Source organism: Alligator mississippiensis, chromosome 10, assembly GCF_030867095.1.
Source record: "Alligator mississippiensis isolate rAllMis1 chromosome 10, rAllMis1, whole genome shotgun sequence".
In the NCBI taxonomy this organism is placed as follows: Eukaryota; Metazoa; Chordata; order Crocodylia; family Alligatoridae; genus Alligator; species Alligator mississippiensis.
The window spans coordinates 39,528,785-40,651,775 of NC_081833.1; the positions used below are offsets into that span (position 1 = coordinate 39,528,785).

The window sequence follows — 1,122,991 nt, forward strand, 5'->3', positions numbered from 1 at the left end:
TCACAAGTTTTGCTTGTTAGCAGCTTGAGGTGCAGATGGCCAGAAACCCCTGCACTTATCTCCTTGAAACTTGGCAGGCTTAGTGGCCTCAGCAGGGGCTACTGTTACCTCTCAGCTCCATGTTCTTGGGGAACCCTGGCACAGGACACAGCCTGTCTGACTCACAAATAATTCCCTCTCCCCTCCCCCCACCTCTACCTGAACAAGAATTGATTACGAAAGACAATGAAGATGCAGTGGGAGACACACCTAAAGCCCTCCAGATAAGGGTGACAAGAGTGAAACAACTGCCCTAGGTCTCATTTGCATCCGAGATGGAACCAGATTACAATTCATTTACATGGGAGCTGGAGAACAGAAAGCCCAAAGCAAAGACCGCAGTGAATTCTGGGATCAGAGAAGCAGGGGAGCACTGCATGATGGGGAATCTGTGCTCCAAATGCTAATCAACCCACATTTACACACACCCAGCTCAGCATTTATCAGATCAATTCTAATCTGGATTTACAAAGGACTTCCCCCTGCCCCCCCCCATCTAACCAGAACTAAGCAGAAGTAAAGTTTAATAGGCATCTCGGGCCGTACATTCGCCGGTCCCACTATGGAAGGCCTATTTAAACTTGATTGAATAAAACTTGGTTGCCAGGTTAGGGAATGCTGAGGCAAAGAGACTGAGTCAGAGGGGGTATGGGCAACATTTGAACAATGGTAAAGGGTTCATCACAGCATCCAGCCCGTTGAAGCCCTGACCACAAATGTCATACTTTTCCCAGGATGACTGGTGGAAGTCCTCCCCACAAAGTTTATGAACACTTCAAGTAATCAATCCCTTTTAGCAAGATCTGGAAAAGTCATGCTAAGCTGAGGCTTATTCACAGCAGGTAAAAATCCAAAACCCTGACACTGCAAGCTATTTATTGTTTATTTATTGTTTCTGAAGAAACAATGAAGTATCCCATCCAGTATATCTGCTATCCATAAGAATTTCAAGCTGACTCCTAAGTGTCTGGTTACTCCTTAAAAACTTATGTTTTTCCTGGTTGTTAATCAGTTTCTTGAGATGTTCCAAACCAGATAACCCCTTGTCAATAGAAAAGACAGTTATTTACACTACTAAAAGAATGCTTTGAAGAAGCGGAACTGAGGGTATAAAAATCTGTAAAAAAAGCAGCAAAGTTGTGCTTCAAGAGGAGAAATCTCTCTGATACCATCTGCTGTTGTTCTCGAGAACCTGGAAGAAACAGATCATCTCCCTTCAAGGATTGTGTTAAGAACTTACCTGTCAGCATTGGAACCTGAGTGCCTTGGACTGGTGAGATCCCAGCTCTCGCTCTCTCTCGCTTTTCTCTTTTCTCTCTAGGCATAGATTTCTGAACCTGAACTGTATTAGTTAAGCTTGAGCTAAGTTTCCCCAAATACTTAGTGAAACCAGGGTAGTATTGTAATTGTTTGTGTTTGTTTTTCCTTGCATGTCTATTACTAGTACCATTATATATTTCATATACTTGTCAATAAATAACTTTTATAGTCAAAGTGATGGTAACCGGGTGTATTTTTCCTTCTTTACTTTTCCTTCCCCACTTGCTCTGCAGCAACACTTCTTTTACCTAAGCTAAACATCCCTGTGAAACCCAGAAATACTGTGGGGTCTGCTCATCAAGAGGGACATGCTGAGTTTGAAACACATAAAGGGATCAGCTTGTACAGGCTGATTGACCCAGTTTGGCTCAGACATACCCTAATGAACTGAATGCTGGCCCATGAAGGTGTCAGCTGGACACCCAGCTGGATTCAGAGGTATTCTGTTTACCTGTGTGCTTGTGTCTGACTGTGGTTTATTGTTGCTCTAATGAACTGATTTTTGGCATATGAGGGTGTTAGCTTGCCCATGCTTAGTAACCCGGCAGGGTCAGGCATGTCACATTAATGTGTGTGTGTTTGTGTGTGTATGACTGATTTGGAGACTGGAGGAACCCAGCCCCATTGAAACTGAGTCCTGCAAAACAGCTCCATTGGGGGTGAGGACTTGCAGAGGGGAGATATACAGCTCCGGATAGAAACACAAGTAACACAAGCAGCACATTTATAGAATTACAAAGACCCTAGAAATGCATCCCTAATAAATGAGCACACCCCAAAGTGATGGGCAAATCTGGTAACAGCTACTATGCTTGTAGTTTTTACCCTGCTACACCTTAACACGTATATGTGACGTGAGTTTTGCTTTCAAGACTTTGATGTGCAGTTTCCCAGAAACCCCTGCACCTATCTTCTTGAATCTTGTCAGGATCTCTGGCCTTAAGAAATGCTACCATCTCTGCAAGTTTCATCTGAATCAGGCAAGAAATGACAAAGTTATAGGCAGTTTTGTGCTTCCCCATTATAGCCTATGGGCAAAACGTTGAAACAGCATCAAAACAGCGAAACAGTTTTGACAAAACGAAATGGAACAGTGCTTTTGAAATGAAACAAAACTTGAAACAAAGCACTATCCTGTCGAAACAGTGAAACAGAAGTCGAAATGAAATGATGGTCTTTCGCACAGCCCTACTGCCCATTTGATCTGCTGCATCCCACCAGGGGAAACCCACAAACCTACAGAGCATAAAATTGTATCCTGTTAACAATTGTAGCCCTCCCTGGAACGGCCAGCAAAAGGATGCTGCTGCCTCTGCACCTAGTAAATAGGTATTATCTCATAACTTGGCTTCCTTACTCTTACTACAACTGGGTTAATACCATAAATGTGTTTCATAAGGGGGTCTCCAGGGACCTGTTCCACCCTGTCACTTCATTGCAAGGCTGCAGAGTAGCTGTCTGTTAATCCTTGACATGAGTTTTGCATGATCAATTGGATGGAAAGGGGAACCAGTGGCAGGTTACATTGTCAGTCTTGCTTAGAAGAAATAGCCCAGGATCTGTTTCTTTTGTTCTCTGGCCATGGAAAAGGCTACAGCAGGGGCAACATTATCAGGACAGGCTTTCACTACCTTGTGCCACAACAGCAAAGTACGTCAGTTTTGGCCTGGAGTGTTCAGTGTCTAGGTCCTAATTAAATGGGGAAGACAGCTGCCACAGAAGTTAATTCAAGATGACTGCCTTGAGTAAAGATGATGGCCCCTTTGAAAATCCCAGCATGTTGATTTGGGATTTGCTTGTGGGTGTGAGTTAATAGTTTGCTGCATACCCTGAAGCTAGAGAGATTAAACAGTTTGACACCAAGTGCTACTTAATTTCAATGGCAATAAATCTAACATGCTGTTCATGTCTTTGCTAGAGAATCTGATGATGGGAGGGCAAAGTTCCCAGGGTTCATCCTATCTCAGCTCCCCTCCATCTCAGTCTTGCTTCCTTCTTGATTGCTGGTGAACATTTTTATAAGAAGAGGATATTTTATTTACCGAGACTTCATCTGCTTCTGCTGTTTATTGCCCACCTGAAATCCTCCTCTTCTGTTTCTGGCCTCATCAGCCTTTCCAGAATGGCCAATCATGCTCTCACCCCAGTGGGGAGAGGGCCAAAGTCAGAATGGGGTCATTGGTTGACAGCTGAGAACTCCTTTCATGTTTTAATCTGTTCCCTCTTTTCCTTCTAATGAGATCAGGTGCCTGAGCACACTGGAAATATTTTCAATATGAGAGGAAGTGGCAAATGGGGCACTCAGGCCTTTGCTTTTAACTTTGGTGGAGAGGATTCTCAAATCAGGCCTGCATCCTCTTGATCTGCTGACATAACAACCCTAATAAAGAGAAACCAAAGCTGTGTGCCAAAGAAGAAGCAGCTTTTAGCTGTCCCAGAAACGGAGCAATGCTGACAGCAAGGACCAGGCAATTCTATTCCATACAACTTAGCAGTGTTGTGGTGACTGTCGCATTTAATGATCATTTTCTATTATTACTAGGGATTGAACTAAGCCTCACCATTCCTGGGACCACCTTCAGAGCCTGTTTTTAACATGGCTCCATGGTCTGTTTTTAACCCCATTTATTCCCTGTCTAGTCTCCTGACACCATAGTATAGCTGTTTTTACTGATGTTATCAACAGTTCGGCAGCTAAATTTTTCATGACTTCAGTGTCTTCCAATGTACAGACCACCCAGCCCTGGTGATTTATTGCTCTTTAATTTCACAGGTTGCTCTATTCTGTCTTTGTGTTTCAGAGAATTCTCTCTGCTAATGAGACCTGACCTTCATTACCAAATGAGCTTTTCAGTTGCTTTCAGGAACTGGTGAAGATTTCTCCCGATGAGAGGCTGCAGCAGATGTTTGGGGGAGCTGATTGTACCACTGGCTCTTTGATTTCATGATTGTTCTTGGTGCTTGTGTGGGACGGAGAGGGATGTTGAGACCAGATTTAAAGGAAACGTCCAGGGATTCATTTTTTCAACCTCCTGACTGGACACTGAAGATGCAGGAAGTCAGACCCGCAACCCTTGAAGTGGAGTGCCCTGTTTCCCACTAATGGTGGTAGGGCTACACCATTAGCTACACACGAGCAGCTAATAAGCTCGTTACAGCACTGGAGGGTGTAGCAGGGCACTAAGATGTGCCTGCTCCTTTAAGGCTGAAGCAGCCTGGCCAGGGAGCTCTACAGGCTAAGCAGAGCTCCACACCTGTGGCTTGCTAGGGTAACAGCTTAAAGGGGTAATTGGGTAGCACCTGTAGGTATCACATGAATGGAAGGAGGCAGGGTTTGAGGCATATAAACCCAGGGCCGAAGCTTGCAGAGACATTCTCTCTCCAGTAAGTACCAGGGAAGGAGCTTGTGCATGAGGGAGTTTCCTGAGACTTAGTGCTGCCTGCTTTATTGCCCAAGTGCTGCAAGACTCCAGAAGCCTCCCAGGTACTTAATAGGGCAGTACGAAACAGCACCGTTCCGTTTTGACTTCTGTTTTGATGCTTTGACAGGACAGTGTTTTGTTTTGAGTTTCGTTTTATTTTGAAACTAGTGTTCTGCTTTGTTTTGTTGAAACTTTCGCTGTTTCATCACTATTTTGATGTTTCACCTATAGGCTATAATAGGGAAGCACAAAACTGCCTATAACTTTGTCATTTCTTGCCTGATTCAGATGACACCTGCAGGGATGGTAGTCTGTCCTAAGGCCATGAAGCCTGACCAGATTCAAGGAGATAGATGCAGGGGTTTCTGGGAAAGTGCATATCAAAGTCTTGAAAGCAAAACTCCTGTCATGTGTGTATTAAGATGTAGCAGGGTGAAAACTGCAGGCATGGTAGCCCCTGCTGAGGCCACTTAGTCTGCCAAGATTCAAGGAGATAAGTTCACAGGTTTCTGGGAAACTGCACCTCAGGCTGCTGACAACCAAACTTGTGAGGTGTGTGTGTGTGGCTCTGGGGCCACAATCCTGCATTTGGAAATGAGCTTGCTGGTGGTGCTGGTACCATCACTGGTAGCCCTGTCCCCCTCCAAGTTCTTCCTGACAATGAGGTGGAACTTGTGTGCCCCACAGTGGATGCCAACAAAGTTGACATCATGGACTGCCTTGACCATATTGGCCCCATTGTTGGTGACCATAAATCCATGGGTGAGGTCACCCTGCCCAATGAGCCACTCCTGCACCAAGCGCTTCATGGTCCCCATGTTCTCTGTTGCTGTGTGGGACTCATCCATCACCTTGACTTAAAGGAAAGTCCACCGATGGCCTGACTGGTTGCACCAGTGCCCTGTGAGGGAGAGGTAGGTCTGATCTCCACCCCAGCTGCTCCAGATGTCTGAGGTGAAGTGTAAGACCACCTGCAGACCTGCCTTGCACAGCTTCTCCCTCAAGTACTCCCTGCATGCCTAATGCACCACTGTCCTGCTGAAGGTGTTGCATATGGGCACTTGGTAGGATGGGGTCACAAGTGCCATGAGCTGCCTGAACCCTGGCTGCTCACCTAAGGAGAAGGGCTGGCCATCGACAGCAAGCATCTCTCCAATGCTATGGGTGATCTCTCTCGCCCTTCAACACCCCCCATTCTGTTCATGTTTCCCCCACTGTTCCAGGGTGGCCTGCCTCTGCTTTGGAGGGACAGGGACTTTGGAGTGAGAGGGGGACTTCCCTCTGGGCATGATCCTACTGGTGCCAGGCTGAGGAGAAGCAAAGGCCAGGGGGTGGTGCCTGCGGAGATGCATCAGCATCCCCGTGGTGCTCGTGCTCATGTGTCTGGCTGGTTTTGGTTTGGCATTGCTGGCTTATAGTGTACATGGGATCATCTGCCAGCTCAGAATGATCCTAGACCACACTACTGACTTGCTTCTGCAGTGCAGGTGCATGTGTGGGTGCTGCAGTCTCTCCCTCCCAAGCAGGCAGAGGCATAGCAACAGGAAGAGCAGACTCAACTGAACCACTTGCCGAGGTAGAAGTTGCGGAGGCCTCCTCTGAAGTGTCTTTTTGGGGAAGGAGGTCTGGCTCTAGGGGAAACTTGAGGGGTGTGGAGCACAAACTCAGCTGGTGTCTCCCTCCTTTCCCTAGAATTTCCCTTGCAGCTGAAAGGTCGGGATGACCTGGTAGAGGAATTGTATGATGAGGTTCAGGATTGGCACCAGAAGTATGCCCAGTTGGAGGAAGAGGCGCAGCCCCTATAACAGATGATGGCTGTAGCCAGGTCTGTGTACAAAAAAACAGACTGGGTGGCAGTGGTAGTAATGGAGAAGACTAGTGAACAACAGATAGAGGTCAAGAAATGCCTGACTCGGTTGCCTTCCCCGAAGATGGAGCTGAAGCCCCGGACAGAGGACTGTCACACATTGAGAGCTCAGCTGCAAGAGGCTGAGACTGAGATTAGGTGATATGTGGAAAAGATGCAGTCCCTAGAGATGTGCCTGGAGGTAGGTGAAGCAAGAGAAGCAGCACAAGGGGCTGAGATAAACCAATTAGTCACACCTACAGGACGAAGCAGAGCAGATCTTGTCCCTTGAGGGAAAATCAACAAGTCAAAGAGCGTTCAGATCAAATCACCACAGAAGTCAGAGACTTCTAGGTGAGTGAGGCGTTACAGACTAAATATGAACAATACCAAGTCCAGCTCACAGAAATGGAAGATGCAAAACTTACAGAAAAGGATCAAAGAAGGGGAGCAACAATGGGGAACCAGGCTAGCGGTAGCCCAGGGGGAACTTCAGGAAGCTCAAAACGGGGTGCAGTCCCTGGAAGAAGCAATAGAGACCCAGAAAACAGAAGTCCAGGAAATGGACCAGTGGAAAGAGAAGGTAATTCGAATGAAAATCCAGCTAGCAGAACACAAGGCAGCAGCTGGAGCCGAGCACCAAAACCATCTCCAAGAGGTAGAGGTTTTGAGAAGTTCTATGACCAAGGCCCAGAAATAACTAGAGGCCATAAAGCTGGGAGCAAAAGAACCCTGTGGGAAGGGAGTTCAATCTGTAGCCCTGTGGGGTCAGGCCAACTCTCAGGATCTCAACAGTGCACTGTTAGACAGGAGGGTATGACACAATTGGACATATACAAACACACAAATCAACTAGGTGTGTGCACACACACGCGCACACACACATCCAAACCAGCCTAGGCACATGCATACCCATCGCCAATTCAAGCACATACACTATACACCCCAAAAATTGGACACGGATTACTAATTCATATATCATGCATAAAATGCCATATGCACACATACACCCCACCTACACATACACACAGATAAGTTCCTAACTTGGATGGTACAGTGTATATGTGTGTGCTTGGGATACCTGGGATACTTGGGGGAAGGTTCAGGTGAGAGAGAGAGAGAGTTAAAGTGTAGGGAGTGAAAGCTGCCAGAACCAGGATTGGAACTGGTGGACTACAGAGAAGCTGGCTGAGGAGCTGAGGCTTGGGTTTACTTAAGGTAGACTGGGGCTGGAAACTGAGACAGACAAGTGAGATATTGGAGGGGGGGGTAAAGAGGAGACGGCCAGGAAAGAAACTGAAGCAGAAACCTGGTTGTTCAGGGGAAAAGGAAAAGGCTGTGAGGGTAAGACAGTGGCAAAGAAACAGGGTTTGGAGGCAGGGAGGAGCTCAGGACAGGTGTTGGAGGTGACGATGAGCCAGAAGCAGGAGAGGGAGAAATGAGACGGAAGTTAGAGGGGTAAGGAGCAGAGATTGGGGAAGGGCCAAACCATAGTAAAGCAAAACCCAACTTAGGGGTCCAAATAACAGTTTTATTACATGGACAACACACTACACAGCCCTATGAAGTTATTGGTTCACATAGACACAAGCATTCACAATGGCAGCAGGAGAAAGAGACTCAGTAGAAGGGCTGGAATCCAGGTAGGGAAGAGAAGCAGAGTCCAAATCCTTGGTTGAAGAGGGGGTGGGGGGTGATAGCTACCTATCCAGGCTGGAAAGGGGTCCTTGTCCAGTAGGTATTGTCCACAGGGGGGTCACTGGCAGGGCCTCTGGGTGGATAGGTGGTGTGGCATGCTGCTGGTCCAGATAGAGAGGGTGTCCCACTGGGTCTGTCTTTACTGCCCCTTTTTATAGGGGCAGACCTTGTGTGACTCTAGTGTCAGCCCCTAGCATACTGAGCATGTGTGCTCCATGCAGGGATGTGCAGTTTTGGGTGTCTGTAATGGTGGGGTACAATGGTAGAGTTGCTGGTTCTGCAGGGTCTTTTGTCTTTCAAATGCTGGGTTCTTGTCTCTGTTCCCGGGTAAGGTCCGTGGTTCCTGGACGAATCCACGCGAGGTGATGGCCCAGTCATTACAGGCCATTCAGTAGAGACCTGCTACCATTGTATTTCAATCATTTCCAATCACTCTCATTTATCCGGGAACCAATTTACCTGGAAGGGGTACGTGACTTGTACAGCTGCAACACAGGGGATGCCCAGGCAGAGGACACAAGATGGAGACTTGACATACAAAATGGAAACTTGACATTACTTTGGTTCACTTACAAACACAGGCCTAAACCATACAATATCCATATGAAACAATAAAAATCAATACGAAAATGATGATAATACAATATACAACAGTAAGAATCAGTACAAACCTAATAATAATACAATATAAAATGGTGGATATCCAAAACCAAAAACTTGCTACCAAAATAAAAATGTCAAAGGTTATCCTAAGTCTGAGCTCGCTTATGCTTGTCTATAGGGAATAGAGAGGGAGAGAAAAAAAAGCCAGAAGTATTTGGGGAAGGGAATGCATATCTATCATGTATATGTATTAAAGAAGAAAAACTGGGGGTTTTGCTACAAATCCATAGCCATGAGCTCAGGAACCCCAAGAGATTACCCTGGACCAGCCAGTTGGAGATGACCCTTCTGCTTCTAGGGCTATCTGGTCTAGACTTCACACCCCTATGGGAAAAAGTCCTGTTGGTGATACTAAAATGCCTAGACAAGAAATTGGAGGAACTGGATACTAGGCATTGGAAGGAAGGGGTAGAAAAAGTCGGCAACCAATATGAAGTCAAGATATTGGCTGTAATAGGCCGCATCCAGTAACTAGAAACAGAGTTGGGGGAGAAATGAGAGAGAGAAAAATGACAAATAAGGATAGAAAACTGAACAAGGCAACCAACAGAAAGAGTAACCTGTACTAAACCAGCAGTACCCATGATGGGAGAAACCTATTGCCAAGAGGACGGAAAAGGGGAACAGGTCAAATCCAGATGCAGCATTAAGTAGACGGATACTATACCAAGGAGATGGTACCCGAATGCATAACAGGAAACCAAGCACAGGGTGAGGGTCCAAGAATGAGGACTGCAGAACAAACTCGGTGAAACTTCAGGGAAAACCAAGCAACACCAGGAGAGTACCCCAGGGGAAAGGAGGATTCAGCCCTGACCGGAATTGCCAAGGTGAGGCAAGGAGTTGGGGATACTTGCAAGGAGAGAAGAAAGTGGCAGTAAGCCTGTCACACCTTGAGGGGGTGCTGCCAAGACAGGATTAGGGGGAGAGGCTCCAGAAGGCAAACAGAAGACGCAAAGAGGGAGAATGAGGATGTCTGAGAGAGAAGAATGAGAACCTCTGCTGCCACATGTCAAGGGGTGAGAGAGGGAGCAAAGACCCAAAAAGAGGCCTCAGATTCACATAAGCAACCTCCCTAGTTCTGTTAAATGGTGGGTGGTTAGAAGACTGTTCAAAGAGAAGGTGGGGGGAGTGACTTATGTGAAAATATATACAGGGGTTGGAGGAAGGCCTATGGTTCATGGTAAAATTGAACTTCTGAATAAAGACTGTGCCCAAGAAGCCCCAAGAGCTCAATGGGAATTAGGGGGGAGGTGACTGGATGTAAACAAAAGCATATGGAGGCAAGAAGCTCCAGGAATCCCCCTTGGAGGGTGAGAGCAGGAGTGTATAGCTACCTGGAACAACCAGGCCAGGGGGAGACAAAGTTATAACCCCAGAAGAAGAGGGTTGGTGTCCTGGGGTAGAAGAGAACAGTCCAGCTATCAGATCAAAGGTCTCAGCTGAAGAAAAGGGAGAGCCAGGAAAGAAAAGAGAGAGCCAGCATATGGGATGGGAAACTCTAAGAATCAGGCCAAGGAAATGGGATGGATCAGGAAACCAGTCCCTTGGAGGAGTCTCAACTACCCCCAGCCAAGGCAGAAGACCAAGAGAAGGCCTGTGGTGGACAGGGATTAGTAGGCTGTGAAACAGTCACTGGAAAACGTGGCATAAGGAACTCCTGCTGATTTTAGGGAAGAAACCTTGATGTGTCCTGGGCAAAGCTTAAATTTGCACTCTCCGAAGGCTGGCAAATATGGGGGGACTACCTGTGGTGGGGTAGCTCCCAGTAAATCCCATGTGATGCTTCCTCGGGGAAAAGGCGAGCTGGAGGTACCTCAAAACCTCTGCCCCTGTAATTTGTGAGTTATCATGAAGCTGAAAGAAGGCCGAGAGAAGCCCGGGAACAAGGAATCGGGGATGTAAAGAATGAAGACCCACGTGGGTGAGTTAGGGTGTTAAGGGTGGAGTTGTGGAGCAGGAAACTAAGATGTGCCTGCTCCTTTAAGGCTGAAGCAGCCTGGCCAGGGAGCTCTGCAGGCTAAGCAGAGTTCCACAGCTGTGGCTTGCTAGGGTAACAGCTTAAAGGGGTAATTGGGTAGCACCTGTAGGTATCACATGAATGGAAAGAGGCAGGGTTTGGGGCATATAAGCCCAGGGCTGAAGCTTGCAGGGACACTCTCTCTCCAGCAAGTACCAGGGAAGGAGCTTGTGCATGAGGGAGTTCCCTGAGACTTGGTGCTGCCTGTTTTACTGCCCAAGTGCTGCAAGACTCCAGAAGCCTCCCAGATACTTAGGGCTAGGGGCATGCTGCCCTAAGTTGGAAGTTTGTTCCCTTTAAAGGGGCATAGCGCTGTTGTCATTAATAATGTTTGAGTTATAGCCTAGGGCACGGGTTCCCAACGTTTGTTTCCAAGGGCACATTCGAATGTAAAAGAAAAAGCAGCGGGCACCAATATGAATATTAAAGTCTTTAGATCAATAGATATATTAAAGTAGTTAGATCAATCCTGCGCAGGCACCTGAATAAACCTTGGGGGGGGTGCCATGGCGCCTGCAGGCACCATGTTGAGAACTACTGGCCTAGGGACTTATGCTTATGTTTCTATTTACACCAGAGGACCGGGATGAGACTATAAGGGGAGGTTTGGAGGCCTCATTCATACCTGGAGAAGGGGGCACATGGTTTGAGTAGAGCCCAGTGTAAGGCACAGAGAGAGAGGTGCCAGAGGTGCACAGCTACAGGGGCACTGAGAGCCCTAGTACCAGAGGGATGCAGAAGTGACAGATAGTAATAATACCTGTGAGGCTTGGGACATGATAAAGGGGAGGCTGGAGTCATGTGTAACCCCTAGGTATCGGGGTATTGAAGGGGCAACCCCCTGCCCAATTACCATCTTAATTATTATAATCAAGGCATGGCAGATGAGAAAGGCAGGTGGTTAGCCCAGACGCAGGTGGGCAGTCCAACGTCTGACTGGCTCTGAGAAGGCCTGCCTGTTACAGAGGGGTCTTAGCTTGGGTATTCCTTGGTGCATCCTTTTGAGATCCACAGGCCACTGGTTTGATCCCTACTGTGCACACCTTTACTCGTGCAAAAGTTTGTACTGCTTTAGTGCGGGCGTTAGTCCGATACTTAATAAATAAGGGTCAGACTTATGTGAACTTGCCATTGACTTAGGATTTTGCTGGAGTAGAAGTAGGGGCTGTTGAATTTACCAGCATAGACTTGTGCTTCCCTTCCCATTTATTTCAGTGAAGTTACAGGTATTTGTAGGAATTGGCAGTCATGAATTCAATTGCAGTGACTTTAGGGTCCCATTCTGTAGGCACTCTTCATGTAATCAACCCCTCTTGTTTTCACTGTACCTACTCACACAAGAAGGAACTTAAAACTTCAGATTCATAATAAAAACTTCAAGATTTGGCTCATGTTGCGTCTGTTTAGAAGAATAAGGAGAATCGCACAAATAATGCCATTTCATGTTAAAAAAACAGCGTTAGCAACATAATCTAAATCCAGCGAAATCAGTGGGAGCCTTTCTGCTGACTTTAAGCGCGCTTTGGATCATGCCCTAAAATAACTATGTATTCAAAGTGAATCACTCAGTAGTTAGGGAATAGTAGTTGGAGATCATGTGTGAAAAGACTTTATTGCATTGTATACTCAAGGGGCAGAATTAAAGGCTAAGGGCTATCCTTAGCTATAGCTTTTCTGAGTTTGGAATGCTTCAGTTTGCAACCTTGATATTCTTTTACTTTTTATTTTTCAAATGTAGTAAGTCTTGCAAATAAAGTAAATTCAGCCACGGTCAAATATCTGCTAGACAGCAGCAAAGTGCTCTCGGCTATGCAATACATGTACTCTGTGAAATAGAGGCCAGAACCTCATCTCTTCTCTCACACTCTTCTTTATCATTGTGTGAGGGAGGTAAGACATTGTGGAGCTGCCTCTTTCCCTGCATGCTTTCATGAACTCGCCAAATAGGGAGAGGTGCCTGCAGTGGCATTGCAGAACCATTAAAACCATGATACCTTAGAATGTATCTAGTAGGGGTGTGTGAAGTGGGCTCTATTCAAATCAGATTTGGATTCGGCCTGAATCGGGGACAGAGATTCAATTTGTTGATTTGGATCAGTGTCCCTGATTTGACTCAGCCGAATCTGAATCTAAAGATTTGATGCTGATTTAGAGAATCAGCGATTCAGACACAGCTTTAAATGTTTTTTCTACATACTTTGAGGTAGCAGGTGCAGCTCGTGATTGCTGTGATGCTGGGGTGCATGGACCATCCCACAGGAGTGTGGGGGGGCCCTTCACGTGCTCGGCTGTGAAACCAGAAGTGCACTGGAAGTACTTCTAGCCAGCACCAACCCAGACATAGTGGGGCTCACCGAAACATGGTGGGACCCAACGCATGACTGGGCAGTGAATATCAAGAGCTACAGGCTCTACAGGAAAGATAGGACAGGCAGGAAGGGTGGGGGTGTGGTGCTCTATGTCAAGGAGCAACACACATCCACAGTGAGTAACACTGGGTCAGAGGAGGAACAAATGGAAGTGCTCTGGGTTAGAATAAAAGGGGGGTGGGGAGAAAGGGACTTAATGGTGGGGGGTCTACTACAGACCACCCAATCAAGGAGAAGATCGAGACCAGGAATTCTTAAGTCAGCTCACGGAGATAGTTAGTTAGGTCCAAGGATGTGGTCGTCATGGGTGACCTAAACTTTCCAGATATCTGCTGGGAGGAGCAGACAGCCAGGTCTGACCGCTCACGCAGGTTCTTAACTGACATACAGGACTGTCACGGCAGGGTCCTCGCGGAGGGCTGTGATCTCCTTGAGGCCCTCTCACCGCGCTACTTCGGCCCGAGGGCACCCTCCATTCTCGCCCGCCACATCTTGCTGGAATATGTAATAGGGAGGCTGCCTTGTGTTTCCTCGGGCACGTAAGCTCCTGGACCCCTCGTGGGTTGCCCCATACGATGGGTGCTACTCAAGCACCCCAGCCTTATGGGCTATGCGTGGCTCCTACCAGCCCCTGATACCACGCCCCAAGCCTCACAGATGTAATAGACGTTGTTAGGTCTGTACGCCCGCTTCCTGGGCCTCCTCTAAAGTGTAGCCCACTCTGGGCTCTCTCTCTCGCACCCAGCCTCTCGCTGGGACTCTCCTGATGGTGCGGTCCCGCTCCGGGACTCCCTAGCGGGCCCCGGCCCTTCCCTGGCCAACCGTACGGATACCCTCTCGGACCCTGGCGCACCGCGCTGCTACTCCCTGTCTTCTCGGGGCAACCGCAGCGCCCTACCTCAGTCTGAGGGGTGTTGCTGCACTAGCCTGCGGCCGGGCTCGCTATGCCCGTCTCCGGCTCCTCGATAATTGCCCCTCTCTCTAGGGCTCCTCAGTAATTGCCCCTCTCTCTAGGGCTCCTCAGTAATTGCCCTGCTCCCCCTCTTTGGGGCTCGCCGTGCCCACACAGGGCTTTTCAGTCATGTACCAGGGCGCTCCCCCTCTTTGGGGCTCGCCGTGCCCCCACGGGGCTTCTCAATCAGATCACCCCTCTCCCTGGGGCTGGGGTCTATGTACCCCTACATGCAATCCAGGGTCTAGGTCCCTGTCTGCAACCTACCGGTTGTGCCCGCGACCCACTGGCCGCGCTCCTCGCCACCAGTTGCTCGCGCACTGGCGTGCGAGCTGTGCCTTCCCTGGCGCTATGACAATAATGCACCCTCGTGGCGCTAGGGCACCCCACACTCTTTGGGGTCCCTGTGATTGAGGCCTCCTCCAACCCCTACAGCCTCACCCAAGCCTCCGGGTGTAATATCACAACGTCAAAGCAAACCCACAAGCCCCTAGGCTGTAACACAAATGCAAGCTCAAGCCGTCTGGCTATAACTCAAACCCGAAGCCCTATGGCCATAACAACATTGCTCCATATGACCATGGTACTTGCTGCTAGGCTCCTTTCCACATCCTCACTCCCAGAGCTCCTGCCTCCCAGGCTGCTGGCAGAGAACTGCTAGCCTGGCTTCAGCCCTGGGCTTCATAAGGGCGAGGCCCTGCCCCCTACAGGCAGCTGGCTCCGCTTAATTGCTCCGGCAACCCGCAGCTGTGCTCAATTGGCCCTGCCAGGGCTCTCTCCCTGGCAGTTTCTCCTCTCTAGGAGCAGGCACTGGGGTGCCCTGTGACAAGGACCTCCATCTAACCCAGGAGGTACACAGCCCCACCAGGGGAGACGCCTTGTTGGATTTGGTCCTGGCCACAGGCGATGACCTGATACGGGGTCTGCAGGTGCTCGACCACCTGGGAGATGGCAATCATCGTCTGCTGGAATTCACCATCCAGCACAAGGTGGCGAAAGCCTCCAACAAGGCAGCAGCCCTCGACTTCAAGAGGGCGGACTTTAACGAGGTGAGAAAACTAGTGGGGGAAGCACTGAGGTCCCAGAGCAGGAGGGAGTTGTGTCCAGGAGGAGTGGTCGTTCCTTAAGGAGACAATCCTCCAAACTCAAAGGGAAGTAATCCCTACACGAGTCAAAGGGGGCAAGAAGGCACAAAGGCCCCCAAGGCTCACCAAAAGCATCCGGGAACGTCTCCAAACAAAAAAGGAGGCGTACACCCGTTGGAAGGGAGGGGCCATCACAAGAGAAGGCTATACCTAAGTAGCTCGTGAATGTAGGGGGGTGGTCAGGAAGGCCAAGGCGGAAATGGAGCTGGGACTAGCGACCCAGATCAAGGACAACAAGAAGTTCTTTTTCAAATACATAGGGGGGGAAAAAGAAGGGCCCAGGTAGCGTGTCCTGCAGAGGCCCCACGTTAGGAAATCTGGTCGTCTCACCTGACGGTAAAGCTGACATATTCAACAATTTCTTTGCCTCCGTATTTCTGAGGAGGGACCCAGATATCTCCCCCACTGGCACCCCTGAGGGTGGCACATCCAGGCCTAGGGTTAATGAGGACCTTGTCAGGGAACTTCTGGAGGGACTAGATGTATTTAAATCTGCAGGTCCTGATGATCTCTACCCCAGAATGCTGAAGGAACTAGCAGGGGTCATTGCAGGACCTCTGGCACAGCTCTACAAACACATATGGTGCTCGGGCAATGTGCCGGAGGACTGGAAAAGGGCCAATGTGGTCCCCATCTTCAAAAAAGGGAGGAAGGAGGACCCAGAAAACTATAGGCCCGTGAGTCTTGCCTCAGTCCTGGGGAAGCTTTTCAAAAGAATTATCCTGGCAGATGCCCAGGAAGGGCCATAGTTTCATAGTTTGTAGGGTCGGAAGGGACCTGAGCAGATCATCAAGTCCGACCCCCTGCCATGGCAGGAAAGAGCACTGGGGTCAAACGACCCCAGCAAGGTGTTCATCTAGCCTCCTCTTAAAGACCCCCAGGGTAGGAGCCAGCACCACTTCTCTTGGAAGTTGGTTCCAGATCCTAGCCACCCTGACAGTGAAGTAGGGCAGTGGATATATTCTTTCTGGACTTCAGGAAGGCCTTCGACACGGTCTCTCACACCATCCTTAGTAAGAAACTAGGAGACAGTGGTGTTGATGCCTACACGGTCAGATGGGTCACTAACTGGCTGGTGGGCCGCACCCAGAGGGCGGTGGTGGATGGGTCTTATTCGACCTGGAGGGATGTGGGCAGTGGGGTTCCCCAGGGCTCGGTCCTCAGGCCCGCACTATTCAACATCTTCATCAGTGACTTGGGCGAGGGGGTAGAAAGCACCCTGTTCAGATTCGCAGATGACACTAAGATGTGGGGGGAAGTGGGCACGCTAGTAGGAAGGAACAGGCTGCAAGTGGATCTAGACGGGTTTCATTGGCCCACCCCTGTGAACAGGATGGGGTTCAACACTGACAAGTGCAGGGTAATGTACCTGGGGAGGAAGAACCAGCAGCATACCTACAGGCTGGGGAACTCCCTTCTCACCAGTGTCGAGACAGAAAAGGATCTTGGAGTCATCATTGATGCCACAATGAACATGGGCCAACAAAGTGGGGACGCAGTCAGGAAGGCCAACCATACCTTGTCGTGTATCCACAGATGCAGCTCAAGCAGGTCCAAGGAGGTGATCCTCCCCTCTCTATGCAACACTGGTCAGGCCGCAGCTGGAGTACTATGTCCAGTTCTGGGCGCCGTGCTTCAGGAGGGATGTGGCCAATATGGAGAGGGTCCAAAGGAGGGCCACCCACATGATGCAAGGCAGGCCCTATGAGGAGAGGCCGAGGGACCTGAACCTGTTCAGCCTCCAAAAGAGAAGGCTGAGGGGGGGATCTAGTGGCAGTCTACAAACTAGGCAAAGGGGACCAGCAGGCATTGGGAGAGTCCCTGTTCCACCGAGCACTCCTGGGAGTTGCAAGAAACAACGGACACAAGCTAGCGGAGGGTAGTGTCAGGCTAGACATTAGGAGGGGCTATTTCACTGTCAGGGCAGCTAGGACCTGGAACCAACTTCCAAGAAAAGTGGTGCTGGCCCCTACCCTGGGGATCTTTAAAAAAAGGTTGGACAAACATCTGGCAGGGGTCGTTTGACCCCAGTACTCTTTCCTGCCACGGCATGGGGTCAGACTAGATGATCTCCTCGGGTCCCTTCCGACCCTACCAACTATGAAACTTCTGGGTCTGCCGGGGAGTGTGCTGTACCCCCCCACCCCCTGCACTTGCCCAACTCGGCAATTGGTCACAGGGGGACCCCAGGTGCCCCCCCAACCCAGGAGGCACCAGTCACTGAGCCAGGGCAGGACATGGGGGAGCCCCCTGCACTGCTGTGGGACACTCCATGTGCCCCAACATTGCAACATTCACAATCCACTTGGTACCATGAGGTATGCAGAAAAAACATTTAAAGCTGTGTCTGTGTCTGAATCTCTGAATCTTTCCAAATTGATTCAAAGGGTTCCAATTCAATTCAGAGAGATTAAAGGGTCCTCAGATTTGATTCAAAGATTTGGCCAGTGAATCTGGCCAAATCTCCACCGAACTGAATCAGGAACTGAAGCTTTGCACAGCCCTAGTATCTAGGTGGTTTAGTACCATCTTGCAGATACTGCTTGTGTCTAATCTGCAGAGGTAAGAGGAAGTAAATTAGAGAAAAACATGGTGACCGTTTAAGGACTCCCTGAGCAAGGGAACAAGTTAATTTTTTTTTCCTTTTCTACCTTGGAGATATTACTTGGATAAAAGCAATTATCTGAAACTGGGAACTGCGCTCCCTTGAGAATTTTAAATGTGTATATATGCAGTTTTACTTTGCAGCAATTTTGAAACTCTAATTTCTGACTGTAGCAATGTGTATTATATTGTGGTGAAGTAACATGAACTCATTGTATAGCAGCTGGAAAACTGACTTCCAATTAGAAAGCAGGTGTATGGATTCTGGATACACCTGAGCATCACACCAGGTTGTATTGCAATGACTGGGGAAAAAAGCCATTTATTAAGTGCTCCACAATTGATAAGTAAAACAGACTGCTGCTTTCATAAGACCAGTTGTAAAATACTCTAAGGTGCTCTACAGCCTCTGTTGTCACTTAGTCTTGTCAGGCTGTCATGCAAACTCAGACTGAAATGTATGCTGCATGGGTGGTTTTTTTTCCTCTTTTTCCTAGTTCTTGTTTTTTTTCTCTCCCATTTATTTTCATCTTTCTTTCCTAAAATTCCTCTGCTCCAGAACCACAGTACAATCTGATAGTGCAACAGTGTAATGAGGTAGGGCTAGACTAATAGAGGCACCTGCACTATTGCTGAGGGGAGCACACAGGAGCTTTTGCATCATGGTCCCATTGTGGCCTTTCTACTGACTTAAGTAGGAACTTGATCATGCTGTAGGACAGCCTGCTACCTACTCATAGCTCCAATCATTAGTTTTTTAGCTCAAGGAGCATTTCTTGTGTTTTGTAGGCCTGAGGGTGGTGGTTGACAGAAGTCAATCGTTGTGGTGCCCTGTGACCAGTGGGGTCCCCCAAGGCTCTGTCCTTGGGCCTATACTATTTACCATCTTCACTAATGATGTGGATGTTGGTATCAGAAGTGGACTGGCCAAGTTTGCCGATGACGCCAAACTCTGGGGTAAAGCGTCCACACCTGAGGACAAGGAGGGTGATCCAGGCTGACTTTGACAGGCTCAGGAAATGGGTGGACAAGAACCTGATGGTGTTTAACACCAAAAAGTGCAAGGTTCTCCACCTTGGGAAGAAAAACCTGCAGCATGCTTATAAGCTAGGAAGTGCTACGCTGGCTAGCACTACAGATGAAAGGAACTTGGGGGTCATGATTGACCACAAGATGCACATGAGCCTGCAATGTGATATTGCTGCTAGTAAAGCAAACAAAATATTTGCTTGCATCCACAGATGCCGTTCAAGTAAAACTCAAGACGTCATTCTCCCGTTGTACTCAGCCTTGGTGAGGCCACAGCTGGAGTACTGTGTCCAGTTTTGGGCTCCACAATTCAAAAAGGTTATGGAGAAGCTTGAGAGAGTGCAGAGGAGAGCCACACGCATGATCAGAGGTCAGGAAAACAGACCTTATGAAGAGAGGCTGAGAGCCATGGGACTCTTCAGCCTGGAAAAGTGCAGGCTCGGGGTGATCTGGTGGCCACCTATAAGTTTATCAGGGGTGCTTACCAGGATCTGGGGGAACGTCTGTTCACCAGAGTACCCCAAGGAATGACAAGGTTGAATGGTCAGAAACTCCTCTATGACTGTTTCAGGCTGAACATAAGGAAGAACTTCTTTACTGTCTGAGCCCCCAAGGTTTGGAATAGATTGCCACCAAAGGTGGTTCAAGCACCTACTCTGAAGGCCTTCAAAAGACATTTGGATACTTATCTTGCTGGGATCCTATGATCCCTGCTGACTTCCTGCCCCTGGGGCAGGGGGCTGGACTCGATCTTCCGAGGTCCATTCCAGCCCTAATGTCTATGAAATCTATGATCCCAGACTGAGTGAAAGTCAATGAGGAGTTGACTTGAGCAATGTTACACTGGGCGTAGAGTCTGTGGTTTAGTCACTAAGGCTAAGTGCAGACAAGTCGGAGTTTAGGGGGAGGTTAGACCAGGTTAAAATGGCCACCCAATCTAAGAGTTCACCCAGGTACAGACCTTATGCTTAGACCCAATATCAGCAATTGGAAATCAGTCTAAACCCATAACAGTACCAAAGTTCTGCACACACAGATGGTATAAAATGGCAGAACCCAATCTACAATAGATCTGGATCTACGTGCACTCGAACTTCATTGATCTAGGTTAGATGGGTGGATGGAACTTGTATACAGTTACCTGCACATCCTCAAGGCTGGAAAAACCCAGCTGCTTGCCCCAATCCCTGGACTGCACTTCTTACTATCCACCCCCCTGGCACCAGGCTATTTTTAGCCTCCCAGACCCTTGTGCCACTCCCCTCTTCCCCAACCCCCCCATTCCACAAGTCGCTCCAGTGTGCTTGTTTTATCAGCGTTCACCATTGCCAGGAGTCCAGGAAGAAAGTATCTGTGGGGGAAGGGGCAGGAAGAAAGGGGGAGGGTAGGATTGCAGTTGGGGATTGAGGAGCTAAAAATAGCACCTGGTTCCTCCTTCTCTCCCATGCAGACCCTGCAAGCCCTCCTGATCTGGCCAAACCCTTCTGGGCCCCAGCAAGCCCCCAGGGATGCTGCCTGCCCCCCTGGATCACTCCTGTCTGGATCATGAATGCTGCCTGTCTCCCTTGATTGCTCCCACAGATGCTGCCTTTACCCCCCACAGTTCGTCTGTGGATTCTGCTATTTTCCCCCCCCCCCCCCAAATCCCAACTTACCTTAGACCAGGTAGCCATTTTTGGCACAATCTAACCTCTCCCTAACCCCACAAATGTCTGCACTTAGCCTAAAAGGAATCTTATATGTGCTTGATGGCATCTTTTCAGCAAGAAACTTAAGAACACGAAGTCAACATGCCTTGTTTCATGGTCTTGTGAACCACTCTTTTCAAGTCCATAGAGCTACTGGCTAGTTTAAAGTTAAATACCTGCTTTAGTCCCAGAATGAACTGTGGCCTCTGGCTAAGCCTATTGCTCAAACCATCATTTGTATTCATCCCTTCTCCATGCTGTTCTGCATGCCCATGTGGTATTTTCTTCAGATAATTGCTGACTTTCTCGTTTTGCCCAACAACATAAAGGATTCTCCTTGAACTATTTTTCATGACTGGAGGTTTGTACATTTTTCTTTTAATGAATCAAAGTTCTTTAGAATTTTTTATAAAATTCCACTATATCAATAAAGGAATAAAAACATAGGAAGAAAACATCGGGTGTCATGGAGAAAATACAGCAGTGCCTGAACTGGAATATGGCAGCTGTAAATAATGGTTGTCTATAGACAAGCCTCTTTGTGTTCTAATTAGAAAGTATTGAGCGTCCTAATTAGAATCTTCCAGCATTGCCTCACTGTCAGGTCCCCCCACATTTCAAAATGGCCAATGGGATGCTTTTAATTAAATATCATTGAATGAGCTTTAGTTAAAGCACATTAAGGCTGTGCGAAACAGCACTATTCCATTTCAACTCTCGTTTTGACTTCCCAACAGGACAGTGTTTCATTTTGAGTTTCGTTTCATTTCAAAACTGCTGTTCTGTTTCGTTTCATTGAAATTGTTTCGACGTTTCACTCATAGACTATAACGGGGAAGCATGAAGCTGCCTATAACTTTGTCATTTCTTGCCTGATTCGGATGAAACTTGCAGGCATGCTAGCCCCCTGCTGAGGCCACAAAGCCTGTCCAGCTTCAAAGAGAGAGGTGCAGGGGTTTCTGGGACTGCACCTCAGGCTGCTGACAAGCAAAACTCATGATATGGCTGACAGTGTGCATTAAGGCACACCCTCACTGGCCCTGGGCCCTCTACATGACATGGCAGTGTGCCCCAATGAGGTCTCCTCCTCCCCTACAGCCTCAGTCCAGTCCACCACTTTAAATGACAACAGGTAATAACTTAGTAAGCAGCACAGTAGCATCAGCAGCATCTCAAGGAGACAAACTGGCACAGACTAGGGCCTTTCTTTCCTTTCCTGCAGAAGCTTCTTCTCCAGCAGCTGCCAGAGAACTTTTGCTGCCAGCCCCAGCCCTGGGGCTTAGATGTGCCCAGGGTCCTACGTCTTTCTAGTCAGGTGCTAGGAGTATTGGTCTAAGGACATGGCACTGGCAGACAAGGTCCTTTCCTTTGGGTTAATCTAATCTAGTATGTTTTAGCAGACCAACTGAATAGTTAGTTACAAAAATATATCTTAGCAAGGTTTCAAGTTGAAAAACCCTGTTTCAGGCTGAGGAAGCACCTGTAGTTGGTGTGTGCGTGTGTGTGTGTGTGTGTGTGTGTGTGTGTGTGTGTTGTTCCTGGATGGAAGGAATAATAAAGAAGCCAGAGGAGTCAGATGTGCAACAGTGACTCAAACTCAGGGAGTGAAACTCATGGACTCAATATTGACGTTGGATTTATGACACACAACCTGCCAGACATCTGACTCCCCAGGTACCTCTCCACTTTTACCTGCACTGCTACATCCCCTTACCCCTGTCCCTCACCCCCTGACTCCTCCATTTCCATTTTCACTGACTGGCTTTCTTGCCTGCATTGCATGCCAGCCTCTGGCTTATGCTTTACTATTCCTTCCATCCAGGAACCACCCCCACCCCCCCTAACTGCAGGTGTTTCCTCAGCCTGACAGAGGGTTTTTCAACCCAAAAGCTGGCATCCCAGGCAGCTAAACTGAGCTCACCTGGAGCCCCACAACTCCACTGCAATCAACAAGCTTCAGGCCTGTCAAAGATGTGACAAGTATGAGCTTTCCCCAGCCAGGGCTGTGAGAGTATGTATGGTAGCTGAAGGTTATGGCATCTTCTACCCATCTTTCATCAGGGGGATGCTTGGTCCTAACATTTTCCTGGGGCTGCTGCACCACCAACAGACCCACCAGGCCTCCTTGATTCTGGCAGAGTGTAGTTATAGTGGTCATGCCTGGGACCTGGGGCTCCTCCTTCCGCACAGTCCTTGGCCATACCTCCAAGTTTGTCCTGATACGGAAGCTCAGCAGGGACATGTTCTTCCCCTGCTGACTGGTGATGCAGTGAGTGCCCCCTCCAGCTCTGAGAGTGGGGCATTAAATGGCTTTTAAAAAATGAAAAAAGGAAATTGGTGCGGATGGAGTGAGGAGGGTGGCATTCACTCCATCTGCACCTGGAGCTTGAGGAACCCCAACAGCAGGAGATTCGTCTTGAGGAACACCACCTGCTCCACCAAACCAGGATCCAAGCAGGTGTGGTGGGGTGTCACAACATTCACAGCAATGCTGAACACCCCGTCGCTCAGAACACTGGTCGTTGGACAGGACAGGTGTTCACGAACAACTATGGCCAGATCCTGCCACATCTGGCTGCAGCTTGCCCAGTAGGTCAATGGGTTGCACAGCAGTGGTTCAACATCCTTGGCAAGATAGGCAGTCACCAAGACCTGAGTGCTACCTGCCTGATGGTGGGGTCTGGTGCCTCTGGACCCCACCATGGAAGCCATGCCCTTGGCTCACATTGGCCGTGCCTATGGTGAAGGAGGAGACTGGATGGTGTGCTAGCATGGGACAGTGGATCCCCCTCTTGCATGTCCCCCCACCTTTCCTGTTTTCTGCCTCCCTGACTCCCTTCACGAGCACCTCCATCCACTGATTCAGACTTTGTGTGCTGCATATGCTGCCCTTCACCCTCGGGTCACACAGGGTGGCCAGCATGCAACGCGTACTGGACCACAAGGGATCAAGCTGTTTCCTGATGCCCTCCTTCAGCTGCCTCACCAATGCCTGCACATCTGATGATAGTGGATTGCCTCAGCCAGGAACACTGATCCCCTGGAAGCTCTCCATTTGGCTCTGAAGTTCCCTCATGTGACAGGGGGCAAGCTCGGGGCTGAGTCTCATGCTGGCCCGCCCACCTGTCTATGGGGCAGTCCGCCCAATCTTACCTGCTACAATTTTGCTGCTCTCAAAATGGGTGTTAAAATGCAGGAGAGTGCCCATTACATGCCCTGATGTCAGGGGCTGTTATCTGCAGCTCCAAACTTCCCTACACTGCAGCCCATGCCTCGCAGATGGCATCCATGTTATCATTATGCTCCCAGCCTAGAGCCGGAACAAGCTTAGCCCTCATAGGATGTGCCAACAGGTGTGCTTGTCTGCCTGGTGTGCAAGTTAGTGCGGGAGTTTGTGCAGAAGGGTGATCAGGAGGGCAAAAGGCCCCAGGCACTGTGTCATAGCCAAGGGTCTGCACAGTAGTAGCCTGACTACTACAAGGACCATGGTGGGTGGGACACGTTGCATCCCGAGGCTCCCCCCTGCCCTGACTCCACTGGGGTCTCCACCCACACGGAGCCCATGGTTCTGGCTTATACCCAAATAGAGCCTGCGGTCCCTGCCCCCACCCAGGCAGGACCTCGGCCCCAGCCTCCACTCGGACGAAGCCCCTGGCTCCATACAGAGGCTGCCTAGCAAGACTGGAGGCAGCTGAGTTTGGGGGCACTGATACCTCCCCTTCTATAGGATAGACTGTGTGGGGAAGAGGGGTGGGGGTGTTGCTCTCTATATCAAGGATCAGCTCACCTCCCTGCAGATTGAGTTTCCAAAGCAGGAAGGGTGTCTTGAGACCCTCCGGGTCAAGATATGGGGAGGACATGGGGAGGGTGACTTACTTATAGGAGTCCACTATTGACCTCCCCACCAAAAGGAAGACCTAGATCGGGAATTCAATAGGGAACTGGTCAAAGCCACGCACTCCTGATGCATGATCGTCATGTTGGACTTCAACTTTCCTCGCATCTCTTGGGTTGAGTGCATGGCCAAATCTGACAGGTTGCGTAGCTCTCTCACATGCATCAATGACCTCTGCCTAACCCAGGAGGTCTATGGGCTGACTAGGGGAGAGGCATTGCTTGATCTGGTCCTGGCCAAAGGGGAGGACCTGGTGTGTGATCTGTGGATTGGGCGGAAGCTTGGTCATAGTGACCATGAATTGGTCACCTTCTTAGTTAATCAAAGAGCAGGCAAGCCCCTCAGTACAACAGAAGTCCTTAACTTTGGGAAGGCTGACTTTTTTGCAAAAAACTGAGAGAATTGGTCAGTCAGGCAGTTAGAGGCCATACCTCCCGAAAAGGAAGCACATGAGGAATGGTCAGGTCTCAAAAACATAATTCTTGAGTACAGGTCAAAACCATACCATCTTGCAAGAAATGCAGTCAACAGGCAAGGAAGCCCCCATGGCTAAATAAGGAACTGCTGGACCTCATTTAGCTCAAAAGAGTAGCCTACACTAGCTGGAAAACAGGAAGGATTACTCTGCACTCACCCGCACCTGTAGAGAGCGGTTGAGAAAAGCCAAGGCACAAACTGGACTTAGGCTAGCTATGGGAATCGAGGACAACAAGAAGTCCTTCTTCACATACAAGGGAAGAAGAACAAAGATAGCATAGGGCCCCTGAGAGATCCAATGGGGCAACTGACATCTGATGTGCAAGAAAGGGCCAATCTCCTAAATTACGTTTTTGCATCAGTTTTTTCACCCTCCCAGGAGGATCATGCTGTCAGGAATGGCACAAACTCCAAGAGTGAGCAATAGGCCCAAAATCGATGTGGATCAGGTGATGGAACACCTTGAGAACTTGGACATTCACAAGTCCGCAGGCCCAAATGGAATGCGCCTGAGAGTCTTGAAGGAGCTGGCAGACAACATTGCATCCCCCTTGGCAGAAATATTTGAAAAATTGTGGCGCTTGGGCGAGGTCCCAGATGACTAGAAAAGAGCCAACATGGTCCGTATCTACAAGGAAGGGAGGAGGGATGACCCGGAGAATTGTAGTCCAATCAGTCTGATGTCTGTCCCTGGAAAAATCCTGGAGAAAATTGTCAAGGGATCCATCAATGCCTGACTAACAGAAGGCAAGCTTCTGAATACCAGCCAAAATGGCTTTGTGACTGGCAGGTCTTGCTTGACCAACCTGCAGAAAGCAGGGCAGTTTCAACAATGCTGCCTTTTTATGCTGTTTTTCCATCCCTCCCCCGGAGCGCTGGGATTGGAAGGGACCTCAGGGAAGGATCAGTCACTGGCCAGCTATAGTCAATATGAGAGCACTCCTTTCCCCCTCCCTCTCCTTATTTTTTGTTTCCCTGCTGGCAATCCCAGCTTGAGCTTTGAAACACGAAACATTTTGAAACTTTCAAAGTGTTTCAACTGCCCTCATTTCATTTTGAGGCTGTTTTGAAGCCCTTCATTTCATTTTGATGTTTTGAGCTCGAAACAAGTCAAAACAGCCGGCAAAACTTTGCACAGCCCTAAAGTGCATCCACAGCCATTTTGAAAAGCAGGGGGGCTTAATACATATGATGGTGAGCTATGTTAATTAGAGCGGCTGTCCAAGAACCTCTCTAATTAAAACGCCCATGTCCCTCACCTCCAAGCATGTGTATAGGCAGCCAAGGAACCTTTCTCCAGCTAAAGGGAAAGTACATACGATATAGAAAGAAAGTTGGCACTTCTTTGCAATGCCTTGGTTATGCATGCCATGTCAGAGTCTTCAAAGGAACAAGTCATAAAAATGGCCACTATCATGTATTAAACTGAGCCAGACAGAGCACTTACCTTGATGAAAGGTAAATAGGGGATGAAAAAACTAAATTGATTCCCGGCATAGCATTTAAGAAGAGAGACCAAACACAGTAAGGAACTGTACTAGCAAAAAATCAATGTTCTCTCATGCAGAGTGAGATTGCATTGCTCACAAGAGGGCAACTTGTTGGTGAATGTTTTTCAAAAAGTAGCTGTGAGATTTTTTTTTTTTCATAAATAAAAAAAAAAAGGACAGAAATGTTGAGAATTATTGATCATTATTTTTCTGTTCTTTTATTACATTTTAGTAGGGGGAGGGATAATTCTCAGTTTCCCACTTCAGCGGTAAATATTTGGGTGGCATTTAAAATTATTTCAGGTTAGGTTCAACAGTATCTTCCATTTACTGATGCATTGGACCCTTTCCTGTGTAGTACTATTGCAGTGGTGGGAGTAGATGGTATTTATACCTGTACCCACCTGAGCAGTATAACCATCTCTCGTGGAATCACAAAATACATTTATACTAAACTCTGTACTGGTATAACAGAAGATGCTCCTTTTGCCTCCTCGTGGTGTGACACAGTGGGCAAGATGCTTAACTTCACATTAGCATAGTTTACAGCGAAATAAGCATGTGTGTCTACACATGCATATGCTTACTTCACAGTAAACCTCCCTATTCCCGAGTAAATTTGCTACCTGCAAATGCAAGTAGCAAATTTACTCAGGATTAGTAACAGCATCATAGAGCTTGTATAGATGCCTGACCAGGAACAAAATCTGTTCCTAGTCAGCTGTCCACCAGGGGGTAGGGAGATAGCTCCCTGCTGCTGGGGTGGGCTTCACCACAGGAGCCTGGGCAGGGACCTCCAAGCCCACTGCTCCAAAATCGTGATTGAGGAGCAGGGGCTGTGGGAGATCCTTATCTCCCAGCCTGAGCTCTGCTGTTGTGCGGCTTGGGCTGGGAAATAAGGGTCTCCTAGCCCAAGTCCCATGATCATGGAGCTCATGCTGGGAGATGAGCATCTCCCAGCCTGAGCCCTGCAACTGCAGAGCTCAGGCTTGGAGATAAACATCTCTCAGCAGCAGTCCCGTGGTCATGGAGCTGGCACCGGGAGCTCCCTGCTGGTGGGAGCTTGTTCCCCAGCCTGGTCCCCCCCCACCCCCCTTAGCTCTGTACTGATGGACAAGCTTCCCAGCCCCAGCCCTGCATGCCCAGGTGAGGACCATGTCTCCTTGCTCTGCCTCCAGCAGCGGGGAACAATTCCTGGCCCAGCCTGAGACCTATTCCTGACTGAGACAGTTCCCAGGCTCCAAGAGGAAATGCATGCAGCCAGGAGGTGGTTGGGAATTGTCCTGTTTGGGGCAAACCCCAGCCAGTTCTGGGCTGCATATGTAGACTTCTCTACACTAACCCCCTGCCCCAATCTGCTAGCTGCTCCACTGGCAGATTGGGGCAGAGGGCTGGGACCTGCCCCTCCCCTGCAGCTTTTTCTAAGCCCTGTGCTGCTGATCAGGGCTCCCTGCTGCCAGGGCAGGGGGAAATTTTTCCCCGCCCCAGCAGCAGGCAGCCACCCAGGGCCAGGAGAGAGCTCTCTCCTGGCCCAGTGCTCCCTGCCAGCCTCTGGGCTAGCACCCAGGGGGAGCCTGGAGCCCCGCTATTGGTGCCACATTGTAGAGCTATAGGGAACTAGTTGCAAATTTTCTCCCTAATCCCACATGTAGACATCTGCCCAAAATCCCTTTTTCTAGTTTACACCAGAGTAAATTTTGGCCAGAGTAAACACATGTGTAGATGCACCCAGTGGTGCACAATTGTTTCGCTCCGTGGGCTGATGAATGCCATGGGGCCAGTCCATGAGCTGTATTGGGCCCTGTGCTGCCTCTGCCTGGCTCTGTGTATCTGGATCAGGCCCATGTGGCCTTGGCTGGATGGGGCCTAGATTGGGCCTATGCTGCCACTGCCTGGCCTTGGGCACCTGGAATAGGCCCCATGTGCCCTGATCGGGGCTGTGCTGCCCTCACCTGGCCTTATGTACCCTGATCAGGCCCCTTACCACCTTGGCCCAGTCTTGTACACTGGGATCAGGCCCCATGCCACCCTGCACACCCAGATCAGCCATGTACCACTCTATATGCCAAGTCTAGTATGTAGGGTCATGCAGAGGCTCCCCACCAGACAGAAATTTGGCAGCTGGGGAGCAGCAATTAACATTGTTGCTGCTTCTTCCCTGTCTTCCTCCCCCTGCCAAAATTTTGGACCTGGGGGAAACACTGTGCACCAAATTACATGCCTCTGTTGACCAGATCTGATCTGTAGACTGGTGGTTGAGCAACCCTGGTAATAGGCCAGCCACACCCATGCAAATTGATCCAGCCCATTCCTACCAGTTCATCCTGTTCTCCTAGTCAAGTTTGTATCCTTGGAGATAGCTAGCATAATCTACTCTAAAGTATGATGTGCAGGTATGCATACTGATGGATAGAACAGTGAATTGGGATGTGGAAGAGCCAGGTTCAACTCCCTGTTGAAGATGGCCAAGCACTGGAACTGATTACCCAGGGACCTTGTGGAGTGTCTCTTGTTGAAAGTTTTTAAGTATATGTTAAATGGATATGTATCTGGGATGGGTTAAACAGAAGTATTTCTGCCTTGATAAGGTGATTGTAGTAGATGGCCTCCTGAGTTCCCTTCCAGCCCTATTTTATCTATCATTTGAAGCTGTGATGCTGGCTGTAGGGCATCTTCTGTGTATGTGCCTATCCCTGTGCATTTCTTACCCTGATAAGAAAGCAGTAAAACAAAACATCCTTTTTACCAAAATACTAGGCCTGTGGCAAGTATTTGATTCATATTTGGCCGATTCAGAGGGCAGCAATTTGATTCGGTGACTCAAATCAGTGTCCCGATTCAATTCAGCTGATTCAACTCCAAAGATTTGGCGCTGATTTGGAGATTCGGCCATAGACTAAACAGGCAGCAGTCCTCGAGGATGCTAGACACAGCTGCCTTCAGCTGGTAAGTCTGTTGTGGTGGGTGGAGTGGGGAGGGAAGGGACGTGATGGGGGGGCAGATCAACACCCCCACAGCAAGGGAGGGATTGGGGGTGGGGAGGTGCAGGACTTGGGGAAGGGGGCTCCCGCCACTGCAAGCTGCCACACGCTGCTGGTCCAGGAGGGCATGGGAGCAGGCGTGTGTCCCTGGATCTGCGCAGGGTGGGCTGGACTGGGCTGCACTCCGGACAGGTGGTGGAAGGCACTGGGAGCAGGGACTTTGCCCTCCTGCCGCTCTCCCAGCCTCCCCATGCCTCCCGGACAAGCCACAGCTTCACCCTGTCACGTCCTGGCTGGGCAAGCAGCAGCAGGGCAAGGGGGTGGGCATGTGCTCCTGGATCGGGGAGGGGCCAACAGCAGGGGCTATAGGGAGCTTTAAGGTGGGTGCAGACATAGGCCCCGCTCTATTGCGCTCTGCGGGGCGGGTGGAGCCAGGGCTGTACTCTGGGCTGCGGCTGGGGCTAGCTGCCCAGAGTGCAGTGCTGGTTCCACCCTGCCCGTGGAGTACAGCCTGGTGGTAGGTGGCTGGGGCTAGCCTCCCAGAGTGCAGCCTGGCCCAGCCCACCCTGCACAGATCCAGGGGCATGTGCCCACTCCCATGCCCTCCCAGACCGGTGGCAGGAGCCCCCCTCCCCGAATCCCATGCCCTCAGCACCCCAGCTAGGCAGCTTGTCCAAGCCCCAGCCCCAATACCTCCCTCCCTGTGAGGGTGTTGATCTGCCCGCACCCCACACAGCCCTTCACTACCCCCTCGGCCCACCACAACAGACTTACCAGCTGGAGGCAGCTGTATCCAGCATTCTCTAGGATTGCTGCCTGCTTAGGCTATGGCCGAATCTCCAAATTGGTGCCAAATCTCTCTAAATAGATTTGGACGCTTCTGATTTGGTTTGGAGATTTTAATGGGTCTCCCAATTCGATTTGGATTCGGAGATCTGGCTGCTGAATTGGGCCAAATCTTCTCCGAATCAAATTGGCTACCGAAGCTTCTCACAGCCCTACAAAATACCTGCTGTGGTTTGCTCCTGTTGGTAAATACTCCTCTGTTGATAATGAGATACCAATATCCATTTTCAATGGAGCCTCACAACAGCCAGGAAGAAGCTGCAGCAAATTTCCTTGCCCCCATACCTCTGCTGCAGTCCTGACCTGAAACCTTTCCTACCTTTGCATTCCCACACTGAACATGAGAAACAGGACAAATTACATCGTGATTTTGCCACATGGTATTGAGATATTAAATAGGTTGCAGTATATTCACAATGCCTGCTCCTTGGGGTGCTGGCAACTTCTTGGGCATGAGTTTCTGTGTATAGAACTTACTTGCCTTGGGAAACCATCCCAGACCAAGTTTGCCAGTGCTCTTAGCATGGTGTAAAGCTTATCTTGAAAAAAATTCTTGCTATGTAGGTGAGCTAAGCTGCCTTTCTCATTTCTTTCTAGCAATGGAAAGGTTAATCTGGGAATAGAATACAATGTTGCCCCTTGTCAACCCCATGTCTTCATGTTTCTGGGTGCACCTACAAGCGATGCTAACCGTGCAGTAGCCTAAAAACATGTAGTAGCATGGTGGGCAAAAGCCATGCTAATATGCTACTGTGCAGTAGTAAGTATTAGGCTACTGCTCAGTAAGCATCACTAAAAATCCGTGTGCCAAGTGTACTGCACAGTAGCACAAGTTACTGCGCATTGTTTAAGTACTTGCCTAACCAAGTTATTAGCCCAACTCTGAAGGGGTCAGGTAGTGCCTGTGAAAGGCTTGAGGAACCTCTGTTTAAAGGACAGCCACAGGAGAGGGTATGGTTCCTGCCTGTGGGTCCCTGCAGCCTGCAAGAGTCAGGGGCAAAGTTTTGGTTTGTGTTACTTTACTAGGTTTTTGTTTGAATGAATAATCTGTGCCCTGAGGAGAGGGACCAAGACACTGATGTAAGTCACCTTCCTGGGGCAGGAAAATAGGCCAGCAGCCCTACAAAGGAGCTGCAGAAATGACTGCTGGGCTTCATCTAAATAAGGAGGGAGGGCTTGGCCAGTGCATCAGCACAGTTAGGTCCCTGTGGCTTTGTACTGACTCTCTGCACTTCTTCAAAGGGTGCCAAGAGCAATTCCCAGTACAGATCTACCTCCATCTGTAAACTATAAATCTGTGATTTAAGCCCTTACACTGTGGGACATGAGGTGTGATAGTGGAGCAAGTAAAGTATCTTGCTGTAGCTTAAGAGGTATTCAAGTCCCACTCTGCACTTGTGCCATAGGCTGCCCCCATGTGACCAAATGAGTATTTGGCCTTTTAGTCTGGGGGGGAGCGGGAAGGGTCAGAGGTAGCCAGATGTGATGCTAGATGCATCAGTCTGTTGTGTACTGTTGGCTGCAGTAACAGGCTTGCCTTAACCACACTAGCCTGTAGGGCCAGTTAAACCCAGGAAGAGCTTTGACTGTGGGAGTGTAGTGCATACTGGATGCGTGTACGTGTGAAGTCACGTCACTGTAGCAATGCACTACAGCAACATAGCATCCACAGGTAAAACTCGTGATGCTGTAGCTACATTGCCCCTTACAGTGCCCATCGCTGCAGCTATCTCCCCCATTTTATAGTACATTGCTACAGTGACAAGTGCCTAAAACTAACCATGTGTTGGTGCTCATGGTGCAGCATCAGCTGTTACTGCACCATCTTTTAGTACTTCCAAAAGGAAGTACTAAATGATGGCACAGTAACAATGGCACCATAGTGGCAAGTATAGACATGCCCACTGAGTTGAGATCTGGGTTCCAGGTACTGTGGAGTGAAGGCTCGTCTGTGACATTTGGACCTGGATCCAAATGCAGATGCACCAGCCTGTAAGTCTGGAGAGGTGAGTTCCACTCCCTGCTTTTTTCCAGTGCTGACCTTGGACAAGACACTTCTGCTGCCTGTGCCTCTGCTTCTCCTCTCAGCCTTTGTCAATTGTTCCCAGTTGCATATGATACCTTTGTGGAAGACACAGTATCTTACCATGTGTTTACCCATTCCCTAGTTCAACAGAATTTGATTTTGGTTGGACCTTCTTGGCTGTAAGATAACAACAAGGTTCACATTTCCAAAACTGCAGGGAATTCAAAGGCTTTTTTTGTTGCTGTTGTTAACTTCATGTCTATAGTCACTTAAAAATAGGTTGTGCAGAATTTGCAAACTTTACGTCCCTGCACAGAGAACTGCAGACCAGCAGTAAAATGGGTACAGTACATTCTGGATGCAGCTCTTTCCACTCATCAAATAACTGCTAGGGCAGAGGGGGAACAGTACTGACAGCTGTACACCTGCAGTGCTATGTCCCCACTGACATCCACACTCTCCTGAAAGTATGATATATTTAGGGTGGCCACCATAGAGGACAGTCCAGTTGTCCTCTGTCCTCTATTGATATGAAACTGGACACCTTTATGTCCTCTATTTTTCTCTTGAAGAGAAAACTGGAAAATTTTTCTATGATGGCCACCCTAGAGAGATTCCTTCCACCAAAGTGCATGTCATCTGCAAAAATAATGGAGTCTGAAATGATGTACGCAAAAAAAAAAAAAGAGAGAGAGAGAGAGAAACAATGCAACCCAAGGACTTTATGTACAAACATGGAGAGAATCTGAAAAATTATCATTTTTCAGGGAAATTCATCTTAATGGAAAGATTAAGTAGCCACTTTCTCTTAGGATTAAAACAAAAGATTTCCTGCATGGCAATCCTTATTCATAGCCAAGCTTTGAACCTTATTCAAACTCGGCTCCTCCTCATCTTCTGATTTTTGTGATCTTTTAAACTGGAGAATGGACATTTTTTTGCAATTGGCATAAATAAAAGTATCAGGATGCATTTGAAAGTACCAAAATGTGTGGTGCCCTCTAGTGTCAAGATAAAATATACAGAGAATTTACTGTTGCAGGAATGAATGGTTTAGCCCAGTTATGTCAAACATACGGCCTGTAGGGCTGTGGAGCTGATGTTGCCTGGATGTGTTGTTCTGGCTTCCAGAAGGGCTGAGAATTCAGGGGTGAGGTGGGAGGGGTCCTCTGCCAAAATCTAGGATACAGAGCTATTTTGGGCATGCATGTCAGTGGTGGGTGCAAGTGGTGGCTACATTAGCAAACCTCCCATACCACTACCACCTCCATGTCCAAATCTGGCCCATGAGGAGTCCTGCAGTCTGGACCTGACCTTGGGGCTGGGTGTATTTGACACCCCTGGTTTAGCCCAAGCAGTCTAGGCTTGTGTTTTTTTTTGATCCGGATGTCCAGGGATCAACCTCCTCAGACTGGTTAGTGACAAGATTCCAGAAAGCTTTAATTTAGGACTATCACAGATTTCAAAGATTAACATAGCAATAAACTATCTGGTGTTTATTAGCATAACCAGTCTCTAATAGGTAGAAATGGACCAGCTGTATCTCAGCAACATGGTCACAGGCCTTAACACCAAAGGGAATTTCTCCTGATCCAAATAGGGGGATCTTGTGTTTCTGAATCAATGACATGCTGTCCCTTCCTCAGAATGGTAAGATACTTCTATATACTTTATTGATCCAGCACTAAAGAGGAATCTGTACAGTACCAACAAAGCTCCCAACTTCTTTCCACCTTTGCTAATGTTTGATTTTTTGGAAGGTAATATCTTTGGTTTGCTCAGGGGGAATCTGGAGCTAATGCATCCAGCACTTTAGCTGTGATCATCAGTGGGATAAAGATTTCACAAAGAAAGTGGCAGTCCCAAGACTAACTCAACTTTTGTTCAGTCACAGATACACTTTCTATTTCTGAGACCATGAATCTAAACTGCTCAGTGTGTTATTTCCTGTAGGAACATTGCAAGTTTCAGGTTTCCTCTTAGCCTTACTTTAAATGACTAGATACTGACTGTACTTTGCTTTTTAAATCTGTAGCTCATCTCAGAAAACCAAACCATTCTTCATGTAGTACCTACAAACAACAGCCTGCCAAGTCTCAAAGAATGCATCCGATAATAATGAAATACTGCATTATTTGTTTAATGCCAATGCCCATAGGAGAATGTTTTAAAAACACCAGGCCCTGTATCTTTGATTCCCAATCTATAAAACAGGGATACTATTTACTTCCTTTGTAAAATGCTTTGAGTTCTATTGATGAAAAGTCCAGTTTGTCAGAGCTGGATGATATTATCTAAAGATCACCTCCTGCTTCAACTGCCCAAGTTCAGAGGTCTGAGTTTTCCCCTGTAGGAACTAATGACTTCTTTAACTCTTAAGCAGCTCAGTGAGCATAGGGAACAAGCCAAGTGTTAACCTGAAGGAAAACAGGCCATTCTTCCCTTGGGGCATGGCTAGTAGAAATAAATGAAAGCAGAGATGTCTGGCAAGAAACCCCATGCTGAATGGAAAACTGGGAGGGGTTCATTCTCTGCAGTGGAGCACAACCTCTCAGTACTAAGCCCTCCCTGGCAAAGGTGATTTTTCTCCACAGTGCTCATAAAGTTCCTGGATTGTAGTAGGTGCAGGTATTTAATAATATTTGCCATTGGAAAATACTTCTGGGAAATCTTTCAAGACATCTATGTAGAGCTGTACATGCATGTGTGCTCACACACACCCTTCCAAGTTTTGTAGGCAAGGGTGGGGTTTAATAACTGGGACCTCCTGCTCAAAACAGCCTTTCTCCTCCAAATCCTTGGTAGCTCCCATGCAACACCAGAGGGGAAGCTAAAGAACTAGAAACAAATCACCATCTGTTACAATGAGACGAGAATAAGATTTTCTTAGCTCTGGCACGGGGCTGGCACTCAGGAGAGCTGGGTTCAATTCCCAACTCTGGCACAGACTCCTTGGATGCTTTGGGCAAGTCTCTGAATCTTCTTCTGCCTCAATTTCCCTCCTGCACACATAAGGGCATAGCACTCCTTTCATCTGTTTCGATTTCCAGTTCCTTGGAGCAGGACTGGATCTTATCAATGGGATGTGCACTGTTTGGGGCCTCTGCTGTCACAAATAACAATCACTGTTTGTGACCATAAATAATATGGGCATCAGGCCCTTTAAAAAACTGTCCCTCCCTACCTGGCATTGTAGCCCCAGCCTCCTCCTCTTCCTCCCTCGGGTTGCAGCCCTTGTTGGCGTCCCAGTGGTTGTCATGGAGCTACAGGGCCTGTAGCCAAGGCTCCGCGCTGACGCTGGGAGGCCCTGGTTGCTAAGGGAACACGGTAACAGTCAGAGGCTGGCAGTGGGAAAGGCAAGAAGCAACCTCTTGTCTATGGAGCCAGGGGAGCTGTTGTAAAGGCAGCAGCAGCAGCAGGGACTGAGCATGTAAGTGCCCAACTACATCCCCCCAGGTGGGAGAAAGGGGGATGGAGAGTGCTGGGCTCAGTTAGTTGGGGCTTGGTACAGAGGCACAGGGTGCAGAGCTCCCAAGATCCCAGGCTTGGCGGCAAAGGCCTTCTTTCCCAGGCATACAAGCCTCGCCACCTCTCCTGCCTTCTCCCCAGCTCAGTCCAGCGAAGGGAAGTTCCTGGCATGGGGCATTAAAGATGCAGTGTGGTGGCCTGGCTGAGAGAGGAGTGACTGGGGCTGTGGTGGGGCACCAAGAGTCTGCTCCTGGTTTTCCATGGACTTCTTTGCAGTTAGGCCCAGCCTCACTAAGTATTGGCAACTTAGTGATTTTTTTTTTTTTTTGCTAGATCTAGCAACTTTTGGTGAGTTCCATGCCGCAGGGGTTTGTGGCACATCACTTTACTGTGGGTGGCACTTGGTAAACTCCCCAGTGTTATTTGTGATGGCTTTAGAAGGGCGCTTTAGCAGCATTTGGCAACTTCTGCATGTTGAACAGCATTTGGTGAATTTCTGCTTCTAGAGTTTGGCAACATGGTGTACAGAGCTGCATAAGCTGTAATGGAAGGTAGTGGTCCTTTTCTTTCTCTGTTGCCAAACTGCTTCCCCTTCTCCCTTACACTGCCTCCCCCCAGTTAACAGTATTGTTCACAAAATTATTTCATAGATTTCATAGACATTAGGGCTGGAAGGGACCTCAGAAGATCATCGAGTCCAGCCCCCCGCCCAAAGGGCAGGACGTCAGCTGGGGTCATAGGATCCCAGCAAGATAAGCATCCAGTTTCATCTTGAAGGTGTTCAATGAAGGCGCTTGAACAACCTCCGGCGGCAGGCTGTTCCAGACCTTGGGGGCTCGGACAGTAAAGAAATTCTTCCTTATGTCCAGCCTGAAACGATCTTGTAGTAGTTTGTGACCATTCGTCCTCGTCATCCCTTGGGGCGCTCTGATGAACAAACGTTCCCCTAGATACTGGTGATCACCCCTGATAAACTTGTAGGTGGTCATCAGATCACCCCCGAGCCTGCGCTTTTCCAGGCTAAAGAGCCCCAGGGCTCTCAGCCTGTCATCGTAGGGTCTGCTTCCCTGACCCCTGATCATGCGCGTGGCTCTTCTCTGGACTCTCTCAAGCTTCTCCACATCCTTTTTGAATTGTGGAGCCCAAAACTGGACGCAGTACTCCAGCTGCGGCCGCACTAAGGCCGAGTACAGGGGGAGAATGACGTCCCGGGATTTGCTTGAGAAGCATCTATGGATGCAAGCCAGCGTTTTGGTCGCTTTACTAGCCGCAGCATCGCATTGCAGGCTCATGTTCATCTTGTGGTCAATGATGACCCCCAAGTCTCTTTCTTCCATAGTGCTAACCAACATAGCACTGCCAAGCCTATAAGGATGCTGCGGGTTTTTCTTCCCAAGGTGGAGAACCTTGCATTTATCAGCGTTGAACACCATCAGATTCTCATCCGTCCACTTGCTGAGCCTGTCCAGGTCAGCCTGGATCACCCGCCTGTCTTCTGGCGTGGATGCTTTGCCCCAAAGTTTGGTGTCATCGGCGAACTTGGCCAGTCCGCTTCTGACTCCAGTGTCCACATCGTTAATGAAGATGTTGAACAGTATGGGTCCAAGGACAGAGCCCTGGGGGACCCCACTGGTCACAGGACACCACGATGAGTGACTTCCATCAATTACTACCCTCTGGGTCCGACCCCGGAGCCAATTTTCCAGCCAGTGGATCGTGGGGGACCCAAGGCGACAATTGGCCAGTTTCTCCAAGAGACGATCATGGGACACCAGATGGAAGGCTTTTTTGAAGTCAAGATATATGACATCAATCTCATCTCCCTTGTCCAGGTGATAGGTCACCTGGTCGTAGAAGGAAATGAGATTGGTCAAGCAAGACCTACCCGCAACAAACCCGTGCTGGCTATCCCTTAAGATGTTGGCGTCGGCCAGTCCATTAAGGATGGCCTCCTTAATAAACTTTTCTAAGATCTTCCCCGGGATAGAAGTCAGGCTGATGGGCCTATAGTTAGCCGGATCCACTTTCCTCCCTTTCTTGAAGATAGGCACCACATTGGCCTTCTTCCAGTCTTCGGGCACTACACCAGAGCGCCAAGAGTTTTCAAAGATCCGCGCTAGAGGCTGGGCTATGATGCTCGCCAGCTCCTTGAGTACCCTGGGGTGAAGATTGTCAGGGCCGGCTGACTTGAAGGTATCCAGCTTCTCAAGATGTTCCTTCACAAAGTCAGCATTAATGGAGGGCAGGGGATCACCCTCACCCGGACTTCCCGGCCCTGTAGCAGGCACGGGCGTCCCATGGGGCTGATGAAAGACCGACGCAAAGTACCTATTTAATAGGTTGGCTTTTTCCTGGGCGTCAGTTGTCAGTTGCCCCATCTGGTTCAGCAGGGGTCCAACGTTGCCCCTGCTTTTCCTCCGGCTCCCCACATATCTGAAAAAGGACTTTTTATTGTCCTTGATGCTCAAAGCTAGCTGGAGTTCAGTTGCAGCCTTGGCTTTCCTGGTCTGCTCCCTACAGGACCGGACCAGTGCAGAATAATCCTCCTTGGAGGTGACTCCCATCCTCCATCCTTTGTAGGCCTTTCTTTTTAGCCTCAGGAGGTCTGCTAGGTCCCTGGAGAGCCAGGGGGGCTGCTGTGCCCACTTGCTGCCTTTCCTCCGAGATGGAATAGACTTAGTTTGTGCATTGAGGATCGCTCCCTTGAGGAGCAACCACTCTTCTTGAACTCCCCTCTCCCTGCGGTCATGGTCCCTTAGGGCCTCACTGACAAGCCTCCTGAGCTTGTCAAAGTCGGCTTTCCTGAAGTCAAGGACTTGCGTGTTGCTGACCGACTTGCCAGCTTTTCGGCGGATGGTGAAGGTGATCAGCTCGTGGTTGCTGTCACCCAGCTTCCCATCGATCACTAGGTCGCCGACTAGGTCCTCCCCAGTAGCCAGCACCAGGTCGAGCAGCGCTTTGCCTCTCGTTGGCCCATAGACTTCTTGAGTCAGGTAGAGGTCATCCACGCACGAGAGGAAGCTCTGCGACTGCTCAGATTTTGCTGAGCGATCCTCCCACGAGATGTCTGGGTAATTGAAGTCACCCATGACAACCATGGTCCTGGAGCAAGCTGCCTTAGCCAGTTCCTGGGCAAACTCCTGGTCTAGCTCAGGACTTTGGGTGGGAGGTCTGTAATAGACTCCCACCATTGTGTCCCCTGTGCCGTGTTCCCCACGGATTTTAACCCAGAGGGTCTCCAGCCGTCCACCCTGGTCGCCAATATCGGCTTGCAGGGACGCGTAGCTTTCCTTAACATAGAGAGCTACACCCCTGCCCCTTTTCTCTACACGATCCCTCCTGTACAGGGTATAGCCATCTATCCCCGTGGTCCAGTCATGGGTGGAGTCCCACCAGGTCTCCGTGATCCCTATGACATCGTAATTGTTTGCACTGAGCAGGAGGATGAGCTCCTCCTGCTTATTCCCCAAGCTCCTGGCATTTGTGTACAGGCAGGCAAGCGCCCCCTGGGGGGCTCCTTCCTTGCCCACAGATTTTACCAGGGCTGGGGCTGGGGCGGGCTCCCTTGAGTGCCATGATCCGCTGGCTTTGCAAGGATTGCTCAGCGGGCCAGCAGTGGCGGTTGTGCCCCCGTCCCCCAGCGGGCTTAGTTTAAAGCCCGGTGGAGCAGGTCAGCCAGTCTGGCTGAGAAGAGCCTCCTCCCTAGGGGAGAGAGGTGGAGACCATCTCTTCCCAGCAGCTCGCTGCCTCTCTCGCCAAAGAGCGGGCTGTGGTCATGAAAGCCAAAGCCTTCCTGACGACACCAGCACCGCAGTCTTTGGTTGACCACATAGATCCTCCTGTCCCTTCTCAGCCCATAGCCTGAGACTGGGAGGATCGACGAGAACACCACCTGTGCCCCCAGACCCTTAAGCCCCGCTCCCAAATCCCTGTAGCGCCTCATGACCTGGCTGGGAGTGCTCCGAGCCGTGTCATTGGTGCCCACATGAATAAGGAGCATGGGATAGCGGTCTGTGGGTTTGAGGAGCTTGGGGATCCTCTCCGCAATGTCCCAGATGCGGGCCCCTGGGAAGCAGCAGACTTGCCGGGCTAAGGGGTCAGGGTGGCAGATTGGCCCCTCCGTCCCCCTCAGGAGGGAGTCTCCCACAACAAACGCCTTACGTTTTGTCTTGGGGAGAGCAGGGGCGGGAGCTGCAGTTAGGCCCATGTTGCCTGTGGGGGCCGGCAACTCAGCAGGCTCTGCTGGGGCAGCAAGAGGTGCATACCTGTTGCTCAGTTCTGGCGAGGGAGGGGCCTTGGTGCGGCGGGCCTTAGGGCCCTTGACCACCTTGGTCCATGCCCCTGGCTGGACACAGCAGGAGGTCCCAGAGTCCTGCTGAAATTAGTTCCAGTTTATACCTTTTTGGTTGTAACTTAAGCCACTGGAGGGGCAGTTTATTTCTAGCTGAAGCTCAGTCTTTGTACCGGGGATGAAAGAGCCTAGAATACCTCTGTTGGCACAGATGCATACAGACTGCATTTATTTAATCATTAGCATTTCCCTCATTCCTATACCTGTTCCAATTTATGCAATCTTTCTTCAGTGGATTAAAAACTTGATAATGTCCAAGTCAAACTTTCTCAATGATCATGGCCAGGGGCTCCAGATTATGTATAAAGATTGTCTCTCCTCTGATTTGGAAAACAGGAAACCAGATAGAGAGGAAAGCAAAAGTCAGGCATTGTGAAATGTCTTGGATACAGTTCAAGAGAGAGCTCTGTAGGTAAGTCAGCCAGTTATGTATTTAATATTCTAAACCAGGATGTTAAATCAAGTCAGGAGACCTGAGTTCTTTACCAGCTTGGCCACTGGCTTCCTAGTTGACCTCAGGCAAGTCACTGCATTTTCCCATGCCTGCATTTCCCCTCTGTAAGAATTAATTATTGTTATCCTTTCTTATAAAGTGCTTTGAGATCTATGGATAAGTGGTATATAAGAACTAGGTTGTAGGAATACTTATTGTTAATATCATTAGAGTTTTTTCTTAGAAAAATTATATACTTTAGAAAGAAGGTTTTTGAGCTCATTGTATAATCACATATTGTTCCAAGTGCAAGAACAAGCAAGCACCCACTAAAAAGTAGAAAAACTGATAAAAAGAAATACCCTCACCTGTGTAAAATCCATCCAGGGTTCAATACAGGCTGGATATGTGTGAATTCCCCCTTGGTTCTCTCTGGGGTTGCTACTGCACAGTGAAAAGGGGACACAGACAATAGCAGTAGTGACCATTTTCTTACTATATATCTACCACACTGCCAACTCCATTTCCTTTCTTAATGGAATGTTTTCCTTTTGTTGTGTAGGAAGCTTTGAGTCCGTTAAAGTCAGTGGGATTCTTGTCTTTGATTGGAATGGGCTTTGGATCAGGCCCTGCCAAAGCTCACTTATAGGAATTTTGCTACTTTCCTGCTTCCCTTCTTCCTCCAAGTATCTCCAGGGCAGGGCTATATCTGATTGTATGTATCAATATTTGGAAACAATCCAGGATGCATTTTTATTTATTTGGTTTTTTATCTCCCCTTTCTCAAGTAATTGACTTTGTGAGAGTTTTGAAACCTTCAAAACCTAATGGAAACATAGTACAAGGTTCAGCTGACTTTATTTATGCCAGAAAAATAAATAAAAGCAGAGACTTCACTGGTAGTAAGAAGGGCAAGAGAGGAGTCAGAATTATTGCAGCTTCTTTGTTAGTATTTCTGGTTGGTCTCACAGTGCTGTGTATATGGCAATTACAAAGAGCATGTACCAGAACCAGAACAGAGATCAGAGTCTGTGAGAGGTGAAAGACAATATAAAGCTGTACTGTAAATACATTAGAAAGGGGCTTGGTAATTAATTATAGGTGATCCATGACACAGAATGCCATGAAATCTCAGCTCTCCAACAGAACTGGCAAGGGGAAGGGGCTGTAGCTGCTGTTTTGTGTTAGCTGTTATGCTCTCTGATCCCTATCGCTGTCAGATGAGAATTGAAGTTTAATAGAAAGGAATAACAGGGGGATTTAATCTAACAACCCTAATTAGCAATCTCAGCTATGGCAGAGTTTGTTTCTATAATAAATTTCAGGTTGACAGAAAGTAAATTTATAAAATATAAGGGAGACTGGAGTGTGAAGGCAACAGGCCATGCTTCCTCGATTGCAAGGTTTGATTTAAACAGCAATCAGCCATTTAACTGGTATTGAAGGGGGCTGAGGGGAGGAGATTAGTCTTGTAATTTTTGCAGCTGCTTTATTAATATCTTGGGCTGTTTTCACAGTGCTGTTTGTATGGTAATTACAACTAGGCAGGTGATTTTTAGGCAAGAAGTGTGATCTTAGGTCATAAACCTGAATAGGGGCAAGGTTGTTTAGCTGTACAGGACTGTTCAATAACATCTTGATTCAGAATTTTAACAAATCTCCTGTCTTGCTCCTCAGCACAGTGTAACAGAAAGGCAAATTAACCAATTCCTCCACAGGGATAGCTTATTCTAGGGAAAAGAGGAGGAAAGAGGGAGAATCTATTGTGTGCTTATGAGCAAGATCATACGCACAGCCTACAAAGTACCTGGAAAAGACCCAGTTCTCTGATTATTTTATACCCACGTAACCCCATTTAATTTCAGTGGGATTATCTATAAATTATAATTTGTCCCTTACTAAGTGTCCCTAAGTGAATGGAGGGATTTAGGTGCCTGTCAAATCTGATAACTAAACACAACAGTTGAGCTTCACAGAGCCTAAGCACAGCTGCTCCTTAGCCCTGGAGGTACCACTAGGCCCCTAGGTGCCCAAAATATGCACAAAACCATAGATTTATAGATTCATAGATGTTAGGGTCGGAAGAGACCTCAGTAGGTCATTGAGCCTGGCCCTGTGCCCTGGGCAGCAAAGAGTGACCCCAGCTAGGTGCTTGTTCAGTCTCCTCTCAAAGACCCCCAGGGTAGGGGAGAGCACCACCTCCCTTGGAAGCCCATTCCAGATTCTGGTACCCCTTACTGTGACGAAGTTCTTTCTAATGTCCAACCTAAATCTCCTCTCCATCAATTTGTGGCCATTGTTCCTAGCTACCCCAGGGGGTGCCCTAGTAAATAGAGCATCTCCTATTCCCTACTGCCCTCCCCTGATGAATTTATAAGCAGCCACAAGCAGCCTTCTCTTGTGAAGGCTGAAGAGATTTAGGTCACTCAGCCCCTCTTTGTAGGGCCTTGCCTGCAGGCTTCTGACCATACGAGTGGCCTCCTCTGAACCCTCTCAAGATTCCCCGCATCCCTCTTCAAGTGCAGTGCCCAAAACTGGATGCAGTACTCCAACTGCGGCCTGACCAGTGCTGCACAGAGGGGAAGCATCACCTCCCTGGACCTGTTCATCATGTGTCTGCTAATGCATGATAAAGTGTGCTTAGCCTTGTTGATCACTTTGTCACATTGACTCATGTTCATCTTGGAGTCACCTATGACTCCAAGATTCCTTTCTGCTGCTATGCCACCCACCTGACCGTGTAATCATCTACATCACAGCCTGTCAGTTTATTTACAAGAACAGAATGCAATACTGTATCGAAGGCCTTCTTAAAGTCTAGGTAGATGACATCTACCTCAACTCTTGCGTATAAGCACTTTGTAACATGGTCATAAAAAGAAACAAGGTTAGTCAGGCAGGTGCTACCTGCAGTGAACCCGTGCTGATTTCCTTTCAGCATTATTTCCCCTGCTGGGCTCCCACAAATGTGATCCTAAATTATTTTTTCCAGAGTTTTCCAAAGGATAGAGGTGAGACTAACTGGCCTATAGTTTCCCAGTTCCTCCCTCCTCCCCTTCTTGAAAATAGGGATCACATTGGCCCTTTTCCAGTCCTCTGGGACCTGACCAGAGCACTATGAGTGCTAGAACAGCTGTGCCAGTGGCTCTGCTATGACACTGGCCAGTTCCTTCAGCACCCTTGCATAAAGTTCATCTGGGCCCGCTGAGTTGAACACATTCAGCCCCTCCAAGTGCCCATTCACTGAGTCTGCGCTAACAGTTGGTGGGCTGGTGTCCCTCCTGTGTCTACCTGTGATCCATTTGGGGGATTTTTCTTGGTCTGTGTCTAGGAATACAGATGCAAAGAACTCACTGAAAAGTTTGGCTTTGTCCCCCCTCTCTGTCACCAATTTCCCTAGTTTGTCCTGTAAGGGTCCTCTGCTACCCTGCACCTTCCTTTTGCTCCCTATATATTTGAAAAAGGACTTTTTGTTGTCCTTAATTTTTGTCACCAGCCTAAATTCTAATCCTGCTTTGGCCTTCTTAACTGATTCCCTGCAAGCGTGAGCCAGGCAGGTATACTCCTCCTTGGTAGCTACCCCCTGTTTTCACAGCCTGTATACCTCCTTTCTTTGCCCTTTAGGCTTTCCTGGACTGCCCTGTTCAGCCAAGAGGGCTGCTTGGCCCCTTTGCCCCCTTTTATGTACAATGGCATTGTCTCCTCCTGTGCTGGTAGGATCGCTCCCTTGAGGAAAAACCACCCTTCCTGGACTCTCATTTGGCCAATGCTCTTGAGCTTTAACACCTCACTAACTAATCTCTTGAGCACACTGAAGTTAGCCTTTCTGAAGTCTAGCACTTCAGGCCTTCTGGTTAGTTTAACCACCCTATGCCGGATAGTGAATTCAATCAATTGATGGTCACTATCCCTTAGGTTACCTTGTACTTGCAGATTCCTCACCAGGTCATCCCCTGTGTAGCTAACACCAGATCCAGCCAAGCGTTTCCCCTAGTGGGACTGTATACCTCCTGTGTAAGGTGGAGGTCCTGTATTCAGGTTAAGAACCTACGTGAGCGATTAGATTTAGCTGACTGCTCCTCCCGGCAGATGTTAGGGTAGTTTAAGTCACCCATGACAATGATGTCTCTCGACTGTCCGGCCTCTGAGAGCTGTCTGGAGAATTTCAGGTCTAGCTCATTTTCCTGGTGTGGTAGACCCCCACTACCAAGTCCCTTTCCCCCTAACCCCCTTGTATCCTGACCCACAATACCTCGGTTTGGTCCTCCTCTAATCCCATTTTGATTATAGAGGATGTATATTGTTCCTTAACATAGACAGCAACAGCCCCCTCCCCCTTTTCCCCCCACTCTATCCCATCTGTACAACCTGTAACCCTCAATGCCTACTGACCAAACGCAAGTAGGGTCCCACCAGGTTTCAGTTAGTCCAACCAGGCCAAAGTTGTTGCTTGTAAGCAGGAGTGCAAGTTCCTCCTGCTTGTTCCCTATGCTCCTAGTATTAGTGTAGAGACATTTAACCCCCACGATGGGTGCCCTTGGTACCCCCCTGTCCTGATGTCTGTTGGGCCCCTTAGTGCTTACCTGGACTAATCCAGTGCATTGCTCGTGGCTTGCTCATCCTAGGTTCTCCTTATCCTCTGCTTCCCTGAGCTCTGATGAAGCTAGTTTAAAGCCTTTTGGAGGAGATCAGCCAACCTGTAAGAGAACAGACTCTTACCTTTAGAAGAGAGATGAAAACCATCTGAGTCCTAGCACTGTTGAGGTGAGTCTATGCCTCTCCCTGCCTAATTTGCCTCTGGCTTACTGAATTGAGCCTCACACAATTGTGGGAAATAGCACCTCACCTTTATACTTAAGAGATCAGTCATTCATGCGCTCACCTCATCCCCACCTTTCTCTCCGTAATGTGTAACAGGACCATGAGTGCTGCATCCTGTTTTTTCAGTCTCCTTAGCTGAACCCATTCTGTTTTGTATAAAAAACTTGAATATTCAGTAGGGCAAAGAGAGCAAAAACACTTTAGAATCTGGTGGTTAGAGCATTACCCTAGGGAACCCGCATTCTAATTCTTGCTGCAATAGATAGTTAAGTTTTAAGCATACTGGACCAGCAAAGATGAGAGGGGCCTCACTGCCCTATAGACTAGTAGCTAGGTCACTCACCTAAGAGATAGGAGCCCTGGCTTCAAATACCAGCTGCCAATCAGGTAGAGGGGCATGGATCCAACCAGGTGAATGCTAGGGCTGTGTGAAATTTCGACGGGTGTTTTGTTTTGAAGCTGTTTCGCCATGTTTCAAGCTTGAAACAGTGAAATTGAAATGAAAGGTCTTGAAACAGCTTTGAAATGAAATGAGGGCACTCAAAACGTTTTGAAAGTCTTGAAACATTTTGCACTTCAAAGCTGGGCTTGCTTGCAGCTAAACAGAAACTAAGGAGAGGGAGGGGGAAGAGGGGGGAAGACTGCTCTGATATTGACATCTAGCTCCTGGTTCGATTCTCCAGCTCTCTGATTGCTTCCCTCAGCTCTCTGATGATTGCTCTTCCCAGGAGGTGTGGGCCCCCAATCTGCCCATGGGGTTTCAGCAAGCTGCTGCTGCAGGCTGGGGCCAGTGGCAGCTGCTCAGTGCAGCCAGCTCTGAGCGCTAGGAAGACTGCGGTGTTGCTGTTGGCCCCAGCCTGCAGTGGCAGCCTGCTGAAACCCGGTGCACAGATCCAGGGGCCCGTACCCCACAGGAAGAACTGGGGGAATTGAACAGGGAACTGGGGAATTGAGCCGGGGCTGGGGAATCGAATTGGGGGCTGGGGAATTGAGTCGAAAGCTGGGGGAATGTTCAGGTTCCTGAACATTCCTCCAGTTCCCAGTTTGATTCTGCAGCTCCCCAATCTTTCCCCAGCTCTCTGACCATTTCCCTCAGCTCTTGCTGCGGGGTGCAGGCCCCCAGATGATGCGGGATGACAGCAGGTTGCCGCTGGCAGCTAAGGATGGCGGCAGCTCTGGGCTATTTCCCCAGCTGGCAGCAGCAGCCTTCTGAAACCCTGCATGCAGATCTGGGGGCCACGCCCCCTGGGAGGAGCTGAAGGAATGGTCAGAGAGCTGGGGATCAAACCGGGAGTTCTGGCTGACATGCAGAGCCGCCTCAGCTCTGGGACAGTGTTTGGCACCCTCCTGAGCTGCGCTGCACATGCGTGATGGTGCAGCTGCCACACGGATGATCCTATGCAGGGTGGGGGGCTCTGCCACAAGCCCTCAGAGGCCCCAATTGCCGCTGCCAGAACTGGTGAGTGCAGAGCTTTTTTTTAAGCTCCGCACTCACTGGCTGCAGAGCACTGGGAAAAACCCAGTGCTGGCGCTGGCCCCAGCCAGCAGCAGCAGCCTGTTGTCATCCTGTGCACAGATCTGGGGGCCCGCGCCCCCAGGAGGGCTGCAGGGCTGTGCCAGACTCCTCCTGGGGGGAGCGGCTCTTAGCTCCGAGTGCAGGATGACAGCAAATGATACTAGGTTTGTTTTGAACAGTTTGAGGTGCAGTTTCACGAAACCCCCTACACCTATCTCCTTGAAACTTTTTAAGCATCATGCCCTCAGAAGGGTCTACCATCCCTGCAATTTTCATATGAATCAGGCAGGAAATGGCAAAATTATAGGCATTTTTGTGATTCCCCATAGCCTATGAGTGAAACATCAAAATGCATCAAAACAGCACCGAAACAGAAACAGTTTTGGAACAGTGCTTCTAAACGGCAAAATGGAAGTCAAAACAAAATGGTGCTGTTTCTCATAGCCCTAGTGAATGCACTAAACACTGTGGTATTAGGTATGAGACAAGAAAAGTCTCCTCTTTTGTTGTCATTTAAAAAAAAACACAAAAAAACTGTTTAGGTTTCTAACTGGAGGTGGGGGTTCCCAGCTGTGAAACTCCAGTAGGGAGAAATGCCTGAATTCCCAAGAACATAGGGGCTTGTGATTCAATCCTCACTCTGGTATGTCCTAGTAAGTAATTTGTCCTGGCTTTTCTAAATCTCATTCTCAGGTATGTAACTTTCCCTATCTACTGGGGCACCTAATGCCAGGTTGTGGATTCTGCTAGGTGGAACAGCATCTAAAAGTCTACCACTGCAATACCTAACTTTGTAGTTTTGGCTCAATGAGTAAGTTATTAAGCCAAAGTCAGAAAGAGTGTGACAACAAGAAGTTAAATCCATAGCTCAGAAGATTTATTTTCTAACATAGACTGAGCACTCCTTTAACTGGCTAACTGTCCCTGATTTAAATTAGATCTTTGCTTTCTCCCTCAATCACAAATTGGCAGTTTCAAGAATGCTGCATGGTTCTTTACAGGGTTACAGCCTTATTGGAGGAACTAGAACCTAGCCTGAAGGGGCAGAGGAATTTCTGGTGACCCATGCTAATGGGTTGATTCAACCAAGATATAAAAAAGTTAGGTTCTCCCCACCTTTCCATTTCTGAGATAGAGGGAACTGATGCCACTTTAATGTTTTCTTTGCACCACTATTTCTGTTCAAAGCAAATCTAATATCATTTGCTGTCATCCTGCACTGAAGAAGCTTGGGGAGGAAGTCAAGGCTAAAGTGTATGTTATCAGTAGATTAAATAGCAACAGTGAAGCACAGCATATGACTGGAGTACATTTAGCCTTTATCTTGAGCAAGCATGCTCTTAAGGGCAGGGGGGAATGACATTTGCCACAGTCCTGCATGGATTAGATTTGATCTCGGGTCTATTATTTGAAGTTAGTCAGAGTGCATATGTTGAATCCTTAAACAGAGGTGATTTGTTTAGTCCAATTAACTAATGTTACTTTAATGTTTACTTTGTACCACTATTTCTTTGCATGTCTTGGTTTGTGTCTGTGCCCCTATGTGCAGGGCTGTCAAGTACATTCAAGATTTACAGGAAGATTTTCCTCCCTGCCTTTGCTGAGGGTATGGTTGGTTCTGTATTGAAATATTCTTCTCCCACAGTTGCTGGTCAGATGTATGTGTCCTCAAACTCAGTAGTTAGGTTGTGTAGAGGTAAGTTTGTTTACTGTATGCGCAGCTTGGTGCCACTAAGTACAGATGAAAGGGAGCTACACTTCAGTCAGTAGGGCTGTGCGAAGCTTCAGGTGCTGATTCAATTCGGAGGAGATTCAGCCCCATTCGGTGGTTGAATCTCCAAATCCAAATTGAATCAAGGGACCAATAAAAAGGTCCGAATTGATTCGAAACTCTCCAAATCTTCGGAAAAGATTTGGAGAACTTTGGTGATTTGGGCAGTCCTTGCCTGCTGCAGCAGGGAGCTGGACCTGGACTTTGTGCCAGTAAGTAGGCTTTGGGTGAGGAGAAGTTGCGGGAGGGGGGATCCCTCCCAGGCCCCATCATCTGCCTGCTCCCCCAGATCCCCCCCCCCATTGCTGCCCTGCCTGCCCCAGCTCCCAGCCCTTTAAAAAAAAAAAAAAAGCCTCTACTCACCGGGTGCTGCCCCCCACCATGCTGCATGGGGGACTCTGCAGGAGCCCCCCAACCTCTGCCTCCTCTCCCAGCACCCCCACCATCACTGCCCCGCCCACCCCAGATCTGGCCCTTTAAGCAAAAAAACCCAAAAACCCCCCGAACTCACCAGCTCCTGCAGTGGCCTCGGGGCTTCAGGGGGCTCATGGAAGAGTCCCCCACATGGCACTAGGCAGTGGGGATTACCCCCCGCTGGGCAGGAACCATGAGTTGAGGGTTTGTTTGTTTTTTTCCCTTAAAGGGCCGGAGCTGGGGTGGGCAGGGCAGCCATTGGGGTGGGGGGCACTGAGATAATGGGGAGGGTCAGGAGGCTCATGCAGAGCCCTCCATGCAGCATGGGGCAGTGGGGATCACGCCCCCATTTGGCAGCACCTGGTGAGTGCAAGCTTTTTTTTTTTTTTTTTTTTTTTTCCAAAGTGCTGGGAGCTGGGGGGGCAGGGCAGCCATTGCCAGGCTGGGAGAGTGAGCAGGGGATGGGCCTGGATGATTCGGCTGAATTGATTTGGGACAGTGATTCAAGTCACCGAATCGAATCACTGTCCCCCGCATTGGCCAAATTCGAAGTGAATACTAGCTGCTTTGCACAGGCCTATCAGTCAGTCACTGTCAAAGGTAGAGCTTATATCTCTGCAGTGCATCCAGAAGAACAGAAGCTCTGGTGCAGTAGGGGCAGGTGAGATACTCTAAATATAGGCTGCAGACTCCAGTTGCCCACTCACCTAACTTATCTCACAGATGCTCAGGTACTTGGCATCCTGCCTCCCAGCAGCTCTGCTAGGATCTTAGGTATCCACAAGCTTCTTCTCCTGGTCACCAGAGGCTACTGTAACAATAAAACTGTAACAGCCAAGGTGCTTCTTGATGCTCTTCTTGAAATTGCAAGGCAGCAGAGTAACTGTATTTGGTTGCCCCAGTGTCTTGCCAGCACAGCAGAGGTGTGGGGAAGGTGAAGGAGTTGAAGTGGATCGGAGACAGGATGGGAGTTTCTGGAGCAGCCTGGCTCAGTCGATGCAGGTTCACTGCCCCAACCAACCCATACCTGAGGTTGCCCCAGGCTTCCTTCAGTTTCCCTGATCCCTGAACTCTCAACCCATGCCACTAGCACTGAGTTCCTCTGGCTCCCCCAACTGCTACTGAGGAGTTGACACCTGCCTCTACTCACTCCTGCTCCCAGAGTCCCTCAGGATGAGACCAGTTCTCATAGCCAAAGCGCATCATATGCATCTGCAAAATATATGGTAGCTCTGTGTTTGTGAAGGGGAAGGTACTTTATCTGGCTCCTTAACTCCAGAGGCTAACCAAGGCTCAGAGCCTCCCAGATGTTAGACACCAACAAGTTTGTCTGATTCAATGGGTTCTGTGGGTGCTCAGTATCTCAGAATCAGCTTATTGAAGCATTCAGGGGTGCCATGCACAGGGTGGCACAGGCCATTTATTTGCCTGAGGTTTCCTTTCCCACTCAGCTGTGTGGCTAGCTGCCATGCAAGAAACACATTTTAAAATGGCTTCCTGCAATCTGGCTGGTTTCTTGCTGAATCAGCTGGCTGGGTATATAAGCAGACTTTTTTTTTTTTCTTTCAAAGACTTGAACCCTTCCTGATTAGATTGTGAACCCTCAAATAATGAGCCTCAGTTTTTTAACCAACTGGTCCAGGTTCCCTCGCTAACAGATGCAATAATTTGGTTCCCAGTTGCTGAGAGTCTCATTAGGAGCATTTGTTTATAACATATGCCAGATTGAGAATGCTGTAAACTCTTTGGCATCCAAGACAAGCCTGTGAAGTTGGGTGTCCTTGGCTGATTTTGTGTGTGTTGTTAATTGGAGCAAATTCACCAAGTGGGCATTCACCATATGAAACAACAAAAGAAGCAATCCCCAAAGGCATTTCCAGAACTGTAGTGCTGCAGTTGAGAGTATAAGCCTGCTCTGCTTTCTGCATTGAGATAATCAGTGTTCTCACTGCTTGTGTGAAAGAGAAGTTGGATCCTAGTTTGTGGAATGTGGACACTTTCTTGTAAGCAAAGAAATAATTAGCTTGGCTGCAGTTACTGACTTAATTTATCTGATATTCCTGGAACATTTAACAAATGCCACTGTAAGATGTTCTCTGGAATACTGCTGCAATCACTCATTTCACAGTGAAATGTTTAAAAAAATAGATGAGCTTCCGTGATTTACAGGGGAACAGTCAAGGGATCTTGGCGGCATCATAAACCACAGCAGCAGATCACCCAAGCAAATATTAATTGCTTAAACCTCAGAGCATCCTGTTTGTTGATAATGATATATGGAGCAAGCTCTGACACATCTTAACATTTTAAAAATAAATAACTAAAGCTTTAATTAGTGCAACTGCTCATTTAACTTTCCTAGCAACTATTATAATTGTATTTAAAAGTCCAGCATTTATTGTAGTTTAAAATTAAAGAAACCAACAAGCATGTAAATACTTGAAAACAATTCTGATTCCTACAGGAAGATGGTAAACATGATGAAATCCCTCTTTCTTCACTGAGTGACCCATCATCATCAATTCAAGGTAGTTGCTTGTCATCAGTTGTGATTGCCTGCTTTTATCCCTAGCTCTGCTTGCCTGCTCCTTGGGTTTGATCAGGGTGCTGAAATGTCTAAGCATTGTGTACTGCTTAGGAGGCCAGGAGAGGTGGTCATAAGGGAGGGATGGTAAACTGGGAATACCCCTGTATATTTTGCAAACCAGAGGAAAGTAGGATAGACTTGTACGCTTTGCAGTTTAGTTTAATTGATCTGGCCTAGCTATTTATGGGGACAGATTGAGACAGGGTACCACACAATGGAGTTACACACAAGGAGAGGCTGTCTAGCAGTGACTGCTGCTGCCAGTGCCTTTTTCAAAATCCCGTCTGTGTTCCATGTTCTAACCCGGGCACCCAGAGTCGGTTGGAAGGCAACAGCTTTCTGTTGCTACTAACCAGCAGTTGAGCAGAACCAAGAAAACGAGGGGAGGGCTGCTTGCCCCCATTGCCATCTAGTAAATGAAAACTGCTAGCAGGAATTCAGAAATCACAGAGGTAGACCTAAAAAGTTCCCTCAGGGAGCAGAGCCTCCAGAAAAGTCAATCCAGGATTTGAGAAGTGGCAGAGAGGTCCAGAAGGAGGCTGGATTGCCCATCCTAAGGTAGTGTCTGTCAAAGGAAAAGGGGAGTCAGGCCTTGTCTGAACTACAGTAACTACATGACTGAAAATTGTAGTCTGGGCAGGATCATACTGTGTCAGTACTCGGACTAGAGTCTGGTACAGCCTAGGGTTTCAACCACACTGCAATTTTTAATTGTAGCTGGGTCCTGTGGCTCAGTTGTAGTGATCGGTGTAGAGAGTGCATGTTTAAGAACAGGTTCTCTGGTGACGTGATGTTTAATACTCTTCCTCACGTCCCAAGAGAGATGAGGGCTGGATTTCCAAATCCTGCTTTGTTCTTCCCCAGGCTGAGAAGGAATCTTGTATAATAAACCTGTGGTGGGTAACCTGCAGCATGTGCGCCACAAGAGCATGGATAGCCTCTATGTGGCACGTGGCAGAACAGGGAGGAGACATGCAGCACAGCAGCATATAAAGCAGGGAGCAGACAACAGAGCAACAGATCAAGCAGGGAAAGGAGGAGATTGGAGTGGCACTCGGGGTGGGGGGGGGGGTGTAGGACTAAATTGTGGCACACCTGCCCCTACTGTAACAAACAACGAGAAGAAGGAGCCTCCTGGCTATGAAAGAAAGCAGGAGTCCAGAGCAGGACTGGGGGATGGGGAGGCCCTCCTTGTATGGAGAGAATAAATAAATATCACGGAGATGATGAATGGGGATTATAGAAAAAGCGAAGCAAGTTACGGTTAGAAAATTGGAACAAATAATCCATTTATTCTTGAGGCCCCATTATAAACCTTCTAAATCCAGATTAATATAAACCATTGCCATAGAGACTTCAGGGTTTATTCACTTAAAAATGCTTGTTTTTTCAGCTTGGAGCATTAGATCTCCCACCAGGCTGACCCTCTGCCTGTAAGACATGGCTTTAAGGTATATAAATCCTGAAGCTGCAGTTCCCAAATGCATTCATGTAATGAATATGAAGGGATGCGCTAAAAACATCATAATCCATTTCTGGAGTATCAGTGTAGCCTATTTATCTATCAGAGTTTATACGGTGCACTCATTCATCATCGCGGGTGCTGAGCTGAGACACAGAATAGGACAGTCTTCATTATTGATTAAAATGTGCATGCAGCCCTTTAAGGTGCTGTGTGTCCTGTATTCCCAGCCCCAGTGCAGTCAGCGTATGCTCAGCTCCTTACTGGATTGAACGCTGTGTTCCTATTTAGGACTAAGTTGTGCCTTTGCATCAGCTAAGGATCATCAGTGCACAGCCACTGGACCAGACAAGAAGGCAGAATCCTGGAATCTGCTGTTCTCCAAGGTGATGTTGCCTGTGCCAGATCTATACCCAGGGCAGCATAAACGCATTCACAAACATTAAGCCAACTACCCTGTCCATGTGGATAATTTGCAGATCTTCCTCTGCACTCCAGACTTGGCTCCATCTGTCCAAACTAAAATCTTAGCTTATCTCTTTGACATCTCCTTGTGGATTTGTAGTCATCAGCTCCAGCCCAGCAAAGCTAAAAGAGAGCTCTTAATCTTCCCTGACACACCCTCCCTGCTATCCCTTTGCTTGCTCTGGGGATGAAAACAGGGTCCTGTCTGTCAGTCAGGTTCCTAATCTTGGCTTCATCTTTGACTTGGCCATCAGTCTGGGCCTCATACCCAGGCTATGTCTAAGTCTTACAGATCCTTTCGGCATAACAGCTCTAAGATACAGCATCTCCTCTTCATCTATGCAGCTAAAACTTTTTTTCCCAAGTTATCATCATCTGATGTCTTAATTAGTTTAACATCCTGTTTGCTGGTCTTGACAGATGTGACCTTGCCTGGATGTTAACTTTCCAAAATATTGCTGCAAAGAACACTTTCCTAGTCTGTTTGTTTGGCTGTGTTGCCCCTCTGTGCCTCTTGCCAAGGGTTTCCCCTGTTCTACTTGTCTTTGCTTTTAAATTCCTTCACAGCATATCCTTTTCCTACCTATCATCTCTCATTCAGTGTCAGTCCATGATTTCAGCCTTCTGTTTGTTTTCATCTAGGCACCTTCCTGCTCTGTTCCATGCTCCTCTCCCCCGCCACCCCTAGTTGCTTTGGGAGGAACTCCCTATAGACACTCACAGTTATTCATTGCTCTCCTCCCAGGCCAGCCTTAGAACTGTCCTTTGCCATGTGGCCCGCAAAAGCCTTGAGAACAAATAGCTGCTGGTGTACTGCGATCATTGCCTATCACACAGACCAGGATTTTCTTATTATCCCCTTGTGCTTCCCTGTCCATTTGTATCCACGTGTCATCTCTTATAATTAGATTGTGAGCTATTTGTGGAACAGGTTATCTTTGTATGGCACCTAGCATGGTATGGTCCTGGTCCATCACTAGGAGCCCCGCTACTATTATAATACAAATAATGCAGCATGTAGCCAATCGGGGTAGGGTGGACAGATGTGTGGTATGTTTGGATGGGTGAGGTGAGTGGTAGCTAAGAGCCTTATCTGATGAGAAACTGGGGTTTGAGAGCATTTGGCAACTTGCTTTAAAGCAAAAAATACAGGAAGGGAAGCATTATCCTGACATCCATCCTAAGCTATATAACCTTGAGGTTTCTTTCCCCACTTAGAAAGGTGAATGAGCATGGCTGTGTGTAAGTAAAATTATTTTCTTGACAAATGTGTATGCACTGTACTACTAAATGAAGTGAAGGTGAACAATACTTGGAGTCATAATAGCCTCTTTTTCCCACACTAGTTCCTACAACCATTTGCCTATGTCTTGCTTAGAGGTGGAATTAACACTAATGCTTTAAAGTAGACAAATCCTTTAATATTGTTTTACCCAGTGTTCAGAAATTTAATCACATTGCCCATCTGAATGCCCTGTGCCACTCGGCAGATCTTCAGGTATTCAAGAAGTTCCTAATATATTTGTATCCTTATTCCGCTGACAGCAGCATCAAGACATTTACACAGATCAAGGAAGTTTTGATAGGTTAAACGTGGAGGGATCAGCAGATTTGGTGTGATAGCCGTGTAGGGCTGTAGAAATGTGGCCCTCATAGGTCAGGATTTGAATAGGACTTGTAGAGAGATGCTGGCTAGAATGAACTTTACCAGTCACTCTTGATGTGCATGTGGAAAAGCTTATTTCCTTGCTTGCATGAGTATGGCATCTTCTCACTACTTTTCCCTTCCTGATTTCTGTAAGTGGTATTTTGTCCTTGGGAATGGTGCAAGCGCATGTTTTTCATTTCCACAGATAAAATAGCCTTGAATGACCTTATCACACTCTGCTCTTTCACTTTCTGTAAACCTCTCAGATTTTCCCTGCTGAATACAGCCAACAGTTATGGTGGCAGAGAACCTTTTTAGAACCAACTGCATGTAGGCTAGATCAGGTTAAGTGCTGAGTATGCTGAAATCCAGCTGTGTCTAATATGAATTGAAGACTCAACACTACATAGGATTCAGACCTGAGGCTGCTTAAACCCACCTTGTTCTTTTTCAGATTGTCATTGCTAGTTTTCTTTACTAGTGTGTCTTGTTTCATTTTTTTTGCCTTTTACACTAATGATTCTCTGTATGACCCCATTGACTTCAGTGGAATAGCTCTTGGTTATCAAGACATGAGATCAAAATTGGGCCCACTAACTTTTAACTAGAACTGGGTGATTTTGTCAAAAACTTGCTGGGTGGCTAGGGGAGAGGTAGTTTTGGAGTAACCAGAACTATATGCAAAATTCAGTTGAATTCACTGAATACTTTTGGCCAAAAATGGGGGATTTTTTTTTTTAATGTGGAAATATATTAATGAAATTTTCAAAATAAAACATTTTGACTTTTTGTTTCAAAATTTTATTTTGGATTGAAAAATTGACCTACAACTTAAGGGGAAAAGGTAAAACATATTTGGGTGAAACAAAATGTTTAGGTCATCTCCAAATGATTTTTTTTTTTTTTCATTTTGGGTTTTTTCTTTCATTAAGCTATGAAAATGGAAAGACTTTCATTCAGGTTCTCTGAGAGCCATTCTTTCCTTCCCTTTGGCAGCTCACTGGAAAAAACCACGATTTGCTCAAGTCAGGGGCTGGACACTGGGATTTGTGCAGATTCCTGTGCATTCCTACAGGATGCTTCAAAAAATCACATCTGGGTGTGTGAGATTTCCCTGTTTCTTTGGAATCTACTATGATGTCTGTATGCTGTTGAAACCACCTTGCTGTGCTTGGTGGTTTCATCCCTACATCCCAGTTTCTTCTGACACATTGTGAATTCATTCCCCTTTTGAAATGCAACATTGGATTGGTAGCAAGTGACTGTGTTTTGAATTCCAAGGAGAAGCAGCTTTCTGAATTCCTCCATCAGATTTATTCTTGTACAAATCAGTCTTCCCTGGATCTCTTGAGCATATTTTAACCATCTTTGCAGCAGCAAGATGTTGGCCACCATGGTCCCCCTGCTTTACTTATGGCGGGTTATGGTGTTAAGTCTTGTGGTTGTGACGGGGATGACTGCATAGTTTTGCTACTAGGTTAGATAATGGATTCATATAGGGTGGTTTAGATAGGTTTGATCCTGCCTGCCTCAACCAGGGGATTGGACTAGATGACCTCTGGAAGTCCCTTTGTGCCCTACTTTTCTATGATTGTTCTGTAGAATTCTCAAAAGATTACAACTACTTTACAGGTTCTGAGAGTCTCTCTAACAAGAAATCTGGGAAGAACTTGCTTTCAGTCATCATTAGCTGAAAAGGGGCAGGGGAATATGGTTTTGATTACTAACAGACACAAGGATATGAGAATTTTGGTGGTGAGGGGAGAAATTATTGAGGAGTCTTGAGCTCTCTAAACTCATCTGTCATCACCTGTATTTCAGATCTTCCACCTATGACAACTTGATCTAATAAAAAAAACTAACTGGTATTGTAATCAGTCTGTTGCAGTCACTACTGAAATGGCCAATGCTCCATGAAGGGAAATGGACCAATTTATAAATGCATCTCTTAAAAGTATAACATTTGGGAAGAGCCATTAGGAAAAATCCTTGAAAGTGTCACAGTCTCCATATATGGTGCATTTTTGCCTCATCTCTCATGTTCCTCTTTAACCTTCTCATGTTTTTAGTTCAATTATGGTTGCCTCTGAAACATTGTTTGTAAGGAGCTTTTTGACTGAGAGGCTTAATAAATTAAGATTATGACCCTAATTCTCCATGGAGGAATGCTCTTAGGGACTATTGTAATTTCATGCCTGGAGGGAGTCACATTTGCTGGAGAATGTTTGTTATTTACAATTCCTGAATTAGCTCTGAGAAACCATAATTCCTGATAAGAATACTGAACGCACAACCCCTGTGCCTCATTAGCCAACAGAACCACAGTGGTTCTTGCAGAAGGGGTGTAGTCTTGAAAGATTCAGTCAAGGGCCTGATCTGGTTAGTGCAGACAGTCTCTGCAATTTTTATGCACAGCACCATTCTTAATAGCAAGCACCACCTGGTAAGACCATATCCAAAGTCAGATCTGCTGTACTAAGAGTACACTCAAGTCAGCTATTTATTTCTTGCAAAGCAAGGCAGGCAAGTGGCATTTTGCCCCTCCGTGCCTGCTTCACTTCTCCCCACCCCCAGTCAAAAAAAGCTTAAAAGAAGAAAGGGCACTTTAGGTTTCAGTATCAACTAGGCCAAATAGATGTGTCCTTGGGAAACCTTATTCTGTGGGATGTTAAAGCCTCTCCTAAATCTTTCACATCTTTATGGCTGAAATTGTATGTACCTAATAAGCATTACCCCCCCCCCCCCCCGCCCCTGCTTCAGTAAGCAATGAGAGTAGTATGGGAAGTGAGCACATATACCAAAGTATATGAGTATTTAAGTGAGCACATATACCAAAGTACAGGGAGGGAGAAGTGGGGAGGTACAGGAGGAAAAAAAAAAAAGTTTCCTAGAGTAGGACTGAGAGCAGAGAAGTTATATAACTGGACATAGGGCTATAATAGATTCAACCCTGTTGTAACACCTGTACTTAGTGGAGGGAGATGAGACCAATCCTTCAAACTTTTGTCTGCACATAGTATATCAGAAGCTTTGCTGCTCAGCATGAGCCACTTGATATCAGGGGTTATATCAATGTGAATCTGGATTAATTCCACTGAAGCCAACAGGATTTGTTTGGATCTGTAACTGGTGATACAGAAAGCAGTGTCTGGTCCTATAGGCAAAATCCTGGACTGTTGAGAGCAACAGGGATTTTGCCATTGCCTTCTGTGGACTTCTCTTGATTTCTCCCATTGAGTCGTAAAATCAGTGAAAAGTCAACTGGCAAGTGCTTTGCCCAGCAGGCACCCAAGCAGCTAGGCAGAACATTGAGAACTCCATAGTGGAGAACAAGGGATGGTAAAGAGGGGCCAGAGCTGCTTCCAGGGCATGAAAGGATCTAGGACCAGAGGATACAGAGGGTTGAAGGCATTGAAAACAAGTGGTAGAATGAGTATTGTTTTTTACTTCTATTGTTATTCCACTAGAAAGCCCCAGTCAGGGCTTGCCAAAATCACCTCTATGGAGAGCCCTGAACTGTTGCTGAGAATCAAGCCTGCCCTTTCACTTCTGTTTCATGTGTCCTCAAACTCAGTAAGTTAGGTTGTGTAGAGGCCCTAGATGGGTCTTAAGCATGCTCCTCTGCTGTCTTCCTTCAGAGAACCCAAGATTGCTGTCTAATTGCTGATCTTGGTCATGTATTGGTCCATAGCTCAGAAATCTTTGAATTACTGGGCTGTGTTTGGTTGTCTCCCTTGCCTCCATCTTCTGCATGCTGTTTATCTTCTAAAGTATGTTTGCAGTGCAGTAGGGGTTGTACCCTTAGGCTGAAAGCTCTTTGGGGAAGGTGCCTGTTCTGTTCTGCTTATACAGAGCCTAGCATAGTAGGGCCCTGATCCTGTCTGGAACTTTTGATGTTATTGCAGAGAAGATGCTGAACAGAGATGTTTTCCCAAGGCTCAGAAGACTTGAGCCCAGCTACTTGGGGCTGATGGGGAGCATTGTACATTTTTAAAGGTAATGGGGTTCTAAGTCAGTTAGCTGGGTGTTTACTGAAGCATGTCAGGTAGATGGACTGGTTCTGTAAGAAGTTAACTCTGGTGTCAAAGTCATCACACAGGCTTTGCTCCCACTAGCAGCTTAGACCTCTTCCCTTTTCTACTTTCACAGACTAAAAACATTAACTTCTGTCTGGAAAAAAAAATTACTCATGTGTTCTCTCCCTCCTCCTCTCTCTCCTTGTTCTTCTTCAGCAACCCTTTGTAGTCGAGGATGATTGCCTCTCATGATTGTCTTATTTTTGTGTCCCAATGAGACCTATCCAGGTTCAACAGACTACCACAGTCTGGACATATGTTTCTGTGTGGGGTGGGTGGCCCTGGATTTTTTATTTGGTCCATGACATGCTGTGTCTGCTGCTCCCACTCTTCCATTTCCTGTTGTTGTGAGGTTTTAAAGTACTGAGTTCCCTGCAGCAGACTCTTCTTCCATTTGGGGCAGTCCTGGGCAATAGGCTTCCATGAATTGACATCGATGCATTTTTTTTTAAGTTGCCCTTGAGGAGGTCCCTGAAGCACTCTGTCTTCCTCTTGAGTATATGACTTGACTGAGCTGAGAGAATAGAACTTGCTTTGGGAGTCTGGAGTCAGACATCCAGATGACATGGCTGGCCCAATGAAGTTGATGCTGAATGATCATTGCCTCAATACTCATGGTGTTTCCTTGGAGGAGGATGCTAATATTGGTACATCTCTCTTCCCACTGGATTTGGAGGATCTTCTCCAGGCTGTGTTGATGGTACTCCTACAACTTCAGATGTCTACTACAACTTTAGATGTCTCCTGTATGTTATCCATGACTCGGTTCTGTACAGCAAGGGGGGATCATGACTGCTTGTTAAACCATGAGCTTGGTTTCAGATCTGATGTCGCAATCTTCAAACACCCATTTCTTCAGGTGTCCAAAGGCTGCACTTGCACATTTGAGGTGATATTGGATTTCTTCATTGATGTCAGCCTTCTGCGAGAGATGGCTTCTGAGGTATGGCAAATACTCAACATTTTTCAGAGTCTCGCCATGGATTTGGATTACTAGAGCTGGGGAACTGGTTGGTGGAGGACCTTAGTCTTCTGAATGTTAAGCATCAGTCCCATTTTCTTGTATGCCTCAGTAAAGAAGTTGACAATTGCCTGAAGGTCTGCTTCCGAGTGAGTGCGTGGTACAGCATCATCAGCATACTGGAGCTCAATGATTGTGGTCAGGGTGGTCTTGGTTTTGACTTGGAGTCAGCTGAAGTTAAACAACTTATCATCTATTCAGTAGTTTAGCTCCGCTCCGGCTGGAAGCTTGTTGTTGGTCAGATGTAACTTCACAACAAGGAATCTTGAGAAAAGTGTTGGAGCAATGATGTAGCCTTGCTTAACTCTTGTTTTAACCTCAAAGGGATCTGTGATAGATCTATTACTGAGAACCACTGCTCGCATACTGTCATGGAGCAGGCAGAGAATGGTGAAAAATTTCAATGGGCACTCATACTTCCCCCACAACACTTCGCAGCTGACAGAGTTGAAAGCTTTTGAGAGTCAAAAAAGGCCATGTAGAGAGGCTTTTGTTATTCCTGGCATTTCTTCTGCAGCTGGCAATCTGTGAAGATCATGCCAGTTGTGCCTGTTGGTGTCCTAAACCCACATTGAGATTCTGGGAGGAGCTCTTGAGTAAGTGGAAGGAGACGGTTCAGAAGGGTTCTCACAATGATCTTTCCTGTGGTGGACAGCAAGGTGATCCCTCTGTAGTTTCCACAGTCATTCTTGTCTCCTTTCTTGAAGATTTGGCATCCCTGAGGTCATTTGGGATTTCCTCATAATTCTAGATCCTTAAGATGAGGGCATGAAGCTGTGATGTAAGTTCCTCTCCTCCCTATTTTAAGATTTTAGCAGGGATTCCATCCACCCCAGATGCCTTGTTGTTCTTCACTTGCTTGATGGCTTTCCTAACTCTCATCAAGGGTTGGAGGCATTCTGAGATCATCTCTGATTTTGGAGGTCGTGGGATGGAGTTGAGAATACTCTCATAAACAGCAGAGCCTCAACTGAGGAGGTCTTCAAAATGCTCCTTTCTATGGGCATTGATGGCTTCCCTTTCCTTGGTCAGGTTTCCTCCATCCTTAGGTGTCAAGGGGGTTGGTCCCTGAATGCTCAGACCATAGATGACTTTGGTGGTACTGAAGAAGCCACATATATCATGGATGTCAGCCAGATGTTGAATCTCTTTAGCCTTATCTTCCCACCATTTGTTCTTCATATCACATGTCCACCTTTGGACCTCTGCTGTGGCTTGTTGGAGATTCAATTTCTTTTGCTTGGAGTTGGCATTGTTTTGCCCAGCACAAAAGGCCTTGCACTTGTGATCGATCAACTTGTGGATTTCCCAGTTGTTCTCATTAAACCAGTCTTCATGTTTCTTGGTAGAGAATCCAAGTGTCTCTTCACAGGTGTTGATGATAGTGGCCTTGAGGGCACCCCACATGCTGCTGCCATTCTAACATTGTTGTTATTTGGAATTCACCAGTTTTCCGTTGAGGCACAGGTGGAAGAGGTCTCCCTTGCTTGGGTCCTTCAGTGCTTCAATGTTGATCTTCTGTTGGCGCTGCTTTTGATGCAGCTGTTATTTGGGAGCCAGTATGAATGACATAGCTGAGCAGATGAATCAGTGATAAGTCCAGAAATCATCAGCTTCTAGCATACCTTGGGAGATGCAGACATTTTTGCGATCCCGGTCATGGACAATGACATAGTCAAGTGCCAATGCTTAGATCGTGGGTGTTGTCATGATGTCTTGTGCCTGTTGTTCTGGAGGAACAGGGTGCTGGTGATGGTGAGTCCATGTTCTGTGCATTTGGTCAAGACAAAGATGCCACTGGCGTTGACCTTTCCTTCTCCTTTTTTGCCAGTGGTTCTATTTTAGAGGTTAGAGTCCCTTTTGACTCTGGCATTGAATCACTGAGAAGAATAAGTCTGTCGCCCTCCAGAACATCAGAAAGGACTTGGTCAAGGTTGGCATAGAATTCCTCCTAGATTTCATTTGTATCAAGAGTTGAGGCAAACGTGCTGATGATAGTTGCATATTGGCTGCCTGCCAGTTTAAGATGGAGTCATGATGTGCTTATTAATTCTGGTAGGGAATTCATTGAGTTAGTGTATGAGTTAATTCTTTGTGGCAAAACCAACTCCATGAAGTTTTCATTGTCCTTTCTGTTTATCCTTCCAGAATAAGGTACAGCCACATCCATGTTCTTTGAGCTGCCCACCTCCCACTTGTCAGGTCTCGCTCAGTGCAGCTACATCAGTGTTGTGTTGCCTGAGTTCTCAGGCCATGACTGCAGTGTGGTGCGCTGAGCATTCGCTATTAGTGTTGTCTATGAGGGTCCTGATGTTCTAGGTCCCAAAAATAATGGTGTGTCTCTGCTCATATTTTTGACCACAGTAAAGGTGATCCTACTGGACACAGTTGTCCAGTTAGGAAGAAATGCAGAATACTGTATTAGACGGGCTATGTTTAGGGCACCTTTTCTAGCCCCCTCCCCATGTGGAGCAGGCATATACACACAGAGATTCACAGAAGTTTAGGGCTGGAAGGGACCTTGTGAGATCATTGGGTCCAGCACCTCTGCTCTGTGCAGGAAAGACTGCTGGGGTCAAATAACCCTCAGCAAAGTGTGTGTGCAGTCTCCTTTTGAAGATCTCCAGCGTAGGTTCCTGCACCACCCCCACTGGGAGTCTATTCGAGAGTCTGGTCACATGAACCATGAAGAAGTTTTTCCTTATATCCAGTCTGAAACCTTCTTCTAGGAGTGTATGACCGTTGCTCCCGGTTTTCCCCTGTGATGCCTTGGTGAATAGTTGTTCGCCTAGACCCTCATGCTCACCCCTGATATATTTGTAAGCTGCCACCAAATCTCCCTGAAGTCTTCTCTTTTCTAGGCTGAACAGTCCCATATCTATCAGCCTTTCCTTGTATAGCTTGCTCTTCAGGCCTGTATTCCACCAGTCAAGTGACTCTCTTTTCTGGACTCTCTCAAGCTTCTTCACATCCTTCTTGAAGTGTGGTGCCCAGAACTGGATTCAGTACTTCATCTGTGGCCTCACCAATGCCGAGTAGAGTGGGAGAATAACTTCCTTAGTTTTGCTTGAGATGTATCGGTTGATGCATGCCAGCATATTGTTTGCTCTGCTGACTGTAGCATCACACTGGTGGCTCACTTTCATTTTATGGTCAATTATGACCCCCAGGTCCCTTTTGGACTTGGTGCTAGCTCGGGTAGCACCACTGAGCCTATGAGTTTGTTGCAAATTTTTCCTCCCCTGCTGGAGCACTTTACACTTTACAGTGTTGAACCAGCATCTGGTTTTGGGCCACACATCTAACTAATCTGTCTAGGTCCACCTGGATCATCAGCCTACTCTGAGGCATGGCTGCACTTTCCCACAGCTTAGTGTCATCAGTGAACTTTGCCAGTGTGCTTTTCACCCCTGTATCAGGATCATTGATGAAGATGTTGAAAAGCACTGGTCCAAGTACTGAACCCTGGGGTACCCCACTGGCTACCTTTCGTCAGGTCAACACAGATCCATCTGTTAGTACTCTTTGGGTCTGATCCCGCAGCCAGTTTCCCACCCATCTGATTGTTGAATTGTTGAGTCCATAATCCCCTAGTTTTACCTTAAAAGCCTCATGGAACACCAAGTCAAAGGCCTTCTTAAAGTCTAAGTAAATGATGTTGACCTTATCTCCCTTATCCAGGTGGTGAGTAACCTGGTTGTAGAAGGAGATGAGGTTAGTCAGACATGACCTACCCATAACAAACCCATGCTAGCTGTCATTCAGAATTTTGCCTTCTACTAGTTTATTGTATATGGACTGCTTGAGAAATTTTTCAAGGATTTTTCCTGGGATTGAGGTCAAGTTGATTGGCCTGTAGTTCCCTGGGTCCTCTCTCTCCTCCTTGAAGATGGGCACAACATTAGCTCTCTTCCAGTCTCCTGGAACCTCTCCTGAGAGTGATGAATTCTCCAAGAGGTTGGCCAGCAGTCTTGCAATGACTTTGGCTAGTTTGTTCAGCACTCTCAGATGGAGTTCATCCAGTCCTGTTGACTGATAGATATCCAGCTTCTCTAGCTGTTCTTTCACAAGCCCTACATTGACTTTTGGTAGGTGATCATCCTTTCTGTGACTATTCTGTGTCATATTTGCATTTGGCAGGCTATCACTCTTAGACTGCTGGAATACAAATGCAAAGTACTCATTCAGGAATTCAGTTTTCACCTTAGTGTTGATGATCAGATATCCAGATGCACTGAGCAGTTGTCCCATGGTTCCACTGGTTTTCCTACATTACCTGTTACCTACATACCTGTAGAAGGACTTATTGTCTTTGATTTCAGTTGCTAACTTGAATTCGGTCACTGCCTTTGCTTTTCTAATCTGCCCCCTGTAGGTGTGCCCCAATCTTATGTAGTTCTCCTTGGGGCCAATTCCTAGCTTCCAACTTTGGTAAGACTCCCTTTTCTTTTTCAGAAGATCTGCAACTTCCCTATTGAGCCAAGATGGCCTCCCAGCCCCCTGTGCCACCTTTTTTGTCTACAGGTGTGGACAACTTCTGTGCGCCAAGGATTGTGCCCTCGAGGAACAACCACTCTTTATACACACTCTTTCCCTGTGGTCCATGATCTTGAAGGGCATTACTCACTAAACCCCTTAGCTTACTGAAGTCAGCTTTTTTTAAAGTCAAGAATTTGTACCTTACTGATAGATTTCCCAGCCCTGTGACAGACAGTAAAAGTGATAGTGTCATGGTCACTGTCACCTAGGTTACCCTCTATTTTCAGATAGCTCACCAGGTCATTCCCCTTGGCCAAAACTAAATCTAGGAGCCATTTTCTCTGGGCAGCCCATATATTTTGAGACAGGTAGAGTTCATTGATACAAGTCAGGAATCTATGTGACCGGTCAAATCTGGCCAAATGTTCTTCCTAGGAGATGTCTGGGTAGTTAAAATCACCCATGACGACCATCTCCTGTGCTCTCGCAGCCTCTTCCAGTTCCCTGGAGAATTCCAGATCTAGCGCCTCATCTTGATTTGGAGGTCTGTAATATATTCCTACAGTTAGGTCCCTTTTGCTGTGTCCCCCTCTGTATCTTGACCCATCTCAAGTTGCCCTTCCTTAGTACCAATTTCCCTATAATATCATAGTCCCTGCTGGAAAGCAGGATGACCAGTTCCTCCTGTTTGTTCCCCGTGCTTCTGGCATTTATCTACAGGCAGTAGGGCTGTGTGAAGCTTCGGTAGCTAATTCAATTCAGAGGAGATTCGGCAGCCGAATCCTTGAATCCGAATTGAATTGGGAGACCCATTAAAAGGTCTGAATTGAATCAGAAGCATCCAAATCAATTCTGGAAAGATTCAGAAGGCAGGCTTGCAGGAAACAGAAACTGAGAAGGGGGAGGGAGAAGGGGGAGGGTGGGGAAGACTGCTCTGATATTGACATCTGTAGCTGCCCAGTGACTGTGATCTTTCCCTGAGTTCTCTTCCAATTACAGTGCTCTGAGAGAGGGACGTAGAAACAACATATAAGGCTGTGTGTGAAGTGATCAGTTTCTGTGCCTGTTGTGAGCTGTCTGTCTTGTAGCAGCATCTGAAAGGTTCTGGCGTGGTAGCATTAGCTAGTCTCTTGCTATCAAGTTGTATCCAATCCTTTCCTACTTACCCTTGCCTACCATCCCTATTGTTATCCATCTCAACTTATCCTTCCCCCAAAATCCTCTTATTTGTTCTTATTTGCCTGGGTTTTTTTTCCCCCTACACAAAAAGAAATCTGTTTTCCCTGACAGTATGTTATCACTGTGCAGGAAAGCACACACACACACACACACACACACACACACACACACACACACACACACACACACACACACACTTTGCAGCACACCAAACATGAAGTGTGCTGGAAAGGCAGGTGCCAGGTCTTCTGGGAGGGGAGGGAGAGGGGACAGAGGGAGAGCTGCAAGTTTCCCGCCTCCCCCTGCACCAACATAGACGCTTCCTCTTTCCTGGCAGCAATGAGTCTTCTGCTGCTATAGTTAGCAAGGAGGTGGGAGCAGTGTCTGTACCTGTACCACCTCCACTAACACTAGTAATAACCACCAGCATGACAGTCTCCGCCCCAATTTTAGTTCCCAGCATGAGCCTTCCAGTGCCAGAGGAGGCGCTGGATCCAGAAGCAGAGGAGCTGAGTGCCATAGCTAAGGAAATTCTGGGGAAGGAGGGGGAATCTGAGTTTGTGCTCCACACCCCTCAAAGTTTCCTTAGAGGCAAGTCTCTTCTGGAAGGCACTTCAGAGGAAGTTGGCTCAGCTCCTCCTGTTGTTGTGCCTCTGCCTGGTAAGGAGGGGGATAAAGCAGGATTCGCACCCTCAACCCAGAAGCGGGTGGATGGTATAGGGTGGGATCATTTTGAGATGGGAGATGATCCCAGGTCTGCTACCTGCCAACACTGCCAGAAGCAGATCAGCCAGGGCAAGGAGGTGAAACACTTCACCACCACAGCAATGCTGCTGCATCTCAGGAGGCAGCACCCACTTACCCTTATTCCTTCTCAGCCTGGCACCAGTGGGAGCATGCCCAAAAAGAAGTCCCCCTCTCGCTCCAAAGCCCTCATCCCAAAGAAGCAGGGGCAGGCCACCCTGGGCCAGTGAGGGAAAGTCAGAGACAAAGCGGGGCGCATTCCCAAGGTGAGCAAGGTCACCCAGAGCATTGGAGAGATGGAGGCCTGGCCATCCAGAGCAAGCTTCTTTGTAAGGGTTTAGGCAGCTCATGGCGCATGTGGCCCCATCCTACCTACCAAGTGCCTGCACGCACCACCTTTAGCAGGAGGGTGGTACACTCCCTGTATGAGGCATGCAGGAAGTATTTGAGGGAGGAGCTGTAGAAGGCAGGGCCACAGGTAGCTTTGCACTTAATCTCAAATATCTGGATCAGCTGGAGTGGAGATCATACCTACCTCTTCACAGGGCACTGGTGCGATCAGTCAGGGCATTGGTGGGCTCTCCTTCAAGCAGAGGTGATGGATGCATCCCACATGGCAAGGGCAATCATGGTAGCCATGAACTGCATGGTGCAGGGGTGGCTTGTTGGGCAGGGCAAGCTCACCTGCGGGTTCATGGTCACTGGTAATGGGGCCAATAAGGGTGGGCTAACAAAAACAGGATGTGTTTCAATACGGACAAGTGCAGGGTGCTGCACTTGGGCAGTAGTAACCAGCAGCACACTTATAAGATGGGAAAGTCCCTTCTTGAGAGCACAGAGGCAGAAAGGGATCTTGGAGTCATCATTGACTCCAAGATGAACATGGGCCGACAATGCGAGGTCATGGTTGGCAGGGCTAACCGGACCTTATCGTGCATCCACAGGTGCATCTCAAGTAGGGCCAAGGAAGTGATCCTCCCCCTCTACGCAACACTGGTCAGGCCACAGCTGGAGTACTGTGTCCAGTTCTGGGCACCCCACTTCAAGAGGGATGTGGACAACATTGAGAGGGTCCAGAGGAGGGCCACCCGCATGATCCGGGGACAGCAGGGCAGACCCTACAATGAGAGGCTATGGGACCTGAACCTGTTCAGCCTTCACAAGAGAAGGATGAGGGGGGAACTTGTGACTCTCTGTCTATAAACTCACTAGGGGGGACCAGAAGGGTTTGGGGGAGACCTTGTTTCTCCTAGCGCCCCCCGGAATAACAAGGAATAACGGCCACAAGTTGTTGGAGAGTAGGTTTAGATTAGACATCCATAGGAACTACTTCTTAGGGCAGCTAGGATCTGGAACCAACTTCCAAGGGAAGTGGTGCTGGCTCCTACCCTGAGGGTCTTTAAGAAGCGGCTCGATGCCTACCTGGCTGGGGTCACTTGAGCCCATTTTTTTCCTCCTGCCCAGGCAGGGGGTCGGACTTGAAGATCTACAAGGTCCCTTCCGACCCTACTTCTATGATTCAGTATGGTGCAGGTGGTGCATGATGCCAACTTTGGCATCTACTGTGTGGCACACAAGTTCTACCTCATAGTCAGGGACACCTTGGAGGGGGGACAGGGCTCCTGGTGACAGCATTGTCACTACCACTGCCAGCCAGCTCTTTTCAAAATGCAGGAAGGTGGGAGACTACTTTCACCGGAGCATCAAGGGGGGCAAGATGCTCTGGGACAAACGGGCAGAGCTGAGCATCTTGCAGCACAAAATCATGCAGGATGTGGAGACTCGGTGGAACTCCACATACCTGATGTTGGAAAGGCTGGTTGAGTAACAGAAGGCCATCCATGAGATGGCCTTGCTCAGGGAGATTGGGATCAGTGGCTCCCTTAAAATGGAGTGGGATACTATCTCCCAGATCTTGGTAGTCCTCAAGCCATTCCTTGAGGCAACTGAGAGCCTCAGTGCTGGCGATACTCTCCTTAGCCAGATGATCCCCATAGTGAAGGAGCTTTAGAATCAAATGGAGAAGTTCCAAGCGATCAGTGTTCCTGGCTGGGGCAAGCCGCTTTCACCAGAGGTGCAGGTACTGGTGAAGTGGCTGAAGAAGGGCATCAAAATTAGCTGGATCCGTTGCAGTCCAGTGCGGTCCACGTGCTGGCAGACATGTGCAACCTTAGGATGAAGGGGAGCATCTGCAGCAGCAAAACCCTCAATCACTGGATGGAGGTGCTGGTGAACAGAGTCAGGGAGTCAGAAGGGCAGAGGCAAGGGGACGTGGAAGAAGGGGATCCACTTTTGTGTGCCAGCACTCCAACCTCCACCACAGCTGCTGCCAATGTGGGCCAAGAGCATGGCTTCAATGTTGGGGTCCAGAGGCACCAGACCCCACCATAAGGCAGTTGGCACAGAGGCCTTGGTGGCTACTATCTCGCCAAAGATGCAGAGCCACTGCACTGTAACGCCTTGGCCTATTGGGCAACCCACAGCTAGGTGTGGCAGAATCTGGCCATGGTTGCCCAGGAACAACTGTTCTGTCCACTGACCAGTGTTCCAAGTGAGAGGGTGTTCAGCATCACTGGTGATGTTGTGACATTCCACCACACCTCTTTGGATCCTGGTTTGGTGGAGCAGCTGGTGTTCTTGAAGGTGAACATCCCACTGCTGGGGTTCCCCAAACTACACATGCAGATTGAGTGAGTGCCACCCTCTTCATGCTGTACCTGTTTGCTTTTTTAATTTGCTTTCAGAACCATTTAATGCCCTGCTGTCAGAGCTGGAGGCAGCAGTTTAGCTTATCACCAGCCAGCAGAGGAAAAACATATCTCTCTGCAGAGCTCCCATGCCAGGAAGAACTTGGAGGTATGGACTGGGGCTATGGGGAAGGAAGAGGCCTCAGGTCCTGGGCATGACCTAAAACTGCACCCTGCCAGGGTAGGGAGGCCTGGTGGGACTGCTGGTGATGTGACAGCCCCAGGAAATGCCAGGACCACGAAGCTCCCTAGCGAAAAGTGGGTAGGGAGTGCCTGATAACCTCCAACCACTGCATGCATGCACAGTCCTGGCTGGGGAAAGCCCAGACCTGTAAGATCTTTGAGAGGCTTGTGGCTTACTGGTTGCAGTGGAGTTGTGAGGGTGAGAACAGGCAGGCAGCTCAGATCTGACCTGAGGTACCCTTGACTGGTCTGTGCTGGGGCCAGGACCAAAAGCAGGGGGCCAGGGGCCCACTGCAAGGTATGCCTAGAGCAAGAGGCTCGGGATTCTGACATGGCCTGAAGGCAGGTCCTGGGCCTAAGAGGAAGCCAAAGGTCCCAGAGAGGGTACCACAGCTGGAGGGGGTGAAGGATGCAATCTGTCAGGTATGGGCTGCAATGTAGGGAAGGTATGGAGCTGCAGAATGGATGTCACCCCTAGACATCAGGGGCCTAAATAGGCAGCCTCCTACCTGGGTAACATCTGGATCAGTTTTCCATCAAGGCATGGCGGAAGAAAGAGGGGCGGGCGGTTGGCCCAGAAACAGGTGGGTGGGCTGAGCTCTAACTGGCACTGGGAAGGCCACCAGAAATCCATTAAGGACAAGAACACCCAGTTGCCAGTGGGGGGCACACTTCTCACAAGAAAACCACTCTCTCTCCAATCTCTCAGTTCTGATCCTCAAAGGGAATTTACAGAACAGTTTTCCCAGACAAGCCTATGAACTTCACTTCATCAACCCCCTAGATACAAAAACTCATGGACTCAATATAGAACATTGGATTTATGACACACTATAACCTGTTTGACATTTGACTCCCCAGGTACCGCTCCACTTTTACCTGCTACATGCCCCACCCCCTCACCTCTCTCTTTACCCCCTAACACCTCAATTTACATTTTCACTGACTGGCTTTCCTGCAGGCATACCAGCCTCTGGCTTCTTTACTATTCATTCCATCCAGGAAGAGCACACACACCAACTGCAGATGCTTTCTCAGCCTAACAAAGGATTTTTAAACCCAAAAGCTTTCTAAGATATATTTTTCCAACTATTCAGTTGGTCTAATAAAAGATATCAGATTGACCCAAAGAATGTTGTCTGCCTATGTCCTTAGACCAACATGTTGCCATGTCTGCCTATGTCCTTATACCCCTTAACACGCACAAGTGATATGAGTTTTGCTTTCAACAGTTTGAGGTGCACTTTCCCAGAAACTCCTGCATCTGTCTCCTTGAAACTTGGCAGGTTTAATGTCCTTAGAAGGGGCTACCATTTCTGGGTTTTTTTCATCCACATCTGCAAAAAAATGACAAAGTTATATGTATTTTAGTGATTTCCCCATTATAGTCTATGGCCGAATCTCTGAATCAGCGCCAAATCTGTGAATCCAAATCAGCTAAATTTGAATCGGGGGCAGTGACTCGAATCACTGAATCGAATCACTGTCCCTCTGAAGTGGCCGAATCCAAATCTGAATCAAATGCTTGCTGCTTTGCACAGGCCTAACAGACATTTGAGCCCTCTGCTGGAGGTCCTCAGTTTCCTGTCGCATTGAGGGAGCTCCATTTCCTCATCCCATGCTGTAGTGTTGGTCCTGTCATCTCCTGTTGTAATAATTGTTTATTTGTTGACCCCTGGGCTTGCGCCACTCATTGTACCCCCCCCATCCCCTGGCGATCTCAGTTTAAAGCCCTGTCCAGAAGGACTGCTATCCTGGCCAAGAAAAGAGCATTCTCCTTCAGCGTGAGGTGGGTATTGTCCCTTCCCAGAAGACCTCTGTCTTTGAAGTGCATGCTGTGGTCAAGGAAACTGAAACCCTCTCAGTAGCACCATCACTGGAGTCTTCAGTTCACCTCTTCGATAAATCCGTGCCCCTGGGAGGCAGCAGACCTCATGGACATGTACACTTTATAATTTTATGTATATGTATATAATGTTAAAGAGATACTATTATAAAACCCACCTCCTCAACACAGAAAAGACTGATTCCTGCACAAGCTGACCTGTGCACAAGCTGACTGTAAGAATTTTAAAGTAGAAGTAAGGAGACTCTTCTTTCAAAGTGCTCACAAATGCTAGGTTAGGGAGCTGTAATAGGTAATACAGGGCCTGCTTTTCCTTCTATGGTGGTGCAAGTCAGAATAGTACACCTGAGTCAATGGAGTTATATCAGCATGAAATGTACAGTAGAGGTAATCCATGCACATAGCCCTCATAGAAGTGAGTCTACTGAGGAGGGCTATGTGCATGGATTACCTCTACTGTACATTTCATGCTGATGTAACTCCATTGACTCAGGTGTACTATTCTGACTTGCACCACCATAGAAGGAAAAGCAGGCCCTGTATTACCTATTACAGCTCCCTAACCTAGCACTTTCCTATAGATCTCACAAGGCATCTTGGGTTCAAGTCAGTGCTGCTTTGCATCTTTTGTTGTCATTTATTCCTGTACAAAGTGGGTATAAAAAGCTCTTCTGTTCTCATTCAGTAGATTCTTCTTTTCTGCATACGTGCAACGACTAAATAAAATGCAAGAAGGCAAGAGTTATCACTGGAAACTTTGCCTTTTAATTACAGGTTCATTTCTGGGTTTTAGAAATCAAACTGCTGCTGCTTCCAAATATGCTGAGAAAGATGCCAGCTGACAAGATTAATCAATCTCTGGGATCCTCCAAGATGCCCAAAGGATTCCAGAGCAAAGTTGTAGCACCTCGCAATCCTAAGCTGGTCAGAGAGGAAGAAAAGGCTATGACTGTAAGTATTTAACCATGGCCAGAACATTTGGACATCATTAGAGTTGGTCCATATCCCTTATCTTCTCTGTATGCAAGGAGGGGGGAAGTCCCACCTCCTTTTATATTGCAACTTCATGAAGCCTCTCTGGGGTCAGCAATCAATGGATTGTACGGAATTGGAAGGAAAGGAGAACATACTATCCTTCACAAATTCTGAAGTAAAGATGATGCTGGGTAGAAGCATAGCTAGGCAGCAGTTTCCTTGGAGTGGGAATTAAAAAGACATCTTTAATTAATGCAGTGATACTAATGGATGCCAGAGCAGGAGTTTGCTCTTCAAGCTATTTGTCCTGAGAGTACTCCTGTTCGGCACTGTTGGAAGATCCATCCTTGGGGAATTCTCCTAATGCAGGGACTTCCGTAGCTGGTGTAGATACACTGACATGGCTTGATACCATTGCCTGTGGGATGCCTTGAGGGAGAGCATGTGCTAGGAGTGATCTTCAAGAGAAAATAGCATGCCTTGATTAGTGCTGCACTTTGACTATACCTAGCTGATAAAGTGCCCCTGTGAGCTTTGGATTTAGGTAAAGTGCGATCTTGGAGGCACCCATGTTTAAGCACCCCTATGCTCAAAATCTAGATGCTTCACTCTAGGAGAGCAGTTCAACTAGATCAGGTAGGCACCTAGAATCCCTATCAGTTAATAGGGAGACATAGGATCTTCTGAAAAGTGTCCCAGTTTGACCCCATATAGATGTGTTGAGGTCCTATATAGAAAATAATGAGGGAGTTGCCTCTAAAGGGAGCTCTTGAAAGTAGTCAACACAGGTGTACCTGAACTTCTGTGCCTCTCTGGAGCTTAGGTGCCAGAATTGGGCTGAACATAAGGCATCTCTGTTCACCTGTGATCCACTACATGGAGTCCCACTTCTGTGGGGAAGGTGGTGATACTGCCGCTGCCTAGCTTTTGCCAAGTACTCCAGTAGTTAGAGCATTCACCCAGGGAATAACAAGCCTGATTTATAGGCTTGCATCATACTGAGGGGATTTGAACCACTTTCTGGGTGAGTACCCTAAACACTGGTCCATGGTATGGGGTAGGTAAGGGCACCCTCCACCCCTCAAGTTGAATCTGGGTCACTCAGTGGTTAAGAGAGTCAAAGAGAGTAAGCACCAGGGAGCATGACTGTAGACTCATGGTTACAGCACTCCCCTATGAGGGGAGAATTTCAGATTCTGGTCCCTACAGCCAGTGTTATTTTTGTTTTTTAACTAATGCTTGTTTAATGCCAAAAAGAGAGACTGGCAGAAAGCAAGAGGGTGACTGACCTTGTAGTCTAGTGTTTACGGCATTCTCCACTGTAGGGGGAGAATCCTGGGTTCCAGTTTTTACTGTCAGGACTCTTCAGGTTGATCTAACCTGTACCTTCAGCTGGTCCAAGATGCAGGAGGCACAAAACTACCATAATGTCATCTTTGTTACCTCTTGAGCACTGCACCAAACTGTTTTCTACTTCGAAGAAGCACTGAGCCACTGACTTCTTATCAAGCAAATTGTGGATAAGATAAATGGCTGGTAGAATCATTTTGCCTAGCACCCACATTCCATTAAGCTAAGTGGGGCTTGTCTGAAATAAGGTAGGTATGATTTGACCCAAGACTAAGATTGTTTCAAGGTAACATCTCTTTAGACCAATAGGTTGATAAGGACAAAAAAGAGAGAAGAAAACTGCTTATTAAAATTAGATGTTTTCAACTTGAACTCTTGAGGGTTCTCACCCCATTTCTTTTATACTTTGATCTGACAGTTCCCCTGGAGACGTCATCCCTACACAGGACTCTTAGTGAGCTTTGTGTACAATGGTGTCATGGGATTTTTCTTGCTTTTCTGCTTCAGAGTGGCTTGCTTGATCCAGCAAAGTTAAAGAAAAAGTCAACTAACCAAACAAAAATAAATCCCCACACACATGTCATTTCAAATCACAACTGAAGAAGAGGCTCATGGGATGGAACCAGTTAGTCAGTGCATGTGTATTCCACTCTATATAATTAATTTACTGATTTTAAATATTTCAGTAGGCAGCTTAGAGTATTCAGGAGTATTCTAACGGCTGTGGACACAAATTATTCATCAATGGCACTTTAACAAGAAAAACCTTTCTTAATGTAAGAATTTATGTAGCTTTGGCTGCTGTTGTTTTAACTTGCAGCTGACTCCCTCTGCCTTCCTGAAGGAGATGTCTCTTACTACAGAACAGAAGCTGGCTAGCACTCATGAAATGCGACTACCCCAGATTATCAAGCTTTTAGACATGAGCGAAACCTCCCATCAAAAGGTAGCGCTTCCCTTTCTCTTTCTGTCAGTCTGTTTGAAGTGATATTTGAAGAGAGAGAGTGAATGTGACACACTTGCCCTAAACTTATTTAAATATTGCATGTAGTGGGATTTACTGTCCTCTCAAGCCACTGACTTCATTGGAGATGCTTCTGGTTTGTACTGGTGTAAGAGGCAAATTTGTTCAGTCTTCTTTGGAGTTGAAAGAGCTGGTTCTTACCTCCTTAATGCCAGTATAAATGTAAAACTTCTCATACGCAACTAATGGACTTTATGTGGATCATCTCTACTGTTCATAAATAAATCTTTTCTCTTTTAATTTTCATACTCTTGCCACTCAGAAGATCACAGCTCACTACTTTTGAGTGTTTGTTCCCAAATATTTAGGATCACACTCTGCCCTAAGGTATGTACTGAAAACTCAGAGGTGTTGTGGACATGCAACTAAAAGTAGAATTTGGCCTAACAAATGTCCTGATTGCTTGAATTTTGTAACAGCAGCTGAGTTTGTAAATACTTTAGCCTAAAAGAGCATGAAAAAATGCTAGAGGTGCTCTGAAAATTCAGTTCCCCAAATCTTTCTCCGGTTTATTAGATAATGGATAGCAGGATTGTGAAGGTTGCATGGGGAAGTTCCCCTCAGACAGCATGGATGCATGTAATTTATCAGAATGTTTAAACCTGATTTTTTAAAAGGATGACTGTATATAATACACAATCCAAATGGGGAGATTACTGAAGTAAGCTACAGAGCAGAAAATGACCATCAAGAGACTTGTAACAAATTGTAATAATTGTAATAGCACAGGAAACTTGGAACATATCAGAACAATGGGGATCCTAAAATAGCTGGCAGGACAATTTGCAGTACTCCTAACCATGGAAAAAATGATGACCTCAGTGAAATAAAAAACTTTCACTGACTTCTGTAGACTAGGCTTTCACTGCATGGGTCTAGACATAAGGGGGTCTAAAGATATGCTATGCTTGGGGAGAGCTGCCATGGAGCACCCTGCTTAATTGCTTTTGTTCTGTGCATGTCAGCTCTTGAAAATGTGGCATTGTAGCTGCCCTGAGGGCATGTCTGGCACTGCTCTTAGGCTCTGTGCCCCAGGCAGAGCCATGTTTAAGGAAAATGGCACCCTGGGCAAACTTTTATTTTGCCGCCCCTCCTCCCCCCGCTTCAGAAATAAAGCTATAATATAATTTTTTTTTATAATTTACAAAAAACCCAAAAAACAAAAGTGAAAATGACACAAAATTCAATTAAATTCAATTTTATTCAAATAATGAATGATATATGTCATAAAAATAACATTATAGCTGTGGCAAATAAACTAGGCATTAAATTAAATGCTAATAATAAATAACAATAACAAGTAAAAAACTTTGTTCACCAACTTTCTAAGACTCAGAAGATGATTCTGCATGCCTTTGCTGATATTGCTCGTGACAAGTCTACATTTTGAGCTACAAGCATTCTCGATAGACAGGATGGCCAGAAAAGATAGCCTGCCATCTTCTGTGGTCAATTGTAAATAAATTTTTATGAGCTTCAGCTTCAAGAAGCTCCGTTTGCTGCTCACCACTGATATGGGCATGGTTAACAGGGTCCTGAGTGCTATGCATATGTTTGGGAAGTTGTCATGAAGTTCATTGTTGTAAATAAATTGTATAACTCCTTGAGGAGCGTTACACTCCCTTGGAAGTAGACTTTGGAGATAGCCAAGTTCTTTGCAGAGGTCAACGCCATTAATGTCAGTGCTCTCTCCATATGTCAGCCCACAATGAAGGACTTTACAGTGCTTCTGAAAAATTCAAGTTTCAGTTTGACTTCTGGATTGCTAACTGTTTCCTTTTTACTTTCATAACTGAACTGATGCTTTTTATGATGAATATGTGGGGCTGATTTAGTGGGGCACTATATCAACACCATGACTATGCAGTTATCCTGTTTTATCCTTTGCTCTGCTTCAACCCATGTTCAGCAGGAATTGAAATGACTAGATGACTTTTCATGATGCATGATAATCTGAGATGTGCTTCCAGCCATTTGACCCCTCAAATGCTAGGGATGATTTTAGATTCAAGTTGAAGTGGTTGCAACAGAAACAAAAAACTTGTCAGTGGACTCTGAGTAAAGCAGCCAGTGCTGCTTCAGAACGTCCCTGTTTTCAAGATTTCTGTACAAAAATGTCATAGACAAATGGCAGTTTTGCTCATGCAGAAGAAAATTCATGCCCTTTACTTTTGGTGTACTGTTGCTCACTAGCAAATCTCAAATTTTCAACATTAGATTGGACCATAAAGCAGGATCAGAAATGGCATCACTAATGCCTATAATATGAATCATTTCATCACTGTTGCCAGTGGTATCATTATTATTCTGGTCCAGATGAAGAATTTCTCTTTTGTTTGGCTCTCCTTATTTCTCTCTTGATGATTCTTGGAAGGTGAATTGCGGATCACCTATGCATTTTTCATCCGATGTCTCTGACAAGACCATCTCACTACTAATGCGCGGGTTATCATTAGCAAATTTCAAGTTTTTTTCATCATGTCTGCATCATTGCAGTTATTAATTGTGCTTTTTGTTTCCTGTTCTGCCCCCCTAACATTCTCTTTTTAGGTACTTGTGACATTTTGTTTCCTTTCAAGCATCACGGCTGGTGAAAATTAAAATGTATCCTGGCACTCACTGGCATGCGCTTGCAAGAGTCACGGCCAGTGCAATGAGCATCCTGGCTCAGGCTCTGGTCCTGCCAGCACTGCCATCACTGAGCTGGTGCCCCCCTCCCCCAGGTTGTACAACTCTGGTATGTGTCGCAGGGCACCCCGGTGCCTGCTCCTAGAGAGGAGAAACTGCCAGGGAGAGAGCCCTGGCAGAGCTAATTGAGCACAGCTGCGGGTTGCCGGAGCAACTAAGGGGAGCCAGCTGGCCAGAAGGGGGCAGGGCCTGGCCCTTATAAAGCCCAGGGCCGAAGCCAGGCTAGCAGTTCTCTGCCAGCAGCCTGGGAGGCAGGAGCTCTGGGAGTGAGGATGTGGAAAGGAGCCTAGTAGCAAGTACCATTGTCATATGGAGCAATGTTGTTATGGCCATAGGGCTTTGGGTTTGAGTTACAGCCAGACGGCTTGAGCTTGCATTTGTGTTACAGCCTAGGGGCTTGTGGTTTTGCTTTGACGTTGTGTTAGTACACCGGGAGGCTTGGGTGAGGCTGTAGGGGTTGGAGGAGGCCTCAATCATGGGGACCCCAGAGAGTGTGGGGTGCCCTAGTGCCAAGAGGGCGCGTTGACCTCAATCGTAGGTGCCTCATAGGGACCCCATAGGGGTGGGGTGCCCTAGCGCCGGTGAGGGCGCGGTCTAGCGCCAGGAGGGCGCATCATTCTTACAGCGCCAGTGAAGGCGCAGCTGGCACGCCAGTGCAGGAGCAACCGGCGGCGAGGAGCGCGGCCAGTGGGTCGCGGGCGCAACCAGTAGGTTGCAGATGGGGGACATAGACCCCGGATTGCGTGCGGGGTACATAGACCCCAGCCCCAGAGCGAGGGGTGATTTCATTGAGAAGCCCAGGGGGGCATGGCGAGCCCCACAGAGGGGGAGCGCCACATTGTATTATTGAGAAGCCCTAGAGAGGGGCAACACGGAGCAGCCCTAAGGAGGGGCCATACTGAGGAGCCCTAGAGCGGGGCCATATTGAGGAACCCGAGACGGGCATAGCGAGCCCGGCCGCAGGCTAGTGCGGCAACACCCCTCAGACCGAGGCAGGGTGCTGCGGTTGCCCCCGAGAAGACAGGGAATAGCAGCGCGGTGAGCCGGGGTCAGAGAGGGTATCCGTGCGGTTGGCCAGGGAAGGGCTGGGGCCCGCTAGAGAGTTCCTGAGCGGGACCACACCGTCAGGGAAGGCCCGAATGGGCTAGATCATAGAGGAGGCCCGGGAAGCGGGTGTGCAGACCTAATAACGTCCATTACATCTGCGAGGCTTGTGGCGTGGTATTAGGGGCTGGTAGGAGCCACGCATAGCCCATAAGGCTAGGGTGTCCGAGGAACACCCACCGTATCGGGAGACCCCCAGGGGTCCCGGAACACACGAGGACAGAGGTCCCGAGTAGCCGTGCCCAGGGAAGACACAAGGCAGCCTCCCAATCATATGTTCCAACAAGACGTGGCGGGCGAGAACTAGAGGGTGACTTGGGCCGGCCTGACACGGAGCGAGGGACCTCAAGGAGATCACGGCCCTCCTGAAGGACCCCGCCGTGACAGTATGCATTACTATTCAGCTGGAATCCTGGTTTTCTCTGTTTAGAAATCCCAAATTCTCTGATTAAAAGCCCTCCAAATTATCTGATACCCCCCCAAAATCTGTGTTTTTCTGTGATTAAAATGAAACACCACTATATATATATATATATATATATATATAATATAGGTATCAGTTGACCACAATGTTTTATTGATATATTTACAATTTTAAAGCAATTTCAAAGCCTAACAGTGCCTCAATCACTATAATACATTCTAAGTACCTATATATTTTGATGTTTGATTTTGTTCTTTTCAGCTGTAGAAAATCAGAGCTTTCCCTGCCCCCTTTGCTCAATAGAACACAGGTCCAGCTGTAGCTGTTCCCCACACTGCTTTGTGGCACTGAGCAGTCTTGATATGCCAGTGCCCTGCCCATGCTGGTGCCCCTCACTCCTAACCCACTGCCTCCCTAACCCTGCTGGTGCCCCTCCTTCCCAGCCCACAGCCCTCTGATTCTGATGGTGTCTCTCACTCCCAACACAGCTCCCTGGCTCTGTCAATGACTCTCATTCCCAACACAGCCCCCTGGCCCTGCAAGTGCCCATCACTCTTGATTCACAGCCCCTTGGCCCTGCCAGTGCCCTTAACTCCTGAACCACAGCCCTCCCTGTCTCCCTCACTCCTGACCTACAGGCTCTCCATGCCCCCAGCCCCCCAGTGTGTGAGAAAGGGAGTGTGTGTGTGTGTGCGCGCACAGGTGACACATGGTGGGGGCAGGGGGGTAGAGGCAATGTGGTAGGGGAAAAGTGGGGGCATGTGCCCCCTGACATTTCTGTTCCCACACCTGGGCGTGATGCTGCAGCTGGGCTGCACCAGCTCCAGGCAGAATCAGCCTCCATGGCCCCACAGATGAGATCTGGTATGGGAGGGAGTGCTGCACTGCCATGGTTCTGCTGCCATGCCTCTCTTTGGAGGCCAAGTTCCTCCATTGGTGCCCGGCAAGCAGGGGGTACCTCACCTTGGCCATGGTGGCATGGCACTCCCTCCTGTGCCAGGACCCACCCCCTGGGCCACGGAGTTGGCTCCTTCCTGGAGCTGGTCTGGCCTGGCTGCAGCCCCGCACCCCACTGTGGACGCAGAACTCTTGGGGGCATGTGTGCCCCCCCACTACACTGCCTTTGTGCCCCTGCTACATGTCACCTGCTCTCCCCTACCCCCAACATGTCATCTTTGCCCCCCTCCTCCACCCGCATAGACTTACCTGGAGGGAGCTGCAGGAGCTGCTGTCCACCACCCTACCTGGCTGCCATATGCATTGCAAGCACATGGTACTCCCACATTCTCCCCTCAGCCCCAAGCAGTCCCTTGCAGACTGGAATGCTGCCAGGCTACAAGGGGAAACCACAGGTTCCCTGTGCTGTTCTCCTTTAAAGGAGAAATTTCACATTTTTCTTAATTAAAGGAGAAAATTGGCATTTTTCCATAGCAAACAGAAAACCCAGATTCCTGCTATTCAGGCAGCTAAGGGAGTTAATGGGCTGTTAATGACCCTTCGTTCTTAACTTCATGAGTAACAATCATCAGGCAATAATCATCAGGTGTTAACAATCATCAGGTGTTAACAATCATCTCCCTTAGCTGTCTGAATAGTAATACCAGAGCTGCATCATGCTGCTCTACTCCTGCCTCTACCTGCAGAGCTGCACCATGCCACTGGCACCCACCTGGCCAGGTTGGCTCTGGCCGCAGGCATGGTTGTGGCATGTACTCATGGCCACTCTGAGATGTCTATATTCCTTCTTTCCTGGGAGCTGGTGTGTGTGCAGTAGAGACAAGAGAACCAGATATATTCCTGGATATAGTGTGGAGGTAGTATACGGAACCCCTAAGTATCTCAAGTTTATGAGTTTAGGATGTTTCTGATCAGATTACAGAGATTTGGGATTTGCTTCAAGGGCAGGTATGAACACAAGCAGATTGGAAAACAAGGCTAAGCTGAGAAGAATCTCTTTGCAATAATTTGTGCCCCTTGGCCCCTGAAACCTGAGCTCTCTATGTTATTACACATTTCTGGGATGTTCAGTAGGGCTGCATGAAGCTTCAGTTCCTGATTCGATTCGGCGGAGATTTGGCCTGATTTGGTGGCTGAATCTCCAAATCCAATTTGAACCAGACGATCCTTTCATCTTTCCAAATTGAATTGGAACCCTTTGAATTGATTCAGAAAGATTCAGAGATTCGGACATAGAGACAGCTTTAAATGTTTTTTCTACATACCTCTAGGTAGCGGGGGCTCACAAGTGCTGTGATGCTGGAGCACATGGAGTGTCCCACAGGAGCATGGGGGGCTCCCCAGTGTGCTCTGCAGCAGACCCGGAAGTGGACCAGAAGCACTTCCAGTCCACTTCTGGGTTCACAGGGAGCATGCTGGGGGGCCCCATGTGCCCCCTTGGCTCAGCAACCTGGGCCTCTTGGGTCTGGGGTCCCCCTGTGGGTGATCACCAAGGTGGGAGGCGCAGGGGGGGCCCAGCATGCTTCCCGGCAGACCCAGAAGTGGACCAGAAGTAGTTCTGGTCCACTTCCGGGTTCGCTGCCAAGTATGTGGAGGGCCCCTCAGCAGTCCCGTGGAATGCTCCATGCGCCCCAGCATCGCAGCATTCACGAGCCATGCCTGCTACCTGAAGGTACGTAGAAAAAACATGTAAAGCTGTGTCTCTGTCCAAATCGCTGATTCTCCAATTCAGCATCGAATCTTCAGATTCGGATTCAGCTGAGTTGAATCAGGGACAGTGATCTGAATCAACGAATTGAATCACTGTCCCTGATTCAGGCCGAATCCTAATCAAATAGGGCCCGCTTCGCACACCCCTAATGTTCATGGAATAAATTAAAACAAACTTTGAAAGAATAAAATAGAGTACTTGTTTCTTCAATTTAAAACTCTTCAAAAAAATGTATAAAGTTTTATCCTTGTTCAAGGTCTTCAAAGATACCAAGGTCATGTTAATCATGTAGTTTTCTCCTTTATCATCTTTGGCATAAATCTGATGATCTATGACATGTTTCTCTTTTTTTTTTTTTTTGGCCTTTTTTACAGACGATGAAATTCTCAAGTCACTAGTATAGTAAACTCCCTGTTATCTGCGATTTTACTAACCAAAATGCTCCATTAACTGGAATTTCAGCAGCAGGACACACATGGCGCTGCACTGTGCCCTGCCACTTCCCTGCCTGCTGCGCCGCTTTCTTCCCTGGCTGCATGCGCACCCCTCACCCTTGTTGCAATAGCCTGCAGCTGGGCTGCCCTGGCATTTGAGGGCAGGGGGGAGTGGTGGCTGGCCAGACATGGAGGTGGGGACACCCAGCCCTGGCACTGGCACCTCCTGCCCTGTCTGGGGTCAGAGCCAGGAGCCCCTCATGGCTGAGCAGCAGCTCCAGCCCCATGGGCCCATGCAGAGTGGCTGGGTACAGCACCGACCGCAGGGAGTGGGGCTGGGCTCTCTTGTTTGCCCCTCCGGCATGGCTTGCAGCACCCAGGACAAGACTGCTGCCAGGGTGCAACTGGGACCCGCCTGCCCTAGGAGCGATTCCTGTGGCCCCTCCTGCCCTGCCTAAGGTTAGAGCCAGGAGCCCCACACCCTGGGCAGTGGCTCCAGTAACCCCCCCTGGCCCTGTGCAGCTGCCACCAGCCCCCACTCTCCCTCCTTTCCCCTGCTCCAAGTCTGGCTGGAAACCCTGTGCCTCAGGTAACTGACACTTTTTTAGCTTACCGGCACCTCACATTCCCCACTCATGATGGATAACAGGGATTTTACTCTATCCTAGTGCCTTTATATCAGGGAGAGAGCAGGAAATAAAGCTTATGGGTAAAATGCATTCCAGGAATATCTCCACTAAAGTCCTGTTTTAAGTTAATTGACCTTAGTTGCTCCTTGGCAAGTGTTTTCCTCTGCTTTTATACCATTGCTCATATAGATGTTCTAAACTTAACCCTGCTAAAGAACAATGTAGAGTTGTCATTCATGACCCATCAGTTCCAATATACGTTTGATTAAACAGTGTTTGTTTCTGCATCTTCAGTTCTCAACAGTTGATGTGGACCAAAGCTTGTTTCAGCCATTTCCATCAGAAGTGGTATTTCAGAACTATACCCCTTGTGAGATCTACGAAGTACCTCTGATTCTGAGGAACAATGACAAGGTAATGTGACTGTTTGGGAGAAATCCATGGGGTGGTCTAATTCACGTAGGTTTTTATATTGCACTGATCACTGTACCATTAGCTCAGTGTTGGAGCACAACTCACAATCAGATGCTTCCAGGAAAGCTGCTAGCATCTGTTTTTCCAAGGTGACTATAACCTAACAATCTAATTTGAGCATCTGGGTGCTTAATGCTTCAATGGAGAGCTTCCATGTTTTAAAACTTTGATTAGCTTGTGGAAAGGGCTTTTGTAGCACTGTATTACATACTCAGATGTCTAACTGATGCATTTACATGCATATATGACAAATGACTTTTAAAGGCCTTGTGTGTGGTTTGACCCTGAAAGTCAAGGTTTTTGTAATGACCAGAAGTAACCTTTCTAACTCATCTGACTTCCTTTTGAGGATAGACTTGGGGAGGCGCAGCTCTTTATAAAGTTCTAAATTAGGTTTACTAGGCTTTGTGTTGGATAAGGCTGAAATCTCTTGTGCATACTCTTTGTCTCCACTGAGAACTGTTTCTCCCTGCACCAGCACTGGAATAGGCCCCAGGGCTAAGAAATTAATCCTAGGTTTGGGATCTAATCTAGGATCCAGGAAGAGGTGACTTGTTTCTCAAGGTTAGCGGTAGCTACACAGAAATAAAGGCATTTATAGAGTGATGGTGCCTCCCTGTTTCTTTGAAGTGCCTGGTCCTGTGATGTGCTAGAGAACTATTTACATGTCTTTTTAGGTTTATCTCTTCCCAGTAGAGTAATGAAGGGGTGAGGGAGTTGGACACAACTGGGGCACTAGTCTTGGTTGCTGACCCAGGGCTCGGGTGGTGGGGGAGAGGCACAGAAGTACCTGGCTGTGCTGCCAGCCCAGTGGCCGCTGCACCACTGGGGAGATAATCACTAATGCTTTCCCATGCACAGGTGCAGCTCAGGGTTCTCAAGCACCCAGTTATACCTCTGTCTTTCTTCAAGGTTCATACTGGTCTTCACAAAAAAACCAAGGCATCTCAGGCTTGCCATGTTATGAATTGAAAGAGCAGTCTCATACTTACTGATGATACTGACCCTATTATCACGCTTATGCTTGGATCACATTAGCATTTGGCTACAGCAGAAGGGTTCTTCTCTCTGAGGTGAAATTTTTGATGGTGGAGATGGGTTCTTGTTAGAGGGAGCCTCCCTCTTTCCTTAAGTACCATTCATTGAATGGGACTATTCCCAGGGAATTAGCCTCAGTTAGGACAATGTGTGGGGTGCACATTCAATGGACAGCCAAGTGCCTAAGATAGGGTCAGATTGTTCTGGGTTGTACACTATGTAGGCTTCCTTATCCTTGAGATGTCCTCAGAAAAACAGAAAGGGATTTGTGACTGGAAGGTTCAAATACGGTCAGCCAGGGCCCCTTTGTTGCCTTCAGCTTGTACATAGTATGTCTGCTCAGATCACACCCAGTGTGTGTCCACTGCACTTCTTGCCTACTATGTGGTGGATTATTTTGAACACAGGAATGTGCCTCCATTAAAAACTTTTCCTTAGGTTTATCCTTTGGACACCAACCTCCTTGTGGGGTCCCACCAGTGTGTGTGGAGTCACTAGTTCACTATGCTGTTGTGGTTCCTATTGGGAAGCCCTCTGGGCCACTCATCTCAGCTCTGCTAGGAACAAGTTTGCTTGAATGAGGTGTGTGCTGGCATGGATCCTTGGGGAAAAGACAACAGGGAGGAGGAGGAAAAGGGAGCTGACTTAGAAAGCGTTCCAGGAGAGAATATTGTATGCCCAAGGGTTTTGCTTGACATCTAGCAATAAATATGCTAGGAATAGAGAAGGGTCATTGTGAAAGGACACAGAAGTGTGAAAAGTAATCAGAGATTCAGTACTGTAAGAAAAAAACATATTAGCAATTAAAATTTAAGGTACAGGGGAGGATAGGAAAGTATATAAGACAAAGGGGAAAAAGCATAAAGGAGTATATGCCTTCAACAATGTAATTGTAAGAGAAAATAAACTAGGGAGCCTGCCACAAAATAATGATTCACAAGAAGCTCTGCATCTGAAGAAGGAGCAAGAGTTCATGGAAGGACTCATAGCACCTCCTGAAAGTGTTGAAGTAATTTGAAAGATGCCACACAGAATGGGAAATGGTTTGCTGACAAGGATGGGTGGAGGAACTGAGTACTAGGCAGTATCCCAGGAGAAGAAAAAGATACTGTAAGCAGTTCAGTCACCTTGTTTAACTGCATTTTCGTGGTGATGGAATAATGGAAATATAGCAGTGTTACAGCACAGGTTCTCAGACCGTGAGGGCCCAGTTTGGTGGGAATTCACCATGAAATGCCTTATCATATTTAGCACAATCTTGGATATTTTTTCCTGTACTGAGAGTCTCAGTGTAGTGCACATATTTGCTACAATCTCTGCTTAAGTTTTTTTTTTAATCCCCTCTCTGCTGCATTTCCCACCACTAGTGGTCCTTCAAATCACAGGCATTCCCTTGTATTGGAATGATGACGGAGATGGGGCAGTAAGTTACGTTGATCCTTTCCATCCACCAAGGATCACAAAAAGTTAACTTACTGTATTCCTGCCTCTTCGGGTAGAAAAAAATCTGCATACATCTTTTTTAAGCTTCCACTAACTTACTGAACTTCTCCAGTTGAACCTTGGAATGCATATACTTTGTGAGTGAGAGACTGTGAATGAGACAGTGGAACTGTTGATATTCCAAAATGAACTTGTTCTTGGAGCTTGTCAGCACCAGTGCAAAAGAACACAACGTGATCCTGATATCAAGTGTAACATTCCTAGAGAAGACTCTATTTTCATCCCTTCAAAATTTTAATATCACTAAGATGTGCATGTTCAACACCTAAAAAAGATGCTCCTTCATTTTCTTTTTGCTCTGTTCAGTGAACACTATTCATTGTAGAACAGCAGTACTTCATTTCAGCACCTAGTGTATATGGACTTCTCTCTCCAGTTCTCCTATAACTGAATTTACATCAGTGGTTCTCAACCATTTTGGACTCTGTAACAGAGCACCCTGTGCTCTGTTGCTGTCAGGGGCCTGAGCAGCAGCCAGGCAGCCCACAACTGCCTGTGGTCCTAATCGGGTAGGGTTGCCTGATTGGAGAACAAGCAGGATGAATTAGCGCTCCTGCTTGCACTAAACACCTATGACTTAGTGGGGCTAACAGAGACCTGGTGGGATTCATCCCATGACTGGGCGGTACATATTGAGGGCTATAGATTGTATAGAAAGGACAGGTCGGGGAAGAATTGGGGGGGGGGGGGGGGTTGCACTTTGTCAGTGAGCAATATACATCAACCCTCATCAAGACAGAATCTGAGGTTGAGGAAGTAGAAGGATTGTGGGTTAGGCTACATGGGGGGCAAGGAGAAAGGGATTTGGTGGTAGGGGTCTGCTACAGACCCCCACACCAAAGGGAAGAAATAGATGCGGGGCTCCTGAGGCAACTCTCGGAGACCATAAAAGCTAAAGAGGCGGTAGTCATGGGGGACCTAAACTACCCAGACATCTTCTGGGAGACACAGACAGCAAGGTCCCATCGCTCACGCAGATTTCTAACCTGTATACAGGACCTCCACCTGACACAGGAGGTGCATGGTCCCACTAGGGGGAATGCCATACTGGATCTGGTATTGGCAACAGGAGATGACATGATAGGGGACCTCCAGATCAGTAGCCATTTGGGAGACAGTGATCACCTTATAATAGAATTCAACATAAAACGGCGAGTGGGTAAGGTAACTAGTAGGGTGAAAGTGCTAGACTTTAGGAAAGCTGATCTCAATGCACTCAGGCAATTAGTCAAGGAAGCACTGCAGAGTAGGAGTTTTGAAGGGATGGGAGCCCAAGAAGGGTGGCTGTGCCTAAAGGAAACAATCCTTCGGGCACAAAGCAAGACGATCCCCGAGCGAGGCAAAAAAAGGGAAAGGGGCCAGAAGGCTTCCATGGCTGACCAGAGAAATCCAGGGCAGCCTAAGGGCCAAAAGGGGAGCACATAAAAAGTGGAAACAGGGTGAGATCACTAAAGATGAATATACCTCCTCTGCTCGTGCTTGTAGGGAGGCAGTTAGGCGGGCCAAAGCTACCATGGAGCTGAGGATGGCAACCCAAGTAAAAGACAACAAGAAATTGTTTTTTAGATATATTGGGAGTAAAAGGAAGGCCCATGGAGGAATAGGACCACTGCTAAATGGGCAGAAACAATTGGTGACAGATAGGGGGGACAAGGCTGAACTCCTCAACGAGTTCTTTGCCTCAGTGTTCCTAAGTGAGGGGCACGACAAGACTCTCACTGGGGTTGTAGAGAGGCAGCAGCAAGGCGCCAGACTTCCATGCGTAGATCCTGAGGTGGTACAGAGTCATTTGGAAGAACTGGATGCCTTTAAATCGGCAGGCCCGGATGGGCTCCATCCGAGGGTGCTGAAGGCACTGGCCGACATCATTGCAGAGCCACTGGCGGGAATATTCTAACGCTCGTGGCGCACGGGCCAAGTCCCGGAGGACTGGAAGAGGGCTAACATGGTCCCCATTTTCAAAAAGGGGAGGAAGGAGGACCCGGGCAACTATAGGCCAGTCAGTCTCACCTCCATCCTTGGTAAAGTCTTTGAAAAAATTATCAAGGCTCACATTTGTGAGAGCCCAGCAGGGCAGATTATGCTGAGGGGAAACCAGCACGGGTTTGTGGCGGGCAGATCGTGCCTGACCAACCTAGTCTCTTTCTATGACCAGGTTACGAAATGCCTGGACACAGGAGGAGGGGTGGATGTCGTATACTTAGACTTCAGGAAGGCCTTCGATACGGTATCCCACCCCATACTGGTGAACAAGTTAAGAGGCTGTGACGTGGATGACTGCACAGTCCGGTGGGTGGCGAATTGGCTAGAGGGTCGCACCCAAAGAGTCGTGGTAGATGGGTCGGTCTCAACCTGGAAGGGTGTGTGCAGTGGGGTCCTGCAGGGCTCGGTCCTTGGACCGATACTCTTTAATGTCTTCATCAGCGACTTGGAGGAGGGAGTCAAATGTACTCTGTCCAAGTTTGCAGATGACACAAAGCTATGGGGAGAAGTAGACACGCCGGAGGGCAGGGAACAGCTGGAGGCAGACCTGGATAGGTTGGACAAGTGGGCAGAAAACAACAGGATGCAGTTCAACAAGGAGAAATGCAAAGTGCTGCACCTAGGGAGGAAAAATGTCCAGCATACCTACAGCCTAGGGAATGACCTGCTGGGTGGCACGGAAGTGGAAAGGGATCTTGGAGTCCTAGTGGACTCCAAGATGAACATGAGTCAGCAGTGTGACGAAGCCATCAAAAAAGCCAATGGCACTTTATCGTGCATCAGCAGATGCATGACGAATAGGTCCAAGGAGGTGATACTTCCCCTCTATTGGGCGCTGGTCAGACCGCAGTTGGAGTACTGCGTGCAACTCTGGGCGCCACACTTCAAGAAGGATGCAGAAAACCTGGAGAGGGTCCAGAGAAGGGCCACTCGTATGGTTAAGGGCCTGCAGACCAAGCCCTACAAGGAGAGACTAGAGAAACTGGACCTTTTCAGCCTCCGCAAGAGAAGGTTGAGAGGCGACTTTGTGGCTGCCTATAAGTTCATCACGGGGGCACAGAAGGGAATTGGTGAGTATTTATTCACCAAGGCGCCCCCGGGGGTTACAAGAAACAATGGCCACAAGCTAGCAGAGAGCAGATTTAGATTGGACATTAGGAAGAACTTCTTCACAGTTCGAGTGGCCAAGGTCTGGAACGGGCTCCCAAGGGAGGTGGTGCTCTCCCCTACCCTGGGGGTCTTCAAGAGGAGGTTAGATGAGCATCTAGCTGGGGTCCTCTAGACCCAGCACTCTTTCCTGCTTATGCAGGGGGTTGGACTCGATGATCTATTGAGTTCCCTTCCGACCTTAACATCTATGAATCTATGAGAACAGGGCCCAGCTGATGGATATAAAGGCTGGATCCCTGAAGTGCAGGGCAGCAGTCTGCTGCCAAGAGATGGAGAGTCAACACCGGCTGAGCTGCTGCTCAGCACAACTTGGAGGTAAGGGCTGGGGCTATGGGGAAGGAGGAGGCCCCATGGTCCTGGGCATGACCTGAGACTGCACCCTGCCAGGAAAGGTGGCCTGGTGAAACTACCTGTGGTGGGGTAGCTCCCCAGAAATGCCAGGCCAGTTACTTTCCCAGTGACAGGTGGGTAGGGGTGCCAGAAGACGTCAGCCTCCACATCCCTGGTTGGTGAGACCTGAAACAGGGGGAGCCCAGGGTCACTGCGAGCACTGAGGCAGGGCCCAGGTTGGTGGAGAAACCTGCAGCAGTGCCCAGTCTCGCAGGAGAGCCTGAGCACATTAGGGAGCCAGGAGTTAGGCTTCAGAGGGGATGGGGCTTGGAGCCCTAGTCCTATTGTGAGGAGCTTAGGCCCAGTGAGGGGGCTTGGGGCCCAGAGATACAGAGTGGGTGATGCCAGGGGACAGGGCTTGAAGCCTGGGGATGGGACTTGGAGCCTGAGGACAGGGCTTAGAGCCAGGTGAGGTTTGTGGCCTGGGGACAGGGCCTGGAGCCAGATTATGGGGCTAGTAGGCCCAGGGATGAGGCCGGGTATTAGGCCGTAATGATGATGAGGCTGGGTGTTAGGCCAAGAAACATTTGCGAGGCATGGGACACATCAAGGGGAGGTCAGAGTGAGTACAGAGGCCCTTCTCATCAGGACATGTATAAGGCAGCCTCCCACCTGATTAACATCTGATAATCAGGAACATCAAGGCATGGCAGTAGAGCCAAGCCGGTGGCTAGCCTGGAAGCAAGTGGGTAGGCCTACTTTGATATCAGCCCTGGGATGCCCACTTGTTACAGACTCTAAGCAGCACTTGTTAGATTCAAGGAATCCCTCTATAACTTTTGTGAATTGAATGGCACTGTTTCAAAAACTAAATTTATATATTAAGTGCTTCCCTCCTGCAGAGGGTCTCAGCAGTGGGGATGGGGGACCAGCCAGGCAGGGACAAGCCTGAGTCTGTTCTTACCTGTTTAGTTTATTTGTTTATCTCCTCACACCTTGTAGCACCCCTCAAAGAATCTGGCAGCACATCAGGGTACCTCAGCACCCTGGTTGAGAATCTCTGACTTATAGCTAATTATAATACAGCGAAGCCTGTGATTATAACTTTGATGTGCTTAGTATAGTTCAAGTATAGCCTCTGTAAGCTTTAAATGTAGAAGTAGAATGCTATATTCTGTCTCTATTGCTGCTATTTATACATTATCAAACTGTTTTTCTGCCTATTCCTTGCTCTTGCTTTCTCTAGCTATTTTTCTGAGAGGTGCTTTCAGATACTTTAATGGTGGATCCAGCAGAAAAATGAACATATGCTGTCATTTCTGTATATGATGACAAAAGACTTCTGTGCATAACAAAAAATTAACTTCTGGAACTTACTGTCATAAGTATTACTGAGGCTAAGAGCTTTGAAGAATTCAGAGCAATATAGATTGACAATGAAAGTGACTGTGAGTGACTGGTTACTGGATGCCTGTAGTTGGACTGTCAGGCTAAGCTGGTTTGGAAATCTGTATGTTCCTAAGTCTTAATTGGTTTATGTACACCTGCAAAGCACCCTCAGCTTGTTAATTAAAAATGTCCAGTTAAGCTTCTCAGCTATAGATTTGGTATTTTAGACATGATGCCTATGTACCAGTAAATACCTGTTTGTTTTCAGTTTGCTTCCAGTATTCTGAAGGGCAACACTTACTGCAATATGCCCTGCAGGGATTCCAATGTGTTGACAGGATACCCAGAAATCTGGCTTCACTGAGCTGTAACAGCTGTCTGGTTATTAGCTCACTAAGCAGTAAAACCCTCTGAAGAGTTCAGGTTTAGTTGTAATAATAAAACTACTGTACAAGTCACTGATGATAGCATATCTTCAGGCAGAAAAAATACAGAAGTTGCATTCCCCCTAAAGCATAGAATTAACAGATAGGCATGGCTTAGGAGTATGAGGAAAGAACAGACTTGCTTTTTATCACATGGGGTAGTTAGTAGCTCTCTTACAGATTTCCTCTTTTTGAGGGTTTGGGACTGTCCTTTCTGGATTCTCTTCAGTGACTCCTTCAGCAACTCTTCGCTGTCTCATTCTCCTGCTCTTCTGCTGTCCCTCTGTGGCTCCCCAGGATTCTCTTACTTCCTTCATTTTTCCAGTGCTTCTTATTTTTAGATGAACTCACTTGCTCTCACAGCTGCCGTGCTTATACTGATAAATCCTAGGTCTTCTCCTTTCCCTAGCTTGCTGAGCAGTCTCTGTGGTGACATCTCACTAACAGCTCACACAACAGGTCAGATGTTTAATTTCTCCCTTTCCATGTACTTCCATCTCTGAGTCTCAAAGCTCTTTGTAAAGGCAGAGTAAGTAACTTCAGCACCATTTGATGGTCAGGGAAATATCATTCTCTTGGCCATTCCATGTGAATTGCATGATCACATCATTTTGTATATCTCCTGTAGGTTCCACGGCTGGTGAAAGTTGTTCTGGAGAGCTCACCTTATTTTAAAGTGATCAGCCCCAATGACATTGGTCACAAAGTGGCACCAGGGATGCCGTCAACATTTCGCATCCTCTTCACACCTGAGGACAACAAGGTAATGCTGCCAACTTCAAGAGGTCAGTGCCAAAGCATTGACTTTGAGAAAGGAGGTTTTTAATAGTATTATCAATTATATATAACTTTTCTGACTTCTGCCAGGTTACTCTGGTCCCAATTCTTGGTAAGTAGGTCCTAAGTATGCTTCAGCCACTACTCCTTGGTAAAAATTATACTTGAATAGACTGAATGTTCTTCTTACACTTTGGTCTGTGGTCTACTGACTTATTTCATCCTCTAACACCCACGCATTTAAGATGGAACTTCTGCCATCATCTGTGGAAGACAGGATCTCTCAAAATCCCTTGGGTCTCTATTAAATGATAGCCCTTGTGTTGGTTGGTTGGTTTCTAAGCTTTCTGGTTGACTGTGCATTTCTGAATTTACTGAGGCAGATATAAAGATTAATGTCTAAGTTTTCTAAAGTATCCTGTCATTTTTCAGGGATTCAACTTGAGATTTCTGAAAAGAATCCAGTTTCCAATAGATGGAAGGTCAACGTTTTCTGAAAGCATTTCCTTGAAGGTGTTTCATGTAGCACATCCAAAAATTGGGGCATGCAAATCCTTGATACCTAAGGTCTTTTTAGAACCAACCCTTGCACCATTGGAATGTAGTCTACATGCCATGGTTTCAGAATAACTAAACTAAATGATCAGAGTAGGAGGACCATTGCTATAGACAACCCAGTACTCTGGAACTAGATTGCTATTTGATAGACCACTTATAGGAACTGCATTGTGGTCACATTTCTTATCTATACATATGGGAAGGAAAACACACATATAGATATCCGGTTATTATAAGAATACCATAGGAATGTAAAAGACTAGGGAAACAATAGTCTTCATTTGTCTTCCAACAACCAATATCTCATCCTCACTTTGACTTGGGGAAAAGAAACTGATTACTTTTTAAGGAAACTCTGTTTTTAGGCCTTACAGCTCTGCTTTCCCTGTAGATATTAGCCTGCCTAAATTCCAACTGCCAGTCTGTGAAAGGAAGCACTATATCTGTGGCAGAGAGCCAGCTTGGCACAGACAAATTGAGCAGTAGATGCTTTTAACTCTGTGGAGCTTGGTGTGCTGCAGAAGGCTTAGTGGGACTTGCATCTGAATGATTCTATACAGAAATAAATGGAAATATACAATCTGCACTGCCATTTTATTTCTCTCATACACGTGTTGTGCAAATTCCAGTGTTTCTCACATAGCAGGGGGCAACTGAATAGAGACATTTCTTAATGCTGGTGTGGCTGTATCCATTAGCATTGTATCCATTAGCATTGTCAGGGCATGCCTACTAGGGTGGTGCAAACTTTGGTCCCTGATTTGGTTCGGCAGAGATTCGGCCCGATTCGGTGGCCAAATCTCTGAATCCAAATCGAATCAGGAGACCCATTAATCTCTCTGAATCAAATTGGAACTCTCTAGATAGCAGGTGGCTTGTGAATGCTGCGATGCTGGGGTGGATGGAATGTCCATCCCAGAAGCACAGGGGGTTCCCCAGCACTCTCGGCAGCAGATCTGGAAGTGGACCAGAAGCACTTCCAGTCCACTTCCGGGTCTGCCTGGGAGCATGCAGGGGGAACCCCTGTGCCCCCCTGGCTCAGCGACTGGTGCCTTCTGGGTCGGGGGGGCACCCAGGGTCCACCCATGGCCAATCACTGAGCCAAGGGGGCGGGGGGAGGGGGGGAGGCGCTCCAGTGTGCTCCCTGGCAGACCTGGAAGTGGACCAGAATTACTTCCAGTCCATTTCCAGATTCACTGCTGAGCATTTGGGGGGTCCCCCTGAACTCTTGGTGGACACTCCATCTGCCCAGCATTGCAGCGTGCATGAGCAACACCTGGTACCTTGAGGTATGTAGAAAAAACATTTAAAGCTGTGTCTATGTCCGAATTGCTGATTCTCCAAATCAGCACCGAATCTTCAGTTTCAGATTTGGCCGAATCGACTCAGGGACAGTGATCTGAATCAACTAATCAAATCACTGTCCCCAATTTGGGCTGAATCCGAATCCGAATCGAACAGGGCCCCTTTTGCACACCCCTAATAACTACACATTCATTAATGCGCTTTTCCTAGTGCCCATTAAATTTAATACCTTCCATGTGAGGTATTAAATAAATATGTGTTAGGCTGCCTTAATGTACAGTAGTGAAAGAACATACTTTTTTTAGTAATGCGTAATGCAGAGTAGCCTATTTTTACTGTGCATTAGTATATTAGCATGATTTTTATGCAATGTTTTAATGCACAGTAAAATAAACTACTGTGTATTAAAGCACATGTGTAGATATACCCTGATAATATCTAATATAACCTCTATCTATCTATAGCAGTGGTTCCCAACCGGTGTGCCGCAGCACACTAGTGTGCCGTGAATCAAGTCCAGGTGTGCTGTAGAATTTGGGGCTGAAGCCACGCCCCCTGCTGGATGGAGCCATGGGCCTCGCCTGCTGCTGCCACAGGTAGACAGAGAGACTCGGGGGCATGGCTCCAGCCAGTGATTTGCATCCCTGCGATGTGTTCAGCTGCTCCATCCCCACCCCTGCTCTGCACCTGGCTGCTTGGTTTCCCCCCCCAACATTTGGCTGGCGTGCTGTGGGATAGGAGAGGCCCAGTAAGCGTGCCGCTGGAACCAAAAGGTTGGGAAACACTGATCTATAGCATCTTGACTTGGCTAGATTAGAATGCAATGGCTGTGAGTATGCAAATAGCATTGCTATACTAAAAGTGTGTGATTCTATGTGACCGGGGGGTTTAATCCCCAGCAAGGTTGCATTCTATGCCCCATAAATTGAAGTGGTGGGTTTTTAATTGAAACCCACTGTTTCAATTTTTCTGCCAGATTACAGTGAGGGGCCCAATCCTTTTTTTTTTTGTCGGAGTCTGCCCCCAGTCAGGGGGTAAGCTGTGGCAGGCCAAGCGGCCACTGAGCTGCAAGGGGCCCTGGTCCTTCCCTCTGCAGTGGCAGCACTCCTAGGGCTATCCAGGTGGGTTTCTAGCAAGCCGGGTACTGCCCCAGCCAGTTTGGAATCAGGGAAGAGTTGGATCAGGCCAGGTGCTGTCTCTGAGCTGGGGCAGCACTCAGCCTGCCCGGCCAGCCCTGGGGGGTGCTGTCACCGCAGAGGGAAGGGTTGGGGCCCCCTGCAGCTCAGGGGCCACTCAGCTTGCCAGCAGCTTGCTCCCTAGGTGTGGGAGAGGCAGGCAGGCTCTGCCAAAAAACACTACCACCAACAAAAAGGATCGGGCCTCTCGCCACTTCTGCCTTCAGTGGGTGCCTGCTGAAGGCAGAAGCAGTGAGGGGCCAAATCCTTTTTGTCTCTGGAGCCTGCCCAGCTTTCCCACAGCTGGGGATGAGCTGACAGCTGCAGTGCATTGTTGTAAACTAATCTACATCCAGGTGTAATTTAGTTTGCAACGATGCAAAGTCATTTAAAACCCCCCAGACACTTGAATGTGTACAGCATGACGCCATTGAGCCACACAAAGTAACATTTTTGTCACATGTACATGTTAATGGCATCACATGTACCAAGCACTCCAATGCCAACTTTTGATACTGTAGTCCTGAGATTTGTTCAGGCAAAGGAAGGATTAGCAGCTGGCAAGGAGAGGGAAAGGCAAGGCAGGAAGATGCTTAGAGAATCACAAAGCAATATTTTTCACCATCATACTGTTAGCTTTTAGCACCGTCTTTCAAATGATTTGCATTGCCCAAGAATAGCTTTGCATCAGCCTGTGTTGATATACTAAGACAGAGAATGGAGGGGTCTGTTTGGTCCTCTCTTTGGATAAGGTTATTTTTTCTTTTCTCTTTCATTTGTCAGTGTTTTGGTTTCATTTTGTTCCTTTTATCCCTATGTTTATAAGGTTTGGAAATGTGATGATGTAATAAATGAAAGGCCCCGGAGTTTTGTGTCAGTAGTCAGCAGTATGTTTTTTGGCAGTGGTTCAGAATGATCAAGTTTAGTTCTGAGATGAACTGGTGCTAAGACCTGGCTGCTGCCACTGCTTTTCCCTGTTGTTCAGGCACAGCGCACCATGGGTGTGTAATGCAACATCCTATAGTGCTACATGGTGGATCCAATGATGCCATGGGCTGTATCTCACCTATGGGCCACATGTTGTTAACCCATAGTTTATATCCTCAGCAGCATGAGCATATAGAACAGGGATGGGCAAAATACAGCATGCGGGCCAGATCCGGCCCACAGCAGGTCATTGTCTGGCCTGTGGGTGGGTCCCTTGGTCCCCTGGCCCAGGCACAATCCAGCCGTGGTGTGTCCTATCACCCCCTGGGCATGCAGCAGGGCTGGGGTAGCTCCACAGCTAGGCTGCCTTCCTAGGCAGCCCAGGGGCAGGTGGCTCCTTCCAGATGCCACCGGCCCCAGCCCTGCGGTACCAGAGGGAACCTGCACTGCACAGCCCTGACCCTGTGCATCTGCTTTTGTCTTGCACCACTGCTGCCGAGCCTGGGTGGGCACATGGGGTCAGGGCTGTGCAGTGCAGGTCCCCGCTGGTACCACGGGGCTGGGACTGGGGCAGTGGTGGCAACTGGAGGGAGCCACCTGCCACCTGGGCTGCCTAGAAAGGCAGTCTAGTTGCGGTGCCTCCCCAGCCCTGCTGTGTGCCCAGAGGCTGGCAGGATGCACCATGGGCAGGCAGTGTGGAGCAGGCACAGGATGGGGTGGGGCAGGCTGGATCAGGGCTGTGCGTGGGTTCCAGCTGATCATCTGCGATGGGAATGAGTCCAGAGCATGCGCGAGGCAGGCTGCAGTTGCACGCTGTTGGCAATGGCCTGGCTGTTGCGGGGTGGGGGCGGTTGCTGTCTAGCTTAGGGGGTTGCATACAGGGGTCCCATGCACACCCCACCATACCTACAAACCCTTCTATGCAAACCCAACAACCACACACACAGTCATACACTCCAGAAACACTGCACCCACCCACACCCTCCCCTGCATCTCCCCCATAAACATCCACACACCTCTGGGGGGAGCCCCACTCACCTCACACATACCCCACAAACCCCATACCCCCTCCCCACACACACACACACACACACACACACACACACACTACCTGCACAAAAATCCCATACCCACCCACATCCACACCATCCCCCACAAACCCCATACTCACCCCTCCACACTCCCCTACAATATACAAGAGTAAGACTTCATTTTGAGCTATTATTCAATTACTTCAATATGTACCATACAAGCACACACAAATCAGGACAAAAATATTTTTAAAAATAACATTAAAATATGTTATTGTCAATGTTTGATTTTTAGTGTATAATTAGGTTTTTTCCTGTTCCAAGATGGCACCCCGCCTCCCAAAAGGAGTACTTCTGGGGACAAGGGGAGGGACTTCTGGTGGTAAGATCAGGCATTAGGGGGTAGGACTTCCAGTCCCAAGATGACAACCTGGGGGCGGGGCACCTGTCAAGGGGCAGGGCTACCCTTGCAGCCCTTAACAGCTCACCAAAACTCATTAAGTGGCCCTCCACCCAAAATAATTTCCCGCCCCGATGTAGAATAACCATTTCCTCTGGCAAGACTGAAAAGTCAGTGAAAATCATTAATATTTGCAATAAAAAATTTGCTGGTATGGGTTATTTTTTTTTAAGTGCCCAAGTGACTAAGGAACCTAAATCTTACTTCCTTAGGTTCCTAAAAATACCCAGGTGACTTGTAAATGTTACCTATTGGGATTAGTTAATTAACATCCAAAAACTGAAGGAAAAAGCAAGATAAGATGATGGAATGACTCTTATCCTAGGTGTCTGCTGATGGAAAGCTGAGTCCTTGATAGCAGAAAGCCTACCTGACTGAAGTCATAGAAGTACAAGTCTCACACCACCAGGCTGTCTGAAGCCAGTGGAGAATTGGCAGTCAACCCTTGAATCCTCTCAGCAGTCTTTGCAGAGGGGGATTCTGGGAATTTCCAACTTCAAGCTAAGACTGTTTTCATGAGGCAGAACTCCCTGGATGGGCAATAGTAGAAGAAACTCCCTGGATGGGCAATAGTAGAAACACTATCACTGCCACAAAGATGAGTGCTGTCACTGAGACATCAGTCTGACAGTTAGTTTGCAGCTTCTGTGCCAGCAGGAATCGAGTAGGACTGATCTCTCTACTTCTCTATTTAGATTGCATCAATACCTGACACTATGTCCCTCATCTATCTTTTTAAATGGACATGGTACAAAGGGACAGTTTCACCTCTGTGCTACTAACTAGTGTGAGTTTTAGTTTTATACACATGCCTATAAGCATCCCTACAGTACATTGCTTGAACAAAATTAGGTTGTACCTGCAGACACTCCACTCTTCCACCACATGCATCTGATCCCCCTCGAAGGCTGATTTCTTGTGCAGACTCTGTAAACAAGTGTAAACAAGTTAGTTTGAGCCCCCAAGGTCTGGAATAGCCTGCCATTGGAGGTGGTTCAAGCACCTACTTTGAACGCCTTCAAGAGAAATTTGGATGTTTATCTTGCTGGGATCCTATGACCCCAGCTGACTTCCTGCCCCTGGGGCAGGGGGCTGGACTCGATTATCTTCTGAGGTCCCTTCCAGCCCTAATGTCTATGAAATCCTGTAGCATATTCTAAAGGTCAGTAGTGCTAGGTTGTTGTGTAAGGTGACAAGGTCAAGTTTTTGAGCTGAGGTCATTGGATAAGAATCCATTGGGAAAAAATCCTTCCACTGCACCCCTTCTCTTTAATATCACTCTCTTGGGTGCTTCCACTAATCACCATGAATGCAGAGTAATGTCAACCAGCAAAAGTTAGGTTTTGTGCACTTAAAATACAGTGGTTCAAGTTATAACCCACTTCTGCTCCCCCTGAAGTGCACCAAGAGCCATAAGGACTCTGGAATATATTGTATGTACATATCTACATTTTATATATATATATATATATAAAAATAAGATATAAAGTTGAGAGAGAGAGAGAGAGAACACGCACGTGTGTGTGTATTATATATAGTCTCAAACAAATGAGTAATCCTTACTCATTGACATGCATGAGAAAGTATTACAAGAACAGTCATTGAATTATTATACTTTACATTTAAAAAGTTCAGTTTCCCAAAACTAAACTCAGATATCTGCTTGTCTCCCTCTGCTTCTCTCCCCTGGTAAGAACATTACTTTTGAAAGCTCTAACCTTTCCCTATCATGGTTTGAGATCTTTGCTGATATTGTATTGGCTGCATATAACTCTCTTGCCCTAAATTTGATCTTGTACTGATATAACTCCACTCTGACTTCAGTGGAGTCATCCTCGATTTATAGAGGTGTAGCAGAGAGAAGAATCATAGCCTGCATATGCTAAAGAAAAAGGATTTGATAGCTGTCAGTGGCTGAAAGGCCACACAGAATGTGGCTCCTTCCTGAAGAATGTGTATTTTCATATTATTTCTTAGTCATTTGGGACATGTCATGAAATTAGGCATTCACTAAATAAATAAATAGCTGACATGTATCTTCGTTCATTGGCGCTTGGTTTGTAAATGTGAAATGATAATTTTTCTGCTGGGCAACATTTCCAATTAGTTACTCTAGCCAGTCCTGATTTACACTTCTCTGTTTTATGGCTCCACTTGTATAATGTGGGTGTTCTCATTCCATGATGCATTCCCGGGTGCTTGACAGTCTCTGCCTAATTGGAAACCATTGCTGAACCGATTTGCAAATAAACAATAGACAGGAGTTTTCATGTTTCTTATGTGTGTGTCCTTCAGGATTGTTAATAGATTACGTTAAATAAAAGAGAAGGCAAAGCAACAGGCCTAAAAAACATTTTATAGAAGAGCTCATTTAAATTCTCTCTTGTTACTCCTTGTACTTTAAAAACCCAACCTTTTTCAGGCAATGCAAGCTTAGGCTGTAGGGTTTGCAAAATTCATTACTGCTGCCTGGTGGAGATTGTCCTGTCATATTCCATATTAATCAATGGGCATTAATTCAATGAGTTATTGCATTAGTGGAATTAACTTCTTTTAAATTCAGTCCAGGCTTTTAAAGATGTATGGTAGCATATTGAAGCTATTCCAGGTATTTCTTGGGGGCACAGTTCCTTTGGGGAAATGAGTATGCTCGCCTTAAGGCATGCATTACGTAAAATGAAACTGGGGTAAAGCATCTCTTTGATAAGGGTGGAAAATTCTAAGTCCCTAATTGGATAGTGTCCTGTGATATGGTACATTCTGAGGGGATAGGTCCTCACATAAAGGAGAACCAGACTGGACACTCCTGAGATACCCAGAGTCTCTAGTCACTTACAGTCTCTTGTCCCTTCTTCCCCACTTCCCAGCCACTCTAACTCCTCTTGCCCCATAGTTCCAGCCTTGGCCCTCTACTGTCCAGTGTGACTCGTAGTCTTATTATGGAGGGTTTAGGGGCATTCATCTCTGTGTCTGTTTGTATTTGGTTATACAATTAAGTTTGCATCTGAGGGGCTGTTGACATATTGGGCAGGTAGGGTACATATCTTGGTGAAGTTAAGGAGTACAGATCATCCACCTGATGCAGAATTGTTTGAGGATAACTATGCCCCCCCTTTTGAGAGAAGGAGGTACAGCTTGAGAGGGGCAATAAGAAGGACCAGGACTCCCCTGCACATGAAGCAGGGGAGTGGGAGTTGGTAGGGTTGGGAGGGAATAAGGGTAGGGGATATTTTTGTTTTCTTGTAGGGAAACGTGGATTCTAGGTTAGAAAGCAAGGTCAGGTTGGACAGAGGGATGCTCTGCTTAGTCAGAGGCAGGGGGGTAAAAGGTGAGGACTGCCTTTGAATTTGGAGGATTATGCTGGGGAGTGTTTTTGTGCTACTTTCTTATTGTGATATTATATTCTGTTTCTATACCTCTTTGTTTTTTATTTTAAGCAGTCCAGAGCCTTTTTTGGAAAGGGCAGCATATTCACTTAATAAATAAATCAAATAAATAAAAGGTAGTTTATAGCTGTGGCTTACAACTATAATGCCTTCTGCCAATGTATTTTAACCATCTGTAATGAATATTGCTCTTGTCTGCAATGTACTTATAATGTCTCCAGTCATTTATAAACTCCTTATAAGCCATTTATCAGTGGGACTTTTGACTTAAGAATTACTAGACTGAATCAGCCCTGAGGTCCTGAGGAGCCTGTTGTCCTGTCTGTGACAATGTCCAGAACCATTTGCTTCTGAAAAAGTGGCAAGAACCCTGCAACAGGGAGGTATGGGTTCATCTGCTTCCATCATTAGATCTCCTAGCCTCTACTAGAGGTTGACTTACCTTGAAACACAAAGTTCAATATCCATTCCAGTGTTTTATATAAATATAAAGGGTAATAGTTTTCATTTTATTTATCTTCAAAGGCTCTTTATTTTCTCTCTATAGCAAGTTAAATAATGCCATTATCTGGAAAATGTTGGTTAGGAAAAGCTCACTGACCATTTAAGGTGTTGACAGACATGTAGCTCCCCACTGTAACTCATGGTACTTCATAAAAATTAAGAGGTGAAATTGATGTTCATCAGCACTTACCAATAAAAATCAAATCCTGCCAAGCCTAAGTATGTAGCACATTGCTGGCAGTTTTTATCATTATAACAGTTTGCCCATAGCCTTTTAAAAATCTGCGTGTAGCAAATAATGCATCACCTCTCCCAGAATTTTGCATCATGCATTTGAGACTGTGTTGACTGCATACTCCCCTCAGGGCAGCATTTTTGTGGTAGAACCTCAGTTAGTGTTATTTGTCACAGCTCCATGAACTATGGTGGAACCATGATGGTTTTTACCACCTGAGCATCTGCTGCTCAGTTAGCATACATGCTTTGAATTTCCTGGTTTTGATCTTTTAAAATCCCTCTTGCTGACACTAATTTGATGCCAGCTTATTTAAACACAAACCTTATGTTCAGCACCCATTGAAGTACCTGGCCATGAAGTACCTGACTTGAATTGGGAGTAACTTCTTTGGAGCCCATGGAATTACCTTTGTAGAAGTGAGATGGGAGTCATGCAGTATATTTTGATTTTCAGGCTTAGATTTCATCCCAAGGAATGAGGCAGCTTTTCATTTTTGAAACCTCTTTTTGTTTTCAAGAGGTCAAGTACTGCTTGTCTTAATCATAATGCCTGATTCCAATACTTTATTGACATTGGGCGTATCTACACAACACACTTTACTGCACAGTAGACTAATCTACTGCACAGTAAAGCATCACTATGTACACATGCGCAGTATTTACTGCACAGTAAATTAGTCTAGTGTGCAGTTGACTGCTACCTGTAGATACAGGTAGTAGATTAACTGTGAAGTAGTTAGTGTGCAATAGCGCACATGTAGACAGCTGACCAGGAGCACTGCTCCCAGTCAGCCTGGGCAGCAGAGGGCCAGGAAACTGTCCCCTCCCCTGAGCAGCTGCTTCTCAGTGCCAGACCCCAATCGACCAATCTGGGCACAGGGATGGGGGACAGCTGCCTCGAAGGTGGGATAGCTCCCTCCACCCCCCAGAGCCCAGGCCTGACCCTGGTGTTTCCTGCCCACCCAGGGCTGGCACCTGGGGGAGCATGGAGCTTCCCCTGGATTCTGTAGGACAGTAAAGCAGAATAGGAGTAGCCCTGCACCGAACTACTCCCTTCAGGAGCAAATTTGTTCCCGATGGACACATGTGTAGATGCATTTCCAAGGAAAGCTTACTGCACCTTATTTTACTGTGCAGTAAGCTTACAGCATATTAATGGCATATGTAGCCACGCTTCTTGAAGAGTCCCTTAATCCACAAGGGATCTAATTTATTTCAATGCAAATATTCTTGATCCTATGCACCATAAATAAAGGATGTCAAATGTGGTCCATCATTATTTCTTTTGATTCAATGGGCTTGAGACATTACAGACTTGCATAGCATGGGTAGTATTTGGCCCTTTAGTTCTTATTTACAATGATGTTGTTTTGTTCAGTCTCTTGCCCTCCACTAACTTTGAAAATTAATTTTTCATTACATGTCACTATCCTTCAGATGCCCTAACCTATAGAAATGACTTTTTTTTTTTACTGTTGATCTGTATTTACCCCCATCCTCTTCTGCCCACCTTGTTTCTGGAGAGAGAAGATATATAAATTACAGCATGCCAAAACTTAATAAGGTATTTGCCTTTCAAATGGAGTCACAAGACCCATATTATATTTGTGTCCAAAATGATAATGCATTTTACATTTTTCTGTCATTTACTAATTTGGCTTCTTGAGGATTTAAATAGTCAGAAGTGCTAAGTACTAAGAAAATGCGTAGAGAAATTTCACACTAGCTACCTTTTAGCTTTTCTTTTCATTTTGATGGTTAGACTGCAGAATGAGCACAAAATTACTAATTCAGGAAATTTGGGGCAGATTCATAGATGCTAGGGTCGGAAGGGACCTCAATAGATCATCGAGTCCGACCGCCTGCATAAGCAGGAAAGAGTGCTGGGTCTAGAGGACCCTAGCTAGATGCTCATCTAACCTCCTCTTGAAGACCCCCAGGGTAGGGGAGAGCACCACCTCCCTTGGGAGCCCGTTCCAGACCCTGGCCACTCGAACTGTGAAGAAGTTCTTCCTAATGCCCAATCTAAATCTGCTCTCTGCTAGCTTGTGGCCATTATTTCTTGTAACCCCCGGGTGCCCCTTGGTGAATAAATACTCACCAATTCCCTTCTGTGCCCCCGTGATGAACTTATAGGCAGCCACAAGGTCGCCTCTCAACCTTCTCTTGCGGAGGCTGAAAAGATCCAGTTTCTCTAGTCTCTCCTCGTAGGGCTTGGTCTGCAGGCCCTTAACCATACGCGTGGCCCTTCTCTGGACTCTCTCCAGGTTATCCACATCCCTCTTGAATTGCGGCACCCAGAATTGCACGCAGTACTCCAACTGCAGTCTGACCAGCGCCTGATAGAGGGGAAGTATCACCTCCTTGGACCTATTCGTCATGCATCTGCTGATGCACGATAAAGTGCCATTGGCTTTTTTGATGGCTTCGTCACACTGCTGACTCATGTTCATCTTGGAGTCCACTAGGACTCCAAGATCCCTTTCCACTTCCGTGCTACCCAGCAGGTCATTCCCTAGGCTGTAGGTGTGCTGGACATTCTTCCTCCCTAGGTGCAGCACTTTACATTTCTCCTTGTTGAACTGCATTCTGTGGTTTTCTGCCCACTTGTCCAACTTGTCCAGGTCTGCTTGCAACTGTTCCCTGCCCTCCGGCGTGTCCACATCTCCTCATAGCTTTGTGTCATCTGCAAACTTGGACAGAGTACATTTCACTCCCTCGTCCAAGTCACTGATGAAGACATTAAAGAGTACCGGTCCAAGGACCGAGCCCTGCGGGACCCCACTGCCCACACCCTTCCAGGTCGAAACCGACCCATCCACCACGACACTCTGGGTGCGACCCTCCAGCCAACTGGCCACCCACCGGACTGTGTAGTCATCCAAGTCACAGCCTCTTAACTTGTTCACCAGTATGGGGTGGGATACCGTATCGAAGGCCTTCCTGAAGTCTAAGTATACGACATCCACCCCTCCTCCTATGTCGAGGTGTTTCGTAACCTGGTCATAAAAAGAAACTAGATCGGTCAGGCACGATCTGCCTGCCACGAACCTGTGCTGATTTCCCCTCAGCATAATTTGTCCTGCCGGCCTCTCACAAATGTGAGCCTTGATAATTTTTTCAAAGACTTTGCCAAGGATGGAGGTGAGACTGACAGGTCTATAGTTGCCCAGGTCCTCCTTCCTCCCCTTTTTGAAAATAGGGACCACGTTGGCCCTTTTCCAGTCCTCTGGGACTTGGCCCGTGCGCCACGAGCTTTCAAATATTCCTGCCAGTGGCTCTGCAGTGATGTCGGCCAGTGCCTTCAGCACCCTTGGATGGAGCTTATCTGGGCCTGCCGACTTAAAGGCATCCAGTTCTTCCAAATGACTCTGCACCATTTCAGGGTCTACGCATGGAAGTCTGGCGCCTTGCTGCTGCCTCTCTACAACCCCAGTGAGAGTCTTGTCGTGCCCCTCACTTAGGAACACTGAGGCAAAGAACTCGTTGAGGAGTTCAGCCTTGTCCCCCCTGTCCATTACCAATTGTTTCTGCCCATTTAGCAGGGGTCCTATTCCTCCCTGTGCCTTCCTTTTACTCCCTATATATCTAAAAAACAATTTCTTGTTGTCTTTTACTTGGGTTGCCATCCTCAGCTCCATGGTAGCTTTGGCCCGTCTAACTGCCTCCCTACAAGCACGAGCAGAGGAGGTATATTCATCTTTGGTGATCTCTCCCTGTTTCCACTTTTTATGTGCTCCCCTTTTGTCCCTTAGGCTGTCCTGGATTTCTCTGGTCAGCCAGGGAAGCCTCCTGGCCCCTTTCCCTCTTTTGCCTCGCTCGGGGATCGTCTTGCTTTGTGCCCGAAGGATCGTTTCCTTAAGGCACAGCCACCCTTCTTGGGCTTCCATCTCTTCAAATCTCCTACTCTGCAGTGCGTCCTTGACTAATTGCCTGAGTTCACTGAAATCAGCTTTCCTAAAGTCTAGCACTTTCACCCTACTAGTTACCTTACCCACTCGCCGTCTTATGGCGAATTCTATTATTAGGTGAAACACACTGCTGAAATATGATATTCAGATTTGGCTGCAGAACTCCCTCATAGCTACCATTATGGTGCTTTATGCTTCTTTATGTGGGAATCTCAAATTCCTTTGAAATTTGCAGCTTGCCTGTTTGAGGTTTGTCTCCAAAATTCATTTTTTCTCTAATCCTGGATGTAACAGTGTCTGTTGTTTTAATGCAAAAACCCCCTTGGGGCCTGGTGGGCAGTACGGCACAAGAGCAGTGAAATGCACAAAATGTTAGCTGCCACAGCTCTGCTAATAAATATGTCTAAACCTGTAGCCATATCTGCATGCCTGGAATATCTTCCAATAGACAGTACCTTGAAGAACACAGTACAGGTGAAAGAAATAAATGTGTGTCATTCAGGTGATGGTAACAAGCAGAAAATACTATGCACTGGGGTAATATAGATGTTGCAATTGTTAAACAAGTTTGCTGCTACGATAGAAATGTGTCGGAATCAAAACCTTGGGAACATTGATTTGTTTAACAGTATTCGTAGCAAAGAGACAGTCTTCAAGATTTATAGAGCCTACATGGAAGACCACTACTATGGTAAATGACTGGTCAGAGATCAGTTGGTCTAATGAAAGATATCAGATTTACCCCAAAGATCCTTGTCTGCCTATTAGGGCTGTGCGAAATGGAAGCATTTCGTTTTGACTAGCATTTCGACTTTTTGACAGTACAGTGTTTTGTTTCGACTTTTGTTTTGAGTTGAAATGGCTGTTCCATTCCATCAAAACCTTTTGCCGTTTCGACATTCCGCCCATAGAATATAATGCGGAAGGGCAAAACAGGCTATAACTTTTAAATTTTTGGCCAGATTTGGATGAAACTTGCACAATGGTAGCCCCTTCTGAGGGCATGATATGTGCCAAGTTTCAAGAAGGTAGATACAGGGAGTTTGGAGAAATTGCACCCCAAAAACTTGAGAGAGAAACTCATGTCACATGTATGTATTAAGCCACAGTGGGGTCAAAACTGCAGGGATAGTAACTCCTGCTGAGGCAACAAAGCCTGCCAAGTTTCAAGGAGATAGGTGTAGGGGGTGGGGAAACTGCACCTCAAGCTGCGGACAAGCAAAACTTGTGACATGAGTGACATTTACTGTTTGTGTTAAGGCGCAGCAGGGTGAAAGCTGCAGGCCTGCTAGCCCCTGTTGTGGCCACAAAGCCTGCCAGCTGTCGAGGAGATAGGTGCAGTGGGGTTCTGGGGCCCTGCACCCCTAGCTGCTCACAGGCAAAACTCATGACATGGGTGCTTGTGCAACTGCTGCCTCTCATCAGGCAGCAGGACTGAAAATCCCCCATCACTTGTCACTGTTGTGGTAAACACACGCAGCAAACATGTCTGACCAATCTGACTGCCTTCTATGACTAGGTGACTGGCTCTGTGGACACAGGGAAACCAGTGGATGTGGTGTACCTCAATTTTAGCAAGGCTTTGATACAGTCTCCCACCACTTTCTCGCAGGCAAGCTAAGGAAATATGGGCTGGATAAATGGACTGTAAGGTGGATAGAGATCTGGCTGAAGCATTAGGCTCTGAGGGTAATAATCAATGGCTCGATGTCTAGTTAGCAGCCGGTATCAAGTGGAGTGCCCTAGGGGTTGGTCCTGAGGCCGATTCTGTTCAATGTCTTCATCTGACTGCAGCAGCCTTTCCTACCCAAATGCCAGGGGCCTGTACCTGATGATCTTATGAGGTCCCTTCCAGCCCCTAACATCTGTGAATCTATGACCTGAAAGATGGCACAGAGCACACCCTCAGCAAGTTTGCAGAGGACACCAAGCTGGGGGGGAGTAATAAATACACTGGAAGGTAGAGCTATGATTCAGAGACCTAGACAAATTGGAGGATTGAGCCAAAACAAATCTCATGAGGTTCAACAAGGACAATTGCAAAGTCCTGCACTTAGGAGAGAACAATCCCATGCACCAGGACAGGCTGGGCAGCAGGACTTTAGAAAAGGACCTGGGGGTTACAGTGGACAATAAGCTGAATATGAGCCAACAGTGCACCCTTGTTGCCAACATGGCTAACAGCATATTGGGCTGCATTGGTAGGTGTGTTGCCAGCAGGTCAAGAGGAGTGATGATTATTCCCCTTTATTTAATACTAGTGAGGCCACTCCTGGAGTATTGTGTTTAGTTTTGGGCCCCCCACTACAGGAAGTATGTGGACAAATTGGAAAGAGTCAAGCAGGGGGCGGCAAAAATGGTGAGGGGGCTGGGGGACATGAGTTACAAGGAGAGGCTGAGGAAACTGAGCTTATTCATAGATGTTAGGGTCAGAAGGGACCTCAATAGATCATTGAGTCCGACCCCCTGCATAGGCAGGAAAGAGTGCTGGGTCTAGATGACCCCAGCTAGATGCGTATCCAACCTCCTCTTGAAGACCCCCAGGGTAGGGGAGAGCACCACCTCCCTTGGGAGCCCGTTCCAGACCTTGGCCACTCGAACTGTGAAGAAGTTCCTCCTAATGTCATCTAAATCTGCTCTCTGCTAGCTTGTGGCCATTATTTCTTGTAATCCCCAGGGCGCCTTGGTGAAAAAAACATCACCAATTCCCTTCTGTGCCCTCGTGATGAACTTATAGGCAGCCACAAGGTCGCCTCTCAACCTTCTCTTGCGGAGGCTGAAAAGGTCCAGGTTCTCCAGTCTCTCCTTGTAGGGCTTGGTCTGCAAGCCCTTAACCATGCGAGTGGCCCTTCTCTGGACTCTCTCCAGGTTATCCGCATCCCTCTTGAAGTGCGGGGCCCAGAACTGCACGCAGTACTCCAACTGCAGTCTGACCAGCGCCCGATAGAGGGGAAGTATCACCTCTTTGAATCTATAGTTGTATAGATATATATATATATACTTAAGCCTAAAACTAAAATCAGGCACAAGACAGACATTATTTTTCTGAGCAAGCCTTTGAATACTCCCCAAGGGTCTAGCCAGCTGAACTAGTCGGCTGAGGTATCTTTTGGAACAAAGGTTACTTCAGCAGCTTTAGCTGTATGTACCAGGGCATTATTAACATAACCTTTGACTAGGTCGAAGGAGCTATTAGTATATGTGCAACATTCTTTACCAATTACAGCACAAGCACCCCCTTGCGAGGCTAGCACATAGTCTAGAGCTAGTCTGTTTTGTATAACCGTTTGTCGGAGTTTTTCTTGATCTTCGGCTAAAGTTTTTATTGCTGTTCCTAGGCTATTTATAGCCTTCTTAGTTTCTATGGCTTCAATTTCAACTACTGCTTGAAGTTGTATAATATATCTCCCTACACAAGCCGTAGACAGTGGAAGAAAAGAACACCCAATCAGTGTTCTTACAGCCAAGGGATTTTTATAAGCTTCCAGGGTAGCATGAGCATTCTGAAGTTGATCCTGAGGATCAGGACTTTTTATTTTATTTTTGAGATGACCATGGGGTAGGGACTTTGTTGCTCTTACCGTTGGAGTTAACTAGGCCAAATAGCAAGAGCCAAACCAATTCTTTGGCAACAAATGGTAGGCCTTTGTGCCGCATACCCAATAAGTTCTGTTTAAAGCTCTTCAGGGAGTGTTAGTTGTACGTTTATCAACCCTCCAGCTCACATATTTTCCAAACCGATCACTGAAGGGGCTAGGACAGCCCAATATACTGGTCTCACAGGAGGTGCCATTTTGAAAGCAGTGTCCTCCTGATAGGGAGCAATTCCACAGGGTGACATTGGGTAAGTGGATTTTGGTACAGTGAATTGAATTTCCAGGGCGTGATTCACTGTACAAGGAATACCAATTTATGAAACTCTCACACCATGTTTTGTTACGTGTGTGATTGTTCATCCAAATACCTTTGGAAGTGTAATAATGTTTACAACTACTAACTTCTACTGAATAATTTTGAACCTGGGATTGGTTTCAGACCTAACAAAAATAACCTTGTTTTGGAATTACTTTAAGGTACTTTGCATCATTTTAGGTTTTATTGTTGAGACTTTTAGGATGTGCAGTTAGGTTTATGAAAGTTAAGGGCCGCGGTATCATTAAAAATCCTTCATCATGGGCTTTGGGTGCGAGTCCACAAATTCAGCAGTCAGAAGCATTTAAGGCCATAGCTACTCTTTTTGTAGGCAGTGCAAATAAACATTAGAATAAACTGGCAGTGGCAAGGCTAATAGTAATATGAACAGTCTTATTATTCAAAACATGTTAGCAGGTATTGTTTGGCTTGCTTCTGCAGGCAATTTTTCAGGTTTTTGTTGTCTATTTGTTCACCTTGATGCTAATAGTATTGATTTAGTCTTAAAGACAGAAAGGACAAAATATTTCAACAACAAATAATACCCACACCAGTAGGACAAATCCTACTACTAACCACACCCAAGAGGGCAACTAAAGTTTCTTCTTGTTTTCTGAGCTTAGGTTGCCTAGAGGGCTGATATCTTTGGCTTTGGGTTCAGGTGGGGATCTTTCAAATGGAAACATTTACGTCTTCCAAGGATGCAGAAGATACCTTGGCTCTCCAGCTGATGGAGTCAGTTGGATCAGGGTGTTAGGTTCATCAATGAGATCACTATTACTTGCGCCTTGATACTCCTCACTTGGTTGAGTGAGGTCCTGAGGGTCTTTGTTCTTGGCCTCAGGGAAAGGTTCCAATCTTGGTTGGAATACAGCTGCCTCGGGGTCTAATGGTGGTAATACCTTCTTGCAGTGTGAGGCGTGAGTCCACGTCTGATAGGTCTGGAACGGGCTCCCAAGGGAGGTGGTGCTCTCCCCTACCCTGGGGGTCTTCAAGAGGAGGTTAGATGAGCATCTAGCTGGGGTCATCTAGACCCAGCACTCTTTCCTGCCTATGCAGGGGGTCGGACTTGATGACCTGTTGAGGTCCCTTCTGACCCTAGCATCTATGAATCTATGATGACCTTGGCAATGAACAGCAGTGTTAGTGGTCAGAAGCACTTGAAAGGTTTCTTTCCATTTGGGTTGCAGTGCGTTTTTCTGTTGATGAACCTTTACATAGACTCAATCTCCTGACTCAAGGTTGTGACAAGAAACATCCGGTGGTTGAGGTAAAGCTTCTTGGACCTGTGAATGAACAGACTTAGCATACTTCATTAATGCTTTGCAATAATTTAGCACAGTTTCATTAGTTAATTGTAGGTTTGCTTGGTGTGGGGCTACAGGTGGTATAGCCTGCATTCTCATGGGTCCTGCCATGAGTATTTCATAACGGGTTAATCCATGTTTTCTGTTGACGGTGTTTTTAATGTGCATAAGAGCAATGGGCAGTGCATCAGGCCATTTGAGACCTGTTTCAGCACACATCTTTGAAATGCATGTTTTCAAATCTGAGTTTTTACGTTCTACAGCACCACTTGACTGTGGATGATAACTACAGTGTAGGTGTTGCTGTATGTTGAGTGCTTGGCAGATGTTTTTTACTATCTGTTCTGTGAAATGAGTGCCTTTGTCGCTATCTATTGCAAGGGGCGATCCAAACCTAGGGATGAATTCTTTGAGCAATTTTTTGCTACAGTAATGGAATCAGCATGTACACATGGACAGGCTTCTACCCATCCAGAGAACATATCAATAATAACAAGAATGTATTCATAAGAACAACACTTAGGTAGTTGCATGAAATCAATTTGCAAGTTTACACACGGTCCTCATGGAGGAGGATGGGCTGCGGGTGTCGTTTTTACCCGTTGCCCAATGTTGTGAGCTGAACAGATGGGACAGGAGCTGCAGTACTGTTGTGCCATGGAAGGAAAATTTGGGGCAAACTAATTCTTTTGTACTGCAGCAATCATGCCTTCCTTGCTGGTATGGGCTTTTGAATGAGTTAGACGAGCAAGGTATGGCAAAAGCTCTCTAGGTGCTACCAGGCGGCAGTCCAGGGAGCGCCACAGAGAGTCAGGGTGCAGTGAACACCCTGCACTTAACCAGTTATCTTTTTCCTTTTTTGTGGCCTGATTTTGAAGAAAGGCTAGGTTTGAGAGGCTAGCCAGAGGAGACTGGTTTGCTGAAAAATAAACAAAAACAGAGTTAGGAGCCTGCGGGCCAGAAAGGGCCGCATTTCTGGCAGAACAATCTGCCAGATCATTTCCTTGTGTGACATCATTAAAAGATTTTTCATGAGCTTTACATTTAACAGTGGCAATAGCAGAGGGCAATTGAACAGCTTCCAAAAGTTCTTTAACATAACAACCATGACTGATTTGGGCTCCTGATGAAGTGAGGAATCCTCTTTGCTTCCAAATTTGTCCAAAATCATGAACAACACCAAAAGCATACTTGGAGTCAGTATAAATGGTTGTGATTTGATTTTTTGCAAGGATGCAGGCATGTGTTAAAGCAATGATTTCAGCAACTTGAGCAGAGCGAGCTTGAGGTAAGGAATAGGCTTCTAAAATGGCAAGCTGAGTGCATACTGCATATCCTGCAACCAATTTGCCTGCATCATTTCTAAGGCAGGAACTATCTACAAACAGAACAAGGTCAAAGTTTGGGATAGGAATGTCCTTAAGGTCAGTTCGAGGGGTTAACAATTGAGTTGTGACAGATAGACAATCATGAGGTTCACCATCAGAGGCAATTGGCAGAAGTGACACTGGATTCAGAATTGAACAGTGATTTAAGGTTACATTTGCAGCTGACAGCAAAAGTTTCTCATATTTAGTAAGATGGGAATTGGAAATATGCTGAGTCTTGCCCTTCAGAGGAAGAGCCATTACAGCATGGGGAACTGCAACAGTTAAAGGGTGTCCTAGAACTAGAGTATCGGCCTTTTCAACTAGTAAAGTGGCAGCGGCTACTGAACATAGACAAGGGGGAAATCCCGTAGCCATGGTATTAAGGGCAGAACTATAATACGCAATTGGGCGATGCTTTTCACCACGCAGCTGAGTAAGTACTCCTAAAGCGACTCCTTCCCGTTCATGACAAAACAAAGTAAAAGGTTTCCTGTAATTAGGGAGTCCAAGAGTGGGAGCAATAGTGAGGGCTTGTTTAAGGGCTGCAAATGCTTGCTCAGTTTCAGGAGTCCAAGGTAAAGGTTCTGGAGTGATATCACGGGTAAATGATTGCAAGGGTTTTGTGAGAGCAGCATAACCCGGGATCCACTGTCTACAATAACCCGTTGCACCTAGGAATCCCCTCATTTGTTTTCTAGTCATAGGTTTGGGAATGCCAAGGATAGCTTCAATTCTACTAGAGGAAAGGTGGCTTTTTTCTGCTGAAGTATCATGCCCCAAATAGTGTACCTTAGGCTTACAAAGCTGTAGTTTAGATTTTGAGGCCTAGTGGCCCTTCTGAGCTAAGGCCGTAAGGAGTATCAAAGTATTTTGCTTGCAGGCTTCTAAAGTGGGTGAGGCTAACAGCAGATCATCAACATACTGAACAAGGGTGGACCCCCCTTTGAATGTGATAGGATCTAAATCCTTCTTTAGGATCTGGGAAAACAGAGTGAGAGATTCTGTATATCCCTGAGGGAGTCTTGTCCAGGTATATTGGAGTCCTTGATAAGTAAATGCAAACAGATACTGGCTATCCTTATGAACGGGGATAGAGAAAAAAGCAGAACAAAGGTCTACTACTGTAAAATAAGCAGCATCAGAAGGGATACAGGAAAGAATAGTAGCGGGGTTAGGGACCATGGGGAAAGCGGGTAAAACAGCAGCATTTACGGCTCGAAGGTCTTGTACAAAACGATACGTATGTTTACCAGGTTTCTTAACAGGTAGGATAGGTGTGTTGCAAAGGGAGCATGTTGGGACAATAATCCCTTGCTCAAGGAGTGAGGAAATGACAGGCTTAATTCCCTCCTTAGCCTCCTTTGAGAGAGTACTGTGGGACACGAGGAAGTGGCTTGGCAGGATTTAAAGTAATATGCACTGGTTCAGCACTCAGCATGTGCCCCACTTCATTCGCATGGATGGACCACAGCTGTGGAGGTTCCTGTGCCAACAGTTCCTTTTGCAAGAAGGAAGTGTTGGGATCAGAGTACTCCTGAGTTAGCAAAGTCACAAGCTCGGTTTCCCTATGTTTCGGTACTTCAAGGTAAACACCATCTGGGTTACAATAAATCACGCATCCCAGTTTACACAGCAAATCCTTCCCTAGAAGGTTGACAGGAGCACAGGGACTAAGAAGAAAGGCATGATTCTTAGACAAAGGGCCAATAGAGATAGGGGCAGGTTCAGAGACGGGATGTGGGATAGGTTGTCCGCCTATATCAACAGCATTTATAGTTTTAGGAGAATGAGGTAGGAAAGGAAATTTAGTGGCCTTTAGCATGGAGCAGGAGGCTCTGGTGTTGACAAGACAGGAGACAGGTTTACCAGAAATAAGACATTCAACAAACGGACCAGATTGGTCAGTAGCAAGCAAAGGAGCGATAATGTCACTGTCCCTCAGGCTGTCCTATTCAACACTGGGAAAATTGACAGGCAGAGGAGGTGGGGGCTGGGATCTGGGTCCTTGGCCGGGGCAGCTGGGACATTCTGATTTCCAATGTCCTTCTTGCTTACAATAGTGACATTGGTTTCCATAGCCTCTCCCATATCCACCCGGGCCTCCCCTTCTTTGGCCATGTCTCCGTCCTCTTCCTCTGCCTGGACCTTGCAACTGAGGAATCTGTAAGGCCATTAACTTGAACTTGGCATTGTCTTTGGACCGTTCCAATTTGTTATAAAAATGGTTAGCTGCAGCAAGGACTTCAGTTAAATCTTTAGTTTCCCAGCCAATAATTACTGTTTGAATTTTTTCAGCAATCTTAGGGTTAAGTCCTTGAACAAATGCAGCCATGATGGCCTGCTTAGCATTGTTGACTGGATTATCCATTCCTGAATATCGTTTAAATGCCTGTTTGAGGCGTTCTAAATAGTCACTAGGGTGTTCATTTTTATTTTGCTTGCAAGTATTTATCTTGGTCCATTCTGCTCTCTTCGGGCATATTGTAAGAATTGCCTGAACTGAAGCTTTTCTTTTGTCAATGAAGTCCTGACCAGTTCCTGGGTCTTCAGTTGGCCATGAACAGGAAGTATAAAGGCGTATCCTGGTTTCTTTGGGTAATTTAGGTATTAGGGCTTGTAAAAGTTGATTTATGTCAGCCTAAGTGGGGTTATAACAAGTTATTACAGTCTGTAACTCTTCCTGAAATTTTTCCGGGTCTTCCCTTAGTTTAGGAAATTTTTGAGTTAAATTATATAAATCTCCTGGCGTCCAGGGCGCATGCACGGTAACAATACCACCTCGTCCTTGTTGATCAACACCTGGCATTTGCCATAGTGGATATATTTGAGAACTACTGGACCGGAGATTCATGGCACATGGCTGCCTTGTGACTGGTGGGGTGGTGGAGTCCGGGCTAGGAGGCTCGTAAAGTGGATTTATCAATAAATCATTAGGTTGTGTCGCAGCTTGGTGTTGAGCTGGCTGTTGTGGTGGGGTTCTCATGAGAGCGGGATTGGAGCAGAGATCAAGAATGCCTTCTGCTGGCTCCGGTGGAGGGGGCGCCCCAGGCAAAGCTGGATACAACGGAGCGGTGGCCAGCATATAATTTGGGGGAGCAGCCAATTTCTTCCTAACAGCTTTTAATTGTTGTTTTAATTTTTCCTGAGAATCTTTTAAACTTCGATTTTGAGATTCAGAGCGTCTTTTAGACATCTCTTCATACCAATTTAAAAAAGTATTCCACTGACTTTGAGAAATCTTTCCTCCCTCAGATTCTAGGGCGCCACGCAAATGAACAATTTTATCTTGGTCAAATGTTCCTTCCTGTGGAAATTGCTTCACGGGATCATCTTTAGTATACTGGTTCCACTTATCCAGATACTTGCAAATCTCGGGAGAATAGTGTGTATACATAAAGTATGCCAGAGTCCCCTTAGGGGGGACTGGAACTGGTTTCGACTGACCTATCCCCATTTTCAATCACACAGGAAGACACAGGAAAGGCTTATTTAGGACGTCCGGGCCGCTCAGTGCCTTGACCCACGGTTTTTTACCGCCCAGACAAAAGGCTCCTGACCCGACACTGGCACATACAATGGAAGCAGGGAGGGAAACACAAAAGGGATCCTTTCACTCCTGCTCTTGGCAGAAGCTACTGAGACAAGGGGTTTGCAAAAGACAAAATCACTCAGATGCCCTGTCCACTGGGTCATGAGGTTTCAGCTGGGCCCCCTTGCTTTCAACACTACCTTATCAGGCAGAATTGGGGCGGCTAGACCTAGCCTTAGTCCCAGACCTGGTCAGTGGCTCATTTTTCTGAATACACATACACATTCAGTCAGTCAGCCAGACCTCCTCCCCCACACCGCCTTAGTTAATTAACTACAAGCCCGATGTGCTGTTGGATGAAGGTGCTTTGAACAGTTTCTCCCCAAATAGAACATACGTTACCAGACACAAAAATAGGATCCTTTACCAGACAAAAAAATTCTAGCCGGCAGTAAGGTTCTAAACTGACCTGTATTCAATAAGGTTTGGATCCAGTCACCACGGTCAAGTCAGGAGCCTACAGGCAGCCCTCCTTCGAAACCCCATTAGAGGTTTTAAATTAGGTCTCTTACCGCTTAAGTTTGGTGCCACGGGGTTTGGGGGAAGCAGTCTGCGGTCCTCCTTCCTCAATCCATGTCATGGATCTGAGTCACAGCACCAGGAAATTGTCGTGGTAAACACACGCAGCAAACTTCAGGTCAGGTCAGCAGAAGCTTAGTTTATTAGAGAATGCATTCTGGACAGACTCATACACAACTGGAGAATTGTGAAGAGGTCTGACTCTGTACAACAGGTGAGGCGAGTTCATATAGAAAATATGACATCATAAGCATAGCAGCAACATATACCAATCAGCATTTGCCATGACTTTGTTAGTAATGTGCATGTCTTCTATTTTATCTTTATGTTAGCAGATTTTTAAGGGTTTCTCGTCTAACTTGTAACCTTAGGGGTCACTTCCCGTTTTGGGTTGACTCAGCAGGCTGGTTTGTGGTTACTTTTGTGCTAAGTTTTTGTTTTTACTAGACTAGGACAGGATGGACTCAGTCTTGTGTTAGTCTGGCAGTTTTGGGTCGTGTCCTTTTGACATCCCCATAGCTAAGCTGAATACATGATTTGCACCCTTACACATAATGGAGATTCAACTCCATGTTTCCCTTCTTCCACATCACCAAGACCTGAGGGTAATAATTGACCACAGTATGAACATAAGCCGGCAGTGTGATGCTGTAGCCAGCAGGGCCAACAATAAGCTGGCATGCATCAATTGATGCATCTCCAGCAAAACCATTGCAAAGAAGCGATTCTTCTGCTCTACTTGACTCTACTCGGCATTGGCGAGACTGCAGCTGAAGTACTGCATCCAGTTCTGAGCTCTGCATCTTAACAAGGACATGGTAAAGCTTGAGAAAGTCCAGAGAAGGGCCACTTGTATGACCAGAGACTTGCACAGCAAGCCATATGAGGAAAGGCTGAGGGACCTGGGACTCTTCAGCCTGAAAAAGAGAAGGCTGAGAGGGGACTTGGTAGCAGCTTACCGCTACCTCAGAAGCGTACATCTAGGGCTCAGTGAACAACTGTTCACCAGGGCATCCTTGAGGAAAACTAGGAGTAGTAGTCACAAACGCCTGGAAGATTGTTTCAGGCTCAACATTAGGAAAAAGTACTTCACAACTAGGATGTCCAGACTGTGACCATTGCTCCTAGACAGGCTGGGGAAGTGGACAGAGAGCAACAGGATGCAATTCAATAAGGACAAGTGCAAGGTGCTGCATCTAGGAAGGAAGAACTGCCATCATACCTACAAGCTGGGGGGCGACCTTCTCAGCTCCACTGAAGCAGAAAAAGATCTTGGAGTTACTGTTGACTCCAGGATGAACATGAGTCACCAATGTGATGAAGCAGTTGGCAGAGCCAATTGCACCTTGTCGTGCATCTGTAGGTGCTTCACAAACAGATCCAGGGAAGTGATTCTCCCCCTCTGTGTGGCACTGGTCAGACCACAGCTGGAGTACTGTGTCCAGTTCTGGATGCTGCAGTTCAAGCAGGATGCGGACAACCTGGAGAAGGTCCAAAGAAGGGCCACTCTCCTAATTAAAGGCCTGCAGGGAAGGCCCTACGAGGAAAGGCTAAGGGACCTTAACCTCTTCAGCCTCTCCAAGAGATGGCTGAGAGGGGACCTTGTGGCAGCATACAAATTCATAAGGGGAGAGCAACATGAAGTAGGGCACCCCTTGGAATGACAAGGAACAATGGTCATAGGCTGCTAGAGAGAACATTTAAGTTGGACATTAGGAGACAGTTCTTAACAGTCAGGGTTGCCAGAATCTGGAATGGGCTCCCAAGGGAGGTGGTGCTCGCCCCATCCTTGGGGGTCTTCAGGAGGAGACTGGACAGGCACCTGGCTGGGATCACATGACACCAGGGTTGGTGACTCTTTTCTTGCCTTCCAGGGGCAGGGGGTCAGGCTAGATGACCCACTGAGGTCCCTTCTGACTCTATTAATCTACGAATCTATGTGGTCAATTATTACCCTCAGGTCTTGGTGACAAGTGATGGAGGATCTTCAGTCCTGCTGCCTGATGAGAGGCAGCAGTTGCACAAGCACTCATGTCGTGAGTTTTGCCTGTGAGCAGCTAGGGGTGCAGGGCCCCAGAATCCCCCTGGACCTATCTTCTCGACAGCTGGCAGGCTTAGTGGCCGCAGCAGGGCCTAGCAGCCAGGCCTGCAGTAGCTTCCCCTCCCCTGTGCCCCAAGACAGACACAGTTGCACAAGCACCCATGTCACAAGTTTTGCCTGTCAGCAGCCAGAGGTGCAGGGCCCCAGAACCCCTGCACCAATCTCCTTGACAGCTGGCAGGCTTCATGGCCTCAGCAGGCATTATCAGTCGTGCAGCTTTCACCTTGCTGTGTCTTAACATGCACAGTGTCACCCATGTCATGAGTGTTGCTTGTCTGCAGCTTGAGGCGCAGTTTCCTCAAACCCCTGCACCTATCTCCTTGAAACTTGGCAGGCTCCGTGGCCTCAGCAGGGGCCACCACCCCTGCAGTTTTGACCCTGCTGTGGCTTAACATATACACGTGACATGAGCTTTGCTTTCAGGATTTTGGGGTGTAGTTTCTCTGAACCCCCTGCATCTGTCTTCTGAAACTTGGCACGCTTTATGCCCTCAGAAGGGGGCTACCATTTCTGCAAGTTTTATCTACATCTGACCAGAAATGACAAAGTTATAGGCTGTTTCAACCTTCCCCATTATAGCCTATGGGCGAAACGGTGAAACAACGTAGAAACAGCGAAATGTTTCAACTTGCCTCATTTTGTTACGAGGCTGTTTCGACCATATCTGGTTCATTTCGATTTTGCTGTTTTGACCTCAAAACAGGTCGAAACAGCATAGAAACAAAACTGGTGGCGAAATTTCGCACAGCCCTACTGCCTATGTCCTTAGACTAACATCTACAACCTATACCCCTGGACAGAGATCACTCGTTCCTCAATTTACAATGCTGTTTCTTACTGGTATGTTATTTTTCATTCTTCATATCATGAACTTTTAGTTACAAACAGAAAATGGTTGGGAGGACCAGTCCATTGTTCTTTTTGATTGACTTTTGTGGGAACCAGGTTTTACCTGCAGTATATCAAGAGTATATCCATTACTTTAGAACAAGGGTCAACAACATGTGGTCTAGGGACTGCATTTGGCCCACCAAGCTCCAGGGCCCTGCTGACTGCAAGGAGCATCCTGAAGTACAGCGTGCTTTTGGATGTTTGGAGGAGCTATGGTAGAGGCATGGTCTGTTCTGCACCACATGCCAGGCAGCAGCTACAGCATTAAGACAGAGGTGACAGCATGACCCTCACCAGCCCAGCCTATGGTACAAAATGGCTTCAGCAGACATGGAGTAACTACAGCTGCAACTGAGAAGTCCATTCTGCACCATGCACCAGGCTAGTCAGGGATGTGCTGATGCCTCTGTCCTATTCCCTGCTGCTGCAGGGTGATGGAGATGATCTGTGGGGCTGGGCTGGCTAGATTGCAGTAGGTGGTGATACTGTGCAGGTAGGAGCCTTTTGCTGCAGTTTGGGGTGCAGGTAGCAGATCTGCCTTCAACCAGTGTGTGAGCAAGGGCTATTTGCCCTCAACTCCCTTTTGGTGTGTATGGTTGAGAACTGTCTCCCACTAAGGAAGTGATTTTCAACCAGGGTGTCACAACATGATTTGTCATGATTCACAAAATAAAGAGATTTCAAATAGGAATCCATAGTGTTAAAAACATTCTGAACTGTTCCCCCCTCCCCCAACTTCTTTGCAACAAAAGAATTGCTCTGTTATTTTTCCATAGTCAAAAAATGAATGAAAACTGAGAGCTAACATTTTCTGCTGGGTGCCTTGGCGTCTAACAAGGGGTGCCTAGAGTCTGACAAGGTTAAGAACCACTACCACACCTTGCCCAGCCTGGGTGTGTCCACACATGCAAGCACATGTGCTTGCAGCAGCTCAAGTAGAAGTGGTGCAAATTTGAGCCAGGGCTTTTTGCCAAAGCACATGTGCCTGGACATGCACTTTGGTGTGGGGCAAATTGTGCCACTTGGGGCAACATAACTCAGCCTACCTCCTTCCGGATCTGCAGCCAGGGGGAGCTAGAGCCTGGGGTTAGCACCTGTTCTGGCTCCAGCAGTATAAAAAGCTGCCCTGGCGAGTAGCTGAGGGCTACTTGCCCTCAGGAGCTTCTGGGGGAGGAGCCTCTGGGAGGAAGATGGCCATACCCCTTCATGTCCCAGGCTGCTGCTGCTGCAAGCTTGGTCTCAGTCTCAGGAGCTTCTGGGGAGAAGATGGCCAGACCCCTACCTGCCTCTGGCTACTGGTAGCTGCTGGCTTGCTCTCAGAGCTTTTGGGGGTAAGTTGGCCACATCTCTTCCTGCCTTGGGCTGCTGCTGCAGCTGTTGCTGCCCCCTACCCCATGGAGGGGGTCCTCTGCTGCATGCCGTTGACCCCTCGTGCCCACAGCACTGCACTGCACCCCAACACTGCACCCCAGCTTCTATACCCCTGTTCTGGCCTGCTGCCCAACCCACTGCCAAGTCACGGTCAGGGGACAACCTGGGGATGGAGCCTGTGCTGCCTGTGTGGCCCTCTCCTAACATCACTGTGGGAGCCTAAAGGTGCCTTGCCTGCCCCAGCTGCCTTGGCAGGCCACTCCCCACCTTCACTTCAACTTTCACCTGAAGCACACCGTGAGTGGCTGAACTAGATAGCTACTACCACTACTGCTGCAGCTGCTGCTGCCATTGTTTTGCTGCTGCCCCCTCTCAGAAGAGCAAGAGATTGCCTGCTGCACTACCTGACACCACACCTGCACTGGATGACTTCCTAGATGACAGACTGCTCCTTCCCTCCCCCACAGCTGCCTCACTGCATCTGATCCTACTCTGTTTTTCCTGCCTATTGCTCTGCTGCTGAGTGCGTGGCTGGAGGCCTTCATCTGCTACCTTGTAGCCCATGCGGTGGAGGGACACCGGATGCCAGTTCCTCAGGTCGTGGGGATCCCCCTTCTCCAGCAGGAGGGTCAGCATGGCCCTCTGGCATGACAGGGGGAGTTCTTCACTTCCCTTGGATTCGACCCAGACTGCGACCAAGTCTGGGCTGACGATGTCCCAGAAGGCCCGGCAGAACTCTGCGGTCAGCCCATCAATGCCCAGTGCCTTGTTGCCAGGCGTCAGGTAGAGGATAGCCGAAAACTCAGCCAGAGTGAGAGGAGCTTCCAGCCGGTCCCGATCACCCACACTGACCTGCGCGAGTCCCTCCCACAGGCTTTGGCATCAGTCAGATCCAGGGAGAAGAGCTCTTCACAGAAGGCCTGTGTGAGATGGCACATCTCACCTGGATCTGTGAGGGGGTGCTGTCACCCATCAGAAGGCAGGTGATGTACTGCTTGGCCCCCCATCTCCTCTCCAGGGCATAGAAGAAGCAGGAGCCACAGTCCATCTCCTGAAGGAGCTGGACATGCGAGCAGACAAATGCACCACGGGCAGGGTGGTCGTCCAGAGCATGAAGATCTTCCCACTTCTCCCAACACTCTCTGTAGAGGGATGGGTTGGTGGCCAGGCGCCTCTCCAGCTCTAACACTTCCTGTTTAAGCTGCTACCGGACTGCCTCCCTCTTCTGGGTGTGCCCTCGAGTATAGCTGCAGCAAAAAAGCCAGATGCTCACCTTCCCCGCATCCCACCATCTCTGAGCCAACAGGAAAGTTGCCCGTTGTTCCCACCAGGCCAGCCAGAACTCCTGGAAGGCCTCCCTGAAGCCCATATCCTTCAGCAGACTGGCTTTGAAATGCCAGTAGGCTGACTCTGGATGCCCAGGCCCTAGTGTGGCCTGGGCACAGACAAGGTGGTGATCACTGAAAAGGGTTGGCTGGATGCCAGAGAATTGGGCCCAGGCAAAGTGCGGCAAAGAGATATAAACTCCATTCAACTGTGAGTGGGATGCCTGCTCCACCCCCACCCTCACATAGGTGAAGACAGGGGAGTCAGTAGCATGACTGGCATGCCAGATGTCCACAAGAGAGTAGTCCATCAGGTTCTCCCAGAGGACTCTCACAGTGGCCTGGTTCTGCTTGCTGCCCAACTGGTCTCATGCATCTAAGGTGATGTTAAAGTCCCCATCAAGGACTAGGGGACCAGGCACTCATGAGGGTTGAGGGTGCTGATGTAAGTGGCCACCTGGCAGAAAAATCTACCAGCTCAGGCTCGTACACATTCAGAAGGTTCAGGTTTGGCCTTAGCCTCAGCACCCATGATCTTGGCTCTGGCCAGTAGAGTGAGGGGTCTCCTCCACGGGCTCCTGCTCAGGGCTGTCCAGTAGCCCTGAAAACCTCCTTCAACAGGATCACTCATTTGATCTTTCCCAGGGGTGGGTTGTCAAGCACAGCCAGGGAGACTCCCAGAAGCTGGGCTGCACCTTCCCTCCCCCCCCCCCCCCCATGTGGTGGTCTTGGGAGTGGGGCAGGAATTCATAGATTCATAGATGTTAGGGTCGGAAGGGGCCTCAATAGATCATCGAGTCTGACCCCCTGCATAAGCAGGAAAGAGTGCTAGGTCTAGATGACCCCAGCTAGATACTCATCTAACCTCCTCTTGAAGACCCCCAGGGTAGGGGAGAGCACCACCTCCCTTGGGAGCCCGTTCCAGACCCTGGCCACTCGAACTGTGAAGAAGTTCCTCCTAATGTCCAGTCTAAATCTGCTCTCTGTTAGCTTGTGGCCATTGTTTCTTGTAACCCCTGGGGGCGCCTTGGTGAATAAATACTCACCAATTCCCTTCTGTGCCCCCGTGATGAACTTATAGGCAGCCACAAGGTCGCCTCTCAACCTTCTCTTGCGGAGGCTGAAAAGGTCCAGTTTCTCTAGTCTCTCCTTGTAGGGCTTGGTCTGCAGGCCCTTAACCATACGCGTGGCCCTTCTCTGGACCCTCTCCAGGTTTTCCGCATCCTTCTTGAAGTGTGGCGCCCAGAATTGCACACAGTACTCCAACTGCGGTCTGACCAGCGCGCAATAGAGGGGAAGTATCACCTCCTTGGACCTATTTGTCATGCATCTGCTGATGCACGATAAAGTGCCATTGGCTTTTTTGATGGCTTCGTCACACTGCCGACTCATGTTCATCTTGGAGTCCACTAGGACTCCAAGATCCCTTTCCACCTCTGTGCCACCCAGCAGGTCATTTCCTAGGCTGTAGGTATGCTGGATATTTTTCCTCCCTAGGTGCAGCACTTTTGCATTTCTCCTTGTTGAACTGCATTCTGTTGTTTTCTGCCCACTTGTCCAACCTGTCCAGATCTGCCTGCAGCTGTTCCCTGCCCTCCGGCGTGTCCACATCTCCCCATAGCTTTGTGTCATCTGCAAACTTGGACAGAGTACATTTCACTCCCTCGTCCAAGTCACTGATGAAGACATTAAAGAGTATCGGTCCAAGGACCGAGCCCTGCGGGACCCCACTGCCCACACCCTTCCAGGTCGAAACCGACCCATCTACCACGACTCTCTGGGTGCGACCCTCCAGCCAATTGGCCACCCACCGGACTGTGTAGTCATCCAAGTCACAGCCTCTTAATTTGTTCACCAGTATGGGGTGGGATACCGTATCGAAGTCTAAGTATACCTTCCTGAAGTCTAAGTATACGACATCCACCCCTCCTCCTGTGTCCAGGCGTTTCGTGACCCGGTCATAAAAAGAGACTAGATTGGTCAGGCACAATCTGCCTGCCACGAACCCGTGCTGGTTTCCCCTCAGCATAATTTGTCCTGCCGGGCTCTCACAAATGTGAGAATGAATGAATCCTCCACATCAGAGGGCTCTAGCTGCACCTGAGCCTTCCTTTTGGCTTTGCACACAGCGGGGATCTACACCCACTTAGCTATGAGGTGGTCCTCAGGTGGACAGGCTCCAGTAGGAGAAGGTGAGGGTTGGGGCAGTTACAGTGGGGGGCATGGCTGGGGGTGGGGAGGTCCCGCTCCCTCCTCTCCCCTGGCTGCTGCCCCCCTCCCCGGGACTCAACGTGGTTGGGGGGTGGGGTCCCCATAGCTCACTGGGGAGCTGGTAGTTGTGGCTGGGGTGCTAGAGAGGCCTGAGCGGGGAGGGGTATTGGTGGCAGCGGCACCCCTCTCACTAGCGGGACCTGCAGATGCCCTCTCCTCCTGGCCCATGGGGCACTTGTGACGCAAGCGCCCCGGGGCATGGCATCGGAAGCACCGCAGGTCCCTCATTGTATAGAAAATCCTCACCAGGGCCCCCTGAAAAGGAATCGCCAGGCATTCCTCAGCTTCTAGCTGTATTCCTGCTGCCAGCTGGATCATAACCTGGTAATGGAAAGAGCACGTGTGGCAGAGGCCGGGGTCTCGGCACCCCAGCCAGAGGGCCACCACCAGGCAGATAACTCTTCCCCAGGGTTTGGAGCTGGGGGAGCAGGGCCCAATTAGGGATATAGGGAGGGATGGACTAGACCATCAGACCCCTCTCCACTGGAGAACTGGCACCAGCTGGAGACAAGGGTGGTGGAGCAGCTCCGGGCATGGGTAGTGTTTCTGAGATGTCTCTCCCTGTGTGGGAGAGTGCTGGTGCTGAACCAGCTGGTCCTGTCCATGTTCTGACATTTGCCCCCTGAGATTCTGGCAGGGCTCCAGAGATGGGCATTGGAATCTTTCTGGTCAGGATGGTACTGGGTCGCTGTGGAGGTCCTGAGCCTCCCCTTGCAGGAGGGAAGCCAGGGTCTGGTTTGCCTGTGTAGCCAGGTCCTAGCTTTCCACCTTCAGGCCCTACAGCGACTGCTATATGGTGATGGTAGCCACCTGGCATGGGGCCACCTGGGGCACACCTTCCTTTGTCATTTGCAGGGGCTCTGATCCAACTGACAGCTCCTTGACCTGCAAGGCTTTTCCCTGCAGGACCTGGGAAGGCTGCCAGATTTCTACCGGGACCTCCTCTGGCCCTAGAGGCTAGCCTCCACCTCCAGGTCCCCCACAACACTCACCCAGGGTGCCGACCTGCTCATCAAGCCCCTCCTCTGGAAACCCCAGCTGGAGGTGCTGATGGCAGAGGCACCCTGGTTGTGACAGAGGTTGATCCTGGCTGGTGTCACCCATATCAGAGATGTCCTGAACTACAATAAGCAGGAGTGGGTGGATCCCACTGTGCTGGCCTGGCGCATGGGTCTATCCATGACATGTGCGACCTGCTGTCTGGTCCAGGAGGTGAAATCTGCCCTATATCCCAACACCTGTGCCCTTGTTGACCAGGTCCTGTGTGGTGGCGGTTGCTCCCCACCCTTGTCCTTCAGCCCACCGGAGTTTGTCTTGGGGCTGGTGCCTCGCCCGACCAGACCAGTCCACTTTTCCACCGTCCATCGCTGCCACCTCTACATGCTCACGTGCCTCACAGTCCATCATGCCGCCTTTGCGTCCCACCCAGACACCAAGTGTTGGGACCTGCTCGGCAAGGGTGTGGCTGGGGCATCCCAGTGGCTGAGTCTGTACTCCACCCTCACCCCACAAGGCACTGGGGACCTCAGATGGCAGCTCCTCCATGAAGCCATTCCCACAGGCGTGTATGTGGCAAGCTTCACAGACACCCTGGTCTCCTGCCCCTTCTATGGGCAGAGGGAGACCCTGGTGCACCTGACCCTCAAGTGTGCCAAGCTGCAGCCCTTCCAATCTCCACCTCCAGACCCTCCGTCTGAGGTTCTGGTTGAATTTTACCCACCACCTTTTTGTTTTTGGTCACCCCATTCATGGCCCCACCAAGTCCCAGGACCTCCTGGTCAACCTCCTTCTGGCCCTGGCCAAGTGGGCCCTGTACTTGACCAGAAAAGAGGCTCTGGCCAGGAAGGTGCCCAGAGACTGCGGGGCTGCTTTCCTCTCCCTTGTCCATGCACATTTCCAGGCAGAGCACCAGTGGGTGCCATCTACCGGCTCCTTGGATGCCTTTGAGGACCGGTGGGTGTGGCCCAGGGGGCTCTGCTTGGGGTCTCCCTCCGGAGAACTTCTTTTCAGAATTTGAACCTTTGACCTCCATGTCACCCCTACTCTTTTCTTCCTTAGTTGTCTCACCAAAAAAAATAAAAATAAAAATCAGCTGTATCTTTCAAACGTTGTCCCCACACAGTAGGGACTATTAGTTAACTAATCTGGGCCTTAAGGCTCATGATCTCTGGAAGATGCAAATGGACAGGAGCTTCTGGGCACCAGCCAATTGGTATCTGGGGACACTAGCCCTTGTGCCAGCTGGACTGCTGAAGCAGCCCTGAATGTTCCCTGCACCCTCTACCCACTGCAGCAGTCTGGCACTGGGGGCTGCTGCCCGGATGTGACCTGCTGCCACCTTTGACAGCATGTGGCCTCAAGGCTGTCTGCTTGCAAGACCCTGATAGAGACTGTACAGTCAGTAGAGGCTGGCCCCTCTGGGCCAGCTGCCAGTGGGCTGTGACTGCACAGTTGCCTTTGTGTGGCACTGCTGCCATGTGTGCCCCTGCCTGACCATCTGGGCAGCTATCACCTGGAAGGTGTTCCCATGTAGTGGCCTGCTTTGAACAGTCGAAGCATGTTATCCTGGCCCCAAGTGGCCAGGAGGTCAGCCACCTCCAGCTGGGTCCCAGGTGCCAGCCCTGAACAGGCTCTTCTGCCTGGGTCCTGCCACTTGCCTCCCTAGCAGGAATTCTGGTGTTCCCTATTTTAAACCTGCAAAATCTCTGAAAAAAAATCCCAAAGTCACTCTTTAAAATACTCCAAAAATCCATCTTCCTCCAAAATTAAAGCAAAAGACCACTAGATATATATTAGAGAGAGAGAGAGAGAGGGAGATCAGTTGGGCAACATTTTATTATTATATTTACAATTGTAAAGCAACTTGGAATCCTACCAGTGCCTCCATCATCATAAAAAAATAAATTCTAATTATCTATACAGTTTGGCATTGACTTTGGGCTTCTCTGTCATAGAAGGCTTTGGGCTTCTCTGTCAGAGCTGTCCCTACCCCCTTCACTCACCAGGATTTGCAGCATTGAGCAGCACTGATATGCCTTTGCCCTGCCCCTGCCCTTGCCCCTCACTCAACCCACAATTTACCCCCTGTCCCATTCCCCTCACTCCTGCCCCACAGGACCAGGAATGTGCGTGAGGGGTTTTTGAGAGTGGCTTGGGGGTGTGGGGTTTCTGGGGGGAGTGTGGGTATGGAGGAGGCTATGGGGGGGGCTGTTCAGGAGGGGTGGGTCCCCTGTCCCCCGCAGGGTGCAGCCCCCCTGCACACTTCATGGACTCCCCCCCTGACACACACAGGCCACATGCTCTCCACAGGGATCAGAGTGACTGGGACCTGGGCTCTGTACCAGGTAAGTAGGGAGTGGGGGGAGCTGGAGGAGCAGGGTGGGACTACTGAGGGTGCAGGGAACCATGGGGGGTGCAGCTCAGGAGAGGTGGCCCTGCCAGCCGCCCCCCTGCATGGCTCTAGCCCTCCCATTCAGCCCGCAACTGGCTGTGGCCTGCTTGCTTGCTCTGTGGTCAGTTGCGGCCTGCTCCCCCACTCCCTGCCTGGGTGCAGCCCCCCTGCTCGCTCCCCGCCTGGCTCCAACCCCCCCGCAGCTTACCAGGAACAGCAGCCATGCTCTTGGCCTCATAGCACAGCCCCCCTGCACAGTGAGGAGGGTGGGGAGGGGCAGTGCGGCTTGGCCCCAGACACCTGGTATCCATGCGGTCTCTACCACAGCAGGCTGCTGCGGCCCGGCTCAGGGCAGTGTGGGGCCGTGTGCTTTTGGGCAGCTGTGGGCTGTCACCTGGGGCTGTGTGCCACTCATGGGGACCACTGGCCACACTGGCCCGGATCCTGTGTGCATAGAAGCGGCCTGGCTGGATGGCACAGGGCTCATGCACGCAGGACCTGGGGCTGCATGGGGGGGCAACAGCCAGGCAGGGAGGCAAGCAGGGGGCTGGAGCCAGGCGTGGCCTGAGCAAGGGGGGGCTGGAGCCATGGGCCAAGCAAGGGAGGCGGGGCAGCCAGTGGACCCACTCCTCCTGACCTGTCCCACATGGCTCCCCGCACCCTCAGTAGTCCCCTGTTTCTCCAGCTCCTCCTACCCCCTACCTACCTGGCATGATTTCCCCGGAGCATCTCTGTGGAAAACTGAGCCTCCAGTTGCCTGCCCTGCTTTTTTCAACCTTGGTTGTTGTTTTTTTTTGTTTGTTTTTTTTACCCCTAGATATCCAGGGGTCTAACTTTGCGGGAGCATTTTCTCATTCCTGGACATGCCTCTTGCAGTGTCTCGAAGGGCTTTGAGACATTGAAAGATGCACATGTGCACTTGTGTGGATGCGCCCCCCCATGTTGCACTAAGGAGCAGATGGATTGGAGTCCCCCATGAAGTGGGAGGGCTCCAATCCACCCACCCCACCCTCCAGCACAGGCTGGGCAAACCCCAGACTGAGTTCTCCCATTCTGAAGACAGCACCAGGACTGGGGGTGGGGCGGGGGGTGGAGGGAGGGGAGGTGCTGATGAGTGGGGGAGTAGGGCTAGGGGAGCAGTTACAGACACACAGAGGCTCCAAGCTGGAGCTTGATCTCCCACCCCCCAGACACAACAGTGAAAGTCCGTTGGGTTGGGGGGGGAATCTTGCGAAGCGCCATGAGTTACAGCAGGGAACTGCATGTCTGTCAGCTCCCTATCAGTCGTTAATCCCTCCTAACCTGGACTCTTATTATCTGCTTCTCCTTAAAACCCAGTTCTCCTACAGGCCTTCAACAAAAAAACCTAACAAAGCTGAAAACTCTGGATTCTGAATCTCAGCAGGCCCAACCACTAGCTCTAGGCTTAAGTGCTAGACATGACAAAACTTCTGGGGTCAGTGCATTGTGTTCTGAGGGCCTGTCTCGCATAGGGAGGTTACAATAATGAAGCTGGCTTGACAGATGACTAGATCCAACTGTAATCAGGTACCCCATCCATAGTATTGGAAGCCTTTCTTGTCTCCAGTTCAAGACTATCCTATAAAAAAATCTTTTTAAAAAAATGAAGCAACATTTGAAAGTCAGGGCCTGCAATCTAATGTTCACTTTTTGTAACTGAGTTTGTTGTCTGTGAAAACAGTCAGATCCCTTAAGACTCTTCTGTTGTGGGAATGATATATGAGTTTAACTGACGCTGAGTTGATTTTCCCATAGGATTACTTCCACCAACTAACCTGCATCACTGAAAGAGAAAAGTTTATCATACCAATTCGAGCTATAGGTGCCCGAGGAATACTAGACTTTCCTGACCAGTTGAACTTCTCTACTTGCCCTGTCAAGTACAGCACTCAGAAAACTCTGCTGGTTCGCAACATTGGCAACAGAGAGGCTCACTACCAGATCACCACCCAGAGGTAAAAGTTTGTGTTGACTTCTTGCATTACACCTTCTCACTTGCTAAAGGTGTGGTTCATGCTAGATAACAAAAGAAGTAGAGCAATCTTGGGGTGCGTTCGGTTTTTAAAGGGGTGCAGGTTTAAACCCAAAAGCTTGCTTACATTTTTTTTTCCCCCAACAATTTAGTTGGTCTACTAAAAGATATCAGATTCACCCAAAGAACCTTGTCTGCCTTCGGTTTTTAAAGTAATGTACTAGTTTTACTTTCAAGGGAACCTTTTACCCATTGTCCATTGTATGTCATAGAGTTTTATAGCATGGGATTGTGTGTACCTCACAGAAACACCAGCCAAAAAGCCTGTGGCTTGAAAGGAACAAATCTTACTGTACTCTGATAGGCAGAAAGGATGTCTCCTGCTCATGAGATAGATAGATAGAATCCACGATGGGAACTTTCTTTGGCACATGGTTCATAAGTTTAGATGCACCATTAAGAAATGATGCAGTGAGCTGGGGGAACACCCACTTAACCATTTAACAGAATACTTTCCATAATAGAATTAATTAAAAGGAACAAGTTAGCAAAATCTCAGTGCAGCTGGTGATACTGGGGACCCACTTCCCAAAAGCTTAAACACAAAGGCACAGCCCCTTCAGTCTTCAGAAGAGTGCTAGAGCTATCTGCTAGTGGGCTGCCATGCATACCACTAGTTGCAGGGTATGCACACTCCCCAGATGACAGGCATCTCTTGAGGTTGCCAAACACTTGCTGAACCCCAGGAAGCCATAAATGTCATGTAGCAGTGCAGTTCTACTGTGTCCTCTTGCTCCAAGTGGTTGTTGTGTCAGGTAACCAGCACTAACTGCTATCACCTCACATTACTCCAATTCAGAGAAACACTTAAGCATATGCTTAAATTGGTACTGAGATATGTGCTTTGCTGAATAGGAATAGACTTTAGTATGTGAAGCACATTTTAGTGCTTTCCTGAATTGGAGTTGCAAATAACTGCACAGTAGTGCCTTGGATTATGTATATGGGTGAAACAAACTAAAACAGCTTATAAGCAGTTGACAAAAATGTCATCTGGAAGTTTACACATGAGAGTAGGAGTCTAGAATTTAGCTGGAATTCTTTATTTGAACTTGGTCAAGTCTCTAACCTTTCTGCTTCCATTTCCTCAACTCACAACCACAAGAGCTTAAAAGAAACCTTTGCTTTTTTTGTACTACTTTTATGCCCTATTTAAATCATCTATATCCTCCCCAGTGCCAAATGAAGGGCTTCCTTTCTAGCTCAGATTTCTCAGGTTCTTTGTCTTGTTTGAATATCTGGCCTTCCTCAAGATGAGACTGACTGGCTGGAAATGCCAGTGAAACTGGGTAATTTGGAAGACCTTGTCAGATTTCTCTCAAAGGAATGACTCCAGAGTCGGATTTCATTTGTATGGAGCTCTTGTCTTTACTGATCCAAAGTCAAGCTTTGGAGTAATAGTTTTGAAGTTAGATAGCTCTAAAGTAAAACAGCTGGACACCACAGTATAGAACAGAAGAGTGAACAAACCAGGGCATTCTATGAATTGGCCATGAAGAACCAAGGGTGCCTGGGGAGGATACAGAAGAAAGGGACCTAAGTCCTCTTCCCATTACGAATTTTTTGTGGAATGGGCTTGAGTCAGAGACCTTTTCTCCCTGTGGTCCTCCAGACTTAAGTTTCATAGGTTAAAAAAATGCTAACTATGGGCATTTTTACAGTGTGCTCCGGGAGGTGTGGTGGGGCGCTTTAATTAGTGAGCTGCACTAATTTAAAGCATCCAAATGTTACATGTATCAGCATCTGCCACACTGAAAAATGGTGGCGGGGCACTTTGCACTAAAGCTCATTGAACAAGCTTTAGTTCAAAGCACTCCGCCACCATTTTTCAATACAGGGATGCTGATACACGCGATCCAGGAGGCTGCTGGAGCACATAAATTGAGTGCTCTGACATGCTGAATTTCCAGTGCCTTGGAGCCAGCTCCCTGCATACCTATAGGAGCCCTCAATACCTAATATCTTTAAATGTGCTTAATAACTCCTGACAGACAAGGTTCCTTGGGTGAATCTGATCTCTTTTATTAGACCAACCCAAATAGTTGGAAAATAGTTATTAAGCAAGCTTTCGGGTTCAAAAACCCTTCATCAGGCTAAGGAAGTTTCAGCAGTTGGTGTGAGCTCTTCCTGGATGGAATGAAAAGTAAAGAAGCCAGTGGCTGAGCTGGTATGCATACAAGACAAGTAGTCAGTGAAAATGTAGATTGAGGAGTCAATGGGTGAGAGACCAGGGGGGTGGGGGTGGAGGAGAGAAGGGGGATGAAAGTGGAGAGATACCTGGGGAGTCAGATGTCAGGCAGGTTATAATGTGTTATAAATCCAGTGTCTATATTTAGTCCATGATTTTTAGTATCCAGGAGGTTGATGAAGTGGAGTTCATAGGCTCGTCTCTGGGAAGTATTTTGTAAGCTTCCTTTGAGGATCAGGACTGAGAGATTGGAGAGAGAGTGGTTGTACCAAATGCCCTGATGGAAAATACGTAGGAGACACCAAACAACAACTGCGCACCAGAATGAATGCACACCAGAAATCTATCAAAGACAGAAATACCCAATTACCGGTGGGGGCACATTTCTCACAAGAAAACCACTCTCTCTCAATCTCTCAGTCCTGATCCTCAAGGGAAACTTACACAACACTTCCCAGAGACGAGCCTATGAACTCCACTTCATCAACCTCCTGGATACTAAAAATCATGGACTAAATATAGACATTCGATTTCTGACATATTATAACCTGCCTGACATCTGACTTCCCAGGTATCTCTCCACTTTCATCCCCCTTCTCCCCCGCCGCCTGTCTTTCACCCATTGACTCCTCAATCTACATTTTCACTGTCTACCTGTCTTTTATGCATAGCAGCCCAGCTGCTGGCTTCTTTACTTTTCATTCCATCCAGGAAGAGCTCACACCAACTGCTGAAACTTCCTTAGCCTGACAAAGGGTTTTTGAACCCGAAAGCTTGCTTAATAACTATTTTCCAACTATTTGGGTTGGTCTAATAAAAGAGATCAGATTCACCCAAGGAACCTTGTCTGCCTATGTCCTTAGACCAACACGGCTACAACCTACACCCCTTAATAACTCCTCTAACAGGTTCACTGTGTGTTTATCACATACATGTTAAACATGAATAAATATGTATTTAATGATCATTATTATTTCAGCAATCAGTTATTTCTATCCTGATGTTGAAGTACAGAATTTGTATTTATTAGAAAATAAGTTATAACCTCAAACCACAAGAAAAACCCAGAAGAATGCTATGAATAAGCATATTGATCAGGTGCAAAGATGAACACCTGATATATTTCCCTTGTAGTCATGGAGTTGAAGGGAGTCTATCATCTCTTGCATGTCATTATGACTTTTCCAAAACCAGATTGGAATTTCAAACAGATGATTTACATCTTTGAGTACAAGCAAAATTTTATTCTAATTAATAAGAAGAGGGGCTCCACTTCCTTTCAGACTTCTTTTAATTATTTAGATGTTCTTCCATCCCTGCTTCTGCAGCAGGGGACATTTTTTTGAGAGACAAAAAGGATTATGTAAAATGTCAAAAAGAACTCTGCAGTGAGAACTTAGAGAGATTTAGTTACATTAATGTGTACCCATATATACATGCATATATATTTAAGGAGGAGTAAATGGGTGTGGAATAGAGTTAGATGTTTTATAAGTGTCACAATATGGAGCAGATATTGACTATGGTGTTCAGTACAGCAGTGGAAAGTGTTCAGATACTGTGGTCATGAGCACAGAATGAATAAAAATCAAGGCAGAACAGAACTGGCCTTCACACCAAACTGATAACTGGGCTGGACAGTCAGGCCAATATGCCACTCCATCAATTAATAGATCCTTATCTGGCAATTTTCTGTGAATAAATGTGTGCACAGATCTTCACAAAAGACAGGCCATTTTTCTGTTAACATTAGGGGAATTAATTTCCCCTGAAGTACAGGGTACAGCAGAGACTTCAGTATTATTAGCATTGCAGGTGATGGGGATTTGGTTTAATGTGTCACTACTTCTTCTATGGGACCAGTATTAGTTTGATAGTGATAGTGATTAATTATGATCATAGAGCACTCAGAATAGTGTCAGGAGCTTCATAGATAAATGAGAGTCATGTTCCTGTCCTGAAAGGCTTAAAATGTAAATATAAGATGCACAACAAGGGGAAGGGATCGCAAAGCATTCTAGTACAGATCTGACGTTAGGCATGCATTTGACAACATCAGTTCATCCCTGTTCAACAAGGCCTTGAAATACCTGCTTAAATTTAGATTCAAGCTTAAATGCTTTGCAAAATAAGAATGGGCTTTTGACTCAAAGCCATAAAGTTCATGTCTTGCATGTCCTCAGATGTTTTCTTAAGTTGTTGTATTCATAAGTACACTTATATATTATTAATTGGGGAATTAGCGAGGTGGAATAGAATTCAAGTTATTTGTAAAGATCTAGAAATATCATCCAAGCTATGTCTTTAAATGTGCTTAATCCTTCTGCTTAACATCTCCAAGTTATTGTCTTTCCTGTTTATCCACACAGCCAAAATGCTTTTCATCTCATGTCTTGATTAACACAATATCACTTACTCTGACTGACAAATGCAATATTGCCCTGCATGTACCTATCAAGAAAACTGCTGCAAATATAACTTGCTAGCCTGCTGCTTTGACTGCATCCTTCCACTGGCCTCGTCTCTTTGTGGTATCAACCATTAGTTACTTGTCTTCACTTTCAAGGTCCTTCACAAACTATCCCTTCCCCACCTTTCCCCTCTCATTTAGTATACAGAGGTGTAGCAGGTTGTCTGTTCATATAACACAGTGAACTTGCCCCCACAGTAGACAATATAAACCATCAAATCACCAAACACACAGTACATAAACAAAAAATGGTTAACTCATACCCTTCAGTCTTTTCCCATACCTAACCCTGAGAAAGTTCCTTGGCTCAGTAATAATAATGCTGCTGATGCCACCGCTGCCACTGCTAGCCTTATAGCCTTCTTCTCTCAGCTCCCTTCCCTGGGAGCTGTTAACTTCCTCTGGGCCAACTCATTATCCCTATCAGCTGTCCCAGTTCTCCCAGGCAGGCCTGCAACCATCTTTTCCCTGCCTGTAGCTGGATTGCAGCCCCTGAGACATACAGCCTGCTACAAGAGGTCAGCTCATTTGAGACTGACCTCAGTGCCAGCCTCTGTTGCTCACTAGTCTTATTTTCATACAGACACCTTCCTGCTTTGTTCCATAATACCCGCCATGCTTGGGAAGATCTTCCTTTAAACATCTATGAAGATTTCTCATTGCTTCCCCTGCTTCTTCCCCTTCCCCGCCCCACCCCCGCGCAAATGCTCCTTTGCCATGATACCTGCAAAAACCTTGGAAACAATTAGGCTGCTATTAAACTAAAAATACTGCCCATCACATTGTCCAGCATTGTCTCATTGTGCCTCTTCTTGTCTGTGCCTGCCAGTCTGTCCATCTTTTATCTTCATATTGTAATAATAAATAACAGTAATACAAAGATAGAAAGCTGTTATGGCTTCATCTGTTGCTCTTTTTCTCATTGTTCAAGGCAGGCTAATGAGTTTCTTCTGTGTGACATTCAGCAAGATAAATGTTAAATACCAGGAATTTTGAGTTGAAAATGTTGGACAGGAGGAAATCTCAATGCAGAGCTGCCATTCTTAACCTAACCTCTGCCTTTGACATTATAAACATTGTGCTGTACCACATTTCAGGGGAAAGGAGTTCGGTCTAAAAGAACAGTTAATTGATAGAACTTCACAATGGAACTTGTAGAAGTTAAACAAACTATAGTGCAGACAGGTTTGTCAGTGCTATGCTGTACTCTTGACTTATTGCAAGTGCAATCCCAGAAACTCCCTCTTGCCCCTTCATATACCATGTAGTGCTCCCTCCTTCTCTTTCCAGCTGCTCTAGTCCCTGCCTTCAGTCTCCAGGTCCATGAAACAGTTGGAGGATATAGATGGCTAAGGATGTAGAACTGTCCTCGGATAACTGATTCCTCTCACCTTTGTAGTGTATGGCCTGCACTGCACGCAGAGTTTGGCTGGGGAAAAAGTGATGAAGTGTTGTTGCCTTGAGTGTAAGTTCCTCTTTTTCCTCAAACATGAGGCAGCATGAAGATCTGGGTGAGATCTGCCAATCACTGACATAATTCTGAAAGGGAGACATTCAAGGTGACTGATTCTCATCCCAAACAATAGAAAGACACTGAGGGTCAGATTCCTTCTGACTGTGAGTCCAGTGAAGTCACTGATATTACATAAGAGTTGAAATGACTTGGCCAACAGACAAGATGTCTACCAGAATCAGGCTGATACCAGGGGTAACAAGGAAATGGAGAAAGTGAAAGCTTGATCTTCTCCAACAATGGTAATTTCAAAGCATGAATAAGGATTATTTTCTTGGTAAGAATGATCAGCTCAGAACTTCTTTTAGTTTAATCTCAGAAGTCTCTCTGCAGTGCTTGTGTCCCTAACATAATATGGAGCACAGAGGGCTTGAGAGAGTGTAGATACCATTAGAGATGTCATGTTGTGCACGGACCTTTCAGGGTTATTGCTCAATTTCTTTGAGGTTCACGATGCAGAAGAACACTTAGAAGCTGAGGCCAGATACAGAGATTGGAAAGGCAGAAGCTGAACATGTTAGAGATTCCCACCCTGCACCGGATTCTTTTTCAGAGTTATGGAGTCCTGGGTGTTCTGTTGTTTCAAACAAAGAGATATAATTAACAGGGATAGTCTCTTGTCTCTAACATTATCAATATTAAAATGAATGTGTCTGCTTGGATTAAATTACGTTTTAGGATCTTAATGGAAGTCTGGAAGACATTTGGTTACTAGTAGGTTTTTGTAAGGCTGAACCTTTCCCAAGAGTCTTTTTTATTAAATCTAGACTGGCTGAAAACTGTTTTTGTCAAACTAAAATGTTATATTGGACAGGCTAGAAGAAGGAAAAGGAGAAAGACGTGTTTGGAAGAGGAAAAGGCAAGGAATAGAGGCAGTTTTCCCTGTTTTAGGGTCCTGATGTTTACTTAAAAGAACAGATCTGGAAACAGCACAATTAATGAACTAAAGGTCAAAGTTTAGTCTGACACTTTCACCTCATGCTGATGGATTTTTCATTTTCATTTAGCCATTGAAATACATTCCCTGCTGCAATTGTCTATCCATAGTCTGTGTCATTATTTAGTTTATTTTCCTCATGAGCTGACAAGTCTAGTGATATTGGCCTAACAGTGGTATTTCCATTTCCCAGCCCTAGGGAGTCCAGTCAGAGGTAAAGTCCTCAAGCTCCCAGAAAAAAAGGGGAAGTAGAAAGAAGAGTCTAGTAGGTAGGGCATAAGGGATATAAAACAAATGGCTTCTACTCCTGCCTCTGCTACTGATCTGCTTTGTGAACTTGGGAAAGTCACTTTTCCTCTCTGTACTTCCAGTTCCTTTTGTTTGCCTTGTTTTCTTAGATTGTATTCCCTTTAGGTTGCAGATTATCTCTCATTTGCATGTCTATGCAAAATCTAGTGCTGTGATCTTGGTTGGAACCTCTACCATACTACAAAGAAAAATTTGATAATGAAGATTGCTCCCCTCATAAATATCTCCTAATAGCTAACCTAACACTGCAAGGAGTATCACCAAACCAAATGGAAGAGCAGTAAATATGTTGTAGTCTCTAGCATAAAAAGGTGGGAGTTGTTAGTGGATTGAAATCAGGATCTCCTTTCTGAAAACTTTTTTCTCTTTTTTGTAAAAAGGGGAGGAAACACTCCTTTCCTTTGATCAAGTAACATACCGTCCCCTGTCACACATGTCAGACTACCTCCAAGGCATGCAGTTATTGAGATGTGGGAGAAACTATCAGGAATACTATAATAAGCTCAGCCTTTCCATATCAGTTCCACACCATTAATGGGGACAGAGTAAGCGATCTGAATGCTTTTGGCAGTTGAGGTAAACTGCATACCCTTGAGAGAGGATTTTTTTTTCCTTTCAGCTGTGTGGGTCCAATTAATTCATGCCATTTGATACTTTCTGGGTTTCACAGCTCAGCTTCAATGAAATTACTTGTCTGCCTTTGGCTTAGGGAAGAGCAAACCTGTATTTTAACTGAAGCCTAATCACTGGTATTCAACTACTTCCATCACATTAAAGGCTGATTATTGGGGAACTGCAGACAGACTTAACTGGCAGTAGTTATTTACAGAGCTCCAAGCTTGGCAAGCAGAATGCAGGTGAATTACACCACATAGCAATCAAAATCTACAGATATTGAGGGCCATAATGCCCAGTGCTGCTTTCTCAAAACAAACAGATCTAAGAACCTGCATGTAATCACTTTGGGCCCAATCTTTTTCCCATTAAAGTCAGCAGCAAAGCTATCACTGATGGTAATGGGAACAGGGTCAGGCTCCTAATTGCAGTAACATATCCTTAATGAGCAAAAACTTGAGCAATTTCATTGTCTGTCATAGTGCTTATACAAATAAAGCTCAGGTTGTGCATGACCCAGTTGTTCTCATTATTTTTATATGTGGACTGCATTTCAGAAACACAATACCATAGGACAGACTGTGTTCTTTAGGGTGATTATTTAACAACAAGCTAAGCTTTGTAAAGAAACAAATGAAAACTTTGGCTTTCTAGTAGGGATGTGCAAAACGGGCCCTATTCAATTTGGATTAAGATTCGGCCTGAATCGGGGACTGCGATTTGATTCTTTGATTCAGATCACTGTCCCAAATTCGATTTGGCCGAACCTGAATCTGAAGATTTGATGCTGATTCGGACACAGACACAGCTTTAAATGTTTTTTCAGCACAGCTCATGAATGCTGTGATGCTGGGGCGCATGGAGCGTCCCAAAGGAGCACCCGCCTCCCCGCCCCCCCCTCCCCCCCCCAGTGTTTGGCAGCAAACCCAGAAGTGGACCGGAAGTACTTCTGATCCACTTTCGGGTCCACCAGGGAGTGTGCTGGGGGCCCCACCCCCTTGGCTCAGCAATCAGCTGCAGGGGGTACCCCAGGTGCCCCCCCCCGACCCAGAAGGCACTAGTCACGAAGCCAGGGGAGCACGGGGAGGGGGCCTGCACGCTCCCTGGCGGACCCAGAAGTGGACTGGAAGTGCTTCTGGTCCACTTCTGGGTCTGCTGCTGAGCATGCTGGGGAGCACCCGCGCTTCTATGGGACACTCCATCCACCCCAGCATCGCAGCATTCACAAGCCACTTGCTACCTAGAGGTATGTAGGCACAGCTTTAAATGTTTTTTCTATGTCTGAATTGCCGAATCTTTCCAAATTGATTCGGAGGGTTCCAATTCGATTCGGAGAGATTAAAGGATCCTCTAATTCAATTTGGATTTGGAGATTCGGCCACCAAATCGGACCAAATCTCTGCTGAATCTAATCAGTGACCGAAGCTTTGCACAGCCCTACTTACACAGCACCCACTGGAAACATCTCGTAAGCCAAACTGCTATTGCCCAGATATGTATGTCATGTGATCTGTTTAGGAATCTACTGCAAGACAAAAATATTGATCTTTCCATTCAGTCAGCCAGGAATCCCTTGCTGTATCCTGCTCCAATCAACATTTTCTATGAAATTCCAAGGGCACCAATACATTCTCACAATGACTTCTAACAAATTGCAAAGAACTTAACCAGTGTGGGTACTTTTCTTAAAAATGGCAAGCATTTTTTATGAACTCTATTACTAAGTGTTCCAGAGTCGTGGTATCCAGAATTATAACCTGTATAATTTGAGCTTAAATAGAAATTCTCTATTAAATTCACTTGTAGTGAAATGCTCCTATTAATTGCACTTCAGTTACTTAGCATCTTAATTGTTCAGGGTATAAATGAGGTACTCCTTTTCCTTGTGTAGCTTATTTACATATCAGGGTATCACACTAACCTTAATTTTCATTTGCATTGATTCATAGTCTTTCTGATTGCTCCACTGCTTCCTAGAAACAACTGTCACTGATATACCAATAAAATACAACCCTTTTTACATATAAAAGGACATTTTTTATCATGAAAAAAATGGAAATATGGAGTATCTTGATATTTCTGTCTTTTGCATGCCACATAACTTGTTATCACGTAGCAAATAATTCATGATAATTTATTTTTGCAGACATATTTATAGACTTAAACATCAGGTGAAAAATAGTCAACAGCTTCTCATTCAGAGTGTAGTTTCTAATGCTAAGTGCTGTTATGATCATTGTGTTCTTCAAAAGCAATTCTGCAATTATGTTTACTAACTTCCTGCTTACAGTAGCTAACAGAACTGGGTTTGTGAACTTGGTTCCAGAACCACTCTAGAAACTGAATGGTCACAGAATCATTCCCTATAAATAGAAATGTATAAAGGAATAGTAGAGAAGTAATAAATCTGATGCATAGGCCAATTTCAAGACTCATTTGATATCCGTGTTTTTATCAGAAAGCTGGGGTCATTGGATCTGATTTGGATCATATATGCCCCGATTTAACTACTCTGATTACCGCAGAGTTAGTCTTAATGTACATAGGTGTAAGTGAGCAGAACCAGGCCTAGAATTTAGAACATGTGTTTGTTACCTACAAAAGGGTGTTTCTAATTTAGTCTTGATGTGTCTGTTTTGTTGCTGCAGCCCTTTCTCTGTGGAACCCTCCATTGGGACTCTAGGGATGGGGGAAACCATGCAGCTAATGGTGGAGTTTCAGCCTCAGAAGATAGGTGACCACTCCAAGGACCTGATTGTGAACTATGACACAGGTAAGTGCTGTGCTGTGACCTGTACAAGTGCTCCATGTAGTAGAAAAACAAAATATTGTTAGAAAAAAGAGAGGTCAGGCTAGAAGCATGTTTCCTAGCAGTTCAGTAAATATCCAAAATAACATGAAACTTGCTTTTAAAAAATACTGTCTTTTAAAACTCCAAACATTTGATGGTCTGAAAATGGACATCTGAAAGATCCAGACAAATATGTATTTTTTTGGTGTCTGCCACGCTGGGGTCCTTGTCCATCACAGAGCTTCCTTGGTGGTACTTTAGTCCTCCTCCTCCTCAAGTTCCCCCTCAGTGGCCATACCAAGATCTAAATGTAACTTTATCTTGTCAGAGTTATTTAAACAGAAGCAAACTTGAATCTAACCAGTGACTAAAGCAGGACTGTCAAACTGGTGGCCCCTAGGCTCCCACCCAGCCCCCACTCTGCCCACTCCCCCCTTTCCCCCTCCATCATTCCAGTGATAGCAATAGCTAAAGTCTCCAGGCTCCAGTTCCCTTCTCTAGCTTTTTCCTGCCCTGGCCCCTGGGCATGGCAAGCCAAGGCAATGCATTCCACAGCCTAGGGAGCTGAAGAAGGGGCCTTAGAACATACACACATGGCACTGTGCAAGGGGGATTATGGCATGCAGTGCAGCAACAGGGAGAGCCTCTGTATATGGTGCAATATGCTACTGTGGTAGGAGGAGGAGAAAGAACCATCTGGATGTGTGGTCGAGCATAGTGGTGTGGGGTATGTCTCAGGGGTCCATCGTGCAGTGTAGAGGTGCACCCAGGTCATTTGTGGCCCAGAGTGGGCCTGGCCCACACTGGTATAGCCCCTGCTGAAAAGTTGGGCAGCCTCAGACTACAGGCTTACTGGAATGGATTTCTTGAATATGAAACCCTACCCCTTCTCTTAATCTTTTCCATTGCATATCCTTTGCATTTACCTGCATTTACCTTCCTCATGTCATCTGCCAGATGCCTCTCGCACCAAAAGTAGTAGGTTGAAGTAGGCCAGAGTTGAGGGCTCAATACTCTGCATTATCACCTTACAGGATGATGCTCATCATCTCACAGGATCAGGTTCAAAATGTGGTGTCAACGTGAATAAGAAGCCAAGGTTAGAAGTAAATGTGATGTCAGTTGCAAGAATCAGCCTCAAAACCTACTTTCTAGTCTGAATACCTTTACTTAATATTACACAGTTGCTAGTATACTTGCTGAGAAGTGTGCAGCCTCATTCTGGGAAACTGTCTTCTTCTGGTGATGTCCTTCAAAAGAAAAGCAATCACAATTCCACATGGAAAGTGATGCAAGTGCCTCATATATGTGTTTGCCATTTTTGTTGCTTGCTTAATGAGAGGATAAGATGCAGAGGGCCATACCTTTCACTGGTGTGAACCAGAGCCAGCTGAGTTTGGGAGTGGGTTTCTAGGCAAATGTAGGGAGGGGGTTATATCCTGGTGTACTCAAAATGCTGATGCTAAAAATGCCTGTATATTTTACGAGAGATTGCAGGGCCATGAAGCCTTACTTCATTCCACTTTTGCGTGTAATGTATGTGATTTCAAGAGCAGTAATGCGTGATTTCTACCAAGATATCACAAGTGAGATCAGAATCAGAGCTCGAATACCTAGATGGCTTGAACGGAGTGTCAGTCTGATTTTTAAAGGACCCCATTCACCTAAACAGCCAGCTTGGGTGGTCTCATTATTATCAGTTCCTACCAAAGCATATGGACCTCTGGGATTGACCTAGCACCTTATAGCCCCAAGAGGTGCTTAATCTTTACTGGGGCTCAAGTTCATTCAAGGACTTATGTGGAAGGCTGGCAGTGTACCCATCCTGTAGATAATTACTGGACACTGCCCACCCCAATCACAGTGTTGACCAGTGAAGTGTGTGGACTCTACAATACTTTCTTCCCAATGAAATTTGGCTTCCTGCCTAATCTCTTTCCTGCCAAGACTTTGATGTACAAAAAGAAAGGAGAATTGATTCCAACAGGAGGCAGTAAGTTTGTCCTGCTAGATTCTGCTAGCCACCAAAAGAAAGGCCTGTTGGCTTTACCCTTATGAGGTCCTATTGAATACTCCTCCACCCCTACACTCCCACCCCAGGCCTCTGTGTGACTGTCCATGTTCAAACTCCGACTCTGGCTGTGATGTCAGCTGGGCTCCAGGTTACTAAGCTTTGCCTGCACAAAATTCCTAGGGGTGGGGGGAGGGAGGGTCATGTCAGGAATCCCTGGCAGTCCATCTTCTATGAAAAAATCAAAAAATATGGGCAGCTTGGCTGCCTCATCTGTTTCTGGTTTGAGTTCTGTTGTTTGCCGTCTGGCGATCTCACTCTTCAGTTCTGACATCTTATATCCTCCTGATGGGGCCTCCAGTCTATCAGGGATTGTGCTTTGTGTCTAGCTGCTGCTTGGCATCCCTGATGAAAAACCCTTATGCTGCCTATTGTGGCTGTGGGGCTTACCAGCTCCCAGGGCCAAGGATTCCCACAACCCTGGTTTCCAGCCAAGAGAACTTCCCTCCCTAACCAGGACTTCCCCTGCCATGTGCTATTCAATTTGGCCCAGTGGATCCCTCCTGGTTAGCCAGGAGCACAAATCTAGTGCTGCAGCACTTGTTGCTCCTACCATCTTTGCAGCTGCTGTAGAGAGTGTCTGCCACCATGCTGGTAAGGGGAAGGGTGCAACTGGGGAGTTATTTTCTCCTGCCTCACTTGCTCTGCCATACCCCACCATAGCTGTCAGTGTGACAACTTTCAGTAACACTAAATTCATTTAGAGAGACACTGATTGAGAAAGAGAACAAGGAAATAATTAAAGGATTATCTCTTTTGCTTTGTAGCCAACAAATAAGTAAATGGCTCCTGAGATTAAATGCTTCAATTTCACTTTAGCTATTAATCAGACTCAAAAGTCACTTATTGCAGGTATAGTATGGAGCACTGGAGATTACATTATGTAGCCTTACGCAGTAAACCTTGGCTAATTTGCACTATGCTAAACCACCATCCCATCACTCACTCTCAAATTAGGTGTATCTCTCTTATATAACTGCACAAGAGTCTGTTTGCTCATGAAATACCCAGTCTAAAAAACAAAATAGCACTTATTATACTACTATGCATTTTCCATGCTTTATTAGAGGGGTGTCAAAGATGCAGCCCATAGACTGGATTCCAGCCTGTGGAGCCTTGTCATCTGGCCTTTGGTGCTGCTCCCAGGTCTTAGACTGGACCCACACAAAGCATGTGCCAATGTGGACCCTAAGCACACTGTATCAAGTAAGTCAAGCACATGCTGTATGTGATATGCACATTGATCCAGTCCCATATGCTGGGTCTGGCATGTGGGGTTGTTTTGTTAGCCTGTCAAGCTCACAGCTGGGTCACATGCTACTCATCTGATTGGTGGGGCAGGATGAGTTTGACATGCCTGCTTTATTGTCTTTTCATTTACTCACTGTGACAAAAAGAAGCAAACTCCCAAAGGCCCAGTCTCAGTACTGGCCCATTCCTTTTGTCTATGGGTAAACCACCCACCTCATTCATCTGCCATGCCTTGTTGTAAGTCAGTCCAGATGCTAATTAGGCAGGAGGCTGCCCTTCGAGTGCTCTGATGTCGAGTGATATGTACATGCTCCAACCCCCCCTTAACATGTCCCATGTGTCACAGATAACACACTTAGTTTGGTAAATCTCTGGCTTGAGGCTGGGCCAAACTCAGTGCACAGTTAGGCCTCTATCACACCACCTTGTTCTGGGCCACACTCACACCACCCCTCTCTCACTGGGGCCTCTTTCACTCTGCCTGTTCTCACCTCTTTCACACTGCCTGGCCTGGGCCCCATTCACCCTGCCCTGCTCCCTTGAGCGACCCCGGAGGGCCATCAGGCTTGACTGCACTCCTTGACCAGCCCTGGCACAGCCTTTTGTGTCTCTCCCATGACCCTCATCTGAGCAGTGGCTGGGCGATTAGCCAAACTCTGGGCCAACTTCACCCCTAGCCCTTCACCAGGCCACTCCACCCTTCTCTTGGGCTAATTTTATCAACACCCTCTCCTCAGGACCTCTCCACTATGCTCCCTCACCAGGGCGTCTCCACTATGCCCTCTCACTAGGGCATAGGGTCAAACACCCACATAGGCTCAGGTGCCCCTACTCAGCGTGCCTGGTGCACCACTCTCATTAATAACCCACTGGATGATGGATGCTGGGGTTAAGGTGCCCCTACCCACCTTTCACCAGGGAGGTAACTGGCCTGGCATTTCTTGGGGATTCCCTCGCCACAAGGAGTCCTACCAGGCCACCCTTCCCTGGTGGGGTGGAGTTTCTAGTCATGCCCAGGACCATGGGCAACTGGTGCCCATGGGCGACTGGTGCTACCTGAGTCGGGGAGGGGGCACTTGCTCCCCCAGCAGTCAGTTAGCAACCTGAGGGGAGGTCCCCCCATAGCCAATCGCACCAACGAGGGGGGGGTGTCCCCCATGGCAGATCACATCAACCCAGAAGTGGCAACTTCCGGGTGGGTGCAATGGGCCATGGGGATTGCTTCTCTTGGCACCATGGGGCTTCCTCCTTCCCCATAGCCCCAGCCTTTACCTCCAAGATGTTCCTGGAGCAGTAGCACCTCCGGGTGATGTTACTCCCAGGACAGCTGACAACAAACTGCCTCCTCAGCCCTGAGAGCTGGGCTCTAAAATGGCCATCCTAATCAAACACCTGCCAGCTACCTGCTCCAGCCATTCAAGTGATGGAGCACTGAAGCTGCTTTGTCATACTCACTAACTCTCAAGTATCCATAATTCTCAATGGATCACCCAATTGTTGGCATGATTTAAACAGGGGTTACTAGATGTTATCATAGAATCATAGAAAATTGGGGTTGGAAGGGACCTCAGGAGGTCATCTAGTCCAATCCCCTGCTCAAAGGAGGATCATCCCCAACCAGATCATTCCAGCCCGGGCTTTGTCAAGCTGGGCCTTAAAAACCTCCAAGGATGGAGATTCCACCACCTCTCTAGGTAACTTGTTTCAGTGCTTCACCACCCTCCTAGTGTAAAAACTTTTTCTAATATCCAACCTAAACCTCCCTTGCCACAACTTGAGACCATTGCTCCTTGTTCTGTCATCTGTCACCACTGAGAACAGTTGAGCTCCATGCTCTTTGGAACCTTCCCTCAGCTTCTCCTCAGAAGTCACGTGCCCCAGCCCCCGAATCATTTTCATTACTCTCTGCTGTATTCCCTCCAACTTGTACTCATCCTTTCTATAGTAGGGGGCCCAAAACTTGACACAGTACTCCAGATGTGGAACATAACATAACTCCAGATGAGTTATGTTATTATTTACTAATTGTTAACATAGAGCCAAATCTCTCCTTAGAGTCACTTAGAGCATGAAGCTTCTCAATGAGGGAGCAAGTCGTGATTTTGACTTGTAATAATTAATATGTACTTAATAATTAATAGGTGCTTTTGAAAATCCAACCCCATACTGAAATGAAAGAGGTTTAACCCCTGTGAGAGACGCAGAAAATCCCAGTTCATCACTCTGTATTTTAGGCCTGACTTTCTGTGGCAGAGAGTGGTTTGGAAGGGATTTTGCAATCTAAACACTAAAAGGTCTCCTTCAAGACTTGGACTTTTATAGACAAGTTTCTGCCTGCAGCATATTGCTCTGGGAAATTATGCCTACAGGGTTAAAGCTGTCTCAATATAAAGGTCTAGCATGATGCTTGTATACTAGTTACTCAAAATAAGCTTAAATATGTCATAAATGTTTCATATGACTTGGGTGGGGGATTAATTGCACTCTCAAGCCACGTCCAGACATACAGGCACGTGCAGTTTGTGGCACCACAAATCTTACGCGGTAACGTTAAAATATGCTCACACTGCAAGTTTGCTGTTTAAGGCCAAAATTTGCTACCAGGAAGTCCTGCACAAACAATGCATGTGATAGGAGTATGCACCAGAAGACTTGGAGGCTTGATCCTCCAGGGAGACACTCTGGCTGCCAGCCAGAGCATCTCCACTTCTGCAGTTGTGCCCAAGCTCCTCCAGCATGCTGGGAGACAGGAGGAGCTGGATGAGGGCAGTTTGCCCTGAAGCAGGACCAAAGCACATGTGCAGGGGCATGCACTGCAGCAAAAAGTAGTGGAACAAATTTGTGCTGCTACTCTTTTGGCTGCTGCAAGTTCGCACCCCTGCACATCTGGACGTGGCCTCAGAGTTTAACCAAGAACGTGCTTTTACTTGAAAGAGGATTGATGCTTAGTCCTCTTAGTACTTGGTACTGAGAGATCTAGAGGGGTTCACTAGCAGTCCCAGGGTCTGTGGGGCTTCTCTTACTAATACATAAATGTCTGAGAGTAATTAGCAAAGCCCTACCAAGTTTGCTCCCAGCCTGACAGATACTATATATTTATCAGTGAAAAAGAGTAATCACTTAGCTTATTTTCCTTTGACAGCCTTGGAATGCTGTGAAATTTTAGCAAAGGCTGAGGGTAAGCTCTAACTCACTTCAGTGGGAGCAAAATTGGAAATAACGTGTATTGTTTTGACAGTTATAAAGTTGCTTCTTGTAGAAAGGGTCTCTCCTTGGATGGTACCTTGTGGTGGAGAGGTTTGTGTATTTCAGTGACCCTCAGCGCTATGTCATCTGGAGTCTTATACTCCTAGTAGGGTCTCCCATGGTGAACAGGTTTGAGGTGCAGTCCCAGACTAAGCATAGTCCAAAGCTCTGAAGACCCCAGTGGTGGAATAGGCGTACTTGAAGACCTGCTGTTTCTCTGCGGCTTTGAAGGCGGATGAGGGCTACAGTGGGATGGAGGTCTCTAGTTGGCTTGGATATCCTTGCCACTGGGTTCAGGGCTCCTTCCTATCAATTTCATGTGGCTGCTGTTTATGCACCAGCTTCCCCACATTAAAAAGATGTCACACGCAGGTCTCTGCCAGGGATTGTTAACTTTTCCCACAAGCCAAGTCCTATGGCAATGGATGAGTGGTGCTGGGGACAAGAATAGTGATGTCTGGGAGTCCCTAGTTACAAATTTGGATGTGGGCAGTGGTCATATGATGGTTGTTAGGGCCGTGTGAAATTTTGGCAGCCATTTCGTTTTGGAGGTGTTTTGGCCTGTGTTTGGCCAGAAACACCAAATCCAAAGCAAAATGGAAGGCTCCAAAACATCTCCAAAATGAAGAGAAACCATCCAAAACATTTTGGGAAATTTCAGAAACTTTCAGAGTTTTGGAGCCGGGTTCACAGGGAAACAGAAACTAAGAAGAGGGAGGGAGCAAGGGGGGGGGGAAGAAAAAAAAAAGGACTGCTCGCATATTGACTGTATAGCTGGCCAGTGTCTGCAACCTGTCCCTGAGGTCTCTTCCAATCCCAGTGCTTTGGGGGAGGGATGGCAGCCTGCTGTCATCCTGTGCACAGATCTGGTTGGCCGTGCTCCCCAGGAGGAGCCTGGCACAGCCTCGCAGCCCTCCGGGGGGGGGGGGGGGGCGCAGGCCCCCAGATCTGCACACAGGATGACAGCAGGCTGCCACTGCCAGCTAGGGTCAGTGCCAGCACCAGTCTTCCCAGCACCCAGCACAGGCTGCGCTGAAAGCTGGTCCCAGCTGGAAGCAGCATCCTGCTGTGATCCTGTGCACAGATCTGGGGGCCTGCACCTCCCAGCCAGAGTGTTGCACAACCCTGAAGCCCTCCCAGGGGGCGCAGGACCCCAGATCTGTGCGGGATGACAACATAGTGCCACTGCCAGCAAGTGATATGAGTTTTGCTTTGAACAGTTTGAGGTGCAGTATCACAGAAACCCCTGCACTTATCTCCTTGAAACTTGGCAGGCTTCATGCTCTTAGAAGAGGCTACCATCTCTGCAATTTTCATCTGAATCAGGAAAGAAATTACAAAGTTATAGGCATTTTTGTAATTCCCCATTATAGTTTATGGCCAAAATCACCAAAACAGCGTTGAAACTCCAAAACGGATTTGGCTGAATCAAAATAGAACAGTGATCCAAAACACCAAAATGAATCACTGTCCCTCCAAAACAGCTGAATCCAAAACCTAAGTGAAATATAGCTGTTTTGCACAGCCCTAATGGATGTTTTGAACTTACTGAGAGAGAAGTACAATTCAGCATCTGCGGCCATGACTGAGCAGTCATCTTTAGCGTCCCTGCTCACCGTGAATGGGAAAGGGGTTAGAAAGAGTGCCCTAAACATAAGCTGTCTCAAACTCCTCTGGCTGGATTGCCACATCCAGTGGGATCACTCTACCTGCGGCGGAAACTAACAAAATAAAGTACTGAAATTTACCACATGGAATGTCTGCACTCTCATGGACTCCCCAAACAGTGATCCTGATATAAGAACCACCATATTAGTTAGAAAACTTGCAAGATATGACATTGATATTGCTGCCCTAAGCAAGACTTGCTGGGCAGATGAAGGCCAGCTGAAAAGAGGAGATGGCTACAACTTTTTTTGGAAAGGAAAGTCACCTGAAGAGAGGTGCATTCACTGGGCTGACTTTTACCATCAAGAATAAGATTGTCAGTCAGCTTTCAGAACTCCCAGTGGCCATTAACAAATGCCTTACGACTCTCCTCCTAAAGCTCAGTAACAACCAGTATGCTATGGTCATCAGTACACACTTGATGAAGAAGTCAACAAGGAACAGTTCTACTGCGCTCTTGACACTGTCCTGACCACCACTGCCAAGAAAGACAAGCTCATCCTCGTAACCGAGTGTGGAGCCTGCACCCCGCTCCGCCTGGTCTATCGGGGTGTTGCCCCTCCCCTCAACTCGTCTGCCACAACTTGGATGTAAACATATACCTTAAGAGGGGTCTACAGTGGAGATCTTTACCCTGGGTGGGGCCTCCCAATAGACGGTGGTACTCACGGTCATCTGACGTGGTGTTCCACGGGGCTCTGCCTCCCCTACACCCCGTCCATGCGCCAGCCACTGGGTGATGTGTACAAGATGTTTCCAGGCCTCGTATAACGGCCTCAGACTGGTTCTCCGGTTCCCGGTCGTTCTCCCTCCTTCTGGGAGCGATTTTTCTTTTTCTCCTTTTTCCTCTTTTACAGGAAATACTCCTCTGAGCTAGGAGGAGCTGCAGGGTGATTCCCCTGATTTCAGCTCCCTCTTCGAGCCTCCGCTGTCTCCCCTCTCCTACCAACAGCAGAGCGCTTCCTTGCCTCCTGAGCATCAGCCACTTCAGGAGACAGAGAGTGCCTCGGCTTGCACTCTGTCTGCCTTCTGCTCTGCCCCCCGTAGAAGGCTTACAGCTCTCTTCTAAGCTGCCTGCTTGAGACCCGCAGGCTGGGTCCTCTCCTCTCCGTGCCCGAGTTCGCAGCACGAGCAGCCCGCCCGTACTCTCTCTCTCTGGCTCCCCCTCTCTCCCTGTTCTGCCAGCATTTTTAAACTTTCCCACAGCTGCCGATACGGCCGCTGGGATTGGCTCAGCTGTTCCCCGCGCCGGGAACAGCTGTTGCCACAGCCGGCGTAATGGCGGTTCACGCAGCTGCAGCCACAAATGTGGCTCCTGCTCCCGCTGCTCTTCAGCAGGTACGTACGCCCCTCTGGGGGCTTGCTCTCGGGGTCTGGGGTCTGCGGGTCCTCCTTTCTCTCCCTCAAGAGCCTGTGGGGGCACTTTGCCGCCACACCGAGTCGTCTTCAACTTCCTTCTCTTTAAGGCTGAAGATGTCTCAGTGGTTATATGTATTGTGCAAACGTGACTACAGTTACAATCTGCTATCACTCTGCAGAAAGTGAGTGAGCAACAGGTTGACCTCTCACACCTGCCATGACTTTGGTATAATAAAAATTAGGGAGGGGATGATTCGTTTTGGGATTATTTTGTAGAACTGTGGGCTGCTTCAGATATTGGGCCTGAGGGGCAAAACTGGGATCTCCTCCAATCTCTGTACTCCCACCTCAACCTCCATGTGGATAATTGTGCAGACCCTCAGTCCTTATCAAACAATCACAATCATTTTATTTTGCATAGATTCTCACACACTGACACTGTGGTTGAAAGTGCCCGATTTTGCCCCAGGAATACCTAGCAGTCCATTATGGATTAGTACAAGGAATGGTGAGCAGCTCTTCTGCTCCTCACCAGTGTCTCTCTCTGCATATGCTGCTGTCTGTGTTCCCTCATGGCTCAGCTGCTGAGGTTTCTTAAGGAGTCTGTCTGATCTCCGCTGCTAATCTGGTTCCAGCTCTGCCACGCAGCTGCAACTTATGTTCCATGCAGGGGTTAACAACTATGCCTGCAGCAGCTGGCTTGCTGCTTGCCATCAGATGAGATATACCTGACCAGCTCTGCCCCCACTCAAGAGTCCGTCTTGTCCCAGAAGAAATCCCTTCCCCTAGTTCCCTGCCAGGCTGCTCTTCCTGGTGCAGCCGGAAGTGAGACCCAGCTCTGGACTGTGTAGCCCTGCTCTCAGGACCCTGTACTGTCCCAGACCTCTTCTGGGTGAGGGGGAGGGTATGTGCAGGGTTCTTTTCTTTTCACTCCCACCCACTATTGCAATCCACATGGGCAACTTCAACGCAAGAGCTGGGTGACACTGAATTCTGGAGTGGCACCACTGGGAAAGAGGGGGTGGGAAAAGTCAATTCTAATAGTATCTCCCTTTTCAGCAATGTGCAGAGCATGATTTTCTTATCATGAATACTATCTTCAGACAGAGTGACAAATATAAGACCACTTGGAAACACCTATGCTCCAATCATCATCACCATCTTGACTATATTATTATCAGAGCCTGTGATTGTACTGATGTCCATATCACCATTGAGTCGCATCAAACATGGACGTGCAGCTTGCACCACAACACCATAAACAACCAAAAGGAATGTGGAAGAGATTTAACATGAAGGCACTACAAGACCAAGCTAGATGTAAGGCTCTTCAGCAATGTCTTATTGGGAGGCTCTCTGACCTACCCAATGACATCAAGGATATCCAGGCACACTGGGAGGAACTTAAGAACATTATTCAGAAGGCATGCACTGAATCAATAGGATATTCCATTTACCATCACCAAGATCGGTTTGATGAGAATAATGAAGAAATCCTAGCACTTATCCATCAGAAGAGAAATGCATTCTTCAGCTGGCAAAATGAGTCCTCCAACCAGCAAGAATGAGAGGCTTGCCACTGGCTTAAAACTGTAATTCAGAGGAGGCTACCAGACATCAAGAACCAGTGCTGGCAAGTGAAGGGCATGGAGATCCAGAGTTTCACTGATCAACATGACATGAGAAGCTTCTTTCAAAACAATAACAGGCATCCACAGTCCAATGGCCCAACCCCCTTGCAATCCCAGGACAGCTTCACTCTTTTAATGGATAATGTATCCGTCAAACAGTTCTAGAAGGAGGGCTTCATGATTCTACTCAACCATGAATCTGAGGTCTCAGCTGCCACCATTGAGTCCATCCCTCAACACCCAGTAATAGAATCTCTTGCTGATATCCCATCCTTTAAGGAGGTCTGGCATACCATCACTCAGACCAAGAACAATAAGGTGCCAGGACCAGATGGCATTCCTGCAGAGGTCTTCAAAGCTGGTGGAACAGCACTAGCACAAAACCACCAAATTCTTATCAAAATAACAGTTAACAAGGAAACCCCACCTGACTTAAAGAATGCCAACATCATGACCATCTTCACGAAAGGGGACAAGTCAGTGTGTGGGAACTACCAAGGCATTGACCTCCTTGCCATTGGTGGGAAGATTCTTACTCTCATCCTTCTGAATTGCTTCCTCCCCCTTGCTGAAGATGTCCTCCCAGAATCCCAGTGTGGCTTTAGACCATCATGGTGTATCACCAACAGGATTTTTGTTGCATGACAGATTCAGGAGCTCTTTATGGCATTCATTGACCTAACCAAGGCCTTTGAATCCAGTTGAGAAGCCTTATGGAAGGTACTGGCTAAGCTTGGTTTTCCACTGAAGTTAAATCAGCATCCTCAGCCTACTCCATGATGAGATGATCGTCACAGTCTTTTGCAGTGGGTAAGAGACAGACCCATTTACCATCTGTACTGGTGTCAAGCAGGGCCGCATCATCACTTCAACCCTTTTCTCCATCTATCTGCTGTGATTTTGATTCTCATCTGTGACTGCCTTCCTCCCAGAATTGGGGTTGGTTATCGAATGGACGGCCAGCTTTTCAACTTGTGGTGCCTCCACAGCAAAACAAAAGTTACCAAGACTGGCATCACCAACTTTCAGTATGCTGACAACTGTGTTTTCCTTCTGAGACCAATCTGCAGTCCACACTTGACCTTTTCTCAGGTGCCTATCATAGCTTGGGACTCTTCCCTTAATATTGGGAATACCAAGGTGCTCCATCAGCCTGCTCCTGCACAAGCTGCTTCCCTCCCCCCACACAAATTACCATTGGTGGAGAATCCCTGGAAAACTTTGAGCATTTCCCACACCTTGGCACCCACGTCTCCCAATCAGTCAGTCTTGATATACAAATTGAACATAGGATTTGCTGTGCCAGCATATCCTTTGAAAATCTGCCCTGCCATGTCTTTGCCAAAAGAGGCCTACAGATGGATACTATGATCCTGGTCTACAAGGCAGTATTTATCCCCATGCTTCTCTGTGGGTGTGAGATGTGGGTACATATCAAAGCCATCTTAAGTGCCTGAAATGGTTCCATCAGGTCTTGCCTCAGGAAGATCCTTTGCATTAGATGAGAAAACTACTGCACCAATGCCAGCATCCTCTCTGCAGCTAACATAACCAGCATTGAGGCAAAGATTATGAAACATTGACTCCAATGGGCACTGTGTGCGGATAACTGACACTCCTCCTGAAAAAAAAAGGCCTCTTCTCTCAACTCAGTCATGGTAAGAGGTCCCACAGAGGAAGCACTACAAGTGTTGACACTGGATTTTAGGAACCCAGCCCTTATACCTTTGTTCTGGGTAGGCACAACCTTCAGACTGACCACAACACCTGTCAGTTGATAACAGGCGAATTTATCGATACAAAGTGATAACAGAAAAGCAACAAAACCAATTCTAGGGCTGGCATCAGAGTCAAATTACATCTGATCAGGATGCAGGCTCCACTGTGAGGCTCTCTCTTAGGTGTCAGCAGTCTGGGGCTGGGATTCTAAGGCCCACAGCCCCTCCAATGGGGTGCATGAGACAGGCTGCTGGTGTATGCCCTAAGGACATGGAGGCCTCAGGGACCCTTCCCAGGGGACAGGGGGGACCTCTTTGTTAATCTCAAGTCCCTACTTGTGTATTCTAGTTCCCCCTTAATGTCTCCTGATGACTCTTCATGTGCCCCACCATTGCAGCATTGACGAGCTGCCTGCTACCTACAGGTACGTAGAAAAAAAACATTTAAAGCTGTCTCTATGTCCAAATCGAATCAGAACCCTCCAAATCGATTTGGAGAGATTAAAGGGTCCTCTGATTCAATTTGGATATGGCGATTCGGCCACCAAATCAGGCCGCATCTCTACCAAATCAAATCAGGCACCACACCTTCACACAGCCCTAGCACACAACATTCTGGCCAACTGCCATCTTAAAACTCACTGATAATCCCCCCCACCCCCATTGCCGGCAGACATCATCCTTGTATGGAGGGATAGCCAAAGCTGTAGAAAGGAAATGCAATAATGTCTCTCTGTGAGGCCTTGCAATCAAAGCTGGGCCATCGGCCACATTCAGGTTTATTCCTACTTGCCATTTGGGCACAGAATATAAGAACTGTAGAATACTGCCTTAATGTGCAGTACCAGATGCTTGGTTGGCCTTTGAAGAGCCACGCTGAGTGGTGCAGTGGGTGCTGGGGTCATGGATCTGCTCCCCACCCGGACTCTGGCAAGGTGGCTATTGCACCCTCTCTACATAATCCTTTCACTTAGGGTACTTTGCAGATTGTTTTTCCTGCAGTGGGCTGAAGGGGTGCAGAAAGGTTCTTTGCATATGCTTCACCACTTATACTTAAATCCAGGACTGAAGCTCAGTCTGGCCTTAAGTCCCGTTGATGCAAGAGACTAGCTGCCTCTGGTTTGCAGGAAAGCTTTTATTACCCTGATGCTTCTAGTTAGGTGTCTGAAAGAAAGAGTCCAGCTGGTTCTCTAAGTGCAGAAAGGTTTAACATTCCCACTGCTTGGGAGGCAGGCAGGGGATGGGGGAGCAGGTGGGGCCAGCAGGGATCCTCCCCCATGGTCCCCTCCCCTCTCCTCCAGCCCCCTCCCCCCCCCCAACCCCTTACTTACCTGCTCTGGAGCCCTGATGCTGGCAGGCTGCCTGCCCTGCATGGGCAGGTAGTGTGCTTCAGCCACCACAGAGGCCTGCCCTGCTTTTTTTCCACTTCAGGTTTTTTTTTAACCCCTGGATATCCCATGCTGCAAACTTGCAGCTGGGGGCGGGAACCTTTTTCCGTTCCCACATGTGCTTCTTGCAGCATCTCAAAGGGGTTTGAGGTGCGGGCTCAAAGAGGCATGTGTGGGCTCATCTGGATGCACCCCTCTTTTACAGGGAGTGGGAGCCATCTTGGGTGTCCCAAGCAATTTAGAGAGAGACAGTCCCTCAGGTTGGCTGGTCCCAGGTTCTTACTGCATCATCTCAGAAAATTCTAATACCAGGCAATAAATAAATCAAATTGAACATGATTTGCACTGACCGCTGCCTCTTTGAGCATGAATCTCTATTATGTTATTAGTACTGCCATCTGGAATGAATTTGAGAGAACTATCACAGCCAGGCCAGGGTGCTTTCTTCCTTTGAGCCAGCATGAATGTTTGTTGAATAGACATTGATTTGCTTGGGGGCAGCCATAATAGAAAAAATAATTCACAGAGCACTTTTCAACAGCAGATCTCAAAGAACTTCATAGAGAATCATTCTACCCACTGCTACAGTGTCACAGAACAAGTCAGCATCAGAACAGGAACCAGAAACCAGGTCTTCAGCTATATATGCCTGGTTTAATCCACTAGGTCAAGATGTCTCAATTCTTACCTGTGGTTACATTCAGAATTCTTTTTTCTTTTTATTGTGGTCTTCTGTGACATTGAATTGTAGCAAACAAACAAGTGGAGCCATAAGTGATAACTACCAACTTGAAAAATCTTTCCTGACATTTAATCATGAACGGTGAAAGCAGGAATTAAATTGTGAGATTACAGGAAATACTAAGATTTATTTAAAATGCACCAATTAGAAAGGTGACATGAACATCTTTATTTAGTCCATCATAGAATGACAGCAAGTTTGATGTGATATTAGAGCCATTCAAAGTTGATAGAGATGACAGGTAACTACAGTATTTAGTATACTTGTTGACAGTGGTGAATGCAGAGCAAATGTAGCCTTCAATGGCATTACGCTGTTGCAAAGCCTATTGTACTTGAAAAATGGATGAAGGGGAATTTTGCCAACAATATTAGGATGATTAGTGCAGTTTCAGATGTGAGATTGGTATGGGGTTCCTTGGCGATTTAATGTCCAAGTTCTGGGGCACACAGTTGCTTTTCTTAATACTTGTTTGTTCTATACCCTAAACAACTGGTTGCATAGGAATTATACTTTCCATTTGATCCCTAAAGCTTCACAAAGCAATGAGTTAGGTTTTAGTGGTGGACTGTCTGTGCAGGCAAATCTACTGTTCTCAGTACTAAGGCAAGTTTCTCCTTGGCAGATATTCAGTTGACTCCATTGTACCACCACAGCTGTGAGCCCTGATCAAATGACTGCTGCTCTCAGCCTTTTGCTGTAATGTGACCCATGGCTGGTTGTGGCAGGCAAATGATTGGTGCTCCCAGCCTCAGGAGCTTATTGGAGTCAAAGGCTATGATGCGTTTCCAAGGCTAGCAGCCTCATCAAGTGATTGGTCTGGCCACATGTTTGATTTAAAGTGCAATGAAAATCAGTCACATTTGTGTAATAACTTTGTGGCTTATTCCATACTTTATCATGGCAGCAATTGCACAGGCATGTGGCTAGGTTACTAAAGACACAATTAACTGGTTTATCCTGTCTTAAGTGTAACATGTGCCAGGGGCCTATGATGCAAAAAGGCATGAACTTTCATAGATAACAGCCTATGTCATCATTAGGCTGTCACCTGTGAAAGCTTATGCCTCTCAATCACGGCACCAATAGCAGTGAAGATGTAATAACATGGGTGTTACCATGTGTTAACCATAGTAGGTACTCAAGGCCCCTGGAGATTTGTACTCCTTTTCCATGGTAAGGGCCATGCTACTGCCTCTTCACTATTATTACCATTGCTAGCTAGAGTAAACTAACACTAGTATGCTAGCACAAGCTCCCTATATTTCACCTTCACTTTGGTGTATAGATCTATCCATAGATATAAAATATCCTAAACAGATATTAGCTTCTAGGGATATGGACTCCCTAAAACTCAAACATCTTCACATGCGTCTTTTGAGAATCTCTTCTCTATTAAGGTCCTGTCACCTGTATTTTGGACATGGTGTTACAGTCAATGGCTTGTAAGGATGTGTAACGGGTCTAGGTCTCTAGACACAGTGGTAATTCTCCCTGGCAGTCATGTAGCTCCTGCTTCACACTGGCTCCCTATTCTCCCCTCCACTATCTTGTCTGCCGTGTCTTGCTGTAATTGTTTAATTTGGGATAAGGGACATTTCCTAGGACCTCAGAGCAACTTCTTGTCTTTTTTTGAGGAGTACACCATCCTGTGGCCACCTACAAATTCATTAGGGGGGTGCAGCAAGGAATTGGAGATGCTCTGTTTGCCAGGGCAGCCCTATGAAAGTGACTACTAAGGCCCATGGGCCTTAGTGGTCACTTTCATTGATGGTAGGGTCAGAAGGGACCTTATCAAATCAAGTCTTGACCCCCTGTCTGGACAGGAAAGAGTGCTGGGGTCAAATGACCCCAGCCAGATGCCTATTCAGTCTTTTCTTAAAGACCCCCAAGGTAGGGGAGAGCACCACCTCCCCTGGAAGCTCATTCCAAATTTTGGCCACCCTTACTGTGAAAAAGGCTTTCCTGATATGTAGCCTAAATATGCTCTCTGTTGGTTTGTGACCATTGTTCCTTGTTATCCCAAGAGGTGCCCTGGCAAACAGAGCATCTCCAATTCCTTGCTGCACCCCCCTAATGAATTTGTAGGTGGCCACAAGATCACCTCTCAGCCTTCTCTTGCAGTGGCTGAAGAGGTCCAGGTCCCTCAGTCTCTCCTCATAGGGCGTGGCCTGCAAACCCTTAACCCATATGAGTGGCCCTCCTCTGGACCCTCTCCAGGTTATCCACATCCTTCTTAAAGTATGGTGCCCAGAACTGGACGCAGTACTCCAACTGCAGTCTGACCAATGCCGCATAGAGGGGAAGCATCACCTCCTTGGTTCTCTTCGTCATGCATCTGCTAGTGCATGATAAAGTGCAGTTAGCTTTGCTGATGATTTCATCACACTGATGCCGAAAGGGATCTTGGAGTCCTAGTGAACTCCAAGATGAACATGAGTCTTCTGTGCTGCTGAGAGGGTCATTCCCCAGCCAGTAGGTGTGCTGGATATGTTTATGCCCTAGGTGCAGCACTCTGCATTTGTCCTTGTTGAACTGCATCCTATTGTGTTCTGCCCACTTTTCCAACCTGTCTAGGTCTGCCTGCAATTGTTCCCTAGCCTCCAGAATGTTCACTTCACCCCACAATTTAGTGTCATCCGTAAACTTAGAGTACACTTTACACCTACATTCAAGTCACTGATGAAGACATTGAAGAATACAGGTTCAAGGACCGAGCCCTGTGGGACCCCACTGCCCACATCCTTCCAGGTCAATACCGCCCCGTCCACCACCACTCTCTGGGTGTGACCCCCAAGCCAATTTGCCACTCACTGGGCTGTGTAATTATCTAAGTCACAGCCTCTCAATTTATGAGACTGGGATGACATACTGTATCAAAGGCCTTCCTAAAAATCCAAGAAAACAACATCCACCTCTACTCCTGTGTCTAAGCGTTTTGTGACCTGGTCATAAAACAAAACCAGATTAGTTAGGCATGATCTACCTGTTACAAATCCATGCCAGTTGCCCTGCTGCATTATTTTTCCCACTGGACCCCCATAAATATGATCCTTAATAATCTTTACAGAGATTTTTCCAAAGATGGAGGAGACTGGCCTATAATTACTTGGATCCTCCTTTCTCCCCTTCTTGAAAACAGGGACCACACTGGCCCTTTTCCAGTCCTCTGGGACCTGACCCGAGTGCCATGAGTACTCAAACAGGCATGCCAGTGGTTCTGCTATGACAGTGACTTTAGTGGCCTCAAACCTTCCTACAACCATGTCCATGCTTCACAGGTGTTACCAGTTAATTTTCTGGAAGGGCCCCCAGCCCTTGTCTAAGATACGGCCCTTTCATGTCTCCTTATCTTTAAGAATCCCAGCAGGCCCTCAGCCCCAGTCCAAGGTAGGGCCCTTTCCATGGGCTCAGGGTTTGCCCCTCTTGGGCACCAGCTACCCTTGTGGGTTCAGTTTCCTCCCTCCAAGGCTTGGGAGTCACCCCTGCAAGTCTCCAAATATTCTCATGCTGTTAAGCATTCAAATGGGACCTCCATCCTCCCCTGCAGATCCTGGTCCAAACCACCGATATAAACTATAAACAAAAAAATAAGCCTGCTGGGTCTGAACATACAGTTCAGCTCCTTGACAGTGCAACCCAAACCTCACCCTACCTTGGTCATTTTCTCTTGCAAGCCATCTATGCCTTACTTACAGTATCCTATGCCAACCCAGGAATCCTCTGCAGTGTCTCTGCTTAGGAACTCTCTCTCTCCTGCAGGGCCAGACTGCCTCTCTAGACTCAGCCCCAGGCTTATATATCCACTAGGCTATGCCCCTTGGAGTCATGTGCCTTCCTTTGGCCAGCTGCAGGTGTCCTCCATTAGGTTCCTAGACTGGCCTAACAGCTGCAGCAGTATCTCTCTTCTCCAGGCTGAGCTTTCTACTACTGTGCTACCAACACTGCAGTTGGCACTCTGCCACCCAGGTCACTCGGTTGTGTCGCCTTATTGTTGAGCCACTTATTCTGCACTGGGTGCATACAGCCTATTAGATCCTTACTGCCTGGCCTTTCCTGGCTCTTGGTAAGCAACTTCATGTACCTTGGGCTCCCTGCAGCAGTTTGCCACCCTTAAAGTAACAGGGAGTCCCTAGCTCCCTATTACAGGATGCATTTGAAAAAGAAATAAAAAAATCCATTAATCTTAAAATATTTTGCTCTTTCACAGTTGTTCTTCCCTGTCATAGGATAGATAGCACATTGCTCCTTTTTGAATCGCTAACGGATGTGAACAGGAATGGAGGTCAGGGCTCATTGAAGCACAGCCCTTGGTTTACTGCATTTGGTGATCCTGAATTTGCTAAAGCACAATCAAATGTGATGCAGAGTACTCTCAACTGGTCTTGACCTCAGAGATTGCTAAGAATGTTCAGCGTTTTATAGACCAGTTCTCCACTAGAGTCTTAAAATCAAGGCTGGATGTTTATCAAAGTAATATCCCCAAATCCACTGTTCTTGTCCTAGATGTAGCCATTGCCAGGTGAAATCCATGGCCTCTGCTACACAGGGTATCATATTAGGTGATCCTAACGATCCCTTTTGGCTTTACCCTCTATGAATCTGACTGGGTCCCAAATGAGCTGACCTAGACCAGGAGGGAGTGAAGAAAAAAATTACTTGAAGGATTTGGATTACCAGAATTAGAGACTATTGAGACAGGAGATTTTACCAAGGAAGGTGATATTCTGAGGCTTTCTTTGAGCATCATGTGCTCTTCCTCACTTTTCTCCTTAACTTTTCTACTTCTCTTCTCTTTACTCCTCAAAGCGTCTTTCAAGACGATGATCTTTCCAGCTGAAGGCTGGTAGGTTACCTGTTCTGGTTCTGCTGTGATTCAGTCAAATAGGTGGTTATGGAATGTTAATCGTCTCCTTCAACCCATTGTGCAGTGTCTCTAACTCCAGCTGGATCAAAAGCAGAAAGGCTGAGAGCAATTTAAGTGCATTGCACTACCAATAGGCAGTCATTCTGGTCCTTGGAATGGGTTTTTAGAAGTTCTCAGACTTTTAGGTTATCTAAGTTCACATAATTTATATCCTGTCTGATGATCACCGCTGTAGAAAAACAAGTTGACACAGGGTACAGACAAGCTGTGAAATTAAAGGGTGCCTATAAACATGGTCATTCATGTTCTAATTAGAACGGTACAGCATCACCTCACCATCATGTGTATTGAACCCCTGCACATTTCAAAATGGCTGCAGGGGCACTATATCTAAAGCTAAATCAATGAGGTTTTGATAAAGTGTCCTGCAGCCTTTTTGAAACGTGCAGATGCTTAATACACATGATGATGAGCCAATTTATATAGAGCAGCCATCCAGGAACTGCTCTAATTAAAACACCCCAGCCCCCACTCCCTCAGAACACATATAGACTGCCAAAATGAGTTACCAGTGGGTGGGGGTCTTACTGTGGAATAGCTGTCTGAAAAATGTTCACATATCTGTTCTTACCCTGTCGTAAGTCCCACTTCAATGAAAACTAAACCAGGAAATCTTAGTTCTGTTCCATTCAGAGATAAACTTACCTCATTCAGTGTTCACATCTCAGAGGACTTGTGGGCACATAACCAGTTTCCTTACCCTTGCTCTTCCACAGAAGTCTCCAGCCCTTGTATACTGGATTTGTAGAGCCCATGTAGACTGGAATTCTTTAGACTGGTTGTACACATTCAGTAGGAGAGCAGTGTGTTGCCTATAATTCCTATACTAACAAGCCAGCCTTTTCATCTCAGAAAGAGGTACTCTGAAGAAATGGTGAGAACTAATGGTTTCTCCATAGCATGAAGCATTGTAGGGTATCACAGAAGGTAGGGTTACAGCAATAAGAATCAGGATATTATTGGGGCCTTTTGCTTTAGATTTCTTTATCATGTGGCTCTTGTTTCAGGTAACTTTCTGCTACTGCATTGAGCATCATTAGTAGTATTTATTATTCCACATACTGGAATTAGACCATTTTCCTGTACATAGAGTAGATGTTACTGCAGTGTTCCAATAGCTTCCTATAGCCACAGCTGTTTATGATGATTAATATTGAAGCCTATATATTTATTTTAGTGCAAGTCTTGATTCCTTAGCTACTTAAGCTAGTGCTAGGGAGCTGGAATCTTCTGATCCCTAGACAGACCCCTCTTGCAGATCCCAGGCTAGCTGGTTTCACGTTTTCTGTCCTTACACTCTCAATTTCAAGAACCAGTTCCAATAATCAGTTTTTCATTTTTCAGATAAGGCTACTGTACTTGTTACGGAATCTGTTCAGACCTCTGTCCCTGTGCAGGGCTCTTTGTATCGAGACAGATAATCTATCATTTTGAGAGCAGATGCAGAAGAATTAGGTTTGCATCTAATTTGAGATATCTACGAGGATCACATCTCATAGTAACGTAACTAGTAACATAACTAGCTCAGAGAATACACAAAGTTGTTAATCTAACACATTGTGGCTTTACATTCTCTACAGCCAGCTGGTGCAGAGGTAGGTTTCTACAGGAATGCATCCATGTTGCACATCTCTGCATAGTACTAATTATTGCATTAGCTAGAGATGTTACTGATATGAAAAGAAGATTTCCCATTAATGTCAGTGGAAAGGTGTCTATATAGCTATCAATGACACTGACCCTGTGTGTGCAAAACCTGAGTTTCATTTACCAGGCAATATCTTTGCACTCAAAATATCAACTTGAATATTTCACTTAATTAGGTTTTTACTAGAGGTAACCACAGAAGCAGAGTGTCACAGGGAGAGAAAGACCGGGGAGACTCCCGAGTCCATGGGGGGAGCCCCAGGGCTAGGAGCCAGGGGCAGAATGGAGAAAAGGAAAATAAAAAAAGGGTAACTTGCTCACCGCAGGATGGGAGGAGGAGCAGGGACGGCAAGAGAAGCCCGCGTGGGGCGTAGATCATGCCTTAAGTTACCCGCGGCTGGCAGATGACGTCACTCCCAATCGCCAGCCAGCAGAAATAAAAGGGCCAGCGGCGAAAAGGAGCGGGGCACGCACGTGGCTGCTGGGAGGGAGCCTGGACGGTGGAGTCAGCTGGAGGCGTGGAATGCCAGAGGTGACTGCCCGCGCTCACCCGGGGAACTAAAGGAACCCGGAGGCGAGCCAGCGCCCGAGGCCAACATGACAGCTGCAGGCGAGCCGGGAGAGGAAACGGTAAGAGCCCCAGCAGCACGGAGAGGTCAACGGGCCGGAGAAGACCCGGAGAGAGGGCTGCTGTTCGGGGAAGACCCGGAGAGAGGGCTGCTCTTCGGGGAAGACCTGGAGAGAGGGGCACTACTCCCAGGGGACCCAAACAGAGGGTCACGCCGGTAGGATATCGGAGAAGGAGTGGCGTGAGGCTGGGATAGGCGGAGAGGGGCCACAGAACCGAGCCATGGGCAGGTGACCCTGTCAACAAGCGGAGGGATAGAGAGGCCGTCGGCTCCATAAGGAAGCCCAATAGGGGCAGGGTTATGCCTTTCTTGAGGCTCACTGGGCTTTTAGTTTGAGTTCTGGAGGGAGTTTTGTGTTTCCCCGCATTAGAAGGGGCTGAGGTGGTGGAGGCAGGGAGTTGGAGCGAGAGGTGAGCTCGTTATTTAAGTATCTAGGGGATATTCGGTCAACCACGGAAACAGCCAAGATCCGCCGGGCTGGGTAAAGGGCGAGGTGCAGGGGAGGAGGAGACTCGCAGAAGACATCTAAGAAGCAGGTGACCGACGAGGGCAACCGCGCTGCACGAAGCCCCACCCACTGAAAGATTCAAGTCGTGGCAGGCGAGAAGGGGCAGGTTGCGGTGCATGGGAAGACCTCCCGGAAGGCCACGTGCGATGGCAAGGCAAGTACCGGCAAGCAGTTGGATCAAGGAAGCCCGAGGTAAGATGTATGAGGCCCAGTGGGTACACAGAGATTTCCATGAGACTCAAGATTTCCTGACTTTTGCTTCCAGTGAAAGTGACCCTTCAGGAAGAGTGCACTTTCATCTTCCATTGCAGGTCATCATGATAACCTTTTATTTGTGGAAGTTGCTAATGGATTCTTAAGTGTTACTAACTCTGGACACAGTTCAAGGCAACAGTGACCATTTAGTAATCACATTTTCCTTCTGATCAATTAGTACCTGATTGAAAACATGAGAGCTTCTTGAAGGATGATTGATTTATTAAGTGATATATTGTGCATTTCTTTGTCAGGCTATTAAAGTTCTTACACTGTTTTTGGTGCCAGTCAAAGCAAGCATTTCAGCCAGGCAAGATACCCTCTCTCATCATTACCATAGCATCAATAATAGTTAAAAATAGGTCTCATCATCATATATATATTGCAGCCACATCTTTCCTTATCTTCTAGAGTATTGTCCTATATGTCAAAGATATTCAGAGAGATTCCTCCACTGATTAGTAGCAGAGCCTCTTCAGTGACTCCCAATAATTCCTATGCCACAATATTGTATATAGTTCTTCTTATCAAGAGACAATTACAACTTTTATGAATCCCAGGCATAGCACAGAGGAGATGATAGCCTACTTTGTATACCCCATTAAAGAAAGATGCAAGATGAATGTTGCAATTTACTTGTCCCAAAAATACCATATTTTTTGCATACAATACACCTTGGAATATAACAAGTGCTTTGTTTTTAAAAAGCAAAATGAAAGAAAAAAGATCTTCCTTTGTAGTAAGGAAATACAGTGGCAGCATCTAGGGAACTGACTGCTCATTGTTCTGCTCCCTGTGGGTTGCTGCAGATTTTACTTTCAGCTGGTAAGTGGTAGCACCTGCTTTTATCATATTCCCAGTATATAATGCATGTTCCGGTTTCCAACTGTTTTTTTCTGGGGATAAGGTGCAGTTCTATGTGAGAAAGTATGGTTGATGGAACACTAGCATTTAGAACAGAGAGCTGTCTTAGAACGCAGTGGTCTGTACCAGGCTAACCAGTACTGATTCCTTGTACTTGTTTGTCTGTTTCCACCTGTTTAATTTTGTCCTATACTTAGGTTGGAAGCTCTTCGGGTGGCATCTGTCTTTCTGGTTCAAGTTTGTGCAGAGTTTGACCTAACCTGGTGCTAGTCCTTGACTAATTCTCCTGGCTACTATAGGAGTATAAATAATTATTGTAACAATAATATTTAGAATGTCCTGAGTTTTTATTCTATTCTGAAAATGATTCTCTAAAACTACACATTTTATCAACAGCAATTATTTAGTGATGACATTTATAAATGAGCAGTTGCTGAGGGCTGGAGTAAATAATGCAGTTATTTAACACTGCCAAGAATTGGATCCTGGACACAGTCTGGTAGGAGCACAGTTGAAAATGACCTGCCTGTAGAATTGTTATTGGTTTGCAGTATGTTACTATGCAGGGAATCCAAGCAAGAAAGCTTATTTGTGGCTTCCTCTAGCCTCATAAAGAGCAAATGTATCTTGGAAATGAAGCCATTAACTTCATTAACAAGTAAAAAGGCCTTACAACAAAATTATTTTGCAAGAACAATTGGTAGCTCATTGTAGTGATTCCCAGATACTCAGAACTTGACAGACATCTGCTCATGTTGCCTTCTTAAGAGTCTAATTACAAATCCCAGCGAAGGAGAAAGGAGCAATACATATTAATGAAGACATTAAAAAAAACAACGCTCTCCCCTCCCCCCAAAAAAACCAAAAAACAACCCACCTCCATGGTATTATTTCTGTCTGGCTGTCTAATCAATATCTTTGTCCATTCCTAGTGTCTAGAATAGTTAAAGATGAAGGTAAATATTGACTACAAATTTCATAAACATCCCAAATTAATTTAGGAAGTTTGCCCATTGCTCTACTTATTTATTCACGCAAATATCCATTTGGGGTACTCAAAACATTCCTGTCTCTCTGTCTGAGATCTTTTTGAAGAGGGAGATGTGGAAAGTCTTCACCTCTAGTATTGTTAAGATAGCGTTTCCTGAATTATTAGTGGACTACTGCAGTACTCTGTGGCCACGTCTACACCAAACGCTGACTGCACAGTAGCTTGTTACGGTGGCAGAAAGATTGATGTGATGCCACTGTGCAGTAGTAATGAGCTATTGCACAGTCAGCATCACCAAGAAGCCGTGTGGTTACTGTGCAGTAATGCCAGTTACTGTAGTCATTTTGTACTTGTGTATGCAAGTACTAAATGACTGTGCAGTAACAACTGCACAGTCAGCGTCTTGTGTAGATCAGGCCTGTATCACTTCATTTATTTTATTCTTTCAGTGGTTTTGTTTAGCTTGGGCCTTCAGGAAGAATAATTAGATGGTTTCATCTTTTCTTTGGGAAGGGCAAAATCACCATGGTATGGTAAGCTACCTATGTCCGTTGACTTGCAGATAAAAGCAGTACTAATATAGCTTGCTACCTGCTCTGTCAAAGAGTTTCAGAAGCACTACACTCCAGATGCTCTGCTATTCTAATATATGAAAAGTCCATCTTGATTTAGTTTTCCAGCACAGTTGCATCTCAGGCTGTCAAGTGAGTTTCTTTGTGTCCTGCCTTTATGTAGGTAATTTATTTAAAAATATCTAAGGATGATGGAATTGACAGCCTCTGTAATAAGGATGCACGATATAAATAATGACAGGACAAACATGCCCAGCTTCAGTAAATGTGTGGTTTCATGGCAGTAAAATATCCCAAAAGACTAAACTGTAGACAACTACCCTGTCAGATGAAATTCTCAATCACTATATCACTATTACAGCAGCAAGATTTTTTCCTTACATATTAAGTGACCAAGAGCCCTAAATGACATGTCACATCTGATTTGCCACCTCAGACATGAAGTATGCAAGTGCCTTTGGCTTACACTGACAGCTCTACTCCTTGTGTCAATTCATCTGTCTACCAATGAGAGAGAATCATAGCAACTTAGAGCTGGGAGGGACCTCAAGAGGTCATCTAGTCCAACCCCCTGCTCAAAGCAGGACCATCCCCAACTAGATCATCCCAGCCAAGGCTTTGTCTAGCTGGGTCTTAAAAACCTCCAAGGATGGAGAGTCCACAACCTTTCTGGGTAACCTGTTCCAGTGTTTTACTACCCTCCGAGTGAGAAAATTCTTCCTAATATCTAACCTAAACTTCCTTCGTTACAACTCGAGACCATTACCCTTATTCTGTCATCTGCCACCACTGAGAACAGACTAGATCCATCCTTTTTCGACCCCCCACTCCTTTCAGGTAGTTGAAGGCTACTATTAAATCCCCTCTCAGTCTTCTCTTCTCTAGATTAAATAAACCCAGCTCCCTCAGCCTTTCCTCAGAAGTCATGTTCCCCAGCCCCATCACCATTTTTGTTGCCCCCTGTTGGACTGTCTCCAATTTGTCCACATCCTTTCTGTAGTGGGGGTCCCAAAACTGAACACAGTACTCCAGGGTTGGCCTCACCAGTGCTGAATAGAGGGAAATAATCACTTCCCTTGACCTGCTGGCCACTCCTACCAATGCAGCCCAGTATGTCTTTAGCCTTCTTGGCAACAGGGACATACTGCTGACTCAAATCCCTCTTATTGTCCACTGTAACCCCCAGCCCTTTTCTGCAGGGCTGTTGCCTAGCCAGTCAGCCCCCAGCTTGTACCGGTGTATGGAATTCTTCCATCCTAAGTGCAGGACTTTGTACTTGTTGAACTACATAAGATTTCTTTTGGTCCAATCCTCCAATTTGTCTAGGTCACTCTGAATCCTAGCCCTACCCCCTAGCATATCTACTGTTCTCCCCAGCTTGGTGTCAACTGCAAACTTGCTGAGGGTGCACTCTGTGCCATCTTCCAGGTTGTTGATGAAGACATTGAACAAAACTGGCCCCAGGACCGACCCCTGGGTTACTCCACTTGATACTGGATGGCAACTAGACATTGAGCCATTGACCACTACCCTCTGAGCCTGCTGCTCCAGCCAGTTTTCTATCCACATTATAGTCCATTAATCCAGCCCATACTTACTTAGCTTGCCTGTGAGAATATTGTGGGAGACTGTATCAAAAGCCTTGCTAAAATCAAGGTATACCACATCCACTGATCCCTCTGCATCCACAGAGCCAGTCATCTCATCATAAAAGGCAATCAGGTTGGTCAGGCATGACTTGCCCTTGGTGAATCCATGCTGACTATTCCTAATCACCTCTTTCTCCTCCAAATGCTTAGAAATGGATTCTTTGAGGATCTGCTTCATGATTTTTCCAGGGACTGAGGTGAAACTGACCTGTCTGTAGTTCCCTGGATCCTCCTTTATCCCTTTGTTAAATATGGGCAGTATGTTTCCCCTTTCCCAATCATCCAGCACCTCTTCCAATCACCCTGAGTTTTCAAAGATGATGGCCAGTGGCTCTGCAGTCACATCAGTCAACTCCCTCAGCACTCTCTAGTGCAGGCTTGTCTAACATACGGCCAAGCCAAGCCATTTTCTGAGACCTGAGGTGCTGTGATGGGAAACGAAAGTAAATGCTGTTTACTTTCGTTTCCACCCCTTGTCCCTGCCCCAGCCCCTCAGCAGTGCGGGGGTGGTCCTTTGGCTGAGGTCTGGCCCACTGGGTGATAGGGTGATAAAAAGTTCATGATCCGGCCCCACATTCAAAAAGGTTGGACACCCCTGCTCTAGTGCATCCTGTTTGACCACATGGAGTTGTATTTGTCCAGCTTTTCTAAATAGTCTCTAAACTGTTCTTTAGCTGCTGTTGGCTGCTCACCTCCTCCCCAAACTGTGCTGCCTGGTGCAGTAGTCTAGGAGCTGACCTTTCTTGTGAAGACAGAGATAAAAAAGGTACTGAGTACTTCAGCCTTTTCTGTATCCTCTGTCACTAGTTTGCCTCCCCCATTCAGTAAGGGACGCACACTTTCCCTGATCCTCCTGTTATTACTGACATACTTGTAGAAACCCTTCTTGTTACCCTTCATATCCCTTGTTAGCTGCAACTCCAATTGCACTTTGACCTTCCTGACTTCATCCGAGCATGAAGATGGGATAAGAAGCAATACTCTTTAGGCCTGTGCAAAGCAGCTAGTATCGCTTCGGATTCAGATGATTCGGGGGACAGTGATTTGATTCAGTGATTTGAATCACTGTCCTGAATCAATTTGGCTGAATCACCCAGTTCCATCCCTCGCCTGCTCTCCCAGCCCCAGCGATGGCTGCCCCACCCACCCCAGCTCCCGGCACTTTGAAAAAAATAGGCCCGACTCACCAGGTGCTGCTGGGTGGGGGGGGCAATCCCCGTTGCTCCCCACTGCCCCAAGCTGCATGGGGGGCTCTGCACAAGCTCCCTCCCCCTTCCCCCGCCATGGCTGCCCTGCCTGCCCCAGGTCCAGCCCTTTAATCAGGTTGATTTGTTTCTGCACTCTCAGTAAGGCTTCTTTAGAGTACAGACAGCTCTCCTGGACTCTCCTGGAGATCCACAGCCTGCTGCCGACTCACTGGCATCTGGGTATTGTATTGTGTATGAAGCTATCTGTGGATTTATATATTCAAGTTGATTTCAATTTCCTTTTTTTGCAGCAGCAGCAGCAGGAGTTGCTTCTATAAGTTCTGAAGCCTTCAGAGAAACCCCTAGCACTTTACACCTAGGCCTTTGTTTTAAAGTGTATGGGCACAGTCTCAGCTGATGAAATTGGGGGCAGGTCTTCGACTTCTGTAGAGCTCTGTTGCTTTGGTCTAGCTGATCTTACATATGCTTTTGAATATATTCAGAGCTGTGCATATTTTGCATTTACCTTTGTGCACTGTGCTTTATCTACCAGCCAAGGAGCATACAACAGGCTTGTGATGCATGCAAGACTTGATCACTTGAAAAAAAGCGCCTCCTTAGACTCTGATAAACTGCCTATTCTGGAAATTAGATTCTCCATTCATTGGAGAAATCATCCTCTTCCTGTCAAAATGAACTCAAGTGCAACCCCCCCCTCCCCCCAACTGCAGCACCATTTCCCTTGCACACGTAAGGGAATGAATGAAAGCGGGGCACGTTTCTTGCAATGGTGCGCAGATGTTGTTTGGTCTCTCCTACATATCTTCCATCAGGGCATTTGGTGCATTGGATGAGGTATATTACATTTCTGGAGGTGCAGCTGTAAGATCTTGGGATGCTGATGGCTCGGTTGTGGGGTGTAGTAATTGTGGGGGTGGTGGAGATGTGTTGGCAGGTTTTGCATTTCTTGTCCTGGCATGGTCTGGATCCTTTTAGTGTGTTCTGGGCTTGAGGAAGTTTGCTTCTGGTGATGAGGTTGGCAAGGTTCGGTGCTCGTTTGAAGGCTAGGATGGGTGGCTCTGGGAAGATCTTTTTAAGAATAGGGTCTCTTTCTAATATGGGTTGCAATTTTTTGAGGATTTTCCGTACAGGTTCAAGGGAGGGGTGATAGGTCATAACCAGCGGTGTGTGATTTGTGGGTGTTTTTCTTCTGTACTGCAGCAGTTCTTCACGTGGTATCTGGGTGGCTCTTTCAAACATGCGATCTACCTCTCTGGAGGAGTGTCCTTGTTGGGTGAAAGCCTTTTTAAGATTGGTGAGGTGGCGATCCCGGATGTTCTCTTCAGTACAAATGCTGTGGTATCTGAGGGTTTGGCTGTATATCACAGCTTTTTTGGTGTGTTTAGGGTGATTGCTGGTTCTGTGCAGATACGTATGTTGGTCTGTGGGTTTCTTGTATACTGTGGTCTGTATTTTACCCTTCTGGATACTGATTGCAGTCATCACATTCTTTTGTATTGTGAGAAAACATATTTTTGGATGCATGCATAGGTACCCATAAATGAATGCTAATACCCCAGGGCTCCTGTCTGGAGTTTATGTATACCACTGAAGTTACCTTCTGAAAAAAATTGTTGTGTGTGCAACCTTTAAAAGACTAGTGTCCATTGAGTTTTAGGCAGGTGCCCTATTCATTTAGTTAGCAGGCTGGTAAGTAGTCCTTTATTAGTTTGTTGTGGTTTATCTCTACTTCATAGGCAGGAAGATGACGGTTAGAAGGATTAAAGACAAGATTCCTCACTATGTTTATGTAAATAGTTGTGAACGTTCTCATCATGAAATCATGCAGTCATGAGTTAAGTGACAGTATCAGGACAAAAGTCGCAGGCTAACCGGGCAGCGTGCTATATATACATTGCCTCTCTCTCCCAGGCCAGATTCCAAAGGCCTCAGTTCAGTGCATGCGAGTCAATTAATCCTTTTCCTCTTTACCAAACTGTTTCAAAACAAAGAAAAGCTTTCTTGCGGTAAAACAGCCAGCTTCTCCTATCTCCCTCTAAGCATCTATAGTTGCCAGGAAAGTTGATTGTTAGGGCTGTGCAAAGCTTCGGGTGCTGATTCAATTCGGAGGAGATTAGGCCTGATTCAGTGACCAAATCTCTGAATCTGAATCAAATCAGGAGACCAGTTAAAAGGTCCGAATCAATTCAAAGCTCTCTGAATCAATTCAGAAACAATTTGGAGAACTTCAGCGATTCGAGCAGTCCCTGCTTACTGCAGCAGGGAACTGGACACGGACTGCATGCTGGTAAGTAGGGGGTGGGGGAGGGGGGCAGGGGACCAGGGGGGGACCCCCACCAGGCCCCATCCCCTGCCTGCTCCCCCAGCCCCCTGAGTGCCCCCCAACCCCTGCCCACTTTCCCAGCTTACCCCCCCCCCCCCGGCTGCCCTGCCTGCCCCAGCTCTTTAAATAAAAGCCCCGACTCACCGGCTGCTGCCAAGTGCAGGGATAATCCCCACTCCCCCCCCACTGCCCCACGCTGCATGGGGAGCTCTGTCATGTGCCTCCCAACCTCTGCCCGCCCCAGCTCCTGGCCCTTTAAAAAAAAAAAAAAAAGCCCCACCTCACTGCTGCAGCAGCCTAGGGGCTTCTGGGGGCTTGTGGTAGCAGCACGGGGCAGTGGGGGGCAGCAGGGATGGCCCCCCACCGGGCAGGAGCTTGTGAGTTGGGGATTTTTTTCTTTTATTCACAGCCACCCCCATGCAGCACGGGGCAGCCATGGGGGTGGCTGAGAAAGCGGATGGGGGTTTGGGGGCTTGTGGCAGAGCCCCCCATGCAGCATGGGGCAGCCGGGGGAAGCAGAGATTGCCCCCCTCCCTGGCAGCAGCCGGTGAGTGGGGACTTTTATTTTAAAGAACCAGGAGGTGGGAGAGCGGGCGGGGCAGCCTTTGAGAATGGGCAGGGGATGAGGCCAATTCGGAGATTCAGCCGGTTTGGCTGCGGCCAAATCTCCAAAACAAATTCAGCCGAATCAATTCGGGACAGTGATTCGAATCACCAAATAGAATCACTGTCCCCTGAATCGACTGAATTCAAAGCGAATACTAGCCGCTTCGCACAGACCTATTGATTAGGAAGGAGAAACATGGCAGCTGTCTACTCTTGTCATTCAGGAGGCCCTGACCAAGTGGTGACTAAGGTGGCAACCTTCAAAAGCACATGAATGATATAGAAACAGAAGTCTTTTTCACTTCCAGTGGCAGTGCTGCTCCTTAGTCAAGAAGCCACTTTTAAATGACACTGTAAATTATTACCAGCCTTGGGAGTGTGTATCTCAAAAGAAATACAGAAAAAAGGTTCACTCTTTGCAGTCCAATATACCATCTCTGTGTACTTTTCTCTTTATCAAGAGGATCATGAGTACATCACAGGAGGACACAAACTTTGTTGGTCTTGACCATGTTTACTATCAGGATGAGTGAATACATTAATTGATTTATTTACAAACTGAAACAAAAGCTAGAAATTGTTATTCGTGTATTGTCCCAGTCCATAAAATAATTCACTTGGAAGAGGCAGCTGAATCTTTTGCTCTGTTCTAGGTGAAGATATCCACATAAGTATGTATGGAGCTGCCACAGATGTCAACATCAGGCTGAACAAGAACTCCTTGACAATTGAGAAGGCATATATTACCCTGGCAAACCAGAGATCGGTGGTCCTACATAATCGAAGTGATATCATAGCACACTTCCAGTGGAAGGTTTTTGCAACTCAGGAAGAGGAGGATCAACAAAAACAAAGGTTAATTTGAAAGATAGATAGATTCCAACATGGTATTTTCTTATAGGTCAACTCCATGTATGATTAAAGCTTTATAGCCTTTGCACAGATACGATCAAATTGTATTTTACTCTCACCGTCCTGGAGATGCATCACTGGGATCTAAGGCAGTGGGTCACAACATTTTTCATACCAGCTCTACCCCCAGTACAACTTTAAAAGTATGGTTCGAAGAGAAGCATAGTTGTGATGCCCTGACACCTGTGGGTCATGACCCCAAGCAAGGACATCCATGCTCTTAAGTGTTTAATTAACCTACACTGTTTTTTCAGTATGTGAATAGTGTGAAAATATTGTAATCATGATAATAGCACATTTTACAGTTTTCTGGAGGAAAAAATCAGTTACATCAAGAAACTATTGCTTTAATAAGAAAACTAGTGTAACCATTGGTATTACAAGACAATAGAGTGACTTAATCCTGTGCTCAGTGGCCACATGCCCAACTGCTACAGTGGCTTCTGTGAAATGATAAAGTAGTAAAGCCCAAATGAGAGTGATTCTGAGTCTGCTCGAACTTGTACAGAGGTTCACCTCTGACACTGGCCAGCCACAGAATTAACAAAGAGCACTTTTTTTTATTCATTACGATGCTGAATAGAATGTCTTATAACCTATGGAGGAGTGAGTGGTTAAGGTGAAAACACTTTAAAAAAAGACAATTTCTAGGTGTTGTTTAATAGTGAAGAGGAGCTGAGATTGACTGAGGAGAGGTCAATTCCACCTCAGGGTTTGCCAGAGCAGCATAGGATCCCCTACCAATGTAATGCTTTGTTTACACTTATGGATCAGTCACAGGACTATCTTCAAACCCATAATCACTAGCCATCTACAGAAATAACCCATAGGCTTCACCCCTTGTGGCTGTCCAGTCTGACCTTTGACCTTTTGCTGAGTATCCAAGGTTTGAGGTTTTAACTTGCTGCCACCCATCCCTCCCTTAAGGGGGTTTGGAACTCACTCAGACACTGCAGGGTGCAAATATAGCAGGTTGTCCAGCAGCAAATCTCTGCTTCTGAGTTCTGATCCTTCTGCACCCCAACTTTGTCTCTTCTGCACATTGTTAAAGCCAGTCACAGGAAGACAAATAAGTAGTGTGCAGACTGATTCCTAGAAGGGCTCTGCTTGAAGAACAAGAAGCAGAATGCAGTTGACTGCAAGGTAAGATTTTAATGGGGTAGGAAACTCATGTGACTTGGACTAGTTAAGGGCAATCCTCAGGCTCGGTCCTAAATGACAGTGAGAATGCACTGTATGATGCAACAGGGGTATTCATAAAAGCAGAGATGGAGAAGTTATATGGGCCCTGGCTGCAACCTCCACAAATAGCATCTATCTGTTTGTTTTTGAAATAGTGCATAGTTTTTGGCTATTACTAGTTTCAGCTTTGTCCTTGATATCCATCATGACTTATGATAGGAAGAATTCCTTTCTGTCCCTATTGGCTTTTTCAAAGACTATACCCATTCCCTGTGGATGTGATCTATCTGTTGGAATAAATAGGTTTGTCTCATCATGACTGGATGGCAGTAATTCCCTCTGTACACAGCAAGAAAATCTGCTCAAGATCAGTCCAGACCATCAGCCTGTATAAAATGTGAGACACCAAGGACCCATCACTCGAGTGTAGCATGCTCACCAGAGGTTCCCCATTACTTCCTGGGGCACTTTCAAATTATTAAAGCCCTTGGTGATCTCCACCTAAACTATCTTGAAACAGCCTCTTAACGCATGACTAAGCAAGGCATCTGTGGACATTTGAGATGCAGGAATTAGTTGCAACTGGGGTGAAAAAGTCAGGAGCCAGAAGTTAGGCATTCTTGCCTGTGGAGATTGGAACATGCCTTCCTTTGTGTGTGCCTTTTCAAGAATGTGGAAGTAGTTAGACCACTGACAGTTCAGGTTGTTAGGGTCAATCTTTCTGCTGCCCTACCTCCTGACAGCCTGGAACCTGAATCTCCTGCTTCCTGGGCAAATGACCTAACCACTAGACTACTGGGCTACAGCATAGGCTCTACTCCATTGCTGCTGGCAGGTATGCATGCAGGGTGATTCTGTTTCACTGAAAAGTGAAATAGGATCCCAAACTGCGTGTAAGGTCATTTAGGTGTATACAGTGAAATAGGACTCTGCCCTAAATTTACTGCATGGAAGTGGTGTATAAACACCATCAGTTGGTGGTTTAATATGTTGAGATGTCTGTCCATTTCCACCAAAAACGTTAGGAAGTACAAAGCAAAAATTGATATATTATCTCTACCAGTGGAGTATCTTTTTTCCCTGCTCTAGCCATTCCTCCTCTCCCAGCCATTCTTGCTTTGCAGTCTGCTCACACTCCACATGAAGATTAATGTGAGGGTTTGGTATGAAATGCCACCTTCTTGAATATTCTTCTTTTATAACTGAAAATTTATATTGGCCAAAGAGCCACGAGGCCTAGCAAGTGGAAGAATGTAGTTCAGCCTTCAAAAATGACCTGGGATGTTTATGCTGCTGTCATCCCCTGCTGAAGGCATTGGGGATTCATTCTTCATTCTGGTGTCACTGTAAACAAAGGGACTTTTCAGAGTCATTGTGGTGTGGCTTGTACATTGGCCTTCTCGTAACTGGGCACTTTCAGGAACTGTAGTATCCATCTATGCCAATAGCATTCCTTAGCCCATATCAAATAATTTAGGAGTAGAGACTTCCCAACCAATGGGAGTGAAGGGAAACAACTTTGGCTGAAATTAGCAGGGCGAGGGTCAGGGAAAGATACTGGGATTTGCTGAGTTTTGTCCTTGTGAACTCCAACAGTGGCCCCCTCTCATCCTTCCTGAGAGAACACCCACATAGAATATACAGGCACCTTTGTGAGTAGTTTTAATGATCTGGGGCATCTTGATCACTTAAAATGAAATGTTTTAAAGAAGTGCAGAGAGACAGTTGAGGTAGAGAGTGTGTGGTCCTCTCAGAGCTACACACACAGTGATGTAGCTGGGTGGAGCAACTAGGGCAGCAGCCTTGGGCACCATCTTTATGGAGGAGTGGTGGGAAAGGTGTGCAGAAATAACTGCCACCTTGGTGGCAGCTGGCCATGCTGGTGCCACGGGCACCATGGCAGCTATCACTGCCCTGTGCATTACGTCTGCCTCAAGCACAGCGGTGCCTTGCTATACCTCTGCATACATTTCTACTGTGTGAGATTTTTCTTCCCTTGTTTAGGGCCAAGAGGGTTTGCATATAAGTGTTTAGGAGGATGACTCTAATTATATATGAAGAGGGGGCTGGGACAGTATCCAGTCCTGCTGCTCTCGTGTGCTTGCTTCATGTATTTACTTGGCTTCTTTGGCTAACTGGAACAAAAGTGCAGATAGAGACAGAGAGAGACTGCAGAGACAAATGACCAGGAATAATTTATCTGGACCAAGGTGAATGTGAGGGGACAGTACCGCATAGGGGAATACAGACCAAAGCCCTCATTTTGGATAAAATGAAAAGCCAGAAAACAGTTCCTTCAGTCTACTGGTGCCTGTACACAAATGCAAAGGCTGCTCAAATGTGCTGTAATTACAGCACATCAAAGCAGACTTGATTAATTGAGTCAGTCTTTCTGCTGCCCTGTCTCCTGACAGCTCTATTTCCTGCTTCCTGGGCAAATGACCTAACCACTAGGCTATCAAGTCTGCTGGAGTGTGGTAATTACCATGCTCCAGCAGCCCCCTGCGTCCCATGTATCAGCATCCACATACTTAAAAATGGTGGGGGGGTGTTTATACTAAAGCTCATCGAATCAGCTTTAGTTCAAGTGCCCCTGCCACCATTTTTAAGTGTGGGGACACTGATGCATGAGATGCTGCGGCACTTTAATTAGACTGGCTCTTGAAGCCGCTCTTATTAAAGCACCCCCCCATCCCCCCCAACCTCCGAAGCACATGTAAAAGTGCCCAGGATAGCTGTCATTCCACATCCATTTTCAGGTCACACATGAACACTTGCTCTTAGCAACTTGGGAGGGGAATTGGGAATCTACGTTTACAAATTAGAGGATTTGGGGATTGGTTCTCTAGTTTTTCATGCTCAGAAGGAAGCAAGTGTCCAAAGGCCACACTTTTAACCCACACATGATCAGGAAAAACTGCCTTAGACTGGAGCTAGTTTTAAGGGTTTCTGAGCAAATAAAGTTCAACATAATTGGGTCACCAATGCCTTGAAGGGCATAAATAGTTTTCTATTGCTCTCTGTTTTTAATTACAGCGTATATGACTACTGTACAAACCCAGTGTTCAAAAGAAAAATCTAGTGACCTTCCACTGGAATTCTCTCCCTGCTTTCTTCTGCTCTTCTTCATATTTCTGCATCTCCAGCCTCTAAAAGCCCCTAAAAAGTCTCTGATACTAATAGTGGGCTTGCCCTTTAGCCAAATCCAGGCAGATTTATGTATTTGATCTTATGCCAACTTCCATTTTAAGATTTCAGTCTAATTTTTTTTATTTCTTCCATCCCTAATGGATGATCACAAGTGTGGGGCAAACATCTGTGGCATCATCCACTAATGCCCACACTAATGCACACCCTATTTTTGCTGTGATCTAACATACTGAAAATTGAATGTGGTATCCCACAAAGATTAAACTCTTTATCCACACCCTATTAGTGGATGGCCTGAATTGCTATCTATAAACTGCCCTCGTTCATTCACAAAACACATGATCTGTGGGATACTGCACTGTGGTTTCTACGATGCAGTGGTGGCCAAGCATGTACCAAGATCAGCCAGCTGAAAACTCAGAATCAGGAATTCAATAGGTATGGGTCCAGGACTAGTTCAAGGAAATTTGGGTCTCCTTGTGAAACCATTTCACTAGGCTCATCTGTCTGCAGGTACAAAGAGCCAGTCCATTCCACTAATGACCATATGGCCTTGACTCTGTCAAGTCAGCTCAGTCCCACGTGGAAGAAGCAGTGTTTGTGAAGGAGTCTGAAGATTAGCAAATAGAATAACAGAATCAAAAGGTGGGAAGGGACATACAAAATCATATAATCCAGCCCCCTTCAAAAATGCAGGGTGCACTTTCCCTAAACTATCCCAGACACATGCCTAACCAATGCCCTGTTAGAAATGTCCCGTGAAATTTTCCTAGGTAGTTTCTTCCATTCTCTTGCTGCTTTTACAGTTAGGCAGGTTTTTTCCTTGAGATTAAATCTCTTTAGCTATAGTTTAAACTCAATGCCTTGTTTTCTGCCCTCTGAGAAGGGAAAACAGTTGTTCTTCCTCTTCTTTATGGCCGCCTTTCAGATATCTGGAAACTTCTATAATTTGTCCCCCTCTCTTAATCTCTTTCTCTGGACCAAACATACCTCTCAACCTTTCTTCACCTGGCTTTAATTTCCCCCTTCTCCTCCACTCCCAAATTTTGCCACTCATTTGTGGCTCTTGTCTAGATTCTCTGCATCCTTCTAAATGCAAATTTCAGAAAAGGACACTCTGGCAGAAATGCCACCGTCTGTGTCCCTCTCCAGAGATCTGTCTCTGCTAGCCTGAGAGGTTGGTGTTGAATCCCTCAGGGCGGGGATCTCCCTCCCTTGTCTACATGACAGAAGCCTGGTGCCTTGGAGGCGGATGCTCTGGTCACCTTGTGGGGGGGGAAGCCCTGTTCACCAGCCCTGCTCACCAGCCCAGGTAGCCAGTGATGCTTTTTTAGATTGGTTGGCTAATGGCCAGCACTGGCAGCTTTGATTGGACCGAGCATCTGAGGTCAGAGAGGTTATTTAAAGGCCTGGTCCAGGAAGAAGGCAGCCATTAGCCATGCGGTCACCCAGGTGAATCTGAAACAGGCTTCCTCGTCATAACCGCATGTTCAAAGAGTGATCTGCCTCCAGAGGAAAACTCCATCCACCTCTGGATGCTGCGTGTGAGTAAGCTACTCGAGATCCGACTAGGTGTTTAGCTTACAGTAACTCAGATGCGTGTTTAAACGGCTACCTCAGCCATTCTAGTTTGCTCTTTGGGATTCCTCTGATATTCCTCTGATATTTCCATGATATTGCTCTACCTTTTACCCTGTTTCCGCCCTACCCCCTGTAATCAATAACATTCTCCTTTGTGACCGGTGTGGGAGACTTATTGAGGGGTGGGTCTAAATTATGCCTAGGAGGCCCCTTAGGTCTGTGGACTAAGGGAGGCTTCCCTAATAGGCCCCTGACTTGGGGAAGTGCCCCAAGTGCTGGTATTGGGTCTAGTACCCATTGGACGATCAGGCCTGCGTTCTCCAAGGTGCGCAGGGCCAGAATTGAGTCCAGAGCCTTGGAGGGTGGCAGCGGGAACCCCAGGTTAGCAGGTGTGCTCCAGGGAAGGGGTGGGCCAGATGTAAGGCACCCCAGGGAGGGCACTGGGAGCCTGGAAGGTGGTCGGGCGCAGTGAGGTGGGCGGCTCAATGCAGGAGTGCCCCCTACTGGCCCGCCACAGACACGATACTCCAGTTGAGGCCTAACCAAATACTGAGTAGAGAGGTACTATCACTTCTTGTGTTTGGCGTACTATCCTTCTTTGAATATAGCCCCAAAATGCATTTTTTTTGCGTGACGGCATCATATTGCTGACTCACACTGAGATCCTGATCCACCACAATCTCCCAATCCTTCTCAGCAATACTACTGCCTAGACAGCTATTCCTCATTCTATAGTTGTGCATTTGGTGTTTCTTTTCTAGGTACAGCACCTTACATTTGTCGCTATTGAATTTCATTTTGTTGTCTGTAGCTCAGTGCTCCAATTTGTCAAGATCTTCTTAAATTCTAATTCTGTCCTCCAAAGAGTCTGCATCCTCTCCCAGTGTTGTTTATCACACCAACCATGATCAGTGAGCTGTCTGTTCCTTCATCCAAACCATTAATAAAAATGTTAAACAGTGCTGGACCCAGAACAGACCCTTGTGAAACCTCACTTGAGACCTCTTGCCTTTTCCAAATTGATCAATGTATAGTTACTCTTTGCTTGCAGTTATTCAACCAATTATGTATTCATCTAGCAGTAATTCTGTCTGGGCCACATTTCCCCAGTTTACTTGTGAGAATGTCCCATGGAATTGTGTCAAAAGCTTTACTAGAGTCCAGCAGGTATATTACGTCCACTGCATTTCTCTCTTCCACCAAACTAGTTACCTTGTCAAAGATGGAAATCAAGTTGGTTGGTATGATTTGTTCTTAACAAATTCATTTTGGCTGTTATGATCCCCTTTCCTCGTCCCAGTCTTTACAAATAGACTCTTCTATAATTTGCTCCAGGAGCTTATGAAGTTTTGAAGTCAGGCTGACTGATAATTTCCTGGGTCCTCCTTTTTCTCTTTTTTAAAAATAGGTACTATTTTAGCCCTTCTTCAGTCATTTGGGATCTTGCCAGTCATCCATGACTTTGCACATATTATTGACAATGGCTCTGAGATTTCTTCATCTAGCTTCTTCAGGATCCAGGGAAGAATTTTATCAGACGTGGCTGACTTAGTCACTCAAATTTGTCAAAAGCTCTCTACTTCACTTTCTACTTATCTTGATCTACAGCCCTTCCCTTCTTTGTTTATATTAATTTTGGAAGTTGTCTGGGCACAGTTTATTTTTTTGTGAAAATTGCAGCAAAGTAGTCATTGAGTAGCTGTACCTTTTTTACAGTTCTATGAATAGCTTCACCATATCATTGAGCAGTTGACCCACAATTAACCTCATCTTTCTTTTCTGCCTGTAGAATCCTTTCCAGTTGTCTTTAACAGTCCTTGTCAATTGTACCCCCTTTTACCTTTACTTTCCTAATTTTTATCCTTAGATATTCTTGCTGTTCCTTGTTATATGGCCTTAATGACTCAACCTTTCTTCCATTGTCCGTTTTCTTTATCTCTTGATTTTGGAGGTTAGGAGCCCAAAGGAGGTATGGGGAAATCACCGTGACTGGTGCTCCTGAGATGTTTTTGAAAATCCACCCACAGTCTTATTCAAATAGCACCCTCTCTGATGATCATAACAGATACTGACCCTCTCAGGGCACATGTCCCAACAAGCGTGCATGTGCAGTTTGCGGCACCGCAACCTGCATCCAGCACACATGCACCCATTCACCGTGCTGCTAATTAGCAGCACAGCAGTTTTTCTTGACACTGGAAGATCCTGATGTAAAAAAACCCTGCTAATAAAAGCCGCATGCCACAGCAGCATGCACTGCCAGAAATGAAGCCTGGCTGGCCAGAGCCATGCTCGGACTGCTGGCCAGGCACGTGCTGGACCACATGTGCAGGAGCATGCTTGGGGACAAATATGTGCCACTGCTATTTGTCCCATGAAAAATGTGTACCCCTGCACGTGCGCGATCATTGGGACACGCCCTCAGTGACCATTGTCATAGTCTGAGCACAGTACAATGAAGAAGGACAATCTTGTTTGGATGCCACATGCAGCACTTCCTATCACTCTGTGAGAAGCAACAGCTGATTGAGGGGTAGGTGGATTTTGAACAGTGCCATCAGATATGACAAAGGCTGCAGAACATAGCATGGCATTTTTTTACTGTAATTCCTATGGCATGGGCCCATCAACTTTCCCTTTCCTATTCATGGCTCTTGACTTTCAAAAATGCTTTATCCTTCAGTATGCTGAAATACAGAGGAAGAGTGAAGAGGGAGAAGTACCTCTTCCACCAAGCATGCACAGAGCAAAATAACCTGCCTTACAAAATGAAACAGCAATTTCATTCCTAATTCATTAGAAAACCCATTGATTCAGTTATGCCCTCAGCCATGTGGTAGGTTGCTTCCTGCAACACTGAACTGTGAGTGTCACTGCCCCAGCACATTGGTGATGTTCTTTGGAAGAAAATATTGCTTATTAAATTATCTGCTTCCTTTGTCTCTCCCTTTGGCTTTAGGCTCTGTTACAGACAGCAGACCCAGGAAGACAATGAGACTGATCTATTTCTAAAGGAATGTAGCGCAGATCCTACGCTCCGAGAACGCCTTTCCATTCTCTCCGACAGTTTTCAGAACCACGGAAGGATGGTGCAAGGAGATTCTATGCTCTTCTCTGATAACATCTTTACTATTGAGCCAGTGGTGAGTGCAGACTAAGTATCTTACCCTGTACACTCTGCATCATAAGGTCACACAATAGACAAATGCATATTGTTCAGTCACTAAGAGAGTCAGCTTTGCAATGTCTCCAGCTAGAAATGAAGAGCAAAATGCAACGTTATTGCTGAGTGGAGATTCCTAACAAGCAATAAAAATGTGCTTTCATCAAAACCACTCCGTTACACCCACAATCTGATTTTTACCAGTTTGTGTTCTCCAGCAGACAGTGGAGTGGTCCAGCCTAGGAGACAGTAGAATCAGATTCTGTTCTTGCTCTGCTGTTAAATAGTCATATAACCTTGGGCAAGTCACTTACATTCCCTGGCTCCATTACTTCATCTATAAAATAGGGAAAATGATACTTATTCTTTTTTTGTTTTGTTTTCTTGGTTAAGTCCTTTGAAGTCTATGACTGAAAAAGCTATATATAGGAGCTAAGTAGTAGTACTTGACCATTCAGTGCTAATATATTGAACTGTCCTTTCATAAGCAGGTGTTAGTATATGGTAGCTATTTATTACATGCGCCTGTATGAGAAACACTAGCAGCTTGCATTGTTCAGAGAGGGCACGTCTTGAGTATGTGGTATTTCAAGATTAATAACTTGTTATTGTGGCCACTGCTGATCACACAGTCAGTCCAAGGCCAAGAGGTCTTTTGGGGATAGAGGGCCAAATTCAGGCCAGGGGTAATCATAGAGGTATGTCCCCATACAGTTCCATCTGTATAGCTTTGACTTACGCCAGGTCTGAATTTGCCCTCCAGGATCATTCCTAAGTCCTTCCATAAGCATGACACATTGGAATACATTTGGTATTTTTAATATATGTACCTTTAAAAGCAAGTTTTGCATGTCTTTGTAAACCTAATCTAGCTATGTGAACAAAAAACCAGGCATGCAGATTAACTGAAGCTGTAATTCTCTATATTTACACTGTCTGATATAATGTCTTCTCACTTTGCTGGGTAATGAAAAACCCTTTTCATTCTCTTTTGAGTAAATCCTGGAATAAATCCAATATCTTTTTTTTATTAAAATATATGGAACTCATTTTTTCTTACAGAAGGCGTCAGGTTTTTAGTTCCTTTGTATGTCTGGAGTAAAGCCCGTCCTGAAAACAGATTTTCACTGCTATAAGTAAGAGCTGACTGTTAAATCAGAGGTTGTAGTAAAGTATATTACACATAGTGGAGTGGTCCCACAGCCAAATGGGCAGAATCTAGAATGGGGGTGGCCCAACCCCCGGCTCTAGTAACAAGGGAACTATGAAAAAGTATCTACTGTACAATCTCAAAGGCAACTTAAAGGCTTTAAGTCAGACCCTCAGTGGGAGTTAAGCCCCTCAACTGGGGTTATGTACCTGAATAGCTTTAAGGATTTGGGCCTTGAAGTCTCTCAGAGTCAATGAAGCTTATTTTTCCAAGTGATTAAACCACTTCTAGAAATGTAGCTTGAGCTCCTAAGTCACATAGGTTCTTTTAAAAGTACTATCTGGCATTGTGATACAGTACATATAGACAGTTAATAAATGTAAACTAACTGGCCAGCAGCAGTGACCTCAGCTAGGCTGCGCTGCTCTTAACTGGCTGCCTAAGACATTAGTTAACTCAGAATTAATGTATCTGTGTCCACTTGGTTCTAGGGTTGGCCAATTACTCATCAGTGCTAATTAGTAGGGCTGTGCGAAGCTTCGGGTGGTGATTCGATTTAGAGGCGATTCAGCCCAATTCAGTGGCCAAATCTCCGAATCCGAATCGAATCAGGGGACCAATTGATAGGTCCAAATTGATTGAAAGCTCAAAGATTCAGAGAGCTTTGATTCGGGCAGTCCCCGGCTCCCAGATGGGAAGTACTAGGGGTGGGGGAGGGGACTATGGGGGGCCTCTGCCAGGCTCCATGACCACCCTGCTCCCCCAGCCCCCCCCAACCCCTGCCTGCTCTCCCAGCCCCCCCATGGCTGCCCCTGCCCGCCCCAGCTCCCAGTACTTTAAAAAAAAAAGCCACAGTGCTCACCGGGTGCTGTTGGGTGGGGGACGATCCCTGCTGTCCCCCACTGCCCCACGCTGCACGGAGAGCTCTCCATGAGCCCCCCAACCCTCTCCCACTCCCCCAGCCCCCCACAGGTGCCCCGCCCAGGCCAGCTCCGGCCCTTTAAGAAAAAAAAACAAGAAAAGCCCTGGGACTCGCCTGTCAGGGCTTCGGGGGCTCATGCAGAGCCCCCCAGGGATCTCCCTGTGCGGACAGGAGCGGAGAGTCCTGGGGTTTTTTCAGGTTTTTTTTCTTAAAGGGCCGGAGCTAGCCCGGGTGGGACACCCGTGGGGGGGCTGGGAGAATGAGGGAGGGATCAGGGGGCTCATGCAGAGCCTCCCATGCAGTGTGGGGCAGTGGGGGGGGGGGGGGGGGTAGCAGGGATCGTCCCCACCCCAGCAGCACCCGCTGAGTTGGGGCTTTTTTTTAAGCAAGTGCCAGGAGCTGGGGCAGCCATTGCCGGGCTGGGAGATGGGCCTGGCCTGGCTGATTCTGAGATTTGGCAGCAGCCGAATCTTCAAATCAGATTCAGCTGAATCGAATCGGGATAGTGATTCAAACCACCAAATCGAATCACTGCCCCCCCAAATTGATCGAATCCAAAGCAAATACTAGCTGCTTCGCACAGGCCTCCTAATTAGCTCACCTAAAGGGCCATGTAAATACAGCTACATTGCTTAAGGCCTTTTTGAGGGTACTGCTGCCAAGCATGTTAAGTTTACTGGGTAGACATTACTTAGATCTCCTGTTCATAGTTCATGGAATATGTAATAATTTATTTCTCCTCATACAAATTAGTACTTCTATTTTTAATTCCATTCTTATTCTGACTTAATTTTTCCATTCCAATATCACTGTATTTCCCATCTAGTATTAAATCTTTGGCAATCTCACCCATTCGCTCTATTTTTCTGAATCTTTGTCATCTATATTCCCATCTCTGCATCTCTCTCCCCTTCTGTTCTGGTAACTATTGATTTAGGCTAGGCATTGGGACCCTGACTGAACACAGCAGTTTTTTGAAGGGTGATATGGCTTTGTATCTAAAAGCCTCTGATCAAGCTAAGTGTATGGAGCACTGGTTGAGGTGAGTAACACTTCTGCTCTTGTCTGCAGGTACCACTGCTATCACAGACTATTGTAGATGTCAGCCAATGTAGAGTTAATTTATCTGACAGAAAATAAAATAGGAAAATGGCAAATAATTTCTGAATCAACATGTGACTATAAACCCCTGAAACATGTGACTATAAACATTTTCAGCAGCTTTCCATGCCCATGGGAAACAAACTGTTATGCAACTCTGACTTTCTGAGTGCATCTCGAATTTGGTTTAATTTATTTTTGCAAATAGACATGATATGTCAGCAGAAACAGCTGTGGTGGAAGCCCAGGTGGCTACCAAAGGACAAAGATCTCGCTTTGTACTGCAATTTTTTTTTTGAAGCATAGTGTGCCATTTGCTGTGAGACGCATTGCGACCATGTGGGAGCTGACTCCTTGGAAATGGAAACCAGAAAAGAGAAGGAGCTTGGGGATTTGCTACCATTGCACTGTCCTTGACAAGTCATCACTGTCCTCTTATTGCCTTCTACTGATTCCTCAGCCCCCTAAGTTCATGCTGAATAATGCCTCCATTATTGTAGTATGGTATGGCAGGGGAAAGGCAAGTGTTACACATTTACTTCTCCCTGCTATTGTATATTACACTTATTAGTGTTACAGAGGCTCTCCAAACTGTGATTTGTTTAGCTGTGCTCATTAAAAATGAGGCCACTTTTGACCAAATCTGTCTTTGCCAGGAGGAGTTCTCTCTTTTGGGAAGGGTTGCATCCATATAGCAACCCTTTTGTGTTGTCATGAGACCACTTCCCTCAGCATTGTACTCCATGCAGCAGGTGGGCAGCTTGCATCCATTCCTGCTCCATGCACAAATGTCTCAGTGACATTGAGCCATGAACACTGTAGAATCATGCTTGTGGCTTTGCATCTTTTATTTCTTTCAAGGTCACGATTGTCTTTTCAGTGAAGCATCAGTTGTTTGGGACAAGGCTCAGATATTGGCTTTTGTACTCTTCATTTTTATGATGAGGGGTACCCTGGTCTAGTGGAATGTGCTTGGGAGTCACCAGCCCCTTAGTTCCATTACAAGCTCTTCTTGTTTCTTTATTGCTTTGAGCAAGTGAATTGACCTCTTTGCATCTACCTAGCTCTGCCCTATCTATCTGATGGGATTAAGAGCATGATACTCAGGGTTTGTGAAAACATCAGTTAGGCTCGTGTTTTCAAAAATGGCCTTTCTCATTTTAGATGATATAGAGCCTGGTCTGGAAAGCTGTAGGGATTGTTGTAGGAATTGACATCTCTGAAAATCTGGCTATGGGCATCTGAAGCTAGGCACTTGCACTTAAAGGTCTTTTTTGGACGTATAGCATGCTCTGATTCTTGGAAGGCTGTTTTCCCCTGTAGCAGGGCCATGTCCTGGGGTGGCTGTGATTCACTTTAGCAAGCTGGTACCCTCATACCCAGCTGACCCTAGTCTTGCCCCTTGGTCTGGGTTGTGGCCCTCCTGGTCCTAGTAGTGCCTCAGGGCACCGGTTGCCTTATGAACAGAGTTCCTGGTTTTCTCTGTTTAAAAATTGCAAATTCTCTCATTAAACCCTCAAAATCTACATTCTTCTGGAATTAAAATGAAATGCCACTGCATATATATAGGTATCAGTTGAATGTGGTGTTTTATTGATATATTTACAATATTAAAGCAATATTAAAGCAATTTGGAAGCCTACCAGTGCCTCAATCACTATAATAAAATAAATTCTAAATACCTATAAATTTTGGTGTTTGATTTTGGGGTTTTTACCATGGAAAATCAGAGGCCCTCTGACCCCTTCACTCACCAAGATGTGGGTCCAGCAGCAGCTGTCCCCCCCACCACTGTTTTGTGGTGCTGAGCAGCCCTGATATTCTGCTGCCCTGCCCATGACATTGCCCCTCGCTCCCAAGCCACAGCCCACAGCCCCCTGGCCCTGCCAGTGCTTCTCACTCCCTACCCACAAATCCCTGCCCCACCCAGCCGTGCCAGAGGGGGGCCCCAACTGTGTCAGGGACCCAGGTCTGCAGCCCCCTGCCTGGCTGCCACGTGTATGTGTGTGCATGCACATGCACATGGCACCCCCTCCCTGATTGCCCTCCTCCTGCTCCACCCAGATCCTTGCAGGCTGGAACTCTGCCTGTCTGCAAGGGGAAACCTGCCGTTGCTTGTGTTTTTCTCTTTTAAAGGAGAAAAGATGTGTTTTTCTCCTTAAAAGGGTAAATCCACATTTTTCTCCTTAAAATAAGAAAATCCACATTTCACTGCAGTGAACAGAAAACTTGGATCCCTGCTTATTAGGGGTGCGCGAAGCAAGCCATCTTTGATTCAGATTTGGCCCAAATCAGGGACAGTGATTCAATTCGTTGATTTGGATCACTGTGCCCGATTAGATTCGATCGAATCTGAATCTGAAGATTCAGTGCTGATTCAGAGAATCAGCGATTTGGACATAAACACAGCTTTAAAAAATGTTTCTATACACCTTGAGATACCAGTGCGGCTTATGAACACTGCGATGCTGTGGTGGATGGAGCATCCCACAGAAGTGCAGGGGGGCCTTCCACGTGCTCAGCAGTGAACCCAGAAGTGGACCGGAAGTACTTCTGGTCCACTTCTGGGTCCACCAGGGAGCATGCGGGGGGCCCGCCACAGCCCCCGGGCTCAGCAATTGGCTGCAGGGGAACCCTGGGTGCCCCCCCAGACCCAGGAAGCATCAGTCGCTGAGCCAGGGAGTACATGGGGGGCCCCCTGCACGCTCCCCGGCAGACCCAGAAGTGGACCGGAAGTTCTTCTGGTCCCCTGCTGGGTCTGCTGCTGAGCGCACTGGGGACTGCTCCCGCCCCTGCCCTGGTGCTTCTGTGGGACACTCCATGTGCCCCAGCATTGCAGCATTCACAAGCCACCTGCTACCTAGTGGTATGTAGAAAAAACATTTAAAGTTGTGTCTATGTCTGAATCTCTGAATTGATTCGGAGGGTTCTGATTCGATTCGGAGAGATTAAAGGGTCTTCTGATTCGATTAATATTCGGAGATTTGGCCACTGAATCAGGCCGAATCTAATCGGGGACTGACGCTTTGCACAGCCCTACTGCTTATGAGCTATATTCATGGCCTCCATTCTCCCCTCTGGCCATGTCTATACCTCACAAATGTTACTCCATGTTAATTTAGAGGGGGGGTCTCCATGGCCCCATTGCAGCTTTTGGCTCTCAGGTTTTGAACCTTTGTCCAGGCCTCAGCTTTCCCAGCCTTACTCCTTTTATTCTGGCTATGACTATCAGCCCAGGTCCACTGTCCTGGACCTTGGCTACTGGGTCCCAGCCCCATCTCACACTCACGTGCTCTGGGCCTCTGTCACTTTGAGAGGTGAGAGCTGCTGGGATTTCATTGTATTGAATAATTAATTTGCTACAATGCCCAATGCCAATGGCTCGGATAAGTGTCTTTTTTTTTTAACCCAACGAAATCAGTAAAATGAAGGTGCACACCGTAGTCCATGAGGCACAGTTACTCGATGCACTTCCTAAAGCAATCTTGTGATAGACCACCATCCTACCACCAAAATCCTAACAGGTACCTGTGTAACATCAGAAGTAGAATCCCAAGATACAATTAGGAAAGATTTTTCTAAGAGAATGGAATAAACATACTGAAAGACTTGCTACCTTTCAGGGCCTCGGGCCCTGTCTTGTGCTATGGGCCTCTGGCCTTATTCTGCACTTTTGTGCTTCAGACCAGTCCTCAGCCCTCTGGATCCTTGATCACAGGCTAAGCTGCCTGTCGCAGAGTATTCCGCCAGGCACCCCTCCATGGTCTCCACACCTCCCATGTACCACAGTCCAGTCCTATGGTATCCAGCTTAACTACAGCATAAACAATGAAGCTGCTTTGAAAACTAAAAAGTCTCACCCCCTCTGGGTCAATGTCATCTACAAGCCCTACTTTCCATTGCTGTCTCTCATGCCAGCTCTTGCTGTTTTCTATCTTTTACTTCTTTTAAGATAAATGTCCCTTGTAGTTTTCCACCTCTGACTTAAATGTCTTTCTAAGAAGAACATGACTACCCAGGCTGACTACCCACTTCCAAAAACATCCGGAGGCTCATATACATGTAGCAGCTAGCCTGAAAGGGTAAGTAATGAACCTTAGCCATTTAACCAGCGGTTCCTATTTTCTGTGGTGCAGCAAAAATGTACAGAACCTCTTCAACAGCCTATTTTAATTTCCCAAGAGAAATAACTCAGTATTTCACTACTTTTATATCCTCATGTACAGTACCACTGATGGAAAAGGGGGTGGAAATTACTGAGAAGTTGCTTCTTTTTGGGGAAATATTTTTTCTTTCTTTCTTTCTTTCTTTCTTTCTTTCTTTCTTTCTTTCTTTCTTTCGCACGCCCCCGTGGTGGCGACGACGCATTCGAATGTCTGCCCTATCAACTTTCGATGGTACTTTCTGTGCCTACCATGGTGACCACGGGTAACGGGGAATCAGGGTTCGATTCTGGAGAGGGAGCCTGAGAAACGGCTACCACATCCAAGGAAGGCAGCAGGCGCGCAAATTACCCACTCCCGACCCGGGGAGGTAGCGACGAAAAATAACAATACAGGACTCTTTCGAGGCCCTGTAATTGGAATGAGTACACTTTAAATCCTTTAACGAGGATCTATTGGAGGGCAAGTCTGGTGCCAGCAGCCGCGGTAATTCCAGCTCCAATAGCATATATTAAAGTTGCTGCAGTTAAAAAGCTCGTAGTTGGATCTTGGGATCGAGCTGGCGGTCCGCCGCGAGGCGAGCTACCGCCTGTCCCAGCCCCTGCCTCTCGGCGCTCCCTTGATGCTCTAGCCAGCACTGGTGGCTGTGTGGTGGAGTTTCTGCCTACTGTATCAAAAAGCTGAGTTCAAGTCCCAACTGGGGTGAGTGAAGTCTTTCTTTCCCAACATACTTGATCTTTCCATCTGTCACTTATCTTCTGGAATTAAACTGACTGATAACAAGTACAGGGCAGATTTTTTGATAAGTTCTGCTGAAATTTTCTTTGCAAGCATCCAGAATTCTACAGAGCACTAATTTGATATCAGAAGCTTGAGAAACTGGGCTTTTTAACTAGTTTGGCAGATGGGTTTTGAGTGGGAATGTGAGTGGAGCATTCCAGCAATAACACCACATTTACTTACCCCTGGGTATTATGTTGGTGTGTGAAGGGATGGCTTTATTGCAAGTCTTTCAGTATGTTTATTCCATTCTCTTAGAAAAATCTTTCCTAATTGTAACTTAGGATTCTACTTCTGATGTTACACAGGTACCTGTTAGACCACCATCCTACCACCAAAATCCTATCACAAGATTGCTTTAGGAAGTGCATCGAGTAACTGTGCCTCACGGACTATGGTGTGCACCTTCATTTTATTGATTTCCTTGGGTTAAAAAAAAGACACATATCCAAGGCATTGGGCATTGTAGCAAATTAATTATTCAATACAATGAAATCCCAGCAGCTAAAAAGTAGTCACTTTGGGTGCATGTACACATGACAGAGGTTTAGTCCTCGGGGTTTTATTCCCCTAAATTGAAATGGTGGACTTCCAATTGAAACCCATCATTTCAAATTTTCTGTCACACTACTATGAGGGGCCCAATCTTTTTCTTTTCTTTTCTTTTCTTTTCTTTTCTTTTCTTTTCTTTTCTTTTCTTTTCTTTTCTTTTCTTGTCAGAGCCAGAGCCTGCCCACGGCCAGGGGAAAAGCTGCTGGTGGGCTAAGTGACCCCTGAGCTACAAGGGGCTCCGGTCCTTCCCTTTGCAGTGGTGGCACTGCCCAGGGCTGCCCAAGCAGGCTGCTAGCGAATCAGGCGCAGCCACAGCTTGGAGGCAGCACCCAGCCCAATCTAACTCTTCCTCAATCCCAAGCTAGAGCAGCACTCAGCCCATTAGAAGCCCACCTGTGTGGCCCTGGGGGTGCCACCACTGCACAGGGATGGACCAGGGCCCTCCGCAGCTCAGGGGCTGCTCAGCCCACCAGCAGCTTGCCCCCCGGCCAAGGGAGAGGCAGGCAGGCTCTGCCAGAAAAAAAAAAAAAAAGATTGGGCCCCTTGCCACTTCTGTCTTCAGCAGGTGCCTGTGACCAGCAGGATGCCTGGGGCCACCCAGGAACAGTGCAGAAGGCAGCAGGAAGGCGTTTGGGTTTGCTGGTGGCTGGAAAAGGCAGTGGGGACGGTGCATAGGGCATGAGGCTGCCCAGGTAGGCTTCTAGCTGGCTGGGTGCTGCCCCAGCTTGGAGGCACCCGATCCAATGATTCCATGACCTTGCTTGGGCTTCCAGCTCCCTGTGCACTGGCCCTACCACCTTCTCCAGCTTCCAGCATACTCATCTTGTCCCTGGGGCAGCACAGAGAGGTGGTAGGAGGGTGGCTAGGTATGCTGGCAGCCGGAGAAGGTGGCAGGATTGGGGAACAGTGCATGGTGCGCTGGAAGCCCAGGCGGGCTAGGGGAAGTGTTGGATTGTGTGCCTCCAACCTGCTTGGCCAGCTAGCAGCCTACCCGAACTTCCAGCATGCCATGCACCATCACTACCACCTTCTCCAGCTGCCAGCAAACCCAGCCACTTTTCCACACTGCCCCAGGCAAGCCAGCCCATTCCTGGGCAGCCCCAGGCATCCTGCCAGCCACTGGACCCTGCTGAAGACAGAAGCAGCGAGGGGTCTGATCCTTTTTTTCTGCAGAGCTTGCCCACCTCTACTGTGGCTGGGGGGGGGAGCTGACAGCTTCATTGTTGCAATTTGCAAACTAAGCTACATGGGGAGTTTGCACCAATGCAAACTCATTTTAACCCCCCCAGACTCTTGCACATGTACACTGAGACATAATTAAGCCACATAGTGACATTTTTGTCACATGTACATGTTAATGGTATCACGTGTACAAGCACCTTTTACTCTTAGTGACATTAAAATAGTCCTTCCAAAAGGAACTGTGCTAGTTAGACGCATCCAGAGACTCATTTTCACATCTATATCTTTCTGAGAAGGAAATTATCAGCTCTCTCCCAGACCATCACAAACAGATGTTTTGCAATATATCTGGAAGGTCAATCAATCTGTGCCATTCTGGACCAAGATGAACAGCAACTTCCAGAGTCCCAGAGACCTCAGAGAAAATGCCCTGTCAGCCTTCCCCTCCTCTTTTATAAGCAAATAGGGTCCAGCTCAGATGCATCTGAGGACATCTTGTATCCGAGGGTATAATAAGAGCTAAGAGAAGGCAACAGTCAGGATCAAATTAACTAATATTGAAGTTACTTCAGAACAAAGGTAAGAGAACTAAGAGAACAGAGGACTGGTGATATCAGGCCTGCTTTAGAAAGAAGATAGTAGGGTTGAAGTGTTGTGACGGTGATGACGGAATGTTCAAAAAGCAAGGTTATTTTAGTAACATCTCTTATTGGACCAAGTGTAGCAATAAAAGAAAACCAGGTTAAATATATTACTAAACAAACTTTGCTTCTCTTAAAAAGAAAAAGCAGGCAAGAGGCAGATTACTTGGCTTGACCTCTGTTCCAAGTTAGATGCTGAAATCAATCATTAGGGATGACATGGTAGGATGTTTAGATGGAAATGAGTTACTAGACAAATAGGGGGTAGATTTTATACATCTTGTCAGTGAAATCTGATTGAGTTCTGTAAAAAGATGATGAAGGAAATAGCTAATGGAAAAAAAGTAGACATAATCTGTCTGGATTTTTTAAAAACATTTGATAAAGTGTCACTGAGGAAACTTGTCGATAAAACTAAGATGACAGACTCTGATAATCTGGATTATAATTTGGGCACTGCGAAGGTTGTAGAAAGCAGGTGTTAATAGAGCAAAATCCTCCTGAATGAAGGGGTGCTGGGGATCAGGACCTAGTACAGTCAGTTGGTAGATAAGGCATTTGGGAGCGTAGGAAGTTATAGAATACAGTAATAGTAAGTATGTAAAGAACTGCCAAAAGGAGAGAGAGCAGGAAAATAGCATAAAACTACGTTTAACAAAGAGCAGCAGCCTAAAGCTGTGTGTGGCTAAGAATGAATGGCAAAAGGTTATATGGCAGTTAGGAAGTGGCTAGATCCTTTTACTGATCATTTCCAGGCATCTGGAGGTCTTTGTTTTTTGAAACGTCTAGAATTTCCATCGAGGAAGTATAATAGTGAGTGTGCATGTCAGATGGTCTCTGATGACGCATGCTTTCAGCCTTGCCTGTTCCATAATCAAAAGGTTTGTTTGAGAATAGAATTCTGTGCAGGTGATAAACCACTTTCTCCTATACCTGCTCCTTCTTTTTTCTGAAAATTCCTCCCCTGCTCTGTCATGGAAACACACGCAGCATACTTTTGGGTCAGGTCAGCAGAAGCTTTTATTCAAAAGAAACTACAGCTGTAGGGGGGATTCCAAAGTGACATGGATTTCCCAAGCACTTGGAAGGGGTCCCCCACCAAGAGCAAAATCAGGAGGCTTATATACTTTTTAACAGTTGCTTACAACTCACGTGATCATATAGTGAAATTAGCATGAAAAGCGGCTATAATATTACCTCATTACTTCTTTGCTGTAATCAGGATGGGAACTTATGGGGGAGGCGAGGTTAGTTCACAAACCTCCTTCTTGCACCTGGAAATCAGAGTTGTACATACATTTTGCTATCTTCAAGGCCACGGTGAGCAAAGCAGTTGCAGAGGAGTTACAAAGAACAAACACTTTCCCTTATCTGTTCTACTATACAGAGCCAGCAATTCTCCACAAAACAGTTATGTCATCTTATAACTATAATAATCAAAGTTTAAGGCATATATTTTTTCTGATTCCACATCTGCTTTTCCATCAGAGAAGGCAAAAATTGTTGTTTCGGTGCAATTGACTAGGATATGTGAAAAAGACTGTAAACCCAGGAGATGTCTGGCAGACTTTCCATTCCTCCCAGCCAGCTGACCTATATTCAGAAATCCCAGCAGTCTATGTCTACATTTCTCTTCTGGGACCCATCCTGCCTCTGCACTCCAGAAGAGCTGATGCACAGTCTTCTGTTAGAACAACCAGGGAATCTGGTTTGTTAGCGCTACAAGCCAGGACCCTGGGTTCCATTGCACAGACTCTACCACAAGCTATGTGCATGGCCCAAGGAGTGGCTGTTAGGGTCAGATATTAAAATATATTAACTTTTCTTCAAACTGACACCCAGGAAAAAGCCAAATCTCCTTAATGACTACTTTGCGTTGGTCTTCTATCAGCTCACTGAGATCACCCTGTCTGACAAGATGCAGGATCACCAGGGGAAGGGTGAACATATGCCCATCATTGGCGCTGATCTTGTGAGGAAACACCATGAGAGGCTAGAAAGCTACAAATCACTCAGCCCAGACAGAATGCACCCAGGAATGCTAAAGGAACTGGCTGACATCATAGCGTGGCCAATGGTGAGGATATTTGAGAACTTTTGGTGCTCGGACAAGGTGCCTGAAGATTGAAGTGGGCCAGTGTGGTGCCCATCTTCAAGAAAGGGAGGAAGGAAGACCCAAGGAACTACAAGCCAATCAGTTTGATCTCAATCCCTGGAAAGATCTTGCAAAAAATCATCAAAGAAACCATTAACAACAGGCTAATAGAAGGTAACATTCTGAGAGAGCGCCAACACTGTCTTGTTGCAGGTAGATCTTGTCTGACCAATCTCATTTCCTTCTATGACCAGGTGACACATCACCTAGACAAAGGAGAAGAGGTGAATATTATATTTTTGAAGTTCAAGACAGCCTTTGACCTGGTGTCCCATGATGTCCTTATGGAAAAATTGGGGAATTGCAGCCTCGACAATTTCACAGTCCAATAGCTGGGGAACTGGCTCCATGGATGGACTCAGAGAGTGATAGTTGATGGAACCAAATCAACGTGGCACTTGGTGAACAGTGGTGTCCCCAGGGTTCCGTCCTCAGACCTGTACTCAATGTGCTTATAAACGATCTGGATTCTGGTGTCAGAAACAGACTGGCTAAGTTCGCTGACAACACCAAACTATGGGGAAATGCAGTTACCCTAGAGGATAGGCTGGCGATTCATGCCAATCTTGACAGGCTTACAGGGTGGGCAGATCAAAATCCGATGGCATTCAATACTGAGAAGTGCAAGGTGCTCCACCTCTTGAGAAAAAGTCCACAACACACTTATAGGTTCAGCAGTCCTATGCTCTCTAGAGCCACAGCCAAAAGAGACTTGGGGGTCATGATTGACCACAAGATGAACATGAGCCACCAGTGCGACGCCGCAGCCAGCAAAGCAAACAAAACTCTAGCTTGCATTTAGTGATGCATCTCAAGCAAGACCCGGGAAATCATCCTTCAACTTTACTCAGCCTTGGTGAGACCACAGCTGGAATACTGTGTCTAGGATTTGGAGAAGCTTAAGAGAGTCCAGAGGAGAGCCACATGAACTGTTAGAGGACAAGAGAGCAGGCCTTATGAAGAGAGGCTGAGACATGAGACTCTTCAGCCTGGAAAAGCGTAGGCTCAGGGGTGACTTGGTGGCAGCCTATAAGTCCATAAGGAATATTTATCAGGAACTGGGAGAACAACTGTTCACCAGAGCACCCCATGGGAAGACAAGTTCCAGTGGTCACAAACTCCTGGCAGACCATTTTAGGCTGGACATAGGGAAAAAATTCTTTACTGTCTGAGTCCCCAGGGCCTAGAATAGACTCCCCCCAGAGGTGGTACAAGCACCTACTTTGAATACTTTCAAAAAACACTTGGATGCCTATCTTGCTGGCATCATTTGACCCCTGATGGATTCCTGCCCCTTGGGCAGGGGGCTGGACCCAGTGATCTTGCAATGTCCCTTCCAGCCCTAGGGTCTATGAAATCTATGAAATTTACGAACAGGTAGCTGAAGTTTCCTGATCACAGGCCTTCATTCTCATGGGGGATTTCAATCACTGTGACATCTGCTGAGAGAGCAATACAGCAGTGTACAGGCAATCCAAGAAGTTTTTGGCATGTGTTGGGGACTGTGGTGGGCCAGTAGGGGTGCTCCTGCATTGAGCCACCCACCTCACTGCGCCCAACTACCTTCCAGGCTCCAAGTGCCTTCCTGGGGGTGCCTCATGTCCAACTGACCCCCTTCCTGGAGCACACCCACAAGCCTGGGGGTAATGCTGCCACCACCCAAAGTCTGGACTGATCTGGGACTGGAGCCCTCTACGAAATAGGCCTAGTAGTACTTGAGGGTACTTTACAAGAACTTGGGGTGCTTCCCTCAGTCTGAAGCACAAATAGTGGTCTCCCCTAGTCACCCAAACCAAGGGAACCCCAAGGCATAATCTAAACCCTCTCCCATAAGTCTCCCACACTAGGTACAAAGGAAAACTTTATTAGTTACAAGGAGTAGGTTTGGAATAGGGTACAAGGTAGAGCAATATCAGAGAAATACCTTAGAGCAAACAGTGGCATGGTAGTCTTTGATCACACACCTGAGTTACTGCAAGCTATATATCTAGTTAGATCTCAGGTAGCTTACTCACAAGTATCATCCAGAGGCAGGTAGAGATTCCCTTTGGAGGTAAACAGTTCATTGATCATGAGTTTCAAGAGGGAGAGAGAGTTTCAGATGGTCCAGCTTCTCTCTGAGTTTTCATCATAGCTACTGCCCCTCCTCCTGGGCAGTCATTCACTTATATAGCACTTATGACCTAATTTACTTGGTCCAATGAAGGTCAGCAACTGTTGGCTGCCAGCCAACCAATTTGAAATTCATCACTGGTTGCCAGGTAGACTGGCAGAGTCTTTAGCTCCCTCCCAGTCATGCTGGCATTGCTTAGAACAATAGGGAGCTTAAGCCCCTCACCCAGGTATGTGATGCCAATCATGAAGGCAGAGGGAGCAGGTTTCCCCACTCCCTCAGGAATGTATCCAGCTCAGGTTACAACTCAGGGTTACCTGAAGTAGATGGGACCAGAAAAGTCTGCCATCTACAGTGACCATGGTAACCTAATTGTCAGATAGCAGAGTCTGGGGAGAGACAGAGATGGTATTCTGCCACAGGGACAACTTCCTGGTGCAAGTGCTGGAGAGGCCAACTAGAGGCTGTGCTCTTTGTGACCTGCTGCTCACAGGAAGACTTGGTAGTAGTAGTGGATGAAAATTTGGACAGCAGTGACCGTGATATGATTGAGTTCAGGATCCTGAGAAAGGAAGGAAGGAGAGCAGCAGAGTACAGACTTTGGACTTCAAAAAAGCAGACTTCGACTAGCTCAGGGAACTGATGGGCAAGATCCCCTTGGGAGGCCAGTCTGAGGGGGAAAGGAATCCAAGAGATTTGGCTGTTCTTTAAAGAAACCTTACTGAGGAGACGAGACCAAACCATGCCAAAGTGCAGGAAGACTAGCAAGTATGTCAGAAGACCAGCTTGGCTTAGCAGGGAACTCTTCAGTAAGCTAAAACACAAAAAGGAAGCTTATAAGAAGTGGCACCTTGGACAAATAAATAGGGAGGAGTATAAGAGTATTATGAGTATAAGAGTATTATGCTCAGGCATTCAGGGATGAAGTCAGGAAGGCCAAAGAACAATTGGAGTTACAGCTAGCAAGGGATGTGAAGGGGAACAAGAAGGGTTTCTACAATTACGTCAGTAACAAGAAGATCAGGGAAAGTGTAGGTCCCTAGCGACAGATGATGCAGAAAAGGCTGAAGTACTCAATACCTTTTTCACCTCAGTCTCCACAGGCAGGGTCATCTCCCAGAGCACTTGGCAGCACAGTTTGGGGAGACGGTGAGCAGCCAACAGTGGTGAAAGAACAGGTCAGGGTCTATACAGAATAGCTGGACACGTACAAGTCTATGGGGCCAGGTGCAATGCATCTGAGGGTACTGTAGGAGCTGGCTAATGTAACTGCAGAGCCACTGACCATTATCCTTGAAAACTGGATGACTTCCTTAGGTTGCTTGTGAGAACGTTGTGGGAGGCCATGTCAAAAGCCTTACTAGAATCAAGGTATACCACATACACTGGTCTCCCTGCATCCACAGAGCCAGTCATCTCATCATAGAAGGCAATCAGGTTGGTCAGGCATGACTTGTCTTTGGTGAATCCATGCTGATTGTTCTCCTCCAAGTGCTTAGAAATGGATTCCTTGAAGAAATGCTTCATAATTTTTCCAGGGACAGAGCTGAGGCTGACCAATCTGTAGTTCCCTGGATCCTCCGTCGTCCTTTTCTTAAAAATGGGCATTATATTTGCCCTTTTCCAGTCATCCAGAGCCTCTCCCAATTGCCATGTGTTATCAAAGATGATAGCCAGCAGCTCTGCAATCACATCGGCCAAGTCCCTCAGCACTGTTGGGTACATCCCATCTGGCCCCATGGACTTGTACACATCCAACTTTTCTAAATAGTCCCTAACCTGTTCTTTTGCCACTGTTGGCTACTCACCTTTTCCTGGGGCAGGGGCATGCAGGCAGCGGATCATGGCTCTGCCCCAGCTCCAGACTATACTGTCACCACTGCAAGATCCCAGCCCCAATTCCGGAGCAGCTCCCTACCCAGCCGTGCACCCTGCCAGCGCTGCTGGGGCCGGTTTTTATGGAAACCCTGGTCCTGTGCTGTCATGGCACCACCACTACTGGGGCCTCCATGGAAACTAGCCGCAGCAATGTGGGCAGGGGCTGCTGGGAAATGGAGTCCACTGTGGCCCCAATCCAGCCCATGGGCTGGACTTTGCCCACCTCTGAGCTAGACTGTTTTCAGTGGTGGCAGATAACAGAACAAGGAGCAGTGGTCTGCAGTTACAGCAAGGAAAGTTTAGGTGAGATATTAGGAAAAACTTTCTCACAAGGAGGGTAGTAATACACTGGAACAGGTTACCCAGAAAGGTTGTGGACTCTCCATCCGTGGAGGTTTTTAAAACCCAGGTAGACAAAGCCTTAGCTGGGATGATTTAGTTGGGGATGGTTCTGCTCCGAGAAGGGGGTTGAACTAGATGACCTCCTGATGTTCCTTCCAACCCTAATTTTCTATGATTTTATGATTTAACTCCTATTGGCTGCAATGGAGTTAAGTGTCTAAGCACCTTAAAATACCTGGCCATTAATTTTTCTGGGTGCGTCTACATGGGATGCTAAACGTACAGTAGAGTAATTCTACTGTGCATTAGCACGTCATGGCAAAAGCTGCGCTATTCTGCTAGTGCACAGTAGAATTAGTCTACTACGCATTAGCGTCACGAAAAAGGTGTGTGCCTGGGCTGTTTGTGCAGTAGCTCTGGTTAGTGCACATTTAGTACCTGTTATTACAGGTACTGAACTTAATGCACACTTACTTGGGCACGTTAATGCACATGTAGATGCACCCTGTGCGTCTCATCGTTGTGCTCTGCAGTAAGGGAGTAACATTGCCCTGCCTCATGGGGTGTGGTGAGGATGAATGTGTTAAAACTTGTGAGGTGTTCAGGTACCACAGTGATGGGGACTGGGATAGATTCCCAACTCGGCCACTAATTTGCCAGGTGATGTTAGTCAAGAATGCTGCTGGGCCTCAGTTTCTGCATATTGTAAAATAGGGAAGAATTTTTATTTTCCTCATATTTGGATTGTAAAACAGAACTCGCTAGTGTTCATGATGTTCTTTGAAATCTTTAGGTGAAAGGTGCTATTTTTATAAGCCTTTAATGTTCGTTTCTACATTCCATTGATGCATTATGTTTTTATTGGTATTCATGGGCAGAACTGTTACTACACATGTTGGGTTAAGAATTCAGGCACCCAAAATGTGAGTCTAAGATAGCCACCATAACTTGCGTGTATCTATCTTGACTGCATTATTTTAGGAGACATAATATAGTTCACAATTTCCCATACCAGTCACTATATATACCCAAATCTTTAACAGTGGGGAAACAAACTGCAGTCATTTGGGGGGTAACTAATAACAAGACAGAACAGTTGCAGAGACCAATGTTGACTCTAGAGGACTATTTAATATGTCTGTCTCTGGCTCTTGGCACCGTGTCCATACATAGATCCACACATCCTATCAAGTCTATCTGCCTATCCTCGCCTGTGTGATGTATTGCCATTACTGCACTCCTGATGGTAAGATCCCGATGTCAGTCATGATTCTGTCACAAATCTGCTAGCCTTGGAATTCATCAAAACCCAAAGTCAGCTAAACCCACTCGACTAGAAAATCATACTGTCGTTAGCAGATACGTATTCATCAGGGCAACAATTTTTTAATTTTCTTTCTTTTCTATATACATTTGTTTTTGCTTATGTGTTACTGTAACAGGAAACCCTAGCCCTGTTACTAGAAGGTAGGTTGAGGGTTCAGAAAGACCTCAGACAAAGGAGAAGAGGTGGGGGTATGTAACAGGGAACCTTAGCCCTGTTACTAGAAGGCAGGTCGAGGGTTCAGAAAGATCCCAGACGACGGAGAAGAGAGGGGGGTGTGTAACAGGGAACCCTAGCCCTGTCACTAGAAGACGGGTCCGTCCCTTTAAGGCCAGAACTTTCTGGGCATGGAATTCTGGTAAGGAGGGGGTTAAATACTGAACCTGGCCAGCTAGTCAGCTGACCAGAAGGGGCAGGCCAGGACTATAAAAAACCCTAGGGAGAGCAGCAGTGAGGGCTGGCAGCCAAAGGGGAAGGAGTGCATCCCAGAGCTCCATGAGAGGCTTGGTGAGCAGTCCAAAGGCTGGAAGAGAGGATTATGGTTTGGGTGAGGCTATTGGGGGAAGGAGGAGGCCTCATTTGGGGGCCCACCACAGAGTGGAGACCCCAGCACCAGTGAGGGTGCAGCTTTTTGGGGTACATAGGCCCTGGTGCCAGAGGGGCACAGGGTTTTGGGGTGCACTGACCCCAGCACCAGAAGGCACGACCTTAAAAGGCCAGGGTAGCCTTGAACACTTGATGTGCCATTCTAATCTTTTTTTTGCCCGACTAAGCAAGTCTGTCCGCTGGCCTTGAACTTGTGCTAGCCCAGCTGTGGGGCTGGTGGCTAGACCTCTAGGCCAGGCTCCAGACTGGAGCAGGAATGAGGGCTAGAGCCTCGGAGTCAAACCCTGTTTGGTGGGTTGAGATGGGGAGGCCTAACTGGAGAAAGACCGGGGTCAAGGCCTATGGAGGCGAAAGACCCCGACATACGAAATACAATAGGCAATCTCCTGCTTTCAAGAACATCAACATAATAATTTCCATCAAGACGTGGCAGGTGAGTAAAGAGCGGGACACAAGAAACCTTAAAGGGGACTCCAAGGGTGCCCCACATAGGGCATGGATAACAGGGAAGATGGCACTGGGGAAAGCAACCTGTTACAGTTACATTGCACTTTCTTTCATTAAGTTGAGATGTATTATACCTGTCAGCCTTTGAGTAATGTGCAAACTACCCTGAGGGTAGGTTTTAAGGCCCGTGTGCTTGTGAGTGGAGCAGATAAACAGACCAGTAAGTACAATTGGCTCATGATCCAGACTAAATAGACAGCAATAAGGCACTTTATTGTGCAGTCAGTCAAAGACTCTGACCCTGTACCATTAAAATTCTGGGGAGTTCTGCCACTGTCCTGAATGAAAGAAAGACTGATCCCTAACTGTTCCAGCCTGATTTGGATTTCACAGGAGTATGAATTAGAACTAACCCTACTGAAATCAGTGGAATCATTGGGATCATATAGTGTGAGGTTGGGATGGGCCTGATGGTTTTGGTTTTATGCTAATGGGTTGTTCAAAATGTGTTTAATTTCCATTATGAAGGTGTGTGTTCCGTGGTAGTGTATGCCTCCACTACTGCTCAGCATACCATATGGAACTGAAAAGGATATTGCCAGATTTGGAAAGGTTGGTCTAAAAAACTAAGTGTCACTGACAGAACTCCTTTTTTAGCATTTATAAAGCCTGCTGCATTGGGATGAACTTGTCCCTGAAAGAAAAGGGAGTCACCGTACTCCCCTCCAGAGGAGGGAAAATGCCTGCCCTGAAGTAAATTGTTAGTCCTGAAATATAAACATGAGCTGGGCTTCCAGAAGAAAAGCAGGCCATTCACCGGAGGTTGGGGGTGTGGGACAGCTCCTGGTTCCAGGAAGGAAAACAGATTGCCTGATTGGAAGGACTTTGGTCTGACAGGGATAAGAAGCTCAGAGTTTAACAGACTCAGCATTTAGTTTGTTTTGGACTCCCAGGGACAATGTTGTGATGCTGTTTCCTGCTGAGCCAGGGACATTTGCTCTGAATTAACTTATCTAGTGTCTGGAGGCTACCTTGTTGGATGTCCACAGCTGTGTCATGCCTGCCTTTGTGAAGCCCCAAAACAGCATGGGTTTCCACAGGTCCAGACATTACTGCCTGTGATCCCTGGAATATATAATCCTAGGTTATTGCTGTGCCAGTTTATCATTCTGTATATGAGGATCCACAAATGAATTGCATACCATGGCAGACAAGGTTCCTTGGGTGAATTTGATATCTTTTATTAGACCAACCCAAATGGTTGGAGAAGAGTTATTAAGCAAGCTTTCGGGTTCAAAAACCCTTCGTCAGGCTAAGAAAGCTTCAGCAGTTGCTGCGTGCTCTTCCTGGATGGTCTTTTCATTCCATCCAGGAAGAGCACGCAGCAACTGCTGAAGCTTCCTTAGCCTGACGAAGGGTTTTTGAACCCGAAAGCTTGCTTAATAACTCTTCTCCAACCATTTGGGTTGGTCTAATAAAAGATATCAAATTCACCCAAGGAACCGTGTCTGCCTATGTCCTTAGACCAACACGGCTACAACCTAAACCCTTGTATGCCATGGGTTCCTTATGATTTCAGTGTTAAAATAAGGCCACTTTCATCTTCCAACCATACTTGGCTTTATTCCTTCTGAAGGAACACCCGCCCCCCCCACCCCCACACACACACCCTCTCCCCAGTCTTATTGCATAACTACGGTGCCTCAGGCCAAGCAAGGTTCTGGTGATGCTCTCTGAAAGCGGCAGTGTCTGAGTTCTTATTCCACTGATGTGCTGATAGCAAGCAATGCAGAGTACTCCTTGTGCTCCTCGGGGAATGAATAGTCTCTGTAGCTTTCTTCTCTGAGGATCACAGCAACCAGACCAGGATAGAGCATCAAATGTTACTAGTGGTCCACTTAGCCTATACAGTGCCATTTTAAAGAGAGATTATAAAGCCAGATAGTTAAGATGCACATCTGTACAGTAGACAGTGTGGGGAAATAAAATTAATTGTATATACTCGCACCTTCTCTGGAAATAGATTGCTGAGATATGAAATGATAGAATTAATAATATTAAACTGGATGAGGAGTAGAATGAAGAACACTCATGAATTATTAGACTTTCATTAACTAAACCAGGGACATCTATCATTTGTCTCTGCTTTGAACTCCTGAGCTACAATAAACTCTCAAAGACCTTGGCCTGAGTTTTGTTTTGTTTAGTGACAGTGGAAAAGCTTTTAGTTAAACGTATAGAAACCTAAGGTAATTCCATGGAAGCTATTGAAGTAGTGTGATATCAAAATTGAGCCCAGTAGCTTTATAATGGGCTGAAATGATGGCTGGTTTCCAAAGCTGGTCTCTTAAATATCTCTAACGTGGCATCGGGCAGCAGGGTGGAGATGTAATAGTGTTTCATGCTATTCATTTTGCTGGGTAGAAACCTGCATTGGGAAGTACACTTGATTAAGCTGATATTTGCAGTAGGTTTATAAATGAATCCAAGTGGCTTTGTGTTGTTCCATTTTTCATAATTTTGTTTCTGTATTTGAAATGACTTTATCCATATTCTGTTCTTTGCTCTTTCCAATCTGTTCACTTCTAGCCAGGCTAAAAGCATAGTATGCTTCAGGGAATTACTTGAAACTGCAGCCTAATAACTCACCATGTCATATTTCTTTAATTTCTACAGGGGCAATTCTATGAGATGCTGCATGCTCTCCCATTTAAGTTCATGGGAATTATTCTGATTATTTAAAATTTATACTGCAGGAGTTCTTGAGGCTTCAACAGTGTTTGAGGCCTTCCTGTTCTACTTAAAGACTTGAACTACCCAGTATCAGGCCAAAGTTTGCTAATAAAAATATTTCAATTCTCCCTCTCCCTCTCCCTCTCTCTCTCATATATAACTGAGAACTTTCAGTTTTCAGAGATTTTTGTTGTGGTGCTCAACCCTGAACAACAATTTGTAAGGTTGTGGGTTAGGTTAAACTTCTTTAGACCTGGAGCTAATGCAAGTACTAAATGGCTGCACAGTAACAACTGCGCAGTTAGGGACACGTGTAGACTAGACACACCCAGAGAGGAATATCAGAGACAGTTACAGAAGGCCTGGTAGCTTGGCCTTGAGTAAAAGCTCCTACACTGTCTTCCTTGGCTGAGTGATGCTGAAAGAAGCTTGGAACTGTGAGCGAAGAAACCATCTCCTATGTTTAAGGAAAATAACTCAGTAAATTCTTTATAACAGCTTTGTATCAAAGATATGTGACTCCATCATCAGGTTTTCCTCTTAACTAAAACATCTCATGACCCCGATTGTTAGCTAGCCATTCGGGCCAAAAAAGACAACTGTAATAGTAACAGCAGCCATTAGTAGAAAGAGATTTTTGTTGATATGTTTATCCTCAGGTATAAATGATGTTCCTACAATGTGTTAAGTGCCCTAAATTAGGACCATAGTAGTGGGAGATGGAAAACATATACTAGATTGCTGATCAGACTCTCTGATAAAATGCATGCTCACAGCCAACTTACCTAATGTAAGGTAAGGCACAGAGATCTTAGCCTAGCCTCAAATAGGCTTCAGGATTTGTACATGCAGATTTTGCATCTGCCTCTGGTTTTGCATTCAGTTTTGTGAACACCAAAATAAGACCTTACTGTTCTAAGGTAATTTAAATGCTACAATAACTGTTTGTGTCTTTCATTTGTTTTAGGAAGGAGATGTTTGGCCTAATTCTACAGCTGAAATTAATGTGATTTTTAAACCACGAGAAGCCAGAGTCTATCAGCAAACAGTCTACTGTGATATCTCAGGTACAGCATTCCTACTTGCACAATAAGGAAAAGGAATACTGCCTAGTACAAGGCACCCAGTTATTAGGCCTGTGTGAAGCAGCAGGTATTCACTTTGGATTTGGATTCAGCTGATTCAGAGGGACAGTGATTCGATTCAGTGATTTGAATCACTGTCCAGATTCGATCTGGCGTATTTGGATTCAGAGATCCGGCACCAATTTGAAGATTCGGCCATAGACTATAATGGGGAACCACTAAAATACCCTATAACTGTCATTTTTTTGCAGATGTGGATGAAAAAAAGCAGGGATGGTAGCCCCTTCTGAGGGCATGAACCCTGCCAAGCTTCAAGGAGATAGGTACAGGGGTGTCTGAAAGTATGCCTCAAACTGTTGAAAGCAAAACTCGTATCACTTGTGTGTGTTAAGGCAGAGCAGGATGAAAACAGCCAGGATGGTAGCCCCTCATACGGGCATGAGGTCTGCCAGGTCTTGGGCAGAGTGGTGCAGGGGTTTCTGTGAAAGTGTACCTCAAGGTTCTGAAAGCAAGTTAAAAAAGCAGATAGGTACAGAGTGAGGAGGGTGGCACTCTGTCTGCACGTGGAGCTTGGGGAACCCCAGCAGTGGGACGATAACCTTCAGGAGCACCAGCTGCTCCACCAAACCAGGATCCAAAGAGGTATGGTGGGGTGTCACAACATCACCAGCAATGCTGAACACCCTCTCACTTGGAATAGTGGTCAGTGAATAGGACAGGTGTTCCTAGGCAACCATGACCAGATCCTGCCACATCTGACTGCGGGTTGCCCAATAGGCCAAGAGGTCACAGTGCAGTGGCTCCACATCCTCAGTGAGATATGTAGCCACCGAGGCCTTCATGCTACCTGCCTGATGGTGGGGTCTTGTGCCTCAGGACCCCAACACTGAAGCCATGCCCTTGACCCACATTAGCAGCAGCTGTGGTGGAGGAGATTGGCTTGTGGTTGGAGTACTGGCACAGAAAAATGGATCCCCCTCTTCCACTTCCCCTTGCCTCTGCCCTTCTGCCTCCCTGACTCGGTTCACCAGCACCTCTGTCCAGTGATTGAGGGTTTTGCTACTACAGACGCTCCCCTTCACCCTCGGGTCAAACATGCCCGCCAGCCCGTGGACCATACTGGACTGTAATGGATCCAGCCGTTTTTTGATGCCCTCCTTCAACTGCTTCACCAGTGTCTGCTCCTCTGGTGAAAGCAGCTTGCCCCAGCCAGAAACATTGATCCCCTGGAACTTCTCCATGTCATTTCTCAAGCTCCTTCACTACAGGGATCACCTGGCTCAGGAGGATATCGCCAGCACTGAGCCTCTCTGTGGCCTCAAGGAATGGCTTGAGGACCACCAAAATCTGCAAGATGGTATCCCACCCTGTTTTATTAAGGGGACCACTGAACCCAATCTCCCCAAGCAAGGCCATCTCATGGATGGCCTTCTGTTGCTTGACCAGCCTTTCCAGCATCAGGTATGTGAAGTTCCACCAAGTCTCCGCATCCTGCATGATTTTGTGCTGTGGGATGCTCAGCTCTGCCTGTTTGTCCTGCAGCATCTTGCCCCGCTTTATAATGACAAATCTACATCAGGATAAATAGTTTGTAGTTAACAAAAGGAGAAGTCGTGTGGGTAAGGTTCCAGGGTTGAATCCAGCAGATCTTTGTAGACCCCCTGTGTGACCTCAAGCAAGTAACTTAATCGTTCTGTGGCAAAGCTGTTTGCCTGAAAAAATCCATGATAACAATACTTTCTTTTTCCTGCTCTTTGTATTATATATATATATATATATATCTCCACAAATTTCTTCAGTGCATGGCTCACAGTCGCTTGCAATTGGCTTGCTATGAGTAATTGCATCTCTTGCTACACCTGGCCCTGATTCCTGCACCCACATGAATGAGTGTAGGAGGCCAATAGTTGCAGGTGCCTTAGTTAATTACTAATTAATGTCCCTGGATCTGTTGACTTACTGAACTAATGAACAAAGTATTTAACCTGTAAATTTGACAGATTAGTAGGTAGATGACTTGAAGTTTGCTTCCAGCAAATATTTGAACTCAGAATAAGCGTTTCTAGATATTCATACAAGTAAAGCTTGACTCATCAGTGTTTGTAGTAAGCAAACATGAAAAGGCTGGGAACACTATAATACACATTCATTTTTAGATTTTTCTGGATAAACATGGAAACTTTTACTTTCCCAGCAGCTCCACACAGCACATTTCAGAATTCTGTACCTAGGGAGGGAGGTATTAACAAAATGCAGTAACCGCTCTACATCTAGGGTTATGACCAATTTCTGTTGTAAAGTACTACCATAGGAGCCCTTACAGGTTTGGACTCTAAATTAAATCCTTAGTTCTAGAGATGAAAAAGCTTTTTTAGATTCCAAAGTTTAATAATACTCACTTTTCTAACTTCATGATCTCATGACTTGTCTAGCCTGTTTTCTTAAATTGTAAAGTGGACATTTATTTGAGGTCACGGTAGTTAAAAAAGGAGGGGGGGACCACAAACCACAGCAGATTCTATAAAGCTTTGTTTTAAAAAATAGTGAAAGTTATTAAGTGATGATGAGATCTTTGTGTATCACATTATTTATTATGAAGTTTAAGCATGTAAAAGCAAGGAAGTGACAATGGCTTTTAACCTTTTTAGCGTCAAGGAACCCCATGATAGACTCAAGACATGTGTCAGAAAATACCATCTCTTAGTTATCACTTGCTTTTGACTATAGAAAAATTATAGAACAATTCTTCTGGTGCAGAGAACTCGGAAAGACCACAGCAGGGCAGAATGTTCTTGACACTATGGATTCCTATTTGAAATCTCTAAGTTTATCTTGTGACTTGTGTTTGCTAACATTGTGCTTAATAGTGCTAACATGGTGGGGCACCCCACGGCATCCTTGACAGGATCTCAAGGCACCCCAGGGTGATGCAGTACTCTGGTTCAGAATTTTTTATGTAAGGCCACCATAAATATTACATTTATCACATTGGATGTCTACACAACATACCTAACTAGTCCCAATAGCCATAGTACAGTTCACTACTAAGGACAGTATCCAGGTTCAGGTCTCTGATTTGGTCATCAGAGGCTAGAACATTGGAGCTGCTGAAAACTCTCAGCTCCCTGGAAAGAGGAAGAATGGGTCTGTCTTTGTTTGCTTCCCATGTCCCACTGTAGGTAGACATGATGAGAGGCAGTGCCTAGAGATTCTGAACATAACTATCTTTTGTATCTGAGGGGAAGGCCAGCTTTGTGTGAGTTTCAAAATAGAAGGAATAAGATAAATAATTTCCTGGGGCTTCAGGAAACTTCTGAGAGTGTAGCAGGGCACTAAGGTGCCTGCTACTGAGAGAGCAGGGAAGACTCCTCAGGTGCTGGGTGCTGAGGCAACTAGTGGGATAATGACCCGCACCTGCCTAGCCAGCTGAAGGGGGCAGGCCCTGGTTCCTATATAAAGCACAGAGAGGAGGCCAGAGGCAGGTCCCTACTAGCAGCTAAGGAAGAAGGAGCTCTCCACCAGAAAAGAGAAGCCAAGCCTGAATGCCGGAGAAGCATTGGTCACCGCGGTAGGATAGAGAACCCGGTAGGCCTGGGCATAGTTATAGCTAGTGGCTTATATTTATGTTGTAGCCAAGAGGCTGGTGTTTATGTTACTGTTTGTGTTTGCTATTGGTTACACTGGTGGTTTGGGCGAGGCTATTAGGGGATGGAGGAGGCCTCATAGGGGACTCACAATAGTGTGGGGACCCCAGCATCAGTGAGGGCGCTGCATACAGGGTACATAGACCCCAGCCCCAGAGAGGGGCAGTTGAGAAGCCCCAGAGAAGGGGGCGTTGTTGAGAAGCCCCAGTGCGGGCGTGGTGAGCCTCGGAAAAGGGGGCAGCATTGTGGTGAACCCCAGAAAAGGGCAGCACTGTTGAGAAGGCCCCCAGAGAGAAGGGCACAGAAAGAGAGAGAGAGAGAGAAAGATGGGACTGGAGAGCCCGAGCGCTAGAGAGGGCGCGAACAGAGAGGCCTAACAACGTCTAATACATCTGCGAGGCTTGGGGCATGGTATTGGGGTGGTAGGAGCCATGCATAGCCCATAAGGCTGAGGAGTATGGAAAACACACTACCGGAGAAGAACTCGAAGTAACAGGACAACCGTGGCCAAGAAGAAGGAAGGCAGCCTCCCTATAAAAATATATACAATCGAAATCGTGGCGGGCGAGAATAGGAGGGTGCGAGCCGACAGCTTGGCACGGTAAAGGAGGCGGCAGGGGAGAGCATGGTGACCCTGACATCCCTCCTGTTACAGAGAGAATAAAAGGAGGGTCTTCTTGGGACTTCAGGAGAGAACTGGAAAGTGCATCTGAAGGGGAAGAATGCTATGAATGTACTTTACTGCAGTGCCCTTCAAGGCATTCATCTCCCATCTGTACCCTTGATACAGCTAACCTTCCACAACCTGCTAAAACTTGAATGCTGGACATACTGAAATCTGTGACAGAGCTCCCATGGGCTTCAGTGGAGCCTCAGCTTTCTTTTATGATGTTTATACTGTTACTGATGCAATATGGAGATATATTCTGACAACGTCCAACATTGAGTTCCTGATATAGCCAGTTCTGCAGTATCTATGAAATATAGATACTCAGCCCTCTAATTAATATCAGGCCTGTGAAATATAAGTCTCTTCTCTGCCAGTGGGCAATTGGACTTTTGCTATATCTATTTCAACATTATATCTTTATATTTAATGTATAAAACAAAGGCTTCACAACTCATATTTCCTAGCTGGGAGGTAATCAGATAGCCTTAGATCTTTCACATGAGAACTTGTTTTTTTTATGGTCTCAAAGCCTTGAGAGGTGACTATCACAGGGCAGATTTTATAGTCATATATACAATCAACCTCTACTATCACAATCCTTTCTTTCAATAATAAGTAATCCAGGTTGGTCTTAAATCATCACACAGGAGGGTTAAAGAAGAATCTAAAATGTTATTTCCTTTAATCCCAGATTTGTAATAAATTGTGAGCTTGAAACAAAAGTAACTTGTTAAAAAAATAGGAAGATGATTTTTCTCTGGAGCTTTACAATGTCACTTGTACTGCAAGGACTGATCTTAGGCTGTGATTCACATGCTTTGTGCTATTCCAGTGGTTCAAAATAGCCTAAAAACACAAAGGCTCTGTTTTGAGATCTTTAACAGGCCAATATGGGAAAATTAGCAACTTATAAACTATAGGCACAAATACAGGATAGATGGCTTATATTTATGGGGTGAGGGGACACTAATGGTATATGTCCAATCTGGTCTCTTCAGGGATGGATCCACAGGGGTTGTGCCAATATGGATACACTCCCTTCTGCCCCTACCACTACTGTCCCTGGCTGATTCAAATCCAGGAGGAGCCCCAGAGCCACACCTGCAGCTGTGCAGGGTGCTAGGTTTAGCAGGGAACATCAGCAGCATCATGCAGGTTCCTCCTTCCAGAGCCTGCTCATAGCCAGTATGGAACACAGAGGCGGGGAGGGAGGGAGGAGGGCAGGAAGGGAGTAGGGGCTAGAAGAAGAAAGTTGTGTGCTAGTGCCACTGTACCTAGCTGAGTCTGGCTCCCCATATAGCTATTCCCTGGAGCCCCCAGCTGGAGGAGGGCAGGAGTGGCTCCAGCCATGCCTTGCTCCCCCCCTCCATTGCTGAAGGGGCAGCATGCCATGCCCCCTTGTAGTGAATCCTGGACTTGTGCGTGGGTCTTTTGTACTTAAAAGCATACCACCTGTAACCGAGGAAAGACTTTGCCAAGGCTCAGTGCACTGAACGCTAAGTTCTAATCACTGACATTCACAATGGCCGTAACTGAGTGCTGCACATCTCTGAAGATTAGGTTCTTATTTAGGAGTCTAAATAGGAGCTCAACACTTGAGATTCTGCCCCTCAGTTCCTTGGAAGATCTGACTTACATAGCCAAAATTATTGTGGTACATATCACACCCTAAAGAAATGGCCAATGCTTCATGGTTCTTAAGTAATTTCTAGGTTGTAACTTTCAGGGCTTTAACCAACCTCTAAACATAAAAGACTAGCATGAGACCAACATGAGGACAAATTATCCCACCTGCATCTTCTGGAGGTTCCCGTACTTTCCCAAAGCAGCTGGTTCTGGCCCTTGTCAGAGACAAGATCCTGGACTGGATGGGCCATTTCCATCTGACAGTTCTTGCCCTTGAGTCTTGTTACTGAAAATCTGATCTTCTTCATAGGCCGTGAGACCCGGCTCCCCCTGCGTATCAGAGGGGAAGGAATGGGTCCCAAGCTCATCTTCAGTTTTGACCAGCTAGATATTGGGAAGATCTTCGTTGGGTCAACACACAGTTATGAGGTGAGCACTTGGCCCATGGCGTATGTACACCAGATATCCTAACTCCTTACTGAACAGCCTTGCAGTCAAGGGAAGTAACTCTGCAGATCAGGGAGCTTCTTGCACTCCACAGCTTCAGGTAACTCAAGCTAGTGCAGCTGGTGTCTTCAGTATAACCTCCAAATGAGACATTCAGGGCTTTCTGAATGGCTCTGAAAATCGTGCCTTTGGAAGGTGTGTATTCCTTTGTGAAGTGGTGATTGCAGCTTGCTTCTAGGAAGGCACTTTTTCTTGCCACATCCTTCTTATAGGATTTCTAGATCAGGTATGTTTAGTGGAATAAGAAGCACTTTTAACATTAAAACAGTATGCATACACAGTAGAGCTGTGCAAAATGGCACCATTCCGTTTCGCCTTGAGTTTCAATGTTTCGACGGAACAGCATTCCATATCGAATTTCATTTCAATTCGAAACAGCTGTTCTATTTTTTCAAAACAGAAAGGCTGTTTCGACATTCTGCTGAGGATGGGAAGTGAGCCCAGCTGGGTTGACTCCCCCATCCCCAGTGCTAGAGCGTGCTGGGGCGGCGTGTCAGCCCAAGCGGGCTGACTCCCCATCCCCCGTGCTAGATTGCACTGGGGGAGGGAGTCAGCCCAGCCCCAGTGTGATCTAGTGTGGGGGATGGAGAGTCAACCCAGCTGGGCTGACTTCCCACCCCCAGCGTGATCTAGTGCCGGGGGATGGGAAGTCAGCCCAGGTGGGCTGAGTTCATTTCCCCAGCACTATGGTCAAAACGTTTCAACTAGCCTTGTTTTGTTTCAAGGCTGTTTTGCAGCCCTTTTTTTGTTTCAATTTTGCTGTTTTGACCTCAAAATGAGTCGAAACACTGTCAAAACGAAACAGCCAGCAAAATTTCACACAGCCCTAATATGCAGCCACTACTCTGCATATAAAAGACAGCTCTTGACTTGGTTCATGTCCCACTGTGCTGTGATTATTAAGACGACACCATAGCTGCAACAAGGTTGCTGCATTTGAACTCCGCTTCCCAGAAGCTTGCTGCAAACAACCCTCTTGTTCACTATATCCTGTAATTCCTAAGATTAAGGGAATACCATTTCCTCTGTTGTTTCAAAATTGTTCTTTGCAAATGATTCCTAATACATCTCACTGCCCATGAATCCCTCCCCAGCCTTCACACTGTTTGCAGCAAGGACTTTAAGAATCGTTAAGAAACAGAGTTTCTGCAAAGGAACGTCCTAATCATTTACCCCCTACAAAGGCATCAAATATTAGCACAAATGGAAAACACAGCAACCTAAAGAGGTATTAAATGAGGCAATGCATCATACTGGACGTTTTTGAAAGCATGGGTATGGCAGGAAAGGACATGTCAAGGTGTTTCCTTACAAAAATATTTTGCTCTCTGAATTTTTAATGCCGATGCCTTATTGCTTCTTTCTCTATCCATTTATTATTTTCCGTACTTGAGAAAATTTGAATAACTGGATGTTGCCCTTAGTCAAATGTTTTTCTTGGCAGCTATGCAGTGAGTAAAATTTATCATGGTGCAGCCTCTGTTAGTATCTAGTGTGACTGAGAAGCAAGGTGTGTGAGAGGCCCATGTAGTTTTATGCTTATTTTTATTTCCTTCATTGAGGAATAGGGCAGTGTGAACTACACGCAGCAGCCACATTTTCTTGCTTCTGATGCAATTCCTTTGCCAGATTCTGCAAGGACAAAAAGTAGTAAAGAAAAAAAAAAAAAAAAAAAGCCCAGACCCTAAAATAGATTAAATGTGTCTATGGAAGTGGCAGGATTTTGCCCTGTAGCAGTCAGGAAATTTACAACTTTGCCTTAAGCAAAATTTGTCAGAGACACACTGCCAACATTTGCTGAAAGAAGTGGTGACATTTTGACCAACATAAAGGGTCTGATCTTGAGAGAAGTTGAGCCTCCTCTGGCTCTTGTTCTGGTCAGCGGGCTTTGTGGGTGCTTAGGAACTTTCTGAATCTAGTCCCAAATCACATTTGTGTGTGAGTAATTATAAAATTCATAGATTATGCTTCTGAATCTTTGTGAGATGACAGTTGTTTGAATGGGAGGTTGAGGGGTAGCATGCACCCTGTTTCTCAGCTGGCCTATAGAGTTTAGTCAAGATAACCAGCAAATTAAAGAAAAATGAAAAGGCGCTGTATTGAACTGGTATTGTGGATGCCTCTGGAAATAGCAAGAATATTTTAAAGTGCAATGAACAGCAGGTGAGCTTGTTACATACAAAGAATAGTGGTCAATAAAACGAGAAGTGGATTAATAAAAATTGCACTTCAGTATCATTACACCTATCATCTGATGATCCCAAAGCACTTTTCAAGGATAGGATAAGCAACTGAGTAATAAATATAAGGATACTCCTGGGGAAGGGTGTGACTGGGTATCTGTATAATATGTTTTATCACATCATTTGCACATGAAACTGGGAGGTTTTGCTATTATATTGCCTGCATTTAAATTTATATCTGTTTTTGTTTAATCTACCTATCTATAAAACACAAAGCTATAACATTTCTGTTTGCAGTGGTTTATGTTCCCAGCTCTAAACAAGAAATGTGTACTGTCAGTGTGATAATACCACAGAGCCAGTGCCCTCGGCTTAGTGCTGGAATAGGAATCAAATTCTTTCAGCACCCTGCAAGATGAGGGCCCATCACGAGCAACATGGTCATAGAATGATTCATCAGTAGTGGTGGGATTGTTCTTGGCTGCTCTTTGGCAATGGAGCTAACCCAGAAGGGTCTTCCTGAGTGTCTGTCTTGCATTGCATGTTCAGCATAGAGGACTGTTTTCTCTTTTCAATGTCACTGGTGTAAATCCAGAGTAACGCTTTTTATTTATTTGGAATTACTGCAGCTGTACATGAGTGTAAGGGAGTGCAGCATTTGACCCATTGTATCTTCCTTGGCTTCCAGCTGGCAGTGCCAAGTGACTCATCCCCCTTCTCCGCCTTTCCACTTTACAGATGTCAATCATTTAATTAGAAAACAAATCAATTCAATATGTGAGCGAGGAAGGTTTCTTGTATGTTTTCTTTCTATCCTTTTTCCTGTTGCAGGCAATTCTGTCTAACAAAGGAGCCATTGATGCCCTGTTTAACTTGATCCCTGCATCTACTGCTCTTGGCTCTTGTTTCACCTTTGATCCTAAGGAAGGCATCATTCTGCCAGGTGGGCTTCAAACCATCCAAATCTCGTTCAGTTCCACCATCTTAGGAGAGTTCACGGAGGAGTTTAGGTTCAACATAAATGGATCACCCAAGTCTGTGAACCTGACTATTAGGTAAGATGGATTATAGTACTTATTCTTAGATCATTTGCATTTTCACAACACCTCTGGTTTTAGATAGTTTTTACTCTCCCAGGGCTCCTATGTACTGAGTATTCCCATCTCATTTTACAAATGGACATATGGAGGCACAGAGAAGGTAAGAAATTTTGTCCAGAGTCGCACCAGAGCCAAGACTAGAAGCCAGGATCATGGTTCCTTGTCCTCAACAATAACCATAATCTATCCACTGTCTCTTAGGTGTTACCACATTTATATGGTGAAGTGTAAGGTTCTTTGAAGGGAGGAAGTTTCTGCAAACTAATTTACCTTGGAGATCTCCTGTCCCTCAATGAGTGGCAATAACTGGGCAACCATTCAAATCAGGCCAGTTGAACACTTCGGGATAATCCATTTGCATCAACTTCTGCATGCAGTGGCAATCTTCTGAGGCCCATTTGTATCCACATGCAAAAAATTGTCATGGGTACTAATGTAGTGTTTTCTGTGTCATTGCTCATTCTAAAAGAAAGAGTCTCTTCTGGAGAAATATTTGAATGAGGATTGTACAGAAAGGCAGCTACATAGGAAGGACTGCCCTAGCTAGTGAGCTCTGATACTTCTGGTTGTTTTAAGGGCACTTTGGAAGTGCTCAGTGTCTGGAGGATTTAGAAGGTGGAAGAACTCATTCTTAAATGTTTTAAGTTCATGGTAACAGTTGGCCATTTGTACCTTAGCAGTCATCGTGTCATCTGAAACCTGCTTGAGCATTAGATGGGTAACTTTCTGGTGCTGGAGCATCCTAAGTTTTGCTATACATAGTACACTAGGGAAATTAATAAATAGCCTCATTCTGTGATGTACTGAGTGTTTTAGCTCCCATTGAAAATTAGTTGGGATCATCTTGAGAAACTGGCCCCAAAGCAGGGAACACCAGATCATTGTTGACAGTGAGATTCTGGAACCTATCAATGTTGTAAAGTGGGTTCAGCTTGGTTGTCTAACTGGAACCTCACATTTTCATCCAAAGATAGAGCAGGCAGCACAGCAGCAGCTAGTAGCATATTGTACTTGACTAGGCATTTCCTATTCTTAGCAACAGCAAGTGTTGTGGTAGTTCATACATCTCATGAGATAAATGTTGATTCACAAGATCATTAATTTTACAGATACAACTAAAGGAAAAAGAATAGTGAAGATTAAACTGCATCTGGTTTAAAGGATGATCTTCACAATTTGAATTAATGTGGGGGCAGAGTACAGAATTGAAGGGCCAATCCTGCTGCCTTCTCCAACCTTTGTTGGGCACCCTAATGATGTAGAGAGGCTGCCACTGAGCTCCAAGTGATGAGAGAAGACTCTTTCAGTGCTGGAGAAACATAGAGCTACCTTATGCTATCACAGTTGCTCCCTCTTATAAGCCTGAAGGATGGGATGTATTGAGGCTGGTGGAGCAGTTGCTCATCACTTTGGAGATACTGGGCTGGGGTGCAGTTTACAGGCAGCCCTTGGAAGGTCCTTCTTATATTTGTCCAAGGGCATTCTGAAATAAAATTACTCCAACCACAAGTGTAGGAGAGTGCTACCATGCTGGTAAGCATCAATTATATTGTGAACATAAAGTAAGGCTATGCATGTATTACTGTTAATAGAGTCAACAAAAAGTATCTTCAGATTCTCATATGCATATTCAGGACATTCCTGTATGTCACAGTCTGCATTTGCCCTGGGTTGCAGGAGTCAAGACATGCCACATATCAGTTCTCTAGTCCTAAAAGCTAAGTAATGCCCATGCTAGGCATTGGACTGGTTAACGTGGAAGAGGAAAAGGCTGTCTGGTAGGTATTTTATTGTTATACATTTGTCTTCTTGGTCCAGTCAGAAACAGCAATAAAGGAGGCTTGTATCCGAGCAGTATATTGCCTATATCCCAAGTTATTGTGCTGCTACTGTATAAATACTGGTCCAGGCACATTTAGAATCCTGCTTAAAGCGTCTTATTTGAAAAGAGACATAGTATGACGTGTGTACAACATATAGGAACACAGACTATAAATGGAACGGAAGAGACCATACATGAAGAGAGGATGACAAAACTGGGGATATTTAGCCTGTAGAGATGAGTAAAAGATGGTATGATTGCATCAGTTACATTAACAGAGATGTTACTAAGCTCCATGATCTACTTTAAGCTGTTGAATAGACCAGAGCTGGGGGTAGTACAGGTTTGAACTTCGGAATCAGAGTTAAGAATCAAATGAAGTTATTATTTTAGAGTGATGAGCAAGTAAAATGACATCCAGTTGAGGTGATGGAGTTAAATAACAAATTAAGCCAAAATTGATTACTGTACCATCTAGAAATTAACAAGTCAAACATGGTGTTGGTTTGGTGGTTGAAAGTACCCAGCTTTTCTATTTGGCAACCAACAGGGAATGTTTTGTCATAATGCTTTTCCTTCCCCAAATTGGTTTTGGTATGTTTTTGCATGGAGTGGTTTTTGCCTTCTACCAAGACATGATTTTTAATATATCCCTCACATTGATTGTACAGAGCAGTCACCAGATGCCTCCTGAATTGAGATACCTGTAATTACATCCACTCTAACAGTGTGTGGCTATGTAATTACAGGACATGTTGAACAGGCAGGTTGAAGTGGACAGTCATCTTTTCATTTGACTCTACACTTTATCTCACTTTCCCCTCCAACTGCCAGCTCAACTTCCTTTGTCTCAAGAATAATGGAACCTGCTTGTTGTTTCCTGTTTTCTAGACTCCTTCTCCTTCATTGTAGCTTCTGCCTTTTCTGAGAGAACCAGGTCACTAATGATCTTCTTCTCCATTCCCTTTCTTTCATGAGTTTGCACTCCTGTGTTCACCTCCTATTGGGAATGCTGTTCCATAGGATCCTTTAAAGGCTCTTCACTCTCCTCTCATTGCCCCTCAGGGTTCTGTTTTTAGTCCCTTTCTCCTCTTAGTCTCTCTGTGATCTCATCTGCTCCCTTGGTTTCTACTTCTTGGGAAGGAAGCATATATCTCTGGGAGGGTCTCCTCTTTTGACTGACACTGGCATGAGGGGCTGTTCCTGGATGATTAAGAAGGAAAAAGACTGTCAGAAATCTCTCACCCTTATGTAAGGAGGCACAGGCTGGGTATGATTTCAGGGCATCAGCTACTGGGCTACTCCAAGTTAAAGAAGACAAACTGCTGCACTGAATGTATACATCAGCCCATCTAGGAGTCCCAGCTGAAGCTTGGAGGAGATTGGTGGAAGGATGTGTTGTCTCTGCATGAGGTGACATCTCTAACGGCATAGAGCTGTCCAGCTGTAGGAACTCTCTTAAATTTCAAGGCAAAAATTTAATTGCGGTTTCTGCAACCTCACCTGTTAGCTCATAAGAGAGTTTCCGATCCCACTAACCCCTGGATGGCCTCTGCAAAGATGCTCTGGAGCACCACTATCCCCTCAGAGTGGGACTGTTCCAGTTGACCCCATTCTAGCCAGAGCTGTAGACTCTTTTGCTTGTGTTTTGTCAGCCACGTTATTTCTTGGCATTATCCTGTGATGTATCATGCCTCCTTGTTAGTGTTTTCTTCACCACTCCCTTCTCATACCATTTATCCCATCCAGAACTGCCATTCATATCTCCTCATAGGCACCCCTTCATCAGCAGAGATATCATTCTGATATCACCTTTTCCATTGACTGTGCTGATTAGCATTGTGACCTCCTCCTGATTAAAGTGGGCATGTCTTCTGGATTTGGTTGGATGCCCAGTCACCACAAATCTGTAATTGGAAGTAAATGTAGAGGTCCTTTCAGCTGAGCATTGGCTGGCAGAATCTGAGAATGCTAGCTTAGGTGCAGAACTGTTATCTTGTATATATTAATTTGGCGTTATAACACTTAAATTAGGAAGGGAGATAGGTCATGCTCCTTTTGAAAACAGATCTGGTAATTGGCCACATAAGCATTCATGCCTTCTCTACACATCTCTCATGTGCTCTATTGACCAAACAAATGTCTTCAAATTGCTAACATCCACCATAACAGCTGATTATAACCCAGGCTCCTAGTTGCCTACTCTATACCTGTCATTTCTGCACATACTAAAATTTTGGCCTGTCTGGCATTTCCTTATGGAGAGAAGCTTGAGCTTTTGAGTAAGCTCAAAATGGCTAAAAGAGACCTTTTTATCTTCCCCTTAAAGTGATCCCACTACCTCCTTTTTTCTTACCTGAGAAACTTGTGACTCTCCTACCAATCAGCCATAATCATTCCCTTTGACCTGAACATCCATTTAGTCCTCACACCTAGGCTGTCTAAATCTTGCAGATTTTTCTGCACTCTTCTAAGCTACTTCCTTTCCTATCCTTCTATAACTGAAATTCTTATCCAGGCTCTTAGCATCTCACATCTCAGTTACTGCACTAGGTTTTTTTTCTAACCTTGTCAAATTCAGTCTTTCCTTGTGCATATCTGTTCAGAGTGTTGCTGCAAAGATCTTTTCTCTATGCCATTGCTTTGAGGATGTCACTTTTCTCTTTGCATCCCTCCACTGCCCCTCCCCCCAACTTCTTTATCATATCAGACAAAAGCTACTTGTCTTGCCTTTCCCCCTTTGTAGCCCCACTTCTACCTCCCTATTATATCTCATTCAGTATTTAGAGGCAAGTGTCAGCCTCATGACTATCATGATGACAACCTCCATTGCCTATTTAGTAAATACTCAAAGGACCACCTTTGTGCTTGTGCCATGTTGTCACTCATGCGTCGGAGAAGCTCCCTGTAAACATCCACAAAGCTTTTTTTTAATAATTCTCCTTGCAGTCCAAACTGAAAACTCTCCTTTGCTGTGAAGCCTGCAGAACACTTGATAATATTTGAACCCAGCGCTCTTTCCTGCCTATGCAGGGGGTCGGACTCTGATCTATTGAGGTCCCTTCCGACCCTAACATTTATGAATATTTAGGCCACTGATGCGCTGAGATCGCTGCCCACCATGCTGACCAATATACTCTCGCTATCTTCTGGCCATCTGTCTGCATCCTTCTGTCTCTTCTCTTATACTTCAGCTGCAGGCTTTTGAGGGACTGTGGGGTTCTTTTCTGTTTTCATATAACTGGCATAATAGACTCCTGACTGAGACTCCAACGTTTGTGGTATAAAAATACATAAATAATAATAAGCCATCTGATAAGCAGTAGTTCTACTACAAAGTAATTTTTGTGCCTTCCCCTCCCCAAAGTGTTTGAGAGACCTTGAGTTCACCAAATTAAATCAGACCGCTTTAGACTGCTCCAGCCCTCTGTGGGTCCCTTGCCCACTCCTCCCCTCTGACCAAGCATTAAGTGTTTTTGCTGTAACATGCTCAAAAGGTTCAGCTGTTTCAGAATTTGCTGTCTGGAAACTGCACTGTTATCAGCTGTTGTGCACAGAGTCCTGAGATAGCACTGTATGCAGAGTTCCAAAGCAGACACTGAAGAGTTTAACTCATTCAAGCACTGACACAAACCAGTGAGCAAAAACAGCAGTATTTTTCATTAGGACAGTCTATAATCAGGGCAGTCTTAGAGGGAACTTTCTTTTGTGATATGGCAAGTGTCACTAAGTGGTACTGTTATACATACAGGGGTGTAGGTTGTAGCTGTGTTGGTCTAAGGATGTAGGCAGACAAGGTTCTTCGGGTGAATCTGATATCTTTTATTAGGCCAACTTAATAATTTTTTTCCAACTATTTAAGCAAGCTTTAGGGTTTAAAAACCTTTCGTCAGGCTGAGGACATTTCTGCAGTTGGTGTGTGCTCTTCCTGGATGGGATGAAAAGTAAAGAAGCCAGAGGCTGGGCTGGTATGCATACAAGATAGGCAATCAGTGAAGATGTAAATTGAGGAGTCAGTGGGTGAGAGACAGGCTAGGTTTGGGGGGAGAAGGGGGATGAATGTAGCAGTTAAATAGTGGAGAGGTACCTGGGGACTCGGATGTTGGGCAGGTTGTAATGTGTCATAAATCCAATGTCTATATTTAGTCCATGATTTTTAGTCCATGATTTTTAGTATCCAGGGGGTTGATGAGGTGAAGTTCCTAGGTGCGTCTCTGAGAAGTGTTTTGTAAGTTTCCTTTGAGGATTAAAACTGAGAGATTGGAGAGAGAGTGGTTTTCGATGAGAAATGTGCCCCCACAGGTCATTGGGTATTCTTGTCTTAGAAATTTCCAGTGTGCATTCATTCTGGTGTGCATTTGTTGTTTGGTCTCTCCTACGTATTTTCCATCCAGGAATTTGGTGCATTGGATGAGATATTACAGCTGCAGCTCCAGAAACGTAATATATTTGAGAATGTTGATGGCTCGGTTGTGGGGTGTAGTAATTGTGGGGGTGGTGGAGATGTGTTGACAGGTTTTGCATTTCTTGTCATGGCATGGTCTGGATCCATTTGGTGTGTTTTGGGCTGTAGGAAATTTGCTTCTGGTGATGAGGTTAACAAGGTTCAGTCCTTGTTTGATGGCTAGGATGGATGGTTCTGGGAAGATCTCTTTAAGAATAGGGTCTCTTTCTAGTATGGGTTGCAGTTGTTTGAGGATTTTCCATATGGGTTTGAGGGAGGGGTGATACATCATAACCGGTGGTGTGCGATTCGTGGGGATTTTTCTTCTGTACTGCAGCAATTCTTCACATGGTATCCGGGTGGCTCTTTCAAACGTCTGATCTATCTCTCTGGAGGAGTGTCCTTGTTATGTGAAAGCCTTTTTAAGATTGGTGAGGTGGTGATTGCAACTGAATCGATTTTGGAGAGATTCAGAGATTCAGACATAGACACAGCTTTAAATGTTTTTTCTGTGTACCTCCAGGCACCAGGTAGCTGGTGATTGCTGCGATGCTGGGGCACATGGAGCATTCCACAAGAGCATTGGTGGGGGGGCTCCAACACACTCCCTGGCAGACCTGAAGTGGACCAGAAGTACTTCTGGTCCACTTCTGGGTTCACCGCCAAGCTCGTGGAGTGCCCCCTGCATTCCTGTGGGATGCTTCATGCACCCCAGCATCGCAGCAATGACGACCTGTGCCTGGTACCTCAAGGTAGGTAGAAAAAACTTTTAAAGCTGTATCTGTGTCCGAATCACTGATTCTCCAAATCTGCATCAAATCTTCAGATTCGGATTCAGGCTGAATCCAAATCCGAATTGAATAGGGTCCACTTTGCACCCCACTACAAAGAAGCTTGTTTGCCACTGTTATACACAGGGATCTTTCATTTAACATGCCCAATTTCCCAGCCATGTAACTGCCATTTTGGGCTCTTACACATAGTTACTAATAAGGCTGTCAGTTAATCAACGCAAAAATAAATGAACACATTAATTTTTTATAATCGTGTTAATCACACACATTGTTTTGACCAGCGGAACAGACCAGCTGCAGACCAGCTGGAACCTGCGAGAACAACCCCAACCCTGGCCTGCCCCATGCTGAGCAGTGGCTGGGCAGAAGCTGCTACTCAGCATGGGGAGAAAAGTGGCCCCTTTCCCTCACTGCTGCCAGGCCCATCCTGCTGCAGCTGCCCAGAGCCCACACCCAGGCTGCCCTGTGGCTCTTGTCTGCTGCCATCACCGGTGACTCCAGGCCGCTCAGTGGGACATTGGTGGCAGTGTAGAGAAGTCACAGGGGCTCTGGGTGGCTGCAGCAAGAAGGGCCCAGCAGCAGTGAGGGGAAGAGCCTGCTTTTCCTCCACACTGAGTAGTAGCTTCTTCCTGGCTGCTACACTGCTTATCATGGGCAGATGAGTTTGGAGCAAGCTCAGGGTGGGTCAGGGTTGGGGCTGTTTGTATGGGTTCCAGCTGGTCTGCCCTGGCTGGGGTGAGTCCAGAGCGGGCTGGGGTCGGGTGTGGGGCTAGGGCTGTGGACTGGTGGTGTTGGCAGTGCGAAGCCACAGCGCATATGGGCTCTGGGCTGTTAGGTGGTGGTGGGGAGGGTGCTGACTATTGTTTAACTGTGCAATTCAAATTGCAATTAATTGTGACTTTTTTTTTTTAATCTCGCAATTAATTGTGACTAATTTTTTTAATCATTTGTCAGCTCTAGTTAGTAATCATATTCCATGTGCAGTACCTTCCTCCACTGTGCATGCTCAGTAGTTTGCACTCTGACTAGGAAGGTTTATGCACATGGTGCCATGTACGTGGGTGAACAACAGTCCCCAAATGGTGGCTAGGTAAAAATCCATGGGCAGTGGGTATTAGATGCTGAAGGAAGAGGTCTAGGAACTCACTCAGGAAGTAGGAGACCCGGAGACCCAGATTTACAGCCTCTTATCTAGAGCAGGTTTGAACTTGTATTTCTCCTATTTCCCAGCATAGTGTTTCCCAGCCACAGATAAGGGCCAGGACTAGAACCAGAGGGGCTGCCCATCCACCGCAGCAACCATCTTACTTAGTTACACAACTTCTAGCTTTGCTTTCCCTCCTCACCACACATCTGTGTCTGTCTCCATCTCCATCTCTGTCTCTGAGGGATGGAGCAGGGCCTGTAGCCTGGTGATTAGTGCACTGTGCTAGGAAGCAGGAGATACATGTTCAAAACTCCTTTGGGTTAGCAGGAAGGGCGTAGAACAGGGGTTGGCAAAATTATGGCCCACAAGCTGATCTGGCCTGCCAATTGATCTGATCCAGCCTACAGCACTCCACATGGGGCTGAGCCCTGCCCAGAGAAGCCCGTGCCGTGCTCCCACCTGTGCTTGCCCAAGGCCCTTGCCAGTGCATACAGCTTCCTGGCAGGGCTGCTTCCTGTGTGGCTGTAGCCACCTGGGTACTGCTTGGCTCTCCCTGCTTCCAGCAGCTTCTCCTCCTCCTGCCCCTGCTCTGCTGCTCTGGACAGCAGGTTGTGTGGGGAAGCAACAGCAGCCATGGGGATGCATACTGGGCACCACATTCCCAACCAGACGGGGGAAGCTGCAGCCGGGCAGATCTTGCTCCAGTATACGGGGCTCCAACTCCAACTCCTGGCCACCTTCCACCCACTTGGCCACCTGCAGGTGGTTGCTCATCACGCCAGGCAGCTAAGTGAGTGGAAGGCAGCTGGGAGCTGGAGCTCTGTGCAGTGGGGCAGGAGCCACCCAACTGCAGTTTGCCCTCCACCTGGCTGGATGTGTCATGTCTAGCACATGTCCTCATACCTGCTGTTACTTTCCCATGCTACCTGATGCCCAGAGCAGTGCAGCAATGGCAAGAGTAGAAGGAATAGGAGGAGCTGCTGGAAGTGGCGGGAGTCGAGCATTACCCAGGCAGCTGCAGCCCCACTGGGAAGCTGTGTACCAGGAGGAGCCCCACTGGGAAGCTGTGCATGCAGAGCCAGAACCATTGGTGGGCACAGACAGGAGCATGATGTAGGCTGCCCCAGACAGGAGTGGGAAGGGCTCAATACCATGCTGAGCACTGCAGGGGCAGCCACAAGCTGGATGGGGGGAGGGGAGTATGGACTATACCTGCACCCCACTGCCCAGGTGAGTTCTGCTGCATGTGCCCCTTGCTCCCCCTCCCTCTCCCCATCCCTGGCCAGCTCCTGGGGCCTAGCACATGAGCAGCCCTCCACACGTGTGCGCACCTACTCCCCCACACCGCCGCCCCACACACATGCGGCCCCCCCCCACCTCCCCCAGAATATACAAGAGTAGGACTTTATTTTGAACTATTATGCAATCACCTCTATATACACTACTCAAAAACACATAAATCAAGACAAAATAATTTTAAAAATTAAAATGTTATAATAGATATTTGATTTTTAGTATGATTTGTTTTTATCTATAATTTATTAAAATATCATCTCCTGAAAGTTTTTATGTATGTGGCCCTCAACAGCTCACCAAAACTCATTAAGTGGCCTGCCAGCCAAGATAATTCCCTATCGCTGGCCTAGAACCTGGGTCTCCTCCTTTCTGAGTTCATTAACCTTTAGGCTAAAACATGGAAGGATTCTTGTGACATACACTTATGCAGTGTGGATGCACAAGATTCTGCACGTGGAATAGGGTCTCAAACTGTGCACTGCTGGCAGAAAATGGCGGTAATGCTGCTGAGTATGTGCCACTTGAGCAGGTAAAAGGAAATAAGAACTAGCCCATAGTCTGCTGGCTCACTGGCTGCCTTGGGAAGATATGCAATGGTTGTTAGATTTTTGTCCTGAAATATTCTGTATAGAGTCCATGGTCTGCAAGGAGGCAGCTGTATGACCAGCAGAAGACCTTTTGATCTCTGCCTTCATATTTGAATAGAGAAAGCTCTTGGGGCAGAATTGACTGAATATTAGTGTAGGGTTGAAATTTCTTAAAGGTAAGAGCGCTCCATGTGCTCTTTGACAATTTCTGTTCCAGGACTTGTGATGCATTTATAAAATGTAAACAAAATTAAAATCAGAATATACCCAATTCCTTGTCGCTGATTTCTTTTTCAATGAGAAATCAACCAGAAGAAATCAAGATATATTTTTACTCACACCATTGCCAGAAAAGAGGCAATAGTGTTGGAAAAAGTAGAAACAGTGCTCACTGCATGCAAACTCAAGGTGAAGTTCCCCCAACAAACTATTGGAAAATACCTTATCATCCATTTAAAATGGAAGTGTGGCTGCCATCACAGTGCTAAGAAAAAAACTTGGAGGTACAATTCATTATAGTCTCTCAATTCCATTAAGAGAAAAGGATCTTAGCGTACTGAACCTGTCAGGTTGTACCTATAAATGGTTGGTTAGCATTTTCTAACCCCACACATGGGCTTCAATGGAGTTCGCAAATGTCCTAGTTCTATCAGTGAAAAAGTGGAGGAATGAAAGAGAAAATGAGAACTTAAAAGTGAGCTAGCCTGAGAGCAGTGCAGTTTTCTAGTGCTGATGCAGGTATACATTAGGCCTTTACGAAGCGGCTAGTATTCACTTCAGATTCGGATTTGGCCAATTTGGGGGACAGTGATTCGATTTGGTGATTTGAATCACTGTCCCAAATCGATTTGACCAAATCTGATTCAGAGATTCGTCTGCTGCCAAATCACACAAGCCCATCCCCTGCCCACTCTCCTGGCCCTGGCAATGGCTGTCCCATACGACCCAGCTCCTGGCACTTTGGAGAAAAAAAGCCGCCAGGCAGGGGGGTGATCCTCACTGCCCCCCAGTGCCCCATGCCACATGGGGGGGGGGGGCTCTGCCATGAGTCCCGCAACCCCCTCCTGCTGTTTCAGCCCCCCTGTGGCTGCCCCGCCTACACCAGCTCTGGCCCTTTAAGAAAAAACAAAAAATCCTGCACTCACCAGTTCCTGCCTGGCGGGGGGCGATCTCCGCTGCCCCCTACTGCCCCGCACTGCATGGAGGGCTCTTCCACGAGCCCCCCAAAACCCCAAGACTGATGCAGGAACTGGTGAGTTTGGGGGTCGGATTTGGGGGGGTTCTTAAAGGGCTGGAGCTGGGGTGGGCGGGGCAGCCATGGGGGGGTGGGGGTAGGGGGAGCTTGTACCAGAGCCCCCCATGCTGCGTGGGGCAGTGGGGGGCAGCAGAGATCGCCCCCCCACCTGGCAGCACCCAGTAAGTCCAGGCTTTTTTTTAAAGCATGGGGAACTGGGGCTGGGCAGGGCAGCCATGGTGGGTGCTGGGGGAGAACGCAGGGGATGGGGCCTGGTAGGGGTCTCCCCATGGTCCCCTCCCCCCTCTTCCAGCCCCACCTTCCCCGCCCCCTACTTACCAACTCCAAGTCTGGGTTCAGCTCCCTGCTGCAGTGGGTGGGGACTGTCTGAACCATCAAAACTCTCCAAATCTTTTCTGAATTTGATTTAGAGAGCTTTGAATTGATTTGGACCTTTTTATTGATCCCCGATTCGATTTGGATTTAGAGATTTGGCCACCAAATCCAGCCGAATCTCCTCAAATCAGATCAGCACCCGAAGCTTCACACAGCCCTAGTATACATTGGGCTTTGGTTTAATTATCACCCAGTGTACAAGTGACTTATTGACAACTCTTGTACAGCAATCACATTAATGCTATTGCACTTGCAGGGGGATGTTGATAGGTGTCTTGAGCTTCCCTGAATTCCTGTCTCAAGATCTTGCAACTTAATTGCTTTGGGCCTATATTTATCAAGGGAAAGACTTACTTTGTTCACCAGATAAACACCATTTATCTGAGAAATATTGCTAACAATTAGAACCTATGATCTGGAAGCCTTGTTACATTAATGGCACCTAGCTCTTTTCATCAGTAGATCCTATATATAGAACTATAAGTATAGCAGTTCTCATCATTAGATCTAAAATTATACAAAGGAGGTTACTATCATGATCTCTGTTTTACAGATGGGGAGACACAGAGCAATGAAGTTTCTGGCCCAAAGTCACCCTAGGCAAGTGGCTGAGCCAGGAATAGAACCTTGAGTCCTAGTCCAGTACTCTAGGCTTCATTGGCTTTCCACTGGCTCCATTATTGGATCAGGTTTTAGGGGCCATGTATGCTAAGTGAATCTGTTGTATCCACAGATCCTTGACAAGGGAGGAACAGAATCTTTATTTCCAGATTTACTTGACCTCACAGAAGAAATTTAACTCAATCAGTCAGATTGAATACCAGCACAAATTAGGGCCCCTTCAGGATGAACTAGGGAAACTGGTAACAGTTAGGATGGTCAAAGTGGAGCTTCTAAATGATTTCTTTGCATCCGTGTTCCTGGACACAAATACAAATATGCATTCCATTGGGACCTTAGGTAAGCCCAGTATAGATACCAACCCATCAACTGTTTGTGCTGACCTAGTAAAGGGGCACCTGGAGGGGTTGAATGTATTTAAGTCAAACAGGTCCTGATGATCTTAATCCTAGGGTAATTAGGGAATTAGCTGGAGTCATAGCGGAGCCACTGGCACAACTGTTTGAGCACTCGTGGTGCTCAGGACAGGTCCTGGAGGATTGGAAAAGGGCCAATGTGGTCCCTATTTTCAAGAAGGGGAGGAAGGAGGAACCGGGTAACTATAGGCCGGTTAGTCTCACCTCTGTCCTTGGTTAGACCTTTGAGAAAATTGTTAAGGATCACATTTGTGGGGGACCAGTGGGTAAAATGATGCTAAGGGCAATCGGCATGGGTTCATAGCAGGCAGATCCTGCCTGACTAACCTGGTTTCATTTTACAACCAGGTCACAAAATGTATGGATGAAGGAATAGAGGTAGATGTTTTTACTTAGATTTTAAAAAGGCCTTTGACACAGTGTCACACCCAATTCTTATAAATAAATTAAACAGTTGCAATGTAGATTATTAAGAAAATTGGCTTATGTGGTGGACGGGTCAGTTTCTACCTGGAGGAACGTGGGCAGCGGAGTCCCCCAAGGCTCTGTCCTGGGACCGGTACTATTCAATATCTTCATTAGTAACTTGGACAAGGGAGTAGAAAGCATCCTGTCCAAATTTGCTGACAACATCAAACTATGAGGGGAGGTACACAAACTAGACGGCAGGGAGCGAATCCAGGCTGATTTGGTCAGGCTGGGGAAATGAGCCAAACATAATAGGATGCAGTTTAACAAGGATAAATATCATGTGTTGCACCTGGGGAGGAAGAATCATCAACACTCCTATAGTCTGGGAGGTACCACTCTAAGCACAACTGTGGAAAGGGATGTCAGTCATAGTCAACTCCAAAATGAACATGAGTCACCAGTGTGATCAGGTAATAAGTAAAGCTAACCGTGTTGCCCTGTGGGGTCAGGCCAACTCTCAGGATCTCAATATTGCGCTGTTAGGAGGGTGTGACACAATTGCACATATACAAACACACAAATCAATTAGGTGCATACACACACATACACATGCACACTACCAGCTCTGGCACATACACATCCAAACCAGCCCAGGCACGTGCATACCTATCACCAATTCAAGCACATACACACTACACACTAAAAATTAGACAAAAAACAATTGTCAGTACCCGCACACTCAGTACACATACACAGATCACTAATTTGTATATCATGCACACGATATACACACACACACACACTCACCAGTTCACACACATACAACCCACCTACACATAGGTAAGTTCCTAACTTGGATGGTACGGTATGTATGTGTGTGCTTGGGGCACCTGGGGGAAGGTTAAGGTGAAAGAGAGAGAGAGAGAGTTAAAGTGTAGGGAGTGAAAGTTGCCAGAACTGGGATTAGAACCGGTGGACTAGAGAGAAGCTGACTGAGGAGCTGAGGCTTGGGTTTATTTAAGATCAAGTGGCCCCAGGGTTACTCGAGGTCACTGGTGCATGGGAGGGAAAAGAGAAGAAAAAAAAAAAAAAGAAGAAGCCCGGAGGCAAGGAGGAGGCAGCCAGGAAAGAGAGAGAGGCAGGAACCTGGGAGCTTGGGGCTGGAAACTGAGGCAGACAGCTGAGATATCGGAGTAGGGGGCAGATAAGTGGTGGCAAGGAGGAGACAGCCAGGAAAGAAACTGAGGCAGAAACCTGGTTGCTCAGGGGAAAAGGCATAAGGATAAGACAGTGGCAAAGAAATGGGGGGTTTGGAGGCAGAGAGGAGCTCAGGACAGGTGTTGGAGGTGGCAGTGAGCCAGATGCAGGAGAGGGAGAAATGAGACAGAAGTTAGAGGGACGAGGAGCAGAGATTGGAGCAGGTCTGCACTATAATAAAGCAAAACCCAACTCAGGGGTCCAAATAACAGGTTTATTAAACAGACAACATGCTACACAGCCCCATGAAGTTAGTGGTGTACACACACACACACACAAAATGGCAGCAGGAAAAAAGACTCAGTGGAAGGGTTGGAGTCCAGGTAGGGAAGAGAAGCAGAGTCCAACTCCTTGGTTGAAGAGAGGGTGGGGGGTGATAGCTACGTATCCAGGCTGGAAAGGGGTCCTTGTCCAGCAGGTGTTGTCCAGAGGGGGTTGCCGGCAGGGCCTTTGGGAAATAGGTGGTGTGGCATGGTGCTGGTCCAGATGGAGAGGGCGTCCCAAGGAGTCAGTCTTCACTACCCCTTTTATGGGGCAGACTACCTCTGATCTCCTATAGGGAGGGCCTGTCCAGGCAATGTTAGTCCTGTTCCAGAGGGCTCCAGGTGTTCTTACTGAGCATGTGCAGCTTGGCACAATGGTGGGTTGCCTCATCTTTTGTTTCTTGAATGTTGAGGGTGGTTCCAAGGGCTGGGTCGTTGGTCCAGGTATTGGTATTGATGGTTTGGTCATTCGGAGGGAGCTATTTTTAGACCTACTGCCATTGTCTCTCAAGCACCCTCATTCATCCCCAGTCATTCAGGAACCAAGTTACATAGGAAGGGTAGGTGTGAGTCATGGGTTACACAACCAGGCCTGGGGACAGGATGGAGACTTGACAAACAAAATGGAAACTTGACATGACTTATGCTAACTTAGATACGTAGGCCTAAATCATGTAGTACCAGTAAAACAGTAATATAGAACAGTAAAAATCAATATAAACATCGTAATTATACATTATAAAGAAGGGGAAAAAAACAAAACAAATACAGCTTGCTACCAAAATAAAATGCTGAAGCTTATCCTATGTCTTAGCTCACTTATACTTATCTATAGGGAATAGAGATGGAAATTCAGAAATGGTTGGGGGAGGGGGAATGCATTTAAAAAAATAAAAATAAAAAATGGGGGGTTTTGCTACAACCGCATCCTTTCTTGTATAAGTAGGTGCATCACAAACAGTTCTAGGGAGGTGATAATTGTCCTCTATGCGGCATTGGTCAGGCCACAGATGGAGTACTGTGTCCAATTTTGGGCACTGTACTTCAGGAGGGATGTGGATGGCCTGGAGAGGGTTCAGAGGAGGGCCACTAATCTTGTTAAAGGCCTACAGAAAAAAACCTATGTGGACCTATTGGGAGACCTAAACTTCTTATGTTTCTGCAAGAGGAGGCTGAGAGGTGATCTCGTGGCTGCCTACAAACTCATCGGGGGGGGCCAGCAAGAAATAGGGGATACAATGTTTACCAGGGCGCCTGTTGGGGTAACTAGAAATAATGGCCACAAACTGGAAGAGAGCGAATTCAGATTGGACATCAGCAGCACTCATTCCTGCCCAGGGCAGGGGGTCGGACTCGATGATCTAATAGGTCCCTTCCAACCCTAACATCTATGAAACTATGAGGTGGCTTTTCTCATTTTGCATCACTCTGCATTAGTCTTCATATAGACTCTCTACCACTCACACTGAAGCCCTGCTAAGCATGGGTGGTAATGTACTGTTTTGAAACTACCTGGTGATTCCAACCTTTTCCAGGTTGAAGTTAATTGTAGCAGCAACTGAAAGCTTTGAACTCTATCTTTCTAAACAGCTTTTTCTTTTTCCTTCCAGTGGCTGTGTTATTGGACCCACATTTCATTTCAGTGTACCATACCTAAATTTTGGTGATGTCTCTTTTGGTGAGTGTACACCATCCCCAGTTGCTAAGTTAAGTAAGACCTACAATGGTATTAAAATATTTTAGTGGAAGAGCATCTATTACATTTGTTACTTTGCAACAGACTTTGGGGTATAAAAATTAGGTCTGTGCAAAGCTTTGGGTGCTGATTTGATTCAGAGGAGATTCAGCCCCATTCGGTGGCCGAATCTCCAAATCCAAATCGAATCAGGAAACCAGTAAAAAGGTCTGAATCGATTTGAAGCTCTCCATATCTTCGGAAAAGATTCGGAGAGCTTCAGTGATCCGGGCAGTCCCCAACTGCTGCAGCAGGGAGCTGGACCCAGACTCGGAGCTGGTATGTAGGGGCCAGGGGAGGGGAGACTGGGGGAGGGGGGAGGGGACCATGGGAGGACCTCCGTCAGCCCCTTTCCCCTGCCTCCTCCCCCAGCCCCCTGACCCCCTCCCGCTTCCCCAGCCCCCCGGCTGCCTTCCCTGCCCCAGCTCTTGCCCTTTAGGGAAAAAATAACTGAAAAAAACCCCAGGCTCACTGACTCCTGCAGCAGCCTTGGGGATTCGGAGGGCTCATGGAAGAACCCCACACAGTGAGGGGCAGTGGGGATCCCGGTAAGTCCAGGGTTCCTAGGCAGGAACCCGGTAAGTCCAGGGGTTTTGGGGGGTTTTTTCCCTTAAAGGGCCAGAGCTGGGGTGGGCAAGGCAACCATGGGGGGAGGATTGATGCATCATGGGACAGTGGGGAGAGGGGCAGGGGATGGACCTGGGTGATTCAGAGATTTGGCAGCAGCCAAATGTGGACAGTGTGTGTGCTCGGCTGTCTTCAGGAACTTCTGGAGACCAGAGGGCAAGAGGCACGCAGGGATTCCTGCTTCCACCCCTCCTGACTGGAGTTACATGGCCTTGAAAATCACTGAATTTGAAGAACTCCAAACTAAAGTGAACTTTGGAGTGTTCAAATGCATGTTTGCTCATGCTTAATATATAATAAAACATTCTTTCCAGAAGACTGATACATATGTTGAAATCCTACAATATAGATGCAGGTAGTTCTTTGCTTATGGATCATGGTGCCAGAACGGCAATCCTGATCACTGCAGTTGGAAGAGCCCAGATTTCCCTCACAGAGCATGGCCAATCCTTAGTCATAAATGCACATGTATTAATGGAACACTGTGTTGAACAGAAGCCTGAATTTATTGAGTTTTCATTTACCCCCCAAAAAAAACCAAAAAAAAACAAAAAAAAAACAAAACCATTTAGCAGCAGCTAAAAGGGATGAGGCATTTGAAGCCTTTGAAAAGTTTTAAATGAAGATGGGGAAAAAAAGAGTTCTCGGGATATTAGTAAACGTGTCCCCTAGGTAGTTAAAGCTGCATCATAATATGCACTATAGACCCTTACAAGTGAGCCATATACAGTAAGGAATAATGAGAGCTTTTTGTATTTCATTTCATACAAGGAGGAAGTAAACAATTTAGCTGGTGCTAAGGTTATCTAGTATCTGTAAGTAGTTTGTTTAACTCAAGACTTGTAATCTCTTTGGCACCAGCATGACTGTCCATGGTTGCCCCCGAAGGACAGAGGGAAGGGAGTGTTAAGTTAACTTCTCCCTGGGGGTCTGTGCATTGCACAGAGAGGAAGAGTTAGCTGTGTCACTAGTCGATAAAAGTCCTGCTATTAGAATTGCAAGGCAATAAAATTACCTATCCTCCTGTCCTTTTTGTGTGAAAAGTTAATTCCTTCTGTGAGGACATCTCATTATTTTTTACTAGTTAATATAGCCATGAAACAGCTCTGCAGTAGGAATTGATATCCTCCTCATCACTGGCATCTTCTCTTCCTCCATTGAAAGCACAGCATTGCTGACACATTCCCATGTCTGTGCATTCAGAACATCTCTATTTAAATGCAGATTCTGATTCTCCCATCTTGAACAAAAGGCTTTTTACAGAGACGGTTGAAAGTTTAAATGTGAAATCAATTGTGGATTGATTGAAGGCACATTATCATTCTGTGCCTGGGATATCTCTGTGTTTTCATGCTGTCCACAGACTTTTTAAGAAGACTCATTTACCTTTCCTAAATAGTATCCTCCTTTCTGTATGCCACTGTTGTGGCTTTTAATTTCTCTGTTTCCTTTTGAATAAAAACAAAAAACAAAACCAAAAAAACCCAAAAAACAGACATCTTCCATGGAAAAAACAAAACCAGTTATGTAACACTAGCTTCATTTTCTTTAAGGAGGTTTTCATTAATGAGGCCCATTCAGCAGCAAACAAAGGTTTTTTCATCCTTGCTGCTTTTAATATATACCATTAATTATTGTCATTGTCTGGTGACTTTGTTCATTTTTTAGTTTCTATGCAGTGTACATGTGTCCTTCACAGTGACATCCCACCTTCCTGCTAAATGCCTTCTAATACTAAATTCCTGTAGCAATTGTCTGAGAAAGTGTTCCAGTTGAAGAACATATGTACACAACATCCTATATCTCCAGCTGGTTTTTCTTTACTTTGATATCATCTAATGCTTTGTAGTTGGAGAGTGAAGGATGTGCCATCTTCATTCCTATAGGATTAGCTAGTGAAGTAAGCAGCTGACTTCTGTAATAGCTTAGGTTCTGATCTTGCAAGCTAATGCATCTTCCTCTGCATTATGCCTGCACAATAAACTATAGAGGGACAGAACATTTCTGCCAAGAACAGTTATATTACTGAGGCCTAAAGGATATTCAGGATCTGAGGTAACAGGTATTTAGAGTGTTTTAGATAGTAAAAAGAGCCTAGAATTTCACCTGGAAGTGGATTCACAATGTATATATCAATATAACATACATTCACCATCATGTTTTATCTATCAAGCAAGCGGTACTCTGTATTCAATTCTAAGTGGAATTCAAGGTCACTCTCTATAAAGAATGCTACAAGAAATTATTGTACGGCAAAGTGGAGATCTGCTTGAGAGATGAATGTGAGAAAATTATTGGTTAATAGAAGGCAAAAAATGTGTTTTGGGAGGCTGTTACTATCTAAAAATTCATGTGAAGAGGTGAGAATCAGGATAGGTCAACTCCTATTGTTTACTGGCTAGAGAACAGAAGGCACAGTCTTCAGATTTAATGATTTAAATGAGTTTGCTATATTGCAAACTAAACCACATCCACATGTAGTTTAGTTTGCAACATAGCTATTTGTAACATTGCAGCCTTCGACACCTTGCCCACCTTTGACCCCTGCCCCCACTGCAGGGGAGGCAGGCTAAAGGCAGAAGCAGTGAGCAGCCTGATCCTTTTTCTTTTTCACCAAGGAGCCTACCCACATCTCCCACAGCCAGGGCCAAGCTGCCCGTGGTCTGAGCAGCCCCCAGCTGTGGAGGGCCCCAGTCCTGCCTTTCATAGTGGCGGCACCCCTTGGGGCTTCCTGGACAGACTGCTAGTGGGCATGTGCTGCCCAAGCTCGAGCTCTGGGAACAGTTGGACATGGTTGGATGCTGCCTGTGACCTAGAGCAGCACTTGCCCACTAGTTGCCCAATGGGTGGCCCTGGGGGGCACCACGACCATGGAGGAAAGTTCCAGGGCCCCCTGCAGCTCAGGGCCTACCAGCAGCTCACCCCGCAGCCACAGGAGGGGCGGGCAGGCCTTGTGGGGAAAAAAAAAGATTGGGCCCCTTGCTAGATCCAACTCTTCCCTGAGCCCATATGCTAGAAGCCTATCAGGCACTGCTTCTCGAGCGGCCTCAGGGAAGAGTTGGATTCAGCAGGTGCTGGCTATGAGTTGGGGCAGCACCCGCATGGATAGTAGGGCTGCGCAAAATTTTGATGAGCATTTCGTTTCAAAGCTGGTTTGACGCATTTCGATCTCAAAACAGCAAAATTGAAACAAAACAAAAGGCTTTGAAACAGCTTTGAAATTAAATGAGGGCAGTTGAAATTTTTCAAAAGTTTCTAAATATTTCAAGTTTCAAAGTAGCCCAGTGGCAGGAGGCGGGGGAGAGCCAGGGCTGCGTTCCAAGTAGCTCTGCCAGCCTGATGGAGCTCAGCCCAGCAGTGAGAGGCAGTGAGAGAGCCAGTGGCAGAGCTACTTGGAGTGCAGCCCTGGTGAGTGGTTCTCCCCTGCCTCCCGCCACTAGGCTCAGCTCCATGGGATGGCGGAGCTGCTTGGAGCACAGCCCTGATTCTGAGCGCAGCCCTGGTGAGCACTGCCCAGTGTCTGGAGGCTCCACAGCCCCATGGAGCTGAGCCTGGCAGTGGGAAGCAGGGGAGAGCCACTGGCCAGGGCTGCGCTCAGAGCCAGGGCTGCACTCCAAGCGGCTCCACCACTGGCTCTACTGCCACCTCCTCCCTCTGGGCTGAGCTCCATGGGGCTGGTGGAGCCACTCAGAGAGTAGCCCTGGCTCTCCACTGCCTCCTGCCACTGGCCTGCAGTCTGAGTGGCTCTGCCAGCCCCACAGAGCTGAGCCTGGCGGCGGGAGGTCGGGGAGAGCCACTGGCCAGGGCTGCACTTGGAGCCAGGGCTGCACTCTGGAAGTGACCCTGAAACTGGCTGTCCGCCACCTCCCACCACCAGGCTCGGAGTGCAACCCAGTGGTAGAAGGTGGGGAGAAGCAGGACTGTACTGCGAGCAGCTCTGCCAGCCCCACAGAGCTCAACCTGCCTTCCCAGGGCTGCTGGATTCCTCCCAGAGATGCAGGCCCCCAGATCTGCACTTGGGGTCACAGGAGGCTGTCACTGCTGCCTGGGGCCAGCTGCAGCACCAGTCTTCCTGTTGCTGGGGACAGGCTGTGCAGAGGAGTCTGGCACAGCGCCACAGCCTTCCTGGGGGTGTGGGCCCCCAGATCTCCACACAGGATGACAGGAGGCAGGCTGCCACTGCCAGCAGGTGACACCAATTTTGCTTTCAGCAGTTTCAGGTGCAGTTCTCCAGAAACCCCTACACCTTTTTCTTTGAAACATAGCAGGCTTCATGCCCTTAGAAGGGGCTACCATCCCTGCAATTTTCATCTGAATCAGGCAAGAAATAACGAAGTTACAGGCATTTTCATGATTCCCCATTATAGCCTATGGGTGAAACGCGTTGAAACAGCGAAACAGTTTAGACAGAATGAAATGGAACAGTGTTTTGAAATGAAACAAAATGGCAAAATGAAACACTGTCCCTTTGAAATGAAGAAACAGAAGTCAAAATGAAATGGTGCTATTTCGCCCAGCCCTAATAGATAGCACCCTGCCCAGGCAGCCTCGGGAAGTGCTGCTGGCGTGTAGGGAAAGACCAGGGCCCCCCACAGCTCAGGGTCTGTGGCCTGGCGGCAGATCTCCCCCCAACTTCAGGAGAGGCAGGTAGGCTCCACAAGGGAAGAAAAAAAAAAAAGAATTGGGCCACTCACTGTCACAGTGATGGTAGCCCCTAAATTGAAATGGTGGGTTTTTAATCATCACAATTAAAAAATCACCATTTCAGTTTAGAGGACTGAACCCCCGTCATGTGTACAAGTGGCCTTGGTGATCAGCAACAGGGAAAGTAGTATTTCTAGAGAAGCAACCTCTGTGAGCAATGTAAAAAGAAGCTGATTGAAGATTAATTATTGATTGAAGATTGCTTTGCTTCTCAGTTAGCTGTAATTAAAATAAAAAAGAGCTAAATTCCAAGTACAGTTTTTATCATAAATATAGACTCTAGGATGCAAGGGATAGTTCATGCATAAACTTATATTTGGTGCCATTACTTTATAGGATTTCCTCGTACATTATCATGTTGCCTCTGTAATACATCCTTGGTTCCAATGACTTTTAACCTTCGTATCCCCGGAGATGGCCCCAGCGATCCAAGTGTTACCAGTTTTGTTCAGATTTCAGACATCACAAGACCATCCTGGAGGAAGGGACCCCAAGGAAATGTCAAGTCAAAGGAATTTACCATATTGCCTAGCAGTGGGACTATCCGTCCTCAAGGATTCCTGGACATCCAGGTACAATGTACATCAAACCGCTGTTCAGCAGGTGGAGGTAAAGCTTTATAAAATTCAAAACAGGGCTTTTTCACTGTTAGGTTTTAGTATAATATGAGTAAAACAACAGTTTTCATTGACCACGGTTATAAAAAGAAGCTTGACTGTTTCCAGTTTGGTTTCCAAAGCTGCGAGGTATCCATGAATTTTAACCACAAAAACTCTTAATGAGTGTTCAGATATAGGTCTACAGAACTTCTGAGAGCAGCTGGTCGTTGATTTAAAGTAGGAGGAAGAAGAATTAGGACAAAAAGTAGTAACTGGAAAAAAGGAATACTTGTGTTTAAAAAAAAATGTATTGCTTTTTTTCTCAGTTTAATTTTCACCACAGAATAGTGTCTTAATCAAAGCAGTGATTTCTAACAGGGACAATGAAAGCTAATGAAAGCTAGTGATTTCTAACAGGGACAATGAAAGCTAAGGCACTCAGCTTTCCTGACAGCTCTTAAGCCAAATTTTTCTGTCAATAACTCATTATAAATCTGGAGTAATTATATTAATGTGAATTTTCTTTGTTTTAATGTGGCATAGTTAAATCCCATGGAAGCCTGAAAAAAGCTTAGTCCTCTTGTTTTATTCATTTTTGCAACTGATCAGTTATTACATAACATGGAAAACAAAGACTTTATCTCCGTCTCATGGCAGTGAGTAGTGTTAGGGTATAACTGCCAAATGCCAAAATGTGGTACAAGTCTCATTCATGTCCTTCTTGACTTGTGAAATTACTTCATTGGATAGTGAAATGAAACTCATGAGCCAGATTTATCCATGGTGTCAGCACACAGACTAATTGTAGAATGACAGCAGGAATGGATTTCTACCCTAACTGTAACATTAACTGGAAAGTCAGGATCTTTTTTCAGAAGGATGTTTCAGCAAAAATCTGATACCAGTGTGGTTAGGGAGAGTCTTGGGTCTATTTATGGGTTAGCTCAAACTTTGGGGGAGATAAACGTGCAGGTTCACTTTGTCCCCAAGCTTGTCTTTGCAAACAGCGATAGCATTTTCTCAGAGAGCACTTGGGACTGATGAGACTATGAACCAGATGACCATGCCCTATCAAGACAGAACATATACTAGTGTGGTGAGCCATTGTTGCAGCCTGGTAAGAAGTAGAACTCTAGCCTGGAATCACTGCTGTATAAAAACAGAGGAGCCTGCCTATAAACATCTTCACCACCTGCCAAATACCAGCCAGGGTCTTGTGTACAGCATTTCAGCTACATCATTCTACTGCCTAAAGCAAAAAAAAAAAAGTAACAAATGGGTGCATTTGCTTAGGAACTTTCTTTTCTTCACTGAATATTTCACACTGAATCTGCTCTTCAGGGAATTTTAACTCATTCCCAAAGAAGTGAAGCAGACACATGCACTACTTTTTTCACTGAACAGCAAATTAAAAAAAATGAATTAAACCCCGTAGCAATACAGATCACCTTTGATGTGCTTGCAGTGTGGAAGGTACTTAGAAGCAGTATGCTTGACCAACCAACAATGACCAGGGTTGATTCCTTGATCTGCTTCATGCTTAAATAACAGCAAACTTAGATCAGCCCTGCAATACTTGGTATCAAACTGCAGAACTTGCAGAAAAAACAGTAATATACTTGCAGTAATATAACTTTCTTTTTATACTTGTAGTAATATACTTGCAGTAGTATAACTTTTCAAGTTGGTGTAAATGACTATTGTCATTTGAAATGAACATCCTGAGGGAGAGAAAAATACTGTAAATAATTTGGGTTGTTAAAGCCTTAATTTCTGGAGTTTTCTATTACATGGGTGTTTTTATTGAAAAAATCCCTTGACTCCCAATTCTGCTCTTACATTTCCCAAATTTTTACAACTTTTGTTGCAAAATGCTTCATCAATGGACTCCCAGGAAATGCTACCTAAGTAACTGATAGTCCAAAGAGTCACCATTGGGAATCACTGATAATGTAAACTAGTGCAGCCTTATTCAACAAATTGTTACCCAGTGGTTGATCTCCAGAAATCCCAAACAGGGGATGCTAGAGTTCACTGAATTATCACACTGACAGAAAGAGGGAGAGCACTTCAGAAAATAAAATATTTGCTCCTCTTTTCCTTTGGTAGGTGACCTTATGTTCCAACACTGTGAAGAAATATGAAACGGCGCTGGTGGTAGACATAGATGGCATTGGAGAGGAAGTGCTAGCCCTCCTAATTACAGCAAGGTATTGGTACTTTGCTTGCAGCTGTTCCCCCTTTGTCCCCATTTTACCTGCAATGTGCTGCCATATACACAATTTGCAGGATTTAGCCTTTCATCCCTAAGTAATAAGCATAAATTAATGAGATTATTCTGCATAGTTGAGCACTAAAGCTAAATCTGATAGGGGAATGACAAAATATTGAAAACAACACACACAAAAAAGCACTTGTCCTATAGATAAGGGAAGGACCGTGAACATTTTTCAGAACGAGAAGAGTAATCATATTCATTGTTGGCTTGACTTTTAGTACATGCAGCATTACAGATTTAAGGTGCAAGCAACCAACAGCCATCCCATTTCTTCACAAGTATTATACTTGAATGGGGTGGCAACAAAAGTGGTACATTTGTTCCCTGCAGTGGAAAAGCTGTTTGAGACATGAATGGCAACCAAATGAGAGATGAAGCTAACTTGTCGATTAGCATGCAAAGCATGAGAGAAGAGACTTAGGCCCAAATTGTGAATTTTTATTAAGAAAGAACAAATTAAAGATATTACAGAAGGAAATCATTGTTCATTTTAAAGAAAGAGCTCAAGTTCAACAGCATTCCTCTAGTCCTCTTGGTCTTCTGGCATCGCACATTTAAGTGAGAGTTCATTCTTTCCAAGGGAGATTCTGTAGGGCAAATTCAGCCTCATTGTAACTCAGTCAGCTTGCCTGAATTACAGCAGTGATGTATTTGGCCGTCTGGTTTAATCATTTATACACCCAAAAATATGCACAGACATACATCATACATCTATATATGTACATGTATGTGATTTACAGATTTAATGCTACCATAAGTGCTGTCAATGACAGTGGAGTTTAGCCAATACTGAGTGCTTTAGCAAGTCCCAGCTGGAGTTAGTTCTGTAAGATAATTTTTGAGATTGTCATATAGGAACAGTAATGGACATAATGTTCAATACCCTGGGGGTCTCTGAGCCCCAATTTATTAATTAATGCATTTTCTTGTCTGTCATTAAATCAGTCTTAAATCCTGATTCATGTTTTGGTGTAATGATCCAGAAGATAATGTGTAGGCGATGCAGGGCCACAGGCAGAATGAGAAGACAAGAAAAAGCTCAGAAAGAAACAAAGGCCACCCTTTCCAAGCAAGATCTTATGGTAGGAACTCCAGGTTATTTCAGATGGATGCCAGCAAAAAGCCTCAACCGTACGGCAAGCCAGGGTAGTTCCTGTGCTTTTGGTCCTGACTGCTGGGGTATCTCTGTAGTGTCTCCACAGCAATCATGAGACACCTCTGAGAAACAAGCCTCCTCTGCATGCACTGGATGCTGAAAAAATGTCACGTGGTCCCTATTAGAGCAGGGCTAGGCATGCCTAGAACCACTCTCTGGGGCATGCCTGAGACTGAGATCCTGGCAGAGCATCTTTGGGCACATGCCATAAGTGGTTACACAACTTCTTCTGGCAAACAGCACATGCAAAATAAGAGTGAATAGGTAGGGCTGGTTTCTCAGTAGCAGTCTCAGGATCCCTGTAGGGCAGAATGGCTCAGCAGAACTTGTCTGTCTCTCCTCGCTGAGAGTGACCACTTTCTTTTAAGATCTTGATTCGATAGGCTTGGCTATACTTAATTAACTAATAATGCTTCATTAAACTGGAAGTTGAAATCTGGTTGGGCATTAACCAAGTTCCCAGGCCATTGCTTGGCTTAGAGGAAACCTTTCTTAAAAGCACTCCTGGCATAGTGTACAGAAGTTGATTGGGTTCCCTTCCATGAAGCACCAACTGTCTATCACAGTATGCTAGAAATGTGGAGCTCTGCTAAAGAGAAGAAAAGGCTAGTTCAGGTGAAAGAGGTAAAGTGCTAAAATGGAGCATAAAGACATGTACAAAAGACATGTAGGCCTTCCAGGTCCACAGGAGCTAATGGGACCTGATTGTAGAAATGACTTGGTGATTAGAGGTCTTAGCTTCACGAAACTCTAGGGAGCTGGTTGGGGAAAAAAGATTTGATGAGATCCCAGGAGATTTGTTGAAAGTGGACAGCAGAAGCTCAACAGGCTGAATTACTGCCTGGCTTCATTTGGCTCCCTTCCTTCATTTTTGAATTTTGGCATGCTAGCTTTTGTTAATCTGCTAGCACCTTAGAAGTAGTGAGGATAACAAATGGCTTCAGACAAGGAATTTGAAGAGGGCTGAGAGACAGACTAAGAGATGAGGGGGTTGGTAATGGCACTCACTGTCTCACTCAGCAAAGACTTCTTGTCACTGGCTGGTGCACTGTTGTAAAGTGAAATAAATAGATGAAAACATGAATGACCAATATTCAAACTTATTTAAGTGAAAGATCAAGATAGCTATAGAAACTGATAATGGGTGATCATTTACAGTGGTAAGATCATGTGGCAGTTCTTTTCAACTGTGACTATGACAGATTTATAGAAAAGGCCACTAGTCTGCAAGAGAACAGCAATTTGCTTTTATACAGATACTGTGTGGAATCTTGCACCCCCCAAGTCCTATCTAATGTCATTATGTCTGTTTCTTTTGGGAAGGATTTCACATGGTTGGAGCCCCAGCTGGTACTGTCAGGGCACTGTTATATAAGGGCTCAGAATACATCATGAAAGCATTGCTGTGGAGGAGCTGGCACTGCCAGATTCCTCAGAGGCCTTGTGTGAAGGGACCTTCTGTAAGGAAGCTCAGCATGCCAGCAAGGCCATGGGGAGAAATTATACCCTGCCTGAATGCTTGCTGGCACTGATGGAGCACTGTTGTGTAGAGACCCATAGCTGATTCCTCGTATGTCCTTTAGTAGAGGGTGTTGATTAAAAAGTGAATAAAAAGAATTTTAAGATGATCAATGGCCTTATGGATGTAAAGCTTCCATGTGACAATGACAAATGTGTTATGCTTCGTTCACCATATTCTGGGAATAAACAAACTCTCTATTCTCTGGGTATATATAATGCTTTTTTTTTTTGGCTAGATGTGTTGTTCCACCGCTCCATGTGGTTAACCCTGTTGTGAAATTTGGGCGGTGTTTTCTGAAGTACCCCTACCAGCAAATGGTGACACTCATAAATGACAACGACCTTTCAGCATGCTATGGAGTTCTCCCTCAGGTTTGTCATCTCATCCTTCCCTTATCTCTGGCCATTTTCATGGGACTGTTAGAGCATGGGAGGAGGATTTCCGGATTAGACAATGATAGGCAACTCTGAGTGCCATGTGTTTCCTGCCTCAAACATCCTTGGTCTTTGGGCTTACATGGTCACTTGAAAGGGCATCTCACAGCATGGAAATCAGGAGTCATTAATTTAAAGATGTAATGCTATATCTCCAGCAGGGGTGTCTTTCTGTGAGAGGTTAAAAGTCATAGGGAAATAGGGATGAAAGCTGATAATTGAGCCCATAGCTGGTGGTGTGTGCCTTGGCATGCTCTAATAATTCATACTATAATCTATTTAGTTTTGTTTACAACAGTTTTTTACTATCTGTACAATACCATACCATTGAATGTAGCCCATAACATTTGCTTCTTACTCTCTGATGCTCGTAATACCTCTTTAGATCCTGTCCAAGAGGAGGTTGCCTCCTTAACTGGAAGCAGCATAGATGCAACTGTGTGGTGTTTTGGGTGGGCTAATTAGCAATTCTTAACAAAAAACCCAGTAACTTTACCATGCAGACACAGTCTTAGAGGATCATAAACAAAAATGTACTTCCTTACTCTTTTTTCTGTTTCCACACATTGATGCTGTCCTGTATCTTCTGAGGCACCAGCAAATACAACTATCTGTCTTCTCTTCCTTTTGACTGAGCAAATCTTCTCTAACGAAACCTGCATATGCTTGAAATGGGTCTTAGGGCTCATCTACATGTTCATTAATGCACTGTAATTACACCACATATTAAGTTTAGTACCTGTAATGACAGGTACTAATTTTATGTGCCATAATCAGCCCTAGTGCACATTAGCACAGATTAACTTTTTTTTTGGTGATGCTCCTTATTACACATTAGACTAAATCTACTGAACATTAGCATGGACTTTGCTCACCAAAAGAGTATCCAGAAATTGAGAGTTTCTACAAAAGTAATTATGAAGACAAATTTTGGTTATGTCTTTGTGCAGGAATTTGAGGAGAATCCCACTGTTTTGTATTCCAGTCCTGTGCCTTGTGGTATTATTCAGCCTCACAGCTCTGTAGAAATCCCTTTAGCACTAGAATCCCAGGTGACTGGAGAGCAGGACACTACTGCATACATAGCTGTGTTTGGGAGCAAAGAATCCCCACTGGTAAGACCATAATGAAATATGTCTTTTGTTGGTTTGAATTAATGTTCCCTCAGGAGTGTGAAGGTCTCTGCTGGGAGCAGCCATTGTTGTTCTTATGGTGCATGAAATATATTTGTATTGAAACATTTAAGTTCTTTGCACTTCCAGGCATTTTCCAGCAACATCAAAAGCTAGGGTAACAGCAACTTGCATAATTAGTATGTAAATACCACTGCAATATCACTTTAAGTAATTTTAGGTTACTTGCACTGTCCCCATCAATAGTGAGGATAGACTGAAAAAACCAAGACTACTTGGATTGCAGAAAAGATGAATAAGGGACAAATCCTGGAAGTGCCAAGGACTCTTCACTTCTGTTGAAGTCAAAAGGAGTGGAGGAAGCTCGAGTCCTTGCAAGATCATTTCCTATAAAGGAGTGCATGGTGCAGAGATGATAAATTGGGTCTTTTGGTATTCCCTTTTCTATAGTCCAAAAGGGGATTCAGTGGTATTCATCCTTACTGCTACAGGTTCTAGTACTGCTTATTCATCAGGGAGTTCATCCTTACTGCTACAGGTTCTAGTCTGGGTGGGTGCTCCAAGGGGGGGCAGAAACTTCTCTCCTGCAATCCAATATTCATTGAATAAATGAACAAAGGCAAGATGCAATGGCTCCATTTCAAGAAGAGATGTGGATATTATAGGGCTGTGTGAAACAGCACTGTTCCATTTTGACTTGCATTTCAACGGAACCACATTTCTTTTCAAATTTCATTTAGATTTGAAACTGCCGTTCTGTTTCGTTTTGTCAAAACAGTTTTGCTGTTTCAAGGCTGTTTTGATGTTTTGCCCATAGGCTATAATGGAGAAGCTTGAAACAGCCTATAACTTTGTCACTTCTGTCCTGATTTGGATGAAACCTGCAGGAGTGGTAGCCCCTTCTCACAGCATGAAGCCTGCCAAGTTTCAAGAAGATAGGTGCAGGGGTTTGGGGAAAACTGCACCTCAAGCTGCGGACAAGCAAAACTCATGACATGGATGACACTGTGTGTGTTAAGGCACAGCAGGATGAAAGCTGCAGGCCTGCTAGCCCCTACTGAGGCCACAAAGCCTGCCAGCTGTCGAGGAAATCGGTGTAGGGGTTCTGGGTTCCGGGGCCCTGCACCTCTAGCTGCTGACAGGCAAAACTCATGACATGGGTGCTTGTGGGACTGTGTCCGTCTTGGAGCACAGGGGGGTGAAAATTGCTGGCCTGCTAGGCCCTGCTGAGGCCATGAAGCCTGCCATCTGTTAAGGAGATAGGTGCAGGGGGAGTCTGGGTTCTGGGGCCCTGCACCTCAGACTGCTAACAGGCAAAACTCGTGTGTGTGTTAAGGTGCACCCTCACTCAACTGACACCAAGACAAAACAGGGCAGTTCAAACAATGCTGCCTTTTATGCAGTTTTTCCATCCCTCTGCCAGAGCACTGGGATTGGAAGGGATCTCAGGGAAGGATCACAGTCACTGGCCAGCTACACAGTCAATAATGAGAGCAGTCCTTTCCCCTCCCCCCGCTTCCCCCTCCCTTACATTAGTTTCTGTTTCCTTGCAGGCAAGCCCAGCTTGAGCATTGAAACTCGAAACGTTTTGAAATTTTCTAAATGTTTCAACTTGCCTTGTTTTGTTTTGAGGCTGTTTCGAAGCTCTCTGTTTCATTTCAATTTGGCTGTTTCGAAATCAAAATGAGTCGAAACAGCGTTGAAATGAAACTGCTGGTGAAATTTCACACAGCCCTAGTGGATAATGTCTTACCTATGGCAGAGTGATTAGAACACTGTGCTGGGAAGTAGGAAACATGCAAGTTCTGGCTGCACTTAAACTAAGCCTCCCGGTTCCTGGATGAGTTCCCTAACTGCTCGGCTGTTGGGATGAAACATGGATGGTGCACTCTCCTTCTCTGGCATCTAACACTTAGCCATGCATTTGTACCTGCAAACAATTTCAGGGCTTGTACTCACTGAGGTATGTGTATGTATAGAGCCATGTACTTGTCATGCCAGAGTGCAGTCTACTGCTTGTGCTCAATAGCTACTTGAGCACTGACACTGCACATGGAATAGCATTGCAATCTGGGCAGGGGTGCCAAAGTTAATGCTATTTGGGTGCATAAAGTAAAACTGGATCCTGCCCCTTGTCTCTTAGCATTTAAGCAATATTGTTTGCTTTCTTATTTCCATGGCATCTTGTCAGCAGTTGGGCTTTTTAAATTTTTATTCTAATTTAGGAAGAGGATATTTTGAGCCCATGAACTCTGTAGCCTAGTGCAACAAGACTATTGATATAATTAGTTGCCTTTCATTCACTGGGAAGATGACTTGGAATATGTATCACCATTTCACTCAACCGCTCTGTTCTACTGGTCTGACCCAAGTGTAACAAAGAGCAGAAGGCTCCTGTTACACTGGGGTGAAAGAGCAGCATGAAGAGCCTCAGGCAGGGAAAGCTGCTCATTATGAGCTGTCAGGGATCAGGGATTTACCTGCTACAAATACTGCCTAACCAGCTGTGCTACAGTAGCATGCTGGGCTAGAGCCCTGCAGGGGAGACAAGGTATCATTACAGTAGAGGCCAGCAGCAGTAAGTCACCCTAGGGTTGAGCGCGCAAGTTAAATCAGGAAACACTTGCAACAGCTCAGGGAGTCCCCTGACCAAAAGGAGGCCAGGCCAGGGAGATGTATAAACACAGGCCCTGAGTCAGGAGAGGCAGTCTGGCCCTCCAGCCAAGAGCTCCAGAGCAGGAGCAATGCAGGAGAGCTCTTAGCTGTCACTGGGGCTATCTTGAAGGCAAGCAGAATGCTGTTGCCCTACAAAGGGATACTACCTAGGGTAAGGGGAGGCCTTGTTTTGCAGGCAGGTGGCCATTGTTTATGTTCAAACCAAGAAGGGATTTAGTTTGTGTTGTAGCCAGTTTCAACCAGCGGTTTGGGCATGGCTGAAAGGGGAGTGTGTGGGGGCCATAGCCAGGCATCTGAGGGGCACATGGTAATTTTATCTACAACAAAGTGCCAGGGTCATGTCAATGTTTAGGACCTTGCTAGGGGCCTTCATTCAGGGCATACCTTAGGTCTGAGGGGGCAGTTGGAGCCTAGAGACAGAAAGCAAGAAAGGCTGAAGCCGAACTTGGGCAGGAGCCAGACAATGGCCAGGGGGCCTAGTGCCCAGGAAGAGCAGAGCCAGTGCCAGGGGATCCTGTGCACAAAAGGACAGACAAGGGTCAGGGGACCAGGAACACAAGCAGGCTCAGCAAGTGTATTTCCCAGGACAGGGCAAAGACAAAGCCAAATGAGGCAATCAAGGGTTGGAATCCAGAAGCCAGGCTAAGCACAGTAGGCGTAAGTTAAGGAAACCAGCGAGAGAAAAGGGGCTGAGGCTGGGAAGGGTGAAGCTCCGATCAAGGTGTAAAGGTCTGAGGTGTCCAGGTATCAGACTGGGGTTCAGTACCCACCAAAATTATTAAGTGACATCACCTGTGAGGCATGGTCATGGTTGTTGGCGAGGTTGGAGGCCATGATTTGCTCTTCAGGCTAACAGGTGCCCTGGGGAAGGGCACTGACAGGCCATCAGGGTCCACCTAATGAGGGCAGGGTGGAGACCAACAGGAGCCAGGAAGAACCAGCTGGCATCTGGGGCCTGCTTTAGGACCCATTAGGCAGCCTCCCTTCCAATCAAACAATTACATCAAGGTATGGCAGGAAAGTAAGAAGGGAAGGCACTATAGAGCTGGAGCAGCTTAAGGTTCTCATGGCCACAAGGGGGCGTTGCAGCCACCCCTGGAGCACAAACCTGGTTACATCAAGGTTGAGATTTTCAGGACAGCAGATTTACAGAAGAGCAATCTACAAGTTAGGTGGTACCATTTAAATTTCTCATGCTTTTGCACACTTCAGAGACAAATAGGAGGCATGATTCTTACAGCAGAGAACTTAAAGTCCTTGCTTACACTAGTGTAACCATCAACTTTAACTGAGTTACTCCCAAGTTACACAAATGCTGTACAAGTGAAAAGCTAAGTTATAGGGAAGTATTGGGAGAACATGAAGGAGCAATAAGAATGGGTGGAGATGGGCTAGAGAAAGAGGAGAAAGAGGCGAATAGGTGGAGAAGAGAAGCTGGAGAACAAATGTGGATGGCATGGTGGAGTAAGGCAAACACAGGGCAATAGATTTCCTTGTCTTCAGCTGTTACTAATCTAACCTTCACATTAAGATCACTTAAAATTCTAGATCTGTTTCTGTCTTTCCCTGCCAATCTGTTGTGTTGAGGGACTGCAAACACAGCTACAGTCAAGAAATATAATGTGAATGAAATGTTCCTTTTCAACCTTTCATATTTTTGTTTTTCCCTGTTTCCTGGAGCAGAAGATCCATTTAGTGAGTACTGGAGAAGGCCCAGTTATCTATGTGTATCCCGCTCAGATAGATTTCGGCAACATCCAGGTTTTAAAGGATATTTCCAGGACACTCCACCTCTCTAATCAGACTGTTATTCCTGCATGGTTTCGGGCACAGATGGTAAGTGTGCTGTGGGGCTATTTTGAAATGAAACTGTGACTTGGAATGTTTTGATTGTGACAGCCTGTGACCTGATTTTTATATGCATACTTCTCAAAATTATCTCAAAGAGAAAGCAAAATGTGCATGACTGTACACCAAGAAAACAGCTCTTGTTCTGCTCTTGCTTGTACCTGGGCAACCCCCATTAATGTCACAGAGTATGTAAGAGCAGAATTGGGCCATTGCCCATCTTTATAATCATGCTCTTGCCTTTGATGTAGCTCAGGGAGTTTAGCTGTGCTACTTGTGTGTATGTACCTATATGATGAAGTCAGAGGACATCTTATCTCTTTGTTCCTAAAAAGGTTGTCCACATAGATTCTCTTGTTGGGGCCATACACATGACTTCTGGCTTGTGCTCCAACTTTGCGCACAGAGCTTTAGCTACATGGGACATGAAAGACCTGCCACATATTAATTATGGGGAGATGAGCTGGATGTATACTGATTCTACATGTACTGAGGGTCTTGGCATCTGGGTCACTGAATAGAAGCTACTTTGTGTTTAAACATTAAACTATACAAACAGTGAACAACCAAGAAGTTGATACAGGGTCTGTGTATTTTGTAGTGGCCCAAAGGAAGGCCACACAAATGATTAGAGGTTATACAAGGAGAGGCTGAAGGACATGGGACTGTTCAGCCTGGAAAAGAGAAGACTCTGGGGGGACTTAGTGGCAGCTAAGTATATAAGGAGCAAACATTAGGGGCTAGGAGAATATCTGTTCACCAAAGCACCCAAGGGGAAGACTAGGAATCTAGTATCCCAGAGTATCTCCATGTCTTTGGGGAATATCATCAGAAAAAGATAGTCACATTGATTAGCACCCCTCTGGCTTCAGGGCAAGTCAGCTGGGATCAAGTGAACCCAGCAAGAAATAAATCCAGGTGTTTTTTGAAGGAATCCAAAGTAGGTGCTTGCACCACCTGTGGGGGGAGTTTGTTCCATACCCTGGACACACACACACCATAAAGAACTTTTATCTAATATCCAGTCTAAATTGGCCTTCTTGGAGTTTATGGCCATTAGACCTTGTTATCCCTTGGGGAGCTCTGGTGAACAGATGCTCTCCCAAATCCCGATGTACCCCTCCTATGAAGTTGCAGGCTAGCACCAAGTCCCCCCTGAGCCCTCTCTTCTCCATACTAAAGAGTCCCAAATCCAGACTAGATATGGCCTGAGGAGTTTGATAGAGCCTAACTAGACCCACTATCTGTGAAGTTGTGTCCAACTGGGTTTGGGCAGACATTCATATACTCTAAGATAATTACACTAATATATCAATCTAATGTAAAAATATACCAGGATCAGGAATAGATTGTGCAGCTGCCCTGAAGTGGTATGTGCTACTACACTGTTTCAATTGTATGCAGTGAGCTAGGTTACCCTAGGATGGGATCAGACAGCTGAAACCTGACCTTGTATCAGTAAAGAATAACACCTGATTCTTTCAGGGCTAATTCTTCTCTGGACTGGGTAAAGTTACCTCAGTTTAGAGATGTATTCCGTCTGTCTGCTACTTGTTAAATGGGTAGTATGCTGATTACATTGATGTATTTTGTCTGTCCACACCATGTGCAAAACTTAAGCCTCATCAAGCATGTTTAAAAGTGTTGGCTACAAATGTCCAACTCGGAATCCTTAAAATTCTGGTTTATTAGGCGGATTGAAACACTGTAATGAAGTTAAATCATAAACCTTGGGGCTGCCCCCCTACACACACGCACAGTAGCAAGCTACAAGAGTCAGGTATACCTGTCCTACAAGCGCTGGAGTCTGCCGTCGATGGCCAGCCGAGGCTTCTTTCAGCGTGGTGTTATCCTCCAGAAGGGGGTCGCCGGCTGGTCCTTCTGGCTGGACAGGTCGGGTGCTGGTCGAGTTGAAGATCAAGAGGGTGCCACTGAGGGTCACTTTTAACTGCTTTTTATCTGTCCTTGGCAGACTTTGGTGACTCCCCAGTTTTCAGGTTTGCCCAATCCAGGGGTTGTTGACCCTCGTGGGACTTCCCCCCTCGGTGGCTACTGGATGGCATCTGTCAGTCCCAGGGGTCGTCTGCATGTAGGTGCAGGTTTGGGAGTCCGTTGATGAATTTTGAATAGCGCTCTGGGAGCAGTCGATCTGGAGATATTCAGCCCAAAAGTTGGTCCCCGGCATTGATTAACTCAGGCCAGGGCTTCTAGCCCTTGATCAGTGACGTTTAGCGATGTCCGGGTTGCTACATTGTCTTCTATTGAGTTCTTCTGTTGGTTGATCTGCAGTTTCCTTAGGTGTTAATTGCTGCCTGCTGCTACAGTGTTACACATTCAATCACTGATTTACTGGCTCTTTCAGGGGCTCTCCTGATACAGGGAAGTGGCAGTTTGACTCCTGCCCTTGTTAACATTGTTACTAAACACATTTATAGTTAAAAGTTGAAAGGTGAGTATAAAATATAAGCTACAAATGCCATGGCACACAAATAGATAAAAATACCAAAATACATGGGGAGATACAAAATGCACACCTACAAATTTTAAAACACAATTCCTTATCTTAAAGTGAAAGAGAGATTTGGGGCTCCAGAGGCAGCTCTCGGAGACCATAAAAACTAAGGAGGCGGTAGTCATGGGGGAGCTAAACTACCCAGACATCTGCTGGGAGACGCAAACAGCAAAGTCCCACCATTCATGCAAGTTCCTATCCTGTGTACAGGACCTCCACCTGACGCAGGAGGTACATGGTCCCACTAGAGGGAATGCCTTACTGGACCTGGTATTGGCAATGGGGGATGACATGGTAGGAGACCTACAGATCGGTGGTCACCTGCGGGACAGTGATCACCAAATAATAGAATTCACCATAAGACATCGAGTGGGTAATGTAACTAATAGGGTGAAAGTGCTAGACTTTAGGAAAGCTGGTTTCAATGAACTCAGGTGTTTAGTCAAGAACGCACTGCAGAGTAAGAGTTTTCAAGAGTTGGGAGCCCAGGAAGGGTGGCTGTGCCTTAAGGAAATGATCCTTCGGGCACAGAGGGAGATGATCCCGATGCAGGGAAAAAGGGGGAAAGGGGCCAAGAGGCTTCCTTGGCTGACCAGAGAAATCCAGAGCAGTCTACGGGCTAAAAGGGGGGCATATAAAAAGTGGAAACAGGGATAGATTACTAAAGAGGAGTATACCTCCGCTGCTCACGCTTGTAGGGAGGCAGTTAGACAGGCCAAAGCTACCATGAAGCTGAGGATGGCATCCCAAGCTAAGGAAAACAAAAAATTGTTCTTTAGATATATAGGGAGTAAAAGGAAGGCCCAGGGTGGAATAGGACCTCTACTAAATGGGCATAAGCAATTGGTGATGGACAGGGGGGACAAGGCTGAACTCCTCAATGAGTTCTTTGCCTCAGTGTTCCTAAGCAAGGGGCAACACAAGGCTCTCACTGGGATTGTAGAGAGGCAGCAGCAAGGCACCAGACTACCAAGCATAGACCCTGAGATGGTGCAGAGGCACTTGGAGGAACTGGATGCCTTTAAGTCAGCAGGCCCGGATGAGCTCCATCCGAGGGTACTGAAGGCACTGGCTGACATCATTGCGCAGCCACTGGCGGGAATATTTGAACGCTCGTGGCACACGGGCCAGGTCCCGGAGGACTGGAAAAGGGCCAATGTGGTCCCCATTTTCAAGAAGGGGAGGAAGGAGGACCCAGGCAACTATAGGTCAGTCAGTCTCACCTTCATCCTAGGCAAAGTCTTTGAAAAAATTATCAAGGCTCACATTTGCGAGACCCTGGCAGGAAAAATTATGCTGAGGGGAAACCAGAACGGGTTCGTAGCAGGTAGATCATGCCTAACTAATCTAGTCTCTTTTTATGATCAGGTTACAAAACACCTGGATGCAGGAGTACGGGTTGACATTGTTTACTTAGACTTCAGGAAGGCCTTTGATACGGTATCCCACCCCATACTGGTGAGCAAGTTAAGAGGCTGTGTCTTGGATGACTACACAGTCCGGTGGGTGGCGAATTGGCTAGAGGGTCATACCCAGAGAGTCGTAGTGGATGGGTCGGTATCGACCTGGAAGGGTGTGGGCAGTGGGGTCCCGCAGGGCTCGGTCCTTGGACCGATACTCTTCAATGTCTTCATCAGCGACTTGGACGAGGGAGTGAAGTGTACTCTGTCCAAGTTTGTGGATGACACAACTGTGGGGAGAGGTGGACACACCGGAGGGCAGGGAACAATTACAAGCAGACCTGGACAGGTTGGACATATGGGCAGAAAACAACAGAATGCAATTCAACAAGGAGAAATGCAAAGTGCTGCACCTAGGGAGGAGAAATGTCCAGCATACCTACTGCCTAGGAAATGACCTGCTTGGAGGCATGGAAGTGGAAAGGGATCTTGGAGTCCTAGTGGACTCCAAGATGAACATGAGTCATCAGTGTGACAAAGTCATCAGAAAAGCTAATGGCACTTTATCGTGCATCAGCAGATGCATGATGAACAGAACCAAGGTGGTGATAATTCCCCTCTTTCCGGCGTTGGTCAGACTGCAGTTGGAATACTGCGTGCAATTTTGGGCACTGCACTTCAAGAGGGATGTGGATAACCTGGAGAGGGTCCAGAGAAGGGTCACTCGTATGGTTAAGGGCTTGCAGGCCAAGCCCTATGAGGAGACACTAGGGCACCTGGACCTCTTCAGCCTCTGCAAGAGGAGGTTGAGAGGCGACCTTGTGGCTGCCTATAAGCTCATCATGGGGGCACAGAAGGGAATTGGTGAGGCTTTACTAACCAAGGCGCCCCTGGGGCTTACAAGAAATAATGGCCATAAGCTAGCAGAGAGCAGATTTAGACTAGACATTAAGAAGAACTTCTTCACAGTTCGAGTGGCCAAGGTCTGGAATAGGCTCCCAAGGGATGTGGTGCTCTCCCGTACCCTGGGGGTCTTCAAGAGGAGGTTAGATAGGCATCTAGCTGGGGTCATCTAAACCCAGCACTTTCCTGCCTATGCAGGGGGTCGGACTTGATGATCTATTGAGGTCCCTTCCTACCCTAACCTCTATGAATTTATGAAAGAGGAAGAAAGAAAAGGTAGAAGAGGAAAAACATATCCAAGGAGGGGAGAGCAACTGCAGGCAAGAGGAAAAGGGGGCTTTCTGCTACATTATTTCCCCCCCCCGACATCGGCGTTACACAAGTGCGATGTCACTATACTGTTTGAACACCATTGTTCAGCTATATAGACAGGAGGTGTGTCATCTTCAGCTGGTTTGAAGTTAAAACAAAACTTAGGCAGTTAAAAGAAATAGAAAGAGAAAAGCCTTGGGGGGTGGGAGAGAGAAAATAACATAACAAGGTTGATTTGAACAGTTACAGTGGTATAGTTGTCTCTTTGTTTATTAAAATATGACTTTGAACTCAGTTTTTTACACACATCTTGTTATATTGATATTCTAAATAGCATTTAAATCCTTAAGAGAAGTACAGAGAAAGAACAAAACAAAACCCAAAAAACAAAGTACACATGACCTTTAATAAATATCCTTTTGCTAACCAAGTGGAATATAAAACCTTTTGAGAATTGCTGCCCTTGTTTCAAATATCAGAACAACTTTCCAGTCCAACTGGATGGAAGTGTTCTGGTCTGGGATCCACAGACAGGTTTAATTTTTAGAGGGGGTATTACCAATTATTCTTATTATATTTTTATGATATCATATGTATTTAAACTGTGACAACTTAAACCAAACAAACAAACACAAAACATATAACAAGACAACACAAACAGACAAGACAATTTTTGCCATGGCTGTGATGAGGAAGATGCTGCTGATGGTAATGAAGCCTCGTGGTTTGTCGGTCACCTTTGACTACACCCTGGTTTCTGCAAAAGAAAACAAACACGCACAAACCTGCCAAGGAAAACTCCTTGCAGTGGCTGATTATTCATATTTACAAAGTGCAATGCTGACATGTGCAGTGGCAGTGCACACAGCATTTTCCATTCTTTGGGTGCTTTTCTTTTATACTGAAAAAGTGGAGCAGTTACCTACAGGAGGGTGGTCATCCTAAGTTGAGGATTTTTTTGGCCTTTTCCTGCTTCAACATCGGGGTGGGCACTGATCAGCCCATCCGATGTGTATTTTCCAACAACTCAGAGCCGTTCCTTCCTGCTAGCCAAGAAGGGTGGCCGGCAGGATTAAGAGATTGGTTACCCTGTTTCTCGAGGGTCAAGTGGTTGGTGGCTCACTTTTTTTTTTTTTTCCAAGCTGAGTCACTGGGATGCTCTCCTCATGACACAAGGAATCCTATTAACAAGGCTAGATTCAGGGTTAAATCTGTTCTGCCCCCTTAAGCAGTTTCAGTTGGGACACATGATTTAGGTCCCATTTTCCTCCCAAATACATTTAGCGCAGCTCCGGTGTCCAGGAGTGCACTGGTATGCTCTTGAGTTCCCACCGTAACAGGTATTCGGGGTCTCCCTCCTGGATCCCAACTGAGAGTCCCCAATTTCTCCCATGAGCCAGGGCTTTGCTCAGGGTTCCCATTACGGGGGCTCCGTCAGTGCTCCTCGGAGACCGGGGCTGAGGCTGCTACCCTGTTAGAAAGGGGAGGTGTTGCTCCCTCCCCAGTCAGCTCTGCCATTCTGATAAGCAGCTCGGCTACAGGCTTTCCATGCCATCTCCCTTTTGGTTCCCCATGCTGCATTAAAAACTTCCACGCTGCTGACCGAATCCCGTTTTCCCCCTCTCTTTCCTTTGATACCCTCGGGTTAACCCAGTGTGGGCTGGGGCAATAATTTGGACCCCCAACCCCCCTATCAGTTTTGGGGTAGGCACTTTCATTAGAATAGGTAACCATATAATTCGGTGTGTCATTAAGCTTTTCTCTGAACTGGGTGGCTGCAATCGCCCCACCTTGATGTCCAACTAACCTCTCTGCATCCTGAGCCCAGGCTAGGACTTCTCCCAGCACATATCTCCCGGTCTCTCGGAGCAGCCCCATCAGTCCAATTATGGACTGATGCATGCCTTCCTGTACCTCCTTCCAAAACCCAGGAGGGTAATCTATGCTTCTTATGTCCAATGTCCGTTTGTTCTCCTTGTCTAGGGGAAGAACCGTCCCTGACAGCAATCCCAACATAACACACCAGATCACATAGTCCCTAACAGGTTTCCCAGGTGTCTGGTGGCTAGCCCCAAACTGTCCCTTAAATGTCTTTCTCCCCAAACTGATCCCCAAACCCACTATGCTCCAGAGAATATTGTCTCCCCCAAAGCTGTCCTCCTGATCCATAGCTGCCTGAATCTCTGGGGTGGCGCAAGCCCTTAGTAGGCGGTGCCATTCCCGGACACTCAGGGTTTCACAGTCCACTACATTCAGGGATTTCTGCAACCACTGTCCCAAATTCCTAATGTTAGCAGATCCCAGGGTCTTGCCCAGGGCTGCTAGATCAGCTCCCCTGAGGGAGACTGTTACCTGTGTGGTTTCTGTGGGTTTTCTCTGAGCATCCCGAGTGAGTGAGGTCCACGTGATTGCGCTCACCTCAGGCACCAGGGTCCTTTCCTGATCAGACTTGGGGTCTTCAGGAGAGGGCTCCCCTGTATCCTCTGGATCTTTCCACATCTCCCCACCCCAAATCTCTCCTGGATTGAAGGGGATGTCTGGATCCCTGGCTTGGTCTTCCCGGATGATAGCTGCTACTTGCAAGCTGCGCTCCTGGAGTTCCTTTTTCAAACGGTTAGTGGTATTTAGACAGGGGCCATGGTTGACCTTGGCTCCCTTCTCGTCTTGATATTTAGCCATTGTCTTTACCAATTTTTACAAGGCTTCTTGGCTAGCCTTTTCTTGGTCCAATAATTCCAATTGTTGGGCATTGTCTTGATTTATTTTTCTCAATTGCTCATTTTCATTTTCCAAGTTCCGAGACAACCCCTTTAGAGTCTGATTACTGGTTTCCAATTGGACACATCTATCTTTTAGAATTTGGATTAGCTCCTCCTTTTCCTCAATTTCAGAGGCTCGCTGAGCTTTTTCCTCAACTGCTGTTTTTACAGCATGCCATAGCAGCCAGACCAAGGCACTGTGTTGCCTTTGAACCGAGGGTTTTTCACAAAGGCAAAATCTTTCAAATTGGGATTCATTGTCCCCTATGGAAAAGCCTGGGGTGCACACATCCTCCCTCCATGGGCTGGGTCCAGCCTTCAGAATCTCCCTATGGAGAGGGGAAATTTCCTCCCTCTGTACCCACTTATCTTCTTGGCCTCCTGCTCCAACCTTAGGGTTTTTTTTCCTAAACAAAGACATTTTCCTCAACATGCCTCAAGCCTGTCAGTTTCCTTGAGCCCTCGCGCTCCCAAACAACTCTGCCCTGCCCCTGCAGTTCTACAACCAAATCCCTTCCTTGGGTTATGTCCACCCCCTTGGGTGACTAATAAATCCAGACCCTCCTTGGGTCTGCCCACCCCCTTGGGTGACTCTAAATCCTAGTCCACCCCCTTGGGTGACTTCTAAATCCAGACCCTCCTTGAGTCTGTCCACCCCCTTGGGTGACTATTGCCCACCCACCTCCGTGGATGTGGGTTCTATCTGGAGACACAGTCTCCCCAATTGCCAATCTGCTAATAATCCTAGAATAATGCCTGCGTTCTCCACCAAATAATGTTGGCTACAAATGTCCAACTTGGGATCCTTAAAATTCTGGTTTATTAGGCGGATTGAAACACTGTAATGAAGTTAAATCATAAACCTTGGGGCTGCCCCCCCCACACACGCACAGTAGCAAGCTACAAGAGTCAGGCATACCTGTCCTACAAGCGCTGGAGTCTGCCGTCGATGGCCAGTCGAGGCTTCTTTCAGCGTGGTGTTATCCTCCAAAAGGGGGTCGCCGGCTGGTCCTTCTGGCTGGACAGGTCGGGTGCTGGTCGAGTTGAAGATCAAGAGGGTGCCACTGAGGGTCACTATTCACTGCTTTTTATCTGTCCTTGGCAGACTTTGGTGACTCCCCAGTTTTCAGGTTTGCCCAATCCAGGGGTTGTTGACCCTCGTGGGACTTCCCCCCTCGGTGGCTACTGGATGGCATCTGTCAGTCCCAGGTGTCGTCTGCATGTAGGTGCAGGTTTGGGAGTCCGTTGATGAATTTTGAATAGCGCTCTGGGAGCAGTCGATCTGGAGATATTCAGCCCAAAAGTTGGTCCCCGGCATTGATTAACTCAGGCCAGGGCTTCTAGCCCTTAATCAGTGAGGTTTAGAGATATCCTGGTTGCTACATTGTCTTCTATTGAGTTCTTCTGTTGGTTGATCTGCAGTTTCCTTAGGTGTTAATTGCTGCCTGCTGCTACAGTGTTACACATTCAATCACTGATTTACTGGCTCTTTCAGGGGCTCTCCTGATACAGGGAAGTGGCAGTTTGACTCCTGCCCTTGTTAACATTGTTACTAAACACATTTATAGTTGAAAGTTGAAAGGCGAGGGGTATAAAATATAAGCTACAAATGCCATGGCACACAAATAGATAAAAATACCAAAATACACGGGGAGATACAAAATGCACACATACAAATTTTAAAACACAATTCCTTATCTTAAAGTGAAAGAAAGAGGAAGGAAGAAAAGGTAGAAGAGGAAAAACATATCCAAGGAGGGGAGAGCAACTGCAGGCAAGAGGAAAGGGGGCTTTCTGCTACAAAAGGGTTAAAGGAGGGGAAATTCACTTCCAGAGTCTCCATCCTCTGCACTTTCTGGCTTTTACCTGTCTCTTCCAGGTTCCTATAACTAGTTAGGGATTGACAGCCCTCTAAGCAGTTCATTTGCTATGTTATTACCTATGTCGCCTTTTTGCTATCTGTAGAAATATGGGTGCCAGATTTTAAAGCTAGTGCCAGGTGGGCTAACAGTGCTCCTGCTTCAACCTCTCCAGTGACTTGCTGCCCTGATTTATAAGGTCCAATTCATAGCAATCCCTACAAATATTTTGAAGAATCAATAAGAGCAATAAAATTGGGTGATTAGCAATGGTCTTTTTGCCCTGCATGGATGGCATGCTTTGCTAATGCACAGCCCTCATGTTTGAGCTCTGTGATTCCTTGTATCAAAACTGTCCTAGAACCTCTAAGAACAATGCTACCTGCGATCAGAGGTCCAATGGACAGCAAAGGCAGCAGCTCAGTGTCTCAAAAAGCTTTAAGTGTCATTGAGGGAGTTGTGGAAACATTTTCAAAAGGTTTGTCCTCTACAGTGGGAGCTCTGTGTAAGGATTCTCTAATTTTGTGGTATTTCACTTATACCAGTGGGCAAGGGTAGATCCAGGTGGGATGAAGTGGTGCAGTTTCACCCTCCTTTGATTCCTGGTAATATCTCTTCTATTTCACAGCCCTGCAGATTGTTTCATGCTCAAACTAAAAAACTTAAGTCAGGTGCAGTAACATTAACTCAGGTGTAGAAATGATTGACGGCGAAGTATTGGAAGCACTGTCGACACTCTCAAGAAGAGTAGACTTTGCTTTACAAATTTGAATAAGAGATGTACATTTAACTATAATGACTACAGGACTAATGACTATTTTGACCATTTTTGCCTCTAGTTTCTTGTGTTTTTAAAGATAATATCGAATCTAGCAAATCGGTGAACATTCTCATAAAGTTATATTTGTTTTTGCTTAAACTGAATAATATAGCACCGAACCCCTAGCATGTTAGTAAATCTTCTAGTTTCTCTTTAAGTGGAGGAAAATGTCATATGTGGTGATGCACACTATCTGCACCCACATTTTCAAAGTCCTACATCTGCCCATGTCAGCAGGGGTCAACCTTTCTGGCAGACCTGAAGCAAGCCCCGCATCCTTCCTGAATGCCACTCTGATTCCTCTCCCCTGCCTGATCTGCTGCTCCCTACCCAATCTGCTATGTGCCATACGCAGAGGCTGCCCATGCTACCCCTGACAGATATAATTGCAGTGATAATTCTGTGACAAGACATGCTTGACGTGCTGTGCTCTAGCACTGTGTAGCAGTCATCTTCAGCATTGTTTTGGAGACTTATGGGTGTGTTTCAGCTTTCCTTGACAAGCATGTAGGCTTTGGCACACCCTGCTTTACAATTTGAAAGTTAATGACTGCTGCTGTTTGAATAACTGCATTTAACCAGTGTTGCTTGTTCCCTATTAATGAACTGAGCCATAGGAACTCTTCTCTCTGCCCATGTCAACATGGTAAATTTACAGTGCACAGCACTATGTGCTCAAGCACAGTGATTCCAGTTTAGAAGGCAGCCTTTGCAAAGCAGCATGGAATGGCTGAGGATGCCATTATGAGTGCAGTAAGTGTGTCACATGGACATAATCTGGGCTGTATGCATTTTGTTGATCAGAAAACATTGTAGTTGTTTGTTTTGATAGTAGCATTAGGAGGAAGATTCATGATGAGTGACTAAAAGTTGGACCTCATGGTGAGTTGACAGGTTGTTGTGCAGATCATGCAAAATATCTGTAATAGAATAGAAGGAGTTAAATGACTGAATGACTCTCTGTTAGCCAAAGAGCTAAAATCTGCTCTCTGATATATTTTGATGTCAGATGGAACTGTACACTTGTATCTGAGAGCAGAATGTGCACAGACTGTTAGTTAACTTAGCTGTTAGATGACCTTAGCATTGTTTGTTCACCTATCCTGCTGGACAAAGATCTTATGTGGTGGGATTCATAGTTACCTACATAGTGATTGAGACCAGTCTTTGGAGAAAAATAGGCAAAGAGCAGTTGGCAATGCCTTCCCCACTCCAATAACATTCAAAATTTGTGAAGTAACCCAGTGCTTCCTTTGGTGGCTGGAGGATGCTAAGTGATACCATTTGGTTTGGATTTTTCTGCAAAAAAGAGTTGTGACTTCCTCTCACCTATTTGGTAACTAATCATGAATCCCAGCATTTTTGCAGTAATACCTAAGGATTATAACATACACTTTAGGAGAAAAAGCTATTGATTGAAGTTTTTGGAACAGTGATGGGTCAGTGACCTTGCTGGGCTCAGACAGGCAGCTCCACTGATTGAATAAGATTAGATTTAGTGGCAACAAGAGGAGAAGTAAAAGACAGGTGATCACGTTCAAGATGTAAAAGGAAAATGTCTTATTGTGTTCATCCAGCTTCACCCTGCTAGTTTTGTTCTTATCTGGAATATGCACATTGTGATTCCTGTTACACCTGACTACTGAGGTTCCCGAAAGCATGCTTGCTTGCTTCATTGGGAGGGAAATCATTATGGGCACTTGTACATGTGATGAAAATTGGCCCTTTTTGCAATTTAATTGTCACGCTGTAATGTGTGGGGGTATTTTTTACAATTTAAATGATTTTGCTATATTGCAAACTAAACTATGTCCGCATGTAGTTTAGTTTGCAACTCAGGTATTTATTTGTTAGATTGCAGCCTTTGACAGCTCACCCCCCTGCTGCAAGAGAGACAGGTTGAAGGCAGAAGCAGTGAGGGGCCTGATCCTTTTTTTTTTTTTTTTTTTCTTGGAGCCTGCCCACCTCTCCCACAGCTGGGAGACAAGCTGCTGGTGCACAGAGAAGCCCTAGTGCTGCAGAGAGCCCCAGTTCTTCCTTCCTCAGTGGCGACACCCCCCGGGGCTGCCCAGGCGGGCTGCTAGGGGGTGGGTGCTGCCCTACCTCGGGCTCAGGGAACAGTTGGGTCTGACTAGGTGTTACCCACAAGCTCAGGCAGCACCTGCCCGCTAGCTACCCACCAGGTGGCCCCAGGAGTGCCGCCGCTGCGGAAGGAAGGTCCGGGGCTCCCTGCAGCTCAGGTCCTACCAGTGGCTTTCCTGCTGGCCATGAGAAAAGTAGGCAGGCTCCTCAGGAAGCAAAACAAAAAAAAAAGGATCAGGCCCCTTGCCACTTTTTTTTCTTCTCAGCAGAGCCTGCCTTTGTGAGCTGCCGCTGGGCTATGTAGCCCCTGAGCTGCAGGGTGGGGGGGGGGCAGCAGTCCTTCCCTCTGCCGTGGCCCCTGGGGCCACCCGGGCTGAGTGCTAGCTGCGTGGGTGCTGTCCCAGCTCGCAGACAATACCCACCAGATCCAACTCTTCTCTGAGCCCCCGCACTGGAAGCTGACCAGGTGCTGCCCCCCACACGGGCTTGGGGAAGAGTTGGATCTGGTTCAAATTCTATAACTGGCCTCAAGGTTGTATATTCAGAGCAGGTGACTGGTTATACACAGTCTGTGATACAGTTATGGTGTACATGTGCAAATTTAGGCTTGGGAGAATACATTTAGATTCCAAGTTTAGTTCCTTTTTAACACTGGAACCCTAAATTTTGGGTAGAAATGTTAGTGTTATACAAATATAATTTTGTGTGTAAGTTAAACAGTTGTCCAAACAATTCACATTTAGGTTTGAAGCAAGGCATAGGATGCGAAGTCATTTTTTTCTTAGCTGTGATCAGTAAAGAGATAAAGCCCCTGTGTGCCAAAAATGTCAGTTTAAAAGCACAAAACGCATAATGTGTTTAATTTAGTTTCTGAACATGTGTATTCTGCAACAGTATGTGAAATCACAAACAAGAAAACTTGTTTTAAAGCTCAAGATTTATTGCTCAGTTTTAACTATGGAGTTATTATCAGCACCTTCTTAAGGGACTACAGTTAATGGGTTACACTAAATATTAAATAAATGATGCTATGTCAGTGAAGCCTTATTCTGTCAGTGTGAACAACAGAATGCCATCCTAAAAAATAACTGGAATCAAGTGGCTGGGATGTTTGGATTACTACAAAAAATTCCTTGCGTGTTAGCATACTTGACTTGCAACTCTTTTTCATACCATGAGAAAATATAAAACCTCAGCCTTATAACTGAATGTCCTCAGTTTCCACATGTCCTCTGGGTAGGCTTTTTACAGATCCTTCCATCTTATGCAAGGGGTGGAATGTCAGGATTTCTGCAGGGGGGAGAGGCGGTATGTGAGTAACATCCTCCATTGTGTACGCTATTTAAATGGTCACCATTTCAGTCCATGCTCTCAGGGGAGCCATCAACATAAGGAATCATGCCAAACAGGCAAGCAGAAGAAGAACAGGCACCTCAGTGGAAGCAAACTCTGCAATGGAAGCTCAGGATTCTCTGCAGCGAGACAGCCCCTGACCTTCACTGACTGGTGCTCTACCTTGTGTCTGTATAGCAGTTCCAGCGATAAATATTAGGTACCTGCACACACAGGAAGTAGAGGGTGTCTTCCTTTGCACTGCTGTATTTACAAGCATGTTCCCTTCCTTGGTGATTGTAACGGGGGCCTTCTTGGGGCTGATCTGCCATTGGCCCACCCACCTGTTTCGGGGCCAACTGCCCACCTTCTTTCCTGCCATGCCTTGATGATACCTAATTAGGATGTTAATTAGGCAGGAGGTTGCCCATTTCTTGCACCGATGCCAGAGGGGTGCTATCTGTGGCTCCGTTCCTCCCCTACACCGCAGCCCAAGCCTTGTAGATGGCATCCACAGATGTTAACCTCATGGCCCCACACTGGGCCCCAGAATCCTCCAATCCAGATCCCAACTAGATCCCTCCAATCAGGCGGCCTCCTCCACCCTCATTCTGGGCTGCCTAGCTCCCTGAACTCCTTCCCTTCTCGGGTGTGGTCCCCCCGGGACCTCTGGCCACACAGGCCCTGGCCTTACCTCCCAGGCCAGTCAGAAACCCCAGGCCCTCAGCTCTGGGCACCCCTCGCAGTGGGCCCCTGGTCCTTTTGACCCTTCTGGTTCTGACCCCAGCATTGACCAGTTGAGGGTATTCTAAGTCAGGCTTCTGAGTCTATAGCCCACTCTCTTACCTGGGTCCGCCTTCTTGTCTCTGTTATGGGGTGACCCACCTGGTTGTGGGAGCTGGGGTTATTAAGGTGCCCCGACCCACCTTTCACCAGGGTGGTAACTGGCCTGGAATTTCCTGGAGACTTCCGCGTCACTGGAAGCCCCACCAGGCCACCCGCTCCCAGCAGGGTGCAGTTTTAGGTCATGCCCAGGACCAGGAGCCTCCGAACCATCCCCTACAGCTCCTGCCCTTACCTTCAGGATGTTGCATGCAGCCTTGCAGCCAGGCAGTGTTACTGCCTGCCTCCCAGAAGTGAACTGTTCTGTTCATGTAGGCACCCAGAGATTTAAAATGGCCCCCACAATCAAGCACCTGCCGGCTGCTTGGCTCAGCCCTTAAAGTGGCAGGCACAGTCCACTGATTCTTCAGATTCTTCTTCCTCCTTCAACACAGACCTGCATAGAAGGCATGGAACAGAGGCACCAGGTCTTGAGTCCCTCTGTGGGATCCTGTTCTCACTCTGTAGCTCAGGGTCCCTGATGGCAGATGTCCAAGCATCCAGTATGAGGCTCAATACATTTCTCTGGTAGTCTTTTAACTTGATCAGTAGCAATGACAGAGCAAGAGGAGACTTAATGCACTGTGTTACTTCTCCAACTGGTTTCTATTTAACATAGTCAGTAGCAGTGACTCAGAAGAAGGAGGGTCTGTATAAAGTGTTACTACTTCAGTAGGCCTTCATTTAACTCGATAAGTAGCAATGAGGGACTGAATGTCTGGACTCTGTCGGGTCTTTGGACTCTGTCTCGATCTAAAGTGGGGAAGGTGGGTCTAGGGCACCCTCCACTCCTCCATACTCTTGCCTAGGCATATGCATTGAAGGTCCTGGTGTGATGGTCACAGACCTCTTGCATGTACACCATGATCCAATGGATCAACAGTTGCCAAATATAGCAGTGACTCAAGAATACAGAAAGCCAGCCAGCAGACTCTTTTACTACACACAAGCAAATAGGTCAGTACAGGAAGAAAAAGAACTGAAAACTCTCCAGCCACAGATGTAATACAGACCCATCTTGGCCATTCCTTCCTCTCCTCTCTTCCTTTACCCTAGCAGCCATATTAATGGTTCTTCCCAGAAGCACCTCTGTGAAGGAATGGTGCAGCTGAGTTGAGCTCTACCCTTTATCTGTAGCCTGCCACACCTAGGTTTGAACTCCTGAGCCAACCATGGAACAAAAGCCCTTTCAGATTGTGTGCTAGAGGAGGCAGATGCTGACACGCTTGTTGTGTTTCAAACAAATTGCTTCTATATAAGCCAGGGCTATCCCTGCTGTGTGCTGAGAGAGAATTTTGTGATCCCTCAGGCACTTCTCCTGTCTCCATGCACCTCCTAAAAACATTGACACAGATAATAAATAAAACAAAGGAACCTGATAACAAAGGCATAAGATCAGTGAGAGTAGTATGAGTCAAGAAGAGGGAACCAACACCTTCTGTGTGAGCCAACAGTAAGCTTTGGTTTTGTTTTTTTTAATTCTAGTAGAGTTTCCAAAAGACATGTCACATTCACTGATCTGAATACAGGAGACACTGGGAAGCACAGACAGGCCATGGAGAAGGCAAAAAACCATTAACCCAGCATATCTTCCCCATAACAAAAAATCCAGAACAGCTGCCTAGTGTGAGACCAATATTGCCACCTCCAAATGACACTGAGATCTATGAGCTGCCACTTCCCAATCTACCACTACTCCAGCTTCGTTAGCTCCATAGGCAGTCAGCAAAAATAATTATTCTGATAAAAAATCCCGAGTTGTTAACTCAGGAAAATTTCCCATTGACTTCAAAACCATATTAATTTCAAGAAGTATTTTATCTGAGTCAGGACTCCATGATTTGTCCCAATAATAAAAAATAGCACCACAGGGAAGTGGTTGAAACCCCAGAGCTAAGATATTTAAGGCAATGACAAAACAAAGATCCTGGAAAATCTGAGGACAGTTCAGTATTAATAGAGGAAAGAGGATGGACTATATGAAAGAATAGATTTCCCCTCATCTCTAATTTCTTGATTCTTTTGATGGCAACATCCAGCTGATTTAGTTAGGAAAATGGAAAATGAAAACACAAAAGAAAACCAGGGCAATGAATATTGGGGCACAGAATGGTTGGCTTTGGGTTGATACAAGGACAGTTGGTAAATGCAGGTGCTTCCTTCCACTGGATAAAATAGATGTGATCTTGGGGCTTTCTATGACTAGGGCAATATGTGTATGAATTCAAATATAAGGACAGAATGTCCAGAAAATGTGGCACTCTATCCGTCAGTCTACCCATTGCAATATTCCCTGCCTTCATCAGTAAATTATCTGACCACTGTGTAACTGAGCTTGTAGGCCACTGCATAATCCAAGTCACCCAAGTTTGGTGGTGTATGATGTATGGTTCTGTGCATCCTCACTACTCTCATAAGCCAAAACGTATATTGTGCATTTTTTTTAGTCACAGCATCTTTTTCCACAGCTGCTGACAGTATGGCAATTTTAAAGATAAAGGCTGCAAAAGTCTTTGAATCCAGCATGGAGTTCCACTTTTTGGATAAAAAGGATAGAGAAATAGGTCAGAGTCAAAGAGTCAATATGACTTTGCCTGGAGGGAGATAAGGCCCACTGTGCAGGGTGACCATTTCTCTTCCTTTTTGTATCATCAACCCTTTTTTTCGCTTAAATGTTTGATGATGTTGCCATATTTACAATTGCAAAACACTGTATTGATTAATTAATGTGTATTCTCCTGCACTACAGAAAGGGGTAGTTTTATTAGCAAAGGAGTCTTTCTTTGATCATTTAATACTTGCTCTGTGTCTGTTGCTCTTTCTACCTTGGGGCTCTTGTATTTACTTACTAATGTTGGCATCTTCATAGATTTTCATAGATTTCATAGACATTAGGGCTGGAAGGGGCCTCGGAAGATCATTGAGTCCAGCCCCCTGTCTCAGGGGCAGGAAGTCAGCAGGGATCATAGAATCCCAGCAAGATAAACATCCAAATGTCTCTTGAAGGGGTTCAAAGTAGGTGCTTGAACCACCTTTGGTGGTGGTCTATTCCAAACCTTTGGGGCATGGACAGTAATGAAGTTTTTCCTTATGTCCAGCCTGAAACGGTCATGGAGGAGTTTGTGACTGTTTGACCTTGTCATCCCTTGGGGTGCTCTGGTGAACAGATGTTCCCCCAGATCCTGGTAAGCACCCCTGATAAACTTATAGGTGGTCACCAGATCACCCCTGAGCCTGCGTTTTTCCAGGCTGAAGAGTCCCATGGCTGTCAGCCTCTCATCATAAGGTCTGTTTTCCTGACCCGTGATCATGTGCGTGGCTCTCCTGTGCACTCTCTCAAGCTTCTCCACATCCTTTTTGAATTGTTGAGCCCAAAACTGGACGCAATACTCCAGGTACCGTCTCACCAAGGCCGAGTACAACAGGAGAATGACGTCCTGGGATTTGCTTGAGAAGCATCTATGGATGCAAGCCAACATTTTGCTCGCTTTACTAGCTGCAGCATCACATTGAAGGCTCATGTTCATCTTGTGGTCAATTATGGCACCCAAGTCCCTTTCACCCGTAGTGCTAGCCAGTGTAGCACTGCCAAGCCTATAAGGATGCTGCAGGTTTTTCTTCCCAAGGTGGAGAACCTTACATTTTTCGGTGTTAAACACCATCAGGTTCTCATCCGCCCATTTCCTGAGCCTGTCAAGATCAGTCTGGATCACCCTCATCTCCTCAGGTGTGGACGCTTTACCCCAGAGTTTGGTGTCATCAGCGAACTTGCCCAGTCTGCTTCTAATACCAATGTCCACATCATTAATGAAGATGTTGAATAGTGTAGGCCCAAGGACAGAGCCTTGAGGGATCCCAGTGGTCACAGGGCACCATGACGGTTTACTTCCATTAACCACCACCCTCTGGGTCCTACCAGAGAGCCAATTCCCCAGCCAGCAGATCGTGGTGAAGCCAAGGCTGCAGTTAGCCAATTTTGCTAAGAGATGATCATGGGATACCAGATCAAAGGCTTTTTTAAAGTCAAGATATATGACAGCAATCTCTTCCCCCTTGTCCAGGTAATAGGTCACCTGGTCGTAAAAGGAAATAAGATTGGTCAAGCAAGACCTACCCACAACCAACCCATGCTGGCTATCCCTCAGGATGTTGCCATTGGCCACTCTGTTAAGAATGGCCTCTGTGATAATCTTTTCTAAGACCTTTCCCGGGATAGAGGTCAGGATGATGGGCCTGTAGTTTGCTGGATCCACTTTCCTCCATTTCTTGAAGATAGGCACCACATTGGCCTTCTTCCAATCTTTGGGCACTTCACCAGAGTGCCAGGAGTTCTTGAAGATCTGTGTCAGGGGCTGAGCTATGATGCTAGCCAGCTCCTTGCGTACCCTGGGGTGTAAACTGTCAGGGCCGGCTGACTTGAAGGTATCCAGACTCTCAAGGTGTTCCTTCACAAGGTCAGCACTGATGGAGGGTAAGGAATCTTCCTCACCAGGGCCTCCTGTCCCGTAATGGGCAGGGGCATCCCATGGGACTGGTGAAAGACTGACGCAAAGTACCCATTTAGCAAGTTGGCTTTTTCCTGGGCATCGGTTGTCAGTTGTCCCATCTGGTTTAGCAGGGGTCCGGTGTTGCTCTTGCTTTTCCTCCGGCTCCTCACATATCTAAAAAGGGGACTTTTTATTGTCCTTGATACTTGTAGCTAATTGGAGTTCTGTCACAGCTTTGGCTTTCCTGGTTTGCTCCCTGCAGGTCCGGACCAGTGCAGAATATTCCTCCTTGGAGGTGGATCTAGTCCTTCATCCTTTGTAGGCCTGTCTTTTTAGATGCAGGAGGTCCGCTAGTTCCCCGGAGAGCCCAGGGGGCTGCTGTGCCCTTTTGCTGCCTTTCCTCTGAGATGGAATAGACTTTGCTTCTGCATCCAGGATCTCTCCTTGGAGGAGCAACCACTCATCCTGAACTCCCCTCCCCTTTGGGCTGTGGCCCTTTAGGGCCTCACTGACAAGCCTCCTGAGCTTGTCAAAGTCAGCTTTCATGAAGTTGAGTATTTCTGTATTGCTGACTGACTTGCCAGCTTTACAGTGGATGGTGAAGGTAATCAGTTCGTGGTCACTGTCACCCAGCTTCCCTTCGATCGTTAGGTCGCTCATTAGGTCGTCCCCCATTGCCAGTACCAGGTCAAGCAGCGCTTTGCCTCTCGTTGGCCCGTAGACTTCTTGCATCAGATAGAGCTCATCCACGCATGAGAGAAAGCTTTGCGATTGCTCGAATTTCGCCGAGTGCTCTTCCCACGAGATGTTGGGGTAGTTGAAGTCTTCCATGACAACCACACACCAGGAGCGTGCGGCCTCAGCCAATTCCCTGGCGAACTTCTGGTCAAGCTCTTGATCCTGGGTAGGAGGTCTGTAGTAGGCCCCCAACCATTGTGTCTCCTGTGCTGTTTTCCCTACGGATTTTAACCTAGAGGGTCTCCAGTCGTCCACCCTGGGTGCCACTGTCGGCTTGCAGGGATGCGTAGCTTTCCTTGACATAGACAGCTACACCCCTGCCCCTTTTGTTGACTAAATCCCTCCTGTGCAGGGTATAACCATTTATACCTGTAGCCCAGTCATGGGTAGAGTCCCACCAGGTCTCTGTTATCCCTATGACATCGTAATTATTTGTGCGAAGCAAGAGGACAAGCTCCTCCTGTTTATTCTCCAAGCTCCTGACATTTGTGTACAAGCATGGAACTGTCCCTTTGGGGGCCCTTGCCTTGCCTACAACTCACTCCAGGGCTGGGGCAGGGGTGGGCTCCCTTAAGTGCCTTGGTCTGCTCGGTTTGCAAGGGTTGTTCAGCAGGCCAGCAGTGACAGTAGTCCCCCCATCCTCCGGTGGTCTTAGTTTAAAGCCCAGTGGAGCAGGTCAGCCAGTCTGGCTAAGAAGAGCCTCCTCCCCAGCACAGAGAGGTGGAGGACATCCCCTCCCAGCAGCTCACTGCCTCTCTCACCAAAGAGCAGACTGTGGTCATGCAAGCCAAAACCTTTCTGATGACATCAGCACTGCAGTCTTTGATTCACTACCTCGATCCTCCTCTCCCTCCTTAGCCCATAGCCCGAAACTGGGAGGATTGATGAAAACACCACCTGCGCCCCCAACCCCTTAAGTCCCACTCCCAAATCCCTGTAGCGCTTCATGACCTGGCTGGGAGCTCTCCAAGCCATGTTATTTGTGCCCACATGGATAAGGAGCATAGGGTAGTGATCAGTGGGCTGGAGGAGCTCGGGGATCTTCTCCTCAATGTCTCAGATTCAGGCTCCCGGGAAGCAGCAGACTTCTCAGACTAAGGGGTTGGGGCGGCAGATTGCCCCCTCAGTCCCCTTCAGGATGGAGTCTCCCTTGACAAACACTTTGCGTTTTGTCTTAGGGAGGGCAGGGGTGGTAGCTACAGTTGAGCCTGTGTTGCCTGCAGGAGCTGGCAGCTTGGCAGGCTCTGCTGGGGCTGCAGGAGGTTTCGTACCTGTTGCAAAGCCCCAGCAAGGTGGGGACCTTGGTGCGGCGGGCCTTGGGGCCCTTGACCACCTTGGTCCAAACCCTTTGCTGGACAGAATGGGAGGTCCCCAAATCCTCCCTTGCCCTGGAAGGAGACCTTGGTCTACCTTCTGCCTGCAGGGGGAGAAGGGCCTGGTAGTAGGAATCTATCTCCTGCTCACCATCCCTGATGGCAGTCTCTGGACTGTGGCCTGGAGCTCCTTCAGCTGGTGCACCAGAGACCCCAAAGGGAGCAGACCTCACAAGGGGAGGTGGCCATGCTCCTGGACCCCAGAGCCTGAAAAAGGGACAGGCAGCCCCCGCAGCCGAGAGCCAGGGGCTCTGTGTGCGTGGAGCCCGGAACCATGGGCTCCGTCTGGGTGGAGGCCTCTGAGGAGCCGGGGGGGGGGGAGCCGCAGACCCCGAGGGGACCCGAGGGTTGCAGCGCATGCCTGTCTACATGATACTGATGGTAGGCCAGCTGTGGCTGGGACTGCCTACTCTAGAGGGCCTCGGGCCCTCCCGCTCACCCTCCTGCACAAGTTGCCATGCTAACTCGTGCACCGGGCCCAGAAGGGTGCCTATTTGTGCGTCCTGTTCACAAGGCTCCAGTTGCATGGCTGCTTGGGGGGCTGGGCGAAGTAGGAGCCGGGGCAGGGCAAGGCCCTCCTTGGCTCCACTCAACTGCCCCGCAGCTGGGCTGTCCCTCCTAGCACAGGCCCCGCTTACCTCTGGCAGTGCTGGTGGTCAGCGGGGTGCTCCGTGGTCACTGGGGGTTGCTGGGGGGACCTCGGGGTGCAGGGGCACGGCAGGCTTACACCCGTGCGTCTCACGCCACTCCCGGGGCCAAACTGAGGTTTTTTTCTGGTTGGCGGGCATGCGCAGTGGGCCTGCCACCGGCAATGTGCTGCTCCCTGTCAATGGGGACCCTACCCGGGACTTTGGGGGACCCTGATCATCCAGAGAGGGACTGGTAAGTACCCTCTCCCCACTCTGCTCTCTCCCCTCTCTCTCCCTGGGGGGTGGGCCAAGTAGGTGCCGGGGCGGGGCGGGGCCCTCCTTGGCTCCACTTAGCCGCCCCGCAGCTGGGCTATGTCCCTCCCACCACGGGCCCTGCTTACCTCCGGCAGTCTGGGGGTCGGTGGGGTGCTCCACGGTTGCTGGGGGTCGCTGGGGGGGCCTTGGGGTGCAGGGGTGTGACGGGCTTACATCCGTGCGTCTCTCACCACTCCCGGGGCCAAACTGAGCTACCTGGCATGATGCTGAGAGATGTCAGCATTAATAAGTAAATGGGAGGAGGGAATAGAAATGGGCCTTTCTTTATGTCTTCATCAGTGTCCTTTTCTTCAGGTAGTCGTCCTTTGCTCCCTGGACATGTTTCCTTTTAGGGGCATTGTCCAGTGACCCACTCCTACAACCCTACTTAAGGGAGCTAGTCTCATGATACCCGATTCCCTGTGATCTAAGATCCTGTCTTCAGGCTTCAAGAGGTGGTAAACATCCTTTGTTCTCCATACAGTTGCTGGCTTCTCCTGTGTTGCTCACTGTTTCCCACTCTTGCAGCAAGAGCTGCTTTTACTGGGTCTGTTGACCTGCCTGTTTTAAGCAGTAAGGACAGTTGGGGGTGTAGTCCTAACTTATATATTGATACATTTTAAAAGCATCTGATAGCAGTGAAGAGCACTTAGTTCTGCTGGTTCAGAAGGAAAAAGATTAAAGGAAGAAAGGGGATAGGGCTCTGTTTGCTCCCTCTGTTTGCCATGGGAGACAGATTATGAGCCAAGTCCCAAGTAGATGCTTGTTACTAGCATGCAAGAGTGAGCCACATAGTGGGCTACCTTCCTCGTCCTCAAAGAGGAACTACCCCTGAAGATGAGTTCTAGTCATGTAAGAGGTTTTCGTTTGTAAAAAAGAAGCATAGCTAAGCATTTGTTAGCTGATGGGTTTCATTGGGATAGATGTATGTTTACTAAATTTCAGAGCAACTTATAAAGATTGTAGCCAATATCTCAAAGCACATAGTTGCAGCTCCTTTTCTCCTCCTTACATCTCTCCTCATCAACGCAGAACATATTTCATTTACCATCTCACAGCCTATTATTTCCAGCTTTTCCCATGATCCCCTTTAATAAAGTGATGGGCATATGGATAGAAGCTAAAGTTAAAACACTGCAGATAAATGGATGCTGCCTCAGTGATTCTGATACTTTTTCTGGTTGATCGAAGATTTTGTTTTGACCTTAGAGAATAGTACAGCCTATGGGGAGGGAAGGCCCTCTGACTTTGAAGAGTGTGTTTGCATTGTTCTTAGTTTTGTCCAACTGTTCTGAATGAAGGCTGAGCAGACTTCAACCGACAAGCAAGCTGTTTTTTAATGTATTGTGAATTATGATCTTTTTCAGGCAGCTGAATAATTAGGCAGTCTATCAGTTTTTGTTCGCATGCTCCTTTCTATTAGTAAGATGCAAACAAACAATGGCTAGTTGTACCTCACATATGCTATTACATATATTTACAGTGTGACTTAGATATGTGTTTTAAGTTGCCTTTCTAGGGAGCTATCACTGTGTGCCTGGGAAGTGGGATGGTGTGGCCTTCTATACAGGGATCAAAAGGTTTGTAGGATGAGGTTTGTAGATTTACCTGTCATCACTGCATGTTTCCAATACTGTTGTATCTAGATCAAGCTGAGAGCCTCATTGTACCAGATGCTATGCTAACATGTATGAAGACAAAGGCCTTGGCCCCGCAAGAGTTTAAAGGCCAGATCTTCAGCTTGTACATATTGGCATACCTCCATTGAAGTCTTTGGAAGGATGGCAAGTTACACACAGCAAATGGCGTGCCTCTGAATGTGCAGCTGGGTACAATTCTGTATAGCTGGAACTGATTTACACTCTTGCATGGTGCAGCTATGCATAGATGCAAGGTAACTAGTAGGGTGAAAGTGCTAGACTTTAGGAAAGCTGATTTCAATGAACTCAGGCGTTTAGTCGAGGATGCACTACAGAGTAAGAGTTTTGAGGAGATGGGAGCCCAGGAAGCGTGGCTGTACCTTAAGGAAATGATCCTTCGGGCACAGAGGGAGACGATCCCGATGCGGGGAAAAAGGGGGAAAGGGGCCAAGAGACTTCCTTGGCTGACCAGAGAAATCCAGAGCAGTCTACGGGCTAAAAGGGGGGCATATAAAAAGTGGAAATGGGGAGAGATTACTAAAGATACCTCCTCTGCTCGCACTTGTAGGGAGGCAGTTAGACAGGCCAAAACTACCATGGGGCTGAGGATGGCATTCCAAGTTAAGGAAAACAAAAATTGTTCTTTAGATATAGGGAGTAAAAGGAAGGCCCAGGGTGGAATAGGACCTCTACTAGATGGGCATAAGCAGTTGGTGACAGACAGGGGGGACAAGGCTGTACTCCTCAATGAGTTCTTTGCCTCAGTGTTCCTAAGCGAGGGGCAAGACTGGGATTGTAGAGAGGCAGCAGCAGGACGCCAGACTACCAAGCATAGACCCTGAGATGGTGCAGAGGCACTTGGAGGAACTGGATGCGTTTAAGTTGGCAGGCCCGGATAAGCTCCATCCGAGGGTACTGAAGGCACTGGCTGACATCATTGCACAGCCACTGACGGGAATATTTGAACACTCGTGGCACACGGGCCAGGTCCCGGAGGACTGGAAAAGGGCCAGTGTGGCCGCCATTTTCAAGAAGGGGTGGAAGGAGGACCCAGGCAACTATAGGTCAGTCAGTCTCACCTTCATCCTAGGCAAAGTCTTTGAAAAAATTATCAAGGCTCACATTTGCGAGAGCCCGGCAGGAAAAATTATGCTGAGGGGAAACCAGAATGGGTTCGTAGCAGGTAGATCATGCCTGACTAGTCTCTTTTTATGACCAGGTTACAAAACACCTGGATGCAGGAGTAGGGGTTGACATCGTTTACTTAGACTTCAGGAAGGCCTTCGATACGGTATCCCACCCCATACTGGTGAACAAGTTAAGAGGCTGTGACTTGGATAACTACACAGTTCAGTGGGTGGTGAATTGGCTAGAGGGTCGCACCCAGAGAGTTGTAGTGGATGGGTCAGTATCGACCTGGAAGGGTGTGGGCAGTGGGGTCCTGCAGGGCTTGGTGCTTGGACCGATACTCTTCAAAGTCTTCATCAGCGACTTGGACGAGGGAGTGAAATGTACTCTGTCCAAGTTTGCGGATGACACAAAACTGTAGGGAGAGGTGGACACACCAGAGGGCAGGGAACAACTACAAGCAGACCTGGACAGGTTGCACATATGGGCGGAAAACAACAGAATGCAGTTCAACAAGGAGAAATGCAAAGTGCTGCACCTAGGGAGGAGAAATGTCCAGCATACCTACTGCCTAGGAAATGACCTGCTTGGAGGCACAGAAGCGGAAAGGGATCTTGGAGTCCTAGTGGACTCCAAGATGAACGTGAGTCATCAGTGTGACAAAGTCATCAGGAAAGCTAATGGCACTTTATCATGCATCAGCAGATGCATGATGAACAGAACCAAGGAGGTGATACTTCCCCTCTATTGGGGGCTGGTCAGACTGCAGTTGGAATACTGCGTGCAATTTTGGGCACTGCACTTCAAGAGGGATGTAGATAACCTGGAGAGGGTCCAGAGAAGGGCCACACGTATGGTTAAGGGCTTACAGGTCAAGCCCCATGAGGAGAGACTGGGGCACCTGGACCTCTTCAGCCTCCGAAAGAGAAGGTTGAGAGGCGACTTTGTGGCTGCCTATAAGTTCATCACGGGGGCACAGAAGGGAATTGGTGAGGCTTTACTCACCAAGGCGCCCCTGGGGGTTACAAGAAATAATGGCCATAAGCTAGCAGAGAGCAAATTTAGACTGGACATTAGGAAGAACTTCTTCATAGTTAGAGTGGCCAAGGTCTGGAATAGGCTCCCAAGGGAGGTGGTGCTCTCCCGTACCCTGGGGGTCTTCAAGATGAGGTTAGATAGGCATCTAGCTGGGGTCATCTAAACCCAGCACTCTTTCCTGCCTATGCAGGGGGTCGGACTCAATGATCTATTAAGGTCCCTTCCGACCCTAACATCTATGAATCTATGAGGATCTAGGATTTTGTAAACAGTGTTGCAGATGGTGCAGTACATCATCACATACAATGCAATACATATTTTTCTCCAGTTAAGGAGAAATTAGATGCTTTGCTCATTTGCTAAGGGGTAGCACCATATTATTTAATTTACAATCAAACCAAAAATAAATACAACTATTGGAATGTGCACTCATTTGCTAGATTATATATAAAGTTAGAAAAACACAAAAAGGCAAAAAGTAGTCAAAAGATAGTGTCATTAGTCCTATAGTCATCATAGTTAAATGTATGTGTCTTATTCAGACTCCTAACACAAAATCTAGCCTTCTTGAGCATTTTAACAATGACTTCAATACTTCTTTATCTGGCATTACCACACCCGAGTTAAGGATTTTAGCTAGAGCTAAAAACAGTCTGAAGGGCTGTGAAATTGATGAGACACATTACCAGGAATAGCTAACAGACAGGAAAATGGCAGAAAAAGAATAGTTTAAAGAGTGGAACATCAAGACTGTTAAAAAGGAAAGAGTGCTATTACCACCTGTGGGGTGGAGAGAGATTAGCAGGAATTGGTTGGATTATAATGAGTTATGAAGTCAATTGACTCCCTCACAGCTGCCTGAATGAAAATGCCATTGCCCCTCCCTGCATAGAGCAGGAATCACAGCTGCACCACTGCACCCTCCCTCCATTCCATGCCCCCCCACCCTGATCTTTCCCTGAATAGATGAGTTCATTCGCATGCACTGCTCACTTTTGTTTAATCAGCAATTTATAGTACCTGCAAAATTAGAGAGTGCCTCTGAAAATGTGAGCCTGAAGGCCACATTTGCCAAAGTCTGGATTTTCTGATAGCAATTGGGTGTGCAGTTTTAATTATACATAATAGGAGAGAGGAATGGTCTATGCAGTGGATTAGAAACCAGGGATTTATAAGACCTTATATCAGGGGTTGGCAATATTGTTGGTCGGAGTGCCAAAATCACCCCAACCTCCATCCACAACTCAACTTAAAATGCCAGAGGTGGGGGAGGCTCAAGGGGCCTGATTCTCATTGCTGGCAGTGGCTGCATTCATGTCTCCAGGCAGATAGTGGGGAAGGGGTTGGTGTTGTGCTGCCCCAGCCCCTTCACCATGTGCTGTGAGCTGCGTGCACCCACCACTGCCGAGGAGCTGGTGTCAGGTCTCAAGAGCCCAGCACAGGTGTTTGCAGCCTCCTAGGTGCTTGCCACAGCCAGCCTGGGCTCTGGGCCACTGTAGCTAGGTGGCTGGGGGCTGCAAACATCTGTGCCAGGCTCTACAGCCCTGGCACTGGCTCTGTGGCAGCTGTGCCTCTGGGTGGATGGTGGGGAAGGAGCCAGGGTTGCACTGGCCCAGCCCCTTTCCCACCATGTGCTGTGAACCACATGTGCACCTCCTGCCACAGAGAGAGTGCCAGGGCTCCAGAGCCCAGCACAGCTGTTTGCAGCTTCCTAAATGTCTTCCACAGCCAGCCCAGGCTCTGGGCAGCTGTAGCAGGTGGCTGGAAAGCTGCAAACAACTGTGCCAGGCTCCACAGCCCTGGCACCATCTCCATGGTAGTGGCAGCTGCACACGTGCCTCTGGGCAGATTGTGGGAGAGGAGTGCTGCCCCAGACCCTTTCCCAGCCATGCATCCAGAAGTGTACACACAGCTGCCACAGCCATGGAACTGGTGCCATGCAGCTGTTTTGCAGCCTCCCAGCTGCAGCCATCCTGGGCTCTGGGCAGCTCTGTGGCATGCCGAGGAAAATGGCCTTGCATGCCATGCTGTGGCGCACATGCTGGGGGTTGCTGATCACTGCCTTATATTGTCACTGACATTGTCTGAGGGCCAGGCACCACTCTTCCTCACTTCTCCAGCTATAAAATGACCATAATACTTAACTGCTTCATAGGGCTATTATGTGATTAATTGGGAAATATTTGCAAAGTACTTTGACAGTGGAAGACACTCTCAGTTGTAAGTATATGAGAATCTAATGGTCCGTACTGACCTTAAACACTATGAAGTGCTAATTATTATTGTATCTGTAAAGATGAAATGTAGATGAATACAAGGAAGCTTCAGGGCACAGGGACTCCTGATTGAATAGAGAACACTTGCTCTGCTCAGTTAATCTAATGGCAGGGTGACCCAGCTGGACCTTCACTTTGTGAACTGACTTCTCTCCCAGCAGTTAGGACAGTCTGTCAATAAAAAGGATCCGCAAAGCCTCATCTCATTAGAGAATTCTTTTTTTCTGTGCAAATTGCCTGGTAAGGAACCAGGATCATGAGGTTCCAGCCACCACTGATTGTGTTCCAATTTGCTGTACTAGGATCATCTCCTGTCCTTAGAATGCCCCAGGGCAAAGTCTATGAATGAGGGAGGAACTTGGGCCAGGGAATCTCAGACCTGTTTCTTAGTTAGCTACATTTCCACTGGAGTGCTGCAGGCAGTCTTCTTTATTTGGGGATAAAGCTTCTATCTTTGTGACATGTAAGAAAGTGATGTACTCCCAAGTTTTTCAGAGCATAAGACACTTCTAGTTGAGGATCTCGAACCTGGCTGACTTCATTGTTTGTGCCATGTGCTTGTCATAGCCAAGAACCTGACTTGATTCAACACCCTTTGAAACCAATAGGCCTGTGGCTGCCTACTGGAGTGCAAACTGAAATATTTCTTAGGATTTGTTGTCTTTGATAACTTGGATAAACATAAGACATAAACTAACTGCTCACCAAAGCTGCTACTTATTACTAAGAGCTCTATAGCAGCTGGACATCTTAACTGAGACTGAGGACCCATTGTGTTAGGTACTGTGCAGATGCACAGTAAGAGACAGTCCCAGTCATAAAGTGCTTGCAGTTTAAATTAGAAAAGAGAGAAAAAAGATTATTAACCAAATATTGTAGTTAGGGACCTGAGAGACAGCAATTGTTCACTCATGATCTTGGAGGGAGCTTGTAATGGGAGTAGAACCCTAATCACCTTGGGTCTAGCCTAGGCTTTTAATCACAAGAGCTTCTTTTACCTTTGTTTATATCTATAAATCCCCTGCGGGACTGCCTCTGTCACAGATTCTGATTTCTTTTATTTCAGAGACACTCCAATTTTTTTCTTCCGGGGTCAATTGAATATGATCTGCCAGCATAAGGCAGCAGTGTTCTTCATCTTAATTCATCACTCTAGAGCAGTGGTTCTCAACCTTTTAGATTCAAGGCACCTTTCATACATTCATAGATGTTAGGGTTAGAAGGGACCTCAGTAGATCATTGAGTCTGACCCCCTGCCCTGGGCAGGAAAGAGCACTGGGTTCAGATGACCCCAGCTAGGTGCTTGTCTAGTCCAAGGTAGGGGAGAGCACCACCTCCCTTGGAAGCCCATTCCAGATTCTGGCACCCCTTACTGTGAAGTTCTTTCTAATGTCCAACCTAAATCTGCTCTCCATCAATTTGTGGCCATTGTTCCTAGTTACTCCAAGGGGTGCCCTAGTAAATAGAGCATCTCCTATTCCCTGCTGCCCTCCCCTGATGAATTTATAGGCAGCCACAAGATCACCTCTCAGCCTTCTCTTGTGAAGGCTGAAGAGATCTAGATCCCTCAGTCTCTCCTTGTAGGGCCTTGCCTGCAGGCCCCTAACCATACAAGTACCCTCCTCTAAACCCTTTCAAGATTCACCACATCCCTCTTGAAGTGCAGTGCCCAAAACTGGACGCAGTACTACAACTGCAGCTTGACCAGTGCCGCATAGAGGGGAAGCATCACCTCCCTGGACCTGTTCATCATGCATCTACTAATGCATGATAAAATGCAGTTAGCCTTGTTGATCACTTCGTCACACTGATGACTCATGTTCATCTTGGAGTCAACTATGGCTCCAAGATCCTTTCCACTGCTGTGCTGCTGAGAAGGTCATCCCCCAGCCTGTAAGCATGTCGGTGGTTCTTTTTGCCCAGGTGCAGCACTCTGCACTTGTCTTTGTTGAACTGTATCCTATTTCATTCTGCCCATTTTTCCAATATGTCCAGATCTGCCTGGATCTTACCTACTGTCTGGTATCTTAATTTTGCCCTATCATAGATTCATAGATTCATAGATGTTAGGGTCGGAAGGGACCTCAATAGAACATCGAGTCCGACCCCCTGCATAGGCAGGAAAGAGTGCTGGGTCTAGATGACCCCAGCTAGATACTCATCTAACCTCCTCTTGAAGACCCCCAGGGTAGGGGAGAGCACCACCTCCCTTGGGAGCCCGTTCCAGACCTTGGCCACTCGAACTGTGAAGAAGTTCTTCCTAATGTCCAATCTAAATCTGCTCTCTGCTAGCTTGTGGCCATTGTTTCTTGTAACCCCTGGGGGCGCCTTGGTGAATAAATACTCACCAATTCCCTTCTGTGCCCCCGTGATGAACTTAAAGGCAGCCACAAGGTCGCCTCTCAACCTTCTCTTGCGGAGGCTGAAAAGGTCCAGTTTCTCTAGTCTCTCCTCATAGGGCTTGGTCTGCAGGCCCTTGACCATACGAGTTGCCCTTCTCTGGACCCTCTCCAGGTTTTCCGCATCCTTCTTGAAGTGTGGCGCCCAGAATTGCACGCAGTACTCCAACTGCGGTCTGACCAGCGCCCTATAGAGGGGAAGTATCACCTCCCTGGACCTATTCGTCATGCATCTGCTGATGCACGATAAAGTGCCATTGGCTTTTCTGATGGCTTTGTCACACTGCCGGCTCATGTTCATCTTGGAGTCCACTAGGACTCCAAGATCCCTTTCCACCTCTGTGCCACCCAGCAGGTCATTCCCTAGGCTGTAGGTGTGCTGGACATTTTTCCTCCCTAGGTGCAGCACTTTGCATTTCTCCTTGTTGAACTGCATCCTGTTGTTTTCTGCCCACTTGTCCAACCTATCCAGGTCTGCCTGCAGCTGTTCCCTGCCCTCCGGCGTGTCCACTTCTCTCCATAGCTTTGTGTCATCTGCAAACTTGGACAGAGTACATTTGACTCCCTCGTCCAAGTCACTGATGAAGACATTAAAGAGTATCGGTCCAAGAACCGAGCCCTGCGGGACCCCACTGCCCACACCCTTCCAGGTCGAGACCGACCCATCCACCACGACTCTTTGGGTGCGACCCTCTAGCCAATTCGCCACCCACCGGACTGTGTAGTCATCCACATCACAGCCTCTTAACTTGTTCACCAGTATGGGGTGGGATACCGTATCAAAGGCCTTCCTGAAGTCTAAGTATACGACATCCACCCCTCCTCCTGTGTCCAGGCGTTTCGTAACCTGGTCATAGAAGGAGACTAGATTGGTCAGGTATGATCTGCCTGCCACGAACCCGTGCTGGTTTCCCCTCAGCATAATTTGCCCTGCTGGGCTCTCACAAATGTGAGCCTTGATAATTTTTTCAAAGACTTTACCAAGGATGGAGGTGAGACTGACTGGCCTATAGTTGCCCGGGTCCTCCTTCCTCCCCTTCTTGAAAATGGGGACCACGTTAGCCCTTTTCCAGTCCTGGGACTTGGCCCGTGCGCCACGAGCATTCGAATATTCCTGCCAGTGGTTCTGCAATGATGTCGGCCAGTGCCTTCAGCACCCTCGGATGGAGCTCATCCGGGCCTGCCGGCTTAAAGGCATCCAGTTCTTCCAAGTGACTCTGCACCACCTCAGGATCTACGTATGGAAGTCTGGTGCCTTGCTGCTGCCTCTCTACAACCCCAGTGAGAGACTTGTTGTGCCCCTCACTTAGGAACACTGAGGCAAAGAACTCATTGAGGAGTTCAGCCTTGTCCCCCCTGTCTGTCACCAATTGTTTCTGCCCATTTAGCAGGGGTCGTATTCCTCCCTGGGCCTTCCTTTTACTCCCAATATATCTAAAAAACAATTTCTTGTTGTCTTTTACTTGGGTTGCCATCCTCAGCTCCATGGTAGCTTTGGCCCGCCTAACTGCCTCCCTACAAGCACGAGCAGAGGAGGTATATTCATCTTTAGTGATCTCACCCTGTTTCCACTTTTTATGTGCTCCCCTTTTGGCCCTTAGGCTGCCCTGGATTTCTCTGGTCAGCCATGGAAGCCTCCTGGCCCCTTTCCCTTTTTTGCCTCGCTCGGGGATCGTCTTGCTTTGTGCCCGAAGGATCGTTTCCTTAAGGCACAGCCACCCTTCTTGGGCTCCGATCTCTTCAAAACTCCTACTCTGCAGTGCGTCCTTGACTAATTGCCTGAGTGCATTGAGATCAGCTTTCCTAAAGTCTAGCACTTTCATCCTACTAGTTACCTTACCCACTCGACGTCTTATGTTGAATTCTGTCATTTGGTGTCATCTGCAAACTTGGACAAGGTGCTCTCCACGCCCTCGTCCAAGTCACTGATGAAGACATTGAATAGCACCAGTCCAAGGACTGAGCCTTGCAGGACTCCACTACCCACATCTTTCCAGGTTGATATCAACCCATCCACCACCACTCTCTGGGTGCGACCCCTAAGCCAATTTGCCACCCACCTGACTGTAAGTCACAGCCTGACCATCTATATCACAGCCTGTCGATTTATTTACAAGAACAGAATGAGATACTGTATTGAAGGCCTTCTTAAAGTCTAGGTCAGAGGTAGGCAACATTTTTTGGCCAGAGTGTCAAAAAACCCACAATGTCTACCTTGGAAGGTGCCAGAGTGCTGGCATACCAGAAAAACAATATGAGGGCAGGTACATGGCAGGACACATTGCATATTAGTATATTTAATCATCAGAAATGTTGCCTTTGTTGTTATGTATTCCTTTTTTGTTGAGTATGTTGCAATGAGAGGGAGAGAAAAAAAGAGACAAATAAGAGAAAGAGGAGAGAGAGAGAGAGAGAAAGAAAAAGAAAAAGGAGAGTAGAGAGAGAACCAGACACATACACATGCATGCAGAGAACCACGTGCACAAACACAGAGAACCAGAACACACCCAGAACAGACACATGCACACACATGTCCAGAACCAGACACACGTGTGCACACACAGATGCACAGAAACAGACAGGCAAACAAACACACAGAACAAGGTGCACAGGAGCCAGGCTCCTGGGCAAAGTCCGACCCAACAATGCCCTGGTCCCACCAGAGCCCCTGTGCTTCCCCAGGAGCCTGCCCATCAGCTCAAACAGCCATCCACACTGCACAGCTAAGCCCGCAAAAGGTGTAGTGCTCCTGGAAGGGGGCAGCACCAGCCTCATCCTGGTGTGGGGCTGGGCTGGGGCTGGGCTTCGAGTGGGTGGGAGTGAGGTGGGCTCAGCTGCAAGCCCTGCTGGAAGCAGCCTGGGCTCCGTGGCTGGCAGCAGCTACCAGAGCCTGGACCAGCTGCAGCTGGTAGGCTGCAAACAGCTGCTCTGGGCTCCAGCATCAGCTCCATACCAGCGGGTCCACACGCACCTTGGAGTGGATGGTGGGGATAGAGGCAGCACAGCCCTCCTGCTGTCTGCTCTGAGGTGCATATACAGTCGCCACCAGCATGGAGCTGATGCCGGGGCTGCGGAGCCCAGTGCAGCTGTTTGCAGCTTGCCTGCTGCAGCTGCCCAGAGCCCAGGCTGGCTACAAACGCTTCTGACTGCCTGGCCTTGAACAGCCGTTCGTGTACTGCCTTGGTCCAGACAGTTGGTAACAGATGTACTGTGGTTTTTTGTAAACCCTGAGGTAGATACTTATCACCTACGTGGCCACCCCCAGACTCGCCTGCCATGACTTTGAATGTAATTTCAGTGGAGGGGCAAACCAGCAGAGGCTCCTCAGCGGTGGGTAGTCTGCTAGATGGCCGTCCGTGGGTCTCCGCCTCCCCTACACCCCAGCCTCACGCCAACCTTCAGCGGGTCACTGGATTTTGAGTCAGCCGTTCCTCCAATGCAGCTATGCTCTTGACGCTGACATTCTCTTGAGTCTTGTGTCCCAAGCACTTTCTCTTATGGTGGTCCGACTGATCCACTATCTAGCCTAAGCTGGGCCTCTTCCTGCCCTAGGCTACCTCAAACTGGAAAAAGAACAACCAACAGCAAAACATAAAAAAAGGAAAAGAAGAAAAAAAAAGAGGATGGTGTCGTGGAGCACTGAGGTGCCCTGCTCCTAAAGAGGGGAGACTGCCAGGGAAAGAGCCCTAGCAGTGAGTAAGGAGCCCAGCTGTTGGTTGCCAGGGCAACTGGAGCTAACAAGCAATTGCACCTGCTGGCAGTCAGCTGATTGAAAGGGGCAGGGCCTGGCTCTCTTATAAACCCTAGGGGCTGAGGCCAGAGGCAGTTCCCTGCCAGCAGCTAAGGAGGAAGGAGTTCTCTGTCTTGGAAGCGAGGAGAGGCCTGATGAAGGAGCAGCATCTGACACGGCTGTGAAATGAAGAATTCCCAGGTAGGCTTGAATGTTATTATGGCCAAGCGGCTTCTGTTTAAGGTATAGCTGAAGGGCTTGCGTTTTGTTTGCTGTTTGTCACCGGTGGTTTGGGTGAGGCTATTAGGGGTTGCAGGAGGCCTCATAGGGGACCCGCAGCAGTGTGGGAACCCCAGTGCCAGCAAGGTCGCAGCATTTGGAGTGCACAGACCCCAGCCCCAGAGAGGGGCAGTTGAGAAGCCCCAGAGAAGGGGGTGTTGCTGAGAAGCCCCAGTGCAGGCGTGGTGAGCCCCAGAGAGGGTGCAGTTGCTGAGAAACCCTGGAGAAGGGGGCATTGTGGAGAAGCCCCAGTGTGGGCGTGGTGAGCCCTGGAGAAGGGAGCAGCATTGTGGTGAGCCCCAGAGAGAGGGCAGCATTACTGAGAAGGCCCCAGAGAGAGGGCGGCATTGCTGAGAAGGCCCAGAGAAGAGCGCAACATTGTAGAAGAGCCCAGAGAGAGGGCAGCGATATGGAGAAGGCCCCCAAGGGAGGACAGCGTTATGGAGAAGGGCCCCGAGAGAGGGCGGCATTGTGGAAGGGCCCTGAGAGAGGGCGGCATTGTGGAAGGGCCCTGAAAGAGGGGCGGCTTTACTGAGAAGGCCCTGAGAGAGGGGTAGCATCATTGAGAAGGCCCTAAGAGGAGAGGGCGGCATTATTGTGAGGAGGCCCTAGAGAAAAGGGGCAGTGAAGAGCCCCAGGAGAAGGGGGCTGTGCTTGAGAAGCCCCAGGAAAGGGGACAGCATTGTGGAGAAGCGCCAGAGAGAAGGTGCAGAGAGAGAGAGGGCCGCGGAGAGCCCGAGCACCAGAGAGAGGGTGTAGACCCAGACCGAACAACGTCTATTCCAGCTGCAAGACTTGGGGCATGGTGAAGGGGTGGTTGGAGCCACGCGTAGCCCATAAGGCTAGGGTGCCCCGAAACGCCCACGATAGAACGGGGCCCACAAAGGGGTCCAGGAGCCCATGGGGCTCGGAGTACAGCTAAACCGTGTCCAAGAAGACGTGAAGGCAGCCTCCCTAACATATTTGAACACCAAAGACGTGGCGGGTGAGAATTTGAGGGTGCCCTTGGGCCAGCTTGGCACGGGAAGGGGGCCTTGAGGAGATCACGGCCCTCCTGTAGGACTCCGCTGTTACAGATGGAAAGAAGCTGCCCTGCCGGCACCTCTATGCTGCACTCTCTTCCCCTTAACTGAGACTACTTACTTGCTAGGGGACTTAATCCCTTGGCGTTGTCTATCCCGCCACACAACCCGTCCAAAAGTGGGGAAAAAAGAACAAAACAAAATTACGAGTCGGGGAGTTTCTGCTCAGTTTCCTCCCTGGCCCTACTGTTAGGACATGGTGGTGACTCCTCGTCACTCTCTTTAAGATCTCTTCGCCCACGCCTCCACCAGTCAGTACTCTGCACCCAGTACCTGGGAACACTCTGGGCGATGACCCGTCGTCTGGCCAGGGGTGGCTAAGGCTCCTCTTCCTGGGCCATTATTCCCCTCATGCTGCCGAACGCGGCTTACAGAGTCGCTCTCCCCCGACATTGTCTGTGGCGTTCTGCTTCCAGCGCCTTGCGGTCCTTTCTGCTCTGGTCAGCCGCTGCCTGTGCTGTGAGCTGCTGCCAAGCCTGCTATTGCCTGGCTGGGCTTTCTCTTTTGCTGCCCACACCAGTCTCTGCCGGTGCAGAGGGCCTCCTGGCTATCCTGTCTCCTGGGCACACCAGCCTCCGCAGATGAAGAGAGCCTCCGTTGGCTCTCCCTCCTCCCAGGCACACCGGTTGTTGCTGGCGTAGAAAGCCTCTGCTAGCTCTCTCTCCTCCTGGATATGCCTGCTGTCGCTGGCGCAGAGAGCCTCCACTGACTCTCCTCCTGCCCTCCCCAACCTCCACAGGTGGTTCTTCTTATTCCCATCAGCCGGTGATTACCGATGACGTCACCAGCTGGCCTCAGTTGTGTAAAGGCGCAGCTTACAACCTGCACAGGTTCCCTTCTTTGCTCTGGCTGCGCCGTGGGCCCTGCTGCAGGTAAAGGTTCTTCTCATATTTTTTTTTTTCTTTCATACATGGTCCCTGCCCTAGGAGCCCCCAGGGTGTGGTTCAGGGCTCTTTCCTCTGATTGCCCCTGGGACACAGCTGCACCGGGCTCCAGAGCCCAGTCATCAGCTCTGTGCCAGGAGAGGGGAAGAGGCCGGGGTTGCACTGCCTCGGGCCCCTCCCACACCGTCCACTCCGAGGCACATGTGCACCCACCGGAGCCCGGAGCAGATGTTTGCAGCCTCCTGACTGCAGCCAGCCCGGGCTCTGGGTAGCTGCTGCCAACCATGGAGCCCAGTCTACTTACAGCAGGGCTTGCAGCCGCGTAGCTGCCTGCTGGGAGCAGCCAGGGCTTCATGGCTGGCACCAGCTGCCTAGAGCCCAGGCTGGCGGTGGCGTGCCGAGCAAAATGGCCTTCTGTGCCATGCTCAGCACACGTGCTGGGGGTTGCTGACCTCTGGTCTAGGTAGATGACATCTACCTCGACTCCTGCGTATAAGCACTTTGTAACATGGTCATAAAAAGAAACAAGGTTAGTCAGGCAGGTGCTACCTGCAATGAACCCATGCTGATTTCCTTTCAGCATTATTGCCCCTGCTGGGCTCCCACAAATGTGATCCTAAATAATTTTTTCCAGAGTTTTCCCAAGGATAGAGGTGAGACTAACTGGCCTGTAGTTTCCCAGTTCCTCCCTCCTCCCCTTCTTGAAAATAGAGACCACACTGGCCCTTTTCCAGTCCTCTGGGACCTGACTGGAGCACCGTGAGTGCTCGAACAGCCGTGCCAGCAGCTCTGCTATGACACTGGCCAATTCCTTCTGCACCCTTGCATGAAGTTCGTCCAAATGCGCTGATTTGAACACATCCAGTCCCTCCAAGTGCCCCTTCACTAAGTCTGCACTAACAGCTGGTGGGCTGGTGTCCCTCCTGTGTCTATCTATGATCCAACTGGGAGATTTATCGTGGTCTGTGTCTGGGAATACAGACGCAAAGAACTTGTTGAAGAGCTCAGCTTTGTCCCCTCTCTGTCACCAATTTCCCTAGTTTGTTCTGTAGGGGTCCTTTGCTACCCTGCACCTTCCTTTTGCTCCCTATATATCTGAAAAAGGACTTTTTGTTGTCCTTAATTTTTGTCACCAGCCTAAGTTCTAATCCTGCTTTGGCCTTCCTAACTGATTCCCTGCAAGTGTAGGCCAGGGAGGTATACTCCTTCTTGGTAGCTACCCCCTTTTTCCACATCCTGTATACCTCTTTCTTTGCCCTTAGGCTTTCCTGGACTTCCCTGTTCAGCCAAGAGGGCTTCTTGGCCCCTTTGCCCCCTTTTATGTGTGATGGCATTGTCTCTTTCTGTATCCTTAGGATCGTTCCCTTGAGGAACAACCACCCTTCCTGGACTCCCATTTCGCCAATGCTCTTGAGCTTTAATGCCTCACTAACTAATTTCCTGAGCACACTGAAGTTAGCCTTTCTGAAGTCTAGCACTTCAGCCCTGCTGGTTAGTTTACCCACCCTTCACCGGATAGTGAATTCAATCAACTGATGGTCACTATCCCCCAGGTTACCTTGTACCTGCAGATTCCCCACCAAGTCATCCCCTGTAGCTAACACCAACTCCAGCAAGGCGTTTTCCCTAGTGGGATCGTATACCTCCTGTGTTAGGTTCTTAACCTGCATACAGGACCTCCACCTATGTGAGCAATTAGATTTGGCTGACTGCTCCTCCCAGCAGAAATCAGGGTAGTTTAGGTCACCCGTGACAACCATACCTCTCACCCATATGGTTTCTGAGAGCTGTCTGGAGAATTCCAGGTCTAGCTCATCCTCCTGGTGTGGCGGTCTATAGTAGACCCCCACTACCCAAATCCCTTTCCCTCTGACCCCTTTGTATCCTGATCCACAGTACCTTGGTTTAGTCCTCCTCTGATCCCATCTTGATTATAGAGGATGTATATTGTTCCTTAACATAGAGAGCAATACTGCTGCCTTTTTCCCCCACTCTATCCTGTCTGTACAACCTGTAACCCTCAATGCCTACTGCCCAATCGTGAGTAGGGTCCCACCAGGTTTCAGTTAGTCCAACCAGGTCAAAGTTGTTGCTTGCAAGCAGGAGTGCAAGCTCCTCCTGTTTGTTCCTCATGCTCCTAGCATTAGCGTAGAGACATTTAAGCCCCCCGATGGGTGCCCTTGGTACCCCCCTGTCCTGATGTCTATTGGACCTTCCAGTGCATTGCTCATGGCTCGCTGATCCTAGGTTCTCCTTATCTTCTGCTTCCCCATCCCTCGATGAACCTAGTTTAAAGCCCTTTGGAGGAGATCAGCCAACCTGTAAGAGAACAGACTCTTACCTTTAGAAGAGAAATAAAGACCATCTTGTCCCAGGATGCCTCTCTTATGAAAGTGTGGATCGTGGTTGTAGAAGCCAAAACCCACATGATGGCACCAACTCCGGAGCCACAGGTTGACTTCCCTGACCGCTGATCGGAGGGATGGACAAGAAGACCACCTCTGCCCCCAACTTCCTAAGCCTGGCCCCCAGAGCCCTGTAGTCACTCATGACATGGTCTGGACTACTCCTGGCCACATCATTCATGCCCACATGGACAAGGACCATGGGATAGTAATCAGAGGGCTGGATGAGGTCAGGAATCCTCACCATGGCATCCCAGATCCTGGCTCTGCGTAGGCAGCATATCTCTCATCCCGTGAGATCCAGTTGACAGAGGCCCCTCCATGCCTCTCAGGAGGGAGTCGCCCACCACAATGACCCAGCATCTTTTCCTTGGCTGCTCAGTTGTTGCTCAGCCTGCCTGGCGTTTGTTGCAGACGTGTCTTCCCCTGTGGATTGCTCTGCTGCAGCATCTTCCAGTGCTGCCAGGGCTTTGTATCTGTTCCCCAGTTGCGTTGGGGAAGCAGTCACAGCCGCACGCTGTCTAGCTCTGGAGCTGACCGTCCTCCATTCAGCTGTCCTGGGACTCTCCTGTGATGTGTCTGTGCTAGGTGTCTAGTCCTGCAGAGAATGAAAGTATTCATCAATCTCATCCTCTGCAGCCCTGATCCCCCGCACCCTGCTCACCTCTGCCTGGAGTTCCCTTACCTGCCCCTCCAGGGCCTCAATCCGGGCACATGTGGGACAAACAAAGGAACCCCCAGCCCCCACACTACCCCCAGACCTCAGAGGTCCCGCCAGGCAATCCCCGCAGACAGGGGACCAGGGCACTACTGGCCCATCCAAGGGGCCTGTCTGGGTGGAGGCCTCACAGGAGCTCTAGGCCAGAGGCAGCAGCAGGGCAGGGTCCCTGGTTGCACCCTGTATCACCACCCCCATAGTAGCCCCTGTGGCGGGCCAGTAGGGGGAGCTGCTGTGTTGAGCCTCCCACCTTACCACGCCCGTCCACCTTCTGGACTCCACGTGTCTCTCCAGGGGTGCCTAAGCCCTGGCAGACCCCCTTTCGAGCCCCACCGCAGAGTCCGGGGGTTACGTGCTGCCACCACCCTGAGAGGGGTCTGTCTGGGTCCTGTGTCCTTGGGGAAACACAGGCCTAATAGTCCTACGGGTACTCGACCCAATACAAGCACTTGGGGCTCCTCCCTAAGTTGGGGGCCAAAAAGGATAGTCTCCCTTAGTCTGCAGACCTCAGGGGCCTCCTAGGCATAATTAAAGCCACCCCTCAATAAGTCTTCTACACCAGCCACAAAGGAGAACTTTACTGGTTACAGAGGAGAGGGTTAGAATAGGGTAGGAGGTAGAGCACTATCAAGGGATTACTGTTCAGCAAAACAGTCTGGCTGAGGTAGCCATTTGATATGCAAATGCATCACTGTGAGCTGACTAGCTCTCTAGAAACAATTACAAGTATCATCCAGAAGATGGTAGAGATCTGGCTCAGAGATTTCCAGGGAGAGCGCGTTTCAGTTGAATCAGACTCTCTCCCTGTGTCCTGATGCTTGTGCCATGCTGGTAAAATGGCTTCTCTCCCACTTCTCCTTGGACCAGGCCCTTATATAGCCTTTCTGACCTCAGCAGCTCAGTCCAATAGAAGCCAGCAGTGTTGGTAACTAGCCAACCAATTTAAAAAGCATCACTGGTTACCTGGGCCGAGGAGCAGGGGCTTTTCCCTCCCCCACTCAGGTGCCCAGAGGGACCACACCCTCGGCACCGGGCTTTTGTCACCTAGGCAGGGAGGAAAATCCCCCCTCCCTTAGGGATTGCACCCCAGTGTCCCAAGCTGGCCGGGACAGGTTTCTGGAGGGAGACACAGACGGTGGCATTCCTACCACAGCCCCGATCATCATCCACTTACCTGAAGTCTACGTCAGAAGCTCCCGTGTACTCTTGCCCATGAACTGCCTGGAAACTGCTCCCCTGTTGGCAGTCCCTGGTCACAGGCTCCCTGGTTGCCTGGGGAGTCTCCTTTCATACCCTTCTGGACCTGAGCTGAGTCAGGCCCAGGCAGCAATCACACGGCAGTCATCAACACTCACGCAGCGCTCAGCACTCTCTCCCAGCTTCTCAGAGCACAGCCCCCCCAAACAAACAAACAGTCAGCTAAACCAAAGGTACAGGCAGCTGGATCACTTACCTTTCCTGGGCAGGATCTAGTGCCTGGCCTGGCTTCTCTCCTTCCTCCCTCCTTTTGCCTCCAGCAACTGCCTGCAAACTGCTCCCCTGTTGGCAGTCCCTGTTCACTGGCTCCCTGGTTGCCTGGGGAGTCTCCTTTTGTACTCTTCATTAGACTCGAGGCACCCCTTCATAACATTGTGAATGGAGTAACCCCCATTTAAAAAAATGAACTCATTTATTACAGTGTTCACCTTCTTGAAGAAAGGTCAGGCAATGGGGGTGGGCAGAGTGCCAGGCAAAGAAGAGCCTGCGCCTGCACTTATCTTCTTATCTCCTCATACCTGGCTTATTTCTCTCATCTTTTGGCACCCTTCAAAGTATCTTGTGAAACCCCAGGTTGCCTCAGCACCCTGGTTGAGAATCAGTGCTTTAGAGCCTGATTTAGTGATAGCTTCATCCTATTCCAGCCCAGGCTCCCAGAAGATACCACTCTGTTACACTGGTGTTTCCTAGGACAACTATTCATGGAAACACATGATTTTTTATCTTTACAGTTAAAGGAGCTGCTTAATTTTTCTCTGCTAGTTCTGTCTGTCTTCAGAAATATAGACAAGATATGTTAGTCTTATTTGCTTCTTCCACTTTCTCCAGTCTGAGATAGAAGTTGTTGAGTGGCCTCTTTGAGGGTTTAGACCACTGCACACTCATTGCAGAACTTATCCCTGAAAGAGAATGTCTCACCCTTTTCTCTGTTGTTCTGTTGATCATTATTTAGAATGGCTGATAGCAGAGATGATCTGTCAGACACTGGCCTGAAGTTATCAATCAGCTTGTTGGGTTTATAATTTTCCAGCTCTTAATTATATTCATGTTTATTCTCCTTTCTGTATTTTCCTGTACTCATTATCATATTTAGTAATTTGGTATGACTGAAAAGGTTGGATCAGGTAAGATTGCTTTATGGGAGTTGGGCAGAACTATATGTCTATCTAGTTTAAGAGTCCCATAAGAAAAGATATCATTACTCTGTGTAATGTCAGTATTTTGTCACACTAAGCAGATGGATAGTAAGAAAGATTTAATGGCCAAATTCAGCTTCCTTTTTCACTGATGTGAGCTCCTGATTAACATAACCAAAATCAATCTAATTAGCTGGCTATATACAGTTCCAAGTGAACTAGCCCCCAGCTCATTTCTGGATGGGCTGTAGTCAATATCTGAAAATCACCCCAGTGTTCATTATAACTAGATATTGGAAGCTTCTGCTCACAAACAAAGTCTGCCCTGGGGAAAGTTAATGATCCCAGGGCTGATCCTGTTGGAAATGATGTGGCTATTCTCACCCCCTGGCTAATTCTCCTGCTCTTAAAATCAGTAGCGCCCAATGACATCCAAGATGGAAGTAGTCTATTACAGATATTAAAATAGCTTCTATCTTTATCAATCCAGGCAGCACACTATGTGTATGTATTTTAGTGCTTAGTAGACCCTTAAAATAAGCTGTAGTAAAAAGGCTACTATAAGAAATCAGATGCCACTCTATTCCGTAGGGAACATCTTTTGGTAATAATAGCGCATAACACTTTTCTGTCAAAGCACTTTACAAAGGTTGATATCAGTGTATATCATTATCCTATTTTACAGAAGGGGAAACAAAGGCACAGACTAGTTTTCTATTCCATAGTGAAAAGTAGCAGCAAGAGACAGAAATCTCAGATCTCCTAACTCCTGTTCTAGTGACCCCTCTGCTTCACTTTTCAGAACAGTCAAGGTCAGTTGGCATTGCTTTCTCCCCCATGGTAGGCCGTATTCCTCAGAGCCAGCCTAGTGAAGCATAAATAACTCTCCCTCTATAAGCTTGACCTCATTCCTTGTGCAAAAGTTACCCTAAGGGAGGGCAGGTGACATTGCCTTTGCCATCCTTGCTTGGGAGCACTTTAACTTCCATCTGGAATCCACAAGAGGCTGTGAATAAAATGCTCTGAATCAGTGTATCTCCAGTTGCCTAGGCCATGTCCTTTTCCTACCCAGTGATCTTCTTTCCTTGGAGACTTTCCAACTTTACATAGAGGTTATGACCTCTTCCCTTCAGCATATTTTCTTCTCCAAGGCCAACAGCCTGGATCATCATTATCAGAAGATGACCTAGAGCCTGGAGTGAATTTGGCCCCACATCCTTTTCCTGTCCTTGCATTCTCCTGCTTATTGACCCTACGCACTTCCCTTCAACCTGCACCAAATGCTAGGGTCAGCTTCCCCTCTCAGAAGTGGCTACCTATCAGGTTACTAAAACAGTCTGGGTCTGCACTGTCTCTCTCTGTGAAATGTATCATCTACTTTCATCATACTGTTCAATCACTATGGCTCAATGTTTCTTTGGTACAGTCTACTGCCGGGCTCTGTGCCAAGCACTGATAAATTAGCTGCGTCAGATAGCAGTCTTGCAGATTCACCTATAGAACAAAACAATCAGGTCTCCTTTTCAGCTCAGCTGCCCTTTGTCAGCATGTATCGGAAGAGAAATAGTATGTTAATGTCAATCTAAACCTAATGTCCTCTGGCATGAAAATAGGCTTCATAGATTTCGTAGGGGTGTAGACATTAGGGCTGGAAGGGACCTCGGAAGATCATCGAGTCCAGCCCCCTGCCCCAGGGGCTGGAAGTCACCTGGGACTTGTGCTTTTCTGATAGCTTCTCTGTTGTTGCAGTTTCGTAGCTTTCCATACTGCTATTGACCAGATAGTTAAGCACTTCAAGGAAAATGGCAAAGGGATGGCGATCCCATGAGTGTACTGAACAAACTAGGCTTCTCCTGTCTTCTGTGTGCATCATCTTCAAGTTTTTGGTTTTAGCTGATAAGAGCTTGAAAGATGCAAATGCATTGGACATGTGATGCTTAAAAGGAGTTTCAGGAGGCTGAGTGCAATATCCGCAGTCAGGCTAGGAGAGGGCTAGTGGTTACGGCAGTCTTTCTTAGATCCAATACAACTGGCCTCTTTTGCATGTAGACTGGTAGGTGGCAATTGGAGTGTTCTCATTCAAGTACAAGATCCAAGTGGCTTTAGCTGGAGGTTGATAATATTATGGTAGCTGCTGGCCAAACCATAAGGTTGATGGGGCCCAAGGTCCAGAAGCTGAAGAATTAAAAGGCCAAAGAATAGACTGGGAAAGAATACAGAAGGCACAGGAGCAGAGGATGCCAGGCAATTAAATCAGTATCTAGCCCTATCCATATAAAAAAGGCAGTCACTAGGGTTAAACCTAGACAGACAGCCCTCTGTAATGCTGTCCTTTGGCTTGCCATTCTATTTTAAGCCATTCTTTTCTGAGGCTCTGGAGAATTACGAATTAAATGGAGCTGACTGAGTGTGTTCATTTTGCCAGCATAGTGTAACTAATATAATGTTAAAGCCCTGGGGTATGTTTTAGCCCAGGTTTGCACTAGGGTCCTCTGACACACCTGACACAAAATCTCCGGGGGAAAAAAGTGCACCCTAGAGACAGTTTTAGGAATGTGAGGGTCCCATATCCCCTGCAGAGCCCCCCAGAATAGCCTTCAAGGGCTTGTTCCATGGGACTGGCTTCATGCAGTGGTTTATAATCTACTGCTGGCCAGTTACTTACTTCCCAATCATCCCCTTCCCAGTCAGCTAGGAATCACTTCTGGTGATTGGGGGAGGTCCCAGACCATTGGAAAAGGGCAAATATAGTGCCCATTTTTAAGAAAGGGAAGCAGAAGGATCCTGGGGACTACAGACCAATCAGCTTTACCTCAGTCCCCAGAAAAATCATGGAGCAGGTCCTCAAAGAATCCATTTCTAAGCACTTGGAGGAGAGGGAGGTGACTAGAAACAATCAGCATGGATTCACCGAGGGCAAATCATGCCTGACCAACCAGACTGCCTTCTATGATGGGGAAAACTGGCTCTGTGGATGCAGGGAAAGCAGTAGACATAATTGTTATGTGGACAAATAGTTGACTTTAGCAAGGCTTTTGATACCGTCTCCCACAGCATTCTTGAAAGCAAGCTGAGGAAGTATGGGTTGGATGAATGGACTGTAAGGTAGATAGAAAGCTGGCTGGATTGTTGGGCTCAACGGGTAGTAATCAATGACTCAATGTCTGGCTGGCAGTCAGTATCGAGTGGAGTGCCCCAGGAGTCAGTCCTGGGACCAGTTTTGTTTTGTATTTTCATTAAAGATCTAGAAGATGGGATAGAGTGTACCCTCAGCAAGTTTGCCAATGGCATCATGCTAGGGGGGTGTAGTAGATATGCTGGAGGGTAGGGTTAGGATTCAGAGTGACCTAGACAAATTGGAGGGTTGGGCCAAAAGAAATCTCATGAGGTTCAACAAGGACAAGCGCAAAGTCTTGCACTTATGACGGAACAGTCCTATGCACCAGTATAGCCTGGGGATTGACTGGCTAAGCAGCAGCTCTGCAGGAAAGGACCTGGGGGTTATAGTGGACAATAAGCTGAATATGAGTCAGCAGTGTAATGTATCCTTATTGCCAAGAAGGCTAATGGCATATTGGGCTGCATTAGTAGGAACTTTGCCATTAGATTGAGGGAAGTAATTATTCCGTTCTGTTCTACACTGGTGAGGCCAAGTCTGGAGTACTGTGTCTAGTTTTGGGCCTCCCACTTTTGGGCATTTGTATATGTGTGTGCCACAGCACCGAGTGCTTTTAAAAGTACCCGGCGCTACAGCACATATATTCATATAAATGGCAAATGTGCATAAGCACCAAGAAAATGGCAGTGGCCTGCTTTTGAACTAAAACACATCAAAGGTGTTTTAGTTCAAAAGTGCACCTCCACCATTTTCTGCATGCTGATGTGCACTTCACCATTTATACAAATACATGCAATGCAGCACCAGATGCATCAGCTCGTGTGCTCTGCAGACTTGATTAATCGAGTCTGCTCTGATGCGCTAGATTTCGGGTGCATTGGAGCAGACTAAGGTACATGTATAAATGCCCATAGAAAGGATGTGGACTAGTTGAGAGTCCAGTGGAGGGCAACAAAAATGGTTTGGGGACACATGATTTCTGAGGAGAGGCTGAGGGAACTGGGTTTATTTAGTTTGGAGAAGAGAACACTGAGAAGGGATTTGATAGCAGCCTTCAACTACCCAAAGCGGGGTCCCAAAGAGGATGGAGCTAGACTGTTCCCAGTGGTGACAAATGACAGAACAAGGAGCAATGGTCTCAAGTTGCAGCAAGGGAGTTTAGGAAAACCTTTCTCACTAGGAGGGTGGTAAAGCACTGGAACAAGTTACCTAGAGAGGTGGTGGAATCTCTGTCCTTGGAGGTTTTTAAGACCCTGCTTGACAAAGCCCTGGTTGGAATGATCTAGCTGGGGAGGGTCCTGCTTTGGATAGAGGGTTGAACTAGATGACCTCCTGAGGTCCCTTCTAACCCTAATTTTCTATGATTCTATGACTCTTTATTATTAGGTTAAATGAATTTCAAAATTAAATATATGCATATGTGTAATAAGAATGAATTTCAACCTGAGATGTTGTTCTGCTTGCCATACATTTGTTTCCCTTTCTTTGAATTTTACTTTGCAGTGCTCCGTGAGTGCAGTAAGATCAATTGTTCTCTCCTGATGTTAGCTTTTGATTGTGTTGCAGGCTTGCAATCACTCAACATGGAGGATTGAGCCCAGTGAAGGAGTAGTTCCTCCAGAGACAGAGATCCCAGTGACTCTGATAGCCAACTTGGATGACACCATGAAATTCCAGGACAAAGTGAACTTGATAATAGAAAACAGCAAGACCTATGTGATCCCAGTCCAGGCTACTGGCATTGGTACCACTATTGTCACCAACAAACCTTTTGCTCCAGAGTTCAACTTAGGACCCCACTTCAGGTAGGTAATTTGCCTGGTCCTCACCTTTTCCACATGCTATTTTTTCTGGGAAATCCAAATATGGAGCCTGAGCAAGGAAGATTTTCTTTAGAATCCACCAGGTCTCGTCTTTACTGTCACTTTCCCAAGCCCAGGAAAACTGCCTAGTATCAAGTCCAATCTACTAGCTCCCACTCAGTACCAGCCACCCAGTTCTACCCTGCCAGCACCCAATCCTAGCAGTTAGGTAGAATAGACAGCCTAAGCACATGTCCCAGAATTTACCTTAGGTTCTCTGTGTGGGGACAGCCCGAGAACATTGTTGATGTATGTCCTCATGACCCCTGTAAGTGGTCTAGTCTGCCTAATAGCCATATATGGTCACATGATGAGTAGGAGCAAATGTGAGAAGCTAATTCTTGATAGTTGCCCCAAGCTCAGCTGGGTTGCAGTATAGATTTGCCCTTAGGTGCTCAGTATCCTCTTAACATGAGAGCATGGCTCCTATTACTTAAATAAGAGCTACAGGTGTACATCTGAACACACATCGTGGTTATTTAACATGTCATTCTAGAAAGCTTCCAAATAGAAGCCAGTGCTGAAATGTCCCTTACAGTACTGGAAATTTGGTTTCGATTGTAATGAGCTTTTTTTCTCGACTGTTCTGGAGATCTTGTGTAAAACAAAAGTTCCAGGAAACTTACAACTGAGAGATGGTATATTAAAAAGAATTCTGTTTTTCCTGTTTCCTCTTTTTTTCCTTTGGTGGGATGTCCTCTTGGCTAAACAGGAAAATCACAGTCCTCTTAAGAATGAAGAAAGAGGCTTATAAACAATGGAAGCTCAGGGTGGGCCCCAAGGAGGACTATTCCACAACAGCCTGCATTTGCAGATAGGAAAGGCTAAGTTGACTGAACTTAGATTAGCAACAAGAAGTCCTTCTTTAGGTACACAGGGAGCAACAAGAAGTCCTTCTTTAGGTACACAGGGAGCAGAAGGAAAACAAATGGGAGTGTGGGGCCATTGCTCAACAACTCAGGAGAGCTGGTTACCGGCACCCAGGAGAAAGCTGAATTCCTGAATGACTGCTTTGCCTCAGTCTTTCACCAGACCAAGGGGAAAACCAGATAGAGTGGAGGATGAGCATGGTAGCAATAATCCCCTTCCTACTATTGCCGTAGAATTGGTGTATGACCAATTAATAAAATTAGACATATACAAATCAGTAGGATCAGATGATCTTCATCCGAGAGTGCTGAAGTAGCTAGCCGAAGTCATTGTGGAACCCCTGGCGAAATTCTTCCACAACTCGTGGTGCTCTGGAGAAGTCCCTGAGGACTGGAAGAGGGCCAATGTTGTGCCCATCCACAAGAAGAGCAAGAGGGAGGACCTGGGTAACTAAGTAATCAGCCTAACTTATATCCTAGGGAAAATCCTAGAAAAGTTCATCAAGGAATCGATCTGCGATAAGCTTGCAGAAGGTAAGATTCTGAATGACAGCCAGCATGGCTTCATCGCAGGCAGGTATTGCCTTACGAACCTCATCTCCTTCTATAACCAAGTAACTCGCCACCTGGACACAAGAGAGCAGGTTGACATTGTATACCTAGACTTTCAAAAGGCTTTTGATCCAGTATCCCACAATGTCCTCATGAGAAGATTGGAGGATTGTGGGCTTAACTCTGAGACAGTCAGGTGGGTAAGAAACTGGCTGCAGGATAGGACCCAGAGAGTCGTAGTGACCAGATCTGTGTCATCCTGGCGAGAAGTGGGCAGTGGTGTCCTGCAGGGGTCAGCGCTCGATCCAGTACTTTAGTACTTTTCAGCATCTTTACTAACAATTTGGATGTGAGGGTGAAGAGCTCACTGGCCAAGTTCATGGACGACACCAAGTTCCGGGGAAGCATGTTCATGCTTGAAGATAGGCCACAGTTACAGGTGGACCTAGACAGGCTAGCAAGTTGGGCAGATTGGAACCTGATGAAGTTCAACTTTGAGAAATGTAAAGTGCTCCACCTTTGAACGAGCAACCCCCAACACACCTACAGGCTTCGTGGCACCAAACTGACTAACATCATGAATGAAAGAGACCTGGGGATAATAATAGGCCACAGTATGAACATGAGCCAGCAATGCGATGTTGTAGCCAGTGTGGCAAATAATACTTTGGCATGCATCAATCGATGCATCTCCAGCAAAGGTGATTCTTCCATGCTACTCAGCACCTGGAGTACTGCACGCTGGAGTACTGCACGCAGTTCTGGGCACCACATTTTTAACATGGACATGTACAAGCTTGAGAGAGTCCAAAAAAAGAGCCACCCGTATGATCAGTCTTACATGGCAAGCAATATGAGGAAAGGCTGAGGGACCTGGGACTCTTCAGCCTGAAGAAAAGAAGCCTGAGAGAGGACCTGGTAGCAGCTTCCTGCTGCACTAGGGGAGTACATCAAGAGTTCAGTGAGCAACTGTTCACCAGGGAAAACCAGGAGTAATGGCCACAAACTCCTGGAAGATCAGTTCGCACAGCGCACTAGCACTTGCTAAATCCCTTCAATTGGGGAGGGGGTACCTTGCCTGAGTACCACCTGGGTTACAAATGATTTCAGTTTTGGTTCTGTTTGAGCATTCAGGACAAATTATGTACATTTAATTAATATAATCTAAGTAGGGGTCATTGTGTGATCCTTGTTTAATGTTAAATATCATTCTTGTTCACCATCTCCTTGCTTATCCTGGAGGCTGATATGAATACAGCCTGATGGGCAGGTTGAATGTACAATGGATAAGATAATGTTGGCACAACCAAATTAATGATTTTCTAGGAAGTCGTCTTCTTCCATCTTTCAGCATTTTTCTTTGGCTAAGTTACAATTCCCACTGGCTGCAGAACTGCAGCTGAGTAAAATGAAAGGAGACATTTTTACTGAACCAGAAATTAAAACATCTACCCAGAACCTCTTGCAGTTCAGCTCTATGATGGCATATTATCCAGGAGAAAAAACATTTCAAACAACCATTGTACAATTCAAACATACTTTTGAACATATTGTTTAAGAGTAATGTGTTTATATACTGTAAATTCTATGCTTGTATTTAGTTGTATGTGATAAACACACATTTTTGGTTACATGTTTCTTATGTCTAAAATAAACTGTTCCAAGAACAATTCCTCTGCTGGTTGTGCTTAGTTTTATATAGAGTAAAATAATTATTCTTTACTATCCTTCCATTAGCATTTCTTTGCATAATGGAATTGATTTCCCATTGAATATTCATTTCATGTTTAGTTGGTTATTTATACTCAGATATTGCTCTTCTTCAACAGCACATAGGGCCCATTCTTGCTCCCATTAGAGTTAATGGAAAACTCATATTGATTCTGTCTACATTCTTGTATTACACTTATTACCATCTTACCATAGTATCTTCAGTAGGAACAGGTTGAAGACTGAGCATCTCCTTGAAGGTATGCAAGTTAAAGTTGCTCAGCACCTCTTTGGTACAGGCAGTTAATCTGGGGCAGGTGAAAAGAAGGCTGATAGCCTCTGCAGATGGTTGGTAAAACAGAAAGGAATTTTTATGCATATTGTGTTTTCTCGTTGTAGGAAGGCTGTCTCTATAACTGCAAAAAAGCTTTAGATTTTCAAGGAGATGGGGTTGTGGGATATGATCCTTTCTTTTCTTTAGCCTGAAACCACTGGAAGTCATGGATGAGTCCAGTAACTTCATCCAGCTACCTTAGGATTGTGCAGGTGTTAGCAATAAAAATTTAGGATTCTGGACTAGCCCAGGGATTGACATGACACCTCGTTCGATGAGTGACAGAAAGGCTTTATTTACTACAAGTATTTAAAACAGTCAAGTGAACCCAAACTAAATCAAAGTCCAGATCTTTGAAAACTCTTGGCGCTCTGGTGTAGTGCCCAAAGACTGGAAGAAGGCCAATGTGGTGCCTATCTTCAAGAAAGGGAGGAAAGTGGATCCAGCTAACTATAGGCCCATTAGCCTGACTTCTATCCCGGGGAAGATCTTACAAAAGTTTATTAAAGAGGCCATCCTTAATGGACTGGCCGATGCCAACATCTTAAGGGATAGCCAGCACGGGTTTGTTGCGGGTAGGTCTTGCTTGACCAATTTCATTTCCTTCTACGACCAGGTGACCTATCACCTGGACAAGGGAGAAGAGATTGATGTCATATATCTTGACTTCAAAAAAGCCTTCGATCTGGTTTCCCATGATCACCTCTTGGAGAAACTGGCCAATTGTCGCCTTGGGTCCCCCACGATCCACTGGCTGGAAAATTGGCTCCGTGGTCAGACCCAGAGGGTAGTAATTGATGGAAGTCACTCATCATGGTGTCCTGTGACCAGTGGGGTCCCCCAAGGCTCTGTCCTTGGACCCATACTGTTCAACATCTTCATTAATGATGTGGACACTGGAGTCAAAAGCGGACTGGCCAAGTTCGCCGATGACACCAAACTTTGGGGCAAAGCATCCACACCAGAAGACAGGCAGGTGATCCAGGCTGACCTGGACAGGCTCAGCAAGTGGGCGGATGAGAATCTGATGGTGTTCAATGCCAATAAATGCAAGGTTCTCCACCTTGGGAAGAAAAACCTGCAGCATCCTTATAGGCTCGGCAGTGCTATGTTGGCTAGCACTATGGAAGAAAGAGACTTGGGGGTCATCATTGACCACAAGATGAACATGAGCCTGCAGTGCGATGCTGCGGCTAGTAAAGCGACCAAAATGCTGGCTTGCATCCATAGATGCTTCTCAAGCAAATCCCGGGACGTCATTCTCCCCTTGTACTCGGCCTCAGTGAGGCCGCAGCTGGAGTACTGCGTCCAGTTTTGGGCTCCACAATTCAAAAAGGATGTGGAGAAGCTTGAGAGAGTCCAGAGAAGAGCCACGCGCATGATCAGAGGTCAGGGAAGCAGACCCTATGATGACAGGCTAAGAGCCCTGGGGCTCTTTAGCCTGGAAAAGCGCAGGCTCAGGGGTGATCTGATGGCCACCTATAAGTTTATTATCAGGGGTGACCACCAGTATCTGGGGGAACGTTTGTTCACCAGAGCACCCCAAGGGATGACGACTAGGTGGAATGGTCATAAACTACTGCAAGACCATTTCAGGCTGGACATAAGGAAGAATTTCTTTACTGTCCGAGCCCCCAAGGTCTGGAACAGCCTGCCACCGGAGGTGGTTCAAGCGCGTACATTGAACACCTTCAAGAGCAAACTGGATGCTTATCTTGCTGGGATCCTATGACCCCAGCTGACTTCCTGCCCTTTGGGCAGGGGGCTGGACTCGATGATCTTCCAAGGTCCCTTCCAGCCCTAATGTCTATGAAATCTATTAAATTAACTATAAGGTGATGATTTCTCACCAAACAGGTGACAAAGAGGCGGTCTTTTTCTCTTCAACTTGTCAAGTAAGTTGGGCACATCAGCAACTGCCATCAGAGAGATTTCTCACTCTTGAAGCACATGCGCAGTTTACTGTTTTACTGCTTTTTTATACCCTTAGTTTAGCATCTTCAAAGCATTCTTTTAGTTGTGTAAATCAAGAGAGAGTCCCAAGCAGTAACTGACGGGAAAAACCTGCTCATTACTTATCAGAAATTTTTAATTTGAATGAGTTACCTTCTTCAGTAACAAGAGGTTATCCAATTTGAAACATATCAAGAAACTGATTAACAGCCAGGAAAAGCATACTAAATCAGGAGGAGACATCTATTACATATGGAGAACATCTTTTCCTGCACATGAACACAAGTTAGTCACAAACTGATTATTTACCATGCTGATTTACCAAGGATAGACATTTCATATGGTTACACACCAGACAACTAAGAGTCTGCTTGAAATCATTCTGAATATAGCAAGATAAGCTGGAAGAGATACTTCATTATTCCTTCTTAGATGGCCCAGCCACGAACTTGCATCCTTTTGTAATATGCAGTTAGCATTATTATTCAGTATTTTAACTTTTGTGAGTAGGCCCAAGTTTGGCATGAGTTTCAGGGTCATCAGTAGGTCGGGTCAGCAACCCCTGGCACGCGTGCCGAGCATGGCACGCAAGGCCATTTTGCTTGGCACACCACTGCCAACCCGGGCTCTAAGCAACTGCTGCCAGCCACGGAGCCCGGGCTGCTCCCAGCAGGAAGGTGGGAGGCTGCAAGCCTTCCTGCAAGCAGACCAGGCTCTGTGGGCTGGCTGCAACCGGGAGGCTGCACACAGCTGCTCCGGGCTTCGGCGTGTCGGCACTCCAGCACCTTCCAAGGTAGACATTGTGGTTTTTTTGGGACTTTGGCCAAAAAACGTTGCCTACCCCTGGTGTAGGTGTTTGCCAAGCCCCTTTTGTCTGTCAGTACAGAGACTTTGTTATGAATCAGAAGAATCATAGCTAGGATTTTGCCATTTTGGGGTCAATCTTTGAGGCTTTTTTATCTTTTTTAAAGTAGTTGCATATTAAGCGTATGCCTAAACTCCAAGCAGAAGGTATCTCTGTAGCCATTGCCTGTTCATCTCAGAGATTCACAGATGTTTAGGGCTGGAAGGGAACTTGTTTCTCTTTCCTTTTGACCAGTGGCTCCTGAAGAGAATGCAAAGGGTCTGGAAGCTCACTCTTCCTGATCGCTGTAGCCAATGCAAAACAGTTCAGTTTTGAGGCAGTGGATCATTGAGGACTTATGATACACAAATACTGAGAAAGCATTACACAATGGTAGATCTCCATTCTCTGGGGAAGCGTGCTTTCTCATATCCCCAGCTTTACTGCATCCTGAGGTTTGATCCTTTTGGTTTTTTAATCTTACAGTTTGTTAGATGACGAAGTACTTGAAGTTCTCTGTAATGTACGGACCATTTGACATTAGTAGATCTTTAAAAAGTATTTCGTGTTTGCTGTCATGTTTGCCACCAGAGTTTCTGTAGGTGTCATAACATAACACGCTATTAAGAGTTTGTGTTAGTGCTAGGTGTATTCAAGCTATGCAGTCTAACAAAATGCCTGTGCCTCCCACCTGGCTGACACATTACATCATCAATAATGCCTTATCTCTGCCACTCTTCTAGTTTGGATCCCTGCTCCTATCACTTTAAGATAACTAACTGTGGGAGAAGAACCCATCAGCTCTACTGGACAACGGAAGGCTTCCCTCCATTTCGCCAGCATAACCATGCTGTCAATAATACTAAAAGCAAAAACTCCCCCCAGAGTCCAGAGTCTCCTTCTCCTGTGTTTAAGCTTCAGCCATTAAGGATGGAACTAACACCAGGCAAGAGTATGGACATGATTTTGGAAGGCTTCTCCAATACCCCTAAGGTAAAGTACTGTGTGAATTCGGTACATTGTTTCAATTAGATCACTGATGCAGGTATATCTTAGGCTGCTCCCTTACCATTTATTTTGATAAAATAATCAGTTTCTTTCAAGAACTGCTTTAACACCACAAGTTACCATGGTAGCACCAGTTGCTCTTCTTGCTTGAGCTCTATTAGTTGCTAAGTCTTGTCTTGTTACTATAGCTACCAGAAAAATCCAAGTTTCAGATACCAGCTAGGGAAAGCTTTGACTTCTGAGGCAAGCAACAGATTGCAGGGAGTTGTTTGCTGAAGGAGACTGGAGACCTAATACATAGACTGCTTAGAGACCAAATGTTGGGTCAAAAGCAAATAGAAAAATGCCAACTAATATATCTGGAAAAGCAAGGAATAATCCAGACCATGCAGGCCATGGGAACAAGTAATCAGAAATCCAGTCATTTGTTATCACTATAAATAAAATACTCATCTAGAGTCTTACATGGACCCTGTCAAAAAAAAAATAAAAACAGACCAATAGAGCTAAAGATCACAACATGACATGCTGTACCCAAAAGGCACTGGTAGTTCATTTCTCACTTATTTCCCATCCCATATGCCCCAGCCCTTCAGTCAGCCTCTATATCCTGGGAACAGCCTGGGAATTCAGGTAGGTCTCGCAACATGTAGTGTGCCTTTGGACTAAGTCCTATTCCCTTTTGCCCCTTTACTTCCAGTGGAGGTACTTCTGCAGGGCTCCAATTCTGCAGGCACAGAGAGAGTAACGGGTAATTGCCACCCTTAGTTCCCTGTCTGCAACTGACAGACATGGATATTTAGATTTTGTATTAGAAATCTGCATTGGTTTGTATTATCCCTGATGTCAGAGGTTTGGAAACCCCTGAAATAGTTTTGAGGAACAACAGTTAGTTGAAGCTCTGGAAAGAAGTCTTCTGTTCTACACTGGGTGGACCATGTGAAAAGAATGGGTAGCAGCTACAAAGACAGAGGGATAACCACATGGTTGTTCCTTCCCACAGTTGATCCCCAAAGTCTTTGATCTTAGTGGGGTGGGAATCATGTCCTGCTTTGTAGTGATCAAATCCAGCCTTCCCACTGTAGAAGGTTCAGTGTCTGTGCTTTCTAGATGGGATATTTCCATGTGAAAGAAACTTTGGCCTCTGTATTTCTCCATTGGGACTGCTTCTAGTTAAGTTACTAGAAAGGCATTAACTGTTGGAGTGGGCCTAACACATGGAAACAAAAAGTGATCAAAAGGCTGGAGGGAACAGCTCACAAAGGGAAGCTGAAAGGGGCTCTGTCTGCACAGCTTGGTTGCAGGACACCTAAATGGGATAATTTACAAAACGAATATGTGGACTATGTAAAGACAGAACATTAATTTGTTGTTCTTGTAATACCACTGGGAGAAACTAGGAGCAATGGGATGAAAGGGAGGAGAACAACATTTATGGTGACAGAAAAATATCCTGACATAAGAACTGTGCAGTAGGCTCCCAGGCCAATAGATACAATTCCCTTTTCTTGGGGCATTAAAACTTTATCAGACAAAACATAATTAGGCAAGTAAGCAAGAAAAGTCTTATTCATTTATTTTATTTATGTTCCTATTCAATTTATATGCCATCTTTTTTTCTAATCTTTTCTGCCTGTTAATTTCTGTGATATTTTTGACAGAGTTTTTACTGCTATCAGGATTTTTTTAAAACCTATTTTCTTTACTACAGCATCTCTTAAAAATGGCTCCCTACAATTTGATTTAAATGTTAACGTTAGCAAGGGGGCATATCATAAAGATGTTCACGTGAGCAAGTAATTGTTGTCAACAACACATAACTGGCAAGTGCCATTTGTACTTGCAGAATATATGATATTATAGAAATGCTGCTTTTGAATAAACAGAACACAGTATAATGGTATAAAGAAACAAGGGGATTTTATAGATAAATGCTTTTTTTTTTTTTTTTTTCTACCTATAGTACATGTCACCCAGGGATTATCAAGACAGGTAACAGAGTTATGTTCATGAAATAAAATGAATTTGTATCAGTGGCCAGTGAAAGCAGTATAGATCTGTTTGCATGATACTGATGATGGGCTATGACACTTTCACATACAGGTAGTAAAGGAACGATTGATATGCCATGCCATTATAGGGAAGCAGTCTGGAAAGGAGCGGATAATGACAGTGGATGTCGCATGTGAATTCATTGCACCTGTTCTGCACCTCTCCTCCAAAGAAATCACTTTCCGAGTAGAGAAGGTAAGCCCTTTGCTAGCCATTCAATAGATAGCCAGCCAGCTGCATATTTAAATGGTTATGATACATGTGCCTATTTATTTGTGTGTGTGCGTACACATATGTATGTATGTGTAGACTCCAATGATGGTAGCTAGATAAACATAATTCACTCCATTACACACTTACTAAAACTGAGTCAGAGCACTTAAGTGATTGACTCAAGGCCACATGGGAAGTAATAGGGGATGTATAATCATATGATGCGTAATAAATATTTTGTCAGCTTTAGTGTGCAGCAGTCACTTTCCCTGCCAGGGATGGGGGCCATAAGCAGATCATCATGAATGAGTGCTAATAAAACCATTGTACAATCCCATTGTGAGACCTCTCTGTAACTATCTTAGGAAAGCTTTAGGGACTTTTTAAATGCTGCTGGGACTCTTTTGTTTTCGTTCAAGCTAGTTGCTGTAGTTACGTAAACCTGTCTGTACAAAGTCATGACTGCTAGGCCTGTGCGAAGCGGCTAATATTCGCTTCAGATTCGGCCGATTTGGGGGACAGTGATTTGATTTGGTGGTTCGAATCACTGTCCCGATTTGATTCAGTTGAATCTGATTTGGAGATTTAGCTGCTGCTGCATCACTGAATCATCCAGGCCAGGCCCATCCCCCGCCCCCTTCCAGCCCAGCAGTGGCTGCCCCAGCTCCCGGCACTTGTTTAAAAAAAAAAAGCCCCAACTCAGTGGGTGCTGCAGGGTGAGGGATGATCCCTGCTGCCCTCCACTGCCCCATGCTGCATGGGGGCTCTGCACAAGCCCCCTGACCCCCCTCCTCGCTCTCCCAGCCTCCCCATGGGTGCCCTGCCCTGACCAGCTCTGACCCTTTAAGAGAAAAAAACAAAATGAAAAAAACCCCTGGACTCACTGCTCTTGCCAGCAGGGGTGGTCCCCACTGCCCTGTGCCACATGGGGGGCTCTGCACGAGCCCCCAAAGCCCTGAGGCCACACCAGGAGCGCTGTCTCCCAGGGCTTTTCTTGGGGTTTTTTTCTTAAAGGACCGGAGCTGGCCCGGGCAGGGCACTTGTGGCTGGGCTGGAGGAATGGGGGAGCGGGGGGGGGGGGGGAAGCTGGGGTCCCCCCATTGGTCCCAGCCCCTCCTCCCCCACCCCTAGTATTTATCAGCTGGAAGTCAGGGGACTGCTCGAATCATCAAAGCTCTCCAAATCTTTTCCAAAGATTTGGAGAGCTTTGAATCAATTCAGACCTTTAAATTGGTCCCCTGATTCAATTTGGATTCAGAGATTTGACCACCGAATCAGGCCGAAAATCCTCCGAATCAAATCACCACCTGAAGCTTTGCACAGCCCTAGCTTTCCACAGTACCTCTAGAACATACCTCTCCTATGTCTAAAGTTGTCATGTCATTAAAGTTCCTTATACCAGCCCCTTGCAACACAAGGACAAAGTCCTTGTGAAGAACAAGGACTAGGGTCTTGTTCTTCAGTGGAGCTACAGCAAGCTAAGAATTTGCCCCTGGAGAATCATGTTGACAAAAGAAAATACTCCCTTTTGCTTTCCACATGTCAGCGTTTTTGCTGGAGAGTTAACAAATCTTTGTTCTTGCACTTGCAGTTTCTCCCTTGGTTCTGGGGAACTGAAAACATTCCCAAGCAGCAGTTGTGGCAGGAAATTGAACTCATACACAGAGCAGTTCACTCCTACTCATCCCTAGATCCAGGTTCTTACATCTTCTTTCCCTATCCTGCAAGGGTCTGGAGATGGGAAGCAATTTACTTGCCCCATGTCTACATGTTCAGTTTGATTCCCTAATTCCCTGGTGCCTGTATTGTTGCAGAACTGTAGCTCTGTTCTGTCATGTGTACAAGCAAGTTGTTAGGACTGTATACTCAGATGGAATTAGGAACCTCCTGGTTATCCCTGCTGTCTCCCTGCATTCTGTTTGATGCCACATTCTCTGATTTATTGAATGTAATGACACTGGAGTGGTTAGAGATAAATACATTTAGAAGCTGTTTCCCAAACACAGTCTACTTTTATATACACCCTTCAGAACTCTCATAGAAACTCCAAATTTGAGTGACAACTAATAGGTTAAAATGGGGACCAGCAGACAATTTATCATGATAGCAAAGGGGCCTGACCTGTGCAGGATCATAGCCAACTGTGTATGCACGGCACATTTTAAAGCTAATGCCAAGCAAAGAAAATCTCTCCATTACAGTCTAAGTCTTGTTCACCTTACTGATGCAAGTAGCTCCATTAATTTTAATGGGAACAGTCAGCTCAGAAGGGTTGGCAGGTTTTACTCTATGAATAAACCCCCACTCTGTCTCTTAAAAGAAAGATTTATTTCTGTTGGTTAAAACAGGGCTGCTTGCCAGCCACGTGCAGCCTGTGAGAGGTTAATCTGTGACCCCCTGGGCTCCTATCCAGCCATCTTTCCTCCTGTCATCAACAGCAGCAGTCAGGCTGTCTGGGCTTCTCTTTCAGCCTCTGCTTCCTGCACCTGGCGCAGGAGGTATGCAGTGTGGTGCAATGCAACCTACAGTGCTAGAAGAGCCTGTGGCACAGTGCAATAGGGAAGACCACAGCTGGTGAGCTCAGGGGTGGTGTCCCCCACTTAATGCAGCAGTGAGGGGCCTGCAAATGTGTGCAGTGAGGCAGTTGAGGATGCTGCCTGTCTATGCACACTGTGTGGGGTGGGGGATTGCACATGCAATGGCAACCTGGAGGCCTTTGGCTCTCACTGTTGTGACCTGTGCAGTATGTGGCCCCCAGCCACTTAAAAGTTAGACTGCCCTGCATTATAGGTCTGGATTGCCTTTCCTGTTCTGCTGTGCATTTCCCATGTGGTCTTGGTTAAATTACTTCAGATCCTTGTGCTTTTGTTTCTCATCTGTGAAATGGGGGATAATAATCCTTTCTGATGAATGAGATTGTTTTCTGGTTTGTAACATAAGTGTATTTGAGATCCTGAGGGGAGTGGTGTAAAGGGTACACTAACACTAGATAGGGCTTGGCTGAGAGTTTTCAAGTTTTGACATTTTTCTGTATAAAATTTTGAATGTATCCAAAAAAGGAAAGGAAATGACAAAATGGTCGTAAAAAAACTGCTCCCTTGATTTTTGCCCAATGATATGACTGGTCAGAATACTTTGAATGTTGCTGATATTTCAAATTACAACATTCTGAAAAGCAGGGGCAGAGGGAGGAAGGGGACGACTACCTTTCTTTCTTCCTTCTGCATTTTTGGAAATGCAAAGCTATGCTCTGCTTTGTTTGAAAAATGTGTTTTCCTTTCCTAACATAGCCACCATTGTCACGTCCATCAAAAGCGTTTGTGGAACATTTGATTTTGCTAATACCATGATGCTGCTATATTTCAGTGGAAAAGCAAAAGTACCCTTACACGATTTTGTCTCAGCTGCTATCCTGCAGCACAGTTGTCCTATTGGGCATTCACTTTTCATTTTTCTTTGGGTTTCTTTTTGTTTTCATTTCTTACTCAGCTTTGCATTTTTGCAGCACCCCAGTGATGTTCTGACTCCACAGTTTGAACCTCTGATCTTAAAGAACATTTCGTCTCTGCCACTCAGTGCCCTTTTGTCTGTACGAGAACCCTTTTATCTCTGTGATATGGACCATCAAATGCTGCCTGCAGAGGCACAGGTAAGTAGGCAGTAGGTTTTGTGCAAGGCCTCTTCACACTTTTCATTGTCTGAGTGGTCAACACCCCATATGCAGGTTTCTCAGATGGTGGCTCACCAATATATTGGGCTGTGTTAAATCTGCATGCATAGCAATCTATTGGATTAAATGAAAACGAAGAGCATTCCCTCTGGCACCTTTCTGATAGTTGTGCTTTCTGAAAGTGAAGAAGTGCCTGACTCTCACTCATTATTGAGATGCTGCAAGCAGTGGAACAAATTCTGCTCTTAGCTTCATCTCTGTAACAAGAAGAAACTCCACTAATGTGAGTGGAGTGACAGTGCAGTGGGAAATAAACAGTGTAGGTAAAATCGGAATCGGGTCCACTGACTCATCACCCTGACCTTGGTCTTGCGTAAAATCTCTACATCATGTCCCTGGAACAAAATGTTCATTCAGTTAGGAATGGACCTCAAGTGTTGGCATCTCTCAGACTTATATGAAGTTTTGCAGAACTAACCTGAATGCATGAACCTATTTCTTGCAATTAAATCCACATCTCACCCTACACTCAAAAGACAGCTAAGTTACAAAATCAGAAGTGTAGGGAAGTATATTAGTGATAGGGGAACTACCCCATAGGACCTTGGATTTTACAGTTACCACTTTGATGCAAAGAATAGCCATTTGTAACATAAGAGTGAGCACAGAAATGTAGTCACGCCTATCTTCCTGCTCCAGAAACACAGATCCTTATGTGTGAGGTACTGGGGATGCTCCATTAGTTAATAACTATGCAAGACTTAATGACACACAGTGGAGCCATTGTGATTATATACAGTGGAGAGGAATAATAACAAATATACTGTAGCCAGTTTACAATATGCTGTCTGGATTTTTTTGTCCCCTCTTCACCTCTTTATATCAATCTAAGGCTACGTAGACCACAAATCTAGTAACATTTTGGGTAATCATATTTTTGAGCCCATAACCTTCGGGGCATTCAAAACTACTTTCTCCATCCCTACTGTACTGATGCAGTGTAGGGAAAAGTGTATATGATTCAAAGGTGGTGTGAGACACAAGCAGTTTGGTGCTAATCAGAGAAGCACTTATAGATGGCTGAACTGAGATACTTGTGTTTCATGATTTCATCACACTAAGCACTAAACATTATTGCACCAATGATTAGTCTTTGTGTCCCAATGCAGCCCATGAAGCTGGTGACTGGTGAGGAACAGCATCTTTCCATCAGGTTTGATCCTGCCTACAAAGATGATTTGAACAGCCGGGTAGCGGAGGAGGTCTTGTTTATTAAATTCCTGGAGCATCCTCATGAGGAGCAGGTCACCCTTCGAGGAGAAGTACACTTCCCAAATCTCCATTTCCAGACCATGTACTTGGATTTTGGCTGTATCTTGAATGACACTGAAGACATGCGTTACATTGAAATGACCAATTACAGCCCACTTCTTGTCAAGTATCGCTGGTCCTTCCTGACGGATGACCATGGGAACCAGATAAGGTACTTTCACCATTGGCCTTGGAGCACATCTCCCTCTCATTTTGAAGTTTGTTCCTTTGTGCTGACGAAGGCTGTTTTCTTGGGGCTTGACAAATAGCTTTACACCCTCTCTGTTTGGAAATAGCTCCCCACTTACTCTACTCTGACAGTGTAGGTATTTGAATGCAGGGAGGGGGTTACCTTCACTGCCATGGAAGCCAGATGAGGTGCATTGGGAAGCCAATATCCATCCTATCAAAGTAGGGCCAGGACAGGAGTTTTCAGCCCAGCACATTGCAGCAGTTCCTTTAACCTGTGGCCTGGAATTGCAGCTGCAACCATTTCATACTAGCTGTCCTGTTACTAATGGTGCAGAGGTCCAATTTTACAGCTGCTCCTCACTCAGCTCCCAGGTACTGAGGATGTAAGCATTCCACACATCATATCTGAACAATTAGGCAAAATCTAATGAAATGGTGAATTCTTTTGCAGATTTTGCCTGAGGTGTTAATGGTCCTTATAGTGAGTAGTGTCAGTTCATTCATACTAAGGGGATCAGAGCTTGTTATGTGGGTCTTGAAACCCAAAGAACGTGAATGGGTACAATCTGGTAGCATAGTATTTGGAGCACATCTATAAAACATACACAGCAGTTCTTTGTAGCTTGGTTCTGTTGCACAATACAAAAGTAAAGTTTGGGCAGTTATTCTAATTACAGTAGCAAATGTTTTTTTCCATAATGCCCCAGGAAATCTAACAGACTTAACTACTGTGTATTGATGCACTGCCTTTCTAAATAACGCAGGCCATCAATAAAAAATTTCATTTAGGCAACTGGGATCTGGCCCAGAGGAGAGCCCTACTGGGTACTGGATGGGAGCAGACAAGGATACTTGGACAGGTTGGAAAGAAAACTCAAGCACTAGAGTAACTGATTAAGGACTGGTTCTGCAAAGCATCTTTTTGGAGGGGCTGAATGCCATTCACTTCTGTGAAAGTTCATAGGACTTAGAGGCACTTAGCACCTTGCCGAGTGAGGCCTTAAAGGATCTGAGAATGTGCAGAGACAGAAGGCCAGCTAGCAAGGTGGAGTGGGGAGAAGGACAGCTGGGCCATAATATCAGTGCTTGGAGACTCCAGTCAGCTCCTGGTAAATTAGATTATGGTTTAATTACAAACTAAAGAAAGGATCTAATTTTGATTATAGAACAATGGTTATATTTTATAATAATAGAGAAACAAGCATATTACAGTGAAGCCTGCATGGAATTAATTTTCTCTGGGACTACTCCTTGGCTGGATGCCAATTTATTATTCTTATGATTTTTTACATCTCTTAAAATTTTATGGACACTTAAACACTGGATCAGTTTTTATATTCCAATTATCTTACTTCCATTTAAATTGGCTATATTGGGTCTGAATCTACTAGTGCCTATAACCTAGTGCATTCAGATCTCGTTGATGCTCATGTTAATGGGGGATCCTAGGTACCTAACAGAATAAGACCCTTTGTTTCAAAGGGCTCTGGCATTTTCCCTTTTCTTGTTTGTTAGTGTTATGGACATTACGACAGTTCTCTCTTCTGTTGTGCATGTTAATTAAGCAGTAATGTACTCTCTATGGGTCCCTCAGCAGACACCACATGATTCTCTATGGCAGAGCTGGGAAATGAAGCCAGTCTCCAAGCTATTAACACCTCAAATTGTTCATTAAGTGGCCAGTATGAGAGCAGCATGTCAGATAATATGTTTGGTCTGCATTAAACACTGTTGGTATTGTACCTTCTAAATAATCAGGTGAAACTAACTCAACCTGACATTGTGGCAGTTTAACATTGGGTTCTTGGAAGTGAGATCGATTGTAGTTTAACCATCCATCAATCCATGTACATGCCTAGCACTCATCATCACAGAATCTCAATGTCATACAGATTAACATACTCATTATGGCTGGGAGAGAAGACCACACTCAGATATTTCTTCTATTCATTTGTTTCTTCCCATTTATTTTTCTTCTGTTTCCTTCTCGTGGCTTGCCTCTCTGTTGCTACTCTGGACAGAACCACAGATAAGCAGCACACTCCAGATCATTCCCACATGATTAGCTAGCTTATATCTCCTCTTTCATCTTTGCTAGTTCATCTGCCTCTCCATGTTACAAAGTCTAGCTCCTCTTGTTCTGTACCTGTATACGGGGGTGTGAGAAGTGGGCCCTATTTGATTCGGATTCAGCCCAAATCAGGGTCAGTGATTTGATTTGTGGATTCGGATTACTGTCCCTGATTCAATTCGGCCGAATCTGAAGATTCAATGTTGATTCAGAGAATTAGCGATTTGGATGTGGACACAGCTTTAAATGTTTTTTCTACAAACTTCGAGGTACCAGCGTGGCTTGTGATCACTGTGATACTGGAGTGTGTGGAGCGTCCGACAGGAGTACGGGGGGCCCTCCATGTGCTCAGCAGCAAACCTGGAAGTGGACTGGAAGTATTTCCGGGTCCACCAGGGAGTGTGCTGGGAGGCCGCCCCCACACTCTCCTGGCTCAGCGATCGACCGTGGGGGGACCCCCCACTGCCCCCCAGACCCAGGAGGCACCAGTTGCTGAGCTGGGGGTGTGCAGGGGGGCCCTCCAGTGTGCTCCCTGGTGGACCTGGAAGTGGACTGGAAGTGCTTCTGGTCCACTTCCGAGTCTGCTGCCAAGTGCACTGGGAAGCCCCCACTCTTCTGTAGGACATTCCATGTGCCGCAGCATTCACAAACTGCCTGCTACCTAGAGGTATGTAGAAAAAACATTTAAAGCTGTGTCTATGTCTAAATCACCAAATATTTCTGAATCTCTCCGAATCAATTCAGAGGGTTCTGATTAGATTCGGAGAGGTTAAAGGGTCCTCTGATTCAATTCGGATTCAGAGATTCAGCCACCAAATCGGGTCACATCTCCGCTGAATCAAATCAGGGACCGAAGCTTCGCACAGCCCTACCTGTATACTTGTAGATGGGCCTGAAGCAAAACCCATTAAACTTTGTGCTAGTTCAGCTTGAGGCCCAGGCATTACAGTAGCCCACCATCATATATTGAAATGAACCTCAGAAGCATGCACCATTGAACTTTATAGGACAGTGGATTTACATCTAAATGTAAACTTGTCATTTTTTCTTCTAAAGCATGTCATACTCTTTTCTTGGCTGTGTACAGATAATTGGTTTTCTGGTTTGCTTGTCCATACTTCCAGAGAAAGTTGACAAACACCCAACCTACCCATAAGTGTTTGGAATCTTATATGTATTTTAGAAATAAAGCTCAAATTGAAAATGATTTTCTTCTAAGCAGCTGGCAATGGGCACCTATACACATGCCAGACGTCTGCTCCAACACCTGGTAATTAGCACATGTTGGAGCATACCCAATTAATTGAGCCTGCTGGCATGTGCTAATTAACATGCTCCAGCAGCTTCCACATCAGGTCTGTTCAGTATCCCTGCGCTTCAAATGGCAGTGGGGGCGCTTGAACTAAAGTTCGTTGAATGAGCTTTAGTTCAAGTGTCCCTGCCACCGTTTTGAAGCACAAGATGCTGAATACATGAGACATTGTGGGCAGTTTAATTAAAGCTGCTCTCAGAGCCACTCTAATTAAACTGCCCCTCCTCTCCGACCCCTAGCACACGTATAGATAACTGAAAGGGCAAACCATGGCCTCAACCTTCTGATCACAGCTGTTCTGTTCCTCAGATTTATTCCTGCAAAATCCTTTTGTCCTTGTCTCCAATTCCTTCTTGCCTAAGTAAGAGAGAAATTCAATGTTTTCTACTCTGGGGTCAGAGCAAAGAGGCGCCACCTAGTCTATGTTGCAGCAGAATGGGTCTGTATCTCCATTCACAATGCTAACCCTGTCACAATACTGCAAATAAAACTTATCTACTTTGCTCACCTGATCTTCTCGAGAATATGAACCCATTAAATAGAGGTCATTCTTACTGGAAGTACCTGTGGGCCTGATCCAATATTCACTTCAGTTCTGGGTTGCTGTGTTAAACACACAGAGTTGAACAATGCCAGTCCTCCCTTTCTGCCTGGGATTTTTATTTTAACAGACTCTGACTTTTTCTCTTCCTGTTTTGAGGGTGGGTTGTTCTTGTGGCAGTAACCATTTCTAGTAACTCCCCTTTCTATTCCCATACACATCCTGGCATGTTACCTTATATGGACCCTGCAAGCCAGATTTCAACAGTGTTTCTGGTAGGGCTGTGCAAAGCTTCAGTCCCTGATTTGATTCGGCAGAGATTCAGCCCGATTCGGTGGCCAAATCTCCGAATCTGAATCGAATCAGAGGACCCTTTAATCTCTCCAAATCAAATTGGAACCCTCCAAATTGATTTGGAAAGATTCGGACATAGACACGGCTTTAAATATTTTTTCTACGTACCTCTAGGTAGCAGGTGGCTCATCAATACTGTGATGCTGGGGTGCATGGAGCGTCCCACAGGAGCATGGGGGGCTCCTCCAGCGTGGTGCCCAGCAGACCCGGAAGTGGACCAGAAGTACTTCTGGTCCACCAGGTTTACTGCCAAGCACATGGAGGGCCCCCTGCATTCCTGTGGGATGCTCCATGCACCTCAGCATCACAGCATTCACAAGCTGCACTTGGTACATCAAGGTATGTAGAAAAAACTTTTAAAGCTGTGTCTGAATCTCTGATTCTCTGAATCAGCATCAAATCTTCAGATTCAAATTTCGCCGAATCGAATCGGGGACAGTGATCGGAATCAATGAATCAAATCACTGTCCCTGGTTTGGGCCAAATCCAAATCAAATAGGGCCTGCTTCGCACATCCCTATTTTCTGGCATGAATTCTTTGTTTCTTTGTATTTTTATTTGTTATTCTGAAAAAATAATTTAAATGTAAGAAACTATATTCAATGAAAAACTATACAGAGAAAAAATCCAATGGTTGATATAATGTCGGCCACTGAATAAGAGAAATATTAGCCCAGGCAGAAGTAATATACATTGGAATGATATTTATATATAGTAACTCTGACGCTGGAGTGCCTCAAACCAAATGAAAGTAATACAAAATCCTTCTCCAACTCCTTCCTCCCCCACCACTGTCATTTGTTATTACCTGCTGTGTTATGTCTTACTTATCAAAGCTCCTTGGGGCAGGAATGTTCTGTGTCTGATTAGCCCCATGGATACTTCTTGTCCTGCATAAAGGAGGCTGGTAATAAGGGGGATACAAGCAAAAGAATGCAGATACATCTCCTGGCATAAATGTGACAAGATAATCCATTTTCTAGCTATGTTTGTTTCTCCTGTCAATGGAGCAACAGTCTGATGGATTGATGTGATAGGCAAATGGTCTCTTGTTTCATATAGCTGGAGCTTCTTCCTGTAAATAAGACCCTGAACTTCAGTCGGCCTTTATTTCTGACATGCCAGTCTGAATATCATGAATGTCAGGAGAAAAGAACAGATTCTGTCTTATGAGTATCTCAGTACTTGTGGACAGATATTAGTGAACTTGTGAAGGTGTCATAAAATAGAACTTGCGGACAGGGAGTGAGTCTCTTTGATACTGGTTTTCCTAGACAAGATTAAAAATAAATAAAATATAAGTGTCTAAAAGGGAATTGTAGCCAGGAGCTAGTAAACATATGTAGCTGCCAAGTTCACATTAAAAACATAAACCCAGATAGCTCAGTGTAAGGAGGATGGTACTGAAGCAGACAGAGGGGGAGGGTTTATGATCTTTCTTCACTGTGTATGCAAGCCTCCATCTTTGTATTTGGCTTCATCTACCTGATGAGATCAGAGCACGATAAAACCTTTCCTCCTTCCTCCCCACTACTTTGCTGCTCTCTCCTCAACTAGATGTTCTAGTTTGCCAGCCACAAACTGATCACTGCCCCCTCCTGTCTGAGTCTCCAGGAATATAGTTCATGAGTTTTCAGCAAGCTCACTTTCTATGTGCCGTGGGCTAAATTATTTTCTCAATCACATTGGTGCAAATCTGGAGTAATTGAATGGGATAAAAGATGTAATATAAAAGAGATCAAGGTCCTCAGAGTAGTTATGGTGGAGTCTGAAGTTTGGGAGTGCCTTTGAATGCCTTATTTGGGTTTTCTGGGGCTGAGAGTGTGCTAGTGATAATGTTCTTCTCATTCAGATGAGAGTCACTTATACAGGGGTTTTATACCCACTGTGGGCTGGGTGGAAAGCAGTCCCACTGAGTGAAGAGAGAAATGAAATTAGAACAAAAGGTGGAGGGTTGGAGGAAAAGCAAAGCTCTGATTAAATGACCTGCAACTCCCATATAGGCTATACAACTGATTGTGCCTCTTGCTCACTGTACTGTACCACCAGGTGCAATGGGAAATTCAGGGGTCAAACACTCATCACGAAGCACAAATACCACCTGTGGTCTACAGTTAGCTGATGGCACTGACCCGCTTCTCCCGCCATCCCTCCCTCTCCTCCCCCACCCCCTGCCCGATTTTTAGACGCTCAAAAGGCAATGGCTGTGATGCTGCCTTGTGATGGATGGTGTCTTTTCTCCATTCTTGTGCCAGTTTTACTGCAAACTCTACAAATGATATTCAGCTAGCTGAACCAGAGAGAATTAGACCTCTCTTTGCTTTCTGAATAATTGTCTTAATGAATACTCTATATCTGAAACTACAGTGCATTTCCATTGCAAACAGAAATTTCTCCTGTGTAAATGCCATTATCCCTGTATTATGGAGATGGCTATTACTTTAATTCTCTTTTTACATAATGCTGAAATTTGATTGTGCTCTGTATCATTCCAGCTGTGATAATGTTATTGACTGTTTATGAAACAATGTTCAGTTCAGCTTTTGGAAACAGCATGCTCTTTTATCCATCATGACTGAGCCCAGGCAGTGACATCGATTTAGGAATCAGTGCTGTCTCTTTCACTTCTTGTTTCTCTGTGAACTAAGCAGAGGAGCTGTCAGATGAAATCTCAGTGGCAGGAGGTGGCATTTGCTTCTGTTCGTTCATTGACTTTCTGCTGTCATGTGCAACAATGATAATTAAAGTGTCATAATTTTCCAGCCCTGCTGTATCTTAGTTTTCCAAATTGTTTCTCTCACACCTTATCTAACAGGAGTCTCCTGTGCCAGAATTGTACTGCAAATTGAGTGAGTATTTGGGAAGTTACCCAGATCCACCAGCATCATTTTGTCCAAGAATATTGTTCCATCCAATATTATTTTTCTTCCGTTTGTTCCATTGAGAATCAGCATAAAGTCTAAGTGTCCCTAAGAAATTGGAGCTGAATTTAAGCCAAAAGATTTGAATCTAGGTTACACTTGGGAGGGCAGGGGGTTGCACCTGAGATTCTGGTTGTTATGCCCTTGAATTAAAGCCTAGAGACATAAAGAAATGAATAGTTCTGTGAGTGCAAAGGCAGAGTGCCCCTGACAGCCCCTGACAGTACAAAGGCAGAGTGCCCCTACATTCAGGGGTCCTGAAATTACAGGACATCCAAACACTGCCTTAGCTCAACCCAGTTAGCTTCTAAGAACAGACAGCAGCCTAGCAAAGGTGTGACAGCCCCACATCTTTATATGTTAATAGTTATTGAATTCTGTTTGGAATGGGCTCAGGAATCTTATGCGTCAGGTGTTCTCCTTGGGTCATCACCAGGGATCTGGGTTTTTCTGTTCACCATGGAAAAACACAGATTTTCTCATTTTAAGGAGAAAAAATGTAGATTTTCTCCTTCAAAGAAGAAAAATGCAGGATACCACGGGTTTCCCCTTCCAGCCTGTTATAGGCTGGGGGGAGTGGGAGGAGGGTGATCACTCAGGCAGGGGGTGCCATGTGCATGTGCAAGCATGGGCGCGCACATGCACATGGGAGTCAGGTAGCCTGGAAAGCAGCTTCTGCAGCTTCCTGCAGATAAGCCTGTGGTAGGTGGGGGGATTGAGGCCCCCATAGTGGGGGAGGGAGGGAGGGAGTTGGGCAGAGCTGGGGCTGGGGCTGGGCTGGGGACATTGCCCAGCCGGAGTGGTGTATGGGACCTGGGGTGGGAATGCATGGCCACAGGGCCTAGGCAGGAAGCAGGATGGAGCCGTGGGCAGCTCGTCCAGGGGGCGGCAGAGGGGTGGGTGGCTCCCTGCCACTGTGTGCACTCCTGGGGAGGACCATGGGGGGCATATGCCCCCCTGATTTGTGCTCAGGGTGGGGACAAATATGCCCTGGAGGCTGCAGGCTCAGGGCTCCCCACCCTGCTGCCCTCCCCCCAGGGCCTCCATGGCCCAGCAGGCAAGACCCAGTATGGCAGGGCAGAGCAGGGCGGGGAGGCTTGGTGCCACCACCAGGAGCACCACACTGCTGGGGCGAGGCACCCCCTGCCCTCCTGGTAGCAGTGGGGGTGGCAGCGCAGAGTTGTGCTCCCCTCCCCCCACTGCTGCAGGGCAGGCACAGGGCACCCCACTGGGGCAGCGCAGGGCTCCTAGCAGCAGCACTAAGATGCCCCACTCTGCACTGCCATGCTGGGTCCCGCCTGCTGGGCCATGGAGGCCCCTGGGGGGAAGGTAGCAGGGTGGGGAGCCTCAAGCCCACAGCTACCAGTCCACATCTGTGCCCCCTCATGGGCTCCACTCCAGCCATGCTGCTTGTGGGGGAGGGGGAGCTGGGCTCTGCTCTTGGCTCAGGCTGCAGCTGCCATTGCCTCTCACAGGCAGCAGCTGGGCCTTGGGTGCTGCTAAGGGGACGGGGCTGCAGACCTGGGTCCCTGGCCACATAGTCTTGGCAGCTGGGGACTCCCTCCAGTAGGGCTGGGCGGGGGGGGAAGGGGGCTGTGGGTCATGAGTCAGGGGCACCCACAAGGGGGGAGACTGTGGGTTGGGGAGTGAGGCCCACTGGCAGGACCTTGGGGCTATGGGTTGGGAGTGAGGGGCACCTTGGGGCATGGAGGGCTGTGGTTTGGGATTGAGGGGCACCAGCAGGACCAGGGGGCTGTGGGTGGGGAATGAGAGGCACCAGCAGGACTGTGGGGGGTGAGGCTGTGGCTTGGGAGTGAGGGGCAATGGTATGGGCAGGGCACCAGAATATCAGGGTTGCTCAGAGCCACAAAGCAGTGGGACGGGGGAGTAGGGGGCAGCTGCAGCTGGACCTGTGTCCTGGTGATCAAAGGGGTCAGGGGGGACTCTGATTTTCCATGATAAAAATCCCAAAATCAAATGCCAAAATTGATAGGTATTTAGAATGTATTTTATTATAGTGATTGAGGCACTGGTTCCAAATTGCTTTAAAATTGTCAATATATCAATAAAACATTGTGTTCAGCTGATACCTATAGCAGTGATTCATTTTAATCATGGAAAATGCAGATTTTGGGGTTTCTAATCAGAGAATTTGTGATTTTTAAATGAAGAAAACCAGGATCCCAGCTCATCATGCAAAGTAAAGCTAGTACTTTTCTGACTTACTTCTTTGAACACTGCCATTGTTCATCCTTGGCATTTAGCTAATGGGAAAATATTTCCTGCATTACATGTGTTTGTTTGCAATGGGTCTGTATAGTGCTTTCAGATCCTTTGCATCCCAATAAGTGTTTTTAGGTAGCTGAGGACAACTCTGCACTCGAGACCATTTGTCCCAAAATGTATTAATGTGGTTCCCACTCAAAAGTGATCCACAAGGTGTGTGCTGGAGCTGAGCTACCCATGTGACTGAATAAAGAAGCAGGAGATGGTTAGCTTACAGCAGAAGTAGTGCTCAAATTTACTCCAAAAACCATGTAGCCTTAGGTAGAGAGTCCGAATAGAGATGAGTAATGAGGGAATTTGCAGCATAAGGAAACACAAAAGTCAAAATAATTCAGGGAGCAGGCAGGACCTAGTTGATTGATGTTTTGTGCGAGTCATGCAAGCTGACTAGCACTAGCTACCAATGGCATTGAACTGTCCCTGGAGAGGAGATAGTTGAACATAATACAGGCAATGTGAAAGAGCCCCATCCCAGCCTCCTCACTTTCTGGGTTGTCTGTTCCTCTCTCTCTCTCTCTCATATGTCTGTCAACCTGGTTGCCCCGGGTTACTGTGTATGTGACTGGCCTCAGGTAAGAGGGTGTGGATTTAACCTCTCTATTGTTTGCAGCTCTGACCTCACAACGTGGGGGAAGGGGCTTAAGCCCATGTCACTCCATTAGGTAACTGTGATGATTTTCAACTCAATTGGCTGGCATCAAATAACACCTGTTCCTGACGGGGTCCAGGTGGGGAGGCCAGGAGGGCTATTTAAGAGGGTCCCTGCAGGGAGAAAAGAGATGGACATTTTAAAACACACACACAGAGAAACATGGACCTCCACAACTCTTCTCATTCTCTGAATGTGGAAGTGAGTAACTTACCAGAATCTTAACTAGGAACTTAGTTTAACGTACCCTAGTTGCATATTAAAAGGCTACCAAGCCGCTTCTGTTTGCTCAGAGTTATTCTTTTGCTACTTCTCTGACTTGTACCCCACCCCAAGTCTACCCTCTCTACCCAATAAAGCTATCCGTTATAGCCAGCTTTGTTGTACCTGCTTGAGAGGAATTGGGCAGGTCTTCTTGCTCCCTTTACTCGGCTGACTAAGGGAGGCTACTTTCTATGCTTCAGGCTATAAGAAACACTCAGATATATCCTGCTGGGGTTAAGCAACCCCAAGGTCTATAGAATCTGTGTATCCTGGGTGGCACAGGGCCCAGACAAAGACCTGAGTCTGGGTGGTGGCAGTGGTACCCCAGGTTTGCAGGTATGCTCCCAGAAGGGGATTGATCATAAGTGGGCATCCCTGGGGAGGCATCCAAAGCATGGTTTTTGGCTGGGCGCAATGAAGCGGGAGGCTTAGCGCAAGAGCGCCTCCTACTGGCCCGCCACAGGCAACTTCTGTTCTTGGAAACTTTGCAGTTTTATTCCCATCATCACCATAAATTGGAGGGTCAGTATTTTTCCACCAACATTTTCTTTGCACACACTTTGGCAGATGCAGTCACTTGCATAGGCACCTGCCTACATAACTGCAGTTGTGCATGCTTCTTGTAGAACTTGCCCTTCCAAAAAGCATTTGGAGGCTGAAAATAGACGTTGTACTTTAAAATGTTGGTTTGTGATATCATGCTATTTAAAGAAGCAAACTATTTTGCAGGACAAGACCAGCCATTGAGCTGGCCCACAGTATGAAATAAAGATCCTATTAAGATGAATCTCTTGAATCTATCTATCCCATCTGTCTATCTCTGAAAATAGTAAGCCCTTAGTCTCAAGATCTGCCTGTATTATTTTCCTTCTAGCTGTACAGGAGGAGCATCAATCTCTTTGCTGCAGGTAGAAATACATATATTGTCCTTGTCAGCCCACAAAACAAGAAACGCCAATTGGATTAATACAATTTGGAATATTCAAACAGTCCAAATGAAGCTTTTGAGGATACATCACCATAAATCTACATCTTTCTGCTTTGGAGGGGACTGCTGCCAGAGGCAGAGAGAGTAGAAATGCTAGCTCTTTAAAACAGAGCAGCATGAAGACAGCTTCAGCTACTGAGAATATTTAGCCTAGCATCTGGGTAACAATTTGGCAGCTTGTATTCATAAATGGAGAAAGCTTTGGAGATTGTCTGTTTCCTGCAGTACCCTAAAACAAAGCAGTGTTAACTACATGGGCTCCCAGATTCATAGCACTGCTACTTCTGCTCTACTAGCACAGCAGAGCATTACAGAGGATCTCCCCTCACCTCCAAAGTAAAGGGAAACCTACATGGCATAGAGAAATGAAAGTACCTCCCTGACATACCTTCTTCCTGCCACAGAGAAATCCATAAGTTAGGTGAGACAGGAAGGAAAAGTCCCACTAGACAGCAGGCTACAGACATTTCTTTCTAGTGACTAGAAATTAACCCAGCCTTGGTTTTCTTGGGTGCAGCTCCATTGCCTATTCTAGGGCTAGGGATAGACATTACACATAAACCAGTTTAAGTGATCAGAAAATGGTTTAAACCTGTAACAAAACAGATGTTCAGTGCATGTAAACCACTTTGATAATGGCTGAAACCAGTTTGAGATAAACCTGGTTGAATGAAGTATCAGACTTAATTGATTTGGCTCAAATCAGTTTATGCAATGTCTGTCCCAGACCCCCTGCTGGTTTAAAGTAAACCAGACACTCCTAGCATCCTGGCATGCTCTCTGGGTTGGGTGGGGCTCTCTGCTCCACAGCAGGGCTGGCTCCTCCCCTCTGCTTCCTGGCTGGAGCTCCAGCAGAGACTTGCAGGCACAGCAGGGTCCTGGTTTCTCCCTGCCCTACCCCTCTTCACTGCTCAAGCAAGAAATCCCTCCCTCCCCCCCCCATCTCCCATAGTAGGGACCCCAGCCCCACAGACCCTAGGCATGTGGTATACTACCTAATGCAGACGTGTGTGTCTCCAATTTCACTGGGACAGGCAGACAGAACAGTGACCACTTAGGGCTATTTGGAGCTAATCAACAGGTCATCTGGTAAGCTGTTTAAGAAGAGTTTGAAGTAATGGGGTGAAGCTATTGTTTTGCTGAGCGGATGATAAACACTATGATCAGCCCCCTGCTGGCTTGCTTGCCTGTCAGTTTGCTGCAGACAGTATAAAGAAGCAGGGAGGGAGATTGAAAAACTCCGTATCATCAACAGATGCATGCACTGCACCCCCCTGCCCTTGCCTCAGAGTGCTGGCAGGGTGCTGGGATCTGGCAACACTCCTGCCCCTTGAGCAGCAAGTGGGGAAAAGCCTGGGATGGTGCAGGCAGACCTCCCTAATCAGAGGTCCTGCCCAGGCCTGGCCATGCCCCTTGCAGCTCAGCTTCCTGTGGAAGAAATGGGAGGGCTGCTCTAGCACTCCCTGGCTTCTGGCCTGAGCCACTGTAGCCATGTGCCTGAATTTCCTTGGTCCAGAGAGAATGCTGTACAGTTACAGACCAGTTCAGCCTAACCAGGTTAAACTAACCTACAAAGATTGAATCAATTCAGGCTCAGACTTTTTGAATGTCTGTCCCTAGGTGATTCAAGCTGTGATTGATCAGTATTATTCATTCTTTATTTCTATTGCAGTAGTGCCCCAAAGCCCAATTTGTCCCCAGTGCTATACATATGCTATATGTATGCTTGCTTAACTGAGCTCACTATTTGGCTTTGAGTATCTATGTTCTTATTGTCTCCATAGCCATTCATTCAGGATGAATGTGAAGGCATGGAAGGGATCAGAGGAATTCCCCACGTTACAGACATTATTGGAGAGCTGCTTTTCCTCACATAACTGCCACTGCTTTGTTGCTGACTGGTTGCCACCTCTGAAGCAAACAGCACAGGCACACAGAGCGAGAGGGACACACGCACGCACGCACACACGCACACCCGCCCAGGTACTGTTGCATCTAGGGGCTCCCACCTCTTCCTCGGGCCTCAGCTTCAGGGCCCATTTGGAAAGAGAGAACCCGGTCCACGGTAAGGGCAGCCTGGTCTGCCAGGTTCCTGGGGAGCCCTGGTCCAGCCTACATCCAGTGTTCTGAGACTTCCTCAGTCTCCTCCAGGGGGCACAGAATAAGCATGGTGATCCAGTCATTTGCCTCTGGGTGTGCTTGAATCAGGGTTTCAAGCTTTCCTCTGCAAGCATAACACCCAGAACTGTATTTTACAATGACAGATTAAATTTGTAGTTATTCAGATCAGTGTGGGAGCTGAGGTTTGAAGGGCGAAACCCCTTCCCACCAACATGGAATGGGATTCAGGATGAAGCGCACATGGAGACCTTAAACGTAACTATGGTATGAACCTCCCAGTCTGTTTAAGTGGGCTCCACCTACCATAACGGCCACAGCAGAAGTGCTCAGGTTGCAGCCCTATCAGATCCTAAAGAATCTGCAAATTCTGCTAAATACCCGTCATCAACAATCTCAGACAGGATACAAGAAGCAGCAACAGGGCAAACATAACCATCAGGCAGCTATACGCAATCTGGAGTTTGCAGAGGAGGACCAATATGCTCTGTTAGTTCCAGGCCCCTCTTCCTGTGACTTACTGGCATTTTTCTGTGAAATTATTGGGCTTTAGCTTTCCTTTTACCTCGAGCATCAGAGGGAAGCCTTGAGCCTTCTGAAGCACTCAGTACCTGCAGGTGCCTCTCTGCTCAACCTAGCGTAGTATTAATTATAAAAAGTGCCCAGTTAATCTGCCTTTTACAGCCATTATGAGTATCTGCATCTTTCTCCCTTATGAAATATCATCCTAATTATAAGCTTGTGGAAGGAACAGTTAAATAAATGGAACCCTTGCTGGGTCCAAACAGGTATTTTCTGGGAAGATGACTGAGATGCCTGTCAACGTCTGGATATTGAAATTCCTAGTTTGTAGCCTACCATTTATTCTTCTTTCATCTTTTGGTTTTCCTGGTTCTTTCTGGTTTATCACAATCTTACTTTGAAAGTTGAGGAGCACCCACCAGTTGCACTGAAATTGGTGGCAACATCTGTGTGCACTCAGCACCTCTATGAATTTGGCCACTGCTCTTTTGAATGGGGAGACTCTCTCTCTCTCTTCTCATGTTGCCCTCTGCCGGGACATGTCTGGCCTTTCAGTTTGAGCCCTTTGCCCTAAAGCAAAACATGGAGAATTTGCATCCTGCTGGGCCATTAAGAGGTCACTCTGTTCTGCAGAGGGGTGCCAGCTGGTCCTTAATCATGGGTGTCTGGGGGTGGGCTCTAAATTTTGTTCTTGAATTGTTTTTCTTTGGTTGTTGTTTATTTTCAGGACTATCCCCATATGGGGTTCTGTGCTTTTAGTTGGTTGGTTTTGACTAGTGGTTTTTAAAGCCATTTTTTACTTTTTTCTTTTTTACTATAGAGGTTAATAAAAGTCTAAAAAAATCATGTGCTCTCTCTCTCTCTTTCTCTCTCTCTCTCTCTCTCTCTGTCCCCCTAGGAGGAATGGGGATAACTGAATTAAGGAAAGTAGAGCGAGAAAGGAAAGAATATAAAAGGAATATTAGCATTTCCCAGATTCCCTCTACTGCTGTTCATTTCTTTCATGTTCCTAATATCCCTTCCAGTGTTCTCCATGGTCTCTTTGTTTTGGAGTTTCTTTTATTCCTTCCGCTTTGCCTGGCTTTGTGCCATTTTTCCTGTGACTCTTAGGTTTGGAATCATTTCCCTGGTCCTCGATCACCAAACTTTACTCTTTTTCCAAATCCTTCTCTAAGAATCAAGATTTCTTAGCAAATCTTCCTCCATTCTCTTTATTAATCAAACTCCTTTCCTCTCCCTACACCACCACCCCAAGTACCACCTCCCAAGTCCTTTCCTGGACTGTTATCTTGTATCTTGATTTAATTTAGTCTGCACCAGAGCCAGTCCTGCATACTCCCAGGAATCCCTTTGAACTCATATGGATTATGTATGTATATTAGTATCAGTCCCTTTGCACTGTAAAAGTATTCTTGCTGGAAATAGGTTCTGTTCTTAAAGAGGAAATTATTTGTGTTGTGCTCTGTAAATTAACTTCAATATTAAGTAAATGTAATTTTAAATTAACCATTTACAGGGTGCCCAAATCATAGCACAAACTGAATCTGGCCCTACTTCTGTCTATTATATTTGCTTCTGTAAAGATTTTTTCTTACTCTGATCAAGATGTAGATTCATGGTGTGAGCCTGGGGTTGTTTTTGAGTATCTGCTTGGTTCATTTCAGTATCTGGTCATGAAAAATGTATTTGATGTTCCTAGTTCTAATACTACATGCATATTTTTAAAATTTCTTGCTTTCTCTGTCAGTGATAAACATTAGGGGCCAGATTCTAATACACATGTAAAGCATGAAGTGGACTTAGGTGCCTAAGTGCAAATCTTTTGCACCCTACTCAAGTACCTGAAAAACTGTTAATACAAAAGGTCCTCTTCCCTCTCACTGCCTTTGTGCCTCAGTCTTAAGTGATTATATGAGTTCTTATACAAGTAGCTGCATTAATGGATTTTCATGGATTTGAGCAGAGCGTTATAGAATCACGCTTAGGCACCTAACTCCACTTAGATAACCAATAAGTGGAGAAAAATGTAGCTCTAAATATCCTGTTAAATGACTGCTCAGTTTTGACGATGTTGCTGACCAAGCCTGAGAAGTGATTACAGGAGGCAGATGTCATAAAGCAAATAGCTGGGCAGCAAGTACCAGACTATGCGGCTGTGGAGACACCTTCTGGGGCTTTAGCAGAACTGGCCAATATGAACGTGGAGTGTAAAATTCTAGACCAGGGGTGTCAAACTGTCTTGGGGCCCTGGGCTGAATCTGGACTTCAGGGCTTCTAGTGGGTTCAGCCTGGGCATGGGGGAGCCGCCATGACTGCTGTGGTAGCAGTGACCATGGGTCCAGAGACAGCAAGTGGTCCACCATGACAAGGGGCAGACAGTGGTGGGTCTGGATGCTGCAGCAGCAGGTCCAGAACTGGTGATGGGTCCAAGAATTGGGGTCCAAGAGCAGGAGGAGGAGTCTGGCAGTAGCAATGGTCTGGGAGTAGCAGTGGGTGTGGGTGCAGGCTTCTGAGGGCATTGTGGGGACCTGAGGGTGGCCATGAAGGTGAACCAAGCTCACCACTGATGGCCAGGGCCAGGGGAGCAAAAAAGCCCCACACTTCAGGTAGCCCAGCAGGCTGGATAGAGAAGTGCCACATCTGTTTATCACCCCAGTTCTAGAGGGAAGAAGCACTGTGTAGCACTCCCCAGCTTTGATGCATAGTTATCCAGTAATTGTCATCTCCACTCCCTCTTTTTCTTGCTCTACTCTTCCCAGGGAGCAGCACTGCAGCAGGGGAGAATCAGTTGTTCAGCTCTGACCAGGGTAGCCGTAGCCCAAATCCACAAAATAAACCACTGCAGTCATGATTTTATTTAAAAGGTTGTCTTGGAACCTCCAGATGGCTGATGTCTTTCCAGTTGCCACGAAACTCACTAGTTGGAGGCAAAAACACCATGAGCTAAGTGTCCTTAACCTACTGCTGACTTCAGGAGGAAATGAGGGTGCTCAGCCGTGACAGAATCAGACTCAGATGCAAGCAGAGATCCTTTAGGTCCTGAATCACTAAAGTTAATTCTTTATTCAGCAAAGCACTTCTGTACATGCTTCACTTCGGGCACAATTTTGTGTCCCATTAAAGACAAAGAAATCAAAGCACATGCCTCTTCTATGCTTTGCTAAAGTATGGTGATTTGTTGACTTGGTGCCTTAAAGAACTAGGCTCTAGTTCTGTTCCCACATCAAGCATGGGTCATGGGAACAGCCCTACACTGACTTTGTGGTGACCTATCATGATGCATGGATACAGTGAGGAGCTCAGTCCTGCAAGATGCAGCTGCTTTGACTCCTGTTAAAATCAGTAGGAACTGAGAAAGTGTGGTGCCAGAATTGTAGTTAGTGCACAGGAATGTAGGACTGGGAGAAACATCATTGTTACCTCCCACGACCAGGCCATATTATCCTTTTCATAAACTTCACAGATTTCATAGCTTTCATAGATTTTTTGAGTTGGAAGGGACCTCAGTAGATCATCATGATTCTGGGCAGGAAAGAGCACTTGTGTCAGATGACCCAGCTAGATGCTTGTCTATTCTCCTCTTAAAAACCTCCAAGGTAGGGGAGAGCACCACCTCCCTTCAAAGCCCATTCCAGATTTTGCCAACCCTCACCATAAATAATTTTTTCCTAATGTCTAATCTAAATCTGCTCTCCATCATTTTGTGGCCATTGTTCCTAGTAACCCCAAGGGGCGCTCTGGTAAACAGAGTATCCCCTATTCCCCTGATGAATTTGTAAATGGCCACAAGATCCCCTCGCAGCCTTCTTTTGCGGAGGCTGAAGAGATCTAGATCCCTCAATCTCTCCTCAAAGGATCTTACCTGCAGGCCCTTAACCATATGAGTAGCCCTCCACTGGACCCTCTCCAAATCATCCACATCCGTCTTGAAGTGTGTGCTGAGAACTGGATGCAGTACTCCAGCTGTGGTCTTACTAATGCCACATAGAGGGGAAGTATCACCTCTTTAAACCTGTTCGTGATGCACCTTCTAATGCATGAAAGTGTGTGGTTGGCTTTACTTATTTTGTTGCATTGACGACTCATGTTTATTTTGGAGTCAACTATGACTCCGAGATTCCTTTCTGCTGCTGTGCTGCTTAGAAAGTCACCTCCTAGTCTGTAAGTGTGTTTCATAGTTTCATAGTAGTTTGGGGTCAGAAGAGACCTAAACATATCATCTAGTCTGACACCACCCCCGCCCCCAACCCCCCGGCAGGACCACACGCTGGGATCACACGACCCCAGACAGGTGTTCGTCCAACTTCTTTTTTAATTTACCCAAGGTAGGAGCGAGGACCACTTCCCTAGGAAGTTGGTTCCAGATCCTAGCTACCCTAGCAGTGAAATAGTGCCTCCTAATCTCTAACCTGAATTTATTCTCCAGCAGCTTTTGGCCATTGTTCCTCATCACCCCAGGTGCTGCTGGGGGGAATAGGGCCCTTCCTATTTGGTGCTAATTTACCCTAACGAGTTTGTAGGCAGCCACCAAATCCCTCCTCAGTCTCTGCTTGCTGAGGCTGAACAGGTTCAGGTCCCTCAGCCTCTCCTCGTAGGGCCTGCCCTGTTGCCCTCAAACCAAGCGGGTGGCCCTCCTCTGAACCCTTTCAAGGCAGGCCACATCCTTCTTAAAGTGCGGTGCCCAGAACTGGACGCAGTACTCCAATTGTGGCCTGGCCAATGTCGCGTAGAGGGGGAGTATCACCTCTGGACCGGCTTGAGATGCATCTTTGGATGCACGACAAGGTGTTGGTGATTCTTTCTCCCTAGATGCAGCACTTTGCATTTATCTTTGTTAAACTGCATCCTATTCTGTTCTACCCACATTCCCAACCAGTCCAAATCCGCCTGAATCTGCTTCCTGCCCTTCAGTGTGTTTACTTTGCCCCGTAATTTGGTGTCATCCGCAAATTTGGATAGAGTGCTTTCCATGCCCTCATCTAAGTCACTGATGATATTGAACAGCACCTCTCCAAGGACTGAACCTTGGCGAACTCCAATGCCCACATTTTTGCAGGTTGAGAACAACCCGTCCACCACCACCCTCTGGGTACATCCCATAAGTCAATTCTCCACCCACCTGACCGTGTAATAATCTATGTCACAACCGTTCAATTTATTAGGCCTGGGCGAGTTGGCAGCAATCCGATCCAGCTTCAGATCCGGCTGCTTCGGATGACTGCGATCTGTTCCGGGGCTCCAGATCAGGTTTCCACCTTGATCCGGCCCAAGTGGCTCTGAAGCTTTGGAGCCGCTTCCGAGATCCCACCATAGGGTATAATGGGGAATCAATGAAATATCTATAACTTTGTTGTTTTTTGTTTATATGATTCTAATTATAAGAATGGGATGCGAGACTAACAAAGGCCTTTTTAAAATCCAAGTAGATGACATCTACCTCAACTCCTGCATCTACACATTTTGTGACCTTGTTGTAAAAAGAAACAAGGTTAGTCAGGCAGGATCTACCTGCTATGAAGCCCTGCTGATTGCCCTTCAGCATTATTTTCCCTACTGGACTCCCACACATGTGATCCTTAATAATTTTTTCAAAGGTTTTCCCAAGGATTGAGGTGAGGCTAACTGCCCTATAGTTACCCAGTTCATCCTTTCTTCCCTTCTTGAAAATAGGGACTACATTGGGCCTTTTCCAGTCCTCTGGGACCTGTCCTGAGTGCCATGAGTGCTCAAACAACCATGCTAGTGGTTCTTCTATGACACTGACCAATTCCTTCAGCACCCTTGGATGAAGATCATCCGGGCCCGCTGACTTAAACACATCCAGTCCCTTCAAATGCCCCTTCACTAGGTCAGTGCTAACTGTTGGTGGGTTGGAGTCCCTCTTGTGCCTGTCTATAGCTCCTTTGGGAGATATGTCTTTCTCTGTGTTCAGGAATACAGATGCAAAGAACTCATTTAGGAGCTCAGCTTTGTCCCTCCTTTCTGTTACCAATTGCCCTGGTCTGTCCTGTAGGGGTCCTATGTTACCATGCACCTTCTTTGTGCTCCCTGTGTACCTAAAGAAGGACTTTTTGTTGTCTTTAATTTTTGTTGCCACCCTGAGTTCCATTTCTGCTTTGGCCTTTCTGACTGATTCCCTGCAAGTGCGAACCAAGCAGGTATACTCCTCCTTCGTGGCTACCCCCTGCTTCCACAGTCTGTATGCCTCTCTTTTCCCCCCTAGGCTCGACTTATCAAACTCCATCTGAAAAGCAGTTCAGTTTCTCCCCCCAGCTGGAATGCTGTTCCAGAATCTGATTGCTCTAATGGGGAGGTGCCTTCCTCCAATTTCCATCTTAAATTTATTCACGACTGCTTTATACCCATTTGTTCTTTTGCCAGTGCTGACCTTTAGCTTAAACAGCTCTTCTACCTCCCTGATACTTAACCCCCTGATATATTTATAGAGAACAGTCTTACACTCTTTAACCTTCTATCTGCTAAGTTAAGCAAAGCAAGCTTTTCTAGTCCCATCTAGTAAAGATATGACATCAGAAGTATACTAAATGGGTAATGCTCAGATTGCAAGCATAGTTATAAGAAAGAATGACTGTTGCATCTGAATCAGTCATAGGAATCAACAACTTTTAAGGGTAATTTGAAGAAACCAGTAAGATTCTGACTGCTGTAGATTATTATACAGGTAACATCTTCCAAATTACAGCCATTATGGACAGCTTGATTTCTAATAAAGACATTATATTATATTTATCATTAGAGCTACAATCCTTTGTTCAGTCAAAACCTTTGGCCCAAGGCTGATTCAGAAACACTTCTCTCAGTAGATGGCCAGGAACTATTTCTGGTGATATCATCCATCAGTCTATAATTTAATTGGTAAATTAAATAATTTAATATCCATACCTGATACGTGCTACACAAGGAAGGAAAAGAACTGGACCAGATTGTGCTCTCCATAAAACAGTGTAAATCTAGAGTAATTTCAGAAGAGTTTGGAGAAATTTACCTGAGTGCCGCCAAGAATATAATCTTCCCTCAATAATATGTATGGCCTGTCCCAGTGACGGGTGATGAAAAGGCACATAACTGTGTGCACATAGTTGAAGGATGGAACCATCACGGAGGTTGAGAAATTGTTTTGCATGATTTAAAGGAGGTTTAAGTAAGAGAAATAGGATGTAGCTGAGTGACAGAAAGTTTCTTGGGATTTGTGGGTACTCCGTCCATAATGTATGTTCCTGCTGAAACAGAATTGGGAGCTTTGGTTGCAGATGATGAGTCTTGTTTTGGTGGCAAAGTTGTGAGGTCCTGCTCCTGTCCCACTTCTTGCAGATTTCCAAACAGAAAGAAATCAGAATACTCCACCAAAGGTGGAGACATTTAAGCAAAAATAGGTCTGTATTAAAAGTACATATTAAGCACTAGTTAATTGACACTCAGTCACAATAGAATACCCATAGGGCTACTCATTGCATTCACATTAATTCCCATTATTTCCAGCAAATACAAGCCCGATGCAGGGAATGCAGGCACTTACTGCAGTGCTGTTGCTGCTCTTTTCTTCCTCTCTGCAGTCTGCCTTGAATTTCAATGGATAGTTCAGTAAACACACAAATCTTATTTTAGCAAAGCAACTAAATATTCTTCTGGGTCTGAGACTTGGCACAGCCCTCTTTCTTTCTTGTGAATGGGTAAAAAAGTAAATGTTTCTTAATGTTTAGATTTGCAACCCAGCAGATTCTTATTGATTTTTAAATAAACAGGAGCTGAAAATATTATGAGGGAGTGGGGATTGTTGAGCCAAAAACATTGCCACTAATATAGCTGCTCAGTCTGTTTTAAAGCTGGCTCCCCCATGACAAATAAATGGCAGTTTTTCTTTTCTTGCTGTTCTAACCTTTTCAAGCTGTAGATGGAAATGTCCTTGAATCCCAAAATGTATGAATTTCTATTTTTTCTCTCTCATTTAGGCAAAACTGGTCAGGGTCAGATGAAGCAAAAAATATTGATGGGCACAGTGAGAAAAGGGAACTTGCCTTCAGATCTAACAATGTGAAGGGGAAAGTTTCCAAAAATATTTCTAGACAAGGCAGAGGGTAAAAGGGAAATCAACGTGGGCTACTGATTAAAACACAGGACTGGCATTAATATGTGACCTGGGGGGTTATTCCCAGCACCAGCCTGTTCAGTGACCATGGACAAATAACATCACCTCTCTGCGCCTCAGTTTCCCCATCTATATGTAGGAATAATTGTACTGATCCTCCATTGCGAAATCCTTTGAGATCTGTGGATGAAAAATGATATATAAGGGCTAGGTGTTGTTATTATTTTTTATTAAAATGTTGAATATATCACATTAGTAATATATCATCAGTTATCATGGTTATCACCTGTCATTCTGGCTGACCATGGCTCAGGCATCAGTGCTGACAGGGAGACATTGTTATTAGCATCATGTCATTTCCTTGTTGGATGGCTGGACTCAATACTCAGCATTTGTATATGACAGGCCAAGAAGGTTTTCTGTTTATTCTTCTGATATGTGAAATTATTTCTCTTATATTGATAAACACCCTTGAACAAAACACTAACTGACAATGGCTTTTTCCTGTTAAGTCATTCCCTATGCTTACAAGTTTGTGGCATTAACAAGGCAGACAGTGAGAAGATGTGTCAGCATTCTTTAAATAGGCAATATGAAAGGCTTTAGATAGCCTAGACAGGCTCTGACTATGAGGGTATCTAGCACAGCCATGTAACTCGGATTCATTAGCCAATTTTTTCCCGTCCAAAATGGCTATATCCGTGAAAGAGTGATTAAAATGTGAAAGAATTATTTAAATAGTGTGATATTTTTCTGAAGTTAAAACTATGGATTTGAAAAGCCTGTATTGTTCCTGAAGTTTGTAGGTCTGTTAAGAAAATGGTTGTGTCCGCCTTCTCCCTGCCTACAAAATTACACACCCTTCTGTAACATAGATCAGACAAACTACATAGAATGATATCTGAAGCTCTACCTTATGGTCTTGAAAGCCTAAAAAAATCACCCACATCTCCTCCAGGAACTGAGTCACTGGTTGACTTGGTGAATCGTTATGAGTGCCAGGAAATTACCCCTTGTTATTGTCAGCAACATTGGGCACAAGTGTACATTGAAAATAACTGAGGTAAACCTTTAGACAGTATACTTGAAGGTTTGCCACTTGGCAGAGATAATCATTTGTAACAGGGATGTAACTGTAAGCACAACATTGATCACAAAAATAATTTGGAAAGGAATAAAGTCTCTTGCACTGGGTTGATTTCTGCACTTCACGTACTTGTATAAACCCAGGCTAGGGGGCATTTGCTATGGTGTGTTCCATGCTTGCTTAAACCTGTGTGGTGGGCATGCCATTGTGTATGCTTCCATTTACCCAGCCTGCTGTGCGTGCCTTTGTGTGCTTCATGCTGACATAAACCTGCTTGATGCACAGGCCATGGTAAGCTTTGTGCTCTCATAAGCCCTGCTTGCTGTGCTAGCCCCTGCTCCCAGGGTTATTTCTGTTTGGAACTAATAAGAATGTAAGGTAAAATGCATAAACAGTTCAGGCAGTAGGACCTGGATCCAATACTGTCCCCTCCTGTCCCAGCCGCCAGCAGAAGGGTTTGGGATTGAGAGAGTGGTCAGGAGTAAAAGGTAAGAAAGGTTTATTGACTTAACAAACACACAACTACACATAGTATAACAAGACAACAATGACAGACAATAACAATTTGCATCGGCAACTTATTGGCAGTCCCCTGATGCTTGATGTATGACAAGTTCCTCTTCTATAAAGCTCAGCGAAGTCAGGCGTCCCCAATTTGCACCGTCTGAGGGGTACCGGGAAGGACCCTGGTATTTAGTCCTTGGGCTCCTCAAGATCTACTGGCCCACCGAATCCAGGTCAGCAGCTAATTTCTAAATTAGTAGCTTCTCTTACAATGTTGCATCTTCCTTCTGATAATTTCTGGATGTGCTAGCTAATTTATAACTTCTGAGCTATGCTGTTGATTCACAGCCACTCACAAACTTTCCTTATGACTGACCAATAGCAGTACAAGTTTTTGCATTTTTCTGATAAGGTTAATTTTAACTGTGCCACTACATACAAGGCCTCACTACTTTTAAGGCCTCACTAATCTTACAAGGCCTTATTACATACAAGGCCTCACTAATTTTTTATTTTAATTAAATTCTTAGCAGCAACATGCAGCTCCATCCATAAACAAACAACAAGAAGCACCTGGTCTAATCCTCACAGAGCATTCAGCAAGCATCTTAGACACTATTTTCAGCTGTCACGCTCTACCCCTTGCTTGCTGAAGCACTGTGATGCAGTTGAGATGCTAAAGCTACATGTGCTACATCAAGGAATGGGGAGGGATCTTTAAATTTAACTTGCATAGTGTGGACAGATTTACAACAACAATGGTTAAAACACTAGTTAGCTGTTGCCACTAGGGCAATAAAGAGCACTATGACGCTTACAATGGTTAGCCACATAGTTGAGGTGATACCTGGTGACATGCAAACAGTGTAAATCACATCATACTATTTACATGGCTTGGGCACGTTGGCAGCCAAACTGATGATCCGCCCACCCTCCTGAGCAAGGAGGGCTAACTGAGTTCCTTGCCAAGCTTTTGCCTCGAGGGTTCACAGTTTATCTTTTACCTCATTCCAGTCTTTTAACCGTGGCATGTCTACATCTGATACCCATGAGGTGGGTATTGTGAAGTTGAGAGTTATGGTCTTAGAAGAAATTACTGGCCATTTCAGGGCAATAGTACAGTTACTTAATTGCAGCAGAGCAATGTTCCACTCTTAGCTTCTAAGCAACACAAATTGCACAAAGCCCAGGTGGTACTATTTTCATAGAGTAAGCAACCTGGTCCTTCCCAACAAACACGTTGCCCTATTGTTACATGTAACACATTAGGTAGTTCTTGTACACAGGTTATATTGGATGGGCTGAGAGGCCATTCTCTCCATAGGGTCCCTAATCCAATTGAGGTGTTACTGATTTGAACTAAGGGGGATTGTGCCACATACTGAGAGCCATCTGGGATAACTGTCTCCCATATGGGGCGATGCAGATTCCAGTCCCAAAGGCATCCTCTTCCTAGCCCTGTGCCAAGCAAATAAGCGGTGGTCTAGCTTCCATTTTTTACCCCCTGCATTAGGAATGAACACTTTCCTTTATTACAGCCTTCCCAAGGGGTAATCTAGGTACTTTGATAGGGGTAGCTTTCTTTAAATGTTGCAGGCATTCTATGATGCTCTGAGCCAGGGGGGCATTCCCTATTTTTAATGTTGTTTATTACTTGGGAAAAATGCATGAACTTGTACACAAGCAGTACTCTAGGTTTGATTTTTGTCTGCTGTAAAAGCAGTGTCCATCATGGCCTGGGCAAAACAGGCTGTCTCTAATCCTACATCAGTTAGCAATTTGTCAGTGTGCTCTAAAGTTTTCTCTTCGAGCATGCCTCCCCTAGCATGCAGCCCTACTGCCTTTCAGAGATTGGCTACTCCTTTAGTATTTTTCTGGGACTTATCTAAGTTCCATACATTTATAGCCGAGTTAAGTCCATCCTAAAGATAACCTGGAGCATCTCTTCATTTGTGGGACCCAACTGTATTCGTGGAATGGAAAATGGTTGGCCATTCCCACTTAAGTAACCCCTCAGCTACCCAGGCTCCTGCTGAACAGTTTGGAAAGGTAGCTTGGACATACCATTGTTCCAGTCTGAACAATACCTGGGCAATGAACAATGAAGCATCTAGGAGGGTTGGGATTTTAACTTGTGACCTCCACCAGGGTGTGGAGTTATACACGGGTGGTGTCGGGGCCTCCCGGGGGGGAACGGCCAGAAACAATAGTTAACACCCCATTTTCTTACAGATTATGTTTATCCTTCCTCCTTGGGAGCCCATAACTATGCTTCACCTCCCAGAGAGCGAAAGAGTTCCCTCTGTCGCTCATGGGGACGATGTTGTACCGGGTTGGTGAAATGGCATTGCCCTGGCAGAATCATAGCACTAATTTGCTTTAGAAATCTTATTGGTATAAAAGGATGGGGATAAGTGATGGAGACGTGTGGCTACAACCTCCTTCTAGTTGTATTAAAGTGGGTACCATTCCACCACGCCACTGTGTAGGTATAATTTATAAACTATGTAATAACTTTGTTCTAACCTGTAGCGTGCCTTCCCACCTGGTGGGTGTCACACCATTACTGGAGAGTGTTGTCAGCCATAGGAATGGGAGGCGGTAGATTTTCCTATGAACGCAGTGGCTCAAGAGGCTGAACAGCTGCAGAATGCACTACTGGGGGCACAGACTCAGGGGCGTTGAGCTCAATGGGATTTTCTTCAGGAAGTATGTAACAACAAACTCATAAATGAGTAGAGCTACAACAATTACCTCCCCTCCCACAGTTAGTCATTCCAACCTTCAGGTAGGGGATGTACCCAAGATAATAACTGGTGCCACAGGTGCACTGACGGTTACCACTTTGCCAGTCAACTATTCTGTTTCTTTTACTCAGAGACCAGGATTTCACTTGCTCTGGGGTGGCGGGTTTCTTCTAATATGGATACTATGGCTGGACTATGTGAAGGTCATCTGAGCGCATTTCTGGGGTATGCTCTTCAGGGTCAGGCCACTTCTTTAGATCTTCAGGAGCAAGTTCATTAATATCTAGGTAATAAGGATAGTAGACACGCCCTAACCAAGAAACACAATAAGGCATTAGTAAGAAGAATACAGTTATAACAGTCTACCACTTTATGGTGCTAGCTGATTCAGACAGGTGATAGAACAGGACTCGTCTTCGTGGCAGGCTTAATTAGGAATGACTATGGCCACATAAGTGGACAGATCCAATCTGTAGGAATAAGACAACAAGGAGCTTGGCTCCCGTTAAATGAATCTGACTTAAATACCCACCATGTATAATGCATACCTTTTGCCAATAGTGTCCCCTCCTATTTATCTCCCTGAGGATGCTTTACTACTACTCGATCTCCTGCTTGGAGCTTTCCCGGGTCACCACCCCTAGGTCACTTTACTGCTGGCTCACAGGGACCACCCAGTCCAAAGGCCTGTTGCATGGGGCTAGCTCCCGAACAAGGTCAGTTATTAGCCCAATTGATAGCTCGATCCAGGTGCAAGTCCCAGTCCTTAAGAGCTGGGGCAGCAGCCAGCCGCAAACTGTATTTGAGGATGCCATTGGCTTGCTCTATCAATCCGTTAGATTGCGGATGGTATGGAATGTGATATGTCTATAACATGCCATGTTTCACGCTCTAGTCATACACAAGATGATTGTGGAAGTGAGGGCCGTTATCACTCTGTAGTTCTATGGGTGGTGGATACACAGTTGGCAGAGTTTCCAGTGCCGCACAAGTGTCCTGGGCAGTAGCTCTTGCTGAGGCGCGGGCTAGCGTTATTCCCGTGATAACTTCTACGGCTACAAACACATACTGTCGCTTCCAGGAAGTTCAAGGGAGGGGGTCTATGAAATCACATTGGCACGCTGTCCTCTTAGTACATTAAGTCCCAGTAAGCTTGGTCCCCCTTTAAGTATTACTGCTACTGCTGTTACCTTAGAGCCATTAGGTAGCACGAAGGTCGCTTGGACCAGATGTCCAGATCGTCTAGTGTCTCCGACCATGATTCCATGGAATCTAAAATGCAGATCTGGGCACCTGTGTCTAATAGCATATTGATTGACTTCTCACTTTTACTTAATTGAATCTGTACAGGTATCTGAATTAAGGGGCCAATATTAACTTTAGATACTGGTCCCCAGCCCGCTACTGCCCCCATGATATCCCCTTTCCTTGGGGGTTGGGCTGGCCGGACTTCCTAGGCCACACGATCAGGGGAGGTAAAGGCTGGTGGCCCCACATGTGCCTGGAAAAATGTTGACAGTTCCGCCCTCAGGCAGAGAATCCCTCTGGTGACACTGCTGGCGGCACAGAAGGCTCTGCTTTCGGGCTTGCCCCTTCACTGCTGTGTTTAGCCCACAGCCCTTGCAGGACATTGGTGGGCAGTCCATCGATTTGCACCTTATTGAAACTGGCAGCTAACAAGTCTTTCCACATTCTTGCTCGCAAAGTCTTGGGCTGGCCTTCCCCGGCTTTTTCCAACAATTCGGGGGGGTCAGGGGGTTTGTCTTTCTCTGAGGCCACCACCATGGCCTTGGTGGTTTTTGTCAGCTTGGCAAGCCCTGGCTTCTGCAAAATGGGTAGAAGCTGCACTAATTGCCGGATAGCATTTCTTACCGGGTGATTCACCGCCTCTGGCTCCAAGGCCAACAGGGCTGAGGTGCACTTTGTTGTTGCTTGTCAGCAAAACCTCCTCCACAACGGTGCTGTCATGACTTCTGCATCTGGCGTGCGAGTCCAAACTCTTGCACGAATGATTTCAGTTAGTGCTAACTGATACAAGCAGCGGACAGCCTCTTCTTCTTCCATATTACCATAACAGGCAGTGGTCATCTGTAGTGCAGCAGAAAGCAAAGTAACATTTTCATCACCTGCAAACTGATTTAACTGGAGCTCGGGGCACAGGACGAGTTGGGCCGCCTCAGCACGGCTCACTGATATTGCAGAGGCCCCTTCACTATACATTCGAACTAGCCAATCTATCACTGGCTCTCCTGGCTTGGACTTATGCTGCTTCTGTATATCTCGAGTCTCCACATGGGTAAAGGAGCGCAGTTCTGTTCAGGGATTCCCCCCTTGTAGCCCTGAGCGAGTCACCACTACGAGGAATGTCTGGCTGAGCTCCTCTCTCTGGGCAGGGACATATGGAGGCGGTTCGGCACCAGGCTCATCATCAATCTTCTTCCCTTCATCCATCCGTCCCCGTGATCTTCCCAGAGCTCAGCTTCCAGTTTCTCACCATAGAGGCACTGTCACACCTTCTCGAAGGGGGGCTCCACAGCCTGCATTAACTGCGCCCTCTTCTGGAGGGAAGCGGCCATGCAAGTGATCATAATTTTTCCTTCCCTCCATTCTAATGTCTCCAAGTGACTCTGGGCAGCTGGCGCAGCCTCACATGTCACACTGTTGGAATCCTTCACGTCCTCCAACTCCTTACTCAGCTGGGTGACCTTTTCCCGGAGCTGGGCATTCTTTTTGGCCCCTAACTGTAGGCAGGTGGCCAGCAGCCATAACAGGCACCCCTTCTTGGGCTTGCCCCAGGCAGCAGCGGCAAACCTAGCCCAGTGATTGGGTACGGTTCCTGGGTCACTCAAGGCAGGTCTCAACCTATCCTTATCCCACCCGGGATTCTCCGTCCTTGTCACTTCCTTAAGCAAAGCCACCAACAGGGCCCACCCAACTCCCTCCATTCTGACCTTTCTTTTCGGACCAGAGGCTCTCAATCCTGTTCGTGACACCAATTTATGTCCCAGTTGCCAGCAGAAGGGTTCAGGATTGAGACAGTGGTTGGGAGTAAAAGGTAAGAAAGGTTTATTGACTTAACAAACACACAACTATGCATAGTATAACAAGACAACAATGACAGACGATAACAATTCACGTCGGCAACTTATTGGCAGTCCCCTCTGATACCTGATGTACTACAAGTTCCTCTTCTATAAAGCTCAGCGAAGTCTGGCATCCTCGATCTGCACTGTCCGAGGGGTACCGGGAAGGACTCTGGTATTCAGTCCTTGGGCTCCTCGAGATCCACTGGCCCACCAAATCCAGGTCAGCAGCTAATTTCTAAATTAGTAGCTTCTCTTACAATGCTGCGTCTTTCTTCTGATAATGTCTGGATGTGCTAACCAATTTATAACTTCTGAGCTACGCTGTTGACTCTCAGCCACTCACAAACTTTCCTTATGACTGACCAATAGCAGTACAAGCCTTTGCATTTTTCTGATAAGGTTAATTTTAACTGTGCCACTACATACAAGGCTTCACTAATCTTTAACTAAACTCATAGCGGCAACATGCAGCTCCATACATAAACAAACAACAAGAAACACCTGGTCTAATCCTCACAGACCGTTCAGCAAGCACCTTAGACACAAATTTCCCCTGCAGCTCTTTCCAAGTCCCCTACCCCTGATTGGGGAGCCAGGGCCAGGAGCTCTCTGTTCCTGGGGCAGGGGGACATTGTCCCCACCCCTGCATCAGGCAGCCCTAGGGGGCAGGGTGTAATGTCCCAGCCACAGCCAGGAGACAGCTGTATTCTGGCCCAGTGCTCCCTGCCAGCCCCTGTAGCACTCAAGGGGAGCTTAGCGCTCCCCTTGGTGGCAGCAGGGGCCCATTGCAGGGCCCCTGGAAGCAGGAGCAGTTTGCTGCCATTATCTGCTCCCACTTTCCTGAATGTGTAGACGCTTGCCCTGGAGCGTTTACTCATGAATAGCTTACTCACAAGTAAACTGATCCCAGATCAATGCATGTGTAGACACGCCCACAGTGTATGATCTGGATTACTGCTAAGCATGTACAGTAGGCAAAAAGTAGGTGCCTCTGCATCTTTTTTGTAATAAAGTGATGGAGCTTAATGATCCAGGTACCTAAATACTAGGGCTGCGCGAAATTTTGCTGGCTGTTTCATTTCGACAGTTTCAGCTCGTTTCGAGCTTGAAACAGCTAAATTGAAACTAAACGAAAGGCTTCAAAACAGCCTTGAAACAAAACAAGGGCAGCCAAAATGTTTTGAAAGTTTCAAAATGTTTCAAGTTTCAAAGCTGGGCTTGCTTGCAGCTAAGGAGAAACTAAGGAGAGGGAGGGAGAAGAATGGGGGAAGGGCTGCTCTCATATTGACTGTGTAGCTGACCTTCCCTGAGGTCCCTTCCAATCCCAGTGCTCTGGGGGAGGGATGGAAAAACTGCATAAAAGGCATTGTTTGAACTGAGCTTTCTCTGTGCCTTCACACTTACAAGTGACATGAGTTTTGCTCTGAAAAGTTTGATGTGTAGTTTCCAAGAAACCCCTGCACCTATCTCCTTGAAACCTGGCAGGCTTTACAGCCTCAGAAGGGGCTACCATGCCTACAGTTTTCACCCCACTGCACCTTAACACACACAGTCATACGTCACAAGTTTACTTGTCAGTAGCCTGAGGTGCAGTTTCTCAGAAACCCCTGCACCTATCTCCTTGAAAGCTGGCAGGCTTCATGGCCTCAGCAGGGGCTAGCATTCCTGCTGTTTTCACCCTGCTGTGCCTTAACATATGTGACATGAGTTTTGCTTTCAAGACTTTGAGGTTCCATTTCCCAGAAACCCCTACATGTATCTCCTTGTAACATGGCAGGCTTCATGGCCTCAGAAGAGGCTACCGTCTCTGCAAGTTTCATCTGAATCAGGCAAGAAATGACAAAGGTATAGGCAGTTTTGTGTTTCCCCATTATAGCCTATGGGCAAAACATCATTGAAACAGCAAAACCTTTTCAAAGAAACAAAACAGAACAGTGCTTTTGAAACAAAACAAAACTTGAAACAAAGCACTGTCCTGTGGAAACAGAAGTCAAAATGAAATGGTGCTGTTTTGCAGAGCCCTAAATACCACCTGCATCCTGTCTCGTCACCTATGAGAATGATGGAGAGCTGGGCCTATGTGTTTACTCAAGTTCACACGAGAAGTCTATAGCAGAGGAGGGCGCTGCACCCAGTTTTTCCTCAGTCCTGTGCTAATGTCAATAACTAACAGAATCCCTTGTTTCTCTGGAGCAGCCTTTCTCTCATCCATCCTTTTCCATCTTTTCCTCAGAAAGGCTATAGAGCAGTATAATGTTTGGCATGTAAAGACAGAGCAAAAGAGGAGTGCTAGGAAAGAGCAGCAGAGAGGATCTTAGGGAACGCCAGCCTGAAAACCATAAATCTCTTACAGAGTTCAGAAGCGATGAACCCCTTTAAAAACTGATAAGCTTTTGTGTGCATGTCTACACTGTATGCCAGCTCTCCCAGAAAGGGCCTCAAATACATCCTGCCTCATGGTTACTGCTCACATGCACCAAATGCAGAAATATGGCAGTGAATTTGCTCTGGGACACCCTCTCTGGTCATTCTTATGCACACTGAAGACAGAAGTCTCCAAAGCTGCGGAAAGCCTTGCCTGAGCAGCTTTGGAATATGTGAGTGGGAATGGGTAGAAGGCAAATTCAAAAACAGCTCCCTGCCAGTGCAGTGGTGATGCACTATAGATATAGCCTTTCTTTCTTTCCACCACTGGATCTTCTCTTTTTTTGGACCAATTCCTGACACTCAGGCAAAACTCCAATTAATTTTAATGACCAAGTTGTCTAAGGACTGAATCGGGTTCTGGGAATTTGACCCCGATATTCTCTCTACCTTTTATATCTTTTTATCCCTTTTCCTTTTATAAAACAACAGTGTCCTGTGTTTCAGCACCATGAAGTTTATTGTCTTATTTGCCAATGATAAGGCAGATTTGCTTTGGCCCCTGTCCATGCCCTAAGGATGATCTCATTCCAATACATTTTGTGTTTCATGTCTTGTTATTAATTTTTTTTCCTCTAGTAAAAGTTACTTAGTGCTTTGTGCTTCTCCTTAGCAGAAATTACTAATCATATTATCTTCCAGCACTGTGTCCCAGAAGTCTTCTACTTTAGAATGAAAGATATTGTTATTATGTAGGCACTGTGGTCCCATGAAGTTGCCTTAAGCTGTTGTATAAACCTGGGGGTAATTTAATAAATGGTTATAGATTTTCCATCTCAAGGGTTTAACTCCCCTATGGGTTGTTATAACCTGCAGTATTTATTACAAGAAGATCTTAGACCAGCAGTGGTGTTCCGTCATTAAAATGCATTGCAGCCAGTGATGTGGTTGTAACAAAACAGCAAGAAACAAAATGTTCCAACATAGGGGCCTGGAATTCAGCACCCAAATCCTTAAGCAGACACCTAACTAAGCACCTATATAGTTAGGTCTGTAGAGAAATCAAGACTACTAGTCTCAACACCTGCATATGGATCTAGGTGCATAATTTTGAAGAAACCCGATTTGCCAATATTGGGCTGTATTTAGGTACAGCTCATTCCTGTTTGTACAGCCTTTGTACCTCAAATCCCACAGAAATCCTTTGACTTGGTAGCTCATGGGCTTTATGCTGGTCCCCTGCACAGGATCAAGTTTCACCCTCTGACAGTTTCACTCTAGGGCTAGGGACAGACATTATACATAAACTAGTTTAAGTGATCAGAAACTGGTTTAAACCTGTAACAGAAGAGATGTTCAGTGCACATAAACCAGTTTGAAAATGGATTAAACCAGTTTGAGATAAGCCTGGTTGAATGTAGTATCAGACTTAACTCATTGGGGTCAAACTGGTTGATGCAATGTCTGTCCTAGACCCCTTCCTAGTTTAACTTAAACCAGTATCTCCCGACATTCCAGATGCTTTGCAGCCCTGGACAGGGCTCTCTACTCCAGAACAGGGCTGGCCCTGCCCCTCTGCTTCCTGGCTGGAGTTCCGGCACAGACTGCAGGAACAGCAGCATCTGACTGGCTTCCCTTGTCCCACCCCACCCCCACCTCTCCCTGCTCAAGCATGGATTCCCTCACTCCTCTCTCCCACAGCATGGACCGTAGCCAGGATGTGCTATGGTAGCTAATGTTGAGAGGTGTCTGTGTAAGGCAGACAGGACAGTGTCTTTAGGGCTTTTTCAAGCTAATCAACAGGTCAGGTAAGCTGGTAACGTCCCTCCAGTCCTTCCTTGGAGAAAGCTATTTAAAAAGAGCTTGAACTAATGAGAGAGGCTTTTGTTTTCTTGATGCAGTGCTAAATGCTGTGTTATCAGCTGTCTGCTGGCTCCCTTTCTGGTCAGAAACAGCAAGGGGGGGAACCCCTCCCTAATCAGAGCATCCTGCTGGGGCCTGGCCACATCCCCCCCACCCTCAGCTCAGCACTGAGGAAGGGAAGGGAGGGCTTCTCTAGCACCCCCCCTCCCCAGCTTCTGGCATGAGCCACTGCAGGCATGTGCCTGCATTTCTTCAGTCCAGAGGGAATGTCTTTGTATTTACAAACTGGTTTGGCCTAGCCAGGTTAGACTAACTTGCAAAGATTGAATCAATTCAGGCTCAGGCTTTGTGAATGTCTGTTCCTAACCTGGGTGAACAGAAGATAAAGTCAACCAAAAGGACTGAGGCTGGGCAAAAAGTGAAAGGATGTTTTCACTGTCACATGCAGGATGTCTGAGCTGCATCTCAGTTCAGAAGGATTCATGCCTCCTTTTATTGCAGGCTGAATGACAGTAGAGATTAACCCACCTGTAGTGCTGTGCAGATGTAGCTACACTGTCCAGGGCACTTGAGGACACAGAGTTGGGAAGTTTATCACGTAAACATAAGTCATATTGCTTTTAAAAATGGAAATTGGGCTCCTAAATCACTTGGGTACTTTTGAGAATTTTAAAAGCTCTTAACCAGGTTCCAATAGGTATATCCGGTATATCAGTTACTGAACAATTCCAAATAACAACAATGTTCTTGAAAACTAATGATCTATCCCAAGTATTTTATAATCAGAGGGGGAAAACCTGAATAAATACTCCTGTGACGTTTCTAGTGGGTGCTGTGAGTATCATACCGCCCCCCCTTTACCGGAGTACCCCTCAACTCACCTGCCACAATTTGTTGTTACAGAGTGAAAAGAGAGGTTCAGTGGTGCTCCTCTTCTTGGGTGTCCTGGTGACAGTGGTACTTACATTAATGCCACAATGTTCCTCAGGGCTCTGCCTTCCCAACACCCCATCCGCTCGCCAACTGCTTGGGTGTTGCTCTCGTTCTGCCATTCCCTGTAAGCCCCTTTACTAAGGGGTCAGGCATCAGCTTTGGCACCGTCCAGTTGCCTGGATGTTAAGGCATCTGGAGCCTCTGACCCTGGTGCCAGAGGGCTGGGCTCCCATCATCTGATGTCCTCTGTCCAAGGGAGAGGGACGCTTCTATAAGCTTTGAAATTCAGGCAGCTGGGGATTGACCATCTCCAGTCTGGTGCAGGACACTGCTCCCCCTGCCTTAGGTGCGGGCGCAGCGCCTGCAGCGATGCTCCTGCCAGCCTCCAGACTCACCACCTGCCTGGCGTGTTCCCCGCTGGCTCTCTCCCTCTCTCGCCCCCTCTGCCGGCTTCCAGTGGGATTTTTAAACTTCTTGCAGCGGCGTCCTTAGCCACCGCCATTAGCTCCACACTGCCCCACCTCGGGAGCAGCTGTTTAAAGAGCTGGCTTAATGCCAGCTCGTGCAGCCACAGCTCCAGTTCTGGCTCCGGACGCACCCCTAAAGGCAAATTCCGTAGGGTGTGGGGGGGACTGTTTGTTTACTGTGGGGGCTCTCGGGGTTACCTCCAGCCCCCTTAGCACCTGTGGGGGCTTCTAGCCACCACAAGTTCCCAATGGCTGGCTGGACCAGCCTTAATCACTATGTAGCTTGTATATTTTGTAAGTTCATGTAGTTAAAAAGGGCTGTCTTACTACGATTCAATGTGAGGGACTGTTGTGTGAAGAGGTTGAGTTTAAGATGCACATGTCACATCTTTAACATCATGATGCCATCTGTACTGTGCTAAGGTTGCAGATACAGTCAGATTGGGGTCTGTGGATCTGATAAGACCAAATCTTAGTGTCCAAATCATTTCCAACGGTTGGTGTTACATCTGCCCCTGGCTAACACTGATCAGTAATTAGGTTGTAAAGCTTCAGCTGGGAGCTGTTGCCTTGATGTTTCTTGTTCTCAGAAGCCTGTTCTATGCTAGAATTATCTGTCTGTGGTTTCCCATTGTAGCTACTGCAATCATATCTTAATAGTGGTTTCTTTAATAGAAACAAGGCTCTGTGAACTGCCAGTCTTTTACTGCCAACCTGTCTATGCCTGCTCTTAGGAGACTTAGTCAACATGGTTGGAAGGCATTGGCAGTAGCCTGTGTATAGTAAAGTTCAGACCATTGCAATTGTAGAGGGAATGGTCTCTGCTAGCTATGGTATGAAATTTTAGGGATAAAAGAGTAGTCTAGATCCAGCCACAGATACCTACAGGAAATAATTTTCATGGTTTTAATGCCAGGGGCCTTCAGGTTGAGAAAAGTCACAGCAATAGTGTATTGCTAATTGGATCTAATTATAAACAGGCTGCTCTGCAATGCCACTAAAATCCTGAGAAGTGCTTATCCTTAACAGAGAGAGATGTAGCTGCAATGCAGATGCATGACTTGGGTAACTGAGTGTTCATATGGCACGTGGGATGTCAAGGTTATTGGATTGTGACCTTCAAGGAGTGGCTGTTGCTCCTATATTTGTGCATGCATACCCTGCTTGCATGATTGTTTTTATTCCACAGAAAATGCTTTGCTGCTTCGTTTTCCGAAGTAGCTGTTTGTAGTGAGGCAAGAGGATCACATTTTTAACATGCCTTTCCCCCACTTTTTCAATGTTTTTACTGTCCATCAGTAAGTCAGTGTCTTTCCCTTTTAATTCCTCACTGCAATCAAATGCAGTACAGTTAACATTTTTCACACCATATTTGCACTCTTGAGGTGCAGAATGAGTTGTCCTCCTCTTTGCAGCCTTAAGTACTTGGATGTGCTGCCTCCGTCACTCAGTTTCATCAGAATATGCACTGGGATGCACATGACCTACCTACAGACAAGCTCACCCCTCCAGGTGCCCCTTCTTGGAAAGGACTGTGCTGGAGAAAATGGATTGAAGGGGCATTTAGATCAGGGTGCTCTGCCTCCAGTGTAAACACTTTCAGGACCTGGTCATGCTTAAGTCCAGCTTTGCTTTTCAGGTTCAACCCTGCAGGACATAAGTCTCTCATTGAGCTTGAACCAACAACTGAGCAAGAAGCCCAGACAGAGCTGCAGCCAGCTCCTGAACATGCTGACAGCTTTGTGAGGTTTGTACAGTAAGCACCAGCCTCAAGAGTATAAAGGAGACTGAATGCTCAGGGAGGGCTCTGCTGTACCACAGCAGTGATTTCAGCTGTCTTTCTAGGAACGAGGTCAGGGCTGAGGATGTGGGTGAGGCAGTCAGCCTTTCTTAACATATGGATGGTGCAAGTGGTAGATGCCTATGGCAGCACAGTCACAGTCCCTCTTCCCTTTAGTGGGGCTGTGGGATGAGTGCAGTTTTGGGAGACTAGGCAAAAAAAACAAAGCTTCCCCTGCTACTTACGTTGTTTTCTCATGCTTAACTGGAAATTCCAGAGATGCAGGTATGAAGAAGCACCCTAACAGTGCAAATGAAGAAGAGATGTCTCCCAAAGAGCCAGCGAATAGGACAGCTTCCACAGAAATAAAGGTAGCCATTTCTCTACATGTTTTTCATGGATCCTTCATATTCTTCACTTGCTTGTTTCAAAAGTACTCAGTATTGTTATAGCTGTGTGACTCCTCAGAAGTCAGTGGTAAAACTTCCATTTGACTATTATACCAATGAAGTGCACTTTTGAAAATCCTACTTCTCTTGCCCACTAACCAAGTTTCTGTACATGAAGGTAGAGATATATCTATGTAATAACTTTCAAAGCAGTTACAGCCCCTTTCCCTGGTTTACATGTAGCTTCTACCTTCCCAGTCCTTTCCAAAGCAATCCATACCAAACATGAACCTACAAGTGTCACTCCACTGCAGAAACTTGGCTAGAATTGCCTGCTTATATACCTAGTATCTTTTCCACCCATCCCATTATCCATCTAGAGTAGTGATGTACAAACAGCCAGCATGTTCATTTATAGATAGACACTTTGCCAATAGTTACAAACACTGTCACTTACTACATTCTTACAGTTAGCTCTTCAAAATTTTTTCCCTAGTTCTCTGACCTTTGCTGTTCAAAGTGCTTCTTTAGACATTGATTTTATTGTTTGAGAAAATTGCTTCCTTGCTCTATATACCCTTAAAAAGTGAATGTCAGGACCTGAAGAAGAATGCACTACCTTGAAAGCTTGTCTAAGTTTATTCCAACCATGCAACTGGTCCCATAAAAGATATCACCCACAGACATCCTTGCCTCTTACATAAGAATGTTTTCCTTTTGGAAAAATGATGCTCTGTGGCTGCAGAGATATTACTCCCAAGTTTGCAAATACAGTCCTGCAGTGCATAAACTGCTGCCTGCTTCATTATGCTGGGTGCACACATAAACCAGGTAAATGCATATGTAAAAGTGTAAGTAGGAACCTAACTGACCCTCTTGATTAACCCGGACATTCCTAGGTGTGTTCATGCATATACTTCCCTGTATCTGTGCTTGAGGCTTTTGCCTGTTGATGTGGCAGCCTTGTGTGTGTGTAACATCAATATGGAGATTGTGTTCAAAGAAAACCCAACATGAAGTAGAATAGTTTTAGTCACTGTTGTCAAAAGAAAGGGGCAGGTTCATGATTAGGAGTGGTGGTTTGCTGTCTATAGCTTGTGCTTCTTCTTCCCCAGTTGTTAACTTGTGGTGCCAAAGAGTTAGACAGTATTTCTCTGACTCGGAGTCCAGTGGAGCTCGATGAATCACTGTGTTTGGAGGAACCAGAGGAACTGCTCACCACTGGAGTGGAAGAAGTAAGGAAAGATTTAAAACTGTTCTCTCACTTTTTTTTGTGTGTCACTTATGACTTTAAACCAGCAGTGGGAGTCATACCCAGGAGTCATACCCTGTCGTACACAGCAGCCATACAAACTGTGCTTGGTCACATGCTGTATGATGCTTATCTTTGCAATAACCCATGTTAACTGGTACTAAGCTCCTCAAAGTCTTTATAATACCTGCTGAATTGCACTTTTCCTAGTATTATGTAACTTAAAGCAACAAAGTAATCTCAGATATGGAGTTTTCTAAGGATTTATTATTTGAGATGCAATATAGTCACTGGGACAGGTCCTCAACTGGTATAAAAACTTATACGAATGTTGGCTTCAATGGAGCTCTGATGGTTCTGAAGGGTCATTGCAAACATAGGGTAAGACCTCTTTTATAGTACATAACTAGAATTTTTCTGAATTAATTTCTGAATCAAGCCTTTATCTTATGGCTGAACTTGAGCAGACACTGAGCCTTTAAAAGAATCTAAGTGGTGAAGAATCCATTGCATGCTTGTAAAAACCGCTAATAATTTTCATGTTGTTTCTAGCATCAATTTTTTAGCTTCCCCCTCCAACTGTTGAGCCCAACTTACTTACTTCATTTCATTGAGCTGAGTTATTTTCTTCCATTCAGTATATATTTTCAGTAAGAGTTTTGCCTGAGTAAAGTGTAAGGGTGCCAGTGTTTATCCCTTTTTTTTATTAATTGACTGGTAAATTATACCAATTGCTACAGTGACTATTATGTTGTCACTTCAATAGAGAATACCACACAGAACAAGAATAAAATAAAAAATATTAGGAATAATCAGAATTGAATCCATTCATCTTGTACTGGTCTCCCAGGACTTTCTCTCCTTCTCTTATGGCCTTTAATGGTAGTGAATTCCAAAGATGAAGACTTTCAGGATAGAAGTCCCACTCCGAGATCTCCCAGCTAACACTAATGCAATTGTTGTGTGCAGGGAGGCTATTCTTCCCATGATTCCCTTCAAAGAAAGATCAGGGAGGATGTAGGCTAGAGATCAGAAAGGTGTCTGATACACCTTCCATTGGAAATGTAGATGCCCCCAGTACTGCTTGACTCTTGCTCCAAACAAATGTCATGCAGGTTAGAATGATGTGTCATAGAAAGGCAAAAGTGAAAGATGAAGGCCTTTGAAAGCTGCTCTCTGGTGATTTTTGCATTTTGAAATGTTTAACTGCATCCTGTCTCCTTACATCTCTCCTGCCAGGTGTTTGACATCTTACCTCTCTATGGAATTCTCCAACCAAATGACATCCAGCAGGTATCATTCAGCTTTTATGGCCATGCTGATATTGCTGCCCATGCGACAGCACTGTGTGAGGTGGAAGGAGGCCCTACCTACGAGATCAAGCTGAGCGGAGAGGCTTCCCTTGTCCGTTACATGTTCAACATAAAGGAGATTAACTACGGGATGCAGGTACACATCACCTTCACCATGAGAAGGACTGGGCTTTGAAGCATCACCTTCCAGGCAGACAGCCTGGAGCTGTGCCACCTGTGGATCATGTACATGCATAACCCTATCCAATAGGCTTCCACTATGTCTGGGCACTACTGTGCCCACCCTTCCTTGCTGCTGCTTGTAGTTAAAACAGTTCCATTGATTAATTCCAGCAGAATGTGTGAAGGTCAAACAGTTTCATTCAGCAATCAGTATGGTGTTGCCATCCTGGTAAAGTATGAAGCAGGATGAGTGCCATCTGTGTTGAAGGCGACACGAATGGTTGTCAACACGGAATGAAAAATAAACTTTCCGTGAAGCTATGTGGCCTGTCCAACTCACCCTGCCATACCCTACTGCCAATGGAGAGAACAGTGCTATTAAAAACACAATAGCCTCAAAGACTGAGAAATCTGAAGTTTTCCGCTATTTATCAACCACTGTCTATGACTACATGGAAAGAACAACATCAGAGAAGGAGTTTAGAGGCACGTGATATTCCTCTTGTATCTTTGGCAGAGCACATATTGATTGTCCTATGTCTTATAGGGCACAGGCATACAAACAATTTACCCTGCTGTAAAAGGGAGCAGGGATATACTGTACATCATTTGCTTTGTGGTAATTCCCTCTGTGCATGCTCTTACTTTGGGGGAGAATAGCTGAGCCCCTGATAGTAGCTCATAGGAAATGAATCTGGAAAATAAGCTTTGGTCTTGATTCTCCCCCTCCTCTGTCCTCTCCTCAGCTATTTGACCAAGTCCTTGAAGCAGAAATCATACTGAAGAACAGTGGGAAAGTTGGTTTTGACTTCACTGTGCTAAACAGCAGCCAGGCCTCTGTGAACAACCCTCCCCCTGGAGTGCCTCTTGTCCTGCCTGCCGTGGTGAGTCTCTCTGACAAATGGGTGGAGTCCAGACAGGATTTCATAGATTTAATAGATTTTTAGGGTCAGAAGGGACCTGTAGATCATTGAGTCTGACCCCCTGCCCTGGGCAGGAAAGAGTGCTGGGGTCAGATGACCCCAACCAGGTGCTTGTCCAGTCTCCTCTTAAAGACCCCCAAGGTAGGGGAGAGCCCCACCTCCCTTGGAAGCCCATTCTAGATTCTGGTCACCCTTACCATGAAGAAGTTCTTCCCAATGTCTAATCTAAAACTGCCCTCTGTCAGTTTGTGGCCATTGTTTCTACTTACCTCAAGGGGTGCTCTGGTAAACAGAGTTTCCTGTTCCTTGCTGTCCTGCCCCCACAAATGAATTTATAGATGGCCACAATATCACCTCTCAGCCTTCTCTTTCAAGAGTTAAAACCTAGCCCAGAGGTCCGGCTCATTCTGGCAATAGAGCTTGTCAGTGGTTCCCTGAGGAAGCCTCCTCATGCACACACCAAGGGTGACTGCCAGTGGGCAGCTGTGCCAGGGACTGGGGCTGTAATTGCTGCAAGGAGAGAGGAATGAAGCTTATTGCTGCTGAGAGCAAATGGACACACTCCTGAATAGATTCCCTTAATGGCTTCTGCACAGCAGGAGGCTCTATCATCAAACGGCCAGGAGCTACAGGCAGCTCAAATGCATGGGTTGCTCATTGAATCCTGGCTACTGGAAGCTTTTTTCCATTTATGCTGAAACTGGGACTGGAGTGCACAGTTTCCTCTTCCTTCCCAGCACAGCCAGGGACATGCTCCTCAGCTTGTCCCAGCCAGTCTCAGGTCCTGCTCTGTAACGGAACAATAAGTACTCCTTCACCATCTGCTTATCCTTGAGTCCCCTCTTCACCACAGCTGAACAACCAGGCCACTGGAGGGCTCTTTCAGGATCTGACAGAAACACAAGCACAGCACATAGCTGCAGATCAGAACTGTACTCATCTTATAGCATTCATTTTAAGTATAAACCTTGTGTTTATTTCAGCTCAGAGGAAATGAAGGGACAAATAAGACTTAGCATGTCTCTGTTGCCTTGTTTCTTGCCTTCCTGCATTCTGATCACACTTCTCATTTAGCTTAGAGAGCCAAATCTGCATGCATCTGAGTATGCCTGTATTCCTGCTTCACCTGGCTTTGCCTGTAACTTTGATTGATTCCCCTTAGTCTGGGATCCTGATGAGTCATGCACAGAGTAGTCCCAGCAAGTGGGGCAGCTACTCTGTCAAGCAGTCCCTGTGCTAAGGGAAGCAATGTCACAGGGACCAGGAGGAAGTTAAGCCATGTGTAGCCTGGGTGTACATGGGTTTGTACTCCCCTCTCCAATTGAGGGAATTATTGTCAGGGCAGTGTGCTGTGGAGGGACACAACAGCCCAGTGGCCACCTCCATCCCCTAGAGAGTCAGGCCCAGTCAATCAATTAGTTAACTATATAAAAATTTATTCATAGATACTAGAGTCAGAAGGGACCTTAACAGATCACCAAGTCCAAACCCCTGCCTAGGCAGGATAGAGTGCTGGGGACAGATGACCCCAGCCAGATGCCTATCCCACCTTCTCTTAAAGACCCCCGAGGTAGGGGAGAGCACCACCTCCCTTGGAAGCCCATTCCAAATTTTGCCCACCCTTACCATGAAGAAGTCTTTCCTGATATCTAGCCTAAATCTGCAATCTGTCAGTTTGTGACCATTGTTCCTTGTTACCACAAGGCACCCTGGTGAACAGAGCAGCTCCGATCCCTTGCTGCATCCCCCTAATGAATTTGTAGGTGGCCACAAGATCACTTCTCAGCTTCCTCTTGCAGAGGCTGAAGAGGTGCAGGTCCCTCAGTCTCTTTTCATAGGGCTTGTCTTGTAAGCCCCTAACCATACGAGTGGCCCTCCTCTGGACCCTCTCGAGTCTATCAACATCCTTCTTGAAGTACGGCACCCAAAACTGGATGCAGTACTCCAACTGCGGTCTGACCAATGCCGCATAGAGGGGAAGTATCACCTCCTTGGTTCTATTTGTCATGCATCTGCTAATGCATGATAAAGTGCAGTTAGCTTTGCTGATGGTTTCTTCACGCTGATGATTCATGTTCATCTTGGAGTCCACTATAACTCCGAGATCCCTTTCCACTTCTGTTGTTTTTATTACAACAAAACCATTAAAGGGTAATTAAATCAGACAGACACAGACACACAAACTTACAAAACAATAAACCCTACACAATATATACATAGACACCCAATTATTATTCAGAAATACAAGTGAACACTAGAACAACCCAGAACAAAGGATATTGACAGGGCAACCTTTTAACTCATATTAATATACAAACTATTACTTCAACTTATTCACATAAAATATAAGGCAGTCTACAAATATAATAAGCAGTCCTTAGACTACCTGGGTGCCCTGTAGAGCAGAGGCCCCACTCCCAAGGTACCACTATAGGAAAGGAGGTGGAGGGGGAAGAAAAGAAGAGGGAGACCCCAAAGACTCCTATTCCCCCCTGTCACCCAGCAGCAGCCCACATGGTGCCCCTTCACAACCCTGGAGGTCCCTCTCCTGTGGGGACCCCCTCTCCAGGGTAACTTATTACTCCACAGTCCTGAAGGCTGCCTCCCATCCTCCAGGTCAAGCTCTGCTCCTTCCTGGGCTTTCCTGCCACCCAGCTCTGCTGCCGCCTGCTGCTCTGCTGCAGCTTAAGGCCACATGCACTGCTGCATGTCGCAGCATTTTGCCTTATGCTGGGGTTGGAGGCCTGGACACCCTTGCGCAGCACAGGACTCAGGCCGCTTCTGGACTTCCTGTGCTGCATTGCCTGTACTCATGACCTGGCCCTGAGCCAGGGGTTGCAGATGTGAGCCACCTTGAGTGACTCCCAGGGTCTGAGCCCCATGCCCCAATATGTGCACCGTGCCCTGGCCACTTGCTAGCGGTTGCAGACCCTCAAGCTGCACTGCGCACCGAATGGGGCTGAGGCACAGGTCCTGGTGAGTGAGTCTTTGCGGTTCTTCAGGGCAACTGGAAATGCCCACTGGGCAGCTATCCCAGCTTTTCTCTACCCCTTCTTCCTTCTTCTGCATTCCTCCGACATGTCTTCTCCCTCTTGTCCTGGGCATGCAGCTCCTTTTATCTGCATCAGAGGCTCTGCCCCCGAAGTCTTCTCAGACCTGCAGAGCCAGGCTATAATCAGGTCCGGGAGTCTCGTTGCCCCCCCTGCTACCCCCCACCCCCAGCCCTTACCCAATTGTTGGGCTCCACCAATCAAAATGAAGATTCTCCAAGCCTGTTTGAGCTGGGCTGAATTGGCAAGCCCACCACACATGCACCATCCTCTCTGCTGGATACTGGGTGAACCAGTCCAGTGAATGGAACAGTTTGCTCAGACCTAGGCATAATAGGAATGCCCCATTTCCTTGATGCTCCAACCTGCATGGCCTCTGTACAGGGCTGTGAAAGCCACTGCCTATTGGTCACATTATAATGAGGACCCCTGCTCTTGCCCCCTCAACAATGGCACTGATGGGGTGATCCTTTCAGGGCTTCTTTCTCCCAGTGGGAGGGCAGATTGCTTTAGTATTTCCTCCCAAGTTCCCTGAAGTCACTTCTCAGATATATGAGTCTCTGATGCCCTCTGCTGCAGCCTCTCTGAGGTAGCCATTGCCTGCCTGAGATCCAGCAGCTGGGATCATAAGGGATGATTTTGCCCCTGGCAGCCTGCATCCACTCGTGCAGCTGAGTACTTGGTTTAGCTGGGTTTCCTATGCATCTATGTTCTGCATTCATGTTTCTGAATGATTTTGCTTTCCCCTGTAATCTCCACAGCCCTTTGCCTGGTCAGGTGCAGGATGACTGTTTCATTTAACATTGATTATCTGAACAGCACCTGACAGAGCAAAGTAGAAGAAAGGGACTGAGACCTGGTACAGAAAGGAAAAGCAGTTGCTTAGTGGTGTCTTCCTGGCTGCACAGTGGCCAACCTCTTCTTCCTTCAAACTTTACCTAAAGGGAACTCTATGTGGGGGAAGGGTATGGAGCTAGAAAACAACCACTTTGTCAGGAAAGCCACCCTGCTGAACCTGCAGGGTGGTCAAGATAGTGCCCTTATCAGTGCTAGGGGGAAAAGCAAGAAGAGTGCAGAAGCAAAGGGGAACCTTGACATGAGGGTGATCTCCTTGTTTTCTCAAAGACCTTATTACACAATGAGTTCCAAGAAGCTCAGCACCTACCAGCCCTACCTCTGTTTAGGGAACTTGTGTCCATCCAGTTGGTCCTAGTTGTTGAATGCTGAGTCACGTTTAATAAGAGATCCATATTAACAGTATAAAAATCACTGAAAAATAGGACTGAAAGGGGGCTAGGGAGGTCATTAGTCTAACCCTAAGCTCAAGACAGGAACATCCAGGACAAATTTTGTCTAACTTGCAGTTAAAAACTTCCAGTGATGGAGATTCCACAGCTGCTCTAGATGGTATGTTTCGGTACCTAGCCACCTTCATAGTTTGTCTTAATATGCAGCCTACATTTCTTTTAGTGCAGTTTAAGCCCAAGGTAGGTAAAACAGTATAGGATTTGGCAAGGACAACATGTGCCAGGAGACTCCATCCACACTGTCTGTCTGATATGGCCTATCACCTCTGTCTATTCATCCTCAGAACATGACAGTGAGGCAGAGCAGTACCTTCCTCTCCAGGTTTTTTTTACAGAGGGCACAGAGAGTCTAAGCCCCAAATCCTCAGTGTTATTTAGGTGCCTAAGTTTAATTGGAGTCCAGTTAAATAGGAATTAGGCACCTTAGATGCTTTCAGGGTCTAAGTGATTTGCCTGAGGTCACACAGAAAATCTGTAGCAGAAGTGGGAACTGGACCTGAATCTCCCAGGTTAGCTCCCTTCCTCTGTGTAGGCCACTAAATCTCAAAACTTGGGATGCCACAAATTCCTTTTAAGGGCACCATGGAGTGCCACACAGTATAAGCACTGCTAAGTGTGCAAACACCTAATACATGATTCACAAGAGAAACCCAGCGATTTCAAAATAAGAATCCAGAGTGCCAAGAACATTCTGACCAGTTGTTTCTTTCTGAGTTCTTTGCAACAGAAGAATTGCTCTATTATTTTTATGGAGACAAAAAATGAGTGAAAACTAAGAGCTGACATTTCTTGAGGGGCACCTTGAGTTTAACAAGGGGGATCTTGAGTCTAAAAAGGTTGAGAATCACTGACATAGACTTTGCTTGTCCAGCAAATTGGTATTACATGTGCACCTGCACGGTTACAGCACAGCCACATCCAGGTTAGGTCTAGGTGTTGTGATATTTTCCACATTTAGGGTGCCTGTACACAAGTGCAGAGACAGCTCAAGTAATTGAGTCTGCTGGAGCGTGGTAATTACTGCACTCCAGCCAGGTTCCACATCTCGTGTATCAGCGTCCCTGCACTTCAAAATGGTGGTGGGGGTGCTTGAACTGAAGCTCATTGAACGACCTTTAGTTGAAACACCCCTGCCACCATTTTGAAGTGCAGGGACACTGATACATGAGACACTGCAGTGCTCTAATTAAAGCACCGCCCCCACCCCACCCCACCACCCCTGCAGCACATGTAAAAGTACCCCTAGAGTTCACCTTTTCCCAACAGGAATTAAGTGTTTTCTAGCAATTGTTTCACTCTAAAGCATTTCTCAAGGACTAGATGGGTAAGCAAGAATGAAAGTAATGAGCAGCCTCTTTTTCTCTTCACACCCCTATACAGTGTGGATAGGGAGCAAACCCTGTCTCTCAGTCACTTCTTGTTGTTATCCTATTTGGTGCAAGCTGCCTGAATATGAATTCTGTGAGGCTACAAAAGTATCTGGGCACGAACTTAGTCAGGTCATACCAGCATGTGCTGTCTGGGAGCCATAAGAAAGCTTGGGATTAACTGGTCCAGCATTTCACTAGGGCACAGCCTGCAGTGCAGCCCTCTTACATGTGAAGGCAACAAGAGCACAAGTCAGCCCTGCACTCATAGAGATTTTATAGTGCAGCCCTTATGACACGTATTGCTGTAGGAGATTTGAGGTGCAAGAGAACTCACAAGTCCGCCACCCAAGTCTACTCCAACTCAACTGCACTTATTCTATTTGCTTCAGCTCTATGCTTTCCCTCCTCCGCTCCTATCTTCATTGTCCAAGATCTCAACAGTATTCCTAGATATTCAGTAAACTCTTATCCATTTTAAGTACTCTCTACATCTCTCCTGCATGATCTAGGGTTACATTGAATCAGAAAAAGAGCAGGTGCTGAAGGTTTATTACCTGCCTGGAGTGCCTGAGGTCTTCCAGAGGACATTCCAGATACAAGTGGCCCATCTGGAGTCTGAAAGCATCACCCTCAAAGGAGAGGGGACCTTTCCTAGAATCTGCTTAGACCTGCCCAGAAACATCAGAGGTAGGACTTTCTGCACAATACATGTCTTCTGTCCAGTGCTAGACCCTCTTAGTGAAGACTCCCTCACCTCACTTTCATAGAGCAACATCACACATCTCTCCAAAACTTGCAAGTTCCTGGGCACAAATTATTCAGGGGGTTGGCAACCGAATATTCAACCTTTTGACAGCATTATTTAGCATATTTATTAAGTATTGGCACAGTAATAAACACAGAGAGCGTGATCTCTGCCTTAAGGATAATACCATCCAGATTGCCAGATGATATTATGGAAGCCCTAAAGGGCATGGGTAAGCAAGATGCTTTCTGGGAAGGAGGAGAAAAGGGCAGGGCAGCGCAGAGCATGACAAGTCAGTGAATATGAAGAGTAGATACTTACACTTGATTAGGAGGATGTAAGTAAGCAGAGGGCTTCAGGTAGAGAGTTTTTCATGTTCTGCCCAGAATGTGAGTGGGGGGAGTCATTTTCATGGCAGCATTTAGGATGTGCTAAAAGAGGATTGAGATGGGAAGAGGGGAGACCAGAGAGGCATTAGCTAGAAGACCTAGAACTAGACAACTGTCCTGGCACCTTTGATTTTTCTGGATATACTTTGAAAAAGGCCAAGATGTGGAGAAGAGTGTTATCCACAAAGATGGAGAAAGAAGGATAGACTTTAACCAAGCTGGAGAAGAAAATCCAAGAGGATTTGAAACTAGTTTGGACAAGTTGTGTAGTGAGAGGAAAGAGAAAAGAATGAAAATGGACAATGAGGTCATTTGCCTCAGTGATGGGGAGAACAGCGGAATTATCAAGAGCAACAGAGGAAGATGAGAGAAGAGTGGGCTTGTGAGGAAACATAAGGAGCTTGTGCTCATGCTTAATTTGAGTTGGTGGTAGGACACCAAGGCTGGGAGACATTTACAGAGATACAGAATTGCTTGGGTAGATCGAGGAGCAATCAGTACAAAAAAGGGGACAAAAAGAGTCTGTTTTGGAGGTGTGGGGAGGCAAAGAAAGGAAAAGACCCTTTGGCAGTTGTGTCCATAGTTTATAGCTCATAGTTTATAGATGCAAGGTCAGAAGAGACCTCAGCAGATCATCAGGTCTGACCCCCTGCCCTGGGCACAAATTAATACTGGGCTCATGTGACCCCTGGTAAATTTAAGCTCATATGACCCCAGCTAGGTAGTTATCAAGCCTCCTTTTAAAGACCCCTAAGGTAGGAGCCGGCACCACTTCCCTTGGAAGCTGGTTCCAGATCCTGGCTGCCCTGACTGTGAAGTAGTACCTCCTGATGTCTAGCCTAAACCTACTCTCAATCAACTTGTGGATGTTATTCCTTGTTACTCCGGGAGGTGCTCAGGGGAACAGTGTCTCACCCATTCCCCTCTGGTCCCCCCGGTAAGTTTATAGATGGCCACTAGATCCCCCCTCAGCCTTCTCTTGTGAAGGCTGAACAAGTTCAGGTCCCTTAGCCTCTCCTCGTAAGGCCTGCCCTGCTGCCCCTGATCATGTGAGTGGCACTCCTCTGGACTCACTCCGTGCTGGCCACATCCTTCCTGAAGTGCGGTGCCCAGAACTGGACACAGTACTCCAACTTCGACCTAACCAGTGTCTCATAGAGGGGGAGGATCACCTCCTTGGACCTGCTCGTGATGCATCTGTGGATGCATGACAAGGTGCAGTTAGCCTTACTGACCGCATCCTTACATTGGCAGCCCGTGTTCATTTTAGAATCGATAATGACTCCAATATCTCTTTCTGCCACTGTGCTTTCAAGAAGGGAGTTCCCCAGCCTATAGGTATGCTGCTGGTTCTTACTGCCCAAGTGCAGCACCCTGCAATTGTCAGTATTTAATTCCATCCTATTCACATCTGCCCGCCCCTGTAACCTGTCCAGGTCCAGTTGTATCCTATCCCTCCCTTCTAGTGTGCCCACCTCACCCCAAATCTTGCTGTCATCAGCAAATTTTAACAGGGTGCTTTTCACCCCCTCGTCCAAGTTGCTAATAAAGAAATTGAATAGTATGGGCCCGAGGACCGAGCCTTGGGGGACTCCACTGCCTACATCCCTCCAGGTCAAATATGACCCATCCACCACCATTCTCTGGGTGCTATCTCATAGCCAATTTGCAACCCATCTGACTGTGTAGGTATCAATGCCACAGTCGCCTAGCTTTTTAATGAGAATGAGGTGGGAGACAGTGTCAAAGGCCTTCCTGAAGTCCAGAAAGACTATGTCCACTGCAACACCTGCGTACAGAGATTTTGTGACCTGATTGTAGAAGGCAATCAGGTTGGTCTGACAGGACCTACCCCTAATGAATCCATGCTGGTTGCCCTTGAGCATCATCCCATCCCTTGCTGGTCCCTCACAGATGTGCTCCTGGATCATTTTCTCAAAGAGCTTCCCCAGGACCGAAGTAAGACTAACGGGCCTATAGTTGCCTTGGTCCTCCCTCCTCCCTGTTTTAAAAATGGGGACCACATTGGTCTTCTTCCAGTCTTCTGACACCTGGCCAGAGCACCACAAGTGCTTGTAAAGCCATGCCAGGGGCTCCGCTATGACCCCTGCCAATTCCCTCAGCACCCTAGGGTGGAGAGCGTCTGGACCTGCTGATTTGAACACGTCCAGCCCCCCCACAAGTTCCCTAACTCAGTCCTCCTTGACCCTAGGCCTGGCAGAGTCTCTCCTGAGTCTGTCCTGAATCCCGGTGGGGGAGATGTCCTAACCCCTGCTCAGAAAAATGGAGGCAAAGAATTTGTTCAAAAGGTCTGCTTTTTCATTTGGTGCAACCACCAGATTGCCAAGCGTATCCTGCAGGGGCCCCACATTGCCTGGTGCCTTCTTTTTACTCCCTAAAAAGTCTTCTCATTGTCTTTTCGCATTGGGAGAAAACTAGTAGATTCCTAGACAGAAAAGGTGGAGGATGAATGGAGGAGAAAAATTTTGAGAAAAAGGAAAGGAAACAAGGGAACATGCTGTATCCCTGGCTTTACCTCAGTTAGTCTTGAGTGGCAGATGACCGTGTTCAGGGGAAGTGAGGTAGAATACAGCTGAAGGTCAGTCCAGAATCCATGATAACTTCTTGGACATCTACTACTTCCTCCTCCAGGAAATGAAAAGTATGAGAATGTCCTCAAGGAAGCAAAACAAAACATGGAGCAAGAGCCTCAGAGAGATGAAGGCCTCAGCCACACAGACGCCACAGCTGCCGAGCCACCTGTGGACAATTCCAGCACCATGGTAAGAATGGATGCTGCTGCAGTAAGTGCATGCCAGGCTTCTGCTGCCTTAGTCATGCTCTTGGCAGTACCCCACCTATTTAGGCTTCTGTTTTTCCCACTCCTTACATGTGACTGATACTGCAGCCACTGTACATCACTGCAGCTGTATCCCTGGCAGTTTATTCCTCCAGGGGCCTCTGTCATGGAGAATGTGGACATCTGAAAGCTGTCTTCACAAAGTGCAAGTCTTTCTGATAGTGCAGTGCTTGATTCCCTCGCTTGCTTGGGTTATCATTTTCCCTTCGAGTAGGACAGATTGCGCAAGTAAACACTGCAAGATTAAGCCCAAAGGCATGCACAGCCCCAAGGAGATCAGAGGAAAGCATACAAACCCTGCCTGCCCTCTGCAGCTAATGGCTGCCATGCTCAGCATGCTGATGTTGTATAGCATTTGGATGTTTATGGATGTAAGCACAATGACAGGTGATCTATGCTTTTGTGGTGAATTTTCCTAAATTAGCTCAGATATTGGTTGTTCTGAGCCCTACTTCTGCTTTGCAAAGCACTGGATATGTTTATGGTACTAAATATGTGTTTTTTTTAATAATGATATGGCTAGTTGATGATACAGGGAGGGCTGGGTTTCTTTCTTAAACCCAAGTACTTCTGGGTTTATAAATTCTTAGAAAATCAAACTGTTATTTGACTCCAGTGTGCAGTCTTGTCTAGCCTACATACATTCTTAGCCTGCTCACCTCATTTTGCAGTTATGCACAAAGTAATGTAAATAACATCTGTCACCTGCTGCTGCTTCTGTCTCTCTCACCCCTCCTTAAAAGAAATTTCAGGTGTCTTTGGGCGGGATGTTTCTCCCTGCCAAATACCAATGATCAGTGGTCACCTTCCTGATGAACAAGTTAGCTTCCTGCCAGTGATGATGTTAGTCAGATCCTTGATTGTTAGTTAGTTCCTAGATCATTCCGTTTTCTGCCCATTCACTCCAGCCTGAGTCTATAGAGGATTTTAAATATATGGTTTCATGGAAGGGAGACCCTAAATAAGTCCACATTTTATTGAATTGTGTTTCATTTGTAATCCGACTGTTGCTGTAAGTAGACAGGGAAAAACTCATTAGTAGATTTACTGCTGTTCCTGTACCCATGCTCTGGGTATTTTTAAGGCCTGGCTCGACAAAGCCCTCACTGGAATGATCTAGTTGGGGATGGTCCTGCTTTGAGCAGAGGCTGGACTAAATGACCTTTTAAGGTCCCTGCCAGCTCTAATTTTCTGTGATTCTATTCATCCATTGTGTTCCCCTTTTAAAAAATCCATTTATTCCAAGGCTTCTTTTAAGCTGTGGTCATTAACTGGGGACAGGCAGGTGCTTGGGAGACTGAATATTTCCTCTCCAGTAATTGGCCTATATGTTTGCATGGCTAGTCACAAAGACTAATCAGGCAAAATTGCGGGGTGGGGAAGGAGGGCAGGTCCTATTTCACCTAAGTTCTGTCCTACATGACCCCCCTGGAAAACTGTTAATGGGTAGACAGGTCCTCCTCTGCTTTTTGTGACTTAGTCTTAATGCTAATATGGCAGCATATTGTCAAAATAATGTTTTTTCAGCATGTCTAGCAGGGAGGAATAGGGTCACACATAGACACCTAAGTACTCATTACACACCTAAGAGCGAGAATAGGATCAGGCCCGAGGTCTTTTATCAGGTCAATCTCAGGACAGGTTCATGGCTTGTAGGCCAAGAGGACAAAAAGGAACTACAAACAGATTCAGCAATGAAACACTAGTGTCTTCCTTCTGAAAGGGAGGACATTCTCAACCCTACTAGGGGAAAAGTAGTTTGGCTGCAGAGAAACTGTGCTTTCTGTAGGGTCTGGGCTGATGATCTACTGTCTTTGCTTTCCCTAGTTAGACACCTGGCTGCAGATGGAAGTGGAGCGGCTACTGATACAAGAGCATGCCCTGGAACAGGAGAAAGCTCTCACATGTGATGGCCTGAAAGACACTGCTGTCAGCCAACGCACTCGCCGAAAACTGGTCAAGTGAGTGGTGGCTTCCTCATAGGTTCCACTGTAACAGGGATTCACCATTGGCCCACCCACCTGTTTCTGGGCTAACTGCCAGCCTCGCTCACCTGCCATGCCTTGTTGTTTCATAATTGGCTCTCATTAGGCGGGAGGCTACCGATCCTTTCCGCAATGCCAGGAGGCGCTCTCTGCGGGTCCGATCCTCTCCTACACCATAGCCCAAGCTTCACAGATGGCATCCAGGTGACAAATGCTCCCGGCCTACAGCTGGACCAAGCTTAGCCCTCGTTGTCAAGCCTCATACACACACACATGCATTCATACCACCCTCCTCTCACTAGGGCCTCTCATGCTCCACCCCCTCTCACAGGGTCTCTTTCATGCATCGACAACTTATACCGCCTTGCTCCCTCTCAGAGCGGGCCCCTTCTGCCATAGGCTTTATTTAGCGCACACCTTGGGTGGCAGATGTGTACCGTCTTTTGGGCCTCTCCCATGACCCTCACTGAGGTAGTGGCCAGCCAGTTACCCAGCCGGGGTCAAGCTTGCCCTGGCCCTTCTGGGGCAACTCTCTACAAACTCAAACACACCAGGCTCCCAGCCCTCTGGTTCTCCCCTCACTGGGGCTCCACATCGCTACCCCCTCACTGGGACTACAGGGCTTCCCTCTCCAGTTGGGGCTCAGGTGATTGTAGCCATGCCTGGCCCCAACTGCTACCCACAGTGATGTGGGGGCTAGAGGTTCTTGAGGCACCCCAGTCTGCCTTCCACCAGGGTGGTAACTGGTCTGGTATTTTCCTGGAGGCTCCCAAGCCACTGGGAGCTCCACCAGGCCACCCACTCACAGCAGGGTGCAGTTTTAGGTCATGCCCAGGACCAAGAGCCTCCTGCTTTTATCTATAGATATTTTCATACAACAGTTCAGCCAAGCAATGTTTCCTGCCTGGCTGCCAGTGGCAAACTGCTCTGTTTATATAGGCTGCCATGGTTCTAAAGAGGCCACCAAAATCAAGCACCTGCTGGCTACTTGACTTGGCCCTTAAAGTGGCGGGCACCAACAGTGCCCTGCCACATCCACACAGAGAGATTGTCCCTGGGAACTGCTTGGGAATAGCTGTGAACTTCAAAAGGGGGTTTCATAGTTTCATAGTGCTTAGGGTTGGAAGGGACCTAAACAGATCATCAGATCCGACCCCCTGCCCTGGGCAAGAACGAGTGCTGGGGTCATAACACTCCAGCCAAATACCTGTCCAGCCTCCTCTTGAAGACCCCCAAGGTAGGAGAGAGCACCACCTCCCTTGGGAGTCCATTCCAGAGCCTGGCTGCCCTAACCGTAAAGTAGTGTCTCCTGATGCCCAGCCTGAACCTTCTCTCTAACAATTTGTGGCCATTATTCCTAGTAACCCCTAGTGGTGCCCAGGGGAACAGAGCCTCCCCCAACTCCTGCTGGTCCCCCCTGCTGAGTTTGTAAACGGCCAGCCTGAGGGGGAGAGGCATCCAGGAGAGCTGGCTGTACTTCAAAGAAGCCTTACTGGGAGTGCAGGAACAAACTATTCTGATGTGCAGGAAGACTAACAAGTATGGCAGAAGACCAGCTTGGCTTACCAGGGAACTCTATAGTAAACTAAGTAACAAAAAGGAAGCTTATAAGAAGTGGAAACTTGGACAAATAAATAGGGAGAAGTATAAGAGCATTGCTTGGGTATGCAGGGATGAAGTCAGGAAAGCCAAAGCACCATTGGAGTTGCAGCTAGCAAGGGACATGAAGGGTAACAAGAAGTTTCTATAAGTATGTCAGTAGCAAGAGGAGGATCAGGGAAAATGTGGGTCCCTTATTGAATGGGGGAGGCAACCTTGTGACAGAGGATGCAAAAAAGGCTGAAATGCTCATTGCCTTCTTCATCTCAGTCTTCACGGCCAAGATCATCTCCCAGACTACTGCACCTGGCAGCACAGTTTGGGGAGGAAGTGAGCAGCCAACAGCAGCAAAAGAACAGGTTAGAAACTATTTAGAACAGGTGGACATATACAAGTCCATGGGGCTGGACAGGATGCACTCAAGGGTGCTGAGGGAGTTGGCTGATGAGACTGCAGGGCCTTTGGCCATCATCTTTGAAAACTCATGGCGATCAGGAGTGGTCCTGGATGATTGGAAAAGGGCAAACATAGTGCCCATATTTAAGAAAGGGAAAATGGAGGATCCAGGGAACTACAGACCAGTCAGCCTCGCCTCAGCCTCTGGAAAAATCTTGGAGCAGATCCTCAAGGAACCCATTTGTAAGCACTTGGAGGAGAAAAGGGTGATTAGGAACAGTCGGCATGGATTCACCAAAGGCAAGTCATGCCTGACCAACTGGATTGCCTTCTGTGATGAGGTGACTGGCTCTGTGGATGCAGGGAAACTGATGGATGTGGTGTACCTTGATTTTAGCAAGACTTGATACAGTCTCCCACATCATTCTCACAGGTATACTAAGGAAATATGGGCTGAATTAATGGACTGTAAGGTGAATAGAAAACTGGCTGGAGCATCGGGCTCAGAGAGTAGCAATCAGTGGCTCAATGTCTAGTTAGCAACTGGTATCAAGTCCCCCAGGAGGTCGGTACTCCAGTTTTGTTCATCATCTTCATCAGCGACCTGGAAGATGGCATAGCGTGCACCCTCAGCAAGTTTGCTGATGACACCAAGCTGGAGTAGTATATATGCTGGAGGGTACGGTTAGGATTCAGAGGGACCTAGACAAATTGGAGGATTGGGCCAAAATGAATCTCATGAGGTTCAACAAGGACAAGTGCAAAGTTATGCACTTAGGAGGGAACAAAGCCATGCACCAGTACAGACTGGGAGCTGAATGGCTGGGCAGCAGCTCTGCAGAAAAGGACCTGGGGCTTACAATGGGCAATAAGCTGAATACGAGCCAGGAGCGATTCACATGAATATGAGCCAGGATAGGTTTATAGAATAGGAGGGAAGTGATTATCCCCTTCTATTCAACACTGGGCCCCCCACTACAGAAAGGATGTGGACAAATTGGGCAGGGCAACAAAAATGGTGAGGGGGTTGGGGGACATAACTTATGAGGAAAGACTGAGGGTCTAGAGAAGAGGAGACTGAGAGGGGATTTAATAGCAGCCTTCAAGTACCTGAAGCGGGTTCAAAAAAGGGTGGAGTCTAGACTGTTCTCAGTGGTGGCAGATGACAAAACAAGGAGCAATGGTCTCAAGTTACAGCAAGGGAAGCTTAGGTTAGATATTAGTAAGAATTTTCTCACTAGCAGGATAGTAAAACACTGGAACAGGTTACCCAGAGATTGTGGAATCTCCATCCTTAGAGGTTTTTAAGACCCAGCTAGACAAAGCCTTGGCTAGGATGATCTAATTGAGGATGGTCCTGCTTTGAGCAGGTCATTGAACTAGATGACTTCCTGAGGTCCCTTCCAACTCTATTTTCATCCTTTTTTGTCATGACGGACGCTGGTGTCCAACTTGTACTTGTTTGCATCTTTACTTTCTCCCCCGCTCGTAGAGGTGGCAAGAATGCAGCTGTGCGCTCATGGTGCTCCTTTTGGCGCCTTTGAAGTTTCCACAACTTGTGGGAGGCAGTCATCGGTAGTCTAGGAGTCAGCACCGCCATTGTAGCAGTGAGGGTACTGTGCAAAAGTCTCCCCATTAGAAGCTGCACTGGAGCATACTCAAGACAGGTAATGGGCATGTTCCTCAGATTGAGTAAAGCCAGATATAGATCAGAGCCATCCTGAAAAGTCGTCTTAAACATTGATTTGATGGTCTGAACTGTGCGTTCAGCCTGACTACTGGATTGTGGGTAACCTGGGCCAGAATGGATGATGTTTAGGCCCCAGTCAGTTGCAATTTGTTTCATTGTGTGACTCGCAAACAGCACATGATCACAAACAATCTCTAGGTATGCTATGGTGAGCAAATACAGACTTTATTTTGGCTACTACCGTGCCAGCTGTTCTGTTTGGCAGGTGCAAAACTTCAGGGTACTTGGAGTTGTAGTTGACTGTAATCAAATAAAACTATCCCCATAGGTCAAAAATGTCTGCTGCCAGTTTTAGCCAAGGCAGGTCTGGGATCTCATGTAAGATCATGGGCTTTTTCTGATTACTGGGTTGGAGCTCTTGACAAGGTGCACAATTCACAATCCATTGCTCAATGTGGGCATTCATTTTAGGCCAGTACATGATTTGTCGAGCTTGTGCTTTAGACCTTTGTATACCTTGATGGGGTGAGTAAAGCAATGTCAACACGTTGGTCCTCACACCACTGGAAATGATTATTTTCAGCCCAATCATAAGCAAATCATCCTGAATCTGGATTTGGTCTCTGAGAGGCCAGTATGGCTTTAGTTCATGTTTGACTTGTTTTTGCCTGCTTGGCTATACATTAAGATGCTGCATTCTAAGGGCTTGTAGTTTCTTGTCAGACTTCGTGTGCTCCTGTAACTGCTGGAGTAACTGGTCACTGAAGTGGCTCTTTTTCTGTCAGACCGTGAATCACCTTTTCTGAGTGGAAAAGATCAAGGAGTGAGCATTGTAGCTCTAGAAACGTGTGAGCCACTAACATGTATTTGCCTTTGGTATAGTGAATCTGAATGTCATATTTTTGGAGCTGCAACAGCATCCTCTGTAGCCATGGATTCATAGATTCATAGATGCTAGGGTTGGAAGGGACCTCAATAGATCATCGAGTCCGACCCCCTGCATAAGCAGGAAAGAGTGCTGGGTTCAGATGACCCCAGCTAGATGCCTATCTAACCTTCTCTTGAAGACCCCCAGGGTAGGGGAGAGCACCACCTCCCTTGGGAGCCCATTCCAGACTGGCCACTCTAACTGTGAAGAAGTTCTTCCTAGTGTCTAGTCTAATGCCAGAGCCATGCCAGAGCCTTTCCTATGGGCTTCACAAAAATAGTTTCCAGGGGTTTGTGGTCCAATTGGATCCGTACCTGGGTGGTGCCATACGCACTTTGGTGGAACTTTGTCATGGTGAAGACAATTGCCAGAAGTTCTTTTTCAATCTGCGCATAATTTCTCTCAGATTGTGTTAGAGCCTTTGAAGCATATGCAATTGGTTGATTCTGCTGAAACAGACATGCTCCTAAGCCGTCTTTAGCTGAGTTGGCTTGGATTTCCAGCTGCTCTGTTGGGTTGAAGTACCTGAGAACAGGTGCCGTTGTGATGGTTTTCTTGAGCTTATCCAGGGCTATCTGATGCTCGGGTCCCCATTGCCAGATAATGTCATTCCTGAGAAGCGCTCTCAGAGGGGCCGTCAGGCTTGACTCATGTGGAATGTACTGCGCCAAGTACTGAATGGTTCCAAGGAGTGTCCGAACGCTTTTGTCTGTTGGAGAGGGCATCTTGTTGATGGCTTCCACTTTGTCATTGTCTGGTTTGACACCATCTTTTGAGAAGATATGGCCCATACACCTAACACTTGCAACTAAAAACTGTATTTTGTCCTTACTAAGCTTTACTCCTTTCAGACGTGCTCTCTCCAGGACTTGTTTCAGGATAGTGTCATGCTCCTCTTTGGTAGCCACTGCTATGAACATGTCCTCTGCAATTGTGTGGATTCCTGAAATGTCACTAAAGCACTCATAATTCATCTATTGGAATACTTCGCTAGCTGAGTTAACACCAAAGGGAAGGCAATTGAAGTGATACCGCCCCCATTGGGTGTTAAAGGTACACAGCTCTACCGATTCCTCGTCCAATTTGACTTGACAATAGCCATCCTTTTCATCAAGAATGGTGAACAGCTTCTTACCTGACAAACTCTTCTGCACATCTTCTACAGTGGGAATTGAAAAGTGCTGCCTCAGCACTGCCTTGTTGAGGTCCCATGGGTCTAGACAAAGTTGTAGTGAATCATCCTTCTTTTGTGTGATCACAAGGCTATTGTCCCAGGGCGTGGGCTTAGTCACCTTTGTAATGACTCCCACAGTTTCCAGTGTTTCAAGGGCAAGCTTCAACGTGGCTGGGGTTGCATAGGGAATTTTTCTACACCCTTGCACAACTAGTGGTACTGCTGGGTCAACATAGATATGGTGGGTACCAGGGAATTGGCCCAAACCTTCAAAAACAATCAGGTATAATTTGAGAAGAGCTGCCTTGGTTGCAGGTGCTGTCAGAGCCATTCCATGAACTCGTCTGATAAGGTCTAAGGTGGTGCATGCCACCCTACCAAGTATTGGCGGGTCGCTATTATCTGCTATATAAAAAGTTAAATTAGATTCATTAGCACCAGACTTGCAGTGTGCAATGATTGCTCCTTGTGGTTTGATGCTGCACTGCCAAATGCAACAAATGTAACATGACCAGGAGTCCTGCATACTTTGCCTTGCAGGGCCTTTGCTACATCTGCTGGGATAATGTTTGCTTCTGCTCCAGTATCTAACTTAAAAGTAACTGGCAAGCGAGCAATCATGACTGCTATACCACGCCTTCTGGTTATCAAAGATCTGTGAGTGCTGCTTTGCAGACATTGCGCCCATATATAGGGTACTGACTCCTTTTGCAGACTTTGGAGCCTCTCCCTTTAATTTGCAATAAAGGATAATGCCGGTGGAGGTTGGAAATGCTCCATTTTTATTTTTTTTAATGAAAACTATAACCCTCTTAATCAGGTTGCTGGTGACTCCTCCGAGAGACAGGTCACTTCTGATACCATATAATGTTTACTCTATGCCATTGGGTTCCAGGGATAGGGTACTCACTCAGACCTCCATGCCATTGGGGTTCTGTCCTCGAGTCACCATTCAGCAGAGACTAGTGAGGTGGTAAACAAATTTATCTTTATTAGGAACAGGATTCATCAACTGACATGCTCACCGCTTGCGGGGAGATCCACAGCTACCCACTACCACAAACCACACCCACAGGGCATCAGGGGGAGAGACTGGGTCATCCCACTGCTGGCCCCTTAAAGGTACATTCCATATACCAATGTGATGTCCAGCAGAGCCAAAGGGCCTAACTTCTGGTGTCCTCCAGTAGCCCAGTAGGCTGGATAGAGAGGTTCCACAGGCTGTAGGTTTGACAGCCCTGGTTAAACTCAACTTCTCCCCGTCTCAGTGGCTCCTCACAGGGAATTTAGGCCCCTCAATAAACCACATGTGACCAAATCCTTCAAATGGTGAATAGCAGTAGAACCAGGGGGTTTGCTCCCATCCTTTGAAAATGTAGCTGAGCCCCCTGCTGTGTTTTAAAGTGAGCTCTCATTAACCATTTCAGAGCGCAGCTTCCTGAGTACATCTTGGACTTCGGTTACATCATTCTTGGTGACATCCGAACCCACATTGTCAAAATCACCAACACCAGCCAGTTCCCTGTGTCCTTTCAAGCAGACAGACGCACCCTGCATGATAGAGGTAATAGGGGGAAGGGGGAGGGGAAGAATTCACCTGGGCTTTAACTAAAACAGCCGTTTTTATTGATGGTTTAAAAGATGTAGGATTGTTCAGTTATTCAAGTGCTTGTCCCTACATAGTCCAACATTGAGGTGGATGCACCCAATTCACTGGGGCAAGATTCTTTCAGCTGTTAAGACAGTATCTAAACCATGATTACCCTCATGCCTGATTAGAGAACTTAAAGGGCTCAGCTGCCTCAGCTTCTCCTTGGTTCTTCCACTGCTTGCAGATGCAAGCTGTAACTTTTCATTCACTTTTCCTTTTCATAGGTAAACTGTGATAGAGAGTTAGATACCTAGAAGACAGTGATTAGCTTAAGCATCAATTCTTCATTAGCATTTCCTTACCGCCTTGTGTGAGGAAACTGTTTTGCCTTTGCTTGTGTCCAAACATAAATCTTCAGGCTTCAAAACTTGCCCTGAGGAGGTGAAGCTGTAATACATTTAAACAATTGTCCCATCAGATGCTTGCCGTTTCTGGGAGAGGTGTGCCATCTGTAGGTCATTTTCTAAGAGAACTGAGAAATTCTATCTGAAAATGTTTCTTCTGGGGTGATATGTGCATTCTTCCCCTGATCCTGGCATGCTTAGAGCAGAACTTCCCTGTTCTCACTGATTAAAAAGTACTCTGGATGTTTCCTCTATTCATGGAACTGATATTTCTGCTATAAAATATTGATCTGCTTTGACTGGAACACTATATCAGGCAACAAGATTCAGGATCCTTTTAAGAATTGCTAACACACTGGACACATCCACAGGAGACGCTTTACTCAAGATCAGAGCAAATTACTGTGCAGTAAGCATCACCACCTACATGTGCAGACATTTACTGCACTGTAACCTGCTCTAATCACAAGTAAATTTGCTACCTGTAAATACAAGTAGCAAATTTACTCAAGAGTAATTACTGCTCAGTATGGCATGAGTAGACAGCCAACTGGGAGAAAATATGGTCCCTGTCAGCTGGGCAGCATAGGGCGGGAGATTACTCCCTGCATCCAGGAGCTGCTTGCTTCCAGGGTGGGCTCTGCCACCTGAGTCTGGGTGGAGACAATGTCCCTCTGCCCTGGCAGCAGGGAGTTCCCAGCCCCTGCTTCAGGATCATGGAGCCAGGGCTGGGAGTTAAGAATCTCCCAACCCCCACTCCCTGATCACAGAGCAGGGGCTGGGAGATAAGGATTTCCCAGCCTCTGCTCCACAATCATGATCACAGAGTGGGGGTTGGGAGCTCCCTGCTGCCAGGCAGGGGGACATTGTCCATGCCCAGGCTCCAGTGGCAGAGCCTGCTTGGAAGCAGACAGCTCCTAGGGGCAGGGAGCAATGTCCCAGCTGTCTCCTGGCCTCCCTACCAACCCCTGGGCTAGGACCCAGGGAAAGCCTAGAGCTCCCCCTGGCTGCTGCAGGGGGCTGGTGCAGAGTCTGCAGGGGCAGGAGCAGATTTGCTCTAGAGTAAACCTACCCTGGGCAGGCATCTACATGTGTGGGGAAGCAGGAGCAGATTTACTCTAGAGTAAACCCACCCCAGGGTATTTGCATTTGTAGGCACAACCACTGAGGTGGTTCAAGAAAAATCACACCACCGATCTGAATCCCTGGACATCCTCCATATTACAGTACCTGGCTGTCTTGCCATGTCAATTAATAAGGGACTCAGATCCTGCCAAGATGCTTTAACAGCCATTCCTAATTCCATTCTTCAGGGACTATTAAGGTGACATAACAGAAGAGGATCTGCCATTTGATGGATGCAAGCTTTTCAGTACAAAAGCAGTTCCAGACTCACTTTCCCTATCCTTATTCCATGGCCCTTCTCATAAGAGCCTACTACATCAAGGGTGCAATCACTTTTATTCTCTTAGAGCAGTGGAATATGTTCCTCAAGAATTCAGGGGGAGAAGGGGGTTAGTCTCAAAATGAAAGGTGGGTAGCGACCAGTTTGGGCCTAAGGCAGTTAAATACTTTTATCATCAAGATCAGATTCAGAATGGTGACACTGGTCTTCTGTAATCCTATGTCTGGATTTGACTGGTAGGCAGTTCTCAATCTCAAGCGAGATTTTTTTCACATTGCCATTCACTCACCCACAAAAAACATTTGAGGTTCAAGTGAGTAATGGCTATTGCCAGTTCAGAGGGTTATCGTTCAGCCTGTCTACAGCCCCTGGGGTACTTACAAAATGCTCCTTAGCAGCAGGTTACCTCAGAGAGTTAGGAGTCCAAGTGGTCCCACACTTAACCAGATCATTTGTGGGGAATAGCAGCAGACTCCATTGCAAAAACTCTGCATCTTTTTGCCCTTTGGGGCTGGAAAGTAAGCAAAGAAAAATTGATGCTGAATCTACCACAAAAAATGGAGTTTTTAGGAACCACTCTGAACTCTGTAACAGCAGTGGCTCATCAGCCACTAGAGAGATTCCAAACCATGCTACCATACCTAACTGCCTAGCTGAGCTTACCCCAGGTTCAGTGAGAACTTGCCTCAATCTGCTGTAGCTGCATGTGGTTTCCTGCACCTGTGTGATTCAGCCTGCCCAGCTTCCCCTCTGTTGGACACAAGTTTGGTTGAAGTTTGTCTATCAGGGGGCAGATGTCAGCTGGACATGTTACTAAACCTGTCATCACAAGCCCTGTCAAAATTCAGAGTGGGGATAGACTTAATGGTAGTCTGTAAAGGAGTCCCATTCTTTCCTGCACTGCTGTCAGTGGCATTGGTGTTAAATTCCTCCACCAGTGTGGTGAGAAGTTGTGCTTAGGGGGTTTTATAAAACAAAGTACATGGACTCTCAAGAGACAAGGCTCCATATGAGCCCTTCATCAGGCAGGCTCAGCTTCTCTTCCTGTCCTCAAAAGTGTAAGACTGGAAGTCATCATGACAGGTAATACTACAAGCTGCATTTCTATAGACAAGCAAGGGAGATCTAGCCCACTATGTCACAAGACAGTATATCTTTGGAGCAGTCACACCCGTTATGCAGTCACCCTCAAAGCTGCTCAGCTGCCAGACAGTGCAGAAGGTGCTGGAACTCAACAGATTTTTTTTAACTCAACACAATAGCTGTATAAATGATAGCCACATGTGTCTGAATGGAGTCACTCCACCATAGATTTCATTGCCACAAGACAGAACAGAAAGTGACATTGTGTTTGCTCCAGGGAAAGTGAGAGTTTGGAATCCATTACTGATTCCACGGTTCTTAGGCCTTGTTTTTGAACACCTTTTAATCCCTTGTTTATGCACACCCATTCATCCCCAGTATTTTCAGAAAGCCCAAACAAGACTCAGCCCAGATGATCATGAAACTTCTGGCCTGGCCAATCATTTTGGTAGTAGGAATTGAGAAACATATTTGACCGCCTTGCACCTGCCAGACTTTGTATTGCAGAAGTTTGACCAAGTCCTTCATACAAAGTCATGCTCTCCATTTAAATATTAGCAGACTGACTTTGATGGAAAGAACCTTCTCATGAGAGGTACAAAAATCCCTATCCATAATACATAACAGACACATTATGTTACTATGAAGAAGAGAATCATAATCTGGGTATAAAAATGTTAGTTATCACAGCCTTGAACACAGATTTCAAACACGCTGTTTCCTGGATTTAAAGAGTTCAGAACAATTTCAGTGGTCAGTGAGGGTTGATCTCACAGCTGTTTCAGGTCTCCATCTTCTAGTAAGTGCATACTCTATGCTTTGTAATCCCTGAGTGGCCAAATTATTGTAGGGACTCTTAATAGTTGACTCCATAGTTAGAGAGCCCATCTCCCACTAGGATCTGAAAGTTGCCCTTGTAGGATTGATGGACCCATCTTTTTGGCTACATGTCCTCTGCTTTCCCTTCCACATTAAAACAGCCTGACGGTGGCAATAGCATCAGACAGGAGGGGAGGGATGATATAAGCTTTGATGGTAGAGTCCTGGATAGTTTTTTCTAAAGAATAGCATGACATTAAGACTTCTTCCAAATTTCTACCAAAATAGTCTCTGACTTTTATTTAAATCAAGTCCTCAGAGTTGTCAGAGTTTTGCCTTTGCTTCTGGTGGTGTCCACCTATGTCTCTCAAGCAGGAGGGTCTGGAATCCATCCCTGTCACCATCATCAAATTCTGGAAGTCTATACTGTACTAACTGTAAAGCCTTGGGGGTGAGATTCTGTTTCACCTATCAGGCATCTAAGTGGACTTCGGCATTTGAGCGCAATCCTATTTTACCTTGTTCAAATCCCTGAAAATCCAGTAGTACATCTACATTTGTAAGACACCATTAGCTTAACTTTAACACAGTCACAAAAAAGCAGCAAGGAGGAGAAGGACCTACCCACCTTTTGCATAAACTATTTTTCAGAGATTTAAGAAATATGGAATAGAATCCCAGAAGGTAGACTGGCCCTTCATGTTTCTTACAATGTGACTTGTGTGCCTCTTTTCTGCAAACCACAGGTTTTAAGTGGTGATATTACCATTTTTACCAGGTTTCAGCATAGAACTGGACCGTGTAAAGAACCTGCCCTACTGTGAGACAGAAACTTTTGAAGTGAGGTTTGATCCCCGCAGTGCAAACCTGCCCCTTGGAGAAGTGGAAGTACTTCTGCCCATAAAGGTACTGGGTGTATCCTTTGCGTGTCATGTGGAAAGGTTCAGTTTTAGGCCCATACCCAGCTATAACACTAGTAGTAATTTACTGTAACACAGAATTGTAATGCAACCAGCCCAGGGCCCTGTGCAGTTGGACGCTTTACACTTCCCAGCACCACCCTTGCAAAGTCCCATCATATTCCTGAGCCCTGTAGAAATTTCCCCACTTGGCCAGCTTGCCACATGCAGTTTGAATATGGAGTTAGTTTTCACACAGACTGCTTAGCAGAGCATTGTGCTGTTTGCCTTAGGTTGTGGGTGGACCAACGTTCCACATCTGCCTTCGTGCCAATGTGATCATGCCATCACTCTGCATCTCCAGTGACAAACTGGAGTTCTCCTCAGTCCAGTGTGGGGAGTGCCAAATAGAGACCATCCAGCTTCACAATCAGCTTCAAGTTACTTGTGAATGGTTCATCACCACTAATGAGCACATTAAAAAGGTAAAACAAAGATGGCAAACTGCTTCCTTTTTCTGTTTCTCTTCCCCTTCTTTCCCTAATATCCTCAACCTTGAATTCCACACCCCCCGTTGCACTGATTAGGACTTATAGCAGTAGTCCTAACGAGTGCAGTGGAATACTCATATGAATAAGGATAGCAGATCAATTCCCGAAAACAGAGTATTGACCTGATTTTAACTTTTGTCATAGATTCAGTCCATTAGACCTTGGAGGTATTTTAAGAATTAAAAAACCAGCAAATACAGTTTGCAGAGCCAATATACCTGAGAGGGGAATTCCATTTTTAAGAACATGAAACAACGGCCTAATGTTCAATCCAGCTCTATGCTGGAAACAGGGAAGTGTTTGTTTCGTAAGCCTGGCCTATCATTTCTCAAACCTGAACAGAGCGGGAGCTCAAAGGAACACTTCATCCAGCGCACTCAGCATCATCAGTAGTTGTTCAACATCTTCACTGATGCTTTGGATGGTGGGATTGAGTGGATGCTTAGCAAATTTGCAGATATCACCAAATTTGATGAAGTGGCAGACATTCTGGAGGGCAAGGCTAGGATCCAGGATTTTATTTCATAGACATTAGGGCTGGAAGGGACCTCCAAAGATCATCGAGTCCAGCCCCCTGCTCCAGGGGCAGAAAGTCAGCTGGGGTCACAGGATCCTAGCAAGATAAACGTTCAATTGACTCTTAAAGGAGTCCAGAGTAGGTGGTTACACCACCACTGCTGGCAGTCTGTTCCAGGCCTTGGGGGCTCAGACTATAAAGAAGTTCTTCCTTATGTCCAGCCTGAAATGGTCTTGGAGAAGTTTGTGACCATTTAACTTTGTCATCCCATGGGGCACTCTGATGAACAGGCATTCCCTTAGATCTTGATGTACATCCCTTATATACTTATAGGCAGCCACCAGGTCCCCCCTGAGCCTGCACTTTTTCAGGTTGAAGAGTCCCATAGCTCTCAGCATCTTATCATAAGGCCTGTTTTCCTGCCCTCTGATCATGTCCATGGCTCTCCTCTGGACTCTCTCAAGCTTCTCCACATCCTTTTTGAATTGTGGAGCCAAGAATTGGATACGGTACTCCAGCTGCAGCCTCACCAAGGCTGAGTACAGCGGGAGGATGATATCCTGGGATTTGCTAGAGAAGCATCTATGGATGCAAGCCAGAGTTTTGCTCATTTTGCTGGCTGCAACATCACATTGGTGGCTCATATTCATCTTGTGGCCAATCATGACCCCCAAGTCCCTTTTGGCTGTTGTGCTAGCAAGCATAGCACTGCTGAGCCTATAAGCATGCTGCGGGTTTTTCTTTCCAAGGTGGAGTACCTTGCATTTTTTGGCGTTGAAGGCCATCAGGTTTTCATCTGCCCATTTTCCAAGCCTGTTAAGGTCAGCCTGGATTACTATCCTGTCCTCAGGTGTGGACACTTTACCCCAAAGTTTGGTGTCATCAGCGAAGTTGGCCAGTACACTTCTGACACCAATGTCCACATCGTTAATGAAGATGTTGAAAAGAATAGGCCCAAGGACGGAGCCTTGGGGGACTGTCACAGGACGGGGTCTTTAATGATGGCTGTGATCTCCCCAGGCCCCTTGACCTTGCCAGTTTGGCCTGATGGGCACCCTCAGTTCTTGCCTGCCACGTCTTTGATGGAAAATATAAATAGGGAGGCTGCCTTTAAGTCCTCTTGGGCACGGTTTGATGGACTCTCCAACCCCGTGGGTTCCTGGACCCCTTGTGCCCTGTTTTACAATAGGCGTTTTGGGGCACCCTAGCCTTATGGGCTATATGCGTGGCTCCAACCGCCCCTTTACCACGCCCCAAGCCTCGCAGATGGTACTGACGTTGTCCGGTCTGGGCCTTGTTGTAATTTGGCCCCCTTGTCCTCACTAGGCTCTCTGCAGCTCTCTCTGCGCCCTCTCTAGTGCCGAGGTCAATGCACCCCAAATGTCATGCCCTCTCTGGCGCCAGGGTCCCCACACTGCTGTGGGCCCCCAGTGATGCCTCCTCCTTCCCCAAATAGCCTCACCCAAACCAGTGGTCTTATAAAACAGCAAACAAAACATAAGCCCCTGGGCTATAACATAACACAAGCTACATAAGGTGTGCTCGGCCCCTCTACATTACCCAGAGCAGACCTTAGTCAGGCCTCTTCCCTTCACATGCTTCAAGAGGGCTCCTTCTCCCTTGGCCACCAGCAGAGAACTACCTCCTAGTCCCCAGCCTGGGGTTTATATGGGCCCAGGGCCCTGCCCCTTCCAGCCAGCTGACCAGGTGGTTGGCAACCTGCACCTGGACTCCTGTCTGGCTCTTTGGGCTCTTCCCAGGCAGTTCCTGCTCTTTGAGGAGCAGGCACCCCACTGGTCACAGTGCACCACAATGATTGAGTTCCATCAACTACCACTCTCTGGGTCCAACCTCGAAGCCAATTCCCCAGTCAGTGGACTGTGATGTAGCCAAGGCCGCAGTTGGCCAATTTTTCTATAAGATGATCGTGGGATACCAGACTGAAAGCTTTTTTAAAGTCAAGATATATGACATCAATCACTTCTCCCTTGTCCAGGTTATATGTCACCTGGTCGTAGAAGGAGATGAGATAGGTCAGGCAAGACGTACCCAGAACAAACCCATGCTGGCTATCCCTGAAGAAGTTGCCTTCAGCCAGTTTGTCAAGAATGGTCTCTTTGATGATTTTTTCTAAGATCTTCCCCAGAATAGAGGTCAGGCTGATGGGCCTGTAGTTCCCCGGATCTACTTTCCTCCTTTTCTTGGAGATAGGCACCACATTGGCCTTCTTCCATCTTTGGGCACTTCGCCTGAGTGCCACAAGTCCTCGAAGATCTGTGCCAGTGGCAGAGCTATGATACTTGCCAGCTCCTTAAGTACCCTGGGATGTAAGCTGTCTGGGCCAGCTGACTTGAAGATGTCCAGCCTCCAGAATGACCTGGATAGCCTGGAAAAATGGTCTGCAGTCAATCAGTTGAGATTCAGCAAGGACAAGTACAAAGTCCTGCACTTGGGACAGAATACAGCAATTGCATGCACAAATACAGGCTGGGGAATGATTGGCTAGGTGGCAGTACTGCAGAGAAGGACCTGGGGATTATAGTAGAGACCATAAACTGAATTTGAACCAACAGTGGGCTCTTCTTGCAAAAAAGCCAACAGTCTACTAAGTTGTAATAATAGTAGTGTCACTTGCAAATCAAAGAAAGAGATTCTTCTGCTCTGTTCAGTACTGATGATACCTCACCTGTAGTATTGTGTCCAGTTTTGGCACCCACACTTCAAGAATGATGTGGACAAGATGGAAGTTTAATACAGAGCAACAGAAATAATTAGGGACTTGGGAAGTAAGACTTATGAGGAAAGGCTGATAAAACAAGAGTGAGTTAGTCTGGAAAGAGAAGACTGAGGGAAGATTCATTAACAGTCTTCAGATACCTGAAAAGCAGTTAGAGAGAGGATGGTGTTGGGCTTTTCTCTGTGACAGTAGAGGACAAGACCAGGAGCAGCATCCTCAAGCTGCAGCAGGGTAAATTTTAGGTTGGAGATTGAGAGGAACTTTCTGACTTATGAGGGTGGTTAAGCATTGGAACAGGCTGCCTAGAGAAATTGAAATCTCCATTTTTGGAAAATTTTAAGAGTAACTTGGACAGACATTTGACTGGGATGGTTTAGTCAAAAACGATCCTGCCTTGAGCAGGGGGATGGACTAGATGACCTTGTGAGGTCCCTTTCAGCCCTTCTTTCTTATGATCTTATGTCCCATCCAGCTCTGTGCTGGGAACAGGGAAGTATTTGGTTCTTAAACCTGGTGCATCACTTCTCAAACCTGAACAGGCTGGAAGCACAGTGTGACCACCATACCCAACACCAGGGCATTGGGAGGAAAGTGTCTTGTGATGCTGTGCAGCACCAGCTATGGCAAAGCAAGGACCAGCTTTATAGGGTGAAAATGGATGTCCCTAACAGCCCCCTTCTCCCAAGGCAGTTTCCTGCCATAAGGCCCTTTCAGAGAGAAGAGAGAATGAATTGCTCAGCTGAAGATAGGGAGAAGTGGGAAAATGCCATGTGTTGTGTCTATAGGAAACCCAACATGAACTCAGTTTCATTATTATTCTTTTTAAAGTTTTCTTTCAAACTGTTTCAGAATGTCCACAGAAGGAGCTAGTGCCCTTCACTACAAGATGCCTGTCCTCTCTGAGGTGTTAAGAGGCTGACTCAGCAAATCTTGTTGACATTATATAGTGAACTGAGATATTCAGAGGGATTTAGATGTTCACTTCCCACTGAAACCAATGTGGATTGAGTACCCAAGTGCTCTACTCTGTTTTGCAAATCACACCCATGCTGTTTGTTTCTATACCTGACATCCTGAATAAGGTGCTACAGCTAATGACTGTGCTAAAATAGAATATCTTACTGGTTGGTTATGGGTAAACAGGTAGACAAACATTTGCCATTGAGCCTACGTCAGAAGCTGCGCCAGGAGTTCAAGTCTAAGCCCCGGATATTTGAGGTTATCCCCTCATCTGGAATTCTTGCTCCAGGGGAGCGACTCAATCTACAGGTCAAGTTTGCCCCAGCAGAAGAGGTAAGATTGGTTCTAGTGTTGCTCAGAGATGAGGTGGGCAGTGTGGTGCTGTAATTAGAATGGCAGACTGGGAGTAAGGGGAGAGGGTCTAGTTCCATCTCTGCCACTGCTGCACTGCATGGCCTCATTTCCCCCTCCATACTTGCCTCTATAAAGCACTTTGAGACCACTTAGTTAATTTTGCAGGGGAGTGTAAAGTATTATTGTGTCATATGACTCTTCTTTTTATGGCTTTTATAACAGGGGGAGCATTCACACGTTAACCTAGTGCTGCCCTTCTGGTCCCTTAGTAACCTCTTCACCCTTAAGGTTGACCCAAAACTCACCTGATGATCCTTTCAACAGCCCTCAAGCTGTTCCCTTAAGCAGAGAAATCCCATGAAGAGAAGCCATTCCCCATACTTGGTTCTTTCCCTACCTATTAACACCCTCCTAGGCTTCTTGAGAGCAGCTTGCTGGACTGGCTGCATATACATAGGAACACAGGAATGGCTGGGTTCATTCAGGTGAGAGGCCCAACTAAACCAGTATCCCATCTCCATCAATAACCTGCCCTCATTGTCAGGGTGTGGAGTCAGTAGTGGGATAATCTGCCCTATGGTAGTTCTTATTTTGGTGTGATACACCTGTGTCAGGTATTAAGATCAGGTAGCATAACCTCATATGAGCTCTTTTGGGAAGCGGTAAATCTATCCCAAAGCTATCTGGCACCTGAGCCTTTCACTCCAAGGTATTTTTAGTTTATTTGCCATTTCACAATTATGCCTTCACCCAAAGCTAAATGGAAAACACACGGAATGTCATCTTGTGTTTGTCTTTGCCCTAAGCCTCAGTTGCTGTCTATGACCTAGATGTCATAATTGGTCCTGCAACTAAGATGAGCATAAATGCAAATACTGTGCACTTTGGGCCAGATTCACCATTGGTGCAAGTCAATGGATGCAGCTCATTTGATCTCAGTGGACTTGATTCTGTGTACACTAATGGCAGTTTTGAGCCTGGTGTGTCATCTTGTATTTTTTTTAAACAAGAAATGTGAAGGAATCTCATGGGTTTCTCTTTCTCTTCTCAGAGGTTCTACAGCAACCAGTTGACAGTTCACATTTCCCAGAGCAGCCAACGGCTGCCGTTGCTGGTCTCTGGGCATGGGCTGGAGCCACGTCTGGAGTTTAACCCCTCAGTGCTTGAGTTGGGGCCCATGCTGCCTTATAGCATTGGGGATGAGGCAGAAGTGGTGGTAAAAAACCCCTGCAAGTTTCCCATTGAGTTCTATTCCTTGGAGTTTGACCAGCAGTACCTGGCTGAGGAGAAGGTGAGAGGGGAGGGCATCTTATTGCTAGTTAACACCTGTCAGTTCTCCAGCATTTCTGAAGTTTCCCATTCCTTATTAAGCAAGACCAACTAGTACAATGTCAGACTTAGTGGGGGAGGAACTGTGGTGTGGGAGCTGTGACTGTGGCCTCCAGGGATATTTCTGTTTTACTGCTTGTCCTCAAACTCCCTTAGATTATCTCTCTGTGCAGTATTCTGAGTACATTCCCTGCTGCTCTGTGGCACTGAAACTTCCTGGAAAAGTAGTTTGGAACTGGTAGAAGTAGTTTGCATGCTGAACCTTGGTTTTGCCACTGTGATATGTCTCGTGCCTGGCAACATAGGATAAGGGGAGTGCTTGCAGAGGGCAAGTCCTTGGGCTCTTTCTGAGGCTTGTGAAATCCCTGGTACAGAAGAACAAAACAGATTCTTGAAAGCTGTCCTATGCCTATGTTGTTGTGGGTTTTTTTTGGCCTTAGATTCTGCGAATGCTGAAAGGCTATGATTCCCATAATATCTTGCTCCTGCCGCCTCGCACCCCAGGTGAAAAACTTCCTCCAGAAGTGCTGGAGTGTTACAATGAACAAAAGAAGATACAAGATGAGCAGGCTAAGACCAAAATGGTGGAGGCAGTAAAGCAAGAGAATGGTGAGGACTTTCAAACAAGGGGAAAGGGCAGATTCTTGTAGAAATTTAAGAAACAGAACTGTATGACATTGACCTCAACGGTGTCTAGGATTATCCTGAAGGTTGAGGGTTTAATGCAGTGCAAAAGGCTAGCTAGTGAATCCCAGCTGTTCATGCTAATATAGTACATTACTAGCTTTCTGTGGCTGTCCTTGTCTCTAGCACTGAGTCATTCACAAAGTGAGCCCTGGATATAGTGAGCCTGACTTTGCTCTGACTTACAGGTGAGTCTCCATAGACAGATTTCCCTGGATGTGACCAAAGACTCATGCTCCGTCTGCTTTATTATACCAGTGTAAATCTGGAGTAACTCCACTGAAGTTATTATTCCTTATGTCTTGTGGTTAAAGCAGTTGAGAGCAGGGTCTAGCCCATGAATGCCTGCCCTTGGAGAAATCTTTGGGTGTTGCTGGAGACAGGGTGAGGTATGTCATGTCTACTGAGATTGGTCTTTTGCATTGAGCATTACATTGAATCCTGTTGAGACAGAACCACAGTTGTCAATTGAATCCTACCTGAATTTCTGTGAGGCTTCAGATGAGCAGGCTTAAGCAGTCTCTCATATATTTCTCCATTATGTTCACACCCGAAAAAGTACTACAGTTTGGCTCAACTAGAGGCTGATTACTCTATGTGTAGCCATCTCTCCTGGTCTGAAACAGAAGCTAATTATTTTAAAAGTAAAAAAGTCTGATATATATGGGATGTCACTGATTTATAAGCGTAGTTACTGTATACAGTAGATAACAGTTATTTTACTTGCTGATCTGGTCCACATATTTGGTCAGTGAAGCTTCTGTGTAGCACAGGAAATAGAGGTGGTATTTTAAAAGCTTAGTGTGATTATGTTTGCAAATTAAAACCTGAGTTAGGGTTACTGTTATTCCTAGGATCATACCCTTTGCTGCTTATGAATGTTAGGACAACTTATGGGTCTGCATGAAAACATCTACAGATCTCAGATGGTTGCTTAATATTATCACTGACAAAAAACCTGCCCAAAAATTTCTTTTGCAAGGCTTGGTATTTGCCATTCATCATTTTGCATTCCTATTCAAGAGGAGTAAAAGTTTCAGTTATCCAGAACAGAAGCAGAAACCATGTCATGTGAGTTTGATGATTATTCACACAAGAACAGTAGCTAGTCAAAATGACCCATTTGGGGTGGGGGGGAAAAGCCATTGGCTGAAATTTGCTCTACAGACTACCTGTCAGTAAATAATAAATACATTTGTAAAAAAACACTCCAGTTGAGCCATGAGTTATTTGCCTTGATGTAAGAATAGTAAGGTGAAACTCTCTGGCCTGTACAGTGCCAAGTATCAGACTAGATGAATGTTCCCATTCTGGCTTTAAAATCCATGACTAAGTGAAGATTTGGAGTAGACTGTGGACAGTGAAAATCACTCCATTCAAAGCAGCCATTGTCACACCTGCTGCTGTAGTTCATCTTTGCCCAGCACCCAGCAATAAAGGCTCAAGGGTGAAATTCTGGTGTAAGACCTGAGCCCTCCCTCGAGCCTACTCTTACACATGCAGATAAGAAATGCAAAGTGACGAACAGCAAAGAACAGCTTTATCTGCCTGTGTTTATCCTCCCCTTACCTCCTTTTCTGCCTCTGCATCTTTCTTCCTGAGCAGATGATGAAGATAGCCTGTCTCTGTCAGAGCATGGAGCGAAGCACTACCTTTCCGAGAGCGTGCATACTGCCTCTTTCTGTGCCTCGGTCATTCGCTCTGCCTCCCTTGTTGAGGAGAGTCGAATCAACAAGGCAGACTCTAAACTTGAACCAGATGATGATGAAGAGGAAGATTTTGAAAAAGGTAAAATGTGTTAGGCAGTCCTTCCAATCTCTCCTCAGTCTTCCCACACCTGTTCATACCGGTCCCTTTCTGAACATCACTAGGCCTTAAATCCTCCCTTTTGTTTCAAGCCTGGAAATTTGGGCTGGAGAGCCCTAGATCCATTGGCCATAGCTCCTAGATAGCAGTGGTTTTGCTAGCTCCAACCTGGTCCTCTCCCTCCTGATCCTGCATACTCTTCTGTTCAAAAATACAGGAGCTCCTGAAATCCAGCCTTAACCCTCACACATTAAAATCATGTCTGTTCTGCTGTATCTGGGCTCCAAAGCTGGACAGATAGAGGTAGTTGTTCCTGAAGAATATTTCAGCTAAGTTTACTGTGCAGTTTTGCACATATGTGGGTTTGCTTGCTGCCATACCATGCATCTGGGAATCCTTGTGGCCTACTGTCACCCTCCTTCTCCTGGACTAGGTCCTCAGTGCCTCTGCTGCATCCTGCATGACCTTTCCATTTCCCTCCATTTAACCCCTCTTCTCTTCTAAGGGTACAGGCGGTTATTTGCTCACAAGGGCTGTATGACACTCCTCCTTAGCTCCATTATCTCAGCACTGTTCTGTTGACCCAAAGAATCACTGTTAAACAATATGAAGCACATTTTTCCTGCTCACCTATGCCCAAGCCTAGCTTTGACATCATACCTGGCCCCAGATACTGGGAGATTGACACAAAGGCCAGAAATCAAATAAAAGTCTCCCGCCTGGCAGGGAAGAACATTATAGCCAGGGAGATACCTGTCACTGTCATTTATAGTGCAATAGTTTACCATGTCACATTCATTAAAGGGAGAAACAGGGGCTTTATGGTGGAATTGCTTTCCTAATAAGGGAAGGAACAGGGACATAATGAGAAAGGAAGCAGTTCTTTGCAAGTGTTCCAGCTAACTGGGAGAAGGGCCATGAAGTATCTTTTACAGTCAGATCTCCTTGTGTGATACTTATGACTCAGCAAAAGAAAACGCTGAGGAAGAGGAGGAGAGCTGCATGCAGAGACTATTTGGCTATGCAGGATTCCTTCAGGCACTCCAGAGTTTGGCTCTCACAGCATAATAGCTTGATCATTAGAGCTGTGCGAAGCTTCAGTCCCTGATTCAATCTGGTGGAGATTCGGCCTGATTTGGTGGCTGAATCTCCAAATCCAAATCGAATCAGAGGACCCTTTAATCTCTCCAAATCAAATTGGAACCCTCCAAATCAATTTGGAAAGATTCAGAAATTCGGACATAGATATAGCTTTAAATGTTTTTTTCTACATGCCTCTAGGTAGCAAGCAGCTTGTGCTCACTGTGATGCTGGGGTGGATGGAGCATCCCACAGGAACACAGGGGGGCCCCCTAGCGTGCTCCCCAGCAGAACCAGAAGTGGACCAGAAGTACTTCTGGCCAAGCACATGGAGGGCCCCCTGCACTCCTGTGGGACACGCCATGTGCCCTAGCATCGCAGCGATCATGAGCTGTGCCTAGTACCTCAAGGTATGTAGAAAAAAATTTTAAAGCTGTGTCTGTGTTTGAATCACTGATTCTCCAAATCAGCATCGAATCTTCAGATTCAGGTTCAGCCGAATCAAATTGGGGACAATGATTGGAATCAACAAATCAAACCACTGTCCCTGATTTGGGCCAAATCCAAATCAGAATCAAATAGGGCCCGCTTCGCACACCCATATTGGTCATCACTTTCAGTTCCTGCCTCTAGGAGTGTAAAGAATGTCTGTTAAGTTGCATCTAGTCATTACATTGCAGACTGCCTAGGATCAAACCCATAGGGAGTGTGAAGTCATTTCCTCCTGCGCTCTAGGGGTTACTGAGCAGAGAACTGGGAAAGTGTGTGTTTGACAGTATTCACGACAGACAATGTAACTGTTCCTTCCCCCCTCTATCAGTCTGTTTGCTAAGCTTCCAGCACCCAAGATGCTCATGCTGGTGAACCTTTGTTCAAATAGGATAGCAAGGAGCACACAAATGCCTGAGTTCACAGAATTATACTTGCTTAGAGAAGACAAATAGAAGTCCTTAGTGCATGATAGGGGTTAGGGCATAATAGGCCCCTGAGGGAAGGCAGGGGTCAGGGGCTGGGTCAGAGTTCAGAAGCCAAGTTCCCAAGTCTGGAGGGAAATCCGGGGGCAAAGTCCAGTACACAGGTCAGGTCGGGATCCAGAAAACCGGCAACCAAGTTACCAGGGCAGGCGAGCAATCTACAGGGCAAAATTCAAGCACTGAATCAAGCCAAGTATCAGGAAACAGGTCTGAAAGGGAATTCTAGAGCCATAATCCAGGGAAAAGCTGAAGCCAGGGTCAGGAACTAGGAAAAAACAGAGAGAGCAGGAATCAAGAGTCTTGCCACAGCAGACTGGGTCAAAACTGTTGACTGGCCTGGAAACCTGTGCCCCAGCTAAGTCTAATGCTAGGCAGCCCTCTCAGAAATCAATCAGGATGCTTATTGGTCACTGCTCCTAAACTGGGGCAGAGTTTCTTAGCTGGTGACTCACTGCAGATGTACCTGCTTACGTATTTGTCCCAGACTGGCCTGCCTGATCAGCTACCATGTAGCTCTAGTCCCACTGGAATTTCCTAATTTGCTGGATCTCCTTTCCCCAAGGAATCTCCCAGATATTTGAGCGTGCTGTCAGGGACTGAGGAAAGATCCAAGCCACTGGGAAGCAGGAGGGTTATTTTTAACCTCTGTTTCTTTGCTACAGAGAATTGGCAAAGCATTGATGGCAGCTGCCAAACGGCTGTGGGAGAATTAGACAATAATCCGGTATCCAGAGCTATAGCTCGCCACCTTGGCATCGATATTTCTCCAGAAGGCCGTGCAGCCAGGAACCGCAGAGGCATTGTCATTATAGTCCATGGAGCTCCTCTTACAGGTACACAGACTGTTCCCTTCCAGAAGGACCATTTTCTAACCACAAGGAGACAGGATGAGGGAGTAGAAATGAAAGCAGTGATACATTTCTTATATTTTCTGATTGTCTTCTTCAGGCAGCTTGGAGCTGTGTGGAAATTTGGCCTTCCAGCTGGTGATAGCAGGGCAAAAGATGGAGTTATGACTAGTCCTAGTCTGAGATCAAATGTTAGGCCTCTCAGCCCAGTTCTCTTCTCGCACCTATATTACATCAGCATAACTCCACTAATGTTAATATAGTCCTGATCGACAACAGTATCTGTGATAGAAATCAGAGTGCACATCTCTAGGGAAAAGGAAGTTTCTAGCCAGGATTGACTACTTAGAATTTGATGTTAGTCAGCACCTAGAAAGACAGTGATACAAATTGTATAGGAAGCTGCTTTTGCTGAAGGTAAGACATACAGAACCTGTTGTATAACCTGTGAGGAGCTGCAGACATAGCTCATTAAAACAATGGAGCTGTAGGGCCATATCTCTTGAAAACAAGAGCAGAGAGAGTATGCCTATGTGCAGTGTTTTTTTTTCATTTAAAAAGGGGAATATTCAAATCCTTATACCTGTTTGTATTAGCATTAACTTGGTGCAAACACATTGTAACCTTTTTCATGATGATGTGATAGGTTCGGAAAATAAGTCACCTAGCGTTAATTCATCAGACGCAAGTTGTAAATGGTAATGTACTGATTTAGCAAACCTGCATGCTAAGAAAGGAATTAGTTGCATGTCTAGGAGATAAAACAAGGAATAGAAGGGCATAAAGATGAAACGGCAGTTGACCCCTTTCTTCAGAACACAGCCTCCCCATCTATCTTTCCCACAGTTTGTATTTTACAGTATGTTTGCATACCTGCTGAGTACCAGATTGATGAAAGTTGCATCACTTTTCAAGCAGCCTTGGTTTCTTATCCTCCTTGCTTCAGTATGTATCTTGAGCTGCTGTTTACATCACAGTTGAATTTGGGCCAGAAATATCAATGGCATTTTCATTTAATTAGGTCATAGTTTGCTGCCCTGGCCCCGTTCGTGGCATAACTCCATTGACGTTAGTTAGTCAAAGTCCTCCCTATCCACATAACCAGTGTGAGAGAGAATAGACTCAGGGCCATAGGACCCATCACACTAGAGGCACCTGCTAGTTCTTGTTCAAGTGACAGTCACTTGGGGACACTGTTTACACAGGTAGCAAATCCTGCAGAAGAGCATTTCAAAACACTTATTGATAATATGAAGTTCCTACCTGAAGATGCACTTGTGTGAGTGAGTGTCATCAAAGAAGCATTTCTTTCTTTAAAGGAAAGACTTCTGCAGCTGTCTCCCTGGCCAGACACTACAGCACTGCCTGCTTGTCCATTGACTCTGTGGTAATGGAAGCCATCTCAGACAGGAGCAGTTCAGCAGGGCTTCGCGCAAGGGAGCTGTGTATCAAGGCCACCATAGAGCAGGCACAGCGGGAGGCAGAGGAGGCTGGTAAGCAATCCAAACATCAGGAGCATAAAGACTGGACAGCTGTGCCGCACAGAAAAATGGCAGACACAACCACTGTCCCATTTCAGTAATACAGCCCTGTCATTCCTTCATTTTCTTCACATTGTATAAAAAATTCTTCAGTGACCCATGGAGGCCTATGAAATACTTAGAGATGCATGAAGAGAGCTTTGATATGCCTGTGTATGAGGTACCAAGAAGAACTCTATAGATGGTGGAAGCAGGAATATCAAATAATCTTTATTTTCAGCTACATTCCTACCTCTAGTTGAGAGGGTTGAACACAGTTATGGGATTGGAGCCTTGAAATCAAAAAGAAAATCGGGGATTAGAGACATAGAACCCCCTGTAATGCAGTTCCTGCTTATAGTTTAACATAGATTGTGGCAATTACAATCTCTGTCTCTCTTGTGTCTTCACACTTAGGCATTCCTTCTTTTTCTTCTTCAGCCTTATCCTAAGACAAGGGCAACTGGTATCTTAAAGCCACTTTCTCTGCACTGCTCTATTATTCAGCAGATTTGGCATGTTGGAGCTGGTCCATGGCATGGTCTGGGGTATGGGGTCAGGTGTGATCCTGCACCCAGGGCCAATTAGGTATGTGGGGTCAATCTGCGGGTCTGACCTGGTGTCCAGGGCTGGCCCCACATGCCAGATCAACCACAGACTCACCTCACAAGTTACATCTGGCTGTGGACCAGCCCTGCACCACTATTTTGGCTCACAGGGCTTGATAGATCAGGCAACAACGGTATAAACTACTTGTTCACATTGTAAGAGAACATGTCCTGAGGACATCTCACTCACTCACTCTCCTTACTTCAGAGTTTCCCTTGCTACTTATCTGCCATGTCTTGATGTTCAAACAATTAGAAAAGAAAAAAGGGAGGTGAGGTATTAGTCATGATCAGTGGTATGCTGTGAGGGCAACATTTTTCTTCACAGGGCTCCTCCTTCCCTAAAGCCTGCACCTTTCCACTCCCAGATGGGTCTTGGTTACAGGCTTAACAGTTCCACCCATGCTCCCCAGTCTGGGCTCATCTTCTTTGGCCCTCCAAAGGGAGTCTATTGTCAGGTATCCTGTCTCTGGCTCCAGCTCTGCCTTCTGGCTCTGGACCAGACTCTAGCTCTGTCTTCCAGCTCTGGCTCTGGCTCTGCCTGTCAGCTCCAGCTCTGGCCCTGCCTCCCAGCTCTGGTCCCAGCTCCGGCTCCAGCCTTCCCACTCCGGTCTCAGCTCTGACTCCAGCTCCTATTCTGCGTCTCCACACAGCCTGTACAATCCTAGTCAGTCTCATGCCTTCCCTCTCTGAGGGACCTGCTTGTATGCTGGTAGCTCCTTTGAGCTTCCAGTGGAACTTCCAGCACCCAATGGGAGTCCACTCCAGCTGCACATGACAGCGCGATGCCTGAGCCGCCCAGTTTAGAATCAGCCAGTTTCTGGGTGGCCAGCCACGGTCTCCCAGAGTCCATTCCACAACCCTGGGGCCCCGAGGTAAGTCCCAAGACAGCCTTTGGTCTGACTGGCAAGCCCAAACCATAACAGGGCCCAGGACTGGCACCCTGTTACACACATCTTTTTTTTATTTTTGTGCTTTATTGAGTACTCCTTTCTTGTCTTTGGCCATTTTCTGGACCTCACTATTCTACCAACATATTTGTTGTTTAATTCTCTTTATTTTTTTGGTTTTACCCAACACTTTTTTAGCAAGTGTAAAGTAACCTACTTGCCTTCATCCCAAAGCATATTGACCACAGGCTCTTCATAGTCATAAGACTGTAAATTGACTTCGTTATGTTGTGCTGGCTTATTGCCATGATCTAGCTGCCACCACTTAATCTTTCCCTTATGTTCTCTTTCTAACTTACTGTATCCCAGGGTAATAACCCAGATCAGCAGTTAGGGCACCATGTTTGGCCATTATACTCACACTGAGAATCACTTTACAATCTTCTACTTCCTTTATCTCTTTAGTCATTATGAAGCCAATTTAGCTTTTGTTAATGGTTAAGCATTCATCTTTTTTCTTGAAAAGCATGTTTACCAATGGCACACTAGAGGTCTTTGCATACTCAAAGTGGCTCCTTCCTCATTCTTTTGTCCATATTTGTAACCCCCATGATCTTTATCATTTTTCTGCAATATTTATCAAGGTGTGTTCATATCTGCTTCTCAGATAAGCCTTTCATTAAATGGAAGAGCTTCTATAGATGCATCTAATGTAGTTATAATGTCATATTTTTGCTTGTTTGCAGCCCACCTGTGAATAATATGCATTGATGATGTGAATTACTTTCCCTTCTATTTAAAGTTTCACTGCCATCAATCTGTCATTGATTCTTTTCATCTCCAGGATGAAGCCTTCACTGAGAATGAACCCAATTCCATTTCTCTGATTGGAATTACCCTATAACTTGTATCTGGCAAGTGTGTTTTGCATTACTCAGCTTCTGAGCCTTCAGAGCTGATTGGACGTGGAGCTGTCATTGCGGGGGGAAGGGTGCAGGATTCATAGATTGTAAGGCTGGAAGAGACCTCCAAAGATCATTGGGTCCAGCCCCCTGCACCAAGCTGGAAAGATAACTGAGATAACCTGACCCTCAGTTATCTTTCTTGCTTAGTGCGGGGGTTGGATGTACACTGAGTGAAAAGTGCTGCTTGAAAACTGTCCTTCAAAGTGAAAGAATTGGGGCTGGTGTAAGGTGCTGGGTTGACATCTCTGGAAAACAAAGCCATGAGTCTACCCACAGCACAAATGCATCATAAGCAGTATCAGCTTCATAGGCACTAATCTGTTATGGGCTCTCTGTGCTTTTGAAAGGGTCCACCTGTGTCCTCTACCTTAAGTGTTGGGCTCCATCCCTTGCTTTTTAATACAGAAGGATGACTTGTTTATTTTGGTGAAATAGGTAACTCCATTCATGGGTAGATCCAGGATTTTCATGAGGGGATGTCATGTCCCCTTCACCGGTAGAGCACATGTTCAATGAAGAGAGCTCATTAAAAATGTGCCACACAGTGAAAGGGGCTGTAGCTGCAGCCCCTCTCTGTGATCCTGGATGCGAGTGAGTTCCCACCAGCTCCCGATGGAGCTCCACATGTGCTGTGAGCTCTGAGCTCACTGGCATGGGGTCACTGGCTGCTGCTCCCTTCCTTTCCCCTGCATCTGAATTCAGTGGCAGGAAAGGAGGAGGGTAGAGAAGAGTGAAGAGCATCAGGCTCCACAGCAGCTTGAAAGCAGGAACTCTGAATGGAGCCCACACTGACCAGTGGGGAGCTCCTAGCAGGAGCTACACTGGAGTGCCAGTAAGCTGAAAGCTCATTGCACATGTGGGACACAGCTGAAGAAGGAGTGTAGCCATGCTGCTGTTCCACCTCTGGATCTGCCTCTAGCCCTGTTTTGCCCCTTGCTGGAACATATTCTGCTCCTTGTAGTGTGAGAGGGGCAGGAGGAAGGTGCATTGATTTGGAAGTGCCTTTCAGCTCTCCAGCCCTCTGGCCAGGTAATAAGCAGTGCTGGCTATTGATGCAAGGTTGGTCCTATGCAAGGTTGACAAAATGTACTCTCTTAATTTACTCTCCTAACTTACTTGGTACGGGCCTTTGTTACTTTGTGCCCCATTATAGTATCTGAGCACCAAACGTCTCTGGTTTTATAATGCAGCATCCTGTTTTATACTATGGCTTGATAGTAAAATAAATTCAGGCAAGGATGTTTCTTCTGCAGGGTCAAGTTGCCTTTCCTGATACTAATAACAGGCTTGTGCTTGATGGACCTAACCCTCGTGGAGTGCTTGAGGATATAGAGGATGGTACATCCTCTGCTTGGGGAGATATCACCCTTAGGAGGGTGCATCATGCTCCTCCATGTGTCTGCTCAGCTCTACTGGCTGGTGTGGGCAGACAGGCAAAGCCAACATATAACTAGACTCAGCTTGAGTTTCCTGGATAAAGTGCCTCTTCACAGTGGGTTTGCATATGGCTCCTGCACATTTGAAGAGTGGTAATCATTGTAGATGTTCTTGTGCAGGTTCGCTGTGAGTTGTTCCGCAAGGAGCTGAACTAGTCTTTCATCCTAGCAGGTCAGTCGGCTGAGCTCTCTGGAGTGCCACCACCTCTGAGCACGAGACTGAGCATTGAGGCTTTGGCCAAGCACACTTCAGAGGGTAGTCAGCAGAGCTCCGAGAGTAAAACTGGGCCACAGTCTGTCACCTCCCGGGGCTATAGAGGAAGTACAGCAACAGGGAGGGGGAGGTCCGAAGGCCATGCATCTCTGTCACAGAAGCAGCAACAGCAGCAGCAGCAGCAGCAGCACCAGTCAGACCAAACAGGGTCACAGGTAACAAGCTATCTGTATCAGTGAATAAAGGATTTTTCAATCATTTCCTAACAGTGTTGGAGAAACTGAGAAGCCTGCCTCAGAGCTGTGCTGGCTCAGTGGGTTACTGCACTGGGCTTTCTTCTCTGAAAACTGAGTCCTTTGCATTCACCAATGAAAATAAGCCTGTTGGTCTTGTTCAGCTCCCCTGTGAACAGAGAAGACCCAAGCAGGGTGCAGAGCCAAGGGCAAATTAGCCTGTGTGGGGCCCTGCCTCCAGATGCAAGGCAGCCAGCGGTGGATTCAGCAGCAGGGGAGTGGGTGCCAAGTGACCAGACGTGAAGCTGGTGGCAGCTCAGTCACCACAACTGCTCCGCTTGGCTCCCCAGGTCCCTCCAAAGCACAGGGCCTGGGGTGTTCGCCCCAATTTGCCCCCCATCCTGGGACAGCCCTGCCCATGAACATTGGCCCGCATGATAACACCACTGCTTAGTTTGTATGGTTTTTCTGAAGCTTCTTTTCCTTCTGTGGTGGTGAACATTGCAGGTTCCCTCCAGCCCAGTTCCCAGTGCTCCTGTCCAGCGACGGCTCAGCATCAGTGCCAGTGTAGCAGGAGAGGTTGGCCTGATGAGCTGTATACTTCCTGATGACTTACTGGTGGAGATCCTCTCGGAGAGGATGCAGGTGTGTCAGGCCTTCCTCTGGGCAAGGGGTAAATGTTGGTCAAGATTCTGTTGTATTTGGGGGAGAGAAAGAGGATGCGTTATTTCCAAGGTAAGCTTAAATCATAGAAAGTTAGGGTTGTAAGGGACCTCAGGAGGTCATCTAATCCAACAACCCTGCTCTAAGTAGGACCAGCCCCAACTAGATCATCCCAGCCAAAGCTTTGTCTAGCTGGGTTTTGAAAACTCCCAAGGATGAAGCTCCCACCACCTCTCTGCGTAACCTGTTCCAGCATTTTACTACCCTCCTAGTGAGAAAATTCTTCCTAATAACTAACCTAAACTTCCTTTGCTGCAGCTTAAGACCATTGCTCCTTGTTCTGTCATCTGCCACCACTGAGAATAGCCTAGCTCTATCCTCTTTCAGAACCCCCTTCAGGTAGTTGAAGACTGCTATTAAGTCTCCTCTCAGTCTCCTCTTGTCTAGACTAAATAAGCTCAGTCCCCCCCCCAGTCTTTCCTCATAAGTCATGTTCCCCAGCCCCCTCACCATTTTTGTTGCCCTCCGCTGAACTCTCTCCAATTTGTCCACATCCTTTCTGTAGTGGGGGGCCAAAAAACTGAACACAGTCCTCCAGATGTGACCTCACTAGTGCTGAATAGAGGGGAATAATTACTTCCCTTGACCTACTGGCACCTACCAGTGCAATCCAATATGCTTTTAGCTTTCTTGGCAACTAGGGCACACTGTTGGCTCATATTCAGCTTATTATCCACTCTAACCCCAAGGTCTTTTTCTGCAGAGCTGCTCTCCAGCCAGTCAGCCCCCAGTCTGTACTGGTACATGGCATTGTTCCTAAGTGCAGAATTTTGCCCATGTCCTTGTTGAACCTCATGAGATTCATTTTGGCCCAATCCTCCAATTAGTATAGGTCCCTCTGGATCCTAGCCCTACCCTCCAGTGTATCTACTACTCCTCCCAGCTTCATCTTATATACAGACTTGCTGAGGGTGCTCTCTATGCCATCTTCCAAGTTGTTGATGAAGACATTGAACAAAACCAGCCCCTGGACCAACTCCCTGGGGGATGCCACTTGATACCTGCTGCCAACTAGACATTGAGCCATTGATTACTACTCTCTGAGCCTGATGCTCCAGCCAGTTTTCTATCCACCTTACAGTCCACTCATCCAGCCCATAATTCCCTAGTTTGCCTGTGAGAATGATGTGGGAGATGGTACCAAAAGCCTTGCTAAAATCAAGGTACACCACATCTACCAGTCTCCCCTCATTGACAGAGCCAGTCACCTCATCATAGAAGGCACTCAGGTTGGTCAGTCATGATTTGCCCCTGCTGAATCCATGCTGACTGTTCCTAATCATCCTTTTCTCCTCCAAGTGCTTACAAATGGATTTCTTGAGGATCTGCTCCATGATTTTTCTAGAGACTGAGGTGATGTTGACTGGTCTGTAGTTCCCTGGATCCTCCTTCTTCCCTTTCTTACATATGGGCACTATATTTGCCCTTTTCCAATCACCTGTGACCTCTCCTGAGTTTTCAAAAATGATGGCCAATTGTTCTGCAATCACATCAGCCAATTCCCTTAGCACTCCCAGGTATATCCCATCTGGCCCCATGAACTTATACACATCCAGCTTTTCTAAGTAGTCCCTAACCTGTTCTTTCACCACTGTTGGCTGCTCACCTCCTCGCCAATCTGTGTTGCCCAGTGCAGTAGTCTGGGAGTTGCCCTTGCCTGTGGAGACGGAGGCAAAAAAGGCGTTGTGCACTTCAGCCTTTTTTGCATCCTCTGTCACAAGGTTGCCTCCCCCATTCAGTAAGGGATCCACCATTTCCCCAATCCTCCTCTTGCTACTGACACATGTAGAAACCCTTCGTTACCCTTCACATCCCTTGCTAGCTGCAACTCATTGTGCTTTGGCCTTCCTGACTTCATCCCTGCATGCCCAAGCACTACTCTTATATTCTTCCCTAGTTATATCTGCAAGTTTCCACTTCTTATAATCTGCTTTTTGTGATTTAGTTTACTGAAGAGTTCCCTGCTAAGCCAAGCTGGTGTTCTGCCATACTTGCTAGTTTTCCTGTGCATCGGGATGGTTTGTTCCCAATGATATGTTAAAGTAATGGAGAGACAGTGCAGTAAGGGCATAGAAAGTAAGACATATGCAAAGAAAACAAATGAGAGGTGCAGATGTGCTCTGGATTTGCTCTAGCTCAGTCAGAAGTTTTGATCCTGATTCAGTCATTCCTGGAAGAAGTCCTTAAGGCTGCAGAATTCTATCTGGATGGTCTGCTCCATACTTCACTTTAAATGGATGAATACATTTCCAGCATTTGGGAATACACCGGACATGTCTGTGCTGGGTGGTGCTGTACTGTAACAAGCCACATGCAATACCTCTTATACTGGAAATAGTGTAGCTACATTCATGGGGTACTGTAGGTGGACTAATTATTTTAACTTAGCTGAACAGAGTTGATTAGCTTGGGTAGCAATTATGCAGCATATTCCAGCTCAGTACTGCCAAGCACAGTAAGATTAATAGATTCATAGATGCTATGTTTGGAAGGGACCTCAAAGGATCATCGAATCTGACCCCCTGCCACTGGCAGGAAAAACTGCTGGAGTCATGTGACCTCAGCCAGGTGCTTGTCCAGTCTTCTCTTGAAGACCCCCAAGGTAGGGGAGACTACCACCTCCCTTGGAAACCAATTCCAGATCCTGGCAACCCTAACCGTGAAGAAGATTTTTCTGACGTCCAACCTAAATCAACTCTCTATCAGTTTGTGGCTATTGTTTCTGATTATTCCAAGGGGTGCCCTGGTAAATAGAGCATCTCCTATTCCCTGCTGCCCCCCACCTGGTGAATTTGTATGCTGCCACAAGACCCCCGGCCTCCCCTCCCCTCCCCCCCTCAGTCTTCTCTTGAGGTTAGCAGCATGGACATGTCCAATGTCCTCTTAAATGGAAATGGGCTCACATCTAGGGAGACAAGACATCTTGGCTTTGGGTTTTCCCTTCTTTGTATATTCTTTTCTCTTTGCCTCTAATTGCACTGGCCTGTCACTGACACTTCAGCATATCATCTCATCTGCCAAAACTGTGTCTAGTAAACAGATTCAGGTGCTGGGATATGTCTAGAATAAACCTCTTTGGAAACTGAACTGGAGTTTTGGGCATTCCCTTTACTCCATTTTAATGAGGTACAGTGACAGTCCAGCAGGAGTATGAAATAACTAATTTAGAAGATGCTCCAGTGATGATGCCTGCTAATGTGCTTTCACATCAAAGCAAGTCTTTTTACCAAATGAGAATACTGTGTCTCTATGTCTTATATTTGGTTTAATTACCCTTTTGATCTTTATTCACAGCTGAGTGACTGCTATCAGGGTGTGGTATTTGATGGCCTTGAGACTCTCTTCACACGTAGTATGTCTTCTGCTCTCCTCTGCTTACTCAAAGCTATCAACAACCGGCGGTACATCTTCTTTGTGAACCTGTTCCAGGATTATGTTGCCATGAAAGCCAGAGAGAAGGCCAAGTTAGAGCAAGAAGGTAAGAAGGATGTGCTCTCACACACACATCCATGTGTCAATTTTGGCATCTCTAGTAGATCTGGTCACAACACTTTTTATTTTCCCCTTTCTGGGAAAATTTTGTTGAGAATAGACACAAAAATGTTTTAAAACAGAAAATTCTGATTCTTCAATGAAAATACAGGAAGTCAGAGTGTTCCTGGTGGGGCTGCATCTCATTGGATATCTCATTTGCATCACAATGTCAGCAACCTGCTACCTTTCCCAGCATTGGTATCTGTAGCTCCCATGATGGCTCTGGGATTTAATTTCATAATGTATGCAGTGTAATAAGGTCAATGCTGTAGGATTCAAACTTTAGGGATACATGTTCTTGGGGACTCTAGCTGGAGTGCAAGCTACTACCAGAGAAGAAACTTAGATCCTCGAATCTATCCTGCACACTAAGCTATAGTTTCAGCTGGTTAACTGTTTCTCTCTTTGCTCTGTGTTGAAGAATGGGAAAAGAATGAAGCTATTGCGAGAGAAAAGGCTCGTCTCCAGGAGATGAATGAGGAAGAATATGATGCCCTCACTGAGGAACAGAAAATTCAGTTTGATAATGAATTGCTTCAGGCCCTACGGGAGCGGAAAAGGAGGTTTGTGAACTTTTTCTCAATGGCTTCAAAGTAGCTTAGCTTCCTAGAACAGGACTTCTTCACTGCCCCATCTCCAGGGAGGATCTTTTGGTCCATGCCCTCTGTTCCTTTTCTGTTAACATTGCCCTGTGCTGTGCCACTGGGAACAACCCATTTTACAGTTGGCTTGTGTGTCCAATGAAACAGGAGTCTTTGTTCTGATGTGTAAGCTGTGAGGAGCAAGTATCCATCATAAGTGGCAGTGGGAACTTCAGTTTCTCTTTTTGGGTCATAATGGAAGAGCTATAGCTCCCAAGAGTGAGGTACAGAGACTCTGCTCTCACACCAGAGGAAACCAGTTGAGCTCAAAGGGCCCTCTGCTTTCTCCAGTTGTAGCCAGGGTCTCAGGACACCTAGGTTTCTACCCAGCTGTTACTGGATTTCTAGGTAACCTTGGTTTTCACCTCGCTGTGCATCAGTACCATCTCCTCAGTGGTAGAACAGGTCTCATTATACGGTAAGGTGATTTTGAGATCCACTGAAGAAACAGATTGGGCAGAGCTAGGTGTCCTCATCATCACTACCATATTTTAATCATGCCGAACTAAAGACTACAATGAAAATTCAGTGGTAATTGTCCTTGAGGCACAGAGAGATCTTGTGTCTTTGTAAGCCTGCATATGAACTATATTGGTTTAACTGAGATGTTATCCTCAAACTAGGTTAAGTTCTTACAGTGCTGTTTTTGCAATTCCCATTTCATCAACTTCTCTTTAGTGGCATGAGCCAGAAGAGCTAACGATAGCTTAGCGTGTGCAAAATGGAGAATTAGATTTCATTTCAGGAAAGAATTCATGTTCAAGAGAAAGCTTAAGCATATGCTTAACTCTAGCCTGAACAGCTCTGTTACTCTGGCTTCAAATACATGCTTAGAATAAGTCAGCCTGGATCATCTAATAGTCCCTTCCAGCCTTGGAGTCAGTGGTTTGGGTCCACAAGACCAGACTCTTGCTGAAAAGCACACATTTCCCAGAGTGATAGATACTTTAGAGCCTATGGGTTCTAAAGGACTAAGGACTTCTTCCAGGAATGACTGAATCAGGACCAAAACTTCTGACTGAGCTAGAGCAGATCCAGAGCACATCTGCACCTCTCATTTCTTTTCTTTGCGTATGTCTCACTTTCTATGCCCTTACTGCACTGTCTCTCCATTACTTTAACGTATCATTGGGAACAAACCATCCCGATGCACAGGAAAACTAGCAAGTGTGGCAAAAGACCAGTTTGGCTTAGCAGGTCTTCTGCCAAACTCAAAAACCCACCATTTCAATTTAGGGAGAACTGAACTGAACTAAAGCCCCATCTCATGTACACAAGGGTTAAGGGACCCGATCCTTAGATCCTACCTGCCTCTCCTGCAGTGAGAAGCGGAGAAGGAGGAAGGCAAGCTGCCGGTGGGCTGAGTGGTCCCTGAGCTGTGTGGGACCCCACTGCTTCCCTCTGCAGTGGCAGTGCCCCCCAGGTAGCACCTGCCCACTGGCACCTGGCCCAGGCAGTCCCAGGGGGTGCCGCCACCACAGAGGGAAGCACCGGGCCCCATGCAGCTCAGGGGCTGTGGAACCCAGTGGCAGCTCATGCAGACAAACTCAACTGAATTAAAAAGAAAAGCAGCAAGGAGCTTGATCTTTTTTCTTTTTCTTTTTTTCTCCCAGAGCCTGCCTGAGCTGTGCAGGGCCCGGTGCTTCTCTCCATAATGGTGGCACCTTCCCACCCCCCCCCCCCCCCCAGGACCACCCAGGCCAGGTGCCAGCAGGCAGATGCCATCTGGGGGGCACCACCATCATGGTTGTGACAGGAAGATGGCTGGGTGTACTGGTGGTATGAGATGGTGGTGGGGACAGTACACAGGGTTCTGGAAGCCCACCAAGCCCAAGCTTCCACGAGCACCTTGGCTTTCAGTGCCCTGTGCACCATTGCACTTTGTTACGTAGCAACTAAAACACCTTGGATGGGTTTTACCTTGCTACGTAACAAAGTCATTTAAAGCAGAATACGCCACTGAGGGTGTAAATAGCAATGCCATTAAAGCAGAATATGCCACTGAGCGTGTAAATAACAACATCATTAAAGCAGCACAAAAGGGCAATTAAGCCGCTTTAAAGGCCAATTTTGTTGTGTGTACAAAGGCCCTCTTACTATACATTTTCTGTCTGCTCTGTTAAAGGGAGATGGAGAAGCTGGCTCGAGAACTGGAGGAAAAGAGGCAGCAACAAGAGCTTGAGCGCCTGCGAGAGGAGGAAGAGATGAAGAAGAAGAGCAAGCGATGGAAGAGGGAGATAAGCAAAGAAAAAGATGAGCCCTCAGGAAAGAAAAGCCAGCTTGGAAGCAAGCAGGTACACAGCTACATTAACAAAGATCCTTACCTCTACCTCAGGGACCTTATCTGCTGCATTGTTCCCATCACTGGAACAACTGAGCACCACAGCAACTGGAAGTTCAGTCACTCAGATATTGCTGTTCCCAGGGACTAGTAGCTGGGAATGAACAGTAAACAGGACTGTCTTTGAAGACTCCTGGTAAACTTCAGTCCTGCTGTTTACCCACTCAGTGGCATTTCCTAATCAGACCATGTAACAAGGGTTCTCCAGAGACTGTCCTGGCTTCCATTTCTTCTCTAGGTGCTATTCCATATGTCAGTTTTGACCTAGGAGTTTGAACAGGTTTTTAGGTCCTGGTATGTTAATTGGCATCTCTCTCCATTTTACCACTTGACATCTAGTATGCTCATATACAAATGTGTGGACTGTCACCATGTTTTAGGCTGGGAACAGGATATTCTCATTGGACAACTACCCAGTCTGGGATTTTTTTTCCCCAATGGTGTTGATGCAACTAACTCATTTTACATTCAGGGCTAGACTTACAGTAGTAATCAGAGATGCTGGGCACCTAGACCTCTTGTTGATTTCATAGCTGCTGTTCACCTCTGAAAATGAGCCTCTAAAGTTTTGTAACTATTCAGGCAGGCTGAGTTTCTCTTTCAGTTTGTGAGAGCTGTTTAGGATTTCAGCTAACATTTGTATCAGTGTTCTTATTGTTTCACTCATGGGTAGTAGCTGAGCTGATGCAATAGAATCATCTACATTAATAAAATTATTTAATTAACTTGTATTCTGAAAGAACCAGCTTCTAGGAAGAAAAGAAAACTACCACAGCTAGTGCTGCTGGAAGATTCAAACCTAATGCAGAGGTACTGTTCATAGATTCATAGATTGTTAGGGGCTGGAAGGGACCTGGTAGATCATCGGGTCCACCTCCTTCCCCCCCCCCTCCCCCCCTTGCACTCGGCAGGAAAAGACAACTGGGGTCAAGTGACCCCAGCGAAGTGACTCTCCAGTCTCCTTTTGAAGATTTCCAGGGTAGGTGACTGCACCACTACTGGATGGACTTTATTCCACAGTCTGGACACCCTGACTATGAAGGAGTTTTTTCTGGAATTGAGCCTGAAGTGACCTTCCAGGAGTTTGTATCCATTGCTCCTGGTCTTCCCCAGGAGCGCCCTGGTGACCAGCTGTTCACCAAGTTCTTGATGTACTCCCAAGATGTAGTGGTAAGCCATTACCAAGTCCCCTCTCAGCCTTTTCTTCTGTAGGCTGAAGAGGCCCAAGTCCCTCAGCCTCTCCTCGTATGGCTTGTCTTGCAAGTTCCTGATCAGCCAAATGGCTCTTCTCTGGACCCTCTCAAGTTTTTCCACGGCCTTCCTGAAGTGTGGCACCCAGAACTGGATGCAGTAATCCAGTTGTGGTCTCACCAGTGTCGAGTACAGTGGGAGTATCACTCCCTTAGTTTTGTATGAATTGCAGTGGCTAATGCATGCCAGTGTGTTGTTTGCCCTGATAGCCACAGCATTGCACTGCCAGCTCATGTTCATAGGATGGTCAGTCACTACTCCTAGGTCCCTTTCAGCTGTGGTGCAAGTCAAATTGTTGCCACCAAGCCTATAGGTAAGTTGGGGATTGTTTGCCACCAGATGGAGCACCTTACATTTCTGAGTGTTGAACTTCATCTGATTCCAGTCTGCCCAACTCTGCAGCCTGTCCAGGTCCGCCTGTATCTGCAACCTATCTTCTGGCATGGCCATGCTCCCCCGTAACTTGGTGTTGTCCACAAACTTGGCCACAATGAGCTTTTCACCCCCACATCCAAATCATTGATAAAAATGTTGAAAACCACCGGTCCAAGCATGGATCCCTGAGGGGAGGGACACCACTGGCCATTTCTTGCCAGGACAACAGAGATCCATTCATGAGAACTCTCTGGGTCCTACCATGCAGCCAGTTTTCCACCCACTGAACTGTTGAGCAGCTAAGCCGACAATCTTCCATTTTTTCCACAAGGATATTGTGGAATACTAGATCAAAGGCTTTTGGAAGTCTAGGTATATAATGTCAACCTTCTCTCCCATGTCTCCCATGTCCAGGTGACGAGGGACCTGTTTGTAGAAGGAGATAAGATTCATAGATTCATAGATGCTAGGGTCAGAAGGGACCTCAATAGATCATCGAGTCTGACCCCCTGCATAGGCAGGAAAGACTGCTCGGTTCAGATGACCCCAGCTAGATGCTTATCTAACCTCCTCTTGAAGACCCCCAGTGTAGGGGAGAGCACCACCTCCCTTGGGAGCCCATTCCAGACCTTGGCCACTCTAACTGTGAAGAAGTTCTTCCTAATGTCTAGTCTAAATCTGCTCTCTGCTAGCTTGTGGCCATTATTTCTTGTAACCCCCAGGGGCGCCTTGGTGAATAAAACCTCACCAATTCCCTTCTGTGCCCCCGTGATGAACTTATAGGCAGCCACAAGGTTGCCTATCAACCTTCTCTTGTGGAGGCTGAAGAGGTCCAGGTGCCCCAGTCTCTCCTCATAGGGCTTGGCCTGCAAGCCCTTAACCATACGAGTGGCCCTTCTCTGGACCCTCTCCAGGTTATCCACATCCTTCTTGAAGTGTGGTGCCCAAAACTGCACTCAGTACTCCAACTGCGGTCTGACCAGTGCCCAATAGAGGGGAAGTATCACCTCCTTGGATCTGTTCATCATGCATCTGCTGATGCACGATAAAGTGCCATTAGCTTTTCTTATGGCTTCATCACACTGCCAACTCATGTTCATCTTGGAGTCCACTAGGACTCCAAGATCCCTTTCCGCTTCCGTTCCACCAAGCAGGTCATTTCCTAGGCAGTAGGTATGCTGGACATTTTTCCTCCCTAGGTGCAGCACTTTGCATTTCTCCTTGTTGAATTGCATTCTGTTGTTTTCTGCCCATATGTCCAACCTGTCCAGGTCTGCTTGTAGTTGTTCCCTGCCCTCCGGTGTGTCCACTTCTCCCCACAGTTTTGTGTCATCCGCAAATTTGGACAGAGTACACTTCACTCCCTCGTCCAAGTCGCTGATGAAGATATTGAAGAGTATCGGTCCAAGGACCAAGCCCTGCAGGACCCCACTGCCCACACCCTTCCAGGTCGATACCGACTCATCCACTACAACTCTCTGGGTGCGATAAGATTGGTAATACAAGACCTACCCACAATGAAGTCATGCTGGCTGTCATTCAGAATCTTACCCTCAATGAACGTATCGCACATAGATTCTTTAATGAGTTTTTCCAGGATTTTCCCTTGGATGGAGGTTAAGCTGATTGGCCTGTAGTTGCCTGGGTCCTCCCTCTTCCCCTTCTTGAAGATGGGCACAATGTTGGCACTCTTCCAGTCCTCAGGGATCTACTCTCTGCACCACAAATTCTGAAAGAGCTTTGCCAGGGGTTCCACAATGACCTCAGCCAGCTCCTTCAGCATTCTTGGGTGAAGTTCATCTAGTCCTGCTGACTTATAAATGTTTAGCTTTTCTGGCTGGTTTTGCACCAGCTCAGCATCCACAGTGGGAAGGCTATCATTCTCACAGTGCCCCCTGTGATCCTTATCTTGCTTGTCTTTCCCCTTGGTCCGGTGAAATACTGAAGCAAAGTGGGCATTCAGGAGTTCAGTTTTTTTCCTGAGTGTCCATTACCAGCTATCCCAAGGTGTTAAGCAGGGGCCCCATGCTCTATTTGTTTTCCTTCTGCTCCCTACATACCTAAAGAAGGAATTCTTATTGTCCTTGACTCCCTTGGCTAACTTAAACTCAGTCACTGCCTTAGCTTTCCTAATTGTTTCCCTACAAGTATGGACCACTGTTGTATAGTCCTCCTTGAGGACTGTCCCTAGCTTCCACTGTGTGTACGCCTCTTTTTTTCTTTTTCAAGAGGACTGCGATGTCCCTGTTGAGCCAGGAGGGCTTGCCAGCCCTTCTGCTACCTTTCATCTTCATGGGAACGATTTTCTTTTGTGCTTCAAGGATCGTGTCCTTGATGAACAACTCTTTGTGCACCCCATTCACCTTCCGTCCCTGGTCCCATATCATCTTCTCTACTAATGCCCTGAGCCTGCTGAAGTCAGCATTTTTGAAGTGCTGCAGGAAGATTCAAACCTAATGCAGAGGTACTGTTCATTTCTAAAATAAGGGAAGATCTGGAGCCTGATCCAGGATTGGCTGGCTGAAGTAGCAGTGGAAAATAACTCAGGCCTGTGCTGTACATTTAGCACTCGGGACATTTAACGTTTAGCACTTTGGCATTTTTGTATCAAAGGATATTAATCCTGACCTAGACGAGAGCATGGTTTGTGATAGGGCTGATCTTGTCCAGACTGTCAGTCTCATTGCTTTCACATGACCATGAAAACTGGAGATAGAAGTCATTTTCCCATGTAAAGACTAATTTGGCAGTTGATGTCATGCAGGGCACTCTTGTACCCTTGTTGTTGGAAATTTCTATATTAAATGAACTAAACTGTAAGCCTTTGGGGATGGGGTTCTGTGGTTTTGTTTAGTGTTTGGCACACTGAGGCACATAGAAATCATAGAGGAGTAGGGCTAGAAGGGGCCTCCATAGGTCATTTAATCCAAGCCCCTGCCTGAGACAGGATCATCCCTACCCAAAATATCCTATATAAATCCATAATATAACCTCTTAGTAAAATTACCATCAACTCTGATGCAACACAAGACATAACATCTGAACCTGTCACAGGTAAATCAGGGGGACCACAGCAGCCAATATCCTGCTTCTGTAAAAAGTTGTTAATACACGTACAAGAGATGCCAGGTAGAGGGCCATACCCCCCACTACAGAGGAAGGCAAAAACCCCCACGATTCGTACCAGTCTGACAATGAGGTAAAATTTCTTCCTGACCCTATATATGGCAATCAATCTGGCCCTGAGCCAGGACGTTCTAGCCAGGAACTTCCAGCTTCAGGTCCCAGCAGGCGCATTGGCACACTCAAGTCAAAAACCTCAGATTTAGCTGCAGCCAACACCTAATGCTCTAAGGAAGGCCTAAAGAAAACCCTGATACATGTAGCAGAAAGGGGGAAAAGAGAGATTTCCTCCCAGGTTCAAGATGGGCTTCTGAGCACTAGAGCAATACAAAGCATAATCCTACAGAATTTAAGTTAGTAATGAACATCCTTGCCTCCTTTCCCATGATGCTGACCTTGCAGGTTGCTGCTCAGTCCACCACCAATAAATCAGACTTCAGGCTGAATGAAGGGGTAGAAAGGAAAGTGTCCACGAAAGATCGTCCTGATTCTGTTTCAAATGACAAGGAGGAGAAGAAAAAGAGGAGCAAACTCACTCTACAGGAGGTAGTCCTGCCAGGGACACTGCCTCCTCCCATCCCAGAACAGGAGGAAATGGAAAAAGAGGTGCTGAGTGACAGTGAGAAGAGTTTGGCCCAGAGGTTTAAGGTCTATGATGCTGCACAGAAGGACATTACCCAGATTTTGCTGCTCTGGGACCGGGCACAAGGCATTCTGCTGCCGCCCCCAAATCTTGATGAGACTCAGCATGAAGCAGAAGATCAGCGTCAGGCACCATCAGGTCGGAAGGGCCGCAAGGACAGGGAGAGGGAGCGTCAGGAACGATTGGAAAAGGAGAGAGCAGAGAAGGAGCGGCTGGAGAAGGAGAGAGCCGAGAAGGAGCGGCTGGAAAAGCTAAAAGCCCTAGAAGACTCCAGGGTGTTTGGGCTGGAGAAGGAAGTAGTGGAAGGAGCAGACAAAGACCAGGAAGGAAAGAAGGATGTGGGGGTGCCATGCCTGGAGTTCCAGGTGCTGAGCTCTGAGGAATCCAGTGGGAAGAGGATCCTAGAGAGTGGCAGGTTACCTGAAATAGAGCAGGTAAACTTGTTGTTTCATGTGAAGAGAGACAGCAGGTAGTACTGGGTTCTGGAACATGAGCTCACCCTTAGCCATGCACAGCTGTAACACCCAGACTTTGGCCACCAGGTTCTGCAGCTGCAGACCCAGACTTAAAAGATTCTAGTACCCCCAGGAGAATCTGAGTGGGAGGAGCAGGGTCTCAGCTCCTTGCTTAGTTGAGAACCTAGCAAATCATTTAACTTTACTCTGCCTCTGTTTCTCATTCTGTCCAATGGCAGTGACTGTTCCTTTTTCATTTTCATTCCCCACTATTCCTCCTTCTTTTACTTTCCTGTCATTATTTTCCTTATGTTCATCTCTGTACATTCTCTCCTACCCTGTTTTCTGTCCTAGTATCCTGTATTCTTCTTTCAGAAAGAATTAACCAATAGCAAAAAATAGTACACTTGGCACAAAAGCAGAGCAGATTACAGAAACATTGCTGTTGCCTGTGACGTTTCCCAGCTACCTTACTATGGGAAGGATTTTTTTCCTAGTCCTCCCAGAAGAGCTTTCTCAGGATTTTTTCCTGTATTTCTGCAATGAAAGAAGTCCTTTCTCGTTACAGTCCCCTTTACAGCAATTTAGCGCTCCCAAACTGTTTGTTTGGAAGAAAGAGTTTGAGACTGATGACAGGCATTAATAAAAGACTTTCTCATGGCTTAGATCCTAGATGGCTTGGGGCTGGGTCCCTCAGGGCCACCGATTCCTCCTACTGCCTTTTTCTCTGTGATTTCCTACCCGGAGAGGCGGGCAGCCCCTGTGGCAGGAGAAGCTCTCAAACACTTTGCCTTCATTGTGCCAGAAGATGTGAGTATTGAGGAAGAAAAAAAGGATGCTGAAGGCAATGCAGATGGGACCATCTCTGTCCCTACAATGAAGGTACAAGGACAGATAGCAACATTGCTTTGTTTTCTTTGCAGAAGGGCATGTTGGGAGGGAAGTGAAGGGGCAGGGGAGCTGCAAAACCTAAACATAAAGGGATTCAGCAATGGAGCAATGACATGGTCCTGCATCTAGGAGGGTCTGGACTGGCACCACTATCTCTAACCCTGCCAAACTTAAAAGCATATATTTTCTGGAAGGGTATGAGTGCTTGTGCAGCAGACTTGCTTATGCAGTTGCACAATAGCACACACAGCTGACCTCTGGCACTTGTGACCAGTCACTTACACAAGCAGTTGATTCAATGCTACATGCATAGAATTGTGCACACAGAGGAGGCATGTGGTTACCTGGGCCTGTTTCTAAAAATAGTTGGCTCAATTGTTTCCTATTTACCTGCCCTTACCATCAGTATCTTTAAAGAACCATAGCTCCCTGGTTTGCTTTGAGGCTTAGTACTGCCTTGTGAACCCGAATGTGAGCCTTAGCAGATAAAAAAGACCTCTTTTTCTCCAATTTCCCTTTACATAAATGACAAATTGAATTTCAGCTCTGTTCAGTCAATGCCATTCAATAAAAGAGGGGATGGGATTGGAAGAAGAAGAAGAGCCTTTTCAAAGGAAATTACAAAGAATGAAAAGTGACAAAAGCCAACCCATGAGCCTTGTTATGGTTAGGATTTTGCAGGCATTTGGTATAGAGAGGTTTCCATGGTAAAATTAAAAAAACAAACAAAAACCCACCAAGCAATAAAGGCTTTAACCTAAGTGGCACAGAGAAGCCATTATTCTGGTGTGGAATGGGCACTTGTTATCTGTTTCACTGGCTACTAAGGGCAAGGCCTTATCTCAGGGATGACCCTGTGCAGCAACTCCTACTGTTTAATTATGACTGGGGGCTAGTGAGGGTTCTGAAACTGCTCTAGGCTTTCCTTATCCATCAGTGCTGTTATGCTTGGCCATGTACTATGACGGGTCAGTAATGTCTTATGCTGCCTGTGTTTTGGAGTCCCCTGAGTCGCTTCTTACTGTCATTTCCTCCATTGAACTGGGCTACAGGAGGAACAGGCCACCCCAACCAAAGGCCGACAGAAGAAGGACAAAGCAGAGCCCAGTCGTGAGGCTCAAAAGGATAAGCGCAGCACAGGTCGCAGTAGGAAGGGCCTTCCAGGAACAGCCCCTGGACCACTGACACCTCTGACTGACCTAAACCAAAACACCATGAGTGGGGGACAGTCCCAGGAAAAGTTCCTCAGGTGAGCTACCAAGTGATACAGCCTAGTGTGCTCCAGCAGGGGGATATAGAGAGAGTCTCATACCCAAAGCAAACACATTGAGTTGCACTCAAAAGCAAACAGTGAGCAATTGTTTTAGAATTGGTGTGATATATTCCTTGTGGCTAATACCACTGAGGAAGGGAGCAGCCATGCTTTCCAATGGTCATTTCTTGGTCGGCTTCAAGGGAGTACATCACACAGCAGGAATCAGCTACACAGATATTGCATGGTCTGCAGGTGCTTGAGTGGGGATGTCCTTGTCATGTGTCAAGCCCTGACCTGTAAGCCTACCTGGGATACCTGTTGTGTTACGTTTCATGAGTTACCCTGTCCTTCTTGGTGTCTTAACTCTATGAAATGTCAGAAGCTTTCTCTGTAACCACCAGGTTGAGCAGCTTCCGCTGGGTAGTGCCTGCTCATGGAGAAGTGACCCTGAAGATACATTTTTCCTCCATTGTCCCAGGGCAATTTGATCAGACCTTGAACTTTGAGATCTTGGGCACATGCCGTCAGTATCAGATTTACCTCAGGGGTATATGCACTTATCCTACCATCAGCCAGGACCCCAGGTAAGTACCTGCATGCTCACAGTAAAATTTCTCTGATGCTTTCTTTAACAGATTCTCTGGAAGATTAAATGAAATCTGGACTGCTAAACTAGACAGCACATTACAGTTTCCCCCCCACACATATCACACTTGCTCTGAGCCCTTCTAGACACAGACCCATGTACCAACATGTAATGCATATACAACCTTTGGACAGCACTCTATGGGCATTCAGGGAGTCTAAATTACTGCAGTTCACATACCAATTAGCAGACAGAAAAAAGTAATGCACTAGGAATAGTTAAATGGAAGCTGGACACCTCTGCCTTTATCCTAAATCATGTCCCTGCTCCTGGGTGCTAACCTGCTAGCACATCAGTGGGTGTATTTACATGTGCACTTGCTGTGGCACCAGTTTACTCATGAGTAAATTATTCATGTGTAAATGGTGCCAGGCAGACATTTACACATGCAGGGAAGTGGGCGGAGATTTGCTGCCAATCTGTTTCTGCTTCCCAGGGCCCTGCAATGGGTCCATGATTCCACGAGGGGGAGCTCCAGGCCCCAGCTGCAGCTGCCAGCAGCCCTCTTCAAAAGGCAGCCCCACTTCCTGCTCTCTGGCCAGCCACTTCCCTGCTGCCCACCCACCATGCATTGTCCCAGGGCTGCCACCGTGTACCTGCCACATCGACCATGTCTTCCTAGCCAGACCCCAGCAGGGACGCCAATGACAGGCACCAGGGTGCCACTGCCAGGGCCACCCTCGCCCTCCTGGGCCTCCAGCTCCACCACCTCTGGGCCTGCCAGGCCAGCCAGAACTGATGACGGCACGTCGTCCACCACACCTGGGATAATGAGCAGTGGCTGGAGGCATTCAGGATGACCCAGGCCACTTGGAGCGGGAGGACACCCAAGCTTCCCCCCCCCGCAGACCCCAGCTGGCCCTTGCCCTGCTCAAACTGGCTACGCCCGCCAGCCTGTGGTATGTCAGCCACCTATTTGGTGTGGACAAGGCCGTCCTGGAGGTAGACCCCACCTACCGGCCTGACTATAGTCAGAGGGGCTTTCACTCTGTGGTGCTTCAGGCTATCGTGGACCACCATGGGGCGTTACGCACATGAGCACCGGCTGGGTGGGTAACACCCACGATGCCCACGTCTTCAGGAACTCTGGCCTGCCAGGCCTAGTGAAGAGTGGGCACTTCGCACTGGGGGTGCTGAACCTACAGCTGAGCTCTGTGGCGGTCCTGCCCCTCCTCATCAGGAACCCACCTACCCGCTCCTGCCCTAGCTCATGCATCCCTACACCAGCCACCTGGACCCCTACCAAGCCCACTTTAACTGGTGCCTGGGCTGGACCCATGCCCTGCCGGAGTGTGCATTCAGCTACTTCAGGGGCCACTGGCATACCACCTGCCTTGAAATCACCAAGAACAATGTCCCCCAGGTCGTCATCACAGCCTGTGTGCTGTATAACATCCATGAGGCCTGGGAGGAGGAAGTGTAGCTCATGGAGGACACCTGGCAGCGGGAGCACCAGCTGTGGTGGCAACAGCAGCCACCTCCCGCTAAGGCCCCGGGAGAGCCACGCACCCACCACTAGGGGCCAGGGCACCAGGTATGGGAGGAACTGGCCAATCATCTCCTCCAGTACTCCCAAATCTAGCATGTCTGCGGTGCTGCCCACCCCCAGCACCCTGCCCACTGCAGGCACATCTCACAAGAACAAGTTTTAATTACCCTCACATCAACCACAGCCCCTTCCCCACACCTTCCCCAACAAACAGAGCCCCCTCCCCCCTCAACAAAGAGGCCTTCCACTACCCATCCCACCCACCACCAATTAAACACCTTCCTGATGAAAACTATGTACAATGTTCTTTGTCAGCTGTCCCAAGGTGGTGGCTGTGGGCTGGGTGGTACCAGACTCAAGGCAGGGATTGAGCAAGGGGCTGCTGGAGGTGGCACAGGACCTCCTCCCAGGCCCAGGTGCAGCCTGCTGCTGGGAGGTGGGTGGCTGCCAGGGGGCAGGAAAAGCTAGGTTCTGAGGCCCAGCAGCAGGCAGCATAAAGGCAAACCAGGGCCAGAATGGTATCCAGTCGGGGTGTGCGAAGTGCGCTGTATTTGATTCGGATTCAGCCCGAATCAGGGGCAGTGATTTGATTCGTTGATTCCAATCACTGTCCCTGATTCGATTGGGCCAAATCTGAAGATTCAGTGCTGATTCAGAGAATCAGCAATTTGGACACAGACACAGCATTAAACATTTTTTCTGCATACCTTGAGGTACCAGGCACGGCTTGTGATCTCTGTGATACTGGGGTGCATGAAGGATCCCACAAGAGTGCAGGGGGCCCTCCATATACTCGGCGATGAACCTGGAAGTGGACGAAAAGTACTTCTGGTACACTTCTGGGTCTGCTGGGGAGTGCACTGGAGGGACCCCCTGTGCTCCTGTGGGATGCTCCATGCACCCCAGCATCGCAGCATTCATGAGCCACCTGCTACCTAGAAGTATGTAGAAAAAACATTTAAAGCTGTGTCTATGTCCAAATCTCTGAATCTGAATCGATTGAGGGTTCTGATTTGATTTGGAGAGATTAAAGGGTCCTCTGATTCCATTTGGATTTGGAGATTCGGCCACTGAATCGAGCCAAATCTCCACCAAATCGAATCAGGGACTGAAGCTTCCCATAGCCCTAGTATCCAGCACCCAGCAGTCATCTGTGACCTGCACTGCCTGGGCCAGGATGGCATTCTGCTCCTGCCATGCCTCCATCTGCTCGTGCTCCAGGGCCAGAAGCTGTGCCTGGAACTCCTTGTCTGCCTGGTCCTGCACCTTCTCACTCTGGTCCCGCAACTCTGCATCAGTCCCGCGCGTCCTCGCTGGTGTCCTCCTCCACCCGACACCTGTCTTGGTGGACCATATCCTTCACCCACCAGGCCCATGTGCCCACCAGCTGGTCCTCCAACACCATGACCAGGTGGTCCTGGGTCCTCCTCTGGTGGAGCCAGCGCATCTGCAGGGCTGCAGCTGGGGGCGGTGGTGACCATGAGGCCTCATCCCTGCTACCAAGTGTGGACTTTCCCCCAAGTGCAGCTGCAGACTCTTTTAGAGCCATGAGCAATAAGCTGTTTGTGTAAATTTGCTACATTTCAGAGATAAGATGCACTGTAGCAGGGGCCATTCATTGCCCAGCTTCAGACTGGGGGTCAGGCATTCACAGGTGCCCAGGGACCATGGTAAGTCAGGCGGGCGGGCCTGGGCCCAGGCGGCCACCAGCCGAGCCCCTCATCCCCTCTCACTCCCCGGGGGCCAGAGAGCTGCTGGGTGCTGGCCACAGGCAGCCTGCCTCCCCCACCCCATTCCCAGTGCAGTACAGGCCAGACTCCTGGCAGCACTTGCTGCCACAGCTCCTGACCCTGCTTCCTTTCTCTCCCCCTGCAGGCCAGCTTGTCTCCTGCGCTGCCTCCTAGCCCATGACGCTTGAGCTTAGGGGGCACAAGGCTCCCAGATGACTGCCCGCACCCCAACCCTCCCCACAGGGGTCTTCTCCAGGGAGGTGCCCTGGGGCCAGCCCTCCCATTGTGGCACTGCTGTAGTCCAAACTTGCCCCTGCTCTGCGTGTCCCAGGTGGTGTGCAAGGAGCTGTTTGCATAGACTGAGGGGTGCCTGACCCACTATGCCCTGCTGCTGCTGCTGGCCATGGTGCCCCAGGCACGCCTGTGCACCAGGCACAGGACCCTGAGCTATGATGGCACAAGGGGCAAGCCCGGGCTGCCCCACAACCTCCACCACCACCTGAAGGGCTACCTGTGGCTGTGTTACATGTCCCTGGCTCCCACTGCCAAGGAGAACATCACCGCCAGCATCAATGTGTTCCTCAATGTGTGAGAGGCCTGTGCCCACCTAGCAGCAGAGGCACAGGCTGCTCAATAAAGTTTTACACTGTCTCCTGCCTCCCTGCATTCTGGAGGCAGGGCAGGGCAGGGCGGAACCTGGGGCCAGGGGAGTGCAGGCGGGGAGGCCAGGTCAGGGGCTTGGGCACATTGCCTGTGCTGCTGTAGATAACACAGCTATGGCCTGGGTCCTGGGGCATGAAGATGTCCATCAGTTGCTGCATAAAGGGCATGGACTTGTGGACACTCCCCGACCAACAATCGTGGTCAGTGATGGCAACCCACTGTGCCTGCAAGGCCTTGACCTTTATGTGGCATGACTGCACCAACTGGTTGTGTGCGTGCTTCCACATCCAGCCTGACAGCCCCTCATAGACGTGGGCATTGGAGTGCCTGCCCATCCTTACCTCGTTGAAGTCTGCCCTCCTGAAGTCCAAGGCTACTGCCTTGCTGCAGGCCTTTGCCACCTTGCGCTGGATGGTGAATTCCAGCAGGCGATGATCGCTGTCACCCGGGTGGTCGAGCAACCTCACCAGGTCGTCACCCGTGGCCAGCACCAGGTCCAACAAGGTGTCTCCCCTGGTGGGGCTGTGTACCTCGTGGGTTAGATGGAGGTCCTGTATCTCGGCTAGGAACCTACGTGAGCAGTCAGACCTGACTGACTGCTCTTCCCAGCAGATGTCTGGAAAGTTCAGGTCACCCATGATGACCACATCCTTTGACCTAACTACCTCTGTGAGCTGACTTAAGAATTCCTGGTCTAGCTCTTCTCCTTGGTTGGGAGGTCTGTAGTAGACCCCCACCATTAAGTCCCTTTCCCCTTGACTCCCTTGTATTCTAACCCAGAGCATTGCTTTGATTGCACTTTTCACAGAGTGCTGACTCTTACAAGGAGCGCTGGGCAGACAAAGCAATTCCATCTTGTGGAGTGGTTTGATATGTAAAATTATCTATGAAAGGCCCTGGAGCCAGCCATCCTGGGTGCTCTGGCAGCCTGGGCTGCTGAGGAGCTGCTGGAGCTCCCAGGGCTTTCAGACCCTTGCCTCCCCAACAGCTGGATTGCTGAGGAGCCAAGTAAAAAAAGCTGGGCAGGTTCTTTTGGGCCTTGTCCTCCTTCTGGCAGAACTTCCTCACAGTTGATCCATCTCTATGCAACAGTTTAATTCTGAGAATTCAGCAAATTTCAATAAAAAGAAAATATTCTCTCGGAGTTGTTCAAAGGAGCTCTGGTTCCAGGCTTATTGGACTCCACAGCTCCTCACTCATCTACTTTTCTGTTCCAGAGTGGTATTTCCCCACCTGAAGAAGTGTGTGAAACCTGATGACATCATCTTCAAACAGTATGTCATGAGCACAGGGGTATTCCATTTTGGCCCACTGCTCTGCGGAAAGTCGAGAGACCGGTATGTGTTCCTCTCTGACAGGCAGACGGCAACCATGTTAGTCTCCCAGCATGGCTGCGTGTCCAATGTGTGATGACAATAACATATAAACTATCAGGGATACTGCCTGTGAGCACAGAGGCAAGCAGGCTTCAGAGAAACAAAGGGAATGGAGACAGCAAAAATAAGAATGACAGAAATGAGCTCACATAGATACGGTACTCATTTAGGCATACGGATTAGGGCTGTGTGAAGCTTCAGTAGCCGATTCGATTTGAAGGAGATTTGGCCCGATTTGGCGACCAAATCTCCAAATCCAACTCAAATCAGGAGATCCATTAAAAGCTCTGAATCGAATCAGATGCCCCCGAATCAATTTGGAGAGATTCAGCACCAATTTGGAGATTCGGCCATAGACTAAACAGGCAGCAGTCCTTGAGAACTCTGGACACAGCTGCCTCTAGCTGGTAAGCCTGTTGTGGGCGGGGGCAGATCAACACCCCCACAGGGAGGGAGGGATTGAGGCTGGGGCTGGGGCTGGGACAAGCTGCCCAGCCGGGGCGGTGGGGCCGCGGGACTCAGGGAGGGGATGCTCCTGCCACTGCGCGCCGCCAGTCTAGAAGGGCATGGGAGCGAGCATGTGCCCCTGGATCTGCATGGAGTGGGCTGGGCTGCACTCTGGGAGGCTAGCCCCAGCCACCGGCCACCAGGCTGTGCTCCGCGGCGAGGGTGGAGCCAGGGCTGTGCTCCAGGTGGCTAGCCCCAGACGTAACCCAGAGCGCAGCCCTGGCTCCGCCCACCCTGCAGAGCGCAGTGGAGTGGGGCCTATGGGAGGGCTGCACCCACCCTAAAATTCCTCATAGTCCCTGCCACCAGCCTCTCCCCGATCCAGGTGCACGCACCCGCCCCCATGCCCTGCTGCTGCTCACCCAACCAGGGTGTGATGGGGTGAAGCTGTGGCTTGTCCGGGGAGGTGTGAAGAGGCTGGGCGAGTGGTGGGAGAGTATAGCCCCCACTCCCAGCACCTTCCATCACCTGCCCAGAGTGCAGCCTGGCCCAGACCACCCCATGCAAATCTGGGGGCACACACCCGCTCCCGTGCCCTCCTGGACCGGCAGCGTGTGGCAGCATGCAGTGGCAGGAGCCCCCCTCCTGAGTCCTGCGCCTCTCCACCCTGGCTGGCCACTTGTCCCAGCCCTAATCCCTCCCTCACTGTGGGGGTGTTGATCTGCGCCCCCCACGCCCCTTCCCTCCCCCCTCCGCCCACCACAACGGGCTTACCAGCTGGAGGCAGCTGTGTCCAGCATCCTCAAGGACTGCTGCCTGTTTGGTCTGTGGCCAAATCTCAAAATCAGCGCCGAATCTTCAGATCTGAATCAGCTGAATCGAATTGGGACAGTGAACTGTCCCTCTGAATGGGCCGAATCTGAATCGGATACTTGCCACTTTGCACAGGCCTAATACGGATATTTTTCTGGGATTAAGGAGAAGTGGTATTCAGTATGCCAACCCTTATCAGTTCCTGCTTGGGCAAATCATCTATAGACTCCATTGAGACTCTGTGGGGAATAGTGGTGTCCAGAGGATAGAGCCCTGAGCTGAAACGCAGAAGATCTGGGTTCTACTTACGGTTTTGCCACTGGTCTGCTGGACAAGTTACTTCACTTCCCTAAGCCTCAGTTTTTTCTCTGTATAAAATGAATGAGGTCAAAGATACTGACCCATGTTTCAAAGCGCTTTGAGTTCCAATGAAAAGAACTAGAGACAATGGAGGCATTGTCACAATGGCTTATAATATATATGAAATTACTGATAAATATTAGTAAAGTCTTCAGGACTTGGCTACAGTATGTATGTAGGCTTTTTAAAAATGGTTGGCAAAAGAATAAACCTTGGGTTTTAAGTGGTGGGAGAGGGGTGGGGGCAGCTAGGGAGAGGTTCTGTTACTTTTTGATAGCTGAAAAAGGCCTAAAAGCTGTCTGTTCATTGCTGCTGCTGCAACATTTTTGGTTTTTAAAATGTTAGAAATGAAGTTATTTTCTTTTTGGAATTCTATGGATGATTGGAGAACTGTGGTATTTTAACATCATGAAACAATGGAATCTGAGTAGGAAAGAGGGTTTTTTTTAGCCAAACTGTATAACACTTTGTTTTTTCATTTGTTCCTTTAATCTTTTAAATGCAAAGTCTGTTTTTCATTTTGGAGAAAGTCTGTCTTAGTCAAAGATTCAGACTCCCCTCAACCATTTTAGTTTCCATGTGAAACTACACCTGAGATGTCCAGCAAAGACAGAGAACACAAGAGAATTTCTTGATGCTTCAAAGATGAAAACCAGACACAGAAGAAACCTCTTGGAAAAGCCCATCAGGCTGTGTTTCTCATAAAGAAAAAAAGAGGAAGAGAGTCCAAGCCCAACTTATTTTTTTTCATTTCAGGTCATCTTTAAAATGACACATCCTTTTCTTCTTTGAGGGGCCTCTATATATTCCCACTTCTGGGATCCAGTGTCTTCTCAGTGGCCCAGACATCTTAATCCAAGAACTGGGAATATGCAGAGGATACTCAGTCACATGTAAGAAACTGTCATTGTTATAATGCTTCTTATATTGATGGTGATCATGATGGGGCTGTTTAAGGCTGTCCTGCTGTTCACAAGCTTGAGAGAATGTAAGGTGAAGCATTTTCTTTGATTCCTTTACAGTCTGTTCCCCATTCTGTTTGCAGGTACAAGGCTGTCCGATATCCCAGTAACTTTGAGAAAATAACCATCCTCAACATATCCCCTTTGGAAGCAGAGGTTCACTTCTGCTTCCAGCATGATTTCAAGGCAAACACATACCTCTTGGACCCACCCACCATGACACTGAAACCCAATGAAAAGCAGGTAGGTAACAAGCAGGTACCACCCTCAGATTGATCCCTATTCAGGAGTCATTTTTCTCTCCAAATAAATGCTCTGCTTTGTGCTTCTCTTTGTGGTGCTGTGCCAGGAGCTGAGCATATGGGCATACCCTACTTCTGCTGGCATATTTGAAGACAGCATTGTCTGCTGCATTAAAGAGAATCCAGAGCCAGTGGTTTTCAGTATCTGCTGCCAAGGAGTGCGTCCAGAATTGGAGCTTGACCGCAAGCAGCTGCACTTTGAAAAGCTACTCCTGCACAGGTTGGGATCCCCAAGGGCTGCCCAGCCTCCAGCTAAACCAGACCTTGCCAGCTGGGCCAGTTCTTACTTTGCTGTTTCTCATTTGACTCAAGGGCTTGCAGTTTGTCTCCACTTTCTCTGGTCCTCTCTGGGGCTGCTCAGGATGACGGCTGAGGTGATCACTCCAGTAGCTCTTCATAACACCCCAACATCCATTACTCACTGCCCAGCAATGAGAGCCTAGGCATGAGCAATGTGAACCTCCAGAGCAGCTGGTGTTATTGCAACTTCCAGCCAGTCTGTGCTCCAGCGGTTCCAGTATGCTCTATGAAGAAGCTCCCAAGGCTTTGCTAATGGGTGCTGTTTGTTCCAGTGGTCAGTGTGCTCTAGCCTTTTGCTTTCCAATGAGATTTCAGATCTCCTGCCAAAATGTCATCCTTTAACATCCTCCCTCCCACAAGGCCCACATCCTAGGAGCAGTCTATCTCCAGTGAAGGGCTCCATCTATGCTTGTCCAGATTGCCATAGAACAGTAGTCAGTCACCCCACTCCCGACAGGCCACTCTGAGGTTGCCTCTAAGTTCACAGCATGTAAAAGAGAAGAGGGTGAGAATCTGGGCCTACTTTCCTTTCTCCTTTGCACCTATTTTGGGTGCCCACCAGGGGCAGCACTGCCTTCATGCTCACAAGTCACTATTGGAGCATCTAGCCTTATTGCACGCAGCTTTGCATGCAACGTCTCCTCAGGCCATTTCTGTTATTATATTTAAACAAGTCCTTTTAAGCATCAAACTCCAAATTGCACTTGCAAAGGTGGTTCAAAGTCACAGTGACATGATGTAGAATAACAGTAACACGTAGAAAAGGAACCAGTCACTCACACCTCATGTCCACATGCTCACACCAATCCACATCTCCCTAGTCAAACCTGGTCCTCCCCTACACTGATAACTGAAATCCTGAAGGAAACCTTTGATACACATGCTCTTAACCAGTGGTCTAAATCAGAAACCCCAAGCCCTGCTGCTTTTTAGAATATCTCTATACCTCCTTTCCTATATAGGACTGGAGAGCTGGCATGGAGCAGGGAAAGGTGATGGAACTAGAAATAACTTTAAACAATTTCTTCGGACAGTTCTGAGCATCCTTCTGTCTCCACAGGAAAGACAGCAAGGCACTTTTTCTGAAGAACAGCACCCCTCTACCTGTAGCCTGGCGAATCAGTGGCCTGGAGAACCTAGGGGATGATTTCTCTGTGCCGCAAGATCAGGGCATCATTGATCCCCACTTGGAGTTTGCCCTGCAGCTGAATTTTAGGGCCACAAAAGCTCTTAACATTAAGAAGACCATCCGACTAGAGGTGAGGCAAACCCATCCCCTCTCAGTAACATCAAAACTGCCTTTCAACTCTTGATGGACATCAATATATTGGTGCTGAGCTTGGTACTTGAGGGTTACTACACATGGCAAATGGAATGGGTGGGTAACATAGTAACAAAATATTTTGAATGACACAGCTTGCTGCCTGCAGCATCACTATGGAATCACAGTACTCCATCACTGGCTTGGGGTGTTGCCTTTCATGTAAGGCCACATTTTATTAATGTTCTGGCAACCAGTAAGGCATTCTTATTGTATCTGAGACACTTGTGGATTAGATAGAGAAGGAAAGCTGGACACAGCAGCAACTGGACATGTGGACTTTTTTACCCCTCCATCCAATGCATCTGTCTGAATAAAAAATAATCCAGCATACCTCTCAGCATCTGAGTCTCACAAAAACACTGCATGTCAGCCCTGCCAACCCAGAACCTGGACTCAGAGTTAATCTTGGTCCCTAGGACACCCAAGATCAAGATATCCCTGTCTCGACCAGTTGGCTAGGGCTATTGTCCAGGTCATGGAGGGCACGTCTACACAAGACACAACATAGCTTGTCACTACAGTGACACAGCATTAGTGGGCATGAACTGTGATGCCAGTGGTGCTACTGTGCAATACCAACAAGCTGCACAGTAGGATTGGAAGCTACCTGTGCGCTGCTGGGACTGCTCAGTAATGGTGGTTACTGCACAGTCATTTAGTACTTGCTAGAGCAAGTACTAAATGAGTGCACAGTAACAACTGCACAGTGGAAGGCACATGTAGACGCACCCAGAGTCATGTAAGAACAGACACAAATCTTCAAGGCAGGTTGGCCTGTTCATAGGGCTTATTTAGGTGCTGCCATCTCTGACAAGACATGCCCCATCTGGTTCCAGTCAATCCCACCTGAGATAACATGACATATATTAGAATTCCCCAGTGGCCCCTGGCCCATCCCAAGCTAAGACCAGCAACATAGCACTTAAACAGCAGCAAACTGCTGAAAAGCTGACATTCCAGGAGTTCCTTCGCAATCACCACATGCTGCAAGGCTACATTTCAGAAATGCTATTTGGCAAACTAGGCTGAGGTTTATTAATGCCATTCACCACTCAACAGCTCTTTACAATACTGGTGATATTGTTCTTACTTCAGTCAGCATAACTGACAATGAGTTTTTCCATGCAAGAAGGATGGAGAATTACCTAATAGCACTGCACATGTAGACACACGACATTTACTGCAGAGCTAATTAGGCGACTCCACAGTAAACATCCCATCTAGACGCACCCATAGAGAAGTAAAATCCTATTGTATCATCCCATGAGATGATACTCATGAGCTGGATAGAGAAATCCATGAAGCTGAATGGCTGAAGGCACTAGGGATGGAGTCAGGGAAGTATGGCTGGCAGGCAAAACCTTGTGTGATGTCAGAAGGGCGCTCTAAGTGCTGGCTGGTTTTCAGGTTTCAGACGCAGAAAACATCCTAGGAATTGTTCAGATTGAAAACATCCAAGTCCATGCTGAAGCCTATGATGTTGCCCTGGACATCAGTTTCCCCAAAGGTCAGTCTTTCCCCCACAAGCTGAGTCTAGTCTGGGGCGTGTTGTTAAGAATAACTGAAGTTTTCATCAATAAGCAGGTAGGCCAGGTGGGTGAGTGGTTGAGACAGAAATCAGTAGGAAAGTAGTATGCAATTATAGACCATTATAATGCATACTCAGGGCATGACCAGGGTTTCACAGGCAGCCTTCATTCTGGCATCTCCTAACTTCTAAGTGCTTGACTTCACTGAGTGCTTTGATTTGCAATCTAGCTTTAGGTAACTTAATTTATTTACCTACATGTGGTGCCTAAAAAAATGAGAGCATGCAAATAGTATTAAGCACCCTAACTTGCTAATGATCTAACAAGGTGACTAGAAAATTTTGAGAGATCAGCACTGTGCAGATAATGGAGAGAGAGACAGACTTTTAAACAAGGAAGTAAAAACTGAACTCCCTAGGAAGCAGCAAGGACATAAAGCCTCCAGAACAACTCTTGAGAATGGAGACTGTCTATGAAGGACCATTCTGGAGCTTCAGTTGCAGATCTTGTAGTTAGGATATGTTTGGTTTTAATTCAGACTCTGAATCTCCACTCCCTCTCTCCTGCCGCTTGTGGTTATTTCTATAGGGACAGATGGTGGTTTGGATTTTGGGGTCATGAGAGTCCTCGATGAAGGTAGGCAACAGCTGTCCCTGAAGAACAAAGGAAAATATGAGATTGGGTACAGGTAAGCTACTGATCATTTTGGTTGCGAGGGTGTAAGTGTTTCCTGCCCCTCCTCCCAAGCCCTTGTTTCTATCTGTATTCTCATGGATATAATCTCTTCCTGGAATAGCTAGAGAACACACAAGGTAAACAACACAGATCAGAGATCTTCACTCAAATATTTGATGCAAAATCCTGCTATACACCAACAACTCTGCACTGTACAGCAGGATAATAGTAGTAGAGACACAACAACGCATAAACTAATCCCCTGTAACTATGGTTTATTTTTGGATTACACAGGTTTTGTTTTTTTTTAAAGGACCTCCATTTTGCAAAACATTGTCAATTCCTGCTCCCAGCAACTCTGAAAATTTACAGATGTGGGTTAGGGTGTAGGTTGTAGCCGTGTTGGTCTAAGGATATAGGCAGACAAGGTTCCTCGGGTGAATCTGATATCTTTTATTAGACCAACCCAAATGGTTGGAGAATAGTTATTAAGCAAGCTTTCGGGTTCAAAAACCCTTCATCAGGCTAAGGAAGTTTCAGCAGTTGATGTGTGCTCTTCCTGGGTGGAATGAAAAGTAAAGAAGCCAGGGGCTGGGCTGGTATGCGTACTTTTCATTCCATCCAGGAAGAGCACACACCAACTGCTGAAACTTCCTTAGCCTGACAAAGGGTTGTTGAACCTGAAAGCTTGCTTAATAACTATTCTCCAACCATTTGGGTTGGTCTAATAAAAGATATCAGATTCACCCGAGGAACCTTGTCTGCCAAATGTGGGTTACACTTACAACCATCTGGCTAGAAAAAAATCAGGACCTGTTGAAAATTTGGCTCCAGAAACCAATCAACCTAATTGTTTTAAGTCTAGTCTAGAATCTCTTGAGCAAGGTTGAGTGGTACCTTAATGACCCTTTTCACAGTCCAAATGGGTCTGATGCTTAGATGTTAATTTTGGTTTCTGGCAACGTTGCTGCTTGTGGTTCTTTAACTGAACAGGTCAGCTCACAGCATCTTTGTTTTGTCTCTACCTTTCAGTTTCATACTACAATCCAGTGAAGCCAACCTAACAAATTTGAAGTCTCTCTTCACTATCCAGCCCCAAAAAGGGACGCTTGCTGCTGTTGACCGTCCCACTCAGGTCCAGCTCACCTTTCACTCCAGGAAGGAAGTAAAGATTGAGGACAAGCCAATCTTGCACTGCCAGGTAAGAGATGTAAAGAGAACTGACATGAGCTGAGCCCTGGTGGCTAAAAGATTGTGCCTTATGCTTCTAGGATGATACCTGTGATCTGTACATTGCTAGTTATACAAAGGTGTAGGCACAGCTTAGCTCAGGGATTCAGTGTTACCATCCATGTATTTTTCTAAGCCCCTCAGTTTTCCTGATGCTTCCTGAGTAGAGGCAAACAGACAGTTCTAGCTTTGGAGTAGATCAATTTAAAGAGCCAACACTACCTTCTCCTAAATTACATAGACTGGGTTAAGGAGCTTGACCTTGCAGTGGCTTAAAGCTGCTCCAGTTTTAGTCCTTCCTAGCCAAGTATTCTCTATAGTAAGAAAAATATAGGAGTGGACTGGCTGTAGAACAATAGTGTAAGTAGGGTGGGGCGAGACATGCACCTGCCCTGTGCGTTGTCTTAGAGAGGACACCAAAATCCCCCCCTCCCTCCCCAGAAACCTTCGCTATGGCAGGCACAGCCCCATGCTGCCCAGCCATAGAAGCCAGGCAGCCCAGCATTCTATAATGTATGGACTTTCAGGAAGGCTGCTGCAGCTGAGAGGCACCCTGTGGCCTGGACTCCCTGGGGACTGTCCCTGGTGCCCTGTTCACCCTCCCTTCCTCAGATACCCTACCGGCCACAGAGCTGTGCCTCCCATGGCAAAAATCTGGGGGAGGGGCACCATTCAGCTCAACCCCTCCCCCCATACACTACAGAGCACAGGGCTATCCAGCTTCTATGGCAGGGCAGGGCCTGCTGTAGCAAAGATTTCTGGGGCTGTGGGCATTCTGGTGTCTCCTGCTGAGCCTGTTTCTAAGCTGCAGCAGTATAAGTACATGCTGCAGCCACAGAAGCTCCTACCAGAGTGCAGAGAGAGGCAGGGAAGGAAAGACTCTTTGTCTCTTTGCAGTGGTTAGTACTGTGCCCATGGTGCTGCAGGAGCTTGCGCCATCTCTGCTGTAGAAGATTTCATTTTAAGTAGTTTCCAGCAGGGACACGAAGGAATAGCACTGGCCCAGTGAAATTCACAGAGATGTCTGGGTAGGAGAATGGCTTGGAACTGCTGGCTGTAAAAGTGTTCATTTAGTCACTCCACTACAGGAAATGATGTAGAGTAGGAGGAAGTTCCCCAAACGCTCCTACTGGGTCAGTCTAACCAATAAATTGTAAGGATGATGAGGTTCTCAAGTCAGTATGGAATTTATGGTGAATGCTTAGCAAAGCATTTCATGGCTGCAGCAAGTGTGTGGACTTACAGGACTGAGACAAGGAAGTTTCCTTCAGTCCACTTGCCAACTGTCCTCCTCTGCCTAGGTTATTGAGCCCAATGTCTGTGAAGGGGGAGAGACCATCGCCAGCATTCCCATCCGCGTGTCAGTCAGTTCTTTGTTCAGCAAGTACAGCATCTCCCCTGCCTCATTCATCAATTTTGGCTCCATGATGAATGGCACACGAAAGACCTGCACCTTCACGCTGGAGAACAAGGGCGCCCTTGACTTTAAATTTGTCATCTTAAAACTAATGAGAGATGTGCCCATCCTGCCAAGAAAAGGGTAAGGGTAAGCACTCTGAATTGGTGGGAGGTAGCATAATCCAGTGTGCTGGCTCTGGATTTAGGACCCAGATGCCTTGTTCGGGGAGGGGGCAGGACCCACCCTTGTTCCTGGTGGGAATGGACTGACCCACCTTTAGTCTGACTATGACCTTTCTATTCAATAATAGACAAATTTATTGAGACAGTGAAAGCAGAAAAGAAACAATACAAACAATCAAGCAATTCTATAGCTACCAATCCTAGGGCTGTCATCAGAGTCAAGAAACGTCAGGCCATGACGCAGGCTTCACTCTGAAGGCACTCTCTTAGGTGTCTGATGTCAGCAGCTTGAAGGTGGGATGCTGAAACTACCCTCCTCCCCCCACTGGGGTGGATGAGATGGGCTAGTGGTGTGTCCTCTGTCCATGGGGGTCTCAGGGACCCCTCGTGGGGTACAGGGATGGGGACCCCTCTCGGGGAGGAGGAGGAGGACCCAGGGCCTTTGTTACTCTCAAGGCTCTGCTTCTAAATTCTCCTTCTCTCCTGATGACTCTTCATCCATGGCTATGGTTGATTGGTCTCTCTGTGCAGCATATTCCAAGCCCATCACATGCACACCCTTCCCAAAACAGGAATTTCAGGCCCCACTCTTTGGCCTTGTGGGCTGGTGTCACCTTATTGCCACAGAGCCTGCAGCACAATGTATTTCTGCTTCCTCTTACAGAACATCTCATCTCAAGCACTCCCGTTCCCGTGAGAGTGACACAGCAGGCAAAATCTTTCTTGCTGGTAAACAGAGCAAGCGCACTGACTCTCTGCAGAAGGACATCAACCTTCTTGTGCAGGTTGGTACATGCACCCCCTTGTCACAATCACTCTGCTGAGGCCTTGGTTCATTATGAGTCCTTTTACTCCTTTGCAAATGACCCTGGTCTGGTGGCTGGAGTGGGGAAGCCACTGTTACCTGACTCTGCCATGAGCACTGTCTGTCTGTCACCCCAAGCATTCTCTTTGCGTAATTTCTCTCACACTCTCTCAAGCTTTTCCTTATCCTGCATTTTCCTTTTCCATTGTCTTCACTTTCTCCTTTCCACCAAGTTTTTTTTCTTTTTCTAGTCTGCCCTCCAGCTCCACATTGAAAGACAAAGGATCCCTTCTGTTTTCTTTTCCTTCTGTGCTCAAATCTCCCTTCCTCTGGCTGACAGAATTTAGTTACAGCTTTCTCTACAGCTCTTCTTGATTTACCAGCAGTCATGCTTTCAGCACCACCTCTGGTACAAGGGATCTTGAACCCAGTTCTTTACACAGCCATTAGGCAGACAGGCCAGCTCTTAATGCTTCCTCTTCAGAAAGCTGTTAAAGCTGCTGAGAGGTCATTCTGTGGCCAGAAACTCCAGGGAATGTGGTTAGGTAAACTTTTATGGATCAAGGAAGTGAACTTATCTCCTGGGACTGTTGAAAGACAGGCAATCTGAGGGTTACATTTCCCTGGACTCTCTCCACAGGCTCGTTTGACCTTAGGTATGTTCACAGTATACCCTGGATTTGGATCTATTGCTTCAGGAGGCCAGCAGGTCATCACAGTGGATTGCTTAGCAGAGCCAGTGGGAAAGTGTGAGGAATTCCTGGCCATTGACATCACTGACAAAGACCCTGAAGACAACCCCGGTGGTGTCCCTTACACCCTGATGGCTGAGTCATGCCTGCCAGGTAGGCACATTCCATACTGCCCCTTGTGAGCCACAGTGCCCATACCCTCCTCCCCATGCAGTACAGGGGGAGCAGCAATTCCTCATCCCTGAAGAAAGCCTGATTAAGAGGATTCCTTAGAGACTTTAGCCACACATTACTATACTTCAGCTAACTGACTCTTCAGAACAGTGGTACTTAACATTTTGGCTGCATGGGCTGGATAAGTGATATGGGGCTTGTCCACCAATTGAATCAGCCCCTATGCCCCAGGATCAGGCCCACTGCCTCCCCACTTGGTTCCCTGCCATCCTGCATTATCCTACTTGGGTCCCTGCTGACCCTTGCCTCTCCACTCAATCTCACAGCAATCCAGTCTGCCCTACACACAATCTAGAGCACAGGCCCATGCTGTCTAGGCCATGAGGCTCCTCACATCTGGAAATTTGCCAGCAGGGGAGTGATAGTTAGCTGCCACCACATCCCTGCCACCAAATTCTCTGACCTGTGGGGAGCCCCACAGGCCAGATAACATCCTCCCACAGGCCAGATCTGGCAGCCATCCCTGCTCGCTTTGTGCAGGTACCCAAGCTCCAGCCCTCATCCCCTTCCCCAGCCAGCCGTGCCCTGACTGAGCCCTGCCCCAGGCAGGAGCAGAAGTTCTCAGCCCAGCCCCCTCCACCCAGCCTCTAGCTGATGCTCAGGAGGAGCCAGGCTGGGCACATACGGGTGGGATGGCTCCACCAATCCAGGACTTTTGCTTCAATTTTCACCGTGGGCCAGGACATCAGGATGGCCTATGAAATCTGGGACTTCCCTAGCCAACCTAGGATGTATGGTCACCTTAGTTATATGGGTCTGGAAGGACACTTTCCATGCTTTCCAGAGCATTGGCTACTTGCAGCTGCTGGAGCCAAGATGTAGGCGCTGGAGATATGACAACAACCCCTGGCAGTGTGTATCACTGTGTAATTGTTCTGATCGGTACCAAGGGTTCCCTTGTGTGTAACCATATTTTATCATGCTTAACTCTAGTCCTGACTGAGTAGGTCAATTGTTTCCCATTGTCTTTCGTATCAATACACAGCTGTCTTGGTACCTTACATATTCCTTACTACCTTGTATATTCCACACTAAACGTACTTAGTTTTACAACTACATAGGTCTCGCTATGCAAGCATCTCCTCTGAACTACTTCCAGGTTGGCTCACTTCTTTAAAGCCAGAGCTGGTGCAAAGTCTTGAAGCCCTAAGCAGTTCTGGAGTGCCATGGTGCTGTGCCTCGAGTGCCATGGTGCTGTGTCTCTAGCAAATTTTGTCTGGTTGGTATAGTGCCCAGCTCTCCTGAGCAGACCAAGGTGGTGCAGTGCCTGATGCCCTGGGGATCTCTAGGGTGAGTCAGTACCATATTCCCCAAGGGAGTTCTGGGTATGCTCAGCACTATGCTGTCTGAAGGAGCTTTGGGAAGCTCTCTGCATCTTAAGGTACACTCCTTCCCAGAGCTCCCTGGCACACAATAGGGATGTGCATCTTGCACTCTCCCTTGAGATGCTGCACCCAGCCCCCTTTACCACCTCTGCCTTCAGTTTTCTTGTGTTGGAACCACAACGTTTTTTCTCCTATGGGGAAGTTTTGGTCCATGGAGATGCCTAGAGATGGCAGTCTCTGCACTCCCCCAAACACAGGGGTTGTGCTGGTGTTCACCCTCTATCCCACCCATACCTGTAAGAGAACACAGCACCCCATGCCCCATGTAATTTGTTGTGTACAGTGTGGTGGGCCAGTAAGGGGTGCTCCTGCAGTAAGCCACCCACCTCACTGCGCCTGACCATCTTCCAGGCTCCAAGTGCCTCCCTGGAGGTACCTCACGTTCAGCCAACCCCCTTCCCGGAGAACACCCACAAGCCTGGGGGTAATGCTGCCACCACCCAGAGTCTGGACTGATCTGGGACTTGTGCCCTCTGGGAAACACAGTCCTAGTAGTCCTTGAGGGTACTTGACCCAGTGCAAGAACTTGGGTTGCTTCCCTCAGTCTGAAGCAAAAATAGTGGTCTCCCTTAGTTAGCCAAAACAAGGGGACCCCAAGGCATAATCTAGACCCTCTCCCAATAAGTCTTCCATGCCAGGTACAAAGGAGAACTTTATTGGTTTCAAGGAGTAGTTTTGAAATAGGGTACAGGGTAGAGCAATATCAGAAAAATACCTTTAGAGCAACCAGTAGCATGGTAGCCTTTGATCATGAATCTGAGTTACTTCAACCTATATATCTAGTTAGATCTCAGGTAGCTTACTCACAAGTATCTTCCAGAGGCAGGTGGAGATTCCGTCTGGAGGCAAGCAATTCATTGATCATGAGTTTCAAGAGAGTTTCAGATGGTCCAGCTTCTCTGAGAGTTCTCGTCATGGCTGCTGCCCCACTTCCTGGGCAGTCCTTCACTTATATAGATAGCCCTTATGACCTCATTTACCTGATCCAATGAAGGCTAGCAACTGTTGGCTGCCACCAACCAATTTGAAATGCATCACTGGTTGCTGGGTAGACTGGCAGGGTCTTTAGCTCCCTCCCTCCCAGTCATGTTGGCATTGCTTAGAACAATAGGGAGCTTAAGCCCTCCCACCCAGGTATGTGATGCCAGTCATGTAGGCAGAGGGAGCAGGTGTCCCCACTCCCTCAGGAATATATCCAGCTCAGGTTACAACTCAGGGTTACCTGAAGCAGATGGGACCAGAGGAGTCTGCCCTCTGCAGTGACAATGGTAACCAAATTGTCAGATAAGCAGAGTTTAGGGAGAGACAGAGATGGTATTCTCCATTCTCATTATGTTGTTTGTGACAAATAGAAAGTCCTTGAGGTCAGGACAGTCTTTACTATGTTCTGTACAGTGCATAGTGTAGTGCAGCCTCAGGCCTTGGCTCACACTGCCATAATCCAAACAAAGCTAATAATCATGACTCTTGTTGTCTAATAAAAATCACGAGCCTAATTTGCCAATTTTGAGGTGATGTAACAGCACTGAAACCAGTGGAGTTACACTGATGTAGCAGCACAGTGAATCAAGGCCCATGTGTCTAGAAAAATCCATCAAATGAATTTTCTTTTTCAAAGACTTTGTATCCTGGCTGGAGTTTAATAGTTACTATGGAGACAGACTGTGTTATCATAAATGTGGTGTTTTAACTTCCCAATCAAATCAAGCACCAAAAGAAGATGAATTTGAACAGAGGATAGTTCTTTATTGAACAACACTGAGTTGGGGAGTCTTAATCAAATATCTTAAACATTAGCAAGGGGAATGTAGGGAAATATCTCTGGTGCTACTTACTCTTCTGGATATGGTGAATGTTCTCTGTTTCACATAGTTTTGGCCCATATAGAAGCCCTTCCTTACAGAAATACAGCCAGGAAAGCTGTTCTTTGTTAACCTTGATCTTGATATAGCACCATACTCTTGGGTGACTTACTGGCAGTGGAGATGAACTTGGGACCTCTGGTTTTAAAAGCAGGAGCCTCAACTATCTGTGCTGTGTAGAAGCCTCATCCACTGCTCACTGTTCCCAAGTCACAGTAGAAGGGAAACAAAGCAACATATCCAGGTTTGTGCTAGACACTGAGGGAGGGTAATGAATGAATCCACTACAATATTGACTAACTGATGGGGAGATTTAGCTCAGTCAGGTAGAAGCTGTACCCCTCAAAATCCAACCCACTGTGAGGTATGATATTACATTGACCCATGCAAAAAAGGATTCTTGAGCCAAGTTTATGCCTGCCACAGTGCCAGTGGAGTTACCCATAGGATGAATTTGGTCTACGTTTTTCAGCTGAGAAGGGAGGACTGATCCAACAATTTCTCCTTTCTATACTCAGCCTTTGTAGTTGATGACATTGGGTCCATCTTTGAGGAACATCGCATATGCAACAACATCAACCTTTACCAAATTCTGCAGACTGTGGAAGGTGAAGGGGTGTTTGTGTCAGATGAGAATAAATTTATCTTCACGAACGTCCTGGTTGGGCACCAGGCAACAGCTCGGTTCAAGATCTCCAATGTAGGCAAAATTCCCTGTGATGCATTTCTTGCAGTCAAACCCATCTCCAGCAAGGTAAGCATTAGTGGTTGAAATTACCATTACTCTCTGACCAGCCACTGGAGCCCCCACCCCCATATATCTCCCCGCCCCCTCAAGCAAGCTGAACAGAACGCACTGTGTTTCTGAGACCTGTTGTTTCCCCTTGCCTGGTCTGGACCAGTGCATGGTAATAGAATGTCCCTTTTACCCCTGCAATTTCCCAGCAACATTAGACTTCTGCTCAAGATGATCCCATGTTACCAGGTCCCCACTGATCAAGCTTTGTGCGCAACTCCATGCTGGCTTGAACTGGACTGAAGTACCATAAGCAGAGCATCAGTTATAGGGATGCTTTGCCATCAAATGGCTCTGATAAGCAATCATGTCCTGGGAGGAAGAGAAGAGAGAACCCCAATGGAGTTCCTCTCCTCCACTGTAGTCCAGAAGAGAAATGTCCCCTCTCTTCCCCATTCCCTGAAGCACTCAATAGAAAGAGCTCCACAAGTCCTTTTGGGACAACTGCTCTTAGTCATTCCCCTTTCCACTGCCAAACCTCCTTCCCTGTGGCAAGTTTCTCCTTTGCTTGTTGGTCTGCCTTAGCCTGAAGATCATTTCAGATATTTTCTGAAACCTTGACCTTTTTCAAGCTTAAGTTTATTTTCAGCTTTTTTCTTGATTAAGCATGTCATGGTACCCATAATATAAGCAGAAATGAATAAGAGGTCTGAGCAGTAAATAAGCAGGCACCAAAATATGGAATGGGCTGAGTGAATAATAGGACGATACAAATACTTATCATGTATTGACTTATGAGGAAAGACTGGGGGAACTGGGCTTATTTAGCCTAGACAAGAGGAGATGGAGAGAAGACTTAATAGCAGTCTTCAACTACCTAAAGTGGGATTCAAAGAAGGATGGAACTAGACTGTTTTCAGTGGTGGCAGATGACAGAACAAGGAGCAATGGTCTCAAGCTGCAGCAAGGGAGGTTTAGGTTAGATATTAGGAAGAATGTTCTTACTAGAAGGGTAGTAAAACACTGGAAGAGGTTACCCAGAGTGGTGGTAGAAGCTCTATCTTTGGGGGTTTTCAAAACCCAGATGAACAAAGCTTTTGGCTGGAATGATCTAGTTGTGGCTGGTCCTGTTTTGGGAAGGGGGTTGGACTAGATGACCTCCTGAGGTCCCTTCCAACCCTAACTTTCTATGACTTTATGATTCTGTGTATGCATTGGTGACCACTAAGGAGTCAGCTTTGCCTATAGTTATCACTCACTGTTGTCTTAGATACTACACTATTTTCCAAGACTTAGAAGGGGGCCTGTTTTTTTCTGGTCCTTACACTGCAGTCATTAGGACATATATCCCTTTGATATCATATCCTTTGATGGGAGGGAGAACGAGAGCTGGAGGAAGGAATTTGTCCAGTATCCCTTATATGTGTGCACATGTCTGAATACTTCTAACAATGTCTGTCTGAAGGACATTTCATGCTAACACTGTGGGTTTTCCCTAAGGCTGCTGCACGCATTAATGACATCTTTGAGGTGGATCCTGTTCGGATGTGTATCCCTAGCCGCTCCCATGCCTTTGCTACAGTAACCTTCACTCCTCAGACGATGCAGAGCTACCAGTGCATTTTTGAAGTTTCCATTGATGGACAGCCAAGGTAACTTACACTACTGCTTATAGGGAAGCTGGCTTTCCCTGGTACATTTGTCCTCTGTGTGCAAAGCAGGCATGTAGCAATAACACTAGTTTGCTTGTGCTCTCTACAGCTTGGTCAGTAAATCACGAAATTTGACATTTGATATCATTGGTGATGGGAACCTTCCCCGAGTGACCATCATGCGTCCTGTCCTCCGCAACAAACGAGGGAACCCACTGCTGCTCTTCAAGAGGCTCCTGCTAGGCCACTCAGAAAAACTTCCATTCATCCTTAAAAACAGTGGTGTTATACCTGTTCAGGTAATGGCTGTCCAGAGAGCATCTGAATAGCTGATTGTGAAGCAAGTCTTTCACTCGTTGTGGGAAAACCCTATAGAATGTAATAAGAATGAAACCAGCAGAGATGTATTAAAATCACTAGAAAACCCTTTGGAATTTGGTATGAAACAAGATTCTTTTTGAATACTCTTTGAACAGTCCTGTAGAATTCCATATCTGGGATATAATTCTCTATTAGATTCCATGTGATGAATCAAGAAACCAGTAGATAAGTTCTCACTTTCTATCAGTTTCTCTAAAGCATTTCCAGAGGTGCTGGCTTTTCACTGCCTATCTGTGTCTTCTTTCCAATAATTGCATAGCTGTCTTCTCTAGTCTTAAAGGCATGCTTTGATTTTTGTGCCCTTAAGAACCAGCTTTGTTTGCTGAACCTTAATAAATCACCAACAGAAATGGGTATCAGACAGACTAATTAATAAGTGACTGACTCATTTACTGGTAAAACCTTCCCCCTTGGAGGTGTCATTTTCTGACCAATTTGTCATTTTTACTTAATATCAGAAGCAAAAGCTCTTTTTTTCCCTACTTTCTATTTTGTTTTTAATTATGAGAAGGTTTGCATTTCATTTTAATTGCATTCTATTCTGTTTAGGTACATTTTACTCCTTTCTAATTATGCATAATTATAGTCTAATTAAATTCTGTTCAATTACTTTTTTAATCTTTCTACTCAGTTTGATTGCTTTCTAATTGCATCATGTTCAGTTGCATTTAAATACAGTCTTTTCTATTTGCTTACATTCTAATTTCCTTAGATTACTTTGCTTCCAACTAAAAGCATATTGCTTCTGAGTTCAGCTTCCTGTTGGGCATGGACAATGTTCTGTTGATTCACAGGCTGTCCCATAGCCAAGCCAATGCTGTTGTGCTTTGTATTTTCCTTTCTCCAGATGATGATTGACCTGCTGGATGAACAAGGAGTTTTCTCACTAAAAGCCAAGCCAACCACAAACTGCTTCTCTCTGGCTCAGAATGAGGAGGAGGAATCCACTAGGGAAGGTAAATTGCAATTGCCATGGTGGGAGGGAAGAACCAAGAGCTCCCTTGGGAAATATATTCACAGCTTCATTGACAGGAGTGATTGGCACCAAGGTCTAAGAATCACCAAGGTCATCACAGTCTGGGTCTGAGAAGCAACGCTGCAAAGGCTTACTCAGGTCACTGTGTTCTGACTAGTGCTGCCCTCACCCCCGTGCATTGCTAGGACTTAGAGGCACATCCCATAGTTCTTTGTGTTGCAAGTAATTCGAACTCTTTTAGGATCTTTCCTGGTGAATTGTGGGAGAACTTGTCTGTCTTTCCAGGCAACACAAAGAAAATTTCATGAGGGTATTGAAGGACTTGGAACACTTGAGAATGTTCTCATTGCAAAGTGGGCAGATTTAGCCACTTGCTCTAGCTGGGCCAGCTGACCTGGGTTGAAAGCACCACATGGATGCAAAGGAGCCTGAGTTAACTTTAGTGAAGACCCTTTAGGCATATTTACACTGTCAAAGGACCAAGTTAGGAAAGGCCACACTGAAGCTTGGCATGCTCGCTCCAGGCAAGCTACACCCTGAAATGGACATATGTATATGAAGTGCCTCCTTAGTTTGACACTGTGTGCACTGATAAATGCCTCATGAGACAGAGCTTGTGGGCATGTGTCCAGTGCTGCACTTGGATTGCTATATTGCAGCTGGTTTGCAGTGTAACATATGTAGAGTCTTGTGGGTACTCCTTGGTTGGAGAAAGGTTAAGGGACATCACCATAACAGAAATGCAACCTTGCTAAGGCATTAGGCAGTCAGCAGCAGTTCTCATCTGTTGATCTCTGGCAGAAGCTAGAACTATCGAAGCACCTAATGTCTGGAATTGGTCTGGCCTTTGGTTTTTGTCTCAGTGATCTAAAGTGGGGATGATAGGTCTTGGGCAGCCTCCACTCTTCCATACTGGGCACACCTACATATGCAATTAATGCACCTGAATTTTTGCCCAGAAAACTCAGGTGCATTAAACTGCATCCCTGCATGCATCTGAACGTGCACCTGTTTGGAGCAGTTCATTTCAGGGATGTTCCTTTCCTGCTCTGCCCCTCTGCAGCAGCCTGGGGGAGCTCCTGGCCAGCCCAGGTGCTGATCCTGGTCCCCACACAGCTAGGAGACCTGTCTCCACTGCTGAGCAACTCCCTTCCAGCCTTGTGGAGATCAGGACCCATGGAGCTGGAACACTTCTCCCCACCCCCTGTGGCCCCCTGCTGCCTAGGCTGATCTGGAGCAGTTTGCTCCTGGTTAGTGTCTACACGTGCGCTTTGGCACATTAGTTTGACATTAGTTGATTAGTATCTACAGGTACTAGGAAACAACCCAGTAGACTAACCTATTGCACAGTAATTGCTGTGCGTGTGTAGACAGTGATACTTTACTGAGAATTAGTCTAATGATCAGTAAAGCATCTCACGTAAATGCAGCCACTCTTGCCGAAGCATATACACTGAAGATTTTGGTGTGATGGTAGCAGGACTCTGTACAAGCAGATTCATCAGGAACCTGACTAGACCTCTTACGCATACGCTACGATCCAGAGAATTGATGATTGCATGCTATACGTAGAGCAGGCATTCTGTGCTTCACTGCAGCTCTCCCTAGCACAGGCCTTTGGTGTAGACATGCCTTTGGGCCCTCTGCACATCGAGTCTATTATACCTCCTCCCTGTGTTACTGAGCCATCCTCCAAGGAAACAACAATTTTCAGGCAGCCAACTGTTAGCTTGTTTTTCTGTTTATGCTCATAGAAACAACTTTTCACCCGTGCATCCATATCTTATATATAATTTCAGGCTTTCATATTCTATTGCTTTGTAGGAAGGAAACCACATACTGCATCCCTTATCCTGCATAATGGGGAATCAGTGGAGTTCGATGTTCTTTTCAAACCTACCATGGCCCAGCGGGTGGAAGGGAAGATTCATCTGTTAGTGGTGGACAACCAGTATGAGGAGACCAACATTCAGATGGTGGGCGAAGGCTACCAGGATGATATCACACTAGATAATATCCATGGGCTGGTAGACAGCATTGAGGAAAATGCTGAAGGGCAGCTGGAAGATGACATTGTAGAGGGTAAGAGAAAGAATGGAAGCTGGTGAAAACTGTGCAGCCCTTTGAAGTCTTGAAGATGTGAATACAGATTGGAATGACTTGAGGTCTGCACATATGTCTTCTAAAGTCAGTGGGAGTCTTGATGTCTAATGACTTGGGGATTATGTTGAAGGTAATCCACAGTCAACCTAGCTGTGAATGGCACCTGCTTATTCATGGTGGGGAGTCAAAGGTGGCTGGACATGCTGCTGGCCACATCACTGTCCTGTGTGCTGTTGGCTACAGAAACTGGCTAGCTTTAGCCAGGCTGGCCCAGTGGAATGGAATACTTGGGTGGGCCTTTGACCTTTATTTCTAAATTGGGAAGAAGATAAAGTAAAGGGAATAGCAGATGGAGCTGATATTTAAAACGTGAACACATCCAGCATGTGTACACACATGCTATAGATTTGTGAGGTTGGCAAAGGTAGCAGCTTCTCCTACTTTGCGGGGCCCAGAAGAACCATGTTATTGACAGCAGGCAGGAAGTACAGAAGAACACAAGAGTGATGAGGAAAGTTTGAACCTGGCTACACCTGAAGCAAATAGTGCTCTTAATATGAGAGGCTGAAAGTCAGCAATGGATAAGGATACTTACACAAGTATCCTTAAAAGGGACATGGTGGGACTACTTGTCATGCCGGGCTGTGGGTGGCCAGGTCTGGGGATCACCCAGGGTCAGGAGAAGCAGCCAAGATCTGAGTGGAGCATGCAGAGTTTGAGTGTAAGGAAAGCAGAAGCCAGGAGATCTTTCTGGGGAACTTAGTCAGAGATCCAGAGAGTTGGGCAAAGCATGGGGTCAGGAGGTTAAACAGGAGATCAAATCAGAGCTGGATCAGAGAGCCAAAGGGTCAGGCCAAACTCAGGGCCCAGGGGCAAGCCAGGTCATGTGTCCAGAGAATCTGTCAAAGGGCCAATAGCAGCACAAAGGTACTACAGCCTAGGTACAAGGTTTTAAGCCTTGTTGCCTGGACACTTCCTTATCTGGGTCAGGGGTTTATATTGGAAGTGGTGAAGGGTCAGCTGACCCTGGCTGACCACTCCAGTGGCAGCAGTTTGTGTGTAGCTAGGCCCAGGATGAGGGTTCTAGCCACCTAAGTTTGCTAGTGTGCTAATGAGGAGGTAACAGACTGGGATGAGCAGCTATGCCAGGCAGACTGAGGCCCAGGTTCTAGGCTATGGCCTGACACCACCAGTCCACATTCACATGGCATCTGGTGGAGATAGAGATGTAAAGAAACGGCCAGCCCATGCTGTTTGGTACTTGTTGTGTCCTCTCCTAAGCTTGGGTCAGGATGCCCAGACTGTGGAATAAACTCCCTCCAGAGGTGGTACAATCATCTACCCTGGAAATCTTCAAGAGGAGACTGGACAGTCACCTTGCTGGGATCTCCTGACCCCAGTTGTCTTTCCTACCTCATGTAGGGGGGCTGGACCCAATGATCTTGTGAGGTCCCTTCCAGCCCCTTACAATCCATGAATCTCTCTGTATGTTTCCTAGGATATCTGAATTTGTCTCCTCCAAATGGTAGTTGCATGCTGTAACCTGTGTCCATCTGTTTCACTATGGAAGCAACCAATCGATTGCAGCAAGTGAAGGAATGCCTCTGTGTCAGAGCATGTTGCTGTGGAATAGAGCTAGCTATACTGCTTCAGGAGGGACTGCTTAAAGCCATCTCTGTCTGAAGCAAGCTTGTGAATGCCTGTGGCTGAGCAGGAAGCACTGGTGTAAATATGTATGTATGTGTATGAGAGGAAGGGCACTTCATGAATCATAAGAATCACCATTCTTGTTCTTAGCTACCAAAGCAGATCATATTCAGTTTGGGGACTGTCACATTGGGAAGCCCTACCAAGTGACCTTCTCAATAACCAACCACAGCAAAGCAGACGTGATGAGGTTCGAATGGCCCAGTGGAGCTCCATTTAACTTCTCCCCCCAGGTATCTACTTTTGTCTTTTCTGGGTGCATAAGAAGCCACTTGGTTAGTGACTTGTAGACAGGAATGCTAACCCTGACTTGGATGATAATGCTTATCTCTGCCCTGCAGGAGATCCAGTTTATTTCTTCCTTCTTGAGCTTGCTGGGCCTGGGAACTGTGTTATGGTATATCTGGTCAAACTAAAGGCAAAAAAGGACGAGGGATATGGCTGTATGAAGCAACTGCTCTTCCTCTCTGAGGGCTGTTCATGGCAGAAGTCAACTTAGTTCAAAGTGGCTGCCTACCTTTATTAAACAAAGCCAGTGAGGGAGACCATGAGTTGCTCAGGGTTGCGGTGCCACCCAGTCTTCTCTTCTCAATCAGACCTGACAGAGCAGTTTTCTTTCTACCTCTCCTGCAGTTGGTTCCTATGTCAGTTCTTTCTTTGCTGGTCATTGACCTGCCATTTGTGAAATATTGGTCTTTCCCTTGTGATACCCTCTAGGTTGGCCATCTCCATGCTGGCTGTGCTAAGGACATAACTGTGACCTTGAAATCCAGTGTTCCTGTCACCTTCAAAATGCACACAGTGAAGTGTAAAGTGTGCAGAATCACCTTTCAGCTCCCAGCAGACCAGGTCTCTGATTGGGATGACCGCCTGCACACTGTCAAGTGGGTGGATGCCACAAGAAGCCTTCCAAATGCATGCCCCACAAAGAAGAAGGTAAGAAGCAGGGTAGTAAAAGCCAATGTACTAAGCACAAAAGCTTTCTGAGCCAATCCTGTGTTATATACAGACCTATTGACCTGCCAACTGAACAACTCCAGAACCTCAGCACAGCCTTTTAACTGTGAGTGTGACTGATCATTGGCATAAACTACCAAGGACACTGGTGGATTCTCAGTCAACACAAGCTGTTGGGCTCAATACAGGGTAGTTGGATGAAATTGTGGCTTCCAGTGATCATTTCTGGTCTTAAAATCTATTAGTCTGCTTTCAATATGGCCCTTGAATTAGCAGGGAATTACCATATCTACTTGAATCTAAGACACCCCTGAATTTAAGATGACCCCCCGCAATAATTAGATTCTATATATGGAACATTTCTAAATTGGTTATAATTTTCCAGGTACAGAATCTAATTATCAAAGGGTTGGCCTGAATTCATTCTCCCCAACTGCTACAGTGGCTGCTGAGGGAGGGGTCAGGAGGCTAAGGGGTCAGGCATCCCCCTTGCCCTCTGCTCCCTTGCCCCAGCAGCCTTCCTGCCCCCCTGCCACCTGCACTCCCTATTCCCACAGTCTCTGTCCCTCTCCCCCACTCCCCACAATCTCTGCCTCTCCCCCCCCACACCCTAGTCTCTGCCTCTTTCCTCCCCACACACCCCACAGTCCTTCTGCCCCTTTCTCCCCTTTCTCTTCCCCCCTTACTATCAGATGGTACTCAGGCTCTGTTCCCTTCCCAGAGCACAGCACATGGAAGTGCAGCCCTTGCTGGGCCATGTAGCGGCATCAGCACTGATGATTGGCCAGGCAGGGGACGGGGCCAAGGTCCATATGTTCCATGCCTTGGTGCACCTAATAGTAAGGGGGAAAAGTGGGCAAGGCCAGAGGGAGGTGCACAGAAGCTGCAGAGGGCAAGTGGGGAGAGGGGGAGAGCAGATGGCTGTTGTGGGTCAGGGCCAGAGTCAAGAGCCACAGCAGCCATCTGCCACCCACCCTGCTTTGTATGTGAATCTAAGACAAGGGTTCTTGTCCCCCGTGCTGACTGGGGGAAAAAACCTTGTCTTATAGTTGAGTAGATATAGAAGTCCCATCATGTTCAACTTCCAGGTTTCTTGAGGGAAAATGTAATTAATTCCTCTAGCGTATTTCAGATATCCACCTGTGTGGTGAAGTGAGTGCTCTTTGCATTGTGGCAACTGACATTTCAACTCATGTATCCATGCTGTGTGCAGTATCTCATTATACAATACAGTGCTAGCCAGTAATTTAGCTAGTTCTGCAGCAGATAGGTCCTCTCATTCTTTACATGCTTTTTTGAGTCCAACCAGAATGCATTGGTGATGAATGGTTGAAAGGCCTAGAAATAGTCATAGGAACTTGCTGTACCATGGACCTTTCTAGTGAATTTGTCTCCACCCTAACGGAGACACTTGTCCTCACCAAGGTGGAGAAGGCAATTCAGTCTCATTTTACTCACAGCTGTGACCTGAAGGAAAGGTCAGAAGAGAATTCACTGTCTGTGGTTATTCAGCCACGGGTTCCTCCAGTTCCAGATCTTCAGCAAAGATAATCTTTCCTGACTTGAAGGGACCAGTGTATTTTTAAGGGGTGAAAGAGATTTGATTTTATTGTTCATTACAACTCAGGCTACTCCAGACTACTCCAAATCAGTGTCCATAGAAGTCTTGCATTCCCTTCCTCTCCACCGCCATCTCCAGTGGTTTTTCAACATTATCATCAATGCTAAGCCCCTGTGTTTCTTTATCTCTACATAGTAATCTTTTCCCCTAGAACTCTACATAACACAATCTCATTATCTTCTCATCTCTACTTTTAATTTCCAAATAATTCTACATTTATTCCTAAGTGTCCCCCTATAGAGCTTGAGCTTCAGCATTCCAAAAAGTCTCTCAAATTTTCTGGCTTGGAGGAAGGAGAAGTTTCTTTTTTAGCACAATCCAATAAAACACCACCAGATTTCCAAATAAGCATCTTTTTGCCTTCCCCTCCTGCCAAACACTGACTTGACAGGACAACTTTTCCTTCACTAAAACTTCCCAAGCTTTTTGAAACCACTCAGTGATTTCAGGGGTGTTACATCTCTTGCAGGCTTTTGCAGTTATAATTCCTGCAGCCACTGGAAGATGAATGATCAGTTCTCTATGACACTTACATTGCAGGAAGGAACAGTAGAGGTCATCTGATAGTTGGCATCCTGTTATTTCCTTCACCCTATCTCCAGCCTTCATCCAGAACAGTTTAATTCTGGGACAAGTCCACTATATATAGTAGAGTCTCTCAAATGACCACATGCCCTCCAAGATTTGCCTATTCCAATACCATATATGCATTTAATTTTAAGCATGGTTAGAGGGCATCAATATAAGATTTTAAAACCATTCTCTTTTATTATCTTGCAGATAGCCGCATGAGAACCTTTGTTCTAGATGGCATCCTACTCTTCAGCACTAATTTCTGAACCGCTATCATTAGCCCGCTTTGTCATAAACAGTGTTTTCTCTTCTATAAGGCTATTTAAAATTGCTTTACAATAGCATAGACAATTGGCCTGTACATTTCATGGGAGTGACCACAAGTTTCTCAAATTCTGTCACATTTCTACTCAAGTTTACCTTTCTTTGGCAGTGTGTTGAAATGTGTCTCAATTGCAGGTATTGGAAAAATGGGATTTTTATGTCATTTTTATATACTGTTCTTCTGCTTAGCTCCTGTGAACCCCAGGCACAGGGTTCAAAAACAGCTGCCTTATAGTGCTTCCAAGGACACTGCTCAGTTTCAACTGAGGAGGGTTTGCTGATCCCAGAAATTTGATCGGAAGAAAAGGAATGGATCTTGGGGGATGGAGTTCAGGTTTCTTTTTTCCTGAAGGGCTGCCCCTAGGGTGTTTGCGCCAAAACTTCCTTCACTCTTCCAATGGTGTTGCTATTCTGATTCTGGAGACCTGAGAGGCTCAGATGATTGTGGTTTTCTCTTGATTCTGCTTGAAGGTGATAGAGACAGACCCTGAACCTGTGCACACTATTGTGGAGGACAGCAGCCTAGAGCTAGACCTTCGACTCAGTGCTGTCATTGATTATACCCAGTTCAAGCTGGAGACCAAGGAGGTGCAGTTCAAGGAGACCTTGTTGTTCCAGACCAGGATGTTCAAGTAAGTAACTGAAACCAGGCAGGGACCAGCCCAGAGGCACTGTTTTGCCCAGGTTTGCATTGAGTAGCCAGGGTCCACTTACCCCAGAATAGTACTAGGCTATGGCTGTTAGCACTGCATCCTGTCCTCTTGGGGCAGGAAAGAGTTCCTATCTGTGCTTTTCTACTAGCTGGTCATTCTGGGGAAGGAGCTGCTAGTGGTCTCTAATTCATTTGATTTTGGTTTCCAGCTACTGATAAACAGAGTCTACCTGCTGCTTTGCCAGGTCTGGTGATGCAACATAGAGGTATCATCTCCTTGCAGTTCCTGGGATACCCCTGGCACCATCTGCTGCAGTCAGGTGTCACCCCACATCCCCCATCCTAACCAGGTCCAGGCTTGTGGATTTAGGTTCTGCCTCTCCATCTCTCTCCAGTTTTTTCCATTAAAAAAATTGTTCTCCTTTTCCTTTCTACCCCTAAAAGCCCTGGTGCAGTGTTGGGGGCACCAAAATAAACTCATCAAGAAATAAAGCAAAACATTGTGCAATGCTGTTGGCACCAAAGGGTTGCTGCAGTCTCACCTAGAAGTAACCCTGGTTAGGGCCCAATCCTGCCACTTACCTCTACTCCACTCCCAGGGAAGTCTTTCTTACCTCATTACACATTGTCAGTGCTCAATACAGATTACTATGCATGCTCTAGAAACAGTCCTTAGATGACAGACATTCAACACCAAATGTAGAAACAGGGAACCAGATGGGACTCCAAGATCTCTAAGTCCAGTCTCTGTTACCTTTGACAACTTTGTTCTAAAATCCACTTTGTAATTTCCCTGACACATAAACGGTTTGTCACTTGTGAATCCAGAAGGAGAAGTCCTGTGAACACTGAAAGGTACCTGGGCCAGCCTAGTAGCGTCCTGGCAGTAGACTGAGAACTAGTTTTGGAGGGTAATGTTAGTGACATGCCCTTGGCCCGTGCCTCCCAAGCACACAGGTTTCTCAGCAGAATCACTTGGTGAAATCTACAGGCCAGATTCCATTCCCTTACACTGAATAGCACATTACCTTACAAGTGGATCCATTGAACTCAGTGCAACTGCTTGTAGACCAAAGTACTGCTTAACATGAGAAAATGGGTCAGAATTTCCCCCTACAAGATTTTTTGTTTTCTTCTTGTTTCTTTGGCCTTTTTTAATCCCTTCTGTTCAATAGGTTGTCTCTTCTCCCCTTTGTCCTACTGCATTTGCAGGTTCAAGTTAGCCAACAAGGGGAATGTAGCACTAGAGTACTCCTGGAAGATGGTCATGGAGGACAACAGGAGGACAGTCAACTTTCCAGAGGAACCTTCACCACCCAGTCCTGAAGGTAAGGGTATCGCCTTTCCTCTGGCTTCCACATGACAGCTTCTTCTAGAGATAAGTACTATAACCTGCAGACTGACAAAGAAAGGTTATTGAGAGCTTAGGGAGCAGACTGAGCCTCTGTCTGAGGCTCAGACAGCTCAATACTGAAGGTGACATTCTCCAGCATCACCCAGGCAAGTAAATTCTCTCTAGGTTAAGATGAAGATGGTTTCCATTTTGGCCTTCCTTATTGTTTTATTTTCCCTGTGCCCATCATCAAAGTACTCACAGCTTATATTACAGAGACCGTGGGCCCTGCAAAGAGTCAGCAGAAATAGGAAAGCTCAAAACATCAGCCAGTTTAGAGCCACAGATTGAGAGGATGGGTCAAGAGCTAGAAAGGTTGGGGGGTCCTGTTGTAGAGTGTAATGGAATCAAGGTCTCTGCAGGCTGCTAGGAGAGAGTTGGGAGCTAATTACTATGGAACACAATCAGGGTACATGATATCCCCATATCCAAGAGCAGTGCAGAAAGAGATGGCTGTAAGTTAAACAAGGAACATTCACAGCAGAGATTTAGGACTGGGTTCAGCAAGGCACCTGACTATACGCATAGTTTCGAACCACTCATGTGTTTAGCATTATGATGTCCTTTCCTAACAAAAGCTGCCCTGCTCTGCAGTCATGTAGGTACTTTGCTAAATGATTCTGTTTATCTTTGGTGGAGATGACAGATGTTGCAGATGGGGGCTCCTCTCCAACTGCTGTTCAGCATATTATGCAGACATCAGTTGAAATGGGAACAAAGGCAAGGTTTCAGGAAGGGTCAGAATCTCACATGAATAACACTAGAATCTGCTGTTCAATTAGCTAGAATAGAAATGATAAGGTATATCAATCTTCATGCTTCCAGGAAAAGACTGATCACTAGGTGGGTCAGGAAAAACTATTCCCATGAGATAATGTACAAATTGATACACTGAAGAAATTCTCTCTAGCATCCAGTGTTGACTGCTGGCTGATACTGGGTGCTCCATTAATGCAAATGGTCCACTGTTGTTTATGATTGGATGTCTTTGGTTGGTTCTAGATGACAGAGGACAGGGAAGAGCAAATGGATGCAGTATGCATGGGTGCTATTCCTTGATCACATGCCCAGTGTTACAGCTCAGAGGACTTGCACACAATGGGCCAAGTTGTGACTCCAGCTTCACTTTTATTAATGTCAGATGGGCAGGATTTGGCCCAGTCTCTAGATACTTACCACGCCTTCATCCTAGCACTTTGTTTAGAGTACTGTACTGTGGTCTCTATCAGCAGGTTGATTTAATCCCCTCTGTGGAATTCTAGCAGGTATTTGACAATATATCTATTCATTGTAGCTGCCCATTCACCCAGTCCTTTTTCCTTACTCCATATTGCCCTTTGAGTATTCCTAAAATCTAGGATTAGGATTCAGTAAGTGGCAGTGCAGCAGTAGAGACACAAATGACCAGATTCTATTCTAAGCATACAAGTACACTTATGCACAATTCTAGTCCACTCTATTCATATCTTGAAAATCCATTAGAGCATCCAGTTTTGTGTCATAAAGAAGCAGCAAAGAGGAGGAGGAGGATTCACTCGCCTTTTGCATTAACTGCTTTCAGGGATGTACTCAGGGTGGATTAGAATCACACTTAGGTGTCTAAATGCACTTTAATGTCTCATAGGTGTAAGCTAAGAATAGAATCTGGCCCAGACAAAGCTACACTGTAGTTATCACTAGCCTCATTTGGTATCCTCCTTTTCAGAGTGTTTGCAAAGAGGTATTTCCTTTCTGGAGTTCTTAAGCCAAACACTACTCGGCCATCCCTCTGTCAACATGAACCAAGGGGCAGGGGTGCTCAGAACAATACATTTCATCATTGAAAGAAACTGTTTCAGTAACCCATTCCTTAATACAGGGGAGCCCCCATCTGCAACATCTGCTATCTCCACCAAAATGCAGTCCAGCCGAGTAACCAGCCAGCTAGGCACTGTTCTGGAAAGTGTCGTCTCCTTCCCGTATGCTGCCACTGCTCACCCTCCATTCTCCATAGAACCCAGCAGTGGTGTCATCACAGCTGGGAAGAAGCAGCTGTTCCAGGTGAAATTCTCCCCTCTAGAAGTGGGAGAATTTGAGGGCCAAATCATTTGCAGGTAGGAAATGTTCAAAATGGGGAACAGCTTGACAAGGGGAATGTTGGTAAGAGGACTTTGGTGTAAGTGCAGTTATTCCTGCTGTAGCTATCTCCAAATTGGTGGGATTGGAGATAGTCAAAGAAGGGTCAGGCCTCAGGGGAACATCAGAAACCTGCTGATTTACTTAACTTCATATTGGATGCCACTAGCTAGAAATCAAGCCATTGTCATAATTTAGGTTCTTTAGTTCCGTGAAAGTTGCAGAAAAACAAGGAGAATCTGAATCACATTGAGAAAATTCTCTTTAAAAAATATTAACCTGCCAGAAGCTTGAGTACAAATAGGATTCAGTCTTTCAGAGATAGAGGGAAACTAATTTGCAGTTCACTTCCCTTGGGTGTGGAACATCATTTAATCCACAAGAGCTTCAGATTATTGGATTTTGGAGGAGTATTTTACTTTATCAGAGGCTTTCACACACTTAATCACCAAACCGTACAGCCTCCAACCTGCTGGGAAGAAGAAGTGCCACTTCTGTTATGCTGAGGTGTTACTCTGAATTAATCAATCTGGCACTTCACCTTGGCTGCCTCATTACCATGGAGTGAGTCTACATTAGATTCACCGATCACGTGCCAAAGGGAAGGAAATGAAGTTGCATGGAATAGAAGGGGTAGAGAGAAAAGTACTAGATACCTGGCTAGCTGGAATTATTAGCCTGTAGAGCTGTCTAACTACCTTTAATAACACTGCTCCATTTCTTCTCAGTATCCCTAATCTAAAGCCAAATTGTGAAAGCCCAGTAGTATCTGTGAAGGGGAGAAGCCTGCTGCCCTATTGCCACTTTGAGCTGGAAGACTCTGACTATATTACCGCCAACAGGCGCAACCCAGAGCTGCGAGGGCCCAAGGGGGGCACGCTGGATCCCAACACAAGGGTGATTGAGTTTGCCTCTGTTGGGGTGCATGCCCGGAACAGAAGGTGGGTGCAGAAAAGACTTGTATGGATGACTGCTGGCTATCCCTGAAAATCAGCCAGGAAACTTTTGATCAAACCCTGTAGTACATTAGTACCATCTCTAATCCTGCCATTCTCAACTTCCTGGAGACCCCTTGGGGCTGTGAGTAGGTACTGGCATCTTTGCTTCTCCCAGTCCAGTCATGAAACATGCATGGCTGTTCTAGAGCAGGAGATCAGGTCTCTGGTTTCTTCCAGTAAAACTGTCTTCTGCTCTTTGGATACTTCAGTCAAGTTGGGTCAGGATACTTCAGTCAAGTTCAATAACCTCCTTAAAGAACACCCTCAGTAAAGAGCCTTGCCTTGCTGGATTTACCATCCTTGCTCTCTTGTGGGTTGGCCACTCCTTTTTTGTTTTTATGTGTTTGCAAATAATAACTACCTCCATCTAGCCCAGAAATACTTGAGGCTCCCAGGACTGGGATGGAGCTGCCTTGTCCATAGCAGTGCTGACATATAGGGCTCCTTTTGAGCTGAGTCCCAGGGCCGGCCCATCCTATGCTGTGAAACCTGTGGCCGCAGGGGGCCCTGCAGCTAAGGGGCACCCTGAGCATAGGCAGAGGAAGTGTGGGGCTAACGTGGCTCAGCGCCCCCCCCAGACACAGGGCAGCAGCAGGCATTGCCTTAAGGCAGCCTGGCCACAGGGTCCTACAGCAGCGGGAGAGAGACAGGCATGCTGAGCTACCCTGTGCACTTGCAGCTGACCCAGCCACAGGCAGGTAAATTTCTTTTAATGTTTTTTTTTTATTTCCATGGGCTTGTGGGGAGGGCAGATGAAGACCCCCACAGTGCAGGAGAGAGTGGGGTAGAGAAAGGGTGAATCATTCACCCCGGCCCCTGGTCTGCTCCCTCCTGTACTGTGGGGATTGTCCCACGACTTGGGCCCCATTCACCGTGACTGGGGCCCCAGCCCGCTGGGTCATGGGACTGTTAGAGCCTGGAGGCTCCTCCAGAGGTGCAATGCCGGGCAGCCAAGGGGGGGAGGGCATGTGGTCCCCCGATCTTTGCACATGTGAGGGCGGGCCACAGCTGCGAGCTGGACTCAGCCTCTGCTCTGTGTCTCCATGCCTCGCCATTGCCACTTTGAAAGCGGCACCCGCCGCTATGTGCCTCGCTGCCCAGCCATGGGATGCACACGGCGGCACCCACCACTTTCAAAGCAGTGGCAGTGAGGTGCGGAGACACACCCAGCTCTCAGCTGTGGCCCACCCTTGCCTGTGCAAAGATCAGAGGGTCACGTACCGTCGCCCACCTTGGCTGCCCAGCACCACGCCTCTGGAGGAGCTGCCAGTCTCTTCCTGGGGACGATGCAGGGTGGGGCAGGGTGGGCATGGGTGTCCCAGGGGCTCCATCCCCTCCATCCCGGCAGTGCAGCCAAGGCTAGCCCTGCTCTGGGCCCCAGCTCTGGGACCCTCGACTGGTGTGGGGAGGCAGCCAGGGCTGGGGTGGGGAGACAGCTGGGGCCAGGGCTAGAAGGTGGCTGGTGCAGTGCAGTGCTGCACAATGCCGCTCCCCGCTTGGCCCTTCCCCTCCTCCCTTAGACTTTCCCATGGGGGGAGCATGTGTGTGTCCAGCTGTTTGCCAAAACCCCCCCGCTGCTGCCACTGCCACTGACTTCTTTGGGGCAGAAGGGCCCAAAATTATTTCTTGCAGGGGGCCCCAAAAATGGTGGACCGGCCTTGCTGAGTCCAGAGCTGTAATGCCTCATGTCTGCTGTGTAACAAAGCTCATAATTTCCAGAACAACCTACCTGTTCCCACTTTGATGTCAATTTCTGCTTGTTGTGCCCAGGGCCTTCACTCTCACGAACCCCACCAGTTCCACCTACTCCTTCCAGTGGACTTGTGAAGAGACAAGAGACCTGCGAGAGAAACCAGTTTTCTACTGTCTGACAGAAAAGGGCCAGATCCGGCCTGATAAGAAAGTGGAGGTAGGTGGGAGACCAAAGCACGTATCTCTACTAATGGTGTATGACAGGGGTAGGCAAAATACAGCCTACGGGCTGGATCTGGCCCACCAACTGATTGGATACATCCCACAAGCATGCACCCACTAGTTGATTGTAGCCAGCCTGCAACTGCCCTCACAACACTCAGCATGGGGCCAAGCCCTGCCCACTCCCACCCAGGACAGCCTGGGCCACATTTCCAGCCACTTTGGCCCCAGCCAGCATGCACAGCTTCCTGGCGTGTCTGCTCCCAGTGCAGCTGCAGCTGCCTAGGTACTACTCAGTTCCCCCTGCCTCCAGCAGCTCCTCCTGTTACACAAATTGCCAATTGCTTAAATTATAAGCGAGACTTTATAAAGGGGGATAAGGCAAGGTGTCGCGTTTATTGATCACATGAGTTAGACATAGAGGTTCGGACACACCATTCATACAAACACACACAAATCATCATACACATCATTACACACAGGCATACACATACACAAAACTACTATTTCATCCACACATACACCAGATATAGTTTCCAGCAATAGTTTGAAGATAGCAGATTTGAAGATAACAGCTGGAGCGGGGTGAATAGATGCATCTGTGCTCCAATGAAACGGCAGTAGAGAAAGAGACTCACCCAACTTGGCATTTTCAGAGTGTTCTTTTATAGGGATTGGCATCCTTTGTTTCAGTGCTTTGGGGTTTTTCCATACTAGCTTCTGTTTTTGTGGTTGTTCTTCTTTTGTTTTCAGCTTATCTTAGCCTTGGAGTGTTTTTGCTGCCCATCTGGCAGAATGGGTGCATTCCTTCTCCTCGTTATCTTCTTTGTGCCCCAGGCCTAAAAGAGATTCTTCAGCCATTTATTAGTTAGTTACTGGCTAGTAATTTACACATCTGGTGCCTTGCTGCTTACATGAACAGTTAAATCTTCTTTTCCCATCTCTATGCCATTCTCTCACCATTCACCCTTTTACACACACTCATACATAAAGGCTATGCAGAGTTCGTTCATTCACTTATGTCAAGTAGAAGGATACAAAATGAAATTTTCAAGTTGTTTACAGGACAAGACTAACATGGTTATATTTCACTATTATTACACTCTATGTTAACATCAGCTACATTAGTTCAGTTCATGCTACACTCCTGTCCCTGTTGTGCTACTCCGGGCCACAGGCAGTGCAGGGAAGCTGTGGGGAAGTACTAGGTAGCAGGTACCCATCCTGGGGTGGGGGGAGCTACATCCATGTGGCTCCTGCCCCAGCATGCAGAGCTCCAGCTCCCAGTTGCCTTCCACACAGTCTGCCCACCCGGTGCGATAAGCTGCCTCAGGCAGGAGTGGGTGGGGCTCAGCCCCATGCATAGCACCATGGGGGCAGCTGCTGGTCAGATTGGGGGGTGAAGGGGGTGGACCACATGTGCACCACACCACCTGGGCAAGCTCTGCTGCACGTGTCCCCTGAATTGGAAGCACTGGCTTGGCTACAGCATGTAAGACTACCCTATCAGAGTGATCCTGCTTGGAGTCATAGCACCATGCTTTTCTTTTAGTACATTTGTGCATGGACATTTTAGGAAGGTTAAAAGCAAGCTCTGTATGCCCCAGTTCTCTGAAGTGCCATTTTCTTATTAGAGATAAGTGTGTCTCTGAAGAGTGACAGTTTGGTGCCATTATCTGAGCATGCAGGCATGTCATGGGAAACTAGCAAGCCAATATTCTTCACTGAGGCATTGGATTTCTCAAGATCCTAAAGAAATGAGAAGCCATCTGTACTGTACCTACAGGCTAAGGAAATAGGGTTGCCAGGTTAATAAGTGTGTGTAACCCATTTTTCACCCAGTGTGGTCAGTCTACTTGTAGTCTGCCTAAGCCTTTGAGCTATATAACCATGGTTCTTACAGAACAAGCAGCAGAGGCCCATAAATTGCTGTATGTGGCTGGCTCCTCAGTGGAGGATAGGGAGCCAATCTGTAAGCATAAGTTAGTCATAGTGTAACATCTGTCCTGCTTTTCAGTCATCCAAATTGCTGTCACCATTTCAAGCCCAATAACCAGTGTTTGTTTGCTGCTTCTTCCTCAGGTCTCATTTGAATTCATCCCCCATCACCTGGGTATCACAGAATCATTCTGGACCTTCACAGTCCCAGAACAGAACATTTCAGTCCCATTCCTGTTGGTGGGCAACACCACTGACCCATCTGTATGTCTGGACAGATCCCACCTGAATTATCAATCTCTCTTAGTAGGTAAGGTGAGACTTCATCCTAGCACCTTCTGCTACTCTGAGCTTCTTCCTTTATTCAGAGATGTGGAGCCTTATGGTTATCATCATGGGTGACTGGTGCTTCCTGAGACTGGGGGGGGCACAGTTTGTGGGCGGCAGCATCAGCAGCATTAAGGAAAGCAGTGACCGCCTGCAGAAGCCGGTGGTGGGGGGAGAGGGGGGTGGCGAGTGGCTGTGGTGGCGGCATGACGAGCGGTGACCACCCACAGAAGCCAGTGGCAGCCAATGTCAGGGAGGGCACAGGCCCCCAGCCCCCGTGCCCTCCCTACCACTTGCCTATGGTTACTATTGATCTCATTCTGTTATTCTGATATTATAATAAGAAAATGGAAGCTGAGGGCTCTGTAGTTGAGGAGAACAGCCCTTTCCTTCTATCTATCTTTTTAGAGTTTATACTTCTACTCATCACTGTTTCTGGACATTGTCAATGTCAGAGCTGTCAGAGCAATAGCTGTAACTATATCCCTTGTACAGTTCATGGATTGTCTGGCACTTCATCTATTTTAGAGCCAAAACTCTTCTGAGGGAAGAGTGGTGGGGTTGGTTTTATTGTGGTTATGGGCAAAAAAGTGTCTGGTTTCAAGTTTCTAAAGCAAAGTCGCTTATTAGTGGTGAGTGAGAAACAATGACAAAGAGGGAGGGTGGAGTAAGGAAGGGGTTAAAATAGGAATTCAGATGTGTCCCATAGAGTTCCTATTATCAGCTTAGTTCCTGCCTACTCATTTACCTGTGAGTTTGTTACAAAAATGAATGTTGAGAGGTTCCACCATGTAAACATTTTGTTGACACTGGTTTGGCTGGTACCATTTCTTGTCAATGGTGCATTATTGAGTAACTTATGCTGGTAGCCCCAACCAGACCTGTGTTGGATCATATGCATGACTACACAGTCTGCTTAGCACATTTTGGAGAAAAACAGTGTTAGAAAAATGTTCCAAGTTTTGGAAGTTTTGGGTGAGGGGATTTTATGTATCTCTCCTTTTTGTAGCCAAACATAGATGTCAGACCCTCTAGGCCAGGGGTGGGGAATTATTTTGGGCGGAGGGCCACTTACTGAGTTTTGGCAAGCCATCAAGGGCCACATGACAGGCAGCCAGGGGCAGATGAATATTAATTTTCTAAATTTTTAGGGGCCCCGTGGGCCAGATAGAATGGCCTGGCGGGCCACATTTTGCCCACCCCTGCTCTAGGCCATGTGCTTGTGCAGTGCCTGGCCAGGTCTGTAGGTGGTATCCCAGTATTAATGAGGGGTGGAGTTCTGCATTCTCTGCTGTCTATAGGCAGGGTGTCCACAGAAGCAACATTTATTTTAGGTGCTGCTGTGTGCATTAGCAATGCTCTCTCACTGTGGGGACCTGTCTATGGTCCCATTTCTACCTGCAGAATGTCTAATGTGGTTCTGCACATGAGGGCTGATTCCATACCAACCTGTCGGATGAACTAAAGTCTTGCCACCTCCTTCCTGTTTTTCCCCAAAGGACATGAGGCCCACAAGACCATTCAACTGATTAACAATGAAAATGAGACCTTCAGCTTTGCTTTCAGAGACAGCTCTCGCTATTCTGAGGGATACATTAACTTCCTGACAGTGCAGCCCATGGAAGGCTCTGTCCTACCTCTTTCAAGGTAAAGGGGGAGAGATCGTGGACTTCAAAAACCAGGTTCTGAAAGACCTAAACACATAACTGCATTTCTTCTCTGGCTCTACTCTGGGCTCCCTTTTTGCCCAATCAGCAGACACTCCTAGTGTTATACCATCGTTCCCTCTGGGATTCTTCTGGGGTCTTGTTCAGTCTCCAGCAACAGAAAAATGACTCGGCTGTGGGTCTGCTCTGCAAAGCACCTGCAAATAGTGGCATCTTCTAATGCAGTTTGCTCAGTATCAGAGTTGCTGACTTTAGGCATATGAACAGGTTTCTGCTGGCTTGACAGGGCTAAGAGAAAGCAAGCTGGGCTCTCTTTTCCTTACATGCCCTCCAGGTTTGAGTCCCTTCAGGGTTGGGCTGTCTGTTCCTTTATATACCTTTATGCAACCCCACTAAAATCAGTGAAGCTAAACAGGTAGCACTGAAAGCACAGTTTGGTTTAAATGCAGTGAGACTACACAAGAGTCACTGAGGATATCATTTGGCCTTTGTCTTCAGTGATGCTGCAGGAGAGGGACTAATCCCAGTGTGAATCCTAGATGAGGTTTTCAGGGTTGGCAACCAGAAGACCCATTTTCCTCCTTGCTAGCAAACCATTCAGTCTGGAAATTACTGAGCAAGACAGATCAAGCCCATGCCCCACTGCCATTTCTGCAGAGAAGTATTGCTCTTTAACAACTTGGACTTCTCCATCCCTTTCTGGTGTGCTCATGCCTGTGGCTGTTGGGGCTTTAATCTCTCTTTCTGACAAATTGTCTTGTAACTTTCTGAGCATGTGACACATTGAAAAATGAAAGCATGCTTACTCTCAGTTTTCCCTTTTGTTTTCATTACTTTGCTGGCTCTCCATTGCCATGACAGTGCCTCTGGGAAATAATTTACTGAATTTACTGGTGAATTCAGGGCAGTTTAAATAAAATTGGTCTTGTTCTTAAGCACAGCTTGTGATCTGTATTCTCCTTGTTGCCTGTTATTGAACACAAGCAGTTGTCCTGGCTCTTGCTGTCCTGGTTTGTGCCTGATTCTTATAGATACTGAGTTTCTCCCCTGAGGTCTTCAGGTCACACTGAAGTCAATGGAAGTCAAGAACGTTCAGCACCTTGCCAGATCAGTATATACTGCATATTCATCTGATTTTTTTCTCCCAAGGTGGAGCACCTTGCATTTCTCTGTATTGAATGCCATCAGGTTTTGACCCACCCACCTTATGAGCATGTCCAGGTTGGCCTGAATCGCCAGTCTACCCTCTAGCACAGCGGTCACCAACTGATTGATTGTGATCGACTGATCAATTGGGAGCCTCTGACAGTCAATCTCAGTCTGAGTGGGGTCTCAGATTGACCTTCAGATGCTCTGCGGGCTTAGATTGACTGTCAGAGGCTCTGTGATCGGGAGCGGCAGGACTCACATGGGGAGTGGCTGGGACACGGTCCAGGAGCCACGGGACACATGTGGCTGGGTTGAGCTGCTGGGTCAGGTGTGTGGAACGATCCCTCTCCATGCCCCCTGCAACTGGGTGAGTGGGGCCTGGGCCAGGGTAGGGTTGGAGCCTGGGCAGCTCGTGCAGGTGCGCAGGGGGCTCCCGCCACTGCATGCACACTGGCGGTAGCCCAGGGGTATGTGCCCCCTGATCTGTGTACGGGGTGAGGTGGCTGCCACTGCATGCTGGGCTTTGCATCCTGAGCCCTGCTGCAACCGCTCGGGGTGCAAAGCCCAGTGTGTACCGGCAGCCGCCTCACCCTATGCACAGATTGGGGGCGGTATGACATGCCCCCTGGGCATAGGCGGTGAAAGGAGGGGCTAATGGGTCTTAGGCCCCCCCAAACACGGGGCAGCGGTAGGGCCGCAAGGCATCCCAGCTGTGGGCTTCTGGTGGCTGCAGCAGGGGTGGGGAGGGAGTGGGAGTGAGGCTGGGGCACAGGGTGGAGCCGCAAGCAGTTCGTCCTGGGGGTGCCCCGGGGTGGGGGGGGGAGCAGCTCCCACTTGGGGGAGAGCTTGGGGTGGGGGGTGCCCCCAGATCTGCATGGGGGGGGCGGGGAGGGCTGCAGCTGCAGGCTGGAGCCGGGGATAAGCTGCACTCTTCCTGGCAGGGGTTGCTGGACCAGGTTGCACTCAGGGCAGCAGCGCTGGGAGTGGGGCTATGTGGGGGGCTGCAGCCACCCCAAAATTCACCGTAGCCCCCCCAACCCCACCTCCCAGTGCCACCACCATCCACTCTGAGCGCAGCCTGGCCCATCATCTCCCCACCAGAAAGGGCCCAGCTTAGCCCCAGCCCACAGCTGCAGCCCACCTCCCCCCACGCAGATCCGTGGGCACACGCCCCCCACCATGCCATCCCAGGGTGCACACAACAGTGGGAGCCACCCCCTCCCTCCCTGTGCTGGACGCCCCCCCAAACAAGCCGCACCCCATGGGGGGGGGGATCAGCCCCCCCAAATAATTTTTTCTGCCTATGCCCCCAGGCCTCTGATGAGGTGTGTAAAGGAGTGGGAGCTCTTCCCACCACGTGCCTGGAGAAGCCACTCAGGCTCCAACCCTCCCCTGGCCCAGCCTGGCTGGGGCCCCACTCACCCCTGTCCCTGCCCCTGTCCCTGCCCCACTCTCTCCCTCACCATGGGGGCCCCAATCTGCCCTGCCCCTCCCCCCCACCCCCGACTGACCTGCTGGGCAGGGGGGGAGGGGGGTAGACTCTGGGTTGCCCTTTACTTCAAAAAGTGATCTTCACCTTAAAAAGGTTGGAGACAACTGCTCTACCATGACTGCTCTTCCCCATAATTTGGTATCATCTGCGAACTTAGCCAGTCCGCTTCTGACACCCGAATCAGTAATGAATATATTGAAGAGTACTGGTCTGAGTACTGAACCTGGGAGATGCCATTGGTCACCATGTGCCATGTTGACTTGGTTTCATTGACTGTCATTTTCTGGGTCCAGCCACGGAGGCAGTTCTCCAACCATCGAACTATAAGGTTGTCGAGGCCTCAGTTCCCCAATTTTGGACATCATGGGAGACCAGGTCAAAGGCTTTTTTGAAATAAAATATGACAAATATATGACATCAACCTCTTCTCCCTTGTCCAGGTGATGTGTTTCCTGGTCACAGAAGGAAATGAGGTTGGTCAGGCAAGATCTATCCACAAGGAAGCCATGTTGGCTAATCTCTCAGAAAGTTGCCTTCCATTTGCCTGTTGTTGATGGTTTCTTTGATGATTTTTTCCTAGATCTTTCCAGGGATTGAGGTGAAACTGATTGGCCTGTATTTCCCTGATTCTTCCTCCCTTCCTTTCTTGAAGATAGGTACCACATTGGCCCTCTTCCAATCTTCTGGAACCTCTCCCAAGTGCCACAAGTTCTCAAATATCCTTGCTATTGGTCGTGCTATGATGTCAGCCAACTCTTGGGTGCATTCCATCCTGGCCTGCTGACTTGTGGATGTTCAGCCTCTCAAGCTGTTCCCTCACAAGATCTTCACCAATAATAGGCATACGTTCACCCTTACCCTGGTAATCCTGCGTCCTGTCAGCCAGAGTGATTTCTTTGAGCTGGTGGAAAACCAACACAAATTAATCATTGAAATTAGCTTTTTCCTGGGTGTCGGTTGTCAGCTGCCCCATTTAGTTTAGCAAGGATCCAGTGTTGCCCTCTTTCTCTTTCTGACTTCCCACATATCTGAAGAAGAACTTTTTATTGTCTTTGATTCCCCTAGCCAGTTTGAGTTCAGTTTCAGCCTTGGCTTTTCTGGATCGCTCCCTACAGGTACAGGCCAATGCTGCATAATCCTCCTTAGTGGTATTTCTCAACTTCCATCCCTTATAAGCTTCTCTTTTCAGATTCAGGAGGTCGATAAGTTCCCTATTAAGCTCAGGGGTTCTCCCAGCCCTTTTGCTATCTTTCCTATGAGCTGGAATGGACATCTCTTGTGCTTTTAGGATCGCGGCCTTAAGGAGTAGCCACTCATCGTGGACTCCCTTCCCTGTCAGATCATGGTCTCTCAGGGCCTTGATGCCCTACCTCCTGAGCTTGTGAAAGTCAGCTTTCCTAAAGTCAAAAGTCTTGTATAGATGGGACTGAGGCAGGAAGGGAAGGAACTAAGGTTATATCCAAAAAAAGCATATAGGTCCCTAAGACCTATGTAGATGCCTAAACTGCCATTGAAATCTAAAGGAGTTTAAGTGTGTAAAGTCCTGTGTCCAGCTGGCCCCAAGTCACAAGCTTCACAAGCAGGGAATTGAATCCGGTCTTCCCAAGTTCTGGGATCTTGCTTTAACCACTGTACAGTCTCTCCTCTTTTGGTCAGACCCTTGGGAATGACAGAGCTAAAAGTGTTCTTCTCTATCCAGCCTTCCTGTCACTATCCTCTTCACACCAGCACTGGAGGGAGAGGTGAGCTTCAACCTTATCTGTGATGTCAAGAGGAAGACCCAGCCCCTCTCCTTAAATGTCAAAGCTGTTGGCTACAGCATGAATGTTTCAGTCAGGTGTGAAGAAAGCAACGGCCTGATCACTGAACTGAGTGTGCAGGAGACCAACATCATCAATCTCAAGGAGGTGAGAGGGCAGAGATGGGAGATGTAGAAGGGAAAACATACTTGGGAAGCTGTAGCCCTTGTCACCTGGAGGCACAGTGATCCTAGAACAATGTGTCCCAACCAGTGTGCCGTGGCACAAAAGTGTGCCATCAGAAATGAACAGGTGTGCTGTGGAATTTTGCTATGGCAATGAGCTACAATAAGCTACAATAGAGATGAGGATGGGGAATGCCTTAGGTATGCCACAGAAAAAATTGATTAATGTAAGTGTGCCTTAGGCTGGAAAAGGTTGGGAAACACTGTCTAGAAGTATCGCTGAGCCTCCACTGAGACAAGTGAGACTACCCTGGGAATATGTGACTCTTTAGGAGGTCCACTGAGGGTTTCTGAAAACTCTGCCGGCCAGAAAGCAGAGGCTTCCAGCCCAGACTTCCAGCTGAATTGCTTTGTCTGCTTTTGGTATCAGCCTTGTAAAATATTGCATGTTACCTCTAGCATCATGAAGCTGGCATCTCATATGTCCTTTACCAAGCACACCTGACCCCCCTGGGAGATGGAAGTCAAAGGGATCCTGTTGCACTAATATAAAGAACTTTATGATGGGAAAATCACAGAGTCGTGAGGTTTAGGGTCCCAGTGCTGACTGCTGTTATGCTGGAGGCCCCAGGAAAGTTTTTCAAACATGCTTAAGGGCATGGGCAACTGGTGCCTCCCGAATCTGGGGGTGCACCAGATCGCCAACAGGGGTAGGGGCGGGGGGGATGACGACAGTCCCCCAATGGCCAGTCGCCAAGCCAGCAGCAAAACCAGAACTGCACTTCTGGTTTTGTGACTGGCACTTCCAGGGGATACATGGCTGATCTCAGGGGGTGCACTGCACCCACATGCACCCCCTATGCATCGCCAATGCCTAAGGGATTTAGAAACATCACAGTGGATCAGATCATATTGAAAAGTCTGCCTTCAGAGTCTTCAGAGAAATGGCAGCCGTGCCATGATTCTGATTGCAAACTTGAAACCTTATCCTGCAAATCCTTCCCTATGTAAGTAGCGCTTACCCTAAGGGACCCTATATGACTGGGTCATTAGCAAAAAGATTCACAAATGTAATTTAACCAAGCCAAGCTGTGTCCCTTACCTTGGTTGCCACTGGGCACAGCCCATCCACAGGAGAGCTGATATAAATAATCCAGCATGCTAGATCCTGAAACCTGTGCTTGTGACTTAGGCCGTTCCAGAAGGACATGATGTAGCAAGAGGAGCAGGGCAGCTCCTAATGGAAATATGTGGGTGAACCATATTCTTCACCTATCCCTGTGATTCCATATTTTAGTCAGTGCCATTTATCCCATTCTTTGCGCATCAGAGTTCATTTTAAACAATGTATGTGTGCTCTGTGGTAGCAGCAGGTTGTTGGAGACCTTAGGATCATGATGAGAGGCAGCAAATCTTGGGCATTCAGGGCCAGAGTAAGTCTAGGGCTCTGTGGAGTCCACAGATGCATAACGTACATTAGAACTTGGTACAGCTGTGACACAAAGTACATGAGCCCCTGTGTGTTGCATACTGCCCCCACTGGATAAGCTCATCCTGAGAAGCTGCAGTTCACAGAGAGAAAAGCCTCCTTGAGGTGTTAGTCTGTAGAGAGCAGTGGCCACCCAGATGTGTACAAACCCTGGCTTTGAGACCTGAGCTTCAATTCGCACTGAGACACACACACACAGTGTGGTGCAGCATTCCACAGGCAAGTAGACCTCCAACCATCTCTTTAGTTAGTTCATGGAACTAGAGGACATAGGTGACTAGACTTCCTATGCCTTCTTGATGTGTTTGCTGGCCTTATTGTGTGTGCTGTCCCCTTCATGTCCCACAGGTGGAAATAAATGAACATGCTCAGTGCAGCTTCTATATCCTGAACACTGGGAAATTCAACTTTAGTTTCTTGTGGGAGTTTTCTGGTCCCAAGGTGTTACGGCGTTACCTCACAATCAACCCTGAGAGGGGCGTTGTGGATGCAGGGGGTCAAGCCCAGGCCCTGCTGACTTTTCACCCTCTGAAGACATGCACCTTAAAGGATATAGAGCTGAAGCTACAGGTGAGGGCGAGGGTTTGGTAAGTGCCCTCCTCACAGGTCATGAGGCTAAAAGTTTTGGCAAGGGAGAGGAATCAGAACTTGTGGCAGAGGTGATATCTTTTATTAGATCAACTAGATATTTGCACCAAAAACAATCTTTATTTGCAAACTTTCAGTCACACTCATCCTTCTTCAAGCATAAGAGAAAGCAAAGATTGTAAAATTTCTCCTAGATGGAAATGAAAATTCATATTTCACAGGATTGCTGAGCCTAATTTGCACAAAATGAACAATTTCAACCAGGAGATCTTACAACACCTTCAGCGCTCCTATGAAATACAAATGTTCATTTCCACCTAGGAGAAATTTTACAATCTTTGCTTTCTTCTATGACTGAAGAAGAGTGTACCTGAAAGCTTGCAAATAAAGAATTTTTTTGCAAATATTTACTTGGTTTAATAAAAGATATCACCCCTGCCATGAGTTCTGATTCCTTTTTCCTGTAGACCAATATGACTACAACCTATATACTTTGGGCAAGGGGAGCATGAACAATGATGAAGTTCTTTTCTAGACCAAAGCCTGCATGAGACTTTGCTTTAAAAAGTGGGGCTTCCTGTAGTAAACTGAAAGGGCTGACTTTTTTCCCACTACACAGGGATAGGTGCTGGCATCTGAGCTAAACATCATAATGGCTCTGGGACTATAAGAGATAGCACCCAACAAGAGTCCACTGTCTGAGTTCACCACCATATCAAAGTGCTACTTCCCCTAGTGCTGAAATAATTCAGTTGGATGATTAATAATGAGAAACATCTAATGCCTTCTGGTTTAATCTTAAACTCTGATAACCATCCTAACTTCCTTGAAGGAGGGAATAGCTCAGAGGGTACAGCATTTACCTTGTAAGGGACAGATTGAGCCAGATCCTATTCCATCTATTAAGCATGTAAGTGGAATCCCATTCTACCCTCCTTGAGTCCCTAAAATACCATTAACACATCTGCTTCTGTAACATGCTATCAGATTATCTTGGAGACTGAGTTACAGAAGCAGCAAGAAAGAGGAGGACCCTTGCAGCTTTGACATTAATGATTTTCCAAAGATTTGAACAAGGTGGAATAAGATCACACTTAGATGTCTAATGGATGGAACAAGATCTGGCCCAATATGTTCAAGACACATTCTCTCTATTGAGTTCCTAGGGAAGTTATAGAATCTTCTTTATTGGAGAGTCTCAAGAAGAGGCTAGACAGGCATCTGTTTGGAACATCTAGCAGCAGCAAATCCTGTATGTCATGCAGTTTCTTCCAACTCTGACCCTACAGAGGACATGTGTCTGACATACTCACAGGATGTCCTGTGACCATACTGTTCCGTCCTGTTAAAAGACCTACTTAGGAAGCAAGGTCCCATGGTCTGATTATAGTATGGCTGTGCCATTTTGGCAATGTTGACAATTTGTGCTGTAAACCAACAGCTGCAAAAACCTGAGCAAAGGTATTGATGGGTTTGTTCTCAGGTTACACCACTAAGCCACGCATTCCAGCTTTTCACTCTCCAAATGGTCCTGTTACCTAAGCTCTTCCATACTGAGATACCTGAAGCGTGCTGGTCATCAGCTGTTGAGCAGCAGCATCAAGTGCAATCATGCTTCATGCACAGGGTTGGTCTTTCTCATGAATACTCCAACAAAAGAGCTTGTGGCCTTCTCTTTTCACAGATCAGCAATGGCCCTACATTTAGCTGTGTGCTCCTGGCTTCGGTAGTGGTGCCCAGCATTCACTTCTCCTTCACTAAAATCACCTTTGGAACCTGCTTCATCTACTATGCAGGAATGCCTCTGGCCAGAAAGACCCTCACCATCACAAACAAGGAGGACAGAGAGATTAGGTAGAACACCAGTGGAAAGCTGCCTATGTTATGTACTCACCTGGCCCCCTCAGACCTCAGTGGCTCACAATCTTTAATGTATGTAACATGCCTTTGTGGTAGGGCAATGCTGTTATCCCCACTTTCTGCAGACAAGGGGTTATTCCCCCTTCCTCCCACATCTGGCGGAGAAGACAGAAGAGGGCTTATCCCACCACTTGCCCCATGCAGGGAGTGAGCGCAGCAGTGGTGGTCAGGGTGAGCAGACCCGGCTGCAGTCCCCCGGGAGCAGAGGGGAGAATAACCCTCCTCCCTGCGCCCTCTGCCTCAGGGGTCATGGTGGTCCATGGCTGCAGCAGCAAGGGGGGAGCACCTGGCAGACGCAGCTCAGGTCCCTGCCAGTGGGACAAGGAGCAGGAAATTTAATTCCTCTCTGGCCAGTTCAGTCCAGGCTGGCCACACCCTCTCCCCAGCACAGCTTCCCTAAAGCTGAAGGCATACTCTAGCATCCCCTGGCACCTGGCTTGAGCAACTGCAGGCATGTGCCTGCAGTTTCTTAGTCCAGAGGGAATGTCTGTACTATTACAAACTGGTTCAATCTAGGCAGGTTAGACTAAGCTGCAAAGATTTAATCCATTCAGGCTCTGGCTTTTTGAATGTCTGTCCCTAGCCTAGACCATGCCTTCCTGCTCGAATGAAGCAGACAGCTTAGGCCAAGGCTAGCCCACCCACTCTGCAAGGGGGAGAGGGATTGCAGGGGAGCTGCAAAGCATCCTGGGATGCTGGAAGACTGAAGTTCAATAAACTGGTTTAACCTCAATCAGTTAAGTCTGACACTACATCCATCCAGGTTTATCTTAAACTGGTTTGGGCTATTTTGAAAGCAATTTATGTGCACTGAATGTCTGTTATGTTACAGATTTGAGCTGGTTTTCAATCACTTTTACTGGTTTATGGGTAATTTCTGTCCCTAGCCATGGGGTCAGCAGATCCAACTCTCAGTGAAATGAGGCTGGATCTGTCCTATTATGCACAGCTACTTAATTTGCATGAACCACTAGCAATATCCCTGGATAATGGTCTCAATGAAAGGGGAGAGGGAGAATTCTAAGATACACTGAGTGCAGTAGATGATTGTGTAGACTTTTAATGCCTGGATGCTTCTCCTTTCCTCTGACCTTCCACAGCTTAGACTGCTTGTTCAGCAACACAGCCCACCTTGAGGTGGGCTTCCAGGCTGGTGTGCTGAATCCTGGAGAGAAGATAGAGGTTCCGATCACTTTCTATCCCAGAGAGGCTGTTTCCTACCATGAAATCATCCCCTTTGAAATCAATGGTCTTTCTCAACAGACAGTTGAGGTCCTTGGGAAGGGCTCGGAGATGAAGGTGAGGTGAAACGCCAGCCCTAAAACCCTAGGCATCACAGAGCACACTTGGTCTTGCCTCTCCCTTTCTCTTTCCCCAATTAACAAACTTTTACCTTTCTCCTTCCCCTTCCCCCTTTTCCTTCTCTCATTAATGATCCTTGCCCATGCTCTGTCCTCATCCTGTCCGCAGATTGACGTTGTGGAACCACAAAGCAAAGTGGTGAAATTTGGAGCCCTCACTGTGGGGCAGACTATGAAGAAGACTGTCAGAATAGCAAACAACAGTGTTGTCCCTCTTACTTTTAACTTAACTTTCATGTTCACTATGCTTGAGCTGCAGGAATCTAAGGTAAGCTGTGTGCTTAAACTGGAGTGCATATCATACTGTTGCTTGATCCCTTTGGGCTGGAATTGAAAGAACAGATACAGGCTCCAAGCTTGGGTTTTCACCTTCATTGATGTGGAAGTCAGTGATTATGAGATATATTAGTAACTAGCCATCCCCTCTGAGGAGAAATAAGGCTCCATGCTGCTCTTGAACTCTCCTTCATCTCACTCAGAATGAACTAGTTCACAGTAATGTAGCCACAGAGACTCATCTACCTGACAGCCAATAAAGTTAGTCTGCCCAGGCCAACAGTGTGATTCGCCATGTGTCAGTGTTTCATTCCATGATAAGCTGTCCCAGTTTATTTTCACTTACTCCAGGATAGGAGCAGACTCATGAAACAGTTACTTTAGAATAGCTAACACGTGGTAAATTTTCTCCCCCATTTTAACTCAGTATAATCTGTTCATCTGTCCATACCTTTAGGTATATTAGTGTATCCTGGTCCTCTTTCTCTTCCAAGAACATCAGGATCTGCACCTACCCAACCCATTTCCTGCCTGCAAATGTATCCCTTCCTTTCCTATTTCCTCCCCCAAGCAACTGTTAGAATCCTTCCTTTGCAACTCCAGCTGCTCCCCTCTACTCCTCTGCCAGAGTTACTTCCAGCCTCAGAATATCCTGTTTCCAGGTGCCATTTTCTTGTAAAACACGTATTCTAAGGCTGAATAAGAAAATGAATGCTAAACATGATGATGATGATGCTCTTGAAAGCTCTGGCTGCAACTCTAGAATGAGAAAAGTGGTGGGACTCAAATACTGGGGCATTTTTTTTCCACATGAATATTGAAGAAACACTAATAATCTCTAAAACTGAACACTCTAAAACAAAGCTTTCAGGTAAAGATGGGCCTGTGGAAAAGGCTCTGTGTACAAACTCCCACCATTGAACTTTGAGGCAGTACAGATCTAGATCTGTGTGGGCTGGCCTTGTGTATGGAGTTGGGTAATGAGGACATGTAAAGTGAACCCTGTAATGCCACTGAATAGAGGATGACATTTTGTTCAACGGATTGAGTGAAGCCTGTGGATCAGAACTTCTGAGTTCTGCCACTGACCTATTTTGTGACTCTGGATGAGAGACCACTCACAATGGGTTACTTCAGGCAGTTTAATTCTGCTTTCTTCTTCAATATTCTCTTCCATATAATGTGGTTTATGCTTGGGTACCTTGCAGGGGGTCTAAGCTGCTTAAGTCCTGTCCATAAAATGCTTCTTGAGATCCTCGGAGGGGAGATGCTATAGAAGTACAAATATTTTCCCTCTTTCCCAGCTGTCAGATAGGACCCTTCTCAGATTAGGTATGACAGTAACTCAGCAGAGGTTTCCTTTGTTTTTTTTTTATGTAAAATTGTTCATGTTCCAAGCCAAATCAATTCCAAATCTGTGAGTCATTCAAGAACCATAAGTGGTCCTACTACTGGCAAACATCCTCCACTCCCACCAGGGGCTTCAGATGCTTTCAAATCATTTGGCGGGCAACCCAGAGGCTTGGAGTTTAGATGCCCCCAAGTTTCACTTGCCCTCAGCCGTATGGCTGCAGGAGCAAGCTAGGGAGGAGTCTCCCATTTCCATGAAGTGGGTGTAAAGCTAAGATCTTTCCACTGGGAGAGAAAGCGGGAGGTTAACTATACATTACCTCAATGGCTACTACCCCATGCCAGAAAAGCAGTTATCCCCAGTGACTAGAAAATCCACCTTAGTAGTCATGGTATTTCCCCTGCCAGGTACTATAGGGATGTGCAACAGGGAGCAGCTGGGACTGTGCTTAGAGTTCTAAGGATCAGTAAGGAGTGGCCAAGGGGAGTGGTCCAGGGATAAAGCTAAGCAGCTGTGGGAAAACTGCTGTTTTTATGTGTAGACCTAAGGGCATCATGGTCCCAAGTTGCAAGATGATGTGCCTTTGGCCCTCTTTTTGGGCAGGTTCTCAGCTTGTCTCCTTCCAGTGAAATAACTCTGAAGCCCAAAGGAGATACCTGCACTGTAGAGGTGATCTTCTCCCCAAAGTGCCGCATTCCACAGTTCACAGAGGAGGTGATGCTCGAGTGCAATGGGCTGGCACGCTCCCTGTTCATGGTCCGGGGCTGCTGCCAGGGCATTGAAGTGAGTCTGGACCAGGAGCACATCCCTTTTGGAGCAGTGGTGCAGCAGAGCAAAGCTTCACGGCGCATCATCATGCAGAACACGGGAGACATGGGAGTCAAGTAATGTAGCATCTTCACTTTTTACAATACAAGGTCCTATGTTACTGAGAGCTTCTGCTGCAACTGCGAACCAGGAAACCTTTAAGCAGCATCCATCCCCAGAGAATATTTATCACTACGTAGACTGCCACAGCATGGTAGGGCAAAGCTTCCCTGAGGCCCAGGTTTGCAGTCCATTGTGTGACTGAGTTACACAAGTTGAATCATCCCACCAGGCCACTGTGTACATCACAAAAGGTGGTACACAACATGGAACTCTTCCTTTGAATAAAGGTGACAGAGTCCAGCCCTCTGGCATTTAGCAAAGAGCATGGTAATGTTCAGAGCCACACTCAGGCTCCTGCAAACTGTGTCCAGGGAACTGTCACTTGATAGGTAGTGACAGAGAAAGCCCTAAGATGTGTGGGGGACTCTACTCTTTGTTCTTCTCCTTCCCAGCTAGGCACCAGGAACCCTGTTTTACATCCTTCCTTTCCTTCTTTGTGTATTTTTGAAAGGTTTAAGTGGGACACCAAGAGCTTTGAGCCAGATTTCTCCATCAGCCCCGTGGAGGGCTATATCTCCCCAGGCATGGATGTCCCCCTTGAGGTGACTTTTCACCCCTGTGAGCTGAGCCAGGAGATCTACTATGACAACCTGCAGTGCTACATCCAGGGCAGCAAAGCACTCAAGCTGTCTTTGAGTGGATGTTGTGTGAACATCCCAATGACAAAAGAGGTAAGGAGGGCAGGTTACAGAGATTCTATGGGTCCATTCCAGACTCCTGGGTCAGCTCCCCTGCCAGCCATGAAGCCGTGCATACACACACAGAATGTTACATCAGCAGCTAAATGGGAGTGGCAATAGCACATCCTACGTGCTGGAAGGACGAAGCTGTCATGGGTGAACAGAGCTTTAATTCTAGCACCAGGAACAAGTGAGGACCTTACTATGCTCAAGGCTCCTGTAACAATGAAAACACTGACACCGGCTCCGCAGCAGGTCCAGGGGAGTCTGGATACTAGCCTGCTGGTTGGAGGGGCTTGGCTGAGCAAAAGCAGCCAGAGGCTCACACTTAGATTCCAGCCCTAAGGGCCTTTTCTTGAGCATCAGATGCTCTAATCCTACTGCATTCCCAAAGCACAGCTCAGACCAGATCAAAGAGCCTGTCCGCAAAGAGGCTGTCCTTGACATCTAGGCTTCTGCTGTGCAGCTTCTCCCTCATATTGAGTCCCATAGTGCTGCATGTGTGAATAACAGTTGAGGAGTGAGGTCCAAAAGGAGGAAGAGATTATTTTCCTGTGTTGATACATCTGTCCCTCTCCTTGTTCTGTCAGGCTGCTGGCCTGTTTGCCCAGCCCAGGAAAGGCAAAAACTGGGCCAAAGTCTCTTCCCAGCCCTTCCCTTAGGGCACAGTTTATTTCTTTCAACAGAAGCTTCCAGATTAACACAAAACAGGGCCTTTCCTTGAAAACAAAGACAGCAAGGGACCATAAGCCTTTAGTCTTCTCCAGAGCTAGTCACAGGGGCCTGCCTCCTTCCAGCTGAGCTATCTCAGTCCTTTGCAGTCCTCACCTAAACTCCTTTCCACCTAGATCTGATAACTGAACAAGGCTGCTGGTCTCAGCCTCTTTCTTGGGACACAGCACCATGTTCCAGTCCTCCACCCTTCTTTCTTCTACATCTTTGCTAATGGGCAAGGATATACTTGCATTTACACATGCACACTCAGACACATCAGTATGCTATGGGAGAATGGAAAGAAATCCCCAATGGCAATGAGAGATGTCTGTGCTCCTTCACTGCAGATCCTGAATTTCACATGCCAAGTGCGTGGAAAACACACCCAGACCATCATGCTGTCCAACCGGAGTAACCAGTCATGGAGCTTGCAGCCCATCATTGAGGGGGAACAATGGAAAGGGCCAGAATTCATCAGGGTAGAGGCTCATCAACACAACAAGCCCTATGAGATCACTTACAGACCCCTCAGCATGAATGTAGAGAACAAGAAGCATCAGGTAAGTGAGCATACTTTGTAGCGACTGGATAGAGGCCAGATAATAAAGGCATTGTAGGCAGGCTGTTTCAGCAGACTAATAGGCATATCAGACAAACAACTACAAGTCTGAAATGGTGCTTGATCTTGGCACATGGACAGAGGAACCAGTTTATATGGTTTTTAAAAAGGGTGGAATTAACCATGCTGCATCTGAATTCCAGTGTGACTGTTTTATGTGTCTGCTCCTACCCTGAAGTGAGTGGAAGTTAAACTGGAACAGCTTATTCCTGAATAAAACAGGGCTAAGTTTTCACTTACTGCAGGGTAGGAATGGAAAGCCAAAACAGTTGCACAAAACAGCCTCTCTAGTTTTTTTCACTCACATGGAGCTCACACCATCTATAATGAGAGATCTTTCCATGCTAGCCTAAGAGTTCTGGTCTCCAAACTAATAGCAGAGGTGACCAGAGGTAGTAAAGTGAAGAGGGAAGGCCCAATGTGTAGCAGAGAAACAAGAGTCACAATCTGAAACAAGACCTACATTAGAGAGTAGTTGGGTTCTTACCTTGGTGAGAGCTGGAGCATTATGGCATAGTTACCGAGAGCCACGAGAGAAATAAATCACCCCTTCCATCCCCATTCAGAGCTTTGTTACCAGTAGTGACTAGTAAGACCCCTTCTAAGCCATCTCCCATGGACATTTTTGTGGGCAGGCCTGGTATGCAGGTGATGTGCCTAGAGTCAGGTTAAGAAGAGATCTTGGCACACGTGTAGCTCATATTTACATTGGGCAAAGTCAGTCCCCATGCCAACGGCAAAACAGTAGCACAGGTGAGCAGGGCACCCTTGTGCTTGGATGATTCTTCCTGAGCCGGTCAAAATGGCTTTCAGACTGGGTTTGTTGACAGGAAAGTGCAAAGCAGTTTTCCTCATGTCCACACATCTGGCCACCTGTGTGTATACATCCTGCTGATCCAAACAAGGAGTTTGGGAGGCTCTGTTAACCTTTACTGTTGTCTCCAGGGCTCCATCTTCTTCCCCATCCCAGATGGGACAGGCTTAGTGTACCTCCTGCAGGGCACTGCAGAGCCCCCCAAGTCTTCAGGGTCCGTCATTCGAGAGGTGCCATGTAAAACTTCCTACACTGAACTGATCCCTGTGTCCAACTGGCTAAACAAACCACAAAGGTAAACAGAGAATTGTTACAAGTTCCTGCTTATTGTTCATCACAAAGGCAGCCTCAGCCAGTAATCCATGGAAAGGGCTGAGCAGATGGACCTGTCTGGAAGGGTTCTCAACAGATCATAGCCAGCTTCCATGGCCCTTGCTCATACCTGCTTTTGGGTTTAGGGGATCCACTCAGCTTTTAAACCAGAATGGACTCTACAGAACCCAGCCCCAGTATAGCTACCAGTAAGTCAGCACAGCAGAGCACCAGGTTGTATTTCTGATAGCTCAGTGAAATGGACTGATGGGAGGGATTCAGTTCCTTTTTCAGAGGGGGTCACATTGTTTGGAAACACAGAGCAAATGCTGGACCAGCTGTTGGCTCCCAGAGGGGCTCTAACAGCCAAGCAGCCTATGCAGATGTATGCTTGGCCCAGCTGGCTTACTGATTGCGATTCAGGCTACTTGCAATGACCTTCAACCATTCCCATGTTTGTCTTGTCCAGATTCCATGTGATAGTAGACATGATAAAGCCAGAAAAGCTAGACAATACCACTGCGCTGAAGGGGCTTGACTACCTTGATGTGCCAGCTTCCTCCAAGAAGGACCACAAGCTCACATTCTTCTCCTACAAAGAAGGGCTATACAGTGCAAAGGTAGACAGACACCAGGCACCTGGGCCTCAGAGTGGGGCAGTTGCTTGCTGGATACATGTGTGTGTACTTTTATGCCTTGCATGTTTCTAAACTAGAATATTGAAATTTGGATGCCTAAAATAAAGCATCTATCCCATAGGTACCTCCATAACAACTCCCATTTAACATAATTGGCAACAGCACTGCTTAACACCTCTGAAAACTAGGTCACATCATCTTTGTTGAGCATATGCATGGCAGATGGGAAGCTTGAGAGTCTTGAGGAGTGCTTTGCCTTGTGATCTGAACCAGACCTCAGTGTAGAAGGCACTTCTCGCTCCCTTGGGTCTTATGGTTCTTTCTCTCTAATTCCAGGTAACCTTTCGCAACGAGGTGACACAGGAATACTTGTTCTACTTTGTCACCTTCAAAGCCATTCCTTCTGGTCCAATTAGCACCATCGAGATGATGACCCCAGTCCGGCAGAGCATATCCTCTTCTATCAAGGTTGAAAACCCCCTTCTCATTCCTGTAACATTTACTACGGACTGCAAGGTGCCCGATATCAACCTCCCCCCACAATTCATCATTCCTGCCCAGTCTGAGGTATGAACTGGCCTTGGATAAGAAACTTCCTTGTACTGCTGACCCTATGATCATTTCTGGGAACAATTGCTATGAACTTCACAGACAGAAGCAGTTCTAGTATTCAAGTGCCCTGGCCCAGATTTTAGCCTGTTCTGCCTGCACTCTTTGGGGCTGGTTTCTCATGATAATAGATCCACCTACTAAGAGTCAGGTCCTAAAAGAGACTTATTAGCCACAGGATCAGATCTGAATGAGAAGATGGGGAGGAAAAGCAAATCAGACGGGTGAGGGTACTGTGAAATAGAGACTGCCCATCAAAAGAATATACTCCCCCTGTGGATACCTACCTAGCTAGCAACCACGGGGCCTTCTAATGTGCCTACCACATGCAAAATCACTACCAGCAACCTACATGTCATCGCAGCACTGTTGTGACTGCAGTGGTGATTTGTGAAACTAGTTACTGCACCATCCACCATCATGTCACTCTTCCCCAGTGGTGCAGATATATAGATACCAATCACTGGCTTGGCTGCTGCACGGGTTCAGTTGCGCCTTCAAGAGCAAATGCAAGCCATGTTTTGCCCACTCCTCTATGACAGTTTGGTTAGCTCATGGCACCATCTCCATTTCTTGACAAGCTGCCCACATATAAGTCACAACCGCGCTTGCCCCAACTCTTCCTCACCCTTGTGCTGGGCACGCTCAAGAGCTGAAGCGATGCTCTGCTATGACCACCCCTAATGGCCTTGAACCCTGGAATAGAAAGGGCACATGTTTTGGTTTGCTTTTGTTCCTTCTAATTTTCCCCCAAAAAAGATTCTCCCAGAAGCAAATTGCATGCAATCGGGGTTGATCCAGGGGGGTGCAATAGTGAAGTCACACCCACTTCACCATTGGCATCTCTGCTGTCAGCCAGCAGACACGCATACTCTGAACTTGCTGCCACTACCGCACTCCCCTTTGCAGCATCCTGGAACTGCTGCTGGACACAGTTAATGGTCAGTTAAGGGACATGTGGTGTGGACCGACACCACCACACTTCTTGTTTTAGCTTTGCCAGAGGTTGCCACAGCTGTCTAAACACTTCCTCAGGATACCTCACTACCTTCAGATCTGAATATGTTAACATTATACATTACAGTTGGGCAGAGGTCCCCAACACATAGCTCATGGCAACATGTTGCTTATAGAAGACTCTCTAACATGACTCACAGCCATAGGAAATGAGTTAAGAAGAGCAGAATCTTTTGTTGCCCACATTGCATCACTTCAGAGGTGGCCAACCTCTGGCATGGGTGCCACAAGTGGCATGGCAGTCTCTGTGTGTGTCGCATAGGAGATTAGGATGGCAGATAGGGCAGGGAGCAGAAAGCAAAGTAGGACACAGGGCAGAGAGCAGAGAAGCAGATCAGGCAAAGAAGAGAGACTGAAGTAGCACTCAGGAAGTAGTGGGGCTAATTTGTGGCACTCCTGTCTTAAAGGTTGGCTCCCACCAGCTTACTGCATGGTGTTACCCATGGGTCAACAAAAGCTGGGAACCACAGCTGTAAGGCTTGACCCTCACTCCTTCCAGTCTGCTCAGTACATATGAGAAATGACCCCTGCCCCAAACATTGACACTCTGAATTAATAAATCAGGTATGGGGTGGGAGGAGGAGGGAGATAAAACAGGAGCAGAGAGATTATTGGCTATTAAGACCAACTTGCGGGATCTCCAATATCAAGTTTATTGTATGGGGGTGTGTGACTTCATTCAAACTTATATAGTAGCTGCTGTAGTGATTGTGAGAGCACTGGTGTTAGTATATCTACCTATCCGAGGCACTGGAGTCTGCTATCGATGGCCAGTCAAAGCTTCCTTCAAGGCGATGTCTTCTCCAGAAGAGGGTTGCTGGCTTGTCCTTCTGGTCAGTAGGTTCTGGTGCTGGTTGAAGAAAGAGGGCGCCACTGAGGGTCCTGCTCCACTGTCTTTTAGCCCTCTCTGTCAGACTTCTGTGATTCCCCAGCATCATCTTGGCTGCCCAATCTGGAGGTCCCTGTCCCACATGAGTCTTGAGTAGTGCATGACAGCTGTCAGTCACAGTCACTGGGGGTTCTGCCCAATGGTGGGAGTCCACCCTTGACTTGATTGACTCAATGGCTGTGTCATTGCAGCTTCCAGGAATCAGTTCTATGGCTTGATTAGCTTAAAATGGCTTGTAGAATAGAGTTTTGTAACAGTAAGTTCCTCTGGCTAGGCTGTCAATTAACAGCCAAAGGCTCTTGCTTTGTATTCCCTGCTTCTCATTCAATTACCTACTGACTCATACATACTTGCATTCACTCAGGGGACCACCCAGTACATTGTAAAGGTGATACAATTCAATGAGTTCTTACAGCTACAGTTTCAATATTACAAGGCTTAGCTAACTTAAAGAGTATGAAATAAAATGTAAAGCATAAATAAAATGTAAGACTCAGGATGCCATACCAAAAATGTAGAGGGAATACATGAACAATAAAATACAGAAATGCATAATAAAATAGAATACAGAAATATTCTGAATATATGAATATAATTTATATATGAATATAATTTAAATATATATATGAATAAATATTATATGAATATAATTTAAAATATAATCTGAAAGGGGAAAAGAAAGGTGCTTCCTGACAAGAGAAGGGAGGGGAGTGGGGCTGTTGCTACAAGATGAGATCCTTTTTTGTGGCAAAAGGATAAGAGCCTGATCATTTCCAGGAAGATAAATAATGGTCATTGATGAATGAAGTCACACTCCCCCCTTGTGATCATACTTGCTTGACTTTGATATTATTATAGACTGTAAATGCACTGAATGAGTCAGCTTTGGTAGGGTAGAAAAGAAACTGGCTCTTGAGTGTGACTGGGTGTTCTTACAGCATCTTTTAACAATATCCAGTGTCTCAGGACATCAGGTGTTAGTTTCCCTCCTGTATTAGCTTCTAAAGTTCCCCTTCCCCCTCTAATGCAGCAGGTTGTTCTCTCTTTTTTCCCAGGGGGTGCTTGTTTTTGAATTCCAGCCCCTTAAAATTGGGGAAGTCAGTGGACGCCTGACACTACAGAGCAGTGATTTGGGCTCCTTCCAGTATGACCTGAACCTGAAAGCCATCACCGGCAGGCCAGAGAAGCCACTCTATTTCCGCACCATGCTGGGCAGCAGCCAGATCATCACCACCAAGTTCATTAACTATACCCGCCAGAGAGTGGAGTACACCACCAGGGTGAGCAGAGCTTCCTCCCTTCCCCCCTCTCCTCCAACTCCTTTGGTGCTTCTGAAGAGTAAGGAAGCCACAGAGACTTCTAGAGCACCATCAGCAGACAGCTGAGTCTGCAAACTCCATCAGCCCTTCTTAAATGACTGCCCCATTCAGCCTTTTCAGCTGGACCCCTGCCTGGCTTGGCTAGTGCAGGTTGGTGAGGCTAGGGAGAGTATAGGCAGCCTTCATACTGACTTCACAGCAAAGCTGGGTCTGAGCTAAGGACCACTTCCATAGCAGCCTCACTCAAATGGACTTCATCATGGCTATTGCTGCAGTATGACAGTGCCTCTGTTTTCTAGACTGCTTATCCTAGGAATGGTTGGCTTTACTGCTACAGACAAGGGAGGCACCCCAAGCTACTGTGTCCAAGTCATCCCAGGAAGCAAACACCCCTAGAGTTCCAGGGTGGGAATTGGAGCTAGTGGATCGGTTTGAGCAGGTCCTGTGAGCACAGAAAGCCCCGAGTAGAGCAGGACTGTGACATGCATCTCACTGACAAAGTGAAATAGTAAAGATGCCCTCCCCCACATCCATTTTGTATTACTATACATTGGAGAATCCCCTGATTCTAAATTATCCCAGTGTCCCATAACTGTTGATGTTTTTGGCCCCTGGGAGATGCCAGGCTCAGACCAAGTGCCTTGGGCTCTGGGGTTTAACATGCCTTCTGTAAATCCATGTGGTGACCTCCCTCCCCTTGCAGATTGACTGCCCGGACTTCCATGTAGACAAAGTCATCAGTGCAGCTCCAGGGTCCCAAGGAGGCACAGATGTCAGTGTGGAAATAATCTACGAACCCTGCCAGCTGGGTGAATCCAGAGCAACCCTCCACCTTTCCTCCCCCATTGGGGGAGAATACACCTTCCCGCTCTTCGGCACTTCAGTATCCCCCAAACCTCAGGGCCCCTTCCAGATCAAGGCTGGTTCCAGCATTTCAATCCCTTTCAAGAATGTGTTCTTGCAGCACACAACCTTCATCTACCATGTGGAGAGCCCAGCTTTTACCATCAAAGCCTCTGAAAACATCCGCTCCAAGAAAAGCATCTCCATCACTGTTTCTTTTGAAGGAAACCTCACTGGCAGCAAAGTGCCAGTCACCAGCAGGCTGGTCATCTCCTGCGCCCGGGCTGCACATGTCAGAGCAGGCATCTCCTGGGTTTATTACTTAAAGGGCATAATGCCTGAGAAGTGATCCAGTGGCACGTGGACAGAGAAGCACCATCCTAATTCCTAAGTATTCTTAGTATTCTTTAGCAACCAGGCATTCCTTCCCCTCCCTTCCCCCACAACTGACCTCAATCCACCACATGATTCACAGCCCTTAGTGCCCTCACTTATCTCTCAAGATCTCAGCCTTCCTATTCAACAGCCTCTTTGTGTAGAACAGAAGTCTTTTTACAACTCTGAAGTGCCTTGGTAGTAAAAACCAGCTCTCAAATAAATTTGCCACTCTTTTCTTCAGGACAAAAAGTATTTATATATCTCTGGAATCAGTTTTGCAGTCCTCACCTAAGCAAAAATCCCAGCAAAATTGATGCATGGAGGTCTGCCTGTGGAAGGACTGCAGGACGGGACATAAAATGTACCCTCTTCTACACAATATAGGTTGTCTTGTTTATTGCATATATAGTTTTTACCTCCCAGCAGAGCAAATTAAAAAGTCCCTTTATTACTGAAACAACTCAACAGTTGTATTCCTTATCCTTGCCATAATACAATTGCTAATCTATTTACTGCGTTGTATGACACTCACAATATACAAGGTCCACAAAAAGCCTAGGGAAGGTCCCAACCATGTGACTGTTACAGCTACACAGGTGAAGATTCACTGCTCAATCTTCCCTCTATTCAGAAGTGCAAAGGTAGTTGCCTTATTATTATCTGCTAAGTAAAAACACTTGCACCTGAAGGAAGACTCATGTCCTTTGTATTTATTTTAAAAGTTCCTTGAACACCAGCCAGGAATGAGCTAATAAAATCAGAGATGTCATGGTAGGTGGGCATGGCAGATTTCAAGATGAGCTCAACCCAAGAGCACCTCAGCTTTTCGTAAGGTGGTAGAGGAGAGAGTTCACAGATGTATTCCCCTTATTTTCCAGACATTGGCCAGATCCTCTGACACTTCCCAGCTGAACCCATAAGTAACTGGGCTTACTGTGGTAATGCACATTTTTTTTACCAAGTTTGCTTATTTGCTGTATGAGAATGTATTTTGGAATAAAGCTAGTCCAGCAAGCACTGAGTATTGGTGGGTTTGTTTCTAGATCAGGTTAGTGAGACAGGAACTCCATTGGGTAAGGACCTGGCAAACAAATGATTTATGCGTTAAGACCAGGGAGAAATGCAATGAAAAAGAACCCAGAGAAGCTCAGGGATTTCTGCATAACATGAAAGGAGAAAGAGATGTCATTTAACAGTCTAAGGACAAAGCTAGGTACAGGGGACTCTTGGGTTCCACTCACAGTTTGGATCCACTGCAAGTCCCTTAGGACCAAGGCACTTGAGAATTCCACTAGAGACCTATCTGCATATAAACACCTTTTAAAAATATGGTCCATAGAGCCTCACTCTGTTCCTAATGAAGCCAATGGCAAAATTCATTCAGTTCCATGCCTCAGTTTCCCCACTTGTGAAATGGGAATAAGAGCCCTCAAGAGACTGCCACCCACTAGGACTCTTACACTTTGGTCTCTGCTCCATCACCTGAGATTTTTTGTTTCTTAAGGGAACAGTAAAGTAATGGCTTGCAAACCAGTCCCCATGAAAGCAGTTCATGCCACCATTGGGAACCACCAGTCAGTTTGTTCCTGAAGCTGGGGAAGGAACCTTCTGGGACAGGTACATCTTCACATCCATCTGTCCAGCCCTTGCCCTGAGACTGCAGGCTCTCATTGTGAGGCATCTTCACCTGTGCTCTTGCCTTCTGCACAGGCCCAGGTCATGATGGTCTTTGGCACTTTGCCATTTTTAAGATGCTTGAGCTGGCTCTTTAGTGTCTCATACTAGTGCTTTGTGCTCTCTCTCCCAACTCCTCGGTGCTTGCGTTGGCTGTTCAATGCATGCTTTTTCAGTACTTTGATGCTTCAGAAGTTGTTTTTTCAGTGTTTGCCTGTTTGTCTTGGGGCAATGTTACCCAGCTGTAGCACATGTGAGAAAGTCTTCACTGCAGTTAGGGCAGGTGATCTGCGTCCAGATCCAATCACCCAGGTTAGCCTAGCCAGGTGTGAACAGACACAAAAAGCAATGGTGTCTCAGTGCTCTGATTACCTGTATGTGTTGCTAACAGATATGGAGGCACAGTCCATGGTTCCTGTGTTGCAGTAAGCTGACTTGCTCTGATTCTTTCTCAGTGATTTGTAAAAGAATTTGTCTTTTTCTCTGGACATGTGGAAGGGATTGTGGGAAGACACTGAAGTGTTATTGACATTCAAGTGTTACCCTGTGTCTTCACTGCAGAGTAGGTGGCTTAGCAACAGAGTACTTAGGGGCCTGAGTGCCCTGCTCCCCATTGGGAAGAGGGCTGTCACCTGAAATGCATAAAATGTTCCACATGTCCATCATCTTAGGCCCCCTCTCCCACCTGGCCAAAATAAAAGTTGGCACCTCTGCTTAGCAGCCCAACTGAAAGCAAGGGTAGGAGTCAACCTCTCACAAGTGCATAGGTCTAACGGAATGAGAGAAGGGTGAAAAGCTGAAAGAAAAGCAACATTGCAAACCTTGCCCAAAAAGGAAGAGATGTCTAAAGATGAAAGAAGAGGAGCAGAAAATAGGGGTGAAGTTATAATGAGTAGTGTTCAGAGAGAGAGCAAAGAGAAAGCAGATGTCTTGCCCTCTTGCTGTTTTGAGAGAGACCTGCCTGCCATGTGACCCTCATGACTTTGCATTGGGGATTAGCATCATCTGGAAGTTCCTGGTACACATCACTGGGTACCCAACACTGCCCTCTTTTTGTGTCCAGAATAACAGCCCTCTATACCCTGAAAAACAGTAAAACTTCATAGCACAGTGCTCTGAGTAGTGCTTCATCACAAACTAACAAGCTTTATTATACCAGCAAACTTTATTATATGCATGGAAGAAAAATATATTCATGCATTTAAGGGCAAAGATCTAACTCCATTACAACACTAAATCTTTGGGAGACTACTCCAAAGTAAGGGCTCTGGATCAGCCCTATTAGTTTTTATTTAATTGTTGCTATCACTGTATAGAGCTATAATTTGGAAGACATTTTACAAAGAAAGGCACATTCATTTTCCTCAAGAGTTTGCAGGCTAAGTGAAGCAAAGTAAAGGAGAGTAAGTCAAGGTAAAGAGGTTGTGGAGAATTAGTGAGAAGGTTGATTCCTGAGATGTACATGTTAAAGGGCAGTTTGGAGGTAAGGCAGAGGCAACTGTTGTCAGGATGCCAGGTTGAGATTTTGGACGCCTGTATTTAACTTGCTGCTTTGCCACAGACACCCCCAACGTGCCCCTGGTGAGGAGGGCACTGCCCCTGCTTCTGCATTTTATCCAATGACTGCTCAAAGCAGAAACAGCTGTGGGAACTGGGCATACTACTTCCTAGGCGAGTGCCCTCCTCACACAGCCATAGTCAGGCTCTTTTTCACATGTTCTTCCTTCTGATCCCATGTTATCTTCCCCCCTTGGTTGCCCAGTGGGGCAGATACAACAAGCAGTGTGGTGGGGGCATTCAGCCCTCTTGGCCCATAGTTTGATGTTTGGACACTATGCTTGGAAGAAGGAGCTCAAGTTCGGATCCCCTACAGCTGAGGGGAGACCTAAAACCTGGTTCTCCTACCTCCTGGGCATGTGCTTTAAATGCTTTAAAGGTGCAGTAGAGTGTACACATGTTAAATGCACTAAGGTATGCAGATGCTGTGGTAATGGGTAGGGTGACCATAGGGAAATCTAAGACACCTAGGACACTGCCCCCACCCACCACAGGGGCACTGCTGCAGTGTGTCACTCTGCCTCCTACTGGCTTACGTTCCTGCAATTCTGAGATTCTTATTTTAATTTCTGCCAACCAGCTGGGACTGACTTTTGAAATCTAGGACATATGGTCACCCTAGTAATGGGACTGTCACAGGATGGTGGGGTCTTTGCTGTGCCTTCCTACCCTGGACCTCATCTTGAGTAAAACCTGCCTCCATTCCAGAAAAGATGGTGATTTGAGAAGGGAGGTTGCTCACCACTCACAAGGGACTCGGCACTCTCACTCTATAGCCCCTCTTATGCCTCTAGTCCAAACCACAGTGTGACAGGCTAGCTGGTAGTGATTTGGCCCAGGGGTTTTGAAAGGGTAAAAGATGATTAGAAGGCTTGAGTCCCTTTCCTCACCAATCAGGCCCCAGAGACTCACCCTTCATGTCCCCTGATTGGCCTTTTGAGTCACCTGGAGGGAGGTAAAAGGGGCAGCACAGCTGACTGGGGGGAGACCAGTGAGAGACCACAAGGAAAGAGCTTCAAAGAGCTGGGCCAGTGGGGTGGAAGCAGTTGCCCCAGAAGAGCCTGAAGGATTGGGACCTGCAGGCAGCAGTTGGACCCTCAGCAGTGTGGCCTGCAGCTGACAGGAGAGGTTCCCCACCGGGCTCCAGGATTGCCTATGAGGCTGCGGCCAGCTGGAGAGGCTCCCGAGCTCCAACAAGGATCTGAGCAGCAACCTGAGAGGTTCCCAGCTCTGCTTCCAGCTCCTCCAATCAGAGCCAGGCAGTTCCATGTGAGGCAGGGGGTCTGAGAAGGTCAAGACCCCTAGCAACTTGGAACAACATCTACACTGGTGCCTGTGTGGTAAAAGTTCTGCCTACCACATGGGAGGTTTGAGGTCAAGTCCCAGTTGGGGTGAGTGAAGTGATAGGAAGAAATTCTTGTTGCAGTGGAAAGAGACCATTGTGTTTTCCCTCTTCTTCCCCCCCCCCCCCCCCCCCCGACTCCAGGTACCCAGGCCCTATATTTCTTGTTATTTGACATTTTGTATTTTGTGCCTTTTATATTTTGCCAACCGGTATTGTTTGTGCTACTGTTTGTGTTTTATATTTTGGTTAACCCTGTCCTTTTGTCAACTGGATGAATATGTCTATGATTGTAAGTGTCTAACCTTTGTTGAATCCTGCCCCCTCAGGGTGTTGTAGTATCCCCTATACCCCCTGGTTTATACTGGTTATGTTCCCAGCACTGTTCTCTCATCAAAAGGTATATGGTTAAGTCCCCATTAGTGATCTGGCTCTGCTCTATAGGGGGAGGAGGGTCCCTACACCTCCCACAGTGCTTGTGCACCTGCTCCGCTCCCTTCAGTTGGCGAGGGGGTACATCTTTGGAGTACCTCCTGGGTTACAACAGTCTATGAGCTCCATGGTACCCCCAGTCTTTGGCTTTCTTATCTCTGTCAGTGGGACCTTGCTGTGCCCTGCCTCTCTAGATGGGTCTTGTCCCAATTGCCTATTGGGCTTCTGCTCTCTTGTTCTATATTAACTATCCATTGCTTTCTTACTCTTTAGCTGAGCTGAGCCCACCTGAGCTCCTGTGGGGACCTCCTCCTTCACCCTTTAGTCCTGTCCCCCCTCCCCAGTGCTCCAGGCAGTTAATAAAAATCAGGTCCTTTTGGCGCTTTAACGAAAGAAAAGATGCTCCCCTTTTGCCTGGAACTGTTAAGGCACACTGTCCCTATGGCTGGGATTTTCCCAGACCTTTCCCTGATCTGTCCTGCTCCCGCACTCTTAAAACTCTCTTGGCTGTCTTAGCAACTCCCTCCCTGCAGAAGTGTCTCCCATAATCTGGCTGTTCTTCCCCTTCCCTTCCTTCCCCTATCTGTGTTATCAGCCCCCAAGGCGCTGGTAATCAGCAGGAATCCTGGTTTTCTTGGTTTAAGTTACAAATTCGCTGATTTAAAAACACCAAAATCTTCAATTAAAATGAAACCCTGCTATGTATATGTAGGTATCAACTGAACACAATGTTTTATTGATATATTTACAAATTGAAAGCAATGCCTGCTGTGGACTCGGGCTCCCCACCCTTCTGACCTCCCCCCAGGGCTTCTGGGGGCAAGCAGTTGGGATCCAGGGCCAAGCAGAACTGGGTGGGAAAGCTCCTTGCTGCTGCAAGCCCCATGCCACCCTGCAAGCTTGTACCTGCCGCATGCACAAATCTGAGGGGCACAAGTTCCCCTCTGCCCTCCCCAGGAGTGCGTGGAGAGGCAACCCTCCCCCAGCCCTCAAACGAGGTGCCCGTGGCTCTGTCCTGCTCCCCTCCGTGGCCCTACGGCTGTGCATTCCAGTCCTGGCCCCAAGCCCCACACATTGCCCCAGCTGGACAGCAGCCCCAGTCCTGCCCAACTCCCTCCCTATGGGGCCCTCAATCCCCCTCCCATGCCAGACTTACCTGCAGGGGCTGCTCTTCAGACTGCCTGGCAGCCAGCTACATGCACGTGTGAGCACGCACATACACGTGGCACCCCCTGCCTGACCGCCCTCCTCCCTCCCCCCCAGTTCTGTGCAGGCTGGAACACTCCAGCCTGCAGAGACCTCTTTGCAAAAGTGGAAAATCTGTGCACTTCTCTGATAGAATAATCCGTGTTTTTCTTCATCAAAAGGAAAAATACAGGTTTTTTTCCATTTTTCCGTGGGAAACAGAAAACCCAGATCTCTGCTAATCAGTCTGCCCAAGTGTCCCACCTTAACCAGTGGACCCCAGGGCTGTTGCCCACTCCTTGCTTGTTAATCCACAGGGTAACCTGTCCTGCAGGCTTGTTTACCCTGCTGCTTTTCAGGGCTCCCCTCCTCATACTCTGTTCCCTGCCAGAGACTTCATGAGTACTTAAAGTAGAAGAGACATGTGTCAGCTTAAAAGCAGGAACCTACTGTAGGTGTAGGCAGCATCCTGAGCAAAGGAAGAGATGGAAGCTACAGAGTTGTAGCCAAAGGACTTTCCACAGAGTGCGAGCGGGGAGACAGAGACAGAAAAGGCAGTTGTTGTAGCTGAGGCCTGGGAAGGCCCATGTGTAGGCAGACATGGAGTTCAGTGACACTTGTGACAGCTGAAAATTGTGTCTAAGGTGCTTGCTGAACGCTGTGAAGATTAGACCAAGTGTTTCTTATCATTTGTTCATGTATTATAAGCTGTTTGTTGCCACTAAGAGCCTAAGTAAAGTTAAAGAGTAATGAAGCCTTGTGTGTAGTGAGGTCTAGTAAATTTAGCAAAGCCTTATAAAAGCTATGAAGTAAGCTTTGTAGCGCAGTTAAAATTTAACCTTATCAGAAGAATGCAAAGGCTTGTACTGCTATTAGTCAGTTCTAAGGGAAGTTTGCAGTGGGGGAATCTGTATGGCTGTAAGTTATCAGCACAGCTCAAAAGTTATAAGTTAGCTAGCACATCCAAAAATCATTTAGAAGAGAGATGCGGCTCCGTGAAAGAAGCTGATCTAGAGTTAGCTGCTGACCTAGTTTCAGTGGGTCCGTAGATCTCAAGGAGCCCAAAGACTGAAAACCAGGGTGCTTCCCAGTACCCCGTAGACAGCACTGATTGGGGATGCCTGACTTCACTGAGCTTTGCAAAAAAGAAACTTGTCATACATCAGGCATCAGAAGAAACTGCCGATAAGTTGCCGACATGAATTATTATTGTCTGTCATTGTAGCCTTATTATTTACGCGTAGTTGTGTATTTGTTAAATCAATAAACCTTTCTTACCTTTCTACCCCTGACCATGCTCTCAATCCCAAACCCCTCTGCTGGTGGCTAAGACAACACTAAAGAATAAAAAGCAAGAGCTGGTAACTCAGGACTGGATGGAGGAAGAAGGCAAGACCAGAGATTTTTGAAGACCCCACCTAAACACTGCAAGGCCTAACATGAGAGACGCTTGAGCACTGGCTGCCTCTGAGGTGGGGACTGGGACTGGGCTGTGCCAGGGCTCCTGAGGAGACTTAAAGCTGGAGGTTCCCGGCTAGGGGGTCCTGCCCTTCCACCCAGGGTCAGACCTGTTGCCAGGTTTGAAGTCAGGAAGGCGTTTTACTCCATGGTCAAATTGGTGCAGACCTGGGGGCTTTTGCCTTCCTCTGAAGCAGTGAGCCCCTCTCTGCTTGGGATCTCCAGGGCATGTATTACAAACCTTAAACAGAAGCAGGACACGGGCTCCCCTGCAGCAGGTTAGTGTGCTGTGTTAGGGTTGCTCATCATTTTATGAAGAGTTTAGACTGTGGACTCTTGTACAGGGTGGTTCAGGGAGGGATGCTCCTGCCTCAGGCAGGGGGAGGCCACCCCAGGTGACCTTTGCAGGTCCCTTCCAGCCCCGCTTCTGCCGAGTGGCTAATCTAGTCTCTTTTTATGACCAGGTTACAAAACACCTGGACGCAGGAGTAGGGGTTGACGTCATTTACTTAGACTTCAGGAAGGCCTTCGATATGGTATCCCACACCTTACTGGTGAACAAGTTAAGAAGTTGTGACTTGGATGACTGCATGGTCCGGTGGGTGGCAAATTGGCTAGAGGGTCGTACCCAGAGTCGTGGTGGATGGGTCTGTAGCAACCTGGAAGGGTGTGAGCAGTGGGGTCCCGCAGGGCTCGGTCCTTGGACCGATACTCTTCCATATCTTCATCAGCGACTTAGACAAGGGAGTGAAGTGTACTCTGTCCAAGTTTGCGGATGACACAAAACTGTGGGGAGAAGTGGACACGCCGGAGGGCAGGGAACAACTACAAGCAGACCTGGACAGGTTGGACATATGGGTGGAAAACAGAATGCAATTCAACAAGGAGAAATGCAAAGTGCTGCACCTAGGGAGGAAAAATGTCCATCACACCTACAGCCTAGGGAATGACCTGCTTGGTGGCATGGAAGCGGAAAGGGATCTTGGAGTCCTAGTGGACTCCAAGATGAACATGAGTCGGCAGTGTGACGAAGTCATCAGGAAAGCTAATGGCACTTTATTGTGCATCAGCAGATGCGTGACGAACAGATCCAAGGAGGTGATGCTTCCCCTCTATCGGGCGCTGGTCAGACCGCAGTCGGAGTACTACGTGCAATTCTGGGTGCCGCACTTCAAGAAGGATGCGGATAACCTGGAGAGGATCCAGAGAAGGGCCACTCGTATGGTTAAGGGCTTGCAGACCAAGCCCTACGAGGAGAGACTTGGGCACCTGGACCTCTTCAGCCTCCGCAAGAGAAGGTTGAGAGGTGACCTTGTGGCTGCCTATAAGTTCATCATGGGGGCACAGAAGGGAATTGGTGAGGCTTTACTCACCAAGGCGCCCCTGGGGGTTACAAGAAATAATGGCCACAAGCTACCAGAGAGCAGATTTAGACTGGACACTAGGAAGAACTTCTTCACAGTTCGAGTGGCCAAAGTCTGGAACGGGCTCCCAAGGGAGGTGGTGCTCTCCCCTACCCTGGGGGTCTTCAAGAAGAGGTTAGATAAGCATCTAGCTGGGGTCATCTAAACCCAGCACTCTGTCCTGCCTAAGCAGGGGGTTGGACTCTATGATCTATTGAGGTCCCTTCCGACCCTAACATCTATGAATCTATGAGTGCTGTGGACCAGGCCGGGGCCAGCTCTGCAGCCCTCGGCTGGGAGCAGCTCTGCAGCAGCGTCCCAGACCCGCCATCCCTCGCCAAAGGAGCCCGGCGGGGGTTCAGGGCGCCTGCCGCCACGGCCCCGCCGAGGGGCGAGAAGCCAGATCCTGGCCTGGGGCCGTTGTCCTCATGCCCGCGCGGATCGCACCGGAGGCTGCCCGGGGCGCCCTTCCCTGCCTCAGCCCCGCAGCATGGAGGCAGCGGGACCCTGTGGGGAGCCGGGCGGGGGCCGGGGGCCGGGGAGGCGGCCGCCTGCCGGCCCTCGGAGTGAGCTTCGGTTGCAAGAGACGCCCACAGGCTGAGACCACGCGGCGCGTGCGCAGATGGGCCGGCGGGTAGGGGCGGGGCCTCGGGCGGAAGCCGGAAGCGGCGCCGGGTCATGTGCTGGGCGAATATGGCCACCGCCCGCTAGCACTGCCGGCACCGGAGGAGCAGGGCAGCCCACCCGCCCGGCCGGCCATGCGGGGCTTGTCCCGGCCCGGCCACTCTGCGTGACTCCCCCGCTTTGCCTAGCCCCGGCTCCGGCCGCCCCGAGTCTCGCCCGCAGCGCCCCGTGCCGCCGCCATGAACGCGGAGAAGGACTTCGCGCCGCTGACGCCCACCATCGTGCGCGCGCTGAACGACAAGCTCTACGAGAAGCGCAAGGTGGCGGCGCTCGAGATCGAGAAGTGAGCGCGGGCGGGCGGGCGGGGCCGGTCCCTCTAAGACCGCTGGGCTCCCTCCATCTCCCCCCAGGCCCGCGGCGGCCCCCTTTCGTCTGCACGCAGCGGCCGGGCAGGGGGAGTCCTCGCCCGCCTCTCCACGCAGCTGGAGCCCGAACCTGCCCATCCCTTGTTTCCGCTTGCCTCCCGACACGGGGGCCGGCCCAGGCAGCGTGGCTGAGGGAGGGAGGGAGGGACCGGTCGTAGCCCGCAGGATCTTCCTGTGACTCACCCACTCCTGTGCCCCTCGGACACAAGCTTGTTTGTTGCACTTGGTGGGCTCAGGCTCACGGGGTCCCAAGGGGAAAACCATAAGGCCTCTGAGAGAAGGCAGCCTGCAACTGATTGCTGAGGACAGGTCATAAGAAAACAGGGAAGGCAGTGGATGCTGCTCTGACTGGACCCTTGGTCTGACCCCCATCTGGCACCTCTAATTCTCTGAGGAAAATATTTTTTCCTCACCCCTGTGTTGTAATCTCTAATGTGACAAGCAACAGCAGCAGGGGTGACATTTCCAGGCAGGATGGATTTTCTCCAGCCCTCCCTTTAAGTTTAGATCTCCACACAGGGCTCACTGAAGGATGGAACGGCATAAAACCTGATATAGAGACAGCTTTGTCTCTAATAAAAGTGTGCTCAGCCTCTCTCCGCAGTATTGTGACTAACACAAGCTTTGTGTCAGTGCGGAGGAGCTTGAGACTGACTAGAAACCGCGAGACTCAAGTTTCACTGTCCTAACATGGGTGAAATGCAGAAGCTACAATGTCAGTTCTGACAAATCGGCTAGATCATTAAATAATTATTGGTCCAAACCCTCTCTAGTAAAGCAATAAGGAAGTTACTGCACCATGTGTCAGGTGTAGCCTGCTGCTGCAGGATTGAAAGTAGATGGCCTCTTGGCTTGTGCTGAGATGGAGGTTTGGCTTATTCCTTTAGTGTGGGGTGATGTGTTGTCTTTCATGTTTTGTTTGAAGAGGCATCAAGCTGTGTTAATGTGTAGTGAAGGGTTGCGTGCTATACCCACTAACAGATTTTTGGCAAGATATAGCTGGATAAGGTAGTCAAATGTACTTGGCATAACTTTGCTGTCCTCTCTCAGCATCAGGTTTTCCAGCCTTGGCATTGTTTATTCTGGTGTATTGAATGTCTGACTTGATTGTCTACCCCAGAGGCAGCACTGTCTTCTCTTTTGCTGTCCAAACCCTTCCAAGAAGGGGCAACTGCCTGGGTTTTAATATCCTAGATGAAGGTAATGGTATTCTAAGGTTTTCTCTGCAGTAGCAAACTGTTGCTCTCATTTACAGTTAATGATCAGTTGCATCTACAAAGCCTGTTCTCTTGTAGAGGCAGCCTTTGCTTACCATTGTTAGTATCACATTCAAGTAACCAAAATAATGAGGGCTCAAACTACTTAATGTAGATTATAATCCAGCATTTTAAGGACAGGAGGAGGCCCCAGAGCCCAGTCTAGGTCCAGCTTTTTTGTAGCTGAAGTACTTCACAGCATTTCTGTAACTCATGGAAACCCATCTGCCTCATCTTGTTGAGCTTGGTGAGAACTAGCTGTGACTAACACTCCACTCTGGGTATCTTTGTGAGCTTTGTTTAAAAAAAAAAAAAAAAAAAGTGGAAATCATATATTGAGAGATAATTCAGGTTTTAGGGTTGTTTTGTGCATTAGAGTAAAGCGCTAGGGGATGGCCCCGTTTTCCCCTTCCCATTCTCCTTTTGCAGCTCATTTTTAAACGTATAACTGTGCAGTGTCTCTGATTCTTAAGAATGAATAAAGAAGGTCCTATGAGATGTAATGCAAAAACAAGGGGAAAAAAGACTCTTGGAGGAAGAACATGCACAAGTTTCTGTCTTCTGTGCTGGAAAGCTGGTGGTTTTGAAATAGTGGAGTTGACAGTTTCATATTGAGAGTTAAAGCTGAACTAGAGAGAGTTTGTTTAGAAACTCCTGTTTGACATGCCTACGTGAGCACTTAACACAAAGGGGAAATCTATATCAAGCCTCTACTAAAGAATCATTAGCTCCTGCCCTTTTAGGCAAGTCTCGAGAACACTGTCCCTTCCTGCGTTGAAGGCATCTAGGGAGTTAACAGCTGTAAACCAGCTCCTGGCCAGTGGTCAGAAAGTTTGAGAAATAGTCAGGGTTGAGTATGGAGAGCCTCAGACAAAGAACAATTCTTGTTAGCATTATGACCACCCCTCCCCCCCCCCACCCCTTGCTTGATAAAGCAATAGCACTGACCGTTTTGTGCAGGTGACTTTGTTAAAGAGGGCAACTTCCTCTGAGTCTCTAAAGGGAAAAGAGCTAGATGCTGGTTGTAGAATGTAAGCGCAAAGCTTCTCTGTTGAAGCAGGCTTTTTCTCAAAGCCATGTCTGAACAGCTGAGAAATATGTGGTTCTCTCTTGAGGATGAGGGTACCTGAGGATTTCAGGGATTCAGTAGTTTGGTGAATGTGGCTTACATCCAGATGCACCCTCCTGCTGCAGAACTTTACATCCCTGCTGTACCTCCCCTGACAACAAAATGCTTGTTAAGATAACCTGTGGCAAATGTACTGTGTTTCATACAGCTCAGGGATTACTGAAGTCTTTCTCTTTTGTCTGCACTTGAAAGTAGTATTGCTTCCTCCTTTGTCAAAATATGTGAAAATGACGACTTTATTTTTTTTGCTTGTGATAAGTGTTCAAATAATGTTTGCTGCATCTGCATAATCTGGGTCTTGGGAAGGGAAGCTTTGGGGACAGATCTTAGTACTGGGTGTGCATTCATCTTACTGTGCTCGTATATTAAGATTTATGACCTACAAAACAAATCACTAAATAATAGGAGTGCACCAGTATATCAGTTGATTATTGGATTGGCACCAGTAAAAACAGAAATGACACTGTACCTGCCGGGCCTCATACGTCTTACCTCGGGTTTCCGTGCTCCGAGTGCCTACCGGTATTCGGCTTGCCGTCGCAGGTGGCCTTCTGGGAGGTTTTTCCACGTGCCGCAGTCCACCCTTTCTCGCCTGCCACGACTTGAATCTTTCAGTGGGTGGGGCTTCATGTAGCGCGGTTACCCTCGCCAGTCATCTGTGTCGTAGATGTCTTCTGCGAGGCTCCTCCTCCCCTGCACCTCGCCCTTACCCAGCCCGGTGGATCTTGGCTGTTTCTGTGGGTGCCTGAATAATTCCCCAGATACACAAATAACAAGCTCACCCCTTGCTCTAGCTCCCTGCTGTCATGACCTTAGCCCCTTCTAATCTGGGAGAACACAAAACGCCTTTCAAAACTTAAATAAAAACTCAATGGGCCTCACAAGGGACATAACCCTGCCCCTGTTACACTTCCTTGTGGAGCCAGTAGCCTCTTTACCCCTCCGCTAGGTGACCGGGTCACTTGCCCGTGGCTCAGTTCATTGGCCCTCTCCTTCTGTCTCATATTCCCATCGCTCCTTGCCCAGTATCCCACCAGCGTGACCCCCTCTCCGGGTCTTCCCCAGACAGCAGCCCTCTCTCTGGGTCTTCCTCGGTCCGTAGTCCTCTCCGTGCCGCTGGGGCTGTTACCTCCCTCTCTCTTGGCTCTCCTGCAGTTGTTATGCTGGCCTTGCTCACCCCCAGTTCCTTTAATCTGCCATAACGAGTGCCGGCAGTCAGCTCTGGCATTCCGTGCCTCCGGCCAGCTCCACCAGCCAGGCTCCCTTCCGGCAGCCACGTGCACCCCTCACTCCTTTTTGCCACTGGCCCTTTTATCTCTGCCGGCCGGTGATTAGAAGTGACGTCATCCTCCAGCTGTAAGTAATTTAAGGCATGATCTGCGCCACGCGTGAGCTTCTCCTGCCGTCTCTGCTCTTCCTCCCATCCTGCGGTGAGTAAATTGTCTTTTTTATTCTTTCTCCTCTCTGTTCTACCCTCTGGCCCTGGCCCTGGGGCTCCCCCCGTGGACCTGGGAGTCACCCCAGTCTTTCTCTGCCTGTGACAGACACTATTGGCTTTTTTTTTTTATTGTTGTAGCCAATAACTATGGCCACGTGCCTGGACCACCCTGGCGAGCGTAGTCCAGTGCCTGCTGCCATCCCAAGCCTGTAGCAGACTACAGGTCCCGGCACGCAGTGGGAGAGGGAAAGGGTGCTGGGGAGTGGTCATAGGGCTTCATGCTCAGCAGCAAAGGGACCTTTACCAGCTCCTCCTGTTGCTGCTGCTGCTGCCGCCATGGTAGTGCTATGCATGCAGCAGGGACCTGAGCACCAGGGCTGCTGCAGAGACATTGGGCTGTGCATGGATGGGTTGAGGCAATGCGCAAGGGACAGTTCACTCCGCTGGGCACCAGGTGCCTTTGCAAAAGCAGCTTCTCCCAGCAGCTGCGGTGTGTGGGGCCTCCTGGCACTGAGGCAGCAGCGTGTCTTAAGATTCCAAAAGTGCCTGGCACTACTATCTGCACAAGGGTACATCCTACCTGTCCGGGACAGCAGCCCAGGCTGTGCAGAGTGCGGGACTGCAGGTAGGAGCTATGGCATGCATGGGAATAAGGTAGTTACTGCCTTCCTCATTGAGGACTGGAGCAGGTAAGGGGGGAGGTGTAATGCAAAACAAACAAACAAAAAAGAAAGGTTTACTTATGTCAGTAGTTTAAAATGTCTTGCACTATTACTGAATATCGGTTATTGGATTGGCATTGGTCAATATGATTTGGTTAATTGTCAGCTATCAGTATCGGCCAAGAAAATCTTTATCGGTACACACCTACTAAATAAATTTAACTCCATCTGTGAAACATGATTCAAACCTGTGCCAGTCAGATTTGATACTTTTTAGGAGAGGTGTTTTGATGTGCATGGTATCTCGGATCCAGCACTTCACTTTAGGCAGGACCAGTTTTGTTGTAGACACTGTAGGAGAATAGGCCCACAGAGCTTTTATTCCTCATTTGGGTCTCTAAGCGCTCCTTTGATTGAAAGAAGTCACAAGGTTGAGGCTTGTCTTGGGGAAGCTTCCTATTTTCCTTGAGATGTGATGCGACCGACACCAAGGTTTGGGAAGCAGTTTGGCTTTTGAAGTGGTGACTTCCTGTATGAAGTGTCAGTTACACCTGAGTATTTGTAAATGCATGCCTCTAACTTCTTCTGAACCTGTTTGAGGGAAAGGCTGAGACAGACTTTGTTAGAATGACTGGAAAGGGTCAACTGTTAAAAACTCCCTGAACTTAACCAACTAAAATTGTTCAACTTGGCAGTTCCTGATAGCAAATGACCTCATATGTTTTGCTTGATGTAATTGGAGGGAACTGATACCAGATCCCCAAAGGGAGTGATTTAACAAGACTTGCTTCAACGGTGCAATAAACAAGGTGGTCAATTAACTGGGAGGATCTGGAGTTAGCCAGCAAAAAGGAGTAAGCAGAATCAAAGGGTTTGTGTTTGATATGGAACAAGATAGTATTGAGATGTGCTTATTTGGAATGTTGGTGCATGTATGCGCTGTATTTGATTCCTTAATAACAAGAATGTGCCTATTTGTGGCTCTGTGTTTGGATCAAGTTATGAATAATAATAAGTCAAGTTATGAAATACCTGATTTACATAAAGAACTTTGAAACTAATATATATAAAACTCTGTTAGAATAATAGAAAATTAGGGTTGGAAGGGACCTCAGCAGGTCATCTAGTCCAACCTCCTGCTCAAGGCAGGACCATCCCCAACTAGATCATCCCACCCAATGCCTTTTCTACCCAGGTCTTAAACCTCCAAGGATGGACCTCCCACCACCTCTCTGGGTAACCTGTTCCTATGCTTTACTAGCCTCCTAGTGAGGAAATTCTTCCTGATAACGAACCTAAACTTCCCTTGCTGCAACTTGAGACTGTTGCCTCTTGTTCTGTCATCTGCCACCACTGAGAACAGTCTGGCTCCATCTTCTTTTGAACCCCCCTTCAGGTAGTTGAAGGCTACTATTAATTCCCCTCTCAGTCTTCTCTTCTCCAGACTCAATACCTCAGGAAGTACACGGTCCCACTAGGGGGAATGCCATACTGGATCTGGTATTGGCAACGGGGGATGACGTGGTAGGGGACCTACAGATCGGTAGCCATCTGGGGGACAGTGATCACCTAATAATAGAATTCACCATAAGATGTCAAGTGGGTAAGGTAAGTAGTAGGGTGAAAGTGCTAGACTTTAGGAAAGCTGATTTCAATGAACTCAGGCAATTAGTCAAGGACGCACTGCAGAGTAGGAGTTTTGAAGTGATGGGAGCCCAAGAAGGGTGGCTGTGCCTTAAGGAAACAATCCTTCGGACACAAAGTGAGACAATCCCGATGCGAGGAAAAAGAGGGAAAGGGGCCAGGAGGCTTCCTTGGCTGACCAGAGAAATCCAGGGCAGCCTAAGGGCCAAAAGGGGAGCACATAAAAAGTGGAAACGGGGAGAGATCACCAAAGATGAATATACCTCCTCTGCTCGCGCTTGTAGGGAGACAGTTAGACGGGCCAAAGCTACCATGGAGCTGAGGATGGCATCCCAAGCAAAGGACAACAGGAAATTGTCTTTTAGATATATAGGGAGTAAAAGGAAGGCCCAGGGAGGAATAGGACCCCTGCTAAATGGGCAGAAACAATTGGTGATGGACAGGGGGGACAAGGCTGAACTCCTCAACGAGTTCTTTGCCTCAGTGTTCCTAAGCAAGGGGCATGACAAGTCTCTCACTGGGGTTGTAGAGAGGCAGCAGCAAGGCGCCAGACTTCCATGCGTAGACCCTGAGGTGGTGCAGAGTCACTTGGAAGAACTGGATGCCTTTAAGTCGACAGGCCCGGATGAGCTCCATCCAAGGGTGCTGAAGGCACTGGCCGACATCATTGCAGAGCCACTGGCGGGAATATTTGAACACTCGTGGCACACGTGCCAAGTCCCAGAGGACTGGAAAAGAGCCAACGTGGTCCCCATTTTCAAAAAGGGGAGGAAGGAGGACCCGGGCAACTATAGGCCAGTCAGTCTCACCTCCATCCTTGGCAAAATCTTTGAAAAAATTATCAAGCCTCACATTTGTGAAAGCCCGGCAGGACAAATTATGCTGAGGGGAAACCAGCACGGGTTCGTGGCAGGCAGATCGTGCCTGACCAATCTAGTCTCTTTTTATGTGACCAGGTTACGAAATGTCTGGACACAGGAGGAGGGGTGGATGTCGTATACTTAGACTTCAGGAAGGCCTTCGATACGGTATCCCACCCCATACTGGTGAACAAGTTAAGAGGCTGTGACTTGGATGCCTACACATTCCGGTGGGTGGCGAATTGGCTGGAGGGTCACACCCAGAGAGTCGTGGTAGATGGGTTGGTTTCGACCTGGAATGGTGTGGGCAGTGGGGTCCCGCAGGGCTCGGTCCTTGGACCGATACTCTTTAATGTCTTCATCAGTGACTTGGATGAGGGTGTGAAATGTACTCTGTCCAAGTTTGCAGATGACACAAAGATATGGGGAGAAGTGGACACGCCGGAGGGCAGGGAACAGCTGCAAGCAGACCTGGACAAGTTGGACAAATGGGCAGAAAACAACAGAATGCAGTTCAACAAGGAGAAATGCAAAGTGCTGCACCTAGGGAGGAAAAATGTCCAGCACACCTACAGCCTAGGAAATGACCTGCTGGGTGGCACGGAAGTGGAAAGGGATCTTGGAGGCCTAGTGGACTCCAAGATGAACATGAGCCGGCAGTGTGACGAAGCCATCAGAAAAGCCAACGGCACTTTATCGTGCATCAGCAGATGCATGACGAATAGATCCAAGGAGGTGATACTTCCCCTCTATCGGGCATTGATCAGACCGCAGTTAGAGTACTGCATGCAATTTTGGGCGCCGCACTTCAAGAGGGATGCGGATAACCTGGAGAGGGTCCAGAGAAGGGCCACTCGTATGGTTAAGGGCCTGCAGACCAAGCCCTACGAGGAGAGACTAGAGAAAATGGACCTTTTCAGCCTCCGCAAGAGAAGGTTGAGAGGCGACCTTGTGGCTGCCTATAAGTTCATCACAAGGGCACAGAAGGGAATTGGTGAGGCTTTACTCACCAAGGCGCCCCCGGGGGTTACAAGAAATAATGGCCACAAGCTAGCAGAGAGCAAATTTAGACTGGACACTAGGAAGAACTTCTTCACGGTTAGAGTGGCCAAAGTCTGGAACGGGCTCCCAAGGGAGGTGGTGCTCTCCCCTACTCTGGGGGTCTTCAGGAGGAGGTTAGATAAGCATCTAGCTGGGGTCATCTAGACCCAGCACTCTGTCCTGCCTAAGCAGGGGGTTGGACTCTATGATCTATTGAGGTCCCTTCCGACCCTAACGTCTATGAATCTGAGTGCTGTGGACCAGGCCGGGGCCAGCTCTGTAGTGGAGAGCCCAAAACTAAACACAGTATTCCAGGAGTGGCCTCACTAGTGTTAAATAAAGGGGAATAATCATCACTCCTCTTGACCTGCTGGCAACACACCTACCAATGCAGCCCAGTATGCTGTTAGCCATGTTGGCAACAAGGGTGCACTGTTGGCTCATATTCAGCTTATTGTCCACTGTAACCCCCAGGTCCTTTTCTAAAGTCCTGCTGCCCAGCCTGTCCTGGTGCATGGGATTGTTCTCTCTAAGTGCAGGACTTTGCAATTGTCCTTGTTGAACCTCATGAGATTTGTTTTGTTTCAATCCTCCAATTTGTCTAGGTCTCTGAATCATAGCTCTGCCTTCCAGTGTATTTACTACTCCCCCCCCCCAGCTTGGTGTCCTCTGCAAACTTGCTGATGGTGTGCTCTGTGCCATCTTTCAGGTCATAGATTCACAGATGTTAGGGACTGGAAGGGACCTCATGAGATCATCAGGTACAGGCCCCTGGCATTTGGGTAGGAAAGGCTGCTGCAGTCAGATAAAGACATTGAACAGAATCGGCCTCAGGACCAACCCCTAGGGCACTCCACTTGATACCGGCTGCTAACTAGACATCGAGCCATTGATTATTACCCTCAGAGCCTAATGCTCCAGTCAGATCTCCATCCACCTTACAGTCCATTTATCCGGCCCATATTTCCTTAGCTTGCCTGCGAGAAAGTGGTGGGAGACTGTATCAAAGCCTTGCTAAAATTGAGGTACACCACATCCACTGGTTTCCCTGTGTCCACAGAGCCAGTCACCTAGTCATAGAAGGCAGTCAGATTGGTCAGACATGACTTGCCATTGGTGAATCCATGCTGTCTGTTCCTAATCACCTGTTCCTCCAAGTGCTTGGAAATGGATTCCTTGAGCATCTGCTCTGTGATTTTTTCCAGGAACTGAGGTGAGGTTGACTGGTCTATAGTTCCCTGAATCCTCCTTTTTCCCTTTCTTAAATATGGGCGCTGTTTGCCCTTTTCCAGTCATCCAGGATTTTTCCTGATAGCCATGAGTTTTCAAAGATAATGGCCAGTGGCTCTGCTGTCACATCAGCCAACTTCCTCAGCATCCTCTTGTACATCCCCTCTGATCTCATGGACTTGTACATGTCCGGCTTTTCTAAGTAGTCCCTAATCTGTTCTTTCACCGCTGAGGGCTGCTCATCTCCTCCCCAAACTGTGCTGCCAGGTGCAGTAGTCTGGGAGCTGATCTTGCCTTTAAAGACTGAGGCAAAAAAGGCATTGAGCACTTCAGCCTCGTCTGCATCCTGTCACAAGGTTTCCTCCCTTATAGTAAGGGACCCACACTTTCCCTGATCCTCCTCTTACCACTGACATACTTGTAGAAACCCTTCACATCTCTTGCTAGCTGTGACTCCAATTATGCTTTGGCCTTCCTTATTTGATCCATACATGCCTGAGCAATACTTTTATACACCTCCCTAGTTATTTGTCCAAGTTTCTACTTATACGTTTCCTTTTTGTGATTTAGTTTACTTGAAGAGTTCCCTGATAAGCCAAACTGGCCTTCTGCCATACTTGCTAGTCTTCCTGCACATCAGGATGGTTTGTTCCTGCATTGTCAGTAAGGCTTCTTTAAAGTACAGCCAGCTCTCCTGGACTCGTCCCCTCAGTCTGGCTTCCCAGGGGATCCTGCCCAGGAGTTTCCTGAGTGAGTTGAAATCTGCTTTTCTGAAGTCCAGGGTCTCTACACTGCTAGTCTCCATCCTTCCTTTTCTCAGGATCCTGAACTCAATCATCTCGTTCAATCAAACTGCTGCCCAACTTGCCATCCACTGCTACATTCCCCACCAGTTCTTCTTTCTTTGTGAACAGCAGGTCAAGAAAAGCATGTTATGTGTTATGCTCCAGTACAAGAATTTGTTCTCTGACAGTAGCTGTAGGCCAGGGGCGGACAGTTACTTTGGGCAGCGGACCACTTATGGAGTTTTGGCAAGCCATTGAGGGCAACATGACAGGCAGCCCAGGGCAGATAAATATTAATTTTCAAAATTTTTTAGGGCCCCATGGGCCGGATAGAACCTGGCGGGCCACATCTGGCCCCTGGGCCACATTTTGCCCACCCTGCTGTAGGCTGTTGTGGTGACAATTGTGACTTGTGTTTTGTGTGTTCAAACAAAGGGCCAAGAGGAGGTTGTGTTGACTGCAACAGTTTCCACTGAGGTTAAGAGAAGAGTCTTTGTCAACCTACTGACATTGACCCTAGTCCTCCCTGCTGCTGCCTTTAGCTCTGCCAAATTGCAACAGAAACCTGTAGATAGCAACAGTGCTGTCTTCTTTCTGTTGCTGCTTGTAAAATCATTGAGCCAGCAGCAACAATTGAGTTGGGTAGTGGATTTACTCAGAGGAGGAGGGTCTACAGACTGATCTCTCTAGGGGCGGTAAAAAAGGTTTTTGTAACCCTGAGAGTAGGCAGGTGGCTCTGGAGGAGAGCAGAGAGTTTCTTTGCTTCTGGAGAAGCAAGGTGGGAAGAAGTTCACCATTCATGCAAACCACACAGACTAGAAACTCGGCTTCAACACAGAGCCTAGAGCAGGGTTCAGAGTTGACTGTCAGGATGGTCTTGTCAGTGGGAGAATGCCATGTTAATACTAAGTGCTACTTCTGGATCTCTCTTTTATTTATAGCTTGCTGTGACTGGCAGATGTTGAGCCCTGAGGAAAGGGAAATGCAGAAGTTGTAAAAGTTCTGTCTAGTTATGAAATCCATATGGGGAGACTTTATTTTTTTCTTAGTTCTGGTTGTCTCATGTTGCTTGTGTTACAAAACACCAGGCTCTCTCCTTAGAGCATGTTGCCAGCAGCGAGACTGGAAATTGAAGCTCTAGTTCTTAAAGTGGCAACTTCAAAGCATAATTGACACTTCATGCAGGGTGTCAAATCTGGGCTCTTCCTGTGAATTTCCAGGGTGTCCAAGCAAAAAGAACCATTTTCATTGGAATTGGTGCAAGAAGAGAACTAGGCTGGATCCACTTATTATGGAAGTAGTCTCACAGAGCTGCAACATGCTTGTTTAGTGAGTGAAGCACTCATAGGAAAGAGCAGCTTATGGCTTTCCACTGTCCTTTTTTTCAGCTGTGTCTGAGGTTGGTTGTTTGGATTTCAGTTCCCTGGTATGCTGGGATTATTAGCATGTGCGATTTTTCACTGAAGCTGGCACGGAGAGGTTCTAAGACTGTGATTTCTTAAAGACTTCTGCCATGTTAAACACTCAGTGTGCCAGAATTATTTGAACTGTTAAATATTTTTGCTTCAATTTTAGCTTTAACCAGCTGTGAGGAATTAAAGAACGACCCCAGCAAGGTGTTCGTCTAGCCTCCTCTTAAAGACCCCCAGGGTAGAAGCCAGCACCACTTCTCTTGGAAGTCGGTTCCAGATCCTAGCCGCCCTGACTGTGAAGTAGCGCCTCCTGATGTCTAGTTTGAATCTACCCTCTGCCAGCTTGTGACTGTTATTTCTAGTCACTCCCAGTAGTGCTCGGGGAAACAAGGACTCCCTCAATGCCTGCTGGTCCCCTCTGACTAGTTTGTAACAGGCCACTAGATCCCCCCTCAGCCTTCTCTTATGGAGGCTGAACAGGTTCAGGTCCCTTAGCCTCTCCCCACAGGGCCTGCCCTGCTGCCACCTGATCATGCGAGTGGCCCTCCTCTGAACCCTCTCAATGCTGTCCACATCCCTCCTGAAGTGCGACGCCCAGAACTGGACACAGTACTCCAACTGCAGCCTGACCAGTGCCGCATAGAGGGGGAAGATCACCTCCTTGGACCTGCTTGAGATGCATCTGTGGATGCATCACAAGGTACAGTTGGCCTTCCTGACCGCGTCCCCACACTGTCGGCCCATGTTCATTTTGGCATCAATAATAACTTCAGGATCCTTTTCTGCCTCTGCACTGATGAGAAGGGAGTTCCCCAGCCTGTAGGTCTGCTGCTGGTTCTTCCTCCCCGGGTGCAGTACCTTGCACTTGTCAGTGTTGAAATCCATCCTGTTCTCATCCACCCACCCCTGTAACCTGTCTAGGTCCACTTGCAGCCTATTCCTCCCTTCTAGCGTGCTCACATCCCACCACATCTTAGTATCATCAGCAAATTTGAATAGGGTGCTTTTTACCTCCTCGTCCAAGTCACTGGTGAAGATGTTGAACAGTGTGGGCCCAAGAACTGAGCCCTGGGGAACCTCACTGCCTACATCCCTCCAGGTCAAAAATGACCCGTCCACCACCACTCTCTGGGTGCGACCCTCCAGCCAGTTAGTGACCCATCTGACTGTGTAGGTGTCGTTGCCACAGTCCCCTAGTTTTTTAATGAGAATGGGGTGAGAGACGGTGTTGAAGGCCTTCCTGAAGTCCAGGAAGACTACATCCACTGCTACCCCTGCATCTAAGGATTTTGTGACCTGGTCATAGAAGGCCAGCAGGTTGGTCTGACAGGACCTGCCTCTAATGAACCCATGTTGGTTGCCCCTAAGCATGATCTCCCCTGCTGGCCCCTCACGGACATGCGCCAGGATAATTCTCTCAAAAAACTTACCCAGGATCGAGGTAAGACTAACTGGCCTATAGTTTCCTGGGTCCTCCTTCCTCCCTTTTTTGAAAATGGGAACCACATTGGCCCCTTTCCAGTCCTCTGGCACCACGCCAGAGCACCACGAGTGCTCATAAAACCGTGCCAGGGGTCCCGCGATGACCTCTGCTAATTCCCTCAGCACTCTGTGGTGGAGATCGTCAGGACCTGCTGATTTAAATACGTCCAGTCCCTCCAGAAGTTCCCTGACTAGATCCTCACTGACCCTAGGCCTGGGTGCGCCTCCCCCGGGGCCTGAGGAGGTCCTGGCAGATGGGCTGATCTGGTCCCTGCTCAGGAAAATGGAGGCAAAGAAATAGTTAAATAGGTTAGCCTTGTCATCTGGTGTGACAACCAGATTTCCAAGCGTGTCTTGCAGAGGTCCCACATTACCCGGTACCTTCTTTTTGCCCCCTACGTATTTAAAAAAGGACTTCTTGTTGTCCTTGATCCAGGTAACTAATCCCAGTTCCATCTCCACCTTGGCCTTCCTGACCACCCACCTGCAGCCCTGAGCAACCGAGGTATAGTCCTCCCTGGTGATGGCCCCTCCTTTAGATTGGGTGTACACCTCCTTTTTAGCTAGGAGACGTTCCCATATGCTTTTGGTGAGCCATGGGGGCTTTTGCGCCCTCTTGCCCCCTTTGATCCTTGTTGGGATTACCTCCCTTTGGGCATGGAGGATTGTCTCCTTAAGGAATGACCACTCTTCTTGGACACCTGACTCCCCTTCCCTCTGGGACCTCAGTACTTCCCCAACTATTCTTCTTACCACATTGAAATGTGCCCTCCTGAAGTCCAGGGCTGGTGCCTTGCTGCAGGCTTTTGCCACCTTGTGCTGGATGGTGAATTCCAGCAGGCGATGATCACTGTCACCCAGGTGGTCGAGCGTCCGCAGCCCCCTCACGAGGTCATCGACTGTGGCCAGCACCAGATCCAACGAGGCATCTCCCCTGGTGGGGCTGTGCACCTCCTGAGTTAGATGGAGGTCCTGTATCTCGGCTAGGAACCTATGTGAGCAGTCAGACCTGGCTGACTGCTCTTCCCAGCAGATGTCTGGAAAGTTCAGGTCACCCATGATGACCACGTCCTTTGACCTAACTACCTCTGTGAGCTGACTTAAGAATTCCCGGTCTAGCTCTTCTTGGTTGGGTGGCCTGTAGTAGACCCCGCACTGTTAAGTCCCTTTCCCCTTGACTCCCCTGTATTCTAACTGGGAACACTTCAGTGTCCCCCTCATCTGACCTTGTGCTACTAGATGAGGATATGTATTCCTCCTTGATCTAGAGCACTACACCCCCACCTTTCCTCCCTGTCCTGTCCCTCCTATAGGGACTATAGCCCTTGATATTCACTGCCAAGTTGTGTGTTGAGTCCCACCATGTTTCTGTGAGCCCCACTATGTCTGGCTTGGTGTCAGCTAGCAGGAGGGTAGATTCTTCCTGCTTGTTTCCCATACTACGAGCATTTCTGTAGAGGCATTTGAGGCCTCCTGAAGATGTGTGCACTGGCCCCCTAATCTCAATACTACCCGGGCCCCTGTTGCTTACCTGGGTATTTGTTCTGCTCGTCGTCAGTCTAGGCTGGGCTGTTCTTGTGGGTGACGCTTGGTTTAGAGGTCCAAGTCTTCCTCCACCCTCATCTTCCCCTTCCTCCGATGAGCCTAGTTTAAAGCCTGCCGGAGGAGATCAGCCAACCTAGAAGAGAACACATGCTTACCTTTGGGGGAAAAGTAAAGCCGATCCCACCCGAGCATGTCTCTCGTCGTGACGTGCGGGTCGTTGTCTAGGAAGCCGAAGCCTGCCTCGAGACACCATTCCTGAAGCCGCCAGTTGGTCTCTCTGATGCAGGTCTCATGTTGTCTTCCACGTCTGCTCACTGGTAGGACAGAGGAAAATACCACCTGTGCTCCTATTTCCCTCAGCATGCCCCCCAGAGCATGGTAGTCTGTCATCAGGTGATCAGGGCTTCTCCTGGCCACATCATTAGTACCCACATGTATTAGGACTGTGGGGTAGTAATCGGTAGGCTGGATCATGGCCTGGATCATCCCCATCATGTCCCAAATCTTTGCTCTGAGGAGGCAGTACACCTCGCGTGTTGAGGGGTCCTGGCGACAGATGGGGCCCTCTGTACCTCTCAGGATAGAGTCGCCTATGACGATCACTCGACACTTCCTCCTCCGGGTCTGCTTGGCTCCTTTGGCCTGTTCGGAGCGTGAAGAGAGTGGAATTGCCTCCTCACTGGAGGTTTCCTCCTCTCCTTCTTTCTCCTGCAGTGTTGCCAGGGCCTCGTACCTGTTATCCAGCTGGACTGAAGGAACTGGTACTGCTTTGCTGCGAGCAGCGCTCCATAAATCCATAAATCCTTGCCTGGAAGGCTTCTCCTTTGGCAACTGTTTTGAGTCTGTTTCTGCAGTGATGTTGACACCTCCAACAGCAGTGGGGAAGGGATTAGAACATGGGAAGGGAGGAGAAGCAGAAAGAGATGTCCCTTTAGGGTTAATCTGATATCTGTGAAATAATGCAGCTGTTCAGGCAATTGTAGAATTGAGGCTTTGGTTGATGGTTTGTCATTCATGGTCAGAATAACTTTGTTCCAAATGCACTCTCTGGTTACTGCAGAAAAAAGCTCAGGGTAGTGAGGTCTGAAAAGCGAGGGTAGTGAGGTCTTGAGGAGGAAGGGATACTGATATGTGAAATCTTTGTCTAATTCAGTGGTGGTCAGCCTTTTGACCCAGTGGGCCAGATGAGTGCTGTAAGGCCAGTCTACATGCTAGGATTGAAGCCCTACACTGCTGCTGCCTCTGCCTGGCCCTGTGCAATGGGATTGGGGCATGTCCTGCCCTGCACACTTGATTTAACATGCAGGCGACAGCCATGGGGCTTTCCACAAATCCACGGGGAGCCCAGTGGGCCAGATCTGTCCCCTGGGCCAGAGCTTGTGCACCCCTGCTCTGGTTCCAAGAACTTGTGGTACTAGCTGTCGCTGTCCAGAATAAATAAGAAGTTGTCAGGCACAGAACACAAAATCATTTTGAAAATATGGGTCAAGAAGTATCTCACAAAACTTTGTACTGGCCCAATGTGCTGTGCTTTCCTCTTTATTACTTTCATATTCTCTTCTGAGTCCTTTTCAGTATGGAAAAGTGTTTGTCTTCAAGCTTCAGTGCTGCACAGTTGCTGACCACCCGCACCTCCTCCTGCCCCTTGGTGCTTCAGGGCTTGGAGGAGTTGAGTAGAGTGGTCTAAACTCACATCTGTTTCTGTTATGGGGGAGGGGAGGTTCACCTTGCCCTCTAAAATGAAACTCACACCCTGAATCTTGCTCCAAATGGAGGTTTTTCTTGCATCAAGATGGCAGGGAGGAATAGCTCCTCATGGCAGTGCAGCTCATTGGCAAAGGACTCTAGAGCATGCAGCTGCTGTAGTGGTGAGGAATGCAACACTTCCATATCTTTGCTTTAAATTGCCATGACTCAGTTCTGTTGCATGTAGACCTGGTTTCTGCCCTGGAAGCGTGCAGAGACCTGCTCTCCAGACATAGCTGTCTCCTTCAGTAAGGCCTCCTGCAGGATGGAGGGCATAGGCAGGTGCCTCAAAGAGGGGCAAATAATCTTCCCTAGGTACGCTCACTAGGTGCTGCTGTGTGTATAGTAAAATGGAGTGTACTTTGGGGGGCAAGAGTCCCATCACATACTTGCTTGTTTTGCTATGGTCTGTACAGGGAGGTCTGCACATTAGACCCAGACCATCCTCATCCCTGCTTGCCTCAATCCACCTGTGTTTGAGCGTGAGCCCTGTGGACTCCAGTGTCTGTTTCTCTCCACTCTGCAGCTTTCAGATACAAGTGCCAGCCTTCAGGTACTTGTGCTTGATGGAAGCACCCACTTAAACTACTTCATCGTTATGTATCAACTCTTACATTAAAAGAGCAGATTTTAGCTTTTCACATCTATTTAACATCCAGTTAACCACCACCTGACACCAGCAAAATCTATCCCTAGCAAGTGGAATGTATGCTAATCTTGTCCTAATTAGGCAAATCATTCTCAATAGCCATAATTAGGCTAAGCAGTCTCATTCCCTTCTAGCAAGCAACCTGGTTCATCCAAAGTGGAACTGCAAGTCTATGGAATAGACTTCAGAACTTGTGTAGAGGGCCCTTCTTCCCAGGGCAGTCTGGAATTGATGCACAGACTGGGCTGAACTGAGCACAGGACTAGTCTGAGTGTTTGAAGAAACTTTTTGCAGTGACCATGGGACAGATACCCCTGAACTTGAAAAGCCACATAGACTCTTAAACCAATGCTCAAAAAGGCAGGACTCCTTTTGAAAAGCACTGCCTTAAAGCACTGGTGTGCCACAGCACACTGAAGAGCTCTCTGGTGTGCTGTGAGAATTTTGGAATAATGAGAAAAAAGTTCTCCAGCCATCTAGTGCTAACAAATAAACTGAGTTGATGAGATATTTGTAGAAGACTCACTCGTGTTGGTTGTGGGGGATGCGCAGTTCACGAGCCTCTGAACAGCTGTGCCATGGAATTTTGCTGTGGCAAAGAGCTCATAAATATGGAGATGAGGAATGCCTTAGCAGGTGTGCTGCAGAAAAAACTTATTAATGTAAGTGTGCCTTGGGCTGGAAAAGGTTGGGAAACATTGCTTTAAGGGGTTATCCAAGAGAGCTCTGAATGGAGGTGGATTTCATTACAAAGGCAAACACTTGGGCCTAGCTTGGGCTGATGGCTTGTGGGTGGGATGAACTACTTTTATCCTGGTGCTCAGGCTACGTAGACTCTGCTTTCATCTTTGGTACAGTGTTTGCAGTGGGTGTCTTTTCACATTGATAAATGCTGAACCCCTGTTTCTAAGACCCTCCTGCTCTGGCAGTAAAATGCTGAAGCAAAACTTCTACAGAGACTGTGCAGCTTCTAATAAAACTGGAGAGCTGCGGTCTTCCCTTCAGGTTTATAATGAAGGAACCTTCAGGCCAGGTCACAGGGGTGAGGGCCTGGCCCAGGGTGAAATCCTACTCATGATCTCAGTCCAGTTCTCAGTCTTCCTGAAGGCTATTGTAAAGCAGGCAGGGAGTGTGGGAGCTGAGTGCTCACAGGGAGCTGTGTGCACATGAATGTTCTTTTTGGGTCAGAGCTGCCAGTGTTTGGGGTTTGATTTTTCAGCTGAGCACTTTGCTGTTGATACTCAGCAGGCTAGATGCAATCATCTGTCCTTGGAGGGCTCAAGGATGACTGCAGAGTTGTTAACAGCGATTTGAAACTTGCAGGATGCATTGGAATTGCAGGATGCAGGGGTCTTTAGAACTGGTTCTCAAGCAGGTTTCCATGGTACCCTGGGGTGCCACAAGATCCTTTCAAGGGTGCTGCAGCGGTGACAGCATCTCAGCTGAGACCACTGAAGTGTAAGCCAAGGCAGAATGCCAGGGTGCCGTTAAGTTCAGGGAAATTGCCATGTGGTGCCTTTTATCTAAAAAGGTGGTGAATCATCGATCTAGAGAGTTGGGTGTAGAGGGAGATGCTCTGGATGTGAAGGCCTGGATGAGGAGATGAGGTTTGTCTCTAGGAACGTTCCTCCCCCATAGAGACGAGGCCTTGGGCTGGCTTTCCGTGCTGTTGGTTCAGGGTCACCCATGGCAAAACGCTTCCCTGCTTTATGACAGGATTGAAATGGCACAGGGTGGGTAAAATGAGAAGTGGGGCTGAGGAGCTGGCAGTTAATTGTTTAGCTCCTTGCTTTGTTGGTAACTATAGGCTTTCACTTCTGGGTTCAAGTGAAACTGTTTGTAATGAAAGTTCCTTGTCCTGCCCACACTTCTTGGGGTGGTTTGTGGCATCTGCTACTCAGTACATGAGTCTCTGGCTTTTACTGCTGAACTCTGAACTCCGTGCCATGTTCTGTGGGAGCAAGGATGCAAACCAAGCACTCTGGGTTGGGTTGGGTTGGGTTGGGTTGGGGGCACTTTTGTCAGAGAGAACCTGAAGCTTTTCACTCTCCTCAGGTTAGTACGGGAGTTCGTGGCTCAGAGCAACACGACCCAGATCAAGCATGTGATCCAGATCTTGTCACAGGAGTTTGCGCTTTCACAGCACCCTCACAGCAGGAAAGGGGGACTCATCGGCCTGGCAGCCTGTTCCATCGCCCTTGGCAAGGTAGGTGTCTGGATTCCTAGACTGTGCTTGTCACCATAGGATGCGAGTGCCTGCTTCCTATGAGCCAACTTGGTGGAGAGTGCTTGGATCAGCAATTTCACTTCAGACGAAGAGGCCACTGAAGCGCAGTGCTGCTCACCCTCATGAGAAGGAGCAGTGCCTCCTAGCCCTGTTCTGCTTAACTGAAACAGTCTAACTGCAGCTGCTAAATTTTAGCTGTAGGAAAAAGAATAAAAAATGAACAGTGGTGCTAAGCTGAGAATACAGATGAGCATGAGTATAATGAACTAGGCTAATGAGACTGAAGTCTGTCCACGTTCAAACTGTCAGCAGAAGTTAATCTTATGAGATCCTCTAGGTAAAAGTCTTTAAGTATGCCAAATGCTTGAGAGAGAGCACTGGATCTGGGTGCTTATTAGATAACCTGGCACTGTCTTGGCACTCAAGGATGCTGCAGGGGGAAGTCATTTTCATCTTTATATGCTTAGTGGAAAACATGGCCCTATGCTCTGCAGTGCCACGACATATGGTACCTTATTTTAGCACAGATGGGATTTTAACTAGACTGAAGTATGGTCGTAATATAGCTCCAACCTGGTGAGAGGCCTAAAGCATTCTGGGCCTCAGTTGTTTTTACAGAGACACCCTATTAAACTCAGTTTTAGACAGCCTTTTGCAACATCTATCGCACATGCCTGTCCATGTGGCTTTCCACTGGCTGAGACCCTCCTGTGACATTTGGCTACAAAGCAAAACTAGCTGACCTGAAATGAGGAGCTACTGTCATTACTCCTTTCCTCACTTTCCATTTGAAAGCACTGAGTAAAGCCTGCAGGACTGGGCCGGGAACTGTTTGGTGAAGCAGCAGTTTTGTGCATAAAGAGCCAGATCCACACTCTGAAGTCACAGCAGCCTTTCTATTGGGTTGTATGTTTAAATATTGAGGATGACTGGGTGGGAGAGCTGGGGGGTGGAGGGAGGAGAGGCAACCCTAGACGTTGTCTATAGCATTTTGTTTATTATCCACTTCTGCTGCTGTCAGAGACAGGATAATGGGCTAGATGGACCATTGGTCTGACCCAGAATGGCACTTCTTATGTTCTTAAGGCAGACAAGGTTCCTTGGGTGAATTTGATATCTTTTATTAGAGCAACCCAAATAGTTGGAGAATAGTTATTAGAATTATGTTTCTTAAAGCATTTCACTCCATACAGTAGCATACCACACTCTGTTAACAAGCACCCCTGTTTGAAATGGCATGCATAATTCCTTTAATTTTCCTCTACTGAGACAGTGAATCACTATAATCAGCTAAACCTATTGGATGCACTGGAAAGGAGTTCTTGCCTCAGAACTAACATAGCAAATTTTTTTAGAGGCCCCACGGGCCGGATAGAATAGCCTGGCGGGCCACATCTGGCCAGCGGGCTGCATTTTGCCCTCCCCTGGTGTATGGGGTGCCTCCTCCCCCTCATAACATACAGCCCCTGCTGCTGGTGGGAGCTGCAGGTAGGAGGCCCTTGGGGCACTCCTGGCCCATTGCAGGCAGAGCCCCCCTGGGGGTTGTGGCTCCAGCTGAATCCCGAGAGCTGCTTATGGTGGCACGGAGCTTGCCCAGCCCAGTGTGCCAGCACATGGGACAGTCCTGACACTGCAGGCAAGAGCTGTGTGCCATTGGGCTGGCTCTGTGCCTCCACATGGGCTTCCAACACTCCAGTGGGGAGCTGCATATGGAGGCACAGAGCCTGCCCAGCCCAATGGAGCACAACTCCCCTCAACTCCTGGGCTGTGCCATTGGGCTGGGTAGGCTCCATGCCTCCACATGGCTTCCTGTTAGAGTGCTGGAAACTCTATGTGGAGGTATGGAGCTGGCCTGGCCCAGTGGCACATGGCCCCCACCTGCTGTGCCAGGAGTCCCATGCGCTGGCACACAGCCAGCGTAGTCTGGTTTGAAGGCACATGCTAGTGGGCTGGGCCAAGCTGGCTCTGCCACCGTATGCAGCTCCTTGGATTCAGCTGGAGCTGCGGACACCCAGGGACCTCTGCTTGCAGTGGGCCAGGAGTGCCCCAAGAGCCGCCTGCTGCTGCTGCTCCCGCCACCAGCAGGAACTGTGCACTGGGGGTGCAGGGGTGTGGCTGCCCCTCCCTGCCCCCATAAAATATGAGAGTAAGACTTCATTTTGAGATATTATGTAATCAAACCTGCCTGAGAATCACTGCAAAAACGCTTCAAAAGACTTAACTTCAGTAGAAATGTTTACTCTGTTGAATGTTTACCCTATTGGCAAGACTGTATGTACTGGTATGAAGGGTCTTTGGATGGAAACTTGTTTCTGACTCGGCTGCATTGGCCTTTATGGCAGACACTAGTCATTCCCAGGTGTGTTCAGAAAGTGGCACAAGTCATTTTCACAGGGGTGGGCGGGAATCTCTTGGGGAGGATGAATGGAAGGAAATAATTTTCATTATGACAAGCACCCTTAGCTTTTTTGGAGGTGTTTAGAGAGAATTTGACTAAAATAAATGAAAATTACTTCAGAAATTACTTATGAATCTCATGACCCTGAGCCCCCAGTTCTTGCAGTGGATGCCTCCTCAAAATGAGCTCTCTGCTTGGTCAGACATGGCACCTATATGGGAACAATGGTCAGATATACCAGTAGGGTAACATCAGGGGACTGGTTACTCAGTACCCAGTGTGCCACAAAGGCCAACCTGTGGAACAACATTTCCCTCAACCTAGCTTTACATTTGGTTTGAATTACAAGTGGAGCAAGTTGTTTGATCTCCCCTGAACTCAAAATTGGATTTCAACTGCATGGTCTCCTCCTTTTCATTCCATCCAGGAAGAGCACACACCAACTGCTGAAGCTTCCTTAGCCTGACAAAGGGTTTTTGAACCCGAAAGCTTGCTTAATAACTATTCTCCAACCATTTGGGTTGGTCTAATAAAAGATATCAAATTCACCCAAGGAACCTTGTCTGGTCTCCTGTGATGCAGCCAGTATCTCTTGAAGTCTCTCTTTTCAGGAATGACCCTGTTTATTTTTTGAAGACATCTCAAGCCTTTGTCTGTTCATGGATTGTTTCCAAGTGTGCTGGTTAAAGGCAGTTGTAAGGATGGCAACATCCTTATTTGGAAGCCAAAGTGACATGCAATCAGTTCAAGAGGTGTAGCAAAGGTTTCCCGTGTTGGAGGCTCACAGCTTGTAGCCAATCAAAGGCTTTCACAGGACTAAATCTGATGGCACCCTCTGTGAACTGTAAATCATAGTAACATAAGTTTGGGCCAGCCTGTGTCATCTACATGCACCCGGAAGAGCTGCTAGCTGAAGCATGTTTACCTGTTATGTTTGTGCCATGGTGGACCACAAAAAGCCTACCTCTTCAAGCTGTCTGCGAGCGCTGGCTCTGAGCCCCTCTCTTGTTTTGCCCCCAGGACTCTGGGCTGTACTTGAAGGAGCTAATAGAGCCAGTGCTGACGTGCTTCAATGATGCTGACAGCCGTTTGCGGTACTATGCCTGCGAGGCCTTGTACAACATTGTCAAGGTGGCCCGGGGCTCTGTCCTGCCTCACTTCAATGTGCTGTTTGATGGCCTAAGCAAGGTAAGAAGCTTTGTCCATGTGCCTCCTCCCCACCCCAACTGAGAGTAGTTTCAGGTGAGTACAGTTAGCAGGAACATCTGCAGAACTATGGTTCTCATAAGATGACATCCTCCAACCTTCTTCTCATGCCTGGGGGGCTTTTCACTGTGTCCACTTGCAGGTGTCTCTCTTCAGCTGGTTCCTGCAAACTCATTCAACTTCTAGACCAAAATGAAGCTGCCAATGAGTGACTAAGCTGAGCAATCATTGCAGGCATCTGATATTTGTTCTTTCCCATTTGGCTTTTCCATAGCAATCTGGGACATGATGGCAGCACAGCCCAAGTGCACAATGTGTATGCATCTTCCCTAGAGCCCACATTGACTTGACTCTCTCATTTTTGTGAATTACAGCTTGCTGCTGATCCAGACCCAAATGTAAAGAGTGGCTCAGAACTACTGGACCGATTGCTCAAGGTACTGTCGGCTGATTGATTACCTTGGGGATGCCTTTTCGGAGGCCTTTTGTGGAGTGGGAGGGTGTGTTGTTTTTATTTATTTATTTATTTATTTATTTATTCATTTATTAATAAATATATAAATATATATATTTGGGTGGGTCTGCATTGCAAAATACACCTTTGTGTGTTTAGGCTTGCCCAGCCTGCCTGTGAGGACCTGCATTGCTGACTTGGCTCACCCCTTACCTGTGTAGGTGAATCTTGCTAAGGATACATCATTTCTGTGAGGCTGTGCCAGCCAGTGCTGCCATGTGACTGTTGCCAAACTTGCTGTAAGCCACCCTGAGCCTTTTGCGAAGGGTGGCATGTACGTTGCGTACATAAATCCTGGACCCTTTCTGTTTGGCTGGGGCTCTCTGGGAGAGCTTCCTGGTGCTAAGATTTCTAATGTCTGAGGAGCATATTGCTGGGTTTTTGGTTGTGGCCATGTTGGTCTAGGGCCATAGGCAGGCAAGTTTCTTTGAGTAGATGTGATATCTTTTCTATTAGACCAACTGAGTAGTTGGAAAAATGTTCTTAGCCAGCTTTAGGGCGCAGTCATGCTTCTTTAGGCATAGGGAGTCTCTGCTGTTCTGAGACTCCAAGGAATGAAAGAAGCTAAAAGTAAAGAGAAGCCCTGCTTTCGCTTCCTCCTCCTTCCCTGTTCTATCTTTTGTTTTTCCTAATTTCTACCTATTTAGATTCTCACTGACATCCTGTCACACTTTTTTAGCTTTTCTCATTCCTTGGAGTCTCAGAATAGCAGAGACTTCCTGTGCCTGAAGAAGGGGGACTGCACCCAAAAGTTTGCTGAGAACTTTTTTCCAACTGCTCAGTTGGTCTAATAAAAAAGATATCACATCTACTCAAAGAACCTTGCCTAAGGAACATGTGAATGGTTTGAAGTAGTGGCTGACTTGAATACAGTGATAGGCGAGTGCTCATTAAATGCTTCTTGGTGGGCTTGGCCCCACAGTATGGTGCCCAGGCCAGGCTTAGCAGGATCATGAAGCTGTGTTTCCCCTCCAAGATACAGAATGATCTCTCTCCCTTTTTTCACTTCCCTCCTGTTGGCTCCTTAGATAGGTAAGTGAACGTGCTGTCTCCAAAGAGCAGAGCAGTCTTCTCTTGTAAGAGCCTTTCATTCTAGTTCCTGCTCTATGTGCAATGTAATTGTCTTGGAAGCCTCCAGCCACTCCCAGTTCATCCTTCTTACTCCTCTGGGTAAATGGATCTTTGCCAGCTCCCTGCTCTGCTCCCAAATGCCAGCTCAGCACCTGTTCTCTGTCCCGTGAACAGCAAGATACAGAGGTTCCTTCAGCGCTACCTACTTTGTGAGGAGTCTGTCCATACTCTCACATTCTCCTTTGCAGTGTCAGGGGAAGGTGCCAAGGGATTCACTACTAAAGGAAGGCATAGTCAGGTACTTCAGAAGAACTTAAAAAGAACCTGGTAACGGTATGGCCATCAACACCTAGTTACATAGAAGGCTGGTTCTGTCACATGCTGTTGGCAAATTTGCTGATCACTGCCTGCACAGAGGAATCTCTTCTGTTTGGTATTGCATCATTGGACTGGTACATTATGAAAGAAGGTCTGTCTTTTTCTGAAATACCAGGTATCAGCCACTGTCAACTGAATGTCTAGCAGGTTGTGTCTTGATTCACAGCTGTCCAACTTTGGACTGTGAAGGGCTGCATGCCCTCTAGGCCACATGCTACACAAAGCCACGCACAGTGGGAGTGACCCTTCTAGTTTCTACCTGACCTCCAGCAGCCTAGGCAGCCTGGCTCTCAAAAGAGGGGTGAGAAGTAGCCTCCTGAATTAAGAAGTGAGAGCCCAGAGCTCCCTGACTGTCATCACACCTGGAGCATTAACTCCTGGTGGGCCACCAGTTGGACAGCTCTATCCTAATTGATCAGCCAGTGTTCCTTTGGCCTGAGGGCCAACTGCTGTGAGATCTTGCCTGTTCCTGGCACTGGGTAATCTGCTGGTGGCTTGTTGATTTCTCAAATATCCTCTTCATCTCCCTCTTCCTACACTGGAGGCTGGGGCTAGCTGTTGATAGTGCTGCTATAGGCTGAGTGCTGGCATGTGCTGTCTTAACATCTAGCGATTCTGTTGACTTTGTAGGACATTGTGACTGAGAGTAACAAGTTTGATCTGGTGAGCTTCATCCCCCTGCTGCGGGAGCGGATTTATTCAAACAACCAATATGCCCGGCAGTTCATCATATCCTGGGTAGGTACGTGTGGCATAATGCTTGTGCCAGCTTCTCCGCTGCCAGGGCTCAATCAAGTGCACAGGTTGCTATATCTTAGACCACCTCTCAGCTGCCCGCAGGTTATCATGGAAATTCTCACACAAACCCTGGCAGCTCTGTTTACATATAGCTGCAGTTTTATTTTGTAGCATGCCTATCATCCAAGTATCTATGCCAGTGGTCAAACCTTTTTGGATGCAGGGTACCCCACACTGGACTCAAGGCACCCCTCCATAACTTGAGTGACATCCAATTTCAAATGTATGTATTTCAGTGCTTACTTCCTTGCACAGAGTTTGGGCAGTAAGGGTGGAGGATTGTCCAGGCAGACAGAAGCCTTAGCCTGGCTTATCTGCTTATCTCCTCACACCTTGTAGCACCCTTCAAAGGATCTGGTGGCATCCAGAATCAAAGATGTTTGATCTAGGCACCTGTCAGGCACTGGAAGTAAGATGCACAGCCTTTGTGTGTTCAGATGAATAAATTAACTTGAACTACTTGCAAACCAGCAATTCCTCCAGCCCTGCCCTTCCTTTTATGTTGTCATTGGGTGTTTCCTGCAGTTGGTTGTGGAGACTGTGTAATGTTCCCCAGTCCCCTTACTAACTGCATACAGAATTGTGGAAGGAAGATAGTTAAAATTTTGCCCAAGAGCTCTGTACACTCAGAGTAACAGAACTTAACAAGCCTTTCAGTGCCTCCAAGTTAGGTAAGTGCCCCCCTGTTAATAGAAGGGGAAGGTGTTGTGGAGGGCCTAGGATTTGGTAGCACTGTTGGGCTTGGAGCCAAAGCATTTTCAACTGCTGATTTGGTTGCCTAGTGCACTAAGCAACCACTTGGTTGCTCTGAGGCGCATTTACTCTTCACACTACCACTCACTGTAGTCCAGGTTTACGTACCCCTCCCCGTCTCACTAGATAAGCATGTGTTGATTGGTTTATTTAGCTTCTAGTCTTCCCTGCAACTCTCAAGGACTTTTTCTTTGTCTGTCTTGATTCTTCTCTGAGTTAGATCCTAGTGCTAGAGTCTGTACCTGACATCAATCTCCTGGATTACCTGCCGGAGATCCTGGATGGCCTCTTCCAGATCCTGGGAGACAACAGCAAAGAAATACGGAAAATGTGAGTCTAGAGGAGCAGCATTTGGGTGAATGGGCATCTCCTACCAAGCCTGTGCTGAAATAAGCTGTGCTTTCCTGGGCTGGTGATTCTGTTCAAGTGAAATCTTATGGATGCTACTTGACAAGGAATCAGTTAGAGAAGTAGTTTGCTGAGATTCTCTAGTCCCCAGCTGGTACCTTTCTGGGTTTTGCATCTGGCAGTAGGAGCTTGTCTACAGCTGTCTCCCTGCATACATCACTTAGTTGAGTGCTGATGTGTTGAAAAAGTTGTTGGAAATAAGATGCCCCCTTATAGCAGGGAATGACAACTACCAGTCTTCATTCTGCAGGGGGAAGCTAGAAGTGACCATTCTTATACCTACAGCATATGGTTCATATCTTCCACCTGTTTTTCAGTGACATTTGAGTTAGACTTCATTAAATAATCATCCCTGGATGTAGTTTTTTAATTACAACTATGATTCATGGCTCCCTCACACCTGTACAGAATGCCTAGGCTCATTTGTAGGGCACAGTTAGCCTGCCTGATAAGCCCCTAGAATGGCCTAGCCGAGGTAGGAACGGCCCCATGGCAAAGCCCTATGCACATAATTTGTCCTCACTATTTCCTCACTTGCCTTGGCATGTGTCTAGGATCATCTCATTAGATGTGCTTTAGTGCTTATAGCTTTCGTTTTCCTGTCAGTTTGGCCTTCAGGAGAATTGTAGTAAGGGCATTAGAGTGCTCTTGGCACTGGAGTGACTTATTCTGCCTCCCCATAACAAAATGGGGTGGTTTCAGCCTGAATGAAAACGGAATCTGGGCCTTCACCCCTTGCCGGGCCAATGACCTTGCTGCTGAAGCCTGTGCAAAGCTAGATTGGAGATTTCTGTGTCGGGGGTAGCAAGAGGAATGGGCTAAAACCTGGTTAAGTTCCTGAGTTAGCTGTGCAGTGAAGATGGACCCAGAGCCAATTATTTGTCTACTGGGTCAGTGAGGTCAGGAGCTTGCAGTGAGCTGGTCTTCATTGTAGTGTAAGATTGTGGTTTAGCTATTGCCTGGGCTAAGTTATACCAGTATTGCTGTTCTGATGCACATGTAGCTTTATGGACGGGGCTTTCATCAATTTGACTGACACAGTTTAAGAAGCGAGAGGCACTATAGAGACAGGAAAAATTGCCAGCCTGAACTCTCTCCCCACTAGGAGGCTCTGCCAGCATAGATCTGTAACATATGTATATTGAGTGTTGTCCCTAATCCCACTTGTGTGTGTGTGTGTGTGTGTGTACGTACGTACACACACACACACACACACACACACACACACACACACACACACTCTCCCTCTCACCCCCTGAGCTCGATCCAGCTGGCACACTTTGGGTGTCAGTTGATGCTTGAGAGAGCTGCTGACGCTTCTTCTAGAGGGGATGCAGTTGCTTTGTGTAGTTAATGTGAGAGCAGCCACACCACAGTTCACATGAGGAGTTCCTTCAAGCACAGATATCTCAAGTCAACTCCAAAGAGAATCTGTAATGTAGCAAAATGAGCACAATGTTTGTTAGGATGGGTACTTACCACTGCTAGTGCAGGGGACTGCTGTAGCTTGTCTATCAATGAGGCTTTACATGTGTGATGAGCGAAGCTTTGGCTCATTGATTTCAGGAGTTTGGCCTATGTAGTCCTCTGTTTCTGTAGAGCAAGATAATTTTTTAATGTCCTTTCTTCTTGCAGGTGTGAAGTAGCACTTGGGGAATTCCTTAAGGAGATCAAGAAGAATCCCTCCAGTGTCAAGTTTGCAGAGATGGCCAATATTCTAGTGATTCACTGTCAGGCCTCTGGTGAGTGTGTGGAATGGAGCCTGGGCAATGGAATCAGTACTGCAACAAAACCTCTGATTCACAACTACAGTCTGTTAACACTTTAGAGGCCTCTGTTTTGTTCTCCTTTCCAGTTTTCCTTCTACCAAAGAGAAGACTAAAAACCCAAGTAATAGCAAAGCAGTGGGGCTGGGACATGACTTGCTCATGGTCAAGCACCAGGTCTTGCTTGGGAGGGAACATGTATTTTATAAAGGAAATGAGCTGTCTTATTAAAGACTTAGAAATGCCCTTGTCCTGGGAATTTGCTACCTTATGGAAATGACAGTGTCCTGTGGAAATTATTTGATTAAGACCAGAGGAGAATGGGTTTCATAGTGACACTGGAACCCATAGTTCAGTACTGTATGTGCCAGGTTCCATCTGTCTGCAAACTGAAATCCATGAGGGCTTGCCCATTTACTTCAGTAGGTGTAGGGTGCATCCCCAACGGAGTCCTTTTGGAGCTGCTCCTTCACTGATTCAATAATAGAACCTCAAAATTTGTTCCTCCATCTATTAGCTTGAGGAGTACTACTTGTCTCAGTGTGATGCTTGGTGAATCACATTATTTCCATAGCCCCTTCCACCCAAGCATCAAGTAGTAGAGTGACAGAAGCAGAAAAGCAGCCTGATATTGTGCTATGATAGCATCACAAACTTTTACTTCTCTGGGGGGTGGCTGTTAACTGTTCCTGCAACAGTGACCTTTGAACAATCAGAGACTTTTCAAATTCAGATGCTGATCTCTTCTCTGGTGAGAAGTTCTGCTGCTTGCCCTATCAGGAGGATCTCATGCTCAGCAAAATGCCTCTGCTCAGACAGGTTCTTCCTTGATTTATTAGACTGAAAGATTTTGGAGTCACATGCATGAAACCCTGCTGAGAGGTGTGAATGGGCAGATGTCAGAAGGCTTCAAGCAATGCATATCTGAGCAAGTTGTTCTGACTTCCTGAGTGGGCTGCAGTGCTCCAGAGCCTTCCATGCTGTTACTCCTACACATTATTGCTGCTTACACTGTTGCTGATCTATTACACTGGAAATGCAGTTCAACTCTGCTGTCAAACAGTTGGTTGTCTTTAGAACTTGGGGGTAGGAGAATGCAGCTGGAGCTCAGCACCTTTACCAGTAAAACCCCTTTATATGGATTTAGGCATTCTGATGTTTGAAAGTTTAGCACCCCCATTTGCCTCTGGTGTTTCTGTAGTGTCCAGAGATGTCACAGCCCACTTTGTGGCAAAGTGCCATCTTGTGGATTCTACAGATACCTACTGGGCAATCACCTTCACAGGGGAATGGACACATGTAATGTAGGGGACTGTCTGAGAAAGGTCTTGTCTACACATAAGTCATGCTGATTCCACTTAAATCACTTGAACATTGTAATTGATTGAATTGTGTATAGGCCCCTGCATGGGCAAACTTGTTTCAGTTTAACTGTGAATCTGTTTAAACTGCTTGTAAATTCACTAATGTTGGCTAAGCCTGTAAGCCGGGTCTAACTTAATGGGATGTTCCAGCATAGTTGTACATGTTCAGTCCAATTGATACTAATGTGAAATAATGCTTATAGCTAAACTGATATAACTGTGGAGACCAGGCCTTAGAAACCAGTCTGGTTTTGTCAATTTATTGCTGTAGCAATTTGGGGCTTTCCCTCCCTGCATTTTGAAGAGCGTTGCTATGTCTTTGGTCTGTCCTTTCTTGGGATTTACCCCAACTGCAGCCAGACACTGCTGTGGCTGCACTGATGTAGTGAAACACAGGAGGAAACAGGGTAAACTAAGGCCTGGCTTGCTGTGTTGCAGCTTACCTGGGTTGCTCCCCCTATGCCAATAGAGGCCTTTTCTGCCTATGCTAATGTTCACTTATGCTAGCAGAGGATGCTGCAGTCTAAAAGCCCCTGGCTGGCACATGCTAGTATATACTGTGCGGGCCGGGAGCGATCCGGGCCCTTTTTCGCACTGCGCGGGCTGTGGCCAACAGCCCGGGCACGCTGGGTTGGAGAAAACAGGCGGCATGCTAGAATTAGTCACAGACGCGTAATGGTTGATTTAAGATTGTTTACTTACACCGAAGATGGTCGCGGTGTAGGCTGGAAAACTTGCTTGAGTTGCGGTTACAGATAGAAAAGAAGAGAGGCGGACTAGAGTTCCTTCCCGTGAACATTCTTCTAGCCCGTCCGGTTGGAGGCTCTAAACCGCGAGCCCATTGCGACAACCGAAGAAAGTACTCGAAGTGAAGAGCTCTGAATAGACTCATATGAAGTTTGCTAGGCGCCGTGGATCTTTTTTTGCGCGCGGGGAAGAGGGATACGTCGAGGATTGCGCTCGGTGATGGGGAGAAGCTAGAGGCTGATCAGACCCCTGTTGCTTGCTTGAAATATGCTGGGTCCGATAGGCTCCGCAGCGCTTAGAGATCTTCACAAGGCATGAAGTCTCTTCCTTCTGGTGTTCGTGGAGTCCTCCAACTTGGGCAGAAACCACTCAAGCTTTTTATATGGCTAGCAAGCCAATCACTAGCCGCCACATGTGAATAATTTGGAACTAGCCAATGGTGGGGCACAAATTTGAATACGAATGGCGGGAACTCCTTGCAACGTGCATTTCTGTGCTGCAACAAAGAAATGCACCCTGCAAAGAAAGCTACTGGTGGCGGGAATTCTTTTGCACCGGGGTTCTCCTCTGCAGCAGAAAACTCCACCGTGCAAAGAAGCTGCAATTTAGCGGGAACAATTTAGCAGTGCTGAAGCACTCGCAAAACAAAATCACACCCTTGGGTTGTGACATATACAAGCACTTACTCTTCTCTTGGCTCTTGTGGACATGGAGAGCACCTGGATGTGACCCAATGCAGTGCTGTTTGCCTAAGTCTTCAGGAAGGCACCTGTGACACCTGGTTTATCAAGAGGAGTATAAACAATATAAGACCTGCGCTCCTTCCCCTGTTCTGGGTGGGGGCTGACTTAGGTTATGTGTGAACCTTTACTATGGAGGCCGCTTAGTTGTGTAAGGCCCCCCTCTACAAGTGCAGCTAAAGGCATGACGATTGTGGGATTGTGCATTAGATCCCATCATTTCTTATTGCTGGTGCAGTGGAAGCCTAGTCTTGGGTTCCCCCTGCAACAGCAAGAAGCAGGTTTCCCACATCTGGGAGTCCCATGCACCCCAGTACATGAAACCCCTGGGTCAGGGGGAATTGCTGTAGCACCAATCCTTTAGCCCCAGCGGTTTCCCACATCCCCGACCTGGGCCTGGGAGTTTCATGCATCCCTGACCCCAGGGGGTTGTGGCTGCCTCGATCCACAAGGCCTGAGAGTTTTACACTGGGTGTCTGGGATTTGGCATCTGTGCATTTTTCCCTGGCATCTGGGAGCCCTGTCAGCTGACAGGGCTCCAAGCTGCAGGGGAGACCCTGCTATATGTGCAAATCAAAGCTCAATAGCAGCTAGCTATTAAGTTAGTAGAGTACTAACTTTATACCTGGCTGGAGCTTTTTGTTGTATGATAGCTATTTTGCACGTGTAGCTGGTCTCCAGGTAATTGCACAATTAACCAGTTAATTGTGCAATACCTTTTAATGTCTGGGGCCTAAGTACCAGTTAGGAACTTTATCTAAATGCCTACTGATGTCAGACTGCCCTCAGTAATTTAGTTTGCCTGGAAACTCTGAAGCCTAATGATTACAATAAAGTGTTCATTTGATCTCACTACTGTCATCAAGCAACCTTCAGTTACTCTGGGATTCTGGGGGAAAGGAGCTTGAGGTGAGCACCCCACACTTCTCTCTCTCTCTCTCTCTCTCTCTCTCTCTCTCTTTATAGCAGGATGACACCTTGCTTCTGTTTTCTAGTTTCATGCATGTAAACATGTGGTGATTTGAACAGCAGGGAGCAGTCTGCCTCTTCCTCACCTCTTCCTTTGGTCCATGTCTCTTAGATGACCTGATACAGCTTACGGCCATGTGTTGGATGAGGGAGTTCATCCAGCTGGCTGGCCGGGTGATGCTGCCCTACTCCTCTGGGATCCTGACTGCAGTTCTGCCATGTCTATCCTATGATGACCGCAAGAAGAGTATCCTTGCTACCCAGATCAGGGCCAACAGAGGCTGCTGTCAAGTTCCAGTGTCGTTCGCTCCCCTCAGACGTCTGTTCTTCGCCAAGCACAGATTGCTGTGTACCAGTATTTGGGGTGACACTGGTAAAGCTCCTTGAAGAGCTGCTTGTGGCTTTTTAGGTTTGGGGAAGGGAGGAACAGTTTTGGGGTAGAAATGAGTCGTGGTGTCCAGGATGACTGATTTTCTTCCTTTGTGCCTAGGTATCACAGGCAGACTTGTGGAAGAATAAAGAACAAATGTTTGAGGCTAAAGCTGGGGAGGAAGCAAGTCACTTGCTGCATTTGTAATGGGGCCGCTGCTGGCTTTTGATACTAGTCAGTGGTGGTTAGCATAGAAACACTGCTGCTCTTGGGGCAGTAGGACACCAGTGTATGAATAGTCCCTTCTTCTACTGAAGCTGGCTTTCCTCAGAAGTGTGAGCTGCCCAGTGCACTTCATGGGACATTCATTACGTCTTTATGGGATGTTAACCCACTTTAATGTGAGCACTGGCTGTTCCTAGTACAGATTTAACAGGTAAACTTCCAGCTTATGCCCTTGTGGTATGTGGGGGCTGAGTTTGCAGAGGATCAGCTAGTTGAGACCAAAGGTTGCTGAGGTAGGACACCAAGGATTCACTGTTGTTCCTCCTCTCATCCCCATCCTGGATAATAAGTGCCCAAAAAGTTCTTAGTCCATCTGGCAGAACACCAGAGTGACTGACCCAGGAGAAGGGCAGTGGTTCTGTGTTGTGGGTATCTGCTATAGGTTCATCCAACATTCTGCACTGAGTACACACCCTTAGATCAAAATGCTCCTTACATCCTCTCTGCCCAGACATCAAAGAGGTGGCCAATGTGTGTAACCAGAGCCTGATGAAGCTTGTCATCCCAGAAGATGATGAAACAGATGAAGCCAAGCAATCCATGAGCCTGCAAACAGAAGCCAACTCAGAGGAGTCTCTCTCCAAGCCTGAGGTGCCCTCCAGTGGTGAGTTTCTTTTTATCTGGGCTTGGGCAAGGGCTAGATAATTATCCTTTTGGTACTTCCTTGACCTGGTTAGCCAGGGCTGCTTCTGAAGAGTGACACTGAGTGGGACCTTAGTGCGCTCTCAGGAGGAATGTTGGGCTTGTACAATGCAGCTGTAGCCTGTGGAAGCTGCTCCTGAATTTTCTTAATGGCTGTGGAACTGCTTCACATTTTGCTTGTCTGACTTTCTCATGCTGCTATATAATTAGCATATAGTCTAAAACATGATTCTTACTTTGCACTTTGGTCATAGTGGTCATTTTATTAGGTTGCATAGATTAATAGTCTATGCAACCCAAGTAGTAACCATGTCTATATGTAAATGTGTTCCCAGACTTTACCACCTGCCAGCCGCTGGGACATTTAACAGTAATATGACACCTGGAAAATCAGGAAGACCTTTTTTAGCCAGTTAATATTGTGCATCTAACAGTATGCTATGTGTGCATCTGTTTGGGCTGCAGCTAGGAGCCCAGCATGCAGTGATATACAAACCCAGAACAAAGCTGCTCCAAAGAGTTTCCAGTGTAGTTTTGTGGTTTGTCCCTGATCAATTGTATGATTATTCATGCAGCAACAGGGAAATTAATTTTTCTTAAGAGAAATGAAAATGTGTAGTACCTTAAACTGACAGGGTCTTCAAGGGCAAGACCAGATGCCTGAAAATTAGCTTTTCAAAAATTGGCTTAGATCTCAAATGGACAACATCCCTTTCCAGTTTGGTTCTTATTAGCCTGTTCAGGGCTGTGCTGGTTTTGCTTTCTGTAAATAGGTGCATGCTACAATCTTACCATCACTTCTCACACAACTGCCCCCTACCTGTAGAGCCTTCACTATGGACATGTCAGAGTACACTACTGCTAGCATTGAGGAAGCCGGATAGTGCCCTCCCAGTATGGGGGTATCTCTATTTTTAGAGTTGCGGGGGGGGGGAAGAAAGCAAAAAGGTTGTCCCAGACTCATAGTCAGGGGCAGGTTCTGGGACCAAACCCAAGAATCTGTCTCCTTGTGGTTGGGACAGGTAACATGCTGGCCCAGGCCTGTTTCACAGGTGGCAGAGTTGATTTTCAGAGTTGAAATGCTCAGGCCCAGTTACCCCAACATTTAGAAACTAAAACCCATCTCCTGGAGTGCACCACTAAGCTAAGGCCCTGGGCATCAAGCCTAATGCACCAAAGTGTGGGGAGCAAGCTTGAACTTCAGATGAATCTCTTCTGTACCCAGCATGGCTTCCTACCTCCAGAGGCATCTAGTATTGGTTCACAGTTTTTTTCATATTTGAGTCATGGCTATTGATAGTTTTATATTTGCTGTCCATTCTTCTGAGTATTTTATACTCTTGTTATGATTCCCCAGTGGACTGTGGAGAAACAGTTCCCTGTAGGAGTCTGAAAATGGCTGGTAGGAGGGGGGAAAAGCACCAAAATATAGCGCAAAACTAAAAAAAAAGGTCCTTAGACTACTTGTCTTGAAAATTTGAAACCCAGCAGTTATTAAACTAAGGCCAATACTAAAGATTCCTGTAGCAGAACTGTAACCTGATCCTTGTTGAGTTTTGCCACGTGTGCACCATGTGCAGTTGGGAAGAAAACAGCTGGAACAGTATTTCTTTCAGCTGGAGCATTGGTGGTTCAGTGGTAGAATTCTTGCCTGCTATGCAGGGGGCTTGGGTTTGATTCCTGGCCAATACAAGAATAAAATTCTTTTTATATTTCTTTTTTCTTTTCTCTTTTTAAATTTTCTTAAGGTAAAATTATTGCTTTGCCCTAACTAAAAAAATTCCTTCCCAATTAAGTTCTTTTCCTGAGGATTGGTTGTAAAATTTTAACACTTTATTAAATCAGATTTAAAGGTACAGGGGAACTTTAAATAAAAAATGCCCTTGTGGATCTTAATTGCTTTGATTCTTCTTTTTTGCTTTAGCTTCCCTAGCTCAGACCTTGCATGAAAGATAAATTGCTCATTGCCCTGCTCTCCCCAGCGCACTGTCGTTTAATGGTCTCCTACTTTTGTTACTTTGCTGCTGATGTGGCAACATCACTGTGTGTGAATAGAAGTGCTTGGCAAATGATGATCACAGAGACCGTGTCTAAATGACCCCCATCCTTTTCTGGAAGTTTGGTGTTCAGAATTCCTACTAGTTGGGCAAGAGTCCAGGAATTCATTCCCAGTCAAAGCAGGCATGATGTTGTAAAACGTAACCCAGTTTATACTGACGTGTGGGTTTTCTGTACAAAATGCACATCCCTAGATGTTCCTTCCCAAGTAGGGGCTGTAAAATAGCTTTGATTCTTCAGGCCTGTGCTGACAAGCTACTAGCCTATTGTAAACTGGTACCCTGTGTGCCTCACATCCTCCCTTAGGCTGCTGGCTGAGCTGCAAAGGCTGTCTCACATAGTTCTTCAGTGATTCTGAGCTAATCATGAGCTGAGCTTTGAAGAGCAGAAGTGTAGATCATCCCTGCTGTACACAGTGCAATGGTGACATTACATTTAGCTGAGGTTGGGGAAGCAGTAGACCAGCAAGTGGAATTTTTATGACTTAACCTAGAATCGCAATAGCTTGTAAAGCATTGTTTGAGTGGACTCCAGAAAGCTGCTGGGAGGGAGTAAGTGTAGTTATATTAACATTTTAAGTGACAGAGGTCTTGTCCTCCCCTGGAGTGACTATGGGCAGTGACTTTGAGCCCTCCCATTAGGGCCAGTCCTTGATCCAGAAGAAGCTGTTCTGGGGGTTTAGAGTGAGAGAACTTTTTGGATGTTTTGGCTTTTTCCCTTTTTTTTTTTGCCCATGAGTAGACTGGTCAGAGCCACACTTGGTACTGGGGCAGGTCATCCAACTACAAACGCCTTCATTTGGACTCGTATATCTGCATATGGTTGTAAGCCTGTCTTTCCTTAAGTGAGAAAGCAACCCTTGCCAGTCGGTTCCACAGACTATATTTGGGGCAAGATTGAATGTTTCCCCTCTTGGAAATTGGGAAAGCAGTTTCCTAGCCTTGATCCTGGCTGTGTTCATTTTCTGTAAAGAGTGACATCTGAAGGGTAGACATATAGCTGGTGGCAATATCTGGTGTCAAGAAATTGGAAAGCTGTAGATTTAGCTTTTGCTGATGACCAGTGTCCTTACTACTACCTTCTTCCAGTAGTTGGCACTAGGGAAAAGAGACTGTAACAGTATTCAGAACTAGGTCAGCAAACAGTGTCAGTGTGGAGTGGTGTCTAGATGGGGTGTCAAGATTTTGCCCAAAGACCAAAGGACAAACCAATGACAGTATTGTGCCAGATGCCAGCCAGGTTGAGGCATGCTCAGTGTCCCCTCCTCCTGCTCTGTCATGTGGGACATGCTGCTTTAACACTTACAGTGCCACTTCTTTTCCATTAGGTTCCCTTGATACCTCGAGTGACTCCAATTTCAGCAACACCAGTGTCTTCACTGTAACCAGGTAAAGAAGTTACATTGCTTGGCATAGGAAGTCTTGCTCGGGATGGGGTGGAGGGGGATATAGGTGAAGTTATCCACATTGTCAAGGTGATGTGGTAGGCTCGGAGTCAGAATAGCAGCAGGACCTGCATATCAAATAAAGCTGCTTGGGCAGAGCTGTCCAAGGGAGGACTTTGCTGGGTCCATCTTTGGCCTGTATTCTTTCTCCAGCCATTTTTCTGTATGCCAAACTGTGCATTTTGGGACAATGTAAGATCTTTCATTTTTCTGACTTACATGCCAAGAAATTAGAGCAGGTCTTGGTGACAGTGAAGGAGGAAACACCTCATGTTCTCTAAGGGCCTAACCCAGGTTCCTCAAGGTCTCATCTTTCACTCTCACTTCCTTCACCTTCAAGTTGCCAAACAAGACATTTTCTCCCAGAGGAGCATCTAAGCCAAATTTGGGGAAATGTCCGATAGGAGGAGGAAGGAGAGGGTGAGGTGTGAATGAAGTGTCCCCTGGATTGGGGGGGAGAGGAAAGGCAGTGAACACAGTTGACATATGGAGCTTAATTACCTCTTTGTGGAACTGATCTCAACATCCCCCTCTATCTCTCATGGGCACCATTTCAGAGTAGGAATAACTGATGTGCATCTCCATGCCTCCACCTCCTGGCTGAAGTTACATAACCTTTATCTCCATGGGTGCATCCACGCATGCAGGCATGTGCACTTCCAACAGCTCAGATAGCAGCAGCACAGATTTGTGCCAGAGATTTCTGCCTCAGCACACGTGCCTGAACATATACTTTGGTGTGGGGCAAATTGTGTCACTTGGGCCAAATTGACCCTGCCCAGCTCCTCCTGGATCTTCAGCCAGGGGGAGCTAGCAGCTGAGGCCAGCACCTGTGCTAGACCCAATAGTATAAAAACCTGCCCTGTGCTGGTCCCAGCAATATAAAAAACCTGCCCTGGTGAGCAGCTCAGGGCTACTTGCCATCAGGACCTTCTGAGGGACAGTTAGTAGGTATCTGGGGACACTCCCCCTTGTGCCAGCTGGACTGCTGAAGCGGCCCTAACCTAGAGTGGCCCCTGCACCCTCTACCCACTGCAGCAGTCTGGCAGTGGGGGCTGCTGCCTGGCTGTGACCTGCCACCTGCTACAACATCCGCCCTCTTGGGTACCTGTGGCCCCATATCTGCGTGTTAGCCACACGTGGACAGGGACTGCACAGCCACCTGGGCTGTGATATGGCCCACTACAGCAGAGCCTCCTGCACTTCTGGGCCAGCTACCAGTGGGCCATAGCTGCACAGTTGGCCTTCGGGCAGCAGTGCTGTCACATCTTCTAGTGGCCCTGCTTTGCCATCTAGGCAGCTATTGCCCAGAAGGTGTGCTCTTTGTGGTGGCCTGCTTTGAACTGTGAAAGCATGTCCTCTTGGCCCCAAATGGCAAAGAGGTCAGCCACCTCGTCTGCCCTCCAGCTGGGTCCCCAGTGCTGGCCCTGGGCAGGCTCCTCTGCCCGGCTCTTGCCACTTGCCTCACCAGCAGAGATCCTGCTGTTTCCTATTTAAAAACTGCAAATTCTCTTGATAAAAAACCCAAATTCTCATTAAAATACCCAAAATTTGTGTTCTTCCAGGTATCAAATTTAGAGCCCACACTGCAAATATGCAGTACAGGGAACATTTTTTTTTGTTCTTGGCGTGCCTATTGCGGCATCTCACACTGTTTTGAGACGCTGCAAGAGGCACATGCTCACTTGTCTAGATGTGCTCCATGGGGTGGTGGGTTGCACAGATGGGAGCATTAACTCCCTTACCTGCGTGAGGGACAACTGTGTGGAATAATAGCTGAGTAATAGACTGCAGAACCACCAGCCCACCACAAGCTGTCACTGTGCCACAAGCTTTAATACTTCAATACTCCATTGAATACCTTCAAAACAGCACTGTCCAGTTGAGGCCTGCTTATGAGCAAAAATTTGTTTGGGGCACTATATCTGTGTCTGAGTCCCCTTGCCACTATGGCTTTACAATTAAGCAGTTTGTTCTTTGGTCACTTTTAGGCATACGTTTAACTTAGTCTTGTTGAAACTGAAATTGGAGAATTGTAAAAATGGAGGCCTGGAAGGAACCTTGAGAGAGAGTCAGTGATAGGGTTCAAATGCACCTAACCTGTCCCTCAGGAAACATTTGTCTAATCTAGTCTGTTCTTAGTATCTGGTGCAGGCAGGGCTATCCCTGGCGGGGGTGAATCAGGGCAACTGCCCCAGGCCCTGTACTTCGGGGGTGCTGTGCGGGGCAGAGCATCGCAGTGGATTGGCATTCAGCTGCTTGCTATTCCTCCCCCTCCCCCCCCTTGCTATTGCCAATGGTGGCAGCAGCTTCTTCAGGTCTGGGATTGGAGCAGGGGTGGGGTCCTGCATGGGCTGATTTGCTCCGGGCCCCACACAATGTTATGGTCACCTCTGGATGCAGGAGACTCCATGACCTCCCTGGGTAGCCTGTTCTATTGCTTCCCCGCAATTGGGATGTAATGTTGTACAGACATAGTCCTGCCCCCCCGCCACCGCCGCCAATATCTAACTTAAAACTTCCTTGCAAATTAAGTTTTCTTTTTGTCCGTGTCCACTGAGGGAAGGACAATAGATGTCCTCTTTGATAACCATTTTTGTGTTGTAAGACTTGGTTTTCCCCATAATTTTACCTCCTCTGAAATAAACAAACCTGGTTCCTTCAACACTTCCACATCAATCATAGTTTCCTAACTGCTTTTTGTTACTGCTGCTCTCTTCTGTACTGTCTCCAATTAGTCTGTGTTTTAAAGTGCAGTTTCCAAACCTGGGTCCAGTACTCCAGCTGACTCTTCACAGGGGCAGAATAGAACAGAATAATTACTTCCCCTGTCTAAAATACAATATTTTTGTTAATGGTTTCTTTGTTTGCAACTGGACTGTATCAAGTCCTGTCGCTTCTGATCCTTTATCTTTCAGTGCTGACTACCTGTTTGTTTACCGTTGTGTCTGCACATTACCCACATGATCCGGGGGACAGCAGGGCAGACCCTACACTGAGAGGCTACGGGACCTGAACCTGTTCAGCCTTCACAAGAGAAGGCTGAGGGGGGACCTAGTGACCGTCTATAAACTCACTAGGGGGGACCAGAAGGGTTTGGGGGAGACCTTGTTTCCCCAAGTTTGCAGATGACACAAAGCTATGGGGAGAAGTGGACACGCCGGAGGGCAGGGAACAGCTGCAGGCAGACCTGGATAGGTTGGACAAGTGGGCAGAAAACAACAGGATGCAGTTCAACAAGGAGAAATGCAAAGTGCTGCACCTAGGGAGGAAAAATGTCCAGCACACCTACAGCCTAGGGAATGACCTGCTGGGTGGCACAGAGGTGGAAAGGGATCTTGGAGTCCTAGTGGACTCCAAGATGAACATGAGCCGGCAGCGTGACGAAGCCATCAGAAAAACCAATGGCACTTTATCGTGTATCAGCAGATGCATGACGAATAGGTCCAGGGAGGTGATACTTCCCCTCTATAGGGCGCTGGTCAGACCGCAGTTGGAGTACTGCGTGCAATTCTGGGCGCCGCACTTCAAGAAGGATGCGGATAACCTGGAGAGGGTCCAGAGAAGGGCAACTCGTATGGTCAAGGGCCTGCAGACCAAGCCCTACGAGGAGAGACTAGAGAAACTGGACCTTTTCAGCCTCTGCAAGAGAAGGTTGAGAGGCGACCTTGTGGCTGCCTTTAAGTTCATCACGGGGGCACAGAAGGGAATTGGTGAGTATTTATTCACCAAGGCGCCCCCGGGGGTTACAAGAAACAATGGCCACAAGCTAGCAGAGAGCAGATTTAGATTGGACATTAGGAAGAACTTCTTCACAGTTCGAGTGGCCAAGGTCTGGAATGGGCTCCCAAGGGAAGTGGTGCTCTCCCCTACCCTGGGGGTCTTCAAGAGGAGGTTAGATGAGTATCTAGCTGGGGTCATCTAGACCCAGCACTCTTTCCTGCTTATGCAGGGGGTCGGACTCGATGATCTACTGAGGTCCCTTCCGACCCTAACATCTATGAATCTAGCGCCCCCGGGGATAACAAGGAATAACGGCCACAAGTTGTTGGAGAGTAGGTTTAGATTAGACATCCATAAGAACTACTTCACAGTTAGGGCGGCTAGGATCTGGAACCAACTTCCAAGGGAAGTGGTGCTGGCTCCTACCCTGGGGGTCTTTAAGAAGCAGCTCGATGCCTACCTGGCTGGGGTCATTTGAGCCCAGTTTTCCTCCTGCCCAGGCAGGGGGTCGGACTTGAAGATCTACAAGGTCCCTTCCAACCCTACTTCTATGATTCTCTGATTTGACTTCTCTGTTCCAGGTTTAGTACTTGGCACTCTGTGCGTTTCAACTTTATCAACATGATTTTTTGACACATTCCCTCAATTTATCAAGATCATTGGAATTTTGATTTTTGTCTTCAAAATTGCTTGAACCCCTCCCAGCTTACTCACTTGAATAACTTCTAAGCACATGTGTTGAGGGAGACGTGTTTTCCAGAATGTTTCTTTCACATGGGGAAGAGAAACAGGAAACTGCCTAGACATGAAGTGCTGTCAGTTGTCCAAAGTTACTGAAATTAAAAAGATAAACTCTTGATACTGTCATAAAGCTTGGACCAAGAATCTCCTCCAGAGATAGGAGCCCCTATGTGCCAGGTGCTGCCCATGCACAGTAAGCGATGATCCCTGCTCTCAGGGAGGGAGGGATGTGGGCTGAAGAAAGACTCAGGTTTTAAGGGCCTGGGTTTGGCTTCTGTCTTTGAGATCGTTAAATTATGGAATACCAGAGTGAATGCCTTCATAGTCAGGTAGTCAGCTGATGCAAGTTTTACCAGCAGATCTTGAACTCAGGATGTTGAATGCAATCCATTCAAGGGCCCGCCACCTCTTTGAGCCCTAGTTGAGCAGATGGAGGGAGCCTCTGCTACCAATCCCTACCAAACTAGGAAAATCTGCAAAGCTGATTTCTTGGGGAGCTGTTCTTTTGATGGGCCAGGCACTTGATTTGCACTAGATAGTTGACATGGGAATCTGATCTCCATAGTGCTGGCTTCCTCATACTCTGCCTTGTGTGTTGCAGTCCCATTCTGGAAATATATTCAAGTCAGTTGCCCTCCACACCAAAACCCTCAACTACTTCTGATATTGCCCACTGGGAGAGACAGCTGTGGTGCAGTTATTGTCGAGTATAAAACAAACAGCTATTTGCCAAAGAGCTGCTGGATGTTACCAGTGTCTTTGAACCGTCCAGTCTCTCAGGGTCGCTTTAAGTGACATAATGTTGGTGAGTTTGTAGCCTTTGCGTTCTTCACTGATATTGCTTGCAAAGTTTTCCAGGCAGCTGAATGGGATAATCTGACACATCACTCCCACCCCTGGCTTCTGGAATGATTTAGCCAGATGTCTCTTGCATGCTTTTTAGTCCTGTTGTTACTAGACTTTATGGTTCTAGGTTCTAAACTTCTTGTTCTGGGTTCCTATCCCACCCTCCTTGCCATAGTAACCTTATGCCTTCCAGTCATGCATCAGTTCCAGGGTGCCAGTTACCTGTGGGCCAGATCAAGCCCTTGGAAGCCTATAATTCAGTCCCTAGTGCTGCCATGGGTCTCGGAGTTGATGCACAGACAGCATGTGGGAGGAACCCGATGCTTCTGTGTACTGCGTGTGGTACCTGCTTGAGCTCATGTCTCAGAGTGGCTGCTGCAGGGCTGTGCCATACATGGCACCCGCTCCAGCCACTTCAGGACACATGCTGGATCCAGAATGCAGGGCTGGTCTGCAGGTGTGATCCAGGCAGTGAACTGGCCCTGTGCCACTCATCTGACCCATGAGGCCAGAAGAGTTTGACACCCTTGCATTAAGTGATGTACTTGCATGTTGCATGAGGTTCCCTCTCTCTATGTGCAGTGTAACACATTAATTCTGTCTCTGTTTCTAAGGCTGCGCACACACAGCAATGCATGTAAAGGGAGGCTGGTAGAGTAGAAGGTGGTGAGGTCTGAGATGGTACCTAGTTCTTGGCCAAGTTTTGCAGTTTGAAGCTGCCGTCTGCCAGAAAAGCTCTAGTCTCCTGAACAGCCGAGCTTTACTGCTACATAGAAAGGCCCATTGTGCCTGAGGAGCAAATCTGTTGATGCCTGAGGAGCAAATATGTTGACCAGCTGATATCCATAAGTTTTAGGCAATCAACTGGCTATCCTGGGCCAAGGGCATTGAATGACTTGTGATAAAGGCCAAGCCCCTGAACGTAATTCTGGTATCTTCCTAAAGAGTAGGGAAGTTGTTCCCAGACACAGGTCTACAGGTCACCAGTGCTCTGTTTGGCCATGATACGTTGCCTGTGGATGGCATCAGGCCCCATCTCTTTCAGTTTACTGTTTGAGAATTCTTCATGGTCTATGGGAAAATTGAGAGTTGACAGAGATCCATTTACTTTAAACTCTTGGGACCCTCCAGGATGGAAACAGTCAAGGACAGGGTTGAGATGCTAGCAGCAACTCATGTTGCTGTGGAGAGGTGCCCTGAAGTATTTTATACTGGTTCCAGCAAGCTTCCAGAAGGGCAGCTGGCATCAAGCCCAGGTATACTGCAAGTGCTGAACAATTTAGATGCTTTAAAGCTTTATAAGCTGACTCACTTCACAGTATTAACTAGTTGTCTGTATGCCAGTCATGGGCAGTTCCTTTCCCCTGTGCAGCATCACACATCTGCCAAGGTACATCACTTCTTTTGCTTCCCTTTGAAGCATCAGAGCAAGTATTGGCATCAGATTTAAGGGTAGTGATGACTCCAGTGCAAAATCCCACTTTTTAAGGCTAAAAGTTGACTTCAGACTGAAGAGACAGAATCTACTTGAATGCTTTTTTTTCTGGCTAGACATTTCCAGGGACCATAGGCTGAAGTGCCTATCACCCTCCAGTTCCTCTGAAAAGATCAGGAGTGACATATTAAGCAAAGCAGCAGATAAGAAGGTAGTTTTCTGGCTTTTGATAACCAGCTGGCAAAATGAGGCAAAGCCAGCTCTAAGATCCTTATTGCTATTATAAACCTAATGCATTGCCCCTCCTCTCCACTACTTCTGAATCTTGAGCTCTGTGCTGCTTATACTTTTTCTTAGCAATGCCTGGATTTCAGTCACTAGGGACAGACCCAGGAACCCTCTGGGGAGCAGGGCTTCTGTTCCCAGTGGTTTTGAGCCTCTACACTGATAGCTGTTGCTCTGTGCTCCCAAATGGGTAACTTCTCCTCTTGATATTAAGGGTCGCTTGAGGCAAACAGGCAGGGAAGTGGGGAAGATGCTTCTCAGTTGAGTGGAGATTAGAGAGCTGGGTATGCCATGGGATTTGTATCTGAGCTACCCTAAGCTTTTTTAAACAGGAGACACAGGGCAGGTATTAGCAAGGGGTTTAACTGTCATTAAATCAGCTTCCCCACCCTGCGTAAGCCCAGATCTGTCTCAAAGCAGACATTATTGCGGGATTCACTTAATTTCCAGGGCGGAGAATGTTTTATAAACAACAGCTTGAAGCATTCTTGTTAGGGTGCTTGGCTATTCGGACTAGATGTTCACAGAGCATCAGGAATTATAGTGGCCAGGACATTTTCCTGGGTCTTTGTCATCCCACTTGCTGTTTTAGCTTAGATTCTTCAGGACTGGAGCTAGCTGAAAAGCAGGGTTTCTAGTTCAGAGGAAATGCTTCCTACTCCTGTTTCCCTCCCTGGAAATGTAGTTTCAGTTTGAATAGGTTTGAGACCAAACACTTCTAAAGTGACTCCTGTGCCAGGAGCTCCCAGGATCCTGCAGCTGCTCAGTGAGATTGATGTTCTTATCAGTTCCTGCAGGTGGCAGGTCCTTGGCAGTCCTGTTGTGCTGATTGATTTGGAGCCACAGATCTCAGGAGCCCACTTCTGTGTAAGCTTAGAGTCCCAGCTTTGCAGCAGGGAGCCTGGAAGCTGAGAGCTCCTGTTGCACCTGTGGTTCAGGGCTGCTAGGCCACTTGCTGGAGAGCTGGTAGCAGAGGTGGCTTTCCTGCACTCTGAAGCCCTCATCTGCACAGTAGACAACCTAGAAGCTCTGGTTTGCATATGCTTTGGGGGTCTCTTCCTCCCCTCCAGCCCCTAGACTGTGTGTGGGGACCTTGCCTGGGATGTGCTCTAGCAATGCAGCCACTTTGTGAGAAATCACAATTGGAAGGCACCCTGTCCTGACAGGGCAGGCTCTCAGCCCAGTGCTCTTTATCTGTCCTTGGACAGGGGTGTATATATATAGACCTGCTTTTCTCTGCTTTATTCCATGAGCCGTCCCTACTCTAATGTGCCCACAGCATGAACTGCTTCTGTCAGTGTATCTTTGGCACAGTGAGAACAGCATTAATCAACACTGGCCTGGCTTTAGCTCAGGTAGTAAAGCAGGTGCTGAGATAAAATAGAGCACCCAATGGCCAGGGTCTATCTTCCTCGCTTCTGATGCGAAAAAAGAAGAGTCCAGAAAACGAAGGTCCCAGGTATTATCATCCCATTCCTCAGAGCAAAAGACTCCCGGCCCCAATGTCCACCATCTGGCTTCTGTGAAGGGAAGAATGCCTATCCCCTTCACTGGGCCTAGGGAACTGGGGTGCTTCCCCAACTTTCCCTCCCTCCTCTCCCTCAGGATGGATGGGATGTCTTGGCTAATGCTGTTACAGAGTCCTTCAGGCATGGGATTAGAAACTGAAGAAATGTGGTGTGTGGAAGGGAGGGGGCTTTCAGGTGTGGCTAGAGAAGAGAAATGAAAAACTATGAAGAGTGCAGCTATTTCTTTAAGGCTACCCCATTTTGTGCATCTCAACTTTAGTGGAAAAACTCTTTGAATTGCTGGGGAAAGGGAGATTGCATCTGGAATGAATGCTCTTCCAGGGATTGCAGGCTTTCCTCCACCTGAAGTCTGTAATCAGTTGGTTTTAAACGGAAAAGTAAAACTTTAACTGAAAGTGTGGCAGAGATTGTGGTGACAGTTATTGGCTTGTATGTTCCTTTCTTTGTTTTCCTTGAAGATGACAAAATATGACCTGATTTAATACCATTGCTTAATACGGCCCCCTGATCCCCTGCTATGGGGTTGTTTCTTTTAAACTGAAGAGGAAACTCTGCAACCCAATAGCAGCCATAACTTTCTCATTTATTATGCTGTCAATCCCAAGGTACCCCAGAAAAAGCAGTTAAGCACTTAGCCCTAACTCTACTCCAAGAACTTAGTGCACATGTCCATCCCCTGCCTACTTAAGGATGAATATAGAAAGGCAAAATTAAAGGAACAGCTTAAAAAAGCCTTCTTATGACATTAGTGCAAGGCAGTTGGCAGAACATGAGAGAGCAGGGGGAAAACCTTCCTACTCAACACGAATGATTCCAGGAGAAGAAAATTGCACAATATTGTGTCCAAGTTGCTAAAGATACCATCCAAGAATGCAGAAAATGACAAGGTCTAAATGTTTGGGATATGGTTGTTGAGCATGTTCCTGTGGCAACAATGACACTACCCCAAAGCATATTGTTAAGAGTTCAAAACCTTTTTCACAGTAATTGCTGGCCTCTGTCAGCTGAAAAAGGATCCTAGCCACAGGTTCGCAGTAGCACTTGATAGTGATTTAGGACCATGCCTCTGTCTGGCTGCCAGAAGCATATTGAGACTTGTACTGAGCGCAGGGAGGATCTTGGTAAAAATGTGACACGTATTACAGATCTGTAGGCTCTACAGAGAGGACCTTATTTTGTAACTGCATTGACAGAGGTTTGGAGACATTTAGGAAGTCACCCTAGCTTCTAGTCTCTGGAAATCTTTCTTGACCTTATAGAACTGAAACACTGTTTGAGAGAAACTATAAAATCTCTCTCTTTTGGCTAAGGTGAATGATTCCCCAACCTTGTTGCTTGAGCCCAGAACAGAAAGAAGAGTTTGAGAGAGACTTGGGGGTCATCATTGACCACAAGATGAACATGAGCCTGCAATGCGATGCTGCGGCTAGTAAAGCGACCAAAACGCTGGCTTGCATCCATAGATGCTTCTCAAGCAAATCCTGGGACGTCATTCTCCCCCTGTACTCGGCCTTAGTGAGGCCGCAGCTGGAGTACTGTGTCCAGTTTTGGGCTCCACAATTCAAAAAGGATGTGGAGAAGCTTGAGAGAGTCCAGAGAAGAGCCACGCGCATGATCAGAGGTCAGGGAAGCAGACCCTACGATGACAGGCTGAGAGCCCTGGGGCTCTTTAGCCTGGAAAAGCGCAGGCTCAGGGGTGATCTGATGGCCACCTACAAGTTTATCAGGGGTGACCACCAGTATCTGGGGGAACGTTTGTTCACCAGAGCGCCCCAAGGGATGATGAGGTCGAATGGTCACAAACTACTACAAGATCGTTTCAGGCTGGACATAAGGAAGAATTTCTTTACTGTCTGAGCCCCCAAGGTCTGGAACAGCCTGCCACCGGAGGTGGTTCAAGCGCCTGCATTGAACACCTTCAAGATGAAACTGGATGCTTATCTTGCTGGGATCCTATGACCGCAACTGACTTCCTGCCCTTTGGGCGGGGGGCTGGACTCGATGATCTTCCGAGGTCCCTTCCAGCCGTAATGTCTATGAAATCTATGAAGCATGGCTGATGGAACATATTCCTAGGTTCTTCCCTTCAGTCATAATTGCTGAGAGAGGAAACCCAAATGTCTATTCCAGGTCCTTGAACCAAAATGGCTAAATATCTGTGCAAGTGAGATTGCTTTATATGGAATAGATCTACTCAAGACTTGGCCCATTTGAGACCTGTCCTCCCACTCCCCATCAATCATTTGTGGCTTTAGCACATTTGAATGGTACTGGGCTAGGTTCAAGGCAGGCAAGCAGAAATGTCGGATTATGAAGGCAGAATGTTAAGCGTAACTAGGTGGGACTGTTTCTGTGCCCTAGAGGTTGTACTTGCAACATTGCTACCTTTTTTTAATTTTAGAGGATGCATGGCCTTATGACTGAGGGCTAAACCTGCTTATGTGGCCAATTACTGGGCCCTGACCATCTGAGTCGGTAGCTTTTGCGCTAACAGAGCTGGGGGTTTTAACATAGGCAGTAGAGGATGATGTCTGTAGAACAGGTCCTACTGCAGATGACCCATTGCAGTGTATCTTTTATGTCAAAGGCACAGGGCTCTGTTCTGTGAGAGATTGTACATGTAAATGCTTGCGTCTTTTTTTTTGTCAGAGGTGGCATAGTGCCTCTCAGTCTTGAAAGTCCTGGCATTTTACAGCTGTAGTATCCAGAGTATTCCAACAGACTGCAATGCTGTTCCATTCTTTGGGCTTTCAGCAGGAGCACACTGCCTTTTCCTTGCTGGCCTGACATGGGGTATAGCTCTGAGTTTTGCTTCTAGTTTCAGCTTTTCCATCTGGTATGATATACTTCCATGTCCATGTAGTAGACTGGGGTGGCCAGCTCATGGCATGGGTGCCACAAGTGGCACAGGCAGCCTGTGGGTGGCATCCAGCAGATTGGGGAGGGGACAGGCAGGACGGGACATATAGGGCAGCAAACAGAATGCAAAACAATAAATTGGGCCTGGAACACAGAGCAGGGGAGCAGAAAGCAGAGCAGCCCATCAAGAAAGGGAGAAGAATTGGCATGGCACTTGAAGAGTATGGGGCTAGCTTGTGACATGCCTGCCAAAACAGCTGTCCCCAACTGTAGTAGATGGTCAGCAGCTTAGGGGAAAATTCAGATAAGTGGTCCTATGATGTGCGCTTTTACAATTGTGTGTTGTCCCTGGGGCCTACAAATGTCACTTTCTGTAATCGGAGTGTCTCACTGCGTGCTGATCTGCTGTGGAGGAGAGCAGGTAGGGAAAGAAAGTTGTTGCTACGTGGCAGCCAGCATGTCAGTTACTACATTTAGACATAAAGGCATTCTGTCTCATGGCACAGAGCTAAAATACCATGACTGTTTATATAGTATTGTAAATGCATGTGGTACTGAACTGCAGACATCAGATGCAAGTCCACGCCCAAAGTATTGACAGCTTAAAACTGAGGAACAAGCTGTGCTGCAAAATGGCATGCAGCAGCTGGAGAACTTTGAGGCAGGAGCTTTTGAACAGAAGGTTGAAGTGATAATTTTTTTTTTTTTGGTCACCACCCCTGCGCGCCCTCCCCCCCGAACATCCTAGGTAGGACACAGAGCATGAATGAAGAGGAGCTTGATGGAGCATAACAAATGGGGAACAGCATCGGAGGTAGCATGGGCACTAAGGAGCACAGTTGACAGTCCAAAGGTCACAAGTTCAACACCATAGCAGAAGTGCTCATGGCGCAGCCCTGTCAGATTCCAACAAATTTGTGAATTGTACTAAATACCTTGTCACAAGGACATGAAACAGGAAGGAAGCAGCATGCTGCTTCCTGAGCTTTCCAGATGCCCCGGTATAAAATCTAGTAACTGCCATTATACAGTCTGCTTGGTCTCCTGGTTGTGTTAAATGGAGCAATTGACCACACTCCTGCTATGTTCTTAATGTAATACAGAACATATAAGGGCACAATTTGGGATCTATAATCCATTGCATTTTGCTGGGATTGCAATGGCGTCATTAAGGCACCACAGAAATGAAGAGCACTTCCTACTCCATTCGCTCTTTAACTGTAAACAGAAATGTGGCTGGGGCGTTTTCATTGCAAACAAAATGGAAGCTCTTCCTACTGTTCCTCGAGAAGGAAGTGACAGCTACTCTGGGCATCCATCTCGTTTAAGAGCCTGGGGAATCCGCTTGCTTTTCCTTTCACAGACTGACAGGTACACACCACAACTAGCAGCAGTAGGCAGTCTGGCTGGCAGTGGAGGGAAGTATAGGAGTGAATGACCTTGGAGACTGAGCTCCATTCCCATTGCTAGTGGGTGCTGGCAGGGCCTTGCTTGGGGAAGCTTGGCCTGGCACTTCCCTGGCTGCTCCTGTGGATGAATAAAAAGCGCCAGTCTCCAGGGCTGTCAGCTCTGGCACATCTCACCAGTGCTAAACTTGCAAGAGAATGTTCTTGCATTAATAGAGTATCCACACAGGATGTGCCAGCACTGTAAAGCATTCGAGCAGGTCTAAATCTAGGGTAGTGTGTTACGTGAAAGTAATTGCGTCCGACATCTTCCCTGATGTGTCACTGCTGAGCTCCTGCATCGTAGACAAGGAAGCTTCTATTAAAGCAGTGCTGTTGTTGCTCTTATGAAGCTTCTGTTCTCGCCTGGCTGGCGATTAAGAGAGATGCATGGCCCAGACCCTTGTGGGTCTCTGTAAACATGATTTGCTGATCTCCCTCCTGTTATCCAAAGGCCACTGTAGACACGTACAGGCCTACTATGGATCGGGATTAAAAAACAATTGCTCTGCTATAGATGAAATGAGGACACCATGAGAAATAGACTGCCAGCAGTATCCACCCAGACTTCCGTGAAAGGCTGTGAGCCTGACCCTTTCCGGTAGGGCTCAGCACCTACAGCTCCTACTAACTGAAAAGTAGAGTGTTTAGCACCTTTGGAAATACTTTCCACCACCGCCTTTGTCTCCAGGTAACATCTCCCGAGAACTTTAGCTCAGACTTCTCTGCTTCCATTTCTTTGGGTAAAATGAACAATGGCTGCTTGTTCTAGAGAGGGGCCTGAGATTAGAGTAGTGTAAATAAGGTGCAAAAGCTGCTTGCAGCCATGGGGGGGCGGGGGGGGGGGCGGGGCGGGAAGGAAAAACCCCAACAAAAAATTTGCTTTACCGGAAGCAGCAGTGCATTAGTTCGACCTGGCTCCACAGCATCTGTATAGATTGGGCATTTTGGCAGGGCTTTTTGGCACTTTTATCTAAAGCTGATTCAATCAACTATTAGATAAGTGCTAAAAAAGCCCCACTAAAGCACCTGATCTACACAAATGCTGCAGATCTGGGTCGAACTAATGCGCTGCCTCTTCTGGGCATGCACTGGACTCAGCATGGAAGCACACCAAGTTTAAAGTAAAGCACAGTTTGTTTGGTTGTTTTTTTTCCATGTCTGCAAGCAACCTAAGCATCTTCCCTATCCCACTTTTCTTTTCAGCCTTCTCTCTGGGAATGCTTAATGCCCATTTAAAATGGGAAATATGGAGATAGTGCTATTCTTCAGTAATGTGAGCATTTTTGTGGTGGAAGTGAAGCAGTGTCTCCTTGTGGTTTAAAGAGCAGGTGTTCTTTTCATCTGGGCAGATTTGGCAGGAAAGGGATTGAGCTGAATGAAAATTAACTGAGTTTTGTATAGAAAACATTTTAACTTTAGTTTTATTAGGAATCTGATCAAAAATCTTGTTTTCCCTTTTAAATTTAGATGACAATCTCCCACTTTTGGGAGATCTGGACCCCAATATGTACTCCTTTCTAGAACAGAAAATAGAGCAGATGGGTCCTTCTTCTTGATGGTTAAAATACTGGATAAGTTGGCTAGTGGCTATGGCCTCTAACATCAAAGCTAAACTCGTTCAAAAACTTGAAACAAAATAAAAAGGCCCAAACATCTGTTATACGTGGTAGATCAAATAACTGAATATTCATATAGCCATTAAGGGGCAAGGTAGCCTCTTTTCTTCCTCATAATGTGTGTCCAGGGGAAGATCAAACCCTTAATAGCAACTGCATTCAAAAACCATGCAGAGGGATTTTGCATAAAACTACATTTGAAGAAATTCCTGCAAATTAGATATAATCACAGGAGTTCAGAACAAATTCAGGGTATCTCCGTCACATAGGTAGGGCAGTTGACACCTACCTCTTAGGCATTTGTTGAGCCATCTTTCCTTGAATGCAAAATTCATTCCCAGTTAGCGACACTTTCCTCCACCCATGAAACCCTGCCAGCCCCAGCAGATAAGGTTGGTGGTTAGCTTCCCCAAGCAGTAGCTTGTACAGCTCGATTTAAGCCAGGCAGCATGGAGATTAGCTCCTGCAGCTCCCTGCAGGTAAGTTTGTGAGATGCAGGGCATGGTACAGGCGATATGTCAGGGGAACATGGGCGGGTACATGCCCCCCCAGACTTGTACACCCACAGTGGGCAGAGGGCTGCAGCTTGGCCAGATCGGCATGGGTAGGATCTAGCGCAAGAAGACGGCACTGGGCAATGAGACTTGTGGCTGCCATCACCGCCGGGATCTCTGTACCACGCACGCTGCTGGAGGGACGACTCTTCCCCTCACCTCTTTCTACTGCTAGCTGGTCTCCTCAGACTGTGGCTCTATCCTGCCACCATGGCCCAGCTGCTGCTGCTGCTCCTCTCAGGTCCTGCCTCTACCCCAGAAGGGAGGTAGGGTGGCAGGCTGTGCAGATGGCCTAAGGGAGTTGGAGGTGTTGACTAGGCCAAGGTGATGAGGAAGAGCCACGGCCCAGTGTACGAGTGGCTGTCAGGAGGAGGAGGTAAGGGGAGCACGGCCCCTCCCACCCATTACTCTTTGCACCACTGGCAGCACAGCTGACACAGGGTTCCTGCCTGTGGCAGTGGCAGCAACAAGTCTTGGCACCCTGTGCCAAGTCCCACCAGCTAGACTGCAGAGGCAGCTCCTGCCCAGACTAGGCTGCAGCCCTGTGCCTGCTGTGGGTGCACAAATGGAGCGGCACATACCACCCCCCCCATACCCCCCCAACACACACCCTACCCCACACGCTGTAGGGCTGGGGCCCGGGGCAAGCAAGTTTGGAGTTAGGGGCACCAGCAGGGCTGAGGGGTGGGTTGGGAGTGAGGGGCACCAGCAGGGCCAAGGGGCTCTGAGTTGGGTGTGAGAGACCCTGACAATTTGTATTGTGCAAATTGCACAATGATGAATGTTACTTGGGAGTAATGGAGGGCCTCATGTTGATATTGCTGTTAATGTTTTCCTGTTGTTAATTGTGTCTAAAATTAAGACTGTTGAGTTGCTTTAACTTGTCATGTGTAATAAATATTTTGGGGCCAAAATACTTGCATGTTTTCTACGTAAACTATTTACTGGGTTGGGACTGACCATCGATGTTTACTAATGCATCCTGGTACAACAAAGGTTGAGAAGAACCACTGGACTAGATGACTTCCTGAGGTCCCTTCTAACCCTAATTTTCTGTTTCTATGATCAGTCTCATGCTAAATTCAGATTAGCAGACCAAGGTTTTATTGGTATAATAATCTGTATATTACATGCTAATCTTATTCCACTGCCTTCCTTCCCTCCTACACTTGGTGCAGTAGGAGACAGATTTGCTGTGGACAAACTCAGTGGCTATGCTTCATACTTCTGCATGTAACTCTGCAGGACAAAAGCACAGGTTGTCAGGTTCAGAGGGGGTACTTGATATCTGGAAGAAAGAACATTGGGGTCAGGCTGCTGGCCTGGCTTGGAGCAGGAAGGAAGGAAGATTGCAGGCCTTTTGGGGCAGGGACTGTGTTCATTCTGTACAAATGTCTAGTCTCCAGCACAGTGGGGTTGTGGTCCATGACTGGGTCTCGTAGGTGCTGTGGACATACAAATAAGAAGTCATCTGTGTTTCTGTCTTTTTTTCCTACAGTTCTGACAAAGTACAGGTGACGCTTAACCTTGATGGAATAGTTCAGGTGCTGGACTATCACCTTCATGACACGTCCATTGGGATGATGACCAGAATTGCAGTTCTGAAATGGCTCTATCATTTGTACATCAAGACTCCTCGTAAAGTAAGTGTGGAGTTTGCTTAGTCAATGATGCAAAAGCCTGTTGCCAGCTTCAGTCTAGTTCCTGGTGAACGCTTAAGTCCCTTTTGCATAGCTGGTGTGTAATCCCTGCTTAGCTCACTGACTGCCATTCTTTGCAGTCTCAGCCAGGACTGAAGCTGGGGGTGGGGAGGGGCACTGAGCATTACATTGTAGAGGTGAGATGTATTGGCTGGGTTCTGCTGTGGAGACCATGGCTATTATAGCAAGATTCTGCAGTAGTCAGTTAGGGCCAGACTCGAACTGTAGTCAGGCTTTTGAGGCGTGATGCTGGATATGGGGACGAGGCCATAGGTATAAGTGGGGAGCTGGAAGACTGATAGTGCTATGCAAGAAGTGCTGTGTACTTAGCTTTTGTCAGAGCCATCATTCTCAGTGCATTCATCACCCTAAGATATATGAGCAGTCATGGGCCTTTTAGTTTTTTTCTAAAAGTACAGTAAGCCCAGCTGGGCTGCACAACATTAAAAGGCCAATGAAGCTGGAAAAAGCTGTGCATGAAGACCTGAGCAATGCATCTTTGTTCCAAATGAGCCAGTCTTCTTGTGGGACAGAGCCTCTGCTCTGCTTCTAAACTGACTTCCCAGGTTTCCACTTGCTTGGAAGTCAGTATATGTGTTCTTCAGCCAGTCATCGCACGTGCCCTGGCCATTCAGGTTCTGTCTTTTCCTACCTTCATTGGTGGGAGAGGGTGGCCACAGAACTCCCCAAATGAGCACCACTCCACTGTGGGCACTGGACCGCTAGGGAAGTCCTTCTGGAGAAAACCTCAGTGCAAAGGGGGTTGGTGCTGATCTGGGAAGACCTGTGCTGACTGCCCTTTTCAGCAGTTGTGTTCTCCAGGGCTCTTCTGTAAAGACTGAAGGTTTGGACTCCAGTGAGACCAAGTGATGCAGTAGGCATATGTAGGTTCTGTGTTATCAGGGCCCAAAACCATGTGCTAAAAGCATCTGTATTGCTTATGTACCATGCTTGGGAGCATCTCCATGAAGCACACACTTCCTACTTGCTGTTCCTCCACACTTGTCAGATCTCAGAAATGAGGTGGTGTAAGCATGTCCATACAGTCCCCTCCCTGAACAGAGTATAGTCCTATGTGTACCAGCAGGGCTGTAGTGAACATATTCACTGTTAACATGTGTGCATTTATGTACACCAGTCTTAACTTAAGCTTTTAAGAATGTTCGGGAGAGGAGAGGGAAGAAGCTTGTTTGGCCTTTATAGACTGATGTTGTTTCAAGCACATGTGAAGGGGAAAGCCCCCTTTCCCCTCCAGGTGTAGCCTTGCCACTCCCCAAATGTAGTCCAATCTGTGTGGGCCGGGCCCCGATCCCGCCCTCGTCGCCATGTGCGGCGGTGATTCCGAACCCATTCTGGCCGCCATGGGCAAGCCAGGAGCGAACCGGGGTCGTACTGGACCAGTCTTCGGTGCACATACGGGCTGTGGCCAGCAGCCCGGGCACGCGGGGCTGGAGAGAACTGCGGGGCGGTTTAGCGCACGCGAGTTAGAATTAGTTACGGAGGTGTAATGGTTGATTGAAAAGATTATTTACTTACACCCGAAGATGGTATTGGTGTAGGCTGGACAGGTTTCCAGGCACAGGTCCCGCTTGAACCCTCGTTGGAGGACTCTGACAAATCGATTGCTCCCACGGAGTTTGCTAGGCTCCGCGGGTCCGGTAAAGTTGGGTTCGAAAAGTTTCCCCGGAGTTACTTAGGCTCCACGGGTCCGAAGTTACAGGAAAGGGATACGTCTAGGATTGTGCTCGGCGACGGGGAGAGGCGAGAAGCGAAAGCTCCGTAAGCTCGGTTCTATTGCCTCTATTGCCTGCTTAGGGGAGGCGCGTCGGGTCCGCGAGGGTCCGCAGCGCTTGGAGATCTTCACACAGAATCTCTCTCTCTTCCTCCCTCCTCCAGCTTGGGTGGAAACTACCCAAGCCTTTTGTATGGCTAGCAAGCCAATCGCTAGCCACCACGCGTGCCTAAATTAGGAATTGGACAATAACGTGGCGCGAATCCTAATACAAATGGCGGGAACTTCTTTACAGCGTGTATCACTACAATGCAAGAAAGAGATGCACACTGCAAAGAAGCTGCAATCCGGCGGGAAATCCCCTGTTGCACCAGAGTTCTCTCTTGCAGCAGAGAACTCTACCGTGCAAAGAAAGCGACAAATTGGCGGGAAATAATTTAGCGATGCCGAAGCGCGCACACAAACAAAAAATCACAACTTTGGGTTGTGACACAATCCTTGTGGAGCACTTTGGCAAATTCTCTGGTGGGAGCAGCTGCCTTTTGCACATCAGGTCCTGTTAACCATAAGCCTAACTAGAAGGGAGGTGGAAGCTGATAGAAGGCACACTGGCAGCAGCTTCTCGTGGTAAGAGGCTTTAAAAATCACTCCTCCTCCACACACACCCCTCCATTCCCCACCCTTGCTGTCTTCCAAAAACTACTTGAGCTGTCATAAAGACCCCCTCTTTATGTCTTTCCTGGTCTTCCCTCTTGGAGAGGGTAGCAAACTGCTGTTCTTGCCTCATGCTAAAAATTTGCTTTCTAATCACACAGGTATTTAATCAGCTCAGCAGGCCAGTAACCATGTGTCCTTCTGGGATTGTACATATTTTCCTATTAAGTTTGCTACTGATACATTCAGCAGAGCCATCTGTGTTTCATTATCAACTTCAAAGGGCTTGCTAGCTAGCTTAGATAGTGGGGAATTTTCCAGGTAAAAATGGAAGACTCCTGTAAAGCGGCAGTAACATGCCGCATTAATGTCCAGCTATCTGAGAGGGTGAGGGAGGCTCCAGCCTTTTAGTGACTTCATGTGTCTTGTCTTTCTGTTTTCAGATGTTCCGGCACACGGACAGCCTCTTCCCCATTTTGCTTCGAACGCTGTCAGATGAATCAGATGAAGTGAGTTTGCCACTTCATGCAGAAGTCCTTTTAAATGTCCTTGCCAGTTGTCAGACTGTCATCTGAACTCTGGGTTAGCCTCTGCCAGTACAGATGGGTGGGAAAGCATTAGCATGTTGTATCAGCTCCTCAGTGGAGCCTTATCACCATCAGCACAGAAGAGTATAATATCCTTTTTGGTTTCAAAGAGTTTTGTGTGACCCTATCCGGTGTCATCTCTTTAGCTTACATACAATCAACTCAAACTTGTGGCTGGCTTCCAGTTCCACTGACTGCCATTCATACCTCTACCTTCAATGTGTAAACTTTTTAACCTCAATGGGCTGGTAACCCTAACCCTAAGAGCTAAATGCCAATACAGCCTCTTGTTCCTGGCAGGCCATCATGGAAGGGCATGAGGGTCACCACTGCTCTCATTCCCATTCTGCTCCATATGTGCATAGGAGAGGAGACAGAGTCACCTTGCCACAAGGTTGACGATATCCTGGAAGCCTCCACCTACTTGTTTGTCAGTCAGCTCTTAGACTCAGCTTTCATGTGTCATGGCTTTTTGTCTTTTTACAGCACCAAAGTAGGTGCATTTGCAGCAGATCCTGTTGTTAGTGCAGACCAGGAAGCATAACTTTTATTGTGAAATAGGCACTCTTTATTGTACTGCAGGGTAGGAGTATAGTTTTGCCCTCATCCAGCTAGTTTTTAGTATAAACTGCAGTACCTCACCTAGTCTGTAACTTGACAGCAAACTAGCTCACTTGAATTAGTTAACCCATTGTAAAGATGGTTACAGCTCAGGCAGTGAAGTCCTAGCCTGCCTGCAGTACCTGGAACTTTGTGGCTACAGTGTTACCGAGATTCATGTGACCCAGACTCCAGGTTTTGTTTTCTTTAGCTTCTTTCAGTGTCCTCTGACTTAGAAATCAGACGCTACCTCATAGTCTGTGTCAACATGCTTGTGAGGGATCATCTTAGCAGCGCTGCTGGACATGACTGCTTCGCTAACAGCAATGGGGTGGGAAGGCTTGGTTAAACAATGTTGTGTGGGCTGGCAATGCTAAGTTTTTGTCAAGGTGATGCGAGAGGAGGGAGTTGATTGAGGGGGTGGGGGGTTGTGGATCTGCTCTTGCCTTGTCACATGAATAGCTGGTGTTTTGACTTGACCTGTTGCAGTTTTGCAGTTGAGGCTCTTGGCTTGTGGGGTTATGCAGCACAAGTGAATCTATGCTGTAGTATGTCTTATTAGGAATGGAATAAAACAGCTTGGTGGTACATCTAGTGGTCAAAACAGGACCATGAATTGGTTTTGTGGACTTGATTGCTGGTTCTGAAGCTGACACTTTAAGATGACAGGAAAGGCACTTCACTGACCCTTTCCTGTGAATTTTACTTCTAAAGGGGGGTGTGCATGGATTTCAGCTCTTATGATGCACTTTGAGGTATTTGGATGAACATTTACGTTTATCTCCTTACAGTTCTGCTTGAGCTACTTTGGCTGCAAAGTTGGTCACTCAGCACCTCCTGATGTGAGTGAGTGTTTGAGGTTTCACCTGCCTGGTTTTTGCTCTGGAAATCTGTAAGCCAGAGATGCCACAGTGAGCCAAAAATAGGAACACTCTTCTAAGAGAAAAATGCATGTCCCCAATGTTGGCCTCTGTGCCTTGGGCTCAGCATTTCAGCTGTCTCTGCTGCTTCCCCAGACTGCCTTTGGCTGTTTTTGTCTCTTTGTTTCCTCTTCTGTCACCTCCCTATACCACACTTCCCTTTCGCATTTTACATGCCCTAACATTTGTCTCCTTAACCCCATACATCAACTGAGTGTCTAAGTTTAACCTTGGCTGTTCTCAGTTCTGCCACCTCACTCCTTGGCACCTATTGGCATCAAGTGCTGCTAGTACTTTAACTTTTGATGCTAGCATTAACCTGGTATGAGATGCGTAGTGCATACATCTCTGCAGGTAGTCCTTGTGCAGCTATAGGCCAGGCTTTCCCAGCGGGTTAAAAAATTATTCAGTATCTGATTTGGTTTCCTTGCCCCAGCCCCACATCAATCCTTGCTTAAGGAGATTGTTGAGAGAGGGGAAGAGACCTAAACAGCAAGGAAGAGGCTGCCACTTCCAAAAGCCAGTGCCTGCATGGCTGTTTTCTGTGCTCTGCTGCTTAAGATGCAAATGCTTTTGAACTCTTTGGGAAGCACGTATCTGCCTTTGCAATGTCCTAGAAAACCTGCATCTTGCAGATAGACTCTGGCTTGGCAGGAGATTGCAATGAGTCATGTTGCAATTACTCTGCTTATTACTGTTTTAGAAAAGCAGCACAGAAAGGACGCTGGTGATGCATTTCCTCTGTATGACACAACTGGGCAGGTCAAAAGTAATTTTAAGCTGGTTTATTTAATCCACTCTATTTACTTAAATCTTTTTTTCAGAAATCCATAGAAGATCCACTCCACTAAATATTGCTGCTCAGCTGGTGCTCAGCTTTGCTTGCTTCCTTCTGCAGAGCAAATGTGAATGATCAAAATAGCAGTACTTTGGGACCAGTTGTTTTGGAGCTTGTAAGGGGCATGAAATGGTGAATTGCAACTGCAGTGACTGCTAGGTTTGAAGGCTGAGAGGTGTTTCTGACACTGGTTGGTTATGTGTAGGGGATGAGGGCAGGTTTTCTTTAGGTTTTCTCCTGCCTTGGCCAAATCTCAGCAGCTAGAACTTGGCTGTAGACTATAGGCCTTCTTACAGAGCACATAGTACCTAACTGGGTTTTGGGTGGAGGTTTCTTATAAGTAGGGATGATGGCCAGTTTTTTCTGCCCCTGTATTAATGTCCACTTCTCCAGGGTGGCATTTGGGATAGGACCTTGCCACTTTAAGGCTTTGTACACACTGTGTTGCAGCATAACTTTCACATTCCAGCTTTGCTCTGCCTAGAAGCCTCCTTATTCTTCCTATTTTCCGCCATTCAGCCAGACTGCCTCTCTGGGGGAGCTTTCCTGTACTAGAGCGTAAGGTACTAGAGTCCAGCTTGCTCTGCAATGTCACTTCTTGTGGGATTAAGCATGCCCGTGAGCAGACAGCAGTACCAGCCACAGGTACTCTAGCACAGTTGGGCGGTTAGAAATTGTCCTTTTAACACGCCTCCAAGCTGTATTGCAGTGATTGTCCCTTGCCATGCTGAAGTCAAAGTAGTATCTGGCTTCTCAGGCCTAGCATGATCTCAGTAGCACACCTGGATGCCAGCCTGAATCCCCACATACATCCTAATGTAAGATTGTCCTTTCATGTCATCTTCCTGCAGCTCAGTCTTCCTGAGGTGCAAGTCTGTCTACGCTGTTTTCAAGCAGTTTGTTCCAGAGCAAGAAAAGGACCGCAAATAATGAGAGCCTGGGATAGGAGCAGATCATTTTCCCAGTATGTTCTTCAGCTCCCTTACAAGTTCTCAGTGCAGTTTGAAGAACAGGATTGCTGTCCCAGAGACTCCATTCTAAGCAGAAAGTAGTGTTTGCTGATCCACATCTACCTGCTGACTCAGTCTCCCCCTCCCTACATAGTTCTCTGGCTTCTGTCTAAGTAAATTCTAGTTAGTATTTAGAGAGAAGGTGCAGCAGGGAAAAGTAAGCTGGAGTGAATTTGGACTAGGCAACTCTGCTTTTGGGAACTCTACTAGTAGCAGGTACAGTAGCAAGCTGTCAGAAAAAGACCTTGATTTAAAATGTCCATTCAGTCTTGCCATTGTGGTTTCACTAGTTTGATGCAAAATTTCTTGGGAGGGGAATGCTTTTCCTTGCATTTCTGTTCTGGTTCAAGTTCAGTTTTTATCATCACTTCAGGATGATGTTCCGATCAAAATGTACCCAAAATATTGCTGGCAGGGGAGAGACTACCTCTTGCAGGATCCAGGACTAAAAGATTTCCCCTGTAGATCAGCTTAGGTTCCAAAGAAGATCCAGTGTCAGCAGCACAAATAGTGCAGCCTTGTGCCAGTGCATGGGTACCTGAAAGTGAATCACTGCAAACTTTAAATCAGGGGTATTAAATTCACTGTCGGCCCCAGGCCACATCCAGATCACAGAGGCTTCTTGCAGGCCAGATTCAGCCTGTAGTGTGGAGCAATGGCGGTGGCTCCTGTGACTGTATGGGGGCAAGTAGCTGCTTGTCATGGCAGGGGGTGTGCAAGCAGCAGCAGGCAGCGACAGAATAACCACAACTGTTTCATGACCCTCACTCTGCATAGCAAGGAGTGGTTTGGGGCTGCAGCAAGGAAACCAAATCAGATACAAATTCAGCCGAATCCGAATCTGAAGATATTCTGAAAATAGTGCCAGCAGGAGCAGCTGGGGAAGCAGCCAGATGAGCCCTGGCTTGAACTGGCAGCCCCGGGAGAAGCTGCAGCTCATCCAGCTGTCGCCGCCCCGCCCCCCAGGGGTGAGGCAGGCAGTGCTGGCAGCCCCAAGAGATGCCGCAGGGGCTGGGGGCAATGATTGAGGGCTGAGGGAACAAATAAGGGCTTCCCCCTAGCTCTTGGTTCAAATCCCCCCAGCCTCTGCGACTTCTCCTGGGGCTGCCAGCAATGCCTGCCTCGCCCTGGTGGTGGGGCAGCTGTGGGGGCTGATGGCTAAAGCTCCCACTAGCACTGCCTAGTGCCTGCCTGTACAGTCTATGGCCAAATCTCTCTGAATCGATTCAGGGGCTTCTGATTCCATTTGGAGAGAATGTGTCTCCCAATTCAGTTCGGATTTGGAGATTTGGCTGCTGAATCAGGCCTAAGCTCCTCAGAATCGAATCAGCTACTGAAGCTTTGCACAGCCCTAATACTTAATAACTTTTCAATCTGCTGGGAAAGCCTGGCCTGTAGGTGCATCAGGACCACTTGCAGAGAAGTATGCACTAGACATCTCACATTGGGTTAGAGTACTACCAGCGCTTGATGCCAATGCCAATATATGCCCAGGGGAGAGGTGTCAGAACCAGTAATGGCCTATGCCAGATTTATGGATACTTGGCTGATGTATGGGGTTAAAGAGACAAATGCTAGGAGATGTAAGAATGGGAAAGGGAAGGGTGGTACCGAGAGAGGTGGCGGAAGAGGAAACAAAGAGACAAAAACAGTCTTGGGAAGGAGAGCATTTAGAAAGAGAGAGAGAGGAAATGCTGCAGCCTGAACACCACGCCAAGCACTGGGAAGCAACAGGAGGAGAGAACTGAAATGCTGACCCGAAGGGCCATGTCCACCAGGACTCCAGGGCCCTGCATTCTGCAGTGGGCCCATCCACTACACCCAGCAGGCCAGATGCAGTGCACAGGCTGTATTTTTGACACCCCTGATTTAAACCGATGCATTTCAGTATCAAACTCATAAAAGGAAATGTTAGAGTAAGAAGGTATATCTGGTTTAAGGTATGGTTCTTCAGTTTAAATAAGTTATTGCCAACACCTAGGTAAAGAAATCCTGTAGAAGTGAACAAAACATTTCAACTCCTTTTCATAGATTTCATAGATTTCTAGAGTTGGAAGAGACCTGGTAGATCATCAGGTCCAACCCCCTGCTCTAGGCAGGAAAGAGCACTAGGGTTAGGTAACCCCAGCCAGATGCCTGTCTAATGTCCTCCTGAACACCTCCAGGGTTGGGGAAAGCACCACCTCCCTTGGAAGCCCATTCCATATTTTGGCAACCCTTACTGTAAATAATTTCTTCCTTATGTCCAATCTAAATCTGTTCTCCTTCACTTTGTGGCCATTATTCCTGGTAACCCTGAGGGGCGCCCTGGTAAACAGAGTGTCCCCTATTTCCTGCTGGCCCCCCCCCATGAGTTTGTAGGCAGCCACAAGATCGCCTCTCAGCCTTCTCTTGCAGAGGCTGAAGAAATTCAGATCCCTCGGTCTGTCTTCATAGAGTTAACCTGCAGGCCCTCCTCTGAACCCTCTCAAGGTTGTCCACATCCCTCTTGAAGTGTGGCACCCACAACTGGATACAGTACTCCATCTGTAGCCTCACCAGTGCTGCATAGAGGGGAATTATCACTTCCTTAGACCTCCTTGTGATACTCCTGCTGATGCAAGAAAGAGTGGAGTTAGCCTTGTTTATTATCTTGTCACACTGCTGACTCATGTTCATTTTTGAGTCAGCCAGGACTCCAAGATCTCTTTCCACTGTTGTGGTGCTCAGAATGGTACCCCACAATCTATAGGTGTGTTGGAAATTCTTTCTCCCCAGGTGCAACACCTTGCATTTATCCTTGTTGAATTGCATCCTATTCTGATCTGCCCCCTTCCCCAGTCTGTCCAAATCTGCCTGAATTCACTCCCGGCCCTCCAGTGTGTTTACTGTGCCCCATAGTTTAGTGTCATCTGTGAATTTGGACACTGTTTTCAAAACCTTTGTCCAAATCGCTGATGAAGATATTAAACAGTACTAGTCCAAGGACAGAGCCTTGGGGGGCACCACTGCCCACATCCCTCCAGGGAAAAACCGATCCATCCACCACCAGTCTCTGGGTGCATCCCATAAGCCAGTTTTTCATCCACCTGACTGTGGAAAAAATCTACATCGCAGCTAATCAGTTTGCTCATAAGAATTGGGTGCGACACTGTGTCAAAAGCCTTTTTTTAAAATCCTGGTAAATAATATCATAGATTCATATAAGTAGGGTCAGAAGGGACCTTGTAGATCATCAAGTCCAACCCCCTGCCCTGGGTAGGAGAGAGAACCAGGCTCAAATGACCCCAGCCAGGTAGATGTCAAGCCTCCTCTTAGATCCCCAGGGTAGGAGCCATCACCACTTCCCTTGGAAGTTGGTTCCAGATCCTAGCCACCCTGACTGTGAACTAGTGCCTTTGGATGTCTAGTCTAAACCTACTCTCTAACAATTTGTGGCTGTTATTCCTTGTTACCCTAGGGGACGCTAGGGGGAACAGGGTCTCTCCCAAACCCTGCTGGTCCCCCCTAGTGAGTTTATAGACGGCCACCAGGTCCCCCCTCAGCCTTCTCTTGCGAAGGCTGAACAGGTTAAGGTTCTGTAGCCTCTTTGTAGGGTCTGCCCTGCTGTCCCCGGAGCGTGCGGGTGGCCCTCCTCTGAACTCTCTCAATGCTCTCCACATCCCTCCTGAAGTGCGGTGCCCAGAACTGAACACAGTACAAACTCATCGGGGGGGGGCCAGCAGGAAATGGGGGACACTCTGTTTACCAGGGCGCCCCTCAGGATTACCAGGAATAATGGCCACAACACTGAACACAGTATCTACTTCCTCCCCTGCATCTAACCACTTTGTGACCCAGTCATAAAAACAGACCAGGTTACTCGGGCAGGATCTGCCTGCTATAAACCCATGCTGGTTGCCCTTCACCATTGTGTTACCTGCTGGTCCCCTGCAAATGTGATCCTTTATGATTTTTTTAAGGTCTTGCTGAGACTAGAGGTGAAGCTAACTGGCCTATAATTACCCAGGTCCTCCTTCCCCCCCGTTCTTGAAGATAGGGAGCATGTTGGCCCTTTTCTAGTCCTCTGGGACCTGTCCCAAGTGCCACAAGCGCTCAAACAGCTGAGCCAGTGGTTCTGCTTTGTCATCGGCCAATTCCTTTAGTACCCTTGGGTGAAGATCATCAGGGCCTGCCGACTTAAATACATCCAACCCTTCCAAGTGCCCCTGCGCTAGGTCAGTGCTGACCGTTGGTGGATTGGTATTACTCTCTGTGGCAGAAGGCCACCTCTGTTTCTCCTCAAAAACTCCTGCTCTGTGACAACTTGGTTAAGATGGGGCCGTGCAGAGGGTACACACCTTACCCTATCTCTTTAGGAAACCTGAGCTGGATATATTTCTGAGGGAGGGGGGAAACCTGCTCCCTCTGTCTCTGTGACTGGCATCACATACTTGGGTGAGGGACTTGGGTTCCCTGGGGAGCTAGGAACTGCCAGTTTGCCCAGCAACTAGTAATGCATTTCAAACTGGTTGGCTGACAGCCAACAGGTGCTGGCCTCCGTTGGACCAAGTAAATGAGGTCATAAGGGCTATATAAGTTAAGGACTGCCCAGGAGGAGGGGGCAGCAGCCATGAGGAAAACTCAGAGAGAGAAAAGAGTTGGACCATCTGAAACTTGCTCTCTCTCTCTCTCTCTCTCAAAACTCATGATCAAGGAACTGCCTGCCTCCAGGCCTGAGATCTAACTACATATATAGCTTGTAGTAATTTAGGTGCACGATCAAAGGCTACCCAGCCATGCCAGTTTGCTCTATGGGATTTCTCTGATATTGCTGTACCCTATTCTAACGCTACCCCTTGTAACCAATAAAGTTCTTTGTACCTAGCATGGGAGACTTATTGGGTGTGTGTCTAGATTATGCCTTGGGGTCTCCTTGGTTTGGCTGACTATGGGAGACTTATGCCTCTAACTGAGGGAAGCATCCCAAGTTCCTGAAGTGAATCAAGTACCCTTGAGGGCTACAAGGCCTGTGTTTTCCAGGGTGCACAGAGCCAGAACCAAGCCCATCCCTGGGTGGTGGCAGTGTTACCCGCAGGCTAGCGGGTGTACTCCAGGAAGAGGGCTGGCCAGACGTGAGGCGCCCCCAGGGAGGCACTCAGAGCCTGGAAAGTGGTCTGGCACAGTGAGGTGGGTGGCTCAACGCAGGAGCGCCCCCTACTGGCCTGCCACACTCTCACTACACACTAAAGACTCATTGGGAGGTGCATTTGTATCAGTGTTTAGGAAAACAGAAGGAAAGACGTTTATTTAAGAGCTCTGATTTTTCCATTCTATCAGTTATGAGTTGCCCTAGTCCATTCTGTAGCGGCCCTATGTTACCCTGCGCCTTCTTCCTGCTCCCCATGTACTTAAAGAAGGATTTTTTGTTATCCTTAATCTTGTTGCCAACTTGGCTTCCCTGCAAGCGCGAGCAAAGTAGGTATACTCCTCCTTGGTGGCTGCTCCCTGCTTCTACCACCTGTAGGCCACTTTTTTCCTCTGAAGGCTCTCCTGGATTTTCCTGCTCAGCCAAGAAGGTTTCTTGGCTCTTTTGCTTCCCTTTGCGTGTACTGGGATGGTGTCCCTCTGTGCCTGTAGGACAGGGTTGGGCAAAATATGGCCTGCAGGCTAGATCCAGCCCGCAAGGCCATTCTATCCAGCCCATGGGGCCCCTAAAAAAATTTAGAAAATTAATATGTATCTGCCCTTGGTTCCTGTCAAAAGTGACAGGAACCGGGGCAGTAGGACCCAGGGCAAGCCCAGCAGGCTCCCATAACAGCAGGGCCTGCCCAGCCCTGCCGCTGTCCCCCCCTCCCCCCCAGCTGGAAGCCCTAGCAGGGACTTCTGGCCTGGGACCACATGGCTGCCCTGCACCAGAACCTCAGGTAAGGCGGGGGGGAAGGGCAGGGGAGGACCCCGGGTAGGGAAGGAGTCCGGGCAAAAGCTGAGCGCAGGGGTGGGGAAAAGCGGCCACCATTGCCTCTGGGCCACCCAGCATGCAAGCTTTGGGCGGCCAGCGGCAGCCAACACTGCCCGGCGCAGTAAGTGTGGGGGGCTGCTGCTGCCACACGCAGCCCCAACAGGCAAGCCCAGAGCCAGCACAGAGCCCAGGTTGGCAGCAGGGCGTGTTACAAGCTGGTGCTGAGTGTGGGGAAAAGCACCCCCTCACTTGCCCCGTGGCCAGCACCCTGCACTGTAGCCGCTTCTAGCCTGCCTGCTCTGGACAGCCCCGTGCGGGCTGTGAGCACCTGCAGCAGGGATCGCCGGCCATGGGGTGGGTAAGGAGCCACCTTTCCCTGCACTCAGCACTAGCTTTTTCCCTGCCGGCGAGCAGGGGGTTGGGAGCTGTGCGCTGCCCCCCGCCTGTACCACAGGGCTGGGGGGCACTGGGAGTAAGCAGCTGCGGAAGCCAGCGGGAGCACGGGGCCTGCACCGGTGTCCTGGGGCTAGTGCCGGCAGATCCCAGCTGGCAAGGACTCTGCGGAGCCAGGCCAGCTCCCCCCTCTCCCTGCTGGTGCAGCCCAGCTCAGCAGACCCCTGCCAGCCTGTGCCCTGCTTTGGGCCCCACCGGTGCTGGCCCTGGGATATTGATCCCAAGTTGGTGACCAGGGGGCGGGGCACCTGTCAAGGGGCGGGGCCCTTGACAGCCTGCCAGAATTTTCAGGCAGAGGGCTGCTTACCCATAATTGCCCACCCCTGCTGTAAAATCAGTCCCTTGAGGGACTCCCACCCTTCTGTTGTAATGCCAAATCCTCACTCACCTGAGCAGATAGTTCAGCAGCCTACATATGTTGCACATGCCATATATGCCTTTACTTAAATTCCTTGTAGAAAATCCAAAGCAGCTATGATTACATTCCTAATTGCTTGGTAGCATCCTGTTTGTTTTAAATTACGTGATCAGGTGAATGTGGCAGATGGATACGGATCTGCTGCAAAATAATTTTGTAACAACGGCATTGTTTGGGTTTCTTATTTCATGCAGTGACTCCAGATTACATTTGCTTACCTTCCTAGGCAAGGTTGGTTGTTCCTTAAGAACCTGCATTATGGCTACCCATTTCACCAGGTACCTGTCTGACTTGACCTCTTACATTCTTCTTTTCCCCCACCTTTTCTGCTCTCCCCTACTTTTCTGCCCTTTGTCTCCCTGATTTCCGATGATTTCCTTCTTCGATAGCCTTTTTCTTGCCTTGTATTATTACCACTGTAATGGTTCCCTTTGGCCCTTTTTTTCCCAGCCTTTCCCCACTTTACCTTTTGTTTCTCCTTTTTATCTATTTATATTTTCAGTATGTTCTCTCACACTTGTAGCTTCTCTCATTCTTGTTTTCCTGATATCCAACTCTTTTTTTCTCTTTCACTGATAGCCTTTCTTCTACCTTGTATTCTATCACTGTAATGTCTCCCTTTTTAGCCTCCCCCCCACTTTCTTCCCCTCCCCTCTCTGCTTCACTTTTTGTCTTTCTAACTTCTACTTATTTACATTCTCACTGACCCCCTGCCGCACTTAACTGCTCTCATTCCTTGGAGTCTCAGAACAGCATAGACTCCCTATACCTTAAGAAAGGTGACTACACCCGAAAGCTTGCCAAGAACTTTTTTCCAACTACAGTAAAAGTTCCGTTATCTGGCGCCTTACAAGCCGGCACGCTCTGTTAACTGGCATGCTGGCTTGTAAGGCAAAGTGAAACTGAAAGTACCCACCATGGCACTTCTGGCTTCTCGGAGCCCCCACAGCCTGGGGCAAAGCAGCCTGTGCTGCCGAGCCCCAACAGCCTGGGGACATAACAGGTCCACCTCCCTGTGCCGCGGGGCTCACAGGGCCTGCGGGAGGGGTGGCAACGCCCAGGATGCGGCGGGAGAAGCAGTGGCTCGAACAGGCAAGGGCACCTGTTCGGGCCACTCAATCATTCCCTGGGGATGCCGGATAACAGAGCTTTTACTGTACTCAGCTGGTTTAATAAAAGATATCACATCTACTCAAAGAACCTTGCCTGAGCATGTTCTTAGACCACCAGGGCTACAACCAAAAACCCAGCATTATGGCTTGAGACTTTTTATGTAGCTTTTTCCCTACCACTCATTCCCTGCTGTCCAATGCATAATCATGCAATGACAGTTTTGCAGTTTGTAACTTTAGTTGGGTCAATATTTGATACCTTAGATGAGAACGATTTCTGCTCCTTTAGCTGTATATTACAAGCCATAAGATCTGAATGAGAGAGTCCATATTTCTGTGTTCACCTTTCTTACAACCACGTTACACTCTCTTCTGCATGTCCTTTATGGCATCTGCTGACGTGAGCTGTTGCTCTCAAAAGCTTATGCATCTCTGATTGCAGTTAATCTGTGAAATGCAACTATATTCTGCCTTCTGCCTGACCTTTTTTTTTGTGGAAGTTTCCTTGCTTCTGGGAGCGTTAAGACAATGTAGCGAGTACAAAGTACCCTCCATAAGAGGTGTGAGCTACTGAGAGTGGGTGTCCTATTCCTGTTGTGGTGTTGGACAAGGCAAATTAATGTCTGATTTTGCTCTTGTAAGATCTGGAGTATACCTACCAAATACAGCTGTTGGAGCACTTATATTCAGATGGCTTTTAGCCTGAGAAGTATACTAAATGCTAAGTGACACATTCATCACCATGATGTCAAGCCTGTTGAGCAGACATGATCACTGAAGAGGTTTGTCTTTAAGGGATGTTGCTGGTATTACATGAGGACTAACCTGCTCCAGTTGGATAAAGAAAATGTAGCCCAGGCAGTATTTATCTTTTGGGTTGGTAGTTGCTGGGGTTTACCTATGGCAGGGGTGGGCAATTATTTCAGGTGGAGGGCCACTTACTGAGTTTTGGCAAGCTGTCGAGGGCCACATGGCTAGCCCTGCCCCTTGACAGGTGCCCCACACCCTGGTCACCATCTTGTGAGTGGAAGAACTGCCCTCTAACCCCTGACCTTTGCCACCAGAAGTCCCTCCCCTTGCCCCCAGAAGTACTCCTTTCAGCAAGGGGTTTTGCCATCTTGGAACCAGAAGAATACCAAATTATATTCTAAAAAATCAAACATCTACAATATTCATTAATTGGGTTTAAAAAATATTTTTCCTGACTTGCATGCGTCTGTGTAGTGCACATAGAGGTGATTGTATATAATAGCTTAAAATGAGGTCTTACTTCTGTATATTGTGGGGGATTGGGGATTGGTTATGAGTTTGTGGAGGGATGGATGTGTGGGTATGTGGGGTATGGGTGATGGTGTGGGTGTATGGGGGGGATGGAGGATCGTTAGGTGTGTGGTAAAGGAGCATGTGGGTATATATGTGGATATGTGGGGTGTGGGATTTATGGGCGGCTGTGTGGGGGGGAAGGTGGTTGGGGTGTGTGAGGTTGTGTGACTGTGGAGATCTGTGTATGGCAGTGTGAGGTGGGGTGTGGGTGCATGTATATGGTGGGATATGTGTGTGGGACTTGCCCTATGGACACACACACACTCTGTCCCTCCTTCATTGCTCTCCTTCTCAGCACCTCCCCCTCCCCCTGGCACAGGCCCTGTGCTTCCACGGTTTGACTATGCAGCAGGGAGTCATGTGGTACAGGAGCAGCTGGATAGGAGGCAGGGAAGCAGTGAAAGTGGCAGCAGGGGTTGAGTAGTAGCAAGCAGCATGTGGGAGTGCAGCAACAGCTGGGTGGGAGCGCAGGGCCCGGGCCAGCAGGGGTCTGTGGAGCTGGGCCAGGCTGCACCAGCAGGGAAAGGTGGGGAGCCAGCCTGGTTCGAGAGCCCCTGCCAGCCCAGGCCCAGCACTTCTGCCCCTGCTGTGGGCTCTGCTGGCGCTGGCCTTGGGATAGTGGCAAGCACACCCACTCTTTGCTCCCTTCCCCCCTTCCCCCCCTCCGACCTACCACCACTTTCACTGCTTCCCTGCCTGCCTGCTGGCCGCTCCAGCACTACGTGGTTCCTGGCTGCACGGCTGGACTGCAGAACTTGGCAGGACCTGCCCAGCCTGGCCCCGAGGACTAGGGTGATCCCCGTGGCCTTTCCCTTCCCTCTCCCAACTCTTACTTGAATTTCCCTCTTCAGCACAGGGAGGCAGGAACAGCTCCAGGGGCCCAGGCCAGAGAGCTCTGCTAGGGGTGGGGCAGGGCCAGGCGGGCGTGGTTGCTGGGTTCTGCTTCCAGCTTCCCCTGGGTCCTACTGCCCCTGTCTGTTGTCATCTTTGATGGGCAGCCAGGAGCAGATAAATATTTGTTTTCTGAATTTTTTAGGAGCCCTGCAGGCTGTATTTTGCCCACCCATGACCTATGGCATAAAGCACCTACCTGTATTTCTGCATGCACCAGGAGTTGCTTTGCCTTGACACACAAGCTTCTGAAGTCCATCCACTGCTCTCTGAAACAAGCTTCTCTTGAAGGAGATGAAAACTGGAGGCTGGAGTAAGGAAGGAGGAAGCTTTTGCTGCTATAAAGTTGTTTGTTACTTGCACACATGGAGTGGTAGGCTATTGCTGCCCTAGACTTGCCTCCTTCATCTCTGAAAAGGAAATGTTAAACTTGAGGATATCACCTGACTTACAGCTGGTTGTGAAAAATGTGGTGGCCTGACTGCAGTGAATATTTTCCATGTCTTCAGTACACTGGTATTGAATGGGGTAGAGAGAAGGGGAAGACGGAAATCCCAGAAAGGTGATGGAATTCTGATAACATGCTAGATTTTTGCCACCAATTTTATAGCACTCTGCGATACCGTTAACCTACCTACCATTGGATACCCTTTTTGCGTGTCCTTCTGCTGCAATGCAGGGCATCAGAACTTTGGTACTCAGCCGTTCTTGTGGGTTGTGCTTTCATGCTAAATCCCAGGGAAATTCTCCCAGTGAGACACTGATTCCAAGTATAATGAAGCTAAACAAAAGCCTGCGCCAAAGTGAATAGCGCTCTTTGTTTGAATTGGTTTTTAGTTTTGCTCTGTTGGTTTTAGGCCTGTTGCGCTCCTGTTCCAAGCTTTTAATTTGCCATGGCCGAAATATAGGACCCCATGTGAAGCAAAGAGCATAAAGTAACATTTGCTCTAAAAAAGAAAGCACAGAGAACTTAACATGATCTGTGATTCACTTCCTTGCTCCTTTGTTCTCTCCTCAGTCCTTGGATTAAACTTTGTTTATGACAGGGGAGCACCCAAAGTGAATTAGATGCTTTACGGCCAGCCCTGCCAGTTTTGCCTTGAAGTACTGACTGGGGAGGGTGGGAATGAGCAGCGGTAGAATGATTGATCAGTGAAGTGAAGGTGTTGCTGGACAGTTTCACAATCATTGTGGGCTGTGTGTTCATAAATCGCTGTGTTTTGAAGTGGTGTTAATGCTTTCTCTGCATGAGGAGGAAGCAAGTGGAAGCTCTAATGGGGCGAGATGGCATAGCTGAGACAAGCCTGCAAGGCACTCATGGCTGTAGCACAGGATCTTCCCCGAGGCCAGGTGCTGAGGGCTGACAGCCAACATTAATTGATCTGTTCTTGGCTTTACCAGCAGGGTGAGAAATGGATGTGCGACTTAATTTTTCCTGACTCTTGCATGTCTCTGAGTTTTATTCTGATTTTATATGGTAATAACACTTCCCCAGGGAAATGGAGCTTTTTAGGAGCTGAAGTTGGGAGGAGGTCTCCTTTCAAGAAGCAAGTCCAGCTTTGCATTATTATTTTTTATGGTGTGTGAATAAAGAAATGCCCTAAAACTTAAATGAAGTGGAATCATGGAAGATAGTTGTAGCCCAACTGTACTTACTGGCAGGCAGCACTTCAGTAGGAGCATTTTTCATCTGTGTAGTTGCAAGGATGGCACTTTCCTGATTATTCCAAACATACTGCAAGACCTCAGGGCAAAGCAAGGCTACTGGGTGAACAGTGTGAGCCTCTGGCAACAACAGATTGTTCCATGTGGAAGGCTTGAAGGTGCCATGTGGCAGTGGAGCTGCCAACTACCTGGCCGTAAACCTGGCTGCAAAGCTCTCCATGTGGATTTTGGAGTTTTCCCTGCCTGACCTCTAGTATAGCTTTTGGCAGGAGCTTGTCACACTTGTATATTAAAATAGTGCAAAGAAACCTCCACCTGAAGTGTCAAATGTGCTGCTTGCTTGTTGTCACTAATCTAGTTGGGCTGTCCTTGTCTTAGAGACCATGCATGGTCTTGTGGCTTTCTAATTGCATTTAATGTGGTAAGAGCCAACCAAGAATGGGCAACCTCCCCTCTGTGTGGGGTGTACAAATAGCAGTAGTAGTCCCTGCCCAGAAGGGCTTGCATCTGAATAGGCCAGACAGGTACAGGCTGATAAAACATGGAGGCCATAAAACATGGAAGCAGAGCAAACTCTGCAGCAGGAGTCAGTGTGGTGGGTCAATCACCTACTCTGGAAATCATCAAGAGGAGACTGGACAGTCACCTTGCTGCGGTCACTTGAACCCAGTTGTCTTTTCTGCTTGGTGCAGTGGGGCTGGACCCGATGATCTTGCAAGGTCTTTTCCAGCCTCTTACAGTCTATGAATCCATGCCTGTCCTGGGACCTCTGGATGGGCTAGTTCGGATTAGGGCTAGGCGAGTTTGGGTTTTGTTCTTGACCCTGCTCTTGACTCCTGGCTTGAGGCACAGAAAAGTGATCTGTGCCTCTACCTGTAGAAGTGACAGTGCTACTTATTGACTGCAAGGGGCTGCAAGTAATAACATATTGGATTGTCTAGAAAGATAGCTTAGAGATCTCTGGCCAGAAGGATAGAGTTGTCAACATCTGGTGCCCCAGCTTTCCAGCTCCTCACAGCGCATCTTTGTGCCTTGGTCGTGGTGTTGGCTCCTTTTCCTAGCTGTGGCTTCCCTGGGTGTGTCTTAAGATGGAAGCAGCTTTTGCTCAGACCAGTTGCACTGTCTCTCTGCAGCAGGATTCCCCTTGGAATTGTTCATTATAAAAAGGTACAGAGTGGAGGGAGAAAGGGACTGGCATGTGCAGAACCATAGAGACATTTAGCAAACTGCTCTTTATTTCTCCACATCCCATGTTGCTATTCATGAGACTGCCTAGGCATCTTGGCACTGCTGTACAAGAAACACCACGAGTGCATGTCAGGCAAGTCCCAACCTCCCGTCTCCTCAGGCTCTCACTACAGTATGATGTGTTTGTAGGTCTATACGTCAGTGGATGTGGCTTCTTGGTCTCTCTCCCCTCACAACCACCCCTATGCCTCATCCCTACTGGTAGCTATTACAATGGTCCTGGACTCCCTCCCCCGAGAGAGGCCAGGGAAACAACCTCTCCAGCATCCTTTATGTCTGACATCAGGTGGCAAGCAAAACTCCCTATGTATTAATTAAACGTTTGCATTGGAAAACCTGCTTCTGATTCAAGGAGCTGCCCTGAAATGCAACTAGTCCATAAGCATTACAAATTTCAATCAGTCCTGATCACATTGTCCCAGGCCAACTACAGTCATCCCCCTCCCCCGCCCCCCCCAGCCTTATTCTATTGCTGCTTGAGGTTCAGGGAGCTTATTGGCTGGATATCATGTTGCTACTTTGTATTCCTGCACTGATGGCCCCTCCTTACAGATTTGCTTTCCCAGTTCTGCCTAAGAGCTTAAGTGAGCTGATTTGCATGTGTGTTTCTGCATGGCTGATACCCACAGCCAATACTAATGTGTGCATGACTAGCATTTGCTCTCATAGCAAGCGTGCAACAGCCTTGGAAGGACATTTTCTTGGAAGAATCAACACAATGACAGGGAGAAGCTTCCTGCTTCTTTGCTGCATATCCCCATCCGCCCTATAAAGTAAACTTCAAATCAAGGTTGAACTGAAGCAGAAATCCGGCTGTGAGATCATCTTGGCCAGATTGGAGTGCAAAGGTTGCAGTCTGTTTTCTTCCATGGTGATGGGGGCTGGGGGAAAAAGTCTAGTTCAATTGTCGTGGGAAGATGAATGGTGTTTTGCATCGCGAGGGGAGGAATGCAAGTTTACTTTTCACACTGTGCTTAACTGGGGCTTTGCCAGAAACAGGGCTCATTCTTGGCTCTTCTGTTCCCCCTTCCCTTGGTTTCTTCCCACCTCCCACCCTTTCCTGTTGCATCTTAAAAGAAAAATAAATTACAAGCTTGGAATGCATCAGGAAAGAGCTTCGTTGCCTACTGTTACAGACTGAGGCTGCATTCAAGTCACAGCATAGCCAGCCTGCACTGGAGATGAATAGCCTAGTGCCCTCGACCTGCGATGTGCCCCGACTTCTAACCACCCCACAGCTGGCAGGAACAGAGCTCTGACCGGCTTGCTCACTGCTAGGGGTCCTGTGATGGCTTTTTTCTGGTGTCAGCAGCCATTCAATCACTGCGCGAGAGGAGAATGAAGTGGGGCTGGCATAGGAAAGAGTGAGGGAGGCATCTCTTAGTATGCTGTATCTACCTCTCTGGGGACAGGGTGGAAGTTGTGGACCTGAGGTCTGGTTCTTAGGGAGTCAAACTGACTATGGGAATCCATGAGATGGGGTCGTGGATGGTAAACTGAGAAACCTGGTTTTCGGCATTTCAATTGAAAGCCCTGTCAGCAGCACCTCAGCTTATGAAGATGGCTGATCCCTTGCTTTTTTAGCCAAGTCAGCTACCACTCCTAGCACAGGTGTGGCTATACCAGTCAAACTGGACATGTATCAGTATGGGTTGTTTTGGTGCAAGATGCACAGGGTTGTAATAAACCTTACTGCAAAGGGCAACGTGCTCTGAACAAGCTGTCCCCACACGTGGAGTGCTTTAATGGTTTAGGATATCAACAGGGTGTCTCTGTTGTACTCTTGGTCTTGTGTGGAAACTGTGATGCCTTAATAATGAACTGTTGGGCTCTCATATGACAGCTTGCAGCTGGATTTCAAACTGCATGACTGAGGGCCCTCTTTCAGGGTGGCTTTGCAGTCTCGTGTCACTGAGGGAGTGGCCTGGATACTTATTATGCGCGTGTTCTTCTGGGTGTGCATCTGGCCTCATAACTCCAGCATCTGAGCCACCCAACAGTTTTTAATGGGCTTGTGCTCATAGCTCCCTGGGAGGTAGAATAGTGATGTTATCTTACAGATTCATACATGGTAGGGTTGAAAGGGACCTCAACAGATTGTTAAGTCTGAGCCCCTGCCCTGGGCAGGAAAGAGTGCTGGGGTCAAATGACCCCAGCCAGATGCCTATCCAGCCTTCTCTTAGAGACCCCCAAGGCAGGAGAGAGCACTACCTCCCCTGGAAGCCCATTCCAAATTCTGGCAACCCTTACTATGAAGAAGTTCTTCCTGATGTCCAGCCTAAACCTGCTCTCTGTCAGTTTGTGATCATTGTTCCTTGTTACCCCAAGAGGCGCCCTGATGAACAGAGCATCACCAGTTCCTTGCTGTGCCCCACTAATGAATTTGTAGGCGGCCACAAGATCACCTCTCAGCTTTCTCTTGTGGAGGCTGAAGAGATCTAGGACCTTTAGTCTCTCCTTATAGGGCTTAGCCTGCAAACCCTTAACCATACTAGTGGCCCTCCTCTGGACCCTCTTGAGGTTATCCACATCCTTCTTAAAGTATGGCGCCCAAAACTGGATGAAGTACTCCAACTGTGGTCTGAGCAGTGCTGCATAGAGGGGAAGTATCAACTCCTTGGTTCTCTTTGTTATGCCTCTGCTAATGCATGATAAAGTGCAGTTAGCTTTGCTGATGATTTTATCACACTGACGACTCATGTTCATCTTGGACTCCACTATGACTCCAAGATCCCTTTCTGCTTCTGTGCTGCTGAGAGGGTCATTCCCCAGCCAGCAGGTGTGCTAAATATTTTTTTTGCCCTAGGTGCAGCACTCTGCATTTGTCCTTGTTTAACTGTATCCTATTGTGTCCTGCCCACTTTTCCAACCTGTCTAAGTCTGTCTGCAATCATTCCCTACCCTCCAGTGTGTTCACTTCCCCCCGCAATTTAGTATCATCCACAAACTTGGACAAAGTACACTTTATGCCCACATCCAAGTCACTGATGAAGACATTGAAGAGTACAGGTCCAAGGACCGAGCCCTGTGGGGCCCCCCTGCCCACATTCTTCCAGGTTGATACTGCCCCATCCGCCACCACTCTCTGGGTGCAACCCCTAAGCCAATTTGCCATCCAGCGTACTGTGTAATCATCCAAGTCACAGCCTCTTAATTTATTTATGAGAATGGGATGAGATAATATATCAAAGGCCTTCCAAAAATCCAAATAAATGACATCCACCTCTACTCCTGCATCTAAGCATATTGTGACCTGGTCATAAAAAGAAACCAGATTAGTCAGGCATGATCTACCTGCTCCGAATCCATGCTGGTTAACCTACTGCATTATTTTTCCTGCCGGACTTGCATAAATATGATCCTTAATAATTTTTTCAAAGACTTTTCCAAGGATCAAGGTGAGGCTAACTGGCCTATAATTTCTCAGATCCTCCTTCCTCCCCTTCTTGAAAATAAGGACCACATTGACCCTTTTCCAGTCCTCCAGGACCTGACCTGAGAGCCACGAGCGCTCACAGCCATGCCAGTGGTTCTGCTATGATACCAGCCAATTCCTTCAGTACCCTCGGATGCAGCTCATCCGGGCCTGCTGACTTAAATACATCCAGTCCATCCAAGTGACTCCGCACCAAGTCAGTGTCAACAGTTGGTGGGCTGGTGCCCATCGAAGAACCTATTAGAAGACTTGTTTTGACCCTTGTTCAGGAACACTGAGGCAAAAAACTCGTTGAAGAGCTCAGCTTTGTTCCCCCCCATCTGTCACTAATTGCTCCTGCTTGTTCAGTAGGGGTCCTATGCTGCCCTGCACCTTCCTTCTATTCCCTACATACCTAAAAAAGACTTTCTGTTGTCTTTAATTTCTGTTGCCATTCTCAACTCTTGTAGTTGCTTTGGCCTTTCTAACTGCCTTCCTGCAAGTGTGGGCCAAGTAGGTGTACTCCTCCTTGGTAGCTTCCCTCTGCTTCTACTGCCTATATACCTCTTTTTTTGCCCTTAGGCTTCCCTGGATTTCTCTGTTTAGCTACAGAGGTTTTTTGGCCACTTTCCCTCGCAATGGGATCATCTCCCTTTGCGCCTGAAGGATTGCTTCCTTTAGGAATGACCATCCTTCCTGGACTCCCATCTTGCCAATGCTCCTATCCTGCAGTACATCATTGACTAATTTCCTGAGCACACTGAAATTAGCCTTCCTAAAGTTAGGCACTTCAACCCTACTAGTTACCTTCCCCACCCTACACCGTATGGTGAATTCAGTTGATTGATGGTCTCTGTCCCCAAGGTGACCACGAATCTGCAGCTTCCCTACCAGGTCCTCCCCTGTAGCCAACACCAAGTCCAGTAAGGCATTCCCCCTAGTGGGACCGTATACCTCCTGTGTTAGGTGAAGGTCCTGTGCACAGGTTAAGAACCTACATGAATGGTTGGATTTGGATGACTGCTCCTCCCAACAGATGTCAGGGTAGTTTAGGTCCCCCATGACAACCATGTCCCTAGACTGTATGGCCTCTGAGAACTGCCTCAAGAATTCCAAGTCTAGCTCTTTCTCTTGATGGGGTGGTATGTAGCAGACACCTGCCACCAAGTCCCTTTTCCCTTGACCTCCATTTATCCTAACCCACAATACCTTGACTTTCTCCTCTTCTGATCCCATTTTGATTAGGGTAGATGTATAACACTCCTTAACACAGAGGGAAACCCCTCCTCCCTTTCCTCCCTACTTTGTCCTGTCTGTACAACCTATAGCCCTCAATGCATACTGCCCAGTCATGGGTAGGGTCCCACTAGGTTTCTGTTAGCTCCACTAAATCTTCACTGTATGGATGGGAAACAGAGGCTGACTTGCCCAGGATCATGGAGGGAATCAAGCTCACTAGAACTGCAGGCTAGTGCCATAACCATGGGAACATCTTTCCCCTCTTTTATCCATTTATTTTCATAGCTTCATAGTTGGTAGGGTCAGAAGGGACCTGAGCGGATCATCAAGTCTGACCCCCTGCCATGGCAGGAAAAAGTACTGGGGTCAAATGACCCCAGCAAGGTGTTCGTCTAGCCTCCTCTTAAAGACCCCCAGGGTAGAAGCCAGCACCACTTCTCTTGGAAGTCGGTTCCAGATCCTAGCCGCCCTGACTGTGAAGTAGCGCCTCCTGATGTCTAGTTTGAATCTACCCTCTGCCAGCTTGTGACTGTTATTTCTAGTCACTCCCGGTAGTGCTCGGGGAAACAGGGACTCCCCCAATGCCTGCTGGTCCCCTCTGACTAGTTTGTAACAGGCCACTAGATCCCCCCTCAGCCTGCTCTTGGGGAGGCTGAACAGGTTCAGGTCCCTTAGCCTCTCCTCATAGGGCCTGCTGTGCTGCCACCTGATCATGCGAGTGGCCCTCCTCTGAACCCTCTCAATGCTGTCCACATCCCTCCTGAAGTGCGACGCCCAGAACTGGACACAGTACTCCAACTGCAGCCTGACCAGTGCCGCATAGAGGGGGAAGATCACCTCCTTGGACCTGCTTGAGATGCATCTGTGGATGCATGACAAGGTACGGTTGGCCTTCCTGACCGTGTCCCCACACTGTCGGCCTATGTTCATTTTGGCATCAATAATAACTCCAAGATCCTTTTCTGCCTCTGCACTTATGAGAAGGGAGTTCCCCAGCCTGTAGGTATGCTGCTGGTTCTTCCTCCCCAGGTGCAGCACCTTGCACTGTCAGTGTTGAAATCCATCCTGTTCTCATCTGCCCACCCCTGTAACCTGTCCAGGTGCAATTGCAGTGTGTTTCTCCCTTCTAGTGTGCTCACATCCCCCCCCATTTGACATCAGCAAATTTGAATAGGGTGCTCTTTACCCCCTCGTCCAAGTCACTGATGAAGATGTTGAACAGCATGGGTCCGAGGACCAAGCCCTGGGGGGACCCCACTGCCCACATCCCTCCAGGTCGAAAATGACCCGTCCACCACCACTCTCTGGGTGCGACCCTCCAGCCAGTTAGAGACCCATTTGACTGTGTAGGTGTCAACGCCACAGTCCCCTAGTTTTTTAAATTGAGAATGGGGTGAGAGTGTCGAAGGCCTTCCTGAAGTCCAGAAAGACTACGTCCACTGCTACCCCTGCATCTAAGGATTTTGTGACCTGGTCATAGAAGGCCAGCAGGTTGGTCTGACAGGACCTGCCTCTAATGAACCCATGTTGGTTGCCCCTAAGCATAATCTCCCCTGCTGGCCACTCATGGACATGTGCCAGGATAATTCTCTCAAAAAGCTTACCCAGGATCGAGGTAAGACTAACTGGCCTATAGTTTCCTGGGTCCTCCTTCCTCCCTTTTTTGAAAATGGGAACCACACTGGCCCTTTTCCAGTCCTTGGCACTACACCAGAGCACCACGAGTGCTCATAAAACCGTGCCAGGGGTCCCGCGATGACCTCTGCTAATTCCCTCAGCACTCTGGGGTGGAGGTTGTCAGGACCAGCTGATTTAAATACATCCAGTTCCTCCAGAAGTTCCCTGACTAGGTCCTCACTGACCCTAGGCCTGGGTGCGCCTCCCCCAGGGCCTGAGGGGGTCCCGGCGGATGGGCTGATCTGGTCCCTGCTCAGGAAAATGGAGGCAAAGAAATCATTAAATCGGTTAACCTTGTCGTCAAGGTGCAACAATCAGATTTCCTAGTGTGTCTTGCCCGGTACCTTCTTTTTGCCCCCTATGTATTTAAAAAAGGACTTCTTGTTGTCATTGATCCAGGTAGCTAGTCCCAGTTCCATCTCCCAGTTCCATTTTCATTGCATCCAGGAAGAGCACACACCAACTGCAGAAACTTCCTTAGCCTGACAAAGGGTTTTTGAACCTGAAAACTTGCTTAAATTTTTTTCCAAGATCCTTTTCTGCCTCTGCACTAACAAGAAGGGAGTTCCCCAGTCTGTAGGTATGCTGCTGGTTCTTCCTCCCCAGGTGCAGCACCTTGCACTTGTCAGTGTTGAAACCCATCCTGTTCTCATCTGCCCACCCCTGTAATCTGTCCAGGTCCAGTTGCAGTCTATTCCTCCCTTCTAGCGTGCCCACATCCCCCCACATCTATTCAAATTTGCTGACCACACTAAGGGTGCTTTTTACCCCCTTCTCCAAGTCACTGATGAAGATGCTGAACAGTGTGGGCCCAAGGACTGAGCCCTGGGGAACCTCACTGTCCACATCCCTCCAGGTCGAAAATGACCCGTCCACCACCATGCTCTGGGTGCGGCCCTCTAGTCAGTTAGCGACCCATCTGACTGTGTAGGTGTCGTCACCACAGTCCCCTAGTTTTTTTAATGAGAATGGGGTGAGAGAGGGTGTCAAAGGCCTTCCTGAAGTCCAGAAAGACTACATCCACTGCTACCCCTGTGTCTAAGGATTTTGTGACCTGGTCATAGAAGGCCAGCAGGCTGTTCTGACAGGACCTGTCTCTAATGAACCCATGTTGGTTGCCCCTAAGCAGAATCTCCCCTGCTGGCCCCTCGTGGACTTGCGCCAGGATAATTCTCTCAAAAAAGCTTACCCAGGATCGAGGCAAGACTAACTGGCCTATAGTTTCCAGGGTCCTCCTTCCTCCCTTTTTTGAAAATGGGAACCACATTGGCTTTATCTCTTTGCAGAGCTGTTAGGCTGACACACTTCTCCGGACCTGGACTTTCTAGCCAACAAGAATAGCAATTTCATCAAATTATCTTTAACCTCCTTGGCTACTCCCTTTACACTCCAGAAATTTTAGAGAATCTAAAGATTTATTTACAACCTTACTGTTTTCAGTGCATTTCCAGAATATACATGTCTGTACATCTTAGACAAGCCACTTCTACAATGCCCTCTTGACTTCCATCCTGCCCGCTGCAGATTTTGTTCCTTTCTTTTCTCTTCACTTGGGTTGGGTTGGGCTCGATCTTCTGGTGTAGGATTCCTGTGGGGCTTGATTAACCTCCTGAACCTTGCCACTTTGCCTCCGTTAGCTCCCAGGGAAGTTAGAGTTGTGAAAGTAGCTACATTTTAATCTCTTCATGGCTGACTTTAGAATCTTTCCTTGAAAATTGCAAGGGTAGGGCATTTTTGCAAACTCTTTTCTTCCCCCACCCCCTCCAAAGAGAGAATCTTTTTCTAACATGTGTGTACTATGGCTGCTGTCACTGCATCTTGCAAAGAGCTTTGGAATCCATGGGCTAAGTGCATGATGAAACGCAATACCGTGCAACAAGAATTTCTTATGTATAATGCCCTAATGAAGCTTGTGGCTTCAAGGCATCTGTTGTCCAGTTAGGGTGAAAATGAAAGGTCGGAGCTCTATTTCCAAAGGGGTATCTCGCATACTTGCACTAGAACAGTAGTGTCAGTGCACAGGGTTGCTCACTGTATTTGCAACCCAAAGCAGCTATCAAATGGGCTCTTCCTTAAACGTCAATCTTCCCACCTGCCCCAGCCTCAAATCCAGTAGAAAGCCTTTCCCTAAGCTGTGTCGTCAGAGGATCAATGTGCTTTTCGCTTCTAAACAGCTGCCCAGGTGTTGAATTACAGTCGTACGATTCTAATGAATTAAATGCAAGGACTGGCTGGATGCATTACCTCTGGCAACCCAACTCCAACATGCAGAGTTACACTGATCATATCTGAAAACAAATACAAAAAAACTGTCTTGAAAGCTGTAAACTTGCAAAAGGAAAAAAAAACTCTTGTTTTGTGCTGGTGAACATAAAATTCTTTTTCAGAGGAAGAATATGAAGGGAATCCTTGACTCTGGCCTTCAGTCCTGATAACATCCCAAACCATTTGACCTTTGGTCTTGTGGTTACCTTGATGTTGGAACCCCCAAGTGAGAGAGAGATGTGAGCAAACAGCATAGTGGTCAACAAGCATCTTGTGTGCAGTAAAAGAGGTGGGACATAATGCACCAAAGACCTTGTCTTCCAGTTTCAAAGCTCTCTTTAAAAGTGGGTACCATCCCTGTTTTACAAGTGAAGAAACAAGAGAGAAGAAGTTAAGTGAGGTCAGTCCAACTGCACTGGTTTGTCTGTAGATGAGGAATTTAAGTTTGTCCCAGTAAACCACTGGAAGCTCTTACTGTGGATATTAGTTTACTGAGGAACAATTTACTTGGGTTTAGCTAAAACTTGTTGCTAAGGTGCTGTTGGTATATGTGGCATATGGATAATGAAAGGTTTTGGTCAACCATTCAGCTTGAGCAAGTGGGACTGCTGAGATAAATGAGACTGCCAAAGCCAGGGGTTCACTTCAGTTTTCCTATGGAAAGGTCAGTCACTTTTTCTGGGCTTAGTTCCCTGCTTATAGAATAGGGGTGATCTCTCTTCTTTCTCCCAGCCTTTCTTACTCTTGTACTTTGAAGATTTAGTCTAAGTAGACAAACTTGTACCACTTTAACAGTATAATTAAAGGATGTAAACAGATACCACATTTCTCCCAAGAGAAAGCCTTTTGCCCCAGAATCTTCTAGATGTATATGTGAATGCTAAGCTCCTCCCTCCTCCCCTTCCCCTTGTGCCCCCACCACCCCTATGTCTATAAGTTAATTGTGGGTCATTTGAGTTAATTGCCTGTCATTCCAGGAACAAACCTGTTGGGCTGTGTCCCCACTCTGGCCACCTACTGTAGACTGAAATGTGGTTGGGTGTGTTTGTGTATGTGCATGCCCCTCCTCACCCCTCTTGTATTTTGATCCAGTTTAAAATCTGGGACAGTCTGGATCACCTCAAATAGAAGTCTCTTACAGCCAAAGTGGCAGAATTCCCTAAGTGTGGGTAGAATTATTTTACTCTTCAGACTATTAAATTGTACCTGTAGTAGGCACTATTATTCCAGTGTAACTGCATGTGCAGTAGAGGTTGTATTGGTATAACTGTATCAGTAAATAATCACGCCCCTTGCAGATGTGTTGTTACTCGTTCAAAAGTTGTATATGGACCAGGTATTTGGAGGAGTAGACTCACTGACTTATTTCTATGTTGCAGCACGATGATGGCATTGGACCTGAACTAGGTTCAATCTGCTAGCCTACGGTCTTATGGTAATGTAGCTGCAGTGGCAAAAGCCTGCCTGAACCCTGGATAAAATCTTTTAGATTAATGCTAATCTAAGTATACTTTTCATGTGCCGTTATTGTGGCTTCTAATCTTAGTATAGAAATAGCTAGTGTCTGTACAGCCAGTACCACAATGACGGTCGATCTTTGGGAGTATCCAGGTACTAGTAGTGATGGAGCTGATATCCAGAGCTGCAACTCTTTGGAGTTTAGCCTAATCTAGGTCATTTATGATGCATGCTATGTGCAGGTATGTGTAAAAACACCCACACTATTGTGTATGCTAATAGAAAACATGCTGTTAGCAAAATGACCTTTATCCCTGGCATCTTTCTCAATTTAGTATTTCTGATCTCAACATATTCCTTGAGCAAATATCAGATCCTAGAATGAGCTTATCACTATTGGGAGAAAAGTGGAGCTACAGATATGGCAGTGGGCTTTCCCCTCAGAATTCCCTTTTGAGGGACATGCATCTCTTCACCAGAGATGAAAGTGCTCCATTGGGCTGATCGAACAGCACATTTTTGTAATTCAGAGGGTGCTGTTTAGGGGGTAAAGGCTGCAGAATGCTCTGAGGAGCTGCACTTAGAAAGGGACTTGCCTGCTGGATGGAGACTTCATGGGTAATATGCTCACTGTTTTGGCAATGGGCACCTGCCTAGACTGAGAGCTTTAAGGATTTTATCCTCCTTCCTGGACACAGATGTTGGGCATCTCATTTTAGGTGCTGAATGAGGCCTGTTCCATCTTGCCATGGGGCATCTTATTTCTCAGCTTGATTCTCTTCCTGCTGGGGGTGTTCTGACCAACTCTCTCCATATTACCCACTCACCATCACCCAGGGAGTATAGAAGGGTGGAGGGCACAAAGGGTATCTGTTCCTCCAGTATCCTACATTTTCCCCATTCTTTGTCCTGTGACCAGGTTTGCTGGGTGGCAGCAGGATGCACTACTTCCTCACTAGGGAATGGCTGATGCATCACAGCTCATTACTTCTAAGAGAAGGGTACAGCCTTCTGCTGTGGAAAGGGGAGAGTAGCGGCTGCTTTCTTTTCTTTGCAGTGACTGACAGAGCCTACGCAGAAGCCAGCGAAGCTGGTATCAGATCAGTTCAACCAGAACATGAGGCAAATTAACTTGACCTAGATCTGAATAACAGAAGAGACCTACAAATCCCTGGTTCCTGTGCCCTTAAAAATAACAGCTCAGGAGCTGCATAGAGAAAAATCTTTATTCCTCCAAGGGAAAGAAAACAGCTATTTGTTTGTTACAACCTTCCTGTCTCATAATCAACTTTCTGTCCCCTAGGTCCACCTGCAGCCATGTGAAAGAGTTCACTTTCCTCTTCAATACACTCCAGTCATGTCTGTCGTTGGTTCTGCTTAATAGGGGACACCAGCATATATCTGCCAGAAAGTCCCCTCCATACATTCTGGCCTGATTTATAAAACACATTTCTTAAGAGGCATGGTCTCCTCCTGACATTGTTTCAGTTAACACTAAACAAGATCTACTCTTGCCTGGTTCTTGGAACACCTTCCTAAATGCTCTTGCCCCCTGGAACCTTGTAAACTTTGCTTACAAAATTGTCTTGGTTTGGGGAGGAGACAGGCAGGAAGTCGGGCTGTGCATGTAGCTTAAGGGTTATTTTCTGTTTGAGTAAATACAGAATAGGCTGGTGCGCAGATGTGGGGGGAGATTGCCTTGTGACTGAAGTACTGTTCTGAATAGCACAGGGGTCTGATCTGTGCCCATTTCCTCACTGCTGTAAAATAGCAATTCATTTGTCTCTAATTCCCAAGCAGGGAGAGTACTGGAGTAAATCAATAGTCTTCCATGGTGGAGAAGAGTCTAAGTAAAGGAGGGTAGAACAGACTGAAACACAGATCCTGTGGCCTTGGGACAAGGTGTTTGGTTGGGGAGTGGGAGAGGAATTTCTGCTAAACTGAGCATTGCAGGTATGTTCATGTTGATTATGGTATACAGTGGAAGCTAAAAGCTACCTTTTCACCCTGCTGATTCATACCTCCTGCCCCCAATGGTTTCAGCCCCTTGACCGGAAGGGAAGACTTTACTTCTAAGTGAACAACGAACAGAGTCATTAGCTCCAGAAAACTAAGCAGTGTTTCAGGGAGTGTGTGCTACAGAATTTTGCTTTATTCACAGCTTTTTCTTGTTGCTGATTCATCTAGTCTGACTCTCTAACTCGGGTACAGTGGGCCTCTGGTAGCTTATAACTCTGGGTTACAAGTTGCTACTGAAGTAGCATCATGGTTAAATATCCAACACCCATTTACAGAGAGGAAGGGACCTATCCAGGGGCTCACAGCAGGACTCTTTCCTCAAGCTCCAGCACTGACCAGGTCTCCTGACATCCTAATTCCCTATCGTGCCCATCCTCCAGCCAAGCTGAGGAAGACTTCTATTCCAGCTACATACTTTACTCTGCTTGAAGTGGGGGAGAGTTTGTCCCCAGCACGACTGCTCTGTCCCCGTGATCCACTCCTCGCCAAAGTGATTCCTAGGTGCAGATCCTTTACCAGGTAATCCTCTAATTCTGGAATATCATCAGGCATGGCTCTTCTTGCCCTATGTAGTTAGCTCACTGTCCCTTGCTCCTGTACCACTGCACCAAAGCTCTGGCCCTTTTATTCTCAATAATGTTGTTTTGATGCCGGCCGAGCTCTAGAATGATGGGACCCAGCTGATGCTCCACTCGGGCACCCAGCCTGTTGCCATGACAATGGCAAGCACTCGTGCTCTGACAGGATATTGCTTTCTTATAACATCCCCGCTTCATTCTCGCTCACAAAGAAAGCGAGCGCCTGAGATTCACTTTGCAGAACGATGTGCAGTGCATACAAAGTGCTGCCAGCTTCCATCCTCTCCCTGTACTGCTCCTCTGTGAGGGAGTGACTGCTGAGTGCATCAATTGCTATACATAGAGTGCCTGCCAATCCCATGCAAGAAAAATCAGGTTTGTAAGGGCATATGCATGCCAAATGCAGGTCCGCACCTTAGCACTACATTACTTCTGTGTCTCAGTGGCTTGTTCCTATAAAGCAGTTTGCAGCTGTCCTGGGAGCTGGCAAACCAAGCTGCCCACTTTCCTCCCTCTGGCACTCTGCTTTTTCCCACATGGTTTATTTCCTTCACATCGCTTCAGCCGGGAAGTCCATCCTGTGCTTTTTGCTCCAGCCTCCAGCCCAAGTGGCTGTGTTTTGAAGAGTAGGCAGTACACATACAGTCTCTGTATCCCAGAGAAACCCAGTGCATCTGCAGCTGCGAGAGGCTGTGCAGCCCTGCTGCCTACAGCCCAGCTCTCCCGTGGGTTCCCTGTGTGTTCTAGAGTGCAGCAAGTTACACCACCTCCTGCTATACCCAGCTCTCCTTGATGCAGTTGCACCTTGGTGGTATAGTGAGCCCTGTAAATGTGGTTTAAAAAGGTTAGAGGCTTATCCTTCAGAGAGTGGTACAACCAGTTTGTCTGTTCTGGCATTAAAGTCCCTAGTAAATTGATGATCTTCCCAGGGTGTACTTCAACATACACTTTGATTTTTAGAGACCTGTGGAATTGAGGCCAGCAGGGCCTCTCGTCTGACCTTCTGAACCTCAGACCACGGCCCTGTCTGTTTCTGACTCTGGAAACCTACCTACATTGCAGAATGTGATTGTCAGCTGAGACAGGTGCCCAGGTTTATAACCTTGGGTATAGTGACTCATTTGAAGAGTGTATTTGCCTTGGAGTGGGAGCCAGCCCACAATCTGAATTAGTTCAGAGCTGAGCTTCAGCCTTCTTTCCTGTCCCAGGCTGAAGTGATTTGCACTTAATTTAAATTATTCTTGTGCCAGTCCGGGTTGGCCAGTAAAATCAGGTTGGAACAGAGTTGGCTTGAACAGCGTGACAGTCAAGCTAGGTCAGCAAGCAGGGTTTATGTCCTAGGGGTCAAGATTCTGTTTGGCCTACAAACCCTTCTGGGTAAGCATTGTGATGTAGGGACCATGTTGCAATATGGTTTAGTCATGCCACATAATGCAGCTGTGTTCTAGCCCTGGCCTTACCCAGGCTGACACCAACCTACACAGAAATTAACTGGCCTTGACACCAGTTAAACCCTTTTGGTGTACAGTTGCTCTCCTCTTGTATTAAGTGCAAACTGAAGGAGATCACACCTGTGTTGGTACAGAATATTACTAGTGTTCATGACATCCCGGCATTTCCTATGATTCATCCTAGTATGTGCTCACGCTTTTCCTCATCACAGCTTTGTATACTGTTGGCCTGGGAAAGAAAGTGGCATAAACCATAGTTCGTACAATAAGGTACTGAGGGATCATAAAGTACTAAGGTTAATAAGGGAGGTGCAGTGGTGGATGTAGACTAAATGGCCCTTAAGGTGCCTTCTAGGGGTATCACTGCAAGAAACAAATGTCAGGATCAGCACTCATTGTGGGAACTGGTCCTCATCCCACAAGTCTGTGTGTTTTGTGACCCTCGTCTGATCCAGGTGCCCTCGTCTGATCCAGGTGCAGGTGTGGACTTGCACTGAGGTGCCTGGCTCATTTCGGAGTATAGCTAACAAAGCTTACAGTTTTGCGCCCCCCTCCCCCACCACCTCATCCCACTGCATGTCAACTGAGTTAGTTCATCCATACCTTTGCTGGTGCCTAACCAGGATTTGGTAAACTCAGGGAAGAATAGGCAGACCTGTTTCTTTTCTCCATGCACCCTCTTCCCCACCCCCCTCCAACTTGAAGGCTTAGCAGGGGGGATTGGTTACCCAGAGAACTTTGCACCAAGGATTCTGGATTGTCTTACCATGCAGCAAGGAGGCGGCAAGACCAGTTGCCCTGATATTACAGCTAATGGTGCCATATATACCACAGCTAGGAACTGGGTACAGGAGGGCATCCATGTGCCAGCACCTGTCCCTGCCAAGGACAAAATGCTGGCTCTGTGCTTTGGTTATGGCATATTAATGGTCTCCATTTAGAATTGGCCCTACCAAAGGGCTCATCTTCCTAAGAAAGCTGTTGTAAGGGTGAAGTGGAGTAAGTTATGTAGTTATGTTGCAGGTACTGCACACTAAGGGCCAGATGCTACTCCATGTATTAGGTGCCTGAGTGAGAGTCTGTTTCACCCTGCTAGAGTCCCTAGAAAACTGTTCATACTAAAGGTGGGTGTGTTTCTCACTGCTTAGTTTTAAGACTGATGAACACGTTACAAAAATAGGTGCATTAATAGATCTTTTAGGTCCCTAGACAAAATGGAATGGACTTGTACTCAGACACCCAGTAGGTAGGTCAAGATCTGTCACTACAAGTGTCAACATGAGGAGTGAACTTGGAGGAGCCAAGGTAATGTGAATTTATACTTCACTTGCTGTGTGGTGACTTCACACTCCAAACCCTGTTGTGTTGAGACGGCTCAGGTAGGGGCTTCCTCAGAGCAGGAGAAATGGCTGTACTTAAGCAGAATTGTGACCTGGCCTTTTTTTCGCTCTATCACTTTACTGCTGCAAACCAAAGAATGTTGTGAGGGACTGTGTTTGTTAGCTGTTGTCTGCTAGAGTTATAACGTGGAGCCTGGCTGTAATTTATAGCTGGCAGAAGAATGTATGGTGGAACACAGCCACTTAAATGCAGATACTTCAGTTGCATAATTGAGGACCTTTTGCTGTCTTTCTTGCTTGTAATAGAATATGAAGGTTTGAAATGGTAGTAGAAATGTGGGCTCTCTCGGGTCTCCGTAACCTTGCCTTGCATGCTGACATCCTGATGGAAGGACATGAGCGTGCCCAAAACAATCTGGGTTCAAAGTCCATTAGTCTAAAGAGTCTTAGACATTGTAACTTCATTTCCTGTCACTGTTCTTTCATATGTTCACAGCAGCTTGGTCATGAACTCCTCACTCTGAGTGCCATGTGTTGTGTCTGACTTTCTTTTTTTTTAAAAACAAGATTTTTTTGTGTGTGAAAAGAACCTAAAAAAGACGCAATGAAACCAGGAGAAAATGAGGGGTGGGGTGGGAGGAAGGAGAACTTCTCCCTGCTTGAATCACTCCAGAAGACCCAATTAGATCGTTATTGCATCAGTCTTCTGTCCCCAAAATGAATTGCTCCTGAATTGACTACAGCATAAAGTTTCACCCTCAAAGATATGTCCTGAGAGGGTACTAGTGGCTTCAAGTGATGGCTGTGTCCCAGTGTTAAGTGTTATATCACTTTGAGAATACAACCCTCTAGTCTAGGGGACTTAGACCACAGAACTCCCACCCCCTTTTCTCCTTCTGTGCAGTGTTGTTGCTTTGCATTGCAGAGATTGTTTTCCTTGTTTTCCCCTGCAGGGACTGGCAGGCAGTTACTTAACAATGTTTGTGCACACAGGGGCTTCCCAAGTGTATTAGAGCTCTTTGTTTTTCATAGCTCTCTGAGCACCAGTCTCTGTAGGTTCAAACTCCATAGCCTCTATGTGGTTGCGCTGTGGCAGCAAAGACAAAAATGTGTATGCGTGTGTACTTGTTCCCAGGTGGAAGTCTTGGCCTTTTGTCTCGGATCAAGTCTTGTGGGCATCCAAATCTCAAGACCTCTGGGCTTAGGCCTGTATGTAGGATGCCTGCCAATGGATTTAGGAGTATCTGAAGTCCCAGGGTGAGAGTTTGGGATGAAGGATGCTCAATGCCATATGTGGTGTTTAGAATAATTGAGTTTTGTCTGCTCAATCGATATGGTTTTTAGAACGATTGAGTTCTGTTCAGTGGGTATGATTTGGAATGGATTTGAGTCTAAAATGGGAAGGGCTTCAGCCTGGCTTTTTGTAGACTATGCTTCACTTCAGTGCAGCAGGATTTGACAGTGGGGCCTCATGGGGGCATGTGGCAGAGCCCCCCCATGCAGCATGGGGCAGTGGGGGGCAGCAGGGATCCCCCCCGCCGCCATCCTGGCAGGAGCCAGTGAGTGCAGGGCTTTTTTAAAGTAGCAGGATGCTGGGGCTGGGGTGGTCAAGAAGAGGAAGGAGCACAGGGTATGAATAGGGGGGAGGGGGAGTCGGAATTGCATTCTCTTCCTGACTGTGCAAGTCACTTGATTCCTATCCCCTAGTCTTCTGTAACTCTGAAATGGGGATCAAGAGCTTGGGTGGTGATTATAGGAGCTTGGTGGATGGCATGAGGCTTTGTTTGAGCTCTTTGCGATATTGGATTACCAACCCCAAGTATTCAGACATTCTGGCAGCTTAAATCATTGTTTAAAAATCAATTTTGGATCTCTTCTAACAGTTTAAGGGTCATGCTCACAGCTATGAATGCTAGGCAGTTGCTTTTTAACTTAAAAATTGAAATCCTGCCTAATCATATGAGTTCAGCAGCTGAAGCTTTAAGTGAACTGCCAAATAATTTGTAATATTGGCAAAAAGAAGTGGCAAGTGTTCACAGTACCACACTTGGAGGGAAAGGCACATGATCTTCTCTCCACAAAACCAGTGTGCTTGGCTTTACAGCAGATCTAGTCCTGGTCAATGGCTAGTTTAGCTGGCCACTTCCATGCCCTACATGTCTCTGGTATGTTGAATGATACAATATCAAGAGCTGAGAGCGCTTGGATGAGGGAGGATCCACTACAATTGGTTGGGACAGTGTGGTTTTCTAGAGTGGCTCTATAACATCCCAGGTTACTTCCCAAATTAACTCAGTGGCGATTATAAAGTGGCTAAGCAAAGAGCAGGAAGGTTAGTTGCATAGGAAAAAATGCTGTGGCAGTCATTTAAATATTCAGGCCTGTTTAAATGTTAAGTTGCAGCCTTGTCCAGCCTGAAGTCCATTTAAAATGTGTGGAGGAGTCGAGCTCTGGAGGAGTGAGAAGGCTGTCAGCAGTGAAGTAGTGTAGCCTTTTTAAAAGGTAGTAACTAGGTTTTGGAGTTAATTAGTACTATAGTTCCTAGCTCTTGAAGTTGTTTCACTTGCTTAATAAGTCAGCTTTGCTTTAGCCCATGCTTGGCAGGTTTTTTTGCAGATAGAATGGCTGCAATCTCTTTATATGAAAACAGTCTGTAAAATATCAAGAGTAGTTGAACTGCATGAACAGGCTGTGGGATAGATGGAAATTCCCAGCCCAGTTTCCCTCATCTCCCTGCTGTCTTCAGGTTAGATCACAATATCCATTGCAGGTGGGGGAAGTGTCTAGTTCAGTTGCCCAATTTATCTAAATTGTTCAATACAATTAAGTGAAGCTAAGGAGAAAAAACATTTGCTTTTCCCAGATGTCCCTTGTATGGAGTGGCAGTAACTTCTGATTGAGCTAGTGCTAGTCATCATACACAGTTTGGGCTAGGTTAAATGTTCATCTGCTCTTCTACAGCTTAGCAGAGATTTCGCCTCTTCAGTTTCTCAGCTGTCTCCTTCACATTTAGGCCTAGAACTTCACTCTGATCTGATCAGCAACTTTGTTATAACAATTCTGGTCTTCCCCGCTTCCACTTCATCCATGCTGATAGAATCAGTGTTGGCTTTTCTGAACACGCTGGCTGTCATTCTTTTTAAATGAAAATAAATCTGCAGTTGCCTCTGAACTCTGTGCTGCATTGTCATTGCTCACCTTATGTGATCTCTGCCTCTTTCCAGGTTATCTTGAAGGATCTAGAAGTGTTGGCTGAGATTGCATCTTCTCCTGCAGGCCAAACGGAAGGACATGGGCCATATGAAGGCTCAGACATGCAATCCAGCCAATCAGAGCTCCATGTGCCCATCAAACCCAGCCAGCTGAGCACCTCTGGTAAGTGCATGCTGCACCTTGCTAACAGTGATCTAACTTGCTAAGTGTCCTCTCGCTACCAAATAACTTCCTCTCCCTTGATGCCAAGTGGCACCTGTCGGATTTGGTTAAGCAGGGAGAAAGGACTCTCCAGCAGTAACAAACCTGTAGATCCGTTCTAGCCCCCTGTCACTATCACATGGGTGTTTGGGGATGCAGAGTAGTTCTTCCAGGGTAAATTTCAGAACATTTCAGATCCATCTACCCTGCAAAGCTTTACCCCAAAAATAATCCACCAGTTAATGCCAAATGCACATCCACCAGCTCATAATCAGGATCCTGATCCTATTATTGTCACACATCAATGGGGTTTTTAAATTCCAGAACAATTAACGATTTCCCTCAGAATGGATTTCAATCCCCCTCTAGCTACAGAAATGGCTGGAAGGGGAAGACAGTGAGCCGTTCTTGCAGGAGAGGTGCCTAATCTTGTGTGCGCAGTTTAAGCTGTCTTCAGCTGGATAAGGTCACAATGTTCAGGTGTCACAGAAAATAAGATAGGTCTAGGTTGCCAAGCTGGGCATCCAAAAACATGGTAGTACCCAAAGTGCCAAGGCCCCTCTTCAAAACTTCTTGAACTGTGTCCAGAATGTTACACAGACACCAAGAAGGGGCAGAGTATGACTTGTAAAAATGAAATTGTACTTTGCCCAAGAGCCAGTGATAGGTGAAGCTTTTACACACGTGGGGAAGAGGAAATCTTAATGTTCATGCTTCTCATAGACAAATGGACATCTGTCATGTTGCTCTTTGCTTGTAAATTTCTCAGAATGATGGATGGGATGGGGGCAGTCTCTCCTTTCTTTGTAAATGGTCACGCGCTCATGTCACTTGGCACAAAAGTCCCTAGCAATGTGGGTGCCTATAAAGTTGCTTGTCCCTGTTACCCTCCCTGATTCCCGTTTCCCCAAATGCTTGCAAACAACTGCCTCAGTAGCGGAAAAAAATCTCAGCCACCCTTTGAAAATCCTTGCATTGTTTTGGCTGTTTAGTGTAGCCCTCCCTGATTCACATGTGCAGACCTGTAGTCATAGTCTGGCTGACGTGCATAATGAGGTAGTCTGGCAAGACCCAGTGCTGCCTCGTGATGGAGGTTATTTTAACGCTTGAAACCTAATGCAGTGCTTTGCAAGTATTATTGATCCTCTGTGTCTGAGAGACTGTGTGGGTGGAGTTGTTTCTGTGGTGCTGGCCAAATAGCTGCGAAGCTGCATTTTAGATCATGCTGATGGTTGTCTGAGTTTTCCTTTCTTGTGGATGATCTAAAAATAGCCTACTGTATGGCATGTATCCTAAAAGCTGTTGTGGCCCCTTAACTAACTGGAACAGAATCTGGGTTTCAGTTACTCAAGCACAGTGTTTTAAAAACAAATGAAGTATTCCAAGGTTTGGAAGAATTTGGCTATCTCCATGTCTAACTAATCTCCTGTATTTAAAGTGCAAGTTGCAGTGTATAGATGGTGTCTGCTGCAGCACACGTCGCAGAATCTCACCTTACTAATGCTGGGTGTTTGCACAAAGCTTTCTGGAAAACTTCTGCCATTTTGGGGCTAAAATCTTCATAATTTGGCTTCTTTGGGAGGGGTATGAATTAGCTGTTTGATTGATTATTGAGTCAGCAATGGCTGAAATACCATGCATCTTCCCCCTACTACATGGTCTATGTGGGCAGCTTCAATGACTGGGGGTTCACTGATAGAGATTCTGGGGCCAATATTGATATCCAGTTTTCTTAAGGAGGCATATCAGCCAATACCGATCTGATTTCCAATACAGCACAGAAAGCTGCCTCCAGCTGCTTAGTCCATTGTGGTGGATTGGGGGGGGCAGATCAATGACCCCCGCAGTGAGGGAGGGGGCAGGGGCAGGTGCTGCCCAGCTGGGGTGGGGTGTGGGATGGACCCACAGCTTGTAGTGGGGTGGGGAGGGGTACAGCTCCCGCTACTGCACGCACCCCAGGGGGGCATGTGCCCCTGGATCTGCGTGGGGCAGGCTGGAGCCCCGACTGCACCGGGCTTTTCTCACCAGGGGTTGGACTCAGGGCAGGGGCTACAGCCACCCCAAATTTTGCTGTAGCACCCCTGCTGCTGCCCTGCCCCCCCCCCCCAACCATGGGTCTGTCCTGCATCTTGCTGTACCCTGGGTGGGCAGCACCTGCCCCTGCCCCCTTCCTCACCACACAGAGGGCTGATCTGCCTTCCGCCCACGCTCCTTTCCTTCTGCTACAACGGACTTAGCAGCTGGAGGCAGCTCTCCACGCTGCCAGGCTGTGCTTCTCACTGCCTGAGTGCTGTGCTGCAGCTGTGCGCATGCACGGGTGTTTATTGGCCAAATCATCGGCCCCATTGGGCTGATTTCCAATATAGCCAATTTTGTTTACATCAGTCCAATGTCGGATCAGTACTGATATATCGGTGCATGTCTATCAATGACATTTGCATGTTCTTACTTAGTCCGGAATTAGGCCTAAGAAGAGTTTCATAGTTTCATAGTAGTTTGGGGTCAGAAGGGACCTGAACAGATCGTCTAGTCTGATCCCCTGCCACTGGCAGGAGCACACGCTGGGGTCATACGACCCCAGACAGGTGTTCGTCCAACCTCTTTTTGAATTAACCCAAGGTAGGAGTGAGGACGACTTCCCTAGGAAGTTGGTTCCAGATCCTAGCCACCCTAACAGTGAAATAGTGCCTCCTAATCTCTAACCTGAACCTATTCTCCAGCAGCTTCTGGCCATTGCTCTTCGTCACCCCAGGTGCTGCTGGGCGGAAAAGGGCCCTTTCTATTTGCTGCTGATCTCCCCTAACGAGTTTGTAGGCAGCCACCAAATCCCCCCTCAGCCTCCGTTTGCTGAGGCTGAACAGGTTCAGGTCCCTCAGTCTCTCTTCATAGGGCCTGTCCTGTTGCCCTCCAGCCAAGCGGGTGGCCCTCCTCTGAACCCTTTCAAGGCAGGCCACATCCTTCTTAAACTGCGGTGCCCAGAACTGGATGCAGTACTCCAATTGTGGCCTGACCAATGTTGCGTAGAGGGGGAGTATCACCTCTCTGGACCAGCTTGAGATGCATCTTTGGATGCACGACAAGGTGTGGTTGGCTTTGCTGGCTGCCGTCTGGCACTGGTGGCTCATGTTCATCTTGAAGTCAATAATGACTCCAAGATCCCTTTCCGCCTCCTGTGCTCACAAGAGGGGAGCTCCCAAGCTTGTATGTATGCTGTGGATTCCTTCTCCCAAGGTGCAAGCACCCTGCATTTATCTACATTGAACCCCATCCTATTACCATCCGCCCACTTCTGTAGTCTGTCTAAAACAGAAGGCAGGGGTTACACTAGGCTGGAACACTCTTGGTTTTCATCTTGATGCTTTGAAAAGGCTGTTCAGAGCATGCCTAATTAAAAAAAAAAAAAATGGACAGCGGTACTGATATATGCTCATTAGTGGGTCAGTGATTTCTGTGGCTGTGTAGGTCCCTTCTCATCACTATGCTTTTGTTGCATCTCCTCAAACGTCCTCACCATTCTGGATGACAGCTTTGGAGAATGAGTTCCGAATCCTCACCACGTGTAAAATTACTTGAGCTGCCTGCACAAAATGATCAGAACACATGAAAAAGTGAAGTCTCGTATGAAAATCTAACTCCAGTCCCCAGAGCAGAGATGTGAAGGCTTGTTCACCTAGGCATCTGGAGGCTCTGCTATTGTGAGCCTGTGTGGATGAGTTCTGCTATGAAAACTGAAACCACCCACATTGGATAATACCATATGTAAGGCAGGTGGTTTTCCACTGAGGAATGTGGAGGTGGATTGTACAAATCTATCAATGGAGCTGTGTACTGCAGTCACGTGCTCAAATGTCCTTCAGCCACATGCTCTGGAACCAACTTCCAAGGGAAGTGGTGCTGGCTCCTACCTTGGGGGTCTTTAAGAGGAGGCTTGACGTTACCTAACAGGGGTTATTTGAGCCCAGTTTTCTCTCCTGTCCAGGGCAGGGGATCAGACTAGAAGATCTACAAGGACCCTTCCTGACCCTACCAACTATGAACTATGAATCTATGCTCTATAGTAAGGTTATTGCTGCAACTTTAAGGGCAGAGATGAGGGATGGCAGTCACCTAGCTCGGACCTAGTCTTATGTTTAATACGTCATATGAGAGGGGTGAAGAGGTTGGACTGAAAAGTTATTAGGGAGGTTGTATACATCAGTGAAGAGGAGACCCAGACCTAGGAAACATTTATGGATGTGGTGTGGGATTATAAGTTAGTACATCAGGCATCCTCGCAAGCCTGAACTTCATAGCATGTTTGCATTGTTTGTGCAACCTGGCTATTTTTGTTCCAAGTTTTGCCACCCTTTTCCAAGCAAAGAGGTAAGAAGGGAGAGGGCTCTGTGCCGTTTCACATTCTTTCCCCTGCTTCCTCTTTCTCACGTTTACTCAGGACATGTTTATGCAGTTGTTTCCCTGCCATTGAGTTTGGTTTCCTCCAAACATGTATTGGTTGCAGCCAGGAAAGCAGTGTCCCATTTCCTGAGCTCGTTCCCAGATTGATTGTTATTTAGATGCTTTGTTCTTCCTTCATGTAAGGCTTACTGCTGTATTACACATTAAGCCTGGAGCTGGCTTTTAAGAATGTATGCTGCGTGGTACATGTGATGCAGTATTTTTTGGCATGAGCTATATGCAAGAAAGCTACCTCCAAGCACCATGGAAAGACTGAAAGGGCCTCAGTTTTGACCTGAGCTAGAATGTTGTCATTGAACTCAGTGTTTAGGCACCTGGCTTTCTGCAGATCCGGTGATTTTGTTTGGCAAGTTAGCTGAAGAAAGCCAAAGCAAAATCAGCTCTTTAGAGCTTAAGTGAGGAACTAATAGTGAAGTAACTTGAGTTAAGCATTGTAGAAATTGTTGCTGTGCAACCTCTCTCCCACACTTACAGTTTATACCTGTGCACTTCATGTTAGACATAACTCACCTGGATCTTCACGTTGTCTTCCCAGTCTTTCATACTATGCACTGACTTTGTGATGTCAGTGAATGAAAGGCTGATGAACTGCCAGCCTCATTTTACAGGTGACCAAGGCCAAAAAAAGGGAAAGGCTTTCAGCTATGAACCTGCTACACTGTTTCATATGGACACAGGGCACAGCTGGTTGGACTTTTCAGTGGATGGTTCTGTCCTACCTAAGGGTATGAACAGATGAAGCCAAATGAAGTGAATCAGCTGATCCCCTTCACTGTGCAAAACTAACATCCCCCATTGTCCCGCGTTGGGCAAGGACCTAATTCTGCAGGAAAACAGGCAGTGCATTTCCCTGCTTGCAGAGACATGCCTCAGAGATTTCTGGTGGTGCATCTATGTAAATGGGGAACCCTCACTTTCCGCACTTAAACATGCGCCCCAGAGTCTGCCCGGGTTGTGTCTGTAAGAAAGGAAAGCTGCATAGGCATCCCTATGTGGCTGGAGAGTACAGGCAGCACTAGACTGCATGTTGCACTCACATGAAGTAAACAGATGTCTGCTACAATAAAACAGCAGAAACTATTACCACCTTTGTCATGGCCACACATTTTAAGCATTTGTGGTATGACAAGGGGCACAGATATCTGTTTCTGCCCCAAGAGTCTCGCTGGATTGTAGCTTTATTTGCTGGATGTGATTCTGGTTAAATGGGAAGGGCATCTTGGAAACACAGCAGTGTGATTCTGGTCTATGTAGCATATTTATATTTGGTATTGTTGCCAGTCCCAGTAAATGAAAGAGAGAGAAGGTAAGATGTGCTTGGTGACCTAGACATCTCATTTTCTCAAAGATGAGATTTGTGCAGTCTGCATTAGTTCAGATGTTAAACTCTGCATCTTATAGGGGGAGCCTCTACCCTGTCCCAGGAGTATAGAAAGCTTTTTCAAAAAGGCTGTAAACACCAGTGCAGGGGAAGAAGCTGCTTTGTGCATCTCTCTTTCTGCCAGCACTGAATTGCAATAAAATAAAACTCTCTACATGCCAGCCAGGCAGCTGTGCCTTCAAATGCACTATCCTGTGCAGGTTGTCTCCTAAATTAGAAGCAGTGTAACAGTGTCTGTATGGGGCTGCGGACAGGCTAATTATTAACACAAACTAACTGGCACTTCTGCTCAGTATTGGTAATAAGCCCTCCTGAAGCAGTGCATGGATGGTTGCTCCTCTGCTTTCAGGTGAGGAGGCAACCTACCTGGAGCCGAGTGCTGTTTGGGGGCTGCTAGACATAGTAAGTTTACCATGTAAACATGTCCAAAAGAGCAGCCTGATCCCTAAAGCTCCCATATCTTTGCTTCACTGAAGAGCTTGCCTCTCAAACCTCCAGTCTGTCCTGCCTGGCTTCCTAGCACAGGGGTTTTCAACCTTTTTTAACAAGTGTACCCCTTCTGTCTCAAAGTTTCAGCTCATGTACCCCTTTATATTTTTTTTTCTTGTTTTTAAGAGGTAGGAGGGTGCAGATGGATGCCCACACAGTGAGGGAGAGAGTGGGGCTGGGGCAGGGGCAGGCACTGCACAGCTGGGGTGGGGCACAGGACAGAGCTGTGACAGGCTAGTCCAGGGAGCGTGGGGGGGTGGCTCCCGCCGCTCCACGCACCCCCAGGAAGCCATGGGGGGCATGTGCCCCCAGATCTGCGTGGGGTGGGGTGGGCTGCCACTACGGGCTGAGGCTGGGGCTGTGCTTGGCTCTTCCCAGCCAGGGCTGGGCTGTTGCTGCACTTGGGACAGGCAGCAGCATTGGGAAGGGGTTTATTGGGGGTGGGGAGCCTGCAGCCACTCCAGAACTTGCTGTAGCCACCCCCCTTTCCAACTGCTGCCGCCTCCTGCCCCAAATACAGTTCGGCCCAACACCCCACTAGGAACAGCCCAGAGCTCCCCAAGCCACCCTCACCCCACACATAGATCCAGGGGTACATGTCCCCCATGCCCTTGTGGGAATGCACGTACTGGCAGGAGCCCCTCCCCCCCCCACCCTCACGTGACTCAGTCTCACGCCCCACTCCAGGTGGGCAGCACCTACCCCAGCCCCACTCCCCCACCATGGGGGGCTCGATCTGCCTCCCCCACGCCCCTTCCCTTACGACAGACCTACCAGCCAGACCCAGCTGTGCTCCTGGCTGCCTGTGTGCTGCACTGCCGCTGAGTGCACACACGTGGCATTTATCAGCCACATCAATTCTGCATACTCCCTATGACCTTTTTAAGTACCTCTAGGGGTATGCTTACCCCCAGTTGACAACTGCTGTCCTAGCACATATGCAGAGAATCAGTGCATGCACCTTCATGGAATCAAGAGCATTACCAGATATGTGTTGCTAGACTGTCTTTGTATGTGGGTGTGTTGATATCATAGGTGACTAGTAGGGGGGGGCACAGAGGGGCATATGCCCCCCCCCAAGATTGGCCACTGTTGCTGCTGGCTTCTGCGGGTGGTCACCATTTGCTACCCTGCTGCTGCTGGCTTCTGCGAGCAGTTACCACTTGCCCATCCCTCCCCCTGCCGCTGGCGGCTTCTGTGGGCAGTTGCCACTCGCCCCCACAACCGTCGCTACCAGCTTCTTTGAGTGGTCGCCACTTACCCCCCCCCCTCCCTCCCCCCGCCGGCTTCTGCAGGCAGTCGCCACTCGTCGCCCCCCGCCTGCCACCACTGCCAGATTCTGCAGGCAGTTGCCACTCTCCACCCCACCACCAGCGCTCCCTCCCACAACCAGTCTACAGACTTCTATTTTGAAGCGCTTTTAATTTTCATGTGTGCTTCTCCCCTTCTCTGGCTCGTTATGCATCTTATCCAGTGCCTCAGTCTATAACCCTGGGGTTGGTCTATGGAATGGGTTGTCCCAACAAGCCCTCTATCCTCTCATTTCAAGCTTCAGAGGAGGAGCAGAAGACTTTATACGGGTCCCTGAAACAGCAAATGGAGGGAAGGGGGAGAGTAGCTGTTCACCCAGGTGACTTGGACTCTAAATGGCTGGTAGCTAGGTATAAATCCTGCCTCACCTGGAGCAGAATAAAAAGATGTGTTCAGGCCCCATCCTTCTCCTCCTTATGTGCCTATTCTTGGCATCACTTATTTTCATATGGAAAGTGCTTGAATGGTTTCAGTACAATTACATCAGAGCCTCTGAAATCCTGGTGAAGTGGCACCTAATCATACTAAATATTGCATTCCACTACTTTCAGCTGGTTTCAGGTATCTGCTTAATCAGGGAGATAATTAAAAGGCTGATCTGAGCAATACCAGATGTCAGGGTTCTTACCCCACCCACTTTATTTTCAGCAGCGTAGAAAAACTACAATCATCTTCAGCAGCAGAAAGGTCAGGGAGGCAGCTGGTGTCAGAGCCATCTACTTGCGCTAATAGGAGCCAGTTTGTAAATAGGCTTCAGTGGGAGTGCAAAGCCAGGAGTGGTTGACCAGAACAGCCAGGGAGTTGATCATGGTGATGGCAGGGGGCACTCTGCACCAAAAACAGGGAGTTCTGAAGTTCTGCAGTCTGCAGGCTTAATTCCCTCCTAGGAGAAAGGCAGTTTGCTCAGAAATGTACACATCTGGAGAGGTCACACTTTCAACACATATCCCTATCTCTGGGAGGAGCAGAAGTGAATTGTTCTCACATCTCTCCTTTCCCTCAGTAGAAGTGTAAAATTCCATTGGATCTCTCCCCCAAGCATTAGGATTACTTTATCCCTCTGGATTCTTCCCGTTATTGAAACAAGGCTACTAGAGGCAAGGAAGAATTATGAGCATGAACACTATCTCAATGATGTGCAACTTGGAAGAAACTCAGAAATTGCATGCTAGTGCCTGGTCAATGCTGTGTGATGGCATGTATTGCCTTGGTACTCTCTCAGCACAGTGAGTGGAAACTACAGTATTGAGGCACCAGAGAAAACAGATGTCTAACTGTTTGCATACTGGTAATACATCTGTCATGCCCCGCCACCCACCCTACCCCACCCCTTCTGGGAATATAACACAGTATATGTTGCAAAGTTACTGGATTCTTTGAGAAATTGAGCGACTTTGGCACCAAATGTCCAACTAATTATACATAGAAAACGGAGATCCTATAGTTAAGCTTGCCTGTTAGCTTCCCTCAGCAATTTAGAACTTTCTCAAATTTCAGTCACTTAGGTTGGAACTTTCTTTGATGCCTGCAGAAGGCAGCACTTTCTTCTCAAGCTTCAGAAAGATTGTCTAGTCCAGAAAATAAGGATAAAATTTAGCAAAACAGTGTCTAACAGGGGAAAAATGTTGCAGTTTACCTGAGGAAAATGTAGTGTCTACCTGTTCTAGAGCAAGAGCACCATATTTCAGTACAGGGGTTGCATAGGGTGAGGAAAGTATGCTTCCCATATCTTTGAAAAGCCACCAAAGTTTGGTAAAATTGGAAGCATCTGAAAATTGTAGTTAGCACAGGATTAGTTCAGATTAGTTGGAGGCTGGCAATGAATTTCTCCAGTTTGTTTGCACTGAATATACTGTCTATGGCTGTTTATAGACTGGGATTGATATTGGCAATGCTTATCTGAGTTTCTAAGGACTGTTTTTCCTAAAAGCAACATGGTGTGTGTATATATGTTAAATAATGCCATGTACATTGCCTAATTTGGACTGTCATAGTCTGCATTACCTTTAATCCTCATTCAGTGAGGATTAGTTAATTCAGAGTGGAGCCAGTTTTAATCCAGACTGCAGATGTCCACATGTATATGATTACAGCTGCAGTCCAGATTAAACCTAGAAAAACGTAACATCTATAAATGTCCTATGTGAATGTACTGTGAGAAGTGTGGTCAGTACTGAATTTGCCAGTCAGACCTTTCCCTTACAGTCACTTCTTCCAGCAAATAGGGAAACTATGACAATAGCACTGAGAACAGGGACATTGCTTCTCCCATGTATTCTGAGTGCTTCCTTCATTGCATTCTGACAGTTTTCACTGACACCCTGCCACACTTTTAGCTTCTTTCATTTCTTGGAGTCTCAAAACAGCAGAGACTCCCTATGCCTGGAGAAGGGTGACTGCGCCCGAAAGCTTGCCAAGACATTTTTTCCAGCTACTCAGTTGGTCTACCAAAAGATATCACATCTACTCAAAGAACCTTGAGTGTTTCCTTCAGCACTCAAGCAGCTTGGCGAATGAGGTGGGAAAAGCTTAGCTTGGATGCAAAGTTTTTATCGGGGCACACAGGTGAGAGTATTGAAAAAAAGATTACACAGGTCACCTCAATTTTGTCCATTCCTAAGTCCAAGTACTTGACTTTGTAACCTTTAATATTATTTTAACATAAAATTTTGATGCAATATATGTTCTTGTTGGCTTTCATTTCTCCTGTGAGTCTATTTCCCATGTTACCCTTTTATGCTGAGCTGTATCCCTCCGAAACCTTCTGTATTTACTTCTGAAAACATAATGGTAAAACAGCATTAGCTGCTGACCTGCTCAAACTTCCCCACCAGATTTGGCCACAGGCCCCCACACAGCTGTGTCAGGTGTTTTCTTTTCACATACATTGTCTGTTATATATTCCTGCTGTGTTCCTATTGTCACTTATTGATTTATCTTTGAAAAAAGTAAATCTGTAGTGAATTCAGATGGATTTCCCAGACCAGACAGGCATTATCCTCATGTGCCTCCTGTTTCAGGACAGAATACAGCCCTCTGCCTGGTCATCATCAGTCTCTCTAACCCTCACTCCCACTGCATTTCTTTTCTTTTTTCTTTCTTTTTTTTTTTTTTTTTTTTTTTAAAGAGCCACTGCTGCTCTGACATTGGATTCAGTCTTCCAAAGCCCTTTAGCTATTATCTTGTGAAAAATGCCAGTCCTGCTCTTTACCAATATGTGTTGAGGCAGAAAAATCTCCCCTGTACTTAGCTTCATCCTGTCCAATTCATTTTTGTGATACTGCTGTCCAAGGATTGCAGCATCACAATTGACTCTCTAATGTTGTCCTTACTAAACCCTAAGCCAGGGGTTGTCAACTGGGGGTACTTGGGAAGGCCCTAGCACAAGGGTGGGCAAAATGCGGCTTGGGGGCCAGATGCAGCCCTCCAAGCCATTCTATCTGGCAGAGCCCCTAAAAAATTTAGAAAATTAATATTTATCTGCCCTGGGCTGCCTGTCATGTGGCCCTCGATGGCTTGCCAAAACTCAGTAAGCGGTCCTCTGCCCAAAACAATTGCCCGCCCCTGCCCTAGTAGGTATGCACGGGTGGGCAGGGATGGAGCGCTGCCACCCACCACCCCATGCCACTGCCTCCCAGGAGCAGGGCTGGGAGAGGGGGGCAGCATCTGGCCCCACACCACCTTCACCTCCCCACCCCCATTCCATGCCCAGCCACCAGGATACACTTATTTAAGGTTGAAATCCCCTTCCCTAAGCACTTAGTGACAAAGTTGGGATTGTTCACGTGTCAATTTAGTTAAATTTTAAAGTCTTACTGATCTGTATATTTAGAAAAGGGGACACAGTGGAGAAAGCAGATAGGTAATCATTATAGTTAGGGTGACCATACGTCCCAGATTGGCCATGACAGTCCTGGATTTTTCCAGGGTAAAAACTGAAGCAAAGGTCCCAGATTGGCGCTACCTCACCTGCACATGCCAAGCCTGGCTCCTAAGCAGCGGTTGCAGGTTGGGGGCAGATTGGGCTGAGCACCACTTCTGCCTGGGGTGGAGATCAGCCAGGGGAGGGGGCTAGGGCCGGGGCTCAGGCAGCTGTGTGGGGTGAGCTGGGATGGCTGCCCGCTGCTGGCAGCCTCATGCCCTACTGCTGCAATCACTGCCGAGGTCTGGGTTGCATGTGGCAGACCTAGGCAGCTTCTGGCAACAGTGGTGAGGGAGGCATCGTGTGGCTGCACAGTTCAGGGGGCACTGCACAGGAGCCAGTCCCAGCTCAGTCCAACCTCTGTGTGCAGGAGATGGAGCCTGGCTGCGGGCCTCTGCACTGTCCCATCCCATCCTTCCATCAGGGCTCCTGGGAGCTGTGGTGTCAGGAGTGGGGGCACATGTGTTGGGGGGTGATGAGTTAATGGGGCTGGTCCAGTGCCCAGATTGCAGCAGTGTCAATTGGTGCCAGGGAGTGAAGACCTAAGCAGAAGCCAGTGCTGGGGCAAGGGGCCCTGTACTCACTGGTTTGGTCCAGCCTGGCCATGCACTCCCAGCATAGATGTGGCCAACAGGTGCTGGGGGTGGGGGGCAGGCATGGCAATGGCTCTCTGAAGCCCTGGGCAGAATCACGTTCCTGCTGCTGCTCTCTTGCCAGCCCCAGCCTAGCTGTGGGGAGCTGGGGTGCAGGCAGGACAGACCAGGTCAGGGAGGTTCACCCCATCCCAGATTTCCTTCAAAATTATATGGTCACTCTAATTATGATGGACTTTTGATAAGTAATTTTGCAAATAGGTAGCAAGCTCATGACTGGAGGGAACAGGAACCTAACTGCTTAAAAGTATCCATTTAGTGTTGGTGAACAGTTCTGGGTGGGGTGATCTGAAAAATGAGATGTACTGCTCCAGTGGGACCAACCTTTTTGGCAGTTGTGCCCTCCCTGAGCACCACTGGATTCCCTGTCCATGCCTAGTTTGCTGCTCTGCTTTCTGCTCCTCACCCTATCTGCTGTCCTGCCCCATCTACCACTTTGTTCCCTGCTGTCTCCTCGGTCTGCCTCATGCCCTACACAAAAGCACCTGTGTCACTCATGCAGGGGTCTGACAACCCACCTGGGCCCTGGGGTAGCTGTGACACCCAGACAGTGGCAACCTAGGGCTGCCTCCATGCCACCAGCACAACTGTGTAGCTGAGGCAGCAGTAGGTTTTCTCTCCCCACCCCCTTTTCTTCTTTCACGATGGCTACCAGACACTGCTGCCATAACACAGCGTTTGGATCTGGGTCTGGATTTGGAAGTGAGGCCCTGTAACCTATTGCCAGTAACCTGACCTGTTCTGTCCCTTGTTACCCTTGTAGCTTACTGCTGTCTTATCATGCCTCTAGCAAAATGGATGCAAACTCTGATTACAAGTGAACTTGGTTTGTTCTCAGAATGGCTTCATTAGGTATTTAAATGCACCACAAACAACCCTCTGACCTTGAGGGACCTTGAGGCTGGGATACATTGGAAGGACGGGGAAGCTGCTAGATCAATTCTGATAGAGATCCTGGCCTGGCAGACGAGGTAGTTGAGGGTATCCAGCAATTCCTGACTGTAGAACAGTCTCCATTAAGCAATAGCCCTCACGACTACCAAAGATTGCAGGAGCGTAGTTCATAAATGTCTGCATGGGAAGCAGTTTTCTCCATAGCTTCCTGTGACCCTCTGAGGAGAGAGAAGCTGACTTGCATTTGGGCACAGCTGAGCAGCCGACATATTAGCATCTGTTTTTAACCGAGTTGCATTTTTGTTTCTGAATGGCACTATTTTTAGCCTATTCCGTGAGGTTTCTTATGGTATTTACAAAGCTAAAATCCAAAACATCCCTGAGAAGGTTGTTTGGGAGAGAGGTTCTGCAGATTCTCATGTCGCCACATCATGTTTCACTTAGCAACATCTGTTGGTGTTGGCTCCCATGCCTGCAATAGCATATAAAGCAGGGGGAGGAGAGGGCTGGCTAGTCAGTCAGGTGTGAGCCAGAGGTGATTCTTCCCTCAGTTGAGGTGAAAATAGGGTGACCACCAGCCCCTAATTGGGTGGGACATCCCAGAATGGGAACCTCAAGTCCTAATTTCAAGCTGCGTGATTGCGGGACAGCGTTTGTTCTGGATTTGTGGTGTCATACAAGGATCCGTGTTTTCCGTTCCCCAGGGAAAACTGCAGGAAATGGCAAGTTTGCCCTTGCAGGCTGGCAGCGTTCCAGCCTGCAAGGTGCTGCTTGGGGCTGCTGGGAGCAGGAAGCAGGGAGGGCACCACGTGCATGTATGCATGTGCACACATGCACGTGGCTGGGAATACAGCCAGGCAGCATATAGAGCAGCCTCCTGCAGGTAAGTCTGTGGAGGGGAGGGGGCATAAGGGGTGTGGCAGGGGGACAGACTGAGGTCCCTATAGTGAGGGACGGAGTGGGGCTGGGGGTGCTGCCCAGCCAGGGTGGTGCATGGGGCCCGGCGCATGTTGTGGCACGGGGGTGCACATGCACCCCTAGACTTGTGCATGGGGCAGGAGGTAGGCTGCCTGCAGTGAGCTCAGGGCTCCCTGCCCTGCTGCCTTCACCCTGGGATCTCTGCGTTAGCTGTATTGCCATGGCAAAGTACCCCCTGCCCACCTGCCAACAGTCCAGATGGCTCCAGCAGCAGCATGGCGTTGTGCCCCCAATGCTGCTGGGTGATCAGGGAGCACGTAACCAGCACAAGGCTCCCAGGAGAAAGCCAGCATGGCAGGGAGCCACAAGCCTGCAGTGGGCAGACTGCATGTGTCCCCGCTCTGGTCCGGCCATGCCGCCAGTGAGGGGTGAGAGGGGAGGGAAGAAAGGCGGGCATGTTCCTGCCTGTCCATTTCGAGAAGGTGGTCACCCTAGGTGAGAACACGAGGCACTTAAGAGAGTTAGAAAGATACGGTGCTTAGGGTGCCGTCCTAGGTCTGGGTTGAGCTCCATAATTTGCCACACCCTTTCTTTGTGATCCTGGGATGAGAGAAAACAGTACCTTTGTGACATGGTTCCCCATCTCGAAACAGGAATAATATTCTTTCCTGCCTTATGGGTATTGTAGAGATAAAGCAGTGGCAAGCAAAGTCCAGGCCAGATTGGGCCAATGCTGACTCCATTTCCTAGCAGTCCCTGCCTGCGTGGCTGTGGCCAGTTTCCACGGAGACCCCAGCAGCAGCGGGCTGTGACAGTGCAGGGCCAGGGTTTCCATGGAGATCAGCCCCAGCAGCGCTGTCAGGGTGTGCAGCTGGGCAGGGAGCTGCTCTGGGGCTGGGATCTTGTGGTGGGGACAGCGTGGTCTGGAGCTGGGGCAACTGCAATCCACTGCCTGCATGCCAAAGGTAAGTCTCTATGGAGATCCTTGCCCCCTGCTGTTATGGCCCCACGCTGCTGGGAAATGGAGTCTGGCCACTGGCCAGATCCGCCATTTTGTCCACCCCTGAGATGAAGGCATTAAAACTGTGGCATTCAGTTGCTACAGCGATAGAGAAACCATAGATGTATCTAAACAGATTCTGTTCTTTTGACTATCCTGTGCCCATCAGCACTGCATCCCAGTGCCTTACAAAATTGTATCCACCTCTGTATACAGACCTTTGTGCTCCCTTCTCTTACAATAAGAGAAGTCTCAGGAGCTTCACTTGATCCCATCCAGGTAGATATCTCCTCATCTCCCTCTCTGAACAGACTTGCAGTTCTGGCATTATAAAGTGCACAGCGTCTCCAGGCCTCATGGGGTTTTCAAACCTAGGTAAATTTTAAGTGATGGTAGCAACTTCAAATCTAGTTTGTTTAAAAAAAAAAAAAAAAAAAAAAAAAAAAAAAAGTTGCATTTCACACTCTGCATCTCTGATTTCCCCTTGCTGCTGTTGTGCTTTTATATGGACCCTCTTGTCATTCTCCTGTGTTCTGTAAAAATGCCCGTACACATGGAAAAAGTGACTGGCTCTGTGGCATACCTGTGAAACTGTCTAGATATGAAACTGTCAAAAGCATTCAACTGGGGAAAAAAATACTTTTTCTTGTCACCTTTCAGCCCTACTCTAACTGCACCAATCTCATTAACAGCTAAGTCATTTTAGTTAAACCATTGTAAATGTCCAAGTGGACTTCAAGCCTGGCATATATAGATTTAGTTTAATTTAACCTTTAAAATTGATTCTTCATTAAACCCTTTTTTAAGCATGGTTTAAATCAACTGAAAAGAGCCTGCCCCTTTTCTTAAATTAGTTTTAAACAGACTTTGGTTAAATCAGTCCAAATGCATATGTAGACAAGGGTTCTGTTGCAGTGAATTTAAACAGTATTTGCAAATAGGTTTTAACTCTCCCTTCTATATTGGTTTTATTTTTTAACCTCTTCAAAAGCAATCTGGGGCCTTTTTCTTTTGTCATGATCACTACCTAGGCTGTTCATTCCATCAAACGATCTGATTGCCTGAATACTGCAGTTTGCTATTCTCTCACTCTTGCTTTCTCTCTCTGCCTTAATATAGATTCCTAATTGCCTTTCTCTTGTGATTTATAATGTGCCCTTGTGAGTAACTGGATCATATCAGTGTCACAAGCCATAAGTGTGTAGTTTGCATTGCCCAGGCAACAAGAAGGGGATTTTTTTTGTTTTTTGGGTTTTTTTGTTTGGTTGTTTTTGAGGGGGTGGGGGGGTTAATTCCAGAAAAAAAAGCAAGCAGGTGACCAAGCAGTGAAATGCATGGAGGGGTCTAAGGGCAACTAGAAACTAAGGGGAAAGCTTGGTCTAGGGGTAAAGGTTCTGCATTATACTCCCAGCTGTCTTGCAGACCCAGTGTGACCATTGGCAGTGCAAGCCCCATATCAGATATGGGGATAATGTTTATCCAGTGCCTCAGAGGTGCTGAGGCTTGACTCCTATTTAGAAAATGCTTTGGAGAAGCTCTACCCAGTAGAGGCCAGTATAAGAGACAGCTGTTGCTGGAGTTCCCTAAAGGCTTGAACTCTTCTCCACACCTCATACCTTTCCCCAGTGCCATTTCTCCCAACTGTCACAGGCAGATAAGAAGGAAGAGGAACTGTGTTAACCTGATTTGCCCTTTTGCTATGATCATTGTAGTCAAGCATAAAATGAGTTGCTTTTACATTTTATGAACAGTGTCTTGTAAATTGAACTCTGAGACTCCTCTATGTTGAGTTTCTCCATACGCTTTCTGGAAGAGTTAAGAATGTACTTGTGTCCTGCAGCTCTGAGCAGCAAGTTTTAACTCGGCACACTTCAGGTCTTGGCAAGCTCCCTCCTTTGTGAAAGGTACAACTTTTGGAGACTCCACTGTTTGTACAGTAGAGGAGTTGCATCTCCCATCCTGTTTCTGCCTCCCCACCATCAGGACTTAACACTGTCAGCATTGTTAAGGTTACTTCTGATCATGACAACCTTCAGAGCTGTAGCTTGCCTTCTCTGGCATGGAACTTCTTCATCTCAGGTAGAGTGCAGAGGTGATTTGATCATCTGATGAAAGCTGTGTCCCCAGCAGACTTCCAGCCAAACTTTTGAAAGGGATGTGTTGAAGGACAGATTCTGCATTCATGCTAGATGCCAACACTGCTATGGGCCCAGATAGTGTATTAAGTGCCCACTTGCTCTTATCAACACTGATGTCTGCAGTTCTTGTGAGCAGAAAACATTCTTCATGCGACGTCCTCCATTCTGGCCAAAAAGCAGCAGAATGCTCACATTCCTTGTCGGCATCACTATCAGTATGTTAGCAGCCGATCTGGCAGGTTACAAATCTGCAAAGTCTCTCTCAAAAAATAGTGTAAACTTAAATTAATTAATCCACAGTTTTCTTAACACCTCTTTCTGCCTGTCTCTTGTTGCTTCATATAAATACTTGCATGCTGATCCTAAGATTTTATTGCACTGCAGTGTGCAAGCACACCGTTGAGGCATAAGCTAAGTGGGAAGCCATGGAACCATAGTGAAAGAAGCTTTGAGACCATCATATGAGATTGGAGGGACTGCACGGGTAGTAAGTAGGCGATGTGGGCATAACATTTCATTATCTTGTTTTGCTATATTGAAATTTAATATGAACTACCTTGCAAGTCTGTGAAACACTTGATAGTGCATTCTTGTGAATTCTCCTATGGTAGACAGATACCTTCATGAAGATGAGATGCCCACAAAGTGGGGAGTTTTGCAAGAGAAATGTTTTGGAGAAAGCATAATACTACCGTCATTGTCTGGTCACTCTTAAGTGCAACAAGGCAGGCTGGAGAGGGGACTGGGGTGCAAATAGCAGTGTATTGAAATAAATAAGCAGCTACTGGCAAGAACCCAGTTGGTTAACTTGGGTGGTAATGTTTGAAAGAGATCATTAGCTAGGGACACTTTAGGATCTAGGAAGGTTCCATAAAACTTGAATCTTGGGATTCTATTACATGGCAAAGGGAAAGGCCAACTGAATGCAGTAGTATAACCTGGCATGGATGAGCAGGGCACCAGCCCCAAGTTCTAACTTAGGAGGGGGCTCCACAATGGCACCTGTACCCCTGTGGAGTCTGCACCCTGGGAGCAAAAACAACCTCACCACACTGCTGATGCATGTAGACCATGTGGCCATAGCATCTGGAGAGCAGGCCATAACATTTGAGTCCCCAGAGTAGAGTAAGACTGCCATCCTATCCACCTCACTGCCCTCAGCATTACCTACTTCCCCCCCCCCCCCCGGGGGGTTTGCCCAGGGCACAATCCCTGCTTGTTAGGCTTCTGATTAAATTTGAAAATCTCTGAAACTCAATTTTGAGTGGTTCTCTATGTACAGAACTTCTAAAATGCCTGCCTGAAAACCTTATAAAGCTTCCCTGACTATAATATTCAGCTGCCTTGGACAGGTTGCTGCAGGTAAAACAAGAGAAGAGATGAGAACTCTGAATTTAGTTTTCCCAACTTTACATCCTGCACAGAGTAATAGCAGGGACTTAAGGGAGCGCTTATTGAGGAAGGCAGTGATTCAGCAATGCTATACCCCAGTAAGCTCAGGGTATACTCAGCAAATGGTCTTTTGGGACACAATTAACTATACATCTACTAGGTAAGCAAGGAAAAATTAGGTCTATTGTAGAAATGAGATGGAAAGCTGCCTAAAGTCTTTCTTTGTTCCAAACTTTTGTCTGCTCTTATTTCTTCCTCTGTCTAAAAGGAGGCAAGGCTGAACCCAGCCCTTTAATAAATTTGGATGTAGTCTAGATCTGTTGAAAGTCTGGCTTTGTGAATAAAAGAAGAGTTATGGATAAGTACATAGTAAAGTAGTAAATTACTTTGCTAGCTGACATCAGGATATGGTTCGGGGGTTTCTCCACCTTCCTATCTCACTATTAAATTGGGAGGCAGTTTCTTCTTCTTTGTCTCCCTTCCCCCCCACCCCACCCCATGGATTTCTACAACAGTAGAGCACTCCTGAAAGTATCAGTTTTGCAGAAGGGCTTCGTCAGTTCTCCAACCATCCTAGAGACATGAGCACCAACATGTGTGCTGGTGTTTCATCCTTGCGGTGCTGGCATACCACTGCAATTTGAATGGGAAAAATGAGCATATATTTAGATCCTAGTGGCACTGCAAAATATGTTTGGATGCCACTCTGGGTAACGATTCTTCCTTCCATATATAGAACTGTTTTGGAGGAAGATCTTGGTGAGACACTGGGAAGGAATTTTACCTTCTTTTGGTAGTCAACTCCCAGGCTCCGGTAGACTTGTCTTCAGCAGCCAAGCTCGTGATTAGTTGCATGCTTCCCAAATCCCCAAATTTACACACAAAAAACCCCCCTGAACATCCAAAGGCTACTTGCTCTCCCTCTTCGCTTCCTGATGCTCCAGTAAAGAGTAGGCAGTAAGGGTATCTTTCTTTCAACTGAAAACAGTTACTTTGGGGGGTCATTTGAGATGACAGTAAGATACAGAGATCCAAGGAGAGTGATGTGTTATATTGTGAAAGGAATTCTGCAGAAGTGGATTCCACCTGCCCCCACCCCCCAACGTCTCTCAGAGGTAACGAGAAGAGCTCTGCAGTCGCAAGAAGGTGGGTATTGGAGAGTGCCATGCTCAACAGGTAGAGAAGCAGAGTTCCACAACCAGCTTAGCTGTGAAAGAAGATTAAAGAGCTGGGGTAAGCTTATGAAGGGATACAGAAAGAGAACTTCTGGCTTCCCAGTTAGAGAGTACAGTGTGTCAAGGTATGCCTGTTGTCCCCAGGTAACAGAGCAAAATGGAGGATGTTTGCCACATGGGACCAGGAAGGAATTTTTTTCTGTCTTGTTGCTACACATGTCAGGGTTTTGAGGGGGTTTTTGTTCTGTTTTTTGTCTTCCCTAGAAGTGTTAGGTATTGGCTGTAATCAAGGCTGGGGACTTTGACTGAGGCATGTCATTGCTTCTGATGGGACTAAAACCCAGAGGTTCCTAGTTAAAGGATGTTGCCCTGCTGCTCAGGGTCAGACCAATTTTTCACATTTGGGGTCAGGAAGAAACTTTACCCCACAGTCAGACTGGCATAGACTGTGGCAGTTTATATTGTACTGCAGCAACGGGGACATGTTCCTCTTCCTTGGATCTCTTGAGTGTATTTAACTACCCTTGCAGTAACAGGACATTGATGGTGTCCTTGTCCCCTGCTTTATCTGTAGCAGATTGAGGGTGTACTTAGTGTTTTCTGGCCTATATGTCCTGTAGTTGTGTGACAGAGTTGCTTGTGTAGTTTTAGTGATCGGTAAGACGACCACTTTGTATGGGATGGTTTGGATAGGGATATTCTTACCTTGAGCGGGGGGTTGGACTAGAATGGTGATGACCTCCCAAGGTCCTTTCCAGCCCCGCTGTTCTGATTCTATGAAGGATCAGTTTCCCATACCTACTGGTTTGGTCTTGCAAACTAATCGGTTCCAGAGTCTGAGAAGAGCACAATCCTCATCGTCATGACTCAAGCAATATTTCCCTCCCCAAGGAGGTCATACTGATAGGTCTAAGGTTTGATCTGAGCAATTGTGGCTCTGAGGCCAATGATTTTGATAATGGAGTATCAGAAGAGAAGGTCCTGTCTTACTGGGTTCTTCTGGGGTTTCTCATGGGGTCTGATTTTGTCCTATTATATTAAAGTCTTTCTAGAACAGCACGTGGAAGCTTTACATTATCCCAGTAAATCAGCTAATGGGGACACTGGAAACATGATCAAGACTTAAATTGGATCTGATAAGGGGCAACTATTCAGTTCATTCTGTAGATTCACCAGGATTTTAAAGAGGAGCTGTTATATGTGGTATCATCTGGCATGTTTCTATTTTGACTCTCCTGTGAACAATGCTGAACAGCTGTAATGGTTATATGTAGGATATGGATATATTTTGGCTCTGGCTAATCTTGCCTTTGAACAAATGCACCTTTGTTTTGGAATATGTTGTCTCAGCAATCTAGTATTTTTGTCTAGATCATCTTACCTGCAGCTGAGAGGAAATATAGCACTGACGTTAATGCTTGCTTCTAGAATATGGCTGTTGAAGGTTAAGAACATGTGCTCAGATTTCAGTCACCTAAAGGAATTCAGCACCCAAATGCCATTGAAATTCAATGACAATGGGTGCCTGACTTGGGTAGTTTTGAAGCTCTTCGGTCCTGGTCTCAATTCATTTGCCTCCTGTATGTTGTTTTTTTCTGTTAGATATTAAACAAACTCTAGGTATCTGGTGCTAGTCTGCTGAGGTACTAAGATTGTTGTAGCTACCTGGGACTAGCTCAGTTGTGGGCTGCCTCCATTCCAAAGTCAGGTGTAGACATGCATGTAGTTATGGATGCTTGTTCTCTTTCATTAAACTTCTGTTTCTTTAAAATGCAAGGCAAGCTTCTTTGGGTAGATGTGATATCTTTTATCAGACCAACTAAGTATTTGGAAAAAAGTTACTTGCGAGCTTTCGGGCACAAGCACCCTTCTTCAGGCATAGGAATTCTGTGATGTTATGAGATCTCCAAGGAATGAAATAAGCTAAAGGTTGGTCTATTAAAAGATATTACATCTACCCAAAGAAGCTTGCCTACCTATGTCCTTAGACCAACATGGCTACAACCAAAAACCCTTCTTTAAAATGTCCATTTCAGCCATTGGCTTTGATCTAGTATCTTAGTAATTAAATAGTCTCCCCTGAAGTTCCATCATGTAAAAGCAATCTTTATCTGACAACTTCCATGGGCTTCAGACATTGAAGCTTTTGTTTCTGGCTTGATATTTTCTTACACTGCCTGAAGATCCTAAACTAGGAAATGCATTTTTCATGCCTCACCAGCTAACTGGTATGCTGACACCTTTACAGACAAGGTTCAATTAACATGCAAATCTTCCCTAAAGTTATCACTTGCCTTGTGGTGAGATTGCTATGTGAATTGAGGCTTCCAGTTGCCTTACAAGTGTGTAAAATAGCTCTTAACTGTGCATGGCTATAAGGTGATACTACACAACAGTAATAACTTGATTATAATTATCAGTGTTGCAGTAGCCCTAGAGAGCTGAACAGAGCCTGGGCCCCCATAATGTTAGGCAGTGAGAACACATAGTAAGAGGTGGGACCAGCTCCAAGAGTGTATAGTCTATAAGGCTGGGAGGGGAATATGGACGCAAAGCAATTAAGCGTCTAGCCTAAAGTCAAGAACAGAGTCTGGGCAGAGCCTAGGGGCTTGTCTTTTTGGAGCAGCTAATGTGCACGAAGTTCATAGATTCATAGATGTTAGGGTCGGAAGGGACCTCAGTAGATCATCGAGTCCGACCCCCTGCATAGGCAGGAAAGAGTGCTGGGTTTAGATGACCCCAGCTAGATGCTTATCTAACCTCCTCTTGAAGATCCCCGGGGTAGGGGAGAGCACCATCTCCCTTAGGAGCCCATTCCAGACTTTGGCCACTCTAACTGTGAAGAAGTTCTTCCTAATGTCCAATCTAAATCTGCTCTCTGCTAGCTTGTGGCCATTATTTCTTGTAACCCCCAGGGGCTCCTTGGTGAGTAAAACCTCACCAATTCCCTTCTGCGCCCCCATGATGAACTTATAGGCAGCCACAAGGTCGCCTCTCAACCTTCTCTTTCGGAGGCTGAAGAGGTCCCAGTGCCCTAGTCTCTCCTCATAGGGCTTGGCCTGCTAGCCCTTAACCATACGAGTGGCCCTTCTCTGGACCCTCTCCAGGTTATCCGCATCCCTCTTGAAGTGCAGCGCCCAAAATTTCACGCAGTATTCCAAGTGCGGTCTGACCAGCTCCCAATAGAGGGGAAGTATCACCTCCTTGGTTCTGTTCGTCATGCATCTTCTGATGCACGGTAAAGTGCCATTAGCTTTCCTGATGACTTCGTCACACTGCCGGCTCATGTTCATCTTGGAGTCCAGTAGGACTCCAAGATCCCTTTCCGCTTCCATGCCACCAAGCAGGTCATTTCCTAGGCAGTAGGTATGCTGGACATTTTTCCTCCCTAGGTGCAGCACTTTGCATTTCTCCTTGTTGGATTGCATTCTGTTGTTTTCTGCCCATATGTCCAACCTGTCCAGGTCTGCTTGTAGTTGTTCCCTGCCCTCCTGTGTGTCCACTCTCCCCACAGTTTTGTGTCACCTGCAAACTTGGACAGAGTACATTTCACTCCTTCGTCCAAGTCGCTGATGAAGACATTAAAGTTGAGATGTAAATTTTCAGTGCATTAGCTGCTTTGGCCTAACTTGCTGTGCAGAGTGCTTGTGTGAGGTCTGCCTACATTGCATAAACCTGCAGAGTCTCTGTGTAGCAAATATCATGTGGGAGTAGTGCAGAGAAACCAGTGGACTTCTCAGTTACACCCTAACTTACTCCATACCAGCTTCCCCAACAGACAGGCCTTTAGGTCTCCTGAGTATTCTGTCCACAAGGCCATGTTTCTTCTACATTGACCCTGTAATATGAACCAGTGACCACTGAATGAAAGTGCCTTTCTGATACCTAAAGGTTAATGGTATCTCTGAGCCTAGCAGCCCTGTGGGCTAGCATAGTAAAGGCAGGCTAGTTTCTATAGCCAGTGGTACACAAAGAGTGTGATGTGGCTTGTGTTGCATCTACCTTTTGATTCCTCAGACTCAATGATCAAGTACCATTTACAGTTGGATCAACCTTTAGCACAAGCCTAGAGCAAGGCCCAAACTCCTATTTCAAAAGCAGTAACAAAATGCCTTACCTACTTTACCCTCCCTGCCCTCCCCACACCCTCTGATACAAATTTCCCTGAAACCTCACTGGTCTCTAAACATGTTCCCTTGAAAGAAGAATGTGGAAAACTCCTTAGTAAGGTGTCATGTGAGTCAGTATTCAAGCCCAACAGAATTCTCTCCTGTGAGCAGTTATATTTTGCAATCATCAGAAGCTGCTACTTGAACTGTGTTCACCAGTGCAAAGCCTCAGGCTGTTCTGTGGTGGCATGAAACGCTTCCTGGAGGAGAATGTACAGGGCCAGAATTGGCGGAACAAAGGGTATCTTCTTTCTCGGTAGGAGGTTACTGTGCTATTAGCTTCTTTGGCAACAGTCCTTCATCCCTATTCTGTCCTTCTCCTTTCTTTGGTGGGAACAGAGTGAAGAAGCAGTAGTCTCAAAAAGAAAATGTGAATGAGCCTAGTGAGTTTGGAAGATAAGTTGGAGCTCTTTGAAGGAGATGAACACTAACGTCTTACTGTATTCACAGCTCATGACAAACCTGGACTTTCTACTGACATTATCATGGTTCCAGGGTGCTGCCTCTCTCTTCTTCCTGGCATCTGAGTGCAGCCCCCTGTGTTTTGCCTTGGGGTCTTTTACTTTCCTGGAGTGGAATCCTAACATTCCTCTGTTAAACAAGTCCCCGGACTATAGCAACCTTTGTCTCCAGTGGGTTTACCCAACAGGTTTGACTGGACTTGGTACCTGCACTTCTTCACTTCAGTGATGGATAGTGACTCCAAAGGGCCAGTTTAAAAAAAAAGTACTGTTTAATCTTAACAAAAGGAATTAGCAGAAAAGGTTTTAAGAACAGTTTATATGCAGAATTCTTACTAAAAGCCTTGCTGGGCCTTTGCAGAATCCAGAAGCAGGGTTGACTTATTGGAGATACAGCAGCCTCTGATGTGTTCACCTTTGTGCCCCAAAGAGACTGAAGAGTTACTTTTTAATCCAGTTCAAGTCCTTTGTACCTGATCCTGGCCAACCCAGTTCAGTTGGCTCAGCAAGGCGTTAAGGGCAAAGCAGGTGAATATCAGGCCCCTCTTATTTTTTTCTGGGTGCACTTCCTGACAATACTGATTAGGGTGGCCATTGGTCCTGTTTTATACTGGACTGTTCAGCTTTTATACTTTGTCCCCTGTCCATTTCTAAAATGAGGAACGGACAGCAAAGTCGTATTTTTTAGTTCATTGGTGAAAATGCGTGTCAGTCATTTATCCTTGAGATTCTGTTGGCTGTGCCTAGATGTAGGGTGGTGCACAGCCAGAAGGAGCAGGTTCCAAGGCAGCCAAAGAGGGAAGGAGGGAACCTTTTTATGGTGCCTTGCTGCCAATTTGGCTGAGGATGCGGCAATGGCCACCCTAGTCCTGAGGTTGTGCAAATTCACATGTTGTGTTAATTCACTAAGTAACGTGGTAACCTGCTCAAGGTGCAGTATCCCAAGAATTACAATCAGCAGCTCAAAATCCATCAGTTTCTCACCACTCACCTTGTATTTTCCATTCTGTCCCTTTAGGGTCCTACATAAGGTGTATTTGAAAGCTGATGCTATAAAAATTAGTTTACAAAAAGAAGTCTGACCACTCAGGATCTCTGCAGCCTCTTGACTGTATAAATCTATTCTTAAGTACTAATACTAGTATTGGTGCTGTCAAATGAAATTAGGCCTGTTGAGGAAACAAGGAGATTATGCATGAGCGTCAGCCATACAGGGAGGCAAAACTTTGCATGTGCATACATACACTTGCATATGTTGAAACATGGAATATTGGAATTTTTAAATTTAGGGTGTTGTCAAGTAGCTTTAATTTTTAATCCAACATGTTTTTGCTCTGTTCTTTGTTTTAAAGAATGTGGAGTTGATGATTTAAGGGGTGGAACTGGGACCTTGGATTTTTTTCCCCTGCTGTTACTATTGAACAAACCAATTAATGCTCATTCTTTCCATTCCTTTCCACAGTGGTGAATTAAGAGGGGCCCAGTGGACTAAGGGATGAAGTGGGAGGGGCTTCTTGAACAAGTGTCTTCTGTTCTAGCCACCTCCTTCTGCTCTTCTTATGGTGGTTCTAGCCATAGCTGTCTACCTTGTCTTAATTCCTCAGTGGCTCTCAACCTTTCTGGACTCAAGGCACCCCTCCATATCGCTTATGAATTGAGTGGCACCCAATTTCAAAAGCTAATTAATATATCCCAGTGCTTACCTCCTTGCAGAGGGGATGTGCTGTGGAAGTGGGGGATCAGCCAGGCAGGGGCACGCCTGAGCCTGCACTTATATGCTTATCTCCCCATACCTCCCAGGCACCTATTAAAGGACCTGGCAGCACCTCAGGGTGCCATGGCACTCTGGTTGAGGATTACTGCATTAGATCATACCTTTAAAGTACCCTACCTTGCTCAGACTGCCACTGTCCCTTCCCCACCCTGATGGGCTAATTGTGTAAGACTTGATGTATGATATGTATACAAAATTCCAATTTAGGCAGGTAGCATTTGTGTAACTATGTTTTCTTCCTTTTCTTCCCACCTTGCAGGTACTAAAGGCGTGGAGTGTTCTCCTTCCACACCCACCATGAACTCCTACTTCTACAAATTCATGATCAATCTGCTCAAGAGATTTAGCAGCGAGAGGAAACTACTGGAGACAAGGGGAGCTTTCATCATCAGGTCAGAATGCTACCTTCCTCCAACTCTTTTGCTGTGGTTTCCATCTCTCTAAGACCCTGAAATGTGCTAACAACATCTTTTTTCCTAAATGGTGAATATGAAGAAGTGGCATATTAGCTTAACACTTGCCTGGCTCATGGGTTGGACTATTTGTGACTAAAGACCTCTCTTAGAGCCACCTTTGTTTGTCAGTATTTAGGTGGATGTGTTCAGAGCAAGTGGATTCAATTTTCCTATTGAAACACCACATTTTTGCTCCTTTATCTGAGGTTAACTACTTCCCAGTTAAACACTTTCTCTTCAGATTCCATTTTGCTGAAAAACAAACTAACCATGTGAAACATGAAACCAAATTTTCTATGAACATGTAGTCTTCTGGGCCTTCATTTTGCTAGTGCAGGTTGCATCATGTTGTATTGACTTGTGCATACGTGTTGGTGTCCTTTTAAGAGCCTTTTTTATTAAATATATGCACTCATCTGAATTCCAACAGTCAGCACCTCTAGGCAAGGCTGATCATTTAAAGGAAACGCTTTTAATGTGTAAAGAGAACAGTGGTGGAGTCAGTGTTCCCGTCTCATACATTGGCTTTAAGTCTTTTTCCAAGGAGCTGAGATTAAGTGACATATGCTAGAAAAACATGTTTTGTGACAGCTGGCATAATGTAATCTTTTAACACAATGAAAAGTAGGGCAGGGGAAGCACATTCCTTTGCTTTCACTCAGGAATAAGTGTCTTAAAGGTCAAAGGCAACAAGGTGCATTACAGATGGGGAGGGAGTCTTCCCTGGCCTCCTTAAGTAGGTTCTATCAAGTTGTATGCTGAAATGCAACAGAAACATTAAATCCCTATTGGGGAGGGGGAGAAATATAATCTCCCTGGCTCTGAGGCAATGTCTCAGGATAGAATTAGTTGTGAAAGATCAAGAGTTATGTATAAACCAATTCATCTGCAAAGAGCGTAGAGATCAGAAGTTGAGCCCTGAGTTAGGAGCGGTTATGTGGCCTCATCGGCTTTTGTAAACTCTTAAGTTCCTAAAAGGCAGTTTCTGTTCCTTATTTGTGAAGACAGCTTTTCAAGTGTGATAGTAAGGTGGTCTGCCTACGTCTACATGCAGCCTGCGATAGCTTAAAGTAGTAAGGTGCCTAATTCATCTCAGTGAGAGGGTAATGTTAATTTGTTAAACTGTCTTTTGATCTCGGTCTTAAATATATCTGCTGAAATGATTAATAGTGAACCATCCATATACTTTGAGCAGGTGGGCTGGACCTTGATTTGGTGATGGAGCCATGTGCACTCCCATTTTTTTCTTCAGCATAGTTGGGTATTTTTTTCACCCCTTCCAGGAGCTCTTTTTCTCCTTTACATTACTTAAAAAGGGATCTTGGAGTCCTAGTGGACTCCCAAGATGAACATGAGTCAGCAGTGTGATGAAGCCATCAGAAAAGCTAATGGCACTTTATCGTGCATCAGCAGATGCATGACGAATAGATCCAAAGAGGTGATACTTCCCCTCTATCGGGCGCTGGTCAGACCGCAGTTGGAGTACTGCGTGCAATTCTGGGCACCGCACTTCAAGAAGGATGCGGATAACCTGGAGAGGGTCCAGAGAAGGGCCACTCGTATGGTTAAGGCCTTGCAGACCAAGCCCTATGAGGAGAGACTAGAGAACCTGGACCTTTTCAGCCTCCGCAAGAGAAGGTTGAGAGGCGACCTTGTGGCTGCCTATAAGTTCATCACAGGGGCACAGAAGGGAATTGGTGAGTATTTATTCACCAAGGCGTCCCTGGGGGTTACAAGAAATAATGGCCACAAGCTAGCAGAGAGCAGATTTAGACTGGACATTAGGAAGAACTTCTTCACAGTTCGAGTGGCCAAGGTCTGGAACGGGCTCCCAAGGAAGGTGGTGCTCTCCCCTACCCTGGGGGTCTTCAAGAGGAGGTTGGATATGCATCTAGCTGGGGTCATCTAGACCCAGCACTCTTTCCTGCCTATGCAGGGGGTCGGACTCGATGATCTATTGAGGTCCCTTCCGACCCTAACATCTACGAATCTACTTGCCAATTCAAACAAGACATCTTTGAAGTCAGTTTTCCCAATTAGTCTTGGTTATTTGTGCTAATGGCGTTCTCCTGTAGAAGTTTAATAACTAGGTTTTAATTATGTGGGAATCTTAAAACAGCAAGCACTTCATCATTAAAATAGTCCCATTCTCAATGCTTCCTCTCTTCTTTCTTCTGCACAAGAGAAACACAAGTCCACAGTCTGAACTGCGTAGAATTGTCAGGAGAGAAATGGCCGTGTTTCTCTTTAAAGGGACGGGGCAAGTTCACAGAACAGGAGAGAACAATTCTTGGCTCTGACCTTAGCTTTGAGCTTGTATAGTTCTGGGTTAAATATTCCTGCAGTCCTCTCTTCTGTCCACATGGTGAATATGTTTTGGGTACAAAGACTTCCAGGCTTGCTGTGCTATTTCCCAGGATACAACAAGAGCTGTAATTGTGTTGGTTCATGGCAGTTCATCAAGCAAGAACATTTTCATGGTGGCTGTCCAGAATCCTTGCTTTCTATTAAAGGAAATATCTCCAGCCCCTATGACTGCAAGGAAAATGATTATAATGTGATCTTGTGTAACTGATTCAGTGGCATCTCCCTGAGTCTGCAAACAGCATGGTACAGTGGCTCTGAGAGCCATGAATTACTCAAGTAGATGCAGTGGGAATTAAGTGTGAAGTTTAACGAAGATGCTTAAAATGCCAATTCTGACTTTCCCTGCTTATTTAAACAAAGTGAGAAGGGGGTAGGATAATGGAGAGAGTTTTTAGGACTTTTAGTGAGGTTGGATGTTAGGGGTAGGGCAGGGGGAATGCTTGAATGCTTGATCTGTTTCACAGAGTACCATTAAAAATGGAGTCTTCATGATGATGTTTAGTTGCACTTTAGATTAGAACTGTCTTTTCCCATGTTGTAGTTTCACATCATCCCTTAGCAAGTCTGGCTTCTCTGCATGGAGTGCTAGCCTCCTGGAGAGGCAGGGCTTGTTCTGGGAGCTAAGGCAGGAGAGTAAGACAATCTAATGTTTGCTATTGGAGCATGTTCTAGGCTTTTGGTGTGCAGTCATTCCACAGTTGCCAAAGTTCAACAGTTTCTCTGCCTTGTTAGTGGGGTCTGACTGGGTTATATAGAGTACAAAGGGAATGCTTAATAAAAGGTTCTCAAATGTGTACCAGTTATGGGTTCCCTCAGATACAGTCTTTATTCTTCCTTCTACCTGCTCCACAACCTACTTCATTGTTTTCCAGCCACATGCAGCCCCAGAAACACCTTACTGTATGGGCCTATATGAACATCAGCCAGTTACTGTGTATTTTGGGAAAAAGTAAATGAAAACAAAATTGTTAAACTGAAAGGAATGTTTCCATCCAAAGAAATAATATGAGATGGAAAGGAAATGTGGGATAGGGTTTTTTAAAAGCACAAAGCAACAATTTTTGCTGTAACTTTGCCAGCTGAGTCTAGATTTGGCAAAAGGAGGCAGTCCAGAGGGTCAGATGGAGGGTGCCAAGTGATGTTAGGAATGATCATGGTTTATTTTCCAATCCCTGTCTGGGGCTCAGTAATGTCTGTTTGTAGTTGATTATTATAATATAGATTTTCATCTCACTGCAAAGTCTTCACATACCACAGAGGAGAAAGGTACGCTGTGTGGTTGAGCTTTGGGCGAATGCAATTATAAAATAACCCCACAGAGTGGGGAAGACATCCCTTGATCCAGGGAAGCAAGTACATTTCTTTTCATGTTACTGTCGGGACCGAGGGTCGGTCTAAGGCTGTGGCCAGTAGCCCGGACCGTCAGGTGGGGTTTTTCCATGACAGAGTAGAGTTAGGCACGGAAGCGTATTGGTTTTACAAAGAAAACTTTACTTGCACTGCCGATGGTCACAGTGCAGGGAGGAAACTTGCTTGAGTTGCAGTTGCACACAAACAAACACAAGTGAGATCTCTTCCAAACCGCACTGAACCGAGATGAGTCGTCGATGTACGACTCCACGAGCGCTTCACACGGGGGATACGTCACATTTCCACTATGACGGGGAGTGGCCAAGAGCTGATCAGGCCTCTCTGTCCTCGTCCAAGACACACGCGGAGTTTGCTAGGCTCCACAGCGCGCTCAGAGTTTCCCGCGAGATGGTTGTGGAGTCCTCCAACTTGGGCGGAAACTGCTCTAACCTTTTATACGGCTAGCGAGCCAATTGCTAGCCATCACATAGGAATAATTTAGAATTGACCAATAGTGGGACACTAATTTGCATGTGTGGCGGGAACTCTTTTGCACCGGGGATTTCTCTCTGCAGCTGAGAAATCCACCGTGCAAAGAAATCTCCATGTGGCGGGAAAATTCCCATGTGCCGAGGCACTAAAATCATTGAGTTATGACAGTTACGAGTGCAAAATATCTCTGGCAGTACAGTCTGTGGAGAGTTGTTGACCTTTATTTCTAGGGAAGGAAATGTCCATCACTTTCTTCTGACCAGATGAACTCCATGCCATGGCAGAAGCATGAAGTTAGAGTGAAGAGGTGATTCTTAGTCTTAATCGCACTAAAACTGGTGCTTGGTGATATGAGGAGTCTGAGGAAACCCACCCTAGAGAACTGAGCAGTTATCAGAAATACAGTACTCAAGTTACTGACCCTTTCATATTTAGAGCGTGTCTCCAATCACCTGTTCTTACTGAGGAAACAGACCATGCTTCTGTCAAAGTGGCTCATTGCTCTTAGGGAGCCCAGCACTGAATTTCCATTTCACCCAAATTCTCCATGGGAGCCTGCTTTCTTCAGAAGCTGGCTAGCCAAAGCACCATAAGAGGAAGTGCAATATCTGGTTTGTCTGCAGTGAACTCATGCGCCTTAAGCATGAGATTTAAATCACAAGGCTGTGGTAAAACCCCATGGCCAACCAGTGAACTCACTAACTTCTAACCCACAGAGAAACCCTCTACGTTGGCCACTTAGTTTGTTAAGCTGCAGCTGTTGGCATCTCTGGACTCAGACCTCTCTGTTGCTGCCAGCAGTCTTCCTGTTATCTGCCTCATTGTTCTTTGCCATCCTGAGTCCAGAACCGGTGGGCCACCACAGAGGCCTTTAAGAAAGCCAGAACTTCCAGGCTTGCCCCCTTGGCTTTAGCTTTGGTTCCTGCTCATGTTGATCCTTGAGATTGATCCTTCTGCCCTCACTTACCAAAAGAGTGAGCATGGTGCTTGCTCACCAAGTGTACCTCTGTGTTGTACTGATGACCTACTTAGCGGTTTCTCCCAAGAGGCCAAAGAAGACTATGAAGTGGTTTTGGTAAAAACAAACAAACAAAAAACCCCCACTAGTTTACTTCTCAGAAAATTTTGAAACAGTTTGGTTTTGCTAGTCCAGCTTGGTCTTAAGCCCCCTCTATCAGATGGACAAAGGGGGGAAAGAAAGCACATGCCCAGAGAGATGGAATGAACATTTCAAATACTGTAGAACTAAATACATATAGGCTGGGGAGCTCCCCTCTTGAAAGCACAGAGGCGGAAAGGGATCTTGGAGTCATTAATGACTCCAAGATGAACATGAGCCGCCAATGCCAGACCGCAGCCAGCAAGGTCAGCCATACCTTGTCATGCATCCAAAGGTGCATCTCTAGCCGGTCCAGAGAGGTGATACTCCCCCTCTATGCGACTTTGGTCAGGCCGCAATTGGAGTACTGTGTCCAGTACTGGGTGCCACACTTCAAAAGGGATGTGGCCAGCCTGGAGAAGGATCAGAGGAGGGCCACCTGCTTGGTGAGAGGGCAGCAGGACAGGCCCTATGAGGAGAGACTGAGGGACCTGAACCTTTTCAGCCTTGCAAGAGGAGGCTGAGGGGGGACCTGGTGGCTGCCTACAAGCTCATCAGGGGAGATCAACAGCAAATAGACAGAGCCCTTTTCTCCCCAGCATCACCTGGGGTGACAAGGAACAATGGTAATAAGCTGATGGAGAATAGGGTTAGGTTACAGATCAGAAAGCAATATTTTACAGTTAGGGTGGCCAAAATCTGGAACCAACTTCCCAGGGAAGTGGTCCTCGCCCCTATCTTGAGCAAATTCAAGAGGAGGTTGGATGATCACCTGTCTGGGGTCTTGTGAACCCAGCATTCATTCCTGCCTGTGGCACAGGGTCAGGCTAGATCAGGTTTGTCCAACATATGGCCCACGGGCCGCCATGCTGCCTGCCAAGGCATTTTCTGTGGCCCACGGTGCTGCGATGGAAAACCCCTTGTCCCTCCCCCAGCCCCTCAGCAGCTTCCTAATGGCTGCTGAAGGGCTGGAGAAGGGACAAGGTTCCCATGCACCAGCGTGGCGCAGCCTGGCCAGGTCCCTTGTGGGGCCAGACCCTTCCCCGGCTGGGGGTGGTGCTGGCTGCAGCTGCTAAGCAGCCCCACCCACCTGCTTGCCCAGAGGAGCTGGTGCCTGCCCAGGCAGCCACAGCTGGTGCCACGGGCTCAGGGCAGGCACAGGACAGAGCCTTCACGGGAGAACTTTGCCGCTGGGTGGCAGAGGAGCGGCTCCGCTCGCGGGCCCGGGACACGCCAGTCGCTGGCGGGGAGGATGCGCCTCCGGGAGCACCCGTGCTCCTGCCTCCCCACCCCGACATGAGCCTGTGCCCTGCACTGCCAGAGCAGCCCTGCACGGGAAGCCAAGCAGCGGCCGCTGGCTCTGCTGGCCCACGTCTGGCTCCTCACCTGCCCGCTTCAAGTCAGCCCCACTGCCCTGCCCCACAGCAAGGCGGTGCCTGCTCTCCCGGCCAGTCTACCCCCGGGGGCTGCGGCTCTCCGGGCCCGGCCACCCACGAGTGAGACCCCAAGTCCCGAGGGGGCCGCTTCTCATGCTGCTGGGGATGGGAGGTGGCACGGGCACCCGCAGCCACCAGGGCAGCAAGGTGGGCAGCGGCGGAGCGGAGGGCGCCTTTCCCGCACATCCCAGGGAGGCTGTGGCCAGGAGGACGCAGAGGAGCCCAGACTGGGGCTCCCATGCGTGGCAGCAGCTCGCTGTGCCTGGCTGCAGCTGTGGCTGTGCCCGGCTGAGCCGCAAGTCTCTCTTGCAGCCTTTTGGATGCACTGAGGAGCCCCTGCTCCCTCCTCCCTCCCCTCCCGCCTGCCCCTTGCAAGGCAGTGAGCGGCGGAGGCTGCAAAGAGTCGCGCAGGTGTCTCCTGCCAAGACGCATCCCTCCACCTTTGATTAGTTTCCACTCTGGCTGATTATCTTTTCCACATTTGATTTGTCAACTTGCATTATGCTTTTTTCATTATGCGACAGTGTTTATTTTAGTCGTGTTTAGTATTATTTCATTGTTGCTTTTATATTGTTTTTATTTTGGATTTTAAACCACAGTTCCAGGCCCATTTCATTGTCACTTCCTGCAACTTCATTGGTGTCAATGGTCACGTGACATCACTTCCTGATGTGATACCGCTTCCTGTGAGGTCTTTGAATATGGCTCGCCAGCCCACTGGGTGATAAAAAGTTTCTGATCCAGCCCCACATTCAAAAAGGTTGGACACCCCTGGGCTAGATGATCTGTTCAGGTCCCTCCTGACCCTAGAGACTATGAAACGATAAACTTTTTTCATTAAAAATGTTATTTCAGAAGTCCATTTTCATCAGTGTTGAATGAAAATTTCCATGAATTACTTTTTTCATATAAGAAATGTATTTCCTTTCCAAAAAGGAAATCCCAATCAAATCATCTTTCTGGTCAGGCAGTTAATGCAAGTGGCTACATGATGCCTTGTCTCCATTACCACTCCTTGCTACTACTGTCTGTGGCTAAGCCAGCAACGGCACTCTCTCATAGGGTGACGTCTAGATGATGCACCAAATGGTGACTGTAAAACTAGTGATGTTGCCTCTACCAGAGGACAGGATGAAAGCCAAGTGAGGAAAGAACTCTGCAGAACTGCTTGTACAAACCAATCTCTCTCTGTGTTGCATAATAAACATTTTAGGAGAGAAACCATATTTTTAAAGGTTGAGCATGCCCACTAACTACTTCACTGAAGGTTTGATAACTCTCAGTAATCCTCCAGGTGAGACCACAGGTGATATTTATACAGCTCATCTTTGGGGAAGAAAAATCTATCCAGGCTACCTTGATTAACCCCTGCATCCCCAAAGCAGCAAAAATGGTGTAAGCCTAACTTCACAATCTTCCTAGGATTGTTCTGGTGTATCTCAGCAGCTAAATGGCTTCCCTTTGGGATTTTTTGCCTCAGTAAATTATGTTGTAGAGGCAGTCATATGACCTAAACTCAAATCCAGTTAAGTGTCTACATTTTTAAGCTCAATCTCATGCTCAAAGTGCTGCTTTCTTCCTTCTGAAGCTACAGTGTACTTGCTTTGCTTCAAGGGGCACCTTTGCTTACAGCTATCTCAGCCAGATGTGCATGAGTTTCACTGGCCTTTGTTATCTTCTGCTGTATACCACTTAGCTTTTCCTGGAGTTTTCAGACTTCCCTTGATCATCTGCCCTAGCTTGACATGTGGCAAGAGAAGAGTCCTGCACATGCTCAGTGCCTTTAAACAAGAACAAATAATTCTATAACTGCTGGCCTCCTAATATGGTTAAAAGCAGCACAAAAATACAGAACTATTGCCAGTGTGGCACATTCCCCACTGGATCTGGGCAACCATCCATAAAGCATAAAACCAAGATGGAACTGACTTGGCTGCTGGAAGCCCATCACCCCAGGAGGGAGATGAGTGTATAGGCAGAAAATGGCATTGGGAATTTAAGCCACGTTTTCTCTAAGCATCAGAGGTGAGTTGTTGGACCAGTCTTATAACCACAGGCTAAGGACAAGTGAGGTGCATCTGACCTTATGTAATCAGATTGAACCCCTTTTTTGTATGGATTTTTAGAGCTAAAATCAGGATTCTTTTTTAAATGACTTTCTGGGAATGGCTATCAAGTGGCTGCCCAGTTGTTCTTTACAGCTGGCTTGGTTATAACTAGTGCTGGCAGTTATAAATCTAGAGAAATTCCCTCTATTGGGTCCTATGTGCTCAGTCAGTAGGGCCCCCTAAGACAGCTCTTGATTCAGCAGGTCACCTGGCAGTCCCCTGTGGAGAGAGGGCACATTTGCATGGATTGTTGGAGCTCTTCATGCTCTCCCAGTTCTACAGATCAGCATGCTATCCCTCTGAATGGTGCTTTTCCTTCCCGAAGGAGCCCAGTGCACTTTCCAAATTTAAGCTGGGATAAATACTATTCAGGAATGTCTTCCTGCATCCACTGTGGAATTTCCTCCCCCCTCATGGTGGCATGCAGCAGCTGTCACAGCATGCAGCAGTGTTGGGCAACAGTGTCAGTGCAGAAATTATTATAATCGCAATTTAAATCCCAGGGAAATTCCATGTAGCTAAAATGTAATGTAAAGATGTTGGAAGTTGATCAGGACACCTAGCAATCTTTTTGAGTGTATCCTGGTGCTTTATGTTTTTTGAGCATTGTGAGCATTTGGGACCTTCTTTTTGTTTTTTGTGAAAGATTACCTGAAGCAGAGTAGCAGATGCAGCTAGTCCAGTGACCAAAACATCAGCCTGAGATGTGGGAGACCCAATTTCAGTACTGTCCTCTGCCATGGTTCTGTGTGACCTTGGGGAAAGTCACTGAATCTGACTGCTCTACATCATGGAGATAATAGCATTTTTCTATTATTTTTCTGTGAGGGGTGCTGGGGTGGCAAATACACTTATTTTTAGGTGTTCAGGTCCTACATTAATGGAGAAATTGGAAATCCTTTTAAGTACTTAGGAGCAATAGAGAGATCCCTTAAGCACCACATTGGGCCACTGGTTTTATTGTTCATGCAAAAGGAGTAGTTCACATACCGAATTTTCTGTAGCTCCTGCACTTTCTTTGTGAATCTCAAAGTACTGCTGAGGTTATCTGAGTGCAGGGCTGGCCTGGTGCAACCCTACTCAACATGAGATCCAGGAGGACAGCAGTACCAGGGGCTGACAATTAAATATATTGCTCTGTAAACTTTCCACATCTCCCCTGTGAAACAAGCTCAATTAGAACAGAACAGCAAGGGGGCATTTGACTTCTTGAGGCTGGATTCCCTATTGGCTAGCACAACTCTGAGCCCAATTCTGGGCTCTTATACCTTCTCCAACTCTAACATAGTGAGGAATCACACTGTTGGTGCGTTTAATGGCCTGTCTCACATTAGCAGTGTCTTTCCCAAAGCTGTGCAAAGGGTATGTCATGTGGTATGACTAGTCCGCCTCTCCCATTCCACAGGAAACCCCAGCAATTCCATGTGCTCCATTTAGTAATATCATCACAGAGAAAGGCTACGGTTATGGATTCCCCTTGGAAAACTGGGGAACCGTGTCTTAGTTTTGTGCAGACAGTATTAACTAAGGTCTGTGAAAAGGATCTCTCATGGCAGTAGTCTTAATGCTAGCTTTCTGAGACAGTACAGTCATGTTTGCCCAGAGCAGGAGGGGTATGATGATTTCTAGGAAGTGTCAGAAGCTGCTCTCTCTCTCATTCCCTTTCCCCCCCGCCCCCCGGCGCCACTGCCTTTCTCCCATTCCTTTTATTTCTCCCTCAGTCTCTGAGCAGCCAGTGATGTCAACACAGTAACTGCTGTAAAGAAATCTTGCAGACCTTATTAAGCAATGCAGAAGATGATTTATAAGTCCTTAACCAACACTTGAACTGCTGCTGATCACTAAATGCCTGCCTGTATCCAGAAGGCTAAACTGGGAGAAGTGAGGTACTTAGACTGGCAAGTTGACCAGGCCTGTTAACCAAAGCAGCATGTTTAGAAAGCCTCATGCATGCATGTTCAAAAGTGACTGGATTTCCAGAAGACAAACACCTGATGCTCTCTTGGCAGATGCAGGAGGGAGCGGGGCATTTTCCCCTCTAAGCAGCATGTTAAATTGTTTTTTGCTCTGTTTGCACAGCTTTCCCATTCCTATGGCCTTGCTGTTCTGGTCAGCACTGACATGGAGGGCCATGTTACCACAACCAGGACAAGGGCCCCTGAAAACTAATTGGTGAATGGGTTGAGGGGAAGAGTTCATTTTGTTTGTTAGTGGTTTCTGCTGACTTGTCATTCTGGATAATGGAGCAATTCCTTTGGGATCTTTTCAGCAATCTCATCCCCTTGTTTTTCATGAACTTGGGTTGTTATCACAAGCAAAGTCTGCAGAGCAGGGAACAGGAGGCAGTAGTTGGGTCTTGTTGGTGCAGTTGAAATATGCCAATTTTAAACTTACCTTTGTAGAGACACCTCAGAGCTTTGGGGAAAGTATCTTGTGATCTGAGCCCCTGTCTGATGCTGGAAAGAATGCAGAGTCCTCATGCATTGGACTGAGTTGTTTTCTAGGGATAACAAGTGCTCCTCTTACAGGATGTCCACGAGTGAACTAAGTGCTTATGATGCTAAGGGATAGGTTAGATCCCAGGGCTGTATTGAGAGGTGCTGTGGGCATCCTCTCTTTGTTTTGCCAATGTACCTTTAGTCTTAGCTACTATACCACTTGTTTTTCTAGTCCGGGCCCCCCATGATGTTCCACCAATATCCTTTAACCCGGTCTGTAGTCCCTCTGCAGCTATTCCCATTCACCCTATTCTTGGCTACAGCCACAGGAGAGCCTACACAGTTCTCCAGATGCAGTTCAGCACTCACTTTACCAGCACCCCTTTCCACTGCTGTTTTGGTCCTCTTCTGGCTGTTCTGATACTTGACCAAACGCTATGAAACTTTTGTCAAGTCCCTGAAACACAAGTGCTTTCTGGAGAACATTAAACTTCTGATATAACCCAGACTTCCAGACAGGTGACAAGCAGTAACCAAATATCACCTAGTCCCTTTGGTGCTGCAGCTTCCTGAAGACCTCAAAAAACCCTGAAAAATCCCCAAAATGGAGCGTTTCTCTTCCTCTTTCCCACCCTCCATGCTAATGCACGCAAAACAAAACCCTGGTTTGTTTTTGTGCGAACTGTTCCACTTGTATTCAGCAAAACAGGGAGAGCGGGGGGAGAAAAAAAAACTAGCTTCTTTGATAAACTCTGATATGAACTCAGGCATAATCCAAACAGCTGTGATCTTTACAAGGGATGCTTCTGTGCTGGGAAGCAAGCAAGTCTGTGAAAATGCTCTGCTCTGCCTGCCAAGATGGTCTCTGGCTGACTGCCCTTTTGCTTTAATGAACTGTACATTCTCCCCCTGCCCCTGTTGCCTTGCAGAGAGAAATAACTGGAGAATGCTTTTATTTTTATCTTGTTTTCTCCCCTTTATTTAAAAAAATTAATAAAAAAAAACCCAGGAAATTAGTTCAGTGGACTGCACACTCCAAACTGCAATTTGCCATCTGAAGTGTGATTTTGAGCTCAAAGGTTCTCTACAGGACAGGACAGGGCAGAGGGGAGATGGGACGTGCAAAGTCTCATGTAGATATGTGACACCAACATTTTAGGGCAGTTCGGCACTCCTTTGTGGATTGGGATCAGGAGAGGAGGAATGGGGGGTGGGCAGCAGATTCAGCTGAAAAGCCCAGGCTGCTTAGTTCAGGTGCAGATAAGTCTCAGAGGTCACTAAATATTTGTGTGTATAGCCTGGGTTCCAGGCCACTGCTAACTTAGACCTCCACAGCAGGAAACTTAGTTACTGAGTCATCTAACTCTCCTCTAGATTCCTTCCACTCACCTCTTGCTTGGCCATTCAGCTTTCAGCATGACACTAATTTTCCTGAGCACCTGATTATGTAAGCACCCTTAGCATACTGAGTGGCCTGCCTGGCTGACATTGGTTTGGAGGGGGAATTCATGGTAATCCGTGCGTTACTGTGATCTAGTTAAAAGTTGGATTTGTTTTTAATTGGTCCTTGAAGTAACAAAGAAAACTTGCCTTTCATTCAGTAATTGGGGAGACTGCAGCTTTGCTAGGCTGGCCACGAATTAATGTTCCTGTTAATCGTAGCATCCAAATTATGGTAGCTGGTAGGAGTTGCAGTTGACTGATAGCTTTCTTCTCTCCAGAAACTCATCCCAAGTCATATGTCCTTTTCTACATTGCTTTGCTTCTGTTCCAATCTCCTCTCCCAGTTCCTCTACCCATATCTAGCTTTTGTAGTTGCAGCCATTCATTGATCACTCGGTGACAGTAAATTTTAGCCCTGGTAACTGAAGATAAAGAATGGTGTTTATTAAGCGGCACTGTAAGAACTGCTGACTTCATATACCTCCTGCCACTGGGTTCCAAGTCTGTAAGAAAGGACCTTTAATGGATCTTCTTTAGTCTTTTTCCCTCCTCTTAGGTGTTGATGGCTTATGCTAATTTGTGGTGGGAGGCAAAAATGAATTTTAATGAAGATTCAATTTAAAATCAGTGTTTCCATGATGTCATGGACTTAGCAGCTGAGAACCCAGGAAAGCTCATAGCTCAATAGTTTAATTTTCATATCTAATCATATGGACCATGCTGTTTAACATTGGGAAGTTAGTGTTGAAGGTAGACCATGCCAGGAGAATCATAGTAACTGGGCTTGGGCTGCTGGGAGGCTGGTTTGGCCACGTGTGAAGAAAGAGCCTCTTAGAACCCCGAAGTGCCTTGTTCTGATCTGCTTGATGGTCCCGCGTGGCCCCTCGCAATTTAGCATGCTTTATGGATTCAAAGCTCTGTTGCTCAAGACCAGATTGTGTCTGGCTATGATCTGTTAAACTGAACAAAAGCTTTAGAAATGCATCACTGCATGGGTGGTAGGGTTAGCTCCACAATGCTTGAACAGAGCATAGGCAACATGAAGTAAAATGAACCTTTAAGGCAAGGGTTGGAGCGATGTCTCAGAGTAGAGGTTGGAACAGGCACCTGTGTCTAGCAAGCTGACAACACGCAGTAATCACTTTCCTCTCCCAAGAGCCCTACAACACTACAAAGCAGTCGCTTGCTGTAGGGGTGTGCATGATTGGGCCCATCCATAACCAACCCATGGCGCTATGGGACAAGTATCGCCACTGCTTATACTACTAAGAAGATGTTGTCATCGCTTACTCGAGGGGGCAGTGGTATGAGTATTCTTTCACTGCCTGGTCTTAGTTGAACTGAGGGAATTGTGACTGATCTGGGCTGTCTTCCCTCAAAAATATTTTCAGGCAGCTATTGAAACTAGCTAACTGTCCTACACACCAAAGTTGCTCTGGGACCCAAATTACTCCTGGCTGCCTACAAGTTTGATGTATTTTCCTTCAGAAAAATGGAAAACACATGTGATCAACATTGCTGGAATGGGCTGGGATTAATTAAGATTGGTAAATGTGGAGGGGAGGCAGAGGAAGTGCTGGCCAAAAAAAAGCCTTGCAAAATGTGCAAGTGTGCTTTAAGGGCAGCATTCTTATTTCTTTTTTTTTTCTTCTTCCAAGTCATTTTCTTAGAGCCCAGCAAGAGCTGTGTGACCTCTGGGAGGAGTGGGATGGGGAAATAAGATCATCTCCAACTGCAATAAAGTGAAGCTAGAGAATAGGGAGGGAAGATTATAAAGAATGGGTTGTGCTCAGGGGGACCTTGACCGGAAGAGTTTTGTGAATGACTTTTCTAGCATGGTTTGGTCCCATGCATCCTGGCTGAGTGAGCTGGGCCTGATTCTTCCCTTATTTTTGCTGCTGCAACTCTGTTGTCTTCAGTGGGCTGGCACCCAGTTCCCATCAGTGAGAGAAGAGAATTTGGACCTACTGCTGAACCCTAGCTTACTGGAATGCAGCTGAACCATACCTCCCAAGGGGACTTTAAAGCTGCCTTGCAAAATCCTACTCCATAGCAGCAGATAACTTGCCTGGTGGGCAAGTTATCCTCCCACATAAGTGTCAGGATGCAGGCTGCATTCCCATACAGTGGGAATGGTTCACGGTAGGGCTGAGAGCATTCGTGGCTTGCAGCACAGGTTGATAGGCCAATATAGATGTGACATGAACAGTGGAGGATTAACTGTGAAACCAGTCTGGCACAGTTAGTCCTGGCACAGGTTATGCTAATCATGTTGCTGCTGCAAATCTGTAGAACTCCCTGGCTTTTTGTTGACATCAGTTGAGTATCCAGCGTAGCACAGGATATACAGGAATCTATATGTGTATAGCAGACATGGGGCCATTAAATGAATAAGTCGCACCTCACTGTCTTGCTTGGAGGAGTCCATTCTCAGTAATGTGTCTGAAGCTCAGAATACACTTGATTAGAAACCTCAAGAGCAAGGCAGGACTGTGCATCTATTTAGCAGCTGAGAGCTCCTGGAACCCTCGCCAAGTGGCTCTGTTCAGCCAAGCATCCTCTAGGTCTGCACTCAGCTCAAGATGACTCCATGTGACTTGGCTGTTGTCTGCTGGTGGGTGGCTACCTGCAAGGACATACGAGGCAGCTGGTTAAAGTGCAGAGCTACCAACATTTCCATAGTCATGGTTTCACAGAGTTATTTCTGATTCTGGAGTGTTTTCATGAGCCCAAATGCAGCAGGGGACAGTGTCTTGCCACAGGAGCAATCTTGAGATTGTACTGTGAATCTGCTGTGCTCTAACTCACCAACCATAGCCTGCCTCTTCCTTCTACTCAACTAGTGGTGGCCTTCTCTCTGCCCTGCCCTGCAATATCTGTTAGCACAAGCTTTTCCTCTGCAGTTCTGGAGAGTCTGTGTGGCTATAGTGTGCTGTGTCTCACCAACTCTCCACTGTGTTCAAACCCCACCTGAAAATGAATCTCTTCCCTAGTACAAATCCCTTTTCACCCTAGGCTTTTGTTAGAATAGTTGTATAAAAGAAACTGAGCAAGACTTCCGTAAGCATGGGAAGCTGCTGGGTCCTTGAAACTGTTTAAGCTCCACAAGCAGGGGCATGGGTGGAACAACTGTCTCTATGGGGAGGGTGTCTGCAGCCCCTGCACCTGACAGCATGGTTACCTGTTGCCCAGACTGGCCAGCACAGAGGATGGCAGTGAAGCTAAGAAGGACTTCCACTTCTGGTAGCATGTGGCTCTCTGGTGCTACGAGGGAGCGAGTTATGCTGGCTGCTGAGGGGTATCTGAGCTGCTGGCCTGCTCTATGGCCCTAGGTTAGACTAGCAGATTTCACAAGCTGCAGCAATGTAAAATAATCACTTGGGCTTTATCCATAAAGCTGCTCCATGTGATTAAATTCCAGACATGCAGCAAAGCCCAGCAGTATTTTGATTGCAGAAATGTTTGATGCTTCTACAGCTCCGTATTTCTTTTCAGCTAAAACTTTGTCTTGCTTCTGAAATGTGGTCTAGCGTGTCCTGGATAAATAACTCTCAAATCTGATCTCTGAGGAAATCTTTTCTGATGCCCTAGCTCAATATTACCCCTCCTACCATTTCCTCTTCCCCTGCCCCAGAAAAGTGTGCAAGGATTTATAATGCTTAAAGGTATGTGTCCCTGCAGCCCAGCTCCTAGTCTATCAAAATGCATCCTCAAGTTAAGCAGTTTGAGTAGTTGATGATGCGATTAGACCTTAACCAAGCTGTCTGGTCCAACAGCCCTCAATGTAGTTTCACATGGCAGATAGTAACCACTCATAAAGCAGCTGGTAGGGTCCACAGGGAAAATATGCATTAGCCAAATACCTATTTGCATCAAAGATTGTAATAGCTCCTCTGGAGCTGTTAGCTGGTTGGGTAAATAGGCATGTTTAAAAAAATGCAACTCTTTCTCTTTCTAGAGTGTGAGAGCTGTTGTGCTAATTAAATGGATATTTAAAAATGGGGAATTTACATTTGTTAGACGTGACAACTGAAGGATGTTGGGTAGAGAAATACCACCCAATCTGTGCCAAAGTAGCATGGGAGACTTCAGAAAATGGGAGGAAAGGACCCAGACTGTTGCGTCAGTAAGAAACAAGTCCCCTTCTCTCAACAAGCTTATGGCCAGGCATGGCCTGTGGAGCATAAGTAGGGGTGTTTAGGAAAAGTACACAAGCTGAAGGCTTGACAGGAGGAATGTGGAAAGATGCATCTTAGATGCCCGATGAAGAAGCAAGAGAACAAACAAGGTGGAGACATGAGGCTGCCATCTTAGTATCTGCAGTTCTCAAAAAACCCCCAAAAATCATGACATGGGATAGAGCTATGCATGCAATTGGAGCAGACTCTATGGTACTTTGTGTGGAAGTCCGTTTCTTTGGCTGGATCTTTGGCAACAGGGTTCAAACATGGGGTCTCTGGATCTTAAGACATGAGCCTCTACTGCAACTGTACTCTGTTGTTCAAGGCTGTAGCAGTATCACTGCTCAGTAGATGGTACAAGCATGCCCAAAAAGCTGTTAGAATGTGCAGAAGTGGTGTTTGGAGACATTACTTGACACCCGTTGACTCTGAGAGAGTAGGGTAGAGATTTAAGCTTAATGCTTACATTTCAGAGGCTTTGAAGAATCCAAAAGGCAACTGGGGAAGTATCCAAGCACCTGTAAATAGGAAGCAGCACTAATAGAACTAACAGAGACCCAGTGCAGTATGAAGCTGATCACCCCTTTGGAGGAACAGCACCTGCCTTAGGAGCATGGTGCAATAAAAGTCCTCTAGGAGTTTTGTTAACAGTGAAACATATAAGGCACTTACACACATGCAGGGAGGCTGCTCTGATGCACTGTAATTCCAGTGTGTCAGAGCAGACTCGATTAATCAAAATTAACGCACTCCAGCAGACTGTAGTGTGTTGTATGTATTAGCATCCCTGCACTGAAAAATGGCAGCAGGGCACTTTAAACTAAACCTCATTCAAGCTTTAGTTCAAAGCACCCTACTGCCATTTTTCAGTGTGGGGATGCTGATATACATGATGCTTCAGGCACTTTTAATTAGCATGGCTCTGAGTTGTGCTAATTAAAGCGCCTTCCCCTCCCCCCCCCCCCCCGCATGTCTGTAAATGCCCATAAAGGCTGAGCCTTCTGATCTGAGCATATAAAGTAGGAGTGTTTCTATACTGAGCTGTCTGGGAGTGCCTGCCACATCTTGCCAGGGTCAGTGAGGGGTGACCATAACTGGGGGTCCATAACTGATAGCGGGGGCCTCTTCACACTGCCTGGTAGGAAATGGAATTTGCATCTAAATCAGAACAGTTGGGCAGAACTAATTCAGCCAAAATAGCATTGGATAGCCTGCAAAATTGTAATCATATCATCAAACCATAAGCCAGGGGACAGAGTGGAGGAGGGGGCAGGGGGAGACGTGACATCATTGCAGCCTGGTTTTGGTGGGGCCAACAATGTGTATCAGGGAAGATTACCCAGTGGTTTCTGTGCAAGGTAGAGGCTGTGGAGTGATCTATGTGGTCCTGTGCCGTGCCACAGACTTTGACCTTTCAGCAAATCACTTAATAACTCTCTACCTCAACTTTCCATTTATACTATGGGGATAATAGCAAAGCCCAGCCTTCCATGGGCATCAGTGCTATAAATGGCTGTGAGACTATGGCAATGGCATGGGTCAGATGAGTAGTTAGAAGAGGGACACAGGTCCAGTTCTCATCTAGTACTTCTCCCAGTACCTGTCCAACAGCATACAGGGGAAAACTGGCCAGAGATGCTGATGGCAAGGACCGGGAGATGATGGAACAACTGAGATGCAGCATCCACAACCAAGCTCTACAGGGCTCTAGAAAAATCAGCACAGACCACAAGGTGTTTGCATAATGCTCTAGACCTTCCTGCTGTCAGGCAGCAGACATGACTGATCACCCTACAGATAAATCCCCAAAGGCAGTGAGACCCTTGTTAACAGTCCTGTTCTCCAGCACTTCCCAGCATTCTGTCCTCCAGCCTTCCCAAATGCTGTATTAAGTTAGCAAGGTCAGAAGACCCACAATTGCTACAGCATGAATGAAGATGACTCTGGATGTTTGTGCCCAAAAGCTTACAAAGAACAATTTTTCCAACTATTTAGTTGGTCTAATAAAATATATTACATCTACCCAAAGAATCTTGTCTGCCTATGTCCTCAGACCAACACAACTACAGTCAGCACCCCTCTGCAGAAATTAAAGGGCTTGATCCTAGGGCAGAGTTGCTTTCTCTTCAAGTCTGAGGTGGTCATGGGCCTGAGGCTGTGTGGTGTTAGGAAGTAACAGTTAAGGCTTGGGAGTGTCTCTGATGTTGTGGTCACATGGTTGTTCTCTGAATTTTTCCCAAGGAAAAGCACCTGCAGAAACTCTGATTTTGCTTTGGCTCTTTTGGATGAGTCAGTGGCTTGTTTTTTTTTCCCCGAAGAGAAGCAGATTGCCCACATGACACATTAGTGAGAGCTAACTAAAAATTATGCTACCTCTGCCATTTACTGCTGTTAGATTTAAGTGGAGGCCACAGCAGCAGAAGCTGTTGTGGCTAAGTCCAGGGACATGAAGAGCCAGGGTCTGGGCAGAGTTTTAATGCAGTGAAACCTTAAGGTTTTAAGCTCTGAGATGGGAGCTGAATGAATGCCAGTCCCTTCTTGCTTCTGTTCAATCTCTTCTGTAAACATCCTTTCCCACTGGCTGGCTGCATGGCTTTTAGGGGATGCCAGAGAGATCAGCAGATCAGCTGGCTTTGAAGGGGCCACATGCTGTTGGCCAGTGTGCTGTTCAGTGGATTCTGAGCTGGGGGAAACCCAGAGCCTCTGTGGCCTGGAGGAAGCCAGTTGACTTCTGTATTACTGCTTTGGGGGCAGGCAGCCAGAGTGCAACCTGCACTAGCCTGCCAGCTGTCCAGGAGGGAGCCAGGAGGCAGCCTTCTGCAATGCGAGCTTCCTCTTTCTCATCTGTCATCTGAAAAGAAGCTTTGTCTTCCAATGCGTCTCAACCTCCACTGTCTGTCAGTTCCAGCTCCTCTCTTCCCAATTATCCTGCCACCCCCTCCTTTTTTTCAAACTGCCCTTCTGTTCTGTTCTCTTCTTCCTAGGCGTTCGGCAAGTCATTTAATCTTTTGTGGCTTTCCAGCTGCACTTAGGGAATATTTGCATTGCCTGACCTCAGAAGGTTTTAGGATGGGAAAGACTGAGGTGCTCAAATACTAGCGGTCATGGGAGCCCGTGAAGCTGCTTCAGTTCCTGGGTTCTGGCTTCCTGCTGAAAGAGTCAGGACACATCTCCTAATTACACTAAATGCAGCTTAGAGGACAGGCTTTGGATTCAAAATGGTCTTGTTAGACTGGGAAAATGGTCTGAAATGGATGACATTTTATAAGGAGAAATGTAAAGTACTGCACTTGGGAGTCTGAGTGCTCCTTTCCAGCTACAAAATGAAGAGCCGCTGGCGAGGTTATAGTAGCGTAGCTAAGGACCTGGCAGTTGTAATGAATCTGCAGCAGTGTAATTTTTACAAGTAAAGTTAAAAGCTCACTGGCAAATAGCAGCAACAATAATTGTGTAAATTATGGGAAGCAATTCTTCCATTCTTCAGGATGCCTGATCTGGGGTATTGTGGCTAGTTCTAGGTACTATGCTTCAAGATGGCCATGGACAAATCAGAAAGTCTGGAAGAGACCAGCAACGAATCTGAATAGAAATCTAGATGAAAGGTTGAAGAATTGGGATTATTTAGTCAAAAGTAGAGAACATTGGTGGAGGATTTAATAGAAGTCTTGAAATATAAAAGGGTTTTTCTAGAGAGGATGGCAGTGTGTGTGTGCATTTTCTGTGTCCACAGGGACAGGAGAAAAAGTAATGGGTTCAAATACTAGGAACTTTCTCTTTGTGAGGGTGGCTAAGCACTGAAACAGGTCACCAAGCAAAGTAGTAAAATCTCCATCCTTGGAAGTGTAAATGCAGATTAGACAAATGTTGGGGTGGCTTAGATGGGAGTGATCCTGCCTGAATCGTGGGTTTGCACTGTGTGACTGTGGGAGGTAGGTGCCTTGCAGCTTTATTTAGTTGTTGTGAGTCTACTCTAGAAATCGAGGTTATCTCAGGATTTTGGCCAATTCCAATCACATCCTTATGTGCCCCATAAATCATACATAGTAACTACTTGCTTCTGCAGGTGACTGGTATGGGCCCAGGGAGTGCCAGCATTAAGTTTCTTTCTGCTATCTTATTCTAGTCTACACAGGCCTGATCCCACCCCCATCCATAGTGTTTTGTGCCTGTAAAACCATACTTTGCTCCATGGCTTCTGTGATTCTCTCTTATTTATCAGACCATCTTCAGGGACTCCTGAACCACTTGGAAACTGCTCCTTGCTTGTCATCAGTTCTACATGAGGCCTCACTTTGGTTCCTGCCCTCAGTCCCATAGTAGTTCCTTGAACTCTGTGCCCAGTGTGCTGCCTTGTGACACTTAGTCTCTGGTCTCTTGCTTTTATAAGTGGAGTGTTATTGTAGGTGACTCTTAGAGCTGCTGGTTTTCCTGGGCTTACAGCTCCTATCTAAACCTTGCTTTAACAGCTTTTAAACTTGCCATGAAGATGTGCTCAGTCTCCTTAACTCCAGCCTAAGCCATCAAAGAGCATCAGATTCTGTACTGATCCCATGGCCAAACCACATAGTTGCTGATGAAACCAAGGGCTAGTAGCACTCTAGGCAGTTAATTTCATTTTCAGGTTCCCTTAATGCCGTTTCAAATCCTATTCTGCCAATTCTTTTCTCATCCTGACATTTTAAATCCCTCTCTTCCCTTCAATCTTCTTCAGTGGCTTCCTGTTTACTTGTCATGTTTAAACCTCATCCTCACTTTGCAGCTTGTAAAAGTGAAAGATTTGATTTGAGGATCCCATAGCTTGGGATCATAGGAAATTAGGGCTGGAAGGGATCTTGTGAGGTCATCTAGTCAGGCTCCTTGCTCAAGGCAGGATTATCCCAGACTAAACCATTTCAGCTAAGTGTCTGTCTAACCTGCTCTTGAAAATTTCCAGGAATAGAGATTCCATAGCTTCCTTAGATAACCTATTTCAATTCTTGACCAACTTCATCACCAAGAAATTCCTTCTAAACTTCGTCCTAAATTTTCTGTGTGGCAGCTTGAGGCCGTTGCTCTGTCCTGCTTCTAGGGCCACGGAGAATAGTCTATTCCCATCCTTTTTATAACTACCCGTCAGATATGTTTCCCCTCCACCCCGATCTTCTCTTCTCCAGACCAGATAACCCTAGCTCTTTTAGCCTTTTCTCATAGGTCTTGCTTCCCAGGCCACTAGTCATTTTTATGCTCTTTGCTAGACTTTCTAATCTGTCCACATTTCAGTTCCTTCATGCTGATCAGAACGTCTTGAACTTCAATACAGCAGAGCTAAACAAAACAGGCAAAGTTCTTGCTGAACTTTTGTTAGCAGGTTTAAAAGTCCACCTGACTCAGAGGAGGCAGGTATACAAACAAATATCAATAAGCATAACTTACAGCAGGAATGATCTTTACATTAACTCCCTGCCAGATGTAGGAGCAACCCTGCAGAGTTCAGAACCTCGGATTCTGGACTGCAAATCTCAAAGACCTCGGGGGCAGCAGAAAGAGTAAGCAAACACGCAGCCCATGCTGTGTTTATTGTTCTTCAGTTTATAGGTTTTCAGAGAGAGAACTATCCTTGTTCAAGTTTTTATTATTTCAATGCCACTACATGCCCCACAACCCAGGCACAGCTGGGGTGGGGTCTGACCATGCCGCCTCTAGTCCAGCAGGGTTGGGGGGAAAGTCTTGAAGGGTTTCTGTCCTCCCTCTGCTTTGGCTGGCAGGCATGCTGTAGGACAGGGGTTCCCAAAGTTTTTATGCCATGGCCCAGCAGACCACGGCCCAGCAGACCACAGCCCAGCAGCCACAGCCAGCCACAGCTGGAATTTCTGGCTAGAAGGCAGGTAAGGATACCCCCACCCCCTGGGCGAGAGGGTCGGCCAAACCCTGCACCGCTGCGGGCCCTGCAGAAGGAGCCACAGTCTCTCTGCCTGGATCTGGGGGGCTGTGGTTTGCCAGTCTGCCACCACTTCCAGTCCAGCAGCCGACCATGCTGCAGACCAGCAGCCAACCTGCCATGGTGCTGCAACTCAGAGATTGAGAACCCCTGCTCTAGTGCCCCCCAGTTTCTAGCTCGAGCCACTGCAAGCATGTAGCTGCATTTCCTGAATCAAAATTGAATGTTTGTTCATTTGCTTATCAGTTCAATCAGTTCAACCTCTGCAGCTTAGACTAACCTGCAAAAACTGAATCAGTTCAGCCTCAGGCTTTTTGTCTGTACTTAGCTTGGAGAGCAGTCTGTTCCTTGCAATGTGGCTGCATTCTCTGCAGTGGAAAATTGTCACAAAGCACTAGGGCCATTAGTTTGTCAGTTTCCATTTTGAGTTCCTGAAAGATCTTTGGTAAGAAGGACAGATCCTCTAAAAAGAATACACAGACCTTGTACCCTTCTCTGTGAAATTCAGAAATCATTAGTGCTTGTATTGCAGTGTGCAAACATCCAACGTATCCCTCCTTTACCCCCAAAACTGAGTAAACATCTAAGTCTTCACCATCATTATCCTGGTTTTCAGCCAGCTTCCTTATTTCATTTGTAATAAAAAGAAATTGTATGGGTGGAAATAAGGAGCTTGTCAGTTTCCTTGGAAATTAGGCCACAGCTGTCAGGCTGAAAGGAGAGCATGAGTCTCGAAGGAGAAATAGCGCTGCTGTTGCTTAACCCCCTTTTAAATATAGATAAGGACCTTGTGCCTTCAAGCAGAAAAGAGAACACAGTGAGGGATAGGCTCACAAAGATGCTTGCAGTGCTAGCTTGAGTTAAGAGGTATGTGGAGCATGATGCATCAATTAAACTATCCCTGTTAGTTCAAAGAAGGGATGGTCCAAGTGCCCACTGTTGGAGCTTAGATGAGCACTCAGAGCTGAACTGTGTGAGTCAGGGGCTCCCAGGCATCTGGTCTTTAGCCAGTTTCAGCCTTCAAAGGCACATACTGTAATTTGTGCATCTCAGCTAAAACTGGCTACAGATGGGCATGGCTGCCTGGGACTTGCAGCTCCTCTGAATTACAATGCCTGTTTCATCTGTTGCAGGAAAGCCTACTAACTCACAGAATCATAGAAGTAGGGTCGGAAGGGACCTTGTAGATCTTCAAGTCTGACCCCCTGCCTGGGCAGGAGGGAAACTGGGCTCAAGTGACCCCAGCCAGGTAGGCATCGAGCCACTTCTTAAAGACCCCCAGAGTAGGAGCCAGCACCACTTCCCTTGGAAGTTGGTTCCAGATCCTAGCCGCCCTAACTGTGAAGTAGTTCCTATGGATGTCTAATCTAAACCTACTCTCCAACAACTTGTGGTCGTTATTCCTTGTTATCCCAGGGGACGCTAGGGGAAACAAGGTCTCCCCCAAACCCTTCTGGTCCCCCCTAGTGAGTTTATAGAAGGTCACAAGGTCCCCCCTCAGCCTTCTCTTGTGAAGGCTGAACAGGTTCAGGTCCCGTAGCCTGTCATTGTAGGGTCTGCCCTGCTGTCCCCGGATCATGCAGGTGGCCCTCCTCTGGACCCTCTCAATGTTGTCCGCATCCCTGTTGAAGTGGGGTGCCCAGAACTGGACACAGTACTCCAGCTGTGGCCTGACCAGTGTCGCGTAGAGGGGGAGGATGACCTCCTTGGCCCCACTTGAGATGCACCTGTGGATGCACGTTAGGGTCCGGTTAGCCCTGCCAACCGTGACCTTGCATTGTCGGCCCATGTTCATCTTGGAGTCAGTGATGACTCCAAGATCCTTTTCTGCCTCCATGCTCTCAAGAAGGGAGTTTCCCATCTTATAACTGTGTTGCCGGTTACTACTGCCCAAGTGCAGCACCCTGCACTTGTCTGTATTGAAACGCAAAACTGATATGCTTTCCTTGGTTGCTTATAGTTGTTGCAATATCTGCAAGTCTTCTTTCTGTCTTCTAACTTTAACTTTTACCCCGTGCACTGACCTTGCAAGAACATTAAGGCCACTTGGTATAATCCCTTCTGTGGTCAGGGGAGAAATGGTTCTGTGTTGATACCCTAGATTTACTGCAAAGATATATATGGGTGGGTGTGTGGGTCCCTCAAGCTTCATATCCTCCAGCCCTCATTAGGGCTTGGAAGTAACAAGTGTCTTCTATCTAGCAGTCTCCTATAAAAGCTCCTCTTTTTGCACCATCCCCTAACAATCAATCACCTTTAGCCTGATTAACTTTGTCCACAAGTTATATATAGGGGTGGTAGTAACTGGGGGGGCACAAAAGGTCTTGGAGGCAAGAGACTGCTGTATGCATTTTTAATGCGTATGACCTCAGATTTGGGTACCCCAAGACTCTTCTGTGCCAAGTGAGGCTGCTGTAGTTGGTCATTAGTGCTTTGGACTTAATACACCCCCAGTTTCTACTGCTTTATTACAGTTCTTTGTGCCTTGTACTTCCTGAGCATATCAGCAGTGGGTGATCTGTGCTCACTTCCCCTTTCCTCTCCTTAATACAATGCAATTTTCCTTTCCCCTCTTATATATAATTATGGATATTTTGCTGGTTCTGTAAGTCTCAAAGCACTTGGCATCTGTAACCTTATAAAATAGTGGTCTCTTAGAGAACTGATGTAGGTGAGAGAATAGCTAAGTGCCCACTTGGACTTCTGGAACAAGTGGCCAACTCTTGAGCATGGGAACTACTTCCACAAGGGGTCTGGCTACCTCAGCTGTCTAGCCAGCTTCCTGAGAGCTTTCCAGCCAACACTTGTCTCTAGTCTAATTCAGCAGCTTCTCTGTTTCTGGGTCCCATTAGCCAGTAGGAGCAAAGCAGCTTGCTTAAGTTCCCCTTAGTCCACATGCTTGGGCTGTTGGATTATCAGCCATGAGTACTGGCACAGTGCAGAACATGCACTTGCCAGCTTGCCTGTCTCATCCGTCTTTCATGTGTTAACTGTGAAACTGAAATAATAGGGCTCCCACAAGGAAGTTTAACCTGCATCCCAGGACTGAAACATGCTACCAAGCAATAGGAGTGCCAGAGGAAAAGGTGACACCTGTGAGCTTAGCACTGGCATGTGGTTTAATGTTTTTATTCCAATAGGCAGATCCTAATCCCCTTTGCATGTGAAAGCCTATAATTTTAGCTCTTGGGTGGTTCTTGCTTTCCTTCACCTCCTGGTGTTTTATGAAGTCTCAAATCACCTTTTCAAAGAAGTCCTGCAGGCTTAAAATCTTGATGCAGTCTGTGGCTTGCCCAGGGTGACAGCAGTGACTGTAAGATCTTGCAGCCTAAATTATTAAGATAAGAGAGTTGGTGGCTATTTCCCTGGGCATGGCTGAAAAGAGAACAGCATTTGAACCAAATACAGGGTGTACCTAAGCCATGGGATATGACAAAGCCACCTGTTGCCAAGAGGTGCCTATTGCAGAGTGCATTCATCAGTGGGTAGGGGGCGAGCTTGAGGCTCTGTGAAACCTGGGTTGTTTCCAGCTCTGCCATGGACTTATTTTGATCTTAGAAAATGTATACCATGTTAGCTGGCCCCTGTGCCTCAATTCCCCTATTTGTATAATGGGGGCGTAGATAGTCACCCACCTGTTTGGAGGGCTCTGAAAACCATGGGGGAGAAAAATGCCTCATGGAATCAGAAAAATGTAGGCTTCTACCTGTATTTTCACTAGTCAGATTACTTAATAATATAAAGCTAGTGGCATTATACCGGCATGAACTTGGTTCATTAGTACTCTGGGGGGAGGCGTTGGTCAGCGGGTATGGGTTCCCTGCCTTTACAGCTTGGTGAACAAGGTTCTTCTTCATGCCAGTGCCTCTCAGCCCTGCCTCTGCCTGGCTAACCTGGTTAAGTTTTGAGAGAGAGCACTCAGTGTAAATTACCTAACCATTCAGTAATTTTTGTACTGACCCCATTACTGCAAGTGGTAAGTTTGGGAGCAGTGTGCGTTCAAGCAGACTCAGCAAGGAGGAACTGTTAAGTGAAACATCTAATCAAAGTTACTTTGCAAGCACAGTCCTCCCCATTTTTTCCCTCCCCAGTATTCAGGGCCTACACAAGTTGAACACAGTGTTTCACATAAATCATGTTAAATAAGAGTTCTGTACCCCAAACCTCAAGTGAGGGGTTACAGAGCATTTGGGTAACGGCAAAAAAAAGCCTGGATGTCAGTCTAAGCAGTTGAAAATAAGAAATTTGACTTAATCCACCAAGGGCTTCTTCTGTGAAGAAGTGGAAGGTGCCTTCAGGGTCAGGCACTGCAATCTACCAGGAGTAGGGGAGAAAACCAGTGCAGCTGGTGGGATGCCTATGGGAGAGGGCAGCCAACCAGTTTGTGTGAGGGAAAGGAAGAGGCCTTGTGGGTAGGAGACACGGAGGCAAAGCACATAGCAAAAGGGACAGTCGGAGACCCTGGACAGATGTGCTGTTTGAAGCTTCCAACTGCTTTGGAAATATTCCAACTAGTGGACAGATGTGCAAGGGAGTGGAGCACTGTGGGATACGGAAGGACCATATACCACCCCAAAACACCATTGCTATATGCTGCTGTGGAGATTTTGAAGTGCTCCAGCAGGGGGAGCAAGGGGGACATCTGCACAACTGTACAGCCTTGGAACACTTTCAGTGCTGACACCCAGGAAAGAGAGGGCTATAAGGTGACCTGTAAGACCCAGTCCAGCAGCAAAACCCCAGCTCACTCCACAGTGAGGTGGCTAGTGTCTAGCTCCAGTCACACAGTCTGTCAGGCAGTGCTACAGGAAGAACACAGCCTTCCTAGCAACAACGTCATTGTTCTGTTCTGCTAATTGGGGATCCCACTACAACGTGATCTAGAGCACAACTCCTCTTCTCCAGCCCCTGAAGCTGGCACAGCAGCGCCTTCAGCAGCTATTATGCTAATCACTTCTTGCAGGCAGACACTCCGTGGGAGGGTTCTCTCGCTTGCTGCAAAACACTGCACCTTTTCAGTAACACGGGAAGCCATCTCGGAGCATCTCCTATTCCTCGAGGTGCTGGCGCAGTGTTGTGCAGGTGAGAACATGGTTGCTGTGTCTTGGCACCCTGGCAGTGTTGCACTCCATCGTGCTTCAGTCTGGCAGTTCCTGGGCCTGATCTGACAGGGAAAAGACTCCTGTACACTTAGCTGGGGACTGCAGCAGTGCCCAAGGAGCCAACTTCTCTCTTATGCCTCCTGCCATATTTCAATGTAACATGAATCAGTCAGTGTCCAAGGCAGGGCCAAGGAGCTTGTTAACTTTACAGAAACTTTGAAGCCGTCCATTAAAAGGCATCTGGCTAGAAGAGCCACCCCTAGTGCTAATCATGCAATCAGGCCAGCAGCAGGGGCAACACCTGCTGTTCAAGAAATCTAGGTGACTACCTTGAAAAGCACCAGCCCTAGGCTCCCTTTCCCCAGCTTCAGCAAAATCCATCATCTCAGGCTTCAAATCCCTTTCACCACACAGCCCTTGGGGAGAAGTACTGGTATTTTAGGCCTCATGGGACCCAGAGCCAGCAAGGAGAGTGCTTTCGGGGCACTACATAGGATTCCTCCTGGAATCACGGGATGCCACGCAAAATTACTGTTTCTGCAAGTGGCTGTGTTTGGGAATGCCAGCCATAGTCTACTTAATAAGAGGAAGCGCAGGGGAGGTGCATGAGTTTTGCACTACTGACACAGACAGCATCCATGTAAGTCCCCATTAATACATCGGGGGAAGCACTGCATGTAGTGAAAGTTCAAGGGCTTTGCTCCAGACACTCAGACCAGTGGATTGTGCAGCATGAGTTCATATTGCAGCTTGGAATTATTATTGAAAGGAAAGTTTTTAATCTTTCTTTCCAATGCTCCGTGATCGTATGCTAAACTAGATCTTCCAAAAATGCCTTCGCTGTTTCATTGATCATCTTTTTGATCCAATGGTTTTTATTCTTAGCTGACCTAACATCTTAAAGAGCAAGGGTTTAAAGCTATTGGAAACCCAAGGGCTTAAAAAAACAAGGCATCCAGAGGAATCTGAGAGCTGCTCTGGTGCAAGTCTTGCTCTGGTTCACTTTGTCATCCAGGTGGCTTGCTTGACTTCTGCACACCTTCCTTTCTGTCCTGTCCCATCATGTTCTTCTCCTCCTCCTCCCCCCCCCCCCCCCCCAGGTGTGGAGGGCGTAACTGCTCCCTTCAGGCCCTCAGCATGCTCCTCTCTCTGGACAGGGGTCATGCTCCAGCAAATACAGCCCCCCTACCCCTTATAGTCTGGATGCTGGACTCTGAGTTTTTAACAGTTTTTGCCTTCCTCTATCCTGGTGCTTACTGTCATAATCCCATTGTTTGTGCCTCTTTCTATTGCACTGTTTTAAGCTGAACCATACACTGCATCACCCTGTTCTCGCTGGACTGGTTCTTCCCTCCATTCCTGCCTCCCAGGTACTGGTTAGTCCACCTGCAGTCAGTGGCAGCTGGGACTGTGCACTGAGCTCTCCTGAGCAGTTTGCTCATAGGACCTTGTTCTATTTCCCTTCCATACCTTCCTGCCTTGTGGCCATCTCATCCTACCATTGTTTATCTGCCTGCTTACAAGGTTTCAACTGTTTTAGCAAGTGCAGCAATATCACTGTCAGCAGGTTTGGCCCCTAAAAGAAATGGAACGGACTTAGCTCAGCATGTGGCATGCAGATGGAAGGAGGCATGTGAGCCCACGTGGGGATGTCTAATGGAGCCTTTCTTTTAAAATGCAAATTGACACCTATCCCCCACCCCAAGTGGGATGGGAGCACAGAGAGCCCAGAAATGTTTCTGCTTCCCACTCCTGCCCTCTCCAGCTTTCAGCAAAACCCAGAAACCGAGACCTAATTCTCCTTTTCCTCAAACTTTAAAAGCGTTTAGAAGTCTAGTACATTAAGTGCCATGATTTTTTAAAGCATGAGCTGGCAGGGTTGCCATGGTTTCCTTTGCCCTGAGGGGTGCGCTTCTGAGGACTGATTTGAAATAAATAAAATAAAATGAAGAATTTCAATTTTTGTACTTTACAGGGGGGGGGGGGGGTGTGGAGCTCTCTCTCCAGCTCTGAAGTGTTGTTGACTTCTGATTTCCTCTGGTTCCCCTCCCTCTCTTCTCCCCTCGCTGTCCTAATTTTATCCTTGCTGGGAAAGCCGCTTCCTCTTCCAACTCCTAAAGGATTACAGCTGTGGAGCTCAGCCTGGAGACTGTGCTTCCTGTCAGGATGGCTGTGGGGATAGGTTTGCATATCTAAATGTTCTGTGACAGGCTGTGTTGCTTGGGCGTGGGGCAACAGGTGTCCCTTGGATAGAGTTAATGCCAGGTAGGCCTCAGAAGCATTAAAAAATCCACCCCATTCAGATTGCCCAGATATAAGGAGGAAAGTGTTGTTGGGTATTGCCCCTTGCTGTGATGCTATCCAGGCCTGAGAAAGGGCCTGCTGTGCTCTGGGTCACAGCTACCAGGTGTCAAGTAACAGGGGAGGGCACTTAATGATAACAGAGGAAGGTGGCAGTTTGATGGCAGAACCAGGATAATAGCAACTGCAGTTGGGTTCTTGTTTTTTTGGGGAAGGCAAGACACCTCCTGGAAGCTTTGTTTGTGAAGGGAGAGGTGAGCAGTGTGAACAGTTCAGCTGACCTGGCTCTGCTACTTGTGACCCCTTCAGCAAGTCACTTTGCCCCTCGTCCCTAGGTCTTCACATCTACAAAATGGGGATGGCACTTATCCTCCCTAGGGAGATACACTGCTATCCAGAGTTCCCTCTTCGTTTTTATTAAGGTCTTTTCTAGTTGCTTAAAGCGGGAGGAGAAAATACCACTATCCTCACCAATCCCTGAGTGTATGAATAGCAGTAATAAAACAAATGGCTAGATCACTAAAGCAGTATTTACTAAAATCACCTCATTTGTTTAGCATGTGGCTGTGAGGAGGAGGAGTGCTGCTTAAGTAGAATTTGCAAGTTCTATGGGAATTTTATGACTGTCGCTGAGAATCATCATGATGCAGTTAGTAATAAAAGGCAGAAGTGACTCTTGCTATAAAGTGAAAACTACCCATATTAAATAGTGCAGAGGAACATTATCAAGTGTGGTGGCCAGGGATGAAGGAAGAGGCTTCTCCCAGCCAGGGTGTTTGTAGAGCTCAGCAGAGTTGTCACTATCAACAGGAAGAGCCATTCCTGCCTTCAGCCAAAATGGATTTGGTGTCTCTGAATTCCACCTCCCTTTCAGCAGCAGTGCACTGGCAGTGAGGCTCTGCTGTGTGCCTCTGAATGCTCACCCACCCCACACCAGTGCAAGCCAAGCCAAGGAAGGAATGATTTGGAGCTTGCATGGTAAAAAGATTGGGGAAAGGGACCCTGGAATTAGTGACATTTTCCCCTATCTCTTTCCAGCCCATCTGAACTTCTTCCATTGCTGCCAAACCATGCTTAGAAGGGAGTGGAGGGTGTCATGAACAGGCAGCAACTTTGGGGGCCCTTGAGGATCTGATTTTGCTACCTGGCCATGCTATGCTGCAATCCTGTCTTGTGAGTGATTGAACCCACTTTTAAACCATCTGTGGATGCTTGCTCCTTCTGTAGTAACTGGCCTGAGACCTCCCACCCAGTTTCTCCCTTCTGTCCAAGGGCTAGTGTGGCATCTCCACTCAGCTGATACCAAAGGCTGCTGTGTTCGGCTTCGCCCAGCCCTGCAGAAACCAGGGGGCTTGAGAAGCTTTGCTCTGCTCAGATTGTCCCCTGTGCGTGCAGAAAGCCATAGGCCGATCCTGCATCTTGTCACTGAGGCTGGCTGTTTGGGGAAGGCAAGGGACTGAGGCAGCTAATGGCAAGTCAGAGGCAAAGACAGCTCTGACGGATGGCTGCAGTAGTGTTTAGATTAGCCCTGTTTGTGCTGTGCTGTCAGACTGCCGGGGCTGGGAGGAAAGTCAGTTTCTGTCCTTACTTGGAGATGTGTGGTGTAGATGGGCGCCAGGAAAGATCTAAACTGGATGATCCCAGGGAATCTCCTCGCAGAGCCCAGGGTTCATGGAAAGGGATGACTGATGAGGGGGAATGGCCACTTGTTGGTTTGGGAGCTGGATAATCCCTACAAGAGCATGGGGGAGGAGGATTCCTGGTGGTGTAGACTCCCAGCAGAGTTGCAAATCCCCACACAAACAAAGCATAAAGCCCCTGAAATAGGTGATGGTGGGGTAACTTTTCCTAGGCTAACAATATCCCACAGCCTGCAGCTTCATGGGCAGGGCAGGCCTGGCCTGGCCTGCTGACCCTCGCAGCCACCACCCAAGGGCTAAGCCTGCTAACCTGGCTCAAAGCATCCGTGCTCCCTAGGGCCTTTCTCCCTCTCTCCCTCCCTCCTGCATTCAGCGTGAAGGAATGCAGCAGCTGGGTGCTGAATTTAACGACATCTTAGCATTGAATCTGTCCAGCACATCTCTGAGCACAGGGTCCTGGTATTGCATCTGTCTCTTTCTACATACCCCCAGCTTTTTCCCCCCCTTTCCTCTGGATCTGTACCAAAGTTATCTTGGGCATTGTTTTCTGTGCCTCTCCTCTCTTTTCTCAACACCGTGTCCTCTGCCTTTTCCCATGCATTTCCTGCCTCTCTTCCATCATTCTTTCTCCCTAAATCTCCTTACTTTCGTTCTCATCTCTGTCCCTCCGGCCCACACTGGACCGACCCTGTGTGCTTCCAAAACATTACCAGACACCTAAGCGGAGGACCAAACCTGCTTCTCAGGAGCCCAAGTACCTGGTGAAAATCAATTCTTCCCTCCCCAAGATGCTGGGGACAGGGTGAGGCCTGCAGGGAATCCTGTCAGGGTGCCACCCCACCATGCTGGTTGGGGGGCTTCTTTTTTCAGACCTCCTTGATCAGATTTCATAGACATTAGGGCTGGAAGGGACCTTGGAAGATCATCGAGTCCATCCCCCTGCCCCAGGGGCAGGAAGTCAGCTGGGGTCATAGGATCCCAGCAAGAAAAACATCCAGGTTTCTATTGAAGGTGTTCAATGTAGGTGCTTGAACCACCTCCGGCAGCAGGCCATTCCAGACCTTGGGGGCTCGGACAGTAAAGAAGTTCTTCCTTACGTCCAGCCTGAAACGGTCTTGCAGGAGTTTATAACTGTTCGACCTTGTCATCCCTTGGGGTACTCTGGTGAACAAGCGTTCCCCCAGGTCCTGGTGAACACCCCTTATAAACTTATAGGTAGCCATCGGTTTGCCTCTGAGCCTATGCTTTTCCAGGCTGAAAAGTCCCATGGCTCTCAGCCTCTCGTCATAAGGTCTGTTTTCCTGACCGCTGATCATGCATGTGGCTCTCCTCTGCACTCTCTCAAGCTTCTCCATATCCTTTTTGAATTGTGGAGCCCAAAACTGGACACAATACTCCAGCTGCGGCCTCACCAAGGCCGAGTACAGTGGGAGGATGACGTCCTGGGATTTGCGTGAGAAGCATCTCTGGATGCAAACCAGCGTTTTGCTCGCTTTACTAGCTGCAACATCACACTGAAGGCTCATGTTCATCTTGCGGTCAATCCTGACCCCCAAGTCACTCTCGTCTGTAGTGCTAGTCAGCATAGCACTGCCGAGCCTATAGACATGCTGCAGGTTTTTCCTCCCAAGGTGGAGAACCTTTCATTTTTCGGTGTTAAACACCATCAGGTTCTCATCCTCCCATTTACTGAGCCCGCCAAGGTCAGCCTGGATTTACCCCCCCTGTCTTCAGGTGTGGATGCTTTACCCCAGAGTTTGGTGTCATCGGCGAACTTGGCCAGTCCACTCCTGACTCCAATGTCCACATCATTAATGAAGAGGTTGGACAAAATAGGTCCAAGGAGAGAGCCTTGAGGGACCCCACTGGTCACAGGGCACCATGACAATTGACTTCCGTCAACCACCTCCCTCTGAGTCCGACCCCGGAGCCAATTCCCCAGCCAGCGGATCATGGTGGACCCAAGGCCGCAGTTGGCCAGTTTTGCCAAAAGGTGATCATGGGATAACAGATCAAAGGGTTTTTTAAAGTCAAGATATATGACATCAATCAATCTCTTCCCCCTTGTCCAGGTGATAGATCACCTGGTTGTAAAAGGAAATGAGATTGGTCAAAGCACAACCTACCCACAACAAACCTGTGCTGGTTGTCCCTCAGGGTGTTGCCATTGGCCAGTCCATTGAGTATGGCCTCCTTGATGATTTTTTCTAAGACCTTCCCCAGGATAGAGGTCAGGCTGATGGGCCTATAGTTTAGCGGATCCACTTTCCTCCCTTTCTTGAAGATAGGTACCACATTGGCCTTCTTCCAGTCATCGGGCACTTCACCAGAGTGCCAGGAGCTCTCGAAGATCTGTGCCAGGGGCTGAGCTATGATGCTAGCCTTCTCCTTGAGTACTCTGGGGTGTAAATTGTGAGGGCCGGCTGACTTGACGGTGTTCAGCCTCTCAAGCTGTTCCTTCACAAGGTCAGCATTGATGGAGGACAAGCACATTGACGGACGGCAAGATGGAAGCACATCCTTCTATATTAGCCTTGCTGGAAGAAAGAAGGGGTGCTCTCCCCTTCCTCTGGTATTGCTAAAGCCTGGGGTACCTCCATAGTCCAATATGTTTGAAAGTCTCTTCACAGTCTTTAATTTGAGGCATCTCAGGAGCTCAAGCAGAGCTGGAATCCTCCAGTGCATTTCTGCCTTCAGGGTTAGGTGCTGTTGGCAGTGTAAGCTGCAGCTTGGGCCCCCACTTCTGGGAGCTGCTGCACTCACCGCTTCCCTGACATGTTGTTTTGCAGACACTGGAAGCTGCAGCCCATGAAGGGTCACAGGTGGCACAGCCTGAGTGCTGCATGTGGGACCAGCTGCCCCCACCGTCTGCAGCCAAGCTGAACTGCCTCCATTGTTGCTAACTGAGAGCAGGAGATGGAAAGGGGAGCTGGGTAGAGACGAGGCAGAGAGTGAGTATCAAGCAGGACTGTCCCAAGGCAGGAGCCAGAGGAGGAGGACTGAGGAAAGTGTCATCTCTAAGGGGAAAGGATACAGCATCCAGAATAGACCTGGCCCCATTGTAGGAAGGCGTATTCTGTTGTGTTTCTGGTGGTCTCCTGATGGCATGTGCACACAGAGAGCTTTCCAGAGAGCTCAAAAATCAGCCCTTGGGCCAAGCGGAAATTTGAGAAAGTTGTGTAGCATTTAGGTCTGTGCTCTAACAAGGTTGGCGGTGCTGCATCCCTGAGCCTCTTGAGCATGGGGTTTGGTTCCCTGCCATTCCTCTCCATTTCTAAGCCTCCCGGCCCCGTAAAAATGCCCTGGCATATAGCTCTGCCTCAGTTCATTGTGTCCTGAGCAGCATGAAGCAGAACCAGAGCTAATTTCCCAAATCCTGCAGGGGAGCAATGCAATTAGATAGCAGCTGAGAAGCCTCACCAGGCTGTCATCAGCCTGCGGGTGTAGGCAGATGTCGCTCTGTCACTTATGCTTGGTTCACATCCAGAAGGTTGATGGGGGAAGCTTAGATTTTTGCAGAAAACCATGGCCTACACCTACCTGTCTCCTTTTCTAGGCACAGGCATGAGCTCTTTTGGTCTAGAGGACCTGAGACTACTTACTAGTAATTAGATTGCTAAAAGCCTCTCCAGGCTTTTGTCCTCTTGCACTTGTCTGCCTTTAATGCGTCTTGGAGAGGAAGGAATGCACCTGGCATTTCCTCATCCTGTTCCCTGGCTCTGCAGACTTAGTATGCTTGCTAGGTGACAGGAACACATAGCATGTCTGTCTGTTATACTGAGGATTAACGTGACCTTTCCCTTCCTGTGGGGTGGCCCACAGGAACCACAGACATTAATGTTCATCCTGGTGCAGCATATGAAACTGGAAGCACAGGGGGTTGGCTCTCCGAAAATGAAATCGTTGCAGTTGCCCCCTCTAGTGAACAGCCTCTAGAGGCAAGCCCGCCTTGTGCAGTGCTTTGGTTTTGTCTGCTAGCGCAGGTCTTACAGGCTGCAGCTCTAGAGGATCAGGTGGTTGTATCCTGGCTTAGGGTGCCTGCTCCAATGACTCTTCAGCTGAGAGGTACAGACTCTGTGGTAAGTGGAGGCACGTGTGTGTAATGTCAGTGATTTGAGACTCAGTGTGTGCCAGACTTGTGTCCTTGTATAGGAATGGGGATGCTGCTTTACTAAAAGTAATGAAATTGGGTTAAGGCTTATTATCCCAAGGTCCTGGCCACTCATGATGGTGAAAGTTCCTATTGCAAACAGTAGGAATACAGTATTTCTTGTGGCATCCTCCAGATTGGGTTTATATTCTGCTGACCTAATTACCACTCCAGTTCACTGGTGCTTCTGTTTCACTCCCCACTCTAAATATATACTATATAACACTGTTGGGCTTGATGTGGCTGCCCTAGTTCACCCCAGCCAAGGCCACACATCAGTAGGTAAGTGAAATGGTAGAGAAAACATTGCTTTACCTGGACTGTAAAGCACTTCAGGACTTTTTATGATTATGAGCTGTGCTATAAGTATACTATTACTTGTGCTGTGATGGACTGTTTCATTACATTGCATTGCAGTGGCAGAGAATGTGGGGGTAGGCCAAAATTCTGCATTAACCTTTTGGACCGACCTGTTTGAGGTTTTTAGGTAGAGGACCCTGAAGTTAGGCTCCTACAGATTGAGTTAGGTGCTTAGTTAAGTCCCCTGGGTTTCAGAAGTGCTGATCACTTGTATCAACATTCTGCACATTTAGAAGGTGGAGTCTTCCCTCCATCCAGAGTTAGAAGTCTGCTGGCTGGTATTCAAACAGGGAAAGGCATTTGCCATTTAGTGATCAAATACCATCACGAGTAGTCTGGCACTGCAGGCTATTGTGGAAGGATGATGAGACTTCACTGTTTCTGGGACAGTCGGTAGAGGGTTAAATAGCGGCAGACTAGCAGGATGCAGCTTTGGTCTTGACTTAGGGGCTCATCTAGTGAAGCAGGGCCAAGGGGAGTCACTAAAGGAGGAGAATACTCTGAACTGTGACTTCTAGCCAAGACCATGAGAGCCATTTCTGCATCTAAACAGCTGCAAATAAACCTGTTTACTGACAAAACCCCAAATATGTCTCCCAGACATATATTTTCCCTTGGCATCTTCATGTGGTCCTTGCTTACTCCCAGGCAAGCAGCTGCTTATGGCGGGTAGCATAAGTTGACCCTCTATTCTGCCTAGCTGAGTGGGCCTACATGCCTCCCTGCTAGGAGTGCACTTGTTGTGTTGCTTAGGCTGGGACAAGGGGTGTCATGGATCCCAGAGGCACATGTCAGAAGATGTGGTGCAAGGAGCCTTGTAATGAGAGAGCATGGTGCATTGAGCATGGAGTAGAGGCAGAGCTGGCTTTTGCAGTTGGTTCCACTTGACAGCCGGCTGCTGAGTTATTATCTGCCTTGGTTGGTTGCCAGGGTGTTTGCCCTGCAAAAATGTAACCACTGCAGCTGGGCTTCTTTCTGGTGTACAGTAGTCCTAGCAGCCTTGCAGGGCTGGTTCAGGAGGAGGGGGGGGGAGCTCTTCCCAGAACATCAGGGGGAAGCCAGGCACAAACAATTCTCTTGCTGGGATACAGATGTCTTGGCTGCCACTAGGCAGACAAGGTTCTTTGGGTAAACGTGATATCTTTTATTAGACCAACTAAATAGTTGGGAAAAGCGTTCTTTGCAAGCTTTTGGGTACAAACACCCTTCTTCAGGCAAAGGGAGAGTTTGTTTTTGCTTTGTGCTCTCCTGGGTGGAATGGAAGCCAGTATGCAAAATGAAGGTATGTGAAAAGGCAAGCTTCTTTGGGTAGATGTGAAATCTTTTATTCGACCAACTGAGTAGTTGGAAAAAAGTTCTTTGTAAGCCTTTGGGCACAAGCATCCTTCTTGATTCATAGGAAGTCTGCTGTTCTGAGATCTTCAAAGGTCTGTGAAAATGCAGATGTGTGGCAGTGAGGATCAGAGGCCCTGGGAGACCATGACAATAGGTTTGAGATGGGGAGGGGGGAAGGGGAAAGAATGGAGCTGGTAAAATGCAGCCAAGTTACCTGCGTTTATCAGATGTCAAGCAAGTTTATAATGTGCCATAAATCTAATGTCTGTCAGTGATTTTTGATATCCAGTAGATTTATGAAGTGACGTTCATAGGTTCATCCATGAAAGGTGTTTTATAAATTCCCTTTGAGAATTAGAACTGAGAAATTGGAGAGAGAGTGGTTGTCTTGTGAGAAATGTGCACACACAGGTAGCTGGGTATTTTTGTCTTAAATTTTCGGAGTGCATTCATTCTGGTACACAGATGTTGGTTGATTTCTCCTACATATTTTCCATCAGGGCACTCAGTGCACTGGATGAGATGCATTACATTTCTGGAGGTGCAGGTGTAAGATCCAGGAATGGTGATGGTTCTGTTGTGGGGTGTAGTTATCGTGACGGTGGTGGAGATATGGTGGCAGGTTTTACATTTCTTGTCCTAGCCTGGTCTTGATCCATTCAGTGTGCTTTGGGCCTTAGGAAGTCTGCTTCTGGTGATGAGGTTAGCGAGGTTCAGTCCTTGTTTAAAGGCTAGGATGGGTGGTTCTGGAAAGATCTCTTTAAGAACTGGGTCGTCTTCTAGTATGGGTTGCAGTTGTTTGAGGATTTTCCACATAGGTTCCAGGAAAGGATAATATGTCATAACTAATTGGTGTGTGATTTGTGGAGATTTTCTTTTTGTACTGCAGTAGTTCTTCACTTGTTATCCAGGTGGCTCTTTCATAAGTATGATCTGTGTCTCTGGAGGAGTGTCCTTATTGAGTGAAAACCCTTTTGAGATTTGTGAGGTGATGATCACAGGTATTCTCAGTGCAAATTCTGTAGTATCAGAGAGCTTGGGTGTATATCACAGTTTTCTTCGAGCGTTTAGGGTGATTGCTGGTTCTGTGTAGATATTTATGTTGGTCCGTAGGTTTCTTGTATATGGTGGTTTGTATTTTGCCATTCTGGCTCTTGATCGTAGCATCTAAAAAGGAAATGTTGGTGCTGGAGTATTCAAGAGAGAGTCAGATGGAGGGGTGATGTTTCATAGATTCATAGATGTTAGGGGCTGAAAGAGACCTCTCAAGATCATCAGGTCCAGACCCCCTGCACCCTTCCCTTTTGTCCAGCCCCTTCGGTTATTGAAGTTGTGACGGAAATCAATTGGAGACTGCAGGTTTTCAGTCAGGATGATGATGTCATCTATGTCTCACAGATATAGCATAGATTCATAGATGCTAGGGTCGGAAAGGACCTCAATAGATCATCGAGTCCGACCCCCTGCATAGGCAGGAAAGAGTGCTGGGTTTAGATGACCCCAGCTAGATGTCTATCTAACCTCCTCTTGAAGACCCCCAGGGTAGGGGAGAGCACGTTCCAGACCTTGGCCACTTGAACTGTGAAGAAGTTCTTCCTAATATCCAGTCTAAATCTGCTCTCTGCTAGCTTGTGGCCATTATTTCTTGTAACCCCCAGGGGTGCCTTGGTGAGTAGAGCCTCACCAATTCCCTTCTGTGACCCCATGATGAACTTATAGGCAGCCACAAGGTCGCCTCTCAGCCTTCTCTTGCGGAGGCTGAAGAGGTCCCGGTGCCCTAGTCTCTCCTCATAGGGCTTGGCCTGCAAGCCTTTAACCATACGAGCGGCCCTTCTCTGGACCCTCTCCAGGTTATCCACATCCCTCTTGAAGTGCGGCGCCCAAAATTGCACACAGTATTCCAACTGCAGTCTGACCAGCACCTGATAGAGGGGAAGTATCACCTCCTTGGATCTGTTCGTCATGCATCTGCTAATGCACGCTAAAGTGCCATTAGCATTCCTGATGACTTCGTCACACTGATGACTCATGTTCATCTTGGAGTCCACTAGGACTCCAAGATCCCTTTCCGCTTCCATGCCTCCAAGCAGGTCAGTTCCTAGGCAGTAGGTATGCTGGACATTTTTCCTTCCTAGGTGCAGCACTTTGCATTTCTCCTTGATGAATTGGATTCTGTTGTTTTCCGCCCATATGTCCAACCTGTCCAGGTCTGCTTGTAGTTGTTCCCTGCCCTCCGGCGTGTCCACTTCTCCCCCCCACAGTTTTGTGTCATCCACAAAGTTGGACAGAGTACACTTTACTCCCTCGTCCAAGTCGCTGATGAAGACATTGAAGAGTATTGGTCCAAGGACCGAGCCCTGCGGGACCCCACTGCCCACACCCTTCCAGGTCAAAACCAACCCATCCACTACGACTCTCCTGGTACGACCCTCTAGCCAATTCGCCACCCACCGGACTGTGTAGTCATCCAAGTCACAACCTCTTAACTTGTTCACCAGTATGGGGTGGGATACCGTATCGAAGGCCTTCCTGAAATCTGAGTAAATGATGTCAACCCCTACTCCTGCGTCCAGGTGTTTTGTAACCTGGTCATAAAAAGAGACTAGATTAGTCAGGCATGATCTACCTGCTATGAACCTGTGCTGGTTTCCCCTCAGCATAATTTTTCCTGCCGGGCTCTCACAAATGTGAGCCTTGATAATTTTTTCAAAGACTTTGCCTAGGATGGAGGTGAGACTGACTAGCCTATAGTTGCCTGGGTCCTCCTTCCTCCCTTTCTTGAAAATAGGGACCACATTGGCCCTTTTCCAGTCCTCCGGGACCTGGCCCGTGCGCCACAAGTGTTCAGATATTCCTGCCAGTGGCTGCTCAATGACGTCAGCCAGTGCCTTCAGTACCCTTGGATGGATCTCATCCGGGCCTGCCGACTTAAAGGCATCCAGTTGCTCCAAGTGCCTCTGCACCATCTCAGGGTCTACGCTTGGTAGTCTGGCGCCTTGCTGCTGCCTCTCTACAACCCCAGAGAGAGCCTTGTCGTGCCCCTCGCTTAGGAACACTGAGGCAAAGAACTCATTGAGGAGTTCAGCCTTGTCCCCCCTGTCCGTCACCAATTGCTTATGCCCATCTAGTAGGGGTCCTATTCCACCCTGGGCCTTCCTTTTACTCCCTATATATCTAAAGAACAATTTTTTGTTATCCTTAACTTGGGATGCCATCCTCAGCTCCATGGTAGCTTTGGCCTGTCTAACTGCCTCCCTACAAGCGCGAGCAGTGGAGGTATATTCCTCTTTAGTAATCTCTCCCCATTTCCACTTTTTATATGCCCCCCTTTTAGCCCGTAGGCTGCTCTGGATTTCTCTGGTCAGCCAAGGAAGCCTCTTGGCCCTTTTTCCCCGCATCGGGATCGTCTCCCTCTGTGCCCGAAGGATCATTTCCTTAAGGCACAGCCACCCTTCCTGGGCTCCCAACTCTTTAAAACTCTTACTCTGCAGTGCGTTCTTGACTAAACGCCTGAGTTAATTGAAATCAGTTTTCCTAAAGTGTAGCACGTTCACCCTACTAGTTGCCTTACCCACTCAACGTCTTATGGTGAATTCTATTATTTGGTGATCACTGTCCCCCAGGTGACCACCGATCTGTAGGTCTCCTACCATGTCATCCCCTGTTGCCAATACCAGGTCCAGTAAGGCATTCCCCCTAGTAGGACCACGTACCTCCTGCGTCAGATGGAGGTCCTGTACACAGGATAGGAACCTGCGTGACCGGTGGGACTGCTGTCTGCATCTCCCAGCAGATGTCTGGGTAGTTTAGGTCCCCCATGACTACCGCCTCCCTAGTTTTTATGGTCTCCGAGAGCTGCCTCAGGAGCCCCAAATCTAGTTCTTCCCCTTGGTATGGGGGTCTGTAGCAGACCCCTACCACCAAATCCCTTTCTTCTTGACCTCCATGTAACCTAACCCACAATCCTACTTTCTCCTCCTCCAATTCCGTTTTGATAAGGGTCGATGTATATTGCTCATTGACATAGAGCACCACCCCTCCCCCTCTCTTTCCCACTCTATCCTTTCTGTACAGCTTAGAACCCTCTATGTGTACCGCCCAGTCGTGGGAAGGATCCCACCAGGTTTCTGTTAGCCCTACTAAGTTGTAGGTGTTTTCTGCAAGCAGGAGTGCTAGTTCATCCTGTTTGCTCCCCATTCTCCTAGCGTTAGTGTATAGGCACTTGAGCCCTGCGACTGGTGCCTTTGTTGCCCCCTGGCTCTGATGCCCAAAGGGCCCCTTATTGCTTACCTGCTTATTACTTACCTGTGGTGTACTGCTGGCCGCCCCATGGATTGCAGGTTCCCAATGTTCTCCTTCTTCAGGCTGGGCTGTCCTTGTGGGTGCCACATGGTTTGGTGGTCCATGGCTTCCCCTGCCCTCATCATCCCCTCCCCCCGACAAGCCTAGTTTAAAGCCCGCCGGAGGAGGTCTGCCAACCTAGAAGAAAATACATGCTTACCTTTGGGGGACAGGTGAAGCCCATCCCAACTGAGCACGTCTCTCATTGTGACGTGCGGGTCATTGTCAAGGAAGCTGAAGCCTGCCTCGAGACACCATTGCTGAAGCCGCCAGTTGGTCTCTCTAATGCAGTTCTCGTGTCATCTTCCATGTCCACTCACTGGTAGGATGGAAGAGAATACCACCTGTATCTTTCCCTCAGCACACCGCCCAGAGTATGGTAGTCCATCATCAGGTGATCGGGGCTTCTCCATAGGTTTGATGGTGCAGTTCTTGAGCAATTCTTCTTCCAGGTGGGCCATAAAAAGGTTGGCATATTGTGGGACCATTTTGGTGCCCATAGCTGCGCCCATAGTCTGGAGAAATTGGTGGTTATTGCAACTGAAGCTGTTGTGTGCGAGTATGAAGTGTATAAGTTCAATACTCTCTTTAGGTCTGTACTCTGAGTTGTAATCTTGCTCTTGCAGATATGTAAGGCAGGCTTGGTAACATTCATGGTGGCTAGGAGGGTATTGCTGGGAAAGTGATCTATGTTTTTAAGTTTTCGTGGAAAGTCTTGGACAGAACTCTGTCTTTGGGTGACAAGAGGTTTTAGGATGGATTTGATTAAACCTGATATTTCCTCAGTTAGGGTTCCATGGTTGATATTATAGGTCTTCCTGGGCTCACTTGAGAGCATCTTCCTGGGTTTCCTTGTTTTAGAGAGCATGTAAAAAGTCCCTGGATTAAGTAACGGCATGGTCAAGTTTTGTAGTTTCTCTTGTAGTTCAGATGGAAATGATGTGATGGTGGTTTTGAGTTTTAAGGTGAAAAGGGGAGTTGGATCTTCCACTATTCACCCTCCCAGGGGACCCTGCTTCGACCAGTGCTGCAGAAGCCTCCATCCCCACACTGTCCTGCTGCTTGCATGGACTCAGGACTGACCACTGGCAGAGTAAGGAGGTAGCATTAGGAAATGGCCAGTATAGCAGTGTCCCTGCTACCACTGCCCGCACTCTCCCTCCTTTCCAGGAGCTACGGTGTGAGGTTAGACCAGGGGTGAGCAAAATGCGGCCCGCGGGCCAGTTACGGCCCGCCAGGCCATTCTATCCGGCTTGCAAAGCCCCTAAAACATTTAGAAAATTAATAGTTATCTGCCCCTGGCTGCCTGTTATGTGGCCCTCGATGGCTTGCCAAAACTCAGTAAGTGGCCCTCTGCCTGAAATAATTGGCCACCCCTGGGTTAGAGGGTGACACTATACAGACTGCTTTCACAGCAGAAGAAAACACTTCTCTTGGGAGCCACTGGCAGCCCCTCCAGCCTCACTGGAGACTGATCTGCAGAAGCTGGCCAACAGCTAGCCAGGAAGGCAACAGCTCACCCTTTCCCCCTCCTCCAGTCCCCACAAGCCACCACAAAATCCTCTCCAGGGGAGGAAACGGGGGCAGCGTGTTCCCATCTGGCTTTCAGGGTCTCTGTGCAAGGAAGGCTGTAGGTTCAGGCTGGCAGCCTTGCCCTGAAAGGCTGACCAAACTGATCCATCCAGTAGCATCAGCCTCCATTGCGGCCTGCCTCCATGTCACTGCCTCAGCTTGTCCTTCCCATTGGCAGGAAGCAGGGAGCCCCTAGGAAACAGGTGTCTTCACTCTTACTGAAGAGCCGCTTCCCACCTGCCTCCAGTCCTCGGTGCTCTGTTTACATCAATGATGAATAACACTTTTAATTCAAGGAGTTAATTTTTAATGGCCTAAGCCCAGCATTTCCTTACAGCTGCTGCCCCAGGCCTGCTCGCTGTGAATCACTGATGGCCACCTAGTGTGTGCTGCCACTTACTAATGGAGCAATGCAGCTTGAAGAGCTAGAGTATGCGCTGACTGCAGATTGCAATGGAGGAGCGCTCCTCTCCTCCCCCGGAGCAGTGTGAGGCTGTCACTTCTCTCGCTATAGGGGAAATCCGTCTCTCCATATAGCAGGAGTCGGCAACGTTTTTGGGCAGAGTGCCAAAAACACCCACAACCTTGATTTGTAAGATGTTGGCATGCCATGGGCAGGTGGCAGGGGAGCTGCAAGGGGCCCAATCCTTGTTTGGCAGCAGAGCCCTGGCCACTTCCCTGCTGTCTGCCCTGAGGTGCATGTGCCAAGCAAAATGCCTTTGCCTGGCACACATGCCAGGGGTTGCCTACCCCTGCTGTAGAGGCAGTTGCTGGGGGTTTTCTTCCTCAGAGGTGAAACGTTTGCCCTGTATGCTTAATGCTGCTGTAGTATTCCCTTCCCTTCTGTGTGGATTACAAGTTGCTATTTCCTTGAGACTTGTCTGCCACCATAATACAGGTACAGCAGTGGGAGGAGAGGAGAGTAGTGCATGAGCAGCCTCCCTTCCTGGTATTGTACCCTACAGCATGGCTCTGGCACATCCTCTCAGCCAGGTGGTATAGTGCCTCTGGTACGTGCTGTCAGGTGGCATTCTAGGAACCGAGTCAAGGGAGTCTTCATTTTCCTGGACTGAAGTTGGGAGCGTGCTTCAAGTGCCAGGCAGCTGTGATTTATCAGTATGAAATGGATTCTGGCTGTGTCTGGGCATGGCCTTGGTGGTTCTGTTTTTTTCAATGCCAGAGTCGCATGATTAGGCTTTTGCTGTTTACTGAAGCAGGAATGTAGTAGAGGGAGGGGTGGTTTTGTTGCCATTCACAGGGGGCATAGCTGGATATTACAAAATAAAGCTGCAAAGAGAGGGAGAGGGAGGCTGCTGTGAAACTATATGAGCCTGTTCCATCTTCACATCAAAGGGGCCTGCAGCTTCTGATTGCAGGGCAGGTGAATCAATCAGAACTGAACAAAGTTGATCTGTAGCCAGAGAATTTTAATAAATGGTGAGATGATATCCAGGCAGGCCAGCTCAGCTTTTGCCTGCTCTTGAATTTTTTCTTTTAATGCTAGCGGAACAAATGTGCACGCACCACACCTGAATCTTTCCTGGGCATTGGCATGTTGGGATGTAATAGCTCTTTTTGAGTACAGAGCTCAGGATAGCGAAGGCATCAGCCCTGCTGGATGATATGTTGAATTAGCCATGTGGAGCATCCTTGACTTGCCTGGCTTGGCCAAAGGGTTGGGCATCCTCATGTTCTGTGGACATTGGACACAACTAGCAGCCAGGATACATTCTTGGCTCTAAAGCCAGTTCTTAACCCTCCAGCTGAAGAGGATCACTCTTAGCAAGGAATAGCCAAGTGTCTTTCCTTTTCAACCAGCCACCCGAGAGCAACACTTGTGGTCAGCCAGTCTACTACAAGAAGGTGGAGTTGTGCAGACCTGACCAGGTGGACTTCCTGTTTCACTGGCCTTAGATGGGCTGGCTACCTGGGGCCAAAATGGGCCAAAATAGCACTTGGTGGTAGATTATAGTGGATGTGGGCAGGGAAGTACATGTGCCTGAGCAGGGAAGCATCACATTGGCTGTTACCAGTGCACTGGCAATAGGGCCTCGATTCATTGTGGTTCACCTTCTGGTTTCTTCTAATACTTGTGCCAGAAAGTTCTGCTTCTTGCTCCCTGCTGGAGGTGCTGCACTAATGGACTCAAACACATCCTGCTTTGGTTTGTCTCACCTGCTGTCAAATTCAACTTCCAGCCTTGTTGCTCTGGTATATGAACTCTGCTCCTTCTGGCTGGCATCAGAAACCCTTTTCTACCTACCTTCTTCCTTGGAGGCAGTCACCTTAGTCATGTGGAGGACCAGCACTCCAGCCATGCACCTTTTTCTGGGACTAGGGAAATTCTTCTATTAAACAGTAGACCTGATCCCTTTGAAAACTGTGTCTGAGTCTTGCTTGTTCTGGGTTTGGGCTCCAGCCTGAGCAACATACGAGACATACACGGCAGGTCCAGCTATTGGGAGCTTGTCTTTGCTTTCAAACTGTGTAAATAGTTCTAGGCCAGGGACCATAATTGACAATATTTGTTCAGTGCATTATGTCTTAACAAGCCCCCAGTGTTTTGCTAAACAAACTTCCAAGGCAAGGGGATACCTTCTCTGGGAGCAGCTTCAAACTTATGCAGCTGTAAGAAGAAAAGTGACTGGTGCTTCTGTAGCTGAATTTGCCAAATAGTTCTGGTTTTTTGAAAAACTGTCTTAAAAGGACACGGTTATCCTGAAAGCTAGTCGGGTCCTGCCCTCTTCTCTCACCCCTTCCCTACAAAAATGCATTCTTTTTAGTTCCTATGCCTGTCTCCCAAACCCATTTTTATGGCTTAGACATATCCTGTGTCTTTTTAGCACAGCTTTTCACTTTCCAGTTGCTGAATGAAAGGACCCACACAAAAGGAGAAGCTGATTCTGACAGGGAGGTGATGACAGGAGCTCCATCCACAGCTCTGCTTAAATATCCAAGCAGCCAAACAGTTAGAAGACTAAAAATATTTTGTTCTTTTAGCTTTCTCCAGCACTGCCTGTAACGATTGTCAATATAAAGGCACCATCTGAGTTTTTCTCGGGGGGGGGGAGTAGCTGTCTTCCTGTGTGCAGTAATGCCATGAGTGGCGTTCCATAGCTTTGGCTTTCTGGGGCTTCCAGTAGAAGCCCATCAGGTGAGCTTCCAAAGTGTCAGCACCAGATGAGACAAATTGCCAAGTGTGACACTTTCTGCTGTGGGTATCCCATCCCACTGAGATCTATAAAACTACTTGTGGTAGTAAGATGCACATCTGAGAATAAATGTCTTTAGAATCCTGGCCCTACTAGCAGAGCAGTTAAAGCATCTGCTAGAATTGGCTTCTGGACCTTGGCAGAGTCAGCAAGTTTAGCCTTTTCCACTAATGTTGTGGAACCTTTGTACTGCTCTCCTGTTGCCTGCTTCCACTATCTGCGTCTCAGTACTTCAGGAACCTGTATGATAGTGGAAGCCATATCTACCTTCCTGTATAGCAGGGCACTCCAGGGAGGTATGGCTCCCACTTCCATGAGAGTGCACCTGCTGGCAGGCATTTTGGGGAAAGAGGAAGAGGTTGGAGGCTGCGTTCCCAGCCCCACGTTGTTCCACAGGTGTGAATGTTCTCTTGAGCTCCTGAGGCCATCAGGTGGGCCTTTGAATTGATTCTAGTCTTGATAGAAAGCAAGGAGCTGAAAGTATTGGCTAGAGCCACACTTAAAGCAGACAGTCCCAGTGCAAGCTCCCCTGACAGAGCACAGCCAGTGGCACTAAATTGGGCCTTACTGGGGCCTGTGAGCTCAGGAAGACCGCCTCATTGCATGACAGCTGAGCCAAAGGCTGCCAGTTGCAATGGAGTAAATGCCCATCTTCCCCCATTTTGCAAATGCCCAGTTGCAGTGGGCATCTTCAGACTCTGGGTATAAGTAACAGCAGTGAGGGCATCCCTGCAACTCCTGGAGGTGTAAATCCAAGGTTCACTTTGTGCTAAAGGCTGCCCAGCTATAAATGTTCATCTGGGCTGGGAAGGCCAAGGCAGCTAAACATGGGACTAGCTGCATCCCACCTTTGTGTGCTTTGGGCTGCAGAAACTGGTGGGCCTCAGCCATACTAACCCAATGTGCTGCTAGGCCTGGATGAGCTTTTGACCTTTTCTGGTGCCCTGAGCTTCATTTGCACCGTAATGGTTAAACACAGGGCATTAATCAGGTGTTCAGAAGTGAAGAGCCCACAGAGCCCCCTTACAGCTAACCACACAGATGCATCCTGGTTGCATCCTCCCTGGATGCCCTCTTCATTGCATGCTGCAGTCTTAGCCACAACAGAGCTCAGAGCCAAGTAAAGGACTGGCCTGCTGAGGGGGTGGGAAAGTGCAGAGCTAGTCTTATCCAGCAAAGAGAGAGTGCATAGTGAAGTATGGCCAGATTTGGTGTTTCCTGCCGTGGTACCAGGAACCTTGTTCCCTTCAGCATTTCCAGTGAGTTCTCTGGAATCTCTTCTGTCATTTGGTTAGTTTAAGCCACCTGTTCTCCCATGCTCTTCCCCTCTCACTGCCCAGCCACTGGGCGAGATTCATGTTCTACTTTGACCATCACTAAATGGAAACCCTTCAAGGGAATGTATCTGCTTGGGGTTTCCCATGTCACTGACATGTGATCTGGCTGTGGCTGTACAGATGGCTTCAGCTGTTGGCTGTTATTACGGAGGCTGGCAGCTGCGGCTGGCTGTCTGTCTGATGTGTGTGACCAGTTGTCCTCTCCTCCTCCACACCCTCCCCCAGCATTGCCTTCAGAAACTTCCCAGAACTGCAGCAGGACAGAGAAGGTTGGACACACAGCTCAAGCTGTGATAGTCCACGTGAGAGGCTGATGTACAGGGTACAGAAAAAGAGAGAAGGCATTCTGGAGCACTGGGCTGCACATCAACCCAGCATTGAATGTGGCTCTCTTTCCCATTTCTGTTTGCTCTCTCCCCTAAGTTTTAAAGCAGATACTGATGCCTCATGAATAAGCGTTCTCCCTCTCTGTCATTAGGTGTGGGCTTAATGTGAAGGGGCCATAGGCTTTGTCTATGAATATGGTATTACGGAGAATAAACCAGCATCCCCCAACTAAGGAGGAATTCCCTGCAGAACAGATTCATACATAAGCCAAGGGTTTTATATGTAAGTATGTATATGGCATGAGAGATGTTTGGGGTCCTTGCTCGAGGTGTCTAGGTCAAGCTGAGGAGATTGGCATGCTCTTGGCCTTAGGTCTTGGAGGAGCCTGGACTGAGTCTCGCCTGTCATAACAGTAAGCATGAACTTCCCTGTGGGAAGGAGCACCTGATTTGAGCTGGGCAGTATTGGAGGGGCCAACTCCTCCTTGTCCAGCCTGTTGGGCAAAAGCCAGTCTTCCTAGCAAAATATCAGTTTATGGCACATGAATTTGGGGCCAAACCTCAAAAGTCTGGAGCTGAGCTTTTGCAGCAGTTGAAGGCTGCTTCCTTGTCTTTGCTACACAAGTGGCCACGACTCAGCTTAACAAATTGAGTCAATGACATTGCTGCCAGGAGTGTACCTAGGAAGTCCTGACCCCCTGCACAGCCAATAGGGAGGGCCTGAATTTTCCCAAACTTGGGGAAATGTCACATTCTGGACTGCCCTGGATAAGGTTTTCATGCTCCCAGGCTTTGGATCTCTTCCCCACCACACCTCTCCTCAGACCCACAAGCCAGCCACTGGCCAGGAGCAGTCTGTGCCCTACCCCTGCCCACATGCTGCTCTTCATTACTGCTCCATCTGGAACCCCTTACCCTGGGGCCTGGCTTCCTGAGGAGCTTTCATAACTTCCACCTCCAGCCCCTGCTGTAACCACTATGCCATAGTTAATAGAGGCTTGTTACCTCATTTGCCATCCCCATGTGTCTCGTGGGGTGGGGCGGGGGGTTTCTGTTCTTCCCATTATCTTATCCAGAATTTGAAATGTAAGGAAAAGTGAGGGAAGGAAAGAGGAGCAAAGCACCGGAGCATCTTTCTCCCTCCAGTGAGTCTCACATGCGGGGATGACGTGATGTGTGCTCTGCTCCTTTAATGGAAAATGTAAATGTTTTCAGACTTCCCAATGCCACCAAAAACCCTCCTTCCTCACTAATCAAAACCAGGCTCAAAACTCGAAAGCAGTGTGTTCTCAGCATCCCGCATGATGGGAACAAGGCGTTAGCCAGTGAAATGTCAGAACTTCTATTTATGGAAAATGAGTCCTCAGTTATGATCAAGGAGCAAGGGTGGGGGGAAGGGGGAGGACCAGAATTCTCTCCCTTTGAAATGCCTCCTTTGGAGTGTGGGCACATATGAGGAGTAGGAGAAGTCACTACGGCTCTCTCTGAGCTGCCTTCCTGGCATGCTGCACAGTGTTTTTCCCATAAAGTTTCCCAGTGCAGTTCCTTTTTCGCCAGGCTCTGCTCCTTGACATGCCTCCTGGCTTCAGAACACGGAGCACCGAAGCTGGCTCCCCGCTGGCCTTGGGACTGCTGGAAGACTTGGCCCAACTAACAGAAGTTGACAGGGTGATTGCAGAGGGGAGGCAGTGGGATTTTTCCCAAATGTCTAAGCCTGGAGAGTCACGAAGAGCAGGCTAACAGGTAGAAGATCCTGGTAAATAAGGGGTCTTTCTTCCTTTGTCCAAAGGACTTGACTGGTTGGTATTTGGGTCTATGAAAGGCTCCATACCCAAAGGTTTCCAGGCTGAGTAGCTGGCTCACCAGACCCCTTGCATGGCTCAGGCTAGAGATCTGTGCTTGGAAACAGCTCCTTTCTGTGACTGCAGGTGAACATGGGAGTGGTAACGGTAGGTGTGCAGCTGCGGCTGGAAGAGCAGCTTCACTACCGGATGTGTATACAGAGACATCAGGCTACTTCCATGGGTCCTGTGGAGGGTTATAGGACTGCAGGTAGAAAGTCCTTTCCTGCGGAAGCATGTGGCTGATTCCTTGTTTTCACTTGCCTCTTTGGAAACTTCAGGTTCCTTCTTGAGGCTGCCTTATCAAACTAGTTTCCCAATTTGCTTGTTCATGAAATTATTTAAGGGCTTCTGTATCCTGACAAACATGCGTAGGAATGCTGAGTTCTGGGCATCTCGGTGCATCTAGTCTGTCTGCCTTTGAGACCTGCTCAGAGGCCATTTTGCCTTCAGTTGTCCTAGAAGGAAGGAATCTGGTGGCCAGTTGTGTAGGAAATTGAACTAGGTCCCCAGACCTGGTCCATTTTCAGCAGGGAGTTGGGGAGGATGCAGTCATCAGCTGTTAATCTGTTCCTTGTTTATGCAGGGTCCAGAGCCCCAAAAGGATGCAAAAAACAATTGGTGGGAAGGATGCATTTTGAGGTTCAAAATCTGTCAGCTGAAAAAGATTTTCCTTCCCCAGCAGTCAGTAAATACTCTTTTTACATGGTAGAGAACTAGCAATCACCACTGCCAGAGGCAAGGGCCGTTTCAGCTCTGCACCCTGTGTTCTCACCTCTCTGGAAGTAGCTCTCTCTCTTAGACAAAGGAATTGCTGCCCAAAGCTATTTTAAACAGCAAGAGCCTGACTCATGGCATTCATTTTAGGTGCACTTAATCATTAATGTTAGTGTTGGGTGGGGCAGGAGGAAGAATATTTTTGTCCTGGACTCCAAAGCCTTGTGCATTGCTCATGTGTTGAGCTGACCTTAGCCAAGGTAGCTGGATTCAGTGAAATGGCCACAGCCTTCTCCTAAAAGTGCTTCAAAAGATCCCAGCTCCTGGCAGTGCCATACTTACTCCTTCACAACTGGTGATGAATTTGATTCTGAGATTTATGTTATCTCTTGCTATTTCATGTTGGACTTGAAGTAGCCTCAGAACAACTCCATCCTGAGACAGACTCCCCTCAGCATCCTCTGTTGGCTTCTGTCTGAGCCAGCTGCTTGTGACAGCTGTGCTGCAACAGCCTGACCCCGATGTCCTCCAGTATCCCATTACCTATCTCCTAGTCATCATGGGCTGGCCTCTGCCTCCCCTCCATTCTTTCTCCACCTTGAATTTATTTTCCCATTCCTCCTTTCCCAGCCAGCCCACATGAAGCCAAGGGAGGGGGGGAAGTGTTTAATCCCAAAAACACATGAATGCAGCTGGTTACATAAGAATAATTGGTATAAATGGTCTTATTTATTGCCCATTCCATTTCAACACGGCCCATAAAGAATGTTAGATTAGGTTACATAAACCTCCGCACAGAGATTCTTATTGTCAGCCAGGACTGTGTCACTAATTGCACCAGCCAAGCTGCAAACTGTGACTGCTGCCTCTCCAAGTCCCAGTTGCCCTCCCTTGAAATAGCAAAGCTGCTTGGGTACCAAGACAGTGCAGTGCAATGAGACAAAGGCTAGAAAGTTACCAGGAAGCAATCCCCTCACCCCCACCCTTTGCACATTGGGCAAGTGCTGGTGCTTTTGTTACCTTCTTCCTTTCTCCCCCACCATCTCTTACAAATATTTTTGTAATGTCACAGTGAATTGAGTTCTGGTACAAGCTGCTGAGGGGTGGCAGTTGTAGAAATGGCATGGGGTGGAGTATACCACAGTGGCAGGGAAAAGCTGTTCTCATTTTTCTCCCAGATGGCCTTCCTCAGCCACGTGCAAAGGAGAATGTTCAGGTCTATTCCATGCCTGTCTTGAGATTGCCTTAGCACAGGCCCTTGGGCTGGCGGCTTTCATGTAGGAGCCCTGCACTGACTGTAGAAGAGCCTTCTGGAAGTAGACTTCTGGGTACTGTCACCTCATCTGGTCCTGGAGCAACAGATCGAGAGATTAAATGTTCTTAATTCCATTACCAGCCCCTGGAGCTCATGTGTTCCCTGAATGGTGCTTTGCAGAGTTCCAGACAACATTGAAAGGCAAGAGGGTTTTGTTTTGAAAATGTAATGTGCTGCACATGGAGTCAGGAGTACAAGAGCTTGCTAGTGGCTATGTAAGTACTCTCATGGAATGATACCAGGGTTGATCTATATGGGTACAAAAAACCCAGATACACCTGCATAGTCCACATCTCAGGCATGCTAATGCATTCACCATCCTGACATCAAGATTTCATAGACATTAGGGCTGGAAGGGACCTCAGAAGATCGAGTCCAGCCCCCCGCCCAAAGGGCATGAAGTCAGCTGGGGTCATAGGATCCCAGCAAGATAAGCATCCAGTTTACTCTTGAAGGCATTCAATGTAAGTGCTTGAACCACCTCCGATGGCAGGCTGTTCCAGACCTTGGGGCCTCAGACAGTAAAGAAATTCTTCTTTATGTCCAGCCAGAAACGGTCTTGCAGGAGTTTATAACCATTTGACCTCGTCATCCCTTGGGGCGCTCTGGTGAACAAACGTTCCCCCAGATACTGGTGGTCACCCCTGATAAACTTGTAGGTGGCCATCAGATCAACCCTGAGCCTGCGCTTTTCCAGGCTAAAGAGCCTCATAGATCTCAGCCTGTCATCGTAAGGTCTGTTTTCCTGACCTCTGATCATGCGCGTGGCTCTTCTCTGCACTCTCTCAAGCTTCTCAACATCCTTTTTGAATTGTGGAGCCCAAAACTGGACGCAGTACTCCAGCTGCAGCCTCATCAAGGCCAAGTACAAGGGGAGAATGAGGTCGCGGGATTTGCTTGAAAAACATCTATGAATGCAAGCCAGCGTTTTGGTCGCTTTACTAGCCAAAGTATTGCATTGCAGGCTCATGTTCATCTTGTGGTCAATGATGACCCCCAAGTCTCTTTCTTCCATAGTGCTAACCAGCGTAGCACTGCCGAGCCTATAAGGATGCTGCAGGTTTTTCCTCCTAAGGTGGAGAACCTTGTATTTTTCATTGTTAAACACTATCAGGTTCTCATCCGCCCATTTGCTGAGCCTGTCCAGGTCAGCCTGGGTCGCCCTCCTGTCTTCAGGTGTGGATGCTTTACCCCAGAGTTTGGTGTCATCAGTGAACTTGGCCAGTCTGCTCCTGACTCCAATGTCCACATCATTAATGAAGATGTGGAACAATATGGGTCCAAGGACAGAGCCTTGGGGGACCCCACTGGTCACAGGGCACCATGATGATTGACTTCCGTCAATTGCCACCCTCTGGGTCCAGCCACGGAACCAATTCCCCAACCAGCGGATCGTGGTGGACCCAAGGCCACAATTGGCTTTTTTGCCAAAAGGTGATCATGGGATACCAGATCAAAGGCTTTTTTGAAGTCAAGAGATATGACATCAACCTCTTCTCCCTTGTCCAGGTGATAGGTCACCTGGTCATAAAAGGAAATGAGATTGGTCAAGCAAGACCTACCCACAACAAACCTATACTGGCTATCCCTTAGGATGTTGGTGTTGGCCAGTTCATTAAGGATGGCCTCTTTAATAAACTTTTCTAAGATTTTCCCCAGGATAGAAGTCAGGCTGATGGGCCTATAGTTTGCCAGATCCACTTTCCTCCCTTTCTTGAAAATAGGCACCACATTGGCTTTCTTCCAGTCTTCGGGCACTACACCAGTGCCAGGAATTCTCCAAGATCCGTGCCAGAGGCTGGGCTATGATGCTCGCCAGCTCCTTGAGTACCCTGAGGTGTAGATTGTCAGGGCTAGCTGACTTGAAGGTATCCAGCCTCTCAAGGTGTTCCTTTACAAGGAACCAGCACCTTGGCTTGTACTTGAAACACCTGCCTCAGATCAGCACTACATAAACATACTGTTAGTAACTTGTGTTACTATAGCTGTGCTGTAGGTTTAATAAAACAGTGTCACTTCCTCTTTAAGTAGAGGAGACCCTTAGTCCAGCCTAGTTTAAAAAAAAAAAAAAGGGGGGGGGGGCAGTTATGGAAGTCCTGAATATTTGCATTGTCTTTTAGCCATGTGAGATCCAGGAGAGCTTTGCACCTGGCTGCACAAACTATAGCCCAGTTTGCCACCACCAGCAGTACCACCATCCCCAGAGTAGGTCAAGTTTCAGGCGCAGATGGCTTAATTGCACAGGAGTTTAGGACAGGAAGTGAACACCCACCTGCAGCAGGAGAGGAATCTAGGGAGAGCTTACTTAGCTAAGTAAGCTGACAGCTTTTGTTCTGGCAAAAAGCTCCATAGGTAAACTGGAGAGCTCTTTTCAAGGATGATCCCTCAAGTAGCACAGCCACCAATGCTGGCTGCTTTGGGACCCTGGTTTACCAGGGACTTGAGGGAAGAATGCTCCTGATTTGATCTGCAGGCATCACTTTCTACTGCCCTGGAGTTTTCCCATGAAATCAGTGCCCCAGCTTGACCCTGCTTAGACATGACAAGATCACAGCTGGAGGCTGTATGCAACAGAAGATATGTTTTGGATCCTTATTCTCTCATTTAAGCTAGAGCTGCCATGCGCCCAGAGCACACTGTTGGAAGTCAGCATATGCTGCTACCACTTTCTCTGACAGCACAGGCACAATACCAGCAGGCAGGAGGAAAACTGTCCTCGTGACCTTCCCCAGAGCAAAAATCTTCCTGCAGGAGTACCAGCGACTCATTTCACCTGCCTCCTAAAAACTCTTTGCTGACAGCCAGGCCAAGCCAAAAGCTTGCCAGCCCAGGCCCTCCCTCCAGGAAAGCACGCACTGCTTGTTTTGCCCACATACATGTCACTATCATGCCTCCAGGCGGAACGTGCAGTTGCCAGTTCTGATTGCCTGATACTGGTGTTTTTGTGGGTGATTGGGGTGGAAGCGCATGCAGCCAGGAAGTGGCTGGAGTGCTGCCCATCAGCTGGCAGCACATCTGGCCCTTAGTCCTATTGTATCTTAAACAAAGAAGTGACCTCTCCCTACTTAATGAGGGAGACAAGTGGTTTTGTGAAAGTACATAAATGAGCTCTCCCCACAGCAACTGTAGAGATGGGGCAACCCACTTTTAAAGACTGACAGCTCATGGCAAGGTCTGATTGGTGTACTTGGTGATTGTTTATATATAGGCTTGGAAGTCACTGTGTAAATCTTCCATCCCTGGTCAAACCTCCTGGGGCTGCATCAGTCTAAGGATAAAAAAGGAGACTTGTCTGTAGGCCCAAGCTCTTCTTTTAAGCACACAGCAAAACCAGTCACAAACAGCATCCCTGTTAGCCAATGGTGGTTGGAACCCAGGAGCTCTCATTTAGATCGGTGCCTGGGAATGGCAGGAACTGGTGTAGTAAGACGACAAAGGGTGTCAGGGAACCCAGAACCTTAGCAGGGTTAAACTCCTCACGAGTCACTCTGGCAAGCAAGGTTGGAGTGGTCTGCCCAAGAGGGACTTTTCTGACAACTTCTTGTTATTTCTACAACTGATTAGACTGAACACCCCAGTCCATGGCGGGTGTTCCACCCTCAGCCAGATTTCACAGCAGGAGAGAAACATCAGATGGCATAGCTGAGCTCTGCTGATGGGAGCCTTAGAAATCGTTCCCATCCGTGCACATAAATGTCTTCCTGTCATTGTCATGGTCTTTGACAAAGAATTCTTTAATGCATGTTGCAGGGGTGTAGGTTGTAGCCGTGTTGGTCTAAGGACATAGGCAGACAAGGTTCCTTGGGTGAATTTGATATCTTTTATTAGACTAACCCAAATAGGTGGAGAATAATTATTAAGCAAGCTTTTGAGTTCAAAAACCCTTCGTCAGGCTAAGGAAGTTTCAGCAGTTGGTGCGCGCTCTTCCTGGATGGAATGAAAAGTAAAGAAGCCAGGGGCTGGGCTGGGGAGTCAGTTGCCAGACTGATTATAATATATCAAAAATCCAATGTCTATGTTTAGTCCATGATCTCTAGTATCCAGGAGGTTGATGAAATGGAGCTCATAGGCTTGTCTGTGGGAAGTGTTGTGTAAGTTTCCCTTGAGGATCAGGACTGAGAGATTGGAGAGAGAGTGGCCCTCCTGTGAGAAATGTGCCCCCACCGGTAATTGGGTGTTTCTGTCTTTGATAGATTTCCGGTGTGCGTTCATTCTGGTGCGCAGTTGTTGTTTGGTATCTCCTACATATTTTCCATCAGGGCATTTGGTGCATTGGATGAGGTATATTACATTTCCGGAGGTGCAGCTGTAAGATCCAGGGATGCTGATGGCTCGGTTGTGGGGTGTAGTAATAGTGGGGGTGGTGGAGATGTGTTGGCAGGTTTTGCATTTCTTGTCATGGCATGGTCTGGATCCTTTTGGTGTGTTCTGGGCTTGAGGAAGTTTGCTTCTGGTGATGAGGTTGGCAAGGTTCGGTGCTTGTTTGAAGGCTAGGATGGGTGGCTCTGGGAAGATCTTTTTAAGAATAGGATCTCTTTCTAGTATGGGTTGCAATTTTTTGAGGATTTTCTGTACAGGTTCAAGGGAGGGGTGATATGTCATAACCAGCGGTGTGCGATTTGTGGGGGGGTTTCTTCTGTACTGCAGCAGTTCTTTACGTCGTATCCAGGTGGCTCTTTCAAACATGCGATCTACCTCTCTGGAGGAGTGTCCTTGCTGGGTGAAAGCCCTTCTAAGATTGGTAAGGTGGCGATCCTGGGTGTTCTCTTCAGTACAAATGTGGTGGTATCTGAGGGCTTGGCTGTATATCACAGCTTTTTTGGTGTGTTTAGGGTGATTGCTGGTTCTGTGCAGATATGTATGTTGGTCTGTGGGTTTCTTGTATATTGTGGTCTGTATTTTACCCTTCTGCATGTTGTACAGTTGTGCACCCTTCCTACCCAACTCCAGGTGAATGGCTGACTGGCTACTCATGAACTTCAGGAAAGAGCAAGTGTTGCATGAACGTCTCTTCAAACATTGAATCTAAAATCAAACATATTTTTTTAAGCCTGTATTTCCTGGCCTCTGGCCCTTCCCCCAGCACTTCCAATGACCATGGATAAAATTCCTCTCAAGGCACTGAAGTGTTTGGATCATGGCTTCCCATGTCTCTTCCATATTAGTACAGAACAGCAAAGGCAACATTGAGCAGTATTTCAGGTGTCTTCAAACAAACTGCCCAGAGATGCAGTCATTTGGGTGGACTTAACTCTGTAGCAAAGAGAACAAAACATCGTCAAATCCAAACAAACACAGAGGAAAATGTGTTTTTTGGTTCCTAGTAAAAAATGTTAAAAATTTTGAGAGTGCTTCGGTTTAAGCAGAACATTCTTACTCTGACCCGGATGATGCATCTGAGGGGCAACATATGAGCAGAACTGTACAAAGCTGGAGTTTTCCAAAGAAAATCATCCAAGTGGTAGAAAGTGTATCTGTAGGAGTGCATATGTTTTAGCATGCAAACAGCTGTGTCCAAGTAGACTGAGCACAAGTCTTGAAGTCAGGTGACCTGGATTCTGCTCCTGGCTGTTACCAACTAGCTAGGGGGCATCCAGTCAAACACATTGGCTGTGCTTCAGTTTTCCCCTTTAAAAAGAGAAAGAAAGTCTTTACCTGTGTCTGTGGTCTTTGCAACAGGTACTTGGGCAAGTGTTAGAATCCAGGTATCAGGATCTGGTCCTCACCAATAGCCTGTTGGTCTGCACACGTCTACCTTTAACAGCCATCAAGCAAAACGCCTCCAGCCTGCAGTAGGGGGAAATAGTGATGTCAAATGATCGAGAGAGGGGAATGAAAAGCCAGCCGCTACGTTCAGTAGCAGAAGCCAGTGCTATGATAGAATTGTATATGCAGAGGCCTTGCTTCAAGGCAGAAGGTAGGGGGTGCTATTCCCTGCTACCAGACCAGTGTGCTCACACGTGGGTGTCTCCGTGCCACAGAGAGGGAAATAGAAGGAGGTTCAAGAAAGGGTAGCATCAGTGAGTCGGCTGGAGAGAGTCCCCTACTTCACAGGGAAAGGCAGAGTAGCAGGATGTGTCAGTTGGTCAAACATGCCCTGAAAAATGAGATGGTCCAGTTCTCTCTGCAAGCATTGGAAAGGTCCCAACACCTAAGGAAGAAGGGTTGTTGGGGTGTCCAAAATGATACAAGTGATAGTAGTGGCGTGAAATTAAGTACGCAAGCAATTATGCTGAGTAAAAGGCAAACTTTCCTTACAGTCAGAGGTGTGATTTTTTTTTTTTGATCATAAGGGAAGTGGCAGGAACACCAGTGGCTGGAACTGGGCTGGTTCAAGCTAGAGCACTGGAGAGAGAGCAAAGACTATACTGGCCTATAGGGAAGTGCTTAGATGCAACCCTGCTGTGCTTTTCCCATCCCTAATGTCCCTGCATCAGTCAGGGACACCTTACCAACTGGTGTATGGTGCATGGATCTTGTAGGGTTACCTTGTAGACTGGAAGAATAACTTTCTTTTATTCTTTTGTTGACATACAGGCAACTTTGTCTACTGCTGAATGCAGAGAACATCTTCCACTCCATGGCAGACATCTTGCTTCGGGAGGAGGACCTTAAGTTTGCCTCTACCATGGTTCATACCCTGAACACTATACTGCTGACATCCTCTGAGCTCTTCCAGCTGAGAAACCAGCTCAAAGACCTGAAGACACTGGTAAGCTGAATGAAAATGCTCCCTATATACATAAGCAGGCTCTGCCCATCTCTCCCACCATTTACGTGTGTGCATGACTGAAGCTATAATGAACCAGAGGCCCTTTTTTTACCTGAATTTCAAGGTTTAGTCCCATCAGGCTAACTTTCTAATAGCTGTCTTACCCTCAACTCATTCTATTTTTTGCTGAGGAGAAGGACAGACTGTTGCTCCTGTCCAGTACTGCAGCAGTCTAAACTTCCTAGCATTTCTCCATGTTTCTTGTATCATAAAAGAAGCCTTACTGCTAAGGTCTGTTTGTACAAAGCTTCCAAATATTCTGTTTGTTCTCTGTCCTGGAAGGGCTCAGTCAAAGCAGTAGTGCTGAATGAGGAGGGGGATGTCATAAGGTCTCTGAGATTCAGATTTCCTGCTGCTTTCACAGACTCCTTGGCCTTGGAGCGGTCCCCTAAGCTGCTGCTGTACCTGTTGGATTTGCTGTGTACTTGAGCTTTCACAGTAGATGCTGAGGTTTCGTGTTTGTAAGGTGATTTGAAGTCCTTGGATGGATGCAAATTTTAACTGTTGGTTCCTTTCTGCTCACCGTGTTTGAAGGAATGGTAGGTCCAAGAGCAGGTTTTGAATAGACCTGTAAGCATCATACATGCAGCTCATCTCCCTAGGGAAAGCAGTCACAATCATAATTTAAGAGAAGGGTCTGTCTTGGACATGGGAATGTGACTTGTTTGATGACAAGCGGTATGTGTGCACAAGCACTGTCTTCATTTACTTGTGCATTTTCAGAAAGAAGAGAACCTATTCCAAGAGGTGGGGGGATAATAGACAAATCCACAGCAAATGAATAGACTCAGGTCTGTATGGCTATGGGCAGATGTAACAGGCAATTTTAAAGAGTGGGGAGGGACTTAACTGCTCCAGAGAGAGTACATCAGGTGAACTGATGTAACTGTTTTGTCTGTCCTGTCTTGTACCAGTATACCTGCATGAAACAGGTTTAAAGTTACAATGGCTTAGCTTCCACTTACAGTAGAATACAGCAGACATGAAATGGATACAGTGGATTAGCTATAAAGTGCTATAATTTTAAAGCACTTCAACTGTCTGTCCACACCTAACAGGTGGTCCCATCACCAGAGAATTGGTTCCACATTACAGCTCAATTTTGAACCTGCTTGCAGCCTCCTTTGACTGAAATTTCCTCATGTTTAGGCTCACTCTTGGAATAGGCTCTCTTCTTTCTGAAAATGTGTCCACTGCCTGCAACTTTACATGTCTTTTAGTAGTGCTTAGGGACTCTGAAATGAGACCGGTAGCACTTGTTCTATAGAAGCTAGACAGGCTGGAGAAAGGGCGGTGGGGAGGGCATCTGCCTCTAAAAAAAGGAACTGAGGCACAGAACAGCTAGTTGATTCATCCAGGGTTGCACAGAAAAAAACATCATAGCTCAGAATTAAATCTAGGTCTCCAGGGTCTTGGTCCAACACTTTGGCCAGGAGACCAATACTCCTGTGTAGGCTGGATTAAAGTTTCCCCTGAGTTTGATTCAGGGATCTCCAGTGGGAATTGGCATGGAAGGTCATGTTTACCAAGCTGGCACGTGATTGTCATTAATCACATAGAGGCAAACCTTGCCCAATGATGGCCAAGGGGCTTGGAGGGTGTTACCAATTCCTGTTTCACCTTTTGTAAGGGGGTATGGACACATCTCCAAAGCCTTTATGGCTTTTGGGCTTCTCTCTTCTGACTCCCTAGCAGCTGATGTCTGTCCCTCTTGCCCTAAGCATACACATGCTATAGAGGGGACAGGTGATGGCAGTAGGATTCCCCTGCACACTCCCTTCAGAGCCTTGATCTCAGCTTCAGCTGTTCATCCTGAAGAGCTTGCAGCATGGCCAGAGCAACTGCTGCTGCTAGGAAGGATGACATCCCTGCAAGGCTTGTGGAGTGGGGAAAATAGCTACGTGCAGGAGAATGTGGGCTCCAGGGAGCTGGCTGTCTGCAACTCGGTGCCGTCCAGAGACTTGGTGAGGGAGATGGGGATTAGCCAACAGCATCTCTGCCCTCATTCCCAATGAACCTGTATCCAGGACATTAAAGCCCTCATGCAGTAATCATAACTCAGCAGGGTGCTCTAGCTAAGGGCAATGCTTGCCCAGGGGAGCCTAGTTTCTGGCCTTTGCAGAGGGGAGTGTTAAGCTCTAACTCAGCCTTGACCTTGGTCTGAGGGGAATAGCGTTTCCCTCATAACTCCCATAAGAGTTCTGTCTGGGAGTCTAATGTCAGCTAAACTATTTTCTAGACACTGCGTGTGTTTTCTGGATTCATCATGGGCTGGGCTGGCTGTCTCCAAAGAAGCTGCCATCTGCTAAGTCTTCCTTACTCTCTTGTTTACTGTTGAGTTGCATTCACCTGATCTAATGCCCAGGTGGATACCCAGCCCTTTCTGCCTGCAGGTACCTCCTCTGTGGAGCCTCCATGTCTCCTGTACCCTCCCAGGCGCTCTGACTTCTGTGCCACTCAAAGGGCCTCCATGGCATGTACTGCTCTGCTCTAGAGCCAAGTGTATTCTGGCATCTTCCTCTCTGTCCCCAATCAGTGGTTTGGGATGGGGGAAACAGGCTGGAGTGCTGTCTGCACGCTGTTTACTTGGTTGACTAATTTGTTCAGGGCTCTCCCATGTAATTAGGTCTGTGCTGTCAAACAGCTTTTCAGTCCAGTCCTTTGGTGGGTCTTACAGCTAATGACCCACATGCCAGGGCACAGCAGGCTTTGTCAGTAGCAACCACACCCCTTTCACTGTCATGCCTCTCGGGCACCGTCTCCTGTCACATGCTGTGCTGCTCTGGGGGGTTTGGGTGACGACAACTCAAGCCACAGCAGAGGAGGAGTCAGCTTGCCTTGGCTTGTGCCTACTGCAGTAGTTAGAATTACCAAACCACTAATGACTAAGGAGAGCCATCAGGGATTTCTGCTGAAAGGAGAAAACAAACCAGTCTTGAGCTTGTATACCCTATCCTGTGCATTTAGTCCCAGGAGGTTTCTATCATTCTACCTAGAATTGAGGTCACAGATCCCCTCCACCCTACAAATCCATCAGACTGGCATGGCTGGGGCACACCGGGTTATGTAGCTAATGGCACACAGGGGAACAGTGTGGCCAGCATTAGGTCTGCCTGTCTCTGCTATCTCCCACCTCTTCAGTGGGCAATACCTGTTGAATTGACCTAGGGAAGTCTTTAACATGAGCTCAAAGAAGCGCTTGAGTTTGCACCTCTAGAGCCATAGCTAGATTTCTTAACCACTTTGCCATCCTGCCCTTGTGAGGGAGACTTTGGCATACTAGATCATTGGCAAAATGACACTAGCTAAGGGACTGTCAGCATTTCCTTCAGAACCTCTTGTTAATCATTTGCAAAAAAATCACTTGGACTTTCAGGTTGGCACAAAAGACCTCAGTCAGGGGAGACTTTTCCACCTGCCTCTGTACAGTCTTAGGACAACTCTAGTCTAAATTTGCATTGCAGTTTTCTGCTCCCTGAGCTTCTGTACAGCATTACTGAAATGTCACCAGCTCTGGGGTAAAGTGCAGCAACTCACAACAGGCTGCAAGAAATGTACAGCACACCCTCTGTACTTTATACCACAAGCAGAGTGGTCCACATTTCTGATCATCTCCACATATACCTGTGTGAAAATGTGCCCCTCCTCATAGAATCATAGAAAGTTAGGGTTAGAAGGGACCTCAGGAGGTCATCTAGTCCAACCCCCTGCTCAAATCAGGACCAGCCCCAAATAGATCATCCCAGCCAAAGATTTGACTGGCTGGGTTTTGAAAGCCTCCAGGAAAAGAGCTTTCACTACCTCTGCGTAATCTGTTCCAGTGTTATACTACCCTCCTAGGGAGAAAATTCTTCCTGATATCTAACCTAAATTTCCCTTGCTGCAACTTGAGACCGTTGCTCCTTGTTCTGTCATCTGCCACTACGGAGAGCAGTTTAGCTCCATCCTCTTTCGAACCCCCTTCAGGTAGTTAAAGGCTGCTATTCAGTCCCCTCTGTCTCTTCTTCTTTAGACTAAATAAGCCCAGTTCCCTCAGTCTTCCCTCATTAGTCATGTCCCCCAGCCCCCTCACCATTTTTGTCCCCCTCCACTGGACTCTTCCCAATTTGTCCATGTCCTTTCTGTAGTGGGGGGCCCAAAACTGAACACAGTATTCCAAATATGACTTCACCAATGCTGAATAGAGGAAAATAATCGTGTCCCTTGACATACTGGTAACACACCTATCAATGCAGCCCAGTATGCTGTTAGCTTTCTTGGCAACAAGGGCACACTGCTGGTTCATATTCAGCTTATTGCCCACTATAACCCCCCAGGTCCTTTTCTGCAGAGCTGCTAAAAGCAGCCAGTCAGCACTCAGCCTGTACTGCTGCATGGGATTGTGCCATCCTAAGTGCAGGACTTTGCACTTGTCCTTGTTGAACCTCATGAGATTTCTTTTGGCCCAATCCTCCGATTTGTCTAGGTCACTCTGAATCCCAGCCCTACCCTCCTGTATATCTACTACTCCCCCCAGCTTGTTGTCATCTGCAGACTTGCTGAGGGTGCATTCTATGCCATCTTGCAGGTCATTGATGAAGACATTGAATAAAACCAGCCCCAGGACCCACCCCTGGGGCATTCCACTCAGTACCAGCTGCCAACTAGACATTGAGCTATTGATTACTACTCTCTGAGCCTGATGCTCTGGCCAGTTTTCTATCTGCCTTACAGTCCATTCATCCAGCCCATACTTCCTTAGCTTGCCTGGGAGAATGTTGTAGGAGACTGTATCAAAAGCCTTGCTAAAATCAAGATGCACCACATCCACAGAGCCTATCTCATCATAGAAGGCAGTCGGATTGGCCAGGCATGACTTGCCCCTGGTGAATCCATGCTGATTGTTTCTAATCACGTTCGTGTCCAAGTGCTTAGAAATGGATTCCTTGAGGATCTGCTCCATGATTTTTCCAGAGACTGAGGTGAGGTTGACTGGTCTGCAGTTCCCTGGATCCTTCTTTTTCCCTTTCTTAAATATGGGCACTATGTTTGCACCTCTCCTGCTTACTCTACTTCCAGGTCTCCCACTTCCCCCAGGGCTTTGGTCTCCATCCCCTGGTGAACCTAGTTTAAAGCCCTCCTAACTGGGTTAGCAAGCCTGTCTGTGAAGTTGCTCTTCCCTTTTTTCATCAGGTGGATCCCTTCTCTTCCCAGCAATCCTTCTTGGAAGAACATCCCATGGTCAAAGAAGCCAAATCCCTGTTGGTGACACCAACTGTGAAGACAGGTGTTGATCTGCAGGATGCACCTACTCCTGCCCGAGTCCTTTCCCTTGACAGGAAAGATTGGCGAGAACACAACCCGAGCCTCAGGCACCCTCACCCTTGCACACAGAGCCTTGTAGTCACTTTTGATACACTCAGGGCAGTATCATTGGTACCCACATGGATGAGCAGCATGGGGTCAGAGGGCCAGATGAGCTTCAGTAGTCCCTCTGTGACATCTTGGACCCTGGCTCTCAACAAGCAGAAGACTTCCCAAGACCTGCATCTGCATTTCCTCACAGTAGGGAGCCATTACAACAAATACTCATGCCAATAGCCAGGGAGATTAAAATGGTCATTTGTCTTGGTCAGTGAATCTTAACTAGGGTGCTGGCACCGTGGGGTGCCTTGATATCCTGTTAAGGGTATTGCACTGAGGAGCACAATATTAGCACTGTTGGGTGTGCACCCATGATTCACAAGATAAACCCAAAGATCTCAAATAAGAATTCATAGCATTAAAAACCATCTGACCTATTGAGGTCTTTCTGAGTTCTTTGCAACAGAAGAATTGCTCTATTACGTTTCTTTAGTCAAAAATCAAGTGAAAACAGAACTGTTATTTCCCAAGGGGTGTCTTGAGTCTAAAAAGGTTAAGAACTACTGGTCTAGGTAAATATCACAGCTACATGTGCTGTCACCAGTCAAGTGCAATACACAAGCGTGTTTGTACATTCAGAAGCCCAGAAATATCTCGTTTAATATCTTTTCAAGGGATCTCCATGATGTCCTGTGTAGTACTTTGACTCTCTGCTTTGGAGGAATCCAAGGTTGAATCAACCCTATTATGTGTTGACCCTCTGACTTCAGGCACTCTAGGTGTGGGGAACCTGAGGCTTGGTGTACAGACCCATGTGCTCCAGCTATAGTTCTAACTCATTGCTTTCTCTTTCCCCAGGAGAGCCGTAACCTGTTTTGCTGCCTGTACCGTTCCTGGTGCCACAACCCTGTGACAACTGTGTCCCTCTGCTTCCTCACCCAGAACTACAAACATGCCTATGACCTCATCCAGAAGTTGTATCCTTTTAAAGGGCTCCACTCTCTGTTTCTTAAGAGTAGATCAGGGGAGGAAAGTAGGTGGGTCTACAAGCGGCGTAACATCATGTAGCCTAAACAAGGCAGCAGACATACTGGGACAACTCACTGTAGCTCACAAGGTCAAAGGGTGATGATCTAGCCTTGCACTGTTCTCATAACAAAAGTTGGGTGAGTTTAAACAGCTGATTAAAGGTGGTCTGATCAAGGACATTCACCATCCACAGGTCAGAAAAGAGCCCCTGTTTTTCCCAGTCTGTGTATTGTTTGCTTCTCTTGAGAAGAGGGCTGCAGTGAGGCACCTGTCTTTGCTGTGTCATCTTTGACTTTTACAAGATATGAATAGTTCTGAATGGGTTTCAGACTCTCCAGTGATTTAGTAACAGCCAATGAGGATTTTTCAAACAAGTGAAGCCAAAGGGGCCTGCATTCAGGATGTTGAATGAGAGGATAGCTGCTCAGTCAGCGGTTTAGTTGTAGTAGAGCTTCTCAGTGCCCTTGAGTGGAAGCATGGAGTTCTCAGCAGTTTGCTAGCTGAGGACAGCTTGTGAAACCAGTTCCCTTTCCAATGGGTGGTGGAGAAAGAATGAGCCAGAACTTGGGGCTTTCATCCTAAGGGAGAAAGAATTGCATAGTGATTAACAAAGATACTGACCCTGCGCCAGTACTGGGAAGCACTTATCACCGCATCCCTGAGTGGGGAGGTCAGGCCCACAGAGTTTCTGTTGACACTCATCTCTGGCTGTTATGGAAAATAAACCATCTTGGGAAGGAAAGTCCATTTTTCGTGCATGGGTTCAAAAAGAGCAATGATTGGGGCTGCCACCACACACTTCTTCACTAGCTCTAAGGGCAGTAGAAGATGCAGAAGAGCCCAAGCTCAGAGGGCAGCAGGGATGGGTATACACAGCTCCTTGGGCCAGCAAGAGTATTGGTGCCCAGTAGAGAGAACATGCTTCATTGTTGGGGGTGGAGGGGAGTGTCTGTCATTGTTTGTAGTACTAAAGTGCTTATCTCTTCCAGTCAGGGCACCATTGCTAGGTGCTGTATGTGCACAGAATGACCATCACTGCTGCACAGTCTCATTCTTAGGCCCCTGTTCTGCTCTGGGGAAGGGGAGGTTGCCATGCCTGAGTGGCAGCACCCACTTCTGTTAGGAGAAAAATGGCTGAATCCATGTTCTAGGCCAGTAGGAGAGGTGAGCCTGCCATGGGCCGTGCTGCAAGGGAGAGATCAGATGTATGGGAAGGCTCCCTTACATGCTTGAGGGTCCGGGGCTGCTCCTGGCACTGCCGTTCAAGGATCAGACCTATATGATGCCCCCCAAACAGCCATAGCTATGGCTCTGGTCCTTGGAGACCTGACTAGACAGGAGCAGTGACAGTATACATCTGGGGCGGGCAATTATTTTGGGCAGAGGGCTGCTTACCCAGTTTTGGCAGGCTGTCGAGGGCTGCATGGGTAGCCCTGCCCCGGTCATCATCTTGGGACCAATGTCCCAGGGCCAGCACCAGTGGGGCCCAAAGCAGGGCACAGGCTGGCAGAGGTCTGTGGAGCTGGGCTGAGCTGCACCAGCCTGGGTGGGGGGGGAGCTGGCCCAGCTCCATAGAGCCCCTGCCAGCTGGGACCCCATGCTCCTGCCACCCTGCTCTGGGCCCCACTGGCACTGGCCCTGGGACACGGGTGCAGGCCCTGTGCTCCCACTGGCTCCCGTACCTGCTCACTCCCAGTGCCCCCCAACCCCGCGGTACAGGTGGGGGGCAGCACACAGCCCCGACCCCACACTCACCAGCAGAGAAGGAGCTGGTGCTGAGCATGGGGAAAAGCGGCCCCTCGTCAGCCCCATGGCCGGTGCTCTCTGCTGCAGGCACTCGCGGCCCACGCGGGGCTGTCTGGAGCAGGCACAGGCAGCCCCATGCGGGCTGCAAGTGGCTACAGCACAGGGCACCAGCCACAGGACAAGCAAGGGGCCACTTTTCCTGCGCTCAGCACCAGCATGGAACCCACACCCACTGCCATCCTGGCCCCACCGGCACCGGGCTCATGCATTGGCAGCAGCATCTGCGGCCCCCCTCCCCCCCCCCCTTGCCACGCTGGGCAGTGTTGGCTGCTGCTGCCCACCCGGAGCTCATGTGATGGGCAGCACACAGGCAGCGGTGGCAAACACTGCCCGGTGTGGCAAGCAGGGGCGCCACAGCTGCTGCCGCCACGCATAGCCCTGATGGGCTAGCCTGAAGCCGGCATGGGGCTGAGTTACAAGGTGGTGTTGAGTGTGGGGGGGGCAGCCCCTCCCCATCCTGTGCCTGGTGCCACACGCTGAAGCTGCTAGCAGCCTGCCTGGGGCTGCCTGTGCTTGCTCCAGATAGCCCTGCATGGGTTGCAAGTGCCTGGAGCAGGGAACTCTGGCCACAGGGCAGGGGTGGGGCCACTTTCCTCCGCTGGGAAGGAGCCCAGGGAAAAGCTGAGCGTGGGGGGGGAGGGGGGGAGTGGCCCCTCCCCTGCCCCGTGGCTGGCTCTCCCTGCTGCAGTGCTCGCAGCCCGCATGAGGCTGTCTGAAGCAGGTGCAAGCAGCCTCAGGCGGGCTGCAAGCAGCTGCAGCACAGGGCATTGGGCACGGGGCAGGCAATGGGCTGCTTTCCCCTCTTCCCCCCCCCCCGGCACCCTTACCTGAGGTTCTGGCACGGAGCAGCCACGTGGTCCCAGGACAGAAGCCCCTGCTGGGGCTTTCGGCTGTGGGGTGCAGACCCTACTGTTGTGGGAGCCTGCCAGACTTCCCCTGGGTCCTGCAGCCCTTGCTTCCTGTCATTTTTTACAGGAACCAAGGACAGATAAAAAATTTAGAAAATTAATATTTAGGGGCCCTGTGGGCCGGATAGAATGGCCTTGCGGGCCGTATTTTGCCCACCCTGGTATACATTCTCTGAGAGTCCAGGGCTTGCCCATGCACGCAATCAAGCAATAATTGCTGGTTGCACAGCTGGAAAAGCCTCTTCTACACGAGCCCTAGCTCCCTGCTGCAGCCATCTGTTACCTAAGGAATCCTCCTTGCCGAGGGACCTTAATTAAAGGAGGTGGACACATTTCCTGGCCACAGTCCAGATATCTTTTCTTTGCATAACATTTTGTGGGTGTAAAGAGAGGAAAGCCCAGTGCAGAGCTTCTTTGCCGGCAAGGAGTTAGGTGGCTCCGTAGAGCCTGCTTATGAACTCCTCCCTCTGAGAAGATAAGGACTCCATGTTTACACACAGCCCTGTGCCAAAGAGAGACTCTCCTTTCCTTTCAGCTGTCAGGGGCCCTGGATTCCCTTAAGCTGGGGGCACTTCACACAGTTTCTTTTTGTGTTTTTAAAGCTCAGCCATTGGGCCATGTGGGAGGAGGGTTGAGGAGGGAGTTGCAGGCCCCAGGCCTCTGCTCAGTAAATGGCTGGGAGCACTGTGCCCAGCTAACTGCTGTCAGCTGACCGTCCCCCCTCCAAGGCTTCAGCCTCATGAGCTGCAGCTCAGTTGCTGCTGCTGTTTGTATTGCTATTTATAGCTCTGTTCCAGGCCCTGTTGTGCTAGGCAGGATACAAAGTAGGAAGCCTAGGTCCCTGCTGGGAGGAGCTCTCTCTGAGATACTGTTGCCATCATATTTCTGGTGGCAATAGACAGACAAGGTTCCTTGGGTGAATTTGATATCTTTTATTAGACCAACCCAAATGGTTGGAGAATAGTTATTAAGCAAGCTTTCGGGTTCGAAAACCCTTCGTCAGGCTAAGGAAGCTGCAGCAGTACTGGTGGCAATAGAGGTGCTATCAAATACAGCAAGGCAGCCTTTCAGTCTGTGTAGCTCTGCCTGGGCTCCAGATGTAGTCTGGTTGCAGCATGGTTACAACCCAACCATGTCAGAACATGAGGTTCACCCCAATCTTGTGTGGATGGAAAAATAATATTGTCCCACTTGTGTTCAAGCAAGGCTATAACTGCAGCACCAGTGGAACCCAGCAGCCCTTTGGACTGTTCTGTATCTGCTGCTTTTGTTTTATTTTTACCTTCCACTCAAGTACAGGAGGTGAGCAAACAGTCGTCTCCCTTCCTCGTGACCCCCTAGCTCCCCTTGGCCAGAGCGTAGCCTCAGTCACTAGCATAACATGAGGTTTTTTGGGTTTTTTTGTTGTTGTTTGTTGGGGGGGGGGGGGGGGGGGGCGTTCTGTGCTGGATCCTCTGTTTGCCTCGCTTCCAGTGTCTCAGGAATGCTTCCTTGTTTAGCAAGTCCTGGGAGGAGGCAACAGCTGAGGCTTTGCTGACAAGGCTGAGACCAGTTCTCTGCGGTTCTCCAGTGGTTCCATTGACATCACTATTTAGGTTTGAATGTAATGATTATTTCCACGTGCCAGCAAAATATGAAACTCCCTAAGTATATTTCCATAAGCACAAGCTTAATAATCTAAATTACCCTCTCTAATGCACTTCAAAGTTTATCTTAGGTGCTAAGAACACTTTGGATCAGTGCAGTAAGAGCACTACACTTCTGAAGGTCAGCTGTGTATAAAATCACTTTAAACCACTTTGCTTTTTTTTCACATAGAGTTGCTTGCAATGATATACCTGGCCTGGATTTTATAAAGCTGCTGCTGTCTTAAAGGACATCCTGACTTTCCCCCATCTTTTGACTGCTGGGGTACTGGAGACCTGCTCAGCCTGAAGAGCTGATGCTCCAGGTCCCCTTCCACCCTCCCTCAACCTTGTTGCTGAGTCTCTGCTAGAGTGTTTAAATATCTCACTGGTGAGATTTTCCTCAGCTTCCTGTAGGAACCAGCTGTTTACTAGGTGCTGATACAGGTAAAGAGGAAGAGACTAGTATTTGTGTTGAAAGTGTCTCAGGCTTGTGCTGAGTAGAAACCTGAACAAGCTCTAATGGAGATTTTGGAGTCACATTCTGTCCCTTCACTAAGACTTTGGAAGAGAGCGATCAGAGGCCAAAGCAGAGTGCAGCAGAAGAGGCCCCAGACTGGCACCTGAATGCTTGTACCCTCTGCTGGGCAGCTGCCTGTGCAGGTATGGGAGACATAAGGGATGCAGCATTTGGGGTCTCCTGTGCTGCCCAGTTCCTTCTGGAAGGCAAGCCCTGATGTGTAGTGCAAACTGGGCAGTAACTGATCCTATACAAAAGAGAAATGGGGGAATCTGAAAGAGTTGCCAGCACATGAGTTCTGTTGCTGCAAAAGGCCTCTTTTTGGGCTACCTGAACTGTGGCCAGCATGTACCATGGCTACACCCTTCTCTCAAAAAAGAGAAATGTCCTTAACTAACATGTCCAGTGGGGACCTGGAAGTCACAGTGGATTTCCTCACAGAGGTAGACAAGCTGGTACAGCTCATTGAATGTCCAATTTTCACATGTAAGCATCAACTGTAGCCTTTCCAAAGCTTGCTTTGCGATGTGGATGGGGGGGGTGTTCCAAAGTTTGCTTTGCAATATTGGTGGGGGGAGGTACGGACGCGTGCACTGAGGGAAGGATACAGAGTACACGCATGGTGTGTTCGCACACTCATGTACTCTGGGCATGTCCCCCCCTGCTCCTTCATCACAAGTGGCAGCACTGCACAAATAAATAGAGCAGAAGTTATGAGACTTTTGCTGTGAGCTGTGCAAGACCTCCAGTAGAACTGCCCATCAGGACATGCTGGATAGCTGCAGAGAAGGGAGCACATGCTGAATATAGGTTAACAGTCCCAATACTGTTAGCTCTAAACAAAGAGGGCAGGGGCACCAAATTGGAGCAAACCGCTTGGATGCCTTTGTGCAGCTACTGTAGTCTGTGATGTTGCTCAAGGCAATGACATTGTGTCATTGGTAGCTGCATACAAGTATGAAGATAATGAATATATAAACTCAGTGTTATAACGGTGCGGTAGTTTGTTGCAGTTAAGACTAGGAGTTACTTACTGGTTAAAAGACTTGTTCTAAATGCTTGTTGACAAATGTTACAGCTCAGTCTTGAAGTTCGTTGTGCTTCGAGAGAGTGTAAGATGAGACTGCCCGCTGCTTCTAATTTTTAGGTTGCTTAAACAAGGATTCCTGATATACAGTCCCCTTTAAAACAGCAGAAAAGAGCATTTTCCAAAATTGCCTGATTCTGAAGCATCTCTGCTCACACTTGAGACTCAAACCGTGGTTCTGATCCTCCCAACATTTATCTCCACAGCTGAGGATTTATCTTAACCTAATGCACAGAGCCCACTGCCCCTTCTTGAGGGTGATGGAGTTTATTTTGAAGTTACTCAGGGATATGTTTACAGCTCTGGGTCAATGCATCAGTAATGTGTGCCAAAGAGAATGAAATGTTTGTGGAGGTAGACTATGGTTCGGTTGAGCCAGAGGGTTTTCCGGGCATTATATTGTTACAGTGAGAGAGTGGCTCTGACACATGCTATAGTAATTGAACCTGAGAGATGTCCATGTGTTGCACACTTGAACTCTGCCTTTAGCAGCTTTCATGGAATGTGTACTATGCATGCTCCTTGCTCTCTGCCTGCCGTCTGCAGGGGCTTCTACGGGAAATTTTGCCCAGAGACCAAAAGTTCTGGCTTAAAAATAATTTTAAAGGGCTCTGAAATCCATATGCAGATGATGCTCTCCAAGAAATTAAATGTCAAAAATCAAAATTCATTTAAGAAAGATGAAAGACTCCAGCAGGCAGTTCCATCTTGATGAATGGGACTGCGTTTGATCAAAGGAAAGTAGGTCCCCAGGTCATCTGTTTGGAAGGTTTCTGGTACACAGCCTTTACAAAATGGCCTGTTTGGTAGCATTTCTATTTTCAAAAGTTCCTTGTTACTGCAGAGCTAAGGAAGGCAAGTATTTGAGAGTGAGGAATTTGGGGGCAGTGTTGCGAAAGGAGTGTGGGGATTGGGAGGGTGCAAGCTCTGCCCAGTTACCAGCCTTTGCCTTTTTGGGGTCCCACACGCAGTGACCCATACTAGTGAAAGGGAGTGTTCAAACACTCTTCACAAACCTAGTCTGACTAGAGCTTTGGCAGAGACATGGGTTTCCAAAATGGTTGTTTTTCCTCTGAAATGTCAATGACTTAAAGGATCACCCTCCAAAAAGCACACTTGCTCTGGGAGTTCAAAAATACTAATGGAGCAGAATCATAAGGGGAAAAGGTTGGGCACCTTCCCTTTCCTTCCTCCCTGAGGGGAAGAGGAGCTTTCTATGTTCTCCATGAAGCCAAGGTGGGGAACTCCTGGACTCACCTTCCCAGGGCACTGCATTCTCCACAGTGGCCAGGAGGGTGGTTTCATATTTCTGTACTGTTGCTTTTGGCTGTTTAACACAGCAATCCAAGGCAGGAGAAGAGAGTCTAGCCAGCATGTTCTGATTGGTGGAGCCACAAGAAAAAAGATTGAACAGTGTAGTTGGAGAGTTTGCCCAGCTGAGGTGCAAGGGAGTAGAACCTCAGTGGAGTCCATGTTATCGGTGCCAGGGCTATCTGCCATCTCAGGCCCCTGGGGTTTCCTCACTCTGTGAGCACAGTTACCCTCATCAGGAAAGGAGCAGCAACCTGGAATGAACCAATTTAAAGGACTATAGGCAGTTAAGTCTCCCCTTATCTATGGGCTTAGCATTTGAAGGGGAACAGAGGATCCCTAGATCCCCAAAGACGTGGATTTGGGGAAGGCACAGGCCTGTTGTGAAGACTGGTCATAGCTCATAGATTCATAGATTGTAGAGTCGGAAAGGGACCACAATGGATCCTTGTGTCTGACCCCCTGCCCCTGGCAGGAAAGAGGACTGAGATCAGATGACCCCAGCCAGGTGACTATCTAGCCTCCTCTTGAAGATCTCCAAGCTAGGTGATAGCACCACCTCTCTTGGAAGCCCATTCCAGATCCTGGCCACCCTTACTGTGAAAAATTTCTTCCTAATATCTAACCTAAATACACTCTCAACTAGTTTACACCCGTTATTCCTAGGTTTACACCCATTATTCCTAGGTTTACACCCATTATTCCTAGCTCATTGCAGGCTCCTAAAGAGAAGACCAGCAAGTGCCCAATTGCACTTCCTGGCTGAGCATAGTTGATCCCTAAGGTGTGTGGAACTAAATCCATGTAGCAGATTACCCCAGGAAAGGTAAATATATGCCAGGCATGTCTTAAGGTGACTGGTAATACCACACAGCAATCCAGGACATATGTAGGTATACACCATATTCAGCTGAACCTGTGTGTTTGGGGGTGGGGGAGTGGGGAGGGGGTTAGCAGGGACAGGATATTAGTTACCCCATGTGGCACTTGGCCAGGACACCAGTTTCAGCACCACCTGCTGTCTCAAAATGAGCCTGGGGATCTTTTATGACCGCCACTGAGTGGCAAAAGAATAATGGCACAGGGGTGAAGTCCACATGGTTTCTCAGGGATTGTCCAGGCAGTGAGATCTGTTGGACTGGGAGTTCTCCCATGGGCTGTGCTGTCAGCCCCATTGACAGCTAGGCAGCATAGGATCATTCCCAGCAGTCCTCACTTTTAAATGGTCAGGATGTATGTTTCAGTTATGACCCAAAAGATGGCACCTCCAGCAAGATGTGCTCTTTGGGTCATTGGCTCCCTCTGCCGGAGTCAAGTGCACTGCTTCCTGTAGCCCATTGCTGTTCCACAAAGGTTTCCCATTTGCGTTGTGACCCAGCCTAACGTGACTTGACTTCCAGGTTGTGTTGTGCCCTCAGCACGAGGTGACATGCTTACAAGGCATTTCTCTCTAACAGCCTCAATGGGGGGGTGGTCTCTTTCCTAGTAACATGCCTGGAGTCATAGCAATAGTCAGTTTCCATAAAGCAGATGGGGCCTTGATTTATACGCTTCTCACAGCCACTGCCAAAAACACGGCTTGTCAGACATTGTCAGGCAGTGACATCAACTCATCACTTGCATCCCCTCAGATTGGGCCTCAATCCCCAGAGGTGCATAGAGGCACAGGCTCTGCTTTGCCCTTGGCATCTCTCACCAGTAGGCACTTGCTTGGAACGCTCCCCACAGTGATTCATAGCAGGCCACTCTGCATGTCATTGCTGTGCTACAGCACAGTCTGCTCCTTTGCTCTCCCCTCAGTGGTTCCATTTGGCCTTATTCTTGCCTAGATCTGAGAGACAGGTCAGCAACATTGGCAGGTTCCAGGAGAGGTTTGCAGCAGGTGCTTTTCTTATACATATGTACTTAGTGCCATGGAGTAGAGTGGCCTGACACAAGTTACATACCATGCATGATGGGAATGAAGGGTTGCCAGTCCCAAAGGGCTTAGCCTGCTCCTATGCCTTATGCCTTACTGCGTGTGTCCATAGGCTACTAGTGCTGGGACACTTGCCAAGTGCCAGTGAATCTGCTTCTTTCTGAAGTGTTCTTGCACCTTCATTGCCCTGTGCTGTGTTGCATTCAGTGAGCTCCTTATGGTGATCTGGACCTTCTCATGCCAGCTGGAACTGGGCAAGATTCCCTCTCTTCTGGTGTAGGAGTTGCTTTGTGTTTTGCTCCCATATCTCCTCTCCTCGAGCAGCAGATAGATTCCAGCTCTAAGTTCTGCCTAAGCTCCCTGGTGCAGCGAATGGGTTGTGATCATGGCATGTGAATTCACCTACTTTCTGCCCAGAGCCTAGATGTCCTTGGGACAGCAGGATGCCTCTTGTCACCTTCGCTGAATAGTTGGGATTGGGCAGGGGTCAGAGAGGTAATAGCCCATCAGGGGTGTGCAGATCTGTGGGAGTTCAGGAGGCTGCATGGCTATGCCACCTATTGCTCCACCCAAGAATGGGTCTGGGACTTGAAATATGCTTACTTCATGCCCTGTTATTGGAGGCAAGCTTGCCTAGTGTGCACTGAGCTCTTCAAGTACATGACACACAAGCATTTAACCAGTGAGAATTCCTGTCCCAGTCTTGGATTTCCTTCCAGAAGATCGTGCGGCTGGGCAAGATCAATCTCCTTTATCCCATTGTCTCTGTACAGCAAAGACAAATTTTTATTTGCAACATCCCAGCCTGTTGTCATGGAAATCACTCTAATTATATGAGTTCAGGACTGCAGTTCCCTAGCCAGACATAGAGGGGAGGGGAGATAGGGAGGAGTCAGAAGGGAGAAATAACTTGGGTGCATTAATTAAAGGGCTGCCATCCTACTTGGGAAGTGCATGTGTGCACATCACAAAGCCCTTCCCCTCCTGGCAGCAGAGATGAAACTGCTGGTACTGCCTAAATTCTGGGGGCAGCAGGTGGATGCTGCAGATCCTCTGACATCAGCTCAGCAAAACTGATGGGAAACCAGTTAACATTAGGCATGTCAGCTGGGGCAGGGAGTTTTGCAATGGATGAACCAAGGAAGAGAAATGCCCAGGTTTGCTGTGGGAGGAAAAGAGACTTTCCACCTCTCTTACCTGCCTTTTGATCCCTGTTCACAAAGTGATGGTGCATGGTTTCCTCCAGCTTTTCCAGAGCCCAGTGCATGTGAACATTAGCAATTTCTGAGCTGGCCAACCTGAGGACTGCCTGTTTCCAGAAGGCAAAGAAGTTCTTGCCCTAGTTCTGAATCCTTCTGAAAGGGGGTCTTGTTGGTATTGGAAGGTGGTGAGGCACATGTGGGAGATGAGATTTTCCAACCAGAGATCTCTGCGTTGCAAAGATGTGTTGGTATCTGGTCCCCATTTCACAAATGAGGGAGTTCAAGATGCTGAGAAGGGCAATGACTTGGCCAGTGCACCTGAGGAGCCAAAGTAAAACCAGCTAGAATGCTGCAAACACCAGTGTTTGAGAACAAGGGATCTGTCTACAACACCTCAGGCCATGCTGAGAAATGCTGCTGTGAAAACATGCTCCCCACCCTTCCATGTGCACAACTGTGGAAATTTCAGCATGTCCAATTTTTGGCCCATGAGGCCAGGTACTACTGTATCTCTGGCACATTAATTAGAACAGTGGCTACATTACTCTCAGTGTATGTAGAATGAGAGCAAACGAGCAGGATGTGTTCCAGTGGCAGGGCTCAGAGTACAGTCTGATTCAGTGTTGATGTCTTCAGGTCCCCTGACTTCTAATACATAGGCATATGAACATGATTTGGCTGACAGAGCACCATCCCCTTCCTGTCTGTAGTTTTGATCTATAGGCCAGCTTGCCCAACACTAAGGACAGTAAAACAAGCCAGTCTACATGAAGAGAGTTAGAAATGGCAACTTCAGGGAACTGCCAGGCACCTGGTTTCTTTTTCACACTGCTGCTGCTGTGTATGGCTGTCTTAGAGTTGTGCAGCTTGTGTTGTGTAGTATCGGTCAATGTTCTGAAGGGCTGTGCCATGTTTACTGCCAACTGTGGTTTTGGTGTAGACTTAGAGGCATTTGCTGTTCCAAAAGGACCAAACTGATGGTACAAACCATATAGCCCTCTGCAGTAACCCTGTACTTGACCAGGGCTGCAGATGATGGTGGTAACTCTGGCAGGGACTGCTTGCTTTCTGCACATTATGTGCTGTTTCTTTTCAGTGCTCACTGTTCAAGGGACTTGAGGTGCAGCTAATCTGAAAAGCAATACTTCAGATGGCATCATGTGTAGCTCCATGTCTGTGACATTGCACAGACTCCAAATCCAATATGCTTAGCCCAGAAGGAAGGAGCTACCTTTTCCTTACTGTCAGAGCTATGGCTTCCACCTAGAATCTGAGTGTCAAGATCATGAGTTCATGGTCTCAGTGCATTGTCCGTAGCAGTAATTTGCTTCCTTTTGTCACGTGTGCAGTTATAATCTTACAGCTGGAACCTGGCAGACAGTTTCCCTTTGATCCCCATGGAAGATGAGCTTGCTAAACTACTGACTCTTTGAATGCAGTGAGATGCAGAAAGCTGCCATTTTTACAGTCTCTTTGCAGAACACAACTATACTTCAAACCATGGGCAGTCTTGCTCAAAAGGCAGTAAACGGGTATGTACTTGGTCAGGACAGGGAACCTATCCGGGATGCTGGAGTCTGCTGTCAATGGTCAGTTTTCTCCAAGGCAGTGTCTTCAGAAGGGGGTCGCCTGCTTGTCCTTCTGTCTCCGTAGGTTGGGTGCTGGATGAGAGGGCACCCCTGAGGGTCGCACTTCACTGCCTTTTATCCCTTCTCTGGCAAACTTGTGTGATCCCCCAGCATCATCTTGGCTGTCCAGTCTGGAGGTTGCTGTCCCGCGTGGGTCTTGAGTGCATGACAGCTGTCAGTCATGGTCACTAGGGTTTCACCTGATGGTGCAGTTTTGGAAGTCCACCCTTGACTTATTGTGACTGTGTTGTTGCAGGTTTCAGGTGGCTTGATTAGCTTAAAATGTCTTGTAGAGTTTTGTTAATGGTAAGTTTCTCTGGCTAGGCTATTGTCAATTCACAGCCAGAGGCTCTTGCTTTGCCATTCAGTTATCTACTGATTCATACATACTCGCATTCACTCAGGGGGACCAGCCCAAATCAGCAATACAGTTCCAGTGATTACATTTCCAATACATTCTTATAATAATCATTTTAGTAATACAAGGTATGACTTACTGTAAAGAATACATTTGTTAAAAGTTAAAAGGTATAAAACATAAAATACAGAATGCCAGGGTAAAGATGAGACAGATGAAATATAAAAAGAAATATACCTTAATCAATAAATGCAAATGTGAGGTAGTGAGGATTAACAGCCATTGGGGACAATAAGTGAGTTAGGTTAGATGCAATGGACTGATTTAGCATGAACTTTAGACAGATATGGGAAGTTTGCTTTGGGAAATAGGTTTTAATCAAAGGGGGAACGTGTTCACCAGGATATATTTACAGTCATGCTTTCAATGCACCTTGGCTTTTCTTGTCTCTTACAGGCTTTTCTTTAAGTGGATATATTAGTTCTTTTGTTTTCTGTAGTGACACTTAGCTCAATTGATATGTAGTGATTTGTGGGTTTCTCCTACAGAGAGCCACTTCAGCTTTCTGGCTTGCTCCAAACTTTGCCACACCCATGCAATGAGTGTGCTAGGTCTCTGCCAGTACTTAGAAGGAAAAATAAATGCACAAAATTGGGCGAGGGGTGTAGGCAAGAAAGGGCTTCTTGTTACAGAAGCACCACATCGTGCAAGAGGAAGGTCGGTAGAGCAAGCAGCCTGGTGGCATTGTGACTGCCTCTTACGATGTCAGAAGAAGAAGCCCGCCCAGTCACTGCCTGCATGCTGAAGCTACAATCAGGAGTCTCTGGAGTAGGGAATAATGGATATTCCCTCTGGAAATGGAACTGGCAGAGTTCCTCTTTCAGAGTTACCTTGATGGAAGCAGGTCCACGGCACTAGTGTGGTGTGGCCTTGGACCTATTGGGAGATGTTGGTAAAGAAGTTCCCAGTTGCTGTCTGGACCTAGCAGATTGGTAGCAAAGGCTCTGGGTACTGGATGGAATATAAGTGCTGTTTCACTTCCTTTGCACACTTGTCTGTTTGGCTACAGATCTTCGCCTGCAGCTGCTGGATGTGAAAAATAATCCCTACCTGATCAAGGCTCTCTATGGGCTGCTGATGCTGCTGCCCCAGAGCAGTGCCTTCCAGCTCCTCTCCCACCGCCTGCAGTGTGTGCCCAACCCTGAGCTCATGCAGACCACGTAAGTAGTGTGCTAGTCTGGCTCCACAGCTCCATGGGGTGGAGGTGGGAGGGAGCCATTCTGCTGCTCTTCGTATGGAGGAGAGATTACTTTGTGGAGAGATTACCCCCTAGAGCACAGTTTAGCTTATACTGGTTAGATGGCAAGAGGTGTGGGCAGAAGGGTGCAGTTGTGGATGGCAGCTCTGAATAAGGAGCATCTCTGACAAGTCATTGGGCAGTCAGGGTTCCTGTACCTTTTGACATGCTCTGCATCCAGGAAGCATAGTATGCCAGTTACATGTGTGCAGGCATGCTCAGCTCCTGTTTATGGTGCATAAAGACTGTTCCAAGCCAGGTATGGGGCCTTGCTTGAGAGGTGACAGATCCTCTCCAACCCTCACTGGTGAGCAGGGTGTCCAGCCCGAGGGCCCCCCTTGAGCTGCAGCCACCATCACAGCTGCCCACTGGGGCCTGATGCATCTTCCTCGCCCTGCATCGTGGAGCGCACGCTCGGGTTTTGTCTATATTTGGTAACCCTGGGAGGGTTGTGCCTCATCCACAGGCATTTGGCATCTGGGATGGAAAATTTCACTTGTGGGGTCGCCATGGAAACGAGCAGAGCCATGGAGAAGGTTTACACTGAACAGAGAAGATGCAGCTCCTGTCAGCTGCCATGGGCTGCTTGGAGCCTCTCCCACAGGCCCGTTAAGCTGAGCTCCCTGCAGGAAGCTGTCCTTGTGCATGCCAGCATTAGGCTCCACAGGCAACGCTCCATCCTCCTTAGCTGCCTGGTTGTGGGAGCCACTTTGGCTCCCTGTACTCACTGAGGATGGCACCTGCTAGCTTGCCTGTCTTTTGCATCCGGGCTCACCCATCTGAGCACTTGTCCTGTGGGAGCCTTGATTAGGAGCCCAGCTAGTGTCACCCTTAGCTACTCAGCCTCTTCTTTCCTGCCCTTCTCCCCCTCCTGCCCCCCACACTTCCTCCTGGCAATCTCCCAGCAAATGCACCTGCCTTTGGTTCCACAAGAGCTCAGAACAGATATGCATAATTCTCCTCTGTGACTTTCCTGTCTGAGATTTACAGAGGCATTGCTCAGGGCAGGTGTTTGAGGAGTCAGTCATGCAGGTGGGATTGGAAGGCTGCTTTGTGGAACCTTGCCTGAAAGCTCTGGGCAGGCGGTTGGCTGGGCTGTTGTAGGTGCCATAAGGCTCGTTTTGTTGATGACCCACCACCTGCGTGCCCATTGATGACCTGACCTGTTCTGTCCTGCCACAGGCAGCAGGCTCTCCACAGCACCCTGTGCCTCTGGCAAGTGGGGGGCACACACAGGGAGGGTGTAGCTGTCCCCAAAATATAGAGGCTGGCATTCTTCAGGGAAGAGCTAGAGACCAGGGCTTTTCTGGTTGCTCTGTTTTTCAGGCACATAAAAGGTGATGGGGAGCAGTCTGCCATGCCTGGGCTATAGACAGGAGGGAGGAGCGAGTGGTGAGTCCTGCCCAAGAAAGATGAAGGTTGTGATGCTGGCTGTAGGTGAAGGGGGAGCTAGAATAATGTGGACAGCCCTCAATAAGCGGTGTATGGAAAAGGGTAGCAACCAGCCCTCCCTCCCTCCCTCCCTCCCAGTTTGGTGCCATTGTTTGGACATTCTCCATCAGAGGTCAAAATCTCTGGAGCAGATTGTGCTCAGCAGAGCCAGGATGGAAGGCATGCAGGTCAGGCAAACCTTCCTGGGAAAGGGAACTATCACATGCCTGGAGTCCCTAGCAGGTTCTCAGGGCTCTTTGTTCTCCTAAAACTGCCAGGCAATGAGATTTCTTGCCTCAACTTCTTTTAGCAACTTTGACATGCTGCTTGCCAAAGTACCTCCATCCCAGGGCAGGTCAGCGATACACTCTTGGTCCAAGAGCTGCTCCCACAGCCCAGACAAATGAGTAGGGAAGAAAACTCCCTACGAGAGGCATATCCCTCCTCTGATGAGCTATGAAAAGAGTGTTAGTTCCAAGATGTATAGCTTTGGAAAACCCAGTAGCCCAATTCCTTCCCTTTTAACTAGACCCTGTGGCTGGCTTTTAATCAGTCTTCCTGCTCCCCAACACGCGTGCTCAGGACCACATGCCTCTGCATGCAGCCAGCACTCTGAGCAGCCTGACTTTTTATTCTGATGCTTTTGAGCAGTTTTTTATTAGCATGTTTTCTTGTTTTTTTCCCCTTGCCTTTGCCCCTGACTGCCAGGTTTTGGGAGCAGTCGAGCTGTCAGACAGCCTGAGCATCTGATTAACTGTGACCTACATTCCATTAAACATCAGAGTCTGTTTTCAGAACAGACGAAAGCAAGCTGCCCCTCCCTGGGGAAGTCAGCTGGGCCCGGAGCAAGCCATGGAGGGGAAAGGTGTCAGCCTAGAGGAATCTCAGGGTTTCTTTCCCCCACACCCCCTTCCACCCTTGAAGGCACCATGTCTTTTTTGTTTGTGTTTTCCTACGGGCCAGATCAGGGGTTTAAGTTTCTCAGCTGAGAGGACTGCTGCCATTGTTCCCAGTTTCCCAGTCCATCACCCAGCCTTAGGTTAATCCTTTAATCTAAGAGGAGGGGTCGGCACAGTAAAGAGCCACTTCCCTTCTCCCTATGCATATCGCAGCAATGCTTTCCCTGCATGAGAGCACCATGGCCTGGATAGACCACAAAGCGTGAGGGGGAATGGAGACATGGGTGAAGTGATTCACCGAACTGTCACCTGCTGCAGTGCAGAGTCTGCCTCCATCTCAACTTTGTAGTTACCCTTCTGTCCTCCACAAAGAAACCCAGACTGGGTGCTTTACTCTCCTTACCTCAGCCTGCAAATGGTGTGCCTAGGAATCCAGGGGCAACGAGCAACCTTTGCACACCTTTGGCTTGTTTGCTTCATGGACCTACCTCCTTGCTGGGCACCCTCTGTGACAGGGGGGAGCACATGCCAGCCCTTCATAAATCGGGCATAAACCTTCATAAACTAGGCTTTGCTCTCCAGTCAGAGGAGTTGCGAGTTCACGTTACTTCTCAGCAGGCAGCCCTGCCAGCCAAGTTACCTGCATCCCATTTACAGCCACAGAACCCAACTAGCATGTTCTAGCACTGCCAAGGACACAGTGATAACCTTGATTTAAAATACAATGGCCACAGCTGACAGATCGTTGTACCTGACACCCTGGTCATGCAGAATCCTGCTAGTGCAGGGGTGGACAATTATTTTGGGCAGAGGGCTGCTTACTGAGTTTTGGCAAGCCATCGAGGGCCATGTGACAGGCAGCCCAAGGCAGATAAAGAATTTAGAAAATTAATATCAAGGCGCCCCGCGGGCTGGATAGAATGGCCTGGCAGGCCACATCTGGCTCCCAGGCTGCATTTTGCCCACCCCTGTGCTAGTGGCACCACCTTCTCTGACCCAATCTAGATGGGCCCCTGGGTGGGCCCAGTTATCTGCAGCAGGACTAAGTGGCTTTGTCCCACTGATTGCCTCTGTGAAAGAGGAAAGGAGAGTCCTTGAGGTCCCTGGAACATTAGTCACTTCCTCAGCAGGAGGGAGCAATGCTCATATGTAGTGAACTCAGTGCTGTCCTTGTAGCCCTCTTCTAACATAGTTCAGTGATCCATGAAGAAGGCCCAGGTGGAAAGGCTGCCACCCCTTTCTATTTTCCCCTGTAAACAGGAAGGAGATTCTTTCAGCAGAGTCTGATTCAGCAGGAGAATTGTCCAGCTGAAGCTGCTCAGCTCTGGCTGTCTGAGCTGTTGAGACACGTTCTCTGCTTCTGTCAGCAGTGTGGTGAGAAGCAGGGGGGTGCTTTGGTGACCATGGTGCTAAAACTTCAGTGCTGAGGGAGCAGGAATGCTGTTTCTTCTTGCCCTTCCAAGATCATCAAAGCCAAGCCAGCTTGCATTGCTTATGCCTTGTCTTTCCTCCCCCAAGGCCTTTAAATCACCTTTCCATGGTTTTTATTGAACCACCAAATATATAAGCAGGCCTCTCCCCTGAATATCTAGGCCAGGGAAAACTTGTCCTCCTGCTAGTGTCTCCAAACTGTGGCCCCTGCTGCTCCCTCTCTATTCTGGAATGGACTTCCTAGGGGTGGAAAGCAGAATTTCGGACACCAAAGCTAGCAAGGGGTGGGAGATAGCCTGCCTCACACTGTTCTGCAGTTTGGCTCCTAATCCTGGTTAATCCCAAGGAAACAAACCGTCTTTGTGATCTGGCCAATCCAAGCTGAAAATAAACCTACAGGAAGAATCCAGGCAGAGGCAAAATGGAGTCTGTGAAAGAGCTGGGGGATGGGGGCAGAGGGGGTGTTTGGGGTTGTGGGGAGATTACAGTGTTTGTTTTCTTGCCTGAAAAAGCATTACCTTAAATACTGGTTTATTAATGCCTCTCATATTTTCCCTTCTGGGGCTGACCATGCTTTGGGCAAGGCAGGTATTTGACCACACGTTTCCATCCCTGCAGAAACCCTAGTCTACATTTCTCTTTGTATGCAACATTCTTGTGTCGCCCAGGGAAGTGGTTAGGTGTCCGTGTACTTGTGGGGTTTTGCTACTTGTCCTGCCCCAGCCTCAGAGAGAGTTCCACAAAGCTGGAGAAGTCCTTCACAAAGGTTTAGATGCTCCAGCTTTGCCTCTCTTTCTCTTGTGATTTTGAAGCTTCAGCATGTATCTCACTCTCATGGCTTCCTGGAAGGGCACAAGTTTGTCCCTGGTGATCTCCTTTGCTTTGCTGCCACTGTATCCTTATGTGTTGGTTAAATGCTGGTGGTGTCCCACTAAGCTGTTAACCTGAGGGAGAAGGCCTGAGTCGGGAATGGTAATGCATGATGCAGATTGGAGGGGGAACAGCGTGCAGGGCTGGACACAAAACCAGACAGGCTGAGGCTCTGTGAGAATCCTGCCCCCTGGCAGCATGGCCTGACTGACTACTCCACAGCCCAAGCAACCTTGTCTCTTGCAGGGAGAGGCTTCTACCTCTCCCATGCTCTTAGTTGCTATCTGTGTGGCACACAAATGTCCCACCATGCCCTAACCCTTACTTGAGGCAGCATCTCTAGCTAGGGTGTCTGGCTCTGAGCATCCTCCTGTTCCAAGATAAGTTTGTCTCCTTTTCCTGGCTTTCCTCGCATCCATCTTCCACCGCACTCCCCCAGCCCCCCTGATGGCTGGGGGCTGTCACACCCAGCCATCAGTCAAACTGGAGCCCTCCCTGGTGCTATGCAACAACAAGGCCCTCACATTTCTTCAGCGCCAGCCCCAGCTCCTGGCTCCAGTAACAACCTTTTCCTCTGGCTTGGCCTGACCTCACTGTGCAAGCTGGCCGTTCCTCCCACTGTCCCAGGGCACTGACCCACAGAGCAGCTGGCTGCTGCTCATTTGTCAGAGAGAGGGAGTCGCAAACAGGAAATGCCTTGCAGCGCGTATCCAAGCCAGGACACAGGCTCTCTCTCACATACCCCAGGATTAGAACAGCAGCATGTTGCCAGAGGCTCGTTGGCAGCCCCAGCCCAGGAGGGCACGTGGGTAGCACGTGGGCTGACCAGGCTGGAGATGCCCAGAGAATGTGGCTCTCTCTGAGGCAGCCCAGCCCAGGCTTGTCAGAGCAGAGGAGGTGGAGGGAGTAACCAGCAGCCTATGCCAGGGCCAGACCTGGTGTCTTGTCAGTGCTGCCCTACGCTCCAGAGCTCTGTGCAGTAGGGCTCTGTGAAAAAGCACTGTTCGGATTTGACTTCCGTTTTGATGATTCGACAAAACAGTTTCATTTTGTTTCGAAAGCACTGTTCCATTTCGTTTTGTAAAACTGTTTTGCTGTTTAGATGTTTCGCCCATAGGTTATTATTGGGAAACATAAAATGCAGCCGGCAAGCAGATCAGGGTCTTGCCTACACCTCCGGGAGGGCTGCCAGGGCTGTACCGGAGTCCTCCCTTGATCTGCCTGCCAGATGAGAGAAGCCGGGTGATGCCGCCTGGGACCAGCACCTGGAAGATCGCTGCTGCCGCCGGTCCCAGGCAGCAGCACCCAGCTCCTCTCATCTGGCAGGCAGATCAGGGGCTCACCCACACCCCTGGGAGGGCTGCTGAAGTTGTATTGGAGTCCTCCCAGGGGTGCGGGCCCCCAATCTGCTTGCCAGATGACAGACTGGCACTGGGCACAGCCCACACCCAGCACCGGGAAGATTGGTGCTGCCACTGGCCCCAGGCAGCAGCACCTGGCTCCTGCCACCCAGCAGGCAGATCAGGGGCACACACCTCCAGGAGGACTCTGGCACAACCCTCCTTGGGGGTGCTGGCGGGCCCCTGATCTGCCTGCCAGGTGACAGGAGCCGGGTTCTGCTGCCTGGGACCAGTGGGGCCAGGACAGATCAGCTCGTGCAGGGAGCCGGTGCCCCGATCCTGGGACGGAGGAGGGTCCCCACACGAGCTGACCTGCCCCAGGCCCCACACCCACCTGGAGCATGGTACGGCTACCTGACAGCATCACAGCTAACTGTTCACCTGAAAACTTGTGTTTTATTTCTGGGTGTATCATGTATGTACTTAGCTGAGTAACATCACCATCCTGTGCTCCAGTTTTCATACATATAAAATGAAGGAGAAGACGGAGTGACATTAGCTGCCTTTCCTTGTAAAGTGCTTGGAGATCTGCAGATAAGAAATGCAAAGAGCTGAAGCACCACTATAATGTGTGCAGGAACTAGAGCAGAGAGTCCTGGGGTGGGGGTAATTTGGGCTCATGTGATTGTTAAAGTGCGCCAGGTGTGCTATGCAAACACTATGATGGTGGTGCCACATGAGAACATGGCTTGGTCTTGCCAGTATGGGGCCAGGGCAGATCAGCTCATGCGGGAACCCTCCCCTGCCCCAAGATCGGGGTGGTGAGTCCCCGCACAAGCTGATCTGTCCAGGCCCCATACCAGAGCCAGCTTGAGATGGGTGTGGGGCCTGGGGCAGATCAGCTCATGCGGGGACCCTCCCCCACCCTGGGGTCGGGCCAGTGGGTTCCTGCACGAGCTGATCTGCCCCAGGCCGCAGCACCCGGCTCCTGTCACCCAGCAGGCAGATCAGGGGCCTGCCAGCACCCCCAGGAGGGCTGAGGGGGCTGTACCAGAGTCCTCCGGGGGGGTGCAGGCAAGCTCCCGATCTGCCTGCCGGATGACAGGAGGCAGGTGCTGTCAGCTGGGACCGGCGCTGAAGCCAGTAAGCCTGACTTTGAAATTTTCAAAACGTTTAGCGTTCCCTTGTTCCATTTCTCAGCTGTTTTGAAGGCTTTTGTTTCATTTCGATTTCGCTGTTTTGAGCTCAAAACACATTGAAACAGCTTTGAAATGAAACGCTGGGCGACATTTCGCACAGCCCTGCTGTCCAGCTGGCCAGGAGTGCCTCTCCTGGCCTTCTAGCTTGGAACCTCTGTGGAGCCAACCAAGCCAGGTCTTGTTGGTCAGAGCCTGTGGAGGAGGCTCCTGTTCTCATGAGACTGAAGCAAACACTTAACCCCAGCTCTCAAGCAGGAGGGCACTAGTGTGTTTTGTTCCTCCACAAGTCCCATAGCACAAGGGGCTTTTCTTTGACTAATGGCTTCCTCTTAGCCGGCTTACTGTCACCTGCAAGAGACAGCAGCAAGGACCAGTGGGCAAAGCCCAAGCCTGGAAACAGAGTCACTGGGTAGCGCCACTGACTTCAGACATGGCTTTAGCCAAAGCTTTTAGCCTGGCAGTGCCCCAGGAAGCAGGGCTCACTCCAGTCTGCCTCAGCTTCAATGTTTGCAAGGGGCTTGAAGAGCAAGCCATGCCCCACAGCATAAGGCACATTCTGGCCTTGCATGTACCTGTTGGCACTGAGTATTACCCTAGGCAGTACTCCAGCTCCTTCAGGTCCCCAGATAGCAGCCAGTGCAGCCCAGACTACATTTCTAAAGCATCAGCCATCCACCCAACCTCCTGGGGCCTGGCATGGCCTGGAGTAGGAGTAGCTTGAATCCTCCTTGTTGATGGAGAAGCACTGGCAGTGCCTTGAGCTATTGTGAGTGCAGGCAGTGCCCTCGGAGACAGGGCGTTCTCTGGCTTTCACGCTGAGGATTTATTTTGTAAGAGCTGGGCTCACGGCAGACACTCCCCATATACTATACCCAGGAGCCATGTACTAGATTGGAGCAGCAGGCCTGTTGTTTACCCTGCCTTTCCCACTCCTTCCCATGTGCTTGTCTAGTTCATCAGGAGCAAGGAGGGCAGTGCCAGGCCTCTGCCTAGGTACCTGGATGCCTCCTCTCTCTTCCCCACCCCCTGCTTCTGAGCTGCCATAAATCTGCACATACTTGTAATGCCCCTTTGGCCAGCAGCTGCCTCGTGAAGGGTGGGGCAGCTTTTCATGGTGTAAAGCTGTGGCTGCCCACCTTGGGAGCAGGACCCACTAGCCTGTTGCATTCCTGAGATGCTGCTTGTGGGGCCCTTTGGACATGAAAAATGCTCTCAGGTCTTTGCTTTCTCCCCCAGAGACAGCACCAAGATTGGCCATGGCTTCAAGAAATCACCGGCACCCAACATCGACTATGTGGAGCTGCTGCAGCACTTTGAGAAAGTCCAGAACAAGCACCTAGAAGTGCGGCACCAGCGGACAGGCCGGGGGGAGCACCTGGACCGGAGGGTCATCCTCTGAGTGCCAAAGCCCTCAGCATGTGTGGAGACTGTAGCTCGGGGAGAGGCCAAGGCAGGGGGAGCCACAGGGACTTAGTGGCTGCAGTGGATTCAGGACATGTGCTCCATTGGGGAGGGAGGACCAGGGCTGTTTGGAACACTCAGCTGGGGAAGGATCTCCACCAGCAATGCTTGCATGCAGGGCACTTTCCTGGAGAAATGTCTGCAAAGCCCAGGACCCCATACCATGCAACCTTTCTCATTATCTCAAAACAAGCTTGTTGGGACCTGTTGGTAGGGAGGTGACTGGAGGAGCCACCAACTCCATCTACCCATCCTTGGACTCGTGCAACAGGGTGAGCTAGCTACTTGCCTTACTAATGCCTCCCCTGTGACAGTCAGATGATGGCCTAGACTGGCCTTGCCAGTAAAGCCATAGGGCAAATATGTCAGAGGAATTTTCTGGTACCTCCAGCCTGAAAACAAGCGTGCGTGTGATTGGAGGGGCATTACCTCCCTTGCTGCCCTCCCGCATGTCACCTCCTCAGTCAGCTCTGTGACACTCTTCATGAAGGAAAACAGGTCTCCATAGCTGGCTCCCTGGATCTTGCAGAGGAGCCTCTTCTAACCTCCCCAGGGCAGTGCCAGCAGCATCTAATTCTCCAGTGCTCCTGGCTCTCTGGATCCACATTCCTGTGCGTGTGCATGCACACGTGTATGTGTGTGTGCGTGTCCCTAGCCCCCAGTGTAACTCCCCTCACTGCTGTGCATATGGTGATGCAGCCTTAATTTATAGCTAACCTCAGAGCATTCTACATGTGTGTATATAGAGTCCAAATCAGATTTCTAGCTTGAAAATAGATCTTTGTACCTACAAAAACCCCTCCCCATATCAAAATAAAAGAATGGCGCAGAATGCCTGGTGTGTACCCTTCCTTGGGAATCTCCATCACAGTCTAGGGACTTGGGCAGCCCTCTGGGCCCCATTTGACTTCAGCCCTGGGGACCGTGCAGGGCACTTGGCTCTCCAGGCCAAGCCCAATATCTGTGCCTCCTTTGTGTTTTGAGACCACGTCCAAATTTGCCATTTATTTCCCAGGCAAAGGGAGGCAATGCAACCTTCCTTCCACATAGCTAGAGTCTGCCCTTTGCTCAGCATTTGAAATGCACTGAGAGGTTATAACCCGTCTCAGCACATGTCCCACTTAGTAAAGATCTGCTGAGAGTTCACAGCCCCAGTGTAACTACTCAAAAGAGCTTTCACAGTGGGGTAAACTGGCAAGAGGTTGGGGTATGTTTGGCCCCCAGCTAGGACCCATAATGTCAGACTGGAGCAACCCAAGGGATCTACTTGATCTGGTGTCCTGCACCCAGCAGTAGCAGCATTCCTCAGGGAAGTCTTCCAGCCCCTCTCTCCACTGTTGGTCAGTTTGTGGTATGAAGCAGGAGGACTTCAGGCTTTGCTGTCCATGGAAATGTCTTAACCTTGTGCTACCCAACTCCTTGCCCATGCTGCAGCTGCCAGATCGTCACCTCTTGTTTGACTGGTTACACCCCAAGTACAATTTACTACCTTTTTCCCTAGTGCAGCCTACTGCTCTGCTGGTGTGAACTTCATTCCATTCTCCTCTGTGACCCTGACCTTTCACACCTACAGATGCCTAAGAGCTCCTGAACACCATATTCATAGGTGTTTGGGTTGGAAGGGACCTTAGCAGATCATCAAGTCCAACCCCTGCCCTGGACAGCAAAGAGCGCTGGGGTCAGACAACCCCAGCCAGGTGCATGTGCAGCCTCCTCTTGAAGAGGAGGCACCACCTCCCTTGGAAGCCCATTCCAGATTCTGGCGACCCTTACCATAAAGAAGTTCTTCCTGATATCTAACCTAAATCTGCTCTCCATCAGTTTGTGGCCATTGTTCCTAGTTACTCCAAGGGTTGCCCTGGTAAACAAAGCATCTCCTATTTCTTGCTACACCGCCGCACTGCCCTGCCAAATGGATTTGTAGGCAGTCACAAGATCACCTCTCAGCCTTCTCTTGCAGAGGTTGAAGAGATCCAGGGCCCTCGGTCTCTCATCACAGGGCTTTGCCTGCAGTCCCCTAACCATACAAGTGGCCTTCCTCTGAACCCTCTCGAGGTTGTCCACATCCCTCTTGAAGTGTGGCACCCAAAACTGGACACAGTACTCCAATTGTAGCCTGTCCAATGCCACAAAAGGGGAAATATCACCTCCTTGGAACTGTTTGTCATGCACCTGCTAATGCATGATAAAGTGATCGCTTCATTACATTGACAACTCGTGTTCATCTTGGAGTCAGCAGTGACTCCGAGATCCCTTTCTGCTGCCCAGCCTGTAAGCATGCTAGAGATTCCTCCCTAGGTGCAGCACCTTGCATTTGTCTTTATTGAACTGCATCCTGTTCTGTTCCACCCACTCTTGCAACCTGTCCAGATCTGCCTGGATTTGTTTCCTACCCTCTGATGTTTTAACTTAACCCCATAATTTGGTATCATCTGCGAATTTGGACAGAATGCTTTCCACACCCTCATCCGAGTCACTGATGAAGACATTGAACAGCTCCGGTTCAAAAACCAAGCCTTGTGGGACTCCACTGCCCACATCTTTCCAGGTCAATACCTACCCATCCACCACCACTCTCTGGGTGCAACCCCTAAGTCAATTTGCCACCTACCTGACTCTGTAATCATCTACATCACAGCCTGTCAGTATCTGTGAGAATAGAATGAGATACTGTATCAAAGACCTTTTTAAAATCCAAGCAGATGACATCTACCTCGACTCCTGCATCTAAGCATTTTGTGACCTGGTCATAAAAAGAAACAAGGTTAGTCAGGCATGTTCTACCTGCTATGAATCCATGCTGGTTTGCCCTTTAGCATTGCTTTTCTTTCTGGATTCCCACAAATGTGATCTTTAATAAATTTTAAAGATTTTCCCACGGATAGAGGTGAGACTAACTGGTCTATAGTTATCTGGATCCTCCTTCCTCCTCCTCTTGAAAATAGGGAACACATTGGCCCTTTTCCAGTCCTCTGGGACCTGACCTGAGTACCAAGAGCACTCAGACAACTGTGCCAGTGGCTCTGTTATGACACTGGCCAATTCCTTCAGTACCCTTGGATAAAGATAATCTGGGCCTGCTGACCTAAACACATCCAGCCCCTCTAAGTGTCTCTTCACTAAGTCAGTGCTAACAGTTGGTAGGCTGGTTTCCCCTTTATACCTGTCTGTGATCCAGTTGGGAGATTTGTCCTGATCCGAGTTCAGAAATACAGAGGCAAAAAACTCGTTGAAGAGCTCAGCTTTGTCCCTGCTATCTGTCACTAATTGTCATAGTTTGTCTTGTAGGGATCCTATGCTACCCTGCACCTTCTTTTTGCTCCCTATATACTTGAAGAAGGACTTTTTGTTGTCTTTAATTTTTGCTACCAGCCTAAGTTCCATTTCTGCTTTGGCCTTTCTGACTGCCTCTCTGCAAGTGCAAGCCAAGTATACTCCTCCTTGGTAGCTACCACCTGCTTCCACTGCCTATATGCCTCTTTTTTTTTTTTTTTTTTGCCCCTAGGCTTTCCTGGATTTCCCTGTTCAGCCAAGAGGGTTTCTTGACCCCTTTGCCCCCTTTCCTGAGCAAAGGGATAGTCTCCTGCGTCCATAGGATTGCTCCCTTTAGGAACAACCCTTCCTGGCCTCCTATCTCACCAATTCTCCTGTTCTTCAGTGCCTCACTAACTAATCTGAGTACGCTGAAGTTAGCTTTTCTGAAGTCTAGCACTTCTGCCCTACTGCTTATCTTGCCCACCCTACACCAGATAGTGAATAGGTTACCTTGTGTCACTGGATCCCCAACCAAGTCATCCCCTGTAGCCAGGACCAAGTCCAGTGAGGCATTTCCCCAAGTGGGACTGTATGCCTCCTGTGTTCGGTGAAGGTCCTGTATGCAGGTTAAGAACCTACATGAACGGTTGGAACTAGCTGACCTGCTCCTCCCTGCAGATGTCTGGGTAGTTTAGGTCACCCATGACAACCATGTCTCTTGACCATACGGCCTCTGCAAGCTGTCTAGAGAACTCCAGGTCCAACTTCTCCTGATGTGGCAGCCTGTAGTAGACCCCCACTACCAAGTCCCTTTCCCCTTGACCCCCTTGCATTCTGACCCACATTGCCTCAATTTGCCCCTCCTCCAGTCCCATCTTGACTATGGAAGATGTATGTTGCTCCTTCACAGAGAGAGCAACACCCCCACCACTCTTTTCTTCCTACTGTATTATGTCTGTATAGCCTATAGTCCTCAATGCTTACTGCCAATCGTGGGTAGAGTCTCACCAAGTTTCAGTTAGTCCAACTAACTTGAAGTTCTTGTTTGTAAGCAGGACTGTGAGTTCCTCTTACTTGTTCTCCATGCTCCTAGCATTAGTGTAGAGACATTTGAGCCCCGTGATGGGTACCCTTGGTGCCCACCTGTCCTGATGCCCATCAGGCCCCTTAGTAGTTAGGTGGGTTGTTCCGGCGCATGGTTTGTAGTTTGTTGATCCTAGGTTCTCTCTGTCGTCTGCATCCCTATCCCCCGACAAACCTAGTTTATAGCCCTGCATAGGAGATCAGCCAACCTGGAAGAGAACAGACTCTTACCTTTTGAAGACAGATGAAAGATCACATCCCAGGATGCCCCTTTCGTGGAAGTGTGGATCATGCTCGAAGAAGCCAAAACCTGCTTGATGACACCAACTCCAGAGCCGCAGGTTGACTCCAGACATATCTCTGACACCTCCAAGCTGTGGTCCAATCTCCCAAATTCCCTCCTTTATGGTAGTGGGAAATGGGCCTTTACTTTCCACTTGTTACAGCCTCCAGAATGAGAGGGGACAGTGGGTGCCCCAAATACAACCTGGCTTACAAATCTTGAGTCTGCTGCAGTGTTCTGGCTTTCATGTATCCATTGGTTACTGGATCCTGGATCCAACTATCCAGTTCAGAGGCAATTGGCCACTCTGTGCCACCTCTTTTGATCCCACATCCTGTTCAGGGTCTCTGCCTTTCACTGCATTCCAGTCCACTCTGCTATATCCACAGCTTGTTCCTGCCTCTGGATGTTTCCTTCTCTTCCCTTATAGGGTCCATGGAGGAGGGAATCCCTGGAAGGCTGTCAATGACATGCCCACAGAACCCATGTTTTTCTGGGCTACCATGTTGTCAAGCTGTTTTCCAGCCAGTGCCATCCTCTGTAATTACTGTTTTGCATCCTCTCTATCTGGCTAACCTTTAGTCTGGCATCTTATTAATTATTCTTCTCCCTGTGTTACCTTGTTCAAAGCAGTGGCGTTGGCCTTGAAATTGGGATTAATTAAGCATTTAACCAGTTCCTGTTATGGATGGAACAAGGGTAGCCATGCTTAGGACATTCTGTGGTGGCTTCTGTGGAAATGAATCTCGCCTGCATCCCCACCTGTTCCTTCTCAGCCCTGGGTATGCAGAAGCTTACATACGCCTCCTGTTTCCTCACCTCTACTTTTATGGTGGCTGGCTTATAGTGGGGCTGGGCTTCGGTGGTGGGTTGTTTAAATAGCTCTGCAACACGAATTGGCGGGGAAAGAACAAATGCATTCCTTTCATTCCTGAGGAAGGTCCTTTAAAAACGAGTCATGGCAGGTTAATTTTAATAGGCCAGCCCCCCAGAATGAGGTGTCGGTAACTTCAGTGCCTGGAAGCATGAATGAATGGGAAGAGGCAAAAAGTCAAGCATGTAAGATGCCAAACTCCTTCAGTGATCTCTGCAACTGGTGGGAGCTTGCATCCAAAGCCCAATCTCAGGGAGTCAAGAGACTCCTGTTGACTTTGGGAGGTTTGGGGTCAGGCTGCAAGCCTGTGCTGGGCTCTGAAGAAGGGCAGTGCTACAGCCCCCACACTCTGAGGTGCACTGTTGAGCTCAGCTGTCTGAGTGGCCTCTTTCCACAGTTGTGGTGCTGCACTTTTTCCAAACCTAGGGACAGAATTTATTGAGGAGAAATTCCAGCAGGCTGCCAGCGTTCCAGTGCCTGAGCTTTAATGACTTCCTTATGGGTGTTCTTGACCAGCTCCAGCATAGAGAAGAGTCTCTAGAGCCAAGGTGGCATCAAGAGCTGCTTATTTGCATCTTACTGTTTTGTTTTCTATGGCTATAGTTGGCCCCATGTGGCCAGGTGAACAACCAGTAACCCCTTCACACCGCACAGTGCTTCCTGCAAAGATCCCAGCCCCCTCCATAAACAGAGCTGGAAGAAGTGAAAGCAAAGAGCCAGCAGTGGAAATTGAATTATTCAGCTTAAAGAAAAAGAATTGCAGCTCTCCTGTCCGGATATTGCAAAATGTTCACAGCCTCCACTGTCCTATGGAGCAGCATTTCTCAACTCATGGATTGCAAGAATATATGAAAGTGTCTCAAACAAACTTTAAAAATGTATTCTCCTTTAAAAGAGAAAAATATGGGAAACTATAGGTTTTCCTTTGCAAGCTGGCAGAGTTCCAGCCTGCAAGGGGCTGCTTGGGGCTCCCCATGCCCCACCCATCCCTCCCCCGACCTCCTGTCCCACACACTGGGGGGTTGGGACCTAGGAGTAGAGGGCAGCAGGTCGGGAGTGAGGGGCACTGGGTTGGGACTGGCCATCAATGCTTATAAATGGGTCCTGGTACAAAAAAGGTTGAGAAACACTGCTATGGAGTACCCTGAGTACCCTGTGTCCTCTTTCAGCAGCTGGATGGGAGTGGTGGTTTATTAGAGGAAGGGTTACAAGTGTCTAGTGAGGCAGTGGTACTTAGGGGTGTCTGACCTGTAGACCAATAGCCAGAGCTTCTAGGACATTGGTGGGCAATTATTTTGGGCAGAGGGCCGCTTACTGAGTTTTGGCAAGCCATCAAGGGCCACATGACAGGCAGCCCAGGGCAGATTAATATTAATTTTCTAAATTTTTTAGGGGCCCTGTGGGCTGGATAGAATGGCTTGGTGGGATGCATCCGGCCGGCAGGCCACATTTTGCCCGCCCCTGTTCTAAGACATGGCTTGAAGGCCCTGGCTGCTGATTCTCAGTTGAGCAGGTCCCCCTGCTAGTGGGATCTCTAGAGTGAAAGCCAAGGAGTGTGCTGTCACTGGCCTGGGTGGGTTGACTAGTTGAGAAAATAGTAACACATATCTTCCCCTGCAGCACAGATGCCTCATGAGAGAGCCAAGCCCCCTCCCCAGGCTTTAGGCCAGGTTCTGGAACCAACTTCCAAGGGAAGTGGTGCTGGCTTCTACTCTGGGGGTCTTTAAGAATCGGCTTGATGCCTACCTGGCTGGGGTCCCTTGAGCCCAGTTTCTCTCCTGCCCAGGCAGGGGGTCAGACTTGAAGATCTACAAGGTCCCTTCCGACCCTACTTCTATGATTCTATGAGGTTGCTGTAATCAACAAGCCTACCACCCGCTTTCTTTAGGGCTTATGTTGAAATGGAAGGTGTGGGCAGAGTCATCTGAGCCCGGGGTATGCTTGACTGGCATTTCCCCCTTTCTCTGGCTTGGGTGTGACACTAAAGGGTTAAAGTCAAGGATTGAAAGGCAAGGGGAACAATCTCTCACCAACCTGCATTTGCCCATTCACAGCTGAAAGAGCTGTGCCTTTCCCTGTCCCCAAGTGTCAGGGGAGAAGGGAATGTGCCCCTGAAAAACAACAGCCTTTGGCCCTTGACATCACACAGCTGCCTGAGACAGGGTGCATATTTCACCATGTCTGTGCATGGCACAGCCTGACCAGGAAAGCTGTGTAGGACCAGCACGCGCAGATTGTTGCTTGTTCTCTAAGGAGAGTTGGACCCAGCTTCAGCTATGCCTGATCAGCTGCTTCCCAACCGATGACAAGGTTATGGGGGGGCTAGTGGGGAAAAACTGCGAAGCATGTGGGCTCCTCTGGTGGGGAGAAAAGTAAGAAGGAATTTCTGGGCCCTCCAGTCTGCTCTGTGAGTCTTAAGAAACTGAGGCCTGAAGGAAAGGGTTTGATTCCAATTCTGGCTATTGTCTTTACTGAGCTATGGGGACAGGCCAGCAGCTGACCCTCCCTCCCTTCAGTCTGCCTACATCAGGGGGCTCATGTCTTCCTTTGGTGTTGGCTTCTCTGAGCCAGGGGAATCCTGCCACAGTTTCTGCCTCATCTGGTCCCCAGTCACACAACTGCTGCGTGCAGTCTTGGACCCAATGTGTGCAATGCCGAACCATCAGCAGAGGCCTTGGCCCAGGGGCAAGCTCTGCACAGACCCACTCACCCCTTTGGTGGGAAGAGGATGAGTAGAACCCCAGCTTCTGCCCCCAGCATTGCCCTTTCACATGTCAGACAGCCATCTGAAGATAATACTTGATTTTTTTTCCCTCGTTGTTCCTTCTTTATCCAGGCCCTGAGTGTCAGAAGGTGTCCCCTCTCCCAAACGTGCCCACACAAACTCCCATCTGCACCACCCCCCTAAGCAAGTACATCACAGCTGGCCACAGCCTACAGCAGCCCCACTTGTTCATTCAGCGAGGTAGGCACATACTTAAAGCTGGCTGTGTCATTGCCAAGGGAAGGCAGGCTGAGCTGCATGACAGTCCCTTGAAATGCCTGTGCGTGCAGTTTGGTGTTGAGGAGTTTTCCTCTGCAGCCTGTCAAGCAGCCTGGTTCTCTGGTCATGAAAAGGCTGCAGAGGGGGCCCAGTTGTGCACTGCGACCATATAACTTGGCCAGCACGGGGAGAAGGTTCAGGCCAGTGGTTCTTGTTCTCATTAGACTCAAGGTGCCCCTCAGAAAACACCAGCTCTTGGTTTTCACTTTTTTTTTGACTATGGAAAAATAATAGAGCAATTATTCTGTTTGCAAAGAACTCTCAAAGACCGCAAGAGTTCAGAATGTTTTTAACACTATGAATTACTATTTGAAATCTCTGGGTTTATCTTGTGAATCATGTTTGCACACCTCACAGTGCTGACACTTCATGGCATGCCTGAAAAGATCTCAAGGCTTCCTAGTTGAGAACCATAGCGCTAGGGAACCTCTTTCCTACCAGGCCTATTGTGTAAAAGCCTTTGTCTCAGTAGAGCAAGAAGGGCTTTCAAGTTGCCTGAAGAGCCAGAAGGAGCCTGTTCTGAGACCTGGTTTAGTTCAGATGTGGACCCCAATGCCCCACCTCTACTCCCTGTGGAGCTAAATCCAGATGGGAGCAAGTCCAGGCTTTGAGCAAGTTCTGTCTCAAGGTCCTAGCACCAGACCCTTTGCTCCTGTACCAGCAGTAGAACCTCAGCTCCTGCCCTCAGCACCAGGTAAGTCCTTTTCTATCACCACTCAGCCCAGCCCCTGTGGGTCTGAGACCACAGTCAAGGACCCAATAGAGGGGTGATGTTGGTGGGGGGAGGGGCAGCAGCCAGGCATAGAGTGTCTTCATGCTGCGTGTCACATCGATGAGACAGGCCCAGCCCTCCATCTCCGCCTATCAAGCTGGAGTGAGGGCTGCAATGAAGGGTGGCTGGTTAGTGGGCCAGTACCCAGAGGCAGAGAGTACCCATGCTCCCTCACACAGTCCCCTCCTCAGCCCCCTCAGTGTGGGGAGACAAGCATCAAATCTGTTTTATCTGCAGTTCCTGGGAGCCTGATTATGAGTGACAGGCATCCACCCCCCTACCCTGTGCAGGCAGGTGGGAGGCTGGGGCCCTTGGTTTCCCCCTCTACATTTCCACTCTCATTTGACAGCTCCACTCTGCTTCTGTGCAAGCCTGGAGAGTGCTGTCCCCTTCCTTGAGCACCAGGTGTTCCCACTGCGTGGGGCTACCTGCACCTGCTGAGAAGTGCTTGTCTCTTGCGAGAAGGCACCAGGAAGCTGTGCCCTGCCTGCTCCAAGATGCACCATTTGGCCTCAGGCATACTGCCCTGACTTTCAAACCCCTGAAGATGCATATTCCAGCTGGAATACCCTTGAGTCCCCAGAAGGCTCTGCAGAAAGCAGCAGTTACCCCTTGCTCCACATGAGCTGCTGGAAGAGGTGATTTGGGGAGCAGTCCCAAGGGGAAGGGGTCATAACCAAAGGGGGCTTCCCTGGCTTGTGACCAAGGCTCCTGTACGATAAGCAAAGTTCCTCTTGGGCAAACTGGAGCTGAGGGGACCTTTCCTTATGGATCAGGGATCAGATCCACCTTTTAAGTAGAACCATTAGAGTCTTCCCCTGAGCAACCCCCTGCTTCACTCCTGCTCCTCTGCCCCTGCCTGTCTATGTCCTGGAAAGTTTCTGTCTTGGTCCAACACTCCCAGCATGTACTGATGGCAGTAATCACTGCAAGCCGTGCTCTTAAGTGCTCTGGTGCTTAGCTTTGTAGGAAGTTTGTTTCAGTGTAGCTTCCGCCACTGCTTCCATGCTGCAGCCGGCGAGTCAGCCTGGCCCCAGGCATCTGAAATACAGCTGCAAAGGAGAAAATATGAGCTGTCATCATCCAGGGGCAAATGATTCTTCCTGCTGTGGCTCTGACTGGGAGGAAGTGCCTGTGCCCTTTGCTCTGAAATGTCTGACCTTTCTCCTTTCACTTTGCTCATGCACCCTGCACCTACTGCTCATCTTTTTCAGGCTGTGGCAGTGATTATTTACTTCGAAGTGGATGCCAGCACAACTTTCAACTAAGATCTTCCATAGTGGTGCCACCAGGGTCTTGCCAGCTTGAGAAGGTGTCATTAGAAAGCAAACTCTGTCTCAATGGTAGACATAGCCCCTGTTACCCCAGTGTCTGAGTCTCCCCCAGGAGGCAAGGCAGTGCTGTTGTTCTCCCTTGTATGGGGGGGAGGAGGGAAGGAACTGAATCACAGAGCAAGACTGGCTTCCTGCAGGACCTTTGCCAAGTCACTTAGCTTCATAGGCCATGCATGGCAGAGCAAGAACTTGAAGCCAGGCCAGCACTCTCACCCCTGGACAATCGTTCCTCCCCTGGGCAGAGCCTTTGCCTGTCAGCAGGTGAAGGGCAAGAACTCTTTCCACGTCAAGGAATTGTTAGGTGGCTGCTACTCTGGGCCCTGCATTGGGCTGTTCTAAGGGCAGGAAGCTGAGAGAGAAATGGGGTCTCTGGGTCTCATAGTGTTGACACAAGCCTCTGGGCCCCTCAGGTGTTTGGACAGATACTGCTTTGTGTTGGTGTCACATATGCTTCCGTCCTGAGGAGCGTCCTTTGTGAGTTTGCTCCAGCTCAATAAGGGTAGCGATTGCCTTCCCCAGTTAGGGCTGCTCAGCAAGTTTGCACACTGGGTGCCCAGCTCCAGCTCAGGTTGTTTACATTTTAGGGCTAGGGCTTGGATGTTTGGGGTTGTTATGGTAACCAGTTGGGCCAGGAGATCCAGACTGATTTAAGAGTGGAGAATGGAGGGCAATGGCTGAGGAGAACAAGCTGCATGCCAGAGAACAAGCACAGGGAAGCGAGAACGTTCTGGGCACAATCGGCGGTTCAGGCCATCCCTTCCCCACCCCCTTTTATGAGAGAGAAATCCATAAATCAACTCTCCTACTCCACTCCCCAGGAAGGACACAAGCCACAAACCCTGGGGACTGGGACTGTGTTGGTCTCAAGCCCCAGTCCTCATGGGAGGCATATCCTAAGTGGGTTGTTCCAGAACACCCCAGAGCCCTGGCTCACACCTCTCCATTCTTCCCTCTCCTGGTCAGACAATGCTAGGCAATTTTGCCTGCAGGACCCACACTCTGCAGAGCTGTCCCATGATGTTGTCTCACATGGCTGCTTTTATTCCCCAAAACAAAGGCTGTCATCAGTCAGTTGCTCTGTGGTTTTAAATAATTATCTATTAAACAATTGTTCCCCCCTTGGAGGGGAGGTCCTTCCCCCGGGTAGTTATGAAAGCTCTCAGGACACTTTCTGCAAGAGCTGGGGTGTCAGGGGTCCTAAGCTAATTCCAGCCTGCTAATACCCCTGCTTCCCTTCTGAGCACCCCACAGGTTTTCAGCTGAGGATAATGAGGTAGAGACTCTCTCTACCTCCCTTGTTTGTGTGGCCCCATCCACATAACATCTGTATACCACAAGGGCCACATTTACCTAGTCCAAGCCATTTGTCCTCCCATGCTAACCTGGGGTGCTAAATGTTGTGCTTCCTGTTCCTCAAGTAGAGCCCTTCTAGCAATTGGTCTGTCTGCTGCTCGTCTCTCTTGTCGTGCTTGGCTTTAGTTACGGGAGTAGAGACCTAAGCGGTAGGGTGCAGAGAGGCTGGAAGCTAGAAACAAGGAATTGAGAGAGAGCTCAGGAAATCTGCCAGAAGCAAGCAGCCTCTAGTACCCAGGTGAGTTTCAAAAGCACCACAGGGAGGGATGGGCAAGGAGGAGGCTTGGTGTCAGGCCTTGGACTATTAGCAGACCTACTGAGGGGTGGGGGGTGCTCAGGGGTTTTCAGTATAGACTGTCAGTGTGTATAGGCTTAAGGGTGGCCCTAAATAGCAGTGTAGACAAAGCCACAATATTAATCACGCTTCACAGGAAGGCAGGGCAGTGATATCTGCATAGCATGGATGGGGAGATAAGGCCCAGAGAGACTGTGATGAGCTTGAGACCATATTAGGAACCTGTCTCTAGTAGAGCAAAAATTCGGCCTTGACCACTGTCCTGGAGGATGTAAGCTGATTGGCATATGCTTTCTCAAAGCTGCCTCATCTTGCCTGCATTTCTGTAGTAGGTGGTAGTGTTCCTATTCAGCCCAGCTAGAGGTAAGGTTGTGAGATCCTTAGGCTGCAAAAGCAGTTTTGAAAGGCAGGTGGGTTGAGGACTCGCCTCCCCAGCCCAAATGCTTCCTTATACTCCTTCCATGCGTGTTCCTCAGGAGAAGACTGTATTCATGTATCATGTTCCCCCAGACACTCCAGCTGAAACCAGCCTCAGCCACTTCTTCTCCCAGAGCCTTTGGGCCTCATTCCACCTCTTTCCCTCAGAGGCATGGAATGCCCTCATTGGACGCATCCATTGCTCCTCCCCAAAACTTTCTGTAACCACCTCTAACAGAAAACTGGCTTAGCTGAGGGCTTGCTGTGCAAAATCAATGCAAACTGATAGATGTGATGAACCAAATTCATCTTGCCTCTGTGTGTGAACTGCTTGCCTTGCCCTCTGAACAGTGCTTGTCCCCTTGCGTGGTAAGCAGGTTGTGGCCTGGACCACATCTACCTGTGTGTGCGTACCACAGCCTCTGGGCCCTCCTGTGCTCTAGGTAACATATTTAACACACAACAGGTGCAACAGTGGTAGGTTGCTTAAGTGTTATCTTTGGCAGGTGGGTTTCACAGTCTGTCTTCAGCCCTAAGGCCTTGCCATAGCTAGGCTTGCTGCTACACCACAGGTGGCTGCAGTGCTGCTAGCATGTATCATACCCTCATTTAGATATGGCTCTGCAGCATACCAGGGCTCTAGTTGAATCTTCCCAGCTTGCAAAAATAAAGCTGTTTCCTCCCTGGAGAAGCCAAATGCTGCGTTGCAGATGAATGCATCGTGTCCCCAGCACAGCTGCAAAATGACCTCACCAAGGGTCCCTTCAGAACTGGTTTGGACGCTAGAAAAAAAGGTGTCTAGGTACTGCTGGTATGGGGCTGTCTGCAGAGAGGGCTGTTTCTGAGGCATCTGGCCAAGAGGGGAGGGACTAACAAGGCTGTATCTTCACAGAGAGAAAAAGGCAGGGGCACAGGTTCCTCATAGCTTGGGCTCTGCTTCCTCTAAACCTAGAGGGGCCCAGTGCAGTACTGACAAGTTATGTCTCTGGGGAAGAGCTTAGGTATGAAGTTGGGCCCTGAGGTTTGGGCCTGGGCCTGGCCTGGTCTGGAGTATAGCCTCAGCCCTGCATAAAAACAACAGCCAGGTAAAAAATCATTCTCTGAGCTTCCTTAAAGCACAGAGGTGCCAGGATCATCTCCTGTTGAAGGGATGCCAACCTGTAATGTCTGCCCTGCAGCCCACATTGGCTATCTTTAGGGGGCATAAAATGCACCCCCCCCCCCCCCGGGGGTGGGTATGGGAGAGTATCTCTGCTGCAGAAGGTGGGCTGCTCTTCTGGTTTGATAGGGACCATCCCTTGTCCCTTTTCCCTGGAGTTACTGGGAGGCTTGAGACAGAAAAGGGCTTTGGATGCTCTCAGGCATTTGCATTAGAGGCTTGTCAAGCCTCAAATTAAAAAAAAACTCAAAAAGCAACAACCTCTCACCGTTGGAACACAAAGCACCAAAATGGGGTTTGTTTCGTCCTGATAAGTAGCAATCCCTGCCTGACCTAATCTCTGTCCCTGCACCACTGGCTCCCAGGCCTCTCAAGGAATCCCCTCCCAGCCCTGCAGCCAGGAGCTAATCCTTGGAGCCTGCCAGGCCTCAATCAGCTGGCTCCCCCCTTCAGCCTGCTGAAATCAGCCCCGTCCTGGCCAATGAGGAACTTGTCTCTGCTTGAACCTGACCTGAAGCAGGCACCTGCTGGAAGGCCCTCGAGCTGCCTGCAGCCCTTCCAGCAGCCCTGTCTGGGGAAAGAGAGCAGGTCAACTTCATCCCCCAAGGCAACCTGTTTTCCTCACTCCCCCAGCTGGGGCTTGGCATCAAACACCTGCCCTGCCCCAACTGGTTCCCAAACAACCCTAAGGGCCCAATGGCATGTCAGCCTCCCAAACAAGACCCTGATCCCCTGGACCCTGACCCAGGGTCACCTCCCTGTAAACTTGGCCAAAAGCAATTCCAAGTTAATTAAAGCAAAGTAGATGAAATGGCCTTTTAACAGAGACAGGCTGAAGGAAGGGGCTGTGATGCTATGACATGTCAGATCCCAGAGCCCCCAGCACACAAAACCCCGGCCTAGGCTGCCGGGGGGCTCAGATTTCAAAACTCAAATTATCCCTGTGAATAGGCTTCCCCCCCACCTTGGCTTTTAATTTCCCACAGTTAAGTGCCCTCCTCCTTCTGCTCTCTAATGGGTCACTCCCTCCATAGTCCATGTGACAGGCGAGCCCTCCCGCCTATCGGATTACAGCTCCTTTGCTACACTCACTGCTTGCCTGGATCTCTTTACTGGTTGCTACAATCCCCAGCCCAGACCCCCGCAGCCTTTCCAGGATCGTATCCCTTTTGCCTTGCTGCACAGCATCTCCTGGCCTTTCCTGGCTTTCTTTTCTATTTTTTGGTGGGGTGAAGGCCTGCTGGTGGGGGCTGTTTTTCTCTGGAGGCAGGTTGGGCTGGGGGGTGGGAGAAGGAGAGAGGAGATTTCAGCATTCAGGCACCAGCCCTCTCCCAAAAGATGGCTTTAGGAGGTTGGATATCTTCTCTGGAGCTGGGAGCAGCTGCTGAATGGTGAGGCTGACAGTTTCAATAAAAGAAGTAACCAGAGTGAAATCGAGGAGAGGACTGGCAATGAGACTGATTCACTGAAAAGCAGGCTAGATTTTTTTTTTTAAGTGCTGCATTTCTAGTTACAGCAGGGTCCTTTTAAAATTGTTTTCTTGTGGCTTTTTTGTTTTTGGGGGGGTTAAATTCAGACTGGATCACAAGAAGAAGGGCTGGAACTGGAGACACTCCTGAAAATTTGCCGTTTTCTGGTTATTTCCTGGTGGATTCTTTTTTGTTTGTTCGTTCACCTGGATTGCAATACAGATTGGTATTTTCCTCTCTGTCTTTTGGCTGCTCTGGGATTTGATTATGGAGACAGTGGAAAAGGAGTGCGGAGCCCTCGGTGGTCTTTTTCAAGCTATCATCAATGACATGAAGGTAAGATCTGTTTTTCAGTCAAAAGAAAATTATACAGCATGACAACTGTTCTGCCTGGTAGATCACTAGGAGAGACATTAGAGGGGTTGGGGGGGAGGTGCACAGGGCTGGAAAACCAGTAAACAGTATTGAATTAAAAGCAACATTGTAGTGAGTCAGCCAGGCTGCAGTCAGAGCAGGGCTGGGCTGAGCAGCTCTGCACCTCTTGGTTGTACTCAAGGTTATGGCTCTGCTTTAGCATCTGTATCTTTCATTGAAATGCCTGTGAGGCAGAGATCTAAATATTTCCAGCTGTGATTCACTCCCCTTCTCATGCATTGCATTGATCACTGATGGGTGCAGCCTCCAAAGTGCCATCCTTTTCTTTTTAAACAAAAAAGACCCCCAAACTCCTGTTTCTTCAGTTGTCCACTGCTTTGATTTGCTGCTTTGCCCAGGAGTTTATGTGATTTATTGTAAAAGCCTGGGATTTAATAAAAAAAAATAGATTGGTGGGGGAATGAGGGCACGGAGTGGGGATAAACACCCGCCTTCACTGTCCAGTTTGGCGTGCAGAGAGAAAATGGGCTGATTTTTCCTCAGGGCACAGAATTGTTTCAGGAAAGGACTGATAATGCTGGCTCCCAGGTCCCTGCCTTGTAACCACATCCACTCTGGGTGTTTGGAAGGGAGAGATCCCCTCCTCCGCCTCCTTCCTCTCTCCAGCTTCTTGCTGCAGCCGGGAGTCCAGACAATGCTGTCATTGCCAAGGCAGGGTGAAAAAAATATAAAGCTGAGCAGAGAAAGGGATTAACTCCTTCAGAGCTGGATGGCATTTCCCTTTGACCCGGATGGAGGTGCCTCTGTGGTCCATCAAGGGACCTGATGAAAAAGATCACAGGCAGAAAAAGGGGACTTTCCCATGACAGAGTGGAGGAGGACTCTAATGCAATTCCCCCCCAGGAGGTAGGCTTGTACCCAGGCCCTGCACCCCCCCAGAGCAGTAGTGAGGGAAGCAGTAGCACCAGCTACAAACAAGCCCCCCAGGCGGGCAGGAGGCTGATGTGTGCCTGGTACCCTGGGGAGTGTTGGTTGCTCCTCACCTGCTTTGTGGGTGGTGCAAGGCTGTGGGTGGCAGTGGCAGTGAATGGGGGCAGTAAGCAAGTCTTTGAGAGTTCCTACTCAGGGGCATGGTGGTTGCCTGATGACAAGGCTTTGGCAAGCCAGGCTGTGGCAACCTGCACAGTCCCCAAGTGTCAGGAGAATGGCTGAGTCCCCCAAATCACACCCAGACCAAGCCCCCAAAGGCCTTCTAGCCATTTCCAAAGCTGGGAGCTGCCCACCCAGCATGGCCTTGAGGCCCAACTAGTCCAATGTTATCTCTGACGGTGGCTAGCACCAGCTGTTCAGAGAAGGGATGTGATGTTGGTGAGTTCCCCCTCCCTTTCCTTTGGCATCAGTCTTGTTGCTAGTTGCCATCTAGCTCCTGGGGGGGGGAGTGGCTTTCTATTCACTCCTGCCAGGGAAAGTGATGAGCAAGCAGTAGCTCCTGCACTGAGCAACAAGGGAATGCTACTTGCACAGCCCCCTGTGATCCTGCCTCATCCTAGAAACAGGAGTGCTGCTCCACCCAGAGCCTTGAAGAGCAGGGCTGCCCTGTGCTGCAGGGGAAGGGGGTCTGCCTTACTGACTAGCTCCCAGGCACTTTGCTGGGCCCTGGGAGCTGGGGAGGCCTGAGGACTGGAGGGTACTGCAGATGGAGAGGTGCTGAGGACCCTTCAACCTCCCACCAGCTCTTCAGGCCTTGCTGTCTCGCTGTTTCAGGCATCCCTTCCAGCTCTCCTTGGCCTCTTGGAGACTTGAGACTTCATCTCTCTGCCCCCCATGGCAGTCTTTGAATGGGCTGTGGCTGCTGCTGCAGCAGTGGCTGGCTTGCTGCCTCCCAGCTCCCTCACTGCCTGTCGGGGCTCCCCGGCTGCTGGAGGGCAGGCGGTGGGATGCCTCTCATGGGTCGCTGGGCCAAGTGCTGCGCTCCACTCCAGGTCTGAACTCGCCAAGGGCAAACGCTTCAGGCACCAGCCAGTGCCCAGCACGCTCCCCCTCTACTTTGCCCCTTCACCCACTATAGACATGGGCTGCTCCTGTGTTGAAGCCTGTACTTGGAAGCACCGCTGGAGGCATGAGGAGTGGGAAGGGGACAGAGCTGACCCAGGCCCATCCCAAAGGGTGGTAGTGATGGTGCAGCTTTGCCCCAGGGGAACAGCCCCTTTTTCCTCAGCGCCTGTGCTCTCATGAGCATCAGAGCTTGGCTGGCTGCTGTGATGGACAGCCTGCTGCCCTGTGTGCGACTTGTATGCCCCTGCAGGAGCCACCATGTGAGGTGGGGGCCAACTTCCCACTGTGTGCAGCAGGAGTAGGCCGTCTGTGGGACTGTAACCTCCTGGAAGGCCATGAGTGCCCAGCTGGCCCTGTGGAGCCTGACAGGGGAGGGGGGGGACCCCAGGGGGACTGAGCCTCAGGAATGCAGGGCCTTTGTGTGTGCTGTCTCATCGGAGTGGTGATGAATGCAGAGCCTCAGAGGCTACACGCACAGAGTCCCCTTGCATGGGAGAGCTCTTGGTAGATGGGGCAGCCTGGACTGTCATCTCCCAAGCCTGTAGGTCCAGCACCCAGCAGCCTCTGATGGGGCAGAGGAGCTTGTAACTGCCAAAGTGACTAAGCCCACAGGGGCAGAGAAAGGAAAAGGATCCCACAGAGCCACCCCTGTCAGCTCTCCTGCCCTGTCAGCCTTCCCTGGGTCCCCCTGGGTATTTCCATCAGGAATATATCTAACAAATGCCAGAAGGAGAGGCCCAATGATGCCCCTGTCGCTTCCCAGGCCTAGTGTGAGCAATACAGCCCAGAACTGAATCAGGGGGCAAGGTCAAATCCCAGAGGGGTTGGGGGCAGTCTGTCACAGTTCCACAGGGCAATTATCCTGTTCCTTCTCTTCCTGGCTCTGTGCTTTCCTTTCTGGCAGAGCTGTGAGGTGATGGAGGTGGTGGCAATTCTCCCCTGTCTGGAGATGCTGTGTTGCATTCAGAGACATTGAATTTAAGCTCATCTATGACCTGCTTGCACCATGGCAGAGTCTGGGCCCCTCCAGAGCAAATGTCCTTGGAGAAATGACCTTGCCCTGCAGTGAACTGCTGACTGACTGATGGCCTCAGGCAGCTGGGGAGAGCAGGCATGCTCCCGGGCTTCAAAGTGAGTATAAGGAGACCCACAGTTGGCACAGTGTTCTCGGTAAGGGAGAGAGGCCCAGGGACAGATAGGAAGAGGCCTAGGGAAGATGAAGCTGGGGCACACTGGGGGAGAGGGCAATCATCTGGACAATCAAAGGCAAAAGATTTGAGTGTCTTGGAGACCGGGCCCTGGTGCAGGCAGCTCTCCACATCCCCAGTGTTGGTCCTGCTGGTGAGACGTGACTACTGCCCACTCCCCCAAGCTCCACCCAGGTACTGTCCTGGGGACATTGTAGCAGCCTTCCCAGCCATGTGGGAGATCATGGCACAACACTGGACTTTGGGGCTGCCCTTGTGTCCACTCCTGGGAGCAGCAGCTGCCATATACCCCTGCTGGCAGGGTCTTGGGGAAGGTATCTGTCTTTGCACTTGGATTGGAGGCGGCCTAATATCATTTGCCTGGGCCAGGCCCCTCACAGATGTAGAGGAGGCTTCTAGGTTTGTGGACACTATAGAAGGGGGTCCCTGAGGACTGGCTTCATGGTGCTTCTTGCCCAAGCCCCACATTCCATGTCTGCATAGCTGAGGGGTCAGGATGGAGGAACTGGGGATGATGTGGACTGGTTAGGATGGAAGGGACATGGGGGATGGGGTAGATCAGGCTAAGAGAGCCCAGGTCCCAGCTGACACCTTGGCCTTTTCATGCCATTGCAGTCTCAGGAGAGGCAAGGTGCCTATTGCTCCAAGGGTCACAGGGCCACATCTTGTAGAGGAGCCTCCTGCAAATGGAGTCACCAAGGCCCTTTGTGGAAGAGCGGACCTGGGTTTGGGCCACTGGCAAGTTGGTTCCTCACTGGCACCCAACAGCTGTGGCCCCAGGAACTGAATGAGGAGTACTGGGCCTGCTGAACCCATGGAGGGGCACTGACTGTGGGGAGGTCCCAAAAAGCAGGCAAGGCCTAAGGATCCTGTGGGGCAATAAGGGCTGCTGCTAGCTAGGGGGAGGAGGCTTGAGGGGAAGCTGTCGGGGCTGGTGAGCTCTGTGCATACAGGGATGCGAGACATGGGGATCAGAGCAGGAAGAGGTTACAGGGCTGTGCATTATCCATACCCCCTAGGGCACCACAGGCCAGCACTGCCTCTTCGTCTGCTCTCTTCCCCACCTTCTATAGTCCCTGGGCTTGGCATTGTATCCTCCCCTCCTGCATCTGGTACCAAGCAACATGTTTCAGGTGGGAAGGAAGGAGGAGGTTTCTGGAGGTTTCCCACCCTCTTCTCCCTATTGTAGGTTGTTCTGGATCTTGTAAGACTCCCCCTGGCTCCCTGCTGCACACAGCTCCCTCTGTGCAGGCCGTGTGGGTCATGGAGCCCGTTCCTTTCAGCTGCTGATGGATAGCATTTTGCTGTGCCAAGTCTGGCCCTGAGCCAAAGAGGCTCAGCTGGGCCCACAGCACAGAGGCCAGAGGTAGCCCAGGTCTGCTCCCTGGTGCCAGGCTGGGCTCCTTTCAGCAGCTACCAGCAGGGCATTGGGTACTGCTGGCTTTGCAGCTGCACTGGGAAGTGTCTAATGCCAAAGTCTCCCCTGCCATCTCTGTTGCTATGTCAGTGCTTGCAGGCCTCCTCCTGAGCTCCTGATGCAGCTCTTCCTGAGCCCAGCACCCTTCCCTGCCCTCAGCCTGAATTGGGGCACTAAGTTACTGTAAAACACCTCCCCAGCACCTCTGACAGCCGGGAAGGCCCTGTTCTGACAAGCCCCTTTCTCAAAGAACTACTTGGGGTTCAGTCCAGGGCAAGATGATGGGACAAGTTGGGGACTAGTCCCTGAACCCTGTCCTGGCTTCCAGTTTCTCCTCTTGCCTTATAACCCTCCTGGGACCTCCCTGCCAGGAAATTTAGTCTTGGTGTAGGGGGCAGCTCAGGATGTGACCAGTGGCGCCCCAAAGCAGGGATGGCAAACAGGCCTTTGTGTCTTCCTTGGGGCTTTTCCTGCTGATTTAGGAAATGGGATATTCCCCTCCAGGCAGTTCTGGGGGCTGGGCTGAAGGGTGTTTGTCAGAGACCAAGTGCTGCACAGCTCCCTTAGAAGCAAAGGCCATTCATTCCCCTGAGGAACAAGGTCCAAGAGGTTCCTTGGATCTTCCTAGCTGGAGTGACTCTGGGTTTGCCCTCCCTCAGGGTCACTTGGCATTGAGGGCCAGGGGGTGGGTCATTTGCACCTCTGCTGCTCACCTAGTGGCAGATTGCCAGGGGAGGAGTTAGGCTGCTTAGGGACTCCTCCAGTTTCACTTTCATGGATCCACCAGCTGGGATCTGCATGTGCCTCCAGGACCTGGTATGCTCACACAGGACCTAGCCTGGAGCTGTGGGCAAACATAACCATAACCACTGGTTGTTTTGCAGCACCTGTGAGCATGCTGGGCCCTCTTCTGTCCCAAAAGTCTCCCAGGCTGAGAGCCACTGGGGCAGTGCAGCAAGGGGGCATGATAAAATATGTTGGGGGGGTGTCCTGTGGAGACTCTGCTCAAGCCAAAAGCACAGTACTGACTTTCTAAAGCGGTTTCCTCCATTGCTCCAGCAGAGCTAAACTTCTCACAGGTCCACCCTCACCCTAGCCCCTCAGTCCCTGAGCCCCAGTGATTTTCTTGAGCCATCTCACCTGTTTCACTCAAGGGCATGCTTGAGACAGTGGTTCACAAGCTTTCTTAGCTTGAACCAGTTCCAGGCTCCGTCACATCAGCAGATCCCGTTTTGCTTTCCCCTTGCGGACATGATGGAGCTGGGAACGGAAGTGCTTCCTGGTTTGCAGGACATGGCTAGACAACACACAGCTGGAGGGGATGTGGCTGCAGCCAGCCCAGGTGCTCCCAGCTGTGGTAGAGAGAGGGGCACCCTAGAATTATACCTCTGCTGTACCAACACTTGCACAAATATCAAGGCCTGGGAGCCATTGGTTTAGAAATCAGCTTAATTCGGGGCTCCTTCCCTTTCCAAGTCCTGTTTGGGGTTGAGATAAAAAAGGCAGGGAAGAGAGCCAAATCAGATCGGTAACTCCAGGAGGGGCCCCTTCATCCCCTGTGGTCCCCCCATAGCAGGCACAGGACCCACCATGATGATTTCTTACCCCAACATGTGGGGATTCTTCCCAGAGCATCCAGTAAGCAGAGACTGAATTTTTAGATATGACAAGAGGCACATGAGCGCTTCTTATCATCTTGAAACAGCATTGCTTGGGCAGGGTTTTCCCATACTGAGAAGGGTTTCAGTGTCAAATTCTGATTAAATCCTCTTCCCTGAGGATTACAATGGTGTTGATCCAAGGAAGTGTCTAGGACTGGACAAGGAAGAGACATACCCATAGACTGTCCCAAAGACTAGTCCTAGAGTTGCCAACCCTGAACTGTTTTCTCTTGTCTGGTTCCCTCTTAGTTCCAGGTTTGAGGGCTCATCAACCTGCAGTGCTCACCCCTCAGCCTTGTCCCTGGGCAGCTAGATTTTCCATGTTCTTTTTAGAAGCCCCAGGTTAGAAGTATCATCTGAACTAGGGATGGTGGCACATGTGCCATAAGTAGCATCACAGTCATTTTGTGGGGCACATAGCAGATCCAGCAAGGAGCAAGGAGAGCAGTGCCTGATAGAGCAGGCAGGAGAGAGAGCAGAGCAAAGTAACAGATCAGGCAGGGGAAAGGGATCAGAGTGGCACTTGGAGAGGGCTGGGCTTACCTTGTGGCATGCCTGCCAAAAGGTTGGCCCCCATGGATCTAAGTGAAGAATGTGTTACTTTCTCTCTGCTGCTGAGAGAAAAAGCCCAGCACTGGGCATCCCATTTTAATTGGGAGTTGTAAATGTTGAGACAACCTGGAAAGAACTAGAGAATCCCAGAGCTCTGGGCATTCTTGAGTAGCAGAACTAACCATGCGTATCTGGGCTGAAGAGGTAGTGGGGAATTATATGCAGTCAGGTATCCTGCCGTCACTCTCCACAAACATCAAGAAGACTTGACTAGGCAGGACACATCAGACACAATCATGCAGAAGGATGTTTAGGCCAAAGACCTGGAAACAATGTCTTAACAGATTTGCCCTAACAAAGACCCTCCTGTCTGGCTGAGTGTGGGGAAGTCTCTCAAGGGAAGTGGTGGAAGAGTCATTAAATGAGTCTTTCAGAGCTAGATTGGGCAGCAGACTAGATGCTATGGCCCAGGGCTGCCTTGGCTCCAAAGGAACAGACTGGATGATTTCATGGAGCTTTCCCCTCTCTAATTCCTGTGGTTCTGCAAGTCAGATGCTCTTTGGAAATTTTTGGTTGGCCAAAGGGCTATGATTGGCCTAGTGCTCTAGTGAAATAGCTTCTAATGGGTCATGACCAGACACATCCATATTACTCATGGTTGTTTCCCACTACATGTAGGCAAATGTAATACATTTACCAGTGGTTCTGTAAGTTAGTGTTCCAGCCATACTTCTCAGTGGAAAACATTGGTGTCATCTCCCACCTCCTCCCCCCGCCCCCGAAAAAGCCTGATGATGTGGTGTCTCTTGGTAACAATATAAAGTGACTTACATTGACTGTTTAAAATGAACAGTGTGTGAGGCTGTGGAGAGGTACCACTGGACTATAATCACTGCATTATGCTGTGTTTTTTAGTTATTACTGCTGTTATTTATATCACTTGTGACAGGAAAGTCGAGTTTCCCACTGCATGTGCACACCCCAAGTAGGTGTTATAATTACATTCCTCGCACCCCTCTCAGGGCTCTATATGAAGTATCAGACGCACATGGAAGCTGGAAAATCACCTCCCTGTCTGCGTACCTTAGAGCTCTAGGAATGTGAATTCCAGGGCAGCTCAATTAATGTTCCTCAGATCCCTTCTGCTTATTTCCTATCCATCTTGACTCCTATTCATCTTGCTTCTTCACCCACCCTCAGAAAGGCCCAGTCCAGAACTATGAACCCAACAGTCCTGTGTGCTATTACAGGCTGTAGGCAGAGAGGGCATCCAGAGCCAAGGTTTCCTTTAGGCCAGAGGTTCAAGACACAGGGCCTGCAAGCCATATGGTGCTACTGTGCAATACCAGTGGCCTGCTGTAATTCTTTATTAAAGCACTTTATTAAAGGAAAAAACATTTGAAAAGCAAATGTATCCTCACTGAGCAGCCGTTCGTTAATCTGTGCATGCAACTGTCTGCACAGTTACATCTCTTACTTGCAAATACACTGAGGAGGCTCCTGTCTGATCAGAGTTGATCCATCTGTCCCACAGTGGTGACCCTCCCCTGGAAAGTGCACCTAGCAAGTGGCCCTTAATAGAGTTTGAGTTGTGTGTCTGTTCTAGGCTTCCACATGCTAGGCCCAGATGGGACGTACATGCTCATCCATGATGGAGAGGGGCCATGGTCACATTAGTATGTGCGGTACATTCGCTACTAGAGAAGACAACTAACATTAGAAGTAGGCATTATGCAAGGACATAATGCAGCTGTATATACCACTTTATTCTCTTGGTTCATGCATGAGCAACCATGTGTCAACATAAGGATCTCCTGTTAGTCTAATATAAAAAAAATGGGCCAATTGTCTGGGTTTTGCATAGTGGGTTCCTGTGATGTAATTTCATGTTGGAAAGCTTTATAACTAGGTGGCCTCTTAATAGCAAATGCCAGCCATCTGCACCATACAGTTTGCTGTCAGTATAGTGTCAAGCTGGGCAGAGGTTTGTAGCCAAAGGCCAGATCTGACAGTGGAGAGCTGTATGATGAGAACATGAATTTGAGGGTGCTTTCTGTTACAGGATGCTAACAATAATGAGTTAAATGAATGACCAGTGAGCAGAAGGGTACTGAGGGTACTGTTAACTGCACTGATCTCTGAGACTATCTCAATGCATTAATTGTTCAGACTTAATTTAGGGATAGCTGTTTTCATTTTCTACTAAATGTATGGAATGAGACATCACATTGGTCATATTTATTGTGGGCATATGGATGAAGGCAAAGCAGCAGCTTTTCCTGCTGCATGGATACGGAAATTGGCTGGTAGCTGCATTCCAATGTCATTAACTATCCTGGCACTCTGATTGGGTATTTATTGTATGCCTGAGCACGAGGATTTGCATACTGCGGAGATATTCAAAGAGTACAGGAAGTAACAAGAACAAGGGATTTGCATATTGTACAGTTGCTAACCACCTGTCAATTAACTGTCTAATATGCAAATCTCAGCATTCAGGTTGGATAGCTGCACTGTTTTCCAATCCGCACAGCATGGGAATTTGTAGCTTGTATGGTCAGTAATGTGTGCAAGTTGGGTAGGCTGGTTGAAAAGCAGTCAGAATCCAACATCTCATTCTGGGTGGCTGAATAATATTCTGCATAAATATTGACTTCTGTGTAGTTGAACCTTGAGGTTCAGTGGCTGGGGAGGCAAATACTGACCCATGTTAAGCTGAGCTTAATTAGTGTTTCAAGGGAAATGACTGATGCCCATCAAAGCATTAAGTCAATGTTGTTATTATTCCATACGTTCTGAATTTTTCCATCTGGAGGGATCTCCATGCTGAATCAAATGGGGTTGAAATGCACTATTCTTCATTTTGGATGGGGCATCAGGAGGCAGAGATTTGCATGTGCGATCTGATTGGTGTTGACTCCAGTGTCATTCAGCAGCAGCCATTCAGAAGGCAGTCATTTTCATGCACAGCTGGACTGTATTGTTTGAGATCCCCTCAGTAGAGTTTATCTCCCAGGAGACAAGCAGTAAGAGCTCTCCAATTCACTCCATGAATTCTTCCAGCCAGTCATGAACCAGGATAAAGTTTCCTCTATGAAGCAATGAGTAAGAACTCTTCTGAGCTTTCTCAGCCCATGCTATGTTGTCCCTGTTACTCAGGTGTGGGTAAGTACCCTGCAAGGGGTGAGTTCACCTCTAATGAACCTCAAAAAGTTCTTCCTGTATCCTCAGAGTAGTCCCTAATATCCCTAGTATCCCTCTCTGTACTCCTAATGTTGGAGGGCAAGGAACGGTACACAGATTGGCTCAGTAGGGTTCATCTGTTAGACAGAGTTTATTGTATATGCGGTGCTCAAAGATCATCACTGCCATGGGGGAGGCAGAGTTTAAAGATTACTAAGAGAAAAAGGAGCTGTTTAGAGTCAGAGCCAAGCCAGTGAAGTGGATGGGATGGATTTTCCTTGTGATGTATATCCTGGGGCCCTTGGGATAGCCATGAGGTAACCCCAGCTTATGATCACTGGCCTAGTGCTTCCTACAAATCGGAACAAAGTTGCTTCATTATTGTGAACTTCGCTGAAGCATCTGTAGCCATGCCTGTCTCCTGTGAGCTACACCCTCCTATGCTAAGGATTTGTTCCTGGGAGCATGAGCCTCTGTTGGTACTTGGGCCTCTATAGGATTCAGCCATGTGGCTGTCAGGGGAAAAAGAGAGGTCCTGTTGCCTATGGTATAAGTACAAAGGGATGGAGAGGAGGTCAGTGGTGTTCCCATCCATAGTGTTTGTATCCACTGGAGTAAGCACCCTGCTTCCTACCAGCAGGTGCCGAGTAGAGCACACGGGAAAGCCAAAAGGTAGTAAAGTTGATTTAGGTCACAGAGAGGCTGCCTGTAGCTCTTCAGAAGCCTAATTAACACATGCATCTCCACTTACAGCCTCTAACAGTCTTGGGTTTCCCCACATTGTCTCCTGAATATCTTATGTTAGCAGCCCTTGAAGTTATTGTCTAGGAGCATATTGCATAAAGCTTCCTATGGCCCTCATGCAGGGCTAGGCCTGGTTATTGGCCTCTGGTGGAATAATCTCACTTTTTTCATACCACCACTAGTGACTTGCCTGGAATTGCACATGCCAAAGGGCCAGATCCCTGTTTATTGGCAAGAGAAGAGAAAAATAAACACCAGTGGGAAACTTGGGCACAGTCCCTTCCTGCAGGGAGGATTCTCTTCCAGGCATCACTGGAAAAGGACCCTATAAGCCTGTCACCAAATTCAGTCTGTCCTCCCACACCTAACTCTCTTACTCACTGCTGTTACAGACACAGCATCTCATCACCATAACAAAATGCTGAGACTTGAGTAGTTTTGTTATCCAAGTGCCTTGAGCATGCCCCTTTCACCTCACACTCATCTCCTCTCTCTGTTGATTTTATAAATCCTGTCTGTGTTTCCCACACAAGTTGTATCCTTGGTTTAGCTGACTTCACCTTCACTCTAGCCTTTCATGTAGCAGGGATACAACTTGGTCACAATCATGCAGGAAATCAGTAGGACAGCTAAGAACAGAACCCAAGTGTCCTGGCACTGTTGCCATGAATCATGCTGCTCAGCCTAAGGTAGGAATAATGGACATCACATCACTTAGCAGGCTTCCAGTTTTCAGCCCACGGGGAAAAAAGTTCCTCAAATGAAGGTGCTTCTCAATAATTCCTCTGTGCTAGCACTCAGGCAAGACATCTGCTGCTTACTACTTCAAACCAAGTCAGAGATTTCCCAGGAATAGCTTTCCTTGCAGTATCATCATGCTTCTTCTTACAGATGAATCATAGCTGTGGGGAATGGGAAAGAACCACTGAAAGAGATTAAGAAATTAAAAGAACAAAATGTGCCTAGCTGGGTAGAACATGAGTTATTCAGGAGGGACCTGGGAGTTGTCTCTGTAGAGATAAGGTATGTTAACAGCAAGCATCAAGAACGGGAAGGAATAGAAGTCTTAATAGCACTTTGTCCCTAAGTAGTCTGAGGAACCCTATCTGTAATGTCCCAAGCAATGTAGCTACCAGCACTTGGCTTTGAAGGCCAGTGCTCATTCTGCTGATTTCGCTGGTAGGGCATTTTTTGCCAGATCTTCCAAAGAGCTCAGCACCCAGCATTCACCCAACATGTTGCAGTTTATGCAAAATCTGACCTCTATATGCACATGTGCACACACGCAAATTGTCCTTGCCTTGCTCTTGTTCAGGTGTGTGGTCAGTACCGTAGCAAAGAAGTTTGGCGCCTGGGGCAAACCCATAGCAGCAGCCCGCCCTTGTCCCGCGCATAGATCCGGGGGGGCACATACCCCCCCCCATGCTTGCCCAGGGGTGCATACAGCAGCAGGAACCACCCCCCCATTCCTGTGCCCCCCCCAGATGAGCTGCTCACGGCTCCATCCCACACCCCACCCTGGCTGGGCACCACCTGTTGGCACCCTTCGCTTCGGTGCCTGGGGCAGTTGCCCCAGTACCCCACTCCTGGCTACAGTACTAGGCATGGTGACAGAATAGCTAAGATGTCTTGCTGTTGCTCTCAGGGCAGAGTTTCAAGCCCTACTTTGTACTTGTGCCAAAGGTTGGATCAGCAATGGGTATCTGAATATACCTTCCCTTTCACTTGATCTTGCGCACTGCTCTTCCCTTTGCTACTCCTAATGAGTTTAACCATGAATCACAGAGCCAAGTGGAAGCATGAGGGAGCAAGCCAGTGAAACCCTTTAGAACCTCAATAACCTTTGGTGGGCAGCTTTGTACTAGGACATTTAAGACTGGCAGTATCCAGTGGTTGCCACTCTTCTGCCATCTTTGACTCTTGTAGGATTTTAGACTTTGATTAAATAATGGACTTTTGTTTTTAAATGCATTTCTTGTGCTGTGGGGGTTGCGGGGAGCATGTGCAATTTGGGGGTAAAGCTGCCTGCTAGAGTCAGCCTTGGTTGCTTAAATATACTCACACTTTGTAACCCCACCACTGCTTTCCCTAAATGTCCATGCCCCATTCTCACCATTCTCTAAGATGTCCCATAGTTGCCTTCTTCTCATGCACATGCCCTTTGAGCACATCCTGGTGACTTCTGTTTCTTGTGAATCCCACAGGCCCTCATCTCTCATTGAGTGGAGCCATTTCTATATATTCCTTAGTGGGCTGTTGGGTATAGTAAGCTGGGTGAGGCCATGGTCAACCCCTGGTAGCAAGACCAGTCAGTTGTGGACTGGCTGCATGGCAGTACTCCACTTCCCTGGTCTGATCTGAGGAAACACAGGTTCTCCACAAGCCCTGACCACTACTCTCAGTTCACTCAGCCCAAATCCCAGTGTTCCTGAGCTGTGGCATCCTGAATACTTCTCCCATTAACCTGGCCTCCCCTTCCCTGTGTGTGAGGAAAGAAACCAGCCACAGTGAACCCTTCCCAAGCATGTCAGCTCCCCAGTGTCAGTTCTCCTCCTATGGCTTTTGGGGACCAGAACCCCAGCCCTTCTGCTGGGCCCAGGGGAGAAGAACCTACCTGCATCAAGCACACCCCATGAGGGAGAGCAGGGATGAGCATCCCCATGTACCCCATGGTTGGCTTGCCCCCTGCCATTGATGGAGGGGAAGAATGATTAAGGGGCAGGAGGGAGGAAGGGACCCCCTGGTTAGTGCTGGATGTAGAGCAGGCAGCAGACAGAGAGCAACTGGTGTTAGGATGGCTCTGGAGCTGATTCCAGCTGCTCCTGCTGGAGCAGGCAGCTCTATGGTAGCTGTTTCTTGTGCTATACTTGCAAAGGACCTGTGGTTATTACTGCTCAGAGGTGGTTGATGGACACTGGAACCCACTGGTTGTCTTACAGAGTCCTGTGGCTCCCCCTCTGATCTAGCGATAACAGCTCTTCACCCCCTTGTTTTGCCCACCATCCACTGAAGGGCTTCTTTTTGGGCATCCCTATCCTCCTAGGTTCCCTTGGGGCCCTACTCCCTAGCCAAGGGCCATTCTCCTCGGTTTCTTACTCACTATCCTGTTTGACTGACCTGCACAACAAAGAAGCTGCTTTTGCTGTCACTCTAGAGAGACCATTGGGAGACCCCCCTCAGGGTCTCCTCTCCCCTGCCACAGACCATCACCAACTAGGACAACTCTTACAGAGCTAGCTAGGCCAGAGAACTAAGCTAAGATAACTTACTGAGATCAGATATCCTGGAGGCTGATGGCTTTGATTCTTTCCCTCCCTCCTTTGCCTTGTGATGGTGAAATTGTGCCATTTGCTCCCCAGACTCCAAAGGGGGGAGACTTAAGCAATTTCACTGCTGGAAAAGCAGAGTTTGCCAATTTGTATTTATAAGGGCTGGAGGGAAGACAATGTGATCTGGTGGGGAGAGTGCTGGCTTGGAAGTGAGGCAACTCCCTCCCCAGTGAAAAAGACTGCCCCTTACTTGAATAAGGCCATGGCAAAAGATAGTCAGATGCCCCTGGCAAACAGTAAGTGTGATGCTCTGAGTTCCAAGGCCCCACGCTTCTCCGCAGCTAATGTCAGCCAAGGCTGAATAGTGCTGCACTGAAGGCCGTGTTTACCACAAATTCAGCATCCAGCTCAGCACAGGAGCCAAGAGTACAAGTCTTGCAGTCAGTCCCTGGTAAAAAGCCCACAGACACAAAATGTTCCCGACTGGGTCAAATCACTGCTCTGTACAACTGAGTATCCTGGCACTGGACTGTGCCTGAGGCTTCAGGGGAACCAAACACCCCGTTCCATAATGTGCACAGTGCTCTTTTTGGAGACAGAGGACAGTTTCTTGAACTCTAGATTTATGCCTTGCAGTATCTGAATAAGCATTCTCACATCTTGTTATGTATGAACACAAATGCTGCCCCTCATCAGACAGCTAACCCCTGCGGAAACTTTGGAATGACATGTGAAGGAGGCTGGCACTCATGAAGCTGCAGGTAAACCCTTGCTCTAAGTGCCAGGATGTTTCCTGACTTTAGCAGTCATTTGAGGCAGCTATTTGCTTTCTCCTGCAGGACCATGTCAGAAATAGGGGCAAACCCGTTTTTAGCAAATCCCCTCCTTCAGAGAAATCACTTGTAACCGTCTCTTCCTCAGGCTCAGTACTGATGAGTTTTGCACTCTCCTCACTCAGGAATCTCATCCATGTATCTAACTCCCCACCCTCTTTCTCTTTTCTGGAACTCATCAGCCTCAGGTGAGCATTCATGGGAGAAGAACATCATTCTGTCAGTGCTGAGGGGAGATGGGTCTGGATTTGCTGCTATACCCATATCCCATTCAGTTTTGTAACTGTAGCTGCACACTGGGTGATGGCTTTGATGTATTCTGCGTACTTTTGCCCAGGTTTTGCCTTCTGATGATCCTTCCTAGTCAGCGTGAATGATCTGGCATTACTTCTTTTGCTTAACCAAGCTGATTTCCTTTGTCCATGTCCACCAGATACCATCCCCAACTCAATGTGGCTAAATGCCAAGGGAGTATTTCCCCAAGCCAATGTACCAGGCAAAGCTTACAGCCTGCTGCCTTCTCAGACCAGCAACAAATCTTCTAAAAGCGCCTTGTAAGGTACTGCCTGTGGGCCTCATCCAAGCCCCAGGAAGTCGATGGGAATTTTTTCTACTGACTCTGAGGACTGGGTTGGGCCCTTGGTTCATAAGTATGTGAGCAATGTTGTCCCCCAGTGGCAGATCCATGTAAAGGATAAGTGAAGACTTATGCTCATTACAAGCATGAGCTAGAAGCAGTAGCATAACTAGAGGTGGGTGAGAGGGGCACCAACCCTGGACCACAAATTAGGAGGGGAGCCAGAATTATCCCCAACCCCTAGCAGATACATGCCCCGGCAGCATTGCCATGCCAGGAACTCCAACACAGTCCTGTCCGTCTGTCCCCACCTCCCAACTCTCTCGCAGGGTTTACCCTGGGTGCCACTGGCAAAAAGAGCTCTCCTTTATTTGCCAAACCCTGAGTGAGAGGCTGGGGTTCTAGTCTTGCTTTCTATTTATTTATACAGTCATTGTTTCTAACACCACCAGGTTCAATAGTAACTTCACAGGTAGTTGTGTCTCTGCTCTCACGAGCAGCTGTAAACTACCTCTCCATTTCCAATGCCCTACCCAGGTTTCAAACCACAAGATCTTGCCCTTTGCACCTCTGTTACTTATTGCCCTTGAATTTTCCCAGACATTCTTTCAAAAAGTATTGTACCTTGAAAAATCAAGGCATATCCAGTCCTGCCTGGGCTCAGGACCCACCCATGGGGAGCTCAGAGCAGGATGCTCCTGAGCATGACCTGTCAAGCAGGGCTTCTCCAAGTCTGGCACTAACCTAATGGTCAGTAGAGACTCTCAATCTGCCTAGTATTTGGATGCTCCTTGCTGCTCTATGACACCTTGACCCTCTCATGTTGGTTCTTTTCAGTTAGACACCAGGATGACTGTAGTGTAGTAATGTGCGTTCATAGGGCTCAGTACTAGCTGTGCTGGAGCAGGGCCTGGCAGAGCTGAAGGGCAGTTGGAAACAGCAGCGGTTCTAAGTAATCTCCAAGCCTTTCTCAGTTCTAGTCCTCGTTGTGTGTCCAAACCATGCCATCTTGTTCCTCCTCTGCTGCAAGCCACAGCAGGCCAAAGACTGCTCTAGTGTGTGCTTCTTTCTTATATTGTTGAGGTTTGCCCACCTCCTAACATGTCACCTTCCCCTGGTGGGGTCTGTCTAAGAAGCACAGGCATAGAGTTGGCTATGCCAACTTTATGTCAATATCCCTCCTACAAAGGAAATCTTTGTCTGCCCTGTTGGGCAAATATAGGGCCACTTTGTACTACTCCACAATTATGGAAGGATCCAACCTGCAGTATTATGACTCATGGCAGCTCTAATTATAACACTTCTTTGGCAAGGAAGGTTCTTTTTGGATTAGGCCCTTCCTGAATCCTTCCCAGGAAGGGGGAATGGAAAAGCCAAAACATAATGGGTGGTTTGGAGCAGACTTGAAAACCTCTGTCATTAGCAATGTCTCATCTCAATGGCTGTCCAGGCTCAAGGATTAGTGTCATGGCTGAAAGGATCTACAGCAGTTTCTTGTCAGACTCACCCTCATTTTGCATCATTTCCTCCAGTTGCAGCAGGGGGACTGTGGGACACAAAGTAGCAGTCTTCCCTTTAAACTCCAGGACTTTGAGATCCTTAGCACTAGAACACTGTTGTTCAGCTCAGTGCCTCCAGCCTTTCATTAACTCGCACTCTTCTTTCAGAGGACTGGCAGGTCAGACATAAGCTGGTTAAAGAGCTATATGAATGATTGCCCTTTAGCTGAAGTACATCCTGGATCAATCTAACTACATAATGGCTAGATCGTAGGTTGCCTCTCAGTCTGGATGACTATTACAAATTTGCCCCTCTCCATGGTATCTGAGCACCAAAGCTGAGCGCTTGCCTGCCAATGCCCCTTCCAGTCTCAGGATCCCCATAAAGCAGGAGTACACCTAACTATGACATCACACACAGAGGATGGCTGAAGAGCAACAGATGCTCCTCCCCCCCCATGTGGATGAAATTTTGATTGGGAAAAAAAATTGGGCTAAAACGTATCTCACATGAGGCCTGGGTCGTGACAGCAGTATCCCTGGGCAATAACAGAGGAGGAAGGGGGAGACAACTGTATTTGGTATAGCTTTTTTGATTGATAGTGTGGGCCTGTCATGATTCTCCAGGGACCAATCATAGCAAAGACCACCAGTCAATAAGTGTGGCTAAAGGTCACCCATGCTTAAAGCTGCTTTCCTCCAGAAGGAGCCCTCCCCCACCCTGACCCAGGAAGGCCCTGGGGTGAATAAATAGCACATGGACTTTTCCGCATGCCCTGAAGATCTGGAGAAAGGTGTTTGAGGGCAGATGTAAATATCCAGACAGCACACATTCAGCTCTGAGGATGCTCACCTCAACTGTCCCTGTTGGTGTCTCCCCTCCAGTTGGAGAATAAGGAGAAAAGCAGTTTTGAAGCTTCCAGGTGCAGTCTGTCCCCCAGGTAAAACACAGCTCAGCAGCCATAGGCAGCTGAGCTAGCAAAACCTCCCTTGGGGCTCAGCTGTAGTCAGAGATGTCCATGCCTTTCAGAAGACAGTGAAGCAGGCAATGTTGGGCAAGGTGCAGTGGCAGAAAGGGTGTGCATATTAGGCAGGCACCATGGAAAGAATGCGCGTGTGCACATGCACATGCACAGCTGTAAATGGGGATGGCCCTTCTTGAGGCAATCGCAGGGTGGAAGACAAAGGGGCTGGTATTGCTCTGGTTGCCAAGAGAATTCCAACAGTACTGATCCCTCGGTCACAAGGCTAAGAGGTGTGTTGGGGAGGAGGAAGGGAGCATAATGTGACTAGTGGGAGAGCAGCAGCTTACTTCCAAAATGAGTGAAGAATGAGGCAAAATGGTTGTAGTGTAAGTCACATGACTCTAAGCAAAGACACTGATTGACCAAGGTACTCTCCAGAGGGAAACCTTCCCTATCCAGCCTCATTATTGGCACATGCTTCCTGGAGTACAATAACAGGATGACACTGTCTATAGCGGCTAGCCACCTATGTGGCTGGTAGTTTTGCAAATGCAGGGCCCAGTGCTGGTCTCATGTACCTCCTACCACAATGTCCCTGAGATTATTCTGGATTTTCATGGGTGTCATTCAGTTCATTGTTACACCCTTTAACTCCCACTGAGGTGTGGGAGGACAGTGGTGAGCACATGTGTGTATTCTGTTTGGGGGGCAGGATTGAAGAGCCCCTACATATGATCTGGCTCCACACACCAGCCCTGGAGGTTCTGAGTGCCAGTCAGTAAAGTAGGACTGGTCTGAGGTCATTTAGAAGTTACCTGTCTACATCATTTTCCAGACTGCATGGCACTACTCTTACTCATCTGTGATTGGACAGACTCTTTCCCCCCCCACCCCCCCCAGTGTCAATCCAGACTCTGCAGGGGTTTGTACAAGGGTTCTGTCTGGTACTACTTGTTTTTTTCCCAAGTGCTTTGGGTTCCCCCTTTGCTTCATCTGGGCTTCTGTGGACTTCTACAATGGAACCAGTCACAGCTGCTGCTTCTCCTTGCAATAGTGTTCTCTTGTAGGATGCTGGGTTAAGTGATTCCAGTTGCAGTTGGTGCTGGGTTCCAGGATGGGGACATAGCCCCAGAGTCTTCAGTTTGGCTGATGCCAGATATGTTTGGTTGGTGTTGGGGGAACAGGAGATAGCCCTGCCCCAGAATAAAGCTACCCAGCAGGTCCCCAGGAAGGGATACTTGACTAGCCTCAGTAAGAAAAGATATTAGCTGCAAAAAAAGGACAGCTGCCCATTTCCTGTGCTTGAGAGGAAAGGGAAAAATTGGGCCTAAGCATGAGATTCTTTCTGGGCCCGATCCTGTGAAGTGCTGACTGTACTCAGCTCCCATGAGACCACCTGGCAGGGACTAGGGCCCATAGCAGCCTGGTCAGACTAATGCTTCCTGAGCCCTGCTGAGGGCCTCTAACCCCTGAATGGAGGGAAGAGTCCAAATCTCCATTTCCATATCTGTTGGGGCTCCAGCCTGGACTCCTAGAGCAGCTTGCTCCCTCCTTACACAGTGCTCCAGCCTGCACTTCATTCTTGGGGAGCATCCTGCCTTCTGTGTCCTCCCTGCATCAATGTTTACCTTCTTGCTGCAGCCCTGCCTCTGCTTTAAATTTTCCCTGGGACTACAACAGCCTTTAGCATGGAGCGAACTCTGTGAGTTTCTCCATTCATTTTCACACTTTCCAGAGCCCTGGTGGTAGATGCAGTCCATCTGCTTTGCAGGGGGAGTTACATGAAAGGTGCACTGTTTGCTACTCAGAGTGAGGGAAAGACTATAGAAGGAGTGAGTGCTGTCTCTGTGCCCTGCACAACCACCTCATTCAGGGGATGGATGGCTGTGTGTCTCCAGCAGGCTCAGGTGTGGCTGCAATGAATAAGGCTTTGGAAAACCACAGATGCTTGAAGCTGGGGAGGAGTGATAAAATCATAATCCAGTGTACTAGCTTTTTGGGACAGGTTACCCGGTAGCTTGGCAGGGCCCTGCTAGAAGTCTTTCCATAACACTTGTGGGGAGGATCAGGAGCTGGCTGGTGAGGTCTCCTGCAGCTGTGGCAAGGAGTGATTGGAGAGCACCACAGGGTACTGAGGAGGATGTATTCAGGGGAGTGAATCTCTGCAAGGGACTGAAATATTCAAAGGCAATATCCTTTGAAAGAGCTTTGTTCACGGGGGGGGGGCAAAGAGGAGAACCCAATATCAGTGGGCCTGGTACATGGATTGAGAGGCAGAAGCCTCAAAGGAAGTTTGCATTAGTGCCTTACTACCTGGGGTTCCAGAAAGTGAATAATTATTGTGCTCATGAAAACAGAAGGCCACTAGTTCTGGAGAGAGTCAGGAGTAATGCATACAAAAGCTGTGGTAGCTTCCTCCACTCCTGTTTTTTTTTCCATTGTTCTCCCTCAATTCTGACCTATGGCCATATGCTCTTCCAGGGCTAGCCTACTCATGAGCAGAGATGGCAGAGCTGGGAGTGGGATGAGCTGAGCTAACTTGTACTCATGACCTGCCGTTGTCTGTAATGTGAAGTCAGCACACTGTCCCATCTCTTCATCAGTGTCCATCTCTCCAAATCACCCTGGTTGGACTCAGTGTTATATAGAATTGAATAAACTTAAAGGGGCGTACCATTTAATGGCCAGGTGTGAACCTGCTCATGTCCTGTGCGGAGATACAAACAGAGTCACTTTTCTGTGGGAGAGAGAAGACAAGAGCCTTTGTGGTCCTGCATTGTCCATATTTGCTGGGTCCAGAGGGCAGCATTGCCAGGTTCACATATTCAAAACTTACGTGTCAGGCCCTCCAGAATCACAAGATTGCTTTAAGAATCTTGAAATTGCCTTGAAAACCATGACATTGTTATAAAATAGTAAACGTTGGCAACTTTTTCTTTGCTTACTGGTTCCACCTGCTTCATGTTTCCAAGCTGTTTTGTACAAATCGCAAGACCCAAAAAGAGTTTTATAATATAATTTTAAAAAAATAAAAGTAAGATTCTCAACTGATCCTGTGATTCCAGTAGCCAGTGCTTCAGCAAAGCAAAAATTATAATGAGACTCGGGTTGCCAGCATAAGAATTGGTATTACTGGGTATGGCCATGCCCAGCTGAGATGCAGGTCTCCCTGGGAATTGGATCACATATTCATCACAGGAGGATACAGGCCTGCTCCCTGCATCAGGACCTGGGGCTATTTTCCACATTACCCAAAAAGGAATTCTATGGAGGTAGCCAGTAGCCTCCCAACTCTACAAGGTGATGTTTGAAAAATGGATGCAGCGTTGGGAGAAGACACTGTGACATATAGCTTGTGGGTTATGGTATTCCAGCCTAGTACAGTAGGGAGGCCTTTGTGATCCAATGTCTTGCTGGGCCCATGAGATGTAACCTTCAGCTCCATTTCCCTTGCCAGTTTTGAAGAACAAAGTCTTGCAGGCCCCTCCCTGTACCCTATGATCTGTTCCTCTGTATAATGCACTATGTCAGTTTGGGTGGCAAGCCCAGCTCTGTGGGTGGGTGGGTGGGTGTGAGAGAGAGGGGGGGGGGGTCATTATTTTTCTCTTTTTTTAGAGCAAATCCTGTGCCACCTAGTGGTGAAATCTGCAGTGCGAGTGACAGGGTGATTTGAATTTGCGCTGGGACACAGACCTGGTTCTCATCCTAGCTCTCCCATTGGCTTACTATGGGATCATGATCAAATCATGTGTGCCTTGTGTGCCTCAGTTTTTCCATCTACAACACAGGAGTATAACTCTATGACTCACAGACAAAGCGTAATATAGAAGAATTAGTTGTGGCAGGGCTATGTCCTAGCTTCCCAGTGCCCTACAACAAATAATTGTTTTAACACGTCTTGGTGCCCAGATTCTTGAATGTGCTGTTAGACTTTCTTTCTGTCTTTTATTCCATCCTTCAAAAAATAGTTGCTTAGAGCAGCTTGGCTTGAATGAGCTCCCTTTTTCCAAATATCACATAGGTGACAGCACACTTCAGAGCCATGCTCTGGTGCCTTTGCTTTCTGGCACATATCAGAAGTACCCATGATTCAATTTACCAAACACACACACACACACACACACACTTTTAGAGCATGCTTATTTGTTTTACCACAGCATTTTGCCCATAATAAACTTGTGGCTATCACTAGGAGGAGAGATTTGTTTATTTTTATTTTTATCTTTTTACTTTGACTTTAAGTAGATTTGTTTAACAAAAAACAAGACATAAAACTCAAAGCTATTGGTGAACTGGTGGAATATTCCATGTGAGGCATAAAGAGCCATGCACCCTCCATAGATTCATAGAAGTAGGGTCGGAAGGGACCTTGTAGATCATCAAGTCCGACCCCCTGCCCTGGGCAGGAGAGAAAACCGGGCTCAAATGACCCCACCTAGGTAGACGTCAAGCCTCCTCTTAAAGACCCCCAGGGTAGGAGCCATCACCACTTCCCTTGGAAGTTGGTTCCAGATCCTAGCCGCCCTGACTGTGAACTAGTGCCTTCGGATGTCCAGTCTAAACCTACTCTCTAACAACTTGTGGCAGCTATTCCTTGTTACTCCGGGGGACACTAGGGGGAACAAGGTGTCTCCCAAACCCTGCTGGTCCCCCCTAGTGAGTTTATAGATGTCCACCAGGTCCCCCCTCAGCCTTCTCTTGTGAAGGCTGAACAGGTTAAGGTCCCGTAGCCTCTCTTCATAGGGTCTGCCCTACTGTTCCTGGAGCGTGCGGGTGGCCCTCCTCTGAACTCTCTCAATGCTGTCCACATCCCTCCCGAAGTGCGGCGCCCAGAACTGAACACAGTACTCCAGCTGCAGCCTGACCGGTGTCGCATAGAGGAGGAGGATCACCTCCTTGGCCCTGCTTGAGATGCATCTGTGGATGCACAACAAGGTACGGTTAGCCCTACTGACCGTGACCTCACATTGTTGGTTCATGTTCATCTGGAGTCAATAATGACTCCAAGATCTCTTTTTTCCACCGTGCTCTTGAGAAGGGAGTTTCCCAGCTTATAAGTGTGCTGCTGGTTCCTACTGCCCAAGTGCAACACCCTGCACTTGTCAGTATTGAAACCCATTCTATTTTCATTAGCCCACCCCTGTAACCTGTCCAGGTCCTGCTGTAATCTGTCCTTCCCTACTAGCATGCCCACCTCATCCCAAAACTTGGTATCATTAGCAAATTTAAACAGGCTGCTTTTTACCCCATCGGCCAAGTCACTAATAAAGAAATTGAACAGTGCAGGCCCAAAGACTGAGTCCTTGGGAACTCCACTTCCCACTTCCCTCCAGGTCGAAAAAGACCTGTCCACCACTACCCTCTGAGTATGACCCTTCAGCCAATTTGCAATCCATCTGACTGTGTAGGCATCAGTACCACAGTCACCTAGTTCTTTAATGAGGATGGGGTGGGAGACGGTGTCAAAGGCCTTGCTGAAGTCCAGAAAGACTACATCCACTGCGACATCTGTGTCCAATGCTTTTGTGACCTGCTTTTAGAATAGCTTGGAAAGTATTCTTGTTAGAAACCCTTTGTATTCTTTCTCATCTTCTTGCCCTGGAGTTTTCATGAGGCAGGGCCAAATCCTGGCTCCTCTGTATTAAAGAAAATAACTCGGTAAAGTCTCTCTGACAATAATATAGGTATGGAAGGGCCTCTTGGGCAAGACCCCACCATCCATACCAAACTTAAATAATGGGGAAACCTTCTTTTTGACCTCTGCTGTTGGGAGTGTTTGACTACCCCAGTGCTGGGTGAAATACTGGTACATAGCCTCTGCCCACATAAAACAGCTTAGGTTTTGCTCCAAGAGTCTCCATCTTTGTTGATGGGCAAGGCTTTGTGGTGAGCCCCGCTAACAACTGGGCTCACAAAGACATTAAAGAATTTACCACTATTGCTGAGTAGGGGAGTACTTCATAAGCTCAAGGGTAGATACCTATGTTTGGGGAAGTTGAGGATCTAATCTGGAGGTGACCAACCTACAGCATGCATGCCACAAGCGACATGGGTAGCCTGTGTGTATAACAGCTGACTGGTGAGGGGGTAGGTAGCACAGTGGCAGATAGGGTAGGGAGCAGAAAGTAGAGCAGTAGATTGGGGAGGGAGCACAGAGCAAAGAGCAGAAAACAGAACAGCAGATTAGGCATGGGGAAGGGATTGGAGTGGCACTTGGGGAGGGTGCATCACTTTGTGACATTTCTGCCCCAAATGGTACACCTCACTGATCTAATACAAGCTCATACTACAAATGGAAATTCTTTGAGATGAGGAGCCCAGCACAGTTGGGTTTGGTCCTTGACTGGGAAATCTATGTAATATTACTAGTGCAAATAATAATGACAGTATTAGCAATAAACTCTGTCCTGTGTTGCTAAGTCTTTCCAGTTTATTGGGAGTCTCGTGATATTTGATGTATTTCATAAAGCTCCAGTTTATGTGTTTGTGAAGCTTTAAGCTTTGCAGTTATGTAAAAAAAAAACCAACAAAAAAAAACCTTTGTGTCTACCTTCCCCCAACAGCTTCAGTGAAAAGCTAAGAAATGTTACCTGTGTGTGACCTGGTCTCCAGAGCAGAAAGCAAAGAAAAAGACCCAATTATTCTTTGTTGCATATCAATTACCAAGAAAAAATCCTACATTTTAAAGGCAGTCTTGTGATCTCTTACAGGCCTGACTCATGACTGTGGAGCACTTGTGGTTGGCATTACTGTGTGTGTTTGATTTATATAATACGTGCCTGTTGCCTGCAATGCTTATTACAAGGCAGCTCTGACTGATTGCATTGTGGTCCTGTTACATGGGTGGGGCTGGCCTGTTTGCTGTACTAGCGTTGAGCACGAGCATCACAGGGCTTGGCTGATGTCTGCTCTGTGTGTACGCAGTGGTGGAAATGTAGCAGCTCCTGAATAGGTACTAAAGAGATATCAGTGTTTTGAAGGAAGGGCTTTGTGTTTTTACTGGGATCCAACATAATAGGACCCCAGCCAAGCTGAAGCTTCTGGGCTCTGCCATAAGGTAAATTACAGTAAGAAACTGGTGGCCTGTCCTTTGTGTTAGGTGATCTGGAGAGTGAACTGTCATCATAAAGAAAAATAAGTTACTAGGCTTTGTTCAAGCGTCTTCTACAGAGTAGGTACAAGTCATTTCTAACAAAGTTACCCTCTTACCCATATAAGGTTGGAGTGCAGCCTAATACCTGAAAGTGTGGTATGGGGGAATTTACCTTGCATTACAGTGTTGTCAGTAGCAACACAACGGATACGGCTGAATTTATTTGTGTTAAACATGCATGGACATTGAGTAAATGGAAACCACAGCTCAGCTAGCCAAGAACATATTCAGAGGAAGAATGGAATATACCACACAGCTGCTTGAAAAGGCTCTTGGTTTCACTTGAGCGTTCCTGGTCTAAGCCACACATTGTCCATCTCCAGTGAGGTTGTCTGTCTGGGCTTCCTAGCAGGAAGTACCTGTAAAATGGTGGCGCCCACTGGCTGAGACACCAGTCCCATTCAGTGATGCAGGCAGCAACAGATGATTCTTGTTTGCTCTCAGTGAATTATTTGTGGGTGTGGAGTTAGAGGCAGACTGACAGATCTGGAGGCCAAAGCTCTCAATTTATCCCTGAATTGGGTACAGCAAGGGTAACAACAGTGCAGGCTACTCCACACTGCACAAGTGTGCTTCCATCCTGCCTGGAGGAGTCAGTGCTTGCAGCATTCTGTTCTTGGGCTTGCTGCAGAGACTGAAAGCAGGAATCCCCCATTAGTCCCAGTTGTAACACCCTGGATTATTTGGTAATGTGCCCAGTTGTCCAGTTGGAAGCATGTCACAGAGGCCACTCAGCAGCCCTTGCTTCTGCTTGGTCACTATTAATCTGGGCTGTATTTGCACCAGAGAGGTAAGACAGTCCATGTCCAATCACCAGGCCCCCTGTGAGCCAGCCAGTGCCCAGAGGTGTGCTGTTTTGAGAACCCTTTCTCAAGATATAACCATTTGGGGACAGATCTTCACCTGGTGTAAGCAGGCACAGTTCCATGGTGGTCAGTGAAGCTGCTTTAGTTGACATAGAGATATGGCCCTATGGGCAAAGCTGCTGAGCGAGAGGTTCCTCAGCTTTAATACCAGTCTGATTCTGACTACATGCATGGCATTGGACAGGGCACTTAGGTGCCTGAATTCATCCCTCTGTAATGGCAAACAAGGTTCTTTGGGTGAATCTGATAGCTTTTATTAGACCAACTTAAATAGTTGGAAAACAATTATTAAGCAAGCTTTCGGGTTCAAAAACCCTTCGTCAGGCTAAGCAAGTTTCTGCGGTTGGTGTGTGCTCTTCCTGGATGGAGTGAAAAGTAAAGAAGCCAGAAGCTGGTCACTGACTACCTGTCTTGTATGCATACCAGACCAGCCTCTGGCTTCTTTACTTTTCATAGTTGGTAGGGTCAGAAGGGACCTGAACAGATCATCAAGTCCGACCCCCTGCCATGGCAGGAAAAAGTACTGGGGTCAAACGACCCCAGCAAGGTGTTCGTCTAACCTCCTCTTAAAGACCCCCAGGGTAGGAACCAGCACCACTTCACTTGGAAGTTGGTTCCAGATCCTAGCCGCCCTGACAGTGAAGTAGCGCCTTCTGATGTCTAGTCTGAATCTACCCTCTGCCAGCTTGTGACTGTTATTTCTAGTCACTCCTGGTAGTGCTTGGGGAAACAGGGACTCCCCTAATGCCTGCTGGTCCCCTCTGACTAGTTTGTAACAGGCCACTAGATCCCCCCTCAGCCTGCTCTTGGGGAGGCTGAACAGGTTCAGGTCCCGTAGCCTCTCCTTGTAGGGCCTGCCCTGCTGCCCCCTGATCATGCGGGTGGCCCTCTGAACCCCCTCAATGCTGTCCACATCCCTCCTGAAGTGCGACGCCCAGAACTGGACACAGTACTCCAACTGCAGCCTGACCAGTGACTCATAGAGGGGGAAGATCACCTCCTTGGACCTCCTTGAGATGCATCTGTGGATGCATGACAAGGTACGGTTGGCCTTCCTGACCACGTCCCCACACTGTCGGCCTATGTTCATTTTGGCATCAATAATGACTCCAAGATCCTTTTCTGCCTCTGCACTGGTGAGAAGGGAGTTCCCCAGCCTGTAGGTATGCTGCTGGTTCTTCCTCCCCAGGTGCAGCACCTTGCACTTGTCAGTGTTGAAATCCATCCTGTTCTCATCTGCCCACCCCTGTAACCTGTCCCGGTGCAATTGCAGTGTATTTCTCCCTTCTAGTGTGCTCACAACCCCCCCCATTTGACGTCAGCAAATTTGAATAGGGTGCTCTTTACCCCCTCGTCCAAGTCACTGATGAAGATGTTGAACAGCATGGGTCCGAGGACCAAGCCCTGGGGGGACCCCACTGCCCACATCCCTCCAGGTCGAAAATGACCCGTCCACCACCACTCTTTGGGTGCGACCCTCCAGCCAGTTAGCGTCCCATTTGACTGTGTAGGTGTCAACGCCACAGTCCCCTAGTTTTTTAAATTGAGAATGGGGTGAGAGTGTCGAAGGCCTTCCTGAAGTCCAGAAAGACTACGTCCACTGCTACCCCTGCATCTAAGGATTTTGTGACCTGGTCATAGAAGGCCAGCAGGTTGGTCTGACAGGACCTGCCTCTAATGAACCCATGTTGGTTGCCCCTAAGCATAATCTCCCCTGCTGGCCACTCATGGACATGTGCCAGGATAATTCTCTCAAAAAGCTTACCCAGGATCGAGGTAAGACTAACTGGCCTATAGTTTCCTGGGTCCTCCTTCCTCCCTTTTTTGAAAATGGGAACCACATTGGCCCTTTTCCAGTCCTTGGCACTACACCAGAGCACCACGAGTGCTCATAAAGCCATGCCAGGGGTCCCGCGATGACCTCTGCTAATTCCCTCAGCACTCTGGGGTGGAGGTTGTCAGGACCAGCTGATTTAAATATATCCAGTTCCTCCAGAAGTTCCCTGACTAGATCCTCACTGACCCTAGGCCTGGGTGCGCCTCCCCCAGGGCCTGAGGGGGTCCCAGCGGATGGGCTGATCTGGTCCCTGCTCAGGAAAATGGAGGCAAAGAAATCATTAAATCGGTTAACCTTGTCGTCAAGGTGCGACAATCAGATTTTCTAGTGTGTCTTGCCCGGTACCTTCTTTTTGCCCCCTATGTATTTAAAAAAGGACTTCTTGTTGTCCTTGATCCGGGTAGCTAGTCCCAGTTCCATCTCCCAGTTCCATTTTCATTGCATCCAGGAAGAGCACACACCAACTGCAGAAACTTCCTTAGCCTGACAAAGGGTTTTTGAACCTGAAAGCTTGCTTAAATTTTTTTTCCAACTATTTAAGTTGGTCTAATAAAAAATATCAGATTCACCCAAAGAACCTTATCTGCCAACGTCCTTACATCAACACAGCTACATCCTACATCCCTCTGTAATGTGCTCTTAATGCCTGTCACTCAGGGGAGCTATGGGACAAGATATGCTAAATAACTTACTTTTATGCATGTGCATTCATCTTATGGATGCTGACTTGCTCCATGACTGTATCAGCTAAGCAATCTGCAGTCCTCTTCAAATGACACAGCATTGTCAAGAGATGGAGGGGCTCTGCCTACAAGCAGCTGCTGTTCCTCTGAGCCCTGTCTGAATATCAGGGACACCACTTATTGCAGACTGCAGTGTACCCTCATCTCACCTAAACCCACATTTACTCACTGTTACTGTGACTGGCTTGGCCAAAGACTGTCTGAACTGAAGGGGATGTTATTTGTATTGTGCACAGCCTCCCATTATCCCAGCCCTCCTCCTTTGGTTGTGCCCGTCCAAGGGGTGTCTGGATCATTTCCACTGTCACTCATAAGACCGTGGCAGGTTGTGGTCTCTGGTTGTTTCGTGTCCTCAAGAGCTTTGGTCACTGACTCGGGGAACTGATCCTCTCTTATAAGATGTGTAAGCAGCAGCAGCAAGGTCATAGATTCATAGATGCCAGGGTCGGAAGGGACCTCAATAGATCATCGAGTCCGACCCCCTGCATAGGTAGGAAAGAGTGCTGGGTCTAGATGACCCCAGCTAGATGCATATCCAACCTCCTCTTGAAGACCCCCAGGGTAGGGGAGAGCACCACCTCCCTTGTGAGCCCGTTCCAGACCTTGGCCACTCTAACTGTGAAGAAGTTCTTCCTAATGTCCAGTCTAAATCTGCTCTCTGCTAGCTTGTGGCCATTATTTCTTGTAACCCCCGGGGGCGCCTTGGTGAATAAAACCTCACCAATTCCCTTCTGTGCCCCCGTGATGAACTTATAGGCAGCCACAAGGTCGCCTCTCAACCTTCTCTTGCGGAGGCTGAAAAGGTCCAGGTTCTCTAGTCTCTCCTCGTAGGGCTTGGTCTGCAAGCCCTTAACCATATGAGTGGACCTTCTCTGGACCCTCAACTGCTGCAGTCCAACACAGCTCCCTGGACTTCAGCACCCTCTCTGGTGCTATGCTGATCTATACCAGTGGGACCTGGCCCAGGGAATCTAGTGCCGTCAGAAAGTGCTGCGTTATTTTGTAGCCTGGAGCCCTTGGTTCACAAGGAATGTGCAGCAAGGCAAGTTTCCCCACACTGAGTTGTGCCTCAGACTTGACTGAGACGAACCATCTTCAGAGAGGGCAGAGAACTGAGTTGAGTCCCCTGTCCCTTCCCCCCTCGCTCCCCCAGCCCACACAGGTGCTAGCTAGTGGCAACCGTATTGATTGCTCTTTATGATCAGGGAATATGAACCAAGTGCCTCAACCCATTTCACATCAGCCAGTACAGAGAGAGCAGAGGTTCTTGGTCTCTTCAGACATAGGCCTTGCTCAGAGAGACTGTCTCCTGTTACAAGATCCCCTGAGCAATTAAGTAAGGGCTAAGCTGCTTGAGGCTTAGCCATGCCTCCAGCCCCACACTTCTGTCTCCAGGAGATATGTGCTGGATGAGTCTGGCAGAGACTCCATGTTCTTGGTGGTGTTCCTTGTCCAGGAGAGCACTTTGTTTCAGATTTCTTATGTGCCCTGCGTCCTACAGCTGCATTGAGTCTCACTAGGTTTCGGGGTGCCAGAGGAAGAGTTGATCTGGAATAAAAGCCATGTATAGATGCTCAAGTCTACCACCAGGGACTAGCCTGCCTGGAGCTGTGCAGGAGATGCTTGTATCCAGGTGTATCACACTTGAGGGGACCCCACAGGGTTATAATCCCAGTTCTGACTGGCACTGAAGAAGGCATAGCCACACAACAGCTGCCTCAGTAACAAGTTCCCATGCAACCTGGACCAGAGGAGTTAGTCTCCTGGACTGAAAAGGACTCTTGGTCAGTCATGGTGGGTAAGAAACAATGTTATAAATGGGGAATTGTTTCCTGAACCAAGGCCCCATACTCTGTTTTCATGAAAAATACCCCAGAATTTTGTACTCGATCAATTATAGATGAGTAATATAGCTACATTAATGTATTTATATTGTAAATAGCAATCATATTGATTTGGAAGGACTTCTTTGAGGTGACTTTGCTGGACCTTTTGAAAGGCTCTTGGTTGGACTTTTTGAAGGGTTCTTGGCTGGAGTCTTCTCAGGAGTCTTGGCTGCAGGTTTTTCTGGTGTCTTGTCTGCTTTCCTAAAGAAAGTGTCCAAGGAAGTTTGGACAGATGTTCTCCAGGGAGATGAGCAACACAGCCAACTTGTTCACTGGTGTGGCATTGCATCCAATCAAGAATTGTAAAGTCGAAACTGATGTCATAAAGTTGAAACAGGGTGTCAATTTATAAATGTTGTAAGTGCAAAACGTTGTAACTCAAAATGTTCCCTCAACTTCACCTCAGCCTTCTTCCTTCTCCTTTAACTCTCCCTCCTCCTGCTTCCTTCCTGACAGTGGTACTGAGATGTTCTGCATTTTAGTGGGCTAAAATAATCCCCTGCTGATGCCATTTGGGTCTTCACAGAGACTACTGGGGATGTTCAGCTAATGGGATCTGACCCACTTCCATCAGGGATTGAGTGAACTAATCGAAGGTACTGGTCTGGGATCACATGCTGGTGTGCTCAAGTCTGTTCATGGCCAAGTTGGTTCGTTCTGTAAGGCACCTGAGGATGAAGGGGTGGGACTGGTATAAAGAGTCTGCACTTGTGACAGCTCTTCTCTGGTGATTTATCTTGTTCCTTGTTCCCTCTTGTTTCAGAGCTCCTACCCGATCTGGGAAGATTTCAACTCGAAGGCGACCAAGCTACACTCCCAGCTGAGGTGAGTGGCTCAGGCTTCCACACAGCACTCCCTGAATGCAGCTGTGACCGACCTAGCTGTCCTGCTGTAAAGTGCACTGGGGAGACCACGCGGAATGGCTTTATTAAAAAGTCTGCTTTGTAGTCAGGCCAGTGACAAGTGCTAAAGACCTGGGGTGTTAATCTCACAACAAAACTCTTTTGGCCAAAATTAAGTAATTTGACTGAGGCCATCTGGTCAGTCAGTGCCAGGCAGGCTTAGAAACCCAGGGGAGAGAGTTCCCCACTCTGTGGTACTCTGGGGGTGTACAGTGAGGAGATTTCCTGAGCTGAGTCCAGGTACTGTCTAGTGCTGCTCCCAGTGGCCTTAGACAGGATCTCGTGCAAGACCTCATACTGGGCATACGCTAAGGAGAGATAGGGTGGGGCAAGGGCATACGCTGCTGCAGAGACTCCAGCTCCCTCTGGAAGATGGAGCTGCCAGCAGGAACTGGTGCTAGAACTTAGAGTGGCTCTGTGAGCTGCCTCAGTTTCCCCAGGGCGTGTCCTACCTTGTAACAAGCCCCGAGCTTTGAGGGTGCTTAGAGCACCATCTCCCTACCCACTTCTTCCCTCTGTGCCTTTCTTTGTTGCCCAGAAGGTACCTCTTAGCCTAGACTCCTGCTGCCAGGTTCATTGGCCAGTAGTTGGGGCCCTTTTCTTGCCTGTTATTCAGGGCTCTCCAGCCCTTTACCTTTACCAAAGGCTCTCAAGCTACCTGCTGACCTCAGGTCCAGGTTTCAGGACTTTCCTCTAGTCTCTCCCCACCAGTGCTACAAGCTCCTCCTCCTCTGGGAACACATTGTTCCTTATCAACCCCCCACACAAAGGGGCCATTTAGCTCATTGCCCTTCGGCTGGAGCTGTTCCTCACTCAGCTGCCCTGTTAATACCTCACAGGTTCTCCCTGGTTTCTCAGCCCTCCAGTCTGTTAAAGAAATGCTTGTTGTGCCTCTCTCTCCTTGCCAATTGACACTTTGCTTCCCCTGTGCTGCCAGTGCCCCTCTTTGTGCTCCCTTGTGGTCTTCTTAAGCAGCCTGGGTTATCGCATAGTCTTTCTGCTGCCAGTGACAGGAGAATCATGCTTTGCCTTTGGTATTTGTTTCCAGAGCATGGCTCGTTCATGCTGGTTGAATGAAGTGAGGCCTCCATAACTTCTGCCTTCCTGCTAGGGAGTGAGGGCAGCCATCCCTAGTGAGAGGAAGGCTGAGTCTCCAGACCAGGCCTAGCTCTCCCACGCCCTTTCTTCCCCAAAACAGACCGTACTGTGGTGAGGCAGTCAGTCAGTGGTGAATCTGGGGAGGAGTGTCCTCACTAGATAATAAATAGGATGGTGTCAGCCCTGCCTACCTTGCATAGGTTCCTGGATATGCTTTGCTCTTCCCAGGACCTGATGCTAGTGACAGGCATGGCATGCACACTGCCCAGGAGAGTGCACTCCAGGGAAATGGGTGCTTGCATTTCACACTGAGTGAAGGGGTTTAGTTTGAACCAGTGGCTTTGCTAGTTCCGCCATTCTCAGGCGCTGCTGCATTTCTGTCCTGGGTCCAGCCGTAGCTTGTTCCCCCTAGTCCCTGGCATACTCATACAGCTCACCCAGTCTGTAAATATGGAAGGCCTTGTGGCCCACTGAAAGGATACTGGACACACACAGCCTGGGCTTCAGTCCTTGCCTTTGAGTAAGTCACTGAAGGACTGATTTTCAGAAGGCTGAGCTCACTTAAGTCCTACCAGTCAATAGTTCTATGGGTGCTCAGCTCATCTGAAAATGAGACTACAGACTACACAATGCCTCAGTTTCCTTATCTGTGAAATTAAAAGTATTACTGCTCTCCCACCTCTGTAAAACACTTTAAGAGCTACAGGTGAAAAGTGCCATGGGGAAGGCCTTGGCTTACTAAACTGAGGTCCTTTTGCCATGGTATCACTCTGCTTTTGATGTCTAATAGAAAATAGCTCACTGCCTGAATACCATCCAGTTCCCTAGGGAATGGATTTAGCACAGGGGTCACAGTCTGGACGTCTTTGTTACAAACACATGGAAGTCTGAACTTGGGTGGTGAGAGAGCCAGAACTTCTCCAGTATCATGTTAAACCTGGTCAGAAATGTGTTAAGCATCCTGTAAGTCCAAATCTGCCTTCTGTATACCACCATCTAAAACACATGGCAGTCCCCTGAAATTCGTCCTTGCCAGGTAACAGTCTAATCTGGCACAGGTCAGTGCCACTGCAGCTGGCCTCAGCTTGAAAGCCACCTTCCAATTCTCAGTCATGCATAGAAGAGTCCACAACATGTCTTACTATGAACATGGATGCTCTTGAAGATGCCCAGCCAACTGCCTCTTGGTATCTGTGAAACCCCAGCCATATAGTGTAGCCTTACTGGTAGGCGCAGGTCTTTGCACACAGGTGTCAAGGCAAAGAACAGTGCCCCAAAGCCAGGGCTTACAGCCTGCCCCCTCTGCCTGCTCCTGCCTTGTTACCACTAGTTGTCCAACAGGAGAGTCATCTGCCCAAGCCCAGCACCAGCACATCTCATACCATGCTCAAGATCTTGGGCATGTACTTTAGCAAAGGACATTACACCCCTGTTTCTGCCCAGTAGAGCTGGGTGTTGTACATCTTTGCTACCCAGTGGGTCCATGGTCAGTTGCCTCCCAGCCATTCAGTCTCAGTTGTGCAACAGTGTCTGGGAGGAGCTTTACTATGGGGTTGGGAGGGTAGAGGGCAGGGCTGGAGAATGGGATTGTTGAAGCTGATGAAGACTCCAAGGCAGGCTACTGGTAATCATGGGGTTTAATCTCTGTAGTGTGAAAGTGAAGCAGCAGGAGAAGGCTCTAAACTAGCAAGACTCTCCCCAGTCTTGGCAGGGTTTGGGGCTGTCATGTCACCAGTTGAGCCAGGCTTCACTCAAAGCAAGGTGTCATCTGCAATCTTTCTTGTGGGATGCACAGCCTCCAAACTGGTGGGTGTTTTGAGGAGCTGTCTTGGGCCCCTCTCTTCCTGGTCAGCCAGTGTGTGTTTTAGGCAGGTGGTTATGCTGATGTGAAGTAGGGCTGGGCACAATGTGAGTCTCTTAGGGTGACACCATTGCTTTCAAAGGAGTAACTGTCTTGACTTGCACCTGAAAGAGGTCTCCCAGCCAGGGCCACTGCCTAAGGAGATCATGGTGAAGTCAGAAAGTAGCCGTTACTCCTCATCTGAACTCCACTCTTCTCCTTGAGCTGTACCCTAGGCCTGGCTGTCTGAGAATCCTCTGCACAGTGTGTTTGCTGGGGTGCCTCTAGAGACCCCACAGTCCCACCTCTCATGTGTAAATCCCCATAGTTTTAACCCTTAATTTGCCAAACTGTGACCCTGCCTCTATCTGGCAACTGGTGCTTAGACACATTCCTATTTATAATTCCACTTCCAAAGACCTCTTTAATTGCCTGCTGCTTCCTCCTTTGGGCCCAGGAGAGGTGGGGTAGAACTTCACTCTTGGAAACCATGGATGGAACTGGTATTTCTGTGTCAAATGCAAATTTTTTGCTTAACCCCCTTCTCCCTACCCTTTCTACCCCTAACAGGAACCCTGTGAAACTCCCTGCTGCTGCAAATCACTGCATCAAAAGTGGAGCTGCCTGTCCTGGCTAGAGTAGGGGAGACCTAAGACCCTGTTTTGGAACAGAGGGTGAACTATGCAGGGATCGAGAAGGAATTTCCTTCTTTGGGCTAATTTGTTTGTTTAATCTTCCAATCTTCCTCTGAAACACTGCTGGCTAGGGAATGCTGGGCTAGCTGTAGCTGGGTCAGACCAACTGCAATAGACTGTGCTGTGTTTCTGTAACTGGTTAGGGGAAGCAGCGTTGGCCCTCTCCCTCACACTCCCACTTCACTTACATTTCCATCTGTTTCTGTCTTAGGACTACAGTGCTGGCAGCTGTTGCTTTCCTGGATGCCTTCCAGAAAGTGGCTGACATGGCCACCAACACACGAGGTAGGACTGTTGCTCCGCAAGCCCATGTGTCCGGGTACAGGCCTGAAGAGATCATGGGCCAGAACTTGGGGCCAGCTGGACCAACCAGTCAAATACTTGTTTTCCCAAGGCTTTCCATATGAGGCGAAATACGGTCTATGTAGGCTGTGTCCTGTACTTAGGTGTTTGCTTACAGGTCAGGAGTCCTGAGAGGTAATTTTGTTACTGTTTGTAAGGTGTTTGGCATCTTCAGGTGGAAAGGGGCTGGGCCTGGGCAGTGGTGGTGGTCATGTTGTTTGGCAGTTAATCAAAGTGCTGCCGATGAGGGGATTGAAGGGTGGAAGGGCAGTGCCTTCTGCTGCTGAGCTGTGTAGGATCACCAGGACCCCCCATTCTTTTCATCCTAGCCCTTAAGAGAACTTAAGAAGCAAAGAAGCTGAGCCTGTCTTAGGTTCTCTCAAGGTAGGGGCATATCAGCGGGGTACCAACCCTCTCCCAGCAGTGGCCTAGAAGCTGGGCTCAGCCTGCTTTGGCTCCTTCCCCACCCCCAAGTCCTGCATACACTTCAGAGCACCTGTAAGTTACCTTCATGCTAGGCTGAACAGCAGAAGGCTCATCCTCTCTGCAGCCTGGGGGAGGAGAGGAATTGGCAGCTCTAAGCTGCAGAAGGGTGTGTGTGTGTGTGTGTGTGTCCGTCCTACCACCCCACAGTTCCCCTCCCTCTACTCTTTGCCTACTACCAAGGCAGAGAATCTCCTGAAAAGGTCTGTGGGCATTAGAGGAAACTGTGGACAGATGTGCAGTGTAATTACAGGAGATTGGGACACAGGAAATAGAAAAGCCAGCAATCAGGGCCACAACTGAGAAAGGAGGTCAGATGTTGTGGAGGGTGGTGTTGAGCACTGGCTAAGACAGCTGGCTTCAGCTGCAGTCAGCAGGACCCCAGGTTAAGGTGTGTTACTAGCAAGAGACTGCAGAAATATCCAGACTACTGGTGGGGTGTTTTAACAGTGTGGCAGATGGGGTTAACAGTGTGACATCCCCTGGGGTGTCTTTTCCAAGGTACCTCATATACAAGGGTTCACTGGCACCTTCTTGGTGGGGTTGATTTGGTTTTGGGCAAAAGGAAGCCTGTGATGAGATGATGCTGCCAATAAACTCTCATGTTTCTGTGCTTTCATCTCCTAGGCATCATCACAATTAATTTGCGGTAGCATCTTCTGCCCTGTGACACTGTCCTTTTATGTGCCATTTTGCAATAGAAATGCTGAAGAAGCAGCCCATAAAGGAAGAGTATTTTTTCTTGGTTTTTCTTTCCAAGTCCTGGAAACCTCCCAGATGCACCATGACAGAGTGCGTTAGGGTTTCTCATTTGCATGTACAGATTAGCCCCGCCATTTATTTATTTCTCCCCATGAGAAAACTAGGTGGCCACAGGCTCACCTCCTTGCTTCTCCATATTGGATTGGATTTGGTAAGCTTTGACATGGCCTGGCTCTGTCCCCTACCTTTGGTGTGGCTGGCAAAGTCTGGTTTAGCAGAGAGAATACATTTGGGATGTAATGCATGATGTATCCATGCTCTGACCAGCTGGGACTGGGGGTTGTTTGAAGAGATCGGGCAGAACAGAGGCCATGTGCACAGCAGACTGAGGACTGAGATTGTTGGGACAGTTAGAACAACTTGTTTTGTAAGCAGCCAGGTTTAGACACTTTTTTAGGGACAATGCTCAGGACCTGGTCTCCCAAGCATGTCTGAGGAAGTGGCACTGAGGTGTAGTTTCCAGCTATGGTGGGGACCATAGCTGAAGTGCAGACACTGGGGCCTGTCCACTTTGGCCCAGCTGGCGGGAAGCAGTCTGAGCCCTGACCCACTGGAGTTAGGCCTCTCCTCCATATAACAGAATGGGCAGCCTCTCCTCCATATAACAGAAATCCCATCCCAGCAGGGCTGAAGGCTGGATTGCTTGGTTGTGCTGGCAGCCAGTGTCAGTGGTATGTGTTTCCTCTTGGATTGTTAGCTTTCCTTCGCACACAGTGAAGCCATTGTGCTGGGGCTCTTGGAGCACAGATGCTTCACTGTGGAGCTGAGGAGAGGGCTGCAATGACAAACACGCTGTCCATAGGGCACTGGCCAGATCCTTTTGCTGGGCCATAGGAGTGTTTTGAATGCATTCAAGCTACCCCAGAATAGCATTAGCTCTGAGGCACTGTGCCTGGGAGCTGACAAATATGTCAGGCTTAATTCAGTCCTGGTGAAAGGTTGCCCTGGTCTCTATAGGAAGCCTGAATCTGGCCTTGTGTACTTGTCAGCCAAGATGCAGCACTTGAGAACTACCTGTACCAGCTCTCTGGGAACTTGGGGCATATTTTATGGTTGCTGAAAACCAAGCAGCTGTGTCTTCATTACTGCTACGTATACTAGCTAAATGAATGCTGTCTCAAATATGCCTGCTTTTGGTGGATGCAAAGGATTGTGGGATGGTGAAAAGAACCAGTGTTTGGTTTCAGACTGGTGAACTACAGGTGGTGGGAATGGATGCTAGGTTGGAGATTGCGGTGCTGGGTTTGAAGGACACATATACTAAGTGCTCAGTCTGAGTGCTCATTTTCCTTTTGGCTGAACATGCTGTCCTGAATTTGTGACCTGAAGATTACACTGCTCTTCTCCAGGAGGGCAGTGCTAGAGCTTCATTTTAGGCTGGCTTCCCAGTGCGTGTGTTCGCTGGAGCCATGTAAGAGTAGAGAATCATAATGGTCCCTACTGGCTTCCAAATCTGTGAGGTTTTGAATGAATTCAGCAGGTCAGCAGTTGCAGTGTGCTTGCTCTGGATGAGCCTTCTGCTCTGGGGTGAAGGGGTTATGGGGCTGAAATGTCCTGGGATCTGGCCTCCTTATGGTATCACCTCCTCCCAGGACTTGAGAAACTGGCAGGAAACCAGCTCTCACCTCTCAGCTTCATAAATGTCTCTCTCAGGCAGTAACATGTCTGCGGAAAAACATAAACACCAGTCCTCAAAAGCTGCATGCTCCCCTGCTGTCAGCTTCTGCAGATTAGGAGTGCATGTGGTGGGGATTCATGGGCATTTCCGGGGCACACAGCTCCTGTGTTGGCAGAGCTGGGGCCTACTTCCACTGTGTGGCTTCTGCACAGCAGATGGTCTCAGCTTGTTGCCCAGACTCTCAGGATCCAGGCCATCTGGAACCATACAGGGGGGAAGCAGCAATGGCAGCTCCAGGTGGAGTCAGATTTGTCTGGAGACACGCTAGCCCGCTGCACCGTTAGGACTTAGATCTCTCAGAGCCTGAATTCGCCTCCAGAGCTCAGGCCCAGCCTCTTCCAGGGCTGCTCTGGCTGCTGGCCATGCTGCTGACATCCTGGGTCTTGCCAGATGCCAGTTCTGCTCCCTCCAGATGGGGTGCCCTGACCGTCATAAATGCGGGCATGAAAACACTGAGGAAGCAGGTCAGGGCACCAGTCTGAGAGTAAGCCTGACAGGCCTGAGGGGACAGGTAGGACAGAAAAAAAGAGAGAAGAGGAGTGTTAGGAGCTGGGCTAGAGGAAGAAGGGCAGGAGGGAGCCAGAGACAGACAGACAAAAGAGAAGAGAAACTAGACAGATAGACAGATGAAAAAGCTGGGAGATTCAGGGACAGGTTGGAAAGACTGGTTAGATGGACCTAAACCACCTAGACAGCACAATGGGGGAGGAGAAGACACTATCTTCTCCATCTTGTGTGAGAGCAAGGCTCAGAGAAGGGATTTAGACAGAAGGGAGAAAGGGGCACAGCTAGGTGAGGCAGCTGAAGAGCTGGATGGTGCGGTAATGGGGAAGGGGTAGAGGAACACAGAAGGACAGAGATTCCCAGACTAGAGGATACGGGCTAGACCTGTGTGAGCTAGTCCCAGAGAGGGTGAGGTGGTGACACTGCCCCACAGGACCCATGTCAGACAGCAGCAACTCCGAGACTGTGGGAAGGGAAGGCAGGGATTGAGGAGGAGGAAATGGCACAAGCCCCACATGGTGTAGGCATGGGGAAGGACAGGACTCAGTGGGAGAGCACTGTGAATGCCCAGGGATTGACTGTAACCCCCTCTCAGTCCAGGAGACTTTGGCCTTGCTAGGTTTGCCACAGTGTAGCAGCTCCCACCCTGGTGGGTGTTGGAGCCCAGGGCAAGCTGGACACAATGTTGAAAGGTGATGCCTCATTCACAATAACAGGGTATTTGTTCCGTAAAGTGCCACACGGTTGAGGAATATGGGATGCGCCAGGGGAGGGGCAGTTTCTGTTCTTGGTTACCTCAGCCTTAAAGCCCAAGAGCTGTTCATTCAAGACTATTTGCAGGGAATCAGCTGGTGGAGCAGAGAGGAACCCACAGTTCCTAGGATGGGCTTGGCTTCCTGTGCCCCAGAGGCTGAGCCAGAGCAGGTACAGAGAGGAAACAGAGGAAGGCAGGAAACTCCTGGTCTCTCACAGAGAGGGTCTCTTTGATCCCTCCAGCCCATCCCTTCATCCTTCCCCCATGTTGACAGCCTGTGTTAGGTAATCACCTTCAGAAAGAGCACAGTCTCAATGGCACAGACATGGTTTCCTTTGACACTGGAGCCAGGCCTTATCCAACCCAGCTTCCCGCCCCAAGCCTCCTCCCAGTGTCTGCGTACACTAGCAATTATTATGGGACTCCTGTCTGCAGGCACAGCAGTGGAAAGCCTGCAGCTGCTGCAACCTGTCTGTGCTCACTTTCCCTCCTCTGCCTCCCACCAGGAGGCTTCTCCCCGGGAGAGAGGACGAGTATGGGAGCTCTGAAGAAAGGTGCTGGTGAAGACAAGGTCTCTGAGAGTGGCCTGGTCTGCAGTAGACAAGGTTTATAATGGGGATGCCCCTCACACCACACCTCCAAGAGCCTGATTCTTTGTGCTTACTTTCTCCTCTTGTGAGTGACTACAAAAAGGAGGGCAGTGGAGGGCCTGGCACAGAGAGATGAATTTGCACAGACAGGATCTCGAGATCCAGCTCTCTAGACTCTGGGGAGTAAGAAACCATATATACTAGTAGTCCACATCGATGGTGATGGCTTGGAGAATCCAACAGCAAATATTCGGAGTATAGCAGACCAGTGATAGACACGCAGCTCATTTGTGTCTCCATGGAAGTTCTTCTAGTTGCTCCAGCCTTGACAGGAGGCAAAGGGAAAGCCCTGGTGTTCTGGGTGTCAAGGAGTTTTCACTAGGCTCAGGAATGGAATATATACTTAATCAATGGGTGTAGGGGGTGAAAACCTGTGTCACTGAAGAAATCAAGAGCTGCATCCCACTGATTCATCCACGCCACAAAGAAAGGAAACTTGCTGTCCAAGGATTCAGCAGCCTCCTGGAGTGCCACCCCACAGCTGCATCAAGAGCCTGAAATGGACTTCCCTACTCCTAAAGGAGGGATTTGAACTGTAGTGCCCTGCATCCCCGATGAGGTTTTGACAAGTAGACCAGTTCTTAGAATGAGGCCTTACCATCATCTCTTAGTCTTAGGCCTGTCAAGAAGACTGAAATCTAGATCCCTTGAGCAAAGTAGGCAGGGAACATCTAGTCTGAATCCTTTAGGGGTTCAAGCATGAGGTAAACACTGTACTGTTCAGCATATTTAAGAACTGGAAAGTGCTTAACAGTGGAAGCAGAAATCTAGGAAACCTGGCACCAGAAATCTAGGAAACTTTGCTGGTGGGAATTTAGGCATCAAGGGTTAAATCCCCCAGAGGACTTAGGCATTGTAATACTTAGCACCACACCATGCCAGGAGCCTGGGGTGATGTAGGCACAAAGGCATTCATTTGACAGCCCAGAAGTTGCAAGTTCATTGGCCATAGCAGAAGCATTCACAGAGTGGCCCTGTCAGATTCCTGTGTATCTGCAAATTTTGCTAAATATCTTGTTGCCCGAGGGCACAAGGAAGGATTGACATACAGAGAGATGGCATTATGATGCAGTGACTTGGTAAACTGGGTTCAGGCATGGCCGCATAGTGAGTCTGAAAAGATATGATTCAACATCACGCAATTGCAGCCAACAGCCTAGTGCTCTCCAGCTGACTGAAGCTCTCTACTCTGCTCACCAGCCAAGTGCTAGTCCTGAGGCCACTGGTGCCAGAACTGGATTTGATTATGCAGGGTGTCCCTGAACGTATTAAACTCACCATATGTGCAGGGATCACTAACAGCTGGCACACCCAGATCCAAAAACCAGTCAACAATTGGGGATCTAGAGGTGGGAGCACCTTACACCACTCTCTGTAGACCAGCCTGGTTAGTATGGGTGCTGTGGGTCTGTACCCACATGGCTTCATGGAGCCTCTCTCGTGCAGCCCTGAAGCAGGAGCTCAGTCTGCCACGGAGGCTGCTTCTGCTACCGCGATGCTAGGTTGCATTCTCCACAAGGTATACCCCGATACTTGCCTACCACATCTTGAATATTATGTTCAGTAGTGGGATCCCTTCTGCAGGGGTGGATATGCTGGGCATCATCACCAGCGGGTGCTCCTGGGGCTCCACCTCCCCTACACTCCAGCTGTGTGCCAGTCTGTTGGGACAGCTGGACGATGGGCAGTCCGACTCCACTTGGATATCATGCCCCGATCCCTCTCACTCTTTCTGGCCCTTAGTGTTAGCAACAGTTTTCCTCCCTACCACACAGGTTTTACTTGGGCGGCGAGGCGACCCCAGTGACGGTCTATTAACATCAATGGTCCCCAAGCGGCCTCGGTCCGCTCAGCCCTTGGCGTATGTCCTGTGGCCTTTTCCTGGCCTCTGGGGCTTTAAATTAAATGAAAGAGAAACAAATAACAGAAACTCCAGAAAGAGGCCTCAGCCTGCTCCCCACTCATGCATCCTGCTTCCAATGACTTTGCTGTCCCTCAGCATCTTCCTCCAGCCTGGCTCCCTCACCATCCTGGGTGTTGTAACCCTTTAAATGTATCCTGGACTCTGCTCCTGGGTTCCTCTTTGGCCTCTCACTGCAGCAGTTGGGAGGACTCTGGTAGGCCCGGGGGGGGGTGTCTCACAGTTCTTTCCCTGCTGTGTCCCCCCAGCTATTTCCCCACCACCAGCTTTTATCCCAGCCAGGCAACATTCCTTAATAGTGTCATCAGGCCGCGTCTGCCCCAGCTGCGGAGAAAAGCGGCTGACAAACCATGCGGTTGCTCCGCTCCTCTGCAGCTCATCCAGCCTGACTGTACCTGTTGGGGGTAAGATTGCCCTGTTCTTGGGACTTTTCTTCTTGGTGTTGTGGTGGACTGCCCCACTGCAACCTATGCCACAGGAGGGGTATCCCCCCCGCCTTCTTGTCATCCCGCTGGGACAGGGTCCATTCAATAAACATTCCCCCCACCCCTTGCTGTCCCCCTAGAAGCCTGTGATCTGTGTTTAGTAGCAGTTGGCACCTGTTTGCCTCCATAACTAGCTGCTTTTGCAGGGCTTTCAAAGGCATCAGGGATGCAGCAGCAACTTTCACAGTCATTGCTCTGGCTCTGGCTGTAGCCATCCCAGCTCTGGCAATAAACCCCAGAGAATATGGGGACTAAGATCTGTGTTTTTAGATTCCTGCTTCCATCACTAGCTGTCCCAGCTTTAGTGGTCACTGTGCCTTAGGGTCATCTTAGTGAAAGTCTCTAGCTGTGCATTGCCACAGTTCTGAAAACAGTTAATTTTGATAGTTCTTGGACTTCAAGCAGCATGTGGAAAAGAGGTGGTTTGCCCTTGTGCTTATTTCACAAAAAGCTGACCCACCTAGCCTTTTGCCACCCAGCCAAATCATGATTGTGAGAGACTATATGACAGGGTAGGTACCAGTACCACCCCTTCCCTACGCAGACACCAGCAGCCTAGAAGGAGTTAATGAAGGACCTAATTGCCTCCCCTGGCTGTGATGAAACAGCCATTAGAAACAGCTGCTATGGCCAGTCCAGGCAGAATGGGGCACAAATGGAGAGGCCACGGGCTGCTTTGGAGAGTCTTCAGAGAAGCAGTAGAAGGAGTAAAGCCCTGTGATGGCCTTGAAGGTAAAGAAACTTAAGGATTAGTGAGCCCCAGAGTGGAGGGAGACCCTAGCTGTACAGCAAGCCTGCAGGACACTGGGCTGTGACTCTGTGGGCCTGAACTGGGTGGATGCCTAAGATATCCAGAGAGAAGGGGTCATGGTGACAAAAGGGATGATATGCCAGGAGTGCGCATGGGATGTCAGCTTTGCTGAAACCAGATGTTGTGCCCCAGTCTCAGTCTGCCTTTGTAGGTGGCTGCAAGTTGCTGCCTGTGCCTGCAGATCCCCTCCCCTCACCCTAGCTTAGGGGAGGCAGTAGCTCAGCTGGCTTAGTGTCAAGCCTTTAAGGTAAGGAGGGTAGATCAATCCAAAAGGGGGGTTGCTGTGGTGGAGAGGAGGAGGAGGCAGACATATCTGTGACTGTGAATAGTGTGCAGGGCCAGAGATACAGTACCTCTGAGCACCCCCAGTTGCAGCTGTGCTGTGACTGATGCCAAATCTCAAGTCCCAAGTCCAGCCCTGGAAAATCATAAGGTTATTAAAAGAGTGAGTTGTGGCTCTTGCTCTGTCTTTTAACTTAATGTCCCATCCCCCCTGCCCTGTCCCCCCCAAGAAATGCCTCTCCCAGTATGTATGTGACTAAGCGTCACCAGTGTTCCCCCACTTACTGAGATGTCTTTTACCCTGCTGCAGGCACACCTACCCCCACATTGAGCTGTCTCCTTGTCAGTTAGTTTTACCCCCATCAATTATACCCCTTGCATCTGCCTAGATCCCCATCATCTCTGTTCTTCTGTAGGCAACTCCCTGTCCTCTGCCAGCCCTGAGTAGGGGCTGCAGCAGGGTCTCGCTGTGCCCCTTTGCAGATTGACCCATGGCTCACAGGAAAGACTGGATCTGCCCTGCTCTGGGGTCTCTCTACTTTTTTTTTAATCTTTCATCCTACAAGAGTTGTTGGCCTCTAAGGGGAGGGATGTGAACCATCCTGATAGGCTGCCCTTCCCCAGGAAGCAGGGCAGGGGGAAAGCCAGTTATTCAACTGTATTTCTGCATCTTCTTTTCCTTCTCCCCTGCACCCACTCCTGACCATGAAAATCTTGGGAGGGCTGGAGCTTCCCTTGACATGGGCAGAGCATCAGTAGTCCTGACTGAAATCATGTGTCTGGGGCAGGAATCCTGCAAGTCAGTAGTATACATCACTGGGCTCCCTGTGCTCACCTACAGTGCAGCTTATAGATTCATAGATTCATAGACGTTAGGGTCGGAAGGGACCTCAATAGATCATCGAGTCCGACCCCCTGCATAAACAGGAAATAGTGCTGGGTCTAGATGACCCCAGCTAGATGCTCATCTAACCTCCTCTTGAAGACCCCCAGGGTAGGGGAGAGCACCACCTCCCTTGGGAGCCCGTTCCAGACCTTGGCCACTCGAACTGTGAAGAAGTTCTTCCTAATGTCCAATCTAAATCTGCTCTCTGTTAGCTTGTGACCATTATTTCTTGTAACCCCCAGGGGTGCCTTCATGAATAAATACTCACCAATTCCCTTCTGTGCCCCCGTGATGAACTTATAGGCAGCCACAAGGTCGCCTCTCAACCTTCTCTTGCGGAGGCTGAAAAGATCCAGTTTCTCTAGTCTCTCCTCGTAGGGCTTGGTCTGTAGGCCCTTAACCATACGAGTGGCCCTTCTCTGGACTCTCTCCAGGTTATCCACATCCCTCTTGAATTGCAGCGCCCAGAATTGCATGCAGTACTCCAACTGCGGTCTGACCAGCGCCCGATAGAGGGGAAGTATCACCTCCTTGGACCTATTCGTCATGCATCTGCTGATGCACGATAAAGTGCCATTGGCTTTTTTGATGGCTTCGTCACACTGCCGCCTCATGTTCATCTTGGAGTCCACTAGGACTCCACGATCCCTTTCCACTTCCGTGCCACCCAGCAGGTTATTTCTTAGGCTGTAGGTGTGCTGGACATTTTTCCTCCCTAGGTGCAGCACTTTGCATTTCTCCATGTTGAACTGCATTCTGTTGTTTTCTGCCCACTTGTCCATCCTATCCAGGTCTGCCTGCAGCTGTTCCCTGCCCTCCGGCGTGTCCACATCTCCCCATAGCTTTGTGTCATCCGCAAACTTGGACGGAGTACATTTCACTCCTTCATCCAAGTCACTGATGAAGACATTAAAGAGTATCGGTCCAAGGACCGAACCCTGTGGGACCCCACTGCCCACACCCTTCCAGGTCGAAACCGACCCATCCACCACGACTCTCTGGGTGCGACCCTCTAGCCAATTCGCCACCCACCGGACTGTGTAGTCATCCAAGTCACAGCCTCTTAACTTGTTCACCAGTATGGGGTGGGATACCGTATCGAAGGCCTTCCTGAAGTCTAAGTATACGACATCCACCCCTCCTCCTGTGTCCAGGCGTTTCGTAACCTGGTCATAAAAAGAGACTAGATTGGTCAGGCACAATCTGCCTGCCACGAACCCATGCTGATTTCCCCTCAGCATAATTTGTCCTGCCGGGCTCTCACAAATGTGAGCCTTGATAATTTTTTCAAAGACTTTGCCAAGGATGGAGGTGAGACTGACTGGCCTATAGTTGCCCGGGTCCTCCTTCCTCCCCTTTTTGAAAATGGGGACCACATTGGCCCTTTTCCAGTCCTCCGGGACTTGGCCCGTGCACCACGAGCGTTCAAATATTCCCGCCAGTGGCTCTGCAATGATGTCGGCCAGTGCCTTCAGCACCCTCGGATGGAGCTCATCCGGGCCTGCCGACTTAAAGGCATCCAGTTCTTCCAAGTGACTCTGCACCATCTCAGGATCTACGCATGGAAGTCTGGCGCCTTGCTGCTGCCTCTCTACAACCCCAGTGAGAGACTTGTCGTGCCCCTCGCTTAGGAACACTGAAGCAAAGAACTCGAGGAGTTCAGTCTTGTCCCCCCTGTCCATCACCAATTGTTTCTGCCCATTTAGCAGGGGTCCTATTCCTCCCTGGGCCTTCCTTTTACTCCCTATATATCTAAAAAACAATTTCTTGTTGTCTTTTACTTGGGATGCCATCCTCAGCTCCATGGTAGCTTTGGCCCGTCTAACTGCCTCCCTACAAGCACGAGCAGAGGAGGTATATTCATCTTTGGTGATCTCTCCCTGTTTCCACTTTTTATGTGCTCCCCTTTTGTCCCTTAGGCTGCCCTGGATTTCTGTGGTCAGCCAAGGAAGCCTCCTGGCCCCTTTCCCTCTTTTGCCTCGCTCGGGGATCGTCTTGCATTGTGCCCGAAGGATCGTTTCCTTAAGGCACAGCCACCCTTCTTGGGCTTCCATCTCTTCAAATCTCCTACTCTGCAGTGCGTCCTTGACTAATTGCCTGAGTTCATTGAAATCAGCTTTCCTAAAGTCTAGCACTTTCACCCTACTAGTTACCTTACCCACTCAACGTCTTATGGTGAATTCTATTATTAGGTGATCACTGTCCCCCAGATGGCTACCGATCTGGAGGTCTGCTACCATGTCATCTCCCGTTGCCAATACCAGATCCAGTATGGCATTCCCCCTAGTGGGACCGTGTACCTCCTGTGTCAGGTGGAGGTCCTGTACACAGGTTAGAAACCTGCGTGAGCGGTGGGACTTTGCTGTCTGTGACTCCCACAGGAGTCCGCTTAACGGCCTACAAGCCAGTACTTCACAAAAAAAGCATGCTCTGCCCCAAGGAACCCTTGTCGAATAACCCTGAGAACTCTGAGGCTGGGCATGGTTCCCAGCATGTCAGCACCATACGAGGCTCATGTGGAATCAAAGTACGCTCTGGCTGGGCCCAAAGGGCAGAGTCCTCCTCCGTGCAGCTGCTTTGTACACACACTAGTGAATGTACCTAAAGGACACTTGGGAGAGGACCCTGAGTCCTGTGCATGTCCTGATTCAAATGCATTTGCAGGAAGGTGTTACTTTACCATGCATGGTGCTCCACCATGGCTTTGAATGTTGGCTCCAGGTGCCTCCATCTTTGTCACTGTCAAACTCATTTGGAGGCTCAAGGATTGTGGCCATTGTGAAGCCCCTGGTCCCATAATTCCCCAGTTGTCGTGTCATTGCTTCACAAAGACAGTACTCAAATAAACACTGTACAGCCAGTGTGTTTTCAGCAGAGTGGGGTAAAGCTGCCATCCACTGCATAACTTTCCATTGATGTCTGACACATTAGCCTAGCTGGGGTCCTGCCATCAGGGAGCAGTAATCCAAATGCACACAGGCCAGTTTTTTGCTATTTACATATGCAGGATTCCATGGAGCAGTTGTTCCTGGCCTTGATAGGGGATGGCATGGATGGACGCATTGGCCGAAGCTGGGAGGCTGAGTTCAGCAAAGACTCCTTGCTTGCTATGGACAATGTTTGCCTTGTTCTGTTGGGATGGTAGCAGTGCTGAGGGGAAATGCCCTTTCTACTATACCAGTGCGATCAGATGGGATTTCTTTCTCTCCTGTGGGTGATAGCAGGAGTAACACCAGCTGAGATCTGCCCCTGCCCTTTATGCTGTCTCTGGGATTGGCAGCACCAGGGGTTTTGCTTCAGATGCTGTTACCCTGTGGCCGGGCTGGGATTTACCAGTGAGCTTTGTGGATTAAAGCAGTTCCCAGAAAGAAGGCTGCCACAAAGAGCTGGAAGTAAAATGAGTGTCTGGAAGGTACAGGGCCCGTTCAGAAGGCTTCACCAGGGGGCAGAGAAGCCTATTGTTGCAATTGCCACTCACGCCCCTTGCCTGACCTATCTACAGTCCCAGCACCTTCCAGCTCAGAAAGGGATCAGCTTTATTCTCTGCAGCCAGGTCAGTGCACAATACAGCCTGTGTTATCCCAGCTTCTGAACAGTTCCCCAGTTCTTCTGCACTCTCAGCATGTCCACACTGCTTCTGGGCCAAGTCAGGGAGCAGCACCACAAAGCCTCCTTGCCCCTGCTCCACACACACACCAACTCTGGGAATGCACCCATGAGGGCTGCTTCAGGGCAGCGCTGAGCGCATGCTCTAGGCTCTCTGTCTCACAGGTGTTTCTTGGCATCATGCTCAGGGCTGCTCTAATGTGGCTTCATTCTCTCATTTCTGGGATGTGGTGGGAGAGGGGGTATATGCTTCATGGTGCTGCTCATCGCTGTGGCATGAAGGTAGGGTAAACATGTCTGCATTTTGAATCTTCTTGTCTTTGGCTTTTGACTGCCTGACTTGCAGTTCTAAACTCCTTGACTACCTGAAGCACCCAGTCCTGAATCCCTGCAGTTCTTAACGCTATCATTACTGTATTATTATTATTATTATTTGTGTCATAGTGTTGCCTACAGGCCCCTACAGAGATCAGAGCCCTTGAGTCCCAGGTGTTCTACAAACACTCCATGAAAGACATTTCTAGCTCTGGTGGGCTCCCAAACTAATTAGACAAAAAGAACATTGCCCCATGCTTCAATTTGAGGAACTGAGGCCCAGAGAAATTAAGAACCTATTTGTCAAAAGAGCTTCAGGCCAGATTTCAATGTATGGGGGCTCACTTTTGGGCCTAGATTTGGAAGCATGCTCGGATTTGATGATATACATATCTGCGTGACTATCAGGTTTTCAGCACCCAGATGTTCCCTTTGTAACTGGGATCTCAAATGACATCAACACCCAAGGTGGAGAGATTCCTTTTGAAGATCTGACCTCACCCAAAATGCCATGAGAAATCTGGGCCAGGGGTGGGAACAGAACCCCAAGCCCTCCTGAGACTTGCACTCAGCCTTGACCTATTTCTGCTGTTCCTTGCAAACCCTGGATGCCTCGTACTGTTCTTGCTTTCTTTGTTAAACTCCTGCTCCTGGAATCAGGTGAACACACACATCTCTCAGCTTGCTTGCTTGCTTTCTTGCTTTTTCTTTCTTTCGAAAATTTCCAGCTTTTCCGGCTCTGGGAAAAACCTTGGCAATGAGACCTGAAATAAGGGAAATAAAAAAGGGAAATAAAGAATGTGTTCCCCGCCCCAAGTTATTACAAGTTTAATAACTTTTTAAAACGTCAAATCATTTTTTAAGCCACCTGCTTGATTTGGGGGAAGGGGTGCAATGGGCTTGGCAATCATGCATGCCTCCCTGTGGACAAGGGAAGATATACTAATACAATGACTGACAGCCCTCTTGAGTTGTCATCTTGGTACAGACAAGGTTTCTTTCACACTGCAAATAGAGTGCTCTCTTGTTCACCACCAGAATACTGAACATTTAAATAAACAGGGAGCTCAAGCACTAAAGACCCATGTAGGTTAATGGAGCCATTTGAAGCTGTGATATTACAAACATTGAACCCAGGGCAGAGCTACTGTACAGCACCACCCAATAGGAGATTGACACCTGACCCTTAGAGTCAGGTGTGTGCAGTACTTCTGCTACTGTAATGTAGCTGAGAGGCTCCAGACATTGCCAGGGATGTGGCCTGTTTGGAAAGCAGACTTTTTCTGGCAGTTCCAAATACTGAATAGATGATTCAGGTTTGGAAGAGGATTGTGTGTTGATGTATTGTTAACCCAAATAACCATGGCCCACAGCCCCTGGCAAGCCCATTGTTGGCCACCCAAAGGAGGATGGGAAGGAGACAGCACACTAAAAATGAATTTCACTTCACTTTGCAGAGCAAGGAAGGCGAACAGTTACAGCAACCTGGTGGGTTTAGTCTGTGGTGGCTAGAAGGAGACAGTGTCCTTCTCCCTTCCATGAGACACTTGCACAGGGTTGTCCCAAACACTCTATATGCATTTTCCATGAGAATGTCTTAATTTACAATGGAAACCCCCAGTCCTGCATGCGCATTAGTTGTGCTGTCCTGCTGCAGTACCGTGAGGTGAGGATGGCACTTAGCTTCCCCTGGTGCCCTGTAGAGATGCACATGCATGGTTCTGTTAGTGAGACAGAACCATGTGCTATGATGTGAAGAAGCAAACATAATTATATCCTGGAGCAGTTACTATCCACATATGCCAAATTCAATACCAGAAAAAAGGCAGCACCCCTAATTGGCTCGTGTGCACCCTTGCGCATGGAATCTGGGTCCCTTGTGCCCTGCAACAGTCAAGACTAAAAGTCTGCAGCAAGGTTGCAGGCTTCTGCAGCACTTGGGTTCATGGAATGGGAATTCTGCAGCAGCTTGAGTGACATGAAGAAATGAGTGATTTAATTATGAGACTAAATAATGCAGTCACTCCACGAGATCCCTGTCTTTAATTTTGATAGAACTGGTAAATTTCCTTCCCTGGGGCCTGTGGGAGAGGATCTGGGCTTAGGAGAGCAGGGCATGAGCTTGATATTTCTGCTGCAATAATCAGTCGTGTTCTTGTGAGCCAGCATGGCTCAGGCACGTCCCTGATCCCCATCACTGCAGTATCTTAATGTGTTGCTGTGTTCAATGTACTTATATTCACTTATGCTTGGGAGGCAGGACAGCGCTGTTACCTACGTTTGCAGGTGTGGATTTCAGGCATAAAAATACTTGTCTGAGGTCACACAGGCCATCCGTGGACAGCAGCTGTGGTTCAGCAGAATTCTGGCCAGCCAGGCAACACAGCCACACTGACTTTAATTTCAGGCCAGCACAGCAGCCTTAATCGGGGCAGACCCTTTCCTTGTCAGCAGAGCTGGGTGTGCTGCCCAAGTGTTCAGGCAGCTGTGAACTGACATGGCTGCCTGTGATAACAGGTGGTGGGCCTCATTGTCTCTGGAGGTCTCTTGCAGTGACTTGACTCAAACCCTGAGAGACTGGGTGCATCTACATGAGATGCTTACTGCGCAGTAACCTAATAACACTGCGCAGTAGTGTGCTGGTCAAAAACCGTGCTAATACGCTACTGCACAGTGTTATTAAGCTACTGCGCAGTAAGCATCACAAAAATACCATGCGCCAGTGCTACTATGCAATAGCATGAATTCTTGCACTTTTAGTTAGTATTTCATTAAGCAAGTACTAAATTACATTTACTGTGCATTAATGAACATGTAGACGTGACCACTCTGTCTGAAATCCAGGTGTAACACCTAATTAGAAGGCTGTCTGTCTTTTCAGGAATGTCTGTGGGCTGGTGCTTGCATGGGAGTATATTTCTACACCGGTGTATGTGTGTCTGTGTAGCATGCACTTGTGTGTGGCTGGAAGAAGGCAAGAGAAATGGATTAGAATTCCTAAGGGACTGTGCCCTGGCACTGCGGTGAACCTCCCCTGCCTATCCTCTGTGGGCTGAGGGCTTGTCCCCTAGGCACTAACGCTAGGGAGGGGAGGGAAGTGGCTGTCATAACTTCTTTCATGTGCGGAAATCCTGAAGGTGGTATGGGAGACTCCCTCATATTAGGAAACAAGCCAAACTGGGCCCTATGGGAAAGGAGTGGACTAAAGGAAGGGGACCCTTTCCTGCTTCTGCTTGCTGGAATTAGTCTCTGCAGGCTCCTTCTCACTGGAAAATCCTGGCACAGACTCCCTGTGGCAGGTCAGCCCACAAAAAAGAATCTAGGAACCCACTTTGCTTCAAGCACAGTGTGGTGAGCTGCCCCTGGGCTGGCAGGCTGTGCCTTCTTCCAGGACATCCAAGATAAATGGTCTAGGCCAGTGGGTGCCAACCTTTTCTTACCCTCCCTGAGTGCCACTCCAATCCCATTCCTTTGCTTGATCTCCTGCTCTACTTTCTGCTTCCTGCACTGTGCTCCCTGACTGGATTGCTCCTCTGCTTTCTGCTCTCTGCCCTATCTACCACCGTGCTGCCTGTCCCCTTCCTAATCTGCTGCCTGTCACGGGTTGGCCACTCCTAGTCTAGGCTCTGGGAAATCCAGGTTGCTTTAAAACCGTAGAGGGATGGACCTTTAAGTTAACTATAGGTTGAAAAGAAGCCCCCATCCCTCAGTGACTTCAGGTGAAAACTTAAACACAGCCAAGGCAGGCCATGTGGCTTTCCTTGAGCACCCTCAGGTGCTGGTATGACCAAACCCTCATCCTATTATCTTACCTTGATGCCCCTGGTAGCATTTGTACTCCAGTGGCCCTTGAACACCCCCATGTGCTGGGTAGACATGAACTGAGAGAGAGTCACCATCCCAAGGCACTGACATTCTAAGTAGACAAAGCAGATGAAGGTGGGGAAATAGAGGCACAGAGAAGGGAAGGCCCAAATTGTCAAGGACATTCAGGTGCTTAAGAGGTACCAAACTCAGTGGGAGTTAGGAGGTTAAATATCTTTGACAATCTGGATCAAGGTGACTTGCTCAACATCACCCAGCAGATTAGGGGCAGAGGCAGGCATAGCACCTGAGTCCCTGGACTCCCAGGTATGGGCCCTGTCTGCTAAACCCAATTGTGTCCTTCATTATTGGGCTCATCCTCACAGCATTCCTGTGGGGTGAAGCAGGATGATCCCTACTGTGCAGCTGGGCTGCCAAGGCCAGAGAGGCTGAGGATAAGTTTCCTGCTATTACAAAGGCAGCCTGTGACACAGAACAGAATCCATGCTTCTGGAGTCACACGATGGAGCCTTTCACGTGGTGAACTTCCCCCTCTGTCAGCTCCAGTTTACCCCTTCTCTACAGTTGTTTGGTTTCCCTGGGATAGAAAGCAGTCAGGGTTCATGTCACAGATGTTTTTTTATGAATCATGCTGCTCAGACCTTTATACCAACTCAAGTCCCAATTTTCTTTTCCCAGTGCAAATTTTTATCAGTATGAGTTTCAGTCTCAGATCTGTTTTTATCTGTGCAAGTGTCAGCATCTCACATGTACAGCCTAGGGTCATTTCTGTTCCTAGGGATCTGAAATTGCTCCTTCGTAGCTTACAGGCTTGGATACTTTCTGACAGAACCAAATGTATTACTAAGGGTTGTCATGCAGCTATTCACATAGTGGATAAAAATACCTGAACATGCATGCGTATAAGAACCGTTACCAAGGCTGGAAGAGTGAGAGGATTCCCACACACTGAAGTCAAACATACAAAAAAATTATAAAGAAAAGAAAATCATCTTTTCTTGATTCATGATTAATACTGGTTTCTCCCAAAATGGAAACTGAACCACATGTCAGAGAAAAAAACTGTTAAGTGGGTTCCAATGATTGAACAGAGTTTGGTGTAAGATCAGGGCCTGTGCTTGAAAAGTCAAATTCCTGCTCACTGAAGCTGAGATCTCTGAGATCCCTTGTATATTCAAGAGATTTGAGAACTCTGGTGTAGTGATGTTTCCCTGCCTGCTCCTGGGTGCTTGCAACATTGTTGGTGTTTTCATTGTTTATTTTTCATATAATCATAGAAGTAGGGTCGGAAGGGACCTTGTAGATCTTCAAGTCTGACCCCCTGCCTGGGCAGGAGGGAAACTGGGCTCAAGTGACCCGAGCCAGGTAGGCATCAAGCCGCTTCTTAAAGACCCCCAGGGTAGGAGCCAGCACCACTTCCCTTGAAAGTTGGTTCCAGATCCTAGCCGCCCTAACTGTGAAGTAGTTCCTACGGATGTCTAATCTAAACCTACTCTCCAACAACTTGTGGTCGTTATTCCTTGTTATCCCGGGGGGGTGCTAGGGGAAACAAGGTCTCCCCCAAACCCTTCTGGTCCCCCCTGGTGAGTTTAGAGACGGTCACCAGGTCCCCCCTCAGCCTTCTCTTGTGAAGGCTGAACAGGTTCAGGTCCCGTAGCCTGTCATTGTAGGGTCTGCCCTACTGTCCCCGGATCATGCGGGTGGCCCTCCTCTGGACCCTCTCAATGCTGTCCACATCCCTCTTGAAGTGGGGTGCCCAGAACTGGACACAGTACTCCAGCTGTGGCCTGACCAGTGTCGCGTAGAGGGGGAGGATCACCTCCTTGGCCCTACTTGAGATGCACCTGTGGATGCACGATAGGGTCCGGTTAGCCCTGCCGACCGTGACCTTGCATTGTCGGCCCATGTTCATCTTGGAGTCAGTGATGACTCCAAGATCCTTTTCTGCCTCCGTGCTCTCAAGAAGGGAGTTTCCCATCTTATAAGTGTGTTGCCGGTTACTACTGCCCAAGTGCAGCACCCTGCACTTGTCTGTATTGAAACGCATCCTGTTTTTGTTAGCCCACCCTTGCAACCTATCCAGGTCTTTCTGCAGTCTTTCCTTCCCTACTAGCGTGCCCACCTCACCCCAAATTTTGGTATCATCAGCAAATTTGAACAGGTTGCTTTTCATCCCGTCATCCAAATCGCTTTTAATGCCTAACACATGACACTAGATTGGCGTAAGATCTGGGCTTCTTGGGCTTCCATTATTCAATTCCTGAATAATGGAAAATGAAATAGCCCTGTTTGTGTCCTGTATAGGCAGTGCACCCCTTAGATTCATAGATTCATAGCTGTTAGGGTCAAAAGGGACCTCAATAGATCATTGAGTCCGACCCCCTGCATAAGCAGGAAAGAGTGCTGGGTTTAGATGACCCCAGCTAGATGCCTATCTAACCTCCTCTTGAAGACCCCCAGGGTAGGGGAGAGCACAACCTCCCTTGGCAGCCCGTTCCAGACTTTGGCCACTCTAACTGTGAAGAAGTTCTTCCTAATGTCCAATCTAAATCTGCTCTCTGCTAGCTTATGACCATTATCTCTTGTAACCCCCAGGGGCGCCTTGGTGAGTAAAGCCTCACAAATTCACTTCTGTGCCCCCATGATGAACTTATAGGCATCCACAAGGTCACCTCTCAACCTTCTCTTGCGGAGGCTGAAGAGGTCCAGGTGCCCTAGTCTCTCCTCAAAGGGCTTGGCCTGCAAGCCCTTAACCATACGAGTGGCCCTTCTCTGGACCCGGCAGGTTATCCACATCCTTCTTGAAGTGCGGCGCCCAAAATTGCATGCAGTACTCCACCTGCGGTCTGACCAGAGCCCGATAGAGGGGAATGAAGTATCACCTCCTTGGTTCTGTTCGTCATGCATCTGCTGATGCACGATAAAGTGCCATTAGCTTTTCTGATGACTTCGTCACACGGACGACTCATGTTCATCTTGGAGTCCACTAGGACTCCAAGATCCCTTTCCGCTTCCGTGCAACCAAGCAGGTCATTTCCTAGGCAGTAGGTATGCTGGACATTTTTCCTCCCTAGGTGCAGCACTTCGCATTTCTCCTTGTTGAATTACATTCTGTTGTTTTCTGCCCATATGTCCAACCTGTCCAGGTCTGCCTGTAGTTGTTCCCTGCCCTCCGGTTTGTCCACTTCTCCCCACAGTTTTGTGTCATCTGCAAACTTGGACAGAGTACACTTCACTCCCTCATCCAAGTCGCTGATGAAGACATTGAAGAGTATCGGTCCAAGGACCGAGCCCTGCGGGACCCCACACCCTTCCAGGTCGATACTGACCCATCCACTACGACTCTCTGGGTGCGACCCTCTAGCCAATTCTCCACCCACCGGACTGTGTAGTCATCCAAGTCACAGCCTCTTAACTTGTTCACCAGTATGGGGTGGGATACCGTATCGAAGGCCTTCCTGAAGTCTAAGTAAACGACGTCAACCCCTACTCCTGCAATCAGGCATTTTGTAACCTGGTCATAAAAAGAGACCAGATTGGTCAGGCATGATCTACCTGCTACGAACCCGTGCTGGTTTCCCCTCGGCATAATTTTTCCTGCCGGGCTCTCGCAAATGTGAGCCTTGATAATGGTTTCAAAGACTTTGCCGAGGATGGAGGTGAGACTGACTGGCCTATAGTTGCCTGGGTCCTCCTATATTTGGTTTCTTTCCTTATTTCACTTAATCTGAAAACAATGAAGTTGCTTTCAAGTTTAAACTGTGATAAAAATGGTGACACTCAGTGGCTTAGCCATAGGTCCTTCATTACAACCAATGAGTGACTTTACTCAAGGGAAACTGTAGAACAAAAGGTGTTGGTCATGATGCAGGTGGTAAGACCTTTTTTTGTGTGTGTGTCTTTTTGCACTCCTGGAAACACACACACACACACACACACACACACACACACACACACTCTCTCTCTCTCTCTCTCTCTCTCTCTAAATACGAAATCAAACATTCTCACACATACAAATACCCAAACCAAATACCCAAACCAAACAAGTCAGATGAGAAAAGAAACAAAAATGGAGGCATTTTATTTATTTTTTAATCCCCATTATTTAGTTCTGTGCGGGCCGGGCCCCGATCCCGCCCTCGTCGCCACGTGCGGCGGTGATTCCGATCCCATTCTGGCCGCCATGGGCAAGCCGGGAGCGAACCGGGGTCGTACCGGACCCGTCTTCAGTGCACACGGGCTGTGGCCAGCAGCCCAGGCACGCGGGGCTGGAGAGAACCGCGGGGCGTTTTAGCACACGCGAGTTAGAATTGGTTACGGAGGCGTAATGGTTGTTTGAAAAGATTATTTACTTACACCCAAAGATGGTATTGGTGTAGGCTGGACAGGTTTCCAGGCACAGCTCCCGCTTGAACCCTCGTTGGAGGACTCTGACAAATCGATTGCTCCCACGGAGTTTGCTAGGCTCCGCAGGTCCGGTAAAGTTGGGTTCGAAAAGTTTCCCCGGAGTTACTTAGGCTCCACGGTCCGAAGTTACAGGAAAGGGATACGTCTAGGATTGCGCTCGGCAACTGGGAGAGGCGAGAAGCGAAAGCTCCGTAGGCTCGGTTCTATTGCCTCTATTGCCTGCTTAGGGGAGGCGCATTGGGTCCGCGAGGGTCCGCAGCGCTTGGAGATCTTCACACAGAATCTCTCTCGTCCTCCCTCCTCCGGATGTTCGTGGAGTCCTCCAACTTGGGCGGAAACCACACAAGCCTTTTGTACGGCTAGCAAGCCAATCGCTAGCCGCCACGTGTGCCTAAATTAGGAATCGGCCAATAACGTGGCGCGAATCCTAATACAAATGGCGGGAACTTCTTTACAGCGTGTATCACTACGATGCAAGAAAGAGATGTACACTGCAAAGAAGCTGCAATCCGGCGGGAAATCCCCCGCTGCACCAGAGTTCTCTCTTGCAGCAGAGAACTCTACCGTGCAAAGAAAGCGACAAATTGGCGGGAAATAATTTAGCGGTGCCGAAGCACACACACAAACAAAAAAACACAACTTTGGGTTGTGACAAGTTCATTTTTGTTTTCTTTTATATTCTGCTTTTACCCAACTATATATTTTCTTGTGCATAAAAATGGCATGTTTTGAATATATGTATCAGGTTCAGTTGCTAAAGCAAGATATTACTTTCATATGGGAATTATTAACAGGCCTCTGTTAGGTGTATCTTTTTCATTTGCCTGTATTCCCTTGAATACCTGGGCCAAACGCGCTGACATGAGAGCAGTTACACCAAGGATGTTTCTGACCTAACATCAAGTATTTTCTCTTTGTTGATTCTTAGACTCTGTCTCAGAACCCTTTTTGCTCTCCTGTAATATTTCTGTTTCCCATGTGCCTCTCAACTTTCAAATGTTTATATTTATGTTATGGGCTGGCATAGGTGTGTTTTTGCTGCAGAATTGGTTAAATGCAAATAAAACAAAACCCCCCAGAATCCTGACGTGAATTAATTTTCAGTCTTACTGAGATTACACTGTATGCAGGTTTCAGCATGGGGCACAGTTGTACACATGGTACAGGTAATAATAGGTTTAGTAGGTGTGTAGTGATCCTGGGTTCAGTAAACATAGGCATATGTAAATCAGAAGAATTAACAACAAACTCCAGAGTGAAGTGCCAGTAACCTCACTTCTGTAGAGGGTGTTAATTGATTTTGTATTTATTGTTAAGAAGGAAGATGCCCCCTGGTCTGCCTGTTTGTTCCCCCACCACCTCCCAGCTGTAACATCAAGCCGATCATTAAGAGTGCCAAGGCTCTATACTGGGTTGGCCCAAGGAAGCAATCCTCTCTGCTCTTCTATTGCTGTTGCATAATGGAATCTGGTGAACATTGATAGGGCATTACAGGAGCAGTGCAAGGCTCTACTGATACCATCTGCTGGGCCTGGGTTGGATCAGAAATAAGAATCCCCAGCATAAAGAGTGGCAGGGAGTAGTAGGGCGCTGGGGAGAAGACCAGGTTCAGAAGTAATGCTGTCCCTAGAAATGGGTTAATTTCTTGGTTTGGCACATGCCTGAAATATGTAACTGCATATAAAATGTGCTTACAGCAGGGAAAGTCTGGGCAGGGTACATGATATCCATAACACGTCGTTACATTGTGCAGGGCATTTTGGATGTACTTTGTCCAACCAGAGGCAAGTTCATGTCTGCGTTGTGTGGGTATCAAAGACCCTGTGGTCCAACTCTAAAAGAGTAGTTTGTTTAAGCATGCTTAACCCACACCATTCGTTATTCCCCCATTTTTGTGCCTTGTTCTCCCTGAGTGGCTGCTGCTTTCTTCCCCAGAACTGACTGCATATTTGCAGTGTTATATGTACATCAGAAACTTATTTGGTCTAACAATCACATAGAATTAAAGGGCCTGATCTAATTCCATGGAAGTCAGCTGAAAGATTCTCAGAGACATCAATGGGAGATGATTCATCCCCTAAGATTTGTGCAGGATTGTTTTACTTCACTGAATTTTAAGTTTTGTGAGAATCTGGCACAGGTGTAATCATTATTCTCTCCTACTCATTTACTGCATGTATGCAAAGGGCCTTCTGTGTTCTGTCCTCATCAAGACCTCAATTACACAGCAGAGGCCTTTGTACTAAATTCTGGGGGTACTAAATTCTGAGGCCATTGGAGTCCCTGAAGCAGCTGCAGTTGCATTCAAAATCACATGCATTTATCAACTGAAGGATGGAAAGAGGCTTGCAATCAGACTCCATGTCTTCTTTGTGCTATTCATTTGAATACTGGACTCACTGCAAATTGTGAGTGTGCCACATGTTTATATATGGGTAACACACAGCTGTACGGGCAAATTGTCAGGGTGAGTAGCATGGTGTGATAGCAAGAGACTTTGGTCGCTGTCCTGCATGGGGCAGGGACCTGTTTGAGTTTTTGTCTCCAAGGAGCACCTGGAAGCTTAGAGCCCTTGGAGGAGTTGGAATGCATTTCTTGCAGTTCTGGAGAGAAAGTTTGGAGATAAGGGAGATGAAAGTGGCCACCATGCTTAAAAGGCAGGTGGTGAGGGACAGAACCTTGCCCTCTGGGCACTTGGAAGAAGAGAGGAATACATGGTGGATGATGAGCAGAACAGAAGCACATAAGCCTGAGGGACTGCGGGTCAGTGGCTGACCAGTGAGCAGCAGGGTACTTACCCAAGGGGTTGCAGGTGATGAGGGTGGACGAAGAGAGGTCTGGGGAGCCTGGAAGACAAATGCTGGAACAGGGAAGTAGGGGGAGGAAACCACAAGAGGCTCGGCAGGGCAGTGAAGAAATGCTTCCCTGCTAACAAGCAATAAGCGTGGCCAATTAAGACTTTGTAACTAGCACCCAATAAATGTAACACCTTGTTAAACTACTATCTGCATGGTCAATGGAATCTCACCTCATTTAGGGAATAACTTTTATCATTTCTCCCATCTCAAGTCATGGCAGGTGAGCTCTGAGTAAGGCCAGGGAGACGCATTCACCCTCCCACACTGTGCACTTGCAGTATTCTGAAATTTTATAGATTTCATAGATTTTTAGGGTTGGAAGGGACCTCAGTGGATCAAGTCCAACCCCCTGCTCTGGCCAGGAAAGAGTGCTGGGGTCAGATGATATAAATTGATACAGAGGAAGTGTATGGAGCAGAGGATAAAACAAATATATACAGGCACTCCTCACTTAACGACCGAGTTCCGTTCCTGCGACTAGGTCGTTAAGCGAATTGGTCGATAAGCGAGGAGCCCCCCCCTTGATACTGCGTGCCTTGGCTTGAGATGCCGCGCTGCCGTTTCCACAATACGTTTCGTACAATACCGACTGCTCGGAGAGCTGGTCATAAGTCCGCGCGGTCGTTAAACAGGTAGGTCGTTAAGTGAGGAGTACCTGTACTGTAGAATCAATTGTGAAAGAAGCCTACATCCTGGCTGACAACTGGAGCCCCAAACCATGCCAGGTCACCATTCAGAGAAAGGTCATTGAGCTTCATGATGTGACACCATATGCTTCCCTCATCTGAATCAAGGGTGCAAGGGCCTTCAGGACTGGCCCCATATCACAGATTGATTTTTACAGCCATTTTACTGTAGAATTGATATGGAAACCATGTCTTAAGATTGTGACTTGCCTAGGAACAGAGAAGTTTGGATGGAGACCAAGTTGACCAAAGGCAGGACATGGCTGAAGTTGGTGTCCTCTCCTAGAGGACAAGGAGACTGGTAAAGCTCCAAGAGCCCTGTTGCAAATCCTTTCATGTCATCAGGCTGTTGATTCCTGGGATGTTAATTTAGTTGGCCAGAATGTCCTGCAGGAGCAGGATTGGTGCCTGCTTATGTGTTTCTTCACCACTTCTCAATGCAGGATCTCAAAGTGCCTCCTGAACACTCATTAACCCAAGGGCCTCCTCTAGTGATTTTTCTAAAAATAGGCTTTTGTCTTTTTCTCTGCTTCTTTATGATGGAGAAGAAAAGCTTGAAACGGCTTGGTAGGTAAATAAAGTGAACTCAGTTTGTTTTTCCCTCAGAAATCTCAGAATCTCTAGTTTCATTTTCCAACAGAATTTTCTGAATGTCCCACCACAGGTGTGTTCTGATTTCTTTCCCTTAGCTACGGTGGAAAGTGCTGAGTCCCTAACAAAGAGGGGCTTTCTCCCAAGTGTTCATTTGGCATTTGAGTTAACAAACACACAGAAGGGCCACTGTGGTCCCCATGAATGACTAGTGCCTCCTGATTCTGGGGGTGCACCCGCAGAAGCCGCCGCAGACCCTGTCGAGGGTGCATCAGGCCTACTGACAGCATCAGTGTCGGCCATCAGGCACCGGCCCCATCAGGGGGGACACATGCACCCCCGTGCATCTCCTACCAATTTCCTATGGTGGTCCCTATTTTCAAAAAGGGGAGAAAGGAGGATCCAAGAAATTATAGGCCAATCAGTCTCACCTCCATCCTTGGAAAAGTCTTTGAAAAGATTATGAAGGATCAGATTTGTGGGAGTCCAGCGGGAAAAATAATGCAGCAGGGAAACCACCATGGATTTGTAGCAGGTAGATCATGCCTGACCAGTCTGGTTTCATTTTATGACAGGATCACAAAATGCTTAGACACAGGAGTAGAGGTGGATGTGGTTTTTATGGATTTTAGCAATACCTTTGATAAGGTATCTCATCCCATTCTCATAAATAAATTAAGAGGCTGTGACATAGATATTTACATGGTCTGGTGGATGGCAAATTGGCTTAGTGATAGCACCCAGAGAGTGGTAATAGATGGGTTGGTATCAACCTGGAAGGATGTAGGTAGTTGGGTCCCGCAGGGTTCGGTCCTTGGAGCTGTACTCTTGAATATCTTCATCAGTGACTTGGATGTGGGTGTGAAGTGTACTCTGTCCAAGTTTGCAGACAATACGAAATTGTGGGGTGAAGTGCACACTCCTGAAGTTAGGGAATGATTGCAGGTAGACCTGGACAGGTTAGAAAAGTGGGCGGTACATAATAGGATGCAGTTGAACAAGGACAAGTGTAGAGTGCTGCACCTTTGGTGCAAAAATATCCAGCACACCTACAGGCTGGGAAGTGACCCACTTAGCAGCACAGAAGTGGAAAAAGATCTCGGAGGCATTGTGGACTTCAAGATGAACATGAGTCATCAGTGTGATGAAATCATCAGCAAAGCTAACCGCACTTTATCATGCATTAGCAGATGCATGACAAATAGAATCAGGGAGGTGATACTTCCCCTCTATGAGGCATTGGTCAGACTGCAGTTGGAGTACTGTGTCTAGTTTTGGGCGCTGTACTTCCAGAAGGATGTTGATAGACTCGAGAGGGTCCAGAGGTGGGCCACTCGTAAGGTTAGGGGTTTACAGGACAAGCCCTATGAGGAGAGACTGAGGGACCTGGACCTCTTCAGCCTCTGCAAGAGAAGGCTGAGAGGTGATCTTGTGGCTGCCTACAAATTCATTAGGAGAATGCAGCAAGGGATCGGAGATGCTCTGTTCACCAGGGCGCTTCTTGGGGTAACAAGGAACAATGGTCACAAATTGACAGAGAAGAGATTTAGGCTAGATAGCAGGAAAAACTTCTTCATGATAAGGGTGGCCAAAATTTGGAATGGGCTCCCAAGGGAGGTAGTGCTTTCCCCTAACTTGTAGGTCTTTAAGAGAAGGCTGGATAGGCATCTGGCTGGGGTCATCTGACCCCAGCACTCTTTCCTGCCCAGGAAGGGGGTCAGACTCGATGATCTGACGAGGTCCCTTCTCACCCTAACACCTATGAATCTATGAATTAACAAAAACAAACTAAAAACAAATATCCTGAGTTTCCCCTTAGTGATACCCATTTTACCCCATGTTATTTCATTGACTTCAGTGTAGTCATTCCTGAATTACATCACCATGAGTAAGAGCGGAACCACATCCTAACAGCTTTAAAACATTAGACTAAAAAGATAAGAATTAGACTTAAAAACTAGGGGTGCCCCAATAGAGATTTTTGGGGCCAATATCAATAGCTAATTTTTAAGGAGGCATATAGGCCAATACTGATCCGATTTCTGATACCAGCCAGGCAGCTTGAAGAGTAGTGTCCAGCTGGTAGGTCTGTTGTGGTGGAAGGGGAGGGGGGGAGGGAAGGGGCATGAGGGGAGGGCAGATTGGGGCCCCTGTGGTAAGGGAGGGAGGGAGTAGGACTGAGGCAAGTGCTGTCGAGCTGGGGCAGGGTGGGGTGGGGCATGGGATGGAGCTGCAAGCAGCTCATCGGGGCGGGGGGTGGCTCCCGCTGCTGTGCACAACCTAGGAGGGCACGGGGTGGGGGGGTGCCCTCTGGATCTGCATAGGGCAGGGCAACTGCCATTGCAGGCTGGGGCTGGGGCTGCGCTGGGCTCTTCTCAGTGAGGGGCTGGACTGGGCTGTTTGGGGTGGGTGGCGGTGGCACTGGGAGGAGGTGCGGTGGGGCTACAGCCTGCCCTTGCCCCAACCCCAACCCCAGCCCCACACCCTCCCTCACTGTGGGGGCCTTGATCTGCCCCCCCCACACCCTTTCCCTTCCACCACCATAGACTTACCAGCTGCATGCAGCTCTCCAAGCTGCTGGACACTGCTCCTTGTAACCTGTGTGCAGTGCTGCGGCTGCATGCATGCACAGGCCATCTATCAGCCAAATTATCGGCCACGTCAGGCTAATTTCTGATAAGACAGTTTTCTTTATATCAGTGCTGATCTAATACTGGACCAATGTATCGGTGCACCTCTATTAAAAACACCTTTTCCTCTCAGTGGCTTGCCTTTCACTCTCCTGGCTGTTGATGTCACTGGTTCTACAGTTTGCCATTCAGTGCAGAAATCAGCTTAGAGAGGAACTTAATTTCTAGTGTTGAAGAAAAATAAACCTAACTTTTTCAGGCCACTTATAAAAAGCTCCACAATACCAAATGTTTTCCTCTTCATGGTCTTTGCTTTGTCCTCACAGATCAGTGTTTTCTTCCACCATTATATGTGGAAACTGAGCCACAGAAAAGTCAGCATGACTCACCCAAGGTCCTACAGCAAGTCAAAGCCAAGGAGGAGACACAGGAGTTCCTAACCCCACTAGGCCTTGGTCTTCTCTGTTGTCATACTATTATACTCAGTGCCATGCTAACATAAATTCCCCATGTTTGGAGCAGCAGCAGTCTGGGACAGAGGGTCAGGATCAGACCCTGGCGCCTCAGTGTTGCAGCTCAAGCCATCCTTTCCACCCACTGTTTATCTTGAACTGAGGCTGGCCAGCTGGTGTTCCTGTCGGCTTCTGGCAACTGAAGTGATGCCTCTTGGCATTTCACCATCCCCTTCACTCCTCTCTCCCTGTATCAGCTGCCAGACAAGCCTTTCTTACCTCTTGCAACTAGGCCGTTTAATGGGGGCACAGTGTCCTTCAGCCCAGTTCTAATAACTTTGTGTTAACTTCCAAACGGCCTTACAGCATAAGCAAACACATTCCTGTAGCCCTATACTCTCCCCACCAGCTCAGCACTGGCCTTGGACACTTGCTTTCAGAAACAAGGCCAAGCTGCAGATTGTGGATACCTCACAGTTTGGGGGTTGGGTGCTGCTCCCCATAAAGACAGGGTTCATTTGCAGTCATTTGAGTCTAGGCCTGGATTTCAGTCACCCTGAAAGTTCCCAGGCGTTTGGATCCATTGAGAGTGGTTTAAGACCAGTTTGTAGAACAGCTCTGAGAGTGACAGTGAACACTGCTTGTTTTTTACCTCAGAAATCTCAGGAATGACAGTCTGTTTTTTCCAGACGAATCCCCTGGATGTTCTCCTGCATGTCTTTTCTGACTTGTTTCCCTGAGCTGACAATCTTTAACAAAGAGGACCTTTCTCTCAAGTGTTTGTTTGCTGTTGGAGTTAAACGTATATTAACAAAAGCAAACTGCAAACAAAGGGCCCAAGTTTTCTTAGTGTGGAAACAGGCATCACTTTTCCTTGCCTTTGTGCTGCCATAATTTTTTTTATGTCAGCACAAAGGCAAAACAGATATTCATTCCCTTTGTCACACCACAAATGCCTCAAATTTGCAGCAGGAACAACAGTAATAACAGATTGTGCTACTTTCTTGTGGTGGATGTCTGTTTGCTTGGGGCAGGAGAACATGGGCAGCAGGAGCTCCCCGTACTCTCCAGCCACCCAGGGCAGCTGCTCTGGAGGGTTTAGGGCACTGATCCTGAGCTCCCTGAGGAATTCCCAGGCCGAACCAAGCTTCTCAGGTTCCTGATTTTCCCACCTACAGAGATGCCCCTTGGGGCACATACTGGTAAGTAGGAAAAGCCGGGTGGGGGGTTCATTTATACAGACACCCCCAGGATCTCCTAGGCACATCTCCTTAAGCAGGTAAAGCTCTTGAGTTCCCCACTTATGGCAGCATATCTCAGGAATCTCCCTGGTACTTCTTAAATGAGGAACTCCAGACTTTCCCTGCTTAGAGACCTGTCCCCAGGAGGTACTGGGCAGGATGGGAACTGGGGCTTGATGGGACATGTTCCAACACAGCTCAGTCTGTTTCTAGCCTTAGTGACTCTCATTTTATCCTTGTGCTACTTCAGCATAGTCACTCCTGATTTATACCAGTGTGAGCAAGTGGAAATCCAAATCCTCAGAACTTTAAATCATTCAACTAAAAACACCTTTCCTTCCAGTTGCCCAAGTTTCCACACTGCTTGTGGCATTCTTATGATCCCATCCCTTCTCCCACCTTCCATAAGGGGTTCAGCTTCCTCAGCACAAGTTCTGCGCTCTCACAGCAACAGCAGCAAGATGGAGAGTGCCTGGCAGCACCCATCCCTATAAAGCCTCTGCCCTTTCAAGAACAATGTCAAGGCCACTGCCATGCACCTCTCCTGGACTTGGCCTCTGAAAAAGCACCCAAGGGAGGTGCAGCTGTATAGTGAGAAGTCAGGCCATGAGATTCAGCAGCAAGGCAATGCTGCCCTTAGCAGATTTCCCCAGGCCTGTACTATATTATGTTGCCAATCCCCCCTGCCAAGAAAGTGCCTGTAAAATCTCATCAATTCCCCTCCCTACTGTCCCTGCTGTGCACCACTGGGAATGGAGTACAGATGCTTTGGTGCAGATACTGGCTGCCCCTTGAGGCACCACACAAAATACACTGGCCAACCCCTTGCACCTGCCAAATTCGGGCCTCCTCTGGGGACCAGTGGAGGTGTAAATTACAGGACCCTCTTGAGTGTTTTTATGGGTCATTCTGCAGCCTGCAGCACCAAACAGCAGTACAGCTCACAGCCAGTGGTCCATGCGCTAGGGCTTGTTGTAGGGCAGCACAGAGCTGCTTGCTGGGACCCAGTGCTGCAGCTGTGCTGGGGAACTTGTCTCATGCTGGCTCCAGTTTTTAGTATGTGTTTGTGGTGTAGAGGAGGATCTTCTCTTGGCACTGGTGCATAAACAGGGGAGCCATGGGTCCCTGATTTCAAGGCCTGCCTTGCATTATTGTTTATTTCTTAGAAAATAGTGTTTGGCCCTCTGTATTTATAAAGACCAGTGCACCATGTCCTCTGCAGTACCCTCAGCCAGAAGAGCTGACATAACCAGTGGCCTGTCTGACCATGCTTGTACCACTCCCACAGCTACCATAGAGCAGTGCTATCCTCCCGCCTTATCTGCTCCTCCCAGTGGGCACTAGGCTGGTGTGAATAGAGAACTCTTCAATTCAAATTTGGATTTGGCCAATTTGGAGGCCAGTGATTCGATTTGGAGATTCAGATCACTTTTCCAAATTGATTCGGCCGAAGTGGCTTTGGAAGATTCAGCGCCGATTTGGAGACATTCAGAGATTCAGCCACAGAGTATAATGGGGAATCAATAAAATATCTATAACTTTGTCACTTTTTGGCTGATTTGAATTAAACTTACCGGGGTGGTAGCCCCTGCTGAGGGCATCAAGTCTGCCAAGTTTCAAGGAGAGAGGTGCAGAGGTTTCAGGGAGACTGCACCTCAAATTGCTGACAAGCAAAACTTGTGTCGTGTGTGTGTGTGTGTGTGTGTGTGTGTGTGTGTGTGTGTGTGTGAAGCTACAGTGGGGTGAAAACTGCAGGGATGGTAGCCCCTGCTGAATCCACAAAGCCTGCCAAGTTTCAAGGAGATAGGTGCAGGGGTTTCTGGGAAAGTGCACCTCAAGCTGCAGACAAGCAAAACTTGTGACATGGGTGACAGTGGGTGTGTGTTAAGGTACAGGGAGGTGAAAACTGCAGACCTGCTAGGCCCCGCTGCAACCATGAAGCCTGCCAGCTGTCAAGGAGATGGGTGCAGGGGGAGTTTGGGTTCTGGGGTCCTGCACCTCAGACTGCTAACAGGCAAAACTCGTGATATGGTCTGTTGGGTTCTGGGGTCCTGCACCTCGGGCTGCTAACAGGCAAAACTCGTGACATGGCCTGTTGTGGCCACAAAGCCTGCCAGCTTTCAAGGAGATAGGTGCAGGGGTTCTGGGGCCCTGCACCTCTGGCTGCTGACAGGCAAAACTCATGACATGGGTGGGTGATACTGTGTGTGTGTTAAGGTGCACCCTCACTGGCGCTAGGGCCTCTACACAACATGGTAGTGTGCCCCAATGAAGCCGCCTTCTCCCCTACAGCCTCATCTCAGTCCACCACTTTACATGACAACAGATAAAATAACTTAGTGACTGAATGAGCACTAGCAGTAGCACCAGCAGCATTTCAGGTAGTCAGACTGTCAGGGAGTCCTTCTTTCCTCTCAAGTAGAAGCTGCTTCTTCTCTAGCTTGTCTGTTAAAGTGCGCCCTCACTCTGTGACTGTGTGTGTGTGTGTGTGTGTGTGTGTGTGTATCTGTGTTAAGCTGTGCCATTACTGGCGCTGGGGCCTCTATATCAACATGGTAGTGTGCCCCAATGAGGTCTCCTCCTCCCCTACAGCCTCAGTTCAGTCCACCACTTTACATGACAACAGGTAAGACAATCTGGTGTCCTTTTAGTAGGGCAACTATGGAGTTAGAGAAATGTATTTTAGCAAGCTTTTGCATTGAAAAATCCTTTGTCAGGCTAAGGAAGCACCTGTAGTTGGTGTCTCTGTTGGTTCCAGATTGAAGGAATAGTAAAGAAGCCAGAGGCTGGCCTGGCACGCAATGCATGCAAGAAAGCCAGTCAGTGAAAACGGAAATGGAGGCATCAAGGGGTGAGAGACAGGCTGGGGGAAGGGTGATGTAACAGCTCAAGTAAAATTGCAGAGGTACCTGGGGAGTCAGAGGTCCGGCAGGTCACAGTGTGTCAGAATTCCATTGTCTGTATTGAGTCCATGAGTTTCTGTACGTACTACCTAGGGGGCTGATGAAGTGCAGTTCATAGGCCCGGCTCTGAAAAGTGGTTTGAAAATTCAAACAAGCACCTAACCTCGTCACCAGAACTGAAGCCAACTTCCTACAACTCAAAACATAAAACCTGCCCACTATCTCCAGTATCCCCACAAACTGCACACCAGTATCTATCAAAGACAAGAATACCCAACTACCTGTGGGGGCACATTCTTCACCAAAAAACACTCTGCCTCAAGTCTCTCAGGCCTGATCCTAAGAGGGAACAATTTACAAACCACTTTTCACAGCCGGGCCTATGATCTTCACTTCATCAGCCTCCTAGGTACAGAAACTCATGGACTCAATAAAGTGGAATCCTGACATGACAACCTGCCGGACATCTGACTCCCCAGGTACCTCTGCAATTTTACTTGCGCTGCTACATCCCCCTTCCCCACCCCAGCCTGTCCCTCACCCCCTGACACCTCCATTTCCATTTTTATTGACTGGCTTTCTTGTCTGCATTGCATGCCAGCCCAGCCTCTGGCTTCTTTACTATTCCTTCCATCCAGGACCAGCAGATACGTCAACTGCAGATGCTTCCCCAGCCTGACAAAGGGTTTTTCAACCCAAAAGTTGGCATCCTTTGGGAACATGCCCCACTTTGCAGCTTTCCCCCACTGCTTCAGGATGGCCTGCCTCTGCTTTGGGGGGGGCGGGGGCTTTGAAGTGAGCATGGGGCTTCCCTTTGGGCATGCTTGCACTGGTGCCAGGCTGAGCAAGAAGAAGGGCAAAAGCATGCTGCCTCCTGAGATGCAGCGGCATCGCTGTGGTGGTGAAGTGTTTCACCTCCTTGCCCTGGCTGATCTGCCTTCGGCAGTGCTGCCAGATAGCAAACCTGGGATCATCTGCCACCTCAAAATGATCCCACACTACGCTACTCCCCCACTTCTGGGTTGAGGGTGGGGATCCTGCCTTATCCCCCTCCTCAGCAGGCTAAGGCACAACAGCAGGAGGAGCTGACTCAGCTGACCCGCTTGCCTGAGCCTCCACAACCTCAACCTCAGCCTCCTCCAAAGTGCTTTCTGGAGAAGGAGACCTGAGTCTAGGGGAACTTTGAGGGATGTTGAGCACAAACTCGGATTCCTTCTTGGTCCCCAGAATTGCTTTAGCCAGGGCGCTCAGGTCCCTGGTTCCAGCTCCAGCTCCTCCTCTGGCAGTGGGAGGCTCACACTAGGAGATGAAATTGGGGTGGAGGAGACAGTCATTCTGCTGCTGGTGCCTATTTATGGAGTTAGGGGAGGTGGTGCAGGTGCAGGGATATCAGGTACTGCTCCAACCTCGGGAGCAGCGAGAGACGCACGGGTGATAGCTCGCTGCGCCCCCGCTCCCCCGAAGCCCCCCAGAAACCCTCCAGCAGCCGCGGAGCCCCCCGCCGACCCCCAGCACAGCCGGGGTAAGCGGGGCCCGTGGAGAGAGGGGGCTAACCCCTTACTGTGTGTGTGGGAGGAGGCGGCTGAGTGGAGCCGGGCCGGGTCAAGACCCGCCCAGGCCCCTACTTCGCCCAGCCCCCCAGGGAGCCACGCGACCGGAGCTGCGCGAACAGGCGCGCTTCTCTGCCGGCGCGTGAGTTAGCGCGGAGTTCGCGCGGGAGGGTGCCGGACCCTGCCTGCGCACCCCCCAGGGTAGACAGCCCCAGCCGTAGCCAGCCTCCCAGAGGCATGACACGGATGGGCACGCGCCGCACCCCGAGGGTCCCCTCGGGCTCCGCGGCGCCCCCCCCCCGGCACCTCAGAGACAGCCACCCAGACGGAGCCCCTGGTTCCGGGCTCCATGCAGACGGAGCCCCTGGCTCTCGGCTGCGGGGGCTGCCTGTCCCTTTTTCAGGCTCTGGGGCCTGGGAGCATGGCGACCTCCCCTTGCGGACCTCCCCCCTTTTGGGGTCTCTGGTGCGCCAGCTGGAGGAGCTCCAGGCCACAGTCCAGAGACTGCGTGCCATCAGGGACTGCGAGCAGGAGATAGACTCCTACTGCCAGGCCCTTCTCCCCCGGGAGGCAGAGGGTAGACCACAGTCTCCCTCCACGCCAAAGGAGGACTCTGGGACCTCCTGCTGTGTCCAGCCAGGGGCATGGACCAAGGTGGTCAAGGGCCCTAAGGCCCGCTGCACCAAGGCCCCTCCCCCACCAGAACTGAGCAACAGGTACGCACTTCTTGCTGCCCCAGCAGAGCCTGCTGAGTTGCCGGCCCCCACAGGCAACATGGTCCTAACTGCAGCTCCCGCCCCTGCTCTCCCCAAGACAAAACATAAGGTGTTTGTTGTGGGAGACTCCCTCCTGAGGGGGACGGAGAGGCCAATCTGCCACCCCGACCCCTTAGCCCGGCAAGTCTGCTGCTTCCCAGGGGCCCGCATCCGGGACATTGCGGAGAGGATCCCCGAGCTCCTCAAACCCACAGACCACTATCCCATGCTCCTTATTCATGTGGGCACCAATGACACGGCTCGGAGCACTCCCAGCCAGGTCATGAGGCGCTACAGGGATTTGGGAGCAGGGCTTAAGGGTCTGGGGGCACAGGTGGTGTTCTCGTCGATCCTCCCAGTCTCAGGCTATGGGCTGAGAAGGGACAGGAGGATCTATGTGGTCAACCAAAGACTGCAGCGCTGGTGTCGTCAGGAAGGCTTTGGCTTTCATGACCACAGCCCGCTCTTTGGCGAGAGAGGCAGCGAGCTGCTGGGAAGAGATGGTCTCCACCTCTCTCCCTTAGGGAGGAGGCTCTTCTCAGCCAGACTGGCTGACCTGCTCCACTGGGCTTTAAACTAAGCCCATTGGGGGATGGGGGGACGACCGCCACTGCTGGCCTGCTGAGCAATCCTTGCAAAGCCAGTGGATCACGGCACTCAAGGGAACCCACCCCGGCCCCAGCCCTGGTAAAATCTGTGGGCAAGGAAGGAGCCCCCCAGGGGACACTTGCCTGCCTGTACACTAATGCCAGGAGCTTGGGGAATAAGCAGGAGGAGCTCATCCTCCTGCTCAGTGCAAACAATTACGATGTCATAGGGATAACAGAGACCTGGTGGGACTCCACCCATGACTGGACCACGGGGATAGATGGCTATACCCTGTACAGGAGGGATCATGTAGAGAAAAGGGGCGGGGGTGTGGCTCTCTATGTTAAGGAAAGCTACGCGTCCCTGCAAGCCGATATTGGCGACCAGGGTGGACGGCTGGAGACCCTCTGGGTTAAAATCCGTGGGGAACACGGCACAGGGGACACAATGGTGGGAGTCTGTTACAGACCTCCCACCCAAAGTCCTGAGCTTGACCAGGAGTTTGCCCAGGAACTGGCTAAGGCAGCTTGCTCCAGGACCATGGTTGTCATGGGTGACTTCAATTACCCAGACATCTCGTGGGAGGATCGCTCAGCAAAATCTGAGCGGTCGCAGAGCTTCCTCTCATGCGTGGATGACCTCTACCTGACTCAAGAAGTCTATGGGCTAACGAGAGGCAAAGCGCTGCTCAACCTGGTACTGGCTACTGGGGATGACCTAGTCGGCAACCTAGTGATCGATGGGAAGCTGGGTGACAGCGACCACGAGCTGATCACCTTCACCATCCGCCGAAAAGCTGGCAAGTCAGTCAGCAACACGGAAGTCCTTGACTTCAGGAAAGCTGACTTTGACAGCTCAGGAGGCTTGTCAGTGAGGCCCTAAGGGACCATGACCCCAGGGAGAGGGGAGTTCAAGAAGAGTGGTTGCTCCTCAAGGGAGCGATCCTCAATGCACAAACTAAGTCTATTCCATCTCGGAGGAAAGACAGCAAGAGGGCACAGCAGCACCCCTGGCTCTCCAGGGACCTAGCAGACCTCCTGAGGCTAAAAAGAAAGGCCTACAAAGGATGGAGGATGGGAGTCACCTCCAAGGAGGATTATTCTGCACTGGTCCGGTCCTGTAGGGAGCTGACCAGGAAAGCCAAGGCTGCAACTGAACTCCAGCTAGCTTTGAGCATCAAGGACAATAAAAAGTCCTTTTTCAGATATGTGGGGAGCCGGAGGAAAAGCAGGGGCAACGTTGGACCCCTGCTGAACCAGATGGGGCAACTGACAACTGACGCCCAGGAAAAAGCCAACCTATTAAATAGGTACTTTGCGTCAGTCTTTCATCAGCCCCATGGGACGCCCATGCCCGCTACAGGGCTGGGAAGTCCGGGTGAGGGTGATCCCCTGCCCTCCATTAATGCTGACTTCGTGAAGGAACATCTTGAGAAGCTGGATACCTTCAAGTCAGCCGGCCCTGACAATCTTCACCCCAGGGTACTCAAGGAGCTGGCGAGCATCATAGCCCAGCCTCTAGCGCGGATCTTTGAAAACTCTTGGCGCTCTGGTGTAGTGCCCGAAGACTGGAAGAAGGCCAATGTGGTGCCTATCTTCAAGAAAGGGAGGAAAGTGGATCCGGCTAACTATAGGCCCATCAGCCTGACTTCTATCCCAGGGAAGATCTTAGAAAAGTTTATTAAGGAGGCCATCCTTAATGAACTGGCCGACGCCAACATCTTAAGGGATAGCCAGCACGGGTTTGTTGCGGGTAGGTCTTGCTTGACCAATCTCATTTCCTTCTACGACCAGGTGACCTATCACCTGGACAAGGGAGATGAGATTGATGTCATATATCTTGACTTCAAAAAAGCCTTCGATCTGGTGTCCCATGATCGTCTCTTGGAGAAACTGGCCAATTGTCGCCTTGGGTCCTCCACGATCCACTGGCTGGAAAATTGGCTCCGGGGTCGGACCCAGAGGGTAGTAATTGATGGAAGTCACTCATCATGGTGTCCTGTGACCAGTGGGGTCCCCCAGGGCTCTGTCCTTGGACCCATACTGTTCAACATCTTCATTAATGATGTGGACACTGGAGTCAGAAGCGGACTGGCCAAGTTCGCAGATCACACCAAACTTTGGGGCAAAGCATCCACACCAGAAGACAGGCGGATGATCCAGGCTGACCTGGACAGGCTCAGCAAGTGGGCGGACGAGAATCTGATGGTGTTCAATGCCGATAAATGCAAGGTTCTCCACCTTGGGAAAAAAACCCTCAGCATCCTTATAGGCTCGGCAGTGCTATGTTGGCTAGCACTATGGAAGAAAGAGACTTGGGGGTCATCGTTGACCACAAGATGAACGTGAGCCTGCAATGCGCTGCTCCGGCTAGTAAAGCGACCAAAACACTGGCTTGCATCCATAGATGCTTCTCAAGCAAATCCCGGGATGTCATTCTCCCCTTGTACTCGGCCTTAGTGAGGCCGCAGCTGGAGTACTGCATCCAGTTTTGGGCTCCACAATTCAAAAAGGATGTGGAGAAGCTGGAGAGAGTCCAGAGAAGAGCCACGCGCATGATCAGAGGTCAGGAAAGCAGACCCTACGATGACAGGCTGAGAGCCCTGGGGCTCTTTAGCCTGGAAAAGCGCAGGCTCAGGGGTGATCTGATGGCCACCTACAAGTTTATCAGGGGTGACCACCAGTATCTGGGGGAACGTTTGTTCACCAGAGCGCCCCAAAGGATGACGAGGTCGAATGGTCATCAACTACTACAAGACCGTTTCAGGCTGGACATAAGGAAGAATTTCTTTACTGTCCAAGCCCCCAAGGTCTGGAACAGCCTGCCACCGGAGGTGGTTCAAGCGCCTTTATTGAACACCTTCAAGATGAAACTGGATGCTTATCTTGCTGGGATCCTATGACCCCAGCTGACTTCCTGCCCTTTGGGTGGGGGGCTGGACTCGATGATCTTCCGAGGTCCCTTCCAGCCCTAATGTCTATGAAATCTATGAAATCTATGAAACCTGCTTGTTTCCACTGGCAGCAGAAGCCTTGTGGCTGCTCAGGAAGAGGATGCATCTATGTTTGGGTGGGGGGAGTGGGGACCTTGCAGCTCTAACTCTCCCCCTATCCCCTCTATCCCCGCTCCCTCCTCTGCCAGAAGACCTGGCACCTGCCTTTCCAGCAGGCTTCATATTAATCTTTCCTGTGCTGCAAAAGGTGTGTGTGTATCTGACTCCTTCTGGGTTGTGTGATTTGCTTGCTTTGTGTTGTGTGTAGAGGACTGCAGTTTACTGATGATTATTGATTATGAATAACTGTATGGTGTGTGTTGTTCTTCTGTGATGTGTGACTGACTTCTTCTTCTAAGACTCTTGAGTTCTGTGTTGTGTGTGTTAATCTGAATCTGAATCTCTATCTGACTTCTTCTGTGTTGTCTTTAGTCTGTATATAAACTAACTATAATAATATTAATAACTAATAACTATATATAATCTGAATCTCTTCTTCTATGAATATCTGATTTATTCTATGATGTGTGTGTAATGTGTGCTTCCCTGCACAGTGATGGATCACACTGCCATGGAAAATACTGAGCTTTCTTTTTTAAAAGTATTGCGGAAAAAAAAGAACAAATACAAACTGAAAGAAATGAATTGGATAAGTAAAGTAGAGAGATTCTAAGCTAAACTAAGCTAAGCTAAACTATATCCTATCCAGTCCTTTCTAAGAACAAAAAGGAGCAGGCAACTGACTAGGAAGCCAAGCCAGTCCAGTACCTTTCTGACACTGTTGCTCAGAACAAGCTCACAAAAGGCACAGAAAGCCTTTTGTGCTGTTTCTGTGTCCCTCCCCCAGACACTGTGATTGGAAGAGGACTCAGGGAGAAATCAGACTCACTGGCCAGCTAGAGATGTCAGTCCTTCCCCCCCTGCTTCCCCTTCCCCCTGCTCCCCTTCCTTCTTCTAAGTTTCTGTTTCCCCTCAAAGACTGCCTTCCAAATTGCCAAATCTTTTCCAAATCGATTCAGAAGCTCCAAATTGATTCGGAAAGTTTAAAGCTTTGAGCGATTTGATTCGGAGATTCAGCCTCTGAATTGGGCCAAATCTTCTCCAAATTGAATTGCGAACTGAAGCTTTGCACAGCCCTAGTGGGCAACTATCTTGAGCCAGGCCTTCTGCACACCACAGCATCACATCCAGGGAGAGTCCAAGGCTCTGGACTTGGCTGCCATCTTAAGGTCTGCAGTGAGGACTGCTCAGGTGGTTGCTCAGCCAAACTGGAGGCTAGTATTTTCCCATCTTCCCCTGCACACTACATCACAGCAAGGCCCCAAGTGGGGCACAGGGAAGATCCAATAAAATGCAATGAAAGCATGAAGAGCTGATCCTGCAGGCACTGATGTTCCTGTAGGCTTACGGGTACAAGTGACTTACACATGCCAAGTCCCACTGAAAGCACGTTACCCATGTGTGTCAGTGTATGCAGGACCAAAGCTGAGTGTGGTTTTCTGAAAATGAGGAGGAGATGGGCTGTGGGGGGAGGACAAAAAGAAGAGAAAATAGAGGGTGGAGTGAGCAGCTTTTTTGTTTAGCCTCCACTCCTGATCTGCTACCACAAATTCTGCTCACCTCCCTGACCCCCATGAAAGCCAGCCCCTCACAGCTTTCCACCCACCATATAAGGCAAAAAAAGGTTTTGCTTTCCGTGGTCACCCTAGAAATAAACTGTGGTTATTTTTAAACATAAAAAGACAGTTTCAAGCTATTCAGCTCAGCTAAAGGTTTGCAGCTGCTCATACTCAGGCAGGCAGCCATTCAGGACAGACCTTTTGGAGCTTATTTCCTTGCATATGGAATAATCTCTGTGACTGTACTTCACTTCCTGACAGCTCTTGTTCCACATGCTGCATTGCAAAGCCAGAGAGCATCTCTTGAGTCAGAGAAGACCTTCAGTAATTCTTATTAAGCTGGGTTCTGAGGAAGCCAGAGTAACTGGGGGCACTTGAGGAAAAATACAGCACAGGACAGTCTGCTGCCATCAGGACTTACAACCAAGCAGTGTCTTTTCTTGTTGGGGAGAGGGTGTCGGCTGCATTATTTCTTCAAATCTTCCACTTCAAAGGATCCTTGTCCGAACAGTGGTCACTTTTAGTCATTAGAATTTCTTGGGAGCACCACATCAGTCATCTCCAGTCATTTTTGTTATGACATTCATAGTGTTTGGTGTCTTTTTTCCTTTAAAGCCTCTGCTTCTGGTTTTATGTCATTAGGGGAGGCGCTCACCTTTCATTTAAAAGGCATTTGCCTTTTAATGAAGCCTTTAAATGAAGCCAACTATATTTTAGAATCTCATAATTGCTAACCTGATCTCATAAATTGTGAGGCCTGATCTACGATTTTTGAATGGGTGCTGGGCTGCTGAAGCCAAAACACAATGTACTGGACAGAGGATCTGAGAGCAAATTAGCACTCTGTCATCTTCCCAAACTAGGCTGCTTCATTTTTCTGGTACAGCTGTGAGGTAGGGGAATAAGAGTCCTTAGGTCTCTAGCTTCCTGCTGTCAAAGTGGAGCCCACCTGGGCACATATTGGTGTGATCTGTGCACAATGTAGCAACATTTAAAATGTTTTCCAAGAACAATTGTCCTGCTAAGTGTGGGTCCTGGGGGATGCTGGCTCCCAGCTTCTGGAAGGCACTGTTTACACTCTGCTGTTTTAGCATGTGCACAATTTAAACCCAGAGGCTAAGATCCATGCTACCCTTCCAGCAGGCCCAGCCCAGAGTAGGGGGAGTGAAACCAGGTTTAAGCCATTATTATGTCTTTATTTGGGGCTGCTCTTTGTGGTTAGCAGCTTTCTGTGAGCTGCCTCTGAGCAGCTCTATGGCTTTGAATTACCCAGACTCTCCACAGCAGCATCTGCTATAGGGATGCCTGGCTCTGGCACCCACACACCCCTTTGGATCCCTATCCCCACTGGCTAAGGAGCTTTTATAGGCCTGTGCACCCTCCCCTCCACTCAGGCTCCTTCCCTGTTGCAACCTCTCTGGGTAGTGCAACCAACTGTTTTGAGTTTTACAGGATGCTCCTGAATTTCAGAGCATTTCTCAGGGACTCCATTGCTGAAATGGGACTTTTGGCCTGCATTTGGTATTCTCAGGCTCTATCACCACATTCACATGGCAACTATGCCCATGCTAATGTGCTCTACCTCTTAGCAGTGCTGCACTAACCAGACTGGGGAGTGGTACAGACTTCTGTTTGGGCTGGTGGTGGGAGCTGGCATGGGACCTTCAGCATGCCAGGCATGAACCTCAACTACAGAAGAGATGGAGCGACAGGGAAACTGGGGGAAATGATCCAGGAAGAGTGAGACAAGGGACTCTGAGGGATACTTCTCCCTCCTTTGCTGGGATGGAGTGAACTCTGGGATGGCTCAGCCCTGCCCAGAATAGAGCAGGGAGAATTCGGGGCCTCGTCCCACCTGGTGTGAACTGGGGGGAACTCTAGGCCTCTTTCAAGCGATGTGGAACTGAGAGAATTTGGAGATAGTTCTCCCCTAGTCTGACATGGGACAAATGGGATTCTGGGATAGCTCCCTTCCTTATGTCCTTGCACAGAGAGATGGGATAGCGTAGGCAAGAGGGAGCTGTGGGGGTTAACATGAGAGAAGCTCAGTTATGAGCAGCTGGGAGAGGAAATGCTCTTGGTCAGCTCAGGGAGGTGGGGAGGGGAGAACCAGCGGAAATGAATTCTTTCTCTAAATGGCTTTGGAGCTGAGGCGGCCGCCTGTCTCGATGAGCTCACAAGGAAATGAGTTAACCCAGCCTTCCCCCTCAGTGCAGCTGCACAGCAGGTGCTGCTGGGGCCAGGGCCTGCAGGGACAGTGGCGACCGGCTGACCACCTCAGCAAAAGGAAAGGGGCAGAGCGACCCATGGAGGGAGGGGTGTCGCCTTAGGTTCTCAGGGTAGAAATGGGTCTCATCCAGTGGCAGGGAGGGCAGGAGCCAACAGATGTGGAAGGTGGGGAAATTACACTTTGCTCTCTACAGGGGGTCTAATGGGGTAATGTTGCCTTCTTGGGCCCCTGTGAAATTGTGACTGTTGACCTCATGAGGCAGATGTAGAGACTGAGACACTGTGGCAAGGTGTCAAAGACGGGTAGCGAACCCAGGACGACTCCCTCTATTTCCTGTGCTCCCTTCCTGCTACTCTTCTGCCTTCTCCCTGCCTTTCACTCCCATTCCCTGTCCCTGCCCCCTCCTTCTTGCACTCCCTGCAGCCCTTTCTTTCCCAGAAATGGACCCGGGGTCTGCCACCCTGGCATCCTGCATCTACTCCCCGTCTGCTGGGATGAGGCTTCTAGTTGCATTTTTAAAGCAAACAAACAAGCCCTTGTGGTGACTGTGGCCATTTCCCTGAGCCAAACCAGCGGCCCTCAAGGCCCAGCAGAGTCAATCAGAGCTCCTGTCTCCCCGTCCTCCCCCCCTTCTCCAGCAGCTCTGAACTGCAAACAGACCCTTGCCAATATGGGCAAATCGTGCTACTGCCAGCGTGGGGCCCATCACTTACCAACAGTGAATTCTTCAAAATGCTGACACAATAGGAAACGGCCAACAGCAGCAGCTGGAGTTTCCCTGACCAGTTGAGGAAGTTTATGACCAGAGAGATCCTCCAGTCAGACCTAGCTAATGGGACCCTGCTGTGCCCACATCCCACAGCCCCCTCTGGGGAGGTGGGAAAAGAGCATTTGCTCAATTTCTCCCATGTGATTCATGGATCAAGTTCATGACCTGAGGTTGCTCCATGGATGGTCTCTGTCTCTCGAGTGGCTTGCCCCTGAAAGATGCTAAGCTGCTCATGCTGCCCTGTTGGTCTTGCCTAACTCTTGGTGGGATTAACCACTGCTAGCCAGCAGTTTTTTAGCAGGTTTGTCCATGTATGCCTTGGGCAAAGTCCTGCTCAACAACATGCTAACCCAGAGGCGATGTGTAGGGGGTGCACACAGGTACATGTGCACCCCCTACACGTGGCGGTGCACCCCTGCAAAAAGGTGCCTCCAACATTGTTGGCGGTGCCTGCAGGCGGTCGCCGCTTGCCACCCCGTGCCGGCAGCATCTGCTGCAGTCCCTGATTGCCCCTAGCCACTGCCGAGGCTGCCGGCGGTGCCTGTCAGTGCTTGCCACTCCCCCACCCCCCACTGCCAACAGCGCTGGTGGCATCTGTGGGAGCTCCACACCACTGGGCTCCTGCTGCCACTGGCACAGCTGTGCCCCCCCAGCTGCTGGGGGCACGTGCCATTCATGTGCTAACCCAAGGGCATCTATTAATGTGCTTCTAAAATGGCACGTTCCCCCCTTGTAGAAACAAGTCCATAGCAGGTGTGGGCCATGTCCTAGTGGAGAGGCTGTCTGTAGACAACTCTCCTTCCATTTGTTATCCTGCATACCAATCGTTTCTCCCATGTCATCCCAAATGGTGGGTTGCTAAACAAGTGTTCCTCCTCATCGATATGGGTCTATTTCATAATCCCCTGTGATCTTGTGGGAACCCTAGCAATCATGTACCTGGAAAAGGAGCTTTAGGGGAGCACTTAATGCATGCAGAGCTGAAAATAAGGAGAAGTTGGCAGGCACTAGACAACATTCTGTGAAGCTCAGGGAGTTGCTGTCATAAACAACTTGATAAACTATAGATGGTAAGAGGGGCTCTATCTTTCACCTGGAGGAGATGGACAGGATAAATAAATAGTACCTTTTCCATAATTACTGTGCTCCCACTGAGAGGAGTTACCGATATTAAATCAAGTACTGAATGCAGCTGTTTCTGGGGTGGAACATGACAGCCATTTAACAGAAAGCATTGCACAACAATTTTGTGAGGTAGGCTGTGTCTGCACTGGGTTCATGTCAGGCAAAATGTAGTTATCCCAGCTCTAGTGTAGCCAGCACAGTTGGATAGACACCCATCCCTTAAAAACAGCACAAAGGGATTTTTAATGAATGTGTATGATTACAGAGTTACACGTCCTCAGATAGCTCCATCTGTTCTGTGGGGACAGCGATTGTAAAAGTCCCAGCTTCACCTAGGGATTCACCAAATTCCCTTTGGGCAGCACTGAAGTATTCCCCAAGGATTCCTCATCTAAGCACCAGCCACACCTAGTGCTTCATCCCTCCACAGGTAGAACAACAGCCCATGTCACACTGCAGAACACCCATGCCTTGTTTTTCAAAGGCCCCTTTGGGGAAATAGTAAGTTGTGCTAGACTTTTTCACACCTGTCCTACATTTAAATGCAAACATTCACTGTTGACTTCAGCAGGGATCTTCTGCACCCCAACAGTAACCATGGCCTTGCTTGTGCTGATTGGGCTGGTGGGGTCTTCAGGAACAGAAGTTTGCATGTGGTAACCCACTACCCACGTGGGTTATAGGTCTTACTCCATATCCAGTTCACAGAGGACATGAGGGACCCAGCCCTAACTAGGAAGCATTATCTTTTTCCTCTTACCAACTCCTCTTCCTGGGTCTCAGGGTTCCCAATGTGTGAGCAAACACACACACACACACACACACACACACAGAGCCATTGCCCAAAGGTGGCAATGAGGAGACATACTGTTCCTCCCCCCAACCTCCACCCCCCATAAGACCCAGTGGAGAATCTGAGCAAGCTTTGCCTGCTTTTAAGAGGCTACTAGGAAATACCAAAAGACAGGAGGCATTTCCCCTACACCCACCCCACCTGTTTGGATGGTGAGCCTGTTAGGGCAAAGAATCTGCCTTATAATGTGTGCATGGTGCCTGGCCCAATGAGGCCCCAGCTGCTGTCGTAATGCAAATGAATAACATACCCCAGTCTGCAAACAGGAGTGATTCTGTCCTTGTATCTGAGTCACAGGGAACATATGGGACCTATTAGTACTGCAGCCAAGAGGCGCTCTCTCTAGGTTCAAGTGGTAGATGCCTGTTGTGGGAGAGGAAGCATCAGGACTCTCCCCAGACATGTGAGGGATTTGCATTTGCCATCTGCAGCTCAGAGCTGCAGAGTAACAGAACCAGCCTTGAGCCATGAGTTATGAGTAAAAGGATAAGCCAGAGAAATCCCACCCACACCTAAATTGTCTCTTCCAGGGATCTAAACAGCCTGTGAGTTTTGCATCCAGGAGGTTACCTCCCTTCCACCCCACCCTTTCTCCCCCGTATTCTCTCTCTGAGTTTTTCCCAGTCCTTTGCTAGATCCATATATTGCATCTCATTCTCAAACCTCGTGCTGCAGCTTGACAAGATGTCCCCTCTCCTTCAGTACACACACACACATACAGCTCTCCCTGCCTGCAGAAATGTGACAGCTGAATCACTGGTCCCAAGCAACTGATGGGCAAAAAGCACTTCCAAGACAAAAGGGTTATACTGATTAGCCCTTGCACCCAAATGGCCTTGGCACATGTTAGCTTGTTGTTCCAGGTGCACTCCCTGGGGAAAGGTGGGCAGCTCTGGGAATGGAGAGTTAGAGGAGATCATGTGTTAGGCTGGCAGGATTATTATTCAGCGTAATGAGTGGACACAGCACCTTATGAACAGGCCCACAGCTTGAAGAGCTTGTAGTGTAGGGCAGGAGCAGGGAAAGTGTTATGGACACACTGTTGGAGGGTTGAAGACTATAATATGCTACCAAGATGTGGTGTGTGGCAGAGGAGTTGGGCTGATGCTGTCTACTACTAGGTGGGATGAGAATTCTTCAGCTGACACTACAGTGGTCCAGTGAAGGGAGCTGTGGGAGCGTAAGGATCTGTATCTGTTCCTTGCTTCAGCTATGCGTTCTGAGTTAGTACAGCACAGTGCTGACAGTGAAGTCTCAGGGCCTAGGCTTGTAGGCCAGAATGATGGACAGAAGGAGCAGAGTCCTTGAAGAGCTGAAGGGTCCATGAGGTTGCAGGCTGGCACTGATTGGAAGAAGGGTTTAAAAAGGGTGAGAACAGAACTATGTATGATGCAGAGGAGCAGGAGGAGGGAAGGTGTGAGGGAAGATGCTGATGGGAGGAGACCCCTGAGGGCCAGGCTGATACAGTGAAGGGGAAAAAGGAGAAATATAGCACAGGGCAAATTCTCATCCTGAGCGGGGCAGAAAGATGGGTTGTGCCCTACTTTGCTTCCAGTTCCCCTTTGAAGCTGAATTTTGGAACAAGATTGAGCTCAGGGGTAGTGCGTGGCTATGGATGGAGTCTGAAGGTTGTGGGCAGCTGGCATAAATGTGCTTCCCAGGTCCTATTGTCTTAGCCTCTAAGCAACAGATTCATAGATTCATAGATGTTAGGGTCGGAAGGGACCTCAATAGATCATCGAATCCGACCCCCTGCATAAGCAGGAAAGAGTGCTGGGTCTAGATGACCCCAGCTAGATACTCATCTAACCTCCTCTTAAAGACCCCCAGGGTAGGGGAGACCACCACCTCCCTTGGGAGCCCATTCCAGACCTTGGCCACTCGAACTGTGAAGAAGTTCTTCCTAATGTCCAATCTAAATCTGCTCTCTGCTAGCTTGTGGCCATTATTTCTTGTAACCCCCGGGGGCGCCTTGGTGAGTAAAGCCTCACCAATTCCCTTCTGTGCCACCGTGATGAACTTATAGGCAGCCACAAGGTCACCTCTCAACCTCCTCTTGCGGAGGCTAAAAAGGTCCAGGTTCTCTAGTCTCTCCTCATAGGGCTTGGCCTGCAAGCCCTTAATCATACGAGTGGCCCTTCTCTAGACCCTCTCCAGGTTATCCACATCCCTCTTGAAGTGCGGTGCCCAGAATTTCATGCAGTACTCCAACTGCGGTCTGATCAGCGCCCGATAGAGGGGAAGTATCACCTCCTTGGATCTATTCGTCATGCATCTGCTGATGCACGATAAAGTGCCATTAGCTTTTCTGATGGCTTCGTCACACTGCCAACTCTTGTTCATCTTGGAGTCCACTAGGAATCTAAGATCCCTTTCCACTTCCGTGCCACCAAGCAGGTCATTTCCTAGGCAGAAGGTGTGCTGGACATTTTTCCTCCCTAGGTGCAGCACTTTGCACTTCCCCTTATTGAATTGCATTCTGTTGTTTTCTGCCCATTTGTCCAACCTGTCCAAGTCTGCTTATAGCTGTTCCCTGCCCTCCAGCGTGTCCACTTCTCCCCACAGTTTTGTGTCATTTGCAAACTTGGACAGAGTACACTTCACTCCATCGTCCAAGTCGCTGATGAAGACATTGAAGAGCATCGGTCCAAGGACTGAGCCCTGCGGGACTCCACTGCCCACACCCTTCCAGGTCGAAACCGACCCATCCACTATGACCCTCTGGGTGCGACCCTCTAGCCAATTCGTCACCCACCAGACTGTGTAGTCATCCAAGTCACAGCCTCTTAACTTGTTCACCAGTATGGGGTGGGATACCGTATCGAAGGCCTTCCTGAAGTCTAAGTATACAACATCCACCCCTACTCCTGCGTCCAGGCATTTTGTAACCTGCATGGCCCAGGGGGGATTCCTAAGGCAGTCTTCCTTTCCCCATCAGTCTCTGCCAATCAGCCTGTGTGGCATATTGGTCTTCTTCCCCCTCACTCCTGTTCTCACGGTCTCTCTCTGCCTGGAATTGGGGATGTTGACCAAGGATCAGCCCCCCTCTAACTATTCTTGGCTTCAGGCTGTCCTCTGGTGGCCAGTGGTGAGCAGTACTCCCTGGTGAAGAAAAGCTGAGAAAAAGCAGCCTGAAGCATAGCAGTTCGAACTTGGCTAGTAAAGTAGACTGTCTGGGTTAAATCCATCCTTGGGGTAAAACCATCTGTCTCTGTGACACCAGTGACCTTGGTGGGGTTGTCGTAGGGATGCATTTAGCTTTCAACTCTCTAGGGGTTTTGAGAGCTCTGGGGGATTCTTAGTTCCCTCAGAGTCAGTGATTTGGCTTCAGGTACGATCAGCCGTGCTTGACTAAATGAGAAGGTTTATAATGACCAGCTTATAACAGAGAGAAGTGAATGCTCAGCAGATGGGATGCCTCTCTGGCCTGCTGAGCCCTCTGCTCCCTGGCCCCTCAATGTCATAGTATCCTCTGCTGCAGATCTCAGGATCATTTCCATTTGAGGATACCAGGAAAACAGGCTGGATTTTGGAATCGGGGGTTCCAAGCCCTGACAACAGGCTTGATCCATAGCTTCAGTCCTTACAAACCCCACAAGGCCTACATCTCCCTGCTGCATTGTTATTACTTTACACGTGATACTATACGTAGATGCAGCAAAGCAGGGGGTGCACCCAGCATGTTCTCACTTGGGCACAGAAATAGTCATCTCTTCCATGTCAAATGCTCACAGAAATCCAGCTCTGGGTGTTTAATGCTCCCCAGCTTGATTCCCAGCTGATTCTGACTTACTTGGCTTTGAATGTGCCTCGCTTGGTGCAGCCTCAGGTAAATCCTGTATTGGATTAGCGGATCCCAACAGGAATGGATTGTGGTCATAGCACTTTGCCCTTAGTACGTAGCTTTTGCTTTGCACAGATGGGGAGGGGCTAGTGCCCAAGTGAAGGGGCTGGCATTCCAGTTCAGTGAAGAGGCTCTCAGGGTGTGGCACTTTGCCATAACAAGGATTTTGTCTCCCTCCAGGGGCCACAAGGGACATTGGCTCCGCGCTGACCCGCATGTGCATGCGGCACCGCAGCATTGAGGCCAAACTGAGGCAATTCACCAAGTAAGTCCAATGGGCCCAAGGGACGCAAGTTTGCCAGCCTCAGCCATGCCTTCCCCAAGGATGAAGGAGGTGACATTAAGTCACTTCACACTGTGATGGGCATCCAGAGAGCTGGGGATTGGGGTCCTCCCTGGGGGTCTGACCCAGCGACATGAAGAGCACTCAATGAAGTCCTTGTTCAGCAGGCAGAGTGTTCCATGCATTCGAAGTGCAAAGCAGTGACTCGGTGCCTAAAAATAGAAACGGGCCAAGCGCTAGGCCCTCGGGTTTGAAAATCTTGGCCTTAATGTCTCAGTGAAACAGATGGAGGCTGTTCTCCTTCTGTCAGATGGTCCCAGACACATGCAATGGGATGAGCCCTCCCTGTGCCTACACAGCAAAAGAGAGCTTCCAACAGGTGGAGTCCATCTGTCTGCTGCCAGGGTGAAATTCCACCCTGAGCTGCACAATTGGGCTAGCAAGAACTTAGCAAATGTACAGGATGCCATTGCAAAACCAGCTGTAGGCCAACTGTTGCGATTATGTGCAATATCATGCCAGTCTCCGCTATCCCTCCATTTCCAGCTCTTGGATTTCTCTGGTCTCCCCTTAGAGGCTTTAGGCACAACATCTGAGACCCTCTCTGTCCATGACAGTCCAGAACACTCCTCTGGATGTGTTAGCTTTGCCTCTCACTTGTCATACAAAGAGCTGTTCTCAGCAGTTCCCAGTCAGTGCTCTGGAACTGTTGTATCTACCCATGCCTGCTGGGATTCTGGTACTGTGAGCTCTCTTCCAACAGTACTCCAAGTGCCTGGCTGGGATGCTGGTGCTTTCCCTTGTCCGTTTCTGGTGCCTGCTCCTGCCTCTGCCCCCTTTTCCTGTATGTGGGGATCTCTCTAACCCCTGCTGTCTTTGTGTCTCCCTTGTTCCAGTGCCCTGATGGAGAGTCTCATTAACCCTCTGCAGGACAGGATTGAAGACTGGAAGAAAACTGCCAACCAGCTGGACAAGGACCATGCAAAAGGTACAGACCAGGAGAGGGATGGGTGTGCTGTCCCCTGAGGCTGGGGGACTTGCTGAATTGTGAGATGTCATGTGCAGTCAAAAAGGGATGCTATATCCAGGGAAGGAGAGGAGGAGTAGGGACATGGTATCCCCAGAAGTAGGGACAGCCTCAAGGGGAAGAGTCTGGGTGGAGCTGTATCCAGGGGAGGGGAGATGCTGTTTCTTGGGGCTAGTGGTGCCAATTTCTCAGGGAGCAGAGGAAGATTAGGAGGGGAAGGCCATGAGCACATGAGCAGCATGAAGGAAGTGTCTTGAGTCCTGGGCGTAGGGAGTTTGCAGTCTCTCTGAAAAGGATGAGGGAGTGCTTACCATACCCAGTGGGAGGGGTAGTAGGGGATATACCATAGTAGCATTGAGGCCTTGTGGCTGAGGAGAGCACAGCAAGGAGGAAGGGTGGGAGGAGAGACAATCTAGACCCTGTGATATGGGGCAGGAGGGGTACAACATGGCATAGGGGAGTGGGGATGTGGCATCTTTCATGATTCATCCTGTGCCCCCAGAATATAAGCGTGCCCGCCATGAGATAAAGAAGAAATCCTCTGACACGCTCAAGCTGCAGAAGAAAGCCCGCAAAGGTAAGAGCCTTGCCAGGCCCTGGCTATGCTCTGAGGGGGAAGGGGATCTGTCCCCCTTGAGCTGCGGTCAGGCCTGGTTTCACACCCTGGGAACCCCTCAGCCCTGCAGAGAATGGTGGGGTGGTTCATTATGCTTTTGAGATGGGGCATTAACTGATGGCTCCTTAATGAAAAAGAGTCTGGGCCACAGTGTGGCCCCTCAGCCCAGAGGCAGCCCAGTGATCTGTTGAGGGTAGGGGCTTAGCGTTGGCTCAAAGAATTCTTCAGCTTGGCCACAATACTGCTCATGTCTGACCACTCCCTACACCCCCCAGGCTCCTTCCCGTCTAGGGATTTTATGGTGTACACTGCTAAGCAGCTAGCCTGCTTTATCTCAGAGCTGGCTGGATCAGTAGTGGTGGGCATGCTAACTTCTGTTATAGCTCACAGGTCAGCTAGGCAGCATCACTAAATCATGGTGTAGTGAAGGGCAAGGCTATGCTATTGTTACTAGCCTTCTTGAAGGCAGAGGGTCAGCAGACAGTCCAGTTTTTCACATCTGAGCATTGGGAAGGGGCTAGTGCCTTTAATTCTCATGGTGAATCACATCTTTTTGGGGGGGTGCAATGGGTGAGTAAGCTTGCTACATTCGTGGTGCCTGACAGCTGTGACCTTAGGGTCCCTCTGTCCTTTGGGTCCAGTTAGAAGAATTCTGCTACTGATATACATATCTCATGGAGCAGTCTCCAGGAAACAGGAAACTTTGTTTTCAAGTTGAATCTCCTCAACTTTGACCCTCCCCCGACCCTGTAGTGGGGAATTACGACTGGCACCATCAGTGCTGGGAGTGGGGATTGAAGTAGTATTGACAGGCACTGATGTGAGAAGCCCATGCCATGGTAGCCCCAGCTGGGTGTTAACAGGGGCCTGCAGGGAAGATGTTGTCAGGTGAGCAGTACCCAACTCAGTGCAGGGTCCCAAAGCTGCTGGCGGGTTATGTGCATGGGTCTGGCACAATGGGCTGCTAATCCCCAGCTGAGACTTGTGACCAAAACAGCAATAATTGGATAAAGAAGTGCCTGTAAAATTCCCTCTTCAAGCAGAAAGAGCCCAGCCCACTTCTTGCAGGTAATCCCTCCTTCCTGACTGCTACCAGGCAAGGGGGTGAAGAGCACAGAGGCGGCACTATTACTGCTGTTGATGAGCTGTAGAACCCATCACAGGAGGAGCAAGCAGTTAGATCTGTGATCAAATGCCCCACAAGCAGGAGAGTGGTCTGTCATTCACAGGGCTCACTGTGATGTCCAAGCCCAGGCTGGGAGCAGCACAGAGAGAGAATTAGAGTCTGTGGGGAGGAGGGGCTGATTTGCCAGCTGGGCCTGGTGGGATGGGTGGGGCAGAGGCCCCCAGTCTTAATGTGATGACTCTCTGTACATCAGCCTGTCTTTCACACATTCTCTTTTCTCTCTCTTTTTCTCTGTCTTCCTCTCTCTTCTCTTTCCTCCCTTCCACATCCTTCCTGTAGAGCTACTTGGTAAGTCAAGCGTCAACCCAGCTTCCTCCAGCCCTCTCCCTGCAAACCCTCCACTCTCACCCCTTCACTAGTATCTGTGCTGTATTTATCTGTGTTCCCCTCTTCAGCAGAGCTTGAAATGAAACAAGCCCCTAAGACTTACAGTGTTCCAGACAGTTGCTGTCTTGTATCAGGCTGGCTAGGATGGCCTGCTCTTGCCCACCTGGCTGAGCCACAACACAGGCATTTTGTGGGGGGGCAGTCATGGAAACCCAAGGCAAACCAGCTTTGCCCTATTGGGGCTTAGAGGTAGGGGTCACTCCAGAAAGGCAGAAGCAGCTGCTTCACAATGTGCTCATCCACTCTTGTCCCTCCTAGATGGGTTCTCTGTCCCCTCTATATTATAGTGCCATAGTGCCATGGTCATCACAGGCGGGCAGGTTTTGGGACCTGAGGCTGGGGGGACCTTGGGAAGACTGCTTCTAACCCTCTCCTTCCCACCCCACAGGGGAGCAGGAAAGGAATGCCCCATCCATAAGCAGGGGAGAGGCAGCCTTCTGAGATAGGGAGATCACATCACACCCCCAGCAATTGGAGCCACTGTGTTTGATACTATATTGTCTGCAGGCCCTTCCCTGTCTCTAAGATGAGTCCATTATCAAGACAGACACCCCTAGTGCATTTGAGACCCAGAAGACATGGGCACCCCATGGAGTGTCAAACCCCAGCCCCCACAAGTCTAGCAACCTGGGTTTCATTTCAAGCCCTCCCTTCCCCTCCATTCTCTCTCTCCCCCCATGTTCCTGCAGGGTTTGCATGTCTTAAGCTACATGGTGAATGCTGAGATCCCTTCACTGAGGAAGCCCCACTCTGCCTTAGCAAGTGGCACATTTCCTGCCCCACTGATCATAGGGAAGCCATTTTAAAATGGGGTCAGGAGCTTAAAGGACATCTCCCTTTTTCCTGCAGTTCTGTCTTCATCTTCAGCAGCTGCTATTCATCAAAAAGGTTACCAGGGCTCCTTGCCCCACTTCACCCTACCTGGGTATTTGATGTCAAAGGAATAAGTGTTTCCCTTAGGAACAAATAAGAAACAGCCTTTCAGACACCACCTGGCCTCAGTGTGGTTGCCCCAGCAGGACTGTGGAGTGCGGTTCCAGCCCCTCTCAACTGAAGAAGCAGGCCATTTCCATGGGTCAGAAACACCCAAGACAACCCTCTGCACGAGGCTGCTGTTAAGGGGCTCCCCATTTCAAACTGCCCAGACCAGACCTGTGTGCCCATGACTAGGAAGCAGGTGCTAGCCCATGGCAACCCTCCTCCCCACTCTGAATCTGGAACCCACCCTTTGGAGCAGGCGTGTTTAGGTTCTGAGAGTTTGGTGTGGTCCGCTTTAGAGAACACATGGGACATTCAGCCTGGGATCTATGCCTGGATTCTGAACTATCACAAACTTGTTGTCTGTCACTCCTGTGAGCCTGGTATTTTCATTGTGTCTGCCCACTGAGCAGAGCTGATGGCCCCCTCTGTTGCTGTGAGATCTCAGCATTCACCTGCTGTCTTGTGAGGCATCTCTAGCCAAGCCACCTGGCTGCCCTCTTGATTGTTTCATCCTAGGAATCCATCGTGTCACCATCTTTCTCCTCCCTTTCCCCCACATCCTTGTCACCCACCAGGCCTCTCGGTTGTCTGGCTTTGCCTTCTCTTGCATGTGGAGTGTGGTGGTGGGAGGTTTGTTGGAATTCACTGGAGCTTGTATCTTTATGGCCTAAGGCAGAGGTGCCCAAAGCAGTGCCATTAGCCCTTTCTTATTGAACAGTGACGATGGGCAACCATGTGGACTGCAGAACCCTAGATCCAGGGCTCAGCCTAGGTTTCTTGGATATAGCTTGAGCATTGCATGCTGGGATTTGTAGTCCTCATGGGATGCCCTTCCATACTGAAGATGTCAGCAGTGGCCATTTGCTCTGTTTCATTAAGGCTACCATGTGGCCCCTCAGCTGGGCAGACTTTGTGGAAACCTCTGACCTAAAAGCGCTTGCTTCTTGGCCTCTGCTTTGCTTTCTGTGTCTGTACATGTGTGTGTAATGTTCCTGCCCTCAGGTAACACCTTTGAATTTCTGCTCCCATTGCATGTGTCACACTCTAGCTCCCTCTGATAAACTGACTCACTCAAACCCTCTGAGCTGTACACACCCTGCCAGCTTGTGCCCTTATCCAGCTACAAGAGGCAGTAGTAACCTCTTGAACCAAATTCATCCTCAGTGTAACTCCATGGGCCTCAGTGGAGCTGCCCCAGGGATGAATTTAAATGCGTGTTTATAAATATTGGGGCAAATTTGTTTGGGGGGGGGGCAGGTGGGTTTTGGGTCTGGCAAAGGCAGCTACTACCAGGTGAGTATGAAACTTCCATGGACTTGGGAGGAGCAGGGAGAAGACCTGTTCCTTTCAGCCCATGTCTTGACCTTGCCCACTGTAAAGAGCCAGAATGCCTCATGGAGGTTGACACTGGATTGGGTGCAATACCCAACTGGGCTGACCAGGGCTCTGTCCATCTTGAATCAAAATCACTCAGTGGTTGGGCAGGAGCAGAAGACTCCAAAGGCACAGCCTGAAACGATACTTTCCTGCAATCCTTTCCCACAGCTGTTGCTGCTGTGAAAACCAAAGTAGAAAGGAGTCAGTGAAGAGGCACATGGAGGTTGGAGGTCTTGGAACCCTGTTGCACAAAGAGAGGCATTGTTTGCCCCCATCTCCTGGGCTCCTTCATAGCCCTGTAGCTCTGAACATCGTCCAAAATACAGCTCCACTGAGGCCTGTTTTATATGTCATGCTGGGCGGGTGGCTCATGATGAGCTAACCTACCACCATATGCTCTCCATGTCCTGCCTCCTGGGACCCTGGGGTGGGGAGGGGAGAGGGGGAATCCTGAACAAAAGCCAGCCTTTGGCTTTTATTCCACAATAATTCCCCCACTGAAATAATGTTAGAGTCAGAGTCTTGTAGCCTTTTCCCACACAGGGCCCTCAGTTTGGGTCTTCAGCATGCTGGGACCTATGATGGAGGAATGAATGGGGTTTGCCTGAAAGGGCTTTCCTCAGCAGGAAGTGGTTTTTCCAGAGTTCACAGGGTATGTGGCCTACCCCCTTCTACTTCTTTCTGTTTATAAATACAGTAGCCATGACCCTAATAAGACTCATTGTCTGAGGCTGCTAATGTAAAATGTTGTGGTGTTTGGCTGATACCCCCATGTCCTCATTCACTGTCCTGTGGTTGGTGGTCATCCTCACAGGCATGTAGACAGCAGTGTATGGAAAACAAGCAGGCTTTATTAAGGGAAACTCACTTGAAGGCTTCGGGTTCTATAGAAGAAGGTTCTGGAATTAGGAATGAAAGGGGACAATATCTCCTTATCCTTATCTCCCTTGCAGGGAAGGGGGACCTGCAGCCCCAGCTGGACAATGCCCTCCAAGATGTCAATGACATGTACCTCCTTCTGGAAGAGACCGAGAAACAGGCTGTGCGCAAGGCCCTCATTGAGGAGCGGGGCCGCTTCTGCACCTTCATCACCTTCCTGCAGCCGGTCGTGGTAAGTGCCTCCCAGCCCTGGGCCCAACATAGGGAAAGAGCTATTACAACTTAGCCTAATTTGGTAGCTAACCTGGTCAGAAGTCAACTGCACCTTGCTTTGGAAATCTCCCAGCAACTTTCTCTCTCTGCCTACTGAACTACCCCCCCAGAGCTAGCCCTCTCAGTGGGGGAGTACAGCCCCCTTCTCTCACCAGAAACACCCAAAGAGAAGGATTTCTCTGTGTTAGCACCATCACTGCAGTCAGTACCTCATTGTCTTTAATAACTTTACTCTCACACACTCCAGGGAGGCAGACCAGTGCTGTTACACCCCTGTTCTTACACAGAAGGGCCTACAGAGGTGAAGGTCCAGATTTTAATGTTATGTCAGGGTTGTTCAACTCAGCGTTACAAGACCTAAGTGGCAAAGAGCCCTTAGGAGCCTGTCAAAGACCAGGACCCTGAAAGCTTCCCTGGGCATGTTGTAGAAAGCAACCACATGACGTTTTTCAGGAAGCAGAGACTGCAGAGGGCAAACAAGGCTTGTTGCTCAGCAGTGATCTTGCAATGACTATGGAAGCACTACAGATGGGCCCTTAGGTACCCAGGACTCCAGTCTCACTGAAAATCAGTCAAGTGCTGAAATCACTGTAGAAAATCAGGCCTAGCTATCTAAGACACTTAGGCCTTGCAGTGCTGTGTAAGATTATTCTTCAATACCTTTAAAAAACAGAGTCTTAATGCCTTGCCCAGAGTCAGACAGAGGGAGCCTGTGCTAGGTGAAGGAATTGAATCCTGGTTTCCTAAGATTTAGGCCAGTGCCCCAAACACTGGGCTGGCCTTCCCCTTGGGTCAGGTGGAGAAAGAGGTAGGACCACACATTCTCACCTGCATGAGCCAGGTCTTAAAAAACTCCAAGGATGGAGGCAGGTCCCAGCCCCCTGCCCCGATCCACTGGTGGAGCAGCTAGCAGCAAACCTCCAGATGGGTGGGGAATCCCCTCCCAGCCAGGGGCTCACTTTACTGCTAGCTGCCCCACCAGCAGATCATAGATTCATAGAGCTGCCAGACAGACTTTCTCAAGAGGGGAACTGATGGACTATGAAAATAGGCAAAGAAAGCAATTAAGTAGTGGACACAAAATAGAGTTGAGGAATCAGTTTATTGTGTGGATAAATGACGAAAAGAAAGACCTAGGTCAGCGGGAAGGATGGCATGAAAGAAGAGAAGAGCCAGTCTGGAAAAAGGAGAAAAGAGAAGGGAGCTAGTAGGTGAGCAGAGGTCAAGAAAGAAGAGGGATTAAGGGGAAACAAAAGACAATATCTGCAGACAAGCAAGGAAAAATCAGACTCTGAGAAAAGACAGGTTTAGATTATAGTGACTCTCTTGTAAGAAGGATAGATAGACCAATCTAAAGGAAGGCTGGGAGAATGAAAAGGATGTGGAAAGATACAAGATGTGGAATTATAGGTGATGAAAGAAGCAAGAGTCGAGTAATTGCTCTTCGCATAGGACCAAATGATATGAGCCAATACTTGTTAACAAGGATCAGGAATGACTCTTCTAGGCTGGGGAAGTTGCTGAAAGAGGTAGAAGCTCAAGTGATAGTCAGTGAGATAGAACAAGATAATGAAAATTAATGAATGGCCCAAGGATTGGTGCAGTTGGGAAGGCTATGGGATGTTTGATTATTAGCAGGCATTAATGGAAGTAAGGCTTTTTTCCAGGGCCTGGCTCCACTTCAGTAAGTAAGAAATAGTCTTCTAAGATGACAGTGGCCCAACTGATAAGAAGACAATTAGGAGCTCAGGGGAGAAGGCTGGGAAGAACCCTCAAAATCTCCACCTTGGGAATAATGGAAAATGAGGCAATGGGAAAATTGAATAAATGAGGAAGAAGCCAAGGAGAGAAGCGTACCAAGAAAGGGGAAGAGAAATGGAAGGCAGACAGGTATTTCAAGTATACATATTTAATCTAGGAAGTTAGGTAAGGTTAAGAGGAAACAACAGCAATGTTTGTATATCAGTGACAAGAGTCTGGGCAATAAAATGGAGGAACTGTAACTCCTGGTGTGGAACATGAAACCAGACATTATCAGAGAAACAGAAACTTGGTAAAATAGTAACCTATAGGAAGTTAAAGGAGCTTGGTTTGTCTAGCTCAGCCAAATCAAGGTTGAGAGGGGATATGATTACCTTTTCGCAATATATTCATAGAGTGGCTACTGGGGAAGGAGATGAGTTATTTAAGTTGAAGAACATTATCGGCATGAGATCAAATTACTATAAATTGGTTGAGGACAAACTTAGACTCAACACAAGAAGATTTCTAATGGTTTGAGAATTCAAGAGGGTTAACCCTTTCTGACCCCTCCCCACAACAGCACCCTGTTTCTGCCAGCGCATGGCCCCTGTACCAAGTGCTGCCACCAGCCAGGCTCTACCAACCTCTCCCATCCCCACTGCTGCAGACAGAGCTGCTGCAAGGACGGTGCTGTATGCAGGGGGGTGGGAGGCAGGGATTTGAGACGCTACTGTGTTTCCCTCTGGAATGCTTTATAGGCTTGGGGGTTTGGTTTGGATTCTCTGCCTTCCTCTGAAGAACTGGACACTGATTACAGCTAAAGGTGGGAGTGGGGACTGGGGCAGTCTTGTTCTCCCACTTGTATTTAGAAACCTCCCAGGTATCCTGCTAGAGAGTTGTGCTTCTGTCCAGGATCAAATGAAAAGTCAGATTTAGGGTCAGGAAAGAACTTTTCTCCCAGACTAGATTGGGAAGCACTAGGAGAGTTTTGCTTTTCTCTCCTGCGTGAGGCATGATTTTTGGGGATCCTCTGAGAATAAACTTACCAATTGCTTCTCTGCCACAGGAGTGGCAGGGCATTGACAGTGCCTGGGCCCCCTGCCTGGACACAGAGTAGGTGTTTTCTCTTTGTGCAGTGCTTTGTGATTGTCAAGTGAGAAGGGCTGGAGTGGATGATTTAAGGGACTCTGGATAAATGGTTGTCTGCAAAGGCAGGGACTGGACCAAATAGTTTGAGAGGCCTTTCCCAGTCCCATATACCTATTTCTGAGTCAGCACTGCCAACACTATATCTATCAGAATTAGTAGGAGAGTCACTGTCTTTCACCCAAATGGTTATGCTGAAATTCTGTCTGTCCTACCTCTAGCTCTGTCATTGGCCTGCTCTGTGAGCTGGCGGGAGGTGCCCTGGTCAGTGCTTCAGTCAGTTCCCCTGTGTGTGGAATAGGGACAGTGAGATTTACCTACCTTTCCAAAGCCTTGTGATTCTTGAGATGTAATTGCTGTGGCCATTAAAGATGTTGGGGCCCTTTTCACAAGGCCTGGGGTTCTTACCCCTGTGATCTGGCCAGATTCCAGTGTAGATTACTCTCTGCCATCTGAAATTCTCCTGGGGCTGTGTCCAAGGATGGGAATGTTCTTGTCCTGCTAACACCATTGTAATGGCTGCAGTTATCATTCCCATCCCTTCCCAGCTGCAAGCATTCCCATGGTGGGTGACACAAGTCTCTCCCCCAGTATATTTAAAATGCAGTGACATTTCACAGATTGTCATATAGCATTTATTGCAGTGGCTAACACTGGACTGACTTTATTTTAACATTTGAGTGGTTGGAACATGCAGTACATTCTCCCAAGTGGTTACTGGGTTGCTTATGTTCTTGATTGGTTGAAATCCTTCTGCAAGGCTCTCTAGTCATAACTCAAGGAGGATAGTGTCAACAGGGTTGACTTGAATTCCTTCTCTGGTGTGGAGCCTTCCTATGGAGAAGGTTGCTGTATGCAACTACAGTGTGTGTGTAGAAGGGGGTTCAGTCTCCTTTAGCCAGGGAGCTGGGGGCATGGCTGGGAATCTGCAGGGGCACAGGCATGAGTGTTCCTGCTCCTCCCCACCAGGGCGCTGGTATCCTTTTTACTCAGCGGCTTTCTAATGGCTAAGCTCCAGTCACATTCACAGGGCCAGATCTCTTGCTAGTGTAAATCAGTGTAGCTTTGCTGACCATTGGCTTTAAAGGAGTTAGGTCAATTTCCACCAGCTGATGACTTAGACTCTCCATTCTCCTGTGACCCCCACTCCCTGCCTTAATTTTTGTCAAGAAAGGGTTCACAAGAGCCTCTGTACATCTCTTGTGCTGTCATTACAGGAAAGGGGTTTCAGAGCACTCTGCCTGTGAGGTTAGCTAGACAACTGGTGCTCTAGTGCTGCCAGGGCAGGAAGACATCTCCCCCACTGCTGGTTTGGAGAGTGCAGAGCAGGGTGTGAGGGAGATTAGCCTTGCAGTTGGGACACCAAGTGTTGATGATTCTTCTTTCTTCTACCTCCCTTGTTACTCAGAATGGAGAGATCACCATGCTGGGAGAGATCACTCATCTGCAGGGCATCATTGATGACCTGGTGGTGCTGACAGCAGAACCACACAAACTGCCCCCAGCCAGCGAGCAGGTAAGAGGCTGTGCAGGGAGCAGGAGAGGAGGGGGAGAAGGAGAAGTGGATGGATCAGAGGCCAGGGAGGAGGGGAAGGCTTGCAGAAGGACTGGCACTATTTCCAGTAGAGAACAGCAGGCACTGAGGGCACTTGCCCTGATGCTCATGGCAGATTTCACTGGAGGGGAACCAAAACACTTAATAAACCAGCACTTAACCCAGCCCTGCTTTCTTCTTCCTTCAGGTGATCAAAGATCTGAAAGGCTCTGATTACAGCTGGTCCTACCAGACTCCACCATCCTCTCCCAGCAGTTCTGGCTCTCGCAAGTCAAGCATGTGCAGGTATGTACAGTGTGGCTGGTAGGAAGTTTAGCACAATGGACAAGCCAGACTTCAGCTAGGACACAGCAGGGCCAGTTCTCAGCAAGCATGCTGAGGACCTGGGCAAAGCGGGCCCTGCTTTTAGCAAGAGGCTTTATATTCTGGTTCTCAAGGTTGCAGCTAAAGAGACATTCTACTTGTCTAGAAGGGCTGTGCACAGCATGCAGGGTGCTGGCTGTGGAGAGCTGGCTGCTAATCTTAGCACCAGTCCTGAGTGACCTTAGGCAAATCACTGAATTTCTCTATGCCTCAGTTAACTCCTCTGGTGAATGAGGCTCATGATGCTTTGAGCTATGTGGTTGGCAAGTGCTAAATGACTATAAACTTCAAAGTGTTTGAATTCTCAGCTGGGATCTCAGCAGCATAGAAGAACTGGCTTCCATTTAGCTTTCCCGGCACAGGAAGAAAAAGGCGTGTTTCTAAATGCATTTAAGAATATATATGTGCAGCAGATGCTAATTAATCATTAGAGCATTGTGCTGAAGATTACCAACAAATCCATATCAATGGCATGGGGTTTAATCCTCTGCGAGATACCATGCTTTTTATAATCAGTACTTTTCATATGCATCCCATTTAGGGTCACTCCAAAGGAGATGCATTGTAAAAATCTTAAGAGCCTCAGAGAAGGTTTTCTGAAATGCTTTGGGATCAAATAATATAGTTAAAAATTAGTTGAACCTCCCTATATCTCTTCTGGTCCTCGCTCCTCTGCCTTGTGGAGTGTGTGATTACCCTGTATCCACCAACACCCCTGGAAAGTAAGTAGGCTCAGAGACAGGATAAGCGCCCCTGTGAAAAGGCCTAGAGCGGTGATTTGCAACCAGGGTGCCGCAGCACCCTGGGGTGCCTTGAGATCCTTTCATGTGTGCCATGAGGTGCCACGTGCTGTGATGTGTGCAAACATGATTCACAGGGGATACCCATGGATTTCAGCTAGGAATCCATAGTGTTAGAAACATTCTGACCTGTTGTGGTCTTTCTGAGTTCCTTGGCAATAGAAGAACTGCTCTTCTATTTTTCCATAGCCAAAAAACAAGAGACGACTAAGAGCTGTGATTTTGCAAGAGTTCCTGAAGTCTAACGAGGAGGGTCTTGAGTTTAAAAAGTGTGAGAATCACTGCCCTAGAGTCTGCACCCCACACCCGCCTTCTCTCATATATGGAATTTGCCTTGCAAATCTCTTTTTGCCACCCAACTGTACTCCAGAATCTCAGCTGTCTTTAGAATATAGTTTCCCACCCTCATGGTTGCAAAGAAAAACCTGAAAGCATGAGTGAAGTCTTTGTAGACAGTTTGAAACAATAGCTCAGAGAGATGTGGGATGGCCTCATTCATCCCACCTAGGTATTAACCTGGATGTTGAAGATGAGTGAGTATCTGCAGCACAGTAAAGCCTGGAAATGTGGAACCAGCCAATAGTGAGAAGAGATGCATTATTGATCTGGGGCAGGACTGCTGTTCCAGTTCTAGTGCTTGTTTTTGTACTGGATTCAGTAGAAACCCTCCTTTTCTAATAAAGCTGAAACCACTGCAGAACTCCCCCCAGGCTGCCGCAGAATGTGTCACAGAATCTAAGCCTAGATTGCCAGGGGACCTCCAGTCCTGCCAGCAAAACTCTGAGTGCCTGAACACTCCAAGCCCCTCTGCAGCAGCAGGACCCGCAGCTCTGCCAGCAGAGTTATATCACCTCTGGCCAGTAGGGTAAGATTTCTCCCATTGCTTAGGAGCTACCTGAAGGCACATGCAGACACACCTGCACCTCCTGCCCACTGCCACGGTCCTTTTGGAAGCTGATGCCATTGCAGAGGGAGTTTGGTGCTCTGGTGACACAGCTTGTGTAGGGGAGCTGAGGAGCTCACAGATCATATTTTATCTGGTGGTTTGGCAGGGGCGGCTGCTGGTTCTTGTTACACCTTCCTGCTGCCAGAGCAGGTAACTCTGGTTATGGCGTAGACGGAAGAAAATCTGAGTCTCTTTGAGACCTTGTCTATGGTTCTGTGCAGTGATGATCCCAGACACAACAGTGGTGGGGCTGGTGCTGTACTCTGACAGGGTCCATAATAAGAAAAGACCATATATACTAGGGCCGTCTGTTGCTTTAGAATGAAGCCAAGCTGGTTCTCTCTGAGTGTGCAGAGACTCTAGCCTGTGCTAAAGGGCTGTGAAGGAGGAGATGGGGTTTGCTGTGGCTATGGCACACCAGCCAATTTGCACAGATGTTAGGAAAGGTTTAGGCCCTGGGTGCTCAATCCATTGTGCCTTAGTTTCCCCATGTGTGAACCCGGCATTAATGCCACCTGCCAGCCCTAGTAGGGTACTGTGAGATCTGTGGAGGAACCATGTCCTGGGTGCCCATCTGACTGACTCACTAGGCATTCTGCGGTGCCTCCACCACCCCCATCACTTCCCCCCTGGGCCATGATGTCCCATCTGGCCAGGGCCAGGGAGGGGGCAACAGTCTGTTCCAGCTAGCAGAGCGGCAGGAACCCATGGCAGGGGCTGTGCATGCTGCATGGAGGCAGAGCCTGGCCTGCCTTACAGCCCGATGTGAACGAGCGTGACTCCTTCCCCACCCTCCCTCCCTGACTGACACTGTTCTGTAACTCAGTTCCTCTTGTGGATGAAGTCGTGTGATGGACCTTTGTCTTAAACTGTCTTTTCCTTCCTTTGCCCTCCTTGCACCCCCTCTTGCCCTGATAACATGCATCGTCTCTCCTGATTGCCGCTTTCCTCCCCCTGCCCATCCTCCCTGCTCATCCCCCTCCCCAACTTGCTCCCTCCACCGCCACCCCTCAGCAGTGTTAACAGTACAAAGGGTGGCACCTCTTGGCCTGGCGGGTCTCAAACATGCTCACCAAGTTCCACCTATCGCTACCGCAGCCTGGCGCAGCCGGTCAATGCCAACACCCGCCTGTCCAGCGTCTCGTCCCATGACTCCGGCTTCATCTCCCAGGATGCCATGTACTCCAAGCCACCTTCTCCAATGCCTTCTGACATCACCAGTCAGGTAAGGGTGGGAATGGCCTTAAGAGGGTGCTCTTGACAGGCCAAGATGTGGTGCCTGAGCTCATCCAAGCTCCTCCAAGTGAACGTCCTCCACATTCTGTAGGTTCAGGTTGAAAAGCAAGGGGAAAGCCATGGTTCATGGGAGCCATGGCATATACCATGTGATCACACTCATCAGAAAAGCAGTGTGGGACACTATTGCTTTTGTGAGCAGGCTGTCTAATGGCACTTCCCATTGTGTGTGATATGGCATGGCTGCCCTCCAAAAATATGAAGGCACTGTGGGCAAGGCACAGTGCATCAGCCAGGCTCCATGCACAGTCCCAGTCATGTCTGTGGGACTGGCTCTAACAGCTTTGTGCTTCTGAGCAGGGGCAGGAACATACAGGATGAATGTACTAAACCAATGTCACTAACATGGGACAGCTTTACTGCAGGTGGGGGAGGGGGGGCGAGGCAGGGAGCGGGAGCATTTAGATTAGAAGCTGTGTTGAAGTGATTGAGGCAGACTGATGTCTGGTAGCATGTCTTGCCCAGGGGATTACTGACAGGGGTAGAGAGGCAGGCATTGCCTGCTTTCCTTTGAATGGCCTCTTTTTCCACCTATGCAGAATCATTGCAATGTGCAGAGGGCCTAGTGAGGAACCTGAGGCCAAGGGTACTCATGACATCCTGCATTGTCTCTCAGAAATCTTGGGCTTGTCCAGGCAGGTGGAATGCTGTAGATGTTGCAGTGTGGGAGGAGGGCCCAGGAAGGGGGTGTTATTTTAGTTATGATCTGCTTCCCCTTGCTCAGGAGGTTCTCTGTAAGGTTGGAGAAACCTTTCAGCTAGATGTAGCTCCTGCCTCATTTCTGTCCCATGAAAAAAGGGCATGTCCATTGAGGCTCCAGCAATCTGCTGCTGCAGCCTGGTGCAGAGGGTGTGGTAAAGGGTCATGTGAATGATCCACAGGTCATTGGCACTGTACAGGTGCCCACTGTCTGTGCTCTGTTTGTGTCCTTTTGCCTTGATCTGTGAGTAATGCAGCAACTGGCAAGGAGGGTGGAGTACAAGGTATGTTACTTCTCTGCACTTGTGTCAGATGCAAAGGCGGATAGTTGTAGATGTGGAATGTGTACATGGAATGTAGGTATGAGTATTGGATGAGTTATGGGGGGAGTGTATATGATGTGTGTGCACATGTGTATGCAGTATGCATCTGGTATGTGGTATCCTTATGTAGGAAGTGTGAGGTTTGTATGTTGTGTGTGTGCAGAGTGTGCATACGGTACAGGGTGGGTGGAGGGTAGGCAACAACATGCACATGTGCTAGAGTATATTTATGATATTGTGGGGGAGATGTGGTGGGGTGGGGTGGGGTGTATGAAGAGAGGTGTGTGTGTGTGTGTGTGTGTGTGTGTGTGTGTGTGAGTGATTATAGAATAAGGGTTGGATGGGACCTCATGGGTGTGTTGCAACTTCCAGGGACCCTTCTCCAGCCCCACTGCTGTAGGTTTACCAGTGAGTAAAAGCCAAATAGAAAACAAATAGCCTTTATTCACTGTCACTTATTGGGTCAGTCCAGCCGACAGAAGGAATACTTGCCAGTGTCCTGAAAACATACGGCTTTATATATTTATTCATCTTTGAACTGTCCAATCACAGCACATGGATGCACAGAGCTAGATATTATTCCTTTCTCTTGACTGAACATAGAGTGGGATAGACAATTGAGGTCACTCATGGCTGAAGAGCACCTGGAGGAGGATACTAGGGGAGCTGAGTTGCACTCATGCCACACAGTTCTCTGTTGTGTGCTCCATCCTGCTGCTACAGTACTAGGCACTTCACAAAAAATGGAAGGGGTAGATGTGGGAGGTACAGGGTGGGTGACTGCTCCTGAGAAGTCCATGTGCAGTAGGCAGGCCTAGGGGTTGGTATGTGTAGTAGAAGTGTGTTACCTGGAGTCAGAAGGCTGTGCCTAAGGAGTGTGGGTGATGTACATGTGTTGGAGATTATTGCAGTGTTGGTAGCTGTACAGATGATGTGTGGTATGAGTGTGGCACACTGTGTGGCTGGTGACATCCGCAGAGTATATGTGTCTGCATGTGTGTGTGCACAGTGTAGGGCTGCCTGTATCTAACACCATGCATGGGTCCTCCCAGCTCTGCCTCTGCAGCTGGCACTGGTACTGAGGCTGCCTGTCTCATGCTTGGGTGTGCAGTTCTCTTTCGTCTCCTGCTGCATGCCTTTGGCTTTTTAACCAGGTGTGTTCTCTCCCCTCTCTGTGTGTTCATTTGACTTGCTCCTGCTGATCGGACTTTGGGCATGGCAGAAGTCCTCCAGCTCCGCATCCTCTGAGGCCTCGGAAACCTGCCAGTCAGTTAGCGAATGCAGCTCCCCCACATCGGTTAGTTCTAGCTCTACCGCAGGGGCGTGGTCAGGTGGTGAAAAGGTGAAGCCTTCATCAGCAAAGTCACTCTCTCTCTCATTTTCTCTCTCTCTCTCTGACTCCCTTTCACTGTCCCCGGTGTGGTATGTTTCCCATGCAGATCTCCTGTTGGCAGTCTGTTCACATGATGCATGTACAAAGTACCCTGTGGGCCTCTTGGGAGATGTACCTCACATACCATTAACTTCCCTCACCTCCCCCTCCATCACCACTCAAGGGCTGCCCCATCCATTGGTTGGCCTGGCAGTCTAACCTTGGCGCGAACTTGGCTGTCCCTCTCCCCACTACCTACCCTGCTGCTCAGGCCCACACATGTTGACACAGGATTTGTATGTCTGAGCCCGGCACATGCTGTCCACGTTGGGGGAGACCTGGGCTTTGGGTTATCCTCCTGCCCCCCTTACTGCGTTACCTTTGAAACCTATGAGCGTAGCTCGTTGTGCCAGACTGAAGGAAACTCCAAAGGAAGCCTGAGGCTCTCTCCCTATTGGAGAGTCATGCAGACATCAGATGTTGGGTCACATCTAACATACCTCTGCATTGGGTTGTGGCTTCATTCTCCTTGCCTCATATGCTTCTGAATTCTGTTTGTGGAGGAGTCACACTTTACTCTGGCAGGTAACTCAGGGTTTTGCTGTGTTGCCAGCACTGAGTGGTTTTTAAAGAACCTGGCAATGCCTTGCATGTGGCTGGTAGCCTGGTGATGTTTTCCCCTGGCTAGGTGATGGGGCAATAGGTTTTAGACTCATCTTACCCAACTGTAGGTCTTTATCCTGGGCTGTGTGGCAAGCAGCTCAGAAGGAAGGCAAAGGGAGATGCTCTGCTGTTGTGTTTTCAGTGCTGAATCCTAGCTGCCAGCCTCCCCGTCTCCCCTTCGGAGCTGCTCCAGTTCATGCAAAATGGGGGTTGAGCGAGGTAGGAGCAATTAGGGGCAAGGCCACTTGGGTTCGTGATTGAAGGCTTGAATCCAACCTGGGCCTGTCTCTACTATTCTCTGAGCAGCCCCAACACTTGCTGAGGAGCACCTGACCACAGCACTCAGGGCTGACCTACTGCCGCTCCAGTAGCCTCAGTCTGACAATTCCACTCCTGGGCCATTGGCCTCCAGGTCTGCTCACTCTTTGTTCCACCACCTGAGGAATCACAGGTGTCCTCCCTCCAGCCCTTCCAGAGCTGTTCCTTGATTTCATGGAGTTCATGGAGCAGAGCCTTCATGCCCTGCCTTGCCATTCAGGATAGTAATGCCCCCTATCCCCTCACTTCCTTTTCCTGTCTTCTCTGGACCCAGGACCTGTGATTTTTCATGTCAGGTCCTCCTCATCCTGCCAGTGCCTCTGCTGCTTGGAACCCTTCACTGCTTATCTTGTCAGCCCACCAGTAATGAGTCCTGGGAGCATGTCACCTTCTCAGCAGATGCTGGCGAGAGACTTACATGAGCAAGAAGCTTTGTGCTTGGAGCCCCGTCAGCTGCCACAACAGAGAAACACTGCTGTGTAGGCCTCATTCCAGCACTCGTTGCACATCCCAGTCATATTACCTCTCGCCAGTCACCCACGTTCCACAAGTTTCCTTCCTCCTTCACCTCCAGGACTTCCCCGTAACCCTCCCTTACTTACATCTCCAGCCATCTGCAGCCTTACCTGCTGTACATGTGGGAAGGGCATGTGGGACCACTGTGCAATGGGCACAGCCCCAGTCTAGAAGGAGGGAAAGGAACAGTGCAGACTGTGCAGTGAGCAAAGATGCCATTTCACTGGGCATGCAGGGCCAGGATAGTGAGTGTTCTGATCACAAATGGGCCTAAAATCCTGAGGAGGAAAACATGAGGGTGCAAGAAGGACCTGGTGAAGCAGACAGCAAATGGGTAAGGAGTGAAGCAGGAGGAGGCCCAAGGCTGGAGGGGTGCAGCACAGGGAGGCACAAGAAAGAAGGGGTTTGTATCTTCTCTACTTGGGGGGTTACCGGTAAAGTTTATCTATAGACCTTGGGCTGAATGGCCCATTCTGGCTCACTCTTCTGGCCCTTTGGAACCCCCTCCCATGAACTTCACCCCCAACACATACATGATCTTCATACCTTGCTAAGTGTCCTCAGAGAGAGGCCTCTGTAATCCACAAGGAAGGGAAGATAAAGGCCCCTGGTAGATGTTAATTTAATGGTGTGATGGGACCTGATCCCACATCCCAGCAATTGTGAGTCCTGTTGTGTCATACATGCATGGCTGGATATGTAATTCTTGGGATCAGGGATCAGATCTACTTGCTGGTGCATGTGGAACCCAGGCTCCCAGTCCTGGGCTCCACATGCATTTGCTTTTCATAGTTTCATAGTTGGTAGGGTCGGAAGGGACCTGAGCAGATCATCAAGTCTGACGCCCTGCCATGGCAGGAAAAACTACTGGGGTCAAACAACCCCAGCAAGGTGTTCGTCTAACCTCCTCTTAAAGACCCCCAGGGTAGGAGCCAGCACCACTTCGCTTGGAAGTTGGTTCCAGGTCCTAGCTGCCCTGATTGTGAAATAGTGCCTCCTAATATCTAGTCTGAATCTACCCTCTGCCAGCTTGTGACCGTTATTTCCAGTCACTCCTGGTAGTGCTCAGGGAAACAGGGACTCTCCCAATGCCTGCTGGTCCCCTCTGACTAGTTTGTAACAGGCCACTAGATCCCCCCTCAGCCTTCTCTTGTGGAGGCGGAACAGGTTCAGGTCCCTTAGCCTCTCCTTGCAGGGCCTGCCGTGCTGCCCCCTGATCATGCGGGTGGCCCTCCTCTGAACCCTCTCAATGCTGTCCACATCCCTTCTGAAGTGCGGTGCCCAGAACTGGATGCAGTACTCCAACTGCAGCCTGACCAGTGCTGCATAGCGGGGGAGTATCACCTCCTTGGACCTGCTCGAGACGCATCTATGGATGCATGACAAGGTGCAGTTGGCCTTCCTGACCGCGTCCCCCCCACTGTCGGCCCATGTTCATTTTGGCATCATTAATGATTCCAAGATCCTTTCCTGCCTCTGCACTGACAAGAAGGGAGTTCCCCAGCCTGTAGGTATGCTGCTGGTTCTTCCTCCCCAGGTGCAGCACCTTGCACTTGTCAGTATTGAAACCCATCCTTTTCTCATCCGCCCACCCCTGTAACCTGTCTAGGTCCAATTGCAGCCTATTCCTCCCTTCTAGTGTGCCCACACCCCCCCACATCTTAGTGTCATCAGCAAATCTGAATAGGGTGCTTTTTACCTCCTTGTCCAAGTCACTGATGAAGATGTTGAACAGCACGGGTCCAAGGACCGAGCCCTGGGGGGACCCCACTGCCCACATCCCTCCAGGTCGAAAACGCTTTCAAAAGTTACACATGGTGCATCCCTGCATGGGGCTGCCAGGGGCACAGCCAAGCATGTTCGGGGCCAGGGGAGCTCATTCATAGATTCATAGATGTTAGGGTCAGAAGGGACCTCAATAGATCATCGAGTCTGACCCCCAGCATAGGCAGGAAAGAGTGCTGGGTATAGATGACCCCAGCTAGATGCCTATCTAACCTCCTCTTGAAGACCCCCAGTGTAGGGGAGAGCACCACCTCCCTTGGGAGCCCGTTCCAGATTTTGGCCACTCTAACTGTGAAGAAGTTCCTCCTAATGTCCAGTCTAAATCTGCTCTCTGCTAGCTTATGGCCATTATTTCTTGTGACCCCCAGGGGCGCTTTGGTGAGTAGAGCCTCACCAATTCCCTTCTGCGTCCCCATGATGAATTTATAGGCAGCCACAAGGTCGCCTCTCAACCTTTTCTTGCGGAGGCTGAAGAGGTCCAGGTGCCCTAGTCTTCCTTATAGGGCTTGGCCTGCAAGCTCTTAACCATACGAGTGGCCCTTCTCTGGACCCTCTCCAGGTTATCCACATCCCTCTTGAAGTGTGGTGCCCAGAACTGCACGCAGTATTCCAACTGCGGTCTGACCAGCGCCCGATAGAGGGGAAGTATCACCTCCTTGGTTCTATTTGTCATGCACCTGCTGATGCATGATAAAATGCAGTTAGCTTTTCTGATGACTTCATCACACTGACGACTCATATTCATCTTGGAGTCCACTAGGATTCCAAGATCCCTTTCTGCTTCCGTGCTACCAAGCAGGTCATTTCCTAGGCAGTAGGTGTGCTGAACATTTTTCCTCCCTAGGTGCAGTACTTTGCATTTCTCCTTGTTAAACTGCATTCTGTTGTTTTCTGCCCATTTATCCAACCTGTCCAGGTCTGCCTGTAGTTGTTCCCTGCCCTCCGGTGTGTCCACTTCTCCCCCCACAGTTTTGTATCATCCGCAAACTTGGACAGCGTACACTTCACTCCCTCGTCCAAGTCACTGATGAAGACATTGAAGAGTATCGGTCCAAGGACCGAACCCTGCGGAACCCCACTGCTCACACCCTTCCAGGTCGATACCGACCCATCCACCACCACTCTCTGGGTTCGACCCTCTAGCCACTTTGCCACCCACTGGACTGTGTAATCATCCAAGTCACAGCCTCTTAACTTGTTCACCAGTATGGGGTGCGATACTGTATCGAAGGCCTACCTGAAGTCTAAGTAGACAATGTCAACCCCTACTCCTGCATCCAGGTGTTTTCTAACCTGGTCGTAAAAAGAGACTAGATTAGTCAGGCATGATCTACCTGCTATGAACCCGTGCTGGTTTCCCCTCAGCATAATTTTTCCTGCTGGGCTCTCACATATATGAGCCTTAATAATCTGTTCAAAGACTTTGCCAAGGATGGAGGTGAGACTGACTGGCCTATAGTTGCCTGGATCCTCCTTCCTCCCCTTCTTGAAAATAGGGACCGCATTGGCCCTTTTCCAGTCCTCCGGGACCTGGCCCATGTGCCACGAGTGTTCAGATATTCCTGCCAGTGGCTGTGCAATGCCATCAGCCAGTGCCTTCGGTACCCTCGGATGGAGCTCATCCAGGCCTGCCGACTTAAATGCATCCAGTTCTTCCAAGTGACTCTGCAGTATCTCAGGGTCAACACTTGGTAGTCTGGCGCCCTGCTGTTGTCTCTCTACAATCCCATTGTGAGATCTGTCTTGCCCCTCGTTTAGGAACATTGAGGCAAAGAACTCATTGAGGAGTTCAGCCTTGTCCCCCCTGTCTGTCACCAATTGCTTTCGCCCATTCAGTAGAGGTCCTATTCCGCCCTGGGCCTTTCTTTTACTCCCTATATATCTGAAAAACAATTTTTTGTTATTCTTAACTTGGGATGCCATCCTCATCTCCATAGTAGCTTCAGCCTTTCTAACTGCCTTCCTACAATTGTGAGCTGAGGAGGTATACTCCTCTTTAGTAATCCCTCCCTGTTTCTACTGCTTATATTGGTTCCCTGTTGCTCGGCAAACTCCAAGTTGTACACTCAGCAACCTCATACAGGGCTGCACTGTGTACAGCTTTCAAGTTGTTGGTACACAGGGAGCGTAGGGTCAAGAACCCAGCACTTGAAGACACCCCAGCCTAGTTTGAAAGCCTTGGCTGCCCTAGACCCCTTGCTGACACTCAGCTGATTGTCAGCCTGGGGACTGGACCATGCCTTCCATTCAGTTTAAGGCACCATCAAAGCCAGCCCCAAAGATATTCCATGTTATCTGTGGAACATCTTTGTGCCATGGTGCTCACCCATTGTCTGAGACTTGAGCACTAGAAAAGCAGCCAGGACTCACTGCAGTCTTCTAGCAGCTTCAGCAGGTCAATTGCACTATAAATGTTAAACTGGCCATGGCGCAAAGAGAAAATGTTTCTGTAAAACTACCAGCCTGCTGAGCATGGTCACAGAACTGGTTTTTCCCTCACCACCTCCCATTCCTTTGACCTTCCTCTCATTTTTCACTGGCCATCCAGTCAAGCCGAACTAGCCATGAAATAATTTTCTCATCACCTTCAGAGCCCCCGCAGTTCACATCTACTTCTCTGTTTCTTTCCATCCTTACTGATCTATAGCTACCTTCTTTTTCCCCCACTCGCAAGACTTAGTGCTTTAGCATGCTTCCCTTGCCTTTGCAGGATTGGTCTAAGGCCACTCCTTATGACCAACCAGCCGTGAACACCCTGCAGCGAAGGAAGGACCGTGTGGAGCACCTGCGGGATGCTGAAATGGGCTCAGCCAGCATGGTGTATCCGGGAATTAGTGTGGAGGAAACACCAAGGCCCAGAATGTCTCCAGCTACCATCGCTGCCAAGGTAGGACCAGCTACAGCTGCAAAGGGCCAGGGTGTGGGGAGCAGTGCAGGTGTAGAACAAACTCAGGCCCTCAGGTGTGACGAGACGGAGAACTGGCAACAGTGGATGCTAGGTTTGAGTCCTGCCCCCTGGAAGTTCACTTTACAGTTGTCACTTTTTGCCTTTTACTGAAGGGTACTTCATAGAACATGAATGTGTGGAATCGTCCCTTGGCCATGCAGCTGTCTTGTGGGGTGGTATCTGCTTAGAGCAGGGGTGGTCAAAATACATCCCACAGGCCAGATCCGGCCTGCAGAGGGACTTTCACCAGCCCCTGGTGGGTTGGTCGTACCTGGCCCAGGTGCTGTCTGGCCCATGGTGCGCATCCCGCTACCCGCAGGTGTGCAGTAGAGCTGGGGTGGCTCTGCCACTGAACTCCCATTTCTAGGTAGCCCAGGCAGTGGCAGCTCCTTTTAGCTGCTACCACCAGCCCCAGCCTCATGGAGACTGGTGGGAACCCGTGTGCACAGCCCCGACCCTGGCCCACCCCATGCCTGCTCCAGACCTGCTCTGGCCGGAGCAAACCAGCTTTGGACCAACCAGGATCCATGCGCACAGCCCTGTCCCTGGCTCACCCTCCACCCGCTTCGGATTGGCCCATGATGAGCAGTAATGGTAGCTGGGCAGAAGCTGCTGCTAGGCATGGGGGAAAAGTGGCCACCCTTCCCCTCCCCCCATTGCTGCCTGTGCCCTTCTTACTGTGGCTCCCTGGAGCCTGCACCCGGGTTGACCTGCAGCTCCTCTCTGCTGCTGCCAGCACTGTCACCAGTGCCTCCTCCGGACCATCCAGCAGGGCAGCAGTGGCAGTGGAGAGGAGCCGCAGGGCAGCTCAGGTGGCAGGCTCAAGTGTCTGCAGCAAGAAGGGCCTGGAAGCAGCAAGGCGGGGTGCCCACTTTTCCCCCGCACCCAGCATCAGTTTCTGCCCAGCCACCACTGCCACTACTCATCATGGGTGGGCCTGTTTGGAGCAGACATGGAGTGGACCAGAACTGGGGCTGTGCTCACGGGTCCTGGTCTGGTCTGGAACTAGTCCACTTCAGCAGACGCAGGTCCAGAGCAGGTGCAAAGCAGGCCGGGGCTGGAAATGGGGGCTGTTCATTTGGGTCGCACTAGGTCCACAGCTGGTCTGTTCCAGCTGGGGCAGGTCCAGGGTGGGTGGGAGCCAGGACTGTGCACTCAGCTGCTGCTGAGCACTGATGGCAGCAGCAGTGGCAGGGAGGAGCTGCAGGACCCATGGGCTCCAGGTTTGGTGAGCTGTTGTGAGGGTAGGGGGTGGGGTAGGGAGGTGTTGCTGACTGGCCTACAACAGCTCCTCAAAACTGCCTATGTGGCTTACAGGCCCAAATAATTGCCCACCCCTGCCGTAGAGGCTCCCATAACATGCCACGAGGCCTGTGTGCATACAGCCCCTCCCTGTGGTAATGCCCATAAGCACACAGTGAGGCATTGTGCTCTTCTATTCTCTGGCTGGGAAGCAGCTGCCTGGAGCTGAGCCCCAGGACTTCCCCCAGTGGCTGGAATCAGGCTCCTGAAGTCTCAGGACCTCACTCAGCTTATGGAGAAACTCCTTGGCTGACTCCCAGGATTTGTGGCAACTGCTGCTGGTGCCCAGTCATGCTGAACAGTGGTGGGGATGCTCTGCTAGAGACCAGGCACGAAAGGCTACTGCTCAGAGCTGAGGTGATCTGTGATGAGGTCTATTCATCCTCCCTCAGCATGGTGAGGAGGTGTCTCCAGCTGCCAGTGACCTGGCCATGGTGCTGACCCGCGGCCTGAGCCTTGAACACCAGAAGAGCAGCCGGGACTCGCTACAGTATTCCAGTGGCTACAGCACACAGACCACCACCCCATCCTGCTCAGAAGACACCATCCCATCTCAAGGTAGTGGTACAAGACATGGGGGTGGTAGGATTTCTTTCCCAAGTGTGCACCCCGTCTGAATGGTGGGGGTCAGGAGTTCCATCTATCACCCGTGACATGAAATGAGTCAGGGGACCAGGGCCCTGCAGCTGAATCCTCACAGTGTTGGCAGGCTGTGACCACCAGGTGAAGCTATTAGGCTCACGTGGAGAACAAGAAACAGGAACTGCTGGGTCCCTTCAGGGCAAGATCCAGCTGCTAGGGAGTCTAGTGTGGGCAAGCGGGGTGGAGCAAGGAATTTCCATCATGCTGCGGGGGAGAGCTGATCTGGAGAGTGCAGCACAGAGGGATGTGATGGAGCAGGGCATTCCCATAGTGGTGAGGGGCAGGGCTGGGCTGAGGAAGAAGGATGCTCCCGTCCTGGTTCCAGAGAGAGGTGAACTGAGAAGTGCTCCCATAATGCCATGGGGCAGGGCTGAGCTATGGAGTGGGGTGCAGGGGATGTGAGGGAACAGGCTGGTCCTCTGGTGTCCCAAGGTCAACCTGGAGAGTGGAGCACAGGGAGACATGAGGGGGCAGGGCTGAACTGAGGAGTGGAGAGCAGGGAGTTGTAGGGGAGCAGAGAGGTCCCATAACACTGTGAAGTATTTTCTATTGAAATGGTTGCAAATTACATTGACAAATCAGACCCTGCTTCCTCTTTAAAACCTGCAGATCAAAAATGACTTCAGATTTTGGGCCAAAAAAATTACCTTTTTCCAGTTTCCCCTTCCATTCCAGCATGTACGGTGGCTTGGGGAGGTAGCATGGGGGGTGGGGGATGCTATGTGCTGGTTACATGCACACCACGGCTGCAGTGTAGCGTGGCTTGGTTGCACCATGCTTGTGCTGTGTGATTTTGGTCTTCAGCCTTACATTTTGCTCAGTTTTGTCTTCTATTTGATTTGTGTTGCACATGGCGGGTGGGTGTGCTGCTTTCTTACTGTGGGACGTATTCCTTATCACGTCTCATGCAATTTAATTATTCTGTTTTGCTTGTTGCTTTCTATATTGTGCATTATAGTCCACTGTATGATTTACTGGCAGTATTGAACTTTGTTTCTAGTTCATCTGAGGTGACTGTACTGTGTGATTTATTTAAATCACATGGGGTGTGAATGTTCCATAGTGTGATGATGTGGTGATATGTTTTGACTGCAGTGTGAGCAATGTCTGTATGGTGCTGAATGAGGCACAGTTGTACTGAGTTTTCCGTATATTGCATGGCACGGTGAAAGCTTATTGACCTGTTGGCAACACACTGTGTTGTTCCTATTTGTGTTGTGGGTTGAGTAGTTGCTGTAGTTGTTTGTATGGTGACGCAGGCTGTGTAAATAGAGTGGTTATATTGTGCACAGTGCACACTCTGTTCTTACTGTAGCTGGTGATGGATGATTTGACTGCTGTGTTTAGTAGATGGCTCTTTTAGATGGGTGGAGTTGTGCTGATTGCAGGTGCTACCATTTTGTCTGTGTGAGGTGCTTATGTTATGTGTAATGTTGTGGTTGTGCGGGGCCTGTAGGTTATGCTCAGTGTAAGTGCTAATGATATGGCTATTTGATATGGATGTGTGGTGTGCAGTATGGCTTTGTGGTGTGGCTGTGAGACATGGGATGCATCTGTAGTCCCATGATGTGGCTGTGTGGCCAGGCTGACCCTGTGTGTTGCCTCTCAGGCTCAGATTACGACTGCTACTCAGTGAATGGCGATGTGGAGTGCGACAGCCAGAGTGAGTTTGACAAATCCTCCACCATCCCACGCAACAGCAACATTGCCCAGAACTACCGCCGCATGATCCAGACCAAGCGCCCTGCCTCCACTGCCGGTCTGCCCACCGGGACCAACCTGCCAGCTGGTGCCACCCCTGGAGTGGCAACTATCCGGCGCACACCCTCCACAAAGCCTTCAGTGCGTCGCACCCTCTCCAATGCTGGCCCCATCCCCATCCGGCCCCCCATTGTCCCAGTGAAGACTCCCACAGTGCCCGACTCCCCTAGTTACACTGGACCGACCAGAGTGGGCAGTGAGGAGTGCGTTTTCTATACTGACGATGCCTCACCAAATGCTATAGACTTTGCCAAAGCCTCACCCAAGAGGCTGAGCCTCCCCAACACAGCCTGGGGTAGCAATGTCATGGAGATATCAGTATACCCGGGTGCTGGGCAGCACCTCTCTGCTGAGGAAGAGGAGGACCAGCAGCTGGCTGCCAATCGGCACAGCTTGGTGGAGAAGATTGGCGAGCTGGTGGCCAGCGCGCATGCCTTGGGTGAAGGCCAGTTCCCTTTCCCCACTGCGCTCTCTGTGCCTGGCCCTGGAGAGGAGACACCCACTCCACCCCCAGCTGCCTCCAGTGAACCACCTGCTGAAGACATGTTGGTTGCCATCCGGCGTGGGGTGCGTCTACGCAGAACCATCACCAACGACAGATCCGCCCCGCGGATATTGTGATAAATTCCCCCCACTCTCCCTCTCACCACAGCCCGTGGGAAGATATTGAACACAGGGTCAGGACTGAGAAAGCAAGCCGTGCAGAAGAAACGTCAATCCAGTAAAAAACCACAAAGGCAAAGCCACTTTATGGAGATAGAGACAGAGTCTAGATTTAAATGGAAACTAAAAGCCTTCGCTAACAAACTCACAAGGGCATAGCCTAAGCGCTGAACTGGTTTGGGAGCCTATTTTATACTTTATTTCTCCCCTGCTCCTCCTAGACTCCCCAGCTCTTTCCCACACCTCACTTCCCAGCCTTGAAAGACTCCTCGCTACCAGCCAGCAGGCAGCGGTGAAAGGGGAGGAACTTGAGTCTGGACTGGAATCAGCAGCTACATCATAAGCCTAAGAAACACACGCACGCATATATACACACACACACACAAAGTCAAGGACCATTGGCTGCTGTTCCCCAGTGAACCCACCTCCCTCCTTTTCCCCTGGACAAGGATGCACTGTTAGTCCTGTGCCGAACATCATAACATCTGCTTCTTTCTTTCTTTTTTTCTTTCTTCTTGCTCTTGTTTTCATATCAGCTGGGTTGGAAAAGATTCCTGCAACAGCAGAGAAGTGGCTGGGGTCATGGCAGTGGGCTTCATCAGAGAAGACCTGGAATATATGGCCCTGTCTCCTGAGGTATTTTTGATGTAATTTGCTTGCCAATATGCCTCTGCTATCTAATCCCTGGAAGCAGGAGCCTATATGAGTATGCCCTGGGGAGCAAGATTTGGGGGCCTGATCTCCACAGTGTCCTACAGAAAACTCAGGACTGTCTCAAGATACAGATTCTCCTCTTCAGCAGGCTCTTCTCTTCTTGGTTAGCACCATCCAACATGTCCAGATATTTAGTGGGATTACTTTAGAGCACTTGCTTAGAGACCCACACAAGGAGGGAAGGCAGGGACAGCTCTGTGACCCCTCAGTACCCAGAGTTCAGCACCAGCAGAGAGGTGGCAGTTTAAAGGCACCGGCTTGCTCATGTTTCCCTGAGGACAAGAGAGATGTATCTGTCATGTTGTTCTGGCTGCAGTAGGTTTTCACTTGGTGTGTGACAGAGATGCCTATGGATTGGTTTGCACAGGACTAGGATGTGTGTATAGCCAGGGGTGCAGGCCTTGGTGTCCCAATGAGGGAAATGTGTGAAGATGGAGATGTCCATTGGGAGGTTCATCTCTTGGTGTGCCCCTGGCTGGGTGTTTTTACAAGGGAGGAGAGCTGTAGATGCATGCAATTAATGCACCTGTCCATGCTTACTCCTGTTCACCTCCACAAACAGCTGTAGCTAGGAGAGGAGCAAAATCATGGAACATTCACAGTTTGTATGCAGTGGTTTAACTTTAGGACATCATACTATTCAAGACTACAGAAGACCCCCTGGAACTGGAGTCTGTACCAGTGACTTACTTTGTGACTCAGAGTCTCATCCATGGTGTCAGATTGGGAAAGGCAGTGGTTTGGGATGTGGGCCCAAGTACCATTCTTTTCCCAAATTGAGAAGATTGCATGGTTAATTGTTCTCTGCCCTTGCTCAGCCCTTGCTCAGGATCCATTTCTCCCCTACCTTTCCAGACTCATATCCACTAGCATGGTACTTTCCCTATAGGGTGAGGTACCACACAGGAAACAACAAGGCGACAAAGTCAGACCTGACTTTTATTCTCCTTAAAATTAGCAGGAACTGCCTGAGGAAGACCTAGACCCAGTACCAGGGAGCAGAACTCAAGAGTTGGCTTGCTGGTACTAGTGATAGTTCTGCCTAAGTAAAGCCTTGGGGGTGTTGCTGGAAAGAGTGATGTCCTGGCTCACTCTTCCTTGTTAGTACCCCTGTTCCTAATAGCCATGAACATCCCAATAAGCACATCTCACTGGATTCTCCCAGCGCTGTCTTTACACCAGGGCCAAGCTGATAGAGTACTAGGCTCCATTCCCAGAATGCAGTGGCCGTGGCAGTATCCCTGTTCTCTTAAATGGCTTCTGAGCTTACGGCAGTCATGCCGTGGGAGCGTTTATGTGGCAGTGACTGGAGGGTGCAGGGAGCTTGAGGGATGGGGAGCCAGTGTTGTGTTGAAAATCTTTTCTCTCACACATCTCCCTCACTGCTTAAAAGCAGGGCTTTGCAGGACATGCTGGTTGGATAAATACGATAGGAACAGGAGAGGAGAGCACCTCTCTCCAGTCCATCCCCCTTCCCTAAGGACCTTGTAACAGGCATGCCAAAGGAAGGGGAGCACTCTTCCCCTCCTTGATACTTACAGCACTATTCCAAAACTCCAGCCTTGGGGGCATTTCTGGGTGCTCAAGTATGTGTCTGCCTCTTGCCCTTCCCTCCCTGGCCCTGCTCTCCCCTAAGCCTGCAAAGTCTGTGCTGGCAAATGGAATGTGACATGGGTGAAGAGAAGGGATTTCTGGCAAATTGGGTAGGGTGACTGGAGAGGAAGGAGCTGGGGGCATCCACTACAGTCAGAGGAAATGATGTAGTGCCTTGGATGTGGCCCTGTGGTCCTGTAGGTTTTGGTTAGACATGAAGGAAAATGGGCTTTCCTTGCATCTGATTGGATAGGAATGGCTATTACCAAACCAGCTGGCTGGAGACTGGCTTAATTATGATTGATTGAGAGTTGGTCTGATCTACTCCCCCCAGCCTTCATTACCCCTGAACCTTTAGTAAGCTAAAAACATCAGGTTATGCAGGGGGATCACTGGCCTTATCTCAGGATCCCTCTGAGTGGCTGGTAATTTGGAGGAATCCTGCATCACTGTAGGTGCTACTGCAACAGGTAGGGATGAAGAGAGGACCCCACTGGGCTATAACAGTACTGTGGGAGCTGCACAAGATGCATTTTCACTGGATAAGCATGGCGTATAGCAGGGGTACTGCAGGGAAGGGAGGTCCTGCATAGACAGTAGACCTTGTGTGGCCATTACAGCCCAGGTTAATTCTTGGTGGAGACCCACTGGTTTCATTGGAGTCATTCCATAGACAAGTATGGTCTCCCTTGATTTCAGTGGATCTGCATCATAGCTGGCTTAGACCCACCAGTTTCAGTGGTTTCACTGGAAGTGATTTTTCCAGTTCCTCCTATGATTTTGGTCTTGCCACTCACCTTTCCAGAGTAGTTAGCCCTTAGCATGTCATGTGTCCCACAGTACAGGGGTTGGGTCCCATTTGCCATCTTCTTGTTCTCTTTGACAAGCACTTCAGCCAAGCAAGTCCCACATTCCTCTGAAGCAGGAGGTGTACAAGGGGTGGGGAAAGGATGGGAGCAGTTCTCTGGAGAATAAATTCCAAGCAAGAAGCAATGTGCCTTCATCCCTACTGTGAAAGGGAAAGGCAGTTTTTCAGGGACAGTTATGTGAATTCAAGAAGTAGTTCCCCTGTGGGGGCAGGCACAGTCTTCAGCCAGCCTTTGATATATTAGTTTGATTTGGGGGCATAGATTAAGAAAGTTAAGAAAGCACAACCTTTCCTCCCTTTCTCTCTCTCTCTCTCTTCCCCACCTCTTCCCTGCTCTTTCTCCATGCTTATGCATTCACAAAGCACAGCAGCTCGTGATGTTGTACATAGCTCCAAACAATGGACCCACCCTTCTTGCCTTCCAGCCCAGATGTGTGTATGTGTGTGTGTCGCATTGCAACCCTGTTACTCTTATACTGTCTTAGTAATAATGATTTAGTTATAACCTCTCTCCGTCCCATCATTCCCAACCTCCTTCTTGTGACCAGAGATGATGATGGCGCGTGACAAATGTTTGGGTTCGGGGTTTGGGGTTTTTTTGATTTTTTTTTTTTCACTTTGTACAGAGAAAAAAAAATCCTTTAAAAAAACCGTCTTTCAACTGAAGTAATTTTCTGGTGCTGTTGTTAACTTGTCCTTTTTTAATTTATTTCCCTGCCCAGTGCTCCTGTCTCTTTCCCGCTGCTCCCTTTCCCCAACTTCCCTTTTTCCTTTTTCTTTTCTTTCTTCTTTTTTTTTTTGAGAATTATCCTGTCCCTTGCCCCACCCTTGATTTAAATAGTCACTGCTACAAGTAACGAATGCACTGTGAAGATTCCAGTATTAATAAAAGTTGTACTGTAATTAATAACATGGGCTCCCACCTGTGTTCTTATTTCTCACCAATTCCTTGGGCTAGCTTGTGGCTGGCCTACAGGCCTTCCTCTTCCTCACTATAGCCTGACTCCAGGTGCTTAATGGCAGGCATCTATCAGAGCACTGCAAGACGTTGGCTCAGCTTGTCTTTGGAGTCACATTTTGTTAAAAAAGAGCAATGTCTTTTTATGGCCCATAAATCAGTGTAAATGCTTAACTATCAGTAGTCTTTTGAGCATCTGTGCCACGCTCACCGTGCTGCAATGAATGTGGATCCTGTGTTGGAGTGTTTCAGGGACTTGTGATATGTCCTGTAGAGCAGCAGGCTTTTTTCTGGTCTCAAGAGAGGCACTTGTTCAGCCATGTCTGGTGAATATTAAAATAACTCGGTTGTAGCAAGTTAGCAGTGAGATGTGTTGGCAAAGGCATATGGAGGAACATGTACCCAGGGTCATCTGCAACCCCACATTCTCCCCTCTCATCAGAGATGCCCAGGTTGGAGGGAAAGCAAAAATCACTCAGCCTGGCTGTCTACAGCACCACAAACCTGCCATGATGAGGAGTTGAATGAGGCATGGCCTCTGACAGAGAGACAGGGAAGTAGGAGGCCGCTAATAATGACCAAGAGGGAGAAGGAAGGCTCCCAGCAGAGGGAGGAGAGCAGAGGGAGGAGGGTGCTCATAAAGAGGTGGTTGGGGAATGGCAGGAAAAGGCATTTCAGAACGAGTCTTGGGCATAGGAGACAAGGAAAGGGGGAAGACAAGACCCACAGGCAGAGGAGAAAGGATTCAAAGGCAGTATCAGATGGGATGTTTCCTCTATGTAGCCCTTCACATAGGTCTGAGGGTGAAGGCGAGCAGAAATTAGAGAGCTGGAGATGGAGAAGCTTGTTGCAACATGGAAAGCTGACATGCACTGGCTACTGTTAGCCCCCGACTCTATGCGGCGCCCAATGACTAGGGAGACAACGATCCAGTTGCTCAGAGAGCAAACACCAACACACATTGCTAGCAACAGCTTTATTCAAAATGGAGACAGCTTCAGGTAAAGGTCCAACAAACTGGGGACCTGCAGTGAACATTAGTTCTTTCCACATTTATACACCTTGGTTTATACTCATTAACATTTACTCCACCCTTGTTCCTCCATTGTTCCACTCATATTCCCTTCTATCTTAAGCTCCACCTCTGTTTACTGTTTGTTTCATTAGCATGGAATTGCCCATGCATTTTATTTATTTACATGTCTTTTTGCTATGAGCACATGTCTAAGACCTTGACTCCACTTCTTTGGTCACTGGGCGGACTTTGAACAAAACCTGGAAGCTTCTGGAGTCTTCTTTACCAATCACCATTCACCTTTTGGCATATGTTTATCTCGGATTCTCTTACCAATTACACGTTGTCTTTCACATTCCAGTCTGTTTTTCAGTCCCAGTTGTACCATCTCCACATTCCTATGACTTCACTTCATTCACAGCACACAGACTTACACAGACTCACTTGAGAATGGTTGACACAGTTAAGATGATTACTTAGCATAAGCAAATGGCTGGCTTAGCATAAGCATTCATACACAAAATCTGCTTTACCTCCTAACAATACATAATGACCTCTATATCTTACAACACTACTATATTGTTAAGAAAATGCTTGCCTAAGTGTCTTGCAATGTTATTTTAATATATCATTCTGCCTTGTGGTTAGCAGCTCTGCTAGGCCACAGGTTACAGCCTTTTATTCAGCTGCAAATCCAATGCTCCCCAAGATCCAAATACAGTCACCCTAGCAGTTATTTCCCTTGTTCTGTCTCAGCTATTGTCTAGGAATGTTTGCTGCCTTCTTTTGGGTGGACCAAGTGTCAGTGCAGGCTGAGGTGAAGGAAATGAGGGAGGTAGGGGAGAGGAAGGTGGTGGAAGCACAGGTGGAACTGAATATACAACCAGGTGTGAGGTGGCTGGGCTACAGTCTAGCACAGGGGTGAACAAATATGGCCCACAAGCTGGATGTGGCCTGCCAAATGATTGGACCCAACCCACAGTTGGGTACCCACCAATTGATTATATCTGGCCCATGGCTGTCCCCACAGCGCTCTGCATGGGGCCGAGCCCCAACCTCTCCCAGCCAGGGCAGCCTGTGCAACCGCTGCATGCCCACCAGACAGCATCGCCTCAGCCCCAGCCAGCATGCACAGCTTCCCAGCAGGGCTGCTGCCAGGTGGCTACATCCACCTGAGTACTGCTTGGCTTTCCTCCTGCCCACAACACCTCCAGTGGCTCATCCTCCTGGCCAGCATGTGCTCCCATGGCTGCCATCATTTCCCTGTGTTACCTGTTGCCTGGAGCAGTGCAGCAGGGGCAGGAGGAGGTGGAGGAGGAGCCACTAGTGTTGGGGAGAGGCAAGTAGTACCCAGGCAGCTGCAGCTGCACAGCAGCAGCCCCACCAGGAAGCTGTGCATGATGGCTGAGGCCAGGGTAGCTGGGGTGGCTCTGTATGGCAGGTGCAGGCCAGGGGTGGGTGGAAGCTTGGCATGGGTTGCCCAAGGCAGGAGCAGGCAGGGCTTGGCCCCATACAGAGAACTGCAGGGGCAGCCATGGGCCAGAAAGAGAGGGGGGGCGGGGACCTGGAGCAGCATCACTCATGTGCTGCACTGCTAGGCCAAGCTCTGGTGCATACTGTTGCTCAGGAGGCCCTTAGAGACACCTGAGAACACCTGGTCATGTAGATGGGAAAACAGGCAAAACAGAAAAAAAAGTTCTGGATGATTTAAGAAGCTAGAGCTGTGAGTGGGTGGGCACAGAGAGTTGCTTTCTCAGTAAGTGTTAGGGGCCACTCACTTCCAACCTGGCATCATCATAAGGATCAATAGGATAAGTATCAAAGTAGGCAGCCACATGTTTTCAGGCATGGGACAAGAGCAACAAGGATTTCAAACCAATTCCTTGTGAAGGTCACAGTTAACACAGAATCATATATTTTGTTCACCAGGGGACTGTGGTATTTAAATTCCTGACTGCTGGAGAAAGGCCAAGAGAATTTTGCAGCAGCCAAAATACTAGTAGGCTTGGAACTAGCACACAGTGTTGGACAAGGCAAAGAAAAACTAATATGAAGGCCCTTTTTCTGGAGAAGGTCTCACGACAAATACGAGAATGGGACATGCAAGGCTGCACAGAACTTTGTGCTTACCCAATGGCAGACAGAAGAAAGTGGTGGGGAGAATGGGAATAAGTGAGGGAAGGCCCATGTTCAAGAAAAGAAGTAAATGCCCTACGTATCAGCTAAAGCCACAATCCATAATGCCTTAGAGAATCTCAGAGAAGGTCAACAATATGTAAGTGTACTAGGAAAAAAAAAGCTTTGGCCCTTGGGCGATATTAGGCAGTACAGCAATATTAATATATGCATGCCCAAGAGAGGAAAGTTATCCAACAAGCTGTGAGAATCAGCCAGGATGAAATACAGGCAACCTTTGCCATTCGCGGGGGATATGTTCTCGTATCCCCTGTGAATGGTGAAATCCACAAATAAGGCACTGTGTTCATGAACTCTGTCTGCGTTCGTGAACTCAGTGCCCTCAGTGGCTGGGGGGATGGGGGAGCCAGTCTGCTCTGGCGACTGCAGGAACATCACAGTGGCAGTGGGAGCACGGCGGCGGCAGCAGGAGCACAGCGGCAGCAGTGGGAGCACGGCAGCAGCGGCAGTGGGAGCCTGGTGGCGGCAAGCACAGAGCTCCCAAGGAGCTCCTTTAAGTGTATTTAAGACGCAGGTTTGTCATTCGCAGATATTTGAAACCACGAATGCCAAACCCGCAAATAGTGAAGGTTTCCTGTACTGGAGGGAGTTCTCAAGTACTATTCAGCATTCTTCCAGGGAAAAGATAATGTCATGTAACATGGGAATTAAGAATGGCAATGGGCAAACCAACCCTCCAGACCAAACCCATCAGTCACTACCTCCTCTGGACATCTTCACAAAGACACAGTGGGTCTGTTTCCATAGTATAAAAGTTTTTACAATCACCACACATGTGAAAAGTACCCAGATCACAGCTAAGCAAAAACTGGGCCTTGCCTTGTTGCTTGCCAAGCCACTTCCTTTTCTCCCCACGACCAGTGTCTTGGCAACTGTCTGGATCACACAAGGCTCAAGGGCCTGAGACCATCCACCTCCCACAGGCTTGTGCTATGGTCTCCTCAGCTTTGCCCTGCAGCCTGGCATGCTGAGGTGGGTCTCTTCCCAAAGGGAGAATGAAAGAGGAAGGCCTGTGTGCAATCAATTCAAGAGCAAGGGAGGGCAGGCAAAGGCCAGTTTGCCTTGTGGGCTTGGCTGGAAGGTCTCCCTTCATCTGGGTGGTGCCTAAGAAAAAGGCCCTACCAAGAAACAGCAGTTGTCTCTGCAGCTCCTGTCAGTGTATCTCCTTTGGGAAAGCATTACAGGGTAGCTCAGAAGGTGCCTGCTAGAATCCTGGGCTTCTCCCAGCCTCTCAGATCACTTCATCCTGGAGAAAGCTGAAGTCCTGTACGGACAGGTGTTACTCTGAGCTTTGCTCAAGGTAGAGAAGGTCCTGCTGCAGCTATTATTACTCTTCTGGTAGACAAGCCCAGCAAACTTCACTCCTGTAGATCAAAGGTGGACCGCTGGTCTTTGCCTCACTCTAGCCAGTACCTAGATGGCCTCAACCTATTTGAAACTTAGCATCTTTCTTTCTTTTACCAGTCCCGCTCTTCTCGCTGAGAAAGCTAGAGCTGTGTGCCTCTGACGCTCCCTGCATATGTCTATACCAGTAGCTTGGAGACCAAACCAGTAGCCCAAAAGGAGGATCTCAACAGGCTGTGTTGCACAGCTGTAGAAATCCACCACTCTACTCCTGCTGGACTTGGAGATGGCTAGACCTGGGCCTTAGCATCTCTCTACTGGAGGTCTCCTGACCCCATTCCCTGGGCTCCCCAGCTGTACAACATCTGTCATTTCATCTGTAACTCCCAGGATGAACAGAGGCAGTTGAACCATGGGGGACACTGTGGTCCTCCATAGATGTCTCCCAGGCACAGCCAGTGCCATGCCTCCTCCATTGTACCTGCTAACACAGAGGGAAAGACTGACCATGTACTGGAGCTGTTCCTTGTGCTTCAGCTTGTCCTGGAGAATCCCTACGATCTCACACTCCTGCATTGCAGCCTCCAGCCCCAAGACAGCCAGGACACCTGCCCAGCAGCCCCAAGGGAAAACAAGAGGTGTCAGTCCCTGCATTGGCCCAGTCCACAGGGTTCCTTGGCATGGCCTGGGGCAGGAGAAGCTGATCGGATAGTTGTTACACTGCAGCAGGGGCTGTGTGGGGGAAACGAAGAGGAGGAAGAGGCTACATTTTGCTGGTGCTGCAAAGCAGCAGCTCTTCCTGCTGCCTCTGAACTTTACCCAGAATCCAGGGGAGTGGCTGGGAGGAATGAAAGCACTTCAGGGGTAACTCAGTGGGGCTCTGCTACCTGCCAGCCCCTGGCTTCAGGACACTCGCACATCCTGGCTGTGCAATAGGCCTCAGGCTGACAGCACCCGCCATGGAACTGCTGTGCACTGGTCACGGCAGGGTACTGGATGCTGGGACAACCAGGCCCAAGCCCTGCTCTGATGCTGACTTGCCCCTGGGCCACTCACTGATTTGGGTGCTTCCTCATCTGGGGGCCCAGCCTGGGGCCCCCTGGCAGGCCCCTGCAGCTCTGGCTACTGTCAGAAGGACGGTCTGAGGGGGCTTCTGCACCCTGGAGAGCCAAGCACATGAAAACAGAGGCACCTGCTGTCAGAGGCCACTTCCCAAAATGTCACTCTGGGCCTTTCTCTGCCTCAGTGTCCCCATTTCTAACATAGCGCAGCTATCCAGAGAGGTTGGCCCAAGGGCTCCGTGAGGGGTTGGGAGGTCAGCTGCTATGAAGTCTTTGAGATCCTCTGAAGGAATGTGATGGTTTCCCTGTGCCCGGGTGGGAGAGGGGGATGTAGCGTACGTTAGCCCGAGGATGTGGAATTAGCAGCCGCCTCTAGCCCTGGTAAAATTGTCCTTTTCTATAGGATTTGCTGTGACCAGGAGCATCCACTGAAGGGTCCAGCAGAGCGCACTCACGTAACCTCACCCAGCGCTGAGGGCCTTGCTGTGCCCCTGTATAGATGAGCACAGCCGCTGCCCCAGCCTCCTGTGGCTGTTACAGCAGCTGCATTTCAGACCTGCCCTCCTCCCCCTACACCCCTGAAGGTGATCTCCACCTCTTGGCAGTAGCTCCACACCCCCACTCCTGCCCGTTTGTAGGTCAGGGAGCTCACACCAAACCAGAGGCCACAGCGATCGGCTGGAGCACAAGGGTTTGCCTGTATGAGGGACTCCACCCAGCTTGCAATGCCCCCTTTTCCTTATACAGCAAGGATGTACATGGCAGGTGCATGGCGAAGCTTGTGCCCAGCAGTGAGCAGAGCAAATCTGGGCCTACATGGCAGTGACTGCACCTTGTCCAGGGGGAGCCAGTAGCTCCCCCGAAGCACAGGAGCCCCTCCCATCTCCTCTGAGGGTCATTAAGTTGGGGGGAGGCCAGTGCAGGCCACTGACTGCAGAGGAGACTCTTGCCTTCACAGGTGCCAGCACAAGCCCCATTTTAGTGCCTTAATGCCCTGTCTGGCTAGGCATGTTTTCAAGGCAGGCAGGATTCAGGCATCAGTATCACAAAGTTCAGAGCAACGTCAGTGTAAGAGAGATGACAAGAATATCACAATTTGGTGCACCTTGGCCCCAGTAAAAAGCAAGTGGACATCTGAGGTCATTGTAAGCTAATCAGAAGGCTTCCCTGAGCAGCCTGAGGTTTTCTTGCGTTTGAACAACAGATTTAATATCAAGGCCAACAGGTTTCAAGAATTGTTCCCAGGTGCCCAGGAGCAGTCACTGAGCAGTGATCCTGAGATACTGAAACTCGTTGCCAAGCACTGGAACATGCTGCCTACAGATGTTGTAGCATTGCCATCTCTGAACATTTTCAAGAGCAGGTTAGATCAACGTTTGGCTGGGGTGGCTTAGTCCATTATGATCCTACCTTGAGCAAGGGACTGAACTAGATGGCCTCATGGGGGCCCTTCCAGCCCAACTTTCCTATGATACCATTACATGGCAGTGGAGGCAACTCAGTATTTTTTTGCAGCTCATTACTGGGTAAACAGGAAACTGTTGCCTTTGTGCTAGGTGGATGATCTGGGAACACAAGTGAGGCAGAAAAGACTCAAAGGGTTAAGTGTTTCAAAGGGATGATGTCTCTGTCATGAGGCCAGAGGAAAAACCACCAGTGACTTGCCTTCAGTCCCAGTTCAGCACGGTCCTGAGGCAAGTGCTGGACTTGAGCAGCAGTGAATAGTTCCAGGGCAGCCAATGATACTGATCAGATACTTCAAGTCTGGCCCAAGATAAAGTACTTTCCTGAATCAGGACCTAAATGAACTAGACCTGATCCTTGACTTCAGTGAGCTTTGGGCCAGAGCCTTGAGGGCTAGACACAGGCCCTACAAACTCCCAGGCTCAGGCTTCACTTTCAAACAGGGGTCATCCCATTACCTTTGCTGAAGCTGTTCCCAGGAGCAAAGCCAGCATGTGCCTAAGTCTCTGCAGGGGTAGGGCCTTGTGACTCAGTAAAACACATGAGTATGGTCAGCTGGAAGGAGAAGACGTGTGAATAGGGCACCTGTGCCATGCCCCATGGGGGGAACTGCAAGAGAAGTGAGAGAGCATCTGGACAGCATTTGGTAAGGGAATGAGTTTGCAGCTTGTCACTTCCCTGCCTGCAAGTGTCTCTGGCAACACTTGGTGTGTGTGTCTCTATTAACACCTGGGAAAAGAGCAGTTCACAATGAGATTAACCACCCTAGCTCTATTGACAATCCCATCTGGAAACCCCAGAGCAAGTGAACCTCTCCTGTCAGACTGCCCCGTGGGGAGGGCAGAGCATCCCAGGGTACATCTTCACCATAGTGAGCTCATCAGGTTCACTGCCCAGGTGAGCCTGGCTGAGCGGTCACTCTGTGACTCACTCTGTTACAGGCCGACCTGGACACACTCTCCACATGGGCTGACCAAAACCAGATGGCCTTCAATGTTGAGAAGTGTAAAGTGCTCCACCTTGGTAGGAAGAACCCTCAACACACTTACAAGCTCGGCAGTACTACGCTTGCTAGCACAATGACTTAAAGAGACTTGGGGGTCCTGACTGACCACAGATGAATATAAGTCACGAATGCAATGCTGTGGCTGGCAAAGCAAACCAAACTATGGCATGCATCTACCAATGCATCTCAAGCAAAACCAGGGATGTCATCCTCCTGCTTTACTCAGCCTTGGTGAGGACGCAGCTGGAGTACTGCATCCAATTTTGGACACCACCCCCCACTTCAGGAGGGGTGTGGAAAAGCTTGAGAGAGTCCAGAGGAGAGCCATTCTTATAATCCAATGCCTGTAGGGCAGGCCATATGAGGAGAGGCTGAGGGATTTGGGACTCTCCAGTCTGGAAAAAAGAAGGCTCAAGGGTTACTTGGTGGCAGCCTACAATTACATAAGAGGGGTACATCAGGACCTGGGAGAACAGCTGTTCACCAGAGCTCCCCAAGGGCGTGTGTCCAGGGTCTGGAACAGACTCCCTCCAGAGGTGGTGCAAGCACCTACTCTGGACTCTTTCAAAAAAGTCTAGATATTTTTCTTGCTGGGTCACTTGATCCCAGCTGACTTCCTGCCTATTGCAGGGGGGCTGGACTCAATGATCTCACAAGGTCCCTTCCAGCCCCTAATGTCTGTGAAATCTATGAAAATCTGTGAGCTGCACCAAGCAGCTGGATCCCCACAGCACTATGAGCTTCAGCACAGCACTGCTTCAGCTTGGGCTGCTTCCAACGGGCCAGCATGCTTGAGAGTGAAACATCCATTAACAGGAGCCAAGCTAAGACCACTTAGATGGCCACAGTCCTCCTCTCTGAGAGTGAGGCTCTGGCCTGGTCCACATGTAAGTCACACCAATTTAACCAACTCAGCTTAGGAGCCAAATGAATCCCGCTGGGTGCATAGGATCCACAGGAGAACCATGCCCAGTGATCTGGCAAGGCCTGAAAGCATGACATGCAAAGGAACAGCAGGCGCTGAGGCAGGGATAGGGCTGAGGGCTGAGGGTAGAGCAGATGCTTGAGGCACGCAACCCAATTAATTTGTGGGCACAGCCCACAGCCTCAGCCCTGGCCTGTGGGCAGCAGGCATGTGATGGAGAATGGCTCAACAGCAGTAATGGGACCAGGGTGTGAGGGACCAGGCAGAGGCACTGTCGCCCCCATTGGCATTCTGTGACTGTGCAAAATAGGCCTGACTTACAAGCACAGACAGAAATGCAGCTTGCTGGATGTGACTCAGAGGAAGCCAAGTGAATTCTGCAGCCCCCTCCAAGTTACTTTCCTGCTGCCTCACCTGGACCTTCAGCCCAGTTCTGGCATCACGTAAGCACTTCCCCCTGAGAGTGGTTCCCCCTGACTGCAGTCACACCCCGGGTGAATGCAGCCCACATAGCTACTTCCAGCTCACAGCTTGGGAGGGAAGAAAACAAAACATCTGCTGACTGTGCCTGTGGCTGGCTATGAACCCAGTAAGTACACATAGGGCTGGTGCCCTGTCCCAGGCCCCTTCACCTCCCCAACCCAACTCCATCCTCATCCCAGGCTGCCTTATGCTGCCACATTCTGCTCCGGCCCAAGTCTGAGCTCTTTTGCTCTCTTTTGCCCTCACACCCCAGGGGGATGGATGAGTGCCAGGGACCGCAGACAGGTCAGACTGATCAAATCATCCAGCCTGGTCCTAGGACAGTGCAGTTATGACCCTTGCTGGTAGCAGTATTGTACCTTGCCTGGGTTCCCGGTCAGAGAGAAAGTCCTGCCTTTTAACAGAGGAGAGTGAAATGCTGAGCTTAGAGATTCACCACTACTGGTGCAGCAGCATGAGAATAAAATCATAACAGAGGCCCATTTGATGTAGCAAAGACTCTGGTCCCATCCTTACAGAGAGCTGGCTGTGCTGATCAGTGCCAGGGCCCTCAGCCAGCCCAGCAGCCCTGCGTACACAGGCTGCAGACACTCGGAGTGAGGATTTTTCCAGGTCAGATTTCCAGACTGCTCAGTGCTGCAAGTGCCAGACTGGGTGCAGAGCTCTTGGAAAATCCACTCAAGACTGTGACAGCAAGTGCCGCTGGGTTGTGGGTGCTGAGCACTTTGGACACTCTGGCCTCAATTGCAAGCGCTGCAGTTTGGCAAGTCTGGCCTGGGCCATCTCCTCACTGTGGTGAGGCTGACCCTTAGCTTGAAACCAGACAGCTAGCAAACAGAGTCCCAGATAAACAGGGATGGAAAGGACCTCTCAAGGGTCATCTGTTCAAAAACTCCTGTTCCAGGCAGCAGCTTGGGCCAAACCAGTCCAAATAAACACTTGTGCAGCCTGCACTTGAAACCTTCCACTGCTGAAGATGCCACAGCCCCTCTCAGAGATCTGTCCCAGTGGGCATCACCCTCACAGTCTCTATGTCCTCTGCAAGATCCCACCGAAATCTCACTGCATGGAGCTCCCTGATGGGGAGGGTCCCTCACAGGATCCAGTCATGGAGCTGAGGCTTTGGTTTGGGCAGGGATTGTACAGAGAGGGAGATAATTGTATTAGTCTGAAGTTCGGCAGAAAGCAGGGAAAAGAGGCACCTTCTAAATCAGTGGTTCCCATACTGTGGGTTGTGACCTCAAATGGGGTTACAACATCAGTAGATGGGGTTGCAATAAACACAGGGTGCAGAGCTGCAGCTGGGCTGGACCAGCTCTGGGCAGGAGCTGTTTCTGTGGCACAGTGAGTGGGACCCATTGTGGGAGGGAGTACTGCACCACCATGGCTGCCAAGGTGAGGCATGGCAGCAGTGGTGGCACAGAGTTGTGCCCACACTGATGCTGGGTGAGCAGGGGGTGCCTCAGTTTGGTAGCCATGGTGGGGTGGCACTCCCTCCCTCCAGTGCTGGGTCCTGCCCACTGGGCCATGGAGCCCAGGGGGAGGGCAGCAGGACGGAGACCCCCAAGCCGGCAGTGGGCAGCATGCACCCCCACCCCCCGCACCCCCTGCACAGGCTGTACTCGAGCAGTGCTGCCCACGTGGGAGGGGATGGGGTGGGGGGAAAGCTGGGCTCTATACTCCAGTTTGGCCAAAGCAGCTGCCACCTCCAATGGGTGGGAGCCTGGGCTTGGGCCCTGCTGGGGGGTCAGGGGCTGTGGGCCCTGGCCCTGGGGCACCAGGGGAGGGGCAGGGGTCTGTGGGTGGAAAGTGAGTGACACCGGCAGGGCCAGGGGGCTGTGGGTGGGGGAAGAGGGGCACCTGGGGTTGTGGGGGGCTGCAGGTTGGAGCGAGGGGCCATGCTGAGGAAATAGGGTCATAAATGGGGTCATGCTGAGGAAAGGTTTGGGAAGCACTGTTCTAGACTAACTCCTTCAGAGAGGCAGGAGCTTGCAGAGGCTACAACCTACTTGGTCACATAGCAGCTTCTGCCTCTGAAATAATCTATGTGCCACCCTGCCCTGCCTTCTGCAGTGCTGTTAGTATGTGTAGTGCTGGGAGGCAGGAGTGTCTGTTTTACCCTGGCACCTCGTGTTCAAGGAGCTCATGTGGGCCCTGTGTCTAGCACCTGCCTCCCCATGGTGCTCACAGCCCTTGGTGGGATGGACTCACTGTGGAGAGTCTGCATGGGATGTCTCTGAGCCCTAACAGGAGGGAATCCTTGGGGGGTTGCGGGATTTCTCAGCCACGGGAGGAGGTGAGATGCACAGAGGCTCCTTTAAGTCCCACAGGCTGGTGATGGTGGTGATGGGGGTGAGATGTTAATTAGAGAGGGAGAGAGGGACTTGAGCTTGGATAGGGAACACTGAGGGAAGCCTAAGGAGAGGCTGGGGGAGGCTAGTGGGGACAGGCTGGGTGGGTCTGAGACAGGGCACCAAAGAAGAACCAAGAGATGGGACATTGTGTCAAGGGAGGAGGAGATTGGGCTGAAGTGAAGGAACCTGAGAGAGCTGCAGCCATGATGCTGACTCGGGGCCTGGCACATTTCTGTTTCTCTCAGTTCTGAGGGGCAGCCAAGGAGAGAGGCACCCTGCAATAGGTGATGCCCGTCAGAGCCAAGCAAGAAAGGAGGTCTCATTTCTGTTCTGGAAATCATGACAGCAGACTTAGGGGAAGAGAACGGACAGGAACTCTTCATATGATGCTGTCGCCATGGACATGGTGGTCCAAAGACCCCTGGCATTCCAGGCCACTTGCTCCCCCAACCCCTCCAGGCCAGGCCCTAAAGTAGCTCAGGTCCTGCTTCCTTGGTGGCTTTCCCATTCTTTCCCTTTGGAGCATTTTGGTGCTTGTCCCCGTTCCCTCCATGCTCTTGGCAGGTCTGCACTGTGAGAAGCATCAGAGGCCAAGGCCCCCTGGCATTCAGCCTGGGGGCACCTGCAGGGCTGCATCCTGCTAGCCCTGACCTGTGGAGACCAATACTAGCACTGAAAGGGACTAGCAGGGGGCCCCCAGCCAGCCCAGTGCTCCCTCTGCTGTGGCAAACTGCTGGCTTCGGTCCTGTGACAAGAACCCTCTCTCATGCCTCACTGCTTATCAGTCAGTAGATGGCAAAGATTTCTAGTCACTGCAGAAATTTGACTGAGCGTCTGAAAGTGAAAGCCCAACCCCTGATTCATGCAAGGCCCCAGCCTGGGAGATCACTGAAGAAGGGCTTTGAATCTCCTTAGTGATGGGCTAGTTGGTTTGATCACGATGGCAAGAAGGCATCTGCAGCTCTTGCATGGACAGGGGGGCTGGCACTCCCACTGAGGCCAATGGCCCAACCCCTGTTGTGGCTTCAGTGGAAAGGTGTGATCCCAGACTCTGATCTTATCAAATGCCCATTGGGTGAGCGAATGCTAAAGAGAGCAGCAATGAAATGAACTAAAACATAGCACCATTCACCAAGCAGTAAAGCTTGTGAGATACATCTACATGAGGGAAGTTAATATCTATGAACATCAACATTGCCCCAGGTGTGCTGCACTGACAAGCCCTGCAGCCAAGGTTGTAGAGCTTCCCTGTTCAGGGGTGAAAGGTAACTGGCCAAGAACTGATGCAAATAATGTTGAATTCCTCATTAACCTGGTGTCTTGCAGCTTTTCAGCAGCGATGGAGACAAGGTCCAGTTGCTGGGCTTTAATGCTCAGGACCTGCTGCTTCCATTTCAAATCTGTCTGTCAGCCCAGCAGATGTGTTTCCTAATCTAGGGGAGAAGTTACTTTGAAGACTTCTGGAAAGATGCAACTGGCACACTTGGTTCTTGTGTTTTAGCTTTTCACGTTTCCATCCCTAGATGTCAACTGGTATCAACATGCTCGGCTACATCAAAACTCTTTTTCTGAATTTGTTCCTGCAGTTCCTGTGGTGCTTCACAAGAGGTACTGCGTATTTCTTGGCATGTCTAGACTCAGTCCCAGGTACATACCCTCCTGCCAACATCCCCCTGACAACTGAAGCCCACATTCCAGCTGTGTCCCCCCATGGTCCAGCCCTGACTTCTCAGACACTACCACAGACGATTTAAAGCCAAGAACCTCACCACAGCCAGCATAGTTAAGAGTTAACTCTCATTAAATTCTTCTAGAAGTACAGGAGGGCTGGGCAAAAACAAGGGAAGCAAATGGCTTAGCTGCCTTTTACTACCCTCCAGCCTCTGTCAGGTGACTCCATATCAGCCTCAATCAGGAATGCACATGTTGCCCTCAGCTGACTGCTGGCACAGAGACCCCCCCTCCCCACCATCAACTAACAATCTTGGATAGGAGCTTGTGCATAGTCTGCTGTGATGGCATTTCCCTATACAGTTCAGTTCGGTAACCTGTATCGTTGGTCCTGTACCAATAGCTTGGTATCCCATGCAGTGGATAAAAGGCAGTGGGAAAGCAATGATTGGCTTTACAGTCACCGTGGAATTGGCAGTGGGACAGACACAAACAGTGTTGATAATCTCATGCAGGACCTGTACTCAGAGCACAGATGGACTGTCCAACCCAGCACACCAGCTAGTCACTGGCCTCTCCACTAACCTCCAGTCCCAGGAGGTTTGCCTTTCAATGCAGCCAGACTTGAGTGCTGCCCATGGTGGGGCTGAGTCAGCTGGGAGCTCTGGGCTAGAAGCCAGGGCAGTACTGCAGCTGCTGAGATGTAAGTGTCAAAGACTTTTCTCCCTGACCATTCCTCCAGCTCCAGTGCTCAGAAAACTTAATCCCCTTGACAGCTTTGGGGCTGGTCTAAGGCATTCTCCTTCTCCAGCAAGGTACACATGGCTATCCTCCTCCTTCCTTCAGTACATCTACTGCTACGGAGGGTTAATATTAGAGAAACTGGGCAGCATCCCAAACCCTAAAGAAAAGTTCAGGAACATCCATGGCTGGTTTCTAGGCCATAGAGCCAGGGGCTGTAGGGATGGGACTCAGGCACTGCACCTCAATACATGCTGTGCCTTGTGCTCTGGGAGCTCTAGTGGCATTGGTAGGCTTGTGACAGCAAAGCAAGGTTATGGTGCCAGTGCACTGAGCGTCTTCCACCCTGGTCCATCCCTCCCAGCCCTGGGAGCAGTTCCCTAGGTCAGTCCTGTCCTCATAGTGCCTTGCCTCTGCTTCTGTAGCCAATCTGTGCCAGGAGTTGGTCTGTTGTAAAGCAAGTCACTGTAAGGCAGCCATTCTCAACCAGGATGCCCCACCTGCTGACTTAGAGGAGATGCCAGAAGCCACCCCACACTGTTACCACTAAGACAAGGGAGATTTGGGGGTCTTGGGTCAGCTGAGAGTGGACATCCCACACTGGCCTCTAGGGCAGAGGTTCCCAACCACTGGGCCGTGAAGGGTTGGCTGCTGGGTCATGGCTCGAGCTCTAACCACTGCTAGCAACATTTCTCTGCCCAGACCATGCCCACACCCATGCCATGCTGATTGGCTGGGTGAGAATGTCCTCGCCTGGCCAGGGACTGTGACTTTAGCTTTTGAAATTGGACCACGGTAACTGTGGCTAGTCACTTCCATACAAAACACAACAGCTAAGAGATGGTCAAGCAAACTTCAATGGATTGTTTTTCTGGAAAGAGTGCTTCTGCAAAAAGGGGCAATGAAGTTCTGAATGACAGAGAGGAAAACATTGTAGAGGATGTACAATGCCAAGAAAATGCCAAAAAAACAAAAAAAATGCAACTTTCAATTGCAAGTATGACTCCTCTTACGTAAAGTATGGGTTTATCTCATCAGGTGATTCACAGGCTCTGAAACTGCTGTGCATTACGGGTACAGATCTATTTCTATACCCAGTCTGCCAAAAATTTTTGAGTGAGTTTGCCAGTCCACAGTATAAAAAAGGTTGGGAGCCACTGCTCTAGGGCATAGGCTCACGCCTGTTTGCTGTGGGCATGGCATGGTATGCTCAGAGAAAGACACAGGGCAGCCCAGCTCTTTATGGAGTGTGTCTGTCTCAGTAGCTCCACATGCAGCCATGCAACACACAAGGCTCCAAGTTTAAACCTCCAGCACAAGGAATAATGTGGAATATTGCCTCGTTGTGGGAAGAACAGCTCCGAAAGCTACTTCCAGCTGGGGAGCAAGGCCAAGCCACACACAGGCTTATGGTTCTTTAGGCTTCTCATTTCCTGAGTGGGAGAAGGATGCTCCTTCAGCCCTGGAACCTGGACTTCAACATCCCTATTGCCTCATGACCTCTTGCTAAAGCTCTGACCATGTGTCTCATTGCAGTCCCTTTTTGATGCCTTCCCTGACCCAACCCCACTTAAAAGAATTTGGTTCCCAAGCCTCAGAGACACAGCTATGGATTTTCCTACTCAAAAGCTGCCCTTTCCTCTGCAGGTAAGAGAGTCTCAGAGCCCCAGAGTCTGACCCCTCTCACAGAATCACCATTAACCTATAGCAGGGAGCAGGAACATCTGGCCTGCAGGCTGGATCCAGCCCATGAGCCACCTGACCTAGTTCATGGAGCCAGAGGGCTTTACCTGTGCCACCACCACTTTATCCCGCTACCCTGCTCTGCCTGGCTGCCACATGAGCACAGTTTCCAGGCAATGGGGAGCTGTGCTAAGGCCAAGCCACTTCCAGCTGCACCTGCACTGTATCCTTGCACTTGTCAGGATCCAGACAAGCTGGTTAGATCACAACAGCTAATGAATGCTCCCTAGTACCAGTTCCTCTCTCCCTGCCCCCTGGCCTCCTGCCCCAGCCCACTTTAAAGTGGTTACTAAGTAGGCTTGGTCATAGCCATGAATACTTTGCCAAAGCCAAGCCTCAAAGAGAAGCACAAGGACTTGTGCCAGTACACAGTGTTATGTCCTATGATTCCCATATAACTGGGGTGCCCTGGGACTCCCTTGAGTGTGAAGCACTTCAAGTCATGCTGCGTTTGATTTTTCAGGCAACAGTGAAGGTCTGTAAAACAGCAGCCAGCTTCCAGGCATGTCAGAGCATGAGAGTTCAGCAGATACTCCACATGCTGGAGAATTACAACCCTCCACTGGTAATGGCTTCTTCAGTTTTACACTTCAGTGGAGGAAGGGAATAAAATTATAAACTGCCCTGGATTGTGGGAAACCTTCTTGCCTAGTGTGAGCATTTTAGTGTTACTGTAACAGTTGCTGATATGTGGAATGCTCAGAGGGTTGCAGTTCTAGGATTTTTGCCATCAGATGCTGGGATTACTTCTCTGGGGTTGGATGTTCCAAAGCCCTTCATGTGGCATCTGGGGGAAAGGTAGCTTTGACTTCAAACTGAAGCAGGAGAAGCCAACACAGACTACTTCTGCAAACACTCAGTTTTTGCCTAGAAACCGTAGGGTGAAGATACCTCTCTTCTGACCATCTCTTCTTTTCCAGATTTCTGAGAAAGAGTTCCACCTCTCTGTCTTCCTGGAGAAAATGAGAGGGGTAAGCTCCTTTGTCAACACACATGTAGCCACCTGAAATACATAGCCCATGGGGCTTGTTTCAAGCCTCAAGAGTTCCATCAGGCTTTTGACAAGTTGGGGCTCTTCATGTATTGGAATAATGTTGGGAGTTGGGTTGCTATGCTGGGAGGGCAGAGGAGGCCTCATGCAAAGCAGAGAAAATAAATGAGTCCAAGATCATTTAAAAACATGTAACATTCCCTTTGGACAAGACAGAAAGAGAAAAAAAGTCACACATGGCAACTCCTGGTCATGCTGTTTCATAGGCACAGACACAGGCATGATGAGGGTGTTCCCAGAGCTTGTTTACAACAGACCCACAGCCTGTTTTTGTTCTGTCATTAATATGACATAAGCATCTCAAAGCCATGATGGAGAGCAGGGCCCTCCTATGCTGGGTGCTCCACAAAGCCCTTGTGGGAGACAGCTGCAGTCCCAGAGAGGTGCCAGTGTGGTCAGAGAAAGTGGATACAAGGGAAGTGTTCAGATCTCCACTGTTGCAGCTGGAGAAGAGTGGCACAAGGCGATTCAGTGACTGGACAGAGTCTGCCTCACACAGATATTGTGTGGCAGAGCTGGGAATGGAGACATACCTCCCACATCCCGGCCTCGTGCCCTCATTCGCGGACTCCTGTATGTAGGTCAGGTAGCAGCAGGCCCTGGCACTGCACATAGGTTAGCAGAAGAAGCTTGATAGCGCAGCTGGTGAGGAGGGTCCTCTATTGCTACATGTTCTATAAGCTGAATAAGAAAATAGTCACACAGGCCATTTACCAAGCAGCACAGGCTTTTATGGAGCTGAGAGGCCAACAGGAAGCTCTGACTCTCCCTAGTTGCTGAGCTCTTGCCTTCTGACAGTGATGGTCTGTTGCTCAGCCCCAGCAGCACTGTGTTTGTTCAGGAAATCCATTATTTCCTGGCACTTTCCTTCCCCCTCTTGAAATGGCCAGGGTGACTGGCAGGCACAGGGATTCCAAACCTGGGCACTTAACTTTCCAGGCCCTGCAGAGAGACATGACTGAACCTACAGAGGAGATCGCAGCATCTGCAGCAGTGAGTATTGTCACTGGGGTCATAGTAGCCCTTGGAAACTCTGAACAAGATTGATGCCCAACTGGGCTCAGCACAAACCTGTCCCTGCCCAATAGACCTTACACTCTAAACTCATGAAAGAGAGATGAGCATTCCCTTGTCACAAATGGGAAAGAGAGAGGGATTAAGTAGCTTGGCCAAGGAAACTGTGGCAGCATCAGGATTAAACCCAGATCTCATGAGTCCTGTCACAGTGACTGAATCCTGCTCCCCAAGCACCCCCTATTACAATGCTTTATGTTGCAACCTTGCTTCTCTGGCACTGGGGTCAGCATGACTGTAACATGCTTTGACAGTGCAGGGATCCCACCTATGGGCACTCTTTCTTCATGGGGACTAACTGGCTCCCCTCTCTGCAGAGCTGCAGAGTACTCTATTTCCAGCACAGGGCAGCGCCTTCTGCTGCCAGCAGCAGGTTGGCAGTCCTGCACCTTCTCATGGGACATGGTGGAACTAAGGACACCTCCCGTCCCACAGACACATTCCCACTGCTTATCAGGTAACATTTTTCTTAGCCCCAGTGCTCCAAGGCCTGTGCACACTGAGCGCCATTCAGCTGAAACCAGTTCAGGGGCCACATCCAAGGGGCTATAACACTTGTATTAAAGACACTTGCATGGGACTAGTTTACCAGAGGGAACATATATGTTCATGTTCCCCGTGCGGTTCCCAGCACAGCTCAGTGACCTTGACACCCATCCATTGCTTGGCTCCAGGCCCAGAGGATACTCCCTAGGGCTGGCACTTGTGCATGAGTGACCCAACACAGCTCAGGAGAAAAGAGGATCATGTCCAGATACGTGAGACAGAGGGAAGCGTCACTGCCACAGCCATGCCCTGTAGTACCTGTAAGAAACAGCCACTTACAGCCTAGGAAAAGGTGCAGTGGAAAGCAGTTGTTGCTGTTGCTGCAGCAGAGCTGAGTTTAACCTCATCTGGATTGACTCTGCAGCTGCCCTCAGCTAATCCAGAGGGTCCTCAGTTGAGGAGGCAAAGGGGCCTGGACTGATGCTGGCAACATCACTTTTCCATGTGCCAGTGGCTACAGAAATGAGCCTGCTGGGCAGAGGGAGACATTTAACCTCCCCAGTCGATCTCGTGGCTTCACCTGCCAACACTGACAGGAACAACAACTTTGCTCATGTCAAGTCAAATGTAAGATTATGCCCCAATACCTTTATAAACCAGGGTCTTAATTCCTTGCCCAGAATCACGCAGGTGTTGGCTTTGGATTTATGACCCAGATACCTTGTTCTGGCTGGACCCAAACCCTCAGATCGACCGCGACCTCTCCATCCTATAAGAGGTAAATGTTATTGATACACAGTGATAGCAGATAAGAATAATGCAAACAATTCAGTATCTACCAGTCCTAGAGCTGTCATCATAGGGAAGGTATGTCTGGTCAGTATGTGAGCTTCACTCTGAGGTTCTTTCTTGAATGTCAGATGTCGGCAGCCTGGAGGTCAAAGGCCAAGGGTCTGTCCCCTCTCAGTAGGGTGAGGTAGAAGTGAGATGGGCTGGTGGTATGCCCTCCGGCCATAGTGGCCTCAGGTTCCCCTCTTAGGGTCCCTTTGCTGCCCTGAAATCCTTCCTTTTGTATTCTTTCTCCCCTCTGATGACTTTTCATTTCCATCACATGCACACATCCTAATTTGGGCTTTTACCAGTCTCCTCCTAATTTGGTCCATCTACCAAAACCGGAAATGCAAAGAGCTCTGCAGTTTGGCACTGCAGCCTGCAGAGTCCTTTATCTCTGTTTGGGTATATTGTTCATGTTATGGAACAGTGTGGTACGTCTTCAATTTCCCAGCCCCTGTGTCTGCTTGCTGCTGGCCTGTCAGACACAGTGGGCCTTGAAGGAAACTTTGTCACAAACAGGCTTTTAGAAATCAATTAATCCTTGCCATTGCCCTGGACCATTGTTCTAATACATATCTACTTTACCTATAAGCCAATTCCCAAAAGCAAACCTCTAAATACCATTTTCTAGCCATTAATCCCCTCCTTGAAGGTCTTATGCCTTTACATCATAAATGGATCATAATCAAGGGAATTACATGGAATGTTCTGGGGTTGTGGGGAGGACCTCCACCAGTCATCCTGGGAAAAGTATGACAGCAGGTGTCCAGTAGAGCTGTGTGAAATTTCACCACCAGTTTTGTTTCGATGCTGTTTCGAGGTCGAAACAGCAGAATTAAAATGAAACAGATATGGTTGAAACAGCCTCGAAACGAAATGAGGCAAGTTGAAACATTTCGCCATTTCGACGCTGTTTCAACGTATCGCCCATAGGCTATAATGGGGAAGGTCAAAACAGCCTATACCTTTGTCATTTCTGGACAGATTTGGGTAAAATTTGCTGAAAAGGTAGCCCCTTATGAGGGCACAAAGAGTGCCAGGTTTCAAGAAGATAGGTGAAGGGAGTTTGGAGAAACTGCACTCCAAAATTGTGAGAGCCAAATTTGTGTCATGTGTATGTGTTAAGCTACAGCAAGGTCAAAACTACAGGAATGCTAGCCCCTGGTGAGGCCACAAAGTCTGCCATGTTTGAAGGAGATAGGTGCAGGGGGTTTGGAGAAACTGCACCCCAAAATCCTGAAAGCAAAACTCATGTCACGTGTATGTGTTAAGCCACAGCAGGGTCAAAACTGCAGGCGTGCTAGCCCCTGCTGAAGCCATGAAGCCTGCCAAGTTTCACGGAGATAAGTACAGGGTTTGGGGGAAACTGCACATCAAGATGCGGACAAGCAAAACTCGTGACATGGGTGAGACTTGTGTCTTAAGGCACAGCAGGGTGAAAGCTGCAGGGATGGTAGCCCCTGCTGTGGTCACAAAGTCTGCCAGCTGTCGAGGAGATGGGTGCAGGGCTTCTGGGTTCTGGGGCCTTGGACCTCTGGCTGCTGACAGGCAAAACTTGTGACATGGGTGCTTGTGCAACTGACTGTCTCTGTCTTGGGGCAGTTGATTGTCTGTCTTGATTATTTCCTCTCCTTAGTCTTTGGTCTTGTAGGTGTTAATCCATGCTCGTTAAGTCGTTATGTAGTAGCTAAGTACTTACTGTGCATTGAGTTGATCCCTGAGTGAATCATGATTAATTGGTAACTGGTAACACAGTAGCTTAGCAGCCAGGCCTGCAGTAGTTCCCCCCTCCCCCCCTCCATGGTCCCCACTTCAGTGCCTCAAGACAGACACAGTTGCACAAGCACCCATGTCACGAGTTTTGCTTGTCCACAGCTTGAGGTGCAATTTCCCCCAAACCCCTGCACTAATCTCCTTGAAACTGGCAGTCTTTGTGGCCTCAGCAGGGGCCACCACCCCTGCAGTTTTCAGCCCACTCTGCCTTAACACACACAGGGTCATCTATATTATGAGTTTTGCCTGTCAGCAGCTTGAGGTGCAATTCCACACAAACCCCTGCACCTATCAACTTGAAACTTGGCAGGCTTTGTTGCCTCAGCAGGGGCTAGCATGCCTGCAGTTTTGACCCTACTGTCATTTAACACGTACATGTGACGTGAGTTTTGCTCTCAAAATTTTGGGGTGCAGTTTCTCTGAACCCCCTGCACCTATCTTCTTGAAACTTAGCACACATCATGCACTCAGAAGGGGCTACCATTCCTGCAGGATTCATCCAAATAGGGCCAGAAATGACAAAGCTATAGCCTGTTTCATCCTTCCCCATTATATCCTATGGGTGAAACGTCGAAACAGGGTTGAACAGCCATTTTGATTTGAAACAAAAGTCGAAACGAAACACTGTTCTGTTGAAACATCGAAACGCTGGTCAAAATGAAACACTTCCGTTTTGCACAGCCCTAGTGTCCAGTACCATTGCTTGTCTACCCGTGTCCCCTTCTAGCACCTAGGATGATCAGCTGCCTCCAAAAATCTAATTTTTGTGGTGCTATCAAGTTGGTTGATGAAGTGAAGTTTGTAGGCTCATCTGCAAAAGGTGTTTTATAAAATCCCTTTGAGGATTAGAACTGAGAGATTGGAGAGAGTATGGTTATTTTATGAGAAATGTGCACCCACAAGTAATTGTGTATTTCTGTCTTTGACAGATTTTCGGTGTGTGTTCATTTTGGTATGCAGCTAGTGTTTGGTACCAGAATGTTCATTCTGCATACCAGAATGAATGCACACTGAAAAATATATCAAAGATAGAAGTACCCAATTACCTGTGGATGCACATTTCGCACAAGACAACCACTCTCTCTCCAGTCTCAGTTCTAATCCTCAAAGGGAATTTACAAAACAGCTTTTGTAGATGAGTCTGCAAACTTCACTTCAAAGGGAAATGGAAACCTCTCAGTGCAGTGCTCTAATCCCCTCTAGTGGTGGCTGGAAGGCAGGTGGAGGTTGATGAACCTTTACAGCCTTGGCTCCCAGGGATGAGTCTTTTAGCTCTGGCAGCAGAGGCTCCCACTTCTGCAAGGTTCTGTGGTGCTAGGTGTAATTCCTGCTGACTGAAGCTGCTGTGTCCCAGGTACTTTCACTCTCACCCCCTGTTCCTAGGCACTGAAAACTTTTGGAAACTGTTATTGCCAGACCGGAAATGACTTCACATGGCTCAGGTGTGTCCTGTGCAGTCAGAATACACAAACATGTGAAAGCTTCAGATGGAGACCTGAAGCTCTGCATAATGCCTACAGAGAGGCAAAACTAGCAGTGACCTGATCAGCAGAGCTTCTTAGGACTTGTCCAGGAAGTCTAGGGTCTTGTGGGGAGGAGGCAGTGTTGCTGATATGCCAGTGTCCAGTGAAAACCTCTATGAGGGGATCTGGACTAGGAGTTTGTAGAAGAAGTTTCACATGGTGCTTGCATGGTTTTGGCTCCATTTCTGTGCATGTGTTTAAAGAAATTTATGGGAGAGTGTTGCTTTTGAGGGCTTTCCCCTACTCACCCCCAGTCAACAAGGCTTTTGTTTTTTTAAAACAATAATTAGAAGATGGCACCCGTGACACCTAGAACATAAGAATTGTCATTTACTGGGTCAAATCTGAGGTCCATTTTGCTCATTATTAGGGGCGACGCGTAGGGGGTGCACACGAGTGCACATGCACCACCTGAGCATGACTGTGTACCCACTACAAAAAGGCACCGCCGACACTGTTGGCATCTGTGGGCAGTCCGTGATCCCCGCTGGCTGCCGCTGCTGGCAGTGCCTGTGGGTGGTTGCTGACCCCTGGTTGGCTCTCACTGATGAAGAGAGATTAAGAGGGAACAAAAGACACTATCTGCAGACAAGAAAGGAAAAAAAGCAGAGGATAATGCAAACTCTGAGAAAAGACAGGCATAGGTTTTAGAGTGACTGTCGCGTAAGAAGGATACATAGACCAGTCCTAAAGGAAGGCTGGGAAAATGAAAAGAAAAGAATGTAGAAAGATACAAACTGTGGAACTACAGGTGATGTGAGAAACAAGACTTGAGTAATTGCTCCTCAGTTGCCCTATGGGCAATATCAATTGCTCATAGGACCAAATGATAAGGACAGATACTTGTTAACAAGGATCAAGAATAACTGCTAGGCTGGGGGAGTTGCTGAAAGAGGTAGAAGCTCAAGTGACATTAAGTGAGGTAGAACAAGTTAATGAAGATTAATGAATGGCCCCAGGACTGATGCAGTTGGGAAGGCTATGGGATGTTTGATTATTAGCAGGCATTAATGGATGGAAGGCTTTCCTCTAGGGTCAGGCTCCACTTCAGTCAGTAAGAAATAGTTGGTGGCCCAACTGATAAGAAGATAATTAGGAACTCAAGGGAGGAAGCTGGGAAGAACCCTCAAAATCTCCACCCTGGGAAAGTTGAAAATCAGGCAAAAGGGAAATTGGATAAATGAGAAAGAGGCCAGGGAGAGAAGCATACTAAGAAAGGGGGAGCGAAACGAAAGGCAGACAGATATTTCAGGCACACATATTTAAACTAGGAAGTTATGTAAGGTTAGGAGGAAACAACAGCAATGTTTGTACATTAGTGAAAGGAGTCTGGGCAATAAAATGGAGGAACTGGAACTCCTGGTGTGGGACATGAAACATTATCAGAGCAAGATCAATGGTGTTTTGTTAACACCATTGAAATGGCTGCAGTTATTATTCCCCTTCCTCCACACATGCAAGCATTTCCATGGTGGGTGACACAAGTCTCTCCACCAATATAGTTAAAATGCATTGATATTTCTCAGATTGCCATACAGCAGTCATTGCCTTGACTGACACTGAACTGATTTTATTTTAACATTTAAGTGGTTCGAATATGCAGTACATTCTACCCGTGTGGTTACTGGGTTGCTTATATTCTTGACTGGTTGAGCTCCTCTGGCAAGGCTTCATGGCCAGAACTCAGGGAGGATAGTGTCCACAAGGTTGACTTGAACTCCCCCTCTGTGTGAAGCCTTCCTGTGGACAAGATTGCTGTACGCAGCCACCGTGTGTCTGTAGGGGGGTTCTAGTCTCCTTCAGGCAGGGGGCTGGGGACATGGCTGGGAATCTGCAGGGGCATAGGCATGAGTGTACCTGCTCCTCCCCACCAGAGCACTGGTATCCTCTTTACTCAGTGGATACTGTAATGGCCAAGTTCCAGTTAGCGAAGGCACTTGCCCTGATGCTCATGGCAGATCTCACTAGAAGGGAACAGAAACACTTAATAAACCAGCACTTAACCCAGCCCTGCTTTCTTCTTCCTCCTGCAGGGCCTGCATGGTGTTGCCATCTGAAAGGCTCTGACTACAGCTGGTCCTACCAGACTCCACCACCCTCTCCCAGCAGTTCTGGCTCTCGCAAGTTGTGCACATGCAGGTGCATACAGTGTGGTTGCTAGGAAGTTTAACACAACAAGCCAGACTTTAGCCAGGACATAGCAGGGGCAGTTCTCAGCAAGTGTACTGAGGATCTCGGCAAAGAGGGCTCTGCTTTTAATGAGAGGTTTTATATTCTGGTTCTCAAGGTTGCAGCTAAAAAGACATTCATTACTACATGTCTAAAAGGGCTGGGCCCAGCATGCAGGGTGTTTGGCTGTGGACAGCTGACTCCTATTCCTAGCATCAGTCCCAAGTGACCTTAGGCAAATCATTGAATTTCTCTGTGCCTCAGTTAACTCCTCTGGTGGATGAGGTTCATGATGGTTTGATCTGCGTGGTCAACAAGTGCTAAATGACTACAAACCTCAAAATGTTTGAATTCTCAGCTGGGACCTCAGCAGCATAGAAGAACTTGCCTCCATTTAGCTCTGCAGGCACAGGAAACAAAAGACCCCTTTCTAAATGTGCCCAAGCATATATGGGGAGCAGATGCTAATTGATCATTAGAGCATTGTGCTGAGGATTAACAACAGACCCATATCAAGGCCGGGGTTTTAATCATCCATCAGATAGCCTGCTTTTAATAACCAATGCCTTTCATGAATATGCGAAATGTGCTGGGATCAAATAATATGGTTAAAAAAATTAATCAAACCTCCCTGTATTCCTTTGGTCTCTGCTCCTCCTCTGCCTTGTGGACTGTGTGGTTGCCTCTGACCCACCAACAACCCTGGAAAGTACCTAGACTTGGAGACCTTGTGAGAAGCCCTAGAACCATGATTTGCAACCAGGGGCTGGAGCACCCTGGGGTGCCAAGAGATCCTGTGATGTATGCAAACATGATTCACAGGGAAAAACTCAGAGATTTCAGCTAGGAATCCCATAGTGTTAGAAACATTCTGACCTGTCATGGTCTTTCAGAGTGCTTTGGGAACAGAACTGAGTGCCCAGCTGACTGATCCACTGGGCATTCTGCTGTGCCTCCATCAGCCCCAGCTCTGCCCCTTGCCTCTCCCCCCTTGGACCATGGTGTCACTCTGGCCAGGGCTAGGGATGGGGCAGCAATCAGTTCCAGCTAGCAGAGTGGCAAGGACCCACAGACCAAAGGCTCTGTATGCTCAGTGGCTCAGTATGCTCAGTGGCTATGTATGCTGCATAGAGGCAGAGCCTGGCCTGTCTCAGAGCCCGATGTGAGCATAAATGAGACATGTTTGAGCATAAATTCCAGTAAGAAGTCATAGGCTTTATGCTAGGAACTACCAAAGACTTCCTTGAGAAATTCTTCAGTTCCTTATCTATACTTTCTTCTCAAGATAATGGCTATTTCAGTCTTTGTCAGAAAGTGAGATCTCCAAGTATGTTGGTTTTATTTTTAAGAATCTAAGTTAAAAAATAAGCTTCCTTTTGGGTTTGATAAGGAAGAAATCAGAATCATCTTCTGGGTAATAAGAAAATAAAAACAGGATTGCAACATATGCTCAAAAAAATTTAAGTTAATGTGCAAAATTTCCAGAAACTTTTAACCATGAAATGTGAAGCTATTTCAGAGTTTAACTCTTGCTTTTACCCCTTCTAGACATTAAGAGATTTTAGACCTAGTGTCAATACTAAAAGCAATAACAATGTCAGTGTAACCAGAACAGAATGATAGAAGTCATTAAATATTTTTTTTCAGGAGAATAGACAAGGCAATTATTTTCCTGAAATATACATATTTATACCTGCACATATACATACATACACATATGTGTACATGTGTGTATGTATGTGTGTGTGTACACACACACACACACACACCCCCAGCTGAAACCAGACCATCCATACAATTTGCTGAAAGCATGTTAAATTTTCCAGGTAGAGATCTGCACTCAGGAAACCATTTTCAGGCTTTCACAACAATTTTAATTGCACCTGGGAAACCTATGAACAATGCTGCTTATTTTTAGTGCCATCTACTGCCAATTTATTTATTAACTACCTGCATATATGCACACATTCATTTTGTAGAGAACAGAGCTATAATGAATGCCCAATGGGGTGGAGTCTGATAAAGATTTTATCAGGATGAACTTCTGTTTGGTGCTTGACATTTAAAAATTCTGCAAATGATCCCAGAGATGAGCATTGCTGAGTTTTGTACCATCACATATGCTACATATACCTACATGTATACATATAGGCTCTACAGTTGCAGTGTTTTCATGATTTTTATCAGTATACTTTTAAGATCCTTATGCCAGCAGAGAATCTGGCTAAGTATGCTTATTGCTTTACTATTTTCAACTAAAATAAATAACAATCAGCTTGAGGCAGGATATTCCCTGTAGACTGACAATCTGAAGTTAGTTAACCCAGAGCTGTACCTGTGTCACTTGTAGGTGTTGTAGGGCTTTGGCCCCTTCTTGGTAGGTGCCTTGCTTCCAAGTGACATTAGGGTGAGATTGGGCTCTGGTGCTACCTAGATGGTTCAGGTGCTGCTCCTACATGTCTGCCATGTCTTTGATGTTCTTTATCGGGGAGGAAGTTCCCCACAGGTGGCCCCAAAGCAAAGAGGTCTTGACCCTGGTCTTTCTTCATGGGGCTTCAAACCTCCCCTTTACACCACCTTTACCACATCCACAGCCTTGGGCAAACACTGCACCCTGCAGGTCTTCCCCTGGATGATCTTGTCTCATCCATACCGCCCACCTCAGAATGGGTTGGGTCTTCTCAGTCAACACAACCTTCCCCGTAGCTGGTCCCTCAACTTTGGGACGGCTTGGGTAACTAAACCTGCCCCAGCTTGGGGCTGACTGTAACTAAAAATGAACCCAATAGAAAGTGTCCGGCCTCCGCTGGTGGGCCCCTTGGATCCCATCTCCCAGTGCCTGCTTGGTCACTCGGGGGAAGAAGAAGAAGGGGAACTCATCCGTTCCTTTCCCCCTAGCAGTTATGGGGACGGGCAGCTGCCCCATGCTCCACCCTCGTCAGGCTTCCTAGTGTGATTGCCCCCGGGTCCCAGCTGACCTGTAGCTGATCTCCTGTTCTTCATGAGCTGATGGAGCTCATAATTCCCATGCAGAGCTGGGTCTTCTTCCTCGCCGAGCTGCCTGAGAGGGCTAGTAGCCCCCTGCTGCCATCCCCAGCAACTGTACTTGGGTTCCCTAATAGGGCATCAGTGCCATTCCCAGGCATTCCTTGGTCCCTGAGGCTTGTGCTCCTTATCTCATCTGCTGGAGTCCTCCGGCAGATGCTCAGCTTCGCTCCCCCGCACTTGGGGCTTGTGCTTCCCAGCTCTGCAGCTGGCATCTCCCGGCCAGCATCCCGCTCTTCCCCCAGCCAGCTGTGTTCTTGGCTGCCTTTTGAGCAGCCCGCGCCTCTCTGAAGCCCCGCCCCCACCGATATGCAGGCTCAGGCAGCTCTGAAATTGCAGATCCTGCATCAGCATTTCTTCCTGGCCGCTGCTTCTTTTGACTCCCTGCAGTAAGTATCGGGGTCCATGGGGCGAGGGTTTGGGACACCCTAGAGGGGCTTTTACTTCCTCTCTCAGAGCTGGGATCAAGAATTCCACCTAACTCGTTTCCATCTCCATAATGTGCAAAGCTTCGATTATTGTTACTGTTGCATAACATGCATTTTGTGGAGTACACCAGCTGGGAAGTTAACACAGTAGTGGAATAAAGCAGTGTAATCTGTAAAAGGGCTCAGCATTAAGGGACACAGTTTCAATGAAAGAGCGGTGTATCCAATTGAGCAGCTGGGCAGGGACCACCAAAGTTGATCCCTTATTGTATTTATCAAAATGTGTGTGAGGTTAAATCAAATGTAAATATCCTATCCTTGATCTGACAGTTGAAATCTATGACTCCCCAGCCAGTTTTTCTCCTTGAGACATCTTGCTAATGAAGAGGGGCTGCCCCCTTACCTTATATGTAATACAAAATGTATTAAACTTAAGCATAGATAGAGCTTGTTTCCCTGGATACAGTGCAGATGAAGGCTGGGAAATAAAAAATGACAGTAGGATAAAAAGTAGAAACAGCCCTTTTCACACTCCTGCCTTTCCAACTAGTGCAAATCCCCTGGTGAGTAAGCGAGCAATGCTGAGACTTTCCTTTGCTTCAGGGAAAAGTGCCTCATGCTGATCAAGGAAGAACTGGTTAGTCCTGGACATCTGAACCAGATGCCCCCCTGAGTGGCTGCAGTGCCTGTGCTGAACACCCGGTTTTACCAGTAGCAATAGTTCAGTCTGTTCTAGAAGGCAAAGTGAGCTGTGGTGCACCGAAGTCTGCAAATTCACAGCCACCAGAAAGATGAGGCAGTAGAAAAATTATCAAAGAAATCATTCTCAACAGGCTAACAGGAGTCAACATTCTGATGGACAGCCAGCACGGGTCTGTTGCGGATAGGTCTTGCCTGTCATTTCCTTCTATGACCAGGTGACATATCACCTGGACAGAGGTTGATATCATATATTTGGACTTTTACAAAGCCTTTGACCTGGTGTCCCATGATATCCTGTTGGAAAAATTGGCCAGCTGCAGCCTCAACTACACTACAGTCCAATGGCTAGGGAACTGGCTCCAAGGGCGGACCCAGACAGTGGTAGTTGATGGAAATGAATCAACGTGGCGCTTCATGACTAGTGGTGTCCCCCAAGGCTCCGTTCTCGGACCTGTACTCTTTAATGTCTTCATAAACGACCTTGACTCTGATGTCAGAAGCCAACTGATTAAGTTCGCTGACGACATCAAACTTTGGGGGAAGAGTGTCCACACGTGAGGACAGGCTGGTAATCCAGGCTGACCTCAGTAGGCTTGCAAGGTGGGTGGATGAAAACCTGATGGCATTCAGTATGGAGAAATGCAAAGTGCTCCACCTTGGGAAAAAAACCTTCATATTTGTGGCAAAGTGCGGTCCCTGACTAGCCACAGAGCTAGTTTCCCACCTGCCTCTGGGCACGCCACCCACCTGTCTCGCCTGCCATGCCTTGTTGGAATATAATTGAATATTCCAAGACGGGAGGCTGCCCATTTTGCACCCCAATATGGGAGGGGGGCGCTATCCATGGCTCTGTTCCGCTCCTACACCATGGTCCAAGCCTCACAGATGGCATCTCAGGCAGTTGGCTCACCGGGGCTTCACCCATTAGCTGTGGCCCCATTCATGGGAACTTCAGCTTCCATATAAGCCTTGGCCCCATCTCAGCCCAGTCAGGACCCTGAGCTTCTTTGCTTATCATGGGCATCTCTTGCAGTGGACCCCTAGCCCTTTTTACCCTTCTGGTCCTGGCCCCAGCATTGACCAGTCAAGTCCCTCGGTTGGGTTTATGCCTCCTGCCTGCACTTAGGGATCAGGGTCCCCCATTTCTGGCTCAAATGCTTCTGGAAGCATGCCTGGCCCTGCGGGGTCACTCCCTCAGCAGGCTCAGGCACTTCCTGAAGCTTACTTGGCCTACCCTGCTCTGATGGTAGATAACCCACCTGAAGGTGAGGGCTGGGGTTTAGGCACCCCTACTCACCTTTCACCAGGGTGGTAACTGGCCTGGCATTTCCTGGGGGCTCCGGCACCACTGAGAGCCCCACCAGGCCACCCACTCCTGGCAGGGTGCAGTTTTAGGTCATGCCCAGGACTAGAAGCTTCCAAACCATCCTGTACAGCTTCTGCCCTTACCTCCAGGATGTTGCATGGAGCCTTGCAGCCAGGCGATGTTACTGCCTAGCCTGCCAGCAGCGAACTGCTCTGTTTATGTAGGGAGCCACAGATCTAAAATGGCTGCCGCAATCAAGTACCTGCTGGCTGCTTGGCTTGGCCCTCAAAGTGGCAGGCACCAGCAGTGCCCTGCCACAACATCACACGTATAGGCTTGGCAGTGCTACGCTCACTAGGACAATGACTGGAAGAGATTTGGGGGTCTTGATTGACCACAAGATGAACATGAGCCACCAATACAATACCGCAGCTAGCATAGCAAACAAAACTCTGGCTTGCATCTACCAATGCATCTCCAGCAAGACCCAGGATGTCATCCTCCCACTGTACTAGTCCTTGGTGACGCTGCAGCTGGAGTACTGCAGACAGTTCTGGGCTCCACAGTTCGGGAAGGACATGGAGAAGCTTGAAAAAGTCTAGAGGAGAGCCACGCACATGATCAGAGGGCAAGAGAACAGGCCTTATGAAGAGAGGCTGCAAGCTAGGGGACTCTTCGGTTTGGAGAAGCGCAGTCTCAGGGGTGACTTAGTGGCAGCCTATAAGTACATAAGGGGTGTGCATCAAGTCTGGGGGAACACATATTCACCAGAGCACCCCAAGGGATGACAAGGTCCAATGGTCACAAACTCCTGCAATTCCATTTTAGGCTGGACATAAGGAAAAACTTCTTTACTGTCCGACCCCCCAAGCACAAGTTCTGTTGTGCACAGGGCTTTGCACCTAGGGATCCTATAGGTCCTGCCAGAAGTCCTACTGAAGCAATGGGACTTCAAACAAGAGTAAGGGTGTACATTTCTTTGCAGGATCGTGGTAGCCTAAGATAACCAAGGTAATCAAACATCCTTTTTACGAACATCACATGCCATGGGGGTCAGGAAGCACCTACTCTGGACACATTTAAGAAACATTTGGATGCTTATGTTGCTGGGATCCTTTGACCCTAGCTGACTTCTTGCCCCTTGGGTAGGGGGCTGGACCCACTGATCTTACAAGGTCCCTTCCAGCCCTAATGTCTATGAAAACTATGAAGTCTATGAAATCTCTGGATAGGTGAGGAGGGGAGAGCAGCTGTGACCTTCCTTGCCACTGCACTCTACGGCTGGTGGCTGGATAATATCTTGTCTGTTGATAACATCTGTAGCTGTACAAGCTCCATCATGCACAGGGCTTTGCACGTAGGGATCCTGTAGGTCCTGCCAGAAGTCCCACTGAAGCAATGGGATTTCAAACAAGAGTAAGGGTCTACATTTCTTTGCAGGATTGTGGCAGCCTAAGATAACCAAGGTAATTGGACATCATTTTTGAGAACATCACATACCATGGGGGTCAGGAAGGAATTTCACTCTCTATTTTCATGGCATTGTGTAATTGGCTTGTCAATTAAGAAAAGGGAATGGGGACTCATCTTTTTCTGAGAGCCATCAGGAAGATGTTAGTGAGTATCGGCAGGTTCCCAGCAGATTGAATGTTTTAATCATTGCCTGTCTTTTATTAAAACTAAGGCATTCTATGCAAGGGAACAAAAAGTTGTGCATTGTTCTTGTAGTCATTACATGGAAAAGTTCATTAAAAATTACTCTGACTTATAACAAAGCTTTAAACTGCAAAGACTTATTTAAATGCCTCTTAAAACAGAGATGCCAATATTTTCCCTTTCCTGAATAAATATTTGTCTCATGGGGTATTTTTACATGTGCTCCAGGAAAGCGCAGGGGGCCACTTTAATTAGTGAACCATGCTAATTAAAAGCACCCGAGCATCACATGTATCAGCATTCCCTGTGCTGAAAATTGGCAGCAAGATGCTTTGAACTAAAGCTCATCAAATGAGCTTCAGTTCAAAGCACCTTGCCACCATTGTTCAGCATGGGGGACACTGATACACATGACACTAGAGTCTGCTGGAGCACCTTTATTTCTGTGCTCCAGCAGACTCGATTAATCAAGTCTTTCCAGTGTGTCGGAGCTGGCTCCTTACATGTCTATAGGAGCCCATAGCTGTTTGAGAGTGCTGTTGTCTAGCCTAGGGGTCAACAGAATTAATGGAGTTCAGTCTAAGGCAGGCTGCCACATGCTGCCAATTCTCACCCCCCTCCCCACCCTGCTACCTCATGCTGCTGATCCCCATGCAACTGCTGTTCCTCCATTGCAGCTGCCCTGGCTTTACAGGCTGTATACAGTCTTTTAGCAGGCCAGATCCATCCTGTGAGCCATAGGTTTCTGCTCCCTAGTCTAGACACAGTACCCAAGTGATCTTTTCCAGGCTGATGTTCCTATAGGATAATTCTACCTCTGTCTAGGTCAGAGGTGGGCAAAATACAGCCCGCAGGCCACATCTGGTCCACTAGGCCATTCTATCTAGCCCACGGGGCCCCTAAAAAAATTTAGAAAATTAATACGTATTTATCTGTCCTTGGTTCCTATCAAAGATGACATGAACCAGGAGCAGTAGGACCCAGGGGAAGCCCCAGTGGGCTCCTGCAACAGCAGGGCCCACTTGGTCCCGCCTCCCCCAGCCGGCAGCCCTATGCAGGGGCTTCTGGCCTAGGACCATTTGGCTCCTCGTGGCTGCACCGGCGCAGGAAACACGGGTGAGGTTGGGTGGGGGGAAGGGCAAGGGAGGACCGTGGGCAGGAAACGAGCTGGTGCTGAGTGCAGGAGGAAAGGGGCCGCTCTTCCCTGTGCTCAGCACCAGCTTGTAACCTACCCTTACTGCCAGCCTGGGCCTTACGCTGGCTATGGGCTTGCCCATCAGGGCTGCACCATGGCAGGAGCAGCTGCTTGGTGTAGAGGAAAGCAGTCCCCGCTATGTGGGGCTGCCTGTTCCTGCTCAGGACAGCCCCGCATGGGCTGCGAGTGGCTGCAGCAGGGAACATAGGCCATGGGGCAGGGAAGTGGCTGCTTTCCCCCCGCACTCAGCACCAACTCATTCCCTGCTGGTGAGCACGGGGTCAGGGCTGCACACTGCCCCCCACATGTACCACAGGGCTGGGGAGGCACTAGGACTGAGCTTGCACAGGAGCCAGAGGGAGTGTGGGGCCCACACCAGGGTCCCGGGCCCAGCACTGGCAGGGCCCAGAGCAGGGTGGCAGGAGTACAGGGTCCCGGCTGGAAGGGGCTCTATGGAGCTCCCCCCTCTCCCTGCTAGTGCAGCCCAGTCCAGCTCCATAGACCCCTGCCAGCCTATGCCCCGCTGATGGTGACCAGGGGCCGAGGCTCCTGTCAAGGGGCGGGGCTACCTATGCGGCCCTCAACAATTTGCCAAAACTGGGTAAGTGGCCCTCCACCCGAAATAATTGTCTGCCCCTGGTCTAGGTGCTTTCTTTCTTCACTGTGTCTGTGACTTACTGGAACACATTTTAAAACAAACCAAAAAAATGCCAAGACAGGTTACTAATGGGGACTGTTAACAGGGCTGTTGAGTCCTACCTCTTGGGCTTTATCCAGAAAAGGATGGCATAAGGCAGGGCTAAAAGTGGCCAGTAAACTTGCCAAATAATGGACATGACTTTGGAAAGCCACTGAGTCAAATTTTCTATATAAAAGTGTAGAAATTTCATAATTCTAGCTGATTTTCCTCTCAGCTTTCCACAGAACAGAGATTTCTGAGCCAAAGGAGGGCACTGATTTGAGCTTGGAAGACCTACAACTATTCCTGGGAAGCCAGCAGTACAATCTGGAGCCTGCTGGCATTTTGGATGCAAGTGCCAAGAGCGCTACGTAAGAAGTTACATAAGAGAATTTGCAGTGCCCAGCCCTGGAACAATGCTGTGTATTAGCTCTTAATCTATTAATTATCTACAGATTACAGATACCTTTTTCAGTGCACTCTTCACATAAAGTCTTAAGAATTTTAAACACATGCTTTTATATGTTTTGCGTATATATTATCCACCAAGATAACTAAACCCAGTGCATTTGAGTAAGGCTAGGTTATAAGATCTAAAAGACCTTAAAACTCTCACACTTACATAAAAACATTTGTAATACTGTTCTGCAAATGGCTGGCTAATTGGTTTCTTACCACATTCTGAATCCTGTGCGACCCCACCTCACCCAGTTGGCTTGTGTTTGGGCTTCTTCTGCCTGCCTCTTTTCCTCCAGTTCTTAGAAGTTCTGGTGGTATTGTATTGGGTCCTTACCTCTCTGGGATTCTCAGGACATTTTAGTTACAAAAGGGCAATGGAGTTTTATCCATAGCTCTCACACACGCACATGAACACATTATGTTTTATTCAATTAATCAAATAACTTATACCTATAGAAAAAGAATTTTCTCATTTATGCTTCTGGCACTTGTGTGTGGATAAGTAAGAATGAGTGATCAACAGAGAACAGCTCTATTCTCTTGTCTTAACCTGTGTTTCGCCTTTTTCAGGGGCAACTCTTGCAGATCTAAGGATGTCTGTGTCTGTTGACTTCCTAATGATGTAATCCAGTTCTTCTTTTTCTTCTGTATTATGTTTTGCTGCAATAGTATAACTCAGTTCCTCTCCCTGAGTAACTGAACATCAGATTTACTGGATGTGAGTCAGAAGGTAGCTACAGCTAGTTATGAATGGCCTGATTTTTAAGGATCTGTGCATACTCATTGCATGTCACAGTGGGAATGGCTGGGTGCTGGCCTCTGAAAGTCTCACCCTTCTAAATTAGTGTGCCTTCAATAATTCTTCCAAACAGAATATAAATCTTAAAGCCTCTGTAGGACCCTTTACCTTATGCCAGAAACACTCATGTCTTTTTTCAACAGGTCCAAATCCAAATTTGTCTGTTAGTGATTGGGATATGATTGATATGGAAGCCAACTTGTCACCAATAAGGGAAACGTGTTTGTGTCTGTGTGAAAACAATAATGTAAATATAAAATAGCATTGGACAGAGCTTGTAGATTCATGGATAATTGATTTACTTACAACATTTCTTTGAAAAATACCTGAATATCCTAAATGCTGTTTGTTCCAAAGTCCCTTACAAAATTTGTATACTTGAAATGCAAGCTTAGAACCTAGCTGCTGTTTTAAAAGCATGGAGCGACATAACAAAACCATTTACAACAAAAAATGGCAAATATATTTAATGGTAGAAACTCAGGGGGGTAGGGTTGGGGTGGGAATGAATTGAGCTGGAATTTGACATTGGGACCAATACCACTAAAGTGCAGTGGAAGTAGATGGGCAGAAGACCTTAGGTGTCACAGCTGGGATTTCTTCTGCTGCTTGAGAATAGTGGCAGAACTTCAGTGCTGCAGTATCCACACAGGATGAAGTCCTCTCCACAGACTTGCAAATGATCTTCCTTCACTTTCTCTGAGAAAGGAGGATTTTATTCCTTTTATGTCAGTGCTAATGAGGTACATATGCCTATAAAGCCTCAGATCATCAATGTCCTTTATGATGTCTTTAATTTAATAATTATGAATTTGGATCTCTTCAGCCTTCACAAGAGATGTCTGAGGGGAGACCTTGCAGCAGCCTATAAGTTTATCAAGGGAGGACAACAGAGAATTGGAGATGCACTATTTACCAGGGCACCCTTGGAGTAACTAGGAATAATGGGTACAAACTAATGGAGAATAGATTCAGGTTAGACATTAGGAAGAAATTTTTCACAGTAAGGGTGGCCAGAATCTTGGAGGTCTTCAAGAGGAGGCTAGATAGGCACCTGGCTCAGGTCGGACACGATGATCCTTTGGGGTCCCTTCCAACTCTACAATCTATGAATCTATGAATTTTAGCCTTCAGCATCAGTCATTTCCACACCTGAGTTAATATTACTACATTTAAGTTAAAGTTTTTAGCTAGAGCTAAATACAGTTTGCCAGGGTGTGAAATAGAAGAGCAAAAGTACCAGGAATTGCTAACAGACAGAAAAATTGCAGAAGAAAGGATAGTTGAATAGTGAAACATCAAGATCGTTAAAAAGGAGAGAGGGTCGTTAACAGCTGTAGAGTAGGGAGAGATAAGCAGGAATTGAGGAGATGATAATGAGTCATGGCACTGCCTGAGCTGAAATGTCACTGCCCCTCCCAGGCAGTTGGTTTTAAAATTTTGGAGGAACAGGGATCAAAGAGAGGGTGCATCTATGCCACTGCACCTCCCTGGATCTGCCCCTGATAATGTGTATATGTTATTGTAATCGCCTTTGTCTCTCTACCGGATGTCATGTGTGTGACTTCCACTCAAGCCTTGCCATGGCTTCTTCAGGACGAATGGGTCAGTCGCCAGGCAACTTTGGGGTGATGTACCAGGAGCCTCACCTGCCACATCTTTGATGATCAGTTTATTTCAATCGGGAGGATGATGTTCTGGTCCCACCTCCCCTGATGCTTCCCCCAGGACGCTCCCTTCGTGGCTCTTTCATGGGGGCTCCGTCTCCCCTACACCCCACCTACCACCAACCGTGATGGAACCATTTGTCATCGAGGATGGTGTTCCAGCTTTTCACCATGCTCAAGTCTACCAGGTCTGATGGTCATAGTGACGCCACCTTTCCTCGTGGGTGTCTGTGGTGGCCCTCTTTCTTCATCTATATAGCGTCTGTGCTTAACAGCGCCCTGTTCTCTGGTGCCTTGCCCCTCTTTTGGGCTTGGACTTGGTTGTCTGTCAGCTGTGACTGACCTGCCATGCCGCTGGGTCCCACCAGGCTCTGGTCTTTGTCAGAGGTCGAGGCTGTCCACAGTGGCTCTGTGGATGGCGCCTCCGATCTAGGCTGCCTATGAAGTCCTGGGGTGACCCCTTCCTCAGGTGCTCACCAGGGCTTCCCTTGCAGATTTCTTGTGGGCTCTTGCCCTCCCTGTTGTGCTGGGGACTCCACTTCTGGTCTCCCGGGTTGGTGTTCTATTGGGCTTTTTAGCATCTGGCTGGGCAATCAGCCCCGGCATGCCTATACAAAGCACGTCCAACCTGATGCGGGAGCTGTTCCCAGCTCCCTCCGGCTTGTCCGCTTTTTTTCTCTTTGAACTGTATCTGCAGTGGCTCCGCCTGCCGCAGTTTCACTTTTGCTGGCTTTGCTCCTCTGGGTGGCATCCCACCGCCTCCCGGCTTCATGAGGTAAGCCTTTTTCACAGTTATGCTGTATTAATAAATTATTGATCTTGAAAAGTGACCTAGCTCTAACATGATCCCAATTGTTGTATAATTGTACATTGTGGTTTGTATTTTTTTCATCTAGATTCATGGTGCATCTGGAGAAGAATGAAAATGGGCTGTCTTCAAAAGCATTACATCCTGTTTAACATCACCTGCTCAGGTATATGCATTCACTCTTCTTGCATAACACAAGAATGAGAATCCAGGAATTCAGACAAACTGCTAAGCATTTGTATTAGGTGAAATGTCCATCAGTGATCATTTAGCATATGGGAGGCATATTATAGAAGAGCACAACTTGTATGCTTTACTTTACTGGTTAATACTTGATGATGTTTCAGAAGAACCCTGCACACAGCAGTATGATAAAGATAGTAACAGCATAAGGGAGAAATTTGAATTGGTTATGCCTAGGCCAGAGAGGTGAGAAAAAGGTGAAAGCACCTAGATAAGTGGGAGAAAAATTGCTCTTACCCAATCTGAAAAGTCTCCTACCCCAATCAATTCCCCATGAATCTCAGCTGCAGAGACACAATCTAGTACCCAGTGAAACTACTGGAAAAGACTCCTGCTGACTTTGGTGGCTTTCAAACCAGTCCAAGTTCCAAACCTGGGAGTTTCCAAGCCATCCCGTGATAATAATCAGATAGACTGGGAATCAATAATCAGTCCTTTGTGTATTTATATTCCTAGTGAAAGATGTAGGTCTTGAAAGCACCCAGCAGCTTCTCGCTGATCATCCAGTAGGCTTTGGAAGCAACATCATAAGTCTATCTGAAAGTTCTGCTCCTTGTTCCATCTAAAAATATGTCTTCCTTTCTCTCCTCTGTGAATCTCAAAAGTGCTATTCCAGTGAACCTGAGCTCTCTTACTGAATGTACCAAGTGATTTAGCTTTTTTAAGAAAGTAGTGCCTCTCTTCTCCCCCAATAAAAGATTTACAAGTTTGAATGTAATAAACGAAAGTGACTTAGAAACCTGTGAAAGAGCTATTCTGGTTGTTTCTTTTTTAACTGAAGGGATAGTCAATCACCTGAGTTGTTGGCGATGCCCATACTGTACCGGTTCTCCAGTGTTTGCCCAGGGTAAAACTTACAAAGTGTTGTCATCTTCTAAAAAAAAAAACTTGACCTTCGCTCTCTGGTGTAAGGAGCAAAATTTGTTATTTTCTTTATCCACAAAAGCAATATATATATATATTTTTTAATGTTCACATGTTTAATCCCTCCGGCTTCTGAGAATCAAACAGTGGAGTAGATGTCAAGGCTGTGTCATGGATGTTAAAACATAAATGAGTCCTTGTTAGTGTCCTCTACAGGCAGACCCGTGGATTTGAAGTGAACCAGCAAGACAGTGTATGGATGCAAGGGGAATTTTGGCTGCTTGTTGCAGAAAATCGCATTTTCTTTTTATCGGTTTCCTTCTTTGATATGATGAGATGTGCTCCTGTCTTTCCCTTATCCTTCTGGTTGAAGCAGGCCACCCTGAATTTGCACAACCTTTGCAGGAAACAGCTTTCCTGAGTAGCCTGTGGCATGATGCTTATAGGAATGCAAGAGTGTCACACCCACTTCACCACCTTCCATCCTAGGCACATGGCATGTGTCTTCAACCTGCCTTCAACCAAACAAGCACACTCCACTGCACGTACAATTGTCCCCTTTGGTCTAAGATTCACCCAGAGAACCTTGTCTGCCATACATAACTAACATTTGTTAAGTGTGGTTCATTTTCTCTTTTATCCTCTACCTAAGTCCTTAGACCAACATGGCTACGACCTTCCTACACCCCTGTTAGTTATGTATTGCATTTCTGGAAGGCACTCAGATATTAACAGTTATTAGGGCATTTTAAGGCATTATAGGAACTTCTGTAGAATAGTATATGAAATAGAGCAATGGGCTGGATATAATTTTTGTTTTCAGTGTCTCATTTACCCATCCAGTTGAGGGAATTTTGCTTAGGCATTGACAAGGAGTTTGTTCTAATTCCCCTTAATAAGATTTTGCCAACTTGTCATCTCATTTACATGCCCAAATGAGATGACTCAGGTTTTTTTAATGAGACCTGAAGTTCCTTTCAGTACAGGTCCCAGCATTGGGTAGGGAAAGGGCTGAAAGTTGTGGTCCACTCAGTCTTCAGAAACCACATGGAAGAGGAGACAAATTAAAGGCTGACCAGGTAGGCATGAAAGGCAGAAGAAAAGCTTGGGGACAATGTTTCTCAACAAAGAAGATTTTTAATGCTGTAGTTCTAGCATTATACCAAGGTTTAGTAAAGAGAACCCTAGATTGACTGTGTACTATTTATTTCAATATTTCTAAATATGTTCTTTCCTTAGAGAAATTAATGGCCCAGCTACCCACACGTGGCAGCCAACCCAAGGAAGCTGAGACTAAAATTCCTAGCTGAAACAGAAGCTGGGTGTATAAGCCAGAAACTTGTCCATGGAAAGGAGCACTTTGCCCACCCACACCGCTGTTATGAGTCATGGCATTTAATGAGCATGTGCTGTAATAATTCATATTTCTGTGCCTCTTGAGTGGTCAAGCGATATCTATCCCTAACAAAGCTGTCATTCAGTTTTAGCTGGCCTGCAATAAATTCTGTTTAATGGAGGGAAATACCCCATGTAAAAGGACTACCTCCTCAGGGCATTTTTTTCATCCTTTTGTCAATAAACAAAGAGCTGTAAAAGTTCAGAAACAGTGTGTTTGTCTGCAATTTTCCCATCTTACAGATGGGTGCAACCATCTTATGCTTTGTTAGGTTCTTCCATCACTACCATACATGATCTGCTGGACTCAGTTCATTGAGTCTGCTCCGATATGCTCCGATATCCGATATTACAGAGCATCGAAGCAGCCTCACTACACATGTATAGGTACCCTTGGTATCTGAGTTGGGAACTTTTACTCAGCCTGTAACTTAGAATCTGTTCCTGGAACTTCCCCTCAATTTGGGTCCCTTGGACCCTAGCTCCTATCTCTGGCCCTCCCCTGATGGCCTACCCACTAGGCAAGACACCCTATGCCCTGGTCTTTATACTGAGTAGCTGCTGAAATCTGACTATTTATATATTTATTTTGTGGAAATATTCAGGTAGGATTTCTTTTAGACTAAAACCACTATTTTTTTCTTCTTTTCTAATTGCATCTTTTCTTTTTGTGTAGTGGTGGGGGAAAAAAGATGGAAATAATGATGATTAGTAAAGTGCCTTCCCACTGGAAAAATGACCCCCTCCCTCTTTGCAACAGTAAAATAATGCAAGGCTTCACTGAGAGATGGTGCACCATTTTGTGTAACCTCTTTGCCTGATCATGGGCTGCTACCCACTCCTCTTTCAACCCTAAAATCATGTTGCAAAATGGAACTGTATTTGCTAACTGCATCTAAGGGTAAGTCCCTCTGGTTTCAGGTAATTGCAGATCACCTGATGCTATTTAATGAAATCCAATTAAATGATGTAGTTTTATCAGTGCTTTACTGAAGGGAATAATGTTGTGCGTTGGGAAATCTGACTACGTGTGATTTATGAATTCCATTGGCTGGTCCAGAGTTGTTAAGAAACTGGTATGTCCTGGTACGTGTTGGCAGGAATGTGAAATCCACCATTTGATGCCAGAGTTTATAGCAACTGTCTACCAGATTAGGAGCAATGCAAAGTTGGTAACATTCATGTCTGTGTTGTGCTATATTGCCCTGATAACCCAATTTTGAAGCAAAATGATATTCATTTGTCTGGAGAAAGGGTAACAAATGCCATCCTGCTCTGCCTGTCTCGTCTCTTTTGCTCACAAACATGTGATGCTGGATAATTCATAGGTCTAGTAGGATTTTCTTCACCAATTTAATTTCTGCACTGTTTTGTTTTTTATGTAGATTTTTCCTGTTTGTCTGTTCTGCTTCCTGCCACAGCAGCTTGTACAGTAAAGAGATGAAAATTAAAAATTGTACTAGCCAATTGCCCATCAAGAATGACAGGGGACCGGTGGCGGGGTGGGGACAGGCCTGCGTCCCTTCCCCCCCGCCACAGGCCGGGGCCAGGGCTGGGGCTGGAGCCATTCCCCCCCCACCCCTGCTTTGAGCTGGGGCCTGGGCTGTTCCCCACCTTCCCCTGCTGCTTTAGGCTTGGGACCAGGGCCAGGGCCAGGGCCAGGGCCAGGGCTGTTCTTCCCCCCCCCCCCCCCCCCACTTTCAGGCTGGGGCCAGGACCACTCCCTGCCTCCCCCCACTGCTTCGGGCCGGGGCCCACAATCACACCAAACCCCCCCCCCCCACACACACACACACTTTCCTGCTCCCCTCCTTCCCCTGTTCCCTGCCACCTCCCCTCCCTGCCAGCTGTAGTTGTGGGGGGCACTGGCCCCTAGCTCCAAGGAGCTGACTGGGGTGGAGGGGGGGGTGAGGCCAGCATGCTCCGGTCCTTGTTGTCCCCCTCTGCCTCCAAGACAGCCAATCAGAGCGTGAATAAAGCAGTACAGACAGACTGACAGACTAAGGCTCTTATAATCTTAGTAGTCTAAGGCAGTGCTGGATGGACAAATCTTTTACCCACTAGATGGCATCAGAGTTTAGCAGATGAACAATGAGCATTTCTTGCAGCAACAGGACATTAGGTTCATGTAGAATAACAAATCTGGTGGGTTGCCCCCAATTCCCGGTGCCTGACATCAAATTCACAATCACCAAGTGGAAAATCAGATCCCCGTGTTTCCACATGAAGAAACTGAGAGTTTCCCTCTCTCTGTTATATGTCATCCAAAGGACAAAACCTGTTTCCTTAACTAGTGTTGGCTACAAATGTCCAACTTGGGATCCTTAAAATTCTAGTTTATTAGGCGGATTGAAACACTGTAATCGTAAACCTTGGGGCTGGTCCCCACACACATACACATGCACACATGCACACACATACACACACACACAGTAGCAGGCTACAGAGTCAGGTATACCTATCCTACAAGCGCTGGAGTCTGTCGTTGAGGCTTCTTTCAGCGTGGTGTTATCTTCCAGAAGGCTGGCTTGTCCTTCTGGCTGGACAGGTCTGGTCGAGTTAGAGATCAAGAGGGCGCCACTGAGGGTCACTTTTCACTGCCTTTTATCTGTCCATAGCAGACTTTGGTGACTCCCCCGTTTTCAGGTTTGCCCAATCCAGGGGTCGTTGACCCTCGTGGGACTTCCCCTCCCTCGGTGGCTCCTGGACGACATTTGTCAGCCCCAGGGGTCGCCCGCATGTACGTGCAGGTTTGGGAGTCCACTGATGAATTTTGAATAGGGCTCTGGGAGCGGTTGATCTGGAGCTATTCAGCCCAAAAGTTGGTCCCCAGCGTTGATTAACTCAGGCCAGGGTTTCTAGCCCTTGATCAGTGAGGTTTAGAGATTTCCCGGTTGTTACATTGTCTTCTGTTGAGTTCTTCCCTTGGTTGATCTGCAGCTTCCAGGTGATAATTGCTGTGTGCTGCCGTGTTACACATTCAATCACTGATTCACTTGCTCTTTCAGGGGCCAGCCTGATACAGTGAAGGACAGTTTGATTCCTACCCTTGTTAACATTGTTACAATGTATAATTTACTTATGAAACTAAACACATTCATTTGAAAGATGAAAGGTGAGGAGTATAAAATATAAGCTACAAATGCCATGGCACACAAATAGATAAAAATACCAAACTACAGGGGGAGATACAAAATGCACACATACAAATTTTAAAACACAATTCCTTATCTTAAAGTGAAAGAGAGAGGAAGGAAGAAAAGGTAGAAAAAGAGAAACATATCCAAAGAAGGGAGAGCAAATGCAGGCAAGAGAAAAAGGGGGCTTTCTGCTACACTAGATAATGAAATGTGGTGTCATCAGTACAAGGAGCCATGTTTAGCAGAGACTTTAATAATTATTGTATATATAGATCCAAAAAATATGTTGCCATCTTCCCTGGGAAAAAGCCCACTGCCCAGGGTAGCAAGGGAGTGAAGCAGGAGTTGGCTGTTTGTTTATGAAAAAGAGAGAGGAAAGACAGCAGCAGAAAAGAAAGAAAACATGAGGATCATGTTTCCCAGGAAACTCTCTCCCGGGAAAAAGACATAGAAAGGAGAAGAGCACAACAATGGTGAGAGAGGAGGGCAAATAGAGCTGGAGTGAGTCTAGTGGGAGAGTGGAGCAGCCACAGGAAGTGAAGACCTGGTGGACAGGGATGGGGCCCACACACGCATGAATGACCTGTAAATGATGACAGGACACCGAATCCTTGTTCAAACATTTTTATTTCCAATTGGGAATGAGCCCCATGGGATGACCCTGCTCAATGCCCAGAGGAAGGCAAAAAGCCTCCAGGGTCTGTGGCCAGTGTGCCCTGGAGGAAAATTTCGTCCTGACCCCAAATATGGTGGTCAGTAGCACCTAGGCATGGGAACAAGGACCATTGTGCTCAAGTCCCCACTGGATATTAGTGTTACCATATGTCTGGGTTTTCCCTGGACCTGTCCTCTTTTTGTAGCTTTACTATATTTCTAGTTCCAAAAAAGAGGACACATGTTAAGGGGACACCACACTTCCCACCTACAGCCCCTTGGCCCTGCCAGTGCCCTCACTCCCAACCTGCAACCCCCCTAGGCCCTGCTGCTGCTCCTCACTCCCACCCCACAGACCCTTGGCCCTGCCAGGCTATGCTGGTGTCCCTCAGCCTCTGTCCCTGCTACTGCCCCTCACTCTCAACTCTCAGCCCCCTGGTGCTGCCAGTGCCCCACACTCCCAGCCCACAGCCCCCCAAACTCCCAGTGCCCCTCACTCCCAAGCCACAGGTCCCCCAGCCCTGCTCCCTCACTCCCTACCTGCAACCCCCCTGTTCCCTTCAGCTCTGGCAGAGGGAGCCTCCAGGTGCCCCCATCCCAATGGGATGCGGTGGCTGTGGCAGCTCTTGACTTGTGCAGGCAGTGGCAGAGCAAGTCTGACCCCAGCAAGGGCTGGAAGGAGAAAGAGGGGAGGCCTGTGGCACCCCTGCTCTAGGCTTGGGCTCCTGTGCCACTCCAGGCAGGCTGGCCACAGCCTCCCCCTAAAGTTTCCCAGATGCCTCGCACCTGCGACCAGGGGCACTGGCCCCCAGTGCCACTAGCCTGGCCACACAGCTCCCTACTGCTCCCAAATGGCTCCCCCCACCCCCTTCCCCCACTGGATGGGCAGGTGCTTCCCCCTTGCCCCTGTGCCAAGCTGCAGCCCAAGCACCTGGACACCATCCCCCAGCACCGGCAGGCACCCGTCCCCCTCATACACCCATCCCCTCCACACCCTCTCCAACAGCCCCCAAGCCCTGGCTCTCCAACACCCACTCCCCATAGACTTACCTGCATCCAACTGTTGAGGCTGATCCCACCACCCTGCCTGACTGCATGCCAGCCATGCGTGTGTGCACACATGCGTGTGCATGTGAGCACATGCGCACAGGCCTACATGGTGATCCCTGCTTCCAGTTGCCTTCCCCCTGATTCCCCCACTGGAGCAGAGCGAAATCCTGGACATTTGTTCAGTTTTCAAAAAACTGTCTGGATAGAGATCGGAGGACCCCAAGTAGGGTTACCGTATGTCTGGGTTTTCCTGGATATGTCCTCTTTTTTTGGTCCCCTGTCCTCCGTCCCGGAAGGTTTTTGAAATACAAGCAAATGTCTGGGATTTTGCTCTGGTTCTGTTTTTTCCTGGCACTGCCAGCTTGCATGAGCGAGGAGCTGTGGGGCTGTGCGTGTCTGCCTGTGTGTGTGTGGCATGTGCCTGCCAGCACAGGGGAAGGGGGTGTCCTCTTTTTTGAAACTGGAAATATGGTAACAAGAGAACCATTGGCAGCTCCCTCCTGTCTTCCCCAATCTGCTCTAGTCAAGTCCTATTCAGAAGTCTAATCAGGCCTAAGCTGGCCTTGGCCCTCCTACCCTGTAGGCCAATATATAATAATGGTATTCCACAAGCCCAGTTACTTGCCTAGTCTGATGGTCTTATAATAACCTCCTTCCTCAACCTACTTAATACATCCCACCACCTTCCTCACTGATGCTACAAGTCCTGGGGCTTTAACCCACTCGTACAAGAGTCCTGTGGCTCATAGCTCACTTGTATAATAGGTCCCATACTGGTACAAAATACCCAGGACAGTCACAAGTCAGACAGATACAAGCACCCTTGTATAAGGCTGGGAGCCTTCAACTCAGCTCCTTCCCAACTCAGAAGGATGGGAGCCCTCCAGAAGTTGTTTAAGACCATTGCATTTGGTTAGGGGTTTCAAGTGGTGTTCAGTATTGGGGTATTGCTTGGGGCTTTCTTTGGGAGTTGTTTTGTCACTTACTATTTTATTTTAATAGTTATCTCTCTTTTTATAACTGGTCCTATTTGACTGTAAATCACCCTGCGCCTTTTGTGGGCAGCATATTCATTCAATGAAGAATTAAATTGGAGCTCTCAGTTTGATGCTGCCAGAAAAAGCTTAGGACTAAAATACACTTATTTGGACTAAAATACATGTAAGCTGAATGAAAATCAAAGTGTCCTTTCACTCAGCATTAGATAATGAATAAAAGTTTTTCCTGTTTGGTGTTGAAAAACTTTTTAGCTGAATATTTTCAAATGTTTTAATTTTTTAAAAGAAATATTCTTATTGCAAGATATTTGTGCCATATACCTAATTTTCCTTTGTTCCTATTCTCTAACTAGACTGACTGCTAAATTATTATTTATAAGCTTCTGTTTTTAATGGGGTTAAGGAGCAGCCAGCCCTGTAAGGTTGAACAGCTGTGGAGACAGTTATTACGCTAATAAGGGAGTGTCCCACTGACAGCTTAAAACCAGGAGTGAAGAGCAGAAAGATGAAAACTGTGGGGGAACAATTTTCAAAGAAAGAAGCCAGGTGTGAGCATAACAGCTTGAGGGGCCAGGCTGCTGTGCTAGGGCCAGAGTTAAAGGGGTGCCCTATGCTCCAGGCAGGGCATAAGTATTTGGTTTTGTTTGCTCATTGTCTGTGCTTTAAAGATTGTGTTTTAGCTGAGAGGAGTGGCCAAGGAGCTCACTAGTGAGAAAACCCACCTGTCCATACTAGACTGGCCCTGCACTCTGGCTCCTGTGTGTGAGGCCAGTTTGTGCATTTGATCCAACCCAATTCAGCATTTGGATGAAACCAGAGGATTTTAGTCGATATTCCTGGAGTGGTAGTATAGATGCTACCAAATCCAGCTGGCAATGCTGTAAACCAGGGGTAGACATGTGTGCCAGAGCATGACACTCATAGGCATTTTGCTTGGCACATGAGCCTCAGGGAAGGAGCCGGGGCTGCACTGCCACAACAAGGATTGGGCCCCTTGCAGGTCCCCCGCCATCCGCCCCTGGCATGCCAACATCTTACAAGTTATGGTTGCGGGTGTTTCTAGCACTCTTCCCAGAAACATTGCCAACCTCTGCTCTAAACTGACACCAAAGCCAAATTCAACACTGTGAAAAAGAGGTCTGAATGATAGCAATAGAAAAGTCCAAAAACAATTGGCCTTACATAGGTGAAAGTACACACAGCCTCTACTATGAGGGTAGCTGTCTGGCCAAGAAGATATTTAAGGACTATGAATTCCCTAAAACATTCTGGACAAGCAAAGTATCCCTTCATGCTGTGCCCTGAATTGCTGAGCTGGCAAGAAGGGATGGCACTTGTGTACAACACTGTACATCTCCCACACAGAGGCATAACTGGCCAGTACTGGGCTCTGGGCATTCCCCCTCCCTCCTCTTCCCCTTGCGCCATCCCTGGAGTGGCTCCAGCACTGGCTCCAACAGCTGTATGAAGTGCTGGAGTAACAACTGGAGGTTTTCTGCTTCTGAGGGATATGTTACCTCCTATTAAATGCATGAGAAGATCTTGCCACTGACATCCAGGGCTCGTGCTCTGTTTGCCCATGCTGCTGCTTCCACATCACAGTACACACAGGAACAGGCTGAGATGGGGCCTGGACTGCAGGGGAGTGATAGGAAAGGCAAGAGTGTACAGGAAACACAGTAAACTGCATGTTCAGCTGCTACAGACCCACAGCATAAATAAATGATCATACTGGACCAAGCAATATTCATGTCAGTGTGTATTCATGAGTCAATGCCCTGCTGTCTTGGGTTTCAAATCCTGGTAAGTACACAAAGTGCCCATCTTGTTAATGTGAGTGCACCCCCGGTTGGACAAAGATGCCTCCTTGCTAACCTGTCAGTGATGTATCTCAAGGCAGCTGCCCCTGTAATGAGTCATATGAGACAAAGTACAAGAAAACTAGTTGATTTGAGCATTTGGGGAAGGAGAAGAAGCACAGCAGGAGCCTTACAAGCATCTCTCTCTATAGCATTCAGTAGCCAAGATTCATCGCTACCTAATGTGCTGAGCTAGAGTTATTATGAGTCGTAATGCTTTGAACCGCCTAACCTCTCTGCATGGATATTCTCCATTACATTGCATGATAGTTGGTTTTCCCTGGTAAGAGAGACCATCTTGGGTGTATCCAAGGCCAGCAATACAGTGGGGATGTGCAGGACTGAAGTGATTGTAATCTTATACACGGACACAAGCTGCAACTCAGCAACAATAAGGCAGAGCCAGAAATCAAAAAGGTCATTGTGTTCCAACTCTCTCAGGGTCCCATTCTACCTCTCATCACTGTAGTTTCTCAGTATCTTGTATGTCAAATTGACAGCAGCAGCAAATTTCTTAGTGGACATCTGGCAAATTTACCCCTGTATGTATCCTTAGCCTGCACATTGTAGGAGTTAATAATCCTCCCACCTGTCCAGCCCTTTCCAAAGCTCTTATTTTCATTAGTGTCACTGTGGGACTTGACTGCATGCTTGAAGTCTGCACACACTGGGCTCACTGGCTGCATTTCTCTTCTGCCTGAGCTCTCAGACATTTAGAAAGGAAAGAGTTTCCACTGGAGCTCTTTCCAGGCTCAAAGGAGTTACAGGCTCTTACGAGTTACAGGATCTTTCTGGTGTCGTGTCTTTCTGGCATCTTGCAGTTCCTTCTGTCCCTCTAGAGGACCCCACTGCCACATGCGCATTCTCTGGTGCTTGGCAAGATTTGAGTGCTGGCTGAAGCTTTTGTCACAGCCAGGGCAGCAGTAGGATCTTTCTCCCATGTGGAGTTTCCGATGTTTGAGCAGGGCTGAACTCCGACTGAAACTCCTCGCACACTCAGAGCATTTGTGGGGCTTTTCCCCAGCATGCACCTGCTGGTGGCAGGCATACTGCTGTTTACAGCTAAAGGTCCTCTCACACATAGGGCACTGATATGGTTTCCCACCTGAGTGGATCCTCTGATGCCATATGAATTCTTGCTTGTAACGAAAGCTCTTCCCACAGCCCACGCACTTGTAGCTTTTCTCCCCTCTATGGCTCTTTTGGTGCCATGTGAATTCCTGCTTGTACTGGAAATGTTTGCCACACATGGTGCACTGATAGGGCCTGTCCCCCATGTGGGTTCTCTGATGCCATGCAAACTCTTGCTTGTAGCGGAAGCTCTTCTCACAGCCATCACACTTGTAGGGTCTTTCTGCCATGTGGACCCGCAGATGCCAAGAGAATTCATGTTTGTACCGGAAGCTTTTTCCGCACCTGCTGCACCTGTAGGGTCTCTCCCCAGCATGAGCTCTCTGGTGCCAGGCATATTTTTGCTTGCAGTGGAAGCGTTTCTCACACTCGATGCATCTATACAGCCAGCCTTCAGGCTGGGTTCTTGGAGGTGTGGCAAGTGCTGAGCTCTGCTCACAGGAGGTGCACTTACTGGGGGGCTGTTTTGAGCAAGTTCTTGAGTGTGCAATGAGACTAAAGTTATTGTTGGTGCTACACACACACTCAGTGTACCTTGAGGGGTCCACTCCTATGGATGCACTGCAATGACTGCCAGGAGCTAGCTGGGGAGTGAACCATCTTTCACTCTGGGTGCATTTATAAAGTGTATCAGTGGATGAGAGTAGCTGGGGAAAAAGGACATCCAAAGGACAGATCTTGCATTCAGGTGCACATGGGGGTCCCTGAAACAGGATACAGGAAGCTGCCTGCCCACCTTCAATGGTACTGTGGAACCAGCAGGCTTCAGTGAACTCATTTTCCCATGGAGTGACAGGAACATGTCTTCTACTCTCTGTAAGGTTTCCTTGCTGATTTTCTGTGTAAAAATGAGCTCCACAAACTAATCCTCTGTCTGAGCTCTGAAAGGTACATGCTCTGGGCTCCACTGCCAGTAGCCTGGGCATTTCCTGCCCACTGAGACTTTCCCCAGGATAAGTCTCCTTCCTTGTGATCTCAGCATCTGCTGCAATGGAAAAAGAGTCCAGATATTATTCATTCCATGGGCTGAGGAGAAGGGAGCTTACTAAAGGAAAATTCAAGGACATTACATTCTATTTCTAATCACACACAGTTGAATTTTCAGCCATGCAGTTGCAGGCATATTCCTGTGAACTCCTCTCTAAGCTTTTTGTCCATCCAAGTTTATGCAGAACCAAGGGAACTCCTGGCTCCATTAAGTCAAAGAGAATATTGCTACTGGCTTCAGTGGGGTCAAGATTTCACTGCAAGGCTATGACCTATTTTGCTGTCTGTTTACAGAGGACCCAAATCAGATCTACTGAGAGTGAGTCAACTAATTTAGCATGCATAGAGTCCCATCTGCCTACACAAACAAAATTTGTCCATTACCTTCTTCTGTGTCAACACAAATGACATCTGCTTCTGTAGTGGCTTACTCAGCCTTTGGGACCCAGTGGCAGAATAGTTAAGGTGTCTCTCTATGGCCTTCTGCTAAAAGCTGCTCCTAATTGACCCAGCTGTAACTGGGTACCTGGCCATTAAAGCTGAGAAGCCAAAGGTGGCTAGACATGATACTAGTCACAGAAATTGGTGTGCCTGAACCACATAGCCCAAAATACCACTAGGTTTGTATGGACTCTGGAGTTTTTAAAATTAAGGTTTAAGGTGGAATACTGATCCTACTGGTGAGAAAGAATTCTGCTGTTGATTTAAACAGGCTGGAATTTTACTCTTAACAATCTGGTCTAATTTGGTAATTGAATTAGCCTGATATGAAATTTTAAATAAACAAGAAGTTGATACAATTTAACAAATAGGAGAGGGGGAAAGGAAAGAGGCTTGTTAAACTTTCCATTTATGCACAGTGAGCTCAGCATTCCAGACAAAGTGGCCAAGATGAAGGAGTATCTAGATCATCTTGGGAAAGGAGCTACTGTTTTGTATAATTTTCTTTTTGAGAACAGAGGAAAAATATTCCTAGCAGTCCACTTCAAATTCCCCTTAGCAGCCAATACTGCTCTCTCGACCAGAGGAGTCAAACTCATCTGGCCCCACAGGCTGGATGAGTAATGTGGGGCTGGTCCACAGGCTGGATTGGGACAATGGGCCAATGGACCTCCTCAACCCCATTCTCCCCAGCCCCCCTCAAGCCAGATCCAGCACCCTGTCTGGCTGTTCCAGGATTGCTGCCACCTGTGGTGCCCCCAGCACTTCATCTAGGGCTGTGCCACACATGCTGCGTGCTGCCAGAATGGGCCTTGAGTGTGGTGTGTGTCCTGGACCCTGCACCGGGCCTGTCCAGATCTATTCAGACCCAGGGACAGCACTGGGGGTCAGATAAGGGGGCTCCACAGGCCCCCTTAAGGAATGATGACTGTCACAGGGCACCTCAGTGCCCCTGCTCCTATAGAGGAGAAACTGCCAGGGAGCGAGGGAGCGTGCCCTGGCCTGACATAACGAGCCCAGGGGAGGCCCAGAGTGGGCTAGACGGAAGTCCCAGCAAGAGGCTGGGCACAAGAGAGGGAGCCCAGAGTGGGCCACATTAGAGAGGAGGCCCGGGAAGCGGGCGTATAGACCGAACAACGTCCTTTACATCTGCGAGGCTTGGGGCGTGGTATCAGGGGAGGTAGGAGCCACGCATAGCCCATAAGGCTAGGGCGCTTGGGTAGCGCCCATTGTACGGGGAGACCCACGAGGGGTCCAGGAGCTGACAGGCCCGAGGAAACACAAGGCAGCCTCCCTATTACATATTACATCAAGACGTGGCGGGCGAGAATGGAGGGTGCCCTCGGGCCGGAGTAGCGCGGTGTGAGGGCCTCAAGGAGATCACGGCCCTCCGTGAGGACCCCGCCGTGACAATGACGATCCCATTACTATTTCAATTGGTGGCAGAAATATATTAGTGTGGATCAATAATTTGACACCTGTTGAAATGACACAACCACTGCTGGTTCCTAAACTTGTTACTGGATGAAGAGAGGTCACTACTGGCCCTCTGGAAGGCTCAGCTCAATTCTAAACACTCGCTGTTTCCAAACGGTGTGTAAATTGTTACTCACAGAAGTAGTCATTGTTGAAAATGCCTCGCTTCCCAGAGTCCTCAGGACCCTTGACACATGGCTTTTCCCCATGTTCAATCAGCAAGACAATGTCAGGTCTAGTGGCAACATGTCCTGTGCATGGGAAAACAGAATTGAAGGTACTTACTCTGGCCTGCATAACCATAGTACCTGCACACCTTCCCACCATTAATGTATTTGTCCTCACATGTCACTGTGTAGTAGGGCAGTATTATTATCTGCACTGTACGTATGTGGAATCCAGGCTAAGTGACTTGCCCAAGGTCACAGAGGAAGTCTGTGGCAAAGCAGGGATCTCCTGGGTCTCCCAAGCACTGGGCTACTGTGCTAGTCACTGTGCCATTGTAGTAGTGCTCTACAGGCTCTTCTCACTTGGAGTTCAGAAATCATTCAGCATTCTGTGACATTCTAAAATACTCCTGTATGCGCTAAACAGGTGGATTAGAGATGCAGGTGATAATGAGGATCCTAAGGTTAGAGTCTTATGGACAGAGAGAAACTGAATAGTTTGCCAAAGTCTAAAGTACCTCCATGTGCTTCTCACAGACACTTGTCCATGTGTAGCTGAACTTTGTCTTAGATACGGCCCTTGGAAATGGTACTGTACAGCACACAAGGAGCTCTCCGGGGTGGCTGCCAGACCCCTCTATTAGGCAGAGCTTGTACAGCGTGACTTGCGGCTCTTTGGTTTACTGGGAATGAAAGCTTTTATCAATAAGCAAGCAATATGCATTACCCAGTGCGACCAAAGCTTCATAGTTGTCCCTCATCACATCCTGGTACAGCTCCTTCTGCCACTGGGCCAGCTCCTCCCACTCCTCCTCCGAGAAATAGACAGCGATGTCATCAAACGTTACAGGGGTCTGCAATGACAAACGACCTGTAAGCAGCCCCAGCGCCGGCGGCGTCAGGCGTGTTGTCACCGGAGCCCCGCGAGGGCGCAGGGATCCCTTGCCATACTGCAGTGCTGTGCATCCCCGCCGCCGGCTGCTCAGCCTGATGCTGACGGACACGGATGCTCAGCAGGAGCCTGGTCTCGTCCGCGGCCCCGCTTGTGCGGCCGAGGCCCCGCCGGCTCCCGCCGCCCAGCCCAGCCCAGCCCAGCCCCCGCTCTCCCAGAGCTTCCCGGGGCCCGAGCCCGGGCCCGGGCGCGGCTCCACTCCCCCACGCACCGGCCGGGAGCGCCGGACGCCTTCCCCGGTCCCGGGCCAGGCGCCGGGCTGCTCGGCCGCAGGCGGAGCCGGGCCCTACCTGTGCCATGGCTCCGGCGGAGGAGCCGGCCGAGCCGAGCCGGGCTGCGGGGAGGAGCGGCCGGTCGCCAGTGCCTGGATCCTCACGTCCCGAGCCGGGGGCCGCGGCCGCCGCAGGCCGGTCGGGGGGGCGGGGAGCCCTCCTCCGCCCGCCGCCGGCTCGCGGCCCGACTTCGCCCGGTCCCCTTGAATGCCACAGGGCTGCCCGCGGGCTCGGCCAGCCCCTGCAGGTCATCCGGGATGCTGTCCCCGTCCCATCCCCCGATTTGCTCAGCCTCAGCTCTCTCATTGTCCTGATTCTTAATGAAGACATGAACAATCCCAGTCCAGAGCGAGACAACGGGGATACTCTCTCCTCTTCTTGATGCTTCCTCTCAGCTAGACACCGAGCCCTTGATGAGGACATGGTTGTTAGCACCACTGTCCACCAGACAGAGCTCAGGGATCCTTAAAGCACAATTAACCCTTAAATGGAAAGTGAAATACAAACACAGACAACTCAACATCCTAAAATCAGTCTAACTTTACTAGTACAACAAGTCTTATGTTAGCAGTTTCTATATTTCGAGAGAGAAAAACACTGAAGCAAGTTCCTGAAGCAAAGGGTGCGTCAGAGAGGTGTTGAAGGCTGGATTTATGATAACCACACAACTACTTTCTTACTGCCCCCTTTTTATGCTTTTCTTTAACTTCACTCCTTTGATCAGAGGTTCCCAACCCCCGGGCCGTAAAGGGTTGGCTACTGGTCCGCAGGAGGGCTGGCTGCAGGACCGGAAATCTGGAAGTGCCTGGCATACAGCAGACCGGCAGCCAACTGGCTGCTGGTCCACAGTTTACAGGTCTGCAGTCACTTCTGGTCCACAGTGTAAAAAGGTTGGGAACCACTATGACTCCTTGCTTTCAGATTGGTCTCTCTGCAGTCAACATATTGTCCATATTTTATCCTGTCAGTATATTCCTTTGTTCAACAGACCCAACATGAGCGCACCTCTTAATTTGGCCTTTTTCCAATGTCTTACTTCGGGCATTGTCCATTGGTCTCCCTTATCACCTTTCATTATCATAGCCAATTATTTCATCCCTCCTATTCAGCCAGTTAGTGCCAAGTTCAGTTAATTAGAGCTGATAAAACTATTACTATGTTGGGTTAGAAACACTCCTCACAGTGATAGAAAAGGAAAGAAACATCACGCAAACAAACACAAGACCATAAGCTGTAAGAGGCAAGGCCAGCTGATACTGCAGACACCAGCCAAATGAAAAGTTCAGATAACAATGAGGCTATACAGAACTTAAGCAATGATTATAAAATAAGGCTGAATATAAAAGAAAACTTTAAACAATACTGTAATTCACCACTCTATAAACAGGTGCAACTTTAAGGCATAAAATATGACAAGCTAGCCTAACAATCTAGGTTCACCTATGACTAGGTTCACTGCATGGAAGTCAGTCTGGTAATGAAACTGCTCCTGCTTCTCAAGGCCTGTATGAGTTGAAGCCATCAGCCAAGCTCTTTATGCAGTGAGTGATCATTTCACCCCAGGCTTGCCTGATATCTGGTTTGTTGAAGGAGCTTGTCATAATATAGTCCTTGCAGCCACTGAGCTTGATAGCGTTCTCATCTAAAGTATAGCCATTTCATTGTCCAATACAATAAAATCATGAACACAAGCAATATTATTTGTACAAAAAGCAAAACAACAATAGGATGTAACATTAGATTTAAAAATCCCATAGCAGTTGAACTTCATCCGTCAGTTTTCCACCAAGGATGCTGTCCAGCATTCCAGACCTTTTCTAATATTGTCAGTACATCTTTTTTGTTATGTTTGATCTGAACCACAGTTTCTTGATTGTATTTCTTAATAGATTGGAGTACAGTGTGTAGATCAGGGTGAGACAAAACTTGCTGCAAAAGTGGCAAATCCAATTCCAGCTGCACTAGGGTTATATAGCCATGGTTTAGCTTGGATAGACTGAACAGTCCGCCGGGGCATAAAATACGTAAAATCACAGTCACAACAGTAATATTCTACAAACACAGCCAATACAGCATAACACAACTAAGCTTGATTGTTCTTTGTACCAAGCAAACTTTTTGATGCTTCAGCAGTGGTCCACATCCTTTCAATTTGTCATGGCTACCCAGGCAACACTACACCATTGCTGAGCCAAATTTAGCTTTGATTTTAACCATCTTTTAAACACAGAGGTCCCAGGTTCAGGGACGCATCAACTCTGCAGGTTCTTGTTTCCTCTAAAACAATGGGTTAATGCAGTTTTTCACACACATCCTGGTATGTTGGTGTTATAAACAGTATCTAAATACAAATGAGATTCTCTTTATAGCTTTGAAAACTTCATTAGGTGGTTTGCTAAAAATACACACATTACCTTTTAATAAATTTACAGCTTGAAACTTCATATGAATCATTGTCCTTTGTTTCAAATATTAGAACAACTTTCCAATCCAAGCTGGACGGAAGTGTCCTGGTCTGCGATCCACAGACAAATTCAAATTTTAAGGGGGTATTACCAATGATTTTTACAATATTTACATGATATTGATAAGCATTTAAACTTTTGACAATGTCAAACAAACAAGCAACAAGATGAACAACACAAAATAGACAAAATGATTTTTGTTATAATAATAAAGCCATTGTTTTGGTGAGGGATATGCTGTTGATTCTATTGATGGTAATGTGGCCTTGTGGTCCATCAGTCACCTTTGCTACTGGATTGAATTTTACACTAAGGTTTCTGCAAAAGAAAACAAGCACACAGAAACCTGTCGAGGAAAACTCCTTGCAGTGAAATATTATTCATATTTACAGTACTGACATGTTCAGTGGCAATGTACCCATCACTGCAAAACATAGACAAAAAAGGGGGAGGGGCTCAATCCCCTTGTCGCAGGGCACCAAGGGGTGCCTGCACCTTTGAGAGCAGAAACAGCTTAGCAACCAAGCCTGGCAGGCTACACAGAGCCCCACAGCTGCAGGTTGCCTAACAGGCTAACAAGGTAATTTGCAGGCGGTCAGCTGACCAGAAAGAGTCAGAGCCCAGGGCACATATAAGCTCAGGACTGAGGCTGGCCAGAGATCTACTTTCTGTTTGGCAACTGCCAGGAGCTCCAGCACAACAGAGCAGTCCAATGCATCCGGCTACCTGCTTTGCTACCTGCAAATGCAGTAAGATTCCAGAGGCTTGCAAGGTGCCAGAGATAAAGGGGTCTGGTATTTTAAGGGTGGGAGTTGGCCTTCTTACAGGGGCAGAGTGCTGCCTTTATCATTAATGTCATGTTTTAGCCCAGGGGCTTAGGTTTGTGTTATTGTTTGAACTGGTGGACTGGGAAGAAGCTAATAGGGGAGGAGGAGGCCTCATTGGGGCCACACAATTGTATACAGCCCCAGCACCAGAGGAGTGCAGTCTCAGGGGCTGCAGAGAGCACAGCACTAGAGGGGCACGAGCTGCAAGGTCCAGGGGCCCAGTAATAAGAGGAGTTTGTGGGCTAGTGCTTCAAAGCCGGGCCCAACACAGTGAACCTAGGCTAGAAGGCCTAGCTATATCAAAGGGGCGGAGTCCGAGTAGGCCAAGGACCCAGCAGAGCATAATAGCAATGTAACACCCGTGAGGCATGAGGTGTGGTAAATGGGTGGTTGGAGCCATGCAACTGGCCCATAAGGCCTGAGGTGTCTCATGCTGCATGGCACTAAAGAGGGGTCTGGCAAAGGGTCTACAGATCAGAGAGCTTGAGTAAGGTTCAGCAAACCAGGTCTAAGCGAAGGCTTGTGGGCAGCCTCCCAAGTTATTTTTCCATCAAAAACATGGCAGGTGAGATAAGAGGGTGCCCTCAGGGCAGAGCTTGCACGGTCACAGAGCTGCTGGGGCATCACGGCCACCCCTGGGGATCTCATGCCATGACACCCCTTTAAGTTACTTCAGGTCATGGAATCACTTTTGACACTGTGGTAGGCTTTGTGCTGCTGCCCGTGCTAGAGCTCATCTACAGATTGTCCTCCTAGCTTCTTACAAAGGCTGTTTTTTAGCAGTCTTTTCTTCTTAAAGAGAGAGGTGCTCCAAGGTACATCTTGCCACACATCTTCCCTCCTTGGCCTTCATCAAGGGTTTTTCTGTCGGAGTGTGCTCCCCCTAGCCTCTTCCCTACAAAGGGTAACCCACAAGGCAGTGGGAGCCACAGTTTTCAGGTGCCCTGTACTTGCCTTTCTCTGGAGTAGCAACATGTGGCATTTTGTAGAGACTACCCTGCCACAAATAGCTCTATCACATTAACCAGTCCCAGGAGGGTATAGTTTTCAGGTCTTACCCAGGATCAATTTCCAGCTCTCCTGCCCTGGTCATCTTCACTCCTCATGGGCACAGTCTCTCTCTCACTTCTGGGCTTCCTGGCCCCTCCTTGGCTAGTTGAGATCTCAGGTTCTCAGCTCTTGCAGTCTCTTTTAACCTTTTGACATCTCTAGGGCCCTGCCTCTGGATTTCCAGACCGCTTGGTTTTTCAAGGCTCTTCCAGACCCCTTTGGGCAATGGGCTCCTGGACCCCTTAGGTCTCCAACTGTGTCCCTCAGACTTTGACTCCTCTCTGGGTCCTCACCATGCTCCTAGGCCAGTGAGACCTGGGCACCGAGCCCTGCTAACACCTGCCTTTCCTGGGATGCAGATCTTTTTCTCTCACTCAGCTCCACTCTGAGCCTCTGGAACCATCCTGGGTCCCATTTTCTCCTGGCCCCTTCCTTGGGCCACAAGTCACTGACTTTGCTTCACACACTTCCCAGACTGTGAATCACTGGCTTTCTAGCAGTTATCTGAAGTCCCCACACTTTCTCAAACAGGCCCCTCCTACAATGTATTCACATTTTCTCAATGCCAAACACTCCTTTTCACATGGATTAAAGTTCTGCTCAGGACCTGTTAGGGTTCTTGAGGCATAAACCACTGGTCTTTGTTCTTCTCCTTTCCCTTGAAGTAGGGCAACACTGATAGCTCTCTTGGTAGTTACCAGCTGCAAGACAAATGGTTTTGTCTCATTTGGGTAAGCCAATGCAGGAGCCTGTACCAGATCCCTTTTTAACTGAATTAAAACTTATTATTCTGGGCCGCATTCCCACTGTCACCCTTTTTCAGCAGTTTAATGAGAGGCTGACTTCTCAATGAACATGGGAATAAAGTCCCATGGACACTGAAGTCCCATTCAGTGTTCCCAGCAATTCCCGCAGGGATGATAACTCCTTTAGAGCTGGCAATTTGCCTATCAGCTCTACTTGCTGCCTATCTGGAGTTTTAGCATCCTATCCCAACATAACTCCTAGATACTTCACCTCCCTGACTACCAACTGCACCTTGGCTCTATTAACCTTGAACCCCGTTTCCTCAATCACCTGCAACACTGTCCTTGTCACCTTTCACTACTTGCTCTTTGTCACCTCCATATATCAGTATGTCATCTATGTATGACAACACACAACTTTGACTATCTAGAGAAAGCTTGTCCCACATCCTGACCACATGTGCATGGCATATTGCTGGGGCATTGTGAAATCCTTGGGGTACTCAAGTAAAACAATACTGTTGTCCCTTGAATGTAAATCTGAGTTTGTACCAGAATTCCTGTGCCAAGAGAAAAGCAAAAAATTCATTAGCCAAGTCCAGTACTGAAAACCATTTTGCCCCTCCTGCTATGGCTGCAAAAATTTCAGGGTATTTTGCCACAGCAAGAGCTGTGATAGGAGTCACTGCATTCGAAACTCTGAAGTCTATTGTTAGTCTCCAGGTTTTCCCATCTGCTTTCAGAACAGGCTGAATCAGGGAATTGCACATGCTAAGCATTAAGGCTGTGCGAAACAGAAGCATTCCATTTGACCAGCATTTCAACGAACCAGTGGTCCGTTTTGACTTTTGTTTCGAGTCAAACGGCTGTTCCGTTCCGTTCCATTGAAACGTTTTGCCGTTTTGACCCTGTTTTGACGTTTCGCCCATAGGATATAATGGGGAAAGTTGAAACGGGCTATAACTTTGTCATTTCTGGCCTGATTTGGATGAAACTGGCAGGGACTGTAGCCCCTTCCGAGGGCATGAAGCATGCTAAGTTTCAAGAAGATGGGTGCAGAGAGTTCAGAGAAACTGCACCCCAAAATCTTGAAAGCAGAACTCATGTCACATGTATGTGTTAAGCCACAGTAGGGTGAACGCTGCAGGCATGCTAGCCCCTGTAGAGGCCACAAAGCCTGCCAAGTTTCAAGGAGATCGGTGAAGGGGTTTGGGGGAAACTGCACCTCAAGCTGGGGACAAGCAAAACTCGTGACATGGGTGACACTGTGTGTGTTAAGGCGCTGCAGGCCTGCTAGCCCCTGCTGAGGCCACGAAGCCTGCCAGATGTCAAGGAGATCGGTGCAGGTGTTCTGGGTTCCGGCACCCTGCACTTCTAGCTGCTGACAGGCAAAACTTGTGACATGGGTGCTTGTGCAACTGTGCCTGTCTTGGGGCAAGGGGGGGGGAGGAAACCACTGCAGGCCTGGCTGCTAGGTAGGCCCTGCTGCAGCCACAAAGCTTGCCAGCTGTCAAGGAGATCGGTGCAGAGGGGTTCTGGGGCCCTGCACCCCTAGCTGCTCATAGGCAAAACTTGTGACACGGGCACTTGTGCAACTGCTGCCTCTCATCAAGCAGCAGGACTGAAAATCCCTCATCACTTGTCATCAAGACCTGGGGGTAATAGTTGACCACAGTATGAACATGAGCTGGCAGTGTGATGCTGTAGCCAGCAGGGCCAACAATATGCTGGCATGCATCAATTGATGCATCTCCAGCAAAACCACTGCAAAGAAGTGATTCTCCTGCTCTACGTGGCCCTACTCAGCATTGGTGAGACTGCAGCTGAAGTACTGCATCCAGTTCTGGACTCCGCACCTTAACAAGGACGTGGTAAAGCTTGAGAGAATCCAGAGGAGGGCTAACCATATGATCAGAGACTTGCACAGCAAGACATATGAGAAAAGCTGAAGGATCTGGGACTCTTCAGCCTGAAAAAGAGAAGGCTGAGAGGGGACTTGGTAGCAGCTTACCGCTGCATCAGAAGCGTACATCTAGGGCTCGGTGAACAACTGTTCACCAGGGCATCCTTGGGGAAAACTAGGAGTAATAGTCACAAATGCCTGGAAGATCATTTCAGGTTTGTTTCGGGCTCAGCATTAGGAAAACCTACTTCACAGCTAGGGTGTCCACACTGTGACCATTGCCAATCCCCACATTTGGGATCAGAAACAAATTTTACATCATGGTCAGACTGTTGCAGACTGGGGGGGGTTGCCTTCCTCTGTAGCTGAGGGCATGGCCCTCTACTGGGGATCTCTTGAGCATATACAGGTTTCCCTTGCTTTATGTGGGTTCAGTATGCAGGAATTTGTTCGTATGCGAGATCCCTTTATACCAAAAATTTGTTATATGTGAGGTAAATTCACTCTTATGTGATCGGTGTGGTGGAAGCCCACAGTCAGCTGCTTTGTGTGCTGCATTGTGGGAGTGATGCACACCAAGGTATAGTCTCCTGTGTGGATCTCTGCTCTTAACACACACAGTGTCCCCGATGTCATGAGTTTTGCTTGTCCGCAGCTTGAGGTGCAGTTTCCCCCAAACCCCTGCACCTATCTCCTTGAAACTTGGCACGCCTCATGCCCTCAGAAGGGGCTACCATTCCTGCAGGTTTCATCCAAATCAGTCCAGAAATGAGAAGGTTATAGGCTGTTTCGAGCTTCCCCATTATAGTCTATGGATGAAACGTCAAAACAGCATTGAAACTGTTTTGACAAAAGGAAACGAAGCAGCAGTTTCGAGTTGAAACGCAAGTCGAAACAAACGGCGCGATTCTGCACAGCCCTAGTTGAGGGCAGTCTTAGGTGGTTGACCGCGATGGTTTGGACAGGGCTGATCCTGCCTCAGGCTGGAGGTCACACTTCCCGCCCGCGTCTCGGGGTCTGATCAGGCGGTTCCCTAGTGCAGCGGGCCCCAAACGTTTCTGCACCACTGTTAGCCCTCGGCCTTTCTCCAGGCCCGTGGCCCATCCGTGCCCGTGGCTAAGCGCGTGGCTGGGGCCGGGCAGCGATACCCGGCGCCGGGAGCGAGCCCTGGTCCCGCAGCGCGGCCGGGACGGGCCGAGGGCGGGCGCAGCTCCCGGGGGCGCCGCGGAGCTTTGCTCCCCCTGGCAGGGGCGCCCTGCGCGGCCCGGGCGGCCCCGGCGCTGCTGCGTGCCGGGGAAGCGGCCTCGGCTCGGGCCGGCCGCGCGGGGCCTTGCAGCAGCGCTGCCCGCGCGGCGGCTCCGCGGAGGGCGCGGAGGTCCCAGCGGCGGCCGGGGCCGAGGTAGGGGCGGCGGGCCCTGCGGCGCGGCGGAGCCCCCGGCCCGGCCCGGCCCGGCCCGGCAGACAGGGGCCCGCGGGGGCGCGGCTTTCCCGGCCGAGCGCGCCAGTCTCTCGCCTCCGCCGGAGCCCCGTTGCCAGAGCCGGGCCCGAGCCCCGCTCCTCCTCCCCCGGCTCGGCCTCTGCTTGTTCTCAGGTGAGGAGGGTCCCGGTCTCGGCGCCCCCTGCTCGGCCGCGGGCCCGTGCCCTGCGCCGTGGGAAGGCCGCGCGGCCCTGGCCTCTGGCCTGTCCCGTCCCGTCCCGTCCCTTCCCTTGCCTTGCCTTGCCTGTAGGAGCGAGCCCTCACCACCAGCAACCCCTCGGTTCTGGGCGTTGGCAGCTCCTGCTGACCCGCCCTTCAGTGCCGCCCTCGGGCCCCCTTGTCCTTTGTTTCCTCTCCTTCCCAGGCTGAGCTCACCTGTGGGGCCGTCCTCCCTCCCTCCCTCCGCGTTGAGCCCGGTCGCTCCTCTCTCCCTCCGGCTCTTCCCACTCCCGGAGAAGCCGGAAAGGAGCCGGGCTGGGAGGGAGCTGTGGGGCTCACCTGGTCCACCCCTGCCTGAGGCAGGATTAGCCCTATCCAAACCATGCCATGCCAGCCATTATCTACATGAGACTGCCATCAACCCTGACATGCCACAGGCCTAACGCCCTTCGTCAGATCATGCCCATTTCTCCTGTTCATCTCTTAGTACACTAAGCCACACAGTGTCTCTGTTAGGCCCCACCGTCCCTAACTGGCTTCTTCCTTTTCCTTGTTCTCATGCACGTGCCTCTGAGAGTTCCCCTTCTCTGCCGAAGACCTGCCTGTTGGATCAGGTTGGTGTAAGGGCCTTCTTATTTGCACACGTAGCCTTGCTGCTCCTTTCCTCTATCATCTACTCAAAGTCCCATCCAGGCTCTACCATTATCCTTAGCTGCATTTCCAATTATTTAATCTTCACCTCCATAAAAACTATCGGTCAACAACTAATGCACATGAAGCTGCCATTGCAATGTGTGTGAGGATAAGCTACATCTCACTGTGATTCACACATCCTGACATCTTCCTTGTTTTGGCTGGAAACTTCCCCATGGATGCTACAGTTACCATACTCTGCCTTTCTGCTTTTAAGAAAAAGCAAGTTGGGAAAGTAAAAGAACCAAATGGATAACAAAGAAAAGGAAAACACATTAAGAAGAATCTTAAACATGCCCCCTCGATCCCCCACAAAAAGGTGTGCACATGACCAGAGGCTTAATGTGCACTGAGCACGCCTGCACCCCTGCCTTTGCATATTTAAACCTTAAGCTCTTTGGGGCAGGCAGAGTGAGAGGCTCTATCTGTTTGTATGGGCACAGCATCCAGCATGCTGCAGTCCTGACTGACTGAAGCTTCTGGCAGTCTCCACCACACAATTGATAGGAAAATATGTCCAAATTGTGGCAGCTATACTGGGGCCACTGCAGGGAACTGCAGGAGAGGGGGCTGCCTGCAGCCAGAAGATAAGGTTAAACAAACCATTCTTCTAGTGGGAAACAGGCAGAAAACAACCATCTAACAGCTGGGGCCTGGGCATTCCTGTCTTTCGTCTTCACCGTAAGTTCCTGGATTTGGTTATCTACATAACCATCTAAATGCCGCTTACTCAGGTTGGCATTTTATTCCTGGCTGCCTAGCCTTACCCCCATGGATCATTATATATGTGTACAGCTATAGGTATTGGCAGCAAAAATAAGAGCATGTGCGTATCTTTTTCCTGAACTAGCTAAGTGTCTACGATGCTTACCAAGAGAAGTGGGGGTCTTGGGTTCTAGTCCCTTATCTCACCTACAGTTGGTTTGAATCTACATTTCTTTGGTTTCCCAGCATGGCAATCTAACCATTATGCAACAAAGATCAACCATAAGCTGTTTCTTCTGTAGGCCCTATGAAATCTCCTGATGAAATGGACTGCATAAGAACTAGGGCCTATTTGATAGCTATTTTCTGATTACAATAACCTGGACCAGCATTTAGATCTTCAGTCCAGATTTGCACAGCTTCCTCCTGATACTGATCCCCTTGCTAGTTTTTCATGAGGCATTACTGGGCTATAGTCACTCCCCATCTCTGTTTTGTCTCTGCTAGTGCAGAAGCTGTTGCAGGAAGATACCTGTGTGAAACTGGTTGATGGTCCCAGCAGGAGGCCTGGATTCCTCCCTGGCTGCTGAGCTACAGCTGGGCAAAAATCTTTCATCTTCCTTCCTGAGAGGTGATTCCGAAAGGAAAATGGCTGGAGAGAGCTTTGTCCAGGTACAGGTTTGGTCTGATCTATGCCACAGTTTTGTTGGCACAGCTGTGTGCGCTAAATTTCTGTCATTGAAGGGTATGGTTCTAGCTAAGCTGGCAGAAAAAAACCCTTCTGCCTCCATATGGCATGTCTCCAGTAGAGGAGTCTGCCACCATATTTGAACCAGGAAAGCTACAGTGCTAGGAACCCCATACCATAGACAAACCCTCAATCCCTGAAATGGACTTTTTCCTGTAGACTTGTAAGTATTTTGAGAAATAAGCAGGATCACCACCCATATCTAAGACAGTGTTAATTTAGAAACATTGCTGCACTTTACAGTGGAGTTTTACAAACCCATCGGGCTCCAGTCCATGCAGAAAAGAATAAATCTTCCTGGCAGTTATAGAACATGTAGCTACATTTTCCAAACTCCAAAATTTCACCAGAAGTTTTTGGCTTAAGTAAAGTCCTATGCTCAAGAGAAATTTGAAACTACTCTTTCAGGACACCAGAATGGAAGAGTAACCTTCAGTGATAGGGAACACATGCTGAGGGAACAGTGCAAATAGGCAGAAGATTGCTGTGGAGAAATGATCGCACTGATTGATATGAATCCCAGGAAACAATTGGGAGCTGAACTGAAAATGAATAAGATGTCAAAGTTACAATGGAGAGAATACGGTTTATGTACTAGTAGAGATGCAGGGGGGTTCCTTAGTCAGGCAGTTGAATACAATAGGCTGGCAGTGCAACCGTGCTTCCTAGGCAGGAACTCCCTACTGTGAAAGCTGTGCTGCTCACTGTCCCAAGACTCATTTGCAGTGACAGGCATGGGCTCTCAGGTGGGATTCGCTCCCAAAATGCACAAGCTGGAGTATATATTATTGGTCTCCCTGCTTCTGCAGGCCCCAGGGTTGCTGCTTCCAGGATGTGAATAAGTAGATGCTGACTAGGGCTTCTTTATCATTTCAGGTTCCAGTAACTTTTGACGATGTTGCTGTTTATTTCTCTAAGGAGGAGTGGGAGGAGTTAGTCGAATGGCAGAAGGAGCTGTACAAGGATGTGATGAGGGACAATTATGAGGTTTTGTTTTCACTGGGTAAATCACCTATTCATACAATTCTGAAGGGTCTGTATTAGCATCCTCTGGGAATTGCTTTCATCCTTCTGTGGGTCCTAAGTGTATAAACCTTTATATAATAACAGAAAAAATTACAATATCCCATGGTGATTCTGCCTTCTTCCCTCTGTGTGGTTTTTGCACAAAATCCCAGATTCCAAACTGGGGAAGTTGGTGGAGCAAAGTATAAAGATGTCAGTTTGTTAAGCATCTGGAGCAGGAAAGGTTCAGCATGAGAAGCCAACATGGATGTGTTAACAAATGATGCCTAACAAATTTGATCTCACACTTTGGTAAGGTAATGAGTTGGGTGGATGGAGAGAATGCAGTGGGCATAGTGTATTTGAAATTTGGTAAGGATTTTGACAAAGGCCCACATATAGGTGAAGCATAAGTGCTGCCAGTGGTGGCCACAACTCTGCGCCACCACCACAGTTTGGGGGACACAACTCTGCATCACTGCTGCCAGGCATTGGGTCTGGCGCCCCATGCCCTGCTGTTGGCACAGAAATCTGAGGGGGTATGTGCCCCCACATGCTCCCCTGATGCGTCACCTATGGGCCCACGTGATATTCTCATAAATAAACTGGAGATATGTAGGCTGGACAAAATTACTTTAAGGTCGATACGTATATGTTAAGTAGCACGAGACCCAGGACCTATGAAACTGTACTTGAAATTTCTGCCATTCTGACATTGATCCATTTATAATTACTCTTTACTTGTAGTCATTGAGCCAAATGATTTGGCAGAGTAACTAAATGCACAAATACATAATGGGGGGCAACTGGCTGGGCAGTAGCATTACTAACAAAGATCGGGGGGTTTTGCTGGATCACAGCTTCAGTATGAGTCAGCACTGTGACTCAATCACAAAAAAAGGCAAATGTTTCACAAGGATGCAGAGAAGAAGTCAGAGAGGGTCCAGAGGCAGCTGAAAAAAATGATAAAGGAAGTAGAAAGCAAGCCATATGAGGAAAGGTTGAGAGTATGAGGCAGGTTTAGCTTGTAGAAAAGGAGATAAAAGAGAACATGATTCCTGTTTTCAAATATTTGTAAGGCTGTGTCGCAGGGCACGTCAGTGCCTGGCTCCTAAGGAGTGAAAACTGCCTGGGAGAGAGCCCTGGCCGAACATAAGGGGGACAGCTGCAGGTTGCTGGGGCAACCTATGGGAGTCAGCTGGCCAGAAGGGGGCAGGGCCTGGCCCTTATAAAAGCCCAGGGCTGAGGCCAGGCTGGCAGTTCTCTGCCAGCAGCTGGAGAGGCAGGAGCTCACTCAGCCAAGCTATGGGGAGAAGTCTGAGGGGCAAGTACAGCTCATGATAGCCCTGAGAGGATTGGGCACTAAAGGTTTAGCCAGGGGGCTTTATGTTTGTGTTACAGCCAGGAGGCTTGTGTTTGTTTGGCTCTGTTATTACACCCGGAGGCTTGGGTGAGGCTGTAGGGGTTGGAGGAGGCCTCAATCACAGGGACCCCAGAGAGTGTGGGGTGCCCTAGCGCCAAGAGGGCGCATTATTTGAATAGCGCCAGGGAAGGCGCAGCTCGCACGCCAGTGCGTGAGCGACTGGGGGCGAGGAGCGCGGCCAGTGGGTCGCGGGCGCAACTGGTGGGTTGCAGACGGGGGGACCGAGACCCCGGATTGCGTGCGGGGTACATAGACCCCAGCCCCAGAGAGGGGTGATTGAGCCCAGGTGGGGGCATAGGACTTATAGGGACCTGCAGCAGTGTGCGGGGACCCCGGCGCCCAGGAGGGCGCAGCATACGGGGTATATAGACCCAGCCCTAGGGAGGGGCATTTCTGAAGCCCCAGCGTGGGCAGGGCGAGCTCCCAGGACGGGGGCCATTTTGTGAGCCCAAGCGGGGCACAGCCAGACGCCAGTGAGGGCGCAGTTTATAGGGGCATAGACCCCGGCCCCAGAGAGGGGCGATTGAGCCCAAGTGTGGGCATAGGGAGCCCAAGTGTGGGCATAGGGAGCCCCAAAAAAGGGGGCAGCATAGTGAGTCTCCGAAAGGGGGCAGAAGAGAGATGACAGCACTTACATCTGTGAGGCTTGGGCTGCGGTATTAGGGGAGGTTGGAGCCGCAGAGCGCCCCCCCTGGCATCGGGGCATTATAATGGGCAGCCTCCCGCTAATTAATTAATTAACATCAAGACGTGGCAGGCGAGAAGGCGGGCGGTTGCCACAGGAACAGGTGAGCTGGCCGCAACTTGGCTCGGAAGCGATGCCTGTTACAGGCTGCCACAAAGAAACTCCCTTGCCACAGCAGACGGGACACAAAGGAATGATCTTAAATTTCAGCAAAGTAGATAAAGATTAAATTTTAAGAAAAACGTCCTTACTGTTAGAACAGTGAGACAATGGACTAGCACTGCCCAGAGAAGCTATGGTATCTCCTTCATTGGAGGTATTCAAGAGGAGGCTGGATAAGGATTGGACAGGGATGTTACAGGAAGAGTATTTCTGCATTTGTGGTTGGGTGTTGAACCAATGACTCCTGAGGTCCCTTCCAACCTAATGATTCTATGATTTTTTTAGACAGGTAAAACATAGATTCATAGATGTTAGGGTCGGAAAGGACCTCAATAGATCATCGAGTCCGACCCCCTACATAGGCAGGAAAGAGTGCTGGGTTTAGATGACCCCAGCTAGATGTCTATCTAACCTCCTCTTGAAGGCCCCCAGGGTAGGGGAGAGCACTACATCCCTTGGGAGCCCGTTCCAGACCTTGGCCACTCGAACTGTGAAGAAGTTCTTCCTAATGTCCAGTCTAAATCTGCTCTCTGCTAGCTTGTGGCCATTATTGAATACATTGAATGCATACATTGAATCACTGATGATGATGTTTGTTTGTTGGTTTATTAGATCTACATCCTGCCCTATCCACAAGGCACAGGGTGGCTTACAGTAAACAAAAAACCGGCAGACAGGTTTCCTCAAACACCCCTACCAAAACCCAAGAGCTCCAACTTCCTGTGTTCACACTTATTAATTTATACAGTGCTTGTTACAAAAAGGTCAGCCTTTATCCCAAGACACCCCATTTTTGTGCTCTACTTAGAGGGAACAGTAGTGTATGTAATTCAGCTGTGTGGTAACTGTGTGTGAAAACTGACCATAAGAACAGGCGCTGTGACTAAGCTAGCCACTCTAGAAGAGTGGTGTTTATTTAAAATATACTTCATTGAAGCCAAGAAAGGAAAGTTGGAGATCCTAATAGTGTCACAGCCTTTCTTTAATATTCCTCAGTTTAATTGCCAGGAGCTCAGCTGGGGAACTGACATTTTGCAAAAGACATAATACTATAATAGTCTTGAGTTTATTTAACAAATTGCCTTTTTTGAGCAACTGGTAATGATAATTACCTGAAACATTCTACTAACAGTGTCATACAGAACTGAAAACAATAGCATAATGGACAAGGAAGTCAGATTTTTTTCTTCACCATAATGCTTTTGGCCAGTTGCACCACACAAACAATGATATGTTTCATAAAGCACAGTCAGGCTATCACTCACAGGCTATCCCTGACTCTGGAACAAATATATTGAACGTCCAGTACCACAAATGGTGTCTCCTGGATCTTAGACACTCAGTGTAAAACTATTGTTTTCCTTGAGCAGGCTGTTCTGCTGTCAAACCTGACATCATATCACAGATTGAACAAGGAGAAGATCCATGTGTTAGTGGACACCAGGAAGGATGTACTTCATGTGAGTAGTGATCACTTGTGGGCAGGGAGATGCCTACAGGCAGGTATCTTCATTTCTTTCCTCTGGGGGAGTAGGAAACATTTTTGCCCCACAGTACACATGTCTACACATTCTGTTAGGGGGCAGCAACAAACTGTAGAACTTATTGCTCTGCAGTTTATTGCTCCCAGGAAGCTCCCAGGTGTGCATTTTGCATGTATGCCCTCACCACAGCATATTGAGCTGGCCCACAGCAGCCCCAGCTGGCAGAGTGTCCAGGGGGTTCAGCCTGCCAGCCTGGGGCTGCTCCAACCAAGCTCAGCATGCTGCAGAGGGGCTGGCTGGGACACAAGGGTGCTTCACCTTGTGCCTCAGCCAGCCAGTTCAGTGTCTACACATGCACTGCTGCGCACAAAAAAACTTCACAGCAGGGTAGTACTTGAAATTTACGTGTACTACCCTGCTGCAGAGTTTATTAGTTTTGTGCGCCCTAATAGGGGCACACATGTAGCTGCTGAGACATTTACTGTGCAGTTAATTAGTCACAGTAAAAAATCTTGTGAGAACTTCCTAGAGGACGGGTTTGATTTAAAGGGGTTCTCTTGTGTTTTTTCCTGTGTGAAATACTTTTTTCTGGACTCATGTAATCTACCAAATCTCTAGTCTTCTCAAACCATGTCCTTCTACAGAATATGAAGGGTCCCACAGACCACTGGTTGTGCACAGTTTGAAAGTCAGTGCCCTAGAATAGTAGTTCTCAACTAGGGGGGACTGTGGCCAAGCAGGTTTCAAGGGGTCTGCCCAGCCTGGCTTGGTACATGGAAAAGCTGCCTCAGCCTCCCAGGGCTGAGGAGAGTCCTGAGGAAGGGGCAGGGGTGAACCCACTCTGCCTGGCCCCACAGCCTCCATCTTGCAGACGGTGCTGTGTGCTGGTTGGGGGGGCTGTATACGGCTGCTGCTCAGGTAAGGGCAGCTCTGGGGCTCCCCCCTTGCCAAACTCTGCCCACTGCACCCGGGGCTGTGCAGGTGGCGCCAGGGAGCTGGACAGTTGTGGCACAGGTGGGCCATGGAGTTTTTATAGAATGCTAGAGAGGACCACAGAAAGAAAAAGGTTGAGAACCCCTACCCTAGAAGTTTAAGATGGCTCCTGAAGTATTTTTTTTACATACTTGCCCTTCCTCCCAAGTGACCACAGACCACAAGTCCTGTTTTCTGAACAAGATCAAGAACTGTTCTGTGGGAGTTCCCCTAAGAACAGATTTCAGAATTCTTGTTCCCTTCTCATCACACACAGATGTACATACTGCTGGGTAAGGCCTTGGCCTTGATTTACTTCAGGCCCTAGTTTTTCACTGAAAGTTGCAGATTGTCTTTCAGGTTTTTCTCAGGTTTCTGGGGGAGACACCAGATGCTTTTCAAAGTGTTTGCTTCCCACTTAGGCACCAGATTAAGGGACCAGATTTTTAGTAGTATCCAGGATAATAGACACAGAGGACTTTGGCGTTTGGGTGCTGGAATAGGAGCTGAGCTCCTGTTGAGACTCTGATCTTACCAGCTAGCTTTTCAGAGCTTTACAGAGACTTGAAATTACATCTGAATGCACTCCAAAAGTCTTTTCTAAGTTTAATACTCTGCTTTTTGTCTACACAGATTCAGCCCCTGCTGCCGTAGCTCCGAATACTCTCACCTTGTCCTCACCAGCTGGAGGCTCTCCTACACCTACATCATCTATTCCCTCCTCCCATGAAATGGACTCTTCTCTATCCGCTGTACATTCCATTAGCCCACAGATTCAGGAGACACACTCTGTGCATGGCATAGTCTTCACTAGAAGCCTGGGGAGATTGGGAAGCAAATGTCCTTGTGCACTTTCAGGTCTGTCCCTTAGTAGAGCTGCCCAGGACCAAGTGGAAAGTGAAAAGATAGCATCAGGGATGACTTCATCTCATCTGTATACAGATTCAGAGAAGATCCATTCATCTGGACAAGTCCAGAGGCCTGAATCTTGTTCCCACACAAGTCAAGGATCTGAGAATAATACTTCTGTGTCCAGAGCTAAGCAGTTGCATCTGCCTGCCCACGACTTGGACATATGTAGCATTCTCCAAGAGATGCAGACAGCAAGAATCCACCTAGCTAGTATAGCTGGTTCTCTGCTGGTTTTGTCATCTGCATTCCTCCCAGCCCCCCAGCCCCCAAGCACAGGCCCTTAGGAATTTATAACAGTGTGGTCTTCCCCTTTTAAGAAGAGGCAGCCAAGCCTGTTAAGGATATTCATCTGTGGGGCATTGTGATAATGAGGGAGTGTCCCACTGGGTCTTAAAGTGCAGATGAGAGAACAGAAGTGGGGAAAAAAAGCAATGAGGGAGCAGCTTGCAAGGAAGAGGAGCCAGGTTTCTGGTCCAGGACAAAGCCAAGTGGAAAGTGCTTACTCGTCTCATGTCCAGAGAGGATGGAGGATTTGTTCTGCTGTGTTGTTAAAGACTCAGGGTTTTGGTGGTAACTGAACTGCCTGAAGGGCTAACAGCAGAGTTAACTGGCCTGCACAAGGTAGTAGAGCAAAGGACCTGCTTACAGCATTCATCTCATGATAGATGTTTTAGACATTCTCACACTTGCAGCTGGAAGCCAGATGGAGTACGTGAGTGTGAAATACAAACCATTTCACCATAGACCATGTCCTGACACAGACACCTCATGAATATTTACTGGTGCATGTTACTGTGATCTGTCAGCACTCCTACCTTTCTCACTTACCCTTCACTTCCAGTAGTAAAGCAGACTTCAGTGATAACCATTACATTTATCATAGTATACAAACTTTAGTGCACTTGTCCATCTGATTTTATTGAAATATAGGAATAGTATACTTAGAGATTCTCTGGTAATTAACACATCTACAAGAGTGACTGTGGACATCCAGCATTCACATAATATTTAAAAAACTCATTCATTGCCCTGGGGGATCCTAGTTTAACTGGAGTTTTGTGGTTAGCTGGAAAATGACTTTCAGGATAAGTTCAAGTTTTAGTATCTCAGGACTTTTCAAGACTAGGGAAATTAGCACTGGTAACTGCATTGACACTGTAACCCTCTAACATAGACACTGCACCACTATAAAACTGGGGATACATTGGCCTTCTGGTAAGTTACCAAGATGATGACAATATCTGAGTTCTGTATGATACATTCCATCAATAGATCTCCGCATGGTATACAAGTGGAGTGAGTACTGTTAGCACCATTTTACTGATGAGGATGAGCTAGCTGCAAAAGTGTCACCTGGCAGCTTGGTTCCCCCACCCGAAGGAGCTGAGAAATTGTGAGCTAAGCACAGGCTGTGGCAAACCGTAGCTGAGATATGAGATGGGATCCTCTCCTGTGTGGACTCCCTGATGTCTGCTGATGTTGGAAAACTGGCTTCAGCCTTTCGTGCACTGAGCAATCTGGTCAAGGGTTTTGCCTGTGAGGACCAGCTGCGACAGGAGGGGTTGGAGTGCCACTGAAAGCTTCCCCTGTACCTGATGCAGTTGCAAGGCTTTTCATGGTTTCCCAGGCTGCTTCTCTGGGAAAAGCCTACAGACAGCATAATCAGGGAGGAAGGTGGGGAAGTAAAGCAGGTGAGGGCTAGGCCCTCATGTGGATAAGCTGGCAGGTCTGTTACTCATGTGGGTCATCCAATGTGTCCTCAGTGGGCAGCTCTGAGCAAAGATCTTCCTGCTCGCCTGAGTTTTTGAAGTTTTTCCTGTCTGGGCTCTCTGATGGGCTGTGAGGATACAGACTAAATCAAAGGGAGTGCAATACCAACCTAAGTTAAAAAAAAACAATTTGCTATATTTAGGCTCAACCTCAGCTGTACCAGCTAGCCTGAGTTTAAAGTATCGCAAAACCTGTGTGAAAGGTTTGTGTGTGTGGATGAGAGAGATGCTAAAAGCAACATCCAGGTGAGACCGTGGGATACCTTTGCAGTAAAGATACTGTACATCCTTATGGACTCAGAGCACTGAGTTCAGCATATTTAACAACATAATTTTCCAAACTCAACAACCCTGCTTACATGTGACCTGAAAAATATTAAGCAAAACAATCCTCTCTAGTTCCTTCTCATGGTAGGGTAAGGTGATTATTTCTACATCCTGGCCAGGTCTCCAGTTTCAGTGTCTTACCCATTTTTAGGTGGGGGCTTAACATTGCTGAAAGCTGTAATTTCCAGCTGCAAATGTAACCCTCTCTCCCGTCCCTCCCCACACCTGACATTTGATTAGGGTATGTGGAAGCTAGTAATGCTGGTAAGAGAACCAAGGACAGGAAAACATTTTTGGGTGTGATGAGGCTGGACATGACTGGATTTATGACCATAATTTTTTCAGAACAACTGCATAAAAAGTGAAAGTGCCTCATCCCCAGTGTTGCAGGCAATATGAATGTGCAAAAGAACATAAAAGCTCTCCCTTTATCATCTTATTTCCATGCTATTGGAGTTTGGGGGTGGACTGAGTACACACTGCAACCACACACTGCCAGTGAGCATATCTGTTGTGTGCTAGGATGCTAGGAAAGCAGTGGCAGGAATGCTCAGGGCTAGGGATGGTGTGTGAGACACGGTATCAGATGTGAGTGCTCTGTGTGTGTTTGGTGGCCCCCCTCGGGTGTGTGTTCTGGGGTCTCTGTGTGTATGAGGCAGGGGGACCCGAGGGATGTGTAGGGGGGAGAGCAGGGGACCATGATGGAGGTGTGGGGTGAAGCAGGGGCCCGTGAAGGGCTCTAAGGGGGGGGGGGGGTTGTAGGGTGGGAGGACAGGGGGCCCTGAGGGGCGTGGGGAGGGCCCTGAGGCTGGGGGGGGGGGGACAGAAGCCCCCCCACCCCCTCTGCCCTACTTTCCCTCCTGCAGGCTTTGGGGTGAGTGAGTCTGGACCACCCCGGCTGACTCAGATTCTCAGGCTCCACTGCTTCCCCCTAGGCTTCCCTGCTTAGGATTTCCCACCCTTTTTACAAGCAGCTCTTACAGACTGGAACTCTGTCAGCCTGCAGAGAGCTGTTTGCAAAAGGGGAAACCCATGGTTTCCTGCATCAAAAAGGAAAATCCGTGTTTTTCTCCTTGAAAGGGGAAAACCCCGTTTTTCTGCAGGAAACAGAAAACCTGGATCCCTGGTAATGACTCAGCTAGCAGCACACCCAGCTGCTCAGAGCACATGCCCAAACACCAGCCCACCAAACAAGCAGTCAGCAACCCTGACGCACAGACAGCTCTGGCTCACTTACCGTCCCAGAACAGGATGTGGTGCCTGGTGCCTGGCTCCTCTTCCTCTTACTCCTAGCAAACTGCCTTGTTTGCTGTCCCTGTTCACTCATTCCTGGGTTGCTCCTGGAGTCTCCTTTTACACTCTGCTGGGCCTGGACTGGCTCTGCCCCCTCATTAGGACTTCTGTGAGACAGGCAGCAATAACCCAGCCATGACTCAGCTAGCTGCACTCTCAGCTGCTCAGAGCACATGCCCATGTTCCTGTTTTTGTGAATTTCAATTCAGTTAAAAGAAATTTTGTTCATATTGTGTCTCTGTGATATTTTTTTTCCTACATGCTGCCTTCTACTATACATTTTTAGTAATTCAAAATGTATTGTAAGTGGAAGTCATTCTAAATGTGGTGTTTAGACAAGATGGACAACACGATGCTTTTCTTTCTAAACATCTCTTTCTCTGGGTAAGGGCTAGTTGTGTGAGCTTTGCAAACCTAGTGGGAAGTAATGGGTTTTGTTTTGTTTTTAATTAAGGCAATGTCAGCTCCCAGGCTGAGATCATCTAGGAATTTCTGACACCCAGGAAAAAGCCAATCTGCTTAATGATTACTTTGCATCAGTTTTTCACCAGCCCAAAGGGGCCACCCTGCCTAACATGATGCGGGATGACCAGAGTGAGGGTGAATATATACCCACCATTGGCATGTGTCTTGTGAGGGAGCATCTTGAGAGTCTGGACCCCACAAATCAGCTGGTCCGGATAGGTTGCACCCAAGAGTGATAAAGGAACTGGCAGACATCATAGCGCAGCCACTGGCAAGGATATTCGAGAACTTGTGGTGCTCGGGCAAAGTACCTGAAACTTGGAAAAGGGCCAATGTGGTGCCTGTCTTCAAGAAAGGGAGGAAAGAAGACCCAGGAAACTATAGGCCAGTCAGTTTGACCTCAATACCTGGGAAGATCTTGGAAAAAATTATCAAAGAAACTATTCTTGACAAGCTAACAGAAGGCAACATTCTGAGGGATAGGCAACACAAGTTTGTTGTGAGTAGGTCTTGCTTGACCAATTCCATTTCCCTCTATGACCAGGTGACATATCACCTGGACAAAAGGGAAGAGGTTGACATCATATATTTGGGCTTTAAAAAAGCCTTTGACCTGGTAAATTGCCCAGCTGTGGCCTCAACTACACTACAGTCAAATGGCTGGGGAACTGGCTCCAAGGTCGGACCCAGAATGTGGTAGTTGACAGAACCGAATCAACATGGCACTCAGTGACTAATGGCATCCCCTAAGGCTCCGTTTTTGGACCTGTACTCTTTAATGTCTTCATAAACAATCTGGACTCTGGTATAAAAAGCCAACTGGCTAAGTTCGCTGATGACACCAAATTTTGGGAAAGAGTATCCACACTTAAGGATAAGCTGGTGATCCAGGCTGACCTTGATAGGCTTGCATGGTGGGCAGATGACAACCTAATGACATTCAATACAGAAAAATGCAAGGTGTTCCACCTTGGGGAAGAAAAACCTGCATCACACTTACAGGCTTAGCAATGCTACACTCACTAGCACCATGACTGAAAGAGACTTGGGGGGGTCTTGATTGACCACAAGATAAACATGAGCCACCAATATGATACCATAGCTGTCATAGCAAATAAAACTCTGGCTTGCATCTACCAAGACCCAGGATGTCATCCTCCTGCTGTACTTGGCCTTGGTGAGGCTGCAGCTGGAGTACTGCATCTAATTCCAGGCTCCACAATTTAGGAAGGACATGGAAAAGCTTGGAAAAGTCCAGAGGAGAGCCACACACATAATCAGAGGGCAAGAGAACAGGCCTTATGAAGACAGGTTGCGAGCCATGGGACTCCTCAGTCTGGAGAAGCGCAGGCTCAGGGGTGACTTGGTGGCATCCTATAAGTACATAAGGTGTGTGTATCAGGATCTGTGGAAATGCCCATTCACCAGAGTACCCCAAGGGATGACAAGGTCCAACAGTCACAAACTCCTGCAAGACTGTTTTAGGCTGGGCAGAAGGAAAAACTTCTTTACTGTCCAAACCCCCAAGGCCTGGAACAAACTCCTCCCACAGGTGGTGCAAGCACCTACTCTGGGCACTTTTAAGAAACATTTGGGTGCTTATCTTGCTGGGATCCTTTGACCCTATCTGACTTCCTGCCCCTTGGGCAGGGGGCTAGACCCAAAGGTCCCTTCCAGCCCTAATGTCTATGAAATCTATGATCTAGTGCAGGGGTGGGCAAAATATGGCCTGTGGGCCAATTCAGTCTGCCAGGTGACTGGATCCAGCCTGCATCTGCCCTCACAGTACTCAATATGGGGCCAAGCCCTGCCTGCTCACACTACAGCAACCTGTGCTGGGCTCCCGTTGGCACCTATAACCTGACCCCAGCCAGTTTGCACAGCTTCTGGTGCAACTATAGCTGTGTGCTGCTCTGAGACTCCTACTTCCAGCAGAGGTTCCTGCTTCTGATCTTTGCCTCTGCTGCACTGTGCTGTGCCACTACAGGTGAGTGGATGGGCAGCTTCAGCCAGGTGGCTCCTGCCTCAGTGCATGGGGCTCCAACTCCAGCTCCTGGCTGCCTTCTACCAGAAGGCAGCCAGGAACTGAAGCTAGAGGCCTGCATGTTGGGGCAGGGCCTGGCCAGCTGAAGTTGCCCACCTGACAGGAGTGGCACAGCATGAAGCAGCAGGGCAGGAGCAGGACCCAGTGCTGGAGGTGTGGGGTGTAGAGCAGCACCTGGCTGGATGCAGCTGAACTAGGAAGAGTCTCTTGAAAGCTGCTCCTGCCCCTGCTGTGCCATGATGTGCCATTCTGGGTGAGCAGCTTCAGCCAAGCAGCCCCTGCCCCAGTGTGTGGGGCTCTGGCTTCAGCTCCTGGCTGCTTTCCTGGCATGTTCTGGGGCAGGAGCTGCCTGGATGAAGCTGCCCACCCACCCAGAGCAGCACAGCATGGTGCAGCAGGGGCAAGATCAGGAGCAGGAGCCACAGCTGGAGGCAGGGGGAGCAGAACAACACCTGACAGGGCTGGGGTGTGGGTGCTGGTGGGAGCATGGCATAACCTGCCCCTGTGCAAGGGGGGCAGGGTTCAGGGCAGTGCAGACTGCAGTGCTTGGGTGAACTCTGCTGCATGTGCCGCCTGCACACCCTCCCCCCCCCCACCCTTGCTCCGCCAACAGCAGACTCCTGGATTTTGATGTTTCTGAAATCCACAAAACCATGAATTAAGTAGGTCCCTAGCTCTGGGATATGGATGTTAACCACTTTGTGCCTGGGAAAGTTTATATGCTTTAAGTACAGATAACATGACTAGCAAATAATGCAAAGTTTGAAGGAAGCAGGATGCTTTTATGGGTGTGGCTGGAACACTGTCCCTGCTACTCTGGAAACTCCCTGCTGTATTGCTAAATCTAGCCATCCCTGCCCTCAGGCAGACATGAGTCCTCAAACCCAGCTCCCTCAATCCACCTGTGTATGCTGTGGGTGTGTGGGAGCCTCACAACCCCCAGTCACTCGCTCTACAGAAAAACAATTCTTCTGTGCTTCTGTTCTCTCCACTCACCTGGAAGAACTCACGCCTAGGCAGGAAAAATTCAACAAGACATGAACATTTATTGGACTTCTGGACCTTCCCCCTTCTCCCTCGCCCACAAAGTTCTCCAGCCAGCGATGACTTTTGCCAGGAAAGATGTCATTTCAAAATCATGGGTGTCTGGTGAAAAATCCAGCACTGCTTGCTCTTTTAATTTGGAAACCAGCACTCTGGTAAAGGCTGTCAGGGGCCTAAGCCTGGGCCCCAGTTCTTACTATCCCTATTTAAGCCATTTATCCCAGGCCTGGAGTGGGGTAAAGTGAAAGAATCATACTGCCAGAGAACACCCCAGTTTATTCTGGGAAAAGATTTACTCCAACACCTTGCATCTCTAATCTTTCTTTTTTTAGGATTCCCAGGGCCCTCAGCTAGCACAATACATCCTCTAAATCCCGTTTATTCTGATTGTGGAGCATGGCAGTGGAATTTGGCAGGCAGGGCATGTTCAGCAGCCACGAAACAGAGAAGTCCTCTGTCTCCCCCACTCCTGCTTGTATTGGAGGTCTGAAAGAAGCCATCAACCCTTTGTTCCTGTGGACACTGCAGACAGAGACCCCCCTTACCCCTGCCCCTAAGCTTACAGTGATCCCCAAGGAGCTCAAAAGCAGTTGGTGATGCTGCATTCCTAAACACCACGCCTCTGGCATGTAGAATATCATTCTAGACTGCTCCAGACAGATTTCCAAGTCTGTCTCTTGTAGCTATCATAGCTGTGTTTCATCTACCAGTTCCCTCCTGCGGGGTGGGATAAAACAAATCTTTTCCAGCTTCTTGTTCTTTCTTGCTGGACACAACAAATATGTAGAGCCACATATTCTACGTTTACATAAGGTTCATTGGAATTGTATGGGGCTTTGGGCAGAAGTAGTAAAGAGTGAACTAGTGAAGAACTAGTGAAGAGTAAATCCTTTTGGCAAAGGAAATCTAAAGTTTTAACAGCAAGGACTTGATTCTCATTGAGAAGAAATCCCTAGCAGGGAGTGTCAAACTCATTGGGTCCTGCAGGCTGGACCCAGATCACAGAACTTTCTGTGGTCTAAATGTGGTCTGCAGGGCTTCCCAAGGGCTGGATGACCTAGGAAGGGCCATGCTGGTTTTTAACCTCTATGGTTCCTGTTTCAGCACATCCCTGGAACCCAGGTTGTTAATGCCACTGCTTCTTGCTTTCCTTTTTTTCCCTGTTGCCAATTTGAGTCTCCAGGGTGACTAAAAACCCCAATATCAGTGAAATGTGAGGTGGAGAGGGGAGGTAAGTAGTGTGAACTCCCTGGGTTCTGGAGCTAGGTTGAAACAGCAGGGATGAACGTCACCTCTGCAAAAGTCTGGTATCCATTAGGCCTGTGTGAATAGGGAACTGGCTTCTGGGGCCCTGCACCTCTGGCTGCTAACAGGCAAAACTTGTGATGTGGGTGGGTGACACTGTGTGTGTGTGTGTGTGTGTGTGTGTGTGTGTGTGTGTGTGTGTATGTCTGTTAAGGTGCACCCTCACTGGTGCTGGGGCCTCTGCACAACATGTCATTGTGCCCCAGTGAGGCCTCCTACAGCCTCACGCCTGGTCCACCACTTTATGTGACAACAGGTAAAACAGCTGGCTCAACACCAGTAGCAGCAGCAGCAGCAGCATTGAAGGTACCCAAACAGCACTGTCACAGAGCCTTTCTTTTTATAAAGGAATTGACAGCAAGAAGTAAAGATGTTGTGTGGTGTTGTGTTGGACATATGATGTTACTCATGGTGTGTGATGGCTTATCTTGAGTTTTTATGTCTATATGTTTATTATGGAAAAAAGGAGTACTTAAAAAATATATTTTAGGAAGCTTTAGGGTTAAAAAACTCTTTGTCAGGCTGAGGAAGTATCTGCAGTTGGTCCTGGATGGAAGGAATAGTAAATAAGCCAGAGGCTGGCCTGGCACGCAATGCAGGCAAGAAAGCCAACCAGTGAAAATGGAAACGGAGGCATCAGGGGGTGAGGGACAGGCTGGAGGTGGGGGAGGGTTGGGGGAAAAGCGGGGATGTAGCAGAGCAGGTAAAAGTGAAGAGGTACCTGGGGAGTCAGATGTCCGGCAGGTCTCAGTGTGCCAAAACTCCACTGCCTAATCTATATTGAGTCCGTGAGTTTCTGTACCTACCTACGAGGCTGATAAAGTGCAGTTCATAGGCCCAGCTCTGAAAAGTGGTTTGTACATTCAAGCAAGTACCTAACCTCATCACCAGAACCGAAGCCAACTTCCTACAGCTCAACTTCCTACTGCACTGCCAGCAGTCCCACCAGGCCTCCCTACCCTGGCAGGGTGCAGTTTTAGTGGTCATGCCCAGGACCTGGGGCTTCCTCCTTCCCCATAGCCCCAATCCCATACATCCAAGTTAATCCTGGCAGGGGAATGAGCTTAGCAGGTACATGTTCTTCCCCTGCTGGCTGGTGATTTAGTTAGTGCCCCCTCCAGCTGAGAGCGGGGCATTACTTGGCTTTTAAAAAACTCAAAAAAGATGGAGTGAAGAGGGTGGCACTCTGTCTGCAGGTGGAGCTTGGGGAACCCCAGCAGCGGGAGGTTCACCTTCAGGAACACCAGCTGCTCCACCAAAGCAGGATCCAAGTAGGTGCAGTGGGGTGTCACAACATCCCCAGCAGTGCTGAAAATACTCCTGCTTGGCACACTAGTCAGTGGACAGGACAGGTGTTCCCAGGCAACCGTGGCCAGATCCTGCCACATCTGGCTGCGGCTTGCCCAATAGACCAAGGGGGTCACAGTCCAGTGGCTCCACATCCTCAGCAAGATAGGTAGCCACTGAAGCCTCAGCGCTACCTGCCCGAGGCTGGGGTCTGGTGCATTTGGACCCCAGCATTGAAGCCATGCCCATGGCCCACATTGGCAGTGGCTGGCATGGAGGAGACTGGCCGGTATTGGTGCTGGCGCCGGTGCTGGTGCTGGGAGTGCTGGCACGGGAAAGTGGATCCCCCCTCTTCCACATCCCCTCACCGCTGCACTTCAGCCTCCCTGACTTTGTTGACCAGCACCTGTGTCCAGTGATCAAGGGTTTTGGTGCTGCCAGTGCGCACGCTCCCCTTCACCCTCAGGTCGCACATGCCCACCATCGTGTGGACCATACTGGACTGCAAGGGATCCAGCCATCTCCTGATGCCCTCCTTCAGCCGCTTCACCAGTGCCTGCACGTCTGGTGACAGCGGCCTGCCCCAGCCAGGAACAATGATCCCCTGGAACTTCTCCATTTGATTCTCCAGTTCCCTCACTATGGGGATCACCAGGCTGAGGAGGGCATTGCCAGTGCTAAGGGTCTTGGTGGCCTCGAGGAAGGGCTTGAGGACCACCAAGATCTGGGAGATGGTGCCCCACTCAGCTCTGTTCAGGGGGCCGCTGATCCCAATCTCCGCAAGCAAGACCATCTCATGGATGGCCTTCTGTTGCTTCACCAACCTTTTGAGCATCAGGTATGTGGAGTTCCACCAAGTCTCCACATCCTGTGTGATTCTGTGCTGTGGGATGCTGAACTCTGCCTGTTTCTTCCACAGCATCTTGCCCCCCTTGATGCTGCGGTGGAAGTAGCCAGCCACCTTCCTGCATTTTAAAATCTCTTAGCTTGTAGCAGTAGTGGTGGCAGCACCACCACTGGCGGCCCTGTCCGCCTCCAAGGCATCCCTCACTACGAGGTGCAGCTTGTGTGCCACACAGTGGATGCCAACAAAGTTGGCATCATGGACAGCCTTCACCATATTGGCCCCGTTGTTGGTGACCATGAACCTGCCGGTGAGTTCGGCCTGCCCAACGAGCCACCCCTGCACCGTGCGGTTCATGGCCCCCATGATCTCCCTTGCCACGTGGGACTCATCCAGCACCTCGGCTTGCAGTAGAGCCCACCGACAGCCTGACTGATCGCATCAGTGCCCTGTGAGGGAGAGGTAGGTGTGATTGCCACCCGGGCTACTCCAGACGTTGGAGGTGAAGTGCAAGGCTACCTGCAGCCCTGCCTTGTGCAGCTCCTCCCTCAAGTACTCCCTGCATGCCTCATACAGAGAGGGCACTACCGTCCTGCTAAAGGTGGTGCATGCGGGCACTTTGTAGAATGGGGCCAGAAGTGCTACAAACTGCCTGAACCCTGGCTGCTCAACTAGGGAGACGGGCTGGCTATCCAGAACAAGCATCTCCACAATGGTCTGGGTGCTCTTGCTTGCCTTTGCAACTTGCCCCGCTCTGTCTGCAGCTTTCCCCCCACTGGTCCAGGGTGGCCTGCCTCTGCTTTGTGGGGAAGGGAGCTTTGGAGCAAGCAGGGGACTTCCCTTTCGGCATGCTCGCACTGGTGCCAGGCCGAGCAGGAAGAAGGGCAAGGGGGTGCTGCCTCCTCAGGTGCAGCAGCATCACTGTGGTGGAAAAATGTTTCACATCCTTGCCCCTGCTGATGTGCCTTTGCCAGTGCTGGCAGATGGCAAACCTGAGATCATCTGCCAGCTCAAAATGTTCCCACACTACGCTACTCGTCTGCTTCTGGGTTTAAGGTGAGGATGCTGCCTTCTCCCACTCCTCAGCAAGCTGAGGTACAACAGCAGGAGGAGCTGCCTCAGCTGAACCACTTGCCTCCACAACCTCAGCCTCCTCCAAGGTGCTGCTTTCTGGAGGAAACCTGGGTCTAGGGAAAATTTGAGGGGTGTGGAGCACAAACTCTGATTCCCCTTTGATCCCCAGAATTGCTTGAGCCAGTGCATTCAGCATCCCTGGTTCCAGCTCCAGCTCCTCCTCTGGCAGTGGGAGACTCATGCTGTGAGATGACATTGGGGTGGAGGAGACAGTGATTCCGCTGCTGGTGCCCACATCTGGTCTGAAGGGAGTGGTGCAGGTGCAGGGATGTCAGGTGCAGACACTGCTCCCACCTCCTTGCTTCCACTGGTAGTACAAGTGTCATGGCTGCTTGGGAAGAGAATGCATCTGTGTTTGGGGGGCGGGGGTGTTGCAGCCCTAGCTCTCCCCCTACCCCCTCTCCCTCCCCTGCCAGAAGACCTGGCACCTGCCTTTCCAGCATGCTCCATATTAATCTTTCCTGTGCTGCCAAAGGTCTCTGTGTGTGTGTCACTCCTTCTGTGTTGTGTGTTTTATTCCCTCGGTGTTGCGTGCATGTACTGGACTCTTCTTTTATTACTGAATCAAACAATCAAAGTGTTAAGAATTATGTAAAAAATGTGTGCTGTCTGTCTGTCTTCTTCTCCGCTGTGATGTGTTTATTATGCATTATGAACATGAAGTGTGACTCTGTCTGTTTTATTCCCTCTGTGTTATTCCTTCTGTATTGCATGCATGCACTGGACTTTTCTTTGATTATTAAGAACTATATATGGTGTCTTCTTCTGTGATGTTCTATTAATGTGAATATGTGACTACTACTGTACTTCTTGTTCTTCTGTGTTGTAATGTGTACCTAAAATGATGTATTTCCTTCTTCTAAGACCCTGAGTTCAGTGTTAGGCTCAATCTGACTTCTGTGTTATCTTCAGTCTCTATGTAAACTAACTGGAACAATATTAATAACTACTATATATAATCTGACTCTCTTCTTCTCTTATGAATATCTGATTTTTCTTCTTCTATGTGTATATTATGAGTGTGTGTGTGTGTGTGTGTGTGTGCATGTGCACACAATCTGTGTGCCTCCCTGCACAGTGATGGATCATGCTGGCAGGGAAAACACAGAGCTTTCTTTTTTCAAAGTTTGCAAAAAAAAAGAGCAAATATAAATTGAAATAAATGAATTGGATAGTATTAAGAGATGATAAGCAAAATCCTACCCAATCCTTTCTAACAACAAAAAGGAGCAGGCAAGTAGCAACTCTTGACTATAAAGCAAGCCAGGCAGCGCACAGTACCTTTCTCACACTGTTCCTCAGACAGGACCAGCTTACAAAACGCACAGCAAACCTGTACACAGAGGCTTTTATGCTGTTTCTATGTCCCTCCCCCCATACACTGTAATTGGAAAGGCAGTCAGAGAGAAATCTTGCTCACTGGCCACCTAGACATGTCAGTCCCCCCCCGCCCTTCTAAGTTTCTGTTTCCCCATACAGACAGCCATCTGAATCGCCAAATCTTTTCTGAATCAATTCAGAAATGGATCAAATGGCTCCAAATGGATTCAGAGAGCCTAAAGTAAACAGCGATTTGATTTTCATAGATTCATAGCTTGTAGAGTCGGAAGGGACCACAATGGATCATCGTGTCCAACCCCCTGCCCCTGGCAGGAAAGAGGACCGAGGTCAGATGGACCCAGCCAGGTGACTATCCAGCCTCCTCTTGAAGACCTTCAAGCTAGGTGATAGCACCACCTCTCTTGGAAGCCCATTCCAGATCCTGGCCACCCTTACTGTGAAAAATTTCTTCCTAATATCTAAACTAAATCCACTCTCAACTAGTTTACACCCATTATTCCTAGTCACTCCCTGGGGCGCCTTAGTAAACAGCGCTTCCCCTATTCCCCGTTAACCTCCCCTAATAAATGTATAGGCAGCCACAAGATCTCCCCTCAGCCATCTCTTGTGAAGGCTGAAGAGATTCAGCTCTCTCAACCTCCCTCCGTAGGGTCTATCATGAAGACCACTAATCATGCAAGTGGCCCTCCTCTGGACCCTCTCCAGATTCCCCGCGTCCCTCTTGAAGTGCGGCGCCCAAAACTGGGCACAGTACTCCAACTGCAGCCTGACCAGTGTTGCATAGAGGTGGAGCATCACCTCCTTTGATCTATTAGTCATGCACCTGCTAATGCACGACAAGGTGCGACTGGCCTTGTTGATGGCCTCGTTACACTGCTGGTTCATGTTCATCTTGGAGTCAGTTATGACTCCAAGATCCCTCCCTGCCTCCGAGCTGCTGAGAAGGACACTCCCTAACCTATAGGTGTGCTAGGGGTTCCTCCTTCCCAGGTGGAGTACCTTACATTTATCTTTACTAAATTGCATCCTATTTCTCTCTGCCCATCGATCCAACCTGTCCAGGTCGGCCTGATTCTGCTCCCTGCTCTCCGGTGTACTAACTTTGCCCCATAACTTGGTATCATCAGCGAACTTGGAGAGGGTGCTCTCCACGCCCTTGTCCAAATCGCTAATGAAGATATTAAATAATACCGGTCCGAGGACTGAACCCTGTGGGACCCCACTGCCCACCTCCCTCCAGGCCAGGAAGGAACCATCCACCACCACTCTCTGGGTGCAGTCCCTAAGCCAGTTGGCCACCCACCTGACTGTGTAAATGTCCACTCCACAGTGTGCTAGCTTCCCAATGAGGATAGGGTGCGAAACTGTGTCGAAGGCCTTCCTAAAGTCCAGGAAGATGACATCAGCCTCGGCTCCCATGGCCAGGCAGTGCGTGACCTAGTCATAGAAGGCTACAAGGTTTGTCAGGTAGGATCCACCTGTGACAAACCCATGCTGGTTTCCCCTCAGCATCGTTTCCCCTGCTGGGCCTGCACAAATGTGTTCTTTGATTATTTTCTCTAGCATTTTCCCAGGAATAGCGGTAAGACTGACTGCTCTAAAGTTACTCAGCTCATCCCTTCTCCCTTTCTTGAAAATGGGCACCACATTGGCCCTTCTCCAGTCCTCAGGGACCTGGCCGGAGCACCATGAATGCTTGAACGGCAGTGCCAGCGACTCAGCTATTACACTGGCCAATTCTTTCAGCAGCCGTGGATGGAGGTCATCCGGGCCTGCTGACTTGTACCCATCCAGCTCCTCCAGGAGCTCCGTAACTATTTCAGAACTAACTGTAGGTGGACTGGTGCCATGTGGACATCCATCAATGATCGAGATGGGGGAATTGGCTTGGTTGGTACATAGAAATACTGAAGCGAAGAACTCATTGAAGAGCTCTGCTTTTTTCCCCACATCAACCACGAACTGTCCTGATTTGTCCTGCAGGGGCCCTATGTTGCTCTGCGCTTTCCTTTTGCCCGTTATATACCTGAAGAAGGACTTTTATTGTCCTTGATTGTTGAAGCCAGCCTGAGCTCAAGCCCCGCCTTGGCCTGTCTAACTGATTCCCTGCAATAACGCGTCAGTTGGGTGCAGTAGGAGGGAGAGGAGGCTAACTGGGCACACATGCAAGCGCTCAGCACACGTGTGCCCCCTGCAATGTACCTGAGGTAGCAGAGGCTGAGAAGCAACAGCGGGGGGAGCAGCAGCTGACCCCCCGAAGGTAAGTGAGGCAGGAGCCGGTGCAGCTGCAGAGGATCTGGAGGGGAAGCCTCCGGATCCCTTCACTGAGGGATCGTTGCTGATTTGGACATGCTGATTCGGTGTCTGAATCTTTTCCGAATCCAAATCACAGTCCAAAGCTTCACACAGTCCTAGTATCCATGTCAGTGAGCCCCAGAGATTGAATCTGGACCACAGAGGTGTGTGGTCCATTCAGCAAGAAAGCCTGTGGGCTGGATGACTGAATTCCATGTGTCAGATCTGGTTTGTGGGCTTTTTTTTCCAACACCCCTGCTCCAAGTCATTACTTCCTTCCCCTTCAGACCTATCACAGCCCAAGTGTGGATGTCTTCCAGAAGCATTATAAACTGTTCTTATTTGATAAGGGTTTGGCAGGTGGGATTAAGTTTGGAGTTACTGTTTGGGGAACTCTTCTCTCATTCACTATTGTACTCAAATATGTTATCTGTTATTATGACTGATTTGTTCTTCCTGTAATCTACCCTGAGCCTTTTTGTGGAATGGCAGCATAGAAACCAAATAAATGAATAAATAAAGGTGGACATCAGTTTACTCACATAGAAGGTCTTCTTTTATTATGCTATTGTAAAAGAGGCCTTTGTGTGAATGCAAGACCAGCTTCAATAGTTCAGAATGAGGTATTCTTTTTTATTTTAATTGTTAATACCTTGCAGTAAAATATACCAGAGGACAACATGTCTCTAATCAAATACAATAAGGTTTTCAATTGGGATAAAATCTGGTATCAAGTATTTGAACAAAATGTATTATGCAGCCAAGAGAGGAGTAATCAAAATTTAAAATATTAAAAGAGAATTGTTAATGATAACATTGATTGTGACCCGAGTATCACTGTAAAATTTAGGGAGCATGTTCCAAACTCTTTGACATTTCTAAGACTAGAAATCTTCTCTTTTCTGGTTAGTGAGTAGTGACTCAATAAGTGAATTTCCAAAACCACTATTTTTCACTTTCCTCTTATCTTGATATTCATAGGATTTGAGAGTTGTTGTAGGGATTTTTTTCCTGATGGGACCAACAATATTGCAATATTATTGGTGTTTGCATGATAGAAAAGTTCATTTAAAGCTGAATTCTATTAGCAAACAAATCACATTTTGCTGTCAGGTGTATTGTACTGGCCAAACACAATGTTAAAATCCTTTTAAAAGTTGAATTCCTACTCCTTGAATATACTCAGGGGCCACTTTCTCCTTGAATTTGATCACTAAGTGCCTCCTGTTTCAACATTATTTTAATCTGAGGAAAAGCCGTCCAAAACTATACATTTTGTTGCCAACAATAAATATTTTGTTTTCTATTAACCTATAATGACAAGGAAACCCAGGATTAGCACTGTGTTTCTTTATATGAGGAAAATCGGTGAAGTTGTCTATGGTGAGTTAACGCTCTCAGTACGTAGGTGTAAACCTTGTCAACCTAAGTAGTATTGACCTGTAGGTATATGTACATATGTCTGTGTTTGAATATATATGGACATATGTAGAATCATAGAAAATTAGGGATGGAAGGGACCTCAGGAGGTCATCTAGTTCCAGCCAAGGCTTTATCTAACTGAGCCTTAAAAATCTCTAAGAACAGAGATTCTGCCTCTCTGGGTAGCTTCTTCCACTGCTTTACTACCCTCCTAGGGAGAAAGTTGTCCTAACACCTAACCTAAATGTCCTTTGCTGCCACTTGAGACCATTGCTCTTTGTTCTGTCATCTTCCACCACTGAGGACAGTCCAGCTCCATCCTCTTTGTAATCACCCTTCAGGTGGTTGAAGGCTGTTAATTAAATCCCCCCTCCTTCTTTTAAGCCTGAAGCTGAGACCCAAGCCCAGGAAGGGCATATTGTGGATGCAACTATGCTGCCTCTTTCTTTCAGGGCAGCCTGTCAGAGCAGGGCGGCGTGTTTGAGGGCATTGCCACTGGATATGCAAGTTTACCTTGCGGATGTGGCCTTAGAAATTCACTTAGTGATCCCAGGGATCCCTCATATGGACATATGTACAATCATAGAAAATTAGGGTTCGAAGGGTGGGATGGGATCTAGTGGAAGAACATTGTCTTGGTGACCTGGGGTCACCAAGCTGTGACAACAGAACTTCCAGGTGTGCTGGGTCACCTTCATGGACCTCTGTACTGAGATGGCCTCCACCTTCTAGCAGCAAGACATTGACATTACAGCACCTCTTGCCATGGAGAAATGTATCAGTGTCACCATCTGGAAGCTTGCAACCGCTGGCTTGCAACCAGTCTTTTGCCAATCAGTATAGCACGGGCAAGTCTACAGTGGTATTGGCTGTGCAGTAGGCATGCCATGTGATCCAGCAGGTGCTGGCACTGGTTCATCCACAATGGCAACTTGTGGGAGGTCATCATTGGATTTAACCAGATGAAGTTTCTGAACTATGTTGGAGCCATTGATGGAGCCCACATCCTGGAGTTCATCAATCACTGCACTATGGTTTGGTGGCACTGCTGCCCAAACCACTGTCTCTGTGGGAGCAGGGAGGGCTCCTGAGCTGCTGCAGGTGATCCAGCTGCCTGGGGAAAGAGGAAGGCAGCTGTGAGGGGCGCCCCTCTGACTTGTGCAGGATGGTTATCCTAGTGCTCAGCCCCATGCCCTGAAACAGTGAGGGCCAATCTTTTTGTTAGGCATGCCACAAATTAGCCCCTCACACTCCCCAAGTGGCACTCCAATCCCTTTTCCCAGGCCATCTTCTGCTCCCTGTCCTGTCATTGTGCTGCTAGCATCCTCCCTTATCTGCTGTGTGCCACAAACACAGAGGCTGCTTGTGCTGCAGGTTGGCCACCTCTGCCCTGGGATACGTATCTCTGGTAGCCCTGCCCAAGTACAGAAGTTACCAGCAGCCCTGGCCTGACTGCTGCTAGTAGGCCTGGCCTGTTGTGTGAGAGGCTGAGGAAGGTAGCCTTTAAACTCATGCATCCTGGGCTGCCCAGGAAAATCATGTTTCTCTGCTGGCCCTAGTGTATGGCCTGCTGCATACCCCTAGCAAGGGAAGAGAGTGCTGGAGGTGGGTTCAACCCTGGGGTGGGTATTCATGGCCTATGGCAGTGGGCTTGTGGCCCAAAGGCTGGAGAGGTAGGACATGTAGTGGTGGTGCAACATGTTGAGTACTTTCAGTGATCTCTGTCTGCCTGCTGAAGGTGGCTAAGGCAGCCTGCTGAGAGCCTCTTTTGCCTGAGGCAATCCGACAGTGTCTAGTGGTGCAGGTTGCCATATCCAGTGTCCATGTGGAGGCCTCTATTGCTCACATCATGGTTTCCATAGTCCTCTTGGGCTGGGACATATGTCTGCATTTGGACTGGGTGGTGCTCCTTCTCAACAGGCCAGGAAACTGGTGCTGATGATACTCTATCCAAGCCCTCCACCCCTCTGCAGCTGTAGCTCTGTGCTCAGAAGAGGCCGGGAAGGTTAGAGCATCTCCTCTTCATTCTGTCTCTTTTGTCATCTGTTCCAGGCCATTCTTGCACAGCAGTCTTGTCTTAGCCTTTGGATTTCCTCACCCCATGAGCCTGCCAACCAGCTGTTTGCAGGTGTTGTGGCTGAAAACAGAAGTAAAAAATGTGATGTATTGCATTGTTCTGAGAATATGAAGAAAAGTTGCCTGGGCGCTCCATGAGCCTCCTCATTGCACTGGCAGACACTCAGGATGGCAAGTTTATGATTTGCAACCATAACAGGGTTTGTTACTGTCATTGCTGCTGACCAGCACATATCAATGTCTAGCCCCTCATGTCTTCTTGACAGGTACAGAGTGCCATGTGGTGTGGGAACTGATGAGTTGGAACAAACTGGGGAATCCCTAGAACTTCTGCTTTGCTGTTGAAAGTCTGTGCTTTTCTCCGTGTCCCTAGCAAGGATGACCCTTCCCTGAACAGTTCCTTGACCTCATCTAGGCAAGCTGTAGCCTTCCCCCCAACTCCCAACTCTCCTGGAGAATACGGTCCTTCCAAATGATTTGGAATAATGGAAGTATGACTAGGATCCCATTGAGAGTGTGAAATCCAGACCTGAAAAGTACTTGAGAATGCAGTACCAGTTCCTCACTTCTCATAACTTGTAAACAATCAAAGGTTGATCTAGCGCTTACCTATTTCCCCTATCCCCTGAAGCCAAAGTCTCCCCCAATTAGCACAATACTTCCTTCAAACCACATGAATCCACCCAGGATTAGGCCTGATCCCTGTCATAGCTCTGCCCTATCCTAGTGCCATCACTGCAGCCTCAGAACATTTTTCTGGGGCTGCATTGCCTTATGTCACCTCATTATATGATTCATGATTTCTATTATGATGAGGACATATACCCTTTAAACCATCTGTATTAACCTTGAGTTATGAGATAGCATAGTTTCTTTTCTGCTATTTTACATTTTACCAAGAGCATGAAATCTCAATTTTGAATTAATATCTGCCTCCATTCTTAAGAACCATGAATAACCAGTAGTACCAGAGCTCTATGTGTGGCCAACTCAGTGTTTCCATGTACACTGCCCAGGCTTTTGCGCTCTGGAAATGTCACTCCATATTCACTTTATTTTCAAGCAAGAATTATGTTCAGCGAACTGATGTCTCACTCAGAATAATTCTATTGTCTTGTAAGACGGACACATTTCTACTATTTCCCAATATGGCTTCTTACACAAGAACTTGGAGTTTGCTTCACATACTTGTAGTCACTTCTACCTCTTCGGTCAAATATAAAATGTTAAGAAAGATAGAATTGCTTTGTGTGTTAGGTGAGCAGTCATTGTTCCATTAGAAAAAAAGACTTACAGGAAGGCCGGGCAGGGTCAATATTAATCTTTTCTCATGCTGTAATTGCTCTAGCAGTCAGATGCACTCCATGGCTCATGAGTTCTCTCTTGCCACCCTGAGGTGGAATTGTGTTTATGCAATGCCATGAAATTCTGCCTTTAAATTAGCTGTTCAATAAGTCACCCTGGATCCATTCATCTACTCATCCAGCCTCAAAGAAAGTTCATAGCTGTACACAGGCACACACCCTAAACAATCACTCCACTGTAACACAAAGCTTCAGAACCAGCCTTGGTCTGGGAAGGCCGACCATGGTCCTCTACCTTTTGCTCTCCAAAAAAGCCTTAATGAAGACATGGCATTGAAGTCACTCCACACACACTGAAAAATATGAACAGCCACATTGCTGTCATCCTTGTAATTAAACTGTAGGGCAGTAGTCACCAACCAGTAGATCGTGATTGACTAGTCGATTGTGGCACCTCTGACAGTCGATCTCAGTCTCAGTCTCAGTCTCCGTCTCCCTCTCCCATCTTATTTTTTTTCAAGCTTAGGGTTACCATACGTCCAGGTTTTCCTGGACATATCCTCTTTTTTGGCCCCCTGCCATCGAGTCCAGGCAGGTTTTTAAAATGCGAGTCTGGGTTTTGCTTTGCCTCTGCATTTCCAGGCTGGCTGCTTGGGGCTGGGAGCAGCAGGGAAGGTGAATGGCTGCCAGGGGGCATCTGGTCTGCATGCAGGCCCTGGTAAACTGCTCCCAGGTAACAGACACAGATTGTTGGTGTGTGTGTGTGTGTGTGTGTGTGTGTGTGTGTGTGTGTGTGTGTGTGTGTGTGTGTGCGTGCGCGCGCGCACACACACACACACACACACCATATGGACAGCATGGCTGGGGGGACAGGGGATTCAGGTCGGGAGAGCAGGACACTGGCAGTGCTGGGGAAGGGCAGAGGGCTGTGGGTCAAGAGTGCAGGGTGGGCAATGGCAGGACTGGGGGGACAGGGCTGTGGGGAAGCAGGGGCTTGGGCATGAGGGACAGAGGCAGGGCATGGGCATATCGCTGCCCCTCATCATATACCTCTCCCCCCTCTCCTTCCCCCCCATCCCGCCCACAGACATCCTTTTTTTTGGTACTGGAAATGTGGTAACCTTATTCAAGTTAAAGTTGGGCATAAAACAGGGGAGGACAAAATGGCCAATCTGGCCAGCAGCCATTTCCCAGGAGCCTCTGCCCTCATGGCTTGGGCCAATCTCCATGCCACACCTACATGGGAAAGCTCAGGCTGGGGTTGCCATGGAGACCAGCCCCAGCTGCACTGGCAGTGTACATGGCAGAGCAGTGCAGGGAGCTGCTCTGGAGCCGCTGGGAACTTGGGATAGGGGCAGCTTGCTCCAGAGCCAGGGCAAAGCCATGATCTGTAGCCTGCATGCTCTGGCCAGGAGTGCGCAGGCAGGGGATTGTGGCTCTGTCCTGGCTCCTTGCAGCGGTGAGAGGCTAGTCTTGAGCAGGCAGATCATGTGCAGTCAAAAGTGACAAGCAGCCAAAACACGTGCGAGAATGACAGATCCACTAGGTCTGTCCTCACCATCTTATGTCTTCAAACAGCCAGAATTGTAGTTTAATTTCCTCTTTTCAGTACTGATAGCAACATGCCTACAGGCAGCCAAAGAGATTGCTAGTTATCGTGCCTCACACACAAATGTTTATCAGTGTTAATGGCCTTGTTACACAATAATTTTGGCCAACTCCTGCAGTTCTTAAGCCCTGGACTGTCCGTTTTAAAGTGGTTTTCATTATGCAGCTCAAAGTTACATCACTTCAGGGCAGGTTTATCTCTGATTTGATCTACCCAGCTCCTTAGCTAAGGGAGCATAGGGACAAATGTACCTTTTAACCACTTCAAAAGAGGAGGAGTTTCTGCTTAGGACAACAATATAATATGTTATATCTGCATGATCCGGTAGAGCAGGACTGTCCAACTGATGGCTCCCTATTTGTAGCCCCCAAGGGATAAACATACAACCCCTAAGCTCCTGGCCCTGTACTGCTAGAGTCGTTTCCAAGCCTACCCAACACCTAGTCTCTGTTCAAGCTTCTCACAGTAGTCTGTCACCTTGCCAGCAATTCCAAGCCTCTGCCATAAGTTCCCTGTGAGCTGGTAGTGCTCCCTGCCAGCTGGTCTCACAGCCACACTTCTTTCCAAATTCCAAATAGATCCCTTTTGTCCTGAACATCATGTAGCTGTTTTCCAAAGTATTCACAAAATAGTGAGCAAATTTTGACCAGTTCTAGTATGCAGCAAATCATAGCACTTCAGTGTTAATATGAGCAGAACGGTCTAGGAAATCCCAGGGAAAGCATCTCCCAGGTACAATTTGAAGAATCATACAGTGAAGTTGTTATTAAGCAAAGTCTTGTGGTCTGTTTAGACTACAATCCACAATTCAGGAAAGACACTTGGGACAAAAATTCAACACTTCTCCTTCTTTCCATAAACAACACAGTCCAAGAAACTTCTTCTCAAACATGCCTGGATAAGGGCTTCACCAGTCACTGCCCTTATGTACTTCTCTGTGTCAGCCTACAGGTCACAGAATCATAGAAAATGAGGATTGGGAGGGACCTTAGGAGGTCATCTAGTCCAACCCCCTGCTCAAAGCAGGACAATCCCCAACTAAATCATCCCAGCCAATGCTTTGTCTACCTGGGTCTTAAAAATCTCCAAGGATGGAGATTCAACAACCTCTCTGGGTAAGCTGTTCCAGTGATTTACTACCCTTCTTGCGAGAAAGTTTTTCCTGATATCTAACCTAAACTTCCCTTGCTGCAACTTGAGAACATTGCTTCTTGTTCTGGCATCTGTCACCACAGAAAACAGTCTAGCTTCATCATCTTTGGAACCCTCCTTCACATAGTTGAATGCTGATATTAAGTCCCCTCTCAGTCTTCTCTTCTCTACACTAAATACGCCCAGTTTCTTCAGCCTGTCCTCACATGTCCCCTCACCATTTTTATTGTCCTCAACCGGACTCTCCAATTTGTCCACATGCTTTCTGTAATGGGGGTGGGGGGGAAAGGGGCTAAAACTGGACAGTACTCTAGATGTGACCTCACCCTCATCAGTGCTGAATAGAGGGGAATAATCACTTCCCTCAAACTGCTGGCAACACTCCTACTAATGGTGTCTACTAATGCTGCTGTTAGGCTTCTTGGCAACAAAGGCACGCTGTTGACCATATCCAGCTTATTGTCCATGGTGAGGCTGACCAGTATGTAGTTCTCCAGATCCTCTTTTGTTAGACAGGTACTACACATAAATCTTTTGCATTATACATATATCTTCACTTTTCCAATCATCCAGGACCTCTCCCAATCACCATGAGTTTTCAAAGATAATGACCAGCAGCACTGCAATGACATTGGCCCTCAACACCATTCAGTGCATTGCATCTAGCTCCATAGATTTGTACACTTCCAGCTTTTCTAAATAGTCCCTATTGAGAGGAAAATACAGGCTCATTGTAGCTACTTGACATGAGTAGCCAGAACTCTCAGAATCCTCTGGATGAACCCCAGATTTAGCAGAACAAACATAGAACAGATAGGGAAAGTCAGGTCAAGAAGTCCCAGTAAAAGGAAAGCAACAAAAAAACAACCGTGGGAAATTAAAAGCAACAGGGTTGTAATGGCTAAGCTGAAGACTGACTGTAAATACTGCTTAGAAACATAGAACTGCTTACAAAAATAAAATAGGGTAGCAACACCATGCAACAACTGCCTAGCAATGATGAGGTCACGCCAAGTCATAAAAGAAAGACCAAAGGACAAAGAAGTTGGTTCTCTGTTGGACTACATCCCAAGAAACATTGGGTGATCAGTGCAGACGCCCAGGATCCCTGACCCCAGTACAGTCTAGCTGGCTGACCAAGGAGTGTTGCTAAATCCACACAAGATTCTTGCAGCGTGGTGAGATTAGCATTGCTGCTTAGCTGTGTATATGTAGCCAATAAAGCTTTGCTTGATCTTTGTTTGGACAAGTGTGCTGTGGTGCAATCCATATAATCTCTTGGTCCATTCCCACCTCTGAAGGGTAGTAAATTCCATCCCATCAGTCACTACCCTGTTCCTTTGCTACTGTTGGCTGATCACCTTCTCCCCAAACTGTGCTTCCAGGTGCAGTAATCTGGGAGCTGAACTTGCCTGTGAAGACCGAGGTAAAAAAGGCATTGAGAAGTTCAGCCTTTTCTGCATCCTGTCACAAGCTTGCCTTCCCCATTCAGTAAGGGACCCACACTTTCCCTGATCCTCCTCTTGTTGCTGACATACTAGTAGAAACCCCTCTTTCACAAACCCTTCTTTCACATCCCTTGTTAGCTGCAACTCCAATTGCACTTTGGCCTTCCTGATTTCATCCCTGTTTACCTGAGCACTGGGACTTCTACCCCTTCATAGTCGTTTGTCCAAGTTTCCACTTCCTGTAAGCTTCTTTTTGGTGTTTTATCTCACTGAAGAGTTCCCTGCTGTGCCAAGCTAGTCTTCTGCCAGACTTGCTAGTTTTCCTGTGCACTGGAATGGCCCCCAGTAAAGTTTCTTTAAAATACAACCAGCTCTCCTGGACTCCCTCTTCCCTCAAACTGGCCTGCAGTTGAGTCAAAGTCTGCTTTTCTGAAGTCCAGGGTCCTTACTCTGCTGCTTTCCTTCCCTTCCTTCCCTTAGGATTCTGAACTCAAATCATCTCATGATTGCAGCTACCCAAATTACCATCCACTTCTACATTCCCCAGCCAAGTCTGTCTTTCTTTGTGAGCAGCAGATCAAGAGCACAGCCCCTAGTTAACCTCTCCAACACTTGCACCAGGAAGCTGTCCCCAAATCTCGCAAAAAAATTTCCTGGATTGCATGCACACTACTGTATTGCCCTCCCAGCAGATGCCAGGGTGACTAAAGTCCCCTAGGAGAGGGCCTGTGATTGGGAAACTTCTGATAGCTTTTTGAAGAAAGCCCCATCCACCTCATCATCCTCATCTGATGATTTATAGCAGACCCCCACCATGACACTGTCCTTGCTGCTCTCACTTCAGGCCTATTGAAAGTCTCTGAGTTAGGATCAATATCCAGTTTCATACTGGAGCTCTAAGCAATCATTACATGAAAAGCAACTCCTCCTCCTCTTTTCCCTGCCCGTCCTTGAGCAGTTTGTACCCGTTGTGCGGGCCGGGAGCTGTCCGAGGCTTTCGGGGGCACGCCACGGGCTGTGGCCGGGAGCCCACAACAGTAGGGTGGGTACTTTTGCATGACGGACTAGAATTAGGCACGGACTTGTAGCGGTTAATTAAAGATTTGTTTTACTTACACCGTAGGTGGTCGCGGTGCAGGCAGGAAAAATGTTCTTGAGTTGCAGTTACAGACAAACACACGTGGAGTTTGCTAGGCTCCACCGAAGACACACGAGCGGAGTTTGCTAGGCTCCACAAAACAAACACAACAGAGCTCTGGATACCCTTGACGAGCACGCAAAAACCGTAGATAAGTCTTAAGAAGAATTTAACGAACGAGACGGGAAGAGGTTGGTGGTTGATCAGGCCGCCGAACTCCTCCGAGACACACACAAAGTTTCTATTACTCTGCTGCGTGCTCAGAGTCCCCACGAGATGGTTGTGGAGTCCTCTACAACTTGGGCAGAAACCGCTGTAACCTTTTATATGGCTAGCAAGCCAATTGCTAGACGTCATGTAGGAATAATTTAGAAACAGCCAATAATAGGGTACAAATTTGCATACGGGTGGCAGGAACTCCTTTGCACCGGGGATTTCTCTCTGCAGCTGAGAATTGCACCCCGCAAAGAAAGCTCCATGCGGTGGGAAATAATTCTGCAGTGCTGAAGTGCACACACAATCATTGGGTCATGACACCCATCCATGACAGTGCTCCAGTCATGCAAGCTCCCACCAAGTCTCTGTTATTCCAATCACGTCATAGCTCCAGGACTGTGCAAGGACATCTAATTCTTCCTGCTCGTTTCCTAGGCTCCGTGCATTCATGTACTCATGATAAATAGCCCACAGGTACATTTAACCTGTGGGAAATAGCCGATTGCTCTACTTTCTCAGAAAGAATGAGAAGGCCTTCCCTGTTGCCCCCTCCTACTTCTGCTTCTTCCAGATCACCCACTTCCCCACTTACGTCAGGGTTTTGGTCTCCATCCCCTGGTGAACCTAGTTTACAGTCCTCCTCACTAGGTTAGCGAGCCTATCTGCAAAGATGCTCTTCCCTCTCTTTGTCAGGTAGGTCCCCTCTCTTCCTAGTAATCCTTCTTCTTGGAACAATATCCCATGGTCAAAGAAGTCAAAACTGGGCTCAGATTCATAGATGTTAGGGTTGGAAGGGACCGCAATAGATCATTGAGTCCGACCCCCTGCATAAGCAGGAAAGAGTGCTGGGTCTAGATGACCCCAGCTAGATACTCATCTAACCTCCTCTTGAAGACCCCCAGGGTAGGGGAGACCACCACCTCCCTTGGGAGCCCGTTCCAGACCCTGGCCACTCTAACTGTGAAGTTCTTCCTAATGTCCAATCTAAATCTGCTCTCTGCTAGCTTGTGGCCATTGTTTCTTGTAACCCCCGGGGGCGCCTTGGTGAATAAATACTCACCAATTCCCTTCTGTGCCCCCGTGATGAACTTATAGGCAGCCACAAGGTCGCCTCTCAACCTTCTCTTGCGGAGGCTGAAAAGGTCCAGTTTCTCTAGTCTCTCCTCGTAGGGCTTGGTCTGCAGGCCTTTAACCATACGAGCGGCCCTTCTCTGGACCCTCTCCAGGTTATCTGCATCCTTCTTGAAGTGTGGCGCCCAGAATTGCACACAGTACTCCAACTGCGGTCTGACCAGCGCCTGATAGAGGGGAAGTATCACCTCCTTGGACCTATTTGTCATGCATCTGCTGATGCACGATAAAGTGCCATTGGCTTTTTTGATGGCTTTGTCACACTGCCGACTCATGTTCATCTTGGAGTCCACTAGGACTCCAAGATCCCTTTCCACCTCTGTGCCACCCAGCAGGTCATTTCCTAGGCTGTAGGTGTGCTGGACATTTTTCCTCCCTAGGTGCAGCACTTTGCATTTCTCCTTGTTGAACTGCATCCTGTTGTTTTCTGCCCACTTGTCCAACCTGTCCAGGTCTGCCTGCAGCTGTTCCCTGCCCTCCGGCGTGTCCACTTCTCCCCATAGCTTTGTGTCATCTGCAAACTTGGACAGAGTACATTTCACTCCCTCGTCCAAGTCACTGATGAAGACATTAAAGAGTATCAGTCCAAGGACCGAGCCCTGCGGGACCCCACTGCCCACACCCTTCCAGGTCGAAACCAACCCATCCACTACGACTCTCTGGGTGCGACCCTCCAGCCAATTCGCCACCCACCGGACTGTGTAGTCATCCAAGTCACAGCCTCTTAACTTGTTCACCAGTATGGGGTGGGATACCGTATCGAAGGCCTTCCTGAAGTCTAAGTATACGACATCCACCCCTCCTCCTGCGTCCAGGTGTTTTGTAACCTGGTCATAAAAAGAGACTAGATTGGTCAGGCACAATCTGCCTGCCACGAACCCGTGCTGGTTTCCCCTCAGCATAATTTGTCCTGCCGGGCTCTCACAAATGTGAGCCTTGATAATTTTTTCAAAGACTTTGCCAAGGATGGAGGTGAGACTGACCGGCCTATAGTTGCCCGGGTCCTCCTTCCTCCCCTTTTTGAAAATGGGGACCACATTGGCCCTTTTCCAGTCCTCTGGGACTTGGCACGTGCACCACGAGTGTTCGAATATTTCCGCCAGTGGCTCTGCAATGATGTCGGCCAGTGCCTTCAGCACCCTTGGATGGAGCTCATCTGGGCCTGCCGACTTAAAGGCATCCAGTTCTTCCAAGTGTCTCTGCACCATCTCAGGATCTACGCATGGAAGTCTGGCGCCTTGCTGCTGCCTCTCTACAACCCCAGTGAGAGACTTGTCGTGCCCCTCGCTTAGGAACACTGAGGCAAAGAACTCGTTGAGGAGTTCAGCCTTGTCCCCCCTGTCTGTCACCAATTGTTTCTGCCCATTTAGCAGGGGTCCTATTCCTTCCTGGGTCTTCCTTTTACTCCCTATATATCTAAAAAACAATTTCTTGTTGTCTTTTACTTGGGTTGCCATCCTCAGCTCCATGGTAGCTTTGGCTCGTCTAACTGCCTCCCTACAAGCGCGAGCAGAGGAGGTATATTCGTTTTTGGTGATCTCTCCCTGTTTCCACTTTTTATGTGCTCCCCTTTTGGCCCTTAGGCTGCCCTGGATTTCTCTGGTCAACCAGGGAAGCCTCCTAGCCCCTTTCCCTCTTTTGCCTCGCTCGGGGATCGTCTCGCTTTGTGCCCGAAGGATCATTTCCTTAAGGCACAGCCACCCTTCTTGGGCTCCCATCCCTTCAAAACTCCTACTCTGCAGTGCGTCCTTAACTAATCGCCTGAGTGCATTGAGATCAGCTTTCCTAAAGTCTAGCACTTTCACCCTACTAGTTACCTTACCCACTCGACGTCTTATGGTGAATTCTATTATTAGGTGATCACTGTCCCCCAGATGGCTACCATTCTGGAGGTCCCCTACCATGTCATCCCCCATTGCCAATACCAGATCCAGCATGGCATTCCCCCTAGTGGGACCGTGTACCTCCTGTGTCAGGTGGAGGTCCTGTACACAGGTTAGAAACCTTCGTCAGCGGTGGGACTTTGCTGTCTGTGACTCCCAGCAGATGTCCGGGTAGTTTAGGTCCCCCATGACTACCGCCTCTTTAGCTTTTATGGTCTCCGAGAGTTGCCTCAGGAGCCCCGAATCTTTCTTCCCCTTGATGTGGGGGTCTGTAGCAGACCCCTACCACCAAATCCTTTTCTCCTTGCCCCCCATGTAGCCTAACCCACAATCCTTCTACTTCCTCATCCTTGGATTCTTGGACTGGCAACACCATGCATTGATCTGTAAGATGCGTCTACTCCTGCCCTGGCCCTTCTACTTGACTGGAAGGATCGAGAGAACACCACCTGAGCCCGTCCCCTTCACACTTGTACCCTGTAGTCACTTTTGATTTACTTAGGGTCACCCCTGGCAGTATCATTTGTTTCCACATGGATGAGCAACCTGGGGTAGTAGTCATAGGGCCAGATAGTCTTGGTAATCCTTCTGTGACATCTTGGATCTGGGCTCCAAGCAAGCAGCAGACCTCCCAAGGTCAGGCCAGCTGATGGATGCCTCCATCCTCAGCAGAAGGGAGTCTCCAAGTGCCACCACCCATCATTTCTTCTTAGTGGCCGTGGTCTCGATCCTCCCAAGCCTGAGGATGCCCATCTGGGATGATCAAGGAAAATGCCATCCTGGGTATTAGGCCTGCAGTGGTCTGATTAGCAAGGCTGAAGAAGTGAGGCTGTTTTAAAAATCATGAATATCTTGACTGGCTTCATGACTCTTGTCAGAAGTGGGAGTTGGAATCCATTTTGAGTAAGGGTAATGTTAGGCCTGCACTACTACCTGGCTGATCTTGATAAAGATTTGTTCAAGTTATTTTTGTTAGCTTGTTTCTTAAATGGTGGTTCCTGTGAAGAAGAATTATATCAGCAAAAAACAGTTTTTTTCTGGACATGCAAAAACTTCAGTATCCCATGACCCTGGAGTGAGTAATGTGAAGTGTTCTGTCACCACACCTCATGTATGGCAAGTTCTCAGAGATGAGTTTTTACCTGCATCCAGTTTTCCCCTCCTGGTCCTCCTGGCTAGAGGAAAATTATTGCTTTAACAGCTGTCAACCACTGGCATAATTTTGTTATAATTTTATAATGAAAAAATTGTAATTTTTTATCATTTATAAATTGTTATAGTTTTTTGTTCTAAAAATTATTCTTTTTTCCTGTTTGCTTATTGCATCTGACTGGTGTGTCTGACTCCAAGAATGCTCTAGTAGTTACTGCTAACGGTGGATTTAAAAAAAAAAAAAAATATCGGTGATAGTAGCTATAAAAAGTTTACTTGCTTTGTGGGAAGTATTTAACAGCAGCTTAAAATAACAATTGATGTGTTGTTATAAGAACTGAGGTGTTTGAAGGTGGCTAGAAGGTAAGCATTTAACAAGAAAAAAGTAACATTACAATGAATGGCCATATGCTAAACAGTTAATAATATTCTAATAATGTTATTTAATAACAAGCCTAATTGAATAGGAGTTATATAATATTTAATGCTTAATATTTACAATTAATATAAATTAGAAGCAAGGAATTCCAGACAATGGATAAAGGAAGTAAAATTGCAAGAAAAATCCATAGCCAATGCAGTACGTTTAATTATGACGACTGGTCTGATGCTGAGTGGAGGTGCAAAACCCTCTAAACAGGCACCTCATCTTTTAGGCTCAGCATAAGCACTAGCACACCCCAGTCAAAATCCCCAGCATTGGCTGTAGTCAGCACCCAGTGCTTCTGTGGAAGGCAAAGAAAAAACCCCTGAAATCTGTAGCAACAGGAAGGGGGGGGGGAAGGAGGGGAGGGGGAGGAATTCCTTCTTGAACCTACATAGCAACTAGCAAAGCCCAGAATCCTGGGGAAAAAACCAAACACCCTCCAATCTGCTCTGCAATGTGATGACAGCAAACATAACTCTACACATCATGTCCTCTAACTGAATGGCCCTAACTCCTCCTTCTGCATTATCTGCATAAACTTATCCCAGCTGCTTTAGTCACGTTTCATACTAAGCCAGTTGTAGAGCTCTGTTCATTCTCTCGCTGCTGGTTATGGTCCTCCAATACCCACCTGCTTTAGAAACCTGAGCTCTTTCTTATCTCCCAGAATCCTGTCTGTTGTTCTGTCCAGGCAATCCTGGCATAGCTGCTCCTAGACCATCCCTAAGCAAAGTTTATAGAAACGCTTTTGTGATTACCTCTTAATGGATGGTCCACAACTTCCCTGATAGTTTGTTCTATTGCCTCCCTCTTTTTCCTGATCTCCAATCTAAACTTACTTGCTGTGACTTCATGCCACTTCATGCTTTTTGTAGCACTGGGAAAAAAGCCTTCTCCTTTTGTCCCTGTGTCCCATCTCCTTGGAGATGTTAAGAGTCCATGAGAATTAAATTCCAAATTTGAGCAAAAAGCAACTTTTTAATTATTGGCATAGAGGCTAAGACTCATGCAGCAAATACTTGTTCTACTTCTTTGTCCTCCTTAGTAGCCTTGTCCAAGTCAGCAGCCTCACAATAGAAGCTGTCAATGGCTGAACTCTTGCAAATCCTTGGGGAGAAGAAAAGACATCCTCAGAGAATATATTTAATAACCATGTGCCTGTATCCCTATGACAGAAAATGAGTGAAAGGAAGGTTCATTTGCCATGACACTAGGTGAGTGAAAAAGACCGGGATCTGCTGAGGGAGCATGCTGACAAAGTTAACAAGATGCCAGAGTAGCAGAAAGGCCCAGAGAAAGCTTTATGGTCTCAAAACTAGCTAGCTTTGCAGCTACCTGAGAATGCTACAGATTAGAAGCAGTGTTTTGCATGCAAGGAACAGGCCCCTCCCCAATCTATCTTGCATATTATTTTTCAGGATCAGTCTTGAAAAATCTTGATTTACATAAATGGATCTATATTGACCTCAGTTGCTTGGCTAGAATTACAACATAATTAACAATCAGAAAACTAGTGGCTCAAATTTCATTGTCCACTCCAACCACAACATCCCACTCCCACTGCTACAGCCTCCCCAGCTGAATCACATGCAAGTATTGATGCTTAGAAGAGAGTGTAAATCTTGTAATAAAGCAAGTTGGTAATCAAATCCACTGCCCAAAGGCAGGATCATTCCTGTCTAAACCATCCCAAGCACGCATTGATCTAACCTGCATTTAAAAGCTTGCAATGATGGAGATTATGCAGCTTCTCTTGGTAATCCGTTCCAATGCTTACCCACCCTCACAGTTGTGAAGTCCATCCCAATGTGTAACCTAAAGTTCCTTTTCTGGAGTTTAAACCCATTACAGCTTTTCCTGTTCTCCACGGACCGTAAAAATAATTGGTTTCAGTAAGTAACATATTCAAAATATTCACCACCTCTAGATAGCTAGCAACCTAAAACAGAATGAATACTTTAATAGTAGACAACAGATTTTAATCCGAAAGAATGAACTGAAGACAACAGCTTTCTTTTATATTGTTAGATCACAAACTAACCCCTTAAATGAGATAACCAATACAAAAAAAAAAAAATACTACCCAAGCTACTCTAGCTTTGAAAGTCCCAAAGGTATCCCAATTCCTGTGTTCCAGAACTCCTCTGTAGTGTGAGGTCTTCGGAATTCAAAACCTAGATTACCCTCTTCAAAGCTGAAAAGTGAAAGTGGGAGTGCTGTGAAAAGAGCTCTGAAGCTATTATTTAGTAGTGAGTGAGCTTAGTCTGACACAATAGAGAGAGAGATTAGTCCCTCCATTCTGTTCATTTGGGGGCAGCAGGGCAGGCCCTATGAGGAGAGGCTACAAGACCTGAACCTGTTCAGCCTCCACAACAGAAGGCTGAGGGGGGATCTGGTGGCCGTCTATAAAGTGGCCAAGTGGGACCAGCAGGCAATGGGAGAGTCCCTGTTCTCCCGAGCACTGCCGGGAGTAACAAGGAATAACGGCCATAAGTTGACGGAGAGTAGATTCAGGGTAGACATCAGGAGGCACTACTTCACAGTCAGGGCAGCTAGGATCTGGAACCAACTTCCAAGGGAAGTGGTGCCTGCTCCTACCCTGGGGGTCTTCGAAAGGAGGCTAGCTAATCACCTTGCCAGGGTCGTTTGACCCCAGCATTCTTTCCTGCCCATGGCAGGGGGTCGGACTTGATGAACTCCTCAGGTCCCTTCCAACCCTACCAACTATGAAATAGGATCGTGTTATCAAGTCCATAGAAGAAAATAGTCTCGATTCACAGTAGACTTTTACAACCTTTCAGATAACCTATGAAAAGAAAAGAAACTCATATTCCCATCAGTCAATTTCAGAAACTCTTTTATTACTAATATTGATAATCTCCCCCCCACCACCACTTTTTTTCTTTTCCTGGATCAAGGGCAAATTTTCCTAGAGATTAAAGCCCATGCAGGCTTCAATGGATGTGAAAGATGAAGAAAACATCAGTGCTGACTAAAGCTACTCCACACCTAGGACATAAATAGGATTTCAGTGGTGTCTACTCTGACATCCAGTTCACAGAGAAGTGTCTCCTCCTGAGTACTACGCATTCCATGATTGCGCAGATGGCAGGCAAGGAGGTAAAAAAAAATTTGGATTTTAAACTTCATTGCAGAACAAGGAAGTTTTTTTTTACCTCTCTGCCTGCCATCTGACACCTCCAGGGAAGGAATTCTACATGAGCAACACATCAAAGAGCTACTCAACACAGCTCACAAAGACATTCTCATGGGCCCAGAGGGACAGCCTTCCATCTTCAGCTCCCTCTGGGTAAAAAGGAAGTTTATTTCCTACCTATGGGGACTTTTTACCATCTTGTACCATTCTATACTTTTCCCAGCACCTGATGAAGGGACTTTGATCTCGAAAGCTTGCAGAAAAGGACAGTTTTCTTGCCATTTTCCAGTTCGTCTAATAAAAGGTATAATTTTGGAACCAAGAGTTCTAGCTTTTTGTATGTGTTTTTGTCTCAGACCAACACTGCTACCAAGTACACCCCTGAAGCATAAACTAAGGAACTCTGGGACTTGTAGTTCTTAAGAGACCATATCTCATAGGAAGGCACACTACTTTCTGGCTCTCAAACAAGAATTCCTAGAGCTTCAATAAAGAAATATCATTCCATGCAAGTCCTAGAGAGTGGCTGTGTCAGGAAAAACTCTGGGAAAGCCAGATTTAATTTTTTTTTTTACTTTTAACTTATACTTTAAAAAAGTTAACTTTTTTTTTTAACTGGTTAAAATTAAAAGTTGACAGCTGAAAAATTTAACTAGTTAGAGTTAAGCTTAGCCATTTCTTTAGCTTTTTAACTAGTTAATTCCCATGACTGCATCCCTGCGTTGCTGCTCCTGCCATTCTGCTAACACCTCACTTGCCCAGAGAGCTAGATGGTGACACCAAACACAAGCATCTCTTGTAATGAAAAACAGATTATGTTTAGCATCTTCAGACACTGAATAATAGCTTGGCTATCACCTCAGCTCTGGGTCTGGGTTCCCTTCTGTAGCTTCAGTGATGATAGTGGCAGAAATCAGGACAAAGTGCTTTTTCCTTCTAGTTTTTAATTTTCTAATATTTTTTGTTGTGGCAGAAAATAAGTGGTATAAATGTTTATGAAAATATTTTTTTCTGCCAAAATTAGATAAAAAGAATTGTTCTCTACAGAATTAATTTCAAAAGTTTTGATTATAATCAAACATTCATTCCACACACACAAGTCATGCTGATGTTCTGCGACCATTAGAGCTCTAAATATGTATTTCATGAAACTTTGTTATGAATAGAATCCTTCCCCCAAATGCAATGCAGTCACACAGGAAATCTGTCATTAAACCAGTTATACTTGATCTTTTTTGTGCCTAAGCACCCCTTCTTAGACTCAAGGCACTCCTTTCACAATGCCGGCTATTCTTTTTTGGTGAAGAAGGACCTGGAGAAGTGCCAGAGGCACTCTTCTGTTGTGAAAGACTCAGAAAAACCTCAATGGGGCAGAGTGGTTTTAATGCTATGGATTCACTCCACCCCTCCTGGTTTCACCTTCTCAGTCGCACCCTACTGCTCTTCCTGGGGAACCAGGCAGTTCATGCACATTCTCAGGCCCACCTGCTCAAGCACAGGAGCTCTCTGCAAGACATCTCCCGAGCTCGCTCCTTGGTGCCAAAGCCTGCTCTTCCCTCCCCTGCCTTCTCTTGGAGAACCAAGCAGACCTCTGCCACAGGCAACCTGCTCCCACAGCTGGCCCAGACCAGCACAGGTCTGTCACCAGTGGGCTCTGCCCCTTCTCTCAGAGAGCCTGAAACCTGCCCTTGCCCAGTGCAGTCCTGAGCCCTCGCTCTCCCTGCAGCTATGGCCCCGGCTCCAGTGCCCGCAGCCGCCAGCCAAGGCTGAGCCCTGACTCTCAACACAGTAGCCGACCTGTGCCCCCAGGCTACGGCTGTAGGGAGAGGCCAGGCCATGACCTGTGTACAGAGCCACAGGGGCGGCAGCACAGTGCAGCCAGCCTTTCACCCTTTCACTAGCTCCTTCTCCGCAGCCATATTACCTTTCTCCCCTCTCCAGCATGTTCTCTCCAATCCCTGTAATCTGAGGCAGCAGTTTCTGTGCCCTGGAGATCCTGCGTTTCTTTTAATTCCTGGTTTGAGTCAGTCTTACAGCACACATGGAGGTGCCACCTGTCTAGTCATCTGAGCTGAGAAGACTGACAAGTGTGCAATGGACACTGGCTGCAGACAAGAGGGAAGAGGTTACCTCCCTGAATTTTTTCCCATGAAGATCTTGTGGGTAATAGAAGAAGATTACTTGTTTTTGTGGAGTGCGTGCTTTGGGACATTTGTGAAGCTGTAAGCCTAGTGGGCTGCACAGGGCTCCTATAAGAGCATAACTGTAAGGGGAGTGGAAGAAGTTGAGAGGTTCCCAGGTTATGAGTGCAGTTCCCAGGTACAGTGCAGTAATTTTTGCATAGCTTTTTATGGACAACGATGGTTATGGATGATAAGCTGGCTCCTCTGGATGACAAAAACCCAGAAAGGGCAGATAGAGGCAGCACTTGGGTGCTGCTTAGGCTCCAGCCTCACGTACCCTATGCTATGCAGCATGTATGGCTGGTGGTGGTGCATGGGATGGCCACTGATGCATAGCCAACTGCTCTAAAGTCAGGTCCCCCAGCCCAAGGGTGACAGGGGGCTGCTCCATATGGCCCCTGCACCCAGGGAAGCTGAGGTGAGCTGGACAGGCTCAGTGACAGGCTTGCCAGAAAGTTCCCAGCTCCTGGCCAGCCTGAGAGTATCTGGAGTTAGTCTGTGGCTTTATAATGAGCTGAGGTCCAGCTGGGGGCAGAGTTAGTCACATGCCCCAGCTGGAAGTCATCTGAGAATCAGGCTGAGTCAGCCCTCAGAAGCAGGCCCTGCCTGTAATGAGCCAAGATCCAGATAGGGCTGAACCAATCACAGGCTGTAGCTGGAAGTAATCATGGAATCAGGCTAAGATGCTCCTCAGAAAGAGTCACCTCCCAATACTCTGTGTACTTTCAGATCATGTATCAGAGAGACATCTGGGCAACAGGCTGGAACTCCTAAACATGTCTCCATGTTCTGAATCGCTGGCTTTGACTGCCCTAGCTATTCACGATTTCTTCAGTTCCTGTCTTGTACCTCCCAGCCTGTGTCAACTGCTTGCCCTGACCATGACTTTGTCTGAACCTTTTGACTATCTCCTCCGGTAAGTCCCTGACCCAACATGCTCTGCTTGGACTGACTGCCTATGGCCTGTTCACCCAATTACACAGCCCAGACAATTGATCACATCTGTGAGGAAGATAAGTGAAAGACAGCCTTCATATCCAGTATGGTCACTCTGAATACCTGGTTATGTTCCTTGGCCTAACACTCCAACCACCTTCCAGCACTTCATTAATTACATCTTCTGGGATCTCCTAGACAAACCAGGAATCCTTATTTTCCGAGTACCAGGAACAACATGGCCACATATGTGGGAAGTTGGAGAAAGACAAAGGCAACATTGGACCCCTGTGAGATCAAATGGGGCAGCTGACGTCTGATGCGTGAGAAAAGGCCAATCTCCTAAACAATTACTTTGCGTCAGTCTTCCCTCCCCCACCATAGGGGTCACGCTATCAGACTGGACGCAAATCACCCAGGGAGCTGGAGATCGGCCCACAATTGACATAGATCAGGTGAGGGAACACTGCTAGATGGAATGCAGCCAAGAGTCTTGAAGGAGCTGGCAAACATCATACCGTACCCTATGGCGAAGATATCTGAAAATTTGTGGTGCTTGGGTGAGGTTCCAGAAGACTGGAAAATAGCCAATATGGTCCCAATCTTCAAGAAAGGACAGAAAGAGGATCCAGGGAATTACAAGCCAATCAGTCTGAAGTCCATCCCTGGAAAGATCTTGGAGAAAATCATCAAGAGATCCATCAGCAAGAGTCTAACAGAAGGCATCCATCTGAATGCCAGCCAACATGGCTTTGTTACTGGTAGGTCTTGCCTAACCAACCACGTCTCCTTTGTGCATCAGCGCCTGGGACAACTGTGGTTCACCAGGGCTCCCCAAAGGATAACAAGGTCTAACGGCCATGAACTCCTAGAAGGCCGATTTAGACTGGACATAAGAAAAAAAACAGTTACAGTGTGTGCGCCCAGGTCTGGAAAAGACTCCACCCAGAGGTGGTGCAAGCACCTACTCTGGACTCATTCAAAAGCTGCCTGGATGTTTATCGTGCTGGGATCATTTGACCCCAGCAGACTTGATCTGATGAGGTCCCTTCCATCCCTAATGTCTATGAAATAGTCTGATTCTGGAATGGGTTTACCCAAACCACCTATATACAACCCCCTACCCATTCCACAGCCTTGAGCTATTGGGGGGGGGGGGGAGGGGAGGGGAGAGAAAGAGGGCGTGGCAACATTTTTGGCAGGAATACCACAAATTAGCCCTGTACCCTCCCTGATTGCCACTCTGACACCTTTCCCCTACCTGCTCAGCTGCTCTGCTCTTTGCTCTACTGTTCCCTGACCAAGCTGCTGCGCTGTTTTCTGCTCCCTGCCTCATCTAATGCTCTGCTTTCTGTTTCCTGCTCTATCTACCACTGTGCTGCCCGTCCCTGTCCCAATCTGCTTCATGCCACACAAAGGCTGCCTGTGGCATTCAATATTCCTGGACTTCATCAGTGACTTTCCCTACTCCCAAGACTACACCTTGATCATAACGGTGTTAGATTCACTAACCAAGATGTCCCACTTCATCCCCTGCCATGGGGTGCTATCTCATGGCTTCATCTTCCAGCATGGTCTCAGACCAAGGGTCCCAATTTGCATCCCATTTCTGGTAGGAGTACTTCCAGTTTTTAAAGAGAGAGTTACATGCATAAGTGTTAACAGTATGGGGGCACAACTCCCTGTTGCCACCACCTCTGGTGCTGACTCCAGCTAGGCTGCAGCCCTGCATCTCGCAGTCGGTGCAAAAAGCTGAGGGGACATGCGCCCCCTCCCAAGCATGGCCAATTGGTACATATCTATCACCTAGAATTCATTGGTCATAAGGCGCTGGAAAAGTACCTGTAATGTTTTCTGAATTTTCACCAGGATGAGTGGGTCCCTTCCTTCCACTGGCAGAGTTCACCAATAACAACTTGGATCATATCTCCACAAAACACAACCCTTTCTATGCTAACTATGAATTCCATCTCTGCTTTCCTATCACTCACCAACCCCTGCCATAGCAAAATGGTAAGCCACCTGCAAAATATTTAAACAGATCTTAAAGGCCACCTAAAAAGACCAAGAAGGCCTACAAACATTGAACAGACTGGCACCATTCCAAAGTACCCTCATGCAAGGTTGGGGATAAGGTGTGGCTGCCCTCCCAGCACTTTAAATCCAGTCACCCCTCCTGCCACCAGTACCTGGGCCCATTTCAAATTATGGCACAGATCTGTTTACCTGCAGACCTCCTAGCTCTAGGGAATGATCCCATCCCACCCTATCCCTACCTGGGGACCTGATCTACTCAGTTTTCCCATGGCTTATGAAGCCCTACACCAGTCACTTAGATACCAGGAAGGAATTGTTCAGTGACCTGCCAGATTACAATGGAGCATGTCTTTGGGCACCTCAAAGTGCTAATGAGTATTACCTGCCCTGGCTGATCATCTTGACCCATGTGCTGCCCAACATTTATAAGGCAAAGGGCACAACCTTCTCAGAGGTCTGTGCAGAAGGAGCCCAAAAGACAGCATCACACACCAGAGACTGCTCCTAAAACACAACTGCCAGGGGACTTCCATGACAGATGCCCTGACAAATTATTTCTAGCAGTGTTGGGCTGCAAGCAGGGAAGACAGCACCACAGATTAAAAACCAACCAAGGCTTGGGACAACTATTGTTTACTTGTGTACGAATCAAAGAACTTTAAACAGCTGAACCATTTAAATATCATGGGCTTTAAACAGAAACCAGACAAAAGGTCCGTTTCCCCTTTGTATGCCTAAATGGTAGTTTTCTAGCCATCTACCTTGTCATTTGGGGCCCACATTCATACTTTGGTAGCCTAAGCCTGAGTATGTAGTCCACACATGCATGGCACTGGAGGGGTGGACATAGCTATAGTAGTCAGTGTGCCCAGGGAAGGTGGCAGAAGAGGTCCTTGGGCATGGAATGTTGGGGCAACATCCATTTACTGGAAGGATAGAAGGGGCTCAAATCACACTGTCCCTGACAAGGACTGCTCAAGAACACCTGAGATGGAAGGGGAAGTGCTCCTGACCTCACATCTTTAACTACTCCATGAAAATTAAGGCCTTGAGCAGGTACCCATGCTATGAGCCCATATGGAAGAGAAGGCATGGGGTAGGTGAAAATGTTAAGGCTGGCTGAAGGAAGGGGTAAAACTCTACCCATGCAGATGGCTAGACACCTGTTCTCAGTGTTGCCACAATGACAATGGGAAGCACTGTGCATGTGTTAGGGGGTGAAGGGAAGGGACTGAAAACATGCACGTAGAAGGGTGTGAGATGATGTGAACTGGCAAAGTTCACGGACACACCAAACTATGGGGGAATGTGGTCATGCTCGAGGACAGGCTAGCAATACAGGCCGACCTGGACAGTTTTGTGAGGTGGACAGACCTCAACCTGATGATGTTTAATATGGAGAAATGTAAAGTGTTCCATCTGGGGAGAAATAATCCACAACACACTTACAGGCTTGGCAGCGCTATGCTTGCCAGCACCACAATGGAATAAAACCTGGGTGTTGAGATAGACCACAAAACAAATGTAAGCCACCTATGCAATACTGTAGGTGGCAGAGATGATCAAACACTGGCATGCATATACCGAGGCATCTCGAGGAGGGCTAAGGATGTCACCCTCCTGCTCTACTTGGCCTTGGTGAAACTGCAGCCAGAGTACTGCAGCCAGTTCTGGGCACCACAGTTCAGGAAGGATGTGGGCATTGGGTTCTCCCGACTCTGGATGGGGTGGGGCAGGCTGGGGGCACGTGGGGCTCCTCTCAGCCTACCCCGCCCTGCCCTGCACAGATCTGGGGGCACACGCTACCACCCCCTCCACCCCCCCCCAGATGAGCAGCACAGTGGCAGGAGCTGCATCCCTTCCTCCCCACACCCCCAGACGAACCGCAGCTCTGTTCCGCACCCGCCCTGCCTGGGCAGCTCATGCCCCAGCCCCTCTTCCCTCACTGCGGGGGCCTTCATCTGCCCCCCCCCGTCCCCCATGCCCCTCCCCTTCCACCACACTACACTTACCAGCTGCACACAGTCCTCCAAGCTGCCGGGATTCTGCTCCTTGCTGACTTCGTGCTGCGCTGTGGCAGGAGGAAATGTTCCCAAAGGAAACATTTATCAGCCAAATCAGGCCGATTTACGATACAATCAATTTTCTTTATATCGGTGCCAATCTGATATTGCACCAATGTGTGAAGGATAGGATTCCCTGCGGACTTGGGCGGGTTATGCAGCTGAGCCTGTGGTGGAGTGTCTTTGGCATGGAAGGGAAAATTGGGAACAAACAGAAAGCTTTGTTTGCCTGTTCAGAGTGGCTACAAAAAGCCTGCTGGGTCTCTCTCAACCCAGAGGTTGTCCAACAGCACCTCCATACTCTGCCTTATTATGCTCAGAGCTTCACTGGTGGCCTGAGCCTTCCAATGTACCTGGCCAAGAAAATACCTTTCCTGACCAGGTCAGTGCACTAATTCTGGCAATACTCCACGTGGACTCACCATTCCTCAGCAGCTGCAGCTCTCCACTCTGGTGATACGACCCATCACCTCCTCTTCCTTTTGTACCTAACAACTTATTGCATTGTGGGCCCAAGCTGCAACACTAGGAGCAACTCGTTAAACTACTGCTACTCTAACTGCTGACCTCCCGAAAAGGCCTTTCCATGCTCTTTTAGGAGCTTATTCCTATTCATTTGGGCTCCTGAGATGGTAAGTTCTCAAATTGAGGGGCTCCATAGCTTCAGGGGCTCCCTGACCCAGGGTGTTTTTCTGTGATTATAGGGTATGTTGGGTGCTTTAGGTTGGAACTGCAACTGAAGGTAAGCGGGGCAGGAAGGAGGAGAAGGAGCCAAGGGAAGAGGCTGCAGCTCTGACTCTGATCTTGATAGCTGGGACAGCAGCAGTTCCCCATGCCACCCTGTAGGCCCCATGGGGACAACCTTCAACAGCAAGAGGGCAAGTGACATCTGTGCCAACAGCACTGCTTGCCCTGCTACTGTTTGGCCCAGGGGGCAGGGAACGTTAGATGCAACAACTGCAGGATAAGGGTATCTGATGAACCACTCATAATTTACCATGCTCCTGGACCAAACCATCTCAGATCAAGAGTGAAACATGCAATTCCTTCGACTCCTCCACGGGAATAAGGGACACTGGAAGTGCCAGAGGGCTATAGGTTGGGAGTAAGGTGTCCCCCTGACAGGTGTCCTCTTTTTTGTGCTCCCCAGAGGGAACCACAGAAATACCTACTCACCTCAGCCACATACGCACTTGCCAAAGTTTGTGTTGATACTAATAGTAGGCAGAAACCTGATCATCGTGATTGGGCTCTTCTGCAAAAAGAACAGTCCACTGAGTTCTGCATCAAAAGTAGTTAAAATGATTCTTTATTAATATACAAGGCTAGTAACATTTAAACTAACAGCAAACAGAAAATATTAATTGAAATGAAGCATAATATACAGCATACAAGGCTAGGTCATAACATGGCATCAGTGGAGAACAGCAAGTCCACCTTTTCATATGCACATGAGAACAGCTATGTCCCCCACATGAAATGGCTTGTTATTAGCATCTTCTGTATTTTAACAACTAAACAGAGATGAGACCGCTGCTCTACACAAAAGATGACATTGGAAAGTATTTTATAGTGATAATTATATTTTATTACATTCACAGAGTTCAAAGGGGTTAAAATAATTATTTGTTCTGGAAACGGCCAGTTTATTTTCACCTTAGGAGGCTCACTCTCTTTGGAAGAAAAGATGAAGTGGTTTGTAATGAATGGGGAATTCAAGTGCTAATGTAGTTGGCTGTAGGTCTGTCCTGCATCAGTTGCATCCATTGCACGACATTCATGGGTGTAAGGCACTATGTATTGTTTTCACAGTTTATTATCGATGTTGGCACTATTATCAATGTTTTCACAGCTTCAAAACTACTGCCCTGTAGTAGAAAAGCTTGACATTTTAAAAACTTGAAAAAAAGTTTCTACCCAGCCCTTTAAACTCAGTACCTTGGAGGAAAAAATGTAGATTTTAAAAGGATGACATTTTTGATGGGCAAAAAAATTTGTTTTCATTCTCGCACGCACCCTAAGAATGCCACACAAAATGAGATGCCTAACTCTATACAGAGTTCAGATGGTGGCAGTCTGCTCAAAGAATCATTCCGTCTCATGTCGTAGACAGTGCAGTTCTGGCAATAACCAGGGAAAGAGGAAGTGCTTATGCTGCACCCTTTAGTTCCCCTTAAAACATGGGCTATAGTAGTAGTGATGTGGGTCTGCCAAACCTAGAAGCTGTTAATGTTATCAGGGAGCTGGGGCAAAAAAGAAATGGCCTCCTAACAAAGATGTTACATAAATGATGATCCAGTCAGACCTTAAAAACAAGAAGATTCTTACCAAGTAGGCCTGCACAAAGCGGCTAGTATTTGCTTCGGATCCGGCCGATTCGAATCCTGATTAGATTCAGCCGAATCTAATTCAGAGATTTGGCTCTCCTAGTCTGGCAATGGCTGCCCCAGCTGCCGGCACTTGTTAAAAAAAAAAAAGCCCTGACACAGTGGGTGCTGCCTGTCAGGGGATGATCCCCCGCAGCCCCCCACTGCCCCACGCTGCACGGGGAGCTCTGCACGAGCCTCCCCCTTGGTCTCCCAGCCCCACCATGGGAGCCCTGCCCAGGCCAACTGCCCTTTCAGAAAAAAAACCCTAAAAAACCCCTGGACATACTGCTCCTGCTGCTGGGGGGTGATCCCCGTTGCTGCGCAGGGGGCTCTACACGAGTTCTCGAAGCCCCAAGGCCACACCAGGAGCAGTGAATCCCAGGGCTCTTCTTGGGGTTTTTTTCTTAAAGGGCTGGAGCTGACCCAGGCAGGGCACCCATGGGGGGGCGTGCAGAGCCCTCCATGCAGCATGGGGCAATAGGGATCGCCCCTCTGCCCAGCAGCACCCGGTGAGCACAGCCCTCCACCCCCTAGGGCCCCTCACTCCCCACCCGGGCCCCTCACTCCTGACCCACAGCCCTCATGGTCTGCTGGAGGGGGCCCCCAGCTGCCCCAGTCCCAAATGGGCCAGAGTGCAGCAGCTGTGGCTCGTGCGGGTGGCAGCACAGTGAGTCCAGCCTGGGCATAGGCTGGAGGGAATGCCTGTAGCACCCACTATCCCAGGCTGGGTTAGTGCACTGTGCAAGGTGGCCTGGCTATGCCCCCTCTCTCCCAAGCAGTCTCACAAGCACCCTGCCCCCACGACCATGGGCACTGGCCCCCAGTGCCACTAGCCCAGCTGCGCAGCTCCCCACTGCCCACTCCTGCCAGCGGAGCAGAGCAAAATCCTGGACATTTGTTCAGATTTCAAAAACTCACCCGGACAGATATCAGATGACCCAAAAAGGAGGACATGCTGGGGAAAACCCAGATGCATGTAACCCTCTGAAAAGGTTTGTATTGAGCTGTCTATACCCATGGCAGCAATCAATACCAGAGCTCTACCAGTATGAGACCTGGTAGAGATAAGCTCACATGAACATATAATCCTAACAGCAGAATCCAACACACAGCAAAAAGGTATGAACTCAGAAGAGCTAGACTTAGGCGCTGGCAGGAAAACCTGCTGGCCCCAATATGTTTTAACACACTGCAGTGTAAAAAGGATCTTACCCATGTCACTGAGATGGCACAGTCTCTGGCTTCAGTACTTCTACACAACAAGCAGGATCATGCCTCATCATGATGGCCTAAATCACTGCTACTCAAGTCTGCCACAATCACACAGATCAATTATTTGCTGGCTGTAGTGTCAAATTCAATTGTTCAGGAAGCTGACTGATAATAATCATACATACCTTTCTTCAGTGTCTCTTACCAACACAGTCATTATGTCCTTGATGACTGTACCTTCTTATAAGTAAAGAGACTATGGTATTTGTACCTAAAACTGGGCCATCTTAGATGGTTGCTATTATGCCTGCAGTACAGAAACACTAAATACTTCATATTACAACTCCAGTATAAGTATACTCATCAGTAATGCCATAAAGTGGAACATTAAGCACATATGTACACTTCTTCCAAACCAGGCTCTCCTGCTGATAATATAAACTCTGGTTTATTTATTCTCACTCAGAAGCACCCAAGAGCAGCAATTAAATTGTGTGAACAGCTCTGGAGCATCCCAAAAGCAGACAGGGGTTGAGGCATCACACTTGCTCTCAGTCCTGGAAGAGTCTGCGAATGGCACTGAGCTGAGGGTGGGGTGCAGTGGGGAAAGGAAGACATTCAGGCGACTCTGAGCCACCTCTATAGTTGAACTGCTTATCTTAAGCACTCTCAAGTAGGAGTGAGTGGGTGAGGCTTATTTTGTTGGTGGCAGGCCTAGCGAAGAAATGTAATGTAGATGTGCCCCATAAATACAAATGAGTCGAGACATCTGTAAGTTATATTCATAAGCTGCCAGAAAGTGTAAGTGGACAGAAGTGCTCCACAGTCAAGTTTACGCTCCTGAAAAAAACCTTAACTTCTGAATTTCCTGATCCCCAGCATTCAGGGGAAGGATTTTCTTTTCTTTTCTAAACTCTGGTAAGTAATGAGGCACTGGTGGGCTCTATGCAGCAGATGCTTTCCTTTAATTACAATACCAGAAACAAGGGTTACACCTTCCTTAACCACATAATTCCACTTACAGGGAAAAAAGGAAAGAAATGAGTGCACACAGGCAGAGGTAAATGCTTAAAATACACGGACTGTGTAGCTAGCTAGATGTTTCTCTACTGATTTTATTCTGTGAGCGCTTTTGCACAATTCCACATCTGTAGCAAAGGGAGATTAACAAATAGCACTCTGGTAATTTTCACTGCACTGAAGTGTTTGCTTAATAGTCCCTGCTGACATTTCTGCCTGTTCCCCAAGTACTGTACATGGATTTTAAGTAAACAGCAGTCATTACGTTTATCACTACAGCACCTAACCTAAATCATTGAGGCATTTAGAATAATTTAATGCATTTCTTCCATCAAAAAATCAGCAAGGATTATACCTACTAAGGACCTTCAACACACCAAGAGTGAAGCTTTGAATATTCAACTGTTTAAGCAAGATTTTCTAAGTACATCCCCCTACAATGTCTTGAGAATTTATTTAAACCAGAACACCTTTTAAAGCTTAGCCAAATTAGTTGCCTCCATAGGCGCTATAACAAACATTAGAAAAATAACCTGAGATGGCAGAAATCTCAAATTTATGAATATTTTGTTGTACTCACCATGATCCTAATTTTATTTTTAAAAATAAGAAAAAACTTTTGTACTTGCAAGCTTTCCTGTGTCTCATATAGAAACTGGTTTGTTTTTGTAGAGTGTTTGCTTTTATTAAAATAAAACCATGCCATTAAATTTAGCAAATGCATGACAAAAGGACAGGTTTAAAGATACTGACATTGTGCTTTTATCATTAGGCGCTTCTCACTAGAATGTGTCAATAACATATAAATCGGTGCTTCAAGTACTCCATTACATAAATATATTTCCACCATGACACCCAATTTTGCTTGATTTTCCCTCTTCTTTTTTTTTTTTTAAATGCAAGTTGGTAGGAAAAAAAAATGGTATCAGGAGATCATGCTTGTTCTCGTCTCCTGGATAACGCTGTCCTAATTCTGTCTGCGTTCATCATTACAATTCAGCATGTGTCCTGCAAAGTAATTCTTCATACAAAAAACCTCAGAAGCAGTACTCCTTGACCAGAGAACTTGCCATCTGTTTACTAGAACTGACAACAGGTTGAGGAGGGAGAAATGGACAAGGATGATGCGATTCCCTGAGAACACAGTAATTAATGCAAAGCATAAACAGACAGACGAATGGAAGGCAAGCCAAGATAGGTAACAGATTGCAGGGCCCAGATGGACTATGGGTAGCATGAAAATAGATGTGGAGTCCAGAAGGATTAAGCAAAAATCATGGGAATGAGGAAGGAGGTTTAGAAAAAGATAAAGGCTGAGTTATAGGTATTGGCAAGAGCGATCTAGACTCTTGAAACTAAAGAGTTTAAGCTTGATGCAGAAACAGACCAATAAAGGGATCTGGAAAAGAGCTGGCTGGAGTGGGGGTCAACAAATCATTTACAAATACTAAGTCTGCCCAAAGGCAATAGTTGGAAATGCAAAAGCTGCTGCAGTTTCCACACTTCAGATTATTTTTCCATTAAGAGTTTTAGGAATGGATCATGCACAAGTCCCAAAAACAACTTCTAAAATCCTTTAGTAATTTACCTTTTGTTATTAATACAGAGATTAGAATGATTACATATGAATCAAACAAACAAACAAACTGCCATTTCCCTTTAAGGGTATTAAAACTTTATGGAAAAGCCACAACTTCAGTCTTTGACCTCAGTGCCTGGTTGTGTAGTTTAAAATCCACTGTCTCTCTGGCTGGGATTCAAGTTGCCAAAGTCAAATTAATCAGCAGCAGCACAAAAGACAAATATCTATCAAGAAAAAAACCAAACTAGATTTGAACAGTATCTAAAGAGTTGGGGAGGTAAAGAAAGGAGAGAATTGGTAATGAGAGAGGAAGCCAGAGCTAGTATTACAGGCCAAACCATATCTCACTTCTAGGATCAAAATAGTAAGAATTTAACACTTAACCTCAGCAATCTCAGCAAGAACAGAGCAACCCAGACAGAATTATATTTGTGGGATACCATTACAAAGTATTTTATTCCTTTATGCTGGTACTGTCAGATTAAGCAGATTTGGAGCAATGTGGAAATGAACTCTTGAAGAGGGTTAGGTCACAAGTCACTTTTTTTAATAGACAGGTTTATAGATACTGACCTGTCTGAGGCTATGGAAGCCATATCTTATTTAAAATGTTTTCCCACAGAGATTCTATAGGGCCAGAGAACTGTACTTATGAAAGGGGAAAAACAGGATTAAAATTAAAATATTGCTTAAAAAGCATGGCAAAGCAATGAGGGCACAGTACTACTAAGCTACTGGTTTTAGCTGTAGTCTGAACCAGGTTTTGTCATGGGCACAGAATGATGAACACATACCCTGGCATAATTTACATCTGTTTTTTATACTAATGTACATCAGGATCCGGAATGGATGGATATGCAACTATCCAAGGGTAGATGTACATAGTAAGGTGTGATAACACTCACTACTTAAGCAAACAGCTACTTCAGTATGGATACAGACAGGAAACACCTAAAGCAGATGTAATTTACACCAGTGAAGTTTTATTCTGACTTTCAAGAGTAATTTTCCATTGATTTAGGTGAGGTTAGCCTTGGTTAGGAGTTTGTTTTCAATCGTCCACTACTCTTTCGTTATGGTTACGTTAAAGTGTTGCCTTGTCACTCCAGATAAGCAGCTGAACGGCGTTCTGACCAAACACCAACTTGGGTAGTTATACTCTGCTAATTCAGTTCTCCCTTATTGTGTACAATATTTTACACTGTCCCTCTTGCACAGAATGGCTGATGCATTCCCACACACAAAGTGTCTTTGTGCTAAATAAGAGGAAAGTTTTTAAGACTTTTCTCTGAGTATTGCAGGGTGCCAAGTGGTAAAACTTCATCCTGGCTCATCAGTCAACAGTATGATTATCGAACCGAAACAAGTCAGGACTGAGTGTTATTTCAGTGGGAGACCTCCAAAGAGAGTTAAGCATTCTACAGAACATAACACTGGTGATTCATAAGGTGACAGTCCTCTATAGCAGTTCTGAACAAAACTCTGTATGCATTTATTATGCCACTGGAGGGGCTGTGAAACAAAGATTCTGATCATTTGCTATAGAAACCTTGTGAAACTTTTAGATGAAATACAGAGCAAATCCCAGTATGTTCAAACTTCACAACCAATATTACTGGTCAAATTACGTAAATTGTATTAATCAGATGCAGTATTCTACTCCTGTTTTGTACCTTACTATTTGCTGTGACCTGTCAAACAGACATTTATTTATATTATACTCATGAGGTGTCTGAAGTATAAACTTTAGACAATTTATTCCTGTAAGTAAGCTTAAAAACACTCTGGAATCCTGAAAGAAGGAAATGTGTTATAAATAAAATAATATTATTCTGAAGGAAACCCAAATGCTATTTAAAAATTTGACAGGTTCAGCCCAGAGGGCTTCCTTGGGGAAAGGAAACAGATATTCACAGGAAGTAAACTGAAGTCCCGCCTCCAGGCTAGACTGCCTCTTCTTTTCATCATGAATCCCAATACAGTTTAACATCCTTCATCCCTTTTCTCACCATTCTATCTTAGTTCTTCATAATCAATGCATGCCTGTTAGGTTCTGAGTGCTTGGATACCACTTCCAGAATCTGTTATGTCCATGTGAGTGTCTGTGCTGTGTTTTGCTGGTGCCGATCAATTTGAAGATTACATTTTCTTTTAAAACCTCTGGGCCTGGCATATGAGCCCACAACTTTCAGCTGAATTATTATTTTGAGAAGACAGACAGAAATGTATAGATTTGATGAGAGACAGGAAACAATTCTTCCTGGGTCAGAGGAAGTTGGAGATAGACCCTTCCTCCAGTCAGAAGTAGAGTATTGCCTGTGCAGTGCTCCAAGAATAAATTCCAAGGACCAATCTTATGTCCTCCTCCTCTAATTTTAAAGTGACTGGCAACATGCTGCTGCTGGCTGACCCCCTCCCCACTAGCTGAAAATGCAAGACTCCTTCCTTTTCTTTGCTTTAATTTCACAAACCACTGGAGATCTCAAAAACTCATGCTTATTGCATAAATCAGTGAAGTATGCTGCAGCAGTCACAGAGCAAAACCAGAGAAAGAAAAAACACTATTGTGAATAGCAAAGAATCTGGTGTCTATCTTTGTTGGAGGTAGACTTTTTTTTTTAAAACCAAATAAACAAAACAAAATAGGCCTGCCTCTTGGTAGAGCAAACATACTGATCTTCACTTGCCCAGAAAAAGTCAATCCTTTTCAGTGTCCCAAACCAAGGGGGTGGGGGGAAACTTATCAAAACCAATTTTGTTATTTCAGTAGCCTGATGACCAAAACCGTTCAAGTCACTCCCTTGTGGGGAAGAGGATGATCCGACCCCGGGGCCCCACAGCCCTGCCGGGATGGATGACAAGTGAGGGGCAGGACCAGCTGGAACCCAGCAAAACTGGTAACTTCACTGCTGCTCACATTATGCTGTGGTTGCGTTTTATGCCAGTGAGGTAGCTGATCACTCTATTGCTGACCCCTTTAAAACAGTAAACTGACCTCTCTGAAACAAGAGAATTGTCAGCAGGATCTCAGTGGAACCAAGCAGTTAATAAGCACTCCCAAGACAGGCCCTGCGTGCACATTATGAAAGGTTTGGCAACTCCACTGCAATCTGTGGGTCTAGTCGCATAAGAGTTCAGCCAAAGGGGACAAAAGAAGCCAGAATTACAGGCCAGCACACATCTGACATTCTGGATTTGAAGAGTATCCAAAGAGTATGGCCACTGGAATATGGCCTTTCAAGTTGCTTACTCCCCTGTGAGCTTTCTGACGTACTCCATATGGCCTCTTGGATGAAACACAATGCCACGCTTCTGCCACAGGGTTATGCAGGAGCATGACAAAGGAAGGATTAAAGAAGGATTAAAGATTGCGGGGGTGGGAAAGTGAAAACTTAAGCTATAAAATATACAAAATTTAAACATTTCCAAAAGGTTTAAAACCTGAAAGACAAAAGAAGGAAGAGCCATATGGGTAAAAAGGTATAAGGAGCAGAAACCAGAGGAGAATGGTGACAAGCTTCAGAGGCACATAACCAGATGTTGTTACTTTCCCTGGTAGCTGCTCAGTTCCATCTCATCCTTCCGACGTCGCTGTGTGAAGAGGGAGCTGAAGGGATAGAGCTTGGCTTTAGCCTGGAAGCGTTGTCCAGCAATATCAATCTCATATTCGCCACGATTGATAAAGTCAGGTGTTACCACTAGCCCTTCCCCAGTCTTCTTATCAAAGTTCTGAACAAAGCCCAGGCAGACATGACGTTCAAGAGTGTAACTGTAGGCACTGCTGGTAGTCTTACCTACATAGCAACCATTGCGGTAAATGGGTTCCCCCCACCAAGGCCAGAGGTCCAAGTCCGTGTCATGATCCTCAAGGATGAACATGGTGAAGCGCTTATACACACCATTTTGCTTCTGCTGCATCAGTGCATCCCGACCAATGAAGTCAGTCCCCTGGAAAGAAAATGAAAGGGCTGCTAATGAAGGACATGTGACTTGAACCTGAATCAGCTGCTGAATTTTAAGGGACAGATACTTTTTATCACAAAGTCGTTCTAGGCTTCTGTAGCAAGCAATTCCTTCCCTATCAAAGCAGGTACTTACCTTTTGCAAAAACAAAACATTAAAAAGGCACAGGTTTCAAACAGTGTTTCATAGACAGTTGGCTCTTTATGGGGCACTACTTTTTCCTTGTTTCCTACTGCGAAATTGCATTAAAAGTGACAAAAAACAGGCATTAACATAGTGCACACACTATAATAATTCCAATTTTAGCAATATTACTGGCTTCAGCCCTCTCCCATATTTTATAAAGTACAAGTCAGGGCTTTTTGAGTATGTCCCCTGCTACGCCTTCATTTTGTAAGTGCTGTTTTGGCACAAGGATGTAATGTTCTCATAAACAGGAGGACAGATTGTGCACACAATTAAGAATATAAAGAAATGAAATATCTATTATCATGTGGCTCCATTCTATGGGTAACACATGAGACGGGTTATTTTTTCTTTTGTTTTTTAGAGTGAGTACTGATGGCCTTAACATGTTATCTTCTCTTTCAGTCTCCTGCTTTCCCTTAGTTCCGGAAGATCCCCTCGTTTGTTTTGCGTATTTTCAGAAGGTCTTTCTCTTGTGGTACAGTATCACAAGCAGTTTGCTGAAAGAGAGAAGAACGTCTCCTCTATCTGGAGTTAAAAAAAATACTACTTGACACTTTGAAGCCACCTACATAGGAATAAGAGGAATAAGGCATTTCTCAAAAAGGGGGATAGGTTACTAGCATTTCCAGTTCAGAGGTTGTAATGCAGAGGTCCAGCTACTTGCTCTAGTGTCATAAAACCCAGAGGTAGAATCAGGAATAGAAACCAGATCTCTACCCACAATCCTCTGTTCTAGTCACACTAGCAGAAACTGGGTGGGGCTTGATTTATTCTCCACTGCTAGCAAGGGTAAAAATCTCTCCACTTTTCAACACGTTTACTTCCCAGCCATATGATTTGAGTTAGTATATGAGGAAATGTACGCTAATTTATATCTATCTGACAAGAGACAAGAAGGGATCACATTTCTCAACTGGCTACTGTCCAAGATGGCTTTCACCCCCACACATACTTAGTTGTAAAAGGAACATCCCCGCAAACAACTGTGGAACCTTAACAACAACAAAAAACTCCATACATATTTGTTTTAATCATCTATGAAGCAAGTGAAGCCCACAATTAGAGCAGCACAATCAGTTCATAACAAAGATTTTAAAATAAATCAACCCTTTCAGAACCCAAGCTTACACTCCAATCTAAATCCACCTTCTGCCACACAGTAATAATCGTTTACAGATAGATCCTGCAATACACAGGCTCTGGCATTCCAAGGGCTTCCCTGTGCAGTTGAACTGATCTCAGATGTTGCTTCCCTCCTCCAGATATAAAGCTGGTGGTTCTTGAATTGATACTGCCCTTACAAAATCCCACAGGAGACTCAAACAACAAAGGAAAAGACCCAAATAAAGGACCCAAGAATTAAATTCACTAAATATACTACAATAAAAAAGGCATCCTCTGTACCACCCATAATTTTGCCCAAGGATCACCATACTGCCTTCAGCCTAAAAGCCCACACCAATACATACAGAAAAATATTTCAGTTAAATGGAAACTGTCCAGTGGACAAACAAAGACCAGTTCTTATTGAAAGGCCAGATCTGAATTGTAGTTTGGGATTCAAAGGTAAGACATGTAGAGCCATAAACTATGGATCCAAATAACCCTGTTTTTCAGGCTTCAAAACCCAAATTTTCCTAATGTTTTGAGGGACATAGGAAAAAGGGGATCCATTGTATGGGAATTTTCTAACAATATTATTTTGTTTGCTGGAAAATGCAGATTTTGTTGAATTCTGAATGTTTCACTATTGGCTTGACCAAGTTACAATAAAACACAAGCATGGTAAGAGCAGTACTCTGCATGTGTTCCTGCCAGCTCATCTTGGGAGCTCTTCTCTGGCTCAAGTGGTGACCTGCGACATGGACTGCTCTAGAACTGGGAGCCCAAGTCTTGTGAGAAACTTGCTGTGAAGACCAGGGGTCAGGAAGCCTCAAGCTGACACAGGGGTCTTAGGGTTCTGAGTTCCTAGCCGGCCTGAGGCAGAACAAAGGTCTGGCCTCTGATTCCAGTGGAGCAGACTAGGAAGGTGACTTGGGAACTGTAGTGATCTAAGACATCCAGCCATTGTGGTCCTTCCTTCACTTAAGTAAGCCTGTCACCTCTATCATGGAGTAGATGACTCTGCACAGCATGCTAAAAGGGTGGTGGAACTGGTGACCCTGTGCATTCAGTCAACTAATTTTTCTGTGATTTTTTTTTTTTTTTTTTGGGGGGGGGGGGGGGGAGGGTGTGAAGTGCCAATCTATAATTGGAACACTAACAATAAAAAATTGGACTGAATCCTGCAAAGTGCTGATTGCCTTTCATTTCCACTGAGCCTTTATCTGTGTGGGAGCAGCAAAGAACATGTTATGTACCAAATATGCTGACAGCACCACATTAGCTGGGATGTATAGTGTTTGTACTAATTTCTAGCACTTTCAAGGCCCAACAGAATCAGTCATTAATAAAGCTAGAAATATTTTCACACACTACACCTTCTCTACTTCTCTAAGAAAATATCTATATTGGGAATTTATCCCATTAAAAAGTTCTTTCCTCTCATTCCAGTATTGCTTTGTGTTCTCTGCTGCAATACTACATTCCCTTCCTATTCTCAAATGGAAATGCTGCTAAGAGAATTGGTTCCAGTTTCATACTGTACCTTCTCCAGTTTTACGCGGAATTCTCGCCCACATTCCATGGGAGTCGTGAAGGCGTCCAGATCCTGGCCCCAGAATGCAAAGAACTTTTCGATGCGTAAGCTGCGGAGTGCGTAATAGCCAGCATTCCGGATGCCATACTTCTGTCCCACGCTCATCACCTCATTGTACACATGCAGCGCATACTACAGGAAAGAGTCAGCAAATTCAGAATTACCATTAGACATAATACTAGAGAGAAGTGTGTCACTCTACTGCACTACCAAGGAAACTTCCATATGCTGTCTTTTAGGGCTCCGCTTTAAAGGAAATGCAAAACCCATACAACGTATCTGGCCAAAGATGCAATGCTAGACAAAGCAAGCAAACTTCACATCACCTGTAACAAATGGATTCTGCAATGAAGCAAGTAATTTCATTACCTTGCCTGAGGTAACACTACTATAAGTAAGTGTATAATTATGCTGCTCTCTTTAAAATCCACCCAGAATCTGGGACAATCTTCCATATCAGTGACTACTACAGACTAACTACAGACTCTAGGAAATAACATTTCCTTTTGTTTGCCCTTAATTTACCAGTTCTTTCCACTTGTAGTGCTTTATTCTCGTCTTGGCTTTAAATAATGTTTCAGCTTCCATAATCTCTGACTATATCTGGTTTAGTTTCCCAGCACCACCTTCTCCAGTCCCACAATTTCACAAGGCCAAGACTCGACAGGGTGAATGCCTCCACAGAAATACCTGATCTTATACGTGCATTGTAAACATCAGAACAGTAGGATTTGTACCCCAAGACCAAAAAAAAAAAAAAGTATTATTCAGCAATTTTCCTTTCCCACATAATTCAGTATCACCTCTAACAAGCAAACTCAGGCAGCACTAATTTCACTTTTAGAGTTAAAAGCTCCCATCAAAGCCACCTGCATACTTCTAGAGTACTACCCTAGAAAATTAACTATAGCCACCACAAGTAGGAAACCAGCCTCTTCACTGTCAGCTGGCTAAGGTGGAAGCTTTTCAAACTAAAGCCTCATGAATTGCTCTGAATGGTTAAGCTTAGAACTACTCTCACCTCTATAGGGATGTATAACATGAATCCAGGTTCCCCTGTGTGCGTCATGCTCATCACACGGATACCATTAGCATATCCCACACTCATCTCCTGCAGAAATTGAAAGGCAGGAGAAGTACGTTCAAACCATAGCATGGTACCAAACAATCACATGTAAGACTATAAACAATAGCCCATTGGCTAAAACTTTTCTCCTTCCCCACCTCAAAAGCAGAATTTAAATTCAAACAAGTTTTGGATCAGCTCTCATAAGGACAGCCCTGATTCCTCAGATGCCACAGAAAAGGAAAATGCACGCAGGGAAATTCTAGATTTTCACACACTAGCAATGCACTAGCAATATGAAAAAGCAACCTATCATCACATCATGTCAATGATGAGTACAAGGTAAATTGTGGACATTCCCATAATTTTAGGATCTTCCCGATAGGACATAATGGATTCTGGGGCAAGAAGAATAATTCCATTCTGTGATTATAAGGGGCCAAGTCTAGTGCTGTTTAGAAGTGGCAGAAGTGATGCTGGATTCTCTCAGTTAACATTATGTGTACATGTATGTTGGAGGCAGGGAGGAGAAAGCAAGAAGTGGCATCCATACAAAATAAAACCAAGAGCACAGATACACACCAAAATATTTCAGGAGGCATTCCAATTTACTCATCTGCGCACTAGACATGTATGGCTTATGATTAGTTTCTTGCACAGGATCAGGGACTGACATGAACACATTGCTGTAAGAAAAGGAAAATAAACTCCTGAACTGGCTAATGGACTCTCAGTAGAAGAGACCCCATATCATTTATTCTTTAAGCATTATGATGTGGGCAGAGAAACTGGTCATTCAGAAGGCTGAAAACCAAAAGTTTATTTAAAAAAAATAAGATAAATCTATGGTTCAACTGCTGGAACCTTTCTAATGATGAAATAATATACAGACTGCTGACAAGCAGTCTTTGCCTTCCTTTTTAGGCATTTCTGCAAGGGTCTCAAAAATTACAGGGACACTTTTATATTTTGGTTGAGAAACATCTCGTGTTTTCACTAATCACTTTGTTTTCTCCCATACTATGAACTTTATTTTCCATTAGGCTGTGCACTTGTTTATGATTCAGGTTTACTGCTTGACCAAAAATAGTTGCTAAAAGTTTCTGGGATTATTAAAGACTGAAACCCTAATTAAATGGACTGTATTTTAACCTCTCTCTCAGGAATACCTGAAAGTGTGAGTGTATGGAAGGTGTTTTAGACTTACAAATCCAAGAATAATGATACATTATTTGGCGTAGCTGAGGCATTCAGAAATTATTCAAGTGTACTAAAAGCCATGAAGTTTGAGCAAAAAGGTCAAATTTAATTTTGAAGGGGCTTACCAGTTACTTTTTCATAAAAAAGGAGAAAGACAGTGACTCTATAGAAAACGATACCAGCTGCCACTAGTGACTGCCAATTTCACACACTATTGCCACAAAACTCACAGAAATACCAAATAGAACTTTAGGTACTGAACAGTACATTTCAAATAAGTATTGCTGTAATTAATTACGGGGATTTAAAGGGAGGAAAGTAAAGAAGAGTAAAGCAAGTATTGCTATCTACCTAGTTCAGTTATGTCAGTAAATATATGTTTATAGCCTGACCTGACCTGTAAACACCAAGTAACCCACCTTGCAAAAGAGAGAGGGGAAGTGTTCTGGAGTCATTGGGACATAGGACAATTCAGACAGGACATCCACAGCCCGAGGGCCAATGAGATTGAGAGCTAGATAGAAAAAAGAAAAGGTTTTCTACTACTAAGTCCAATGACACAGAGAGGGTTCACCAGCCTCATGCTTATCTTTTTTCCAGTCTCTATGATTTTATCTATATTATAAATTATACATATTATGCAATAGTTACATGGCTTACAGAGAATTCAGAAATGGGAAAAGCTCAAGCAGACTCAACTAGATTTTCCTTGAGGAGTGCACGTGGAAATGGAAGTGACTGTCTCTGCACATATACATTGGAAGGAACTGTTCAAACATACATAGTACTTTGTTGTATGTACCACTCAGGAGAGAGACCAGGCATCACACAGTAAGCAACTCAGATTAAAAGGATTAGTGTAGTGGTGGTCAAGAGCCATGTGATTTTCTACAGTATAAGCAACTCTGCTTCCAGTGATCTCTTACCAGTGTACTTCCAGGTTACATCCTCCAGCAACAGATTACTGTCACTGGGCATGTGCTTCTTCAGCCACGTCCAGCAATGTACTTGCTGGTCAGTAGGGGAAATCATGAAGAAGCTAGAATTTAAAAAAAAAAATTAGATTTAGAGCAAGAAGCAATGCACAGACAGCCACAAGATAATTTTATTTTGTACTGTTCCTGGGATACAGCATTAAAACCCATTTCCCTGAACTATGGCACCAAACAACAATCATTCGAGGAAACAGAGGACAGAGATATGCTATAACCATCTCCAAAACCTCTAGGGCAATGTTCATCTGTTGTGGTGAGAAATTCTACCCTGTAGCATTAGCAACAGGCTAGTAACTTAAGTAGAAGCACAAGAACCAGATTGGAGGCAATGCCAAAGAATATAAGGTATCTCATGTTCTATCCCCCATGTAATTTCTTTTTTCAAAGAAAAAGTACCCTCTTCTCCAGGGAAAGAGAATCCTCCTTGATACAGTATAACAACTTCTATTTGAATCTCTAAAGATCTAATAACCTTAGAATACAATTGATATGACAAGACAAAAATAAAGTACTTTAGTGACCTAAATAGCAGAGCTGCAGAAGCAAATTAAAAGGTGAGAACCTAGGAAGCTTACATAAGGGGAAGGATTAAAAAAAATAAAAATAAAATCACCCGATAGATGAGAAGAGCTGGAATGTTATGATATAAAGAACTGGCAAAAGCTCCAAGAGGAAAAGGTCTCATACTAACAGCAGTGAGCCTGACAGAAGGGACATAGAAAAGGCTGATGGGAACGAAAAAATATAAACAAAAATCCAGAGTATTTAAATAATGAGTGAAGCTTCGGATTATAAACTGGAACGAGAATAAGAAACAATGGGAGCTTATGATCAAGCTAATTTGCGTGTCTGTCCATGTGTATTTTTTAAAGATATAAATATATATGCACACGTGCACACACAGGGAAATAAGGGGGGACAGGGAGGTGGGAAGTACATAGATTGGCACATGCTGGAAAACTGAGAATTAGAAAAGCCATGCTGGAGCTAATCAAGCAGAAAGGTAATGAGGTTTTCAGCAGTCATACTATCCAATTTGCCTAGGACTCAATGTGTGTGCATTCTGTTTGTATTTTAAATGATTAGGTAACCTACTAATAAGAACTTCTATTAATTACTTAACACAATTTACTTTGCCTTTGAGAAACTATACAGTTCAGGGCTAAACAGGCTGGTTTTGTTTTTAGAACATAAGCTTATCACTCCAGTACTAGAGAAAGGCTGCTTTCCCCAACACTGGAGGTCTTCAACTACTGAATTAGGAAACTGAGACTGTTGAGATTATGTGCACATGTGAGTGATGGGGCAAGGAGAGAAGCATTTATGGCAAAGTAATATTCAAAAAAAAGAAGAAACTGATTTAGCTGCAATAAAAAGCACTAAGGAAACCAAGTTAAGGCCAGGACAAAAGAGGGGTGGCTGATAAATGAAAATACCACTGCACAGACTTACCTGCGTTTGTTTAAGCGTACAATACTGCAGTCATTCTCATAACCTCCTTTCTCATTTAGCATGCCTGTGTGCACGATATGTCCAACTGGAACATCCAGGTCATTCGAGAAAAGGTACTGAAGAACCTCCAGCGCCTGACCCCCTGTGGACTGTAGGGATCAACATGAGAAGAGAATCAAATGAGCTAGCTGAGGATGGAGCTCTGACAGAGCAGCGCAAAATTGCTGTGGTGGTTCTAGATAGCATCATGATTCATCCCACCAAAAGCCTTTCCATTCATAATGATGATTACACAGATGTCTAGGGCTTCTATACACACCACATCACCATAGTATCCAAGAGCTTTCAGAAAGTTAAATTTGCTAAAATTCTAGACCATCAGTCAGGGATCCTGGTATTCTCTGTTTAAAAACCCCAAATTCTCCAATTAAAAAACCCATAATCCACATTTTTCCATGATTAAAATGAAATGCCATTATGTGTATAGGTATCAGTTGAACGCAATGTTTTACTGCTTTAAAATTGTAAATATATCCAGTTTAGAAGCCTATCAGTGCTTCAATCTTTATAATAAAATAAATTCTAAATACCTATACATTTTGGTGTTTGATTTTGTTTTTTTTTATGGAAAAGTCAGAGCTCTCTGTCACCTTCATTCACCAGGATGCGGGTCCAGCTGCAGCTGTCCCCTCCACTGCCTTATGATACTGAGCATCCCTGATATGCCAGTGCCCTGCCCATGCTGGTGCCTCTCATTCCCAGCCCACAGTCACATACACTGTGGGGGGAAGAGAAGAGAAACTCCAGCTGGGGTGTGAGCAAAGGCAACATGTTAGGGGGACACATGCCCTCCCCCTAGATTTCTACACCCACAGCAGGATGCAAGGCTACAGCCAGGCTGAACCAGATCTAGGCAGGAGCCTCCTCTGCAACCCAGCAGGCAGGACACAGCACGGGAGGTAGTTGTGCCCCCCACTCCTGCTTCCTCCTGAATTGGTCCTGCCTGCTGGGCTGTGGAGGTGGATCCTGCTCAGAGCTGGTCTGGCCAGGCTGCAGCCCCACACCCTGCTGTGGGTGCAGAAATCTGGGGGCACATTACCTCCCTGCTTCCCCCCACCAACCTGTGCCCCTGCCGGCTTCTCCCCCAATGTGTTGCCCATGCCTCCCTGCCCCCCCACATTGCCTGTGGCCACTCCCTCAGCATAGACTTACCTGGAAGGAACTGAGGGAGTTGCTCTCCACCTCACTGCCTGGCTGCCGCGCACGCACACACGCATGCAGCGCCCCCTGCATCCCACTACAGCCAGCCCCAAGCAGCCCTTTGCCAGCCGGAACTCAGCCAGTCTGCAAGGGGAAACCCACAGTTTCCTGGGGTTTTCTCCTTTAAGGGACAAAAATCCACACTTTTCCATGACAAATGGAAAACCCAGATCCCTGATCATCATCAATGCTATAAATTAAACCAGGGTTTTTCCATAGATGCTAGAGTCAGAAGGGACCTCAAAGGATCATTGAGTCCTACCCCTTAAATTGCAGGGTTTGGCAATTTTCTGCTGCCATGGGCCAGATCTTGCAGCTCAGCTCCCCACCTTCGGCTATAAATCTCTGCCCCATGGATTGCTCAAAATGCCTGTACTTCCCTTGCTACAGATATTTGGCCCCCATACAGTGAGGGTAAGCACAAGGATAGAAAGCAACAGGGCAGGTTTCTGAGGAGGGTGCTGCAAAAATAATGGGTGGCTGGGTACAGCTGCATCCTGCCTGATCATCTGTGCCACCCCAGGCCAAGCTGGGTCTTCCTGTGGCGAATGCAACCTTTTCATGGGCTGGATACAGCACAGAGGCCATTGGTTGCCAATTAAACCACAAAAAGAACAATACAGGCAGTCCTCGACTTACGACTGAGTTACAATGAACAGCATTTACGACATTTGTAAATTGATACCGTTTGGAGGTTCTGATGGGGGTTTCACCTTTAAGACACTTGACACAGCTGCATCCAGCTGGTAAGGCTGTTGGGGAAGGAGCGGGGAGAGGAGGGAAGGGGCGTAGGGGTGCAGATCAATGCCCTGAAGTGAGGGAGGGACTGAGGCTGGGAGGCTCCTGCGGCTGCATGGTGCCAGTCCATAGGGGGAGGGAGGGAGTGTGCCCCAGATCTGTGCAGGGTGGGCAGGGCTGGGGCTGTGCTCTAGGCAGAAGGCGCTGGGAGTGGGGACTCTGCCCTCCCACCGCTCGCCCAGCCAGGGGGGGACATGGGACGCAGGTGCAGCTTGCCCCGGATGGGTGCAGCGGCACTGGGAGCTGGGGCTATGCCCTGCCACCACTTGCCCAGCCAGGGCAGGAGGGCTTGGGACGGAGGTGCTGCACTGCCTCGGACAAGTAGCGCATAGTGAGGGAGCCACCCTGGCCTCCCTATGGCTCTTGGACAAGCTGTGGTTTCACCTCGCCCCACCCCGTCTGGGTGAGTGGCAGCAGCAGTAGGCCATGGTGGGGGCATGTGCCCCAGATCTGCACAGGGTGGTCGGGGCCAGGGCTGCGCCAGGCTGCACTCCGGACAGGTGGCTGCAACCTCCCCACAGCCGTCTCCACCACCCTCCCCGTACAGATACGGGGGTACATGCCCATGCCATGCCCTGCTGCAGCTCATCCAGCCAGTGCAGGGCAGGGGGAAGCTGTGGCTCGTCCAGCAGGCATGGGGATGTTGGAGCGGCTCCTGCCACTGCGTGTCCAAGGCAGTGCAGGGCCTCTGCTCTGTGCCCCGCAGCCCCAGCTGGGCGAGCGGCGGCAGGGTATAGCCCCCGCTCCCAGCGCCACTACGCCCACCCAGAGCGAGCCACATCTGTGCCCTCCGCCTCAGCTGGGCAGACCCTGTCCCAGCCCCAATCTCTCCCTTCCTGCAGGGGCGTTGATCTGCCCCCGCCACGCCCCTTCCCTCCCGCCCACCACAGACTTACCAGCTGGATGCAGCTGTGTCGAGCATAGTAAAGGAACCAATCCCCCATTTGTAACACTGTTCCTATGGGAAAATTGGTTCCATGTTACAACCTTTTGACTTACGACGCGGTTTTCAGGAACCACGTGTGTCGTAAGTCTGAGGACTGCCTGTACCACCAGAGTGCTAAAGGACTGTGGTAACATCTACATTTGATCATGCAGTTCTACAATAACTCCCAATTGGGCATTTAGGAAAGCAGCTGAGAGCCGGCATTTGCCAATACTTACACTTATTTCAAACTTGGTAAAAGATGACATGTCAATGACACAGACAGCCTCTTTGCTGCACTTGACCTCAGAGCCCACAATATCAAACCAATCTGGCTTGTAAAAGGTCTTGCTCTGATCCAAAGCCAGTAGATCTAACACAAAGAAGAATCAAGATGACCATTCAAATGAAATGCTCCACGTTAAACCAACAGTAATGCACTACCCACAGGAGAATATGGTCTCACCTTTCCCAGGCGGGACAAAATACTTCGGTCTCTCAAATCCATGTTTTTCCATCCATCTAGCTCCCTGAGCATCCAGGCGATCATACAGAGGGGATGTACGTAGCTGCCTGCCAGTCTGGAAATCCCAACGGGGAACCTTCAAATCACAGATGAGGGCTGTAAACAGTCAAGTTACAATTTGCTTAATGACTGACACTCAAGCATAGTTTCCTTATAAAGACTACCCTTTCCTGCCAAGCATTCCTTACTAATAATCTAAAATATCCATTGCTACAGCAATTCCAGACAGTTGTTACAGACTACCTTTTACTAGTTTTAACTTAATAACTAAAGAAAATTCTGCTACTTAAGACACCTTTTCCAGTGCTGTCCCTATATAATGCATATGTCACCTTTGAAGTGCTGTCATTCAAATGTCAACTCTTCCAAGGGCACTAGCATGTTCTACTACAGCGCAGAAATCCTACAAAAGTAGGGTTGAAGGAGACATCTAGGGGTCATCTAGTCCATCCCCTTGCCTGAGGCAGGATCATCCCTATCAAAACCATCCTATATATATATTCATTCTGTAACCTATCAGCAAAATTATACAGTCAACACCAACAAAATGATAAGACAAAACCCTAACCTGCCATAGGTAAAGCAGGCTAATAACCTGCTTGCTGCTGCAAACATGGTTAAAATATGCTCGAGACCCCTGTAATGGAGGAAAATGGAAACCTCCACAGTCCATAACAGTCTGACCATGGGGCAAAATTCTTTCCAGACCTCAAATATGGCAATTGGTCTGACCCTGTGGAAAGGAGGGAGAAGGGGATGCGGAGAGAACAGGGGGTGGGGTGCAAGATCCTTATCCAGGAATCTCTGCATTTCACTCCCAGCAGGGGCAAAGGCACATCCCTGTTGAGGGGGTACTAAAATTGGGGCCTCCTGCTTCCTGGGAACATGCCCTAAAAATACAGTTAATTGGACTAACATATGGGAGGACCATCCCCCTTGGTTCTTTCTCCTGTATCTACTATCTGCTAGTCATGGGTTTTGATCAGGTAGAACTTTTAACACATACACAAAGGGGAGGGAGGAGGAGGAGGATGCAGGTGACTATAGACCAGTTAGTCTCACCTCTACCCTTGGGAAAACCCTTGAAAAAATTATCAAGGATCACATTTGTAGGAGTCCAGTAAGTAATATAATGCTGAAGGGCAACCAGTATGTATTCATAACAGATAGATCCTGCCTGACTAACCTTGTTTTTTTCTATGACCAGGTCACTAAATGCTTAGATGGAGGAGTCGAGGTAGAGGTCATCTGCTCGGACTTTAAGAAGGTCCTCAACACGGAATCCCATTCTATTCTCATAAACAAATTGAACGACTGTGCCATAGACGATTACACAGTCATGTGGGTGACAAATTGGCTTAAGGGTCGTACCCAGAGAGTGGTGGTGGACAGGTTAGTATTGACCTCGAAAGATGTGGGCACTGGGGTCCCCCAAGGCTTGGTACTTAGGCTGGTGCTGTTATATATCTTCATCAGTGACCTGGATGAGGGCGTGGAAAGCACTCTGTCCAAATTCGTAGATGATACAATACAGTTGCATCATACGCGCATTAAACTTGCGCAAATTCAACTATACGCGGGGGGGCGGGGCTTGAGTTTGTGGTGGCGGTGGGAGGTTTTGGCAGCGTGGGGGCGGCCTGGCAGCATGCAGCCATCCCCCCCTCCACCCCACACTGCGCCACTGCCGCCAGCTGCGCAGCTCCAAGCACGGCTCCGCAGTGGGAGGTTTTGGAGGCAGAGGCAGTCGGTGCTAGTCAAATCACTGGCGATTTGACTATATATGATTTTTGCCTTATGTGGTGACCTCAGAACCTAACCCTGCGTAAGATGCAACATGCCTGTACAAAACTATAGGGTGAAGTAAACACGCTGATGGGAAGAAACCAAATCCAGGTGGACCTGGACAGGTTTGAGAAGCAGGCAGAGAACAATAGGACAAGTGCAAGGTGCTGCACCTAGGGAGAGGGAATCACCAGCACATGTATAGACTGGGGGATGACCTTCTCAGCAGCACAGCAGCAGAAAGAGATCTGAGTTGACAATGACCCCGAGATGAATATGAGCCATTAATGTGATGAAGTAATTAGCAGAGCTAGCCATACTTTGTCATACATTAGTAGGTGCATCACGAACAGGTCCAGGGAGGTGCCCTCTATGCGGTACCGGTCACGCTGCAGATGGAGTACTGCGTCCAATTCAGGAGGGCCACTCACATGGTTACAGGCCTGCAGGAAAGGCCCTATGAGGAAAGGCTCAGGGACCGAGACCTTTTCAGCCTCTGCAAGAGAAGGCTGGGGGGGGGAGGGGGGCAGGGGTGGTGTCAGAGCAAAGAATAGGAGATGCTCTGTTTACCAGGGTACCCCTTGAAATAACCAGGAACAACAGTCACAAGCTGACAGAGTAGATTTAGGTTGGACATCAGAAAGAACTTCCTCACAGTTAGGGTTGCCAGAATCTGACTCCCAAGGGAGGTGATGCTCACCCCTTCCTTGGGGGTCTTCAAGAAAAGACTGGACAGGCACCTGGCTGGGAGGGGGGTGTCGTCGGGGTGTCAGACTTGATCCACTGAGATCCCTTCCGATCCTAGCATCTATGAATCTATAAAGTACATGCATACAAAGTAGGGGCGTGTGAAATGGGCCATATTCTGATTCAGACTTGGATTCGGCCCGAATTGGGGACAGTTATTCAATTTGTTGATTCAGATCACTGTCCCGATTTGATTCGGCCAAATCTGAATCTGAAGATTCGATGACGATTCAGAGAATCAGCGGTTCAGCCATAGACACAGCTTTCAATGTTTTTTCTACATACCTCGAGGTACCAGGTGCAGCTTGTGAACATTGCAATGCTAGGGTGGATGGAGTGGAGTGTCCTACAGCAGTGCAGTTGGGGGTGGGTTTTCAGTCTACTTCCAGGTCCACTGCTGAGCGCACTGGGGGACCCCCCCCACCCCTGCGATCAGCTGCGAGGAGATCCCGGGTGCCCCCCTCCAGACCCAGGAGGCACCAGTAGCCAAGCTGGGGAAGGGGGGGGGGGGGGGTGTTGGTCGGTCAGCATGCTCCCTGGCCGACCTGAAAATGCTTTGGGTCTGCTGCCAAGCGTTCTGGGTACCCCCCGGGCTCCTGTGGGACACTCCATCCGCCCCACCATCTCAGCATTCACGAGCCGGCTGGCACCATGAGGTATGTAGAAAAAAACATTTAAAGTGTCTATGCCCAAACTGTCGAATCTTTCTGAATTGGTTTGGAGGGTTCCAATTTGATTTGGAGAGATTAAAGGGTCTCCTGATTCAGTTCGGAGATTTGGCCACCAAATTGAGCCTAATCGAATCAACGACCGAAGCTTCACACAGCCCTAATATATAGCTGCATAGCTACCCATGCAGTGCATAGATTACTACAGGTGCTTAGGAGTTGTGTGGATACTTGTGTTGCAACGACATGGGTAATAGTTTTCAATTCTATAACTATCAAAAATATCCCTTATGCAGCTTGAAAACTGCTATTTGTGTGTATAAAAGTTCTTAATTCACAGCCGATCAGAAACTTTGGAATGAAGGAAGATTAGAAGACATGGACAACAGCAACATGCCAAGCCTTTTTTCCTTGTGATAACAGACAGCATTTGCAAAATCTTCACAAGTGATAAATGAGACATCTAGCCTAAATATTCTTGTATCAGCACATTAACATTTCCATAGTATACTGACATGCAGAGCATTATGATGCTCAGGACAGCATAATGCTCTTAACTAGTAACTTGTGCTCTTTTTCCATTGTTATATTTTACCCGCATCTAGCACATGCCTCCAGCCCTCCCCAAAAACAGCTGGTCAAAGCAGTTTCTGCCACTTAAAACTTTTGCTCAACATAAGCCAAGTAAAAATCTATATGGGACCCACAGGGAGCAGAACAGTGACCAGGTTTGGTGCCTAGCTGCTGCTGCTCAGGTAAGATCATAGCAAAGGAGGGCTGAAGGGGACCTTATGATGTTAACTAGTCCAGCCCTGTGCTCAAGGCAGGATCATCCCTCATTACACCATACTAGCCAAGTGTCTGTCTAACCTGCTCTTGAAAATTTCCAGGGATGACAATTCCAAATTCTAGGTAACCCATTCCAATGCTTGACCACCCTCATAGCCAAAAAGTTCAGGAAAGATTTTTTTCTTTATTCTGATTTTCAAAAACAAGGTGTTTCCTATTCTGAGGAGTGCTGTATGTGAGCAAGTGTGGCATTTTGGAGCCCTAACTAGCTATGCCCTAAATTCCCATTCAGAATTAGCTAGGAAGAGTGCATTCCCATTCAGTTAGCTAGGAGGCATGCAAAGGCTGCATTGCCATAATGACTACTACAAAGCAGAAAGCATCCTTTAGAATGACTGCAGTTCAATGCCAGGGGAAGAAATGATGAGAAAGAAAACAATCCTTAACTTCTTTGTATATGCAAGTGAAAGCTTGTGATCCTACTTACGCATAACTTCCATGACACGGTGACGGAGGAAGGTGCGACTGCTCTGAAGGGCACCAAAACGCTTTAGGTCTAGGGGCCACACATTTTCTGACGGATACCCATTTACCATCCACTCAGCCAAATATCTAATTGGAGACAGAAACAAAGGAAAATTGTATGTTACCTGATACCTTATTGAAGTTTGGCATTTAAATCAGAAGTGATACAAACTGGGTCATTTTTGTTTGATTACTTGGTTGGTTTTCATTTTTTCAATAAGGAAAAAGCTACAAACACCAGTGGAAGCTGAGGAAATGGGTGGTTCCACCATTCAAATTCATCCATCAAATAAATCAAATCATTAATATTTTACTGCCTTCAAATTCACAAAGCAGTAGGAAATTAAGGGGGCATCCTTAATGAAACCAGAGATGGTTGAATAGCTAGCACTGCTATTATGCCAAGTCCTTTGGCTATGTAAAACAAGGAATGCTGAAGCATGTTTAATCTGGGGCCAGGAGGCAGTCTGCTTTGCTATTTCCAGTACTGCTGCAGGCTCACCAACTATAATTTTGAACAAAGCTGGAGACAAGCAGGGGAACAAGAAGGTGTGCAAAGAGGATTATAACCTGATGAGGACTGGACAAACATAACAGGGAAATGAACTGAAGAAAAAATCTTATACGTTTTTCTCCCTCATTAATGCCAAATTGGAAACTAGAAAGAATACACTAACCAAGGCTATATTTAAGTGAACTCAGGTACCTGAGTATCAGTTAAAATTTTTATATATGTAGGATTTGAATACTGTCACATTGCACATAAGCCCCAACTACTGCACTTGCACTATAGTAGTGAGCCACTTACTTGCCTGCTCCCCCACCATAAGAGATTCCAGCAGAATTCATCCCAGCCAGGACAAAATAGCCTTGTACAGTGGGCGACTCTCCCATGATGCACCGCATGTCTGGTGTGAAGGATTCTGGGCAATTCACTAATTGCATTATTTCCAGAGCCTCCAAGCCTGGCATTCTACGGAGAAGGGCACTCAGCAGTGGCTCTGTTTACCAAAACAAAACAAGACAAGACATTCTAATCCTGACAAATCAAGGCCTTTAGTCTGTGGGTATTTCAGTCACTTTGCTTACATCCCCAAACTAGGCACAAACCAGACTGTACAGGTCATCACAGAGGGAATTATATGATCTCCAGAGGGAATTATATGATCTCAGCAGATACCAACACCTTACATGGCAATGCATCTAGAGGACAAAAGGACACTGTCTGAAAGGTACAACTAGTGCACACCAGCAGAAACAGCTGAACTCCAACAAACCTTGCCTTCTCAGGCCAGAGAAAGAACCCCATCTGGGGTATTCAGAAGAGGACAGTGCCATACAACAAATATTTACTTTTCCTACTTATAGTCTTCTGCAAAGTATTTCAAAAGGCTTCTCCAGAAACCAGCACTGCCCAAAAGTCTCCCTGTGTTTTACATGCAGGCATAAAATGGCTACATTCTACATTTCCTTAAAATATCTTACGAGAAACACAGCTCCTGTCACCTCTACTCACTCTCCCACTCTGTAACCCAGGATTCCAGACTGCAAGTATATGGTTAAATTTTACTTCTATAGATGACAACAGGACCAGCATTTTATCTGGCCTTATAGTAGCTATTATGACAACTCTAAACTAAATGGTGTTGCAATCATTAATGAAATCCACCAGAGCTGTAGACAGAGGAATTGGCTGAAGGAAACAACTATACCTAGGTTGGTGGCATCCTTTGTCCATCTATAAATTCTATACACGTATAGGCAGAACTTTATCAATTTTGATGAAAACTGAAAACAGAAGGGGGAACAGGGAAGAGAGCACATGCATGATAGCGAGAACGCCACTGATTAGCAGATAGCAATTTCAACCAGGTATGCAATTATTCAGAGGTGAAGAAACCTGTTAATGGCAGCCCCCAACACATTTCAGAAAAAGAGCACACCCACATCTCAGTTCTACCCACTAGCCCAACATTAAAATTATTTCATGTCAATACTACCTCACAGCCAGAAAGCAAAGGAATAATTTAACAAAGTGCTGGTAGGAACGGGAGGTCAGGGAAAGAATGCAAGGAGACCCTTAGGTATGCATTATTTCTATAAAACCCACTCTGCCTAGAAAGTCAAATGCTAAGGCATTAGCAGTCACAAGGGAAATGGTGAGGTGGAATGTAGTGTCATACACAGGCATTGGTATGGAAAAAATTAGCAAGGAGTTAGAGAGGTCCTAAAATAATGGGGATGTGAAGGCAGCGCACAGGGACATTGTGAGGAAGCAGGGACTCCTTGCATCCTTCAATGGGAAGTAAAATACCCATAGCCTAAAAAGGGCAAGAAAGCATGCAAACTTCTAGTTAGAAGTATCCACACAAAATAAAAATGGAGATTAACCTTGAGAAAATGCAAGCTAGCATACCTGGAAAAATTTGGAGGGGGATGAAATAATAATAATGTAATATTATCTAGGCAATGAAAGGGAGAAATCTGGCAAGTAGCAAATGCTGAACTCTGACCATAGGAGAATTATTTGCATATTAAGTACACCTGGCAGTCCCTGTTTAAAAGTGAGGTTTACACATTTCTCCTATATCTGGTACAGATTAGACTATCTCCAGGCAAAATGGGATGTCTAGCAGAAGGCAGCATCAGTGGGTAAGAGTTTTTCATGCTGTCTGCCCCACAAACTAACAGCTGACCCCACTATTCAGAGTTCCCAAGCTTCTCCCACCTTTTAGTAAAGACAGACAAATGTCTACAGCAGACTTCCCTTGGTTGGCAGCTTTATCTTTCTGTCAAGTCTTCTGCTGCGTTGTTGTGGAAGCCCGCCCATGTAAGGTCTGCAAGCCCTTTGACCCTAGCATACCAAAGTGATCCCAGTCTTCATGCAGGTTCTGAATCTCCAACTGGTTCCGGCCCTCAGTAAAGATGGGCTTGGGGTTCTTCTCAAAGCCCCCAGAGAGGATGCCACCTTGCCAATTGCGAATGTAGATCCTACCATCTAAGTCCACAATGGCTGCAGAGGAAAAAAGAGAAAGGATGGGATGGAAAGAAGCAGAAGAAGTCACTACCATACATATCTCATAACAGAAGGTCATCCACAAAGAAGCTGGAAACATAAAAGTTACTCAGTCAGTGAAGGGCATTCATTGGGAAGTCACTTGAAAAAATAGAGTGGGAGCAACCAACCAAAACTTTCTACTTCCTAGACCTACAAGCACACTCTCTCAGGGAAACCCAAAGCCCAGAGCACACAGGAGTGAATACCACAAGTGCTTTCATTCTCCTACAGCTCACTGATGCGTAAATGCCATTATAAAAAGTCTGAACTTCAGCTAGAAGAAAAATATGGCCTATTTAGAGACAATGGCCTACAAGAAAAACAGTGGCAAAGCTGCACCACCCCTTCCACATACCATAAGTGCCATCTGCACACCACAACTGAAATACTAACATTTGCAAATCCAGAGTCAAGCTAATTCCAAAGCAGTCCCTCCTATCCAACTAAAACTCAAGTTTGGGACCAAGAGTTCACCTTTAACTAAACAAACAGTTGCTTCCTTCCCCAGCCCTCAAATTGAACATTCAGCATGCATAAGAAAGCCCAGAACATAGTCTTGGCAGAGTGGAAGACTAACTGCACCCAATCAGCTCCATCTTCATAAGGAGAGTCTTGTCTTTACAAAGGCAGAGAAAGTTCACTAGAAAAACAAAATAGAGTGGGAAAGTCCTCACTTGGTGTGCTGCTCTCTAGAGGTTTCTTCAAGGGATGCGTCAGGAGGTAAAAATGTTCACAGGCATGCAGTGGGATACTGACTGGTTCCTCACTGGAAAGACCCAGCTCATAGGCCCACTGAAAACAGAAAAGCTTAGTCACAGACCAGAAGCCATGAAAAATTTGGGTTCCACATGGTGTTTTTTTTCTTTAAAAGACTTGTGCGTTTACCTCACGAAAGAGCAGATTGATGTCAGCTCAGTGCCTTTAATAGAAAAACTGTACCATTTACTTGGAGCATTACCTCTTTGGGATAGGGATCATCATTTTGTTCTACATTTATATAGCATTAGGTACAACGGAGCTCTGGTTTATGGTGGATCACAGGGTCTACCACAATGCAGAACAAACAATAACAATATCTTGCATTTATATTGCTAGGGCAATATTGTGCTTTCATCAGAAGCAAGGCCTAACAGACAACAGTTTAGATTCTTCTACTGTTGGGGACCCACATTAAGAAGATAACTGATTAAAGTGAGAAAAAGCAATGGTCAAAACGCATCTTTACAGCTGAGACACCGTGATAGCTAGAAAGACAATGGTTTCCAAGAACAAAAGAAAGGGTCTTAATCATACTTTTAAGGCACAACAAAACCCTTCATTGCAAGAGAGGGTGCTCCTCCCATTATATGACTCTGGGCAAGTCTGAATTGTGAAAGGGTAGGTAGGGTGCTTCTCAGCAGGTTGACACAAATTGCAGTGCCAAGAAAATGGCAAGCACTTACATATCCAAACTGTTTTGAGTTAATGAATAGATGGACTTTAATATTAAGAGGGCACTATAACATATCAGTTCAATGAGTAAGCTTCTAAAAGATAAAAATGTATAGAACTGAACAAGTTGGAGAACATGGCATGCTTTGTAGAAAAGAAAAATACTATTAAAAGTAAATGCATGGATGACAAACTCAGCTCTGCTAATTAGAACCACCTTCATTTTGCGAGTAGGGGGAGCAAGTAGGGAGAAACTGCCACAGCTATCTGGGATGTAAACAAGTAATTTGGGGTAATCTTAAACATTGTGCTATGCAGAAGATCTGACTGGGTGACCAGAATGATCTCTTCAGGTATGAATCTACGAACTAATATTTTTCCACATTAGAGATCAGACAGCTGGGAACTGGCAAGAGTTTGTCTATTTTGAGAGAAAAGGGAAGCATCAGGGAAACATACTGCTTACTTCATTTACTGGTCACCACATGCTTTTTTCCACTATTAGAGAACTGGAATATACTGGGATCCTCACAAAAACAGAGAGAAGAAAAATTAAATAATCCAACCTGGCCAGCGCAGTTGACAAAATACTCGCATTGAATCTGCCCTCTGTCAGTCTCAACTCCAGTCACATGTCCCTTCTGGACCAAGACATGACTGATGCTTGTCCTGTCATGGATCTGAACACCTGCAAAAAAGGAGCAGACACACAAGACTTACTGCTAACAGGCTACTGATAACAGGCTGCTAACACTAGAGCTCGTTCTAAAGCATATCCTCCCATCAAGGGAGGCATATTTCTACATTCTAACTTCTTTGGAAAATAGCAGAATTGCATTGATGCCTTGTGGAAAGGTTTAAACACTCCCCTGCAGGCAGCTGGGAATATGTATTTCTTTGATATGGGATTATGAACAACAGGAACAAATAAAGGGGAACAAAAATCAATAGAATAGAGGGAAACAATCAAAATGGAAAACAGAACTTCCAGCCAACACAATTCTAAGGCAAAAACCTTGGTGGCACTTAGTTTCATTAGTCATTTATTTATCTCAATAATGATACCATGCCATAACTACCATACCAGGTAACCATCAAGTCATGACAATAGCACTTCCAGTCTTGGAGGCAACTGGCTCTAGGTACTGAATCACTGTCCTCCGAATCAGCCAAATCCGAATCAAATACTTCTCTATTTGCACAGGCCTAATAATGTCCTTCCAATCTCATCAAGTTTCAGTCCTAACAGGTCCAATCTTTATTATTAAATCCTAACCTTGTTCTTCTTTTATACCACCCTAAACTTCCCAAACAGAAATCCAACAGAGCCAGCTTTACCTCCAAACTACCCAGAAGTCCACCAGTCCAATGAAGTATTCCAGCTGCCGTGATCACATACCCCTTTGGCTCTACAGATAATAAAACTGTTCAAACTGTTCTGACTTCATCTGGACTTTCAAGGACTCTTATGTACAACAAAAATATTTGTAGGGCTCTACATAAATTCTCCTCTCAGTGGGATTCCAAGGACACAATACTAAAACAAGTTTGAATCTGGCTTTAGGGTTGTGAAACAATAGTTTTAAAGAAGAGAAGTAGGACATTTTATTCATCAAAATACTGTATATCTGAATACAAAATCTAACACCATGACCATACAGATGGTCATTTTCCTTTGTACCAAGGAAGACATGACGTGAGGGGGTAGGCATGCTATAGATTTTAAAAATTCATACCATTCCGAGAGGCAGCATTTGCCAGAGCAAGGCTCACATCGGCAGATGATACAACTGCATCCTCTGGCATATATAAAGCCCCCACAAGGTCGTGAATGTTAATTAGTGGGTGTAGTTGTGCCACTTGCTTTGGGGTGATGATTTCACAAGGTATCCCCATTACCCTGCCACACAATACAAAAAGGATGGTGGTTGTTAGCCTCTCAGGAAAGGCTGGCACAGGGACATTCAGATCCAGTATAATTCCCCCCTGCTTATACATACTTGTGTGTTGAAGCAATGCGTTTCAGGGAGATCAGTCGGTCCTGAGTCTGAGCCAGTGAAATAGAGCTGGTCTTCATATACCCTATGGCAACCACCAAAGTTAAGTCAGAGTTTGTTGGGTTCTAAGTCCTTCTGATCCTAGTGGACCTGCTGCTTCTAGTACTCAAGAGCCTGGAAAACCCAACTCCCGGTATTAATACAGAAATCAGCTACTAACCTGCAATTGTTCTGATAAAACACTTTGAAGAGGCACAGTTTGATGTATACTTCTAGTGTTATTTAAACCCGGCTTTAGACTAAATTTACCCATGTTCATAAACACCCTCACAGATTATACTTCACAACCATGAAGTGTCAAAACAGAATTTGGTAGGGAAAGGGCCTACCAGCAGGGACTAAGGAGTACTGTCCAATCTGATCCAATAACTGCTTAATAATGGGAAGAAAAGACTGCATTTAATAACCAAATATTTTGGGATCGCGCAACTACTGAATGAATACAACCACTTAAAAAGTAACCTCAAATCATAAAGGTCACTAGCAACACAATGCGCTAAGGTTGACACTAAAAAAACCCTATTTTTGCTTGCTCATACCTTTGCTTATTTTTTATTATGTCAAGGATTCACCTTTTGCTGTCCCTGCAAAAGCCACCCAAATCTGACCAATTTATAAGCATCTGAAAATTGTTTGCACAGGCTTAGTAGAGAGAAACTAGAGCTTTGTAGCTAAATTCCCCAAAATCTGACCTCCAGTCCAGGGCTGAGCAGAACATCCCCTACAGCTGCAGCTGAGAGCCAACACGGGCCAGGCACCAGAAAAGAAAGCAGGGAGTTTGGCTTTTCTTTGCTCTCAGTACTCTACAAGCTAGGCCCAGCGATTATAGTGGAGTCGTCTCATTCAAATGCAAGACCTGAGGGAATTGGACCTGGGGTAGGGAAGACTGGGATTGGAGGCTGAGAGAGAGAGAGAGAGAGAGAGAGAGAGAGAGAGAGAGAGAGAGAGAGAAAAGGGAAACTGGTTGGAAAAAACCAACCAGTGGGCTAGCTGAGCAAGCAAAATGTAAGCAGGAAACTGAGAACAGATTAAGGTGCCATGGTGGACACTGGGACTCACCAGGACTAGGAATCAGTGGGATGGAGAGCTGAAGGAGGCTGACTTGGACTGGCTGGGAAGAGAGATAGAGGAGAAGGGAGAAATGTTCAAATAAACTCTAAACAGCTGGGCAATTAGATTTGATTGAGAGCAAGAGGGAGGGAAAAACTTAGGGAGTAGCTCCTATACTGGAAGAGATGGGGGAGGGACTAAATAAAGGTAGCCAAAGTAGCAAGGAACAAACACAATGCCTGTTACCCTCTCTTCTTGAGCTTGAAACAAAACACAAAATATGCAGAAATGCTGGGCCCTGACAGCTACACTTTAAGTCAATAAGATCTGTATTTCAAACATATGGTAGGTGCTCTAAAAAGAAAAACAGGCCCTGGCAATCCAAACTGGGCACCCACAATTAATGGACACTTTTTGTCTTCATCTCCTTGCCTCAATTTCTCAGCTATAAATTGAGGATAACCCACACACCTCAACATGTTAAGATAAATCCATTCATATTTGTGAAGCTTTTAAATAATAGTGATGAGTATAACAAAGGTCAACAATGAAATTAATACATCTGTTTTCAGAGCAATTTGAACACCAAGGCCACATACTGAACAAATGGGAAAAAACAATAGCTGTTCATTAGAAAACACTACCCATCCTGTGCATTGGCTGAAACAAAGATCCTTGGTGGCACGGAGGAACCCAAATACCAGATTTTTAGATTTTTTTTTTTTTTTTAAACACACACACACACAAAGAGGGCTTGAACTGAGCTGTCACAGGTAACCTTAATTCTAGCATTTCTTAATTTTCAAAAAGACTGACTTTAAAAAAAACCTTTCATTTTCTTTTAATACAGCTTTTTATGTGATTATTAAAACTGGTCAGAAACTGTTGTGCAGCTGCTGCCGTGGTGCTTTCATATACCCACTATCAACTTTAATATGCTGGTGGAGTATAAACAGCAGTTTATAGTAAGACTGCTGGTTCTGCCAGAAAAACAGAAATACATGCCAAAATAATATAAAATATGTCTGAACACGATGACTTCCTGGTCAGTTCTAATTACTTTCTACTCTGAACTCCTACACTGCTAGATTGCACCTGTTCCAATCTGAGGATATCTTTTTTGACATGGGTGACCAGAACTGTACAGAGAATTCCAGATGAAGTCTCACTAAGGCACTGGATAATGGCATTATTAATTCCAATTAATACTTTGAATCCATTTCCCAGAAAATTGTTCCACAAATTATTTTGCTTACCTGTTTTTATTCCTGTCTCTTGTTCTAATTGCTGATACAACTTGCTTGAATAGTCAGCCATCTTAAGCTCTATGGACACATGCCTGGCAGTGCTCACAATGCCAGCACAAAAACGAGTGGTACCAGCAGCCAGCCTGCAGAAGAAGTTACAAAGAAGGCCTCATCTGGCTGACGGAAGGAAGAAAAGAAAAAAACCCAAAAACAAACCAAAAAAATGGATTCTGTGTAGGTTACTCCAACAGCTTATTTCACATCTCAGGTTTGTAGCCAACTTGCATAGGGCATTGTAATTCTCACTGACAACCAGTTTGCTGTTTTTGTGTGCAACAAGGGGATGGGGGAGGGAATCACTCCAAGATGAGAAAAAAGGAATAAGGCTAGAAGAGGCCTCCTGAGCTAAATCCAGTCTCCTTTAACTACGTGAAGGCAGGTTCCAAAGAGGATGGAGCTAGACTGTTCTCACTGATGGCAGTTAACAGAACAAGAAATAATGGTCTCAAGTTGCAGCAAAGGAAGTTTAGGTTGGGTATTAGGAAAAACTTTCTTACTAGAAGGGTAGTAACACTCAAACAGGTTACTCAGAGAGGTTGTAAACCATCTGTCCTTGGTGTTTAAGATCCAGCTAGACAAAGTCTTGGCTGGGATGATGTAGTTGGAGATGGTCCTGTTTTGAGCTAGATGATCTCTTGAGGTCCCTTCCAACCCTAATTTTCTACGGTCTATGATTCTAACCCCTACTACCTGGGTTAGGTATTTTCTTGGCAACTCCTAGGACTAGCACCCTGAGAGGGCAGGAAAGAGGTTGGGGCTGGCAGCTACACTAGCCTTACCAGCTAGCAAGTTCACCCTGTGTGGAACCAGGGTAGAACTGCATTATCACTGACAATGATAAACTGTTATTGGTTGGTTAGGGTGAGTTACAGATGCTGGTCCAGAAAAATCTCGAGCTTCTCACAAATTTCCCAGCCCAGTATGACTATAACGATACTCCATCCCTAAAACACCATACTACAGAGGAATTTAAAAATTCCCATTCCATGCCCATATGAATTAAGAGAAAAATTCTTTAATGACCACAAATTTGGTGAGAGGTACAACCATAATGCAGGATCCGCTCTGAAGTTTTTAAAAGTACCAGCCAAAAATCCCAAGCCTTAGCTACTGCCAGCATCCCAGTACCTCAGAGGAAGGTGGCAAGAAAAGTTAAAAGATAAGAATAGGGGGTTCTAAAACTGTCACAAAAGATAGAACAGGGGAACTCTGGGCTCACTGCTCCATCGTGAGGATGGGATAACAAAATAGACAAAATAAGCAAAGCTGCTCAATGATTAGCTTGCCTCTATTTTCACAGGAAAAAAAAACCCTAACAAAATGATACAACATAAACAAAAGAAAACAGCAAAGTTATATATAGAAAGGAGAGAAAAGCAGATCTGGGTATGTCAGGGAGCATTTTTGACAAATTTGAATGAATTTAAATCAACATGGGCTGATGATGGAAGCTGAAGGAATTGGCTAAAGACATTTCATAGCTACTGGCAATAATGTTCGCAAAGTCATGGGTGACAGGGAAGATGTCAAATGATTAGAAAAGGGTGATCTTAAAAAAAGAAAAAGAAAAATGAGAAGCCAAGAAATTATAGATCAGTCAGTCTGACTTCAGTAGCTAGGAAGGTACTACAGTACATTAGAAAACAATCAAGTTGTAGGATGATTTCCTAACCAACAACGTGGATTTCGTTCTGGAAAAAAAATGTCACGCCAAATCAACTTGATTTTTTTTCCTTGGACAGACTAACTACATAAATTCACCTAGGGAAGAAAAAACAAATGTACAAATGCAGAGGGGGCGACAACCGGGTAGGCATAGCACTGACATGATGGATCCAAGATTTGGCGAATCACAAACTCAACACAAGTCCGCAATGTGATGCTGTTGGAGGAAAAAAAGAGAGAATGCAATTTTGGCCTGTCTTAACAGATGTATTTTATGTATGGCACGGAGAGAGACCATACCATACTACTCAACACTGATTAGGTCTCAGCTGGAACACCACATGCAATTCTTGGTACCACATTTCAAGAAAGATGTACACACTTCGTAAAAGGCAAGCAAAAAGATGGCAAAAGAACTGGAATGCAAACCACATAAGGAAATGCTGAAAAAACGATATATTTAGGTCTGGAGAAAAAGGAGATCAAGGGAAAACACGAGAATAGGTTTGAACCATTTGAATAGGTGCCATAAGGAAAGAAAACATTTGGTTTTCCTTGCCACAAATGTCAAGACATGAGGGAATGGGTTTAAATTGCAACATATGCAGGCTAAGATTAAAACTCAGGTACAATTTCCTAATGCTTAGTATCAGTAGGACAACGGAACAAACTACTTCAGAAAAGTATGGAGTCTTCTTTATTAGAGGCTTTCAAAGAGAAGCTGGATAGGCATCTGTCTGGGATGGTTTAGCAATAGCATACCCTGCACAGCATCTCCTGGGAACAGAGGTTTGCAGCACTATCCCGTGTACCTGTTTTCAGAAGGAGTATAGCTGGGGGCAGAATAGACAAACAGGAAAGGCCTCAGGCAAGACTGGACATTTGCACCTACTTTAGGCTTATCAGATAATCCTAATCAAGGTAGGAGCACATGCACATGCCACAGCACTTCCCAGTCTACCTGTGCACAAGGCACATGGAGAACTTTTAGGTGACTTCTACTATACGCCAGTAACTGCCTGTGCTTTTACCCCCGCCCGGGTAGATTGGCAGACAGAATTTTAGTATGGATGAGAAACAAAGCTCATGCTTGAAAATGTTAAAGTTGCTCCCTCATGTCCTATGCAAGTCATTTATGGTTTTTTTTTCTTTTAAGAGCAGACTACATAGCTTGGCTGAGTAAAGCAAAGCCAACATTGTGGAACCTGGAACTCTCCCTGTACTTGTGAAGAAATGGCCAAACCCTACTGACTTCAGGAAGGATCTCTGAAGATGGTAAAAATTGAAATGGTGGAAATAAAACACAAGAGAGGCACTGTAGATGTGCAAGTCCTATGTGGTTCTAAATTTTATTTTATTTTTGTTTTAATAGAAGACAAATCCAGTGCTTACCTGCCTTGCTCCAGTAAGACTATGTCCTTCCAGCCTAACTTGGCAAGGTGATATGCCACTGATGTGCCCATGATTCCACCGCCACAGACTACCACTTGTGCCTGTGCTGGCAGGGAGATCAAGTGAGGCTCTGTTGCAATTGTGGCACTGTTCCGAGAGCTGGCCATATTTCTCCACCTTGAGCTGGCTGTCCACCACCGCCCATCTGACAGCAAGCGCAGAAACATCCTGACAGGCGTCTATCAGTTCTATCAAGGAGCAGCCTATACACGTTTAGTGGCTACTTAACATCCACTTCTAGGTGAAGGGGGAAAAAAAAAGAGTGAGAGAGAGAGTTATTAACATCTACCATACTACATGCATGCAAGTTCGCTTAGGCACTTCAAGGCTAGGCAAAAGCCCAGTGATGGGTACATTAGGATAGGTAAGGTACCTGGAGACCTCTGTCTTGATAATCTGGGATCCCAGAATGCTAATGAAGTACTATATCCCAAAGGATATTATATATTATACATCACCAGTTGCTCTGCATTTCCAATAAGGGCAGATGGTGATTTGTTATTTCTTGGTTATAGATCCGTAGCAGGAGAAAAAGCACCAACACCTTTTACAACAGACCTCATAGTAAGAAACAAATTATGAAGTTAGCATTTTAATATTACTAAGAAATGGTGGGCACTTTGCTGTATTAGCAGAAAACCAAAGGACCTGTTCCAAAGATCTTAACATTTTAGGTACAACACAAAAAGCCCAAGTAATGCTGAATTTCAAAGCAGGTGGAGACTAAGCTAATTTACATTTCTTTGACACAATCCAAGCCATTTTTATTACAACCTCTTTCACTATGGGCATCTCACAAGGAAGGAGTTTTAGGAAAAGGTAAATAAAGTAAAGTTAGAGGCCAGGCATTATGTGCTCGCATATACTTAAAAAAATAAATAAATTAGAAAGAAAAGATCTGTAAGTACAGGTACTCCTCACTTAACAACCTACCTGTTTAACGACCGCGCGGACTTACAACCAGCTCTCCGAGCAGTCGGTATTATATGAAACGTATTGTGGAAACGGCAGCGCAGCGTCTCAAGCCAAGGCACGCAGTATCAAGGGGCGGCTCCTTGCTTACTGACCAATTCGCTTAACGACCTAGTCGCAGGAACGGAACTCCGTTAAGTGAGGAGTGCCTGTATTACCATTTTTAAGCTAGCCCTCTAGTTTTTCAAGAAGTGAAAAGGGCATTTAAACTATCTTCACCCTTAACAGGGCAAGACTCCAACTATCTGACATATCCCAAAACCTGGGATTCCATTCATTTCTAAGCACACAGAAAACTACTAATTACTGAGCAGCTGGTTCATAATACTAGCAAATGCGCATAGGAGACATCATAACACCTAGGGCTGCTTGACACACTGGCATAGAAGTCACACTAAGCAATTTAAAAATTAAAAGTAGACCATCCATTTTAATACTGCTGTGCGTTGAAGTTACATGCAGCTAATGTTTCGCTCACCTAAGCTTCCCCCTAAGCTACCCTCCACCTCTAAATCAAACTTGAAACCTGCACAATCTATTTCCTGTTAGGCAGACATGGAACTGATTCAAAACACGCATGTAGTCTGAAATCATTCATATTCTATTTCTCCTACTGTCTGGGACAAGATTTTTGAGGTAAGGGGTACACTGGAAAGGTACACATGACAGTACATTTGTGGCTGTCCTAGCACATATGTATTATTTCTTAATAATGTATCTACCACAGATCCCTTCGAGGTTAAGATGAGAGTTAAGCAAGGCTGCAAGGCTACATCTGACCACCAATAAACTTCCAGTCAGAGTGGAGCAAAACTACAGAATGGATGTTAAACTGTTTAATCTCAGCTGACTCCCAGTCAAAACCAAGACCATTCCAACCTCAATCACTGAGCTCCAGTATGCTGATGATGCTGTAGTGTGCACTCACTTGGAAGCAGACCTTCAGGCAACCCCTGACGTCTTTATTGAGGCTCACAAAAAAATGGGACTAAACATTCACTAAAGTCTGCCATCAACATGCTCTTAATGAGTCCCTAGCTCCAGTAATTCAGATTTATGGTAATACTTTGGAGAACATTAAGTATTTCCCATACCTTAGAAGCCATCTCTTGCAGAAGGCTAACTGACAAAAAAAATCCAACATCATTTCAAGTGTGCAAGTGCAACCTTTGGATGCCTAAGGAAACAGGTGTTCGAAGATTGCGACATCAGATCCGAAACTAAGCTCGAGGCTTATCAAGCCATCGTGATCTCCATCTTACTGTACGAAGCTGAGATGTGGACAACGTACAGATGTTTCAAGCTGCTGGAGAAGTACCATCAATCCACTGGGAAAACAGGCACCAACATTAGCATTTTCTCACAAGCGACCACCACAAGCGTTGAGGTAATGTCATCCAACATCAGCTTTGCTGAGCCAGCCACATCATCCAAATGTCTAACCCCAGACTCCCAAAGAAAGTTTTATTTTCCCAGCTGTCAAGGCATACAATCAAGAGGAGGGCAGAGAAAATGTTTCAAGGATGTCTTCAAGGCCAGCTTGAAAAAATGGCACATCAACTCATGGGATACTATAGCCCAGGACTACCCCAAACTGAGGCAGAGTTTGCTGCAAAGATCTCAGTACTTTAAAACCTTACGATGACAACAGGAGATGGAAAAGTGAGAAAGGCAGAAACAGCGTGTTGCGAATCAAGAACCTGGAGGCACCCACCTCACACAAACATGTGTCCGAGCTGCAGTAGAGTCTGTTGATCCTGGAGAGGCCTCATCAGCCATCTTCAGACCCACAGATAAGACAATCATGGAAGACAATCATCCTCGACTGTGAGGGACTGCCTGCAATGATTGTATTTGCAAGCCTCTGAAGGTTTGAAAGGTTTGATCAAGATTCTTTAAGCAAGAAAAATGAATCGCTTTAGATTTCTGCAGCCTCGTCTTCTCAGTCCGGCTCAGCGTTTAATAACTTTTTTAATGATTTAATTGCTCTCATACTGCACTGAAGCCAAGCAACTGGGCTGCCTACAGGCTCTTTCTGCCCCCAGGCAACTTTTTCACTGAAACATCTGCACACTTGCTTACAGGTTTTATTCTTGTAAGTTCAGAGTATGCAGCTAACCCCTGCGAGTTCAGACGGGGAGGCGAAGCTAGGGAAGCATTGCGTGATGCCCGTAACGGAAGCTCCCATTCAGCATGTTTGTCTTAACCTACACATTCCCTGTGGATGCCGCTGACACTTCTGCTTCCACCACAGGTCCAACCAGATGGTGCTTGAGGCAGCTACCAACATTTGGAGCGCACCCCTAACCCCAACAAGAGCAGACTGACGAGCTGCCGTGCTCGTGCAGGGGGCTGCAAGGTCTCCAGGCTACCCAGGCTGCTGCCCGCCTCCCAGGGCTGAACTGAGGGCAACAGGCAGCTGCTCACCCGCCCTCCCTCCCCGCGGCTCCAGCAGGAACCTGCACTTGGGATCTAACCTCCCACCGAGCAGCAGCGCTCGGACTCCAGCCCCGGCAGCGGGCGCGGGCCGGGACCCCAAGGTCACGCCCCTTGCGCCAGGATCAGGCCCCGGGGGCTCAGGCCCCAGTCACCCCGCCCGGGTCCCGGATGCGCCTCCCGCAGCGCGGCCAGTGCCCGGGCTCCGCCCTCCCCAAAGTGACCCTGACCCCCCCCCCGCGACCGCTGCCCGCCCGGTTCCGAGCACACCTCGGGCGGGGCGGGGCGGGGCGGGGAGATGCCCCGTGGGCCGGGGGCTAGGCTAGGCTAGGCTAGGCTAGGCTGGGGGCGCTACCTCACCTCAGTCGACTCCGGCCGGCGCGCGGGTGTCCGCACTTTACGGCCACGGTGCGACTGCAGCCTGCGCTTACGTCACCCCCCGCGCCAATCCCGCAGCGGCCCATCTCCGCGCCCGCCGCCGCGCGCGGTTGCAGGGGCGGAGCCGGGAGTGAGCGCTCTTTCTGCGCGTGCGCCCAACCACGCCCCGCCGCGCCCCCGCCTTCTCCGAGCCCGGAGCGGGGTCCTGCTGTCGGCGCCCAGGCCGGTTTGTGTGGAGTCCCCCGGGCCGGCGGCCAAAAAAACCCTGTCAGCTACTTCAGTGCGGGCCTAGCTGTAAAGGAACATGGTCTTAATGCAGCTGTTTAAGGGTCCTTTCTATTGTAAAGATTTAAATAATAAACGTTGTTGAATGGGCCATTCACAGCCTGTAAGAAGGCGCTCAAGCCTAGCGGGCTGCCTAGGCTTCAGTCTCCACCTCACAACGGACGTCAGATTTCTCGGTAACTCCTTAATTTCTTGGAGCCAGAAAGACAAAAGCAGTTCGCTCAACCGTTACTGTTCTGGGTGGGAAACCCTGCTCGTTTGGAGGAACAGCTATGAGAGTCTCCATTGCAGTATGAGAAGTACCTTTCCCTCTACCTTCTTCCAACCCATGTGTTTGCTTCTGGTTTCACCCAAAAGTAACATGTCATCAGCCCCCAGCTACCCTCTGGATCTATTCCTTACCCCTCCCCAGCCACATTGCTGCAAATCACCGCCTCTCCAGTCCCTCCCAGTGGTTCTGAAACAGAAAAAGAACAAAACAACACAGAAATGGATGCTTATCTTTTTCCAGGAACCACCAGAGTACACCTGCCCTCTTCAGGAGACAAGGGCAACAGGCAGGACCCCTTTTCTGGTAGGAAAGCATGTATGGGAGGGTTGCTCCCAGCCTCCCTAAACAGCTCACATCTTTGGGACATGCTTATTTGTATGGAGAAAACATTGGCACAGAAAGACATCCTGTAAGATTAGCTGAAGCAGGGCAGATAATTACTAGTACAGGTCCTGACCATCAAGAAAGCTATGACAGATTTCCCATCCCCCACCACCTGGGGGAAAACAACTGGGAGCAGACAGGAGAGACTCCTGGTGAGTGGTGCCCTGGGGAGAACCACCCCTTAAGCAGTAAGCAAACATGGCCCCACAAACTGTTCCCTATGGCAGGTACAGCAGATGGGGTAGAAAGGACCTTTTACCTTTCCCTGTCCTGGAAGGCCTGAACAGAAGAACCTACCATCTCAGGTGCTGGAAGAGAAATCAGATCACTTGATGGCATGGGCAACTGATGCCTCCTGATCCTGGGGGGCACCAAGCGGCCGATCACCAAGGGGGGGGGGGGGGGGGTTGGAACCAGAAGCGTCCCCCATGCCGCTCCTGTGCATCACCTATGCTTCATGGGACATGGAGATATGGTAGGGACTCCATCACTTTATCTTACCATGTCAAGAGTTGTTGCTTGTTTCACTGCTGTCATTTCTGTCAACCTCTGCACCAAGTGGAGCTCCGACAGCACAAAGACCCCAAGGCCACAGCCTGAGTGGCACACCCCAGGAAACAACCAGCAAGGAGATGCTGTCAGACAGTGTAGCATCATTGGAGGGGAGGCTGTCAACGGTGATGAGTGGAAGGCCAGGATGGAGTTTCACCAGGACTAGTGCCTTGAGACCAGGTATTTCCCAGGCCAGAGAGGATGCTGAGGCTACTGAAGAGGCAGTGGACATGGTGAGGCAGATCACTAGGAAGCTTATAGAGAGCCTCCAGATGGAAAGTGATATACTACACACTGTGGTAGTCACACTCACCAGGCAGAAAGACCACAAGAACTCTCAGTGTTGCTTCCTCTTAGCTACATCCTTCAGCTGAAACCTCAGTTATATCCTCCCCGAGTACCTAGGTCATCAGTATACTTTCAGCATAGTCAGGGCTACTAGCAGCACGTCAGTGCAGGGGCAGGCAATTATTTTGGATGGAGGGCCACTTACTGGGTTTTGGCAAGCTGTTGAGGGGTGCATGGGTAGCCCCACCCTTTGATGGGGGCCCCGTCCCCTGGTTGCCATCTTATGATGGAAGTCCCGCCCCCTGACCTTTGCCATCAGAAGTCCCTCCCCTTACCCCCAGAAGTACTCCTTTCAGCAAGGGATTTTGCCATCTCAGAACCAGAAAAATACCAAATATATTCTAAAAAGCAAACATCTAAGTTTGATTTAAAAAAATATTTTTGTCCTGGTTTACATGTATTTGTGTAGCATACATAGAGGTGATTGTATATAATAGCTTAAAATGAAGTCTTACTCTTGTATATTGGGGGGATAGGTTTGTGGGTATATCTGCAGAGGGTGGGTATGGGGTTTGTGGGGGCATATTGTCTTGGGGAGAGGGTGACTGGGGTGTGTGGGGGTCTGCGTGTATGGCAGTGCGAGAGGGGGTGTCGGTAAATGTGTATGGTGAGATGTGATTGTGGGACTTGCCCTATGAACAAACACACACACACCCCCGTACAGGCGTGGCCCCTTGCTCCCTGGTCCAGTGATTCAACCACCTGATGCTGAAGCAGTGCAGGGGTGGGAAGGCAGGGAAATGGGGGTGCGGGGGTGGGGCAAGTCTAGGCTGCTCCATTCTGCTGCCAGCTCCCCCTGGGTCCTACCGCCCCCAGGCTTCTGTCATCTTTGACAAGCAGCCAGGAGCAGATAAATATTTTCTAAGATTTTTAGGGGCTCCGCAGGGCGGATAGAATGGCCTAGTGGGACGTATTTTGCCCCCCCGTATCAGTGGAATATACCATGGCTAGATGTACCCCACTTGACCTGGACTTTGGCCTCACCAGATTCAAACTTATCATGCCCAGTCATCTTCATTGATGCACCATGGGGAGACCTACCTTCCTGAATTCTCAGTAACATAGCCTCATGGCCAAGACTACCAGCAACGCAGCTCCTGAGAATTACTCCCCTATCCATGGACCATCCTCAACAGTACCATGGATTCCTCTCCTCTCCCTGACAGGCCCACACATCGCACTGCTTAAGAAACTCTTCCGGCCCCCCAGGGTTACAAGCAGCAGTATCATCCAACCCCTACCCAGGAACATGCATGCTCCCCAGGTTTTGGGCCACATGCCCCACAGTCCTGTATTCTGTGCCCTGAGTTCTCATGCTCAGAACTTCCCACCACTACAGCCCTTGCAACTAGTCTAAGAGCATGGCTCCAGTTAGCAGGCACAGGCAGGACATGGCTTTACATAGCTATTTCGTATCGTCAACCTCCTTCCTGCTCTGGTTCCAAGGGCAACAGCCATTAACTTTAGTCCATCTCAAGATCCAAGGCTCTGACTGTGATGAAGAAGCAAGACAGCTGGGGCCTAGGGAAAAGGGACCCTTAAATAACCTTTTTGACCTCATCTTCCAGACCCAATCAGGGCAGGTGTTGTTTGAGGCCAACCAACCAGTTTGAAAAGCATCACTGGTCACCTACAGGAGTGACGTGGCTCAAGTTCCTGCCCCTATGCCATGAGGTCAGTGCTTAAAACAATAGAGGGGTTGAGTTCCTACCCTCTTACCTGTCCTTAGGCACATAAGCAGCGTCAGTTGTTTAGCAACTGGAGTGATAGACACATGAGCGAGAGAGAGAGGGGGGGGAAAAGAGACTACACCCAGGGAGAGGAGGCATCTGGAACAGGATTCTTCCACACCAGCCCCTTCAAGCCAGTGAATGAACATGGAGGCATACTCCCATCCCACTCCATGCCAAAAGAACTGCTCCCCCACACCCCCACCTTAGGCACCCTTTCATTGGGCCCTAGTCCTAACCAGCTACAATTTAGCCATGTGTCATCACCTCCCCTTCCCAAGCCCATGGTGATCCAGCACTCCCAGTACTCCCCATGCCCAGTGTTTTTTCAGAGTTCAGTAAAGTACAGAGGGCTGTGTCTATTTGGACTGCTTAATAAAAGTTTGTTGGTCTGCAAGGAAATCACATGTGGGGGTCTTGCTCGCCCTATACTCAGTTGCACCCCTCTCCTACGCCATGCAGAGTTGCTGTGCACGAGTAAAAGTTTGGCCTCACACAAACTTTTTCAGGCCGTGCACCTGCTGGGAATGGAGCTGGGCCGAGGTGTGGGACACTCAGTAAAGGTAAGCTCCGCCCCTAAGCAGAGGTGGGGCTGGCATGGGCTCTGCCAGCTCTGGGGAACTGCTCCACTCCCCCACATCGCCCAGGGTAGTGAGGATGCATATGGAGTCAGGGCCGGGGAGCGTAGCACTTCCCGGAGCTGGCGGAGCAGTTCCCCAGAGCTGGAGGAGCCTCACTTGGGGCAGACAGCAGCTCCTCCCCAAGGTGAGGCAAAGCAGGGATGGAGGCTGGGGCGGGGGCTGGTGCAGGGTCTGCTGGCCCCGGGGAACTGCTCCGTGGGCTCCGGGAAGTGCTCCACTCCCCGGCCCTGATGCCACGTGCCTCCTCACTCCCTGAGGCAATGCAGGGGAGCAGAGCAGTTTCCGGGAGCCCACACCAGCCTCCAGCAGAGCCTCACTCAGGGTAGGCAGGCTCCAGGCCCCCACCCCCCAGCCTCCTGCCCCCAAGGCCCCACTGCCTGCCCCAGGTGAAGAGCGAGGAGCTTACTTTTTGTAAGTGTCCCATGCTGCACCAAAACAGGGAGGCAGGACTGAAGCAGTGCACTCACAGACCACTACTCTGTATAGGGAACATTGACTCCATGTCCCAGTACCACTGGAAGTGATTTGCTAGGATCTCTGTAATGAGAACAGCCTCCAGCTGTTGGGTCCAGTATTTATCCCACTCCACTGTTGTATAGCAGCTCCCAAGACATCACACTTCCTCAGCCCAATCCTCCAGAAAGTCTTCCCCCTTGTAGAAGTTGTATAGGATACAGACTGAGACAATCATCTGGGGCAGGAACACTCAGTGACATCCAGGCACAGCCTCATTCAGTGCACCTTGAGGATTTGCCTGCATGGGATTTACCAACTCCAGTGAGGCCATCAATGGCACCTACACCACCATCCTCTGCCCTGCCTATCATAGCTTGGAATGCATCATGAACGACTAGTGCAATCCAAGACGGGGGGGGCACAATTTGTAGGAGGCAGTGGGGATGTCAACGGCAGTGAGCAGGGACTGCCCTCAGACACTGGCTGCTGCACTGGCAGCAGGGGTGAAGTGTTGAGTTGCTACCACCCACAGAAGTCGGGGGTGGCCATCAATTTCAATCTGGGGGGGGGGGGGGGGGCGTGACATGCCCCCTTTACACATTGCCCATGGAATGTATCAAATGCAAATGTTCTTTTCCATAGTGCTGTAGGGCATTGTGGACCACAGGGAATTGTTTACACATCACCAGCAGCTGGTGAGACATCTGAGACAGAAGCTGGCAACTGTTGATCCTTCTGGATCACAGTGTATGCGTGAGAGGTCACCCAGACCTTTGACACATCCACTGAGGCAGGAGTATGGGAGTAGAGGTTGCCCAGACCTTCCATCCCCCTATTCAGCCCCTGAGACCGAACCCAAAGGCCAGATTGAGTCCAGACATTTGGTGCCTCGAGGGCTGTAGTTGCATAAGTGCCCAGGAATTGAACCCAGGTCTCCTGTGGTTCTACCACTGAACCACAGGGGACTCCATATTTTGGCAACCCTCACTATAAAGAATTTTATCCTGATGTCCAATCTGAATTTGCTCTCTTCCAGTTTGTGGAATAAATATGGAATAAGCTTCCAAGGGAGGTGGTGCTGTCCCCTTCCTTGGAGATGTTTAAAAGGAGAATGAACAGACACCCAGCTGGAGTCATCTGACCCCAGCACTCATTCCTGCCCAGGGCAGGGGGTCAGACTTGATTATCTAATGGGTCCCTTCCAACCCTAAAAATCTATGAAACTGTAGTTTGATGTACTTCTCTTGGCTTCCCACTTTATTTCTCCCCTTACACTTAAGTTTGCAAAAACCTCCCACAATATACAAGAGTAAGACTTCATTGTGAGCTAGTATGCAATCACCTCTATATATATATATATATATATATATATATATATATATATATATATATATATATACACACACACATACACACACACACACACACACACACACAAATCAGGACATTTTAAAAAATTAGTAACCTTAAAGTATGTTATTGTAGATGTTTGATTTATAGCATATAATCTGGTGGGTTTTTTTCTGGTTCCAAAATGGCAACCCCCTTCCCAAAAGGGGTACTTCCAGAGGCAAGGGGAGGGACTTCCAGTGGCAAATGTCAGGGGTTAGGGGGTGGGTTCTAGTCCCAAGATGGCAACCAGGGGGCGAGGTGCTTACAAAGAGGCAAGGACACAGTTGCAGCCCTTGACAGTTCACCAAAACTCATTAAAGCAACCCTCCAGCTGAAATAATTTCCCATCCCTGCTCTAACATGAGAAAGCAACTATCAGCTGCAAGGATTTAGATGAGGATATTGTTGTACTACTGCTTTTTGGGCATGGGAAATTGTAGACTATTATGATGTTTATCGTGAGGGGTGCATTTCTAAAAGGCTTTTCTGTTTGGTTTACCTTGATAGTTGTTTGATACACAACATAACTGTATGGCTGATGCTTGGCTTCAGAAAGTTTCACTTAGGGAAAATGGACAGTGATTTCCTTTTAGCTCAACTAAAAAAAGATAAAAACAACAAGTAAAAAAAACCTGCAGACTTTTTTTTTTATTATTAAATTCTCCCATTTCATCTGTACAGAAAAAATGCACATTATGTTCAGAATCTCAGTAACATCTCAAAATTACACAGCATGAACATGTAAAAACAAGAAACGGCCAGGATTTTATACACACAAAGGAAAAACAAACAATTTGCAAAAAAGAATTGTTAATATTATGTTTAAAAAATGAAATTCAAACAGATTCTGCTGTACAGTATGATTTCCTGCTTGGGTCTGTTTTGTGCATTGTAGCTAGGGAGGCTTGCAACATTACTACTGAAAGTTATTCAGATCCTTCCCTGTGCAAACACATGCATCCCCACTTCATACAAACAAACTTCTCCACCTCTTCAGTGTTCTTTGTAGTCTGACATACAGAACATTAGTCAAATGATTCCTGATTGCATCTGTTAAGTACAAGTTTCAAAGAATAACCTTATGGGAAAAGTTTACACCTCTTTGTCTTTTCCATCCTAATACTTTCCCAAGTAACAGCTGTCTAAGCACTTTTGTTCTCTGAATGCAGCAGGTATGTATAACTGGGACTCTTCAGTTTAAGTGATCCTATCTGAGAACACAGATCTTTTGCTTTCAAACTACTGAAAAAAAAAATCAAACTAGGAAGAGGTTTGGTTTGGAAAGAGGTAGTAGTACAGGCTGCTTTTATCCAGAACAGGCAACAAGACACTGCTCCCCAATCTTGCAGATAGATTCTCTAAGTAACATACATCATCACATCCAGTAGGCAGAACTCTGAAGCCTAACAGTATAGGACAAAAGCAACTATACTAGTTTTAGACCTTGGCTGTACTGGTTAATGCTGGTCTTCCCCCACCCAAATGAGCCTTCACTGAATTAGGTCCCATTTAGTTGATTATAGTAGCAGTGGCCCCATCACTGGGGTAAAGAACTGAGCTTGTTTCCAGCCTCAGAAAATGGAAGCACCAGTACAAAAATGTGTTTGGGAGCTGCTCTTAAAGACGACAAAGGCCAAATTGTAAAAATCCACTGAGGCTTAATCCAATCACTGAAATAGCTTACAAATGCATGGAAATACTTAACAGGGGAAATGCCCGCTCAACTGAAAATTAACTTAAAAACTGGAGAGCCAGCACTACAATCTGTTTCTGGAACTGAAGCAGAGGTGTCAAGCAGATGATCCAGCCTGCAGAACCACTGTACTTGGCCCACCAATTGGCCACCAGAAGTTGGAGGGCATGACTGGGGGAGGGCTTGACAAAATTTGGGGCCCTTGGGCCACAGTGGACATGACACTTAGTGGCAGGAGGATAAGTAGTGGCTGACAGCCCTGGCTACCCTCTGGCCACTTTGCCCATAGCCACTGTTGTAGCCTCAGTTTCACAGCCACTGGCTCCACTGCAGTCTCCACCCCATGCCAGACTCAAAGCTGTTGCTGCTATGTTCTCCCTTCTGGAGCAGGAGCTGCCACCCTGGCATGAAATGCATGGTGGCAGAAGCAGTTTCAGGTCTAGCATGGGGCACACAGCATGCACTGTCACCACTGCTGCTGCATGCACTGGGCAGGAGCTGCAGCTGCTACCTTCAAAGCCCTCCATGCCCCAAGCTGGAGCCAACCCAGGACTGGAGGTATGTTTGAAACCCCTAAACTACAGTACCAAGTTTGGAGTTAACAGAGAAATCACCATCTAACTGAAGCAAGTTCACTTGAATGTGATAACACTACAGCAGGAATTAGTTCTCTGCCTTTGAAGTGTGCATATCACATTTTATTCTCCACAGCTTCCACCTCAAAGGAAAACATCTGTACTAATAACTATCCTTTGAAGGCTGCTGCCTATTCAGTTCTCCCCAACATACAGCATTTTCACAGGGCAAACTCAACGGCTTTTGTCTGGGTCAAGACGGTTCCATCTCTATGGATTGCAAGTGTCATTCTGGAGAGAATCCCTATGTATCACTTGCTGGAGAACTACTTGGACTGCAATAGTTTTTGAGCTATTTTGCAGTGGCAGAGGGGCACTAGCGCTTGTTTCCCAAGAGACTGACTGAGTTACATGCAAGAAAGGAGAAATAACGTTATTCCCATCCACATCTGTTACTGCAGCAATTTTGCATACAAATAGTGAGATGGGAAGAAGGCAAGTAGACAGGCAAAAGAACCCACAGACAACTAACCAGAAAGAAGCAAACATGAAAGAGAAAAAGCAAGCATCAAATGTAACCCATTAAGTAAACAATAAATAAGGCTATTTTATAAAAAAGATGCAAGCAAATACCACCCAAAAAACCAGAGTGAAGTACTGGGACATAAATCCTTCCCATCTTATCTAAACACATGCAATGGACAGCATGGTAAAAATAAAAGTGTCCCGTTAGACATCTCAGCAGAAAGGGAAGGCGGGATGTTGGAGAGTGACACTCTTTACTATCACTTCTTTGATTATAGTGATGCCATCAGTCATCCCCAGAAGCCTCAGCTCTACAATGCCAAGGTCACACTTCAGAGAAGGAATTCTCATCCATGAGAAAGACCCATGGAATGAAAAGCAACTGCCTCTCTCTCAAAGACTGTAAAGCCAAGTCAATACTGAGGATAGGGGTGATGAATATTAGAGCTAACCTGGAGAAACAGCAAAGAAGCCCTCTCCAATCTAGGAGCTGTCTTCTTCCAAGTCCTCTCTGAAATGGTTAATTTCCAAAGAGTTGATTCCTTAATACCTTAATCCTAAATAATAAGGTAAAAAAACAATCTTCTCAAAATTCAGGACAGGATTGCATTTCTTACAACCATTACTTTCCATCCTTGCAATAAGAAGTGATACTCCTCTATGGACCTAGGCATTGGATTGACAGCAGAGATTGAGGGTCAGCCCTCAGGTTGATCCTCATTCAAATAGGATTGATTATTTTCTTATGTTTTTCCAATAGGCCTTCTGTAGGCTCTAACAGCAAAAAACTAAGAAGGTACCTCTAGATACTCTGCACTGGGAGAGTTCTAATAGCCCTACAAGGGAGCATGCAACTCTTGTCCAGCATGCAACTATGTCAGGGTCCTATTCCGAACAAGGTAAGCAGAAGGTAAACCTTAATCACTATGCAATGGTTTGCCCTCTGGCAGCCAATTACAAGAGCTCTCCATCCAAAGTCATAAGCTGCGAGTTCCCTGCAAGATATGAGCATCTCCTTTGTTCTTAATTTATACATTTGTTCTGTCACAGAAGGCAGACACCTAGAAATATACTGCATGTCATGCTTTCTGACTTAATTAAAACCTTCATCTGCCTCTTCTCCCATTAACACTGAAACCAAGCCTCTGGGTAACCTTTAGAATACAAACATACTAGGTAGACTGCACATGTTTAATGCCATTCACAAAAAGTGGTGCTCCTACCTGATATTTATTCAGCAAAGACTTCATGTCAGTGAAACAATCTAGTTGACAGTACCCAGAAGGGAGAGCTCAACACTACATTATGAAAGGGATGATGACCATAGGTGATTATAAGTAAGTGAATGAAGCAGAAAATACTGCATTCAAACAAAACATATACATATGCACACACACACTGAACAGAAGTGACCCTACAAAGTGAACAGATCAAAACTGACCCCAGAAAATGGATGTTCACTCTTCAATTCTGGACTCTATTCTTCATTATAAACACCAAAGAGATGACTGGTCCATTTTCATCACTCCAGCATGCTCTCTGTTGGACTCTGTTTCCAAACCAGCATAAGACAAGAGAAATCAATAGTTTCCCATCTACTCAAATAAGAACCTAAGTAAAGAAAGCAACTCTCTTCCTCCCTAACCAACTTCAATCTACAAGATTCACAGCCAAAACCATGGTTGACAAACCTATGGTATTTCACTACAATGTCATTTGGGATTTACTGGAAAATGCTATATGTGATGGTGCAGAACAGTCTCATTTGGGCTGTTCAAAATGATTAGGATACAAATGCTCCCTCAAAAACAGTTACAATAGTTTAAAAAAAAAAAAGTCTCTGGACAGCAATTGAATTCTGTCCAAGGAAAATACAAGCAGCAGTGCTAGTTACCCAATAAGCAATACTGTGTATGTGGGAGAATATGTAGTCTCATTTGTTTCCTTCTCCCACTCTCCAGCACTATGAATCTTCCTCTGCTCTGGTAATCTTGACCGTCACCAAGCACTAAAACAACTTGTCTGGAGTGTCAGTTTAAACTATATGCTATTGCAGTTGCCAAACTAATTCTAGTGGGTGTCACACACCTTTTCAAGCTTCCAGTTTTACAAGAGTAATGTAGCCAGCCATCCCCCTCTCTACTTCTCATCTTCACTGATTCTGCACAAGTCTCATCTGTAGCTACATATTTGGCAATGACAAAGTAGAAGGGAATTCATGCTCTATTTCTCTTCTCAACATGATTTAACATGCCACCCATCTAGAAATCTACAGCGTATAAAGCAAGATGCCAGGTTTCTTCTGTGGACTCTTCTTTGCTACTAAGGTTTTGTCCATCACCTGCCCAGCTGTAATAATCCTTTGCCTCTTGTGGTCCAAGGCTCTGGACACCAACAAGTCTTAGTAGATGAACTTTTTTAATCAGTCAACAGCACACAACTAAGACTGTATCCCAAATAATTTACTTTCTTCACCTCAAAGTGGGAGGGTAAATACAGCCATTTACATACAACCTAACTTTGTACACCTCTCCAGCATTTTAGAAGGGTAGCAAAAAGCAGTCACAGTATTTTATATATCAGTCTGTACACATAGTATAGAGTCAGCTGGTCCACATTTAGAAAAGCTCCCATCTTATACTGGACCAATGCAGAACATTGGTAATTTCAGACTTTACCTAGCAGTGCAATAATAAGAGGAAAAAATGTTATGATCATTTATGATCAAATGTTAGCCTAGTTGGATAGTTTAGGCACATATTTTTACTCCAGCACACACAGGTCAACACATCTAACAAGTTAATAAAATTATATATCCTACTGTACATGCTGCCTCTTGTGCAATCATTTTCACTCAGCCTAATGTATCCTAGATCCCAACTGTTATGGGTCCTAAAAGCTCCACTCTTACATGTTCTTGAGGAATAAAGAAGGTAAGTTACTGCAGCCAAAGGAACTGCTTCTGCAAAACACCCTTCTAGAGGTGGGAAGTCAGCTTGGACATCAAGTTCTGGAAATGCAACAATAACCTAACTGTGCACATCAATGGGCAACCACAAAAACCTATTCCCATTAATGATGCATACATTTCTACTCTTCACACATTATATTCCCCAAATCTCTGCTGCTTGGTATTTAGGGCCAGCTCCTCTGTCCTATATCCATAGATGCCAGATTCTGTACCTATCAACCAAAAATTTGTTTTTTTTAATGCTGTAACTCAAGACAATGAATCAATGAACTAATCTTTAAATGATCCTTTTACCAAAAAAAATTGGAACCCTTAATCCCAAAAAGCATCACTGGGCAAACCAGAGTCACCAATATGTCACTACCATCTTTGACTGACTTGTTCAAAATGGTCTTCTTGGCTACAGAAAAGTAATAAAGAAACTCTAATTTCTACCGAATTGCCAGTGATGAACAGAGGTTGACAGGCTAGGTAGCTGGGATGTTTACTGCATTGTATGCTGCCGACTGACTCTTTTGCACCTGGTCTTGATACCATCTTCCAAGCCTAATGAAGTAAAAGCTGTCCTACTCATATGAGGATGAGATCACTGGAGTTTCTAACCCTGGCCATTTTATACTATTCTGTGAGTAGCAAAGGAAGAAATGGAGTTGGAGGGCATCTTTTTTTCAGCAACCACAGTAACACAAGCAGGACTTTCAATAGAGGGTGACATCATTGCCTAGTGTTCATAAGCTGTCCGTGACTACTCTGAAGATGCTTGGAAAAGGATGAGCAAGATGTCCAAAACAAGGCCAACTCTGGTGAGATGCAATTTACCCTCTATTTCCTGACTCAAGTTTACCCAGTCACAGAGTATGAAGGTATGCCAGTATGAATCATTGCCTAAATCATGGTTGGTATGCAGATATATTTTTTCTTCCTTTAAAAATGTACTTAAAAACTGCTTGAGCTGCAGGTCATGTCAGTCTGATTTAGAGAGAGTGAAGGCAGTTCCAACAGTACAATAAAGAGACTTGTCTACAGGCAGGTTAACGAGAGTCCGCTAACAAAGGGGAACAAAAGCTGCTGGCTGGGCTGCCAATGCTGCACACAAACTGTCATAGGATGATGAAGGTGCCATGGATGAGATCCAAGATGGGAAAATGGAGCTGACACCTGCTGCTGTTCTAATTTTTTTTATTCTCCTCTCACAAGAAGGGATGGGTAGGCTATACAGAAGATAACTGTACAAACTGGGCACTAGGCAGGCATTTCTTCAGCAGGCAGTCCAGGCTCTACCTGTCCTTGAGTTCTCGTGTCACCCGCTTGGTGATGCGTCCACACATCAGGCCGATCAGGAAGAGTACACAGATGCCAACTGTGATCACAGACAGAATGTAATTCTTGGATGGAGAAGTCATAACTTGCATGGCAAGATCAGAAAAACCTTCTGCTGGGGCAACCTAGGAGTGAAGAAAGAGTAATTAACTTAGGTATGGATGCAGGGGGCTTTTTTTTGGACCTGGAACTTCATTTTCCACTTTGATCTTAGCCAAGCCAATCATGAGCAGTTTAGAACTCTGCTCTAAGAGCTGGGAAAGGAGTCTCCGCTCACCTCCTCTAAACATCCAGCATGCTCTTTTCTTGTAACTGAACTTCCCCTGAACCACAATGACAACACAAGCAGTGGGATATCCAGGTAAGCCTGCAAGAACGAGTGCTTAAAAGATAGGATCAACTGGGCAGAAAGCTCTTAAGCTATTAGCTGCCTGAAAGTCTCTTGTGTGAGGCAATTTCTCTGGAGATCTCCTAGCTCCTTCCTGTGGCTGTTTCCTGTGTTCAGCCTTTTCTATGCAGGTCAGTCAACTGTGACCTATGCGTCTTATCCTCCTATCCACAGAGCTTTTTTGTTGGTACTCTGCCTTTTTATAAATTAGTCCCTATAAACACTGAGGGCGGTTTGATTTTGGTGTTGCTAGGAAGGCAATCAGATGTTCAAAAAATGACTACAGTATACAACATGTTCCCTTTCTATTTTAATGGAGTAAGCTAAGAATGCTTCTCTTTATTCACCTTGCTGTGCACAGTATTTTGAACGCATCCTGATTCTAAACATACAATGTGCTGCAATACCTACACACAGCAAGATCAGAAGAGACAGAAGCAGCATGCTGAATCCTACATTACCATCTCACTTATTTAACCTGTTTTGCATTAATTGAACTAACTGAACTGCTTGATTTGAAAGCAGAAAAAAGTCATTTCCCAAGGACGGTCCTGACACTCATTTGTATTTGTCATTTCAACAGTCAAAAGCATGCTAGTTCTTTAGCCCCCTCACAACCAAAGAGCATTATTTCAGGAGCATATTGGATCTATATTATTAACGAAAATTCCAGGTTGTAGTTTGAAGGTTCATCATCTCCTTGTCCTTGTCAATTTCTCCCAAGAGACTGAAAGACTGATAATCTTAAGAACTACATATTAGGCCTGTGCAAAGCAGAAAGTTTTCGCTTCAGATTCGGATTTGGCAGGATGGCGATTCAATTCAGTGACCCGAATCATTGTCCTGATTCAATTCAGCCCAATCTGTAGACACTCGGCCATAGACTATACAGGCAGGCAGTGCCGATGGAAGCAGCTGGGGGAGCAGCCAGACAAGCCCTGGCTTCAGCTGGCAGCCCCGGAAACTGGGGGGAATGAACAGGGGCTTCCCCCAGCTCCCAGTTTGATCTCCCAGCTCCCTGATCATTCCCCCTAGCACCCACAGCTTCTCCTGGGGCTGCCAGCACCGTCTGCCTCATCCTGCCAGAGAGCAGCTGGGGGAGCAGCCAGACAAGCCACAGCTTCTCCTGAGGCTCCCAGTTCAAGACTGGGCTCATCTGGCCACTCCCCCAGCTGCTCCCACTGGCACTGCCTAGTGCCTGCCTGTACAGTCTATGGCCAAATCTCTGAATCTCTCCAAAACTCTCTGAATCGATTCAGAGGTTTCCAAATGAATTCAGAGATTTGGCCACCAAATCAGGCCGAATCTCCTCCAAATCGAACCTGCTAATGAAGCTTCACATAGCCCTACTACATATCACTAACTAAATCCACTACTGCTCAGAATAATGAAGTAACCAATGCTAAAAACAAGGCAGATTTTTAAAATTTGGCTTCTCTCTCACCTTTGCTGCATAACTCCACATTTCAATCCGATCATTAAGGCGTTTCTTACATTCAGGCTGCAGTCTCACACGCTTATCTTCCAAAGCTTCCATAAGGCAAGACATTTCTGTAAAGTGGAAAGAAATGGTACTAAAATAGGAATACACTACATGTGAGGGTGCTGCAGAGGTAGACTCCCTTGGGCACTGGTGGCTAGTATGCTTACCAAGTAATACAGCCAAACCACTTACAAAATACTTACAGACCCTTACTTAAAACTGGTGCCCAAAGAAAATCTGTTTAACCCTTGCAGTTGGCATTCAAGCTAAGGTCTCACTTAAAAAATTATGTATTAAGACATATTTTAAGGCAGGGGTTGGCAACATATGGCCTACAGGCTGGATCTAGCCCATGAAGCCAGAAGGCTTTGCCTATGCCTGTATCCATGTCAGAGTGGAGCAGCAAAGAGTTGTGCCAGGATATTTCCTACTGTACCCATGCCATCGCTTTTCTCCCAGACCACCCAACTCTCCCCAAGGACATGGCATGGGTGCAGCCTCCAGCCAGTAGGGAGCTGCACAGGAGCCAGGCAGTTTCTAGCTGCACCTGTGCCACATATGGGAGGTGACAGGGGAGGAGGGTGGGCTGCAGAGATGCAGCAGCAGTGTGGATGCAGTTTCTAGCTGCCTAGCCCCAGTATAGCATCAACACAGCTGCTAGTGGCCTGGCCCCAGTGCAGCTCCATGCTCACTGGAAGCTGTGCCTGCACAACAGCTGGGGAGCAGGGAGGGAGGGTTTGGGAGCAGTGGTGCTGGTATAGGCACAGCTCCCAAGCTGCCTGACCCTGGAGTAGCACAGGGAAAGTTCCCTGCTGCTCATGCACCAAAGCCACCTAGCCCATGCTGGACCAGAGCCAGGTTGTTCTGGCTCATGGCCTGTAAGGTTGCTGGCCACTGTTTTAAGGGGCAATACATTTTGACTACTGTAGGGGAATTAAAGAGTTGGTATTACGTATCCAAAGTATAGCACAGTACAACTTACTGCATATTTTATTTAAGAAAACAGGTGACTTGTTTTAACTCCTATGTTCTTAACTCTTGCTAAAAAGTCAGGTTCAGCTCAAGACATTACAGAAAGATCAGTTTGTGTCCATGCAGCCTGTCTCACTTGAATTAGATGGGCTGATTTATTTGGAAAGGTTGTCCACATAAGGCACTACCAGATGAATCCTTTGCAATATTTTGTGTTCCATGGATGTTGTGTGTCCACCCAGTCAGGTTAAAAGGGTCATCAGCTTGGTCAACCACCATAGTCTCACATTACATGGGACAGAAACATAACCGTTTCTGTAACTAGTGTGAATTAACCCTGGTCCAAGAGGAGTATGTTAACAAAAAGCTGAATGTGCAAGATCTAAACCAGCTTACCATCATTAACCGGAACTTTAAAGCAAGACATCCAAACTCAGATAGCAAAGACCCCTTGCCGCCATAAAAGTGGCTGTGCACATCTTTCAAGCAGCCACAAAAAACTGACAGTAGCACCTGTTATTTAAAAGAACCTCAGACTTTTCCAAGTTGGATCCAAATTTTAGGTAGTCATAGAGCAGGGAGATCATATAAACGAAGCACCAACACTTACGGCGTCCTCTCCCTGGTGGGATGGCAGCACAGTGGTGTTTGATGTCTAGGGCACAGGCTGTGTGCAGCACTGGGTCAACAAATATGTCTGCTTTGCTCTCCTTTAGCATGTTGAGCACCTCCTGTGGAATATTACAGATGCACATTAAAAGGATGGAGAACAAAGCCAGTGCTGCTTCATGATTGAGAATTACTGTCTTAAATAGGGACCACAGAGAACAATCCTTTTGTATGCTGGATTAAAGATCCTGTTGTAAGATCAGCATGGTTCAATTCACCACATACATGCTTTAATCTGCAAGTCAAAGCCATGACTTGACAGGACTCATTAGGCAGTTGGGGGCAGTCTGCACAGCTTTTTGCTAGTGTCAATCTGTGCCCAAGGCACTGGGGACTGAAAACATCAGTAGGCTGTCTGGGTCATTAACTGAGACAGTGGCAGTGGCATGAGGATGCAAGACAATAGACAATTGTGGAACACACCACATATTAGGCTTGCAGTCCACTGACATCTGTGGCAAAGCTTAGTACCAAAAAGTAAAGGACACTGCCAAATTAAGAATGAGGTGAACTGGAATTCTGCACAGTTGTGGCTTCACAGTACACCAAACCCTTGTGCGTGACAAAATGAATAATTTCCGTAAGTGTTTACATCTGTCAGGAGTATAGCCACTTTGGGTCTTGTTCAGTTTAAGGGATACTGAGCTTACAAATATATCAGGGAAGAGCATCAGGGGCTAGGCAATCAAATGTTCACCAAAGCACCCCAAGGAAAAACCAGAAACAATGGTCACAAACACCTAGAAGGTTTCAGGCTGGATATAAGGAAAAAATTCATGGTTTGTGAGACCAGACTCTGAAATAGACTCCCAGTGGCAGTGGTGCAGGCAACCTACCCTGGAGATCTTTAAAAAGGAGACTAGATGCATATCTTGCTGGGGTTATTCGACTCCAGCAGTCTTTCCTGCCCAGTGCAGGGAGGGCAGAAGGGGGAGGAGTTGGACCCAATGATTTCATGAGGTTCCTTCCAGCCCTAGACTTCTGTGAAACATTATTTTCCTTACCTTTTTACACATTTCAGCTTTAATTTTGAGCAGATTAACTTTCAGACATTCTTCCACCTGTCCAGTTTGTTCCTGAGCTGCTGCTTCCTCTGCACACAGGTTGGTTATCTGTTTAGAGAAAAAAAAAAATACAATTTCAGTATGAAGAAAGTTTTATAATGCAGGCTTTCTGCTTCTGGGGGCACTTTTATGCTGCCGTGAGAATCTAGTATTCCCTAGCCACATCTTATAACACAGTATGAGATATGCTACTACTGATCTTCAATTTGCATCCTAGACTGTGTGGGTTTGCACATCAATTAATACAGCAGCACTTATGGGTAATGCCCTGCTAGACCTGCCTGACATCCTGGAGAAGGTGCACAGGGAAAACAATATTTTAAACGAGTCTTAAACAGAATGGTTGATAAAGATATTCTTGGTTAAAGGAACTAACAAAGTGCTAGAATTGCTTTCCAAAAACGTTTCTGCTAGTCTGCCATCCTACAACAAAATAGTATATTCGCAAAAAAATAAATGTCTAAGTGAGTGCTGCTGTCTGCACATATTACAAGCAGATGACTTCACAACAAAAATGTTAAAAAGCTATTTTCAAAACAAGAGACTACAGATGAAGACTGATAGCTAACTTGAACATCCCTGTAGAACTTTCCATGCAAGACTGACTTAAATTAAGGAGACACTGGACTCATTTACATGTATGTTTTAACATGCAGTAGAATATTTTACTGCGCATTAAAACATCACATAAAAAAACCACGACATTACGCTAATGCACAGTAAAACAGTCTACTGAACATTAAGCGTCAAAGAGGTATACAAATGCTCTACTGCATATAAAAGCAGCCTAATGCACATTAAACTTAGTACCTCACTGGAGGTACCAAGTTTAATGCACATTGGAAAAGGCACATGAATGCACATGTAGATGCAGCCACTGAGCCTTCTAAAAAGTCTCTTTAGCAATAATACCCATGACAATCACAGACTGCCTGCAGAGAAAATACCCACAAAACAATTATTTCTCAGAAATAGCCTGGAACTTGAAGTGATAATTTTTACCTTACTAAAATGATGCAAGAGACTGCGACAGACAGACAGACAGACAGACAGACAGACAGACAGACAGACAGACAGACAGACAGACAGACAGACAGAGATATGCATACATACACACACTCTGTCTCCTATACAAAGGTATGTCAATCAACATGTTAAGAAAGAACCCTAGATGCCGTGCTTGGTTACTGAAGGACTGACAGATGCAAACTACTGACTAAGTACTTAAACTGCCACCTAAATCAGGATTGTCCAAGTCAGGAGGTGCCTCTGGGCCACCTGTATTATCTAAGTGTTTACGCTGTGGCCCCTGGAATCAGAAGCTGCTCCCCACACCACTCTCCTATTGCTACTGCAGGAGCCTTCAGCACCCTCTACCTCCTCCAGCTTCTGTTGTCTCCCCTCAACACTGGGGCTGGAGCAGCGTGGCATGGATACCATTGCCAGAAGGCTCATGGTGACCTGGAGCATTGGCAAGATGCAGTGAGATGGGCATGGGAAGATGGGAGAAGAGATGCCAGAGGTGCAGCACAGCCCACAAGGCATTGGCTTAGTGATAGGGGCTGTGCCATGCAGTGGCCTGTGCAGCATGCAGTCCTTGGGGGTGGGGAATGATTGTTTTGGCTGCTTACGTTTGATATTTTGAGAAGCCATGAGTGAATGAAGATCTACTGTTCAACAAAAGGCCAAAGATTTATTCAAAATGATTGATGTCACGCAGCAGGTTGGTCTGAAATGGCAGGACTGTGTTGGCCTATGCACAAATGAAGCAAAAAGCTGTGGCTGACAGACAAGAAACCATTCAGGGTTTGATAAGCATGGAAGCTCCAGGTGCTATTTGGACTTGCTGTATGATCCACAGAGAGGCCCTAGCTTCAAGGGATGAGTCCAGAGCCATATTTTGTGCTATCAGCTGTCACTAATGTTGTGAACTACATAAAAATCTAAAAGCCAGATTATTTTACTGCTGTGGGTGATTTCAGATTATGAAGTGCTGCTGAATCCAGGGGGCCATCTTGGGTCAAAATTCTGACAAGTGTGCTTGAACTCAGAGAAAAAAAAAAGTAGTATCTTTAAAAAAAATCATAAAGAATGCAGAAAAAATTATAATTAAAAAATGTTTTGAAACTGGTTTATTTCAGTGGTATCTTTGTGTCATATTGAATGAAATAGCTTGAATGTTTGTAATAGTTGCCCATTAGCCAGTTTAGGAAGAAGACAAGATTTATCTTCTTATCTAGGCCATTGTTTTGGTCTATGTGCCGAAGGTCCTGACTTTGCTCAAAGTCTTAACTCTTGAATTTTATCTTTAGAGGCCTTTAACAAAGTTAACCTAAAAATGACCCTTAAGCAAATATCCCGAGATCAAACCCTAGGGCCTTTGAAAAAACCGGAAAGAAAAGGTCACTTGCAGTGGTATGGAAGTTCCCCAAAGTAATTAAAATGATCAACAAAAGAAACTGATTACCAAGCAAAAGAATCTGTTAAGAAAGATCCGAGCCCAGATTTGGGAGTAGTGACAGGTTTGGGTAGGAGGGGCCCAAGACAGCAACTCGCTCAATAAAAACTGTAACCTACTGTCCCAATTTGGAGGTAACCTCACTTGCAGAACAACGAAGGAAGAATCGCAAGTGTAGGCCGGATCAGACTGATCACCTGAACCACCCTCTCCGTGAACACGAATCTCTTAAGTCACGCTGAAGCTGCAGAGCGCCCGAAAGGGACTGAAAGAAGGGGACTTGTTCCTATCACTGCTGAGACCGCGCTAAAACCATAACTAAAGAATGAAGGTATACCTGGGGATTTGGTTTCTCGGAATTCTAGGACCGTAAGTATATTATGAAAAATAACAGTATTGATTCAAATTTAACTTTGAGTTGTAATTGTAGTTGTTTTTGTAATACTAATTCTTATAGCATTGTTTGGGAAGGAAGTGCATTTGGAGCATTGTTTCTGATATATGTAGTTATTGTGTTCTTAATGTTTGTGGTATTTCTTAAAGCTAAGCAGTGTTATATGCGTAGCAAAGAATTTTAAAATAAAATTGTGTTGTATGAATTAAGAGTGAAATCGTGCAATCAACTAGATACTCCCCCAGCCAGTGCATCAAACGAATCAGTAAGTTGTGTGGGATTTTCTCTATTCCATAACCCACTAGAGACACTTTGAAAAACTAGTATTTTAAAATGCTCAGCTACAAATAACTCACTCCCACATTCTTCAGCTTACAGATACGGTGAAGAACTCATTCACCAGGAAACTGGAAAAGTGGAACAACAGACTAGCAAAGGCTAAAAGACATACAGGTAGTCCTCAACTTACAACGTTTTGAGTTACGTTTTGCACTTATAATGTTTATAAATTGACACCTTGTTTCAACTTTACAGTGCCAGTTTCGACTTACAATGCTTGATCCGATTCAATGCCATGCCAGCGAACAAGTTGGCTGAGTCAGGGTATCAGGCCTTGGTTCAGGAACCAATCCCCCATTTATAACATTGTTTTGTTTTTTTTATGAGAAAACTGGTTCCGAGTTACAACATTTCGACTTAAGATGAGGTTTTCAGGAACCAATTGTGTCATAAGTCCGAGGACTGCCTGTATTACAAACTCTTAAAGCATTTATTGAAAATGAGCTGCAGAATGCTGAGGAGACATGAAAAGTATATGAAAAAGTTCATTACTGAAAGTTCTGTTTTAAAAATAGTTCCTTAATACAGAATTAGAACTTGAAAAACATGCTTGAGTTACAAACCCTTTCAGCACAAGGACTCCTAGAGAAAATTGATGCTACCAAAGATCAGTTTATTGACAAAGCTTTGGATATTAGTTTAACACTATATGTTTTAATGAAGAAAATGCATGATTTTTTTTTAGCAGAAATATAGGAATCAAGTATTCAGTTTTAAGCAAAAAGGCCATGTGGATACTTATTCCTTTTGTTATGTTTTTGGGTGGAATTGGGGGTTCTACAGTGGCCCATACCAAGACAAAATATAGATCACAACTGAACACGGAGTGAAAACTGAGTGGCTGCATCAGTCTACAGCCTCGTATAAACTCTGCAGACAGAAGCAGGTTCAAAGTCACTAAAAAAACCCCAACATATGCAAACATATGAATTTAATCATTTGTACTTAATATATTGATTCTAGCAATAAAAAAAGACGTTGACATTTCCAAATTTTTTTGCATGGCCTGATAATACTTTGCCCTTAGTTGCAACCCTCCTAGAAACCTTTCATACTCCACAATGTGGGAAACACTGTCTTAAGGCATCTTATTTAACAAACTGGAACATAAGTTAACTTTGAGCTTTTCACTCTTTCCCTACTACAGTCCTAGCCAACCACCTCAGACCTTTTCAAGTGAGATATTTACCATCTCCAAAAACATGAGACTTCTCTTCCTAACAAGATCCTTGCGTACTCTTCTGCCAGCCACTGTGTTCAGCATGGATTTTGTATCAGCAAGCCTCTGTTGATCTAAAGTGAGGTATCTGATTTCTGCACCAGAACAGAGACATGGGGGTGCTGAAATGGCTGACAGGGATTGGTTCTGTGCAGCATGGAACAGGGGTCAGTCCATTTCCCAGTGTCACTCACCCCTTTCACTGCAGCTCCACAGCTCCACATTTAACTCTTCTACCTGCTGCCAAATTGAGGGAGTCAACCAATTTGGCAGCAGCTGTAAGGGAATTGAACCTCTAGCTGTGGAGCTGCAGTGAAAAGGGGAGTGACACTGGACTGTACTTAATGCCGCCAATATTCAGCCATGGTGAGCTCAGGTTGTGGCAGGTCAGATTCTGGAAAAAAAAAACAATTTTTTACTTCCTTTTGACCTCCCAAAATAAGGGACATACCTTATTTGGGGATGTGCAGGAAATGAGTAAATATGATGCTATTATAAAGAAGGACTTTTATGACTATTTCACTTGCAACAGATGTGAAACTCAACACTACAATAACTTATCTGCTTTTCATAAATACTGATGACAATTTTCTCTGCTACGACAAAACAGTGGCAATGAGAAATCAAGAGGCAAAGCTTGACATTGTAATGGTGTATGAGCATAAGACTAATTCTTGGTTGTTGAGCACAAACCATAAACCTGTTTCATAACAAGTTCCAGATGGAGCATCTTGAACTATGAACAGTTTAATTGCTTTATCAAGAGAGTTTCTTTATAAAGAGAGACATGTAGCTCATTTCACAAAGACTTCTAAAGTTAGATCTGCTGAGGAGAACTTTCTTCTAAACTAGGGAGTTTAGGTGTCATGTCTCCTACCTCTTCAGAACAGTGCATCTGAAGCTGGGGATCTAGCCGGTAATCAAGAGCTGATTCCTGGATTATCACCCGGATCTGATCCTCACAGTCTGGAGACAGACGCTATTGAATGAAGGAAAACAGCCATCAAACCACTAAATAAAATCATATATATATTTTTTTAAAGTAAACTGTTTTGGTAATTTAAGAGCATAGGTAAATGTCTTTAATCTGCTGGTTCTGCAGTAAAGATTTTAAGTAATGGTGCTCTACATTCCGGTTCCACAGGGAGATGAGTAATGCAACATCAGCCTGAGAGGCAGATCCCACTGCACACCATCTTGATGTCACACACCTGGTCTACAGGTAGATAAGCTTAGATGGGGAGACAGCAAGAGTTCTTCTGTATATAGCGTAAAGGTTTACAAGCATTCAAGCTGGGAGTCAAAGTCTAAGATACTAGGATGGACAATCAGTCAGTGTTGCTAGGCACATATTTGTGCAGCTCATGTTTACATAGAACTTACCTGGTCTGCATATTTCAACTTCAGGCATGAAATAACTTGCCCCTCCAATTCTGTATCATCCTTTGCCTTACTTAGGATATTTTGGCAAAATTTGGGAATGTCTGCTTTACAAGCCTTCCTGAGCACTGGATTTAAGCGGTAATCTGTGAAAGGATGCATTAGAATTCATAAACAGGCACCATCACAAATATATTAACAAACAGCAAACTGGATTTGTAGTATACTCTGAATGTTCTGAATGATGATCCTACAAGAGTTCCATTAGAAAGTATTAAGTCAGGGCTCCACAACCCAAAACCTTTTGAAGACCCACCTACAAAATATATATTTTTTTTTAAATGGAGGGCTACCATGAGTGGTATTTGTTCTGACCAGATGCAAGCCTTTTGGATGTTCACAGAGAACTGGACTACCTACGCAGATGGATGCGATGATTAAGGAAGGATGCAGGATTTGCAGTTTTTCAAGTCTATTCTTTTAATGACATGGTTTAATAAAGATTTATGACACGCTGTACACCACAGAGCTAAGGTTTTCCAGTGAAAAAACTGACCACACCATAAAAATCTCAGGAGTAAATGGACCCAATAAATTATGCAACATCCAACTACAGTGGACAAAACTAAACTACTACTTCACGTGGAGCAAAGCACCATTACATGAAGGAAATTAATTTGCAGTTGGATTCTGCTGCTCACTTCTCAGACAAACACATAATTAGATGCTTTCAAGGTAAAGAGTAAAAAGGTATAGTACCTGTATTCTGTGTAATCTGCCGCTTGGTAATCATTTGTTTGCATTTGGGGTCCATCACCTCGCTGTTCTTATTCTGTTTCAAACACTGAAGCATGTTCTTTGAGTCTGCCTCTGGGCAGAACCTCTGCAAAAGGAGAATTCAATTTTTATCACTAATTAGCCCTCACAATTTCAAACATTCATACAGAAACTAAATCTCCAACCCAGCTCAAAGGAACCATGCTTGATTCTTCCACTCCTCCAGTAACAGCCATTTTCTTATATTCTCTCTAAATTGGCAGAGGAGAAGGGAAGTAAATATCTAGTTTTGGAAAGCATGAGCTGGGCAGCTGCTACTAACTGCAGTTGTGGGTTGCAAGCTCTGTGTTAACAAGACATCTGGCTATCCAGGGTATCTTTATTTTCCATTCACTAGAGTTACTGTGCATTATGATGCAAAACTCCTATTAGTTCTATTTGGGTCTCATCTCCAGCTCCTGTCCCCACTGAGTCCAAATACAGGAACAAACAGATGCTGGTGACTGTACAAGCAAACCACTGTCCTGCATAACAGCTGTTGGGTAGAGGAAAGTTGAGAGACTTCTAATGCAGTGCTCAGTACACAATAAGGCTATGGCAAGACATTCAGTTCTAGCACGAAGAATTACTGGCAAATTCTCAGCGCTAGGAAAACAGATCTGGGTTGAGGCCATATAGCGCTCCAGATCCCTGGCTGGAGAGCTTTATGGACACCCTGAAGGCAAGCTCTCCTACAAAGGAATACTAAGAGGATAGTCCTTGGTCTCCCTGAAAGCAGACCCTCATGAGTGGGTCTCTGACAAGGGGGAAGAAGGGAGGCTGAGGGGAGGCATAGACCACGGGCAGGCAATTATTTTGGGTGGAGGGCCGCTTACTGAGTTTTGGCAAGCCATCAAGGGCCACATGACAGGCAGCCAGAGGCAGATTAATATTAATTTTCTAAATTTTGTAGGGGCCCTGTGGGCCAGATGGAATGTCCTGGCAGGCCACATCCAGCCTGCAGGCTGCATTTTGCCCACCCCTGGCATAGGCAGTGAGTGGAACCAAATGGAATATCCTTTGCTACAACCTCCATCAGTTCCCCTGTTTAGAAGCAGGGGCAATATACAGTGCAGCAGGATGCTTCTAAAATAATCTGTTTCTGAGGAGCTGCCTAGTTTTAAGTGCAGGTTGCACTGGTGGAACAGAGGTGGGTAGTAGGTGTCTCAACTTCGTTGCTCTGTAGGGATGGTATTTAAACCTGTGTTTGTACAAAGGGAAAAGTACCCCTAAGGATCAGGGAACAGCCTTTTAATCTTGTGGTGTATGCAGGGTATTACAATTCTGGAGCTAAAGGGCTCTGTGCCCTTATGTGGGAAGCCACTTAAGCTTCACTCTCCCTGGGAAAGCCTGATTTGTGTGGCAAGGATGGCAAGGACATGACTACAACTGATGTCAGGGACCTGACAGAAGAGTTGACTTCATTGAAAGCAGCCTGTAGAGTTGTCTCAGCTACAAGTTGTCCTTCTAAGACTAAGGAAATCAATCTTCCCTTCTGTCCTGGGTAACAGAGTCCAAAAGGTCCATCAGATTTTTAGACACCTGAAAATTGTAGTGGGCTAAACAGGCCTGGCAACTAGCTATTCAAAACTGCAGACTAGCTGCCGAGTATTAGGGCTGTGCAAAGCTTCGGTAGCCAATTCAATTCGGAGGAGATTTGGCAGCCAATATTCGAATTAAATCGGAAGACCCATTGATCTCCCCAAACCAAATCAGAAGCCTCTGAATCGATTCAGATAGATTCAGAGATCTGGCCATAGACTGTACAGGCAGGCACTAGGCAGTGCTGGCGAGAGCAGCTGTGGGAGCAGCCCGACAAGCCCCAGCTTGAGCCAGCAGCCCAGACAGAAGCTGCAGCTCATCTGGCTGCCCCCTGCTGGGGCGAGGCAGGAAGTGTTGGTAGCCCCTGGAGAAGCCTGGAGGCTGGGGGAGCGAACCAGGAGCTGGATCGATCCCCCCAGCTCCCCGATAGATTCCCCCAGCCCCCACGGCTTCTCCTGGGGCTGCCAGCACTGCCTGCCTCACTCCGGCAAGGGAGTAGCTGGATGATCCGCAGCTTCTCCCAGCGCTGCCAGCTGAAGCCGGGGTCCATCTGGCTGCTCCCCCAGCTGCACTCACCAGCACTGCCTGCCTGTATAGTCTATGGCCGAATAAGATTCGTCGCCAAATATCTTCAGATTCAGCCAAATCGAATCAGGACAGTGATTCAAATCACCAAATCGAATCACTATCCCTCTGAATCGCCGAATCCAAAACAAACACTTTCCATTTCACACAGGCCTACTGAGTATGCAATCTTGCCAAACTGTTCCACACTCCGTCTTCCTATTAACCCAAATTTTTTATTCATGGCTATGATAACCAGGGAGAATAGGTTAGTTAAGAGTAAAAATAGTTGATGTGCCTACATAGCACACTTTTTCTTTTCTGCCCATTTCGCAGTGGGGTTAGCCAAAAATGCTTACGCTAAGTCCATTATGGCCTTGTTGACTGGCAAAAATAGCCTCATCAGGTTCACTTGGTACAATATTACAGGGATTATGAGAGTCAGACACTGTCTGGGAAATCTTTAGGGTGCTTCCCCCTCTTTTTAATAAGTTAATCCAAACACCATGCATCCTCAGAGGATTGGGACACTGGTTGCACTGACACTGCATCAGAAAAGGGATTCTTTGGTCTTCGCTACTATTAAAAACTACTCATGATGATCTGGGGGAAGTGTTCCCAAGTACAGACCTTTGATGTCAATGGGCCTTCTGACCATGGCGGGAGTTGCTGGAAACCACACAGACAGATGGTTCTTTTTTTACATGGCTAATGGCAGCCCAGGATCTGTTACACAGATTTGTGGCATCAATGAATTTGTACTGGGGATCCAGGTTCCAGCTAGTGTCAAGCTAAAACCAAACATCTAAACTAAAATGTGGGAGGGACCACAAACTCTTAGGATTCTACCCAATTCAGTGAAGCTTTTTTCCTGAGAGAAAGCTGGTATGGAAAACACAAGAGCTTTAGGTCACTGGTGCAGAGAATGATTGACTTTTTAAATCTGAGTCCACTTCCTTCATGTCTCCAGAATAGATATCCCAAGTTCTAGAAAAGTTAATTTTCCCTGTGAACTCAACTCCATCCCATCAGTCAATATGGCAACATTACCTTGATCATCTGTTTGCAGACCCTCATAAGTGTATAGTCCAACTCAGGATCCATCATTTCTGTCTCCTGCAGTTTAAACACTTTTTGGTGACATCGGGTGCTCAGCTGCTTCTTAATTTCTTTCAAACACTCAATAATCTGCAACAAGAGCATTACAGCAACTGAAACAGACACACTGATGATCCTTCCACATATTTTTGGAAGGAAACACGTTTCTGGTGTTCCCCCTGCTGGCTCGTTTTCAAGTATCTGTGCACTTTGCAAGTTCTAGGCAGAGTCTGGAATTTATCTAAAAAGTCAAACATAAAATAAGTTGCTGGTAATCAGCACTAAGGCTTACTAAATGCTCCTATCAGTTTAAGCTAAATGAAGATGGCAACGACATTATCCTACTTATTTTTTTACTTACATGGTCATTATAACTTTGCGATGGTATAGAGAGATAAAACAACTGACAAACTGAACCCTGACCTTATTTGGAAAGAACTGACTAATGAAATGCTCCAAAATGATAAAAATGGAATTGGAAGATACCCTAAAATATAAGTCTAATACTATACTTGATTGAGATGCAGACATTCTTCCAAAAGGTTTGGAATAAAAAGTGGAAACAAATAATTAAGAGACCCATTACCTGAGCATTGCCATAAGGCACATTCTGGCAGTAGTTCTTGATGTCATTCTTACAAGCCTCATACAGCTCTGGTTCAAGTCTGATATCCTCGCTCTGCAAGATAAGATGATGCAGTGAAAAACAAGCTGTTAGCTCAGACAAACAGATTGTGTATTTTATCCAACAACAGTTTTTATTCATAAAACAGACAAAGGAGACATTTGGGATCACAAGGACAAGTATTCACAGTTCTTCAAACCTAAGGGTATAGTAGGTAAAAATGGTCAGTTTGGTGATGGCAGCAGGTCACCAAGTTGCTGTGTGATTAAGTACCACTTTCAAGGCAAATTCAACTCTCCATATACTTCTTGTTGGCTACCTAACCTTAAGCAGAGCTGGGTAAATATTTGGCTCAACTATGACAGCCAGATATACCTCATCTATTTCAATTGTCTAAAGACAATTGTTACATGAGGTATATTAACACTTACCTGAATTACCCTGGTCAGGACACAAAGTGAATGCCAGCAAAAAACCCCACATTTATGTTCAGAAATCAGCTGGCAATAGATTTTTAGAATTTCATTTTTTATTCCACACTGAATAAAAGGTTTTGCATTCACTTTAGTGTGGACAGTAAGCATGATTTCCCCTTCACTCTCTACAAATGTAGGGAGCCCCCTGTATCCCTGAAATTTCCTTCCCCTCTTTTTACATTAGGGTCAAAGATAGGTCTCAGACAGAAAGGTTTTGGCTAAAGAGAAGACCATCAACAGGACTCTCTTCCACAGAACTGCTCCTCAATGATGTATACCACCCAACTGCTTCCACTGAAGGGTTGTATGCGCTGCCTCTGAAGTGGCTGAGGACTGTTAGTCAAAGTTTTACTGATTAAACAATGTCACAGGAAATTTTGTGCTTCTAGTACTGTAAACACCAATGCCAGAAAGCTGAGAGGCTGTTTAATTTCAAGGAAAAAACCCCAGGAATTGCCTGTTTTTTTTATCCTGCCTCAGTAACTGACCCATTGTGTAGTACTGGACATGTCACTTCACCTGTAAAATGTGGCTAATACTTGCCTCCTGAGGAAGTAGGGGAAACTGGCATGTGTGTACTGCTCTCTAAATACAAAGCATGAGAAATCAAATTCAGGCAGCTGGCATCAGAACATGAGAAAAGTCATTACTTCAGCCTGAAGGGGCAACTGACTTGGACTGCTGTGCAATCAAAAGTTGTTTCCTTCAACTCTGCCACAGCTGAAGGAAATGCATCTCATGTAATGACAACACTTTTCTTAAGGTGTGTAGAAAAATAACACAAGATTTGACAAAAAGAGCAAGTAAAAGTGATTCAGCAATCTGTTCAAGAGCTCTGCGCACACCTACCATCTCTAGCTCCTCAACACGCAACTGCTTGCGGCACTTCAGAGACACCCTGTGCTCCTTGGCATCCTGCAGCGTGTCGTTACGCACAGTAGTGCTCAAGCAGATCACCACATCTACCCTGCAGAGAAAGAAAACAGATTCTTATTTATACATATGGCAATTTATTTCTGGGACTTTCTTGCCAGACAACAGGACTAGGACTGGCACAACACACTACTCAAAACACCGTGCTACTCAGAAGTTAAATAACTCCCTGGAACACAAAGGGATGCTAAGTCAGCACAAAGTCTTCTGCACATTTGGTCAGAAGATACAAAGAGCACACTCAATCAGATGAGGGAGAAATTGAAATAGAAATTATAAAGACAGTTTACAGATTTTTTTTTTTTTGTTTCCAAAACCAGACCCAGCTGTTTAGTTCAGTGTAGGACATCATAAATACAAGAGAATGAGATTTGAACTAGAGGTTGGACCAGATGACCCTTGAAGTTTCACACAACCTTCTCATTCTAAAACCCACTGAGAGTAAGTGGGATTTGGACTCTTAAATCATGTACACACTTCTAGAAATTGCCACTTGTTATTTCATGAATATGCTGTATAAGTGTGTATATTACATTATAAACAGTACATGTGAACTAATGGAGCAGCTACACCATGTTTTGTGAAAGGCATATTACTCTTGATGAGGAAGTCACCCTGATCCTATGTTCCAATTTAATTTTTGTTGTCAGTGTTATCAGTAGAGATCCAGATTTTCTGTTTCCCATGGAAAAATGGAGTAAACTGCAGATTTTGACTTTTACCAGAGGCAAACGCAAATTTCTCCTTTTACCAGAAAAACCTGTGGATTTTGCCATTTTGCAATGAGTTCTCTGCAGGCTGGCAGAGTTCCAGCCTGCAGGGAGCTGGGAGGGAGCAGGAGGAAGGTGGAAAGACAGGGGGCCCCGTGGCATAGACATTAGGGCTGTGTGAAGCTTCAATAGCCAATTCAATATGGAGGAGATTCAGCCCAATTTGGCAGACAAATCTCTGAATCCGAAGCAAATCGGGAGACCAATTAAGAGGTCCTAATCGAATTGGAAGCCTACAAATCAATTTGAAAAGATTCAGGGCTGATTTGGAGATTTGGCCATAGGCTAGACAAGTTTCCCTCCCATAAAGCGAACCCACTTTATAAAGTAACAAATAGGGATAGGTTCCCAAGGCAGCGAGGGAGGGAGCAAGTGAGGCTGGGGCTAGGGAAGGGGCGGAAAGAGGGGTGCCGTTCTCAGGACTGAACCGCGTTATGCTTGCTCCCCACATGCCTGGGCTCCACCTGTCCCCTGCAACCCAGCTCCTAGGCTGCACCATGCCTTGGTGCGGGCAGCTGGTGTTGGCTGCTCCTGGGGCCGCTGTGTAGCATGAACTAAACTAATGTAGCTGATATTAACACTGAGTGTAATAATAGTAAAATATAACCATGTTAGTCTTGTCCTGTAAGCAACCTGAAAACTCCATTTTGTATCCTTCTGCTTGACATAAAGGCTATGCAGAGTTCATTTACTTATGTATGAGTGCGTGTAAAAGGGTGAATGGAGAGAGAATGGCATAGAGACGAGAGAAGATTTAACTCTTTATGTAAGCAACAAGGCACCAAATGTAAGTTACCAGCCAGTAACTAACTAACGAACGGCTGAAGAATCCCTTTGAAGCTCGAGGACACAAAGGAGATATCAGAACAAGAAATTCTGCCAGACAGGCAACAAGAACACTCAAAGGCTAAAATAAGCTGAACACAAAAGAACAACTGCAAAAACAGAAGCTGGGTATGGAAAAACCCCAAAACACTGAAACAAAGGATGCCAATCCCTATAAAAGAACACTTTAAAAATGCCAAGTTGGGTGAGTCTCTTTCTCTACCGGTTTCACCAGAGCACAGATGCATCTGTTCACCCTGCTCCAGCTATTAATCTTCAAATCATCATCATCTACTCAATAAGCCCAGGTTGGCCACCCTGGGCTGATATTGAGCAACTACTGCTGGTAGCTATATCTGGTGTATGTGTGGATGAAAAGGTTGTTTTGTGTACGTGTATGCCTGTGTGTAATGATGTCTATGATGATTGTGTGCGTTTGTATGATGTGCATGAACCTCTATGTCTGTCTAACAACCTACATCCCTGAACCTCTGTCCAATTCATGTCACCAATAAACGCAGCACCTTGCCTTATCACTCTTTATAAAGTCTCGCTTGTGATTTGAGCAATTGGCAATTTGAGTAACATTTTTCGTGGAGAATGGTGGCGGTGTAGTGGTCTTTGGTTAGACCGACCACTTAGAAGAATAGAGGAATACCTGAATACTTGGACAAGTTGTTTGACTGGAAAAGCCCACCTGTGGGTTATGGACTGCCAGGGTAGTCCAGACCGCCTATAGAGAAGGGTTCATTGTTGTAGCTTAAGTTTTGTTTGTGGATATTAAGAAGCTCACTTTGTGGGTTATGGACTGCCAGGATAGTCCATAAGACAGTAAAGAGCGAGGCAGATGTAAAAAAATGTCAAAGATCCCCTGCCTACATATCTGTAAGATATGAGTCTTTTAAAACAAGTACTGCAGTAATTTAAACAGAGCCCATGGACCAAGCAAGCAGTAAGAGATGCCTGTACCACTGCAGATTTAAAAGACAAATTTAAGAACTAGGTGCAGATATATAATATACCACCACACTCCATGAAAGAGGAGGCTGCAGCAATGTGGCTTTTATGGGAAGCTACTAAAAATCTGTTCCTCTGTCTAACTAACTGTTAGGAGGCGTTTTAAAGGGGTTAGTTAAAAAGTTGTAGCAAGGTAAAGTTGTACGGTAATTGTGACTCAGGTTGTAAGTTTTGTGCAGGAGATGTGGCTTGTTACTGCTGACCAAAAAACTGTTTGTCTGGGTCAGGCAAAGTAATGGACAGGAGTACATGCTGTGGTCCACTTGGGATTAAGTAAGAACCTCCTGTTGTGTTTGAAATGGGAAGCTAGGAGTGAGCAAGGAAAGTCATCTCTGCTGGAAAGGCTGTGTAAATAACAGGGTCCTTGGGAAGGATTAGTCTTTTATGGATAGTTACAAGAGCAGTTGTGCGTTTTCTGTAAAGTTTGTAAAGTGTAAGTTACAAGTGCAAGTTATGGCAAGGTAAAGTGTTATGCAGGCAGTGGAGCTTCAAAGAGATCAAAAACAGTTAAAGAAAAGTGAGACAGATCCTTTAGGATCCTGTGTGCCCCTTTTCGCCCCCCAAAAAAGAGAGGCAGCTGGTGGGACAGAAAAAGACCAGGTATGTTACTGGACATCTGCTCAGGCAGTGGCAGAGAATTTGTGATTGGAAGCGAAGGAAAACTTGGAACCTCTATGTCTAACTCGTGCAATCAATAAACATGGCACCTTGCCTCATCTCCCTTCATAAAGTCTTGCTCGTGATTTGAGCAATTGGCAGTTTGAGTAACAGCTGCAGCAGAGGCTGAGGGGAGTGGCAGCAAGCAGAGGCCTGGGTGGCACAGGACTTGGCGCAGCTTGTCCACTCACCCCAGCCCCCGCAGCAGTGGCTTTGGGAGCGACCAGCACCAGCTGCAACAAAAACTGTCAGTGGGTGTCGGGAAGGAGGTGGGATGGGGAGCTCTTCTTGCTGCTCCACACCCTCCAGGAGGGCTACAGGCTGGGGAGCTGTGTTGGGCTCTTCCCAGAGTGCGCATGTTCCTCCAGATCCGCATGCAGGATGACAGCAGGTTGCCACTGCAGGCTGGGGCCAGTGGCAGCACCAGGGTGATTCTTCCCAGTGCTAAGGGTGGGCACGCTAAGCGCCAGGAACAGCCCAGTACCACCACCGACCCCAGCCTACAGCAGCAGCCTGCTGTCATCTCATGTGCAGGTTCAGGGGCACTGGGCTGTTCTCAGCACGCCCACCCCAAACACCAGCAAAAATCAGACTGGTGATGCCACTGACCCCAGCCTGCAGCGGCAGCCTCCTTTCATCCCACATGCAGATCCGGGGCTATGCACCCCTGGGAAGAGCCCTATACAGCCCCCCAGCCCTCCCAGGCTACACAGAGCAGCAAGAGGCATACCCTACCCCCCCCACCCCACACCCACACCCAATGACAGTTCTCACTGCTGCCAGCACCAGTCACTCCTGGGGCCACTGCAGCAGGTGCCAGGGTGAGTACAGGCAAGCTGCACTTTGTCCTATGCCACCCAGGGTTTGCTTGCTGCCGCTCTCCCCAGCCCCTGCTGCAGATCTGGTGGCACGTGTCCCCCAAGAAGAGCCCAACAGCCTGCAGCCCTCCCAGGGGATGCAGAGCAGCAAGAGTAACTGCTTGGTTTTTTTTTCAGCATGAGAATGTTTTAACAATCAGAAGAAAAATTCAAAATCTGATACCAAGGCAGAGGAAAATGATACCAAATATATCACAGACTATAAATGTATGATACCTCAGTCATATTGTATCTAGGGATAGAGATGTAATGTAGGATTAAGCCATCACGAATTATGTCCTCATTGTATAATGATAAATCCCACTGATGCTGCTGAGAGTTACAGTTGTATATCATAAGGAAGATAAAATCGCCAAGAGTGTATGCATTTTCTAACTGTGATTATAAATTTGTGTTTTTACTTTAAACATGACCTACCCCAACCAAGCCTCACAAGCACATTTCACGGTCAAGGCGGCTGGGATCTGGAACCAACTTCCAAGAGAAGTGGTACTCACTCTTACCCCAGGGGTCTTCAAAAGGAGGCTAGATAATCACCTTGCCAGGGCCGTTTGACCCCAGCATTCTTTCCTGCCCATGGCAGGGGGCTGGACTTGATGATCTGCTCAGGTCCCTTTCAACCCTACCAACTATGAAACTATGAAAGAATTCCAGCTTAGAGGCAAGAACACCACCATGAGGCAGTTGCAGAATAGTCATGCAGAATGCAACAAGAACAATGACTTTTTTTTCAGTGGGAAAGATTAACACTTGTATAATAGGAGGCAGAGAAATGCTACTTTAGAACTTCACTACGAGTCTGAGTCAGGCTGCTCATTGCTTAAAGCATTACTTACTTTTTTTTGATGTTGGGGCAAAGTTTCAGCACATCTTCTTTGCAAGCCATTTTAAATTTGTAAGAGAATCTGAAATCCTTCATTTGAACCTAGAAAAGGCAGCAGTTTAAACGATTAAGTGATATTAGGCTTGCCTGAAAAAACCTATTCAATATTAACGGACTTGCCACGCTCTACCAGGATACAGCCAATGCAAGCCATACATCAGGGGTGTCAAACACCAGAACCACTCCATCCAGCCTGATGGGCAGTTGGGGATGTGGCCTGCTGCAGAATCCATGTTCCCCAGGTCCCAGCAGACATGGTCATCAGCAGCAGAAGGGCAAGTTAATTGGGCCTGACACTGGCCCAATTACCCTGTGGCTGCTTGGCTTACTGCCATGCTGCTGCAGCTGCCACCAGCCTACCATAGGCACCCTAGGCTGGATCCGGTCCACCAAAAGCTTTGCGTTCTGGATCTGGCCCAGGGCAAGTTTGACACCCCCTCTCTGTACATGATGTAATTCTACTAAGTCTGGCCTGCCATTTTGCCTCCTCTTCACCTCCCCCAAACAACATGCTGGCCAGCATTTTAAGGTATCCTTTCTACAGGAGAAGGCTTCTTATGGAACAACGTATTTGCAAGAGCCACAAATGCCCTTCCTGCCTGTTGCCTAAATAAGGCTTACAATGGGTACAATCAAGCACAAAGGCAAGCATTTAATCTTTCTTCCTACTCCTGAAGGTGTTGACCATACTGATTATCCATCAATCAATATCATCCATACAACCTATATTGATCAATGATCATTTATGATCACGTGTGCAACCTACAGACACAAACTATTCAATTTATGTAAGGATTCTGGCTAAATGCCATGCTCCCGAAAACGACGTAACGCATATGACCATAATATAAATAAGTTGAAACAAAATAAACAAACTACAAATATTATACTAAAATAGAGCCCACCAACATAAAAACATCATCAATATAGTATCTCATCCCAGAACGTGCAAAAGTATGGGAAAGAAAAGCTAACCAGGGTGGTTGGAGAGGAGGGGAATTATTAATCACTTCTATGTAACATAATTTAAGCAGACAAAATGGTAAAAGGGGCAGGATTATGAACCAAAATCCCACCATTCTAATAAGTTAAAATAGAATCTATTCCTGACTCTAATCCCAAAAAAAGATGCAGGAGTTGAGGGAGGGAGAGCCAGAAGAGCCCTAAGAAACTTGTTCTGAGGTATGTCTGCATCTTTACTAACAGCACAACCCCATACTTCAGTGCCATACAAGATCTGAGAGGTAAATTTGGCTTCATATACTTACTAGCCAATTGCCCAAAGGGGCCAAAATACATCCTTGTCTAACCCCTTTTTGTATATGTGATTTTTTTGTGCAAGTTTACCCTTCAAGGCCCACCTAACTTGGGCCCATGTATCTTTCTAATATTCTATCAACAAATGCAAAAGAGAAGGGTTAATCCCATCATTTATCAATTTCTCCCAAAGTTTACTTCTTTCTACACTGTCAAAAGCTCTTGACAAGTCTACAAATGCAATGCACAAATCAGCACTGTATATCTGCATATACTTGTGTCTCAAAAATTGAAGAATAAATAAGTTATCAATAGTGGAATATCCGTCCCTAAATCCAGTCTGATGTTCATGTAGTATGGTTTACCCTGAGATAACAAATGGCGCCCAAAATTTTTAGCTGAAACGTCTATCAAACTTATAGGGCGATAAGATTCTAGCTTATCTTTTAAACGTGTCTTAAAAATTGGTACAATAATACTCCCTTTCCAAGAATCCAGGATTTGGCACAACTCAATTATAGAATTATACCATTTTTCCAAGATCAGACTCCACCATTTAACGTTATGGGCCTGGGGCTTTATTCTTCTGTTGTACTTTAAGGAGATGTGCTATTTGATCCTTTGTTACCCAATACTTAATTGTATCAGTGAGGGAGGGGTCTATTACTCCCTAGATTACTATTTATTTGTTCCATAAAAAAAGTAAACTGATTGGAAAAATATTCTACCCAAATGTCTGCGGTAATATTATTTTCAATGTTATAATTAAAGTTAGCTGTTCCTTTTGATACAAGTAGCCATAAGATTAATCTGGAGAAGCTTTCCATAACTTTCAAATCGCACTCCAAAAAGTTGTTCCAGTTTTCCTTAATTTCCTGGCTTTCCTAGTTAATGATCTTTTCTGTTCTATACATTCTTTATCAAACCAGAAAGTGCCTTGTTCTTTAAATGTCTGTATAGGATGGGAGGTTAAGAGGTGCTGAGAGAAGTGGGTGGAGGGACACAGACTAACGGATCAGATGAGTATATCACTCAAATGGATTAGGTCTTGTATAACAAGAGGAGCATCATAACTGTTTCCTTTCCATTTCTCCATGGGTAAAATAGAAACAACAGGTAATGAAGTGTGAAAAGGCAGAGGTTGCTCACCAGCTGGAAGTGAGTGACTCCAATAGCACACTTCTCATTCATCTCCTTCTGATGTTTGTTTTGGATCAGACACTCCATTAGGTCACCGGAGTCTATTTGGTTATCTGCCACCTCCTGAATAGATAGATGGACAAGCTTTCACTCTCTTTAAGAGATGCATCCCCATAAACTATGCCACTTACAAATTAAAAGAATTCAAAGATGTGACCCCCATAAGAATTCAGATCAGTGAAGTTAACATTACAAGTCTCTGCTTTGCATTTAAGCTCACATTAAATGACCATGTGTGGCCTGTGGCACATTAAACCCTACTACAATCATGAAGCACACTTCTGAAAGCAGAATGATCTGAAACAGCCACAAATATATAGGCACTTTATTTTACATATTAACATACTGCAAACATTAACATTCATAAAAAGCAGGTGGCCTCACATCTGTTAGTCTGACTAATTAGTATCACACAATGGTGCACTAAAGCTGCTCTGAAAACAGTGACAGAAAGGAAGAGTATCAAGGAAGGAGTGAAGCCACTAAGTCCTTTTGTTAACAAAGAACTGTGGTCCTGAACCAACATAAAAATAGCAATGTTTTGAATTACAGTGCAGTTTTACCTGTGAAGCCTAGATTCTGCAGTGGGGGCCAATAACTGCAGCAGCTCTGGATGAAATAAAAGAGGTCTCTGATTTAGCAGCTTACTATATGCACAATTCTTTCTTCTTGGTTCTTTTAGTTCTGCAAACAGCGTGATTAGGGTTCAGAACTTCATTTACAGCACTCCTACCCTCACACTGATGGGAGTAGAGTTAACTAGATCACTACATTTGAATAGTGACACAATTTTTATCTTTATGCAACGCTAGCGTAAACTGCACATCCGTTTATGACAACTTATGCCAAACCTGCTTACACTCCCTTTAATGCCTTGCAGTACTTCTGATTAGTTTTAAACACTGGAAACTACAACCGATCCAAAATATTTCTCATTCTTCTAGGTATCCAAGACTATCATGAACCTACATGACAGAATGTTTGAATGATGGGTTCACACGCTCTCATCAGCAAGGCTTCAATCTGAATATCCTGTAGAAAAGACACATGTTCATTTGTTATAGAAACTGAACAAAAAGCCAAATGAAAGGTTCTGTTCATGCATTAAAAGGTCCTGAAAACTGCTTCAAGACAAAGTTGCTCTGTTTTGTTTATGGCACTTCTTTTAAATGACATCCAGTAAGCATTCCCATTGGCACCAGCAGTTATGCTGCCTGCCCTAGCCTAGAGATCGGCGCCCTAAAGCCCATGGAGCCACTGGATCTGGCCTGTAGACATGGGTATTCAGTGGTGGCTCCTCCCATGCCACAGAAGAGAGAAGCAACAGCAGACTGGTCCTAGCACCCACTTGCTTCCGATCCAAACTGTCATTCTGGCCTGAAATGGTTGCCAACCACTGCTCCACTGACAGTAATATGATCTGTAGGAGAGCCTTTCAACTTTAAGTGTTTGAACAGAGCTGCTCTGCACACAGAGCTGGAGAAGTCCCCTACTGCTCAGATAATTCCAATAGCAGAGTGAGAGTCCCCAAGGAAGAGTTACATTTCAAGATACTACAGCAAAAATAAACACAGAAACAGTAAGCAAGGATTAAGCCAAGCGTGTTTTAAGTGGTGGAAGGAAATAGCCCCTACAGCAGTGGTCCCCAACCTTAACTACTCTATGGGAACAATACTGAGCAAGTAACATGCTGTAGGTACCATCACATTTTGCTCTCATTGTCAAATCTCAGCTTTTAATTTCTTCTGGCCACAAGAAACAGTGGAGGGATTTGTAGATCATCATCCTAGAGCAAAAAAGCTTGACATGTAAAATGGAGAAAACCATTTGCCCACAGACACCTAAGAAAAGCCCCAACTACTACAGGTAAAGTGATTTTAATGAATCAAACTGGCGTTCCCACAATGTCCAACTGTTGCTTTTGGCAAAAGAGGTTGGGAGTGGAATATGTTGATGAAACTCCCTGAAGATGTAACCAACAATTTAGGCTCTGAACACATTTTGATTAAAGGCTATATGGTTTTTTTCTACAGTAGAGGTTAGCCCCAACACCATGGCCATTCACCACCTTCCTTGCATTCTGCCAATGCAAAAATCCAAGCTGTTATTCAACACCTCTCAAAACAATTAACTCAGGATGACACTGCTTCACCTCAGAAATGGCAGTATTTCTGTGTCAAGTTGATAATCCATGTGTTTTTCAGTAATGGCCTGAAGGCAGCTGCCCATGCTATTTTAGAGATTCTTCCCTTCATTCTTGCTTACCTCAGACTCCAGCTCAGTCAAGTTTCCAACTATGTCTCTGCATTCAACCACCAAGTCATCAAGATGGTCCTGGAGACATTCGAGTTCCTAGACAGACCCAATTATCTTAGTATGTTATCAAATAACTAACATTCAGAACTTGTACAGAAGTGGCTATACATTCAGCAGTCTAAGCAGAGGACCTCCAACTTTCACCATGCTCTTTACTTTTCCCAAAAGCAGTGCTAGTTCTTGAGATGCCAGTAAAGAGGTAGACTCAATTATTCCTGTTACTCTAGCAGCTTGGAGTCAATCTGATCTTACATCAAGAAAGGGCCTCAGATGCAGACTTTAATCATTTAGGACTTGGTGACCAGTCTATCAGGATTCATGAACATGACACCATGCCCTTCCTTTTTCACTTCTAATACACACTGTCCTCACAACGTTTCTCCTCCAGTTTAACTTTGGGTCAATTAAAATGTATATGGCAAACTGATTTATCCAAGCTTCTCACCTTTTTTTGGTATTTATACTAGCTGCTGGTTTCTATTCTCAAGTTCCTGATGATTGGAAATGTTGGTTTTCCATTTTACAAACATGGTAAAGGGGAGGCACATTGGCAAAATAATTTGAACAAGGGTGTAGGCACCATGGTAGAGTAAGGATTACAACTCACAAGCACCCAATGCCCAAACATTCATTCCTTTAGGGCAGCAGTCAGCAATTTTTAAAGCAGCAGGCTGGAGCTCCAAATTCAGCTGCCACTACCACTTCTTTCTGCTGTCCTGGCCAGGACAGAAGCACAGCCCCTCAGTGCCACAATGCTGTAAAAGCCCCCAGCTCTACAGGTGAGATCCAATGCCTCCATGAGCCGTATGCTGTCAACCCCTGCTCTAAGGAAAACTCTCTCCCAAAGTCAGTGAGTTTTGTAACAGTGATGAAATGCTTGTGTTGATCCAGGCTTTCCCACAACCTGGATTTTGCTTTTAATTTCAGTGCGCTAGTTTTAAATCCAAACAGTTCTAAATTTTTGACATTTTTTTGCTTGAAAAGATGACCTTGGAGGACATCTGGCTTTTTCTGTTCAGCCTTATTTTCAAGTAGAAAAAATACTTCATTGTAAAATTGTATTTTCTTTTCCCTCCCTCCCTCCTTGCACAATTTTAATTACAAATTTGATCTCTCTCGCATATATTTACAAACGCACACTGTAAGCAATGACTAAGGATGCCAGTCTACCATGAATCATGTCTGCTTGAATGTATTTTCAGCAGAATGTTCTTCTACAGCTAGTGCTTTGCTCTAAGTTTGCCTTCTAGGATTAGGGAGACAAGGTTCTTTGGGTGAATCTGTTTTTGAGAGTTTAATCCTAGAAGGTATTTTTGAGAGTTTAATCCTAGAAGATAAAATATATCAAACACCTAAAAAACCAGTGGGGTTCTCACACAATTATAATTAACAACTGTCGCCCTAGAGCTGCATTAGTACACAAGGATTTAACCTCAAGGGTGAGCAAAATAAAGTCCACGGGCTGGATTCAGTCTACCAAGGGATTTGGTCTGGCCTACAGTGGATCCAGCTTCACCTGGCCTAGGCTTGGGGGGCTAGCCCGGGCTGTGGTGGGTAAGGCTGGTCCCACCACCCCCAGGCACGCAACAGGGCTGGAGTGGTGTGGCACAGCAGCCAGACTCCATTTCCCAGCAGCAGCTCCTTCTGGCTGCTACCACTAGTGTCTCTACTGCTGCTGGACCTGGCCCATCCACACTGCATCCACCAGCAGGGGCACTATGGAGACCAGCCTGGACCCCAGTAGGCAGAACACACTTGGCCAGCAAGATGGGATTGGGCTGTGGGTGGGACAGAGCTAGGGCTAGGATCCCAGGGCGGTGACAGCAAAAGCCTGGGGCAGGGCCATGATGTACTCCCTGCACTGGTTCCGTGATCCAAGCCTTGGCTCCGCCTGTCCATCTTGCTCCTGGGTACTGCTCCTCACCCAACCACAGTCCCATCCCATCTACCTGGCCAAGTGTGTCCCCACTCACCTGCTCCATCCAGGCTGCTGGGAAGCAGAGTCTGGCTGCCACACCACCCCAGCCCCACTGTTTGCCCGGGGGGCGGCAGGACCAGCAGTATGCACCACAGCTCAGGCTGCCTCCCGCCACACCCAGGTCAAGAGGGGCCAAGGGACCCCTTGACCTGGGGTCAAGAGACAGGCCATGATAGCAAGCTGGATGGCCACTTAGGGGAGTTCTGGTGAGCTGTTGTAGGGGGGTAGGAGTGTGCTAGCCTGGCCTGCAACTGCACACCAAAATGCCAAGTGGCTCTCCAGCCCAAATAATTGCCCACACCTGATTTTACATGAAAGAAGTATCTAACAAAGTTTTGTTAGAGAGCAGCAGATGTTAACTCCAGCTCTTTTCAAACATGGGAAGCATGTCAATATTTGCCAGATGCAAATGGGATAAAGACTGAGAGAGAAGATAAATGTCACACTGGTAATAGGATACAAGAGGAAAAAAATAGCTGCTACAGTAAAAGGAAAGAACAAAATATCAATTATCATCCCATAACATCATACACATTTCCATACAGCAACTTCTATAACAACTCCTTTACAGAAAGATATTATAACACGTCTTCATCTATGTACTCATTACAGATTGCTTAAACAATTCTTAACACATTTTAAAAAATTCTAAACAATGAATATAGAGATTTAAGATTTGCCAGCAACAAAGGGCTAGTGTACAGTACCTGTCCTGTTTCTGTTTTTTCACTGCACCATTTCCCTAAGTCAATCAGGCACTTGTCCTGGAGGGATGGATCTAGTTTCACGTCCATGGCACGCTGGTGAAGGATTCGCTGTACTTCTGCTCTGCACTCTCGTGATAGCTACATGGAAAGCAGAAAAACTGTTAAAAAGGTACAAATGGAGCTCTGACCTGCTGCACAGTAAATGAACATACTAAGTTATTCAGAGGTAAAGGCACCATGGAAAAAGATAACAAATCTCTCACCAGACATTCAGGTCCTTCTTCCTAAGGTACAGATCACTGTTTACATGAAGTGCTTGGCCTCCACAAGCCAAGCAGTTCCTACTCCAAAGATGTCCTGTACCCTGGCTTCTCTCGTGGGTGGGGGTAGGAAGGACTATCCCCAGAGTCCACTATAATGGATACTTAATATTCTACAATCTTTGTGGCACAGTGTTCAATTAAAATCATTTTAATAAAAGGTAACATTTACTTGGTTTTTTAAGTTAACTGCCAAATAGGTCTCTAAAATCAACAAGATGCTGCTGTATTACAACTAAAAGAGGACTACAGGAACTACATCTAAATATGGGAGATTGCTTAAGTCAAAATGTGTTCGGTGTCAATTTAAATGAAACAGTCCAAATCCTAGCACAATCTGACCCGCTTGTGAGAACCCCAGCAAAGTAGGTTTGATATCCCCCAAGACCAAGGCAAACCATGGAAGGATACAGGACTTAAATAGCAAGTAGCACTGCAGGTCACACCTGAGCTATACTGGCAGAGCTGTTGACAAGTTGTAAGATTAATGGAAGCATAGAAGGTTACCTAGAATAAATGCGAACACTGTTAGAAGAAAATACAATATAGGAACTTGTCCAGTGATTGCCTTATAGGAGTGCAGCTCTTGTTCATTTGATTAGTAACCTTCACTAGCACTAATTTGCAGCCACTTGCTCTCCAATCCTTCTTCAGAAGGAAAATAGTTTACACAAAGAACCTGCCCATCTTAACTGCTGGATCACTTGCAGTGAACCTTAAATTCCTGTGGTTAGCACCAAGGCGAAACAAATTACAATGACAAATCTCCCTGCTGGCACCAGACACTGAAATTCAAAACCACTGAAAGATGGTTCCTTCCTTCCCCATCATAAGAGAAACTTTTCATCAACTGAATCTTTCACCATAAGACAATTTACATTAGGCTCTAGAAATTCATTAACGCTGCCGTGTAATCCCATTACAGCTCCCTGGAACTGACCTCTACAACGTAATGAGAGGAGGAACAGGATCTTTGAAAAGCACCCCAACTATTTCCAAGAGATGCTTCGTATCCCCACAATACTAGAGGACAGTAATCTCAACAGAAAAACTCAGTGTAAAAACAGTTCAGATAGATTTCTTCATAGGAAAGCATCAGTGCAGTAAGTTGAATTTTCCTCATGCTTTTGTTATAGGTTTATATTGCTAAAAGGAATTACGTTATCTGCTGCAAAGGGCTGAAAGATAGTTTGTACCACTACATTTGGTTTAAGTAATCCATTAAACTCTGAAGAAATACAAAAATGTCCCTAGGTCACAAAAAATAAATGTAAGTATATTTTTATAACTAGGTCTGGCAGTATTCAATTTCTATTGATACACAGTGACATCATTATCATACACGTAGGCCAATGAAAAATACTTCTGCTGGTAATCGAGAGAGGAGGTAAGAAAAAAAATCTGGGATGGGGATTAGGAAATATGGTGTAGGCGGGGGGGGTGCCAGGTACACACACACTGACTATGAGTAAGGCTTATGGCTGTAGGACCCACGTGAAGGAGGTAGTGGGCAGAGGCCAGGGCTGTGCCCTAGTAGCAGAAAAAACCCTGGCTCCCAGCCAGCCCCACAGGCAGAGGCAGAGACAATGGGACCTGGGTTGCTCCTCCAACCCCATTCCAGGCTAGCAGAGGACAAGCAGACCCCAGGGGGGCAAGGAGGGCATGCAAGAGAAACCCACCCACACAGAAGGAGGCAAGGAAGGGCCTTACTCTCTCAGGGGCTGCTCTGGCACTAGCCGTGCTTGTGGCTAAGTTTTCCTGGAGACACACACACACAGGCACATGGGCCAAACTCCCATAGAACCACAGCCAGTAGCATCAGGCTCCTGGCTGCCAACAACCCTGCCCTTGCAAACCCCCGTCCCAGCACAGCCTTACTAGCACAACCCCCGGCTCTACAGCAGCTGCCTGAGCTACTGCCAAAGAAGCAGTGCATGGGCAGTGCCGCTTTGACTTTCCCCACCCCACCTAAAAATTTAAATTGATAAAAAAAAAACTATTTAAAATTGCATAAAAATAACCACTGATTTTAGCTGTTGAAATAATAATAATAAATCTGAATTCTGCCAAATCTATTTACAGCACAGAGAAATCAAATGACTTGTTGGGAAGAGGGCTACTCAGTATCCACATGCAGATTTAGACACAGAACTCTTAATTCTCAAGCTTTACTGCAATCGCCTGGTTCCATTCTGCTGAGTGGCTATTTCTCTAATGAGAAGTCACATACTTTCTTAACTTTTCAAGGAAGAGTTTAGGTCTATGCAAAAACCTGGGAAGGATATTTTAGTTGATACAAAATATCTGCAAACAATTTTCTCAACTAGCTTTCAAAAGTATTAGCAGTTTTAATGCAGGTTGACCAAAGTCTGAACTTGTACCAAGATTTCTTATGTCATTAATTGATATAATGAGAAGTTAAGTCTCTACTGCATACCCTCCTTCCCTGCTCCTCTGTGCGGTATGCATGTCTATACAAGCAGGAAAACACAGCTCCTGGAGGCATCAGTTCACTAGTCTCATTCCACCCATGGGTATGGCAGAGCCGAGAGGCATCTCCCTGACACTTGCGGTAAAGAACAGGGTCCAATCTGTAGAAGAATAAGAATTTGCATCATCACTACCACAGCACTTTCATGCCATCAAGGTTAGCAGATATTTTATAATTTTGCTTCTAAGCAAAGTCCACCAAACAACTGGCTTGAAACTAATAAAATGGATTAAAATCCATTTCAAGTTGCACACAGCAATACTACACAGTGTAGTAGTACTAGAGGTTAGGAACTCTAATAAGCTAAACCAGCAGGTTGGCACAATACGTAGCATTCAATTTGGAACTGTCCCTTCTCTTGAAGAAAAAAAAAAAGTGTTCTGGGCTCTTTAATGCCTACAGGTAGCAATGTCCTTGGTTTACAGCCTTATTTAAAGAGGTCACTTCAAGCAGTAAGAGGCAAGGAAATGGGTCTTATTCTAACTCACAGGAAAGAATGAGCAACCAAATCACCAACATTACTTTCACGAGCACTCCAACTCTCTTAAGGGGTCCCACTTGAATACTAACCAAGAATGACAGCTTAGTGCACAGAAATTGATAAATCAGCTCACTCAGGTGACACAGCAGCAGGTCAAGATAAAGCCAAGTCGCATACATAATAAATTTGCCTATATAGCATAAACTGTAAGTACTATTATTTCCACTTTGAAATGTGTCTAAGAAGTAAAAGAAGCAGAATTGGTTCTAATTTAGCTCAGCAATATAGATATGGGGTGACAAAGTTAAATGAAGATCTATTGCAGCCTGCCATCACAAACAAGAGGTCTGCTCTAGCAAAGACGTTTAAATTTTAAACCAAGTAAGCAGCTTGGTGTTGTCAGCCTCCTGGAATGGAAATTTAGTGACAAAGCAAAGGATGATAAATAGCATCAAGCTTTCATTGCATTTTTAAGGGCAGAACACAGGTAGAATTGGTGGACCAAACTATATGAACACTTGCTTTAAAAAGCAGTAAGGAAAAAAAGAATGGTGCACGACTTCTAGTCTGTTTCTCCCTCTAGGAATTTATGCTGCAATTTTATTAGCTAGTTCAAGAGAACACCGATTAAATATGCATGGCCAGAAAAAAAAACCAAAAAAAAAACTGCTGACTTCAGATCTGAATTTGAATAATATTTGTTCTAGCAGAGCAAGGGTTAAATAGGTGTTAATCAGCAGAAGGAAAAACTGTGAATTGCGTGATTTGACTCAACCAAGAGAGACTCACTGCTGGAAGGCTGCCACAGGCAGTAAACTCAGCTATAGCAGAAGAAAAGAAAAACATTCACAGCCATCACTAGAAGCAACTAGCTAAACAAGTGGCAATGAGAAAACATTAAAGGGAATTCCACCCAATCCATGGGGTGAAAGTCAGGTCCTCCACGTTTTGGAACAAGGTGGAGAACGGAAGCATTTTAAGCTCCATAAAAACAACAGCCAGCATCTTAAGAGTGAATTCTTGCTATAGTGAGCAGAAAGTGTCTTGGTTTTTATAATACCCATCACTGCAACGCTCTTGCTCCCATCTGCTGAGAAAGAGAACTTACGCTGAAGTATGAACAGTGAACTGATTACACGTATAGATGTTGAGCCTCAGAGTTCTAATTAAAAGACATGTTTGCTAGAAAGTTTGATCCTGTACCTCTGAACTAGTGCCAGACATCAGTGGGTGGCCCCACAGCATATTTGATTAACAAGATCCCAAACTGAAAGATGAAGTGCCAAGTCTTCAGGGCAAAAATATGTTGATCATACTAGTATGGGATAACTTCACTGGGCAACAAAAAGCAACACTGGTGGGAATTACTTACCATATACTTGATATGAACAATATGGAAATGAAGAGCACTTTACATTTTACAATACTTACTTCCAATCCCGAGAAATAAAGTACTGGAGTTCCAGGAGCCTGTGTTCACAGTCTTCTACCATCTTCTCAGTGTACAAATGCTCCATTAGGCAAGACAGAATCCTGTGAACGGGAGACAAAAGAAAAGAAGGTGAGATAAGCGAGACTACACTGAGATGCCCCCGCTACGTGTAAATGGGCTAAGTCCACCCTACATGCAGCCCTCACCTGGAGGAATTTGGGCGGGAAAGAGGTGCAAGTTTGAACAGAGAACATATTTACCATCAAAAAGAAACCAAAATAGCTTGCCTCCCATGTACTGTACCAAATTCTACTGCCTAGATGAACCTGTTGCAGCAATACTGACAAACTGGGAAAACAGCATCAAGTGTTTTATTTTTGATAAAGTAACGGAGCTCAAAAAAGGATATAAAAAGCAAACGTTTCCGTCTACAACATGCATTTCCTTCTCTTGTCTTTCAAGACTTGTTATTGTACTTTATGACACTTCTGATTAGAAAAACTGAGGCCAAGGTTCTGTGCAAGAGAAGCTCACATCAAATGATTCCAGTTTAACCTACACTCAAAAAACTCGTCACATCCCCTGCTAATGCCAAGGCAACCTAGTAGCTACAGCAGCTCAGAGCGCCTAGTTCCTACCTCTGATATTATACAAATTGCTCGTACATGTTGCAAATTTGCTTGTAATTCTTTGTTTAGGGTTGGTTAATATAAGTCAGTAAGCAAACTCTATGCATGCCCATTCCCAGTAGCAATGATAAAGCTTTTTGTAACTGCATAGCAGACACCTACATGGGGTCTCCAGATCGGATGTGTTTGCAAGCAGTCTGTATTACTGATTCACAAGCTTCATTCAGAGCTCTGTCGATGCGGTAATCTGCGCCAGGGTCAGTCTCTTGAATCAGAGTTTGAAGCTGGAAGAAAAGAATTGAAGACAAAAAACAGCTGAGTCAGCATGGCCAATCAAAGAGAGCTCCCATCTTCCAAGTTAGCAATTCCACAACAATAACTGCACTGTAGTAGACACGGTGATTTGAAAAATTTTTAATGAAAAATTTTGAATTTTTCATTTAAAAAAAATTCACAGTGACTTGAACGATTTGAAATTAAATCTTCAAAATTTTACAAGGAGGAAGCAAGGTTTACCACCCAAAACCCGAGACCCTGCTCGTGCCTTTGTTTGAGTTAATTTGCATGGCAGAGCCCAGAGATACCTCACAACGCAAGGCAATCGGGACTCATAGTAGAGATTATATCTTTTATTAGACCAACAAGGTTTTTGCAATTAAAGATATGGTCTGTACTATGTGTCCTGATTGCCTTTTCCTCTAGACCAATATGGCTACAACCTGGAAACCTCACCACATAAGAATTTCCTGCCCAGAAGAGCATTTTACTCTTGTGAAATATGAAACACCATAACCACAAGGAAATGTGACTACATCCTGCTTGCTACCAAACAACTTAAAGGTAAACAGATTATTCCAACTTTTCTCTGGGCCTAACCTGCATAAAATGTACCATTTCAAACAAGAGATTTTACCACACCTTTAACTCTATGCAATATGAACTTAAATTTCTACCTTGGAGAACTTTTACAATCTTTTCCCCTATGCCTGAAGAAGGGTGCTTGTGCACAAAAGCTTGCAAATACTTTTTTTTTTTTTTTTTTTTGCGCAAAAATCTAGTTGGTCTAATAAACAATTACCACAAGTTCTGATTCCTATGGTCTCTAGAGCAATACAGCTACAACCTAGATACCTATAGTAGACACTGCACCTGTTCTACAATAGCTCACATTAGCTACTGCCAATGCAACATGCTTTGGAGAAGACTGCATTGTCAACTCTAATTACAAGTCATAGGATCTCCTGTAATTAAATAAAAATCTCATCCAACCCATGATTCCTGAGACCTGAACACAAGAAGCTCTTTAAAGGCTGCAGGACTGAGGCCACAAACCTGCTCTCGCCACTGGGCCTGCTTCCATATATAAAATGGTTCTCTCTGGGCATGTCTACACATACAATTAATGCACGTGAATAAACTCTGGAGCTTATTGCTCTAGTTTTTTGCTCTGGGGCATGCTATTTGAATGTATACCTGGGAGCAATTCACTCTAGAACTAAGTTTATTCATGTGCAACATATGGAGCCTGGTGGGAGCAGCCCCAGCTGGCAGGGGCCCCCAGAGGTCAGACTGCTAACCCATGGCTGCTTTTCCTGGCTCAATCTGCTGAGAAGGGGCTGGCTGGAGCACAAAAGGTACTTCAGGGCACAGCAAGCCATCAGAGAGCAGAGGAAAGGGGAGGAGAGGGGAGCCCCACCCCTACTTCTCCATGGAGTCTCAGGACCTGCGCAATAGGGAGTAATGAAGCCAGCCGGCTCCAGCGCATGGAGCGTCTCTTCAGTGGCACATGCAAGTGTGGGAACTGCACATGTGGCACACAGAGCTTCCACAATAGAGGCGGCGCAGCTGAGCTGTGCTCCTTGCCCCCATGCAGTTCTGGCTGGAGCCGTGGGCCACCAGGGAGTAGTGTCTATGTCAGACACAAGTGACTCAAGTTCCCCTACCTGCAGGCAGTGTGTTGGGGGGGGGAGGGGGAGGGAAGTCCCCACACCCCCTACCCTCCCTCAAACACCCCACAAACACCACAACCCCCTGCATATCCACACCTACCCACCATACCCTATTGCCCCCCCACAACCACACCCCACCACACAATTTACAAGACTAAGACTTTATTTTTGAGTTATTATGCAATCACCTCTATATACATTATGCAAACATAAATCATGACAAAAATATTTTTGTACATAACATTAAAATATGTTACATAGTAGGAATTTGACTTGGTGTATGATTTTTTTTTCTGGTTCTAAAATTGCAACCCCCAACTCCCAAAAGGAGCATTTCCAGGGGGCAAGGGGAGGGACTTCCAGTAGCAAATGGTCAAGTGTAAGGGGAGGGACTAGGGGCGGGAGTTTCAAGCCCAGTATGGTAGCCAGGGGGCAAGGCAACTGTCAAGGGCCAAGGCTACCCATGCAGCCCTCAAAAGCTCACCAAACCTCATTAAGCAGCCCTCCAGCCGAAATAAGTGCCTGCCCTTGTTCTAGTAGAGGTACGAGTTTTAGTATATAATTTTTACACCAGTTCTAAGATGGCAACCCCCCTCCCAGTACTTCCAGGGGCAATGTTGGGGGGGAGGGGTGGCAGGAGAAGGTAAATGATGGGGGGGCGGACTTCTGGTGGCAAAGGTCAGGGGTTAGGGGTGGGACTTCTGGTCCCAAGATGGCAATCAGTGGACAGGGCACCTGTCAAGGGGAGGGGCTATTCTTGCAGCCCTTGATATATCTCACCAAAAGTTATTAAGCAACCCCCCAGCAAAGTAATTGCCCACCCCTGAACTAAAGAATGTTGCTTTGGTATGATTTGGGGAAGTGAGAGTAAATCATAGTTTTTGGTATCAAGAAGGCATATACTTTCACTCACTCCCATGAATATTAGAGCCCAGTCCAAAATAATTTGCACATTTGAACAAATCATCTTCAAGCAAAGCAGTTTTTCAAAATTAGCATTTTTTAAACTTAAGAGCAACCTAAGTCCCGATTCAAGTAAAATAAGGACAATGACTTGCAAAATCTTCCTCCATCTTAATCTTTCCTTGTGCACATTAGTGTTTTGAAACTGACCCACTTCTGATCGAGGACCTGAAATATTTCATGCAAAGCATGTTTAATTCAAACAATTCTTTAAAAGCCATGGCAGTTTCCCATCTTGCTCTATGGACTTTTGTAGTAAAAGATTGGTTTCCAACGTTTTATTAAATTTTACCCACTAACTGCTGGATGGTGAAACCTGAAACTCCACAGCTGTGGCATAAGACAGACTAGAGCCTCTTAAAATTTGTGGAAGCTTGTAATTACTTTATTCATGACTCTTACTTTGCAAAGTGAGCAGAGCATTAAGGCACCTAATTCTTGGACAATTAAAATAACATATATAGTCAGAAATCTGTACTTGCTCTATTTCAATATATTGGGAGCAGCTGTTGTTCATAACAGCCTATCTCTGTAAAGGGGAAAAACACATGGTGTAGTGGAGTACATCAATAGGTAGAGAGAGACTGCTACTATAATCAGCTTTGTGAAAGACAAGTTTCCTTTTCAGATAGCTCTTGGCATTCAAATATGAGAGTTCAAGATGTATATAGTGAAAAATAAGGGGAGGGTGGGAAATTTGGTCACACCGATCACATTTGTCATGTATTTTGGAAGCCAATGTTGTAAGCATTACTTGGTCTTGGATGCCTATAGCCACATCTTTCCCTTTCTTTCACTCCCTAGAGAGATGTTAACCAATAATTGGATGATCAGGAGAATGACATGTTCATCCTGCAGGCAAGTAGTTTTTTTCCTTACCAAAAAATAATCAAACTGAAATTCTCACTAGGCAACTTAGTAACTTAGACTATAAACAGGTTTCATATTTGTCCTGGGACAAGTTGTGCCTCTATTTGTCCCAGATCCTAAAAGTCACTGGATTATCATGTACACACTGTCCTTCCAAATCGGGGCTGAAAGGCTGACTGCAATGCTGCTTCTCTGCTGACAAGCAGGCAGTAACAGCACTCATCTCAGCATGCCTTGCAGTGGGCAAATGTCCATTCATTCATGGGGAGTCCCCAGTACCAGGAAAAAGACCTGCTGGGCATTTGGCTAAGTGGGAGGTGCTGACAAAGTTACTGCAGGAGGGATTTTGGTGACAACTCACACCCTGGACTCCCTGGCATTTCCTACCACTACAGCTGCAACCTGCTGCTATAATACAGTCCATAAACAGGACGGATATGCAATCTTGGCCTTGAATGCTACGCTGAGCCAGAATTATGAACTTGTATGCGAGACTGCATGAAGAAAGTAACACTGAAGGGCTCGGACAACTGACTTGTTACGGCTATTTATGCAACAAATGAGGAAAGAAAATCTACAAGGGAGTCACACATGCATGTGTTTGTAGCCAACCACTTGGGACGTCTGTGGCTACATGCAGCTTGCACTGCATTCCAGCAGCCACTGCCCCAGTCATGAAGACTGCAGGTCAGCGGAATACATCCAGGTTTATGAGGGAGCACCCATGAGGAAGAGTTTCTGGGCCAGGACCTCTGAAAGGGCCGGACTGCTTCAGTACTTCACTTACTTATAAAGCTATCCTAGGAGCTGCTCCAAGTCTATCAATTCAAATCATCAACAAAGTGGGAAACTTCACAGTACCATAGCTAAATGCTACAGCAACCAGAAAAAGGAAAGGGATGATGATTTGGTGAAAAACAGTGAAAGGAAGTTTCCACAGGCAAATAGGAGTGGGAAGGGCCTCCTGGGCCATGAAAGCTAGTCCACTGAATTCAGAAGCTAATCATTAGGAATCATTAGCAATCAAGGAAACTCCAAAATCCCCACTTAAAACTCTTAGTAACCTCCATGCACATTACTTGGAACACCAACACCACCTTATGACATAGCATAGGTAAAAACAGGAGAGGCAGGGACATTGCCAAATCCCAGGCACTGCAATGACAGGGCTGTAATTAGTTTCTTCATGCTCAGAAGGCCCTAGGAAGAGGCCTATGCCCCTGTGGAAAGAAAAAATTCTCGCACCATATGCCATTCTGACCCAAGGGAAAAATTCCTTCTTGACCCTAGATTTGGCAATTGGCATGCTCCCTAATGGAAAAGCAAGCCCCTCGATTCAGGAACCTCTGGGCTTTCCAAGTACAGTAACAGCTTTGATATCCCGCATGAGTGGGGTATAGGGGTTGCCAGTAATCTAAAAATTCTGGTTATCTGAGAGTTATACAGGAGACAGTGCCATACTTGTAGTGCAAATACTTGATGCACATGTGCGTGCCAGATAGACTTGGCAAAGATTCCAGTTGCTAAAGTAAGGATTTGTATTGGTGGATATTGGAAATTCTGGTTAATAGAGAATTCTGGTTAGTAAAATGCCAGTTAACACAGCTTTTACTGTACTAGCAGGAGCATAAGGACACCTCAGTCAATCTGTTCCACCATCCTGTTGGCAACTGTGCCAAACTGCACCTTAGCTGTGACCAACATGCCTATGGCTCACAAAGGCAAAAACCCCAACTGGCCTCCCAAAAGCTTGAAGAATTCATGAGGAGAAACATTTCCTCCTGGGCCCAACTGACAACTAGCAAAAGTCCTGAAGCGTGGGACTGCCAGACACCTTCCACACTACAAGAGCTACCCTTATACCCTGCAACCTGGGAACCAAAGACAACTCCACATGACACACACTGACTGTTGGGCCAGAAATCCCCGTCTTATATCTACCCTTCCATAAACTTTTCCAGGTCAATCTTAAAGCAATTCAGATTCTTTGCTTCTCAACATTTTGCTCGAGACTACTGCAAAACTTCACTCCTCTGCGAGTTGGACATCTTCTCATCTCCTATTTAAAATTTAGCCATAGCCAGTTTGTAGCCACTTCCTCTCTCAGAACTCATCTAGCATTTGTGTTCAGCTCTTTCAGCAGCACTACTTAGTCTTGTGGTGTTACTCAACTTTTACTCTCCCTTATAGCTGGATTAAAAGCTAATAAACTCTGTATTTTAGCATTATTAGAGACTGAGAGCAGAGAAACCCACAGGACTTCTAAAAGTAACCAAGTTTACATGCTCAGAGGATTAACAGAACTGAAGAGGGGACTGAAGCAACTAAAAGTCTAAGTCATTTCTCAACTGCAGATCCTGCTCCGAGCTTTAGAGATCACATGATTTTCCATATGGCCACAGAATAGCACTGTGGGAGGTAAGCAGCAACAGGGAGCAAGGGGAAGCAAAAAAGGCAGAGGGCAGGAGGCAAAGAGCAATGGGTCAGGCCCCTTTCCCTTATGCTGCCTACCCCACCTGCCACTGCTTTCCCTGCTGCAGTGGTGGTGGAGGGGGGAAGGGGATGAATTTAAGACAATGCTACAGTAGTTAGATTCTATATATGGAAAATGTTAACAACTATATAATTTCCACATTTAGAATCTAGTTGTTGGGGAGGGGTTCCTCTTAAATTCAAAGTGGTCTTGGATTCAGGTAAATACGGTAATACCTTTCCATCATGACAGCATTTACAGAGGTACAGGTGAAAAGCTGGCATCAATTCCCTCCCTAGTGGGCGAGGTGCCTCAGATAGCAATACAGACATTTTCTTCCCAAACCCACAGCTGTTCTTAATGCAGCACTGCTAAAATAGTGATTTGAGAAAGTGGAATCAACCTCCACATAGGCCCTCATATTTCATATTAAGTGACATATAGATATGTGTTTCCATTCTCTAGGTTACAGGGACAGTGAGACATACAGGAACATTAGAGCAGAGAAGTCTTGCTCAAGAAGCTGAAATGTCTTATTCCTTCTACATAGCTAATCACTGCACACCCAGTGTACTTTGCTGTCCTAGGGACTAGAATAGACAGGGACCAACAAATGAAATGAAACACCATTTATGATAAACCAGGTGTAAATGCCAAGCATACCCTGTCTTTGAAAAAAACAGCATAGGTGGATAGATTAGCAGTGCTTGCAACTGCAATATCCTCCTTACTGAGACACAGAACAAAAAAGGGTCATCAGAGAGAAGTGAGAAAAACAAATGGGCAACAAGTGGCTCAGAAAGCAAGAAATCATCAACTCAAAGAGTCTGTGACTTTGGTTAATAAAAGTCTTGCATCCAAGGGATCTGCAGATGGCTCAGGAAAAACAAAAAAGTTGATGTCATTTCAGAGAACAGACAAATGACATGGCTCCTTTCACACAGTCATGGTGGGCAGAAAACGGGATTAAGCAGACTTTAGCCATAGCCAGAGTCAACCCTGACAGACAATCCTTTGTCCAGACCTGCTACCTGGAGCAAACACTTTAAATAGATTTGTTTGTCAGCATATGTCCTACTGGAAATCTTTCAGGACTAGCAGGTCCTGAATGCATCTCCGATTCAGTTAGCCCATAAGGTGCATCTCTACCTAGCTTACTGCCTGAATCTAATCAGATGAGAATAAGACATCCTGCAACAGAAACCCATTGGCAGGAATGCTAAACAAACAAACAAAACAAAAAAGACTACTACAGGTGATTTGCTGGGATAAAATATTTCAGACTCTAGGGAGATGAGTTGATGATCTTTGGACAAGCTAGGAGCCCCAAGAACCCACTCTTCTATGACCAGGTCCATGTAATACCATGCATTGAAGTTCAATCTTCCTCAGTATTGTGAGAAGGACAGGATTCAGGGGTGACAGAGGAACCCTTTCCCCACCATGACTGGATTTTGATGTAAGGATCTCTACTCAGCCTGATACAAAGTAATCTGTATATGGAGGATCTTAACCTGCCAGACCAAGCGCCCAGCTTGATCTATACGTTTTCTAATCAAGGAAACAGTTAAAGGATTTAGTGCTTGCCAAGTAAGTAAAAGACTGCATGCATCATTTCAAATATGGATTGTGTTTTCTGATATAGGCAAGGTAGCTACACTGTCCCAGTAGGTAATAAAATGTAACCATTTTGTCTGACAATTTGTAGCAGTTGCTATCTGATCTGTAAGGGAAAACATCTATCTAGCTATGGCCACAGGCTCATAAAATAGTTATAGGCATGCACAGGTGATCAGTCCCCTGGTTGGAGCACTGTAAAGACACCTCAAAGACATGCTCTCCAGCCAGAGGGCAATACAGGGTAGCTCCTCTCCCCTGACCTCCAGGGAAGTCAAGAGAGGCCACAGCAGTGACAGACAAGCAGCTTCTGACTGATGCCAGTGACATTCAAAGTTAACTCAGGCACCGGATTATACTTGTAGACAAAACACAGAGACAGCGCTAGCAGGAGCTATCAAGCAGCAAGAAAAAAAAGTGACAGTATTTACTCAAATGCAAGATGACTCTGAATGTAAGATGACCCCCCCCCCCCCCCCCCCTGTGATTCTACACAGTAAAGTTACAAATATATTATAATTTTCCATGTATGGAATCTAATCATTGGAAGAATTTAAGTCCCCCCCCTCATGCAGTTGGTCAGGAACGAGATGATAAAGAGGACAGTAATGGGGCAGGCAGTAGGGCATGGTGAGGGATAGGCAGTGTGGAGATGGTGAAGCAGACAGACGCAGGCAGCTTTTTACCCCCTGCTACCTGTCCTCCCCCATGCCACTTACCCTACATTGTGCAGCCGCTTCCCCTCCCTCCCCAGTCTAAGGCTGCCCTCATTTCCCCCTTTCCCTATCCATGGTCCTCCACGCTACTTCTGGCACCTGCAGCCTTAGGTCATCCCTGCACTACTTCTACCTCTCTGCTGAACTCATTACTTTTGCTTTGTGCCATCACGGCTGCAACTCAGGGCAAGGAGCATGGCTCCAGCCCTACCTGCAGCAGCAGGGAGCCAGTGCTAATGCTACAACAGGTCAGGGATAGAGCCATCATGCTCCTTGCCCCAGGCTGCAGCAGGGATGGAGCCTGGTAGCACACAGCAAGAGTGCAGCAGGAGAAGGGGAAGTAGCACAGACAGGGGGAGGAAGGGCTGCAGGGAAAGAGTGGTTAGCATGCAGAGGCAGCAGGGGAAAGCAGGCAATAGATGGAGCTGCAGTGGTTGGGGCCCGCAGGCAGTTGGAGCCAGAGCTGCAACAGGTGCCAGACCAAGCCTCCCCCTTCCCCCTCCCCAAACCTTGTGCTCAATTGTAAGGCAAGGAGCTTCCCCCACCCATGTTAAAATGGAGGGTGGGGGGGGAAGAACCTCATTTTCTGAGGTAAATACAGCAAACAAAGCTGAAAAAAAGACACACATGGTATTTGTAGCAGTTGCTATCTGATCTGTAAGGGAAAACATCTATCTGGCTATGGCCACAGACTATGGCCTCCCCCCCACAAAGTAAATGAATGAAACTGGTTTAAAAATCGCAGTGGTTTTTGTTACACTCAAATCTCTGTAAGGAACACGCAGATGTAATACTTGCACGTAATAAGCTTCAAAGAATCATAAAAAATGAGGATTGAGAAGGACCTCAGGAGGTTATCTAGTCCAATCCCCTGCTCAACACAGGACCATGCCCAACTAGATCTTCCCAGCTAAGGCCTTGTCTAGCTGGGTTTTAAAAACCTCCAAGATGGAGATTCCACCACCTCTCTTAGTAGCCTGTTCCACTGTTTTATTACCCTCTAGGGCTGTGCAAAACAGCACCATTTCATTTAGATTTCTGTTCTGTTATTTTGAAGGGACAGTATTTTTGTTTAGTTACAAAGCACAGTTCCGTTTCATTTAGTCAAAACTTTCACTGTTTCAACACGTTTTGCCCATAAGCTATAATGGGGAATCATGAAAATGCCTACAACTTTATTTCTAGTTTAATTGGGATGAAAATTGAAGGGATAGTAGCCCCTTCTGAGGGCAGGAAACCTGCCATGTTTTAAGGAGATAGGTGCAGGCATTTCTGAGAAACTGCACCTGAAACTGCTAAAAGCAAAATTCGTGTTGCTTGCTGGCAGCAGCAACCTCCTGCCATCCTGCACACAGATCTGGGGCCCGCACCCCAAGGAGGGCTGTGGGGTTGTGTTGGACTCCTCCCAGGGGTGCAGGCCCTGGGCGCAGGAAGACTGCTGCTGCCGCTGATCTCAGGCAGCAGCAGCAGCAGCAGCCTCCTGTCATCCCGCGCACAGATCTGGGAGCCCGCACCCCTGCGAGGAGTCTAGCAGTGTTAGGGCAGGCTGAGCTCTGTAGGGCTGGCACAGCTGCTCGGAGCACAGCCCTAGCTCTCCCCGCCACCTGCCTGCACTTCAAGCAGCTCCTCCAGCCCCACGGAGCTCAGCCCAGCAGCAGGAGAGTCGGGTGGAGCCACTCAGCGCGCAGCCCTGGCAAGCACAGCCCAGTGGCAGAAGGCTCCACAGCCCTACAGAGCAGAGCCTCGTGGCGGGAGGCAGGGAAGACCACTAGCCAGGGCTGCACTCCAAGCAGCTCCACCACTGGTTCTCCTGCAGCTTTCCGCTGCCAGGCTGAGCTCCACAGGGCTGGCAGAGCCACTTGGAGCACAGCCCGGCAGCTGGAGTCTCCACAGCCCCACGGAACTGAGCCTGGCGGCGGGAAGCAGTGGAGAGCCAGTGGCAGAGCTGCTTGGAGTGCGGCCCTGGCTCCAAGTACAGCCCTAGCCAGGGGCTCTCCCACACCTCCTGCCGCCAGGCTCAGCTCCATGGGCTGGCGAAGCCACTCATAATGCAGCCCGGTGGCTGGAGGTGAAGGAGAGACAAGGCTTGAGGCAACGTGACACCATTGCTCCTTGTTCTGTCATCTGCCACCACTGAGAAGTCTTGTTCCATCCTCTTTAGAACACCACTTCAGGGGAGTTGAAGGCTACTATTTAGCCTTCTCTTCTCCAGAAGAAGTCCCACTCCCTCAGCCTCATCCCATAAGTTCTCATAAGTCCCAGCCCCTTAACCATTTTCGCTGTCCTAGCCTGTACTCTCTCCAATTTGTCCACATCCTTTCAGTAGTTGGGGTGGGGGGGAAAACTGGACACAGTACTTCAGGCGTGACCTCACCAGTACCAAATACAGGGGAAAGATCACTTCCCTCAATCTGCTGGCAATGCTCCTGCCAGTGCAGCCCAGCAGGCCATTAGCCCCTTTGGCAACAAGGGCACACTGTTGGCTCATATTCAGCTTATTGTCCACTGTAACCCCCAGATCCTTTTCTGCAAAGCTGCTGCCCAGCCATTACTAGTGCATGGGACTGCTCTATCCTAAGTACAGGACTTCACACTTATCCTTATTGAACCTCATGAGATTTCTTTTGGTCCAATCCTCCAATTTCTCTAGGTATCTTTGAATCCTAATCCTATCTTCCAGCATATCTACCACTCCACCCAGTTTGGTGTCATCTGCAAATTTGCTGAGGGTGCACTGTGCCATCTTCCAGGTGATGAAGATATTGAAGAAAACTGGCCCCAGGGCTCACCCTGGAGGCATTTCACTTGATACCAGCTGTCAACTAGACATTGAACTGTTGACTACAACTCTCTGAGCCTGATGATCCAGCTAGTTTTCTGTCCACCTTACAAACCGTTCATCTAAACCATATTTTCTTAGCTTGCTTGGGAAAATGTTGTGCATGTCATTTAATCAGTATCATTTGATATTTATACAATTGTTATCAGTCTCTATGCCCTATGGCTTTAGACTACTGATGCCAGACTCAGGTGGATGGAGAGCATAAGATGTCTTGCAAGTCACCGTGCAGGGCAATTAACACATGGGCAGACACCTGGTGAGTGATATCTCTGGGCAGCAGAGCGCTGTGGTGGGGGCCACAGTGGCTGCTTAAGGTTCAAGAGGGGCCAGGATTGGGCTCACAGTGTTGCACTGTTGGATACCTGGAGGATCACCTGGTTCTGCTACTCCACAGTATCATCGGACAACTGTTCAGACACCCTTTACAATAGGACAGGACAGTGTTAATATGTTTTATCCTGTGAACCTTTCCTCTTCTGATAAGGTCTGTTTGTAGCATAAATGACATCTGAGGGTGCTTCAGAAACATATTCTAAGAACATATTCTAGGCTTCAAAAAAATGACTTCACCACCACAGAAAAGTAAAACAGTGTTTTATCACATCTAAGAACCTATTCATACTTGATGCTTTTGCTAGAGTGGAAAGTTCAACTTTTTTTTTTTTTCCAAGTCTCTGTTTCTCCTCTCCCTAAATTTCTCTAACTTCATCCATGGAAATAGATTAAATATGTTAACTCCATAATTAAACATTTCATTTCCTTCCCCTGCCCCCCCCCCATTATTCTTCCCCAAAGAATAAGATCATGAGTCATTTGATTTAAAGGGTAAGCTCTAGCAGCTAATGCTACCAAAACATCTTGCACTATGAAAATCAATACTGTATTTACTTGATTCTAAGATGAGGTTTCTTTCCCCATTTAACATCACAGGGGAAAAAAGCCCACCATCTTAGAATTGTATACTGGGGGGGGGGGAAGGAGAATAAAGAAAGAAAGAAAAAGTTGCTGTGGCTTGGCCACCAGCCCCTACTTGGAGTCAGGACCAAAGCCACAACTGCTGCCTGCACTGCCCCTTCCCCTTCCTCCTGACCTCTCCCCTTACCCTGGCTCTGCAATATCAAGTTCCATCCATGCTGCAGCCTGGGACACTAAGCATGTGCCCAAGTTAGAATGCAGATAAAGCCTGCCATTGCAGAGCAGAGGTTCTAGGTGGAGAGGGGAAAACTGAGGCTGGGGGGAAGGCACCGGGCAGATGTGGCAGGGGCAAACTACTTTACCTCCCCACTGCCCTAACCCCTGCAGTGATAGAAGGGATGAATTCAAAACCACCCTCCAATAATTAGATTCTATTCATGGAAAATTATAACAAATTTATACATTTTCCCCATGTATAGAATCTAATTATGGGGGAGGGGGGGGTCACGTTAAAATTCAAGTAAGTGTAATAGTTGGATCAGAAGTGGTCTCAAAAATTTCAGAAGTATTCAGGGAAGTACTGGAGCTTTCCCAAATGTTTGAATTCTCAGCGCTGCAAGACGATTTTCGTCATACTAACTCATGACAGCATGAAATCTACCAAAGCAGTGACTTGTAGTCTGTGACTTACAGTGATACCAGGCTTCTGCTGAGAATTCCCAAAGTAACCTAATTGTAAGAAGGCAGCTCCAACTTCAGATTAAAAATAAGCAGAACCAATTTCAAATTATATTAATTAGAACTAAGGAGTTTGTAAATGGGTGTTAAATGAATGACAACTGGGCAAAACTTAGGTTTAGAAAGACAACCTTTACAGAACTCAAGGACAAAAAAAAAAAAATAAAAAATAAAAAAAAAATTATCCTTACTTTTTTTAGTCCTTTACAGAACTGCTGGTATTCCCTGCTACAATGTTTAGTTGCAAAGACTGTGGTATATCAGCAATTTTCTATTTTTATTACTCAAGCTAGGAGAGATGCATACATATAATAAACGTAACTTTGTGAAAAGCTTTTTTTGCACATGTAGCAAAGGAAAATGAAATCTTCATAAGTGGAATTTTACCCTGCATCATCAAATCGTTTAACAATGCAGTTAAGTATCAAGTTCAGTTTCTAAAAACATAATTAAAACAATGTGGTACTGCAATTCATTCTTTAAAACAAAATTACTCCAATATTACTAGATAGCAAGTCAAGCTTCAAACTACCAGAATTCTACAATTGCCACCAGAATGCAATACTCTGAACACCCAGATTGTCTCTACTAGGATTTTAATCACAATTTAAGAAATTAGAGGGAAAACAGTGCTTCAGACTGCACAATAGCAGACTGAAGCAACAACAACAAAGTCTCCTTACCGCCTGCTGGCAGTTCAGCCCAACACTCCCCTTCTCCCCACGCACAACTTTCATCAGGCAATGCAAAGTACGCCCTTTCCGATGCAGCCCTGAGCAGTGGTGCTCAATCTCGCCTCGGCAGCTGAGGATGATCTCTGGGCTGAGTGAAAAGTCTTCCATTAGCATGCGCCGGTAATCCAACATTTCACCCTGGCACTCGCTGCTCACCTGCCGACCTAGGCCAAATGAGAAAGAGATAAGTTAGCATTAATATTTAGCAAAGTTATTTGGTAAATGCCAGGAGCATTTGTGAAGTAAAACATTTCATACACTGAAGAACCAAGAATATCACCTGCATTTTGTACAATATTGGACACTAAGATGTATATACAATTATTGAATACACCTGATGGATCCACAAACCTTCAGTTACTATTGAAAACAGACCAAATTGTTAAATGCACTTCAAATCAACGACTGCTTGAAATATAAAATTCTTTATTTCAAGAATGTTTTTATACCAAAATGGAACGTTCTTTTTGGATAGGAACGTTCCTTTTTGGACTCTTATTGTTAAGGAGAAGCCCTTGATATAATATAATTAGAGACCAGACCTCATAGATTTCTGATCTCATAGTACAAGGTTATCTATTCTTCATACATTCAAACCATCATTTTCAAAGAAATGGGGTAAGTTGCAGCAATTTAGAAGCTTTATATGAAACTGAGAGAAGTTTATTTTAGCAGATCCAGGGCCACACCCCCTCCAAGAAGAGCCCAATGCAGCCCCCCAGCCCACAGTCCTCCCAGGAGGCATGGAGCAGCAAGAGGCGCTGCCCCCCGACTGTTCTCATTGCAGCAGGCACCATTTGCTCCTGGGGCTACTGCAGCAAGGGCTAGGTGAGTACAGACAAGCTGCACTCCATCGCGCACTGCCCAGGGTTCTGTTTGCTACCACTCCCCCCCCAGCCCCTGCTGCAGCAGCCCTGGGAGCAGCCAAGTCCAGCTGCCTGAGTGGGGACAGTCAGAGCACGGTGCAGCCCTGAGAATGGCACCCTTCCCCCTGCCCCTTCCCTAGTCCCAGCCTCACTCCCTCCCTCACCACCTTGGGAACCTATCCCTATTTGTTACTTTATTAAGTGGGTTTGCTTTATGTGAGGGAAGCCTGTATAGCCTATAGCCCTGAATTTCTCCAAATCTATTTGGAGGCTTCCGATTCAATTCGGACCTCTTAATGGATCACCCGTTTCAATTCAGATTCCAAGATTCAGCCGCCGAATCTCCTCCAAATTGAAATCAGCTCCTGAAGCTTCACAGCCCTACTGATTAAGCCTCATCTGGAGTACTGTGGGCAGTACTGGGCTCCGCATTTTAAAAAGAATATGGATAAGTTAGAGAGGGTCCAGAGGCAGGCAAGAAAAATGATCAAGGACTTGGAAAGCAAGTCATACGAGGACAGGCTGAAGGAGCTAGACATGTTCGGTTTGTGGAAAAGGTGCTTAAGAAGGGACATGGTAGCACTCTTTAAATACCTGAAGAGCTGCCATAAAGAGGTAAAGCACCTTTTCTTTCCTGCTGCAGAGAAAAAAAAACCTTCTCTGTGAGAATAGTGAGGCAATGGGATAGACTGCCTAGGGAAATTGTGGACTTTTCATCACTGGAGGTGTTCAAGAGGGTGGACAGCCACTAGTCAAGATGATCTAGGAGGTGTAGCTATGCCTATTTTCTACCATGGGTATTTCCCATGCTTCTGGGCTTTGCTTGTTGCTCACACCCTGCCCCCTTTTCTGCTGTATGTGTCAGGGTGTTTTTAAGCCTTCCCAGAGACACTGGGTGTTTGGCTACAAGGGAAGGCTAGAAACAGAGTTTCTTACTAGAAGGCCTTGCCCCTGGGTTCACGGTCAGGAGGGATTTTTACCCCATGGTCAGATTGGTACAGACTGAGTTTTTGTTTTTTGTTGTTGTTTTTGTTGTTTTTTTACTTTCCTCTGTAGCAGGAGGCATGGTCCTCTAACCAGGACCTCTTGAGCATGCACTGACAACATTTTACATTTTATAGAAGCAGGACACTGACTGCCATCACCCCTGTGCTTTACCTGGGGCAGGTTAAGGTGTTAGGGTTGTTGTGTCAGGGTTGATTGTAGTCTTATGCAGAGTTTAGATTATGGCTGCATGGGATGATTTGGATAGGGATGATCCTGCCTCAGGCAGAGGGCTGGACAAGATGACCTCTGGATGTCTTTTCCAGCCCTACCTCTCTATAAAAAAAACTTTAAGATGTGGGTGTAAGGTTGTTAAAGAGCACAATATCTACCCCCATTTTACTTCAATCTTTAAATCTTCTAATGAGCAAGACATGTTACCCAACTCTAAATCCCTCTCACCTCTGTGTACAGCAGACTCCAAACACATCAGCAGGTAGGAAAGTCTGGCTTCTCGAGATCGGGGAAGGTTCTCCACATTACAGCGGTACTTCTTCAGATCACTTTTGCAGGACTTTGCTAATGAGTAGCTGACTTTATAATCTTGGGCTATTAGCTTCTGACGGGTTGTCAGAGCATCACGACACTGAGGAAAACAAAAATCAACACAAGCTTCACTATATTGCTACAAAGTGACATTTTTACTACAGTTAAGGTTGGCAAATCTTTTCAGTTTAGAAAATGGCTAAATGTTCTAAACATAAACAAGCTTCCTAGGGATGCTTTGAAAATTTGATGAATCTCTGGGTGGCATAGGGTATGGATACTGAACCAAAATTTGAGATCAGTGGAGCAAGAGGTCCCCAAGATATTTCCTTCCTTATCTTCAGTCACAAGTTTTACCAACTCATTGCACAGAGCTAGAACTCAAACCACCACTCATCACCTCAACTGTCCTTAGTTACTTAACATTTTTTTTCCAGCTAGCGCACACTTCCCACAATTCCTCTGAGGAAACAGTTACGTAAATAGGATTTAGAAAAGGTAGGCTCTTTGGACTGATGTATGCCAAATGTTCATGGTACCAAACAGTTTATAATGTGCATGTGCAGAAAGACCAACCACAATCGTACCCAGCTTGTTAGTTTTCACATGAGAGCTCAAGTGTGATTTAAAGGGATATTCACTGGACAAACCTGAAATATAACCACATATTAGGAGGACAAACTCTCCACTTATGCACGTTACAATTTTTTTTTTTAAATTTCAAAGCAATAATCCAAGTAAAACAGATCATTCAGAAAATGATCAAAATTATTCAAAAATAAAACAATTTCCATATGAAAGTGCATCTGGAGAGGGGTTGAGTGATTAGGAGATTGGAATAAGAGAATACAATAAAGGAGCTTGACTACAATGAGGGTAAAGGAAATGAGAAGAATATGGACTATTATGTTTCCCAATTAAGTGTTGAAATCCAAGGTCTGATCCTCATCTCCTTGCTCCCTATATCTGTACCATGATCAGAGGCTCCAAAGGAAATGGAGATATAGCATCACAGTGCAAACCACTATTTTTTTTTTACTAATACTTGTACCAAAGTGGTCTGCACTGTAGGGAAATGCCTATGTTGAGAAACATTACATTATTTAAGTCTAAATTGCCCTATATATAAAGAATGATTTATCAAGAACTTAAAAGGCAACATTGCTCATTAAATTTGAAGTGGGAGTAGCCAAAGGACAGGAGAGGTATTTTTATTTGATGATCTCTTTACTTGATTCAGCTTCTGCATTTTCCAGCTTTTGCTTCCATCATCTGGGTAAACCAACTCTAGCTCCATACCTTAAAAAAACTCAAACTCTTAAACAAGCACAGTCTTCCCACAGAAGAATGACTAAACAGAATTACACTACCAAATGCAGCTGTAAGCACTTGTCTCAATTTAAAGGGAGCTGTAAAGGTATTCAGGGACCCAGGCGTATGGGGACAATTAACAGAGTTACTGTAATGCTCAGAAGGAAAAAAAAGACAAAAAGTGTCTGTCCAATGGATGGAAAATCCTATGACTGCCGGGTGAGATGACTGCTCAGTCAAGATGCTTACTTTTTCACTCATAGATTCTTCAAACTTGTGGTTAAAGAGGCACTTGTACACACGGCCTTCCCCAGCTTGTGTCTGAAACAGAATAGCAACATTAGATCTTCAGGAGAAAATACTTTTTTCATACTTACCAAAATACAACTATCGTATGGAACCCAAAGCCAAGTTTTACATTACTAAAAGCAGTGCCCATTCATTATAGGAACAGCTAATACTTGTTAGTGTCACGATCTGATCCAACAGCTCTTTTTGTCAAGAAAAATTTTAAAGCTGAGTTATCCTTACCAACTCCTGTTTTTCTGCTCTTTTTGCTATGGAAAAACCTCCATTAATGCAAGGGAATATGATCTATATAGATCTCCTCCTCTGCTGCAACTCTCTATGCCAAGGTTCTGGTAGCAGAGCCTGGGATCCATCTCACCTACTGTTAAAATCAGCTTAATGATAAAAGCAGGATCATAGAAAACTAAGGCTGGGAAGGACCACATGAAGTCATCTAGTCCAGCTACCTGATCAAGGCAGGATCAGCCCCAATTAAATCATCCCATCTGAGGGGTATCTGACAAACCAAGCCCTCTGCTTACAAAAGCCTGCTGTACATCTGATTTAGTCTGAGATGCAAAAAACTTACTTTGCCTTCTGACTAACATGAATAACCACCCCTCTAAACCATCCTAGTCAGATGTCTGTCTAACCTGCTCTTGACAATTTCCTGGGGTGGAGATTCCACAACTTCGCTAGTTAATACGAGCCAGTAGGCTGTTGGCTTTTCTTGCAAATAATGCACACTGTTGGCTCATATTCACTATAACCCCCATGTCCTTCCCTGCAGCACTACAATCCAGCCAGTGATTCCCCAGTTTTTATTTGTGCATGCAATTATTCTGTCCCAAGTGCAGGACCTTTCACTTGTTCTTGCCGAATCTCATCTGATAGACTGCAGACCAGTTTCCAGTCTATCTAGGTCATTCTGGATCCTAGCCCTAACCTCCAGAGTGTCTGCAACTGACACCCAACTTGGTGTCATCTGCAAATTTGCTAAGTGTGCACTCAATCCCACTACCCAAATCATTAATTAAGGTGTTAAATCATATTGGACACAGGACACATGCCTAGGCAACCCCACTTGATACCTCATCCAAACTAGACACAGAGCCACTGACGGCTACTGGTTGAGCACCATGATCCAACCAGTCATGCATCCCCCTTACAGTATTTTCATCTAGTCTGTACTCCCATAGTATGAGAATATCATGGGAGACAGTATCAAATGCCTTACTAAAATTAAGGTACATCATATCCACTGCTCTCCCCCATCCACAGAGCCTGTCACCTTATCATGGAAGGAAATTAAGTTAGGCATGAGCTGTTCTTAGTGAATCCATGTAGGCTCTTCTTAAATCACCTTTTTCTCCTCTGTCAGGATCTGGTCCCGAACCCTAGCCTGGAGACTCAGAGACTTGAACATGGACAAAAGGTGGACTGGCACAGAGAGAGAGAGAGAGAGAGAAGACAGAGAGGCCACACTGGGAAAAGCCTCCTACTGCTGGTCCAATTGGCCCACAGCTCCCAGATGCTAAATGAATCCTCCCACCTATATATGGGATCCTGTTGCCTGTGGAAGCTGTATGAACAAGGCTCTTTTTATTCTTAGACCATACTGACATTTCCATGCTCCTGTATCCCAATTCCAAATTGGATCACCTGCACTGCTGGCTCTGCCTCTGTCTCAAACTGGACTGTTTGAAACTCATCTCTCCCAAGTACCTGACCCATCTTGCTCCCTGACTTTGCCTTGCTTGTTGTTTCCACTTTGACTTGGACTCTGACACACTGGCTTCGACCATGCCATCCCTTGGACCATTGGCTCAAGTTAGCCACTAGGCAGACTGCCCATGCCTCAGCACATGACAACCTCTAGGTGCTTCACAATAGATTCCTTGAGTCCTGCTTCATGATCTTTCCAGGTATCAAGATCAGACTAACTGGTCTGTACTTCCCCAGATCCTTTTTCTTCCCATTCTTAAGACAGACAGTATATTTGCCTCCTTTCCCAATCATCCAAGACCTCCACAGTTTCTCAAAGACAACAGCTAATGACTTTTAAATTAAATCTCACTCAATTCCTTCAGTACCCTAGGCTGTATCCCACCTGGCCCTGTTGATTTGAAAACAACTAGCTTCTTTAAGCAATCCCTAACCTACTCTTCCACTACCCTAGGCTCTTTTCTCCTTCTCCATCTTTGCTGCTAACTGCACTCATAATCTGGTTGCTGACCTTATTCATAAAGACTGAGGTAAAAAAGTCAAATACTTCCATCTGTAACTAGGTTGTCTTTTGCATTTAGAACCACACTTTCCTTAATTTTCCTCTTACTTGATATACTTATAGAATCTATTTTTATTGCCTTACATCACCTGCCAGTTGCACCTCAAATTATGCCTTGGTCTTCCTGATTTTCTTCCTGCATGCCCATACAATATCCTTATACCTTTCCTAGTAATATGACCAAGTTCCCACTTTTTGTAGGATTCCTTTTTGAGTTTAAATGAATTGAAGAGATCACTGCCACCCAGGCTAGTCTCTTGTTGCATTTCCCATTCTTCTGTTGCAGAAGATGCAGATAATTTGCATTAACCTTTTGATGAACATGAGCTGGCAGTGTAAGGAAGCCATCAACAAGGCCAATTGCACCTTGTTGTGCATTAGCAGATGGCATGACCAACAGATTGAGGGAGGTGATGCTCCCCCTCTATGCAGCATTGGTCAGACCGCAGTTGGAGTACTGTGTCTAGTTTTGGGCACTGCACTTCAAGAGGGACATGGAGAATCTGAAGAGGGTTCAAAGCATGACTAGTGGCCTCTGTGAAAGACTGTACGAGGGGAGGTTGAAGGATCTGGATCTCTTCAGCCTTCACAAGAAACGTCTGAGGGGAGACCTTGTAGCTGCCTATAAGTTTATCAAGGGAGGACAAAAGGGAATTGGAGATGCGTTATTTACTAGAGCACCCCTAGGAGTAACTAGGAATAATGAATGGGTGCAAACTAGTGGAGAGCAGATTCAGGTTAGACGTTAGGAAGAATTTTTTTTTTTTTTTTTTTTTTTTTTTTTTTTTTTTTACAGTAAGGGTGGCCAGAATCTGGAATGGGCTTCCAAGAGAGGTGGTACCATCACCTAACTTGGAGGTCTTCAAGAGGAGGCTTGATAGATACCTGGCTGGGTTCATCTGACCTTGGTCCTCTTCCCTGCCAGGGGCAGGGGGTCTAACACAATGATCTTTTGTGGTCCCTTCCAACTTTTCATTCTATGAATGAAGACTCTTTCCTCCTTCCTATCCACTTTGAGGCACTTCTCATAAAAACCTGTAGGAGTTCTTGGTGCCAAAGATTAGCTAAAACTAAGTCTAAAAAAGCAAAATGAAGCATACTACTAAACCAGAGCACTAAATAAAAACCAAACTCTTTTACAGAGTTGCTGAACAGATCCCCTCCAAATTCTGATAGTGGAGAAGGGCAGCACTCACCAATGAAAGCTATATTCTTTTGGGCAACCTCTTCAAAGCAGCTTTTGTTTACATGTTGCATTTTCAAAAGATAAATGAGTGAAGGATAAACAACAGGGGTTCCGCTGATACTGTAGTAAAGTCTGTTCGGGCTCTTTTTCTGCCCTTTAGTTCTTGTTAAGGCCCCTATTTTGGGGGGGAGAGGGGGAATAAAAGGGGAGGGAGGGAGGGAGGGAGGGAGGGGGTGCTGGAGAGAACTGATATTTGAAGCAACTCACATTTTCACAGAAGCGTTCTCGATCATCTCGGCATGCAAAGTATAGGTGTCTGTCCAAGTGGAAGTCATCAGAAGAGAGTTCAGCCACCCGAAGAATTGCTTTCTTACAACGATCAGAAACCTGAACTCTACCATCCGTCTCTTCTGCCTCTTTTACCAGGCCTTTTTCCAAGCAGGCAACCACTTCTCCTTGTGAGTGGGCATCCTATACAATGAACATAAGAGTATCAAAATCTTCACTCAAAGGATGTTTGAGCTCCATTACTACAGACAACCACCACCAAAATTAAATGATGTTCAAAAAAGATACCTACATTCAAAGATAGAAGGTAATTTCAGAGAAGTGTTCTGCCCCTGCACACAGCTGGAGGGCAGAAGCAATGATTCACAAACTCTAGAAACGGTTCATCTCGAAATTTGTGAGCTGACTACAAGCTGACTCAGATGCCAAGACAGGGCCAGTGAAGCAAAATTTAACTGCAAAAGAAATCTGTTGTGTGCTCCCTGCTCTTCTCTTTGCAGCCCAACTGCCTTGAACTATATCTCATATAGTGCATATTCACTTAGTGCCACTGGCTCAGAGCTTTATTGATTCTCTAATGCTTCTGGGATTGTTTTAATAAGCTTTAAAAGAATTATCATCATTTAGATACTGCTTAGAGCATCTTACCAAAATGGCCAAATTATCTTTAATCTCCTTCAACCATAGCAACAAGCAGCACTGTTGCATGAAGAGAACATTTTTTGGCGAGGGGAGGGATTATAGCTACTTCAAGCTGAAGAACCGTTCATGCTAGTCAACAATAATTAGAAGGTTAAGAGCTTGCAAAGGAGCTATAACCAATAGAGTGTTCTCAACATTAATTCCTCGGGGGGGGGGGGGGGGGGGGGGGAATATATCAAAGCATCCCAATGCTACACTGAGTCTCTGAAGTTCTGCAAGATTAGCTTTGAACTGATTAACAGGCATGCATGCCTCAATATCCCAAAGGAGTGACAGAAACCTGAAGCTAACTTTGTTTCATAAGCAATGGCAGCAAGTGACCAGAGCACAACTGCCCCCTTCCACAGAAATGGCACAAGATGTATTGCTTCCATCCATTCAGCCAAAGTTAATATTCTGGTGCTGATTAGTCAAAGCACGCCTCTCAGCCATGCCAGTAGTTTTCAACCTTTTTTCATTTTGCGGATTCCTAAAAAAAATCCTGAATGGAGGTGCGGACCTCGCCAAATTCTAAGTGTGGGTCTGCGGATCCCAGGTTGAAATCCACTGTTCTAGGTACATGTAAAAGTTAAATGAAAGGTATGCAAGCTTCCTAGCACACTACAGAAGGTATTTTCAGAATCCGCCTCATTCATTTTTATCAGAACCTCATCAAGACAGGGGAGGGAGGAAGGAATAGAGAACAGACCTATTGCTACAGGCCTCCCACATCGAACCCCCTTTCCTTCATTTTATGTGCCCTGGTGTGCACCAGAGCTCCTACACACACACACACACACCCCCCTCATGCTCAGTCCACAGCAGCTGCTGTATCAGTGGGGTGCACAGTGCATCATAGGAGACATCAGCAGGTAGCATAAAGCCTAGGGATATTTACATGCAGCTTCTGTTAGCTGGAGGGTGGTGGCAAAAGCTTTGTCACTCTAAGTTGGTTTTGTCCTGCGGGCAGAAAAAGGGATTCTGTCACTACAGGGAAGTTGTGAATGTAGGTGTAATTAGTTTTGCCAGAAAAGCTTGAACTTTTATAGTGTGCAGAAAGGAGCAAACATTGGCCCAAGTCTAAATCACTCAGCCTGACATATTCCACTAAGATACTGGTGTTAAACTTAGAGTAATACTTGCAGACTCAATTTCTATATTTACTCAAATTCTAAGATAAGGTGTTTTCCCCCCATTAACATGTAGGAAAAAGGCCAGTTGTCTTAGAATTGAGAGTGTGTGTGTGTGTGGGGGGGGGGGGGGGGGGGGGGGGGGAAGGAAGGAAGGAGGCGCCAACCGCTGAGTCTCAGGCTTCAGCCCTTACAAAAAAAGTATCAAGGCCACAGCCACTGCAATGCAGAGCCACGAGTCCACCTACACTCTGTTCATTATATTTTCGCAAAAATTCTAAAGAAAAAAAATAGAGAAATTGCCAGCCATTTTAAAAGTATGAAACAAAACTTGCTTTTATTCCTCCTTCACTCACAAAATAACTTTTCACCCTAAAGCAACACAGATCAGGAAAAAAAAACAAGGCAGACTAGACGAGTGGACATGAGGCATCCCCTCACCAAACTTGAGGCACCCCTTCATAGACTCTCTTAGTTTTGACTCTTTTTCAACTGCACAAAAATACTAGAACATGGATTATCTTGTGAATCATGCTTGTTAGCAATAATAGTGCTAACATTGTGTGGCACCTCACAGCACCCTTAAGTGGACCCCAGTGTGTCATAAAACTCTGGTGAGAATCACTGGACTAAATTGTCTCTGCAGGAATGAATTACAGCCTATAATTCTGAAACCACACAGTTTTAGAAAAGGCAATTTTAAGATCACCTTATCAGAGAAGGAAAACAAACTTTCCCATGGGGGTTACTACAGGCCATGGAAGGGTTTAATAAAAGAGTGCCATATTTTAGTTATGCTCTAAATCCTCTAGTTTTGCCATCCTTCTGAAGTCCTCACAGCTGGATTTGGAGCCTAAGACACTTGGATTTTCAGGCTAATACAGGACTGGGGGGAAGCACATATTTTTCATTGTTTGTTGTGGGGGCACAGGGCACACCATTCCTAATATTGATCTATGGAATACAGACTATATAAAAATAAATCAGCACGTATAGTTTTTAAAAATCACATATCTCCCATTAAAAAAAATTCTCTTGCTACAATATTTAATTTTATGGAAGCCTTAAAATTCAGTGCTTTTCTAATTACAGAGAAAGGGAAGGTAAGAGTAAAAAGCAGTAAGAAGAGAAAAATCAATGACTGGAGGAGAAGAAAGTATAGAGAGAGTGGGAGAAATGGATAAGTTGATATGACACAGCTCCTACCACTCTATGCTTCTGTAGAAATACGTGAAGTAAAATCTTTGCAACCTTAACTGCTCTATTCAGAGTCAAAGTGCCAATAATTTAGCATATCTGAGCATGCAGGGTGAATATTACACTGTAACAGCTCCCCCTGCTCTTCAAAATATTTAAAAAGGGGATAGTTGTCTATTGTCCAAGTGCCAGAAGAGTCTCACCATTTCTGTGGCTGTTCCTAGCCTGGGGAAAAATACAAGCTAGTAAGTACCTAGCTGCATTCCTTTTGTTCGCTTACTGTCTTCCTGTTAATAGCTGCTTTCTAATTTAAGAGGGGGAGCACTACAGCAGGGGTTGTCAGCCAGAGGTACACATACCCCTGGAGGTACTTTGAAAGGTCCTGGGAGTACATAGGGGTGGGCGGGGATGGAGCACCGCCATCTTACCCGGCTGCCAAACAGAAGCAGGGCCGGGGCAGGGAGAGAGCAGGGCCACACAGACACTGTGCTGCTGTCGCTCTGCTGCTCACCATGCCTCCGCTCGACATCCAGTCACTCGCCACCCTGCCTTCCCCAACTCCCACTCAGCATCGGGCCACTCGCCACCCCCCTCCCCGCCCCGGGGGTGCACTTACTAAAAAGGGGGCCACCATGGGTACACTTATTAAAATAGGTTGAAAACCCCTGCACTATAGAATCAGCTGAAGTGAACTTCTCACAAAAGTGAAGATTTTCTAAGCAAGCAAGCAAGCAGTTCAGCTTCCCACCTCTGCTTTGTTTCTCATAACATTTTTTCATCTCTCCATTGTTGGATTTAACCTTTAACAGCTTACCATATTTGCTCAAGTCCAAGATAAAGTATTCCAATCCCCCAAGTGGGGGCACCTTCCTCCCTAGTGACATCAGCGTGAGACCACACCCTAGGGCCACCTAAATGGTTCTGAGCGCTGCCCCTAGTCGCCTGCCACGACTTGAAGTTGATAGATGGGGAGGCAGTTCCCTGTTGGTGGTCCCAGAGAGGTCGTATCCCTGGGTCTTTCTTCGTGGGGCTCCAAAACAGGCTTTTCCCTGTTTTAACACAGGGAAAAGTCTCCCATCTTGGATTCAAGACCTGAGGTGGGGGCAGGGGAGAAGCAGGGTGCAGAGGGGAGGGCAGGCAGATGTTGCAGCTCTGACTCTGGCGCTGACCTGAACTTATGGTCGGAGTCAGAGCTGAACCAACCCTTGCCTCCTTTGCTTTCCTCTTCATTTCTGCCCTCCCTGCCCCCCCCCCCCCACTTATTCTGCTACTTCAGACCTGCTCCAACCCAGAGCACAGAGCACATGGCTGCTCTGATCCCTGTCTGGCCACATGGCAGTGCTGGCAGTGACAGCTTCAGCCTCAACTGCAGGGTAGCCACAGCTCCAGCCAGGCAGATCCCAGAGTGACCATGGCTGGAGGACAGCTGGAGCAGGGGGCAGGGCCACCAGGGTGTGCAGACAGCAGCCGGGGCAAGTGTGTGTATGGAGGGAACAGACAGACAGGGCCACCTGACTCCTTCACCACCAGCCCCCCAACCAACTTCCTCCCACCACTGCTACTTGCCCCACTGCAGCAGTGGGGGAAACAAATTAAAGATGACCTCTCCACATAATCATACCCTATACATGGAAAATTATAACAAAATGTATTAATTTTCCATGTACAGCACCTAATTATTGGAGGGTCATACTGAACTCAAAGTTGTCTTGGTTTCAGGTAAATATGGTAATACTTCCCAGCACTGAAAACTCAAACATTAAGTTTAGTTTGTTTGAACTTACCACAAAACAAATTATGGAGTTACATACGGTGACAAAAGGATCATTACACATTAGCTATGATGAAACAGAAAGGATGAGATAGTGCCTAGAATGTCTTCCCACTTCCTCTAGGTATCTTACCCCAAATTGATTTTTGGCTTATTTGAGTGGCTCATTAAGAGAACTGAAACAGATACAGCCTATACTGGCTATTACCTCACATTTCCAGTGAAAAGTGAGGCTGCTCAGGTTGATGAATTACTGCAAGGGCTGGAAGATGGAATGAAGACAAGACAGCCAAAGAGGAACAAACATTAAAAACCCTCAAAACTGAGCATGTGCAGCTCTTCTATCTTAAAGTGAAAGGCGTGAAATAAAAAAGTGACAGGGTTTATCTTAACTACTCTGAAATTAACCAAGGCAGAACAAAAGGATAAACTTTTTTTATTTATATAAAAACTATAAAGTATTAATGATACCAGAAATCCTAAAGTATCCATCAACGAAATGCTCCTTTTGCTTCTTGCAACAAGTGGCATGCCATGCAAATAAAAAGGTCAAATAAAAAAATATGCATCTGGACAAAACCACTCTACTTCATCTTGAATCAACTCCAAGAAACAAGACATGGGTAAAGACAGGCCACAACAGCAACTTCCTTGATAACCTTCCAATGTTGGTAATACAGGCCAAAATTAGTCTGGCAACAACTCTAATCAAAGCTGGCTACAGGATTGATTCTATAAAGCCTTGTTTGCACACAAGTATGGTCAAAAGGATATAGTCTACCACTTCAGACTGTGAGGGAATAGAAATAGAGACAACAATGGGTGGGTCAGCAGCTAATAACATTTTCCCTGGTATTCCAATATAAACTTGAAGTACTAATAAAAACCCAGACAAAGCATTAGCCAAATTATTACTTGAAATAAGAATACTGTTCTATTTACTTCTTTGAGTGTGTTACCATTTTCCAGCTTTACTATTAAGATTACTATACATAAAAGTCTCACAGTAGCACCTAAATTCCTTAAGCGAATGATCTTTGTGACCCTTCGAGACCCCCTCCCCACCGGAAATCCATCTCATCTGTCTTCTGAATACCTTTTCTCCAGGTCGAATACTGCCACATTTGAGAAAGTTGATATCAGCCTTGCAGTCTTCCATGAAGCCACAGATCAGACGGTAATCACTGAAGACTATGGCTGTCATTTTGGTGATATACTGATGACACTGGTATTCAGTGATGTTACCTCTGTGTTCCACCAGACAGGACACCAAATAACCTCTTTTAACTGACTCCTCTGCACAATCTTTGATCTGCTCATAGAAAAGAATATGTGTAAATTTGAACATCTTTTAATGCTGATTATCAAAATTCAGAACAATGAGGAAGTTTCAGGAAATGAAAAGAGGCTACTTTTGGTCCTATATATAAAAAGGACATCACAAGATTACTTAAGTAATTACAAGTCTTTCAGCCTGACTCTCAAACAGAAAAATGGGGAAATGGCTAATCTGAAGGGCAGATAAGAATCAACAAAATTTTTTTTTAATAATTGGATTTTTTTAAATTTGTCAGCATATTTTTTTAAAAATAGTCTTAATAAAAAATGATTAAGTAAAAAAAACTATATAAAGATAAGTTGTAATTTAAGATACATTAGAAACTCAAAAGATATCAAAGAATAAGGATTATAACTTATAATTATATACTATTAGAGACATTTATGTAACCGTTTTAGAAATGCCTTATAAAAAGGTCACAACAAACCACAGAGTATATTAGGGGCTCAATCTTATGGGGTTCCTAGAGGCTCCTCTTTAGATTGGTAAAGATTAAAAAAAAAAAAACAAACACTCTACCCTATAGGACTCAGTGCTCAGTATAGAAGATCCCATTAAGCACCTCTGTGATGCTTAGTTGCAGTTCTCAAACTGTGAATTTGTGTCTCCAGAGTTAGCAGTATATGAAGATGAGAGATAACAGACCTGATTACCTACCCTCAGCCCTATTGTGTCTCTACAAGTTTGTGTGCACAGTCAAGCCCTTCCCTCTATTCATTTAAACTTCTTGAAACTTTGCACTTTTAGAAAGAGGTTTGTTGGGGGCAGTGTAGATCTGGATAAGGGGGAGGATTCTGGAGATCAATGCAAGGAGGGAGGGGCAGCGGAATTAAGAGAAACATTTTGAGCAAACTATTCCAGAAGTCTTGAGGGATACATTTCTGAGTATAGCTTCTCCATTGATTTGAGAACTAGTGAGAGAATGGTACTGGTAGAAGGGGAAACCCAATCTGGCACAAGGCTTGTAAGGCCATAAGAAACCTTATTTGGGAATATTTTAATGAAGGTTAAACCAAACAACAAGAAAGCATTTTTGTAGATAACAATGATTAAATTGAGTCTTCCTGACCAGTGATTTAAATTAAATCCGCCCTGCTAATTTGGGAACCTAATTAATACAAACCAGTGTGAGTTTATGATAAAAGCATCTTGCCACTCTAACTTGATATACCTTTTTCACGTTATAAGTTTAGTGAATAAATGCAATACCACTGATGCAAGAAAATAATATATTATTGTCTGTATGGCCTAATATGAAGTCTTAACTAGGAACAATGAGTGCAGGCCATACTTGCATGATGGACTCCAGCCTGGAAAGCAGTTACTCAAAACAAAACAAAACAAAAAACAACAAAACTCAGGGGTCTTATGGCTAAAACCAAAAAGCAACAAACAGTAAAACATTTAGCTTTACCACTACTGTAAAGTGTCAGCTTGTGAGGATACAGGTGATATTCTTTCTATTTGAAACTTTTAAGCTCTCAAATACAGTAAATTTCCTTGCTGGTTAGTTATTCCAGTAAATTTCCTGGCCTCCTAAAATTATAACTGCTTCCTTGGGCCCTATTCTGACTACATTAAAGTTGTTCCACTGTCACATGATCATGGGTAGCAACAGAGGGAGAACTAGCACAGTCCTGCCTTGAACAGCCAGCATTATAATCATTGTCACTCAGACCCATCTTGAGTAGTGTTAAAACACCATGGCTAAAATGCTAGCAACTGAGCTTCACTAATGCCTCAAAAAGGGCAACATCAGCAGAGTTATATGGGAAGTAATACCACCAGAAACCATAAGAAAAGCAATAGACAGAGATTGGGAAGAGAAAGAACAATCCATGTAACAAGTTATTTTCTGAAAGCAGCATACAAGCCATCATTAAAAGCAAAATCATTACAGAGAAGCCATGATAACAGCTGGATGAAGTCACACAAGCAGATATGAAATTACTTCTATCTCAGTTTCCAGAATACAAATGCATCTGCTTTACACTGCACACATTTAACCACTAAGACCAAAGGTTATTATTTCACTATTCTCAAGCCAAACTGCACTTGGACGATCAGTGTTCACATTCTGAATGGCATTATACACACAATTCTATAGAATTTCATGTGCTTTAGAGCACTTAAACCTTAAGAGAGCAGGATATTTCTGTGCAAACATCTCCTATTGTGCTTTGCAGTTCCATGTGCTGCTGGAAAAGAGTTTTGTTCACCATACAATGCTGTGTAAGACATTAATTTAGGTTCAAGTATACAAGCTCTCTCTGAGTGCATGTTGCCTTGAAAGAACATTAGACCTAAGTATTAGTTAAATCCAGGTGATTTAGAGTCATCAGAAAACCTTAACAGAAATTTAAACCTCTGAAAGATGTGGAGATAAAGAAGATTTAACACCATACCATGAGACACTAACCTTCCCTTCTTTACTTTACATACAAAGAATAAAAAGCTATATGCCAAAGATTACTGGGTCTACTGTTTTACACATACTTGATATAAATCTTCTAGACAGACATTAATATAAACAAAATGGATTATGAAGAATTGTGTCCCAAATACCAAAATGCATGGCAGCGTGTGCAATTTTTGGCATCTGGGATAAAATCTCTCAGACCCCACTGCATGCTCAGACCTTTAAAGTCACCTAACGCAGCCCAGTGTGGAGAACCAGTACCCAATGCCAGGCTATGCGCATCATGGCTTTAAAAGGTGCCCATGTGTGGGGGGCCAATGCGTTTCCCACAGGCTAGTAAGTTTAAAGCCATGCCATGTAGCTTGGCACTAGGCTGCACAACACAGCTTTAAACATCTCTAAATCATCTCTTACCTAGAGAACTTCAAAATGTTCATTAGATTTAAAAAGATATCTGCTTTGGTGATTAAGCCACCCCCAAAAATAAGACAATAGCCATCCCTCTTACCTCTACTATGGTGGATTTACAGACATCTCTGGCCACGGAGTCAAACTTTGGGTCTGTAGTCAGGTTAGCCTTGTAGTTCCACAACAACTACATGAAAAGGAGGGGAAGAGAATGTTATTTGTGGTTAGAGATCTCCTATAAAGGGGGCGCGTCTACACGAGACATTAACTGTGAAGTAGCCTAATTCTACTGCGCAGAAGCATAGAGCGTATTAATGCACATGTAGATGAGCCCAGGGATGATAAGCAAGCACTAGCTTCAGCCTAGAGCTAGATTTAAAGCAATTTCTTTCAGTTAAGCTGACCAATATCCAGCTTCACTAATGTAATCTTCCATATTCAAAATTGAGAGACAAAGTTACCAGTGGATTTATTTTTGCAACTTTTTATTTCTCCCACTAGATCAGGCTTGTCCAACATGCGGCCCGCCAAGCCGTTTTCTGTGGCCTGCGGTGCTGCAACGGGAAATAAAAGTAAACACTGTTTACTTTCGTTCCCACCCCTTGTCCCTCCCCCGGCCGACAGCAGCTTCCTAATGGCTGCTGAAGGGCTGGGGAAGAGACACGGTTCCCACACGCACGCTTGACATTGCTGACACGGTGCATGTGGGAAGAGGAGTAGCCACGTGCCGCTCACGACAGGATGACCCCAGCCGGAGCAGCAGGGGTTCAGCTGCACTTTCCCCCTACCTGCGCTGGTTAGTCCCGAGCGGCACACGACTCCACCGCCACCTCTGCTGGCTGGTGCCGACCCAGGCAGGTCTGTCCCATCTGGAGCAGCACGCAGCTGAAGCCAGATTCCCAAGTGCTGCTGTGGCCGGGAGGAGCCCGGCCAGCTCGGCACCAGCCAGCAAAAGTGGCAGCAGAGCCACGTGCCGCTCAGGACTGACCGGTGCAGGCAGGGGGAAAATGCAGCTGAGCCCCTGCCGCTCCGGTCGGGCTCGTCCTGTCCTGAGCAGCACGTGGCTCTGCCACCGCTTCTGCTGGCTGGTGCAGACCCGGCCGGGCTCCTCCCGTCCCCAGCAGCTCGTGGGAACCCGGCTTCAGCCGCATGCTGCTCCAGATGGGATGGATCCAGCCGGATCAGCACAGGCCAGGAAAAGCAGCATGCAGCTGAAGCTGGCTTCCCACATGCTACTGGGGACGGGGGGAGCCCGGCCGGGTCGACACTGGCCAGCAGAAGCGACAGTGGAGCCGTGTGCTGCTCAGGACAGGATGAGCCTGGCCGGAGCAACAAAGGCTCAGCTGCATTTTCCCCCTGCCTGCGCCCGTCAGTCCCAAGCAGCACACAGCTCCACTGCCGCTTCTGCTGGCTGGTGCCAACCCAGCTGGGCTCCTGCCATCCCCAGTAGCACGTGGGAAGCCAGCTTCAACTGCATGCTGCTCCGGTTGGGACAGACCCGCCTGAGTCAGCACCAGGCAGCAGAAGTGGCAGCAAAGCCGTGTGCCGCTCGGGACTGACCAGCACAGGTAAGGGGAAAGTGCAGCTGAGCCCCCTGTTCCTCCAGCTGGGCTCATCCTGAGGTTCATTTCATGTTTGTAAAATGCTTGGAGAGCCCCACATAGAAGTGCAAAATATATTTCAACTTCTTTGGTTGGCACCTTGGGCTGAGATTTTCAAAGCTGAGTCAAACGGCCAACTTCCATTAAAATGAATGGGATTTAGAGGGCTCCAAATCTTTTATGACAACCTTGTAACATGCCTATCTACCCCTTTTTGCAAATCTCAGCCATAGTTTGGAAGCTCAGCCAAAAGAACGTAAGAGCTTCTGAACATAAGAGCATAGAAAGTGACATGCTTGGTCAGTCCCATGGTCCATCTAGCTCAGTATCCTGTCCCGAACAGTGGCAGAGGCGGATGCTATAGAGTAAGAGTTTTGAACTGGTTATTTAGACCCATTTCATTGTCACTTGCTGCAACTTCATTGGTGTCAAAGGTCATATGACATCACTTCTTGGTGTGATGCCACTTCCTGTGAGGTCTTTGAATATGGCTCGCCAGCCCACTGGGTGATAAAAAGTTTGTGATTCGGCCCCACATTCAAAAAGGTTGGACACCCCTGCACTAGATAACCACCAAAAACTAGTTCTCTGCATGTGAGCACAAGCTGACTTGAAATGTGTTGCATCCGTTTTCAGAACGAATGGAATTGGGGTCATAAGACAATGGACTCCATAAATAAACATATACTGTAAATTCAGGAAAGTCCCTATACTGATGCCTTCAGTCCACTGAATACACACATGCACTATGGCTTAGGTGTACTATGTAACACATTCTTCAAAAATATGACAGGTAATGGACTGGACAGGGTTTATAAACCAAAACCTAGAACCTGGCTAGATTTGAAGCGAGCTGTGCATTCAGTCCCCCATTTGCTTCTCTTTGGAGGGCTATTACCTCAACAATATCCAGGTTAAACTGTGGTGTAACAGGCCACTCCAAATCTATGGATTCTCTTTTGGCAAGAACCCGCCTGCCCCCCTAAACACACACCACTTGGGGTGTTAAATATAATTTAGTTAACTGCAAAACACGTATGAAGGTCAAAGCCCCTACAAAAACAGCATGGGATTAATCTACAGAGTGGAGGGGGGAGCAGTACAAATGGAAAACAGGCTCTTTTTGGTTGAGGGCTGTCCATCATACAGCCCCACCCCTTGCTACTGACTGGCTGAGAGAGGCAGGTCCACAAGACAGGCAACCCTCTTAGCTAATCACCAACAAGAGGCGGAGTTGGCAGTAGAGGTATGATAGATACATCAGTGCGATATTTGATTGTCACTAATATAAAAAAAATTGATTGTATGGAAGTCTGCTCGATGAGGCCAGTAATTTGGCTGATAAATGCCTGTGTGCGCACAGCCACAGTGCATTATCTAGGCAGTGAGGAGCACAGCCCAGCAGCTTGCAAGTCTGATGTGATGGAAGGGGAGGGGGAAGGGAAGAGGGGGTTGGCTCCCGCTGCTGCGTGCTGCTCATCCAAGAGCTGCTGATCTGGCGCTCGCCTGGCAGCTCCCGCTGCTCATCCAGGAGGGCATGGGGGGGCGGGGGGGGGGTTGTACCCTGCCCTGCCCAGATCTGGGGGCACACCCCCCCACCCCCCCATTCCCTCCTGGACAAGCAGCAACAGAAGCCACCAGAAAAAACGCCAGACCAGCAGCTCCCAGATGAGCAGTGTGCAGCAGCGGGAACCCCCCTTCCCCCCCCGGACAAGCTGCATCCACCCCACCCAGACAGCCCCTGCCCCACTTCTCCCTCACCATGGGGGCCTTGATCTGCCCCGCTCCCCACCCCTTCCCTCCCCCAACCCATTCCGCCATACCAGACTTACCTGCTACATGCACAGCTCTCCAAGCTGCCAGGCTGGTATCAGAAATCAGATTAGTATTGGCCGATATACCTCCTTAAAAATCGGCTATCAGTACTGGCTCCAAAAATATCTAAAAATCGGTGCACCTCTAGTTGGCAGCCCTCTTAGCTGTTCGCCCTTGTGAGGGCATCCCCCTTCATACCAGGCTTCATGGCTGGGAGGACTGCTGGTGCCTGCTGGTGAGCCAGTATTTCATTTTTGTAACTGTTTTTTATTTGTTTTTAGAGGGGGGTTTTTCCCCCTGCAGATTTCATGGAGATTGCCCGATTTCATGATTTCTGCAAAACACGCGCAATAGCGATTTCAGGTGGTCCTTCCTTACCTATCAGATACGCCTCTGACAAGAGCAAAAATTTAATCTTCTGTACTGATTCAAAAGCATGTCACTTTAGACATTGTCCTTACACCCACCATAAATATAAAAATGTCCCAGGTGCACTAAAGCACCTCAGCAGGAAACCAATTTAAAAAGAAACATGAATACAAGAGTCCAATAACTATCACAGACAACTGCTAGTCTGGGTCCATATAGAAGTCATAGGAACCACTGCTGTATTTCTCTTAAAATTACGAAGTCTAAGGCCCCTGGCAGACATTACACTAATAACAGCAGCAGTACAGCATAGCAATAACCCAGCCACATGTTCATGCAAATATGGTGCAATAAAATAGGGAATAAGCCACAAAATTATTATACAAAGTATGAGTAATAATTTTGCAGCTGGTTGTCATTGCACCTTAAAACAGAATGTGGGGCTGGTGAACTCAGGGGGCTGGGAGCGCAAATCAGCTTGCTGGTGCACACAGGCATGGGCACACTGCTTGCTACCTGTTGATAGCTACCTGCTTGCTACCTGCAGTGGAAGCCCAGGATCATGGTCCCTGGCACTCCCAACCATGGCTCCCCCACTGCACCAGCAAGAGAATGGAATTGGGATCTGATCTCTATTTCCACAATAATGCCTCCTGCCATGCACATCTAACACAAGAGGCGTGACTGTTAAGATTAGATCCCACTGTGCCTTTGAATGAACATAAAAAAATAATTTTTTTATAAAACAGCCTAAAACACATAAATGTTGTTATTTCAAATGCTATTTTGGTAACATCTAATTAAATGGATATTCAGTGGTCAAGCCCATGCTCTATCACACTTACTATCCTTTGATGCACGACCCAGAGAGAGACCCATTTGATACATGAACCAAGAAAGAGAGAGAGAGAGAGAGAGAGAGACATCTTCTGTGTTAAAAATGAGGCAGAAGATGTGTTATGACCCACACAGAACTTTCAGGTGATGGCAGCAACTCTTGCAGAGCAGTCCCACAAAAGTCTTTTCTTTGCCAGCACTCAAAAAAGTGAAACAAAGATGAGAGGACTTTTTGGAAAGGGTGAGATGGACTCTTGTGCATGTGCACACATACACATACAAACTATGGTGCCCTCACCCATGCTCCTATGTACTGGGCCCTAATGGGGACTCCTCTTGCAACCATACCCTCTTCTCTGCATTCGTAAAACAATTAAGTATTTTAAGGCTGACAAAGCAATAGATCCAAACTAGACTGCAGTTGCAATTCAGACACACTAAGGCACGACTCCTTTGATTTCTGGGGAGACTTGGGGGTGGCTTGGGGTGGTTAAGTATCTTAGGTTTTTAAACTGATGAATCTGAGGTCTTGGCCTCACAAGTCTATATGCTTAGAATTTCCAGCTTGCACTTTCTTTCAGAATACACCTGAGGGATAACACCAACAGGCCTCTGAGGAACATTCCTATTTCACAAAGGAAGCATCAGTTCACCACATGGTTCTTTCAGGACACTTGAATCATCCTTATCTGGACCCGATGTTTCAGGAACTCAAAAACAACTGTTCAATAACAACAGCTGTACTATTTTACAAGCTATTCAATCTCACCGATTTCACCAATGCAAACTAGATCAGTAAAACCTACCGAGTTTTGTTTAACAGTGAAACTATTTGGGTTATCTAGTAACCTCTAAGCATTTATTTTATGCTGCATTTGCATCTCTGGCTCTTTCAACAGGGCCTTTTTGCTAATCTCATTCATCCTGCATGTAATACCACACAGAGCAAGGTTATAGGGCAAAAAAGTATTTAGCTGACCCATTCTTCCCCATATCAAAGCAATAAAAATAGAATTTAATGAACTTTGTGCCATTTCATTAAGCTCAGTGAGTTTCTCCTTTTCCTGCTGAGAGAAGTGAGATTCCCTATCAGAAAAACTCAGATTATATGGGGATTAAAAGGGAACACGTTTTCTTCCATTACCCATAATCACATTAGCCCCTTAGTGCCTTGGGGAGAAGAAATACAATAGCTAGTTACAAATGAAAGAAAATGAGGCAATACTTACGTGGTTACATTCTGAAGAGATTTCATTGTCAGGCTGCAGTGAAGGGAAAGGAAAAAGAAAAGGATGTTAGTCCAGATCTTATGTTAAATCTGCAAAATCTTGGGGGGGGGAGGGGGATGAATGAAGGTCTGCATTCCCCAAAATGTTAACATTGCTTTTCACCATAATAGTTACTTCATAAAAAGCATTAAGTAGGAAACTTTAAAAGCTGTAAAAACAAGACTGCTGTTGCATAAATATCAAGACTTAATTTCAAAAGATATCCACGTATGCTCCACAATTTTCAGCAGGATACATTTAACAATGTGCCACAGTCTTTAAATTGCATGGGAAGATCAGTATTCATGTACTTCAAGTGACACTCCTTCTGATCCGTGCTCAGCTCAATCACCTATGCTTTACATGCCAAGAAATCAAAGCACCTGCTGAAAAAGGCATGCAGACATGGTGCTTTGGAATGAATAAGTAGGGCATTCAAAAAGTCATCCTGATGACCAAAAGGTGAAAAAAAAATATGGTTCTCATTTCAAAGATCCAAGATCCATGTTCTACATTTGGAAGCGCAACAGGGAGAGCTATAAATTACTTCCTCAAGCAAAGAAAGCGGATAAAGTTTAATGTTCATGTGTCATTTGCATCTGAAATATGGACATATGTTTGGATATCGTAATCCATAAAAATTAAGATGCTACCACAGCCCTGTAGTAATTAAAATGATAGGTATTAGTAAGCAGATCTTGATTAATCTAATCCTAACATATTCCAGCAAGGACATCCATGCACAAAAGAAGTATGCTTGACTACAAATCAATAATGATTGGTGCAAGACTGGCTATCAGCTCTTCACTGCTCTTCCTGAACTTCCCTCTAGGAGATGGACTCTAAAATGAGACAAGTCCTCATGTCATTTCTCAGCTGAAGAGAAGGCTATGAGCATGACACCAGTTCATCCACTTGCATTTTTTGCCTAAAGAACACTGACCCCCACAATCCACTATAAAAAGTTTTTACTTCAATTGAAGTCCAACATATTGCTTGCTCTTTTATAGCCATAGGTCTCTGAAGCAGTATGAAACCTCTAAACCTCACTGAAACCAACAATTTAAGTAATCCTTGCATGCCAATTAAAATACAGAACGTTTAGATGTAGTCCATTAGGTTTCAGTAGTTTAGTATGACAGCTTCTTGTACATGTTACATCAATGACTGAACCATCATTATTTCAGAACAAGGGAAAGAAATAACAGTTTCATCATTAAAACAGGGAGCACAGAGGGAACATTTAAACTCCTTAATTAGTGGTTACTGCTAAATATGCTCCAGTTATTCAGCATATAGGCAAAGGGTAGATTTCACCTCTAACAAAGAAGCAGCACGTGAAAGCTTACATTTAATTTTGCTGCGTTTGAGTATTACTAGAAACAAATCAACATGCAGTTTTAAGATATGAAGATTGGACTGTCAATGTTCATTAAATGTTTGGAAGAGCCCCTGGAAAACCCAATGTTCAGAAAATCCCTGCCAGACCTGACCTCACACTCTTCCTCCCCTCCCTTTCTCCCCTTTGTCTTCATAATTTCCAGCTATTACCTTTTTCACAGGCAGCCTCTTTTCTACCTCCAATTAATACTACTACTATTGAGTCTCCCTTACTCATCTTTGGTCCCCCCCTTCTCCTTTTACGCCCTCTTCCCTGCTCTACCTTTTGTTTTCTTAATTTCCACCCATTTACATATTTACTGACCCCCTGCCACACTTTTAGCTTCTCTCATTCCTTGAAGTCTCAGAACAGCAGAGACTCCCTATGCCTGAGGAGGGGAGATTGTACCCAAAAGCTTGCTAAGCAGTTTTTTCCAACCACTCAGTTGGTCTAATAAGATACCACATCTACTCAAAGACCTTGCCTGCCTATGTCCTTAGACCAACACGGCTACAACCCAAAACCCTGGAAAACCCCTCATAGCTTTTCCACCTCTAACATTTCAGATTCTGAAAATGTTATGACTAGTTTCACACAAGCTCAAATATAAAAGTTTTTACTGGAATACTGAAAGGGAAGAACTAATCAAAAGTTAAGATTTACTTAGTATGAAGGCTGAAGGCTTCCCCCCCCTTTTAATATTAAAGCAAAATATGCTATCAAAATCCCAAACAACTCACTATCATCAGGAGTGTAGGACTCATTGCTGTCAAATGTTACTGGTCGTATCAGTTTGGACAGCCTATGCATGTGCTGTCACAATACTCTCTCAGAAACTGCACCCCAACCAAGCTTGCTGTTCGAAGACATGGCAGTCTTTAGTTTTACATAACCAGGGATCTGGGTTTTCCCCTTTCACAGAGAAAAAAGCAGATTTTAATTTTAACGGAGATACCCACAGATTTTCCACTTTTGCAAAGAGCGCTCTGCAGCCTGGTAAAGTTCCAGCCTGCAAGAACTTATTGCAAAAAGGCTGACAAACCCGGGGGGGGGGGGGGGGCGGCACGCAGCAGTGGTGCAGGGCCTGAGACTCTCAGTCAGCCAGGGCTTAGCTCATGCTCGCTTTCCCTCCTGGAGCCTTTGAGGTAAGTGGGGCTTGCAGGGAGCATGCAGGTGAGGGCTGATGAAGCAAGGAGATGGGGAGCATGGGGGGGGGGGAAGAAGCCCCACATGGAGGGCCGACCCAGCTCAACGGTGCATGGACTGGGAGTTGCATGCCATCAGGCCAGCCAAGAAGCCACCCATGGAGGCATGCACCATCGAGGCTAGGCAGGCTCCATGCCTCCATGAGTGGCTTCCCGCTGGAGTGCTGGAAGCCCCACATGGAGGCACAGATCCTGCCCAGCCCTATGGTGGGCAGCTCCCAATCCACACACCATCAGGCCGGGTGGGCAGGTATGTATGTATACCAGTGCTAACATTTTATGGTGAGATGCAGCTTATTTCAGTGTCCACAACAGAGCTGGTATTGGGGTTGGGAGAAAGGGAGGTGTGCCATTTCCAAAAAAAGTGAAAATGAGGAAGAGGGCGAGGGAGAGAAAAGATGAGGCCCACAAGAAAGATGTGAATAGAAATGCAGGCTATGATGGATCAGAAGTTGGACAGCCCAAATCTAGACTAATTTCTTAGCTTAATAATAAGAATATCATGGGACAGTGTCGAAAGCCTTGCTAAAATTGAGATAAAGCACATCCACTGCTTCCTTGCCCCACACAGCCCATCACCTTATCACAGAAAGAAATCAAGTTGATCAGGCATGACTTGCTCTCAGTGAATCCATGCTGGCTGTGCCTGATCATCTTGTTCTCTTCTACGTGTTCAGAAACAGATTCCTTAAACCATCTGCTCCATAAAACTTTTCAAGGTATCGAAGTCAGACTGACTAGGCTGTTGTTGCTTGGATCTTCCTCTTCCCTTTCTTAAAGAGGGGCACTACCATACAAAGAGGGGCACTACTACTCCAATACAGGAGACCCTTGCCATTTGCAGGAGATCCCAGCGAATGGCAAAATCCACGAATACTGACAGGGCTCCCTGTCAGACCCCAGAGTCAACCCCTGCTCTGCCACCCCCCATGAAAGGCTGGAAGTATGGGGCTCCCCACAGCACCTGGGGACCAACCGCAGCTGCCTCCGGGGGAGAAGATGCCACTGCTGCCCCCCACTCCATCCCCAGCACGCCCTCTCCAATATCCCTGGCTCTGCCCTCCCCAGCCCCGTGCAGCGCTCCGTGCCTACCTTAACTGCAGAGGCAGGAACTCAGTGCAGCGCCAGAGGGAGTTGTGGCGGTGCTTGCCCCGAATATTCGCACCATGAATAGCAAGGGTTTCCTGTACAAGATGAGGTTTCCTCCACCCCCAATCAGCATTGGGTTAAAAAAATCCCTAATCTTACATTCACATACAAGGAAACCTCACAGGATACACCGTCTATCATTAAACTGCAGCCAACAGCAGCACATGTTCAATAACAGAAACCAACTATGAACTGGATCAGTGCATCCAATACTAATCATAACTATCAAACACATAACCCACACTGAGCAGACAGACTGATGGGGATTATAACAAAGGTATACTAGTACAGCCCATCTGAATAAAATAATGCTAGTACCCATTGCACTCAGTCCCCCTCAGCACCAACTCTCTTTCAAATCATGCCAAGTCACTACACTGAATACATTTCAACATCCTATTCACTCCCACAACTGGGCTGCACTTTTCTTTCCCCATTTCCAGCGATTCCTGCGTCTTCACCAGTCTTCAATGTCTAGTAAACATCACAGAACAAGGCCCTAAACAGTTCACCCAGAATCCCTCTGTTGCCCCATCTCAGCTTGTCACATATGATCAGTGTAGCCCTGCCTTCCATGAAGGTGGAGCCAGACCAAGACACCCTGCATCTCATCTGCATATAACATTCTGAGGGATCTCAGGACTCATGACAACACTTGGTTCCAGTCAAAATGGAGGGCTAATTAGGATGGGGAGGGAGGGGGAGGATCTGGAGTGAGCACACATACGCAGCAATGTTCAGCTATGGGGTCACCATGGCTTGAAACACTCAACTCTGCTGAGGCCCAGCAGCTATATGGAAAATCATGAGCCTTTTGGCTTTGGACTAATATCAGGCATAGTTTGGCCTATACATAAATAGAAACAGGAGTGCAGCTTAATGTTTATGGGGTACCTATACAAAAACTTGCATCAGTTTCAAAAAAGGTAAAATGCATCAATTCTGAATGAAGTAAATCTACTGGTACCCATATTAACTTGATAATATGAAAATTACTACATGTATGTCAATATGAAAGCCAGCATTTTCAAATTTGCCCCTCACTTCCACATGCTCAGGGAGAGCAAGGTCTGACAATGAGGGGGCTGGGAAGAAGTTTGGGGGGAGGGGGGGAAGATGTTAAGGGTTGCACTGGACTGCCCCAGATTTATTTTCCCTGCTGTAGCAGTGGAAGAGGGCGTAATTCAAGGCAAACCTTCAATCACACACACACACAAGATACACATATATGTACACATGCATGCACACACCCCCACATCCACACTCCCCCACATATATACAATCATACCCACCCAAATATACATTCACACTCACCCCCCCCCAACATATACACATGCACACCCCCCCCCCTCATTATTGAAGGTTTGCCTTGAAAAGCAAGCAAGCAATCTTCTTTGCAGAGGGGGAGAAAAGGTTGATGAAATGTTACTATCATTAGCCTTAAGGAAAAATAAGTTGCATTTTATTTCCAAGATCTTTATAAAGTACTGACCAGATAGCATTCTGAATATTAAAGTTTTAAGCACTAGAAAACTGTTTGCATTCTAGTCTTATATAACCATACCCAGAACACAACCCATCCATCTCTGTTCCTCTCTCTCAGAGATCAACTTTTTGTCACCACTCAGACTCGCCTTTCCTATGACTTTACTCAACTCATGCACATCTGCCTCCATTGGAAGAGAAGTCTTGAAGGAGTATCAGTATCATTCTTGTCCTAATGCTTTATTGTTCCAGTGTTCCTTACAGCTGGAGTGCGATTTTAAGCCAGTAATTTAAGCCACCACCTCATCATGCAAATCATCAAAACCAAGCATCAGTCTTAAAAAACTATTCATCAACAAGTTAGGTTTAAGGGCAGCTAGGAATACTTAATGCAAGCAAAGAACACATGGTACTACCAACACATGTGCCAGTCCTGTCAACACTTTTACATCAGAGCTCCTCCCCTTTACAACCCAAAGACAAAAAGTTCTTTGGGGCCAAGTGTTATATTTAAAAGCACCATAGGAATCCAAGTATGTACATAATAAAATAATGAATGAAGCCCATTAAAGATGTATGTATTCCCTTTGCCCAGTTAACTGATAACATAGGTAACAAACCTGGAATTTTAACATCACTTTGAAGCTCCTATTTGATCACTAATGGATTTAACCGTATCTGGTTTGGAGGCATTATACCACATATGCAAGTATATTTATACTGCTTGTACACCAACAAAGTCAGTAGACCACAACTCCCATAATGCATTGATTATTTCATCTTACTAACCAAAGAGAGAAATCTAAACACGGTAATTTTCCTTTTATACAGAGGAAAGCAGTTACTATCCGTGCTGAAAGTCAGGTAAATAAATTGCAACAATTGTTTCTACTCAGCCAGGTGTGCACTGCCCAGGACACTCCAGCTTATGCAATATGAAATATGTCCAAATACCAACTGCCATTCAAAAGTAGATTTCTGCATGTTTACAGTGCAAGAGTAAAAATATCAGACTCGGTTGCAATCCTTTTAGGTTTTAGACACTTGTGTTCTGCAAAACACTACTGCAAATACCAAGCCACCTCACAAGTTCTCACTTTTGCAAGATACTTCAAAAAACCAACCAAACAAACAAACAAACAAACACACACACCTCTGTAGACCCTGCCAAAACCTCCTTACTTCTAAACCACTCTTTTTCCAGACATTTAAGGAACTAACACATCATCCAGAGGATGCACCATAAAATGAGACCCAATAACATCAAAAGAACTCAAACCCAACACAATATATTGCAAAGGTCTAACAAGCACAGAAGCCACGGAAGTCAAGAGTGAAGCCACATCTTAACCCAAGTCATTTCAACTGGCCCTACTACAAACAAAATAAAAGATCATTATTAGGAATGATCCACTACGTCTAAGGATTTTAATAAATCCTCATGACAACTTTACTTATTGTTTTTGGCAGATTGGCTAATTCGAGAATTTCCCCTTTATTCACTTCCCAGGGCATGGATTATTTAAGACCCACTTTTCTCCCCCCAAATCCAACCAAGGAGATCTCTTCTTTATAAGACCATAACGATAAGAATTAACTGGATTTAGATACTAGTTTATTCACTTTTCGTTCGTTTGTTTAGGCACTGAAACGGGCCTTTTTATTCAACAGGTCTCAACACGTTTCATGTTCTCATTACCCCTAAATTCTAAAAACTATATGTCCTTATATTTAAAATGAAACAATTTTAATTTAGAATTTGTAGTCTCAAACTGAATGATTCATAAAGTAATTTTAGCCCTGCTTCTGCTTGTTAAATTTTTACACTCAACAGTTGTGCAAAACTATCCAGAGTTACGGACTGGAAATAGCACAAATACCAACCAACATGCCTTGAGAAACGTGTTGCAATTTTTCATTAAAATTAGGGGTACACCGATAGATTCTCTCAGCCAATACCAATGGCTGATTATTAACTAGCCATACTGGCCAATACCGATCTGATAGCCAATTTACAGGAATGCAGCCCAACAGCTTGGAGAGCAACGTCCTGCCAGTGTGTGGGGGGGGAAGGGAGAGGGGAGGGGGCAGATTGAGGTCCCCATGGTGAGGGAGGGAGTGGGGCAGGGGCAGAAGTTTCCCAGCCAGGGTGGTGTATGCTACCCTAGGAGTGGGACAGAACCATGGGCAGTTCATCCAGGGACTGCGCACGCGTGGGGGGGGGAAAAGCTCCCTGCTGCTGTGTGCATGCCTGAAGGAGGCATGGGGGGGCATGTGGCCCCCCAGATTTGTGCACAGTGTGAAAGCAGGCTGCTCACTGCAGGCTGAGGGCCAGGGACTGTGTCGGTCTCTTCCTGGCAGGGAGGCCTGGGCTGTGCTGGGAGGTGTGGCTACAGAGAATTTTAGGGTGGCTATAGCCCACCCCATAGGAGCCACCCCTCCCAGGGCTGCAGTTGCCTACCCTGCCCCTGTCCAGGACCCCTGCTGAGAAGTGACCGGTGCAGACCCTGGCCCTGAGCCCACAGCAGGCAACTCGCCCTCACCCCATGCACAAATCCAGGGGCACATGCCCCGCATGCCTTCCCTGCAGGTGCTCACAGTGGCAGGGAGCAGCTCCTCCCTCAAGCCTCACTCCTTCCCTCACTGTGGGGGATGCTCTCCAAGCTACTTGGCTGCATTCCTGGCCGCATGCATGCTGCAACTGCGCACATGTATGTGGCATTTATCAGCAACATTATCAGCCATATCAGCCAAGAAAAACCAATTGCCGATAATGTCAATTTTCCTTTTAACAGTGCTGATACAATATGGAGCAAAGTACACCTTTAGTTCCTATGAAGCAATAAGACCTTCTAGCGCAGGGTTTGAGCAGCTTTTGCCAACATGGGCAGTGGTTTGTGACCCAGCCTCAACTAAAGGGCCACATCTCCCTGCCCAGCAACCTGCAGATGCCATAAAGGAAATGGATGGAGAGGCAGGTACTAGGAAACTAGGGATTCCTCCTCTGCTGCAGCAGAGACCAAACTGAACATGGCAGGCAAAAGAACCCTGGGTACACCTCCTCTGCTAATGTGGCTGGAAAATGCTGCCCTTAGCTGCTGTAGGGGAAACCCAAGCTCTTCACAGGCAGAATGTGATCTGTAAGTCACAGATTGTTGCCCTGCACTCCAGACTAGTTTATCAACCAGAGTGCTGCAGCACCTTGGGGTGCCTTGAGATCCTTTCAAGGATTCCCCAAGGTGCTGCACTATAGCACTGTTAAGTATGCAAATACCTACCTGAAATTCACAAGGTAAACGTAAAGATTTTGAACAGGAATACACAGTATAAAAAACATTCTGATCTGCTGTGGCTTTTCCAAGTTCTCTGAAACAGAAAAATGGCTCTATTATTTTTTTCCATAGTCAAAAACAAGTAAAAGCTATGACCTGGCATTTTCCAAGGATTGCCAGTCTAACAACATTAAGAGCCACTGAAATAAGCATTCATGAAGTGAAATTAACACATTTTTTCTACTATACTATTTTATATCCATCAGGCTAATCAAGATCATTATCTAGATCTCAAAAGTCACTAAGCTCACTTTAAAAAATGAATGCCAATCCATAACTTCACCAGGCTAGAACGTCAAAACGTGGTTAAACAAGTTTAGCTACCCCAAAATTACTCCCTTGACTGTCTATATATGAAGATTTAGCAGCATAATTATATCACTAAAGTTGTACTATAGGATTAACTCCCTGTATGAAAAATTATTCTGGAATAAGATAGCATATTCAGATTTTATCTTAATACTGCTTCCAGAACAATAAGGACTCCATAAGGGAGTGTCTGCATTATATCCTATTAACTGAAATACAGCCAAGAACTTTTATGACTTAACTGGGCTTCTACGCTTTTTATGACACCAGTGATCTTATTTTCATTTCTGACAGTGTCACAGTTAAATGTAGATTTGCTGTGGTTAGAACAATTACAACCAAATGCACGAGGCAAGAAAAGCTTCTGATCAACTGTACCTGTATGTCTGCTTCTCAAAGCATAATTAGCGCTGCTTACTCTCAATGCTCCCTTACTACTCTGGCTCTGTCAGTGTATTCTGTTTCAACAAATCATCCAAAACAACCCAGTTTCTAGGGGTGTGCGAAGCGGGACCTATTTAATTCAGATTCAGCCCAAATCAGGGACAGTGATTTGATTCGTTGATTTGGATCAGTGTCCCCAATTCTATAGGGCTGAATCTGAAGATTGGATGCCGATTCAGAGAATCGGTAATTTGGACATAGACACAGCTTTAAAAGTTTTTTCTACATACCTTGAGGTAGCAGGCACGGCTTGTGAACACTGTGATGCTGGGGCGCATGGAGCATCCCACAGGAGTGCGGGGGGGGGGCGCACGGCAGCAGCTCTCCACATGCTCAGCAGTGAACCCAGAAGTAGACCAGAAGTACTTCCGGTCCACTTCCGAGTCTACCGGGGAGCACGCTGGGTGCCCCCCCCGGCGATCTGCCGCAGGAGAACCCCGGGTGCCCTCCCCCAACCTAGGAGGTACCAGTAACCAAGCCAGGGGCGCATGCGGGCCCCCCCTCGCACGCTCACTGGCAAACCCAGAAGTGGACTGGAAGTGCTTCTGGTCCACTTCTGGATCTGTTGCCAAGCATGCTGGAGAGCCGCCCATGCTTCTGTGGGACACTACATGAGCCCCAGCATCGCAGCATTCACGAGCCCCTGCTACCTAAAGGTATGTAGAAGAAACATTTAAAGCTGTCTCTGTGCCTGAATCTCCAGATGGATTCGGAGGGTTCCAATTTGATTCGGAGAGGTTACAGGGTTCTCCAATTCGATTTGGATTCAGAGATTCGGCCACCAAACTGGGCCAAATAGAATCAGGGACCGAAGCTTCACACAGCCCTACCAGTTTCCTCTTCTAACGGGTTAACTAGCTTGATGAATGGGGACCATACATTAAACATTATATGCCTCAGTGAGACTTTTGATGCAGTCCCAATATGGCATTCTTATAAAAGTAAACTAGAGAAATGTGGGCTAGCTAGAATTACGGCTAGGTCAGTGATTCCCAGAGGGTGTGCTGCAAAATATATATATTTGTATTTTAAGCTGGGGGCACAGCACACATTCAGAGTGCTGCACAGCCATGTCCCCAGGGTGCAGGCAGGGAGAGTGGGGAGGTAGGTGGCAGCAGTTTGCAGATGTCCAACCCAGGTGCAGCTCCCCAATAACTAAAGGCTGCAAATGCACCACAGCCAGGGAGCGAGGGTCTGGGAGAAGCAGCAGCAGCACTGGGACCATACGTTTACAAACTGCCACCATCACACCCTGCCTGCACCCTGGGGACATGGCCACGCTGCACTTCCAGGTGCTCAGCACAGAGTTCTGCTGTACTCTGCTCTGCATGCTATACATGCTGTGCCCTCCCACACTGGACAGGTAAATGTGGGTTCTCCCTCTCCTTCCTTCCCAGGTCCAGCCAGTCGCAGGCAGCTGGGAGCCCTCTTCCCCAGCCTCTGCCAAGCAGAGCTCCAGAAAAACCTTGTCAACAAGTATCCCTCTGCCTCCCTGTTCACCCCAGCCATGCCTGCATCCTGCAGCTTCCTAGAGCAGCACAAAGTTTGTTTAATATCCTCACCTCAATCTTGGGGTGCACAGCAGAGTGCCCCTGTCAAAAAAGACTACTGCCTCAGTTCAGCCTGATATTGCCTCCTCAGGAGAGCCTTCCCTGTGTCCATGCCACCATTGCTTCTCCCACCTCTCTGCTCCCTTGCTGTGGTACATATACTGAGCCAGGACCAGCCATCTGTAAACTGCATTCACAAGGCTACTTTTTCCCCACTCCTCTTTTTGGGTGTAAGAATGAAGTGTGCCACTGATTTTAATCCAGAAAAAGAGAATATGCCCCAGGTATCAAAAGTCTGGGAAACACTAGGTTAGGTGGATATGTGGTTGGCCAAATAACCACAAGCAAAGAGCAACTAAATGGACCAATGTTCTAAGGGCAGGCAGCCTCAAGTGGGGTTCCACAGGCCTAACTAACATTGAAGGCCCAGAAGAATTCAACATTTTTATGTATCATTTGGACACGGGACTAGAGAACCTTTTGCTTAAGTCTACAAAACGAGGAGCCTGAAAACACTAAAGACAATTAGAATTCAAAAAGATGCTTGGAATAGAACAAGCTGCATAGGAAAGCTGTGGAATCTTCTTCACTGAAAGCCTTCAGAGGTTGAATAAGTGTCTGGGATGGTTTAGGAACACCAGCCCCTGAAGTAACTGGATCTGGCCCACAGCAGAGAGAAACAAGGGATAGTAGCTTCATCTGGCATGTCCCCTCCACTGCCCTTCTAGTATGAACCCCGTGAAATACGCTACTTCCAAGATGGGACTGTCATTTATATTATTGTGGCTGTCATTTAAAGTATTAATACTACAGGATGAATCTAGCAACCAACTTTCTTATTATTCATGTGACAAGCCATATGAGGAGAGGTTGAAGGAAATGGGCACGTTCAGTTTGCGGAAAAGACAACTAAGAGGACGTTATAGCAGTCCTCAAATAACTGAAGAGCTGCCATAAAGAACACAAAGAATACCTTTTCATCATCTTAGCAGAATATTCCAAGTTGTAACGGCCCAAAATTTCAAAGTAAGTTTAGATTGGATACAACCCCCCCTGCCCAAAAAAATGCCAAAAAAACTTCACTGTTAGAACAGTAAGACAATAGAATCTCCTTCATTGGAGAAGGGGAATGTGTGCCCCAGATCTGGGCAGGTGGGGCAGGCTGCAGCTGTGGGCTGGGACTGGCACCAGGCAGTGTTGGGCAGGTGGACACTGTACAAGGAGGGGGCTACAGTGGAGGGCTGCATCTACCCCCCCCCCAAAATAAATAAAAAAAAAAAACCACCATAACCACCCCATAGCCTCCCTCCCAGCACCGCCACTGCCCACCCTGCACAGATCTGGGGGTACATGCCCCCCTCCCCCCCCATGCCCACCCAGATGAGCAGCGGGAGCAGCAGTGGAAGGCACCCCCCTTCCCGTGCTCCCCGAATATACCATGGCTCTGTCCTGTGCCCCCCTCCACTGCCCTAACTGGGCAGCACCTGCTGCTGCTCCAGCTCCAAACCCTCCTCACCACAGGGGCCCTCCCACACCCCTCCCCTTTCACCAGACTTACCTGCTGCACGCAGCTCCCCACACTGCTGGCTGTGCTCCTCACTGCCTGCATACTGCACTGTGGCTGTGCGCGTGCACAGGTCATTTATTGGCCAAGTTATCAGCCACTTCCAGCCAATTTCTGATATAAACAAGTTTTCTTTACATCAGTGCCAATCCAATATTTAGATCGAAGCATCAGTACACTTTTTTTTTTTTGTTTTTGTAGAGGTGTGATTGATGGAGTTGTTTGCTGTCCCCAGATTAGACAGCAAAGTAGAGTGGAGGGCCCAATCTGGATTCCCCAGGAACATCCCAAGTATTTAAACACAGTTTCAACACAGTTTCGCATCCTATTTTCATAGGGAAGCTAGCAGGCTATGGGGTGGATGCTTACACTGTCAGGTGGGCGGCCAACTGGCTTAGGGACTGCACCCAGAGTGGTGGTGAACAGGTCATTTTCAGCCTGGAAGGAGGTAGGCAGTGGGGTCCCACAGGGTTCAGTCCTTGGACCAGTGTTTTTTTTAATATCTTCATCAGCAATTTGGACAAGGGCATGGAGAGCACCCTCTCCAAGTTCGCAGATGATACCAAGTTATGGGGCAAAGTTAACACACCGGAGGGCAGGGAGCAGATACAGGCCAATCTGTACAGGTTGGATCAATAGGCAGAACGAAATGGGATGCAATTCAACAAGATAAATGCAAGGTACTCCACCTAGGAAATCCCCAGCACACCTACAGGTTGGGGGGTGACCTTCTCAGCAGCTCAGCAACTGAGAGGGATCTTGGAGTCATAGTTGACTTCAAAATGAACATGAGCCAGCAGCGTAATGAAGCCATCAACAAGGCTAATTGCACCCTGACAGATCGAGGGAGGTGATGCTCCCTCTCTATGCAGCATTGGTCAGGCCACAGTAGAGTACTGTGCCCAGTTTTGGGTGCTCCACTTCAAGAGGGACACGGAGAATCTGGAGAGGGTTCAGAGGAGGGCCACTCGCATGATTAGGTCTGTGGTCCAGTAATAGGTAAAATCCCACCAGGTCTCCGTTATTCTTATGAGATCGTATCGATTTTTGTTTAGCAGAAGAGTCAGTTCCTTTTGTTTGCCCTAAAGTCTATGAAATCTATGAATAAGAGCCTCAGGTATTTTATACAAAACCAGCAGATTAAATGGGAAATTATTAGACCAAAAGAGGTTCTAGGAAGTTGCAATATTGCTCCAAAAGAAGTTTAAGCACTTCTTTTAGTCTAATCTAGACAGCAATTTTTTTTTTTGTTGCTACATGGAAGAGAAAGGGCTCTTGACTACCATTAGCAAAGGCATATTTGAGGGCTCCAAGTTTTGTTATGCCAGTCTTAGTTGTTTCTGAAAGTTGGCAAAGCAAATAGATGTGTATAATCATTCTGGTGATTACAGAATGATAATTGCAAAGCCTATTAGCAAGATAGAAGAACTAGGTACCACACCTCAGTTCACATATACTTTTTTTTTTTACTATAACACCTAAGTCTGGGAAGATAAGAATGGTTAACAGTAATTCTCAACGAGGGTGTTATACAGTGCTAGCATTGTTAAGTGGGGCAACAAGATTCACAAATTAAACTCCAAGCTTTCAAACAGGAGTCCCTAGTGTTTAAAAACACTCTCACTTGTGATCCTTCCGAGTTCTTTGCAGCAGAAGCATTACTCTTATTATTTTTCTGTAATCAAAAAGACGGAAAACTAAGAGCTGACATTTTCTGATGGGTACTTCAAGTGTACAGAGGGGTACCTTAAGTCTAAAAAGGTTAAGACCCACTCAGTTATAAAAAATACCACACACTGTGTAAATCAACCAATCCCTGCCTTAATAAATCACCTCTCAGGATCTTCTCTCTCAGGCCATATTCAGAAAGCCTACTAATTAAAATGTTGCCTAGCACAATTTAAACCAGTAGTGTCCAACCTGCAGCCGGATAGGGCCCACACTAGCTTCATATTACTTTAAAAAGAGCCTAGTCAAGGTTATACATTAGTACTATACCACTGCCAAAAAGTTTGCAGGTCTTCTGAATGAAGAGTCTCTCTAAGAAATATCCATAAAGACTGGCATAAGTTCTGGAAAACTGCCTCATTAACTAGTTCTGCTATGCAATGGGAAATCTCATTAAAGTAAGCTGGACCTTATGCAGGTGGGGCCCAGATCCAATATTTAAAAGGGATGAGGTTGCAGCCAAGACATCTGTCTGATACCGGATCAATACCGATATAAAGAAAACTGTCTACATCAGATATTGACCCAACGGGACCAATAATTTGGCCAATAAGTGTCCGTGCTGCATGCAGCCGCAGCACAGCACAAAGCAGAGCCAGCAGCATGGAGAGCTGTCTCCAGCTGGTAAATTGGAAGGGGAGTGGGGAGGGAAGGGGCATGGGAGGGCAGATCAATGCCCCCCATGGTGAGGGAGGGGGCAGGGGCAGGCACCACCCAGTGGGGGAGTGGTGGTGCATAGAACAGAGGCACAGCTCATAGGGTGGGGGCAGCTCCCACTGCTGCTTGCACCCCAGGAGGGTGGGGGGGGAAGCATGTGCCCCTGAACCTGTGCTGCACAGGGTGGACTGCAGCTGTGGGGCGGAGCCAGAGCTGGAGCCCACGCTGTGCTCTTCTCGCTGGGGGCTAAAAGGAGGCTGCAGCCACACCAAATTTTGCTGCAGCTCTGCTCCCAGCAGTGCACCCCTCAATGAAAGATACCCTATAAAAACACCTAGAACTTTAAATGCCATTCAGAATCCACTCCTACTCAACTGGCATAAGAAGTTCAATTCAATTCATTTTGAACAGTTTTATTTAATGAATGTGAATTACTACTCTGTGCTGACCCTCTGTCCTCCCTACCTTCAACTATGAGCTTAAGCTTGTTGTGATGAGTTGCTTTATGCTGTTAAGAAGCAGACAGCCTATGTTTCATGGGTGGTTGGAATAAACCTACATACACTTTATCAGCTAATTTGGGAACCTTACCATAACAAGATAAAATGCAATTCACATTAATATCATGGCCATCACTTGCAGAAGATCATGTTTTCTTGAAGCAGTTTCAAAAACCAAAGAAAACCCTGCAGCTCCGAAGACAATTACCAAAAAGCCCTCATTAGCAAACGAACATTTCCCAAAATTCTGCTGTCAAAAGTAGAAGAAATCCTAATTTTCCCTTCATATTTTAAAAAGAATCAGTTTACAGAATCATAGGAAGTTAGGGCTAGAAGGGACATCAGGAGGTTATCTAGTCCAACCCCTGCTCAAAGCAGGGCCATGCCCAACTAGATCATTCCAACCAGAGCTTTGTTTGGCTGAGTTTTGAAAACCTCCAAGGATGGAGCTTCCACCACCTCTCTGGTTCCAGTGTTTTACTACCCTCTTAGTGAGAAAATTCTTCCTAATATCCAATCTAAACTTCCTTTATTGCAGCTTGAGACCACTGCTCCTTGTTCTGTCATCTGCCACCACTGAGAACAGTCTTGCTCTATCCTCTTTTGAACATTCTTTCAGGTAGTTGAAGACTGCTACTAAATCCTCTCTCAGTCGCCTCTTCTCTAGACTAAATAAGCCCAATTCCCTCAGTCTTTCTTCATAAGTCATGTCCCCCAGCCCCCTCACCATTTTTCTTGCCCTCTGTTCGACTCTCTCCAATTTGTCCACATCCCTTCTGTACTGGGTGGCCCAAAACTGGACACAGTATTCCAGATGTGGCCTCACCAGTGCTGAATAGAGGGGAATAGTCACTTCCCTTAAGGTACTGGCAACACACCTACCAATGCAGCCCAGTATGCTGTTAGCCTTGCTGGCAACAAGGGCACACTGTTGGCTCATATTTGACTTATTGTTCACTGTAACCCCCAGGTGCTTTTCTGCAGAGCTGTTGCCCAGCAAGTCAGCCCCCAGCCTATACTGGTGCACTGGATTGTTCCCTCCTAAGTGCAGGACTTTGCACTTGTCCTTGCTGTGCCTCATGAGATTCCTTTTGGCCCAATCTTTCAATTTGTCTAGGTCACTCTGAACCTCCACACTCTCCAGCACATCTACTACTGCCCCCAGCTTGGTGTCATCTGCAAACTTGCTGAGGGTGCACACTCTATGCCATTGCCCAGGTCAATAATGAAGACACTGAACAAAACTGGCCCCCGGACTTACCCCGGGGCACTCCATTTGACACCGGCTGCCAACTAGACATCGAGCCATTGATTGCTACTGAGCCCAACACTCCAGCCAGTTTTCTATCCAGCTTACAGTCCATTCATCCAGTCTGTATTTCTTTAGCTTGCCTGCAAGAATGTAGTGGGAGACCACATCAAAAGCCTTGATAAAAATCAAGGTATACAACATCCATAGGTCTCCCTACATCCACAGAGCCAGTCACCTCAGCATAGAAGGCAATCAGGTTGGTCAGGCATGACTTGCCCCTGGTTAATCCATACAGAATGATCCTAATAATTTATTTCTCCTCCAAGTGCTTAGAAATAGATTCCTTGAGGATCCTCCCCATGGTTTTTCCAGGGACTCGGTGAGGTTGACTAGTCTGTAGTTCCCTAGATCCTCCTTTTTTGCCCCCTTTCTTAAATATGGGCACTATGTTTGCCTTTTTCCAATCATCTAGGACCTCTCCGGATTGCCATGAGTTTTCAAAGATGATGGCCAATGCCCCTGCAATTACATTAGCCAACTCCCTCAGCACCCTTAGGTGCATCCAATTCAGCCCCATGGATTTGCACATGTCCAGCTTTTCTAAGTAGCCCATAACCTGTTCTTTCACCACTGAGGGCTGCTCACCTCCTCCCCAAATTGTGCTGCCCAGTGCAGTAGTCTGGGAGCTAAACTTTGCCTGTGAAGACTGAGGCAAATATGGCATTGAGCACTTCAGCCTTTTCTGCAGCCTGTCACAAGGTTGCCTCCCGCATTCAGTAAGGGACCCACATCTCCCTGATCCTCCTCTTGTTACTAACATACTTGTAGAAACCCTTCTTTTCACCCTTCACATCCCTTACTAGCTGCAACTCCAATTGCGCTTTGCCCTTCCTGACTTCATCTGAGCATGCCCGAGTTCTTACGACAGTGTGAAGTTGTGATAAAATTAAGTGCAATTCCACTGTGAAGGACTGTAGTAAAGAACACTGTGTGGACTCTGTATTAGCTTCAGTTGTTTCAGTACAAATTTGTGCTGATTGAGCAAGAGACCTGTTCTTTAACTACCAATACTACAGACATAAAATGGGGTATGAAAGTCAAGTTCTTTTTGCTGTAAATCTCATAAATTGAGAATAAGGATTCTGCACCAAAATCCATCCTGCTCTACTTGCTGTGTTGACACTATCTTGCTAAAAGGAGCAGTAAAATTACATCACCAAAGTAAGCAAATGACCAAATACTTCCATGGATTCAGTTACTATTTTTAAATAGCCATCTTTCTGGCCATGACCTCCTAAGAGAAAAGAAAAGATCTTATATACACACTGAAGCTTTGAAAAACTGCTGAAACCCCATTTGGATTGAAGTTTCTTCTTAACTGAATAAAACATTAAAGGAATAAATATTATGGCACTATTGTAGCCTTTAATGGCAAAGATCAGCAAATAGACACAGGGCTGTCCAAATGCTAAGTCCCCTGGGGCCACACCAGTTGAGCCACAAGGTCATTGGACTATGTGGACACTTCCCCAACACCACACTGCTGCACCACATGCTCATGCAGGCTACCCCTATCATACCCCCACCCCCCTGCCTTACAGATGTGCAAGCACAATTTCCCTGCCACCCTCCCTCCAGCTGCAACATGCAGGCATGTGAGCACAATTCCCCCCTAACTACCCCTGCTGCAACATGTGGGTATACATGTGCAATTACCCTCTTCCCACCAATGAAATGTGTGCCCTTGTCAACACCCCACCACCCACCATTGCAGAGGGCATCCCTTCCCTACCTCCCCATGCTACTTGCCATACTGACCCACTGCAGAAGCAGAAAGCAGGAGATGGAAGTGGAAGAAGGACCCCAGAGACTCTCATTGCAGCTAGAGCATGGGAATTGGGGGGGGGGGGGGGGGGGGGGGGGGAGGCAGCTGGATAGGACCCATGGGGGGCAAGTTAGCCCCTCAGGCTGCTAGTTGAACTGTCCTGTACAGGCAACCCCTGCTTAGCGCTCTTAATTGGTTCCAGAAAAACTGAGCATTAAAAACAGAACTGCACTAGGCAAAACCCATTTCCCTACAGAAATGAATGTAAATAGTGATTAACTGGTTACTGCCTGCACCACCTGCTGCAGCCCGGGCACTGGTGCTCCTGACGCCCTGCTATGGGTGCGGGCTTCCACTTGTCCTAGGCACGGGCCCCACACTCCCGCCCTCCAGCCTGGGTGCGGGTCCCTGCTGGCCCTGGCCCTGAGCACTGGCTTGTGCCCCATGCTTCTCCCTTCTTTTGCAGCTGGTTGTCTCCACCCCTCTAGCCATTCTGGCACCATGTGCCAGCCTGGGCCTGTGCTTCTGTCATCCCGCCCTGGGCCCTCATGCCTGCCTGCCCACTCACTGCCACTCACTCACCCCATCACTTGCTGCTGCCACCGCTGCTTCTCCCAGCCCGCCTGCCTGCTGAAACTCTGATTCCACTGAGCACTATAGCGAAACTGGCTGAGCACTTAGTGGAATCGGGTATCAATTTTAAATAAGCGCTAGTGCTGTTTCGCTATAACGGAAACTGGGTTAAGCAGGGGTTGCCTGTACTTATGGAACCTTACACCAGACCCGGCATAAGAACAGTTTATCCTAATTAATCCATAATGTAACAAAATTAGTGTTAACTAGGCAAGAAATGTCCCTTTATTAAAAATGTCTGCTACAGAGAACTGATAAACATGAAAATACAAAGTTACAGTTTCATTTTTATGAATTAGACAAGGACAAAGGAAAAATTACTTAATATCAGGTCACACCATACTTATTCCCCTTTTCTAGCAGCAGGTTAGTTTTGCACCCCCTCTCCCTCTCACAAAGGCAACGCCCCGCGGCTGTCTAGTCATTCCCCTTCAGTTAAGTCACTTGGGCTCCGCATGGGCCCAGAAATTTGACAGCAGGGAATCTATAACAGAGTTAACTGCCACACACTGAAACACTGCCACCTCTCTTCTCTACCACATTTCCCCAGATCCTTGGGGAGCCCACCGGACTAAATAACACAGCTCTGCAGGGTGGGGGTTGAGCACCACCGATATAAACCATATCCATGTTTGAAGATTTATTCATTCATTCATTCTTTATTTATTAAGTATGCTAGGTGATCACAATTAATCCAACTTAGAGACTTCAGCTTCTTCCTCAGTCACCTATGTAAACATCAACTGGATTATAATGTGTTTTCCCCCCACTTTGGAAGGCATCCTGCGATGTTTAGACCTAACCATGCTTCTCATTTCAAGAGGAGAACGCTGACTGCCAGCTGCTGGAAGGATCCTAGATCCTTCAAATTATTTTTCCAGTATGGCCAGGAGCTTAGAAACCTCTCCAAAGAAAGAAATGCATCTTGGCTCAGATCAAACCAAGAGCTACAAACTAAAAAGAAGTTGCTGAAGTCTACTGCTACTACCAGTAAGAGATCAATCCAAGCTAAATACCAAGCAGACCAACACACTTACCACTTTGAGTAAAAAAACTCATTCTCTTTCATTACAGCTGTCTCAGAAATTTGCTTACTTCATTGAATTAGCACTACAAAAGGATATATACTTGGTTCTGAACTATTACAGCTCACCTCTTTAGGAAAAGAATTCCTACTTATGTTAGGCAAAGCAAGAAAAAAAAAATTCCTGTTATCTATACTGGAAGGGCCTGATGCATTTTACCTGGCAGGAAACAGTTTGCCTACATTTAGGCCAGGGATTCTCAAAACAGGGTGCTATGGCATTCTGGGGTGCCATGAGATCCTTTTAAAAGTGCTGTGGGGCGCTGCACAATCTTTGCACTGTTAGGTGTGCAAACATACACAATTCACAAGATGAAGCCAGAGATTTTACATAGGAATACAGTGTCAAATCATTCTGACCTGCTGAGGTCCAAGTTCCTTGAAAGAAAAGAATTGCTCTATTTTTCTGTAATCAAAAAACAAAGGAAAACTAATGAGTAGCTTTTTCCAAAGGATGTCTTGACCCTACTAAATGGTGGCTTTAGTCTAAAAAGGTGAAGAACCACTGGCCTAGACACTTCCAGAGCCAGGACTTTTGAAGAATCAAGGGAAGGGTCCAAAACTCCAAAAATGTTGACCTTATGAGTTTACTCGTCTTACTCACAAAGACTCCAAAGACAAGGACACTAAGTCTTTTCTCTAGTTACTTTCTTGGAAATCTGAAATATTCAGTTCTCATGCCAAGAAGTTGGTGACTTATGCAAAGACGACAAATTTCTGCTGAGCAAAGAAGTGGAAGACAAGGAACTGACAGTTCATGCTTATGCTTACTACAACCTCATCTAGCTCAATCTCCACCTGTGATCCAAAACTGCTACCAGAATACAGAACTTGCTTCAGCTATAAGTTTTAGCTAAAACTCAAAATAATGAACTATGTACAAAAGAAAGCTACCAGATGGTATCTGCATTGCTAAACTATCTTAAGATACAGACCATTTAAAAATCTTTCAGGTTCTCCTTTTAAATCTAGTTTCAGGGATTACCTTCTGATTCACAGTTTAAATCTGGTGTTTCAGGATAACAATTATTACAGTAAATTTTCATAATCTGTAAATAGAAATAAATATTCAGGCAATGATATTTACTACATTTAGATAAGCAATTCCAAATTTTACCCTGCTTGAAAAGAAATCCTGTTTCAGGTCCTTATAGCAATTTTTTTTTTTTTTTAAATGCATGCAACCAAGTTCTGAAACTCAATGATTTAAGAGTTCTGACCACAACTGAAAAATATCCCTACCCAAGGTGAATAGTGGATTAGTGTACCAGACATAAGCAAAACACTAAAAATGGAAATTTATGTCAAAACTAAAGATCATAATTATAAGTTATGTTCAGCAATGTCTCCTAGACAAAAATAATGTAGCACAGACAATTTCTGTTAAATTCACTTTAAAGCTGTTTTTCCTCATCAGTGAGAAATTTCAATTGATAAAGACTCTTATGGCCTAGTTTGAAATCAAAGTGGGTAAAAAAAAACAACTTAAATTTAAGCTTAAAACATAAGTTTTAGCAAATGCACAAGGTGAATTAACGTTTCCAATCTGGTAAATTATGAATTAAACTTGGTAGCTTAGATTCCTATTAACTTTGTTGATATTATCTTTAAAAAAGAAACATTCTACTTGGAAGCTTCTGTGACTTCTGGGGCACTGAACGAGATGTCAGATTATTACCTAAATCATTATCCCAAACCCAACCCTAGTAAAACCCAAATCTGCACTTTCCATCTGAGGAAAGTGGGAGATGGAACAGCATCTGAATTTCACCTGAGGTAACCAGAGTCTTGAACATCAGAAATACCCAGTCTACTTAGTGTACAGTCCAGCATTACCCCTTCATTATGAAAAGCACATATTAAATACCAAAGCAAAGGTCAACACACAAGACAACATTCTGTGTGAACTGACAAATTCCAAGTGGAGAGCACATCCATCCATCCTACACACTACTGTCTCAGCACTTTGTTTCTCTCTGGCTAAATGAGCATCCCTAGGTGGTACAGGCACAAGTCACAGTAAACATAATGACACCACCCTAAATGATACCTGCAGAATCATAACAGGCTACATGAAAACCACCACTATTCCAGGCCTATACGTACTATCTGGCATAGCACCCCTTATATCAGAAGGAAAGTAACAGGCAACATTGACCAGCAGGTACAAGAGTCAGACGACTGCCACCAGCTATACGGACATCAACCACTGCATCATCGTTTCTCATTAAGGAATAGCTTTTGGTCCTCTACCATACCATTGACCACATCACCAGAATAAGCCACCCTTTGGTAAAAAGAATGAGAGAAACCAGGCGACAAAGTTGCTGAATGGAGCTGGTGAGGAATTACCCCCAGTGAGGAGGCAGCATCTGGATCCAAACAACAAATGGCATACATGGAGGAGCCTGAACACATTGAGAGCGAGTCTCAGCAGACATAACTTCCTCATGAAATCATGGGGCCTCTACACAACTGACTAATGTGTTTGTCAGGAGAAGCAAACCTTGGATCATCTCCCGAGATGCTCTGTAGCACCACAATGCACCCTGCAAGATCTGGAAACACCAACACCAGAAGCAGTGGCCTGTGCAGAATACTGAGAACCAGCATGGGTTCATAACAGGACAGATCCTGCCTGATTAAGCTTTACTTATTACTTCATCACATTGGTGACTCATGTTCATTTTGGAGTCGACTATGACTCCAAGATCCCTTTCCACAGTTGTGCTACTTAGAATGGTACCTCCCAGACTATAGGAGTGTTGATGATTCTTCCTCCCCAAGTGCAACACATGACACTTATCCTTGATAAACTGCATCCTGTTCTGTTCTGCCCACTTCTCCAGCCTGTCCAAATCCACCTGGATTTGCTTCCTGCCATCTAGTTTGTGTACCTCCCCCCATAGTTTGTTGTTGTCTGAAAACTTAGACAGGGTGCTTTCTGCTCCCTCGTCCAAGTCATTAATGAAGATATCAAATAATACTAGTCCCAGGACAGAGCCGTGGGACTCTGCTGCCCACATTTCTCCAGGTAGAAACCGACCTGTCCACCACCACTCTCTGGGTGAGTCCCATAAGCCAATTTTCCACCCACCAGACTGTGTAATAATCTACATTGCAACTGTTTAGTTTATTTAAAAGAATTGGGTGCAACACTGTGTCAAAGGCCATTTTAAAATCTAAGGAAATAACATCTACCGCTATCCCTTCACCCAAGCATTTTGTGACCCAGTCATAAAAAAAACCCAACAGCTTAGTCAGGCAAGATCTGCCTGCTATGAACCCATGCTGGTTCCCAGTATTCTGCATAGGCCACTGTTTCTGGTGTTGGCGTTTCCAGATCTTGTGGGGTGCGGTGTGGTGCTACGGGACATCTCGGGAGATGATCCAAGGTTTGCTTCTCCTGACAAACACATTGATTGGTCAGTTGCATAGAGGCCCCATGATTTCATGAGTAAGTTACATCTCCTGAGACCCACTCTCAATCTTTTCAGGCTCCACCAAGTATGCCATTTGTAGTTGGATCCGGATGTTAACTTCTCACTGGCGGTAATTCTTTCTTGCACAAGTAAGTGCATCACAAACAGGTCTAGGGTGGTGATACTTCCCCTCTATGCAGCATTGGTCAGGTTGCAGCTGGAGTAGTGTCCAGTTTTGGGCATTACACTTCAGGAGGGATGTAGATAACCTGGAAAGGGTTCAGATGAGGGCCACCCATTGGGTTAAAGGCCTACAGAAAAAACCCTATGAGGACCAATTGAGGGACCTGAACCTCTTCAGCCTCTGCAAGAGAAGGCTGAGAAGTGATCTTGCAGCCATCTACAAACTTACAGGGGGCAGACAGCAGGATACAGTGTTTACCAGGGTGCCCATCAGGGTAACTGAAAGAGAGCAAATTTAGACTGGACATCAGGAAAAAAATTCTTTACAGTGAGGGGTGCTTAAATATGGAATACACTTCCCAAGGGACGTGGAGCTGTCCCCTTCCTTGGAGGTATTTAAGAGAAGACTGGACAAGCATCTGGCTGGGTTCATCTGACCCCAGCACTCTTTCCTGCCCAGGGCAGGGGGTTGGACTCAATGATCCAATAGGTCCCTTCCAAACCTAACATCTATGAAATCTATGACCATATAGAAAGGTTGGACTGGAGACGAGACAACAACGAAGAACATTATATTTAGCCCACCTGAGATTTCAGATGAACTAAACATGGAATTTTTATTTATATTCCAAATAATTTTACAACAGACAAATGTGAACACTGGTCTGCAAACTGAAAGCATCAAAACTATCTCCAATAAAGAGGCTGGCTATCTACAGCCCACAAAGAAACTCCTAACTATGTAGCCAGCATATTTCATGATGCTTGTAAAAACTGTCATCAAGAGACACCATACAATTCTGACAGTATGAACCAATGCAAAAGCAAAGGTATCTACAAGCATAATTGCCAATATTTGATAATGCTTCAAAACCCTAGATTGAATAGTCACTTCAGAACGTTACATTACGTTTGCAATCCAAGATTCAGTTAATAAGACAAAACATCAGAAATTATAGGAAATATTAAACATTCCTCTTCAGGTCTCAGCACAAGTAATCTGCATTTGTCCTTCTATTAGACGGAAAAGTTATTACAGTAAAAGCTGTGGTATCCGGCACTTTACCATCCAGAATGCTCTATTAAGCGGCATCTGTCACAGACGGCAATATATCTTGCCATGTGGCATCTTGCTGTGCGCTTCTCATAGATCTGTTGTTTAGGGAAGCTTCAGGATGCTGTCGAGCAGTATCGCTAACAGCAGTCTCAACTGTAAACATCCGCCATTGTGATCGTGTTGTATTGCGACTTTATCACTGAACATCTCGCCCATCCTGCAACTATGACTAAGTACAACTCTCAGATAACCAGCATATTTGATTAATCGGCACCCCACCCAATCTCCATAGATGTCAGATAACAGAGCTTTTACTGTATTAAACATTAACCTCAAATCACAGAAGCAGAGACTTTCAAAGGTTTTCTTCTATTTCAAATCAAGGCATGGTTTCAAAGAGTTGCAACTGATTAGCCATTGTATTTCTTAATGCAAGATTAGGAAGTATGAGATCAGGCATCTAAGCAAATCCTCAAGGCAGTTGTGTATCAACAGTGAAACAAGATGCCACAGGTCTCTCCCCAATTACTGAAGCACTATTATCACAGACAATTTAGAATTAAGAGATGCCTGTTGGTATTTAGACATAGATATGCTGGGATATATCAAAAGTTTCAACGGTTTCTGCTCATGATTAGTTGTTGAGAAGGACAAGTCTCCCATTCCCCACTTAAACTGTCTTCAGTGAGGTAAGTATTAGGCATGAGAGAGTATCAGGGAGGGCTATGGAGGAGGGTGCTGAAGAAGGGACAGGCAGCCTAGCTCAGCTGCAGGCTACCCAATCTTCCATGCCTCCTCAGACATGGTTGGAACTTCCCAGGCCAGATCTGTAGGTGATGGCCCCTCTCTTACAGAATAGGTCAGTGCATCATCATATTAACTGGCTTGGTAAAGGAAAGAGAATCAGCTTTCCTGTAATATAGGACAGTGGGAGGAATATCTGTTAGTGAATACATCAGGAAAATGCAGCTCTCTGTTTTATAACTAAATTATCTGGTCATACCCAACAATCCCACACCAGAACCCTCAAAAGAAAATGGGGGCCACTAAATTAAGAATTTTTGGTTTTTCTCTGTAACAGAAGGAAAGTCTCACTCACTGCCCATAAAACTTTCCAGCTATAATACCACATAATTCAGACACCAATGGGCAAGTAAAGGCCGCATTGAGCAAACACCCATAAGCAAAGAAATCATGCTAGAGGCAGCAACAAATCAAGATACAAGGGTACTGTACCTCAACAGAACCTGGGGATTGAGCAGTTTGAAGAAGGGACTGCTATTCAAGTGTGACATTACAGAACGCTGCAAAGACTCCAATAGGTAAACCTTCAGCTTCTTTGGCATTGCTCCTGATGTCACTCAGGCTCCATTTCCAACTTGGAAAATCAGTTTCCTTGTTACCTGCTTACTGACACTGCCCCCTGAACTCATCTCTGCTTAAATCATCTGTTCCATTCTTCATATAAAACAGCATATTCCACCTGTTGTTTCACTAAACTGATGTGCACTAGAACAAAATATTTACATGACTTGCCGCTTTCCCAATTTGATCTCATAACTAACTGCCTTTGGACCGATTAATTCAGAGAGGTCTAACTCTCCTAACACCCCTTCTCTTCTCTACTTGGGATGCAACAGCAGATTTTTGGGGCTGATACCGATAGCCAGTTTTTAAGAAGGCATATCGGCCAATACCAATCCGATTTCCGATACCAGCCTGGCAGCTTGGAGCTGCCTCCAGCTGGTAAGTCTTGTGTGGTGGAAGGGGAGGGGGGAAAGAAAGGGGTTGGGGGGGGGGGGGCAGATCAAGGCTCCCTGCAGTGAGGGAGGGTGTGGGGCTGGGGCAAACACTGCCCAGCCAGGGCAGGGCGAGCACGGTACAGAGCCACAGTTTATCCAGAGGGTGTGGCTCCCACCACTGCGTGCTGCTTATCTGGAAGCCACTGGTTTGGCAGCTCATCCAGAGGCTCCCACCGCTCATCCATGAAGGCAATGTGCCCCCAGATCTGTACAGGGCAGGCTGGGGCCGGGGCTGCGCCAACCTCTTCTCGGCAGGGCAGGGCTATGTTGGGAAAGGGCTGGGACTGGGGGGGGGGGGGGGAAAGCAGCCACAAGTTTGCAGTAGCTCCTTCCCAGTGCAGCCCCATCCCACCCCACAGATCCAGGGGCATGGCCCCCCATTCTCCCCCAGACAAGCAGTGGGAGCAGTGGTGGGAGCTGCCAGACAAGCAGGTGAGTGCTGGACAAGCCACTGGATCAGCAGTGGGAGTGCAGCAGTGGAAGTTGCCCCAACCCCCGGACAAGCCACAACTCTGTGCTGCACCCACCCCGTCTCGGCTGGGCAGTGCTTGCCCCAGCTCCTGCCCTACACCCTCCCTCACCAGGGAGGCCTTGATCTGCCCCCCCCTTCTACCACACCAGACTTACCAGGCTGGAGGCAGCTTTCCATGCTGCCGGGCTGTGCTCCTCGCCACCTGTGCTGCACTGCGGCTGTGTGCATGCATAGGCCATTTATCAACCAAATAATCAGCCTGACATGGCCAATCTCCAGTATAGTAAATTTTCTTTATATCAGTGCCAATCCGATATCGAACCAACATATCGGTAACACCTCTATTCTCTACTCATGCCTTCACTTCTATTCAAAGTGGAAGTAAAAGTCAGTGCATACATCAGAACAATACGACACATTTCACCCAGATCTGATAGTCCCCTTCAAATCTCTTTCAGCTGATCCTCTGGACTTCCCCACTTAATACATGATCATCCTAACTGACCTGTACAAACTATAGCACTTTACCTAATAAATTCTGTATTGAGACAATAGTTAGTTTAAACCACTGATTCCCAACAAGGGTGCCACAAGATCCTTGCAAGGGTGTAATATCTGCCATAGCACTGGTAGGTGTGCAAACATGCTTCACAAGATAAACCCAGAGGTTTCAAATAGGCAACCAAAGTATTAAAAGCCTTCTGACCTGGTGTGATGTGAGTTCTTTTCAACAGAAGAGTTGCTCTATTATTTTTCTGTAGTCAAAAAACAAGTGAAAACTCAGAGCTGGCATTTTCCAATGGGTTCCTTGAGTCTAAAAAGGTTGAAAACCACCAGCTTAGAAAAGGGTGTTATGGTTCTCTGTAAAAAAAAAAAAATCAGTAAAAACATTACCAGAATACTGTATTTTGTTCAAATGATACCAGGTCAGAAATGTTTTTAAACACTACAGATTCCTATTTGAAGTCTCTGGTTTTATCTTGTGAATCATATTTGCCCACTTAAACAGTGCTAACACCATGTGGCACCCTATAACACCCTTGACAGAACACCAAAGCACCCCAGGGTGCCATTGCGCTGGATTTAGAATCATTGTTCTAAGTAATGGCACCATTTAGGAGCCAGAACTAGATGATGCCCTGTTGTACAAGGCTTTGAACAAGGAATGTCCATCTATTTATTCAAAATACCTTACCTACCTTAAAATGTAATTGCACACTTGCAGCTACAACCCAAGGAGTGATGAGAATGACTCTCAATTGACAATTTTAATTTTATTATACACACACACACACACACACACACACACACACACACACACACTCCACAACAGAAAAAAACTACTTCCAGTTCAGCACAAAAGAATTCCTTATAAACCTCATCATTCAGCTCTTTAACATAAATTGGATAGAAAGAGTGCACAAAGACAGTGATCAATTATTAGAATTGTTGTCACTCAAATTAGTTGCATGTTAGCATCAAAACCCAAAAAACAAATGCCAAAAGCACTATACTATGGGTATTTTCCAATGCTTATTAGAATTTTGCTTAATAGTATCAGCTACTTATTAATATCAAAATCAGAAACCACGCTCCAAGTACAAGCTTTTTCCCCATGTTGGCTATTAGAATTAAGTCAACATGCTCATATACTCCCTGCGCAGACTCTTATGCAATGGTCAGCATCTAGTGAATATATGTAACCATGGCACCTGTGCTGGCCTTTTATTTTGTTGTCACTTAGAAGACTCAAACGTTTCTCTGCCCAATGTGCTTCTAATAAGTCAACATGGCATTACAAAAAGTTCCTCATTGTAGCACTACCAGCTTACCCCACAAAGTAATTTACACAAGATAACATTACTGCACAAATACCTAGGTAGACATACAAGATGAGTCTCATTAGTAGTATAGCTAGAGACTTAATAAAATTCCTGCTGCTGATAAAGACTCACTAACAAAACACTGACACCGGCAGTATTTTACCAAACTATGACCAGTTAAACACTTTACCTTACAATAAGGGTCTGTACAACATAATAGCCAGCATAAAAAGTAGTTAAGCAGGCTACCTACAACTCACAGGTGAATCTCTTTAATGGTAACATAAATGAGATAAGGCAATTGAACATGAAAGGACTTCTAAGACTTTTTACAGAAACACAAAGGTTCAACAGGACTTTAGTCTATGACATTTTTGGTTCCACTGTAGGCATCACTAAATTTTACTTCCTATAGTTAAAGAAATAAAAAAAGATTTTTTCTTTAAAAACATAAGTGTTTTTCCTCAGAGGCTCCCCTTGAGAACTACTAGGATTATGTGCAATTGAAAAGGGAAATTAAGATTTTAAGCAGAAGTCTTGTTTTAGTGTTCTTTAAGCCTACATTTAAATTATGTATGGATTTTAACATTTTTTAATTATTTTCCTAAATAAAAGTTGATGCTCAAAAAAACTGGCAGCTATTAAACTACTTTAATTAGCAACTAAATTCAGCCTTTACATTAAAATTAATGCCATTTTGTGAGGAAGTTGCAATGTTAATTTCTTACTATTATTATAATTGCTAATTTTACTTTTTTTTTTTTAGAAAATGGTGAGTGATTAGATTTTAAGTACAAGGATTAAAAAATTCTTCTGAACATGTGTCAAACTATTTAAGCAGAAACTCAAATTCTATTTAAAAAAAAGTCAATAAAGTACTTGTAAATTGTGTATTAGAGAAAAGTGCTTGGTTCATGGGATACATGTGAAAAGTTTTTTAAATGCATTTTACATTAGTTTAATTAAAATCTAGACTTAGTGAATTGAACCAATTCCTTCTGATCACTGTAGCCCTGTCTATATCACCTCCCTCAAACACAGGAGCATTAGCAAGAAACAAAAATCTACCCACTTGCTTTTGCACCCAAGTCCAGCAAATATGCATTGTGACAGCATAGCAGTGGTGTACACTAAGGATCCTTCTAAACTACTTATTTTGCCTGAACTCTAACAATAGTAACGGGGAATGTGCTCAGGAGTTCTTTGCACCATCTAGTTTAATTGCCAGATTTTGATTTGACATACAAAATTCAGGAACAAGTGAGTGGGGTTTGTTTCTCACCAGCGGTCCCAAGCTCAGCAGAGAGATGGCACAAACATGGCTCATGTTCTCCAAGGACCTCATAAGCAGTATATATGTCATCACCTCTCCATTTTTTCTTCATGCAATGGAAAACAAAATTTTCCTTCTTTTCAAAGAAATTATTTTTACAACTTTAAACTGGCAGAACACACTGAAATGTAGAAAATATCCTTCTCTGCACCAACCGAAGAAAGTAATGCTGTCAACACCTGGTTTACCACTTCTGGTACTGCTTGGTATCTAGAATAATGGTATTGGGTGCACACTGCAAAAAGTTGGAGGAGGCTCCAAGCTCAGTGGCATTTGGAGGACAGGATTAGGACTGAAAGTCACAATGATACATTGAAAAACATGGTCTGAAGTAAATCAAATGAAAGTCAATAAGGACAAGGGCACAGTATTACACTAAACAAATCAAATGAACAAATACAAAATGGAGAATAAACTACCTAAGCTTCACTACTGCAAAAAAGAAATGGGACGTTATAGTGGTTTATGGTTCATAAACTGAAAACAAGTTAATACTAATATGAGTTAATGTGATGTTGCCAAAAAGATACCCCATACTGCAATGTACTAAATGGAAGTGCTCTAGGAAAATCACAGGGAATGACCTTTCCACTCTAGCCAGCACTGATGAGATCTCACCTGCAATGCTGTGTCCATTCTGGGGTGCCAACTTTAAGAAAGATATGGACAAATTGGACAGAGTTCAGCAGAGAACCATAAACATCATTAGATGTTGTGAAAAACTTGCTATATGTTAGTAGAACTGGGATTATTTACTCTAAAGAAAAGAAGATTGAAGCAGGATGATGAGTAATTCAAATACTAAAAAGGTTCTTACTAGTGGTGCTCCACTTTTCTCTACTGGGGATAAAACAAGTAGTAATGGGCCTAAACTGAAACCATGGAGGCTAAGGTCAGCTACTGGCAAGAACTTCTAACTAGGAAGGTGGTTAAGCACTGGAACAGATTGCCTGAAGAGGCTGCAAAATCTCTGTCATTGAAAGTTTAAGTGCAGGTAAGACAAACATTTGTTTGGGATAGTTTAGATAGGGATGATCCTACTTTGAACAGGAAGTTAAACTAAAATCACCACCTAACACCCTTCCAGCTCTCCTTTGCTAGAATTCTATGACTGCAGATACTTCAGCATGACTTCCTTCAGTCCTGTAGTCTAGTTTTACTTAAAACTTCAACAACAACAAAAACCCAACCATATTTAAATCTATATAGTGAGAAAAACTGGTTAATACCTTAACATTCTTTTAAAAAGTAACATTTAAAATTATGACAACCAGGTTAAGTCAAAGGCCATCATTTTTAACCCACACTGTCTCATGATGCTGTTGGTTAAATTCTTTTTAACACAGATTTGTAACAGACACTTGGGAAAACAAAATATCTCTTTATGAAAACTGCACACTTCCAATCTGTCAACTAATGATGCAAAGCTCCTACTCCAGTTTCTTGGTCTCCAGGAAGATATTCAGTAAAAACCAAAAAAAACCCAACTTATTTCCAGTATATCCAAGGTAACACATTACTCAATATTTAAATTAAAAAAGCCAGCATCCAGGCTACAGTTACATGGCAAAAGCAAAAAGAATACAGGATCCTTTCCCAGGTCACCACTAAGCTCAAAGACTTTGCTGGGTTAGCATATTAAGCATAGGCCAAGTCTCCATTACTTAAACAAACTCAAGACACTCTATCTTCTCCATGTGTCGTTATGGAGAGAAATGGATATGTTAGAAACTCCTCATAACTCAAGTAATTTCTACCTTTTTGCACTTCAAGAGTATATGCACCTGAGAAGTAAAACAAACAGATCACATTTGGTTATCATAAATTATTTGGTTCTTCAGCAGCCAGACTGCATCAGCATATTAGGCCTTGGACACGCATCATGTTTAGAGATATATATGCCCATTTGGGCTACAAAAAGAGAGCACAAATACATTCACACTGTCTGTAATATCACTAAAATGACAATCACCACAAAAATGTTCTTGTTTCAAACAGGAACTTTACTGTAGCATTATGTTCTGCAGCACTACATGTAGGGAATCTCTTAGTCCCACATGTTCCATCTTTGTTCCATCCTCCAAAAAGGAGCAGTAGCTCTGCTTAGGAATCTTGCTGCTACCACTATGGTGGCAGGGACCAGTGTCACTGCACCCCATGGCAGTGACAGCAACAGATGTCCACTGGGGGGGGACTGAGTAGGCCCCCACTGCCCATGGGGGAAGGGAAGAAGCTGCTGCAGAGGAGAGAGAGAGGTCAGGTTGTCAGTGATTAGGCTCACTGATGGGCTCATATAAGGGAAAGGGGAACCAAGGAGCAGCTCCCTATCATGCTCTAGCTAGAGAACACATTTGTGGCAACTTCATACTGGTCCAGTCAGGGGGCCCTGCTGACCTGTACATACACTCACAGTGCTGAGGCACTTACACATTTATTTGTATCCAAGGTCTTACTTGTTCTACAGCACTGCCTCATGATCCTGCTTAAAGGCTAATAGCCTATTGTGGTAGGCAAAGTATATAAAAATCAGTCACTCACTCCTCCAAAGAGCTTTCAAGTGAGCTGAAATATAAAACGTTCTATAGGTTTTAACCATTCTTGCATTTTAAAACAGAATATAGTTAAACATGCTGCATGTGAAAATAATGAACTTCAGTTATAACTCCGTAGGCCAGACTAAAGAAATACCACAACGTACAATAATCCATGTAGTATTAATCACCACCAAGTTATATAAAGTAAAGCTAGGCAAGAAATTGTCCTCCCACTAGTTCTGTTATTACAGCTTTATAATAGGATGTTATCCACAGACTTTCTGCTTAAAAACTTCATCCCTTAAAAAGAAAAAAAAAAAAAGTTGGTTTAGATCAGTGGTGCTCAAGCACCTCTGGCCTCCTGGGCTGGATGACTGGTGTAAGGCTGGTCTACAGGCCAGGTCCTGTCTGGTGTCAATATTCAGGGCTGGTCTGCAGGAGTAATCTCACACACTGCCCCATCCTGCACACCAGACCTAGCCATGACATGACCTGGTATACAGGGTCATGTCATTTGGATTGTCCATGGGTCTGAAAGGGTGACAGTTGGGAAGTGGTGGCAGCATTAATTGCCATGGCTCTGGAAGCAGCTAATGCTGCTACTGCTCCCCTGCCAACAAAAGTCCAAATCCATGAGGAGCCCAACAGGCCAGATGATGTGATTCTGTGGGCTAATCTGAACCATGAGCTGGAGGCCAAACACCACTGGTTTAGATAAATGCCTAATGGTGTCATGTTTTAGCTTCTGCTATACAAATTCTGGTAGAAGTCTCTGGAGTAAAAACTACTACTGTAGTAGAATAGCAGAGACCAGCATGATATCAGAAGAGACAAAACAGACAAGATAGCATACCTTCCCACATGCTATTCAATGCTGTTCAATAAATTTGCTCAGAACCTTAATATTGACAGAGGTGAATCACAGAAGTTAAGGTATTTTAAAATGTCTTGGTATAAGTTGCGGATCTTCAGATAAAATACATCAGGACCTCCCCATCAGGTCTATTACACAGCAAATAAGGAATTGAGTCTTCAGACCACCTGAGAGCCTCCCTTTACCTCCTGAAAGCTAAATAAGTACCAGGCTCACTCCAAGATGCAGAACTGCACCCTAGGCATGAAATCCCAATCCAACATGATTCTATGATGCCCTATCAGAGTGGAGAGGTTTACTTTCAGTATTACTAGCCTTAGATGCCTGGTGCCTCTAGAGCTTAGAGAAACAATACTAACAAGGTATTGAGATAAAGGAGTGATGCAAAGGATAGCAGGAGAAATAAAAGCCAGTATGATAAGAAATACTGAAGAGAAGGAAAGTGAGAAGCAAAAATAATCCATCAGAAACTTCATCTCTTAGATGGAACACTACCTCCCAAAAATATCCCTTTAAGACTCCAAGGAGAGATGTAAGCAATAGGAAGGTACAAATCACCCATGGTACAGCACAAAGTAGGGATATATGATTTAAGAGTTATATTCTATTTTGCATCATTGAGAAACTTGACATGTCTAATCAATGTGCCCTGTAAGAGTTTACCTAAATGGAACAGTTTTTAATTTGAAGTTAGACAAAGTCTTTACACATTTTGTGCTCATGTGCTCTCCAAATGGGATTCCATGATGTCTACTAGGGATATCATTAAAAAGGGGCCACTACTAACTGTGAAAGGATGTTTAAGAACTGCAAAAACAAGACACACAAGATAACTGATTATAGCATTCACTTGGAATGCAAGAGATCTAGGCTCAAAACTATTGCAATTCAGAACTGAGACTTGAACTTCAACTGCTCAGATCACAAGTGAGTGTCCTAACCACATAGATTCATAGATGTTAGGGTAGGAAGGGACCTCAATAGATCATCGAGTCCGACCCCCTGCATAGGCAGGAGAGTGCTGGGTCTAAATGACCCCAGCTAGATGCATATCCAACCTCCTCTTGAAGACCCCCAGGGTAGGGGAGAGCACCACCTCCCTTGGGAGCCCATTCCAGACCTTGGCCACTCTAACCGTGACGAAGTTCCTCCTAATGTCCAGTCTAAATCTGCTCTCTGCTAGCTTGTGGCCATTATTTCTTGTAACCCCTGGGGGTGCCTTGGCGAATAAAACCTCACCAATTCCCTTCAGTGCCCCTGTGATGAACTTATAGGCAGCCACAAGGTCGCCTCTCAACCTTCTCTTGCGGAGGCTGAAGAGGTCCAGGTGCCCCAGTCTCTCCTCATAGGGCTTGGTCTGCAAGCCCTTGACCATATGAGCAGCCCTTCTCTGGACCCTCTCCAGGTTATCCACATCCCTCTTGAAGTGCGGTGCCCAGAATTGCACGCAGTACTCCAACTGCCATCTGACCAGTGCCCAATAGAGGGGAAGTATCACCTCTTTGGATCTATTCATCATGCATCTGCTGATGCACGATAAAGTGCCATTGGCTTTTCTGATGGCTTCATCACACTACCGACTCATGTTCATCTTCGAGTCCACTAGGACTCCAAGATCCCTTTCCACTTCCGTGCCACCCAGCAGGTCATTCCCTAGGCTGTAGGTGTGATGGACATTTTTCCTCCCTAGGTGCAGCACTTTGCATTTCTCCTTGTTGAACTGCATTCTGTTGTTTTCTGCCCACTTGTCCAACCTGTCCAGGTCTGCTTGCAGCTGTTCCCTGCCCTCCGGCATGTCCACTTCTCCCCATAGCTTTGTGTCATCCGCAAACTTGGACAGAGTACATTTCACTCCCTCGTCCAAGTCGCTGATGAAGACATTAAAAAGTATCGGTCCAAGGACCGAGCCCTGCAGGACCCCACTGCCCACACCCTTCCAGGTCAAAACCGACCCATCCACTATGACTCTCTGGGTGCGACCCTCTAGCCAATTCGCCACCCACCGGACTGTGTAGTCATCCAAGTCACAGCCTCTTAACTTGTTCACCAGTATGGGGTGGGATACCGTATCGAAGGCCTTCCTGAAGTCTAAGTATACGACATCCACCCCTCCTCCTGTGTCCAGGCGTTTCGTAACCTGGTCATAAAAAGAGACTAGATTAGTCAGGCACGATCTGCCTGCTACGAACCCGTGCTGGTTTCCCCTCAGCATAATTTGTCCTGCCAGGCTCTCGCAAACGTGAGCCTTGATAATTTTTTCAAAGACTTTGCCAAGGATGGAGGTGAGACTGACTGGCCTATAGTTGCCCTGGTCCTCCTTCCTCCCCTTCTTGAAAATGGGGACCACATTGGCCCTTTTCCAGCCCTCCGGGACTTGGCCCGTGCGCCACGAGCATTCAAATATTCCCACCAGTGGCTCTGCAATGATGTCGGCCAGTGCCTTCAGTACCCTCGGATGGAGCTCATCCGGGCCTGCCAACTTAAAGGCATCCAGTTCTTCCAAGTGACTCTGCACCATCTCAGGGTCTACGCATGGTAGTCTGGCGCCTTGCTGCTGCCTCTCTACAACCCCAGTGAGAGACTTGTTGTGCCCCTCTCTTAGGAACACTGAGGCAAAAAACTTGTTGAGGAGTTCAGCCTTGTCCCCCCCTGTCCATCACCAATTGCTTCTGCCCATTTAGCAGGGGTCCTATTCCACCCTGGGCCTTCCTTTTACTCCCTATATATCTAAAGAACAATTTCTCGTTGTCCTTTACTTGGGATGCCATCTTCAGCTACATGGTAGCTTTGGCCCATCTTACTGCCTCCCTACAAGCGGGAGCAGAGGAGGTATATTCGTCTTTGGTGATCTCTCCCTGTTTCCACTTTTTATGTGCTCCCCTTTTGGCCCTTAGGCTGCCCTGGATTTCTACCTAGGAATTGCCACCTAGGAATTGGCTCTACTGAGGCATAAGGTGTCTGTTTTATTTGGACTAGAAATTCCATTCTGGACCCAAAAAGCCTTTCCCCAGCAAAAAGTTCTCTGAAACTGGGCCATCTCTACAAAAAGGTTCAGTTTTCTACACACCAACATTTACAATTGAATTTTACCCAAATATTCAAATTTCTAGCTCACTCAAATGTAAAGACAATGGGAAACATTTCAAATGTAACTATCCATTATACAAATTAAGGATTTTTTTTTTTTTATTGTAAACTCTGTGCAAGCAAAATTTCTAATCACTCCAAACAAAATGAATCACAGACTTCTCTTCAGGTGCTTTCAGAATAGTTTTGATCTCCTCATCCAGACTGCAGAATCAAATTATGCTTCTTTACTAGTCTCACAGATATACATCACATTTTTAGTATAACCAACCCCCCTCCACCCCATTCACCAAGTAAAAGTAATTAAAAAAACCAAGTCAACTGAGCTATGCAACCAAGAGCATCCCACAGTAGGCTTCTGCTTCCTCTATTCCAAATGTTACCATCTACCAACTTCAATATAAGTTTAGGAAAAGAAATTGAATTTCTTTAAAATAAAAATATAAACGCTGCTTTAAAAATAGAGGCAGCGGAAACACAAAAGCTGCTGCGCAGAATAGATAGTAGGCTCATGCAATGCATCCAATATTCTCCATTTCCTTAAGCAGACTCTACCTGGTGTTTCAGAGGAAAGTAAAATCCTCAGTGCACCAGGGCAATTCTGCAACATGAAGTCAGAGAACTGGCTATAGCTCTTCTCAGCATAGGAATCTAGGAATAAAAATGACACCCAGCTTCATTTTTTTTGATCCCCACATCAGCAGCCATGGATCCCACAGTACAACCACACAAAAGGAATGTCATTCTTCTTTTTGTTTTCCCCCCCCCCCCCCATCTAAAATGTACTGCCATTAAATTAATCTAGTGTAACAACAAGCCTAACTCACATACAGAAGGGAAGAAAAGGCTGCTGGCTGCCTGACACCGGTTCAACTGGAGCCAACAACCTGAAATTAGACCACAGAGCAGTGATCCTCAACCAGAGAACCCTGGCACTGAGATCCTTTCAAGAGTGCCGCGGGGTGTGACAGACTTTGGGCTGTTAGAGGTGCACAAACAATTCATAAATTAAGGACTGCAAACAGGAACCCACAGCACTAAGCCTGCCCTGACCTAGGCAGCCTTTCCCAGGTCTGTGCAAGGGAAGAAGCGCTCTAGTATTTTGCAGCAGTCAGGGGAAGAGTGAAAACTAAAAGCTGACATTTTCAGAGGGCGCCTCAGGCCTGTCAGGGAGGTGCCTCCAATCTCAGCAGGCAGAGACTCACTGCCCCAGACCCAGGCGATGGAGCATCACCCACCCTGACCCAGCTGGCAGAGAAGAGCCTGACTACAGCTGTGCACAGGCAGAGAAAAAGGCCTCTCCCTCTCCACCCCAACACTGAGGTCCCGGCTCCCAGATCCCCCACCCCCGCCTGACGCCTTTAAGTCACCGCCCCGGCCCGCACCTCGCGCACGTCCTGCAGGCACTCGAGCACGGCCAGATTGTTGGCCCAGCTGTGCTTGGGGCAGAGGCGCAGCACGTCCTCGCGGCACTCCTCCTCCTCCGCCAGCTTCCAGCCGCCGCCCGACCCGCCGCCGCGGGGCCCGCGCCCGCCGGGCCCCAACCCGCCCGCCGCCGCCTGCTGCTGTGACTGCGGCTGGGCCGGCTGCTGCTGCTGCTGGTGGTGCAGGGGGCTCTGGAAGGGCCCTGCTGCCCCCAGGCCGCCGCCGCCCGCGCCCTCCTGCGCCGAGAGCGAGAGCGAAAGCGAGAGCAGCAAAAGCAGCGCGGCTGGGCCCAGGCAGCGGCTCCGGACACGTCCGCACGGCGCCATCTTGAGTCCGACACCTCGGGCCGCCCCCTCCCGCGCACGCACCTCGTATGCAAATCCATGCGCCGCCACGTTCTGACGCCACCGCGCCAGCCGGACGCAGCCGACAGGGTACGGGGCGGGGCCAACCTCTACGGAATGACGCTCTCCCCTACCCATATCGTGCTGCTGGGGGCGTGTCCCTCCGCCGGGCCCTTGAGCGCCACAGCCAGGGGGCCGGGCCGCGAGCGCGCGACCAATCACAGCGCGCGGGTGAGGGGCCGTGGGGTGCTCCGGGGGTCTGGTGCCACCCCTCACCCCCACCCCTGGCGGCCCCATCTCCCAGCTGAGGCTCTTTACCATGTCTACTGTTTGGCAGCGCACAGCGTTGCCTCAGTAGGCCAAGCTATGAGTTAGGCCAGGGGCGGGCAATTATTTTGGGCAGAGGGCCGCTTACTGAGTTTCAGCAAGCCATCCGGCTGCTCGGGACAGATTAATATTAATTTTCTAAATCTTTTAGGGGCCCCGCAGCCCAGATAGAATGGCTTGGCAGGCAGCATCCGGCCTCTGGGCTGTATTTTGCCCACCCCTGAGTTAGGCTGTCCCTCCCGCCTCCTGCTTTACATTGTACCAACTCCACAAAAAGGCCACAGTGTTCCACAGCACCTGAAAGGACATCACTTGATACATTTCTCCTTTCTCTGAGCTGCCCAATTAGCCTCTCCCTGCAAACACCAAGCCATCCTCCACCAAAGCACCCACAATTTGTCCAGAAATGTGCTGATCTCTGAGAGCTGTGAGGCAGCTGTTTGGAGTAACACACTCATCTTTCCTTCAGTGTTTTCTCCTTGACATGGTCAGGAGAGGAGCCAAGTTAAGCTGCAACTCCTCCCTCCACCCCACCCTGTTCAGGAAAGTTAGTGCCTACCAGTAATTTATACTGGGAGCCACACTGACACACGGTCAAAGAAGAAAGAATAGTTGCTAATCCCAAAATAGGCACGGTTCTTTGAGACCTAGCAGTTTGAATACCACAATTCACCGTCCATCCCTGCTGTATAGAATAGCAAGCAACATGAATTATTGGACAAAATGTCAATTGTTTTGGTTTTCATACTGTCATGACCCAAAGGGTATGATTTTGTGTGTGCTTCGGCACTGCAGAATTATTTCCCGCCACACGGAGCTTTCTTTGCATGGTGCAATTCTCAGTTGCATAGAGAAAACCCCGCTGCAAAGGAGTTCCCGCCACCCGCATGTAAATTTGTTCCCCACTATTGGCTGTTCTAAATTATTCCCACGTGGCAGCTAGCGATTGGCTTGCTAGCCGTATAAGAGGCTTGAGCGGTTTCTGCCCAAGTTGGAGGACTTCACATCCATCTCGTGAAGAACTCTAAGCACGCTGTGGAGCTTAACAAACCCCGCATGTGCCTTAAAGGAGGATACAGGGGCCTGATCAACCTCTAGCCTCTCCCCGTCGCCGCCTGATCCCTCGACGTACCCTTCCCTGCGCGCTCAGTCCACGGAGCCTAGCAAACTTCATGTGTGTGTGTGTGTGTATCCGGAGCTCTTTCCAGGTTTTAAGAGGCTCAAGTTTTCTATGGGTCTTGTTCGTGCGAGTTTTCTTTTCGTTTGTAACTGCAACTTAAGCGAAGTTTTTCCTGCCTGCACCGCGACCATCTATGGTGTAAGTAAAATAATCTTTAATCAACCGCTACGCGTCCGTGCCTAATTCTAGTCCGCCGTGCCGAATTCCCCGACCCACGTGCCAGGGCTGCTGGCCACAGCCCGCCGCGCACCCCCGAAAGCCTCGGACCGCTCCCAGCCCACGCACACACTTTCATCTGGTAGCATAAGATGTTAAGAGGTGTGTGTGTGAAATCTCACGGACACTACGGTTGAAAAAAGTCTGATCCTGCACATTTGAGATGCATGCATACCTACGGTGTGATCCACGCTGACTACAGCTTGTCACAGAGCCAGTTACTATAGAGTAAGTCACCGTCGTCTTCCCTTCCTATTCTATAGGGCAGTGGCTCTCGACCCGTTTGGGCTCAAAACACCCCTCTGTAAGATTTCAGAATTAGCAGCCTCTCATTTAAAAAGCTAATATAGTATAAATATTATAATTCAGATATTTTATTATTAATTTAGGACAATAGGAAAGTAAAGCTGGAAGGGACCTCATAAAGTCATCTAGCCCAGCCCCCTCCCTGAGAGGCTCATCCTTGACTAAACCATCCCAGTCAAGTGTCTGTTTAACCTGCTCTTTAAAAAAATCTAAAGACTCAGATTCCACAATGTCTCTAGGTAATCTGTTCTAATGCTTAACTACCCTCATAGTTAGAGGGAGCTTCCTAATATCCAACCAAAGTTTCCTTTGCTGCAACTTAAGGCCATTCTCATAGTCCCGTCCCCTATGGCCAGAGAGAAAAAGCCTATTTCCATAGTCACTGTAATTGCCCTTCAGGTTTTTGTACTGTTATCAAATCAGCCCTCAGTCTTCTCTTCACCAGACTAAATAACCCTAGCTCTCTCAGCCTTTTCTCATAAGTCATACTTCTAGGCCTCTAGTAATTTTGCTCACTCTGCACTGAACTCTTTCTGATTTGTCCACATCCTTCTTGAAGTGTGGGGCCCAAAACCGGACCCAATTGAGACCTTGCCAAGGCCAAACAGAGTACAAGAATAACTTCCTTTGATTTGCAAGTGACAGTCCTGTTAATACTACCCACTGCGCTGTTGGCTTTTTTCCCCACAAGATATTCAGCCTCTCTCTACTGTAACCTCCAGGCCCTTCTCTGCAATACTGCAGCCTAGCCAGTCCTCCAATCCTTCCCCAGTCTGTATTGGTATATGCAATTATGCTGTTCCAAGGTCAGGACTTTGCACCTGTCCTTGCTGAATTTCATCTGATTGATTGAGGACAAGTGCCTGAAGCACAACTGAGAAGTAGCCCTTCCAGTTGATGAATTGACAGCTATGGTGCACAGGGGACAGGATGGTGATGTGCGTGCCATTAAAGGCCCCTATGCATTTGGGGAACCCTAAGCTGACAAACCCATTCACGAACCCCTGTGGGGTTGGCAAGGCATATGATATGCAATGCCATCACCCATTGGATTGCCATACACCTCCTGCTCTCCTCCTCCAGCTATCAGCTTGCTCCTGTTGAAATGGTTTGCCATGGACTAGATGCTGTTCGGAGTTAGGAGCTTCTGTGTAATGATAGCAATGTGCTTCTCCATGGATAAGGGCTGCCTCATTGCCATTGCCTGCTGCTGTATGTGTGGGGCAAGCTTGGCACAGATCTCCATAAGGTGTCCCTGAACACATGGATAGAACCATAGAAAATTAGGATTGGAAGGGACCTCAGGAGATCATCTAGTCCAACCCTTTGCTCAAGGCAGGACCATCCCCAATTAGATTATCCCAGCCTTGTCTATCTGGGTCTTAAAAACCTCCAAGGATGAAGACTGAACAACCTCTTTAGATAACCTGTCCTAGTGTTTTATTATCCTCCTAGTAATAAAATTCTTCCCAATATCTAACCTAAACTTCTCTTGCTGTAACTTGAGACCATTGCTCCTTGTTCTGTCATCTGCCACCACTAAGAACAGTTTAGCTCCATCCTCTTTTGAACACTCCTTTTGAAATAAGTCCAGTTCCCTCAGTCTTCCCTCATAAGTTATGTCCCCCAGGCACCTCACCATTTTTCTTGTCCTCTGTTGGACTCTCTCCAATTTGTCCACATCCCTTCTGTAGTGGGGGGGCCCAGAACTGAACACAGTGCTCTAGATGTAGCCTCACCAATGCTGAATAGGGGAGAATAATCACTTCCCTTGATCTGCTGGCAACACTCTTATTGATGAAACCCAGTATGCTGTTAGCCTTTTTGGCAACAAGGGCACACTGCTGGTTCATATTCAGGACACTGTCCACTGTAAACCCCAGGTCCTTTTCTGCAGAGCTGCTGCCCAGCCAGTCAGCACCCAGCCTATTCCGGTGCATGAGCTTGTTCCATCCTAAGTGCAGGATTTTGCATTTATCTTCGTTGAACCTCATGAGACTTCTTTTGGCCCAATCCTCCAATTTGTCTAGGTCACCCTGAATCCTAGCTCTACCCTGCAGCATATCTACTACTCCCCCCAGCTGCAAACTTGCTGAGGGTGGACTCTATGCCATCTTCCAGGTCTTTGATGAAGACTAACAGGAGGGACATCAGGGTCACCGTGCTCTCCCTGCCGCCTCCTTCACCGTGCCAAGCGACCGTCTTGCACCCTCTGATTCTCGCCTGCCATGTCTTTGATTTTATATCTTTTTTAGGGAGGCTACCTTCTGTCCTCTTGGCCACGGTTCTCCTGTCATGGGTGTCCCATGCACCCAAGCCTTATGGGCTATGCTTGGCTGCTACCACCCCAATACCACACCCCAAGCCTCGCAGATGTAATGGATATTGTTCTGTCCCTCTCTCTATCTTCGCGCCCTCTCTAGCACTCGGGCCCTCTGCAGCCCTGTCTCTCACTCTCTCTCTCTCTCAGTAGAGCCGCCCGTCTCTCCGGGCTCTCTCTACAATGCCCCCCGGGTCTCAGGGCCTTCTCAATAATGCTGCCCTTCTCCAGGGCTCGCCACGCCCACGCTGGGGCTCCGCAGTAACGCTGCCCTTCTCCAGGGCTCACCACGCCCGCACAGGCCTTCTCAGTTACACCGCCTGTCTCTCAGGCCTTCTCACACGCTGTCCCCTTTTCCAGGGCTCACCATGCCCACACTGGGGCTTCTCAACTGCCCCTCTCTGGGGCTGGGGTATGTACACCCTGAATGCTGCGCCCTCATTGGCATTGGGGTCCCCACTCTACTGTGAGTCCCCTATAAGGCCTCCTCCATCCCCTAATAGCCTCACCTAAACCACTGGTCGAACAAATAGTAACATAAACACAAGCCCCTGGGCTACAACACAAACATAAGCCTCCAGTCAAACTGCACTCAGGCCTACCAGGGTTCTCTATCCCACCGCGGTGACTGATGCTGCTCTAGCATCCTGGCTCGGCTTCTCTTTTCTGGCAGGGAGCTCCTCTTTCCTTAGGTGCTGGCAGGGAACTGCCGCCTGGCCTCCTGCCTGTGGTTTATATAGGAGCCAGGCCCTGCCCCTTCTTGTCAGCTGGCTAGGCAGGTGTGGATCACTAGCTCCCTCTAGTTGCCCCAGCAACTAGCACCTGAGGAGTCTTCCTGGCTCTCTCAGTAGCAGGCACCTTAGTGCCCTGCTACATAGACATTGAACAAAACCAACTCCAGGACCAACCCCTGGGCCACTCCACTTGATACCAGCTGCCAACTAGACATTGAGCCATTGATTACTACTGTCTGAAACCAATGTTCCAGCCAGTTTTTTATCCGCCTTACAGTCCATCCATCCCGCCCATACTTCCTTAGCTTGCCTGTGAGAATGTTGTGGGAGAGTGTATCAAAAGCCTTGCTAAAATCAAGGTATATCATATCCACTGGTCTCCCCGCATCCACAGAGCCTGTCACCTCATCATAGAAGGCAATCAGGTTGGTCAGGCATGACTTGCCCTTGGTGAATCCATGCTGACTGTTCCTAGCCACTTTCTTCTCCTCCTCCAAGTGCTTAGAAATGGATTCCTTGACGACCTGGTCCATGATTTTTCCAGGGACTGAGGTGAGGCTGACTGGTCTGTAGTTCCCTGGATCCTCTTTTTTCCCTTTCTTAAATATGGGCACTACAGGTGCACCAATGTATTGGTCCATATCATATTGGCACCAATAAAAGGAAAATTGACATTACTGGCAACCAGCCTTTTTTGGCCAATGTGGTCAATAATGTCACCAATAAATGTTGCGTGCATGCACACAGCCACAGCATACACACAGCCAGGAATACAGATGGGCAGCTTGGACAGCAGCATCTGGCCAGTAAGTCTGTGGGGGGAAGGGATGTAAGGCAGACAGAACCCTACAGTGAGGGAGAGAATGGGACTGAGGCTGGGGTAGGGGCAGGACGGAGCTGCAAACAGCTCAACTGGGAGGGTGGGGAGGGATGGCGGCTCCTGCCACTGCACAACCCAAGCATGGCCCCAGCCCAGCCCTTCCCCTCCCCCCTGCCATGAAGAGGCTGGCACAACCCCCAGCCCCAAGCGCACAGCAGGCAGCTTGCCCTCACCCCACACACAAATCCAAGGGGCACATGCCCCCCCATGCCTCCCATGGGGGTGCACACAGCGGTGGGAGTCGTACCCCCTGCATCCTCTCTCTGCATTCCCCCTGCCCCCTGGACAAGCCACCCATGGTTCTGTCCCGGCCTCACCCTGCCCTGGCTAGGCAGTGCCTGCCCTTGCCCCGCTCCCTCCCTCACTGCGTGGGCCTCAGTCTGCTCCCTGCCACCCCCAACACCCTTTCCTCCCCACAGACTTACCAGCCGGATACTGCTCTCCAAGTTGCCGGGCTGCATATAACCTATCAGATTGGTATCAGATGATATGGCTGGTTAATAATTGGCCATCAGTATCAGACAAAAAAATCTTTACTGGTGCACCCTTAATAGGCACTATATGTTTGCCCTTTTCCGATCTTCCGGGACCTCTCCTGATTGCCATGAGTTTTCAAAGATGATGGCCAATGGCTGTGCAATCTCATCAGCCAACTCTCTCAGCACCTTCAGGTGCATCCCATCTATCCCAACGGACTTGTAAACATCCAGCTTTTCTAATAGTCCCTAACCTGTTCTTTTGCCACTGTTGGTTGCTCACTTCCTCTCCAAACTGTGCTGCCCAGTGCAATAGTCTGGGATCTGACCTTGTCTGTGACGACTGGGGCAAATAAGGCATTGAGCATTTCAGTCTTTCCCACATCGTCTATCACAAGGTTGCCAATCCCCCACCCCCCATTCAGTAAGAGACCCACACTTACCCTGATCCTCCTTACCCTGTTACTAACATACTTGTAGAAACCTTTCTTGTTACCCTTCACATCCCTTGCTAGCTGCAACTCCAACTGCGCTTTGGTCTTCCTGACTTTGTCCCTGCATGTCCGAGCAATGCTCTTATACTCCTTCCTAGTTATTTGTCCAAGTTTCCACTTCTTATAAGCTTCCTTTTTGTGACTTTTTGTGTACTGAAGAGTTCCCTGCTAAGCCAAGCTGGTCTTCTGCCATACTTGCTGCTGCATATGAAAACTGTGAAAGCCTGGACAGTGTACAAGACAATGGCTGGGCCAAGACTGGATTGTGGTAACAAGACTGCCACGAGAAAATCAAACTCTGTTAATGGCTTGCAACCCATTAGGCGTCAAGAGAGTGGAGTGGACCAGAAAGGTTCTGGTTCAGCAAGAAAAGGCTGAACCAGTAAAGGCAAGGTAACTACATATGCATTTCAACTGACCTAGCAGCAAAAGAAAACAAAAGACTCAATATGCATCCAGGGTTTTATAAATGTCTCACTCATTCAATGTATGTCTGGAGTTCTGTAAATAGACCATCACCAATATGAGCTACAGCAAATTTCCCCCATTGATAAACAAATACCCCCAAACAGGTCTTGTAACCAATGACTCTAAGCATCCTGTCTGACTACTCAAGACTCATCACCTGGAAACTGACCCATAATCGCTGGGGCTCCAGAAAAAAAACTCAGTCTTCACACCTAGACAAATCCAGAACAGGAGCCAGGCAATTAACAGTTGTGACATGATGATCAACCTTTTGTTCTGTGTTTGTTCCGACTCTAATCGGCCAACCATCAAGGAAAAATGCTGTGAAGCTATACAATTAAACAATATAAAAACTAAGCAGATTTGCCAGCAAGGTGCGTGCAGTCCAGACCAAGAAGCCATCCTGCCGCCCAGCCAACAAGTGAAGGATCCACACATTAAGGATGTACAAGAACTGCTTCCTGCCTGCTTTGGGTAAAGATCTCTGTGAAGCTAAGATAATATAAGGACTAATAAGCTTGTTTTATATTGGGAAAGAGTCTTTTTCTGTTATTTAGTTTTGTAGCTTGTTGGAAGTTATTAAAACAAGCCTTTCTGCTACTCTTCAACCAAGTGTTGTGTCAATGCTCAGAGCACTAGATTTAAAAACCTGTTTTCTAAGTGCAACATTTGCTTGTCTTCCTGCTGTGGAATCAGAAAAAATATATGCCTTAAACTTTGATTATTTTAGTTATAAGATGACATAACCGCTTTGTGTAGAATTGCTGGCTCGGTACAGTAGAACAGATAAGGGCAAGTGTTTGTTCTTTATAACTCTTTTGTAAATGCTTCGCTCACCGCGGCCTTGAAGGTAAAAAAAAAAAAAAAAGTATGTACAAAGTAGATTTCCAGGTGCAAGAAGGAGGTTTGTGAACTAACCCTATCTCCCCCATAATTCCCATCCTGATAACAGCAAAGAAATAATGAAGTAATATTATAGCCGCTTTTCATGCTAATTTCACTATATGATCATGTGAGTTATAAGCGACTATTAAAAAGTATATAAGCCTCCTGATTTTGCTCTTGGGGGGGGACCCCTTCCAAGTGCTTGGGAAATCCATGTCACTTTGAAACTCCCCCTACAGCTGTAGTTTCTTTTAAATAAAAGCTTCTGCTGACCTGACCCAAAAGTACTCTGTGTGTGTTTCCACGACAATTCCTGGTGCCGTGACTCGGATCCAGAACACAGGCTGAGGAAGGAGGACCGCAGGCTACCCCCCCCCCCCCAAACCCTGAGGCGCCAAACTTGAGAGGTAAGAGACCTAATTCAAAATCTCTATTGGGGTTTCGGAGGAGGACTGCCTGTAGGCTCCCAACTTGGCTGTGGTAACTGGATCTGAACCTTGTTAAAACAGGTCAGTCTGAACCTTACTGCCGGCTAAAATTTTCTGTCTGGTAAAGGATCCCATTTTGTGTCTGGTAACGTACGTTTTAGGGAGAAACTGTTTGAGGCACCTTCATCCAACAGCACATCGGGCTTGTAGTTAATTAACTAAGGCGGTGTGGGGTAGGAGGTCTGGCTGACTGAATAAATGTGCATGTGTGTGTGTATTTAGAAATATGAGCCACTGACCAGGACTGAGACTACGGTTGGGCTCAGCCGCCCCAATTCTGCCTGACAGGGCAGTTTTGAAAGCAAGGGGACCCAACTGGAACCTCGTGACCCAGTGGACAGGGCGTCTGAGTGATTTTGTCTTTTCCAAACCCCTCGTCCCAGTAGCTTCTGCCGAAAGCAGGAGTGAAAGGATCCCTCTAGTGTTTCCCTCCCCATTTCCATTTTATGAGCCGGTGTCGGGTCAGAAGCCTTTTGTCTGGGCAGTGAAAAACTGCGGGGCAAGGCACTGAGCGGCCCGGACATCCTAAATAAGCCTCTCCTACGTCTCCCTGTGTGACTGAAAATGGGAACAAGTCAGTCTAAACAGGTTCCTGTCCCCCCTAAGGGGACTCCGGCGTACTTTATGTACACACACTATTCTCCCGAGACTTGCAAGTACCTGGATAAGTGGAACTGGTATACTAGGGATGATCCTGTGAAACATTTTCCACAGGAAGGAACATTTGATCAGGATAAAATAGTGCACTTGAGAGGGGCGTGAGTCCTGTGGATCCAAAACACCACAAAACCAGTGGGACGCGTTCTTTTATTGGTATGATAAAATGTCCAAAAGGCGGACAGAATCTCAAACTAGGAGCCTAAAAGACTCTCAAGAAAAATTAAAACAGCAGTTAAAAGCTGTTCGGGAGAAATTGGCTGCTCCCCCAAATTACACGCTGGCCACCGCTCCAATATATCCAGCATTGCCCGGGGCGCCCCCACCACCGGAGCCAGCAGAGGATATCCTTGACCTTTGTTCGAACCCCGCTCTCCTGGGACTCCCACATCAGCAACAACCGGTTCAACATCAGGCTGCAGCCCAGGCTAGTGACCCATTAGCTGAAGCTCCTTCAGTAAATCCATCCACGGAGCTTAATAGTCCGGACTCATCCACCATATCTGCCACTCAATCATCACCAGTGTGGCAATTTACTCCTGGGTCACAACCCACCACAGGTGTATTTAGAAGAATGGGAATAGGCATAAAAAGATCTCCCATCAATCTGAGATCCCGAACTGCACAAGTTTACCCCCTAAGACAAATGCCAGGCATTGGCACCGATGGACAAAATATAGTAACTGTGCATGCACCCTGGACTCCAGGTGATCTCTACAATTTAACTCAAAAGTTCCCAAAAATCAGGGAAGACCCAGAAAAATTTCAGAAAGAATTGCAGACTGTTATAAATTGTTATAATCCAACATGGGCTGACATTAATCAGCTCATGCGATCCATTTTGCCCAAGGAGACTATGCTACGTCTGTACGCTGCCTGTACTTGGCCAGATCAAAACCCAGGGATTGGCCAAGACTTTATTGACAAGAGAAATGCTTTGGTTCAGGCAGTTCTCACAATTTGCCCAAAAAAGGCAGACTGGACCAAAATAAATACCTGTAAACAAAACAAAAATGAACACCCCACTGACTATTTAGAACGCCTCAAACAGGCATTTGAACGATACTCAGGAATGGATAACCCAGCCGGAAATGCTAAACAAGCAATAGTGGCAGCATTCGTCCAGGGACTTAACCCTAAAATTGCTGAGAAAATTCAAACAGTAATTATTGGCTGAGAAACTAAAGATTTGACCGAAGTCCTTGCTGCGGCTAACCATTTTCATAACAAATTGAAACGGTCTAAAGACAGTGCCGAGTTTAAGTTAATGGCCTTACAGATTTCTCAGTTGCAGGGTCCAGGTAGAGGAAGGGGACGAGGACGGGGAAGGGGAGGCCCGGGTAGATTCAGGGGAAGAGATAGATCCTTGAGCCCACAAAACCCAGGCTATGGGAACCAATGTCATTATTGCAAGCAAGAAGGACATTGGAAATCAGAATGCCCCAACCGCCCCGGCCAAGGACCCAGACCCCAGCCCCCACCTCCACTTCCTGTCAATTCTCCCAGTGTTGAATAGGACAGCCTGAGGGACAGTGACATCATTGCTCCTTTGCTTGCTACTGACCAATCTGGTCCGTTTGTTGAATGCCTTATTTCTGGTAAACCTGTCTCCTGTCTTGTCGACACCGGAGCGTCCCGCTCCACGCTAAAGTCTGCTGAGTTTCCTTTTCTACCTTATTCTCCTGAAACTGTAAATGCTGTCGATATAGGCGGACAACCTATCCCACATCCCGTCTCTGAACCTGTCTCCATCTCTATTGGCCCTTTGTCTGAAAATCATGCCTTTCTTCTTAGCCCCTGTGCACCTGTCAACCTTCTTGGTAAGGACTTGCTGTGTAAACTGGAATGCGTGATTTATTATAGCCCAGATGGTGTTTACCTTGAGGTACCGGAACATAGGGAAACCAAGCTTGTGGCTTTGCTAACCCAGGAGTACTCTGATTCTGACACTTCCTTCTTGCAAGAGGAACTGTTGACACGAGTACCTCCACAGCTGTGGTCCACCCATGCGAATGAAGTGGGGCACATGCTGAGTGCTGAACCAGTGCATATCATCCTGAACCCTGCCAAGCCACTTCCTCGTGTCCCACAATACCCCATCTCAAAGGAAGCTGAGGAAGGGATCAAGCCAGTCGTTTCCTCACTCCTTGAGCAAGGGATTATTGTCCCAATACGCTCCCCTTGCAACACACCTATCCTACCTGTCAAAAAACCTGGTAAAGATACATATCGCTTTGTACAAGATCTTCGAGCTATAAATGCCGCTGTGTTACCCGCTTTCCCCGTGGTCAATAACCCTGCCACTATTCTTTCCTGTATCCCTTCAGATGCTACATATTTCACAATAGTGGATCTTTGTTCTGCTTTTTTCTCTATCCCCGTTCATAAGGATAGCCAGTATCTGTTTGCATTTACTTATCAGGGATTTCAATATACCTGGACAAGACTCCCTCAGGGATATACAGAGTCCCCAACCCTGTTTTCCCAGATCCTAAAAAAAGATTTGGATCCTATCACGTTCAAAGGGGGGTCCACCCTTGTTCAGTACGTTGATGATCTATTGTTAGCCTCACCCACTTTAGAGGCCTGTGAGCAAGATACTTTGACACTCCTCACAGCTTTAGCTCAGAAAGGCCACAAGGCCTCAAAATCTAAATTGCAGCTCTACAAGTCTAAGGTACATTATTTAGGGCATGATATCTCAGCAGGAGAACGACACCTTTCCCCTAGTAGAGTTGAAGCTATCCTCAACATTCCCAAACCTATGACTAAAAAACAGATGAGGGGATTCTTAGGTGCAACGGGTTATTATAGACAGTGGATCCTGGGTTATGCTGCTTTCGCAAAACCCTTGCAAGCATTCACTCATGATACCACCCCGGAACCCCTCCCTTGGACTCCTGAAGCCGAACAAGCATTTGTGGTCCTTAAGCAAGCCCTCACTCTTGCTCCTGCTCTTGGACTTCCTAATTATAAGAAACCCTTTACCTTGTTTTGTCATGAACGGGAAGGAATCGCTTTAGGAGTACTCACTCAGCTACATGGTAAAAAGCATCGCCCAATTACATATTACAGCTCTGCCCTTGATCCCGTAGCTGCGGGACTTCCTCCTTGCCTCCGTTCAGTTGCAGCTGCTGCCTTGTTGGTTGAAAAGGCAGATTCTCTAGTTTTGGGACACTCTTTAACCGTTGCAGTTCCACATGCTGTGATGGCCCTTCTGCTCAAGGGCAAAACTCAGCACATTTCCAATTCCCGTCTTACTAAATATGAGAAGCTTCTACTGTCAGCTACAAATATAACCTTAAATCGCTGTTCAATTCTGAATCCTGCGTCACTTCTGCCTATTGCCTCTGATGGTGAGCCTCATGATTGCCTGTCTATCACAACTCAATTGTTAACCCCTCGAACTGACCTCAAGGACATTCCTATCCCGAACTCTGACCTTGTTTTGTTTGTTGATGGTTCCTGTCTTAGAAATGATGCAGGCAAATTAGTTGCGGGATATGCAGTATGCACTCAGTATGCTGTTTTGGAAGCCTATTCTTTACCCCAAGCTCGTTCTGCTCAAGTTGCTGAACTCATTGCTTTAACACGTGCTTGCATTCTTGCAAAAAATCAAACCACAACCATTTATACTGACTCTAAGTATGCTTTTGATATTGTTCATGATTTTGGACAAATCTGAAAACAAAGAGGGTTCCTCACTTCATCAGGGACCCAAATCAGTCATGGTTGTTATGTAAAAGCGCTCTTAGAAGCTGTTCAATTGCCTCTTGCTATTGCTATTGTTAAATGTAAAGCTCATGAAAAACCGTTTGATGATGTCACACGAAAAAATGATCTGGCAGACCGTTCTGCCAGAAATGCGGCCCTTTCTGGCCCACAGGCTCCTAACTCTGTTTTTGTTTGTTTTTCAGCAGACCAGTCTCCTTTGGCTAGCCTTTCAAGTCTGGCCCTTCTTCAAAATCAGGCCCCAAAAAAGGAAATAAATGACTGGCTGCGTGCAGGATGTTCACTGCACCCCGACTCTCTCTGGCGCTCCCCGGACGGCCGCCTGGTGGCGCCTAGAGAGCTTTTGCCACATCTTGCTCGTTTAACCCACTCTGTGGCCCATACGAGCAAAGGAGGAATGATTGCTACAGTACAAAGAAATTGGTTTGCCCCAAATTTTCCTTCCATGGCACAACAGTACTGTAGCTCCTGTCCCATCTGCTTAGCTCACAACATTGGGCAACGGGTAAAAACGACACCCGCAGCCCATCCCCCTCCATGGGGACCGTTTATACATCTGCAAATTGATTTTGTGCAGCTACCTAAGTGCTGTTCTTATAAATACATTCTTGTTATTATTGATGTGTTCTCTGGATGGGTGGAAGCCTACCCATGCGTACGTGCTGATTCCATCACTGTAGCAAAAAAATTGCTCAAAAAATTCATCCCTAGATTTAGATTGCCTCTCACAATAGATAGTGACCGTGGCACCCATTTCACAGGACAGATAATAAAAAAATCTGCCAAGCACTCAACATACAGCAACACCTACACTATAGTTATCATCCACAGTCAAGTGGTGCTATAAAACGTAAAAACTCTGATTTAAAAACGCGCATTTCGAAGATTTGTGCTGAAACAGGCCTCAAATGGCCTGATGCACTGCCCATTGCTCTTATGCACATTAAAAACACTGTTAACAGAAAACATGGCCTAACCCCTTATGAAATACTCATGGCCATGAGGATGCCAGCTACACTACCTGTTGCCCCTCACCAAACAGACCTACAATTAACTGATGAAACTATACTAAATTATTGCAAGGCATTAATGAAGTATGCCAGGTCTGTTCATTCACAGGTCCAAAAAGCCTTACCTCAACCACCGGATGTTCCCTGTCACAACCTCGAACCAGGGGATTGGATCTACATAAAGGTCTATCAACGGAAAAACGCACTTCAACCCAGATGGAAAGGACCTTTCCAGGTACTTCTAACCACTAATTCTGCTGTTCGTTGCCAAGGTCACCAAACGTGGACTCACGCCTCGCACTGCAAGAAGATATCACCTCCATTGGACCCCGAAGCAGCTGTATTCCAACCAAGGTTGGGATCTTTCCCTGAGGCCAAGGACAAAGACCCTCAGGACCTCACTCAGGCAAGTGAGGAGCATCAGGGTACAAGTGCTAGTAACCTCTCCCCTGCACCCAACACCTCAGCCCAGCCGGATTCATCAGTTAAAAAACGAAGATATCATCTTCGGCCTCAAAAAAAAAATAAATGCTCCCATTCGGAAGATCACCACCTCGATCAAGACCAAGAGCCGACATTATCAGTCCTTTAGGTAACTTGAGCCCAGAGGACGAAAAAAGACTTTGGCTGCCATCCTGGGTTTGGCTGGTAGTGTTCTTTTTCTTACTGGTGCTGGTTATGTTTGTTGTTAAGATTCTTTATCCCTCCTGTATCTAAAAATGGCACTGATATCCTTATATATCACACTTGGGTATCTCAATATCACCCAAGGGGGGTGAAAAAAAAATTTATATTTGCAGATCTCCCATGCGGTGGCTCAAGCTGAAAATAAAAGTGACTGCTGGATATGCTCTCACAGCCCAGCACACCTACACCAAGGAATCCCAATGATCGGAGTACCAATATCCCTCCAGCAATGGGAAACAATAAACGGCGGCTTCGTTAGACACTACTCGTTAGCTGCCCATCGGTCCGCTCCTAAAGAATGGAGGGCCGCCCCTGCTAACTGGATAATCTCCCCAAGAGTAGAGGCGCCTTTCTGTTACAGATCCAACAACACCGGAGCTTATAATAAAGCCACACCTGTAGGACACTACCCTCATTGCCTAACTACTCTAGATTATAGCCCTAATAACACCAGTAAAATCCTGTTGGATAACGTACCCTCTCTCAATTGTACAGGATTCATGGTCTACAACTTTTCTAAGGAACCTCATGTTGCTCTCATTGCAAACAGATCAGAATTTTACATTCACTCCAATTTTACTTCTTATAATATATCTCCGTCCAGCAAAATAACAGCTGAACGTGGACCGTCCTATACGATGCATATCAATCGAAAGTGCCGGATAGGGCACAACAACTGTCGAGATTTGAGTACCCTTTCTGCCCCAGGCCTTTACTGGCTCTGCGGAAACAGGGCTCATAAAATCTTGCCCTGAAATTGGGTGGGGGCATGCACTCTTGGACGTGTTATCCCTGGTTTCGAAATGCATAGTACAATATATCTGAAACAAATAAAAAATTTCAACCATCACATGAAAAGGGCGGTTAACCCCTTAGCTACCAGAAACACAGGGTTCCATCGATTTGTGAGAACCTTCATACCGTGGCTTAAAATAAGAAAATTAAAACTAGCCATAATTAACATTTCAGCCACAATGGAAGCTATGGGAAATGCCACTGCGGATGCAATTCAGGCTCTACAAAAAGAGATCTCCCAGATCTCACAAATAACTATACAACACCGCATAGCCCTAGATTACCTATTAGTATCCCAGGGAGAAATATGTGCCTTAGTAAACTCCACCTGTTGTGTCTATGTCAATCAGGACATGCGAATCAAAACTGACATTCACAAAATCCAAAATCAGTTAAGGGTCCTACATCAAGTGGCCTCAAAAAATACTGACTGGGGTCTAGAAAAAATGTGGTCTTGGCTAACCTCCTGGCTCCCAGATTTCGGGGCCCTTGGCAAAAAAATCCTGTATGGAATATTGTTTGTCTTGATAGTTCTGATAATGTTCTATGTCTTAATGCAACTGATCCTCTGCTGTGTGAAAGCCAGCAGGAAAAGCTTTAGCAAGGCAAAAAAACCCACAGCAGAGTCTAAAATAATGGTGTTACAAAAGTGTGAGCAGATTAAAAAAAACCATAAAAGGCTGCATGATAAAATAGAGGGGCTCATAAAAATAAAAATTTAAGGCTAAAGTGAGACTAAATAGTCTCAAAGGGGGGGGCTGTGGAATCAGAAAAAATATATGCCTTAAACTTTGATTATTTTAGTTATAAGATGACATAACCGCTTTGTGTAGAATTGCTGGCTCGGTACAGTAGAACAGATAAGGGCAAGTGTTTGTTCTTTATAACTCTTCTGCAAATGCTTCGCTCACCGCGGCCTTGAAGGTAAAAAAAAAAAAAAAAAAAGTATGTACAAAGTAGATTTCCAGGTGCAAGAAGGAGGTTTGTGAACTAACCCTATCTCCCCCATAATTCCCATCCTGATAACAGCAAAGAAATAATGAAGTAATATTATAGCCGCTTTTCATGCTAATTTCACTATATGATCACGTGAGTTATAAGCGACTATTAAAAAGTATATAAGCCTCCTGATTTTGCTCTTGGGGGGGGACCCCTTCCAAGTGCTTGAAAAATCCATGTCACTTTAAAACTCCCCCTACAGCTATAGTTTCTTTTAAATAAAAGCTTCTGCTGACCTGACCCAAAAATACTCTGTGTGTGTTTCCACGACACTGCACATTGGGATGGTTTGTTCCTGCCTCTCAGAAAGGCTTCTTTGAAGTACAGCCAGCTGTCCTAGACTCTTCTTGCCCTCAGACTGGCTTGCCAGGGGATCCTGCCCATGAGTTCCTTGAGCGAGTCAAAGTCTGCTTTTCTGAAGTTCAGGGTCCTTACTCTGCTTTTCTCCACACTTCCTTTCCTCAGGATCCTGAACTCAATCATCTCGTGGGCACTGCTGCCCAAGTTGCCATCCACTACTATGTTCCCCACCAATTCTGTGAGCAGCAGGTCAAGAAAAGCATGGCCCCTAGTTGGATGCTCCAGCACTTGCACCAGAAAGTTGTCCCCAACACTCTTCAAAAACATCCTAGATTGCCTGTGCACTGCTGTATTGCCCTCCTAGCATGTCAGGGTGATTGAAGTCCCCCATAAGAACCATGGCTTGTGATCAGGGAAACTTCTGCTAGCTGTTTGAAGAAAGTCTGATCCACCACTTCCTCCTGGTCTGGTGGGCTATAGAAGACACCCACCACAACATCACCCTTGTTGCTCTCCCGTCTAACCTTAACCCAGAGACTTTCAACAGGCCTATCTCCAGTTTCATACTGGAGCTCTGAGCAATCATATAGCTCTTTTACATAAAGTGCAACTCCTTCTCTTCTTCCTTGCCTGTCCTTCCTGAACAGTTTGTACCCATCCATGACAGTGCTCCAGTCATGTGAGCTACCTCACCAAGTCGCTGTTATTCCAATCACATCATAGTTCTATGATTATGCAAGGACTTCCAATTCTTCCTGCTTGTTTCCCAGGCTCTGTGCATTTGTGTGCAGGCACCTGAGGTAAATAGTTGATTGCCCTGATTTCTCACGAAGAATGAAAAGGCCTCCCCTGTTGCCCATTCCTGCTTGCACTTCCTTCAGGTCTCCCGCTTCCCCACTTACCTCAGGGCTTTTGTCTCCATCCCCCAGAAAACCTAGTTGAAATCTCTCCTCACTAGGTTAGTGTGTCTGTCTGTGAAGATGTTCTTCCCTCTCTTTATTAGGTGGATCCCATCTCTTCCCAGCAATCCTTCTTGGAACAACATCCCATGGTTGAAGAAGCCAAATCCCTGCTGGTGACACCACCTGAGCAGGCAGTTATTGATCTGCCAGACACACATGCTCCTACTAGTTGCAGCTTATCTCTTTGGCTCAGAAACACCACTCCTTCTTTGGGGCCTCTCCCACATCTGTCCAATCAATATGTGACAAACTCTCTTTAGGGCTGCAGCTGCTGTTGCAGACTAGGATCCAGACATAAATACAGATCATCCATGTTTGGCACCAAGCAAATGCACAGGGTTCTTCCCAGCAAGTACTGCTCCTTTGTTCTTGGTATGGATAAAAGTAGTCATCCATCAGGTTGACATCATCTTTTCTGCTAAATCGCCCACAGGTTCATAATGCTGGGCCAGCAAGGCGATGACGACATAAGCCACCATAGCAGCCAATAGTGGTGGAAACTCTGGGTCATGGTCAGTGGCAACAGGCAGCACAAATGCAGTGGAAATACAGGCAAGAAGTCAGGGGCATAACCTGCATGGTGAATCACACCAAAATCCCTCCCAGACAAATCTTATCACCCACCTACAATTAAAACAAGCAATGAGTGCTATGCTTGCTGCTGGCAGAGGCAGGGGAACCTACAGACACTGAACCCGAATCAGGCATGTTGAGATGTGTGCTCTTTTCAGCCACCTGCTGGTGGAAGAGCAGTAGTGAATTCAATTAAACAAGCCTTTGACTTAGATGGGTATACCTTGGAGAGCTACAGAAATTCAGTATCACAACTGTCATTTCAACTTTCATACCCATTGGTAATTCTCCAGAGTCCTTATCAATTAGCCCTGCCAGTGTGTATTAGGGCCCTGTCACATGTTCATTAGCAGTGGTTGACAATTATTGGAATGCTGTGATTTATTAAGTTAGTATGTGCTAGGGTGGTGTCACATATTCACTTAGAACATTTGCAAATCATTGGGATGTAGTGACTTATTAAAGCTAGGATGCATTAAGGAGAAAATCCTCACCTGAAAGGGAACAACTTTGCAATGTTAAGAAGGCACTTAACACATCCTAAACTAGAAGGCACTTAACACATCCTAAACTGCTTGAACATGTGGCTGCTTGAGTTTTAACTTCACTTAGTAAGTATTAAGTTGAACATGGGACACCGCCCTTAGACTCATGCCTGTAAACGGAGACATTACCATTATTTATGTGTCTAGCCCTGTAGAATGCACAATAATAAAGACTGTCCTTACCTTGAGGAGTTTACTATCCTGTGCCCATCTTCAAGAAGGGGAAGAGGGAGGACCTGAGCAACTATAGGCCAATCAACCTAAGTTCCATCCCAGGGAAAATCCTGGAAAAGCTCATTAAAGAATCTATGTGTGATATGCTCATGGAAAGTAAGATTTTGAATGACAGCCAGCATGGCTTTGTCAGGGGTAGGTCTTGTCTTACCAATCTCATCTCCTTCTACGACCAGGTCTCTCACCACCTGGACATGGGAGACGAGGTAAATGTTATATACCTAGACTTCCAAAAGGCTTTTGATCTAGTATCCCATGATATCCTTGTGGGAAAACTGGAAGATTGTGGGCTCAGCTGCTCAGTGGTTCAGTGGGTGGGAAACTGGCTACAGTGTAGGACCCAAAGAGTTCTCATGAACGCATCTGTGTCATCCTGGCGCAACATGGTCAGTGATGTCCCTCAGGGGTCCATGCTTGGACTGGTGCTTTGCAACATCTTTATCAATGATTTGGATGGGAGGAGTGAAAAGCTCTCTGGCCGAGTTCCCAGACGACACCAAGTTATGGGGCAGTGTGGTCATGCCAGAAGATAGGTTGCAGATATAGGCAGACCTGGACAGGCTCGAAAGTTGGGCAGATCAGAACCAGATGAAGTTTCATAGATTTCATAGACATTAGGGCTGGAAGGGACCTCGGAAGATCATCAAGTCCAGCCCCCCGCCCAAAGGGCAGGACGTCAGCTGGGGTCATAGGATCCCAGCAAGATAAGCATCCAGTTTCATCTTGAAGGTGTTCAATGAAGGCACTTGAACAACCTCCGGTGGCAGGCTGTTCCAGACCTTGGGGGCTCGGACAGTAAAGAAATTCTTCCTTATGTCCAGCCTGAAACGATCTTGTAGTAGTTTGTGACCATTCGTCCTCGTCATCCCTTGGGGCGCTCTGGTGAACAAACGTTCCCCCAGATACTGGTGGTCACCCCTGATAAACTTGTAGGTGGCCATCAGATCACCCCTGAGCCTGCGCTTTTCCAGGCTAAAGAGCCCCAGGGCTCTCAGCCTGTCATCGTAGGGTCTGCTTCCCTGACCTCTGATCATGCGCGTGGCTCTTCTCTGGACTCTCTCAAGCTTCTCCACATCCTTTTTGAATTGTGGAGCCCAAAACTGGACGCAGTACTCCAGCTGCGGCCTCACTAAGGCTGAGTACAGGGGGAGAATGACGTCCCGGGATTTGCTTGAGAAGCATCTATGGATGCAAGCCAGCGTTTTGGTCGCTTTACTAGCCGCAGCATCGCATTGCAGGCTCATGTTCATCTTGTGGTCAATGATGACCCCCAAGTCTCTTTCTTCCATAGTGCTAACCAACATAGCACTGCCGAGCCTATAAGGATGCTGCGGGTTTTTTTTCCCCAAGGTGGAGAACCTTGCATTTATCGGCATTGAACACCATCAGATTCTCATCCGCCCACTTGCTGAGCCTGTCCAGGTCAGCCTGGATCATCCGCCTGTCTTCTGGTGTGGATGCTTTGCCCCAAAGTTTGGTGTCATTGGCGAACTTGGCCAGTCCACTTCTGACTCCAGTGTCCACATCATTAATGAAGATGTTGAACAGTATGGGTCCAAGGACAGAGCCCTGGGGGACCCCACTGGTCACAGGACACCATGATGAGTGACTTCCATCAATTACTACCCTCTGGGTCCGACCCTGGAGCCAATTTTCCAGTCAGTGGATCGTGGAGGACCCAAGGCAACAATTGGCCAGTTTCTCCAAGAGACAATCATGGGACACCAGATCGAAGGCTTTTCTGAAGTCAAGATATATGACATCAATCTCATCTCCCTTGTCCAGGTGATAGGTCACCTGGTCGTAGAAGGAAATGAGATTGGTCAAGCAAGACCTACCCGCAACAAACCCGTGCTGGCTATCCCTTAAGATGTTGGCGTTGGCCAGTCCATTAAGGATGGCCTCCTTAATAAACTTTTCTAAGATCTTCCCTGGGATAGAAGTCAGGCTGATGGGCCTATAGTTAGCCGGATCCACTTTCCTCCCTTTCTTGAAGATAGGCACCACGTTGGCCTTCTTCCAGTCTTCGGGCACTACACCAGAGCGCCAAGAATTTTCAAAGATCCGCGCTAGAGGCTGGGCTATGATGCTCGCCAGCTCCTTGAGTACCCTGGGGTGAAGATTGTCAGGGCCGGGTGACTTGAAGGTATCCAGCTTCTCAAGATGTTCCTTCACAAAGTCAGCATTAATGGAGGGCAGGGGATCACCCTCACCCGGACTTCCTGGCCCTGTAGCAGGCACGGGCGTCCCATGGGGCTGATGAAAGACCAACACAAAGTACCTATTTAATAGGTTGGCTTTTTCCTGGGCGTCAGTTGTCAGTTGCCCCATCTGGTTCAGCAGGGGTCCAACGTTGCCCCTGCTTTTCCTCCGGCTCCCCACATATCTGAAAAAGGACTTTTTATTGTCCTTGATGCTCAAAGCTAGCTGGAGTTCAGTTGCAGCCTTGGCTTTCCTGGTCTGCTCCCTACAGGACCGGACCAGTGCAGAATAATCCTCCTTGGATTATTCCAAGAAGTTTAACACTTCTAAGTGTAAGGTACTCCATCTGGGGACAAACAACCCTCAACATAGATACAGGCTTGGAGGTAACAGCTTGACTTGCACCACAGCCGAAAGGGACCTAGGGGTAATGATTGACCATTGCATGAATATGAGCCATCAGTGCGAGGTGGTGGTCAGCAGGGCAAATAACATGCTGGCATGCATCAACCAATGTATCTCATGTAAAACTAAGAAAGTGATACTCCCGCTGTACTCAGCACTGGTGAGACTGCAGTTGGAGTACTCTGTTCAATTTTGGGTGCCGCACTTCGATAAGGACATGGAAAAACTTGAGAAGGTCCAGAAAAGAGCCACCCGTATGATCAGGGACTTGCAAGGCAAGCCATACAAGGAAAGACTGAGGGACCTGGACCTCTTTAATCTAAAGAAAAGAAGGTTGAGAGGGGACTCAGTAGCAGCTTACCGCTATATCAGAGGAGTGCATCAGGAGCTTGGTGAATAACTGTTCACTAGGGCACCCCTGGGGAAGACCAGGACCAATGGACACAAACTCCTGGAAGGCCGCTTCAAGCTTAATACTAGGAAAAGCTCCTTTACAGTCAGGGTGTCTAGACTCCCTCTAGAGGTGGTGCAGTCACCTACCCTAGAGTTTTTCAAGAGGAGACTGGACAGTAACCTCAATGGGGTCATCTAACCCCAGTTGTCTTCCAGCTTAGAGCAGCTGGGGGCGGGGCTGGACCCGACGATCTGCAAGGTCCCTTCCAGCCCTTATGATCTATGAATGAATCTATGAATCTGTTGTGACAGTCACATACAGTCTTGCCATAAATTGGTGAAACTTAATTGTTTCTAGTAATGAAATTGCTTCAGTAATTAATTTGGTCCTTAATATTCTAACAAAAAGAGAGTGAGGCAGCTGAGCATTCCAGCTTGTCCTGCCTCTCCGAAGGAGGCAAGTACCTTCTGGCCACCCCAGCTGACACTGTACCCTTCATCCTACCTGCTTTACTGTGGTACATTTTCTTTCAGGATTACTTCAGGACATTTTTCTATGCTCTTTCAGCTCTGTGCAAAGCATAGCATCTCCATGAGTCTTTAAAGGGATGGCTGTGTGAACAAACTGCCCAGCGCTCTTTATTTCTCTGCCTTGTCTTTCACTGACTCAGAGGTCAGGGTTTAAATTTGTGAAAGGAAGCTAGAGCCACAGCAGCCTCCTACCCTTGGCCAGGCTGGAATCCAAGGTTTCTTCCCCCACCCCAATATTGAATGAGAAAAAAAACCTAATCTTGGATTTGGGTAAATATGGTATACCTTTTGAGTAAGATATTAATACCTAAAAATCTTCATTTTACTTCAAGGCATAATTCATACTAAACATGTTTTTAAAAAGTATGAAAGCTCTAGAACTGGCTACTAATTATATAAAAAGCCAATAAACTAAAACAGGTCATCAAATATTTGGCTTGGCTTTCCCCCCCAATGGATAGACTTAAGCCACACAAAATTGCATGAATTACACATTTGGAGATCAGCTGTTTTTATACTTAGTTTTAAATCATGAGACTGCATTGTGCTTAAGCTATACATTTGTATTGTATGTAGTCTCTTCCATGTATTCAAAAAGCTTTTCCAGCATTGTTATAATTAACACAGTAACAAAGCTAAATAATGTATAACAGTAAATGGGAAAAGAATAATTAAAGGAAAAAAAGATGACTTGAACAATGATTTGAAATGAGTGAGAGAAACTGGGAATCTCAGGGAGCAAAAGGAGAGAGAAAAGGGTGCTTGCAGATGGAAAGAGCTATCAAAAAGGCTTTTCCTCTATCCACATAGACACTGTGCAAAGGGACCATTGCCAGAACAGAACAGGAGGAAGACAAGCATCAGCTTCTAGCATGGAAACCCCCAGGGCTGATACCAAGATGTCTTAAGAGCTTCTATAAGTTTTGGGAACTTCCCCATGGCACAATGCCTTACCCATAAGGTAATCGAAAACTCAGGAATTTGAGAGCACAGAAACCTCTAGCCAACAGTACTAACTAAACACCATGCCCGCTTCTGCTTCAGCCCTGTGTGGAAGAGGAAGCTGCTTGATTCAATGGCAGATGAGAGGATAGTACAGAAGAGATTGAGACAAAGAGCCTAGTGAAATTGGCCCTGGAGATTTGGGGGGGGGGGGGGGCGGGAGTCAAGGAAGGGGACAGTGCCTGCCTGGGAAAGGAGACCTGAGGCAGAGCAGAGGGGAGGCCAGGGTTGGCTGAGCAAGCTGACTGGGAGTGGGAGCTGGTGAGGGGAATGGGGCAATGGGAGATGATTGGTGGTGGGGAGGGAAACTGACATCTGACACGGAGCTGCAGGAGGAGGGGAAATCAGCACTGCCAACAAGTGAGATGAGAACTGGGTGGAGAGGGTAGCCACAAATATGCTAAGGACCCAACGACTTTCTTGGCAAAAGGACTGGGACAAGGATTAGTGAAAGAAATGGGGACTGAAACTGGTGATCAGGAACAGGAAAGATTGGATGAGAAATCTCTGGGTTTGGCTGCACATGGAGACTGAGGACAAGGAATTCTGTTGGGGAACTGGGATTGTCAGGGCAAGTAGCTTGGAGGAGGGAGAGAATTGTAGTGGGAAAAGAGCCTGGACCTCAAATGATGGGCCTAGGACAGAGACCTGTATGAGTGGCTATGCAAAGAACTTGGGATAAGGAGCTGAGAAGGAGCTGCAGGGGAGATCATGCTCAGGGGCAATCAGCATGGGTTCATCAAAGGCAGGTCCTGCCAGACCAACCTGATTGCCTTTTATGACCAAGTAACTAAATCCTTGGATGATGGTACCACCATGGATGTAGTCTTTCTAGACTTTAAGAAGACATTTGACACTGTCTCTCAACCCATCCTCATCAATAAATTAAGCGACTGTGGCATTGATACCTACACAGTTGGATGAGTAAAAAATTGGCTGATGGGGTGCACCCAGAAAGTAGTGGCGGATGGGTTGTACTCAAACTGGCGAGATGTGAACAGTGGGGTCCCCCAGGGCTCGGTCTTCGGGCCTGCACTGCTTAACATCTTCATCAGTGACTTGGACGAGGGGTGGAAAGCACGTTGTCCAAGTTTGCTGATGACACTAAGATGTGGGGCGAGGTGGAGACACTTGAAGGGAGAGAGAGGCTGCAACTAGATTTAGACAGACTACAAAAGTGGGCAGATGAGAATAGGATGGGGTTCAGCATAGACAAATGCAGAGTGCTGCACCTTGGGAGAAGGAATCCACAGCATACATACAGGCTGGGGAGTTCCCTTCTTAAAAGCACAGAGGCGGAAAGGGATCTTGGAGTCATTATTGACTCCAAGATAAACATGAACCACCAATGCCAGACTGCAGCCAGCAAGGCCAGCCATACCTTGTCATGCATCCAAAGGTGCATCTCAAGCTGGCCCAGAGAGGCGATACTCCCCCTCTATGCGACTTTGGTCAGGCCGCAGTTGGAGTACTGCATCCAGTACCGAGCGCCGCACTTCAAAAGGGATGTGGCCAGCCTGGAGAGGGTTTAGTCTGTCTATATCTAGTTGCAGCCTCTCTCTCCCTTCAAGTGTGTCTACCTTGCCCCACATCTTAGTGTCATCAGCAAACTTGGACAACGTGCTTTCCACCCCCTTGTCCAAGTTGCTGATGAAGATGTTAAACAGTACAGGCCCGAAGACCTAGCCCTGGGGCACCCCACTGCTCACATCTTGCCAGGTTGAGTACAACCCATCCGCCACTACTCTCTAGGTGCACCCCATCAGCCAATTTTTTACCCATCCAACTGTGTAGGCATCAATGCCACAGTCTCTTAATTTATTGATGAGGATGGGGTGAGAGACAGTGTCAAATGTCTTCTTAAAGTCTAGAAAGACTACATTCACGGCAACACCATCATCCAAGGATTTAGTTACTTGGTCATAAAAGGCAATCAGGTTGGTCAGGTAGGACCTGCCTTTGATGACCCCATGCTGATTGCCCCTGAGCATGATCTCCCCTGCAGGCCCCCCACAGATGTGCTCCTTGATGATTCTCTCCAAGGTCTTCCCGAGCACTGAGGTGAGGCTTACGGATCTATAGTTACTTGGGTCCTCTTTCCTCCCTTTCTTAAAAATTGGGACCACATTAGCTAGTTTCCAAACCTTTGGCACCTGGTCAGATGACCACGAATGCTCATACAGCCAGGCCAAGGGCTCCGCGATGACCCCTGCCAGCTCCCTCAACATCCTTGGGTGGAGGGCATCTGGACCTGCAGATTTAAAAATGTCCAGCCCTTCCAGAAGATCCCTAACTACATCTGCGCTGACCGAAGGCCTGAAAGAGCTATCCCCAAGATTGTCCCTACCTCTGGTAGGAGGGATGTCCTGGTCCCTGTTCAAGAAAACAGAGGCAAAGAAACTGTTAAAAATATCAACTCTCATCTGGCGTAGCCACAAGATTACCGTTTGCATCTTGCAGGGGCCCTACATTGCCTGGTGCCTTCTTCTTGCTCCCAACGTACTTGAAAAAGGACTTTTTGTTGTCCTTAATCCTAGACGCTAGCCTGAGTTCCATCTCTGCCTTGGCCTTCCTAATAGCCCTCCTACACTCCAGGGCCGAGGAGGAGTCTATAATAAATCCATGATTTTTTTGTACCCAGTAATTTATGAAGTGAAGTTCGTAGGCTCATGTACAAAAGGTGTTTCATAAATTCCCTTTGAGGATTAGAACCAGGAGATTGGAGAGGGAATGATTGTCTTGTGAGATGTGGGCACCCACAGGTAACTGGATATTTTTGTCTTTGATGGATTTTCAGTGTGCATTCATTTGGTATGCAATTGTTGTTTGGTTTTTCCTACATATTTTTCATCAGGCCATTTGGCGCACTGGATGAGATATATAACGTTTCTGGAGATGCAGGTATAAGATCCAGGAATGGTGAGGGTTCTGTTGTGGGGTGTGGTTATTGTGGGAGTGGTGAAGATGTGTTGGCAGGTTTTGCATTTCTTGTCCTGGCATGGTCTGGATCCATTTGGTGTGGTTTGGGTAATAGGAAGTTTGCTTCTGGTGATGAGGTTAGCAAGGTTCAGTCCTTCTTTAAAGGCTAGGATGGGTGGTTCTGGAAATATCTCTTTAAAAACTGGGTCTTCTTCTAGTATGGGTTGCAATTGTTTGAGGATTTTCCATGTAGGTTCCAGGGAAGGATGGTATGTCATAACTAATGGTGTGCAATTCGTGGGTATTTTCTTTTTGTACTGCAGCAATTCTTCACGTGGTATCTGGGTGGCCCTTTCAAAAGTGTGATCTAACTCTTGTTGGGTGAAAGCCATTTTGAGGTTTGTGAGGTGAAAATCGCAGGTATTTCCTCTGTGCAAATTTGATGGTATTGGAGAGCTTGGTAGGAAATTACAGCTTTTTTGGTGTGTTTAGGGTGATTGCTGGTTCTGTATAGTTATGTATGTTTGTCCATGGGTTTCTTGAATATGGTGGTTTGTATTTTTACCATTCTGGATATTGATCATGGTGTCTAAAAAGGAAATGCTGGTGTTGGAGTATTCAAGAGATAGAGCGATGATGATTGTTGAATTTGTGATGGAAATCAATCAGACTGCAGGCTTTTTGGTCCAAATTATGAAGATGTCATCAACCTTTTTGTAACTATTTAGTTGGTCTAATAAAAGATAACACACCTACCCAAAGAACCTTGACTGCCTATATTCTTAGCCCAACATGGTTACAACCAACAACCACAGAACCTAAACACACCAAAAAAACTGTAATTTATAGCCAAGCTCTCCAATATCATCAAATTTGCACTGAGATTACCCATGATTGTCACCTCACATACCTCAAAAGGGCCTTCACCCAACAAGCACACTCCTCCAGAGACAGAGATTGCACTCTTGAAAGAGCCACCCTGTGAATTCCTGTTGTCTTAGCCATCTGGCATCATTTTGTCCCAAAAGGGTCCATTTTCCTTTCTGGCTCAGGTACCAGGGATATATGATGTCCCTGAGTTTGTTCTACATGTTCACATGGTACCAGCCATTTTGGATTCACTAGGCTGTAAGTTACCCCACAGGAAAAATGACTGCAGATGAGAATCGGTAAGCC

The 1,122,991-nt window shown here is 47.3% G+C and overlaps 8 protein-coding genes and 1 long non-coding RNA gene across 23 annotated transcripts; 5 read left to right on the plus strand and 4 right to left on the minus strand.

The window, feature by feature from the left end:
* Window positions 1-35,859: 35,859 nt before the first annotated feature.
* Window positions 35,860-478,999, plus strand: HYDIN (HYDIN axonemal central pair apparatus protein). Of its 2 annotated transcripts, none has more exons than XM_059713716.1 (86): window positions 35,860-35,940; window positions 72,515-72,672; window positions 74,867-74,992; window positions 83,312-83,431; window positions 91,958-92,092; window positions 129,424-129,623; window positions 140,381-140,505; window positions 172,430-172,631; window positions 181,561-181,744; window positions 204,821-204,920; window positions 211,189-211,307; window positions 214,400-214,623; window positions 230,967-231,034; window positions 236,759-236,994; window positions 239,131-239,231; window positions 242,213-242,348; window positions 243,362-243,526; window positions 247,904-248,056; window positions 295,128-295,366; window positions 302,429-302,678; window positions 304,797-304,940; window positions 308,464-308,607; window positions 309,798-310,111; window positions 346,955-347,062; window positions 347,373-347,466; window positions 348,600-348,719; window positions 349,976-350,185; window positions 350,958-351,095; window positions 357,371-357,548; window positions 360,648-360,778; window positions 362,683-362,816; window positions 370,055-370,191; window positions 374,708-374,835; window positions 375,122-375,313; window positions 379,777-379,926; window positions 380,999-381,238; window positions 381,717-381,885; window positions 383,566-383,748; window positions 386,483-386,653; window positions 387,988-388,161; window positions 392,257-392,516; window positions 393,042-393,179; window positions 396,552-396,735; window positions 397,213-397,354; window positions 399,558-399,726; window positions 404,925-405,599; window positions 406,287-406,502; window positions 407,564-407,760; window positions 408,168-408,350; window positions 413,512-413,631; window positions 416,336-416,495; window positions 416,602-416,774; window positions 417,915-418,113; window positions 419,586-419,685; window positions 420,296-420,395; window positions 421,415-421,583; window positions 422,914-423,152; window positions 423,858-423,978; window positions 424,639-424,843; window positions 428,690-428,925; window positions 430,408-430,559; window positions 430,669-430,858; window positions 431,788-431,896; window positions 433,741-433,998; window positions 435,817-435,959; window positions 436,444-436,662; window positions 439,673-439,833; window positions 441,066-441,181; window positions 443,105-443,339; window positions 444,090-444,302; window positions 446,130-446,268; window positions 448,356-448,521; window positions 450,038-450,185; window positions 454,546-454,753; window positions 456,608-456,829; window positions 458,532-458,701; window positions 459,868-460,066; window positions 460,238-460,396; window positions 462,359-462,639; window positions 463,137-463,356; window positions 464,427-464,639; window positions 465,644-465,807; window positions 466,294-466,444; window positions 466,799-467,029; window positions 470,033-470,257; window positions 471,000-478,999. In XM_059713716.1, the coding sequence occupies exons 2-86, from the start codon at window positions 72,541-72,543 to the stop codon at window positions 471,486-471,488; spliced, it is 15,441 nt and encodes a 5,146-aa protein (XP_059569699.1). In that variant the 5' UTR covers window positions 35,860-35,940; window positions 72,515-72,540; the 3' UTR covers window positions 471,489-478,999. The 2 variants fall into 2 exon arrangements, with proteins under 2 accessions (XP_059569699.1, XP_059569698.1); XM_059713715.1 differs by having other exon boundaries at window positions 35,866-35,940; window positions 72,496-72,672.
* Window positions 479,000-481,238: 2,239 nt separating this feature from the next.
* Window positions 481,239-688,831, plus strand: VAC14 (VAC14 component of PIKFYVE complex). Of its 2 annotated transcripts, XM_019497296.2 has the most exons (20): window positions 481,239-481,535; window positions 500,552-500,702; window positions 504,142-504,309; window positions 504,702-504,764; window positions 506,921-507,028; window positions 508,062-508,171; window positions 509,885-509,991; window positions 513,948-514,082; window positions 514,942-515,094; window positions 518,518-518,578; window positions 535,169-535,313; window positions 538,200-538,265; window positions 539,735-539,785; window positions 573,408-573,558; window positions 599,989-600,121; window positions 659,102-659,276; window positions 665,538-665,656; window positions 670,974-671,053; window positions 679,141-679,291; window positions 687,775-688,831. In XM_019497296.2, exons 1-20 carry the CDS (start codon window positions 481,432-481,434, stop codon window positions 687,935-687,937), a joined length of 2,394 nt encoding a protein of 797 aa, XP_019352841.2. In that variant the 5' UTR covers window positions 481,239-481,431; the 3' UTR covers window positions 687,938-688,831. The 2 variants fall into 2 exon arrangements, with proteins under 2 accessions (XP_019352841.2, XP_006262253.3); XM_006262191.4 differs by lacking the exon at window positions 539,735-539,785 and having other exon boundaries at window positions 481,241-481,535.
* LOC132243580 (uncharacterized) lies at window positions 653,238-658,830 on the minus strand. Its single transcript, XM_059713717.1, has 2 exons — window positions 658,220-658,830; window positions 653,238-657,817 (listed from the first exon to the last, which is right to left on the minus strand). The coding sequence occupies exon 2, from the start codon at window positions 657,536-657,538 to the stop codon at window positions 656,537-656,539; it is 1,002 nt and encodes a 333-aa protein (XP_059569700.1). The 5' UTR covers window positions 657,539-657,817; window positions 658,220-658,830; the 3' UTR covers window positions 653,238-656,536.
* Window positions 688,832-702,922: 14,091 nt separating the features above from the next.
* Window positions 702,923-820,025, plus strand: MTSS2 (MTSS I-BAR domain containing 2). 5 transcript variants are annotated; one of them, XM_019497287.2, is made up of 14 exons: window positions 702,923-703,672; window positions 734,923-734,984; window positions 738,906-738,979; window positions 788,272-788,356; window positions 789,271-789,362; window positions 789,904-789,978; window positions 794,902-795,059; window positions 799,398-799,505; window positions 799,732-799,829; window positions 802,668-802,878; window positions 805,194-805,313; window positions 811,336-811,512; window positions 813,267-813,432; window positions 815,126-820,025. In XM_019497287.2, exons 1-14 carry the CDS (start codon window positions 703,604-703,606, stop codon window positions 815,896-815,898), a joined length of 2,268 nt encoding a protein of 755 aa, XP_019352832.1. In that variant the 5' UTR covers window positions 702,923-703,603; the 3' UTR covers window positions 815,899-820,025. The 5 variants fall into 5 exon arrangements, with proteins under 5 accessions (XP_019352832.1, XP_019352833.1, XP_019352835.1 ...); XM_019497288.2 differs by having other exon boundaries at window positions 702,924-703,672; window positions 805,194-805,268; XM_059713718.1 differs by having other exon boundaries at window positions 702,926-703,672; window positions 802,752-802,878.
* Window positions 820,026-848,060: 28,035 nt separating this feature from the next.
* Window positions 848,061-860,430, plus strand: LOC109285627 (uncharacterized). 2 transcript variants are annotated; one of them, XR_009455223.1, is made up of 4 exons: window positions 848,061-848,420; window positions 854,233-857,697; window positions 857,819-857,896; window positions 860,077-860,430. It is a non-coding gene; the product is annotated as an uncharacterized LOC109285627 (long non-coding RNA). The 2 variants fall into 2 exon arrangements; XR_009455222.1 differs by having other exon boundaries at window positions 854,233-857,896.
* Window positions 860,431-867,820: 7,390 nt separating this feature from the next.
* On the minus strand, window positions 867,821-882,293 carry ZNF23 (zinc finger protein 23). 2 transcript variants are annotated; one of them, XM_019497341.2, is made up of 5 exons: window positions 882,203-882,293; window positions 873,378-879,007; window positions 872,863-872,989; window positions 872,106-872,219; window positions 867,821-870,049 (listed from the first exon to the last, which is right to left on the minus strand). In XM_019497341.2, the coding sequence occupies exons 2-5, from the start codon at window positions 873,780-873,782 to the stop codon at window positions 868,695-868,697; spliced, it is 2,001 nt and encodes a 666-aa protein (XP_019352886.2). In that variant the 5' UTR covers window positions 873,783-879,007; window positions 882,203-882,293; the 3' UTR covers window positions 867,821-868,694. The 2 variants fall into 2 exon arrangements, with proteins under 2 accessions (XP_019352886.2, XP_019352887.2); XM_019497342.2 differs by lacking the exon at window positions 882,203-882,293 and having other exon boundaries at window positions 867,821-870,046; window positions 873,378-881,024.
* Window positions 881,644-891,719, plus strand: LOC102563883 (zinc finger protein 667). 4 transcript variants are annotated; one of them, XM_019497299.2, is made up of 5 exons: window positions 881,644-881,941; window positions 883,892-884,056; window positions 885,009-885,135; window positions 888,778-888,867; window positions 890,497-891,719. In XM_019497299.2, exons 2-5 carry the CDS (start codon window positions 883,934-883,936, stop codon window positions 891,057-891,059), a joined length of 903 nt encoding a protein of 300 aa, XP_019352844.1. In that variant the 5' UTR covers window positions 881,644-881,941; window positions 883,892-883,933; the 3' UTR covers window positions 891,060-891,719. The 4 variants fall into 4 exon arrangements, with proteins under 4 accessions (XP_019352844.1, XP_019352843.1, XP_059569702.1 ...); XM_019497298.2 differs by having other exon boundaries at window positions 883,897-884,056; XM_059713719.1 differs by lacking the exon at window positions 881,644-881,941 and adding an exon at window positions 882,396-882,600.
* A 40,831-nt stretch (window positions 891,720-932,550) lies between these two features.
* Window positions 932,551-972,916, minus strand: PDPR (pyruvate dehydrogenase phosphatase regulatory subunit). 4 transcript variants are annotated; one of them, XM_059713720.1, is made up of 19 exons: window positions 972,812-972,915; window positions 971,730-971,854; window positions 968,984-969,280; window positions 965,876-966,009; window positions 963,513-963,594; window positions 963,249-963,412; window positions 962,079-962,200; window positions 960,756-960,873; window positions 959,887-960,036; window positions 957,832-958,024; window positions 956,986-957,110; window positions 952,453-952,608; window positions 952,226-952,359; window positions 949,004-949,152; window positions 947,483-947,595; window positions 946,976-947,070; window positions 945,312-945,401; window positions 944,240-944,422; window positions 932,551-941,388 (listed from the first exon to the last, which is right to left on the minus strand). In XM_059713720.1, exons 3-19 carry the CDS (start codon window positions 969,208-969,210, stop codon window positions 940,984-940,986), a joined length of 2,640 nt encoding a protein of 879 aa, XP_059569703.1. In that variant the 5' UTR covers window positions 969,211-969,280; window positions 971,730-971,854; window positions 972,812-972,915; the 3' UTR covers window positions 932,551-940,983. The 4 variants fall into 4 exon arrangements, with proteins under 4 accessions (XP_059569703.1, XP_014452547.1, XP_059569704.1 ...); XM_014597061.3 differs by lacking the exon at window positions 971,730-971,854; XM_059713721.1 differs by lacking the exons at window positions 971,730-971,854; window positions 972,812-972,915 and adding an exon at window positions 969,977-971,688.
* Window positions 972,917-979,510: 6,594 nt separating this feature from the next.
* GLG1 (golgi glycoprotein 1) lies at window positions 979,511-1,095,096 on the minus strand. The gene is made up of 26 exons (XM_019497278.2): window positions 1,094,712-1,095,096; window positions 1,056,603-1,056,635; window positions 1,050,852-1,050,938; window positions 1,047,682-1,047,897; window positions 1,041,786-1,041,989; window positions 1,038,007-1,038,078; window positions 1,036,363-1,036,546; window positions 1,034,000-1,034,214; window positions 1,020,396-1,020,517; window positions 1,019,604-1,019,705; window positions 1,017,638-1,017,791; window positions 1,014,881-1,015,018; window positions 1,012,145-1,012,231; window positions 1,010,849-1,010,911; window positions 1,009,829-1,009,942; window positions 1,007,376-1,007,464; window positions 1,002,309-1,002,426; window positions 1,000,945-1,001,037; window positions 1,000,311-1,000,448; window positions 997,098-997,221; window positions 996,342-996,484; window positions 995,836-995,937; window positions 990,489-990,596; window positions 989,426-989,546; window positions 987,805-987,911; window positions 979,511-986,097 (listed from the first exon to the last, which is right to left on the minus strand). The coding sequence occupies exons 1-26, from the start codon at window positions 1,095,075-1,095,077 to the stop codon at window positions 985,930-985,932; spliced, it is 3,468 nt and encodes a 1,155-aa protein (XP_019352823.2). The 5' UTR covers window positions 1,095,078-1,095,096; the 3' UTR covers window positions 979,511-985,929.
* Window positions 1,095,097-1,122,991: the final 27,895 nt, after the last annotated feature.

Bases quoted from the DNA above. Each gene is read 5' to 3' on its own strand.
- GLG1 (XM_019497278.2), bottom strand. From the start codon at position 1,095,077: ATGGCGCCGTGCGGACGTGTCCGGAGCCGCTGCCTGGGCCCAGCCGCG. The intron at 1,041,990-1,047,681 runs GTATTCAGAAGA...TTCATTGTATAG, and splicing joins GTATTCGACCTGGAGAAAAG to GATGCCCACTCACAAGGAGA. The intron at 986,098-987,804 runs GTGAGAGAGAAG...CTTCACTCCTAG, and splicing joins TGTGGAGTTATGCAGCAAAG to GTTGCCCCAGCAGAAGGTTT.
- LOC132243580 (XM_059713717.1), bottom strand. From the start codon at position 657,538: ATGAGTAGCCAGTCAGCCATTCACCTGGAGTTGGGTAGGAAGGGTGCA.
- LOC102563883 (XM_019497299.2), top strand. From the start codon at position 883,934: ATGGTCCCAGCAGGAGGCCTGGATTCCTCCCTGGCTGCTGAGCTACAG. The intron at 884,057-885,008 runs GTACAGGTTTGG...TTATCATTTCAG, and splicing joins CTGGAGAGAGCTTTGTCCAG to GTTCCAGTAACTTTTGACGA. The intron at 885,136-888,777 runs GTAAATCACCTA...TTCCTTGAGCAG, and splicing joins TGAGGTTTTGTTTTCACTGG to GCTGTTCTGCTGTCAAACCT.
- VAC14 (XM_019497296.2), top strand. From the start codon at position 481,432: ATGAACGCGGAGAAGGACTTCGCGCCGCTGACGCCCACCATCGTGCGC. The intron at 535,314-538,199 runs GTAAGTGTGGAG...TTCTGTTTTCAG, and splicing joins ACATCAAGACTCCTCGTAAA to ATGTTCCGGCACACGGACAG. The intron at 659,277-665,537 runs GTAAGCTGAATG...CTCTTTCCCCAG, and splicing joins TCAAAGACCTGAAGACACTG to GAGAGCCGTAACCTGTTTTG.
- ZNF23 (XM_019497341.2), bottom strand. From the start codon at position 873,782: ATGTCCTCATCAAGGGCTCGGTGTCTAGCTGAGAGGAAGCATCAAGAA. The intron at 872,220-872,862 runs GTAATGCATATT...TCCCATGCACAG, and splicing joins TGAAGCTTTGGTCGCACTGG to GACATGTTGCCACTAGACCT. The intron at 870,050-872,105 runs GTGAGTAACAAT...TTTCCATTGCAG, and splicing joins TTTCAACAATGACTACTTCT to CAGATGCTGAGATCACAAGG.
- HYDIN (XM_059713716.1), top strand. From the start codon at position 72,541: ATGCTGAGAAAGATGCCAGCTGACAAGATTAATCAATCTCTGGGATCC. The intron at 92,093-129,423 runs GTAATGCTGCCA...ATTTTCCCATAG, and splicing joins TCACACCTGAGGACAACAAG to GATTACTTCCACCAACTAAC. The intron at 444,303-446,129 runs GTGGGTGCAGAA...TGTTGTGCCCAG, and splicing joins GTGCATGCCCGGAACAGAAG to GGCCTTCACTCTCACGAACC.
- MTSS2 (XM_019497287.2), top strand. From the start codon at position 703,604: ATGGAGACAGTGGAAAAGGAGTGCGGAGCCCTCGGTGGTCTTTTTCAA. The intron at 788,357-789,270 runs GTAAGTCCAATG...CCCTTGTTCCAG, and splicing joins AAACTGAGGCAATTCACCAA to TGCCCTGATGGAGAGTCTCA. The intron at 799,830-802,667 runs GTATGTACAGTG...GCCACCCCTCAG, and splicing joins CGCAAGTCAAGCATGTGCAG to CAGTGTTAACAGTACAAAGG.
- PDPR (XM_014597061.3), bottom strand. From the start codon at position 969,210: ATGTTTCTGCGCTTGCTGTCAGATGGGCGGTGGTGGACAGCCAGCTCA. The intron at 947,596-949,003 runs GTAAGTCTGTGC...TTTAAATTCTAG, and splicing joins GTACGCTTAAACAAACGCAG to CTTCTTCATGATTTCCCCTA. The intron at 947,071-947,482 runs GTAAGAGATCAC...TTTTCTATCTAG, and splicing joins TGTAACCTGGAAGTACACTG to CTCTCAATCTCATTGGCCCT.